We start from the raw sequence: 1153433 nt of genomic DNA on the forward strand, positions 1-1153433 counted from the left end.
GAAGCCTGAGGTGGGAGGATCACTTGAGCCCAGGAGTTCAAGACCAGCCTGGGCAACAGGGCAAGACCCTATCTCTTAAAAAATATATATATATATATAAAATATATATATTAAGAGATTTTACATATACAATATGTATATATTACATATTATACATATATTACACACATACATTATATATAATGTATACACACGTATACATATATGTATATATAAAATCTATTTTAATTTACCTGCAAAGACATTACTGGGAGACAACGCGGTTACGTTTTCCTATTTTAAAAAACCAAACATCTTTACGTGTATGTATGAAAACTCTAAATTTATGTAGCAATATGTTAATAGTATTATCCATGGTGGCAAGAATGAGAGTTTAAGTTTCTTTTATAAACATGTATGTACTATTGAACTACTGCTATTACAGGGAGCAGGCATTTTTTAAAAGCACTATTCTTACAATCAGGAAATACAGGACACTATTACTTCGCGGGGGAAGACGGACACTGGGAAGAGTCCACGCCGGCGAAGGCAGGCGAAGACCGGGCTCGCTGACGCCCTCCGTCGCCCGCGCCTCTTCCCACAGCTCTCGGAGGAGCCCAGCGACCGGAAACACGCCACGCCGGGCCTCAGGAATTCTGGGCATGGGACGGACAGCTCGTGACCTCAGAAGGAGGAAAACGGTCACCTTCTGAAAGAAATACGAACTCCATTTTCCTGTATCAGAACACTTCTCATTCCCCTGAGCGCGGCGTTTCTATCCTGAGGTGTTGGGAGGAGGTTCGAGGTGGGCGGGGTGACGGTTTTCTCTTGGAAATGAAAAACAGCCTTTCCCGCTACCCCCGCCCGCTCACACAAGAGAGGCTTGGAGTCCGCCCCGCGGAAAGCCGTTTCTATGGGTGACGACGTATGGCAACGCGTCTAAGGCGACGTCGGCGAGGGGACTATTGTGTTCCCAAAGTCGTCCTCAAAGGAGGACAGAAGTTTCGGGGAGCCGGGGGCGTAGAGGCGAGGCACGATCTGATTGGCCCGGGGCTCCGCAACGAGGGGGCTGGACGGGGCGGAAGTACGGGCGTGCGCAGGGGCGTCCCCGCGGCGTCCCCGCGCGCCGGCTAGTCTCTCTCATGCCCTTGCGGGTGCGCAGGTCTATAAACTGGGCGGAGCGAGGGAAGTGATGTGTGGCTTCCGGAAGGACGCGCGTAAATCCTCCCCCATAAGTAACAAGTCGCGGTAGTCCAGCGAGGCCTTCTTACGAGACCAAGCCCTTGGTGGGTGTGGCACTGGCGAACCCGAGGAATGAGAAAGGAGGCCCGGCAGAAAGTTCGGGTCAGCTGCTGGCCGCTCCAGGTGTAGCCTAGGGCGGGGAGGGATTGACTTCCCGGAACATCCTGGGGTAAAGACCTCGCAGAACAGCGAAACCGCTGAGGGACTGTTGGGTGGAGAGGCCTTGGAGACGGACAGGCCCACACACTCCCTTTCCTCGTGAGGGTCACCGACCCGCCTACTTGGGAACCAGATAGACGTGACGGTTGTGTTTGCGGGGTGGAGGTTGATGACCAGTTGTTGAGTGAATAGCAGAGACATTTGCGTAGGAGTGTTGATGCAAGATTTTTTATTTTATTTTATTTTTGAGATGGAGTCTCGCTGTCTCCCAGGTTGGAGTGTAGTGGCGGGATCTCGGCTTATTCCAACCTCCGCCTCACGGGTTCAAGCGATTCTCCTGCCTCAGCCTCCCGAGTAGTTGGTACTACAGGCACGTGCCACCACGCCAGGCTGATTTTTGTATTTTTAGTAGAGACGGGGTTTCACCATATTGGCCAGGCTGGTCTCGAACTCCTGACCTCAGGTGATCCACCCGCCTCAGCCTCCCAAAGTTGCTGGGATTACAGGCTTGAGCCACTGCCCCCCAGCCTTCTCCCTGCCCCCGCTCCCCAGACGGAGTTTAGCTTTTGTTGCCCAGGCTGGAGTGCAATGGCGCGATCTCGGCTCGCTGCAACCCCCACCTCCTGGCTTCAAGTGATTGTCTTGCCTCAGCCTCCCAAGTAGCTGGGATGACAAGCACCTGCCACCAAGCCCAGCTAAATGTTTTTGTATTTTTGGTAGAGACAGGGTTTCATCATGTTGACCAGGCGGTCTTGGACTCCTGACCACAGGTGATCTACCCGCCTCGGCCTCCCAAAGTGCTAGGATTACAGGCGTGAGCCACCACGCTTGGCCTGCAGGCTGTATATTCATCAGCAGCCCTGGCATCAGCTTCTGATGAGAACCTCAGGAAGCTTCCACTCATGGTAGAAGGTGAAGGGAAGCCAGTGTGTCACACAGCAAGAGGGGGAGCAAGAGGAAAGGAGGTGCCAGGCTCTTTTTAACAATCAGTTCTCAGAGATTGAGTGAGAACTCATTACTGCAAGGATAGCACCAAGCCATTCATGAGAGATCTGCCCCCATTACTCAAACAACTCCCACTAGGCCTCACCTCCAGTGTTGGGAATCAAGTTTCAACATGAGATTTGGAGAGGAGAAATATCCAAACTGTATTGGGATTCAGCATGTGAATTGGGGGGTGGGGGCACAGACGTTCAATCCATAGTAGTTATTTTTGGTGACCTACCATTTTCATTTTTAGAGAAACAGTTCTTTTTCACTTTTACTTAGCTAACTTTTCTGATATGAATAAAATTGCATATTTGTAATAACGAATATGAGTGACATACACAGATTAGATACAAACAAACTTTCCTGGTAAGCAAAAATCTCAGCTGGTAAGAGCAGAAGTGCATGGGCCTATTAAGTAGCCTACAACTTTACTATAGCCTGCAGTGTGCTGCATGTTCTATGTGAATTTGCTTTACAGAGGGAATGAGCAAGATTGATTAATCCAGGCTTAGACAAGTGGCCTCTAAAGTAAGCTTCTGTTGCTCCACTGTTTTTCCAAACTCCCAGGGTAGAAACTCTTGTGTTTCTACTTGATATGGGAGTACTTGATATAGGAGTAAATTCATAGGATAAATTTCCAGCTTTGTACCTTTCTTTCATTTGATTAAACGTTATGAAATATGTACTATATGATGAGCCCTGTTCTAAACCCTAAGGATTCAAAGATGAGTAAGACATGGTTCCTGCTCTTGAAAATTTCAGTATAGTAGTATAATTCTCAAAGCTGCCCAAAGGCACAATGACTACATATGCACATGTTAACAACAGGGCCTCTAACTACAATGTATACACGTAAGTCACCGGGGTGCCAGTAAAAATACTTATTTCCACTTTACTTCTGTGAACCTCCTCCCTATAACCCATATCTGATCACAAGAGAAAGACAAATTCCAATAAAGGAGAATCATGCCTGACCAGGGCTTTTCAAAACTGTCAATATCATCAAAAACAAGGAAAGTTTGAGATAATGGCATCATCCAAAGGAGCCTAAGACAACCACCTAAATTTAAACGTGGTACCCTGGACAGGATCCTGGAACAAAAAAAGGATATTAGGTAAAAAGGCAATCTGAATAAACTATGAACTTTAGTTAATAAGAATTTATCAATATTGGTTCATTAATTGTAATGAATGTTCCATTAATGTAAGATGTTAATAGTAAGGGGAACTGTAGTGGGTAGGGAAGGATATGAGAACTATACTATCTGCTCAATTTTTCTGTAATTCTAAAATTGTTCTAAAAAATAAAGTGTGGCTGGGTACAGTGGCTCACGCCTTTATTCCCAGCACTTTGGGAGGCCAAGCTGGGCAGATCACCTAAGGTCAGGAATTTGAGACCAACCTGGCCAACATGGTGAAACCCTGTATCTACTAAAAATACAAAAATTAGTGGGGCGAGAGGGCGGCTACTGAGAAGGCTAAGGCAGGAGGATCGCTTGAACTCAGGAGGTGGAGGTTGTAGTGAGGCAAGATCACACCACTGCATTCCAGCCTAGGTGACAGAGTGAGACTCCATCTCAAAAAATAATAATAAATAAGTAATAAAATTTACTAGCCAGGCATAGTGGTGCCCACCTATCATCCCAGCTACTTGGGAGTCTGAGGTGGGAGAATCACTTGAGCCCAAGAGTTCAAGGCCAGCCTGGGCAACATAGTGAAAACCTGTCTCTTAAAAAATTATTTAAAATTTAAAAATAAAGTTTATTTAAAAGTATGTATATTCTTGTGCTTCTCCCCTGGATTCAATAATTCAGAGATGACTGGAACTCTAAATTATTGATAATATGAATCATTATGAAGTAGGGGATTAACACAACACTTTGAGAAACACTGCAGATTTAGAGTAATGTAAGTTTCTACAGAAATTGGAGGCCCTAATGAATGACAATATGAGTGTGTTAGCATTAGTGACTTATTCAGGCTATCTCAATGGAGATTTATTACAAGACTGTGTGAGTCAATAAGAGACAGAAGAATCCCACAGAAATCCTAGAGCAGTAATCAAAGCACAGACAAGTCCCATGGAGACGGAAATCACAGGATCCATCTCTAAAACTACATTATTTTGGTAATCCTTCACTTGCAGTTTGGATACTCTTTAAGAGTGGTATTCCACTTTAACATGATTCAGCTATTCTCTTGATCGCTACTACCCTTGGAGGCATTTTCCCCTGCTTCTCTCACTGCCGACTAAATTTTCTTCACATTTCCCAGTTCTCATGGCCAAACTCAGAATCCTATTTCTTTGTCATCATTTGTCACCTCCTGCTTGGGCAGCTTGCTGCCCTTGGTTCACTGCAAAGCAGAAGAGGAATGCAAGGTAGTGTGGCCAGGCTGGAACTACTGACCTCAGGCAATCCACCCACCTCAGCCTCACAAAGTGCTGGGATTACAGGCCTGAGCCACTGTGCTCGGCCTTGTTGATACTCTCTCTTCAAGTGACCAGAGTGTTAAAAATTTTTGAAAGCCTTCATTTCCAATTTTATGTTAGTATTATTGTTATATGGAATAGAAATAACAATTGCTGGAGTAATATAAATTTATTTTAAATTTATAAATATAGTTTTTTTAAAAAAATTACATTTATAAATGTATTTGAAGAGTTTACTATGAAGTCAATAATTAAAAGCTAGTTAAATGTAAGCATTTGTTTAATTCTTCAGTTTCTAGTTTTCTGTCTAGGAGGTAATATACCTTTCAAGGTTCTTTTTGAAAGTATCTGGCCGGTGTAGGACAAGACAATCTTTCAAGGCTCCAGGTTAGTTAACTGTTTCTCTGCTTTGCATTGACTCAAATTCTCAAGAGCAAGACTGTGGTAAAATACAAAGGGAGAAACTAAACACACAAGAAGCAAAAGCAGGAGAGAGAAGAGGCTAGAAAGGAATGTTGAAGGAAGCAAACCATGTGCAGGGTAGGCTAATGATTCTGTAGTAAAAAATGCCCTCCAATTCTCAAGGACTTAGAACAGAGATTTATTTCCCACTTGTGCTACACTGGGACACTTGCTCATCATGGCAGAGAGAAAGCAGAACATAGCGAACCACTGGCTCTCCAAACTCCTGCCAGGGAGTTGACACACGTCCTGTTCACTCGCATTTTACTGGTCAAAGCAAATTACATGACTGATTTCCTCAGGAAGGGGATATATAATCAGCGTTTAGGAGAGACACCACAGAAAGGGTACCAAATATAAGTCAGTAGTAGACAGAATACCTCATAAAGACTACAGTCTTGTATGGGATTATTTAAAATTACATTTAACCTTATTTCAGCATGATTACTTTGACTAAATTATTTGCTGCCCCAGCTTCAGCATTGGACATAAGAAAGTGAAATAATATCAGGTACTACTGCTGCCACTGTTATATGAATATAAGAGGTAGTTTTGTGCCAACCTGTCCTCGAGATATTCTGTCTTACTGGCTCAACTTGAAGCATGTTCCCTTTACTGAGGGGAATATTAGGCACTGATTTCCTTAGACAAATGAGCAAAAATCTCTATTAACACATTTTTCTACAGCTTGAACAATTTCCCCTTAATAGAATTTCATTGACTTTTGAGATAGAAAGTCTTCTGGTGTCATCTGGGGCTTCTGCTTTACAAATGCTAAACATTTATAGTATGATGTTAGTTCAGTCTTATGGACATTGTGGCTGTCTCCCCACTTGTGTTGCAGCCATGTGATTATAGGGTAGGAGAGATGGAGTTCTTATTTTCAGAGATTACCTCTGATTTGCTTATTTAATCAGGCAATTCTATGGCTCTTCTCACAGTAATTGCCAGGTCTAAGCAAATCAGTGCCTACTCTTCCCCTGGCTAAAGGGGAATATGTCCAAATTGAGCCAATGAGATATGAGAGATTACCTGGGGGACTCTGAAAAAGAAGATTCTGAATCCTTCTGAGAGAGCCAGCAGGTGGATAACCACCCATCATGGTTTGCCTGGGACTGCAACATTTTCCTGAACATAGAAATTTCAGCGCAAAATCCAGGACAGTCTGGGCAAACTGATAATTTGTCCCAATAGTTACCAGAAGTGAACCCTTTCTTTCCTTCTGGGCAGTGTTATGTGCAGATGTGAAGCTTGTGACTTCTGAGGACATTTTGCCATAAAGAAGGAAGCTAGTCTTATAATGAAGTTGACAGAGCAGTAAGCTACTAGAAAAACGAAATTGGGTACAGTATTAGGCCATTCTTGTGTTGCTATAAAGAAATACCTGAGACTGGGTAATTTATGAAGAAAAGAAGTTTAATTGGCTCATGGTTCTGCAGGTTTCACAGGATGCATAGTGCCAGTATCTGCTCAGCTTCTGGGAAGGCCTCAGGGAGCTTTTACTCATGGTGAAAAGCAAAGAGGGAGCAGGCATGTCACACGTCAAAAGCAGGAACAAAAGAGAGTGGCAGGGTGGGGAGTCCTACACACTTAAACAACCAGATCTTGTGACTTCTCACTCACTGTTGCAAAGATAGCACCAAGCCATGAGGAATCCACTTCCATGACCAAACACCTCCCCTCCCACCAGGCCCCATCTCCAACATATGGGTTACATCTCAACATGAGATTTGCACGGGGACAAATACCCAAACTATATCAGGTACATTATGGCATTAAAAAATGCCCTGAATCAGGCCGGGCGCGGTGGCTCATGCCTATAATCTCAGCACTTGAGGAGGCTGAGGTGGGCGATCACCTGAAGTCAGGAGTTCAAGACCAGCCTGGCCAACGTGGTGAAACCCCGTGTCTACTAAAAATACAAACATTAGCTGGGCATGGTGGCGGGTGTCTGTAATCCCAACTACTTGGGAGGCTGAGGCAGGAGAATCGCTTGAACCTGAGAGGCGGAGGTTGCAGTGAGCCGAGATCACACCATTGCACTCCAGCCTGGACAAGAGAGCAAGACTCCATCTCAAAAAAAAAAAATCCCCTGAATCAAATTAACTCTAAAGCTTCCTTTACCTCTGGTCTTTTCAGTTAAATAAGCTTGTGTGTGTGTGTGTGTGTGTGTGTGTGTGTGTGTGTGTGTGTGTGTGTGTGTGTATCTTCTTTTTTGTTTATGCTTACTTGAATTTAGTTTCTGCTATTTACAACATAAGGATTGCTTAAGGACACAGTCTTGTGGCAGAGAGTACTGGCTGACCCTCAAAATCACTCTTCCTCTTTCAATGGTAACATAATCCTCAATTTTTAAGTGGGTATAACTGCCCAGAATATAAATACATCTCCAAGTCTTTCTTGTGGCAAGGTGTAGCCTTGTGAGTATGTTCTGGCCAAAAAGATATAAGCAGAAATATTGTGTACAGCTTTCAGGAAGTGTCCTTAAAAGAGGAACTGTGTGCTTTCTCCTTTACCCTTCCTTCCTGAGATGACTGGAGCTATGTTACAACCATTTTAGATCATGAGAGAATTACGAAGAAATCTAGGTCATGCATGGCAGAGCATCAGAAAGAAGGAACCTGGGTTTCTGACACAATGAAACACTATATCCACCTTGGGGCACTTACTTCCTACTTTATGTTAGAGAAAAATAGACATATATGATATAAGCTACTGTTATTCTGGGGTTTTCTTTTTTCGTTATTCAAAGCTGAGCCAAATCCTAGCTAATACTAAACCTTATATATGTTTCATTATGTACTTAAAAAAAAATTTTTTTTAGACAGGGTTTCAGTCTGTCACCCTGGCTGGAGTGCAGTGGCACGATCACAGCTCACTGCAGCCTTGATCTCCCAGGCGCAAGTGATCTTCTTGCCTCAGTCTCCTAAGTAGCTGGGACTACAAGTGCACACCACCATGCCCAGTTAATTTTCTTTTTTGTTTGTTTGTTTGTAGAGACAGGGTTTCACCATTTTACCCAGGCTGGTCTCAAACTCCTGAGCTCAAGCAATCTGCCTGCCTCAGCCTCCCAAAGTGATGGGATTACAGACATGAGCTACTGCACCTGGCCTCATGATGTACTGTTTTTTTTTTTGTTGTTGTTGTTGTTTTAGTTTTAGTTTTTTTTTTTGAGACGGAGTTTCGGTCTTGTTGCCCAGGCTGGAGTGCAATGGTGTGATCTTGGCTCACTGTAACCTCCGCCTCCCAAGTTCAAGCGATTCTCCTGCCTCAGCCTCCTGAGTAGTTGGGATTACAGGCATGTGCCACCATGCCCAGCTAATTTTGTATTTTTAGTAGAGACGGAGTTTCTCCATGTTGGTCAGGCTGGTCTCAAACTCCCGACCTCAGGTGATCCACCCGCTTTGGCCTCCCAAAGTGTTGGGATTACAGGCGTGAGCCACTGTGTCCAGCCCTCACAATGTGCTTTCTAATAAGTCAAACTCTACCATGTAACTTATGAATCATAAATGAATCCCACTCCAAATTTCTGAATTATTCCAATTTTTATTAGACATTTTTGATGGGATAAATGAGCATTAGTAGTAAATGTGCTATATTGCAAGAGAAACAAAAAATGGGAGAATGAACGTGAACTTTTTTTTTTCTAGTATATTGAGTGTGGAAGTCTTAAACCTTCCAGTTATTAAAAGGGTCAATGATGGATCCAATAGTTTAAATTATAATGTTAATATTTGGACGTGGAAATATATTTTTAAATTATTTATATTCAATCAGCTTTAAAATATTGTAAAACTAGAAAACTGTAATTCAAATTATCTTCTTGTAACATAACTGCTTTAGGAAGTTTCTAGTTCCAAGGAAGATGGAGTGAGCAAATCCCAACCTGTCTTTCCTACTGAATGTAGCTATTAACCTGGAAAGAATGCATGGCTCCCAAACTTGAGGACTCTGAAAAGTAAATCGAAACAGAAAGGTTGGAGAAGAAGGCATGAATATGAAGTACCACTGAACATGCAGAGAACTTACCATTTTTTCCCCTCTGATATCGCTAGTCTGGACTCAGTGCAGCCTAAAAGCCTGAGGTCCAAATCAGTGTGGACAGAAAGAGCTCCAGGAGAAGACTTCTAGATCTGGCTTGAGGGGTGGGAAAAAAGTTTCCTTAATATACAGACAAAGTGGGAGAAATCTCATGTGCCTTGTTTTTTGTTTTGATTTGTTTTGCTTTGTTTTTTTTTTGTTTTTTTGTTTTTTTCTTTTCTCCATTCTCTAGCACCCAAACCTCAAGAAATCCTATAAGAGCAGAAGTGAAAGTGACAGTAAATGGTAAGAGGAGCAGGCAGGTGCCAAAAACTTTGAGAAAAAACAACTTTCCTCTCTAATCAGAGGTGCTGTGTTCCCACAAATCAGAGTAGGGTAAATGGCAAACCCCCACTGCTTTCTTTTTTCATCTCTGTCCTCCCACTGCCTCGCTCCAGACATAAGCATAGTTACGGGAAGTGAACAGCAAAGTAGTGTATGTACTTGGCTGGGCACAGTGGCTCATTCCTATAATCCCAGCACTTTGGGAGGCTGAGGTGGGAGGATCACTTGAGCCCATGAGTTCGAGACCAGCCTGGGCAACACAGTGAGACACTGTCTCTACAAAAAATACAAAAATTAGTTGGGTGTGGTGGTGCATGCCTGTAGTCCTGGCTACTCAGGAGGCTGAGGTGGGAGGATCTCTTGAGCCCAAGAGGTCAAGGCTGCAGTGAGCTGAGATTGTACACCTCAGCTTGGGCAACAGAGAGAGACTCTGTCTCAAAAAATAAAATAAAAAACAAAACCCTAGTTTTCTGATCAGAGAACTATAAAAGGGAGCCCCAAGGAATTGGGATAAAACCTGGAAACTGAGTAGAGGAAGGAGCAAAAGTTTTATCATTTCTGAGGTAACTCCCAGGCTGTGCATGTGTGGATCTGATCCTCAACACTGTACCACAGGCTGTGAGAACTGAACTACACAGTTCCTGCCCCAGACCTTGACTAACCACTGGGTGGAGAACATTCAGGACTGATCCAAATAACACTGCAAAGCCTTTGAAAACAGAACTGATATTAAAATTACAACCTAGAGAAGTCTAATTGGAGTTTACAGTCTAATCCCAACCTGATTGATTATGGCTAACACAAAAATATCAACATTCACTCCAGGATTTAAACAAAACCTCTAGTCTTGTAGCATAGTATTCAAAATATCCAGGATACAATCTAAAATTACTCAGCATTTGAGAAACCAGAAAAATCTAAACTGGGAAAAGATAATTGATAGACACTAACACTAAGATGACGCAGATGTTGGCATTATCTGACAAAGACATTAAAGTAGATATTATAAAAATATTCTAAGAACATCCTTGAAATAAATGAAAACATAAAAAAGAAAGTCTTGGCAAAGACTTCCTTTTTTTTTTTTTTTTGAGATAGAGTTTCACTCTTGTTGCCCAGGCTGGAGTGTAATGGTGCAGTCTCAGCTCACTGCAACCTCTGCTTCCCGGGTTCAAGTGATTCTTCTGCCTCAGCCTCCCAAGTAGCTGGGATTACAGGCATCCGACACCATGCCCAGCTAATTTTTGTATTTTAGTAGAGATGGGGTTTCACCATGTTTTTCAGGCTGGTCTCAAACTCCTGACCTCAGGTGAGGTTGCCCACCTCAGCCTCCCAAAGTGCTGAGATTACAGGTGTGAGCCACCACACCCTGCCACGATTTCCTATTCCTATTGTATTTAGTTTTTCCATTTGAGAACTGAAAAATACAATAGCCAAAATTTAAAACCCACTGGATGGGATCAGGACAGAATGGAGATGGCAGAGGAAAGAGTCAGTGACCTAGAAGATACATAATAGAAATTACTGATCTGAACAACTGAGAGAAAAAATTATATAAAAAATAGAGAAGAACAGAGCCTTGAGGATCTGTAGGATAGTACTAAAATGCCTCATGTATATTATTAGAGTCCCAGAGAGGAGAAAGACTATGATGTAGAAAAAGGTGTTTGGCCAGGCGCAGTGGCTTTTGCCTGTAATCCCAGCACTTTGGGAGGCCGAGGTGGGTGGATCATCTGAGGTCAGGAGTTTGAGACCAGCCCAGCCAACATGGTGAAACCCCATCTCTACTAAAAACACAAAAATTAGCCAGATGTGGTAGTGCTGGACTCCTTGAGGTTATCTACTGGGACATTTAGAGTCTATTGTTCAAGGAATGCAGTCTTGCAAGCCTACTGTAGACCAAGCAGCTGACCTCTTCTTCCACACACCCCCTTCTCGCTATCTCTTTTGCCTAATAAATATGGAGGGCTGTGTAAAGCTCAGGACCCTTGTCTACTAGAGGCAAGGTGCCCCCTGACCCCTTCTTCCAAACATACTCTTTTGTCTTTGTCTTTATTCCCACGCTCGCTTCCCTTCGTTCAGTCCACCAGGGATTGAGATCGGTTACAACACCACTGCACTCCAACCTAGGCAACGGTGAGACTCCATCTCAAGAAAAAAGAAAAAGGCATTTGAAGAAATAATGCTTGAAAACCTTTCAAATTTGTTGAAAGACATGAACATACAGATTCAAGAATCCCAACAAACCTCAAAAGGATAAACCCAAAGAAATCCATCCTCAGACACATCATAATCAAACTGGTGGATAACTAAACACATACAAAAAACCTTCCTTTTTTTAAGAGAGAAGGTCTCACTCTGTTGCCCACGCTCATTACAGCCTCAACCTCCTGGGCTCAGGAGATCCTCCAGCCAAAGCCTGTTGAGCAGCTAGGAGCACAGGTGTATACCATCATGCCTGCATAATTTTGTCCTTTTTTGTAGAGAGAGGGTCTCACTATGCTGCACAGGCTGGTCTCAAACTCCTGACCTCAAGTAATCCTCCCACCTCCGTCTCCTAAAGTGCTGGAATTACAGGTGTGAGCTACTACACCCAGCCAAAAAACTCTTGAAAGAGATTTTTTCCAGGAATCTAGAGGGGAAAAAATGCATTACATAGGGGAAAAATGATGGATTTTTTTTATAAGAAATAATGAAGACCAGAAGAGGCAAATAATTTATAAAGTGCTGAAAGATTTTAATATTCCCCTCAATTTTATAGCCAACAAAAATCCTTCAGAATTGAGGTGAAATAAAACAGTCTCAGATGAATGAAAATTAAGAGAATTTGTGGCAAGACCTGTGCTTAAAAAAAAAAAAAAGGCCGGGCACGATGGCTCAAGCCTGTAATCCCAGCACTTTGGGAGGCCAAGACGGGCAGATCACGAGGTCAGGAGATCGAGACTATCCTGGCTAACACGGTGAAACCCCGTCCCTACTAAACAAAATACAAAAAACTAGCCAGGTGTGGTGGCAGGTGCCTGTAGTCCCAGCTACTCGGGAGGCTGAGGCCGGAGAATGGCGTAAACCTGGGAGGCAGAGCTTGCAGTGAGCTGAGATCCGGCCACTGTACCCCAGCCTGGGTGACAGAGCGAGACTCCGTCTCAAAAAAAAAAAAAAAAAAAAAAAGCTAAAGGAAGTTTTCAGGCAAAAGGGAAATTATACTAAAAGTGAACTTAGGACATTAGGAATAAAGAGGCTGGGTGAGGTGGCCCACACCTATAATCCCAGCACTTTGGGAAGCTTAGGTGGACAGATCACTTGAGGTCAGCAGTTCAAGACCAGTTTGGCCAACATGGTGAAACCCCATCTTTACTAAAAATACAAAATTTAGCTGGGCATGGTGGTGCATGCCTGTAGTCCCAGCTACTGGGGAGGCTGACGTGAGAGAATCACTTGAACCCAGGAGGCCAAGGTTGCAGTGAGACAAGATCACACCACTTCACTCCAGCTGGGGAAACAGAGTGAGACCCTGTCTCAAAAAAAAAAAAAAATGAAGAGCAACAGAAATGGTAAGTATATAGGTAAATATAATGAATTATTCTTCTATGCTTGTAGTTCTTTAAAATATGTTCGATGGTTAAAAGCAAAAATTATAACAATGTCTGGTAGGGTTTTCAGTGATTACAGATGTCGTACATAAGACAGCAATAAGATATGGAGGGGGAGTATACAGTGGTAATGTTTTTAAATCTCACCTACAGTGGTAATATATTAATTTTAAGTAGACATTGAAAAGTTATATGTTTCAATCCCTTGAGCAATCATTTAAAAATTGGACAAAAACATATAGTAAAAATGTCAATACATCGATTAAAATGGAATACTAGGCCAGACACGGTGGCTCACGCCTGTAATTCCAGCACTTTCAGAGGCCAAGGCGGGCAGATCACCTGAGGTCAGGAGTTCGAGACCAGCCTGGCCAACATGGTGAAACCCCATCTCTATTAAAAATACAAAATTAGCCAGGTGTGGTGGCGCACACTTATAATCCCAGCTACTCCAGAGGCTGAGGCAGGAGAATCACTTGAACCCAGGAGGAGGAGGTTGCAGTGAGCTGAGACCGCGCCATTGCACTCCAGCCTGGGCAAAAAGAGTAAAACTCCATCTCAAAAAAAAAAAAAAAGGAATACTAAAAAATGCTCAAATAAAACACGGAAGAATGCAGGACAGGGGAAATAAAGGAATGGAAAACAGAGGAACCAAATAGAAAACAAGTAATAAAATGGTTGACTGAAACCCATATATCAGTAGTTATATTAAATGTAAATTACCTTAATGCACCAACTAAAAACAGAGATTGTCTAAATGAACCTCAAAAAACCCATGACCCAATATGTGCTATTATAAGAAACTTGTGTCACATATGATATGGAGATTAAATGTAAAGGAATGGAAAAAGATATAACATGCAAACTCTAATCAAAAGAAAACTTGGATGGCTATATGGATATAGGACAAGATAAACTTCAGAGCAAATAAAGTGGCCAGGGATAAAGAAAGTCATTTCATAACAATAAAGGAGTCTGTCCATTAAGTGGACATAAGAATTCTAATTGTTTTTGCACCTAACAATGGAGCTTCAAAATACATTAAGCAAAGCCTGTAAGAAGTAAAAGAATAGACAAATCCACAATTATTATTGGAGAATTCCACACTCCAGTCTTGAAAACAGATAAAACAGACAGAAAATCAACAAAAACATAGAAGATACAGATATGGAAGAATTAAACTTCAAGGTCTAATACAATATAACACTTCACCCAACAACAGAAGAATACATATTCTTTTTAAGGGCACAAGGAGGATTAACAAAGATAGACGATGTACTGGATCATAAAACAAACAATAACCAATTAAAAAGAACAGAAAATAATACAAACTATGTTGTCTGACCATAATGAAATTAGAAATCAATAACAGAAACAAGATAACAAGAAAATCTCCAAACAGTTGGATATTATACAATGCACTTTAAAATAATCCATGGATCAAAGAGGAAGTCTAAAAGAAAATCAGGAAATGTTTTGAAGTTTTTTTTAAAAAAGAAAATGGAACATATCGAAACTGTGAGATGCAGCTAAAGCAATGTTTAGAGGAAATTTTATAGCATTAAAATGCTTATATTAGGCCAGGCAGGGTGGCTCATGCCTGTAATCCTAGCACTTTGGGGAGGCCCAGATGGATCGCTTGACCTCATGAGTTTGAGACCAGCCTGGGCAACATGGCAAAACCCCATCTCTACAAGAAATACAAAAATTAGGCCGGGTGCGGTGGCTCAAGCCTGTAATCCCAGCACTTTGGGAGGCCGAGACGGGTGGATCACGAGGTCAGGAGATCGAGACCATCCTGGCTAACACGGTGAAACCCCGTCTCTACTAAGAAATACAAAAAACTAGCCGGGTGAGGTGGCGGGCGCCTGTAGTCCCAGCTACTTGGGAGGCTGAGGCAGGAGAATGGCGTGAACCTGGGAGGCGGAGCTTGCAGTGAGCCGAGATCACGCCACTGCACTCCAGCCTGGGAGACACAGCGAGACTCCGTCTCAAAAAAAAAAAAAAAAAAAAGAAATACAAAAATTACCCAAGGATGGTGGTGCATGCCTGTGATCCCAGCTACTCAAGAAGCTGAGGTGGTAGGATGCCTTGAGCCCAGGAGACAGAGGTTGCAGTGAGCTGAGATAGTGCCACTGCACTCCAGCCTTGGGGACAGAGCAAGACTGTCTGAAAAGTAATAATAATGGTAATAATAATAATAATAGTAGGAAATGCTTATATTAGAAAAGAAAGCTCTCAAATCAATTACCTCAGTTTTCATCTTATGAAAACTAGGAAAAGGAAGAGTAAAATAAGCCCAAAGCAAGCAGAAGAAAGGAAATAATAAAACTAAGAGCATAAAAATCAATTAAATTGGAAACAGAAAAATAGAGAAAAATTAATAATCCAGAAGTTGGTTTTTTTAATGATCAATAAAATTGACAAACTTTTAGCAAGACTGACAAAGAGATAATACAAATTACCCATATCCAGACTGAAAGAGGCTGTACCACTAAAACTCTACAGACATTAAAAGGATAATAAGAGAACAATATAAACGACTTTATACACATAAACCATATACACATTAACTCAACAACTTAGATGGAATGGACCAATTCCTCGCAAACCACTGTTACAAGAAAAACTTCAAGGCCGGGCGCGGTGGCTCAAGCCTGTGATCCCAGCACTTTGGGAGGCCGAGGCGGGTGGATCACGAGGTCAGGAGATCGAGACTATCCTGGCTAACATGGTGAAACCCCGTCTCTACTAAAAATACAAAAAACTAGCCGGTTGTGGTGGCGGGCGCCTGTAGTCTCAGCTACTTGGGAGGCTGAGGCGGGAGAATGGCGTGAACCCGGGAGGCGGAGCTTGCAGTGAGCCGAGATCACGCCACTGCACTCCAGCCTGGGAGACACAGCGAGACTCCGTCTCAAAAGAAAAAAAAAAAAGAAAAACTTCAGCTAAATTAAATTTAAAGGTGTTTAACTGAGCAAGGAATGATTCGTGAATCGGGCAGCCCTCAAAATCACAGCAGATTAAGAGAGACTCGAGCACAGCCATGTAGTGGAAGAAGATTTATGGACAGAAAAAGGAAAGTAACGTACAGAAAATGGAAGCGAGGTACGGAAACAGCTAGATTGGTTACAGCTCAGCGTTTGCCTTATTGGAACACGGTTTGAACAGTTGGCTACATTTGATTGGCCAAAACTCAGTGACTGGCACAGGTGTGGGCTATGTTCGGTTTATACCTCCACTTGTTATAGTTCACGATGTACAGAAAAACCTTTAGGTCGAACTTAAATATTCAAGGAGGCAGCTTTAGGCTAAACTTGATTTAACACCACAAACTACTAAAATTCACCCAAAATTAAATAGGAAGGGATGAAGAGGGAACAAGCCCCACCTCATTTTATGATGCCATCATTAGGCTGATATTAAAATCAAAGACATTACAGAAAAGAAAGCTACACATTAAGGTACCTTAATGACAGAAAAATCTTCAATAAAATTTAATTCAGTAACAACAAATTGACCACATCATGACCAAGCAAGGATTATTTTGGGAATGTGAGACTGGTTCCATATTTGAAAATCAATGTCAGCCAGGTGCAGTGGCTCACACCTGTAATCCCAGCACTTTGGAAGGCTGAGGTGGGCGGATCACCTGAGGTCAGGAGTTTGAGATCAGCCTGGCCAACATGGTGAAACCCTGTCTCTACTAAAAATACAAAAATTAGCCAGGCATGGTGGTGGGCACCTGTAATCCCAGCTACTCAAGAGGCTGAGGTAGGAGAATTGCTTGAACCCAGGAGGAAGAGTTTGCAGTGAGCTGAGATCTCGCCATTGCACTCCAGCTTGGGCAACGAGAGCAAAACTCCCTCTCAAAAAAAAAAAAAGAGAGAAAATAAAATCAATATCATCTACCATCTTAACAGCCTAAGGAAGGAAAACTACATGATTGTTAATTGATACATAATTACCAATCGTGTATCAATTGAGAAAAATAGAAAAGGTAAATGCCAATTTATGATTGAAAGAAAATAAAACCTCTCAGCAGACTAGGGATAGAAGGGACTTCCCTCAACATGATAGAGGGTATCTTCAAAAAAAAACCTACAGCTGACATTATCCTTAGTGATGAAAGGCTGAATGCTTTCCCCCTAAGATTAGGAACAAGGCACAGCTGTCTACTCTTACCACTCCTACTCAGCATGGTTATGGAAGTCCTAGCCAGTTAGCAAGAAAAAGAAAGAAAAGGCACACAGATTAGAAAGAAGGAAAACAACAACAGCAACAAAACCTTTCTTTATTTGCCGATGACATGGTTGTTTACAAAGAAAATCCTAAATAATCTGTCAAAAAAAAAATCTAGGACAAATAAGTGAGTTTAGCAAGGTTGCAGGATACAAAACTCATTTTTTTTTTATTACTTCTTTTAATTTAAAATGTTTAAGTGCTTAGTTATTTTTTAAAGCCAGGGTCTCACTCTGTTACCCAGGGTGGAGTGCAGTGGTGCAATTATAGCTCATTGCAGTCTCCAACTCCTGAGCTCAAGTGATCCTCCCACCTCAGACTCCCAAGTAGCTGGGACTACAGGCATCCACCACCCTGCCTGGCTAATTTTTTTATTTTTTGTAAAGACAGGATCTGGCTATATTGCCCAGGCTTGTTTCAAACTCCTGGCCTCAAGTGCTCCTACCACCTCGGCCTCCCAAAGTGCTAGTATTACAGGCGTGAGCTTGAGGCCAGGGATTCAAGACCAGCCTGGGCAACACAGCAAGACTGTCTCTACAGAAAATTAAAACTTAAAAAAAATTTTAAAAAAGAAAATTCTGGGAGAATTAGTGAATATTATTCAAATCTGAGGGACTAGGCAATATAATAGAAGACACTTTGAGGCAAATAATTTTTAGGTTTAGGAGTAGGTCAGAAACCTAATGACAAGGACGTCCATCTGGGTGACACAGGGAGCAGCCAGACATTGAAAGACAATGGGAAACAAGCAAATCTCTGAGTAAAGTACTGGCAAGATTTACAAGGCTGGGACTCAAGCCAGGCTCCTGGCCCAGCAGGGTGCTGCAACTGGAATCCAGTAACAAGGACTGAAAGTCAGACTAGTCCTTGAAGGAAAGCGACGGACTGACTGATTGTTCTTGAATGTGCACAGGGTCTCAGTTCATCTACAGGATGGAAAGTACTGTTCTGAATCCCTCACTAGTGCAGAGAGAGAAAGTAGTGTACCTCCAGGGATGTCTTGGAGATGCAGAGTGGAGGATTGGGACGGTTTTCATTGTAAAATGTGCTGTGAACAAAGAAATGCCTCCATAACATGAATGTTATTGAGTATCTGAGTTGTGATGTAGAATGTCATGTTTCTGAGATTTCTTGGGGACAATCCATACCATCTGTATCAGTCAGGATCCTGGAAACAGACAGGACTGTCACACTGGGTGAGGAGAGTTTATTAAAGGAGATATTTATAAAGGCAAGGCTTAGACAAAATAAGGTGGATGGATGCCGGGCATAGTGGCTCACACCTGTAATCCCAGCACTTTGGGAATTCAAGGTGGGAGTCCAGGGGTTCAAGACCAGCCTGGGCAACATGGTGAAACGCCGTTCTACAAAAAATACAAAAATTAGCTGGGCCTGGTGGTGCGCGCCTGTGGTCCCAGGTACTCAGGAGGCTGAGGTGGCAAGATGGCTCGAGCCCGGGATGCAGAGGCTGCAGTGAGCTGAGATCTTGCCACTGTACTCCAGCCTGGGCCACAGAGCAAAACTCCGTTTTAAAAAAAAAAAAAAAAGAAAAATGGGTGGGGGATGCTGTAGTACCCCCAGGCTAGTAACAGCAGGGAGCTATGACCCCCCTAATGCTTGAAGGGGGAAAGAGTAGGGGTGGTTGCTAAACCCTTGAGGGAGAACTGGGTTGTGTGAGCCCTTGACAGGAGCCATAGCTTTCGCTAGAAGAAAAGCCAACCTGTGGCTATGTGGCAGTGGGGGAGCCAGGGAAATAAGCACCCCTTTCTCACTGTCTCACCAACTTCCTGTCAGGACCAGCAACCCTCCACATGTGTTGAACCCACTAGAAGCCGGGAGGTAAGGGAGCCCAGTGATGCAGTCCAGGAGGGTCCGCCTCTCAGGGCACAGAGCCAGCAAAAAAAGGCTAGAGAATTAATCTGAAGGGAAAAATAGAAGACTGTCTATGGCATGCACATTGCTATTAACTTGACTCAAAGAGGGTGTCCAGGCCTGAGTATTTTGGCTTTCCCATCTGTTTTTGCCTCTGTTATTACATCTTGGATTTTAGGCTTACCATAGGCCCTCTGTCCACTAAATTCACACACTTTCAGGGAGGGTCAAAGCTGAATCATCTCCGAACCCCTGGGTCGCTATTAATTCCAATCAAAGCCAGAAAAGGAAAGCCAGGACAGGAGAGAGTAACTGGGACCAAGCGCATAACTGGAGCTCTTACTCCTCTGAGCATGGTGCCAGTTATTTAGCTGAGGGGGCAGGCAGCCCTACAGTGCCCTGTGAGGGAACAGAAGCGCAGCCCTAGGAGGCAGCCCTCCCTGGCTGGAGGAAGGGGCTGAGCATGAACCAAACCTCTGTGAGGGGGTTGTTATCACTCTGCCGGATTCCGTCCAAATAAGTAAAGGCTTCATTCCTATTTCCACTGGAGCATAACTACCAGAAAATAATGAAACCTGGCCCAATGAAAGGAATACTCTGTTGGCAGCTTTCTGCTGCTTTTTTTTTGGACTTTTACCTTCTTGCTTTTTAAGTTTTTGCCACTGGCAGAATGAGATATGGTTCTTTTTTGCAAGAAAAAGAACCATACATTTTAGCGTAGAGAGACAGATGTAAAGAGAGACGTCTATAAAGACGCTAAGTGTGTTACACTTAAATTGCCTTCTACCAATGCATTCTTTCATTAACAGTAAAAATGAACAGTTGAGGCCCAGCGCAGTGACCCATGCTGGTAATCCCAGCACTTTGGGAGGCTGAGGCGGGCAAATTGTTTGCACCCAGGAGTTTGAGACCAGCCTAGGCAACAACAACAACAAAAAATTAGCCAGGCATGATGGTGGGCACGTTTAGTCCCACTACTCAGGAGGCTGAGGCGGGAGGATCATTTGAGTGTGGGAGGTGGAGGTTGCAGTGAGCCAAAGGTTGCAGCGAGCTGAGCTCGCACCACTCCACTCCAGCCTTGGCGACGAGCAAGACCTTGTCTCAAAAAAAAAGAAAAACAAAGGGCGAGCGCAGTGGCTCATACTGTAATCCCAGCACTTTGGGAGGCTGAGGCAGGTGGATCCCCTGAGGTCAGGAGTTCCAGACCAGCCTGGCCAACATGGCGAAACCCCATCTGTACTAAACATACAAAAAATTAGCCAGGCGTGGTGGCGGGCACCTGTAATCCCAGCTATTCAGGAGGCTGAGGCAGGAGAATCACTTGAACCCAGGAGAAGGAGCTTGCAGTGAGACCAGATCGTGCCACTGTACTCCAGCCTGGGCGACAAAAGGGAAAGTCCGTCTCAAACAAACAAACAGACAAAAAACAGTTGTTATGATTGTGGAACATGCAGTGGAAGTGAGATGTAACTTCTTTATAATAATAGCCTATGTGCACATTTTAAATGAAAAGTATGTATGGCTTTTATAATTATTTTCCTTTTTTCTGTTATGTTTGTTCTGATGACATTTATTGAAATGTAAAAATAAAAATCAGCAATTGATGTACAATACATGAGAATCAAAGGAAAATCTGGTGGTGTTTCTGATGCCTCTTGAACATTTCGAGATGTTTGAATAGGTGTCTGTGAATTTTCATTTACAAAGTTAGACTATTAGTCCAAAAATAGCTTAGATTATTATTCCAAAAATAGATTAGAGAAATACCGTATTTTCAAAATGCGATATTTCTAGTGATTTGAAGTTTCTGGGTGAGTTTTTACAATGCTTGAGGAAATAATACATTACACAAGTCATAAAAGTTTACAGCACTAGCAAGCGAGTGAAAGCATCTTCGTCATATCGCTTCTATGCATGTGTTTTAAACAAACTGTTTATTTGATTAGTAATATTTGGAATCAAAATTTAGACCGCTTATTGCTAGACAGCAAATGTAGACTGCAGGCCTTTTTTGTACAGTTGAATGACATCAGAGCAGATTATTTTATCTATAGACCAAAAACAACACCACCACCCTTTGCAGGCTGTTTGTTTTTTTGTGACAGGGTCTCACTCTGTTGCCCAGGCTGGAGTGCAGTGGAACCATCTCGGCTGGCTGCGTCCTCCGCCTCCCGGGTTCAAGCCATTCTCCTGCCTCAGCCTCCCGAGTAGCTGGGATTACAGGTGTGAGCCACTGTGCCTGGCCCAGGCTGAGCTTTTAATTCTTTCCCTTTTCTGCACTAGCAAAGAGGCAAGAAAAGGTTGGTTTTTCTTTATTTTTTTGTTTGTTTTTGAGACGGAGTCTCGCTCTGTCACCCAGGCTGGAGTGCAGTGGCGCGATCTCGGCTCACTGCAAGCTCCACCTCCCGGGTTCACATCATTCTCCTGCCTCAGCCTCCTGAGTAGCCGTGACTACAGGCGCCTGCCACCACGCCTGGCTAATTTGTTTTTTGATTTTTAGTAGAGCTAGGGTTTCACCATGTTAGCCAGGATGGTCTTGATCTCCTGACCTCGTGATCCACCCACCTCGGCATCCCAAAGTGCTGGGATTACAGGCTTAAGTCACCATGCCCAGCCAAAAAAGGTATTTTGTTTATTGATGTTAAAGTATGATTTAAGACATATTCAAACTTCCCTTTATATTATCTCTACATATTAATAAAAATCTTTAAAATTAATAGCAGATATTGCAATTTGTAAAAGCATCAATTTTGTCTTTACTTCGGTGATTTTAAATTATAGTTTCCCTGAATACTCAAATATTTAGCACAAATAGCTCCATGGAGATGACAAACTGCAGCTCAAACACAATTCAATTCCTTTATTCTCCAGTGTGTGTGATCTGTTTCCATGGAAATTACATGTTGACCAGGAATTGTAAAAATACTATATGCAAACATATCTTAGAAGCAGACCTTTTTAGAGAATAATTGTGATTTACTTTGAGTCACTCCATTGAAACTGTTCAAATAATAGAAAATAAAACTGTATTTTTCTTCAGCAGAAACCCTTCTGCAATTTCCCTTAGCTCCATATGTTAATCTAATAGTATTGGAGATTATAGAGACTTTAATTTGCCTTTTGGTGAGAGTAAAATTAAATCTTAATGATTTAGGTAAATTTATTCATCAAAAAAGATTAAGAACTTAGTCTGAGCAAAGTGTTGTTCAGGGTACTAAAAAGAACACAGAGCCATGTACCAATACCATAATGGTGTAAAATGGGATGACTATGGTAAAGCTGATGATCAATGTGCTCTGGGAGTGTGAAGGAGGAAGGGAGATAAAGGAAGTCTTCTTGCATGACATGACATTTGAACTGGGTCTTGAAAATGAGAACCTGAGGCTGGGCACGGTGGCTCACGCCTATAATCCCAGCATTTTGGGAGGCCAGGGTGGGCAGATCACTTGAGGTCAGGAGTTCGAGACCAGCCTGGCCAACATGGCGAAACTTCATCTCTTCTAAAAATACAAAAATTAGCCAGGCATAGTGGCACATGTCTGTAATCCCAACTACTTGGGAGGCTGAGGTTCAAGAATCGCTTGAACCCAGGAGGTGGCAGCTACAGTGAACCGTGATCGCCCCACTGCACTCTAGCCTGGGCATCTGAGTGAGACTCTGTCTCAAAAAAAAAAAGAAAAAAAGACTTGAGTAGAAGATGCTTCCTGGTGAGGGAAACCATCTAAGTGAAAGCATGGAGGTGGGATAACCGAAGGCATGTTTGTGGAATGCTGAGAAATCCAACTGGCTGATATGTAAAGGACACTGTGGGAGATAAGATGAAAATTCAAGCTTATGGCTAGGCCTTGAATGCCGTGCTAATTTGGATATTATGCTCAAGAGCAGTGTTGTTCTGTTAGGGGGACTATAATCTGGACTGTCAGAAGTTGAATGTTAAAAGACGAAAAAGTAAGGGAAGGAAAGAGATCAGTACATTGAGAAGAGTGGCCCTGAAAGGAGGAAGAGAATGGAGAAATAGCTTGAAGGACTAGCCGCCTTGAAAAATGGTTTATTTGAGACATATGGTGGTTTAAAAATATGTCCACAAGTTTTTTAAAATTCCTTTCTTTAAGAGGCAGTGATGAATTCTGCTCCTTTAAATGTGGGCTGAATGTGGCAACTGACTACTAGCAAATAGAATGAGGCAGAAGTGACAGTGTGCCACTTCTGAGACTAGGTCATAAAAGGCACTGGGACTTCCTTCTTGCTTACTTTCTCAGATTACTCGCTCTGGGGAAGCCAGCTGCCATGTTGTGAGGATGCTCAACCTTGGAAGTGAATTCTCCAGCCCCAGTAAAGCCTTCTGATGATGACAGCCCTGGTTGACATCTTGATTGCAGCCCCATGAAAGATGCAGAGCTGGAACCAGCAGAAGCTAAGCTGGTCTCCTATTCCTGACCTACAGAAACTATGAGATCCCGTGTTGTTGTTGGATCTACTAAACTTTGAGGTAATTTGTGATGCAGTAATAGATAACTAATGCAGGAGGTTGGAAAAGGAGAGTCTTTTTTTTTTTTTTTTTTTTTTTTTTTTTTTGAGACGGAGTCTCGCTCTGCCGCCCAGGCTGGAGTGCAGTGGCCGGATCTCAGCTCACTGCAAGCTCCGCCTCCCGGGTTCACGCCATTCTCCTGCCTCAGCCTCCCGAGTAGTTGGGACTACAGGCGCCCGCCACCGCGCCCGGCTAGTTTTTTTTTTTTGTATTTTTTAGTAGAGACGGGGTTTCACCGTGTTAGCCAGGATGGTCTCGATCTCCTGACCTCGTGATCCGCCCGTCTCGGCCTCCCAAAGTGCTGGGATTACAGGCTTGAGCCACCGCGCCCGGCCAGGAGAGTCTTTTCTTTTCTTTCTTTTTTTTTTTTTTAGACAAAGTTTCACTCTTGTTGCCCAGGCTGGAGTGCAATGGCATGATCTTGGCTCACTGCAACCTCCACCTCCCGGGTTCAAGTGATTCTCCTGCCTCAGCCTCCTGAGTAACTGGGATTACAGGAGCACACCACCACACCTGGCTAATTTTTGTATTTTTAGTAGTAGAGGCAGGGTTACACCGTGTTGCCAGGCTGATCTTGAACTCCTGACCTCAGGTGATCCACCCGCCTCAGCCTCCCAAAGTGCTGGGATTAGGGGAGTGAGCCACCACGCACAGCTGTAAAAGGAGAGTCTTAAACATGCTTGTGGATTGAGAAGAAGGAGCCAGTGGAGACCGAGAGTGAAGATCACACAAGGAGAGGGGAAATCATAGTTAGGTTAAATTCTGGAGGAAGTTTCTAGGGGGTAGGATCATCAGTAAAGAGTGAAGTTATTTTTGGAAAGAAAGAGTGAGGATCAGAAAAATTTTCAGATTTTTTGATCTGAAATGGAAGGTGATATAAAGTTCTTGGTTCCTTCATCAAAGGAGGAGATCAGGTCTTCTGCTGAGATAAAGGAACCTCTGGGATCAAGAGCTCCAAGAGCAGGAAAAATTGGAAGAGCTACTGTTCGATATCACATAGACAATCAGATAAAGCAAAGAACACAATTCTCTCCAGCTAGGCTTAGCACCCTGGGAGAGTAAGCTGAGAAAGCAGACAGTGGAGCTTACCCAGGTGTGGGGATTAATAAGGCAGATATGAAAGATCAAGTGGGCAGAGGATTCTGAGATGCTAATGTAATTAAAGTGGCTGGGCATGAAGTCTAGACAGGGTACAAGGGCATCTGAAATTATAAGAGGAGTAATGAACCGAGAATATAAAAGGGCGGAACTTCCACAGCAACTATAATCTGTATAACACATCTCATGCTTTATTCATAAACTCCCTTAGTATCATGACCTTTTTTAGCATGTATGCCTAGTTGCCCCAGTGAGATAATAAATTCAGGGTAATGACCCAAGTTTATACAATTTGTACCCTCTTAGAAGCTAGCACTTTGCTCATAAGGATTCATATATTTGTTGAATCAATGAATAAAATCATTCTAGCATTGTGTGTGTGTGTTCTACTGTTTTTTTCTTCCTTCACAATAAGCATCTGATTAAAGATAAAGATCTGCTCCTGTTAGATAGTCAAAGTATTCCATCCTTGTCTTTAAGAGCCAGGGTTTCTGGATGTTTTTAAGAAGAATTATATAATTATTTAAAAAGGAACAATACCCGATTGGCTAAAGACAATAAGCCTAATTATGCCGATGTGAAGCAACCTTGAAATAAACCTTCGGTGATTTCTTTTCAATCTGACAAAAAAACAGAATAAAAGTGAAAAGGTTTAGAGGGAAATAAGAGATCAGCATTCTCCTGGAAAATCAGGGGAAGTGGAGGCCTCTATTTAGAGGAATCTTGCAGAAGCTGAGATCCTCAGTAGGGGCTCTGAGAAGGGTGTCTGGTTTTTGAAGATTACTAGTACAAATGGATCCTTGGCCTCAGTGGACATTGATGTATCCTGTATCTGGCACACTCTTCTGTCATTGCTTCCCTGGAAAAAGTGGGCCTGTTAAAGTCTATTAAGAAAAAATTGAAAATAAGCTTTTAAACTACTAGATAGAGTCATTGACTGTAATGATATATAGGTAGTCCTTCCAATTTTACCACCTGCTCTTCTATGTATTATACATTCTCACTCCAACCCACCTTTCATTCAGTTCAGGTTTTTCTATATCAGCTGATGAATTGGCATTTTGAACTACAGTATGGTGATACAGCCAAGAGTTTCAGTTCAGTTTTGGCAGTCACTACCTTTCGTGATGAGTTTGTTTATGCAATTATTTGAATGTTCGATTGCATTTTGCTCCTATTTTATTAATAAAATGAAGGGAAGCCAGCGGGCACAATGGCTCATGCCTGTAATCCCAGCACTTTGGGAAGTTGAGGCAGGTGGATCACCAGAGGTCAGAAGTTCTAGACCAGCCTGGCCAACATGACAAAAACCCATCTCTACTAAAAATGCAAAAATTAGCTAGGTGTGGTGGCAGGCACCTGTAATCCCAGCTACTCAGGAGGCTGAGACAGGAAATTCGCTTAAACCTGAGAGGTGGAGGTTGCAGTGAGCTGAAGTCACACCACTGCACTCCAGCCTGGGTGACAGAGGGAGACTGTGTCTCAAAAAGAAAAATAAAATAAAAGAGAAAGAAAGAAAGAAAGAAAGAAAGAAAGAAAGAAAGAAAGAAAGAAAGAAAGAAAGAAAGAAAGAAAGAAAGAAGAAGAAGGAAGGAAGGAAGGAAGGAAGGAAGGAAGGAAGGAAGGAAGGAAGGAAGGAAGAAAGAAAGAAAGAAAGAAAGAAAGAAAGAAAGAAAGAAAGAGAAAGAAAGAAAGAAAGCAAGACAGAGAGAGAGAGAGGAAGGAAGGAAGGAAGGAAGGAAGGAAGGAAGGAAGGAAGGAAGGAAGAAAGGAAGGAAGGAAGGAAGGAAAAGGAAGGAAGGAAGGAAAAATCAAAGGGTTGATATCAATGATGGCAAGTGTAGTTTTCATACACTTAGTATGATTAAGACAAAGATAGAAATCATTTGGCTATTAAAAAGAAACAGAATTCAGCTACAATCAGATGCTGATTTTCCTCATTGAAAAGGAAAAAAATCAATAGAAGAACACATGTAAAGTGCTGGGATTGAGTTACCAAAAATTGTACCTGAAACTGAGGTGTAATGAGAAATTTTATGCTGGACACGGTGGCTTACACCAGTAATCCCAGCACTTTGGTAGGCCGAGTCAGGAAGATCATTTGAGCTCAGGAGTTGGAGAGCAGCCTGGGTGACACGGCAAAAACCTGTCTCTACAAAAAAATACAAAAACTAGCCGAGCATGGTGGCATGAGCCTGTATTCCCAGCTACTTGAGAGACTGAGTGGGAGGATGGCTTGAGCCCAGTCAGAGGTTGTAGTGAGCCAAGATCACGTCACTGCACTCCAGCCTGGGCAACAGAGTCTCAAAAAACCCAGTCTAAAAAAAAAAAAAAAAAAAAAAAAAAAAAAAAAAAAAAAAAAAAGGTTAAACCCTCAAGGCTACTTCCAAACACAATACCTTAATCATATTCAAGAGAATAACAATTTTTGTATGTTGGCACAACAGAGATTTCCATAATGTAACTTTAGACAGCTGTTCTCTCTTCATTAGTTTAGTAGGCCAAATATAAAAGAGTTTGTTTATACAAACAGTTTACAAGAAGTTGTGAAATCATGACACTGTGTTGTTGTATAATTGATAAGGTCTTTATGCATGTATTTTGAAGCACAAAAGAGTATATAAGTGGATGTCACAATGGGCAACTTCTTTTCTTCAGTGCCTCCATCAAATCCAGAGAAAAGAGGCATGTTCAGCTAACCTTGATATTTCCATAGAGATGTAGGGCAGAAAATGCCAGGATAAATTTTACAAATCAACTAAACTGATAGTGCCATAAATAAGAAAGGAGAAATGAAAATTATATATTTCTCAAGTCTCACACCAAATCCAAATGATGCTTTTTAAGTGCTTTAAAGACATCCCTAGGCCGGGCGCGGTGGCCCAAGCCTGTAATCCCAGCACTTTGGGAGGCCAAGACGGGCGGATCACGAGGTCAGGAGATCGAGACCATCCTGGCTGACACAGTGAAACCCCGTCTCTACTAAAAAAATACAAAAAAACTAGCCAGGCGAGGTGGCGGGCGCCTGTAGTCCCAGCTACTCGGGAGGCTGAGGCAGGAGAATGGCGTGAACCCGGGAGGCGGAGCTTGCAGTGAGCCAAGATCACACCACTGCACTCCAGCCTGGGCGGCAGAGCGAGACTCTGTCTCAAAAAAAAAAAAAAAAAAAAAAAAGACATCCCACTGGAAAATAGATCATGGTTTTATTTGCCTTCTTCCAATTAGAAAGATTGCTGCTTCATTCTGTATGTTGGTCCCCAGAGAGCTTACAATGGTGAGAGCATGGAAGGAAAAGAAATACTCATCATCTGGAAAGCAGCTCAAAGCAGATGTTGTACAATGCAGTTCAGGCAAAGTCACAGCATCGTAGATAAAGGAGCAGGCTTTACTGGGAAACTTACAAGCTGAGAGCCTGCAAGAGAAGGCATGGGGGATATGCTGGGACCAGGGCTGTTACAGGAGGTAGCTAGTGAGGTATGGGCAGGGCAGGAGAGGGCTCCCCTCACGCACACACCAGGAGTGTCCATCGACCATCAGGTGATGGTCTGGCAGTTGTTAACTGTCTTTCTAAAGTAATAATTGGTCACAGCCACCACCAGGGAAAGGCAGTCTCCTAATAACTAGAAAATGCTTGGCCGGGCCTGGTGGCTGTAATCCCAGCTACTCGGGAGGCTGAGGCAGGAGAATCGCTTGAACCCAGGAGGCGGAAGTTGCAGTGAGCTGAGATGGTGCCACTACACTCCAGCCTGGGCAACAGAGGGAGATTCTGTCTCAAAAAGAAAGAAAGAAAAGAAAATGCCTGAAGGCTGGGCATGGTGGCTCACGCCTGTAATCCCAGCACCTTGGGAGGTTGAGGCGGACGGATCACTTGAGCCCAGGAGTTCAAGACCAGCCTGGGCAACATGGCCAAATCCCATCTCTACAAAAAATACAAAAACTAGCCGGATATGGTGAGACACGCCTATAATCCCAGCTACTCAGGATTGAGGTGGGAGGATTGCTTGAGCCTGGGAGGCCAAGGTTACAGTGAGCCAAGATGGCACCACTGCACTCCAGCCTGGGTGACAGAGTGAGACTCTGATGAAAAAAAAAAAGAAAAGGAAAAGGGAAAGGGAAAGGAAAGGAAAGGAAAGGAAAGGAAAGGAAAGGAAAGGAAAGGAAAGGAAAGGAAAGGAAAAGAAAGAACTGGTGATCAGCAGCTTCCCGATAAGATCTCAGGAGTGGGAAGAAATAATACGAGACCCTGGAAACATGCCAACGTATAAAACCCCAAGTCAAGAGTTTAAACAGTGCACTCGGTCTCTCAAGTCGCCCACTTGGCCCTCTTCCAAGTGTACTTTCCTTCCTTTAGTTCCTGCTCTAAAGCTTAATAAACTTTTACTCCTGCTCTAAAACTTGCCACAACCTTTCTTCGGCCTTATGCTCCTCATTCGAATTCTTTCTTCTGAGAAGGCAAGCAGATGTTGTACAACGGAGCCCAGGCAAAGTCACAGCATCATAGATGCAGACCTTCAGGGAACTACCACCACTAACGGGGTGTTCTGTTGGACAGGTCATAGTGAGCATTCCAGTGAAGGCACATCCCTCCCTTTTTGTTCTCTCTTTTTCAAGACCAAAACTTGAACATTCTTATCCGTGGGGTCCACATAGACAATGTGGCATCAGGCTGTCTTGATGTAGATGCCAAGAGTCAGGAGTTATCTGAGAAGGCCAGTTGCCTCTTATCTGGAAGTCTTGGGTGCTCACTGGAAGTTGCAGCCCCTCCAGCGGGGAGGGAGAAAGTCATGGGAAGCTGAGTTTGGAAGAAATAGGAAGGCACTGGGTTACAGCTCTTCCCCCGTCCTGGAAGCCCAGAGTCATCTTCAGACTCTACTGTTTCACCACTGGCACTGGTCAGTGGCATCATCTTTTAATATAAAAAGCCATAAAGGGGCCCGGGGCGATAGCTCATGCCTGTAATCCCAGCACTTTGGTTGACCGAAGCAGGAGAGAATAACTTGAGCTCGGGAGCCGGAGACCAGCCTGGGCAACATGGCGAGACCTCCATCTCTAAAAAAAATATATAAAAAGTTAGCTGGGCATGGTGGCGGACGCCTGTAATCCCAGCTACTCGGAGGTTACCTTACCACTCCACTCCAGCCTGGGCAACAGAGTGAGACCCTATCTCAAAAAAAAAAAAAAAAAAAAAAGGCCATAAAATTTAGGATTCTATTTCTATGAGCATTTTCAGATGCCTTCTCCTTGTTCACAGCTCCTAGGACCTTTTGTTTTATTCTAGTTTAAGCAAAATTTAAATATTTTTAAAGTTGGCAGTTAAAATCACGAAGAAAGGAGATCGAGACCAGCCTGGCCAATATGGTGAAACCGCATCTCCACTAAAAATACAAAAATTAGCCGGGCGTGGTGGCTCGCGCCTATAATCCCAGCTCCTCGGGAGGCTGTAGTAGAAAAATCGCTTGAACCCGGGAGGCGGAGGTTGCATTGAGGCGAGATCATGTCACTGCGCTCCAGCCTGGGCGACAGAGCGAGATTCCGTCTAAAAAAAAATAAAAGAATTTTAAATATTTGTGCCTTCCGGCCTCGGCGGTGAAGTTAGTTCTCTTTGAAGGCTGCCGCTAACTCATTGCCACCTGCTGGAGAAGAGAAGAAGTGCAGCCGGACGCCTGCCGCCGTGTCTGGCCTGTGCCGCCGCCTCCGCAGCCCGAAATCATCCCGCGCTCCAAGGCACCGCCCTGGTGCTCCAGGTGAAGGCTGAAGAACGGTATGTGCTATGTGCGGTGGGCTCTGGCAAAGGCGGGTTCCCGCCCTTTCCATCCCTGTGGAGTGTGGTGTGTGCGACCTGCACCCTTCCCTTTACTGTGGGGGTGGGCACCCCGGCGAACCGCAAAACAGCAGGCGGACTCCCCTGCTGGAGAGAAGCCGGGGAAGTGCAATGGTAAGAAGAGCGGTGGCCACACCTGCTGCTGTGAGGATCTGAGCAGGGTTGGGTTTTTATTGTTGTTGTTGTTGTTGTTTGTTTTTGTTTTTGTGTTTTGTGTGTGTGTGTGTTTTAATTATACTTTAAGTTCTGGGATACATGTGCAGAACCTGCAGGTTTGTTACATAGGTATACATGTGCCATGGTGGTTTGCTGCACCCTTAAACCCATCATCTACATTAGGTATTTCTCCTAAAGCTATCCCTCCCCTAGACCCCACCCCCCGACAGGCCCTGGTATGTGATGTTCCCCTCCCTGTGTCCATGTGTTCTCATTGTTCAACTCCCACCTATGAGTGAGAACATGCGGTGTTTGGTTTTCTGTTCTTGTGATAGTTTGCTGAGAATCATTGTTTCAAGCTTCATCCATATCCCTGCAAAGGACATGAATTCATCCTTTTTTATGGCTGCCGTTTTTTTATTTTGTTTGGTTTTGTTTTTGGAGATGGAGTCTTGCTGTGTCACCCAGGCTGGAGTGCAGTGATGCAATCTCAGCTCACTGCTCACTGCAACCTTCGCCTCCAGGGTTCAAGCAATTCTCCTGCCTCAGCCTCCCAAGTAGGTGGGATTACAGGCGCCCACCACCACGCCAGGCTAATTTTTTTTTGTTTGTTTTTGTTTTTGTTTTTGTTTTTTTGTAGAGGCAGGGTCTTTCTTTGTTGCCAAGGCTAGTCTTGAACTCCTGGTCTTGAACTCCTGGTGGGTGTATTCCGCCTGCCTCAGCCTCCCAAAGTGCTGGGATTACAGGCATGAACCACGGCATCCAGCCTGGAGCAGCTTTGATGTGCTTCTATAGTGTGTGAACAGGTGAAGTTTACTTATTTAGGCTAATGTCATATGACCTTAGGAATAAAAATTAGAGAAAGCAATTTTCAAGCCTGCTCTTGTAGGTATAAAATTAGGCCTGTAAGCAAGAGATTTGAAAACTCGTTCACCACAGACCACTGACATTTTTCATGGCTCCAAGAAAGTAGTTAGATGTATTGAATACCTAAGTATTTAACTGTTGTTTGTTTCAAGAATATCACTAGGGCTGCCGGGCATGGTGGCTCATGCCTATAATACCAGCACTTTGGGAGGCCAAAGTGGGCGGTTCACTTGAGGTCAGGAGTTAGAGGCCAGCCTGGCCAATATGGCGAAACCCTGTCTCTACTAAAAATACAAAAATTAGCCCCGCGTGGTGGCTGTGCACTTGTAATCCCAGCTACTCGGGAAGCTGAGGCAGGAGAATTGCTTGAACCTGGGAGGTGGAGGTTGCAGTAGGGGAACCTGCTAGGGGAAATTGTTTTTCAAATCCATCCACTTCTTTTCTTCCCAACTGAGTCATAGTTCAGGGAACCACACTCTCTCCCCTAGATCTGCCTCTCCCTACCTTGAGGGTTCTCTGCTTCCAGGCTTGCCAGCATCTGAGCCATTCGACAGCAAGTAGAATGATCATTATAAAATGCAGATCTGAGTATGTCTTTGCCCTGCTTGAAAATCCTTCAATGGCCTGGTGTTGTAGTGCACACCTGTAATCCCTACTATTTGGGAGGCTGAGGTGGGAGGATGGCTTGAGCCCAGGAGTTGGAGGCTGCAGTGAGCTATGATTGCCACTGCACTCCAGCCTGGGTGACAGAGTGAGGACCTGTCTAAAAGAGAAAGAAAGAGAGAGTGTGAGAAAGAGGAGGGAAGGGTGGGGAGAAGAAAGAAAGGTGGGGGAGAGAGAGAGAAAGATGAGAGAGAGAAAGAAAAAAGAGAGGGAGGGAGGGAGGAAGGAAGGAACGAAGGAAGGAAAAAAGGGAAGGAGGGAGGGAGGGAGTATGAAAGGAAGGAAGGGAAGGAAGGAAGGGAGGAAGACAAAGGAAAGGAAGGAAGGGAGGAAGGAGGAAAGGAATGAAGAAAGAGGAAGGGAAAGAAAAGGAATAGAAGGAAGGGATCCTTTCATTGTTTTGGAGTCCAAACCCTCTAATAAGTTTATGAGGCCACTCTGGGGCTGGCCCAGCCTCTTCTTTTTTTTTTTTTTTTTTTTTTTTTAGACGGAGTCTCACGCTGTTGCCCAGGCTGGAGTGCAGTGGCGCGATCTCGGCTCACTGCAAGCTCCGCCTCCCGGGTTCCCGCCATTCTCCTGCCTCAGCCTCCTGAGTAGCTGGGACTACAGGCGCCCGCCACCGCGCCCGGCTAATTTTTTGTATTTTTAGTAGAGACGTGGTTTCACTGTGGTCTCGATCTCCTGACCTTGTGATCCGCCCGCCTCGGCCTCCCAAAGTGCTGGGATTACAGGCTTGAGCCACCGCGCCCGGCCCAGCCTCTTCTTTTAACCTGGTGCTTGTGCCATGCAGCCTCCCTTTCTCAAGCACATCACTTCTGGGCCTTTATACACACCCCCTTCCCTCACGCAGTCACTGTTGAAGGAAATGGCTTTTTTCTTCTTCTTCAGGCCTTAGCTTCCTTTTGGAAGAGGCCCCTAGCCTCCCTGAGACTGGCTGGGTTCTGCTTCACTCTCACAGCCCAGCCCAGCCTAGCCCAGTCCCTTGGACCATTCACAGCCCATGAGAAGTTGGGTCCTCTCTCCATCCCCTTACACTTCAGGCTCCCTGAGGGCAGGACCAGGTCTTGTTGACTTTTGTATCCCAGTGTCTAGTGTGCCTGGTCCATAATAGGTGTTTAGAAACTAGGAACCTGTTCATCAGTGGGAACACATGGACACAGGGAGGGGAACAACACACACTGGGGCCTGTTGGGGGCGCTGGGGGAGGGAGGGGCTTAATACCTAGGTGATGGGTTGATGGGTGCCGCAAACCACCATGGCACACATTTACCTATGTAACAAACCTGCACGTTCTGCACGTGTATCCCAGAACCTAAAATTAAATTTTTTTTTAAAAAAAGGAACCTGTTCATGTTGCATGAATAAGTGGAATATTTGAAACATTTTTAATTCCCAAGAAAAAATATGTATGCCATCAATTTTATGGACTAAATTAGAATCCAATTCTTTAAAAGTAGGTTTTCTGATAAAGGAGAAATTCCCAATTTACTGTCATGGTTTGATTTAAAAAAAAAAAAAAAACTGATGTGAGAAATGAAATTAAAATGTTTGGCCAGGTGTGGTGGCTTATGCCTCTAATCCGAGCACTTTACGAGGGCAAGACAGGAGGATCACTTGAGCCCAGGAGTTCAAGACCAGCCTGGGCAAAATAGCGAGATATTGTCTCTACAAAAAATAAAATAAAATGTCCCCCCAAATCTGTTATAAATGAGATAAGACCCATGAGAATCATTCAACTCTTCCTTTTCTTAGACCTGACTTTCTCAATAGAATGTGTATTACTTGGCTGGGCGCGGTGGCTCAAGCCTGTAATCCCAGCACTTTGGGAGGCCGAGACGGGCGGATCACAAGGTCAGGAGATCGAGACCATCCTGGCTAACATGGTGAAACCCCGTCTCTACTAAAAATACAAAAAAACTAGCCGGGCGAGGTGGTGGGCGCCTGTAGTCCCAGCTACTCGGGAGGCTGAGGCAGGAGAATGGCGTAAACCCGGGAGGCGGAGCTTGCAGTGAGCTGAGATCCAGCCACTGCACTCCAGCCTGGGCGACAGAGTAAGACTCCGTCTCAAAAAAAAAAAAAAAAAAAAAAGAATGTGTATTACTTAAGAATGAGAGTTTTTACAAGACTAAAATACTATTCTGAAAAATAAGTGTGACTTTGCACTGATTAAATTTGGCCATAGTTAATTAATCCATAATATTTGATATGGTTTGGCTGTGTCTCCACCCAAATCGCATCCTGAATTGTATTTCCCATAATCCCCACGTGTGATGGGAGGGACCCAGTGGGAGATAATTGAATCATGGGGGTGGTTACCCCCATGCTGCTGTTCTCATGACAGCAAGTGGGTTCTCATGAGATCTGATGGTTTTATAAGGGGCTTTTCCCAATTTGCTCAGCACTGCCTCTTTCCTGCTGCCATGTGAAGAAGGATGTATTTGCTTCCCCTTCCACCATGATGGTAAGTTTCCTGAGGCCTCCCCAGCCACGCCGAACTGTGAGTCAATTAAACTTCCTTCCTTTTTTAATTACCCAGTCTTGGGCAGTCCCTTATAGCAGCATGAGAATGGACTAATACAATATTCTTTCCTATTAAAGGAAACTTTATTTTAATAAAGTTGTAGAACACTTTTTTTTTTTTTTTTTTTTTTTTTTTTTTTTTAGTCTAAAACCAGGGCAAGTTTAAATTCTGGACCTCCAAACCAGATTTCAGAAAGACTTAATCGTTCCAGAATCACCTTATTATTAACAGGGTTTGTTTGTGCCTTCATTCTAGGGGCTCTCAAACACACCAAAGCCTGCTAAGGCTCCAGCTCTCTCTATGAAGCAAGACACCCCTGTGTTCAGTGGCATTTGGCAAGGACCCTGAGGTCACAGCCTGGTTTTGTGATGTGGTGATAACGACTTTAAGTGGTGAACGCCAAAGATTTTATATTCTGTGTGCAAATCATGATGGATCTAATGGCACAGCATGTAAAATTTCTCAAGTATTGCTTTGCCACCTCCACTGCTCATTAATTTAACTTGGTAGGAGTTTCTTGATGGAAGACAATCAAACATTTTTATGAATGAGTCGCAAATACTATTATACTGATTCTTTGGAAAATGTAATTCTTATTGTTTTATAAGAAAACAGTCATCACCTGCAATAGACTGATGTTTGTGCTCCCCTCACCCCCAACCAAATTTATATGTTGAAATGTTGAAATTCTAACCACTGGTGTGTATCAGGAGGTGGGACATTTGGAAGGAAATAAGGTCATGAGGATGGAGCCTTCATGAATGGGATTAGTGTCCTTATAAAAGGGGACCCCAGAGAGCTCTCTGGCCCTCCTTCTGCTTTGTGAGAATACAGCAAGAAGATGGCTGTGTCTGAAACAGGAAGTGGACCCTCAGACACTGACTTTGCTAGCACCTTGCTCTTAGACTCCCCATCCTCCAGAACTATGAGAAATAAATCTGTTGTTGAAGCCACTCAGTCTATGGTATTTTTGTTACAGCAGTCTGAACAAACTAAGACATCATGTTTCTTAGTTTTCCAGAAATAAACATATTTTCCAAGGACAGAAAAGGACAAAAGCAGAAAGCAAAAGATACTTCCTGGTATTCTCCTGGTAGGAATTTTCCTCCAGCTACAAGAACATTAGTGTAGTGGGCTGAACAATGGTCCCCTAAGATAGCAAGTCCTAATCCCTAATACCTTTGGAACCTGAAAATGTTACCGTATTTGGAAAAGGCTCTTTGAAGATGTGATTTTTTTTTTCAGATTTATTTTTAGATAGGGAGATTCTCCTGGATTATCCAGGTGGGTCCTAAATGCCATCACATGCATCTTTGTAAGAGATAGGCAGAGAGAGATTTGAGACAGACATAGAAGAGGTAATGTGAAAACAGAGGCAAATATTGGAGTGATGCTTCCACAAGCCAAGGAATGCCAGCAGCCATCAGAAGCCAGAAGAAGCGAAAAGAATGAATTCTCAGCTGGGTGTGGCGGCTCATGCCTGCAATGTCGGCACTTTGGGAGGCCAAGGCAGGTAAATGGCTAGATCCCAGGAGTTCAAGACCAGCCGTAGGCAATATGATGTAACCCTGTCAGGAGGTCAGGAATTCAAGACCAGCCTGGCCAACATGGTGAAACCTTGTCTCTACTAAAAATACAAAAATTAGGCGGGCTTGGTGGCAGGCACCTGTAATTCCAGCTACTCGGGAGGCTGAGGCAGGAGAATCACTTGAACCCCGGAGGCAGAGGTTGCAGTGAGCCAAGATCGCACCACTGCACTCCAGCCTAGGTGACAGAGTGAAACTCTGTCTCGTAAAATAAAATAAAATAAAATAAACTGGACTTCAGGGAAATAGGTCAGTAGCAAACTGCTCAAATCCTAATGCGATGTTGTAACCAGAGCACTAAAAAAAAAATCATAATGCTGATAAAAAAAAATATGAGCCCATTCTATCTACACTTGCATGTGCACCCACCTTCATCGTCAGCCAGCCTTTGCAGCATCAAACCCTTGGGCTCACACTACCTACTCTGAGATGTAGACACGTGAGGGAATTAGAGATCATCTTCATTGGGAAAAAAGGCTTCTGGAATTAAATGAATGACATGTACACATAACTTCTTCGTCTGCACTTTTACCAGATAGCTTAACATTGGGGAAAAACTCGTGGTCTTTAAAGTCACTATATTGCCACTACTTGCACAAAAGGAAAGTATTTCTTCAGGATTTGTTTTTTTTTCCTTTAAGATCTTCATACATTGCTTCAAAATATTAATGTGCAATGAAAAATAGCATAGAAACCATGTGACTTCCATGTTATGCTGTCCTCAGTGCCCTAATTACCAATTTACATGTGACCTATTATTACAGAAACACATCATAGAAGAAAGGACTGTGTTCAGGAGGTTAGGGAGGAGAAGATTTTGTGTAGCAATGATCTTGTTACTTGGTCTTATTGGAGCTGTACAAAAGGCACAAAAATGGAAATATTGAACGTATTAGTCAGCATTGTATCTGCATGCATGTAAACAGAAACTCAACTACCATGTCTTTACCAAATAGGGATTTGTTTTTCCACATGGTCAGGATTCAAAGGTGGGCAGGCCAGGCTGCTGCAGCTGCTCTAGGGACCCAGGTTCCTCCTAGCTCCCTGTACCATCCTTAGATTGTTGCTTTCATCTTCATAGTGGCAGGACAGCTACTTGACCATCAAGCATCGAGTCCATGAGTCAGGCAGGAGGAAGAAGGACAATGGGCATGTTCCTGGAAGCACCACGAAGCCACTGTTTATAGAGCTGAGAGTTGGCCAGATCATGTCATAAAGTAACCCCAACTACAAGAGAGGCTGGGCATTCAATATTTTAAGTGGGTAGACTGTGCCCAGAATAAAATTGGATTCTGTGAGTAAACACAATGGGAAAATGGCTATTGGCAAGCAGCTGGCAGTGTCTGCCACATTGGCATAAAATGTGTCTTAAAGATGCTCATTATAAATCTGATATTTATTTATTTATTTGAGATGAAGTCTCACTCTGTCACACCCGGGCAGGAGTGCAGTGGTGCAATCTCAGCTCACTGCACACTCTATCTCCCAGGTTCAAGTGATTCTCCTGTCTCAGCCTCCCAAGTAGCTGGGATTACAAGCGTGCACAACCACACCCAGCTAATTTTTGTAGAGACAAGATTTCGCCATGTTGGCCAGGCTGGTCTTGAACTCCTGACCTCAAATGATCTGCCTGCCTCAGCCTCCCAAAGTGCTGGGATTACAGGTGTGAGCCACCGCACTCAGCCATAAATCTGCTATTTATTGAGCTCAGAAATTTCTTAGGAGGCCTTAGGGTTGATGCTCACAGGAAACAATTTTCCTCTGCAGGGAAATCTTAAAGAATACCACTTTAAAAATTACTGGATTGGCCTGGTGCAGTGGTTCATGCCTGTAATCCCAGTACTTTGGGAGGCCGAGGCGGGCAGATCATGAGGTTAGGAGTTTGAGACCAGCCTGGCCAACATAATGAAACCCCGTCTCTACTGAAAATACAAAAAAATTAGCTGGGTGTGGTGGCGAGTGCTGTAATCCCAGCTACTTCCGAGGCTGAGGTAGTAGAATCCAGGAGGCAGAGGTTGCAGTGAGCCGAGATCGTGCCACTGTAGTCCAGCCTGAGCGACAGTGCAAGGCTCTGTCTCAAAAATAAAGAAATAAATTACTGGATTAGGTTCTGCAGATGCTTTTGAATAATGTTTTTTGTTTTTTGGGTTTTCTTTGAGATGGAGTTTCACTCTTGTCACCCAGGCTGGAGTGCAATGGCACGATCTCGGCTCACTGTAACTTCCTGTGTTCAAGTGATTCTCCTGCCTCAGCCTCCTGAGTAGCTGGGATTATAGACGCACACCACCACGCCCGGCTAATTTTTGTATTTTTAGTAGAGATGGGGTTTCATCATCTTGGCCAGGCTGGTCTCAAACTCCTGACCTCAGGTGATCCGCCCACCTTAGCCTCCCAAAGTGCTGGGATTACAGATGTGAGCCACTGTGCCTGGCTTGAATAATGTTAATAAGGGGTTTTGAATAATGCTGCTAAAAGGACTCTAGGAATGTATACAACTTTAGATTTAAAAACAAAACAAACACAAACTTCTATAATTTGCAGTCTCCCACATCTCTTCATTTGTAAAATGTATTACACTGAATCAAAACACATGAGACACATAAATCAGATTTAATTTTCAATTAGAATAAAACTCCTGATCTATTATCTGGGTAAAACTAAACTTATTAATCCCTAAAAGTTCTCTTTAAAATGAGCTGTTTGTTATAACACATTCCCTAAAAACAAAAGTACCACATTTAACTTCAGGAGAGCTAAGTGCGAGTGCCAGTTCTTCCATTTATTAGTTGGTGACTGCAGGGGACATAAGACCTATGCAGGATCTGCTCCCACTTTGTTCCTTCTCTGGAGTACCCCAATCTTGCTCAAGTATCTCCCCATCCCATACCTACGAGAAACTGACCCCACCCCCAGCGCCATAGGTAATCCGCCCTTCCTCCAGTGATTTGGGCAGAAATGGGCATTAGTAAGTATAGGTTGGGATTCTAATTAATAATACTAATGTTGAAAAAATTACTCACTGTTCCACATCCCCACATTCTAATCTATAAAACAGGGATGATGCTGTTGGCTCTATTTAACATAATCACCGTAAAGTGCTTTTTTATTTTGCAATATGGAATACATTCAGAAGATGGTATTGTGTGAAAAAGAAACAGAAGTAAGTGGACTAGCTTGGGACATTTCCTATAAACTGTTATTGCTGTATTTGGAAATTATGGAAGCTATTTTCTTTTAAAAATTATTTCAAATGTGTGCATTCAAATGAGTGTCAGGTACTTTGAATTAGTCACATTGTGAATTTCTGCATATATTCAATCAATCATCCTCCTATGCACCAGGCACCATAGTAGTTGCTAGGGTACAGTAATTCGCAAGATGGTCATAAGATGTAGCAGGGACTTCTCTTAGGAGCCTGCCGTGCACTTTCTCCAAAGCATGGAAATAAAGGAAAAGTTTTAGTTATCACAGGGGAAATTCCAGTCACCTAGTGAGCCCTGAGAAGTAAATGAGCAACTTGATAAGCAAGAAGGTAATGGTAGCTTAAAACAATAGCCAAGAAAGTTTGAATTCCGGGATGTTTTGCTCCCTACAGAAACTAAAGAGAACTCCTCTCCCCCCTGGCTGGCTGAGGGTAGGCTGCCATCATGAACCACACGGTAACTATCCTAACTAGAAAGTTCATGACTACTTCAGAAGAAAAAGATGCTCATTGATGTCCTTCACCCCTGGAAGGCAACAGTGCCTGAGACAGAAATTCAGGGAAAACTAGCCAAAATGTACAAGACCACACTGGATGTCATCTTTGTATTTGGATTCAGAACTCATGTTGGTTGTGGCTTTGGCACAATTTATGATTCCCTGGATTATGTAAAGTAAAATGAACCCAAACATACCAAATACAGACTTGCAAGACAAGGCCTGTATGAGAAGAAAAAGACCTCAAGAAACCAACTAAAAGAATGCAAGAAGAGAATGGAGAAAGTCAGGGGGACTGCAAAGGCCAATGTTGGTGCTGGCAAAAAGCCGAAGGAGTAAAGGTACTGCAAGGATGTTATCTGCAGCCCGTGAGGATTTTTCACAATAGCATTAATAAGGCTGGGTGCGGTGGCTCACGCCTGTAATCCCAGCACTTTGGGAGGCCAAGGCGGGTGGATCACAAGGTCAGGAATTCAAGACCAGCCTGTAATCCCAGCTACTTGGGAGGCTGAGGCAGGAGAATGGTGTGAACCTGGGAGGTGGAGGTTGCAGTGAGCCGAGGTTGCACCATTGTACTCCAGCCTGGGCACAGAGAAAGACTCTGTCTCAAAAAAAAAAAAAAAAAAAGAGGCTTGGCACGGTGGCTCATGCCTGTAATCTCAATGTCAGAGGAAAGGGGTCCTGATCCAGACCCCAAGAGAGTGTTCTTGGATCTTGCGCAAGGAAGAATTCAGGGCAAGTCTACAGTGCAAAGCAAAAGCAAATTTATTAGGAAAGTAGAGGAATAAAAGAATGGCTACTCCATAGACAGAGCAGCTCCCACGGCTGCCCATTTTTATGGTTATTTCTTGATAATATTCTAAACAAGGGGTGGATTATTCATGCCTCCCCTTTTAGACCATATAGGGTAACTTCCTGATGTTGCCATGGCATTTGTAAACTGTCATGGGGCTGATGGGAGTGTAGCAGTGAGGACGGCCAGAGGTTACTCTCACGACCATCTTGGTTTTGGTGGGTTTTATCTGGCTTCTTTACTGCAACCTGTTTTATCAGCAAGGTCTTTATGACCTGTATCTTGTGCTGACCTTGTATCTTATCCTGTGACTTAGAGAACACCTTAACCATCTGGGAATACCGCCCAGTAGGTCTCAGCCTCCTTTTACCCAGCTCCTTTTCAAGATGGAGTTGCTCTGGTTTCACACACCTCTGACACCAGCACATTGGGAGGTCGAGGCGGGCGGATCACCTGAGGTCAGGAGTTTGAGACCAGCCTGGTCAACATGGTGAAACCCCGTCTCTACTAAAAATACAAAAATTAGCCAAGCGTGCCGGTGCGCACCTGTAATCCCAACTACGTGGGAGGCTGAGGCAAGAGAATCGCTTGAACCTGGGAGGTGGAGATTGCTGTGAACCAACATTCCAACACTGCACTCCAGCCTGGGTGACAGAGACTCTGTCTCAAAAAAAAAAAAAGAAAGAAAAGAAAGAAAAGAAAAGAAAGAAAGAAAGAGAAACTAAAGATAACCTCCTAACATAGGTCACTGAGTTGTTTTTCAGAAACATGGATGCCCAGCAAATGAATCCACTGGCACCCAGACTTCAGGTAAGTGGGAACTGAGGACTCAACTCTAACCGCTATTTTTTTTTTCTGAAGTTCTTTCTGAGGGGCCTGGAGGAAGTCACGCCCATGAGCCAAAGCTAACACTCTTTTCTTCTGACCCCAAATTTTTAGACAAACCTTTGCCATCTTAACCAACTGCAAATCAGAAAATCTTTGAATCTATGACTTGTAACCTGGCCCATGCCCCACCATCCACTTTGAGATGTCCCGTCTTTTTAGGTCAAACCAGCATATAGCCTCCATGTATTGATTTATGACTTTGCCTGTAACCTCTGCCTCTGCCTTTAAAAACCCTTGCCAAGGCGGACAAATCAACTGAGGTCAGGAGTTCGAGACCAGCCTGGCCAACATGGCAAAACCCCGTCTCTACTAAAAATACAAAAATTAGCCAGGTGTCGTGGTGGGAGCCTGTAATCCCAGCCACTAGGGAGGCTGAGGCAGGAGAATTGCTTGAACCTGGGAGATTGCAGTGAGCCAAGATCGCGCCACCGCACTCCAGCCTGGGCAACAGACCAAGACTCCATCTCAAAAACTAAATAAATATAAAAACCCTTACTTGCAAGCCATTGGGGAGATCAGGTCTTAAGTATGAGCTGCCTGATTCTTCTTGCTTGGTGCACTGCAAAGATAAATACCCTTCTTCCTCCTAAGGCAAACTGCAGAGTGAATGTTTGGCTTTACTGAGCCAGGTGAGCAGACCCCAGTTCAGTCCTGTACCAGGCACAGGTCCCTGCCCTCATGGAGCTGCAACTGCCAGTGATCTGTTGCAATGCCCAAAACAGACTCACCCAGAGGCAGATTCCGAGCAATGCAAAAACACCAATCTCATTCTTTTATTGCTAGGCTTTTTTTTTTTTTTCCTAAGTCAATACTATTAGTTTGATTACATATCTTATTCGCTAGGCTTTTTATCAAATTACTTATGTTACTTTTTAAAAATTAACCTGTTCCACCACACGCGGTGGCTCACGCCTGTACTCCCAGCACTTTGGGAGGCCGAAGCGGGGGGATCACAAGGCCAGGAGATCGAGACCATCCCGGCTAACACGGTGAAACCCCGTCCCTACTAAAAACACAAAGAATTAGCCGGGCATGGTGGCGGGTGCCTGTAGTCCCAGCTACTCGGGAGGCTGAGGCAGGAGAATGGGGTGAACCCAGGAGGCGGAGCTTGCAGTGAGCTGAGATCGCGCCACTGCACTCCAGCCTGGACGACTGAGCGAGACTCTGTCTCAAAAAAAACAAAAATAAAAATAAAAAATAAAAATTAACCTGTTCTCAGTCAGGTATGGTGGCTAACACCTGTAAATCCAGCACTTTGGGAAGCCGAGGCAGGAGGATCACTTGAGCTCAAGAATTCAAGACCAGCCTGGGCAACATGGCAAAACCCCATCACTACTAAAACTACAAAAATTAGCTGGGTGTGGTGGCACATGCCTGTAATTCCAGCTACTTGGGAGGCTGAGGAAGGAGAATCGCTTGAATCCAGGAGGTGGAGGTTGCAGTGAACTGAGATTGCACTACTGCACTCCAGCCTGGGCGACAGAACAAGATCAGTGATCCGTCTCAAAAAAAAGAAAGAAATTGCAATCTGGAAGGATGGTTAGAACCATTCTTTTGAGGGCGCCATCACTACTTGAAAACATGCATGTTAAAGTTCTGTTTAAAAACTCACATTATTTTTTAGTCCCAGGTTAAGAGTGTAGCATTACTTTACAATGAACCACCTTCAGATGTGGCAGTGATTGCAGTTGCCCCCTATTATTCTGTCATTCTGTCATTGTCATTGTGAGATATTCATTTTAAACACCTAGAGAAGGGAAAATTAATCATGCTTTAAAATCAGATAAAACATTAATGGTCTTGAAAATTTAATACTAATTCTCAGTTTTTAGTTTTCACACAGATGAAACTTTCTGATTTAGAAATAAACCTAGGGGAAGATTTAATGAGTAATTGATATTAAAAAGTTGAAATCACATGTATGCTCTAATTTTTTTACATGAAAGCAATTTTGCTTTCCACGTCTTTTTTTTTTTTTTTTTTTTTTTTTTTTGTGTGTGTGTGTGTGTGAGACAGAGTTTAGCTCTGTTGCCCCAGCTGGAGTGCAGTGGTGTGATCTCAGCTCACTGTACGCTCCGCTTCCTGGGTTCACGCCATTCTCCTGCCTCAGCCTCCTGAGTAGCTGGGACTACAGGCGCCCGCCACCACACCCAGCTACTTTTTGTATTTTTAGTAGAGACGGGGTTCCACCGTGTTAGCCAGGATGGTCTCGATGTCCTGACCTCGTGATCCTCCCCCCTCAGTTTCCCAAAGTACTGGGATTACAGGCATGAGCCACCGCACCCGGCTCCACATCCTTTTATTTGAAAGAATTGAGTCTCACATTTGTCAGATAAATTGCTGCCTAAATTATCTAAGATAATTTTCACATTCTTGCGTGGAAATCAAATTTTGCAAGGTTATAGAATTAACTTAGAAGTGACAACGGTGTGTTCTTTCTTCCAGGAGGGCTTGCTAATTGAAGTTGAAGCATCGAATGTCCTGAAAGCACTCAAACTCATCAGGTAACAAAAGCCCAGAGGACAGAAATGAAGCAAAGCAAGTTGGTTCTTGAAATGAAACTCTGGAAATCCCAACTTGAGAAAATAAAGAGGCAGGGGAAAAAAAAAAAAAAAACTAGAAAAAGAAAAAAAAATCACAAAATAAAAGGCACTTAGGAAGGGTTTTTTTGTTTAAGTATTTATTTTTTTCCATTATAAGCATTACACAGATTATACTATGGTTTTGAAATTGTAAAACTATGTCTGTTTGTTGTGTGTCTCTTCTCTCACTACTTTAAAATGTAAAAAAGAACAAGAACTCCCCTTGCCTATATCTTACATGTGCTGGATTACAAGCTCAGATGCCCACTGGGCCGATCTCAAAAGAGGTTCTGCAAAGTGGGGGACCATGTCCAGAATGTCAGGCATTCCAGAATGTAGTAATGCTATAATTTCCTGAATACTGTATTCTATGCCTAAAAGAAAAAGAGCCAACCGTAAAAATCTGGATTCAGCTCAAAATTAAATAATTTTTCCTGCCAGGCGCAGTGGGGGACCATATCCCCCACTTTGCATAGCCTATTCTGGGACCCTGAAAGGGTTAGCTGCCTCTGGACTCCAGACTTTTTTTTTTTTTTTTTTTTTTTGAGACAGAGTCTTGCCCTGTCACCCAGGCTGGAGTGCAGTGGCGTGATCATGGCTCACTGCAACCTCCACCTCCGGGGCTCAAGCAATCCTCCCACCTGAGCCTCCTGAGTAGCTGGGACTACAGGCACATGCCACTGCGCCTGGCTAATTTTTGTATTTTTGGTAGAGGCATGGTCTCACTATGTTGTCCAGGCTAGTCTCAAACTCCACGCCTCAAATGAACCTCCTGCCTTGGCCTCCCAAAGTTTTGGGATTCCAGATGTGAGCCACTGTGTCCATCCAGACTCCATTTTTTGCCACACAAAGTGTGGGTCCAGTGCTGCTAGACATTTGGGTATTCCAGAGAACACTGTCCTGGGGTCCCCTAAAAGCTAACCCTGAGACCAGGATTGGCTGCAAGGATTTATTTGGGAGGTGATGGCAGGGAGCTCAGTGAAGGGGTGAGGCAGTGACATGGCCACCTGCTATCTGCCAATCTCTGAGGGGGCAGAGAGAGGAAATTGTCTTATCTTTTCAAAAAAAGTATTTTGAGGTTTCAGTTATTAACAGGAAATGTAATTAAAGCTTCCTAGTAACTGCTTCCAGACAGTGGGAAAGATATTTTTTTTTTTTGAGATGGTGTCTTGCTCTGTTGCCCAGGCTGGAGTGCAGTGGCACGATCTCAGCTCACTGCAACCTCCGCCTCCCAGGTTCAAGCAATTCCCCTGCTTCTGCCTCCCAAGTAGCTGGGACTACAGGCGCCCGCCACCACGCCCAGCTAATTTTTTGTATTTTTACTAGAGACTGGGTTTCACCATGTTGGCCAGGATAGTCTCGATCTCCTGGCCTTGTGAGCCACCCTCCTCGGCCTCCCAAAGTGCTGGGATTACAGGCGTGAGCCACCGTGCCCAGCCGGAAAAATTCTTTAATTTTGAGCTGAATCCAGATTTTTACGGTTGGCTCTTTTTCTTTTGGGCATAGAATACGATATTCAGGAAATTATAGCATTACTACATTCTGGAATGCCTGATAAGAATAAGTTCAGGAAGGCTTGGAGGAGAAAAGATAAATTGCTACTCTTTGGGGAAGGGGAGGAATCAAAGCATTCTGGGTAACATAAAATGAGGCACAAATAGTGAGGCAAAATTTGGGTGGGAGCGAGGAGTGGAGAAGACCCGAAAGGCCCAATCACTAGTTAATTGTAAACAAACACTGTAATGTTGACTTTTTTTTTTTTTTTTTTTTTTTTTTTGAGACAGAATCTCGCTCTGTCACCAGGCTGGAGTGCAGTGGTGTGATCTCGGCTCAATGCAACCTCCTGCTCCCAGGTTCAAGCAATTCTCCTGCCTCAGCCTCCAGAGTAGCTGGAATTATAGGCACCTGCCACCGCACACAACTAATTTTTGTATTTTTAGTAGAGATGAGGTTTCGCCATGTTGGTCAGTCTAGTCTCAAACTCCTGACCTCAGGTGATCCACCCGCCTCAGCTTCCCAAAGTGCTAGGATTACAGGCATGAGCCACCGCGCCCCATCTAGTGCTATTCTTGAAACACTCTCTCCTTGGCCCCCGGGATACTACTGCTGGTGTCCTTACCTGCTGCTCCTTCTCAGCGTCCTTTGCTGCCCCCTCTTGTTCCCTGACCCGTCAACACTGCAGTGGTCTGGGGTTCAGCATTCTGACGTCTTTTCTCTACATACATTCCTTATATGCTCTTGTCCAAACTAGGACTATCTTTGTTTACATATATTTCGTTGACTCCCAGATTGAGTATCTCCAGTCCAGACCTCCCTTCTGAATTCCAGATTCATAAATCCAACTGCCAGTTCAAAGTCTCCACTTGGGTTCCTCCAGGAAGCATCTCCCTTAGCATGTCTGCAGCAGAGCTTTGATTCCTACCCACCCCAGCTTAGTGTGGATTCCCCCAAAGGCGGACTCTGAGATAAGGAGATCCGTAGGCAATTTGGGGGTTAGGGGAGATGGGTAGGTTGTTTGCAAAGATGGCCTTAGCATTCTTTCCTTCTTGTATGATATTTTCTTTGCAATGTGACTTTGACTTCCCTGCCTTCAAGAAGTGGAATTTGTCTCTTTACCCTTTGAATCTGGCTTAGCACCTGAGCCTTGCTTTGATGGAAAGAATGCAATAGGAGCAGCACTGTGGACCTCATGAAGCTTCACAGCTTCCACTTTTGTCACTTTGGAACACTGCCCAAGACTGCCATGTGAAGAATCCCAGTCTAGCCTGATGGAGAGGAGAGGGCATTTGGACTACATGAGCCAACCCATCTGAGGCCTTTGAAATCAGCCAGCTGACAGCTAGCATCCACTATCTACCATTGGAGGGCATCTTAAACCTTCCAGCCCCAGTCAAGCCACCATATTATTGTAGCCACTGTGTGAGCCCAGGCAAGACCAGCAGAAAATTTGTCGCCCAGTTGAGTCCAGCCCAAATTGTTGACCCACAGAATCATGAGCAAAAATAATGGCCGTTGTAAGCCACTGCATTTTGGGGGTGGTTTATTATGCAGCAGAAACTAAATTATAGAGGAAGTTATCCCAGGAAGCACAAGTGAGGAAATAAAAGAAGTAAGACAGAGAAGGGAGGAGAGTTAATAAGGGGTGCTATAAGGAGCAGGTTATTACTGTGGGCAATTGAAGCTAAATCCTGCTGGATACCCTGTAAGGAGTCCTGTAGAAGGTATCTCAGAACAGTCTCGCCACGGAAAGAGAAGCCAGGTTACTCACCAATTAATTCCTTACCCTATGCCTCACTGGCCAATGGTTCCCCGGGGGATTTAGGTCCCCAGTACTTCCTTTTTTTTTTTTTTTTTGAGATGGAGTCTCACTCTTGTTGCCCAGGCTGGAGTGCAATGGTGCGATCTCGGCTCATGGCAACCTCCGCCTTCCAGGTTCAAGCAATTCTCCTGCCTCAGCCTCCTGAGTAGCTGGGATTACAGGCATGCATCATCATGCCCGGCTAATTTTTGTATTTTTAGTAGAGAGGGGGTTTCTCCATGTTGGCCAGGCTTGTCTCAAACTCCTGACCTCAGATGATCCACCCACCTCGGCCTCCCAAAGTGCTGGGATTACAGGCATGAGCCACTGCGCCTGGCCTGGTCCCCAGCACTTGTGATCTGCTGTGCAGCCAAGCTGAATAAGGTCGCTGGCAATGGAGAGATCTTGCAGGCAGGGAAGTAGAGGAACAAAGGTGAACTTGAGGTAGAAGCCATCAGCATATACGGGAACTGTCCACCCTGGCTGCAAGCAAACTCAGAGGTAGGCCAGGAGGATGCAGGACAGGACATCACAGCATCTACTAACTCCCGAAACCCATTTCTTCCCAAATCTTCCCCAATTCATTAAGTGGCAACACCATCCTCCAATTGCTTCCCACAGAAACTTCATCCTTGGATGCATTAATTTCTTCCGCACTTCACATTCAAATCCTTTTAGTGTTACCTTTGAAATATATCCAGAATCCAAATATTTCTACCTCCTCCACTACAACTCTGGTGCAAGCAACCAGCACCTCTCACTTGGATTATTGGCTTGTTGCAACCACCTATTTATTATTTTTTTATGAGATCGAGTCTTGGTCTGTCCACCCAGACTGGAGTGCAGTGATGAGATAGTGGCTGACCGTAGCCTTGACTTTCTAGGCTCAAGCAATCCTCCCACCTCAGCTTCCCAAGCAGCTGGGACTACAGGTATGCATCACCACACCTGGCTAATTATTTATTTATTTATTTATTTATTTATTTTCTTTTAGATGGAGTCTCACTCTGTCGCCCAGGCTGGTGCCGCAGTGGCACGATCTCAGCTCACTGCAACCTCTGTCTCCCAGGTTCAAGCGATTGTCCTGACTCAGCCTCCAGGGTAGATGAGATTACAGGTGAGCTCCACCACACCCGGCTAATTTTCATATTTTTAGTAGAGACTGGTTTCACCATGTTGGCCAGGTTGCTCTCGAACCCCTGACCTCAAGTGATCTGCCCACCTCGGCCTCCCAAAATTCTGGCATTACAGGTGTGAACCACCACGCCTGGCCTAAATTTATTTTTTGTAGAAATGTGGTCTCATTACGTTGCCTAGCCTGGTCTTGAACTCGTGGGCTCAAGCACTCCTCCTGCCTCAGCCTCCCAAAGTGCTGGGATTACAGGCGTGAACCACTGTGACTGGCCCAGAGTGACCATTTAAAACCCAAGTCCCTCCTCAGTTTTCACCCCTCCCAAAGTTCCCTATCTCACTCAGAATAAAATGCAAAATCTTTACTGTGTCCCAGAAGGCCCCACTGAATCTGCTATTTTTCTGACTTCACATTTTGCAACTCTCTCCACATCTCACTGCTGTGGCCTCATGGGTTTCCCCGTAATTCAAAACCCCAGGCCCAGGGTACTTGCTGTTCCTCTATCTAAGATGCCTCCCCCAGTTATCCACAGACATACAGCCCTAACTTCCTTCTGGCCTTTACTCAAATGTCGCTTATTGGAGAGGCCTTCCTGACTCTAACTAGGCAAACTCTCCCCAAGTTACTCTTCACCCCTTCACCTTGCTTTATTTTTTTTTATTAATCAACTGACATTATTTTTATACTGCTTGTGTCCAATCCTCCCCCAACTGGCATGTAAATTTTATGAGACTAGGGAGTCTCTTTTTTGTTTGCTGATGTATTCTCAGTACCTAGATTAAGTTTTTGTTAATTAATGAATTAGCATGTATTATGGGACAGTCTGATGATTTTATATGGATTATTTATAAGTTAGCTCTCTGGTTGAAATAAAATAATTAAAAGCCTCCAATAAAACATTCCATACTTTAGTCCGGGCATGGTGGCTCATGCCTGTAATCCCAGCACTTTGGGAGGCCAAGGCAGGTGGATCACCTGAGGTCAGGAGTTTGAGACCAGCCTGGCCAATATGGTGAAATACCGTCTCTACTAAAAATACAAAAATTAGCCGGGCATCGCCTGTAATCCTAGCTACTCGGGAGGCTGAGGCAGGAAAATCACTTGAACCTGGGAGGCAGAGTTTGCAGTCAGCCGAGATCGCACCATTATTTTCTACCCTGGGCAAAAAAAGTGAGACTCTTAAAAACCAAAACAACAACAAAAACAACAAACATTCCATCCTTTAAAAAATACTGGCTGGGTGCGGTGGCTCACGCTTGTAATCTCAGCACTTTGGGAGGCCGAGGCGGGTGGATCGCGAGGTCAGGAGATTGAGACCATCCTGGCTAACACGGTGAAACCCCATTTCTACTAAAAATACAAAAAAATTAGTCAGGTGTGGTGGCGGTGCCTATAGCCCTAGTTACTTGGGGGACTGAGGCAGGAGAATGGCATGAACCTGGGAGGCGGAGCTTGCAGTGAGCTGAGATCATACCACTGTGCTCCAGCCTGGGCGACAGAGCAAGACTCCGTCTAAAAAAAAAAAAAACAAAAAAAACCAGAATGCTTAAGTGTAAATTTGGTAGTGAATAGTCTTGTGTTATGTTCTTATGAAGATTAAAGTAACAATACCAGAAAAAAAGAGAAAAAAGATATTCTAGGCAGTGGCTCATGCCTGTAATCCCAGCGTTTTGGGAGGCTGAGGATCACTTGAGCCCAGGAGTTAAAGACCAGCCTGGGCAACTAGAGAGACCTCATCTCTACAAGTAATTTAAAAAATTAGCCAGATGTGGCCAGGCATGCTGGCTCACATCTGTAATCCCAGCACTTTGGAAGGCCGAGGCGGGTAGATCACAAGGTCAGGAGTTCAAGACCAGCCTGGTCAATATGGTGACACCTGGTCTCTCCTAAAAAAAAAAATACAATAATTAGCCAGGCATGGTGATGCACGCCTATAGTAACAGCTACTCAGGAGGCTGAAGCAGAAGAATTGCTTGAACTCGGGAGGTGGAGGTTGCAGTGAGCTGAGATCATGCCATTGCACTCCAGCCTGGGCGACACAGCAAGACTCCACCTAAAAAAAAAAACAACAAAAAACAGTAAGCCAGATGTGGTGGCACGCACCTGTGGTCCCAGCTATTTGGGAGGCAGAGGTGGAAGGATAACTTGAGCCCAGGAAGGTGAGGCTGCAGTCAGCTGCAGTTGTGCCACTGCATTCCAGCCTGGGTGACAGAGCAAGACCCTGTCTCAAAAAAAAGAAAAAAGAAAGAAAAAAGTCACTCTGATAGCTATATTGTTGAGGTGTTTGCTGAAACATAGTGTGCTTGATTATTATGGATTTATGTATTAGTCATTCACTCAAAAACATGGATTAAGCCCATCCTACATACTGGACTCCAGGCCAGTCCTGGGGATAGAAAGTGGAAAGATAAAATCTGGCCTTCAGGGATACAACCTTACAACAATTATGACCCAACCCTGAGGAGTTCTGACTTAGCAGTGTGTGTAAAGTGCCAGGCAGTCAGGGCTGCCACTCTCAGAGTGAGGTTAGAGATGCCAGAAAGATGCATCCTGGAGGCAGCAGTGGGAAGGAAAATGCAGAAGCCCCTCAGATTCAGTCAGGGGGCAAAGGGGAGCACCACTGAGACAAGGGGCATGAGGTTTGTGGGTGGCTGGAGTGTCACCTACCAGTGAGAAAATTATTGCCTCAGAAATGGATTGGAATTCTGTAAGTAAATTCTGTTCGTCCAGAACTTATCCCCATTTTATCTGAGTTCCTAGGTTCCTGACAGTTTGCTCTTTGAACTTTTTTGCTTCTTATTAGTTTTGTTAGATCTTTTAACTGCTTTCTGCCCACTCCTGAACTACAGAATGCCTTGATCAAAGATATTGTCATATCATTGAAATGCTTGCTGTAACATGAGTTGAAATGCAGTAGTTGTAATACTGTTATACAGTTATGCTCAGACAACTGTTAGCACAATCGTAATCTGTATCTCTGCTTCTCTTCCTTTCCTCTGCTTGAGAGGAGCTTGAGACAAGCCAGGTCAATGTGACGAAACTCCGTCTCTACAAAAAATACAAAAATTAGCCAGGCTTGATGATGTGCACCTGTAATCCCAGCTACTTGGGAGGTTGAGGTGAGAGGATTGCTTGAGTCTAGGAGGTCAAGGCTGCAGTGAGCCATGATTGCACCACTGCACTCTAGCCTGGGCAGCAGGGCAAGACAGGAGGAAATAAATGCATGTTTGTTCAAAATGCGTGATCAGGACCCCCTTCATGAATATTCATAGCTCCTCCTACAACCTGTTGAATGCGTATACTTGGCCAACTTCAGTATAAATCCCTTGCCAAGCTCTTCTCTTTCAAAGAGTTTGCTTTCAGTTTTTCAGCCGGAGGCTGAATCCCCTGCTTAAGAAATAAATTTCTCCTTTCCAGGGCTGCCACTCTCAGAGTGAGGTTAGAGATGCTGGAATTTCTCATGATTTTTCGGTTGACAGTCTCTATCAGTCTGAAGAGTGAGTGATCAGCTTCGTTTGTCCAAATCAGTCACTATCTGTGGGTGTGAAGCTATTCCTTGATGCCTAGGGGTCCACAAAGAAGTTGTTCCCATCAGATGACCAGGGGCAGCCCTGGGTCAATTCTTTTATAAAGACCTTAAGTCCCCACAGCTTCCATACAATCAAGATTTTTCCTCCTCTAGGGATACTCATGGGATTAACAAATTACAGCTATAAATTACTGTCCTCTAGTAAGTCACACCATTATCTGGGAGGACCTTTCTCGAGAGATTCCATATAAGTACAAAGTTAGGTAGAAAATCTTTGTCCAAATGCCATGCCAGCATGCTGTATGATGGCGTGCTTGGAGAGCAGGAAAGAACCTGTTTGTTGAATCAGCCTCAAGGGAGGGGACAACTTATGACTAATGTCCTGACGGCCAATTGTATCGCCCCAGGAAAGCACGTACAAAGGGCCAGAAGCCTCTCCAACCTGAGCAAAATGTTTGCTGTTTACTGGCAAAATCCTCCGTGTCCACCCTGAAAGATGTGTCTCTTTTTTTTTTTTTTTTTTTTTGAGATGAAGTCTCGTTCTGTCACGCAGGCTGGAGTGCAGTGGCGTGGTCTCAGCTCACTGCAACCTTCGCCTCCCGGGTTAAAGCAATTCTCCTGCCTCAGCTTCCCAAGTAACTGGGATTACAGGCATGCCCTACCATGCCCAGATGGTTTTTATGTTTTTAGTAGAGACCGGATTTCACCAGGTTGGCCAGGCTGGTCTTGAATTCCTGACCTCAAGTGATCCGCCCACCTCAGCCTCCCAAAATACTGGGATTACAGGTGTGAGTCACCACACCCGGCCTCTCCCTATGTTTTGTCCCTCCTCCACTGTACCTCCTTTTACCCAAAGCAAACCAGTCCTCCCAACAAAAATAATTGAAAGCCTATCCCCTTTTTTCTGTGTCTTGCAAATTTTTCATCCTTAGGCTTCTGTGGAAAATCAACATCTTTTCTTGAGCCCTAAACCAATTGCTGCTGGCTCTGCAGAGAGGCCTCCTAAGCTCAAGTCTTGCTTGCTTCCCCCACAACCTCTACCCCTTGAGAGGAGGTAAGCGTGGATCTTTGGGTGGCAATGAGACCTCCACTGACGTTGGCTTTCTCCCATAGCATAAACTTGAACACACCTCCACCCTGAGGATGCATTTCTTCTGAAACCCCACATTTGAGCTACGCATAGAAGTCTTACTCCTGTGAACACACTGTTTTCACTTTATTTATTACCTTACATTCACCCTCCCACTGCCTGGGTCACATTAGCACTCTGACCTTGACTGACAGCGGAGGCATCCCTTCATCCCTTGCCCAAATCTACAAGTATCATCTCGACACTGGGGCAATGGTGGGTTGGGGAGTTCGGGTTTATTATCTCTCCATCCTGGCTTCCTGTAAACTGACGGTTTTTTTTTTTTTTAAATTGAGACAGGGTCTCACTCTGTCACCCAGGCTGGAATGTGGTGGTGCAATCTCTGCTCACTGCAGCCTCGACCTCCTGGGCTCAAGCAATCCTCTGCCTCAGTCTCTTGAGTAGCTGGGAACACAGACACACACCACTAGGTGTGGCTAATTTTTGTATTTTTTGTAGAGATTGCGGGGGGAGGGTCTCGCTATGTTGCCCAGGCTGGTCTCGAGCTCCTGGACATGATCCTCCCACCTCAGCCTCCTGAAGTGCTAGGATTACAGGTGTGAGCCACAGCGCCAGCCTGTGTGTACTTTAACTTGGAGCAAATGGCCCTTCATTTGCTCCAAGCTGATGGAAAGATATAAATAAAACACACAAACCAGCTTGTAGGAGCTCCCACTGGCCAAATTTAGGACAATTTGAGCATAATTATAAAATTTTAATGATGGTAACACATTATAACACATTGAATAAATGAATTTGTGCATCATGGTGATACCTCACATAATAGAGACTGGGAAGCTCTTCTTTACAGAGACTATCAGCTAATATAGAACGCATAATAGAATTAGAAAACAACCATTTTAGCCGGGCGCGGTGGCTCACGCCTGTAATCCCAGCACTTTGGGAGGCCGAGGCGGGCGGATCACAAGGTCAGGAGATCGAGACCACAGTGAAACCCCGTCTCTACTAAAAATACAAAAAATTAGCCGGGCGCGGTTGTGGGCGCCTGTAGTCCCAGCTACTCAGGAGGCTGAGGCAGGAGAATGGCGTGAACTCGGGAGGCGGAGCTTGCAGTGAGCCGAGATCGCGCCACTGCACTACAGCCCGGGCGACAGAGCGAGACTCCGTCTCAAAAAAAAAAAAAAAAAAAGAAAACAACCATTTTGCAACCCCCAGCATAACAACTTATTCAGGTGAAGACCATCAAGGAATACTAAAACCGTTAGGTAAAATGTGTTGGGGAACAGGATGTTCACACCGTGTCAAGTATCCCCCCGACACTACCAGGTTACTTAAGCCATCAAGAGATACACGTGCCTTTACAATGGAGAGAACTGATGGATGGATAACCCTTTAACCAAGTGATCAAATTTAGTATCAATAATAATGCGACAAAGTGACATTCTGTGCCTCCCCACTTAATGTCATACAAAGTACACAAATTAGCTAGGTAGTATTCCTGCCCACAATGTTTAACCAGAATCCAATCAAAGCAAACAATTAGACAAATCTAAATTATATGCCAGGCTACAGATGACTGGCCTGGACTCTTACAAAGTAACAATGAAATGAAGGACAAAAAAGGCAGAGAGCTATTTAGACAAAAAGAGACTAAAGAGCTGTCAAAACTAAATGCACCCAGCAATCTGGGAAGCTGAGGTGGGTGGATCACTGGATTCCTGGAGTTCAAGACCAGCCTGGGCAACATGGCAAAACCCTGTCTCTACAAAAAGTACAAAAATTAGCCGGGCATGGTGGTGGCACATGCCTGTAGTCCCAGCTACTCAGGAGGCTGAGGAAGGAGGATCACTGAACCCAGGAGGTGGAGGTTACAGTGAGCCACAATCCCGCTGCTGCACTCCAGCCTAGGTGACAGAGTGAGTCTCTATCTCAAAACAAACAAAAAAAACCCACCAAAATCTTGTTCAAATCTGATAGAAAGAGAAGTCCTGAAAATGTGGTGATGAGCAAGGAATAACAAAAAACAACTAATTGTACATTAATGTCATTGACATTATCTTCAGTGGACTGTTCTATATTAGTGAACATTTTTTTAAATGCACTGACTTTGTCAGGCTTCCTCCTGTCCTATTTTGATTCCTCTTTTTGTTCCCCATGAAGTATTGCAGTTCCTCAACCACACACTCTCTTGGCATGGTTTTCAGGAACATAAATTTTAGGGTTAGCAAAAGGATGCTGTGGGTTTTTTTTCATCTATCTGAGCTTTATTATAATGCAACAGGGTAACTTATTTTCATAATGAAGTATACCATCTTTTTATTAAGCATTCAAGATGAACGAATATCGTTATTTGTTTGAGAAAGGCTCCTTTATGATTTTTTTCTATTATACAATGTTAATGTCTTGTTTTGCATTTTTTCCTCATAGAGGATATTTTTTGTCTTGGAAGAAGTGAGCATTCTTCTAAGAGAAGTAAATGATGAACCTCACTGTACATCACAGACACATGTAGCTGGTGGAAATTCAGAAATGTTACTTCATACAGTATATTTAATGATGGGTTGGGTGTATTTCTTGAATTAGGAACTGTGTTCTGCTGCATTTAATAGAAACCCACTTTCTGCCCATGGCTGCCACCAGGAAGCATGGTTAAAATTTCTCTTCCCACTGCCGTCATGTCTAAGTCAGTATCCTAAAGAGCCAAGCAGCTGTGGCAGCTCTTCACTGGAGGGCTGAGCTTTGAAACGACTGATGAGAGGCTGAGGAGCCATTCTGAGCAATGGGGAATGCTCACAGGTTGTGGTCATGAGAGATCCCAACACCAAGCACTCCAGGGGCTTTGGGTTTGTCACCTATGACACTGTGGAGCGGGTGGATGCAGTCATGAATACAAGGCCACACAAGGTGGATGGGAGAGCTGTGGAACCAAAGAGGGATGTCTCAAGAGAATGTTCTCATAGACCAGGTGCCACTCGGCTGTTAAGAAGTTATTTGTTGGTGGCATTAAGGAAGACACTGAAAAACATCACCTTAAAGACAGTAGGATAAATGTAACACTGCTAGATAACTGGTATTAAGGGGTTATTCTTTTTTGTATTATTCTTTTTTGTATGTGTGATGATGGTATTGGAGCTGTGTAACAAGGCAAAGTTTTTAATCATTTAAAGATCTATACTGAAATATTTATACATGAAATATGTCTGTGATTTGCTTCGAAACAACTAGGGGCCAGAGAGTGGGAATATAGAAGAAATAAACTTAATTGTGAGTTGATAATTCTTGACATTAGGTGATGGGCACATCTAGAAGATATGACTAGAAAATACCTTCCTACAAAGCTAAAACCTCGTTTATATTTTTCTTTAACATATGCAAGTGTTGGCTGGGCGCAAGCCTGTAATCCCAGCACTTTGGGAGGCCGAGACGGGCGGATCACGAGGTCAGGAGATCGAGACCATCCTGGCGAACACGGTGAAACCCCGTCTCTACTAAAGAAATACAAAAAACTAGCCGGGCGAGGTGGCGGGCGCCTGTAGTCCCAGCTACTCGGGAGGCTGAGGCTGGAGAATGGCGTGAACCCGGGAGGCGGAGCTTGCAGTGAGCTGAGATCCGGCCACTGCACTCCAGCCTGGGCTACAGAGCGAGACTCCGTCTCAAAAACAAAAACAAAAACAAAAACAAAAACAAAACAAAAAAAAAACATATGCAAGTGTTGAAAAGGAAGAAACAAAAAAATGAAGTCTCTCTTCCATCACCTCTTAGAGGCTAACTCTATTAACATTTTTATTTTCTGGTATATCTTTTCAGAGTTAGATATAAGCATGCATTTTATGCTGTGACTTTCTTTCTTTCTTTTTTTTTTTTTTTAGACAGAGTCTTGCTCTGTCACCCAGGCTGGAGTGCAGTGACACAATCTTGGCTCACTGCAACCCTGGCCTCCCGGGTTCAAGCGATTCTCCTGCCTCAGCCTCCAGAGTAGCTGGGACTACAGGCGCCCGCCACCATGCCTGGCTAATTTTTGAACCTTTAGTAGAGATGGGGTTTTACCATATTGGCCAGGCTAGTCTTGAACTCCTGACCTTGTGATCTGCCTGCCTTGGTCTCCCAAAGTGCTGGGATTACAGGCGTGAGCCACCGCACCTGGCTATGCCTTGACTTTTAATAGTTATATACCAATTTTTTTCCTTCTCAATTTTTTATCTCCTTCTCTTATTGAGATTTATAATTTGCCAAGGACCACAGTCTTAGTTGTTACACAAATGAAAAAATAAAGTAGACATCTAAATGTTAGTATATCTGCTTTCTTAACTAGAAAATTTTTCAAGCCATAGTTTTATTTTTCATTTACTCCATCTATATTAGTTGTAAAATAGAATCTGAATATCTTTTTTTCTTTTTTTCTGAGACAGGATCTCACTCTGTTGCCCAGGCTGGTCTTGAACTCCTGGACTCGAGTGATTTTCCTACCTCAGCCTTCCAAAGTGCTGAGATTACAGGTGTAGGCCACTGCATCTGGCCAGAATATTGGATTTTTTTTTTTTTTTTTAAGACAGAGTCTTGCTCTGTTGCCCGGGCTGGAGTGCAGTGGCATGATCTCAGCTCACTGCAACTTCTGCCTCTCAGGTTCAAGGGATTCTCCTGCCTCAGCCTCCTGGGTAGCTGGGATTACAGGTGCCCACGACCATACCTGGCTAATTTTTGTATTTTTTGTAAAGACAGGGTTTCACCATGTTGGTCAGGCTGGTCTCAAACTCCCAACCTCAAGTAATCCGCCTGCCTCAACTTCCCAAAGTGCTGGGATTACAGGTGTGAGCCACTGTGCCTGGCAGAATATTGTAATTTTTAAGTAAAAATTAAAAAACACACTATATACTGTGACCCTGATTATTATTTCCTCCCTTAAAAACAAAGTTGCTATAACATAAAAGTTATTCCTGGCCAGGCACGGTGGCTCATGCCTGTAATCCTAACACTTTGAGAAGCCAAGGCAGGAGGATCACTTGAGCCCAGGAGTTTGAGACCAGCCTGGGCAACATAGCGAGACACCGTCTCTAAGCTAAATTAAAATTAAAATTAACAATTAAAAAAGTTATTCCTATAACTTTTCTAACAATACAGGTAAGTTAGCCAGCCACAGGCCACATCAGGACTACATATAAGTGACAAGAAATGAGACTGCCTAACGCATTTAGGACAAAGTAATAACTTTGACACTATAATATTACAGTCTAAATCTTGTCAAATTGACAAAAACTTCATTTCACAATAACTTGCTCCCTTCTAAACAACCACTAAAACACACATATACACATGTGATAGTTGGTTGAGAAGGGCATACATTTTTCTTTGAAGCAGAGGTAATTTTTTTTTTTTTTTTTGAGACTTAGTCTCCCTCTGTCGCCCAGGCTAGAGTACAGTGGCACGCTCTCGGCTCACTGCAAGCTCTGCCGCCCAGGTTCACGCCATTCTCCTGTCTCAGCCTCCCGAGTAGCTGGGACTACAGGCACCCGCCACCATGCCCGGCTAATTTTTGTATTTTTAGTAGAGACAGGGTTTCACCGTGTTAGACAGGATGGTCTTGGTCTCCTGACCTTGTGATCCGCCCCCCTCGGCCTCTTAAAGTGCTGGGATTACAGGCGTGAGCCACCGTGCCCGGTCGGTAATTTTTATAAAGTTATTATTTATTTTTTTTGAGACAGGTTTTCACTCTTATTGCCCAGGCTGTAGTGCAGTAGCACAATCTCGGCTCACTGCAACCTCCGCCTCCCAGGTTCAAGCGATTCTCCTGCCTCAGCCTCCCAAGTGGCTGGGATTATAGGCACATGCCACCACACGTGGCTAATTTTTTTGTATTTTTAGTAGAGACGGGGTTTTACCATGTTGGCCAGGCTGGTCTTAAACTCCTGCTCTCAGGTGATCTGCCTGCCTCAACCTCCCAAAGTGTTGGGATTACAGGGATGAGCTGCCACACCCGGCCTGAAGTTAATGACTTTTTATTGCCTAGGTCCAAATGTTGAAATCTTTGCTATTCTCAAGTGACTAGAATTAACTTGAGAAATACTGTGTAAGAGAAAAATACCAGATACCCTTAAAGGCTCATTTGTTTTATTGTGTAGACTAACTCAACAGAGTAAAAGAATAATTGGTGGCTGGTTATGGTGGCTCACGCCTGTAATCCCAGCATTTTGGGAGGCCGAGGCAGGTGGATCACGAGGTCAGGAGTTCAAGACCAGCCTGGCCAAGATGGTGAAACCCCGTCTCTACTAAAAATACAAAAATTAGCCAGGCGTGGTGGCAGGCACCTGTAATCCCAGCTACTTGGGAGGTGGAGCAGGAGAATCGCTTGAACCTGGGCAGCAGGGGTTGCAGTGAGCCAAGATCACGCCACTGCACTCCAGACTGGGCAACAGAGTGAGAGACTCTGTCTCAAAAAAAAAAAAAAAAAAGTGAAATTTTCCATCATATATATATTTTATTTTTGAGTCAGGGTCTCACTTTGTTACCTAGGTTGGAGTGGCGTGATCAGGGCTCACTGCAGCCTCAACCACCTGGGCTCAACCAATCCTCCCACCTTAGCTTCCTGAGTATCTGGGACTACTTGGTACATGACACCCTGCCGGGCTAACTTTTGTATTTTTTGTAGAGACAGGGTTTCACCATGTTGCCCAGGCTGATCTTGAACTCCTGACCTCAAGTGAGCCGCCTTCCTCTGCCTTCGAAAGTGCTGGGATTACAGGCATGAGCCACCGCATCCAGCCTTCCATCATATATATAGATACATATATACATGTGTTTGTGTATGTCTAAAATAACTTAATTCTCCAACAAGTCCGCAGGCCATTTCTTCTGCAGAAATAAATATGAAGTCATAGGGTATCCAGTAATATTACGAAAGAAAAAAAGAGCATGACCTTTTTCTTGATGTTAGGTTAATCCTGTATAAAGTAAAATCCCATAAGCAAAAGGAATTCTGGAGCCAATTCAGATGATACAAATGTAAAAAATTTTCAGTTACCTAACACCTGAAAACATGTTTAATTTAACCAATTGACTTCTGACCATCACTGTGTAATGTGACCTGCTAAAGTAATCTTTCAGCCGTCAATTTGACGGCTTTCTTAAGAAAACAGTGATATGCATAGAATGATTTGAAGCTGTCAGTGTCTCTCTCTCTCTTTTTAACTTTGGTTCTGTGTTTACCAGATCATGTCTAACAAAGTGCTTCAAAAGTTATTTCTAACAAAATAATATTTAAATCACAGTGTATCTCATTTAAGTACAAGTATTTTAAGTTAATAGTTTCCTCAGGAATATTCTGTCTTCTGACACCATCATTTGTATATCACAGTTTGCAAAGACCTTTCCATACATGATTTCATCCAGTCCTTCCCACGGCCACTCAAGATAGGTACTATTCCCATTTTTTTAAAGGTAAGAAAACGAGATTGGTCCTGAAGCCAAGTGTTTAATGACCAAAGCCCATATTCTCCCCATGAAATTGAGAAGGGACAGGCATGAATCCTTGAAAGCAAGTAATGTTTTAAGCACTATTACAATTTGCAGATTGTGTTTCACAGGTTCCCAATGAGCTAGGAGGGAAATGTTTTTAATCCCATGTGTACTCATTCTGAAGTAGCTGTAAGTGTATAAAAACCATATTCATCTACACATTCATTCAAACCTTTATTAAGTACCTACCATATGTACAATCCTGTGCCAAATATTAAGGGAATACAAAGATGAATTTTTAAGTGGTGCCAACTCCCAAGGAGTTTACAATATAATAATAGTGAAAAGCAATTTAACACAAACTGTAGGGAGAAAATTACGAGTAAACATTTGCCCCTAATGGAGAAAAATGACCTTATTTTTTAATTTAAAGCATAAATTGCCAGTTGGGAAACACTGCTATTACATACACCTGTATTAGTTCATCCTTCTAAAATGATGCTGATTGTTTTTAGAGAAGAAAATGTCTTATGCTGTATTATCTTTATGACTGACTTCAAATTTTAAAACAAAAATTTGCTTGCAGAAAAAAATTATAGATTTATAAAATCAGATTAACATTGTACACAGAGAGACAAAGCGTGTTGGCAATAATATGTAAAAAGTTGAACACAACTGGGTCTAGCAGTAAAGAATTAAATCTGAATTACTTTGAAGACTTGCCTTAGCCAAGTTATTATGCACAATTTCATCATATATAAAACAGGGATACTTGCCCCTAATTTAGCACATGCCATAATTCCTTCCATCTGTAATAATACATAGGGTTAAAAAAGCTAGTACAAAAACTTTCCCAATAATATCAAAAATAATTTGGACTAGAACTAAGGATAAAAAGAAAAAGGGATGATGGTGTAGACAATTTAACAGTAAACTTTCAGTGCAAAAATAAATGTAAATTTGCAAGTATCTATTTTTTTTCTATACTTTTAAAAATGGCTCAGAGCAGCAAAACAAGTTCGAGGATTTATTCTGTGAAATGTATTGCAGAGAAAAAGAATGGGCAAATAGTATAATTAAAAATACTTATTGATTCACACTTTCCAAAATTTTTAAAAAGTAAATCACCAAAGACCAATACTTCTCTCTGCTTTCAATACTACGCCATTTTTTCCAGTAAAATTAATGAAATAATGTATTTTTTTAAAACTAATCAGTTTGTGACAGCTGTGGTTCTGAAACACTTTTTAAAAATACAAAATCATAGTTGCAAACAGATCATATACAGTGATTTTTAAAACTGAATAGGCAAAGCCTTACTCTAACTGATCAAATGACCAATCAGCTGGATTCAGGCTTTTTAGGCTACAGATGACTTTGATCAACAGCCCTGCACATATCAGAGGCATCCCCACAGATGTTCTAAACACAAATGCAGCTGCTGACACCCTGACGCTGCAAACAACAGCAAGGGCATAGAGAGGAGACCTTGATGATTCAGTGTGATTCTTCAACAGATTTCTCTTCTTCACTTTCTTCATTGGCTTCATCTTTTTCCTTGTAAGAATCCTGGCTGTTGGTATCAATAAAATAATTTTCTTCCCCATTCTCTCTTTCTTCTATTTTTTCTTCTTCATTAAAGCTAGGGGAAGAAATTTATCAATCTTTCAAAGGAAAAATGAGTTAGTTTAAAAGTAAACAAACCCTCTGCAAGTATGCCACCATGTAGCCAGTCTTCCTCAAGTGTATGAATTCCAATTCGTTATCAAGACAGCTCAAAAAAAAGAAAGAAAATGCTATAAAAGTGCCCATTGAGAAATTTAATATTCCTGAAAATTAATTTATTTCAAAAATTTTTATTTTTTTATTTTTTTGAGACGGAGTCTCTGTCACCCAGGCTGGAGTGCAGTGGCGCCATCTCGGCTCACTGCAAGCTCAGCCTCCCAGGTTCATGCCATTCTCCTGTCTCAGCCTCCCGAGTAGCTGGGACTACAGGCGCCTGCCACCACACCCGGCTAATTTTTTGTATTTTTAGTAGAGACGGGGTTTCACCATGTTAGCCAGGATGGTCTCGATCTCCTGACCTTGTGATCCACCTGCCTCGGCCTCCCAAAGTGCTAGGATTATAGGCGTGAGCCACCGCGCCTGCCCTATTTCAAAATTTGAGTGATTGATTCTTTAAACTTCATTTGAAAGCATGCTATTATTTTTGTTACTTATGTCAGTAAGAAATCTAAGTTATTCTGCTTTAAAAATAAAATACTTCATGTGAACGTTAATGTGTCAAACATGTTAAAATATCACGTCTTTTACTATTGGGTAAAAGATCTTTTTAAAACAATATAGAACAAAAAATATATATAGTATAAAATTGTGCTTTTCTGCAGGCAATACTTTTTCAAAGGTAAGCCATTCAGACATCTTATACGTGTTACCTTTCTTTGTCTTCAGTGACACTTTTTGTCTCTTGATTGTTGAAGTACTCAAGTACTTTTCCACTTTGGCCTTTCTTTGAAACAAACTCATCAGATATTCCTAGTGCTTTTAGGGTATTAGAATAATGCTTTTCTGCTGCCATTCTTGCATTTTTCTATAGGAAAGACAAACCCTTTTAGACGAGAACAGAAGACTTTAAATTTTCATTAAAAATGTATGGATTAAAAGTGCCAGTGATAATTAAGTTCAGCAGTCACAGTTGGTTGAAAATCTGCATACCCTATGACCAACAATTACACTCCTAGGAATATGCTCAGAGAAGCTCCCACATATGTGTCCCAAGGGAGGACATATACAAGAATGTTCAGGATAGTACTGTCCTTCAATAACCCCAAATTGGAAATCACCCAAATATCTATTAGCAGAAGGATGGATAAATAAATTGTGGTCTATTCCTATAATGGAGTAAAATAAAGCAATGAAAATGAATGAACTACAGTTACATGCCACAACATGGATGGATCTCACAAATATAATACTGAGCAAACGAAGCAAAGCACTAACAAGTACATATTGTATGATCTATATAAAGTTCTGAAATGGGCAAAACAACTATATTGTTTAAGGATAGGTACACACACTGTAAAATTGCAATGAAAAACAAGGAAGTACTTATCCTGAGAGAATGGTGGTTACCTCTTGGGGAGAGGTAGAAGGGCTGTGATTTGCAAGGGGCACGTAGGGTTTTTGGGGTGCGGGCAATGGTCTGTTAACATGGGCGGCGGCCACATTAGATTGATCTATAATTATTTTTTATATTGTACCTAGGTTTTATATACTTTTATGACTGTTTATAAAGATATCTGAAAAAAAGATTTCATGCAATAATTGTTGTCAGAGGATTCTTTTCTTTTCTTTTTGAGACAGGGTCTTGCTCTGTTACCCAGGCTGGAGTGGTGTGAACACAACTCACTGCAGCCTCAACCTCCTGGACTCAAGCGATCCTCCCACCTCAGCCTCTGGAGTAGCTGGGACCAGAGGCGCACACCACCATGCCCTGCTAATTTTTGTATTTTTTGTAGGATGGGGCTTGTTGTATTTTTTGTAGGATGGGACTATGTTGTCCAGGATAGTCTCAAACTCCTGGGCTCAAGTGATCCACCCGCCTTGGCCTCCCAAAGTGCTGGGATTATAGGCATAAGCCATGGCGCCCAGCCAAATTCTTTTATTTTATGTATCTACTGTAATTTTTACTCTTTATGAGCCATATCCCCAATTCATTAATGATAAAAGCACCAGTGTTGTAATCTTTACTCTGTGGAGGAAGCAAGGGATATAACGAAAACAATATGAATTTAGAACTGGGTTCAAATCTGTAGAATGTCACTTCCTGGCTTTAAGATCTTTTGGAATTGTGATGACTCTCTCATACCTGGGTCAAACTGAAGTCATCACAGTTCCAGAGATGGCAGGCTTTATGGAGTCACAAAGTGCCTGGGTTCACACTAGTGCCTCGACTTTAGTCCATTTTAGCTCCTATGAGTGGATCTGAACTGTGAGAGGGCCAAGAACTGCCCTCTGGACCTCCAACTAAAGCAAGGTGACTAGGACTAGCCCAATTCCAATGTACCAATGGCATTCATACTGGGAAGTGTGTGGAGGAGCATCCAGTCTAACCCCCATATTTAATCAATAAAGAAACCAAATCTCCCCCGGCCCCTGCCTCAAAGGTGAAATTGTTTGATTAAGGTCACAAGGCTAGTGAGTGGTAGAACCAAGTCTCTTGACCATTTCCTAGGTCTTTTATATTACATCATGTTGCTTTCTCTAAGTGGTAATGGTTGTCCTAGGGTTTGAAGGTGACCTAAAGCCTGACTTGAGCAATGTAGTTGTCAGATATTTGCCAAATCTAGTATAATGAGGGACCATGGAGTCTAGTGTTACACAGGAGAACCCGAAATAGCAAGGACTGATTACAATGGATAAAACTATCACCAGTGCATTTCCTGATACTCTGGAAAACTGAAAAAGAAGCATTCAAACTGCTGCTAAAATGCACTCACTGTGAATAACAATAATATTTTTTAGAAATGTAAGTAAAAACCCATCCAGAGTCTGTGAATATCAACAGACAAGCCTTGGGGAACTGAAAGGAAGGGCAAAATGAGAAATAAGAACTATACCCTAAAGACTACAGAGAAGAATAAAGAAACCCCAAACCTAGCTCTGAATGCATTACCAATAGTATATTTTGACTTCAGCAAATTAAATATATAAGACATTAGTCAAAATTTGTGCCAGTAAGCCTTCATCTGACTTTGGTTTAAAATTCAATCTAACATCTTCTCAGTTAATTAATCCTGTGATTTCCAAGAAACAGGACAACATAGTTTATTCTGTAAAGAATCACAGGCATATTGTGTTAGGGAATCACTCAGCAGGAGTGAGACCACAATTAACTCCTATAAATGGGCAAAGCAAATAGCTGCAAGCTATAAAAATTGTTTTTAATAAAACCAACTGTTAATTAGCAGCAATAGTTCCAGCAAAATACACTGCAGGAAAAAAAATGTACTAAAAAAAAAAAGCAATGGTGATTCACTGCCACAGTAACTCTGTTTGAGGAGTTAATGAGAAGACCCCTTGATATCATTCATTGAAAATGAGAATAAATGGAATTGGTGAGAATGGATGATTGCCCCTGTTATAAAGGCTTATTAACTGTCTACCCAGGGTTAACATGTTAGTAGGGGAATGGAAATGGTAAGGTGAAGATACAATGAATGGTTCTGCAAAGAGCAAGGCAGAAAAATCAATCAAACTATTATGATTCAAATAGGAAATAAAAGTTCCACCTGGCATTTCACCATCAAGGATGGTGAAGGGCAGATCCAAAAATTATTTAGGAAGAAAATTTGACAGGTCTCTCAATGACCAGCTGAATGGGGAGGAACTGGGTACACACAGATATGAAGATGAGAACAGTAGGCCAGGCACGGTGGCTCATGCTTGTAATCCCAGCACTTTGGGAGGCCGAGGCAGGTGGATCACTTGAGGTCAGGTGTTTGGGACCAGCTCGGCCAACATGGTGAAACCCCATCTCTACTAAAAATACAAAAAAAATTTGCCAGGTGTGGTGGTGCGCACCTGTAATCCCCGCTACTCGGGAGACTGAGGCAGGAGAATTGCTTGAACCCAAGAGGGAGAGGTTGCAGTGAGCTGAGATCATGCCACTGCACTCAAGCCTGGGCGACAAGAGTGAGACCCTGTCTCAAAAAAAAAAAAAAAAAAAGAGAACAGTAGACACTGGTCTCAAACTCTTGGCCTCAAATGATCCTGTCCCCTCAGTTTCCCAAAGTGTTGGGATTACAGGGTGTGAGTCACTGGCCTAATTTTTCTAATATAAAGATATTTCTGACTGGATGTGGTGGTTCACACCTGTAATCCCAGAACTTTGAGAAGTTGAGGTGGGCGGATCACAAGGTCAGGAGTTCGAGACCAGCCTGACCAACATGCTGAAACTTCGTCTTGACTAAAAATACAAAAAAAATTAGCGGGAGGCTGAGACAGGAGAATGGCGTGAACCCGGGAGGCGGAGCTTGCAGTGAGTGGAGATTGTGCCACTGCGCTCCAGCCTGGGCAAGAGAGCGAGACCCCGCCTCAAAAAAAAAAAAAAAAATTAGCCAGGCATGGTGGTGCGCGCCTGTAATCCCAGATACTCAGGAGGCTGAGGCAGGAGAATCACTTGAACCCGGGAGGCGGAGGTTGCAGTGAGCTGAGATTGCACCACTGCACTCCAGCCTGGGTGACAGAGTGAGACTCCGTCTCAAAAAAAAAAAAAAAAGATATTTATTAGACAAACAGCACTATAATAAATCATTGCTGTATATGTGTTCAGTTTTTGGTCTTCCCAAATAATACCTCATACTTTCTTTCTGGTTTTATAGTATCACCCATAAAGATTCCTTTAATTTAGCATTTTATTTACTTTCCTTTTTTTTTTCTAGACCTCTTGGAACAAGCCTCACATGTCACTAACACAAATATTAGTATTCCCAGGTTATGTACCTGGCTCCCTGGAATTGAGGTTAATAGAAAAAAAGAATATATCAATCTGACCATTCCCCCAACCTCCCAAACAATCATATTGACAATTTTGTCTTAATACACATCTGTAATTCCTGCAGTTGTGTGTCTTGAATGACTACATTTGTCGGTCTTGTTTCTATCTGACTTTAAGGGTCTCAAGGGATTTTCTGATATTCAAAAAGCATTTGTTGAGAAGGGGGCAGGAAAACAAGATGACAGATAAAACAATCACACGAAGACAGCCAGGTCTGGGTTTGAATCCTGGTTCCCCTTCTTCTGGTTGTATCATCTAAGCCTTGAGATGTCCCTCATCTGTGAAATAAGAACCTTACAGGGGCAGTGTAAAGGTCAGTTAAGATAATGCGTATAAAGTGCTTAGTGGAGCGCTTGTCTTTCAGTAACCTCACAAAAAACATTAGAAACCACCTTCCAAATAACTTTGTACAATCTCCCTCTTAAATGCAAACAGACAACCAAAGATAATCTGAGAAAAGCTTCTAATATGATAGACAAGAGGCTAAAAAAAGAGAAAAAGAAACTTGAAGGAAACTGAGACAACATCACCAGTATGCGCAGAGATATAAAAGATAGGCTGGGTGTGGTGGCTCACACCTGGAATCCGGCACTTTGGAAGGCTGAGAAAAGAGGATTTCTTGAGCCCAGGAGCTTAAGACCAGCATGGACAACATAGTAAGGCCCCTGTCTTTATGAAAAATACAAAAATTAGCCTGGCACGGTGGCTTGTGCCTGTAGTCCTAACTACTTGGGAGGCTTAGGTGGGAAGATCGCCTGAGCAAAAGAGGTTGAGGTTGCAGTGAACCGCAATCATGCCACTGCACTCCAGCCTGGGACAGAGTAACACCCTGTCTCAAAAAAAAAAAAAAAAGGTACTGCACCCATGAAAAATACCAAAGGAACATTTAATAAATGAGAAGCGGCCGGGCGCGGTGGCTCACGCCTGTAATCCCAGCACTTTGGGAGGCCGAGATGGGCGGATCACGAGGTCAGCAGATCGAGACCATCCTGGCTAACACGGTGAAACCCCGTCTCTACTAAAAAATACAAAAAACTAGCCAGGCGAGGTGGCGGGCGCCTATAGTCCCAGCTACTCGGGAGGCTGAGGCAGGAGAATGGCGTGAACCCGGGAGGCGGAGCTTGCAGTGAGCCGAGATCCGGCCACTGCACTCCAGCCTGGGTGACAGAGCGAGACTCCGTCTCAAAAAAAAAATAAAATAAAATAAAAAATAAATGAGAAGCATTCTGGAAATTATGTCATTTTTCATTAGGTGAGCAAAAAATGCAGATTTGGAAGATAAATTTGAGGAAACCTTCCAGAACCAGAATAAACTAATAGTGACTTTAAAAGAAATACAAGAAATGTAGATAAATCCAGAAGGTTAACATCTAACTAATCCCCAGTGTAACAGTGAAAAAGGTCCTAAAATGTCACTTATGCCAGAGGCCTATAGCAGGGATCATTACCACGAACTAAGTACGGGGCTGTGGCCTGTTAGGAACCAGACTACACAGCAGGAAGTGAGCAGTGGGTGGGTGAGCATTACCACCTGAGCTCTGCCTCCTATAGCATTAGATTCTCATAGCAGCGTGACCCCTATCGCGAACTGCTCATGCCAGGGATCTAGGTTGCATGCTCCTTATGAGAATCTAATGCCTGATGATGTGAGGTGGAACAGTTCCATCCAGAAATGATCCATTCCCTCATCCATCCACCCCACCCCATGCAACCCTGGTCTGTGGAAAAATGGTCTTCCATAAAACTAGTCTCTAGTGCCAAAAAGATTGAGGACTGCTGGCCTAGAGAGAAACCATTCCAAAGTGGAGCAGGATACTTGTGGGCTCCAGGGGAGGAAAGGAACGGATGAATTAACAATGTGTTTAACTGTTTGAGGGGGATTTTTGAGAGCTAACAGAAAAATTTAAGAATAATAATGATATATACATTGGCAGGGAATGAGGGAAGGTGGGGGGAGGACCAAACAAAATTAGTAATTATTAACACAAGGAAAAATTTTTTTAAAGGAAATGTGATGGGCCGGGCTCGGTGGCTCACACCTGTAATCCCAGCACTTTGGGAGGCCAAGGTGGGCGGATCATCAGGTCAGGAGTTCGAGACCAGCCTGACCAACGTGGTGAAACCTCATCTCTACTAAAAAACACAAAAAAAATTAGCTGGGCGTGGTGGTGCGTGCCTGTAATCCCAGCTACTCAGGAGCCTGAGGCAGGAGAATGGCTTGAACTCAGGAGGCAGAGGTTGCAGTGAGCCGAGATTGTGCCACTGTACTCCAGCCTGGGTGACAGAGCAAGACTGTCTCAAAAAAAAAAAAAAAAAAAAAGAAAAAGGAATGTGATGATAATAATATAGGGCTCAGCTGCTAACATTGTTTACTAAGTCATAACAATGAATTCTGATCTGTGATAAAGCTGACTGGGAAATGGAAGGATGGAAAGACAGAGAAAGGTAAGGTAAGTGTGCTTCCGAGAGAATGTGGTAAAACAGCTAAATCCTCACCTACCATATCAATAAGCTAGTAGATAGAGTCTGTAATGAAAAAGATAAAAGAACAGTTGAAAGAATGTTACTGAACAATACCCACTAGGAAGGCTGTAACAAAAAGACAGGCAAAAGCTAGGTGCAGCGGCTCACGCCTATAATCCCATCAACTTGGGAGGTGGAGGTGGGAAGATCACTTGAGGCCAGGAGTTCAAGACCAGCCTGGGCAATACAGTGAGATCCAGTCTCTACAAAAAATAAAATTAGCTGGGCATGATGATGTGGGCCTTTGTCTCAGCTACTAGGGATGCTGATACTGGGAATCATCTGAGTCCAAGAGTTCAAGGTTACAGTGAGATTGTACTGCTGCACCGGCTTGGGCAACAGAGTGAGACCCTGTCTCTAAAAATAGTTTTTTATAAAAACCAGACAGACAATAACAAGTGCTGGTGCTATTCACAACAGCAAAGACATGGTATCAACCCAGCCCATCAGCAGTGGATTGGATACAGAAAATATGTTACACATATACCACAGAATACTACACAGCCATAAAAAAGAATGAAATCATGTCCTCTGCAACAACATGGATGCAGCTGGAAGCCATTATCCTAAGCAAACTAAAGCAGAAACAGAAAACCAAACACCACATGTTCTCACTTACAAGTGGAACTAAACACTGGGTACACATGGAAATAAAGATGGGAACAACAGACACTGGAGAATATAAGAGGGAGAGTGGAGGCAGGAGGGCAAGGGTTGAAAAACTACGTATTGGGTACTATGCTCATTACGTGGGTGATGAGTTCAATCATACCCTAAACCCCAGCTCACACAATATACCCCCCTTTTTTTTTTTTTTGAGATGGAATTTCGCTCTTGTTGCTCAGGCTGGAGTGCAATGATGCGATCTCAGCTCACTGCAACCTCCGCCTCCCAAGTTCAAGCAATTCTCCTGCCTCAGCCTCCCAAGTAGTTGGGATTACAGGCACACAAAACCATGCCCGGCTAATTTTTGTATTTTCAGTAGAGATGAGGTTTCACCATGTTGGCCAGGCTGGTCTCGAACCCCTGACCTCAGGTGATCCACCTGCCTCGGCCTCCCAAAATGCTGGCTGGGATTACAGGCATGAGCCACAGCGCCTGGCATACCCTTGTAACAAACCTGCACATGTACCCCTTGAATTTAAAATAAAAGTTGAAAAAAATTAAAATAAGAAAAACCCAGAAGCAGTGTAAAAAGCAAAAACAAAAAACTTGCAGTTCAAAGCTGGAGATAATGTCTTTGGGCCAAAAGCCAATCACTTTATGATTATAATGTATAACAGCTTAAAATGATTTTTCCCCCTAAAGTTGAAATAAAGATGTTAAAAAAATCCATCCCTTAAAATGAAAGGCATTACATAAAATTATATCTAGATCAGTGAGCAAAAAGATTATGTAACTTTGAGAGACTGTAACGTGCAGATTCACTCACAATACATGTCCACTGTCCTCACTGAGTCACTGACAAGTACAGTTCTGTAAACATGCTCATCTGTTACAGGTAAATTCTCCAACTGTCTATTGTCCAATTATAACAGCTTCAAATTCACAATTTAGAACCTGCAACCTCCAGTGATTTTGTCAATTGTTAAGCCATGTCACCCATACAGATGCCTCCCCTATGGGATAAAGGAGAAGATGACCTAAAATGAACAAATCTCCCTTAAGGGAAAGATTATAAAACTGGGCATAAACTGAGTAAACTCAGGGTCTACTGTCTGTAAGGCTAGTTTGTTTTTCTTATAGAAAGGAAGTTTTTTTAGTAATTGCAGAGAAGAGTGAATTACAAACTCACTTAAAAAAAAACTGGCAGAAATAACTCTGATTCAATTAGCCATTTTGTTTCATTTTTTTAATTCTTCAAAGACCTCCAAGTGATATCATGAAGCCTCATCTTAATATCTAACCAAGTTTGTACTGAAAAAAGACCAGCCATTAGAAAACAGTTTGCAAAATTATTTTACAAACTACTGGATTGGCATGTTATTTATCAAACTTATGTGCTTCATCAAAAAGATTCAATGTTCAGATTATTTTTTTGAGATGAGGTCTTGCTACGTTGCACAGGTTGGACCAAAACTCTTGGGCTCAAGCAATTTGCCCACCTCAGCCTCCCAAGTAGCTGGGACTACAGGTGCACACCACCACACTTGGTTAAATGCTCGGATTTAAGCAAAATTACTCATTGGCTGATATGATGAAGCCAACATAAACAGCAATAATGTATCCCAACAGTTATATAACACATAAGAAAAATGGACTGTAAATTTAGGAGCTAAAGCTGTAAAAAAAAAAAAAAAAAAAAAAAACAACTGACAATAGCTCTTAAATTCCAATAAACACAACCTGAGCAACTCTTTCAAATAGCAGTGGCCTCTTTTTTAATTTTTCTTCTCTTTCTTCTAGTTCTCGTTGGTATTCTCTCATCCTTTCCTTTTCGCTCTTTCTAAAATTAAATAAAAGCAATGGAATTTTTTAAAAGATCATCTAAGAAATAAGAACTTACATATGTAACATTTAACTTATCAACCTCTACAAAGTCAATGAAAAAAAAAAAGAAATAACATTTAGCTTAGCTGACAAATCAGAAATTATGAGCACAGTTCACAGTTTACCTCGATTCCTCTTCTGTACTGGTTAATTCTCACGGAATGCAGAATAAAATCCTAGGTTCTGAGACCACACATATTATGCTCTAGGAATAGTCTGAACACTTTAATTTCTGAAATCCCCAAGGCATACATATGTTAAGGGACTTCAACTGACCTGAAGAGATGAATGAAAGCCCTCTTGTCTCATTTATAAGTGTATAAAACCAAGAACATTTTGGAACAAATCAGCTATCTTCTCTGTAAGGAATTTCTTCCTAAAACAAGACCTTGCTCTTATTTATTATTTTATTGTTGTTATTTGTTTTTTGTTTTGAGACAGAGTCTCATTCTGTTGTTCAGGCTGGCACAGTGGCGCCATCTCAGCTCACTGCAACCTCCACCTCCTGGGTTCATGCAATTCTCATGCCTCAGCCTTCTGAGTAGCTGAGATTACAGGCGTGCACCGCCATGCCTGGCTAATTTTCTGGATTTTTAGTAGAGACGAGGGTTTCACCATGTTGGCCAGGCTGGTCTCGAACTCCTGACCTCAGGTGATTTGCCTGTCTCGGCCTTTCCAAGTGCTGGGATTACAGGCATGAGCCATCGCATCTGGCCTATTATTTTTGAGACAGGTTCTTGCTCTGCTGCACAGGCTGGAGTGCAGTGGTACAATCATGGCTGACTGTAGCTTCAACTTCCTGGGCTCAGATGATCCTCCCACCTTAGCCTCTCGAGTAGGTGGGACTACAGGTGCATGCCACCACACCTGGCTAATGTTTTAAAATTTTTTGTAGAAATGGGGGTCTTATTATGTTTACCAGGCTGGTCTCAAACTCCTGGGTTCAAGCAATCTTCCTGCCTTGGATTCCCAAGGTGCTGGGATTATAGATGTGAGCCATGGCATCCAGCCTTTGCTGTTATTTTTTCCCCCTAAATAAGATCTCCTACAGGTTAGTGGCAAAGTTAATTCAATGGGAGCAAGTCAAAGGAGAAATAAAGCGCATGGAAACATAACATAAAGAGAAACAGGAACCAAAATATATAAATTTACCGTAAGTGTTCTCACTATTTGGGCAAGATCCTATAATAAATTAAACTACACTATTTAATTGCTACCAAGATAATAAAATTAATGGATTGGGGAAAACAATTATACTTCCAAATAATTAGGCTTAATTATACACAAGTTGGGGTTATGAAAAAGCTATCGTCCGGGTGCGGTGGCTCACGCCTGTAATCCCAGCATTTTGGGAGGCCGAGGTTGGCGTATCACCTGAGGTCAGGAGTTTGAGACCAGCCTGGCCAACATGGTAAAACCACATCTCTACTAAAAAAAAAAAACATTAGCTGGGCGTGGTGGTGAGTGCCTGTAATCCCAGCTACTCTGTAGGCTGAGGCAGGAGAATTGCTTGATCTCCTGGGCGATCCAGCCTGGGCGACAGAGCAAGACTCTGTCTCAAAAAAAAAAAAAAGCTATTAATAGTTTACTTCCTGAGGGTAAGTAATCTATTTCTAAGAAACATTATGCTCAAGTTAACCAAATTAAGCTCCCTTTGTCAATGGATTAATGCTAAATTATAAAAGAATACTCATTGTAATTAAAAGCACATATGTATATTTAGAAATCAGATTAAAAAGTAATAAATCATATTACTTACCTGGCTTTGAGGGAGATATTTTCCTACTTAAACATCAACATTTTTATGTGCAACATCTGGAACACTGGTTTTCAAACTTTGTACTGCAGAATTCTAGTGAAGGGGTTCTAAGGATTCCGTGAATATTTTTATTTTTATATTGAAATTAACAAAATGCAACACATACTACTAAACATTAACATATGTGCTAATGAACACATCACATAATGGATGTTTAATGTGTTAATTTGTGCTATCAGATTTCATCCAAACCTTAGAACAAAGCTCTTTGATATATCAGTTTACTGCAATCAAAAATAATATAAAGAACAAGATTAGATACTGGTATAAGATTATAACTATTAACTAAGGCCACAATAGAAAATGTTTGTATTCCTCAACATAGCTTCATGGTTCTTACCATGAAAGTGAGTATATATGTTGGTTCTCACCATGAGGTGAGTGTGTGTGTGCTGAACATAAGTAACTGATGACAATTTAAATCCATAAGCTAAAACACTAATGCCATTTTCAATCTGCTCATATTTTACTATCCACTGATTAAAAAAAAAAAGAAAGTTTGAAAACCAGTGGTCGGGAGGTTCAAGATTTTTTTATGATACCTGAGACATTTTACTCTGGATTTAGATATTTGAGCTAAACTTTGATGTGAGTCATAAGCCTTAGCCCGGGTTGTCAGGAGTTTCTGCAATTCTTTCATTCTTTGCTTCTGTTTAGTTAGGATCCGATTTCTCTCTTCTTCCAACATTTTCTTTTCCTCAAGTGATCTCCTGAGGGTAACAAACTAAGGCTTAATCCACTTTAAGCCAATGCGAATGTTGTTTAGCAAAGATTCAACATGGGATAATTTGAATTTTGATAATTCAAAATTTGAAAAAAGGCAACCCTTTGAAAAGGATCTGACATGTAAAACTAGAAATCTTTATTTATTTATTTATTTATTTTTTGAGACGGAGTCTCGCTTTGTCGCTGAGGCTGGAGTGCCACAGCGCGATCTTGGCTCACTGCAAGCTCTGCCTCCTGGATTCAAGCGATTCTCCTGCCTCAGCCTCCTGAGTAGCTGGGATTACAGGCACCTGCCACATGCTCAGCTAATTTTTTGTATTTTTAGTAGAGATGGGGTTTCACTATCTTGGCCAGGCTGGTCTTGAACTCCTAACCTTGTGATCCACCCACCTCGGCCTCCCAAAGCACTGGGATTACAGGTGTGAGCCACTGCACCTGGCCAGGTAAAACTAGAAATCTTAAGACTAATATTTTCTAATCCCCCAAAATTTATAAAATGAAAAATACATTCATTTCTTAGAATACTCTGACAAAATGTCATATATTATATAGTAAAATATTTTATAGATACAATAATAATTTCTAAGTATTTTCAAATTCACCAACATAAACTCCACAGAGCTACATACACTCATCTGGTAACCCTGAGTCAGTCAGTACTGTGTCTTAGTTACTTACCTTACAGCTTGTTCTCGTCCTCTGGAAGACACCGTGGGCACTGGAGGGTTGTAGTTACAAGGCACAGGCTTTACACCTGCACGTCTTACTGGAGACTTACGCCTTGGAGACAAATAAGGCCAACGTGTTTCTTTTAACTTTTCTTCATCTGCTTTGATGTCTGCCAAAATTTTTTCTCTTTTAATAGATGCATGTGGAGATGCATGAAGATCAAATGGTTTACACACCGTTAAGAGTTTTGGAGACTTGTGTTCTGAGAGGTGTTTCTGATATCTCTCAGGAAGGTCCTCAAAATCAGGAGTCCGGCACCTAACCTTGTGTTTACACTTCAACTTTACAGCCTGTTCGGGACACCTGGGGTTCCTGCGTCCCCAAGCTGACCTACAAGGCAGAGGAGATGAGTTCTGTAAACGCTCCTGGGCTCTCAGCTGCATCCTAAGGTTTCGATAGAGCTCTTCTTCTTTTAACTTGTCATTGGTAGTTGAACCATAAGTAGATCGAGGAATGGGTCTGGCTTTAAATCTATTTGTTTTCTTTTTAGACTTAAAAAAGTCTCTCAGCTGCTTTTCCTGGGCTGCTCGCTTCTGTTCCTCCCTTGCTATAAATTTAAATGGCTTTTGTGAGGCCAAAAGAGCTTCTTTATTTTTCTCCTTCAGAGACCTTCTCCGTTCTTCTTTTTGCTTGACTAAATCATGGTAAAGGGGGAGAAAGACAGATGCAGGAACTGGATTGGCTCGGAATTTCTTCTTACACTCTGGATCCTCTTCTTGTTTTTTGAGCAGTTTATCTACCATTTCAATATCTGATTTAGATTTCATGGACTCTTCTTTTTTCTTCTGTTCTCTTATCATCATTTGAAAAGGCTCCGGTACTGTAATCGTGGGCACCCATTCTTTTCGTTTCTTCCTTGTTTTCTCAGCTGTGTGGAAGCCAGTATCTTTACAGCGAATATAATCTTCAACACAAAAGTCTTTCCACATGTTGTTGATAAGCTCCTTAGCATAGGCCATCATTCTGTTTTCCCTAGCATACTCTTTTTCTAGGTTGGGTAACTCTTCTTCAGAGGAGGACACATACAAGGAGGAAGACTGGCCTAAATCAGGCTCTGAAAATGATGTCATTAATGAGACAGGGTGATAGGAGTTCTTTTCTGACACAGATCTAAATGAGAAGAATAACTATGTTATACTTTCAGTTGTATGTGACCAAATATAAAAATTAAGAGTTACATATTTTCTTTTCTTTTTTTTTGTCTGAGACAGAATCTCACTCTGTTGCCCCGGCTGGGGTGCAGTGGCCTGATCTTAGCTCACTGCAACCTCCGCCACCCGGGTTGATTCTCCTGTCTCAGCCTCCCGAGTAGCTGGGACTACAGGCATGTGCCACCGTGCCCAGCTAATTTTTTGTATTTTTAGTAGAGATGGGGTTTCACCATGTTACCCAGGCTGGTCTCAATCTCCTGACCTCATGATCTGCCTGCCTCCGCCTCCCAAAGTGCTGAGATTACAGGCGTGTGTCACTGCGCCCAGCGAAGAGTTACATTTCTAAGATCAGGGTATAATCAGAAGAGAGGAGCTGGACAGGGCTTGTAAGAATTATCACTTTTATTTGGAACAGAGCTGGGAGATGCCCATACCTTATCTACTTTGACTTCTTCATTTTACAGAGAAGGAACCTGAGATGGCAGAGGCTCCTTGTGACAAACTTCTATTAAATTCTCCCCACAATTTCCAGAGTCACAGTTCTGAAGCATAGATCTGATCATGTCATTCTCCTGCTTGAAACTTTTTGATAATTCCTCACTGCTACAAAGTCAAGCCTAGATTACAAGCCCTTTGAGACTGGCACCTATCTTTTCAGTCTTACTCCTCACCACTGGCTACCCCAGTCTCCATTCTGCATTCATATCCAGTCCTGTGAAGTTCCTCACACACGATATTATTTCTCATGTCATCTTGCCTTTGCATACATGGTTGCTGCTGGCTAGAAGACCACTACTTATACCTCCTCCAAGACTGAACTCAGATGTGACACTTCAGTGGAAAATTCTGGCCTGCATCCCTCCAAAAGCTTGGCATAACCAACTGCTTCTTCCTCTGTAACACTCTGTTACATCATGCTGTAATGCAATTTTTGGTTCTCAGCTAGTCTCTAAGCTCCTTGAGGGCATCTTGTTTTTGACTCCTCAGTGCCCAGGCATAGTCTGGCATACAGGAGACATGCAAGCATCGCTGACTGACTAGATGTGTAAGTCTCAGAGCAGGTGAATTCACAGCAGAAATGGGTCTTGAAATTGCAGACTATTTTGAAAACATAAATCAGATACATGTCTCCTAGTCCTGAACTCTTTGTACTAGATCTTTAATGAGCTCATGTTAATCCACATATTATAAAGAGCTTTTAAAGTTAAACTTTTATGTTTGCCATTTAAAATGGCCCAGACTAAGTATTTTGATACATGCCCTCAGTTCTATGGGTGGATCAGAGAGAAAAGACCAAATGGCCACCAAATGACCCTCAAGCAAAAGTCATCTAGTAAGCTGATAAGCCATTAAACATTTTGAAGAAAATCTTACCTCTGTATATCATTAAGAGTACAAAGGGCTACTTAAGAGAAAATATTCTGAAATAACTATGTTCTGTCCTTTTAAGGATACATTTTATTTTATACTCCACAAATAACTTTGAGTTACAAGCTTACCTGGAACCGTCACTAAGAGAGGCTTCCCTGATGACCACTGGCTGAACTTCCTTTAAATGTAATTTATCCTGGTACATTTTCTCTAATTTTGCCATAGTTTCTAGGTGGGCAGCCTTCAACTCTTCTACTTTCTTGAAATACTCCTCATTAGAGTGGTGAATACCAGGAAAGTTCACAAAGTCCTCAGAGCTTATTGGTGCATGTTCATCCACCCCAGAAAAGCTTGTGTTCAAATCAGCCTGGTGGGGAGAAAACACCTGTTATATGGTGACTGGAGCTGAAAGACAAATTAAGCTGACACTGATCCAAAATGCTGCTTCCTAAAGAGTCCACCTAGTTAGGTTATACGTTAATTATGGGTTATGCATATAGAATGAGTTACAGGTTATTTGTGTGTACATTTTCCCCAGTGATATTTTAAGAACAAGAGGGAGCGAGACCAAACTGTCAGAAAATAAATGTTATTTAATCCATTTGATAAAGGATGGTTAGATTCCCAGATCAACCAACAAAAGGTATAACAGGATAGAACCCAACAATTGTTTACAAAGTATTTCTATAAGGAGCCTCCTGAGTTGTAAGGTTTTTTTTGTTTTGTTTTGTTTTTTTGAGACAGAGTCTCGCTCTGTCGCTCAGGCTGGAGTGCAGTGGCGCCATCATGGCTCACTGCAAGCTCCGCCTCCACGGTTCACACCATTCTCCTGCCTCAGCCTCCCGAGTAGCTGGGACTACAGGCGCCCGCCACCGCACCTGGCTAATTTTGTGTATTTTCAGTAGAGACGGGGTTTCACTGTGTTAGCCAGGTTGGTCTCGATTTCCTGACCTCGTGATTCACCCGCCTCAGCCTCCCAAAGTGCTGGGATTACAGGCGTGAACCACCGCGCCCGGCTTGAGTTGTAAGTCTTAACTGAGATGAAGAGGAACACAGTTCTTCCTGCTGCAAACCAGGCAACCACAGCCCAATGCTCTCCCTTCAGCTGCGCTTCTGAAGTGTGCCTCCAAGGACTGCCAGTGAGAGAAGGCAGGGAAATAGAGGGAATGGAGGCGGGGACAAAGTTCTCAGTGGCTTATCAAGGAGCCAGGGAGAAGCCCTCCTCACAGTGGGGCAAGACCTTGGGAGGGAGTAAGAGGACATGGGAGGGGGTAGGAGGGATTTTCAGAGCAGCTGCTCCTGTGGGCACAAAAGCAGTAGCTCCCATTGGTGACAGGGACTTTGGGATGACAACAAAGCAGAGAAGAAAAAATGGTGTAATTATTCAACACACAGATCATGTTTAGAAGGGTCTGACTGGCCTTTCTCCCTCACTCCCTTTACATACCTTTCAGGTTTTTTTTTTTTTTTTTTTTTCCTGAGACAGAGTCTCACTCTGTCACCCAGACTGGAGTGCAGTGGTGTGATCTCGGCTCACTGCAACCTCTGCCTTCTCCTGCCTCAGTCTCCCGAGTAGCTGGGATTACAGGTGCCCACCACCACGCCCAGCTAATTTTTGTATTTTAGTAGAGATGGGGTTTCACCATGTTAGCCAGGCTGGTCTCGGACTCCTGACCTCAGGTGATCCACTCACCTCAGCCTCTCAAAGTGCTGGGATTACAGGTGTGAGTCACTGTGCCCTACCCTTTCAGTTCTTTTAATTGAAGCAACTAAAGAGATAAAACCCCATTTTCTCTATAAATATACAATTTTTATTATGTTTTCAGTTGAGAAACAGTTGAAATTATTTATGATACTATGCATAAAAGACTGCCAACCACGGTTTTAAATTTAGTCTACTGTCTGGAACAGACGCAAAATGAAAAAATTTGCTACAGAAAATTATAGATCCAATCTGATAAGACTCTAGAAAATAAATCTGTTTAGCTTCTCTCAAAAGAAAAATTCAGAAGAGTCAATTATAAATAGTAGTTATAGATGTGGTGTTTTTGTTTCCCATTGGAGGCTTCTCAGAAGATATGGTGTTTTTTTAATGGGCTAAAATCAGTGTATAAGAGGACAATGTTGTACTATTTGGGGTAACTTAGAGAAAACAAGTTTTAAAAAATCAGTCTTCAGGGGCCAGGCGCGGTAGCTCATGCCTGTAATCCCAGCACTTTGGGAGGCTGAGGCAGGTGGTTCATGAGGTCAGGAGATGGAGACCATCCCGGCTAACACGGTAAAACCTCATCTCCACTAAAAATACAAAAAATCAGCTGGGCGTGGTGGCGGGCGCCTGTAGTCCCAGTTACTCGGGAGGCTGAGGCAGGAGAATGGCGTGAACCCGGGAGGCAGAGCTTGCAGTGAGCCAAGATCGTGCCACTGCACTCCAGCCTGGGACAACAGAGCAAGACTCTGTCTCCAAAAAAAAAAAAAATCAGTCTTCAATAGAACTTATATGTAGAAATTTGCTACTAACAACTCTATGAATCAGAACTGCTTTAAGTATGTCAAACAATTCAATTAAGAGAATTCTCTGATATCTTCTGCTGTTTCTGTATGTGCTTCTCACCATAAACTTCTTACCTGTAGGATGACTACTTTGTGAATTTCCTCATTCATTAAATATTTGGGGGCTATCTTGCAATCAGCTAGCTGCTAAAAGGTATGTCAGTTTTTTTTAAACTCTACCTTTGAGGCCAGGTGCAGTGGCTGACACCTACAATCCCAGCACTTTGGGAGGCCGAGGCAGCCAGATCACTTGAGGTCAGGAGTTTGAGACCAGCCTGGCCAACATGGTGAAACTTGTCTCTACTAAAAATACAAAAATTAGCCGGGCATGGTGGCACGTGCCTGTAGTCCCAGCTACTCAGGAGGCTGAGGCAGGAGAGTCACTTGAACCCAGGAGGTGGAGGTTGCAGTGAGCCAAGATCGTACCACAGCACTCTAGTTTAGGTGACAGAGCAAGACTCCGTCTCACTTAAAACAAACAAACAAACAAACAAAACTCTACCTTTGAGAAGTTTCCAGCTAGCTTAGGAAAGGACATGTATATAAATAATTGACAGATGACTTAGAACGAGACAGAACACCTGATTCCTGCCCACAAGTTACTTCCAGCTAAGTAGGGAGGCAGATGTACGTCACAATGTCAGATACTAAGAGACAGAGGCACAATTCACAGAGGTGAGTCAAACTAGAGACATATGGTTGGATGAGGACAAAGTTTGCCAGATCAGGGAGGCAGTGAAAAAGGAATAAATAAATCCGAGGCATAGTGCTAGAACATCCATCACCAGGAAACATGTGAATAAATATGTCTGGAGACCTGGTGAGAAGGCTGGGCTGGAGAGCAGATACAGGAGCCACCAATCCACATAGAAGTAGCAGGTGCAGCCTTGGATATGGACAAGTCTGCCTGGAGGGAGTGTGGGCAACAAGAGATGAGAGGACCCGAGAATGGAGATGTTAGAGAACACCAACATTTAAATAAGCAGTGGAAGGAGGAGTAATAGGAGGTAGAAAGTGGCATGAGAGATACAAAGACCAACTGATAAGGGCCTTTGGAGCCTCTGATTGAGTATTCTGACACCACATCCGTAATTTTTCTCCTAAGCCATGAGAACACTCCAAACTAAAAGTTATTTAACTCTCACCCAACCCTTTCACCTTTATAGGGTCATAAGGGGGCTGAAACCAGGTGACCGGTGAGCAGGAGCCAGTGGTAGACAGGAAATGGAGGGAACTTTTGTTTGGCTTGAGTTTGGAAGATAGGGAAAGACTTCCTGGAGGAGGTGATATTTGAGATGAGTCATAAAGAATGGAGGCCAGGTGTGGCAGCTCATGCCTGCAATCCCAGCACTTTGGGAGGCTGCAGTGGGAGGACTACTTGAGGTCAGGAGTTCCAGACCAGCCTGGGCAACAGAGGAAGACAATGTCTCCACAATTTTTTTTTTTTTTTTTTTTTTTTTATTAGCTGGATGTGGTGGCTGAGGCGGGAGGATCACTTGAGCCCAGGATGTTGAGACTGCAGTAAGCCGTGAGTGCACCACTGCACTTGAGCCTGGGCGACAGAGTGAGACCTTGTCTCAAGAAAAAAGAAGGCTGGGCATGGTAGCTCAGGCCTGTAATTCCAGCACTCTAGGAGGCCGAGGTGGGTGGCTCACTTGAGCTCAGGAGTTAAAGACCAGCCCGGCCACCATGGTGAAACTCCTTCTCTACTAAAAATACAAAAATTAGCCAGGCGTGGTGGTGTGTGCCTGCAGTCCCAGCTACTCAGGGGGCAGAGGGAGGAGAATAGCTTGAACCTGGGAGGCAGAGATTGCAGTGAGCTGAGATCGAGCCATTGCACTACAGCCTGGGCGACCAAGCGAGACTCTGTCTCAAAAAAAAAAAAAAAAAAAAAAAAGAAGAATGGAGAAATCTATAGGATCACAGAGTGTTTATGGGAAAGAGGGGGGAAAGTACCCTAGACAAAGGAAATGGCATTAGCAAATGTGCAGGCTGGGGTTGGGGAGGCTGTGCATAGCAGAGGGCAGGGTGTACAGGGCTGCCAGATAAAAGGAGACGAAAACCCATAAAGCAGTTTTGGGAAGCAAACCTAGAAAGGGAGGTTAGGGCAAACAAGAAGGGGTTTCCCTCTCCTGTCTACCACTGGCTCCTGATTACTGGTCACCTCGTTTCAGCCCCCTTATGACCCTTCTAAGATGAAAGTGTTGGGTGGGAGTTAAATAACTTTTAGTTTGGAGTGTTCTCACAGCTTAGGAGAAAGATTTCAGATGTGATATCAGGATAATCAGTCAAGTCTGAGTTCTGCACTTAGCAATGTGATGTGGGCACGAACTTCTTGAACATCAGCTTTAAGATCCAAAAAGTAGGTGTGCCAGGTTTTAAACTAGTGTCTCTCAGCTCCAATGCCACCCTTCTCGACTCTGCTTTGCAATGCCAGAGCTGGAACTCTGCAAACCACACTTCTGCTTTGCCAGTGCTTCTCATCAGACTGCCAAAAGTGGAGTTAGAGGGAGACACAAGGCTAGAGGAGAAAGAGGGGACTTACTCCTTCCTGTTAGCCCTCTGTCTGCTTCCTGTCTGCTTGTGTCAGCCCAGCAATGGTTCTTCATCTGGGCAGCAGCAATTCGTTTTAGTAGCAGTGTCTGAATCCAGTTTGCAGTTTGCGCTAGAAAAATCAACAGAATTGGCCAGGCGCAGTGGTTCACACCTGTAATCCCAGCACTTTGGGTCACTTGAGGTCAGGAATCCAAGATCAATCTGGCCAACATGGTGAAACCCCAACTCTACTAAAAACACAACTTAGCCGGGTGTGGTGGTGTATGCCTATAATCCCAGCTACTCGGGAGGCTGAGGCAGGAGAATCACTTGAACCCAGGAAGTGGAGGTTGCAGTGAGCCAAGATCGCACCACTGCACTCCAGCCTGGGCGACACAATGAGGCTCTGTCTCAAAAAAAAAGAAAGAAAGAAAGAAAAATCCACAGAATTACTTCAAGGCCTTTGCACTTGCTGTTCCCTCTCCCTAGGATGCTTTTCCTCCAGATATCCACATGGCCCACTTGCTCACTCCTTCAGGTCTTTATGTAAATGTTATCTTCTCAACAAGGTCTTCACTGACTCTCCTATTTATTTAAAATTACAACTCCTCCTAGGACTCACTGTCAGCCCCCTCGTCTGTCTTATTTTTCCCAGAAGTACTCATCACCACTGACGTTCTACTTATCTATACTTGATTGGGTATTACATGTCTGCCCCTAACAAAAAGTAAACATTACAAAGGCAAGAATTTGCCAGGCATGATGGCTCAGGCCTGTAATCCCAGCACTTTGGGAGGCTGGGGCAGGTGGATCGCTTGAGCCCAGGAGTTTCAGACCAGCCTGGGTAACATGTTAAGGCCTCATCTCTACAAAAAATACAAAAAATTAACTTGGTGAGGTAGTATGCACCTGTAGTCCCAGTTAGTTGGGGGGCTGAGGCAGAAGGATCACCTGAGCCCAGGAGGTTGGGGTTGCAGTGAGCTATGATGGAGGCACTGCACTCCAGCCTGGGTAACAGTGTGACCCTGTCTCAAAAAAAAAAAAAAAAAACAAAGGCAAGGATTTGTCTGCTTTGTTCAATGTTGTGTACCCAGTGTCTAGAAAAGTACCTGGCTAATGGCAGATGTTCAAGGAATATTTGCTGAATGAATGAATAAATGTACAGTAAAAAAAAAAAATTCCACCATGGGAAGAGGGCAGTTACTCCCTCCCAAAAGAATGAACCATGCAAAGAAATGCTGGCTGCTCTAAAGAGTTATATTCCACCAAGTATTAAGTAAAAGGCCTATGTTCCAAAAACTATAATTAAAACAGGGAGGGTATTCCAAAGAACTGTTTTTAAGCAAAAGAATTTATGTGCTCTCATTCATTCTTTTAGAATATCTCTTAAAAGTCTTATAGCAGTCATTTACACAAGAAGGATCAAATTTATTTGGACCTGGAAGAACCGTTTGAAAACCATATAGAAGAATGAGTAGCTTCTGAAAGATGCAGCAGGTCTGATAAATTATACTTATGTACTGATTTTGCACTGGATCCATTCTGTTTTCAGCTTAATACTGTTAACACTAGCTGGAACTTTTCAGATAAACTGATCTCACAGTGTTTAACCTAAAACAGATGAATGGCTAGTAAATGACCTCCAATTCTAATTTAATCTTTAATTGTCCACTGAGAAAATATTTAGTATACAAAATAAGGGCCATAGACATTATTTTTCCAAGAGCCTAAAATAGCATCCTCTCCCTTTAATCGGCTTTTTGTGGAATGTTGTAAATGCAGCCACCAGATTAGAGGATAATCTTCCCTAGATTGGCTTGACCCATTTAGATAATGAATCGTTCCAGCACCTGTTGCTTTATTAGTAATCAGCACCCATGAAGAACTGTTTGTGCTATAGCCCACATAGTTTCATCTGCAATCTGTAATTTTTGAAAAAAATTTTTCACTGAATTTGTAAAGAATGACACAGATCTACACGTACTAACATGGGTAAACTCCCAATAAATAAGAAAAAAAGCAAGTTGCAGAACTATCTCCCTCTCTAGATATATGCATATTTATAGTATGTACTGTATATTAAAATATATGGAGGAGATAGAAAAACGGACAGAAGAATAGAATACATATCAATTTTGAAACAGTGGCTACCATTAGGGAGGGAGTAGGTATTCATATTTTCTCTTTGGGGGAGAGCTGTTAAAAGGGTCTAAGCCTCATATGTAACATTTGATATTTTAAGAGAAGAATGTCACCTGGCGTGGTGGCATACACTTCTAATTCGAGCACTTTGGGAGGCCGAGGAGGGCGAATTGCTTGAGCCCAGGAGTTTGAGACCAGCTTGGGCAACATAGTGAGATACGTCTCTACAAAAAATAAAAATAAAAATAAAAAAAGTAAGCCAGGCGTGGTGGCTCAAGCCTGTAATCACAGCACTTTGGGAGGTCAAGGCTGGCGAATCACTTGAGGTGAGGAGTTTGAGATCATCCTGGCCAACATGGTGAAACTCCGTCTCTACTAAAAATACAAACATTAGCTAGGTCTGCTGGTGTGCACCTGTAGTCCTAGCTACTCAGGAGGCTGAGGCAGGAGAATCACTTGAACCCAGGAGGCACATGTCTCATTGAGCCGAGATTGTGCCACTGCACTCCAGCCTAGCGAGAGAGCGAGACTCTGTCTCAAAAAAAAAAAAAGAAAAAAAAAAAGAAAATGAAATCATATCCTTCACAGTCACATGGATGGAGCTGTAGGCCATAATCTTAAACAAATTAACACAGGAACAGAAAACCAAATATTGCATGTTCTCATAAGTGGCAGGTAAAACAGTGAGTACACATGAACATAAACACATAAACAAGGAAACAATAGACACTGCAGACTATCACCAGGTGGGGAGGGAGGGAGGGCAGCATAGGTTGAAAAACTACCTATTGGGTACCGTGCTCACTACCTGGATGCAATATACCCATGTAACAAACTTGCACATGCACCTCTGTATCTAAAATAACCGTTCAATTAAAAAATATAGGCCGGGCACGGTGGCTCATGCCTATAACCCCAGCACTTTGGGAGGCTGAGGCAGGCGGATCACCTGAGGTCCGGAGCTCGAGACCAGCCTGACCAACATGGAGAAACCCCGTCTCTACTAAAAATACAAAATTAGCCGGGCATGGTGGCGCATGTCTGTAATCCCAGTTACTTGGGAGGCTGAGGCAGGAGAATCGCTTGAACCTGGGAGGTGGAGGTTGTGGTGATCCGAGATCACACCACTGCACTCCATCCTGGGCAACAAGAGTGAAACTCCATCTCAAAAAAATATGTGTGTGTGTGTATATGTGTGTATGTATGTATATAGACAGTGGAGCCAGGCATAGTGGCTCACGCCTATAATCCCAGCACTTCTGGGAGGCCACGGCAGGTGGATCACTTGAGCCCAGGAGTTCAAGACCAGCCTGGGGAACATGGCAAAACTCTGTCTCTACAAAAAAATATAAAAATTAGCTGGGCATGGTGGCATGCACCTTTAGTCCCAGCTACTTGGGAGGCTGAGGTGAGGAGATTGAGCCTGGGAGGTTGAGGCTGCAGCAACCTGTGACTGCACCAATGCATTCCAGCCCAGACAACAGAGTGAAACTCTGTTTCAAAAAATAATAATAAATAAACAAAAAGTGGAGTCAGAAGAAAAAAAATGGGTTATCTCCTATTTATTTATTTATTTATTTATTATTATTTTTTTTTGAGATGGAGTCTCGCTCTGTCGCCCAGGCTGGAGTGCAGTGGCCGGATCTCAGCTCACTGCAAGCTCCGCCTCCCGGGTTCACGCCATTCTCCTGCCTCAGCCTCCCGAGTAGCTGGGAATACAGGCGCCCGCCACCTCGCCCGGCTAGTTTTTTTGTATTTTTTAGTAGAGACGGGGTTTCACCGTGTTAGCCAGGATGGTCTCGATCTGCTGACCTCGTGATCCGCCCGTCTCGGCCTCCCAAAGTGCTGGGATTACAGGCTTGAGCCACCGCGCCCGGCCTCCTATTTATTTTTAATCATTATCTCCTATTTATTTTAATCAATGTTGGCTGTTCATTTCTTTCCCAACATTTCCCATGTTATAGTTATGTGTCTGTTCATTTTTCGTTTTTTGAGACAGAGTTTCGCTCTTGTTGCCCAGGCTGGAGTGCAATGGCGTGATCTCGGCTCACCACAACTTCCACCTTGGGTTCAAGTGATTCTCCTGCCTCAGCCTCCCAAGTAGCTGAGACTACAGGCATGTGCCACCATGCCTGGCTAATTTTGTATTTTTAGTAGAGACAGGGTTTCTCCATGTTGGTCAGGCTGGCCTCGAACTCCCAACCTCTGGTGATCCATTCACCTCGGCCTCCCAACAAGTGCTGGGATTACAGGCGTGAGCCGCCACGCCCAGCCCTGTTTGTTTTTAATTGTCTAATTTCCCTTACCAGACTGAAAATTCTGTGAGGATGTGAGCTATACACTGAATAGTTAATGACCAGCACCTAATAAATGTTCAATATTTGTTGAAAAGATAAGGTTGCTGCATTAGGAGTGAGATTTTTTAATTTTTACTTATTCATTTTTTTGAGATGGAGTCTCGCTCTGTCGCCCAGGCTGGAGTGCAGTGGCCGGATCTCAGCTCACTGCAAGCTCTGCCTCCTGGGTTTACTGCATTCTCCTGCCTCAGCCTCCTGAGTAGCTGGGACTACAGGCGCCCGCCACCTCACCCGGCTAGTTTTTTGTATTTTTTAGTAGACACGGGGTTTCACCGCATTAGCCAGGATGGTCTTGATCTCCTGACCTCGTGATCCGCCCGTCTCGGCCTCCCAAAGTGCTGGGATTACAGGCTTGAGCCACCGCGCCCGGCTACTTTTTGTATTTTTAGTAGAGACTGGGTTTTGCCATGTTGGCCAGGCTGGTTTCAAACTCCTGACGTCAAGTGATCTACCCGCCTTGGCCTCCCAAAGTGAGTGAGATTTTAATTGCGAATTACAGAACATTGCTTTACCTGTGTCATCATCAGCCATATAACAGGATATGTGGACCAACATCTCTGACTAAGTCTAGATTCAAGGAACAGGCATCAGTGCCCAATATGGGCACTGCAAGGGGGGATGCATGTGCATGCCAGAGCCGGGAGGGTGTATAGGGATGGTGCAGGGGTTGGGGGGGGTAGTGTGGGGTGCGATGAGTGGTCTGGCTTTGGCAAAACCAAAGAGCTGAAAGAGGCCTATTGTGATGGGTGGTTCTCAAATCAATCTTGTGGGTTAGGTATAATATTTGACTTTACTACATTTTATAGATGATAAGGTTAAGGCAAATTAACCTTTAGAAATCAAGATGGAGACCCAAGCCAACCAGTGAAGAAATCAGAGCCTCTTTCCTGCACTCTTCCTGCCTTTTTAATGCCTCTTCCCCAAGCCCTGTGCGCCTGGCTATCAGACCCGCTGTGGCAGCTTACCCAGCTTTACTTTTAGATCCCTCATGTGTGGTGGTCTCAGAACAGTATCAGATTCTTAAGACTTGGATTCCTTCTGTTTTTTGTAGGATCCTGTCCTTTCCATACTAGATTATTGTATAAACTGATCCCTCCTAAGGTAATAACAGTTTCTAATACAAATTTGCAGTTTAACAGGGCACTTTGGAAGCATATCTGCAACTTAGAAGTGACTGACTCCTTTCCCACAGCAAGCCAAAGTAGTTTAATCTTTGGGAAGGCACACAAATGACACTCCCACTGGCATCTCGTTTATATAGATTACTCTTTTATATAGATTGCTCTTTAGAGGAGACACACATTCTTTCATTTGGTTCTCATAGAGCTGAGATGGGAAAAAGAGACAATTATTATAGTTATTTTACAGATGAGGAAACCGAGATTTAAAGAAAGTGTGTCCTAACACCACCTAGGGAGTGGCAGGGAATGGATCCTAATATGTAACTCTTAAATAGTTTTTCTCCATCACGCTGCCTTGTTGCCTACTGAAAATTGTGTTGAGGGGTAGTTTATAATGAACAAAATCAGTCCTAGCACTCTGATCCTGGTTCACATTCAGGGTCTCAGTCTACCTTACTCTGGATAACTTCAAGTTGTTTACTGGAGAAAGATTGGTCACAAAAGGTGTTGCTAAAGATGCTCTCATTAACAATTTTATGGTAGATTAAAGAGATTAGAATTCCAAAATATCCAGGGATTTCAATTAGTCCTCAATCATAAGTTTTGTGTTTGAGAAGCTTTGGACACATGGTATTAAGAAACTTTTTCTATCTGCAGATTGCTAGTTTAAATTCAAGATTCCTTTTTTTTTTTTTTTTTTTGAGACTGGGTCTGAGATCTCAGCTCACTGCAACCCTCGCCTCCCAAATTCAAGCGATTCTCCTGCCTCAGTCTTGCGAGTAACTGGGATTACAGGCGCGCATCACCATGCCCGGCTAAATTTTGTATTTTTAGTAAAGACGGGGTTTCACCATGTTGGTCAGGCTGGTCTCGAACTCCCGACCTCGTAATCTGCCTGCCTCGGCATCCCAAAGTGCTGGGATTACAGGCACGAGCCACCGCGCCCAGCCAAGATTCCCATCTTTTAAGTGAATAGAGCAGATGGCAGACCCTGCCCTCCACCTGCTCGACTGGTGTCCACAACAGATTTAACACTGAAAACTGATCAGTGAAAAGGCTGTCTCGCTGTACCCTAAAGAGCCGTTTAGGAAACACTGAAACCTCAGTGATTTGCTTATCTGTATCCGTGTCTGATTTAGCCAGTGAACACGTGATGGTTTTAAACACGCCTCTCTCCAGCATTATGTTGAGATCCACTTATAACCAAGATCTTAAGGTAATAACGAAACACACCTGACAGAACAGTTTTCCTCAAATTATAAAATCTATCTATCTATCCATCCATTCCCGAGATGCTAAAGAGTAAAGAGTAAAATTCTATACTTTGCACTCGCCAGAAACAGAGTAACATAAATGTTGTCTAGGAAACTTTTACAACAGACTCTCTGGTGAAAATTAAAACACTTTTCAACGCCTCGATTTAGAGTATTTTTCGTGAGCGTAGAGAAGGGGCTGGGCCAGGACCACCAAGTAGGGAGTATGTGCACAGGGTCCCGCGTTTACCAGCCTGCCCTCAGCTGGGCGGGGACCCGGACAGCCCTCAGCCAGCACCCAGCCCGTGCGAGGTCCCAACCCACGTCCCGCCCCAGTATTACCGACGCCTCAGCGGACTGCGCCACTTTCTCCTCCTCTTTGTCCTCCAAGATCGCCTCTGCTGCCGCCAGGGCCTGTAAGGGGTCTTCGCGTTCGTACTGGGCGACCCGCGCTCTAGTGATGGGATTTACAGGAGTCTGGAGACTGGAGGCCACCAGCTTTGCCGCTCGGTGGGAGGCGGCCATCGCCCCGCCTCCGGGACCTGAGCGCCTGCGCTGGCCCGGGGCGGGAAAGCTGGTGCGGTCCCTGGCGACCCGGGGGCTCCTAGCTAGGGAGCCGGTTGCTATGGGCGCCGTAACTGGGTACACTACAGGAGCCGCCAGGGACCAAAAGTCACACAAACTCCTCTCAGGCTGCCAGAGACCCGAGTCGGGTGCTTACTGGATCATGGCGGTCAGTACCGAGTCTGTTTGCTGGTTCCGAAGGTTGGCAGGCTGAACAGGGCACTTTTCCTCTCCTTTGCGTTTAACCGCCTGAACGCAGACTTCTCACATTATACAATGAAACAACTGCTTTTGTGAAGAAAAGAGCGCTTTTTTATTAACTGCAATAATATGTTAGAAGGAGACGGTTGATGGAGGAGACGACGGCGGCGGAGGAGGAAAGCAGGGCGTATTACTGGGTGGCGGCCTCTGAAGAGTGGCAAGGTTGGCGTCGCGCTACCTAACATGTCTCCCGCGGGAGCCAGCGTGGGAAGGAGGGAGGTGCATTCTACTCTGATTTACTTGAGGGCTAGTAGGAATCCACCAATCAGAAGGAGGCTCCCAGTTGTCCCTCTCGCGTTTTTCTTGGCCTGACCAATAAAAGCCCAGAGTTGGGTGGTGCCTGACCCTCCCACTAATGAGTGAGGGTGCAGGTAGTGTAAACCTGGCGTTTGCTTTGGGTTCATCAGCTTGAGAGTGACAGGATTGAACGGCGCGAGTGCCCAAGAGTCATCACAGACACACCCATCTCCCTCATCCGTATCTTCTCTTTCCACTCGGGATTTGGACGCATCAAATGGCGCCTTCCCTCTGCACCACGTGGTCGTAAGAGAAGCCAAACCTCAAAATAGCGGACGTGGTGCAGTCTCAGGCATCTGCTCCATAAGCCCCTGCTTACTGAGGCCGAGGCTGCCGCTCCCTATCTACTCCCTCCCTATCTACCCCTCTCTATCCTTTGCCCTCCTCCCGCTCCCCAGCCCTAGGACAGGCCCCCTCCGGTCAGTATTTTCCTCGTTATGCGTTGCACATCGTCGAGAATCCATCTCTAAGGTCTGAGCCCTTACCAAACCTTTGTTCTCCTGTATGGGTGTGAGCACCAGCAAAGTCTCCCACGTCCCCACTTCCTTCAGGCTGCTCTTTGTTTTGGCTAAACAGTTCCTTCCAGTGCTGGAACAGATGCTGGCTGGGTTCTAAGCAGAAGCCAGAGCTAGAACCATGAGATATGGACCGCCAGGTATGGCCAAGTGTCCAGGGGAGCAATTTCCAGTCAGTCACGGCAGCCAGTTTTGTGGCTACAAAACTGCCTCAGCCTCCGGAGTGGCTGGGATTACAGGCGCCCTCCCGGGAGGCGGAGATTGCAGGTAGCCCGGATCTTGCCTCTGCATTCCAGCCTGGGCAATAAAGCAAGACTCCGTCTCAAAAACAACAACAAAAAAGTATTGATAAGGAATTAGAGCACATGAATTATAAATACTGAAATATACTATTCTCTTTACTGTAAATTCCTCATAGACAATTGCTTCTCTCAGAATGCTTTGGTTGGTTTATGCTGTACTCCTATATTTGTGGCCAACTTATGGTTGCGATTAACAACCTAGTTCCAACATGAATGTTGGTTAATATTTTTGTTTTTATTTATGATTAGGATGAGAGTGACATATCCGAGATATATGTCAGAATTTCACTTGTCAGTGTTATGAGCAACTTCTTTGCTGAAATAGATAATACTTTTCTAACACTGGAAGAATTTTTCTTAATTTTTTCTGCAAGTCACAATGTAAAGGCTACAGATAACACAAACTTTTAAGTTTACTGTGCATTATTAATATTTTCCACATCAGTTTCTTAAGTTTAAATGTCCAATTTTTAGCATTTGCTGATTTCCATGATGTCAATACTCCCATCATGGCCAATTTCAAGCCACCAATATGACATCACTTAACGCGAATTTGAGAAAAGACGTCTAGTAGCACACCGTTATATAGTATTTCCACCATACAGATACAGTAGATGCAAGGAACATAAGAGAAAGTGAAGAGTTTTAAGAAATTATCTTTGGGCCGGGCGCGGTGGCTCAAGCCTGTAATCCCAGCACTTTGGGAGGCTGAGACGGGCGGATCACGAGGTCAGGAGATCGAGACCATCCTGGCGAACACGGTGAAACCCCGTCTCTACTAAAAAAGAAATACAAAAAACTAGCCGGGCGAGGTGGCGGGCGCCTGTAGTCCCAGATACTCGGGAGGCTGAGGCAGGAGAATGGAGTAAACCCGGGAGGCGGAGCTTGCAGTGAGCTGAGATCCAGCCACTGCACTCCAGCCTGGGCGACAGAGAGAGACTCCGTCTCCAAAAAAGAAAAAAAGAAATTGTCTTTGTTTTTGACATAATTTATTGTAATTAACAAAACTTAATTTTTTTTTTAAGATGGAGTCACCTTGTTGCCCAGGCTGGAGTGCAGTGGTGCGATCTTGGCTCACTGCAACCTCTGCCTCCCAGGTTCAAGTGATTCTCCTGCCTCAGCCTCCCGAGTAGCTGGGACTACAGGCGCCTACCACCACACGTGGCACATGTTGTATTTTTAGTAGAGGGTGGGGTTTCACCATGTTGGCCAGGCTGGTCTCAAAATCCTGACCTCAGGTAATCCGCCTGCTTTGGCCTCCCAAAGTACTGGGATTATAGGCATGAGCCACCACACCCAGCCAAGTTAGACATTATAAAAGAAAAATAACTAGAAAAGCCTTTTTAGTTGGGAAATTTAAAACTCTTCAAAAAACAATTTGTGCATACAGAAAAAGTCGTGGCAGAAATTATATAGAGAGTCAAATAATAACAAAAATACAGTTTGTCAAAATGCCTTAAATGTAAAATGGTGCAGCCACTTTTATTTAAAAGTTTAGGCCTTCTTTCTCCCACAGTCGCTCATGTTCTTCCTTTCCATCTTGGGCCTGGCAGAATGGCTCCTGCAAAGAAGGGTGGCAAGAAGATGAGCTGTTCTGCCATCAACAAGGTAGTGACTCAAGAACGCACATGGGTCACTAGCTCACATGCATGGAGTGGGCTTTAAGAAGCATGCCCTGTGGGCATTCAAAGAGATTCAGAAATTTGCCATGAAGATGGGCACTCCAGATATGTGCACTGATACCAGGCTTAACACAGCTATCAGGGCCAAAGGAATAAGGAATGTCCAACACCATGTACATGTGCGATTGTTCAGAAAACATAACAAAGATGAAAATTCACCAAACAAGCTCTATACTCTGGTTACCTGTATACCTGTTACCACTTTCAAAAATCTAGATAGTCAGTGTGGATGAGAACTAACTGCCAATCATCATATATGTCAAATAAAGCTATAAACCCGCTAAAAGTAATTGTGACGGTTCCTCTGAAAGTTGAACATACAATTACTATATGACTCACTCCTAGGTATACAGCAAAGATAATTGAAGACATGTTCACACAAAAACTTGTGCAATGTGGAAGAAAATGAAGTAACTAAGGTGAAGGCTTTCTAAAGTGGAGTCAGGAAATTGCTAGGGGATTGCATTCACACCTGGTAAAAAGTCAAACCACAGAATAGACTTGTAGAAACAACTGAAGTCAGGCCGGGCGCGGTGGCTCAAGCCTGTAATCCCAGCACTTTGGGAGGCCGAGACGGGCGGATCACGAGGTCAGGAGATCGAGACCATCCTGGCTAACACGGTGAAACCCCGTCTCTACTAAAAAATACAAAAAACTAGCCGGGCGAAGTGGCGGGCGCCTGTAGTCCCAGCTACTTGGGAGGCTGAGGCGGGAGAATGGCGTGAACCCGGGAGGCGGAGCTTGCAGTGAGCTGAGATCCGGCCACTGCACTCCAGCCTGGGCGACAGAGCATGACTCCGTCTCAAAAAAAAAAAAAAAAAAAAAAAAAAAGAAACAACTGAAGTCAGTAAGTATCTGCCAGCCTTCATTATCTCTCAGCGGTGAGTACCCTAATTAACCAACCAATCAGAATGGGTTTGCGATTTAAGATTTCCGCCCAGCCAATGAACTGCCTCTGAAAACTTCTGGGAATCCCCTATTTTAAAAAACCCTCTCCTGTGCTTGCCTTATGAGACACTATTCAGGCCTGCTCTGATTCAGTGTATGTGAATTGCAATTCTTTGTTTCCCAAATAAATTAAATGATATTTCCTATTTCCTTTGACCTCTGTGTCTCAATTTTTTTTTTTTTTTTTTTGTCACCCATGCTGAGATGCAGTGGCATGATCTCAGCCCACAGAAACGTCTGCCTCCCGGGCTCAAAAGATCCTCCCATCTCAGCCTCCAGAGTAGCTGGGACTGTAGGCACGGGCCACTACACCCAACTTATTATTATTATTATTATTATTATTTTTTTTTATTTTTTTTTTTTTTTGAGACGGAGTCTGGCTCTGTCGCCCGGGCTGGAGTGCAGTGGCCGGATCTCAGCTCACTGCAAGCTCCGCCTCCCGGGTTTACGCCATTCTCCTGCCTCAGCCTCCCGAGTAGCTGGGACTACAGGCACCGCCACCTCGCCCAGCTAGTTTTTTGTATTTTTAGTAGAGACAGGGTTTCACCGTGTTAGCCAGGATGGTCTCGATCTCCTGACCTCGTGATCCGCCCATCTCGGCCTCCCAAAGTGCTGGGATTACAGGCTTGAGCCACCGCGCCCGGCCATTATTATTATTTTGTAGGGTTTCACTTCCGTTGCCAGGCTGGTCTTGGGCTCAAGCGATCCGCCCTCCTCAGCCTCCCAAAGTGCTGGGATTACAGGCATGAACCAACATGCCCAGCCTCGATCTTTGTTGTAGTTTACACAAATGTTCATCGCAGCATTAATAGGAGCCACTCCTTCAACTGTTGAATGGATAAACAAAATGTGTTGTATGCATACAATGAAATGTTACTGAGCCACTCCCCCAACAAGTGGACTTTCCCTCTGGTCCAGGAGGTCCAGTGCACTTTGAGTTAGGCAGGAATCTCAGAGCTCAGAAGCAAAATGACTTTCCAAGAAACAAGTGCAAGACAAGATCATTGGTTCAGCAACAAACATGCTACTGAAGGAGCTGAAATTTGCAGGATGCCTAGAAAAAAAAGGCAGACACAAGCAAAGTAAATTTGGAGGCTAATAAAGACTTAGATAACAATATGAATAATGGAAATCCTTGGGTTTGAAGAAGATGTTGTGATTGAGTTTATATTCAACCAAGTGGAAGTGGAGACCTGAACCAAAATGGAAGTTATTCCTTGCATCTCAAGTGTAACATCATCATTGTATTAGGTCTCAGCAGAATGGACATCCCAATGTCACACTGCACTCCCTTATGTGTGTTTGGAAAATCCAGACTCCAAAATGATACAAAGCAATCTGACTGGGTTTTTGAATGAAATAATTACTAGAGAATTATGGGAGAACTGTAGTCCCTGCTGTTAAGTGCACAAGAAGACATCACTGGAATCTGTTCTGCTTTCCTAGAACTGGAGGAGGAGGAAGAGGAGGAGGAGGAGGACAGATAGAACAAGAAAAAAATTGGTGTCTATGAAAAAGCAATATAAAGAGAAAAATAAGGATAAGGAAGAAAAAAGAAAGCAGAGAAAAGGGAGAGAGGTCTTAAAGCCCAAGAAAATGTAAATTCAGATCTCCTTCTCCTAAAAGAGGATCCTACCCTGTCAGGAGCAAGATAATGCACAGTCATTTTCAATCTCCCCATCACAGAACCAAGAGGCAGAGAGCTTCCCCAGCTCCAGAAAAGGAGAAAACTCTAGCACTACAAGAACCTTTCAAGAAAGTGAAAGAACCTAGTACAAAAGGCCATTTCTACTAGTGACAGCTGAAAGTTCCCAAACGTGCACTTGTACCAGAGCAAGTAATGAACCTTCTCCAGAAACAAACAAACAAATCTGAAAAGTTAAAGAAGATTCAACCAAGATCTCTGTCATTTTCCAAATCAATATCACAGATACGTCTGGCTTTCCTTATCATACTTTCTTTAGATGGCACCATTGATCCCATCAAGATGATATTCACCTATAAGAACAAAAGGGCCAATAAAGTGGCCATCCCCTTGAAGGAGTCCACCAAGCCATAGAGGGAGCAGATCTCCAGTGAGATGAAAAAGGCACTCATCAGCATCCTGTCTAGGAGTAGCTCGTTGTCCTCTTGTTTCCAGGAACCACCAGAGAAGCCTCCCAAGACGACATCCAGCGCCCCCTGAAAAACTAGTAAGTTCTTTCCTTCAGCAAATCCTTGAAGGTGAGTGTGCACTGGCTGTCGCCTCCAGCAAGTCCACTGCCAAAAATGCATCATTCCCCAATACCCCAGCCAAACTATATAAGAAAAAGTTGTGGTTTTGCTGCTCCACGAAGAACTTAGTAAAGTGACAAAATGTGAAGGTACTTAGAAAAAAAGAGTCCCCTTCATCAGCACCCAAAGGCAAGAAAAGTTGAGTTATCCGAATCAGAAGATAAAGGTAGCAAAATGGCTGCCACAGATTCTGTGCAGCAGAGATACCAATATAGATGACAAAATCAGCAGTCTTCATCTGACTTTGCTCCTCTCCTCAGATGATGGTGAGCAAGTCAAGAAGTTCCGTGTGAAAAATAGGCAGGCAGGCACGCAGCTCCCCAGAGTGCCTCTTCATCACCATGAAAGCACCAGAAGACGTCCTCTTATGCTAGATGGAAGAGAAGTCCCTCCCCAGCACCCACCAGAAGGCACATTTTCCTTCTTTCACTCCTCCTCCTCAGCTGCAGCACAGGTCTCTTGATACCACCACCAGGAAGGGCTGCTTTTCCTTCCATTAACACTCACCTTCCTCAAGAAGATACTCTCCTCCAAAACTGAGGAGATACTCTTCTCCACCTCAGCTTCCAAAACAAAGGGCATCACTTTCTCCACCCACAAAGCACAGGATCTTCCATTCTTCAGTTCCCAAACACAGGATTTCCCAAGTCACCAAGAGATGTTCTCTTTCATCATCATCAAAGCACAGGAAAGGGTCTACCTGGAAGGCACAACCAAATGAAGCTCCTTGGACTTCCTCAAGTCCTATCCCGTCTGTCTCACAATCTCTTGAGCCAGAAGCTGAAGAAGAAAAAACAAAACACAAACAACCCAGAACCTCCATCCTCTGTCCAGTCTTAGTCATCCTCTACTCTACAAACTGGTCACGAGTGCGACTGCTCAAACATCAAGCCCACCACAGGCAAGGAATTCCTATGAAGAAGGAGTCAGAAAGAAAAAGAATGGGACAAGCAATATAAAAAGGATAAGAAATACATGAAGCACAAAAAACATGAGAAGGAAAAGCCTGTGGGGGCAGCTAGCCCTAATGGCCTAATGGCTGTAACTCCTGCAGCCATTGCTATTCCCACAACAATTCTTGTGCTGTTCAGCACAAGAACCAGTGGCAGAGCACAAGCCAAAGGAGACCGAAAATGAAGCTGAACATAACTTTGATGACATAAAAAAGCACCTGCGTGAAAAGGTCCTGAGATCAAACAGGGAAGGCTCAAATGCTCCCACAGTCTTAGATGGAAATATTTGTTATTGTGTAAGTTTTCTTTGGTTTGTATGCAATTCATTTCAAAATTGCAAAACTGTGTTTGAGCTTTAGACTATAACATTTGTTGTAATAATTGCTATTTTGGCCGTCACGGTGGCTCACGCCTGTAATCCCAGCACTTTGGGGTGCTGAGACGGGTGGATCACCTGAGGTCAGGAGTTCAAGACCAGCCTGGCCAACATAATGAAACCCCGTCTCTACTAAAAATACAAACGAGTTAACCAGGCGTGGTGGCAGGCGCCTATAACCCCAGCTATTCTGGAGGCTGAGGCAGGAGAATCACTTGAACCCGAGAGGCGGAGGTTGCAGGGAGCTGAGAACCTGCCATTGCACTCTAGCCTGGGTGACAAGAGTGGAACTCCATCTCAAAAAAAAAAAAAGAAAAAGAAAAATTGCTACGTCGAAGTTCACCACATTTAAAAATAAATAAATAAATAAATAAATAAATAAATAAATAAATAAATAAATAAAAGATGCAGGGGTTTACATTGGGGGGAAAAAAAAAGGCTTTAACTACTGATACATACTCCAAGGTGGATGAACCTTAAAATATAATGCAAAGTAAAAGGTGCCAGACACAAAAGGCCACATATTATATGATTCCATTTATATGAAACATTCAGGATAGGAAAATTCATAAAGACAGAAAGTATTTAGTGGTTGCCAGGGGCTGGAGAGAAAGGAAATGAGGTGTGATTGTTAAAGGGAAGGGAGTGTCTGTGTGGGAGGATGAAAATGTTCTGGAATTAGATAGTGGTGATGGTAGTTGTACAACTCTGAACATACTAAAAACCACTAAATTGCATACAAAAACAACAACAAACAAACAAAAGCTTTAAAAAGTGTTTTGTTGTCTGGGTGCGGCAGCCCACACCTGTAATCCCAGAACTTTGGGAGGCTAAGGCAGGCAGATCACTCAAGGTCAGGAGTTTGAGACCAGCCTGGCTAACATGGTGAAACCATTTTAGTCTCTACCAAAAATACAAAAAAAATTAGCCAGGCATGCTGGCGTGCGACTGTAATCTCAGTTACTGGGGAGGCTGAAGCGGGAGAATTGCTTGAAGCCAGGAGGCAGAGGTTGCAGTGAGCTGAAATTGTGCCACTGCACTCCAGCCTGGGTGAAAGAGTGAAACTCCATCTAAAGAAAAAAGAAGTGTTTTGTCTTTTGACAGTTTAACTAGGAGGTGTCTAAATATGGATCTCTTTAAGTTTGTTGAGCTTCTTGGATGAGCAGATTCATATTTTTCATCAAATTCAGGGAGTTTAAAATACTCATGGCCCAGTGCGGTGGCTCACACCTGTAATCCCAGCACTTTGGGAGGCCGAGGCAGGTGGATCACCTGAGGTCAGGAGTTCAAGACCAGCCTGGCCAACATGAAGAGACCCTGTCTCTACTAAAAATACAAAAATTAGCTGGGTATAGTGGCAAGCGCTTATAATCCCAGCTACTCAGGAGGCTGAGGCAGGATAATTGCTTGAACCCAGGAGGTGGAGGTTGCAGTGAGCCGAGATTGTGCCATTGCACTCCAGCCCGGGCAACAAGAGCCAAACTCTGTCAAAAAAACCAACCAACCAAACAAACAAAAAACTAATTCTGCCACTTTTTCTCTCTTATTTCTTCTGGGACTCCCATTATGAGTATGTTGGAACACTTGATGGGGAGTCCCACAGATCTCTGAGGATTTGATCATTTTTCTTCATTCTTTTTTCTTCCTGTTCCTTCAGACCTGGTCATCTCCGTTGACCTACCTCCAAGTGTGCTGATTCTCTTCTGCAAGTTCAAATCTGCTGAGTGCCTTCAGTGGATTTTTCATGTCAGTTATTGTACTTTTCAACTTCAGAAGTTTTTTTAAATTATAATTTCTATCTCTTTATTGATATTCTCTTTTTGCAAGACATCATTCTCATAAATAATTTGGTTAGGTTTTTAACCCTAGTTTCCTTTAGTTCTTTGAACATATTTATAGTAGCAGATTTAAAATCTCTATTATATGCACAGCATCTGGGCTTCCTCAGGGACAGTTTATATTGACTGTTCTTTCCCTCCACATATGAGCCATACTTTCTTGTTTCTTTGTGTGGCTCATAATTTTTGCTAAAAACTAGACATCTTGAACATGCCAGCCCCAAATGTTCCCAGTTAAATGCAGCCACATAAGTGATCTCAGAATAACTGCCCATCTGGGTCTAGGTGCCCCACAAAATCATATGAAATAATGTTGTTTAAAGCCACTAAGTTTGAGGGAGGAGTTGGTTATACATGAATTGAATAGTCACTGATTCACCATTCTACTATATAGACATTGAGTTGTTTACAGTTTTTCGCTATTACAAAAAAAAATTTTTAAGCTACCCCTTGCATACTGATGGGACAACTATATGTTGTCATCCATGCTCTGGGAGATCCTTATGGGATCAGGCTGAGGCCAGATTCCAGGGGAAACCTTAAGATTGCTTCACTTCTTCCCCTATCTTGTGCTGCTTCTCTCCCTTCTAAAACTCCCTTTTAGATTTATCTTGATGCTACTTCCTTAACACATTACACAAAGGAGAAAAAGTTACATGGAAAATTTGAGAAAGTAATGGCTACTTTGAAAATAGAGATCTTGGTTACACTGGGATTATGGGTGCATTAGCTCATGCATGTAATCCCAACACTTTGGGAGGACAAAGCAGGAAGGAGCATAGCTTGAGCCCATGGGTTCTAGACCAGCCTGGGCAACATAGTGAGACACCAGCTCAAAAAAAAAAAAAAAAAGTGGTCATGGGCCCAACCCCATGCAATTTACTGGTCTTACCGTGCTCCCCACTACTCTGATACAGCTTTTTTTTTTTTTTTCGTTTGTTTTTTTGTTTGTTTTTTTGAGATGGAGTCTCGCTCTGTTGCCAGGCTGGAGTGCAGTGGCACGATCTCGGCTCACTGCAACCTCCGCCTCCCAGGTTCAAGCAATTCTCCTGCCTCAGCCTCCTGAGCAGCTGGGACTAGAGGCACACGCCACCATGCCCGGCTAATTTTTGTATTTTTAGTAAAGACGGGGTTTCACCATCTTGGCCAGGGTGGTGTCTATCTCTTGACGTTGTGATCCACCTGCCTCAGCCTCCCAAAGTGCTGGGATTACAGGCGTGAGATACAGCTGGTTTTAAAGAACAGCGGAATGGCTTTTTGAAGACTCAATTACAGTGCCAGCTAGGTGGCAACTTTGACTTTGCAGGGCTGGGACATTCTCCAGAGGCTGTATACTCTGAATTAGTACCCAATATACAGTTGTTCTCCCATAGCCAGAATTCATGGGTCTAGGAATCAAGAGGTGGAAATGGAAGTGGTACCATTTACTACTACACCCAGTGACCCACTAATACAATTTTTGCTTCCTGTTCTTGTGACTTTGTGCTCTTCTGGTCTAGAGGTCTTAGTTCCAGACGGAGGGATGCTTCCACCAGGAGACATAACAAAGATTCCACTGAAATGGAAAGTTAAGTTGGCCACTTGGCCTTGTTTGGCTCCTTATGCACCTTTGAATGAACATGTGGAGGGAGTTACAGTGCTGGCTGGGGTGACTGATACTGACTACCAAGGGGAAACTGAATTACTTCTCCACAATAGAGGAAAGGAAGAGCATGTCTGGAATACAGGAGATCCCTTAGGCTGTCTCTTAGTATTACCATGCTCTGTGATTACGGCCGATGGAAAATAATAACCGCCCAATTAAGGTGGAACTACTAATGGCCCAGACCCTTCAGAATGATTTGGATCACCCCACTGAGGAAAAGACCACTAACAGTCAAGGTGCTTGCTGAAGACAAAGGGAAAACAGAGCATGTAATAGAAGGTAGTTATCAATAATAGCTACAACCAAAATCACATTACAGAAATGAGTGCTATAATTGTCATGAGTAGTTCCTCATTTGTCATGAGTATGGATGTGGATATATATACATATACTTTCCTCTCATTATTTCCTTATCCCATAATAACGTAAGGTGTATTTTTTGTATTACAGTATTTGGGTTATGGGGTATCAAGAATAGTAAGACTTCACTCGGTGACTTTAACTCTTCTTCTGAGGAAGGGGTTAGTGTGTTTTTGGTCCTACACAGGATAGTTGTATCATGTCAGCTGGATTTATGACCACATTATTACCTTATTTGAAGGTTTAAGTATGCTTTAAGATGTATATGATGGCCAAGTTGACAGTGGGTGGATTTATGATGCCTAATGTGTTAACCTGGCCAAGGGATGGTATTTGGTTAAAACATTTCTGGGAGTGTCTGTGAAGATGTTTCTGAAGATTAACATTTGAATTGGTGAACTGAATAAAGCAGATAGCCCCACCCCAATGTTGGTGAGCATCATCCAATCTGTTGAGAGGCTAAGAAAAAGGTAGCTGACCGTGAGCTCAGGCTGGGCATGGTGGCTCGCGCCTGTAATCCCAGTATTTTGGGAGGCTGAGGCAGGTGGACCAACTGCGTTCAGGAGTTCAAGACCAGCCTGGGCAACATGGTGACATCCCGTCTCTACTAAAAAAACAAACAAACAAAAAAAAAAACAAAAATGAGCTGGATGTGGTGGCGCGTGCCTGTAATCTTAGCTACTCGGGAAGCCAAGGCATGAGAATTGCTTGAACCCAGGAGGTGGAAGTTGCAGCGAGCCGGGATTGTGCCATCGCAATTCAGCCTGAGCAACAGAGCAAAACTGTCTCAAAAAAAAAAAAAAAAGAAAAAGAAAAAGGTGAAGGAAAGCTGAACTTGTTCTCTTGCTGAGTTGGGACACCAATCTACCTTCTGAGCTCCTAGTTCTTAGGCCTTCAGATCTGGACTAGAAATCTACACCATCGTCTTTCTGGCTTTCAGGTCTTTGAACTACACTACCAACTTTCCTAGGTCTCCAGTTGGCAGATGGCAGATTGTGGGATTTCTTGGCCTCCATAATTATGTGATCTAATACTGCATTATAAATCTTTCTAGAGACATATTTTTCTTTATCCTATTGGTTGTTTCTCTGGAGAACCCTAAGGCAGATGTGCTGCAACATATACTGTATCCCCTATGAAATATTCTTGCTAAAAGTTTAATCTGAATCTAAGCCTCTTTAGAGCCTGTAAAATAACAGGAAACAGAGAAACAAGAAAGAGGGAATCCAGATGACAGATACACAATAGCTAGTTAGGACTCATCAAAAAACTAATGCCATTAGACAAAAAAGTGGGTGAATGTAGATTAGAAACTCGTAAGACATAACTAAATACTATGTGTAAACCCCAAATGAATCTTGGTTTAAAACACAAGGTGGGCTGGGCACAGTGGCTCACGCCTATAATCCCAGCACTTTGGAAGGCTGAGGCAGGCGGATCACGAGGTCAGGAGTTCGAGACCAGCCTGACCAACATGGTGAAACCCCGTTTCTACTAAAAATACAAAAATTAGCCAGGTGTGGTGGTGTGCACCTGTAATCCCAGCTACTCAGGAGCCTGAGGCAGAATCACTTGAACCCGGGTGGTGAAGGTTGCAATGAGCCGAGATTGTGCCACTGCACTTCAGCCTGGGTGACAGAGCGAGAAGTCTCAAAAATAAAACAAAACAAAAACAAAAACAAAAACCCCACAAGGTAGAAAAGACACTCTGAGGCAGGCGCGGTGGCTCATGACTGTAATCACAGCACTTTGGGAGGCTGAAGCAGGTGGATCACCTGAGGTCAGGAGTCCGAGACCAGCCTGGCCAACGTGGTGATACCCCGTCTCTACCAAAAAATACAAAAACTAGCCAGGTGTGGTGGCAGGCACCTGTAATCTCAGCTACTCAGCAGGCTGAGGCAGGAGAATTGCTTAAACCCAGGAGGCAGAGGTTGCAGTGAGCCGAGATCACGCCATTGCACTCCAGCCTGGGCGACAAGAGCTAAACTCCGTCTCAAAAAAAAAAAAAAAAAAAGGAAAAAAAAGACACTCTAGAGCAAGCTTGTCCAACCCGCGGCCCACAAGCCGCAGGCAGCCCAGGACAGCTTTGAATGCGACCCAACACAAATTCATAAATTTTCTTAAAGCATTATATATATATGTATGTATTTATTTTAGCTCATCAGCTATTCTTAGTATTAGTGTATTTTATGGTTTGGCCCAAGAGAATTCATCATCATCCAACACAGCCCAGGGAAGCCAAAAGATTGGACACCCTTGCTCTAGAGACTGTCAGAAAAATCTGAACACGGATTGGGTGTTGGACATCACAGAATTGTTTTCTTACAATTGTTTTCCTTTTTTTTTTCCCCTTGAGATGGATGTATTAATACAGTACTTCATAACCCTTTAACATGGGTAAAACTTACTTTTATTAGGTTCCCTTTGTGCTAGTTTTTGGGTGTTGCCTCAAACTGCAATGACTTATATTTGTTACATAACTATATAACAAGTCAATTACTAGCTAAATCTAAGTGGAGGGTAATACAATATTCATTCTACTCTTCAAACCTCCCAAGTAGCTGGGATTACAGGTGCCTGCCACCACACCCAGCTATTTTTTTTTTGTACCTTTAGTAGAAAGGTACAAAGGTACGACACTCCTTGTGAAATACCCAAGGAGATGGTAGCTGAAATACCAGATTGTGTACCTTTAGCAGAGACGGGGTTTCACCATGTTGGCAACACTGGTCTCAAACACCTGACTCGTGATCCACCTGCCTCGGCCTCCCAAAGTGCTGGGATTACAGGCGTTGAGTGACCGCACCCGACTGGAAGAATCCTCTTTTAAGAATGTTGTTATATAAACTATTTGTATTATTTAGGCATAACCTAAGAACAAAAAGCTTTGTGCTGTTAGGCTGGGCATTGTGGCTCACGCCTATAATCCTAGCACTTGGGGAAGCCAAGGCAAGGATAGCTTGAGCCTAGGAATTCAACACCAGCCTGGGTAATACAGCGAGACCTCATCTCTACAAAAAAAAATACAAACAAAAAAAAATACAAAAACTAGCCAGGGATGGTAGTGTGTGCCTGTAGTCCCAGCCACTAGGGAGGCTGAGGTGGAAGGAATGCTTGAGCCTTGGAAAGTTGGGGCCATAGTGAGCCGTAGTTGTGCCACTGCGCTCCAGCCTGGGCAAAAGAGGAAGACCCTGTCTCAAAACACATAAAAGCACTTGGCTAGGCATAGTGGCTCATGCCTGTAATCCCAGCACTTTGGGAAGCCAAGATGATCACGAGGTCAGTTCAAGACCAGCCTAGCCAACATGGTAAAACCCCATCTCTACTAGAAATACAAAAACTAGCCAGGTGTGGTGGCGTGCACCTATAATCCCAGCTACTCAGGAGACTGGGGCAGGAGAATTCCTTTAAACCTGGGAGGCGGAGGTTGTGGTAAGCCAAGATGGCGCCACTGCACTCCAGCCTGGGTGACAGAGCGAGACTCCGTCTCAAAAAAACAACAAAAAACTTTTCTGCTATCTGGATGCAGTGGCACAGACCTGTATTGCTAGTTACTTGGGAGGCTGTGGCAGGATAACTTGAGCCCAGGAGTTTGAGGTTATAGTGAGCTATGATCTTTGCCTATGAATAGCCACCACACTCCTGCCAAGGCAACATGGCAAGGCACTGCCACTGAAAAACATCTTATGCTGAGTGAGTGACAAATGTTTAAATACGGATTAGGTAAGTATTTTGACTTACGATTTTAAGGTATACCTGATTCAACTATTTTATGGCAGCTAGAATTAACATTTTTCACACATTCTTAATTATCAAAAGGAAGAATAAATTGAAATACTGAATTCCAGATAATACAGAAATCTTTATCTAAAAATATTAGACACTTACCAAGTTAGTTAACTATTCCAGTTCTGTGAATACAAAACGAGCTTCAGACTGTTTGGTCGAAATTCTTTCTCCACAATGCTAGAAAGGGGCCCAGTTGCTTTCATGACACTCCTTGTGAAATACCCAAGGAGATGGTAGCTGAAATACCAGATTGTGTAGGCCAAACTTGTGATCCACCTTAAAAGGTCTAGCCTTTTAAGCTTTCAAAGGCATGAAAGCTTTTACAAAAGGAGTGCTTGACTAAGTGCCTTTAATCCCAGGGCTTTAGAAGACCAAGGCAGGACTGTTTGAGGCCAGGAGTTCAAAACCAGCCTGGGCAACATAGTGAGATCCTGCTTCTGGAAAAAAACAAAACGGGGGGATGGTGGCACACACCTGTAGCTGTAGCTATTTAAAAGAATAAAGCAGGATTCTTTATTCTTAGCTCAAGTCCAGGAGTTCAAGGCTGCAGTAACCTATGATCATACCACTGCACTCCAGCCTGGGTGACAAGCTTTTCTCTAAAAAAATAATCACTAGACTTCAATGTGTGCAAAACAGACAGACGGGAAAGTGGCTAAAGGGAAGAGACTAGTTACAGATTTGACCTCTTCATGGTGAGATGACACTGTTGCTTAGATCAGGACAGTGGCAATCAAGATGTTTAAAACCAATGAAACAAGACATTAGTTAAGAATCCCTTTTGTATAAGTAAGATTTGCTACATATATGTATACACTTGTATTTGCAGAAGGAATCCAACACAGCAGTCATTATTACTGGGAAAAGGGATTAGGATAGGATAAAAGGAGGCTTTCATTTTTCTTTTTTTTTTTTTTTGAGACGGAGTCTCGCTCTGTCGCCCAGGCTGGAGTGCAGTGGCCGGATCTCAGCTCACTGCAAGCTCCACCTCCCGGGTTTACGCCATTCTCCTGCCTCAGCCTCCTGAGTAGCTGGGACTACAGGCGCCCGCCACCTCGCCCGGCTAAGTTTTTGTATTTTTTAGTAGAGACGGGGTTTCACTGGGTTAGCCAGGATGGTCTCGATCTCCTGACCTCGTGATCCGCCCGTCTCGGCCTCCCAAAGTGCTGGGATTACAGGCTTGAGCCACCGCGCCCGGCGCTTTCATTTTTCAATTTTCTTTCTGTAACATTATTTCTTTTTAAATTTGGCAGCCTCCCAAGCCAGAGTAGGTTCAGAGAGGTGCCACTAATATCATTCACTTTTAAGACAGCATATATATATATTTACGTGTTGGTAGTTTTTAATGCCAATGAGCATTTATCAGTGTTGAGCATACTGGGCCATCTTTTTCCTCAACATGTAAACTTATGTTTTACGCTTCTTTAATTAGTTTTTCAAAAGTATCAGAAATAACAGAATGTTGGGAGAAGATAAATCAATCTGCCTTTTGAAACCAAATATTTAATATTTTCATTAAATTGTTTCAATACAACTTCAGGCAAATGCCAACTGGAAGACCAAGCCCAAAAATTCAGAGGAAATAATCTTCCAAACAAGGAACACCAAGGTGATCTTCTTCCACGCCAGCAGCAATACTGGTGACCATAATGGTGCTAGTCAGTTATCCAGATTATCGAGTGTTTACCTGATAAGAGAAAAACTTAGATTTCAAAACCAGACAGAATTTTAAGGCTGGAAAATGTTTAAGGCAATTAATAAAAGGAAAAACTGTATTAAGAACTGCTGTCACCTTGATGACTAGCAAACATTTATCAAAAGTAAAAACCTGGCCGGGCACGGTGGCTCATGCCTGTAATCCCAGCACTTTGGGAGGCCGAGGCAGGCGGATCACAAGGTCAGAAGTTCAAGACCAGCCTGACCAACATGGTGAAACCCCGTCTCTACTAAAAATACAAAAATTAGCCAGGTGTGGTGGCACATGCCTATAATCCCAGCTACTTGGGAGGTGGGAGGCTGAGGCAGGAGAATTGCTTGAACCCAGGAGGCGGAGGTTGCAGTGAGCCGAGATCGTGCCACTGCACTCCAGCTTGGGCGACAGAGCAAGACTTCATCTCAAAAAAAAAAAAAAAAAAGAAAAACCTTTAAAAAACAATGGCCAGGCGTGGTGGCTCACACCTGTAATCCCAGCTACTCGGGAGGCTGAGACAGGAGAATCACTTGAATCCCAGAGGCGGAGGTTGTAGTGAGCCAAGATCGTGGCACTGTGCTCCAGCCTGGGCAACAGAGCAAAACTCTGTCTCAAAAAAACCAACCAACCAACCAAACAACAACAAAAAACCTTTAAAAAATATATGCCTTTTGACCTCCTAAGAAAATGTGCAACCTGGAAACACTTACCACATCATCGATTTTCAGAATGCTCCGAACAGTTTCAGTTGCAAGAGTCAGAGCACTGACTGACACTAACAGAGGCTGGACAACCAGTTCCTCCAAAATGTTGGAAATACCACCCTGCAAATTGAATCAGCAGAAGTTGCTTTTAGTGTCTTTAATAATATACACCAGCAGCCATGTGGTTACCAGTGTACCTCAAGACCTAAATCTAGTTTTCCCTTTGTCTAGGCAGATTAGAATATGATACTCTACTAAGCTCTTCTCTACACTGCAGGATGTTATTTCAACTAAAATTTGGAAAAACTGAATTAATGCTATAGTCACCCAATCCTAACTCACAAACAACTTCTAAGTATCACTTTTTTTTTTTTTTTTTAAGTTGGAGTCTGGCTCTGTTGCCCAGGCTGGAATGCAGTAGCGCAATCTCGGCTCACTGGAAGCTCCACCTCCCGGGTTCACGCCATTCTGCCTCGGCCTAGCTGGGACTATAGGTGCCTACCACCACGCCCGGCTAATTTTCTGTATTTTTAGTAGAGAGAGCGTTTCACCATGTTAGCCAGGACGGTCTCGATCTCCTGATCTCATGATCAGCCTGCCTTGGCCTCCCAAAGTGCTGGGATTACAGGTGTGACCCGCTGCACCCTGCCACTTATTTTTAAATGTTGGCAAAATTAGCAAAATGATCACAGTTAAAAATTATGATCATAGTTAAAAATTACGGTATCTTGGTTAGGCGCAGTGGCTCACGCCTATAATTCCAGCACTTTGGGAAACCAAGGCAGGCAGATCACGAGGTCAGGAGATTGAGACCATCCTGGCCAACATAATGAAACACTGTCTCTACTAAAAATACAAAAAATTAGCCAGGCGTGGGGGCAAGCGCCTGTAGTCCCAGCTACTCGGGAGGCTGAGGCAAGAGAATGGCTTGAACCCAGGAGGCAGAGGGTGCAGTGAGCCAAGAGCGCGCCACTGCACTCCAGCCTGGGTGACAGTGAGACTCTGTCTCAAAAAAACAAAACAAACAAAACATTGTCTGTTTAATGTTGAAATCATCTCTGAATTTTAATTCTTAATTAGACCAACACCGGTCTAGAGTCTCGTATTTCCCACCTTAAATTCTTCATTGAACCATCCTACTTCCCTTTATCCCAGGATTACTCCTGATGGCCTCTAATAGGCATCCTTGCTTCCAGTCTTCTCTTCTTAAAATATTCATGTCCTTAGCCTCATAATCTTTCGGCCGCGCGCGATGGCTCACGACTATAATCCTAGCACTTTGGAAGGCTGAGGCAGGCGAATTGCCTGGGCTCAGAAGTTCAAAACCAGCCTGGGCAACACAGTGAAACCCCGTCTCTACTAAAAAATACAAAAAAATTAGCCCGGCGTGGTGGCAGACGCCTGTAGTCCCAGCTACGCGGGAGGCTGAGGCAGGAGAATTGCTTGAACCTGGGAGAAGGTTGCAGTGAGCTGAGACAGTGCTACTGCACTCCAGCCTGGGTAACAGACCAAGATTCCATCTCCAAAGAAAAAACAAACAAAAAACACTTTAGTGGATCCCAACTACGGGAAGGAAAAAAAAAATGGCTGGCTCAATAATCAAGGGCCTCCTCATTCAATTAATAGCTTTTTTTTTTTTTTTTTTTTTTGAGACAGAGTCTCGTCCTGTCGTGCAGGCTGGAGTGTAATGGTGTGATGTTGGCTCACTGCAACCTCTGCCTCCCTGGTTCAAGCAATTCTCCTGACTCAGCCTCCCGTGTAGCTGGGAATAAAGGAGCCTGCCACTTTGTCTGGCTAATTTATTTTTGTAGTTTTAGCAGAGACGGGGTTTCGCCATGTTGGCCAGGCTGGTCTCAAACTCCTGCCCTCAGGTGATGTGCCCACCTCGGCCTCCCAAAGAGCTGGGATTACAGGCGTGAGCCACCACATCCAGCCTATTAATAGCTTTTATCTGATCTTTCCAACCTTAAAGCCCACTATTATCTTTAATATATAATCCCAGCTCTACACAGGTGAAGAACTACTTGGTCCTTCTCACCTGTACAACCACTGCTTACCCATCTGTTTTTCCTCATCCCCTACCAACCAAAAATGAATCTTCATAAAGCCTTCCCTAAACAGACAGTTCCATCCTTTGGAGTTCTGTACCATACAGAAAGTATAATGTTGGATTGTCAGTTCTTTCCCATCATGTGTTTATTATTTGTCTCAACAAAACATCAATAAAAAAAGCGGTATTATTACTATGTGATTACCTTACACAACTACACTAGCTCATGCTAACTAGAGCAATGATTTTTTATAGTCTTTAGTATATGCCAAGCATTTATCTAAGAGCTTGTTAACTAGAAATGCATTTAATTCTCACAACAGGCCTATGACAGAACTATTAATCATCTCTGTTTTTACACCTGAGGAAACTGAGGACCAGACTAAGTAACTTGCTAAAAGTTAGTAAGTGGCAGATTTAGTGAACAAATAATACTTCCCCCTAAGATGTCACCACCTTCCTTTTCACTCAATGGCATAGATTAATTAACCTGCAGCAGGCCTCATATTTAAATCCAAGATTATGCTTTTCATTATAGAGCTTTCCATTCAACAGATGACTACAAAGCTTTTAATATTTTATACTAATCAACATTTTCTACATTAGAGAGTAAATGATTACCTTTCGGACATTAATGCCTGAAGTTTTTTCTCCCTGGGCATGCCGGTTTCTTAGTTCTGTTACTGTAGAAATGGGATTCAGGCCGGCATTTTCAGCTAGTGTAGATGGAATGACCTCCATAGCATCTGCAAAAGCACGAACGCAGTAGGATTCCATACCACTCAGTGTTCGTGAATATTCAGTTAATCGTAGGGCCAACTCTATTTCTGGAGCACCACCTCCTGCAATAAGAGCCCTGAAATTCACAAATATATTTTCAGCTTATTTTATCCAACAGAAATTTTTAATAATTTACTATTTATATCTTAAAAAACAGAATACAGTAGTTTTAATGTTCAAAACGTTACTTAATAATGTAACACTGACATTACCTCTTCTTCACTAAACAACGAATAACACATAGGGCATCATGAATGGAGCGCTCTGCTTCTTCAATCACCAGTTTGTTAGAACCACGAACAACAATTGTAACTGTTTTTCCAGGGCTGGCACAACCTGTAATCTTCAGTAAACAAATTCCAAATTAAGTATCTGAAGGGTTAAAAAAAACCCACACCGAAAACTAAGCAAATAAAAATTTAAATGTAATATTGTTACCTTGAGCAGTTTGCCAGAACCATTTAAATTGACCTCCTCAGCTAACTCGGCAGAACCCAGCATGTCAGCAGTAAATTGGTCAATATGAGCAACTGGCTTGGTTCCAATTGTCTGGAAAAAAAAGTCAAATCCACAAATTAAGGCAACATTTATCTGATTATTAGACATTTTCCACAAATACAGATGTTGATGTTTTACCTTACAAATAAATTCAATGTCTTCTCTTTCAATATCCTTAATCACCATAATCTTCATTTTGTTCAAAAAGTGTAATGCAAGATCACTAAGAGCATCTCTAAAATACAAAATCAGTGATTATGTCAATGCTAGGTTAAAAGAAAAATTTTGCTCTTCAAATGCCTTTAAGGTTTTAATTACTGTTTCTTAAATGACCAATCGTTATTCCTGAAGAAAAATGCTTTAGTTTACTAAGTTCATAAGGTCAAAATTAAGATTTCCAGTTCTAAGGACATTTTAGTACAATTCCAGTATTAAAATGTACTCTGTCCCCAATGACACTAATAACATACACAAAATAACTAGGTCACTATTTTTTCCCCATTTATTTTTATATATATTTTTTTGAGATGGAATTTCACTCTTGTTGCCCAGGCTGGCGTGCAATGGCACGATCTCAGCTCATTGCAGCCCCGACCTCCTGGGTTCAAGCGATTCTCCTGCCTCAGTCTCCCGAGTGTACAGGCTCCTGCCACCACACCTGGCTAATTTTTGTATTTTTAGTAGAGACGGGGTTTTACCGTGTTGGCCAGGCTGGTCTCGAACTCCTGACTTCAGATGATTCACGTGCCTTGGCCTCCTAAAGTGCTGGGATTACAGGCATAAGCCACCACACCTGGCCCATTTATTTAATAGAGACAGGGTCTCCCTATGTTGCCCAGGCCGGTCTCGAACTCAGGGCTCAAGAGATCCTCCCACCTCAGCCCCACAAAGTGCTGGGATTACAGGTGTGAGCCACAGTGCCTGACCTCATTTTTCTTAAAAAATGAGCACATCCTGGTAAATTAAAGCTTATTAATACTTCATGAATTTGGAAGTATTAATCAGACTCCACAAATTTACACTTCCCCATGAACTGTGAATAATCTAACAACTCTGTGATACTAGAAAGGTAGATATTACTACTATCCCTATTATACAGATGAGCAAACTGTATAGGCAATTTGCTCATCTGTATAATTTGTATATTGGGGGGCAATTTACTCAAGGTCAGTAGCTATTATATGATTGGGATTAGAACCAAGTCTTCTGAGTCTTCAATCAAAGACTATATAAAATGAACACCCAGAGTACATTCTGGCATATTAATAAATAGGAATGTGTCTATTAGGAAAAAATACTGGCTAGGCACAGTGGCTCACGTCTGTAATGCCAGCACTTTGGGAAGCCAACGCAGGTGGATCACGAGGTCTGGAGTTCAAGACCAGCCTGACCAACATGGTAAAACCTCGTCTCCACTAAAAAGACAAAAATTAGCCAGGCATGGTGGCACATGCCCGTGACAAGGCAAGCAATTGCACAGACCTTTAAATAAATTCCACTTTTAACCAGGTAATTAATTCTGCAACAAACTTGGTTTTTAAAAGAACAAGGCTTGATGTTTAGGACCTTGGTCTAGGAAACATTATATATCCCACATTTAAAAGGGAGGATAGAGCCGGGCGTGGTGGCTCATGCCTGTAATCCCAGCACTTTGGGAGGCTGAGGCTGGTGGATCACCTGAAGTTGGGAGTTTGAGACCAGCCTGACTAACAGAGAAACCCCGTCTCTACTAAAAATACAAAATTAGTCGGGTGTGGTGGCGCATGCCTGTAATCCCAAATACTCGGGAGGCTGAGGCAGGAGACTTGCTTGAACCCAGGAGGCGGAGGTGGCAGTGAGCCAAGACTGCACCATTGCATTCCAGTCTGGGCAACAAGAGCAAAACTCCAGTTAAAATGCAGATTTCTGGTGGTTTACCCAACTCAAATGTTTCTATAAAAATTGCTATTAGAGGCTGGGCATGGTGGCTCACGCCTGTAATCCCAGCACTTTGGGAGGCCGAGGTGGGCAGATCACGAGGTCAGGAGATCGACATCACCCTGGCTAACATGGTGAAACCCTGTCTCTACTAAAAAAATACAAAAAAAATAGCCGGGTGTGGTAGCGGGCACCTGTAGTCCCAGCTACTCTGGAGGCTGAGGCAGGAGAATGGCATGAACTTGGGAGGCGGAGCTTGCAGTGAGCCGACATCGCGCCACTGCACTCCAGCCTGGGCCACAGGTCAGACTCTGTCTCAAACAAACAAAACACAAAAAAACAAAATTATACCTTTATTGTTTTAAATTTACAAATCATATATTTCTTTAAAGTGCTTTTCCGGCTGGGCGCGGTGGCTCAAGCCTGTAATCCCAGCACTTTGGGAGGCCGAGACGGGCGGATCACAAGGTCAGGAGATCGAGACCAGCCTGGCTAATACGGTGAAACCCCGTCTCTACTAAAAAACACAAAAAACTAGCCGGGTGAGGTGGCGGGCACCTGTAGTCCCAGCTACTCGGGAGGCTGAGGCAGGAGAATGGCGTAGACCCAGGAGGCGGAGCTTGCAGTGAGCTGAGATGTGGCCACTGCACTCCAGCCTGGGCGACAGAGCGAGACTCCGTCTCAAAAAAAAAAAAAAAAAAGTGCTTTTCCTAGACATCTTAACCGAACTTATACCATTTGTTTCCCTTGGTCTGAGCAAATGATGGTACAATATTGAGGCCTAACATTTTATCTCTGTGCTTTAAAAACAAAAATTCTCTATTTCTTTTCACCTAAGAGTTGTCCCTTAAAAAATACGAATTTAGAGTAAGTGATTAAATCAAATATTTTATCAGAAAAAATAAACTGCTAGTGGAGATTCAAAATTATTAAGGGATGAACAAAATAAATAGTCCCACACCTTAGAATAGACTTCTGTATGAGAAGGACATTACATCCTGTTTTTTTAATTTGCTTCACTAAATTTAAAATATAGGCTCTCTCTTCTCGCAGCACTCGGTCCATCTGGGCATAGTCAGAAACCACTATTTGATTATCCATCTGTTTAGAAAAAACATCATAATTTGCATTGTAAGATATTTTAACTTTAAAAGTAGAATTTTAAGTGAAAATACTATGTACTGTATAAATTCAACCAAAACTATACCAAGCAATAAATTATACAGACATGCATAGAAAAGAATCTGGATAAGATACATACCCCAAATTTCAATCTTACTTTAAACTAAATACAATGGCATCTTACTTTTTTGCAGGTACATTTTTTATAACCAAAAAATATAAAATGGGTATCCTAGTTGTTTCTCGAAGATGGAGTCCCTCTCTAATCTGTGTGAATTTGCAAATTAACAATGATGAAAAGATGGGGTCCCACTATGTTGCCCAGGCTGGAGTGGAGTGCAGGGACTATTCACAGGTGATGGAATAGCACACTGCAGCCTCAAACTCCTAGGTTCAAGCAATTTTTCTGCTTAAATTTCCTGAGGAGCTGGGACTACAGGCATCGCTGCAATCGGCTAGTTCTCAATTTCAATATCCAAATTGAGGATGTAGACTTGTCACTTGTAGCACCAACAATTTCTATTTTTGTCTCAATTCTAGTAATTCTTTTGAGATCTATGCTTTAAATCACTAGAAGTATTTTCTATTTTTAATAAAGAAATGCCTGAGTTATTAAAAAGTTAAACACAGAACCAATTCCATTTGGATTCTACTTACATCTGTTTTGGGAGCAGATAAGCAAAACTGAATAAGCCCAATCTTGGCCTTTTCAACTCTGGTTATGCCAGAATTTGATACTTTTTGGGTGAGAACCAGCCCTTCCACCAACTCACAGTCATCAATTGTCCCACTAAGAAAAAAACAAAGAGGTGTAGTTAAGAGGGAGTGGACATCTGTACATTTAATAGATTGTTAACAGATTAAAAGTCATCAGTCCAATAAAATGTGATTCAGCCTCACACTTACTATTGCCCCATTACTGGATCTCTTTGATCCACTGCTGTCTTATTATCATAAAGTAATATAAACAAAATCTTGAGATCCACTTACTAATACAAGTTCTCATGAAAACAAAACCAAAAAGAAAAAAGAGAGCTTTGTGACGTTCATCTAGGTGTTTGTAACTTATTTATTTTTGGCAATCTTATGCTCATTTTCAAATTTTTTTTCAAGTTGCAATTAGAGATGCTTACCCAAGCTTCTTAACTATTTTAATATCTCTAAGATCTACACTGGTGGCTGTGGCTGGGTCAATCACTTTCATCACTGCATTTACACTCATTGGAGAAAGCAGACTTGAATACTGAGAAACAACCTAGAATTATTAAAAAAAAAAAAAAGTTACCTTCATAGTAGAAAAAGTCCTAATTTTTCAATGACAAATATACTTAAGAAGGGCTCTAATAATTTTTGCAGTAGGGTGTGTGTGTGAAGAGGGAAACACCCACAAGAAGACAGTCCATAAACTGTCTTTTCCATTCAGGTTGTCACCAGGGGCACAAAATAAAAACATGTATGCTTGCTTTTTTCTTTTATTAATATAATAGGACTGTAGAATATCAAAGTTTTACAGGAAATCCAAAAAGCATAAATTTAATTTTACGTGAATATTTCCTATCTAAAATCAATGTGTGATGAGGCATCAATGTTATGTATGTACATTCCTGATGAGGGGTTGATAAAAATTGCTAACATTTATCAATCACTTAACTCATGCCAGGTAGTGGTCTCAGAACTTTACATATTAACTCATTCAATCTTCAGATGGAGAAACTGAAGCCAAGAGGTCAAGTCATTTTGGCCAAACTAACAGCGTAGTTAAGGGGTGAAGTCAGCATTGAACAAACACAAGCAGTCTAGACTCAATGACTAGTGCTTGTAACCATTTAGCTATACTATCTATATCAGTTCTGGGGACATCCAACAGTATCACTTAGTGTCCCTAACACCATCTAACATTCAAACAAAATCAATGTATGGACTTAACACTGATTTTTAAAAGGAAAAAGGATAAGGGGATGGACGGGACAAACACGGGACATTACAGAAAACAAGTGACATGAATTCCACAGAAACTTAGAAGTACAACACTGCTTTAAGCTTGGTAAATAAGAAAAGCAGCATATGTATTAGTTAAGGGATGGACCACGATAAGTAGCCTGTCCTGGGTTCAAATCTCAGCTCTTTCTGTTAGCGGTCCTTGGATAAGTTACTTCTCTAGATCTACTCTCTTCATCTATAAAATGGGGATATGACTGAGGGCCTTGAAGAGGATAATAAATGTAAAAAGCTTATCACAATGCCCACCATATAAAGTATTCAATAAAAATTAGCTATACTGCCAGAGACCTATGGCAGTCTTTGATTTGGCAGAGGAAAAGGTTTCTTATAGGCAAATTAAAATATCTAGCTTTACCAAAACACTGTTACAATGCATTAAATAGAAAAGTGGATATGGATATAGTATATATTAAATATTCCAACTCCTTTGTTAGCCTTATGGCTCGTTTCCTCTCTTAATCTTAAATCAATTCAATTACACAGATTATAACAGTTACCTAGTCACTCTTGAAACTTACTATTTATGTACTGTATAGCATCAAGAATCACAGAGTAACACACATTAATTTGACAACTATCTGTTAGTGCTTGCCTCACCTTTGAGTTCAGTGAAGTGGTTGCACTATTTAACAAAGTTTCTCTGTCACTCAGTTCCACAGGTCGAGACATGTCAGTCAAGATTTCAATGCCCTTTTCCAGGGCCTTCTGGAATGACTCAGAAATGATGGTTGGATGAATCCCTGTCATTTGTGAAAGTCTAGTTATTTAATTGTAACAGGCAAACTACACATTTGACATGACTTAAAAATTTTCTATTCATTAATGTCAAAGCAAGCACAAATTTAACTATTCTTAATAGTGGCTTCACTAACCTGCTAACAATGACTAATAATTTACTTCCATCCAATTTAAAATAGATTACATACTTATTAATACTTAAGACTAAAGCCAAATTTTACACTTTTTTTTTTTTTGTGAGACAGGGTCTCACTCGGTCACCCAGGCTGGAGTGCAGCGGCCTGATCTTAGCTCACTATAGCCTCAACCTCCCAGGCTCAAGTGATCCTCCCACCTTAGCCTCCTGAGTAGCTGGGACTACTGACACATGCCACCACACCTGGCTTTTTTTTTCAGTGGAGACAGGGTTTTGCCATGTTGCCCAGTCTGGTCTCAACTCTTTGGGCTCAACTGATCTGCCAGCCTCAACCTCCCAAAGTGCCGGGGATTACAAGGTCACCATACCCGGCCGATACTTTTAAAAATATCACAAATCTACATAATAAGTAGAGTAAGTGATTGGAGAGTCACTACTATAATTAAATACCATTTACTAAAGCAAGGACAATCCTGACTTTCTCTCCCAAATCTTCTTACTTGTATAAGAGTCTAAGATTAGTAATATTTCTACCACTCTTTTTTTTTTTTTTTTTTGAGACGGAGTTCACTCTTGTTGCCCAGGCTGGAGTGCGATGGCATGATCCTGGCTCACTGCAACCTCCGCCTCCTGGGTTGAAGCGATTCTCTTGCCTTAGCTGGGATTACAGGCATGTGCCACCATGCCTGGCTAATTTTTTGTATTTAGTAGAGACAGGGTTTCACTATGTTGGTCAGGCTGGTCTTGAACTCCTGACCTCAGGGGATCCACCCACCTCGGTCTCCTAAAGTGCTGGGATTACAGGCATGAGCCACCATGTCCGGCCTCTACCACTCATTTTTGAACAACAATTGAGTTCCATTCAAAAAGGAGCCCAGCAAATATCAGCAGCCAAAGGAAAATTTCTTCTAATTTCTATTATAAATATAGCAAAATCTAAAACTTTAAAAAATTCTTGGTTTTTTTTTTTTTTTTTTTTTTTTGAGACAGAGTCTTGCTCTGTCGCCCGGGCTGGAGTGCAGTGGCCGGATCTCAGCTCACTGCAAGCTCCGCCTCCCGGGTTTACGCCATTCTCCTGCCTCAGCCTCCCGAGTAGCTGGGACTACAGGCGCCCACCACCGCGCCCGGCTAATTTTTTGTATTTTTTAGTAGAGACGGGGTTTCACCATGTTAACCAGGATGGTCTCGATCTCCTGACCTCGTGATCCGCCTGTCTCAGCCTCCCAAAGTGCTGGGATTACAGGCTTGAGCCACCGCGCCCGGCCTAAAAAATTCTTGGTAAAAAGATTAGTTATCCCAAATTAAATCTTAAATCCTGTATTACTTATGAATAACTTGGCTTTTCCTAAAGTTTGTTCTTTTAAACTTTTCTTTATTCAGTAATAAAGTACATCCTACCCACCTTTCTGAAGAAGCTTGGTACACGAATCTAAGAGGGAGCCAGCAATGATGACTACTGATGTGGTGCCATCCCCTGCTTCTATATCTTGAGCCTTAGACAGCTCCACCAGCTAAGTGAACAGAAAATGCCAAGTTGCTCAATGAGAAATGAGAGAACCCAGTAACACCTAATTCAAGTAATCACACCAGTGTCACAAACAGAATTTGTGGATTCAACATGATTCCTGATTTCTGATTTGTTGTCTACCTTGGGTTTCATTTAAAATTAAAGACTAATAGATGATCTCCAGTTCAGATTGTGGGTTGTCATCTCCCCCTGCCCTGCTACTCAAAGGTTCTAATCAGAAAGCAAAAATGTATCATAGGTACTCTATAGACTTGGAAGCTAAGAAATGGGGCATTCCAGATGAGAGAGACTAGAGTATGTTTTTTTTTTTTTTTTTTTTTTTTTTTGAGACAGGGTCTCACTCTGTCATCCAGGCTGGAATACAGCAGTGTGATCATGGCCCACTACAGCCTCCACCTCCTGGGCTCAAGAGAGCCTCCTGTTTCAGTCTCCCAAGTAGCTGGGGCTATAGGTGCATACTAATACATGTGGCTACTTTTAAAAAGTTTTGTTTTTTACAGAGGTGGGGTCCCATTATGTTGCCTAGAATGCTCTCGAACTCCTGGGCTCAAACAATCCTCCTGCTTCAGTCTCCCAAAGTGCTGAGATTACAAGCATGAATCACCATTCCCAGCCTCAGAGTATCAACTTAAGAGTCTTTTGCCAAGTTTATTTGAATAGACCCCTTATAAGTATAATCTGATTCATTAAAAAGCCATCTTTTCGTAATTGGTGGATGGCACAACGTATGAAGCCTCAGGACCATCCAAGAAAACAGCAAAACTTCACGTAGCAGTGAAGTTTTGTTTCATTTAACAATGCTTTATTTTATGTTCCAAATAAGATGCTTATTTTCCTATAATAAATTATCATTTTTTTTCAACATTTTAATAGCAATATTACATATAGACTTGTCACTTCTGGATAACAAAATTTTTTTGTTGTAAAATAGTATGTGGTAATTATACAAAATTTGGAAAATACAGAAAGAAGAAATTAAAATATGTCAACTGAATATTTTTGAAGCAAAGACCATTAGTATTTGTATGTAGTATGTTGGTTTATTTCCAATCATTTCCTATTTTTTAAGTAAGCTCACAGTATATAATTTTATCTTTTGTTTTTCATGTAATGTTTCATTAGTGTTTTTCCTCATTATAAAAATCTTCATGAACAATTTTTAATGGCTGTTCGATTAACATGCTGTGGTATACTATTTGTTTAAACATTTTCCTATCATTGGATATTTTGCCTATTCCAGGTTGTTTCTATTATACATAAATTCGATCAGTATCTTTGTTAAAAAAAAAAGTTTTTTAAAAGCCATCTTTACATAACTCAAAGGGATTTTTTTGATAGAAGTTTCTTTTTTTTTTTTGAGATGGAATTTTACTGTCACCCAAGCTGGAGTCAAGTGGCGCCATCTCGGCTCACTGTAACCTCTACCTCCCGAGTTCAAGCAGTTCTCCTCTCTCTGCCTCCCAAGTAGCTGAAATTAAAGGCATGCACCAGCATGCCCAGCTAATTTTTGTATTTTTAGTAGAGATGGGGTTTCATGATGTTGGCCAGGTTGGTGTCGAACTCCTGACCTCAGGTGATCCACCTGCCTCAGCCTCCCAAAGTGCTGGGATCCCAGGCATGAGCCACTACGCCCAGCCTGATAGAAATTTATTTCTAATGCATTTGTTTTTGCTCATATGACTTGACAACAGGTTTATGTTTTTAATCTCCTCATTCCTTAAGTGTATGCCAAGTTTCCATGGACAAGTATAAGGTAAAACAAGTAAAATAGGGCCGGGCGCGGTGGCTCAAGCCTGTAATCCCAGCACTTTGGGAGGCCGAGACGGGCGGATCACGAGGTCAGGAGATCGAGACCATTCTGGCTAACACGGCGAAACCCTGTCTCTACTAAAAAATACAAAAAAAAAACTAGCCGGGCGAGGTGGCAGGCGCCTGTAGTCCCAGCTGCTCAGGAGGCTGAGGCAGGAGAATGGCGTAAACCTGGGAGGCGGAGCTTGCGGTGAGCTGAGATCTGGCCACTGCACTCCAGCCTGGGCGACAGAGCGAGACTCTGTCTCAAAAAAAAAAAAAAAAAAAAAAAAAAAAAAGAAGTAAAATTATTACTGTTTCCAGCAGATTATTTTTAGACAATGCATTTTCTTCTGTGGACATGTGAACTGTTATGCACCATATTCTAATAAGAACACAATAATCATTTGAGAGGAAAAATACTCATTTCCATGGACAAGTATAAGGTGACTTGTGTTTTTTTTTTTTTTTTGAGACAGGGTCTCACTTTGTCACCCAGGCTGGAGTGCAGTGGCCCAATCACAGCTCACTACAACCTCTGCCCCTGGACTCAAGTGATTCTCCCACCTCAGCCTCCCAAGTAGCTGAGACCACAGGTGCACACCACCACACCCAGGTATTATTTTTTGTGTTTTCAGTAGAGACAAGGTCTCACCATGTTGGCCAAGCTGGTCTCAAACTCCTGAGCTCAAGCAATCCTCCCACCTTGGCTTCCCAAAGTGCCGGGATTACAGGTGTGAGCCACTGTGCCCAGCTGTTTTTTTTTTTTTTCCTGGGGTTTCACTCTGTCACCCAGAATGGAGTGTGGTGGTGTGATTATAGCTCACTGCAGCCACAAACTCTTGAGCTCCAACAATCCTCCCATGTCAGCCTAAGGAGTGGCTGGGACTAAAGGTATGCACCACCATGCCTGGCTTGATTTGTGTTTTATCATCACCTCACATCAAAAAGCACAATGTTAGGCACAAGGCGTAAACCTGGGAGGCGGAGCTTGCAGTGAGCTGAGATCCGGCCACTGCACCCCAGCCTGGGCGACAGAGCAAGACTCCGTCTCAAAAAAAAAAAAAAAAAAAAAAAAAAAAAAAAAAAAGTATCCTAAAAATATGCCTGTTTAGCACAAAAAGTGTTCATTGTGCTTAAATACGTGATCAAATAAATAAATTTAACTATTTACCAAATATCAAATACACTTAAAAAAGAAGACTCACCTAGCCAGGCACAGTGGCTCATGCCTATAATCCCAGCACTTTGGGAGGCCGAGGCAGGTGGATCATAAGGTCAGGAGTTTGAGACCAGCCTGACCAACATGGCGAAACCCGTCTCTACTAAAAATATAAAAACTAGCCAGGCGTGGTGGCGCATACCTGTAATCCCAGCTACTCAGCAGGCTAAGGCAGGAGAACTGCTTGAATTCAGGAGGTGGAGGCTGCAGTGGGTCGAGACTGCACCATGGCATTCCAGCCTGGGTGACAGAGCAAGACTCCGTCTCAAAAAAAAAAAAAAAAAAAAAGACTCACCTAAAATTATACTTACCATTCTGGCTGCTGGATGTAACACTTGCATTTGTTTCAGAATGGTAGCACCATCATTTGTAATGGTTACATCACCTTTTCCATCTTGAATCTAGAAAATTTTAAAGTTGTATTTCAGTGTGACACCTTAACAGTTTCATTAAACTTTTATATTTCAAAATAGAGAAGTTAATTTCCGTTTGCAAAGTACTGAATTTTAAATTATCTTCCCTTACATTAGCATAATAATTTAAGAATGTGCAATAACAGGCTGGGCACGATGGCTCATGCCTATAATCCCAGCACTTTGGGAGGCCGAGGCAAGCTGATCACCTGAAGTGGAGAGTTCAAGACCAGTCTGACCCATGGAGAAACCCCATCTCTACTGAAAATACAGAATTAGCCGGGCGTGGTGGCACATGCCTATAATTCCAGCTACTAGGGAGGCTGAGGCAGGAGAATCGCTTGAACCTGGGAGGCGGGGGTTGCGGTGAGCCAAGATCATGCCATTGCCTGGACAAGGGCGAAACTTCGTCTCAAAAAAAAAAAAAAAAAAAAAAAAAAAAAAAAAAAAGAATATGCACAACAGTCCAACTTTACAAAAGAAAAAAGTGCCTTTGTTGCAGGGTAATCTAAAAGTGAAGAAACGCAGACACACAAAAAAGAAAGGAAAAATATTATAAAGAAGCACTTGCTATCTTTAATAATTTCTTATTAATCAGAAGCATGATTTCCACCATGGATGCCCTAAAGGAGTACCATGCAATGCGGTGAACACAATTCTTATAATCAACACAGTAACTTTTTTCTTTTTTTGTCCTACAAAAAGGACAACAGCATTTTTGGGAAGGAAAGATTTTCAAACATCCAGAGAGGAGAATAACCTGTAGTATCATCCAGATGATCCTCCATTATTGTTTTACCCCCAGAGACCCACATTAGAATACAAAGTTACATCCATAAGGAATACTAAACTGAAGTCCCAACACTTGGATTTATAATACTTTCCACTTAACTACATAATAGATACCTATGTTTGGGTATCTATTGGGTATCATCGTTTAAAAAGCATTAAACAAAGTATGAATTATAGTTTAGTCCTGTTGACTCCAAAGTAATCTCTCCTTCCTCTAAACTCCAGGTACCCTACACTTTTTACTATTTTTTTGGTTTTGGTTTGAGATGGAGTCTTTCTCAGTCACCCAGGCTGGAGTGCAGCTGTGCAATCTCGGCTCACTGCAACCTCTGCCTCCTGGGTTCAAGTGATTCTCCTGCCTCAGCCTCCCACCTCCTGAGTAACTGGGACTACAGGTGCTCACCACCATGCCTGGCTAATTTTTGTATTTTTAGTAGAGGCTGGGTTTCACCATATCGGCCAGGCTGGTCTCAAACTCTTGACCCTGTGATCCACCCACCTCGGCCTCCCAAAGTGCTAGGATTACAGGTATGATACACTGTGCCTCACTCACTTTCTACTATTTTTATTTATTTATTTATTTATTGAGACGGAGTTTTGCTCTTATTGCCCAGGCTACAGCGCAATGGCGCAATCTCGGCTCACCACAACCTCTGCCTCCCAGGTTCAAGCAATTCTCCTGCCTCAGCCTCCCGAGGAGCTGGGATTACGGGCATGAGCCACCATGCCTGGCTAATTTTGCATTTTTAGTAGAGACAGGGTTTCTCCATGTTGGTCAGGATGGTCTTGAACTCCTGACCTCAGGTGATTCGCCCCTCAGCCTCCCTAAGTACTGGGATTACAGGTGTGAGCCACCACACCCAGCCCCATCTTTTACTTTTTAAACAGCACATCTAATCCTCCATCAAGGTCTTGCAGTGTGAACAGCAGTGCTCAATTAGTACTCAATGACTCAACTCTTTACCATTTTATCCATTCCTTTTGGTCCAAGGCTTGTTCTAATAGCATCAGCAACCGCTGCAGATGGAAAAAAAAAAGAAAAGAAAAGAAATTAGAACTTTTTTTTTTTTTTTGAGACGGAGTCTCGCTCTGCCGCCCAGGCTGGAGTGCAGTGGCCGGATCTCAGCTCACTGCAAGCTCCGCCTCCCGGGTTCACGCCATTCTCCTGCCTCAGCCTCCCGAGTAGCTGGGATTACAGGCGCCCGCCACCTCGCCCGGCTAGTTTTTTGTATTTTTTAGTAGAGACGGGGTTTCACCGTGTCAGCCAGGATGGTCTCGATCTCCTGACCTTGTGATCCGCCCGTCTCGGCCTCCCAAAGTGCTGGGATTACAGGCTTGAGCCACCGCGCCCGGCCAGAACTTTTTTTTTTAAGAGACAGGGTCTTACTATATTGCCCAGGGTGGCCTCAAACTCCTTGGCTCAAGCAACCCTCCCACCTCAGCCTCCCAGAATAGCTGGAGGTACGGGAAATCAAGACTCCTTAAAGAGAGGTTTTTCCTTGCAAATGATCATTGTGTTCTTATTAGGATATGGTGCATAACAAATCACGGTGTCCACAGAAGAAAATTCATTGTCTAAAAATAATCTATTGGAAACAGAGTAATTAAAATAATTATTTTAAATGTATGATGCTTCACTTTTTTGTTAGTCAACGTACACAGCATTATTATTTTGAGACAGGGTCTCACTCTGTCTGTCACAAGGCTAGAGTGCAGTGGTGCGATCTCAGCTCACTGCAACCTCCGCCTCTGGAGTTCAAGTGATTCTCCTGCCTCAGCCTCTCGAGTAGCTGCCACCATGCCCAGCTATTTTTTTGTATTTTTAGTAGAGACGGGGTTTCACTATGTTGGCCAGGATGGTCTCGATCTTTTGACCTCCATCTGCCTGCCTCGGCCTCCCAAAATGCTGGGATTACAGGTGTGAGCTACTGCGCCTGGCCTAATATTTGTAATCAGCTTATGGCAGAATACATTTTGAGGATTCATCTCATCTTCCTTCAGATGTCAAAATGGTACCAATCTAGTTAGGAGCTCTGAGAATTGCTATTTCCTCCATTCCTTAAAACAGGGCAAGCAGCAACAGAACTGTCTAGATCTAACATACTGATGGATGAGTATCCTTTTTCCAAAATGATTAAGACCAGAAGCGTTTTGAATTTTAGAGTATTTCAAATTAGGAATGCTCAATTTATATATAATTCACTTATTTGTTTACTCTGTCTACTGTGTAATCTCTGAGAGTAAAGACATTTGTTCACTAATGTGAACATGGTATATAGGTGGCCTACAGCAAAAATTAACACTAACACCACCAAAAGGGCAAAACAAACCACAATGGAAATGCTATAGAGCAAGATACTCTTAAAAAAATCCAACAAGGCCGGGTGCCATGGCTCACACCTGTAATCCCAGCGCTTCAGGAGGCTGAGGTGGTCAGGAGCTCAAGACCAGCCTGGACAACATGGCGAAACCCCGCCTCTACTAACAATACAAAAATGAGCTGGGTGTGGCGGCGCACATCTGTAGTCCCAGCTACTCAGGAGGCTGAGGCAGGAGCATGGCTTGAACCCAGGAGGCGGAGGTTGCAGTGAGCGGAGATCACGCCACTGCACTCCAGCCTGGGGGACAGAGCAAGACTCCATCTCAACAAACCAATCCAACAAACCAAACAAAAACCAAAACTCTCAAATCGTAGCTTTTGGTCATCATATGTTAAAAAACATCCCTGGGGCCGGGCACGGTGGCTTTTGGTCATCATCAGTATGTTATAAAACATCCCTGGGGCCGGGCACGGTGGCTCACACCTGAAATCCCAGCACTTTGTGAGGCCAAGGTGGGCCATCACTTGAGGCCAGGAGTTCAAGATATAACGGGTCATCTTCACAGATAATTTAGGTGGCCTTTCCTTCCCACATGCACACCCTCCTCTGTTGTTTCAGTTCTGTTCACTTTTGTTTCAAAGGTTACTCAATTTCCCACTTATCTTGTTTGTTGAATATCAACCATATTATAAACTCTCTTGGCCCCCAAATTTCTTTTTCTTTTTTGAGACAGAGTTTCGCTCGTCGCCCTGGCTGGAGTGCAACGGCGCGATGTCGGTTCACGGCAACCTCCGCCTTCCAGGTTCAAGCGATTCCCCCCGCCTCAGCCTCCCCAGTTGCTGAGACTACAGGCGTATGCCACCACACTCGGCTAATTTTGTATTTTTAGTAGAGACAGGGTTTCTCCATGTTGGTGAGGTTGGTCTTGAACTCCTGACCTCATGTGATCCGCCCGCCTCAGCCTCCCAAAGTGCTGGGATTACAGATGTGAGCCACCCCGCCTGGACCAAAATTTATCTTTCAACATTCTGTTCCTAATCTAATAAATGTAAGCTTCAACTATGGTCCCCAATTAACCTACAAACCTTCGTTTCCAGGTACATTATCTCCTGAACTTCCAAATGAATTCTAAATCTGGCCATTCTGACCTTTTCAACTCATTAGGCCCAAGTTAGAAATGATTACTTTTTCTTACATTCAGGGTTACCTATCTAATCACCATCACATTCCCAGTTACTTGGGCTGATGACTGCAAATACTTTTAAGGTGTACATGCGTCTTTACATGCTTTCTCACTGAATCCTCACAGCAAGCCTACACGTTGGTTAAAAAGAAATGATCCGATAGCTGGGGGAGATTAAGTCAAATACTTTCCAGGACACCAGGCCTTTAACATCCGGCCCCAACCTAGCTTTCTAATCTCACCTCTTCCGCAAACATACTACTCTTCAACCCAAAAGAAATACTATACTCAATATACACTCGGGCAAGATCTCTAAACCTCTGTCCTGACTTTTCCTTCCAGAGTTTTCTATCTCAACTCGATTTCTCTTAATCTTAACTCTAAAAAGCAAACATTTCCTCCTCAATTTTATAGGTAAGAAATCTTTGGCACAGAGGTTACAGGTCACTAAAACATGAAGTAACGGAAGCAGAGAATGAAACTCTGGTCTGATTTCCAATGCGTGCCACACTCTTCTACAAAAAAACCAAATAATTGTTTCTTGATTTGGCTGTGTTTCACTGCACATGCAGAGACGACATCAACGTAACTTTCCGCAACTATTTCAAACAAGACACGTAAGTCGGTTCCTACATCCATCCCAGTACAATGAGCCTCGCCCCAATTTAGACGCGGAGTTCACCCAATTCGTCTCAACAGCTGTGCCAAGTGAAGTTTATTTAATACCTCTTTAAATAAGAATTAGAAAGCTGAAACATACTGTGCATTCTACCAGTTCCAATAAGCAGATAAGCGACAGCCCTTAAGCGTCAGGCCCCTCGGGAAGACTGCACGCAATCCTCGGCATTTTGAACTGCTTTCGACTCCAATATGAATGATGCACAATGCAGGATGAAAAACTATGGGAGACTAAGACGCAAAATGGGGCAAGTTCAAAGGCCTCCATACTCCGGGTTGGCAATCATCGGCAGAAAAACAGGAGTAAGGATCCCTTCACTGGGCTGCTTCCACAGGGAGGACAAGAGGGGAACACCCGAAAGAACGTGAAAAGAGCCAAACCAGCTCAAGCCCACGGTGAGAGCGCAGAGCTCGGCCCCGCGGGTCAGGCCCTGAGAGTGATACCTTTGGCGGCGGAAATGTTGCTGAAGCGGATCTGGGCTGGCTTGTCGCGGTCCTGATAGGCGCCTTTTCCGCGGCCGCCGGCAGCCCCGGCAGGCGCCCCGCTCCGGGGTGCCACATTCTCAGGCATGGCAAAGTCGGCTGGGTCTGGGTGGGCTCGGAAAGGACGGATGGACCCGGATTCTGGCCGGCCGCAGAGTAATAACGGTAAGCCCTCACTGCCTTCACGAACCTTCCAGAAAGCGGCGCCTGCGTCGGGAGGAGGCGGAGGCAGAGAAGGGGACCTTCCTTGCGGCGCGGCGCTGACGTGACGTAGAAGGCTGTCCGGTGCGCGCCGGTTGACGTCGATGTGTGCGGGGAGCTCCGGACCGGCGAGGTTGTACGCATGGGGCGCTGTAGGTGAAGAGCGCCGGGGGTCCTTTACGCGAGGCAGCAATGACAACGCGCGATTTAAAAGGCGAGTGCCGAGGACTTCCGCATTTCCTCACTCCACCTCGCACGATTGTGAGGTTCCCTCCTTTTTTTTTTTTTTTTTTTTTTTGGATAAAGAGTCTCACTCTGTTACCCAGGCTGGATGGAGGGCAGTGGCGCAAAATCTCAGCTCACTGCAGCCTCCGCCTCCCAGGTTCAAGCGATTCTCCTCCCTCAGCCTCCCGAGTAGCTGGGATTACAGGCGCCCGCCACCACGCCCAGCTAATTTTTGTGTTTTTACAAAATACAAAAATTTTTTGGGGACGGGGTTTCACCATGTTGGCCAGGCCGGTCTCGAACTCCTGAACTCAGGTGATCCGCCCGCCTTGGTCTTCCAAAGTGCTGGGATTACAGGCGTGAGCCGAGAAGCCCGGCCTTTTTTTTTTTTTTTTTTTTTTTGGGACAGAGTCTCGGTCTGTCGCGCAGGCTGGAGTGCAGTGGGGCGATCTCGGCTCACTGCAACTTCGAGCTCCGGGGCTCAAGCGATCCTCCCGCCACAGCCTCCCAAGTAGCCGGGACGACAGGTGCCCACCACCATGCCCAGCGAATTTTTGTATTTGTTGTAGAGACTGGGTTTCGCTATGTTGCCCAGGCTGGTCTCGACCTCCTGGGCTCAAAGCGGTCCACCCTTCTCAGCCTTCCAAAGTACTGGGATTACAGGTGTGAGCCACCGCGCCCAGTGGGAGGTCTCCTCCTTTAACTCTGGCTGGACCTATCTGCGCAGTGCGGTGGGCACCGGAATAACTCCCTAAGGGATGTAGCTGAGTCTGTTTTTGCCCGGCCACATAGACCTTCTTTTTATGCAGTTTTGCTTATTTTGAAAGGGAGTCAGAAAAGGGAGATTTGGAATGAGTGGAGGTTTTTCTTTGCTTTAAGTGTCGAGGTTGGTTATCTCGTATTGGTTGGTACTGGGTGGTAGAGGTTTGACAGACTGCCAAATCAGGTCTGTCTAGTTATCACCACCCGCTTGTTCTACACTAGTGTCTCCTGCATAATATAGCCACTGACTCTTAGGGAGTGTAAACACTATAATAAAGATCATTTAATTCCGTTATCTGCTAAGCACAGTGCTGAACCTTTACAAGTTTTATCTCGTTTAGTCCTCACGATAATCCTTTACTTAAAAGGTTAGGGAACTGGAGCCCAAAGAAGGAACTGAAGCCCAAGGTAAACCAGTCAGTAGATAGAAGCAGTATTCCAATACAAAGCAAGGACCAGAAGCCATGAGCTAAACTGCTGGTCTCCTATGACCACTATATTTCAGTAAGGAAGTTATGAGATGAGGTTCGTTGAATGTTCGCTCACAATTATTAAGCGCCTGCAAAGTGACAGATGCATGTGGTAGGTTCAGAAACAAATGTTCAAAGGTACTTAATCTTGTAATCATGAGGTGGTGTTGTTTTGTTTGTTTTTGTTTGTTTTTTGAGACGGAGTTTTAGCCCTTATTGCCCAGGCTGGAGTGCAGTGGTGCCATCTCGGCTCACCGCAACCTCCACCTCCCGGGTTTAAGCGATTCTCCTGCCTCAGCCTCCCGAGTAGCTAGGATTATGGGCATGCGACGCCACGCCCGGCTAATTTTGTATTTTTTAGTAGGGAATGGGGTTTCTCCATGTTGGTCAGGCTAGTCTCGAACTCCTGAACTCAGATGATAGGCCCACCTCGGCCTCCCAAAGTGCTGGGATTGCAGGCGTGAGCCACCTTGCCTCTCCGTGTTGTTTTTTTAACACACATTTAGCATATTAGCACTAGGGGCCTGGCTTGGTAGCTCACGCCTGTAATCCCAGCACTTTGGGAGGTGGAGGTGGGTGGATCACTATAGGTCAGGAGTTTAATACCAGCCTGGCCAACGTGGCGAAACTCCATCTCTACTAAAAATCAAAACATTAACCGGGGGTGTAATCCCAGCTACTCGGGAGGCTGAGGCAGGAGAATCCCTTGAAGCCAGGAAGTGGAGGTTGCAGTGAGCCGAGATCGGGCCACTGCACTCCAGCCTGGGCGACAGAGCAGGACTGTCTCAAAAAATAATAATTTTTAAAAAGGGATATTAGCACTAGGGAATGAAGATCCATAAACCTCTGAAGCCGACTTCAGAGGACCAGAATACTCCCAAGTAGCACATAGATTCTATGGTTATTTGTTTAGACAACTGATGTAATATATTGGAAACAAGTGGGTGATGATGCATTAATTTTGTGGTGTAAAATACTGGATTTGAGCATTAATAGCTCTGCTCCTTATTAGCTATGTGACCTAAGGAAGACCACTTAAATCCTTTGGGTCTCATTTTCTTCATCTATAAAATAGGAGGGTTGAACTAGATGATCTCTAGGGGCTTACTAAACTCTACTAGTTCTGTCAGTGTAAGGAGTCAACCTGTCAGCCATAAAGAATAGAGCAGAATTTAGAAGATGCCATTATTGGCTTCTTGGGACAGTCTTAAAGTTTTGAGACATACTTTAAGTATCTGAAATGTTTCAAGTTATAAAGATTTTTCTTTTTTTGTGAAATTGAAATTGTTTTTGTTCCTGGGATTAGGCAATAAATAAATGTTAAACATCGGCTTTCATCAGAGTGTTAATGTACATTATTTCTCCATTAAAATGGGATTTCAACAAATATTAAAACATAAACATGGCCAGGTACGGTGGCTCAGGCCTGTAATCCCAGCACTTTGGGAGGCCAAGGTGGGTGGATCACAGGAGTTCGAGACCAGTCTGGCCAAGATGGTGAAACCCTGCCTCTACTAAAAATACAAAAATTAGCCAGGTGCGGTATCAGATGCCTGTAATCCCAGCTGCTTGGGAGGCTGAGGCAGGAGAATCACGTGAACCCGGGAGGCAGAGGTTGCAGTGAGCCAAGATCATGCCACTGCACTCCAGCCTGGGCGACAGAGTGAGACTCCGTCTCAAAACAAAACAAAAACATAAACACTTGTGTAGAGTACTTTATATAAACAAAGCACTGTTGCTAATGAAGGGTAAAAATGTTTTAAAAACTTCCCTATATTTGAAAAAATACTTTCCAAAACAAAACCAAACAAAAATACTTTCCTATCAGATCCAAGCAGACATAAGGCATATGTGGGAATGTTGGCAATAACAATAGCCTTATACAGTTTCCTTAATAATTTGTGAAATAGGTTTTTATAAAACAATAATACTTTGTCAGCCATCCAAATGAAGGTTCTCTTTAGAATGAATAGCCCACAATGTCCTAGACCCTCAATAATAGGGCTGAGCCAGGCACTGGCTAAGGTTAGAAAAGAAGAGAGGAGGGGCCAGGTGCTGTGGCTCACGGCGTAATCCTAGTACTTTGGGAGGCTGAGTAGGGTAGATCACCTGAGGTCAGGAGATCGAGACCATCCTGGCTAACATGTGAAACCCTATCTGTACTAAAAATACAAAAAATTAGCCGGGCGTGGTGGCATGCACCTGTATTCCCAGCTAGTGGGGAGGCTGAGGCAGGAGAATCGCGGGAACCTGGGAGGTGGCGGTTGCAGTGAGCCAAGATCATGCCATTTCACTCCAACCTGGGCAACAAGAGTGAAACTCTGTCTCAAAAAAAAAAAAAAAAAAAGGGGGGGGGGTTATATGTATCTTATTTCTTTTAGGTTTTACTCCAATTCAAAGACAGTGTTTGTTGTTATTTTGTATTTTTCTCTGTATTAGTTTATTATTGAGACCACCATTAAGCCCCGTTTTCCTAAGCCATACTGTTTGCGTCTTTTTTTTTTTTCCCCCCAAGACGGAGCCTCGCTCTGTCGCCCAGCCTGGAGTGCAGTGGCACAATCTTGGCTCACCGCAACCTCTGCTCCACGGGTTCAAGTGATTCTCCTGCCTCAGCCTCCTGAGTAGCTGGGACTACAGGCATGTGCCACCATGGCCGGCTAATTTTGTATTTTTAGTAGAGATGGAGTTTTACCATGTTGGCCAGGCTGGTCTCGAACTCCCAACCTCAGGTGATCTGCCCACCTCAGCCTTTCAAAGTACTGGAATTATAGGCATGAGCCACCATGCCTGGCCTCATTCTATTTTTTAAGTTTAGCTTGCAATAGTAACATGAAGCAGAGGCCTTGTTTCATTAAGTATATTTTGATTTTCCTAATTTTCCTTGAGAGGTTTCTAGTTAACATTTTTGTCACTTTCTAACCTTCCCAGTTAAAATATTTGTCTAAAAATGGGAAGAGGTTGATTGTTGGCAATAGTAAAAAATAAAAATTTGAAGGTTTAAGGAAGATAAATAAAAATGAAAATGGGAAGAGGGGAAAAGCCAAAGGAGGGTGCTGGCAAACTGAAAAGTTTTGTGATATGTGAGTAAACAGCCAGGTTTTCTATCTAAAAACAGGAATGAACTAATCTTTCATTATTATAGTACTAACAAGAGTTACAGTCCGGATGCCTTGACTCACACCTGTAATCCCAGCACTTTGGGAGGCTGAGGCAGGCAGATCGCTTGTGGTCAGGAGTTCGAGACCAGCCTGGCTAACATGGTGAAACCCCGTCACTACTAAAAATACAAAAATTAGCCGGGCATGGTGGCACATGCCTGTAATCTCAGCTACTTAGGAGGGTGAGGAAGGAGAATTGCTTGAACCTGGGAGGCAGAGGTTGCAGTGAGCCAAGGTCACACCATTGCACTCCAGCTTAAGCAACAAGAATCTCCATCTCAAAAAAAAAAAAAAAAAAAAGACAAAAATTGCAAATTTGTGGGCAAAATAAATGACTGTTGTTTTGGGGGTCCAGGATGTGGTGGGACACAATACAAAAAGCAAGGCAAGCTGGGCACAGTGATGTGTGCCTGTAGTCCCACTACTTGGGAAGTTCAGGCAAGAGAACAGCTTGAGCCCAGGAGTTAAAGGATGCACTCTTATGATTGTGCCTGTGACTAGCCATTGAACTCTAGCCTAGGCAACATAGCAAAACCCCATTATTTCTTTAAACAGTGAGGCAAGCCAACTTTATTTTTTTTTTTGAGTTGGAGTCTTGCTCTGTCATGCAGGCTGGAGTGCAGGAGCATGATCTCGGCTCACTGCAACCTCTGCCTTCCAGGTTCAAGCGATTCTCCTGCCTCACTCAGCCTCCCGAGTAGCTGGGACTACAGCCTCGTGCAACTACACCTGGCTATTGTATTTTTTAGTAGAGATGGGGTTTTGCCATGTTGGCCAGGCTGGTCTTGAACTCCTGGCCTCGTGATTCACCTGCCTTGGCCTCCTGAAGTGTTGGGATTACAGGCGTGAGCCACTGTGCCCAGCCTAAAAAAGTGAGGCAAGCTGACTTTATATACATCCTGCTGGAAGAATGAAAAAAAAAATTAAATCTTCTTCTTCTCTGAGAAAACACCAAATGGCGGATGACGCCGGTGCAGCGGGGGGGGCCCGGAGGCCCTGGTGGCCCTGGGATGGGGAACCGCGGTGGCTTCCTCAGAGGTTTTGGCAGTGGCATCCGGGGCCGGGGTTGCGGCTGTGGACGGGGCCGGGGCCAAGGCTGTGGAGCTCGCGGAGGCAAGGCCGAGGATAAGGAGTGGATGCCCGTCACCAACCTGGGCTGCTTGGTCAAGGACATGAAGATCAAGGCCCTGGAGGAGATCTACCTGTTCTCCCTGCCCATTAAGGAATCTGAGATCATTGACTTTTTCTTGGGGGCCTCTCTCAAAGACGAGGTTTGGAAGATTATGCCGGTGCAGAAGCAGACCCGTGCTAGCCGGAGCACCAGGTTCAAGGCGTTCGTTGCTATCGGGGACTACAATGGCCACGTCAGCCTGGGTGTTAAGTGCTCCAAGGAGGTGGCCACCGCCATCCGTGGGGCCATCATCCTGGTCAAACTCTCCATTGTCCCCGTGCGCAGAGGCTACTGGGGGAACAAGATCGGCAAGGCCCACACCGTCCCTTGCAAGGTGACAGGCTGCTGTGGCTCTGTGCTGGTGCACCTCATCCCTGCACCCAGGGGCACTGGCATCGTCTCAGAGCCTGTGCCCAAGAAGCTGCTTATGATGGTTTGTATCGATGACTGCTACACCTCAGCCCGGGGCTGCATTGCCACCCTGGGCAACTTCGCCAAGGCCACCTTTGATGCCGTCTCTAAGACCTACAGCTACCTGACCCCTGACCTCTGGAAGGAGACTGTATTTACCAAGTCTCCCTATTAGGAATTCACTGACCACCTTGTCAAGACCCACACCAGAGTCTCCGTGCAGCGGACCCAGGCTCCAGCTGTGGCTACAACATAGGGTTTTTATACAAGAAAAATAAAGTGAATTAAGCCTGGAAAAGAAAAAATTAAATCTTAATCAAGTTCCTAGATCCAACTACCAATGAATGGGTTTACAAAAAATACAAGGATTTCTTGGCCGGGCGCGGTGGCTCAAGCCTGTAATCCCAGCACTTTGGGAGGCCGAGACGGGCGGATCACGAGGTCAGGAGATCGAGACCATCCTGGCTAACACGGTGAAACCCCGTCTCTACTAAAAAATACAAAAAACTAGCAGGGCGAGGTGGCGGGCGCCTGTAGTCCCAGCTACTCGGGAGGCTGAGGCAGGAGAATGGCGTGAACCCGGGAGGTGGAGCTTGCAGTGAGCCGAGATCGCGCCACTGCACTCCAGCCTGGGTGACAGAGCCAGACTCCGTCTCAAAAAAAAAAAAAAAAAAAAAAATACAAGGATTTCTTGTATTCATGAATGTAAAATGTGATGTAAATGTGAACTAGAAACCTTTCAAGGAAAACTAAGAAAATCAAAATATACTTAATGAAACTAGGCCTCTGCTTCATGTTACTATTGCAAGCTAAACTTAAAAAAAAAATAGAATGATGCTGTATATATATATATATATATTTTTTTTTTAAATTAAAAATTTTTTTTTTTGAGATAGAGTCTCACTCTATAGCCCACGCGGGAGTGCAATGGCGTGATCTTGACTCATTGCAACCTCCACCTCCCAGGTTCAAGCAGTTCTCTGCCTCAGCCTCCCAAGTAACTGGGATTACAGGCATGTACCACCATGCCCAGCTAATTTTGCATTTTTAGTAGAGGCAGGGTTTCCCCACGTTGGCCAGGCTGGTCTCAAACTCCTGACCTCAGGTGATCCACCTGCCTCCCAAAGTGTTGGGATTACAGGTGTAATCTACACCTGGTCTAGAAGAATATATTTTTAAAATAGTACCATGAGGATGCAATCAATAAGATGTAGAACGTGAAAAACTCTTTAGGACAAATGACCTATAAATAAATTGCGAGAAAATTAACAATAGCAGCAATGAAGATGAAAGGGTAACCTGTGGAATAAGAGAGATTTAAGAAAGTGAGAGATTTAAGACAGCCAGGAGAGTGACATCAGCAAAATGGGAGACCAGGAGCTACCTCACTTGTATCTCCCCACAGCAACAATAGTTTTTAGCTTTTCACCTGTCCGCAGATAAAAGTACCTCTGTTGGGAACTTTGGGAACTAGATAGGAGACTGTGAAACCCTTGTGGAGCCCAAGATCCAGGAAGGCTGTTTTGAGACAGCAGAACTGCACCCAGGTAGCAGACTCATCGATCGAGGTTGCAGCTCCAGTCTTGAAAATGGTGCTACCTCCCTGTGGACTTGGCTACAACCCTCTTTGGCCTTGGTCCTGCTACTAGACCATCTACTTAGGGACCTGGAGGAATCATAACTACTTGTGTCTCAGGTGACAGGCCCACCAACATCAGTTTCATAGCAGTCCCTGAAACAACTGTAAGTCACAGCTCCAGCCCTCCTCACTGTGGTCTGAGAGCAATCCTGCCCATGAAGAGACCCACGGGTGACATGACTATCCATGCCCCAGGAAGCAGGCCTGCAGATTTCACTCTTGCCTGTGGACCCTGAAGCAGCCTAGTGACTTGGTTCCAGCCCCTCTTAACTACTGTTAGGGCCAGTACTGCCTGCCCAAGGGCCCACCCAGTGACCTAGCCGGAAGCTTACCAGGAAACTGGAGGAAGCCACGCCAGTCTATGCATCTGGTAATAGGCCCATTGTCTGCAGACCACCATCCCAACACCAGCCCTACTGACCAAGGTCCTGGGGGCAGTCCAGTCCACCCATGGACCAGACAGGATCCACACCCATTAGAGCCCCTGGTAACAAGCTTGCCAACTGTGGACCCAACTGTGGACCCCACTGTGGACCCAGCTCCAACTCCATTTGAGTGCAATCCCATCAATTCAGGGACCCAATAGGAGAAGGCCTTTTCCTTGTAAAACTAGTCTATAAAGACTGGAAGAGGTGTTTGTTCCTTTTTTTTTTTTGAGATGGAGTCTCGCTTGTCGCCCAGGCTGGAGTGCAGTGGCGCGATCTCGGCTCACTGCAAGCTCTGCCTCCCGGGTTCACACCATTCTCCTGCCTCAGCCTCCAGAGTAGCTGGGACTACAGGTGCCCGCCACCACACCTGGCTAATTTTTTGTATTTTTAGTAGAGACGGGGTTTCACCCTGTTAGCCAGGATGGTCTTGATCTCCTGACCTTGTGATCTGCCCACCTCGACCTCCCAAAGTGCTGGGATTACAGGTGTGAGCCACCGCGCCCGGCGTGTTTGTTCCTTTAAATACATAAACACCAGTGCAAAATTACATGGATAACAAAGACTCAGGTAAACATGACATCATCAAAAGAAACTGCTATGGATTGAATATCCTTGTCCACTCCAAAATTCATGTATTGGAAACTTAATATCCAATGCAACAGTGTTGGGAAGTGGGGCCTCTTCCAGTTCCTTTGCCACACTACCACCACAGAAGGATCTTTTAAGAACTCAAATCTGGCTGGTTGGGGTGGTTCATGCCTGTAATCCCAGCACTTTGGGAGGCTGAGGCAGGAGAATAGCTTGAGCCCAGGAATTTGAGATCAGCCTGGGCAACACGGTGAGATCTTGTCTCAAAAAAAAAAAAAAAATCTGGGCACAGTGATGTGCACCTGTAGTCCTAGCTACTCAACAGGCTGAGGCAGGAGGATCCTTTTGAGCCTAGAAGTTCGAGGTTGCAGTGAGATAGGCTCATACCACCGCACCGGGTGGCAGAGTGAGACCCTATCTCAGAAAAAAACAAAACCCCAAATCTGATCTTGTTATTACTCCTCTGCTTACAGCTCTTCAGGGACTCCTGAAGTAGTTGAGAACACACCACTCCAAATAAGCTACTCTGGCTCTTATTGATTATTTTGAGTTAAAAGCACCTAAAAAACAGCAGATGCATAAAGGGCACTCTGACTTACCTTTTTCTTCCTGAAAGCAGAAGCAGAAGATAAAACTCACATGTGAAAGGTGCTCTTTTTTCTTTTCTTCTTTTTTTTTTTAGACAGTCTCGCTCTGTCGCCCAGGTTGGAGTGCAGTGGCACCATCTTGATCTCGGCTCACTGCAACCTCTGCCTCCCAGGTTCAAGTGATTCTCCTGCTTCAGCCTCCCAAGTAGCAGGGATTACAGGTGCCCCCCACCACACCTGGCTAATGTTTGTGTTTTTAGTAGAGGTGGGGTTTCAACCATACTGGCCAGGCTGGTCTCGAACTCCTGACCTCAAGCAATCCAGCCTCCTCAGTCTCCCAAAGTGCTGGGATTACAGGCATGAGCCATTGTGCCCAGCTAGAAGGTATTCTTAACACCAGAAATGGGGAATCAAGGCCATAAAAAATCTGTATTAAAAAACCTTGTTAAACTAATTCTTATCTTCCTAGTCACTTCTCCATGATTAACCACCCTAGACCAAGTCCATATTTTCACAGTTTACTACTCTTTGTCCCACTTAGCGTATAATCATATGGCTCAAAGTGCTTCTTTGGGTCATTTCCTTATGAAGGCTCCTGTGTCATGTAAAACTTATATTAAATAAATTTGTATGCTTTTCTCTTGTTAAGTTGTGTTTTGTTACAGAGCCCCAGCCAAGAACCCTGAGATGGGAAGGGGAAAGATTTTTCCTTCTCTACACTTCCCAATGATTAAGTATAAAAATTACTTGGGAGGCTGAGGTGGGTGAATCACCCGAGGTCAGGAGTTCGACACCAGCCTGGCCAACATGATAAAACCCCGTCTACTAAAAATACAAAAATTAGCTGGGCGTGGTGGTGCATGCCTATAATCCCAGCTACTCGGGAGGCTGAGGCAGGAGAATCACTTGAACCTGGGAGGCAGAGGTTGCAGTGAGCCGAGATTGTGCCACTGCACTCCAGCCTGGGCAACAAGAGCAAAACTCTGTCTAAAAAAAAAAAAAAAAAAAAAATTGTCCATTACATGTAAACTCTTCATCTCTGTGACCTAGGCCCTGTCTATTTTTTCAGATTTATTACCCTAGGGTCCTGGTTCCATTCTTGCTATATTATTTACAGAGGACTCAACACCTCACTCTGTTTCATGCCTCCGTATATAGGGATGAGTTATTTCACCTGCAGCATATTCTGATATTCTCCATTAAGCCTCTCCTGACCTACTGCAGCTGAATTAATGGAATCTTCTTTCACCAAACCTGATAGCTATTTTTAGGTACTAAGTAATAACAATTCTTAGTCCATTGTATTTTAATAATTTATTTACATGTAATTTTCCCTTACCAGAATGTAAGACTTTAAGGCAGAGACAGTCAAATATTTCTGTATCTCCTGGAGCCAAGCAGAATGGATTGCAAAAGCTCTCAACTAATACCTGTTGGCCAGGGCATGGTGACTTACACCTGTAATCACAGCAGTTTGGGAGGCCAAGGTGGAAGGATCACTTGAACTCAGGAGGTGGAGAACAGACCGGGCAACATGGTGGGACCCTGTCTCTAAAAAAATTTTAAAAATCAGCTAGACGGGCTGGCACACATCTGTAGTCCCATCTATGTAGGAGGCTGAGGCAGAAGGATAGCTTGAGCCAGGGAGGTTGAGTTTGCAGTAAGCTGGGATCACGCCACTGTACTGCAGCCTGGATGACAGAGTGAGACCCTGTCTCAAAAAGATAAAATCTGTTGAGTGACCAGTTGAGTGAAGAGTGAATGTTAATAACAGCATAATTGGAGAAAGTAGAATGGAGACAGAGTGCAGGTAGAGCTCATTGTAAAACTTTGGTGCCCTTGCGTTTGCACACATTTCAGTTCACATTTTATATAATATTTTAATGTTTTCAGAGGTGGAAAACCTCATTAAAAACACCTATTACTTGCCTGGGACCAGTTGCTTAATGGAACTTAGAATGGAAACCTATTTGGCCACAATGGAAAGGAAACCTGTTTACAAGGAAGGCTTAGTTAGGTATTTATAATTTCCCTTTGCATCAAGGCTTGAGGGTCTTTTTCTTACCGTTTCCTTGCCTTAGACAATTCTTTTAATAGGCCTATGCCCAGCTTTGTTATCTACAAAATAGGTTGTTTTGAGAGTTAATAAAATAAAGCTTTGTACTTGGATCCTTTTGCTTGAAAGGCATTCTAAAAATGCAGCTGCTACCAAGTTTCAACAGTTACATCGGCAATAGCAGCCCCTGGTGGCACAGGAATTAATTTATTTTATTGCTCACTGATATTTTGGAACATGCTGTAGGCTCAGGCAGGCAGTAATATGTGGCAGAATATGCTATCCCAAAATATATCACTTTGGCATAAGGATTATTTTGAGCTAAAGGCACATTAAAAAAAAAATGGGTGCAAGAAGGGACTCTGATTCTTCCCCTTTTCTTCCTTAAAGGAGGAGATAAAAGCCCCATATAGAAGATGTCCTCTCGTTACCAGAAGGAAGGCAACATTCTTATTGTTAAGAATGGGAAGTTGAGACTCAGAAAATTCTGTACAAACAGACCTTGTTAAAATACTTTTTATCTTCTTTAGCCTCCCCACATAGTTTGGTTACTTTTCTGCCATTGCCTGTCTTTATTCATCCTAATATAAAAGCATTTAAGTTTTCCCACTTTTGTGGGTCTTCATTTACTTATGAGGGCTCCTATGTCATACATTATATTAAATAATGTAAACTTAATATTAAATAAATCTGTATGTATTTCTCTTGTTAACCTGTCTTAATGTAAGTTTAATTCTCGAGTCCAGCCAAAAAACCCTAAGAGGGCAGAGGTAAAATTTTGCCTCTTCTACACATACATTTGAGTAGGAGTTAAATAATGATAGCAATGTTTTTTTTTGTTGTTGTTGTTTTGTTTGTTTGTTTTTTTGAGACAGAGTCTTGCTCTGTCGCCCAGGCTGGAGTGTAGTGGCATGATCCCAGCTCACTGCAACCTCAACCTCCCTGGCTCAAGCTATCCTGCCTCAGCCTCCTGCATAGATGGGACTACAGCTGTGTGCCACCCCACCCAGCTAATTTTTGTATTTTTAGTAGATATAGGGTTTTACCATGTTGGCTAGGCTGGTCTTGAACTTCTGACCTCAAGTGATCCACCCACCTTGGTTTCCCAATGTGCTGGGATCACAGGTGTGAGCCACTGCGCCCAGCCTGTATTTTTACTTGCTTCTAAAAGAGTAATGTATTTCTCGTGAAGGTTAAGTAGAGCTGGGGGTACTCAGGAGTTCTAAGCCATGTTAAAAGAAAAACCAAACTCTGTAAAATATTTTAGACATTTATTCAGGGCCAATGTGACTGACCACAGCCTGGGAAAAACACAAACCCAAGAAACTTTGAGTAAGTGGTCCTGAGGTGGTCAGATGACAATTTTATGCATTTCAGGGAGGCAGGAGTTACAGGCAAAGATGTAAGTCAACACATGGAAGGTGTCCAGTCCAAGAAGCCAGGATATGCTGAAGTGGGACTTACAGGTTACAGGTGGATTCAGAGATTCTTTAATTTGCAATTGGTTAAAGTTGTAAGGCTCTGTCTAAAACTTGGAGTCAGAAGAAAGAAATGTTGAAGATAAGGATGTTACGTCAGAGTTAGCCACAATATTTTGTGTCAAAATGACCTATTCAGCAAGACTGATGGCCTGTAGGCATGATTTAACCCTTGCCTTGCATGGCCTTAGGTCTTTCTATAATTTGGTATCTTATTGCCACAGAGTCTTATGATCCCTATTTTAACATTAATGCCAGTCAGTTGTTGTGTCTAAACTCTGAAAGGGAGGAGGTAGAAGGATGAATGTCCGATCTCTTCCTGTTATGGGTAGAAATACAATTTTTCAGGTTTCTCTGGGGTCCCCTTGGCCAAGAGGAGGTCTGTTCACTCAGTGGGAGGCTTAGGATTTTATTTTTAGTGTACAGTCAGGACCCATGGAAAACTAGGGGGTTTATAGAAAGACTTCTGAGAGATAAAGTAACCCATAGATACTGTAGGCTACATTTGGTGTGTGTTTATATATATATATATATATTTTTTTTTTTTTTTTTTTTTTTTTGAGACGGAGTCTTGCTCTGTTAGCCCAGGCTGGACTGCAGTGGCCGGATCTCAGCTCACTGCAAGCTCCGCCTCCCGGGTTTACGCCATTCTCCTGCCTCAGCCTCCCGAGCAGCTGGGACTACAGGCGCCCGCCACCTCGCCCGGCTAGATTTTTGTATTTTTTAGTAGAGACGGGGTTTCACCGTGTTAGCCAGGATGGTCTCGATCTCCTGACCTCGTGATCCGCCCGTCTCGGCCTCCCAAAGTGCTGGGATTACAGGCTTGAGCCACCGCGCCCGGCCTGGTGTGTGTTTATATTTTGGGGAGAAAGTGTCTGAGGCTTTTATCAGATTCTGAAAGCATCTAGTGATATCAAAAAGTTTAAGATTCATATTCAGTGGACATGAAAATAAAAATTTTAAAACACTTTTATTTTTATATTTATTTTTGAGACAGAGTCTCACTCTGTCACCCAGGTTGGAGTGCAGTGGCGTGATCTCGGCTCACTGCAACCTCCACCTCCTGGATTCAAGCGATTCTCCTGTCTCAGTCTCCTGAGTAGCTGGGTTTACAGGCACACACCACCACACCCAGCTAATTTTTGTATCTTTAGTAGAGACAGGGTTTCACCATGTTGGCCAGGCTGGTCTTGAACTCCTGACCTCAGGTGATCCGCCTGCCTCGGCCTCTCAAAATGCTGGGATTACAGGTGTGAGCCACTGCGCCTAACCAAAACACATTTTTTTTTTTTTTTTTAAAGCAATGGCTTTTATCTGTAATGTAGAATACACGTCCTTTAAAGCTTTCATTGAAAGATTTTTATTGCTGGGGACGGTGGTTCATGCCTGTAATCCCAGCACTTTGGGAGGCCGAGGTGGGTGGATCACCTGAGGCCAGGAGTTCAAGACCAGCCTAGACAAGATGATGAAACCTTATCTCTACTAAAAATACAAAAATTAGCTGGGCAATGTGGTGCGCACATGTAATCCCAGTTACTCAGGAGGCTGACACATGAGCATTGCTTGAACCCAGGAAGTGGAAGTTGCAGTGAGCAGAGATCTCGCCATTTTACTCCAGTCTGGGCAACAGAGTGACACCCTGTCTCCCCACAAAAAAGAATTTTGTTTTAGAACCTACTACTTATTTAATTTTTTCATTAAATAACTTTTTATTACAACAGTATTACATGTCCACTGTAGATATTTAGAAAAATCAGGTAAGCAGAAAGCCATCTTCAGTTACTAAGAGATATACACTATATGTTGGTGAATAAACTTCCAGACTTTTTCTACATAGGTTGATAGATTTTACTATATTTTATTTTATTTTATTGAGACGGAATCTCACTCTGTCACCAGGCTGGAGTGCAGTGGCACGATCTTGGCTCACTGCAACCTCTGCCTCCTGGGTTCAAGCAATTCTCCTGCCTCAGTCTCCTGAGTAGCTGGAACTACAGGTGCACACCACCATGCCCAGCTAATTTTTTTATTTTTAGTAGAGATGAAGTTTCATCATGTTGGCCAGGATGGTCTTGATCTCTTGACCTTGTGAGCCACTGTACCCGGCCTAGATTTGGCTATATAAACTTGGGGAAAATATTTGCATGTAGGTAACAAGCATTAATATTTCTATGCACAAAGAGCTCTTAGAAATCACTGAAGTGGGCTGGGCACCGTGGCTCAAGCTTGTAATCCCAGCACTTTGGGAGGCCGAGACGGGCGGATCACGAGGTCAGGAGATCGAGACCATCCTGGCTAACACGGTGAAACCCTGTCTCTACTAAAAAATATGAAAAAACTAGCGGGGCGAGGTGGCGGGCGCCTGTAGTCCCAGCTACTCGGGAGGCTGAGGCAGGAGAATGGCGTAAACCCGAGAGGCGGAGCTTGCAGTGAGCCGAGATCCGGCCACTGCACTCCAGCTTGGGCGACAGAGCCAGACTCTGTCTCAAAAAAAAGAAATCACTGAAGTGGCTAGGCGTGGTGGCTCACACCTGTAATCCCAGCACTTTGGGAGGCTGAGGCAAGTGGATCACGAGGTCGGGAGTTTGAGACCAGCCTGGCCAAGATGGTGAAACCCCGTCTCTACTAAAAATACAAAAATTAGCCGGGCATGGTGGCGCATGCCTGTAGTCCCAGCTACTTGGGAGGCCGAGGCAGGAGAATCACTTGAACCTGGGAGGCGGAGGTTGTGGTGAGCCGAGATCGTGCCATTGCACTCTAGCCTGGACAATAAGAGTGAAACTCCACCTTCAAAAAAAAAAAAAAAAAAAAAAATTCACTGAAGTGAGAGAAACCCCTATAGAAAATGGACAAGGAAATAGGAAGAAATACAAGCAGCCAATAAATATAGTAAAAAAGTATTTACTCTCAAAATTTAAGAAATGCAAATTAAAAGTGAGATAATATTTTTCATGTATCATATGGCAAAGGTTATAAAGAATAATATAGCTGGGTGCAGTGCTGTGTGCTCATAGTCCCAGCTACTTAGCCTAAGATCGGAGGATAACTTGGGCCTGGGAGGTCAAGACTACAGTGAGCCAAGATTGTGCCACTGCACTTCAGCCTGGGCAACAGAGTGAGACCCTGTCTCAAAAATTAAATTAGATTAAATTTAAAAATATAATATCAGTCAGTGTTAGTAAGGTTTCATAGAAATAAATAGGTGCAGCCTTTCTGGTGGGTAATTTGTAAATTATGTTTTTAATAGTGCTGTTTCTGCTTGCCACTCTTTCATTTAATGCTTTTTCTTTTCTACCAGCCATTCTCTGCAACTTCTGTAAGTACATGTAAAACAACCTATAGTTTGTCTCTAAGTTTGATTTACTTGGAGCCATGGAAGCAACTCTGAATTTGCCTTTTATAAAATTATTTTAGGAAAAGAAATATATTTTTTTCTATTATAAAAAATGCCTCTGGCCGGGCACAGTGGCTCACACCTGTAATCCCAGCACTTTGGGAGGCTGAGGTGGGCAGATCACCTGAGGTCAGGAGTTTGAGACCAGCCTGGCCAACATGGTGAAACCCCTTCTCTACAAAAGATACAAAAATTAGCTGGGCGTGGTGGCGCATGCCTGTAATCCCAGCTACTCGAGAGGCTGAGGCAGGAGAATCACTTGAACTTGGGAGGTGGAGGTTGCAGTGAGCTGAGATTGCATCACTGCAGTCCAGCCTGGGCAACAGAGTAAGACTTTGTCTCAAAAAAAAAAAAAAAAAAAAAAAAAGAGATGGCTCTTTACTGGATAAACATTAATTAAAACAGTCTAGATGAGTAAATTCTCAACAGTGTGGCACTGCCTTGAAAAGGGCATTTCAGTTGACACTTTTTTTTTTTTTGAGACGAAGTTTTGCTCTTGTCCCCCAGGCTGGAGGGCAGTGGCACCATCTCAGCTCACTGCAACCTCCGCTTCCTGGGTTCAAGCAATTCTCCTGCCTCAGCCTCCCAAGTAGCTGAGACTACAGGCATATGCTACCATGCCCGGCTAATTTTTGTATTTTCAGTAGAGATGGAGCTTCACCATGTTGGCCAGGCTGGTATTGATCGCCTGACCTCAGGTGATCCACCTGCCTCAGCCTCCCAAAATGTTGGGGTTACAGGCGTGAGCCACTGTGCCCAACCTCAGTTGTCACTTTGAAGGAAGGGTAGGAATGGAATAGGTGGGAGAGAGGTCAGAAATATGACATCTTCCCATGCAGGGTATATTCATAAAGGTGAAAAACCTGTTTGTTATTATCTAAGCCTAAAATCAAACTCCATTTTATATATAAACACAATGTATTATTATTATTGTTATTATTTTATTTTTATTTTTTTGAGCCTGTCACCCAGGCTGGAGTGCAGTGGCATGATCTCGGCTCACTGCAAGCTCCGCCTCCGGGATTCATGCCATTCTCCTGCCTCAGTCTCCAGAGTAGCTGGGACTACAGGCGACCGCCACTAGGCCTGGCTAATTTTTTTGTATTTTTAGTAGAGATGGGGTTTCACGGTGTTAGCCAGGATGGTCTCTATCTCCTGACCTCGTGATCTGCCCGCCTCGGCCTTCCAAAGTGCTGGGATTACAGGCTTGAGCCACCGAGCCCGGCAACACAATGCATTTTTAGTTTAGCATTAATATATACAGAATATTCCAGCTTTGCAATGACTGTAGAGTGAGAGTGTTTTTTGTTGTAAACTTTACCAACTGTTGTTCACATTTCAGAACATCATGTTACCAGAAGCAACTGCCCTCCCTCTGGAGTCACCAATACCGCACACCTGTATCGATTTGCATTTGTAGAAGTCACAGGTGGTTCTACATAAAGATGTAAAGATGCAGACATCTGGCTACTTTATATGTCTTTTAGTCAACTAGTATAGGTGTACCCAAACATTTACACATATTACATTATAGATTACTTTCCTTTTAGTTTTATGATAAATTACAATTAGGTCATTAAATTGATTTTTAAATTGAGATATTCACATACTGTGAAACTAATCTCTTAAAGTGTACAATTCAGTGGGTTTTAGTATATTCACAAGGTTGTGCTTCCACTTCCAGAATGTTTTCATCATGCCCCAAAGAAACTCTGTACCTATAAACAGTCACTACCCATTTGCTCCCTCTTCCAGATTCTGGCAGCTATTACGGTACTTTCAGTCTCCGTGGATTTGTCTATTCTGAACGTTTCATATGAATGAGATGTCCAATACTTGGCCTTATATGTCTGACTTCTACTTACCCTGTTTTTAAGTCTCATTCATATTGTAGCATGTATCAGTACTTTATTCAATTTTATGGCTGAATAATATATTGATTTTTTGAAATTATATGGGTGGGAGGTTGTATTAGCTATGCATTTAATATCAGGATAGTAAATGAGGTGTTAACAAAATACTTGTTATATAAAAGAACATTGGATCAGAACCACTGATCTAGTTGGAAAGACAAGACAAGTGTATATAAAAAGGCAGTTAACAACCCAAACAAAACATTATGTAATCAGGAGATAGTTAAATTTTCTGGAACAAAGGATGACAGGTAAGGATTAGGCAGAGATTAAATCTGAGTATCGATCCTATTCAGCTAATGGGTTGGCAAGGCCTGGAATGAGATACAGCCATCTAAAAATTAAAACTGCCAACCTTGTAGGCTGCTACCCCATCTCCAATAATCTCTGCGAGCAATCTTTCTTTCCAGTAGGCTCTGCAGTGATGAAGGGGATCAGGGGAAGCAAAGTGACTCTCCTAGAACCAAACGGATATTTCCGTGGAGGTATCCTAAGGGGATGGGTTTTGCAGAGCAAAGCTGTAAGCTGCCAACTCTGACCCCTGGGGAAGCCTTGCCTCCAGCTTCCCCGTGGTGCTTTTGCACAGGCTATTTAGGCACATCTCGGCCGCCGTGGCGGGGCACGGCTCAGCTGTTGCGGGGCGGGGCTTTCGTAGAGCATGGCGGCGGGCGAGCTTGAGGGCGGCAAGCCCCTGAACGGGCTGCTGAATGCGCTAGCCCAGGACACTTTCCACGGGCACCCCGGCATTACAGAGGAGCTGCTACGGAGCCAGCTGTATCCAGAGGTGCCACCCGAGGAGTTCCGCCCCTTTTTGGCAAAGATGAGGGGGATTCTTAAGGTACTGCTCTTTTCTATAGTCTCCGGCTTGGAGCGGAGCCCCTTGGCCGCTGGCTTCAGCCTCGCCCCCTCTCTTCCCCCCGTTCCCACAAGCTGAAAGGCTTTTCCTTCTCAGATCTCTACTCCATGGGCTCCACGTTGGGCTCCTGATTTGCTCGTTCCTTCGCCCCTTCTCACTTTCCTAAGGGTGACCTTTTTACGCTGAAGTTCCCAGTCCCCCGGTAGGACTGACTGACACCCACGGGGGCTTTTCCTTCAAGACATCTCTTCTGTGTCTCTTGGTAACAGTCGCGTTTCCTCAGCAGATCTGTGGGATCTGGATTTTTTAAAATTAAGAGTTTTAGGTCGCTAGCTTTCCCCGGTTGTGGAAGTTGGGAGCGTTAAAATGAGTGTCTGCTGGATAAGGGGTGGCTTAGCCCGAGTGGCATCTGTCAAGCAGTCCACTGCATGGTTAAGAGAGCATAATTACCAGCTTGAAGTCAAAGTATAGACTAGACCGTCCAATAGAAATATGTGAGCCAAAAAGGTGAAATTAACTTTAATAATATATCTTATTTAATCCAGAATATCCAAAGTATTATCACTTTACATGTAATCAATATACAGAATATTGACAAGATTTTCTGTTACTTTTTTCACTAAGTCTTCGAAATCCAGTATTTTACACTTAAAGCTCATATCTCGGACTAGCCACATTTCAAGTGCTCAGTAGTCACGTATGGCTAATAACCATCATATTGGACAACTCTAGTTTTTTTTTATTTTTTTACTATTTATTATTTATTTATTTTTTTGAGACAGGCTAGAGTGCAGTGGTGCAATCTCGAGATTGGTGCAATCTCGGCTCACTGCAACCTCTGCTTCCCGGTTTCAAGCGATTCTCCTGCCTCAGCCTCCGGAGTAGCTGGGACTACAGGCTCCCGCCACCATGCCCAGCTAATTTTTGTATGTTTAGTAGAGACGAGGTTTCACCATACTGGCCAGGCTGGTCTTGAACTCCTGACCTTGTGATCCGCCTGCCTCAGCCTCCCAAAGTGCTGGGATTATAGGCGTGAGCCATGGCACCCAGCCTTGGACAACTCTATTTAGACCGAGAACTAGTTATAGGAATGAATCTAGTGTCAATGTATTCTAGAGACAGACTATAAAAAGAATTACTGACTTTTGTAGGTCTCCTATGTATTAGGAACTGTGCTGAGATGTTTTACATGTTGTTTCATTTGTTTCTTGGAAAAAACCTTATATAGTGGACACCCATTGTAAAGGTTTAAGAAACAGGCCCAGGGAATCTAAACAGCCTAAAATTACATTTTGATTAAAGTCAATATTGAAATTTAATCCACTATCCTTTTGAATTTGCTGTTTTTTTGAAACTGTTTATTCTTTAAAAAGGCGCTTCTGTATTTTTAAAAACTGATTTTGCCTACAGGATTTGAATCCAGAAAAAAAAGCAAATGAAACGTAAGGAGTAATATCTCAGGTGTGATTCTAGACTTTCTAAGTAATCTTAGTTGATATCAATCATAAATCACTAGTGAATGCTTCCTATTTCCTTTCTTTTTTTAGAGAGTCTTGCTTTGTCGCCAGGCTGGAGTGCAGTGGCCCGATCTCGGCTCACTGAAATCTCTGCCTCCCGGGTTCAAGCCATTCTCCTGCCTCAGCCTCCCGAGTAGCTGGGGTTACAGGCATCCGCCACCACGCCCAGCTAATTTTTGTATTTTCAGTAGAGACTGGGTTTCACCATGTTGGCCAGGATGGGTTTGATCTCCTGACCTTGGCCTCCCAGAGTGCTAGGATTACAGGTGTGAGACACCCCGCCCGGCTGAATGCTTCCTATTTCTATCAAATTTTACTCTTTGAGCAGTCCGAGAGAGTTTCCTAGAAAATTTGACATCTGGGTTTTTGAGGTGTTTGATCTCTTATGGGGATGAGGCCTATATCTCTTCTTCTGCAGGCTAAGAGAGAACAGCACATGTGTAGGTAATGCCTTAGAATCTCCAAACATTGGGGGGTACTTCTCCTCTCTAGGTGGACCACATTTTGATTCATTTGTTTTGTTAGGAGATAAAACAGCAGGATACCCAGAGAAGAATTTGCCTGAAAACTCTTTCTCTTATTTATTTTTATTTTGAGATGGAGTTTTGCTTTTGTTGCCCAGGCTGGAGTGCAGTTGTGTGATCTCCGCTCACTACAAACTCCGCCTCCCAAGTTCAGGTGATTCTCCTGCCTCAGCCTTCTGTGTAGCTGGGATTACAGGTGTCCACCACCACGCCTGGCTAATTTTTTTATTTTTAGTAGAGACAGGGTTTCACCACGTTGGCCAGGCTAGTCTTGAACTCCTGACCTCAGGTGATCCGCCTGCCTCGGCCTCCCAAAGTGTTGGGATTACAGGAGTGAGCCACTGCATCCGACTTTACTTTATTTTAAATACATTGCTGAATAATATCCAGGATACTTGAAGTTTTCGAGTGGTTCCGTGTTGTGGAGCTGGCATGGTTCTCTTGGTGTTGGGAGTATGCAACAGAAGATTTGCAGGTGCCTCACAGCACAACCTCTGCACAGCCGATTAGTCTGAGGAATGAAGGGATATGCCTTTGATTGTTTTACTTAGGGCTGAAACCCTGGGCTCAGGATGACATTCAGTTCCAATCTTTATTTAACTCTTTTTTTTTTTTTTTTTTTTGAGACGGAGTCTTGCTCTGTTGCCAGGCTGGAGTGCAGTGGCGCAATGTCGGCTCACTACATCCTCCACCTCGTGGGTTTAAGTGATTCTCCTGCCTCAGCCTCCCGAGTAACTGGGACTACAGGGATGCACCACCGTGTCCAGCTAATTTTTGTAATATTTGTAGAGATGGGGTTTCAACACGTTGACCAGGATGGTTTTGATCTCTTGACCTCGTGAGCTGCCTGCCTCGGCCTCCCAAAGTGCTGGGATTACAGGCGTGAGCCACCGTGTCTAGCCTTTATTTAACTTTAAAAGCAACACTGAGGGTTAAATTTCTCTAATTATTATTATTTTTTTTGAGATGAGTCTCGCTCTGTTGCCCAGGCCGGAGTGCAGTGGCATGATCTTGGCTCACTGCAACCTCCGCCCCTGGGTTCAAGCAGTTCTGTACCTCAGCCTCCCAGGTGGCTGGGATTACAGGCGCCTGCCACCATGCATGGCTAATTTTTTTGTTTTTAAGTAGAGATGGGGTTTCACCATCTTGGCCAGGCTGGTCTTGAACTCCTGACCTCGTGATCCACCCGCCTCCACCTCCCAAAGTGCTGGGATTACAGGCATGAGCCACTGAGCCCAGCCAAATTTCTCTAATTGTTATGGAAACATAAAAAACAAACATGATTTTTTTTTATTTTTATTTTATTATTTTTGTTTTGTTTTTTTTTGTTTGTTTTTTTTGTTTTTTTTTTTTTTTTGAGACAGAGTCTCACTCTGTCCCCCTTGCTGGAGTGCAGTGGCCGGATCTCAGCTCACTGCAAGCTCCGCCTCCCGGGTTCAGGCCATTCTCCTGCCTCAGCCTCCCGAGTAGCTGGGACTACAGGCGCCCGCCACCTCGCCCGGCTAGTTTTTTTGTATTTTTTAGTAGAGACGGGGTTTCACTGTGTTAGCCAGGATGGTCTCGATCTCCTGACCTCGTGATCCACCCGTCTCGGCCTCCCAAAGTGCTGGGATTACAGGCTTGAGCCACCGCGCCCGGCCTATTATTAATTTTTGATATGGAGTTTCGCTCTTGTTGCCCAGGCTGGAGTGTAAGTAATGGCGTGATCTCGGCTCTCCGCAACCTCCACCTCCCAGTTTCAAGCGATTCTCTTGCCTCAGCCTCCTGAGTAGCTGGGATTACAAGCATGCACCACCACGCCTGGCTAATTTTGTGTTTTTAGTAGAGATGGGGTTTCTCCATGTTGGTCAGGCTGGTCCTGAACTCCGGACCTCAGATGCTCTGCCCACCTCGGCCTCCCAAAGTGCTGGGATCACAGGCATGAGCCACCGTGCCTGGCACAAACATAATTTTTACACTGAAAGGTTTTGCAGATAGAACCTCTATCTGCAGTAAGAGGGAACATACACAAATAAGCATGATGCAAGGATGTGATTGTATTTGTAAATAAAATTGTGAGTAAGCACCTGAAGATAGATTAAGAGATCTCAGTTCTTTCTGGCAGGCTTCTTGGAGATGCCATTTTTGCTTCTTCTGAAGAGAGTATAGCATATTTTAGACTGAGATGAAGGGTAGCATATACAGCATTCTGAGTTAAGAACAGCATGGGTGGGGCAGGAAAAGAGCGGGTTCAGGAAATGGTGAATAGTCCAGTTTGATCACAATATGAAGGTAACCAATGTGGAGTCTTGGTGGAGGAGGCAAGAAAAAAATGAAACAACCTTCTATTCTTATAATCTTTCTAACTTTTATTCCTGCTCTTAAGCAGGATGTACATTTTTAAATGACAACAGAGTTCATACTTTCAATTATCTATGTAATATCATGGTCTGTGAAGAAAGTGAAAATGAAGGGTAACAACAGGGTAGAAGCAAAGGAAGGAAGGACGGGAGAAATAACTCTCAGCAGTGGATACAGTGGACACACGTGTTAACAGCCTCCTTATTGCCAACTGCCTGGCAATATATTTCACAGGCCATGTTTCAGGTTCAGGTGCTCCCTGAGCTGTAGCGCTTCTCTCTGACTTTCATGTTGTGTGCCAAGGTGTTATGTAGTGATTCCTGGCATTTGTACTGGTTCTGTTTTCTGTTTAGAATGGAACCCTCCTATCCTACTTGACTGGGACATTGACTCTCTCTAGCCTTACCTGTTAATCACAAAAGGACAGACCTTTCATCTGCTTGTAGATACGTGAAGCTGGCCATTCATTTGCTGTAATTTTTATTTTTGGTAGACCCTAAGGAGCAATGAAGTCAATTAATTGGGAATGGTGTGTTTATTTAGGGAGATGACATCCTATATATAAATACTCTTGTTTTGCTAAACACTGCCTTTTTTTTTTTTTTTTTTTGAGATGGAGTCTCGCTCTGTCTCCCAGGCTGGAGTGCAGTGGCACGATCTCAGCTCACTGCAACCTCCACCTCCTGGGTTGAAGCAATTCTGCCTCAACCTCCTGAGTAGCTGGGATTACAGACACCTGCCACCACACCCAGCTAATTTTTATATTTTAGTAGAGACGGGGTTTCACCACATTGGCCAGGCTGGTCCCGAACTCCTGACTTGAAGCAATCCACCCTCCTCGACCTCCCATAGTGTTAGGATTACAAGCGTGAGCCACCGTGTCCAGCCCAACACTGCTATTTTAATCTGCTTTTTTTACTCACATTATAATTCAACTTCTTATAGATATGAGTTTGCATGATGTTTATTGTTATTGCTGTTAAGCTTGTGGATATGCTCAATTCCAGTAAATCCCAGTTTACTGAAAGAGCATAATCTAACTATGAAGATCCATCACCTTTTGTATACCTTAGTCTGTATTCACTACTGCCCTCTGGTGATGATTTTGTATTTCTTCATTGGAACTTTAAACAAAAACTTTTAGGCTGGGCGCTGTGGCTCATGCCTGTCATCCCAGCACTTTGGGAGGCCGGGGCGGGCGGATCACCTGAGGTCGGGAGTTCAAGACCAGCCTGACCAACATGGACAAACCCCGTCTCTACTAAAAATACAAGATTAGCCAGACGTGGTGGCGCATGCCTGCCATCCCAGCTACTTGGGAGGCTGAAGCAGGAGAATCTCTTGAACCTGGGAGGTGGAGGTTGCGGTGAGCCAAGATCACACCATTGTACTCCAGCCTGGGCAACAAGAGTGAAACTCCATCTCAGAAAAAAAAACTTTAATGAAAATTCTCATTTCGTGTTGTCTGTTACTAATTTGTATACTCTAGTACTCAGTTATATCAATCAAATGTTAATTTATCCAGGTCGGGCTCAGTGGCTCATGCCTGTAATCCCAGCACTTTGGGAGGCCGAGGTGGGCGGATCACCTGAGGTCAGGAGTTTGAGACCATCCTGGCCAACATGGCAGAAACCCGTCTCTATTAAAAATACAAAAGATTGTCTGGGTGTAGCAGAAGGTGCCTATAATCCCAGCTACTTATGAGGCTGAGGCAGGAGAATGGCTTGAACTTGGGAGGTAGAGGTTACAGTGAGCCGAGATGGCACCATTGCACTTCAGCCTGGGCAATGAGCAAAACTCTGTTATTTATTTATTTAGAGACAGGGTCTCACTCTGTCGCCCAGGCTGGAGCGCAGTGGTGCAATCATAACTCACTGTAGCTTTGAACTCCTGACCACAAGTGATCCTCCTGCCTCAGTCTCCCAAAGTGCTGAGATTACAGGCATGAACCAGCCTGCCTAGATCCTATTTTAGAAGTCTAGAAATACTTGCAACAGCGTATAGTGGCCTTCCTGTTCCACTCCTGCCCTCTACAATTTGTCCTCTGCATAGATACCAGTGATCCTTTAAAAAAATGCGTTATACCTCCTTACTCTCCTGCTTTCAACCATTTCATGTTCCTGGCTTCACATCAAACTTAGAATAAAATTCAATCCTTTTGCCCTAGGCCGTGAGTCCTTACATGATCTTACTCTTGCTCACTTCTCTGATGTCATTTTCTCATTTCCAGCACTCTAATCTTGTCCTTATTTAAACATGTGAAATGTTTTTCCTGTAGATATTTGTATGGCTTGTTCATTTGTTTAATTCATTCCTTACCTGAACGTCATTTCTTATGAGTTCTTCCCTGACTTATATTATAAAGACCCTCATCCTTCCTTCCTCTTTCTTTTTACCTGGCTTTACTTTTTCTTCATACTTAGTATTACATGAAATTATATTATGTATTTATCAGCTTATTTATTTGTTAACTATTCTACTAGAATGTAAGTATTAAGAGGGCAGGACTTTATTATTATTATTGTTTCTTCTTTATTCCTTATACCTAATACTGTGTCTGGCATGTGGTAGGCACTTAGTAAAAGTTTGTAGAATAAGAGAATGAATTGAGAGTGTTTAAATGTGGAGATTGCTATTAAGAAGATTGGCATAGAGAGAAAACATATACCACTTAGTATAAGAGGAAAGCTAGGAAATGTAGTACTTTAAACCAGGGGTCAGCAAACTGTGTCCTGTGGGACTAATCTGGCATGTTGCCTGTCTTTAGAAATACAGTTTTATTGTAGGCTAGGTGTGGTGGCTCACGCCTGTAATCCCAGCACTTTGGGGAGACCAAGGTGGGCAGATCATGAGATCAAGAGATGGAGACCATCCTGGCCAACATGGTGAAATTCCATCTGTACTAAAGATACAAAAATTAGCTGAGTGTGGTGGCATGCGCTTGTAGTCCCAGCTACTCAGGAGGCTGAGGCAGGAGAATCGCCTGAACCTGAGAGGCGGAGGTTGCAGTGAGCCGAGATCACGCCACTGCACTCCAGCCTGGCGACAGAGCGAGACTCCATCTTAAAAAAAAAAAAAAAAAGTTTTATTGTAACATGATTACATGCTGATTTATTTACATCTTGTCTGTAGTAGCTTTAGCCACTCTAATAACAGAGTTGAATGGCTGTGATAGAGGTCATGTGACCTTCAAAGCCAAAAATATTTACCATCTGAATGTTTACAGAAAAAGTTTGCTGACCCGCGAGGTGGCACAGGCCTGTAGTAGCAGCTACTCCAGAGGCTGGGGTAACAAGATTGCTTGAGCCCAGGAACTCAAGGCTATAGGGCATGCATGGTCACGCTTGTGCATAGCCACTGCCCTCTAGTCTAGACGACAGAGGGAGACTCCATCTCTAAAAATTTTAAAGCAAAAAAGTGGCCATGCTCAGTGGCTCATGCCTGTAATCCCAGCACTTTGGGAGACCAAGGCGGGAGGATCGTGAGGCCAGGAGTTCGAGACCAGCCTGGCCAAGATAATAAAACCCCATCTCTACTAAAAATACAAAAATTAGCTGAGCATAGTGGCACCCGCCAGTAGTCCCAGCTACTTGGGAGGCTGAGGCAGGAGAATCGCTTGAACCTGAGAGGCGGAGGTTGTGGTGAGCCAAGGTCGCGCTAGTGCACTCCAGCCTGGGCAACAGAGTGAGACTCCATCTCAAAAAAAAAGAGAAAAGTGGCCAGGTGTGGTGACTCATGCCTGTAATCCCAGCACTTTGGGAGGCTGAGGTGGGCGGATCATGAGGTCAGGAGATCGAGACCATCCTGGCTAACGTGGTGAAACCCCGTCTCTACTAAAAATACAAAAAAATCAGCCGGGCATGGTGGCAGGTGCCTGTAGTCCCAGCTACTCGGGAGGCTGAGGCAGGAGAATGGCGTGAACCCGGGAGGCGGAGCTTGCAGTGAGCTGAGGTCACGCCACTGCACTCCAGCCTGGGCAACAGAGTGAGACTCCATCTCCAAAAAAAAAAAAAAAAGTATGGTGTGCTAACCTCTGCTCCAAACATCTGTTCTCAAACTCATAATGTTTATTAATATTTGGAAACAATATATATAAATTATGTTTTGAAATTGGTTACTTGATAAATATCTAAAAACTGGAAATGGGCACTGTTTGCTGTTTGGTCCCTTTGAGGAATTTCACTAGGTTGTTCTTTAGACTTGTGAGATCTGTAGTAAATTAAAAATGACCTCCAGCCTGGCCAACATGTGAAACCTTGTCTCTACTAAAAATACAAAAATTAACCAGGCATGGCAGCGTGTGCCTGTAGTCCCAGCTACTCGGGAGGCTGAGGCAGGAGAATGGCTTGAACCCCGGAGGCGAAGGTTGGGGTGAGCCAAGATCGCGCCACTGCACCCCAGCCTGGGCAACAGAGCAAGGCTCCGTCTCAACACAAACAAAAAATAGTAATAAGATATTAATGATAATAAGAAAAGATTATAAGAAATAATTGTGGTTGGGCGAGGTGGCTCATGCCTGTATCACAGCACTTTGTTTTTGTTTTCTGGGGGTTTTTTTGTTTTTGTTTTTTGAGACAGAGTCTCGCTCTGTTGCCCAGGCTAGAGTGTGGTGGGGCAAACTGGCTCACTGCAGCCTCTGCATCCTGGGTTCAAGCGATTTTCGTGTCTCAGCCACCCAAGTGGCTGGGATTACAGGTGTGCACCACCACGCCTGGCTAATTTTTGTGTTTTTTGTTGAGACGGGATTTTACCATGTTGGTTAGGCTGGTCTCAAACTCCTGGCCTCAAGTGATCCACCCGACTGGGCCTCATGTTTGGGATTACAGGCGTGAGCCACTCACTGTACCTGGCCGAATTCTTTTCTTTTCTTTTCTTTCTTTCTTTCTTTTTTTTTTTTTTTTGAGATGGAGTTTCGCTCTTGTTGCCCAGGCTGGAGTGCAGTGGTATGATCTAGGCTCACTGCAACCTCTGTCCCCCAGGTTTGAGCAAGTCTCCTACTTCACCCTCCCAAGTAGTTGGGATTCCAGGTGCGTGCCACCATGCCTGGCTAATTTTTGTATTTTTAGTAGAGAAGGGGTTTCATCATGTTGGTCAGGTTGGTCTCCACCTCCTGAGCTCAAGTGAACTGCCTGCCTTGGCCCCTCTAAGTGCTAGGTTTACATGTGTGAGCCACTACGCCCAGCCCGGATTATTTTATCTCTTTTTTTTCTATTCTCTTTCTTGCACTCTGATTTTTCAAATGTTAGACCTCCTAGACAGATATTCTAATTTTCTCTTTCTACCTCATTTTTCATGTGTGTTTTTTCCCACTTTTTGATTGACTTCCTTAACTTTATCTTCTAGCCTTCAAACAAATTTAAAAATTGGTTAAAGGTTCTTGAGAGACATAGTCTCAGTCTGCCACCCAGGCTGGAGTGCAGTGGCATGATCATGCCTCACTTGTAGCCTTGACCTCTTGGGCTCAAGCAATCCTCCCACCTCAGCCTTTTGAGTAGCCTTTTGAGTAGCTCACCACCATGCCTGGCTAATTTTTTTATTTTTATCTTTTTTTAGAGACAGGATCTCCCTGTATTGTCCAGGGTGGTCTCAAATTCCTGGGCTCAAGGAACCTTCCCTCTTTAGCCTCCCAAATGCTGGGATTACAGGTATGAGCCACCACACTTGGCCTTTTGTAGCCTTTATTTAACTTATTTATTTTATTTAGTTTTTTGATTATTACAAATAAAATAGAGATGGGGTCTTATGTTGTTCAGGCTGCTTTTCAACTCCTGGACTCAAGTGATCCTCCTGCCTCAGCCTCCTAAAGTGCTGGGATTACGGGCATGAGCCACTGTGCCCAGCCTATTTTTTTATTTATTTGAGACAAGGTCTCACTCTGTTGCCCAGGCTGGAGTGCAGTGATGTGCACATGGCTTACTGCAGCCTTGACCTCTCGGGCTCCAGTGATCCTTCCACCTGAACCTCCTGAGTAGCTGGGTCTACAGGTGTGTGGCACCACACCTGGCTAATTTTTTTGTATTTCTTTGTAGAGACGGGGTTTCATCATGTTGCCCAGGACGGTCTCAAACTTCTGGACCTAAGTGATCTTCCTGCCTTGGCATCCCAAAGTGCTGGGATTACAAGCCTGAGCCAGCACACCTGGCCTCTTTTGGCCTTTTAATTGAGTTTTTCATTTGATGATTTAAATTTCCAAGAGTTATCTTCTCACAAGAACAATATACTACTATGTTTAGCCAGCAATCTCTTCTTTATTTCAAACACAAGATGGAGTATACTGTATATAACTTTCTGCATTTTGCTTTTTAAATTTTATTTATTGATTAAAGATAAGGTTAAGCTCTGTGGACCAGGCTGGAGTGCAGTGGTGTGATCATAGCTCACTGTAGCCTTGACTTCTGGGGCCCAAGCGATCTTCCTACCTCAGCCCCCTGAGTAGCTAGGACTACAGGCGCGTGCCACCATGCCTGGCTAATTTAAAAAATTTTTATTTTAGCAACAGGGTCTCCCTGTGTTGTCCAGGCTGGTTTTGAACTCCTGGGCTCAAGTGATCTATCCACCTTGACCTCCCAAAGTGCTGGGATTACAGGCATAAGCCAACATGTCTGGCCTGTATTTAGCTTTTTAAAAATTTAATCGTCTCAACTGTGATTTTTAAATGCACTATTAGGAATGTAGTATTAGGAATTTAGTCCATTTGTACCCAGCACTCGAAGCTCTTTTTAGAGGCTTTTGAGAAACATTGTATTGCTAAGACATTTTGGGGTGTGATGTAAATTGTGAAGAAGTTAAATGCCTACAGAGGAATATGCCTCTTTATATTTTAAATATTCCAGTAGTTTGATGTTTTGCATATGTAGTGTGTATTATTTTGAAAGCAAAATTTGATCCTACTTGCTAAATACCTGGAAAATTTTTATGGAAAGCATTTGCAGTAAAACAGAAGCTTAGAAGTGCATTTGGGGCCGGGCACAAAGGCTCACTCCTGTAATCCTGGCACTCTGGGAGACTGAGGTGGGTGGATCACTTGAGGTCAGGAGTTTGAGACCAGCCTGGCCAACATGATGAAACCGCGTATCTACTAAAAATACAAAAAAATTAGCTGGGCACGGTAGCATGCGCCTGTAATCCCAGTTACTGGGGAGGCTGAGGCAGGAGAATCGCTTGAACCCGGAAGGCAGAGTTGAGATTGTGCCACTGTACTCCAGTCTGGGAGACAGAGCCAGACTCCAGCTCAAAAAAAAAAAAAAAAAAAAGAGTGCATTTGGTATCAAGTTTACAAAATGACTGAAGTTCACTATGCGTTAGTGATGAGTTTTTTAAAATCTAAGAATGGCATTATTAATGAATGGTATTAATATTATCATGTATAACCTTTTCGATAGAGTGAATTTAAGGAGAAACTTCGCTTATACATTTTGGATAGCATATGTTAATACAAAGTTAACTTGAGTATAAAATAATGGATGTAAAATATATAGTCATAAAATGTTTATATTAGGAAACAGAAGAGACTGGTAACTTTTGACTTCTTAGGTCATACTTTTAGGTTTCTTTTGTATTCTGTCTACATCCTTACCTATAAGCAGTAATTCTGTTTTTCTACTGTAGGTGGCAGTGGAATATCAGCTTGCCAATGTACTGATAAAATATGCTAGAAGCAACATCATGTTGAAATGTTCTTTCTCTGGAATGTTTCTAGTTCAGTAAATGCTCAAAAGTTGGCTACTCAACAATAAAAATTTCTTATCCAAAAAGATGTCTAAATATTTGACTTGATTTTTTAAATTTAGAAATACCATTTTCTGGAAAATTTAAAGTTCTATAAATATATTCCTTTTAATTTTCTAGTTTTTAAGCAACTAAGTTTTGCTAATTTCACTGAACATTTTTGAGACTTTAGATGGCAGTACATGAGACATATTCTTCATTCTCTGAAGAATAGACAAATGACTGATGTTACTTTTTTATATCACTGGACATCACATGATAAAGCAGCAATTGCAGATTACCCAGCTGGGATTTGTAGAGTATTTTAATAGACGCAGGTGACCTGTAATGAGGCCAAATGTCCTGTAAATCTTTTTTCTCTTTTCTTAGTTTAGGGCAAAACCCATTTAATTAATCTATTTTTGGTTTTCCTTTTCTCAAAGTAACTATTCTGGGCCTGGAACCTTGACTTGGTTGGGTTAAAGGAGTGGCTGAGTAAGGAGATTTTAAAGGAAATGTTTGTCTTTGATTTACCTATTAAATGCATACTAAACCCCTAATATGCTGAACCTTGCTCTATACACAAGGTAAATGTCACTGTCCCTATCTTATATATGATAAATGCCAAGAGAAAGGTATAAATGATGCAGTCTGGTGGAGTGGATCCTTAAACTGCAGAAACATGAAAAAAAAATCAGGATTTTTTTTCGTCTTAATAAAACACCCACATTTTTAGCTCTATCTTAATTTAGAATATAGTTTTTATAAATTTGGACTTCTATTATGCTTCATCTTTGACAAACATTTATGTTTCAAGTAAATGTTTAAAACAATAATTTTAGAAATTTGGAGATGGTTTCTGTTACCTGTGCTTTATTTCTAAGATTAATCTTTTTTTTTTGAGATGGAGTTTGCTCTTGTTACCCAGGCTGGAGTGCAATGGCTCGATCTCGGCTCACTGCAACCTCTGCCTCTCGGGTTCAAGCGATTCTCCTGCCTCAGCCTCCAGTGTCGCTGGGATTACAGGCATGCGCCACCATGCCCAGCTAATTTTGGATTTTTAGTAGAGACAGGGTTTCTCCATGTTGGTCAGGCTGGTCTTGAACTCCCAGCCTCAGGTGATCTGCCTGCCTTGGCCTTCCAAAGTGCTGGGATTATAGGCGGTAGCCACTGTGCCTGGCCTAGGCTTCTTTTTCTTGTTTCACTTTTTTTTTTTTGAGGCAGGGTCTTGTTCAGTCTCCTGGCCTGGAGTGTGGTGGTGCCATCGCAGATCACTACAGCCTCTGCTGCCTGGGCTCAAGTGATCCTCCCACCTCAGCCTCTCAAATAGCTGAGACTCCAGACATGCACTACCACACCTAGCTAATTTTTTTTTTTTTTTTTTTTTTTTTTTTTTTTTTTTTTTTTTTGGGTAGAGGTGGGGTTTTGCCATGTCGACCAGGCTTCATTGCTTTTTTTTTTTTTTCCATTGAGTAGAGAACCAATTTTTATCTATTCACAGACAGATTAATTTTACAAGTTTTATATTGTTTAATTTGGCTCTGCTTTGTCCATACAAATAGATTGTGATGTAGGAACTGGTGCCCTGAGTTTTGCTTCTTTTAAATGCCTTTATAATGGAGAATTGTTTTGTTTTAAAGCTGCATAGCACATAATTAAATAAATTGGAATATTTTCCTCCCTAAGTTGTATACCTCTACTATCATTTGTCTCATCTTTTACAGCTTCTCCAATAGTTCTTTAAAGGTCTAGTACAGACTGGGTGCAATGACTCATGCCTATAATCCCAGCACTTTGGGAGGCTGATGTGGGAGGATTGCTTGAGCCCAGGAGTTCAAGACCAGCCTGGGCAACATAGGGAGACCCTGTCTCTACAAAAAATAAAAAATTAGCCAGGCATACTAGCCCACATCTGTGGTCCCAGCTACTGAAGAGGCAGGAGGCCAAGGATCACTTGAGCCCCAGAGGTCGAGGATGTGCAGGAGGGTCACTGGAAAAAGATCTAATACAGCTAGTGCAATATTTTTCTGTCTTTTCTTTTTTTCTTTATTATTATGTCATTTAAATTTCCACAGGCTCAGGAATTATTCTCCTGTTGTAGACCTATGAATTTCAGCTGGTAGTAGGGCTATGGTTATAAGAGATGACCTCTAAGCAATTCTGATTCTTGAGCAATAATTTTTTTTTACACAAAAATGTTAATTTGTGCAATGAAGTTGGATACTATGCTAATCAAGTACTCTTTCCCAAGAGAAGGCTCCATGGACCATCAACAGTACTGCAGAGAAGGTTCTAAAAATAAAGAGGGAAAGAAAGAACATACTTTTTTTTTAAACTTTGTAATTACTTCTGGAGACTCTCCCATACTTACATTTCTGAGCTGGCCAAAAGTGTTCCTCTAGAAAAGGCTAAATTCTTTCCCCATGAAGTTAAAGGCTAAGGTGTTGCATAGATTTTAATAGGAAATATATATGGTGCTTCATTATGGGTTATTTTTTCTTCTTGCTGATGAAGAAAGGAGTCCTATTTAAAATTATGAGAACTGAGATGGTAAGTAAGTTACGGGTAAAAGTAACCTGGCAGAATAAAAGCCAGTAACAATGAGCTTCTAGTACTGAAGGGTGTAATTTAGAAGCATCTTGAACATTTAGTGCTCTGCTTGTGTCATAAATAGCCACTTGACAGCGGATCCAAATTTGTTTTGATTTTCCAGTGAGTGTAGAAGGAATCCTAACCCTTAAAGATTTTTCCTAGAGAAAATCCTGGAGAGAGATATGTTTTTATATATATATAAATGTGTGTATGTATACATATATGTGTATGTGTGTATATGTGTATGTGTGTGTGTATATATATATATATAATTTTTTTTTTTTTTTTTTTTTTTTTTTTTTTTTTTTTTTTTTTTTGAGATGGAGCCTTACTCTGTCACCCAGGCTGGAGTACAGAGGTGTGATCTTGGCTCACTGCAGCCTTCACCTCCCGGGTTCAAATGATTCTCCCGCCTCAGCCTCCCGAGTAGCTGAGACTGCAGGTGCGTGCCACCATGCCTGGCTAATTTTTGTATTTTTAGTAGAGACAGGGTTTTACCGTGTTGGCCAGGCTGGTCTCAAACTCCTGACCTCAAGAGATCCATCCACCTCGGCCTCCCAAAATGCTGGGACTGCAGGTGTGAGCCAACATGCCAGGCCTAAAAAATATATTTTTGATTTTCAATTATAGTACTATAGAAGTAAACATTTGTAACCATTTAAAATGTGTTAAATTCTTGGGTTTAGTCGTTTACAGAAATATTAAATATTGAATCTGAATATATACTGTTGGTCATTGTTTCTGAGAACTAGACTAACCCAGTATTATTTTAGGGGAATGGTGATTGACAATTTGCTTTCACCTTTCTTTAACTGCCTGTTTGCATTATTAAAAAAAAACAACCTTGATCTCTAAGAAACAGCCATTGTGTTTCTTAGAGGTGCAAACCAGAAGATCGGTTTTTTAAACCATTATTTAACTTTACAGTTATTCTTGTTCTTTATTTAAATTTTTTTTTCCAGGACCACCGATAAGAAGACTGTTTTTCCGTCGATGTGTTCTGTAGAGTATTTTGGATTTGAACATATTTGTTACCATTTTATTATAGTAACAGATTATACAAGAAAAAATGTAGAAAATAATTAGTTTTATAGCCCTTTTAATACAGAAAATGACTAGGTCTTGGTTTTATAATGCTTTGTGTTATGATATTAGAAAACTTGGTGATTTTTGGCATTTAACTGTGATGTAGAATTATGTTTTGGAGAAATCTGGGCCAACGCAGGGAAAATTCTTAAGTTTTACCCTAAAAGCGGACTTTTACCTTGTTAATCTGGTTTTGAAGATTGTGCTTCCATCCTATTTTTATAGGATTGTGGCAGTTTTTTGTTTGTTTGTTTGTTTTGAGATGGAGTTTCACTTTTGTTACGCAGGCTGGACTGCAATGGCATGATCTTGGCTCACTGCAACCTCTGCCTCTTGGGTTCAAGCAATTCTCCTGCCTCAGCCTCCTGAGTAGCTGGGATTATAGGCATGAGCCACTACGCCCGGCTAATTTTGTATTTTTAGTAGAGATGGGGTTTCACCATGTTGGCCAGGCTGGTCTCAAACTTACAGGTGTGACCCACCATGCCCGGCCTAGGATTGTGGCAGTTTTATTATAAAAATTTGTGATGTTTAGTTCTTTCCCCTTATGTAACTTTATGCAACTTGAAATTGATTAAAATAGACAAATGTGAAGTAATTCCACAGATACTATTAGTTGTAATTACTTTTAAAGACCCCATACAGGCTTCTGGCCAAAGATTATATATCCAGTATTTAGGAGAAAGATAACAAAGGGGGATATACATCTGTTTGGAGGAAAATAATTAAGTCGATTATTCATAGAACCACCATTGACTTTGCTTTGCATGGTTTCTGGGTTAGCATGTAAATCTGTTCTGGAGTGACTAAAATTGTAGATCTTTTTGTTGAATAACAGTGTAATTTAATATAATCCTAATGTAATGTTCTGTAATCAGACTTGGGTAATGTGGAAGGCAGCAAATTGCTTTCAAGATATCTAGCCTCAAGAGATTTTGCTGAAGCAGATACTAAGCTGTTCTTTTAGGCATTTGGAGTATGAAGATTTGGAAGCTTACTTGATTAGTGGACTCAAAAACAGAAACTGCCACTTTTTATGGGATATCTATCAAGATTTTTAAATTATTAAATTATAAACCTTTAATATTTCATTAGATTCGGTGTAGTCATTAATTTTCTTCTGTCTGGGTGGGTAAATTAAATAATGGATGATGCAGAATTGTATTCCTTTTAGTCAGGTGGTAAATAGTGCTTAATTCATTCCTGTATACATTAAACTATGTGTAAAATATAGTGCTAGGTATTGAGGGGCATATACAGATGAGGAAAACACTGAATTTCTCAAGGAATACTAGGAGAGATGCACATCTAGCTAAATGATTAGAATTGAAAGCAAAATAAAAGCCTAATGAATGAGTTGTAATAGGCTATAGCAGCTACTAGGATATAACAGTTACTAGACTGTAACAGCTTTTAAGTTAGTATTAGGAAATATTTCAACAAACAAAATAAGGGGTTCTGTATAGGAAGAATAACATTAAGACATGTAACTACAGAAATGTGTGTTGAGTTCAGGGATACTAAGATCACTGTGAACTATGTGAGATAAGATGATAAAGGGGACCTGATAGTCAAGAAAGCTGACACATTTGGACTTTATTTTGTGGGGAACAGGGAGCCAGTAAAAAAGTTTTAATTGGGCAAGTGACATAAACTCAGATTTATATTTAGAAAGAGAATTTTTTTTTATTTTTTTGAGACAAGGTCTGGCATTGCCCAGGCTGGAGTGCAGTGTGGCATGATCTCGGCTCATTGCAACTTCCTCCTCCCAGGCTCAAGCCATCCTCCTGTTTCAGCCTCCTGAGTGGTTGAGACTGCAGATGTGCACCAGCACACCCAGTGAATTTTTGTATTTTTTGTAGAGATGGGGTTTTGCCATGTTGCCCAGGCTGGTCTTGAACTCGTGCTCAAGCCATCCACCTGCCCTGGCTTTCCAAAGTGCTGGGGTTACAGGTGGAGTCTAGAAAGAGAATTTCTTGAATAGTGTGAAGCGTGAACTGTTTCAGTGTAGCTGCCAAACCATGTCACTCTGCAGTGTTTCAGGTGGGTTTACTTACTGGTGAGGAGACCGTATGGAGCCACCCACTCTTACCTCTTGTAAGGTTTGATTAAATTTCTGATTTCCTTAGCCAGCTATACAGCATCTCTCTCTGAGGGGAAAGTGGACAGGAGAAAAATGGGAGGAAGCAAGGGAGTGGGCTGCTGCGCGTGTTGGGCTTGAGAACGAGTAAGTGGTGGAGATGGGGAGGACTCAGAGTCGGAGGCGGGATGATGGGAGAGAGGGGGAGAGAGAGGTAGAGCTGGAGGGGAGGCATGTGGTAGGGGGTCATGCTGTTCGGTGGAGGATTAGGATGTTGAGGAGGGGAGAAATCGGCAGGATCAAAGGAGAAGTCGTCGGCTAGGGCTATTGGGGTGAGGGGAGCAGGAGGCGAGTCAGGTTTGGAGCGGGTGAAAAGAATTTGGAAAGTAGAACCGGACTGACAGAGGGAATGGCAGTTACAGTGAGTTAAGAAAGCCCGAATATAAGGAATCTCAGACCATTTCCTATTGCGATGGTGAAAGTGGTAAAGTGCCATTTTCGGGCCATTGGGAGCCAATGTCCAATTGATACTGAGGCCATGCGGTATTGCAGTGAAAGATAAGCCTCTTAGAACAGATCTCTGAATGGAGGCCGAGAGCATTGAGGTCATGGAATGGAGGAGAGGGGGGTAGAGGAAGAAGAGACTGTCGTTGACAAGGACGACGGGAGAGGGTGTCCCCTTAACCTGCCGGCTGCTCCATCACAGAGGAGGCAGCACCAAGCTTACAGAATGAGGGGTTTATTTGGGGAGGGGAGTTTGAGGGAGTTCTTTGGTATGGCTGCATCTGGGGTTTGTTTGCTGGTTAATTTTGCCACATATCACCTTGTGACATTTATTACAGGAGGGTGTAGGTAAAGTTTGTTTATGCTTCCTATGACCTCCCCGGTGGGGTCTGGATGGTTTGTAATTGGGGTTTGCTTATCGCAGCAAGGTCTTATAAGTGAAGTCTGCTGGCTTCACTGCGGAGCCTAGACAAGGGCTTTTTTGTATTTTTTAGGAGAGACGGGGTTTCCCTGTGTTAGCCAGGATGGTCTCGATCTCCTGACCTCGTGATCCACCTGCCTCGCCCTCCCAAAGTGTTGGGATTACAGGCATGAGCCACTGCGCCTGGCGAGTTAGTGTTTTTTAAATTAAACGGATTAATTTGCGTAAATAATATACAAGTAAGACTGTCCCCTTTATAAGGTTAGATTTTAGTTATTTGTCTTTGAGAGCCATATCCAGCTACAGTGGAATATACTTTCAGACACGATGATAATCTGTCAAAACACAAAATTACAACTAATTTGGTTTAAAGATCTTAAGAAAGAAAAATAGAACCTTGGAACCCAAAACTCACTGTGCAAAAGGGAAAGTTAAACTTGGGATCTGAGTCATCAATACAATTTTCCTTTTGTTGCCAAATCGATAGCTATAATATCACAACCCCATGTCATAGCCTCATTTCTTCTACTCTCTTTTCACGTTTATCTTATGTAAAATGTAGATGTACTGAGCTTGAGACAATACATAGTTGGCTTTTTCCTTTACTTCCTCTTTTCTCATGTAAAATATAGATTTTTCTGAGGCTAATTGGAGTTTCACAAGAATGTAACCATCTGCCTCACTGCCTACCTGTTCTTTCTTTTATTCCTCCCTCCTGCTTGCTCTTTACTCTTTAAATGCCAAAGTTCACAAAACCTCCTTTGGAAAAAGTATAGGTCACAGGTGCCTCTGTGTTTTGTTTTTCCCCTGGGCACATCTTCAACTTTGGCTAAATAAACCTCTAATCTATTAAGACTTGCCTCAATCACTTTTGGTTTAACAATCTCAATTGTATATTTGCAACTCTAAAATTGGGCAACACTTCATTCAATAAAATAGAATAAATGTTACCATGAATTGAGCAGAGGGGGTTGGTTTTATAGGCAGAAAGGGCTGAATAAAGCAGAAACAAAGAATAAAATGCAGAGTGATCATTTCAAAAAGTTACTTTCCTTGTAAGGCAGTGATGGGGAGATAGAACAATAGAAAAATAATTGACATCAGGTTACTTCAGGCTACCTTTTTTGTGTAAGGATTGAAGCAAAGGAAACTTCATTCTCATGCTAATTGAAGACTGAAACTGGCCTTTTGGGGAAATTGGCTGTTATGGCTCTGTCCTCATTCCTTGGGTCAGATAACAACTTAGTTTTAGTAGTGGTGATGTGAACTTTAGCGTGGGTGACTCCATTTTTATTTTTAGTGTTGTCTATTGGGACCTAGTGGAGTAGATTAGTCCAAAACAGTGGCCTTCTGAAGGTTTTGTTTTGTTTTGTTTGAGACCGAGTTTCACTCTTGTTGCCCAGGCTGGAGTGCAATGGCTCATTGCAACTTCTGCCTCTTGGGTTCAAGTGATTTACCTGTCTCAGCCTCTCAAGTAGCTGGGATTACAGGCACACGCCACCACGCCCGGCAGATTTTTGTATTTTTATTAGAGACGGGGTTTCATCATATTGATCAGGCTGGTCTCAAACTCCTGACCTCAGATGATCTGCCCTCTTCAGCCTCCTAAAGTGCTTGGACTATAGGTGTTAGCCACCCCGCCTGGCCAGTTTTTTTTTTGTTTTTTTTTTTGAGACGGAGTTTTGCTCTGTCACCCAGGCTGGAGTGCAGTGGCCGGATCTCGGCTCACTGCAAGCTCCGCCTCCCGGGTTCACGCCATTCTCCTGGCTCAGCCTCCAGAGTAGCTGGGACTACAGGCACCCGCCACCTCGCCCGGCTAGTTTTTTGTAATTTTTAGTAGAGACGGGGTTTCACCGTGTTAGCCAGGATGGTCTCGATCTCCTGACCTCGTGATCCGCCCGTCTCGGCCTCCCAAAGTGCTGGGATTACAGGCTTGAGCCACCGCGCCCGGCTTTTTTTTTTTCTTAAAAACCAGTGTGATAGTAACCTTTTGTAAATTTTAATTAACAAATTCTGTAAGAAGTAATATAAAGCAGGGAGCTATTTATTTATTTATTTCGAGACAGAGTTTCCCTCTGTTGCCCAGCCTGAAGTGCAGTGGTGCGATCTCGGCTCATTACAACTTCCGCCTCCTGAGTTTGCAATTCTTGTGCCTCAGCCATCTGAGTAGCTGGGGTTACAGGCGTGTGCTACCATGCCTGGCTAATTTTTGTATTTTTGGTAGAGACAGGGTTTCATTTCGTCATCTAGGCTGGTCTCAAACTCCTGGACTCAAGAGATCCGCCCACCTTGGCCTCCTAAAGTGCTGGGATTACAGGTGTGAACCACTGTGCCTAGCCTAGGGAGCTATTTAATATCTATTTTCAGTATCCTGAAGAGCTAAGCATACATTTTTCAGTTTTGGAAAAGGAATTTGTCACGTATTGACATTTTCAGGAATACAACCTTTATAGGATCCAGGACATGCTACCCCAAAATGTTATACCTTGACATATTTTTTTCATTTTTAAGACCAGTCAAGTGAAGCAGTGGGAATGGAGAAGGAACAAATAAATTTGTAACTGGTTGTGATAAGCTATAAACCCACCTTGAATATTTTTTAGGCTGAAGGCATTTGAGAAAATAGCCAAACAGGAAGGTCTCTCACACCTTTTCCTGCCCTAGTCTCCTGAAGCAGGTCCCAAGATCCTCATCTGAGATGTCAATCTTAAAAAAAGGATGCTAGAAAAAACTATGTCTATCCATGTTGCGTTTTCTGAGGAGTAGAAATAAGGATTATAACCTGGAATGCATGGAATGGCAATCCACCAGTGCATTCCATGAGGGAAGGGTAAGGGAAGCTTTTATTAGCAAAAGAGATTTACATAAGCTGCTTAGGAACGGAGTTCATTGGTTCCAGAGGTTCAAAGCCAGAGTTGTTATCAGTTCATTGGTGGAGATGCCCTTACTGGGCAAGTGTTCTTCTGAAAACATTTTATCTGAATTACATGTCCGAGATAACTGTTTCCAGTTCAATAATTATTTGAATTACTGCAGTCCTAAAGAATGTCTAGTGATAAACCTTATCAAAGCAGGAGATGTGTGAAGGACACAGAACGACTTTTAGAAAGTCCTTGGAAACTGTTCTTATCTGACAAGCATGGGCCTCCTCTTCTTTGGGCGTTCCCAGCTCTATTTTGTCTGGGTCTAGCAAAAGTTAATTTCATCTTGCTATCTGCAACTTTCACAGAGAGGTGTCCTTCTTATACCTAGAAGAAAGGAACATCTCTAACTCTGAAGACACGTAGACATCAAGAAGAGTCTCAGCAAATGGACTTTAATACATTTCCCCTAGTTTATTACCATTAGATCATACTTTTTTTGCCCTATCATATTTCTCCACGACTCTCCTCTCTCCATCAAACCTAGAATAACAATATTCAGGTTCAACTGTTTCTTCAAATCTATACTTATGAAAGCTCCTGTGTCATATACAACTTAAATTTGTAAGGCCAGGTGCACTGGCTCACACCTGTAATCCCAACACTTTGGGAGCCCAAGGCGGGAGGATCACTTGAGCCCAGGAGTTCAAGACCAGCCTAAGCCACATAATGAGACCTGGTCTTTACAAAAAATTAGTTGGGTGTGGTGCCGCATGTCTGTGGTCCCAGCTTTTCTGGAGGCTAAGGTAGGAGGATCACCTGAGCCTGGGAGGTCAAGGCTGTAGTGAGCTAGTGAGCTGTGATTGCACCACGGAACTCCAGCCTGGGTGACAGAGCAAGACCCTGTCTCAAGAAAAAAAAAAAAAAATTGTGTGCTTTTCTTTTGTTCACCTGTTTTTTATCATAAGGGACTCAGCCATAAACCTAAGATAGGGGGAGGGAAAGATATTTTTCCTCCCCTACAACCTTTTCTGTGTAATTATGCCCAGATGTTATGAAAAGTCCAGGTGACTGCTATTGAGGTTCAGGAAAAGGAGAAATTCTCTGAGAGGGGGAAGCCAGCTGACTGCCAGGACAGTCAGTCTTTGGTTGGCAGAACTTGTAAAGTGACCAGGATTCTGCATTGATACTTTATAAACCTCTTTTGCTCTGGCATCCAGAACTGATTAGTCTCTAAGATAATGATCCAAAGAGACTTCTAAGGCTAGTCATGGTGGCTCATGCCTGTAATACCAGCACTTTGGGAGGCCGAGGCAGGCGGATCATGAGGTCAGGAGTTCGAGACCAGCCTAGCCAACATGGTGATACTCCATCTCTACTAAAAATACAAAAATTAGCCAGTCGTGGTGGCACACGCCTGTAATCTCAGCTACTCGGGTGACTGAGGCAGGAGAATTTCTTGAACCCAGGAGGTGGAGGTTGCAGTGAACCGAGATAATGCCACTGCACTCTAGCCTGGGCGACAGAGCAAGACTCTGTCTCGGAAGAAAAATAATAAATAAAAAATAGCAAGAGACTTCTAAGAGACTGTTGGATAAACCAGAGGGTTGTTTGTGTGTGTGTGTGTGGTTTGAGCTCACCTATCCATCAGAATTATTTGTATTCATTGTTTAAGACACCTTTTTTAAATGTTAAGTCACCTGGAATACTAAGATAATAGCTGGAAGATTGCTTGATAGGCATGGAATTGAAGCATTGAAGCAGAGGCAACTGAGGCAGTGTGCGTCTTTGGGGTTCTTGGGGGATGAAACAAGTTTCAGATACGATAAGTGTTACATTAATTAGGTTCACACTACATAGGTATGCTAACTCATACTGAAGCTGTGAGGTTTCTTAGTGGCTCCATAACCAATTATATATGCTCAAACTTGTGGCTTATTGTGACTGTCAAATATGTAATTAACATTCAGCGTACACACAGGCAGTAATTAAAGGAGGATAGGCTGGGTGTGGGGGCTCGTGCCTGTAATCCCAGCATTTTGGGAGGCTGATGTGGGAGGATCACTTGAGGTTAGGAGTTCGAGACCAGCCTGGCCAATATGGTGAAACTCCATCTCTACAAAAATTAGAAAAATTAGCCAGGAGTGGTGGTGCATGCCTGTAGTCCCAGCTACTCAGGAGGCTGAGGTGAGAGAGTCGCTTGAATCCAGGAGGTGGAGGTTGCAGTGAACCAAGATCATGCCACTGCACTCCAACCTGGGTGACAGAGTGAGACCCTGTCTTAAAAAAATAAATAAAAATAAAAATAAAATAAGGGAGAGTAATGGACCACAGAAATGGCTTGGGAAAACAATATGCTGACAGACAAGTTGAATGGGTCTTGGAAGTCCTTTGGATGCTGATCACATAGGAGGGTTGCTGCTTCTTTTTGGCAAAGCCTTCAGTGGCAGCTGCCAAAATTGGAAGAAGTCCTCGAAGTTCTCATGGGCAGAGCCTCTAAAGGTGTCTTGGACTAGCCTTATTCTTGCTGCTTTTATGATCCTCCTCAGATTGGTCTATTCTTCATTATCTCAGCTTTGTTTCACTTTTTATGATTTCATTTCAGGTGTTGGATGGTAATGGGCAACAGTAGGTGCTATATTATTACCTCAGTCCATTACCTATATGTTTAAAAGGCTTTGAGGGGGTGAACAGCTTTACTGTGGGCTCAATGCTACTTGACATAAGTGACTTCATTTTGAGACATTAGGATAACAAATTATGATATGTCAGTAAGGCTATTGGAGACTTGGTTGACAATTGGGTAAAATTCCAGAAGGCTTAGTGAAAAATGTTAGTTTCAGTTAGGAAAGACAGCTTTGAGGAATTAGAATTTTGAGAAGATACGTACCAAAGGAACTTTGCATTTGAGGATGGTAGTTGCAGGATTTCTATCCCAGTTGTATGCCTCTGAGACTTTGAAAGACTCCATGGTCTTTGTTGTTGTTTTTTCTGAGACAGGGTCTTGCTCTGTCACCAAGGCTGGAGTGCAGTGGCGTGATCTCAGCTCACTGCAGCCTCAATCTCCTGTGCTCAATCGACATGCCCGTGTTGGCCTCCCAAAGTTCTGGGATTACAGGTGTGAGCCACCGTGTCTGGCCTTTTCTTCCCTCTCTGCTTACATTCTTAATTATTCTCTAACAGTAATGTCTAAATCTGCAAAGTTCTTTGGATAAAATGTATACAAAAGGCACAAGTGGATTTATAAAGTCAGTACTTCCATTCATGGCATTTCCTTGCGGTTATTTCAGTTGTCTGAATTGCCAAGAGATTCGAATACCACTTATGTTTTACAGGCCCCTCAATAGTAAAACAGGCAGCTATATTCTGTGCTTGGAGCTCAAATGAGAGGTGTAAATAAAAGAAACATTGGCTTTATATATTTTTTTTTTTCCATTTCTTGGTTCACCATAGATGTAGGAGAGGTTGGCACTATAAGAAGCGAAGAAAGAACAAGTGAATAAGTGCTATGGTTTGAGTGTGTTCTCCAGATTTCGTATGTTGGAAACTTAATTCCCAAATTTATATGTTGATTGGTGGTGGGGTCTTTGGGAGGTAATTAGGATTAGAAAAGGTCATGGTGAGATGGGATAATTCCCTTGATCCCATTGCTGTACTTGTGACAGGGGTGTGGCTTGTTTACTTGGCTGCCGCGTGCCCAAACCCCTTGCATGAGGGAGCATGTGAGCAAGTGCGGGAATGAGAGCAAATGAATGCTGGAAGCAGCTGGTTGCTCCTCCCTGGCGGGAATAGGTTCTGTGTGGACCCCGCAGCAGCATCCAAGCATGTTACAGCCAGTGCTCTCTTTCAGCTCTCCTGTCCAGGGATGACCAAGTGCCAGCCAGCTCAGTCGAGGGTCAGAATGGCAGCCCCTGCCCTCTCGGCACCTGGGTTCTTGTCTGGCATCTGGGAAGAATCAGGTCACATGAACAGATTGAAGGGTAGTATATGTGGAGGATTTTATTGGTCAATGAAAGTGGCTCTCAGCAGGATGGGGAGTTGGAAAGGGGATTGTGTGGGAAGAAGGTGATGTTTCCCTGAAGCCCAGCTGTCTCTGGCTGGGCCCCTCTCCAAAGCTGCACATCTGAAATTAGCTGCATCTATCCATAGTCTCTGATGCTCAGTTTCTTCTCTGCTTGCCAGTCAGCTGCTTGTATCCACGATGCTCAGCCCTTGTATCCCCATTGCTCAGCCGCTTGTATTCCTAACACTCAGCTGCTTGTGTTGCTCTGCCAGCTGAAGTGTTTTTTTTTTTTTTTTTCAGGGCGGTGGAGGTGTGGGGGCTAAGGATGTGGCAGGACAAAAAGTCAACATTTGGGCAGAAAACCAGGTCAGCTGTTTTCACTTAGTGCTGTGGTTCCAGGCTTCAGGGTGGGGTTTAGCCAGAACCCAGCCCTTCTGTATCAATGTAGGGGTGAGCCATGATGGGACTGGTGGCTTTATAAGAAGATAAAGAGAGACCTGAGCTGCCATGCTTTTGACCTCTTCCCACGTGTGATACCCTCTGCCATAGTAGTAAGAAGGCCCTCAGCAGGTACGGCCCCTCAACCTTGGACTTTGCAGCTTCCAAAACTGTGAGCTAAATAGTCTCAGGTATTCAGTTACAGTAAAAGAAAATGAGGCTGGGCGCGGTGGCTCACGCCTGTAATCCCAGCACTTTGGGAGGCCAGGGCGGGCAGATCACAAGATCAGGAGATCGAGACCATCCTGGCTAACATGGTAAAACCCCGTCTCTACTAAAAATACAAAAAAAAAAAAAATTAGCTGGGCATGGTGGTGGGTGCGTTTAGTCCCAGCTACTTGGGATGCTGAGGCAGGAGAATGGCTTGAACCCAGGAGGCAGAGCTTGCAGTGAGCCGAGATCGTGCCACTGCACTCTAGCCTGGGTGACAGAGCCAGCGAGACTCTGTCTCCAAAAAAAAAAAAAAAAAAAGGACAACGACAACAAGCAACTTTTGTTTTTGTATTTCTTTTTTCTTTTTCTTTCTTTCTTTTTTTTTTTTGAGATGGAGTTTTGCTCTTGTTGCCCAGGCTGAAGTGCAATGGTGTGATCTTGGCTCACTGCAACTTCTACCTCCCGGGTTCAAGCGATTCTCCTGCCTCAGCCTCCCAAGTAGCTGGGATTACAGGCATGTGCCACCACGCCCGGCAAATTTTTTGTATTTTTAGTAGAGATGGGGTTTCTCCATGTTGGTCAGGCTGGTCTCAAACTCCCAACCTCAGGTGATCTGCTCACCTCGGCCTCTCAAAGTGCTGGGATTACAGGCGTGAGCCACCGCGCCTGGCCTTTCTTTTTTGTATAATCCAAAATACCTAAATCCAGTTTAAGCATCCACAACTATATATGTTTAAATACAAAATTAATTTGAGATAGGGGTGTGTGTCTGGGGGTGGTGGGGGAATGTGAGAGGTAGTATAGAATGAAAAATAAGTTCCAGTTATTAGTATCTCTTGAGTGGGACAGTTGGGACATCTGTCCTGGAAGGGCCGTGGGGATGGGTTTTCATACAGAATGAACCATGGGATGTCCACAGGAAATGAATTTTGCATCAGGCTTGAGGGAAAACTCATTTGAAGCCTTGAATGCTCCTCTAGAGTATCAAAATGAAGGAAGAAACTTGTAAGTAAAACTTATTTTTGTCTTTTGAAAGGCTTAATGAGTGGCCCTGTGTGATGGCTCATACCTGTAATCCCAGCACTTGGGGAGGCAGAGTCGGGAATATTGCTTGATCCCAGGAATTCAAGACCAGCCTGAGCAACACAGGGAGACCCTGCCTCAAAAAAAAAAAATTTTTTTTTTTTATAAAGGCTTAACAAGTTTAAGTTACGGAATGAAAAAAATTTCAATTAATTCAATGGTAGGCTGTCATGAAAACAAAACAGATTTCAATTAAGCAAGAAAGGGATGTGAAATTGAGAGGCAAACAAAAAGGAAAAGGGGCTAGTTAGTACAGCAGTCACTGGTTTATCTGTATAGAGAGGGAAAACTATTTTTCTCTCAACCCTCATTGGTTCTTTTCTTTTTTATTTAAATTGAGACAGGGTCTTGCTATGTTGTCCAGGCTGGTCTCATACCCCTAGGCTCAAGCAATCCTCCTGCCTTGGCCTCCCAAATTGCTGAGATTACAGGCATGAGCTACTGTGCCTGGTCGCCTGATAAATTCTTAATTGGAATAGATTCCTGTAACAAAGGACAGATTAACAGGAGAAGAACAAGGTTATTTCCTGGAGCAGAGCATGGAAGATGTGGGTGTTCAGTGAACTTCCCGAGTGGCCAAAATGGTTGTATAAATAAGTTCTTTTAGTTTATATCAAGTCATACAGCTTCAGCTTATAGGGCTTTGGGACAAGAGAAGCTAGAGTCTCAATAAAGATCCCGGCAGTCAGGTTTTAGTTCCTAGTGACTTCAGGTCAGGAGGGTGGGAGAAAAATTGGAAACATTAATTACTGACAAGATACGCAAGACAGCAGGATCCAGTTTACAGAGTGGTGAAAAATAACTCAGAGACAAACAACAGAACTACAGTCTGATAACCCAGACTGGTTATAGTTTTCTATTGAAATGTAAAATTTCTGGCCTGATGTGGTGGCTAATGCCTATAATCCCAGCACTCTGGGAGGCTGAGGCGGGTGGATCACTTGAGGTTAGGAGTTAAAGACCAGCCTGGCCAACATGGCGAAACCCCCTCTCTACAAAAATACAAAAATTAGCTGGGCATGATGGCAGGTGCCCGTAATCCTAGCTACTCAGGAGGCTGAGGCAAGAGAATTGCTTGAACCTGGGAGGTGGAGGTTGCAGTGAGCTGACCGAGATCACACTGCTGCACTCCAGCCTGGGTGACAGAACAAGACTCTGTTTCAAAAAAAAAAAAAAGGTAAAATTTCTCTGTACAGTCATCCTCAGTTTGATCAAAGATAAAAGTAAGACTACTCTTGTTTACAAAACAAGTGTAATCTTATTAAATTTGGTCTAATTATTTATATAAGTGCAGCAAGAATGATAATTGAACATATGCTTGATCTTACGTTATCGTTGTTTTTGTTTGTTTTTTTGAGAGAGTCTCACTCTGTTGCCCAGGCTAGAGTGCAGTGGAGCTATCTCAGCTTACTGCAACTTCCTCCTCCAGAGTTCAAGCGACTCTCCCACCTCAGCCTATAGGTGCATACCACCACGCGTGGCTAATTTTTTGTATTTTAGTAGAGATGGGGTTTCACCATGTTGCCCAGGCTGGTCTCAAACTCCTGAGCTTAGGGGGATTCGCCGACCTTGGCCTCCCAAAGTACTGAGACACCATGCCCAGCCCAGCCCAGTTTTTTTTTTTTTTTTAAATTTTCATTCCCATTTTACAGATGAGGGTTATCAGTTTGGATGCACCCATTAGCTTCTCTAGTAGGGTTCTGGAAATTCCTACTCAGTCCAGTGGTATGATTTCAAAGTTATGTAAGCAATGTGATGAGAAATCTCTACCCTAGAGTACCTATATAATTCTTTCCATGGGTCTCTGAGGCAGTCACTTATGTTGATTATGAAGCATTCCGGCTTGTAGCTGATTGTGAGCTTTCAGGGAAGCATTTGAATATAAGAGTAATTATATGTAAATGACAAAAGACCTACAATGGCCATGGTTAAAGATTTTATTAGAGTTCATTATCAAAATAATGGAGTTGACAAAGAAATTTGGTTGTTTCTGTGCCATACAACATTTTAAGATAAAAACTGGAATTATGATTGATAACATTATATCAGAATATATTATGGACAGTGAGTGCGTTGACAAATTTCTAGAAACTTCATGTAGTTGTTTTAAAAAGCAGACAGGGTCTTGCCTTATTGTCCAGGATGGTCTTGAACTCCTGGGCTCAAGCGATCCTCCCGCCTTGGCTCCCAAAGTGCTGGGGTTTTAGGTGTGAGCCACCACACCTGGGCTTCCATACAGTGTTTGGAGTACTTATATTAATAACATTTTCTCATACAGATATGAACCCAAAATATGACATGGGGTCTTAGTCAATTTGGAAAGTTTATTTTGCCAGGGTTAAGGACCCGCCTATGACATAATCTCAGGAGGTCCTGATGACATATGCCCAGGGTAGTCTGAGTGTAGCTTGCTTTTATACAATTTAGGGAGACATATCAGTCAATATATGTAAGATTTACGTTGGTTTCATCTGGAAGGGTGGGACAACTCAAAGTGGGGGCTTCCAGGTCATACGTAGATTTAAACATACTCAGATTGGCAATTGGTTGAAAGATTTATTGTCAAAGAAAGGAATGTCTGGGTTAACATAAGGGGTTGTAGACACCAAGGCTTCGTCCTGCAGATGAAGGAAGCCTCCCGGTAGCAGACTTTATAGAAAATAGATGTTAAATGTTTCTTATCAGACTTATAGTCTGCATTAATGTTAGTGCTGGAGGGGTATGATAATTACCCCCACTTCCCCTTCATGGCCTGAACCAGTCTTTCTGGTTAAATTTTAGAGTGCCCCAGCCAATGAGGGAGTGCATTCAAATGGTTGTGAGAGCCTTTAAATTTTCCCCCTTTTGACCAAGATTTGCCAGAGGCAACATCAGTGGCTACCAGATTTTAATTTTGTCCCACAGTGGGCACAGTGTTGCTGGGATGGCATGGCTGCCTGCCCCTGGTCTATCCTGTCCTTCCCTATGACCGAGAAACTTAGAGTGAACAAGACTTATGACCAATTAATTATTCTAAGCCAGATAGGAATAGACATGGACAGGCATTCATTACCCTTTAAAATTATTATTAATTTTGTTTTTTAAGTAGAAGGTCAACAAACAAAAAGCCAAAGGTGAGGTTACAAAACCGACTTATTTTTAACTTCTATACTATGCATTGAGCCATAGCTCAATCTTGTTTTTAGTTTTAGTATGTAATCTTGGTTTTAGTTACAGACTTATAGCAATTAGCTATACAAAACAAGCGTTGTTCTGAAAAAATTTTAAAAAATATGTATATCTGTACAACTCATACCCAGGAGGTTTGTCGTAAGGTATCGTTATCCTGTCAGTAATTATTTTCTTCTTTTACCAGCTGTTCAGGCATCTTTGTACACATCCTTGATTTGGAGGGTCTGACCTTGACCTAATTGTATCCCTCAAAACTTGCCCTTACACTCTCATGTGACAGTCCCTGGGCCTAGAGGGAGGGTGCTTATATGGTCTTAGTAGTAAGGCATTTGCGGTGAAAAACAGATTGGGCCCAGTGGGATTGTTGCAGGTGGTTAGGCATGAGCTGGGCAGCAGAGAGAGCTCTCCTCTACCAACTAGAATATCGGGTAGATGGTTCAGCAATTATCGCATTGCCTGTCTAAAAATGATAATTCGGCAGCACCAGGGAGAGGCCATTTCCTGATGGTCCACACCTGTTAACATCATCAAACTGTTAATTGAATGCAGGCCCAACGGAGGAGCAACTTCCTGGGCATGCATGTTGAGACAAAAAAAAAAAAAAAATTGGTGAGGTATGATCTTCCGGGGGGCACAGGAAAAGGGAAGGAAGCCTCAGATGGGTGTGCTTATAACTCCCTAAATACATTGCGTGTGTTCAGTTCCAAAGGATAAGGAAAGCACTGGGCAAGTGGAAAGCCCGCTCTAAAGGAAGAAACATGGGAAAAAGGCGAGCTTATAAAATTCCTAGGATCACGGTTGAACAGGGCACTTGACCTTTTCTCTTTAACCTTCATGTGCCCACTTGGGTCTCTTCCAAGCACACTTGCTTTCCTGTTCTAAGACCTTTTCAAATAAACTTCCATTCCTGCTCTGGAACTTGCCTTGGTCTCTTTTTCTGCTTTATGCCCCTCAGTCAGATTCTTTCTCATGAAGAAGCAAGGACTCAAGTTGCTGTGGACCTGTACAGATTTGCCGCCGGTTAACTTGGATCTCTTCCACTGGTTAACAGGATGCCAAATGAGAGAGGTTGGCATCTCTGGTTTTGAGAATACCATAATTTTGGTTTCCTTTTAAGTAATGAGAAATAAGTAACATTAATATTGTGACAATCAAAAGAGTATTTGTATGTCAGAACAGAAAAGGGAACCTCTTTCATTAGGGCACCAACTAAAGATATGAAGAAAATTATAATCTGGTACTCTCTAGAGGATTATTGTGTCCAAGAAATAATTCATAATTCAGTCTACACTCAAAAAAACAAAAGTTAGTGTCAAGTGTTATACTTTTCCTTTGAAACAGTTTCTCTCTCTAGACTTCCTTTTCTATTAAAGAGAAATTATAGTAAGATCAATTTGTATGCAAATTAAGTTTTAGGCTTATTATACTTTGCCTGATTATTCACATAAAGTGCAGCAAGAATTGATTGGCTTGGCTGGGCACGGTGGCTCAAGCCTGTAATCCCAGCACTTTGGGAGGCCGAAGAGGGCAGATCCCAAGGTCAGGAGATCGAGACCACCCTGGCTAACACGGTGAAACCACGTCTCTACTAAAAATACAAAAAAAAAAAAAAAATTAGCCGGGCGTGGTGGTGGGCGCCTGTGGTCCCAGCTACTCGGGAGGCTGAGGCAGGAGAATGGCGTGAACCCAGGAGGCGGAGCTTGCAGTGAGCGGAGATCGCGCCACTGCATTCCAGTCTGGGTGACAGAGCAAGACTCCATCTCAAAAAAAAAAAAAAAGAATTGATTGGCTATATAGGCTCCTTTCAAGTTGACTGTGCTGAACTTTACCTAAAAATATACTATTTTAGTCAAAGTCTTGGTAAAATAACCAGTGTCTCCAATTGTTTTGTTCTAAAAGACTCTTACTGAACTTATGCAAATAACTATATTTTCATAAAATCACAATTTGAATTTTGGATAACTCAGAGAGAAAGGTAAATTTGCTTACAAAAACATATTTCACCCAAATGGTCTAAACTATAAATAACTATAAAACATTTTTTTGGACCGTTCTTTAACCAGAGCAGCAGCCTTCCAAACAAGATGTTTGTTCAACTCGGAACTGCCATTCACAAGCCAAACAGGTCATGGGAGCTCTCAGGTACTGTAGAATCTAGCAGCTCCTCAGATAGCTAGAATCAGTACTAGGGACAAAAAGAGGGTCCTTGCTTGTGAGTATCTCCTTCTTGTATTCCCAGGTAGCAAGAGCCTGTGTAAACCATTTTAATTTTATCATGGAAGTCTTTTGAACACCTTTATTTCCATTAGCATAGGGGTAGCTCCAGCCAACATTCCATAACAAGGCAGTAAATGTCCCTCAAGTAGAAATTCTCTAGTCCAGCAGTTGTTACTGGGAAGTACTCACAGTTTTTTGTCATAAGTCCCAATAAATGCTCCACAAAAGGCTACAAAGTGGAGGATTTGTCCTGTCTAGTACTCCAGCTTCTCCCCTATATTTTGTGGGCTAAGGCAATCTTTCTAGTTCCCATTTAGTAAGTTCAGTTAATATTTGTCAATAAGCAGATTTACCTGCCTTCAGTTTTATAGTACTAGATAGGGAAAACATCCCCCAGTCACATACAGTACCCATTTTCATAAGACATTTAGGTAAAAGGAGTCACAACTACCTTACATAAAGTCTATTTAAACATCTCAGATTTCTTAATTCTGTAAACCTGTATGTTTTTATGTTCTGGTCCCGGGAACTTTTCTACCCCCAGACCATTTTACCTTTTCTGATTAAAAAAAAAAAGGGGGAGGGGGGTTTGGGTTCCCAGCAGGGAGTTGAGCCAAGGGAGTCAGGCCTTTTTGTCAAATTTTTATCTTAATTTGCCTCAGCATTGCCCCAGACAATGTCAGCTTTCTCATGATAATCTTTGCCTTCTGATTTTTTAAAAAACATTTTCCAATCTAGGGCAAATAGTGAATAAGCATCCAAAAATTTCTATCACTTTCCTGGGGTGAATTCTTTGACTCCCTTTTTCCTTTCCCATTTTTTTTTTTGTTAATGACCCCCATTTTTTGGTTTTTTTTTTTTTTGAGATGGTGTCTCACCCAGGCTGGAGTGTGGTGGCGTGATCTCTGCTCACTGCAACCTCTGACTCCCGGGTTCAAGCGATACTCCTGCCTCAGCCTCTTGAGTAGCTGGGATTACAGGCACTCGCCACCATGCCTGGCTAATTTTTGTATTTTTAGTAGAGACGGGGTTTCTCCATGTTGGCCAGGCTGGTCTTGAGCTCCTGACCTTAGGTGATCCACCTGCCTCAGCCTCCCAAAGTGCTGGGATTACAGGCATAAGCCACCTTGCCTGGCCATGAGGTATAAGCATGCGTAAGACCATGAGGGACAGCAAATTTGATAAGGCCTCTCAAGCAGTCATATGATTCTGTGGGAAGGGTACCCATGTAAAAGGGGCCCTGTTAACCTCCAGATTTACCATGACCTGCGTTATGGACATATTAGGTAGGAGAATATCCCGGTCATTATAAAGCCAGTCCTATGTGGCTTGCATATGAAGCATATCAACTGTTTCATCTGTGGTACTCCACTTGGTATTTTATTTTATTTATTTATTTTTTTTTTTAATTTTTTTTTTTTTTTGAGACGGAGTCTCACGCTGTTGCCCAGGCTGGAGTGCAGTGGCGCGATCTCGGCTCACTGCAAGCTCCGCCTCCCGGGTTCCCGCCATTCTCCTGCCTCAGCCTCCTGAGTAGCTGGGACTACAGGCGCCCGCCACCGCGCCCGGCTAATTTTTTGTATTTTTAGTAGAGACGGGGTTTCACTGTGGTCTCGATCTCCTGACCTTGTGATCCGCCCGCCTCGGCCTCCCAAAGTGCTGGGATTACAGGCTTGAGCCACCGCGCCCGGCCTCCACTTGGTATTTTATAGGGGGAGGCAGGAAGTCCCCTTCTCGGGGCAAACCTTACAGTGGCATTTATGTGGTCCACTAGGCTGGTTGTTCTCTCAGGAATAACTTCCTGTGCATTTGGATCACATACATTCATCAGTGATTGTTTAATAGTGAGCTGTGGGTCCTGCATTAACCCAAACAAGCTCTTTCATTCTGTAGCATTTAAAATTAAGGATTTTGTCCTTAAAATGGTCATTTTTACAGTCCATTATTATAAAAGTTTCTCCAGAAGCTGATGATACCAATCTATGAAACAGAACAGTTCCTTTACATTAAACCCTCTGGTTTTAATAGTTACTTGGTTTTGCCCTTCCCCAATATTGACTATCTTCTTGGTAACCACAGGCCTCAGAGGTAACTTTATTTGCCCTGGCATACTTTTTCTTTTTATCCATTTAGTTTTATTTGTACAATTTTTCCTTTATTTTAAAGTGACGCTTAAATAGTCTCTTAACTAGGGAAAAACTTACATTTTCTTTAGCAAAAAACACATCCTTGTATGTGTTTGTTTATTTATTTTTGAGACAGTCTTGCTCTGTCACCCAGGCTGGAGTGCAGTGGCATAATCTCGGCTCACTGCAACCTCTGTCTCTCAGGTTCAAGCAGCTGGCCTCAGCCTCCTGAGTAGCTGGGATTACAGGCATGTGCCACCATGCCCAGCTAATTTTTGCATTTTTAGTAGAGATGGGGTTTCACCATGTTGTCCAGGCTGGTCTCGAACTCCTGACCTCAGGGGAACCACCCACCTCAGCCTCCCAAAGTGCTGGGATTACAGGCATGAGCCACCATGCCTGGCTGTTTGTTTGTTTATTTTTGAGACAGAGTCTTTCTGTCACCCAGGCTGGAGTGCAGTGACACTTGTGATCTGCCTGCTTTGGCCTCCCAAACTGCTGGGATGACAGGGGTGAGCCACTGTGCCTGGCCTTTTTTTTTTTTAATGAAGTCTCACTCTGTTGCCCAGGCTAAAGGGCAGTGGCGTGATCTTGGCTCATTGCAACCTCCACCTCCCAGTGGATTCTCGTGCCTCAGCCTCCCAAGTAGCCGGGATTACAGGCATACATCATCACGCTCGGCTAACTTTTGTATTTTTAGTAGAGGTGGGGTTTCACCATGTTGGCCAGACTGGTCTTGAACTTCTGACCTCAAGTGATCTGCCCGCCTCGGCCTCCCAAAGTGCTGGGATTACAGGCAGGAGTCACTGTGTCCGGCTGTTAATTTATGAGTACTCTTTATCTTTAAGCCAATCTGGTACCTTGTGGCCAAAAACACATAACAAAGTATGTGTACATACACCTAAACACATATATATACACTCATACAAAGTTCTTGTAGTTTATGCTTCAGAACTCTAGCCATGAGATATTAATAGAGACTTACCAGTTTGCAAACAATAGCAAAAAGAGATGGTTGGATGCAAACAGTGGATTTTATCTCAGTGGAAAAGTAACAGCAGACTTAAACCAGGCTGAAAAAAAAGCAGAGAGATAGAGAACTTAGGAACTTTATAGTTGCAGATTGACCTTCGGGCTCTGCATTTTTCTTGATGTAATTTGCTCATCAGTTTAAAATGTGCACAAGAACAGACCTCTAATGTGTAACCAGCTGCAGTATTAGAAAACGTGGCATGCTCTTCCATTACACAACCACTTTCAAGTAGAGGGGTCATAAAACCAAACAGGGTGCCTGAGAGAGGCCACTCTCCTTGTGTTTTTTCATTCCTAGAATATTTGTTTCCCACATTTTTTCTGAAAAGGAGGAACTGAGCTGTGCCTTAAGGTTTAGTGGAGTGGGTCAAAGTGTGCTGGTTGTGGGTGGGACTCCATAGTGTGTCACCAATGAGTCATTTCTGCCCTTTTATGTGTCTCAGTTTCTCTTTCTAGACATCCAGCACCACCAGGAGGGCTCAAAGTGAGGAATGAGGCTGGGTGCAGTGGCCGACACCTGTAATCCCAAACTGGGAGTCCGAGGCAGGTGGATCACTTGAGGTAGCAGTTCGAGACCAACCTGGCCAATATGGTGAAACCCCATCTCTACTAAAAATACAAAAATTAGCCAGGTATGGTGGCACGCATCTGTAATCCCAGCTACTCAGGAGGCTGGGACACAGGAATTGCTTGAACTCGGGAGTCAGAGCTTGCAGTGGGCGGAGATCCTGCCATTGTGCTCCAGCCTGGGCATCTCAGCAAGACTCCGTTTCAAAAAAAAAAAAAGCAGTTACCAGCTCCTGTATGTACGTCCTGGATAAGAATTTTTTAAAACTAATTTTCTTGAGAGTTCCCTGTAGGGCTGCTGCACGTTGTAGGGGGTCAACCCTGCAGACACTTCCACTTGGTCCCCAGTCACCCAGGGTTGCCTTTTGGTTGGAAGGAGCAAAATGCCCTTTCTTTTTGGAGTTGAGGAAACTCAGCCTGTCATCTATGAAAATGACAGTTCAGTTCCTCACACAAACGTGCACACAAGCCAATCGAGATTAATTTCAGGAGGAAAAGCAACGAGAAGACTCTTTAGAATGCACCCCTGGGCCAGGTGTGGTGGCTTATGCCTGTAATCCTAGCACTTTGGGAGGCCAAGGCAGGTGGATCACTTGAGCTCAGGAGTTCAAGACCAGCCTGGCCAACATAGCAAGACCCTGTCTCTACAAAAAGTACAAAAATTAGCTGGGTATGGTGGCACACATCTGTAGTCCCAACTACTCTGGAGACTGAAGAGGAGGATCTCTGGAGCCTGGGAAGTTGAGGCTGCAGTGAGCCATAATGGTGCCAGAGGACTCCAGCCTGGGTAACAGAGCAAGACTCTGTCTCAAAATAATAATAACAACAACAATAGTAATGATAATAATAATAGGAATGCACCTCTGAACTAGAATTAGGATCCTAGACAACAAATTCCTGGGAGCTCAGCTAAACCAGCTAAGACCACTTCATGTAAACCATTTTCAGCCACTCTTAACTTTGTAGCTCTCATCTGCCATTACACATGCCAAAGCCAAATCCTCTCATGGTACAAGGTAATTTCTGGTATCTTCAAAAGTCAAAGAATCAGGTAGTGCAATACAGGAAAGCAGAACCATAGACCTAAAAGCATCTGCCCATTACTCTTGAAAACTCCATAAAGAAAACACGACATCCCAAAAAGCGGCAAGTGGTGCCTTTGTTCTGACTTCTTTAAGGGGTTCGGGTTAATATAAGGCTTCTCTAGATTTTTTTTTGGTAGCAAAGATGGGGAAGGGGAAGGGGAAGGAGGAGTAAGGTGGAAGAAAAGACAGGAAGCAAAGACAGAAACCACGTGCATGGTTTTGTTTTGCTTTTCCTTTTTGCTGCTGCAAGGAGTTTTAGCCAATTCAGATGTCTTGTTCCCCATAATTGGAATTCTCATTCAGATCTGGCCAAGTTGGTTAGAGTTGGAGCTAGTTAAACCCGATGGGAGAAAGACCAGAACAACAAAAACCCAATATGATTACTGAGTGCTCTAATGGCAAGGCAAAATTAAGACCAGCTGATTGTTAATTGTAACTTTAGCCAAATGAAAGCCCAATTCACCTACTTACCTAGGAATGGGTCTCAGGTGGAAGACTGCTCTCTACTATCCCAGAAGCAGGAAAAAACTCAAACTCCAGAAAGGAGTTAGCTGCTGTCACGCGCGTCCGTGTGAAGAGACCACCAAACAGGCTTTGTATGAGCAACATGGCTGTTTATTTCACCTGGGTGCAGGTGGGCTGAGTCCGAAAAGAGAATCAGCAAAGGGAGATAAGTGTGGGGCCGTTTTATAGGATTTGGGTAGGTAAAGGAAAATTACAGTCAAAAGGGGCGTTGTTCTCTGGCGGGCAGGAGTGGGGGTTACAGGGTGCTCAGTGGGGAAGCTTTTTGAGCCAGGATGAGCCAGGAAGAGGAATTTCACAAGATAATATCATCACTTAAGGCAAGGACCGGCCATTTTCACTTCTTTTGTGGTGGAATGTCATCGGTTAAGGCGAGGCAGAGCATTTGCACTTCTTTTGTGATTCTTCAGTTACTTCAGGCCATCTGGGCATAAACGTGCAAGTCACAGGGGATGTGAAGGCTTGGCTTGGGCTCAGAGGCCTGACATTCCTGCCTTCTTACATTAATAAGAAAAATAAAACAAAATAGTGTGAAGTGTTGGGGCGGCGAAAATTTTTTTGGGGGTGCTATGGAGAGAGAATGGGCGATGTTTCTCAGGGCTTCTTCAAGCGGGATTAGGGGCGGCGTGGGAACCTAGAGTGGAAGAGATTAAACTGAAGGAAGATTTTTGTGGTAGGGGGTGATACTGTGGGGTCATTAGAAGAAACATTTGTCATATAGAATGCTTGGTGACGGCCTGGATGCGGTTTTGTATGAATTGAAAAACTAAATGGAAGACACAAGGTAAGAGAAGGAGAAAGAACAGGTATTGAAGGACTAAGAATTGGGAGGACCTAGGACATCTAATTAGAGAGTGCCCAAGGAGGTTCAGCATAGCCTTGCCAGCAAAGATCATTTATTTACTTTAAGAGGAAATTTAGAGTGGCGGTTTGGGATAGCACTAGGAGATACCAACTGTGATGGCTTGGAGAAACAGTGTAAACCGGCAGTGTAAACATGAGCAGGGCATTTATGAGTAGTTGAGAACGGTGAATAGGAGGAGTAAGACTAGACAGAATACAGTAGGAATGAAAGTTTTTTGGGATGCAGTCTAAGTTGGTCTGGTGTCTGGAATGAGACTGGGACCTAATGAAAAGGAGTGTCCACCCAGGAGCTCAAATGGGCTGGAACCTGTAGCATTCCGAGGACAGGCCTGAATTCTGAGAAAGGAAAGTGGTAAAAGTATTGTCTAGTCCTTTTTAAGTTGGTGACTGAGCTTGGTGAGGTGTGTTTTTAAAAGACCATTAGTCCATTCTACCTTTCCTGAAGATTGAGGACGGTAAAGGATATAAAGGTTTCACTGAATACCAAAAGCCTGAGAAACTGCTTGGGTCATTTGACTATTAAAGGCTGGTCTGTTATCAGACTGTATAGAGGTAGGGAAGGCCAAACCGAGGAATTGTGTCTGAAATGACCGCGGTGGCCTTCTCAGACCCTGTGGGAAAGGCCTCTATCCATCCAAAGTGTCTACCCAGACTAAGAGATATTTTAGTTTTCTGACTCAGGGCATGTGAGTAAAGTCAATTTGCCAGTCCTGGGCAGGGGCAAATCCTCGAGCTTGATGTGTAGGAAAGGGAGGGGGCCTGAACAATCCCTGAGGGGCAGTAGAATAGCAGATGGAACACTGAGAAGTGATCTCCTTGAGGATAGATTTCTAGGATGGAAAGGAAATGAGAGGTTCTAAGAGGCAGGCTAGCGGCTTGTAACTTACATGGAAGAGGTTATGAAATGACGACAGAACAGAATGGGCCTGTGAGGCTGGAAGGAGATAATTTCATTGGTCTAAGAACTATTTGCCGGCCGGGCGCGGTGGCTCAAGCCTGTAATCCCAGCACTTTGGGAGGCCGAGACGGGCGGATCACGAGGTCAGGAGATCAAGACCATCCTGACTAACACAATGAAACCCCGTCTCTACTAAAAATACAAAAAAAAAAAAAAAAAGCCGGGCGAGGTGGCGGCGCCTGTAGTCCCAGCTACTCGGGAGGCTGAGGCAGGAGAATGGCGTGAACCCGGGAGGCAGAGCTTGCAGTGAGCCGAGATCGCGCCACTGCACTCCAGCCTGGGCGATAGAGCGAGACTCCGTCTCAAAAAAAAAAAAAGAACTATTTGCCTTGTGTGTGAGGAGATTGATAGGTGGAAGTTTCAGCGGGGAGTAGGTGGGAGTGGCCGATGTGGAGGAGGAAAACTGCCCTGAGGGATAATGCTAGCTGCTTTTTTAGCTAACTTATCAGCATAAGCATTGTCCTGAGCGATGGGATCTGATGCCTTTTGATGGCTGCTTTTTTAGCTACCTTATCAGCATAAGCATTATCTTGAGCAAAGGTTGGGGGAAGAAAAATAGATTTGGGAAGTTATGAGAACTGTAGAGAGTTGAGCATAGTTTGTGATTTGTAGGGCCTCTAACAGTATTAAAGCGGTGGCAGCCGCTGCACGCAGACATGAGGGCTAGGCTAAAACAGTAAGGTCAAGTTGTTTGAACAGAAAGGCTACAGGATGTGGTCCTGGCTCTTGTGTAATAAGTCCGATCGCACTAACCATGCCTAGCAAGGAAAGGAGTTGTTGTTTTTTAGAAGGGATTGGGGTTTGGGAGATTAGCTGGACACGATCAGCAGGGATAGTGTGTATTTATGAGAATTATGCCGAGATAGGTAACAGATGAGGAAGAAATTTGGGCTTAACTGAAGTGATGGGAGCGGTCTGTGAAGCTTTGCAGCAGCAGTACAGCCTAGGTAATTTGCTAAGCCTGATGGGTGTCAGGGTCAGTCTAAGTGAAAGCGAAGAGAGGCTGGGGTGAAGGGTGTAGAGGAATAGTAACGAAAGTATGTTTGAGATCCAGAACAGAATACTGGGTTGTGGAGGGAGGTATTGAGAATAGGAGAGTATATGGGTTTGGTGCTACGGGGTGGATAGGCAAGACAATTTGGTTGACAAGGTACAGATCCTGAACTAACTTGCAAGTCTTGTCTGGTTTTAGGACAGGTAAAATGGGGGCATTGTAAGGGGAGTTTACAGGGTTTAAAAGGCCATACTGTAGCAGGCGAATGATAACAGGCTTTAATCCTTTTAAAGCGTGCTGCGGGACGGGATATTGGCATTGAATGGGGTAAGGGTGATTGGGTTTAATGAGATGGTAAGGGGTGACTGATCAGTCGCCAAGGAGAGGCATCCTATACTCGTGGGTTAAGGTGGGGGATACAAGAGGAGGATGCGAAGGAGGCTTTGAACTGGGGGAAAAGGCAGCAATGAGGTGTGGCTGTAGCCTAGGAATAGTCAGGGAAGCAGATAATTTAAAATGTCTCGACCTAATAAGGGAGCTGGGCAGGTGGGGATAACTAAAAAGGAATGCATAAAAGAATGTTGTCCAAGTTGGCACCAGAGTTGGGGAGTTTTACGAGGTTTAGAAGCCTGGCCGTCAATACCCACATTTATGGAGGCAAGGGAAACAGGCCCTTGAAAAGAAGGTGATGTGGCGTGGGTAGCCTCTGTATTGATTAAGAAGGGGACGGACTTACCCCTCACCGTAAGAGTTACCCAAAGTGTCTGTGATGGTCCAGGAGGCTTCTGAGGTGATGGGGCAGCATCAGTCTTCAGCTGCTAAGCTGAGAAGATCTGGGAAGGAGTCAGAGAGCCTTGGGCCAGAGTTCCAGGGGCTCTGGGAGCGGCTGCTGGGCGAGTTGGACAGCCCGATTTCCAGTGGGGTCCCTCTCAGATGGGACACGGCTTAGGAGGAATCCCAGGCTGCGGGCATTCCTTGGCCCAGTGGCCAGCTTTCCAGCACTTGTAGCAAGCTCCTTGGGGAGGAGGTTCTGGAGGAACTCCTGGCAGCTGCGGTTAAGGCGTTTGGAGTTGTGTGCTGGAGATGTGGGTGGGGTTTGTCTCACAGTGGAGGCAAGGAATTGCAACTCAGAAATAAGTTGCTACTTGGCTGCCTCTACTCTATTATTGTACACCTTGAAGGCGAGGTTCATTAAGTCCTGTTATGGGGTTTGAGGGCCGGAATTTAATTTTTGGAGCTTTATTTAATGTTGGGAGCAGATTGGGTAATAAAATAAAATGTATATTAAGAATAAGATGGCCTTCTGACCTTTCAGGGTCTGGGGCTGAAAAGCGTCTCAGGGTTGCTGCTAAATAGGCCATTAACTGGGCTAAGTTTCTTATATTTGATGAAAAAGAGCCTAAACGCTAACTGATTTGGAAGAGGTCAGATAAAGAAAAAGGAACATTAACCTTGACTATGCCTTTAGCTCTAGCCACTTTTTTAAGAGGAAATTTCTGGGCAGGTAGGGGAGGGCTAGTCGTGGAACGAAACTGTAAGCCAGACCGGGTGTGAGGAGGGGAGGTGATAAAAGGACTATATGGTGGGGGAGCAGAGGCTGAGGAAAAATTGGGACCTAGCTCGGCCTGGCGAGGAGGGGAGAGGTCAGATGAAAGGAAGATTAGAAGGACTCAGCGTCACTTGGGATTGGGGCTGAGGGGACAGGCGGGAGGGAAAGAAGGAAGATTTCGGACAAGTTGCATTGGGAACAGAAACTAGGGAGGGACCGATGTGTAAAAGAATGTCTGGACGTCAGGCAACTCAGACCGTTTGCCCACTTTACGACAAGAATTATTTAGCTCTTGTAGGATGGAAAAAATCGAAAGTGCTGTTTTCTGGTTATTTGGAACTACTGTCGAGTTTGTATTGGGGTTAAGCGGTATTATACAAGAAAATAAGGCATTTAGGTTTTAGGTCAGGTGTGAGTTGAAGAGGTTTTAGGTTCTTGAGAACACAGGCTAAGGGAGGAGGAGGAATGGAGGGTGGAAGGTTGCCCGTAGTGAAGGAAGCAAGCCCAGAGAAAACAGAGAGTAGAGATACAGAGAGAAGGAGTTCGGGGGTTCTTGCCCTCCAGAAAAGCGAGAAAGGGGTTGGGGTGCGGAACTAAGGTATTGGGGTGCAAAAAATAAGATATCGGGGCACAAAAATAAGAGGGGGCACAAAAATAAGGTCAGGGCGCAAAAATAAGAGTTCGGGTTTCTTGCCCCTACCCCAGAAAAGCAGAGAAGGGGTAGAGACAGGGAGGGTTGGGGTTGGGGTGCTTGCCCCTCCCCCAGAAAAGCGGGCCTTGCCGCTTAGGGTGAAGGACCAAGGCAGGCGTCCCCGCAGCGTGGTCAGACACCCCTGAAACGTGGGTGAGTAATCAGAGAGGCGTCCCTGCAATGATTAAACACCAAGGGAAGGCTGCCTTCCCCAGTCCGTGACTGGCGCCGGCGTTTTGGGTTCCACGGATAAAATGTGTCTCCTTTGTCTCTACCAGAAAATGAAAGGAATTGAAATTAAAGAAGGGAGAGATTGAAGGGTGGTGCCAAGATTGAAAGGAGAAAGAGGTTGAGAGATAGTGAGAGAGGTTGGAGAAGAGAGTAAAAATGGGGCCGCTTACCCGATTTAAAATTGGTGAGATGTTCCTTGGGCTGGTTGGTCTGAGGACTAGAGGTCATAGGTGGATTTTTCTCACAGAGCAAAGAGCAGGAGGACAGGGGATTGATCTCCCAAGGGAGGTCCCCTGATCCGAGTCACGGCACCAAAACGTCATAAGCGTCCATGTGAAGAGACCACCAAATAGGCTTTGTGTGAGCAACATGGCTGTTTATTTCACCTGGGTGCAGGTGGGCTGAGTCCGAAAAGAGAATCAGCAAAGGGAGATAAGTGTGGGGCCGTTTTATAGGATTTGGGTAGGTAAAGGAAAATTACAGTCAAAAGGGGCGTTGTTCTCTGGCGGGCAGGAGTGGGGGTTACATGGTGCTCAGTGGGGGAGCTTTTTGAGCCAGGAAGAGGAATTTCACAAGTTAATATCATCGCTTAAGGCAAGGACCGGCCATTTTCACTTCTTTTGTGGTGAAATGTCATCGGTTAAGGCGAGGCAGAGCATTTGCACTTCTTTTGTGATTCTTCAGTTACTTCAGGCCATCTGGGCATAAACGTGCAAGTCACCGGGGATGCAATGGCTTGGCTTGGGCTCAGAGGCCTGACAACTGCCTTCCATCATTATGGAAGCAGGAGAACTTGCCTTCCTTGTTGGAGCAAGTAAAATTTCAGAAAAAGGAGTTGTATAACAAAATAAACTTTAGATCTTGACCAAATTTTGGGAGATCAGGGATTCTCTGGCGTGGGGCCTCCCAGGCCTCAGCCAATTATCCTTTTGGTTTGAGCAGTAAAGATAGCTCAAGCTGGTACCAAGCATAAATAGGCGATTTGTCAAAGGTCAGGGGCACTTCCACTCAGAAGCCCTTTCAGGTTGCCAAATGTGAACCCAAAATATCTGAGACAGGTTTCAGTGAATTTAGAAAGTTTATTTTGCCAGGGTTAAGGACGCAGCCACGACATAGCCTCAGGAGGTCCTGATGATATGTTCCCAGGGTGGTGAGGATACAGCTTGCTTTCGTACAATTTAGAGAGACATAATACATCAATCAATATATATAAGATTTACATTGGTTTGATGTGAAAGGGTCAGACAACTCATAGTGGGGGCTTCCAGGTCATAGGCAGATTTAAACACATTCTCATTGCCAGTTGGTTGACTGTCAGTAGAAAGGAATGTCTGGGTTAAGATAAGGGGTTGTGGAGACCAAGGTTTTATCCTGCAAATGAAGCCTCCAGGTAGCCGGTTTTAGAGAAAATAGATTGTAAAGGTTTCTTATCAGACTTAAGGTCTCCATTAATGTTGCTGCTGGAAGGGTGTGATGAGGCATGTCCTACCCCTACTTCCCTTCATGGCCTGAACCAGTCTTTCTGGTTAAATTTTAGAGTGCCTTGACCAAGGAAGGAGTGCAGTCAGATGGTTGTGGGAGCCTCTGAATTTTATTTTTGGTTCACACAGATATAACTTAGAGAAGGTTAAGCATCACTTCTACAATGTTTCCCATGCAATTTAACGTATCAAATAAACCTAATTTAAAAAATTAATCAGAGATAAGTTCAGGAAAACCTAGTTATTTTTAACATCTCTCTTTTTAAAAGATGAAAAAACAAACCCTTTGAGATTTTCCAGGGGCCGTTTGGAAAAATCTCAAGTTTGAGATTTTCCAGGGGCCCTTTGGAAAAATCTCAAGTTTGAGATCAAGATTTTATTTAGGATTTGATTTTGAGAAGGCAAAATGTCAAAAGGTTCGAACGTTTGATTAAATAGGGTCCCAGGTCACATTTTTAAAAGAAGACTTGGTTCTCTTAAATAGGGATATAATAAAGCACTGGAAATTATTCCAATAAGACACAGAATCTTTGTTTCCTAGGCAGATTACTTAAAAAGTAAAGAAAAATCTTTTACACAATCTCTCATAAAGAGCAGATTAGTAGTCCAAGAAATTTAGTCCCTTGAGAGAGAAAATTGAACTCTAGTTTTACATCAATACACTATTGATATTAAAGCTTTAATTTTAAAACCTCATAAATAAACCCATTCAGGCTTAGCCAGCTCGACCATATAAAATATGGTCTTTTTCTTTTGTTTTTTTGTTCCACATTTCCTTTACGACTTCATATATTCCTTCAGGTTTTTGTCCTTTCCTCTTTCACATTCTGGAACAACCTTTCAACACCTCTTAAACAACTACAAAAACTTATTTTGCATTCCTTGGATACTTTTAATAGAGTTGTTTTCCTTCACGGTTATTGCTTCTAGTAGTTTTGTTTACATATATACATTATTTTTAACAATCTTTATTTTACAGGGAAATCTAGGCAGTAGTCATGAATTGTCTGTAATATACCAGCATTTTTTTTTAGCAGATTAGTAAATTTTATGAATATAGCATTTCACATGTTCTAGAAATATAAACTTTTTCATAATAAAACTTCTCAATGTGGTCAAAAGTAGATGTTTACTAAGAGACTCAAATATCTTTAGTTTCTCTATAAAAATAAGTAGCTAAAAGCATGTATAATTTAAACATGTTTAGTAACTGTGTTACTGGGGGTCCTTGCTCCCAGAGCTCCCAAGATGGTGGGGGGCCACTTCCACAATGGCGGCAGGCCGCTTTCAAGATGGTGGCAAGCCTCATGTTCTCTTGACCAGGGAATGGAATCTTGGGCCATGCGGTGAGTGTTATAGCTCTATTAGAAGCCGTGGGTCACAGAAGAGAACCGTGGAACCTAGTGACTAGTGTTCAGCTCGATTAGCATGAACCCAGGCACTTAGCCCTGCAGGAACAATGGCAAACCTTTAGCCTGATGGGGAGTGGCAGTGGGCGCCTCGCTTGACCAGGAGCACAGTGGACACCCTGCCGGATCCAGAGGGCTGGAAGTCAGCCGCGGGTCTGTGCCAGCGGCAAACAGCAGTGGTGAACTGCGAGCGAGAGCTCAGCTCGACCAGGAGAGCGTGCAGTTGTAAGATTTAATAGAGTGAAAACAGAGCTCCCATACAAAGGTAGGGGACCCAAAGAAGGTAGCGGTTTGGTATGCCTGGGTTTATATCCCGATCATTGTCCCTCCTGCTGTGCTCTCAGGCAATAGATGATTGGTTATTTCTTTACCTCCTGTTGTTGCCTAATTAGCATTTTAGTGAGCTCTCTTTCCTACCTGATTGGTCAGCTGTTAGCTAAGTCGTAAGCCCCGTGTTTAAAGGTGGATGCGGTCACCTTCCCAGCTAGGCTTAGGGATTCTTAGCCTAGGAAATCCAGCTAGTCCTGCCTCTCAACTGTTTCAGCATTTTATTTTACTTAGAACAATCTATATATTCAATGAATACCTGTCACTTAGTATAACTTAAGGTTTCAAATTACCAAACAGATTTTGGAAAGACTTTCATTTATTTTTATTTTTTGAACAACCTTTGAGCAAATAATTTTTTCTTTTAAAAATTTTGTACTTTTAGGCCGGGTGCGGTGGCTCACGCCTGTAATCCCAGCACTTTGGGAGGCCGAGGCGGGCGGATCACAAGGTCAGGAGATCGAGACCACGGTGAAACCCCGTCTCTACTAAAAATACAAAAAATTAGCCGGGCGCGGTTGTGGGCGCCTGTAGTCCCAGCTACTCGGGAGGCTGAGGCAGGAGAATGGCGTGAACCCGGGAGGCGGAGCTTGCAGTGAGCCGAGATCGCGCCACTGCACTCCAGCCTGGGCGACAGAGCGAGACTCCGTCTCAAAAAAAAAAAAAAAAAAAGACTTATGAAACACAATTATTGTTGAAATAGTTTGTCAGAACAGACTCAATTTGATTAAAATCACATCTGTACATTTATGATCTTAAACATCTAATAAATACATTAACTTATTTTATGAGTAAGCCCAATAAAGTTACTATAAATAAATAAATAAAATAAAATAAGTTAAAATAAATAAATAAGTTACTCAGGATGTGGAGGCAGGAGGATCATTTGAGTCCAAACCCAGAAGTTCGAGACCAGCCTAGGCAGCATAGCGAGACCCTGTCTCTTAAAGCAGAATTTTAAAAATGAAGCCATTGAAGTTCTAAATTATGCTTAGTAAAGTTATGCCAACAAGAAAGGAAGGGAAAGAGCTAGGGCTGCAGTGGCAGAGCATATAGCCAGCAGGCTTTTGACAAGAAAGGGGGTTTCAGTTGACTGAGAAGTTCCCATGAGAAGAGCAGGATAAAGTGAAGAGAACAGAGAAGCCTTAAAACAAAGAGCCCAGGGAGAACTAGCCTGAGACGAGTACAGAGAGGCTCAAAACCAAAACTGGGAAGAAGAGTTCCAGCACAATGAGTTCCTTCCAAACAAAGAAGCCTTAGATTCTAACCTAGCTTCAGAGAGCACAGTCATTCAAAATGTGACTGAAATTATAAGCCTTTTTATGGCTTACCCATGGATGCAATAGGTGTTCCCAAAAAGTGTGCAGAAGATGGAGCCCCTGATCCGAAGTCATTCCCAAAGATATCCAAAGAGAGAAGAAGTAAAAATCTTTTTCGCTGCAGGAAATAAGAATAGTGTTTGTCAATTCCAGATCAAGGCAGATTCAGTTAAAAGAAAAAAAAAGAATGGTGTTTGTGAAAACCTGTGTCTGTGGCCTCCAACAAAAGTGAGATACTTTTGACACTGGGTAGGTGATGCTGAAATGGGATTTCCTAGTACTAGCAAGGCAGCAAGGAAAGAGATGACGCAGGCCCTTGTGGACTGAGATCTTTTATTTAGACAGACTCCCTTGAGAGCTGGCATGGTCCATAGGAAAATATCTCAGGCCCCCAGGCCACTGGCTGCTTGCCTGCAGACATAGACCCACTGACGGGTAGAAAACCAGTAACAGAATGCAGTCACTGGATCCAAGCCAAGGTCTCAGGACACAAAATGAAACAAACAGGACACTGTCGCTATCCCTGAGAAGGAAAGGATCTATTATAAGAGTACTTGAACCAAGTGTGACGGTACCTAAAGAACTAGTTCCTAAAGTGTTTTCTTCTGTAAATCTAAATTTTGGAAAATCCCTTTTAGAAAAGGAAAGCAGAGCCTCTTAACATCCTTGCTCAGCTGGACCCAGAGATCTAGGGTCTGACAGGTAAAATGTTTATTTTCACTGGCTGGGTCATAGGTCCTGGGATGTCAGTTGCAGTTTTCAGAACAAGCAGAGAATCCCAACCATCCCAACCTCATTGACAAATCTGTTGGGAGGAAAACTTTCCCTCCTCCAATTTGGGTTTAGTTGTTGGGGACCTGCACGTTATCTGATAATAGGCAGGTTTATAGGAGAAAAGACAAGTTTATTTATGTGTTTCATGGGAGTGCTCAGTGATGAGTAATTCACTCAATGATCAGATAAAAGGTTTATACAGTAGTTCCCCCAATCCCCTGTGGATTAATAGGGGATTCCCCTATGTTCCAAGAGCCCCGTGGATGACCAAAACCACTGATAGTACTGAACCCTGGCCAAGGAACGCTAAGGTCACTTTTTCACTTAAAGGAAGCACTTTATGGCTTCTCTTTGGCATATCCAAGTTGCCAGCATCACTATTCTTGTGCTTTGGGAACATTACTAAGTAAAACAAAGGTTACTTTAACACAGGCACTGTGACACTGAAATAATTGACCTGATAACTGAGAAGACTACTAAGTGACCTTGGGTAGCATATACAGTGTTGGAACCGAACTGTCGATTCCCTCCTGGGCAGGGGTCGCCGCGAAGGATCACCGACACGAGATTCACAGCAGAGAGTTATTTATTACTAGCGCGCTAGGGTCCCAAGCTCTAAGTTGGCCCTGGGACCCCGACTGCTTGTTACAGGCTGTTTATATAGGCAAATACAAGTTCAAACACAGCTTAGGGCGCGAAATTCAAACAAAGCTTTAGGCGCGTGGTAATTGGGTCTGTCTATGGCCTGAGCAAGGTGTCTTATGCTAATTGGTTAGAGCAGGACCTTATGAGGTTTTTTCTTGGAGTTGCTGATTCCGGGAACTTCGAGGCAGGGTGGGACCCCCGGAATTGGCAGGGTGGGACCCCATGAGGTTGTTTCCCGGAATTGGCAGGGTGGGACCCTATCAGGGTGGGACCCTATCGAGGCAGGGTGGGACCCTATCCAGAGCCACCTGGTGTTAATTTTTTTTATATGAGGCCTAGTTTCTAAGTTTTATGCGGCCTAGTTTCATTCCCTCCTCTTTTTGTGTCAGAGGCTCAATCTTGAGCCTCTTTTTCAGTCCTGAGGGTCTGGTATTGTTGGGTCAGAACCATAGCATGTACTATGTTTAATCTATTTTTAGTAAGGGTGAGTAAGTGGTTGAGTATGCATGGCCTGAAAGTCAGGATGAGCGTGAGCAGGATGAGGGGTCTTAAGATGGTGGAGATTAGGGTGCTAAGCCAAGGGGATTGGTTGTACTAATTTTTAAACTAACTTTGTTGAGATTTTTTCTTTTTTTTTTTTTTTCTTGTCTAATCTTTTTTTAGTTTTGCCATAGAATTTTTAACTATTTCTGAATGATCTGCATAAAAACAACATTGCTCTTTCAGGGCTGCACAGAGCCCGCCCTTTTTTAGAAAGACAATTTCTAGTCCTTGTTGGTTTTGTAATATAATTTCAGACAGAGAAGTCAAGGACTCTTTAAGTTTTGTGATAGATTGTTCTATGGCTACTTTAAGTTGTTGCAGGTGATGGTTACTATGCACTAGGGCTGCTGTCCTGGTCTTAACTTTAGCCGCTACCTTAATTCTTAATATGTCGGCGAGGGTGAGGGAGATTAAGGGCGGGGAAGTGCTTTTTATTCTTGTCTATCCTGAGGAGTCGTTAATAGGACTCCTGTGGGACCAGTAAACCGGGGGCCTGTGTCTTTTATCTTTTCTGCTATTTTTTTTTTTTTTTTTTTTAGGTTGAAATAGAGGTCTGGAAACTAAGTCTTTATAGGAGTATTTTCGGAGGTCTTATTTAAGACCTCTTGATTACTAAAATTAATTATCTGTCAGGTCAGGCTAAATGGCCGGTGGGGGGTTAGCGTCAAAAACTATACTAGAGACGGCGCAGGGAAGAAGGGCAAACAATAAGCAAGGAGTTAGATATGAGAGAGTCTTATCTTGAGCGGGTCCGCGGAGCGTCGGAGTTTCCATGTCTCAAGTGGTGTTGGTCTGGACGTCTCTGGAGCAGCCTTGGCGTGGGATGCGTGGATCTAAGTGGAGATTCCATCAACCTTTATGGCTGGAAGGGGTGACTGGTCAGGAGAACAATGTAGGGTTCTTTCCACCGAGGCTCTAGTCCTTGAGTGCGATGCCGTCTAACGTAGACAGAGTTTTCCACCTGGAAGGGGTGACTGGTCTGTGGATGTCTTGGTTGGTACAGTTCTGCCAAGGGGGCCCAGATTTGGGCCTGTACTGCTTGGAGTCCTTTTAGCCGGGCCTGTAGGTCAGTCTTAGGATCGGAGGGGGAGAAGGAATTAAGCAAGGTTGACAAAGGGGGAGGTCCTCCGTAGAGGATTTCATATGGAGTGAGCCCAAAACGGTTAGGTGTATTCCGGGCCCTTAACAGAGCTAAGGATAGGAGGCGTCTCCAATCTTTTAAACCAGTCTCTAAGGTCAATTTAGTAAGGGTCTCTTTTATTGTTCTATTCATTCTTTCTACCTGTCCTGAGCTCTGGGGTCTATAGGCACAATGTAATTTCCAATTAATCCCCAATATCCTGGCGAGCCCCTGACTTACCTGAGAAACGAAGGCCGGCCCGTTATCTGACCCAATTACCTTGGGAAGTCCGAATCTAGGAAAGATTTCTTCCAAAATGTTCTTGGCTACTATGTGTGCCGTTTCTTGCCGGGTGGGGTAGGCTTCTACCCATCCTGAAAAGGTATCTACAAACACCAGTAAGTACTTATATCCAGCATAGTGAGGTTTTACTTCAGTGAAGTCTATTTCCCAATAGACTCCTGGGCGATTATCACGAGTTCGTTTCCTTTCTGGCACTCGGGTAGCCCCAGCGTTTACCTGCTGACAGACCTTACAGGCAGATGTCACTTGTTCTACGAGGGTACTTGTCTTTGGGATTAGAAAGTCAGTTTTTTAATCAGTAATTTTAGCTTTCAATTACTTAAGTGTGTCCAGGCATGCATCTGCTGGATCATTGCCAGGGCTTCCTTGGTCAGCATTGGGGGTTCGTCAGTGCTGCCAGCAGTTATGCCCCCGGGATTTTTCTCTTGGCCCAGCCGTGGGGGCTGAGCCTCTTCAGGGACCCCTTCTGGGGGTCCGGCAGGTGACACAGGGCGGCTGGGCTGGGGGCTGCCCTCAGGACTGGGCTCTGTGCCTTTTTGCAGGGAACTTTCCGAATGGAAACTCTGGTTGCTGTTCTCATCATTGAGATCCAGCAGGACGAGAGGGCCACCCCCTCGGGGACTGGCGCCCCTGCCCCGACGTTCCCGGCCACGGGATTTCTTTGCCCCGCCACCTGCCCGCCTTCGCTCCTCCTCCTGGGGGTCCACCACTGGCACTCACTTGAAGATACGAAGGGAAGTGTCGCCTACAGTCACTCATTGCTTCTTCCATTTCCGGACCTTCTCGATGGTCGCCATTACCTTCTTGATGTTATCTTTGGCCCGGCTCCGGGTCTTGGCCCGTACGGTCCGGCCGGCCATGCTGGCGTGGCTCCGGGGCCGGAGCCGAGCCCGCGGCGGGGCCGCCTCCCATCTGGCGGGCTTAGGCTTGGCGCCAGGCCCGGGCGCCGCGCTCTCGGCCTGCCCTTCCTCCGGGAGTTGGCTGCGCCCTCTTTCGTCCTTAACGCCTCCGCGAGTCCCCTGTTCTTTGCAGTAGGCACACTGGTCTTTTTCCACTTTTGGCCGTCTCCGCTTCTTTCCCTCTCTCCCTGGTCCTTTCTCTCTCACAACTGCCGCCAGGATTTTTGTTAAGTGCTTATCCTTTACTCGGTTCTTACGATCCTCTCGCTCTATCTGTTCCTTCGCTAACCTGGCTTCCTTTTCCTTAGGGGTTTCTTTCTTATCTTGGCCAAATTTGTGGGGCGTTTTCCTGCCCCTTTGAGACCCGCCAACAGAGCCTGGCGATAGATTCGGAGACTCTCCCTACCTGGTGCCGTTTCATAGTCCTAGTCCGGGCGGGTGAGGGGAAATCCCTCGTCTATTTTATTGGGAAGTTGGGTTGGGAGGCCTCCTGGTCCTGGCACATTTTTCCGGGCCTCCAAGAGGACTTGCTGCCTTTTTCAGTGGTTAAGAGGACCTGCAGGAGTTGCTGGCAATTATCCTAGGTGGGCTGGTGGGTGAGGAGAATGGATTCTATTAACGAGGTTAGGGCCTGAGAGTCTTGGGAAAAGGAAGGGTTATGGGTTTTTTAGTTGTAGACTGACAGTACGGAGGGGGAAAAGGGAGGATTGCTAAGTGGAAGGGCCTTCTGGGTCCTCAGTCCGCCGCAAGCGGAGACGAGGAGGTGTCGGCGGCGCATCCGAGGGGTGAGTTTGGGCGGGGCTGGAGGAGGAGACGGGGTGGAGGGAGGGGCCGAGGGAGAAGTTGGAGAAAGGGTAGGGGTCGAGGCGGTAGAGGAAAGAGCTGGGGACAAGACAGGGGGCAAGGGTGAAGGTGGAGGTCCCAGAAGGGGGTTCTGAGGTGGAGGAGGCAGGGGTTCGAGAAGGAGGAGGTCCCTCTGGGGTTTATCTGGGAGGACTGGCTTATGCGGGTCCAGATTCCGATTCTTTGGGGCTTCTAAGGCAAGGAGGGTAGATTGGGATGGGGAAGGGGAATGGAGGAAGGGTTTCACCCAAGAGGGAGGGTTTCGGACCAGATCCTCCCAAGTAATTATGTAGGCCACCTGGTCTGGGTGTCCGTGTGGCCCAGGATCCATCACTGTTGCTTTAACCTGTAAGATAATTGGGAGGTTAAATGTTTCGTCCCGGGGCCACCCAACATAGAGGGTAGGCCACTTGGACGAGCAGAATTTTCGCCATCGTCCCTTACGGACTTCTATGGAGAGGTTGTGGGCTCGAGCCCGAACGTCAGGGAAGTGAGTCAGGGTCAGAGACAAAGGAGTCGTCAACGTCTGTCTTATTTCGTCCACGTATAACAAACAAGGACAAAACAAAAGTAACAAAAACAAAGACCAGACAAGTAAGGAGAAGCCGCGCGGCCAGAGAGTAGCGCCACAAGATTACAAAATATTCAGACGGCAGGGGCGGCCTGCCTACAGATTTGAGGAGGCTGACCGAGTCATTAGCCTTCTCCCAGACTACCGCCAGGGCGTCCCCCAGGGCGAAAAGTGGGAAGGTGCCGGACACGTCTGTCCCCCTTCCCCACTTAATTCAGAAGGAGTACTCCCCAGAGTTCAGAGTTAGCCGGCAAGACAGACAGAACAAAACGAAAGTACCTGGTAGGTCCGTTCAGTCAGCAGTCCGTGGCCCGGGCCAGATGGGTCTCCGCCGGATGGGTCGGGGGTCCTCGGACGACCCCACTTCCCGGCCAATGCACCAAATGTTGGAACCGAACTGTCGATTCCCTCCTGGGCAGGGGTCGCCGCGAAGGATCACCGACACGAGATTCACAGCAGAGAGTTATTTATTACTAGCGCGCTAGGGTCCCAAGCTCTAAGTTGGCCCTGGGACCCCGACTGCTTGTTACAGGCTGTTTATATAGGCAAATACAAGTTCAAACACAGCTTAGGGCGCGAAATTCAAACAAAGCTTTAGGCGCGTGGTAATTGGGTCTGTCTATGGCCTGAGCAAGGTGTCTTATGCTAATTGGTTAGAGCAGGACCTTATGAGGTTTTTTCTTGGAGTTGCTGATTCCGGGAACTTCGAGGCAGGGTGGGACCCCCGGAATTGGCAGGGTGGGACCCCATGAGGTTGTTTCCCGGAATTGGCAGGGTGGGACCCTATCAGGGTGGGACCCTATCGAGGCAGGGTGGGACCCTATCCAGAGCCACCTGGTGTTAATTTTTTTTATATGAGGCCTAGTTTCTAAGTTTTATGCGGCCTAGTTTCAACAGCATGGGTACCCAGAACAAAGGGAGGATTCATGTCCAGGTCAGGAAGGAGTGGGAGGGTGCAAGACTTCATCACACTACTCAGATTGGCACACAATTTAAAACTTATGAATTCTTTCTGGAATTTTCCAATTAATATTTTCAGTTCTTCACTGACCATAGGAAACTGAAATCAGGGAAAGCAAAACTGCAGATAAGGAGGAACTACTGTTTACCAACTTAAAATGGAGGAGAGGGATTTAGGGCTTCAATCGGAAGGTGTAGATGGTTCTGTTGGCCTTTTTGCTGCCAATGGCAATGGGCAGACTGTCTCTATGGCAGCTGAATTCCAGGAAACTCCCATGGAGAGAGGGTTAATGACAGCTGGGTTTTCCAGAGGGAATTTGGATAAGGGAAGTTCAGGTAGTAGTTCTTTCTGCGGCTGGGCACAGTGGCTTACCCCTGTAATCCCAGCACTTCGGGAGGTGGAGGCGGGTAGACAGGTTGAGGCCAGGAGTTCAAGACCAGCCTAGCAAATGTGGCAAAACTTTGTCTCTACTAAAAATACAAAAATTAGGCATGGTGGCGTGTGCCTGTAGTCCTAGCTACTTGGGATGCTGAGGTACAAGAATCACTTGAACCTGGGAGATGGAGATTGCAGTGAGCCGACATTGCGCCACAGCACTCTAGCCTGGGTGACAGAACGAGACTCTGTCTCAAAAAAAAAAAAAAAAAAAAAAACTTTCTGCATCTTCAGTTCAAATTACTTTTATTTTAAAATAATCTTTATTCCAGGTCGGGCGCGGTGGCTCAAGCCTGTAATCCCAGCACTTTGGGAGGCCGAGACGGGCGGATCACGAGGTCAGGAGATCGAGACCATCCTGGCTAACACGGTGAAACCCCGTCTCTACTAAAAAACACAAAAAACTAGCCGGGCGAGGTGGCGGGCGCCTGTAGTCCCAGCTACTTGGGAGGCTGAGGCAGGAGAATGGCGTGAACCCGGGAGGCGGAGCTTGCAGTGAGCTGAGATCCGGCCACTGCACTCCAGCCCCAGCGGCAGAGACTCCGTCTCAAAAAAAAAAAAAAAAAAAAAAAAAAATAATAATCTTTATTCCAACTCTGTGGATCTAAGTAGGTCCCCTAATATTGAAATCTTTCTAAAATATATTAAAACTCTTACCTGGAACTTTCATTATTTTAACAGCTTTATTGCTGTATAATGGGGATACAGTAAACTGTACATTTTTTTTTTTTTGAGATGGAGTCTGGCCCTGTCGCCCAGGCTGGAGTGCAGTGGCCGGATCTCAGCTCACTGCAAGCTCCGCCTCCTGGGTTCACGCTATTCTCCTGCCTCAGCCTCCGGAATAGCTGGGACTACAGGTACCCGCCACCTCGTCCGGCTAGTTTTTTGTATTTTTTAGTAGAGACGGGGTTTCACCGTGTTAGCCAGGATGGTCTCGATCTCCTGACCTCGTAATCCACCCGTCTCGGCCTCCCAAAGTGCTGGGATTACAGGCTTGAGCCACCGTGCCCGGCCTAAACTGTACATATTTAAAGCATATAATTTGATAAAGGGACATATGAATGTACCCACAAAACTATTAACATGATAGCAAACATGTCTATCACTACTGGAAATTTCTCCAGTGTCCCTTTAAAAATTTCTCCTTCTGCTTCTCCCAAAACCATCCCTGTCAGGAAACCAGTGATCTTTTTGTCACTATAGATTTGTTTACTTATTCTACAGTTTTTTATAAATGAAATCGTACAAAATTCTTTTTTTTTTTTTTTTTTTTGAGACGGAGTCTCGCTGTGTCGCCCAGGCTGGAGTGCAGTGGCCGGATCTCAGCTCACTGCAAGCTCTGCCTCCCGGGTTTTTACGCCATTCTCCTGCCTCAGCCTCCCGAGTAGCCGGGACTACAGGCGCCCGCCACCTTGCCCGGCTAGTTTTTTGTATTTTTTAGTAGAGACGGGGTTTCACCGTGTTAGCCAGGATGGTCTCGAACTCCTGACCTCGTGATCCGCCCGTCTCGGCCTCCCAAAGTGCTGGGATTACAGGCTTGAGCCACCGCGCCCGGCCAATCGTACAAAATTCTTTTTTGGTTTAGCTACCTTCACTCAGCATAATTATTCTTGATATTCATTCACGTTTCTTCTATCAATAGTTCATTCCTTTTTCTTGCTGAGCATTAGTCCATTGTATGATCTAATAAGGCTTATATGACTATTTGTGAAACTGCCGTGGCAAAATTGTGACAGTAAAAGAAGTTTGACATGGCTGACTGTGTCTTGGTTCTAACCTCAAAGCTGTCTTTGCTCATTCCTAGGTATAGGCCAAGCTTACCATGGGAAGAATTTAGTTTATAGTTTAACTTGAAAGCAAGGATAATATTCCTTTCCTAAACTTAACCCCTTCCTTGCTCAGGGACCAAAAACCACTTTTGTCAGACTAATGAAAGGCCACAAGATTAGGATTATGGGAGGGGTCTCAATTCTGCTAAAATATAGGCACAGTTTTTATAATCCTTTACTGCTCAGGAGTCCTGTGGCCAGAGGCAACAGGATTTTTGACTTTCCCAAGTGCTCTGTAGATAACATCACTAATGTAGAACCTATGGATTGGTCTTTTGAGATTTTTTCAAACTTTCCAGCTACCAACTGACCCCCCACCCAGAACCATGACTCTTGACTCAGCTGGTCTTGTGGCCCCACCCAGAGGCAGACTCAGCCCACAAGGAACGTTTTCCATAAATCTATGATTTCATCCCTAACCAGTCAGCAGCACTCATTCTCTAGCCCCCTGCCCACCAAATTTTCCATAAAAACTCTACCTAGCCTTTGGAGAGATTGATTTAAGTGATAACTTCAGTTCCCCTGTGTGCTTTCATTTTTCTTAGGTAAATACCTAGGAGTGAAATGGTTGAACATATGGAAAGTGTATGTTCAACTTTTAAAGAAACTGATAAACTGCAGGAGTGATGGTGATAACTGCACCATTTTGCGTTCCTAGCAATAGTTCATAAAAGTTTCAGTTATTTGAGATCCTTGCCAACACTTGCAAAACACTGGGGTTAGTTTCTTTTTTTTGAGATGGAGTCTTACTGTGTTGCCTAGGCTGGAGTGCAGTGGCATGATCTCAGCTTACTGAAACCTCCTGAGTTTAAGTAATTCTCCTGCCTCAGCCTCCTGAGTAGCTGGGATTACAGGGGCGTGCCACCATGCCCGGCTAATTCTTGTATTTTTGGTGGAGACAGGGTTTCACCATGTGGACTAGGCTGATCTCGAACTCCTGACCTCAGGTGATCCGCCAGCCTTGGCCTCCCAACGTGCTGGGATTACAGGTGTGAGCCACCATACCCAGCCTAGTTTTTATGTTTCTGAGAGAGTTTTAGGATTATTTAATTTATGTAAGCATTTCTTTTTCTTTCTTTTTTTTTTTTAGAGACTGAGTCTTGCTCTAATCTCGGCTCACTGCAACCTCCACCTCCCAGGTTCAAGCAATACTCCTGCCTCAGCCTCACGAGTAGCTGGGACTGCAGGCATACACTGCTACACCGGATAATTTCTTTTGTATTTTAGTAGAGGTGGAGTTTCACCACGTTCCCCAGGCTCGGTCTCGAACTCCTGAGCTCAGGCAATCCTCCCACTTCAGCCTCCCAAAGTGCTAGGATTACAGGTGTGAGCCACTGTGCCCAGCTGCATTTATTTTTCTTTGAGCCATTTAGAATAGAGCTCTTATTAATTGGTTAATACCATTTGGAGGTAGGAAAATACATATACATACTATCTATACACACAAACCATTCAATAATTCTAATAGATGTGCAGTAGTACCTCATAGTTTTAAAATAATTTTTTATTTTTAATTTTTATGGGTTACATAGTAGCTGTATCGTTATAGTTTTTATTTGCATTTCTCTAGCAACCTGAAATAATCAAAATCCACTTTAAAGAGTTTATTTAGGCCAGGTGCGGTGGCTAACACCTATAATCCCAGCTCTTTGGGAGGCGAAGGTGGGTGAATAACAAGGTCAGGAGTTCGAGACCAGCCTGGCCAACATGGTGAAACCCTGTCTCTGCTAAAAATACAAAAAATTAGCTGGGCATAGTGGCAGGCACCTGTAATCCCAACTACCTGGGAGGCTGAGGCAGGAGAATCACTTGAACCTGGGAGACGGCGGTTGCAGTGAGCCGATATTGTGCCACTGTACTCTACTCTGGGCGACAGAGTGAGACTCTGTCTCAAAATAAAAAGAGTTTATTCAAGTGAAAAGCTGGGAATGGCTGTCCGGGAGACTCCAGAGAAATGGAGTTAGTGCTCTGAAGTAAGTTTTTGCTTATATAGGCAGAAAACAAAGAAGTTTGGTAGGAGTATAGCATTTTCTATACAAGGCTGGTTTATGAGTTAGAGCAGTTTAATTAGTTACATTTTGCATTTTTCCCTCCCATGGCTTGTTTTGTTTTCTTTATAGCTGGTTTTCATTTTCCTTCCAATTTAAAATAATGTATTTAACATTCTCTCTTAGTGTGATAGTCATGAATTCTTTGTGTGAGAAGGTTAAGAGGGAAGTTAATCTATAATGAAGATCCACAGTGAAGAGAGGAGTCTTCCTTGGTATCTTTTAGTCATTTGCAACATTTTATAAACTGTAGGTAAAGATAAAGGATAGTATAATCAAAGAAACAGGTTTGCAGCTGCCTCGGTTATAGCTACTTGTCATGTGACTTAAGCCCTATTGACTTTAAGGCTCAAAATAATTTGGCGTTCCAGCAGCTGAGATTTTATTTTATTTTTATTTTATTTTATTTTATTTTTGAGACGGAGTCTCGCTCTGTCGCCCAGGCTGGAGTGCAGTGGCCGGATCTCAGCTCACTGCAAGCTCCGCCTCCCGGGTTTACGCCATTCTCCTGCCTCAGCCTCCCGAACAGCTGGGACTACAGGTGCCCACCACCTCGCCCAGCTAGTTTTTTGTATTTTTAGTAGAGACGGGGTTTCACCATGTTAGCCAGGATGGTCTCGATCTCCTGACCTCGGGATCCGTCTGTCTCGGCCTCCCAAAGTGCTGGGATTACAGGCTTGAGCCACCGCGCCCGGCCTAGCAGCTGAGATTTTAAATTACTTATTTCCACATCTCTAATGACCGAGTTCTGTTTATGTGCTTATTAATTATTCCCATATTTCTTTAGTGAAATGTCTATTTAAATGTTTTGTTGCTGGGCGTAGTGGCTCATGTCTGTAATTCCAGCACTTTGGAAGGCTGAGGCAGGAGGATTACTAGAGTTGAGGTTGAGGATTGCCAGGAGTTCTTAACCAGTCTGGGCAACATAGTGAGACTCCTATCTACAAAAGATAAAAGATAAAAAATAAAAAGTAAATGTTTTGCCTATTTAAAATTAGGGTCATTTGCATTGTTATTAGAGTTATATTTTTATTTATTTATTTTTTTGAGACAGGGTCTCACTCTGTTGCCCAGGTTGGACTGCAGTGGTGCAATCATGGATCACTGCAGCCTCAACCTCCCTGGGTTCAGGGGATCCTCCTATCTTAGCCTCCTGAGTAGCTGGGACATTAGGCATGCACCACCACGCCTGGCTATATTAAAGCTTTTTAAGAAAATACATTCTGGATATTAGTCTTTTATCAGATTGATACATAATTTACAAATATTTTCTCCCTATCTGAGGCTTGTCTTGTCTTTCTTCCTTCCTTTCCCTCCTTACCTTCCTTCCTTCCTCCCTCCCCTTTCCTCCCCTCCCTCCCTTCTCTTTTCCCCTCCCTCCCATACCTCCCCTTCCCACACCTCCCCTTCCCACCCCTCCTCTTTCCATCCCTCCCTTCCTTCTCCTTCCTCCCATCCCTTCCAACCCTGCCCCTCCCCTCACTCCCTCTCTTCTTTCCCATTCCTCTCTCTCTCTCTAGTGATCCTCCCACCCTAGCCTCCCTAGTACCTAGTAGCTGGGACTACAGGCATGTGCAACTGTACCTGGCTTTTTTCATTTTTTAACTTCATCTTTTCTTTTGAACTGCATAAATTTTCAGTTTTGATGAAGTACAGTTTATCAGTTTGTCATTTTATTGGTTGTGCTTTTGGTGTTGTATCTAAGAATTCTTTGCTAACCAAAGCTTTCAAAGAGTTCTCTTTGGTTTTTTTTTCTATAAGCTTTATAATTTTAGCTTTTACTTTTTGTCTTTGATTCATTTTGAGTTTGTATGTGTGTGAGTTACAATTTTCATGCATTCTCAACAGGGACAAGAATTGATTTTTTTTTTTTTTTTCTTTTTTGAGACGGAGTTTTGCTCTTGTCGCCCAGGTTGGAGTGTAATGGCACGACCTCAGCTTACTGCAACCTCCGCCTCCCGGGTTCAAGTGACTCTCCTGCCTCAGCTACCTGAGTAGCTGGGATTACAGGTGCCCGCCACCACGCCCGGCTAATTTTTTGTATTTTTAGTAAAGACAGGGTTTCACTGTGTGGGCTAGGCTGTTCTCCAACTCCTGACTTCAGGTGATCCACACGCCTTGGCCTCCCAAAGTGCTGGGATTACAGGTGTCAGCCACCGTGCCTGGCCTGGTTCTTAGGGAATGAAAGAATATTACTGTTTTTACATATAAAGCCTGGGTATATCTAGCACATAAACAGATACACAGTTTATCTGTGGTATTACCGTTTCATGAGGGAAGGCACAATTAGGTTAAAAATGTCTAGAAAGATTCCTTAGGGTTGCAACAATGAAAAGTTGAGAAACAAGGTCTAATTTATATTCTTCGAATGTTGGTACACAGTTGTCCCAGTCCCATTTGTCCAAGAGACTATTCATTCGCCCATTGAATTGCCTTATCAGCTTTTTGAAAATGGGTTGGTTATTTCTTGACTGTGAATTCCATTCCACAGATCTGTATCAGACAACTTGGTTATACTATCACGTATAGTAGATAAAATAATTGTTCAGAGGCATTAAATAATAGCACCTCAAAATTCCTTGTGATTTTTTTTTTTTTGAGATGGAGTCTCACTCTGTTGCCCAGGCTGGAGTGCAGTGGCACGATCTTGGCTCACTGCAACCTCTGCCTCCCGGGTACAAGCAATTCTCCTGCCTCAGCCTCACAAGTAGCTGGGATTTCAGGTGTGCACCACCACGCCTCGCTAGTTTTTTGTATTTTTGGTAGAGACGGGGTTTCACCATGTTGGCCAGGCTGGTCTTGAACTCCTGACCTTGTGATCTGTCGCCTTGGCCTCCCAAAGTGCTGGGATTATAGGCGTGAGCCACTGTGCCCGGCCCCATGTAACTTTTACTTGAAAGAAGGTACATACTTTTTTTTGTTTTGTTTCTTTGAGATACTGTCTTGATCTGTCACCAAGCTGGTGTGCAGTGGCGCGATCTCAAGTCACTGCTACCTTCGCCGCCCGGGTTCAAGCAATTCCCCTGCCTCAGCCTCCCGAGTAGCTGGGACCACAGATGCTTGCCACCATGCCCAGCTAATTTTTTGTGTTTTAGTAGAGATGGGTTTTCACCATGTTGGCCAGGATGGTCTTGAACTCCTGATCTCATGATCTGCCCGCCTCGGCCTCCCAAAGTGCTGGGGTTACAGGCGTGAGCCACCACGCCCGGCAAGAAAGTGCATACTTTTAACTGAAGGAATATGGATGTATGTGTGTGTATGAGTGTATGTGTGTGTAAAATTTTTTGAAGAGATGTAGTCTCGCTTGTTGCCCAAGAGTGCAGTGGGGTGTTTAAAGCTCACCTGAGCCTTCCGAGTAGCAGGGATTACAGGTGTAGGTTTTATGACCTGCTTCATTGGAGACTTTGGGCGTGATTTGTGAGAGTGGTCTTTCTGCTTCTGTTTTCCAAAATGCCTAGATGACATATTTTGGGGTAGCACTTCCTGTACCCCATCAACTCCATGAAACTATATAGCTTTATAACTAAAATATTGCCATCTAATTTGAGTAAAGTCCTATCTTTTCTTTATAAGGATAGAATTTTCAGTCTTTTTTGTGACTGTGGTTTTCTGTTTTTTGCCTAAGATGCTTAGTTCAGTTTTTGGATTGACCCCATTGCTGGTTAAGTTGGAATCTGCAGAAATTAATGTTAGCTGGGATTTTGTCTCCTTTTTTTCATTAAAAAAAAATTATGTATAAAAAAATTAAAAAAAAGAAAAAAATAAAAAAAATTTAAAAAATGATGTGACAATAGTCTATAAAATCTTTGTCATAAAACAAAGACAAACCAACAAGAGGAAACTTACAAAGAAAGGAAAAGGGCATGCCATCTGCCAGTGTTTTACTGAGTTTCTTTGACATAAAAACACAAGCAAACTATTCTTTCTATTTTAGGAATTTGAGTTTATTATTAAATCCATTCTCTAATAATCCAAACTCTTTTCTTCATTCCTGTGAAGAGTTATAAATAAAGATTTGCAAAGCATTATTTGCCCTTGGAAAAGCACATAGAATAACCCTAAGTGAGGGAAAGGAGAAAAAAAATGTTTCTTGAGTGCCTACAGTGTGCTTAGTACTATTGCATGCTTTAGAATATTTTGTCATTTGAATCTTGTGACTGTCATTTAAGATGAGCATTATTAGCTGCATTTGAAAACAGATGAAATAATTCTTATTTTAAGTTCAGGGGTACATATGAAGGTTTGTTACATAGGTAAACTTGTGTCATGGGGGTTTGTTGTACAGATTATTTCGTCACCCAGGTATTAAGCCTAGTACCCTTTAGTTATGTTTCCCGATCCTCTTCCTCCTCCCACTCTCTACCATCTGATAGGCCCCAGCATGTGTTGTTTCCCTCTTTGTGTCCACAAACCGCGTTCTCTGTATTGTGTTTTCTTTCTTTTTTTTTTGAGATGAAGTTTTGCTCTTGTTGCCCAGGCTGGAGTGTAATGGTGCGATCTCGGCTCACCACAACATCTGCCTCCTGGATTCAAGCAATTCTCCTGCCTCAGCCTCCCGAGTAGCTGGGATTACAGGCATGCACCATCATGCCTGGCTAATTTTTGTATTTTAGTAGAGATGGGGTTTCTCCATGTTGGTCAGGCTGGTCTCGAACTCCCGAGTTCAGGTGATCACCCGCCTCGGCTTCCCAAAGTGCTGGGATTATAGTTGTGAGCCATTGCGCCCGGCCTATATTGTGTTTTCAAATGCTTGGAAAAATTTGAACAAAGCAAATGCAGACCAGTAGGTGTTTGCTATTGAGAGCACCCTCAGGTGCATTGGTAGATGCAAGCTTTTCTAGCCACTTTGGAAGTTACTGTTGGTTGCTTTGATGAAGCTGTGAGGGCATCTAAAATCCGAATCTTTTTCCCCTCATCACTACTGCTTGTACAGAACACATTTTTCTGTATTTGTTTGTTTGTTTTTGTTTCTTTCAGCCTTTTGGAGCAATGAGGATACCTTGCTTTCTTTTCCATGGAAAAGCCACTCACATACATATACACACGTGTGCACAATGCCCTACATCAACTGAGTAGCAACAAAATTAAATTGCTGAAAATCATGAAGACTGGCTTATACTATATTGGAAGCATGCAGACCTATAACAAAAACATTTATGACCATTTTGGCGAAAGATTAGATATCCAGAATTCAATTTTCCTACCAAAATAATTTTCATTTTAACAATTTTTTTCTAGTCTTTGTTAATACCTATGTTATTTTATTATTTTTTGTTTTTTGAGATGGAGTCTTGCTTTGTCACCCAGGCTAGAGTGCAGTGGCACGATCTCAGCTCAATGCAACCTCCACTTCCTGGGTCAAGTGATTCTCCTGCCTCAGCCTCTGGAGTAGTTGAGATTACAGGCTCCTGCCACTGCGCCCGGCTAATTTTTGTATTTTTAGTAGAGACAGGGTTTCACCATCTTGGCCAGGCTGGTCTTGAACTCCTGACCTCGTGATCCACACACCTCGGCCTCCCAAAGTGCTGAGATTACAGGCATGAGCACCACACCCTGTCCCTGTTTTTTTTTATTTTTTGAAACAGAGTCACTCCATCACCCAGACTGGAGTGCAGGGGTGTGATCTTGGCTCACTGCAACCTCTGCCTCCCAGGCTCAAGCGATTCTCCTGCCTCAGCCTCCCAAGTAACTGGGATCCACACCACTACCATCCAGCTAATTTTTGTATTTTTAGTAGAGACAAAGTTTCACCATATTGGTCAGGCTGGTCTCGAACTCCTGACTGCAAATGAGCCACACACCTTGGCCTCCGAAAGTGCTGGGAATACAGATGTGAGCTACCTTGCCCGGCCACATATGTTTATTTTTATTTAGTACACAGTCATAATGTATGAATTATCTGATTTTCATACTCACATATAGACAATTCTATCATAGATTTTCTGGGAACAGACCTTATTTTCATTATGCTGCTGTCAGAATGTGTTAGATCATAAATGGTTTCAGAAATTTATGTTTCTATAGTTTTAATAATTTTTTTAGGGAAAAACTTTTTTCATAGTATTTATTTATGATGACTTTAATATTATATTGCCATACCATATTGTTTAGAACACAGTTGAATTGTTTCTAGACTTTCTTGTAGATAATACTTCAGTTAGTGCTTTTGTACACAGTTTTTGTGTCTGTTGAGTTTTTTAATGGGGCCTTTTCTCAGAAGTGGGGTTATTAGATTAAAGGCTATGAACACTGATTTTACTTTGTAATGTTGCTTTCCATGCAGATTTTTCACTTTATACTTAACTCATTGTACTAGTTTTACTGCTCTTGGTTAGCATTGTTTGTTTATTTTTGCTCATTTAGTTATAAATGGTGACTTAAGAGTGTTTACATCTCCTTTTGTTGTATTACTGTTTATGATTGTTTCACCACATGTTTATTATTTGTACATTCTCTCTTGTGAATTGTCTTTTCATATCATTTGTCTATGTATGCATGGAAATCTTGATGTCTTATATAAAAATAATAATATTAGCATTTTTTTTCGGTAACTTGTAAAGATTCTCAGGAAAGGAAATAATGCTAGGACAAGCAAAGGAAGGTCCATGTTCAATGGAAACCTTAATAGTATATGTAACTATGAATACTGTAAAAAGATTATTTTTAGGAAATAATACATAAGTAACAGGAATAAAAGGGGAGGCAATTAATATCTATTGAAACCCTAGTTAGTTTTAAACCTTAGGGTAGGCATTTTATAGATGTAATTTTATTTAATTTTTATAAGACTACTAGCTAGTTATTTCCCCATTTTACAGATAAGTAAACTGAGACAGAAAAATAAGCAACTTTTCCAAAGATACACATCTTGTTCATAAAAGCTCTTACTGAACTGGCTAATTTCTTCATGGCTGTGACATCATACCCATAATCTCATAGTTTGAATCTGGAAACTCATGTCCTTTAATTCTGTTGGGAATGAAGTTTTTGGTGTTGCAAAAAAAAGAATTAATGTTGGAACAAATGATCTCTTAGCAAGGTGAGCTTTACTTTCTGCAGAAAGGGTGCTACTCGAAGCTGTCCAGCCATGAGAGCACACCAAAGGAGACAGAGTTATTTATAACCTGACATGTCTACCCTACTGCTATGTCCAGTTTCCATTGGCTGGAATAGGACATCACATTTTACACTTTACCCGATTGGCTATTAGTTTAAAACTTTTTTAATTGGGTAAGGGTAACAGAACAAAGAAAGAAAAGGAAGTTGCCCAGGGATAGTTAAGGAGGCATCTATCTGGCTGGGACTTGTCTAGTTCTGTCCAGGCATGCCAGAGTAAGCTAGGATGGGCCGATTTGGAGTGTGTGTGTGTGTGTGTGTGTGTGTGCGCGCATGTGTGTGTGCATGTGTGTGTATGTGTATGTATATATAAACACACACTAATAGTGGATAGTAATCTTATAGTAAGAAATTGTGACTTTTTATAATCTTTGAAGAAGAACTTTCCCATTTCTCACAATCCCCTCTCTTTTTATTTTATACTTCCTCTTCAAATTTGTTTAGCATGTTTTGACTTTGTTGTTTGTCCTGATCCTCTAGAAGGAGCAGTCTTTCTGAATACGGTCGGGGAGGAGTTGGGGATAGATGAGCAAGGGTAGTACGGATGAGTTTCTGCACTAGCCTTCGAGTACAAGGTATAATACACCAACAAGAAGGAGTATACTTAATACAGTTGCTAAGGAGGTGAGAATTGAAGTGATAGTTTCCTTTCATCTGCCATACTAACTCTTTCACCAGTTTGAAATGGGGTTACTAATGCCAGAATTTTTAGCTAATTCATTTGATAGGGCATTAAGTCCTTGTAGAGCTTGGGTTATGCTCCCATTGGGGGCAGTGTTATTTGGAATAAATGTACGGCATTGGGTTTTTTTTTTTTTTTTTTTTTTTTTTTTTTTTTTTTTTGAGGCGGAGTCTCGCTCTGTCGCCCAGGCTGGAGTGCAGTGGCACGATCTCGGCTCACTGCAAGCTCCGCCTCCCGGGTTCCCGCCATTCTCCTGCCTCAGCCTCCCGAGTAGCTGGGACTACAGGCACCGCCACCACGCCCGGCTAATTTTTTTGTATTTTTAGTGGAGACGGGGTTTCATTGTGTTAGCCAGGATGGTCTCGATCTCCTGACCTCGTGATCCGCCCATCTCGGCCTCCCAAAGTGCTGGGATTACAGGCTTGAGCCACCGCGCCCGGCCTGGGTTTTAATCATTACACAAAACACCTCCCTTTTTAGCTAACATCATGTTTAGGGCTATCCTATTTTCCCAAGCCATTTGACCTTAGACCCTAATTGCTCTGCAATTCCTTTCCTTCCCCCGCCGGAGGTAACCTTCCTCCCGTGCCTTTCGCTTCTGGAGGTTCTTTGCACTCGTTCAGCCCCTCCACCAGAAGTAGACCACCAAGGAAGTAGTTTGTCGCCCTTTGCAACGTTTCCTACCTTGGCTCGCGTGTGAGGTTACCTGTTTGAGGCCCCTGATATCCACGAGTTGGTAAGCTACCCCTTTTTGGCGTTGCTGAGAGTCCAGATAGATTGCTTGCACCAGGTGAGTCCTGGCTCTTTTCTCTCCAGGACTGCTGCAAAGGGCAGCGGGGCGCCTCCTCATGAGGGAGGGCAAGATACTGCCCTAGAGGGGAATGGTAGCCCCATGTTGGCGCGCCAAATTGTTGGGAATGAAGTTTTTGGTGTCGCAAAAAAAAAAAAAAAAAAAAAAAAAAAAGGAATTAACGTGGGAACAAATGATCTCAGCAAAGTGAGCTTTACTTTCTTCAGAAAGGATGCTACTCAATAGCTGTGCAGCCATGACAGCACGCCGAACAAAGGAGACAGAGTTATTTATAACCTGACACATCAACCCTACTGCTGTGTCCAGTTTCCACTGGCTGGAATAGGACCTCACATTTTACACTTTACTCGATTGGCTATTAGTTTAAAACTTTTTTAATTGGGCAAGGGGAACAGAACAAAGAAAGAAAAGGAAGTTGCCCAGGGATAGTTAATGAAGCATCTCCAAATAAGGAATGGCATGCACTATGGGCCGGGACTTGTCTAGTTCTGTCCAGGCATGCCAGAGCAAGCTAGGACAACTGATTTGGAATATACACACACACACACACACACACACACACACACACACACATATACACACTAATAGTGGATAGCAATCTTATAAAGACATTGTGACTTTTTATAATCTTTGAAGAAGAACTTTCCCATTTCTCACAATTCTGAGAAATTTTTTATATAATTTATTTATTTATTTATTTTTTTGGAGACGGAGTCTCGCTCTGTCGCCCAGGCTGGAGTGCAGTGGCCGGATCTCAGCTCACTGCAAGCTCCGCCTCCCGGGTTCACGCCATTCTCCTGCCTCAGCCTCCCGAGTAGCTGGGACTACAGGCGCCCGCCACCTCACCCGGCTAGTTTTTTTTTTGTATTTTTTAGTGGAGACGGGGTTTCACCATGTTAGCCCATGTTGGGATGGTCTCGATCTCCTGACCTCGTGATCCGCCCGTCTCGGCCTCCCAAAGTGCTGGGATTACAGGCTTGAGCCATCGCGCCCGGCCTTTTTATATAATTTATTGAATAATTTCCTGCACACCATATTTTTCCCCATTCTAATTTTGAAACTCGTATTATTCATGGTTGGGCCTTCTTGCTTGATTTCTTTAATTTTCTTCCTTTTTTTCATTTATTCTATTTTTATCTTTTTGCCTTTTTGGCTATCATTCTAGAAATTTTCTCAACTACCCTGCTGTGTTAATTTTTCATTTCTGCTGTTTTATTTCCAGATATTAATTTCTCATTTGTCTTTAATGTTCCTTTAAACAAGTAGGGAGTTGGTACTTGTTACGTAGGTGGTCTCTTGTTTATTTCTGATAATGTTAATTATAGGTCATATTTTGAATTTTAAAAAACTCCCTGAATTGTTTGTTCCTGTGAATTTCTATTTTTTTCCCTATTATTTTGTTCTCTTTCACATTGGAGTTTTCTTCAAATAGTGCTTCTTTACTGTCATTTATATTAAAGAGTGATACACTAAGAGGTTGATTAGAGGCCTTGGGAGTATGGGCATAGCTTAAGACCTACTGAACTTAGTCATATGATGCTGAGGTATATACCTTACAGTCAGTATCTGTTAAGTTTATTTTCCTGGTCAGATTGCTCCTCAGAGAGGAATTTTCCACTACTCCTGCTTGGAAGTCCAGCTGCCAGTGTTCTTGGAGCCTGTTGTGTTATAAAGAATGTGGTTGGCCTTTGGCTCTGGTTCCTAGAACAGAGGCTTTAAATCCTGGAATTTCTTCAGTGATAGGAGTGACTTTATTATTGACACTAGGCCCCTCAGATCATACTTGATAGTTTTTGCCAACCAGGTGACTGATAGTGAGCCCCTAGATAGTTTATGCTAATGAATGACACAGGATGGTGATTGGTAACTCCAGAAAGACTGTGATTAAGGGATTGGGGCTTTCATCCATGCAATATCACCCTGACCTCCAGGGAGGACAAGGGGTGGCTGGAGATTGAGTTAAATCATGTGACCAGTTATTCAGTCATTCATACCTACGTAATGCAGCCCCAATGAGATCTCTGGGCACTGAAGTTTGGGTGAGTTTCCCTGGTGAACAGAACTCTGTGGGAACCCCTGAATCCCTGGTGAACAGTAGTCTGTGTATATTGTTATTGCATCTGTGTGCCAGCTGGGTGATTTGTCCTGACTCCACAGGGAAAGGCCACAGAAGCTTCACATTTGGGCTCCTCCCAGACCTTGCCCTAGGTATCTCTTATTTTTACTTGTCCTGATTTTTGTCCTTTTTGCTATAATAAAACTATAATTGGGCTGGGCGTGGTGGCTCACGCCTGTAATCCCAGCACTTTGGGAGGCCAAGGCAGGTGAATCACTTGAGGTCAGGAGTTTAAGACCAGCCTGGCCAACATGGTGAAACCCTGTCTCTACTAAAAATACAAAATTAGCAGGGCGTGGTGGCATGCATCTGTAATCTCAGCTACTCAGGAAGCTGAGGCAGGAGAATCACTTGAACCCAGGAGGCGGAGGTTGCAGTGAGCCGAGATCACGCCACTGAGCTCTAGCCTGGGTGACAGAGTGAGACCCTGTCTCAAAAAAAAAAAAGTATATATATATATACACATACACACACACACACGTATATTTGTATGTATAGGACTTTCCTGAGTTCTATGAGTTGTTCCACCAAATTATTGAACCTGAGAGGGTAGTGTGAACCCCTGAATTTATAGCCAGTTTTTTGTTTTGTTTTGTTTTTTTGAGATGGAGTCTCTGTTGTCCAGGCTGGAGTGCAATGGCACCATCTCGGCTCACTGCAACCTGGGCCGCCCCAGTTCAAACAATATTCCTGTCTCAGCCTCCTGAGTAGTGCACACTACCATGCCCGGCTAATTTTTGTATTTTTAGTAGAGATGGGGTTTCACCATATTGGTTAGGCTGGTCTTGAACTCCTGACCTCAGGTGATCCACCTGCCTTGGCCTCCCAAAGTGCTAGGATTGTAGGCGTGAGCCACCGTTCCCAGTCTGGCCAGTTGTTTAGAAGTGAAGGTGGCTTGGGAACCCTCAAGCTTGTGATTAGTGTCAGAAATGGTATCTTCTTTTAGGGGGATATACTCTTAACTTGTAAAGTTAGGCCTGAGTCTTGGTAGTTTGTATCAGAATTGCATTGCAGAGTCAAAGGAGAAAAGAGGCCTGGGCATCCTGTCATCAGCATGTAGAATTGCACTTTACCTACCAGTTTCCAGAATGAGTCTCTTTCCCTTGGTTGTGCCTGAGATCCTTGAGTCCAGAGCCCTCTGCTTCACTCTCCAGAATGGAAAGCTACAGTCTTCCACCAGGGTGGAAGACTGGGATGGTGGTTGGGCCAAGTAAGCTGATTTTTAATCTCTTCTTCAGTTTCCAACCTGTTTTCCAAAATCCAACAGATTTTTGACCTGTTTCCCTACTTTCAGTCGGAAATGGCTAGTGTTTCCCATTTCTTATTTCTATAGTTATCCAGTGGAAATTGCTTGCTTCTCAGCTGCCATAGCAATCATCTTACTTAAATGTTGCAATAATTGGTTACTCTTTTCTGTTCTTTCTCTCATCTCTTTTCCCTATATTTTCTTTTTTCTCTTTTTCTTTTTCTTTTCTTTTCTTTCTTTTTTTTTTTTTTTTGAGACAAGGTCTTGCTCTGTTGCCTAGGCTGGAGTGCAATGGCCTGATCATGGCTCACTGCAGTCTTGACCTCTTGGGCTCTAGCAATCCTCCCATCTCATACTCCCTAGTAGCTGGGACTACAGGCATGCAACCAGCATGCCTAGCTAATTTTTTGTAGAGATGTGGTTTTGCCATGTTGCGCAGGCTTGTCTCAAACGCCTGGGCTTAAGCAGTCCTTGCCACTCGGCCTCCCAAAGTGCTGGGATTATAGGCATGAGCCACTACACCCCGGTCTTATATTTTTCATTTTTGTGTTTGTGATAAAGAATTGAGGCTGGGCGTGGTGGCTTACGCCTGTAATCCTGGCACTTTGGGAGGCCGAGGTGGGCAGATCACAAGGTCAGGAGCTTGAGACCAGCCTGATCAACATGGTGAAACCCTGTCTTTACTAAAAATACAAAAATTAGCCAGGCGTGGTGGCTCAGGCCTGTAATCCCAGCTACTCAGGAGGCCAAGGCAGGAGAATCGCTTAAACCTGGGAGGCGGAGGTTGCAGTGAACTGAGATTGCGCCACTGCACTCCAGTCTGGGTGACAGAGTGAGACTCTGTCTCAAAAAAAAAAAAAAAAAAGAATTGAGAGATTTGAGAGATTGAGCACTTTTTCTGTACCCTTTGTTACCTGACTTTTATGTTTTTAACTAGTTGACTTTAGAGTGTTTAAGATCTACATAAATATTGTGTTGATATTTAGAATAGCAGGTGGCTGGGTGCTATTCATTTTGCTACAGATGAGTTATAATTAAAAATTTTGAAATTACTGTGATCAGGTTTTTATTAATATGGAAGCATAAACATGGAAATAAAATTTTATGTAAACTTTTTCTGAAAAATTTTTTAATTTTGTAATTTCAAGATGGCAATTTCTGATAAAATATGTTACTTATTAGAGGAGACTATTTGGATTAACAGTATGATCTGTCTGCTAGGCCTAGATACCAAACACAACCTTCACAAAAACCAGAGCTAAAACTACTTCAAAAGAGAAAGTCATAGATGTCATATGTAGGCCTCCCACTAGACTGTAAGCACATTTTAAGAGTGGGTATCTTAGAATAGTGTAGGGCTTTGTGGACACTCAGTAAAAATTTGGTGATCAAGACCAACTCTTTCTGATCTGTATGAAATCTTGTACATGGCCAAGAAAAACCTTAAGCAGTTAGAGTTAGGGATAAAGGTTTACAGAGGTACTGGAGTGGTTACTAAATGTGCAAAAATGGTTGCTGCAAGGGGTTGAGTTATCAAGGGCAAGATAAATCTCAGGAGTAGGATTTGGAGCCTCCAAGTCCAGCAACTCTTCTTACATGGAGATTCTCCCTCAGTTGCCTTGTTTTAAGTTAGTATTTTGTTAATTCTTTGCTTTTAAGAAAAAACTTTTTAAAGAATTTTCAGACATACATAAAAGTATTACTGATATTGAAGTATCAAGGCTTGATTTCGTTAATGATGCAAGTTGATTCTATAAAGCTGCCTTGAATATGCTGGGAAGTTGGCTAGGTTTATAGTTAAACATACCTCCTAGTACACATGATTCAAATTTATATCTGAGCACAATGGTCATTTTCTATACGTCAGAGCTGTTCCCAATTGCTTGAGACTGTTTTGAAATTGTGAATGTTCAATCTTCAGTTGTCATAGGTGTTCTGTTACATGCTATGGATATATTTAACCAGAGTCCACACCAAATCTAATACTGTGTACTCTTTCTTTCCCATTTCCACCTATCGCCAGATTTGGGGCTTGGTTTACTGTTAAACTGCCTGCCCTTCATAGGTCATTGCAGCATCCAGTAAACTGGAAATTTCTTTGCATGATGATTATTACATAGTAGGTGCACATGGAATCTTTGAGCTTTGACAGCCATCCAGAGGTGAGTCTGTCCTTGGCCAGATTTTACTTATGAAACCAAATAAATTTCTTTTTTAAAATTATGTAAATTTGTTAAATTAGCATGCAGAATATGGCAGTAATACCCAATTGAAACACCATGCCCAGCTGACTTTTTGTATTTTTTGTATTTTTTGTACAGTTGAGGTTTCTCCATGTTGCCCAGGCTGGTTGTGTATTAAATCTAATAATAGGAAATATGAATTTGCCTTTAAAATGTATTTCATCTCACTTCTATTTTTAGCTGTGCCAAATGAAACAAAGTTGGACTTCATGTTAAAAGGCTCCAGTAATGTCCTAGGTCATCAGATAAATAGAAGCCTTATTATTTTATCACAGGTGGCAGAAACAGGACTAATTATACAGACTTGTGAGAAATGAAGTTGCCTATGTACTCCATAGGTCTTGTTTTGGCTACAGTTTCCTTCTTTTGGTATTTTCAAATTGTTAAATTATGTAAATTGGGAAATTTAAAATATTAGATCGTTGTTTTGTTTTTCTATCTATGAAGACTCAGGCATACACAACAGTGGTTTTTAAAAATTTACTGTCAACTTGAAGTATTTTCCTTTCTCTTCCATGAAGGGCAGTAACATTTTTTCTCTTTTCTTATTTTTGGTAACTTTTATCTTCCTGACTTCCATAGCCAGCATCTTATTTTCTTCTTGATATTCTTTTTCCCTTATTGAAATGTAACCAGGATCTTTATTATAGTGGAAATGGGGCCAGTTGATGAAGTCTAATAGGAAACGAGTGTTTTAACTTTCAAATGCAGAAGACCTAAGTTGAAAAGATAGCAGAACCTTCTAATCTGTCTACCCTCACAGCAGTGTTTCTTACATTTAAGAAGCAGTCTGTTGAGGACTGGTTTTGTTTTTTTAAAAAATGTTCAATTCCTTACCAGAAATACATAAAAACATACATTCCGATTATTAGGTTAATTGATGTAAAAATAGTCATTTTGCCACAAAAGGTTCTAAATGTTTACTTTCAGTTTCTATAATTACCTCATGGTGAACTGGTAGTGAAAGCTTGTGGTCTGGCACTGATATGTAGACCATACTTTGGGTAGCATTGCTCTAGATTTTCTAGCAAATCAGGAAAGCCAAGGATGTTGAGCTCTTGGTTACATAACCAGATTGAAAGCTCTTCAAAAGCAGGTCCATATGCTGTTCATCTTATTTGAGGGATTGGGACAGGGCCTGATACATAGTAGGCAGGTGGTGAAAACTATAACTTAGGTCACAGACTATAAGCTGAGAATAAGTGGGGTCATAAAGCTGAATGGACTAGTACAAATTCTGCGAATATTCCAAAACATGAATTGTGAAATATTAATAGTGATTTAGGAGAGTTTCCATATCAGAGTATCATCTTTTTCTTTGCTTTAAAAAATATCTAATAAAGTACATTCAATCCTGAATGTCAGTTGAGAACTGGCTTTCATCACTGACTTTCATAATAATGTTAAACATTTTGCTGTATTTTAAGAAAATAGGCTGGGTCCTATGGCTTATGCCTATAATCCCAGCACTTTGGAAGGCCGAGGCAGGCAGATCATCTGAGGTCAGGAGTTTAGACCCGCCTGGCCAACATGGCGACACCCTATCTCTACTAAAAATATAAAAATTAGCTGGGTGTGGTGCCTGTAATCCCAGCTACTTGGGAGGCTGAGGCAGGAGAATTGCTTGAACCCAGGAGGCAGAGGTTGCAGTGAGCCAAGATTGTGCCACTGCACTCCAGCCTGGGTGACACAGTGAGACTCCATCTCAAAACAAAAAAAAAAGAAAAAGAAAACAAAAGCTGAGTGATGCCAAAGATAGTCTATAGGGGAAAATAAAATTTAAGAGATTTAGTAAGGTTGAACCATTTGGAATTACCATACTTGTAAGTCCAAAACAGTTGAATACAGTTGTATTTATGTGGCTCAACCTATAGATGTAGCAATATGGAATGTAATTGCTTGGGGGCACATGCAGCTCATATAGCAAATTCCCTTTGCTTAATTTTAGGGAAATTGAAGCCCAGAGAAATACATTTGAAACAGTAAAACTGTATTATAACTAATAGTACAGTAAATCACATTTCACGAATTTACTGAAGGTGAAAAGAAAGGACAAAATCAGTTTGCTTTTCTTTTTGGACTATTATCTACATAGAGTTTTAGACCATTTTCTTTTTCTTGGTGTGGGGAGGGAGGGAGGGTATCACTCTGTTGCTGGGCTGGAGTGCCATGGCATAATTTTGGCTCACTGCAGCCTTGACCTTCTGGGCTCAAGCGATCCTCCCACCTCAGCCTTTCCAGTAGCTGTCACCACAGGTGCGCGCCACCATGCCCAGCTGATTTTTTGTATTTTTTGTACAGTTGAGGTTTCTCCATGTTGCCCAGGCTGGTTTCAAATTCCTGAGCTCAAACAATCCACCTGCCTCTGCTTCCCAAAGTGCTGGGATTACAGGCATGAGCCACCATGCCTGGCCTCAGTTTTTACTTAAAATAATGGCATAAACAATTTGAGATTCAATTCTCAGTAAGGAAACCAATTTCAAGGGAAATCTTTATTTAGTCTTTTTTTTTTTTTTTTTTTAAAGACAGGATCTTGCTGTGTTGCCCAGCATAGAGTGCAGTGGGTATTCATAGGCACAGTCATGGCACTCTGTGGCCTTGAACTCCTGGACGCAAGTGATTCTCCTGCCTCAGCCTCCTGAGTAGCTGGGACTACAGGTGCATACCACCACATCTGGCTTTGATATGTAGGTTTTTTTTTTTTCCCCCAAACAAGAAAATGTTTAAGAGCTTTATAAAATATTTATTTACCTAAACTCTTTTGGACAGTTTCACTTGCTTTAGATTATTATATAATTTTTACTCTGGAGGCTATAGAAATATAATTAAGTTTTTTTGACCTGGCATTTGATCTTTAATTGTATAAATTTATATTTTTCGAGGAAGAAATTCTGATGGAATAAATCAGGACTTAAAAAAATATTCTCTTTAAGACTCATTACTAACAACTTAATAGTCACCAGAGGCAAATTGCTTTTACTTTCTCAAGGTCTTAATTTAATTGTGCTCTCAACTTGGCAGTGCTGTGTATTTTATAGGCTCCACTAAAGAACACATCTACACATTATGACATAGCGCGTTCTTGGAACCTTGACAGAACTGTTGACAACTACAGATTTGTTTTTGGTTACTGTGAGAATTTTTTGTAGTAATTGAACTGTTGTTAGTTCTTGGTAGCTTTATATGCTTGTCAGTCTGTTTTCTTCATAAGTCATGATGAATTTAAATCTGTGTGATGTGTTCCAGTTTACTTACTTGATGGAAATTGGAGAAGTGCATAATTTTCTGATATTCTTAATTACTGGTTCCCATTAAGTGACTGGAGAAGCAAATATTTATGTCTCATGTATTATCTTACTGAATTTCCAGTCATTTTTTCTTCCTGGCTATAACTTAGTAACTGAAGAAACATCCTTGTTTTTTCTTCCTTTTTTTTGAGATGGAGTTTCACTCTTGTTGCCCAGGCTGGAGTGCAATGGCACGATCTCGGCACACTACAACCTCCACCTCCCGGGTTCAAGCAATTCTCCCACCTCAGCCTCCCTAGTAGCTGGGATTACAGGCATGTGCCACCATACCCGGCTAATTTTGTATTTTTAGTAGAGACGGAGTTTCTTCATGTTGGTCAGGCTGATCTTGAACTCCCTACCTCCGGTGATCCTCCTGCCTTGGCCTCCCAAAGTGCTGGGATTACAGGCATGAGCCACTGCGCCCAGTCGTGTAACTATCCTTTATTCAGACAACTTCCTTGGTACAATCCAGCAATATGTTTTTTTTTTTTTTTCTTGCAGTGTTAAAAACCTCCCATGTAAGTGGAAAAAGAGTTATTTCCAAGCAGAAGGAGAATAATGATAATGCTGGGCACAGTGGCTTACGCCTGTAATCCCAGCACTTTGGGAGGCCAAGGTAGGTGGATCACCTGAGGTCAGGAGTTCGAGACCAGCCTGGCCAATATAATGAAACCGCATCTCTAGTAAAAATACAAAAAATTAGCCGGGTGTGGTGGTGGGCGCCTGTAATCCTAGCTACTTGGGAGGCTGAGGCAGGGGAATCGCTCGAACCTGGGAGGTGGAGGTCTCAGTGCGCTGAGATCGTACCACTGCATTCCACCCTGGGCAACAAGAGTGAAACTCCATCTCAAAAAAAAAGAAAAAAAGAAGAATGATAAATATATTATTTGTGTATAAGAGTTTTCTGCATTTAAAAAAATTATTAAAAAGGATATACAGTTGTCCCTTGGTGTCCATGGGGAATTAGTTCTGGGACTTCCAAAATCCTCAGATGCTCAAGTCTCTGATATAAAATAGTGTAGTATTTGCATATAACCAAAATACAGTTTCCCATATACTTTAAATTATCTCTAGATTACTTACAATACCTAAAACAACAAATGCTATGTAAATACTTGTTATACTGTATTGTTTAGGGAATAATGATAAGAATAAAAGGTTGGTACATGTTTATTATAGACACAGATTTTTATTTTGAATATTTGGCCGTCAGATGGTTGAATTCCTAGATGTGGAATTCACAGATGCAGAGGGCCAACTGTGTATGACTTACTAGAAATACTGACCATGATAAAGAATATTTCCTATGATTATTTTTTTTTCTTTCTTGGAAAAATCGGATTACTTAAACTCCAGGTTGTTTTGTATTTGGATCAATAAGACTCTAGAAGTTATTTATTTGACAATATTTTATCTAGTTTGTTAAAAAAAAAACAGCTACAAGTTATTAGGCTGCATTAATTTATCTGTTATGTTTGGTGTATATTTAAGAACTATTGCCTTTTAGTCATAGAATTCATATCTCCAGTATTTGTTTTTTTGTTTGTCTGTTTCTGACAGGGTCTCTGTTGCTCAGGCTGGAGTTCAGTGGTGCAATCACTGCTCACTGTGGCCTCTATCTCCCGGGCTCAAGCAATCCTTCCACCTCAGCTTCCCGAGTAGCTGGGACTACAGGCATGTGCCGCCGTGCCTGGCTAATTTTTGTATTTTTTGTAGAGACACAGTTTTACTATATTGTTGTTAGGGATAGCGCTCAAAATCCTAAGGAAATTGAACACTTGAACAAAGGATTCTTAGCAAAACAATTTTACTTCTGCACAGAAGCATGCCTCCTTGGCCAGTTGCCGTGAGAGCACATCTGAACAAACAGGCCCCAGAGCCTTTATTCCTGACACAAGTCCTGCCCCGTACACTTTCCTTATTGGCCAGGGTCGGGTCGTACAATCTAAACTAATCCCGGTTGGCTAAACCTTTGATTTTTTAAGATAAGGTGGGCATGTAAAAGAAAGTGGAGAGGAAGGGGAAGGGTGTCTGTAATGAGCTAGAAAAGTTAGTCCTCTTTCCAAATAAGGAAAGGAATGTGAGCTGGTACTGATAATGCCTGGTACTGTGATGTGCCTGGGCATCTAACAAAAAGGAAAAAAAGGAGAAAAAGGAGAAAAAAGGTGTGGGTGGGGGTACTATGAATTAAAGAATAAAAGATTGATCAGATTATTTGAAGAGAAACCTCATCATATCCCACAATTGTCCAGGCTAGTCTTGAACTCCTGGGCTTAAGTGATCCTTTTGCCTTGGCCTCCCAAAGTGCTGGGATTACAGATATGTGTCATTGTGCTCAGCTCCCAGTATTTATTCTTGATCATAAGAACCAAGATTTTTCAAAATAAGCTAAATTTATTAGATTAGCAAGTTTTCTTTACTTTTTTGATGTGGAGCAAAATTGGAGAGAGAGAGGCCGGGAGCGGTGGCTCATGCCTGTAATCCCAGCACTTTGGGAGGCCAAGCAGGGAGGATCGCTTGAGTCCAGGAGTTCGAGATCAGCTTTGGCAATATGGTGAGACTTCGTCTCTACAAAGAAATTTAAAAATTTAGTCAAGTGTGGTAGCACATGTCTTTAGTTCCAGCTGCTCGGGAGGCTAAGGTAAGAAGATTGCTTGAGCCCAGGAGGCAGAGGTTGCGGTGAGCGGAGATCGTGCCACTGCACTCCATCTTGAGTGACAGAACAAGACTCTGTTTAAAAAAACAAACAAGCAAAAAAACTGCTGAGATAAATAATTCTAAGATTATAATAACTGTAGACATAGTTTAAACAAATCTCATTATCTAAGTAGAAAATTCTCATTAAAGAAAATTTGGGGAATGATGAAAAATGAAGAAAATAAAAATGATCTCTAATTATACTGCTGCTATTATTTTTCTTTCCCTTTTTGTGTGGAGGTGGGAAGCAAGAAGTCTCAGATCGTTTTTGCTTGTTTTAATATATTATAGACCTGAATAAAATAATTTCAAATAATTTATGTAGATACTTTGTCTCCAAGGAGGTGGTGCATAACTCCCTATTCTTAGGGTGGGTTGTGTGTAATGACTTCCTTCTAAGAAGTAGGGTATGGAAAGGGGAAAAAAGCATTTTACAGCAGCCTGACAGGCACTGCCTCGGCCAGGTGATCAAGATTAACAACTATAAGCCATGTTGATAGCACATATCCTTGATATGGTGGGATGCGAATGGCACTTTATCTCTGTGCTCTTTCTCCCCAAAACACATAACCTTAGTCTAACCAGGAGGCAAACATCAGGCAAATCTCAGTTGAGGGACCTTCTACAAAATACCTGGTCGGCACTCCTCAAAACTCTCATGAATTAGGTGCTTATCAGTCTCATGCATAATTTCACATAATTGTTATGTATATGTTTATAGTATTTTTCATCTTACAAAATTTCTTTGGTTTGTTTGTTTGTTTTTTAGTAGAGACTGGGTTTCATCATGTTGACCAGGCTGGTCCCAAACTCCTAACCTCAGTTAGGAGTGATCCGCCCACCTCGGCCACCCAAAGTGTTGGGATTACAGGTGCGAGCCTCCGTGCCTGGCCCTTATAAAATTTCATTTAAGTAGTATATTATATGAAATACTACTTTGTGTATTTGTCTGCAATTTGCTTTTTTTGTTATTATTATTCAACTTTGGTGTTTGTGCTTTATCCATGCTGATAGATACAGTTCTGATTTGTTTACCGTATTTTAGTCCATTGTTTGGCTGTCACTATTCACTTTTTTGTTTTGGACATTTGGGTTAATTCTAATTTGTTGCTGTTACCAACATTGCTGCAATAACCATTTTTGTACAGGAACTTGTAGTCCCTAGATACAAGAGTTCCTCTAAGGTTTTTACATTGCAGAGGAGTTGCTTTGTTCTAAAATATATAATTTTTTTTTTTTTTTTTTTCCTGAAACGGAGTCTCACTCTGTCGCCCAGGCTGGAGTGCAGTGGCCAGATCTCAGCTCACTGCAAGCTCCGCTTCCCGGGTTTATGCCATTCTCCTGCCTCAGCCTCCCGAGTAGCTGGGACTGCAGGCGCCCGCCACCTCGCCCAGCTAGCTTTTTGTATTTTTTAGTAGAGATGGGGTTTCACCGTGTTAGCCAGGATGGTCTCGATCTCCTGACCTCGTGATCCACCCATCTCGGCATCCCAAAGTGCTGGGATTACAGGCTTGAGCCACTGTGCCTGGCTAAAATATATAAATCTTAAATTTTTATAGTTAATGCCAAAATTTGGTAGATAATCTCCAAAATGTTATATTTCCAACAACAGTATTTGAGAGATGCTGGTGAGAATGTGGAGAAACAGTATTTACTACTGTGGGGCATTTTATTTTTGCCAGTATAATGGAGGGGAAATTATATTAATTGTCATTGTCTTGATTATTAGGTGAGCTAATAAATATTTTCACTTATTTATCATTTAGCTTTCTTCCTCTCTGAATTATCTGTTCATATGTTTGGTTAGATTTCTATGTTGTTGTTTTTCAGTTTGAAGGAGTTCCTGCGCCCGGCCTTCTTACATATTTTTCATACTGTTTTGTTAGCAGTATGCTTTGCATGTCAGTATGTAGTATGTCAGTATGTATTTTGCTTTGCAAAATCTCAGTCTTTGATCTGAATTTGAAGAATGGTGTTCTTTTGTGTAAGAGGTTATTTTTATTTTTTGCTATTTAAAAAATCAAGTGCCATTTGTATATGATAGTACTTAAGTCTTCAGTTTGAATTCTAAAAATGTGTATATTTGTATAATCCACACACCTGTTATCCCATCATCCTATCAACACCCCAGAAAATTCCCTTGTGCCTCTTCCCAGTCAACCCCACCACTGCCTCAAGTAAGTACTCTTCTGATTTCTGTTCTCATAGGTTAGTTTTACTTGCTCTAGAACTTCATATAATGGGGCTGGGCACAATGGTTCAAGCTGGTAATCCCAGCACTTGGGAGGCTGAGGTGAGCAGATCACTTGAGGTCAGGAGTTCAAGACCAGCCTGGCAAACATGGTGAAACCCTGTCTCTACTAAAAATGCAAAAATTAGCCTGGTGTGGTGGCATATGCCTGTAATCCCAGCTACTCAGGAGTCTGAGGCAAGAGAATCACTTGAACCCGGGAGGCAGAGGTTACAGTGAGCCACTGCACTCCAGCCTGGGCGACAGAGTGAGACTGTCTCAAAAAAGAGAACTTTATATAATGGAATTATACAGTAGATACTCTGAATCTATTTTCATTTAGCATTGTATCTATGAAGTTCATGTATGTTGTATCTATTAAAGGTTTTTTTCGACCTGGTACGGTGGCTTATGCCTGTAATCCCAGCACTTTGGGAAGCAGAGGCGGGTGGATCACAAGGTCAGGAGTTCAAGACCAGCCTGGTGAAGATGATGAAACCCTATCTCTACTAAAAATACAAAAATTAGCCAGGCATGGTAGCAGAGCCTGTAATCCTGGCTACTCAGGAGGCTAAGGCAGAGAATTGCTTGAACCTGGGAGGCAGAGGTTTTAGCAAGCTGAGATCATGCCGCTGCACTCTAGCCTGAGCAACGGAGCGAGACTCCATCTCAAAAAAAAAAAAAAAAAGTTTTTTGAAGTAGGCTATTTTTTAGAGCAGTTTTAGATTTATAGAAAAAACTGAATGGAAAATACAGAGTTCCCATAAACCCTCTCCTCTTCCTCCCCCTTGCACAGTTTCCCCTATTAATATATTGCATTGATGTGGTAGATTAATTACAATTGATAACCCAATACTGATATGTTATTATTAATTAAAGTCCATTTTTTACTTTAGGGTTCACTCTGTGCTTCAGCTGTTTCTTTCCCGCCCTCCTCCTTCTTGAACCTCTGGCAATAACTGATCTCTTTACTATCTTCCCAGTTTTGCCTTTTCTAGATTGTCATCTAGGTGGAATCATACAATATATAGCCTTTTTAGACTGGCTTCTTTCACTGAATTAGATGCATTTAAAATTCTTTCCTGGCCTTTCATGCCTTGATAGCTCATTTCTTTCTTTTTTTGTGTTTTAATTATTTGTCACTAATTGTCCTCTTTGGGAACTCTTAGATAAGCTCATTTCCTTTTAGTACCAAATAATATTTCTTTGTCTGGATATACTCCAGTTTTATTTATCTATTTACCTACTGAAGGACATTTTGGTTGCTTCTAACTTTTGGCAATTATGAATAAAACTACTATCAAAAATCATGTACACGTTTTTGTGTGGATGTGGTTTTTCAACTAATTTCGGGAGGGACCAAGGAGAGTGCTGGATCATATGCATATGGTAAGAGTACGTTTAGTTTCTTAAGAAACTGCCAGAGTTTTGTCCAAAGTGGCTATTCCATTTTCCACTCCCACCAGCAATGGATGAGAGTTCCAGTTCCACATTTTTGTCAACATTTGGTGTTGCTTTTTCTGCATCTATTGGTAGAATTGTATGATTTTTCTTATATGATCTTTCCATAAATTTCTTTATAAGCACTGCTTTTGATGCATTTTACAATTTAAATAGGTTGTATTTTCATTTTATTTAGTTCAAAATATTTAAAAATTTCTCTACACTTCTTCTTTGACCTATATATTCTTTTAAAATGTGTTGTTTAATCTCCAAGTATTGTGTGGTTTTTCAGCCATCTTTCTGTTTTCGATTTCTAGTTTAATTTCATTGAGGTCTAAGAGCATACTTTGTATGATTTCTATTCTTTTACAATTGTTAAGAGGTGTTTTATGGCCCAGAATGTGGTCTGTCTTCGTCATTGTTCTATGTGAGGTTGAGAATAATGCATCTTCTGCTACTGTTGGATGAAGTATTTTGTAGATATGAATTAGATCCAGGTGATTAGTAGCGGTGTTCATTTCAGCTATGTTCTGCCTACTGGATCTGTCAATTACTGATAGAAGGGTATTGAATTCTCCAACTATAAAAATGGATTTGTCAGTTTTTATTTGCAGTTGTATCGTTTTTTGCATCTCATATGTTTTATACCAATTAAAATGCATACTAGGGTAGCTTAAAAAAAAAAGGAAAATAAGTCAGTTAATAGAGTAACTAAAAAAAGAAAAAAGAAAAAAATGCATACTGTCAGAGTGAATCTAAAGACAAATACCCAACTAACTATATGTTGTCTATAAATAACCCATTTTAAATACAAAGAACATAGATATAAAAAAGATAAAGATACACCATGCTGACACTAACCAAGAGGAAGTGGGAGTAGCTACATTAATTTCAGACTGAACAGACTTCAGAGCAAGAGAAGTTATAGTTGAAGTCTTCAGCACTCCTATCAGTCAGTAATGGACAGATGTAGCAGGCAAAAAATCACCAAGGATATAGCTGAACTGAAGAGGATGATTAATCAACTAAATCTAAGTAACATTTATGTACTACTATAGTGGGAGAAAAAGGGAGAGATGAAGAGGTGGAACACAGGATTTTTAGTAGTAAATCATAATATAAACTATAGGCTTTGGTAAAGAATGATGTGTCAGTATTGGTTCATCCATTGTAACAAATGTACTACAGTGATGTGGGATTATTATTATTATTATTATTATTTTTAGTCAGAGTCTCGCTCTGTTGTCCAGGCTGGGGTACAGTGGCATGGTCTCGGCTCACTGGAACCTCTGCCTCCCAGGTTCAAGCGATTCTCCTGCCTTAGCCTCCCGAGTAGCTGGGATTACAGGTGCCTGCCACCACGCCCAGCTAATTGTTTCTATTTTTAGTAGAGATGGGGTTTCACCATGTTGGCTAGGCTGGCCTCCAACTCCTGACCTCGTGATCCGCCCACCTCGGCCTTCCAAAGTCCTGGGATCACAGACGTGAGCCACCGCACCTGGCCATGATGTGGGATATTAATGGTGGGGTAAGCTGTGTCTGTGTGTTTGGGAGGGTCTTTTGGAACTCTGTAGTTTTGAGCTCAATTTTATTATGAGTCTAAGACTGCTGTAAAAAATAAAGTCTGCTAATTTTTTTTTTTTTTTTTTTTTGAGACAGTTCGCTCTTTTTGCCCAGGCTGGAGTGCAGTGGTATGATCTCGGCTCACCACAACCTCCGCCTCCTGAGTTCAAGTGATTCTCCTGCCTCAGCCTCCTGAGTAGCTGGGATTACAGGCATGTGCCACCACGCCTGGCTAATTTTGTATTTTTAGTAGAGACAGGGTTTCTTCATGTTGGTCAGGCTGGTCTTGAACTCCCGACCTTAGGTGATCTGCTCGCCTCAGCCTCCCAAAGTGCTGGGATTACAGGCGTGAGCCCCTGGGGCTGGCCAGTCTGCTAATTTTTAAAAATGCATTTGGAACCCAATTGTTTCTAAAGATATTCTGTAGTTTCTTTTTTGTAGAGATGTTTCCATTAGGTCTGTATTATTGATGTATTACTACTACGTAAAAATATACAGTTGTTTTGCTTTGATATTAAAGTTGACATTGGGCCCGGTGTGGTGGCGCACACCACCACCCCCGGGCTAATTTTTGTATTTTTAGTAGAGATGGGGTTTCACCATATTGGTCAGGCTGGTCTTGAACTCCTGGGTAGCTAGGACTACAGGCGCCCGCCACCACACCTGGCTAATTTTTTGTATTTTTAGTAGAGACGGGATTTCACCATGTTAGCCAGGATGGTCTCAATCTCCTGAGCTCGTGATCCGACCGCCTCGGCCTCCCATAGTGCTGGGATTACAAGCGTGAGCCACTGCTCCCGGTCTATCACAGCTTTTAATGCATGCTCATCTTGTTACTTGTTATTGGTGTGTTCAGGTTTTGGATTTCTTCATTGTTCAGTCTTCATTGGTTGTATGTGTCTAGGAATTTATCCATTTCTTCTAGATTGTCCAATTTATTGGCATATGGTTGTTTACAGTAGCCTCTAATGATCCTTACATTTCTGTGGTATCAGTTGTAATGTTTCCTTTTTTATCTCTGATTTTATTTATATGAATCTTGTATTTTCTTAGTTTGGCTAAAGGCTTGTCAGTCTTGTTTATCTTTTCAAAAAACCAACTGCATTTTGTTGATCTTTGATATAGTTTTCTTCATTTCAACTTCATTTATTTTTGCTGTGATCTTTATTATTTCTTTGCTTCTACTGACTTAGGTTTTGGTTTGCTGTTGTTTTTCTAATACTTTAAGATGCATCATTAGGTTGTTTATTTGAAGTTTTTCCTCTTTTTGACATGGGCACTTACAGGTATAAACTTCTTCCTTAGTACTGCTTTCACTGTAGCCCATAGATTTTGGGTGGTTGTTGTTGTTGTTGTTTGAGACAGTCTCGCTCTGTTGCCCAGGCTGGAGTACAGTGGTGTGATCTCGGCTCACTGCAGCCTCCGCCTCCCAGGTTCAAGCGATTCTCCCACCTCAGCCTCCTGAGTGGCTGGGATTACAGACGTGTGCCACCATACCCAGCTAATTTTTTGTGTGTTTAGTAGAGACGGGGTTTCTCCATGTTGGCCAGGTTGGTCTCGAACTCCTGACCTCAGGTGATCCACCTGCCTTGGCATCCAAAAGTGTTTGGATTACAGGCATTCGCCACCGTGCTCAACCTGTTGTTTTTCCATTATTGTTTCAAGAAATTTTTAAATTTCCTTCTTAATCTCTTTATTGACCCAGTGGTCATTCCGCAGCGTATTGTTTAATTTCTGTATGTTTGTATAGTTTCCAAAATTCCTCGTTACTGATTTCTAGTTTTTTTCCATTGTGGTTAAAGAAGGTACTTGATATTATTTCAGTTTTTTGAATGTTTTTTAGACTTGGCTTGTAGCCTAACATGTAATCTGTCCTGGAGAATGATTCATGTGCTGGGGAAAAGAGTATGTATTCTGTAGCTATTGGATGAAATGTTCTGTAAAATCTATTAGGTCCATTTGGTCTATAGTGCAGATGAAGTCAAATGTTTCTTTGTTGAGTTTTGTCTGATGCTGAAAGTGGGATGTTGAAGTCTCCAGCTATTATTGTATTGGGGTCTGTCTCTTTAGCTCTAATAATATTTGCTTTATATATCTGGGTGTTCCAGTGTCAGGTGCATATATTTTAAAAATTGTTTTATTGTTTTGCTGAATTGGCTCTTTTATCATGTAATGACTTTTTTTTTTTTTTTTTTTTGTCTCTTTTGTAGTTTTTATCTTGAAATCCATTTTGTCTGATATAAGTATAGCTACTCCTGCCCCTTTTGGTTTCTATTTGCCTGGAATATCTTTTCCTATTCCTTTATTTTTAGTCTATGTATGTCTTTATAGGTGAAGTGTGTTTCTTTTCGGCTACAGATCATTGAATCTTGTTTTTTTTTTTTTTTTTTTTTTTGAGATGGAGTCTTGCTCTGTCGCCCAGGCTGGAGTGCAGTGGCCGGATCTCAGCTCACTGCAAGCTCTGCCTCCTGGGTTCAGGCCATTCTCCTGCCTCAGCCTCCCGAGTAGCTGGGACTACAGGCACCCGCCACCTTGCCCGGCTAATTTTTTTGTATTTTTTAGTAGAGACGGGGTTTCACCTTGTTAGCTAGGATGGGAATCTTGTTTTTTTAATCCATTCAGCCACTCTGTGTCTTTTGATTGGAGAGTTTGGTTCATTTACATTCAATGTTACTATTGATAAGTAAGGACTTACTCCTGCCATTTTGTTATTTGTTTTCTGGTTGTTTTGTGGTCTTCTCTCCCTTTTTTTCTTCCTTCTTCTTTTTAGTGCATGTGATTTTCTTTGATGGTATGTTTTAATATCTTTTTATTTTTTCTGTATCCTTTATATCACAGTTTTTAGATTTGAGGTTACCATGAGCTTGCAAATCATATCTTATATCCCATTATTTTAAACTGATAACAACTTAGCATTGATAGCATATGTAAACAAGCAGAAGAAAACTAGTAAAGACTCTTTGTCTCCCTGCTTTTTAGCTGTTTTTTGTTTCTATTTTATATTTTATTGTACTGTGTCTTGAAATGTTGTAGTTATTGTTTTTGATCGGCTCATCTTTTAGTCTTTCTACTCGCATTATGAGTAGTTCATACACCCCCGTGCAGTATTATAATATTCTGTGTTTTTTCATATACTTACTATTACCAGTGAGTTTTGTACCTTCAGATGATTTCTTGTTGCTCATTAACATCCTTTCCTTTCAGGCTGAAGAATTCCCTTGAGCATTTCTTGTAGGACAGGTCTGGTGTTGATGAAATCCTGCAGCTTTTGTTTGGGAAAATCTATTTCCTTTTCATGTTTGATGGATATTTTCTCCAGAGATTACTATTCTGGTATAAAGTTTTTCTATTTTTATTTTTTCCTTTAGCACTTGGTCATGCCAGTCTTACCTGGAGTGAGATTGTAAGGGTTCCACTGAAAAGCCTGCTGCCAGATGTGTTGGAACTCCATTGCATGTTATTTGTTTCTTTTCTCTTGCTGCTTTTAGGATCCTTTCTTTATTCTTTACTTTCAGGAGCGTAATTACTAAATGCCTTGAGGCAGTCTTGTTTGCGTTAAATCTGCTTGATGTTCTGTAACCTTCTTGTTCTTGAATAGTGATGTATTTCTCTAGGTTGGGGATGTTGTCTGCTATTACTCCTTTGAATAAACTTTCTACACCTGTGTCTCTGTTTACTTTCTCTAAGGCCAGTAACTCATAGAGATGCCCTTTGAGGCTATTTACTAAATCTTGTAGGTGTGCTTCATTCTTCTTCTTTTTGTTCTTTCTTTCTTTCTTTCTTTCTTTCTTTCTTTCTTTCTTTCTTTCTTTCTTTCTTTCTTTCTTTCTTTCTTTCTTTCTTTCTTTCTTTCTTTTCTTTCTTTCTTTCTTTCTTTCTCTTTTTTTTTTTTTTGAGACAGAGTCTTGCTCTGCCGCCCAGGCTGGAGTGCAGTGGCATGATCTCAGCTTGCTGCAGCCTCTGCCTCCTGGGTTCAAGGAATTCTCATGCCTCAGCCTCCCGAGTACCTGGGACTGCAGGCGAACGCCACCATGCCTGGCTAATTTTTTTGTATTTTTATTAGGGACTGCGTTTTGCCATGTTGCCCAGGCTGGTCTTGAACTCCAGAGCTCAGGCAGTCTGCCCGCCTTGGCCTCCCAAAGTGCTAGGATTACAGGTATGAGCCACCGTGCCCAGCCTCTTTTTCTTTTTTGTTTCCTTTGACTGTGTGTTTTCAAATAGCCTGTCTTCAAGCTCACTAATTCTTTCTTTTGCTTGATCGAGTCTGCTTTTAAGATACTCTGATCCATTCTTCATTATGTCAATTGCATTTTTCAGCTCCAGAATTTCCTTTTGATTCTTTCTGATTATTTCCATTTTGTAGTTAAATTCATCTGAAAGATTCTGAATTCCTTCTCTATGTTCTCTTGAATTTCTTCAAGTTTCCTCAAAACAGCTATTTTGAATTTTCTGTCCTGAAGGATTACATATCTCTGCCTCTCTGTGATTGGCCCCTGGTGCTTTATTTAGTTCATTTTGGGAGGTCATGTTTTCCTGGATGGTCTCGATGCTTGTGGATTCTCATTAGTGTCTAGTCATTAAAGAATTAGATGTTTATTATAGTCTTCACCATCTAGTACATCTTGTTTTTACTCATCCTCTTTGGGAATGCTTTCCAGGTATTTGAAAGGACAGGGGTGTTGTGATCTAAGTTGTATCTGCATTAAGGGTACCCCAAGTCCAACATCATTGAAGTTCTTACAGACTTGTAGAGGTACCACCTTGGTGGTCTTGAATAAGATCTGGAAGAATTCTTTCTATTGCCAGGCAGAGACTCTTGTTCTCTTCCCTTTTTCCCAAATAGTCTCTTTCTCTGTGCTGGACTGCCTGGAGCTGAGGGATGGGTAACACAAGGACCTCTGTGGCCACTACCACTGGCACTGTGCTGGGTCACCTGAAGTCAGCATGGCACTGGGTCTTGCCCAAGGCCCACTGTAACCACTACCTGGCTACTTCTCAGGGCCTAGGACTCTACATAATCAGCAGATGGTGAAGCCAGCCAGGCTTGTATCCTTCCATTCAGAGAGGCGAGTTCTCCTGAGCCCTAGTAGGTTTCAGAGATGCTGTCTGGGAGCCATGGCCTGGTTTGTAAACCTTAGGAATCTGCCTGGTCCTCTGTTCTGCTGCAGCTAAGCTGGCACCGAAACCACAAGACAAAGTCTTTCCCACTCTCTCCTCCCCTTCTCCCAGGCAGGAGAGCCTCTGCCTATGACTGCCAGCATCATAGGCCCATAGGAAGTATTGCCAATGTTCACTTAAGGCCCAAGGACTTTTCAGTCAGCTTGTGGTGAATGCTTCCAGACCTGCAACTCACCCTTTCTGGCAGTGGGCTCCTTTCTGGCCCAGGATAGGTCCAGAAATTTCATCTAAGAACCAAGGCCTGAAATTGAGGACCCCAAGTCTGTTTGGTGCTCTTCTCTACTGTGGCAGAGCTGGTACCTAAGCTGGTACCTTTATTTTTCCCCTCTACTTTTTTCAAGCAGGAGTCTCTCCCCATAGCCACCATAGCTGGGAATGTGGTAGGTCACACCTGAAGCCAGCATGTTTCATAGTCTCACTCAAGGCCCACAACATGTTCTACCTGGTTACCACTGCTGATTATTCAAGGCTGAAAGGCCCTTTAGTCAGCAGGTGCTGAATCCCACCAGGAGTGGATCCTTCCCTTCATGTCAGCTGGTTCCCATCTGGCCCAGGGTTTGTCTAGAAATGTTGTCCAGAAGTTAGGGCCTGGAGTGGGGGCCTCACGACTCTGATTGGTGCACTGTTCTACTTTGGCAGAGCTGGTGTCCACGTTGCAAAACAAAGTCTTCTTTACTGTTTTCTCTCCTCTTAAGTTGAAGGAAGGAGTCTCTTTTGGAGCTGTGAGCTGTGAGCTGTGCTGCCTGGGGTTGGCAGAGGGGTGATGCAGGCATTCCCTTAGCCACCCCAGCTGGTGTCTTACTAGGTCATGTGTCCCCTGACTCTGCTGGCTCTGATCCCAGCACAGCTTTTAGACTTTCCTATAAGCTTCAGTCCTGTGGCCTAGAATACCTTTTGTTTATTGAGGACCCCCGAGCTCTTTAGCCTTCTGTGGTAAGGCTTGCTGAACTCAAGTTCTGGCTTCTGAGATGAGGAATCCCGCTTTGACTAGAGCCAGTCTAAATGCACCCTCTGTGGACATTGGCTGAGTTCTGCCTGGTGTTGGCAGCACCAAGTTCCAATGTAAAGTCCCACAATTGCTGCACTCTCCCTCTCCCAAACATACAGATTCTTTCTAGTTGGCTGCTGCTGGGGGAATGGGGGAAGGGTGGTGTCAGAAATTCAGGGACCTCTCCTACCCACTTCAGTTTGTTTTTCTGCAATATGAAGTTAAAACCAGGTATTGTGATCACTCACCTGATTTTTGGTTCTTGTGAAAGTGCTTTTTTATGTAGATGTCATATTTGGTGTTCTGACAGGGAGGATGATTGGTGGAGGCTTCTGTTTGGCCATCTTGCTCTGCCTTCCAAGGCCTAGACTGGTACATTTGTTAAACAATGGGTGAACCAAGATTGGCACATGATTACTACCCAAAGTCTATAATTTATCTTAGGGTACATGCTTGATATTGTAACTTCTGTGGGTTTTGACATATGTATAATGACATGCATCTGGGATATAGTATCATACAGATTGGTTTCAATGTCCAAAAATCTCTGGGATCCACCTATTATCTCTCCATTCCCCTGCCCCCAAACCCTGGCAGCTATTGATTTTTTTTTTTTTTTTTTTTTCTTAGATGGAGTTTCACTCGGTCGCCCAGGTTGGAGTGCAGTGGCACAATCTTGGCTCACTGCAACCTCCGCCTCCTGGGTTCAAGTGATTCTCCTGCCTCCTGAGTAGCTGGGATTACAGGCATACACCACCATGCGTGGCTAATTTTTTGTGTGTGTGTTTTTTTAATAGAGTCGGGTTTCACCATGTGGGCCAGGCTGGTCTGGAACTCCTGACCTCAAGTGATCCGCCCATGTCGGCCTCCCAAAGTGCTGGGATTAGAGGCATGAGCCTATTGATCTTTTCACTGTATTCCATAGTTTTTCTTTCTCTTCTTTTTTTTTTTTTTTTTTGAGACGGAGTCTGGCTCTGTCGCCCAGGCTGGAGTGCAGTGGCCGGATCTCAGCTCACTGTAAGCTCCACCTCCCGGGTTTACGCCATTCCCCTGCCTCAGCCTCCCGAGTAGCTGGGACTACAGGCGCCCGCCACGTCGCCTGGCTAGTTTTTTGTATTTTTTTTAGTAGAGACGGGGTTTCAACGTGTTAGCCAGGATGGTCTTGATCTCCTGACCTCGTGATCTGCACATCTTGGCCTCCCAAAGTGCTGGGATTACAGGCTTGAGCCACTGCGCCCGGCCTGCTTTCCCTTCAACATGTATTTATAGAGCACCTACTATGTTCCAATCAGTTTGTAGACCTTGGGGATTAAATATTAAATAAGAAGGCAATGACCTTTGGAGCAAGATATAGGCCTGGCAGCTACCCTGAATTTTAATAAATACCACTAGTTTACTAGGCAATCTAGAAGGAGGCCCCTGTCCCAGATTTGGGAGTTAAGGAAAGACTTCATGTAAAAAGTAAGATCTATATCAAAGCCTGAAGAAAGAGGTGGTGTCAACAAGGTAAGGGGATAAAGGAATAGCAACTAAGATTTTCTAGGCAGAGAGAACAGCCTAGGCAAAGGCCAAGAGGATAGAGATAGAATGCACACTTAGGAGCTAAAAGGAGTTCAATAGCGATGGTAGGAAGAACAAATGATTGGAAGATTTTAAGAGGTAGGGGGATATGAAGAGCAATGAAGCTAGAGAAGGGGAGAAGGTCCCTAACTGTGAGTCTTCTTGTAAACCATATCGAAGACTTAGAATTTAAATCTAGAGGTCAGAGTATTTCTTATAGATTTTTTTCTTAAATTAAGCTTTTTATTTAGAGATAATTATAGTTTGACATAGAGTTGAAAGAAGTAATTCAGAGAGACTGGGCACACTGCCTCACACCTGTAATCCCAGCATTTTGGGAGGCTGAGGCAGAAGGATTGCTTTGAGTCTAGGAGTTCAGGACCAGCCTGGGCAACATAGTGAGCCCCTGTGTATTAGTCAGTTTTCATGCTGCTGATGAAGACATACCTGAGACTAGGTAATGTACAAAAGAAAGAGGTTTATTAGACTTACAGTTCCACGTGACTGGGGAGGCCTCACAATCATGGTGGAAGGTGAAAGGCAAAAAGGCATGTCTTCAGTGGTGACAGACAAGAGAAGAGTTTGTGCAGGGAAACTCCCATTTTTAAAACCATCAAATCTCCTGAAACTTATACACTATCAAGAGAACAGCACAAGAAAGATCCGCCCTCATGAATCAGTTATCTCCCACTGGGTCCCTCTCACAACACGTGGGAATTATGGCAGCTACAAGATGAGATTTAGATGGGGACACAGAGCCAAACCATATCGTTTTGTCTTTACAAAAAAAAAGATTATACGGAGCCAAACCATATCGCTTTGTCTTTATTAAAAAAAAAAAAGATTTTATATATATATATATAAAATCTCTCTGCCTAGAAAATAAATAAATATATATATATATATATGCCAGGTGTGGTGGTACACACCTTTAGTCCCAGCTACTCGGAAGACTGAGGTGGAAGGATTGCTTGAGCCCAGGAGGGCAAAGCTGTAGTGAGCCATGATTGTGCCACTGCATTCCAGCCTGGGTGACAGAGCAAGATCCTGTCTCAAAAGACAAAAAAAGTGATAAATTATATTTTCATTCTTCATTCAAAGTCTTTTTTTTCTTTAGTATCCTAGCCTAAATCTTTTTTTTTTTTTTTTTTTTTTTTTTTTTTTTTTTTGGGCTCTGAGCTCCTTGCTAATTTGCTAGGCTAGATTAGGCAAACAGAAATCAGCACCCTGAATTATTTTCTACTCTTATCTTAAAGAAGTTTATGGTTTGTGAATGTATGTGAGAGAATTTTGTAAAGCAAGAAGTTGGTAGCTTTAAATAATTCTGGACTTAATATTGATCTGCAGCTTTTAGAATTTTTGATTTAAAATATTGTTGATACAGTATGAATGCTTGTTGGAATATGAATTCTACTTCAAGGTGTTAGATGATATATTTGCAGAGATACATAGACTCTGCCCTGAAAGTGTAGACTCTGTTGGGTCAAATAGACTTTTTGACATAATTTCATTTCATTGAGGTAAGTGCAGGGATAGAGATATTAGGGCATTTTTGGAAGAGAAAGGGGGCACTTACCTTACTAGGAGAGGAGGAGTATTGGAGAAGCCATACTTGAACTGACTCTTGAATGGTGAATAGCAATTAATCTGACGAAGGTGATGATAAGACATTTCAGAACATTTAGAACAGCACTAACAGAGGCACATAGAAGCATCATATTGGGATTGCTAGTCGGGAAATTACAAACAGGTTAGTGCTGTTTGAGTCTGTCCAGTGCGGGAGGCAAGAAGTTATAAAATAGACACTGAAAGATAAGCCAGGACCTGTTGCGTTGAGTTTGAACTTGATGCTCAGTGGTTCTCAAACATATCCAGTCCAGTGTTTCTTTTTTTTATAGTAAATATTTTCTAATGCTCCTTGATGATCCTTAAAAGGAACTCTTTTAATTATAATTCAATATAATAAAATTAACACACAATTTGTTTCTTTTTTTTTTTTTTTTGAGACTGAATCTTGCTCTGTTGCCCAGGCTGGAGTGCAGTGGCGCAATCTCGGCTCACTGCAAGCTCCGCCTCCGGGGTTCACACCATTCTTCTGCCTCAGTCTCCCGAGTAGCTGGGACTACAGGCACCCGCCACCATGCCCGGCTAATTTTTTGTATTTTTAGTAAGACGGGGTTTCGCTTTGTTAGCCAGGATGGTCTCAATCCCCTGACCTTGTGATTTGCCCTCCTCGGCCTCCCAAAGTGCTGGGATTACAGGTGTGAGCCACCGTGCCCGGCCAACACATAGTTTCTAATATGATGTCATAAATGTAACACAAAGGAAAAGTATAAGAAATCTAAAACAACATAATTTGAAATATATATTTTAAAATATAAATGTTTAAGCATTATATCATTAGAACATGTAATGAATTAATCAGATGCTTGTACCTGTACATAGAATTACTGTGAATGCACAGCAAGAAATGCAGGTATATAAAATATGTTGTATTGGTAGGTAAGATATTTTAAATGGTATTGTCACTGGTAATGAGATTTTTCAAAATACTTAATATCCTGTTTGTTAAGTTCCAACGAAGTCAAAGTACAAGTTGTATTAATTGCATTCCTGGAAAATTTGGTGTTTATTAAAACCGTGAAAAATACTTTTTTTTTTTTTTGAGACGGAGTCTTGCTCTGTCGCCCAGGCTGGAGTGCAGTGGCGCGATCTCGGCTCACTGCAAGCTCCGCCTCCCGGGTTCACGCCATTCTCCTGCCTCAGCCTCCCGAGTAGCTGGGACTACAGGCGCCCACAACCGCGCCCGGCTAATTTTTTGTATTTTTAGTAGAGACGGGGTTTCACCGTGGTCTCGATCTCCTGACCTTGTGATCCGCGCGCCTCGGCCTCCCAAAGTGCTGGGATTACAGGTGTGAGCCACCGCGCCCGGCGATGGTTACAACTTTTACAGAAAGCTTGCCAACTCCTATTTCTTGGGCATCGAAGGATGCCGAGCATCCATAGCTCCTGCTCACTTAATGCCAACAGCACTCCCTCCAATTACTGTGAAACCAAATGTAGCCTCCACCATTTCTCAGGTGCCTTTGGGAGGTTAATACTACCTGGTTGAGAACCACTGTTCTGTTTTATCAGTTTTCAAATTTTTATTCCTCTGACACATTTAACATGTGCATGATAGTAATACATGCATGATATAGTTCCCTGCAGAGTTCCTGTGTTTGTCATTTTCTTTTTTTCTTCCATTCAAGTAAACAGTTAAAATGAGGGAGGTAATTGTTTAATATAAGGATACTTTGAAAACCCTCTGATTTATACTTATAAAAATCTTTACAAACTTCAATACTTGTACTATTACTACTGCTAACTATATTATGTACAACTTATACCTCCTAGGAGAGTGCTTCACATCATCCTGCCCGACCACCACTGAAGCAAGTAATGGGCAGCCATGGAATAACTTTAAACAAGCAAGTGCCAGCATCCTATATTTATATTTTAGATATATCACTTTGATAGTGGTATAGAACATAGACTGGAGGGGGTCCACACTTAGTTTAGGTTCAAGATAGTGAGTGCTTCTACCAGCTAGTAGGGACAAACCAGAGGGGACATATTATTAGATAATTATTTCAGATGTAACAATCAGTAGAACTTGACAATGGAAAGTTACAGGCATTTGTTTTTCTTTTTCTTTTTTCTTTTCAAACTCATTTTACTGCCAGCATTTGTTTTTAACACTTCGTTGCCTGCCAGAATCACTTTGGAAACTTTTAAACAATACCAATGCCTAGGCTTCGCTCTATAATTCCTAGAAATCAGAATTTCTGGGAAAATAGCTGGGCACTGATATTTTAAAATTGTACTTCAGGATTCTAATGTGCAGCCAGTGTTGAAAACCACTGATTGAAGATGTAGAAGAGAGAAAAGAATAAAGGATGAGTACCAGGCTGTCAGCTTAGGCTGCCAGTAGATGGAAGTGGTGTGCTGTGAACAGTATCTGTTTTATGGTGGCTATTCAAGCATTTCTTAAATGAAAATTGATGACTTTGAACCCAAACCAAAATCAGTTTCTCATTTAATTTTTAATTGTTCTAAATTTGGATGAATTGACCCTAGTTCAAGATATTACTGACTGGAACCCAACCAAAATAACTGTTGTCACAGATGAAATTATATCAGAATGGATACCTCTTGATATTATTTGAGAAGAAGAATGATACAAATTACCTGAGTTGTGACATAACATTGTGAAGCAAGGTGTCAGTGGAAGTAATTTTACTTAATTATAAGTATATTATACAAAATAATACTTTTTTTTCTTTCTTCTCTTTTTTTTTGAGGTGGAGTCTCGCTGTGTCCCCCAGGCTAAAGTGCAGTGGCGCAATCTTGGCTCACTGCAACCTCCGCCTCCTGGGTTCAAATGATTCTCCTGCATCAGCCTCCCGAGTAGCTGGGATTATAGGCATCTGCCACCACACCCGGCTAATTTTTGTATTGTTAGTGGAGATGGGGTTTCTCCATGTTGGACAGGCTGGTCTTGAACTTCTGACCTCAGGTGACCTGCCCACCTCAGCCTCCCAAAGTGCTGGATTACAGGTGTGAGCCACCATGCCCAGCCTGTATTTGTATTGATTGGCATAGCCAGAGGTTTGGGGTCCTGCTTTCTGGTAAATAGGCAAATATTCAGTAAATGTTTATTGAATTGTAATGTGAAATATCTTTAATGTACCAGAAAGTTGTAATATTTACCATACAATTTTTTATATTAATGAAGAAATGAAAGACATATTGTTTTTCTTTCAGCTCCAGTCTCACTTGCTCTACCTGTATTCTACCTTGTGTTGTCTACCTTTACATTCTTCTGTTCCCACTGCCACCACCCTCTTTTAGTCAGGACTCTTGGTTCCAAATGATAGGAATACAGCTCAAACTACCTTGAATACTCGATGGAATATTGGGTTGTCTGTAGGAAGGATGCCAAGATAGCATTATAGAATTGCAGGAAGGCCTGCAGGAACCAGGCTCTTGGGAACTGTAAAACAGGGATATCACCCCATTAAAATCCACTCTCATCTCTCCTTGGCTTCATTCTATTTTCTTGCAGACGTGCTTTTGCCAAAAGGTTCAAGAAAATGCTGTCTGTAACCCCAGCCTCATGTCCTTCTTATACTATGACCCAAAAAGACAAGACCATTTCTCCTGCCCTAAATTGGGAAATTCATTTAGACCAGTCAGTGTGCCCAGAGAAAGGAGGACATTGTGATCTGTCTGGTTTGGAGCTTATGCCAGTCCCCATGGCCACTAGCAGATAGGGGCATAGCAAAGAAGAGGCAAGGGGAAGCTTACTCTTGGGACTAAGTTATTAACTGCTGCCGTCCTCCCCTAGGCTCCATTGCCCTAGCCCTCTGATAATCTCCCACTTCAGTCCAACTACTTACTGTTATCAGATTCAGTTTAGAAAAAAAATTTTTAATTAAAAACATTTTTAAAAGAGAGACAGGGTTTTGCTGTGTTTTCCAGGCTGGTTTCAACCTCCAGGACTTAAACAATCCTCCTGCTTCAGCCTCTGGAGTAGCTGGGACTGCAGGCACGTGATACCACACCTGGCCAAATTCGGCATTCTAAACCACACATTGCATCATGATTTTCCAGTTACCTAGCCCTTAGTGGCCCCTCATTGTGTATATATAACAATGTCTAAACTTGATACACTTTAATCCGGCTGCAGACTGCCTTCTCTATCTTATCTCTCAGTTTTTCTATTCACTGTTGGCTCTCTAAGTTCTGATAACATTTACATGTTCCTCACTCAAACATCTAAACCTTAAGTAAAAATTTGTGGTAATACTCTTCAAATCATTGATCTCTCAGGATCTCTGAAGGCCAGCAACTGAAGCATTGTAGATACTCATTAGGGACTGGCATCTCTGTATCATTGTTGGCAGAATGTACCAGTTTACATTTTTTTCAGTGGTGGTGATACCGAGTCTACTTCTCTATGTAGTCACTTGTGGCAACTAATCAGAGGGAAACCTGGCTTAACAGTTGAGGCTTTGTCCCTGCACTTATCTCATGGTGCTTTCAGAAAAATCAGTTGGCTGCTTGAAGCTTCAGTTTCCTTTTCTATAAGTTGAGAGTGAAGAGCACTATAATACTATTATCTACCCCGTTGCCTTTGAAAATTGATTATGAGGGTCAAGTGTAGTAATACAGACATACCTCGGAAATACCATGGGTTTGCTTCCAGGTGGCCACAATAAAGTGAATAATGCAATTAAGCGAGTCACATGAATTTTTTTGTTTCCTAGTGCATTAAAGTTGTGTTTATGCTGTACCATACCATATTATACTACACTATATTAAGTGTATAATAGCACTGTGTCTTTAAAAGCAATATACATTCCTTAGTTAAGGGATACTTTATTACTGTTGAAGAGGCCAAAGTGAGAGGATTACTTGAGCCCGGGAGTTTGAGGCTACAAGTGAGCTATGATTGTGCCCCTGCACTCCAGCCTGGGTAACAGAGACCCCATCTCTCCCCGCAAAAAAACCTAAAAACTTTATTGCTAAAAAATGCTAATGATTACCTGAGCCTTCAGCAAGTCATATTCTTTTTGCTGGTGGAGGGTCTTGCCTTGGTGTCTTGTTTTTGTTTTCTAAATATGTGTGTGTGTGTGTGTGTGTGTGTGTGTGTGTGTGTGTGTCAGAAGTGGGATTTGAATTGCCTTGATGTCAGTGGCTGCTTATTGATAGAGTGATGATTGCTGAAAGTTGGGGTGGCTGTGGCAGTTTCTTAAATAACACAACAATGAGGTTGTTGCATCTGTGGATTCTCCCTTTCATGAAAGATTTCTCTGTATCATGTGATGCTGTTTGATAGCATTTTACCCACAGTAGAACCTTTTTCAAATTGGAGTCAGTCCTCTCCAACCCTGCCGCTGCTTTATCAACTAAGTTTCTGTAATGTTCTAAGTCCTTTGTTGTCACTGCAGCAATGTTCACAGCATCTTTACTAGGACTATATACCAAGAAACCACTTTGTTTACTCCTCCATAACGAGTAACTTCTTATCCATTCAAGTTTGATCATAAGATTGCAACAATTCAATCACATCTTCAGATTTCATTTCGAATTCTGGTTCTCTTGCTATTTTCACCACATATGCAGTTACTTCCTCCACTGAAGTCTTGGACTCCTCAAAGTCATCCATGAGGAATGGAATCAACTTCCTCCAAACTCGTGTTAACGTTGATATTTTGACATTCTTCTATGAATCATGAATGTTCTTAGTGGCATATAGAATGGTGAATCCTTTCCTGAAGGTTTTCAGTTTATTCTGCCTGGATCCATTAGAGTAATCACTGTCTATGGCAGCTATAGCCTTACAAAATGTATTTCTTTCTTTTTCTTTTTCTTTTTAGACAGGGTCTTGCTGTGTCGCCCAGGCAGGAGTGCAATGGTGCCATCTTGGCTTATTCAGCCTTGACCGCCTGTGCTCACATGATCCTCCCACCTCAGTCTCCTAAGTAGCTGGGACCACAGATGTGTACCACCCTGCCCGGCTAATTTTTTTGTATTTTTTGTAAAAACATGGTCTCGCCATGTTGCCCAGAATGGTCTCGAACTCCCAGGCTCAAGCAATCTGCCCACCTCGGCCTCCCAAGTGCTGAGATTATAGGCTTGAGCCACTATGCCTGGTCACAAAATGTATTTCTTTAAAAAAAAAAAAAAAAAAGGCCTTGATGGTCAGAATTACTTCTTGATCCATGGACTGAAGAATGAATGCCGTGTTAGCAGTCATGAAAATAACATCTCCTTGTACGTCTCCATCAGAGCGCTTGAGTGACTACGTGCATTGTTTGTGAGTAGTAATATTTTGAATCTTTTTTTCTGAGCAGTAGGTTTCCTTAAAATATTAAGCCCACTGTGAGTATTTTAAATTCAGCTGAATATTTTAAATTCAGGAAGCCATGCTGTAAACAGATGTGCTGTTTAGGCTTTGTTGTTCCATTTACAGAGCATGGGCAGAGTAGATTTAACATCATTCTTAAGGGCCCTAGAGTTTTCTGAATGATAAATGACCATTGGCTTCAACTTCAAGTCACCAGCTGCATTGGCCTCTAACAAGAGAGTCAGCCTGTCTTTGAGGCTAGGCATTGACTTCTCTCTAGCTGTGAAAGTCCTACTTTATGAGAACTCACAAACAAAAAATAAAGTCCTAGATGGTATCTTTTTCCAATATACAGCTATTTCATCTATATTGAAAATCTTTTGTTTAGTGTAACTACCTTCATCAAATAGCTAGATCTTCTGGATAACTCGCTGCAGCTCCTACATCAGCACTTGCTGCTTCATCTTGTACTTTTGTGTTAATGGAGACAACTTCTTTCTTTAAACCTCATGAACCAACCTTGCTTCAAACTTTTCTTCTGTAAGCTTTCTCACCTCTCTCAATCTACATATAATTAAAGAAAGTTAGGGCCTTGCCCTCGATTAGGTTTTGGCTTATGGGAAGGTTGTGGCTGGTTTGATCTTTTGTCCAGACCACCAAAACCTTCTCCATATCAGCAAGAAGGCTGTTGTGCTTGCTTGCTTGCTTTTTTTTTTTTTTTTTTTTTTTTTTTTGAGACAGAGTCTCACACTGTCCTCCAGACTGAGGCTGGAGTGCAGTTGTGCAAACTCGCTCACTGCAGCCTCTGCCTCCTGGGTTCATGCATTTCTCCTGCCTCAGCCTCCCGAGTAGCTGGGATTACAGGTGTGCACCACTACGCCCAGCTAATTTTTGTATTTTTAGTAGAGACAGGGTTTCACCATGTTGTCTAGGCTGGCTTCAGACTCCTGACCTCAAGTGATCTGCCCAATTCGGCCTCCCAAAGTGCCAGGATTACAGGCGTGAACCTGTACTGCGCCTGGCTCTGTTTTGCTTTCTTGTCATTTGTGTGTGCACTGGAGTAGCACTTTTAATTTCTTTCAAGAACTTCTCCTTGGCGTTCACAACTTGGCTAGCTGTCTGGCACAGGAGGCCTAGCTTTCAGCCTATCTTGGCTTCCTTTCTAAGCTTAAACATTTCTAGCTTTTGATTTAAAATGAGATACGTTTGACTCTTTCTTTTGAATATTTAGAGGCCATTGTAGGGTTATTAATTGGCCTAAATTCAATATTGTGTGTCTCAGGTCATAGGGAGGCTTGCAGAGAGGGAAAGAGAAGGAACGGCCAGTGGTTGGAGCAGTCAGAACACAAGACATTTATCAGGTTATCTGTCTTCTATGGGCATGGTTCATGGTGCCCTGAAAGAATTCCAATAGTAACATTGATCACAGATCACCATAACAGATATAAATAGTGAAAAAGTTTGAAATATGAGAATTTTCAAAATGTGACACAGAGACACAAGGTGAGCATATACTATTTGAAAAATGGCACCAATAGACTTCCTTAGTATAGGGTTGCCGCAGACCTTCAATTTGTAAAAAATGCAGTATCTGTGAAGTATAATAAAGTGAAGTTCAATAAAGTGATGCACAATAAAATGAAGTACGCCTGTAGATGTGAAAATGCTATGGTATGCTAAAGAGTACTGTGCAAATTTAAGGCATGTTACTATGCTTGAGCTTATATTTAGTTACTGTGTTTTCTTGGATACTAGAATAGAGAATCCAGATTCAATGGCAATTAACTTTTGAAAATTTATGGGAAAGTATAAAGTAGTAAATAATTTCACAGTAGTATTATTGTGAATGAGCTGTTTGGCTGAAGATGGACTTCAAAGCTAAGATAATACATTCACTTAATAATTTACTTAGTGCATCATATGGATAAGGCATTATACAGTTGAAGTATATCAAACCAAGCCTGGCTATAAGGCACTGTGAAATTATGTAAGATTTTTATTAGACAACCAATTAATTTAATTCTTTTGTTTTATTGTTATTATTATTTTAGAGACAGGGTCTTGCTCTGTTGCTCAGGCTGGACTTGAACTTCTGGGCTCCAGCTGTCCTTCTGCCTCAGCTTCCCAAGTAGCTGGGACTACAGGCACATACCACCACACCTGGCTTGTTTTATTACTTCAAAAAAATTTTCGTTTTATCTCCCCACCATAGAACTGGATATTTAAAAATTATATTCTAGTTATTGATACCGAATTGAGTGACATGGAATTTTTAACAGTAGCTTTTCTGATATTTGATGTTTCCAAATGGAGTATTTTTGCTATAAAGAGCTTATTCTCATTACTGTCTACCCCCTCCCCTACCCACTTTTTTTTTTTTTTTTTTTTTCCAGTGTAGTCTTGCTGTATCGCCCAGGCTGGAGTGGAGTGGTGTGATCTGAGCTCACTGCTACCTCTGCCTCCTGGGTTCAAGCAATTCTTCTGTCTCAGCCTCCCGAGTAGCTGGGACTACAGGTGTGTGCGACCACACCCGGCCAATTTTGTAATTTTAGTAGAAAAATGGGGTTTCACCGTTTTGGCCAGGCTGGTCTCAAATTTCTGACCTCAAGTGATCTGCCCACCTCAGCCTCACAAAGTGCTGGGATTATAGGTGTGAGCCACTGTACCTGGCCTCCTTACTGTCCCGTGATGACCTTTTATGAAAGTTTATTTCAGTGACTTTTTTTTTTTTTTTTTTGAGACAGTGTCTCTCTCTGTCACCCAGACTGGAGTGCAGTGGTGCAATTTTGGCTCACTGCAGTCTCCACCTCCTGGTTCGAGCGATTCTTGTGCCTCAGCCTCCTGAGTAGCTGAGATTACAGGCATGCACCACCATGCCTGGCTAATTTTTGTAGTTTTAGTAGGGATGGAGTTTCACCATGTTGGCCAGTTTGGTCTCTTAACTCCTAACCTCAAGTGATCTCGCCTCTGCCTTCCAAAGTGCTGAGATTACAGGCGTGAGCCACTCTGTCTGGCCTGTTTCAGTGATTTAAGAGTCACTCAAAATATGATCTGTAGTTAAGAAGCTATCCTTTTTAGTTACCTACTAAATTCAAATTATTTGCTTTTTCTGTCATCTTTATAGTCTATTGCGTCTGCAGACATGGATTTCAACCAGCTGGAAGCATTCTTGACTGCTCAAACCAAAAAGCAAGGTGGGATCACATCTGACCAAGCTGCTGTCATTTCCAAATTCTGGAAGAGCCACAAGACAAAAATCCGTGAGAGCCTCATGAACCAGAGCCGCTGGAATAGCGGGCTTCGGGGCCTGAGCTGGAGAGTTGATGGCAAGTCTCAGTCAAGGCATTCAGCTCAAATACACACGCCTGTTGCCATTATAGAGCTGGAATTAGGCAAATATGGACAGGTGAGTTAAACTTAAGTCAATTTTCCTTTGTAAACTAGATTTTTCATTACATGTTAGCTTGTTCATTCAGATTGATTTTATGCAATAACAGCAATAGGAAAAGACACTGTTTCCTAGAATCCTTTTTTCAGAGGTAGAATCATCTGAAAATTTGGATACTCTTACTTGTGGACAGAGTCTGGAAACTAGCCTCAGGTCCTGGCAGCTGTCTCAGAAGAACAGAATGGGCCAATAACGTGATTGCTCAGAAGCTGACCACTACTGCATTTGGTTAGATCTCAGAATCCTTGGCATTTGGTTAGAATTTCCAAGGCAATAATAGATATAATAAATAAAGACCAAGAATTCAGATTAGGCAGCACAATCTCATCCAGTCATCTTTAATAATCAGTCAGGGATAGGAGGCAGTGTATCTTAATTTACATTAATACATTGTTCCTAAAGACCCCTAAATGTGCTATCTCTGTCCTTGAGGTCACAAATAATTCTCAATTTAAACTTATGTACAGTGCTTTTTTCCCCAACAGTTTCAGTAGTCATTATGGCAGATAATTTTAATGTCTATATGGTTTTTCTTGAAGTCGTTCACTTTGCATTCCAGATGACTGCCAGCTCAGACTTTTAATGATCTGGTTTATGTCTTTTGGTGGAAAAAAAATAAATTGGTAATTAGGAAGGGAAAACCCAGGTCACTGAATTAGCTAATCACATTTATTTTCAGATAAATAAGTAAGTGCTTCTATTATATCCTACAATAGAAATTTATTCTTCTTAATGATGAGAGTATTTTTGAGCTGTCAGATTTTCTCACATATTTTCTTTTATAGTTTCTTTAGATTTTTAGTGTTTGCAGTTGTGTACTGACTTTAATTTTAATTTAAAAGATAATTCAGGGCTGGGCACGATGGCTCATGCCTGTAATCCCAGCACTTTGGGAGGCCGAGGTGAGCGGATCACCTGAGGTCAGGAGTTCGAGGCCAAGCTGACCAACATGGAGAAACCCCGTCTCTACTAAAAATACAAAATTAGCTGGTCATGGTGGCACATGCCTGTAATCCCAGCTACTCGGGAGGCTGAGGCACGAGAATCGCTTGAATCCGGGAGGCAGAGGTTGTGGTGAGCCGGAGATCATGCCATTGCACTTCAGTCTGGGCAATACGAGCGAAACTCTGTCTCCAAAAAAAAATTTTTTTAAATAATAAAAGATAATTCGGCCCGGGCGCAGTGGCTCACGCCTGTAATCCCAACACTTTCGGAGGCCAAGGTGGGTGGATCACCTGAGATCAGGACTTTGAGACCAGCCTGGCCAACATGGTGAAACCTTGTCTCTACTAAAAATACAAAAATTAGCCAGACATTGTGGCAGGCGCCTATAATCCCAGCTACTTGGGAGGCTGAGGCAGGAGAATCGCTTGAATCCGGGAGGCGGAGGTTGCAGTCAGCTGAGATCGAGCCACTGCACTCCAGCCTGGGCAACAAGAGCGAGATTCCACTTACAAAGAAAAAAAAAAGATAATTCATTAAAACATTTTCACCGGGTGCAGTGGCTCATGTCTGTAATCCCAGCACTTTGGAAGGCCAAGGCAGGTGGATCACTTGAGGTCAGGAGTTCAAGACCAGACTGGCCAACATGATAAAACCCCATCTCTCCTACTAAAAATACAAAAACAAAACAACAACAAAACAAAACAACAACAACAAAAATTGCCGGGCATGGTGGCAGGCACCAGTAATCCCAGTTACTCAGGAGGCTGAGGCAGGAGAATTGGCTTCAGCCTGGGAGGTGGAGGTTGCAGTGAGCAGAGATCACGTCACTGCACTCCAGCCTGGGGGGGAGACCCTGCTGCAAAAAAAGAAAAATTTTAAATTTGGAGTACCTTTTTATGCTACTTGTACTTGTTGACTAGTTTGTCTGATCTTAAAGTGAGTTCTGTTTCTGGGCTTGGTGGCTCACGCCTGTAATCCCAGCACTTTGGGAGGCTGAGGCAAGTGGATCATCTGAGGCAAGGAGATCGAGACCAGTCTGGCCAACATGGGGAAACCACATCTCTACTAAAAATACAAAAATTAGCTGGACATGGTGGCAGACACCTGTAATCCCAGCTACTCAGGGGGCTAAGGCAGGAAAATCACTTGAACCCAGGAGGCAGAGGTTGCTGTCAACCGAGATGGCGCCACTGCACTCCAGTCTGGGTAACAGTGAGACTGTCTCAAAAAAAAAAAAAAAAAAAAAAAAAACCCGGCTGGGCGCGGTGGCTCACGGCTCTAATCCCAGCACTTTGGGAGGCCGAGGTGGGTGGATCACGAGATCTGTAGATCAAGACCATTCTGGCTAACCCGGTGAAACCCCGTCTCCACTAAAAACACAAAAAAATTAGCCGGGCGTGGTGGCGGGCGCCTGTAGTCCCAGCTACTCGGGAGGCTGAGGCAGGAGAATGGTGTGAACCCAGGAGGTGGAGTTTTCAGTGAGCCGAGATCGTGCCACTGCACTCCAGCTTGGGCGACAGAGCGAGACTCTGTCCCAAAAATAAAAACACTCATCTGTTCTCTTAACCATTATGTTATGTGACAGATATTTTTATACACACACACACACACAAATCCAACAGATTAGAAAAGTATAATAAGTACACTTGGATATCTAAGTTTTACCAGCCATTTATATCGGCTATTTAGTTTTTATCCTGCCAGTAGTGCTTATTTCATTTTGTCTATATTTAACATTTGGGAAGGAATATGAAAACATATCTATTTTAAGACTCCTAGAAAGCTATGATATTATTTCATTAATACTATCATAGGTTTTTAGGTTACAGGTTGCTTATGTCTGTAATCCCAGCACTTTGGGAAGCTGAGGCAGGCAGATCACTTGAGGTCAGGAGTTTGAGACCAGCCTGGCCAACATGGTGAAACCCTGTCTCTACTAAAAATACAAAAAATTAGCCGAGCGTGGTGGTGTGTGTCTGTAGTTCCAGCTACTCAGGAGGCTGGGGCACGAGAATCACTTGAGCCTGGAAGGCAGAGGTTGCAGCAAGCTGAGATCGGATCACTTCACTTTAGCCTTGGTTACAGAGAGAGATCGGATCACTTCACTTTAGCCTTGGTTACAGAGACTGTGTCTTGGGAAAAAAAAAAAGAAGAAGAAAGTGTAGCAATGATTGTATACATATGTCAAAACTTATAAAATTGTATACTTTATTATGTGCAGTTTATTGTATATCACATACTTCAAAGTAGTAAAGAAATGGTCACAATGAAAATGATTGATATTGCACTTCAGCCCATAAAATCCTTTTTTTTTGTTTTTTGAGACGGAGTCTCACTCTGTCACCCAGGCTGGAGTGCAGTGGCTCAATCTGGGCTCACTGCAAGCTCCGCCATCTGAGTTCAAGCGGTTCTCCTGCCTCAGCCTCCCGAGTAGCTGGGATTACAGGCGCCTGCCACCATGCCTGGCTTATTTTTTGTATTTTTTTTTTTTTTGAGACGGAGTCTCGCTCTGTCTCCCGGGCTGGAGTTGCAGTGGCCGGATCTCAGCTCACTGCAAGCTCCGCCTCCCGGGTTCACGCCATTCTCCTGCCTCAGCCTCCTGAGTAGCTGGGACTACAGGCACCGCCACCTCGCCTGGCTAGTTTTTTGTATTTTTTAGTAGAGATGGGGTTTCACCATGTTCACCAGGTTGGTCTCGATCTCCTGACCTCGTGATCCACCCGTCTCGGCCTCCCAAAGTGCTGGGATTACAGGCTTGAGCCACCGCACCCGGCCTATTTTTTGTATTTTTAGTAGAGACGGCGGTTTCACCATCTTGGCCAGGCTGGTCTTGAACTCCTGACCTCATGATCCACCCGCCTCGGCCTCCCAAAGTGCTGGGATTACAGGCGTGAGCCACTGCACCCGGCCTATAAAATCCTTTTTAATACAAATACATGAAGTCAAGAAAAGTTGTAAAGAATAAAGTAAACAATAATAGAACCTAGACTGGCAGTAAAATATACAGCCCACATCCTACAGGAAATGTTTTTGTGAGAACTGGATCCTTGGTTAGTACTTAGGCCAGCTTCTAGATTAGTGTTATTTATGAAATACTCCATTAAATCAAGTGCCCAATTTTTAGAACACCTATAGGCGCCCACATCAAAGTTGTTTTCACACTGCTGACATTGGATGAGCTTGTGAGAGAATTAACGATCCTAGGATATTAAGAAGTTGCTTCCAAGAAGGGTGGCCCGTTTTTTGTTGAACTCTGGTGTGTGTGTATGTCTATTTGTGTCACCCAGGACAACTAAAGTGTTGTCTTCAGTATATGTCATTTTAAAGCAGTAGTTCTCAGCCATGGTCACACATAAGAATCACATTCAGAGCTTTAAACATTTTGATGCTCAGGCCTTACCCCGACCAATTACATAAGAATCTGTGGGGGTGGAACACAGGTAACGTTATTCTTTAAAGCTCCCCAGAAGATTTCAGTATCCAGGGTTGAGAACCACTGTGTTAAAGGTAGCTGAAATAATTGGATTTGATGTGTTAATAGAACTTGGTGTCATATTTTTATGTCAAGAAGTCAATATATGTTGGCATATTGCTTCTACTTGACGTAATTTGTAGAGTGCTTGGAATTATTTATTCAGGAACTAGTGAAGGTGGATTTCTTTCGTTTCCCTCACTCCCCATTTAAATTTCTCTCTCCTGTTCAGTTTGTCTGTATTACTTTTCTTTGGTCTAAAAAGTACATTTGAAAATCGGCAGCCAAGTACATACATAACCTTGTTTTCTAAACCACAGTATATATTGCAGTATCCTTTGATATATGAGGAAGCCAAAGTAATAGAGAAATAACTAAGGCAGTATACCCTAATTGAAATCTGCAAAACTAGAGAAAATGAGTAGGAACTAGTGACGCAATTACTTGCTTGTAGTGAATTTTTTTCCAACAGAAGTAAAAATTTTGCAAAAATAAAACATGATTCAATTGTAAAAACATGCAGAAAGCTTTAAGGTGAATATTTTATATCCAAAAGATGAACATCAAGTGCTTTGCTTATGAGACTGAAATCCTGTCGTATTTGGCCATAAATCACTGTGAGATCTGAGCCATGAGGACTGTTGGAATCAGGCATATGTCTTTAGAAATGTTTTATATTTGCTCACCTAACACCTTTGTTGTGTTTTCCTTTCCTGGAACTTCAGTAGAAATTATAATAGAAGTGTTTTTCTTTTTTTAAACACTAACTGGGGAGAAGGGATGGTAATTTATACCGTTAGTGGAGTCTCATTTATGCTTATTTCTTCTTTTTTGGCTTAAATTTGGGTATTTTATGAAGATGTGTTTTCTTTTATGACTTCTTGTCCTTCAAGGCCAAAGGGACATTTTGTGAGGAAACATTTAGACTCAGTCTCAGTACTGAACCATTTAGTACTAAATTGTTCTTGCACATACATTTTAAGATGCGTGCATGTGGAGATCCCAAAATATAAAGCTCTTTTCAGTATTGTTTTTTAATGTATTTATTAATGGCAAATGTTCTTGCCTTTTCTCAAGTAAGGTTTAGTTCAAGTACTTCTCTAGTTTTGGGTTGAGTTTTCAGCAGACCTATAGAGGAAGACAGATTTTTATATTTTCTGATCTAGTTGTTTTTTCTAACCAACTCATGTTCACTCCTGTCATTTATAAGCAATTAGATGAGGGGGATATGCACTGATCATACATTACAGAATCAAAATAGGCTGGACTCTATATTAAAAACCCAGCAATTTTGTCTGAAACATAGATAAACCTCTAATCTCAAGGGAAGGTATTCGTTTATTTTTAATTTATAAATTTCTTTTGAAATAAATACAATAATGCTCTGCATAATGACATTTCAGTTACTGATGGATCACATACAGGATAGTGGTCCCATAAGATGATAATGCTGTATTTTAAAGGTACCTTTTCTATATTTAGATATGTTTAGTTACACAAATATAATACTTATCATTGTGTTGCAGTCGCCTACAGTATTCAGTACAGTAATGCCCTGTACAGGTTTATAGCCTAGAAGCAATAGGCTATACCATATAGTCCAGGTGTATAGCAGGCTACACCATCTAGGTTTGTGTATGTACACTCTATCATGTTCAGACAATAAATCACCTAATGGCACATTTCTCAGAATGTATCCTCATCGTTAAGCTACACATAACTATACACTGATCTCCTTTTGTAATTCTAGCTAGTAAATAAGGAGTAAATCTGCTAAAACCTATAATTAATAATCTGTTTATGTCTGGGCAGAGTGGCTCACACTTGTAATACCAGCACTTTGAGAGGTTGAGGGAGGCAGATTACTTGAGCCCAGGAGTTTGAGACCAGCTTGGTCAACATGGCGAGACCCCCTCTCTACAAAAAACATGAAAATTAGCCAGACATGATAGTGCACGTCTGTAATCCAAGCTACTCGGTAGTGTGGGGATACCTTGTACCCAGGAGGTTGAGACTGCAGTGAACTGTGATTGCGCCAATACCCTCCAGCCTGGGTGACAGAGAGTGAGACCCTGTCTCTAAATGAATGAATGAATGAGTGAATGAATGAATGAATAAATAAATAAAATCAGTTTATACTGAGCTTGATGAGGTACCATTGTAGCTTTACAAGCCTGAGGAACATCCACAGCTATCTGCTTTGTGTCATAGGGGAAGCAGCAAAGTTGCGTGCACATGCACACACAATCTTTCTCTCATACAAACACACATATATATTTGTTTATAACTGTGTATGTGTGTAAATACATGGAGAGATTTGTAAGGGTAGGATATAGGGATTAAGTAAAATGCCATTTTATTTTATCAACATTCAGTCACCATTTTGAGATCATGTTGTCTTACTCCAAATAGCTACCAAGGGGAACAGATATCGTGTTTGGTTATATAAGCTGTAATGCAAGCAATACAAATTTGTTTCTGATAATTCTTGTATTTAAGGTTGATTTTTACTTTTAATAATATACTAAAGGAAAGCCTCCAAAGAAATTAGTGAAACTAGTTTTCTGATAGACAGTCAACTATTATTTGTCAGTAGGGATTGGTAAAATGTAACAGCTTGAAGATACTTAAATCAGTTTAGAATACATTTTTTGTTTGTTTGTTTGTTTGTTTACTTACTTACAGAGTCTCCCTCTGTTGCCCAGACTGGAGTGCAGCGGCAAACTCTTGGCTCACTGCAACCTCCGCCTCCTGTGCTCAAGCGATTCTCCGGCCTCAGCCTCCCAAGTAGCTGGCACTACAGGCATGCACCACCACACCTGGCTAATTTTTGCATTTTTAGTAGAGGCAACACTTTACCATGTTGACCAGGCTCATCTCGAACTCCTGACCTCAAGTGATACGCCCACCTCGGCCTCCCAAAGTGTTGGGATTATAGGCGTGAGCCACTGAACCTGGCCTAGAATAATTTTTTAAAAACAGATAAAGGAATTTTCCATTTCATATTTTATATCAGATTTAGAACATGGAATTTACTTAAACTTTAATTCTGAATGAGTCAACTCGTTTCGTAGCTCTAAGACATGTTCTATAATAGTTTGTGTTCTAAAGTTACGGTCTTCAACTTACAGTTGAATTTAAAGGTATAATTTATAGAAGGCAATGCTTAAAGTTTATAACAGAAAAAAGAATAAGACTGGACGTGGTGGCTCATGCCTGTAATCCCAGCGCTTTGGGCAACTAAGGCAGGTGGATCACCTGAGGTCAGGAGTTCGAGACCAGCCTGGCCAACTTGGTAAAACCCTGTCTCTACTAAAAATACAAAAGTTTGCCAGGCATAGTGGCACATGCCTGAGGCTGAGGTAGGAGAATCGCTTGAATTGGGAGGCAGAGGTTGCAGTGAGGCAAGATCATACCACTGGGATTACAGGCATGCACGACCACACCCAGCTAATATTGTATTTTTAGTAGAGAGGGAGTGTCTCCATGTTGGTCAGGCTGGTCTCGAACTCCCGACCTCAGGTGATCCACCTGCCTCGGCCTCCCAAAGTGCTGGGATTACAGGAGTGAGCCACTGCACCCGGCTCCTTTGGCAGTGATTTAGTACAAGTCCCTGGTGATTGCCATTTCCTTCTCACTACCTCCCACAATGTTGGTTTTCCATTTTTTCAGCCCGCTGTCAGTAGGAACTAGCAAGAAGTAAATTGGCAGAAAAGCTATTATAAGCAAAATGAAGATTCACTTAGCTAGTGATTCAAAGCATCACTATATGTCAGACTCACCTGAGGAGCTTAAACAGCAATTAAGATGCCCAGACCCCACCTCAAAGTAAGTGGCTTTACTTTAATTTGAGTGAAGAAAGATTTCTTCTCTGAGGTGAGCTGAACTTTGAATGACAAGAAGGAGGCAGCCCCAGGAAGATCTGGGGGCACAAAATACAGGAAGAGGGAGCAACCAAGGCAAGGAATTAGCCTTGTTTAGAATTTTAAGTGTAATGGGAAGCTATTAGAGGGTTTCAAACAAGGAAAGATGTGATGTGACTTATGTTCTAATAGGATTGCCTTGATTCACCTATGGAGAATGGATTACTGGGATCTCAGTACTGGGAAACTGAGATCCTAGGGGGAAAATAGCACTAAGGTTGGAATTGCTTTTTTGCACATTAAAAGCAATTCTCTTTTGCCTCGACCTCCATGTGATGGTAATTAGGTAAAATGGGATTTCAAGGAAAAACAAAATACAAAACAACAAAAGAAAAACTGTTATCCTTCATTCTCTTAATAAGATGAGGCGTTCAGAAATGAATGGAGCCAATATTAATATTCCACTCCAAAAAATAGTAGAAATGACTTTATGTGAACTTCTCACAATCTCCATTGCACATTTCCATCTCTGTTTCTCATTTATGACAGGTCCCTTCTTTTACAAACTTTTTTTATTAATAATATGTTCCAAAACTTGTTTGTCAAACCCGGGGATAACTAATAAAAATCAATATTGTAGGGGGAAAAAAGTGAAAGCAGGAGGCCACTTACTGGTCCAGGTGAGATAACAGCAAGGAAATAAAGGTAATTTTAACGAAGTGAAGTGAGCAGGTAGAGTGTATGTTTTGAATATGGGTGAGTTACTTTGAGTTGACTTGGAAGGGATGTAGAGAATTAGAGAAAGTGAGGAATCACAGATAACACCTTGTTTTTTCTTATAAGACTATGTTAACATAATTTGGTAATCCTAGTCATTGTTAAACAGTCTTATTGCAGTGTTGACTGTCTAATATACAACTTGAGTTTTCTGATAGCTATAATTACCCCTTCCACTTGGGGAAAAATATAAAAGAAATCATTTAACGTTTGGCAGTTAAGAAAATGTTGTTTGTACTGAAGTAATTTTATTTTTAAAACTCTGAACTTACAAAGAGATGCACTTGAGATTACTGAACATAAATTTTTTATAGACTTTAAAAGAAAATCATTTTTTCTTATGATGTGTCCTTTCTTATGTATACTATACTCAATAAAATGATTTAAAGAAAAAGAGAGAGAAAGATGAATGTCTTCGCAGATTCATTGACCCTGTGAGAGCAGGGCTTTGGCACTGCTGAAGTCCTCAGCCTCTGACTAGTAGCTTGCCAGCATGCAGCCCCTGGTGTTGGACGACTTTCAGCTGTTCAGGCTGTCTGTTTCTATTCTTGTGGACAGATGGGGTGCTTGAGAGGAAGCCAGGAAGCCAAGCCTTAAGAGGACTTGGAAGCAATTTTTGGATGTAAGTCCCTTGTCCTAAACTCAGGGGTAACAGTGTATCCTGCCCAGCAGTGTTGAACTGCCTGTGTTTGTCTAGTATGTGTGTACTGGCTGGTTGGCTCTGGGCTTCATTCCATGTATGCCACTGCTCTCTTGCCAAGATAAATGTAGAAGGCCTCTGGCCCAAGCCCATCCTTAGTACTTTAAAAAAAAATTGTGGTAAAATATACATAACATAAAATTTTACCATTTTAACTTTTTTTTCCCCCCCGAGACGGAGTCTTACTCTGTCACCCAGGCTGGAATGCAGTGGTGCAATCTTGGCTCACTGCAACCTCTGCCTCCTGGGTTCAAGCGATTCTTCTGTTTCAGCCTCCCAAGTAGCTGGGACTACAGGTGTGCACCACCATGCCGGGCCAATTTTTGTATTTTTAGTAGAGATGGGGTGTCACCATATTGGCCAGTATGGTCTTGAACTCCTGACCTCATGATCCACCCCCCTCAGCCTCCCAAAGTGCTGGGATTACCGGTGTGAGCCACCGCGCCCGGCCATTTTAGCCATTTTTAAATGTGTGGTCCAATGGTATTAAGTACAGTCCAGTGGTATTAAGTACAGATGGTTTTCCTTTTTAAGAGATGGCAGTCTTGCCACCCAGGCTGGAGTACAGCGGCATGATCATAGCTTACCGTAGCCTCGAAGTCCTGGGCTCAAGCAGTCCTCCTGCCTGCACCTCCCAAAGTGCAGCCTTGGCCTCCCAAAGTGCTGGGATTGCAGGTGTGAGCCACCATGCCCAGCCAGGTTTGCCCATTTTCAAAAATCTCTTTTATTTTTCTTTCTTTTCTTTTTTGTCTCTCTTTTTTCTTTTCTTTTCTTTTTTTTTTTTTTCGAAGCAGGGTCTTGCTCTATCGCCCAAGCTGGAGTGCATCTGAACCATTCATGATGTTGTATAACCATCACCACTATCTATTTGCAGATTTTTTTTTTTAAATCCCAAACAGAAATTCAGTACACATTAAACAGTAACTCCCGATTTCCACCTCTCTTCAGCCCCTGGTAACCTCTTTTCTACTTTTTTCTCTATGTATTTGCCTATTCTAGGTACCTCACATAAATAGAACCATACAATATTTGTCCTTTTGTGTCTGGTTTATTTTACACATAGTGTCTTCAACTTTTATCTTTATTGTAGTACATATCAGGATTTCATTCCTTTTAAAGCTTGAATAATATTCCATTGTGTGCATACACCACATTTTGTTTATCCATTTATCTGCTGATGGATATTTGAGTTGTTTCCACCTTTTGGCTCTGTGACTAATCTGCTGTGAACATGGGTGTACAAATATCTATTTTAGTCTCTGTTTTTAGTTCTTTGGGGTACATGCTAGGAGTGGACTTGTTGGATCATATGGTAATTCTATGTTTTTACTTTTTAAGGAACTGCCAAACTATTTTCTACAGAGATTGCTCAATTTTATGGTTTTTTTCCGGCAGTACATGAAGGTTCCAATTTCTATACATCCTCACTAACACTTGTTAGTTTCTAGGGTTGTTTTTTCTTTTTTTTGATAGTTGTCATCCTAATGTATATAAAGTGGTATCTCATTGTAGTTTTGAGTTGAAGTCCTCAATAATTAGAGATGTTGAACATCTTTTTTATGTGCTTATTGGGGTTGCCCTTTTTGTTTGTTTGTTGAGACAAGAGTCTTGCTCCGTCTCCCAGGCTGGAGTGCAGTGGTGCGATCTCGGCTCACTGAAACCTCCTCCTCCCGAGTTCAAGCGATTCTCTTGCTCAGCCTCCTGAGTAGCTGGGATTACAGGCACACACCGCCACGCCTGGCTAATTTTTGTATTTTTAGTAGAGACAGGGTTTCACCACTTTTGGCCAGGCTGGTCTCGAATGCCTGACCTCAGGCAATCTGCCTGCCTTGGCCTCCCAAAGTGCTGGGATTGCAGGCGTGACCCACCATACCCAGCCAGGTTTGCCCATTTTCAAAAATCTTTTTTATTTTTCTTTCTTTTTGCCTCTTTTTTCTTTTCTTTTTTATTATTTTTTATTATTTATTTATTTATTTATTTATTTTTGAGACATGGTCTTGCTCTATCGCCCAAGCTGGAGTGCAGTGGCCCAATCTCGGCTCACTGCAACCTCTGCCTCCCAAACTCCAGTGTTCCTCCCATCTCGGCCACCTGAGTAGCTGGGACTACAGGTGCAAGCTACCATGCCTGGTTAATTTTTTGTATTTTTTGTAGAGACGGGGTTTTGCCATATTGCCCAGACTGGTCTTGAACTCCTGGGCTGAAGCAAGCCACTGCCTAAGCCTTACAAAGTGCTTGGATTACAAGCATGAGCCACTGAACCCAGCCTCTTTTTTTTTTTTTTTTCTTACACCAAACACCTGAACCCATTTTACCCACTTTCGTTGTTTTTTTGTTGTTGTTGAGTTGCAGGAGTTTTTAAATATATTCAGGATGTCAATCACATATCAGATATATGGATTTGCAAATATTTTCTTCCGGTCTGACTTTTCATTCCCCTCCAGATCATATCCTTTGATGCATAAAAGTTTTAAATTTTGATGTAGTCCAGTTTATTTTTACTTTTGTTGCCTGTGCTTTTGGTATGCTATCCAAGAAGTCATTGCCAAATCCAATGTCATGAAACTTTTCCTCTGTGTTTTCTACTAAGAGTTCTATAGTTTTCACTCTTAGGCTTTAGGTCCTTGATCCACTTGAGTTAATTTTTTCATATGATATGAGGCCATTCTTAAAATTTTGTATAGATTTTTAAAAAATGATTTATGCTACTAGGGAAACAGAATATAGGACTTCTGAAATTGAAGCTGATAAGTTGTAAGTTTATCGTGTTTCTGAATTTTCTAGATAACTCTGTAATTAATTAAACAGAGCTCTTATCACCCAAGACGTTAATGAGTGGTAGTCACTAGGAACCAGCTCATATTAACTGCCAAATAAGCTAAACTTCCTTTTTATTGCCAGAGTTATTAACCTAAGTGGATTATAAGTCAATAACAGAGGAAATATATCTGAATTTTAATGAGCCATTTTATAGTCTTGTGGATACAGTACAAAAGCATGAACTGAATTATGATAAACCTAGTGAATGCAACAGTGTTAATCACAAAATGAGTTTGATCTTTGATCCTGTGATACTGGCCTCCCTCCACACACACACTTCCTTAGTCTAAAGAAAACAGCCTAGTCTTCTTAGAATATCATTTAAAGGCTGAGTGCAATGGTTTATGCCTGTTATCCTAACACTTTGAGAGGCCAACGCAGGCAGATCACTTGAGCCCAGGAATTCAAGACCAGCCTGGGCAACATGGTGAAACCCTATCTCTACCAAAAAAAAAAAAAAAAAAAATTAGCAGGGCATGGTGGTGTGCACCTGTAGTCCCAGCTGCTTGGTAGGCTGAAGTGGGAGGATTGCCTGGGCCCAGGAGTTCGAGGCTGCAGGGAGCTGTGATCATGCCACTGCACTCCAGCCTAGGTGACCGAGTGAGACCCTGTCTCCAAAAAAAAAAAAAAAAAAAGAAAAATGAAGGTATCTCTTGGTTATGTGGCTCTGTTCATGTAATTCTTTAAAAACGCTGACTTCAGGCTGGGCATGGTGGCTCATGCCTGTAATCTCAGCACTTTGGGAGGCCAAGGCAGGTGGATTGTTTGAGGACAGGAGGTCAAGATCAGCCTGGGCAACACAGGAAGACCCCCTCTCTACAAAAAATTTTAAAAATTAGCTGGGCATGGTGGCATGCACCTGTAGTCCCAGCTACTTGGGAGGCTGAGGTAGGAGGATCACTGGAGCCTGGGAGGGGAGATTGAGGCTGCAGTGAGCCATGATTGTACCTCTGCACTCCAGCCTGGGCGTCAGAGCACGACCTATCTAAAAAAGAAAAGTCTGACTTTATGTGGAGGTAAGATCATGGGTAGCAGGCCCATATCCATCTTTTCAGGTACTTCCGTCTTCTCAACACGTGTATATTGATGAAAGGTGGATTCTTATTTTCCCTGCTTAGGTCACATGGCACATGGCTACCCAGGGAGAAGTCACTGTTTATTGGAATTAGGGCAATTTAGGGAAGGTGTAAATTGATAGCTGATACCACAGGGAATAAGTGAGGAGCAGTTCACCAAAGGAATTAAGCATGCTGGACAAACAAAACCAATATAATACAAAGGTACTTTTGTCAAAATAAGAAGCTAACAGTAGTACTTTGTTACTAACTAAACTCCAGATTTTATTTCTATTTCAGCAGTTTTTCCATTCATACTCCCTTTCTGCTCCAGGATCAAATCCAAGCTACCACTAAATTGCTAACTAACTAAATTGCACTTACTTATCATGTCTCCCAGTCATGGCAGATCACTGTTTCAGTTTTTCATGAGCATTGTGGTTGTTTATTTCCCAGCTTTATTGGGATATAATTGGCAAATTCAAATGGTATATATTTAAGGTGTAAAACTTGATGTTTTGAGATATATATACATTGTGAAATGACCTTGACAGTCTTGAAGAATACTAGCCAAGTATCCTATAGTGTGTCCTCTAACCTGTGCTTGTCTGTTTTCTCATGTTTAGATTGGTTTTTAGGTGTCTTAGTGTGTTTTGTGCTGCTATAACAGCATACCTGAGCCTGGATAATTTATTGAGAACAGAAATTTAATTTCTCATAGTTCTGTAGGCTGGGAGTCCAAGATTGAGGTGCTAGTAGGTTTGGTGTTTGGTAAAGGCCTGGTCTCTGCTTCCAAGAGGGTGCCTTGAATACTGCATCCTCCAGAGGGCGGGAACACTGTCTCCTCACATGGTACAAGAATAGAAGAGAGCAAACTCACTCCTACAAGCTCGCTTCCTCCCTCCCTCCCATCCTTCCTTTGTTTTTTTCCTTCTTCCTTTCTCTTTTCTTTTTGACGGAGTTTTGCTCTTGTTGCCCAGGCTGGAGTGCAGTGGCGTAATCTCAGCTCACTGCAACCTCTGCCTTCTGGGTTCAAGCAATTCTGCCTCACTCTCCCAAGTACCTGGGATTACAGGCACCCATCACCACACCCAGCTAATTTTTTGTATTTTTAGTAGAGATGGGGTTTCACCATGTTGGCCAGGCTGGTCCCAAACTCCTGACCTCAAGGGATCTGTCCGCCTTGGCCTCCCAAAGTGCTGGGATTACAGGCGTGAGCCACTGCGCCCGGCCCTACAAGCTCTTTTCATAATGACATTAATCCATTCATAAGAGTGGAGCCCTCATGATCTAAACATCTCCCAAAAGGCCCTACCTCCCAACACTGCTGCACTGGGGTTGAAGTTTCTAACACATGAATTTTGGGGGAACACATTCAGACCATAGTAATGGATTTTGGGAAAGAACACAACAGAGCTGAAGTAGCTTTCTTGTCACACCATGTTAGGCAATAGATGCAATCCACATGTCACTGTTGATGTTAACCCTTACCACTTGGTTAAGGTAGCATTTATCAGATTTCTGCACTGAAAAGTTACTATTTTTCTCTCTCCCTACTCTCTTCTTCAGAATTTGCTTTTTTATTATTGTAGAAACAAGTCAGTCCAGCCTGCACTCGAGAGGAGGGAAGATTGGGTCTACATTTTGAAGGAAGTGTCAGAGAATTTGTGAACATATTCTAAATCTCCACAATACACTCTTCGGCCACAGATTATTTACATTCATCCCATGTGCAGAATATACTCACCCGTTCCTAATATTCTGCAGAATTCTCATTTATAGCATCAGCTTACAGTCCAGGATATTGTCATCTAAATTAGGTCCAGTTTTGGATGAGACTCTTCAGGTGTATGTAGTTTCTTCAGCTCCTTGAGTAAATCACTTCTCTATGTTAAGACCTGTGAAACTAAAGAGGCAAATTGTTTGCCCCACACGTAACCAAGATGCAATGGTTGGCCAGGTGTGTGATAACTAGTGTAGACGTTCTTGTTCAAACAGAGGGAAAATGTTAGTACAAAGGTGTCATTATGTCACACCATTTTTGAAATTCAGCTGGGCACAGGTTGGTAGTTCCTTGATTAAAATTAAGATCTGGAAATAATTCTTTATGGCTCATAGCTCGACCTTCTGGGCTTTTGTTTTCACACTCTTGAGTTTTCTTTTCTGTGAAAACTAGGAAAGTAGGCTTTTTTTGCCAGCTGTGTACATTCCTCTATCCACTTCCAACCTGTAGATGTTTGGGAGTCCAAGGCCATCTTTTCATTTTGTACTATTTCTGTCTCTTTCAGTTGAAATGGGCAGTGTTTCTGCCAATATAACTTTCTTCAAAACCTTATGGGTCTCCCGTTAATATTTGGGCTCACTTCATTAGACAAAAGTCACACCCAAAAATCTCTTTGAGATAAGCCATTCTGATTCTTGAAATTCCACTGAGGGGCAATAGCTTTTAGCTTCTTAGAAACTCTACTCTTTGATTAAAATAATCTGTAAGTCACACCTCTAAAATCTTTAGGAGGCCTTTTGTCTAACTGAATAGTACAGAGGCATCATCTTGGATCTTACCAAGGTTGAATTTTATAGCTGTGTCCTCAGCCACATCATGTTTTCTTGACAGTGCTTGGGATTTGAATTTTGCTGGGAAGCCATTTTCTATTTTAGTATTTTTTGCATGTGAGAGACTGGGAATCTTCAAAACCAGCAAGTTCTGGCTCCTTTTTGTTCAACTGCTCTTGAGATATTTATTAGGAGTTTGGAAATTTGAGTATTTGTTACAGTGGTGTAGACTTGGCAAAATGAGAGGTCTGGGAGTCTTGAGCATTTGTTCAGTGGAAGTTGAAGAGATTATTGAGGAGCAGAAGGAAAGCTAAGAGTGGAGCTTTGAGAAATGTGTGTCTTTAATAAGCAAATGAAAAAGACTGAGAGATACAAAGTTGGAGGGGGTCAGAGATTGGAGAAATGGAAAGTACAGGATCAGAGAAGTGCTGACAGTGGTCTGGCCTCCTCACTTTCTTAACATGGTTGGTTTGGTGGAAAGTTTTCCAGTTTCTCTTCATAATAAACTATTTGAGTCAAGCAGATTAATACCTTTTATATCTTAATGTTTATGTCATTAGCTTTTGTATTAAGCTGAAGAATGAAAACACCACACAAGGCTGGGCACAGTGGCTCACACCTGTAATCCCAGCACTTTGGGAGGCTGAGGTGGGCGGATCACCTGATGTCAGGAGTTTGAGACTCAGCCTGACTAACACGGATAAACCCCGTCTCTACCAAAAATACAAAATTAGCTGGGCGAGAGCAGGAACAAGAGAAAAGGGTGGGTGGTGCCACACAATTTTAAATAACTAGATCTCTTGAGAATTCGCTCACTGTGGTGAGGACAGCACCAAGCCATGAAGGATCTGCCCCCTCAATTCAAACGCCTCCCACCATGCCCCACCTCCAACGTTGGAGATTACATGTTAACATGAGATTTGGGTGGGTACAAATACCCAAACTATATCACTATGTGATTAGTAATCTCTCTCTCTTTTAGCCATTCCTCTCTTGGAGCTATACCTTACGCCTTGATACCAAAGCCACTGTATTCTTTAGGGAGATGACATTGTCACAAAAGGTATAGGACAAAGATGGTAGATTCTGGATCCTGACATTCCTAGACTTAAATCCCACTTCTGATAGTAATCAGCCATGTCTCCACACCATTATGATCCTCAGATTTCTCATTCCTAAGACAGTATAGTGGCCGGGCGCGGTGGCTCAAGCCTGTAATCCCAGCACTTTGGGAGGCCGAGACGGGCGGATCACTAGGTCAGGAGATCGAGACCATCCTGGCTAACACGGTGAAACCCCGTCTCTACTAAAAAATACAAAAAACTAGCCGGGCGAGGTGGCGGGCGCCTGTAGTCCCAGCTACTCAGGAGGCTGAGACAGGAGAATGGCCCGAACCCGGGAGGCGGAGCTTGCAGTGAGCTGAGATCCGGCCACTGCACTCCAGCCTGGGCGACAGAGCGAGACTCCGTCTCAAAAAAAAAAAAAAAGACAGTATAGTAACATACACTGTTAAAGATTGTTCTGAAAATTAAATATAATATATATTATGTGTATAAACATATGTATATGTGTATTCATTCTTTCCAAAGCTTGTCTAATATCATTGTAACTTATTCTTTTTAGGGTTTCTAGTTTCATATTTTCTCTTTTGCTACCTATTTTGATACCATTTGGTTTTGTATATACTTGAATCCTTTTTGTATTTAGTGATAACCATTATCTTAGTACTATTAAGATATCATGTGAAACTTTTGTTCAGTTTTGTCAAAAAACAACTAGCCTAAAAGTGTAAATCCCAATCATTAATATAGGATAGTGTAGCAGTTTCTTTCTTAATATTGCTTATTATATCTTGCCTAAGTTCTGAATTATGTGGACTGTAGAGTGTAGCATTTTACATTATGAGCTTGTGTTTCTCTTCTGGCTAATACAAAAATCAAGAGTTGTAAGAGTTTATAAAATCATGGTTCTAATATTTACCATCTCTGTAGTAATTTGATCTAATGAGTTGACTCTGTTATTGCTAATGTTTATAACAGCATACGCAATTATTCTACCAAGGACAATTGTTTTTAGTAACATGCCCTACATAGGGCTGTTTTCACTCATAATTTTTTTGTCACACTTGTCAAGTAGGTAAAGGTTACTGGCAACACTGGAACATCTCTTTTTAGAACCATATTGAATATGGGCATTACTCTGCATATTCTGGAGACATTTAAATCTTCAGTATGATTTTGTGACAATAAAGGACAGCAATGCCTGCAAGTCCCTATGCCTTAATTTATTTTATTTTATTTTTTATTTTTATTTTTCAAGACAAGGTCTCGCTCTGTCACCCAGACTGGAGTACAGTGGTACTATCTCGGCTCACTGCAGCCTCCACTTCTCTGGCTCAAGTGATCCTCCCACCTCAGCCTCATGAGTAGCTGGGACTAACCACACTTGGCTAATTTTTGTTGTTTTTTTAAAGAGACAATTTCTTGCTATGTTGCTCAAACTCTTAGGCTCAAGTGATCTGCCCACCTTGGCCTCCCAGAGTGCTGGGATTACAGCCATATGCCACCGTGCCTGGCCTTCTATGCCTTCTTTTAAAAATGGGTAATAATAGCAACTAAATTTAGTTCCTAATTTTTATAGTCCCTGTTAGCCTGTTCAGTGCATTAAAGAAAACAATTGAATAGAAAGTCCTCTTCACTTTAGAAGTGAGACTCAGTGACTACTGTATTTAGGAAGAATACAGTAGCAACTAACTGCCACTATGGAGATTTCTGCTACCCAGCTGACTTCGGTGATTGTGGCTTTGTGTAAGAATCTTTGCAGAGGACAGGTTGTTAGCATGATTACTCTGTCTTTAAGCTTCTGCATAGATTTGTAGTAAGGTCTTCTTTTTTCAATATAAAAGGAAAGTGTGTTGTTTTCTGAGAGAAGATAGATGATAGCTTTCTCTGAACTTTCACTGGGTAGGGGTGAGTCTTGATACACTTTAATATTTTGTAATAATTTAGCAAAACGTTTTTTTAAAAATTAGTTTTTAATGCTTTATCCAAACTGTAACTATGTCTTTTGTAATTCAAAAGCAGTACTATTTTCCTTCTAACTGAAGATTTTGACAAAAACTTGAATCTGGGAGGTCATGAGCCATGTTTGCCCCACTGCACTCCAGCCTAGGTGACAGAATGAGAGCCTTTCTCCAAAAAAAAAGGAAAATAAAAAGGATTAAAATAATGATGCTAATAAAGCTATTGGATGGGTTTTTCCCCCCAAAAGGATGTTATATTCTACTACATTGAATGGATTATAAAATTTAGTATTACAGTTGTCTTTGGTGACTGTTCTTTGAATACATTTCATTAATGAGATATAGTCAAATTATTTTATTGTAGTCACTTAAAGTATTTCCTGATTTTGTTCTAAATGTATGAACACTTGCTTGATGAGTACTTCATTTCAGTTATTTAAGTTCATTTTTATTGTGAGGGCACTGATGCGCTATAAACTGCCAGTTTTTGTCTACAGGCTACTTTTATCTAAATGGTCTTTCTTACTAGTAGCATTCGGTTGCCAGAAAATAAAGGAAATTGGCTTCACCATCAATTTTTGAGATAGGTAGGAAGATATGGTTGACTCTCCAAAGGGATGCTAGAATTTTCTTTAGCTACCATATGATTATTTTGTAATGTTTGTAAATGGTTATAGATAGAAGATTCATATATATGAGATACTACTAGATATCCGCTGTACCTAAGAATAGAAATGCTAATAATATTATGAGATGTACATATTGTTTTTTAAATTCATATTGTTTTTTTAAATTAGATACCCAAATCTAATTGTTATACTCTTTGGGCACAATTACCAATTGGTATCAAGGTTACAAACCTGAGAATACAACAGGATATGTGTATGCATAAAGTTCACACATTTAGATAAATCTAATTTCACTTTATTAGATTCTAATTTTGTCTTGATATGTGGAGGCTTTTTTTTTACCCCCTTTTAAATTTTGTATTATGGAAATTTAAAACAAAACAGAAAAAATATATATAATATAATGTATCCATTATATGAGCATAAAGAAAATAATATAATGTACCTATATTCCTGTTACCCAGCTTCAACGGTTATTAACCCATATTCCTTCTTGTTTTCATCTATATTTCTTTGCCCATTGGATTATTTTGAAGCAAATTCCAAAAATCATTGAAAAGGGAAACTTTGTCTCTTTACGTATATAACCACGATATAGTAACCATTATCGCATCTAAAAAGAAAAATAGAGTTTCCTGTGTTCTGTTCTTAACAGACTGTATACTTAAAATGTTTGCTGAAGCTTTAGAAGCCTCAGCTTTAACATTTATTTGAGTATTTATATGATAATATCCAAAATATATTAGTTATTTTACCGTTTATTTTGAATTTTAGAAAGAAACACAATATATTTTACAATTTGGTAAAAATACAATACTCTAGGTGACTGTATAACCTCTTAAAATTTTTTCATTTACACCCTCCGGGTTTGGATTTAGGTTTACAGTTTATAGATACAGGTGCTTCTTGTTTTAGTATTAGTTTGATAAAGTACCAATTATTTTTAAAAGGGATGATACTTAGTATCATTAAATAGAATTCCAAATGATTAATAAGAGAGAGAATGGTACTTTATCAAACTGTTAAGAGACTGAATACGAGAAAAGAGATAAAAAGTGATGTTTAGAAAAGGTAGAAAATAACACAACAACATATGAAGAATTCTTGCCAAGAAACTGAACCTGAATCTCATAAGCCTCTAGATTAGCAGAGTTCCCAACAGGGGGCAATTTTTGCCACCAGGAGACATTTGGCAATGTCTGGAACACTTCTGGTTGTCATAATTGGTGGAGGGGGTGCTGTTGACTAGCAGCTAGAGACTTGCAGTGCTGCTGAACATCTACTGGGGCTCAGAAAACAATTCCCAAACTATAGGCTTCAGAAGCAGCTGCAGAAGCTAAGTTTTTCTCTCACTTCTGCTCTCCTATCTCTCAGTCCCATTCTCCCCCGAGGTCAGCCACAGAAACTAGAATCTCCCTTCCCCAAGGTGGGTCATAGAAACCAGAACCCCTTTCCTCAAAAGCCAACCATAAAGCCTAACAATACCCTGTGTAAAAATTGGCCATAAAGAAATGAAATGAAACCCTGTCTCTATTAAAAATACAAAAATTAGTCAGGTGTGGTGGCAGGGACCTGTAATCCCAGCTACTCAGGAAGCTGAGACCGGAGCATTGCTTGAACCTGGGAGGCGGAGGTTGCAGTGAGCCGAGATCACACTACTGCCCTCCAGCCTGGGCGATAGAGTGAGACAGTCTCAAAAAAGAAAAGAAAAGAAAAATACAGTGAAGACTCCTGTACCTACCACTAATTTCAATACTTGCTAAAATTTTGCCATTTTTGCTTTAACTATTCATGAACATCTAAATGTTTTCACATATTTAGGGCTCAACTCATCATTTTATAATTGGGCCATATTTACCTTGACCAGAAAGTTGTTATAGTATAAAATACACAGTATAATTGCCAGTCACTATGTGTATGGATGACTGGTAAGGTTTTCTCAGTGTACAAAATACCTGACTTGCCTTTGCCCTTTGATTTCTAAGGGGAAACAGTTTAAAAAAAAAAAAAGTCTCATCCTATGTTTCTGAATACTAGATTGTGAGAGCTTCAGTTCAGACATGTATTAAAGAGAACCAAGCGATAAGTGAAACTGTTAGCAGCATGAGACTCAAATTACTTGCTTCATCATCATCATCTTTGCTCTCCTGACAGCCAAAAACTGTTATCCAATGACTATTCTGTGTAAGACATAATTATTTCACATGTTTAATTTTTATGTTTCCTCCTGTGAGGCATGTAGGAAGTTTGGGACATGATTTCAGTATTTGATTTAGATAAAAATTTGTGCAGATCTAAGCTTGCAGGTCCACACTACTACAGGACAAACCTCTGCAGCACAGGGCCTTGGATAGAGTGAAGTGGGCATTCACTATAAGTTTAACTGAATAGTGTTTTTTTGTATATTGATACTTAAAGAAAAAAAATGGCACCTCTCATTTAATGGTTTATCTAGACGTTTTCACAATATACTTCTTTTCCCTTTATTCCAATACATATTTATTAGGCTAGAATTCAAAGCTCAACTGAAAACTGCTCAGGCAATTGAAATAAGTTTTTATTGATAGTGACCTCTGATTGGTGAGGATTCCCAGTTCTATGTTTGTGTGTTGAGAGAGAGCCAGAGTATGCATATGAGTTGTAGCAATCAAGGTAGGATGGTTTTTTGGCCAGACGTGGTGGGTCATGCCTATAATCCCAGCACTTCGGGAGACATAGGCAAGTGGATCAGTTGAGCTGGGAGTTCAAGACCAGCCTGGCCGACATGGTGAAACACTCTCTGCAAAAAATACAAAAATTAGCTGGGCATGGTGGCGTATGCCTGCAGTCCCAACTACTTGGGAGGCTGAGGTGGGAGGATCTCTTGAGCTCAAGAGGTTGTGACTGCAGTGAGCTGTGATCATGCCACTGCATTCCAGCCTATGCAACAGAGCGAGACTCTATCCAAAAAAAAAAAAAGAAAAAAAGTGCTGGCATGGTGGCTCATGCCTGTAATCCCAGCACTTTGTGGGGCTGAGGTGGGCAGATCACCTGAGCCTCAGGGGTTCAAGACCAGCCTGGGCAACATGCTAAACCTCTCTTTCTACAAAAAAATACAAAAAATTAGCTGTGTGTTGTGGCGTGTGCCTGTAGTCCAGCTACCCAGGAGCCTCAGGTGGGAGGATGTCTGGATCCTGGGAGGTGGAGGCTGCACTGAGTTGAGATTACTCCACTGTACTCCAGCCTGGGTGATAGAGTGTGACCCTGTCACCAAAAAAAAAAAAAAAAAAAAAAATTAGGATGGTTTCTTAGAAAAAAGGTGTAGGGATTTTTCTTCTTGAGACAACAAAGCTAAATTAATATGGAATCTTTTCAAGTTTAGTCAACAAAGATAAACCTACTTGTTATGATTGGTTGGTAAAAATGAATATCTTTCACAGGGACAAGTTACATGATAATGCTTTAAATTGTGTTTTATGGACACTGTTTTATCATATCCTTGCAACAATACTGTGAAGTAAGTAGGGCAGCTGTTAGAATCCCTTTTTTTAACAAACGAAAAGGCTGAGAAAAAAAATACTTGCTTTTTAGCTCACATGGGTAACTTGTAGCATAGGCAAGGAGAAAACAAACTTACATTCCAGTTTGCTGTTCTTTTTGAAGACCACATAGTCTTTAAATTATTGTGTATTACAACTGCAGGATATGGTTTTAGGCATAACAGCTAATTTATTGGATGGTATGTCTTTGGTAGTTAGAAAGAAGTGTAGCTGATAGTGGATCCTCTGGAGCTGATGTAAGGGACTTTGTTTTGTTTTGTTTTGTTTGTTGTTGTTGTTTCCTGACCTTATATGATTTAAACTTTGACATCAGTTCTAATGTTCCTGATGCTTTGTAGATGTAGCCTCTCATTGGTGGTTGTATACATAGACCATCCATCACTTCCACTTTGGTTTTATTCTGAATTTAAGGTTTATTTTCAAAGATAAAATAAGATTTACTTTCTGTTTGGCCCCTAGGATTAATAAACTTAACCTGCTTGTTGACTACTGCTCATACTCTTGTGGTAGGACTTTTAAAAATAATACTTTCTTCTTGTTGTTTCATGAGCCATTTGTAGAAGAGTGATATATAGTGGTTTATTGGGCTAATTGGGGACAATGAGTTTTTGTTGTACCTTGCATTCAAGTATATTTACTTATGCCTATAAATCAGGTATTATTGCCTCTCCTTTTTCAGATGTCAGTCCATCAACAGTGTATGCTCTTCACCATTTGCATTTCAAGAACCACTTGGAAACTTGGAAATAATCCTTTATTTTTGCTAGTCATGCCTCTGTCGTAATGTTCCAAGAGGCTTAGGCTGCTTTGGAGAGGCTTGTCTGGCTTTGCCTGCCCCCTGCCTCATTTAACTACAATAGAATAGCTCATAAGATGCTCTCTGCATAAGATTTTATTTGAAGGAAGGTATCTATATTTAACTTGGGAAACAAATAGCTTAGGTAGAATTGTAAATGAGATGGTAATATTGCCAAAGAAATGGGATACACCCTGCCCAGCTCCTTCCCATTCTATCACACAGTGCATAGGAGCAGTTTTGTAATTAGTAAACTCTATGTGGCCATAATCTTTGGAATGGTATATATGGGATATAACTTTTGTTTCCATTAATATATATTTATGATTATGAAAGTCTTAGATATGGTAGCTGTGAGAGGTACCATTTTACTGGTTATTAGTCTTATTCATATTTGGATTAGAACTTTATGGATTTCCTTGGGCAATTAGGGAGATAACTTTTAATGGTTTACATTTTGCTCCTTGGAGTTATAATGTTACCCAGAAGTCTCAAAGCCCATCATGGGGGAGGGAGGAGCCAGCTGAAATATACATGGCTCTGGCCCTAATAGCTATTTTAGTTGGAGGAGCTCCAATTTTATCTGTTAAATTAGTGGGGTTCTACAAAAAAATAGTTTGAAAGAGGATTCTGGGGCTAAAATAAAATTTGAAACCACTGGATTAGTAGAAAGATCTAGGAGTTAGAAGACCTGTGTTCCAGTTTTGGCTGTCCCATTAACTAGTTTTGTAGTGTTAGATAAGTCACTTAACATATCTTTCTCAGTTTTTCGCATATAAAATAGAACTAATTTTATCTACCTCACAGAGTTGTCTTTGGATAGTGGTTTTAAAAACTGGTGAATCAGGCTGGGCATGGTGGCTCACTCCTGTAATCCCAGCACTTTGAGAGGCTGAGGTGGATGGATCACCTGAGGTTAGGAGTTCAAGACCAGCCTGGACAAAATGGTGAAACCCCATCTCTACTAAAAATACAAAACTAGTCGGGCATGGTGGCATGCACCTGTAATCCCAGCTCCTTGGGAGGCTAAGGCAGGAGAATTGCTTGAACCCAGGAGGCGGAGGTTGTAGTCAGCCGAGATGGTGCCATTGCACTCCAGCCTGCGTGACAGAGTGAGACTGTCTCAAACAATAACAACAACAACAACAGAAATAAGCAAAAAGCGATGAATAAAAATGTATTAAGTAATGAAGATATTGTTAATAATAGCAGCAATAGTCCAATGACTGAGAAATTGAAAATGGCTTTGAATTTTGTTATAGAGTTTATCATAATAACTTATGGCTCTCTTTTTTCCAATTTTCTGTTATCTAGGCATTATTGTTTCCTTTTTAAATGTTTTATTTTTTGATATTTTATTTTTTATGTTTTATATATTTATTTATTTATTTTTGAGACAGAGTCTTGCTCTGTTGTCCAGGCTGGAGTACAGTGGCATGATCTTGGCTCACTGCAACCTCAGCCTCCTGGGTTCAAGCAAATTATCATGCCTCAGCTTCCCAAGTAGCTGGGCTTACAGGCATGCATCACCATGCCTGGCTAATTTTTGTATTGTTAGTAGAGATGGGGTTTCACCATGTTGCCCAGGCTGGTCTTGAACTCCTGACCTCAAGTGATCTGCCTGCCTTGGCTTCCCAAAGGGCTAGGATTACAGGCATGAGCCATCGCTCCTAGTCTGTTTCCTTATTTTTTAAATGTTAGATTTGTTGGCCACCTTCCTTAAAATTTCATTTCTAATGAAAGACAGTTTATGTATACTCATACACAGCATATATAGTTGTGTGTATGTATTTTGAAAAACTTATATTGATTTTCCTTTACAGTTTCTAAGAACATAAGTAGATAAATGAAGCTTAATTTGGAGAAAACTTTAACTTTCTCTGCCATTCCCAAGAGAAATCAAGTTCAGGATGCTTGCATTGATTTCCAGCCTTTCCAGCCTTCCAGGGCCAGAAAATTGTGCCTGAAAATTGGGTTAGCACATTTTCTGAATCTGACTGCTGTTAAGTTACTCTGTAGTTGGGTTGGATGCTATTTCCTGTCTCCTTTCCTTCAAGCAGAGAATATGCACTTCACTTTTTTTAAGGAAACCATCCCTAGCTCATATATTCATTTACATTCTACATCTTATGATTACAAGGATACACATAAAGAGTAGGTCTTATTCAGAAAAGTCCTGGCAGCTGTTCCAGCCTTAAAGAGAACAAGCCTGTGCTCTTCCCCTCTACCTGATGGAGTATCACTATGGCCTTTCTTTGAGGAGTTGATTAGCAAACTTGACTCAGAGAGGAAGTGAGAATAGCACCTTATGGTTAGGTGGTGCTGGCTGATTTTCTAGCTCTTGCACAGCATATGCCTCTTAAATATCAGGGGGAGTAAGCTGCTCTAGCATCATACCACCAGGGTTGGATAGCCCAAGTTGCAATTTCAAGTATTGCTGGCCAGTTTCTGGTACGTAATTATGGAAATAGAGGAAAGCACAATTCTGTCTGACGAAGGAACATATCTGCTTGTGGAGTATTAGATGTGAGATATGCCAGGTAGTATTTTCTGTTTTGGAAGTTAAGAAAATTAAATACCTGAAAAGAAGTGTTCTTTTTTCTTATTTAAAGCTCTTTCTACTAAACACAAATATCCTTAGAACCAGGAATTCCATAGGAACTATAAAATCTAACTGGTCAAGTATTTCTGGCATAGTAACATTAGTTTTATTGCCCAAAGGCCCTCCTGGGAAAAATGTATATAGTTAGCAATCCCAACAATAGCCATTTGTTAAGAGTACCTCTTGGCTGGACACGGTGTCTCATGCCTATAATCCCAGCACTTTGGGAGACCAAGACTTGGGGGATTGCTTGAGACCAGGAATTTGAGATTAGCGTGGTCAACATAGAGAGACCCTGTCTCTACAAAAATTACAACAATTAGCTGGGCATGGTGGCATGCACCTGTAGTCCCAGCTGCTTAGGAGGCTGAGGTGGGAGGATGACTTGAGCCTAGCAAGTTGAGGCTGTAGTTAGCTATGATTGCATCACTGGCACTGCAGCCTAGGTGACAGAGTGAGACTCTGTCTCAAAAAATAAAAATAGAAAGAGTACCTCTGATGTTCTTAAAAACCAGTTCTTAAAAAACATTTTAAGGTAAATAAATGAAGACAAAAGGTCATACAAGTTAGTAGCAGGGCTAGAGGGTTGAGTACAGTTCTCCCTGGTGTAAAACTCATTTTCTTTCCCTATGTTCTCTCTCAGTAAAAAATCATTTATAAAATAAATCTTTTACTTTTCAGAGTATAGTTTCTTTTTAAAACAATTTATGTCAAGTGAAACCTACTTGTATTTTTCATGGTGAAATTAGACATAATATCCCTAAAAATGAAAACCCAAAAGACAAAATACTTCAGGAAGAAAATTAAGGTTGGAGTTCTTAGAATTATATATCACCAAGATCAATTTGCCTTGCTGAGGGTTTTAGTATACCCCTGTCAGTTTACTTTTTGCTTGTGTCATAGTCTTTAGTACAGGAATTTTTCTTTGCCCCCTTCTCCCCTGTTTTTTTTTTTGAAACAGTCTTGCTGTGTCACTCAGGGTCACTCAGCGATCTCGGCTCACTGCAACTTCTGCCTCCTGGGTTCAAGCGATTCTCATGCCTCAGCCTCTTGAGTAGCTGGGATTATAGGTGTGAGCCAGCACACCTGGCTGATTTTTCTATTTTTAGTAGAGTCGGGGTTTTGCCGTGTTGGCCAGGCTCGTCTCAAACTCCTGGCCTCAAGTGACCTGCCCACCTTGCCTCCCAAAGTGCTGGGATTGCAGACATGAGCCACTGTGCCCAGCCTTTTTCTTGCCCATTGGTCACTATTTTCCTTTTCACACTGCTGTACTCTACCCCTAGAATATTATGAGGATCTTATCGGTCCATGCCATCAGAAACTTTGCTCTTCCTCTAGATATTCATGACTTATATAGGAATGCAATATTACATTTAGTCAGTAGGTGCCATCATCTAATATATGATATGTTTCAGACTGAAACTTCTTTAATTCATGGCTTTAGTTTATTTTAAATTAATCCATTTCTACTCTCTAGATTAAAAATTATGAACCTCTTGATTTGTTAATAATGAAAACTTGTAGTTTTTTTGTTAAATAAATTACATTTGTAAAGTTTATGTGTGTTTTCTTTTGCCAGTTTTATTAATAGAAAAGTAATTATTGAGGTGTTTTTATGCATTTTGTTAGTTTTTTGAGATAGGGTCTCACTCTGTTACCCGGGCTAGAGTACAGTGGTGCTATCATGGCTCACTGCAGCCTTGACCTTCCAGGCTCAAGCAGTCCTCCTACCTTAGCCTCCCGAGTAGCTGGGCACACTTGGCCAATTCTTTCTGTATTTTGTGTGGAGATGAGGTTTCACCATGTTGCCCAGGTTGGTCTTGAGCTCCTGAGCTCAAGCCATCTGCCTGCCTGTCCTCCCAAAGTGCTAGGACTACAAGCATGAGCCACCACACACCCGGCCTCTTTTATGCATTTCGTATGCTGCCGTTGAGGTAATGGTGCAACCCTTTGATGCAGATGAGATAGTAGGTCAGTTAAAGCCTTTGTCTCCGAAGGTATTTACAAGAAATTGAAATAATGTCTTTTATTTTTAAGGCCAAACAATACTTCAAACCTATTTTTCTGTGAAGTTTTAAACAGTTGAGAAGATTGTCAAGTATCCTCTAACTTTGGACTAAGGAACTCAAAGTCTACAGTCTTCCACCCACTAAATAGACATTGTTTTATTCAAAGATGCCAAGCCCTATCATCATCTTGAGATTTGTCCATGAGTCAGACTTTGGAAATACCAGCTAAGCCAGTGACACTGGATATAGCTTTGGGCAAAGGTAATAGTTCGTACCTTGGCCAGTTGGAGATTAAACGAGAACAGCAGTTACTATTCACTGAAGCTGCTTCTACTTACTAATGGCTAGGGAGTCTAGGGGTATCTCTTTCAAATATCAGACTTGAGTTCATTGCTATTTCATATTTCTTTGTTAGCTGCCCTTCCTTCAGTTCTTTATATATTTATTTTTTAGGACCAAACCTTGTTGGGAGTCATTTTTCAGTCTCATAAGGAAGAAAGAAAAGTCTTTAAATTTTTGTTGTTGTTACAGGTATGAGCCACCAAGCCCAGCCAGGTCTTATTCCTTTTTGCATCACAGGTGCTTATGACAGTAGTAGGCTTAGTGGTGCCAAATATAAACTTGTTGTGTTAATGGACAAACTGAGGGTCAGGTGTTATGAGAGGCAACTGATTCTGGGTAAGGATTTGCCTAACTGATTCTCTCTAGAATGTTAGTTCCCTAAACTAATAACTCTCCTCTAAAATCTTACTAACTACCTTGACTAAGTACAGATTGAAAGAAGAATGTTAATGATGAATATGAAGAAAGTTAGCTGTTCTGAGAGAGGATCCTGTATACATTTATAAGATCAGTGGTAATTTGCTTTTTGGTAACCATGAGAACATTAAGCCATTTGTTTATGAATGTATCATGCTGGTGTTTTTGGTATGTGTATTTCATTGTTTCTGGTTAGGCTCTATATCTGTTTTTTCCTGATGCTATGTCAGTTTATAATAGTCCTGTATCACTCACTGTGACATTGAGGAATATCTGTCATATTGTTTTTGTTATATTTTTGTTTTTCAGTGAGGTGGGGGAGAGGGGCAATCCATACATTTTCTGCACAAAAATCGTGATCCTCATGTAGTAAAATTTTATACTTTGCTGTTTTTATGACCTTCTTGCTGCTAATCTCCAGGTGGTATTTTTGTCTTTTGGCTTCCCTCTTGTTTACATTAAATATGTCAGTAACTGAATTCCAAAACCCTTGCAAACTTTGGCAGCCAATTTATAATCAATTTGTTTATTCTTTTTCTTGATTATGATTAACCAAGACTAGATTTTACTTTGTAGGTTTACTTAAGTTTGTGGCTGTTTAACAACCCTTCATTCTGCTCAATTAGTCTTCGTAACATTAGGTTAGAAGAGAGATGTCATTTTGAAGGAGAGATCTTTATGTTATGTCTGATAACCTAATCTACCTCCTGGTTTATCTCTTGCATTTGCTGTTTGTGTATTTCTGTGTTCTGCCTTGATCCTTTTACTGATTTCTGTGTTGACCTCTGTTTTTTAAGCTACCAATTTAAACTGGAAGTTAGGCACAGAATTTAGAATGTGAAAATAGTTCTTTAATATATTTTGCTTTTATAGTGCGTTTCCTCCAAAAAAGCTTCCTGCTTTTATAAGTAACTTATTTGTCTTCCTGGCATCTTTGCAGAATAGATTTAAGGATTGGGATTAGTGTTTCTTTTTTACATTTGTTTTCTAGCCCAACCAAACATTGTGGGCTAGCAGCCAGTGTCAAAGAAAGGTGAAAAGTTACATTAATAGGATGCATTCCATTCCTTCTCCCTTCACCTACCAAAGAAACGATTCTTTGGTGAGAATAAGATTCTGATCATTTGTAGAATCTTCAAGGAGCAAGCTCCTAACTTAAAAAAAAAAAAAAAAAGACCTGTTTTCTTCCTGAATAAACTATCAAAGAGCTTCTATCATCATAGTTTTGTTAATTTGATCTGTGTTACAGACATTGGGGAACTAAGATTGTAATTGCCCGATGGGTTCTTCCCCACTGCTGAACAGACAAAAATCAGTTCACTGAGACCATGGCATTGCAGTAGATAAACGATTTAATGAGGTTGGCCATGTGGGAAAACCAGAGTTATCACTCAAGTCAGTCTCCCCAAAGGCCGCAGGTTAGGGTTTTTGTGGACAATTTGGTGGATGGGGGCTAGGGAATGGGTGCTGCTGATTGGTTAGGGATGAAATCATAGGGGTGTGGAAAAACTGTCCTTATGTGCTGAGTCTGTCTCTGGTGGAGCCACAGGACCAGTTGAGCCGTGAATCACAGGTCTGGTGGGGTAGATCTGAAAAACATCTTTAAAAAATCTTAGATTGTACAGTAGTGATGTTATCTATAGGAACAGTTGGGGAAATTGCAAATCTTGTGACTTCTGGCCACATGGCTCCTGAGCAGTAATGAGTTATAGAAACTATACCTACATCTTAGCAGAGTTCAGGGCCCTCCCATAATCCTATTCTTGTGGCCTTTGATTAGTCTTACAAAGGCGGTTTTTGGTCCCTGAGCAAGGCGGGGGTTCTTCTTAGAGAGGGACTGTTATCATGCTTGCTTTCCTTCTTCTTCTTCTTTTTTTTTTTTTTTTTTGTATTTTTAGTAGAGACAGGGTTTCATTATGTTGGCCAGGCTGGTCTCAAACTCCTGACCTCAAGGGATCTGCCTGCCTCAGCCTCCAAAAGTGCTGGCATTGCAGTCATGAGCCACCAAGTCTGGCCTCCTATTATCATCTTTACTTTCAAGTTAATTTTTTTTTTTGAGACAGAGTCTCGCTCTGTCTCCCAGGCTGGAGTGCAGTGGCGCCATCTCAGCCCACTGTAACCTCTGCCTCCTGGTTCAAGCAATTCTCCTGCCTCAGCCTCCTGAGTAGCTGGAATTACCAGTGCCCACCACCATGCCTGGCTAATTTTTGTATTTTCAGTAGCGATGGGGTTTCACCATGCTGGCCAGGCTGGTCTCGAACTCCTGACCTCAGGTGATCTGCCTGCCTTGGTGTCCCAAAGTGCTGGGATTCCGTGCATGAGCCACTGCTCCTGGCCTCAAGTTAAATTATAAATTCCTCCCAATGTTAGCTTGGCCTATGTCCAGGAATGATGAGGACAGCTTGGAGGTCAGAAGCAAGATGGAATCAACTATGTCAGTTTTCCTTTACTGTCATAATTTTGCAAAGGTGGTTTCAAGATTTTTTTTTTGTTGTTTGTTTTTTTTTTTGTTTTTGTTTTTTGTTTTTTTTTTTGAGACGGAGTCTCGCTCTGTCGCCCAGGCTGGAGTGCTGTGGCCAGATCTCAGCTCACTGCAAGCTCCGCCTCCCGGGTTTACGCCATTCTCCTGCCTCAGCCTCCTGAGTAGCTGGGAGTACAGACGCCCGCCACCTCACCTGGCTAGTTTTTTGTATTTTTTAGTAGAGACAGGGTTTCACCTTGTTAGCCAGGATGATCTCGATCTCCTGACCTCGTGATCCGCCCGTCTCAGCCTCCCAAAGTGCTGGGATTACAGGCTTGAGCCACCGTGCCAGGCTCAAGATTATTAATATAGTTTTTACAGATAAAGAAATCGAGTCCTGGTTAAGTCATATAACTTTATTCTAACTGTCCTTCAGCAAGTGCTAAAAATAGTTCTACGCTGTAAAGGTACAGAAAAGTAAAGAACTTGGTCTGGCTATGGATAAGACAGGTGCTTGTATGTGCAATTCTGATCAATAAAATTTATGATATTGTGGACAAAAGTGCTAAGTAACTAAAAGTCAAGGTAAATGTGACTAGTCAAGCAAAATAGTTCATGAAATCGTGACTTGAGATGGGTAGAATTTATCCGGAGCCCTATGCCTTGTAAGAGAATTGGGATTTGTGTACATCGTGGTGTTCATTATATAGTATTATTTTCTGCCTGAAAATTAAAATTAGAGTAGAATATACCATGAAACATTCATTGAAGAAATTAAAGAGAAGAGCTTATGAATCCTTGTGCCTACTATATTGTCTTGATCCTCTGAACACAGTTTATTTTCCTTCAATGAGTTTTGACAAGATGATTCAGAGAATTTAGCAGATGGCAGTTTTTAATGAGGAAAAAAAAACAAATGCATTTCTTTTTTCTCTCTCCAATTTATGTTTTATAAAGCAGTCACATTATTTAGTTGTTTAACTCTCTGCAATAGCTACAGCATTGGAGTAGGTGAACTAATATATGATTTACAAAGATAAGACTAAGCAAATGAAGTTCTTGTGAAGCAAATAAAATGTTTGGTTTCTCTCTGGTATCTTTGGATGCAAAGTAGTGGTGATTATTCCTACCACCACCCCAAACTGCAGAAACGAGCCAGAGTTCCTTGCTTGAGAAAGAAGACATTAAGAAACATTTATTCAGTTTTGCTGGATACCAAAAAGTATTCAGGAGAGTTACACAGTCCCTACTCCCAAGTCCCTTACAATCTGGTTGGGAAGACAGAAATGAAGAACATACCTTAAGTCTGCATATTGCTAGTCCTTTACAATTTATGAACACTTTGCTCATATGCAGTCATGTGTCCCATAATGATCTTTTAGTCAATGACAGACTGCATATATGACGCTGGTCCCATAAGACTGTAATGGAGTTGAAAAATTCTTACTGCCTAGTGACACTGTGGCTGTCGTAATGTTATAGTACAATTTATTTAGTGTAGTCTAAGTGTAGAATATTTATAAAGTCTACAGTAGTATACAGTAATGTCCTAGGCCTTCACGTACACTGACCACTGACAGACTCACCTAAGCATCCTCCAGTCCGGCAAGCTTCATTTATGGTAAGTGCCCTTTCTTTTCTTTTCTTCTCCTTTTTTTTTTTTTTTTTTTTTTTTTTTTGAGACGGAGTCTCGCTGTGTATCTTTATCTAGGCTGGAGTACAATGGTGAGGTCTTGGCTCACTGCAACCTCCGCCTCCTGGGTTCAAATGATTCTCCTGCTTCAGCCTCCTGAGTAGCTGGGACTACAGGCGCCCACCACCACACCTGGCTAATTTGTATTTTTAGTAGAGATGGGGTTTCACTATGTTGGCCAGGCTGGTCTCGAACTCCTGACTTCGTGATCCACTTGCCTCAGCCTCCCAAAGTGCTGGGATTACAGGCATGAGCCACCTTGCCTGGCCGGTAAATGCCCTTTCTTTTATATCATTTTAAAATCTTTTTATACTGTATTTTTACACTGTATATTTTTTGTATTCTTATACTGTATTGTACCTTTTCTATGTTTAGATACATAAAATACTTACCATTGTGCTCCAGTTGCCCAAAGTGTTCAGTAGAGTAACATGCTGTACAGGTTTATAGCCTAGGAGCAATAGGGCATACCATATACCATATAGCCTATACCATCTAGGTTTGTGTAAATACACTCTGTGATGTTAACACAACAAAAAGATTGCCTAACAAATGATTTCTCAGAATGTATACTTGCAAGTGACACATGACTGTATTCTGTTTCAAGAGAGTCTTGGAGTCACCATCCAAGCTGCCCAGTTGACAGACTAGAAGCCACATGATTTTTAAGTTGATTTGGATGAGGAACTAAATTTCAATACTTGAATTGCTAAATGTTATGCTATGGACTATGGACAGTAAAATATTAATGGTCATGCAAGAATGAGAGAGACCATTGTCCATTGACAGATTTTAGGGGGTTTACAAACTCCCTGAAATTATATGGTAAAGTTTATATGTAAGTGTGTTTTTCTAGAACGTTCATAGTTTTCAGCAGATTTTTTTCCCGTTTTTGTTGTTGTTGTTGTTGTTGTTGTTAATTGATGTATAATTGGCATTCATGTAATCAGATTTTGAAAATAAGTCTCTGGCCTTAGAAAAAAGGTTTCAAAACTACTTGTCTTGAGTATTTGGAAAACATTTCTTAGAGCATGAGGTCTTGGGATGATTTCTGAAAAATAAGCCAAGCAAAGAGAGAGCAACCTGGATGTACAGCTGACAGCACCTCTACTTTTCACAGCAGTGTCCTTTCTTCCCTTAACTATGCCTCCTGTTACAAGAGTCCTAATTGATTTGGATATAGTGGTTACTGGTCACATCATAGTCTTAATAATTTTTAGATGTTATTGAACTAGTATTTTTCTAGTTAAAATAGGTGAGGGAAATACATTTAAGAAATCACATTACATGCAATAGAAATGCAAGTTTAACCAGAAAATTGAATAATAATTAATTGCCCTATACTAAGGATATGGTATCTACATATTTTAACCCAGATGCTTATCATGGACCAGAAATTTCTAAGAATATAATTACCAGGAAAAAAAAAAAAAAAAGAAAAAAAAAAAGACCTAGCCCTTGCTCTCCTGGAGCTTTCAAAAGGAATCCCACAAATGTGTGTATAATTTTAAAAACTCAGCTATGCTCTTAGATGTCTCTTTTTGGGAAAATCCCAAATAGGATTATTGACCTATATTGGCAGGCCTGCTGTCAGATAGTTGTTCTTTTTTTAGATGAGTGGATTATCCTGGGGGTTTGGGAGGAGGGATTGTCCCCCAGGGGATATTTGGCAATGTCTGGAGACATCTTTGGTTGTTTCAGCTCGGGGCATGCTACTGATATCTGGTGGATAGAGGACAGGGATGCTGCTAAACCTCCCATAATGCACAGGACAGCCCCACCACAAAGAGTTTTCCAGCTCAAAATGTCAGTCTTACCAAGGTTGACTGGTGGACATTTCAAAGTAACAGAAAAATTAATATTGTTGAACAGGCTTTTATAAGGTAGAGGCAGCACTTACTCAGGTATTCCAGTACTGCAATATCATACCATCTTATGGTTCTAGTGTTTCCTCATTAGTAGGTTTCAGACTTTATGAAAAGTTCCTCTGGTATACTGAATTTATATTCTGCTTTTGGTCCATTTCAATGGAGTGATTAATGTAGTAGGGGATAATGGCTAAGGTTTGAAGTTGGAACTCTTTTTTTTTTTTTAAAAAAATTGCCCTAAATTTAGTGGTATGATTAATATATTGTTATTATCTTTTGTCAATTTTACTGAAATTGCATGAATATATCTAAGATAAATCAAAAAAACATGATCAGTTTGGACTGACATATAGGAAGGACTTAGAAAGGAATCAAGATAGGTATTTCTGGATGAATCTCTATAACAGTGCTTCACTGGCTTAACATGCAGATGAAACACCTGGGAATCTTATTAAAATATAAGCTACTGATTCTGTACATCTGAGGGGAGGTCTGAGAGTATGCATTTTTATGAAGCTTCTGGGTGGGAAGTCCAGATGAAGCATTAGATCATTGCAAAAATAAGTATGCTTTAAGTATCACTTTAACCAAAAAGAAGACAATAATTTTTAAAAGATTTTCTGGCTTTTTATTTATTTGTAATTTCATTTTTTAATTATAAAAGTGACAAAACTAATATTGGAGAAAATTTGAAAAACAGAATAGAAATCTCTAGTACTAATAATGTCTGCCATCTCAGTGAAGTTGCTAGTATTTTGTGTATCTTTCAGTTATTTTATCCTAAGCACCAATTAAAAATGTTCTTAAAACACTGTATGCATTATACAACTTTTTATTTGCTTTTGTTAGGGAAAAAGGGAAGAAAAAATTCTCCTTTATAGTTTTCTCACTTGTCTTCTCTACTACTGTGTTTTGTTATTCAGCCTTGAATAATTCATTTCAGGAAAGAATTTTTTACTCCTTTAGGAAGAGGCTTGCTTAGAGAGATCAAGGATCACATGCCTTGCTGTAGAAACTTCATTTGTAAGCTGACTTATGTCATGTGATAGTTAAAAATATATTTATCATTGGGAAAAACTAAAATGAGAAAAGTCAGTCCCTTTAAATTGGATTTTGTTTCTCCTTGAAGATGCATGACTGATGTTCTGAAACTTGACCTAGTCGAAGAACATGAACTTTTTTTTCTTAAAGAAATACCTTTTCAGAAGAAGATCAGCACTCGTGAATCAAAAACAAAAACAAACAAACAGAACCCCTTTTCTTCCTTAAAATTGGCAGTTTTTTTTAACAAATATGTGGTTAAAGTACAGGTTTGCTTTGATATGTGCAGGCACTTTAAATCTGTAGGTGAAATTGTTGTTTTGAATCTTATTTTCCATTTACTTATTAATTCAGAAATGCCCTCTAATGAGAAGACTGTAAAGAAGTTTCCAAACAAGCAATGGGGAAAGGATTCCCTATTTAATAAATGGTGCTGGGAAAATTGGCTAGCCATAAGTAGAAAGCTGAAACTGGATCCTTTCCTTACTCCTTATACGAAAATTAATTCAAGATGGATTAGAGACTTAAATGTTAGACCTAATACCATAAAAATCCTAGAGGAAAACCTAGGTACTACCATTCAGGACATAGGCATGGGCAAAGACTTCATGTCTAAAACACCAAAAGCAACGGCAGCAAAAGCCAAAATTGACAAATGGGATCTCATTAAACTAAAGAGCTTCTGCACAGCAAAAGAAACTACCATCAGAGTGAACAGGCAACCAGAATGGGAGAAAATTTTTGCAATCTACTCATCTGACAAAGGGCTAATATCCAGAACCTACAAAGAACTCAAACAAATTTACAAGAAAAAAACAAACAACCCCATCAAAAAGTGGGCAAAGGATATGAACAGACATTTCTCAAAAGAAGACATTCATACAGCCAACAGACACATGAAAAAATGCTCCTCATCACTGGCCATCAGAGAAATGCAAATCAAAACCACAATGAGATACCATCTCACACCAGTTAGAATGGCAATCATTAAAAAGTCAGGAAACAACAGGTGCTGGAGAGGATGTGGAGAAATAGGAACACTTTTACACTGTTGGTGGGATTGTAAACTAGTTCAACCATTATGGAAAACAGTGTGGCGATTCCTCAAGGATCTAGAACTAGATGTACCATACGACCCAGCCATCCCATTACTGGGTATATACCCAAAGGATTATAAATTATGCTGCTATAAAGACACATGCACACGTATGTTTATTGCAGCACTATTCACAATAGCAAAGACTTGGAATCAACCCAAATGTCCATCAGTGACAGATTGGATTAAGAAAATGTGGCACATATACACCATGGAATACTATGCAGCCATCAAAAAGGATGAGTTTGTGTCCTTTGTAGGGACATGGATGCAGCTGGAAACCATCATTCTTAGCAAACTATCACAAGAACAGAAAACCAAACACCGCATGTTCTCACTCATAGGTGGGAACTGAACAATGAGATCACTTGGACTCAGGAAGGGGAACATCACACACAGGGGCCTATCATGGGGAGGGGGTAGGGGGGAGGGATTGCATTGGGAGTTATACCTGATGTAAATGACGAGTTGATGGGTGCAGCACACCAACATGGCACAAGTATACATATGTAACAAACCTGCACGTTATGCACATGTACCCTACAACTTAAAGTATAATAATAATAAATAAATTTAAAAAAAAAGGAAAAAAAAAAAAAGAAGTTTCCAGATTGTTAGAGAAAATTACCCTTTGCTCTATGCTTTTAATGCAGTTTATTTATATTTTATTTAATTATATTTTATTTATTTATCTGCTCACCTTAGATAGGCTCAGTGTTATCTCATGATAGGCTTCTAGACTGACAAGAAATTAACTTACACTCTGGAGGGGTTACTATTATTATTATTATTTTAAAACTCCATGTAACTTATAAGCCATCTGAGATCTCTGAGGGTTCAGTAAACCATACATACTTCTCTAATCTCAACTCGTAATATGTAGAAAGCATCATGTTTAAAGAAAAATTGTGGAGTCATTTTATAAAGTAAGAAATGTTATTGCTGTTCTGAAAACTAATATTTTTTCATATGTGCATCTTAATTATCAATCTAAAAGGTCAGTGACTGATGACAGACTTTCTTCTCCTCATCTTTGGTCTTTGTCTTCTGATACTTGACTCTTTCAAGCGTCTTGATAGTTTCTTTAATTTGACAAATTTCTGCGGTAGATTACATAATGTATCCCATTGGTTAGTTAGCCCTGTTGCACTGATGAGTGATTGTTATCTGGATTTTCTTAGGTCTGACTCTTTCAGGAATTAATTTTTAAGTTTCCTATAGTTATATCATAATTGGTTCCATTGGGACCTCCTGGAATTGATTGAAAGCAACACTGTAAATAGTCCAAAGGTTTTAAAAGCTGTATATTCAGTAAGGCATGTTAATGGTTTAGTAAGCTCACGTATTCTATCCAGTTATCAATGTGATTAGGCTTTATAGCAACTATTAGCATTCGGTGACTATGTCAAGGACTTAGCTCGTTTACTAAGCCAAGTTCACTCTGTATACAAACGGCTCTTCAGACCTGCCACATTATATTGGAGGAATAGTAATAAAAAGTTCTGCACCTCCTTTCTCAGATAATTATCATCCACTCTTTCAGTCTTCTTCAATGAGATGACTCTACAGCTCACTCAAAAGGAATCTCTTAACCATCCTGTTTCTCCTTACCTACTGTATCAGTTCGGATTAAGTTCAGCTGCAAATAATAGAGAGCCAAATTAACAAAGGCTTTAAAACGATAGAAACTGGCCCAGCAAGGTGGCTCATGGCTGTAATCCCACCACTTTGGGAAGCTGACACTGGTAGATCGCTTGAGCCCAGGAGTTCGAGACCAGCCTTGGCAACATGGTGAAACCCCATCTCTACCAAAAATACAAAAATTAGCCAGTCTTATAACCCAGTCTTTAAATAAATACATAGATTAAAATTAGAAGAAAAATATAGAAGTTTATTTCTCTTTTATGTAAAAGTCCAGAGATAGGCTCTGTTCCACACATTTTCAGGGTCCTAGACTTTTCCATCAGATTATTCCATTGTTCCTTGGGTATGGTCCTTGTCCTTGTAACCCAAGACACACAGGTCAGGTAGTAGGATGTAGGAAGGGTAAAGGTACATATCTCCTGATATGAGCTATGTATTAGCATATTCACATAATCTGTCTTCTCTTTTTGAATTTCCATATACCACTACAGAGTTTATTTTTTCACTAATCACTGCAGTTTCTTTATCATTTGGGCCAAAGGGACAGCCAACTAGTGGTCATGGTTTATGGAAGATTCTTCCAGTCTTCAGAGTCCTAGGTATAAAACCTACCCTGATCAAAAATACGTTCTTGGCCTGGGTGTGGTGGCTTACACCTGTAATCCCATCACTTTGGGAGGTTAAGGTGGGTGAATCTCTTGAGCCCTAGAGACCAGCCTGGGCAACATGGCAAAACTCCATCTCTACAAAAAATACAAAAATTAACTGGGTTTGGTGGCGTGCACCTGTAGTCCCAGCTACTTGGGAGGCTGAAGTGGGACACTTCAGCCTTCACTGAGCCCAGGAGGTTGAGGCTGCAGTGAGCTGTGATCGCACCACTGCACTCCAACCTAGGTGACAGAGAGACCCTGTCTCAAAAACAGAAAACAAAAAGTATCATTCTCAATACTTTTTATAATTCTGATGCCTGTCTCACCCCCTGAATACATCAGAGTATTAAAATGTGAGACACAAAATAATGAGAGGAAGATGATTGTAGGAGCAGGATACTATCCATGGAAACAGAACTTGGAACTTTAAGAAATTGGGGTCTCTGGAAAATAAATGAAGACCCAGACCAGCTAATAGGAAATAATTTGCTCAATATTTTTGGAGGTACTCATCTTGATTTATTTATTTTTGGATTTTTTTAGTGTCAAATTTTTATTAGTAGGGTTTTATGCAATAAAAAAAAAAATAGGGCAATACTTCCACCTTGCTTTCTTAGTGGATAGAAGAAACAATATTACTTCTCAACTTTGATCTACATAATGGTTTTTGAGGCTAATGAGCTGAGGTCTAAGGTTTGAACTGTAAGAAAAAAGAATGAAGAGAGCCTCTTTTCCTGCACTGCGCACTTGTCTCACTGACAGTTTTGTTAGCCCACAAGCTAACTCTAGCCAAAATAAGTAAAAAGCAAGAGTTTCTTTGAAAAGAGGGAAAGACCCAGTGATGAGACAGCAGAAGACTCTGTCAGCAAAAAAGAAAGCTGCATTTAAAAGAAAATACCAAGAGTTCTACTTAAATTACAGGTTCATTGCAACAGGTGATTCACATTCTCCAAGCCAAATTTGTATATGTGGTGACCGGGGCTATCCATTGAAGCCATGAAACCTTCAAAACTGCTTTGCCACGTGGAGACCCAGCTCCCTGCATTAAAAGACAAGCCTCTGGAGTTTTTCAAAAGAAAAAAATGTGAACACAAAGAACAGAAGCAATTATTGAAGGCCACCACTTCAAATGTGTCTGCATTGAGAGCATCATTCTTAGTAGCTAACCGCATTGCTAAAGCTAAGAAGCCCTTTACTATTGGTAAAGAGTTGATCCTAAGGACATTTGTTTTGAACCTTCAGGAGAGGGCACAGTTCAGAAGTTGGCACATGTACCTCTCAGCTAGCACCATAAGTAGTTGAATTGATTAAATAGAGGATATTGAGGCACAATTGTTAGAGAGCATTAATGAGTCACTGTGGCATGCAATCCAGGTTGACAAGTCTACTGGTGTTGACAAGGCAACGATGCTTGTTTTTGTGCACTATATTTTTCAGGAGGATGTGCATGAGGATATGTTATGTGCACTTTTGTTGCTAACCAACACCATAGCTGCAGAACTATTCAAGTCTTTGAATGATTACATATCAGGAAAATGGAATTGGTCATTTTGTGTCGGCATATGCACAGACAGAGTGGCTGCCATGACTGGACAGCTTTCTGGTTTCACTACTTGGGTCAAAGAGTTTGCTTCCGAATGTGAGTCTATGTACTGTGTCATCCACAGAGAAAGGCTAGCTAGCTGAAAAATGTCACCTGAACTTAACATTTTGCAGGATGTGATTAAAACTAGCATCCACATTTAAGTACATGCCTCTACATGTTCACATAGCTCTGTGAGGAGATAGATGCAGAGCACACACATCTTCTCTTGTGCACAGAAGTGAAGTGGCTTTATAAATGTCCCTCACTGGCCAGAGTTTTTGAGTTACGAGAGCCACTCCAGACATTTCTTTCAGAAAAACAGTCACCAATGGCAGCACATCTCAGTGACACAGAATGGGTGGCAAAACTTGCTTGTGTGACATTTCAACCTGCTCAACGAACTCAATCTGTCACTTCAGAGGAGAATGATGACAGTGTTTAAATCGGCAGATAAAGTGGTTGCATTCAAAGCCAAACTGGAATTATGGGGGCGATGAGTGAACATTAGGATTTCTGACATGTTTCAAACATTTGCAGAGATTTTGAGAGAGATTGAGCCAAGGCCTTCTTTCTCCCAGCTGGTGCATGATCACCAATCTCAGCTTTCAAAAGAGTTTGAGCATTACTTCCCAACCACAAAAGACCCCTGAATTGGGAAGGAATGGATCCACCACCCATTTGTGAATAAGCCAGGTGAATTGACTTTGTCCATGCTAGAAGAGGATTAACTGCTTGAGATTGCAAATGACAGAGGCCTTGAAAGTATGTTTGAGACAACTTCAAATCTCCATACATTCTGGGTTAAAGTCAAGGCAGAATATTCTGAGATTGCCACAAATGCACTCAAAAGCCTGCTTCTGTTTCCCACATTCTTTGTGAAGCAGCGTTTTCTGCAGTGACAGCAACCAAAACAAGGTTGTTACAGAGTAGACTGGACATAAGCAACACACTTCAAGTGTCACTGTCTCCCATCACCCCCAATCCTGCAACTAAATGGGACCATCTAGTTGCAGGAAAACAAGCTCAGGGCTCCCACTGATTCTACATTATGGTGAGTTATATAACTATTTCATTACATATTACAATGTGATAATAATAGAAATAAAGTACACAAAAAATGTAATGCACTTGAATCATCCTTAAATCAGTCCCTGGTGCCAAAACAGTTGGGGACCACTGACCTGGATTATATATATGATCTCATAGCCAAAAATGATAATGTAATATCCATATATATGTGCCTATATATGTGTGTATGTGTGATGTTACTAAACTACCTTGCATTCCTGGGATAAACCCTATTAGCTCAAGATTTATATTTTTGATATATTAATGGATTTGATTTGCTAATGTTAAGATTGTGTGTTTATGAAGAATTTTATTTATTTATTTATTTATTTATTTTTTGAGACGGAGTCTCGCTGTGTTGCCCAGGCTGGAGTGCAGTGGCCGGATCTCAGCTCACTGCAAGCTCTGTGTCCCGGGTTTACACCATTTTCCTGCCTCAGCCTCCCAAGTAGCTGGGACTACAGGCGCCCCCCACCTCGCCTGGCTAGTTTTTTTGTATTTCTTAGTAGAGACGGGGTTTCACCGTGTTAGCCAGGATGGTCTTGATCTCCTGACCTCGTGATCCGCCCGTCTTAGCCTCCCAAAGTGCTGGGATTACAGGCCTGAGCCACCGTGCCCGGCCTTATGAAGAATTTTGTTTAAAGCTTTTCTCTTTGAGCACTGCTTTAAAATTTAGCACATTTTCATGTGTTGGATTTCATCATTCAGTTCAAAATTATTTATTTATTTTTAAGTTTTCTTAGAGATAGAGTCTTACTCTGTTACCCAGGCTAGAGTGCAATGGCTTGATCATAGCTCACTGCAGCCTCAAATTCCTGGGTTTGAGCTATCCTCCTGCTTCAGCCTCCTGAGTAACTGGGATTACAGTTATGCACCACCATACCTGGCTAATTGTTTGTTTTTCTGTAGAGGCAGGGTCCCCCTGTGTTGCCCAGACTGGTCTCAAATGCCTAGGCTCAAGCAATCCTCCCACCTTGGCCTCCCAAAGTGCTGGGATTACAGGTTTGAGCCACCACAGTCCAAAATATTTTCTAATTAACTTCGTGGTTTCTTCTTGACCCATGGTGTATTTTGTTTTTATTTTTATTTTTTTTCCAAACACTGCATGTGGCATTCGAGCATGGTTTATTTTAAAATATTATGTTAAATTTCCAAATACTTGGGGCTCTTCTAGGTATCTTACTGATGCTTTCTGATTTAATTTCATTATGCTCAGAGAACATACTCTATGTAAGTTTACAATACATCTTTTGAGATTTATTGAGACTTACCTTCTGACTTAGCATTTGATCTGTATTGGTGAATAGACCATGCACACTTGAAAAGAACAATTTTGTGGAGTTGTTAGTGTAGTATTTTACAAATGTCAATTAGATTAAGTTGGTTAATAGTGCTGTTCACATGATCTATGTCCATACTGATTCTTTTTTCTTTTTTTTTTTTTCATGTCATAAGTTTATTGAAAAACATATCTAGCATGCCATGAGTTAGAGTTTGATCCATTTCCAGAGGCTGTATCTCTTAAAATGCTCTTCATATCTGGTAAATGGACGAACTGAAACATCCTTATTGTTTAAGCAGTTGGTGTCTTACTATAAGGAAGGGTACAGAAAATGCAGATCCAAAGAACAAACACATCTTAACTAGTAACGCCCACTTGTTTTCCACTGAAAATGGCAAATTCTTCCCAGGGCCCTCCTCATAGTGGCTCCTACGGACCACAGAGGTTGTGAACCTCTGGATGCTGTGGCCCAACATAGCGCTACTGGAAGCTCTGCGAAAGGCGCAGACCGAGGATGGATGAAATGGCTGCACCTCACCAAGACCTTGTTCTCACGACCTTGTTCCCCCGTGCTCAAGGACCGAAAGGGATGGTCTCGATCTCCTGACCTCGTGATCCGCCCGTCTCAGCCTCCCAAAGTGCTGGGATTACAGGCTTGAGCCACCGCGCCCGGCCTCTTTTTTCATCTATTTATTATTTCAGTTACTATGAGAAGGATGTTAGTTCACAATCATAGAGATTTTTTAAAAATCTGTTTCTGCCTTTAATTCTCTCAAATTTTCTTCTTTTTGTTTTGTTTTGAGACAAGGGTCTCACTGTGTTGCCTAGGCTAGTCTCAAACTCCTGTACTCACACAGTCCTCTCACTTCATCCTTCAAATTTTCTTCTTAAGACCAGGCATGGTGGCTTATACCTGTAATCCCAGCACTGGGAGGCTGAGGTGGGATTGCTTGAGCCCAGGAGTTGGAGACCAGCCTGGGCAACATAGCCAGGCATGATGGTGCACTCCTGTGGTCCCAGCCACTTGAGAGGCTGGGGTAGGAGGATTGCTTGGACCTGGGGGGTCAAGGCTGCAGTGAGCCATTATCGTGCCACTACACTCAGCCTAGGTGACAGAGCAAAACCCTGTCTCAAAAAAAAGGAGGGGGTATTAAATAACAACAAATTTTCTTTTCTTTTCTTTTTTTTTTTTTGAGACGGAGTTTCCCTCTTTTTGTCCAGGCTGGAGTGCAATGGCACAATCTCAGTTCACCTCAACCTCTGCCTCCCGGGTTAAAGAGATTCTCCTGCCTCAGCCTCCTGAGTAGCTGGGATTACTGTGCCACCATGCCCAGCTAATTTTGTATTTTTAGTAGAGACGGGGTTTCTCCATGTTGGTCAGGCTGGTCTCGAACTCCTGACCTTGTGATCCACCCGCCTCAGCCTCCCCAGAGTGCTGGGATTACAGGCATGAGCCACTGCACCTGGCCACAAATTTTCTTCTTAAAGTTTGAAGCTTTATATCAGACATATCTACATTTATGATTATATTTTTCTGATAAATTATCTGTTTTATTGTGTTGTTTTTGGAGACAGGGTTTTACTCTGTCATCTAAATAGGAGTGCAGTAGTGTGATCACGACTCACTGCAGCCTCTACCTCCTAGGCTAAGGTGATCCTCTCACCTCAGCCTCCCTAGTAGCTGGGACCACAGGTGCAAGCCACGGCACCCGGCTAATTAAAAAAAAAAAATTTTTTTTTTTTTTTTGTCTCATTGTGTTGTCCAGGCTGGTCTCCAACTCCTGGACTCAAGCGATCCTCCCACCTTGGCCTCCCAAGGTGCTGGGTTTACAGGCATGAGCCACTATGCCTGTCCTGTTTTATCATTAGAAATGTCAGTCTTTATTTCTGGTAATACTCTATCTTGGAGTATATATCTGAAAATAATATAGTCTCTCCCCATTTTTTTCCCCCTGAAACATTATGCCATAAGAAGCTTTTTTAAAGGAACTAAGTTGCCTGGCTGGAGTACAGTGGCTATTCACAGGTGTGATTATAACCCACTACAGCCTTGAACTCGTGGGCTCAAGAGAGCTTCCTGCCTCAGCCACCCGAGTAGCTAGGACTATAGACACAAGCTAGCCTTTTTATACTTACGTTTTCATCAAATGTCTTTTTCCAACCGGTTTCTGACTTGTCTTTGTATTTGAGGTGCATCTATTGTAGATAATTCAGTGTTGCTTTTAAAGTGCTTTCTCCATTTATGTTTAGTATGTTGACATGGTTGGATTTAGGTCTACTATTTTGCTTTCTGTTTTTATTCTTGTTTATCCTTTTTTTTACTTCTTACAGCTTAATGAATTTTTTTGGGGGGGGAATTTCATTTTAATTTCTCTCGGGTTTTTAGCTACAGCTACATCTTTCTTTAGGATTGCACTAGAGATTACAATATACATTCTTTTTTTTTTTTTTGAGATGAAGTCTTGCTCTGTCATCCATGCTGGAGTGCAGTGGCGCAATCTAGGCTCACTGCAAGCTCCGCCTCCCGGGTTCACACCATTCTCCTGCCTCAGCCTCCCGAGTAGCTGGGACTATATACAATATACATTCTTAACGTCTCACAGTATACTTAGAATTAAAACAATACCCTTTTGCCTGGGGTGGTGGCTCATGCCTGTAATCCCAGTACTTTGGGGGGCTGAGGTGGGTGGATTGCCTGAGCTCAGGAGTTCCAGACCAGCTTAGGCAACATGGTGAAACCCTGCCTCTATGAAAATACAGAAACATTAGCTGGTTGTGGTGGCACACACCTGTAGTCCAAGCTACTTGGGTGGCTGAGGTGGGAGGATCCCTTGAGCCTGAGAGGTTGAGGCTGCAGTGAGCTGAGATCATACCACTGCATTCTAGCCTGGGTGACAGAGTGAGACCCTGTCTCCAAAAATAAATAAATAAAACAATACCATTTAATTTAAACTTCAAGAATTATACAACCACAGAATTCTGTTTATGACTCTTCTTTTATGCAGTAGTTGTCATGGTTTTTTCTCTTAATGTGATAACCCTGTATTTCAGTATTATAACTTTTACTTTAAGTAGTCATGTATTTCCAGTAGATGAGGAGAGAATGAAACATAGCCTTATATATTTAACCACATATTTATCAGTTCCACTGATCTTCATTTCTTTCTGAAGATCTGTTTCGCCATCTAGTTTTGTTTCCCATTAGTTTGAAGAATTTCCCTTAGCATTTCTCGTCGTGCAGGTATGTTGGGCAGGGAGTTGGCTTTGTTTTCGCTTATCTGAAAATCTCTATTTCATCTTTATTCTTGATGGATTTTTTTTTTTTTTTTTTGAGACGGAGTCTCGCTGTGTGGCCCAGGCTGGAGTGCAGTGGCCCGATCTCGGCTCACTGCAAGCTCCACCTCCCAGGTTCATGCCATTCCCCCGCCTCAGCCTCCGAGTAGCTGGGACTACAGGCACCCGCCACCACGCCCGGCTAGTTTTTTGTATTTTTTAGTAGAGACGGGGTTTCACCGTGTTAGCCAGGATGATCTCGATCTCCTGACCTCGTGATCCACCCACCTCGGCCTCCCAAAGTGCTGGGATTACAGGCTTGAGCCACCACGCCCGGCCTTCTTGATGGATATTTTTGATGAATATGGAGTTTCAGCCAGGCAACAGTTTTGTTGTTTGTCTTCAGCAAAAGACAGTTTTTTGCTCTTCCCTTTCTTTTTCTTATGAGAGTCCAATATGCAGATGTTAAATTTTTTAATATTGCATCCCACATGTTTCTCAGGCCCTGTTTTTTTCCCCCAATCTTTTTTTCTCTCTTTTCAAACTGGATAATTTCTTTCCATTTATCTTTTAGTTCACTGACCCTTCCATCATTGCTGTTTTCACCTTTTAGGGAATTTTTTCTTTTTTACCTCAAATATATTTTTTAGTTTTAGAATATCATTTTGGTTATAGTTTTTATTTCTCTTTTGAGATTTCCTACCTGTGTGTTAATTTTCAAACATCTTTTTTCTTTACATCCTTAATCATAGTTATCACTGTAGCTTTCTCTGCTAATTCTGACACCTAGGTAATTTCAAGTTTGGTCTCCAACTGTTTCTTTTGAGTGTGTGTCATATTTTCCTGTTTATTTATATAGCTAATAATTTTGTATTGTATACTGGACATTGGGAATGCTGCATTGTAGATATTATGGATTCTGTTATGATTTTCTGAGAAATGTTGAATTTTTTTGTGTTTGCAGGCAGTTAACTTGACTGAGTCTTAACTCCAACCTCTCTCTTGCCTGCAGTGGGTACCTGCTGAAACTTCTGTTCAGATATTTTAACTTTATCTGGGCTTCTTAGAATCTGTCCTGTACATTCAGAGTTTACTTGTCAGCCAGAAATCTCAGTAGAGTTTATATGCAGAGTGTGGGTTTATGTGTGGCTGGCTTGCTTTCTTTCTTTCTTTCTTTTTTTTTTTTTTTTTTTGTGAGACGGAGTCTAGCTGTATTGCCCAGGCTGGAGTGCAGTGGTGCAATCTTGGCTCACTGCAACTTCTGCCGCCCAGGTTTAAGCAATTCTCCTGCCTCAGCCTCCCGAGTAGCTGGGATTACAGGCGCCTGCCACCACACCCAGCTAATTTTTGTAGTTTTAGTAGAGATGGGGTTTCACTGTGTTGGCCAGGCTGGTCTGAAACTCCTGACCTCGTAATCCGCCTGCCTCAGCCTCCCAAGGTGCTAGGACTGCAAGCGTGAGCTACCATTCCCAGCATGTGTGGTTGTCTTTCTTCAGAGGGTTTCCTTTCCATTTCTGGCTAATATAGTGTCTTAAATGCTGCACTCTTGTTTCCTCAAGCCAGTAAGACTGCAGATAGTACTACCTGACCCAGCACTCATTGAAGCCTGCCATTGGCAAAAAGCTGTTTAAAATTTTTTAAAGGGGGGGGCGGTCAGTTAACTCTCCCAGCTGATGCCATTTCTAGGTGTCACCTCTGCAGCAATTTGTGTCTGCTGTTGTTTTTCAGTGCCTTCAGATAGTTTTTGTTCTTGTTTTGTTTTGTCCAGTTTTTTTTTTTTTTTTTTTTTTTTTTTTTTTTTTTTTTTTGAGACGGAGTCTCGCTCTGTCGCCCAGGCTGGAGTGCAGTGGCATGATCTCGGCTCACTGCAAGCTCCGCCTCCTGGGTTCACGCCATTCTCCTGCCTCAGCCTCCCGAGTAGCTGGGACTACAGGCGCCCGCCACCTTGCCCGGCTAGTTTTTTGTATTTTTTAGTAGAGACGGGGTTTCACCATGTTAGCCAGGATGGTCTCGATCTCCTGACCTCGTGATCCACCCGTCTCAGCCTCCCAAAGTGCTGGGATTACAGGCTTGAGCCACCGCGCCCGGCTGTCCAGTTTTTGTAATTCTCATTTGTGGAATGATAGGCTAAATATAAGGTACTCCATCATTAGTGAAAGTAGAACATTTTCCTTTAATGTTAAAAGAAAAAAAAGCCACCTACACCTGTTCTTGGAAAAGGGAATGGAGAAAGACGACTTCAAACAATGCCTTAGAGTTCTTCTCCTTGGGATTCTAGACACCAGGGACACAGCTGTCATTGATATTCTATATCCATTACTAAAAACTGGACCTAAAAAAGCAACATGATTAAGAGGGGAAATCTGAGTGTGTCAAGAGACTGAAACTGTAGTCTCAACTCTTGCATTAACCAGATTCCTCTGATTCCAGCATTAACTTTTTCCTTTAAAAAATTAAGAAACAAATATCTTTGATGCTAAAGCATCACAGGAGGGCATCTAACCCAGATTGGGGATGTCATGGAAGGCTGACATCCTGAGTTCAATCCTGCAAATGTAAAAATCAATAGGCAAAGAAGAAGAACAGAAAGTATTCCAGGAAAAACTGAGGTCACATCTTCTATGATCCTTGACTTTATTGTGTCTTTTTAAAGTATCTACAGTAACCTGTATCAACTTAGTTTGTCAATGTATTAATACTAAATTTAGCTCCTTCAAAGCAGTTGGAACTATGGCTACATAAATTTCAGTTTCACCCAAGGAAGGGAAGGAGTGAAATTAGTGAATAGACAGTTACAGCAAAAAACAAAAACAGAAACAAAAAAATAAAAAATAAAAATTAAATAGCTGGCTTTAGTGAAATGAGCAAGGATTTTGGAGTCAAACTGACCTGGATTTGAATCCTGATCCTACTGCTTGTAGCTGTATGATCTGTACAAATGACATTAGCTCTTTCTAATCTTGATTTTCTCTTCTATAAGATGCCAATTGTAACTCCTAAGGATACTGAGGATTTTTTTTTTTTTTTTTTTTTGAGATGGATTTTCGCTTTTGTTGCCCAGGCTGGAGTGCAATGGCACGATCTCAGCTCACTGCAACCTCCCCCTCCCAAGTTCAAGCGATTCTCCTGCCTCAGCCTTCCGAGTAGCTGGGATTACAGGTGCTCGCCTCCACACGTGGCTAATTTTTTGTATTTTTAGTAGAAACGGGGTTTCACATGTTGGTCAGGCTGGTCTCGAACTCCTGACCTCAGGTGATCCACCCAGCTCGGCCTCACAAAGTGCTGGGATTACAAGTATGAGCCACCATGCCTGACCTAGATACTGAAGATTTTTTAAAATGTACCTACAGTTTGTGACCAGTGGTTTGTGCCTAATAAATAACTTATTACAAATTGTTATCCTGTAAAAACCCTGAGACAAGAGTGAAAAAATAAAACCAATTAATCCATTACTTGCTAGTAAGAAAAAAAAAAGGAACAACTATCTCTGTTCATTTATGTCTTAAGATTTATCAGTATCTCCATATAGCTTTCCACAGTAGTAGTATTATAGGAGGTGCTTTTTATAAAATGTCAGATGTTAGGCCAGACACAGCAGCTCACACCTGTCATCTTAGCACTTTGGGAGATCAAGGCAGGAGGATTGCTTGAGCCCAGGAGATCGTGACCAGCCTGGGCAACATAGGGAGACCCTGTTTCTACCAAAAAAAAAACTTTAAATATTAGTAGAGTGGCCAGGCATGGTGGCTCACGCCTGTAATCCCAGCACTTTGGGAGGCTGAGGTGGGCAGATAATGAGATCAGGAGATCGAGACCAGCCTGGCTAACATGGTGAAAACCCGTCTCTACTAAAAATACAAAAATTAGCTGGGTGCGCTGGCAGGCGCCTGTAATCCCAGATACTCAGGAGTCTGAGGCAGGAGAATCGCTTGAACCCAGGAGGCAAAGATTGCAGTGAGCCGAGATCGCGTCATGCACTCCAGCCTGCCAACACAGCAAGACTCCATCTCAAAAAAATAAAAAAGAAAATATTAGCAGGGTGTGGTGGTGCACACTTGTGGTCTCAGCTACTAGGGAGCCTGAGGTGGGAGGATCACTTGAGCCTAGGAAGTTGAGGCTTCAGTGAGCTGTGATCTCACTACTGCACTCCAGCCTTGGTGACAGAATGAGACCCTATGTTAGAAGCTGAAGTCTTTATTAGTACAGGAAGGCAAAAAAAAAAATAAAAGTTAGATGCAGCTTACATTAGTATTTGAAACATCCTTTTGAACCTATAGAATTTGAGTTAGAACAAAAACTCAATGAAAAATATAAAGCAGTACTTAATGGAAAACAGAGGCTACTCATTGAAGGAAGAAAATAGAACAATGTGCTAGGTGCTTACAGTCATATTTCCAAGATATATGTATGTACACACACATATATTTGGATGCTGTTAATATCAGTAACATGTATCTCTATATAATTAACTCAGTTTTTAGAAAATTACTTGATTCTCATCAAAGGTTAACAGAGGTATATTGCAGTTTGTTTTTGGATTATTTTGGTCCTAGGGAGCTTGTGAATTTATGAGATTTGTTAAGGTCTTTAAACATTGTCCTGGCAGGGTGCTGCTAGTAACACATCTGCTACTTGTAATATTGTGTCATCATCAACTAGTAGTAAAATAATACATTGCCTACCAACTGTACTCAATTTATAAGACACAGAGCAACAAGCCACAAAGGCACACCTGTTGTTGAGTAAGGACAAACTATTAACACATCACACCTGAACCATCCCTGGGTAATAAATTTACTCTAATTGAGTTCTGCACTTTGGGTTGTTTTTCCATTAGCAAACATGCATTTATATAGATCTCCTCTAGATCTTTTTGTGTGTGTTGGCATGTGTTTATGAGGAAAAATGTCTAGATACTAAAATGGTTTAGAACTGACAGAGTTTTCAAATATACATGGTTCTTTACATTTTGATTTTTGCTTTTCGTCGTGCTGGTTTTTTTCCTGTTCTTACAACTCGTATTCATTCTATGGACGCAAAATGATGTTTCAAATACTAAGTTGCATCTAACATTATAAAAACATTTCCTTCAAAAGGAGTGAAGGAAAGCCAGGAATGAGGAATTTAAGTCCTAAATATATATACTTTGGGGTGTGTAATATTTTACATATTCATGGAGTACATGTGATACTTTGTTACAAGCATAGAATGTGTAAAGATCAAGTAGATATTTGAGGTGTCCATCACTTTGAGTATTATCATTTCTGTGTGTTGGGAACAATTCAAGTCCTCTGTTTTAACTACTATGAAATATACAATATATTGTTGTTAACTGTGGTCACTCTGTTGTCCAAGGAGAGAGCTTATACTTTTTATCTGTATGTTTGTACCTAATAACCAACCTCTGTTCATCTCCTCTCCCTCCCACATACCCATCCTTCCTAACCTCTAGTATCCATCATTATACTCTCTACCTTTATGAGATCAGCTTTTTAAGCTTCCACATATGAGTAAGAACGTGCAGTATTTGTCTTCCTGTGCCTGGCTTATTTCACTTAACATAATGACCTCTAGTTCCATCCATGTTACTGCATATGACATAATGTTCTTTTTTATGACCTAATAGTATTCCATTGTGTATATATACCACATTTTCTTTATCTGCTTATGGACACTTAGGTTGATTCCATATCTTTGCTGTTGTGAGTAGTGCTGCAATAAATGAGTTGTAAATATTTCTGTGAGGAAATAATGACTATTGGGTTGGCTTTGCTGAAGTGCCCTGGTAGATATTAATATTGAGCTGGAAGGCCACTGAAGACCATCTTGGAGCAACAGAATACAGATATTTGAATAAACTGTTCACTGTGATGACCTCATTGGATTGTTAAAGAGTTCTTAAGCTTAAAACAATATGTTCCCATTTACTTAATATGTTATGCTAAAGATAAAGATGAATTGCTATGGTTCTTATCTCAAGAACTGTGAAGCATCTGAGTGTGTACCCTCCTTTCAAGCTAACAAGTTAGTTTTCCATGGTTTTATGGATGTTGGCAGAAGTTACAAGATTCCTGGGTCAGCTCTGCAAGACTTTATAACCCACAGTAATGGCAGTAGCCAGAACATCAGCATTTGTGCCTTTTGCCTGAGCCCCAATTCTACCAAAGTGGTGCATAAAGGTCCAGGTGATACCTGCATATGCAGTTGGGTACCTTATTGGACAGGAATCCTGACTCCTGGTCAGGGATGTTATTATAGTAGACAGTAAGTACACCTGACCTCTGCTCTGGAGGGTGACACTTGCTCTGTCTTCCAAGGCTGCTCACTTTACTAACATTATTGAAAACATAGATTGGAAGAAAGGCAGTCTGTGCTTCTGCTCACAAAATTTGCAGAAATGTGAGAGCCCTATGGAAAATTGTCTCAATGCTGTCTGATGTGGTTTGGCTGTGCCCTCAGCCAAATCTCATCTTGAATGATAATGTCCATAATCCCCACATGTGGAGGGAGAGACCCAGTGGAGGTGATTGGATCGTGGTTGTGATTTCCCCATGCCGTTCTCATGATAATGAGAGAGTTCTCACGAGATCTGATGGTTTTATAAGGCAGTTTTCCCTGCTTGTGCTCTGTCTTGCCTGCCGCCGAGTAAGACGGGCCTCTTCCCCTTCTGCCATGATTGTAAGTTTCCTGAGGCCTCCCCAGCTATGTGGAACCATGAGTCAATTAAGCCTCTTTTTTAAATAAACTACCCAGTCTCATGTAGTATCTTTATAGCAGTGTGAGAATGGACTAATACACTGTCCTTTCGTTTAAGATTTTCTTTTAAAACATAATATTCCTAGATCAGCATGTACAGGACAAATCAAATAAATGTGTTGGCTTTTTGTTTTCCTTTTTAAAACATTATTTGGCTAATACCTTGTATCTCTGTAGCACATTTAAAGCCTATTCACAACTGTTTTTGTGTTTTCCTTACAATTTCTCTATGAAGTAAATATAGCAAGCAATGTCAGTATTTAATAGATGAGAAATTGAGACATAGTTTATTGGCTACATAAGTATTCTGATTTCCAGTCATACTTTTTTTTTCTAAGCATAGAAATAGAAATCTCCACAATCTTGGCAAATTTCTTAGTCGTTTAATCTGTTTGAACCTCGACATAAAAATCAAATTCTTCTTTATAACTATAAAGTAAGTATCACCTCTCAATTTAGTACTGATAGATGATAAATATTTCTTAATTTTATTGATGTCTAACACATAGGAGGTGCTCAATAAATATTTATTTATTTATGTATGTATTTTATTTTATTTAGATGGAGTCTCACTCTGTTGCCCAGGCTGGAGTGCAGTGGCGCAGTCTCGGCTCACTGCAGCCTCCATCTCCCGGGTTCAAGTGATTATCCTGCCTCAGACTCCTGAGTAGCTGGGACTACAGGTGCGTGCCACCACACCCAGCTAATTTTTTGTAGTTTTGGTATAGACACAGTTTCACCGTGTTAGCCAGGATGGTCTTGATTTCCTGACCTCATGATCCACCCGCCTCGGCCTCCCAAAGTGCTGGGATTACAGGCATGAGCCACCGCACCCGGCCTAATATTTCTTAAATGAGTGAAAGAGTGAACAAGACAGCTTTTCTTATAGTGTAGTCAAAATACAAATTCCAGAGCATGGGACTGTATTTCTTAGAGTAATGATGCTACATTAATTACTTTTGGGTACTTTTGACCTGCATGTTTCTAGAATTTTCTATGCAGAAATTAACTTAAACTCTTTTGTATAAACAACAGTGTGGGCATTTTTAGCATTTTTCTTTGAGATTAGAGACTTCAATTTAGTGATTATATTTTCATTTCAATAAATTCTATTTGGCTTTTTTTCATATCTGATCATTTAAAATAATATATTCTTCCAGACTAGGCAACATAGTGACACTGTCTCTAATATATATATATAAATTAGCCAGGCATGGTGGCATACGCCTATAGTCTTAGCTCCTCAGGAGGCTGAGGTAGGATCATTTTAACCTGGGAGGTTGAGGCTGAAGTGAGTGGTGATCACATCACTGTCACACCACTGTATGCCAACCTGAGTGACAGAGTGAGACCCTGTCTCAAAAAATAAAATAGAATGAAATAATTTTTATTCTGTATCTGATTATTCCATTTTGTGAAGTTCTTACAGGTCTAAATGCTGTTATTTGTTTCTGTTTATTATCACACATAGTAGCTTTTTTATTTTTATTTTTTAACATTTTATTTATTTTGAGACGGAGTTTCACTCTTGCCAGGCTGTAGTGCAATGGCATGATCTCAGCTTACTGCAACCTCCGCCTCCTGGGTTCAAGCGATTCTCCTGCTTCAGCTTCCCAAGTAGCTGGGATTACAGGTATGTGCCACAACACCTGGCTAATTTTTGTATTTTTAGTAGAGACGGGTTTTCACCATTTTGGCCAGGCTGGTCTCAAATGCCTGACCTCAAGGGATCCACCCATCTTGGCCTCCCAAAGTGCTGGAATTACAGGAGTGTGCCACCATTCCCAGCCCATAGTAGCTTTCTTATTCCTGTGTTTTATAATTTTTCATTGAGAGCTCATGTGATCTCTTTGTTATCTTCTAAGTAGATTTTTGACTTGTTCATTCTTTTGCTGAGGAGAAAGCTCTCTGAAGGTTACAGTTTCGTACAGAAGTCTCAGTTCCCTCTCTGGCTTGTATAGCCCTCAGGCATTGTCTTCTGTCTTGTGTAATCAGTAAAATCCATTGATTTTCAACTCCCTCTTTGTTCTTGGCCCTCTTGCTTTTTTTGTGAGCTTAGCCATTTATTTAAAAAGATGTATTTATTTAACCTTTCTAAATGTTTTTTAAAGTTTTTTAAAGAATATTTGCGTACCATGTTCTTAGAAACTAATGTCTCCATCTACTTTAATTCAGATAGTATTATTAAAGTTATTCTGCGTGGATGGATGCAAATATATAAGTCAAAGGAAAGCAAATATGTAAGTCAAAGGAACACAGCCTTTTTGTGTCAATATTTGTCATCATAAAAATATATGCTATGCCAGATACAGTAGCTCATGCCTGTAATTCCAGCATTTTTGGTGGCTGAAGCAGACAGATTGCTTGAATCCAGGAGTTCCAGACCAGCCTGGGCAACATGGCAAAACCCCATCTCTACTAAAAAATACAAAAATTAGCTGGGCATGTTGGTTAGCACCTGTAATCCCATCTACTTGTGGGATTACAGGTGCTGAGGCAGGAGGATGGCTTGAGCCCGGGAGGTTGAGGCTGTGGTGAGCCAAGATTGTGCCACTACACTCCAGCCTGGGTGACAGAGCAAGACCCTGTCTCAAAAACATATATATGATATATTTTCCTGGGTAAGTGGGCGATGAAACTTGAAATTCTATCAATAGCATGCAGAGATGGATTCAGAACATATGAACAAAGCTAATTATAACTTCAGGCCACCATGACTCAGTAAAGTACAATAGTGACATTTTATACATACTTTTTTTTTTTTTTTTTTTGAGATAGGGTCTTACTCTGTTACCCAGGCTAAAGAGCAGTGGTATGACCTCCTGGGCTCAAGCGATTCTCCCATCTCAGCCTCCTGAGTAGCTGAAACAACAGCCGTGCACCACCACACCTGACTACTTTTTGTGTGTGTGCGTAGAGACACAGTCTCATATGTTGCCCAGCATTGTCTCAAACTCCTAGGCTCAAGCCATCCCCCTGCCTCAGCCTCCCAAATTGATGGGATTACAGGAATGAGCCACCACACCTGGACCTTATATGTACTTACTTTAAAGGTAACTTGGAATTTAGTTGTTGCTTTCATTTCAAATGCTTTATCAGAAATAGTACCATTTAGATCGTGAAGGTATGATGTTTATTGTAATTGTTCGTTTGTTTTTAGTAAAAGTCTTCAGGGTGAAACTTTTGATAGATTATACATACCTCAAAGCAAAAATTAACGTAGATGTTTCAATGTAATTTAGGAGGAAATTAACTGGAAACCTCTTTGTGATGATTTGAATTCTGTTATGTGGTTTAATTATTAAATTAGAATTTTGAAAGCTATGAAAGAAAAATAAGAGAAAAAGAAATAAGAATGGGAAATAGCTAATCACAATGGAAGGAGTGTGAGACAGACCCAGGTGTAGAAATTGGGTCTTTCAGCTTAGCACCCCAGAGGTACATTAGAATTTCCCACTCAATCTGGCTATTTTTAGGCAGTGAAACTGGCATTACTGGGGTTTAATTTGAATTGACTAAGGGTACTTGTCCTTATTTCTTCTGAAAGATAAAATTGGAGAGAGGACAACTGGATTCTTGAATTATTTGTCATTTCTAATCTTACAGTTATTTCTTAAAATGACCCACAGATACTCCCTACCCCACATTTTTTTTTTTTTTTTGTTTCCACTACTGTGCTCTAGCTCTTAAAATGATCTTTGTTTAGCATTCAGATACCTATACTTAGGTTGAGGGAGGAAAAGAGGGCAAAATGTCTGCATGAAAGTGATAATGAAAATGCCTAAACTCCCAGGGAACAGTGAGGGGAAATTTTGACTACAGCTGCTTCACTTCTGTAATGACTGATCAGGGATGCAAAGCAAGATCAAATTTTTTTTTTTTTTGAGACAGGGTCTCGCTCTGTCGCCCAGGCTGGAGTGTAGTGGCGCAATCTCGTCTCACTGCAAGCTCCGCCTCCCAGGTTCATGCCATTCTCCTGCCTCCCGAGTAGCTGGGACTACAGGCGGCCACCACCATGCCCAGCTAATTTTTTGTATTTTTAGTAGAGATGGGGTTTCACCATGTTAGCCAGGATGGTCTTGAGCTCCTGACCTTATGATCTGCCCACCTCAGCCTCCCAAAGTGCTGGGATTACAGGCGTGAGCTACTGTACCCAACCTAAAGCAAGATCAAATCTATATAGTTTTTTTTTTTTTTTTTTTTTGAGACACAGTCTAGCTCTGTCGCCCAGGCTAGAGTGCAGAGGTGGGATTGCAGCTCACTGCAACCTCCACCTCCTGGGTTCTAGCAATTCTTGCGCCTCAGCCTCCTGAGTAGCTGGGGTTACAGATGTGCACCACCATGCCTGGCTAATTTTTCTATTTTTAGTAGAGACAGGGTTTCACCATATTGGCTAGGCTGGTCACAAACTCCTGGGCCTCATGTGATCTGCCCGCCTCGGCCTCCCAAAATGCTGGGATTACAGGCTTGAGCCACCGTGCCTGGCCCAAAGCTATATAGATTGATGGGCTATTTGTTATTGTTAAAATCCTAGGTTCAGGCCAGGCATGGTGGCTCATGCCTATAATCCCAGCTACTTGGGAGGCTGAGGCAGGAGAATCGCTTGAACCCGGGAGGCGGAGGTTGCAGTGAGCCGAGATGGTGCCACTGCACTCTACCCTGGGTGACAAGAGCGAAATTCCATCTCAAAAAAAGAAAAAAGGAAAAAAAAATCCTAGGTTCAAGTTTCAATATCAGATGTGGAAAAAAATATGGAACTTGGCCTTTATAAATACTTAAAATTAGTCTTCTAAATGAAAAATCGGAACAGATCTTCTATTTGTGTATTTCATTCTAGGTGTTTTCCTGTTTGCTTACTTGACCTTCAACAGTCTTTTGTTGTTAAACATTATTTTCCCCAAGCCCCATGGAGTTGTATGACTTAAGTTAAAGGGGAAAAAAAGTTTATGACTGATGCCTCATAACAAGACAGATTAACAAGAGAAAAGCTTGCAAATTTGGAAGCCTTCAAAAATGAAGACAGACCCAGGGAAAAATATTTTTTATGCCTAGGTTTGATGAAGAATGGACAGTTACTTAGAAGTATGATTGGACAAAAGTGGACATATGATCCTGTGGTAATAAACTGCGGGTAACTAAGCAAGGTCTGTTTGCTTGGATTCTTCTTGGCCTTTCTCTATAAGATTCCTTTCCTTTGCATATAGGGTAGGACACCTGTCACTTTGAGGATCTTCTAGAGAGAGGTCAGAGACTTTTCTGCTTCTAAGCTTTTCACAGTTTCTTTCAGCTTAAAATACTAAGTATGCCAAGGTGCCATATTTTGAGGTATAGTGTTGTGTGCCCTGACAAGGTCATTGTTGATGGGACTTTTACTAGAATTGATCTTTATTAATTCTTAATCCTATTTTCTATGCTGATTACCCTATTAAATTCCTGCCAATGAAGGAACACACTGATCACAATGTAGCCACCAGATAAAGCCATTCAGTTCGTGGTCCCAGTTAATATAATATAATATATAGAGTCCAGAACTAGACCTACAGATATTTGGTCAATTGATTCTCAACCAAGATGATTAAACGAAGAAAGGATATATTTCTTTCAATAAATAGGGTTGGGACAGTTAGACATCTGTATGTGTTGAGGGGAGCAGGAGACTTTGAACCACATACGAACATTGACTTAAAATGGATCATAAAACTATAAAACCTCTCCCAAATATTTTCTCCCAGTTTCTGGCTTTTCATTCTCTTAACAATGTGCTTTGCAGAACAAAATAAGAAAACAGAAAATGTTTGTGATTTGGGGTTAGGCAAAGAATTCTTAGACATAACACCAAAAACATGATCCATAAAAGAAAAGTCATAAATTAGACTTCATCAAAATTAACAACTTCTGCTGGAATTCAAAATGACTGCTGACAGTTACTACAAGGATAGTAGTTACCTCTAAGGGTAAGATTGGAGAATGCAATTGGGAAGGAAGGTGCAGCAGCTTCAAAGATAGTGGTATTATAAACTTAAGATAGGTGAAAAGATACTAAAGACCTTGTTGGAGAATGGGAATACCACTGTCAATCAATAAATCCAACTATATTAAATAATTTTGTCTAGAGCTATAATATAGGGGATTTAGGAAAACTTTGCTTTGTATAACAAAGGCAGATATTTTCTGGTTCTATTTTTACTTTTTGTGGTGTTAACATCAAATTTTTTGTTTTGGCATTTTTTTGTTTTGTAGAGACAAGGTCTCACTGTGTTTCCCAGGCTGGGCTCAAACTCCTGGGCTCAAGCTGTCCTCCTGCCTTGGCCTCTCAAAGTGTTGGGATTATAGGCATGAGCCACCATGCCCGGCCAACATCAAGTTTTAACATGATGTTAACTCTATGTGTTTTAGGACTTTGTAGAATAAGGAAAGAGGCAAATATGGGAGATTTGAAGATTTTCAGTAAGACAGCGAAAATAACAATCTGATAGGAAATAATGTGACAGAAGGAGAGGTTCTCATTGATTAGGGCCAGGCACTTTATTTGACTTAAAATAATTAGAGCTCAGATAGTATTAGGAGTAGAAACTCGGGTGGGATATTAATTGAAGGGAACAGAATTGATGCAGGTGGTGGGTAGGACAAGGACTTAAAGTTGACCAAAAATAAGTAACAGTACATTTTTCTGGGACCTGAAGGACAAATCCTCACTGGTTGTATTTCTTGGCTGGCAGACTTATAACAAGAAGTTTTCAAGGGAGACTAAATGTCAGTTTTTTATTTTGCTTTAAGAGAGAGATAATTTCCAAGTTGACTTTGTCTTCTCAGTGTAACATTTGGCACTTCTTTTCCTAACATTATCACTTGTGGCTGAGATACAAGCTGTTGAATTCAGACTATAAGCTAAATTGTTGGCTCTCGATTATTCTTGAGATTGAAAATCTTTCTGGCATCAACAATTTAGATCTATCAAAATGTGTTAATAGCGGTAAGTCTTCAACTTAGAGACTTAGAATATACTGCAATATTTCAATTCTGATACTAACCACTCAAAGTTAGCATAGAACCCGTAAGTTAGAGGCACAGTTGCCAACAAGACTGCCCTCACTTCAGATGCCTGTTGCAAGTTGGGGTCCCAGGCCATCTTCATTTCTGACCAGCTGGCTATAAATTGGAGGGATCCCTCAAGCCCCCTTCGGGCTCTATAATTAGAACAACTCACAGAACTCAGGAAAGCACTATACATTTGACCCTTGAACAACATGGGTTTGAACCGCACAAGTCCACTTACTAGTGATTTTTTTCCAACAAATAGTAAATCAAAAATATAGTTGGCTGGGTGCACTTGCTCACGCTTGTAATCTCAGCACTTTGAGAGGCTGAGGAAAGAGGATTGCTTGAGGTCAGGAGTTTGAGGCCAGCTTGCACAACATAGCAAGACCCTGTCACTAAAAAAAATACTTAAAAATTAGCCAGGCATGGTGGTGCTTTCCTGTAATCCCAGTTACTGTGGAGGCTGATGGAGGAGGATCACTTGAGCTCAGGAGTTTGAGGCTTAAGTGAGCTATGATCATGCCACTGCAACCCAGCCTGGATGACAGAGCAGGACCCTGTCTCTAAAAAAAAAACAACTAAAAGATAAAAGAAAAGGAAACAAAGTGTTTGCAGGATGTGAAACCCATGTATATGTGTTACTGGAAAGGGCTCCTGATCCAGACCCCGAAAGGGTTCTTGGACCCCAGGCAAGAAAGAATTAAGGATGAGTCCATAGAATAAAGCGAAAACAAGTTTATTAAGAAAGTAAAGGAATAGGCCAGGCGCAGTGGCTCACGCCTATAATCCCAGCACTTTGGGAGGCCAAGGTGTGCAGATCAATTGAGGTCAGAGGTTAAAGACCAGCCTGGCCAAGTTGGTGAAATCCCGTCTCCACCAAAAATACAAAAAATTAGCCAGGTGTGGTGGTGCATGCCTGTAGTCCCAGCTACTTGGGAGGCTGAGACAAGAGAATCACTTGAACCTGGGACATGGAGGTTGCAGTGAGCTGAGAGTGTGCCATTGCATTCCAGCCTGGATGATATAGCAAGACTCCATCTCAAAAAAAGAGAAAGTAAAGGAATAAAAAATGGCTCCTCCATAGGCAGAGCAGAGGCATGGGCTGGTCAGCTGCTTATTCTTATTGTTATTCTTGATTATATGCTAAACATGGGGTGGATTGTTCATGAGTTTTCTGGGAAAGGGGTGGGCAATTCCTGGAACTGAGGGTTCCTCCCCCTTTTATACCATATACGGTAATTTCATGACGTTGCCGTGGGATTTGTAAACTGTAATGTTGCTGGTGAGAGTATCTTTTAGTATGCTAATACATTATAATTAGCACATAATGAGCAGTGAGGATAACCAGAGATCACTTTTATCATCATCTTGGTCTTGGAGGGATTTGTCTGGCTTCTTTACCACTTGCTGTTTTATCAGCAAGGTCTTTGTGACCTGTATCTCCTGCCAACTTTCTATTTCATCTCATGACTAAGAATGCCTTAACTTCCTGGGAATGCAGCCTCATAGGTCTCAGCCTTATTTTACCCAGACCCTATTCAAGATGGAGTTGCTCTGGTTCAAATGCCTCTGACATATGGAGGGGCCAGTTCTACTTATGATTACAGTTTAGTTATAAACCATTCACTGGAAGAAAACTTTTAAAAATCAAAAAATAATTATAAAAATCAACTATTATAAATCAAAAATAAAATCCTAGGCCTCCCTCACCCCACAGTCAACTGAGCAGACCCTCTTTTGGCCGTGGGAACCCCAGAGCCACCTGAAAAACTAAATTCCCAGCCATGATAGGAAGGAAGGTTGAACATGCCTCATTATATGCCCTCCCTTTTGGAGTTTAGGCACAACTGATTAGCATTAAGTTTAAAATAGAGATCATATGACTGATAAAATGACTCTTTATGGCAGTAAGATACCAAATTATAAATAAGACCTAAGCCCATGCAAGGCAGGTGTTCAGCCACACCCTCAAACCATAAACATCTTGTTAAATGGTTTTTTAAAAAATTAACCCAGTATAATGTGGCTTACTTTCCAGCCTCACTGTAGTATGGTATCACATGACAGATAGTAGACCCTGAAGAAAATAAAAATATTTTACTCCACTATATATATATACACACACTACTATATATGTGTGTGTGTGTGTGTGTGTGTGTGTGTGTGTGTGTGTGTGTATTCTTTTATGAGCCACCTCCCCATGCTGCTGATAGTGACAGGAGGTAGACAAATTCCTAGGCAAACGGGCAGGTCCCCGGTGAAACCCAACCTTCAAACCAAAGACAAATTAAAGCCTGAAAACCAAGCTGCCAGTTCTGGGTAAAGTCCCTGACCAGAGTGAGGACTTCCTCGATGCCTTTTAACCAATCAAATGGTGCTTTTCTAGGCCCATCCATGGACTAATCAGCACTTACTCCCCCATTCTGAGCCCATAAAAACCCTGGACTCAGCCACGCATTGGGACTACCTGCCTTCAGGTAGGGGTTACCCAGTTTAGGTCCCTCTCCACTGAGAGCTGTTCTGTCACTCAGTAAAACTCTTCTCCACCTTGCTCACTCTTCAGTTGTCCACATAACCTCATTCTTCTTGGACATGGGACAAGAACCTGGGACCTGCCGAATGGTGGGTATGAAAAGTGCTGTAACATGTTCCTGGCCAGCTCACCAAGCTGCAGGCAGTGACACGCTCTTGTCTGCCAGACCACAGGAGTGAAGAGCAGCAATGCTTCTGCTCCCTTGGGGCTCCACATTTGCTGGCATCACTGAATTTTCGGGCACCACTGCATTCCCCACATCTAGATGCTAGTGCCCAAGGCAGAAGCTGCTTGAGGCACGCCTGGTCCAGCCACAGCCTTGTACGGAGCTCATGCCTGTCTGCCCTGGAGTCTGGAGCTGTCTGCCCTGCTACAGCAGCCAGCATGCCTGGCCGTGCACCATGGATGGACCCTGCACTCACTCGCTCACACCCCCCTTGCCCTCCATGTCTCGCTCACTTGTGGTGGGCATGGGATCCAGGCTGATAGTGCTAGCTGAGTGCAGTCCGCCAGGTGGAGTGGGGAAAGCAAGCCCAGTGGCGAGCCCAGCTGGCAAAGTGGCAATGAAAGAATTCTGTGTCACTGCCCTGTGTGGACCACCAGATGGGTTCCCAGGCCCAGCAGCACAGACAGGAAACAGCCCCACAATATATTTCTTTGACATATTTTCAGATGGCTGCCACAGTGCTAACCTATTGAAATGGCCCTGCAAAGCCATCTTTTGTGGGGGAAATTTGCGTTTGTAGAGAATCTCTGTTAATACAACTGGGCCTTCCCTTTCTAGGCTTTTCCTGCATCTAGGAGAGATTACTGAGAGTCTGATGCCTTTAAGTTCTAAAAACAGACATTTACCATCCATTTTCTCTGAGGCCTGCTACCTATGAGGCTTTATCTATGTAACAAGAACCTTGACCTCCACCATCCTCTTATCTTCACCTAAGCATTCCTTTCTACCAGCCTCAAGTCTTTAGACAATAGCTTTACTCTCTCAACCCATTGTCAACTAAAGAATCCCTAAAACCCACCTATGACTTGTAACCCCTCACTTCAAGATGTCCTGCCTTTTTGGGCTGAACCAATGTATACCTTACCTGTAATTTCCATTTCCCTAAAATGTTTAAAACCAAACTGTAACCTGACTGCCTTGGGTATACTTTCTCAGGATGTCTTGAGACTATACCCTGAGCCATGATCACTCAAATCAGCCCAGAATGAATCTATCTGTCTATCTATTTATCTGTCTGTCTGTTTGTTTGTTTATTTATGAGATGACATTTCACTTTTGTTGCCCAGGCTGGAGTGCAGTGGTACGATCTCAGCTCACTGCCTCCTGGGTTCAAGTGATTCTCCTGCCTCAGCCTCCCAAGTAGCTGGGATTACAGGTGCCGCCACCATGCCTGGCTAATTTTTGTATTTTTAGTAGAGTCAGGATTTCACCATGTTGGCCAAGCTGGTCTTTAACCCCTGACCTCAGGTGATTCACCTGCCTTGGCCTCCCAAAGTGTTGGCATTAAAGGCATGGACCACCATGCCTAGCTAGAATAAACCTCTTTAAAATACTTTACAGTTTATTTTTTCTCTTAACACTATACAAACCAGGGCCAGCCAAATGAGGAAACACATAGGGTGAAGTCTAGAAGAATTCCAAACACAGAGCTTCCATGCACTCTTCCTTTGGAATCAGGGCACATCACCCTCCCATCACATCGATGTGTTAATTAACCAGGAAGCTCCATTGAGACTCTCATGTCCAAAGATTTTTATTGAGGTTTCATTCTATAGGCATGATTGATTGAAGGTTGGCCGTATGATTGAACTCAGTCTTCAGACCTCCTCTGTCCTGAGGTTGGGCTAATATTAAGTGGCTCAAAGCCCCATCCCTGTAATCACTTGGTTGGTCTTTCTGGCTTGGCCCACCCCTCATCCTGAGTTATCTCATTAGCATGAGCTCCCTGGGGGCCCACAATGAATTGCCTCATTAGTTTACACTACCAGGGCCCACCATGAAGAACAAACACTCTCCTGGTCACTTGGGAAGTTCCAAGGTTTAGATGCTTTCTACCAGGAACCTGGGACAAACCAGTCAAATTCTGTATTATACAACACTCTAAACTCAGGAGGCTAAACAGTATGCAGGGTTGCTGCTTTCTGTGTTTGGGATTGTCTCTGAACAGCAGTATCTAGTTCGTCTAATCTATCTTATCTATTATCCTTTTCACAGCACAGGAAAAAACAAGAACTAAGTGGTAAAATCATAACTAGGCATTAACTTCCACTCTCACCAAGTCTTTGGAGCTTCTAGCAGGGGAACTATTAATATATTTGTCATTTCTCCCTTCCCTCTTAGCCATTAAGGCATAGATTGCAAGCTGATGGCTTACACTTTTAGGCTAACAGATGCTTCATTTGGTGCACATTTTGTTTGTGTTTTTTTTGTTTTCGTTTTTGTTTATGAGACAGAGTCTCACTCTTGTCCGGGCTGGAATGCAATGGCGTGATCTTGGCTCACTTCGACCACTGCCTCCCGGGTTCAAGCCATTCTCCTGCCTTAGCCTCCCTAGTAGCTGGAACTACAGGCGCATGCAACCACACCCAGCTAATTTTTGTATTTTTAGTAGAGACAGGGTTTCACCACATAGACCAGGCTGGTCTCGAACTCCTGACCTCAGGTGATCCGCCCACCTTGGCCTCCCAAAGTGCTAGGATTACAGGAGTGAGCCACCATGCCTGGCCTGGTGCACATGTTTTTCAGAAATTTCAATTACATGTCAGTGTTCAAAAAAACAGAATTCACATTAATGTGAACTTTCCAACTTCTCTTTAAAAAAAAATAAAAACATCACTGGGCCTGTGTTCCTCTATAGCAGTAATTGGCTAAGATGGAATAGTGGCTGTTCCGTTTTAAATGCAGTTTAGAATGTCTCCAGTTTATCACAGTCACTACCCCCACTTCCTCACTCCCATTCTGCAGCTTGATCTTTAAGGAATCTGAGTTTACGAGAAAAATTTTAAAAGCCCATCTATAATGTATCATCCTCTGGCTAAAGCCTCTTATTTATGCTGTCTCAGTTATCTCTGGATATAATCATATGAGGTAAGCATTGTAACTCCTCTTTTGTAGTTGAACAGAATGAAAGTGGATTCATGAGTTTCCCAAATGAATTTCCGAAGGCTTCATAATTCATGAGGAACTAGAACTCAAATTCCATTCATAGTTCTGCTACCCTGGCCCCAGACCTCTGGCTCCCACCCCATTCTGAGAGCTACAACTCATGATTCAGACACTAACACACATGTTATAAGTGTGTGGCACAACTTCTTAGTGTAGCAGCTCAGTAAATGCTAACTGACATAAAAACTAAGCAAATTTCTTGACATCTGATTTGTATGAACCATATGTTGTCACATGGCAATATAATGGTTTGGAAGTCTTAGAGAAAGAGGTTTTCCAGCAGAATTGCTAGAATATCTCAGTCTGAGACCACTCTGTTGTAAGTTCTCTAGACCTTTTTCTCTGAATTCTGTAGGGGGAGAATATAATAAAGGGAATGGAAAAGACCTTGCTGTTGCAATATTCCTTTCCCAGTGTCTTAGCCACCCTGGCTGCATCTGCAAGCTTTGCAAAAGGACTCGGCTTCTCTCATTTTCTCCGACTCTGTCTGACTGTGGTACAAAGTCTCATCTTTTTATCCCTTAACAGATCAATAATTTGTTGAATGCTTACTATGTTCACAATACTGTGTAGATGCAATAATGAATCAGATTCCTGTTGGTGGAAAAGAGCTGTGATGTACATAATGTCTTTGTTGGGAAAGGATGATTGCCAGGAGAGTGGACAGATAAAATGCTGAGAGGGACCAAGATGAGGCAAGAGGTGGTGAGATTGGCATCCGAGAGGGATGCGTAAAAGAGGATGTCTTTGGCCTAAGCCTTGAAGAATAGGTAGATAGGAGACAACAGAGTTGGGGAAGAGGTCAAGTTGAAAGAGTAGTAAAAACAGTGGCTGGGTGCGGTGGCTCACGCCTGTAATCCCAGCACTTTGGGAGGCCAAAGCAGGTGGATCACTTGAGCCCTGGAGTTCGAGACCAGCCTGGGCAACATGATGAAACCCCATCTCTACTAAAAACAGAAAAACTAGCCGGGCATGGTGGCGTGCACCTGTAATCCCAGCTACTCAGGAGGCTGAGGTACGAGAATCACTTGAACCCAGGAGGCGGAGGTTGCAGTGAGCTAAGATCACACCACTGCACTCCAGCCAGAGCGAAAGAGCAAGACTCTATCTCAAAAAAAAAAAAAAAAAAAAAAAAAAAAAAAAGAGTAGTAAAAACAAAGGAAAGGAATGAGAAAGCAGGGGCATATACCGAGACAAACAAGTGGCTTGTTGAGTATTTATTAAGAGTATTTAGGCCGGGCACAGTGGCTCCCGCTGGTAATCCCAGCACTTTGGGAGGCCAAGGCGGGAGAATCATTTGAGCCCGGGAGGGGTTTGAGACCAGCCTGAGCAACGTGGCGAGACCCTGTCTCCATAAAAATTAAAAAGTTAGCCTGGCGTAGTGGCTCATTCCTGTGGCCCGAGCTACTTGGGAGGCTGAGGTGGCAAGATCGTTTGAGCCCAGGAGATTGAGGCTGCAGTGTGCTATGATTGCACCACTGCCCTCCAGCCTGGGTGACAGAATGAGACCCTGTCTTAAAAAAGAAAATTATTAGAAGGGAAAGATTGATGTAACTTGGCAGAATCAAATGGAAGGTGTTCAGTTACTTACTGTAAACAGATTTGCTCTGTTTAATTTGGTTTAAGAGAAGGAAGAAATATTATTTATTCTAATTTGTAATAAAATTGCACATTTATTTTGTTAGGTATACTTGTTAGAATTAATATTATAAAAGGAACAAATAGTGAATATTAAACACAGGGTTAACCAAATTAGTTTCCTCTTTCTATTTTGAGAAGTGACAGGTGGAAGGGAAAAACACTTCAGTTGAAGGTATTTTTATCTCTCAAATTAGGATTTTCTTTTTCTAGAGTCTGCCAACCAAACAGCATTGACATTGTTATGCATGTCATACGCAACTTGTATAGCCTCCCACACATCCCTATTGTCATACTTTACTTCACATTATGGACAGGATCTATTTATATTTCTCTCTCTTCTGTGGGATTGCAAATTCTAGGACAGGGACCTAATCTTTGTAACAAAAAGAGCCAAACTCTGTAAAATATTATAAGAGATTTATAAATAAATAAATATATTTATTCTGAGCCAAATGAGAGTGGTCATGGCTCATGACACAGCCTTCAGGAGGTCCTCAGAACCCACAGTCGTTGGGGTGCAACTTGGTTTTATACATTTTAGGGAGACATGAAGCTTCAATGAAATACATTTCAGAAATACACTGGTTTGGTACAGAAAGATGGGACAACTTGAAGTGGGGTGGGGCTTCCAGCTTAGAGGTAGATTTAAAATTCTTCTGTTTGACAATTGGTTGAGTTTATCTAAAGACCTGGGATCAACAGAAAGGAATATCTGGCTTAAGATAAAGAATTGTGGGGCTGGGGCGGTGGCTCAGGCCTATAATCCCAGCACTTTGGGAGGCTGAAGCGGGTGGATCATAAGGTCAGGAGATCAAGACCATGCTGACTAACACGGTGAAATCCCCTCTGTACTAAAAATACAAAAAATTAGCCGGGCATGGAGGCAGGCACCTGTAGTCCTAGATACTTGGGAGGCTGAGGCAGGAGAATGGCGTGAACCCAGGAGGCGGAGCTTGCAGTGAGCTGAGATTGCGCCACTGCGCTCCAGCCTGGGCTACAGAGTGAGACTCCGTCTCAAAAAAAAAAAAAAAAAAAAGTGGGGCCGGGCACAGTGGCTCACACCTGTAATCCCAGCACTTTGGGAGGCTGAGGTGAGTGGATCACAAGGTCAGGAGTTTGAGACCAGCCTGGCCAGCATGGTGAAACTCTGTCTCTACTAAAAATACAAAAAAAAAAAAAAAAAAAATAGCTGGGCATGGTGGCACGCACCTGTAGTCCCAGCTTCTCGGGAGGCTGAGGCAGCCTGGACAACAGAGCGAGACTCCGTCTCAAAAAAAAAAAGAATTGTGGAGACCAAAGTTCTTATTTGCAGAGGAAGCCTTCAGGTGGTAGAGTTTAGAGAGAACGGGTTGTAAAATGTTTATTTTCAGACTTAAAGTCTGTGTTGATGTTAATGCCAGAGAGGTATAATGAGGCATGTCTGACCCCCACCTCCCATCATGTCCTGAACCAGTCTTTCAGGTTAAATTTTACAAGTGCCCTTGTTACAGGAAAGGGGTCCTGATTCAGACCCCAAGAGAGGGTTCTTGGCTCTCACTCAAGAAAGAATTCAGGGTGAGTTCACAGTGCAAAGTAAAAACAAGTTTATTAAGAAAGTAAAGTAGTGAAAGTACAGCTACTCCATAGACAGAGTAGGGTGTTCCTGAAAGAGAAGGAATGCATCCACCCTGGGTACAGTGCTTGTTTATAGACAGGATAAAAAGATCATGGGGGGATGTGATCTTGCTACAAGGGTTTGTGATAATTGCAAGAATCAATATTATCATCTTTAAAGCAAAATTAGGAATGCCTTTGCTCTCCATATATTGGGATATTAGAACACTCCCAAGTCTGGGTCTGTTTAGTGAATATTATCAATCTGTTCCCTTAACCGGAAACATCTGGAGGCTAGATGCTAGGAAGGCAGCCCAGCAATCCCAGCCTCATTTTCCTAGCCCTCACTCAAGATGGAGTTGCTCTGGTTTGAACACCTCTGACACCCTGACTGAGGAGGAAATCCATTCAGATGGTTAGAGGGGTGTTCGAATTTTATCTTGGGTTTACATTTTTTGTGTTTTTTAGGTAGCATAGTGAATGGACATAGTACATACTTAGAAACAAACCACTTTTCCTCAGACTTTATTCCTGGAGACATCACTTTAAGCAAGAACTTTCCAAGCTTAAGGCAAAATTCTCTCTGCTGGTGTCTGTCAGATGTCAACAGAAAAAAATGGATTGAACTGGAAATTCACTGAGAATTGCTATATAGGGCTTTTATGTAGCTTTTAAATAAATAGGGAGAGGTAGAATGTGAAGCACTGGAAAGTATTATCTCTGAATATAATCTTTCCAAAAGGTCTGAATATAATCTTTCCAAAAGTTAGCACCTCAAAGAATTATACTTCCTGGAAAATGTGAATAGTTTTGCACCTCAGATTTCCTCCTGTAGTAATGGCTGGCATCTCTGTAGTTTGCTCTTGTACCTACCTGTGGTATGAATCATATAAACAATATGCTTCCAAAGAATGTCCATAAAGGAAACCAGAATGAAGATGAAGACTTGGGCCAGGAATAGTGGCTCATGCTTGTAATCCCAGTACTTTGGGAGGCTGAGGCAGGAGAATGGTTTGAGCCTGAGAGTTTGAGACCAGCTTGGATAACATAGGGAGACTCTGTCTCTATAAAAATAAAAAATAAAAAAAGAGATGAATACTAGCACTGTACCTGCCTTATTCACTGCCCTGTCCCTAGTACCCAGTAGAGTTGGCTGAAAATAAGTATACTTTGAGTAAGTGGATAACCTGTATACTTGATATTTGTTAATTGGTGCCTGAGATGTACATTTGGGCCATGTTGTGGTCAGGGGAGAAATCACTGGGGAAGTTGTTGAATGGAATTGACTTCCAGCAGAGGAACAGGAGTTCATAGTCCCAATTCTCTTTAAATAGTCACTAAATGGGATAAAGAACTCTTAAGTAAATTTTATTTGTCAAGCTCCTTTTCAAAAATTACAAAAGAATACATATTCATAAAACTACTGAAAAATACAAAAATACACAAAGTTTAAATAAGATATCCCCAGTTCTACCAATATTAGTATTCTTTGACATCATTTCTGCTGCAAATACAAACATAATCATACTTACGGAGTTTTGGATGACAGTTGGAATTTTTTTTACCAAAATTGGCTGTATTATATATATTACTCAGGCAAGTTGCTTTACTGACTAGATCATGGGCAACTCTCCAATTCAGTAGATACAAGTATAACATTGTTTCTTTTTTAATAGCTGCATAATACTTATTCCATGTTCTGGGCAAGATGTTAATGACATTTAAGATGTTTCTACCTTGTTGTTTTTATTGGTGTTTTTGCTACTACAAACCAGAAAAAGAAAAAGTCTTATATATGTATATATACCCTTATATACTGGTGCTTTTGTTTTCTGATTTTAGGATTAGGATTTCTGTTGCAAAGGGTATACATGTGTTAATTTTAATAGCTACTGCTGGATCACTTTTCAGAAGGTTGTAATAGTTCACACTTCTGCCAGCAACATATCAGATTGTTCCTTTGTCTACATCTCTACCATCCCTGAACGTTATGCTCTAGTTTTTCTCAATCTAGATTTTTTTTTTTTGAGACAAAGTCTCACTGTCGCCCAGGCTGGAGTGCAATGGTGCCATCTCGGCTCACTGCAACCTCTGCCTCCTGGGTTCAAGCAATTCTCCTGCCTCAGCCTTCCATGTAGCTAGAATTATAGGCATGTGTCACCACACTTGGCTAATTTTGTATTTTTAGTAGAGACTGGGTTTCTCCATGTTGGTCAGGCTGGTCTTAAACTCCTGACCCAGGTGATCTGCCTGCCTCAGCCTCCCAAAGTGCTGGGATTACAGGTGTGAGCTACCACGCCCGGCCCAATCTAGATTTTTTTAAAAAATTATATCCCTTGTTGTTTTACTCTACATTTCCTTGTCCACCAGTGAGGTTGAGTCTGTTGTCATGTCTACTAGCTATCTAGATTTCCTCTTACGAATTGCCTGTGCACATCCTATACCTCCTTTTTCTCTTGGATGATTTATGATTTTCTTATCGATTTATAAAAGCTTTTTGAATTATAGGAATTTAAAATCTATTATGTATTATAGTTTATTGCTTTTTTTACTTTGTTAATGATTTTTCTTCAGAAAAAATTTCAATTTTTATATATTCAAATATGTCAATCTTAGGCTTTTATTTGAGGTTTCCTGATTCTTTTTAGATCTCTAAAACCATTCTGTTTCGGGTTTTTCTGTTTGTTTTTGGCATTAACATTAAATCTGTAACCTACTAGGAATTTGTATAGAGTATAAGTCAGGAATCTAATTTCCCTTTTTTGGTAGTTAGAAAATGTCACTGAAATGTATATACTACATTTATGCTTGGACCACAAAGTTAACCTTATATCCATTAATTTGATATTTATCACTGGATGGAGGGTTAGGAATTAGATATAGGACGTCTCTCACCTGAAAAGTGACCAAATTACAAAAGCTTGTATACATTTCTGATTTGCAATGCTGAATTTTTATGTCTCTGTGATGTTGAAGAACAGAACATAGACTTTTTTCCAGTTCTAAAGGCATACATACTTTGCTGATACCTGAATCAGAATCTCATAAATGTTCTCATACTGCATTGTTTCTGTATCCCTTTAATCTCTGTTAATTTGAAGCGGGGAGACCTTAGAACACTCAAGTGGTAATCCTGGCACCAGCAGGAACTAGGAGCTGTTGGAGGACGTGGAGCTAGGTTGTCTCCCACACTTCTGTCTTTCCTTTAGATGACGTGCCCCGTGGTCTGTGGGCAGTGGACTGGCTCTCCCAGTCAAGTTGGAAGCTTTCATTTCTTCACTTTCTGTCCCTGTCCAGCTTTGTGATCATGTGTAACCAAAACAGTTTAAAATTTTTAGGCTGTATTGGCTGGGTGCGGTGGCTCATGCCTGTAATCCCAGCACTTTGGGAGGCCGAGGCGGGTGGATCACAAGGTCAGGAGTTCAAGACCAGCCTGACCAACATGGTGAAACCTCGTCTCTACTAAAACTACAAAAATTAGCTGGGTGTGGTGGTGCATGCCTGTAGTCCCAGCTACTCAGGAGCCTGAGGCAGAAGAATTTTTTTGTTTTGATTTTGAACATAGGTTGGTTGGTTTTAAGCTTTAGCTTTTTAAATAGGTAACACATGCACATGTAAAAAAATCAACAATTAGAAAACCATACACAGTAAAAAAAAAAACAAGTTTCCTTCCCTTCCTTGATATCAGCTATCCAATTCCCCTTTTTAGCATCTCTCATTTTTAGGAGACATCTTTGTTAAATTTGGCCAGGCACAGTGGCTCACACCTGTAATTCCAGCACTTTGAGAGGCTGAAGCAGGAAGATGGCTTGAGCCCAGGTGTTTGAGACCAGCCTGGGCAACATACTGAGACCCCATCTCTACAAAAAATTTAAAAATTAGCTAGGTGTGCTAGCACATGCCTGTAGTCCCATCTACTCGAGGCAGCACCTAAGGTGGGAGGTTTGCTTGAGCCTAGGAAGTTGAGGTTGCAGTGAGCCATGATTGTGCCACTGCACTCCAGCCTGGGTGACAGAATAAGACCCTGTCTCAATTAAAAAAAAAAAAAAATCCTGGATAATAAATATTTCAGGCTTTGTGTGCCACATTGCCTCTGTCGCAGCTATGCAACTTTGCCATTGTAGCCTAAAAGCAGCCACAGATTATGTGAAGATGAATGAGCCTTGCCATATTCTGATAAAACTTTAATGAAGAAGAAGATAGGAGCAAGCCAGACTTGCCCATGAGCTGAAGTTTGCCACAAACTTCTGATCTAGAATAATCCTACTCATCTACAGTAGTCTTTTCACTATCTCTCTCTTTCTCTCTCTCTGTCTCTTTTGAAGTGTCTAAGTCAGTGTTGTTATAGAATGCCTTACTTCCTACTTATTCATTTTGTCATTCAACTTTTTTTTGTTCCTCTGTTTCCTGTAAGATGAAAGGTAAGTCTAGTGATTTCATTAGATTCACATTAAACATTGTTGTCAAGAATTGTTTGTAGGTGAATTTTTTAACAAGTTTTGCCCAAGGGGAAGAAGGAGAGATTTTTAGAGTATAGAGATTTATGGATGATACTCAAGTGTATAAGGGATCCAGCATCTGAGAAAGGTGTGACCAAAACAGAGGGAGTGACAGAAAATATTCTTAGGTCCTAGAGACTAGAAGAATTTTAGTTTTCATGGAGCTATTCCTGTCTGTTGACCACTCATCAATGAACACATTGCAGAGTACTCAGTCTGATTGGCTACTGAAATTCTGGCTTCTAAAAAATTTAATTAAACATCTTTCTGTTTTCTCCTAATTAAAGCAATTCTTAAAACTTTGGTTCCTGGGTTGTTTTTGTACTGTTTTGTTTTTCTTCATAGGGTCAGCTCTAAACACAACTTCCATTGTCATAAGTCAGGGGAGCACATGGCTTACACAATGACTTCTCAATTCATTATTAAATACAGTTGACCTTTAAGCAACAAAGGGGTTAAGGGACACCAACTCCCCCACCCCCAGCATAGTCAAAAATCTACATATAATTTTGACTACTCAAAAACTTAACTACTACTGCTACTTAACTACTAATAGCCAGAAGTAGTTAAGTTCTAACCAGAAGCCTTACATAACAGATGATTAACACTTATCTTTTATGTATTATGTATTATATATACTATAATAAAGTGAGCTAAAGAAAATGTTATTTAGAAAATCATAAGGAGGCCGGGCGCGGTGGCTCATGCCTGTAATCCCAGCACTCTGGGAGGCCGAGGCGGGCATATCATAAGGTCAGGAGGTCGAGACCATCCTGGCTAACACGGTGAAACCCTGTCTCTACCAAAAATACAAAAAATTAGCTGGGCGTGGTGGTGGGCGCCTGTAGTCCCAGCTATTCGGGAGGCTGAGGCAGGAGAATGCTGTGAACCCGGGAGGCGGAGCTTGCAGTGAACTGAGATTTGCACCCACTGCACTCCAGCCTGGGTGATAGAGCAAGACTCAAAAAAAAAAAAAAAAAAAAAAAAAGGAGAAAATATATTTACTATTCATTAAGTAGAAGTAGATCGTCATAAAGCTCTTTATCCTCATCCTTCACATTGAGGAGGAAGAAGGGTTGATCTTACTGTTGTAGGGGTGGCAGAGGGGTAAGAAAATTTGTGTATAAATGAACCCATGCAGTTCACACTCATATTGTTCAAGGGTCAACTGTATTTCATTTTGTGACTTCTCAAAAAGGCTCATTTGGTCTTTTTTTGTAATGAGGTAAAAATATGTCACCATCAGTTGCTTTCTGAATGGTTTTTTGTTCTCTACATGAGGACTATTATTTTTATAACATGTCTTGTCTTAGTAGTATTCTTTTAAATGCTTTACATAGGCTCCATGACTGTTCTAACTGGCCTACATCTAGATTAGACAAATCGAGACTTATATTTAAGGGGTTGTTCTTTTGGTATCCTTTTCCAAGCACAGACTTTAGGGAAACCTAAGTAGGAAAAATGACATCGGAATAATTCCACTAGTCACCTGCCAGAAAACAAAAGGAAAGGGAATAAGTCTACTGGTCATTAATAATTAGGGCCTTTCATCTGTGCAGTTAAAAGAGCTATAAAAATATTATCTCATAATTCTCAAATGGCCCTCTGAAGTGAGCGGGCAAATAACTATAACCCTAATTACAGAAGTAGTTTGTGGTCTTTAAGAGGTTAGAAGCTCCTTCACATAGAGTTAAAAGCAAAGGTGGGGACAAATTTTAAAAACTTTCTGAATCTTTCTAGCCCTCTCTAAGTCCACAGTTGCTGTTCTTAGAACTATAAGGACTGTTGCCTGGTGCGGTGGCTCACGCCTGTAATCCCAGCACTTTGGGAGGCTGAGATGGGCGGATCACCAGGTCAGGAGATCGACACTATCTTGGCTAACACGGCGAAACCGCAGCTCTACTAAAAATAGAAAAAATTAGCCGGGCGTGGTGGTGGGCGCCTGTAGTCCCAGCTACTCCGGAGGCTGAGGCAGGAGAATGGCGTGAACCCGGGAGGCGGAGCTTGCAGTGAGCCGAGATCGCACCACTGCACTCCAGCCTGGGCGACAGAGCGAGACTCCTTCTCAAGAAAAAAAAAAAATTCCCTTTTGTTCCTGTTAGTGCCCTTCATGTTTGACTAAGCATTTCTGGTAGGTGCTTGATAAATACTTAATGATAATGGCCCGTCTCGTCAAAAATATTTAAGACTTTACAAAAAGAAATGGACACACTACCATTTATTATTTATAAACTAAATGTCCTCAATGTGAATAGTGCTTTGTTCTTAAATGTTCCCCAGAACTAGACAGTGAACCTAGGATCCAAAACTTATTTTGGGTACAGGTTGCTTACATTGTTAACTCTTTAATAAAGATAATTTCTGTATGTAAAACAGCAATCTAATATTGGAAGAATTTCTTTTTTGTTTTTGCTTTTTTTTAATTTGAGACGGAGTCTCCCTCTGTTGCCCAGACTGGAGTGCAATGGTGCGATCTCAGCTCACTGCAGCCTCTGCCTCTCAAGTAGCTGGGATTACAAGCGTGTGCCACCATGCCCAGCTAATTTTTATATTTTTGGTAGAGACAGGGTTTCACTATGTAGGCCAGACTGGTCTCAAACTCCTGACCTCAAGTGATTCGCCTGCCTTGGCCTCCCAAAGTGCTGAATTACAGGTGTGAGCCACTGCACGCGGCCTAATATTGGAAGAATTTCTGAATAATGTTCTCCAAACAGCAAAATGTGTTTTTAAAGCTTCAACAAAATTACTGAATGAAAATATATGTCAGTCTTTCTGAAATTCTTCATAATTATTGTTCACATACCCTAACGTTTTAATGATTTGGAGGTAGAGTCTGTCAGGGTCATGGCTGCTTCAGGATTTATCAAAGAAAGGACTGAATGCAAATGGAGGGTAGATAATAAATCCTCATATTAGAAAACTCTACTTGGCATACTTGTAGAAAAACAGGACCCAATGTTATTTTCAAACACTCTTCTGAGATAAAGGTATTTTCCTATTAAAAACCTTGATAAGCAGGGCGAAGTGGCTCATGCCTGTAATCCCAGGAGTTTGAGACCAGCCTGGCCAATGTGACAAAACCCGTCTCTACTAAAAGTACAAAAATTAGCTGGGCGTGGTGGCAGGAGCCCGTAATCCCAGCTACCGGGGAGGCTGAGGCAGAAGAATCACTTGAACCTGGGAGGCGGAGATTGCAGTGAGCTGAGATCCTGCTATTGCACTCCAGCCTGGGCAACAAGAGTGAAACTCCATCTCAAACAACAACAACAACAACAAAAAAAACCTTGATAAATTTCATAAAAATGCCTTCTGATGCATCCACCATATGTTAGTACGGAGATAATATCCGTGTTTTCTAATGAGAAATTGGAGACCCTTTGCCTTACTCTCAAAATTCATTAAAATATAGTCTATACTCACTGTCTCTACTTTTTCACTTCCCATTCACTCCTGAGTCTCAGGGGTAACCATCTTCTTCCTCACGCTGTTTTTCTTGAACTGTTCTGGCAAAAGTCATGAGTAACATTTTAACTACCAGAGCCCACATCCTCTTTTATTTCTCATTCCAATTCACTTATATTTGAAACTTTGATTTCTCCTTCCTCCTTTGACTTTGACACTGCTCTCTCCTGTTTCCCCTTCCTTTCTTTTTTCTGTCTTCTTCATTGATGTCTTCCTCGGTACTTCATTACTTGTCTTATAAATACACTTCCAGCCTTAGCTTTCTTCTTGTCTCTCTGGGCTTTCACTTGAAAATCATATCCACCCTCCATGCCCCACTATCTTTGCTTTCAGTTCCTTGTGAGCTGCTTCCACATTCATGTCTTTAGCTCTCCCTTTTTCTCAAAAACTCAGATCTACATGTTTTAACTGCATCGTAAGCACTGATACATAAATGTACTGTGGGCACTTTTAGCTCAATATGACATTTTTACTTCAAATATGTTTTTCCCCGTTTCTTGTTTCAGTTAATGGCATTGCCATCAAACTTATAACCCAGGCTGGAAATATAAATGGTCTTCATTACTTCTCTCTCCCTCATCTATAGTTCATTTGGTTACCTAGTCCTATATGTCTACAGTATTTTGTGTACCAACCCATTTACTCCCATGGCCACTACCCTAGATCAAGTCCTCTTTTTCTGGTTTCTAATCATTTACCTCTAGTCCTACATATTGCTTTCTGAAATATACACCTGACCATTTGACAACTCTTTAATGATGTCCACAAAAAGAGCCAAACTCTGTAAAATATTTGAAGAGATTTATTCTGAGCCAAATATGAGTGATCATGGCCTGTGACACAGCCCTCAGGAGGTCCTGAGAACATGTGCCCAAGGTGGTGGGGGTACAGCTTAGTTTTATGTATTTTAGGGGAGGCATGAGACATCAATCAAATACATTTAAGAAGTACATTGGTTTGGTTCAGAAAGGCAGGACAACTCAAAGGAGTGGGGGAGGAGGAGGTTGCAGGCTATAGGCAAATTTTAACATTTTTATGGTTGACGGTTGAGTTTAAGGATCTAGGATCCATGAAAAGGAAATGTTCAGGTTATGATAAAAGATTGTGGAGACCAAGGTTCCTTTGAAGTCTTATAGTTGCTGCCCTTAGAGACAATAGATGAAAAATGTTTCCAAAAGGTACTAGACTTTTAGCTAATCTCTTCAGGATTGGGAGGGCTTGGAAGAAAAAGATCTAGCTGTGTTAATAGAGATTCTTTACAGATGCAGATTTTCCCCTACAAGGATGACTTTGTAGGGCCATTTTCTCTTTTTTTTTTTTTTTTTTTTTTTTAAGAAGAGTCTCACTCTGTTACCCAGGCTGGAGTGCAGTGGCGTGATCTTGGCTCGTTGCAACCTAACCCTCCTAGGTTCAAGCGATTCTCCTGCCTCAGCCTCCCAAGTAGCTGGGATTACAAGCATGCCACCACGCCCAGCTAATTTTTGTATTTTTAGTAAAGATGGGGTTTTGCCATGTTGGCCAGGCTGGTCTCAAACTCCTGACCTTAGGTGATCACCTGCCTTGGACTCCCAAAGTGCTGGGATTACAGGCGTGAGCCACCGCACCTGGCCTGCAGGGCCGTTTTCAAGATATGGCAGGGAAACATGTCTTGGGGTTAAATATTTTTTTTCCTCGTCTCTTGTTATGCCAGAGTCAGATTGGAAATTAAGTCACAATATATAGGGTTAAATAAAACCCATCTGATGAGAATTTATGGTTGTAGGGCATGACTCCCCAGACCCCTTAGAAAGGAATTTGGGCAAGATAAAAAAATGAGAGCTTTGTCCTCAGACCCTCTTCTTGGCCAAAAAGCATTCCTGAGAATGCATATGCAGGCCAACAAACAGCAGCAGATCCCACGGCGCTAAGAAGGCTCATTCCTAGAGTTGTCTGATTTGGTCATTTGGCAAGGTCCCACGGCACTAGGAAGGCTCATTCCTAGAGTAGTGTGGTTGGTAGCAGTAGTTTTAAAATACCTGTGATTTGGATCACTGGGGGATCACACAGTCTAACCTGATGTAATAGCCAATAGTTTAAGGGGTGAGATGGAGTCAGGCCTAGGGTTTAGTCTAGAAAAAAATCCCAGGTCATGTTTATTTTGTGAGCTATCATGATCCAGTTCTTTAATTGTGCCTTTTCCTTTTGCTGTATCTGGCATAACATTTACAAGAGATATTTAATCCTAATACAGTGACAAATACCATAAAGATAGCAAAGATTAGGTGTCCAAGAAGGTTATAGGTAGAGTCAGAGGGCAGTAAACAACCTAACCAGCCAAAAAAACCACTGCATGCATTATCATATTCTTTGATCAGGCTCACAATGTGTTTACCCTCCTTATCAAGGGTCGTTTGAACCTTATGATAGATCTTATTTGAGGATTGTAGGACTGACACTAAATCAGAATCTAATAAATTTAATGTCTCTTCTGGCCAATTTGTCTCCATAGATATAACATCCTGAGGAGGGTATAAATCAAATGCAAGGAACGCCTGGTCCCCAATGTCTAAATTGTCATAGGACTTGTTAACAGTGGACAAGTCTGTTTTTCCAACCACTTTTGTATTGCAACATATACTGGTACTTGGAAGAGAAAAGGAAGTTTTGTTACAGGAGAAGTCATATAATTCTACAATGTTGTTTTTTTGTCCCTCCCAACAGAAGCGGCCCTTCCCCATATACCAGATGTTATGTCCCATTGGGGTGGATATTAGAGGCCAAGTTTGGGAAAAATCAGGGTTCCAAGTAGTTTGAGGGCATAGCCATTCTCCTTTTCTGTTTTCACAATCTGAAAGGGAGATGGGATGCCATGTGTTATTACCAGCTAAAATAGCCCACCTATTTCCCAGGGGGAGTATTCTTGTATTGTTTATAATAGTCCCAACGCCTGCCAGTTGTACAACAGAGTACCTTTGAACCTCATTTAACTTCGGTGCCTGTGCTCTGAGAATACAATGTTTAAGGTCACATTTACCGTCCAAAAATCTCCATAAGTTTGGTGGACCATATGTTTTCCACAGGTGTTTGGATTGTGCCTCAGAACTGAGGATTGTAGGCCATTGCTTCATAGCCACCTCAGATTCCATTTGTAGTAAAATAGACATGAGCCCCTGTTGGGTAAGAGTACATGCTTTTTCCCATCTTTGAGTTTGGAAGTATGTTTTCATGGTTTGTCTGGTTTCTTCTGTCCATTTGATGAGTCTGTATTATCTTTTAAAGCAGCTTCCCATCGTTTTCCTTCTTCTTGGACTAGCATTCCTTCAATGTGGCCTATTTTTGATAGGGAATTTTTTTCTAAAGAATGTCTCTCTTCATTAGTCATGAATTCGGCTTGCCCCAATATACCTAGCCCAACTCCAACTCCTCCAGTGAGGTCGCGCTTTAGTTTTTTGGGTGGCCAATTTTGGTGTATCCACCAGGATGTTGTTGCCATTGTATACTGATGGCATTTGTACAATTTGGATAAATGGAGTCAATCCAGAACCGCTGGGTATCCCAAACAATTGTTAGGTGAGTGGAGGTTACACCTAAGTAAGCCCATGTCTGGGTATTCCATAATGCTTCCCAGAGGCACCCTGGTCTTAGGGTGGAATTTGTGCTGTCAGGGACCTCTGTCCACCACTTGACCATAAATAGTTCTTTAAGGGTAGGGTCAGTGTGGTTGGTGCTGGATAGGAGGATCCAGCCACAAGCACAGGGCTGGTAGTTATTTGGGCAGGCCATGCTATGGCAGTTTATACAGGAGGCAGCTAGATTTTTCCCATTGTAACCAGGCAATTGCCTCAACTAATAATCCCCAATATCTATTGTTATGCAGTGTTCTACCTGGTTAGACCCTCTCAGTGATCGTCCTGAGGCATTGTTAGGCAAGTATTCCTGCAGGACGTCATATTTGGTTGCAGCCCTATAATAGAGGCACCCTAAAAACTGGACACCTTGGGGAATGTTTAGAATGGTGCTGTTCCGTATAACACTCTTCATTGCATCCTGATCTATATCATACCAAATGATGTGGGCTTTGCCTGCAGGGAGATTGCTGAGGTTACAGAGGACCAGGAGAAATTTTCAGGTCTGAAGAGAGAAGGAGTGTGGGGTAGGCAGACAGAGGAGATTGTGGGAATGAGAATGAACAAGTAAAACATTTTCCTGGCTTTAGCAAGGGAATGTATAGCTGCACCCATTTAGAAAGTTATACCAAGGAAGAGAGTGCATCGATCCCAAACAGCTTCTTAAGGGTCTCAGTTAAAACATTCAGGGTTTTAGCAATATTCTATAGCAAGAAAAGTAAGAATGAGAGTTATTTTAGGGTTCATGAGGACTGGCGTGGTCCAGCGTCTCTGGAAGTGTGTCTGCTTTCATTGTAGCTCTAGAGACTGGCTGAGCCTCCAGTATTCTCTTGATTCGCAGGCAGGTGTCAGAGACTGGTTCAGAAGTCCAGGGGTGGTCAGGAATGTGGTGCTGGTTTTAGGAGTGAAATGTGAATCCAAGAAGTGACTCCCTTTAACTTTGCAGTGCGAGAGTTGAAAGTCCCTGATAAGGTCCTTTCCAGTGGGGTTGTGGGGAATCCTTCAGTTGGAGTCTTTTCCAATATACAAAGTCACCTGGCTGTAATCCGTGGTCTTTGGGGTCAGCAGCCCCCGGGAGCTCACTGTGGAAAGATTCTGTTACCAGCTTTGTTTTATTTGTTAGGTCTCCCTGTTGCGATTTCACAGAGCCATAAACAATGTTTTTGAAAAGGAGTTGATCTAAGATTAAGCAAGACGAGTGGGAGGGGTTTTGGCCAAGGGTGGTTGAAAGCCTCTGTCAGCTTAGCTAATTGAGTTTTTATTGTGCTATTTGTCCGTTCCACCAACCCAGAGGATTGGGGATGGTAGGCACAATGGAAATGTTGTGTTATTGGCCAGATTTTGCAAATGGATGGAACAACTTGTCCAGTAAAATGAGTCCCATGATCACTGTGCAGTTCAGAAGGAATTCCCCAAACTGGAATGATTCTAACAAAATTCTCCCTGCTGTTAAGGTGGTAGCCGTCCAACAAGGAAATCTTTCTACCCGATGAGAAAACATACAAACTAAAACCATCATATATTTGAAATTTTGCAATGGTGGCATCTGGATAAACTCCAACTGCCATACTTCAAAAAGTCCTATTGGCAAAGGAAAATGACCTTGGGAGCCATGTAAGGGCTTGCTAGGGTTCGGTTTTGGGCATATAATACATCAAGAGTATACTTTTTGGGCTACCATGGGGGATGGTTTCCAAAAGTATTGTGTTCCCATGATACTATTTTTTTGGAGGCCCAATCAGTCATTTTGTGAATAAACTGAAGGAAAGGCAACTGTGCACCTATGGGAACTATGGGTTTTTTGTTAGGCCCTATCCATAATTTTTTACTTGGGTCAAACATACCTCCCTTCCGTTTCTCTTGAGGGGTAGATGCTTATTGATATTGTAAAAGAATTGTAGTGAGGGTATTTGTAGGACGAAAATTACATTGCCATACAGGACAGGCCATCTTTCCTAGGGCAGCATTCTTTGCTGCAGCATCAGGTAGATTCTTTCGTTTTGCTTCTTGAGTGTTATCCTTTGAGTGCCCAGAAATTTTTATGATTGCAAGTTGCTTTGGCATCTGAATTGCTTCTAGTAACTCCGAGACTTGGTGCCCATTTCATATGGGCTATTCGGATGAGGTCAGAAATCCTCTCTGTTTCCATAGCATGCCAAAATCATGGACTACTCCGAAAGCATATTGGCTGTCAGTATATATATTTGCCACTTTTCCTTTAGCTAATTTACAAGCTCTAGTTAATGCTATTAATTCAGCCATCTGGGCTGATTTGATTCCTTCGAGTTGGGCACTTTTGATTATGTCTGTTATGGAAGTGATGGCGTATCCTGCCTGGTAATGCCCCTGGTTGTCCCTTAAATAGGAACCATCCGTGAACCACATTAATTCGGCATTCTCTATGGGAGTTTCCTCTAATTTTTCCCTAGGGGAGAGTAAGATATTGGTTAGTAGATTGCAGTCATGTTCCTCTTCCTCTTTTTGTTCACCTGGAAGCAGGAGCCAGGTAGCAGGGTTAAGAGTGTTACAGTGCTTCAAAATGATGTTGAGGGCAGAAAGCAGGAGTACCTCAGAAGAGGCAAAGCAGCTAACAGAATAGTGTTGACTGTAGTGAGAGCTTAGAAGAGATTTCACAGAGTTGGGGGCACCCTAGGGTCAGAGGGGACCCTAGGACAAATTCTTTGATGTTTTTGCATAAGGTGGCTGCAGCCAGTATAGCCCTCAGGCAAGGAGGGTGCCCCCTTGCAACTGGATCTAACCGTTGACTGAAATAACAAGTTGGGCTGTGATTGTCACCATATTTGGTTGTTGTGGTTGTGGTTGTGGTTGTTTTACAAAAGGAAACTTATTTCAAAAGCATGAGGGGACATTTACATTTAAACAAGGTGATAAACAGGTGTGTTGCAAAAGAAAAAAAATCCATGGCATTAGGTTTTTTATTCAAATTCGGAAGCAAAAATAACCTAAATTGTGCACTATTACCTTAGGAAAGGGAAGGGGAAGAGTGAGGGGTAAGGGAGCAGTCAATCAACTCAGTATCGAACTTGAGAGAATAAAATCACTTCTGCTCAGCTTTGAGTTTACAAATATGCTTATAAAGAGGAAAAGTGGAAAAATTATACTTAATGTTCAAATTTATTTAGCTGTAGTCTCAATACAATTTCTGTACTTGAAATGGCTTTGGCCACTGGCTGATATATCTCTGAGGTCCAGATTAGCTGGTCAGTTTTCAAATGGCAATTTGATATTCCTTTTCTGTTCAGATTCCAAGGGAATTTAGGTTCAGCTCATGGTCTTTTGGAATGTTTAGAGATTATTGCCACCACTCCATAGTCAAGCTGACCAACTTCTTTTGCTCACTTGTATCATTCTAGCCTTTCAGAACTATTTTCCCCATACACATGTGCAGTAATTCTCACAAAGGAGTTTTGCTTCTTCTGCAGTGTAGAGGAAATGGTAATGAAGACACCTGCATTGGAATCACAAACTTCCTCAAAAAATACATCAGACTACCAGAAATGTCATTCAGGCATTTGATTTGAATAGCAAACTTGGGAGGGAAGATTAGCTGTGACAAAAATATGCAACATTCAAATGCAGAACAAAGGGTCTATGCTACTAAAAATGCCCATGACATTAAACACTCCACAAACCCCCCATCTGTTGTTTTAACCTAAAAATTCTATTGGCTAACTTACACAGTAATTTTGATTAATGACCTGAGAAGTTAAAATCTTGAAAGTAGCAAACTCAAACCGAGAGAGCATCCCTTACTTATTGGTACCATGTTATCAAGTCACTTTTTCTGGGTAGCCCTGGTTATTAAATCTCCAAATTCTAAATTATATCTTCCTGTAGAAACCTGTATGTATATCAGATTCAGTATTTTGGCTGTGTTTCACCAATAGCAATCTCCAATTTATCTTTGAAAATGCAGCCTTTATTTTTAGTTTTAAATAACAATAATCATATGAGTGCAACTGACTCAGCATGCCTTGCTACTGGGAGTAAAAACCTAAATAACAAGATAATAATCTATTTAGCCTCAAAAGGATAATCACTGGATCAGACTACCCATTCCTGGAATTTTAAAAAATGATTTATGTTGTGTAGTCAAGTTTCACAGTATGCATATATATATATGTATATACACACACACACATGCTTAAGTATGTGTATCATACATGCACATTTCTATTCAAAGAGTAAGATTCCATATTCAAAAGTTTGTTTCACAATATATGGAAAAGAGTTAAGTAAGTAGTGCAAAGCAACTGTCTCCTAAAAATGTAATGTCATTCCTACATTTTAAGAAAGCTATGTAAGTATTTTGTTTTTATGACACTAGGTAGGAATGCTGCACCACTGCCTAGCAGCTTTATTAAAAAACAATGAAAACAAAATGTTAAGATTGACTGTTACTGGGCCGGGCGCGGTGGCTCACGCCTGTAATCCCGGCACTTTGGGAGGCCGAGGTGGGCGGATGACGAGGTCAGGAAATCGAGACCATCCTGGCTAACACAGTGAAACCCAGTCTCTACTAAAAATACAAAAAATTAGCTGGGCGTGGTGGTGGGCGTCTGTAGTCCCAGCTACTCGGGAGGCAGGAGAATGGCGTGAACCCGGGAGGCGGAGCTTGCAGTGAGCCGAGATCGCACCGCTGCGCCCCAGCCTGGGCGACAGAGCGGGACTCCATCTCAAAAAAGAAAAAGAAAAAAAAAAAAGATCGACTGTTACTTTTCTCCATATATTGGGCAAAAAACTAAGAGGGAAGAGAAAAATCAGTAACCTTTCAAAACTGATGATCTTTATCAGCAGAACTAGATTGAATTTCACTACATTTTAGAATGAACAGCTCTCAACAAGAAGTCACCATGTTTTTGAGTTAATATTCCTAGAGCATTCTCATTTATTTCATGTTCAAAGAGGGTAAAAAGAAGACTGTAATTGGGGTGGCCTAGAGCAGGTGCTTGGGTGAGAGCCTGTTTTAGATCTTCTATGTGTTGTATTTTTCCCCCTCTTCCCAGTGGATTGGGTCCACCTGGGTCTGTTATAGATTTTTATATAGGGGTTGGGCCATTAAGGAGTAGTTTGGAATCCAACTCCTGCAATCGCCTGTTAACCCTAAGAATCCTCTTAATTGTTTTTTAGTTTTGGGCAGGGGAAAGGTCATAATAGCAGAGATTCCCTCAGCATTTATTAATAGCCCCCTTGGGGAAATCATATGTCCCAAATATTTAACTTGGGGAGGTAAAATTGTAATTTATCTTTTGACACTTTGTGTCCCCTAAAACCAAGCCATTGTAATTGGTGGACAGTATCTTCTCTGCATTTTGGTAGGGAGGATGAGCATAACAATAAATCACATACTAGATTCATTTGGAAATTTAGTGTCATCTAAATCTGGCTTTAGTATTTGAGAAAAATAAGTAGGACTTTCTGAGTAGCCCTGGGGTAAGACTGTCCACGTGTATTGGTGATTTTCCTAAGTGAAAGCAAAACGATACTGGCTATTTAGCTCCAGGTATGCTGAAGAATGCACTACATAAATCAATAACAGAGAAGTGGCTGGCAGTGATAGGAATATTGGACAATAAGGTGTAGGGGTTAGGAACAACAGGGTGTCTAGGAATTATTGTTTTATTTATAGCTCTTAGGTCTTGAACAAATCTCCAGCCTTTCCCATTTGGCTTTTTAACTGGGAGAATTGGTGTATTGCAAGGGCTGGTGCAGGGTATTATGAGTCCTTTGTCTAAATCGTCCTGAATGCTTGGTTTGATTCCTAGTAAGGCTTCAGGTCTTCGGGGATATTGCCTTATGTTTGGCCAGGGTTTGGATTTACTTAGGGTTATCTCTATAGGGATTGCTGACTGAATTCTCCCAGTATCTATGGAAGAGTTTGCCCATAGGGAGTCTGGTACCTTAGATAAGAAAGGCTCTAATTCTTCCTGTCCAGAATCTTGATTAACTTTCACAAGTATAATATACATGTGGGCTTTTGTAAGTCTTCTGCATCTCCCAAGTTGAGAATCATTTCTCCCTTCTGTGAAAATGAGATGTGAGCATTATGGGTCTCTAGGAAATCCCATCCTAGTATGTGTATGGGGGCACTATCTACTATAAGAAAAAGTGATGCCCCACTAGTTCTCCTAATTAAGATTGAAGGGGATTTGATTTAAAGGCTATAATAAGAGTTTGAAACCTCTACCATTTGGACTTTTTCTTTACTCCGAGGGAGAGGGTTTTTACTCAAGGTAGGCTTGAGGACTGACAGTGTAGCGCTGGTGTCGACAAGGGCTCTGGTATTTTCCCCATTTATGGCTATTTCTACTTCTCCTAAAGCATTAGTTAGAAGTAGGGGGGAAACCCTCTCTATTCCCTCAGAGCATCCCTCTTCTGGTTTTTGAGTTGTTCTGGTGCCTTCCTCTGGGGCTCTTAGCTCTCTTTGTGCAAGAGCCCATTTAAGTTTTTTGCATTCTTTTTTAAAATATTCTTTCTTTTTGCAATAGTGGCAAATTGCTTCCTCTTGGGGGACGCTTAGATCTCTGGGCACCATGGGACCCTTGCATACTCCCAACTTGGTTGCTAAGTTGTTTTAGTTGTAAACTCATGATTTTAGAGACTGTTTCCTTTTCTTTTTTTTTTTTGAGACAGAGTCTCACTCTGTTGCCCAGGCTGGAGTGCAATGGCGCAATCTTGGCTCACTGCCACCTCTGCCTCCTGTGTTCAAGCAAGATTCTCCTGCCTCAGCCTCCCGAGTAGCTGGGATTATAGGCGTGCACCACCACACGCAGCTAATTTTTTATTTTTAATAGAGACAGGGTTTCACCATATTGGCCAGGCTGGTCTCGAACTCCTGGCCTCAAGTGATCCACCCGCCTCAGCCTCCCAAAGTGCTGGGATTACAGGCATGAGCCACCATACCTGGCCTCCTTTTCTTTCTTAACGATTGTGACAGCTAGCTCAGCTAGGGTTGACTAGGTGGCTGGTGGGCAAGGAAGCCCAAGCCACATTTATTCCTCTTTATTAGGTTTGCTAACTCCTTATCTAAACTCTGCATAAACCCAGAATTTAGTGAGGTGTCACTTACTTTCCCCAGGGGTATTCCTGAAAACTGTTTGAATGTCTTTTCAAACCTGATATAAAAGTCAGGCACGATTTTGTTTGGGTGTATTTTACATTGTTTCACCTTTGCCCAATCTATAACCTTGGGGAGTATCTGTGGTAGTTTCACAGAGGCGATTGCAAAGCTCGCTGCATTTCTGTCTTCCAGCAGCATCTGTTTTGTCAAAATCTTCTAAAGGCTGTTGCCAATCTGCTACTCTAAACCATTCTTCAGCTTTGTTCTGGGGACCAGTAACTCAATCAGCTGATACAGGTCAGAGAACCCTGGATCATAAGTCTTAAGTGTTAATTGGAATTCCTTAGCAAACCCAAATGGATCTTCAGTCCGATCGGAGAATCCAGGTACCAAGGCCTTTAACTCTGATTTCGTCCAGGTGATGTACATTATGCTAGGATCCCCTCTGCCTATAGGTTTTCCCCTAAAAGGAGCAACTACTATATTATTTTCTCCAGCTATTTCTGGTCCCCCTGTGGCTTGAGGCAAGGGAGTAGGGGAGGGAGAAGGAAAAATGAAATTGTCTGGACAAGGAAGTTCCGAGAGAGCGGAGAGTCAGGAGGAGCAGAAGGGGAGACAGTTTCTGGAGCCTTCCTGATTTCAGAAGTGGCGAGACAGTTTCAAAAATTTTTTTTTGTTAACTTCCTGAAGGGAGGCAAGCTTATCATTTCCTCTTTTTGATGATTCTAGGTGCCAGCTAAGTATGATTCCCATTCATTTACTTTGATGTGGGAGCCAATGTTTCTAATCTAGCACACAAGAAAACCAATTTAGGGATATCAAAAGTTCCCCATTTTGGAAACCTTAGACCTAGGTCATCTTTAGTAAGATCTTCCCATTTACATAAATACTTGCAAGTCAAGGCACCATAATTATTAAACATAAACCCAGCTGGGGTGCCTGCTGGGGACCGCTCTCCATGCCTTTCCTCTCTTTTGGTGGGTTTATTTGCCATCTCTCTCTCTCTCTTTTTTTTTTTTTTTTTTTTAAGAGCAACTGACCTGTGGCCTAAGGCTTTTGTGTGGTGGATGATATGTGCTGCTTGTGGGCAGCACTTTACAGTGTTTCAACACTGAGTCGTTTCTACCCTCTTACGTGTCTCAGTTTCTCTCTTCAGAGATCTGTCACCTCTGAGAGGGCTCCAAACACTGGCTGACCAGCCCTTACATGCGTTTCCTGGACAAGCCTTCTTAAATTAATATTTGTTGGGGAGTTTCCTATAGGGCTGCTGCATGTCACAGACAGTCAACCCCCCAGACACTCCCACGAGGTCCCCGGTCACCCAGGGGTACCTTTTGACTGGGAGGAGCAAAATGTCCTTTCTCTTCCAAGCTGAGGAACTCACTCTCTCATTTACTTACGAGAAGTGTCAGTTCAGTTCCTCAGCAAAGTGCGCACAGACAAGCCAATTGAGATTAATTTTGAGAGAAAAGGCAATGAAGAAAGACTGTTTTGAATACACCTCTGAAACCAAAATTAAGATTTTAACCAACTTCCTAGGAGAAAAAACAGAGAGAGAAAAAAAAAACAAAACAACAAAAAAACAGCTCAGAATAAATCAAGGAGCATCAACAAAAATGGGAGGTCCAGGACTCAGGAGGACTTACCAGTTTCACCAGAGGAGAAGCTAGAACTCGGTGAGGCTTCAGTGGGCCCCTGCTAGTACCTTCGCTCCGGTTTCAGGCAACTCCTTCAGGGTCCTGAGTCTTCTCTGTGGCCCCACATGTTTGTGCACCAGATTATTGTCAACAAAAAGGGTCAAACACTGTAAAATATTTGAAGAGATTTATTCTGAGCCAAATATGAGTGACCATGGCCCATGACACAGCCCTCAGGAGCTCCTGAGAATATGTGCCCAAAGTGATTAGGGCACAGCTTGGTTTTATACATTTTAGGGAGGCATGAGACATCAATCAAATGCATTTAAGAAATACTTTGGTTTGGTTCAGAAAGGCGGGGCAACTCAAAGGCAGGGGGCGGGGAGAAGGGCAAGGGGGCTCAGGGAGGTACTTCCAGGCTGTAGGTAAATTTAAACATTTTGTGTTTGATAATTGGTTGAGTTTATCTAAGGACCTAAGATCCATAGAAAGGAAATGTTCAGGTTAAGATAAAAGATTGTGGAGACCAAGGTTCCTTTGAAGTCTTATAGTAGCTGTCCTTAGAGACAATAGATGAAAAATGTTTCCTATTCAGATCTTTAAAAGGTACTAGACTTTAGCTAATCTCTTCAGGATTGGGAGGGCCTGGAAGAAAAAGATCTAGCTGTGTTAATAGAGATTCTTTACAGATGCAGGTTTTTTCCCCCACAAAGGATGGCTTTGCAGGGACATTTTCAAGATAAGGCAGAGAAACATGTTTTGGGGTTAAATATTTTGATTTTTTTGCCTGTCTCATACGTTATGCCAGAGTCAGATTGGAAAGTAAGTCATGACATATAGGGTTAAATAAAACCCATCTGATAAGAATTTATGGTTTGTAGGACATGACTCCCCAGATCTCTTAGATAGGAATTTGGGCAAGATAAAAAAAAAATGAGAGCTTAGTCCTCATTGGCTTTTCTTGGCTTTTATTCATAACACCTCTGACACCAAAAGTATAGGTTTTTTCTCCCCTGCATGCCAACCAATTCTCTAATTTTCTGAATACCAACTGGGTGTTCTACAATTAAATTCTGATACTACCCAGAGTTAGTGGAGACCCCACAGGTCTTAACCCCATTTTGGATGCCAGTCAAAAGTATTGAGTTCCTGCCAGGCATGGTGGCTCACACCTGTAATCCTAGCACTTTGGAAGGCCAAGATGGGAGGATCACTTCAGCCCAAAAGTCAAGACCAGCCTGGGTAACATAGCAAGACCCCATCTCTACAAAAAACTTAAAAAATTAGCTGGGCATAGTGGCAGGCACCTGTAGTTCTAGCTATTCAGGAGGCTGAGACAGGAGAATCACTTGAGCTCAGAAGGTCTAGGCTGCAGTGATCCCTGATTGCACCACTGCACTCCACCCTGGGTGACAGAACAAGACCCTGCCTCTCTCTCTCTATAAATATATATGGTCCCCAGGTTACCCACACTTGTATCTAGCTACAAATTGGGCATTCTCATGATCCCTACCCCCAGTTCAGTAATATGCTAGAATAGCTCATGAAGTAAAGTTCTTTACTTACCAAGGTATGGAGGAGGAACTCAAAACTTCCATGCCCTCTCCAGGTACACCACCCTTCCAGCACCTCAGTGTGCTCACCACCTTGGTAGCTCTCTAAACCCTGTTGTTTAGGGTTTTTATGGAGTCTCTCTTATGTAGGCACCATTGATTAAATCATTGGCCATTGGTGATTGACTTAATATCCATCTCCTCTCCTCTCCCTGAAGGTCAGCCTATAGGACTGAAATTTCTAACCCTCAAATCATGCTTTGGCCTTTCTGACTACCAGCCCCATCTTGAAGCTATCTAGGGGCCTCCAGCCACCACTCATCCCATTAGCATACGAAAGATACTCTTATCATGAGATTCCAAGGATTTTAGGAGCCATAAAACAAAGACCATATATATTTCCTATTGTATCATAGCTTCCCATCACCTGGAGTATGAAGTCCTAATGCCTAATGATATCTCACGTTTACTATAAATCACCTGAACTCCTCTTCCATGAGACTAGACTTTAAAAATTTATATAAACACCCTCTGTACTATTTTTGTACTTTTGATATTCCCTCTGCTTCAAAATATTCCTATATTTCTTATGAAAATCCTAGTACAGATGCCATTTCCTTCATGAAACTGTAATTCCTCCAGTCAGACTTAATACGCACTCAAATACTTAAACTAAACCTTTTCTCTTTTTTCTGTATCACTTGGACTGTCTGAACTAGAACTTTTCTATTATATCTTTGACCTTTTACTTCAAATTGTAGTTCATTGTGTATTGCTGGGTCTCAGAAAACAATACCCCAAAATGAAAGCTTCAAAAGCAGAAGTTTTTCTGACCTCCTGCCCCCCTGCTCTCCTGTCTCTCAGTCCCATTCTACCCTAAGGCTGACCATGGCATCTAGAATCCCTCTTCCCCAAGGCGGGTCATAGAAACCAGAACTCCTTGTCCCCAAAGCCAGCCGTAAAACCTAAAAGTATTACTCTAACATTCCCTCTGCCTTTCTATGTAAAAACTGGCCATAAAGAAATGATCTGACCTCCCTTATTTGACTGTAGGCCATAAGACCCTGGTTCCACAGAGAGTCCTGTCCCACACCCAGAAGGAAGGAATGCATACTCAGAGAGGCTGAGAAGAATTTAGACAGACAGGCCTTGCTGAGTTTCTCCACTCAATTAGTTTTAGATTCTTTGGTGTTAGACCCTTTTTGTCCAATCATATTTCTATACCTCTTCCATACTTTGTTGAACCTACGCACAAAAATGGAAAATTTCCCCTGTATCTTTGGCTCTCCATTGTAAAGGCTTCTGTGAATACAGGTTAAATAGATTTGTCTGCCTTTTCTTCTATTAATCTGCCCCATGTCAGTGGTTTTTTTCAGTGAACTTTTAGAGGGCTCTTGGCCCCTTCAGTATATACATCTCTTCCACGCTATCATGAGTTTGTTTGTTTTGGGTGTACACCATATATAGAACTTAGCATGTAGTCATCTTTGCTTTCAACTTTTAGTTAAATTTTATAATTCACTGGGCAGACCAGTTGAGCAATTTCAAAAATTTTTGAAAAATTTGCTTCTTTATACATGTTTCCTGAAATCAGCAACATAAACAGAAATGGAACCTTGTATCATCTATAGTAAATTATTCTCAATAATTAGAATTGTAATGTGTGCCATCAGTATTTCTTTTTTTCCCAAGACAGGGTCTGGCTCTCTCACCCAGGCTGGAGTGCAGTGGCATGATCTCGGCTTACTGCGACCTCTGCCTCCCAGGTTTAAGCGATTCTGTCACCTCAGCCTCCCAAGTAGCTGGGACTGCACACACATGCCACCACACTCAGCTACTATTTGTATTTTTTGTATAGGCAGGGTCTCACTTTGTTGCCCAGGCTGGTCTTGTACTCCTAAGTTCAAGGGATCCACTCACTTCAGCTTCCCAAAGTGCTAAGATTACAGGCATGAGCCACTGCCCAGCCCATCAGAATTCTTTTTGATTAAACTTGTTATAGGATAATAATATGGGTTAGCAATATTCACTGTATCCATTAGGCTGGGCACAGTGACTTACGCTTGTAATTCCAACACTTTGGGAGACCAGAGCAGAGGATCACTTGAGGCCAGGAGCTCACAGTGAGCCTGGGCAACATAGTGAGACCCCATCTCTACAACAAATTTAGAAGAAAACAACAGGCCAGGCGTGGTGGCTCTTGCCTGTAATCCCAGCACCTTGGGAGGCCGAGATGGGTGGATCACCTGAGGTCAGGAGTTCAAGACCAGCCTGACCAACATGGTAAAACCCCATCTCTACTAAAAATGCAAAAATTAGCTGGACGTGGTGGTGGGCACCTGTAATCCCAGCTACTCAGGAAGCTGAGGCAGGAGAATCGCTTGAACCCGGGAGGCAGAGGCTGCAGTGAGTTGAGATCACGCCACTATACTCTCGCAACAGAGTGAGACTCCGTCTCAAAAAAAGCAACAACAGCAAACACATCCCTTACTTTGTTCCATTCTTATGTTCTTCCCACAAGCCAGTCAGTCATCATTTAGAAGTGCCTGCTATGTGCCAGGCACAATGCTAGGTGCTAGAGATAAAACTGTAAACAAAACAGAATCTGTCTTCTAGGTTCAAGAAACAGCCATGTAGAGAAAGCAAATTTATGACTGGGCTCAGTGGCTCATGCCTGTAATCCCAGCACTTTGAGAGGCCGAGGTGAGCGGATCACCTGAGGTCAAGAGTTTGAGACCAGCCTGGCCAACATGGAGAAACCCCATCTCTACTAAAAATACAAAATTAGCCAGGCATAATGGTGCATGCCTGTAATCCCAGCTACTTGGGAGGTTGAGGCAGGAGAATTGCTTGAACCTGGGAGGTGGAGGTTGCGGTGAGCTGAGATCGCACCATTGCACTCCAGCCTGGGCAACAAGAGCAAAACTCTGTCTCAAAAAAAAAAAAGAAAGGAAAAAAAAGCAAATTTATATAACATAATAGTAGATTGAATTGTAAAAAAATTCTAAGAAAACAGAAAAATCTCTTATTATGATTGTCAGAATCTGGGCTTAATTGCTTGCTATGAGTTTTAATTTCTATTGAAATCCTTGCTTGTCTGTCACCTTCCTTGCCTATACTAATTTTGGGGGTTTGTGTTTTGGGTTTCAGATTATTTAGCTATATATAATTATTAAAAGTAAATAGCATTTATTAAACTTAAATATGATTTATTAAAATATGTTATTAATGCTACATAATATGTAAGTTCTTAGAAAATCATAAGAACATCAGATCTCTGAAACTTCAATTTTTATGAGCGAGAGGGAAGGGGAGGGATTGCCACTTTTAAATGACCAGATTGGGCCGGGTGCAGTGGCTCACGCCCGTAATCCCAGCACTTTAGGATGCCAAGGCAGGTGGATCACCTGAAGTCAGAAGTTCAAGACAAGCCTGGCCAACATGGCAAAACCCCATCTCTACTAAAAATACAAAAATTAGCTGGGCGTGGTGGCAGGCTCTTGTAATCCCAGCTACTCGGGAAGTTGAGGCAGGAGAATCGCTTGAACCTGGGAGGTAGAGGTTGCAATGAGTCGAGATTGTGCCACTGCATTCCAGCCTGGGCGACAAGAGTGAAACTCTGTCTCAAAATAAAATAATAAATGACCAGATCTCTCAGTAACTCATTTACTGCTGCAAAGACAGCATCAATCCTCCAGCATTGGGGATTACAATTCAACATGAGATTTGGGCAGGGACACATGTCCAAACTATGTCAGGGATTATATTTAAAATACCTTTGAAATACGTTAGAGAATGAACTTTTTTTTTTTTCTTTTGAGACAGGGTCTGGCTCTTTCACCCAGGCTGGAGTGCAGTGGTGTGAACACAGCTTACGTCCAGCCTCAAAATCCTGTACTCAAGCAATGCTGTTAACCTCAGACTTCCAATGTGCTGATATTACAGGCATGAGCCATCGTGCCTGGCAGAAAATGAACAATTTTCACTTGGGTGAAACGAATTCTTTATATATGGCACTTTGCTTGGACCAAGGGGCACATATACATCATTTTTAGTCAAATAGTCAATTTGTTTCTATCAGTACCATTTAATCCTATATATGTATTTGCTAATCTTAAATGGCCATCACTTCTAACATTCTTGGTTTTTAACATTCTCTGTGTTCTACTCAGGGTAGCTCTATTTTCCGCTTTTTCTGAGCTATAGCAAAAGATATGTATCTTTGTCTGTCCTACCCTTTCAGCTGACCTACAGGAAGCGACTTTCCCTATACCCTTGCTGTGTGAATGGTAGAGCATGCCAGCTTTTCAACCCTACTACTGGCCTCAGCTAATTAGATCAGAGGAGACCCTGAATGGGGGGTGACCTGTCCACACTCTAAACAAGTATTTCATGGTTTGGTGTGATGAGTTTCACTCAGACAGAGAGAATAGTTTTTGAGACATAGAGTCAACTCACGATTTTCAACTTATAGACTTAGGGAAGCTGCCAGGTGGTGATGAGCACCAAAACAGAGGTCACATAGAATTTGAGTTAAGGTATTAATTATTGGCCATCTGTATACTGCAGAAGTTTTCTGGAAGGGAGAAAAGAAAAGAATTGGTAAGTAGAAGCAAGACTATGTGGAAAGTGCACATTCGTGTGTGTGAGACTGTAAATCAAGAAACAAAGGAAGGGTGGAGAAAAATATTAATCTACATGCTTGCAAGAGTAGCAACAGTTCCTGGTGGGTCCCTAGGCCCTGTGAGACCCAGACTTGCCTCCTCACTATTCTGCAGGTCTACCATGCTCATTCATTGCCAGCTCTACATCTGCTTACGCTGGTCTTCCTGCTTGCTTCTGATCTTTCTCACCACTTCAAGCCATATTGAATATTACCACCAGGTTAGTGTTCCTTAAAATCCTTAAAATTTTAAGGATCATGTTATTTACCTAGGCAAAATTCATTAATGGTTCCCTCATTGTCTTATAGGAAAGTTTAAGTGATTTAGCAGTGTATATATTGCTTTTTCAACTCTGTCCTCTAGGATTTTTCTGTAAAAGAACAAAGTTCATTGAATTTGGTATTTTAGTGTTGCAGGTAAAGGTGAGGGTCAGTAGCTCTATTCTCCTGGCCATTTGTCTCTAGGAATTTTTACTGAGAGTATCAACTGGACTGGTAGCCCCGGAATCATTTGTTGCAGAAGAAAACAAAAGTGGCTCTGAGGTTGAAACATGAGCTGCTGGAGGCATGTCTCTGCGTGGTGAATATGGATGGCAATGCGTTCTGGGGCTGTTGTACCTGGTTGAAGACTTTTATGAGGCCAGTCTTTTCCATCCAGCTTCTTGCCAACTTTCAGGCAGGTTGAAGAGAGCTCTGCCTGATGATGAACCTGACAAAATGCCAAACTGTCCAGTAGTCTTTTCTTTGGGTTTTAAATTCTAAATGTTTTTATTGATTAGAAAGAAATAGCCTCTTTGAGATCATTTAATTTTTGCTTTGAAAGCCTTGACTACCACATTGCCAACAGCATTTACTTATAATGTGGTTGGTTAAACTGGCATTCATTTGGGAATTTTTTAGAACTCTAAGTTTTATGTGTCAACATTCAACTTTATCTTCTATTTTTGAAAAAATGGAAAGAACAGTAACACATAACCCTCGACAAGATATGAAATATAGTGATCCCTTCCTCATAATGGCTCTCCATTATCTACAGACTTTCCTTTAAAGGTTATAAAAAACTCTAGAATTCAATGTCTTTCACATTTTTTCCCACCTATGCCCTATTCCTTCTCAAAAGGAATCCTATCTTTCAGCAAAATGAGTCTGTTTATCCCCCTAGCATGCCAGCCATATTTCTTACCTCAGTATTTTTGCATATTATGTTTGCCCAGCCTGAACTGTCTCCCGTCTCTAGCTTGCAAAGCCCTGCTTAATATTTACTTCCCCATATCAGAATGATAAAGTATACATTGGCATCACATATATTGGCATCACAATGCCTAAAAGTATTTTAGGCAAAATACTTTTTAAATACATAACTCATCCTTTCATAGCCAGAGAATTCTGCACTATAATTTTTGTAGGAGAGGAGAAAATTTTTCTCTGCCCTGTAGTTTCAGTGTCTGGGGTCCTGCCAATTAAACGGACAGAAGACAGATTAACAGGAGAAACGGTTTATTACATGTGCATGTGGAGGACTTCATAGAAAAAAAATAAAGACCTAAAGTGGTTAGGCCTGAGATCTTATATACCATTTTTAACAAAAAGTGGTAAATTGTGGAGATGTACAAGACAAAAAAGGGGTTTGATCTTTCTAGGGAAGGTAAATATAGGGGTTGTTTTAGGGAGGTTTGTTAGGCAGATTGATCTCTTGCCATCTATGAGCTAATAATAATAAGACTCTAGAATCATCTCAGGTGATTAAGAGTCATTTTGCCCTTCCTGTATAAAAGGTAGGGACATTTCCACAAAGGAGATTTATGTTCTGCTTTTAGGCAAAGCATTTCTCCTGTTTATCAATTGCCTTCAATTCAAAAAAATCATTCTGCGAAGGTGGCATATTTTGGAGTGGTATGCTCTTATATCCTTCCATTTGTAGTAGACCTAGATAACTGTAAACATTGTGCAAATAAAATAAAATTGGGCGTGTGTTACAAAATGTAGTTTCCGTAATCTTTTGAAATAACAAAGATCTGGCAACACTGGGCCCACTTTTCTATAAATAACAGGCTAGAGCTGAGAAGTTATTATCCTTCTAGATGATACTGTACTCAGCACTTCAATCCCACCACTCCTCACTCTCCCCATATTGCCCCAGCCAGCTTTAACTGTCTACTTGGCCTGTCTGTCCCACAGGCAATTGAATTTAAGATAGAGATACCCAAAAGGGCAGTATTCCAAGAAGAACAGAGATTATCAAGGTGCTTGATAATGACTTAATAGCTAAGAGAAGTGACTTCATACTTATTTCCTATCTCTTAATTGAAAGTAATTAGCATACCAAGAAATGAAAAACCTTTCAGAAAGTAATTTTCTGATCTGGCTCGGTGAGGTTGAGGGTAATCACCAAAAAGCACTCTGTAAGCCCTGATGTCATTTTTTGGGATCCATTTCCTCCAAAGCTCTTGGGGACAATAGAATGGAAGCTAAGGTTTTAAAACAGCTAATATATAGGAGCAGGAACTCATTTTGGTCTTAAATGTAGCTACGCCCATCTCTTCTCATTTGAGTCTTCTTATAAACATTTTGATTTGTCAGTTATAGTTAGCATTTGTCCAATGCTTTAAATATTTTCAGGTGCTTTTATTCTACTGCCTTCTTAAAACTTTCTAAAAACCCTATGAAGTGGGATAGAATAAATGAAGAAAGTCAGGCTCTAAGAGTTTTAAGTTAATTATGTAAATTCCCATGAGTATTAGGTGATAGAATTGGAAGTAGATCCTATAACTTCAGTCTTCTGATTTCTGGTCTTGTGCTTTGTAATTTTATACTGTCTAGGTCTTCATGATCTCCCTATAAATGATGTCATCCTGTTTTTGTATGTTATCAAAGGACAGAGGTAACTCCACTAACCCTAACAACTAGATAAGAATGTGAGAATTGAATTTTGGAACTGGGTCAGCCTCTATCTGTAATTTATTCCATTGTCTTTATTTCCTTGAATAAACTGCCTGGGAGGTGGCTAATAGTTTTCTCATGACGTGAAAAGTATTAATCTACATGATCTTGATCTTTTTTTTTTGGTAGAGATGATGAGGTCTTGCTATCACATGCCTAGGCTGGTCTTAAACTCCCGACCTCAAGTGATCCTCCTGCCTCCCAAGGTGTTGGGATTATAGGTGTGAGCCACCACATCTAGCCCTACATAATCTATTGAAATTGCCCTTTTCTGGCGGGAGTGGGAGACAGGGTCTCTGTTGCCCAGACTGAGTGCAGTGGCACAATCACAGCTCACTGCAGCCTTGACCTCCTGGGGTCAGTCTCCCACCTCAGCCTCTTGCGTATCTAGGACTACAGGGGTATACCAACATGCCTGGCTCATTTTTTATTTTTTTATAGGGATGGGGTCTCACTATATAGCCCAGTCTGGTCATCTACTCCTGCCTCAGCCTCCAAAGTGTTGGGATTACAGGCATGAGCCACCACACCTGGCTGAAGGGCAGACACTGTTATTTAAAGCTGAATCCCCATTGTCTACGACTATGCCTGGCAGGTATAAGACACTTAGTTTTTTATGCCTAATTCACTGACTTACAGTTTTGTGATTCTTACATTGACAACTGACTGCCCCAAGTCAAATGCTGGCTGCTTTTCTGACATCCCCTTTCTCCTTGAGGTCTGACAGAAGTGAAGAGTGATCAGCCCTGTGAGGCAATGTGGACATTGACCCTGAGCCACGTGAAGTTGAGACAATTATGTTTATGTGATTAAAGTCTCCGTGTTAGATGGCAAATATGTTTATCTTTGTATACCTTTCTCTCAATTCTGCTTGTACTTTAACCTTTTGTAGTATAGGGAGGAAAAATAATTTTCTCCTCCACCATTCACGAGTTCTTATCTGGGATACCCTTCAAAAAATACAGATTAACAAGAGAAAAACAAATGGAAATTTAATAACATATACCTCTTGTATATATGATAAATAACCCAGAGAGATGAGTAAATCTTTAGGGTAGATCTCAAAGGGGTAAACATCAGGCTTAAATACTGTCATTCTCTGAAACAAAAAAAGAGTGGGGAAAGGCGCAGCTAAGATGGCCACAAAAAGCACCATAAAACAAAGGTAAGGTTTATTAATGCAGATTTAAGTCTGTATTCTCTATTGATTGAGTCTCTAGTGATTTAGTCATCTTTCTTTTCCTGGTGCAGAGAGGGAGATACCTTTACGAATGGAGATTTCCTCTATAGATGTACATTTCACTTACAAATTTCTCAAAATAATCCTTATGCTAATGAGGCACATTTTGGGGTGGCATATCCTAAGCCTTGTAAAGATGGAAAAAGTATAATACCTTTTCTCACCCATCATAAGGGTCACAGCTGACACTCCAACAAGGACAGGTTAACAAGAGAAAAGCATAATAAATTTATTTCATCAAAGCTTTATGTGACAGGGGAGGCTTCAGAATGAAGATCCCAAGACATAGGGAAAACTGTTTTTATGCTTAGGTATGATAAAGAATGGACAGTTGCGTAGAAATGTACATAGGGTATATTCTAATGGTAATAGACTGAGGGGGGAAACTCAGCAAGGCCTTTCTGTTCAGATTCTTATTGGCCTGTCTGTGTAGCATTCCTTCCTCCCAGATATGGGGCAGGACCCTCTGGAATAAGGGTTTAGAAGGGAGAGAGTGACCTTTTTAGGTTTTATGGCTTGCTTTGAGGGAGAGGGGTTCTAGTTTCTGTGACCCACACTGGGGAAGAAGAATTCTGGTTTCTATGACTTGAAACGGGAAAGAGGGGAGGGAGACAGGAGGGCAGGAGAAAGTCAGAGGCTTGGCTTCTGAGGCTACTTCTGGGGCCATCCAGTCTCTTTTAGTTAAAAGTACTCAGCATGCCAAAGTGCCATGCTTTGGGGGGGAGGTGTTGAGCCCCAATAGTCCCATTAGTAGTCATCAATACTTTCAAGTTCCTTTAGTTCAGAGCTTTCAAAGAGGTGCCATTTTTCAAGGTCTGTGTGTACCATGAAGTGAGAGAGGTTGGGAAGCACTGCTTTATTAAATTGTATTCATAGTCAGATTCAGGACTTCAGTAAGAAGCCTTCTACAAGTTCTTTGGTAATGTAGGTGAGGAAGATACACTGATGTGTTTGAACCAGTACATCAGCAAGTCTACTATTTTCAGGAAAAGCAAGTGCAGAAATCCAATTTTAAAAGGTTAAGAAGGGCTTACTGTTTAGTCCTGAGACTTTGCCAGTTTCTTCATGGTTGAACCTGGCCTTTTCTGATTCCAAATATTGAGTGCAGTGGGTGGTCATGTTGAATAAAGACCTCTCTTAAGACGGGAAAAGAGGGCAAACAGTGTGCCTGGTCCTTACAGGGAGAAAAAGACTCTTGGAAGAGCACAAAGCTCTCAGGATGTTAAGTAACACTGTAAAAACATGCAGGAAGGGATTTATGTTTTGGGGCTTGTCATAGCCTGAAGCAGTTGGTGCTGTTCCCTAATGTGAGAACTTTTTTGTTTCTCCAGAACAATGTCAGGCCCCAGGAGTCTTTCACATGACTGTTTGTCACTATTAAGAGCCAAGTACCTGTTTTGAAGAAAACAGAGCTGGTAGTTAAAATGTTTAGCAGAACAGCATTTACATGCAAAGACTCTTTTCTAACCCTAATCTTCAAAATGCTCTAAATATACTGAACTTTTAAGCATTATATTAAGATCTCGTGAGTGATGCAGTGGAGTGAACTGAGAAGAGATTTTTCTCCTTGAATTAACAATGTCTACAAAAGAATATATGGGCTGGGCACCCCATGCCTATAGTCCCCCTACTTTGGGAGGCAGAGGTGGGAGGGTCACATAAGGCCTGGAATTCAAGACTAGCCTGGGCAACATAGCAAGACTCTATCACTACAAAAAAATAAAAAATAAAAAAATTAGCTGGATGTCGTGGTGAGTGCCTGTAGTACTAGCTACTCAAGAGACTGAGGCAAGAGGATTACTTGAGCTCAGGAGATCAAGATTATGATGAGCTATGATTGTGCCACTGCACTCCAGCCTGGGCAGCAGAGCAAGACACTGTCTCAAAAAAAAAAAAAAAAGTATATATGATTTTCTGGAAATTTCCGATAGAGCCATTATGGTTTTTATTTTTATTTTATTTTTATTTTTGAGACAGAGTCTCTCTCTGTCACCCAGGCTCACTGCAGCCTTCGCCTCCTGGGTTCAAGCGATTCCCCTGCCCTAGCCTCCTGAGTATCTGGGATCACAGACACCCACCACCACACCCAGCTAATTTTTGTATTTTTAGTAGAGATGGGGTTTTCACCATGTTGGCCAGGCTGGTCTCAAACTCCTGACCTCAGGTGATCCACCTGCCTTGGCCTCCCAAAGTGCTGGGATTACAGGCATAAGCCACTGTGCCCGCCTGGCCTGAGCCATTATATTCTAAGAAATAGATGCTAACATCCTTCAGGGTATAGTGTGTTCATCGTCATCACATTGATTTAGCCTGCAGTTGTTTAATAAGTATTTCTCAGGGGCAGACTCAGACTTAGGGCCTTTGCTCTATAAGTGGCAGAATTATTGGAAGTTTCATTTTATATTTGTGTTACAGTATTTTTACTCTTCATTGATGAAGAGAAATATAAAGGCTTTGCTTTAGAATTTTCTTTTCTCTTTTCAGATGGCAAATGTAAACCCTCATTACAGCCCATTTATGAGGATATAATTTTCCATTAGCTTTGCTGGAGGCCTGTCCTCTCAGTTTGAAGTGAAGGATTCAGGGATTTTTCTGGTTTGTTTCGTGTTATATTTTTATCCCTAGGTAGCATTTTACTTTCATTTGAAGTCCTGATTGACAGAAGGAAAAACAGAAAAATGATAGAATACTTGAGTAATAACATAGAAAACCCCAAATTATATTTGATCCCAAATCTCGAGGTGGGTTTATACTTCTGTACTTTGAAGAATTGATGCAGCTGCTGTAATTCTTGTTTTGTTGTGTTCTAATCTCTTACATAGAGGATTGACTGAACATAAGCAGAATAATTTTATTGGTATTTTCTCAGAGGTGGAGAGGATGAGATTATTATACTAAAACAATAGATTGGAAATGTTCTGCATACCACCTCCCTGGCTGTTATCAAGAGGGCAGGGGAATTATGGAAATGAACTGTGAGTGGTGTCTTAACTGTGGACTTCCTGGTTTTTCAGTGTTATTTTTGAATATTAAAATTATCTCCCAGTTTGATTATAAGAAAATTGCTTGATTTGAATACTCTCCCCTTCTTTCTTAGGATTGCCAGTGATGGGTAGACAGGAAAGACAGAGTTTGCACCTGAGCTCTGGACCCTGCTTTTAGTCAGTGCTCATTAGCAGTCCCCTAAGCAGGCTCACGTTCTCAGCTGCTCCAGACTGGAGTCTTGTTTGTGTTTGGTGCCCTGTCATACTCTCCACTCTGCTGCACTGGCCAGTGTCATGCCCAGAGCTTGGAGGAAAGGAACACACTTGACTCTGGTGCTTCTGGTATTCTTCCCCTAGCCAATGCATGTGTTGTACAGGCAGGAGCAGGGTATCAGGAGGTAGCCATTAGGAACATCCAGGAAGCAGGATACTGCTGCAGATTTCAGGCTGGCGGTGAGGTTCCTTGGTCAGACTAGATTGCCAGGGGTGCAGTGCATTAGTGTCAGAGTAAAGCACTTATTTTTCCCTTTGGGAAAGTAAACAGAGATAGTGCTTAATTGGCCAATATTTTTTAATATTGTTGAGTATGAGATACTATGGTAAAAAATCAGAGGTGTAAGGCACAGTTTTACCACCAAAAAAACTGTGAAGTTGCTTTAAATGCATTATCATTAAATTCTCACAACAACCTTATTTGTTAAATCAGTTAAAACCACTCTTTTGCAGATTAGGAAACTAAAACCTAGCCAACCACACAGCTAGAAAGTGGTGGAGTCTTTATTTAGATTTCCGTTTAGGTCTGTATGATGTCAAAGCCTATGTTCACTAATCACTGGGAAGAGGAACTAGTCAATAGATTAGGCACACACACACATAGTGTGCAATATTTCTCACGTTTATAAGATCATTAAATTTTCCACTAATTCAGAGGAGGGAGAGTCCTGTTTGACTGGAGTATCAGGAAAATCTTCATTAAGAAAATGGAACTTAATCTAGGCCTTGAAAGATAAAGAAGTAGTGAGGACATTCAATGTGGGAATAATAGTGTGAGTAAAAGATAAAAGAGTTATGACATCTAAATCCAGTGTGTGATTATAGATTTGATTCTGGGAAAAAGTCTATTTAGGGTATTACTGGGGCATTTGATAAAATTTGAATATAGACTGGATTAGATAGTATTTGTCAATATTATATAACTGTGGCTATGTAAGTTAGAACATATATACTAAGCTAATTAGAGATAAAGGGGCATGACATCATGTACTTGCAAGTGGTTGTGTGTGAGAGAACGACTGATAAAGCAAATATAGTAAAATATAAACAATTGAACAATTGGTGAATCTGGGTAGAATATAGGAGAGTCATAATTTTGGTGGGGTTTTTTTTTGGGGGGGTTTGTTGTTGTTGTTGTTGTTGTTTTGAGATAGGGTCTTGCTATCACCCAGACAGGAGTGCGTGATCTTGGCTCACTGCAACCTCTGCCTCCTGGGTTCAATTGATTCTCTCACCTCAGCCTCCCAAGTAGCTGCAGGCGTGAGGCACCATGCCTAGCTAATTTTTGTGTTTTTTTGTAGAGATGGGGTTTGCCGTGTTGCCCAGACTGGTTTTGAACTCCTGGGCTCAAGCAGTCCATCTGCCTTGGCCTTCCACAGTGCTGGGATTACAGGCATAGCCACTGTACCCGGCCCTGTTGTATTTTTTATGTGCTTGAAATTATATAACAACAGTATTTCAGATGTGTTACACTTTATAAGTGTGGCTAAAATTCTTCAGAAACCAGCAAAACCCAACTAAGGCATCTCGGCTAGGACTATATTCTGTTCTTGCTTCCTCCATTGGTAAAGAAGTTGCCAAACCAAGTTGGTGAGATAAACAGAGACTATAATTTTACAGAGAAACTATGTTAAGTTGTAGTTAAGATGTTTTTCTTGGCTGGGTGTGGTGACACATGCCTGTAATCACAGCACTTTGGGAGGCTGAGGCAGGCGGATCACCTGAGGTCAGGAGTTCAAGACCAGCCTGGCCAACATGGCGAAACCCCATCTCTACTAAAAATACAAAAATTAGCCGAGCATGGAGGCATGCGCCTGTAATCCCAGCTACTCGAGAGGCTGAGGCAGGAGAATTGCTTAAACCCAGGAGGCGGAGGTTGCGGTGAGCCGAGATCATACCACTGCACTCCAGCCTGGGCAACAAGAGTGAAAACTTTGTCTCAAAAAAAAAAAAAAAAAAAAAAAAAGAACGACAAAAATGAACCTTGCCTCCAGTTCTGCTGCTGATGGTAATAAGTAGCTATATACTGGATCCTCCCTGCCTTCCTCTTTGCCCCCACACACACCCACAGAAAGAAGGAATAAGAGACCACCTTGCCTCATAATAGGAACTGAGTCTCTTTATAACATGCTTCTCTGCCTGGGTCTCATGCGCGTATTAACTCAGCCGGGCTGCTGCCATCACACTGCTACATTCATGCTAGAAATCTACCAAAATGGATGTACTCGTTGCCTGTCCATAAAGTGGTTTTTATAGGCTACTTAAGGTTGACTGTGAGTGTTAGACTGGCAATACCCTGCTTTCCTTTGAGTCTTTCTTAAAGTTAACTGAATCTTAGAATAACATTTACATGTGTATACTTAATGACTATTAATGATGGCGTTTATGTTCTATATGGATGTGAGTCAGGATTGTGAAACAGTTAAGCGCTCAGGTCCTGAAGCCAGATAGATCTGGGTTTAAAACCAGCTCTGCTACTTACGACTTGTGTGGCTTTGAACAAATTACTCCTTATCTTTCCTCACTTTCCTCATCTGTAAAATGGGATAAAATTATTCTCACTAACTGAAATAACACATGTACAGCACTTCACATAATGCTTGACATTTTATATGTGTTGAATAAATGTTAACCATTGTTAGTTATCATCATCATTATTTTATGTTATTTTGTGTGATTTCTGGCTCCCCCTGAATTTGCTAATGTCTTCCAATTTGTCAGACTTTACCAAAATCTCTCCTACTTCTGTCTTCCATGCTGATTTTTCTTTAGTGGCTTTTCATTTTTTAGGCATTTCGTTTTTCCCAAGGGTCCAGAAGTGATTCCTATACCCTGCCCCCTACTCCTGCCCCCAACTTTTCTATTCTCTCCACTGCTTTCAAAGAATGAGTGGTGTCCAAGTAAGAAAGTTTGTTTCTTCCCTAGTTGGGACCTGACTACCTACTCTGTCTTTTGTAAAGGATGGAACTTTTAAACCAAGTTTATAGAATTGTGTGCAATTTTAAGTAAATGAGGTCTTACTTTCTTTTCCTCCCTAACTTAGATTAGAAGTATATCAAAGCCCTTAAAGTCCATTGCATTTTCTGTTAAAACCTTTCTGCCAAATATGACTGAAAGAATGTGCTTTGGGTTAGATGGGCAAATTCTGTCATTTTTACAGTTATTCAAAGTGCCTTACCTTCTGGCTTGATCTCTTCCTGTTTAACAGTTCTGTTCTAAGGATCAAATGAGATCATGCATGTGAAAGGGCTTTCTAAACTGTGAGGCACATTGTTAATGTGAGGGATGATTATTGCATTTGAACAAAGGCCCCAGCAACCCAAGTGATGTCAGAATTCAACTTTAGATAATAAAGCAACCTCCTATCTTCCTGTCTGCCTAACACCACCTCCAGAAGTTTGCATGAAGCTATTTGAGCTAGAGAGATTGGTGACTAACTTCATGCAATGACTACAATCCTTTCTCCTAATCCCTCATTCCCATATTATTCTCTCTCAGGATGCTGTGCCAGATCCTAAGTTAGTCTTCAGGGCTAGACTTTGGGATATAGCATGGCAGTCAAGGCACTTAATAGGATCTCGTTGTAGGGATTAGGAGAGATTTCTTTTGTGCCATTTTCTAATCCCCATCCTCACAGGTTTTATCCTGGCAGTCCCCGTAAATTAAATTACATTTCAAAATCAAGTTCAGTGAGGGTGAGACCAGATATGGCTTCTGCCAAACTGGGCTGGCAGACCTGGGCAGTTAAGCAGATAGCTTTGGTCTATGTGTGTTTTTCTTATTTCTGGACTAAATACCAGAAATTATTATTTGTATCATATGGGCAGCAAATCAGGAAATAGGTGTGAGATCATCACCATCAACCACAAACACTTACCCAGATGCTTGATAAGCACAGGACCCTCTAAGCACTGGGGAATATTTTGTTGCATCCCCCCAAAATTCATATATTGAAATTCCAGCTCCCAGTACCTCAGAATGTAACTGTATTTGGAGATAAACACATAAAAAGGCAGTTAAGTTACAATGAGACTGTGGGGCAGGGGGAGAGGGGCTCAAATCCAAAATGACTTGTGTCCTTAAACACACACACACACACAAGACACCAACTGTACCTGCACACAAAGAAAAGGCCATGAGAGAAAAAAGCTATCTACAAGCCAAGGAGAGGCCTCAGGAGAAACCACACCAGCTGACACCTTGATCTTGGACTTTTAGCCTCCAGATCTATGAGAAATAAAATTTCTGTTGCATGAGCCACCCAGCCTGTGATATTTTGCTGTGGCAATTCTAGCAAACTAATACAGAGAATAAGAGGCCACCTTGCCTCATATATAAACAGAGATATAAACAGATAGAAAGAGGTTTTGCAGTGGGAAACCCAATAAAATTAATGCTCACAACCCATACAACTCCACCCCAGCCAAAAAAAAAAAAAAAAACAAAAACAAAATCCAAAACTTTTTTTCCCCAAATCAGCATTTTCTGAATTTGAAAGTCCTCTTATCCTTGGTCATTTCAACATTTGCCCTCCTTACATAGCTTTATTTGCTTTCTTTAGAGAAGGGTCAAGAGAAAGGCTACTTTCTGACTGTGCCTCTTTCCGCCTAATGGTGCTGTCATAAGTTAACTTCGAGAAACCACACTGAGAAAACCGGGAATAGATAGATGGCAGAACAAGTTGGTGATCCGTTTTGTTGGAGAAGAACTGCAATCCCAGAATTGGTTTGATTAGTACCACTTCTGCTTTCCTCCTCTGCCAAGGAGTTTCAAATTCATCGCTGATGCTGTGTTCCTGTTTTCGTATTAGATGTATTATGATGTTTCCCCGACTTAATCTGTAGATTATCATCCTTAGAAAGCAAGTACTGGCCGGGCGCGGTGGCTCAAGCCTGTAATCCCAGCACTTTGGGAGGCCGAGATGGGCGGATCACGAGGTCAGGAGATCGAGACCATTCTGGCTAACACGGTGAAACCCCGTCTCTACTAAAAAATACAAAAAACTAGCCGGGCGAGGTGGTGGGCGCCTGTAGTCCCGGCTACTCAGGAGGCTGAGGCAGGAGAATGGCGTAAAAACCCAGGAGGCGGAGCTTGCAGTGAGCTGAGATCCGGCCACTGCACTCCACCCTGGGCGACACAGCGAGACTCCGTCTCAAAAAAAAAAAAAAAAAAAAAAAAAGAAAGCAAGTACTATTGCATATTTTGTTCAGCCTATAGTGATGTGCATCTGTTCAGGCAGCTCTGGATGACATTGTTTATTTTATTATTATTATTATTATTATTTCTTTTTTTATTTCCTTTCGAGACAGTGTCTCACTCTGTTGCCCAAACTGGAGTACAGTGGCCCGATCACAGCTCACTACAGCCTTGACCTCTGGGCTCAAGCAGTCGTCCTGCCTCACTCAGCCTCCTGAAGAGCTGGGATTACAGGTGTGTGCCACCACACTGGCTAATTTTTGTATTTTTAGTAGAGACTGGGTTTCACCATGTAGCCCAGGCTGGTCTTGAACTCCCCAGACTGAAGTGATACACCTACCTTGGCCTCCCAAAGTGCTGGGATTGCAGACGTGAGCCGCTGCACGCAGCTGTGGATTTTTTTTTTTCTTCAATCCCTCGCTGTTTCTTTCATGTAAATATATTGTAGTTTGTTTATCAAAGTTGTTTGCAAATGAGTTGTTGCAAATAGAATGAACCTCATCAGGAATGATGAGGGGCCCTAATCTGAACTTCAAACTAAAATCAACAACACTCTCTTTTTAATGTGCTAAGAGTTTTGTCATTTTGGTTTCTTTGAGATTTAAGTGAAATTTATTTCTCGTTCAGTGTGATTTGCCTTTCAGCTCTTCAGTGGTTGTTCTTCAGGTATGCTGTCCATTGTCATATGGGAACTAGTTCTACTTAGCCAAAAATAAGATGAGTTCCCACACGCAAACCAGAGCACCTAAAAATAATTTTTTAACCAAATGTCTTTCGGCCAAAGTTTTTCAAAATACAGAAAATTCTTTTTTCTTTTCTTTCTTTTTTTTAGAGATGGAGTCTTGCCCTGTCAGCCAGGCTGGAGTGTAGTGGCGCAGACACAGCTCAGTGCAGTCTTGACCTGTGCTCAAGCAGCCCTTCTGCCTCAGCCTCCCAAGTAGCTAGGACTATAGGCATGTGCCACCACATCTGGCTAATTTTTGTATTTTTTTTTTTTTTTTTTTTAAGAGACAGGGTTTTGTCATGTTGCCCAGGCTGGTCGTGAACTCCTGAGCTTGGGCAATCCACATACCTTGGCCTCCCAAAGTGCTGAGATTACAGGTATGAGCCACCATGCCCAGCAAAATATAGAAAATCTTAACAGGTAATCATTAAACACTCCCTAAAGGCCAGGCACAGTGGCTCACACCTGTAATTCCAGGACTTTGGGAGGCCGAGGCAGGCAGATCACTTGAGTTCAGGAGTTCAAGACCAGCCTGGCCAATGAGGTAAAACCCCATCTCTACTAAAAATACAAAAATTAACTGGGTGGGGTGGCATTTGCCTGTAATCCCAGCCACTTCGGAGTCTGAGGCAGGAGAATCACCTGAACCTGGGAGGCGGAGGTTGCAGTCAGCCAAGATCATGCCACTACATTCCAGCCTGGGCAACAGAGTGAGACTGTTTCTCAAAAAAAAAAAAAAAAAAAAAAAAAACCAAAAAAAAAAAACCCTGCCTAGAATGAGAAGTTGTAAAATGAACTAGGACGTGATGTTTTGAAAACACATAGGACTGGGCGTGTTGGCTCATGCCTGTAATCCCAACACTTTGGGAGGCCAAGGTGGGTGGATCACTTGAGGTCAGGAGTTTGAGACCAGCCTGGACAACGTGGTGAAACCCTGTCTCTACTAAAAATACAAAAATTAGCCAGGTGTGGTGGTGTGCACCTGTAGTCCCAGCTACTTGGGAGGCTGAGGTAGGAGAATTGCTGGAACCAGGGAGATGGATGTTGTAGTGAGCCAAGATTGTGCCACTGCACTCCAGCCTAGGCAACAGGAGTGAGACTTCATCTCAAAAAAAAAAAGAAAAAACATAGAAATTAGCCATTTGTTTATTTATTTATTTTGAGACGGGATCTCACTCTGTCACCCAGGTTGGAGTGCAGTGGCACAATCACAGCTTACTGCTGCCTCGATCTCCTGGGCTCAGGTGATCCTCCCACCTCAGCCTCCTGATTGGCTAGGACTTCAGGTACCCACCACCATGCCCAGCTAATTTTTTTGTATTTTTTGTAGAGATAGGGTTGCCATGTTGCCCAGGCTGGTCTCAAACTCCTGGGCTCAAGTGATCTGCCTGCATAGGCCTCCCAAAGTGCTAGGAAATATAGGCATGAGCCACCACACCTGGCCATATTTAATTTTTTACAGCCCTTTAATGCATGAGAAATTAGCCAGTTATTTAATTGTATTTAACTTTTAGTATTTGTATAACTTGGCTACATTTTGTTTTATTTTGTTGGATGTTTCTAAAATCCCTTTGTAAATGCTTAAGTCCTGGTGCTTATGTAAATCAATACGGAATCAGGTATTTCTAATTAGTTCCCATTCTACCCTGTTAAATGTATACCAATTGGGTTTGAAAGTAGCAAAACTCAGGAGTCAGATGTGAGTCAGGAGTTAGCTGGTGAGACAGGTTGAATCAAAGAGGTGGGAAATTCTGGGCTTCACATAATTGGGGAAAATCTCTAGGTTTCTTTTTTCTTTTTTGTTTGTCTAGTAGTGAAACAAATATTGGTGGTACCTTTACCTTTTTTTATCCACTGGCCTATAACAGGGAACAGAGTGTATGTCAGACTGCTTTGAAATCTCTAGGGGAAAAAGAATAGTGATTACTCTTGGTTTAGCTGTACATAATTCATCCAACCCAAGAACCACTCATTCTTGCAAGATCAAAACTATTTTCTCCCTTTCAGAAACAAGGCAGGGTGGCCTGGGCCAAAATACATGTTCCTTTTGACCACATATTGGCAGGACAGGAATATCTATCTAGCTTAATTATGGCTCTAGCTTTTTTCTAACCAAGAAATCTCAAACCAAAAGAAGAACCTCTGGGTCCTATTCTTGGCACAGTCCCACTTTCTCTCTTCTTGGAAATTTAAACAACTTTGAATGGATAGTGTTTTTAGAGTCTTGCCTTGTTAGCGCACAGGCCCTGAGCCTGCAGATAAAAATGGAAGCACAGCAGCAGTAGGGTATATGTGTGTATGTGTAAATTCAGACTTTGGTTTTTATTGAGATTATCTTGCTAATGCCTCCTTTGTAAGGTTCCCTAAGTTTTCTTGATGCCTAGCAGCCTTGGTAACTGAGTGATTAGAAAGGCATGGAAGCCAGTTGTGTTGGCATGCATCTATAATCCCAGCTACTCGGGAGGCCAAGCCAGGAGGATTGCTTGACCCAAAGAATTCAAGACTAGCCTGGGCAACATACCAAGACCCCTTAAGAAAAAAAATATTTTTAAAAAAGAAAGGCATGGGCCGGGCACGATGGCTCACACCTGTAATCCCAGCACTTTGGGAGGCTGAGGCATGCAGATCACAAGGTCAGGAGTTCAAGACCAGCCTGGCCAATATGGAGAAACCCCTTCTCTACTAAAAAATACAGTAACTATCTGGGCATGGTGGCTCACACCTGTAGTACCAGCTACTTGGGAGGCTGAGGCAGGAGAATTGCTGGAACCCAGGAGACGGAGGGTGCAGTGAGCCAAGATTGTACCACTGCACTACAGCCTGGGCAACAAAATGAGACGTGTCAAAAAAAAAAGGAAAAAAAAAGAAAAGGAAAGGAAAGGAAGGGAAGAGAAGGAGAGAAAGAAAGAAGGCAGGCAGGCATGGAGCGTATGGATCAGAGAATCTGAGTAACTGAAAATATTTTACCTATGGATCTGTGTATGTATCTGATAGGAATTATAGAGTAAGGAGAGGGATTTGCCTTTGTTATTTTCCTGATTATTTTATATCTTGTGCTTTGCGGGGTTTGGTCCTACACCCCCTAGCCTCAGTCCCTCTTAATGCTTTAAGGCAGACTTCATGGTTCATTCTTCCTGGGATAAAATAAATCTCTTGATTTTTAAGTAATAGAAAGGTGTTAATGACCTCTCCTGAGAGTACTTATGTTTTAAAAACATAATCTAGGCTGACAAGGACTACTAACAGTAGTCCTAGTCATCGAAGGAAGGAAAATATTTGGGAATTAAAATATTCTTCTGCCTTAATTGCACCATAAGGTATGATTTTCCAAAGTAGTGTGAAGTCACGGTTAAAGTTCCTCCCAGCCGGGCACGGTGGCTCATACCTGTAATCCCAGCACTTTGGGAGGCTGAGGCAGGCGGATCACAAGGTCAGGAGTTTGAGACCAGCCTGGCCAACATGGTCAAACCCTGTCTTTACTAAAAATACAAAATTAGCCGGGCATGGTGGCACACACCTGTAGTCCCAGCTACTTGGGAGGCTGAGGCAGGAGAATTGCTTGTGCCTGGGAGGCGGAGGTTGCAGTGAGCCGAGATCATGCCACTGCACTCCAGCCTGAGCAATGGAGCGAGACTCCATCTCAATCAATCAATCAATCAATAAAGTTCCTCCCAATAGCTCCTATCTCCTTTTCCAGAAAATGTTTTGCAGAGCTGCTGTGATATGGTCAGATTAACCAGTTTAAGTTCACTTTGTTTTTCCATCTTGTGGAAATATCTAAAAGATGGACCAACAAAGGAGGGGGAAGACAAGCAGCAGAGGACCTGGCTAATTGCTGAATAATTAAGATCTGATGTTATTTTATTTTAAAAATGCCTTTTGTTTGTTTGTTTTTGAGACAGAGTCTCACTCTGTTGCCCAGGCTGGAGTATAGTGGCACCATCTCAGCTCACTGCAACCTCCGCCTCCTGGGTTCAAGTGATTCTCGTGCTTCATCCACATGAGTAGCTGGGATTACAGGTTTGTGCCACCAAGCCCAGCTAATTTTTGTATTTTTAGTGGAGATGGGGTTTTACCATGTGGCCCAGGCTGGTCTCAAACTCCTGGCCTCAAGCAATCCACCTGCCTTGGCCTCCCAGTTTTGCCATTTTATATTAAACCTGTGTGTGTCCCTTGGAAAGGTGATCGTTTAGATTTGTTTAGCAGTAACTTACATCAGTGATAGATCTGAAATTTCCTAGATACCAAATGTCTCTTCCTTGAGTTTCTAGTAAGCCATTTGAAAGTTCATGTTTCTTGTAAAGTTTATTTTTGAATAAAAGAATTTATGGGAATGCAGGCTTTTTAGTTTTTAAGTATTCTAACACTGTCATCAGCTGTCCTCACAAAAATCCTTTGAAATGCCTGTATGACATCTCCAGAAAAATCAGTAATTGTCCAGTGATGATTAATGTTTTTGTATTACACTAATACTGTAATACTTAGCCCTTTTCTGGGAGATTGTGAGAATACGGATAAACACTTCCTCCAGAAGATTCTGTGGCTCTGAAAGCACCTGGTAGGTGCAGAGGCACTGCTCTGTTCATTTATTAGAGTAAATTCTGTTACTTCCTGCAGACTCTATCTTAGTCCCACATGGCTCTCAACATGATGTGGGTATCTATTGAGTTTGGGGGTGAGTTATTTTAATTTAATTGCTCAGTAATTAAGTTGCAGTCCTAGACTGACTGATGTCAGTCCTTTTTCAGCCTCAGTAGGATGACTTGCATTGTGATTTGCAGTATGATTTTTTTCTCTTTTGTTAGCATGCGCTCTGAACATAGTAGATGTGGGACTTATTGGCTGTTGTGTTTGAAATGAGAATGCATCTAGATAAAAATGGCCTGAATAAGGACCATTGGTAGTAATATTTATTGGTTAAAAGAAACTTTGTCAAAGGCCAAAGAAAAAATATTATGTCACACATTTTCTTTTTGTTAAGTATTGTTTTAAGATACAGCATAAGCTATCCATTGTATAAGAACAGGTTATAGCAACAAGGCCATGTTTTAGCTATCCAGGACTTTTGATGCAAATTCTCTCTTTTTTTAAATTTTTATTTTAAGTTCTGGGGTACATGTGCAGGATGTGCAGGTTTGTTACATAGGTAAACGTGTGCCATGGTTGTTTGCTGCACCTATCAACCCATCACCTACATATTAAGCCCAGCATGCATTAGCTATTTTCCTAATGCTCTCCCTCCTCCCACCTCACCCCTGACAGGCCCCAGTGTGTGTTGTTCCCTCCCGGTGTCCACGTGTTCTCATTGTTCAGCTCCCACTTATAAGTGAGAACATGCGGTGTTTGGTTTTCTGTTCTTGGATTAGTTTGCTAAGGAAAATGGCTTCATTTTCTGTTCCTGCATTAGTTTGCTGAAGATAATGGCTTTGAGCTCCATCTGTGTCCCCTGCAAAGGACATTATCTTGTTTCTTTTTATTGCTACATAGTATTCCATGGTGTGTATGTACCACATTTTCTTTATCCAGCCTATCATTGATGGGCATTTGGGTTGATTCCATGTCTTTGCTATTGTGAATAGTGCTGCAGTGAACATATACATACATGTATCTTTGTAATAGAATTATTTATATTCCTTTGGGTATATACCCAGTAATGGGATTGCTGGGTCAAATGGTATTTCTGGTTCTAGATCTTTGATGAATCGCCACACCATATTCCACAATGGTTGGACTAATTTTGCATTCCCACCAACAGTGTAAAAGCATTCCTATTTCTCCACAACCTTGCTAGCATCTGTTGTTTCTTGACTTTTTAATAATCGCCATTCTGACTGGCATGAGATGGTATCTCATTGTGGTTTTGATTTGCGCTTCTCTAATGATCAGTGATGTTGAGCTTTTTTTCATGTTTGCTGGCTACATGAATGTCTTCTTTTGAGAAGTGTCTGTTCATGTCCTTTGCCCACTTTTTAATGTTTTTTTTTTTATTGTAAAGTTAAGTCCCTTGTAGATTCTAGATATTAGGCCTTTGTCAGATGGATAGATGGCAAAAATTTTCTCCAACTCTGTAGGTTGCCTGTTTGCTCTGATGATAGTTTCATTTATGAGAGCCATTTATGACAAACCCACAGCCAATATCATACTAAATGGGCAAAAGCTGGAAGCATTCCCCTTGAAAACCAGCATAAGACAAGGATGCCCTCACTCACCATTCCTATTCGACATAGTATTGGAAGTTCTGGCCAGGGCAATCAGGAAAGAGAAATAAAGAGTATTCAAATAGGAAGAGAGGAAGTCAAATTATCTTTGTTTGCAGATGACATGATCCTATATTTAGAAAACCCTATGGTCTCAACCCAAAAGCTTCTTAAGCTGAAGCAACTTCAGCAAAGTCTTAGGATACAAAATCAGTGTGCAGAAGTCACAAGCATTCCTGTACACCAACAACAGGCAAGCAGAGAGCTAAGTCAAGAATGAACTCCCGGCCGGGCGCGGTGGCTCAAGCCTGTAATCCCAGCACTTTGGGAGGCCGAGACGGGCGGATCACGAGGTCAGGAGATCGAGACCATCCTGGCTAACATAGTGAAACCCCGTCTCTACTAAAAAATACAAAAAAATAGCTGGGCGAGTTGGCGGGCACCTGTAGTCCCAGCTACTCGGGAGGCTGAGGCAGGAGAATGGCGTGAACCCGGGAGGCGGAGCTTGCAATGAGCTGAGATCCAGCCACTGCACTCCAGCCTGGGTGACAGAGCCAGACTCCGTCTCAAAAAAAAAAAAAAAAAAAAAAAAAAAAGAATGAACTCCCATTCACAATTGCTACAAAGAGAATAAAATACCTACGAGTACAGCTAACAAGGGAAGTGAAGGACCTCTTCAAGAAGAACTGCAGACCACTGCTCAAGGAAATCAGAGAGGACACAAACAAATGCAAAAACATTCCATGCTCATGGATAGGAAGAATCAATATCATGAAAACAGCCATACTGCCCAAAGTAATTTATAGATTCAATACTATTGCTGTTAAACTACTATTGACATTCTTCACAGAATTAGAAGAAAATATTTTAAAATTCATATGGAACCAAAAAAGAGTTTGTATAACCTGTACAATCTTAAGCAAAAAGAATAAAGCTGAAGGCATCATGCTACCAGATTTCAAACTATACTACAAGGCTACAATAATCAAAACAGCATGGTACTGGCACAAGAAAAGACACATAGATGAATGGAACAGAATAGAGAACCCAGAAATAAGACTGCACATCCAAAACCATCTGATTTTCAACAGACCTGACAAAAACAAGCAATGGGGTAAGGATTCCATATTTAATAAATGGTGCTGGGAGAACTGACTAGCCATATGCAGAAAATTGAAACTGTACCCCTTCCTTATGCCTTATATAAAAACTAACTCAAGATGAGGCCAGGGGGCCAGGTGTAGTGGCTCACGCCTGTAATCCCAACACTTTGGGAGGCCGAGGCAGGCAGATCATTTGAGGTCAGGAGTTTGAGACCAGCCTGACCAACATGGTGAAATCCCATCTCTACTAAAAATACAAAAAAAAATTAGCCAGGTGTGGTGGCACATGCCTGTAGTCCCAGCTACTCAGGAGGCTGAGGAAGGAGAATTGCTTGAACCCGGGAGACAGAGGTTGCAGTGAGCCAAGATTGTGCCACTGCACTCCAGCCTGGGAGACAGAGTGAGACTCCATCTCAAAAAAAAAAAAAAAAAAAAAAAGATGAGGCTGGGCATGGTGGTTCATGCCTGTAATCCCAGCACTTTGGGAAGCTGAGGGAGGCAGATCACTTGAGATCAGAAATTCGAGACTAGCCTGGCCAAAATGGTGAAACCCCATCTCTACTAGAAGTACAAAACTTAGCCAGGCATGGTGACATGCGCCTTGTAGTCCCAACTACTTGGGAGGCTAAGGCATGATAATTGCTTGAACACAGCAGGCAGAGGTTGCTGTGAGCTGAGATGGTGCCACTTCACACCAGGCTGAGTGACAGTGTGAGACTCTGTCTAAAAAAAAGAAAAAAAAAATTCTCAAGATGGTTTAAAGACTGTAAAACCCAAAACTATAAAAACTCTAGAAGAAAATCTAGGCATTACCATTCAGGACATGGTCACAGGCAAAGATTTCATGACGAAATCACCAAAAGCAATTGAAACGAAAGTAAAAATTGACAAGCAGGATTGAATTAAACCAAAGAGCAAATTCTTAATGAAATCTCATCTTAGTTGTTGATGTTGTTGTTCTCCTCCTCCTTCTCCTACTCTTCTGCCTGCCTCCCTCCCTCCCTCCTTTCCTTCCTTTCATTCTTCAGATATCAAAGTGCTACCATATTAGATATTTCAAGGCCGGGCACAGTGGCTCACGCCTGTAATCCCAGCACTTTGGGAGACTGAGGCAGGTGGATCACGATCAAGACCATCCTGGCCTACATGGTGAAACCCCATCTTTACTAAAAATACAAAAAATTAGCTGGGCATGGTGGCACGCACCTGTAGTCCCAGCTACTTGGGACGCTGAGGCAGGAGAATCGCTTGAACCTGGGAGGCAGAGGATGTAGTGAGCCGAGATCACGCCACTGCACTCCAGCCTGGGTGACAGCAAGACTCCAACTAAAAAAAAAAAAAAAAATTTTCAGTATCAAATGATAATAGAAAAAATCAAATATTGGTTCTAGCTTGTCCTATTATTTAATACTTGGAGGGCAACCTTCTTACCAACCTAGGCATGATGACAATCCTTGCTGTGCTCAACCTTGGAGTTTGTACTTGGTGATTCTATGTTTCAGCAGTCTAAAGAGACTTAGCTTTATGTGTGTACTGTTGGCTTTGTGAACCAGAAGAAATAGTGATTGAGACCAGTAAATAGGAAATGAAGAAACGATACCCTACATAGAAAATATTGGAAATACCAGAGGAATTAATATAATAACCTCTCTCTCCTCTTGCCTGAACCCAACTGTAAGGGGTGACACAATTTTTTGAGAACAGCCTCACAGGACATGGAATAAGACAGAGACGGGAAGATAATGAATATGAAAGGACAAATGGAGAATAATCAGCACAGTTTTCAGGAAAATATGAAATTTTAGGGCCGGGCGCGGTGGCTCAAGCCTGTAATCCCAGCACTTTGGGAGGCCGAGACGGGCGGATCACAAGGTCAGGAGATCGAGACCATCCTGGCTAACATGGTGAAACCCCGTCTCTACTAAAAAATACAAAAAAAACTAGCCGGGCGAGGTGGCGGGCGCCTGTAGTCCCAGCTACTCGGGAGGCTGAGGCAGGAGAATGGCGTAAACCCGGGAGGCGGAGCTTGCAGTGAGCTGAGATCCGGCCACTGCACTCCAGCCTGGGCGACAGAGTGAGACTCCGTCTCAAAAAAAAAAAAAAAAAAAAGAAATTTTAATTGGGGCCAGTGGTTCCTTAGGAAGGAAGTTGGATGATCTTTTGCTACAGAGAAGCTATTTCTGGGATTCAATGTCTCTTGAAGTAAAGGAGCAGTATCAATGATAGTTGTGAGAAAGCCACAGAAGTGTGGGAATGAGTGGTGAACACAGGTTTACTTATGAAGATGTTTTGAACTTCTCTGGCAGGCAATGTTCAGTGCTACTGGGTTTCTTATTTATTATATAATTGCCCTTCAAGGAGCCATTGCCAATTTTAATGTCTGCCATATGTGTTCTTTCTTGAGTGCTTGCTCTCCCTCTTCCTCTTTCTGTCCCTTTCTTCCGCTGTGGTTAAACACAGAAGACAGTTGCAGAGTTGTGGGTCAAAGGGTTATTTTAAGCATATGGAAGGATAGTCCAAACAGAGGATAGACTTTATGGCCAAAGTTTGTGCTCAGTAAAGAGTCCCTTTATGTCAACAAATGAAATTAAAAGAAAAATCTGGGGTAATAAGCTTTATGAAACATAGCCAGCTTTATGTGTTTTTTTTTTTGGTTTTTTTTGTTTTTTTTTTTTTTTTGAGATCGAGTCTCATTCTGTCGCCCAGGCTGGAGTGCATTGGCGCAATCTCGGCTCACTGCAACCTCCCTCTCCCAGGTTCAAGCGATTCTCCTATGTCAGCCTCCCAAGTAGCTGGGATTACAGGTGCACACTTATGTGGCCTTTTTGAATCAATATTGGTTAGTGAAATTCTAAGGCATCCTTTCCCACTCTCACCCTCCATCCCCCAACTTTTACCCCCAACTTTTATCATTTTTGAAAGAAAACACAAGACATTAGAGCCAACATTGCCAATGTTATATTATAATCCTAAATATGATCCATAAATTAGGGGATAAAGCTTTGTGAAAATTTTGCATGGAAAGTAGTATTACTGCAGAAAATATAGGACTGTTGTTTTATTTTATGTTGAATTTGTTCTAAATGGTTCTATTTAAGTATTTAATATGTGATGTCTTTTATTTTCTGTTTTAAGCATTTTGTCACTGTAGTATTGTTTTGCAGAAGAGTTGCTCAGGACCTAGATAAGGAAGTTTTTAAAATGGACAATTATACACAAAGAGGTTATGGTGTGTAGATGGATAAAACCAAACATTTGCTTACTAACAGCCTTCAGTTATTCTGTAGACTAATAATCAATTCTACTCTCTAACCTTGCTAGCAAGTGAGTTTAAACTAAAGCATTAAAGATTTAGGCTTGACCAGTAAGAGTTCCCTGAGGAGTGTTGAGTGGTTATCAGGGAAGGAGTTGCTTAGGAATATGTGAGATGGCCTTCTCAGGAAGGGTTAGAGCTGGCTTGGTTTTTTTGTTGGTTTGGAGAGAGAATCCTCTCAAGGGTTATGTCATAGGATTTTGTGACTTTTTAAAATTTCCACTTGGAGAGACAAAAATTTGAATATTTTGCCTTTGCTTTCCATTGTAATTTGGAATGGCTATTTAAACTGTTGAGTTTAATATACTGCTGTACTCCCCAGGATCACAAAGTACATGTTCTTGATAATGATGTGCTTGCTTATCTGCTAACCACATTCTGACTCTACTCCATACTGCATCCTTTACTGAAAAGAAACAAGTTTGATTCTTGACTCAGATACTTAAATACAGGAATTTTAGTTGAATCATCTCTTATTTTTATCACCATTTAAGCCCAAGATGACCATGAAAAAAGTAACAAGTGTTTCGGATTGCTCTTGTACCTTCTGCCTCTGGCTTGATAGGCATCATTTTTTTTCTTTTCCTTTCTTTTCTTTTCTTTTCTTTTCTTTTCTTTTCTTTTCTTTTCCTTTTCTTTTCTTTTCTTTTCTTTTCCTTTTCTTTTCTTTTCTTTCCTTTCCTTTCCTTTTCCTTTTCCTTTCCCTTTGCCTTTGCCTTTCCCTTTCCCTTTCCCTTTCCCTTTCTTTCTTGAGATGGGGTCTTACTCTGTTGCCAAGGCTGGAGTCCAGTGGCATGATCTCGGCTCACTGCAGCCTTGACCTTCTGGGCTCAAGCGATCCTCCTACCTCAGCCTCCTAAGTAGTTGGGACTACAGGCACATGCCCACCATGCCCAGCTTATTTTTATACTTTTTGTAGAGATGGGGTTTCACCATGTTGCCCAGGCTGGTCTGAAACTCCTGGCTCAAGCAATTCACCTGCCTCAGCCTCCCAAAGTGTTGGGATTACAGGCATGAGCCACCACCCCTAGCCCACATCTGCATTTGTAAAGATATATATACACATATATATATGTGTGTGTGTGTGTGTGTGTGTGTATATATTTTTTTTTTTTTGAGACTGAGTCTTACTCTGTCGCCCAGGCTGGAGTGCAATGGCACGATCTCGGTTCACTGCAAATGAACAGAGGCCTCCTGGGTTCAAGCAATTCTCCTGCCTCAGCCTCCTGAGTAGCTAGGATTACAGGCACCCACCACCACGCCTGGCTAATTTTTGTATTTTTAGTAAAGACGGGGTTTCACCATGTTGTTCAGGCTAGTCTCGAACTCCTGATCTCCTGATCCGCCCGCCTCAGCTTCCCAAAGTGCTGGGATTACAAGCGTGAGCCACCGCGTCCGGCCTCTAAATATATTTTCAAGTGCATGAGATGTATTTTCCATAGGGTACTGCAGCCAAATGCAAAATGTGAAGAAATGTCTACATGTTAAGCCCCAGTTTAAAGGCTCTTGAATTCCTTATAAGATATTTTGATAGCATAACTAGATGAAAGTAGGCCTTGGTAATACAGTTGTAAGTAAACAATTTCAAGTGTCATGTATGTTTATGTGTCGCTTTTGAAGGCTGTTAATGTGTTATTATTTCAAGGGGAGAAAGGTGAAGATTGGGATGGAAAATACATCTATTTAACTTTAGACTTCTTTATTTAGCCCACTCTTTCTCTCTAGTATTTGGCATTCCTCAAAAGTAAACTGAGCTTCATTCATACATAGAGGTCCAATCACAAATGAGTCCTGAAACCTACAACAAACTAATAATCCCTTAGTCAGAAAAGATCCTGGCTATTTATAAACAAGCTTTACTCAGTTGCTCCTATCTCTATGAATATTGTTCCTGGTAATCTCTTTGCCTATAAATAGAAAACCAGGTGATTTATTACTGTAACTTACTTTCACTGAGGTGAAATATAAGCTACATCATCTTTTTTATCAATGTCCTTAATATATATGTTAGTTACTGGTAATCACTAATTTCTAGACTATTGTGTCCAAGGCCAGATGTTTAAAAAATTGTTTTAGGCCAGATGCAGTGGCTAACGCCTGTAATCCCAGCTCTTTGGAAGGCCGAGGCAGGCGGATCACTTGAGGTCAGGAGTTCGAGACCAGCCTGGCTAACATGACGACACCCTGTCTCTACTGAAAAAAAAAAATACAAAAATTAGCCAGGCGTGGTAGTGCACGCCTGTAATCCCAGCCACTCAGGAGGCTGAGGCAGGAGAATCGCTTGAACCTGGGAGACAGAGGTTGCAGATCGGGCCACTGTATTCCAACCTGGGTGATGGAGGAAGACTCTGTCTCAAAAAAAAAAAAAAAAAAAAATATTGTTTTAAAGTCAAACTAAAGGCCTCAGTGAAAATGAATGAAGAACAGGCTTTCACATCTGAGACCTGTTCTGAATTTTGCCAACTGAACTGCCTAATTTGTCATAAATTTGCTTTTCTTTCCCAAAGGAGATAACCCCTCCTACAGCTTAAACACTTATCAGTATTCTTTCTTTGTTTAAACTTGGTTTTTGCTTTGGACCAAATGAAAACTTGTCAAAGTTTCTAAGCTCACATATGAGACTGCACTTCTCTCCTATCCAAATACATGTTTGAGGACAGGACTCCTGTAGGCAAGGAGAGCTGCCTTCCCTCTCGTTGGAAGCCTTTCATCCGAGAGGCCCCTTCTTTCCCTTTGTACTTACTTCTCCCTGGGGGATATTCACTGCCATCCATGTAGACTCAGCTTAGCAGCTTAGCAACAGCAAAATCGACTCCTGAATATTATTCTAGCTGATGGCAAAGTGACACCCTCCTTCTGAAGAAGCTTGTTGGCCTTCCTTTCCTACCCCCATCACTTTGGAGATGGGGGTAGGAAATGCCATAGTATTGTAGGGGAGGAAAAACTTTTTTGCTGCCTTCTTAGGTTCGTGTATAAGGCCTGCAAATTAAACTGACAAAAGTTTCACAGGAGAAAAAAAAATTACAAATTTTACTGATGTCAGTATTTTTAATTTTGTATGCATACAAGCTTAACAGAAAAAAAAAAAAAAAAATGAAAACCCAAAGAGGCAGTTAGACTTGAAAGCTTGCATACCATTTTAACAAAGGAAGATAAATTGTGGAGAGAAGTGACTGTGACTAGACAAAGGAAAAAGGGTTTGGTCTTCTGAAGGTGGTAAATTATGGGAATTAAATATATGGTGAGTCTAATGGTAGATAAAGAGTTATTTTACTAAGGTTTGTGCAGACTCATCATGGTGTCAGCTTTCCATCTTTTTCATGCCCATAAAACTTCCCCAGAGAGGGATTTATGGCAGTTCTCACTCTTCTTTTTTTTTTTTTTTTTTTTTTTTTTTTGAGATAAGGTCTCACCCAGGTTGCTAGGCTCACTCCACCTCTTGGGTTCAAGCAATCCTCCAGCCTCAGCCTCCCAAGTAGCTAGGACTACAGGTGCACACCACCATGTCAGACTTTATTTTATTTTATTTTTTATTTTTAGAGATAGGGTTTCATTATTATTGCCCAGGCTGGTATTGAACTCCTGGCTTCAAGTGATCCTCCTGCCGCAGCCTCCCAAAGTGCTGGGATTACGGGCATGAGCCACCATGCCTGGCCTGGCAGTTCTCATTTTTTAGAAGTTTCTGCTCTTGGCCAGATAAGGGAAACTCCAAGATTTCTTTTTCCATCTGTTAAGTCTCGATTGCCTTCAGTGCAAAATTACCTATATGCCAGAGTGGCATAGTTGGGGCTGGTATATTCTGATACTTTTCAGTAGTTAGAGAGGAAAATACAGAGAAAAGAACATTGATTTGGTGACTGTCATCAACAGAGGTACATTAATTAGCCACATCATTTAACATGCCTGGGGCTTAATTTAATTATCTAGAAAACAAGGCAATTGGATTATATGCTCTGTAAGGATTCATACTGCTCTAAAATTACTTGATTATTGTTCTTAAGGATTTTAAATGTAGTTGCTCTTAGATACATAAAATATGTCCTTGTCTCTCAAGATAATGCAGATGTAGAATTTGTCCAGTGTACATGAAATTCCTGCTACCATAACTCAGAGATCTTACGACTGGGCAACATACTGAGCCCTGCCCCTCCACCGTCTCTACAAAAAAAAAAAAATTTTTTTTTTAATTAGCTGGGTGTGGTTGTGCATACCTGTAGTCCTAGCTACTCAGGAGGCTGAGGTGGGAGGATCGCTTTAGCCCAGGAGTTTGAGGCTACAGTGAGCTATGGTCATGCCACTGCACTCCAGTATGGAGAGGGAAAATAACAGAGGGGAAAAACAAAATCTTATTTCTTGGTATCTACCATCTACCTAACTTCGTCAGATTGACCGACGAAGCCTCACAGAGGGAATGTATTTAAGGGAGCTGTGAGGAGGGTTGGCTTGCAGCAAGTGGAAGGGCCCCAGAAATGTTTGTTGCTAGTTCAAGATCTGGTTATCTCTCAGTTATCTGGCTCATGTTTCCCAAGCAACTTGTCACAATTTCCAGCATAACCACTAAATCCAAGTTAGCTCACTTCCCAGACTAACTCAGAGTCCATCAGAGTCAGTCAAAATTCTCTTCATTTTTGTAACCCAATGTGCTGTGGAGACAGTAAAGACTTCGGAGTCATCCAGAGCTGAGAGTTCACCATCTGATTCTGCCTTTTTATGGCATTTATTTTTGGTACAGGTTAACCTCTTTGTGCCTCAGGGTCCTAATTTTTTTTTTTTTTTTTTTTTTTTTTTGAGACAGAGTCTCGCTTAGTCGCCCAGGCTGGAGTGCAGTGGTGCGATCTCGGCTCACTGCAAGCTCCGCCTCCCGGGCCGACGCCATTCTCCTGCCTCAGCCTCCCGAGTAGCTGGGACTACAGGCGCCCGCCGCCTCGCCCGGCTAATTTTTTGCATTTTTAGTAGAGACGGGGTTTCACAGTGTTAGCCAGGATGGTCTCGATCTCCTGACCTTGTGATCCACCCGCCTCGGCCTCCCAAAGTGCTGGGATTACAGGCGTGAGCCACCGCGCCCGGCCTAGGGTCCTAATTTTTAAAACTACTCAAGTTCTTACCTTAAAAATTGTTAGAGGATCAAATGAGATGACAAAGAGGAAGAGCTTCTCATATGTCTCCTAGTGAGAACATCTGATATTTGTACGCCACTTATTTATTAATACGAAACACCATCATAAAAGCACTTTTATTTAGAGCATTATGTGGATATGCTTTGCTGGGTAAAATATCACTTCGATATTAAGGTCTGAGCTGGGCTTGCTGGTTTGGGACCCTGGGTATTTTGAGTTTGGTCATGCCAGATGGCCTTGGCTATCTTGTGGTTTCCCTCTAAAATATCCTTTTATGTTTTCCAGGAATCTGAATTTCTGTGTTTGGAATTTGATGAGGTCAAAGTCAACCAAATTCTGAAGACACTGTCAGAGGTAGAAGAAAGTATCAGCACACTGATCAGCCAGCCTAACTGAAGATGACGTATGAAGGAGTTGGAGTTGTTGAAACCAAGGTGTTCATGATCCCTCCCCGCTGACCTTTTTTAAAAAAATTCTTGTGCCTGCATTGGTATTAAATCCTCGCATTCAATCTTCCCGCCTCTGCTTGCTGAGATTTCTTTTTTTCTAGCTTTCATTTACTCTTACAGTTGTTCCAGTGCAGAGGTTCTCACTCTTCAGTGTGCATAAATGTTATAAGGGGTATTTGTAAAAGCATTCACTTTTTGTTGTTATTGTTAAATTCAGAGTCTTGCTCTGTCACCCAGGCTGGAGTGCAGTGGTGCAGTCATGGCTCACTGCAGCCTCAAGCTCCTGGACTCAAGCGAGCCTCCCATCATCTCAGCCTCTCAAGTAGCTGGGACTATAGGTCCATGCCACCACTCTCGGGTAATTTTTTTTTTTTTTTTTTTGAGACAGAGTTTCACTCTTGTTGCCCAGGCTGGAGTGCAATGGCACAATCTTGGCTCACTGCAACCTCCGCCTCCCAAGTTCAAGCAATTCTCCTGCCTCAGCCTCCTGAGTAGCTGGAATTACAGGCATGCACCACCATGTCCGGCTAATTTTGTATTTTTAGTAGAGATGGAGTTTCTCCATGTTGAGGCTGGTCTCGAACTCCTGACTTCAGGTGATCCGCCCGCCTCGGCCTCCCAAAGTGCTGGAATTACAAGCGTGAGCCACCACGCCCGGCCTAATTTTTGTATTTTTTGTAGAAATGGGGTTTCACCATGTTGTCCAGGCTGGTCTGGAACTCCTGGGCTCAAGCGATCCTCCCACCTTGGCTTCCCAAAACCCAAAGTGCTGAGATTACAGGTGTGAGAAAAGTATTTACATTAAAAAAAAAAAAAAAAAAAAAGCAAAGCAGGCTTCCAGGGCCCTATCTCCAGAGACTTGGATTCAATAGGATTGGGGCAAGAGGGATCAACAGTGGAAATCCTTGATATCCTTGATATAGTGGTTTGTCCTGGGTGGGGTTTTAAGAATTTATACATGATAAATCATGCAGGAATTATTTTTAAAGTAGAAAAAAAGCTTTTATCATGTAAATATAAGGCTGACCAAAGTGCTATGTCCTTAGCTGAGGCATAGGAGCACCTGCCTAAACTAGAAAAGATATACCTGACCCCAGTTAAAACCTGAGATGCTTCTGAAACTGATTTGGGCATTTGGATTAGTTCTGCTTAAATCTGGGGCAGCTGATTTGATCTGAACTACTGAGACTCAGGTTTTTCTGGAACCTAGAACTAAATTGTTCTCACAACAAAGGGACTCCCTTCACTTGCCTCAAGTCAGGATCGTGGGAAGGGGCAGATGTCTGCTGAGATTGACGTGAGGTCTTTTACCTCAGAAAATTTTACCTGAGTCATTAAAATAAAACCCCTTTCAAAAAATTTCTTTAAGAAAAACTAGTATAATAAAAACTAGGTCCTACTAGAGAAGTTACCAAACACCAAGAATATTCCAAAGGAGGAGGCTGTCAACCAGCATATTGAGGCTATGGTCCTTGTTCAACAGGTTTTGTCATCTGATACTGGTAATATTTAGAAATCTAAGATGCCTTTGGGGTATAATATGTTCAAAAAATGTGGTTCTCTTGGTCTGTGGTTACAGCATATGTCCATGCTAATGAGTTTGTTTCAGGACAGGAATAAGCCCTCTTCTGTTAAGCAGTTTCTCCTAAATCAGTTTGGAGACATTTCAGAAGCTCTTCCAACACCCAAGCTGAAATTATTGACTTTTTCTCTGATTAAAACCATCCCAGCAGTTAGCAAACAATAACCAGAAGGTTTTCAATGTAGCCCCTGTGGACCCTTCAGAAAACATCTTGAAACAGTACTGTAAAAATAGTTTCAAGAAAGGAATGTGGTGGCCGGGCGCAGTGGCTCACGTCTGTAATCCCAGCACTTTGGGAGGCTGAGGCGGGTGGATCACAAGGTCAGGAGATCGAGACCATCCTGGCTAAAACGGTGAAACCCCGTCTCTACTAAAAATACAAAAAATTAGCCAGGCGCGGAGGCGGGCGCCTGTGGTCCCAGCTACTCGGGAGGCTGAGGCAGGAGAATGGCGTCGGCCCGGGAGGCGGAGCTTGCAGTGAGCCGAGATCGCGCCACTGCACTCCAGCCTGGGCGACAGATGGAGACTCCGTCTCAAAAAAAAAAAAAAAAAAAAGAAAGGAATGTGGTTTGGAAAAAAAAAAGAAAACTATTTTCAACTTGCCTTCTGTTCCCAGGGCTGCTGTCATGTAATCTAGGAGAATTTTGATAAGGTCTCCTGCTGTAAATGGAGCAATAGAATATCTCATCACATAATCGGATTCCAGATGTCCTTGGATGGAATAACTAGAGCTATCACCTTAGGATTAACTCACATATCCCATGGAAGTCTGTGGAGGTGTGAAGGAACAGCACATGGGCCACAAGGAGAGGAAATCATTGTCATAGTCTGAAGCTCTGTTTAGGTCATCCCATGAAAGTCATAGCTACAAGAGTGGCCGTGGGCTTTTAAAATTGCATTCCCAAACCCTAGGTCATTGGAAGAACTATAGTTAATCTATACTGCATTTTCAAGAATTAAAAAGAAAACCAAAAAACTGGTTGTTGAAGGTGGTCCCCACATTTAACACTAAGCACTTCTGAATGCAAGTTGTTTCTAACAGGGTATATTTTATATTTACTGATGATTTTAAATTTTTTATTATCAAAGGTATATATGTTTATTACAGTCTATTATGAAAATACAGAAACCTACTAAGAACAGTTAATGGCCCATCAATCTAATGTACAGAAAAAAGGCTAGAACTAGGAGAAGAGTTGACTTTCCTTAAATAAATTCCCAAATTTATTTACTCCAAAACTGTGGAGTACACAGTTTTATTTATTTATTTAGAGACAGAGTCTCAGTCTGTCACCCAGGGTGGAGTACAGTGGCGCAATATCGCCTCACTGCAACCTCCGCCTCCCGAGTTCAAGTGATTCTCCTGCCTCAGCCTCCTGAGTAGCTGGGACTACAGGCACCCGCCACCATGCCCGGCTAATTTTTTTTTTTTTTTGTCTTTTTAGTAGAGACAGGGTTTCACCATGTTGGCCAGGCTGGTCTCGAACTCCTAACCTCAAGTGATTCATCTGCCTCGGCCTCCCAAAGTGCTGGGATTAGAGGCGTGAGCCACTGTATCCGGCCTACTACACAGTTTTTAACTTTGATAAACATTGCCAAATTCCTCTCCAGGAAGGTCATATTAATTTGTATTCCCTCTGAGAAAGTATAAGACTGAATTACCACCTGTCTTGCCTAATTGGCTATCATCATTTTTTGTATTTTCTGGGACTAAGTTCTTAGAAAGTTTTGTAAGGGACACATACATTAAACCAGGACATCTCCCTGGTAACAATAAAAGCATGGAGAAAGGATCAAAGAAGGAGAAAACAGGCATAAAGTTCCCAGAGACCCCACTAGGTTTTCTACCTCTGTGATCCTAAATTAAAATCACTTTATTTTGATTTCAGGAAATTAGGGACAAAATAAAAATCTCAGCCTGAACTGGACCTTGTAGACACTATCCCTGCTTGAGCAATAAGCACTCTAAATTCAGTCTGTTTAGAAACATTCCTGTCAGTTAGCCGGGTGTGGCAGCACAGGCCTCAAGTCCAAGCTGCTCAGGAGGCTGAGGAAGGAGGATGCCTTGAGCCCCAGAGTTTGGGGCTTCAGGCAACAACAGCAAGAGCCCATCTCTAAAAGAGAAAGAAAAGGAGAGAGAGAAAGAGGAGAGAGAGAGAGAGACAGAGAGAGAGAGATGAGAGAAGAAAAGAAAAAGAAACAGTCTAGCCAAGCTAAAAGTTAGCTTTGAGAAGAAAGTCAGAAAGTAACTCCAGACTTTGGTAGTGTTGTGTTGATAAGAAGCAAAAGATTTGGCCTTATTCTTAGGTCAGGCTTTCCTTGGAAGCTCTAGTTCTTCTCAGCTGTTAACAGCAAAGGCCTAAATTCCATTATAGATTCTATTTCCTTTATATAACCTCTCTTCCCCCAGTTTTATTTTAATAATGAGTCAAAAAGAGTTGCAGCATTAAAAAAAAGTAGTTTAACTCTTCGCCCCCAAATGCAAGAAAGTGGTGAAAAGCAGTGGATGACATTGAGTACCTTAAACAGCTGACATCATGTCAAACTATTAATTGAAGTTATTTTTTTTACACCTGAGTGAACATTTAGAAAACAATATAAATAGAAATTAAAGGGAAGTTAATGCTAAACAGATGTTAGAAAATACTGTTTTCTGAAGTGTACAGTAAGTATCTTTTTGTGTGGTTTTTTTCTTTTATTTTCTTTTTTTTTTTTATTTTTAATTTATTTATTTATTGAGATGGAGTCTCACTCTGTCACCCAGGCTGGAGTGCAATGGCGCGATCTTGGCTCACTGTAACCTCCGCCCTTTGAGTTCAAGTGATTCTCCTGCCTCAGCCTCCCTGGGATTACAGGCACCTGCCACTGCACCCGGCTAATTTTTTTTTATTTTTAGTAGAGACGGAGTTTCACCATCTTGGCCAGGCTGGTCTTGAACTCCTAACCTCATGATCCACCTGCCTCGGCCTCCCAAAGTGCTGGGATTACAGACATGAGCCACCATGCCGGCCTTTTTTTTTTTTTTTTTTTTTTGAGAAGGAGTCTCACTCCTGTCGCCCAGGGTGGAGTGCAGTGGTGCAATCTCTGCTCACTGCAACCTCCGCCTCCCAGGTTCAAGTGATTCTCCTGCCTTAGCCTCCTGAGTAGCTGGGATTATAGGCATGCGCCACCACACCCAGCTAATTTTTGTATTTTTAGTAGAGACAGGGTTTCACCATGTTGGCCAGGTTGGTCTCGAACTCCTGACCTCACATGATCCACCTGCCTCGGCCTCCCAGAGTGCTGGGATGACAGGCATAAGCCACCGCACCTGACCTCAAAGTGTATAGTAAATATCTAAACCAATGAAAGGGACAAGATATAGAAGGAATCCTAGGATCAGCTGAGAAATAATTGAATACTTTCCTAAAAGAACAGGATACTGGAAGGGATGGGGCTTTGTGGGACAATTGCTATTTTGAATTCTTAGGTGTCCAACTTTACAACCAAGGTTTTCAAATATTTTAAATGATGATTTAGTCAGCAGAAGGGAAAACTAAAATAGAACATAATTAGCTTAAGCTTACCTCTAGTTGTAGAGTATACAGGTTGTGACTGCAAAATTTGAGAAATTGCAATTTTTATCTAAGTGCAGTCAAGTTTTCCTTATTTGGGGATGGTCATAATTGTCTCTCATGGCAACCCAACTGTGTGCAACATTGAACCATCCTTTGTTGCAAAGAAACCTGCCTGGGCATGCTTCCTGTTAGATAAATGGTCCCAACTGGCATAACTTACAAGTTTGGTACACAAACTATCTGATTACAATACTAACGCTATACATGAGCAGGTAGTAAAATATGGGCATTTACATCATTTATTCACCAAGAACTGTAATTAGGCATTTTCTTTCTCTTTTATTATATTTTAAAATTTTATATAGAGACAGGGTCTCGCGCTGTCCCCCAGGCTAGAGTGCAGTGGTGCAACTGTTATTCACTGCAGCCTGAACTCCTGGGCTCAAGTGATCTTCTCACCTCAGCACCTGGCTTGTTTCTGTTTTACATGCTTTTGGCTAGTTTCTGTTTCCCGCTGGTGTTAGGGTTTTAACTTCTATTGATTCACAGGATGCAGGTGGGGGAGAGATGGCAAGGGGGAAAATATGAATTTGATTACTCAAGCAGAACAAGGTGAAACTGTTAGTTTAAAATAATTTTCGGCTGAAAAATTAAAATCATTAAATTATTTCCTTCATGCTGTTATTACACTGTTTTTATATTAAAGAAGTAAGCACAAATATGAGGATTGTATATCATTTCTATTCTGGCTATTTTTAGAATCATGGCTAACAATTGGCATGGATCTCAGAATGACTGATTTGGAGTCTTTAGCATCTCGTCAAAAATGAGGAAACATCTGGACAGACAGGGCAGAGGATTTGTAGAAGGCTGTGGTCAGGAAGGAGTTTCAGGTCTACTGTCTTCCATCTCTATGTTCTACCTTTCAGACCCTTCAAAAGAGTAAGAACTTATTTCAAAAATCTGTGTCCTTGCTCAAGCATTTAAATAATGACAGTTCCTGTAGTGAGGATCTTTGTATGCAGATGTGAGCTAGGACGAGGCCCAATGTCACTTGCATCCTGCATCCATGTTAGACCTGTCTCTGTGCTTCAGGTTGCTGTCACTCTTTGTAGAGCCTGATGCTGTTTGTGATGACCTTGGCCTCACTTTCCACTCAGTGCCACCCTTCTCTGGGTGCAGTGTGCAAAATGAGTGAGTTGGCTGCCACGTGGGGCTTCCAGGCTGTCCACAGTACCCAGGTAGCCAGCACATTATTGTCATCCTAGCTGGACAACCACTGACCCAAGCTTGGGTCTTGGGTTCTTGGTGACAAGTTGTTATAAATGGAGAACTGATACTGGGGCATGGTGGCTCACGCCTATAATCCCAGCACTTTGGGAGGCCGAGGCAGGAGGATTGCTTGAACTCAGGAGTTCCTGGCCAGCCTGGGCAACACAGGGAGACCCTGTCTCTACTAATAAAACAATTAGCCAGGCATGGTGGTGCATGCCTGTGATCCCAGCTACTCAGGAGGCTGAACTTGGAGGTGGAGGCAGCAGTGAGGCTGTGTTTGTGCCACTGCACTCCATCCTGGGTGACAGAGCAAGACCCTCTCTCAGAAATTAAATAAATAAAAATTTTTGAAATGGAGAACTGAGAAAAGGAACACTAATGCAGTTGTGTTCCCATGGAAGATAGTCAAACAAAGCTAAACATAGCTGGCGTAAGGAAACCAGTGGCTGCTAACAGTCGTGGAACTGTGCAACTGAACTAACCCCAAGTCTTCCTGCCTGGAGAGTTGAGGCCAGAAGCATTTTCTGTAGCATCCATGGCAGAGCTGTGGGGCCTTTCTGGCTCAACTGGGAAGGAAGGTGACGGCTGTTGTTCTTCAAGGAATTGCTTTCCTGCCTTCTGAAGGGAATCACCAGGTCCTAGATTCTGGAAAGGGAAGGGAAAGTGGAGAACACAAAAAGGAAACGTTTTCTTGTTCTCCCATGATATTCATGTGCGTGTCCCCAAGCAGATTGCCAGAGGAAATGAAGGTTTTTTAAAAATAATAATAATAATAAATTTATTTATTTATTAAATATAAACCCAGCAGGTTTATATTTACTATCAACCAATATCATCCTGTGAATAGCAGAAAAAGGCAAGTGAGGCCATGTAACATTTCATTTTTTCCTGGAGCCCCAGGCTGACCTGGTTTGGCTGGCCAGGGTGGGACTAGAGGTGAGGCTTCAAATCATCTGGGTGCAGGCAGACCACCTAGACCAAGAAAGTACCTTTCAAACTGCTACACTTGTAATCCTAGTTACTCAGGAGGCTGAGGCAGGAGGATCCTTGAGCCCAGGAGTTCAAGACTATCTTGAGCAACATAGTGAGACCCCATCTTGAATGAATGAATGGTGCCTTTCCCTAGACCTCCTTTGAATTGAAAGAAAACAAGTCACTTCGTAAGTTACTTTATATGAACCGTTAAAACTGTGGATACAGCTGTTTGCTGGGTGGTGTATCACCACTTCAAATTATCATTTATAGGGAATTTAGGGAAAAATCTTTCCCCCTAAAATCAGGAAGTTTAAAAATAAGTAACCAGATAATCTGGAGCCAGGAGCATGTAGTGGGAGAGTTATCAGGCCCACCCAGTTCCCTGAGACAGATGGAAAAACTGACACTTCTCTTCATCAGTTCTTATAGATATAATTTCAATAAACGGGAAAGGATAATGCAAAACCCTTCCTTGTCCCTGTACACATGGGGAAGAGTTGAACAAAATGCTAGGGGAATTTGGCTCTGAAGGTCCCTGAATAACTTGAGAGCTCTCACTGGTGACCCATTCCTGGGAGAATCAACTTGCCGCCCCTTTGGGCAACCACTCCTGGAACCATAACAGAAGGGACAGGACCAAGCAAGTCCCTCTTGCCTTGAGTGAGTCCTGGGAGAAAGTGGTTACTGGGGTAACCACAGCCTGTGCCATTCTTCATAACCCAAATGCCATCCTTAGTTTTGCACCTAAAAGTTTAGCCAATTAATTGTGTTCATGGTTGTTAAGATGCTGGTTTGAGAAAGCTAGTAGTGCTTAAACTCGTCTTTCCATTCTTTTATCTTATCCTTCTCTTCTCTTTAGGGAATGACTGAAAATTGCTGGTTCTATTTTTACCCTTACAGTGCCAGGTTCTAAATTACCCAGTAAGTTAGAATTAGGCATGTGTCTCCAGCTAAGCCAAAAATTTTTGAGAAACTTAATATATTTTTCAAATATCCAAAGATTAACAAAGTTATTAATGGGAAAAATCAGAACTTTGTAGGATTTCTTTACTTTCACAGAATTTTAATTTGAATTACAAATGCAAAGGAGAGAGGAGAATCATAATCTTTTCAGGGGCTTCTAAAGGGTCTTAATCTGGCCTGATATACCACAAAGGGTCCAGAGTGCCCTGGAGGAGAAGTGTAGGGCTGTCCACAAGGCCCACTGGAGAAGGGAAGATTGTAATCCAGGCATAAGAAAGTGATTCTGGCCAGGTACAGTGGCTCACACCTGTAATGCCTGTACTTTGAGAGGCTGAGGCAGGAGGATCACTTGAGCCCAGGAGTTCTGGACCAGCCTGGGCAAGAAAGTAAGACCCCCATCTCTACAAAAAAAAATTTTTTTTTTTTTTGAGATGGAGTTTTACTCTCGTTGCCCAGGCTGGAGTGCAATGGCACAATCTCGCCTCACCACAACCTCCGCCTCCCGGGTTCAAGCAATTCTCATGCCTCAGCCTCCTGAGCAGCTGGGATTACAGGCATGTGCCACTGTGCCTGGCTAATTGTTGTATTTTTTTAGTAGAGACAGGTTTCTGCATGTTGGTCAGGCTGGTCTTGAACTCCTGACCTCAGGTGATCTGCCCACCTCAGCCTTCCAAAGTGCTGGGATTACAGGCATGAGCCACCACGCCCAGCCTACAAAAAATATTTTTTTTAAAATTAGACATGGCGGCACGTGCCTGTGGTCCTAGCTACACGGGAGGCTGAAGCGGAAGGATTGCCTGAGCCTAGGAGGTCACAGCTGTAGGGAGCCATGTTCACACCACTGCATTCCAGCCTGGGTGACAGCAAGACCCTGTCTCAAAAAGAAGAAAGAAGGTGCCTTCAGGCCGGGCGTGGTGGCTCAAGCCTGTAATCCTAGCACTTTGGGAGGCCGAGACGGGTGGATCACGAGGTCAGGAGATCGAGACCATCCTGGCTAACATGGTGAAACCCCATCTCTACTAAAAAATACAAAAAACTAGCCGGGCGAGGTGGCGGGCGCCTGTAGTCCCAGCTACTCGGGAGGCTGAGGCAGGAGAATGGCGTGAACCCGGGAGGCGGAGCTTGCAGTGAGCCAAGATCCGGCCACTGCACTCCAGCCTGGGCGACAGAGCGAGACTCCGTCTCAAAAAAAAAAAAAAAAAAAAAAAAGAAGGTGCCTTCATCTCAGGAGCTCACAACCGTGACCGTTTTCTTGATCTTTTAGGTGGAGGCTTATGGACACTGTCTTCAAGGAGTTATTTTGATTTCACTCTACACAAATAATATACATATATATTGTCCTTGAGAAGCATTTAATTTATAATTAAAGCTAAAATCTCCTTTGACCAATATTATCAATCCTGGGTTTCTCCTCCACTTCCCAACCTCTGTTGTCACTTTGTGTCTCCTCCTAGTTTTGTTTTGTTTTGTTTGTTTGGTGATATTTACCTATTTGCATATATGTCCATATTTATAGTATTGTTTTCTGTATTTCTGTAACATCAGTGCAATCATTATGTATTGTCCTGCAGATTGCTTTTCCCCCCAGCAATATGTCTGGAGACTTTCATGTTAGTATTGGAGACCAGCAACCCACCAAACTGGTATACAGAATACTTCAAAGTAGAAACATTTGAGCTACAGAAGATGCAGAAAAATATATTATCTGAACTTCCCACATCTGACTAAAGCAGAGCTTTCCTCAACGTCATCTGCCCCAACCCTCCCCTTCCCAGGAGGTCTCTAGTCAGGGAGGCATTGACCTTGGGCACTGGGATATTTAAAAAAAAAAAAAAAAGTGTAACAGCCCCAACAGATAGAACTTTCCATCATTTGAAGTCCTAAATAATTCCCCCCCCGTAGTAAGCTGTTCCATATATATATGAAATATGTTCCACATATATATGAAATATGTGTGTGTATATATATATATATTTCAACTTTTAGATTTAGGGGTCCATGTGCAGGTTTGTTACTTGGGTATTTTGTGTGATGCTGACATTTGGCATATGAATGATTCTGTCACCCAGGTAGTGAACGTAGTACCCAGTAGTCTTTCAACCCCAGTAGTCCCTAGTAGCTATTATTGCCATCTTTATGTCCATAAGTATCCACAGTTTAGCTCCCACTTGTAACGTGGTATTTGGTTTTCTGTCCTTGCATTAATTCGCTTAGGGTAATGGCCTCCAGCTGCATCCATGTCACTGCTAAGGATATGATTTTATTCTCTTTTATGGCTATGTGATTTTTTTTTCCCCCTAGCTATTCTGGGAGCTACTCTGTTCAGTGTACTTTTGCATATGTAGTACATTTTTCTCCTGTTAATCTGTCTATTGTCAGTTGATTCACAGGCCGCTGACCAATTGGACCAAATTGGTAGAGAAGTTTTTCCTCCCAACAGTTTATATAAATGTACTTTATTAATTTTAACTGCTGCATAGTGTTCCATTTAGAATAGGTTGGAGGTTCTTGTTTGTTTTTGAGTTTCCTATTATAAACCAAAAATAAAATTCTAATCTCCCCAACCAACTGAATGGACCTCCTCTGCCAAGGGGATCCCAAAAAAGCCTGAAAAAGTTCAGGCCATGACAGGAAGAGGGGTGGTTAGAAGTTCAGGCCATGACTGGAAGAGAGGAGGAAGGTCTCATTATATACTCTCCTCTCTTTGGAGTTTAGACCCAGCTGACCAGCATTAACATTAAAACAGAGATTTTTAAGACCGACAAAACAGACTCTTTGTAGTAATAAGATCAAATCCAACCTGATTCTGATATAACATCTCATGACAGACAGCAGGCCCTGAAGGAGATCAAAGTATTTTACCCCAAAATGTATGTCTTTGACATATTTTGAATGGCCCTGCAAAGCTGTCCCTTGTGGGGGAAATTTGCATTTTTTTAGAGAATCTCCTTCCTCTACTAGGTTTTTCCACGGAGTTTGACACCTTTTAGGTCAGATAAGAGACTGTCACATCTATTATCTCTGAAGCTTGTTCCTCGGAGGCTTCATCTACATGACAAGAACCTTGGCTTCCAAAACATTCCCCCCTTACCATAACTCAAGCTGACTTCAACTCTTCAGTCAGAGCTTAACTCTTTCAACCAATTGCCAGTCAGGAAATCTCTGAATCCACCTGTGACCTAGAAATAGCCCCCAACTCCCACTTTGAGATGTCCCCCTATTCCAGGCCAAAACCAATGTATACCTTCCATGTATTGATTTATGTCTTTACCCATAACTTCTGTCTCCCTAAAATGTCTAAAACCAAGCCGCAATCCAACCATCTTGGGCACATACTCTCAGGACCTCCTGAGGCTGCATCATGGGCCATGGTCCTTAACCTTGGCAAAATAAACATCTTAATCAGTTGAGACCTGTCTCAGATGCTTTTTGGTTTACACTATCAATGAGTGGGTTTTTAGGTTGTCTTCAGTTTTCCATTGCAGACAACGCTGCTGTGAATGTCCTTGAACATGCCTCCCTGTTTACATGTACAAATATATCTTAGAAAACAGGAATACTGTATCATGGGTTATGTGCTTTCTTTTTCTTTTTCTTTTTTTAATTGTAGACACTGTCAAATAGACTTTAGAATATGAATAAATGTTTAACAACCCGTCTTCCAAAAAGAGGAAGTGGGGCTGATTGTAGCATTTACCAACTTCCATTGTGTGAATTCTTCCACCATGGCCGATTTCAAACTACTAATGAGACATCAATGCACAATCAGCTCTGCTAGCTGGTATGAAGTGGCTCCAGCATAGTTCTCAGAATCTCTCCAACTCAGAATGCATATAGATATTAGCAAATAGCCCTCTAAAGTAGCCCAACCAATGTATACTTTCACAAGCCATGTATGAGAGTATCTACAGTCATGCTCTGCATAACGATGTTTCAGTCAATGACAGATGACGTGTGACAGTGGTCCCATAAGATTATAATGGAGCTGAAAAATTCCCATCACTAGTGTCTAAGATGTAGTTGTACATAAACACATTATTCATGTGTTTATGGTGATGCTGGTGTAAACAAACTACTGCACTGCCAGTCATATAAAAATATAACACATACAATTATGTGCAATACATAATACTTGATAATAAGTGACTGTGTTACTGGTTTATGTACTTACTGTACTGTGCTTTTTATCATTTATACTCTCTACTTATAAAAAAAAAAAAAAAGTTAACTGTAAAACAGCCTCAGGCAGGTCCTTCAGGAGGGATTCCAGAAGAAGACGTTGTTATCATAGGAGATGACAGCTCTATGCGCATGTTGCCCCTGGAGACCTTCCAGTGGGACAAGATGTAGAGGTGGAAGACAGTGATATTGTTGATCCCAGCCCTGTGTACACCTAGGCTAATGTGTATTTGTGTCCTGGTTTTTGACAAAAAAATTTAAAAAGTAAAATAAATTTTTAAAAATTTTAATGGGAAAAAAGCTTACAGAATGAGAATATAAAGAAAATATTTTTATACAGCTGTACAGTGTGTTTGTGTTTTCCGGTAAGTGTTATTACAAGAGAGTCAAAAAGTTAATTACAGTGAACTAAGGTTAATTTATTGAATTAACCTTATTGAAGAAAAATTTTTTTAATTTAGTGTAGCATAAATGTATAGTGTAAAGTCTACAGTAGGGCACAGTAATGTCCTAGGCCTTCACATTCACTGACCACTTACACACTGACTCACCCAGAGAAAGTTCCAGTCTTGCAAGCTCCATTCAGGTAAGTACCCTATATAGGTATACCATTTTTTATCTTTTACACCGTATTTTTACTGTATCTTTTCTGTGTTTAGACAGACAAATACCATTGTGTTACAGTTGTCTACAATATTCAGTACAGTAACATGCTGTACAGGTTTGTAGCCTATAAACTATACCATATAAGTAGGTTTTACCATCTAGGTTTGTGTAAGTACTCTGTGATGTTCACACAATGATGAAATCGCCTAATGATGCATTTCTCAGGATGTATCCCCGTCGTTAAGCAACGATGACTGTATTTCCCTTTATCCTTGTCAGTGCCTGGTAATATACTTTTTTGCCAGTATGATGAGTCAAAAACTCATTTTTGCATTTCTCCTAATCATTAGTGAGATTGAGCGTTTTTTTTTATGTCTTTGCTATTTTTATTTCCCTTTCCATGAAATGGTCTTTTGCCTTTTGCCTGGTTTTCTTTTCTTTCTTTCTTTCTTTTTGAGACAGGGTCTCGCTCTGTCGCCCAGGCTGGAGGGCAGTGGCATGCGATCACTGCTCACTGCAGCCTCAACCTCCCTGCTGGGCTCAGGTGATTCTCCCATCCCAAGCCTCCCAAGTAGCTGGGGCTACAGGTGTGTGCCACCATGCCCAGCTAACTTTTTGTAACTTTTGTAGAGACAGGGTTTCATTCTGTTGCCCAGGCTGGAGTGCAGTGGCGCCATCTCGGCTTACTGCAACCTCCACCTCCCAGGTTCAAGCGATTCTTCTGCCTCAGCCTCCCGAGTAGCTGGAATTACAGGTGCACACCACCATACCCAGCTAATGTTTTGTATTTTTAGTAGAGATGGGGTTTCACCATATTGGCTAGGCTGGTCTCAAACTCCCAACCTCAGGTGATCTGTCTGCCTTGGCCTCCCAAAGTGCTGGATTATAGGTGTGAGTCACCGCGCCTGGCCGTTTTTCTTTTGGTATTTTTATGTTGATTTGTCGCAGCCCTTGATGTAGCCTGGAAATAACTGTCCATCAAGAAGTTTTCAATCTGTTCTAGAGAGTGAAGTGGGAGGAATGTTCCCAAATGTTATTGGGCACCTGCTATGTGAACATACCTTTCAAGAACTGGGGCTGAGAGAAAAGAGTATACATTGTGTACATCAAACCCTATTACTGATTTAACACTGTGGTAGGGTCAGTTCAACACACACACACACACACACCAGTGATACAAATAAAAACTAATTACTAGGAGTAGTGAAGAAAATAAATAAATTGCATTTTGGCTCAGTCTGACTATTCGTCATTTTTTTCACAAGCATCCTATTGGTCCTCATCTCTGTTGGGACACTGAGGTCACTGGATTATTTTTCTGGAGGGAATTCATCAGCACTTCTGTTCTCACTGAGGTTTCTAGGGAGTCTTCCTGTGAGGTTTATCCCTCATCTCCCCACCTGTCACGTTGGCCCTGATATCAAAAGGTGGAGTGGTTTCTCTTCCCAGGCTGTTTCTTCCTGAAAATGACTGGCTGCCCCACCAGCTGACTATCCTCTGGGATGAGTTAAGGATGCACTGTTTTTCTGGGGTGTGGACTATTCCCAGAATCCCTCAAATGCAGAATGCAGGAGATGGCCAATTTTTACAAAGGCCAGGCTGTGCAGGAGGAAACATAACATAGGTGTCATCTTAGATGGGAGTGATTATCTGCTAAATGCAATTTTGACTGCTTCTAATTTGCTGTTCAGAGATTCTGTCCTTGAACCAAACACAAAAATTTTTAAGTTGAAAAGACTGAAATAGCATCACATCAGGTAGTAATGCAGATGTTAGAGAGGACAACTGTTGCATCTTTGAATTCCTTGGTAGTTTTGCCACCCCCATCCCTCATCCTGTACTGGTTTTAGTGAATTCTGAAAGGGGACTTTGATTCTCTGAATTGCACCAAGATAGAAAATGGCTTTGGTAACATCTTAGAGCAGTGAGTAGTTCTTAACCAGGGATGGACATCAGAATCCCCCAGGGAATATCTGCTAAACACCAGGCCTGCTGAATCAGAGTCTGAGTGAAGGGCCGGCACATGTAGTTAGGAAAAACTCTGGAAATGATTCAGCTGTGCCTTCATGAGTAACAGCCACTGCTCTGTTTTACTGCCATTCTGTGATAAGATCAGTACAAACCTTCAGGGTAAGTGTTCAGAAACATTTACAGCAAATTCACAGAGTATGTCTATTAAATGTAATAAGTTTGGGCTTGTATTTTGCATGTATTTAACTTTGTTTTGTATTTTACAAAATTATCGGTCTGTGATGAATTAGAAATGTTAAAAATCAACCTTACAGTTTGAGGAGCACTGTTCTTGGCTTGTTTAGTTGTATCCAAGTCAGACGGGCACAACTAAAAATTACCTGGTAATAAAGTAAATAATTAAGGCCGGGCACAGTGGCTTACGCCTGTAATCCCAGCACTTTGTGAGGCCGAGGCAGACTGATCACTTGAGGTCAGGAGTTTGAGACCAGCCCGGCCAACATGACAAAACCCCGTCTCCACTACAAATAAAAAAATTAGCTGGGCATGGTGGTGGGCACCTGTAATCCCAGCTACTTGGGAGGCTGAGGCAGGAGAATCGCTGGAGCCCAAGAGGCGGAGGTTGCAGTGAGCTGAGATCACGCTACTGCACTCCAGCCTGGGTGACAGAGCAAAACTCGATCTCAAAAATAAAAAATAAATAAATGAGAGGCCATTAGACTGAGACTTCTGTAGTGCCTTAGGTTCCTTTCTAAGCAAATCAAAACCCAACTCAAAGTGAATGGTTATGGCCTAGGAAAACAAAACTTAAGCATAACAGTCAAAACCTGCTAACCTCTAACTAGAAACTACCAATCAGAAACCAACTAGCCTCTAACTAGGGACTTCCACTTCAATGAATCAAATTGTGGTTTGGCAATGTCCAATTCATGAATCGCGGTCTCAAACCTTTTAAAATTTTAATGTGCCTAAGTTTATCTAACAATGGTTTGGTAGCCTTATGATCCTGGCAAGTAACTCTCTAGGTATCAGTGACCTCCTCTGGTGGGTCCTTGAGAGGATTAGAGATAATGAATGTATCCCAAGCACCTAGCACCATGCCTGACAGTCATAGAAGTTATTGGAAGCCCATCATAAAACAAAAGTCCATCCTAACAAAACTGTCTTCCAATTAGTTGTTGAAAAAAACACAGAATCCTAGAGGGTGGTAACTGCTGCATCATATTCTAACCAACCCAGGGCGTGCAGGATGACAGATTTGTGCAGCGTCTCTAAACGGTTTAACTTGGAGTTCAGCCATGGGGAAGGAAGCTTAGTGGCTATGGCACTACAGGACAAACCTCTGGTTAGCAGACCTCTCCCCAGTCTCTCCTTCCTGGCTCCTCTCTCACTTTCCTCTTCCCCTTCTCTTTCGTACCCCACTGGGCCTTCCCCCAAGGTCTCAACTGTTTTTATTTCTTATCTCTAGCACAATCATTTTCTGTTCCTGGTGGAAGGGTGAGAAGGGTGGGGGATGAAAATTTCTGGCCACTGTGGTCTGGCCTCCTGTCCAAGCATCTAAAAATAAGCAGATCATTCATGCTGGGCCAAATGACCTCCTGCTGGCATACTCCTGTGCCCTTATTGTGCTAAAAGAGAATCTATCTCTTCCTTTGACTTTCATTACAAAAAGCCTCTTTCTCTAACCTTTGCCTTACGTAGGTGCCATTATTATTACTGGGAGCAGTGTTGTGTGATAAATACAGGTGCTTTGGAGCCAGCAACTTTGGATTGGATTCCGACTCTGCCTCTTACTTGTGTGGCTTAGGGAATTTTTTATTTTTTAGAGACGATCACACTCTGTCGCCCAGGTTGGAGTGCAGTGGCATGGTCATAGCTTCAGTGATCCTTCTACCTCAGCCTCCTGAGTAGCTGGGACCTGCAGGCACGTGCCACCACGCCCAGCTAATTTTTTTTTTTTTTTGTCTGTTTTGTAAAGATGAGGTCTCACTATATTGCCCAGGCTGGTCTTGAGCTCCTGGGTGTAAATGATCCTCCTGCCTCAGCCTCCCAAAGTGCTGGGATTACAGAGATGAGTCACCATGCCTGGCCTTAGTTAGAGTTTTTAATTCAAATGAGTATTGAATCCCCAGTATTTCCTGTAAACCAGAAGTTAGATCTAGAATCTTTATTCATATTAAAATTTTTGGCAAGAAGACTCATAGTTTTCTTGAACCTAAGTTCCTACAGAGATTTAACTCTAGCAACTAACTGGCTGCTTTGCTTCTCCATCTTCCCTCTGCTTGCCTCTACTGACTGAGTCATCTTTCAGGCCTTCCGTTGAACGTCACTCTCTCAAGGAAGCTGCCCTGACCCTACAAGTTTAGCATGCAGGTTTGTTCCTACCATAGCGTCACCACAGGGGATTGTAATTGCCTGCCTGCCACTTGGTGAACTTCTTGTAGCTCACCTCCCTTGCCCTGCCTTCCACTAACTCTTTCCTCCCACCACATACATCCCCCTGCTTTTCTATGAGAGGTATGCTGCCCATCCTTCAGTCCTCACCTCACATGGCACACCCCTAGGTTAGGCTTCCCATGATACAGAGCCATACTCTCCTGTGCTTTTTTTACCCATAGCATTTATCACAAGTTATTTCTGGATTTTCTTTGTTACGAATATTTGCCTTGTACTTTAGACTGTAAACTTGTTGGCCTTTGCTTAATGCTGTATCCCCAGCACCTAGCATGGTGCCTGGCTCCTCATGGCAGTTACTACATATTTATTGGATGATAAAGGGTGCTATTGCATTCATTTATCTCCTTTAGGACAGGAGCTACTTTTTTGATGTTTGCGGCCTTGGTGTCTAGCTGGTACACCAGGCCCACCACAAGATATGGTTGCCCAGGTACACAAGTCCTTCATCGTGTGAGAGAGATGTAGAAAAGTAGGCCAGTAGGGAGGCCAGTAAGAAGGAAAAATAAGTCTCTATCACCTGTGAACTATTCTTGCCAAAAGCATTTAACCAGAATCTAATCAAGCCTTTAGACCTAATTTCTAGTTTACAAGAAATACAGGGATAGAAGAACATATTTGGTAACACCATGAAGAAGCAATTAACCACATCCATAATGTCGGACATTCTGCAGTACGATGTGTTTGGACAAGGGTCATAACGAGAAAAAAGATGCTAGCCAGGTATAGTGGCTCACACCTGTAATCCCAGCACTTCGGGAAGCCAAGGCAGGAGGATCACTTGAGGCCAGGAGTTTGAGACCAGCCTGGGTAACACAGCAAGACCTTGTTGCTACAAAAACATTAAAAGTAAATAAATTACTTTAAAAATTAAAAGATGCGGCCAGGCGCGGTGGCTCACGCCTGTAATCCCAGCACTTTGCAGGGCCGAGACGGGCCGATCACGAGGTCAGGAGATGAAGACCATCCTGGCTAATACAGTGAAACCCCGTCTCTACTAAAAATACAAAAAATTAGTCAGGTGTGTTGGCGGGCACCTGTAGTCCCAGCTACTCGGGAGGCTGAGGCAGGAGAATGGCGTGAACCCGGGCGGCGGAGCTTGCAATGAGCCAAGATCGGGCTGCTGCACTGCAGCCTAGGCGACAGACAGAGCAAGACTCTGCCTCAAAAAAAAAAAATTAGCCGGGCGCGGTGGCTCAAGCCTGTAATCCCAGCACTTTGGGAGGCTGAGACGGGTGGATCACGAGGTCAGGAGATCGAGACCATCCTGGCTAACACGGTGAAACCCCGTCTCTACTAAAAAATACAAAAAAACTAGCCGGGCAAGGTGGCGGGCGCCTGTGGTCCCAGCTACTCCGGAGGCTGAGGCAGGAGAATGGCGTAAACCCGGGAGGCGAAGCTTGCAGTGAGCTGAGATCCGGCCACTGCACTCCAGCCTGGGCGACAGAGCCAGACTCAGTCTCAAAAAAAAAAAAAAAAATTAAAAGATGCAAAGATGGCCGGGTACAGTGGCTCATGCCTGTAATCCTGGCACTTTGGGAGGCGGATCACCTGAGGTCAAGAGTTTGAGACCAGCCTAGCCAATATAGCTAAACACCATCCCTACTAAAAATACAAAAGTTAGCTGGGCATTGTGGCAGGTCCCTATAGTCCCAGCTACTCGGGAGGCTGAGGCAGGAGAATCACTTGAACCTAGAAGGAGGAGGTTGCAATGAGCTGAGATGGAGCCACTGCATTCCAGCCTAGGTAACAGAGGAAGATTCCATCTCCAAAATAAATAAATAAATAAAAGATGCAAAGATTATTCTAGATTAAGAGATTGTAGAGACACACCATCCAAATACATAATATTATCCTTGACTGACTGGATATGGTTAGAAAAAGACAATTACAAAAGACATTTTGAATACATTGGAGAAGTTGAAATATGGGCTGTAAATAAGATGATATAATAATTAGAGTTATTGTTACTTTTCTTGGATATGTAGAAAATTGTCCTTATTCTTAGAGGATGTATAATGAGGGGCTGGACATGGTGGCTCATGCCTGTAATCCCAGCACTTTGGGAGGCTGAGGCAGGTGGATCACCTGAGGTGGGGAGTTTGAGACCAGTCTGACCAACATGGAGAAACCCCCTCTCTACTAAAAATGCAAAATTAGGGTATGGTGGCACATGCCTGTAATTCCAGCTACTAGGGAGGCTGAGGCAGGAGAATCACTTGAACTCAGGAGGCGGAGGTTGTGGTGAGCCGAGATTGTGCCATTGCACTCCAGCCTGGGCAACAAGAGCAAAACTCCATCTCAAAAAAACAAAAACAAAAAGTGTATAAGGAAATATTTAGGTATAAAATGTCCTGATGTCTGCAACTTATTTTCAAATGATTCAGGAAAAATCACATTCATGTATAGATAAAGCAAATGGTCAAATACTAGCAGCTGTTGAATCTGGGTAGAAGGTATGCAAGGTTTTTTGACTGTTAGTTTTGGGTTTTTGGAAATTATTTTTGGTCAGATTTATTAGGTATAATTTACAGAGTAAAACGTAATTTAAAAAATTTAATTGTAAAGTTTTATGAAGGTTGACAAACACTTGCAATTGTATAACGACCATCATAATCAAGAGATAGAAGTTTATCATCACTAGAATTCTCCCTTGTCCCTTTGCAGCCATCCCCTCACCCTACCCCCTACCCCTTGTACCACCGATCTATTCTCCATTTCTATGGTTTTGCCTTTCCCAGAATATCATACAAATGGAAGCATATAGTATGTTGCCTTTTGAGTCTGGCTTCTTTCGCTTATATATTAGTTTGCTAGGGCTGCTGTAACAAAACACCACAAACTGGGTGACTTCAAACTATAGAAATGTATTGTCAGCCAGGCGCAGGTGGCTCATGCCTATAATCCCAGTACTTTGGGAAGCTGAGGCGGGCGGATTACCAGAGGTCAGGAGTTTGAGACCAGCCTGGCCAACATGACAAAACCCCGTCTCTACTACAAATACAAAAATTAGCTGGGCATGGTGGTGTGCGCCTGTAATCCTAGCTACTCAGGAGGCTGAGACAAGAGAATCACTTGAACCCGGGAGGTGGAGGTTCCAATGAGCCGAGATCATGCCACTGCACTCCAGCCTGGGGGACAGAGTGAGACTCTGTCTCAAAAAAAAAAAAAAAAAAGAAAAGAAAAAAGAAACATATTGTCTCATTCTGGATGCTGTAAGTCCAAAATTAAGTTGTCGGAAGGGCCACGCTTTCCCAAAGGCTCCAGGAAGAATCTGTTCCATTCCTTTCTCTTAGCTTCTGGTGTCACCAGCAATCTTGGCATTTTTTACCTTGTACCTGCCAGTCTCTGCCTCTGTCACTGCATGGCATTCTTCCTGTGTGTCTCTTTATAAGGACATCAGTCATATGGGACTAAGGGCCCACCTTATTTGAGTATGACCTCATCTTAAGAAATTATACCTGCAGTGACCCTATTTCCAAATAAGATCACATTCTGAAGTGTTAGAGAGTTAGGACTTAATAGTTTTGGGAGGACACAATTCAACCTTTGACACTTAGCAAAGGCGTTTGAGATTAATCCATGTTTTTGCATGTGTCAGTTTATTCCTTTTTATTGCTGTGTAGTATTCCACTGTTTGGATGTATTGCTCTTTGTTTATCCCTGTATCAGCTGAAAGACATGCAGGTTGTTTCCAATATTAGGCAATTATGAATAAAGCCACTATAAACATTTGCCTGTGGATTTTTGCGTAAACACAAATTTTCACTTCTCTTGGGTAAATATTGAGGAGATTATGTTTAATTATTTAAGAAAACTGCTAAACAGTTTTCCAGAATATTTTCAGTTCACAGTAGCGATATATGAGAGTTCTAGTTCTTCATGTTTTCACCAACACTTGGTATTGCTGGCTTTTCTGATGATAGCCATTTTAATGGGTATGTAGTGGTATCATGTAATGGTTTTGATTTGCATTTCCCTAGTGACATGATGTTCAGCATCTTTTCATGTGCTTATATGCCATTTGTATGATTTCTTTCTTTTTTTTTTTTTTTTTTTTTGAGACAGAGTCTCACTCTGTTGCCCAGGCTGGAGTGCAGTGGTGCAATCTCGGCTCACTGCAAACTCTGCTTTCCAGGTTCACGCCATTCTCCTGCCTCAGCCTCCTGAGTAGCTGGGACTGCAGGCCCGTGCCACCACGCCCAGCTAATTTAAAATACAATTTTTAGTAGAGGCAGGGTTTCACCATGTTAGCTAGGATGCTCTTGATCTCCTGACCTTGTGATCTGCCCACCTCGGCCTCCCAAAGTGCTGGGATTACAGGCGTGAGCCACTGCGCCTGGCCTGTGTATCTTCTTTAGTAAAGTGTCTGTTTGGATCTTTTGCCCATTTTTATTAGGTTATCTATGTTCTTACTGAGTTTTGTGAATATTAAAAATATTCTCCATATAAGTCCTTTATCAGATATGTATTTTAGTTTTATTTATTTGTTTATTTAATTTATTTTTTTGAGATGGAGTCTCGCTCTGTCGCTTAGGCTGGAGTGGAATGGCACCATCGTGGCTCACTGCACGATCTACCTCCCGGTTCAAGCGATTCTTCTGCCTCAGCCTCCCGAGTAGCTGGGATTACCAGTGCCCGCCACCACACCCAGCTAAGTTTTGTATTTTTAGTAGAGATGGAGTGTCATCATGTTGGCCAGGCTGGTCTTGAACTCCTGGCCTCAGGTGATCCGCCCGCCTCAGACTCCCAAAGTGCTGGGATTACAGGCATAAGCCAGTGCGCCCAGCCAGATATGTATTTTAAAAATATTTTCTTCTAGTCCGTGGTTTGTCTTTTCCTTAACAATGTCTTTCAAGGAGCAGAAGCTTTTAATTTTGATAATGTTCAATTTATCTTTATGGATAGTTTTTTTATGTCATTTCATTGTATGTGTTTTTCAACTTTTCTCTGGGTTTGAAATCTTTCATAATAAAAAGTTGAGAGAAAAAAGGCAGAAATAGCTTTTTCTTTTTTTTTTCAAAACAAACAATCACTAAAAGGCAAACAATAACATCCTCTTTATTTACCCTCCAATTCTGCTCCTTTCACAGAGGCAATCACTTTTTTTTTTTTTTTTTTTTTTTTTTGAGACAGAGTCTTGCTCTGTCGCCCAGGCTGGAGTGCTGTGGCCAGATCTCAGCTCACTGCAAGCTCCGCCTCCCGGGTTCCCGCCATTCTCCTGCCTCAGCCTCCCGAGTAGCTGGGACTACAGGCGCCCGCCACCTCGCCCGGCTAGTTTTTTGTATTTTTTAGTAGAGACGGGGTTTCACCGTGTTAGCCAGGATGGTCTCGATCTCCTGACCTTGTGATCCGCCCGTCTCGGCCTCCCAAAGTGCTGGGATTACAGGCTTGAGCCACCGCGCCCGGCCGGCAATCACTTTTAAGCCCTTTAACTGTTTCTTCTTCAACTCCTTATTTAATCAATCTTTGAGGGGCGGGGAGACACATCCAGGACACATCAGGGTTCATGACAGGGAGCTTTGGATCTGCCCTGGGAGTGCCCTGAGGCTAGAGTGGGCAGTGACCCAGACTCCTCAGCAAGTAGGTTGATTCTGGCTGTGAAATGAGCACCCAGCTCTTGTTAAAAGCAAGCTCTGAGACTGCAGAAGTCCCCTGTTGTCCTTGGCATCTGACTTGGTGTTCCCTCAGCCATTAGCCACACTCCAAACCTCAGACAGTTGCCAGGCCTCCCTTCGTCAGCCAGATTTGGGTGGGAAGCCTGCTGAAGCTGCAGAATGTGTGGCCTGAGAGGAGGCCTCAGCAAGGCAGGTAACTGTGTCATCTTGTTGCATGTCAAACTCACCCAAAAACAGATGAACAATGGGAATTCCAGCTTCTGAACTGGCTTCCTCTCTGCCTGCTTCCCAGCGGTGCTGCCATACACACCTCTCTTCTCTGTCCTGGGCAAAGATTTGCCTGTCACATTCTATTCAGAGACCTCCTCACTCACCACCTCTACAGTCTTTGAAGTTGTTTTAAAGGACAATGAGAGAAAAGGACAGGCTGCCTGCAGAACGTTTTCCAGGGGGTAGCCTAGGTAGAGAAAGGCTTAAGACATCTTTCTGACTCCTTGCCCATCCCCTCTGGTTTGTCTTACTGCTGCCTCACTCATTCTGCCTGAAAAGGAAAAGTTGGAAACAGATGCTAAGTCAGTCTGGGTCCTAGTTTCCTGGCTGAGCCTGTGTCAGATCTCCTGGGTTGGCCCTGTCATAAATTAGGCTCTGCATGAGTTTTGGAACAGGCCCTTCTAGATGGTCTTCAGAAGACCCCAACCCACTCAAGTCTGTTTTGAGTTCAACTCAACATTATCACTGATCCAAAAGTGGGCCTCTTCCTGGGAGAAGGTGCCTCTCTTTATCAGCTAGCCTTGAACCCTGCTGCATTTCTTTGGTACATGGACAACAGACAGATGGAAAGGTTCTCCCACCACCTCCAGGGTAGTTTTTGTGCATCACTGGCTTCCCACAGTTCTTTCCTTGCTAGCCTATCAGACCCTGTTTTATGCTGACTTTAACCATATTAGTTTCCCTGTGGCCCATGTTCTCTCTCCCTCAATCAGCTTCAGGTACTTCTCCAGGACTAATTCCTGATTTTTGGAGAACCTACTGAATACAGTCAATCTCCATCTCACTATTGCTACCTGGTTGCTGCTTCCATGAGAACAGCAGCTGGCAGTGGCACACTACTTTTCTATTTAGAAAGCACCATTTAATAGGATTTTACTTAATGTGCACCCTAACCTTGTGAAGTAGGTGCTGTTACTCCCATTTTTCAGATGAAGAGCCACCCAGTTGGTAAGGATTGATTTAACTCAGGCTTCCTGGGGAAAATAAGAAACATGTTTTTTATAGAGCATATCCCTGGAAGGATACAGAAGAACTGAATTTCATGGGTGGCCTATCAGTAGAGGAGGACTGAGTGGCAGGGGGACAGGAGTGGCAGGAAGACTTCCTATCATATGCCATTAGGTAAACTGTATTATCCATTTAAAACAAACAAAAATACTTGTGCCTGCCCTATTTCTTTAGTCTGATCTACTGACTCCTCTGTCCGGGACCAGCTTAATGAGCCACTCAGCTAAGTGCACCAAGAAAACATGACTCTGGAACGGGCAGTATTTTTGGTGTAAAATTAAACTACTAGCTTCGGTCTTCCATCACAAGTCCACTTTACGTTACTAGACATATCCAGTCCCCTTTAGGAGAAAAAAGAAGTTCTATTTTTCTTTTTCTTTTTTTTTTTTTTTTTTTTTGAGACGGAGTCTCGCTTTGTCGCCCAGGCTGGAGTGCAGTGGCCGGATCTCAGCTCACTGCAAGCTCCGCCTCCCGGGTTTACGCCATTCTCCTGCCTCAGCCTCCCGAGTAGCTGGGACTACAGGCGCCCACCACCTCGCCCGGCTAGTTTTTTGTATTTTTAGTAGAGACGGGGTTTCACCATATTAGCCAGGATGCTCTCGATCTCCTGACCTCGTGATCCGCCCGTCTCGGCCTCCCAAAGTGCTGGGATTACAGGCTTGAGCCACCGCGCCCGGCCAGAAGTTCTATTTTTCTTTTCAAGGCAGGCCAGCACCCAAGTTGTCTGGGCAGGGTACTTCAGCCAGCCCAGTAGGCAGCCAGGACTGTGGGGTCAGGAGAACTTCCACTCTCAGCCCCGGGAGGACCTGGGCCAATTATACTGCTAGAGGACTTTACAGTTTTTTGACAGGATGGGGGATTTTTCCCTCTATCAGATTCTTAGTCACATCAAGAATCAAGCTTGAGGGGCTGGGACTTCCAGAAGGGCAGAGTCAGAAGCTCAGTCAATCCTCTCCCCAGCAAACAACAATTTGGTGAAAATTATTTTTAAAAAAAACTTTAAAATTTTCTGAGAATTGTCCAAAGGCGACACAGCAAACGAAGAGACATTCATTCAAGGAAATCTACTAAATCTCAATAAGAATGAGGAGAGTCTATGGCATGTGAGACAGGAACAAGCTGCTTTACCCGTTGCCCCAGCTTCATGTTCTGGAAGTTCTACCTCAGGAATGATAACGCCATGCAAGTAACAGACAAGGAGACTGGGGCCCCCTCTCCTGGAGCGCCCAGTCTGGGCTCCCAGTTTAACCCCAGGAGGGGAGGCTGCCAGCGTTTCTCTCTCCCTCCCACAGCCCTTGTTGCAGAGGTTCTGTGACAGACAAGTGCGTCAGAGGGGACCAGGTGTCCCTTCTCCTGCTCAGCCTTCAAAAGGCAGAAGATCTACTCTAGTGCATCAAAGAAACTGAATCACTCATTCATTACTGGAGGGAATGTAAAATGGCACAACCATGCTGGAAATCAGTCTGACAATTTTCTTACAAAATTAAATCTACAACTACCATACAACTCAGCAATTTCAACCCCAGTCATTTAACCCAGACAAATGAGGACATATATTCAACCCAAAACCTGTACACATATGTTTATAGCAGCTTTACTTGTAATAGCTCAGAACTGGAAACAGCCCACATATCCTTCCACAGGGAAGTGGTTAAACTGGCCCATCCCAAGGAGGGACTGCTGCTCAGCGATACAAAGAAACACTGTCACTTAACAACCTGGATGAATCTCCAGAGAATTTTGCTGAGTGAAAACAAGAACAATCCCAGAAGGTTACACACTCTATTGTTTCATGTATATCACATTCTTGAAATGATACAATTTTAGAAATGAAGAATGGATTAGTGGCTGCCAGGGGTGAGGAGGGGTGAGGGAAGGAGGGAAGTGGGTGTGGCTTTAAAAGGGAAACATGAGGGATCCTAGTGGTGATGGAAATGTTCTGTACTTTGACTGTATCAGTAGCAATATATTGGTTGTCACATTGTACTAGTTTTGAAGGATGTTACAATGGGGAAAACTGGGTAAAAGATACACAGGATCTCTCTGTATTATTTCTTAGAACTGCATGTGAATTTATAATTACCTCAAAATAACAAGCTTATTTAAAAAAAATAGAAAAAGATTGGAATACACATTTGTCCAAAGAGGATATACAGATGGTCCATAAGTACATGAGAAGATGCTTAACACTGAGTCATTAGGAATAAGCAAGTCGAGGCCGGGCGCGGTGGCTCAAGCCTGTAATCCCAGCACTTTGGGAGGCCGAGACGGGCGGATCACGAGGTCAGGAGATCGAGACCATCCTGGCTAACACAGTGAAACCCCGTCTCTACTAAAAAATACAAAAAAAAAACTAGCCAGGCGAGGTGGCGGGCGCCTGTAGTCCCAGCTACTCGGGAGGCTGAGGCAGGAGAATGGCGTAGACCCGGGAGGCGGAGCTTGCAGTGAGCTGAGATCCGGCCACTGCACTCCAGCCTGGGCGACAGAGCGAGACTCCGTCTCCAAAAAAAAAAAAAAAAAAGGAATAAGCAAGTCAAAGCCACAGTGAGATAGGAGAGCTATAATTAAAAATCCAGACAATAACAAGCATTAGGGAAGATGCAGAGAAATTGGAACCCTTATACATTGCTGGTGAGAATTTAAAATGCTGCAGCTGATATCAATTCAAAATCACAAACATAGAGTTACCTCATGACTCAATAACTCTACTCCCACATATTATACCCCCCAAAATGAAAACGAACATTCACCAGAACTATTTTTCAGCAATAAAAAGGAATGAAGTATCAATACATGCCACAACGTGGATGAACCTTGAAAACATTATTCTTGGTGAAAGAAGCCAGTCACAAAATATTGAATTATTATACTTGTATGAAATGCTCAGAATAGGCAAATCTTTAGAGACAAAGTAAATTAGTGGTTGCCTGGGGTCAATCTGTGTGACTGCTAATGGGTATGGGATTTCTTTTAGGGGGAATGGATGTTTAAAATTAGATTGTGGTAATGGTTGCACAACTCTGAACTTCCTAAAAAAACATTGACTTTAAATGGAATGCTAAAATGGACTTAAAGTAAGAACATTGACTTTAAACTAAATTCACCCCTTAAATGGGTGAACAGTTAGGTATGTGAATTTATCTCAATAAAGCTATTTTTTAAATTATTGTTTATTATTTTATTTTTTTGAGACAGAGTCTTGCCCTGTCTCCCAGGCTGGAGTGCAGTGGCGTGATCTCGGCTCACTGCAAGCTCCGCCTCCCGGGTTCATGCCATTCTCTTGCCTCAGCCTCCAGACTAGCTGGGACTACAGGCGCCCGCCACCACGCCAGGCTATTTTTTTTTTTTTTTTTTTTTTGTATTTTAAGTAGAGATGGGGTTTCACCATGTTAGCCAGGATAGTCTTGATCTCCTGACCTCATGATCCGCCCGCCTTGGCCTCCCAAAGTGCTGGGATTACAGGCATGAGCCACCGTACCCGTCAAGCTATTTTTTTTAAAGAAACAACTTTGAATCCAAGCTATGTCTTTCTCTCTTCTCTCTTTTCTCTTCTCTCTCTCCTTCTTCTTCTTTTCTTTTTTCTTAAAAGATAATGGGGTCTTGTTCTGTTGCCCAGGCTAGAGTGCAGTGGCATGATCATGGCTCATTGCAGCCTCGACCTCCTGGGCCCAAGTGATCCTCTTACCTCACCCACCCGAGGAGCTGGGACTATAGGCATGGACCACCACGCCCCACTAATTTCTGTCTGAGACAGGGTTGAGACAGGGTTTCACCATGTCGTCCAGGCTGGGTCTCAAAGTCCTGGGCTTAAGTGATCCTCCTGCCTTGGCCTCCCAAAGTGCTGGAATTACAGGCGTAAGCGACCACACCTGGCCTCTCTCTTTTTAGAACTTTTTATTTCGAAACAGTTTGAAGGTTGCAGGCTTCACCTCTTACCGACATTTTGCCTCTTTTTAAGGACAAATTCCATCAGCTTTGGGCTGATGCATTCACTGGCTTTTTTGTAGTCATGTATTTCAGATTGTGTTGCTTACTCTATCCCAGTGATTCCTAAACAGGACATCTGGAAATGTTAGGAGATATTTTTGGGTGGGAGTGGCACCTCCCTGCACCTAGTGAGTAGGAGCCAGAGATGCTGCTAAACACCCTACAATGTGGAGGACAGCACTCAGCAAAAAATTATCTGGACCAAAATGCTAATAGTGCTAGGTCTCAGAAACCTGCTCTATACACTATATTTATCAAAAGAAGAAGTATTGCCAGTCGTGGTGGCATGCACCTGTAGTCCCAGCTACTTGGGAGGCTGAGGCAGGGGATCCCTGGGATCTGGACAAGGCTTTTCAGAGTTGGAGTTTGAGGCAACATAGCAAGACCCTGTCTCTAAAAAAATAAATTAGAGAAGTATAGTCTGATTAAACAGATTGGGGACTTTACTCAAAGATTAGAGTTTTGGAACATGTGGAGTGTTATCTCCCATGATTTATTTATTAGTTTGTCTGTTAGTCAGCTCTCCTACCCTGAACATTGCCTGTTCCCTGAGGGGCTGGGCTTAAAGCGCTACAGCATTTGAGTAACTAATGGGCACTTAAGCATTAGGAAAAGATGATAGAGCAGCAGCTAGGAAGTCAGGCGGCAACATTAACTTGGCCCAGGAGGTCAGTGGCTTGGGAGATCTGGTCCCAATTTGAGGCAGCCCTGTCACAGCACTGGAATAAACCACAATCACAGAACTTAAAGTACTCAAAGGGACATTTCACATGTGACGTTTTGTTACTGTGTTTCCCTCAGAAATGGTAGTTCTATGGCCATTTCCAGAGGCTGAACAGCTGAAGGGATGACTGCATGCTAGAATATCTCTACCTGCAACTAGCCAAGGCTTTTCAGAGCTGCATCCCCACCTTATCTGGTAAATATGCCCCTCCCAACTCTGCATAATGGGCCTATGCAGGGTTTCTATGGCCTCCAAGGAGATGGTTACCACAGAGGGAACCTTGGCTCTTCCAAAAGGCCTTCGCAGAGGAAGTCGACGCTTTCACCCACCATTAGATAAGTGTATGTGTCTTGACAGGCCTTGGGTGGGTAGAGGGGGGCATTAGTCAGGAACCCCTGAATCCTTTATTTCTGCAAATTCCCAGAAGGTCTAAGAATAGTATCCTGCTCAGGGAAGGCACTCAACAATTTTCAGCAATATTTGAGTCTCCACTATGTTCCAGGAATTGTATGAGGACACAGTAGTGGACAAGAGAGACAAGGCCCCTACCCTCAGATAGCATATATTAACAGGAGTACCTCAATATATATTTATTCATCAGTTGATCTGGCTGTCTCAGCTCAGGCTACTGTATCAAAATACCAGAGATCGGGTGGCTTAAACTGCATTTATTTATTTATTTTAGTTCTGGAGTCTGGGAAATCCAAGATCAAAGTGCCAGCTGATTTAATTCCTGGTGAAGGCTCTCTTTCTGGCTTGCAGATAGTGGCCTTCTCACTGTGTCCTCACATGGCAGAGAGGGAGAGGGAAAGAGAGAGAGAGATCTGATTTCTCTTCCTCTTCTTATAAGGACACTAATCCCATTAGGAGGGCTTCACCCTCATGACCTCATCTAAACCTAATTACCTCCCAAGATGCTGCCTCCAAATACCAGCACACTGGGGCTTGGGGCTTCAACATATGAATTTAGCGGGAGGGACACAATTCAGTCCATAGCACTGGCTTTATCACATTTTGCAAGTTATCATCAGAACGTTTTTGAGATGAATAATGTTTGTGTGTGGGAGTAACAGAAGAGCCATCTGTATTGTTTTCTAGAAGGGGTAATAGCTATCAACTGGAGTCTTAAGACTACTGGAAAATCCTTCTTAAGATGTTTAAGTGGATAAGCCACTAAGAGCTTAGTAATTGAGAAGCAAGGAAATAGTGAAATGGAAAATATGGGAGTATAAATTGAACTTTGAAGACATCATATTAGAGAAGTCAGAAGATGGCTTTCTAAAACAGTGTTGTTAACATTTGAGTAACAGAAGCTAAGAGCCAGGCATGGTGGTGCACCCTGCAGTCCTAGGAGGCTGGGCTCAAGGGATCTCCCAGGAGGCTGCAGTGAGCTATGATCATGCCATTACTCCCCTGCCTGAGTGACACAGCAAGACCCTCTGTCTCTCTCTCTATTTTTAATAAGAAAGCTAAGCATATTCTTTAAAGTACGACTGTTGCAGATGATAAATGCACATTTGGCCATGTATAGTTTTCTGCTCCTTTTAACTAGTTTTGGTTCTGTTTTCCTTTTTCTTGTCCTGTTTTATAGAAGAAAATATTTTAATTTTAAATGTCTTCAAAGCTTTTTTGGAGTAGGGTGGGTATAAAAAAATACTTAAAAACAATCAGACTGGTATGTGAACAATAGATGTCCCCTGGGGTGAAAGGCAGGAACAGCTGGGGTGGAGAAAGGTATGCTGGGAAGGACAGAAAGTCCCCGATAGCATTATTCCTCTAAGTGGTTCTGAGCACAGTGTTCTGGGCCATTCCAAACTCTTTAACTAAAGAGTTCTAAAGAGAGTAACTCTTTAACTAAAGAGTTCTTTTTTAAAAACCAAGTACTTTTGATACATCAAGGCCTTCTGCTCCTTAGATAACTGAAATCCCTTAATTGGACAGTAATATGGTTTAATCCATATTCACAACTCTCAGGAAAAGGAATGTATTGTCTTAGACTTGATACAATAGATCAAAGTGGTAGAAAATGAGTTAGTCTTGGGCGACAACCTAGGAATCTCCTTGAACACAATCCACTGGGGAGGGGTAGGGTGCTGTTCTCTCAGGTTGAAAATCAGTTCCATTTTGGCACAGGTGGGCAAGGGCTTTTGTTAGCTTTGTCCTGCTTCTTTACAAAACACAGGCAGAATGTGAACCCCTTTTTGGAGACCCAGAGAGTAAATACTCTTCCTTTCACCTGAAGCTTCAAACAGCCGACTTTGAGCCTCTGCTGGATCCAGACAGTAATTTCCTTCTTTAATGCTTCCATAAAGTTGGTTTTTCCCTCTGAGCTAGGTGGTCCACAGAGAAGCTTTCCCTGACACAGCTTCCTGTTAGGGGTGAGCAGGGGTCATCATCCAAAATGCATCCTGACTGCTGAGCCTGCAGGCTCTTAGGGCTAACTCTGGAGGAACGGGCTCCCTCTCATGCTCTAGTCCTGCCTCTCCAGTCCCTCACATACAGGAGCTGGGTGTCCTCCACGCTCAGAAAGCCTAAGTTGGAGCCAGGCACACAGGAAATGTTAACTAGTTAGCATTGGCTCTAATACTTTAATGTGTATATAGCTTTCCAAAAGAAAGTATGAACACAGCTATCAGAATGGCTGAAACAAAATTAGTGATAATTCCAAATGCCAGCAAGAGTGCAGAGAAACAGAATCACTCATATATCACTGATGAGAATGTAAAATGTTACAGGCGCTCTGGAAAAACAGTCTGGCAGTTTCTAACAAATTTAAACATGCACTTACCATATGACCTAGCAATGACACTCCTGAGAAATAAAAACCTAGGCTCACACAAAAACCTGTATATGAATGTTTGTAGCAGCTTTGTTCATAATAGCCCAAAGTGCAAAAAAGCCAGATATCCTTTCACAGGTGAATGATTAAACAAACTTTGGTACATCTATACCATAGAATACTACACAACAATAAAAAGAAATGAACTATTGGACAGGTGTGGTGGTCACACCTGTAATCCCAGCACTTTGGGGGGCCGAGGCAGGTGGATTGCCTGAGGTCAAGAGTTCAAAACCAGCCTGGCCAATAGTAGACCATTGTAGAAGGGGTACCTGGCCATAGTAGACCAGGCAAAACCCCGTCTCTACTAAAAATACAAAAATGTAGCCGGGCGTGGTGGCAGGTGCCTGTAATCCCAGGTACTCGGGAGGCTGAGGCAGGAGAATCACTTGAACCTGGGGAGCGGAGGTTACAATGAGCTGAGATCATGCCATTTATGCTGAGTCCAAACAAACAAACAAACAAAAAAGAAAAGCCCATCCCAAAATCATACAGGTACATACTGTATGATTCAATTTATATGACATTTTTTAAATAACAAAATTATTTATGATACTATAATGGTGAATACAAGAATTATCAGACATTAAGCATCTTTCAAAACCCATAAAGCTTCACATTTTAAGGAGTAAATCTTTTTTTTTTTTTTTTTAAAGACAGAGTCTTGCTCTGTCATTTAGGCTGGAGTGTGCAGTGGTACAATCTTGGCTGACAACAACCTCCGCCTCCTGGGTTCAAGTGATTCTCCTGCCTCAGTCTCCCGAGTAGCTGGGATTACAGGCATGCACCACTACTGCCAGCTAATTTTTGTATTTTTAGCAGAGATGGGGTTTCACCATGTTGGCCAGGCTGGTCTCGAACTCCTGATCTCAGGTAACCCACCCACCTCGGCCTCCTGAAGTGCTGGGATTACAGACATGAGCCACCATGTCTGGCCAGGGGTAAATCTTAAAATGCAAATTTAAAAAATAATTTAGGAAGTCAGTAAATCCCAGGATAAAATGCAGAATATGACCAAAGAATATAAATGTAATCCAAAAATAAGAAACAACCTCATTGGCCATGTGCACTGGCTCATGCCTATAATACTAGCTACTTGGGAGGCCAAGGCAGGGGGGTATCACTTGAGCCGAGGAGTTGCAGTCTGCAATGAGCTAAAATCATGCCACTGTACTCCAGCCTGGACAACAGAGTGAGACCCCACTCTGAAGAAAAAAGAAAGAAAGAAAGAAAAGAAACAATAAAAGGGTGCAGGAATAAGATGCTGACCTAAGTAACTTTGGAAGTGAAAGGGGTCACTTTGCTTTTACGACTAAAAGCAAATGGAATTGCATAAAAGTCCCATACTCTAGTTGATAAAGTTGTTTTCTATGGCGACATGGATTCAGAATTAGCAATTCTGAAAACCACTATACATGTTTACTGGAAATAAGCAATTAAGTAAGTGAATGGACGATGGGAGTGATTGTTGGAGTGGGAGGTTACAGATAAGAAGGGAAAGAAGCTGGAATAATCTTCGTGGCAATGGATTCACGTTGGAGACATGAGTGTGAACTCATATTTAGCTTGATATAGGCACACATGGCTACATCTAGAAATATTTACAGATATATGTATATCTAGATGGGTTAGTATACACACCTCTAATTATTTGTCAACCAAGAGGGTCTGTAAGAAATGACAGCCTAGCAGAAATGAACACACCTACAGCGTCTTCTCCAATTAAAGGAATCAAGACTTCTTAGAGAAAAAGGCTGATTCTAAGAATGAGCATGAAACACACAATTTGAGCCTAGAGGATGTTGTAGTGCCAGGAGGTAAAAAAGTGCTCAAAAAAGAAAACACAAAAACCCCATATATCAAAAGGATACGGGAATCAACTCAAAGAGCTCCTAATGGCCAAAACTGGAACAATTTGAGCAACAAAATGAGTAAAGTAGTATGGGATTATAACCCTAAGTATAAAATAATATTCATGAATCTGCTGATACAAATAAATGATAGAATAAAAAAGTAGATTGGGGAGATTAGACATATCTCTATACATGATGAGGATCATTTGCAGAAAAATAAAAAATGAATAAAAAGACATATCTCCACACAGAATTCCAAATAATTGATGTTGATATTCTGCCCTTAAGAAGTTAGAACATAATTCTCTAATTCTTAAATATGAGTTGAACACGGTGACTTTCTTCCCAAGAGTACAGTATGAAATAGGATTAAAAAAAAATGAGTAACTTTACAGTAGTGAAACCTGACAAACACTATCTCAAGACAGGTGGTCGGTGGCCGGGTGCGGTGGCTCACGCCTGTAATCCCAGCACTTTGGGAGGCTGAGGCGGAAGGATCACAAGGTCAGGAAATCGAGACCATCCTGGCTAACACGGTGAAACCCCATCTCTATTAAAAATACAAAAAATTATCTGGGCATGGTGGCGGGCGCCTGTAGTCCCAGATACTCGGGAGGCTGAGGCAGGAGAATGGCGTGAACCTGGGAGGCGGAGTTTGCAGTGAGCTGAGATCGCACCACTGCACTCCAGCCTGGGCGACAGAGCGAAACTCCGTCTCAAAAAAAAAAAAAAAAAAGACAGGTGGTCAAAGTCACAAAGTCAACATCAACAGTGATGTTGGCCAGTCGCGGTGGCTCATGTCTGTAATCCCAGCACTTTGGGAGGCCTAGGCAGGCGGATCATTTGAGGTCAGCAGTTCGAAACCAGCTATGAGTAACATGGTGAAACTCCATCTCTATTAAAAATACAAAACAAAAAAATTTGCTGAGCATGGTGGTGGGTGCCTGTAATCTCAGCTACTCTGAAGGCTGAGGCAGGAGAATTGCTTGGACCTGGGAGGTGGAGGTTGCAGTGAGCAGAGATCGAGCCATTGCACTCCAGCCTGGACAACAGAGCAAGAATCTTGTCTCCAAACAACAACAAAACCAGTGATGTCAATGTGATGACAATGGCACTTTACCTCTCTGGTCTTCCTCACATTACCCCAATCTGATCATAAGGAAATCATTAAACAAGTCACAATTGTGAATTGAAACAAGTCACGAGTCACAATTTTATAATTCTATAAAATACCTAATCTGTATTCCTCAAAACTCTCACCGGGCATGGTGGCTCACACCTGTAATCCCAGCACTTTGGGAGGCCGAGGCAGGCGGACCACGAGGTCAGGAGTTTGAGACCAGCCTGCCCATGATGGTGAAACCCTGTCTCTACTAAAAACTACAAAAATTAGCCAGGCGTGGTGGTGCGAGCTTGTAATCCCAGCTACTCGGGAGGCTGAGGCAGGAGAATCGCTTGAAACCAGAAGGTGGAGGTTATGGTGAACTGAGATCGTGCCATTGCACTCCAGCCTGGGTGAAAGAGTGAAACTCTGTCTCAAAAAAAAAAAAAAAAAAAAAAAAAAAAAACAGAAAACCAAACCAAACCAAACCAAAACAAAAAAAGCTCTTGAAGTCATCAAAGACAAAGAAAGTCAGAGAAAGTGTCACAGCCAAGAGGAGCCTAAGGAGATATAACTGCCAAACAAAATATGGTATTCTGGGTGGAATCCTGATACAGAAAAGGGACATTAGGAAAACACTGAGGAAATCTCAAGTATGAACTTCAGTTAATAATAATATATCAAGATTGGTCCATTCATGGTGACGTATGTACCCCACTAATGTTAGATGTTACTAAGAGGGAAAACTGGGCGTGGAGTATGTGAGAACTCTCTACTATCTTAACAGTCTCCCTGTAAATCTAGATAATTCTGTAAATGTAAACTGCTCTAAAATTAAAATTTTATACTAAAATAAAAGGAATGGGTGAGGGTTGTGGTTTGCCTGGGCCAGGGTTGGGACAATGCCATCGTACTTTCTCCTTTTCTTCACACCATCTCCCTGAAACCCCTGGTGCAGCAGCTGCTCAGAAGATCCTCTGCTGAGATGGTCTAAAGACCTGGGGACACGGTGGAAAATTCACTATTATCATTGCTTCCCAGAAGGAGTGATTTGTACCTGTCTTCCTAAGTTCCCAATTTGGTTTCCCATTCCATCTCATGCAGGCTTTTATTTATTTGTTTGTTTTTAATTTATTTTTCAACTGTTATTTCAGGTTCGGGGGTACATGTGCAGGTTTGTTACATGGACAAATTGCATGTCACTGGAGTTTGGGGTACAAATAATCTCATCCCCCAGATAGTGAGCATAGTACTAGACAGGTGCTTTTTCTTTTTCTTTTTTGAGACGGAGTCTCACTCCGTTGGCCAGGCTGGAGTGCCGTGGAGTGATCTCGGCTCACTGCAAGCTCCGCCTACCGGGTTCAAGCGATTCTCCTGCCTCAGCCTTCGGAGTGGCCGGGATTATAGGCATGTGCCACCATGCCCGGCTAATTTTGTATTTTTAGTAGAAACGGTTTTCTCTGTGTTGGCCAGGCTGGTCTTGAACTCCCAACCTCAGGTGATCTGCCTGCCTCAGCCTCCCAAAGTGCTGCTATTACAGGTGTGGGCCATCGCACCTGGAGACAGGTGCTTTTTCAACCTTCCCCCTCATTTAACCCTCCACCCTCAAGTAGACCCAGTGTCTGTCGTTCCCCTCTTTGTGTCCACATGCACTCAATGTTTTTTTTGTTTGTTTGTTTTTGAGACGGAGTCTGGCTGTCTCCCAGGTTGGAGTGCAGTGGCTCGATCTCGGCTCACTGCAAACTCCGCCTCCCGGGTTCACGCCATTCTCCTGCCTCAGCCTCCTGAGTAGCTGAGACTACAGGCGCCTGCCACCATACCTGGCTTATTTTTTGTGTTTTTAGTAGAGACGGGGTTTCACCGTGTTAGCCAGGATGGTCTCGATTTCCTGACCTTGTGATCCACCCACCTCAGCCTCCCAAAGTGCTGGGATTACAGGCGTGAGCCACCGCGCCCGGCTGACATGCACTCAATGTTTAGCTCCCACTTGTAAGTGAGAACATGTGGTATTTGGTTTTCTATTCCTGTTGTTAGATATGAATTCTAAATTTCTTTTCAAAATATTAATATGTCAATATGTTCAATTGTTTGCCTTCTACTTTCAGACTTAACTTCCTCCTAAAGCAACCTTTTTCAATTACCTACTCCACCCTAACTCATCCCGATTATTTTACTCCACCCTGACTCATTCCGATCACCTGCTCCACCCTAACTCATTCAGATAACCTGCTCCACCCTAACTCATTCCAATTACCTGCTACCTGCTCTGCCCTGACTTCCACCAAAACATTCACTCTGTCATTGTCTTTAAATTAGCCAATCAAAATTAGTTTAGCCTGTACAGTCTAACCCTAGCCAATAAAAAAAGACACAACAACAAAAGCCACGTGCGTCAAAAATAAAAACCCCTTCCCCTCCCTTGTCCAAGTGTGCACTCATGGAACCATTGTTCCATCTATAAAGGTGCACCTTCTATATAAAAATACCTTGCTTTGGCCGGGCGTGGTGGCTCATGCCTGTAAACCCAGCACTTTGGGAGGCCGAGAAGGGCAGATCACCTGATGTTGGGAGTTCAAGACCAGCCTGACCAACGTGGAGAAACCCCAACTCTACTAAAAATACAAGATTAGCTGGGAGTGGGTGGTGCCCTGTAATCCCAGCTACTCAGGAGGCTGAGGCAGGATAATTGCTTGAACCTGGGAGGCGGAGGTTGCGGTGAGCTGAGATCACGCCATTGCACTCCAGCCTGGGCAACAAGAGTGAAACTCTGTCTCAAAAATAAATAAATAATAACTTGCCTTACTAAAAAAAATTATATTCGAGTGCTATTTCTTTTGCATCACTGAAACTTTATATATAACACTGTGTTAATTTGCTTAGGATATTGGCGTCTGGCTGCATCTATATTGTTGCTAAGGACATAGTGTTTTTTTTATTTTTTATGTTGTGTGGGGTTTTATACCTCAATTTTTTTTTTTTGGAGACAGGGTCTCCAAAGGCGGGAGTGCAGTGGCACGATTATACAATTATAGCTCACTGCAACCCTGACCTCCTGGGATCGACTGATCCTCCCACCTCAGCCTCCCAAGTACCTGGGACTATAGGCATGTGCCACAGTGCCTGACTAATTTTTATACTTTTGTAGAGATGGGGTCTTGCCATGTTGCCCAGGCTGGTCTTGAACTCTTGGGCTCAAGTAATCCTCCCACCTTGGCCTTCCAAAGTGCTGGGATTTCAGGTGTGAGCCACCATGCCCAGCCATACCTAATTCTTGACTCAACTGCTTGAGCTCAACCAATTGGCCTAACATATATTGGGCAGTTGCATTACCTGTCTACCTCCTTATTATTGCGATAATCAGCTATGCACACTTATTTGAAATTAGCATAATTAATAGCCCTCCACTTGACTCCATTCATACAATCACAGATAAATGTGGTAAAAATCAGCAGTAGAAAAATACCAAGAAGAGGTTCTCTCAACATTGAGATATTCCTATTAGTGAAGTAAACTAAATATATTTTTCTTGTAGCCAAAGTACATTATACCAAAAACTGAAATTTATGTAGACTTTTTTTTTTTTGAGACAGAGTCTCACTCTTTTGCCCAGGCTGGAGTGCAGTGGCATGATCTCGGCTCACTGCAACCTTTGCCTCCCGGATTCAAGCGATTCTTGTGCCTCAGCCTCCCTAGTAGCTGGGATTACAGGCATGTTTCACCACACCTGGCTAATTTGTTTATTTTTAGTAGAGATGGGGTCTCACTTTGTTGCCCAGACTGGTCTCAAATTCCTGAGCTCAAGCGATCCACCCCCCTCAGCCTCCCAAAGTGCTGGGATTACAGGCGTGCACCACCACACCCAGCCAACACATAACAATTTATATTAAAATTTTGAAATAACAAAATTACAGAGATGGAGAACAGATTCATGGTTGCCAGGGATTAGGGATGTGGAATAGGAAGGGTGGGAGTACAAACGGGTACCATAAAGGATCCTTTGATAATGGAACTGTTATGTATCTTGACTGTTGTTACAGTCATCTACACATGTGATAAAATTGTATAGAACTATATACACACATGAGTGGTAAAAATGGCAAAATCTGAATAAGCTTTGTGGATTGTACCAATGTCATTTATTTTCCTAGTTGTGATGTGGTACCACAGTTATGCAAAATGTTACCACTGGGATAGTCTAAATGCAAGGTAAATGGAATCTTTCATACTTTTTAAAGGCATTAGCTGTTATTTTTATTCATTCTTTTAACATTGACATATAATTCATATACCATAATATTTGCCCTTTTAAGTGTACAATTCAGTGTTTTTTTTTTTTAGCATATTCACAGTTGTGCATCCAGCATAACTATCTAATTCCAGAACAATGTCATCATCCCCAAAAGAAACCCCATACCCATTAGTAGGCACTTTCCATTCTCCTGTCCTCCCATTCTCTAAAAACTATTAATCCACTTCTTGTCTCTGTGAATTTAATTATTCTTGATATTTCATGAAAGTGGAATCATACAATATATGTTCTTTTGTTTCTGGTGAACATTTTCAAGATTCATCCACATTGTAGCATGTGTCAGTACTTCATTCCTTTTGGAGGGTAAGTAATACTCTATTATACAGATAGGCCATATTTGGTTTATTGATTGATTTGGCTTACTGATTGATTGGCATCTAGGTTGTTTCCACTTTTTCACTATTATGAATAATGTTGCTATGAACATTTATGTACACATTTTTGTGAACATATGTTTTCAATGCTCTTGAGTATATATCTATAAGAGGAATTTTGGGGTCATATTCTAACTCAATATTTAGTTTTTTGAAGGACTGACACAGTTTTTCAAGATGTACTATTTTACATTCCCATTATTAATGCGCAATGGTTCCAATTTCCTCACATCCTCAATAACACTTGTTATTATCTGTGTTTTAGATTATAGGCATCCAAGTTGGTATTAAGTGGTATCTCATTGTGGGTTTGATTTTCTATTTTTCTTGGCTCTGTTTCACTAGCTTTTGTCATTCCAGGAATTTGTCTGTTTTATCTAGGTTATCCAGTTTGTTGATATATACTTAATCCTTTATAATCCCCTCTATTTCTGTCAGATTGGTAGTAACACCCCCTTTTTCATTTCTGATTTTAGTAATTTGAATCTTCTCTTCTTTTTTCTTTATCAATCTAAACATTTGTCAATTTTATTGATCTTTTTAAGGAACCAACTTTTAGTTTTACTGATTTTCTTTATTTTTTCATTCTCTTTTTTTTTTTCTTTCTTCTTCTTTTTTATTTTTATTTTTGGAAGAGACAAGGTTTTGCTGTGTCTCCCAGGCTGATCTTGAACTCCTGGGCTCAAGTGATACTCCCACCTCAGCCTCCCAAAGTGCAGAGATTACAGGAATGAGCCACTGTGCCCAGGCGGTTTTCTATCCTTTCTTTCATTTATTCCTTTCTAATATTTTTTCTTCTTCCTGCCATTTGATTTGAATGTAGTTTGCTCTTCTTGTTCTAGTTTCTTTAGGTGAAAAATTAGGCTACTGATTTAATTTTTTTCCTTCTTTTTAAATATAGGCATTTATAACTTCTGTATATTCCAATTTCATGTGAATCTATAATTATTTCAAAGTAAAACCTTATGAAGAAAGTATGTACTAGGGGAGCCATGTACGGTGATGACTCAACCATTATACTTACCCTCAAGTAGGTTAATTTAGTGGAGAAAGATATAAACAGAGTGATACGGAAGATGGGACGAGGAGAAGATGGCTGGCTGCTGCAGAGATGAGAAAAAACACTAAGCGATATCCAGGAAAGTCATGAAGGCACAATCAAGGGCTTATTTGAATTGAAGAGTGATGCTTTCTATCTCTTTTTTTCTTTCTTCCTGATATCTCCTTCCAGATGAAGAGTGATGCTTTTATCATGAGAGTTCCATACTCAGAGGCCCAGCCTCTAGGGAGACTGTCACTTATTTCTCCTCAGATCTTTAGAGACCACAGCTGAAGCCATTTGGGACAGGGATGGACCTACACTCTGATTAAGGCTAATGTTCCTAGCTGAGGGCTGTTCTCTGTAGCTCAAAATGTTCAAAGACACCCCATCTTGTACCAAGTCACTTATGTGTTCTAAATGTACAGACTGACTTCCTTCACAAAAGATAGCAAGAATGGTATTTAAACAGCAAAGGAAAACTGTAGAAAATTTGTTCGGGACCAGGAGCAGTGGCTCACACCTGTAATCCCAGCACTTTGGGAGGCTGAGGTGGGTGGATCACTTGAGGCCAAGAGTTTGAGACCAGCCTGGCCAGCATAGCAAAACCCTGTCTCTACCAAATATACAACAAATTAGCTGGGTGTGGTGGTGCATGCCTGTAGTCCCAGTTACTCAGGAGGCTGAGGCATGAGAATCACCTGAACCCAGGAAGTGGAGGTTGCAGTGAGCCGAGATTGCGCCGTTGCACTCCAGCCTGGGGACAGAGAGAGACATTGTCTCAAAAAAAAAAAAAAAAAAGAAAAGAAAAGAAAAAGAAAATTTGTTTGGGTTGTTAATGCTGAAAACATTTAACTTTTAATTTTGAAATAATTCTAGACTCACCAAAAAAAAAGTTGCAAAAATAGTACAAAGACCTCCTTTGTACCCTTTAGTCAACTTTTCCAATGCTCCCAGACACTAACAACTTGAATTGGGTTGCTAACACTTTTTTTGATGCTTATTTTTAATTTGCTTTTTTTTTTTTTTGGACTAGGTTTTTGCTTTTAGTTTATAAAGCAAAGCAATATAAAGACATACACAAGTGGCCGGGCGCGGTGGCTCAAGCCTGTAATCCCAGCACTTTGGGAGGCCGAGACGGGCGGATCACAAGGTCAGGAGATCGAGACCATCCTGGCTAACATGGTGAAACCCCGTCTCTACTAAAAATACAAAAAACTAGCCGGGCGAGGTGGCGGGCGCCTGTAGTCCCAGCTACTCCGGAGGCTGAGGCAGGAGAATGGCGTGAACCCGGGAGGCGGAGCTTGCAGTGAGCTGAGACCCGGCCACTGCACTCCAGCCTGGGCGACAGAGCGAGACTCCGTTTCAAAAAAAAAAAAAAAAAGACATACACAAGTGAGAAATCTTGTTCTTGCCCTACCCTTTATACCCCATCACTCTCACCTCTCACAAACACAGGTGATCATCTGTTTTTTTCTTTATGCAAACATAAATTTAAAAATATTTTTTTCACTACCCCTGTCTCTGTACACATATAAAAGCTAGCATCTATGGATACTGTTCTGGATCTTGCATTTATTGTTTAACAATATAGCTTAGAAATATTTCCCAAATCGCCAGAGGTGGTCGCTCATGCCTGTAATCCCAGCACTTTGGGAGGCCAAGGCAGGCAGATCACCAGAGGTCAGGAGTTTGAGACCAGCCTGGCCGACATGGTGAAATCCTGTCTCTACTAAAAATATAAAAATTAGCTGGGCGTGGTAGCAGGCGCCTGTAATCTCAACTACTAGGGAGGCTAAGGCAGGAGAAAATCGCTTGAACCTGGGAGGCGGACGTTGCAGTGAGCTGAGATCGTGCCATTGCACCCCAGCCTGGGCAACAAGAGCGAAACTACATCTCAAAAAAAAAAAAAATCCCGAATGAGAATGTAGCAATGCTTTTTAAATTTTTTATTTTTAAAGAACTTTAATGGTCGGGCACTGTGGCTCATGCCTGTAATCCCAGCAGTTTGGGAGGCCAAGGCGGGCAGATCACCTGAGGTCAGGAGTTCGAGACCAGCCTGGCCAACATGGTGAAAGCCCATCTCTACAAAAATACAAAAATTAGCCGGGCATGATGGCGATGCCTGTAATCCCAGCTACTCAGGAGGCTGAGGCGGAAGAATTGCTTGAACCCGGGAGGTGGAGGTTGCAGTGAGCCAAGATTGTGCCATTGCACTCCAGCCTGGGCAACAAGAGCGAAACTCTGTCTCAAAAAAAAAAAAAAAAAAAAAAAAAAAAGAACTTTAGCATTTACTCCATCTTAACCCTACTACCCTCCAGCAACATCTCAGACATTGCTCATGGCTCCCTCTTTTCTGTCTAACCTGGATTGTTCAGCTCTCAAATTCTCCAAGCATATTTCCTTTTCTGCACTGTGTAGGCTCAGGGCTTACACAGACCTCAGGCAGTATGACTGGAGCAAAGCCATCAATCCCTTGTGCCATCAGGACTACAGGGACACATTCAGAAACAACACCATCAGGGTGATGATTGCTTAGCCTGAGCGACACCCCGAAGAGATCACTCTGGGCCAAAGAGAGGAGATGGTCTGGAACAAGGCCTTGTTGCCAAGCAACCCCAGAGGGGATGAAATTAACGCAGTCTGTTTTTCATGTAACTGCATCTCAAATGAAAGCTGAGGCCAGAGTTGATCCTATGCAAAATTAATAATTACCATATGATTCTTTCTTTTAAATGGCTGTTGCCAAAAGACCGAGGACTAAAGAAACTAGTATATTCTTTATTTAAAAGGGATGAGGGAAAAGGGAAAAAAAAGAACAAGTATATTCAGATCCTGTGTTTTTCCATTTGCGTCTTAGGTAGGAAATCAGACATTGCTATCTTAGACTGCTGCTGAATCTGCCTGGTGGGAAACCTGCTTTGAAAGCAGATCCGAAGCAGACAAGATAATATGTACCAAAGAGCTGAGAAAAGATATTTTTTAGGGACAAGAAAAAGCTTAGGATCATTTGAGACCCTTTTAATGTCCTTTCTAGAAGATCTAAAATGTACTTTTCCCCATTAGTACATTTAGAGCGGGCAAACTGTCGTAAAAATAAAAATAACCCTACTGCTTCCACTCCACTCTCCCTAACCTCATATTTAAAGGCTGAAAAAGCACAGGTTGAGATACCCAGTAACCCTCGCTTCTTGAGAGGTTATTAATATTTTTAAAAATGCAAAAATGAGATAGAAAAGAGGATTCTACCCCCACCTGCTTTTGCTGCATTGACTTGAGTAAATTAACTGTGTGGTCAGAGCAGAGTGATGGCCTTTCTCACCAAGAGAAACTTTTTGATTATTATTCTGTTGTTGTGCAATAAAACATAATTCAAAACAAAGCATTTTTTAGCCAAAGAAACTAATTTTTTCTGAAAAGGAAAACTTTCTTGCCTAATGGAAGGTTGGATCCAGACTTTGTTCTGGGGAAAGGTGGCCACCAAGTTCAGTGACTTCTTTTTGACATTTATGCAATGCAATTATTGGCACTGAGGGATGACTCCCTTCCCTCCCTCCTGCCACCCCACCACCCTCACCTCATACTGGGCCATCAGACTGGCAAACATCCTCCCAGACAACTTTCCCCTGTGAAGCCGTGAGTATTTGCTGATAGGGTTGAGCAGGGCATACCAGTACATAGAGAAAACCAGAGAGCAAAAGGTGCATGCTTGATTTGGGGGACCTCTTATCATTCAGAGTCTTAGTAAGAAACAGATGGTACAGTCAAATGGAATGGGGAAAGGGTGTTACGTTGGGCTGGTAACATGGGTTGGGAGGCATTACCATATCTAGGCCTGAAAAAATGAGAGAATCGGGAGGCAGAGGGGTTGTAAGGAGAGGGCTGCCTCACAATAATGTCAGGCTCAGGGGAATGAATATCCCAGTGTCACTTGCCTTCTTCCCTCTGATGTCTGGCTAGGACTCCCCATTTGGCTGAACTCCACTGGAAATCAGAGGACAGGAAAGCCCTTTAAGGTAGTGCCCCCAGAGCAGCCTTCCCCGGCAGGGAGCAGCAGGGAGATGGTGACGCACAGACGATGGCCAACACTGAACCTTAAATAACCTTTTTGGTTCCCAGTCTATTCAGTCACTCAGCCAGCACTTATTGATCACCAAGCTATTGATCAGCCAGCACTTATTGATCACCAAGCTATTGATCAGCCAGTACTTATTGATTGCCAGGCTATTGATCAGCCAGCACTTATTGATCGCCAAGCTATTGATCAGTCATGACTTACTGATCACCAAGCTATTGATCAACCAGCACTTATTGATCACCAAGCTATTGATCAGCCAGCACTTATTGATCGCCAAGCTATTGATCAGCCAGCACTTATTGATCGCCAAGCTATTGATCAGCCAGTACTTATTGATCACCAAGCTATTGATCAGCCAGTACTTATTGATCACCAAGCTATTGGTCAGCCAGCACTTATTGATCACCAAGCTATTGATCAGCCATGACTTATTGATCACCAAGCTATTGATCAGCCAGTACTTACTGATCACCAGACAGGCACTGAACTAGGAGATACAGTGGTAAACAATGCAGCCCTCATGGCTCACAATTCTTGCGGCTGTGTCAGGCCCCGGCAAGCTTCAAACCACATCCAGACTGAAGGTGTAACATCACAGCTCTCCAGCTTGTACTGTAGTTATCGCATGACTTATCTTATCTTCTTCCTGCCTGTCAGGAAAGAGTATGGTCTCTGGTTACACTTAATAGTGGTGATAATGGTGACATGTACTTGTTGGTGTATGTTAAGATGTGGATATTGAAAGGGTGCATATACAGAAGAACCCAGAAAAAAAAACTGCTCGGTCTCAGGAAAGGCAGGAACGGTGGTAAAGCCAGGTCACAGGAGTTTCTCTCCAGCACTTGGCCCTTCATGTGACCCAGCTCCTACCCGTGCATTTGGCCCTCTGCCTCCTCCACATACACCCAGCTTCAGGCTGCAATTTCCATAAATGTGGCCCAGCTCATCTGTCCATGCCAGCCTCACTTGAGCTCACTACCTAGTCTATATGGGGTGGTCCTTGAGCTGGCCCCTCTGGTCCTGGCCCAATCAGTGGCTATTCCTGGGCATAGAACAGCTTAGTGCTATCTCTGAGCAGGGGGCTGTAGGTGGGGCAGTTTCCCCCATCTATAGGAGATACTGGGCATGGCAGAGCCCAAAGCTGACATGCTCAGAGCCTCCTACTAGGAGATGATAAACTCCTGGAGGCCAGGGACCTAGGACTTACACTGGTTTTCCAGTAGCATATGGCATCATTTCCTGGAAGTCAGCCACTCAGTTGACATTAAATTAGACTGGGCAAAATAACCCCAAAGCTAAAAATTGGATACCTCTATCACATCCATCATAGGAATCTTTTAAAGCACAAAGACACTTGACATTTGCTGAGAAGGACATTGTTGATCCACAGACAGAGAAGCCAAACTGTGTTTGGGATGACAAGGAGACAGGCTGGCAAGGTGCACATCCTGCTGGGGACAATGGCTCCTTTCTCCTGAAATGCCTCCCAGCTGTGTGTGGCCAAGCCAAGGTGAGGCAAAGCTCAATTCCTTGCCCTAAGAAACCTCCTGCAGCAGCAGGAGAGTAAGGGAGGTGCTGCCTTTGTGCTACGGTGACCTGCTTATTCTGTTTCAGTGACACAAGCTCATTGACATTGTATGGAGAGACTGATGTCATCGATGCTTCCCGGAGCCAAGCTGGCCTTTCTGATGGTGCACATGGTGCTCCGATGCTGCGGACCATAGAGATGTTTTCCTCCGGGGTGGATGTGGGGAACTGAATTCCTTTGGCTGAAAATGAGCTATGAACCATAGTAAAAGCTGCTAGTAGGAAGGCCTTTGGACTTTTCTGGCTTAGAATTTCTGAGGCAGAGAATTTCCCTTGCCTACAAGGGAAACAGTTTTCTACATGGCAGTTTTCCAAATCAAATTCTTAAGTCCAGAGACATAGCTGGAGAGCATCTTGAAGGTTCCCCATGAACGGTAGGAGCTGACCCTTGGGGGAGGGGAAGGTTTTAATTAACTTTGTTGGAGAAGTTTCCAAGCACTCTTCAGCTGTTTTGGAATGTTGTGTTCCAAGTTGTAGAGGTTATGACTTTCTCTTTCTGGAACCCAAAAGCAACTTGTGGAAGCAAAATGAGAACAGCTTTTGGCCTCTGACACCACAGTACATCAGCCAGGACTGGATGTTGCCACTAAACCAAGGAAAAACTGTCTCTGGTGTCTCCTTATGGCCAGAATGGCATGTTCAACTTTAGACATGAAGATTTGGCAGTTTTGGAGCTGCTTGTTGGCCCTCTGCTAGGGTCTGGGTCTTCTCCCAAAGCCTAGGAATTTGAGAGACAGTCAGCTAATGGAATAGCCAACTGTACAGTGCTGGGTACCAGGAGAGGGGAAATGGTGGCTCTTTGGTACTACGAGGCCTGACGTCTTGGAACAGATGGCACCTGTTGGGATTAACGTATCTAAGAATGTCAAGGAAAAGCATGTGAGAACTTTTCTCAATTGAAAGGATATGCTGAATATTTTCAAGAATGGGCATCCCATTCTCCCATTCAGGGAAGACTGAGCCCCTTTTGTCCAGCAGGCACCATGGTGGGTGTTAGAAGCTAGAGCAGTGAATCAGTCACACATTTTAAGGGCAAGGACCATGTTCCATTCTTCTTTGTCTTGCTTGTAACAGTTACTCAGGCAACACTGCACTGAAATAGTTCTTCTTTTTTCTTGGAGATGGAGTCTCGCTCTGTCACCCAAACTGGAGTGCAGTGGCGCAATCTTGGCTCACTGCAAACTCTGCCTCCTGGATTCAAGCGATTCTCCTCCCTCAGCCTCCCGAGTAGCTGGGACTACAGGCACCTACCACCACACCTGGCTAAGTTTTGTATTTTTAGTAGAGACAGGGTTTCACCTTATTGGCTGGGCTGGTCTCGAACTCCCGACCTTGTGATTCATCTGCCTCGGCCTACCAAAGTGCTGGGATTACAGGTGTGAGCCACCGTGCCCAGCCAGAAATGGCTCTTTCAAAGTCCCCTGGCTTCACCCCATCCTTCAGTGTCCATTTTTCATCCCCTTCCCCACTTTGGTCTCCTATCTCACCAAATTAAGGAAAATGCAATGTCTTCCCTATGCAATTGCTGCCTTGCACAGAAATTCACCTTTAAGCCAAACCAATAACCTACAAACCAAAAGAAAACAAGAGGGGAAGGGACGAATAACTGATTCCCCTGTGAGCCCTACCTAGTTTTCATCTGGCACATTCTGATTCTAAGTGGTTGCTGGTCACACTGGCAGATAGCCTGTTTCTCTTAGACTCTTCCTCCTCAACCACCTACTCTCTCATTAAAGAAAGAATTAATGAAAATTTCCTGATTATAAAAATGATAAATACATTTGGAAAAGAGAACACATTGTCCCACCCCCACTTCAATTTTGTTTTTTTGTTTTGTTTTTTAGAGACACGGTCTCACTCTGTTACCCAGGGTGGAGTACAGTGGCATGATCATGGCTCACTGCAGACTCAACTCCTGGGCTCCCTACGACAATTACAAAATGATTTTCAGGCCAGGCACAGTGGCTTATGCCTGAAAAATCAAAGTTTTCAGTGCTTTGGGAGGCTGAGGCAGGAAAATTGCTTGAGCCCAGGAGTTTGAGACCAACCTAGGCAACTTAGTAAGACTCTGTCTTTACAAAAAATTAAAGAATTAAGTGGGCATCTTGGCATGTGCCTGTAGTCCTAGCTACTTAGGAGGCTGAGGCGGGAGGATGACTTGAGCACAGGAGTTTGAGGCTGCAGTGAGCCATGAACATGCCACTGTACTCCAGCCTGGGTGACAAGACAAGAATCTGTCTTTTAAAAAAAAAAAAAAAAAGGCCGGGCGCGGTGGCTCAAGCCTGTAATCCCAGCACTTTGGGAGGCCGAGACGGGCTGATCACTAGGTCAGGAGATCGAGACCATCCTGGCTAACACGGTGAAACCCCGTCTCTACTAAAAAATACAAAAAACTAGCCGGGCGAGGTGGCGGGCGCCTGTAGTCCCAGCTACTCAGGAGGCTGAGACAAGAGAATGGCCCGAACCCGGGAGGCGGAGCTTGCAGTGAGCTGAGATCCGGCCACTGCACTCCAGCCTGGGCGACAGAGCGAGACTCCGTCTCAAAAAAAAAAAAAAAAAAAAAAAAAAAATGTCGGGTGGCTTTCTGAAGCCATGCTTGGCCCTCCCCTCTCAGGGGTTTCCAGAGGAGGCAGATGAGCAACCCTTGATCTCTGACCCTCAACCCCATTGTTTACCTGCTGCCACGCAAAGCGCCTCAACCGCAGGGTTTGTAACTTCGTGCAGATGATCACAGCTGCCCAGATGTTCATTTTAACTGAATTTCACTCATATAAAAGTGAAGGAAATGGGCAGGAAATCAGGAGAGGGGCCCAGTAGTGAGATTGTATGTTTATAATGGAAATAGCACCAGCCTGGGGGCTGAGATGATAATTTTAGATAAACCTTTGCCAATGACTAGCTGTTCCTTAAACAAGTCTCCCAGCCTCTGTAAGTGTTCACTTTATCATTTGTGAAATAATACAATTGATTTTATTATCTCTAAGGTTCTTTAAGTTGCTCTGATTCATAGAGTTTAAGAATAAAATGTGGCAGCCAGGCTGGGCTTAGTGGCTCATGCCTGTAATCCCAGCACTTTGGAAGGCTAAGGCAGGAGGATCACTCAACAATTGAAACCAGGAGTCAGAAACCAGCCTGGGCAACATAGTGAGACCCTGTCTCTAAAAAAAAAAGGGAAAAACATAGTAAAATGTTTATTTGGCTAATCTACTTTCTCCCCCACCATGTTCTTCCTCTTTTCACCTCAAAGACCTATCAGTTTTCACTGTTTCTTGTTACCCAGCTCTGCCGCTATTCTTTTTGGTAAGGAGTGAAATGTTTTTTCCAACTGTTCATGCAGCGGGCAAACTTGTCTTGCTTCTCAGTCATTTTGATGCTTTTCTCCGTGCCCTCTCTGTTGTCTTCCTAGCCTTTTATCCCAAACTAGGCCTCACACAAGCAGGTTTGCCTCTCTGATCTGCGGCTTTAATTAACATAACGAACGAGCGAACAAGGCTTTATTGGGCATTTACAATGAACAAAGCACAGCTTGGTGCTGTTAAAGATAAAATAGGTTTAAGACATGTTCTCAGCCTTCAAGGAGACAAGACCTGTGGGGCTTCAAATCCCTTAGCTGCCTTATGTTCTACCACTCATCTCTGGGTGCCAACACTGATACCCTCCCCCGGAAACCCAACGCCACTGTGCTGAAACCAGCTCTTCTGTGGGATGCTGTCTCTCCACACTCTGGTTTTTTTTCCTTCTCTCACTTCTTCCTGGCTTCCTTTTGCTGGATTCTCCCTCTGGGTCCATCCACTAAATTAGATCCTCAGAGGCTCTATCCTAGGCCCTCTTCTTCTCTCAGTCTCTTTTCATTCCCTAGACGAGTCCAACCATACTCATGACTTCAGTTACCATCTATATGCAGATAATTCCCGTGTGTGTGTTTTGTGTGTGTGTGTGTGTGTGTGTGTGTGTGTGTGTGTATTCCCGGTTGCTATGGTTTGTCTCCACCAAAACTCAGGTTGAGGCTTAGTCCCCAGTGTAATTACATTGAGACATGGTGATGCATTTAAGAGGCATTTGGGTCATGAGGGATCTACCCTCACAAAGGGATTAATGCAGTTTTTTGAGTGTGTGAGAGCTGGTTGTTATGAAGTAAGACTGCCTCTCATGTTTGTTCTTCTTGCATATGCCCGCCTCCCCTTTTGCTTCTCTGCAATGTTATAACACAGCATGAGGCCCTTACCGGCAGCTGGCCAGATGGGCCACCCAATCTTTCACCTCCTGGCCTCCAGAATTGTGAGCTAAATAAACTCCTTAATAAATTATTCAGCTTCAGGTATTTTGTTATAGCAACAGAATATGGATGAAGACACCAGTCTTTCTTTGGGTTCCAGACCTGTATATCCAGTTGCCTCATGAGCAGCTCCACTTCGACATCACATAGACACCTCATACTCCCCAAAGTCACCACCGAGTGTATCACCTTTCCCAGCACCCTGCTCCTTCTCCCTTCCCAATGTTCTCAAACTCAGTAGACAGCACTGCTACTGCCTACCCAACTGTTCAATCCAGCAACCTAGGACTCCTTCTCATTTCCACAATCTTCCTGTTCCTGCCCCCAAATCCAATCAAATTGCCTTATAAATATCTTGAAATAAGCCAGACATGGTGGCTCATACCTATAATCCCAGAACTTTCAGAGGACAAGGTGAGAGGATCACTTGAGGCCAGGAGTTTGAGACCAGTTTGGACCAAACTTGGAGGTTTGGATTAATATACATATATACATGTATGAACTAATATACATATGTATATTAGTATATATATACTATATGTATACTAGTTCAAACCTCCAAACTTCCAAACATTATCTTAGCCAGAATATATAAAGAATGCCTACAAATGAATGAGAAAAAGACAACCCAATTTAAAATGGATGAAAGACTTAAACAGGCACTTTACAAAAGAGAGCATCCAAACAACCAATATGCATATGAAAGGGCATTTACTGTCATGATCAAGTTAAATGCAAGTTAAAACTGCAATGGGGTACCAATACACCTCCACTGAAACAGCTAACATTTTTAAAAACCTGATGATACCAAGTTTTGGTGGGGTGTTGGAGCAGCTGGAATCTTCATACTGATGGAAGTGTAAACTGGCACAACACTGTTGGAAACATGTTTGCCTGGAATTACTAAAACTAAACATACGCATCCCTTGTAACCCAGCAGTTCAATGCCTAGGTACAAAGCCAACAGTAACGGGTGCTTCTGTCCACTGAAAGATGTGACCTGGGTTCATGATTTTGTTGCTTTTCCAGCATACAGGTGGCTGGATGTGAAGGGGCTCCCTCACATCCTCATCAGCCCCTCACTGTGCCCAGAAGTGGTAGCATGCACTGCTTCCCTGCCAACATGAGCCCTTCAGCTAAACCTTGGTCCCCAGTCTAGATGACCCAGGGTTCTGTCCTGCACACTGGCCTCAACTGGGATTAACTCCATCCATCGGATTCTAGTGCAGGCCCACAATCCTTATCCAGGAGTTAGAATTTTCCAGATTTTGGGAAGTAATGGCATATATATACCATAGTCTGTCTAACACCCCATGTTTCACTGCAGATATATGAATGTGTTTGGAGCAGCTCCGTGATCAAACACCTTAACATATTTGTAGTGAAACATAGGATAAATAAAAACTATGCCCTCCCATAAGTTCCAGTCAGATTTTGCTGCCATGTTAGTTTTAGTGCCACCTTCTGAAAAAAACTCTTTCATTTTCCAGACCTTTATGGACTTTGGAATTGCAGAGAAGATTGTGGGCCTGTATGAGGAGGGGTGGCCTTTGTCAGCGCGGGGAGGGGAAAAAGGAAAATGAAACTGTTCATTTCCATTTCCCCAAAACAACCAACAGCCCTTGGCCTTATATCTACATAACCAAAGGTCCCTCCAGTGGTTTTTTTCCAAGGAGAGTCAGTGTATCTACTGCTAGAATGAGGAGTGACAAGAAACTTGTAAATAGTTTTTCTTGTTAAAAAAAAAAAAAAAATTTCTGCCACATCTGGCTCCACACTACAGTAGGTGCTGCCCGAAGTATAAGATTCAAGTTCCTGCTCTTATTCACTTAGCTGAAGTGCTTGAGGTTTCTATAACACATATTCCCTGTGCTTTCTTAATAGACACACAAACATCCATGTGTATGGCTTTAATTTTGAGGTATTTAACTAGATATATAACAATGCACAAAGTAATTTCCCCAGCTCCTTTCCATGACAACTATTTACATACCCTAGCGTAACACTTCCTATGAGTTGGCCCTCCAGCCAGAGTAGGAATACAGCCTGGGAGTTTTCAAAAAACGGTGGGATGGGGTGGAGAAGGCAGGGCTGCATGCAGAGGCTGGATAAAATGATATTTCAGTATTTTTAGTGAGACAGAAAGAAACTCACGCAAACAGTTCTATTCCCTCCCGCTCTTTTTGTTTTGTAAAGTCTTTCTTTCTCCAAAGCTCAGTTTTGGATTAGACCCTTGTTGACCATGTCTGCTTAAGTCCTAGATAAAGACTTATTTATTTGACCTGCATATCCATAGTTGCTGGAACTGCTCATTTTAATTTTCCTATTGTGTACACTGTGTTGGAAAGCTTGGCAGGAAGCACACTATGGAAATGTGGAACCGAACAGTTGAATGTGTATGATTTGGGAAGTTCAGCAGATGCCAGGGCTTTGCAGGCTCCCAGCTTGTTCAAGACTAATCCTGTGGATTTTCATTCTTGTGGGCCTCGTGCCCCTTAAGTCTGAGGGCTGGGTCCCGCTGGGTCTCACCCAGACCCAGTCCACACAGCCGTCTCTCAGCTGTCCTACTCGCAGCGACCAAGGTAGTGCTGTGCTGACTCTTGGAGGCTCTCCTCTTCCCTCTCCCCAAGGAAGTGGAGGATTCCAGAAACGGCTCTGGTCAAGGCTGCAATGTTTTCTCTGGACATGAATGTAGACTTCAGGTTGGATTCTAGAAGACCTGAGGGACTGCCCTTGCAAATTCATCTTCCCTATAGTGGATGACATGTGTCACCCAGATCCCCCCTCCACGACTGAAGCACTCATGCCCCCATCTACTGGGAGTGCTGACGGCGGCAACTGTCTGCTGAGTTCCTCTCTGACACTTGTCCTCTGCTGCAGAGAGAGCCACCTTGCCTAAGATGAAGCTCACATTGACCACGGGCAGCCCACATCTAATGACTGGCGGACGCAGGAGTAAAAAGGCTTCGTCCTTTCACCCCAGTTTGTAATAACTCTGAGCCATCCCACCACCAGAGCTCACCGAAAGATCAGCTGAGGCCTTTACCGTGATTGCACTGCAGTTCAACTTCTCCCTTTGTCCATTCCTGCCCACCTCACTTCCCCTCAGGCGTTGATGCTGTACCCTTCAATAAACTTCCTGCTGGCCAACCTCTGTGTCCGAGCTTGGAAACCTTACCTATAACACTCCCTTTATCGGGGGGGTAGAGCCCTGTGTCTAGGGGACCACACCTTCTTCATGCGATTCCTGCTGCCCTCCCCTTCCACCCCAACCCGCCATCCTTTGAAAACTCAAATTGGTCTAAACGATTCAGGATGGCGCTATACACTCTTGCCAGTGATTGGCTTAGGAAGGGTCATGTGACTGTGTTCTAGCCAATGAGACGAGAAGGGAACTTGGGTAGAGAACTGTAGGAAGGGTTTTCTGGGTCATAACAAGAGACAAGAGAAGAAAGAGTCCCTCTTCTGTCGATATTGGCTCTGACTGAGATGCCTGAAATAGCTGTAGAAAGCAATAGATGTGAGAAGAAGATGGAGCCAAGAGAACAGCAGAGAAGTCAGACTGAAGCAGAGCCACGACGTGCTGGGCTGGAGCCTACTCTGCCTGTGATTTTCTTGTCATGTGTGATACATCCCCTTTGACAGCACAGAAGGGATTTGTCACACAAGTACTTAATGACGAAGTTGCATCAAATTTGCAATTTTTGTTCCAGTTCCAACTGCCCATTTCATTTTCCCACCCTTTGGGGGCTTTGCGTTTTGAAATCCTTGGTTGTCAGGATTCTTTTCTTCTTGGAAGTTTTCTAGTGATCCAAACTCTTGTTTTTTCCTGATTTTTGATGACCGTTAAGATGTCTGATTGATCGACTAAACTGCTTCCTTTTTCCATGGCCTTATGGGTGTAAAATTTATAGGGCCAATGTTATGAAATGTGTATGCAGTGCTGGGGGTGGAGGGCTGCTGACTCTAAAAAATCCTTTCCTGGGATGACCTTAGATTAGAAAAGAAGGAAATGGTGATGAAAAGCTTTCAAAATGTAAGGGAATGGGACTTGGACCTAAATGGTTAGTACAGACTAGGATATTCTTAGAAAATGCCTCCCGCCTCTCTGTAGTTGATTTTGAAATGTCAGTTCATAACTGCCGTAGAGTTTGGCACTGGGAAAATTGCCTAACACAGCAGTGGGACTGATGGATGGAGAAGCCTTTTCTTTTTTCCCACTTGCCCATACTCCCCTCTGCATAAAGACTGCTGCTTCCTTTTTTTTTTTTTTTTTTTTAAAGTGGATGTACAATTTACAAATAATAAAATGCACATATTTCGAGCAGTTAACTAATAAAAAATAATTTTTTTCCAGAAAAGAAAAGCACAAATATGAAGTTTACAGTGTAAAGAGTTGTGACAATGGTATGCTCCCATGTAAGCAACATTCCAGTTAAGTGGTAGAATCTTTCTCTTCTCCCAGAAAATTTCCTCATGCCTTTTTTCCAGTTAATTCTCTCTTGAACCCAGAAGCAACTCGAGTTCTGACTTCTGCCACCGTAGATAAGTTCTTGCCTGTTCGTGAACTTCACATGTTCTCGCGTATGACTTCTTTCACTCAGCATAATGTTGGAAGATTCATCCGTGCTGTCGCATGGATCCTGCTTCACTTTCAGACTATTTATGGGATCTGTTGCTCTCTGATTTCCCTGACTGCCGACTGTCGTGTTTGAGGAGGAGGCCCTGCCCTTCCTGGCAATGATTTTGCTGTGAGATGATTTTGCCAAGTGAGTTTCATAAGTCACTGGATCCTAAAGATCGAGCAGGTGGCTCCTTCCAGGGACAGCCAATTGATTTTTCCATTCTACATGATTATATTGATGATGATGATGATGATGGCATCAGAACCCTTTGGAATGAGGACAGAATGGCACTTCCTCCAGTGAGGAACCCAGGACGAATGTTGAGAATGCCAAGCATTCTATGCCAAGATACCACTCCATGGCCAAGACTGAGGAGGGAAACAAACATTTATTAAGCCCCAAAAGTTTACAGGTACTTGATCATAAATGACCTAATTTCCTCTTCCTGAGAACTCTTTAGATGTTACTATCCCCATGTGGACCACACTTGGCTTCTTCCCAAGGTGGGATTTGAACCTGGAATTGGGGATTTCCATACCATGGTTTTTCACTAGCAGCAGCCAAGACCTAGGCCGCTGTATCCATCTGAGTTGTTGCATGCATATCTCCACGTGGTGGTTAAACCTCACAATTATGTCCACAGCTGGATTGTCACAAAGCTAGATAAGACTTGGAGCCAGATACACTCCCTTTCTTCCTCTGTCAATAGGAGCCACCTAGAGTTGGCAGATTGGTCTTCATTTTCTAGAAATATTCTCTTTCTCCGTAGCCAGGCAGCTTTGACCTTTGGTAAAGGTCGGCAGATCTTTGTTATGCCCCCTGGAAATCACTGTTTTGTAACAGTTATGTTTACAACTGAGATGGTTTCTAAACCCTGAGAAGCATAACAAAGGGCGATGCCAGCAAAAAGGCATTAAGTTCTGTAATAGGCTTATGTCCTGATAATCATATTAATGGCACTGTCTCATGCTTGATGCTGCCATTATGGGCCTCTCCCCTTGAATATAATTTTTCAGTTTGATGATAATTAAGACTATGATTTTGCATTTCTCCTTAATGAGAATTTCATTCCCAAAACAATATGATTGTAATAGAGACAGCTGTTCATGCCCCTCCAAATTGTGGACCATAGGAACTACCACAATGTCCTACACACGCTGGACTTTACTAACCTGGGAATTTTAAGTTCTTTCAGCATCAGGACTCTGTGGGATATGGAGCAAGTCCCCTGGGAATCATGACATTTGTTTCTATATCTGCATCTGATAATGAGGCTTTGTGTTTTTCTACTGTTACAAAGTCCAAAGTCATGGTAACCTTGGGAGCAAAGGGCCTGCTTTAAGAGTCAGGTGATTTTTAACCTGTGATTTAATTGTCCAACGTTCAAGATATTATCTCTGGTATTAGGTATTTGGCTTCCAGAAAGCTACTTTTGGGGACTCATTTGTGAGTTCCAAGGGATTGGACTAGAATTCTAAGAATTTCAGTGCCAAGCTTCCACACTTTCCATCAATAATTAATATTTTGGCCATTGAGAGAGGTGGTTGTTGTTTTCATAATTCCACTTCAGACTGATTAACAGACTAGGAAACATTGCCATCTTTCTGTGACAACCTAAATTGGAGGATATACAAAGTTTGGGGATTTCTGCTGCTGATGCTATGTGTGTGTGCCTGGCCCTTAGACAGGCTGGGAACTTTTCTAGTTCTGTGCTGAAAGGAGGAGGGAGATATAGGGCTTAGGCACCCATCTGTCCATGGGGCTTGCCACCGAGGAAAGCGGCTTTTATTCTGAACCATGTCCAAAGGGCTGCAGGAGTTCATTCCAACAGAACTAAGAAGGTGGAAGCCAGCTCTGGGCTTATAGATGTTTGAGCTCTGGGGTGGCAGCTCCATGGGGTCTGTACCTGAATGGCAGGTTGTTGGGGTGCTCCTGGTTAGTGAGGCAGAGGCAGTAAAGAACAAAGGAGGTGGGTGTGGACCACGGTTGTGGCTCTGTGGGCATGCAGATGTCCTAGGCTGGCCAGGTGAAGTGAGGCAAACCGCAGACCTCGAAGGCTGAAAAGGAGGGCCATTCAGGTCTGCTTGCTCAAAAGCTTGCCGTCTGGCTGGGTAAAAATACCAGGTGGATGCTGGCACCAAAAGGGACACAGGAAACTTGCTAAGATTAGCCCGTTTCCTCACCAGAAAAATGGGTGACAAAGCTGGATGCTGTGACTCATGCCTGTAATCCCAGCACTTTGGGAGGACAGATCAAGGCAGGCGGATCACTTGAGATCAGGAGTTCGAGACCAGCATGGCATCATGGTGAAACGCTGTCTCTACTAAAAATACAAAAATTAGCTGGGCGTGGTGGTGCATGCCTGTAATCCCAGCTACTTGGGAGGCTGAGGTGGAAGGATCACTTGAACCTGGGAGGCAGAGGGTGCAGTGAGTTGAGATTGTACGTTGAGATTGTACCACTGTACTCCAGCCTGGGAGACAGAGTCTTGCTCTGTCTAAAAAAAATAAAAAATAAAAAAAAAGAAAGAAAGCAAAAGAAAAATGAGTGACATGGAAAAGCCAAACATGAGAGGCCCAGGGCAAAGCACACAGGATTCACTGTGTAGCCTGGGCTGCCTGTCCACCTGGGAGGAGCACATGAGAGTGACTGAGAGGGGGCAGAGCTACAGGAATGACAACACTCTGGGAAGCAGGAGTGCCAAGGGAGAAATCTATGACCTAGAAACTTTTTGTAGACCTACTTCAGACTGTCAGATCAACAGTATTCACATTCACAAAGAAATGGGCACATTCACAAATGTCCTCAGGATAAATGAGCAGTCTGGATGCCTTCCACTCCACCTTCTCCAGGAAGCCTCCCAGACTTTCCCAACCCTGGCTCATCGTCCCTTTTCTCCTTTTCTGAGCTCTTATTGTCTGCTCCTTATGATTTAGCACTTAATCAGACACAGCTGTGAATTCCTCTGTAATTGTTTTGGGTTTGTTTGTCCCTCTGGGGCAAGATTACAACTTCCTCTGGGACAGGGACTACAGTCTTCTTGGGAGAGCTCCTGAGAGGGATGTGGGTGTATGTGGGGGTCTCTAAAGAAGAAAATATCTCCCATTCTTACAGGGCCTTACAGTTTAGAAAGTGCTTGTACTTATCTCTATTCCTTACAGTAGCTCTGAGAGGTGGCCTATTTTACAGATAATGAAACTGAGACCAAAGAGGTCAACAACCTGTTTAAGAAGAAGGAAGATGAGTAGCAGAGGTAGGATAAGCCTGGGATTCTTGGTGCATGGCCACACAGGGCCCACAGGGGCTCATTTGGTGACAACAGAGCGCCCAGTGGAGAAGAGGGGGGAGGAGGAGGCTTCCACATACCCTTCCCTGATGGAAATCTTGGGAAGGAAAAGAAAGCAAGGGGGATGTGGCCCTGGTTTGTAGAGCTAGTGGGTCAGGCTTCATAAAGAGACAACTGAGGCAAAACCCACGGTACCACTCATTTGTTTTTGTTGTTGTTGTTGTTATTCCCTTACAGATCCTCTGTCGTCCCACAGTGCTCTGCTCCTCCTGACACCTGACCTACCCCCTCTACTCACCTACCCCTCTCCAAATACTTTTACATGCTCCTCTGGAACTGCAGACTTCAACTAAGAAACTCAATCAAAGGTCAGTTCATCAACTTGTGCATCTGTCTGTCCATCCATCCTTCATCTTTGCTCAGAATGAAATTCCCGCCTTCTTTGCTTTCCTTGAAACACTGGGATGACACTGCTGACTGTGTCCCTCCAGTCCCAGTCTTTGCAGCCACAAAAGAATGGGCATAACTTAAAATATGTTTCTCGGGATAAAGGAGCAGCCTGGGTGCCTTCCACTTCACCTTCTCCAGGAAGCCTCTCAGACTTTCCCAACCCTAACTAATTTTTCCTCTACCTGATCACTTCTCCTCCACCTCCCACAAACGCTGTTGTTCCTTTGGGGAGACTGCTGCCCAGCCATACTGCCTCTCCCCTGCCTGGTGCTTTTTATCTTCTGCTCTCCTGGTCATTCCCTCTTCCCCACTCTCTTAAAACTTTAGCTCCTGGCTCCATGGCCTTCACACCATAACTACCGTTCCTCTTCACATCCTGTATGCCTTTCCTGTTCACACAGATGATCTAGCCAGTGCCCTCTTCATCTCTTGACCTCGTATTCTCCAATGACTTTCTCCTCTATGCCACCCCCATCATGTCCTGGCATTGTCATGGCCCTAAACTTCTCTACCTCCTGAACCCCTTACTTCAGATCCAGATCTCTGACCCAGCCTCCTCTCCTTCTGGTGTGACTGAGTCTTGACCCCTTGACTTTTCCAGTCCTTTGGCTCCTGTCCTTTCTCTCTGATCATTCACCGTGCTACCTCACTTTTGCCAAGGCTCTCAATTCCTTTGCTCCTCTGCCCTGGTAATCTCCTCGTTTGAGCCGGCACCACAGTGGGCAGCTGAGCTGTTGGAAGAAACCGCACAGGAGGGCCAAAGGGTACCTTAGAAGTCCACAGGCACTAGCCTCAAGTGGACTGCCATGCTGCCTTGCTATCTGGCTGTTCCTCTGGTCATCACGACCCTCCCAAACTCCTGCAATGACTGTGTCATACCTTCTCCACTCTCTTCAAATCTGTCATGTCTCTTTGCCCTATCGCTAGCCTCCTTTATGTCACAGAGTTAAGAGGAAGTCATCAGGTAGAAAGATTCAACTACCTCTGTGAAAGCAGCCTGGCTCAGTCCTCCTCCAGCCTCCTTCCTCCTGTTATAATAGAGAAGGTGGCCCCTGCCTGAGGTCAGCCTTTCCACCCACACTCTGGTTCCATCTCTCCCATGGGCACAGGAGACTTTGTGCTCCATTGTCCTTTCTCTACTGTACCTTCATCTTCCTCTTCTCTGTGGGATCCTCCTTATTTACATTTAAATATACTCAAGTAATTCCATCCTAAAAATAATTAAAATACATAAACCAAAATAAACCCACTGCTGACATAACATTCCCCTCCAGCTATTTTTCTGACTTTTCATAGTCAAACCTTTCAAGAATTGTCTGCACCTTGTGCTTTTCATTTCTTCCCCTCTCGCTCATGCCTCCATCCACTCCAGTCGATTTCCCATCCCCTTCACTCCACCAGCTACTGCTCTGTAAAAGCCCCAATGACATCAAGGTCACTAACTCCAGTGGACGTTATTCAACTTTCACTTCACTTGGGTCACTTAGCCTTTTTTTTTTTTGAGACAGTCTCACTCTGTCACCCAGGCTGGAGTGCAGTGGTGCAATCTCAACTCATTGCAAGCTCCACCTCCCAGGTTCACGCCATTCTCCTGCCTCAGCCTCCCAAGTAGCTGGGACTACAGGCACCTGCCACCATGCCTGGCTGATTTTTTGTATTTTTTGTAGAGACGGGATTTCACCATGTTAGCCAGGATGGTCTCGATCTCCTTACCTCATGATCCACCCGCCTCAGCCATCCAAAGTGCTGGGATTACAGGCGTGAGCCACTGCACCCAGCCAGCCATTTTTTAAAAAAGAAATGGGGGTCTCGCTATGTTGCCTAGGCTGGCCTCAAATTGGGCTCAGATGATCCTCCCACCTCTGTCTCCTGAGTAGCTGACACTACAGGTGTGTGCCACTGGATGCATCTTTTGTCAGCCATTTTGAGTGCTGTTGACTACTGCCTCCTGCTTAGTGCTTTTGTCCCTGGATTCTGTGACCCCACCTCCCCAAGCTCCTTTCAGTTTTTTCTTTTTTTTTTTTCTTTTTGAGACAGAATCTCACTCTGTCGCCCAGGCTGGAGTGCCTGGTGTGAACTCAGCTCACTTTAACCTCCATCTCCTGGGTTCAAGCAATTCTCCTGCCTCAGCCTCCCAAGTAGCTGGGATTACAGGCACCTGCCACCACGCCCAGCTAATTTTTAGTAGAGATGGGTTTCACTATGTTGTCCAGGCTGGTCTCAAACTCCTGGTCCTCAGGTGATCCACCCACCTCGGCTTCCCAAAGTGCTGGGATTACAAGCATGAGCCACCGCACCCGGCCAAGCTCCTAGTTTTCTTCCTGCCTCTCTGGCTGCTCTTCCACCTCCTCTGCCAGAGGTTTGCCTCTGTCTGGCCCTTAGATAAGAGTTCCTCAAGGCTCAGTGGTACGTCCTCTTCTGATCTAACTGTACACTCTCATGGTAGCCCACGTGCCTTTGGTGACTTCATTACCACTGCCACACCAGCTATTCCAGCCCCAGCCTCTCCTCAGAGTACCAGACCCTGCAGCCTGTTCAACATCTCCACCCAGGCACCTCAAACCTACTTTGACCAAATGTGAACCTTGAGAGGGTTCCCCAACTCAAAATGGCACCACCATCCATCTTTTTAAAGAAGCAGAAATCTGGGAGTTTTCCTTGATTCATCCCCCCTAAGCAATTACCAAGTCTTGTTGGTGTCTACTTCTCTGCGTTTGCTCTACTGCTTAGACAAATGGCCTCTCTCACATTATAGCAACAGCCTCCTAACTGTCCCTCCACTCCACTCCTCCCATTTCCCTATTCCTTCTTCACATTGCAGTCAGAATGATCTACTTCAAAATGCAAAATCGAGTGTATGACTCTTGTTTCAAATGTCTCAGGATAAAGTCCAAACTCTGTAATGTGGTGTACTGGCCCTGCATGATCTAACCCCTGCCTGCCTCTCTAACTTTCTCCTCAACCACTTCTTCCTTTGTAGTCTGAACCAGCTAGGAACTCCCCATGGACTCCCCAGATGATCTCACCACCTTGCACTCCCTTTGGCCCATATCACAATTGTAATTAATTGATAGTGCATTTAATTGTTAAGCCCCTCTCTCCAGCTAGACTGTGAGCTCCAAGCAGGGAGTGTGTTTGCCATGTTCACCACTCCAGCGCCTAGTCCTGTGCTGCACCTAGATGATGGCCAGCACATTTTTGTTGAATAAGTGAATAACACATCTCTGCCTACTGATGATGGACCTGGGCCCCAACCTAACAGTAGGGACTATAGCCAAGCCATGTGGAATCTAGCATTGAGTTACTCGCCAAAAGATACAATGTAACTGTTGCAGATACACTCCCAACTGTGTTAAAGCCACCATGGAGAAAATGCCCTTATTTATTTGTTTGAGATGCAGTCTTGCTCTGTCACCCAGGCTGGAGTGCAGTGGCACGATCTCGGCTCAGTGCAACCTCTACCTCCCGAGTTCAAGCAAGTCTCCTGCCTCAGCCTGCCAAGTAGCTGGGACTACAGGCGCCCACCACCACACCTGGCTAATTTTTTTGTGTTTTTTGTAGAGACAGAGTTTTACCATGTTGGCCAGGCTGGTCTTGAACTCCTGACCTCAAGTGATCTGCCCGGCTTGGTCTCCCAAAGTGCTAGGCTTACAGCCATGAGCCACTGCGCCCAGCCCAAAAATACCCTTATTTTTAAATTTCATGGCCTGGGCAGCCTTGGGCAGCTGTGTGGGACACAAGCTTAATTTCCTAGTTGGTGGCCAGCTGACATTGTAGCAGTTCCTTTACTAAAAACTCCTTGGCTGGCCATCCTTGCAAGCATATCTGTGGCTACAGGGGGTGCATTTAAAGGGAAGACACATATGCATGGAAAAAATATACCAATCTGATGGCATAGAAAATCTTCCTTAGATGTCGGCTTTGTCTCATCACTGCATTTAAATATCAGACAGCAGCCTAGAGATATCTTTATTTAAACCCAGGAACAAGGGCTCAAGATTATTTTGATACAGAATGAAGACATAGACTTCATTTATTAATTTATACTTCCTATAATTCTTTTTTTTTCTTTTGAGACGGAGTCTCACGCTGTCACCCAGGCTGGAGTGCAGTGGCATGATTTCGGCTCACTGCAACCTCTGCCTGCTTGGGTTCAGTGATTCTCCTGCCTCAGCCTCCCAAATATCTGGGATTACAGGCGCCTGCCACCACACTTGGCTAATTTTTGTATTTTTAGTAGAAATGGGGTTTCACCATATTGGCCAGGCTGGTCTCGAACTCCTGACCTTGTGATCCGCCCGCCTTGGCCTCCCAAAGTGCTGGGATTACAGGCGTGAGGCACCGCGCCCGGCCTATACTTCCTAGAGTTCTTAAAGAATTTCTAGCTTCTGTTTCTTTAAACATGTTTTATTAGCTTTCTAAATTATGAAAGTAAATACAACTGGAAAAATACAAAATCCAAAGTCAATGGAGTAAAAAAATGTAACTCCCTTGTTTCCCCTACCCGCGAAACCGTGGTTAACAGTCGGTGTGCACCCTTACAGTTTTTTCTATGAATATACAAACATTCGACTTGTTTCTTGGACTTTATGTCGCAGTCCAAGGAGAATCATGTGAACGGCATAAAAGCAGCATGTTCTGAAGACTGCAAACCATAACATTTCCATATCTACTGACTCAGAATTCCTGTTTCTAAAGGACCGCACCCATGTGGCTCTGTGCATCCTCAGCAACTTGGTCTTTCTTCCTTTGCTGAGTTTGGTTAAGAGTAAGGGCCGATTGTTGAGTAGGCTCAGTTCACAGGTGCCTGAAATTCCTACTTAGCAATGTTCCTTTCCAGCTGATTCCGCCTCCGAGAGCCTTAGGAAAAAATGCTAACAGTTGAGAGTGAAGCGTCCTTAATTGCTCAGTCCAATTATCTAGATGGGTCCAGGTTCGGTTTCGATTCAGAGATAAGGACCAGGGGGCGGGAGCGCTTCCAGGTGCGCCCCTGGGGAGGCTTGCTTCCCCGCGGAGCGCACGCGGGTCTCGCTGGTTTAGCTGGGCCTTTCAAAACCAGGTAACGTCTCCATCCCGTAGCGCCAGGCTTATCTGGGGGCCTCAGAATTGTGTCAGTTGCGTCTCTGAGTCACCTCGGAACTCCCCGAAGGAGTGCGGGGCTAGGAGGGCGCATCGGTGGGCCCGGGGGGCCCTCGCTGGTAGGTGTAGTTGGCGCCAAGGCCGCCTCTGGCCGGCGGAGCCCTGCAGTGTCTGGAGGTGGGGGGTTCAGAGTCCGGCCCTTTAGGCCTCGCCTGGGTATCCGCCTTGCCCCTTGGGCCGCGGCACGGGTTCGGGCCGAGCGCCCGGCATCTTGCGTTTCCGGCTTCCTGAGACGGGCGTGGGACCTCGAGGAAACCACTCTGCATGACCCCACTCAGAGAACTAAGGACCACCACCCCCCAGTCCTGTCCTGGACGGCTTCATAAGCCAGAGGATCCAGTGGCAGTGCCAAGCAGGGCACCACTCTGGGTCGTGAGCACCTAAGAGGCGGAGCAAAGGTCAGGCCCCACAGTGGCCCAGGCTTCCCTCCCCCGCCTCCCCGGCGTGGCCATTCCTCACCCGCTCCAGCACTGGGGTCGGTCTAGTTCCGGTTACAAACTGGCCAGAAAGGCCACTCGGGTCTCGCTAGGCGATGCGCCTAGTCCCCTAGCCTCAGACGAACCGCAAGAGGGGCCACCAGCACCTGGAGGGGCGGAGGCTGGAGCTGCGTTTCATTCGTGGTTTTGGAGCTGCCGGGCTTTTCCAGGGGGGTTTCCTTCCTAAAGGCCCCCTTTCCCCAGCTTAACCCTCGGCTTTGCAGGCGGGTGCGTGGGGGCTGCAGGGTCGCTGAAAGCCGCGGAGAGCGCGGGCCCGGTGTGTCCTGGAGCCGGGTGCGAGAGCGAAGCCCTCCCAAAACTTGGGGTGCGGGGCGGGGCCGTCAGGCGGTGACGTGAGGGGCGGGGCCGGGCCCCATTGGCGGGCGGGCACGGACGGGGCGGGCTCCGGGAGGCTGCTGCGCCTGGAACCGGAGCGGGGAGTGAGGCGCAGCGGCGGCGGCGGCGGCAACAAGTGCCGGAGGCCAGCAGAGCCGAGCCAGAGCCGTCCCAGCCGCCGACACTGCCGGGCCGCCCGTCCGGGGCGCCGCGCATGGAGCGTGAGCTGCGGCGGTCGCCGGGCTGAGCCGCGCGGAGCGGCCGGGACGTGGATGTGGCCGCGATCTCCCGCCCTTGCCCCCGCCCCGCCGAGCTGGAGCTGCTCCCGGACAAGGTAGGGCCCGGGCGGTGAGCACCCCCACCGGCTCCCTCCCCGCCAGGCCCCTCTACCGGTCCCCTCCCGCCTCCCTGCTCTCCGGCTCCGCCCTCCGGACCCCCTACTACCCCCGCCCGGTTCCTCTCCGGTTCCGGCTTCGTACCCGCGCCCCGGTGGAGGAAGCAGTCCCTAGGTGGCTCCTGCCGCATTTAAGCCTCCCCTACCTTCCCGCCGTCCTAGCCACCCAACCCCAGTCCAGAGGGAGAGGAGAGGGACACCGCCCGCTGCGGGGCTTAGGAGTCTCCCAACCCATTCCGTGCCCACCTCGCCCGGGAGCCCGGGGACCTTCCCCCTCCCCGCTGCACCCCAACTTCCGGGGGATCCGGCGCCGGGGCGATGCGGGCTTTGGCAAGGGGCATCTGGGGCCGGGCCTCATCCGGGCGGGGCGCACGGGCGTTTCGGGGAGGGGGGCGCGCGTGATTCCTCGCACCCCACCCTCGCACCCCACCCTCGCACTGCACCGGCCTCCCGTGCCGCATGGGGAGATCAGGTGTTTTGTGAGCCAAAGAGCCGCCGGCAGCCGCTCCCCACCCCCAACCTCTGCCACTTCTGTCTCCGGCTCCCCCAAAACTGGTTTCTGCCAAACTTAGGGAGAATCTTTCGCTTTGACCTTTAAAAAAATATTCCACGCCGCCTGCGTTGAATGATTAACCAGGCTGCTCGCCCGAGTCGTGGGGGTGGGGTGGGGCGGGGTGGGGTGGGGTGGGTGCTGCCAGGCCAGGGAGCGCCTGAAGCCGGACTCTGCCAGACACCCCTCGTGGGAAGGTGGGCGTGGGGGTCCCTGCCGCGGCTGCGGGCGCGGGGCAGGCGGCTACTCCAGCACGGTAGGCGGACCCTTCTCGAGGCGATAAACCGAGTCACCTGGTTAATTTCCAGGCCATGGTATTTGACACTCGGGGCTGGGGAGCCGCAGAACTCCCTGTTCCCCCATCAAGTGGAGGAGCAGTCGAGAGACTCCCCACAAGTGTCACAGCATCGAAGCTCATCTTTAAAAATACGTACGTTTATAGCCTGGGTTGGCGAGGAGGCGCTCTCCTGCCCAAAACGTACGGGTGGTTTGTTGAGTGTACTTAGCTCACAGGTGCCTGAGCTGTATCCCCCGTGGCCGCCTCAGCCACCCCAACTTCGCAGAAAGATTATTTAGAACAATTAAACCATATTCTTCTGCCCTTCTCTTGTTGGAACCCTACCGTAATATCTGATGGCGAAGCCAGTTGGTGAATATAGAATTCTACTTGTTAAATTCTTCCGGTGTAATTATTTGTGCCTCTGGAGGTGGTAAACGAAGTGGCCGACAGGGCCAGGACCGGGAGTGGAAAGGCGGGTACCCTGGCCGAGCCAGTCCCGGGGCTCCGGCGCCGGCTTTTGGTCGCACCCATGCGGATCTGACAGTTGACCCGGAGGGAAGACCGGCAGGGCAAGGCAGGGCGGTCACTTCCCACTATCCTAGCTCCTGCTCCTGGTTCTTTTGAGTAGAGGGTGGTTAAGCCTGGAGGAATTTGGGAGAGTTTTACTCAGAGTCCTTGCGCTGGTAAACCAGATTAGTTTGTAAGAACGGAGAAGTGCAGGAGCCCCATAGGGCTGTACTTGAGTAATTTGAGTAATCATTTTCCTCCCTGCCCAGCCTTTACAAATGTGTTTATCATTAGATCTTCTGTTTGAAACTACTTTTTTAGTTCGGAATATTGCTTTTTCTCCCTACAGCAAGAATTAACTGTTTTTCGTTTAGTTTTTGTGCAGATGACATTTGTATGATGAAGGCCTAATTCTCTGTGAAACTGAACAGTTCTCACCCTTACCATTCATTAGACTTGATTCTGCCACATTTAGTTCAGTGATCTTGGGCAAGTTATTTTTCACCTGAGCCTCATTTTACATATCTGCTTTTGGGGATGGTAATGTCTGCTCTACAAGATTGTGTCTGAGGACAAATAGGATGTTTGTCAAAATCCTCTCACTGCACCGGGAGAGTTAAGAAGTGCTTAATAAGTGTTGGTCATTGCTGTAATCAGTAGAGAAGTTCCTCCTGGCATCGACTTCCCCTTACCAAAAACAGTAACCCTGTGGTAGCCGTTCAGATTTGCCTGAGACTGAAATCGGCCATATTTGGCAGATGCACATCAGAAGATTCTTGAAACCTAAGTAATGAGGTAGTATTTTGAGGCAAATAAACATGATTTGCTTGTTGTTCAAAAATTATGAAGTTTTTTCTGGGCTTCTGGTAAAGGGCTGAGTAAATGAAGGGTTTGTAGTTTTGAAGATTTTCTTGTTTTAAAGAAGTCATGTTTTAGGTTTCTGATACACCAAAGTTATGCTGAAAATCGCAAAGTGGAACTGATAATTCATAGTTGATTTTCACCATACTGTTCAAATGTGTGGTTTTTTTTTTTTTTTAAATAGTTGCATTAGTGAGGCATCGTTGGTATAAGCTAAGATGTTCTGGAGAGAAATATGTGGGACTTTTTCAGCTGATGCAGGGATAAAAGAAAAGATGAATCCTCTGTTTCTCAAACTTTGAAACTTAGCTTAAAAAATTTTTTTTTTGAAATGGAGTCTCACTCTGCCGCCCAGGCTGGAATGCAATGGCGCAGTCTGGGCTCACTGCAACCTCTGCCTCTCGGATTCAAGTGATTCTCCTGCCTCAGCCTCCCGAGTAGCTGGGATTACAGGCATCCGCCACCATGCCTGGGTAATTTTTTTATCTTTAGTAGAGACAGGGTTTCACTATGTTGGCCAGGCTGGTCTCGAACTCTTGACCTCGTGATCCCATCCGCTTCTGCCTCCCAAAATGCTGGGATTACAGGCGTGAGCCACCGCGCTCGGCCTTAGCTTTAAATGTTTTCTAGCAATGCTGGGGTTTCGTGAAAATCCTAATTTAGGGATGCTGATCCACAGCTGTTAATGTTCCTGACATACTGGGTCAGTGCTTTTCATTCTTTCTAACTTGGTTAATGGATGCAGTATCTGACTCTATTTAGTTTTCTGTATTTTTTTTTTTTTGACGGTTTTATTGGAAAGTCTGTTAGAGACTTTAAAAATAAATGCTTATGGTTACTTTTATAAACATTGAGATCTTGAGATCTTGCAACTAGGATAATACTTGGTTATATAATCTATTGCAACATCCCTGATGGTGGTACATATATTAACAACACTGAAAGATTCTCATAAAGGCCTTTTGGTCTTTTATGTAAGTGCCCAAGGGAAACTAAAGTCATTTGGTTGCTTGGTATTTTTGGTGTGTACAGAAGATTAAAAGATGAATTAAACTAGACTCTGAAGTGGTAAATGTTTCCTGGCTGCATCCAGTAAAGAAAACAGCACAAACACCCCAAAGTTGTGGACCCAGCTGTCTTTTTTCTCCACTCTCTAAGGTGGGATTGCTGTTCCTAGATACTTGCCAAATATGTCTGCAAATTATAGAGTGAATACATTCCTCTCTCTAGAGAGGCAATTACTGTTTGAATAAGAGGTGTATGTATGTGTGGGATAAGGTTTTGGGAGAATTGATGTAACGATTTCATCATCACTCACTGGTAAGAAGGCTTTGCCAGGCTGAACAAAGCTTCAACAAGGAGAACTTGATACTTGGTGGAGAATTTATGAGGGCTTGTGTGGCACAATTACTTTGCTGCTGGAAAAAGTTATTTGTACTGAGTTTTCTATTTGTTACAAATTTTAAAAATTGAGATTTTGCCCTCTGTGTTGCCCTGTATTAACGACCTCTGCCTACCAGTTTTGTCTTTTTGCCTTGTCTTAATTTTTGTAACAAAATTCAGATGTCTTTTGAGAGTCATAACATGTATCTTGTGCAATTTTAGCTTTAGGTATTTTCATATATAACTTTAAGAATATGTTACACATTATTTTCTGTGCATCTATAAGTTAAATTTAAAAAAACATTTTCTGATGTGGCTACAGAGGGGGAAATTCCCAGTAGCCAGGAAATTGATACTTTTTACTTTTCATTCTTTTCATTCTGTGGCATTTTTTTTTTTTTTTTTTTTTTTTTTTTGAGACTGAGTCTTGCTCTGCCGCCCAGGCTGGGGTGCAGTGGCCGGATCTCAGCTCACTGCAAGCTCCGCCTCCCAGGTTTACGCCATTCTCCTGCCTCAGCCTCCCGAGTAGCTGGGACTACAGGCGCCCGCCACCTCACCCGGCTAGTTTTTTGTATTTTTTTAGTAGAGATGGGGTTTCACCGTGTTAGCCAGGATGGTCTCGATCTCCTGACCTCGTGATCCGCCCGTCTCGGCCTCCCAAAGTGCTGGGATTACAGGCTTGAGCCACCGCGCCCGGCCATTCTGTGGCATTTTTAAAACAAAGGGTTCAGGTGTCTTCATTCTGATATGAGTAGGATGTACTTTGCTTACCAGAATGTTTGAAAAACATTGATAATCCAAGGAAATCAATTCTAGCATGTGACTACATTCTGTCTGAGTGCCATGTGGTGGTTTAGTGGTTAAGAGCATAAACTTGGAGTCCATAAGATGAGGATTTTTTTTTAACTTCATGTATAACATGCAGTAAAGTGTGAGAAGTGTTAAGCATGAGCTCATGTATGTAAGCTCTCAGATTAAGAAATAAACATTTTCAGTACTGCAGAAGGTTCCTGTGCCCATGTCTTGTCCATTTTCCCACCCTCTCACCCTGAAGGAACTGTTATTCTTTCTTACATCATCATAGATGTGACTTCTATCATCATAGATGGGTTTTACCTGTCAAACTTAATGTAAGTGGAGTCAGTCATGCAGTGTGGCATGTAGTCTTTTGTGAAATAGACTTGAATTCTATTTTTACCACTTCCTGTGTGACTACGAATAATAGTCATAATTATTTAATCTGAGTCTCAGTGACGTATGGAAATGTCTAAAGTTAAAATTACACAAACTATTTCAGGATAAATTTTCTCAGTTGTAAAATGGGGAAGATAAAGCCCTATGTCAGATTTACTGGGGAAAGTAATATAAAGCTACCCCTAAAATACCTAGCATTGTGCCTGACTACAGTTTCCTCTTCCACTTTTTATTTCTTTAACAGGGTGATAACTAAAGCAACTAGATCTTTTGTGTTTAAATGAGCTATTTCATTAGCAGTTCTGTAGGTCTTTTATTGAAAGAAGACAAATCTTTATGTAATACTTTGTTGATATAGCTTTAGCTTTAAGATGTATTATTTGTTGGTTGATTGCCTATTTTTGACATTTCCTCTCTAAAGACAGTCATTGAAATGTCCCATCAGAGCTCTTTGTCCACCTGTGTGACATGAGCTAGGATGCAGTGATGAGAACTGGTCTATGGTTGATGATGGAGCTTGTGGAAGAGTTTAGTTTGGGTAAGAGTCATCGACAAGTGCCCAAGATGCTCCCAACATCTGCTTTGTTTAGTGAAATAATTATTTCAGAGGTGAAAGCACAGGGCCAATTATTTTAATTGCTTGCTTCAGACAAGCCACTTAAAACATTTTCTTTTTTTTTTCTTTTTTTTTTTTTTTGTTGAGACAGAGTCTCACTTTGTCGCCCAGACTGGAGTGCAGTGGCCGGATCTCAGTTCACTGCAAGCTCCGCCTCCCGGGTTCACGCCATTCTCCTGCCTCAGCCTCCCGAGTAGCTGGGACTACAGACGCCCGCCACCTCGCCCGGCTAGGTTTTTGTATTTTTTAGTAGAGACAGGGTTTCACCGTGTTAGCCAGGATGGTCTCGATCTCCTGACCTTGTGATCCGCCCGTCTCGGCCTCCCAAAGTGCTGGGATTACAGGCTTGAGCCACCGCGCCCGGCCCAAACATTTTCAACTCTTGTAATCTTACCGTGTAAGTGGTATTACATAATTCCATGGCCTCATGTCTCCTTGTTGGGTACTTTTCATTTTTGGACCCATTCTTCAAATGTAAGTTGGGTAGTACTTGGCATTCTTTCTAAATGACTTGCATTAGATGTTTATTTAGCAAAAATATTGAGGATACAGTAAAGGAAAATAATTCCACCCTCTCTCACCACTATAACTACAGTTAACTTGATGTGGGTCCTTCTAAGTGCTTGTTTCTTTTGTGCACTTCTAGAATGACCTTGGGAAAAACATACTTACAATACTTTTACGGAAATTTAAAATGGAATATGGGCCTGCTTAGAGATCTCTAGCAGAGAAGGCAAGAGTCTTGGCAGGCCTCAGTTCAAATCTGTCCACACTGTGGTCCCTACTTGTGGTTGCACCTTTGTTAGTGCTGAGTAGACAGTCCCCCGAGGCTCCATCAGAGGGTCCCCTGGTCTCCAGATTACAGTAGCCAAGATGGAAAACCTGCCCTAGAATACTTCTCCCTTAAGACCTCAAGATGTTTGGTGAAGTGGGCAGTTTGTTCTCCAACCAAACATGCACTGATTGAGCACTTGGTATATGCCTAGCACTGTGCTTGGCCTGTGCATGTTCATAGATGGGTCAGGCATGATCGCTGCCCTCAGTGGTCAGTGTGGTGGAGACAGCCAGGAACTGGTAAGATTGCCTTGGTAGAGGTGTAAGCAAATTACATGTTGGAGGCAGCCAAGAAAGGCTTCTTAAGGAAGTGGCCTTTGAGCTTGGTCTTGAAGGATGCGAATAACATTTCAGGGGCAGAGAAAGGAAGGTAGAAGTGCTCAAGGGATTGTAGGCTGAGAAAACAGGACACAATGGAAAGGCTCATAGAGGTCTTTTGGGGAAACAGCAGGTGATCCCTTGGGTTTGGAGTGCATGGTGCTTAGAAAGGTGTAATAGGCCATGATGCAACCTCGGGAATCGTGCAGAGATGGGGCAGTTAATAGTTATGGAGGTAGTGAGGAATCAGTGAAAGTTCTTGCGGTCAGGTGGGAGAGAGAGATGGTGTGCTGACTGTGCTGACAAGTTATGGCTGGGTTTGCATTGAGGAAGATGGGCCTGAGAGTGAATGAGGCCAGCCTGACCTGGGGCAGGTCATTGCAGTCCCTCTGTTCTCTGCTTCCCATTTGCCCCCTACCAGTCTCTCAGAAAGAAGCTGGAGGGATCCTTTAAAAACTGAATGACTTGAGGTTACTTCTCTACTCAGAATCTTCCAGTAGCTCCCTGTCTTCTTCAGAAGAAAGCCAGAGTTCAGATGTCACCTACCAGGGTTGGTGATCTGCCCTTCTCTCCTATCCTCTCCTACCTCGCTTCTACCGCTCATTTCACTCCAGGCACAAGGCCCCCAGCTTTCCTGCCTCTGGCCTTTGTGGTGACTGCTCCCCCGTGCCTGGAACTATCCCTCACCTCTTCTCTGAGAAGAGAGGCTTTCTCTGATCACCCTGCATAAAGCAGCCTTTCCTTATCCCCTGTGCAGTGCTTCATATTTCACCTAAGTGTTTATCAATCTTACAACAATCAACTCTGACTTGATTCTTTGCTGCCTGTTTTCAATACTGCTTGGTTTAAGTAGGCGTTTGATATTTGAGTTAGGCCACTTCATTAAAATTAGTCTTAGTAGAGAGGAAACTGAGGGCTCAAACCAGGGCAGGATGGTACAAGATTGAAATGTGTGTGTGTTTTATTTGGAAGAGGTGGGAGAGAGAAAAAGACTCATGGTGGGTGTAAAGGAATTTGGAAACCAATTAAGGGAGGTTAGAAGAAGGGCCATCACACAGGTACATTGGGGCATTTTTTAGCATATGGGATATGGGAGTCTGTGGTGATGTCTAGGGGACAAGAATATGGGGTAAGGGAAAACCTAGCAGTAGACTTGGGCTCAGAACTGCGGAGAGAGTCCATTTTGTGGGATGGGGCCAAGGAGCAAAGGCTGCCAAGATGCAGGAGAACCCTGGGGGTTCCTGAGGTTGGGGTGGGGTAGACATGGTGGCCAGCAGTATTGGGTACCCTAGAAAGTCAGGAGGGTGCAAGGACTGTGAAGATTCTAGAAGGTGAGGGGGATTGGGAGGGTCAAGGCAGGACAAATTGGCATGACAAGGAGCATGTGCCCGGAGCCATTGGAGAGGGGAGAGGCTCAAGATGGGGGAAACAGTGGAGATTGCTATTGGTGCAAGACCCCAGAAGCAGCAAGAGCTGTCACAGGGAGTGGAGATCTGGGAGTTGGGGGGTTGGGGACTGGCTGATGTGGATGGAGAACTTGAAAGTAGGTTTTGGTCCCAGAGCTGACATCAAATGTCTTTGTAACTATGGCAACCTACTTAGCTTCTGTTTCCCACCTCCCTGCAAAATAGCGTGAAACCTGCACAGCCAACTTCACATGTTTATTATTGGAATCCATTGAATTCATGAATATGAAAGTGTTAATACTCTGGGAAGATACTTCTATGGACCATAAACTTGCTGCAGTTTATTTGTGCTTCAGAATCCCGCCCCCCGCCCACACACACAGAGTTTCCCTCTTGTTGCCCAGGCTGGAGTGCAATGGCATGACCTTGGCTCACCGCAGCCTCGGCTTCCCGGTTTCAAGCAATTCTCCTGCCTCAGCCTCCTGAGTAGCTGGGATCACAGGCATGCGCCACCACGCCTGGCTAATTTTGTATTTCTCCATGTTGGTCAGGGTGGTCTCGAATCCCCAACCTCAGGTGATCCGCCTGCCTGGGCCTCCCAAAGTGCCTGGTAGAAATTTTTAAAATTATTTTCTTTGAGAAGCACTTAACATCCAACTGGTTCTCCAAAGTACTTCTTTTTTTGAGTCTTGATCAGGAAATAACACAATTGTGGGGAGTTTTATGTGCACATGTGTGTTTTTAACCCTTCAGGTCTGGCTCTAGATTGTTCACTGGTAAGCCGGATGATATTTTCAGATTCAAATATATTTGTCTAATAATGAAAGGGTCAAAGTGTTACAAATGCTATCCTTTCTAAGCAGTCAACATTTGGAACTAGTGAGATGTGTTTTTATTTTATGGTTGTATTTGAAGCTTGTTTATAAAGAACTTAATGCAACTTTATTCTTGAGATGCAGCCATTATATTTTTCTTCTCTTCCTTTACCACATAAGGAATTATTTTCTTCAAATGAACTTAAAATATCTCTCATGAATACTCCTATTTTTAACTGAATGTTTCTTTTTTAAAAAAACTTTTATTCCTCAAAGTTCTGATGGATCATCTTTTTTTAACTCTTTATAATGGAAATTTTGAAATCACTGCAGATACAGAGCATATCATGAAGCTTCAGGTAGCCACCAGCAGCTTCAGGGTGATGATTCTCTATTTTCATCCCTACCCCACTCACGACTAGGGGCCCATGGGCACCATCCAGAGAGAGAGGAAGATCACACTGGACCGCAGAGGGGGCAGCCCTCAATTTAGAGATAGTGGAGGCTTGGGGGAGAGGGTTGGACGCCCCCAGGGAGAGTGAGACGCAGACCAGGGGAGATTTGGAAGCCCGAGGCACTGGGATTGCTGTGGTCCCTGGTCCCTCCACATACCTGATCACCTATGCAGAGACTCGCTGAAAACTGAGGTGAAACTTAAGTTTTACTTGCGTAAAACTTAAATTGCTTGGTAAAAGAGGCCCAGTTTCTAAGCAGTTCAGTAGGGTGCCCACATATCGAGCAAGCATACTCTCTTTTACTGTGGCCACAAAAACTTTTCTTGGAAGGTGGCCAGAGAAAGCTATGTTACTATTGCACTTCTTTAAATACGGAAACAAGTCTTGGTTGAAGGCCTCAGTGATGCCTCCTCTTTTATAGAACACTTGGATAAAAGGCCAAAGTGTTACTTTTTTGAGGATATGTATTTTAAAATGTATATGGTTTATTTTGATATTTAAAAAGAAACAACTTGAAAACAACAGTCCTGAAACACTCGTCAGTAATGTGTTGGGATTTAATGTGCCTTTGAGAAAGGGAGAAGAGGCGGGACAGGAATCCGAGATGGAGCAGGGAGCTGGTTTGCTTGTTTGCCACCTTGCTCTGAAGTTGCCACCCAGGGCCACATGTCACTAGAAGTGTTGTCCTCTGGGAGGAGGATGATCTCTGACTGTGGAGAAGAGGCAGCATCCCAGAGGGAGCCCAATTTTAACTGGATGCTCAGTGTGAGAGGAGGGGCGCTGGCACTTAGTGGCTGGGTGCTGTGGGCGGGGCCTGCCAGCCCTTGGCTGTCATTTGCCACTTGAGGGACAGGCTGCTTAGTTCCAGCCTCCTGGCTCACCTGGAACCATTTCTCCTGGGAAGCATCGAAGCTGAGAGTGGATCCCAGGCAATGAGGGCTTGGTACTCCTTTTGGGGGATCCTGAGTGCCAGGAGGAGAGGATGAAATCCATGGACTTGGGGAATCGAGGCTGTCCTCATGGAGGAGGAGACAGGATTTGAACCTGGGCCTTCAAGGATGGGGGTAAGGATGGACAGAAACAAGATAAGGGACGTCTTAAGCCAGGAGAAGCCAGGCTGAGCAGAGGTATGGGTGGGGAGGACAGTAGTTGTTTTTAAGGGGTGCTGGTGGTCATGAAAGTTTGTCGAGTACCTGTTGGAAGTGAGGTAGATCAGTGGTCCCCAACCTTTTTAGCACTGGGGACCAGTTTTGTGAAAGATCGTTTTCCACGGACTTCAGGGTGGGAGGACGTGCGAGATGGTTTCGGGATGAAACTGTCTCACCTTAGATCATCAGGCATCAGATTCTAGTAAGGAGCATGCAACCTAGATCCTTGCATGCGAAGATAACAATAGAGTTTGCCCTCCTATGAGAATCTAATATCAAGCTGATCTGACAGGAGGCAGAGCTCAGGTGGTAAAGCTTGCAGGCCTGCCCACCACTGCTCACCACCAGCTGTGCGGCCCATTCCTAACAGACCATGCACCACTAGGGGTCCATGACTCGGGGTTTGGGCACCCCTGCCATAGATGATTCTTTATGCCAGGGAAAATAGTGGATTGAATTTGATTGCCTGAGTGCTTAATATTAAAGTGCTTATTTTAACATTTAAAATTTCCATTTCTCTCTGTGTGGCCTGTTATCACAGCAATGGAACTAAGTGGTGGGGAGTGGTGTAGTTTGGAAAGTCGATCTTATGAGTTTGAGAGGTGTCATCTTTAAATTTTATAAATTGGTCATTGGTTGAATTCTTGTGCATTTTACTATGTAAAATGACAGTAATCACTTTTTCATACCTACGTGAAAATAGTTTCCTTTTCTGCATATGTGTCTGTAGACATGTGGAGCCCACATAACAGATAACAGATCTCCCCTCCCTTCCCCATCTCTGTACACCAAGACTGCCAAGACAGGGCTGATGGCCTACTTATTTCCAGAAGCACTTGTGCAAGGTCACTTTGATAACTTAGTTTATGTAATGGGATTCTGTTTCTAGTCCAGTAAATGTAATTTATGCTTGTGCATTTCTATTAATTTTTAATTGCCTTTTTTCTCACCTCCCCCATCCCTGAGGCCTATGTTTGTTTATAGATTTATTTAATTGTATGTGTTTCCTGGGCCATGTTTTTAGGTGATGTACTGCCTTGAGATGACACCACGTAATTCTGTCTTGAGTGAGGCCTAGAGGGGAAATCTTGGGAATTGATAGATGCTTAGGATACTTATGCTAGAGCAGTGTTTAAAATGTTTGATCAAAATGGTCAAAGAATACAAAATGTCCTTAGGTTAGGTCCTGGTTCCTTTACTGTCCCTCCCCTTCTTGTTCTCAAATTGTGTGTTGAGTGGTAGGCACTAGAGATGCAGTAGTGAATATGGCCCATTCTGCCCAGAAGTCCTTGGTGTGTCAGACCTGTTAATCACACCATGTGCTAAGTCAGATAAATGTGGGCGAGGTGGTGTTGATAGCAAGGGGGAAGTAATAAAAGCAGCCCAACCTGGGTGGTGGCAGTGGGGTGGGAGGAAGAGGTGATGCTTTGGCTCTTTTTTTGTTTGTTTGTTTTGAGTCACACTCTATCTCCCGGGCTGGGCTGGAGTGCAGTGGTACGATCTCACTGCAGCCTCTGCCTCCCGGGTTCAAGCGCCTCAGCCTTCCTGGTAACTGGGATTACAGGCATGAGCCACCACACCCGGCTAATCTGGGGCCATCCACTCTTTTGTTTTTATGTTGATAGCCCAGAATGGAACCTACAGACTGTGAGAAAAAGACTTTGTTACTAATGATAATTTTGACTGCTGGACTCCCCAGTCCCCTGGGACACATGGTAGAAATCCTAGTTCTCCTCCCCAGGGCAGCCTTGGGCAAGGCTCTGTCTCCCTGTGCCTTGGTCTCCTCTGCTGTAAAAGAGGTATTAGAGTGGATGGTCTATAAGGCCCTGGGAAAGAAATTCTTGGAGCTTCTTTCTGGTAATGAAATTGGGTCGCAATCTGTGTATGAATTCGTGTGCATGTTGTTGAAAAAACAAGTAAAAGAATGAGGTAAGCCAGGCGTGGTGGCACACTTGTAGTCCCAGCTACGAGCTCGTGGCTGAGGTAAGAGGATCACTTGAGCCCAGGAATTCAAGACCAGACGGGGCAACACAGAATACAGGCAGACCCTTTACCCCCCCCACACCCCCACTCCCCACACACACCGAGAGTGAGACGGTACAGTTGGTGGGTAACGCTGGTTCTTTGATCCCTTTTCTGCCACAGGCTCTTCCTCTCAGAGCCGGGAGAGCTGGGGTTTGGGGCAGCCCTGTGCCACTGTCCCAACCCTGTGGCAGGTTGTAAAGCTGAGCTGGTTTCCCTTCACTTCAGGCTGTGATGCTGGAGGGAAGGAAAGGCAGATTTTCTCCACCTGTAGCCAGCTCTGACAGGTGTTTTAAGATGAGGCTAGTTTAAGCCCCAGCAGTCTCTCATCCTTTCATACAAATAACTAATTAAAACTAACTCATCACAAAACATATCTGCAGGGGATTCTGCCTATGGTGCGGAAGTATTACCAGACCAGGGCCCCTGGATATGTTAACCCATTGAGTGGTTCCCAAGCGGCCATTTTGTTTACATTATTACTTTCTCTTATCAATTTGGGGGGAAAAAAAAATCGATTTCCTGTGGCTTTCCTTGGAATGGCTTACATTTTCCTGGGTGGGTATCTACAAATGCAATAATTTTGGTACCTTAATTTTTTAAAAGTACAACTTTATTCGGGGATTCTCAATCCTCCTCGAGCAACAGTGTTGTGTGGTAGAAAGTATAAGAGCTTAGACCCAAGGTTGGGGCCAAAGTCCAAACGCTGGCTCCACCGGGATTAGCTCTGTGACCTCAAATTAATTGCCTCACATTTTTTAGCTTGTTGTGAAGATTAAATGAGATGAGAACATCCCAGCGTTAAAAATGGGCAAAGGGCATGGGGGAGTAGGAAGACCAGGAAGGAAGCGTATGAAAAGATGGCATCAATTAAAACAGGGAGATGTTCTTTTTTGGTAAAGATTAAAAAGGAGGACGGTGGCCGGGTGCCGTGGCTCAGACCTGTAATCCCAGCACTTTGGGAGGCTGAGGTGGGCGGATCACTTGAGGTCAGGAGTTCGAGACCAGCCTGGCTAATATAGCGAAACCCCGTCTCGACTAAATAATACAAAAATTAGCTAGGCATGGTGGTGGGCGCCTGCAGTCCCAGCTACTTGGGAGGCTGAGGTAGGAGAATTGCTTGAACCTGGGAGGCAGAGGTTGCAGTGAGCTGAGATCATACCACTGACTGCAGCGTGGACAAGAAAGCGAGACTCCATCTAAAAAAATAAATAAATGAATAAAAGAGGAGTATAGTATTCACTGTCAGCATGGATGACTCCGTGCTCTTGGGTATACAATGAGAGGATAAATCAGTCTGACCTTTTTGGTGGGAGGTTAAGGGTGAGAGTGAGGGGGATAGCTTGATTCTCTGCTAACTGACTTTAAAAGGTTGGGTTCCCTTCGTAATGTTTCCTCCGGAAATAACCAGATGATGTGCCTAGGAGGGTGTTTATGTATTTTCAGTTACAGGAAAAATCAGAAACAACTCATAATCTCATTGATTAGCAATTGGTAAAGCAGTTGGGTTGGGTGGCTCATGCCTGTAATCCCAGCACTTTGGGAGGCCGAGGCAGGTGGCTCGTTTGAGGCCAGGAGTTTGAGACCAGCCTGGGTGATATGGCGAAACGCCATCTCTACAAAAAACACCAAAATTAGCCAGGTGTGGTGGCATGCGTGTAGTCCCAGCTACTCAGGAGGCTGAAGTGAGCTGTCGGGGATCGATTGAGCCCAGGAAGTTGAGGCTGCAGTGAGCTGTGATTGCGCCACTGCACTTCAGCCTGGGTGACAGAGTAAGACCCTGTCCCTCGCTCCCCCCAAAATTTGATAAGACAAATCACATATACCTGTATTCTGTCAGAGGTGAGTTAGAGATCTGATGACAGAAGACAAACCACTCTTCCCCCTGTGAACTGAATCTGCTTTAGAGAAATTAAGTCTTTGGGACTACAAAGCCAACTAAAGTTGTAATCATGGGCATCCAACTTGGAGTTCTTCATTTTTTCCCTTATTTCATGTTCCTATGTGATGTGGTCAGTTTTCTGTTTTAAGTAGATGGGAAATGAAAGAAGGCACATTCCTCCGGTCCATCCAGCAGCAACTGCACATGTCCACTTAGCCGCAGCTGCACATGTCCTCTTCCTAGCAGCCCTGGGCCCCACCAGCTCCTACCTGCCCTCCAGTGTGGCCTCAGAACCTGTCTGTCCATGAACTGGCTGTGTCCATCTCTGCCTGGAGACACTCTGTGCCCCTACCCCATCTCTTGCCTGCCCTGCTTCTCCCTGCATTTTCTGAAATTTGCCCTATTAGAAGCCCCACTCAGGTCCTGCCTTGTCCCCTGCTGTTGACTAAAGGGCTGTCACGTATTACCTCTGCCAATTCAGTGTACAGGACACATGTTTTATACCCCCTTTTCCACAGACTTAAATAAAAATGTTGTTAGAGATGACTCTGGGTTGGTGATGTAGAGATCTATAACTTATGCCAGTTTTTAAGTATTGCCTTTATGCTCCAAATTCACCCTCAGTTGCCTGATCTCTGAAAATGGGTCTGGGCCCTTTAAATGTCTTTTCTTTGCCTTTTGTAAGTAGAGGGCTCTGAAGGGGACCTTGTAGGAGGAAGGGATTTTTCTTCCTGATTTCATGTGTACACACGCGCGTGCTTTTCCTGCACTCCTATATTCCTGCAGGGCACACCTTTCTCCAGCATCCGCTGCTCTGTTTTCTACAGCTCTGGCATCAGTGGTGGGACCAGGAGCCTAAGACTGGGTGGACCTCATCCAGCCCAGATCATTGCTCCCTACAGCCTCTCAGCCCCCATGTATGTACCTCAAGCCCCCTCTGGTGCTGGCCGTCTGGTGAGCTAGTCACCTGATCTTTGTCCTGAGCACAACCCTAAGCTGCTCTGGCCTAGCATATGCATTGATGTGGCAAGCTCCTACAGAGGGAGGCCTCTTCACTCCGGGTCCAGCAGCACCCGATGACTCCCTGTGTGTGCCCCTCCTTCCTTCTGCCTGCTTGACTGTCTATATACCCAGCCTTGCTTGCCTGCACCCTAGAAGGTTGCTCCTGCTGCTTGGTGACTGTGGGTGATCTCTGGCCTAGGTACCCAGGAATTTTTCTGCCATCTTTACTTTCTTCAACAAACTCAGAAAAACCCCCTGCCCTACCTAATTTTGGGGGATATTTTTCATCTGTTTCAGGGCATCCTTTAGATTGTTGTTCCATCTTTATAGTTACTCAGGTATCATATTTGTTGTATTAAACTTCCCTTGCTTAGATTACCGCCTGGTTTCTACCTGCTAGTTGAACCCAGACTGAAAAACATTCTGTGCAGCTCACCTAAGCAGGCAGAAGGATGAATCAGAGAGAAGTCTTTAGAAATTTCTCCGAGGGCTCACTGAGAGCCTGCCAGAATACGCTTGCTTGTACACAGGTCCTAGAGGTTGGAGTGGAAGCATTTACCAAGCCATGTACAAGCTCTTACCAAGGGCTTCCAAAATGCATTAAGCTCCCCGGGAAGGGACTGCTTGCATTCCAGCATTTTTGTTTTCTTTCTTTTTTTTTTTTTTTTGAGATGGAGTCTTGCTCTGTTGCCCAGGCTGGAGTGCAGTGGGGTAATCTCGGCTCACTGCAAGCTCCACCTCCTGGGTTCACACCATTCCCCTGCCTCGGCCTCCCAAGTAGCTGGGACTACAGGTGCCCACCACCACACCCGGCTAATTTTTTGTATTTTTACTAGAGATGGGGTTTCACCGTGTTAACCAGGATGGTCTCAATCTCCTGACCTTGTGATCCGCCCGCCTCGGCCTCCCAAAGTGCTGGGATTACAGGCGTGAGCCACCGCGCCTGGCCCCAGCATTTCTTTTCTAAAATGACTCAGCTGGGGCAACATGAGGAGACCTCATCTCTACAAAAAAAATTTAAAAATTAGTGGGGTGTGGTGGTGCATCCCGGCTACTCGAGAGGCTGAGATGGAAGGATTACTTAGGCCTGGGAGGTTGAGGCTGCAGTGAGCCGTGATTGGGCAACTATAGTCTAGCCTGGGCGACAGTGGAGACCCCGTCTCAAAAACAAAAAATGATTGTTCCACCTTAGGTAAGTAGATGCCCCCAGGTTGCAAATCTGTACTAAGGATCTTCCTCTAGATATGCTTACCATGACTGTCACGGCCTTGTAGGTAACAATTGCTGGAGGTCCATCCCTCTCCAGAAAGGAGGTAGAGATGCCCCATTTTGGAATAGGGTGCAGGAGGGATAACGGGTCTGCTGCGGAGGAAGATGGCACCCTCACCTGGAAGCCCTGCTGAATCCCACACACCTGCACTGCTGCACACCCATGTGTCTGCTGCCTTTGGTGGTCTGGGGCTGACTGTGGGAAATGAGGGGGCAGCTGTACTTCTCACCCCAGTTCACCTCTTCAGATCTTGTCCCCACCCTCACGTCTAATACAGAGTCAGCACTGCTGAAATTCTTGTCTCCCCTAAGTCTAGCAAGTTATTTAAATTTTTCTGTTACCCTTTAGTTCTTAATAAGTGAGAGTTTTCTATAAATATGTCTGTAATTCAGCACATGTGGTTTTTCCATTGTCATCTCTTAGGAGAAAGTGTGTATATATATTTAATTAATCTGGTTTCTACTGAACACTGTGTTCAGTAAACTTGGCCGGATGACCAAAGTATCTGTTCCTTTAGCAAATGCTGGGTGAGTCTCAGGTACTATGTGCTGGAGTGTAATGGTGGTGCAGTGTGAAGACCTTAATTGTGGAGGGTGCCCAGGTAGAGGCATCCTGACCAGGAGCAGACTGCCTGACTCCTGGGCAGTGAGGCTGGTGTTTAGGCTGGGGCATACCCTTGGGCAGGAAATCTCTTAGAAGAGAGAGAGAAGTGATAAAGCCCTGAGTTCAACCTCTGGGAGTGGAGAAGAAAGGAGTTCTAGAAAACAGACACGTAGCTAGAGTTAGGTTCTCAGGGAGCAGTAGCATATTGGTGGTGGTCTGGGGGAACTGGGGGAACAGCATGAGCAGGAAGGGTGTGTGCAGGGGACTGAAGACTTGGGAAATAGGACGTATTTGGGAGCATAGTGGGAAATGAGGCTGTAGGCTATTGCAGGCTCTGTGGAATAGAGGAAAGATGAAGAGGGAGCTACCAGTGGCGTTATAGAAGTAGGAACCCAGGACCTGGCTCCTGGCTGAATGTGCAGAGCAGGAAGCAACTCAAGGTAATGTGGGGTTTTCACCAGGTGCCTGGGAACTTGATCCATTGCACAGAGGGGCCTGAGGAAGAGGGACTCCATAAGGCATGTGGAAGCTAATATCTGGAGTTAGATGGTTGACCCGTGAACCCTCCTTTTGGAGGTGATGCTCATGGCATTGGATGGATGAGTTTGTAGAGAGAAGACTTACTAAAGAGGCAGTGAAGGACGGAACTTTGAGAAATGTGCTTCATTTAGGGTTTGATGGAGAAGGCAGACCCCTGAAGAGCTATTGGAGGTTGCATCATCCCATTTTACAAAGGAGAAAAGTGAAGCTTAGAGAGGTTGGGTAACTTGCCTAAGGTCACACAACCAGTAGGTAGCATAACCAGAATTTAATTCTGGTCCTCTCATTCCAGATGCCAAACTGGTTTTCCAATCTGAAAATGGATCTGGGACATCTCCATCCTCAAACATCTGCTACCCTTATTTTTAAATCACATAATCTGAGGACCTAAAACCATTTTCAGTTTTACTAAAGGCAGGGCAGGATTGCCTCTGGGAGGGTTAATTCCCTTCTCCTTTTTCCCCAAAAGTTCTGTATGTGTTTATTTGAAGAATACATCTGGTGGCTAATTTGATTTGAAATGATGAATATCATTTGAGTAAATCGGCCACACCGGGCTTTTGGGGGGTTGTAATCAGTGGGGACCAGAATGTGTCCTGCCAGATGCTTTGATGTATAATGTCGCCTGTGGGACTGTGTAGGTGAGTAGATTCATTATAAATATGCTTCCCTTTTAATTTTGAACATGAAGGCTAAAAGTAATGGCTGGGAATCAAATTGCTTAAATCTAGCTGACAGTTGTTCCGTTAGTTAGACTGGAGAGCGGAGGCAAACCATCCTCTTAGCTTAGTGCCAGCCTCTTGGTGAGGGAGTCGTGGAGTTCTGAGGCTTCCTTGCCCTGGCGAGAACCCCGGCCAGGCCTCTTTCTCCAATCAAGGAACAAGCTCTAGCTGTGGCCCAGCTCTTCTGGTCCCACTGAGCTGTTCCACTCACACCCTTATCACCCTACCATCTGCCAGCAGTGCTAGGAGCTGTTCTCTCCCCTAGAGCCACTCAGCTGCAAACTGTCTCTGTCTCTGTTTTTCCAAGCAAAACCTGGAAAGGGCTGGCAAGGACCAGGCAACAGATGGGATAGCCAGAGAGGTGAGGACTTAGGTAAACCACTCTTGCCAGACTCCCAGATGTGGCGGGGGAGGGCAAAGGGCAGAACGAACATGCTCCTCTGGCCTCACGATATGACAGGGGGCTTGGGCTCTTTCCCTCTGAGGATTCATGTGTCCCGTTTGAGCAGGAAAGTGAGCAGGAACCAGGATGCCCCCTAGACACGGAGGCTGCTAGCTCTGACACTGCTGGGGTGTAGTCAGAAGCGTGGATTTCCAGCCCCTTTCTCTCAGCCTGAGTGGGTGGGGGTGACTGGTCATTTTATTTCATGGTTACAAGGAGGCCTTGCTTTTCTTTCATCCTTAATCTTGGTAGTAGGAGAAAGTGCAGGGCAGTCTTGGCACAGGTCTTGGGTCTGGCTTGGACGTATTGCTCGTTCTAGCCCTGGCTAGTTACTGTTGGGCATTTCTTTAGCTTGCCTGAGCCCATTGGTGGGGGAATCAGACCCTGCCTGAGTTCTGGGAGAGAGTCCTCATGGCTGTTGGTGGTCACATTCAAATGTTTTCTGGCCAGCAACTTTGCTTCAGTGCTACAGGGCTCTCAGAATTGAAGGGAACCTTTTTAGGGTTATTGGGTTCTGCGATTCCCAGTCTAGTGTCTATGAATGAAACATTGGAATTGTTTCAGTATTTGAGCCCTAAGGAAAATAGCCTGTGTGAGCTAAGTAGGTATTGAAGACCTTTGCTTTGGTCAGAGTTAAACTAACTGAAGGTCATCTCATGTGGATGGGTGGGAGGGAGGCCTGGGGGAGGAGGGATCATAGCTTCTGATTTTTATTATTATTTTTATTTTAAGAGATAGGGTCTCACTCTATCACTCAACCTGGAGTACAGTGATACAATCTCGGCTCACTGCAGCCTGGATCTTCTGGGTTCAAGCAGCCCTCCCACCTCAGCATCCTGGGTAGCTGGGACCACAGGTGCATGCCACTATGCCCAGCTAATTTTTTTTTTTAATGTAGACATGGGGTCTTGCTGTGTTGCCCAGGTTGGTCTTGAACTCCCGGGCTCAAGCATTCCTCTCACCTTGGCTTCCTAAAATGTTGGGATTACAGGCGTGAGCCATGGCGCCCAGCCCATAGCTTCTGATTACTAGAACAGTAGGACAATAGGAAAATGGGTGCCTCTGAAAACACGATGGTTTTGCATGGAAGTTAAAAAAAAAACAAAAACAAAAAAAACAGCCTCTTAGCCAAGAAACTAAGGTCTTGAGAAATTGGCTTCCCCAGGGTCATGGAGAAAGTCCACGTGAGTCACTGTCTGTTTTCACAGCTTGGTAATCTTTCCCATGTTCCAGTGCAGTGTGTAGAAGAAACCAGAACTAGAAGGCCTGGGCGCAAGCCCTGACTCCATCACTTACTGGCTGGGAACCTGGGACTCTCAAAGCCTCATTTGTTCTCATTTTCTTTTAGGAGAGAGATGAATGGAGGCTGCATTTTGCCCAGAGTGTAACCTGTAGAGTCACTAATGTTACTTAGGATAGTACACTGCCTCCCACATCTGATTGTTGACTCGTAGTTTTGTGGGTTAAAATGTATAAATATAGAGCTTTTAAAAAATTACCTCTAAGAGGATTAACCATGGAAAATAAGCCCCAAATCTCTTCAGTTCCTGCAATCATAACCCTGTGCAGCAGCATTTGCTTCCGTGATTGTGTGATGCTTGAAAACTCGCACTCTGGAGGTATCATTGCCTGGGTTTGAGTCCCGGCTCTACCATTTACCAGCTGTATGACGGACAAGTTCAGTTACCTGTCCACCCCCCGCAGCGTCCCCCACCCCATACCTCAGCGAAATAAGTAGTGGGAGTTTAGAGTATCTGCCTCAAAGGACTGCTGGTGCCTGGGACATATTTGTTAAGGCAGGTGTGTTCATGTTTCACTATTTTCATGTAGGAACCCTTAGGAGGTGGCACAGGCACAAGGGAAGGTGTGCAGGTAATAGGGATAGGTGTTGTGACAGCCTCTATGCAGCACTGCAGGGGGCGAATACAGCAATGCTGGCACAGGCCGGGGTGGGCTGTGGAACAGGGAACCCCGCATGGGGCTGTGTGCCGTGTCCCAATCCCCAGCGTGCGCAAGAGGCTGCTTACAGGGCAGACAGTTGGGCAGCGGTAAAGGATGTGAAAACACTCTCTCATCCCACCACCCTGAATAAACCCACTTTGTTTCTGTGTGTATTTTATCTAGGTTGTCACGTAGTTTCGGCATCATGTCTGTCCTGTTTTGTAAGCCATTTTTCAGCTAAGGTTTTCTGTTATACTGTCTTTCTAAATATTTTAATTTCATTAAACAAAGCCAACTGAAGTTTGAAAACTGTTCCGTCCCTGTTGGGGACAAGGTAAAAAGCTAAGTTCGCTTTGTGTTTGTGTATGGGGTTTTCTCTCATTTCTGTTACAATAAAAAGTCTATGTTTCACAGCAAGAGTTTATAACATCTTCCCCCAGCTTTGGGGTAAGTTTTCTTAAATTCTTCTTACGCAATGTAACTTCCTGCTGAAGAAAGACATTGGAATTGGGTTTTCTGTCTGCGATGGGAATATTTAGTCAGATATTTAGAGAGCTTTTTCCCACAGATATTTTTATGGGGGTCACTGCTTTATCTTCCCTTCCATGAACTTGGCTTTTTTCTCAGAGCCTACTAGAAGCCGAGTTCTCACGCAAGACACTGTGCTCAGGTCACAAGTGCACGATGACATTTAACCTTGATGGAAATGTGCAGTTGAGAATCTTGTGTTTTCCACCTTCTTCTTCAGATTGGCTTGAAAGAAATACCCTTTAGCAAGTAATGGGAAGAGTTGCCTCAAATTGAGCCTTTGGGAATCTTAAGTCTTTTACGAGAAAGGCTGATCTGTTTCCTGACGGGGGACTGGGAGCTCGTAGGTGCCCCCATTTCCCTTTCTTTGGAGCCTCTTCGTAACTATCAGTTTTCCATGATCCCATGCCATAGTCAGCCTGTGGGACTTCACTGCTGACCTGGACCAGGTAACTAGAATGTGGTTGAGCCTCATAGAAAAAAATAAGAGATCCAGACAGTCCTGGATTGGGATCCAGAAGGTGGTCTTGTCTAAGCCTTGTCACTGAACTCTTCCATAATATTCAGGCAAATCATCAGTCCCCTCTGAGCTTCCATTTTCTCCTGGTAAAGTGGTATGCCGTCTGCTTCCCTTAGGGGGTGAGAATGAGAAATGAGCAGGAAAATGGCCTGCGGCCTGGAGGCCTTGAGCACTTAAATGAAAGGTGAGAGTCGTGTTCCCGGGAAGGCCATTGATTAGTCCCTGTGTCTTGAGCCAAGATGATATGAGAACTGTACCGTGGCATGGCCTTGACTGAGGAAATAAAAGGCTGAATTGTAGCAGGTGAAATTGGAAATCTCGCCAGGGATCAGCAAGCTTATTCCTCAAAGCATCCTCAAAAGAATGCTGTTTTCCGTGATAGAGGCTTCACGTGTCTGTGGTTGGATTCCAGTTATTCATGGCCTCCCCTATAATCTAGATGTATAAACTTGTTAAATTACCTGGAGTCACTTTTACATATTATTCACCCTGTATCTTTCCTAGGAGAATTAGCTCTGGAAGTTCACAACCCCCTATGTAAAGTACTGTGCTTCCCTTTTTTCTTCCCTAAGCTGTCCTCTTTTACTCTAGAAATTTTGGTAAAGGTCTATCAATGTTTTAAATCCCTTTACTGAGTTAAATTTTTCCGGGTATTTAGCTGTTCATAGTATGTGCTGTTTTTTCCTGAGTAATCTTGCTCTGTCGCCCAGGCTAGAGTGCAGTGGCATGATCTCGCCTCACCGCAACCTCAGCCTCCCGAGTAGCTTGGACTACAGGAGTACACCAGCATGCCCAGCTCCTTTTTTGTATTTTTAGTAGAGGCAGGGTTTTGCTATGTTGGCCAGGCTAGTCTCAAACTCCTGGCCTCAAGTGATCTGCCCACCTCGGCCTACCAAAGCGAAGTGCTGGGTTTACAGGTGTGAGTCACTGTGCCTGGCCCCTTTGCAAATCTTTCTCTTTATTGTAGTTTTTCATCATCACACATTTCCTGCTGCCCTCCTTCCAGCCTAGGAAGGGCCTGAGACCTAGAGACAGCAGTACTGGGTCAAGGGCTCACTTTAGCATTAGGAGAATTGTCCCAAGTTAGAACCTTTTCTTTTTGAGAAGTATTTGAGAAGTAACTGGAGTTATCACTGAAATCTCCAGAGGCATGAGGTTAGGTTTTTCAAGAATAGTTTCGGGGGCAGGGGACCAGGAAGTGGGTGCCGCTGATTGGCTGCAGATGCAATCAAGGCCATGTGCTGAGTCTGTGGGGGTCGGGGGAGTCAGGAGTCTCTAGTCTGGGTGGGGTAAGTCTGCAAAACATCTCAAAAGACCAATCTGAGGTTCTATAATAGTGGTGTTAACTACAGGAGCACTTGGGGAAGTCAAAGATCCTGTGGCCTCTGGCCGCATGACTCCTGAGCAGTAAGGGATTATAAAAACTGTGCTTACATTTTAGCAGAATTCAGGTCCCTCTCAATCCTAATCTTGTGACCTTTCATTAGCCTCAGCCCCCTGAACAAAGAAGGGATCAGTTTTATGGAGGGACTGTTACCATCTGTGCTTCCAAGTTAAACCGTAAACTAAATTTCTCCCGTGGTTAGCTTGGCCTATGCCCAGGAATGAGGGGAGACAGCCAGCCTGTGAGTGTAGACGCAAGATATGGAGTCAGCCATGCTAGATTTCTCACTATCCATAATCTTTGCAAAGGTAGTTTCAGCAGTAGTAAATACAAGCAACCAGATTAAGATCTGCTAGACAGATCTTTAGAGACACACAATAGCTTGTGAATTCCTTGTTGATCTCATCTGGGCTCTCTAATACGTTTTACAGCATTCTCAGCATGACAGATATTCTTCTACTTTAGTACTGTTTGTTAGAATCCAGTGAACCTAAAAATCTTCTTTTAAAAAGCAAATACTAGATTAAAATAGTCACAAAACTTTCTTCTAGAAGTTGGAGAAGTGTAGCTACCTTTTGGCATGGTACAGTCTTGGAATCTGTTTGCCTTGGCTGGTATTCCAGTCTGCCCTTCTCTAAATGTGTACCTCCTCAGGTATAAAATGGGAATGAGTAATAGTACCTAAGGATAAATTCCCCGTTGAATTAACCTGATAAGAAAATCCTCAGCTCTTTATAGAACATTGCCATTCCAGTTTTTTGGGCTGTCTTTTAATGTCACCTTGGCTTAAATGTTTTCTTATATAGGCCATCCGTGTCAATAGTGTTAAAACCTTGGATATCCCCAGCAAACCATCTCATTACTCATTCTTTATTCTTCCATTGCCCACAGCCTGAAATCCTTTGATATTTCACTAAAAGAGCATTTATATTTCCCTTTTTCTTTTTGCTACAAACAATAGATATCTTAAGTATACACTTTAGGTTTTGACAAATGTATACATCCATGGAGCCTTCGTCAGAATCAAGACCTACATGGTACATTTCTGTACCCCAGGAAGTTCCCTCCTATCCTTCTCCAAGCCCACCACCTCCATCACTTTCAGATTTCTAGAACCTAAATTCATTTTGGCTGTTCTTGAAGTTAATATAAATAAAAATTTGGTTCTGGCCTTCATTCACAATGTAATGTTGTAATGTTTCATTCACTATAGTTTCCCTTTCTGTTGCCGAGGGATATACCGTTGTATGCAGATGCCACAGTTTGCATTGGTTCTGTTGATGATACTTGGGCTGTTGCCAGTTTTTGGCTATTGGGATAAAGCTGTCCTGCATCCGCTTTCATTTTCTCTCTCTGAGATGCTCTGTGGTTCCGTGTCTCCTGCTTCCTAGCCCTGCAACCCTGGGCAAGTGTCTTAATCTCTCTGCTTGGGTTTCCTCATCTGTAAAATGGTAGGTTGGAAAATAACTCAGGGTTGGGACTAGCATTAAAAAAAGAGAGAGAAGGTCAGACACGCCTATAATCCCAGCACTTTGGGAGGCTGAAGTGGGAGGATCACCTGAGGTCAGGAGTTTGAGCCTAACCTGAGCAACGTAACCAGTCCCTGTTTCTACATTTTAAAAACTTGAAGTTTTTCAAATAAAATAGAACTTGAGAGTGAATGACACGGAACTGCACACAGTGCATCATACATGTAAATAGTTTTGTGTGTGTATGTGTATACTAAACTGTAAAATGTATTTGTTATGACTTAGGCAAATCAGTTTGCCAAGCACTGTATGTGCCTTTGTAAGCAAGGAAGTTGAACTCTCCTGAGGTTGTGTAGTAACAGGTATCTCTAGCTTCAGCATGTCTACAGCAATCACTTTCATAGTGCTTGCTGTGAGCCCAGGTACTATGTTAAAAGCTTTCCATATAACAACATATACTCCTCACAACCATCCTTTGAAGTGGACTTGATTCCCATTTTATATATGGAGAAGCAGAAACATGGACTATCCCACTTGCCCATGGTCACAAAGCTGGAAAGGAAGGGCCAAGATTTGAACCTAGGCAGTGCAAGTGTAGAGTCTTTGCTATAAACTACTATTCCTGGGGAGACAAGTAAAATAAATTGTATGTGCAAATGCATATTGATAGTTAATTGATGCAATACTCCACCCCTTTGTTCCAGATATGAGAAATGAGTGTTGGACGTCGAAGAATAAAGTTGTTGGGTATCCTAATGATGGCAAATGTCTTCATTTATTTGATTATGGAAGTCTCCAAAAGCAGTAGCCAAGAAAAAGATGGAAAAGGGGAAGTAATAATACCCAAAGAGAAGTTCTGGAAGATATCTACCCCTCCTGAGGCATACTGGAACCGAGAGCAAGAGAAGCTGAACCGGCAGTACAACCCCATCCTGAGCATGCTAGCCAACCAGACGGGGGAGGCGGGCAGGCTCTCCAATATAAGCCATCTGAACTACTGTGAACCTGACCTGAGGGTCACATCAGTGGTTACAGGTTTTAATAACCTGCCGGACAGATTTAAAGACTTTCTGCTGTATCTGAGATGCCGCAATTATTCACTGCTTATAGATCAGCCGGATAAGTGTGCAAAGAAACCCTTCTTGTTGCTGGCGATTAAGTCCCTCACTCCACATTTTGCCAGAAGGCAAGCAATTCGGGAATCCTGGGGCCAAGAAAGCAACACGGGGAACCAAACCGTGGTGCGAGTCTTCCTGCTGGGCCAGACACCCCCAGAGGACAACCACCCCGACCTTTCAGATATGCTGAAATTTGAGAGTGACAAGCACCAAGACATTCTTATGTGGAATTACAGAGACACTTTCTTCAACTTGTCTCTGAAGGAAGTGCTGTTTCTCAGGTGGGTAAGTACTTCCTGCCCAGACACTGAGTTTGTTTTCAAGGGCGATGATGATGTTTTTGTGAACACCCATCACATCCTGAATTACTTGAATAGTTTATCCAAGAGCAAAGCCAAAGATCTGTTTATAGGTGATGTGATCCACAATGCTGGACCTCATCGGGATAAGAAGCTGAAGTACTACATCCCTGAAGTTGTTTACTCTGGCCTCTACCCACCCTATGCAGGGGGAGGGGGGTTCCTCTACTCCGGCCATCTGGCCCTGAGGCTGTACCATATCACTGACCAGGTCCATCTCTACCCCATCGATGACGTTTATACTGGAATGTGCCTTCAGAAACTCGGCCTCGTTCCAGAGAAACACAAAGGCTTCAGGACATTTGATATCGAGGAGAAAAACAAAAATAATATCTGCTCCTATGTAGATCTGATGTTAGTACATAGTAGAAAACCTCAAGAGATGATTGATATTTGGTCTCAGTTGCAGAGTGCTCATTTAAAATGCTAAAATAGATACAAACTCAATTTTGCATAGAAAGGTGTATTTTGAATAGTTTCCATGTTGTGTTCTCACATTAGAGTAATTTCTATATTAAACCATGAAAATTGCCTTTACGAGTGAGATCCATTTGAGGGCCTCTAAACCCTTCAATGTGGTACTCACGTGAAGAGGGAAAGCGGAAGATGGTCATTTTTTTACGGATAATATGGCAGGATGATTGGTTCTGATCTTACCAGCTAGTGGTCATTTTTGAAAAACTTGTACCCTCTTATCTGAAATCATGTTTCTGGAATTTGACCATTTTAAGTTATTTTGCTTGCCCTCTTCTATAATATTCCTACTTCCCATAATAATGACTGATTTATTCGTAATTCAGGTGTTTATAAACATATTGGCTACAAAGACTTTGTTAAACGTGATCCGGTGATTTTCGTGAAATGGAATTATGTTTATTTTTATGGGATTTGGGTAAATTTTAAATTGTCCAGAAAACTGAACTTTCAGTTATCAATTGTGGAATTCAGTTTTTCAATTGTGGAAATTTCCTGCTACCCCAACAGTATTTTTGTGTGTTAATTAATTTTGCAAAATAAGAATCATTGTGTGACACTCATCTAATTTATCTTGTTGTGATCTTATGGTCATAATAAGGAGAAAGAGGGTTTAATTTTTCTTATATTTGGTTTGCTGGGTGGTACCATAGTCTAATTTTAGTATTTGAAAATGAGTATGATTCCTTAATGGCCAGCTGAAGATTGAATTGCCCCTAACAACCGTATTGTGTTAGTGAATTTTCAATGTGGACCAGGAAAGCATATGTAACTTTTGAACTTGAGTGAAAAGATTGAAGTTGCAGACTTTTGCATAGATGGTTTGTCAATTTAAAACTCCAGAATTTATTATTGCCATATTTCCACATGCTGCTTATACAAGATTATTATTCTGAGTAGTAATTGCTTCCCTGTCTATGTAGAAGTGCCTGTTTTTATTTATTGTTCAGATCAAAGACCAAAACATTTTCTTAAATATATTTTATGTAATATTTTATTTGTATACAGTGTTGTTGATGAAATATTTAACTAGAGCATGATATTTTAAATGTTAAGATATAACATATGTTAAATAAAACTGTTATTTTTGAATTTTAAAACTTGTTTTTTTGGGGGTATGAACTACTAGAGTTTAAAATTCTGCCAAACTATTATATATGTACTATTGTGTATCATACTTTCTTGAAATATTTTTGTTTATAGAATTGAAGGTTCTTTATCAGATGGGATACTGGGGACTATAAATAATGGAAATAAAGCCACTGTATTTTTAATTGTTTGTGTAATGTGTAATCTATAATCCTTTTGTTTCCCATATTTGAAAACATTTTCCCTGAAAGAGGCCAGTTTCCCCCCAAAAACCATTACAGTGGTGTTGAACTATCGCTGTCTCTCAGTGCGTCATCCATCTTTGCATTTAAAATCCCCAAAGTGCTTTCCCGTTTAAAGTCTTTAAAGAAAAGTGAGAATATTTATTTATGCTTCCCTTTTCAGTGAGTATAAGTAATTTAATTAGGGAGTGGTGTGGCATTGTAAAGATTGTGTTATCCTAAGCCATTTCTATTTTGGAGTTTGTAGCCACAAAGATGAAATACAGAGGCAGCCTTGACTACTCGATTTCCTTTCATAGACCCATGTTGAGAAGACACTACTAACGTCCAGTGGGAAACGAGTAGACGATTGATGAAGCTCAAAAAACAGAAGGGTTAGTGTTATAAGAGCAAACTGTCTTCTGTTTGGAATATGGAAGCCATTTCTGAGCAAGTATGAGGACACAGGTACTTGATTTGAGATTGAAGACTATTTTCAGCCTGGTCTTCCTGAAGGTTTCCTGGGGCCTGCATCTGCCTTCTACTCCTGTGGCTGCTAGCACACACCTCCCAGACGGCCACATTGCCACATTATGGTTAGAGAAGAGTAAAGAAGTAAAGAAGCTCTGAGAACATTCACAGGTAATTGGATCACATTTGCATTTGTCCATATAACCTGACCACGCATTCTCAGGTAATAGGTTCCTCCTCTCAGAGGAATTTCAACTTTTTTATTGTTAGGGATTCCCCTTCCCTGAGGTTTCAAGTCTCTTGTAGAGAAAGAAGAGATGGAGCAGGTTTTTGAATGAGGTGTGGAAGGCCACTGGGGGGCCTTTTCTGAGCCTTCAGTCCACGTGTGTGCTGTTATTTGAATATGAGTTCTTGGTGCTGATGACATTTGGATGAGATGATCTCTGGCCTTTCATTTGGCAGAAGTTCTTGTGCAATGGCTGCCCCAGCCCACCACCTGGTCATTGCTGCCCTGTGACATGGACCTCATGGACTTTTCAGCAGAGCACATTAGGTTTTAGAGCGTTACACATGCTTGGGCTCCGTTATGGCACTGACCCTTAAATCCAGGAAGGCCTCTCTTGGTGCCCACAATATGGGTTCTCACCTGATCCCCCATCTCACGGGTGGAACTGCTATAAGTCTAACTTCTTCTTTGAGAACTGCTTAACAATTTAGGCCTCAAGGGAAACTGGCATTTTGGGCCCTTTTCTTGGCTATTCCCAAGTCATGTTGATTTTGGGTTTGAAGGTCAAGAAGGCTGAAAGAGCATTGCCAGGGTTTGGACTATTCATGAACCCAAGCAGGTCTTAAGAAAAGGATGCAAGAGACAAGAATGGCTCATTCCCATTCCTGATCCTGGTTATACCTATCTCCTTTCTTGAGATGGTCAAGAGAGGCCGGAAAGAAGAACAGGAAGTTGTGGGAGTGGCTTTGTTACACTTGGAAGTTGAGTCAAGAATTAAAGACACCCAAAGTGGGCCATCTCCTATTCGTCAACTCCTGACTGGTGGTGATGCGGAATATTTGATGTCCTGGGTCATCTTGACTTTCTCAGATGCAAAAAGGGTGACTTTACTAATGCAAAGGATGGGAAGCTGAGATGAAGCCTTCACTTGGGTCAAAAGTTTAACTTCCCCATGATTTGCAAGATGGAGTGAAAATTCTTGTTTCTTGCCTAGAACAGGAAAATACATACTTTACATGCTGGGCTATTGAGGCTATGAAGTTAGATTTTCCTTAACATAAATCCAATTGCTAGAAACATTTGCCAAATAAGATTTCTTGAACTGAACTTCATTTGCATTAATATGAAAAATTGAAATATTGCGACTCATGAAGGTCTGAAAGTAATACACTAAAAAAAAAAGTTTTGCCCTTAATATCATATCTTGAAAGGTAGAGGCCAAGGATGAAGGACTTTTGTCTTTAAAGAGCCCTAAAAAAGCTTGTTTGCTCACATGATATGAATTACCATATTGGTTATAAATGTGCAACTTTCTATATACTACTAAAAGCACTGCCAATATGATTTTTATCAGTTGTGCCTCAATTACAGAGATACTAAAATGTGACATCTTAATTAAATATTACATCATAGAATAATTGAAATACAGCATGAGCCTTTATGTATTTTTTTTTTTTCCTTTTTTTTGAGACGGAGTCTCGCTCTGTCGGCCAGACTGGAGTGCAGTGGTGCAATCTTGGCTCACTGCAAGCTCCGCCTCCTGGGTTCACGCCATTCTCCTGCCTCAGCCTCCTGAGTAGCTGGGATTACAGGCGCCCGCCACCATTCCCAGCTAATAGTAGAGATGGGGTTTCACCGTGTTAGCCAGGATGGTCTTGATCTCCTGACCTCATGATCCGCCCACCTTGGCCTCCCAAAATACTGGGATTACAGGCGTGAGCCACCGTGCCCAGCCTGTCTTTATGTATTTTTTTAAGCCCTTAAATTGAAAGATGGAGTCCTGTTCAGGTACATTTCCTGCTTCTGTCCCTTTGACCTGTATTTATGAATTCTCATCCCAAGCCACCCTGGTGGCTTTTAAGCTTTGCCAGTTGCTTTCTTCTTGGCTGTTGTTCATGGTGAAAGGGGATATATTAACTGCACTGAAGCAGCGAGAGTAGTTTTAATTTGATTGTAATCCAAGGGCTTATTTCTAAGTCAAGGGCCTGGCAGTTGAACAAAGGTGTTTCCAGCTTCCCGACAGCTGCCCCACGTGGGATTGAAGGGTGGGCCTCTGATGCTCCTCAGGCAATAAGCCACATGGAGAACTTGTAAGTGCTAGTAAGAGCTCACCTCACTGCCTTGGAAACCTACCATCCGAAGCCTACCATCCTGTGACTCGCCCTTTCCCAGCCTGTCTTCAACTCACATCCTCTCTTCCTGCTCATCACCTCAGCCCTTCCTGAAGTTGGCTTTCCTAGCTCTTCTACTGGGCATCAACTTCCACCACCTCTTAAAAAAAAATCTCAAGTACAAAATAAACATCATCCTATCCTTGGTTTGGGTTTTTCCAGAAAACAAACTTTAAGACAGGGATTCTAGTGCGGGTAGATTTTTTTGGGGGAAGTGCAGGTACAAAGTTCGGCAGGAAGTGGCCCTTGGAAAGGCAGCAGATGAGGAGTGTGAAGCCACTGCCACCGTGGGATTGGAGCTCAACCCCACAGGGAATCTGGAGGACGGTGCAGAATACGTGCCTCAGAATGCGCCTCTCTGAGGCTTGAAGGAGCTGAACTCCTTTTTTTTTTGAGATGGAGTCTCACTCTGTCGCCCAGGCTGGAGTGGGCACAATTAGTGGCACGATCTCAGCTCACTGCAACCTCTGTCTCCCAGGATGAAGCAATTCTCCTGCCTCAGCCTCCCGAATAGCTGGGACTACAGGCGCCCATCACTGCGCCCAGCTAGTTTTTGTATTTTTAATAGAGATGGAGTTTTGCCATGTTGACCAGGCTGATCTTGAACTCCTGACTTCAGGTTCTCCACCCACCTCGCCCTCAGCAAAGTGCTGGGATTACAGGCATGAGTCATCACACCCGGCCTGAACTATTTTATTTTTTATTTTATTTTTTTTTTGAGATGGAGTCTCGCTCTGTTGCCCAGGCTAGAGTGCAGTGGTGCAATCCCAGCTCACTGCAAACTCTGCCTCCTGGGTTCAAGTGCTTCTCCTGGCTCAGCCTCGCAAGTAGCTGAGATTACAGGCACGTGTCACCCATCTGGCTAATTTTTGTATTTTCAGTAGAGACGGAGTTTCATCATGTTGGCCAGGCTGGTTTTGAATTCCTGACCTCCAGTCATCTGCCCGCCTTGGCCTCCCAAAGTGCTGGGATCACAGGCAAGAGCCACCGTGTCTGGCCTTAGTAGATTGTAGAATTCTACTGCAACCATCACTCCACTCTACTACAAAGCCAATTTGGTTTTAAGTCATGATTCTACCTGCCCTCTAGAAATTTTTTATTTTGGTCATCTTTTTTTCTGTACAAAATTTCCTAAACAGTTTGTTCTGTGATTGCCTCTCTTTCCATAGGAGCCTGTTCTTCATGGATGTAAGGACTGTTTATAAGAAAATGAATTAGAGTTGTGTTTTTTGTTTTGTTTTGTTTTGTTTTGTTTTTTAACAATTCTTAGTTATCTCAGGGATTAGGTGAGTTGTTGTTCACCTAATTCTTCTAATTCTTATGGAGAAGAACAAATTCTAAGTGATGCTTGGTCCTTTAATGAAGGGCTGAACTGATTTGTAGAAGTTCCTAGGAGGTGTTTCTTTTTCTGGACTGTTAACCCACAAGGCCACTTCCTACATTGGAAGGCTGGGTGAGGGTCACTGTGGCTTCCTTTCAGGCACTGAGCAGGTGGGGGGCAGGTAGACTTGACCCCGAATGTTTGAGCTGCCTTTCTTCCCTTTGCTTCGGGTCTGTTTCGCGGTGTTCTACTCAGCTGCTTCACCCTGAACCCTGTACCTCCCCCGCAGTTTAGGGAACATTCCTTAGCAGGTAAGCATCTGAGCTCATGCTCACTTAACCTGTGTGTTTGCATGTGCGCATGTGCGCATGTGCGTGTGCATATGAGTTCTAGGAGGAAGAGCTGGTGAAGCCAGCCCCCCCGTTAGTCACCCCTTCTGCCTCCTCCAAGCTGGGAGCCTTTCCAGGGAAGCCTTCCTATAACCCACATCCCACGCAGCCTTCTCCCCGTCATGTGCTGGGCTGCGGTTTCCTTTTCCAGTTTGGCCATTAATACGATGCCGGATGTTTCCCATCTTTCACAAAATGAATTATTTCTCTTGGTGGTATTGTCTTCACTGCCAGTGCTGCCTTGGGCTTCTTTATTATATCCTTTGTTATTTAGGGAAAGAGACAAACATTTTTGACCATCCACTATTCTGACCTGGGAGCCCCCAGCATTTTAAATGTATTTTTAATTTAATTTAATTTTTTGTTTTGAGACAAAGTCTCACTTTATTGCCCAGGCTGGTGTGCAATGGTGCCATCTAGGCTCACTGCAACGTCCGCCTCCTGGGTTTAAGTGATCCTTGTGCCTCAGCCTCCCAAGTAGCTGGGACCACAGGTGTGCGCCACCACACCATGCCTGGCTAATTTTTTTTTTTTTTTTGGTATTTTTAGTAGAGATGGGGTTTCGCTATGTTGGCCAGGCTGGTCTCGAACTCCTGGCCTCCAGTGATCCACCTGCCTTGGCTTGCCAAAGTGCTGGGATTACAGATGTGAGCCACCGTGTCTGGCCTATTTATAATTTTTAAAGATAGGGTCTCTGTCACCCAGGCTGGAGTGCAGTGATGCAATCCTAGCTCACTGCAGCCTCAACCTCCTGAGCTCAAGTGACCCTCCCATCTCAGTCTCCTGAGTAGCTGGGACTCCAGGCGCGCACCCCCATGCTTGACTCCCCAGCATTTTTTCCTGTCTTCCCTGACCTGAGGCCTTTACCACATTGATCTCCACACCTGGAAATTCTCCTTCCTGCTGTGGATATGGCATCCGTTGCCCAGGTTCTGGAATTTCTGCCTGAAAGCTTCCTTTGGCTGCTAAGTGCTGGGCCTGAGCCTCCCACACTGCCCCCACAGCCTCTGCCTGGGCTCCTTCCTTGGCCTCCCCGCTCAGTCCTCAGGGTTATCTCTGTGGGCGCTCTCCCCGAAATATTTCCGCCTCTCGTTCCTTTCTGAGTCAAGCCCACTCTTGAGTCTAGCTCCGTGAAGGGGCTGTTGGCCGTTCATACCAAGAGAACCCTTCCAGGTTTACTCCTCACTCACCCATTCCCAGCGTCGGTGCCCTCGCCCTTCTCTTTCACTGGAGTCCAATCCACCCTCCCTTTCAAACAGTTCTGCCTCTCCAGCACCTGCCCTCAGTGTCTCCCTGGATGTGCAAGTCTCCCTGTCCTTGAAGCCAGCACAGACTCCCAGGGTCCCTTTGCCCATTTGTGTACACTTCTCAGCTTCAAACCCAGCAAGTCTCCTGCCCCATCCCCTTCCTGGGGAAATGGGTCTTTTTCGGAGGCCCCAGGCCTGAGGGAGGTCTGTTTTGTAGAAATGGAAGGGGTTCCGTTTTATGTTTTCTAAGGTGTATTTTCCACAGAGTTAAAAGGATTGTCAACTGGGTGTGGTGGCTTATGCCTGTCATCCCAGCACTTCGGGAGGCTGAGGCAAGAGGATTGCTTTAAGGCCAGGAGTTTCAGGCCAGCCCTGGTGACTTAGTGAGAATGCGTCTCTATTGCAAAAAATAAAAAATAAAAGGACTGTTGCTTGGCTCCTGATCCTTTTAAGTGCTTTTAGCTCTGGGACAGGCCCTCAGTTCCCTTCCAAGTGGCTCTGGGTTGCCCAGGAGTGTGACGGAGGTAAGAATGTCCCTCATATCAAGGCAAGAACGTGAGTAAGGTCGGTGCCTCCATCGTCATTAGGATCAGAGTACATTCTATTTTGCTTGTCCTTGTCGATATCTGCCCTGTGGTCAGAGTCAGCACCCCCACATTCCTGCACTCAAATGTAGAAGCTTCCCCTCCTCTGACTGCCTTGGGGTGAGGCCCCTGCCCCTTGTCTACGGGAACAGAGCGGAAAGGACCTGAGACAGAGCTGTCTCCCTCTGCCCTATCCTCCTCCTTTGCCCCTTCTGCCGAGCTCAGTAGTGGGAAGGTGGCCTTGGGAAGGGGCCCCTGGGGCTTGTCCACAGACACTCAACCATGCCCAGGTGGCATCCCTTCAGCTGTCAAAATTCCCGGGGTGGGTGGGTAGGAAGCAGCCAGGCCCTTCCAGGCTCAGTTTGGCTCTACCCAAGACCTCCCTGGACACTAGAGAAAGTCCCAGCTCTCACGTCCTTTTGACTCAGTGATCCTCTGGGGCTCTTCCTCCTCTCGTTCAAGGGTTCGAGGCAACTGGGGTCAGAGTACCTTTTTCTACTTTTCCCATCTCATTGCAAAATGTGGCGTAGTAATGAGGTGTTAACTCATCAGTGGATAATTTATAGTCTGGCATGGAGAGAGGGGAATGAAAATGTAGACTTTTATTGACACAACATGAAGACTGCAGTGGGGAAAAGCTTGCAGGAAACCTAACTGGGCGGAGATTCGGGAATCAGGCAACAGGTGCCAAGGCGCTGCACAGGGACCCAGCCTGGGTCCTGCCTTGTCATTTCAGCTATTGGAAACTGAGAACAGACCTACCTGCTTCCGAGTTGCAGTCAACCAGGAGGCCAGAGCTGTGACTGCCTCAGCAGCTGCTGCCAGCTGCTGTTTTCCTAGCTGGGGAGGTGGGAGAACCCAGGGAAAACCTCAGAAAAACAAAGACAAAAACTTGAATGTGGACAAGCTCAAATGTCTTAAATAGCAACAATATCACATGAATCTTTCCTCTTGTGGGATATGAGAAATGAGTGGTAGACACTGAAGATAAAGTTGTTGGGCTTAAAGTTGGTGGGAAATGCCTTTATTTAATTGCAAAAGTCTGTAAAAGTGAGTCACCATGGAAGGAATGAAGAAGGAGGGGTTGTGATGGACTGTCAAGAAAGCTGGGGAACTTTCCCACTCACTGTCTTGTAGAACAAGACAAACAGAAGATGCAAAACCACCCCACCGAGGCAGGCTCTGGAGGCCGGGGGAGAGCATTTCATTGTTGGGGGCAGCCTGTCTCGCTGGTCCTGCCTCCAGAAGTTGGAGAGATGCTTATCTTACTGAGTGTTTAGCACTTGTCCCTGCAACTGAGTACCTGCTCAACAAATAGGGGCTGCCATGGCAGTCAAAAAACCCCAGCTGTGGCAGATGTTTATTATGGCAGATAATTAGAAATACTCTCTGCATTATCCCAGGTTTTGGCGTGGTTCATTGTTGGTAGACCAACCCAATAAATTACTTTTCTGAGATAACATTGATGTGTTGGGTGAAACTTTCACTTAGAAAGCTATTTTATTTTATTTTATTTTATTTTATTTTTTGAGACAGAGTCTCACTCTGCTGCCCCAGCTAGGGGAGTGCAGTGGCACGATCTTGGCTCACTGCAACCTCTGTTTCCTGGATTCAAGTGATTCTCCTGCTTCAGCCTCCCAAGTAGCTGGAATTACAGGTGTCCGCCACCACACCCAGCTAATTTTTTGTATTTATAGTAGAGACAGGGTTTCTCCATATTGGCCAGACTGGTCTGGAACTCCTGACCTCAAGTGATCCTCCCACCTCAGCCTCCCAAAGTGTTGGGATTACAGGCAAGAGCCACCGTGCCCAGCCTCACTTAGAAAGCTTTAAATTAAAAAGTAAACATTTCAGTTTTGAATTAATTTTGACTTACTGAGAAGTTCTAAAAATAGTATGCAGAGGCCAGGCGCAGTGGCTCATGCCTGTAATCCCAGCACTTTGGGAGGCCGAGGTGGGCGAATCACGAGGTCAGGGGTTCAAGACCAGTCTGGCCAACATGGTGAAACCCTGTGTCTCCTAAAAATACAAAAATTAGCCAGGTGTGGTGGTGCGTGCCTGTAATCCCAGCTGCTCAGGAGGCTGAGGCAAGAGAATCACTCAAATCCAGGAGGCAGAGGTTGCAGCGAGCTGAGATCATGCCATTGCACTGAAGCCTGGGGGACAAGAGCGAGACGAAGTCTCAAAAAAAAGTATGCAGAGTACCCATATGCCTCTACCGAAGTATTCCCAATGTTAACATCTTACACAACCATATCGTAATTATCAAAATCAACATTAGACCAACCAAGAACAATGAAATCAACATTGCTATTATTCTACTATCTGCACTGCAAACCTGACTTGAATTTTACCAATGTTTTTCACTAATGTCCATTTTCTTTTTTGTTCTTTCTTTTATTTGACATAGGGTCTTACTCTGTCACCCAGGGTGAGTGCAGTGGTGTGATCACGGCTCGCTGCACCCTTGACTTCCTGGGCTCAAGTGATCCTACAGGTGTACACCGCCATGCCCAGCTAAGATGCCCACTTTCTCTTCCCAGATGCTATTTAAGGCCCTACATGGCATTTGGTTATTTTTCCTTGGTCTCCTCCCATCTGTTTCTCAATCTTTCCTTGTCTTTCATGACTTTAACACTTCTGATGAGTACTGGTTATTTGTAGAATGTCCTTCCATTTGGGCTTGTATGGTGTTTTGCGTGATTAGAATGAGGTTATATATTTTTGGCAAGAATACCACAGACATGATGTTTTGTCTGTCTCGAGGCCTCACACTGGGGGCTCGTGATGTCACTGTGTCCTATTCCTGGTCCTATTAACCTTGTGCACTGGGTTCCTCCACAGTAAGGTATTGTCTTTCTCTTTGTAGTTAAAAAATATCTTGGGGGACATTTGTATATGTTAAAAAATATCTTGGGGGACATTGTATATGTAAATTGTACAAATGCCAGTTCTGTCCCAGCCTCCCTCCTCTGCTGTTCAGTCCTTTGACTCTCTCTGTTCATTGTCCTCTGCCTCTTGGGCTGCTCCTCCTCCGGCCGGTCGCTTCCTTACACGAGGATTGACTGTCTTACTCAAAATGTCTGTGGCCTTAAGCAGGGCCCAGAAGAGCTCCGTGCTTCTCATCAGCGTATGGGGTCGGGTGGAGGAGGAGCCCACTATTACTCAAAGGTAAGGGACAAAGCTGTGCTAACACAACAGATGCCTCTGTCTTTGCAAGTTGTGCCTACTTCCGAGGTGACCTTGCGGGGGACCCCACCTGGCCCACATCCCTGGACCAGAACGCGTCCTGGAGGGACAGGTCGGAGGAGCAACCCACCTGGCTGAGGCCTAGAGGCAGAAATGAGCCAGAGGTGAAACTCCTCCTGGGGGAGGTGGTGGAGTTTTCTCCAAGGAGCAGTTGGGTTGCTGTGCTGAGCAATCTCCAGGGGCAGGAGACCCAGGGCGGGGGCAGAGGGAGCATCAGGCCTACTGTGGGAGGCCTCCCCTACCCGCGATGGGCAAGGCGGTACCAGTTAAAGCAACCTTAGTTCCCGCGGTAGATGAGAGCAGGGGTTCCCTCCTTCCTCAGTGGGGGTTGGGAGATGCCAGTGTGTTCCAGGCCCACCTGCTTCCAGTTGCTTTCCGAGGCGCTCATGCCCTGGTGTGGCACACAGAACTCTATCTGCAGAATGGCTGTTGTTGGCAGCAATCTCAGCCTTCCAGACTCCTCTCCAACTTTGGATCATTTGAGCTCTATTTTTATGCAGAGAGGAGAAGTTTCCCATGTTTGAAAATAGCTGCCATGCAGAGGACTTTGGTAGCTCCTGTTGTTGCCTGTCCTTCCATCCTCCTTTTTCTGGGCTGTGCCCCGGGGCTGTGGGGTGATAAACAGGGCCTGTTGGAACCCTCCCAGGGACTGGGAGAAGGAAGCTCTTCTTCCTCTGGTGTCGCTACATGGGCATGGTGGAGTTGCCTGGCCCTCTCCCTAACTACCCAAAGGAAGCCTCCCATTGCCACAGTGAGAGTGAGGGCAACACATGTGGAAGGAGGAGGGGCCAGGAGTGGCGCCAGCGCCCATGAGCCCCTTTCACCTGCCTCCATCCCGGCCTTCCCAGCCACGTGAGCCTTTTCTTTTTTGCTTAAGCTGACTGGAGTCGGTCCTGACTGATACCAAGAAGGCCTGCTTCCTTCCCTGAGTTCTAGGGTGAGCCCAGCTGCAGGTGCCTCCAGATTCCTGCCCTGAAACACCCAATTTTAAGACTGTGATAATTGCTTCCAGTAGGCAGCTGGGGAAGAAACTTGATGTACCTACCTTAGGCCAAAAATCTAAGTGGAAAGACTTAGGAAGCAGGGAACCCCTTTCTCCAGCTGTTCTGTGTTCAGTGTGGGTCCGAAGACTCCTGGGTGAGAGATAACAGTGATAACATATGAAGGTCCTGTCCGTTACTGATATTGGAGGGGCAGTCTGTTCGGTTTGTTCTGGTTATTATAAGATTTGGAATTGAGGCCCTGCCTAAATTTTTTTTTTAGGTTCAGTGAAATTTTTTTTTTTTTTTTTTTTGAGAAGGAGTCTTTCTTTGTCGCCCAGGCTGGAGTGCAGTGGTGTGTTCTCAGCTCACTGCAATTTCAGACTGCCCCTCCAATATCAGTAACAGAGAGGACCTTCATATGATGCCTACCAGAAGTCTCCTTTTAATGTCCTCCTCTCCCCTACCCATGCCCAGGGTGAGGGTGGACCGTCCCTGAAGTGTCCTTCACAGTTCTGATGATGAATAAAGGCCTAGGGACTCTGCTGATACTGAAATTTTATCACTGATTCATGATTCCATGAGCCCCCTCCTGCTTGTGAGCTGGTTGCTTGGAATCCAGGGTGCAGTCTGGGGTGAAGGACTGTAATTTACTGGGCACAGTCACTCCCCTTCCTCACATGTCATGCCATCGGATTAGGTGCTCACACAAGGTAGAGACCTGCCTACTCACTCCCGAGTCCCAGTGCCTCCTGTCCTGCTACTGCACTCAAAGGGTGTATGACTTTGTACATTGTCTCCCACTCACTAAAAGTTCTGCAAGGCAGGGGCGTGTTGTCTCTCATGTTCACCTCTGTGCCTTGCCCAGTTGTAAGCTGGGCACAGTGGCTTTTGCCTGTAGTCCCAGCTACTCAGGAGGCTGAATGAGGAGGAAAGATGTTTTTTTTTTGAGACTTGCTCTTTTTCTTTTTTCTTTCTTTTTTTTTTTTTGAGTCTTGCTCTGTCACCCAGGCTGGAGTGCAGTGGTGCGATCTCGGCTCACTGCAAGCTCTGCCTCCCAGGTTCAAGTGATTCGCGTGCCTCAGCCTCCCAAGTAGCTGGGATTACAGATGTGCACCACCACTCTTGGCTAACTTTTTTTGTATTTTAAGTAGAGAAGGATTTTCACCATATTGGCGAGGCTGGTCTTGAACTCCTGACCTCAGGTGATCTGCCTGCCTCGGCCTCCCAAAGTGCTGGGATTAGAGGCGCGAGCGACCGCGCCCTGTCTGAAAGATGACTTGAGACCAGGAGTTTGAGGCTGCAATGAGCTCTGATGGCACCACTGCACTGCAGCCTGCAGCCTGGGTCACTGAGTGAGACCGCATGTCTTAAAAAAAAGAAGTAGTTGTAGAATGTAGTTGTTGAAGAAGTATGTGAGTGAATAGATAATAGTTTCAGATTCCCACAGTGTTTCTGATAAGATTTTGTACTCATCAAATCAACTGACAATATAAATGTAATCTTCATTCTCTTCCAGTGTTTATGTGACAAGTTCTGCAAAGGCAGGGCTGTTCCCTGTTGCGTTCACCTCCACACCTTGTTCGTAATAAGTGTCCAATAGATAGTAGTTGAATGAATGGATAAATGAACCCAGTAACATTTGTCGTAGGAAAAAAAATCAGAGTGACAATCAAAAGGTCTCCAGAGAGGGGAGGCAGGAAGAGCAGGGAAGTGTTGTTCCACACAGTTGCTAACTCTTTATTACATCCTTTATGTCTGTCCATCCTGGCCCCTCGCCTGGGCCCAGACTGCCCCTGCAGTGACAACCTGGGATAAGCAGCCACGGGTGCTCACTTACCTCGAGGGAGTTGCCTCTTGTCCAGTCTTCCAACTCCTATTTGCCTCTGCCGTTACATTTTCCTCAAATTTGTAAAACTCCTAACAATATACATGGCATTACCAATAATGCATTGTGAAGCTGAAATAGACTTTTCCAAACTGTCAATGAAAAGTAAATTTTGATCAAACATGCTAGAGGAAAGATTGAATTATCCCTTCTGTTCTCTCTGTAGAAAATCATATCATAAGATTGTTATGTGAAGTGGCAATCAGTGTGCAGACCCTACCCTCTGGTCTGAAAAAATATTATAGAGGTGTGTCGTAGTTTATGAAAATATTTTGTAGGCCGGGTGCAGTGGCTTACACCTGTAATCCCAGCACTTTGGGAGGCCGAGGTGGCAGATCACAAGATCAGGAGTTCAAGACCAGCCTGGCCAACATGGTGAAACCCCATCTCTACTAAAAATACAAAAATTGGCTGGGCATGGTGGCACAAGCCTGTAATCCCAGCTACCTGGGAGGCTGAGGCAGGAGAATTGCTTGAACCCAGGAGGCGGAGGTTGCAGTGAGCTGAGAGCGCCATTGCACTCCAGCCTGGGCAACAAGAGCGAAACTCTGTCTAAAATAAATAAATCAATAGATAAATAAATAAATAGATAAATAAATAAATAAATAAAAAGCAACAAAATTGCATAAGCTTTAGGGTCCACACAGCCTGGATTTATTCCAATCCCCTCTAAGTCGAGAGCGCCATTGCACTCTAGCCTGGCAACAAGAGCGAAACTCCGTCTAAATAAATAAATAAATAAGTAAATTTTAAAAAGAGGAACAAAACTGCGTATGCTTTAGGGTCCACACAGCCTGGATCTACTCCAGTCCCCTCTGAGTAATGGTGGGGAAATTCCCTGATGCAGGAGTCACAGTTCCTTCTTTCTGCTTTTCTACCTCTCATTCCAGCTGTGTCTTATGTCCTTAGGAGAGCTCACTGGGTTTTGTTTTGTTTTGCTTTTTTCTGATTTTCATTCACTTTGAGGAGAGAGGCAGAGGGGACACATGACCCAAGGTGTCCTTCATCAGAAAGGCGGCCAGGCTGGGGGGGACGTAGGGGAGTCCTGTGTGAATTCAGAAGACGTCGGAGCCGGAACTGTGGTGGAAGTCACATTCAGAGAGACTTCGCTTAATTGAGAGAAACACCTTTCTCATAGTCGACCTTCTGTTGGCAACACTGCCTGGGCAGGCAGGTGGATTCCGTGGTACCTGAAGTCTCCCCTTTCAGCACCTAGATGCTGAGGGGAGCAGTTAAGGCCCCACAGGAGGGACTAGTACCTGGTGGTCGGACTTGACACTGGGGCAGGATGGAGCCTGGTCTCACAGACCCTGTGCCTTAGATGTTCTGCTAATATTAACAGGAACATATCATAAGTTCTTAGATGATATGTGAAATTGTATAATACCATTTGGAAGTTGACTCTGATAAGTTGGATGTATACTATAAACCCTAAAGCAACCATTAAAGAAACAAAGAATTAGAGCTAATAAGCCAATAAAGAAGATAAAATCGAATCATAAAATATGCTCCATTAATCTATAAGTAGGCTGAAAAAGAAGAAAAGAGAAACAGAAAACATGTACGACCAATAAAAAACAAATTTCAAGATGACAGACTTAATCGTAATTATATCAGTAATCACATTAAATAAAAATAGTCTCACACTCCCAATTAAAGGCAGACAATATCAGATTGGATATCAAAGCCCGACCCAACTACATGCTGCCTTCATGAGGTGCGCTTAAATATAAGAACACATAAGGTAGGCTGGGTGCGGTGGCTCACGCCTGTGATCCCAGCACTTTGGGAGGCCAAGGCGGGCAGATCACCTTAGGTCAGGAGTTCAAGACCAGCCTGGCCAAATGGTGAAACCCCGTCTCTACAAAAATGCGAAAATTAGCCAGGCATGGTGGCCGGTGCCTGTAACCCCAGCTACTCAGGAGGCTGGGGCAGAAGAATCACTTGAACCTGGGAGGGGGAGGTTGCAGTGAGTGAAGATTATGCCATTGCACTCAAGCCTGGATGACAGAGCGAGACTCTGTCTCAAAAAACAAAAAAAAAAACAAAAGAACACATAAGGTAGCCTGGGCTCAGTGGTTCATGCCTGTAATCCCAGCACTTTGAGAGGCCAAGGTGGGTGGATCACTTGAGGTCAGGAGTTCGAGACCAGCCTGGCCAACATGGTGAAACCCCATCTCTACTAAAAATACAAAAAAAAAAAAAAAAAAAAAATTGGGCCTGGTGGTGGGTGCCTGTAATCCCAGCTACTCGGGAGGCTGAGGCAGGAGAAGCGCTTGAACCTAGGAGGTGGAGGTTGCGGTGAGCTGAGGTCGCACCATTGCACTCCAGCCTGGGCAACAAGACTGAAGCTACATCTCAAAGAAAAAGAAAAAAAAAAAGGTAAAAGTAAAAAGGATGGAAAAAGTCAGAGAAAGCTGGAGTGGCTAGATTAATATTAGACAAAGTTGATTTCACAGGGATAGTGCATTTCACAATGACAAGGGGGTCAATTCACCCGGAAGACATAAAAATCCTAAATGTTTATGCACATAGATCTTCAAAACACATGAAGCAAAAACTGATAGGAATGGTAAGGAGAAATAAAGAACCTTCCAATTATGGCTGGAGATTTCAATACCTCTGTTTCAATTAATGGTAGAGCGTGAAAATAGAAAAATCATTAAGGATATAGAAGATTTCAACATTATCAACCAGCATGGCCTAAAATAGGCCACGCAAGAACAGAACACACATTTTCAAGTGCGTGCCCATGGAAAGTTTACCAAGATAGATCATATTCTGAATCATAAACCAAGTTTCAATAAACTTTACAAGATTAGAATCATGTTAAGTATCTTCTCTGGCCACAATGAAATTAAATTGGAAATCAATAATAGACTTCTGGGAAATCCTCAAATGCTTATAAACTAAATAACACACTTCTAAATAAGCCATGAGTCAAGAAGAAATCAAAGGGACATTACAAAGTCTTCTTTGAACTGAATGAAAATGAAAACACAACATATCAGAATGTTGGAGGTATCGTTAAAACAGCCATTTGGGGAGAATGTATAGCATTAAGTGTCCATACGAGAAAAAAATGGAGGTCTCAAATCAATGGCCTCAGCTTACACCTTAAGAAACTAGAAAAAAGAGACCAAATTAAACCAAACTAAGCAAAAGAAAGGAAATAATGAAGATCAAAGCAGAAATCAGTGGAACAGAAAACAGAAAAATAATAGAGAAAATGAATGAAACCAAAAGCTGGTTATTTGAGAAGATCAATAAAATTGATAAACTTACTACCAGATTATTTTTTAAAAAAAGACTCATGTGAAGACTCAAATTATCAATCAGGAATGAGAGAGGTGACTTCCTAGACATTCTGCAAATATTAACAGGAACATAAGGAACATTATTGTGGTGTTATGATGTATATTGGTTTTCCTCCACAGTTTCTGGCACATAACTCCCATAGCCCTTGTTACAGTCTTTTGTTGGGTGTATTAGGCCTCAGGGACAGGCCTCTGACCTGCCCTCTTCACCTGCTCCAAGGCAGGACTCTCTCCTTGTGGGTCTTAAGACCCTCCTATATGAACTTGCACCCTGTACTCTGGGGGAAGGAATGCTTCCATTACAAACCGAGAGGACAGGGTTCAGGGAGCTTCCAGATCGCTGAACATGTGGAGGTTCCTGCACAGTGGCACCCAGGGAGGGCATGGAAGCTCCACACCCCTTTCCCCATACCTCAACCTACGTGTTTCTTCATCTGTATCCTGTGCCTTATGCTTTATATAATAAACTGGTAAACTAAGTATGTTTCCCTGAGTTTTGTGGGCCACTCCAGCAAATTAGTCAAATCCAAAGAGGGGGTCACTGGAACCCTGACTTGAAGCCAGTCAGAAGTTCCAGAGGCCTGGATTTATGACTGGTGTCTGAGAGTGTGGGAACCCCCAACCTGTGGGATCTGACACTATCTCCAGGTAGATGGTGTCAGAACTAGATTAGAGGACACCTGGCTGGTGTCTGCTGCTTGGTGTGTGGAGGAAAGCCCCCACACATTTGGTCACCGAAGGCTTCTGTGTTGATGACTGTCATGGTGTGAGAGCAAAAGAAAGCACGGATAGAGTTTCCCCTACACAATTGTGAACAACTTTATGCCAATAAGTTTGACAACCCAGACAAAATGGACAAATTCCTTGAAAGACACAAACTACCAAAGTTCTCTCAAGAAGTAGATTACCTGAATAGTTCTACATCTGCTAAAGAAGTTGAATGTGTAGTTAAAAACCTTCCCAATAAGACAGATCTAGGCCCACGTGGCTTCACTCATGAATTCTACCAAACATTTATAGAAGAAATAATACCAATTTCACATACATTATTCCATAAAATTGAAGAGAAGGGTACATTTTCCAACTCATTTTATGAGACCAGCATTACTCTCATATTAAAGTCAGATAAAGACATTATAACAAAACTACAGACCAATACTCATAATGACCAACAAATTTAAACAAAATTTTAGCAAAGTGAATTCAATCATAAATAAGGAGGGGATTTATCCTAGTGTTACCAGGCTGGTTCAACATTCAAAAATGAATCAATCTTCCAGAAATTTTTCCAAATTAAAAAAAAAGAATCAAGCTGGGTGTGGTGGCGTGCACCTCTGGTCCTAGCTACTTGGGAGGCTGAGGTGGAAGGATGGCTTGAGGCCGGGAGTTTTCTGGCTGCAGTGCACTGTAATCATGCCGTAGAATAGCCACTGTGCTCCAACCTGGGCAACACAGCAAGGCCTCATGTCTGAAAAAAATAAAAATAACTGAATCAATATAGTCATTTTAACAAAACAGAAAACCTAGATGATAACCTCAATCGATACAGAAAACACATTGACAAAAATCCATCATTCACTCTTTTGGCAAAGAATAACTAGAAAGGAACATCCTCAACCTGACTGGTAAAGGACGTGTATGAAAAACCCGCAGCCAAAATTATACCTAATGGTGATAGACTGATGATTTCCTCCCATGCTTGGGAATAAGACAAGGATGTGAGATCTCACCTCTTCTAGGCAACATTGTATTGAGGTTTCCAGCTAGTGGGGTTAGGCAAGAAAAAGAAACAAAAGATAGCCATCTGATAAAAGAAAAAGTAGGCTGGGTGTGGTAGCTTATTCCTGTAATCCCAGAACTTTGGGAGGCCAAGGCGGGAGGATCAATTGAGCCCAGGAGTTTGAGACCAGCCCAGGCAACATGGTGAGAACTTGTCTTTACAAAAAATCAAAAAGTTAGTCAGGCTGGTGTTGTGCACCTGTGGTCCAAGCTACTCAGGAAGCTGAGGCAAGAGGATCACTTGAGCCCAGGAGGTTGAGGCTACAGTGAGCTGTGTTCACACCACTGCATTTCAGCCAGGGTGACAGAGCAAGACCTTGTCTCAAAAAAAACAATGAAAGAAAGAAAAAAGTAAAACTATTTGCAGACAACATGAGCATCTATACAGAAAGCTGACAAATCTATTAAAAGCTACTAGAACTGGGCCAGGTGCAGTGGCTCACCCCTGTAATCCCCGCACTTTGGGAGGCCGAAGTGGGCAGATCACGAGGTCAGGAGTTCGAGACTAGCCTAACCAACATGGTGAAACCCCTTCTCTACTAAAAACATAAAAATTAGCCGGGCGTGTTGGCACACACCTGTACTCCCAGCTACTCAGGAGGCTGAGGCAGGAGAATCGTTTGAACCTGGGAGGCGGAGGTTGCAGTGAGCTGAGATCGTGCCACTGTACTCCAGCCTGGGCGACAGAGCGAGACTTTGTCTCAAAAAATAAATAAATAAATAAATAAACAAAACAAAACAAAACACTACTAGAACTAATGAATGAGTTTAGCAACATTACGAGATACAAGACTAATATATTAAAATAAACTGGCTGGGCATGGTGGTTCACGCCTGTAATCCTAGCACTTTGGGAGGCCAAGGCAGGCGGATTGCCTGAGCCCAGGAGTTCAAGACCAGCCTGGGCAATGTGGTGAAACCCTGTCTCTACTAAAAAAAAAAAAAAAAAAAAGTAACCAGGCGTGGCAGCTTGTGCCTGTAGTCCCAGCTACTCGGGAGGCTGAGTCAGGAGAATTGCTTGAACCTGGGAGGTGGAGGTTGCAGTAAGCCAAGATGGTGCCACTGCACTCCAGCCTGATGACAGAGTGAGACTCCTTCTCAGTAAAACACAAAAACAAAAATAAATTGCTTTTCTGGGTATGAACAATGAGCCGTTGGAAATAAATAAAAATTTAAAAATATGCCACTAATAGCAACATCAAAAAAATACTTATGGATATATTTATCAAAAGATATAAGAAGACCTGTACATTGAAAACTACACAACACTGATGAGCAAAATTTTATTTTATTTTATTTTTTATGTTTATTTTTTGGAGAGAGAGTCTCACTGTCATCCAGGCTGCAGTGCAGTGGCATGATCTCGGCTCACTGCAACCTCTGCCTCCCAGGTTCAAGTGCTTCTCCTGCCTCAGCCTCCTGAGTAGCTGGGATTACAGGCACCTGCCACCACACCTGGCTAATTTTTGTATTTTTGGTAGAGATGTGGTTTTACCATATTGGCCAGGCTGGTCTTAAACTCCCGACCTCAAGTGATCTGCCTGCCTTCACCTCCTGAAGTGCTGGGATTACAGGAAAGAGCCACCGCGCCTGACCTGATGAGCCAAATTTTAAATGACCTAAATGAATGGAAAGATCAAATTGATCCATAGATTCAGTGCAATTATGAATACAATCCCAAGAGGCTTTTTTGCAGACAATTACAAACGGAATCTAAAATTTACATGGAAATTCAAATGACCTAGAATAGTAAGAACCATTTTAGAAGAGAAGAACAAAATTGAAGGACTAACACTACCCAATTTCAAGACTTATTTTTTTAAAAATTGGTATGTAATAATAAAAAGCAAAAAAAAAAAAAAAAAAAAGAATGACATGAAAATATATGATCCTTGAAAAGATGAAATAAAAATACTAAATATATATTTTTAAAAATTGATATATAATAGTTGTATATATTTGGGGGGTACACGTCATTTTGTTACATGCATACAATGTGTAGTGATCAGATGGGGCATTTGAGATATCCATCACCTCAAACATGTATCTTTTCTTTAAGTTGAGAATATTCATTATTCTAGCTATCTTGAAATATACATTATTGTTAACTATAATCACCCTAGGAACTATTGAACACTAGATCTTATTCCTTCTATCTAACTGTATTTTTGTACCCATCAATCAATCTCCCTTCATCCCTCCCTTCCCATCCTCTCAGCCTCTGGTCACCATCAGTCTGCTGTCTCCATGAGATCCACTTTTTTAGCTTCCAAGTATGAGTGAGAACATTCGATATTTGCCTTACTGTGCTTGGCTTATGTCACTTAACATAATGATCTCCAGTTCCATCCATGTTGCCGCAAATGACAGGATCTCATTCTTTGTTATGGCTGAATACTATTTTCAATGTTGACTTCTTATGCAACTGCAATAATCAAGACAGTGTGATACCGATGTTAAGAAAGAAAATAGATCAATGGAATAGAACAGAGAGATAGAAATGGATTTTCAATGAAGATACAAAGGCAATTCAGTAGAGAAAGCATCATCTTTTCAACAAATGGTGCTGGAACAATTGGATATTCATAAGGCAGAAAAAATGAACTTCAACCCATACATTGCACCATGTATCAAAATTAACTCAAAATGAATCATAGACGTCAATGTAAAACCCAAGATTATGAATCAACTTCTAGAAGAAAACATAGAAGAAAAAACCTTTTTGACCTCGAGTTAGACAAAGATTTCTTAGAAACAGTACAAAAAGAACAATCTATCAAAGAGTAAATTGATAAATTGAATTTCATCTGTTGGGGCTCAGAAAACAATACCCCAAAGTGTAGACCTCAGCAGCAGCCTCAGAAGCAAAAGTTTTTCTCTGACCTTCTTCTTCCCTCTTATCTCTCAGTCCCATTCTCTCCTGGGGCTAGCCATAGAAACTAGAAATCTCTTCCCTAAAGCAGGTGGTAGAAACCAGAACCTCTTCTCCCCAAAGCTACTCATAAAACCTAAAAATATACTCTCATTTTCCATCCACCTTTCTGTGTAAAAGCTGGTCATAAAGAAACTATCTGGCCTACCTTGTTTGACTATAGCTCATAAGACCGCCCCCCGCCCCATCCCAGAGAGGAAGGAATGCATGCTCAGAGAGGCCAAGAAGAATGTAGACAGACAGGCGCTACTGGGTTTCCCTAACTCAGCCTATTAGCATTAGATCATATTCTTTTTGTCCAATCATACTTCCTCACAGCTGTCTACACTTTGTTGAACCTAAATATTAAAATGAACATTTTCTCCTGTATCTTTGGGTCTTCATTCTGAAGGCTCCTGTGTATACATGCTAAATAAATTTGTGTGCCTTTTCTCCTATTTATCAATCAGCTTCATGTCAGTAATTTTCAATGAACCTCAGAAAACAACAAAAAGGAAACACTTTGGCTCTTTGACACGCTGTTAAAAGAACAAAGACAAGCTACAGACTGAGACACAATCTTTGCAAACCATATTTCTTTTCTTTCTTCCTTTTTTTTTTTTGAAATGGAATTTCGCTCTTGTTGCCCAGGCTGGAGTGCAATGGCGCAATCTCGGCTCACCGCAGCCTCCATCTCTTGAGCCCAAGAGATGGAGGGTGCAGTGAACTGTGATGGTGCCATTGCACTCCAGCCTGGGGGGACAGAGTGAGACCCTGTCCTAAAATAAATAAATAAAAAGCCCAAAAGGAGGTATGTCCTGAGTAGCTGGGATTACAGGCATGTGCCACCACACCTGGCTAATTTTGTATTTTTAGCAGAGATGGGGTTTCTTCATGTTGGTCAGGCTGGTCTCGAACTCCTGACCTCAGGTGATCCGCTCACCTTGGCCTCCCAAAGTGCTGGGATTACAGGCATGAACCACCATGCCCAGCCTGCAAGCCATATTTCTAATAAAGGACTTGTATCTAGAATATATAATGAACTCTCAAAGCTCAACAACAAGAAAATAAAATACCCAAACTTAAAATGGGAAAAATTTAGGCTGTGCACGGTGGCTTATGCCTGTAATCCCAGCACTTTGGGAAGCCTAGGCGGGTGGATCACCTGAGGTCAGCAGTTCAAGACCAGCCTTGCCAACATGGTGAAACCTTGTCTCTACTGAAAATACAAAAATTAGCTGGGCATGGTTGCACGCACCTGTAGTTACAGCTACACAGGAGGCGGAGGCAGAAGAATCTCTTGAACCTGGGAGGTTCACCAGGTTCAAGATTACACCACTGCACTCCAGCCTGAGAGACAGAGCGAGACTCCATCTTATAAATAAGTAAATAATGTAAAAATCTGAATAGACCCCTCACCAAACAGGATATATGGATGGCACATAAGCACAAGAAGAGATGCTCAATATTATTTGTCATTTAGCTCACTAATGAGACAACAAGCATTATGAAGAAGTCAGTTCCAAGGAGAAAAACTGAAGTATATATAGTCAGTGAAGGTATATGCATGTTATTTAGGTATGTAGAATAAATACAAACATTTGGGTGGTTGCCTCTGAGAATGGGGTTGGTTGGTAGAGAGTGATAGGGCAGGTCCTGCTGTTTTTTGTTGGAGGTCTTATAGTATTATTACTATACTTAAAAACAAAGCAAAACTATGTATATGTATTACTTTCATAAGAATAAAATTTTAATTAAAAGAGAAAAGCATAGCAGGTGAATGTGAAAGTATAGCAATATTACTATCAGATAAATAATCTCAAGGCAAAAACATACAATTAACAAAGAGGGATGTTGTATATTGGTAAAAAATACTATCCATGAAGATGATAACAAATTTCCATAAACACTTAGGTTTCTAACAACGTATATTCAAGACATATAAAGCAAAATGATAGAAATATATATTCACAAATTTACAATCACACTATGGGGAAATCAACATACAAACAAACAGGCCTGGGGAGGAATCACCGCCTGTAATCCCAGCTCTCTGGAAGGCTGAGGCAGGAGGATTGCTTGAGGCTAGGAGTTTCAGATCAGCCTGGGTAACAAGGAGATCTCTGCCCTGCCCTGCCCATCTCTACAAAAATTTGAAAAATTAGCCAGTCGTGGTGGCAAGTACCTGTTGTCCCAGCTGTTTGGGAGGCTGAGGCAGAGGGATCACTTGAGCCCAGGAGTTGGAGCCTGCAGTGAGCCGTGATTGCAGTACTGTACTCTGTCCTGGGCAGCAGAGTGAGACCTATAGATTTCACGATAACAGTGTACAAAATATTCATTGTTAGGTTTCAGATTCCCCATTGCAAATAACTTTTAAGAAACTACCACTTGCACTTAGAAGTTTAGTATCAAAGAAGAATGTATACAATTATTGGAAAAGGCTTTTTTGGTTTGCTTTTTAGAGATGAGGAGTCTTGCTGGGCACAGTGGCTCACGCCTGAAATCCCAGCACTTTGGGAGGCCGAGGTGGGCAGATCATGAGGTCAGGAGATCGAGACCATCCTTACTAACACGGTGAAAACCCGTTTCTACTAAATATACAAAAAATTAGCCGGGTGTGGTGGTGGGCGCCTATAGTCCCAGCTACTCGGGAGGCTGAGGCAGGAGAATAGCGTGAACCCAGGAGGCAGAGCTTGCAGTGAGCTGAGACTGCGCCGCTGCACTCCAGCCTGAGCAACAGAGCGAGACTCCGTCTCAAAAAAAAAAAAAAAAGAAAGAAAGAAAGAAAGAAATCTGAATTGCTTGATTGTATCATCAAGCTATCAAGAAAACTGAAACAAATTACAAAAACAAATTACAGGGACTCCATTACACCATGATACAATAAAGTTCAAAGAGAACAACCAGTAGAATAGCCAAAAAACAAAACAAAACAAAAAACAAAACCCACCCCTACTCTCTTAGAAAACTAAAAACAACGTTTAAATAACTTTTGGGTTAAATAGATAATCAAAACTACAGTTACAAAGTACTTAGAAAATTAATGACAATGAGAATACTTTTTATCTAAATTGGTGGGAGGCAATTAAAGATCAATTGGAAGACAATTAGTCATTTCAAAAGCTTTTCACAAAAGGGCAAGAATTGGAAACAATTGAACAAAACAACTGAAGATGGAGAAAAAGACGACTAAAAGTCTCTAAAAAGTTATTTTGATCTCACTCCAAAATCAAACAAAAAAATTTTGAGGAAAATATGTAGAAAACCCAGTCTTCTACAAAACTAGAAAATGTGCACAATCTCAAACCTCAATCATGAAGAATGCTTGGCATCTATGATGAAATCAGGATCAATTTGAAGGCGCAGCACTCACTGATTATTTGGGTATTTGGAGAAGTAAACATTTGTGGATGGAGTCAATGGGGTGGAGGTGGGGCTTAAGATTTTGAGGTCTTAGGCCCTGTGCATTTTTCTGCCCCCGAAACAGGGACTCACTCTGTCACCCAGGCTGGAGTCCAGTGGCACAATCATGGCTCACTGCTGCCTCAAACTCCTGGACTCAAGCTGACCTCCCACCTCAGCCTCCTGAGTAGCTGGGACTGTCTATAGGCATGTGACACCATGTCTGGCTAATTTTTTTATTTTTGTAAAGATGGGATATTTCTGTGTTGTCCAGGCTGGTTTTAAACTGCTCTGTTCAAGTGATCCATCCACCTCTGCCTCCCAAAGCATTGGGATTATAGGTGTGAGCCACCTTGGCAGACCAGGCCCTGCGCTTTAATCACACCTGCCCGCTCTCCACTCTCCACGGATAATCTGTCTCAATGCGACTCAAGACTGCAAAGAGGGCACATCCTCAGGTTGCATTGCCCCTGGTGACTTGGGAAGGGGCTTACGGTTAGTTTGAGATAAGTGGGGCCGGGTGTGGTGGCTCACACCTGTAATCCCAGCACTTTGGGAGGCCAAGATGGACGGATCACGAGGTCGGGAGATCGAAACCATGCTGGCAAAAATGGTCAAACCCTGTCTCTACTAAAAATACAAAAATTATCTGGGCATGGTGGTGCGTGCCTATAGTCCCAGCCACTCAGGAGGCTGAGGCAGGAGAATCACTTGAACCCGGGAGGTGGAGGTTGCAGTGAGCCGAGATTGAGCCATTGCACTCCAGCGTGGGTGACACAGCGAGACTCCGTCTAAAAAATAATAATAATAATAATAAGTGGAGAATGGTGGGCTGTTCCCAAACTTTATTGCCAAGAGGTTTACAGTATTTAGGAATTTAAGGAATCAAAAAACTTTGGATAACATGTTCATCCCAGTGAAGAGATCCACTTCAGTGTGGCCCATTTCTGACCCATGAATGATGGATCCAGGTCAGCAGGTGACAGAACTTGCACTGGTCCATTTTGAATGACACCACGTAGATAGCCACCCTCCAGGCCTGGCCAAAGAAGAGTCTTAGCCTGTTTAAAATTGGAAAGGATCTGGTCTTAACATATCCCCTCTCATCATCTCTCTCAAAGCTGCCAGGGAAGAGCCGGGGACGGGGATGCCCCTCTTTCTGTGTCTTTTACCTCCGCGTCCAGCCTGTCCGCACTCACACTGCTTTCTCAGAGCAGGAGCGTTAGGCAGGCATCGTGATGTAACAGCACTTTGTATGCTACATCCAACTGGTATCACAATGACGTCACATTTCACTTCAGTAGCCAGCTAAGATGGCCTTAAGCCACCACTGGGTATGTCCCTTCAGGGGTTCTGGGAATGCCCAGGGTTTGGACTCAGATAACTCAGGAACCAGTCTGCTTGGATTCTTTCACTTAGTTTGAAAAAGCTTCCAGATATGATGCCCCTGTGATACCAGTGAGACTATGTACAGGCGCCCCTGTTGTCCATCTCTACCAGAACTTGCATGAGTTTTCAAGCACAGAGAATTTTCAAACCATATTTAGGCAACACGCACAACCCCCACCCCCAACACCCACACACACCCAAAACAAAAATCACTGCCTAAGGAAACAAATTCTGAAGAGATGTGACTCTGCAAAGCATAGGCACCCTATTACATTATTATAGAAAGCAATTTAGCTCAAACATATCCTGCTTAATATTTGCATAAAATTAATGAACCAGGCAGGTTTTTTTCCAAGTACAAAGGGAGATTGAGTCTTTGGTTTATTGCAAAACAGAAAACTGTTCCCAGCTTTGAAATGACAGCTTTTTAAATTTTTGTTTTTCTGGCTTTACCAAGCTGTGGGTAGCCTCCCCCAGCAATCTCTAAAAGGAGGCAGCTCCTTCCAAGCACTTAGAGTGTGTCTGGGAACTTAGCCTGAGGCATTGGCAGGAGAAGCTGTGTTAGCCCTCAGCACCTGCTCCAGGGATCTCTCCTGCCTTCTCTCAGGCCTGCAGGGCCTCCATTTCTCCAGAATAATTCATTAGAGGAAGTATCTTGGTGAGGTTTGGGTGCTTGTGCTCAATCATAGTTTGCCAAGGTAGAAGTCATTGGTCTACTGGGTATGGCCTCTGCTGGGAACTGAGGGCTGCAAAAATGAACAAGGCAGAACAGGATATTTGCATGGTGCCAACATGTCACTCCATGAGTTACCTGTTAATTGCAAAGGGAGGTATCTGGTGATCAGAACTTTAACCATGCAATCAAATGTAGGTCACTAAGAGTGGGACACCTGACATGACATGGTATGCCCTAGGAAGTATAAAGCATCACCTATGAAATCATTTTACCAAAATGGCTTAACCTGAATCATCCAACCTTTATTTATTTATTTTATTTATTTATTATTATATTTTTCAGACAAGGTCTCACTCTGTTGCCCAGGCTGGAGTGCAGTAGCACAATCATGGCACTAATGATCTTCCCAGACTCAAGCCTCCCCACCTCAGCCTCCCAAGTAACTGGGACTACAGGCACGAGCCACCATGCCCAGCCCCAACCTCAATTTAATAGGAAGCACAGGTGATAAAGGAACAAAGTAAATTGCATCACACACACACAAGCTGAATCAAGCTTACTTAGGTTAGAATCTTGGCTCTCCATATATTAGCTGTGAGCCCAGAGGTAAGTAACTTAGCTTCTCTGAGACTCAGTTTTCTCTTCTGTAAAATGTGTGTACTCAGATATAACAGAGCTTTCCTAGGCTGCTCAGATTTGGCCTTAATGATTAATGATGCGTTAAGAAACAAAACAAGCCGGGTGCTGTGGCTCACGCCTGTAATCCCAGCACTTTGGCTGAGGCCAAGGCGGGTAGATCACCTGGGGCTAGGAGTTCAAGACCAGCCTGGCCAACATGGTGAAACCCCATCTCTACTAAAAATTAGCCCGGTGTGGTGGTGCATGCCTGTAATCCCAGCTACTAGTGAAGCTGAGGCAGGAGAATCACTTAAACCTGGGAGGCGGAGGTTGCAGTGAGCCGAGATCGTACCCCTGCACTCCAGCCTGTGTGACAGAGTAAGACTCCGTCCAAAACAAAACAAAACAAAACAAAAGGCATAAACACACTCACAGACACACATAGAGACAATGTGACATTTTAGAAGATAAATGGCTTGAATTCTTCAAAAAGTCAACATCATAAATTACAAAAATAGTTGAAGGATTGTTCTTGTAGGGGCCAAGGCAAAACTTATCCTTCACCCTCTGAAGATTCGCAGAAAATCAGCTGACAAAAAGCAGATTAACAGGAGAAAGGGCATATTAAAATTTTTTTTAACATGCATAGCACCAAGGAATCACAGGAGAGAATGATTATCCAATAACCCAGTAGGGTACAGAAGCTTGTGTACCCTTCTTCATAAGTGAGTGGGGAGACAATTCTTCTGAGGGGCAGTAAATGATTTTCAGGAAAAATGAATGAGTCCAAAGACCAGTGGCCTGGGACCAAGTTTCCCTGGGCTCTGTGGGAGGTGACAGCACAGGTTATGGAAGAGGAATGTCAAGCAAAGGCTGTCTCATTATGCAGATGGAAGTATCTCAGGTCGTCTCTGATGTGGTTTAGCTCTGTGTCCTTACCCAAATCTCATCTTGAATAGTTTATCCCCATAATCCCCACATGTCGAGGGAGGAACCAGGTGGGAGGTGATTGGATCATGGGGGCATTTTCCCTTATGCCGTTCTCATGACAGTGAGTGAGTTCTCATGAGATCTGTTGGTTTTATAAGGCACTTTTCCCTGCTCTTGCTCGGTCTCTCTTTCCTGCCACCATGTGAAGAAAGTCTTTGCTTCTCCTTCACCTTCTGCCATGATTATAAGTTTCCTGAGGCCTCCCGAGACATGTGGAACTGTGAGGCAATTAAACCTCTTTTCTTTATAAATTACCCAGTCTCAGGCAGTTCTTTATAGCAGTATGAAAATGGACTAATATAGTCTCGGAGCTGCCCTCAGAAAGGATAGATGGTAGTCTGTGGTGGACATAATCTTTTCTAGATCTGGACAAAGGATGGGTGGAGGCACTCAGAGGAAGCATGACTGCTCATTTCACTAACCTAGATTTTTCTCTATAAATGCAAATCTCTCCTAAAAAAGGCAGCTTTTCAGGGCTATTGCTTTCTGCAGGTCCTCTGAATAGCCATCTCAAAATATGTCAAAGAAGTATATTTTGGGGCCAGGCACGGTGGCTCATGCCTGTAATCCAATCACTTTGGGAGGCTGAGGCAGGCAGATGGCAAGGTCAGGAGTCACCAGTCTGCCCAACATGGTGAAACCCCGTCTCTACTAAAGATACAAAAAATTAGTCAGGCATGGTGGCGCACGCCTATAATCCCAGCTACTCAGGAGGCTGAGGCAGGAGTCACTTGAACCTGGGAGGTGGAGGTTGCAGTGAGCCGAGATTGCATCATTACACTCCAGCCTGGGCCACAGGGCGAGACTCCGTCTCAAAAAAAAAAAAAAAAAGAAATATATTTTGGGGTGAAATATGGAAATATGTTTGGTTTCTTTTAGTCTCCCATTTGAAACTTTATTTTCAGGAAGTTTTACCTATTAAAATAGGATTGGTAGTTATGGAGAGGGAAATCAGGTTAGTAATTGAGTGGCAAGGAATTTGCAAAGGGAGAAAATAACACAGATTAGGATGAGAATAAGCACATAGAAAAGAACAAACCTAAGCACTTTCTCCCACACGCAATTAAACCAGTCTCACATTTCAGGGAATAGGCCAGTCCAATTAAGCTATGGTGTATCATTCTAGAAGATGGCGTTGCAGATGGGTTGTCAAAGCTATGCCTCTATATGATGAAGCCAAACAGGTCATTAATAAGAGGCATTTCTGTGGAAAAAGAAGAACAAAGGTTAATGTCTGGAGTAGTCTATAAACTAGTTTTTCCAGAGTTTGGAGGGCAGTCCGTCACAAAGATTAGCGGCAATCTCACAGATTTTTCTGGTTTGCAGTTTGCGTATGCAACATTTGTCCAAATATAAGCTGTTGTGATGATTTTTCTTCAAAGCCAGGCTGACTAGCTTCAGCTTGTATGCCATTAGGGAAAAGATGATTTTAATTTCTAGTGATTCCAAGTCAGAAGGATGGGAGAACAATTGGAAAGATTAGTCTGGAGAGCTGCAGCCAGATACTGGAGAAAACTAAAATTCTGGATTCAGCCCAGATAACAACAACAACAACAAACCCCTCAAAAACAAATGGACAGGGCTAGAATCTAGTGCACTATAGTGTTGTTCTGAAATGTAAGCTTTCTCTCGCCATTTTCTAATTTTTACCAAAGATATTTATAGCAAGACTAATTTGCTTGTAAAATAAGTTTAGTGTTATTTACTTGGCCTGGTTATGTGCATAAAATGCAATAATGATAGTGATTCATCATATAGACTGTTGTTAAGTTGGCTTTGCTGAAACTTCATAAGAAACGTCAAATTAGTCTTTTAAAAGCCACTTGAGGCTTAGGAGTTACGCCAAAGACTGTAAGACCAATACAAATTGAGTGAATTTCACTCTTCCTGAGGTCCCCCAAATAACTTGAGGTTCCTAGGCCTGTCAGAAAGTGACATTCTTTACTTACTTCAGGGTTAGGAACCTTATTAGAGTACTGCGTAGACAAGGTACCAGGCCAGTCTTTCCAAGGGGCTTTTTATTGGCTCCATACAAGTCAACCTCAGTCCCTCAAAGCAGTCTAGTCATGTCTCAAAATATGATATTCTAGTTAAAGCCTTGGTAAAATAACCAGTTTTTCCAATTGTGTTTTGTGGCAGATGAAAACAATCTTACTGAACTTAGGCAAATAACTATACTGTCATAAAATAAGAATACTCACAAATAGTTTCCAAATTCTAGAGAGATTAGGTAGAGAGGTAAATGTTTTAAATCTATTACGAAAGTACACTTTACTCAATTGCTGTAAGCTATAAATATCCTGAAATAAGAAGAAAAAAGTTTTCTTAATTCTGGAAAACAATCAATTGCTGTAAGCTATAAATATCCTGAAATAAGAAGAAAAAAGTTTTCTTAATTCTGGAAAACAAAACATAAAAATCAGCAATATGACAAACAAAAAAATGTCGTAAAAAATCATTTCAGTCTTCTACCAGTTCAGTCCCATCTAATTAGTTCTCGTTCTGCTTGATGTTAGGTGGGCGGTTTTATGAGTCCAGGTTTTCTAGTTTTGTTTTGTTTTTTAGTGTTTTGAAACTTTTTGCCTAGTCCAATGGTATGATCTCAATGTTGTCAGAAACCTGTATTTGTCAGAGTTCTTTCCATCCTTTCCATAAACCTCCTCGAAGATACAACATCTAGGATTTGCAAAGAGCTTTCAGGAAAAAAAGTATCAAAGTAAAGCAATTAACTGTGGACAACAGGACTTAAAATGGCCATACTTAAATAAACAATTGATTTTTAAAACTTAGTTATTTTCTGTGGTCTACAACAATTTTACATAATCGCCATAATGATGAGTTGATAGCATGTCAGATTTTTAGGATTTGCATACAAATTTGGAGCACATTAATGACATGTTCTTACAAATATAACTCAAAAAAAAAAAAAAAGGCTGAACATCATTATTTGACAGTGCTTCCCATGTAATTTAACGTACCAATAGGCCTGCTTATGACCTCTCTTTTGGATGCTTCAGGGGTCCCTTTGAACATCCCAAAGTTAGTTTGAGGTTGAAAACACTTAGTTTCAAATACAAAGTTTGATTTGAGGAAGCCTGTGAAATGTGTAAAAGGTTGAAAACACTTGATCAAAATAGGAAATGTTTAAAAGGTTTAAAACACGTAATCACAATAGGATCACAGGCCACTGTAAAACAATAGTCATTTAGCCAAAGTTATAATTTATTTATAAAAGATTTTAAAAAGCAAAAATCTTTACTTTTTGATGGAGAGGAGACAAATATTCAAATAATTAAAAGATCTAACAAAGTACACAGAGTCTGTTTCTCTCCTTCCTTTTTTTTTTTTTTTTGAGACCGAGTCTTACTCTATTGCCCAGGCTGGAGTGCAGTGGTGCAATCTCGGCTCACTGCAACCTCTGCCTCCTAGGATCAAGCGATTCTCCTGCCTCAGCCTCCCAAGTAGCTGGGATTATAGGCACTTGCCACTGCGCCCAGCTCATTTTTGCATTTTTAGTAGAGACAGGGTTTTTGTTGGCCAGGCTGTTCTTGAACTCCTGACCTCAGATGATCCATCTGCCTTGGCCTCCTAAAGTGCAGGGATTATAGGCATGAGACACCATGCCCGGCTTACTATCTTTTATTAGTAGTACACACAAATTTTGTTCAAAGAGAAAACCAAAATTTACCCATGTTTCAGTGTATTGATACTAAAGCTAAATTTAATAAAACTTTATAAGCTCATCTTTATGAACTTTATAATTAATTAAAAATAAATTATAAATCTATTTTTAATTAGCTTTGACCACACAAGATTTCCATAAGCCTTTTATAACCTAACCTGGTATGAAATTTTTTATATTCTTTCTTTTCCCAACTTTCTATATTCACTCAATTTTATGTATATCACTAAAATTTTGAAATAGGACGGGCACAGTGGCTCACGCCTATAATCCCAGCACTTTGGGAAGCCAAGGCAGGGGGATCACTGGAGCCCAGGAGTTCAAGATCAGCCTGGGCAACATGATGATATCCTGTCTCTACAAAAAATACAAATATTAGCCAGGTGTGGTGATGTGCGCCTGTAGTCCCAGCTACTTGGGAGGCTGAGGTGGGAGGATCACTTGAGGTCAGGAGGCAGAGGTTGCAGTGAGCTGAGAATGTGTCACTGGACTCCAGCCTGGGTGACAGAGTTAAGACCCTGTCTCAAAAAAAGGAAAAGAAAAAGAAAAGAAAGAAAGAAAGAAAAAAAGAAAGAAAGAAAGAAAGAAAGAAAGAAAGAAAGAAAGAAAGAAAGAAAAAACGAACTTTTAACCACAAAACTAGACAAAAGTATTTTTTTAAAAACAAAAACACATGTCCTTATGCCTTTTTATAACTCTTTTCTCACCAAAAACATCTTGGGTTTTTTCATATACTTAGTATACAGGATTGCTTTCTCTTATTTCTAGTAGCTTCAATTACATATACTTAAACCAATATTATTTTTATTCACCAAAGATTACTAAAAAGTCATATGAACTTGAAAAGCATTTTGTTTTATTTACGTAATTTATGAGCATTCATTTATTTACAAGTCAACTTGGTACCATGTAGACAATATAGAAACAGATACGTACATATATATACATAAAAACACAAACATAAAGCCTTTATAGTTTGATTTTTGTTGTTGTTGTTGTTTGGTGTGAAATGGAGTTTGTGAGACAGAGTCTTGCTCTGTCACCTAGGCTGGAGGGCAGTGGCATGATCTTGGCTCTCTGCAACCTCCACCTCCCAGGTTCAAGTGATTCTCATGCCTCAGCCTCCCAAGTAGCTGGGACTACAGGCGCCCACTACCATGCCCAGCTAATTTTTGTGTTTTTAGTAGAGATGGGGTTTCACCATGTTGGCCAGGCTGGTCTTGAACTCCTGACCTCAATTGGTCCTCCCCTCGTGGCCTCCCAAAGTGCTGGGATTACAGGCGTGAGCCACCATACCAGCCCTATAGCTTTGATTTTGAAAACTGTAGCCAAGAGACATTCACTAGTTTAAAAGGATAGTTGGATTCAAACTGTGTCTTGTAAATAGAACATGTTAAAGCTTATCTGTCCCACATAAAGAGAGCCTTTATTGAGTTTTAGAGGAAACAGGATAGCAAATTTACATCTCAAAGCCCAGAGAGAGAATTTGAGCTTTTTCAAGGAGTTTGGATGTGTTAGAGGAAGATTAAAAATGGATGTCAAAGCCAGGCTCAACACATGGGGAGACCGAGGTGGGTGGATCACTTGAAGGCAGGAGTTCAGGACCAGCCTAGGCAACATGATGAAACCCCGTCTCTACAAAAAATACAAAAAATTAGCTGGGCCTGGTTGTGTGTGCCTGTGGTCCCAGCTACTGGAGAGGCTAAGGTGAGAGGATGGCTTGAACCTGGGAGGTGGCGGTTGGAGCACACCGCACTTCAGCCTGGGTGACAGAGCCAGACCCCATCTCAAAAATAAAATACAATAAAATAAAAGATGCCAAAGGTAACACAAAATCACAGGAATTTGCCACAGGATTGAATAAGGATACCAGATTTAGTTAGAAAGGTAGCTTCCTATTGTCTTTTTCAGCTGGATGGCTGAGCTCAGAGTGGAGGCCGCTGAGGAGTAAAACCAAGCATTTGCAGCCTCTAGGGCCCAGCACTCACACGTGGAAAAGGCAGGTGCAGCTCGCCTTTTTCTCCTCTGTAAAACGGGTGTAACTGAAGTATAACAGACCCTTCCTGGGTAGCTCAGATCTGGCCTTGCCAGATAACGACACATTAAAAAACAAAACAAAAAGATATAAATCTGACTGTGAAAGGATTAAAGTATAATATATTGTATTTCTTTGAAATTGGGACACATTTTGAACTGATGGGCACTTGTAATTGGTAATTCTCTTCCTTCATACCTTTCTTCCTTCCTAAAATGTGATGTGTATTTTTTTCTTTCTTTTTTTTTTTTTTTTAAGAGATGAGTTTTCCAGGCTGGGGTGCCTGTTTATTCACAGGCATCATCCCACTACTGATTAGCATGAAAATTTTGACCTGCTCTGTTTCCAATCTGGGTTCACCTCTCCTTAGACACCCTGGTGGTCCTCTGCTCCTGAGAGATGACCATACTGATGCCAAACTTAATGCGGACATCCAATCAGCATAGCACACTATATCCCAGAGCTCCTGGACTTTGTGAGATCATCCTCTCTCAGCCTCCCGAGTAATGGCACTACAGGCATGTACTACCATGACCAACAATGATGTATCTTGCCATCGATTCTATCTTACGGTCATTCACAGCTTGGATTAGATAAAATATGGCAGATTCAATGCTGAGATTTTCCTGGAGATACTGAAGAAAGAGTAAGTGATACTTCATGTACCAGAACTTTGAAAAATCCTCTCCAAATATCCCACTATTTCCCCAAATCCGCCTCCCCTCTGTTGTGACCATGACACCTTCCCCTCCTCTTGAGCCTGCCAGTCCTTGCCAGGTTCCTCCCAGCTCCTCATCTTTGCCTTCACTATCTCCTTACTCTCCTCTTCCACCCCTTCATCTGCCCACCTCCTCCAGCCCTTCTGGGTCTCCATCTCTTTATTCTAATTTAGCCTTCTCTCTCTCTCTTCACTTTTCCACTTCCTGTCCCCAGCAGCACCCTATCAAGTAAAATAAAGAACCCTCCAAGGAATCTACCTTCTTAGAAAGTGAAGAGCAGAGAGACAATTATATGTACTTAACATTTAATATTTTTTGTGTTTCATGGATAATAATAGCTACCTCATGAGGCTTTCGTGAGGATTAAAAGAGAGAGGGAATGTAAAACACTTGGCAAGTGGCTGGCACATGTTAAGAATTCACCAAATGTTAGCTGACATTATTTACTATTGTTCTGTAAATAATTGTACAATCAACACTGTAACAACACAGGGAAGAGGAAAGAAGAAAAAGACCAAAGGAATAAGAATCACCTAGAGAATCAACGCCATATATTCTTCTAGTAGTAATCATAAACATGCCATAGTGAATTTGATTTTTGTGCTTTTCTAGTGACAGAGCATTCTTATGAATCATAGCTCATAAATGAAAATATCAAAGGGTGGAAAGAAAGTCGTGTATTTTTAATGTATTTTAACACGTAGCATTTTGTGATGTTTTTAGATCGTGACAAAGAGGAAATTACTGTCATCTTCATCCTTAATCTAGTATGAAGCTCTTTTTTTTTTTTTTTTTTTTTTTGAGACCGAGTTTTTGCTCCTGTTGCCCAGGCTGGAGTGCAATGGCACTATCTTGGCTCACTGCAACCTCTGCCTCCTGGGTTCAAGTGATTCTCCTGCCTCAGCCTCCTGATTAACTGGGATTATGGGCACCCGCCACCATGGCTGGCTAACTTTTTTTTTTTTTTTTTGAGATGGAGTCTTGCACTGTCGCCTGGGCTGGAGTGCAGTGGCGCGATCTTGGCTCACTGCAACCTCTGCCTCCTGAGTTCAAGCAATTCTCCTGCCTCAGCCTCCTGAGTAGCTGGGATTACGGGCCCCTGCCACCATGCCTGGCTAATTTTTTGTATTTTTAGTACAGACGGGTTTCACTATGATGGGCAGGCTGATCTTGAACTCCTGACCTCATGATCTGCCCGCCTCAGCCTCCCAAAGTGCTGGAATTACAGGCGTGAGCCACCACACCTGGCCCACCTGCTAATTTTTTTTTTGTATTTTCAGTAGAGATGGGGTTTCACCATGTTGGCCAGGCTGGCCTCGAACTCCTGACCTCAGGTGATCTGCCTGCCTTGGTCTCCCAAAGTGCTGGGATTATAGGCATAAACCACTGTGCCTGGCCCGAAGCTCTTTTTCTTTAGAAGACCATGCTGCAGAAACTTCAAAATACAAAAGAATGGTACTATCTACTATTCTGGTAAAGTATTTTAAGAGGACTGCAAAAATCCAGGGTAATAGTTTGTAAAATGCCTCCTTGTTTCTAGTAATGGACTGTAAGAGGGAAACTTTGCAGAGTTTAAATCGTAACTTGTGGTCTTGGTTGTCAATTCACATCATGTGATTGGAAATTGAAGATACTGACTGAAAGGCTGAGACTGGGAAACAGACCCTATGCTGTGGACTGAATTGTACCCCCCACCCCAAATTCACGTGTTGAAACTCTAACCCCCAATACGGTAGTATTTTCTTTTGGAGATAATTAGGGCTAGATGAGCTCATGACGGTGGGGCCTTCATAATGAGACTGGCGTCTTTATAAGAAGAGACACCAGAGAGTTTGCTGTCCTACCACAAAGAGGTCATGTGAGCCCACAGCAAGATGATGGCTGCCTGTGCGCCAAGAGAAGAGGCTTCAGAATGAAACCTACTTGCTGGCACCTTGATCTTAGACTTCCAGCCTCCAGAGCTATGAGAAATAAATTCCTGTTTAAACACTCAGCCTATAGTATTCTGTTACAACCACCCAAGTGGACTAATTACAGTCTGGTGGCCTCCGTTATCAAAGTCAGCAACAAAGTTAACAGAGCTTTCTTAGGCTAGCTTTTCCATGCGGAGGGCAATCTCCTAAAAGTAGTGTGAACATTGGGACAATGTGATCCTTCTGTAGTTCATAAGCATCATGCCTGGGTTTTCGCATTCCTGGGTGAGCTGTGCATCCCTCAAATCTTGTTATGGCATCGGCGTGAAAAAGAAAAAAAAGAGGAAGAAAAAAATAATTAAAAGGAGAAACAATGTGAGAGGGAAGGACATATGCATAATACTGTAAAACCAGTGGAAGGCTTGATGAAACTCAAAACTGGGAAGTTCTATTTTAAGAAATTGCAACGTGCAGCTTAACTGTTTCTGGATTTCTTTGCCGGCTGAAAAGTGGGGATGATGAATTGACACCCACTGCAGGGGCATTTTGCTGCCTCAGCAAGTTTCGTGCAGCTGCTTCAGGACTGAATACTGCAGTAGCTTCTGACAGCGTCTCCCGAGGGTCCCCAGCTAAGAGCCCTTAGACTACTTGAGTGGACTAGGACACAAATTACCTGTCTCAAAAAGGTTTGCTTTGCCTTTGGGAAAACCTCGTCTTTCCTAGAGGGAAATTTTTTTTTTTTTTTTTTTTTTTTTTTTTGTCCGGAGACGGCCTCACTCTGTCACCCAGGCTGGAGTGCAGTGGTGTGATCTCGGCTCACTGCAACCTCCACCTCCTGGGTTCAAGCAATTCTCATGCCTCAGCCACCCGAGTAGCTGGGATTACAGGTGGGTGCCACCACGCCCAGCTAATTTTTGTGTTTTTAGTGGAGATGGAGTTTCACCATGTTGCCAGGCTGGTCTCAAACTCCTGACTTCAGGTGATCCGCTTGCCTTGGCCTCCCAAAGTGCTGGGGTTATAGGTGCAAGCCACTGTGTCTGGCCATGGGAAACTCTTAATCCAGTTCTTTTTGGGGCTCTGAGAGAGAGTATAAATATGGTAAATTAAAGCCAGTTTCCCAGGGAGCTATGTGACACTTAAAAAAAAAAAATCTTCTTCTCTTCCTCCATTTTGCCATATATTTGTATTGTTATCTCATGTGTGATGGGAGAACATTTTGCTTCTTACTAAGATAAATGTCTTACGTTGAGGGGAAATGGTTCTTAGTTTAGAAAAATACTTTGCTAGCCCTTAGGGCTGCTGATGGTGAGACTCAGCTTTGGGGCAGAATGGGTTGCAGAAAGAGGGTATTTGGATGTGAGACCTTTGGGAGATAATTGGAATTGTCCTGCCCAGTAAGGTGGGACGAATATTGAATTCCTGGAGACAGCTCTGGAAAGAGGGTGAGGGAAGAGAAGGGAGGGACTGTGGAAAGGTTTGCAGGGGTGTCCAATCTTTTGGCTTCTCTGGGCCACACTGGAAGAAGAAGAATTGCCTTGGGCCACATATAAAATACACTAACGCTAATGATGCTGATGAACTTAAAAAAAAATCTCAAAAAATCACATAATGTTTTAAGAAAGTTTATGTACATTTTCACTACTGTTCGGTTCTTGAAGAAAAAAAAAGAAAGTTTACGAATTTGTGTTGGGCCACATTCAAAGCCATCCTGGGCCACGGGTTGGACAAGCTTGGTTTAGAGGAAGGAAGGTAGAGGAGCTGACTTAATGTGCAGGTAGCCCAGTGTGAGGCCTGAGAAGGGAGAGCCAGCAAAACATCCAAAACGGCAGGGATGCTTCTGGATTCTAGCAGTCAATGTGAAAATGGTGGCTGTGCAGTGCTCTAAAGAACGTCTCTCCAAAGCTTTATAGAGATCTGCTGCATACAATTGCTTTGGGCAAGTTATGGCTCCAAGAAATCAAGAGGGATCTGGGGTCCAGTGATAGGCCCAAGAGAAGGGAACAGTCAGTGCAAGGCACAGGAATTCAGTGGGAATAGGAAATGGGAATGGGAGCTCACACCAGAACAAAACCCCAGGAATGCACAGCTTGAGCTATTTAGATGCAAAGGTTAACAGAAAGGGCAACTTGCTGAGGCTGAGGATTTCCCAACTGTCATCTGAGTCACGTGGAAGAGTAAGGGTGAGGTTGTACTCTTGGGCACTGGAAGAGATCAAGTCCCATCCAAGTAGGGGATGGGGGTGGGGGTTTGGGGGGCAGTAGGGGGGATCCAGAAGAGGGAGGACATGCCCACAGCTATCCTTGACAGTCCTGCCCATCCTCTGGGGAAAAGTCAAACCCCAGATTTCAAAATGGCTTCAAAGCAAATTCTGATCTGCTTCATGGTCTAACTTTAGAGATGTCTGAGGGTGTGAGTGGGCAGCTGGAAGGATGAGATGGTTGTTTTTATACTTTTAACATTTCTTCTGTTTATTCCCATTCTTTCATATTTAGCAGAGTCATTTTTGAAAGCCTGCTACAACTGTGTTATGGATGTCAAATATAATTTTCAAATAGTTAAGAATGTAACATAAGTAAACCCTTGTCAAAGATGTGTTTAGCTCACTCATGAGGACACCGGCAAGATGGCAACACCAGTTCAAAGGTTATATGTAGTCGGTGAAAAGAAGAATGCAGAAAGATAGCAGAGTCAGATATAAAACAGGTCCTGACAGAGCAATAACTAACCTTTGGGCTTATCTTTTCTACCAGAGAGAAATCATTTACCTCTCCACCAGAAAAAAAAACTTTGCAAAACTTATCAATATTTTATAGATTAAATCTAGCTTTTCAGAACCTAGTCTCATCAACTGTAAATAGTAAGTCAAGAGGCCAGGCATGGTGGCTCATGCCTACATGTAATCCCAACACTTTGGGAGGCCAAGGTGGGAGGATCACTTGAGCCCAAGGGTCCAAGACTGCAGTGAGCTATGATTTTGCCACTGTGCTTCAGCTTCGGTAACAAAGCAAGACCTTGTCTCTATTAAAAAAAATAATAAGTAGGTCAAATAAAGTTATATCCCTTAGAAAATCAGATGAGTCTTAGGAAGGTTGTTACACAATAGTCAGTCATGTGGCTTTGAAAGAGCATGTGGTAATCTTTGTGCTGAATTTCCAATTTTTGGATGATTTTTCTTAAGGGAAAGCAAAAGACTAGATTATTGTCCTCACTTAAGTCACAGAGCTAAGGGGGAGCAGCACAGTCTTGGAGCCACTATGATGGGGTAGAAGTAATAAAGGGAAAGAGACATGGTTGAAACTCAAGAAATAAAAAGAAAACTGCCTGCTCATCCCTCCCCTCCTGGAGAGTCTTCTTTTACTTCTAAAACCAGATTTTTCTGCTACTGATCTAATAAAGGGACTACTGGTCTCTTATATCCAATAATACCTTCTGTGTCACCAACTGGGGACCCTTGAGTTTGCACTGGAGTCAAAACATTATAGGGAACCCAGGCACTGCCCTATCCACTAGGGGTGAGAGTTGAATGTTAAAATCTCTTTGGGACATTTTTGCAATATCTAGCAACATTATTTTTTTAATCATGGTAAATTTATACATAACTTAAAATTTACCATTTTCACCATTTTAAGCAAATGGTTCAATAGTATTATGCACATTCACATTGTTGTGCTATTATTACCATCATCCATCTCTAGGACTTTTTCATCTTCTCAATTTCTTCTTCCCATAACCACTGGCAGTCACGATTCTACTTTCTGTCTCTTTGAACTTAACTATTCTACTCATGTAAGTGGAAATTTACAATATTTGTCCTTTTATATCTGGCTTATTTCACTTGGTATAATATCTTCAGTCTGTCTATGTTTGCATGTGTCTGAATTTCACTTCTTTTTAAGGCTGAATATTCCCTTTTATGTATATACCACATTTTGTTTATCCATTTGATATGGTTTGGCTGTGTCCCCACCCAAATCTCACCTTGAATTGTAGCTCCCATGATCCCCACATGTTGTGGAAGGGACCCAGTAGGAGGCAATTGAATCATGGGGGCGGGTTTTTCCCATGCTGTTCTTGTGATAGTGAATAAGTCTTGCAAGATCTGATGGTTTTATAAAGAGCATTTCCCCTGCACATGTTCTCTTGCCTGCCACCATGTAAGACGTGTCTTTACTCCTCCTTCACCTTCTGCCATGATTGTGAGGCCTCCCCAGCCATGTTGGGAACCTCTTTTTTTTTTGTTTTGTTTTTGTTTTGAGATGGAGTTTCCCTCTTGTTGCCCAGGCTGGAGTATGATGGCTCGATCTCAGCTCACCGCAACCTTTGCCTCCCAAGTTCAAGTGATTCTCCTGCCTTAGCCTCCTGAGTAGCTGGGATTACAGGCATGCACCACCACACCCAGCTAATTTTGTATTTTTAGTAGAGAGAAGCTTTCTCCATGTTGGTCAGGCTGGTCTCCAACTCCTGACCTCAGGTGATCTGCCCACCTTGGCCTCCCAAAGTGCTGGGATTACAGGCATGAGCCACTGTGCCCAGCCAAACCTCTTTCTCTTTATAAATTACCCAGTCCCAGGTATTTCTTCATAGCCATATGAAATACACCATTTCATACTGCTATGTTCATCTAATATGTACACCTAATACACCATTCATCCATTGATGCCTATCAACATTTAAAATGAACATACTCTTTTGATCCAGCAAATCTATTTCAAGGACTTTGTCCTATGCATATGCTTATAAATATATACAGAGATGGTATTTGTAGAAGACCCTCTTGGTTGCTACCCAAGAGACATTTCATCCTTTCTTCTGGCCAATAGGACCTTGAGTTTCTTCAAGTATCAGGATGCACTGTGATCAGGAGAAGCATGTTCTTTCCCAGCTCCAGGGGATTAATCTTAACTGGTGTAAGCCAAGTAGAGTAATTATTTCCCTCTTTAACAGTGATTGGTTTATGGATGGGTATGTTCTAGCTAATGATTTGTGAAGGGAAGTCTGTGGCAGGGCTTCTAGGAAAAGTTTTCCTCCCTGAGAAAAAGAAATATGCAAGGAGAAATTGATTTCTTGCCTTTGAACAGAGCTGAACCGTGATGGGATGACTGGAACAGTACATGCCATCTTACTTCCAAACCCAGGGCAAAAAATCAAACACTCTGAAGATGGCAAAGGAAATATGGAAAACACTCGGTCCCTTAATGACATTGTTGGACCACTAAATGAACTCATCCTGGGACCATCTAGCTGTAGATCTCTTGTTATGTAAGATAATAATCCTTATGGTTTACTTATAGTTGGGTGTTCTGTTATTTTCATTCTAAAACACTAATTGATAGTGTTTATTGCAGCATTGTTTATAGTAGCGAACACCCTAAATGTTCATCAATAGAGGACTCATTAAATAAATTATGTTACATCTATGCAGTAAAATACTATGCAGTTATAAATAAAAAGAAGTGGATTTATATGCAGATATGGAATAAGTTCTAAGAAATAGTGAATAGGGGCCAGGTGTGGTGGCTCACACCTGTAATTCCAGCACTTTGGGAGGCCGAGGCAGGTGGATCATGAGGTCAGGAGATCGAGACCATACTGGTTAACACAGTGAAACCCCATCTTTACTAAAAAATACAAAAAATGAGCCGGGTGTAGTCCCAGCTACTCTGGAGGCTGAGGCAGGAGAATGGCGTGAACCCGGGGGGCAGAGCTTGCAGTGAGCTGAGATTGCGCCACTGCACTCCAGCCTGGGCGACAGAGCGAGACTCCATCTCAAAAAAAGAAAAAAACGAAAGAAATAGTGAATAGGAATAGCAAAATACATAAACATGTCTAAGTAGGCTGCTGTGTGTGTGTTAAAAAAATATACACATATATATGTTTGTGTAAATACAGAAAATTTATGCAAGTGTATGCAAAAAATTATTAATAAGGTAACTCTGGGGAGTGAGGCTAGGAGTACCAGGACAGAAGGGAGACTTACTTTTTATTTTATGCTTCTCTTTAAAGTTTGTATTTTTATACCAAGATAATGTATTACTCTTTCAATTTAAAAAGAAAGTTCAAAACCACTACCACCAGAGCAAAAACATTAATATCAGTTCAGGGTGTAAGCTATCAACTTCCAGGCACTGTCTTTTGCAGTGGGCCAGCCACGGATCTGCATAAAGCTGATAGAGGCATGGCTTCAGAAGGCAGAGGCAGGACTTTCGGAAGAGACACATTGTAGGTGGAATCTGGTCCAAGAAAATTTATCCCCAAACATAGGGTTAATTGAGCCTCCTGTTTTGTCTTTTGTAACTACCCTAGGGCTGATATTCAGCTAGGACACATTGGCATGGACGCATCATTTATAACTGGGGTCCATTCTGACTGGGCTGGTCCCCTTTCAGAATATTTTGTGCCCATGAGGGACCAGCTGTTAAATATGTTGAATATCATCTCTATCCTGTTCCACTCAGTATGCCTCACTCTTCTTGTGCCTTCAACCATCTGAATATGTCCTTAACTCTTGGTTAGTAACCTTGTCTCCTGATAGTGAATATTTTGGGGGATGTATTTGGCAGCAGGTAATATAATATCAACTACAATAGCTTCAACAATATACAGTTATTGGGCTGGGCATGGTGGCTCATACCTGTAATCCCAGCACTTTGGGAGGCTGAAGCAGGAGGATTGCTTGAGTCCAGGAGTTTGAGACCAGCCTGAGCAACAAAGTGAGACCTTGTCTCTATAAAAAATGAAAAAACTTAGCCATACATGGTGGCATGTGCCCATGGTCCCAGCTACTCAGGAGCCTGAGGCAGGAGGATTGCTTGAGCCCAGGAGGTTGAGGTTGCAGTGAGCCATGATCACACCACAACTTGGGCAACAGAGTGAGACCATGTCTCAAAACAAACAAACAAACACACACAGTTATTTTATTTAACAAGTCTGGTTAGTAGTGGGCAGTTTTGGGGTTAATTAGGTGGCTCAATAGTGTCACTGGAGGTCGACCAAGAGCCTTCTCACTTTTCTTTCTGCCATCTTAGCATGTTGGCAAATCTCCCCGGTGGTCATCAGATGGCTGCTGTAGCACTGAGTAATGCCTTCATATGACAGCACACTAACAAGACGGTTAAGGAGGAGGATATAGTGGACCTTTTCCTCTTGTGATTCTTTCTTATTTTTAACGAATGAGTAGAATCTTCCCTAACAGCCATGAGTAGGTGTCTACTTGTGTTTTTTTGTTTGTTTGTTTTTTGTTTTAGAGACAGAGTCTCTCTCTGTGGCCCAGGCCGGAGTGCAGTGGTGCGATCTTGGCTCACTGCAACCTCCACCTCCCAGGTTCAAGCAACTCTTCTGCCTCAGTCTCCTGAGTAGCTGGGACTACAGGTGCACGCCACCATGCCCGGCTCATGTTTTGTATTTTAATAGAGACAGGGTTTCACTGTGTTGCCCAGGCTGGTTTCGAACTCCTGAGCTCAGGCAATCCACCTGCCTCGGCCTTCCAAAGTGCTAGGATTACAGGCGTGAGCCACCGCGCCTGGCCCCACTTGTGTTTTACTAGCTGGAATTAAGTCATGTGACTACCCTTAGACCAACCAATTACTGACAATGAGGATGAGCTTTGGACTAATTATGATTAATCTTTTTCAGTTGTGCATACTGACCCTGAATCAAATCAGGTTTTTGCCTACAAGAAAGAAGAAATGGCAACTAGGTAAGTTGCTATGACTGGCACTCATACCTCTTGAGTTTGTGTTCTCTTTAATTTGGAATTCCATCAATAGTCTGTTGTTCAGCAGGACACGGTGGCTCACACCTATAATCCCAGCACTTTAGGAGGCCAAGGCAGGTGGATAGCTTGAGCCCAGGAGCTTGAGACCAGCCTGGCCAACTTGGTTAAACTCTGTCTCTACAAAAATTAGCTAGGTGTGATAGCTTGTGTCTGTAGTACCAGCTACTTCAGAGGCAGAGCTTGCAGCAGTCAGAGATGGTGCCATTGCACTTCAGCCTGTGTGACAGAGTGAGACCCTGTCTTTAAAAAAAAAAAAAGTAGTCTGTTGCTTTTTTTTCTGTTTTGAAATAATGTTCATGTGTTTCTTATTATAAAAGTAATGTATGCTCATTGCTAATTAAAGGGAATATAGAATACACGGAGAAAATAAATCAATGCGTGTGTGTGTGTGTGTGTGTGTGTGTGTGTGTGTGTGTGTGTGTGTGTGTATTAGTCAGGGTTCTCCAAAGAAACAGAACCGATATGATATATATGTTAATTAATTTATTTCTTTTTGAGATAGAGTCTCGCTCTGTCGCCCAGGTTGGAGTGCAGTAGCATGATCTCGGCTCACTGCAACCTCCACCTCCCAGGTTCAAGCAATTCTCCTGCCTCAGCCTCCCGAGTACCTGGGATCATAGGCGCTCACCACCATGCCCGGCTAGTTTTTGTATTTTTAGTAGAAATGGGGGTTTTAACATGTTGGCCAGGCTGGTCTTGAACCCTGACCTTAAGTGATGTGCCCGTCTCAGCCTCTCAAAGTGCTAGGACTACATGTGTGAGCCGCCACGCGTGGCCTGAATGAATATGATATATATGGATGTATAGAAAGATATATATTGTGACGGATTGGTTTGAGTGATCATGGAGGCTGAGAAGTCCCATAATCTGCCATATGTAAGCTGTAGATTGTGACATTGTGGTAAAATAGGAAATACATATTTGTTTTCTGTCCCTGGCTCCTGGTACAGAGCCCCCAATCCCTTGGAATTCCTGGGTGATGGGAGGATCTTTTGTTCTAATGAGGTAACTCTTGGTGGCCTTCTGGATGGTAGCTGGTCACCAGAAGACCAAGCCGTGATTAGAAGTTTGGAACTTTCAGCTTCAACCCCTATCCTCTGGGAAGGGGAGAAGGACTGGAGACTGAGTCAATAATCAATCATGTGGTAAAGCTGCTATAAAAATCCCTGAACTATGGGATTCAGAGAGCTTCCCGGTTGCTGGACACATGGAGGTAGCAGAGGGTGGCGTTCTGACAAGGACACAGAAGCTCCATGCCCCTTCCCGCATACCTCACCCTACGCATCTCTTTGGTTGTTCTTCTGTATCCTTTTTAAGGTCCTTTATAATAAATAATAAATGGGTAAACGTAAGTCGTTTCCCTGAGTTTTGTAAGCCATGCTAACAAATTGATTGAACCTGAGGAGGGATTAATGAAAACTCCCAATTTATGGCTGGTTGGTTAGATGTATAGTCACAACCTGGAGAACTTGTGACTGGCGTCTGAAGTGGGGGCACTCTTCTGGGACTTCTTGTGAGACTGAGCCCTTAACCTGTGGTATCTGACACTAGCTCCAGGTAGATAATGTCAGAATTGAGTTAAATTGTATATACCCAGTTGGTGCCTGATGGAGAATTTGCTGATGACACACATTTTGGTGACTAGAAGTGAAGTACTGTATTGAGTGGTGAGTGTGTGAGGGTAGGAAAAGCAATTTGGTTTTTCCTGTCTCAGAGACCAGGAGAGTTGGTGATATAGTTCCAGTCCAAGCCCAAAGGCCTGAGAACCAGGGAAGCCAATAGTATAAGTCCCAGTTCTAATCCAAAGACCTAAGAACAGGGTAGAGGGTGGGGTGTGGCGGATGGTATGTATCCTGGTCAGAGTCCGAAGGACTAAGAAGTGGGAGGCTGATGGTTCAAGTCCCAGTCTAAGTTTGAAGGCCTATGAACTGGAAGTATATCTTTATTAGCAGCATGAAAATTCTGCTAATAAACACCTGTATCTCCAAATAAGCTGATAACTTCAACTATTGTATAAAGTATACACATGCTCAGTGTTGGTGAGAGGGATTAATCTCTGTCTTCACAAAACATTGCTAATTCCTTCAGTGTGTCCTTGTGTTGGATTATAGGGAGCTGTGCACAGGAGTCTCTCTTGCTAAGCTAGACCTTTGGGACCCACAGATGGGAAGCCTTTTGCCCCTAGCATAAGTTCCCTGACTATTCAATGTGTCCCCATTACACTGTCACTTCAGGAGGCCTTACTTTAGAAGAAACATTGTGTATGATGGTGCTGTGGAGTATCTGTTTTTTTTTGTTTTTTGTTTGTTTTTTGAGACTGAGTCTCGCTCTGTTGCCCGGGCTGTAGTGTAGGGGTGTAATCTCGGCTCATTGAAACCTTCGCCTGCCAGGTTCCAGTGATTCTCCTGCCTCAGCCTCCTGAGTAGCTGGGATTACAGGTACCCGCCATTGTGGCTGGCTAATTTTTGTATTTTTGTTAGAGACGGGGTTTCACCATGTTGGCCAGGCTGGTCTTGAACTGCTGACCTCAAGTGATCTGCCCACCTTGGCTTCCCAAAGTGCTGGAATTACAGGCTGTTTTTCTTAATGTGTAATTAATTAATTTTGGTTACTGAGTTGGCAGAGACAAATGCCTATTGGCAATAGGATTTAGAGCTATTATCTGAGGACAGTTCCCAAAGCTCAAAGTGAAGGAAAAACATAAAAGCAGATCTTTTCTTGCAATTCTATTTCTTCAGGCCGTGAAACTTAAATGTCATCTTTTAGGTAATGGAGAGCCATGAAAGTCTTTAACCTTAACTCTATGAGGACCTCTTTGGCAACATGTGGCAGATTATATTTTCCAAAGATGGCCACAATGTCTCCCATCCCCCATGCCTTTCTGCAATGTGACCTTGTCATTCCCTCATCAAGAGGTGGATTGAATTCTCCCATTGAATCTGGCTGGCTTTAGTGACTCCCATGTGAGGTTACCAGATTTAGTAAATGAAAATGCAAGATGCCCAGCTGAATTTGAATTTCAGATGAACAACAAATGACATTTGTTATATGTCTCATTAATATAGTTTGGATGTTTGTCCCCACCCGAGTCTCATGTTGAATTGTAATCTACAATGCTGGAGGTGGGGCCTAGTGGGAGGTATTTGGGTCATGGGGGCAGATCCCTCATTTGTTGGTGCTGTCTTTGTGATAGTGAGTTCTCAAGAGATCTGGTCATTTAAAAGTGTGTGGCACTTCCCCCCAACTTTCTCTTGCTCCTGCTTTTACCATGTGAAGTGCCTGCTCCTGCTTCATCTTGTGCCATGAATAAAGTTTCCAGAGGCCTCCCCAGAAGCAGATACCAGAACTATGATTCCTGTAAAACCTCAGAACCCTGAGCCAATCAAACCGTTTTTCCTTATAAGTAACCCAGCCTCAGGTATTTCTTTATAGTAATGCAAGAACGGCCTAATATAGACAATTGGTACTGGGAGTGGTGCATTGCAATAAAGATACCTGAAAATGTGAAAGCAGCTTTGGAGCTGGGTAACAGGCAGAGGTTGGAAGAATTTGGAGGACTTAGAAGAAGACAGGAAGATAAGGAAAAGTTTGGAACTTCTTAGAGACTGGTTAAATGGTTGTGACCAGAATGCTGATAGTGATATGGGCAGTGAAATCCAGGCTGACAAGGTCTTAGATGGAAATGAGGAACTTATTGAGAATTAAAGCAAAGGTTATGCCTTAGCAAAGACTTTGGCTGCATTCTGTTCATGCCCTAGGAATGTGTGGAAGTCTGAATTAAAAAGAGATGATTTAGGGTATCTGGCAGAAGAAATTTCTAAGGAGCAAAGCATTCGAGAGATAGCCTGGTGGCTTCTAACAGCCTATGCTACACTCCAATGTAGGAGCAAGTAAATGACTTAAAGTTGGAACCTATATTTAAAAGGGAGGCAGAACATAAAAATTTAGAAAATTTGCAGCCTGATCATGTGGCAGAGAAAGAAAATGCTTTTTCCGGAGGGGAATTCAAGCAGGCTGTGGAGCAACCACTTGCTAGAGAGATGTGCGTGACTGAAAAAGAGCCAAGTGCTAATAGCCAAGACAATGGGAAAAAGGCCTTGAAGGCATTTCAGAGACCTTCAGGCAGCCCCTCCCATCATAGGCCCTGAGGCCTAGGAGGACTAAATGGTTTTGAGGGCCAGGCCCAGGGCCCTGCTGTTCTGTGCAGCCTTGGGACACTCCTCTCCACATCCTGGCTGCTCTAGTTCCAGCCTTGGCTCAAAGGGCCCCAGATACTTCTCATGCCGCCACTTTGGAGAATACAAGTCTGTATAAGCCTTGGTGGCTTCCACATGGTGTTAAGCCTACGGGTGCACAGAGTGCAAGAGTGAATGAGGTTTGGCACCCTCTACCTAGATTTCAGAGGAGGTATGGAAAAGCCCGGTTGTCCAGTCAGAAGCCTACTGCAGTGGCAGAGCCCCACAGAGAACATCTACTAGGGCAGTGTGGGGTTAGAGCCCCCACACAGTCTCCATTGGGGCACTGCTTAGTGGAGTTGTGAGAAGGGGGCCACTGCCCTCCAGATCCAAGAATGGTAGATCCACCAGCAGCTTGCACCTTGTACCTGGAAAAGCTGCAGGCTCTCAACAACCTGTTAGAGCAGCTTCAGGGGCTGGACCCTGTAAAGCCACAGAGGTGGAGCTGCCCAAGACCTTGAGGGCCCAACCTTTGCACCAGTGTGCCTTGGATGCAGGACATGGAGTCAAAGGAGATTATTTTGGAGCCTTAAGATTTAATGACTGCCCTGCTAGGTTTTGGACTCTCATGGGCCCTGTAGCCACTTTCTTTTGACTGATTTCTCCCTTTTGGAAAGGGAGCATTTACACAATACCTATGCCCCCATTGTATCTTAGAAGTAAATAACTTGTTTTTAATTTTACAGGTTCATAGATGGAAGGGACTTGCCTTTTCTCAGATGAGAATTTGGACTTTGGACTTTTGAGTTAGTGCTAGAATGAGTTAAGACTTTGAGGAACTATTGGGAAGGCATGATTGTATTTTACAATGTGAGGACACAAGATTTGGGAGGGGCTGGGGTAGAATGATATATTTTGGATGTCTGTTCCTGCTCAAATCTCATGATGAATTGTAGTCTGCAATGCTGGAGGTGGGGCCTTACGGGAGGTATTTGGGTCATGAGGATGAATCCCTCATGGCTTGGTACTATTTTCAAGATACTGAGTGAGTTCTTGACACATCTGATAATTTAAAAGTGTGTGGCACCTCCCCTCCCACTCTCTCTTGCTCCTGCTTTTACCATGTGAAGTGTCTGCTCCTGCTTCGTCTTCTACCATGAGTCAAAGCTTCCTGAGGCCTCCTCAGATGCTGAGCAGATACTGGCACCATGTTTCCTATAAAGCTTGCAGAACCATAAGCCAGTTAAACCTCTTTTCTTTGTATTTCTTTGTAGGAATGCAAGTACAGCCTAATATACTCATGCAATATTTGTATTTTATCTGGCAATCCTACTGGCATGTAACCAATAGAATGTGCAGAAGGGATGCACATGACTCCAGGGTGGATTACAAGAAGCCTTGAGCTTCCGCTTTGATCTGTTAGAACTCTCACTCTCCTGATGCTTCTCTTAGGACACTCTCTCTAGCAGCCATGGTATGAGAAGCCGAAACCAGTCAAAGATCTCATCTCAGCTGAGTCCAGCCTTCGAGTTATGCCAGCCCAGGCGCCAGGCATTTGAGTGAGGAAACCTCCAGAGCAGGCTTTCCAAAAGAACTTTTTACAGTGATGGAAATGTTTAGTGTCTGTACTGTCCAATATGGTAGACGCATGTGACTAGCAAGCCTTAAAATGTGATCAGTGCCACCTAGTAACTAAATTTTAAATAGTATTTAACTTTAACTCACATTTAAATAGCCACATGTGACTAGTGGCTACTGTACTAGACAGTGCAGTTCTTGATGATTTCAGCACCCAGCCTTTGGATTCGCCCCTACCTGTTTGCATCTTTCTAGCTGAGGCCCCAGGCACTATGGTGCAGGAAAAAGATACCCAAGAGTGCCCTGTTCAAATGCCAAACTTGCAGAATCTGGGAGCATAATAAAATGATTGTTTTATGTTGCTAAGCTTGGGGTGGTTTATTCTGCAGCAATAGATAATCAGAACAAGGTGAAATGTGCTAAGAAGAGACCACGTAGAAGAGGGTTCCAAACTTAAAGGCCCTAGGGCCAGGAAGTGAGTTAATGAAGAGAACAGGCTTGGAGACTATAGCCAAGGCCCAGGTTGGTGGAAGATCTGAGATCTGGGCTCTACTTCTTACTAGCAGGGAGATTTCAAGCTAGTTTTTCTTTCTTTTTTTTTTTCTGAGACGGAGTCTCGCTCTGTCACCTAGGCTGGAGTGCAGTGGCACGATCTCAGCTCACTGCAAGCTCCGCCTCCCGGGTTCACACCATTCTCCTGTCTCAGCCTCCCAAGTAGCTGGGATTACAGGCACCCGCCACCATGCCTGGCTAATTTTTTGTATTTTTAGTAGAGATGGGGTTTCACCTTGTTAACCAGGATGCTCTTGATCTCCTGACCTCATGATCCACCTGCCTCAGCCTCCCAAAGTGTTGGGATTATAGGTGTGAGCCACTACGTCTGGCCTTCAGGCTACTTTTAACTGGGCTCTACTTCTTACTAGCAGGGAGATCTCAAGCCACTTTTAGCTTTAACTCTCAATTTCTCTTCCCTTCCCTTCCCTTCCCTTCCCTTCCCTTCCCCTCCCTTCCCCTCCCTTCCCCTCCCCTCCCCTCCCCTCCCCTCCCCTCCCTTCCCTTCTCTTTTCTTTTTGAGACAGAGGAGTTTTACTCTTGTTGCCCAGACTGGAGTGCAATGGTGCGATCTTGGCTCATTGCAACTTCTGCCTCCTAGGCTCAAGCGAGTTTCCTGCCTCAGCCTCCAAAGTGGCTGGGACTATAGGAGCACACCACTATGCCTGGCTAGTTTTGTATTTTTAGTAAAGATGGGATTTCATCATGTTGGCCAGGCTGGTCTTGAACTCTTGACCTCAGGTGATCTGCCCGCCTTGGCCTCTCAAAGTACTGGGATTACAGGCATGAGCCACCACGCCCGGCCTAACCCTCAATTTCTTAACCTACAAAGTAGGACTAAAATACCTACACAGGTTGGCTTAACATGTTGTTGGAAGATCAAGTTAACCTGTGATAGGAGAACACATTGTTCATCACACCAGAATCTACCTCTCTTATAACTGCTCAGTCCTCTACTCTGCAATAGCTTTGAAAACCAGCCATCACAGCTCTCATTTTACTTGCAAGAATTCTAGTCTTAGGAGCCAAATTCTTACTACACACACATTGATCTTGAATTGAGTTGCTCTGGAAGATTGTCAACTGCGCCAGAAAAACCAACATTTTTTGGGCACCATTTAGATGAAAACTCACTGTTAAAAGAAATCTCATTGTTTTTCTATGGATTCTGTGTGCTCAGTTTCTATGACACCTTCAACTCTGATTGTGCACTTGGCTAAAGCTGGTTTCCAATGACAGTCATCCAGGTTGTCTTGGGAGGCAAAGCTCACTTGTCTGGATGGACTTGCTTCAGGGACTGGACATCTGTGTTTGGGGTCTCAATGCCCTCTTAGATGTTGGGAGCATCAAGGGAATTGTTGCTTGAAACTGAATTCTGGCTGAGAAGGAGGAGTGAGCTCATGTGTAATATCTAGGGAAAAACATGTGAAATGTTTATAGTCACTACACACTAGACTTTAGGAAGGATGATTTCAAAAAAGGTCAGGAAAAAGATAAATAGCCATAGCCATGATCCCATGTCTGAATGGAAAGAGTGGGGACTTTAGAATGACGCAGCCTTGGATTTCAACTCTGGTTCTGCCACTTATAGCTTCAACAATCTCTGAGACAGTTTTCTTATCTGTACAAGGGGTATCATACCTACCTCCTAGGGTATTGTGAAGAGTAAATTAGGGTACAACAATACAGATATTTAATCATTTAAAATAAATATAGAAGTATTCAATATACAATAAAATAAATCAGATATTCAATAAATACACAGATGTTTGGTAAATACAGATCTCCCTCCAAAGAGAAGGTGGCTCAGGAAGGCTGGGGGCTCTTGAAAACAAAGTGGGACAACACGGCAGCCAATTATCTTGGTGAGGAAGAAAAAGGCAGGCAGGAAAAGCTGTCAAGTCAAACAGGAATGTGGTTCCACTTTTCCACCTATAAAGAAGCAAAGATGAAAATGAGTTAAAATGTCCAGTGTTGAAGATGATTTGGGGGTTTGCATTCCCTCACTCTTCTGAGTGGGCAGGTAAATCACACATACTTCTGGGGGCCAATTTGACAATTTCTTAATATCTTAAAAATCCAGCAGTCTTCTTTCTTGAAATGTATCTTAAGGGAATAATTAGAAAAGTAAACCAAAAGGAATATTCAAGGGTGCTGTTGATTAATACCAGAAAATTAGAAATAGCCTAAACATCTAACAATGATAAATTGGCTAAATAATTGCTTTAACTATATAACTGAATAATATAGCTATAAATGTAGATGATATAGATATGTATTTATTGACATGGGTTGATATTCAAAAAATGTGACAATGCAGGCTAACAAATAATATGAATAGTATATACCTAAAAGTACATATTTGTTTAATATGGACCTGGAAATCTATCTGCTATGGTTTGAATGTATCCCCCAAAGTTCATGTGTTAGAAATTTAATCCCTAATGTAGAGGTGTCGAAGGGTGGGATCTTCAAAAGGTGTTTAGGTCATGAAGGTTCTGTCCTCATGAATAGATTTATGCTATTACCACAGGAGTAGGTTCATTATTATTGGAGTGGATTCCCTATAGAAGGATGAGTTCAATCCCTTTTTGTCTCTTTCTAACTCTCTCACCTTCCACTATGGGATGATGCAGCAAGAAAACTCTCACCAGATGCCAGCCCTTCAATCGTGGATTTCCCAGCCTCCAGAACTGTGAGCCAATAAATTTCTGTTCATTATAAATTACCCAGTCTGTCATATTCTGTTATAGCAACATGGAAGACAATGTCTATCTTCATATTAATTGCTTATGATTGGTCAGTGGATAGGATGTGCTTTTAGTTGATACATAACATAAACTTCACCACTTTAATGTATACAATTCAGTGGTTTTTAGTATATTCACAGAGTTGTGCAATGATCATCACTATCTCATTCCATTTTCATCATGAAAGAACATTTTCATAACCTGAAAAAGAAACCCCATATCCATTAGTAGTCACTTCTCTCCCAAATCCTTGGAAACCACTAACCTACATACTGTCTCTATAGATTTGCCTATTCTGGACACTTCATGTAAATGGAATCATACAATATGTGACCTTTCATGTCTGAGTTCTTTTAGCATAATGTCTTCAAGGCTCATCCACATTGTAGCATGTTAGTACTTTATTCCTTTCTATTGCCAAATAATGTTACATTGCCATATTTTTGTTTAGTCATTCATCAGATGATGGACATTTGAGTTGTGTGTACTTTTTGGCTATCATGAATAATGCTCCCATAAACATTTGAATACAATTTTTATGTGAACATATATTTCAGTTCTTTTGGGTTTATACTTAGGAGTGGAATTGCAGGATCATATAGTAATTCTTTGTTTAATTTTTTGTCTAATCCTCAAACTGTTCTCCACAGTAGTTGTACCATTTTACATTGTACCATTTTACAAGTGTTCCGTCATTGCCAACACTTGCCATTTTCTGTATTTTTATAATAGCAACCCTGTTAATGGAAGATGTAACGTGACATCTCACTGTCATTTTGATTTGCATTTCCCTCATGACTGACAATGAGCATCTTCTCATATCCTTATTGGTCATTTATCTTCTTTGGAGAAATGTCAAAATCCTTTGCCAGTTGGTCAGTTGGTAGGATTTTGATTGTTTCCATTTTGTTTTTCTGCATTTCTTTTTTTTTTTTTTTTCGAGACAGAGTCTCGCTCTGTCGCCCAGGCTAGAGTGCAGTGGCTGTATCTCAGCTCACTGCAAGCTCCACCTCCCGGGTTTATGCCATTCTCCTGCCTCAGCCTCCCGAGTAGCTGGGACTACAGGCGCCCGCCACCTCGCCGGGCTATTGTTTTTTTGTATTTTTTAGTAGAGATGGAGTTTCACCGTGTTAGCCAGGATGGTCTCGATCTCCTGACCTCGTGATCCGCCCGTCTCGGCCTCCCAAAGTGCTGGAATTACAGGCTTGAGCCACCGCACCCGGCCTGTTTTTCTGCATTTCTTATTTGAATGCAACAGCAAGAGTTGCTTGTGTAAGAACAAATAAAAGAACCAGGATAGAGCCAGGTATGGTGGTACATGCCGATAGTCCCAGCTACTTGGGAGGCTGAGTTGGGAGGATTGCTTGAGCCCAGTAGTTCAAGTTCAGCTTCAGCAATATAGTGAGACCTTGTTTCATTTAAATGTGTGTGTTTTGTATGTATGTATGTGTGCAAAAGATTTGACCAGACTTCACAAAATAAAATATATGAATACCTAAGGCCGGGTGTGGTGGCTCATGCCTGTAATCCCAGCACTTTGGGAGGCTGAGGTGGCTGGATCACCTGAGATCAGGAGTTTGAGACCAGCCTATCCAACATGGCGAAAGTCCATCTCTACTAAAAATACAAAAATTAGCCGAGCATAGTGGTGCATGCCTGTAATTCCAGCTACTCAGGAGGCTGAGGCAAGAGAATCGGTTGAGCCTGGGAGGCAGAGGTTGCAGTGAGCTGAGATTGCACAACTATACTCCAGCCTGGGTAACGAGAGTGAAACTCCATCTCAAAAAAAAGAAAATATATCAATAAACATACTAAAAGGTGCTCAACATCATTATTTATTAGAAGAAAGCACATTAAAACCACAATACAATACCACTACCTAACCACTAGAATGACTAAAATTAAAAGATTGACAGAACCAACTGTCAATCTTGCTGGTAAGGATGTGGAACAACTGGAACCCTCATACATTGCTGGTAGAAATGCAAAATGTATAACCACTTTGGAAAATAGTTTGGCAGTTTCTCAGAAAGTTAAGTTAAATATATACTTACCATGGAACCTAGCACTTCTAGGTATTTACCCAAGAGAAATGAAACATATGCCCATGAAAAGACTTATGCATGAATGTTCATGGCATTATTTATAGTGGCCCCAATCTGAAAATGACCCAAATGTCTATCAACAGAGGAATGAATAAACAAACTATGGTATAGTCATACTGTAATTGCCTGACAAGTTCTTCCTGCCCACTGCACAGACAAAACCAATTCACTGAGACCATAGTATTAGACCATTGTAGTAGAGAAAGGATTTAATTAATGCAAGACCACCTAGTGGAAGGACTGGTGTTATCTCTCAAATCAGTCTCCCCAAGGGCTTAGAAGTTAGGGTTTTTAAAGAATAGTTTGGTGGGTGAGGGACTAGGGAATGAGTGCTGCTGATTGGTTGAGGATGCTATCATAGGGGTATGGAAAACAGTCCTTGTGCACTGAGTCTGCCTCTGGGTGGGGGGCCACAGGACCAGTTGAGTCATGAGTCACAAGTCCAGGTGGGATCAGTTGGGTTCCGGAATGGAAAAGTCTGAAAAACATCTCAGAAGACCAATCTTAGGTTCTACAATAGTGATGTTATCTATTGGAGCAAATGAAGAAGTCACAAATCTTGTGACTTCTGGCCATGTGACTCCTGAGCAGTAAGGAGTTATAGAAACTATACCTATAGCTGGGCACAATAGCTCATGCCTGTAATCCCAGCAGTCTGGGAGGCTGAGGTGGGAGGATTGCTTGAGCACAGGAGTTCAAGACCAACCTGGGCAACATGATGGGATGCCACCTCTACATAAAATACAAAAATTAGCTGGGTGTGGTGGTGCACACCTGTATTCCCAGCTACTCAGGAGGCTGAGATAGGAGGATCGCTTAAGTCTGGGAGGTTGAGGCTGCAGTGAGTTGTGATGGCACCACTGCACTCCAGCCTGGGTGACAGAGTGACATCTGGTTTCAAAAAAGAAAGGAAGGGAAGGGAAGGGGAGTGAAAGGGAGAGGTGGAGGTGGGGAAGAGGAAGGGGAAGGGGAGGGAAGGGATTATACCTATATTTTAGCAGAGTTCATGTCTCCTCCCATAATCCTAATCTCATGGCTTTTCATTAGTTTTTGGTCCCTGAGCAAGGGGGCAGAGGTTAGTTGTAGGGAGGGACTATTATCATCTTTGTTTCCAAGTTAAACTGTAAACTAAATTCCTCCCACGGTTAGTTTGGCCTGTGCACAGGAATGAGCAAAGATGCCAACCTGCAAGGCTAAAAGCAAGATGGAATCAGCTGTGTTATATTTCTCTCACTGTCATAGTCTTTGCAAAGGCAGTTTCAATACAGGGGCTACTACTCAATAATAAAAATGAACAAACTGCTGATGCATGCAGGAACATAGATACTTCTCAAAAACCTCATGCTAAGCAAAGAAAGCCATACAGAAAAGAGTACATGCTGTGTGAGTCTATTGACATGAAATTGCCGGAGGCTTGGGGTGGGAGAAGGAATTGACTGCAAGGAGACAGTCAAGGGAACTCAGTGGGTGATGGAAATGTTCTCTAACTTGATTGTGATGGGGGTTCTGTGATGGAGTGAGTGTCTAAAAAGTAATAGAACTGCACAGTAAAAAGATACATTCCATTGTATGCAAATTATACCTGAAAAAGTTAATTTAAAAAGCAATAGAAGTAGAAGAGGAAGAGGAGTAGGGATAGGAATAGCAAGAAGATGAACGGTAGAAGAGGAGGAGGAGAATGAGGAGAAGAAAATTACCATGTAGAAATGATAATACACTCCGAGTCAATCCATCGCCCACGATGTGCCTGTCACTGTTAAGTGCCAGGGAGGGGGTATTCTGTAAAAAGTGAAAGACCTGTCCCTTGTCTCTAGGAGTTTACAGTCTACTGGAGAGGTGAAATATTCTTCAGAATCCCAAAGTGTGAGGAATGACAAATCAAATTAATCTGCTCCCCCACTAGGGTTAGTGGGAAATCAGTCTCTGTCATTGTTTAGGATTTCCTCCCTCCTCTCCATCCACTCAGCCCAAGGCGTGCATGTGATGCCCAGGCTTACACTGTCTTAGGGAAGAGCCCCTGTCTCCAGTCCAGCATTGGCTGCTTCTCCTCATGCCATTTGTCCACAGCCCTTGTGATCTCATTCATGCTCATGGCTCCTCCTCTTTCAAACCAAGCTAGGACACTTCTTTGCAGAGGTTCTCAGGCTACTGCCTCTGGTGCCACAGTCGCTGGCCTTCAGGACGTGTCACTCCTGGGGTGCAGATCCCTGAGTCATGAGGCCTGCAGAGGGCCGATGGCTCACGCACCTCATCCTTCCCTCCACTTCAGCTGCTTCCCTCTCTAGCTTCCTTCCAAGCCATCCCACCAGATCTTTATTCACTTCATAAAAATAAAGCCTTCACCTCTCTGGTCAGGGGACTTGAGGCCCTAGGACTTGAGGCCTGGCTATCCAATAGGAGGAGAGGGATAGTTCATTTTTTTCATTGTGAGCCTACAGCCCAGAAAACAAGGGGCAGTTACTTTTTCTTTTTTGTTGTTGTTGTTGGGCCTCACTTTGTCACCCAGGCAGTGGTGCAATCTCAGCTCACTGCAGCCTCACCTTCTGGGGCTCCAGCGGTCCTCCTACCTCAGTCCCCCAAGTAGCTGGGACTACAGGCACATATTGCCGTGCCCAGCTTTGCCATGTTGACCATGCTGGTCTCGAACTCCTGAGCTCAAGCAATCTGCCCGCCTCAGCCTCCCAAAAGTGCTGGGATTACAGGTGTGAGCCAGAGCGCCCAGCCTGGGGCAGTTAGTTTCTTAGCCTGGTTGTTCTATTAGACTGCTGCAGGAGTCTGGTTCTAAAGGACAAAGGGTGATGGATGTCCATTGTGGGTGAGATGGCTCAGAGGGTGATTAGTGCCTGTCGGTTGAGTGTGGTGACCTCGTGAGGGATGGGGCTAGTGGCAGGGAGCCAGGAGCTCCTGAAACAGAGGACGCCTCAATGTCCTGGCACTGTGCCCAGTCTGTCTGGTGCCAGTCTCTCACCAGCTAGAATGTATGTGGTTACAGGAGAAAGGGCACCACATTGGGTGACAGAGCAGCTGGTTTTGGGAGGTGTGAGCCCAAAGGAATCCTGGCTTTGGGGAATTTGAGGGAGGTGGCAGTTTCAGAGAATCTGAAAGTCAGCCCATAATCCAAAACCAAGGAGAGAAGGCACCAAGCTCCACCCAGCCTCTGGCCACTGGCTGACTGAATGGGAAATGGGCCTACTATTTGCTATGCGTAACCTGTCCATTCCCCAGGATTTCTAAGAAGTGCTTGGCCTGTATTTCTTGGTTCTCCTGAGAGCCAGATGTTTAATAATTTGAGTACATTTGAACTTGAACATGCAAAAACATCCTTCTAGCTGCATCCTCCTTTTCCTTCCAGGGCCAGAATGACATAGTGGGAGAACTTGATTCTGAAATCAAATGGAAAGTGCTTTTGTTTCTGGAGGTTAGAAAAAAACAAATTGTCAAAGAGCCAGGGCCTCATCTCTAGAAAGAAAACGTGAAATGGGCCATGAGTCCTGCTTAATAATTCAGAGATTAAACGGAGCCAACAAGAAGCTGGAGTGAATGATCAGATATACCCACACCCTTCTCTTTTTATCAGCTTGCAAATGTTCTTGTTGGCAGCTGGTTAGAGAGAAGTAGTCCTTGACAAATAAGCTAAACCATTCATTCGTTCACTTATTCGACAAAATCTTCATGACTGCCTCTTATAGCAGACATTGCTAGTGCTGGGGATGCAATCCAGAACCAGCATGTGTCCCTCTGCCTCAGGGACCTCAAATTCTATATCATGGTTCTCAAACTTTCAGGTCCATCGGACTCCCCTGGATGGCTTGTTAAAACACAGATTCCTGGGCCCTACCCCTGGAGTTTCCAATTCGATAGGTCTGGGATGGCTTGAGCATTTGTATTCCTGAACAGTTCCCAAGTGATGCTGATATTGCTGGTCCTAGGAACACCCTTTGAGAACCACTGGGCAAGGCAACCATGTCAGCCATCCATTTTCACCTCTCAGCATTACATGGCTCACTGTAGAAAATTCAAAGCCCTGGATAGGTTGCTAGTGGCCTGAGCTTACCAGCCCAAGAGCTGTGGCCATCCCATGCCCACACAGCAAAGGTAATTAATATCTTAAGGCGCACTTACCTCTAGGGAGACTGCCCAGAGGCCCTGGCACCCTCCTGAGAGAGGAGGAGGTACAACTTTAAGAGATCTTCTGTTGACTTCTCTACGGAAATGGAGGCCTCACAGCACCACCATTTCACTACCAGCCCAGTGTGAGCCTATAGCTCTGGGAGCCTAAATCTGGGCTGCGGTGCAAGGTGTGGTGCAAGGCTTCCTTCCTCCACCTAGAGCCTCTGCTGATTCCTTCCTGTCACATTCTTGACCACCCAAATAGCTCATTTCCCTTCCATGCTCACAGCTGGAGTGGGCAGGGGAGATCCCGGATGGGTCTCTGAGGCCTTTCCCACCTGCGTGGACACAGAGACATCACGTATGTCCACATGTAATATGGCAAATGGCAGATCATCTTATGGGTCAAAATCTGCCCAAATCATGGGTTTTTCTTCTAACAGCCTTATTGACATATAATTTACAATTCACCCCTCTAAAGTACACAATTCAGTGTTTTTTAGTACAGTCACAAAGTTGCCTATTCATCTTCATAATCAATTTTAGAACATTTTCATCACTTCAAAAAGAAACCCTGTACCCTTTAGGTCACCCATCCCTCAACCATCCCCCAGCTATAGGCAACAACTCATCTACTTTTTGTCTCTATCTATTTGCCTGTTTTGGACATTTCATACACATGGAATCATGCTATATGTGGCCTTTTGTGATTGGCTTCAAAATTACTTTTAACAGGGACATGGGGCAACTTACATGTGAGTCCAAAAGATCATTGGCAGAAAGACAAGGTGGAGACAAATGGTTTGGGTTTACTTAATCTTGGAGTTCCAGTTGTCCCAGGGTGCTAATTCCCACCTCAGGAGGCTGTGGTAGGGAGCATGAAGGACCAGCACAGGCCTGGTCCCTAGGTGCTCAGGGTAGGGGAGCCTCTCTAGTGAAGAGAAGAGGCCTAGTATAATATTGTAAAATATATATTTGGGCCGGGTGTAGTGGCTCATGCCTGTAATCCCAGCACTTTGGGAAGCTGAGGCAGGTGGATCACTTGAGGCCAGGAGTTTGAGACCAGCCTGGCCAACATGGTGAACCCCACCATCTCTACTAAAAATACAAAAATGAGCCAGGCGTGGTGGTAGGTGCCTGTAGTCTCAGCTACTCGGGAGGCTGAGGCAGGAGAATCGCTTGAACCTGGGACGCAGAGGGGTGCAGTGAGCTGAGATTGTGCCACTACACTCCAGCCTGGGTGACAGAGCAAGACTCCATCTAAAAAAAATTATATCGGCCAGGTGCGGTGGCTCAAGCCTGTAATCCCAGCACTTTGGGAAGCCGAGACGGGTGGACCATGAGGTCAGGAGATCGAGACCATCCTGGCTAACACAGTGAAACCCCGTCTCTACTAAAAAATACAAAAAAATAGCCGGGCAAGGTGGCGGGCGCCTGTAGTCCCAGCTACTCGGGAGGCTGAGGCAGGAGAATGGCGTGAACCCGGGAGGTGGAGCTTGCAGTGAGCTGAGATCCAGCCACTGCACTCCAGCCTGGGCGACAGAGTGAGACTCTGTCTCAAAAAAAAAAAAAAAATTATATCTATCTATCTATCTATCTATCTATCTATCTATCTATCTATCTATCTATCTATCTGGAGAGAGTCTTATTCCAGCCTCCTAACATACAACTCCTAAAATCCTTGGGAACTCCAAAGTCTTTTTGTTTGCTCATGAGTTGACCCACGGCTGGCAGCCCCTACCTAACTTCAGGATGGGGGCTGGTCACCAAAAAGACCAAGGCAGGATTAGAGGGATGGAACTTTCAGCCCTCCCCACAATTCCTCACCTTATGCATCTCTTCATTTGGAGGAGAGAGGGGCTAAATGTTGGGTTAGGCACCAAAGGCCAATGGCTTAATCGTGCCTGTGTAATGAAGTCTCCATAATAACCGGAAAGGTTCTTGTTCAGAGAGCTTCTGGACAGCTGAGCATGAGGAGGTTCTGGGAGGGTGGTGAACACCGAGAGGGCACGGAAGCTCCACACTCCATACCTCAACTTATGTATCTCTTCATTTGTATCCTTTGTAATCAGCTTTATAAAAAACCAGTAAATGTGTTTCCTTGAGTTCTGTGAGCCACTCTAGCAAATTAATTGAACCCAAGGAGAGGGGCATGGGAACCTGGATCAACAGCCAGTTGGCAAGAAGCACAGGCAAAATAATGAATCACCTTTGCAAAGATGGTGACAATGAGAGAAATCTAACATGGGTGACTCCGTCTTGCTTCTGGCCTCATAGGCTGGCTGTCTTCACTCATTCCTGGGCATAGGCTGAGCTAACCATGGGAGAAAGTTAGTTTATAGTTTAATTTGGAAGCAAGGATGATAATAGTCCCTTCCTAAAACATATCCCCTCCTTGTTTGGGGACTGAAACTGCCTTGGCAAGACTAATTAGGATTATGGGAGAGGATTGAATTCTGCTAAAATATAGCCATAGTTTCTATAATCCTTTGCTGCTCAGGAGTCATGTGGCCAGAGGTCACAGGGTTTGCAACTTCCTCAGTTGCTCTTATAGTAGAACCTAAGATTGGTCTTTTGAGATCTTTTTCAGACTTTCGCATTCTGGAAACCAACTGACCCCACTGAGACTTGTAACTCATGACTCAGGGCACAAGAACCGTTTTCCACACCCCTATGATTGCATCCCCAACCAATCAGCAGCACCCATTCTCTAGTTCTCTGGCCACCAAACTATCTTTGACAAACCCTAACCTTCGAGCCCTCAGGGAGACTGATTAGAGTGATAACACCAGTTGTTTCCTGTGTCTGGCCTTGCATTAATTAAGCTATTTCTTTACTGCAGGACCATGGTCTCAGTGAATTGGTTTTGTCTGTGCAGTGGGTGGGAGGAACCTGTCAGGCGATTATAATAACAGGGCTTGGAAGTTGGGGGGCAGTCTTGTGAGGATGAACCCTCAACCTGTGGGATCTGACGCTATCTCCAGGTAAATCGTGCCAGAATTGAACAGCTGGCATTAGATGTGGAATTGCTTGCTTGCCTGCTTATTGGTGGAGAGAAATCCCCACACATCTGGTCACCCAGGTTTTCTGCGCTCATGCTTGTGGCATGAGAGCAGAGGAAAAACTGTGTTTTTCCATTCATCCCTAGTGAGAAGAAGACTAGCTCTGGAGCACTCTCAGATCCAAGCAATCTCCTTATGTATCAGTGGCATGCTCTGGCTTTCGAAAAGTTGAGGTTATGTAAGAGGTATTTTCCCTGCCTCTTATCCAGGAGGTTCTGTCTGAGTGCCAAAGTCAGCAAAGCAGTCTTCTAGGCTCTTCCCACTGAAGAGGTAGAGAAACTTTCAGTCACTTTGAAACTTCAGCTCCTGTTGCCCAATCTGGGGTCCTTTAAGGACTGCTGTCTCCTCTACATTCCCAGATTTCTCCTGGCTGTTGTCCGGGGCTCTCCAGCTTTCTCTGAAGGCCCCGAGCTGCCTGCCACCTACCAGAGTCCCTGCTACCTGGCGATTACATTTGCCAAGGCAGAAGTCTTCTTGCCTCCTCCGTGTGAGCCCCACCACAGCAGCAGCCCTACTTCAGCTCCCCGTGAGAAGTTCCACCATCAGGGACCTCCTCTTGTTTTGTTCAGACCCTGCTTGTCCCCAGCTGGTGTACTGGGGGAAGCCCAGAACCCAGGGAGGGTGGGTTGCTGAACTGACCATCTGCCCTAGCCTGTGTCTGAGGTGGAGGCTCTTTCAATGGTCACTTTTTCTGGCTCAAGCCCATGACAGGAATGCCAGGAACCCACCCAGGGGGAATGAGGTCTCCCAGGATCCTTCTCTGCCCTGTCCAGACACTCAGGCCACAGAGCTGTCACCCAGGTTCTTACCCATACCATCATGTTAGTGGTCTGGAGCTTTCTCGACAATTGTGAACAGAGTTCGGGGTCTGGAGCAAGAGGAGCAGCTGTATTCCTGCTCTCTGCCATGCTGGTCCCCACTTACCAGTGAGTCCAGGTCTGGGAGTAGAGGCACCTGGGGCACAGGATTGCAAGTGAAGCATGAGAAGGGCATGGAGGAGGGAGGGCAATGAGAGCTTCCCTTCCTTGAACTGTGCCCGGTGAGGTGTGAATCCAGCAGCCCAGGGCAGGGATTGGGCGGCTGCCAGAGAACAGTAACCAGAGGAGCTGGGGGATACCCGCCCTCCCTGTGGGCATGGGAAACAGGCTGGGGCAGGCTGAAGGTCAGGCAGGATGTCCCCGCTGGTGGGTGGCTGAGGAGGGTCGTCTCGTTGGCAGCACTGTCGGCCTAGATAAGCTCAGAGTGTGGGGAGGCAGCCAGGGAAACAGAAACCACAGTTCACAGCCCTGACGCAGGCCCTGGGCCCACTGGCTGGAGAGGCCTGAATTATTAACCTCGGGAGAGGCCAGCTGGCACGAAGGCCAAGGGGACCAGATCGGCTCCTCCTGGCTCCGTTCAGTCACCTAGGAGGTAAAGAATTCAGCAGGCCCTGGTTCTGGTTGCCCCGGTGTGACCAGTACTGTAAACAGGGTGCCTGGCTGGTCTGGCACAGGCTGCAGCCAGTGCTGTTCGCGCCCCACCTCCGACCAGCCCTTCCTGGATTTCTCAGGACCATGGCCTTTTGTTTACAGGCTCCCGCCTCACCTTCCTCTCGCAGCCCAGAGCCTCTCTGCTGAGCACATTTTTAGCATTCCCTCAGAGCAGCTTTGCTTTTCCCCTTCCCACAAAACAAGACCCTGCAGCTGCAGACGTGCTGTGGTTTCCGGAGCCTCGGCTGTCGTGGGGCCAGTCACCTGCACTCAGACGCTGTCCTGGGGGAGCTGACTGGCGAGACCCTTTCCACCCAGCTGGAGGGGTCCTGAGGAGGCCAAATCCACTCCCACATCTGCTCTGGGCTCACTTTGGAGTTCCCCTCTGAGCAGACAGGGCTAACGTGTCCCATTTCCAATGTCTGAAAAAGAAAGGCCAAGGGGTCCAGCGCGGTGGCTCATGCCTGTAATCCCAGCACTTTGGGTGGCTGAGGCACATGGATCACCTGAGATCAGGAGTTCAAGACCAGCTTGGCCAACATGGCAAAACCCCGTCTCTACTAAAAATACCAAAATTAGCCGGGTATGGTGGTGCACGCCTGTAATCCCAGCTACTCAGGAGGCTGAGGCAGGAGAATCTCTTGAACCTAGGAGGTGGAGGTTGTGGTGAGCCAATATCACTGCACTCCAGCCTGGGCAACAGAGTGAGACTCTATCTCAAAAAAAAAAAAAAAAAAAAAAAAAAGGAAAGAAAGAAAGAAAAAGGCCAAGGGACCCACCCAAAGTCATGGCGGTTGGAATAGTGCCCACGAAACCTAGAGGGAGAGGCCAGGTCCCAGGCTGTGCCACCTGCCGTGGGTCTAGAACCCTGGGGCAAGAATGAATCTGGTGGGTCTGAGGATGATCTGGGTGGTCTATGGATCCAGACAGCCCTGTCTGGTTTTCTTTCCTGCTGTCTTTTCTATGAATGCCTATATTTTTCAAAACCACTGATGTCCTGCTAGGATGCAGACCAGCTAGCTTCCTTAGGACCACAGGACATCCCTAGGCCTCTCCCTTCTTTGATAGCTCAGCTCACTATTTCCTCCCTGGGCATAGCTGTGGGCTTCACATTCCTGTTTCCTTTCCCCTGGGAAATAGGAATGAGAAACTTGTTAGGGAAAATTGTCCAAGACTTGAAAATGGAGCAGAGATTCCTGTAGGTCCTTTGAGTCATGTCGGCCTTGGGCATTGTCTGGCAGGGCTGTCCGGGGAATTACTTGACTTTCTAGGGGTGTCGACCTTTGTCTAGCTTGCTATTTACTACTTATTAGGTTATTTTACAACTTTATGACAAAGGCATAGGAAACTGATAGGGTGTAGGCTTGTTTTATAGTGACACAAATAAAAGTATTTTAGTCAAAAGGCCAGGGAGGACACTCATTCTATTTTATGGAATGAAGTATTGCTCCATAAAAAATTGTAAAAAAAAGGAAAAGGGAAAAAAAAGGCTAAGTCCAGGCACAGTGGCTCACACCTGTAATCCCAGCACTTTGGGAGGCCAAGGTGGGTGGATCACCTGAGGTCAGGAGTTCGAGACCAGCCTGGCCAACATGGCGAACCCCCCCCATCTCTACTAAAAGTACAAAAATTAGCTGGGCATGGTGGTGGGCATCTGTAATCCCAGCTACTCAGGAGGCTGAGGTGGGAGAATCATTTGAACCTGGGAGGCAGTGGTTGCAGTGAGCGGAGATCACGCTATTGCACTCCAGCCTGGGCAACAGAGCAAGACTCCATCTCAAAAAAAAAAAAAAAAAAAAGAGAGAGAAGGAAAGGCTAAGATTTTATACAAAGTTATTTAGCAATATTACTTTAGTATTCTTTACTTCAGTGATTATAACTATTTTGATGTCTCCTATATTTTTTTTAAACCAGCTCTACTATCCTGCTGGTTCTCTCACACATTAGTTAAATACTTTTTAGATACATGTTCATTCTATATTTATGTGAAAGCCATGTTTAAAATTTTAATTTTGAAAAATTAACATCTAGCAAAATTGAGGGTTTTTTTTTTTTTTCATTTACAGTTCTATGAATTCTAACCCATATATAGTTGCATACCTGCTACCTCAATTAGGATACAAAGCAGGTCCATCATCCCCCTAAAAAACTCTCGGGTCACCCCTTAGAACCAAGTTTTTGACTTTTTGAAAATGCCTTTTTCACAGGATGCAGAGGGCTGTCAGTGACTAGGGAGTTGTGGGTACGCCCATCTTATCAATCCCCACAGCCCTGCCTGTGGAGATGCCCTATCTGTCCCCCTCTGTCAAACCCAGGGAAAGGCGTGGGGTCTGAGGATTTGGCTCTGTCACACCACTCACTGCCTGCCCTCCCTCCCCGCGCTTCCAAGATCTGGTTGAATTAAATACGAGAACGAAGAGAGGAAAATGCCTTCACCCACGGTGTGCTCTGGGGACATCTCCAGGTGTGGGTGGTAGGGTCAGTCACAGGATGGGTAAATAACTGAAGGGAACATGGGCACCCAAGCCAGATGTCCTCTTAGCTCCTTCCCTCAGGAGAACCTGCCTTTTCCTCACCAGGGAGCTGGTGACACCCAGGCTTCCCTGCAAGGACAGGAGGGACATCGAGGGGCCAGATAGCCAAGGGAGCAGAGGAGGAAGGGGCTCTTGGAGTCAACTTGTTGGGAATTAAGATATGCTGCTCTCATCGCCTGGGTGTTACTTCAGTTGGAGAAAAAAGAGGCTTCACCATTTGTCTTTGTGCAGTGTTATCCTCAGCAAAGAGGACTGGGAACGCAGTACACGGGAGGAGGGAGCCAGGGATGCGAGTGGCCAGCCATGCCAAGGGAGAGGGAGCGAGGCACAGGGATGTCCCCACACAAAACCCCTAAATCACGTGGAATCAGATACACATATACTCTCTCTCTTTTTTACATTCTCTCTCTCTCTCACTGAGCTATTTTTCACTCAGTGTTCAGAGCCTGTGATATGTGTGGATAGCAAGTAGGGCTTCAGGTCTTCATAGGTCTAAAGTCCATAACGCTGTCTCTAGTGCCCTCCCTTTAAAATGTATTTTATAGCCTTTTGTTTGTCTTTACCAACAAATGGAAAAGCAATGAAGGCAGACTTTTTTTGGGATTTGCTGCATCTAACCAGTGCCCTTGCCCTCTCCAGAGGCCTCCCTTTCCCTGCTGCAAGAGGCATGTGCAGGGCCTGGTAAGAAAAGGAGCCTTAGACACTGGCTCCAGGGGTCCCTAGCCAGCCTCGTGGGCTTCGTGACAATCCTAATACTTAATGGTGTGTTCTACTCTGACTTCCAAGTTCTCTCTTCATAAGAATGTGTCTTATCTCTAGGGTAACCATGTAACTTTTAGCCTCCAAACAATGACATTCTTAAGAATGAAAGGAGGTGGGAATAATAATTACTCTGGGACAATGTGTGTAAACTGAGACTATGGCAGGCAAGCAGCAAAGTATTGTCACTCTTATCTTTCGAGTAAATTGGGAACTTTTTCCATGAAGGGCCAAGTCTATCCATCTGTGATAAGATATACTTGGCCTTTGTCCCCCAAGAGATGAGTGTCTTTTGTATGCCAATGAGAGGTCTGGTGGCTGGGGGTCCCTAGATAGCTTCAGGATGGGGGTTGCTCTCCAGAAAGACCAAGGCAGGAGTAGAGGGTTTGAACTTTCAACCCTATCCTGGACCTCCTGGGAGGAGAGAGGGGCTGGAGATTGAGTCAGTCACCAATAGCTAATGATTTAATCAATCAGGTCTAGGTAATGGGATCTCCATTAAAAACTCTGAACAGTGAGGTTCAGAGAGCTTCTGAGTTGCTGAATACATTGAGGTCCTGTGAGGGTGGCATTCCAGAGAGAGCATGGAAGCTCTCCACACCGCCCCCTAGTACCTTGTCCTTTGCATCTCTTCCATTTGCCTGTTTCTAACTTGTATCCATTCTGATAAACTGGTAATAGTAAGTAAAGTACTTTCCTAAGTTCTGTGAGTCCTTCTAGCAAATTATCCAACCTGAGGAGGGGGCTGTGGAAACTCTTGATTTATAGCTGATTGATCAGAAGTACTGGGGACAACTTGCGACTTTTGACTGGCATCCAAAGTGGGGGCAGTCTCATGGGACTGAACCCTAAACCTGTGGTGTCTGCACTTACTCCAGGTCCAATCCAACATAGGAATTAATCCTACATATTAATCAGGATGGAATGGAATTATAGGATGCAATTCCTACGGTGAGTTGGAGACCTTCTTGGAGTCCTCTTCTGCATCTAAGAGCTTTGTTAGGAGATGCTTAGTTAACACTGACTGATGGCTGCTTCTTTAAGGTGCTCTCTTCCTAAGAAATTTAACCCAGTACAAGTTTAGAGGGAGAAACTTCTTGGTTTAGTTCAAACACCCTGTTATAGGTTGGGCTGACTTTGGTTGTTAAATATCAACTGTTGTGAATGAACACTGAGAGACAACAGGTGACTTGTGATGGAAGGAGACTCTTTCAGAGAAGCCAGCCAAGGTCAGGCTGCTGTAGGCAGCGTTTGTCTAATAAGTCACAATTGTGTGGCAGAGGCTCCTGTGACCCCAGTTGTGCTGGAGGCAAGAGCTAAGCATTGGTATGCCCAAATGGGATTTCAGGTATCCACTTTGTGTGGAAACCCACTAGGACTCCTTGAAGAAATGAAGGTAATTTTAAGGACTGACTACAGGATTCTAAGAGAGCAGGTTTACATGTCTAGGGGAAAAAAAAATAAAGACAAAGGTGACTTTAACCCCTGAAGAATATGCTTGGATGGGCAAAAAAAATCACTCCATGGTAGAAGGCTGTGGTTTGAGATTCACTGGGTGGAGTCTCTTGCACATATCCCTGGGTGGTTGATGGTGGTTGATGGTTGATGACTTCTGACCCAGCCCTGGTGGAGGAATCTAGGAGGCCCTAAGAAAATGAAAAGAGTAGGAGTGGTCCTTTTGGAGGCTTATAAACAAGGCATGAAACCTGATCAGGAGAGATCTGTCTTCCATCTCAAAGGGTTAGAAACTGGGCAGGCTGTGCTCTACCACATCCCAAGAAGCCCATACACATAATGGACACCAAAGAGAAATCTTTCCAGCAAATGGCAGCCAAGTGTTACATCCTAAAATCAGAATATCATGATGGTTTTCTGTTAGAGGAAGTCCAACATCTTAAGGAAGGGCACTCTTTGGTCTAACTGGCACGGGGCAATGGGGTAGTGTCAGCCCCAACATGGGGTAGTGGCAGCCATGGTCAGAGTGATGTCCTCACTGGGGAGTGACAGTGACTACACTATATTGCTAGTGGCCAACACTAGCAGTGATGTATGGAGTTGGCAACATCACTGCTGGCCTTGATGATGGCCAGGCTAGTGCTCATGCAAAACCTGCTGCTGGTCCCACTGAAGCACAGTGGAAAATAGCCCAGAGAGAAGTCCAGGAAGGCTTTGTCAGTAGAGGCAGTGTTGATGCGATACTCGGGCCCTGCCAGGAGGAGGAGGAGGGGACCATGGGGAAGGGACCTGGGGTAAAAAATATTTCTATTCACACTGCAGTTGTGACTCAGTCCCTTAGGATGCTGTGACCGGGAAACACACATTACATTGTGTATACACACACATTACATTGTGTATACACACACATTACACTGTAACCTTCACTTCCTGGGTTCAAGTGATTCTCTTGCCTCAGCCTCCTGAGTAGCTGGGGTTACAGGTGTACGCCACAACACCCGGCTGAATTTTTTTGTATTATTTTTAGTAGAGATGGGGTTTTGCCTTGTTGGCCAGGCTGGTCTCGAACTCCTGACCTCAAGTGATCCCCCTGCCTCTGCCTCCCCAAGTGCTGGGATTACAGAGGTGAGCCACTGCGCCCGGCCCTGTATGATTTTTCGTGTGCAACTCACATCCAAAATTACTGCTTGGCTTCTTTGGTGCAGAACCACCCTTCTCCGCCAGGACCTCTCATTGGGTCTTGATGGTAGACACTCGGGAGGATGCCTGCCTCACTCTCTGAAGTGAATTATTTTGGGTATGTCCTTCATCCTAAATAAGGTCAGACAATCCCAATATACTCTAAACATTTGTTCAAATCTATTCAACTATTTTCATGTAGTATAATAAAATTTTATTAATATCTCTTGGTTTAATTCATGAACATTTTACATGTGGTGAATTGAGCCCAAGCTCTACCAACTCTGTCTTCGTTTTTTCTTTCAATTTTTAATTTTGGGGGTACATAGTAGGTATACATCCCTCATCATTGTGAAATTAAAATGTATCTTTAGCCTGAGCACAGTGGCTCACACTTGTAATCCCAGCACTTTGAGAGGGTGAGGTGAGAGGATTGCTTGAGCCCAGGAGTTTGAGGCCAGCCTGGGCAATATAGAGCTGTAACAAAAAAGCCTACAAAAAAAAAAAGTTAAAAATTAAAAAACAAATATGTTACCAGGCATGGTGGCTCACGCCTGTAATCCCAGCACTTTGGGAGGCCGAGGTGGGCAGATCACGAGGTCAGGAGATCAAGACTACGGTGAAACCCCGTCTCTACTAAAAATACAAAAAATTAGCTGAGTGCGGTGGCAGGTGCCTGTAGTCCCAGCTACTCAGGAGGCTGAGGCAGGAGAAAGGAGGTGGAGCTTGCAGTGAGCCGAGATCGCGCCACTGCACTCCAGCCTGGGCGACAGAGCGAGACTCTGTCTCAAAAAACAAAACAAAACAAAAAAACCAAATATGTCTCTTAGTGATTTTTCTTTTCTTAATTACATATTCACTGTAACAAAAAAGTTTGAAGATAGAGGTAGGCAAAAAGAAGAAAATAAAAAACACCCCAGTCCCATTCTCAGAGTTAGCTATCACTTACCACTTGATGTATTTCCTTCCAATCTTTTTCTGTGTATGTACATGTGAATGTTTGTGTGTAAAAAAAACCACACACACCTATAAAATATAAATAAGATGTCCAGCTACCTCAATGACTGCATTATTCATTTCTAATACATATACTTTGTCATGTAGTTGCCTATGTTTATTTAATAACCATCTGTTCTTATTTGTAATGTATATTCTTTCATTTAGTTCCCTGAAGTTTTATGTATACATTTTAAAACCCCCTTCAAGATTGTCTATTATCTCTAGTTCCTTAAGTATAAATTTTCTTGTTTGGGGGGGTCTGAAAACTGCCTTTAGTGTTGTTGATCTTCCTTATAGAGTGTGTAATTCTTGTCTATGAGCTTGTCTTTCATGGGAGCCATCTTTCTTGGGACTTCTCCACTGTGTGGTCTGGGTTGTTGAGGAAGGATTTCAGTGAGGAGGTTTCTGTTGTCCTGTGTAATAGAGCACTGACTTCAAACCAAGTCTATGGCTAGTGGACCAGGACTGTTGACTGTTTCCACTGATAGCTGGGCAGATGGCTTGTGTTCAGCTACAACCTTGGGCAGCCCACTTCCTGGAGGGGCAGCATGGTCCTGCCTCCTAGACTCATGACTTCCTGCTGTATGTGGAGCTCATGACTTATTGAAATCACAACCACAGCTCATCCAGTCTGAGTCCCCTGTGGGCTTTAGCTCCCATTTACAGGCATGCTTTATTTTATTATACTTTGCTTTATTACACTTTGCAGGTATTGCATTTTTTACAAATTGAAGGTTTGTGGCAACCCTGCGTGGAGCAAGTCTGTCGGTGCCATTTTTCCAACAGCACATGCTTATTTTATTAGCATTTTTTTTAGCAATATTATCTTTTAATTAGGGTATGTACATTGTTTAGACATATGCTATTGCACACTTAATAAACCACAATATAGGGTAAACATACTTTTATATACACTGGGAAACCAAAAAATTTGTGTGACTTGCTTTATCTTAATATTTACTTCGTGGTGGTCTGGAACTAAACTGGCACTACGTCTGAGGGATGCCTGTATGACTTTGTTCCTACTCTGTCCCTGGAGATTTCCCTTTCTTGCTTGGAGCTTGGACATATCAATCTAAAATATATTTTTATATTTTATTGTTTTTCTATGCATTTGCAGTAGGAGATGACAGCAGTACGGGGAGTTCACCCTGTGCTCAACATGTTGACCTGAAATTCAATACCAATTATCCTTACGTTGATTTGTGTTTGTCCTCCAAACATCCAACATCTTCTTAACTACTTTAATTGCTTTGTCATTTTCTTCCATGTTCACTAGAATTATCTCAAGATTTTCCTGAGCTGGGAAAATTTCAAGCTTCCTTGATGTTTCAAACTTATCTAATAGCTCTACAAAGCTCTTGTTTTCATCCTGAAGTTTTTTCCTTAGCTCTGAATTTCCTTCACATTTCACTTGGTGGACTTACCAAGTCACCTTTGGGTTCTTGTTTTACTAAATTTCAAAAGCATATTAAATATTTTAAAATGAATTATAGGCCGGGCGCGGTGGCTCAAGCCTGTAATCCCAGCACTTTGGGAGGCCGAGACAGGCGGATCACGAGGTCAGGAGATCGAGACCATCCTGGGTAACACAGTGAAACCCCGTCTCTACTAAAAATACAAAAACTTAGCCGGGCGAGGTGGCAGGCGCCTGTAGTCCCAGCTACTTGGGAGGCTGAGGCAGGAGAATGGCGTGAACCCGGGAGGCGGAGCTTGCAGTGAGCTGAGATCCGGCCACTGCACTCCAGCCTGGGTGACAGAGCGAGACTCCGTCTCAAAAAAAAAAAAAAAAAAAAAAATGAATTATATACCAAGTTAATACAAATTATTAATTGTTAAATTAATATAATTAACTATTAAATTAATACGATTGATTAATTATTAAATATTCTTATTGGCTCTACAATGTGAAGCATTCTCAGGAGTTTTCTTCTGTACTTGGGAGAGTGATTTCTTCCAATCTAGATATCTGGATATGTTTATCTTTTTCATGTTGTGTTTATTGCTTTTTTTGTTTGTTTGTTTTTGAGACAGAGTCTCACTCTGTCATCCAGGCTGGAGCTCAGGGGTGCAATTATGGCTCATTGCAGCCTCCACCTCCCGTGCTCAATTGATTCTCCTGCCTTAGTAGCTGGGACTACAGGCATGTGCCACTACACCCTGGTCATTTTTTCTATTTTTTGTAGAGACAGGATCTCACTATGTTGCCCAGCCTGATCTCGAACTACTGAGCTCAAGTGATCCTCCCGCCTTACCCTCCCAAAGTGCTGGGATTACAGGCATGAGCCACTGTACTCAGCCTGTTTCTTGCTTACTTTCCTTATTTTCTTTCTCCTACTCTGCCTTCTCCTTCTTGGTGTTCTTCTTTTTAAAATCTAGCATGTTGGCTTAGCCTCCATGCCATCTCTTTTAATTTTGCACAGGTAAGTCTGGTCAGACCGTCTAATGCTGTGAGAGTGTGAGGACGCATTCTTTTTGACACCTTTTCTAGCTACCTGTCATTCCCTCAATACTAGAGTTTGGGGGCTGGGTGGTACTTCCTTCCTGCTTCCTGAGCTCTGAGAGTCACATGGACAGGCAAAGGACAGAGCTAGGCCTGGCTCCCTCCTGACGTGGGCTAGCATCCCACACCTGGGTCCGCTCCACTCAGCAGGCACATGTCCCCTCCTGGGACTTCAGCTCATCCCCTTGGACAGCACAGAGTCCTGACCAGCAGCAAGTCCAGCCACTCCTCCAGTCACTGCTGGCTTCTGTGATGGTGCTCAGGGCCTCCTTCTTTCTGGGGTTTCTCCTGGACTCCCCAGGCTGCCAATTTAGCCTCTTGGCCCTCTTTGTGCCAAGCTGAGAGGTGCTGGTGACCCTTATTGGGATCCTGTTCTCTTACCTTCCCTCATTTGGCTTCAGCTGGGTGTGTGGGAGAGAGACAGCTAACATTCCATTCTGAGACCCTCTATTTCTTCCCTCTTGACACCTTCTCAGTCTTGTGTCATAAGGTTGTACTATTTTCCATGTGTGGTTGCCTCTGGTTAGCTTTGGACTTTTTTTGTTTTTGTTTTGTTTTGTTTTTGAGATGGAGTTTCACTCTTGTCACCCGGGCTGGAGTGCAATGGCAAGCTCTCGGCTCACTGCAGCCTCTGCCTCCCAGGTTCAAGCAATTCTCCTGCCTCAGCCTCCCAAGTAGCTGGGACTACAGGCGCCCGTCACCACGCCTGGCTAATTTTTGTATTTTTAGTAGAGCCTATTGACCAGGCTGGCCTCAAACTCCTGACTTCAGATGATCCGCCCGCCCCAGCCTCCTAAAGTGCTGGGATTACAGGGATGAGCCACTGCACCCGGCCAGCTTTTGACTTTTTTCAAAAAAATTATTCTTTGATCACCTTGTGATGTGCCAGGTAGAAGGAGGTGTGTTTCTGGCCTCACTTGTGCCACCTTTACCCAAAGTCCAGGCACGTGTGCTGTCGAGGCTCCACACAAGACCCCAGGAACTCCTGGGTCTTTGCTACCGCCAGAGGGTCGCACCTGCTTCTCAGACAGAAGACCCCCCTCTCATGGTTTCTCTCTCTCAGGCCTCCAAACCCCTGGTTTCTTCATCTTTGAAATGAGTGTTTCATATGCAATTAACCTATGTTGAAACTTTATCAACTCTAAAGTGAAATCATACATCCTTCCTACACCTAATTCTATCTAACCATAGAGTTCTCCTCCTGAATATTTCTGAAAGTTTCCCAGGGAGAGCTTTGCACAGCTCCAGAAAGGATCTCTCACTCTCACTCCACCCTTTTCTTCTTGCTGCCGTGATTCTGCCTCTGTAGCTTACGGGACTGGCGACTTAGTGACTCTGCCAGGCCTTGGGAAGGAGACATTGTCCTCCCCAACCCCCTGCAGCTCATCTGACCACAGGTTCCACTGAGTGGAGGAATAAAGAAAGCAGCGTTAGAAATTTCCATCTTGCCGGGCACGGTGGCTCACGCCTGTAATCCCAGCACTTTGGGAGGCTGAGGCGGGTGGATCACGAGGTCAGGTGTTCAAGACTAGCCTGGCCAACATAGTGAAACCCCGTCTCTACTAAAAATAAAAATAATTAGCTGATCATGGTGGCAGGCGCCTGTAATCCCAGCTATTTGGGAGGCTGAGGCAGGAGAATCACTTGAACCTGGGAGGTGGAGGTTACAGTGAACCGAGATTGCACCACTTCACTCCAGCCCGGGGAACAGTGTGAGACTCCGTCTCAAAAAAAAAAAAAAAAGAAATTTCCATCTGCCTCCAGAGGAGAAGTGTCTTGTACCCAAAGGCCTCCATTTGGTAGGGGCCACTTTAGCCCCCACCAACAGCAATATACAGGTCCCCTTTCTCCACAGAGAGAGGAAGAAATCTCTCCCTTTCCAGCCCACAACACTCTTCCTTGCCTGCCTTGGGACGACAGACTGTGAGGGCACCCCTTTCTGTTAGGGGCAATCTCCCTCCTCCCTCCACACCTGAAGGTGTGGTCTGACCCTTTCCCCTCTGAGAGAATAAACCACCATCTTAGTGTCCAGTCTGAGTGTTTTGTTGTCAGAGCCTCAGGCCTGTCTAGGCAGCGCTGTTCCCTCCCAGGGCATCATGGTAGCCTTTCCTCCAGCCTGAGGTGAGGAGAGGATCGTTTTCCGACCTCCGCTAACCCCATCTCCCAGGAACAGATGTTGGACAACAAAGCACTCATGTCACCCAGGAGCCAAAGGGCAACCTCAACCAAGATTTTAAAAAATGGACACCTTAGAACACGTGTTTGATTTGTTTGGGGGCAGTTCTACCCATAAACACAATTAATGTTTCCTAACAGGACTCACAATGACTTTGCTCCGAATCACCCCACCTGGGCTTCCTCCAGAACAGCGGAGGCTTCTTGCCTCACAACAGGCGGCCTGCGAGTGCTGCCCAGCGTGGTTACAATGTGAGCACACTGGCGGCTGACTCATAGGAAAGGGTTCCCGAGGCTGTGCCTGAGATAAGGCTGGCTTCTGGAGGCCTCTTTGCAGAGGAACAAATCCCACCCCAACTGCCTGATTGGATAATAAGACTCAGAAACTCCAGTTCTCCCCTTCCTATGTGGCTTTGCAGGTTCTGTGTCTGACTGGACTGCCACTTTTCTCACGTACCTGTGGTCTGTGCTATAGAACATCCTAGCCACACAGGAAAGGCGGGAGCAGTGGGTGGCTTGAGGCCAACTGAGCTTTCAATCCAGTTCCTCTCCCCTGCCACCTGCCTTACCTGGTGCTACCTCTGCAAACACCACCTGCTGGGACAGCGTGGGTGGGAGGGGCTGGTGAGGAGGATTATTTCCCGTTACTGCCTTGGGGATGCTGCTGAGGGCATTGCTCACTCCTTTGATCTGGGCAGAGAAGGAAGCCACCTGTCCTAGCCAAGGTTTTAGTGCAGTGACCAGATGAGAGGCTTCAGGTCACCTCGGGGCCCTGAGTCTGGAGTCCAGAGCCACAGAGAATGAGGCTCTGTGTGGAATCATTGGTAGAGACAGGACTGGAAACCTCTTGCAGCCAGAAAAATCACCATCGCAAAGGGAGACTAGAAACCATCTCTGGGCCTGAACCTATCCTTGCTCCCGTCTTTCTTGTGCGGTTAGGTGGTTCTGTGACACTGACCTCAGGCAGGTGAGAAAAGTGGCGGTGCAGTCAGACAATTCACAGAGGCCAGACGGGATGGGGAGAACTGGAGTTTCTGAGTCTTATTATCCAACTAGCCAGGCAGTGGGGGTGGGCTTCGCTCTTCTCTGCAGAGAGGCCTCCAGAAGCAACCTTATCTCAGGCACAGCTTATGAAGCTCTTTCCTGTGAGCCAGCCACCAGTGTGCTCAAATCTTAACAAACATCATGACCTTTACTTAATAAAGGCCTGGGGGAAAGCCAGGGCAAGCGTTCCCACTTTAAAGTGCTTCATAAACGACGTGGCCTCTGCAGTCACAAGGATGACATGATTAGCCCGCTGTCACCTGAGTCAGTTTTTCCAGATGTGGTGAGGGGCAAGGCAGCCAACTGGTGTAATGGAAAAAGCTCTGGATTCGAGTCTCGGTCAGATGTTGGCTACCCACTCAAACTGCTGCCGTGGCAGCCCTGCCTACTTGCACTGCTGTTTCACATCTCTGATGTGGGAGATGAAGAGGGGAATGATCCATGCCTGGTATTTTGCAAACAGAATGCATGCATTCATAGATATGAGAGCACTGAAAAAACCCAAGCAGTTGATTCGGCAGCCAGACTGTGTAGGGGGATGTCACTAGACTTGGTGTTTGAAGACTCTGGTTGGATCCAAGCTAATTCTTTTTTTTTTTTTTTTTTTTTGAGACAGAGTCTCCCTCTGTCACCCAGGCTGGAGTGCAGTGGTGTGATTTTGGCTCACTGCAACCTCCACCTCCCGGGTTCAAGCGATTCTCCTGCCTCAGCCTCCCAAGTAGCTGGGACTACAGGCATAAGTCCCCAGACTGGCTAGTTGTTTTTTTTTGTTTGTTTGTTTTGTTTTGTTTTTTGTATTTTCAGTAGAGATGGCATTCACCATGTTGGCCAGGCTGGTCTCGGACTCCTGACCTCATGTGATCCGCCCACTTCAGCCTCCCAAAATGCTGGGATTATAGGCGTGAGCCACCATGCCCAGATGGATCCATACTAATTCTTAGTCATATAAATCTAAGCAAGTGATTTAGTGTCTCCGGATCTCAGTGTTCTCCACTGTCAACTGGAATGGGTATAATCACCCTGCACCTGGCTCTCCTGAGAGGTAGATTAAATGAGATGGGGATGCATGGGAAGTGCTGTGGGGTCGGCGTACTCAGATGTTATTTGATGCTGTCTAAGGGCAAGCCTTCTTATTTGGGCTACTAGGGCAGAGCACATCTGGGCCTCCATTCTCTTTCAAGAGAAGAGAGCATGGCCGGGCGTGGTGGCTCAAGCCTGTAATCCCAGCACTTTGAGAGGCCAAGGTGGGCAGATCACCTGAGGTCAGGAGCTCGAGACCAGCCTGGCCAACATGGTGAAACCCCGTCTCTACTAAAAATACAAAAATTAGCCGGGCGTGGTGGCAGGCGCCTGTAATCCCAGCTACTCAGGAGGCTAAGGCAGGAGAATCGCTTGAACCCAGGAGGCGGAGGTTGCTGTGAGCCAAGATCGTGCCATTGCACTCCAGCCTGGGGTACCAGAGTGAGACTCTGTCTCAAAAAAAAAAAAAAGAGAAGAGAGCAGCTGCCAGTTGCCCTGGTAACCCGGACCAGCAGCAGGCTTCCTGCAGGGACTTTCCTGCCCCGGCACAGTTGTCAGTTTCTCTTCTCAACCTTAGCTGAGGCTGAAAGTGTGGTGGAGACACACAGGTTTCTCAAGCAGGGCCCTCCGCAGAGCACACCGTGCCCACTGGCATTACTTGCCACATCTCCTTGCTTTGTGGAAGAGAACTTGGTTACACATCTTACTGTTTTTTCTGCTTTCTTTCTGTGACTCATCATGTTTGTGAGTATTTCAGGTAAACACTTGTAGGGGGCAGCCTTCTTGGCTCAGTTTTCTGTTCTCTGTAGTCTCTGTGCCAGGCTGGTGACCCTCCTCTCTGTGTCCAGCCCCCCTCCCCTGGGAATAGGTCAGGGGTCTGAGATCGCCAGCTGCCTGGGCTGTCTTCAGCCAGGACCTGAGGGGGTTTGTCTCTGTAGCAGTGGAGTTCATTCACTGCTATCCTTTGTGAGAGTGGAAGCTGCCCGTTTCTCCCCTACCCTTCCTGACAGGAAACTTGCACTGGCTGAAATTTCTCCAGGGCTGACCCGCTTCTCGGTGTCCTGGTCCCATGTTCAATATAAAAGTCCTATGGATCACCACAGTCTTCAGGAGTAACACTTCCTGTTCCCAGAAAGTCAGGACCAGCCTGGAAGGACTTCGTACCTTCCTGGGATTTGCTATTTTGACCATCCCCTATCTGTTTTCCTGTAATTATCTGCTGTGAAACTTACAAAACTAAAATGCCACGAGTGCTTATCTACAGGGCAACCAAAAAAGAGAAGGCCTTGAACCTGAGTCCCTCTGTACGTGTGGGTTTCTATGGGGGTGGGTAGGCACTGCCTGACGAGGGGGCAAGAAAGCCAAGAGCTGACAGGGAAACAGGGAGGGGCCGAGGAGCCTGCCCAGTGAGGAGGCCCATGGGTGAGTCCCTGATTTGTGCCAGCCAGGAAGTTGTAGAAGGCAGGGAGCAGTTGCCATGCTTATGTGATTCTTATAGGAGTGGTCCCTAAGATTAGTTGGAAAGGCCCTTTATCAAGGATCGGAGAGCTATCCAAACTCTTGGTCCACAGGAATAATAAAAGTGTAAAAGCATGTAACATCCCTGGTAGCTGTCCTTTATTGATGTTTTCTCTGTGCCCTGCCTTATCTCAGACTCATGTTAAACCTGGGAGATGGTAGTTTTATCATCCCCATTTTACAGAAAAGGAAAACCAAAGGGCAACCATGTGGGCTAGGAATGTCACATCCAAGTGGCTTTTATGGAAGTATGCTAGATGCCAGGCGCCCTGCTAGATGCTTTCCCAAGTACCATCTTGAATCCTCAGCAGAGCTCTGTGGGGTAGGCTCTATTATCCCTGCTTTATAGATAAGGCCCATAAGGTTCGCAGAAGGTGACGTGCCCAGGGTGTGAGTGCAAGTCTGTCTGTCAACCCCGCTGCAGCTTTCTGCAGCACAGAAACTGGTCCAGCTCTTCAACTGATTAGAAGGCTGTTTAGGAATCAGCCACGGGTCTCTGTCACATCCCAGACCATCACAGATCTCCGTGCTGCTGGAGGGTGGCCACCTGCTTTTGTCTGGTTCTCCCACCATCTAATCCCTAAGCAGGCCTGAGAGAGAGGAAGGAAAAGGGAACACGTGGCCCAATCAGGAGCTTGGACCCAGGTCACCTGTACCTACCATGTTTACTTGCACAGTCTCTTCACCCTCTGCACTTATTCTGAGGGTGCATGAGCTTGGCCATTATAAACCAAGGAGATAAACTTATTTATTAGCTGCTGTGGGTCCTACTCTGTGCCTTTCCTGCTCACAAAGTCTCTGTGAGGCAGAGAGCAATCCCCATTCCACAGAAGAAGGAACGAGATAGAGGGGTCATGAATCCAGCCACACAGCTAGTGGTAGTCAAGCCAGGATTCAACCCAAGGCTCCCGGCCTCCACAGCTCATGGGATTTCCTTCAAATCAGAGTGAATAGTTTAGCACTATCCTCTCTTGGTCCCTCATGAGTGAGTTCTCACGTCTGGTTGTTTAAAAGTGTGTGGCACTGCCCGCTTCGCTCTCTCTCGGTCCTGCTCCTGCCATGTAAGACGCCTGCTCCTGCTTTGCCTTCCGCTGTCAGTAAAAGCTCCCTAAGGCCTCCCAGAAGCAGACACTGCCATGCTTCTTCCTGCAGAGCCTGTGGAACTGTGAGCCAATTAAACCTCTTTTCTCTATAAATTACCCAATCTCAGGTATTTCTTTATAGCAATGTGAGAGCGGACAAATACACTTGTTTTTGATGACCTTGACAGTTTTGAGGAGTACTAGTCATGTATTTTGTAGACAACCCCTCAATTGGGATTTGTCCATTGTTTTTTCATGATAAGACTGGGGTTTTGGGTCATGGAGAGGAAGGTCACATCATGTCATTTCAACACATCATGTCAAGGGTACATACTAGCAATATGTCACTGTTGACATTGACCTTGATCATCTGGTTGAGGTAGTGTGTCAGTTTCCCCGCTGTAAAGTTACTTTTCCCCCTTCCCATACTGCATTCTTTGGAAGGAAGAGAACTATGTGCAGCCCACAGTTAAGGAGTAGAGAGTTATGCAGTCTTCCTTGAAGGCTGGGTGTTTTGTTTTGTTTTGTTTTTTAGATGCAGTCTTGCTCTGTGACCTAGGCTGGAGTGCAGTGGTGTGATCTCGGCTCACTGCAACCTCTGCCTCCCAGGTTCAAGTAATTCTCCTGCCTCAGCCTCCTGAGTAGCTGGGATTACAGGCACCCGCCACCATGCCTGGCTAATTTTTTGTATTTTTAGTAGAGATGGAGTTTCACCATGTTGGCCAGACTGGTCTCGAACTCCTGATCTCAAGTGATCCACCCACCTTGGCCTCCCCAAAGTGCTGGGATTAGAAGCGTGAGCCACCGCGCCCGGCCAAGGTTCATTCTTACACTTAATAAAAATATACATATCAGACAGTCTGCTTGATGATTTATATTTTTTTGTAGCTAAGGTCTTGTCAGATCTGAGTAGAGCATCATGTTTTTTAATAATAAGAGCTAGCTAGCTTTTATTAAGGGCTTACTCTGTCCAGTGCTGTTCTAAGCAGGTCACATACTGTATTAATTTACTTAATCCTCACAACTACCCTCTGAGGTGGCAACTATTATTATCCCCATTTTGCAGATGAGGATACAGAGCCCCAGGGAGGTCAGATAACATGCCCATATAGCTAGAGAGTGGCAGAGCTGGGGGGAACCCTGGCGGTCTGGCTCTAGAGCCCATTTTATAGCAGTCACCTCTGCCCACCCTGGCCTGGCTAGGACTCAAGGCCAGAAACACACCATTCTCTGATCTCCTGCAGGGAAACAGAGCTGCCATTATCCCAGGAGGCAAGGCTGTCCCAAGAGCATAGACCAGTGGTAGGATTGGCTGCCAGCTTCTAGGTGTCGCCTCAAGGCTCCTTGCTGCTTCTATTATTATTCTAATAGTTCTGAGCCAGGCATGAGGTAATCTGAGCTTTTAGACCTTGGCCTTTTCGCTGAGGTTTGTTGTTAGGCTTCAGTTTTGTCATCTAAAACAGCACTGTCCTTCTAGAGTTGCTGTGAGGACAGGAGAGGAGTCTGCCAAGCACTTAGCAGGGGACTGGAGGGCAGAAAGCATTCATTGATGGGGAGAAGAGGGAAGCTCACAGACCCTCGGTCCATGTGGCTCAGCTCTGTGCTGGAGCTGCGATGCGGTCAAAAGACCATGAAACAAAACGTGATTTCAAAATAACTCAAGTCTTTCACATGCGTTTCTCACACACCAGTAAGTGAACATAGCCCTTCGGAAGACTGCACTTGATTCTCACGGTGGCCATGTGAGAGTCACAGTTCTTCTTGCACGTCCCCCTCTGTCTTCTCCCACACATGGCTCTCACTTGCTGCAGGGGCTCCCGGTCTGGCTCTCAGTTTCCATTTCCTCTGATTTTTATCTCACAGATGGCTGGCAGGGCGGGGATCCTTCCTTGGAGGGTGGGCTCCAGGAGGAACTGAGGAGAGGGTAACCAGGACCCTCATTAGGGACCACGGGGGTGGGAAAGGTTGGGAATTCGCCAGTCATTTTTATCCCATCACGTGAATCATTCTTTCTGGCAGAGGAGAAGGTGCCGGTGTTAGTACCACCAACTGTGGCTTAAAATGACAGAAATCTATTCTCTTACAATTCTGGAGGTTAGAAGTCAGAAATCAAGGTGGTGGCAGGGCCACACTCTCTCTAGAGCCTCCAGGAGAGGGTCCTTCTGAAAAAAGAAAAACTTCAGCTGAATTACATTTAAAGGAGTTTAATTGAGTTTGATTAAATGAACAATTTGTGAATCAGGCAGCCCCCAAATCACAGCAGATTCACGGAGACCCCAGTGCAGCCACATGGTGGAAGAAGATTTATAGACAAAGGGAAATGATGTACAGAAATTGGAAATGAGGCACAGAATGGCCGGATTGGTTATAGCTCAGTGTTTGTCTTATTTGAATGTAGTTTGAACACTAAGCAAAGTATGAATGGTTGAAGTATAGCCTGTGGGATTGGCCAAGACTTAGTTATTGTTACAGGTGCATACTCCTAAGTTAGGTTTTCAATTTTGTCTGACTATTAAGCTAGGTTACAGTTCATCCACAAGGACTCAAATATAGAAGTATAGAGTCCTTCTCAGGACATAGTTTGCTTTAACACTTCCTTGCCTCTTCTCAGCTTCTTATCATTTCTGGCATTCCTTGGTGTTTCTTGCCTTGTAGACCCATCATATTCATCTCTACCTCCATCTTTTTTTTTTTTTTTTTTTTGAGACAGAGTCTCGCTCTGTCGCCCAGGCTGGAGCGCAGTGACCGGATCTCGGCTCACTGCAAGCTCCGCCTCCCGGGTTCACGCCATTCTCCTGCCTCGGCCTCCGGAGTAGCTGGGACCACAGGTGCCTGCCACCTCACAGGGCTAGTTTTTTTGTATTTTTTTTAGTAGAGACGGGGTTTCACCGTGTTAGCCAGGATGGTCTCGATCTCCTGACCTCGTGATCCGCCCGTCTTGGCCTCCCAAAGTGCTGGGATTACAGGCTTGAGCCACCACGCCCGGCCTCTACCTCCATCTTATGAGGTCTTTTCCCTGTGTATTTGTGTCCCAACTTTCCTCTTCTTATAGGGACATCAGTCATTGGATTAGGGACCACTCTAGTTGAGTATGACTTTATCCTAACTTGATTACATCTGCAAAGACTCCATTCCCAAATAAGGCCACATTCACAGGTTTGGGGGCCAGGATATACTCTTTTGGGGAACATAATTCAACCCAGGCTGTAACAGTGTCATATTATTCCGATAGATTCTGAGCTAGCCCATTCCCCGTCTAACATCTCCAAACCTGGTTCCCTTAAACCGTTGAGCTTGTCTGCAACTCTTATCCAAATGAAGCTGTGAGGAGAGCTGCCCTGCTGACCAATGGCAGGGCCTCCCTTCTGGCTCCAGGCTCTGCACTGAAGTGTAGTGGCCCAACCAGATACTTGCCCAATGCCGTGGGGGAAGCCAAGGAGGGCACAGCCAGTAGGAAATATATTCTCCCGAAGTGATCACTTTTCAGTTTAAAAAAAAAAGGTAATTAAGGGCCGGGCGCGGTAGCTCACGCCTGTAATCCCAGCACTTTGGGAGGCCGAGGCAGGCGGATCACAAGGTCAGAAGATTGAGACCATCCTGGCGAACACGGTGAAACCCCGTCTCTATTTTTAAAAATATGAAAAAATTAGCCGGGCACGGTCACAGGCGCCAGTAGTCCCAGCTACTCGGGAGGCTGAGGCAGGAGAATGGCGTGAACCCGGGAGGCGGAAGTTGCAGTGAGCCGAGATTGCATCACTGCACTCCAGCCTGGGCAACACAGCAAGACTCTGTCTCAAAAAAAAAAAAAAAAAAAAAAAAAAGGCAATTGATATGTGTTAACGGTATATGTCAACTTAATGTTTTATTAAGATTATGAGGGAAATTTTTTCTTCTATGAAGAATCAATGTGAAGTTATGGTTAAAACATCAATCGCTATGTCGTATTAGGAGATAAAAGAGGAACTATTCAACAACTGAAGCTAGGAAGACATCCATATGGAGAAGAATGAAACTGGGCAATGTCAAAGCATGTCTTCCTTGTTTATCTTGGTAGAAAAGATAGAGGACTGTCTTTCTTGGAATAAAGAAGGGAAGAGGCCGGGCATGGTGGCTCACACCTGTAATTCTAACATTCTGGGAGGCCAAGGCGGAAGGATCACTTGAGGCCAGGCGTCTGAGACAAGTCTGGGCAACAAAGCAGACCCCGTCTCTCCAAAAAAAAAAATGTTTTAAATTGGCTGGGCATGGTGGCATGTGCCTGTAGTCCCAGCTACTCAGGAGACAGGAGGATTCCTTGAGCCCAGGAGTTCCAGGCTGCAGTGAGCTATGATTGAGCCACTTCATTGAAGCCTGAGTAAGAGAACAAGACCTGTCACTAAAAAAAATTTAAAAAGAAAGGAAGAATTCTTAAATTAGGTACAGAAAAGTACCAACCAAAAAGAGAACAGATGTATACATTATATTATTATTATTGACTATATTAACTATATTATAAAATTGAATATTCACATTCTCTATGACTCAGTGTGTGCATCAGGATGTAGCTATTGGAATACCCTTAGGAGCTCTGTAGATATCAGCAAAAACAAACAAAAACAAACCAGAAACATCCCAGATGTCCACTGACAGGTAAATGAATAAACAAATTGATATATTCACACTGTAGAATATTACACAATTAAAGCCATGAACTACAACTACATGCAACACTGTTCTTACAATGTAATTATATATAAACTACCTACAACATAATACCTTTCTATCAAGTGTTCTTCATTTATTTATTTTTGAGGCAGGGTCTCACTCTGTCACCCAGGCTGGAGTGAAGTGGTACAACCTTGGCTCACTGCAACCTCCACCTCCCTGGCTCAAGTGATCCTCCTGCCTCAGCCTTCTGAGTAGCTGGGACAGCAGGCACATGCCACCATGCCTGGCTAATTTTTGTATTTTTTTTGTAGAGATGGGGTCTCGCCATGTTGCCCAGGCTGCTCTCTAACTCCTGGGCTCAAGCAATCTTCCCACCTTGGCGCCCAAAAGTGCTGGAATTATAGGTGTGAGCCTCTGTGGCTGGCCTTCTATCAAGTTTGAAAACAACTAAAACTAAACATTTATTAAGCATTACATTAATCAAATATAATTTAACATTAATTCAACATTAATTAAGGATAACACTTATTTAACTACTTTTTAAAGGAAGAAAATTATTAGGACAAAATGGAAGTAAAGGGGTAAAGGGAAGCACACAGGTAAATGTAAGTTATTGTTGATATTTTAGGCCAGGTGCAGTGGCTCATGCCTGCAATCCCAGCATTTGGGAGGCCAAGGCTGGTAGATTACTTGAGCCCAGGATTTTGAGACCAGCCCAGGCAACATAGAGGAGACCCCTCCCTTGCAGAAAAGGATTAGTGTCCAGCTAGCAGAGAAACACTTGGCCAGGTACTTAACAGGTACTTAACAGGTTCTCCCTGATGTTAGTGGAAGCTCTCCCCAACACACATGCCCACTCAGCCAGAGGAGAAGGCAGCAGGAAGGAGGCCCCCTGAGTATTGTGACTACAGAGATAGCCTGCCCCTGCAACCACACCCACACACTGAGGTTTCACCAGGGCGTAGGGGAGTGGTGGTTAAAAGACAAGAGAACAGGCAGATACTATTATCTCCAAGTGTTGCTCCAAAATAAGAGCTCTGAAAGTGAACGTGAGGTCCCATTTCCATCTGTCCCCTACCCCATTCTACTCCCAGGTATAAGTTGCTTACCAAGATGAATAACGAGGGTTCTTTGCAGCTTGTAAAATACTTTTTTAAAACATCGTCACATTTGGTCCTCTTTAAAAAACCCGGTGGGGGTGGTTATCATGGTTACCTTTATTTTGCTAGAAGAAAAAACCGAGGCTTGGAGAGGCTCAGTGACTTGTCTAAGGTCATAGACTTGGAGGCAGAGCTGAGAGGAAGGTTTCTGACTCCCTCTTATGCCATGTTCCTAGAGGGCGTGCTCAAAAACATGCTGTCTCAGAAGGAAGCAGCCACTACCCAAAAGCAGAATGAGAGGAAAGGAACAAGGGCCACATCTGGTCCTCACCAGCCAGTGGAGAAACGGTGGTATTGGAAGGAGATGTTTAGAGAGTGGCCCTCCTGTTACCTGATCCAAAGGCCGGGACTGAAGGAGCTATGTCCTAGAGCAGCAGAGCTCTGTTAATTTGTTGTCTGTGCCTTCTGTACAGTATCCCTTGATGCCCCTAGATATGCTGCTTTCTCCAGTGAGTCTAGGGAAGGAACTCCGAGGGATCATTTCACTGTCATTAAACAAACAAACAAACAAACAAACGTTTAAAAGGGATACTTCAAAGTTTGATGCTCTAGTTGTTTTTAATCAAGTAGAGATTGCTCATTGTAAAAGTAATTTGGGATAATATAGTCAAATAAAAAGTAGGAAAAAGAGTCACACCACCCAGGGATAATCACTTGTCCATCACCACCTTATCCCTGGCAGGGAATCTGCAGACAACATAGCACTGTTACCTCCCTTTGAGGCCTCAAATAAGTTCTAACAGAAAGAGGCTGTTTTTGCTTAGGATGTAGGAAGCTGCAGAATAAAGAACAGAACTCCCATCCAAACAGTGAGAAAAAGATATGTAATCCACAAATCATACCTTTTCTTGAACCCGTCAGAGAGCTGAGGTCACAAGGCAATGAAATGAACTGAATTCCAAAGAGTAACTATCCAGCCTGAGAAGAAATAGGGAACAGGGGCTATTTTACCTTTGCTCAGGACTGGCTACATCATTTACAGATTTACAGGACCCAGTGAAAAATATGGGGAGCTTCTGAGCACGGGGCACTGTGTGACTGCACAGCTCGGATACCATGAGGTAGGTCCTGTCTTTGGCAGAGAACAGAAGGAAGTGGCCACCATCAATGTTGGTAAAAAGGAAGGAACTCAAATGTTTTGGATTCCCGAAGGCTGAGTATAGACTAACATATCAATTTATTTATTTATTTATTTATTTATTTATTTATTTATTTATGAGACGGAGTCTTGCTCTGTCACCCAGGCTGGAGTGCAGTGGTGCAATCTTGGCTCACTGCAACCTCCTCCTCCCAGGTTCAAGTGATTCTCATGCCTCAGCCTCCCAAGTAGCTGGGATTACAAATGTGTACCACCATGCCCGACTAATTTTTTTTTTTAGATGGAGTCTCACTCTGTCACCCAGGCTAGAGTGCAGTGGCACAATCTCAGCTTACTGCAACCTCTGCCTCCCCAGTTCAAGCGATTCTCCTGCCTCAGCCTCCCAAGTAAGTGGCATTACAGGCCTGTGCCACCATGCCTGGCTGATTTTTGTATTTTTAGTAGAGACGGGGTTTCACTCTGTTGGCCAGGCTGGTCTCAAACTCCTGACCTCAAGTGATCTGCCTGCGTCAGCCTCCCAAGATGCTGGGATTACAGGTGTGAGCCACTGTACCCAGCGTGTATCAGTCTAGAATGACTGGGAGCCCCAGACAGAAGGGGAGTTTGTCACTACAAGCCCTTTTCCATGGGCCTCCACTAGCTGCTCACAAGAAAGAATGGGGATAGGGCAAGAGCCCCATGCTTGATGGTGCAGGCATTCAAGATGATGCAGGCAGCCCTACACCAGGGTGTAGCCAAGAAGTGGATGGGGACTCACTTCCAAAGACTCCACTTTCATCAAATAAAAGCATCAAACTAGAAGAATGGCAGCAAACACTTTCCACCCCAGAGCCACAGGTGTAGAAGCAGAGTCTGGCTGCCTTTGGGAAACAGTAGGAAACTCTCATTCTACATTGGCGAGGGCAAAGATCCACTGCTTCTGGGATAAGAGTCAAAGCAAAAGCCAACTTCCCCTGGGAAAACAGGGGTAGGAAAACCTTCTGGACCTAGGACTCTGCACCAATATACAGTGGAGACGTGTGAGTCTGGAGGAGAGGCTCTTGCTATGTTGCTCAGGCTGGTCTTGAACTCCTGGCCTCAAGCAATCCTCACACCTCAGCCTCCCAAAGTGCTGGAATTATAGGCATGAACCACGATGCCTGGCCGGAGGGGGTCTTTTACACCCAAGACCCAGCACAGATTCCAGGACAGAGTTTGGTTGCCATGGGGATGGGAAAGGAGCAGAAACTCTGAGAAGGCCCCGACCACAGGGCTCAGGCTCACAGCCTCTGCCTAAGACTGAGCCTGGACCAGGAGAACCAACAATGCCCTTAGACCCTACCATGAGCCTAACATTGAGTAACAAAATAACAGCAATCTATATTAGTCAAAACTTAACTGGGAGTGGTGGTGCGCACCTGTAATCCCAGCTGCTGGCGAGGCTGAGGCATGAGAATCACTTGAACCCGGGAGGCAGAGGTTGCAGTGAGCTGAGATCATGCCACTGCGCTCCAGCCTGGGCGACAGAGTGAAATTGTGTCTCAAAAAACAAACAAACAAACAAACAAACAAACAAACATATTGGCTGTATTAGTAAGCTTTTGCTGGATTGGGCTATGGAAACGACCAAGCCCAGAAGCTCCACGGCTTATGAAAACAAAGGTGTGCTTCTTTGTGTTATCACATGGCCTTCATGAGTGCGTTTGTTCATTTTAGGATTCAAGTTCAAGGAACAGCCCCCTACCTGGAAGAGAGAAAAAGGGGCATCAGAACCATATGAACGCTCTTTTTTTTTTTTTCCCCTTGAGACGAGGCAGAGTCTCATTCTGTTGCCCGGGCTGGAGTGCAGTGGCGCGATCTCGGCTCGCTACAACCTCTGCCTCCCTGGTTCAAGAGATTCTCCTGCCTCAGCTTCCTAAGTAGCTGGGATGACAGGTGCCTGCCACCATCCCCGGCTAATTTTTGTATTTTTTTAAAGTAGAGACGGGGTTTCATCACGCTGGCCAGGCTGGTCTCAAACTCCTGACCTCAGGCAATCCACCCACCTCAGCCTCTCAAAGTGCTGGGATTACAGGTGTGAGCCACCGTACCCGGTCCACATGAAGACTCTTAAAACTTCTCAGAAATGGCCTATGTTGCTTCTGCTCACATTTCATTGGCTAAAGCAAGTCACTCGCCAAGCCTGATGTCAGCAGGGTGGGAAAGTGTAAGCATCTTGCAGAGAGGAGCAGCAAATAACAGAGGATAATGATACAGTCTACCTCCTGAGCATTTAAGAAGCCTTAACTGTAGCATCAAAACATTTTTCCTGGAACTAAAAACATGATTTTCTGATTAAAAACTCAGTAGATGTATTCAAAGAGCTCATGGGCAAAGTGGTGATAAAAGAAAAACTTCAGCCGAATTAAATTTAAAGGAGTTTAATTGGGCAAGGAACAATTTGTAAATCAGGCAGCCCCCAGAATCACAGCGGATTCACAGAGACCCCCGGGGTGCCTCGTGGTCAGAACAAATTTTTAAACAAAAAAGGTAAAGTGAAGAGGCCGGGCGCCGTGGCTCACACCTGTAATCCCAGCCCTTTGGGAGGCCGAGGTGGGTGGATCACGAGGTCAGGAGATCGAGACCATCCTGGCTAACACGGCGAAACCCCATCTCTACTAAAGATAAAAAAAATTAGCCGGGCATGGTGGCGGGCGCCTGTAGTCCCATCCCAGCCACTCGGGAGGCTGAGGCAGGAGAATGGTGTGAACCTGGGAGGCAGAGTTTGCAGTGAGGCGAGATCATGCCACAGCACTCTAGCCTGGGTGAAAGAGCAAGGCTCCGTCTCAAAAATAAATAAACAAAATAAAATAAAAAGGGTAAAGTGACATACAGGAATCAGAAGTGAGGTACAGAAACAGCGAGATTGGTTACAACTCTGTGTTTGCCTTATTTGAAGGTAGTTTGAACATTCAGCAGTCTACGAGTGGATGAAGTATGACCAATGGGATTCAGTAGTCTATGAGTGGATGAAGTATGACCAATGGGATTGGCCAACACTCAGTTATTGTTACAGGGACATACTATTAAGTTAGGTTTTCAATTTTGTCTGACTATTAAGCTAGGTTACAGTTCATCCACGAAGACTCAAATACAGGAGTACAGAGTCCTTCTGAGGCCATATTTAGTTTGCTTTAACAGTAGAAATATTAATTAGTAGCCTGGAAGATCAAATGGAAGAAAATCTCAAATCATAGCACAGAACTACAAAAAGGTGAGGGAATATAATCACTATATTATCATCAAAACTTACATATATTAATATAGTTAATTTATACTAACACCTATGAGTTAGCTATTATTACTCACCGATGTCACAGCTGAGGAAACTGAGGCTCAGAGGGGTAAGGAACAATCCCAGGGTTGCACAGCTGGTGTTCAGACCCAGGTAGTCGGGCTTCTGTGACTGTGCTGTTAAGTGCTGGTTTGTTGTTGTTGTTTTAAATGTAACTTAATTTTATTTTAAGTTTCAGGATACATGTGAAGGATGTGTAGATTTGTTACATAGGTAAACATGGGCCGTGGTGGTTTGCTGTGCTGTTGTTAATCACATATTTTTGCTTCTTAATGCCCATGCAATTTTGCCGTGATAAAAGACTTGGAGGATTGATCCAGGAGACCTAATTTAAGAAACAGAAATTCAAGAAGGAGAAAAGGAATTGTTAAAGGAAGTAGAGGAATTAAATAAACGATGAAGTTGAGGTGGGAGGAACACCTGAGTCGGAGGTCAAGGCTGCAGTGAGCTGTGATCATGGCACTGCACTCCAGCTTGGGCAACAGAGTGAGACTCTGTCAAAACAAAGAAAGAGAGAGAGAGACAGAGAAAGAGAAAGAGAAAATGCTGCTGTGATTAAAAAAGACTTGTGATTTAAAAGGGCTCATTGAATTCCAGCCTGGATTGAGAAAAAAGGCACACATCTAAAAATATCCTGTAAAAAGCCCTCAACTCCCAGGATAAAGAGAAATTTCTATAAGTTTCCAGGCAAAAAGAACAAATGACTTATAAAGGAGTATCAGACCTTCCTCAGGCTTTTCATCTACAACAACGGAAGATAGAAGATTGCAGAATAAAATCTAATGACAATGAGAGTAAAAAGACCTTGGAATATCAGCCAGGTGTGATGGCGGGCACCTGTAGTCCCAGGTACTCGGGAGGCTGAGGCAGGAGGATCACTTGAACACGGCAGGCAGAGGTTGCAGTGAGATCAGGCCACTGCACTCCAGCCTGGTGACACAGCGAGACTCCGTCTTTGGGAAAAAAAAAAAAAAAAAAAGAAGACCTTGGCCTAAGGATCTGGATTTGACACCCAGGCTGACAGGCCTTACCTATCAGGGTGAGAGAATGTTTTCTGTGGATATGATATGGGTCAGAGAGTACTGCACCCACACACTCTACCTGGGGAATTTATTCAAGAAGAGCCTCCGTCCAGGCAACAAGTGAATCAATCCCAAAGGTAGTATGTGCTTAAAAAATAATAAAGGCCGGGCGCAGTGGCAGTGGCTCACACTTGTAATCCTGTCACTTTGGGAGGCTGAGGTGGGTGGATTGCCTGAGTTCAGGAGTTCGAGACCAGCCTGAGCAACACAATGAACCGTCTCTACTAAAATACAAAAAAATTAGCTGGGTGTTTCGGTGTGCGCCTCTAATCCCAGCTACTTGGGAGGTTGAGGCAGGAGAATCACTCGAACCCGGGAGGTGGAGGTTGTAGTGAGCCAAGATCGTGCCATTGCGCTTCAGCCTGGGTGACAGAGCAAGACTCCATCTCAAAAATAAGAATAAATAAATTAAATAAATAAATAAATAAATAAATAAATAAATGAATCAAAGCAAAAAATCTCAGTGTAGTGAAATATGATAAAAAGAAGAAACAATAATAGTGAGACATAAGCCTAATACATATCTATTTACCTAAATTTAAATGAATACTGATAGAGCAACTAGGAAATTATTCTATAAATTTGGTTTTATGATTGTGGTGGGAGATTTAAAAACACTCCTTTTAATCAAATCTAAACAGACCAAAAAAATAGTGAAATCATAAAGAAATGAAATATTTCATTAACAGACCCAATTATAGTGTTAACTCAATTATAGTAAGTGTAAATATTAATGTTTACAATGATAATAAAGGTTACAATGATAGGAAATGTACTCTATGTGTGGCAGAGACACCTGGCAGCCTTAACTTAAGCGTACCCTGAGAATGACTACAGTCTTAGAAGAAACAGTTTTTGGAGTTACAACCTAAGGAATCTGGGAGTGGCCAACCTGGAGATTCACTCCCTGTGGTTTGAAGGACATCTGAGCTCCTGGCCCATCCTGTGGAATGCAGGCCACATAGGGGATCTAGGCATTTTGTTTTGGGTTAAACGGAGGCTGCTAGGTGCATTCTTTTCACAAAGGGTAGCAGTCTTCCTGTCCAACCCACTGCCACTGGACTGTCCATATTTGTAAATGCCCCCAGTAAACCCTTTGTCTCGTTCGCTCTCTCTGGATCTCTTTTTGGCCCCTCAGACACGGTGCCATTCTTACTAGAGTCAGTCGGGGTCTGGCACAACACCCTATAAATAGAGAGTGAGAATAAGGCTGCTCTCCTGCGTAGAAAGAGACCCCACCATCTCAGGGACACCAAATGCTCCTCTCAGGGAACATTCTTCTGCTCACTGACCTTTAAATCAAGATGAGAAATGACTCCTTTGGTTTGAGGTTTTGTTTTCTGTTCAGAGATCTCTCAGAGAAGTCTTTAAACTATGGCCATCACCTTCCCTTCAACAGAAGTCTGCTTGTTAAATTCTATCCTGAGGAGAGATTTAATAAGGGATAAATGGGGAGAGTATAAATTCAAGGGAAGGGTACCTAAGGGAGTGAGAGAGGTGAGGAAAAGACCCTAAAGCTATTAAAAAGGGTAGTTCTGACCCACCTCAAGCCCAGCTTGCCTGCCTCCCAGGCTGGGGTACATACTCCCAGCCCTTCTCTCTCTGCTCCCATTTCTTCCTGTTCTTCCCTATCTCTTCGTGCCTACATTTCAATTGTTAAGTTAATGGGGGATGGGACAAAGCATTTCTTGTTCCTTCAACCTAATTCCTGAGAGAAGCAGCTGCTACTTAAGAAATTTCTCAAGCTCAGAGCATAATTAAGTGCGACTTTTAGCCCTGAAAAAAAAAAAAATCTGAATTTCAATTTGGGAGCTCCTGAGCGAGCAGTCTCCTTGACATTTGAAAGCTCAAACCTTATCTGGAGCAGCCCTTTGGAGGCTAAAAGACCTTGTTGAACTTGAACCATTTCAGAACCCACCATAGGGTTATTTTTCATTCCTGTTTTTCAATTACACAGCAGCAGAAGATTCAATTAGAATGTGAGGGTTTTTTTTCATTAATCCGTAGAAGCTTAAGTGACCATATTTTACAGAGAATACCATAAACTAAATATTGCACTGGATCTTTCTTATGTTAGTTTTCTCTTGCTATTATTAAAATGCAAGGAACATCAGAACCCAGAAGCCTTAGGGTTCACTCAGGTGTCAAAACCTCCACAAGCATCTCGTCCCACTGCCTCTCTGCTCTGCTGTGACCTTTGAGAGCCTCGGTTTTTCCCCAGCTGCATCTGTTTCTAGCCTCTTCCCCTAGCGCATTTGTATATGTATTACAAGAATAACCTCACTGTGGATGTCAGTATTTTTCCATTATAACAATTGCTCCACTTGGGTGCATTTACACAGACATACCATTTTTAAAGTACAAAAGCATTATGTCAGATATCTTGTACACATTTTTCTCTATCCTTATGCAAACATGTAAGCTTAGTATTGTTATTCCCATTTCTCAGATGATGTTCTGGTTATCTATTGTATCTGTATGTACCATGTTTTGTTTATCCATTCATCTGTTGATAGATATTTGGGTTTGAGAAAGAAAACAACATTTTTGCCGGGCATGGTGGCTCACACCTGTAATCCCAGCACTTTGGGAGGCTGAGGTGGGCAGATCACCTGAGGTCAGGTGTTCGAGACCAGCCTGGCCAACATGGTGAAACCCCATCTCTACTAAAAATACAAAAATTAGGCAGGTGTGGTGGTGCATGCCTCTAATCCCAGCCGCTTGGGGGGCTGAGGCAGGAGCATTGCTTGAATCCAGGAGGCAGAAGTTGCCGTGAGCCACTGCACTCTAGCCTGGGCAACAGAGCAAGGCTCTGTCTCAAAAAAAAAAAAAAAAAAAAAAAAAGAAAAGAAAACATTTTTATATGAGGAATGTGAGCCCCCTTTAACTACCAGGCCCAGAGAGCACTGAAATGTGACAGTGTCTGACAGCAATCATTCTCACTCCCCGCTTAAGCCAAGTAATTACCTCTTGAAGCCACTTACTATGCAGGTTCTAGACTAACTGATGCCAAGTAGCCATAAAATGCCCCATGCTAAACACCATAACTCATACTCTACATTTCAACCATGCATAGGCAATTGCTAATCAATGTTGTTTCTGCAAACCAGTGAGAATTCCTGTCAAACAATTTTGTATCCGCCCATTTCTTACTCTCTTTTGCCTTTAAAAACCTGCTTGTAACCAATGCTGAATGGACCACTCCCCAAAGCAACTTGGAAGCCAGCTGCCCTCAACCTTGGCCCAAATAAACTGTCTACATTCATTTTGCCTCAGATTCTTTAGGTCAACGTTTTGTTTCCATCTCTTGGCTTTTGCAAATAATTCTGCTATGAACATGGATGTACATTCAAGTTCCTGCTTTTAATTCTTTCGGATATATACCTAGAAGTAGAATTGCTGGATCCTAACAGTAATTCTGTCTAATTTTTTGAGGACCACCATGCTGTTTTCCATGGTAGCTGGACCATTTGACATTCCCACCAACAATGCTCAAGGATTCCAACTTCTCTGCATCCTTGCCATCCTAGTGGGTATGATGTGGTATCATCTGCTGCTTTTGAATGGTAAGTACCTAAGAGAAAAAGCAGCCCCCAATGTGAGGCTCACCTCCCTGGGCTTCCCTTCTCCCTAGGATCTTGGCCCATCAAGTCCTCATTGCCTTTGGTAGTTCCCTAGTACATTCACACCTATTTCAAGAACATTTTGTCCAGCTTAGAGTTGTACTCACTAGGAGTTTGGTTGAAACAAGCCATTGCTGCCCCTTCCACACTTCTGGAAAAAAATATTAATGCCCTAACTCCTTGCATCATGGGGTTCTAAGAAACCTATAAGGTCATTTTCTTGTGTGTGGGTTTTTTTGGTTGTTGTTGTTGCTTGTTGTTTGTTTTACATAGAGATGGGTGTGTTTCCCAGGCTGGTCTCAAACTCCTAGGCTCCAGTGATCCTCCTGCCTTGGTCTCCCAAAGTGCTGGGATTATAGGCATGAGCCACCATGCCTGGCCCTATATGGTCATTTTTATGTGGTAATCATTAATGCTTTTGCCAAATCTCCATTTTAGTTTTATCCCCTTCTGGGCATATGTCAGGATTGTATTTCTTGGTGTCCTTGTGATAGGGTAGAGCCACAAAGCCAGTCCTGGCCGGTGATTTTCTTTGGCGGATGATGTTGGAGCAGCAGTGTAACAAATGCATGCCGGTTACTCACTACCTGCAGGGTCCAATTCACAAGAGTGAGGTCCGGTCTAAAGAAAGTGACTTTATTCCAATGTTTAGCTTAGGGGAAGTACAGGCTCCTGCCTTAAAGGGTACTGCTTCACTTTTGGGGCAGAAAGCAGGGAAGTTTAAAGGGGATTTGGCATGAATGGCATGCATGGGAGGGAATGAGCAGGTGCAGGGTCTACGTGACTCACTTTGGTGCCTTATGTACCAAGTGGTCAAGCTGCTGCCACTGCAAGTTGTAAAGGGGCCATTGCCTCAAGATCCCCTCCGGGTGGGAGACAGTTCCCTCACGGGCGTACTTTAGGTTGTAAATTGACTGTTGTCTCTCAGATGATCTCCTGATGGAAGAGAGCTCCCGCTCTGGAGCTTCTAAGTCAGCACATAGGTAAGCTTGCTGTGAAGGGAGTGTCTTCAGGTCTGCGTCCTTCTGCACGCTCAGGGAAATCCATTTACCTTTTGTAGCTCCTGGAGGCTGCCACATTCCCCGGCTCATAGTCCCTTCCTTCTTCAAAGCCAGCCATGGCTGGTTGAGCCTTCCTCATATCACATCATTCTGACACCCACCCTTGTTAACAAAAGACCATGAGGTCCACAGAGAAAGGAAAGGAGAAGACTTCATTTTCAGAGGGAGAAGCAATCGTGGATTGAGGAACACAGCTTCCAGGGACAACGGAAGGTATGCGCCCTGCAGAAGGAAGGGGGAGCTTGTATATGTGTCTTACAGGGCCAGCCTTACTTGCATATTGAGCAGGGTTGGGGACATTCTATGAATATTCATGAGGGATGGCTGGCACATACACGGTGGGTAAACATCTATAACATACATTCTATTCACTTTGGGATGGGGTTTTAGGCATTAAAATGAGGTAGAATTTGGCTCTTGATCTCAAAAGGTAAACTGTAGGGCACAAAGACAGTTTGTGCACAGTCTCTATAAGCTAAATGGCTACAACTGGCTTGAGGTCTGCAGCATTTATCAATAAAGAAAGTTTATAAGACCAGTCCTCTGTCGAATCAGAGTTGTGGTGGGGAGGGTGGGGCGACTGGGGACTGGGTATGCAGGAGGCGGGTGGGGGGGTTGGGTCGGCTAGAATCTTGGGGTCATTTGGGAAATTTTCCAGCTGTAGTTGTTTGGGCAGTGCTTTTCAGGAACTGGTTTCTGCTTAATTACAGGAAATAAACCTTATGGCCGTTATCGACACTGGGATTTGTGACTAATCCCCCATCCTGCTGGCCATGAGATTCTGTTTTTGGTGTGTCTCATTTTAGCCACAAGGAGTCAGTCCACTTTGTCTGTTTGTTGGGGGTATATTGTAACACTCTTTTGCCTCCCTCTTCCACATGTAAGGATCTGTTAGGAATGCAAAGTGCTCATTCCCTGGTGCCATAAAGAAATAGCACTTGAACGTAAATTTAATTCTCTCAGCAAGGCAATTTTTACTTTCTGCAGAAAGGGTACAGTCACCAGCCATCTTGCCATGAGAGTACACCGAACAAAGGAAAAGCAGACATATTTATCCCTTATGCATTTGGGTCATCCTTACTGCTGTGTCCTGCATCCTTTGGCTGGAGCCAAACCTCATAGTCTAAACTGTTACCTGATTTGCTAACAACCTAAAACTTTCTTAAATAGGTAAAGGCAAGGGAGAACAAAGGAAAGGAGGAAGTTGCTTACAAAAGATTTAAAGAAGCAATAACATTTCCAAATAAGGCAGGGGCATAGACTGTTAGCTGGAATGTGCCTGTGAGCATGTCTAACAGCTATATAGGATATATAACTTAACAGAGAGCTATTAGCACAAATCAAGGAGGTTTGAAGAAAGTTAGTCTTTAAAATAAACTATTCTTTCTTTTTTTTTTTTTTTTGAGACAGTCTCACTCTGTTGCCCAGCTTGGAGTGCAGGTGGTGTGATCTCAGCTCACTGCAAGCTCCGCCTCCCAGGTTCACGCCATTCTCCTGCCTCAGCCTCCTGAGTAGCTGGGACTACAGGCGCCCGCCACCACGCCCTGCTAATTTTTTGTATATATATATATATTTTTTAGTAGAGACGGGGTTTCACTGTGTTGGCCAGGATGGTCTCGATCACCTGACCTCGTGATCCGCCCACCTCAGCCTCCCAAAGTGCTGGGATTACAGGTGTGAGCCGCTGCACCTGGCCTGAAAGAAACTATTATTTCTAACACTTATGATTTATTTTTTAACAAGAAGGGAAACTTTGAAGAAGAAACTTTTTACTTTCTATAGATCTTTATGATTACATTGGGCCCACCTGCATAATCTAAGGTGCCCTTTCTATTTTAAGGTCAGGAGATTGGCAACCTTAATTCCCCTTTGCTATGTACTGTAACATATTTTCAGGTTTTGAGGATTAGGACTTGGGCATCTTTGGGGGGCCATTATTCTGCCTACCAGGGTCACTCAGCTTGGCCTGTGGTAGGAGATGGTGGTAATAACCATGATAGTAGTGGTGGTGAGGCTCATAGTCCTGATGAGTCTTGCTTGAAGCTATAGGTTAGTACCTTCCTGATTTTTACATAGTGGGTGTCCTACATTTTCCAACCTTCCAGAATTGCCCTTTACTTAATCAAAGAAAAGAACATGTTCTGCAGCCAGAGGAATTCGAGCCCCTTTCCAAATTGCCAAGAATTCCTGGAAGCACATCCACCCTCACAGTCACCGGTCTCCTCCCACTTTGCTGCTCCCAGCTTCTCCTGGATCTCTCTGGCTCCTCCATCACAGACTCTGCATACCTTCCACTCCCTCTGAGGTTTTTCCTCCCAAACAGGGACCCTCCCATCATTCTGGAGGCTACCTGGAGAGAACCAGGTTAGAAGGTTTGATTAACTCCACCGAAGGCCTGAAGATCCTTGTAAGGACTTTAAAGTGCAGGAGGGGAGAACTTCATTTAGTACTTAGTACAGAGAACTTCTTGAATCTTTGGTCACACCAGTGTCAAGGGAGGCCTTTACTTAAAGTCTTCCCCCTTGAGCCAAGCTTAAATTCTCTTCTCTGAAGCCCCAGGCCTCAAATTGCTCCTTCTAGGACCACCAAAGGAAACAGAAACCCTTAAATATTTACTTTTTTATGCAGAGCATTATAGCCCCTTTGGTCTCCAAGAGCTTACTTCAGCTTGATCTCAGGGACTTACCTTTGCATAACCAGAGGGCCAATTAAGATGTTTTTCCCAAACAAAAGATACATTCTTTCCCAAGATGAATTCTTCTCCCACTCTTGGAACGCACAAATGCTGCAGTTGAAAAGTACAACAAAGCAAAAACAGCTCCATTTATTTCTACTTCCATTATTTACCACAGAAACAAGTAGTATTAGTATGTGTGTTGTGGTGCAAAAGACTTAAATTTTATATCACAACAGGCATACCAGTTGTATTAGTCCATTTTCATGCTGCTAACAGAGACATACGGGAGACTGGGCAATTTACAAAAGAAAGAGGTTTAATAGATGCACAGTTCCATTTGGCTGGGGAGGCCTCACAATCATGGTGGAAGGCAAGGTGAAGCAAGTCACATCTTCCATGGATAGCAACAGGCCAAGAGAAAGAGCTTGTGCAGGGAAATTCCTCCTTACTAAGCCAACAGATCTCATGGGACTTATTCACCATCATGACAATAGCATGGGAAAGACTTGCCCCCATGATTCAATTACCTCCCATGAGGTCCCTCCCATGACACGTGGAAATTAAAGATGAGGTTTGGGTGGGGACACAGCCAAACCATATCACCCATGTGCACACATGACTTAAATAAAAGAAAAAATACCTATTTCTACTATTTGGGATACACACCTTGATATTTTCCATTCTGTTCAAATTTTAAAATGCTGAACATGATTCACATAGGAGAACAAAATATGCCACCCCAAAATATGACCATAGGAGACCAGATTATGCCACTGTAGGGGAGTGAAAATGACTTCCTTCCACCCTTCTAGGTCTCTTGGCTGGGCTATGAATTAAATTGGCATAAGACAGATTAACAAGAGAAAAATCATATTTAATTATGAACATACACACAGAGTCTCACAAAATATGACTCAATAAAGACTGATGATTGGAGCTTATATGGCATCCTGAGCTACAGAAGGGAACGGGGGCTTGCAGCTTCTGCGGGTGTGGTGGCCACACAAGTTATGAGAGAACGAGGGGAGGAAATGTATGGTGAATAAAGGTCTTCTTGTTATGCAGATAAAAGTCTCCCAGGTTGGCCAGGCAGCAGCTCACTCCTGTAATCCCAGCACTTTGGGATGCCAAGGTGGGCAGATCACCTGAGGTCAGGAGTTTGAGACCAGCCTGGCCAACGTGGCAAAACCCTGTGTCTACTAAAAATTAAAAAATTAGCTAGGTGTGGTGGCATGTGCCTGTAGTCCCATCTACTTGGGAGGCTGAGGCAGGAGAATCTCATGAACCCAGGAGGCAGAGGTTGCAGTGAGCCAAGATCACACCACTGCACTCGGCGACACAGTAAAACTCCGTCTCAAAAAAAAAAAAAAAATGTCTCCCAGGTAACAAAAGTTGGCTGGAGCAATCCTCAGGAGAATAGGTGGTTTCTGTCTGGATGTGACATCCAGGCTCTCTTGTGTGATCCCAGTTAATCTTCCCTGATGGATGAGATTCCTGGGGAAGAGAATTCCTGGGATTCAGGACCATTGAGTTCCCTTTGGAGGATGGTCTTTAGGTAAGGGGAGCTCAGAGAAAGCCTCTGCCTGTTTCTCTCTTCCTCTGTTCCCCATGTACCCTCAGTTCAATATAATCAGCACACCAAAGCATCATATTCTGGGAGTGGCACTCCCTGAACTCCCTTACCCCTCCCAAATATGCCATTTTGGCGTAAGGATTATTTGAGCTTGAGCCTTTTTTTTTTTTTTTTTTTTTTTTTTTTTTCTTGAAAGGGTCTCGCTCTGTTACCCAGGCTGGAATGCAGTGATGTGATCGTAGCTTAGTGCAGCGTCAAATTCCTGGGCTCAAGTGATCCTCCTGCCTCAGCCTTCAGAGTAGCTGGGAATACAAGTGCATGCTACTGCCCGTTTGTTCTATTTTTCTGTAGAGACAAGACCTTGGTATGTTGCCCAGGTTGATCTCACACTCTTGAATTCAAGCGATCCTCTTGCCTTGGCCTCCCAAAGTCCTGGGATTACAGGTGTCGGCCACCATGCCTAGCTCTAAGCTGATTATTTTGAGGAACAGCAGACACAGGAGAGGCCCCCAAACCAGTATAAATTGCCCTTTCATTAGGGAAATTTACATTTCTAAAGTAACTCTCCATTTGTAAGGATGTCTCCCTCTCTGCACCAGGAAGAAAAAGAAGACTCTAAATCACAAGACTTTTATCAGTGGAGAAGGCATTGCCTTATATCTGCACAGCAAACCTTACCCTTGTTTACTGTACTTTTCCTGGTCACCTTCCCATAAGTTGCCTTGCCCACACCCTTCCACTTTTGTTAGCTAGGGTGTATTTAAGTTCAAGCTTTAGCCACCTCTTTGAGTTACTCTTCCCTGACTTTCTCCCATTTGTATATAAGATCTGCATATTAATAAACTTCTGTTTGCCTTTCTCTTGCTGATATATCTTTTGTAACAGGAGCTTGAGCTGAGAACATAGAAGAGTAGAGGGAAACATTTTGTTCTTCTCTTACACTCACTAAATATTTTTCATGACCTGCTGATAGCTCATAACCTGCACATTTAAAATTATTGCACTAAGTAGAATATCCTTTTATCTCCCCTCCCAGGGCTAAGTATTTGTGTAATGCTTTAGTGTCTACAAAGCATGTTTTAAAGCATACATTATCCTATTTAATCCTTGCACAACCCCAAAATGGGAATAACTTTCCTTTTATAAATGGGGGGAAACGAGGTCTAAAATGTTGGAGCAGCTTGTCAAAGTCATGCACCCAGAAATGCAGAGTTTGGATACAAATCTCTGAATCGAAATCCAGGGCTCTTTCACCAAAACCAGACTCCTAGTCCCACTTTATCAATCTCCTAGTCCCACTTTATCAATCCCTTCAACTCTTATGGTTTAGGTTAAACTAGACAAAGTAAGCTCTTTTTGTGTAAACTGGATTCTTAGTGCTCACAAAACCTCAGAATTCTTTGTGAGCCTGGAGTTGGCATAACTGTCCTGCCTTCCCTTCCCTTAGCCCAGGTGGTCTGGCAGAGCTGGGAAGGTCTTTGCAGAGTATAAGGTGTGCCTCTTGCCCCGCAGGGCAAGAGGCCTCTGCACCCACCTGGGGCTTCACTGTGGCTAGCCTTGGGTTTGAGCCCTGCCTTTGAACACAGCAGGGGGACACAGTCCCTGCCCTGGGCTGGGAGTAGTTCATTCAGGCTGCTGTAACAAAATACCATAAACTGGGCAGCTTATAAACAACAGAAATGTATTTCTCATAGTTGTAGAGGCTGGGAAATCCCAAGATGAAGGTTCTGGCAGATTCAGTGCCTGTTGAAGGTCTACTTCCTGGTTCATAGATGGCGCCGTCTCGCTGTGTCCTCACTTGGTAGAAGGAGTGTTGATAAAAAAAGTCCAACTCTGTAAAATACTTGAAGAGATTTATTCCGAGCTAAATATAAGTGACCCATGGCCCATGACATAGCCCTCAGGAGGTCCTGAGAACTTGTGCCCAAGGTAGTCAGGGCACAGCTTGGTTTTATACATTTTAGAAAAACATTAGTGTATTAGTCCTTTTTCATACTGCTATGAAGAACCGCTTGAGACCAGGTAATTTATAAAGGAAAGAGGTTTAATTGACTCACAGTTCAGCATGGCTGGGGAGGCCTCAGGAAACTTACAATCATGGCAGAAGGTGAAGCAAGGCACCTTCTTCACAAGGCGGCAGGAAGAAGTATTGAGTGAAGGGGGAAGAGCCCCTTATAAAACCATCAGATCTCATGAGAACTCATTCATTATCACAAGAACAGCATGGGGGGAACTATCCCCATGATTCAATTACCTCCACCTGGTTTCTCCCTTGACATGTGGGGATTATGGGGAATACAATTCAAGATGAAATTTAGGTGGGGACACAGAGTCTAACCATTTCAATGAGACATCAATCAAATACATGTAAGATGTACATTGGTTTGGTCCAGAAAAGTAGAACAACAGGAAGGGTTGGGGGGCTTCCAGGTCATAGGTAGATTCAAAATTTTTTCTGATTGGCTGTTGGTTGAAAGAGTTAAGTTATTGTCTAAAGACTTAGGAATGCCTGGCATAAGATAAGGGGTTGTAGAGACCAAGGTTTTATCATGCAGGTAAAGCCTCCAGGTAGCGGGCTTTAGAGAGAATAGATTGTAAATGTTTCTTATCAGGCTTAAAGAGTCTGTTCTATCAGTAATTCCAAAAGGGAGGAGGGCATAGGGAGGCAGTCTGACCCCTCCTTCCCATGATGGCCTGAACTAGTTTTTCAGGTTAGTTTTGGAATGCCTTTGCCAAGAGGAGGGGTCTATGCAGATGGTGCGGGGCTTAGAATTTTATTTTTGGTTTGCAGGAGCAAGGCAACTCCCTGGGCCTCTTCTACAATGGCCCTAATCCCACTCATGAGGGCACAGCTCTCACAACCTAATCACCCCCCAAAAGCCCCCCGACCCACCTCCGAACACCATTTCCTTGGGGGTTAGGATTTTAACACAGGAATTTTGGGGGAACACAAACATTCAGACCTTGGCACTCAGGAAGCTGGGAAATGACACCAGGTATTGGAGAGGGAAAAATGGCTTTCCTCTACCCTTCTAGTTCATTGGCTAGGCTACTAATTACACTGACATTAGACAGATTAACAGGGGGAAACACATGTTTAATTACATGCATACACATGGGAGACCCACAAAAATAGGAGAGCCACAGAAGGGCCAAAATATTGGAGCTTATATAGCATCCTGAGCCACAGAAAGGAACAGGGGCTTGGGGTTTCTGGGGGTTACCTTACACAGATCAAAAGCCTCTCAGGTAATAAAGCTTGTCTAAGCAGCCTTCTTCCTAACACAAATACTTTTACTAAGGTAGACTTCCTTTATAGATGTAGTTTTTTGTTGTTGTTGTTTTTTTTTTTAAATACAAAGAAAGCTTTTCAGAGCTACCCCTCTGTGTGCAGTTTCTCAGAATAACCAGCTCAACGTATACCAATGAAGTATATTTTGGGGCGGCATATTTGGTTCTCCTACAGTAATATTTTGGGGTGGTGTGTCCTGAGCGCCAACACAGAAAGACAAATCATGGTGTCTGAGGACAGGTGAGCCAACCTGAGAATGAGTGGCTTTCGGTGGGGGCCAGGGGAAGGTCAACTGAATGAGCTGAGGATAGGGATGGGGTATCACATATCCAGGAAATGCTGAGCACCCTGGGGGAAGGAAAGAAAACCTGGGGATTAGAAAGCATGTCTACCAGGTGGAGCGTGGTGGCTCAAGCCTATAATCCCAGCACTTTGGGAGGCCGAGGCGAGTGGATCACCTGAGGCCAGGAGTTCGAGACCAGCCTTGCCAACACGGTGAAACCCCATCTCTACTAAAAATACAAAAAATAAATTAGCTGGGGGTGTTGGTGCGCACCTGTAATCCCAGCTACTTGGGAGGCTGAGGCAGAATAATTCTTGAACTCGGGAGGCAGAAATTGTAGTGAGCTAAGATCATGCCACTGCACTCCAGTCTGGGCGACAGAGCAAGACTCTGGTGAAGAAGAACTTTTTCAGATGGGCTGCCAGGCTCTGCAAGCCGGTGAAGTGACCCCTCAGCTTAGAGAAAAGCTCATCAGGGCCGAGAAAGAACTCTTTCTATATCCCCAGGATCCAGCCCTAGGTACCCAGGATAGCATTTTCTTCCCACCCAGAGAAGCCAGGGTTCCACAGGACTGAGCCTCCCTCTGGCACTAGAGGCTGGTGGGAGTTGATGATTACCCGTATTTCATTCAACCGGAGACACCATCCACTGTAAGCTGCACTGTCATTTTATGTACTATTATGCAAGGAAAAAAATGCCAAATATGGAGACACCACTTAAAAGCTGGGATGCTATAAGAAAATAAGTCTTTCCACGGGAGTGGCAGGCTGGAAATGCGCACGTCTCAGTCTTGACACTGTGGAGGGAGGAACAACAATTGTCTCCTGAGAATTTGAACCGCGAGCCTGTGCTCATGCAGATTTGAGGTCTGAATTCATACTGTCAGTGTGGTCTGAAAAAGTGAAGCTGATAATTAATTTAAGGTGGTCTCAGGTTGGTGGTGAGCTGGAAGTGACTGGCAGCTGTGCATCATTTCAGGGAGAACTCAGCTTTGCATTGCAGGATGCCACTGATTTTAAAACACATCCTGGTTTCAGTGAAGTTAAATATGAAGAAATGTGTTGCTTAAAATTAATGATGAAGGGGGACGAGCATGGTGTCTCACGCCTGTAATCGCAGCCCTTTAGGAGGCTGAGGTGGGTGGATCATGAGGTCAAGAGATTGAGGCTATCCTGGCCAACACGGTGAAACCCCATCTCTACTAAAAATACAAAAATTAGCCGGGTGTGGTGGCACGTGCCTGTAGTCCCAGCTACTGGGGAGGCTGAGGCAGGAGAATTGCTTGAATCCAGGAGACAGAGGCTGCAGTGGGCAGAGATTGTGCCACTGCACTCCAGTCTGGCAACAGAGCAAGACTCCATGTCAAAAAAATTAATGATGTATGGGCATGAAACACATGTGACGTTGGCTGAACTGATTACTAACTTTTCCAGGTTTGTCTGGAACTTTCCTGGTTTTAGCTCTAAAAGCCATGCTTCCTATAAAATCCCTCAGTCCCAGACAAGCCACAAAGGTTGATCACTCCACCCATCTGGTTGTCTTTTGGAGTTATCTCCTCTGGCCTAGGGGGCCTTGTTTTATACAGGGGTGGGATGATTGTACCCCAAGCAGGGACACCTGACCTGAGGGAAGATAGGGGAATATGGAAATTTAAACTCGGGATTTTGAAGAAATGAGAACATTTTCTGAGAACACTAGGCCTGGCCTAGTTATTCAGTTTCTCTTGGGTTCCTGTGCATTGAAATAATTTCAATAAATTCTCCCTTTTATTTATGTGCTCTTTGAGGGGTGGGGTAGTTAATTTCAGTATATCTTTGGCCTTTATAGCTAATGGGGCCCTGACTGAGGGAGGGAGGCAGCCCTGAAAGGCTTTTTAGAGGCTCCAAGACTGTCCTAGGCACGAGGCTTGCCACTTGGAAAGCTTCCAAGAGAAACCAGCGATGCTTGTCAGCGGGTCTGTGTGTGCAGGGGATGGGCTCTCCTTAGACAGATTTGTCTAAATGAAGCAGAAATACCATGAGCTCCATCCAACACTGTTGTTATTCTCACAACTCTGTAATTAGCAGAATGATGTGAATTATTCCCTAAACAAAGGCCAAGAGAATAGTTTAACCGTCTCTGTTTTATTTGTGTACTAAATAACTGTACTTGAAGTTGTGTTTGTTTCCAAGCTCCTTATCACGTGTTTTCCTTTTTCTCTTCCCTGCCTCCTATACCAGTAAACTTCTTGAGGGAAGAGTAAGGTCCTCCTGCTCATACCTGCCCCTCCCAGGGCCCAGCATAGCTGCTTGTTTTCCTTTAAGCTCCTCAAGGACAGGGAGTGGGTGGGTCTCTGTGTGTTCCTAACACCGAGCACCATGGTGACACCTAATAAGTTCTCAGTGAGTGTGAGTGCTGAACTGAGCTGCCGCTTGCAGACTCACCAGTAAATACCTGAGCCAAGGACAACGGATTTCCTCATCCATTCATTCACTGAGTAGTTAACGAATTTGTATTATATGTCTCCATGCAGCTTACATTCTAGTGAAAGGCAGACCAAAACCTAGTAAACAGACAAATGAAGTCAGAATAAGGTATGATAAATGCTGTGGGAAACAAAAAGGAGAAAGAGGCCCAGTTGAGATAGAATAGCCAGGGAAAAACCCCTCTGAGGAGGTGACAGCTGTGAGAAAGGAAACACTTTCTCCCCACTCTCTTAGGTTCAGTGTTGGAGGCCTGTGAATTAAACTGACAAAAGACAGATGGGCAAAACAAAAACAGAAGTTTTATTCACATATATACATGGTAATTCACAGAAAAATGTGGCTCAAAGAGGTGAATAGAATTGGGGGCTTATATATCTTTTTCACAGGCTCTCAGATGAAAGAGCTTTGTCTTTTGGTGGTAGCTCTGACATTTTATGACACAATATACACTCTTAATAGGAGGAGGGGATGGAGAGAAAGGGGACTGGAAAACCAATGACTTTTAGAAAAGATAAATGGGCCCTTAGGTGAATAGATATGAGGGAGATATGATAGTTTTGTGATCACGTATATTTAGGAGAGGTTTTTCTTTTTTTTTTTTTTCATATGGAGTTTCACTCTTGTTGCCCAGGCTGGAAAACAATGGCGCGATCTTGGCTCACCGCAACCTCCACCTCCCAGGTTCAAGCGATTCTCCTGCCTCAGCCTCCCTAGTAGCTGGGATTACAGGCATGTGCCACCATGGCCGGCTAATTTTGTATTTTTAGTAGAGACGGGGTTTCTCCACGTTGGTCAGGCTGGTCTTGAACTCCCAACCTCAGGTGATCCACCCACCTCGGCCTCCCAAAGTGCTGGGATTACAGGCATAAGCCAAAGTGCCTGGCCTAGGAGAGTTTTTATAGCCTTGTGGCTTCTCCTCTCTCGTGAAGGCAGTCAGTCACTCTTCCCAGGTTGGGAAACCTCTAGGAAGGAGATCTATGATGGTTGCATTCTTTTGGGAGGCTCTGCTTTTAGGCAGATAAGAGGAGTTTAGAAAAAAAAACTCTCTTCACCATTGTATGTTCTGGATCTTTTTGCTAGAAAGTTGGTTTCTTTTTGAAACGGAGTCTTGCTCTGTCACCCAGGTTGGAGTGCAATGGCTTATGAATCTCCTTTTGCAGCTTTCTCTGTATTCATTGTTATGGACTGAATTGTGTCCCTCCAGATTCATTCGGCGAAGCCCTAACCCCCAGTGTAACTGTATTTGGAGGCAGGGCTAATTAAGATTAAGTGAGGTCACAAGGGTGCAGCCTAAAGCCAAAAAGGACCGATATCCTTATAAGAAGAGAAAGAGATACTAGAGAGCCCTCACTTCTCTCCTAAGCAAGCACAAAGAAGGGGCCAGATGAGGACATAGGAGAAGGTAGCTGTCTACAGGACAGGAAGAAAGGCCTCACCAGAAAGCAGCCCTGACATTTTGATCTTGGACTTCTGGCCTCCAGAACTGAGAAAATAAATCTCTGTTGTTGAAGCCATCCAGTCTGTGGTATTCTGTGATGGCAGCCCTAGCCAACTAATAGACTCTTATTAGTATACACAAAGATCCGTGCACAGGGAGAGTGTGTTTTATTTGATGTTTATTTGAGCAAAAATGGGACTGGGCTATACTCTCTTTCCTCTGAAACTAGCTTTAGTCATTAACACTATTAAATGGCCATCTGGCTTCTTGCTGACGCCCCACATCCAGTTCCATTAGGACATCCTGCAGGCTCCACCTTCAAAATCCATCCGGAATCAGACGACATCTCCCCACCTCGTGACTTCCACTTGGTGCAAGCCCGATCCTCTGTCTCTCTCACTTAGATTACTACAGCAGCCTCTACACCCCTCTCTGCTCCAATCTTGTCCCTTCAGTCCGTTCCCCTCACAGCAGCCAGAGGGACCCTTTGAAATCTGTCAGATCACGTTGCTTCTCAGCTTAAAAATCTTAACTGGCTTTCCATTCTACTCAGAGTAAATACCAGTCTTAGCCAGGTGGGGGGAGTATACACATTGTCTCAGTTACTCAGGAGGCTGAGGCAGGAGGATTGCTTGAATCCAGGAGTTCAAATCCAGCCTGAGCGATATAGTGAGACCCCATCAATAAAAAACCAAAAAAACCAAAACCAAAGTCTTCACCAGGAGCTGCCGGGCCCTACATGGTCTGCACCATGTGTATACATCCCCCGCCCCCCCACACACCCCTTCTCTCCTCTCTGACCTTCCCTCCCATCCCCGTCTCCTGCTACCCTGGCCTCCTTGATGCTACTAGATCACACTAAGCACATTCCCAAATCAGGGCCTTGACACTCAGGATGGAATGCCCATCCTCCTGATTGAGGGCCACAACGTTCCTTCCCTCATTTCTTTCCAGGCTCCATCCCCCAACTCACCGCCATTATTCTTCATAGCATTTCTCACCAACTGATACTATATACTTATTTATTTGTTTATGGCCCGTCTTCCTCCACTAACATGTGAAATGCATGAGCAGAAAACCTTGTCTTGTTCCCTGCTGTATCCCTAGCACTTAGAATAGTACTAGGTTCATAGATGATGCTCAGGAAATGTTCAATAAAGAAATCTCTCCAAGTCACTAAACATAAATATAATAACCTTTTCAATGGTTGTATAACATGTGCTAATACGAATAGATCACAATTAACGAAACCATCTCGTTAATGATGTATATGTTGTTTTTCACTTTTTTCCTATATTAAGCGATGTTTGTGACAAACATTTTTGCATAGCTACCCTTCTCTATTAGTTCTTTTGTTTCTATAGGATATTTTCTCTAAAGTTGGATTGATGTATCAAGAGATAGGCATCGGCTGGGCGTGGTGTCTCACGCCTGTAATCCCAGCACTTTGGTAGGCCTAGGTGAGCAGATCATGAAGTCAGGAGTTCGAGACCAGCCTGACTAACATGGCAAAACCCCATCTCTACTAAAAATACAAAAATTAGCCGGGCGTGGTGGCATGCACCTGTAATCCCAGCTACTTGGGAGGGTGAGGCAGGAGAATCTCTTGAACCCAGGAGGCGGAGGTTGTGGTGAGCCAAGATCGTGCTGCTGGACTCCAGCTTGGTGACAGAGTAAGACTCCATCTCAAAAAAATAAGAGAGAGAGAGAGATAAACATCAAGTTTCAATAGCCATCAGTGCTTTTCCTCAGTCACTATTCATAGACAAATCCCCGTGCAAGGCCTCAATCATTTCCGCGAACCTGGGGACAGTGCAATATTGTCCTTAGACCAGGCAGGAGGACCTCTACTCTTTGGAGGGCCTTGCATATCACAAACACAAAAATTAAATTTACTGAAGACCACATGGGAGCTTTTGTCACCTGGAATCCTGGACATATCACCGGCACAGTGTGACCTGTGATTGTGAGCACCGATGCGTGAGATGAACACCCTCACTCTCCACATTTCCCTCCTGTGTTCTCAAAACAAGCCTGCTGAGCCCAAACACTGTGAAGGTCTACAGGTCGTGCCCCTGCTGACACTGAAGACAGACACTGCTTTGGACGGAGAAGGAATGAAATTGGCTCATATGTGTGTCCCTTCTCTCAGCATGAATTCAAGAGGTCCTGGCATAACCAAATATTATTTCTCAATAGTGCCAAGGGCCTATTTTCTTCTTAATTTGTCCTAATTCATGATTCTGGAGGCATTCAAGAATTAGCTTAGTGTTCACAGGAGTCGCACGTGGTGGCTGTGTCAGTTATCTATTCCTGCATGACAAACCACACCAAAACTGGGTGGCTTAAAACGACAACAATTTATTTGCTCGTAATTCTAGGTTGGGCTCAGCTGGGCAATTTTTCTGCTGATCTCCTTTGGGGTCACTTATACAGCTGCAGTCAGCCAGCGGCTCAGCTGCCACTGGATGTTCCCAGATGGCTTTGTTTATGTGCTTGATATTTATGCTGGCTGTTGGCTGGGGCGCCCTAGTTCTCCTTCAAATGGTCTTTCCTCCTTTAGGAAAGGACGGGGCATTTTCACATAATGGCAGAAATGTGGAATGTAATTAAGGGCTAGCTGTGGGAGTTGCACCATGTTACTTCTGTCTCAGTCTATGGTGCAAATGAAGCCTTAAGGGATGCCCAGATCCAGGGGTTGGAAGGATATAGACTCTGTGTCTCCATGAGAGACGTGGCAAAAATTATATTGCAAAGGGGCTGGATGCAGGGAGGTAAGACGTGTTGGGGACCATTATGTAACAATATACCACAGTGCCTGAGGAACATTTTGCCAGGCCGAACAATTGATATTTTTCAGCCAGGCACAGTGGCTCACACCTGTAATTCTAGCACTTGGGGAAGCCAAGGCAGGTGAATCGCTTGAGCTCAGGAGTTCAAGACCAGCCTGGGCAACAGGGTGAAACCGTGTCTCTACCAAAAATACAAAAACTTAGCCGGGTGTGATGGTGCGCACCTGTGGTCCCAGTTACTTGGGAACCTGAGGTGGGAGAATCACTGGAGCCTGGGAAGTGGAAAGCCATGATCACACCACTAAACTCCAACCTGAGTGACAGAGTGAGACCTTGTCTTAAAAAAAAAGAATTTGTATTTGTCTTACATTTATATACATGTAGTTGTAGGATATTTGAAACATGATACAGATTATTTGCTTTGCTTATTAACCAGACATTAAAACCCAGAATTGTGAAGTTTTATTTATTTATTTATTTATTTAGAGATGGAGTCTCTCTGTCGCCAGGCTGGAGTGCAGTGGCATGCTCTTGGCTCACTGCAACCTCCACCTCCCTGGTTCAGGTGATTCTCCTGCCTCAGCCCCCTGAGAAGCTGGAACTACAGGCACACACCACCACGCCCAGATAATTTTTGTATTTTTAGTAGAGATGGGTTTTCACCATGTTGGCCAGGATGGTCTCAATCTCTTGACCTCGTGATCCACCCGCCTTGGCCTCCCAAAGTGCTGGCATTACAGGTGTGAGCCACTGCACCTGGCTGAAGTTTTATTTTTATAATAATATTGAATAAGATTTAATTATCAAGTATAAAAAAATTAGCCTTATTTAAATAACTTTATTTTTAAAATTTACTATTTAAATTTTTGTATTTTGCTTTGTAATATTAATAATTTGGTCAGGCATGATGACTCATGCCTATAATCCCAGTACTTTGGGAGGCTGAGATGAGAGGATCACTTAAGCCCAGGAGTTTGAGACCAGCCTGGGCAACATAGTGAGACCCCTGTTGGAGCTGGGGAAAGAGCGACAGAGAGAGCTAAAAAAATTAGCTGGGCATGGTAGTGAGCACCTGTAGTCCCAGCTGCTTGGAAGGCTTAGGTGGGAGGATTGCTTAAGTTTGGGAGGTCGAGGCTACTGTTGCCCAGGATGGAGTGCAGTGAACTGTGATCATACTACTGCACTCAAGCCTGGGCAACAGAGCAAGACACTGTCTCAAAAAAAAAAAAAGAAAAAAAGTTGAATGTTTTAGAAGGAAAACAACTTTATTTTGTAAACTCTTAGATCACTAGGAATGCATACAAGTTGAGTTAGGATCAATTTAGAAAATATGACAGTGGAGCTCAAAAAAAAAAAAAGCCAAAAAAGGAAAAGTATTCAGAAGGGCATCGGGCTTCAATTTTTAAAAACTGGCAACACTGAAAATGAACAGTTTTCTGCTGAGGTCTCTCATAAAATTTGTAAGAAACAGAACTTAACAAATTCTTTTTCTTTTCCCTTTCCCTTCCCTCTTTCCCTCCCCCTTCCCCTTCCCTTCCCTTTCCCCTTCCCCTTCCTTCCCTTCCCTTCCTTCCTTTCTTTCCTTCCTTTCTTTTTTGAGACAGGGTCTTGCTTTGTTGCTCAGGCTAGAGTACAGTGGCATTATCATAGCTCACTGCAGCCTGGAACTCCTGGGCTCAAGCAAATCTCCTGCCTCAGCCTCCCAAGCTAAGACTATAAGTGCATACACCTCACACAACTAATTTTTTATGTTTTGTAGAGATGAGGTCTAGCTATGTTGCCCAGTCTGGTCTTCAGCTCCTGGCCTCAAGTGATTCTGCTGCTGCCCAGGCTGGAGTGCAGTGAGCTGTCATCACAGCCTCCTAAAGTGTTGGGTTTACAGGTGTGAGCCACAATGCCCAGCCACAGATTCTTTTTCAATGAGGTTTTAATGCTGATGAAGCTGTAAAAATAAGCAAGAAAATTATTCTCATTAAATTCATAACTTGAAGAGTTGAATGCAATTCCTGCAACTTCATATTTTTTACCAAATGAGGGTCTAATCATAGATCCAAAGAATAAGAATGTACGTGGCCTCTGTTTGCACTTGCAAGTGTTGGGGGCGATGAAATTGTGTCAATCAGCCTCCTTCTCCCCAGAGTCTGTTTTCAGGTGAGGCAGGAGAACAGGGCAGAGTCATTCTGGGAAGCCTGGGCCTTGTCAGATTCTTCAGAAGGGACGGCCTCCTGGGACACTCTGGGTCCCTGGCAGAGAGCTCAACCCTGACAGCCTCCCTGAGTCATACCAGAGCAGTCACTGGGTCCTGATGTCCCTGTTTCAGATGCTCTGCTGCCTCCCCCTGCACCCCTGGAGTCATCGGGCGGCTGCATGCCCATCAGTCTGAGTAGTTGCAGGCTATTGGTGTCATTTCTGGAAAAGAAGGCAGCTGCTTCTCTGTTTGTTTTTCTCTCCCAGCACAGTGCCCTATTTACCTACAGAACCACCACAAAGTGACAGCCCCGGCAGATCTGCTACCATTCAGCAGCTGCCTCAAATCACCCAACATAATGTTTGAGTCTCCAGCGAGAGGGAGGGAGACAAAGGCTGCATTCCACAGACCAGGTGATGGAGGCCCAGAGAAGAGAAGTGATTTCCTCAAGGTCACACTGCTTCTCAGTAGCAGAACCAGGATTCTCAATTTTCAGTTCAGATCTTTTCCATTGTGTGAATTAGGAATACTGAACTGTCTTCACTTTTCTTTTGTTTGTTTGTTTTTGAGACAGGGTCTCATTCCCCTTGCCCAGGCTGGATTGCAGTGGTGCAATCACATCTCACCGCAGCCTCAATTTTCTGGGCTTAGGTGATTTTCCCATCTCAGCCTCCTGGGTAGCTGGGACTACAGGTGCATGCCACCACGCCTGGCTCATGTTTTGTATTTTAATAGAGATGAGGTTTCACCGTGTTGCTCAGGCTGGTCTTGAACTCCCGGGCTCAAGCGATCCACCCACCTTGGTCTCCCAAAGTGCTGGGATTACAGGTGTGAGCCACATCTTGGTTAGAAGTTTGTTTTGTTTTTTTGCCCTCCTTTGTAAGTCAGCCCTATCCTGATAAATTATCAGGATACAGACTTAGGGATTGGGTGAGTTTACCAGTGAGATTGCAGGAATGCTAATTAAATTATCCATTTCCCAGAAGCCTCTGCTTCCTGAGGCTGCCCCACTGCCAGCCACCAAATGCAAATGGACTTAACTGCAGTAAAGTTTTGTTTACTTGGGGATGTTGGTTACATTTTCAACTGCAAAGATTTATAACCAAAGTTAAGGGGTTATAAAAAGACCTCAGCATCTTATTTATTATGACGTGAAAAGTAATATCCAGACTACCTTATTTGCAATAGCAAAAGTTTGGAAATAACTAACTTGCTCATTAAAAGAAGATAGATGAAATGACTTCTAGTACATCCACAGGACAGCATACTCTGGAGATATAAAAAAGGAATGATACAGAAGTTTTCCTTTTTATTTTTTGCATGATAATCTACAAACAGAATACTGTATAATGAAAAACCTTCCTTCTATTCTCTCTCCCAGTCACCAAGTTCACCTACCTACAGGCAACCAGCATGGCGTATTTCCTCTCTAACGTTTTAAAGACATTTCATGCATATAGAAGCATTTATAAGGATAGTCAGCCCAGGAGCTTGAGGCTGGGCTCAAACGCCTCTGGCTTTTTTCATTTACTGTTTTCACTTCTTCAGGAAACACTTACCGAGCACCTACTATGTGTCAAGCACTCTTTTAGGCATTTGGAATTTGGTAGTGAACAAAACAAATACATTTCTTGCCCTCCTGGAGCTTACTTTTTTTTTTTTTTTTTAATTTTTATTTATTTTTTTTTTCTAAGACAAGGTCTTACTCTGTCACCCAGGCGGGAGTGCAGTGATGTGAACACTGCTTGCTTCAGCCTCGACCTCCTGGGCTCAAGTGATCCTTCTGCTTCAGCCTTCCAAATAGGTGGGACTACAGGCACCCACCACTACCCCCAGCCAATTTTTAGATTTTCTGTAGAGATGGAGTCTCACCATGTTGCCCAGGCTGGTCTCAAACTCCTGTGCTCAAGCAATCCTCCCTCCTTGCCCTCCCAAAGTGCTAGCATTACAAGTGTGAGCCACTGTGCTGACCAAGCTTACATTTTTGTGGAATATAAATAAACAAGTGATATATAGTGATAAGTGGTAAGTGCTATGGAGCAAAACAGGGTAAGGGAATAGATGTGTGTGCATGCATGCATGTGTGTGTGGTGAGGGTGGTGGTGAGTGAGTTGTGGTTATTTTATGATAGGGTGGTGTGGGAGACCAGAATATGCCACCCAAAAATATGAAGGATTTTTGAGCTAAAGACAAGAAACAGATGCAGGAAATCTCTCTGCCCTCCTTCTATTTGCCTAAAAGCAGGACATAGATTTACAAAGGCAAAAGGTATCCTGCCCTGCTACCCTTCTTCCAGGAAAAACAAAGATAAGCACTGAAGGTCTAACTTTGGACCCTTATCAGCCTGGAGATGGCACCAGAGGAAGCCACATGAATAGGCCTTACTAGCCAGCCTATATCTGCCATTTATTTGCTTTCTTACAAGTTGCTGCCCCTAGAGACTCAAAATCCTTTTCCTTTGCCTTGTCACTTCTCTAAATATTCATTGTTCTTTGTTGACAATGCTACATAAGCTAGAATTCAAAGCCACCTCTTTGAGGACTACTCATTCTCTGGGTATGTTCCATGTATACATGAAATATACATGTTAAACTTCAGTTTGTTTTTCTCCCATCTTTTGCTACAGGGGTCTTTTCCAATCAAAAACGTATGAGGGTTGAAGAAAATTTTATTTTTATTCTCCTATAGTGGTCAGTGAAAGATTTGTCAAAGCCTGAAGAAAATGAGAGAGTGAGCCAGGTTTCCTCTGCTTTGAATCCAGATATCTGCATTTGAACCTTCAAAGCCTTCAAACCCTCCACATGGAGTGGAAGGAACTTGCTATGAGGAACAAAGCAGTTGTGGTTGAAACTGAGTGAATATATCTTGGGGATCTTCTGTATCATGAGAACTTGCTCATTCTTTTTACACCTGCATCTTATTCCATTGTATGTGTGCACCATGGTTGAATTAAGCAGGCTCTTCCTAATGGAGATTTCTGAGACATCTGTTCTTTTGTGATTGCAAACAATATTGCAGTGAGTAACCTTATCAGGTGGTTCTGTGCAATGTGCAAGTTTCTGTAGAATTAATTCCCAGAAGTGGAATTGCTAGGTCAAAGGTATGTGTGCCTGTATCTAACTGTAACTAACAAAGAAGGTGAACTATTTTTGGTCTGCTGCCAACTATATATTGATATATTTATATTTTTTTTGAGACAGAGTTTCACTCTTGTTGCCCAGGCTGGAGTGCAATGGTGCAACCTTAGCTCACTGCAACCTCCACCTTCTGGGTTCAAGCGATTCTCCTACCTAGCCTCTCGAGTAGGTGGGATTACAGGCCCCCGCTAAGGGAGGAGACCACCCCTCATATTGTCTTATGCCCAATTTCTGCCTCCAAAGGAAGAAGAAGTAAAAACTAAAAGGCAGAAATGAAATCCACAAGCAGACAGCCTGGTGCCACACCCTGGGCCTGGTAGTTAAAGATTGACCCCTGACCTAATTGGTTATGTTATGTATAGATTACAGACATTGTATAGAAAAGTACTGTGAAAATCCCTGTCCTGTTCTGTTCCGTTCTAATAACCAGTGCATGCAGCCCCCAGTCACATACTCCCTGCTTGCTCAATCAATCACGACCCTCTCACGTGGACCCCCTTAGAGTTGTGAGCCCTTAAAAGGGACAGGAATTGCTCACTCGGGGAGCTCGGTTGTTGAAGACATGAGTCTTGCCGAAGCTCCTGGCCGAATAAAACCCTTCCTTCTTTAACTTGGTGTCTGAGGGGTTTTGTCTGCGGCTTGCCCTGCTACACCACCACCATGCCCAGCTAATATTTTGTATTTTTAGTAGAGATAGGGTTTCACCATGTTGGCCAGGCTGGTCTCGAACTCCCGGCCTCAAGAGATCTGCCTGTCTCAGCCTCCCAAAGTGCTGGGATTACAGGCATGAGCCACCGCACCCAGCCGATTTATTATTCTTTAAGTAAACATGTATTGAGCACCTACCATGAACCAGGTACTAGTCTAAATGCTGACAGTTGAGAATTGGAGTGGAAGCCACAACTTGCCAAGCATATCCTGACTCAAAGAACAGATTGACTTTGCCAGACCAGTCATGTCAGAAGCTATGATGTGCTTCATACACTATCAAAACTCAGTACTCAACACCAATTTGTTCAGACCCGTGATCCCAAGGTAAGACCACTGACAATTCCATTAATTATCTAGTTTTCAAAATCTAACCAATCCTTGCAAAGAGCACCCTCTAAATAACCTCTGGGACAAAATATACCCATTAGTGAAGACCATTTAACTTTGGGTAGTGCAATAGGAAGAACATTCATTAATGAGAAAGGTCTCAAAAAAGAGGAAGCAAACTTGTGTGTTTTTTTTTTTTTGTTTGTTTGTTTGTTTTTTTAAGATGGAATCTCACTCTTTCACCCAGGCTGGAGTGCAGTGGTGCCATCTTGGCTCACTACAACCTCTGCCTCCTGGGTTCAAGTGATTCTCTTGCCTCAGCCTCCCAAGTAGCTGGGACTACAGGTGCCCACCACCACACCCAGGTAATTTTTGTATTTTTAGTAGGGACGGGGTTTCACCATGTTGGCCAGACTGGTCTCAAACTCCTGACCTGAGGTGATCCACCCACCCGGACCTCCCAAAATGCTGGGATTACAGGCATGAGCCACTGTGCCTAGCCCAAACTTGGATTTTGATAAAACAAGGAGTCGTTGAGAAAGAGTGGAGGCAAGTCTCATTTTGGACATGTCGGGGCAAGGTGGTCCTTTGTAGTTAGACTTTTCTGTGAACATAAGGGTGGTGGGATTTCCTAACCATTAAAAAGGTGCTATTTCGGCCAGGCATGGTGGCTCACACTTGTAATCCCAGCACTTTGGGAGGCCGAGGAGGGTGGATCACGAGGTCTGGGGTTTGAGACCAGCCTGGCCAACATGGTGAAACCTTGTCTCTACTAAAAATACAAAAAAAAGTAGCTGGGCATGGTGGTGCACTCCTGTAGTCCCAGCTACTCTGGCGGCTGAAGCAGGAGAATCACTTGAACCCAGGAGGCAGAGCTGGCAGTGAGCCAAGATCGCGCCACTGCACTGCAGCCTGGCAACAGAACGAGACTCCATCTAAAAAAAAAAAAAAAAAAGGTGGTATCTCAGCACAGCTTAAAATGACAGCTTTACATATGATTCACATATTATACAATTAACTCATTTAGAATGCACAATTCAATGGTTTTTGGTATATTCTTGGTAAATTTATGCGACCATCACTAGGATTAATTGTAGAACTTTTTCTTTTTATTCTTTTTTTTTTTTTTTTTTTTTTTTGAGGCAGAGTCTCACTGTCACCCAGGCTAAAGTGTAATAGTGTGGTCTTGGTTCACTGCAACCTCCACCTCCTGGGTTCATGCCACTCTTCTGCCTCAGCCTCCAGAGTAGCTGGGATTACAGGTACCCACTGCCACACCTGGCTGATTTTTGTATTTTTAGTAGAGACAGCATTTCACTATGTTGGCCAGGCTGGTCTTGAACTGCTGACCTCATGATCCTCCTGCCTCAGCCTCCCAAAGTGCTGGGATTACAGACATGAGCCACCGTGCCCGGCCAATTGTAGAACATTTTCATTACCCCCCAAAGAAACCTCATACCCATTAACAGTCATTTTCCATTTTCCCATTGCCTTTTCATAGGCAATTGCTAATCTGTTCTTGCCTCTATAGATTTGCCTATTCTGGACGTTTCATATAAATTAAATTATTCATTATGTGATCATCTTTTGTGACTGACTTCTTTCACTTTGCATAACGTTTTCAAGGTCTATCCATTCTAGCATGCATCAATACTTCCTTTCTTTTTATTGCTGAATTATACTCCATTGTATACCATATTTTGTTTATCCATTCATCAGCTGGTGGACATTTGGGTTGTTTCTCCTTTTTTGTTATAATGAATGGTATTGCTAATAAACATTCAGGTACAAATTTTTGTGTGAACATATGTTTTCAGTTCTTTTGGCCATGGACCTAGGAGTGGAATTGATGGATCCAATAGTAACTCTATGTTTAATCTTTTGAGGAATTGCCAAACTGTTTTCCAAAGCAGCTGTACCATTTTACATTTCCACCAGCAATATGAGGGTTCCAATTTCTCCATATTTTTGCCAACACTTGGGTTTTTAAACATTTTTATTATAGTGTAGGGGCAGAAAAGTGTGATACCTTTCCTCACCCATCATAAGGCACATGGCCAACACTGATAACAAAAGAAAGGTTAACAAGAGAAAAAGCATAACAAATTTATTTAATCAAAGTTTTATGTGACACAGGAGTCTTCAGAAATGAAGGCCCAACAACTTAGGGAAAACCATTTATTTTTTGCTTAGGTTTGATTAAGAAGGGACAGCCTTATAGAAATGTGATTGGACAAAGAGGTACAAGCGAATGGGAATAGACTGAGGGGGAAAACCCAGCAAGGCTTGTCCAGATTCGTCTTGGCCTTTCTGTGGAGCCTCACTCTACCCTTCCCAGGTGTGGGGCAAGACTCCCCTGGAATAAGGGCCTTCAAGGGAGAAAGGAGAGAGTGACATTTCTAGGTTTTATGGCTTGCTTTTGGAGAGAGGGTCTCTGGTTTCTATGACTCACCTTAGAAGAAGAATTCTCCTTTCTATAACTCCCTTTAGGAGGAGAAAGAAGGGCAGGAGACAGGAGGATGGGAGAAGGTCAGAGAGATCTTTCTTCTGAGATCCTTCCAAGCTCTTTAGTTCCAAGTACTTGGCATGCCGTTGAGACTCAGAAAACAATACCCCAAGAAGAAGACCTCAGCAGCAAAGGGACATTGTTGTCTGGGGTAAATACCTGGGGTCCGTCATCTGGCGTCAAGAAGATAAAGGACACAGACACACGTGAAGAGTGAGTTTAGGAGCAGAGGTTTAACAGGCAAAAGAAAGAGAAAGAAGAGCAGCTCTTTCTCTTGTGAGGAAGAGGGGGCATCTGAAAGGGAAAAGTCGGCCCATGGGGGACTGTGCCGGATTTTATAGACAGGCTTGAGGAGGGGGTGTCTGATTTACATAGGGCCCACAGATTGGTTGGACCAGGTGTGACGTTTGCATAGCTCGCAGGGAAGGCTGGTCACCCCACCCTAATTTTATTATGCAAATTGAGTCTTTCCCTGGCTGGCACCATATTATCTTTTCCTTACTGTACACATGGTTTGGCAAAGATAAGCCGCCATTTTGAACATGGCTAGTCCCAGGTAGCCTTTGCCTATTAGCACAACTGCTGGCACTCACCTGTACAAGCTTCCATCCTGTCTATGTCTGCAGCTCAATTTTACAGGCTGCTCTTTGTTAGAAGAGAATGATTTGGGGGCTGCTTTCCATTAAAAGGAAATCCTTACTGAGGTTTCCTGTACCCTCACTATCTGCCTAAGTAATTTCTTCTTAACTTCTATATCAGCAGCAGCCTCAGAAGCAAAAAGTTTCTTCTGACCTTCTCATGCTCTCCTGTCTCTCAGTCCCATTCTCCCCAGAGGCCAGCCATAGAAACTAGAATCCCTCTTCCCCAAGGCGGGTCATCAAAATCAGAACCCTTTTCCCCCAGAGCTAGTCATAAAACCTAAAAATATTACTCTAATTTACTCCAGTTATCACCAAAATAATTAGATAATATGTAAATTATCAAATATTAGTCTAATTTCCTCCACCTTTCCATGTAAAAACTGGTCATAAAGAAATCATCTGGGCCAGGCGTGGTGGTGGCTCACTCCTATAATCCAAGCAGTTTGGGAGGCTGAGGTGAGACTGTCTCAAAAAAAAAAAAAAGTTATTTTTAACATAGTTTTCTCCTCTACGAACTGTTTTAGCTATAGTCTATGGGTTCTGATACATATAGCTTTCATTAACATTATTGTCTACTTAGGGGAGAAAAAAGCTTTTCCTCTACCCTCTCAGTTTTAGTACCTGGCAACCTGTCAAGAGTCGCATTCACAGGAGAAAAGGCATACAACCTTTTTTTTTTTTTTTTTTTTTTTGAGACAGAGTCTCATTCAGTTGCCCAGGCTGAAGTCTGAAGTGCAGTGGTGTGATATCGGCTCACTGCAAGCTCCACCTCCTGGGTTCACACCATTCTCCTGTCTCAGCCTCCAGAGTAGCTGGGACTACAGGCGCCCGCCACTACACCTGGCTAAATTTTTTGTATTTTTAATAGAGATGGGGTTTCACCATGTTAGCCAGGATGGTCTCGATCTCATGACCTCATGATCTGCCCATTTCAGCCTCCCAAAGTGCTGGGATTACAGGCGTGAGCCACTGCGCCCAGCCAAGGCATACAACTTTATTATGTTAATATTTGTACCTGCACCCGGCTTCACAGAAAACAAGTGAAAAATCCAAAGAGATGATTGGATTTGAAGGCATATATACCATTTTAACACAAAGTGATAAACTGGAGAAATGACTAGAAAAGAAAAAGAAGACTTGGACTTCTAAGGGGTTAAATTGTAGGAAGGTGATGAGAAAAAGTCTGGGGGAAGCTAATGGCAGATAAGGGTTGTTTATGCGGACTCATTTAGTGCTATCTCTAGAGATAACATTAATTTTCCATTCTCCTCTTCCTGGTATGGGTGGGGGGACCTTTACAAATGGGAATTTTCTTTGCAGAAAGGAAATCTATGACCTGCTTGTAGTCAGATAGGAGGAGGGCAGAGAGCTTCTGTGTCTGCTGCTTCTGCTCAAAAATAATCCTTATACTAAAGTTATACATTTTGAGGTGCCTTTTCTGATCCCCTTCATTGAGATATTTTATACTTTCTTCTTTTTCTCTTCCTTCTTCTTCTTCCTTTTTGGACCTAGTGTTAAGTCAGGGAGAGTTATAAAAGTCCAAGTGGTAGGCCGGGCACTGTGGCTCACTCACACCTGTAATCCCAGCACTTTGGGAGGCTGAGGCAGGCAGATCACGAGGACAGGAAATAGAGACCATCCTGGCTAACATGGTGAAACCCCATCTCTACTAAAAATACAAAAGATTAGCCAGGTGTGGTGGCAGGCGCCTGTAATCCCAGCTACTGAGGAGGCTGAGACAGCAGAATCGCTTGAACCTGGGAGGTGGAGGTTGCAGTGAGCCAAGATTGCGCCATTGTACTCCAGCCTGGGTGACAGAGCGAGACTCTGTCTCAAAAAGGAAAAAAAAAAAAAGTCCAAGTGGTGATGTTTGTTTGTTTTCTGGTTCTATAATTAATTTTTCGTTTTATTACATCATGATTAGAGAATGGTGTCTCAGGCCAGCCATCATGGCTAGTGCCTGTAATCCCAGTACTTTGGAAGGCCAAGCCAGGGGGATTGCTTGAGCTCAGGAGTTTGAGACCAGCCTAGGCAACACAGTTAGACCTCGCCTTTACTAAAAATAAAAAAAATTATCGAGATGTGTATGCTGGCACACACCTGTAGTCTCAGCTACTCAAGAGGCTGAGGTGGGAGGATCACTTCGGCCTGGGACTTTGAGGTTGTCGTGAGCTATCATCACTGATGCACTCCAGCCTGGGTGAAGGAGTAAGACTCTAGAGAGAAAGAGAGAGACAGGAGAGTGGGGAAAGGGAGAAAGAGAGAGGTGTCTTTATTCCTTTTGCAATGTAATTACTTTTGGGATTTATTGAAGTTGTCGTGACATAATTACTGGGCAGTCAATTAATTTTGAAAACGTTCCATAGATACCTAACAATAAAATAAGTTTTTAGTCTTTAGATTATAAATTTGATATACAAAAAAAGGCTCTATTGAAAAAAATATGTTATTTGGGTGTACCTTATGACCATGGCCTAAAAGAGAGGTAAATTAAATTCCCTAACTAGTGTGTTTCTATAAAGAGCAAGTACAAAATTGCTTTTTATAGTCTTAATATTAATTAGATAATTATTAATTAGTGGTAATATAACCACCCAACAGGTTCACCTTGCCCGCTGACAAGTATTGTTACTTAGATATTAATAAGAATTAATAAAAATATAAATTGTGTGAATTTCCCAACTTTATTATTAAAGAACTGTTGTCTCATTTAATGATTTTTCTTTTTAACAGAATTCACCCAAGTCTAGTATTAAGATCATAATCTCTGCTAAACGTTTTTTTGGGATGGAGTCTCACTCTGTCACCCAGGCTGGAGTGCAGTGGCATAATCTTGGTTCACTGCAACTTCTGCCTCCTAGGTTCAAGCAATTCTCCTTCCTCAGCCTCCCGAGTAGCTGGGAATACAGGTATGTGCCACCATGCCAGGCTAATTTTTTTTTTTTTTTTGTATTTTTAGTAGAGATAGGGTTTCACTGGGTTAGCCAGAGTGGTCTCGATCTCCTGACCTTGTGATCGGCCTGCCTCAGCCTCCCAGAGTGCTGGGATTACAGGCATGAGCAACTGTGCTCGGCCTAATCTCTGCTAAACTTTTACACTTGCTTGGTTAAAAACACATTTTCTCAGCCTTTTGTATTCAACCTTTCTTTCTTTCTTTTTCTTTTTGAGACAGGGTCTCACTCCGTCGCCCAGGCTGGAGTACAGTGGTACCAGCTGGGCTCACTACAACCTCCACCTCCCAGGTTCAAGTTATTCTCCTGCCTCAGCCTCCTGAGTAGCTGGAATTACAGGCATGCGCCACTACACCTGGCTAATTTTTGTATTTTTAATAGAGATGGGGTTTTGCTTTGTTTGGCCAGGCTGGTCTTGAACTCCTGGCCTCAGGTGATCTGCCTGCCTCGGCCTCCCAAAGTGCTGGGATTACAGGTGTGAGCCACTACACCTGGCCACAGCCTTTCTTAATAATTTTGTTTTACTTTGTGATTTAATATGAGAATGTCTTTTAGCAGATGATGTGTTGGTCTATTATCTTTGCTTTATTATTGTTTGTGTTTTTAGTAATAATTTGAAAGGCGTGTATTTTTTTTTCTATTAGCTACCTTTATCACTTTTTTAAGAAATAATTTTTAGAAAATGATGAAGACATAACTCTCATGTAGATGCAAGAATGAACATGTGTTGAAGATTTTATTTTTCTCCTTAATTAGCAAGGGAACCAGGCAGGTATTATAACTGTTTCAAAGGAAAAAAAGGAACACAAATTTAAATGGACAAAGAGATTGAATTACAAATGGAGGCAAACTGGTTTCTCCACAAGGGAAAGAAATCAAAGGAAACTCTTCTAGATAATATAGTTTGTGTATCTGTCAGTCACCTACAATTTACGGAGATGCAAAAAAGCTCAAAGACAATGAACAGGACCAGAAAATGCAGTTTTTCAATGAAGTACAAAATTGCTTTTTATAGTCTTAGTATTAATTAGATAATTATTAATTAGTGGTAATGTAACCACCCAACAGGTTCACTTTGCCCGCTGCCTAGACAGAGCTGATTTATCAAGACAGGGGCACTGCAAAAGAGAAAGGGTTTAATTTATGCAGAGCCAGCTGTATGGGAGACTGGAATTTTATTATTACTCAAATCAGTCTCCCTGAAATTCGAGGATGGCAGTTTTTAGGATAATTTGATAGGCAGGGCCAGTGAATCAGGAGTACTGATTGGTTGGGTCAGAGATGAAATCCTAAGGAGTCAAAGCTGCCCTCTTGTGCTGAGACAGTTCCTGGGTGGGGGCCACGAGACCAGATGAGCCAGTTTATTGATCTGGGTGATGCCAGCTGATCCATCAAGTGCAGGGTCTGTAAAATATCTCAAGCACTGAGCTTAGGTTTTACAATAGTAATATCATCCCCAGGAGGGCCAGAATCTTGTAGCCTCCATCTGTGTGACTCCTAAACCATAATTTCTAATCTTGTGGTTAGTTTGTTAGTCCTACAAAGGCAGTCTAGTCCCCAGGTCAGAAGGGGAAGGGCATTGTCCTTGTTTGGGAAGGGACATCGTCGTCCTTGTTTCAGAGTTAAACTATAAACTAAGTTACTCCCAAAGTTAGTTTGGCTTATGCCAAGGAATGAACAAGGACAGTTTGGAGGTTAGAACCAAGAGGGAGTTGGTTAAGTCAGATCTCTTTCACTGTAATCATTTTCTCAGTTATAATTTGGTAACTACAGTTTCGGTAATACTCTTAATCTTCTGTTTCTTTAGACATATCTGTCAATTTTCTTTATAGGATGAGCAGCTAATTCCAGTTTCCCTGGAATTTCCTGGCTTCTACACTGAAAGTGCCTCATTGTGGGAAACCCCTCAATCCATGGAAAATCAGGACCATTGGTCACTGAAATTTTCTACTGTAAGAAATGATACAATTATTGTAGTTCCTCTTTGTTCCTTTTTTTTTTTCTTTTTCTTTTTTTTTGAGACAGTCTTGTTCCATTGCCCAGGCTGGAGTATAACGGTATGATCTTGGCTTACTGCAACCTTCTCCTCCCAGTTTCAAGCAATTCTCCTGCCTCAGCCTCCTGAGTAGCTCGGATTACAGGTGCCCACCACCATGCCCAGCGAATTTTTGTATTTTTAGTAGAGACAGGGTTTCACCATGTTGGTCAGGCTGGTCTTGAACTCTTGACCTCAAGTGGTCCACCCACCTTGGCCTCCCAAAGTGCTAGGATTACAGGCGTGAGCCACCACAGCTGGCTCCACTTTTTTCCTGAGGAAGTTTTTATTATTTATCTATTTTAGAGATAGGGTGTTGCTCTGTCACCCAGGCTGGAGTGGAGTGGTGCAATCATAGCTCACTGTGGCGTTGACCTCCTGGGGCTCAAGTGATCCTCCTGCCTCGGCCTCCCAAGTAGCTGGGACTACAGGTGCATACAACCATGCTCAGATAAATTTTTTATTTTTTGTAGAGATGAGATCTCCCTATGTTACCCGGGCTGGTCTCAAACTCCAGGGCTCAAGTGGTCCTCCCACCTCAGCCTCCCAATGTGCTGGGAGTCACTGTGTCTGGCCATGCCCAGCTAATTAAAAAAAATTTTTTTTTACAGAAGGTGTCTCACTGTGTTGCCTAGGCTGATCCAGAACTCCTGGCCTCAAGTGATCCTCTCTCAGCATCGGAAGCTTTTTTTTTAGATAATAGTGGTACAAAACCTTGACTGTACCTGAATAAGTTTTTTAAAATTCAGATGCTTGGGGCCCAACCCCAGAAATTCTAATTTAATTGGTCTAGGATATGGCTTGGCCATCTAGGATTTTAATAGTCTACCCAGGTAATTCTAATGTTCAGCCAAGGTTGTGAATTGCCAATATGTAAAGATACGGAGCCATCTCCAAGATGTATTGAATGCAGAGTAGTGTATACAGATGGCCTCTGACTTATGGTGGCTTGACTTATTACGATTTTTGACTTTATAATGGTATCCATACAACCATTCTGTTTTTCACTTTCAGTACGGTATTCAATAAATTACATGAGATATTCAACACTTTTTTATAAAATAGGCATTGTGTTAGATGATTTTACCCAACTGTGCACTAAGTGTTTTGAGCACATTTAAGGTAGGCTGGGCTAAGCTATATTTGGTAGGTTCAGTGTATTAAATGAATTTTTGATTTAGGACACTTAAAACTTACAATGAGTTTATCAGGACATAGCTCAATTGTAAGTCGAGAAGTATCTGTATAGCATGTCACCACTATGTAGAAAATGGAAAAGAAAAAGAAAATATTTATATATGTACATAAACTATCTCTGCGAGGATGCAGAGGGAACTGTTAACATTGGTTGTTGCCAGGTATGTCAACTTAGGGAGTGGGAGGAAGATTTTTCACTGTGTACTTTTTGGACCTTGTGAATCTATTATTAATGTTTTAAAATTATTTTAGGCTGGGTGTGGTGGCTCACACCTGTAATCCCAGCACTTTGGGAGGCCAAGGCAGGTGGATCACTTGAGGTCAGGAGTTCGAGACCAGCCTGGGCAACATGGCGAAACCCCGTCTCTACTAAAAATATAAAAATTAGCTGGGTGCGATGGCGAGCACCTGTAATCCCAGCTACTAGGGAGACTGAGGCAGGAGAATCACTTGAACCTGGGAGGCTGAGGCTGCAGTGAGCTGAGATCACACTATTGCACTCCAGCCTGGGCTATACAGAGTGAGACCCTGTCTCAAAAAAAAAAAAAAGTTATTTTAAAATTCTACCTCTTTAAAAAAAAAAGTTAGTTTTCTGAAAAAGTAGGTACATAACTAGACAATATGATCTCTTCTTTTTCTTATTTTTTAAATTTTTTTATTTACTTTTTTTTTCTTTTTTTTGAGACAGTTTCTCTCTGTCACCCAGGCTGGAGTGCAGTGCAGTGGCATGATCTCTGCTCACTGCAAACTCTGCCTCCTGGGCTCAAGAGATTCTCCTGCCTCAACCTGTGTAGCTGGGATTACAGGTGCACGCCACCACGCCCAGCTAATTTTTGCATTTTTAGTAGAGACGGGGTTTTGCTATGTTGGCCAGGTTAGTCTCGAACTCCTGACCTCAGGTGATCTGCCTGCCTCAGTCTCCCAAAGTACTGGGATTACAGGCATAAGCCACTACACCTGGCAATCTCTTCTATTTTTTTAAACCCCCCAAACCACAGAAATTTTAAAAAGAAAAATGAGCTTTGCATAGAAAACATTTTTTAGGTAAGGAAATTAAAACATACAACATGCACACACACGCACAACAAAGGGACTTTAGATGGTAAAACTATCTCTCTTTTATTTCTTATTTTCTTTTGAAAAATATAACCATATTCATTATTTTTATAAGTGTTAAATATTTTATAATTTAATATTTTTATAATAAAATAAAACATAGAAAGAAACCTAACAATCCTGTTTTTATCTAGAGACAAACTTTCCCTCTACTGGAGGGAGTCCGCTTTGTCCTGCTGGTGTGGTGGCGTTTGTGCCTCTCCCTTCCTTGGCCACTTGGTATCCTCTCTTCTTGCTCAGGAGGAAGCCCAACCACTAAGCCTTCAATATCAGCCCCGCTGCCTCATGGGAGAGGCTTTGGGGGCTGCTACCACTGGAGCTGGGCAGCTGCCAGTGGATGCCCAGGCAAACTCTACTGATTGTCTCTCATATGAGGACACTGTAGGGGAGAAGAAAACTTTTCCTCTATCCCCTGAATGTTTCATAATTGAGGCTATGAAATAAACTGACAGTGGACAGATTAACAGAAAAAAAGATATACAAATTTATTATGTGGACAGGGTATCACATGAAAGAAAAGTGAATACCTCCCAAACCCAGTGAGATCTAGAAGCTTATTTACTTGCTCTCTCTCTCTCTTTTTTTTTTAAGCAGGGACTTAATCTCTTATTTATTTATTTATTTATTTTATTATTTTTTGAGACAGGGTCCCACTCTGTAGCCCTGGCTGGAGTGCAGTGGTGCAATCACGGCTCACTGAAGCCTTGATATCCCAGGCTCAAGCAATCCTCCCTCCTCAGCCTCCTGTGTAGCTGGGACCACAGGCAAACACCACCATGCTTGGATAATTTTTTAAATTTTTTGTAATGATGGAGGTCTCACTGTGTTGCCTAGGCTGGTCTTGAACTCCTGGGCTGAAGTGATCCTCCCGCCTTAGCCTCCTGAGTAGCTGAGACCACGGGCACACACCACCACACTTGGATAATTTTTAAAATTTTTTGTAGTCATGGGGGGTCTCATTATGTTGCCTAGGCTGGTCTTGAACTCCTGGGCTCAAGTGATCCTCCTGCCTCACCCTCCCAAAATGCTGGGATTACAGACATGAACCATCGCACCTGGGTTGGAAGCTTATATACTGTCTTCATATGGGAGAATGAGGGGTAATGTGGACAACTTGGAGAGTAAATGATTTTGATTTGGGGGAAAGAAGAATAGGTGATAGCCTGTGACAAAGTCCATCTGGGCATGGTGTCAACCTTGTCTCCTCTGGGATGTTGTTAATCTTCCCTGGTTGATGAGATCCCCAGGAGGTGACTAAGGACAATTGAATTTCTTTTTGGAGGATGTATCTTTAGACAGATGAGGGAACTTCAGAGAAAGTCCCTCTCTGTACTTCGGGGAAGAAAGAGGGGTGAGAGGCAGGAGAGCAGAAGAAGGTCAGAGAGGCCTTGCTTCCTCTTTAGTTCAAAGCACTCAGCATGCCCAAGCACCATACTTCGGGGTATGATTTTCTGATTTTCTGTTTGTTTTGTTTGTTTGTTTGTTTTTTCAGACAGAGTTTCACTCTTGTTGCCCAGGCCGTAGCGCAGTGGCACAATCATGGCTCACTGCAACCTCCGTCTCCTGAGTTCAAGCGATTCTCCTGCCTCAGCCCCCCAAGTAGCTGGGATGACAGGTGCATGCCACCAAACCCAGGTAATTTTGTATTTTTAGCAGAGATGGGGTTTCAACACGTTGGCCAGGCTGGTCTCGAACTCCTGATGTCAGGTGATCTGCCCGCCTCAGACTCCCAGAGTGCTGGGATTACAGTCATGAGCCACTGCTCCTGGCTGGGTTATGATTTTTTTTATTTTAAGACATGGAGTCTCACTCTGTTGTCCAGGCTGGAGTGCAGTGGCGTCATCTCGACTCACTGAAAGCTCTGCCTCCCAGGTTCACGCCATTCTCCTGCCTCAGCCTCCCGAGTAGCTGGGACTACAGGCACTTGCCACCACACCTGGCTAATTTTTGTACTTTTAGTAGAGACGGGGTTTCACCATGTTAGCCAGGATTGTCTTGATCTCCTGACCTCGTGATCTGCCTGCCTCGGCTTCCCAAAGTGCTGGGATTACAGGCGTGAGCCACCGCACCCAGCTGGGGTATGATTTTCTGAGCCCCAGTAACACTGTGCTAGGCTTTGGGTTGTTGGCAAAAAGTCAGCAGATAGGACTCTGCCCACAGGTCTTCCCTGTCTGAGGTGGTGGCCAAGACATGTACACAGAAGCAGGCCTGTCCTTAACATTTATGGAGCCAGCATGAAAGTATCAGTGTAAGCTCACTATTACATATTTAAATATTTGTTTATTTTATTTTTAATTAAAAAAATTTTTTAACCTTCCCTGTTTTTCTGCCTCATTTAAATTTCTTTTGAGACAAGGTCTCACTCTGTCACCCAGGCTGGAGTGCAGTGGCACAATCTTGGCTTACAGCAGCCTCAACTTCCCTGGGCTCAAGCAATCCTCCCAATTTAGTCTCTCAAGTAGGTGGGACCACAGGCATGTGCCACCATGCCTTGCTATTTTTTTTTTTTTCTGTATTTTGTAGAGATGGGGTTTCATCATGTTACTCAGGCAGGTCTCAAACTCCTGGGCTCAAGCAATCCAAAAATACAAATTTACCTGGGTGTGGTGGCATGCACCTGTCATCCCAGCTACTTGGGAGGCTGAGGCAGGAGAATCGCTTGAACCCAGGAGACGGAGGTTGCAGTGAGCCAAGATTGTGCTACTACACTACAGCCTGGGCAACGAGAGTAAAACTCTGAAAAAAAAACCAAAAAACAAAATCAGAAAATCATACCCCGAAGTATGGTGCTTGGGCATGCTGAGTGCTTTGAACTAAAGAGGAAGCAAGGCCTCTCTGACCTTCTTCTGCTCTCCTGCCTCTCACCCCTCTTTCTTCCCCGAAGTACAGAGAGGGACTTTCTCTGAAGTTCCCTCATCTGTCTAAAGATACATCCTCCAAAAAGAAATTCAATTGTCCTTAGTCACCTCCTGGGGATCTCATCAACCAGGGAAGATTAACAACATCACAGAAGAGACGAGATTGACACCATGCCCAGATGGACTTTGTCACAGGCTATCACCTATTCTTCTTTCCCCCAAATCAAAATCATTTACTTTCCTGCCTCTGCCTCCCAAAGTGCTGGGATTACGGGTGTGAGCCACCACACCTGGCCTTAATATTTTTAAATATTTAAATGTACACACTTATAAATATTTAAAAGGTGTAACTCAAGATAAGAAACTGTTGACTAAAATATTATCTATTCTCTCCCCTTTATATATATAACTTCATAATGAATTAAGAAAGCCAGGTTTGAATGTAGAACTCTTTCTGATTCCTTGGAGTTCTGTGCTTGGATATGGCTGTGGCAGGCAGCTTCTAAGATGACACTCAGTGATCCCCACCTTTGACATTTACATCCTTATGTAATCCCCTCCTCTTGAGTATGGGCAAGACCCATGAGCTGCTTCTAACCTACAGAATATGGCAAAGGTAATGACATGTTCCATCCATGATTAGGTTATATAAGACAGTGGCTTCTCTCTTGCTAGCAGACACCCACCCTTCCTGGCTTTGATGAAGCAAGTTGCCTTGTTCCAAGGATCCATATTACTAGTGAATGAGGGCAGCCTCCAGCCAATAGCCAGTGGGGAACTGAGGCCCTCAAGGAACTGAAATACTGCTAACAGCCACATGGATGTGGACGCAGATCCTTCCCCAGTTGAGCCTTGAGATGAGACTGCAGCCCCAGACAACACCTCCTGAGAGACTCTAAAACAGAGAGCCTGGCTAAGCCCTGCTGAGATTCCTAACTCACAGAAACTGTGAGATAATACATATGTACCATTTTAAGCTGTAAATTGGTGGTCATTTGTTACGCAATAATAGGTAACTAATATAATGGCACTGCTGGAAAAGTGGCCACCAGTTAGTGGTCCAGCCATCTTCTCTTCCTACCTGCTCTTCATCCTGAACCTGGAAGGGCCTCATGTCCATCTCTGTGGACACGCCAGCTCTCATGTCAGTTCTGCCCACCCCACACTCCACTCCACACTCCTGGACACAGGTCTAGAGGGTGTGCACATTTGGTGAGTGCTACCCATGAACCCAGTGTTGCTCTTGGGAAGGTGGGCAGGGGACAAACCCCAGCAAGCCCTGGAAATAGCTCAGGGACATTTGTGCAGGGAATTCTAGGGTCCCAGGTACCCAGAGCGTTCTAGAGGAGGGGCTTCAGGTCCTTGGCCCTCCACAGACTCTCCACCCCACTGGAAAGGGTGGAGCAAAGCCCTCTAGAGCACAGAGTTGAGGCCAGGAGCCCCTCACCCATGGAGGCCAGCGCTCCACTCAAGGAGCACTGACTGAGGGCCAGGTGATGGGAACCGACCCAGAGGGCTGCCTGAGGAGGGCCAGAGGGCAGCGCTGCAGCACACCTGATAGGAATCTTCTCTGGGAGCTGTGGGTGGAGCTGGGCCAGGAATGTGGGAGGGCTAAAGCACCAGCAATGGGAGGGCCTCCAGCAAGACAGCCCTAGTCACTGGCTTCCAACAACATAGTTTCTTTAGGGTGGAGAGGAGCTGGGGCTATTGAGTCATAGTGCATCTGTTCAGACCCCACCTCTGCACACTGGTACATGACTCTAGTCAAATTACCTAAACTCTGAGTCTCAGTTTCCTTCTCTGTAAAATGAGGATAATAACAGAACCTGTCCCATAGGCTTGTGGAGAGGATTAGCGCATGTGAAATGCCTGATAAGTGTTAATGAATATTGGCTCTTATTAAGGAAAATGAGACTCAAAGCAGATGAAGGGTGATCTTTCTGTTCCCCAGTGCTGCTTGTCTTACCTAATATATCAGAGGGAGACGTGAGGAGGGGAGCATTCAGTTCTAGGCTACACATTGTCTCTACAAGCATTTATGGAAACTTTCAGACCATGATCCTAACTCATGCCATCCTTCCTCAGACTCCCTGAGAGCTGGGATGACACAGTGGGAGGTGCTGCCTTAGTGTGCAGAGTGGGCCTCCATGGTGCCTGTCCAGGAGTACTGAGATCACTGGGTGGGCACCTCAATCCCTGGTCCCTGTTGCCTCATCTGTGAAACGACGGGGATACCAGTGTGACTCTAAGCGTAGACCACAGACCATAGCCTCATTTTTTGGTGCACCTGAAGGAAGTTAGAAATGCAAATCTCAGCCATCCCCCTCCAACTCCCCTCACACAGACTTACTAAGTCAGAATCTCTGGAACAGGGATCTGAGAACTTGTATTTCTCTTTTCTTTCTTTCTTTCCTTTTTTTTTTCTGTGTGTGTGTCTGTGTCTGTGTGTGTGTGAGAGTGAGATGGAGTCTTGCTCTGTCGCCCAGGCTGGAGTGCAGTGGCGCAATCTTGGCTCACTGCAACCTCTGCCTTGCAGGTTCAAGCGATTCTTCTGCCTCAGTCTCCTGAGTAGCTGGGACTACAGGCATGCAGCACCATGCCTAGCTAATTTTTATATTATTAGTAGACACAGGGTTTCACCATATTGACCAAGCTGGTCTTTTTGTTTGTTTGTTTATTTGAGACAGAGTCTGTTGTCCAGGCTGGAGTGTAGTGGTGTGATTCCAGCTTACTACACTCTCCACCTCCCAGGTTCAAATGATTCTCCTGCCTCAGCCTCCTGAGTGGTTGGGACTACAGGCACCAGCCATCACGCCTGGTTAATTTTTTTATTTTTATTTTTTTTTAGATGGAGTTTCGCTCTGTTGCCCAGGCTGGAGTGCAGTGGTACGATCTTGGCTCACTGCAAGCTCTGCCTCCTGGGTTCATGCCATTTTCCTGCCTCAGCCTCCTGAGTAGCTGGGACTACAGGTGCCCACCGCCACGCCCGGCTAATTTTTTTATTTTTAGTACAGACGGTTTCACCGTGTTAGCCAGGATGGTCTCGATCTCCTGACCTTGTGATCCACCCACCTGGACCTCCCAAAGTACTGGGATTACAGGTGTGAGCCACTGTGCCTGGCCAATTTTTGTATTCTTAATAGAGACAGGGTTTCACCATGTTGGCCAGGCTGGTCTTGAACTCTTGACCTTAAGTGATCCACCCACCTCAGGCTCCCAAAGTGCTGGGATTACAGGCATGAGCCACCGTGCCCAGCAGAGTTTGCATTTCTAACATGCTCTCCGGGTACTTTTTTTGCCTGCTGAAGTGGAGAACCTCTGGGTTCTGACGGTGGATTGTCAGAGGTCTTCACAGACTCGAGTCCACAGAGGCCTTCAGGTGCCAACGCAGGGGCCTCATGGCTGGGCTTCCTGGGTCCCCACCCTGGGTCAGTGCAGGCCTCAACCAGAGCAACTCCCCTGGGGTTTTAAGAAAACGAATGTTCCCCTTCTCACTCATTAGACATTAGAAACTTCTGGGCTGGGGTCAGGGCCACTTTTGTAATTTGTGGGGTCCAGTGCAAAATGAAAATGCAGGGCCCTTATTCAAAACACGGGAGGAAAGCTTTTTTCCTTTCTTCTGTGGCCTCCCATGTCACAGTGGGACATGGGATTTAATTTGTGATTTAATATCATGCACCCTTCAGGCATGGGGATACAGACAAGGTGAGTACAGACCCTCACCAGCTTCCGGACCTTCCTGAGGAAGCTGCAGTTTACAGAGAAACCTCTGAGTTCTTTTTGGAGCAAAACTGACTGCAGTAGGGAGAAAGCCGCGCAGCTGGCAACAAGCAGGTACTTAAGGTGATTAACGAATGCATTTGAAAATTCCCTCCTGCTTCAGCCTCAGCCTGCACCTGAGCTCTGGTCTGCAGCAGTACATTTCCGGATAATCTCTTTTGACAACTGAGAGGGCAGCCAACCCACAAGACTAACCCAATTACAGCGAGAGAGAGATCTGGCTGCTCCCTGTTGACAAGGTGAACACAAGGGCATCCCCTTTCGGGGACTGTGGTGCTTCCGGACCGGTGGGCTGCCGGCACGGGAAGTACTTTCCTGCTCCAGCATCTTGAGATACTTTTGCTTTGTGACAAATGGTAGCTGTCACTCCTGGGCTGTGTCAATTCGGCACAATCTGCTTGCACCCCCATAGCTGGGCCTGATACTTCAGCCCAGGAAGAGATACGCAATGGTAAGAGCCCTTATCCGGGATCAGAAAAGTTGAGGTCTCTGGTCCCCTATCTTGCTGTGTGGCTTTGGGTAGAGCATTCAGTCTCCTTGGGCCTCAGCATTCTCTTTTGTAATATAATAAGGTGTTAAAGTAGATTACCCCCAACTCTTCTCTCTTATTAACATTCCATGTGGGTAAGGATGTAAGAGAGAGTTTTCAGTCTATACTGTTAGTTTTACAGGTAGAGCTGTAAGAATGTAGGGTGGAGGGGTTATACACCAAAACAAGGGTTGGGGTTTCATCACTGAAGGCCAAAGTGTCCAGTTAAAGAGTTTGGCACTTCTTCATAGGCAATAGGGAGTCATTGAAGGCATCTAAAGAAGGAAAGGGATACGTTCAGAGCTGAGCATTAGGAAGAGGAAGGGGAAGCGATGTTTCAGAAGAATTGAGGATGGAAAAGAAGCCAGCTAAGTAGTGACCACATGTGCACACACCTTTTGCACTTCCTGGACAGCACCAGGCTGCCTCCCTAATTCACAGTCCCACCAGCAAGCTAAGGGAGTCCTTATTTCCTCATAATCTATCACTTGGCATTGTCAGACCTCTACATTTTTGCCAATGAGATGGTTAGGAATTGGCATGTCATTGTACTAATTTGAATTTGCATTTCCTTGGTTAGTAGTGCAGTTGATTTCATTATATTGCCCAGGCTGGTCTCGAACTCCTGACCTCAGGTGATCCTCCTGCCTTGGCCTCCCAAAGTGTCAGGATTACAAGAGTGAGCCCCTGCACCCAGCCCATTTTTCTTTTTCTTTCTTTTTTTTTTTTTTTTTGAGATGGAGTTTCACTCTTGTTGCCCAGGCTGGAGTGCAATGGTGTGATCTCGGCTCACTGCAATCTCCGCCTCCCGGGTTCAAGTGATTCTCCTGCATCAGCCTCCCAAGTAGCTGGGATTATAGGCATGCACCACCACACCTGGCTAATTTTGTATTTTTAGTAGAGATGGGGTTTCTCCATGTTGGCCAGGCTGGTCTCGAACTGCCAACCTCAGGTGATCTGCCCCCCTCAGCCTCCCAAAGTGCTGTGATATAGGTGTGAGTCACTGCGCCCGGCCTTCTTTATGTATTTTAAAATCTGTTTTATTCCCCTACAAATTCTGATACTCACCTTTTGTCAGTTTTTTGCGATGCAAATGTACTTTTCTAGTTTGTCTTTGCACTTGGGTTATTATGGTGGCTTTAAAAAACTAGTCATAGATAACTGTAACCTAGTTTAATTTTTATTAATTTAATTTATGTTTTTGAGATGGGGTCTGTCTCTGTCACACAGGCTGGAGTGCAATGGCATGATCATGGTTCACTGTAGACTCTACCTCCCAGGCTCAAGCAATCCTCCCACCTCAGCCTCCGGAGTAGTTGGGCCCTCACGTATATGCCACTATGCCTAGCTAATTTATTATTATTATTATTTGTAAAGACTAGGTCTTGCTATGTTGTCCAGGCTGGTCTCGAACTCCTGGGCTCAAGCAATCCTCCTGCCTCAGCCTCTCAAAGTGCTGGGATTACAGGTGTGAGCTGCCATTCCCGGCCATCAACATTTTTACTTATGGTTTGTTCTTTGGTGTTTTTTTAGGACTTCTCTACACTTAAATCATAAACCTATTCTATATTTTCTAAAAGTTTTAATAATTTCCTTTTACCTTTAAGTCTTTGACCCATATTGAATTTATTTTTGTGTATGGCATAGGTAAGGATGTAATTTGATCTTTTTCCATGTGGATACCCAGTTGTCCTGGCACCATGTATTGAATGGTTCATAGGTCAACTCCACTGCCCAGGGTGAGGCAACAACAAAGCACTGGTTCTCAGGGTTGTGCAAGTTCATGGCCAGCAGCAGAGAGTGAACACCTGCTTAAGTTTTGCACCCTGGGCACCTCGCTTGCCTCTCCCTGCATGCCTGGCCCGGCTGCTGCTTTCCGCACCTGGGAATCCAGCCCAAGGTGAGGGGGCTTCTCTTGTCATTGACAGTCCCCGACACACACAAGACTTTGTGTCTCCTGCTTAGGAGTGTTGGTTCCTGATACAGAAGAGGCTTTGTGAAGGAGGAAAAGGAACTCTGGAATTTCCTATCAGCTCTGGAGGTGTTAGGAGGGGTGCCTGGGAATAGGGCAGTTATGGTGAGACCTTTCGGGGTGAGAGTCAGGAACCTTGTGCCCCAGAGGTGCTGTTTGAGGCTTCACAGTTTTCTGAGGCTTCTGGGGGCAGGACGCTGGTACTTACATGGCCTCTCCCCTCTGCCCTGTCAGGAACGAACCCTGGAGTGCCTGGTACTTGTGGTTCTGCCCCCTGCCTTCTCCACAGAATATGGAAGGCACTTACAGAGCACCCTAGAAAGTTTAACCTACTGCATGGACGTGGACTCAGCAGTAGAAGTAGAGAAAATTTTTCCTCTTCTCATTCTCTTTTTTTTTTTTTTTTTTTTTTTTGAGACAGAGTCTCGCAGTGTCGCCTGGGCTGATATGCAGTGGCACGATCTCGGCTCACTGCAACCTCCACCTCCTGGGTTCAAGCGATTCTCCTGCCTCAGCCTCCCCAGTAGCTGGGACTACAGGTGCGTGCCACCACGTCTGGCTAATTTTTGTATTTTTAGTAGAGACGGAGTTTCACTATGTTGGCCAGGCTGGTCAACAAACTCCTGATCTCGTGATCCACCCATCTCGGCCTCCCAAAGTGCTGGGACTACAGGTGTGAGCCACTGCGCCCGGCCATCTCATTCTCTTCTAATTGCACCTGGGAGAAAAGCTAACCTATAAAGCCCCTCCCTGACAACACTTGCTCATCTGCCTCTGTTATCTGCTAGAGACTGGGCCTCAGGCTTGGGAGCCTTGGTGAGTTATGGTATCTGACCAGATATTTAGTCAATTGTTTTGTTTTTTGAGATGGAGTCTCACTGAGTTGCCCAGGCTGGAGTGCAGGGGCACAATCTCGGCTCACTGCAACCTCCGCTTGCCGGGTTCAAGCAATTCTCCTGCCTCAGCCTTCCGAGTAGCTGGGATTACAGGTGCCTGGCACCATGCCCGGCTTATTTTTGTATTTTTTAGTAGAGATGGGGTTTTGCCATGTTGGCCAGACTGGTCTTGAACTCCTGACCTCAGGTGGTCTGCCCGCCTCGGCCTCCCAAAGTACTGGGACTGCAGGCGTGAGCGCCCGGCCACATTGTTTTGTTTTTGTTGTATTTATTTGGGAGGAGTTACTTTCTATTCTTGCAAGTGATGGCAGTTTGCTATTAATGATGCCAGTAGAGCATTTCCTTTTGAATACATTTATTTAAGCAAAAAAGTATGCCTTATGTCTGTGAAATCACATTTGTGTGTATATTTGGAGAAAGACATGTAGGAAAGGAGGAATCGAAATGTTGATGGTGGTTTTCCCTAGGTGATGAGATTTCAGGTGGTTTTTGGCTTCCTTATGCTTTTTTGTGTTGTTTGCATTTGTTATAATGAGCATACATTGAGTTACATAATCAAAAATAACTATATTTATTTATTATTATTATTTTTATTATTAGTTTTTGAGACAGTCTCACTCTTTCGCTCAGGCTGGAGTGCAGTGGCGTGATCTCGGCTCACTGCAACCTCCGCCTCCTGAGTTCAAGCAATTCTTGTACCTTAGCCTCCTTAGTAGCTGGGATTACAGGTATAAATCACCACACCTGGCTAATCTTTGTGTTTTTAGTAGAGATGGGGTTTTGCCTTGTTGGTCAGGCTTGTCTCGAATTCCTGACCTCAAGTAATATGCCTGCCTCAGCCTTCAAAAGTGCTGGGATTACAGGTGCGAGCCACCATGCCTGACAGAAAAAAAGTATTTTTATTATGGAAAGAGGTATATGCACTTAAAAGAACATATTAAGTGAATAATAATACAAGGAATATATTTGTCAACATGTTGACTAAAGTTGGGAAACCCAACTCACAAAATAGCAACTGAGGGAGAATGTGGGGCTTGCTTTGGGAGGCTGTGTGGGAGAAGAGGGGACAACTGAATGCAAGCACAGAAGGATCCAAGATGGGCTTCCTGTCCTGGGACATTGTAGCTGCCGCCAACCAGCAGCTGAGCTCTGTCCTTTCAGTGTTGTTCACAGGATTCCATTTTAGAGTCTCGGTTACAACTTTTTAATCAGGGACATATCGATCATTTGCTGAGGTCAAGGTTGAGTTTCGGTGATGTGTTATTTACCTTGCCAGGATCGGGTAGACAAGAGGAAACTTCGTCAGGGGTCTTGCTATGTTGCCATTTTAGTCCATCCTCATACTGCTATAAAGAAATAGCAATATGAGACTGGGTAATTTATAAAGAAAAAGAGGTTTAGGCCGGATGCAGTGGCTCACACCTGTAATCCCATGACTTTAGTAGGCCAAGGCTGGTGGATCACCTGAGGTTAGGAGTTTGAGACCAGCCTGGCCAACATGGTGAAACCCCATCTCTACTAAAAATAAAAAATTAGCCAGGCATGGTGTTGCGCACCTGTAATCCCAGCTACTTGGGAAGCTGAGGCAGGAGAATTTCTTGAACCCAGGAGGCGGAGGTTGCAGTGAGCTGAGATCGTGCCACTGCACTCCAGCCTGGGAGGTTGCAGTGAGCTGAGATTGTGCCACTGCACTCCAGCCTGGGCGACAGAGTGAGACTCCATCTCAAAAAAACAAAACAAAGCAAAAAAACAAAAAAACAGAAAAGAGATTTAATTGGCTCACAGCTCTGCAGGCTGTACAGGAAGCATGGCTGAAGAGGCCTCAGGAAACTTACAATCATGGCAGAAGGTGAAGGGGAAGCAGGCATGTCTTACATGGCTGGAGCAGAAGGAAGAGAGAGAGGGGGAAGTGCTACACCCTTTTAAACAACTGGGTCTCATAAGGACTCACAGACTATAAAGGCAACAGCAAGGGGGTAATCCACTCCCATGATCCAACCACCTCCCACCAGGCCCCTCCTAGAGACTGGGAAGGATTGGGAATTATAACTTGACATGAGATTTGGGCAGGGACACAAATCCAAACCATAGGAGTTACCCAGCCTGGTCTTGAACTCCTGGCCTCAAGCAATGTCTCTTGGTTGAGAGCACTGGCTTCTCCTCATTGGGCTGTCCTTATCTGCAGGGTGACCACTGTGTGGCTCCTATCCCAGACACTTGGCAGCTGGTGCCAGGCCCATGGTACTGGCCTCTCCTAGGGAGGGCATAGTTTAACAGGATCCCTCGGGCAAAGGATTCCTGATGTGTAGCCTTGGGAACCCTAGGCTCACTGCCCTTAGGAAGAGCCTTTTTTCAGATCACAGCCTAAGTTACTGTTTAATCTTTAATAGGGCCAGCACCATAGTCCAGACGCAATACGAAGCAGACAAGTAATCTCAGCCCTTCTTCCTTGGGGACTTACTTGGCTTCACATCTAATTCTGGTTCTGGGCATCTAATGTGGGACAGATGTGGGGTAGGAGACAGTATCTGCCAATCATATTGTCCTTATTATGATTGGCATCAATATAAGGACAATATAAGGATAAGGACCAAGTAGCTGATACTAGCACTGTGGGAGGACCAGATAGTCACTGTCCCTGTTTTCTTGGAGGTGGCAGGAAGCAGCATGTGGCAGAGAAGTGGGGTTGCCACAGGACACAGTGTAGGGCTCTGGAGGTGGGGTGGGGCAGGGGGCCTGAGCAGGAAACCTTTATGCTGAGACACAAGGAGTTTGCCAGGTGAAAACAGGTAGGGAGGGGCGGCCCAGGAAGAGATCCTGTGCAGAAATCCTGAGGCAGGAGGGATGTGGTGTCCAGTTGAGAATTGCCCTTTAGGCGGCTAAAGAAGAAAGCACAGGCTGGCGACCCCTGGGGAGCAGATGAGCCCGGGGAGACGGACAGGGCCAGATCCTGTGGGACCGCCTAGGGCAATGGTTCCCAATGGAGGGCAATTTTGTCCTCCAGGGACATCTGGCAAGGTTGTCACAAGTGTGTTGGGGGATGCTCCAGGGATGCTGCTAAACATCCTGCAATGCAGAGGATAGCCCCTGACAATAAAGAATTTTCCACCCCCAAATGTCAGTAGTGCTGAGGTTGAGAAACTCTCTTCTAGGACCACTTGAAGGACTTTGTTCCTTATTCTAAAGCCAAGGGGAAGCCATAACGGGGTTTTACATAGGAGACTGATCAGATTTCTGTTGTAGAGTATTCCGTGTGGCTGCTCTGAGGAATTTTGAGACCTAACTGTTCTAATTCAGAACCACTCTTGGTAGTTGTGGATCCATTCTCCAGCTTGGGAATTTCCAGCCTCTCTGATTTTCTCTCCCCAATCCCCACACCCACACCTCCAGGGCTAAGCTTTTGGCTGCTTTGTAACCATCTGGGTTTCTACCAGGGCAAGGAAATCAAAACAGATATTTACTAAGAGCTAAGCAGGGCAGGGGTTTTTCCACTCCACACAATAGGCATAGCACTAGGGCCTACAAAAGTGTTTAAGGCCTATGTGGCAGGCAGAAAACTGCCCCTGCAAAGATGTGCACGTCCTAATCCCCCAAACCTGTGAATATGTTACCTTACATGGCAAAGGGATTTGGTAGAAGTGATTAAGTTAAGGATCTTGAAAAGTGGGAAGATTATCCTGGATTATCTGGGTAAGCCCAATGTAATCAAAAGGGTCCTTCTAAGCGGAAGACAGGAGGGTCAGATTCAGAGGCAGTGTGATGACAGAAGTAGAGGACAGAGAGATTTCCAGATGCTGCTGCTGGTTCTAAAGATAGAGGAAGGGACCAGAATTCCAAGATAAATTTGTGTGCCACCAAATTTTTGGTAATTTGTTACACAACAACAGGAAACTAATACAGCCTAGAAAAAGTTTTTATTAACTCTGAAATAAAAGAGGAAAACTGCAAACTAGATATTAATAAATGCCATTTATTTTAAAATTTGTTTTTTAATATTTAATAAATACAAAAAAGTATAAAGATTAATACAACAAGCCGGGCACAGTGGCTCACATCTGTAAGCCCAGAATTTTGAGAGGCTGAGACAGACGGATGGCTTGAGGCCAGAAATTCAAGACCAGCCTAGGCAACATAGGGAGACCTTGTCTCTACAAAAAAAATTTTAAAAATTAGCCAGGTGTGGTAGTACGTGCCTCTAGTCCCAGCTACCTGGGAGACTGAAGCAAAAGGATTACTTGAGCCCAGGAGTTCAAGTCTGCAGTGAGCTATGATCAGGCTACTGCACTCCATTCTGGGTGATGGAGTGAGACTCTGCCTAAAAAGAAAAAAAAAAAAAAAAGACTACTATAACACACAAGTAGGTAGTATTACCCACCCAACCTAAGAAATAAAGCATCTCTTTTTTATTTTATCTATTTTTTTTTAAGAATAGAGATGGGTCTTGCTATGTTGCCCAGGCTGGTCTCAAACTCCTGGGCTCAAGCAGTCCTCCCACCTCGGCCTCCCAAACTGCTAGGATTCCAGGTGTGAGCCACCATGCCTGGCAGAAATAAAGCATTTCTAATACAGCCAAAGAATCTTGTAGACCCATATTGATTTCATTCCCCTTTGTTCCTTACAGAGGTAATGAATAGCCTAAAGTTGGCATTTATTTTTCTCATATTTTTAATAAATGTATCCCCAAACAATATGTAGTATTGCTTTGCATGCAACTTTATATACATGGCATCATAGTGTATTTTCTTATGCTGCTTGATTTTTGTGTCAAACGTGTTTTGAGAATCATTCTTGATGTGTATGGCAACTATATTTATATTACCCTATTGTATGAATATATCCTACTTTATTCTGCTGACAAATATTTAGGTTGTTACCAGTTGGGGCTATTACAAACCAAATGGCCATGAACACATTTGTACCTGTCTCATTGTGAATTTCTGCAAGGGTTTCTCTAGAGTTAATTCCCAAGAGTGAAACTTCTGGTACCTTGGATAAATAGCTTCTCCAGAGAGTTCAAACCATTCTTCAGAGAGACTGGGCCAATCAAAATTCAACTGGTGATGCATAGAATTCTTGGTGATGGTGGTATTGTTATATTTTTGCCAATATAGTGAATGTGAAATAACATTTTATTGTGATAAAAACTTTTATTTTCTGGATCACTATGGAGTTGAGCATCTTTTCCTATGTTTACAGAGCATTCCTGTTTCTTCTGTGAATTGCCTGTTCATCTCTTTGCCCGCTTTTCTGTTGGATTGATGGTCTTTTTCTTATCATTTTGTAGAAATTCTTTGTATTGTTTTGAGTACTACTCCTTTGTAGCTATATGTGTTGCAAATATCTTCTCCCATTTTGTGGTTTGTCTTTTCATGAACATATGTTGTCTTTTGATGAAGAGTCTGTTGAGGCAGGAATATCGTCTTATCCCAAGGCAGGATTTGGGCATAAATTCAGTTCCATGGTCCACCTAGGATTATGTTTCAAGGCTCGACTGGTGAGGATAGTTAAGGAGTGTAACTGGCACTGGACCTCAGTGTTGGGAAGTAATGGGGCATGGTGTGGACTGTAGCAAGCTGGAGAGTGTTGGGAACAGGTGCTTGGTGTCACAAAACTCAACACTGAGAAAAAGGATCTCTCAGCAAGGCTAGTTTACTTTCTGCAGAAAGGGTACTGCTCGCTAGCAGTCTTGCCATGAGAGCACACCCAAACAAAGGAGACAGGGTCATTTATAACCTGAAGCGGCCACCCTGCTGCTGTGTCTGGTGTCCATTGGATGCAATGGGACCTCACATTCTGTACTTGTCCTGATTGGCTAGTAACTTAGAACTTTCCAAAAGAGGCAAAGGCAGAGGACAAAGGAAGGTGGAAGCAACTTGTGGAATGCTGAGAAAGGTAAAAACACCTCCAAATAAGGAAGAGGACCAGGCTGTGACCTAATGCTTGCTTGGACCAGTATAAGCATGCCAGGGCAAATATCTAGGCTAAAATATGGGAGCTAAGAACACAAAGTACATTGATTTTTTTATTACAGCTAGCAGATATCTAAGAATGTTAGCCCAGGTCTTTGAATACATTTTGCTTCTAAGAGATTTTACTATTTATTCCTAATTAGACAGGGAGGAAAGTCCCTTTGAAGAGGAACCTCTACTTTACTTTCTACAATTGAAAATGCCTATTATGGGATATAGTGATTACTCGATTCCAGCTGCCTTATGTCAGCAGGAAATATAGACTTAATATTGTCAGATCTTCTGATTTTTTTCAAGAGAAACCAGAAATCCAGATTTTTATGGGGATGGCAACTGATTTTTAAGTACTGGCTCAAATTCCATAATTTTACAAAGTTTTTCAGACCAAATGGGTTCAGGCCACCCATTTTTCTGGGGTGCCACTTTGTGACTTTTGATTTAGCCCAGAATAAATTGTTTGTTTGCAGCCTGAACTACCTTTGGGATAACCAATTCCTAAGAGCCATATGGAATATTTCCTTTTACTTGTACTGAAATAAACTCTGTTGAATAACAAGAATCTTTCCTTACTTGAATGCTTAGGAATTTGTAGTCCCCAGTACAATCTCACAGATTTCAGTTATATCTCATATTAATTGTCTCCTTCTCAGACAGAAGTTGAATGAAATAGTCACAAAGCTTGAGACAAGTGTTCTGGTATTGACTTGCTTCCCACAGTATTTAATTAAAATAATTGGTTTTTTTTCTCTTAGGTCTTAGTAAGTGTCTTAATGGCTGTAATTTACTTGTGTGAACCCAAAAAATCTGAGACAGGTCTCAGTTTATTTAGAAAGTTTATTTTGCCAAGGTTGTGGACAGCCTGTGACATAGCCTCAGGAAGTCCTGACGACATGTGCCCAAGGTGATTGGCGGACAGCTTGGTTTTATACGTTTTAGGGAGACATGAGGCATCAATCAATATATGTAAGAAGTACATTGGTTCTGTCTGGAAAGGCAGGACAACTTGAAGCAAAGGCAGGAAATGGGGAAGGAGCTTCTAGGTCACAGATAGGTGAGACACAAAGGATTGCATTCTTTTGAGTTTCTGATAAGCCTTTCCAAAGGAGGCAATCAGATATGCATCTATCTCAGTAAGCAGAGGAATAACTTTGAATAGAATGGGAGGCAATTTTGCCTTAAGCAGTTTCCAGCTTTAGTTTTCCTTAGTGATTTTGGGGGCCCAAGATATTTTCATTTCACACTTGTAAATACTGCAGCATTGACAACGGAATGCTGTGTACCTGCTAGTTAAATTAAGCTTCAATTCCAAGGGCAAGCTACACCCCAGGGGTGTCAGCTAGTGTTATATCTGAAAGGCTATTCAATGTGCCCCTTAAAAGTTGCTTGAGTAATCTGTATTTTGATTCATAGCAGATACTTTGCTAATCAGCACATAAATATCAGAAATTGGTTTTATTTTGTGGCGAAATCAGTGGCTTAGTAATTAGCATGAGAAAATGATAGAAAAGGGCTCACTGATGAAATTAAAGACAATCAAGATACGTGAATTTGCTAACATATTTGAGAGGCTCTGCTCATTTGCCTGAACAGGGTGTAAGAGTCTATTGAGGCCTTTAGCAAGCACCTGTAAAGATGGTGCAAGACCCTGGACCCTGAACCACTCCTGTATCCAGATGTTGCTTTAGAAGTGTTTCTGGTTGCCTGATGCTGACCACAAAGATAATTAAATCCTGTCTCTAAAATGTTGGTTCTTTTCCTGCAGATCATTCATGTCATGTAGTCATTAAATCATTTAAAAGGACATAAGCTGGACCTACCGAGTGGGTTGTATAAAATGTTCTGTGCCTAATGGTCCATGAATATTGGTTTAATAAATGTCTTTGCATGGGGCAGAATTTGGCCTGGGGCTTGCTTTTATTACAAGTTGGTAGCAAGGTAGGAAATGAGCAGCTGAATCTTACCCACTATAAAACATCTTGAGCTACTGCCATAAACTGAAAGTAACAGGCTAGTTCCCAACAATGAAAAAATGGAGGAGCCAGAACAAAGCTGGAGGCATCACATTACCTGACTTTATACTGCAAAGTTGTAGTAACCAAAACAATGTGGGACTGGTATAAAATCAGACCTACAGGCCAATGGAAACAGAATAGAGAACCCAGAAATAAATGCACACATTTATAGTCAAGTCATTTTTTTGTTGTTGTTTTGTTTTTGTTTTCCAGACGGAGTCTCACTCTGATGCCAGGCTTGAGTGCAGTGGTGCGATCTCGGCTCACTGCAACCTCCGCCTCCCAGGTTCAAGTGGTTCTCCTGCCTCAGCCTCCTGAGTAGCTGGGATTACAGGCGTGTGCCTCCATGCCCAGCTCATTTTTGTATTTTTAGTAGACACAGAGTTTTGCCATTTTGGCCAGGCTGGTCTCAAATTCCTGACCTCAGGTGATCCACCCAGCTTGGCCTCCCAAAGTACTGGGATTACAAGCGTGAGCCACCATGCCCAGCCTGATCCATTTGTATTTGATTCTTGTATATGGTAAGAAATAGGGGTCTAGTTTCATTCCTCTGCATATGACTATCATTTTCCTAACATCATTTATGAAAAGGGGATCCTTTCCCTAATGTATGTTCTTGGTGCCTTTGTCAAGAATGAGTTGACTGGGCCAGGAGCGGTGGCTCACAAGGTCAAGAGATCCAGACCATCCTGACCAACATGGTGAAACCCCGTCTCTACTAAGAATACAAAAATTAGCTGGGTGTGGTGGCACACGCCTGTAGTCCCCGCTACTCAGGAGGCGGAGGCAGGAGAATCGCTTGAACCCAGGAGGTGGAGGTTGCGGTGAGCCAAAATCATGCCACTGCACTCCAGCCTGGGTGACAGAGCAAAACTCTGTCTCAAAAAATAAAATAAAATAAAATAAAATAAAATAAAATAGAATAGAATCAAAGACCTAAATGTAAAACATGAAACTACTAGAAGAAAACATTGGAGAAATGCTTCAGGGACAATAGGCCGGGCTAAGATTTCTTGAGCAAGACCTCAACAGCACAGGTAACCAAAGCAAAAGTTGACAAATGTCATTAGATCAAGCTAAAAAGCTTCTGCACAGCAGATAAAAGAATCAACAAAGTGAAGAGACGATTTACAGGATGGGAGAAAATACTTGAAAACAAGTCATGTGGCGAAGAATTAACAACCAAAATATAGAAAGAACTCAACTCAATAACAAAAAAACAAATAACCTGGCCGGGCGCGGTGGCTCAAGCCTGTAATCCCAGCACTTTGGGAGGCCGAGACGGGCGGATCACGAGGTCAGGAGATCGAGACCATCCTGGCTAACACAGTGAAACCCCGTCTCTGCTAAAAAATACAAAAAACTAGCCGGGTGCGGTGGCGGGCGCCTGTAGTCCCAACTACTCGGGAGGCTGAGGCAGGAGAATGGCGTGAACCCGGGAGGCGGAGCTTGCAGTGAGCTGAGATCCGGCCACTGCACTCCAGCCTGGGCGGCAGAGCCAGACTCTGTCTCAAAAAAAAAAAAAAAACAAAAAAAAAAAAACAAATAACCTGACTTAAAAATATGTAAAAGATCTGAATAGATATTTCTCAAAAGAAGACATAAAAATGGCTAATAGGTATATGAAAAAATGCTCAACATCACTAATCATTAGGGAAATGCAAATCAAAACCACAATGAGATATCCCAGTTAAAATGATTATTGTTAAAAAAACAGAAAATAGCAAAAGTTGTCAAGGGTGCAGAGAAAGGGGAATGCTCATACACTGTTGGTGGGAATATAAATTAGTATATCCACTATGGAAAACAGTATGGAGAGTTGTCAAAAAACTAACAATAGAACTACCATATGATCCAGCAATCATCCTTCTGGGTATATATTCAAAAGAAAGGGCTGGGCATGTTGGCTCATGTCTGTAATCCCAGCACTTTGGGAGGCCAAGTCAGAAGAATCACTTGAGTCCAAGAATTCAAGACCAGCCTGGGCAATATGGCAAGACCCTGTCTCTACAAAATTTTTTAAAGAAATTAGCCTGATGTGGTGGCATGTACCTGTAGTCCCAGCTACTTGGGAAACTGAAGTGGGAAGATCATTTGATCCTGAGATCTTAAGGCTGTAGTGAGCCATGATTGTGCCACTGCACTCCTGCCTGGGTGGCGAAGCAAGACCCTATCTCAAAAAAGAGAAATAAAGAAACGAAATCAGTATATCAAAGAGATAGCTCCACCCCCACATTTATTGCAGCACTATTTACAATAGCCAAGATATGGAATCAACGTGTCTATCAACAGATGAATGAATAAAGAAAAGGTGTTATGTACACACAATGGAATATTATTCTACCGTAAAACAGAATGAAATCCTGTTATTTGCAACAACATGGATGGAACTGGAAGACATTATGTTAAATGAAACAGGCCAGGCATGGAAAGACAAATGTCTTATGTTCTAACTCATATGTGGGAGCTAAAATAATTGACCTCAAGGAGGTAGAGAGTAGAATGGCCGTTACCAGAGACTAGAAGGGCAATGGAGAGGGCATGATAAAAAGGGGATGGTTAATGGGCACAAAAATACAGTTAGATAGGCTGGGCGTGGTGGTTCACGCCTATAATCCCAGCACTTGGGGAGGCCGAGGAGGGTGGACCACTTGAGATCAGGAGTTCAACACCAGCCTGCCCAGCGTGGTGAAACCGTCTCTACTAAAAATACAAAAAATTAGCTGGGCATGGTGATGTAAACCTGTAATCTCAGCTACTCAGGAGGCTGAGGCAGGAAAATTACTTGAACCCAGGAGGCAGAGGTTGCAGTGAGCCAACATTGCACCATTAAACTCCAGACTGGACAACAGAGCAAGACTCTATCTTAAAAAAAATACAGTTAGATAGAAGAAATAAGATCTGGTGTTTGGTAGCACAATAGGGCAGCTGTAGCTATCAATAATCTATTGTATATTTCAAAATAGCTAGAAGAGTAGATTTAGAATATTCCCAACACAAATGATAAATGTTTGTGGAGGTGGATATCCCAGTTACCCAGGTTTGATCATTACACATTGCATGCTTCTGTCAAAATATCACATGTACCCCTGATATGGTTTGGCTCTGTGTCCCCATCCAAATCTCACATTGAATTGTAGGTGATTGGATCATGGGGGCAGTTTTCCCCATGCTATTCTCATGATAGTAAGTTTGTTCTCATGAGATCTGATAGTTTTATAAGGGGCTCTTCCCCACTTTGCTTACTTCTCTCTATCCTGCTACCTTGTGAAGAAGGTGCCTGCTTCTCCTTCCGCCGTGATTGTAAGTTTCCTGAGGCCTCCCCATCATGCAGAACTGTGAGTCAATTAAGCCTCTTTCCTTTATAAATTGCCCAGTCTCCGGTATTTCCTTGTAACAGTATGAGAATAAATTAATACAACACCATAATATGTACAACTACTTTTTTTGAGACAGGGTCTCACTGTGTCACCCAGGCTTGAGTGCAGTGGCATGATCACAGCTCACTGCAGCCCTGACCCCCTAACCCATGTCAGCCTCCCATGTCAAGTGATCTTCCCATGTCAGCCTCCCAAGTAGCTGGGACCCCAGGTGTGTGCCAGAACGCCTGGTTAAAGTTTTATATGTTTTTTGTAGAGATGAGGTTTCACTATGCTGTACAAGCTGATCTCAAACTTCTGGCTTCAAGTAATTCTCCTGCCTTGGCTTACCAAAGTGCTGGGATTACAGGTGTGAGCCACCATGCCTAACCTGTACAACTATTATGTGTCCATAAAAATAAAAAATAAAAAGTTTTTTGAAAGAAAGAAAATAGAACGTGGAGGAGCCAGCCTCAGAGATGAGAACTGATTCCTGAAGGCCCCAGGAATACATCACTAACTCTGCTTCTGTAGGGGAGTAGAAAATGACTTTCTTATAGCCTTCTAGGTTCCTTGGCTGGGCTATGAATTAAATTAATGTAAGACTAATGAACAGGAGAAAAGCCATATTTAATTACCTATGCATGCACAGGAGTCTTACAAAATACCAGACTTGAAGAAGGGGCAGATGCCTGAAGCTAATAGAGCATCCTGAGATACAGAAAGGAATGGGGGTGCTTAGGGCTTCTGGGAAGTGGTGGCCACACAAGTTATGGGTGAGGGGAGGAAACGTGTGGTGAATAAAGGTCTTCTTGTTATGCAGATAAAAGTCTCCCAGGTAACAAAGGTTGTTGGGAGTCGCCCTTAGGAGAATAGGTGGTTTCTGTCTAGGCATAGTTTCCACCTCCAGGCTCTCTCCTGTGATCCATCCCAGTTAATGTTCCCTGGTGGATGAGATTCCTGCAAAGGGGATTCAGGACAATTGAGTTCCATTTGGAGGAAGGTCTTTAGGCAGCTAAAGGGAGCTCAGAAAAAGCCTCTGTCTGCATCCACTGTTCCCCACATGCCCTCGGTTCAATGCAATCAGCACACCAAAGTGATATTTTGGGGTGGCATTTCTTGGACTCCTTCAACTTCATCCTCTAAGCCAGACTTTTCAACAGGAAAGTCATCTGGGTGTCTACATACTGGTTGTCATTGTATTCATATTTTATTGTTCCTCTTCTATCTAGTTGTCCCCAGTGGTTGGCAGGAAATTTATTTTTTATTACTTCTCTTCCTGTATTTTAACAGGAAACCGTGGTGTTTTCTGACAACATAGCACACAGGCAGCTGGGTTTTGTGGCATCGAGCACATAAGAGAAGGGTCATGGGCTTTTGGCTTTACTTCCTGAAAGTTGGTGCTAGTGCCTGCATTTGATGTTTCTAGCCTGTGAAACACATCAGGTGTCCCAGGAGGAGATGCCAGCTCAGCTGCCATAGGTACAGAGACAAGTATGGGGCAGTGGCAGGAAAGTCTGGAGCAAGAACAGGATTGTGGCCTGGGCAAGCCCTTCCTTTGGGGTTTGAATCCTAGGGGAGTTATCTAAGCCTAAATGCAGGCCTGCAGGAGTGTAGCCTGTAGGACCTGCACACAGGGCTCTGCCAATTGAATCGGGATCAAGGTCGCCAGTGTCTCCAAGGCACAGACCCACTAAACAGGTTGTCATCATAACATAGTAGTAGAGGCAGGTGGTGGGCCTTCAGTGAAGCCACAGGGAAACACAGCAGGAGCCTATCAGCGCAGCCTGTGCCAGCAGCCTGGGGGACCTTCTTGGAAAATGTTTATTTATTTATTTATTTACCAGAAAGATTAATATGAAACACAAAGAGAATTATTCATGAAAATATACAGGAACTCAATTATTTCAAAGAAAATGCTACTACAAGCCATAGGTTCTGCATGTTTGGAATCTAAGTCCTGGAATTGTCTGTTGCTGTTCACCTGTCTCATTTTTGCTCTCCAGTTACACTTAAGATTGGTGCTGATTTAAATATTCAGGGAGGATGGGTGTCTAAGAGGTTCTGTCCATTTGGAAAAGACAGCAGAGACTATCCTCTCACCCACTGCCCTAACCTGTGGATTATGTTGTGAAGGTAGGACCTCATGCCTACCCTCATAACACTTTCAGTTCTTTGATTTGCGATCTGCTTCTTGTGTTTCACCGTGCCTGGCAAGGCCATTTCTTCCCTGCTAGTTCTAATTTGGGCAGATGGCTATTGCTTTTCTTTTATATGCCAACTTTTCCACACCGAAGTTTTTATCTCTAGGGAGCTACTTCTGTTTATTAACAATGGGATTTTATTCCTTCAGTGAATGTAGACTATGAACAAATAGCAAAATGAATATGTATTTCACCAATCTCTTCCAGCTGCCTCTTATCTCACCAGAGGGACTGAGAGGAGCCTCTGCCTTATTCAGTCTTGAATCTTGGGTGACTGTGTGTGGCCATTTTTATGTGAGCCACTTCTGCTGACTCTCTCCTCAGCCTGTCCCAATCAAGCTTCTGCCCCTTCTGCTGCACTGATATGCTCCTTCCACAACTACCTGTGAAGCCGGGTCACGCTAAAAAGAATTGACATGGTCCACCTGTCATTTACCTAATGCCTCTGCTTAAACTTGCATGTGAAATTAACATTCCCTTTTTGTTTATATTTATATTTGTAAAAATACAAATAATTATATTTATATTTAAAAAATTTAATCCTGGCTAGGCACGGTGGCTCATGCCTGTAATCCCAGCACTTTGGGAGGCCGAGGCAGGTGGATCATCTGAGGTCAGGAGTTTAAGACTAGCCTGGCCAACATGGTAAAACCCTGTCTCTACTAAAAATACAAAAATTAGCTGGGTGTGGTGCCTTACGCCTATAATCCCAGCTACTCAGGAGGCTGAGGCAGGAGAATCGCTTGAACCCAAGAGGTGGAGGTTGCAGTGAACTGTGATCATGCCATTGCACTCCAGCCTGAGCAATAAGAGGAAACTCCATCTCAAAAAAAAAAAAAAAAAAAAAAAATTAAATTTAATCCCTTGTCTGTGGATTTCTCTCACATCTTTCCCAGCTCATCTCACAACCTCTCCTATCGTTTTCCTTCATTCCTTAAGGGACTTCTCTTCCTTCCCTATTTATAAGTTTGCAAAGGTCCATTCTCAGCGAGCTCATGTTTTAACTCCCAAAATGTCTCTGAATGCAGACCTCTTCCTGAGTTCATGTACCATATACCTAACCCCTAGGGGATGTCTTAAAAATTCTCCAAACTAAATTTTCTTAAAAGTTCTCCAAACTGAATTTCCCCCAAATTGAATATACCATTATGCCCCCAAGTTCTGCTTCTCTTCCTAGGTTGTATTTCCTGACACGTCTTCTGCAGCCCAGGGAACAGTGCTCAGGAACGCAGATCCATTCTGGGGTTCCCAAAGGGGAAGCTGACTCTGAGAATTGCAATTATACTTTCCTTGGTTGGATCAGAAAATATGGCCTTGAGGATTTAGCAGATACTAACTTCAAACGCAAGTTTGATGGCTCTCTCTCCTATGTCTGTGTCCGCTTAGAGGTCTTTATCTCCGCTGGTAGAAAATGGAGAGGAATCACTGTGCTTCTCCTTTGCACATAATGTCAGCCTGGAGATGCGTATGTGTAAAAACAAAGTTGGAGGTGGCTCAAGTGGATAAAGAATGAACTCAGTAGGATTCTCCCAAATGCCCTACTGTGTCTGGAGAATACAAATGAAGCCAACACATTTAGCTCTAAACCTTGGAGCGTTAATCTTTCAAGAACACATTTCCTTCCTGTATTTCTAGTAACTACGGTTTCTGACTTTTCTGGAAATCCCACCAATTTCCTTGACTCCATTTTCCATAAGAATTCAGTCATAAAAATAGAACCATGAGAAAAGTTAGTTTGACCCCTTTGCCCTCTGAAATGTGCTGGTGGAAACAGCCTGGGGGAATTGGGGGTGGGGGAAATGCCTCTTTAATCAAACTGGTTCTTCCATCTCAAGGAAAAACAAACTGAAGCAAAGAATAAAAATTGCTTTACATTAGTCTTCCACAGGAAAGGGATTTTTTTTAAGGAAAGAATTTACATGTGGACTCTTCTAGTGTTTGGAGAAGGAATTTTTAACCTGAGATCTGTGAATGGGCTTTACTGGGATATAAGATTCTCCAGAAACCGTGAGCTACATGATTTTGTTCCTGGCATTTTTCTTTTTTCTTTTTTCTTTTTTTTTTTTTTGAGACGGAGTCTCGCTCTGTCGCCCAGGCTGGAGTACAGTGGCCGGATCTCGGCTCACTGCAAGCTCCGCCTCCTGAGTTCATGCCATTCTCCCGCCTCAGCCTCCCGAACAGCTGGGACTACAGACGCCCACCGCACGCCCGGCTAATTTTTTGTATTTTTAGTAGAGACGGGGTTTTACCGTGTTAGCCAGGATGGTCTCGATCTTCTGACTTCGTGATCCACCCGACTCGGCCTCCCAAAGTGCTGGGATTACAGGCGTGAGCCACTGCGCCCGGCCTATTTCTGGCATTTTTCTTAAGTGAGGGTCTATAATTTTTATCGGATTCTCAAAGAAGTCCCTGTCCCCCCAAAATGTAAGAACTACTCATTTAGACGATAACCTGTTGAATTATTTATTGCTGTGTAAACAATTACCTCAAAATTTAGCAATGTAACACAACTATTTGTTATCTCACAGTTTGTACGGGTCAGGTATTCAAGAGTGGTTTAGTTGGATGACTGCTCAGGGTGTCTTATGATGTTGCAGTAAAAACTCAGTTAGGGTTGTGGTCATCTGAAGAATGGGGCTAAATAATCTGTTTTCAAGATGGTTCATTCACATGGCTGTTGACATAAGGTGCCGGTTTCCTGTTGACCATTGGCAGGTGGTTTCAGTTCCTTGCCACATGGACCTTGCCATTGAGCTGCTTGAGTATTCTCACAACATGGCACCTAGCTTCCCCCAGAGTGAGTGACTAAGAGAGAGCAAGAAGAAAATCACAATGCCTTTTGTAACTTAGTCTCAAAAGTCATACATTGTCAGTTCTGTCACATGCTATTCTATAAACAAGACAATCCACTTTTTTTTTAAATTAAGAGACAAGGTCTTACTCTGTCACCTAGGCTAGAGTACAGTGGCACAATCACGGCTCACTGCAGGCTCAACCTCCTGGGCTCAAGTGATCCTCCCACCTCAGCCTCCTGAGTAGCTGAGACCACAGGCACATGCCACCACGCCTGGCTAATTTTTATATTTTTGTTTTTTAAATTTTATTTCCCATACTACATGGAAGTATAATTTTTGTATTTTTTGTAGAGACAGGGTTTCACTATGTTGCTCAGGCTGGTCTTGAACTCCTGGGCCCAGGTGATCCACCTGCCTCAGCCTTCCAAAGGGCCGGGATTACAAGTGTGAGTCACTGCACCCAGCCTACAGCCGACTCTTTTTTTTTTTTTTTTTTTTTTTTTTTGAGACAGAGTCTCATTCTGTTGCCCAGGCTGGAGTACAATGGTGCGGTCTTGTCTCACTGCAAACTCTGTCTATGGGTTCAAGTGATTCTCCTGCCTCTGCCTCCTGAGTAGCTGGGATTATAGGCATGAGCCACCACGCCTGACTGCCCACTCTTTTTTTTAGAGACAGTCTCACTTTTGTAGCCCAGGCTGGAGTCCAATGGTGGGATCTCAGCTGACTGCAACCTCTGCCTCCCGGGTTCCAGCAATTCTGCCTCAGCCTCCCAAGTAGCTGGGACAACAGGCGCACACCACCACATCCGGCTAATCTTTTTGTATTTTAGTAGAGATGGGGTTTCTCCATGTTGGTCAGGCTGATCTCGAACTCCTGACCTCAGGTGATCCGCCCACCTCAGCCTCCTAAAGTGCTGGGATTACAGGCGTGAGCCACTGTGCCTGGCCAGCCCAGTGGGTTCTTCCCGCCTGCTGCAAGAACAAAATCAACTCACCAAGACCATAGCATTGTAGTAACAAGTGTTTAACTGATACGACGCCAGTCACTCCCCATAGGAAATGGGGTTATTATTCAAATCAGTCTCCCCAAAGGCATGAGGTTAGGGGTTTTTCAAAGATAGTTTGGTGGGCAGGGAGCATACTGATCGGTTGAGTCAGAGATGAAATCATTGGGAATCAAAGCCATCCTCTTGTGCTGAGTCAGTTGCTGGGTTGGGGCAACAGGACTGGTTGGTGGGTCCAGATGGGGTCATGTGGTTGTCAGAAAGGCAAAATCCTGAAAAGACATTTCAAAAGGCCAATCTTAGGTTATACAATAGTGATAGTATCTGTAAGAGTAACTGGGGAAGTTGCAAATCTTATGATTTCTGGAATAATGGCTGGTAATTATTTAGAATTCAAGACCCTCTCATCCTCCTAACTTGGTGGCCGTTTATTAGTTTTACAGGAACAATTTCATTTTTGGGAAGGACTATTATCATTTAAACTATAAATTTCTCTCACACCAAGGCATAATAAGCAAAGAGAGTCAACTTGAGAGGCTAGAAGCAAGATGGAGTCAGCCATATAGATTTCTCTTACTGTCATAATTTCCCAAAGGTGGTTTCAGTATGAGGATTACATGAAATGCTGGATTAATAACTGCTAATATATGTTAGCAGTAACAATGGTGACCCCACCCCCAATCTAAGGATTTCCGTTTCCATTCAATGGAATTATACATTTATGAATTATAAATCTCTACATGTGGTCAGAAGTGATTACTTATTGAGAATTACTTTGTAGAGCAGGTGCTGTAAGGCAGGGAGATAAAAAGGAAATTAAAAACAGACCCTGTTCCCAATAATTCTACATTTTAGTTGGGGAAAAAAGATACATATGTGTAGAACAGAGGGATGCTTTGGAAATCCATTGATACCCATCTCTTTGTTGAAAACAGGGGAAGTCCTTGCCTTGAGTGTAATTTTGAAGGTTAATGTGGGAACGTGAATGAAAATTTAATTGGAAAGGGAAGCTGAACTTTGAAGGAAGACCACAGAAGACATTTCAGGACCATACCAGAAAAAATAAAAGGGAAAAGAAGAGGATTTATAAAATCAAGAGTTCACAAAGGAATGGACTTAAAGAAAAAGCAAAAGCCACTGGGCATGATGGCTCATGCCTGTAATCCCAACCCTTTGGGAGGCCAAGGCAGGTGGATCACGAGGTCAGGAGTTTGAGACCAGCCTAGCTAACGTGGTGAAACCCTGTCTCTCTAAAAAACGCAAAAATTAGTCAGGTGTGATGGTGCATGCCTGTAATCCCAGCTACTTGGGAGGCTGAGGCAGGAGAATTGCTTGAACCAGGGAGGCAGAGGTTGCAGTGAGCTGAGATTGCACCATTGCACTCCAGCCTGGGCAACAGAGTAAGACTCAGTCAAAAAAAAAAAAACAAAAAAAAACAAAAGCCAGGCGCTTCTCTGAGGGAAGAAATGATCTGTGCCATGGTAATTCCTGAAGGAGCACTTTATCATATTTATCCAACTATTTATTGGAAGAGAAAGATATTCTATTAACCCTTCAATAACAAGAAAAGTATCTATTAGGCTTCTGTAATCCAGCATGGAGGATACTTTAAAAAAAAATACTGAAAAACCAATTCTCTGACCAATTATAATTTTAGATTAAAATGTTTGCTGACCAGCATCTCATGGAGCTGGTTCCCTACAGCCCAGCTTTTTGGCTCGTCCCCTGTTGTGGGAGAGGTCAAATTAGGGTTTCCAACAGCTCTCTCAGGCAATCTCGTAGGCTGGGGAAGAGACAGAGGAGAGCCCTCTCCAGGCTGGCCTCAAAGAGCATCTGCAGCATGGAGGGCGTGGAACGGAAGGAGTTCAGGAAAGTCCACTTCAACATATGACACTTTGGTGTGCTAATTACAGTGAACTAAGGGCACTTTGGGAACAGCAGGTTCAGACAGAGGCTTTTACTGAGCTCCCCTTAGCTGCCTAAAGACAATCCTCCAAATGGAACTCAACTGTCCTGAATCCCCTTCGCGGGAATCTCATCCACCAGGGAAGATTCACTGGGATCATAGGAGAGAGCCTGGAGGTGGACACCATGTGATATGGTTTAGGTGTATCCCCCACCAGATCTCATCTTGAATTGTAGCTCCCATAATCCCCATGTGTCATGGGAGGGACCTGGTGGGAGGTAATTGAATCGTGGGGGGTGGGACTTTCCTGTGCTGTTCTCATGATAGTGAATAAGTCTTATGAGATCTGATGGTTTTATTTATTATTATTATTATTATTATTATTATTATTATTATTATTTTGAGATGGAGTCTCACTCTGTCGCCAGGCTGGAGTTCAGATCTTGGCTCACTGCAACCTCTGCCTCTCAGGTTCAAGCGATTCTCAGCCTCCTGAGTAGCTGGGACTACAGGCGCACACCACCACGCCCAGCTAATTTTTGTATTTTTAGTAGAGATGAGGTTTCATCATGTTGGCCAGGATTGTCTCAATCTCTTGACCTTGTGATCCACCCACCTTAGCCTCCCAAAGTGCTGGGATTATAGACGTGAGCCACTGTGTACGGCCTGATCTGATGGTTTCATAAAGGGGAGTTTGCCTGCACAAGCTCTCTTGCCTGCTGCCATGTAAGATGTGCCTTTGCTCCTCATTTGCCTTCCGCCATGATTGTGAGGCTTCCACAGCCATATGGAACTATGAGTCAGTTAAACCTCTTTCCTCTATAAATTGCTCAGTTTTGGGTATGTCTTTATTAGCAGTGTGAGAACAGACGAATACACCACACCCAGACAGATATTCTCCTGAGGGTTGCTCCAGACAACTTTTATTACCTAGGAGACTTTTATCTGCATAACAAGAAGAACTTTATTCACCATACATTTCCTCCCCTCACCCTCCCATAACTTGTGTGGCCACCACCTCCCAGAAGCCCCAAGTCCCCATTCCTTTCTGTAGCTAAAAATGCTACACAGGTTGCATATCCCTAATCCAAAAACTCAAAATACTCTAAAATCCAACATTTTTTTGAGTATTGACGTGAGCCTTCATGTTGTGAGTGGAAAATTCCACACCTGAACTCATGTGATGTGTCACAGTCAAAACACATTAAAAACTTTGTTTCATGCTCAAAATCATTAAAAATATTATATAAAATTACGGCCGGGCGCGGTGGCTCAAGCCTGTAATCCCAGCACTTTGGGAGGCCGAGATGGGCGGATCATGAGGTCAGGAGATCGAGACCATCCTGGCTAATACGGTGAAACCCCGTCTCTACTAAAAAATACAAAAAACTAGCCAAGCAAAGTGGCGGGTGCCTGTAGTCCCAGCTACTTGGGAGTCTGAGGCAGGAGAATGGCGTGAACCCGAGAGGAGGAGCTTGCAGTGAGCTGAGATCCGGCCACTGCACTCCAGCCTGGGTGACAGAGCAAGACTCCGTCTCAAAAAAAAAAAAAAAAAAAAAAAAAATATTATATAAAATTACCTTCAGGCTGTGTGTATAATGTATATATGTAACATAAATGAATGTTGTGTTTATACTTGAGTCCTAGCCCCAAGATCTCTCATTATATATATGCAAATATTTCAAAATTGGAAAAGATCCCCAATCTGAAACATTTCTGGTCCCAAGCATTTTGGATGAGAGATATTCAATCTGTATAAGCCTTTAATCATCTGGCCCTCCTTTGAGTCTTGTATTTTGAAGGACTCCTGTGCCTATGTATGTAACTAAAGATGGCTTTTCTCCTGTTAATCTGTCTTATGTCAGTTTAATTTGTAGCCCAAGCAAGAAGCCTAAAAGGGCAGAGGGAAGCCATTTTTCACTCATTTTCAATGTGGAAGACTTGGTCACACAGCTGAGCTCAGGACAGTCATATAAAGCAGCTCTCTTGACTGGGGATTGAGAAGAACACAGCCATAATCCTGGTTGGTTCCCAGGAACATTAGCTTCTTTGATGTCACAATAAAGCAAATGTTGGACTTTCTCAAAAGTTAGAAGGCAGGTGGCCGGGCACAGTGGCTCACGCCTGTTATCCCAGCACCTTGGGAGGCTGAGGTGGGTAGATGACCTGAGGTCAGGAGTTTGAGACCAGCCTGGCTGACTTGATGAAACCCCATCTCTACTAAAAATACAAAAAATTAGCTGGGCATGGTGGTGGGCGCCTGTAATCCCAGCTACTCAGGAGGCTGAGGCAGGAGAATCACTTGAACTGAGGAGGCAGAGGTTGCAGTGAGCCGAGATCGCACCACTGTACTCCAGCCTGGGGAATAAGAATAAAACTCTGTCTCAAAAAAAAAAAAAAAAAAAAGAGGTGGAAGGCCAGAGGCAAGTCCGATTCATTTTGCTGACCTTGGAGGCCATCTGATTTCTATGGGGTTTGGGTCTGACTGTGGAAAGTTCTTAATACTTGTGGTAGCATCTGCAATTGAGGGACTTTTTTGTTACAGCAGCTATGAAACAGCCCCCTCCCACCCCTGACCCCAGTTTGGGAAGGGCCTCTGTGTTGTGTTGGCCGTCACAGCACCCTCAGATCTTACCCTCTGCCACGTGGACAGATCTCCTGCTAGCACCTAATATTGAAGCAACCTCTTGGCTCCTAGCACTCTCTCATTTTTTTCCCTTGAGACAGGGTCTCTATCACCCAGGCTGGAGTGCAGTGGCGTGATCATGGCTCACTGCAACCTCCGCCTCCAGGCTCAAGGAATCCTCCCACCTCAGCATCCTGAGTAGCTGGAACTATAACACGTCTTGCTAATTTCTGTATTTTTTGTAAAGATGGGGTCTCACCATGTTGCCCAGGCTGATCTCAGACTCCTGGGATCGAGTTATCTACCCCACTTGGCCTCCCAAAGTGCTGGGATTACAGGTGTGACCCACTGTGCCCAACAGGCTCCTAGCACTCTCAATGCCTACGGAGAAGTCTTTTAGGAAAAAACATAGAAAAGGAAACAATGATTTTATTGTTTTTGTTCAAAATAACACATATTCATCATAAAAATTTAAGTAATATAGGAAAGCATAACAAAGAAAGTTAAAAAAAAAAAAATACACACACACACTATAAATCCCACTGCTCCGAGATAACCATCCACCAACATTTGTAAAAAATATGATTCAGGAATCTATAGGTAGGTGAGTAGACAGAACAACAGAAATAATTTTATAAAAATAAAATCATTCTCTGCGTGCTATTTTAGATGTAAAAAGTTTAATATCATTTAACTTAAATTTAGCAGTACAAAAACTGAAGCAGAACTTACTTTTCTTTTTTCGAGATGAGAAAGCTCTGTTACCCAGGTTGGAGTACAGTGGTGTGATCATAGCTCACTGTAGCCTCCACCTCCCAAACTCTGGAGTACCTGGGACTCTAGGTGCTCACCACCATGCCTGGCTAATTTTGTTTTATTATTTGTAGAAATGAGCCCTGGCTATGTTGCCCAGACTGGTCTAGAACTCCAGGGCTCAAGCAATCCTCCTGCCTTGAATTACAGGCATGAGCCACTGTGTCCAGCCAGCAAAACTTAAAAATTACTAAATTGGCTGGGTGCTGTGGCTCATGCTTGTAATCTCAGCACTTTGGGAGGCTGAGGTGGGCGGATCACCTGAGGTCAGGAGTTCAAGACCAGCCTGACCAACATGGTGAAACATCATCTCTACTAAAAATACAAAAATTAGCTGGGTGTAGTGGCAGGCGCCTGTAATCCTAGCTACTAGGGGTACTGAGGCAGAAGAATTGCTTGAACCTGGGAGCGGAGGTTGCAGTGAGCTGAGATTGCGCCATTGCACTCCAGCCTGGACAACAAGAGCAAAACTCTGTCTCAAAAAAAAAAAAAATTTACTAAATTGACTGCTTATTTATCACAAGATATAATAACTCTTAAGAGATTGATCAAGAAAAAACACAATGCAAAACATTAGGAGATTAAATTTGCTTTTTTTTTAAAAAAAAGCCATGTTTCAATTTTAAGTGATATCTATTGACTTCCTGCTACAGAAGATGAGGAATAACCTGCAATTACATTTAGCCCAATGCCTGACTCTATCTCTTGATTTTTACTACAGTTGACCCTTGAACAACACAGGGAACTTTATGAGTCCACTTATACATGGGTTTTCTTGCACCTCTGCCACCCTTGAAACAATAAGTATAATCCCTCCTCTTTCTTCTCCTCCTCAGACTGCTCAAGGGGAAGATTATGAAGATGGAGACCGTTATGATTTACTTCCACTTAATGAATAGTAAAAATATTTTCTCTTCCTGATGATTTTCTTTTTCTTTTTCTTTTCTTTTTTTTTTTTTTTGAGACAGAGTCTCGCTCTGTCACCCAGGCTGGAGTGCAGTGGCATGATTTTGGCTCACTGCAACCTCTGCCTCCTGACTTCAAGTGATTCTCCTACCTCAGCCTCCCAAGTAGTTGGGATTACAGTTGCGTGCCACCACACCCAGCTAATTTTTTATATTTTTGATAGAGATGAGGTTTCACCATGTTGGCCAGGCTGGTCTCAAACTCCTGACCTCAAGTCATCTGCCCACCTCGGTGTCCCAAAGTGTTGGGATTACAGGCGTGAGCCACCATGCCTGGCCAATGATTTTCTTTTTCTTTTTTTTTTTTTGAGACGCAGTCTTGCTCTGTCACCAGGCCGGAGTACAGTGGTGCAATCTTGGCTCACTGCAACCTCTGCTTCACAGGTTCAAGTGATTCCCCTGCCTTAGCCTCCCAAGTAGCTGGTATTACAGGCACGTGCCACCACACCTGGCTAATTTTTTGTATTTTAGTAGACACGGGGTTTCACCATGTTGGCCAAGATGGTCTCTATCTCCTGACCTCATGATCTGGCCACCTCGGCCTCCCAGAGTGCTGTGATTACAGGCATGAGCCACTGTGGATTTTCTTAATAACATTTTCTTTTTCTAGCTTACTTTATAGTAAGAACACAGAATATAATACATATATACAAAATATGTGTTAACCAACTGTTTATGTTATCTGTAAGGCTTCGGTCAACAGTAGACTATTAGTAGTTAAGTTTTGGGGGAAACAAAAGCTATATGTAGATTTTTGACTGTGCAGGGAGGTCAACACCCCCATGTGCAAAGGTCAAGTGTATATTCCATTGTCAATGTTTCCCTCATTTCATTTTTTTCTAATTTTTATTAAAAAATTTTTTACAATATGCTATTAGTTTTTTTTAATTTTAAAAATATTCTTAAATTATTTAAAAATTTTCTTGTAGGTACATAGTAGTTGTATATATTTAGGGGGTATATGAAATGTTTTAATACAGGCAGGCAATGTGAAATAAGCACATCATGGATATTGGGGTATGTATTCCCTCAAGCATTTATCCTTTAAGTTACAAATAATCCAATTACATTCTTTAAATTATTTTCAAATATACAATTACATTATTATTATATAGTTCCCATATTGTGCTATCAAGTAATAGGTCTTATTCATTTTTTCTAATTTTTTTCTTTACCCATTAACCATCCCTACCTCCCCTTCAACCACTCACAGCCCTTCCCAGCCTCTGATAACCATCCTTCTACTCTCTATGTCCATGAGTTCAATTATTTTGATTTTTAGATCCCACAAATAAGTGAGAACATGTGATGTTTGTCTTTCTGTGCCTGGCTTATTTCGCTTCATATAATGATCTTCATTTCCATCCATGTTGCAAATGACTGAACCTCATTCTTTTTATGGCTGAGTACTACTCCATTGTGTATATGTATCATATTTTCTTTATCCAGTCATCTGTTGATGGACACTTAGGTTGCTTCCAAATTTTAGCTGTTGTAAACAGTGCTGCAACAAACATAGAAGTGGAGATATCCTATGATTTCCTTTCTTTAAGGTGTATATCCAGCAGTGGGATTGCTGGATCATAGAGTAGCTCATTTTTTAGTTTTTTGAGGAACCTCCAAACTGTTCTCCATAGTGGTTGTACTGATTTACATTCCCACCAACAGTATACAAGGGTTCCCCTTTCTCCACATCCTGGCAAACATTCGTTATTGCCTTTTGCCTATAAGCCATTTTAACTGGGGTGAGATGATATCTCGTTGTAATTTTGATTTGCATTTCTCTGATGATCAGGGATGTTGAGCACCTTTTCCTATGCCTGTTTGCCATTTGTATGTCTTCCTTTGAGAAATGTCTGTTCAAATCTTTTGCCCATTTTGGATCAGATTGTTATATTTTTTTCTTATGGAGTTGTTTGAGCTCCTTATATATTCTGCTGATTAATCCCCTGTCTGATGGGTAGTTTGCAAATATTTTCTCCCATTCTGTGAGTTGTCTCTTCACTTTGTTGACTGTGTACCTTGCTGTTCAGAAGCTTTTTAACTTGATGTGATCCCATTTGTCCATTTTTGCTTAGGTTGCCTGTGCTTGTGGGGTATTACTTAAGAAATCGTTGCCTGGACCTATGTCCTGGAAATGTTCCCCAATGTTTTATTGTAGTAGTTTTGTAGTTTAAGGTCTTAGGCTTACATCTTTAATCTATTTTGATTTGATTTTTGTATATGATGAGAGATACAAGTCTAGTTTCATTCTTCTGCATATGAATATCCAGTTTTCCCAGCACCATTTATTTAAGAGACTGTCTTTTCCCCAGTGTATGTTCTTGGCATCTTTGTCAAAAGTGAGTTTACTGTAGGTGTGTGGATTTGTTTCTGTCATCTCATTTTGTTCCCTACCCACACTCCTCACTGTTGTTTAGTTTTGGATATATATATATGTATGTGTGTGTGTGTGTGTGTGTGTGTGTGTGTATATATATATGTTTTGTTTTTTGAGACAGGGTTTTTGCTCTGTCACCCAGGCTGGAGTGCAGCGGCATGATCTTGGCTCACTGCAACCTCCGCCTCCCAGGTTCAAGCAATTCTCCTGCCTCAGGATCCCGAGTAGCTGGGATTACAGGCACCCACCACCAGGCTTGGCTACTTTTTTGTATTTTTAGTAGAGACGGGGTTTCACCATGTTGGCCAGGCTGGTCTGGAACTCCTGACCTCAGGTGATCCACCCACCTTGGCCTCCCAAATGCTGGGATTAAGGCCACCATGCCTGGCTTGGCCCTATATTTAATGGGCTCAGTGCTCACCACCTCTATGTTACCCAGTGGTATGGATTAAATTGCGTGCTGTACCCCTGCAACCGAGAAAAAGTTATGTTGAAGTCCTTACCCTCAGTACCTCAGGATAGGACCTTATTTTGGAAACAGGATTTTTACAGAGGTGATCAGATTAAAATGAGGCTAGTAGGGTGGGCCCTAATCTAATATGACTGGAAATTTGAACACAGACATGCATGGAGGAAAGACTCTGAGAAGAGGCATAGGGAGGACACTGTGTGAAGACTGCAGTTATGCTGCTGCAAGCCGAGGCATGTCTGGGGCTGCAGAACCTGGAAGAGGCAAGAAAGGATCCTCCTTCATGATCCTCAGAGGGAGCATGTCCCTGCCAACACCTTGATTTCATACTTCTACCTCCCAGAACTGTGAGACAATGACTCTGTTGTTCTAAGTCATCCAGTTTGTGGTCCTTGGTTATAGCAGCCCCAGGAAACTAATACACCCAGGTCCTGTATTGTAGAATCCATTTTGACTCATCCCTGGGTTGGATAGATTTCATTTTTAAGTTGTTTTTCAAGAAAGATCCTGGGTCCTTTATTCCCTGAGGTTTAGCATGCCTAAGTGTCTGTTTATTGCCTTTATACTTGAAGAATAACTTGGTGTGTAGAAAATCCTTGTGTCAATCAGAAATGACAAAGGAGATGTTACCACTGACCCCAGAGAAATAAAAATAGCCATCAGAGACTACTACGAACACCTCTATGCACACAAACTAGAAAATCTGAAAGAGATACATTCCTGGGCACATAAACCCTCCCAAGACTGAACCAGGAAGAAACTGATTCCCTAAACAGACAGATAATACGCTCCAAAACCGAATCAGTAATAAATAACCTACCAGCCAAAAAAGTCCAAGGACCAGACAGATTCACAGCCAAATTCTACCAGATGCACAAAGCTGGTACCATTTCTACTGAAACTATTCCAAAAAACTTCAGGCCAGTATCCTTGATGAATATTGATGCAAAGGTCCTCAATAAAACACTTGCAAACCAAATCCAGAAGCACATCAAAAAGCTAATCCGCAATGATCAAGCAGAAATAAAGCCTACTTGATCATGAATACCCCTACTTGTATACCCCTGTGATACAAGGTTGGTTCAACATATGCAAATCAATAAATGTGACTCATCACATAAACAGAACTAAAGACAAACATTACATGATAATCTCAATAGATGTAGAAAGTCTTTCAATAAAATTCAACATCCCTTCATGTTAAAAACTTCCAATAAACTAGGTACTGAAGAAACATACCTGAAAATAATAAAAGCCATCTATGACAAACTCACAGCCAACATCTTACTGAATGGGCAAAAGCTGAAAGCATTCCCCTTGAAAACCAGCACAAGACAAGGATGCCCTCTCTCCCCATTCCTACTCAACATAGTATTGGAAGTCCTGGTCAGGGCAATCAGGCAAGAGAAGGAAAGAAAGGGCATCTCAATAGGAAGAGAGGAAGTCAAACTATTCTGTTTGCAGATGACATGAATCTATATCTAGAAACCCCATAGTTTCAGCCCCAAAACTCTTTCAGCTGATAAATAACTTTAGCAAAGTTTTAAGATACAAGATTCGTGTACAAAAATTACTAGCATTGCTATACACTAACAACAGCCAAACCGAGAGCCAAATCAGGAATGCAATCCCATTCACAATTGCCACAAAAATAATAAAATACCTAGGAATACAGCTAACCAGGGAGTTGAAAGATCTCTATAACGAGAACTACAAAACACTGCTCAAAGAAGTCAGAGATGACACAAACAAATGGAAAAACATTCCAGTTCTCGTGGATAGGAAGAATCAATATCATTAAAATGGCCATACTGCCCAAAACAATTTATAGATTCAATGTTATTCTTATCAAACTACCAATGACATTTTTCACAAAACTAGAGAAAAACTGTTTTAAAATTCATATGGGGCTGGGCGCGGTGGCTCATGCCTGTAATTCCAGCACTTTGGGAGGCTGAGGCAGGTGGATCACCTGAGGTCAGGAGTTCGAGACCAGCCTCAACATGGAGAAACCCTGTCTCTACTAAAAATACAAAGTTAGCCGGGTGTGGTGGCACATGCCTGTAATCCCAGCTACTCGGGAGGCTGAGGTAGGACAATTGCTTGAACCTGGGAGGCGGAGGTTGTGGTGAGCCGAGATTGCACTGTTGCACTCCGGACTGGGCAAGAAGAGTGAAACTCTGTCTCAAAAAATAAATAAAAATAAAAAATAATAAAATTCATATGGAACCAAAAAAGAGCCCAAATAGCCAAGGCAATCCTAAGTGAAAAGAACAAAGCTGGAGGTATCACATTGCCCAACTTCAAACTATACTACTGGTATAAACTATTTCTGGTTAATGGCTACATCAACCAGAAAAACATGGTACTGATACAAAAACAAACACATAGGCCAATGGAACAGAATAGAGAGCCCAGAAATAAGGCCACATATCTACAACCATCTGATCTTCAACAAAACTGACAAAAACAATGAGGAAAGGATTTCCTATTCAATAAATGGTGCTGGGATAACTGGCTAGCCATATGCAGAAGATTAAAACTGGACCCCTTCCTTACACCGTATACAAGAATCAACTAAGGATCGATTAAAGACTTAAATGTAAAACCCAAAACTATGAAAACCCTGGAAGACAACCTAGGCAATGCCATTCTGGACACAGGAACAGGTAAAGATTTCTTTTTTTTTTTTTTTTTTTTGAGACGGAGTCTTGCTCTGTCACCCAGGCTGGAGTGCAGTGGCCGGATCTCAGCTCACTGCAAGCTCCTCCTCTCGGGTTCACACCATTCTCCTGCCTCAGCCTCCCGAGTAGCTGGGACTACAGGCACCCGCCACTTCGCCCGGCTAGTTTTTTGTATTTTTTAGTAGAGACGGGGTTTCACCGTGTTAGCCAGGATGGTCTCGATCTCCTGACCTCATGATCCGCCCGTCTCGGCCTCCCAAAGTGCTGGGATTACAGGCTTGAGCCACTGTGCCCGGCCACAGGTAATGATTTCATACAAAGATGCCAAAAGCAATCACAACAAAAGCAAAAATTGACCAATCTAATTAAATTGATGATCTAATTAAATGTAAGAGCTTCTGCAGAGCAAAAGAAACTGTCAACAGAGTAAACAGACAACCTAGAGAATAAGAGAACATTTTTGCCAACTATACATCCCACAAAGGTCTAATATCCAGCATCTATAAGGAACTTAAACAAATTTACAAGAAAAAAACAACCTCATTAAAAAGTAGGCAAAGGACATTAACAGACACTTTTCAAAGGAAGACATACATGGGGCCAACAAGCATGTGAAAAAAAGTTCAGTATTACTGATCATTAGAGAAATGCAAATAAAAACCACAATGAGATACCATCTCACACCAGTCAGAATGACTATTATTAAAAAGTTAACGCCGGCCACGGTGGCTCACGCATGTAATCCCAGCATTTTGGGAGGCTGAGGTGGGTGGACCATCCTGGCTAACATGGTGAAACCCCATCTCTACTAAAAATACACAAAATTAGCCGGGCGTGGTGGCAAGCGCCTGTAGTCCCAGCTACTTGGGAGGCTGAGGCAGGAGAATGGCTTGAACCTGGGAGGCGGAGGGTGCAGTGAGCTGAGATAGCACCACCGCACTCCAGCCTGGGCAACAGAGTGAGACTCCATCTCAAAAAAAAAAAAAATGTAAAAACAGATGCTGGTGAGGTTGTGGAGAAAAAGGAACAGTCATACACTGTTAATGGGAATGTAAAATTAGTTCAACCATTGTGGAAAGCAGTGTGGTGATTCCACAAAGAGCTAAAAACAGAACTGTCATTCAACCCAGCAATCCCATTACTGGGTATATACCCCAAGGAATATAAATGGCTTTACCATAAAGAGACATGCATGCATATATTCCCTGCAGCACCACTCACAATAGCAAAGACATGGAATCAACCTAAATGCCCATTAATGGTAGACTCGATAAAGAAAATGTGGTACATATGCATCATGGAATACTACATAGCCATAAAAAAGAACAAGATCATGTTCTTTGCAGAAACAGGATGGAGCTGGAGGCCATCATCTTTAGCAAACTAATGCAGGAACAGAAAACCAAATACTGCATGTTCTCACTTATAAGTGGGAGCTAAATGATGAGAACACATGGACACATAGAGGGGAACAATAGACACTGGGGTCTACTTGAGGGTGAAGGGTGGAGGAGGGAGAGGATCAGAAAAAATAACTATTGGGTACTAGGCTTAGTACCTGGGTGACAAAATAATCTGTACAACAAAGCCCTACAACGTGAGTTTACCTATATGACAAACTTGCACATGTACCCCTGAACCTAAAAGAAAAAGTTTTTAAAAAAGAAAATTCTTGTGTCATGTTTTCTTTCCTTCAGAACTTTAAAAATGTTGGTCCTCTGTCTTTTGGCATTGTGAAAAAACCTGAGGAAATTTGATCTGGTTTTTCCTTTTGTAAATGCTTTTTTGCATGGTTAACCACATGAGTTGTCCTTGGTGTCTCATAACTTCAGTAGGATATATCTTGATGTTGAACAGTCTACGTCAATTTTTCTTGGAACATCTATGCCCTTTTGATCAGCAGAGTGAAATCATCCTTATTTCAAGAAAGTTCTATTATTTTTTGAAATAATTTATACTTAATTTCATTTATTCTCTTTTTTTTTTTTTTCCAGAAATGTTTATTCTCCTTCAGAAATGCTGGAGATCTCTCTTTTTTTTTTTTTGTTTGAGATGGAGTCTCGCTCTGTCGCCCAGGCTGGAGTGCAGTGGCACGATCTCAGCTCACTGCAAGCTGCTGGAGATCTCTTTTATTGGTCTCCCATAAGAATAATAATTTTCTTTCTTTTTTTTTTTTTTTGAGACAGGGTGTTGCCCTGCTGCCCAGGCTGGGGTGCAGTCAGGTTGACTCCCAAGTAGCTGGAACCACAGGTGTGTGCCTCCATACCCAGCTATTCATTTCGTTTTGTGTGATTTCCTGGTTTTTGCCCACCAGATATTGAACTAGAGTCAGTTTTTTCTTTTTTTTTAGACAGTGTTTTGCTCTTATTGCCCAGGCTGGTACAATAGTGCCATCTCGGCTCACTGCAACCTTCGCCTCCTAGGTTCAGGCAATTTTCCTCCCTCAGCCTCCCGAGTAGCTGGGATTACAGACATGTACCACCACGCCTGGCTAATTTTGTATTTTTAGTAGAGACAGGGTTTCTCTATGTTGGTCAGGCTGGTCTCGAACTCCCGACCTCAAGTGATATGCCCACCTTGGCTTCTCAAAGTGCTGGAATTACAGGTGTAAGCCACTGTGCCTGCCATCAATTTTTTAACTGTTTTTTGTGGGTTTTTTTTTTTTGTTTTTTGTTTTTTTGGCTTCTAATGTAGCTTCCATCTCTATCAGATTTTATTCTTCCATTTTTCTCCTGAACTTATTAGCTTGCTTTTTATCTTCTCTCATTTTAGAATCTCTTTTTTGAATTCTTATGTCTTGTCTTTGCAGCCTTTTTCTAGAAATAGTGTTGTCTGAAATTTCTTTGAGAATATGGAGAATTTATCTGAACATATTTTCTGTTTCCTTGGGTAATTATTCTTGCGGTGTTTATTTTATTCATCAGGCTTTTGTGTATATTTCCTTCCTCTGCAATTTCTATGTGTAAATCCAATATGGTTCCCTGGGTTATTGTTTATCTTTGAATGGGATCCACTACTGGCTGAATAGCAGTATAAGGAGTGGAGAAAGGGCTAGGGATGTTGGAGAGAATCTAGGAATCCTTCAGCTTCAATAGGTTTTGTTATCTCAAACAGCCTTTCATTTACTTCCTTTTTCTTGGGGGTCATCTCCCCACAGCTTTTGGTGTTCAGGAAGTCCATGTGGCCCAGACTTACAGGTCCCTGGGTGCAACCCGGCGGTCCCACCTCCACATCCTCCTTCCCCACTCATCCTTCTCGCATGACTGCCTTTCTGGAGGCGAGGTTAGCAAGGTAGTTCCTGCAGGCCCACCTCCCCTGCCATTCTGCAGTGCCTGTTAGCTCTCTACAGGACTTCCCCAGTCTCTGGGGACCAGCCTGTGCTAGGTATTGCTGAGATATTAATAGATTCCAAGCGTTATCAGCCAAGCTTCTATCACGGACTTTTGGAGTAATCTGTGTCCTACCCTCGGTCCAAGGAGGCACCTGGCATCTCTCTCCTGTTACAGTTCCCATCTTACAGTAACAGCAGGTTTGCTTTATGGGCTCTGGTTTGGTTCTGTAGTTATTTGTCTCATTGAAAACAGAGGCCTCAGCCGGGTGCAGTGGCTCACACCTGTAATCCCAGCACTTTGGGAGGCTGAGGTGGGCAGATCACGAGGTCAGGAGTTCAAGACCAGCCTGGCCAACATGGTGAAATCCTGTCTCTACTAAAAATACAAAAAATTAGCTGGGCATAGTGATGCGCGCCTGTAGTCCCAGCTACTCGGGAGGCTGAGGCAGGAGAATTGCTTGAACTCAGCAGGCGGAGGTTGCAGCGAGCCAAGGTCACATCACTGGACACCACACACTTCAGCCTGGGTGCCAGAGCGAGACTCCGTCTCAAAAAAAAAAAAAAAAAGAAGAAAACGGAGGCCTCTTTCCCTATTTTTCATTTGTTTCGCTGCGATCAGTAGGCTTCATAATAGGAGAGTGGAGTAAATATTTTAACAGGAAGTCTTTTGTTTTGAAAGGCTAATTGATATTAACTGATCTATTTATAACCTGGGAATATTTACCTTTGTTATGTTTTATGTGAATATACTATAAATTATAATAGGAACACTATTTTTGTGCTTGTTTATATTCTGTTTCTCCTACTTTCTTTTTTCTTTCTTTTTTTTTTTTTTTTGAGATGGAGTTTTGCTCTTGTTGCCCAGGCTGGAGTGCAATGGCACAATCTTGGCTCACTGCAACCTCTGCCTCCTGAGTTCAAGCGATTCTCCTGCCTCAGCCTTCCAAGTAGCTGGGATTACAGGTGTGACCCACCACATCTGGCTAATTTTTATACTTTTTGGTAGAGACAGGTTTCACCATGTTGGCCACACTGGTCTTGAACCCTTGACCTCAGGTAATCTGCCTGCCTCCCCTTCCTAGAATGCCTGGATTACAGGCGTGAGGCACCACCCCTGACCATAACTTTTTTTATTACAAAAATAACACATGCTCATTATAAAACAGTGAGCAACACTAAAAAAGAAAAATCACAGTGAAAGCTATTGAAATGCCACCATCTGTACATAATTGCTATTAAGTTTGTGTGATAATCTTTTGAGACATTTTCACATCAATGTGTCAATAATTTGAGAAAATGAAATCATATGCTTCTTTGTAAAGGTTTTGTTTCGTTACATAAGTACTACATGAACACATTAGCATGGAAAAAAATTCAAAGGAGGCAGACAAGCTCTCCCTTACTTTCCCTTCATCCTCTTTCCTTTCCTTGGGAAAATCACTTGTCTCAGCTTTCCAGGCTTTTTTTCTATTCATTTACATACATATTTGTAAACACATAGAAACATATACAATTAAAAACAATTTTTTTGACACACAGTCTTGCTTTGTCACTCAGGCTGGAGTGCAGTGGCACAATCATGGCTCACTGCTGCCTCGACCTCCCAGGCTTAAGTGATCCTCCCACTTCGATCTTCTAAGTAACTGAGATCACAGGCATAGCCACCATGCCCAGCTAATTTTTAAATTTTTTGTAGAAACAGGAGTGTCACTATGTTACCCAGGGTGGTCTTGAACTCCTGGGCTCAATGATCCTTCTGCCTAGGCCTCCGAAAGAGCTGGGATTACAGGCATGAGCTGATGTAACTAGCCACATATAGTTTTTTTAAAAAAAAAAACAAACCATATATTAGATCACTGAATATGATTGAATTTCTTATTCAGTTTATTTTTGGTTACTATTGAGAAGGGGATCTTATTTTATTTATTTATTTTGAAGATGGAGTCTCAGTCTGTCGCCCAGGCTAGAGTGCAATGGTGCGATATCTGCACACTGCAACCTCCGCCTCTCGGGCTCAAGCGATTCTCCTGACTCAGCCTCCCGAGTGTCTGGGATTACAGGCATGCACCACCACACCCAGCTAAATTTTTTTTTGTATTTTTAGTAGAGACGGGGTTTCACTGTGTTGGCCAGGCAGGTCTCAAATCTCCTGACCTCAGGTGATCCACCCGCCTCAGCCTCCCAAAGTGCTGGGATTACAGGCATGAGCCACCGGGCCTGGCAGGGATCTTATTTTTAATTAAAATTTCTAACCAGTTTAAAGGAATTGAATTGTGTTTTGAGTATACACTATCTTATATTCATCTACTTTGCTCAACTGTTTTATTAATTCATATGAATTACAACCCCTGCCTTGGATTTTTAAAGTTCCCAATTATGCTTGAATTACTGATATTTCTTGCATATTTTGTTCTAATATTTACTTTTCCAGCACCATATTTAAGTAACAGGTGTGAGGTAGAGACATGATTCTCAACTTTAAGACGTGAGTGCATCAAACTCACCTGGAGGGCCGGTTTGGGATAAACTTGACCAAAGATGGACAAGACCTGTACGTTGAAAACTACAAAACGTTGCTGAGAGAAATTAAAGAACTAAGTACGTGAAAAGATACTATGAATTCGCGGATCAAAAGACTCAATATTATTATGATGTCAATTGTCTCCATATTCATCTGCTGTTTCAATGCAATCCCAATCAAAATCCCAGAAGGTTCTTTGTAGAAATTGAAAAACTGATGCTAACATTTGTCTGTAAATTCAAAGAACCTGGAATAGCCAAAACAACCTTAGGAAAAAAAAAAGTTGGAGGGCTAACACTACCTGATTTCAGACTAAACATCAAGCTACAGAAATCAAGACAGTGTTGTATTGCTGTAAAAATTGACAAATAGATATCACAACAGAACAGAACAGAGAGTCCAAAAATAGACTCACACATATATGGTCAATTGATTTTCAACGAAGTTGTCAAGGCAATTCAATGAAAAAAAAAGGATAATGTTTTTAAACAAATGGTGCTAGAAAAATTGAAGAGATAAATGCAAAAAACAAATCTCAATCTTTACCTCACACCATACATAAAAATTAAGATGAAAGACAGGATAGACTGGGGAACTGATTGAAGAAGACTAAGGGGACACAGTAATGGATGCAATATGAGATCCTGGATTGGCTCTTGGAACAGAAAAGTACATTGTGGGGAAACTGGCAAAATTTAAATAAAGTCTGTAGCTTAGTTAATGTTGATTTCTCAGTTTTGATAATTGTACTATGGTTATATAAGTTGTTAACATTAGGGGAGGCAGGATGAAGGGAATATGTGAATACTTTGTACTGTATTTGTGGCTTCTTTTCAAAGCTAAATTTATTTCAACATAAAGCTTCTTAAAAATTAATTTTAAGGCTGGGTGCAGTAGCTCTCACCTATAATCCCAGCATATTGGGAGACCAACGTGGGTGGATCACCTGAGCTCAGGAGTTTGAGACCAGCCTGGGCAACATGGCAAGATCCCATCTCTACAAAAAATACAAAAAATTAGCTGGGCATAGTGGCATGTGCCTGTGGTCCCAGCTACTTGAGAGGCTGAGGTGGGAGGATTGCTTGAGCTTGGGAGACAGAGGTTGCAGTGAGCCACGATTGCACCACTGCGCTCCAGCCTGGGTGACAGAGCAAGACCCCATCTCAAAAATAATAATAATTAATTTTAAGTGGAAAATAGACCTAAATTCAAAAATTAAAATTTCTAAAATAAAATTCAGTAGAAAATCTTAGTAGCCTTGAGTTTGGCAAGACTTCTTAAATATGATGCACAAGAGGCATAAATTACAAAATAAATAAATTGGACTTCATCAAAATTTAAGACTTTTATTCTTCAAAAGACATGGCTACAAAAATAAAAAGGCAAGCCAATGACTGGGAGAAAATATTTGCCAAATACATATCTGACAAAAGACTAGAATATTTGAAGAGCTAGAACATATGTATTTTGTTTGGCTCAGACAGTATTTAAAGATTATTTTGAAAAGATTATGAACTTTTTTTTAAGAATAAGAGCTTTAGTTTTTTATTTTTTATTTATTTATTTTTACTTTTTAAATTTGTATGTGTATACGTATTTATTTATTCTTGAGATGAAGTCTCACTTTGTCACCCAGGCTAGCATCTCGGCTCACTGCAACATTTGCCCCCAGAGCTCAAGCAGTCCTCCCACCTCAGCCTCACAAGTAGCTGGGATTACAGGCACATGCCACAATACCTGGCTAAGTTTTGTATTTTTTGTAGAGATGGAGTTTTGCCATGTTGCCCAGGCTGGTCTCAAACTCCTGGACCTAAGCAACCCACCCTCCTCAGCCTCCCAAAGTGCTGGGATTGCAGGCGTGAGCCACCACACCCAGTCTATTTATTTATTTTTTTTTGAGGCAGGGTCTTGCTCTGTTGTCCAGGCTAGAGTGTACTGGTACGATCATGGCTTGCTGCAGCCTCCACCTCCTGGGCTGAAACACTCCTCTTACCTCAGCCTCCTAAGTAACTGGGACTACAGGTGTATGCCACTCACCCAGCTAATTGTTTTATTTTTATTTTGTAGAGATGGAGTCTCACTATGTTGCCCAGGCTGGCTTTAGCTTTTTAGATCCAAATATGAATATACAGGAAACACAGAAGACAGAGGAGCATGTTAAATGACACCAGCAAAATCCAGACGGTGGAAAACTCTGTAGGACAAAAGGCCTAGCTTCTTTAACAAATACATTGCAAGGGAAAAAAAGGTGGGAGCACAAACCTACAGATTAAAGAAGACTTAAAAATATATCTACCAGTCACTCTCAAGGTGTGGGCTGGGTTTAGATCCTGTTTCAGACACACTATACAAAGTAAAATAATATTAAATAAATATTTTGTGAGAAAATTATAAATTTTAACACTACAGGTTATTTGATGGTAGGAAATTATTGAGATTTTATTTAGTTATTATATGTGTCATGGTTAGAAATAAGAGTTCTATGCTGGGCGTAGTGGCTCACGCCTATAATCCCAGCACTTTGGGGGGCCGAGGCGGGTGGATCACCTGAGGTCAGGAGTTTGAGACCAGCCTGGCCAATGTGGTGAAACCCCGTCTCTACTAAAAATGCAAAAATTAGCTGGGTGTGGTGGCAGGCGCCTGTAATCCCAGCTACTCAGGAGGCTGAGGTAGGAGAATTGCTTGAACCCAGGAGGCGCAGGTTGTAGTGAGCCAAGATTGTGCCACTGCACTCCTGCCGGGTGACAGAGTAAGACACGATCTCAAAAAAAAAAAAAAAAAAAAGAAAAGAAGCATTCTTTGGGCATGGTGGCTTGTGGCTCACGCCTGTAAACCCAGCACTTTGGGAGGCCGAGGTGAGCAGATCACGAGCTCAGGCGATCCAGACCATCCTGGTCAACGTGGTGAAACTCCGTCTCTACTAACATAAATTAGCTGGGCGTAGTGGCGTGTGCCTGTAATCTCAGCTACTCAGGAGACCGAGGCAGGAGAATTGCTTGGACCCGGGAGGTGGAGGTTGCAGTGAGCTGAGAACGCACCATTGCACTCCAGCCTGGCAACAGAGAGGGAGACTCTGTCCCCGCCCCCCCCCAAAAAAAAAAGAAAAAAGAAAAGAAAAGAAATAAGAGTTCTTATCTTTACAAGAAAATGATGAATTGGATTCACTTCAATATAATTCTGAATGAAGGGAAATAGGTGGGGTTATAGATGAAACAAAATTGGCCGTAGTTGACAATTGTGGAAACTTGGTGGTGGATACACGGGGATTCATTATACTCTTTTGCTTATTTTTAAATATGTTTGAAGTTTTCATTAACTTTGTTTTTTGTAAGCCTTTAGCAGCTAATAATAACTTATTTTTTAAGGGGAACTTCCTCAAAAAAAATTCTGATTTTAGATTCTCTTGAAAAAAATGGAAAGATGTGGTAACACTAGGCCAACTTCCACAGTGCAACAACCAGCCAGAGTTGAAAAGGATCACGAGGAAGGCCTAAGGCAGCCATAGTCCAGACCACTCCCGGGGGCACTTCAACCTGGCCCACTCCTGTGTTGACACTATCCGCCTCGGCCTCTAAGTGTTGGGGTCACAGTCCTGCTATGGACTGCCTCACATTCCTCCTAGCACTCTCCTACACCCAGCCCAAGTCCTGTTGTCAAGTGGGGCTGGCACAAGGAGGGTTGCTTGCTCTGCCTCAATTTTCCATGTATTTTTTCCCAGATCTTTTTTTTCTGTGCCATGGATCCTCTTTGGTCCCCCAAGAATCTAGGGTTTTAAAACTCAAAAGCCAGAAAGAAACACTTCTCCCTCCTGCCTCCTACTTTCTGTCATTATGTCCCTTCCCTGAGGGAGTGAGAACAGAACAGGCTGACACTTTGGCGAAACAGGCAGAGATGGGAAGGAAAACCAGGAGAATGTGGTTAAGATATAGCTGTAGATCTTATACCTATCAGATTGGCAAATATTAAAAACTTGGCTAATATCAAGTACTGCCAAAGGTGAAGGAAAACAGAAACCCTCCGGGAATGTCAACCAGTATATCCTTTCTGGGAAGAAGATGAGAAATAGTAAGAGAAACTAAATACAGACAGATCTTCCCACCCAGCAATTCCATCCACTCCTAGATGCTGAGCCCAGAGAAACTCTTACAAGAGGAAGTCCATTGCAGAATTGTTTATAATAGGGACAATTTGAAAATACCTAGAAATTTACTAATAGGAAAATAGATAAAATGTGTTATATGCAAATGATGATAATAATTCAGCAGATAAAAGGAATGCTCTCGCCACATCCACTTATATCAACTTGGATCAATCTCAAAAACATAACTTTGACTGGAAAAGGGTGAGAAGCAGAATGAGATGTATACCAAAGACCACTTGCCCATATTTTTATTTATTTTGTTTTATTTTTTTTGAGACAGTCTCACTGTGTCACCCAGGCTGGAGTGCAGTGGTGCGATCTTGGCTCACTGCAACCTCTGCCTCCCAGGTTCAAGCGATTCTCCTGCCTCTGTAATGCCCAGACCGTTTGTTCCCCAAAGAAGACCACCAGAGTCCAGTGTCAAAGCCAAGCGGCAAGGATCTTTACTACAAGTTCGAACTTGGTCCCTCCATTCCACAGTATACAAGAGGGCCCCGAACAATGCGAGCGTTTGCTTTTTATAGCCCGAAAGTTGCAGGGGAACAAAGAAATTATTTTGGCTCCCGCGCTTTCAGTAACCTTGTACGGCTGTCTCCTTATCGGAGACTTTTCAGGTGGTGTTTGTACTGGGCTCAGGGAGTTTGAGAGATATATGGCGGTATGTGGTGGGATGGGAGGATGGGATGTGTTTGTACTAGGCTCAGGGAGTTTTGAGCCCAGGGCTAAGGAATGTGCCCAGCTCCTTTCATTCCCCCCTTCTTTTCAGGTATCTTTAGAGCCAATCTTGGGTCTTATAAGTCTGATTCTGTCTCAGTGTTTACAGGTTGGTATTGGGCTCTGAGGACCATGAGTTGTACGGTGTCAAATCTCTCTCTAACAAATTGTAAAATTCTGTTAACAACACAAGGTCCTACGGTAAGCAGAAATAGTAGACTTAGCAGGGGTCCAAGGAAGGGGGCTAACAGAGAAAACATAGAGGAATTCCACCATTGGTCTGCAGCTGAAGCAAACTGCCGTGTTTTTACTTCAGTGCTTAACTTGCGTAACTGTTGGACCCGGTCCTCTACAAGCCCTGATTCATTTATATAGAAACAACAGTCTTCTTTTAGAAATATACATGTACCACCTTTTTCTGCAGTGAGTAGGTCTAGGGCCCTCCGGTTCTGCAAGGTTACCTGAGCTAGGGACGTGAGCTGCCGCTGAAGGGAGGCAAGGGACTCAGCCGACTCCTCCATAGCAACGGCAAATTGTTGGTATAACTTGTTGCTTTCTATGAGGGTGTGACCTAGGGCTCCCCCCGCCAGTCCGGCCGCAATGAAGGATGCGGTGAGGGAGATTCCTGCAATGAGGGGGAGAAATATGGCTCGTGCAGGTCTCGGTCTAGGGTCTGGGTGAATAACAGCACTAGTCCAGTTACCGGTATACCCTAGGAACTCGCCGGCAGTAAGTAGAGTCAACCGGGGAACTAATGTGACAGGAAGACACAGTAGGTTGGTGACAGAGGGGCTTGATAGGTTTTTAGATAAGGTTCCATTACACCAGAAGAATATGCCTGATGGAGCCCTTAAGGTGATATTAGGGGGCATTGCAGTGATGCTGCAGAGGCTGGAATTGGTTCCTGAGAAACAGTAGGGAAACTTCTCCTGACTGGGGTTTAGGTATAGGGGCACGTTCAGGATAGGAGCATATGAGAGGTTTCGGAGGTTGTTAGCTTGGGCAAAGGTAGAGGATCCCCATGACAGAGGGACAGCGGTTAGCAGTGGACGCCCTAGAGTGGCACACAGAAAGCAGCCAGACAGGCTGTGAAGTCCTGTAAGGTTAGCAAGTTCTAGTCCTTCCTGTAATAACTTTAACCAGGAGAAAGGACGTAAGTCTTGTGTTAGTCTGTTTTCCTGTCGTTGGATATTCCCGTGGACCAGGGGCAGTACTTGCACTAGGCCTCGCCACAGATAGAGGTGACTGCTAGGCCATGTGGAGGAGGGGGAGTAGTATACAGCCCCATGTTGAGGCGTGGTCCAGCGGGAGTTCCAGGGGTCTCTAACTATCCATGTATATGAAAAGTCTCCATCCCGTCTATGATGGAAGGGCCACTTAGGGTCTAACTGTTTTCTCTCTCCCCAATAATGGGGTCTATGGATGTTACAATAGTTATAAGGACAGCCGGCATTTTGGTGCCACCAATAGTGTTTACAATTGTATTTAGTCTGATCAAACTCAAAGCATATTGTTGGTGTCATAGGTTTGGCTATTTGGAAACCAGTAAAATTTAGTAGAATTGGGCTGTTGCACCCTGAGGAGGGGCAATCAGCACTGGCCAATAATTTTCCGGGCTTATGAGGTTGTCCAGGGTGGGTTCGGTTTTCATAAAGCCAGAATCTCCAGACAAAGGGATTAAGAGCTGGTTTTGTGATTTCTCCAGCGGCCACTAGGGCGACTAATGTTAGGGTTAGACTACCTAACTGCATGTTTGCAGTGAGCTATGCTGCCGGCGCAGGGTGAGTTTTAAGGGGTTGTTTTTAGCTCTGTCCACAGTCCACGTGTCTGGTGCTTCAGCCGCCACCGTGATTGGTCCCAGGAGGTCGGAGGTTGGGTCCACCGGCTTGACGTGGGTGTAGTGGATCCACAACGCGATGCCTTCTACCTTTAGGGCGGTGGGTGTGGTTAGGAGTACCTGGAGTGGTCCTTTCCACCTGGGTTCTAGGGTCTCTTGTCGGTGTCGCTTGACCAGGACCCAGTCTCCCAGCTGGTATGGATGGGGTGTCGGCAGGGGACCGGTCTCATATAGTTCCTTCAGCTTGGGCCAGATTTCTTGATGAATTTTCTGCAAGGCTTATAGGGAAAATAAGAGTTCAGAGACATTTTCTGTTTCAGACTTGAGCAGATTATCTTTTAGGCTGGGAACTAAGGGTGGGGGTCTGCCATACATAATTTCATAAGGGGTAAGGCCCAGTCTGTAAGGGGTATTACGGGCCCGGAACAGAGCGTAGGGGAGAAGGACCACCCAATTAGCGCCAGTCTCCATAGTTAATTTAGTTAAGGTCTCCTTTAAGGTCCGATTCATTCTCTCTACCTGTCCTGAACTCTGGGGCCTGTAAGCGCAATGTAGTTTCCAATTTGCCCCAAGGATGGAAGCCAAATCCTGACTTACCTTAGCGACGAAGGCCGGCCCATTATCTGACCCTATCTGGACGGGGAAGCCATACCTGGGGACGATATCTTCCAGGATTCTTTTTGCTACAACCTGAGCAGTTTCCTTCTTGGTGGGGAATGCTTCAGTCCACCCTGAAAAAGTATCTACAAAGACAAGTAAGTACCGATACCCGTATTTTCCTGGCTTTATCTCAGTAAAATCTACTTCCCAGTAGATACCGGGCCTGGTTCCCCTGAGCCTTGTTCCTGTTGTAGCCTGGGATTGGGGGTAGGCGTTGTTAAGCTGGCAGACTTTGCAACTTGTCACGATGTTGCTGGCCATCTCGGCTGTATGTCTGAATTTGAGTTTAGAGCGTCTGATCAGGTCTATCATCCGCCGAGCACCCAGGTGGGTGGTTCGATGGATGTGTTCTAACACTTGTTGTCCTAATTTTTCTGGTAGGATGGTTTGGTCATTAGTATCAGTCCACCACCCATTCTGGATCTGTTTTAGGGGAAGCTTGTCAATCCACTGGAGATCTTGTTCTGAATAATCAGGGAAATATGGCAAGTCCCGGGGGCCCGGGTCAGGGAGCTGGAGTGCAAGGAGTTGGCTGGGAGCCTTTGCCACCTTTCTTGCAGTTTGGTCTGCCAGAAAGTTGCCTTGAGCAGTTGGAGTAGTTAGTTTCTGATGCCCTGGGCAATGCACAATGGCTAACTTTTCTGGCCTCCATAGGGCTGTTAGCAGGGCTAGGATTTCTTGCTTGTTTTTTATCTCTTTTCCTTCAGCCGTCAGTAACCCCCGCTCCCTGTAAATGGCCCCATGTATATGCGCCGTTGCAAAAGCATATTGGCTGTCTGTATATACCGTCAGCTTTTTCCCCGCCCCTAAGGTAAGAGCTTGGGTGAGCGCTATCAGTTCGGCCTTCTGGGCCGATGTCCCCGGGGGCAGGGGTTCCACCCAGATTACCTCAGTCTCTGAAGTCACTGCCGCTCCAGCGTACCTCTGGCCTTGATGCATGAAGCTACTCTTATCAGTGAACCAGACGAGGTCGGCGTCAGGAAGTGGGCGGTCCTGCAGGTCTTCTCGAACTCCGTGCACCTGAGCTAGTATCTCGGTGCAGTCGTGGAGTGGGGCGTCCAGGTCCGGGTTAGGCAGCAGCGAGGCAGGGTTTAAGGTCGTTGGGGGCAGGAATGTTATCCTGAGAGGATTTAGTAGTAGTCCTTGGTAGTGGGTGAGTCAGGCGTTACTCATCCATCGATTAGGTGGCTGTTTGAGTACACCTTCGATGGCATGTGGAGTAACGACCCACAATTCTTGCCCCATGACAAGTTTATTAGCATCCTGCACCATCAGAGCCATGGCTGCAATCATTCGGAGACAAGGGGGCCACCCGGCAGCCACTGGGTCTAACTTCTTTGACAGGTAGGCAACTGGCCTCCGCCAGGGGCCTAAGTTCTGAGTTATTACCGCCTTGGCGACACCTTTATTCTCATCTACGTATAAATGGAAGGGCTTGGTAACATCAGGTAGTCCCAGTGCAGGCGCGGAGAGTAGGGTGGTTTTAATCTGTTGGAAAGCCGACTCGGCTTCGTCTGTCCACTTAAATGGCTGCTGCCCCCGTGTTGCCTGATATAAGGGTTTAGCCAGTTCCGCGAACCCAAGTATCCATAGTCTGCAAAACCCCGCCGACCCCAGGAATTCTCTCACTTGTCGGGTGGATTGTGGCCTGGGGATCTGCAGAACAGTTTGTTTCCGGGCGTCTGTTAACCAGCGCTGCCCTTCTTTAAGCAGGTACCCTAGATATGTTACCTCTGGCTTACAGATTTGAGCTTTTTTTGCCGAGGCTCGGTAGCCTAGATTTCCCAGAGCTTGTAAGAGACCCTTGGTCCCTTGGATGCAAGCTTCTTGGGTCTCAGCAGCAATCAGGAGGTCATCAACATACTGTAGTAAGGTTATTTCAGGGTGTTTGCGTCGGTACTCACCCAGGTCTTCATGGAGGGCCTCATCGAACAGGGTAGGAGAGTTTTTGAATCCTTGCGGCAGTCTGGTCCATGTCAGTTGGCCACTTATGCCCCTATCAGGGTCATTCCACTCGAAGGCGAAGAGCTTTTGGCTCTGAGGGGCTAAAGGCAAACTGAAGAAAGCATCTTTTAAATCTAAAACAGTGTACCATTGATGTTTAGGGTTTAGGGTACTCAGGAGGGTATATGGGTTAGGCACAGTTGGATGTATGTCCACAACCCTCTTATTGATTTCTCTTAAGTCTTGTACAGGTCTGTATTCTCCACTATTAGGTTTTTGTACCGGCAACAATGGAGTATTCCAGGGTGAGTGACATGAGCGAAGGACCCCTTGGTTAAGGAGCCGGCGGATATGCGGGGCAATTCCTTTCTTGGCCTCTAGGGGCATCGGGTATTGGCGTACCCGCATGGGGTCTGCCCCAGGTTTAAGTTCAACAAATAAAGCAGGACGGTGTTTTGCTAGTCCTAAGCCCCCTGTTTCCGCCCAAGCTTCTGGATATTGCTGGAGCCAGGTTGCTATGTCCTGGTCAGGGGCCGTTTGCTCCTCGTGGAGCCGGTACTCATCTTCTAGGGTTATAGTCAGGACGGACACGGGTTTATTGTGGGAGTTGGTCACGACGGGCCCCTCAGGGAGGAAATGGATCTGTGCTCCCATTTTAGTTAGCAGGTCTCTCCCTAATAGGGGACAGGGGCTCTCAGGGATGACCAGGAAAGAATGGGTTACATTCTTGGCTCCGAAGTTTACTGTTCTTTGTGTTGTCCCTGGGTATTTCTTAACTCCTGTGGCCCCTTGTACCCACGAGGACTTGGAGGATAATTTTCCATTAGTTTTAACTAAGACTGAGTGCTGTGCTCCCGTATCGACCAAGAACTGGACCGGGGACCCCTCCACTTGCAAAGTTACCCTAGGTTCGGGGAGGGGATCCGAACCCCATCTTCCCTAGTCTTCATCTTGAGTGACTAGTACGGGTGTAGACCTAGGGGGTCCCTGTCCTCGTTTCTTTTTGGGGCAGTCTCTTACCCAGTGGCCAGCCTCCTTGCAGTAGGCACATTGGTCTTTTCTCAGATTATCATGCCTAGGGGGCCGCCTGGGTTGGGTGTGCTCTGGCTGTAGATGCTCTTTCTGTACCACTGCTGCCAGGACCTTGGTCATTTTTTCAGTGGCCTTAAATTGCCTTTCCTCTGGAGTATCTCTGTTATTGTAAACCCGCTGGGCTATCTGAAGGAGGTCCTGAATCCGCTTTCCTTCCAAGTCTTCTAATTTTTGGAGTTTTCTTTTAATATCTGGGGCTGCCTGATTTACGAATGACATTACTACAGCTGCCTGACTTCCTGGAGCCTCTGGATCTATGGGGGTGTACTGTCTAAAAGCTTCCATTAATCTCTCTAAGTAGGTAGCTGGGCTCTCTGTCTTTCCCTGTAGAATAGAATATACTTTGGCCAAATTAGTGGGCTTGCGAGCAACTGCCCGGAGACCTGCCATTAGAGTCTGGCGATAAAGGTGTAGCCGTCCCCTACCTTCTGCCGTGTTGTAGTCCCACGCCGGCCTGGTCAGAGGAAAAGTCGCGTTTATGAGGTCAGGGTTGGCAGTCGGTTGACTGTCGTCCCCTGGGACCAGCTTTCTGGCTTCTACCTGTATTCTCTCTTGCTCTTCCGTGGTAAACAAGATTCGGAGGAGCTGCTGACAATCATCCCACCTGGGCTGGTGGGTGAACATGACACTATCCAGTAAAGCCAGTAAATCTTTGGGGTTGTCTGAAAACCGAGCACTCTGAGTCTTCCAGTTATACAGATCACTGGTGGAGAATGGCCAGTACTGGAGCCTGGGGATGCCTGTGTCATCTGGGGGTCCTCTTTCCCGAAGGGGTAAAGCCACCGTGGAGTCAGGCGGCTGGGGGGGGGCTAGTCCGCAAAGTGCGCCCTCGCGTCCGCCCCGCCGGCCCTTCAAAGTTATTTTCCCTATCAGCGGGCCCGTGAGTGCCGGCCGCCTCCCCTCTGCCTGCTCTCTCCTGTGACTCAGCCCGAGGGGCCGGGGCCTGGGGCCCGGAGGGGTACGGAGGGGGCTCTGTGAACAGTGGGTCCCCGCTATCAGGTAGAACAGGATGGGGGGGGGCAGTTGGTTGCTTGGATTTTAGTGGTCGAGCAACCAGTGCCTTACAGGGTTCAGAGGCTAATTGGAAAGGGGACAGCCAAGGAGGCGGGTTTTCAACAAGGTCTTGCCATATGAGGATGTATGGGATTTGATCTAAGTGGCCCGCACGCCCAGGTAGGAAAATCTTGGATTTTACCCTAGTAATGACAGCAAGCCGAAGGTCCCTTCGGGTGGCCACCCCACATCAAAGGCAGGCCATTCGGAGCGACATAGAGTAATTAGCTTTCCTTTCCTGATTTCCATACCAAGATTATGGCCCCTTGCTCTAACTTCTTTGAAATTACTTGTAAGGAGAGATAGAGGAGTACTCTGGGTATTACCCATCCTGTAATGATTTGTAGTCCTTTCCTATAAAGGAATGTGGGTTAGAATCCCTATAAAGGAAATCTGATCTGACTTATTAATGATAGCTAGTCACGCCCGGGGACCGGGGCCGGAAACGCGCGCCAGAAGCCGGGAGCCCGGGGACCGGGGCCGGAAGCGCACGCCGGGAGCCCGGGGACCGGGGCCGCAAACGCGCGCCAGAAACCGGGAGCCTGGGGACCGGGGCCGCAAACGCGTGCGCCGGAAGCCGGGAGCCCGGGAACCGGGGCCAGAAGCGCGCGCTGGAAGCCGGGAGCCTGGGGACCGAGGCCAGAAGTGCGCGCCGGAAGCCGGGAGCCCGGGGACTGGGGCCGGAAGCCGGGAGCCCGGGGACCGGGGCCGCAAACGTGCGCGCCCGGGAACCGGGGCAATTCAGATCGCACGCGCGCGCCCAGGAACTGGGGCAACTCAGATCGCACGCGCGCGCTGGAAGCCCGGGTCAGAGTCAGCTGTTGCCCGGATCGCGAACGCGCTCCGGCAACTCAGATCGCAATTTAAATCAGAAGAGAGCCAGGGGACGTCTCCCACCGGTTTCCACTGGCCGTCCTATAGCGCATCCGCCAGGACTGTGCCAGCTCCAGTTTCAGACCTCGCGAGTCACAGATTCAGATTTAGAACAGACACACAGACACAGACAGACAAACGGAGACGAGCCAGCTCACCTATCAGTAGATCGATCCTAGCAGATCCGTTGACCAGGGGTCTGGTGGGCTTGGGGAATCCCGGACGAGCCCCCAGATGTAATGCCCAGACCGTTTGTTCCCCAAAGAAGACCACCAGAGTCCAGTGTCAAAGCCAAGCGGCAAGGATCTTTACTACAAGTTCGAACTTGGTCCCTCCATTCCACAGTATACAAGAGGGCCCCGAACAATGCGAGCGTTTGCTTTTTATAGCCCGAAAGTTGCAGGGGAACAAAGAAATTCTTTTGGCTCCCGTGCTTTCAGTAACCTTGTACGGCTGTCTCCTTATCGGAGACTTTCCAGGTGGTGTTTGTACTGGGCTCAGGGAGTTTGAGAGATATATGGCGGTATGTGGTGGGATGGGAGGATGGGATGTGTTTGTACTAGGCTCAGGGAGTTTTGAGCCCGGGGCTGAGGAATGTGCCCAGCTCCTTTCACCTCAGCCTCCCGAGTAGCTGGGATTACAGGCGCCCGCCACCATGCCTGGCTAATTTTTTGTATTTTTAGTAGAGACAGGGTTTCACCATTTTAGCCAGGATGGTCTCGATCTCCTGACCTCGGGATCTGCCCGCTCAGGCCTCCCAAAGTACTGGGATTACAGGCGTGAGCCAACGTGCCTGGCCCACATATTTTTAAAGTATGCACCAAAACCCACCAATCTCAGACCTGCGTGCAAATCAAACTACAGATTGGGAGGGAAGACACACAAAAATCACAGGAATGGGTCCTGTGGTAAGAGGAGAAAAGTGAGGATTGGGGATGGGCTGAAGGGGGCCAAAAAATAAGGTGAAGTAAAATACAATTGAGCCCTGCATATACCAACAAAGATGGCATGCCTTGAACCAAGAAGTAAGGCTAATTCATTTTGAGCACGTGAAGTCTCCACAAAAAGAAAAAAAAACTAAACCAAAACAAAACATCAGTTAATGTTTAACACAAATGGAAACAGAGCTCCAGGGAGTGGCTGTGGCTATCCAGAGGTCTAATATGCGCCAGGCAGTGACCAACCAAGGTTGGTCACCCTGGGGTTTGGATAGTGAGGGCAGAGGGTGGCCTCAGGCAGCTCCAGGGGGACTCAGGTGCCCTGGAACCTTCAGTCCCTGGCGATGACTTCTAAAAGACTGGTCTCATTCTGGGGTGACCCCATGTGATGGCCTTCAGTCACTTTACTCACAGAAATTCAGTCTCCCTGAGGCACTGCTGACTGCTTTCAGGGAAGTTGATGGTCACAAGATTTTCCCGCAAAGATTGTTACCATGGGGTGCTTTCCATCTGTTATTAACCTCAGGCTTCTCCAGCAAAGTCAGCATATCCTGGGAACACACACTCCTCCCGTCCACTTTTGCTGCCTGCTTTCAGTAACCAAAAGCTGTTTCTCAAACAGCATATTATAGAACCCAGACTAGGCCTGTCCAGCTTATTTTTCACGTGGCGGGGATGGGGCAAGTGGTTCTGGCCAACAGCTCTGATAATGCTTGAAGTCCCACTCTTGGGGAATGAAGGGGAGAAAGATAGATGATGAATTATTTGCTGTGTCCTGAATCCATCCTTCTTCTCTTCCTTCCTCTTCTCCCTCCTTTCCTTCTCAAACATAAAATCACTGCTGAGTACACACCAGGCACTGTGCTAGGCACCGTATGATTTGAGTCTGATATTATCACCTGCCCTCAAGGAGGTTAAAGTCTAATGGGGAGGAAGCAATGATATCAAGCATGATGGAGACGTGAGGGTGCTTTGAGGCATGGAGGCAGACGGCTGCATCTGATGGGAAGGTGTCAGAGACAGCTTAGAGGTGGAGCACGTTGAGCTGAGTCTGGAGGAACATAATGGAGTCAAGAAGAATGGGAGGAACTGGGAGAGGTATTCCTGTTGGAGAGGACAGTGTGGGCACTGGCTGGGAGCGTGAAGCACTGGGAGGCTGACTGTAGTTCGTCATGTCTGGATTTGGTGCTCCGGACTGAACTCAGGCCCTATCTTCTCCCTGAAACCTGCAGCAGGTGCCCCACCACATCAAGTTCCAGCCCCCACCGCCCCCCAGCTCTACCTATTGACAGTCGCATGTTTCCCTTCTGTTCTCTCTCTTACGAACTTTTTTGGTGTGAAGACTTCCTTTCCCAGTCTTAACTTGGAGAGGGTCCCAAGAGGTCAATGCTTCTCCCACCCAGTGCTCAGAGCTCTTATTCCACCATGGGGATGCCTTGCCCGATTCTGAGTGGGTACAGTGTTCACCGAGGAGGCAGGCTGAGGCGGTTGGTAGCAGCACTGAATCCACCCCAGCCCATTGGGGTTTCAGTCTGAGGGGCTTCTCCAGTGTGTGCCTGAGCCTGGCTGACACCTGGGCCAGTCAGCAGGTGAACATTCTTCTGGGAGGGGAACTGAAAGCCTGTTGTAGCCAGGTTCTCAGTGATTCTGATCTCCTAGTTTTCAGGCCCTTGAATGGTCTCCTGCCACATTTGTATCAGGGTCGGTCTGCATGACCTACAGAGCACAGCAGAAGTGATGGCATATGCCTTCAAGGCTAGCTTAAGAAAGGGGCTGTGATTAGCCTGCCTTAGTTTCTGCCTTGGGCTGCTCGCTATGGAAGCCAGCTGCTGTGTTGTAAGGACATTCATGCAGCCCTCTCAGAAGTCCCAGAGGTGAGGAACTGAGGCCTCCTGCCAACGCCATGTGAGGATCCATCTTGAACATGAATCCTCCAGCCTCACATCAAGCCCTCAGGTGAGAGCAGCTCTGTTTAATATCTTGACCGCAACCTCAAGAGAGACCCTGAACCAGAACCACCCACCTTAGCCGTGTCCAAATTCCTGACTCTAAGTTAACATTAGCGATGACACATGTTTTGCTGTTGAGGCTGCTGTGTTTTAGGGCAATTTGTTACATAGCAATAGATAACTCATGCAAAGCACCTGGCCACTCTCAGTGGCGTTTCTCACTGCGTGTTTGGGGAGGCTTCCGGACTGGGGTTTTGCCTCCTCTGCTAGACAGGAAATACTAGGCTTCCCAAAAAGTCGCAGCAACTCACTCACAGCTCCTTCTCTCTTCCTAGCAAATTGAAGGTACTTTCCTTTAAGCAACCAAAATCCAACAACAGATGCTTCAACAATAGACGCAAAAAGAAATCTGAATTGGGGGAGGGTGAGAAAAGAAAAATAAGAAAAAAGGGAAGAGAAAGATCCATCCTGTGAGGTCTGAGAATAAAAGAAGGAAAAGGAAAAGAAAAAAAAAAAAGAAAAGAAATCACCACTGAACTCTTAGCTGGCTAAAACAGAGTTTATCTCCTTATCTCCACCCCCAGAGGTCTCCAGTCAGGGAGGTGACTGGCCTTGGGCACTGGGACATTCCCAAAACGTTATGTAAACAAGCCCCATCAGGCCCTTCCAGCCTCCGAAGCTCTCATTGCCTCCCTTTTGCTAAGTTGGTATTTAAACTTCTACCCCGGCCGTACAGCAAGGTACTTATTACTGAGTGCTACCACACATGAATAACCTCGTCTTTTTTCCTGTTCCTATGTCTATTGTGAGTCATTTCACAAACCCCCTCCTCAAACCTAAGTTGGTAGAGGAAAAGATTTTTCTCCCAGTACCCTCAAGTCAAAGAAATTCCCAGGGGCTGTCCAGCGGGAAGTTCTGGAGCCCACTGCACTGAGTATTCTCTCTGGTCAAAATGAACCTTCCTAAGAACCACCACCTCCACAGGGGAGATGCTGCAGGAATCCCAGACACACACACCACCCCCAGATACAAATGGCCAGAGGCCCTTGGAAACAACTGCTGGACCTGAGGTCACGGCTGGGGCACCCTCTGACATACAGAAGGCTGCATCATCGCCTGGTCTGCAGCAGCTTCTTTCTGGGTTTTGGCTTCTTTAACAAACACTTAGTGCTTGCTATGAGCCAGGCTCTCTTCTAAGTATTTTCGAAATATGAAGTCATTTAATCCTCACAACAACCTGCGGAGGCAGGTATTTTTACAGATAAGGATCCTGGGGAACAGAGAGGTGAAACAATTTGCCCAGGGCCACACCGTGAGTGAGTGGCAGGGCCAGCCTGGCTCCATGCTCTGCACTGAGATGAGAATGGGCCCAGGGTCCACTTAGTGAGCATACTGTGCCGCCAGGGCACTGTTTCTTGGCCAGCACTCCTGGGGCTGGACAGGGTTATGTATGTTGGTTTGGGCTGCGGGGAATCCAGGGGTCCATGTCCAAGCAGGGCATCAGCTCTTGAGGAAGCAAGGCCATGGCCTTGCTAGAGATCTCGAACGTCGTCTTCCAGGGCCAATCTCCACACTCAGCGCTGAGGGTCTGCCCCAGCCCTGCCCAGGGCATGAGGGGCTCTTGTGCTCAGGCTCACACCTGCCTCCTCCCTCTTGCCAGGGTGCCCCTTTGTTTCCCACCTTCCTGGACCAGTGCCTCTCAACCAAGGACAGTTTTGTCCCCCGGAAGACATCTGACACTGTCTAAAGGCATTTTTGATAGTCATGTCTAGAAGGCTGCTACCGGCATCTAGTGAACAGAGGCCAGAGATGCTGCAAAGCAGCCTACAATGCACAGAACAAAGCCTTACCACGAAGAATGGTCTGTCAACAGTGCTGCAGTGAGAAGCTATGACCTAGGCCCACCTCACAGCATCCTTAAGGCTGAGGACCCCTCCTGTGTGATCTGTTTCCTGTTACAGTGGGGGCCCAGCGTCCTGGGAAGTCCACACCCATCCTCACTTTGGCGTCTCCCAGAGCTACAACAGAACATGAAGGACTCAGTTTGTACTCCAGCCTCAAGTTCTTGGAAATAAGGATATTGAGGTCCTGGTAAATGTGGTGGCCATTATTTTGCATCAGGCTCTGTGCTGAGCAGTTTGCATATTTTATCTTATGTCATTCTCATCAGCCAGTCTGTGATGCTATTATTATCCTTCTTTTATAGATTGGGAAACTGAGGCTTTAAAAAAGTAGCTTGCTCAAGGTCACACAGCTGATAAACCTGGGGACAGTCCACTTTCTAGCCTAACCAGGCCCTGATATACCTACTTAGGCAAAGTAAACATGGTCAATTCCCAGGGAGAGCCCAACTGACACCCACCCTTGGCCCGGCTTGTGTCTTCCCCTGGGATCAGCACCCCTCACTCCACAGCACAGTTGCAGCTGAAGCTCTCAGGGCCAGCTAGTTCTCCTCCCCTCTCTGGTTCTTGCAGAAGGAAGGGGAAAAGTACAGAGAGGCAAGAGGAGGGTTAATTTTTGTGCAGGGACAGTTAAGACAGAGAGGAAAGGGCAGGGAAGAGATGGACAAGGGAGGGAGGCTTGGGAGCTTTTTATTATTTGTTATAGCAGGGGAAAGAATGGGAGGTTTGTTTCTAAGCCATAAATACTCTCCTTTGATCCCTGTGTCTATCAGAGATAAATGAGTCACTCTTGGGCCTCAGAAATTAATGACTGTCCTAACGATCACCCTAAGTGACCTTGCAGCATTCCTAATTCTCGCCACTCCCTGCAAAGTAGCTGTGTCAGGGTTTGACAAGGTTTGGGGATGAGGTGGGACTGAGCAGGATGAAGGCGTAATTTCATTCCTCAGCCCCAGCCTCACTTTGCAGAGATGAAATTGGCCTCTACTCCTAAGGCCAGAGAACAGTCAGAACCAGACCCCAACTTCTGGGCTCTGCCCTCCCTGGCTTTGCTTCAAGCACAGGGATGGGGAGCAATGGGTGAGGAAGCTTCAGAGCCCTGTGGAATTCTGACCTGAGAGAGGGCGGGTCCCCAAGGGCTGTGCAGGCCTGCAGGGGCACCTGAAAGCAAGAGGGCATTTAGAGCAAGTTAACATCTGACCTCTCAGCAGGCCCTGCCCATTCAGACTGGGGAAGAGCTTTGAAGTTTCCTTTGTGTGATGTTTTCATGGCCACGATCCTACTGTACTGGAATTAGCCCGAGGCCCTGCCCCTTCCCTGGAGATTTGTTCCCCAACTACAAAAGTCTTAGAAAAATACCGCAAGCTCCACCCACCATCCCCACACCACTGAATGCTTTTTCCTTAGGCTAAAATACCAGGGAGGAAAAGGCCTCAGAACCCCCACCAGGAGACATTCTGTGCATGTTTACAGTTTCTCAAGAGGAAAGCAAGGACCCCTGGAACCAGATCTGAGGGCAGGTGCTTCCCAGATAAGCATGTTAGGGGGCGGGGAGGACGGAGTAAGGGAGGGAGAGGCAAGATTGTCCCTGGAGGCTTCCCAAGCCACAGGCTGGCCCAGAGAGCAGAGGAAGCAGGTGAACCCAGGCCTTCCGGTCGTGCCCAGTGAGCAAACCATTGTGCTTACTGTGGCCAAATATCCATCTCGGGGATCTCTCTCTGAATTTCACCAATGGCTTCTGCTATACTATTGCTCAAGTCCACCATAAAAACACTGTTTAAAAACGGAGGGAGAGGAAGACAAAAGGGAGGAAAGCGAAGAGAGAAACGCTAGGAGACGGAGAGAGGCAGGGAATCCCAAAGCAGCCTGCTAGATTCTGCTAGATTCGGCTTTACAGAGTAAAGACTCTGAGCAATAGTGCCATCTTGTGGCTATGAATAGGAATTACAATTAGTGCGCGCGCTCGCACGCGCTCTCTCCTCTCCTCTCCTCTCCTCCCCCCCTCTCCCTCCCTCCCTCCGTCCCTCCCTCCCTCCCTCTCTCTCTCTCTCTCCCCCCCCTCCCTCTCCCTCTCTCTCTCTCTCTCTCTCTCTCCTCTATCTTGTGGCTATAAATAGGAATTACAATTAGTGCGCGCGCGCTCTCTCTCTCTCTCTCTCCCCCCACCGCCTCCTACTCATGGTGTTTGCAACTGCAGGGGCACAAGTCATGCATTTTGTTTCCATCCAAGACTATCGCCTCTCCCCCCCACACCTAACCCTAAACTACTCCAGACTCTGCACTCTCTTCCACACACCTCTGGGGTGAGTCCACAGTTGCCCAGTAGAAATACCTGCTATCTGATGTTTGACTCAACTCTAAGACTCATTCAACAAATATTTATTGTGCTCTTATGTGCCAGGCACTATCCTAAGATCTGCGGACCTGACTATAAATAAAAATGTCTCCATTCATGCACTTTACATTTTAACCAGGGAGGCAAATATTAAACACATTCATATAAAATATAATGGGATGTAGTAACAAGTGCAATAAAGGAAAATAAGGCAGGGAGTTCAGAGCTATTTCAGATGGGGTAATTGATGAGCTACAACTGTTTTTTTTGTTTGTTTTTTTTTTTTTTGCAGGGATAAGGTCTTGCTATGTTGCCCAGGCTGGTCTTGAACCCCTAGCCTCAAGCAATCCTCCTGCCTCAGCCTTTCAAAGTGCTGGGATTACAGGTGTGAGCCACTGTGCCTGGTGCAATCGCAACTTTTATCAGCAGAGATATCTGCTAATATCTGTGCAGAGGCGTGGATGAGGTGAGAGAGTAGGGCAGGTGAGTATCTGAGGGGAAAAGGACCTGCAAACACAAAGACCAAAGCCATCTGTCCAGATCTTCTCTGAGATGTGACTCCAGAGTAGCAGCCAAAGAATATGATACTCAGGAAGTCATCTAGGGTTCGAGGTGCTAATGCCAACTTTTTCTTTTTCCTTTTTTGAGACAAGGTCTTGCTCTGTCACCCAGACTGGAGTGCAGTGGTGCAAACACAGCTCACTGCAGCCTTGATCTCATGGACCCAATTGATCCTCCCACCTCAGCCTCCCTAGTAGCTGGGATTACAGGTGGGTGACCCCATGCCCAACTAATTTTGGTATTTTTTGTAGAGATGAGATTTTGCCATGTTGCCCAGTCTGGTCTCGAACTCCTGGACTCAAGTGATCTACCTGCCTTGGCCTCCCAAGGGATTGCAGGTGTGAGCCACCATACCCAGCCTAGAGCCAACATTTCTCTTTTTTCTATGCCTAGCGTACAAAGGTATCTTTATCAAAATCCCCCTGCTAAGGCCCCCACCAGGACAGCATGTGGGGACGCTCTAGGCCATTCTGGATTCAGGACCTTCTGGCTCCATTCTGAATACAAAAGCTGACTTTTGACATGAGAAATCTGACACACTCTTCACTCTCTGAGCCTGGGATTTTCTTTCCCAAATAGCTGGGCTTCTTTCTGTGGCCAGTGGTGATCCCACAAGCTTGCCTTTGCTTATATCAAAGACCCCAGATCTCCAGTTGAATGTCTCCACCAAGACATCAGAGTTGAAATTAAAAAGAGCATTTCTTTCAGAGAATAAGCCCAAGCTTTGGAGATCTGGTTTGTAGACGGTTCCTGTCCCAGGCCAGCCTGCTCTGTCCCTTGCTCATTTGATTTTCTAGGTTAACAAACAGAGCAAAGTTTCCCGGTGTGCTTGCAGAATATCACCTGGAACATTATTTGGGGGAGAGAGGCAGGGTGCTGAGCTTTTCTGAAGGCTTGTATTCTATAGGCCAGGGAGCCAGTTACTTACATGTAAAACTCCCCAACTAGATTGCTCTATCAGGGCCCATTTGGGGTTGGCTTTTTTAGCGTGTGAATCAGCATATGAATCAGGCCAGGCATGGTGGCTCACGCCAGTAATCCTAGTGCTTAGGGAGGCTAAAGGGAGATGGTTGCTTGAGTCCAGGAGTTTGAGATCACCCTGGTCAACACAGTGAGACTCCATTTCTACAAAAAATTAAAAAATTATCCAGGCATGGTGGCATGTGCCAGTAGTCCTAGCTAATTGGGAGGCTGAGGCAGGAGGATTGCTTGAGCCCAGTAGTTCAAGGTTGCAGTGAGCTGTGATTGTGCCACTATACTCCAGCCTGGGTAACAGAATGAGACCCTGTCTCTAAAAAAAGTTTAAAAATTGAAAAAAACAAGTATGAATCAAGTATAGCCTGAGTGGATTCTGGGTAGACAAGGGGACTGGTTTCATCAGGTTACTTGACTCAGAAAGTCAAAAATAGGCTGGGGGCGGTGGCTCACGCCTGTAATCCCAGCACTTTAGGAAGCCAAGGGGGGTGGATCACTTGAGGTCAGGAGTTCAAGGCCAGCCTGGCCAACATGGTGAAACCCTGTCTCTACTATAAATACAAAAATTAGCTGGGTGTGGTGGCACGCCCCTGTGATCCCAGCTATTCAGGAGGTTGACGTGGGAGAATCACTTGAACCTGGGAGGCAGAGGTTGCAGTAAGCCTAGATCGCGCCATTGCACTGCAGTTTGGGTGACAGATTGAGACCCTGTCTCAAAAAAAAAAAAAAAAAAAAAAAAAAGTCAAAAATACCTGAGGTCTTTTCTTTAGTGTCTGCATTCTCAATGTTCATTTCATACCCGAGAAGCAAAGCCAGGAAAGGCAGCCTGGTAAATAGGCCCAGATCTTTTCCCAGAGAGCACTTTGTAACCTTGATAACAAGACTCAAATGACCTCCACCAAAATCAAAAACAAAACAAAACAAAAGCCCTATTTGAATGTTAGAAAACATGTTCACAATGAATCTAGTCTTTCTGTTTTTGCGGTTTCGGCAGCTGCTTTATTTGGGTGTGTTCTTGACAGTCATGGTTTCAGAGGGTTCTATCCAAGAGGAAGTCAGTCCTCTGAAGACCAAGTGTGTGTACTGGACAATTTGAGCTGACGGCAGCTGCCAGCTCATGCTTGGCTCTTCATGGTAGACTGTCTCTTGTGCAGGTCAGCTTGTCCTGGCAGATGCTATTCATGACAGTGCTTTCCTGCCTGGGCCTGGGGAGAGGCCCTCCTGGGAGATTCCTCTTCTGGCTGAGCCTGTACCTGGGCCTGTGTGCGGGTAAGGAAGGTAGATCATTGCTGCCTTAAAACGAATCCAGTGGATGTACCTGGATCAGAAGACACAATGAACTCACCAAAAGTCAAATCATTGTTAACCAGGACAAAGACTGACTTACAGGCAAAGTCCTCTCCCTTCCATGAGAAACAGCTCTACCAACACTGTCACCTCTCCATTGACGGCTGTCATGGCATTTGTAGTGTGTGTGGTGGTTGTTTTTTGGAAGATGGGATCTAGAGGGTGAGAGGGGGTAAGGGTACAGGACTGGCAGCAATAGCAAGGGCTTAGAGCAAGTACATTTGGTAGCTGCCTGTGGGAGTGTAAACATTTCAGGAGGCCAGTCTGCCAATGTATGTCATGCCCAGAACAGTCCTGGCTTATTGTTATTTATTAATAACTATGGATTTTTAAGATTATCCTTTTTCACTCTCAAAGAATTCTGCTTTGGAGAATAAATGATATAGACACCCAATCTTTGGTGTGCCTTTAGGGAACATATCCTAAGAATATGTACAAAGATGTAGATTTAGGGATGTTCACTACAGGGGTATCAGGCTTAAAGAAAAGCTAGAGATAAGTTATGTGTTTACTAACAGAGAATTAACTAAATTAGTTAAATAAATTACAGTACATTCCACACAGTAGAATGCTGGATAAACCATTTAAATGAAATGTGGAAAAATATTTAGTGCCATGGGAATATATGCATATTATTAAGAAAAATTACTAAACACTGTTTATATATAACACTATTATAATAGTGTTTAGTAATATATATAGTGTTTAGTAATCTAATATTAAATACTATATATATTTAGTCATTCATTATGTATCGTAATTTACTATTAATGATTATATATATATTATCATACAAACCTAGTTTACAAAGAAAAAAACATATGCACTGAACAAGACTTGATGAATATACACTAAGCCATCAACAGTGGTTATTTCCAGGAAGTGGAATTGGAAGTGTCATGTACTTTCTTTTATGCCTTTTCTGCATTCCTACATTTTCTGCAAGGAATGTGTATGTTGTAGGCAAAATAATAACATCAAAGATGTCCACATCCTAATCCCCAGAACCTGTGAATATGCTAGGTTACATGGCAAAAGGGAACCACGGCCACAGATAGAATGAAGGTTGCTGATCAGCTGCCTTTGAGAAGGGGAGTGTATCCTGGATCATCCAGGTGAGTCCAGTGCAATGACAAAGGCCCTTAAAATGGGGAAGAGAGGCTGGGCGCTGTGGCTCACGCCTGTAATCCCAGCACTTTGCGAGGCCGAGGTGGGCAGATCATGAGGTCAGGAGATTAAGACCATCCTGGCTAACACAGTGAGACCATCCTGGCTAACACGGTCTCTACTAAAAATACAAAAAATTAGCCAGCCATAGTGGTGGGCGCCTGTAGTCCCAGCTACTTGGGAGGCTGAGGCAGGAGAATGGCATGAACCCAGGAGGCAGAGCTTGCAGTGATTCGAGGTAGCACCATTGTACTCCAGCCTGGGCAACAAAGCGAGACTCTGTCTCAAAAATAAATAAATAAATAAATAAATAAATAAATAAATAAATAAATAAAATGGGGAAGAGGGAGGCAGAAGAGTGAAAGTCAGAATGATGTGATATGTGTGAGGAAGGCTTCACCAGCCATGTCTGGCTTTGAAGAAGGGGCCATGAGCCAAGGCATGTGGAAGGCTCTAGGAGGTGTAAAAGGTGAATGGGTTCCCCTAGAGCCCCCAAAAGGAATACAGTCCTGTTGCACCTTGATTTTAGCCTAGAGAGACCCATTTTGGACTTTTGACCCCAGAACTATGAGATAATAAATCTGTGCTGTTTTAAGCCACTAAGTATATGATAATTTGTTGTAGCAGCAATGGAAACTAACACAAGAAATTTCTTTTTTAGTCAGAAAAAAAGATAATAAGAGAAGTCATTTTTAAAGAGAGGATTGGGCTAAGCTCGGTGGCTCATGCCTGTAATTCCAGCACTTCGGAAGGCCAAGGCAGATGGATCACTTGAGGTCAGGAGTTTGAGACCAGTCTGGGCAACATAGCAAGGCCCTGTTTCTTTTTTTTTTTTTTTTTGAGACGGAGTCTCGCTCTGTTGCCCAGGCTGGAGTGCAATGGCCGGATCTCAGCTCACTGCAAGCTCCGCCTCCCGGGTTCACGCCATTCTCCTGCCTCAGCCTCCCGAGTAGCTGGGACTACAGGCGCCCGCCACCTCGCCCGGCTAATTTTTTTTGTATTTTAGTAGAGACGGGGTTTCACCGTGTTAGCCAGGATGGTCTTGATCTCCTGAACTCGTGATCCGCCCATCTCGGCCTCCCAAAGTGCTGGGATTACAGGCTTGAGCCACCGCGCCCGGCCAGCAAGGCCCTGTTTCTACAAGAAAATGAGAAAATTAGCCAGGCGTGGTGGAGTGCACCTGTAGTCTCAGTTACTTGGGAAACTGAGGCAGGGGGATTGCCTGAGCCCAGGAGTTTGAGGCTACAGTGAACTGTAATGGCACCACTGCACTCCAACCTGGGTGATAGAGCAATACCTTGTCTCAAAATGATAATAATAAAATAGAAGATTAGAAATCATTCTTTGTAATCTAACCCAATAGCCATCCAGGGAGGAGGCCTGGATCAGTCTTCTTCCTATAATCTGCATGAGGAGCTTCCAGAACTAGCTGGCTGCTGTTTTGTTATTAGCAGATAACAACAATATTGTCAATAAGTAAATAATCAAGAACCCCAAGCAGATTTAACCCAAAGAAGACTACCTTAAGGCATTTAATAATCAAAATTCCAAAAGTCAAGGATAAAAAACAGACTCTAAAAGCAACAAGAGAAAAGAAACAAACAACATGCAATGGAGCCCAAATATACCTGGCAGCAGACTTTTCATTGGAAACTTTACAGGCCAAGAAAGAATGGCATGACATATTAAAAATACTGAAGGAAACAAACTTCTACCCTAGAATAGTATATCCAGTGAAAACATCCTTCACACGTGAAGAAGAAATAAAGACTTTCCCAGACAAACAAAAACTAAAGGATTTAATCAACTCCAGACCTATCCTACCAGAAATGCTAAAGGGAGGACTTCAACTGGAAAGAGAAAGATATTAATGAGCAATAAGAAATCATCTGAAGGTACAAAACTCACTGCCAACAGTAAGTACACAGAAAAACACAGAATATGATACCACTGTGACTGTAGTTTGTAAACTACTTTTATCCTAAGTAGAAAGAATAAACAATGAACCAGTCAAAAATAATAACTATAACAACCTTTCAAGACATAGTCAGTAAAATAAGACATAAATAGGCCAGGCACAGTGATGCACTCCTGTCACCCCAGCACTATGGGAGACTGAGGTGGGTGGGTCACTTGAGGTCAGGAGTTCAAGACCAGCCTGGCCAGCATGGTGAAATTCTGTCTCTAGTAAAAATACAAAAATTAGCTGGGTGTGGTGGCGCTTGCCTGTAATCCCAGCTACTCAGGAGGCAAGGCAGGAGAATTGCTTTAAGATCATGCCACTGCACTCCAGCCTAGGCAGTAGAGCGAGACTCTGCCTCAAAAAAAAAAAAAAAAAGATATATAAATAGAAACAATAAAGATTTTAAAAGCTGGGGGATGAAGTTAAGCCATAGAATTTTTATTAGTTTTCTTTTTGTTTGTTGTTTATGAAGAGTGTTAAGTTGTTATTAGGTTAAAATAATGTGTTATGGCCAGGCACGGTGGCTCACGCCTGTAATCCCAGCACTTTGGGAGGCCGAGGCAGGCAGATCACGAGGTCAGGAGATGGAGACCATCCTGGCTAACATGGCAAAACACTGTCTCTACTAAAAATACAAAAAATTAGCCGGGTGTGGTGGCAGGCGCCTATAGTCCCAGCTGCTCAGAAGGCCGAGGCAGGAGATGGCATGAACCCGGGAGGAGGAGCTTGCAGTGAGCTGAGATTGCGCCACTGCACTCCAGCCTGGGGGACAGAGTGAGACTCTATCTCAAAAAAAAAAAAAGAAGAAAAGTGTTATAGCATTTGCAAGCCTCATGGTAACCTCATACAATTAATATACAAAAAATAAAAAGCAAGAAACTAAATCATATCACCAGAGAAAACAATTTTCACTAAAGGAAAACAGAAAGGAGACAAAAAAGACCAGAAAATAAGTAATGAAATGGCAGGTGTAAGTCCTTACTTATCAGTAATAACATCGAATGTAAATGGACTACATTCTCCAATCAAAAGACATAGAATGATGGACAAAATGAATGGACAAAAAAATAAGATCCATTGGTCTGTTGCCTACAAGAAACATACTTCTCCTATACAGACATACATACCCTGAAAATAAAGGGATGGAAAAAGATATTCCATGCCAACAGAAACCAAAAAAGAGCAGGAGTAGCTGTACTTATACCAGACAAAATATATTTCAAAACAAAAACCTATAAGAAGAGACAAAGAAGATTACTATATAATGATAAAGGGGTCAATTCAGCAAAAGGATATAACAATGTTAAATTTATATGTACCCAACACTGAAACACCCAGATATATAAAGCAAATATTATTAGAGATAAGGAGAGAGATAGGCCCCAATACAATAATAGCTGGAGACTTCAACACCACACCTTCAGCATTGTACAGATCTTCCAGACAGAAAATCAACAAAGAAACATCAGATTAATCTGCACTATAGGCCAAATGGATCTAATAGGTATTTACAGAACATTTCATCCAATGGCTGCAAAATACACATTCCTTTCCTCAGCACATGGCTTGTTCTCAAGGATAGACCATATGTTAGGTCACAAAACAGATCTTAAAACATCCAAAAAAATCAAAATAATATCCAGCATCTTCTCTGACCATAATGGAATAAAACTAGAAATTAGTAACAAGAGGAATTTTGGAAACTATACAACTACATGGAAATTAATATGTTCCTGAATGACTAACGGGTCAATGAAGAAATTGAGAAGGAATTTGAAAAATTTCTTGATGTGAATGATAATGGAAACGCAACATGCCAAAACCTATGGAATACAGCAAAAGCAGTACTTAGAGGGACATTTACAGCTTTAAGTGTCTACAGTGAAAAAGAGGTAAAACTTCAAATAAACAATCTAATGATGCATCTTAAAGAACTAGAAAAGCAAGAGCAAACCAAACCCAAAATTAGTAGAAGAAAAAAAATCAGAGAAAAAAAAATGACATTGAAATGAAAAAAATTATATAAAAGATCAACAAGACAAAAAGTGTTTTGAAAACTTTAACAAAATTGACAAACCTTTAGCCAGACTAAGAAAAAAAGAGAGAAGATCCAAATAAATAAAATCAGAAATGAAAAAGGAGACATTACAACTGATAATGAAGAAATTCAAAGAACCATTAGTAGCTACTATAAGATACTATATGCCAATAAATTGGAAAATCTAGAAGAAATGGACGAATTCCTAGACACATACAACCTACCAAGATTGAACCATGAAGAAATCCAAAACTTGGACAGACCAATAACATGTAATGAGATTAAAGCTGTAATAAAAAGCCTTCCACTAAAGAAAAGTCTGGGATCTGATGGCTTCACTGCTAAATTCTACCAAACATTTAAAGAAGAACTAATACCAATCCTAGTCAAACTATTCCAAAAAGTAGAGGAAGAGGGAATACTTCCAAACTCATTCTATAAGGCCAGTATTACCCTGATCCAAAGACACATCAAAAAAAGAAAAGTACAGGCCAATATCTCTGATTGAAGCAAAAATCAACAACAAAATACTAGCAAACCAAATTCAGTAATACATTAGAAAGACCATTCGTCATGACCAAGTGGGATTTATCTCTGAGATGCAAGGATGGTTCAACATAAATAAATCAATCAACGTGATACATCGTATCAACAGAATGAAGGATAAAAACCATATGATCATTTCAATTGATGCTGAAAAAGCATTTGATAAAATTCAACATCTTTTCATGATAAAATCCCTGAAAAAACTGGGTATAGAAGGAACATATCTCAACATAATAAAAGCCATATACAACAAACCTGCAACCAGTATCATACTGAATGGGGAAAAACTAAAAGCCTTTCCTCTAAGATCTGAACAAGGATGCCCAGTGTCACCACTGTTATTCAACATAGTACTGGAAGTCCTAGCTAGAGCAATCAGACAAGAGAATTACATAAAGGGCATCCAAATTGGAAAGGAAGAAGTCAAATTATCTTTGTTTGCAGATGATGTGATCTTATATTTGGAAAAACCTAATGACTCCACCAGAAAACTGTTTTTTTTGTTGTTGTTGTTGTTGTTGTTGTTTTGTTTTTTTTTTTTTTGAGACGGAGTCTGGCTCTGTCACCCAGGCTGGAGTGCAGTGGCGCGATCTCGGCTCACTGCAAGCTCCGCCTCCCGGGTTTACGCCATTCTCCTGCCTCAGCCTCCCGAGTAGCTGGGACTACAGGCGCCCGCCACCTCGACTGGCTAGTTTTTTGTATTTTTTAGTAGAGACGGGGTTTCACCGTGTTAGCCAGGATGGTCTCGATCTCCTGACCTCGTGATCCACCCGTCTCGGCCTCCCAAAGTGCTGGGATTACAGGCTTGAGCCACCGCGCCCGGCCCAGTTTTTTTTTTTTTTTTTTTTTGAGACAGTCTCGCTCTGTCGCTCAGGCTGGAGTGCAGTGGCCGGATCTCAGCTCATTGCAAGCTCCGCCTCCCAGGTTTATGCCATTCTCTTGCCTCAGCCTCCCGAGTAGCTGGGACTACAGGTGCCTGCCACCTCGCCCAGCTAGTTTTTTGTATTTTTTAGTAGAGACGGGGTTTCACTGTGTTAGCCAGGATGGTCTCGATCTCCTGACCTAGTGATCAGCCCATCTCGGCCTCCCAAAGTGCTGGGATTAAAGGCTTGAGCCACCACGCCTGGCCCAGAAAACTGTTAGAACTGATAAACAAATTCAGCAAATTTGCAGGATACCAAGTCAACATACAAAAATCAGTAGCATTTCTTTTTTTTTTTTTTTTTTTTTTGAGATGGAGTCTCGCTCTGTTGCCCAGGCTGGAGTGCAGTGGCCGGATCTCGGCTCACTGCAAGCTCTGCCTCCCGGGTTCACGCCATTCTCCTGCCTCAGCCTCCCCAGTAGCTGGGACTACAGGCGCCCGCCACCTCGCCCGGCTAGTTTTTTGTATTTTTTAGTAGAGACGGGGTTTCACCGTGTCAGCCAGGATGGTCTCGATCTCCTGACCTCGTGATCCGCCCGCCTCAGCCTCCCAAAGTGCTGGGATTACAGGCTTGAGCCACCGCGCCCGGCCAAAAATCAGTAGCATTTCTATATGCCAACAGTGAACAATGTGAAAAAGAAATTTAGCAAGTAATCCCATTTATAATAGCCACACATGAATACCTAGGAATTAGCTTAACCAAAGAAGTGAAATATTTGTATAATGAAAACTATAAAACACTTATGAAAGATTGAAGATGAAAGATGGAAGATTGAAGAGGACACCAAAAATGGAAAAATATTTTGTGTTTATGAACTGGAAGAATTAATATTGTTAAAACATCCATACTACCCAATGCAATCTACAGATTCAGTGCAATCCTTACCAAAATACCAATGACATTCTTCACAGAAATAGGGAAAACTACCCCAAAATTTATATGAAACCACAAAAGGCCCAATTGCCAAAGCTATCCTAAGCAAAAAGAACAAAACTGGAGGAATCCACATTACCTGACTTCGAATTATATTACAGAGCTATAGCAACCAAAACAGCATGGTACTGGCATAAAAGCAGACACATAGACCAATGGAACAGCATAGAGAACCCAGAAACAAATCCACACAGCTACAGTGAACTTATTTTCAACAAAGGTGCCAAGAACACACAGTGGGGAAAAGACAGTCGTTGGATATTCATATGCACAAGAATGAAGCTAGGGTGCTACCTCTCATCATATACAAAATTCAAATCAAAATGGATTAAAGATGTAAGTCTAAGACCTCAAACTATGAAACTACTACAAGAGAATATTGGGGAAAATCTCCAGGACATTGGTCTGAACAAAAATTTCCTGAGCAGTACCCCACAAGCACAGGCAACCTAAGCAAAAATGAACAAATGGAATCATATCAAGTTAAAAGGCTGCTGCACAGCAAAGGATACAGTCAACAAAGTGAAGAGACAACCCACAGAATGGGAGAAAATATTTGCAAACTACCCATCTGATAAGGGATTAATCACCAGAATATATAAGGAGCTGAAACAAACCTATAGGAAAAAATCAAATAATGCAATCAAAAAATGAGGAAAAGATTTGAATAGATATTTCTCAAAAGAAGACCTATGGCACACAGGCATATGAAATGGTACTCAACATTATCAATCATCAGAGAAATGCAAATCAAAACTACAATGAGATATCATCTCCCCCCAGTTAAAATGGCTTATAGCCAAAAGACAGGCAATAACAAATGCTGGCCAGGATGTGGAGAAAGGGGAACCCTTGTACCCTGTTGGTGGGAATATAAATTAGTACAACCACTATAGGGAACAGTTTGGAGGTTCATCGAAAAACTAAAATCAAGCTACCCTATGATTCAGCAATTCTACTGGTAGTTAGTTATACACCCTAAAGAAAGGAAATCATAGGATATCTGCATTCCTATGTTTGTTGCAGCACTGTTTACAATAGCTAAAATTTGGAAGCAACCTAAGTGTTCATCAACAGATGACTGGATAAAGAAAATATGATACATATACACAATGGAGTAGTACTCAGCCATAAAAAGAATGAGGTTCAATCATTTGCAACATGGATGGAACTGGAGATCATTATATGAAGCGAAATAAGCCAGGCACAGAAAGACAAACATCACATGTTCTCACTTATTTGTGGGATCTAAATATCAAAACAATTGAACGCATGGACATAGAGAGTAGAAGGATGGTCACCAGAGGCTGGAAAGAGTAGTGGGGGGTTGGGGGAATGGTTAACGGGTACAAAATTAGAAAGAATAAGACCCACTATTTGACGGCAGAACATTATGACTATAGTCAATAATAACTTAATTATACCTTTAAAAATAACTTAAAAGAGTGTATTGGATTGTTTGTAACTCAGAGAATAAATGCTTAGGGGAATGGATTAAAAAATATACAAGTAAATAACCAGAATGACCCACAGCTGAGAACTGTCCTAAACCCATGCACAGTTAATGGGGCAAAAGCAACCAGCGCTATGTGACCAGAAGAGGGAGAACAAGGAGGGTGGCTGCTTTTGAGAGTTTTGGGCCTAGGAAAGGACAAGAACCCTTTTGAAGTGAGTGGAAATTACCAGGTTGTCCTACTGGTTTGTGCTGGCAAATCTTGTTCTGGCATCAGCAAGTAGAAGAAGGGTGATGAGCACACCGGTGGGGAGCTTTCCAACCCCACCCAGGGGCATGGAGCCGAGCATGTTTGGAGTCTTTACCTTTCCGGATTGCTCGTTAAAACAACACGTTCAGGGTGGAAAGTTGCAGGAGATTCTCTCAAAATTCTTTTTTATTTGTTTTGAAGGAACTCTTAGGGAAACCTCAGAGCCTTAGCATTGGCTGCAGTGAACACGTTATCTGCAAATGGAAACAGCAGTTTCTTTGCTAGTGGGTCTAAAATTACCTCCTGTTTCATTTAATCTGTTGTAAGACTCCCCTTCCACAGGATCCAGGGCTCTCTGGAAGCAGGTGCTGAGATGGAGTTTGGTGTGCATGGTATTAATGAGGGGTAAACACCTATGAAAGTCAGGCAGCCGGAGTAGGACTGGGCAAAGAGGGGTCACACTGATTCAAGCTGGATAAAGCCCATCCCATAGGCGTGTATGGCCCATTGGTGTTGTTTATGGGTGGCCAGAAGTGTCCAGGCATTGAGGTGCCCTTCCCATGGTCAGTCACTGGATGTGGGCATGGTCTTGGTGAGGCAGCTCTCAGTCAACCCTGAGGGAGCTGGAGGTTGTCTGCAGGCTGTGGCAAGTCCTTCTTTGAGGGGCAGCTGAGTTGGCATATCTCTGTGTCTACCACACCATCCCCCTAGTGGACCTTGTTCCACTTGCTGGCTTGGACCCACAGACCTGCTAATGGGGTGTGTGCAAGAAGGACTTGGCTCATTTTGCACAGCCCCTGAGAGCAGAGATGTGACTATCAGGGAAACGTGTCAAGGAGGCCAACCTCAGCTCAGAACAAAAGGCGTAATCATAAATGTCTCTTTACAATGGGACAGAGCTATAGCAACCAAACAGCATGGTACTGGCATAAAAACAGACACTTAGACCAATGGAACAGAATAGAGAACCCAGAAACAAATCCACACAGCTACAGTGAATTATTTTCACTTATTTCACCTTATAAATAGAGGTGCAGATGTCCTGCACCACTGGAATACTCAAACAGAGCTTGGGGACCTGTGTGACAAGATGGAGAAGGGATTTCTACATTGAGCCTGCGAGTGGACTGGTGCCTCTGGGGCTCCTTATGTCTCTGAGAGTGTGTGGCTAATGGGGCCATCCCAGGCTGTACTTCCAGGTGGCTGCTCTTGGCCTCTGGGGCTCTGTCTGCTGTTGTTGCCTCTAGAGGTGATGTCCATGTCATGTGAGTCCACTGGCTACTTCCAGCATCTTGCCACAGGCAAGTCCCACTTAGCCCAGACAAGTTCCGAATCTGGTTCAGAGAATTCTACAGACTGTCCCCATCACACACCCCACCTCAGAGAATTCTACAGGCATCCCTGTCAGATGCCCCACCCATTACACCCCTTGCCTGGCTGCCAGTCTTAGTTCCCCTTCCCATTTGGCCACTTTTGGATTTGCCGGCTCCAGCATGGGCCACACACCCCATGGGACACTGCCCCACTGGCTGGCCCTCAGCCCTCTGCCTGCAGCCTTGGGCATACCACACTGTACTTCCTCTCCTAGGCAGGTCCTGGAGACTTCACCAGCTGGTGATGGCACCTCCTGCCCATCCCTGTCCTGGAGGCAAGAACAGACAGTAACGAGTCCTGAACGTTCATAATCCCCTTGGTATATGGGGTTTCCTTTTATTTGCTCAAGCTGTACTTACACAAATTCCAGAGGTTGCCGCCTTTTCCTTGTATTTCAGAATTTGATAAACAGTCATGTTTATTTTATTCATGCTGCTCATTACTTCATATATATGTTTAAAAATCTTAGTGTATCCTGGCCAGGCGCGGTGGCTCACGCCTGTAATCCCAGCACTTTTGGGAGGCCGAGATGGGTGGATCACGAGGTCAGGAGATCGAGACCACCCTGGCTAACACGGTGAAACTCCGTCTCTACTAAAAATACAAAAAAAAAAAAAAAAAAAAATTAGCCAAGCGTGGTGGCTGGTGCCTGTAGTCCCAGTTACTCAGGAGGCTGAGACAGGAGAATGGCGTGAACCTGGGAGGTGGAGCTTGCAGTGAGCCAAGATTGCACCACTGCACTCCAGTCTGGGTGGCGAGACTCTGTCTCAAAAAAAAAAAAAAAAAAAAATTTTAGTGTACCCTACACACAAAATGATATGTATTATATGTATTATGTACATGTTACCATGTCTGAGCACCCACCGTCTGGTATAAGACATGGAAATTTATCAGAGCCTTTGAAATTCCCTGTGCAGTCTTTTATCTCCCAGAAGTAGAAGGGGGCCCTGTTTTGAATTTCAGGTGCATCATTCCTTTGCCTTCCTTTATAGCCTACCTCCTATAGCATATGCAATTTGCTTTTGCTAATTTAAAAAATTTATATAAATGGATTCTACTCTATTATTCCTTATGATGCTTTTTTCCCTCCCACTCAATGCTATGTGTTTGAGATCCAGCCATGCTATAGGGGAATGTGGCTTGTGATTTTATACTTCAGTCAGGCACCTCCTTAGTCTTCCTCTTTCCCATGATCCTGTGGATTGGAGGGTCCTGGGCTTTCGGCTCATGTTTGTGCAACAGTCCCACAGGACACCACCTTTCTTTCTTTGCCTCTTTCTCGTTATTCCCCTCTTGTCTCCTTTGCATCTTCCACTATAACCTCCTTCAAGTGCAAAGACTATCCCTCCCTCACCACACACATGAACATATGCACAGGGTTTCTGGAGACAAATATGAAACCATGGAGTTCATGTGGATGTTGAGGATTGCAACTCTTTTACTTTGCTGAAATCTGGACCCTGGGACAGAAATGAGTTTTCTCTTCCTGCTTGAGCATAGTGAAGCACGTTGACTTACTGCAACTGGACTGGGCAGGCAATGTTTTGCAAACTTTAGTGAGCACCAGAATTCCTGGGTCTGGGGCTGAGGGCTTGTTAATTAGGCAGATCTTGGGACCCCATTCCCCAGAGGCTCAGAAACAGAAAATGTGGGATGGGGCCTAGGAATACGCATTTTAGCAGATGTATTCTTCTCCATCCAGTGATTCTGATGTAGACTGTCCTCTGGCCACTCTTTTTTTTTTTTTTTTTGAGATGGAGTCTCTCTCTGTCACCCAGGCTGAAGTGCAGTGGCACAATCTCGGCTCCAAGCAAGCTCCGCCTCCCGGGTTCACGCCATTCTCCTGCCTCAGCCTCCCAAGTAGCTGAGACTACAGGCGCCTGCCACCACGCCCGGGTAATTTTTTTCTGTTTTTAGTAGAGACGGGGTTTCACCGTGCTAGCCAGGATGGTCTCATCTCCTGACCTCATGATCCGCCCGCCTCAGCCTCCCAAAGTGCTGGGATAATAGGCTTGAGCCACCGCGCCCAGCCCTGGCCACTCTTTTGGCAGACACTGGCCTCTGCCTGGGCCAGAACCAGAGGCACCTGACCTGAAATGCTGTCAATCTCCAAGCATGTCTCTTGGCCAGACATTAAATGAAAGCCTGTTCCCTGAGCTTTCAACGCTAGGTCTGAGTAGAAATAAATCTTCACTGAGGCTTGAAGTCCTGGCCAGGACTGTACTCTGGGAGAGAAAGGTCAGGCAGCCTTCAGACCTGGTGCTCTAAAACTTGGCTGCTCTGTCCATGGTTAAGTTGAGTGGAGCTTGCTGCTTTGCACACAGAGAGCTGGGAGAAGGAGCCGATGCTTGCTGCAGATGCATGAAATGGCTAAGCTCCCAGGCTGATGCCAGCAGTCCACGGGGCTGGCTCATGACTGGGAGAGCCGTAGCAGCAGCAGCAGCAACTGCTGGAGGCACAGAGCCTGGCCCACAGGCACCTGGGAGCCCTCAGGTGTGGGTAGGCCCGCTCTGGCGGCAGGTCTTCCTCAGGCATTTTGCAGCCTGGCCAACGTGGTTTGGCTGGGGAGAAGAATTAGCACTAGACATCTTTGGCAGGATCTATTGACGTGGGCACCTGTCTGCACTTCCCCCGTGGGACAAAGATCTTAGCTAGTGGTCACACTGGGGTCACCAGTCACAGTTGTTGGTGAAGAAGCCATCTGGGCGACTGGGGCATGTTGGCAGTGAATACCCAGGGAAGCAGCTAAACCATTCTTTTTCAGCCTAATGAAATGAAAAACAAACATTTTGCGCCAAGGGCAGTGGAGAGGCACTGGTACAGGGGAGCCTGGTACATCTGTTCATCCGCGGTTGATGCAGCTGGGGGAGACATGGGGTCATCATTCAGTGAGTGAGCCTGGCTCTATGTGGTGCTGGCACCTCGGTGATGAACAGGAGACAGGGTCCCTGGCCTCACTTAGCTTTGCCTAGGTCAGTGATCATCACAGATATTTACAAACTGAAGTATCTGCTAGGTCAGTGGGGACACAAAGAAGAGAGATGAACTTGACTTTAGTAGTCAAGAAATGCTCCACAGAGGAAGAGACGGTTACGCCGGGCCCTAAAGGGTGGGTGGGAATCAGAAAGTTAGGAGAGGGCACTCCAGGCAGAGAAAACATCAAGGGCAAAGGCCTGGAGATGGGATTCAGCGGGTCGCAAAGATTGCTTTCGAGAATTCTCCTATAATGCACGTTAAGGTGCCTGGCCTCAGGTGTGGCGCTGAGTGGGCTCTTTGGAGAACTGTGGGGAGTTCTGTGCAGCTGGGACCCAGTGGAGGTGGCCTGAGAGACAGACCTGGGAAAAGGGAGGTGGGCTGTGAGCCAGGCTTTTCATGCCAGGCTAGGGAGTAAGAAAGAAAAGAAACTTTTTAATCTGAGGAACATCAGCCCCTTTGAAATACCAGGCCCAGAGAGACATTTAAAATGTGGCTGTAGTCATGTCTCACTCCGCCCATGAGATCAATAATTCCCTCTTGAAGCCACTTGCCATCTGGGCTCTAGACTGACACTCAGTAGCCGTAAAATGCCACACTCTGGATACCATAACTCATATTCTATAGTTCAACAATGTACAGCCAATCACTAATCAGCGTTATTTCTGAAAACCAATGAGAACTGTCAGACAACTTTATATCATCCCACTCCTTGTTCCCTTTTGCCTTTGAAAACTTGCTTGCAACAAAGGCGGAACAGAACACTCCCCAAGGCAACTTGGAAGTGTGTCCTGGGCAGCTGCCCTCACTTTGGCTCAAATAAACTCTTTAAGGCCAGGCATAGTGACTCATCCTTGTAATCCCAGCACTTTGGGTAGGCCAAGGTGGGAGGACTGCTTGAGGTCAGGAGTTCAAGACCAGCTCTGGGCAACATTGCAAGAACCTGTCTCTGCAACAACAATAAAAAATACATAAAAGTTTAAAAATCAAATAAACTCTCTCTCTCTTTTTTTTTTCTTTGAGACAGAGTCTTGCTCTTTTGCCCAGGCTGGAGTGCAATGGTGCAATCTCAGCTCACTGCAACCTCCACCTCCCGGGTTCAAGCGATTTTCCTGCCTCAGCCTCCTGAGTAACTGGGATTACAGGTGCATGCCCCCACACCCAGCTAATTTTTGTATTTTTAGTATAGATGAGGTTTCACCATGTTGGTCACGTTGGTCTCGAACTCCTGACCTCGTGATCTGCCCGCCTTGGCCTCCCAAAGTGCTGGGATTACAGGCATGAGCCACCGCGCCCAGCCTTCACGTTAACTCTTTAAAATGATGTTTTATGCCTTCTTCCTTTAGGTCCATAGGACCTTGGCGGTGGCAGCCAGGGGAGGATTTAATAGGGTATGCCCTTTTCTAGCATCTTGGGAAGATCACATGTGGAGGGAAGATCACCTGTGGAGGGGGCAGGGCCAGAATCAGGGTGCTTCTTAGGAGCCTGTCAGTCTCTAAAGATATGTGGTCCTGAGAGCCTGGAGAGACAAGAATTTTTAAAAAGTTCTTCAGAGATAGAAAGAGAAGATATTGACATTATCTATATAGCCAGAGAGTGATGAGGCCCCAGGCTGTACTCTGATTTGAAAACTGAATAATGATGTGATACACATCAAAAGAAGGTGAGTTGCCTCCTGTAACTTACAACAACCCTGAAATGAAAGATAAAAAAGGGGTAGGGGGATCCTGTCAGAGTTACCCTCAAGAATCTACTCAGAGCCTGGCCAAAATCTGGTCCGTAGATGACTGAGAAGCAATTTTCCCCTAAGTGAAGTGTTTCCAAACTTCCACAGTGATGAGATAAAACTGGGGCTGTTATAATCATGCAGATTACCTGGTCTTTTTCCTGGAAATGCAGATTCAGGGAATGTAGGTTGGGGCCCAGGAATCTGTGTATTTGACAAATGCCCAGGTGGTTCTTATTTTCTGGTAAGTCTGGAAAAGTCTCCTCTCTGGGAAAACCTCTTTAGGCCCATGAAAATTAAGTACAGTATAGAAATTAGAAATTATTTCAAATACATTGGATAGTATTAATTCTTTTTTTTGGGGGGGTACGGAGTTTTACTCTGTCTCCCAGACTGGAGTGCAGTGGTGCAATCTCGGCTCACTGCAACCTTTTCCTCCTGGGTTCAAGTAATTCTTCTGCCTTAGCCTCCCAAGTAGCTGGGACTACAGGCGTGCGTTACCATGCCCAACTAATTTTTGTATTTTTAGTAGAGATGGAGTTTCACCATATTGGTCAGGCTGGTCTCAAACTCCAGACCTCATGATCCACCCACCTCAGCCTCCCAAAGCGCTGGGATTACAGGTGTGAGCCACTGCACCTGGTCAGTATTAATTCTTTTGTTCTAGGAATACTCTATACATAGTTGACATTTTAAGTACTTACGATGTTTAAGAGAATTTGGTCTATGAGAGGAACAGCTGAGGCTTATAATTTGAATTTTTTTTTTTTTTTTTTTGAGATAGGGTCTTGCTCTGTCACCCAGGCTGGAGTGCAGCCCCCAGGTTCAAGCAATTCTCCTACCTCAGCCTCCCAAGTAGCTGGGACTACAGGTATGCATCACTACACCTGGTTAATCTTTTTGTATTTTTTGTAGCGATGGGGTTTCTCCATGTTGCCCAGGCTGGTTTCAAACTCCTGAATTCAAGTGATCTGCCTACCTCAGCCTCCCAAAGTGCTGGGACTATAATTTGAATTTAAAAGTGCAATTGCAGAAGTTAGACTTGTGATTTTAAGTTGAAAGCTTTATAAATTTCTGTGTTGGAAGAGTTAGAAGAATTTAAGTACTGCTCTATTTATCAGTTTATTATATTTACATTTATTAAAAGTGATTGTTAAGATTTTGTTTAAGTCAGATAATTGAGGTATTTAAAAAGAAGTTGCATATATTAAATTTATAAAAATACTTTAAAATGTTTGAATGTATATACATAAGCTTATAAATAGGACCAAATATTAACCAACAACATTCTAAAGATGTTTCCTATAATTTGCTACAGTTATAAATAGGGGGAAAATCTTTCAAAGAACTTAAAAGCTAAAGGAAGGTTTTTTACAGATGAATGAATAAACAAAATGTGGTATAGCCATACAATGGAATATTATGCAGCCTTAAAAAGGAAGAAAATTGTGTCACATGCTTCAACATGGATGAACCTGGAGGACACTATGCTAAGTGAAATAAGCCAGTCATGAAATAACAAATATAATATAATTTTACCTATGTGAGGTTAGAGTAGTCAAATTCATAAAGACAGAAGTAGAATGGTGGTGCCAGGGGCTGGGGCAGGGGAAGGAGAATGGGGAGTTAGTGTGTAATGTGTACAGAGTTTCAGTTTTGCAGATGAAAAGAATTCTGTGGATGGATGTTAGCAGTGGTAGAACAACAACGTGAATGTATTTAATGTCACTGAACAATGTGCCACTTAAAAATGGTTAAGATAGTAAAAAAAATATATATATATAGAAATATATATATCGAGAGAGAGACAGAGAAATGACACCTGAAAGTGCTTAATCCTTAGACCTTTAAAAGCTCTACTTACTGAAAATGTTGCCCAATAAAGTATAATTATAATTATTGGTGATACAGTCAACAAATGTATGCTTAGTTAATTCTTTATATTAAATTATTCCTGTTGGGAAAAAAGCTAAAGGAAGATTTTTTTAATTGATCATGCCAAAAAGTTACATTGCTTTTTTTTTTTTTTTTTTTAAACTAAAGTTATCTTTAATCTTTTCCATGCAGAAAAACCACCTACAAGGACTCCTCAAACTCTCAATAAACATAGACTGTTCTCATAGGTAAGTGAGGGTTCTAGGGCTCTAACCAAGGCAATGGAAGGATGGATGGAGAGGAGAGGGGCTTATGTGGCAGGTGTCACCCGAGTAGAATGGTCCCACTGATGGAGCTATGGAAGAAGGAGCAGATGGCATCTGGGGAAGGGGATGCCACTTGTTCAGGTAGAAACTGAGCATTCAGTAGCCAGCCTGATCCCAAGGCAGGGCACTCAGAGACACCGGGTAGAGGTAAGGATTTGAGGGTATCAGGGATGGGTGGTGGTGGAAGTCTTATGTGCTGCAAAAAAGACCCGAGAGACGTGTGGAGGGACCTTGACCAAGGACATAACTCTGAGGAATGCCAACACTTTTGGAGTGGTGGGGCCTGAGATGGCAAGATTCACTTAGATGGCATAATTTCAGGACCCAGAATTCCTCTGCATCCCTCCTCCACCCCATATCTCTTCCAGGGCTTTGCCATGCCTGGAGTTCTTCAACCCAGGAAAAGTGGCTACAAGACTTTGACGTTCCACTCAGAGGCCCAGGGATTTTGGTGGGAGAGATGACATAAGGACTGAAATCACACAAAGGTGCAAATGACTAATGCCAGTAGGTTTCTGGAAGCAGATTCCCTAGGACTGGAGGGTGCACTCCAAGGAAAGCTGAGTGATGAGGAGGCACCAGGAAGGGAGGAAGTGCTCAGAAAAGGGGAGGCCGGTGGCAGGAGTGACTCCTGGTCTAGCAGGTCTTCATGTCCATCTTGTTTTCACTCCAGGGGAATTTCAGCCTTAGCTTTGCCCAGGTTTTGGTGGCAATGATAGGGACGGGAGGCAGGAAAATTCTGGGCAGAAGTGGGTGGGTCCCCAGCAAGGGCCCCACCCTCAAGCCTGAAACTATGGTCCAAAGTGAGATCATACATTCCTGTTTTCCTGCTTGAATGTTGCCTTTTCCAAAACCACCCATGGCCTGCCCCACCCGCTCTCCTGTGCCATGGAAGCCCCAGGCTCCACCGGCAGAGAGAGAAGAGAAGAAGCAGCTGGATGTCAGAGACTACGGTTGAATGTCAGAGAGAAGGGGCTTGACTTCAGAGGGACAGCTTGATGGCATAGCTTTGGAGAGGAGTCTGGCCAGGGATGGCTGAACTCTGGGGGAAGATTACCTACCCACTCCCTCCCCTTTTCAGCTCCACTTCTCACTGAGAGCCACTTTCATCAGCAATAAAATCCCCTGCATTTGTCATCTCCAATTTGTTTGTGTGACCTCATTCCTCCTAGACCTCGGATAAGAACTCGAGTGTGGGTGCAAAGGGCTGTCACACTGACCCTCCACTGAGCTGTTAACACTTAAGCCATCTGCAGGTGGCAAAGCTAAAAGAGCACTGACTGAAACACTCCTTCTGGGGCTTCAGGGGTTGTGGGCACCCCCCTAGACACTGCTGCAGGGCCAGGACAGAGTGTGTTCCTGCTGGCACCCAAAGCGCTCTCCCTGGCTCCTGCACCCGCTCACCTGCATGCTCCCTCCCTGGAGGGGTTGAGTACAGCGGATTCCATTGAGTGGGGTTTGCCCTGCAGGCACTGAAGTAGCTAGTTCAAGCACCCACACTGCAGTTCCCACCCACAAGGGGTCAGGGAAATTTCCTGCTCCAGCAAGATCCCCTGAGAAATAAGTGAGGAGGAATCTCTTTCAGCCTCTGGTGAGGGCTGGTGGAGTAGAGGTGGAGGGTGAGTGGGAAGAAGCCACTCCATCAGCTTTGTCTTGGCCTTTGGTGTTTTTTGATCTTTAATTCCCCCAGTATTGGTTACATTCCAGCTGTGGTTGGGTATTCCTGCTTCATTGGTTAATGAAGAGCAGGTGCATCATTAGTTAATTACCTCCTCAGGCCTCAGAGCTGCCCAAAAGGAGGAGGCAGTGGAAGCTTTGTCCCGCCTCAGACCACTGCTGCTGGAAGAGGGAAGGGAGCACTGGTCAGAATGGGGCCCCTGCTCTCCATAGGTTTTTCTTCCTCCTGGTCTTCTTCTCTTGCCTGAGGGCTGGAATGGAAGCTCCCTGAGGGCCAGGCCCAGGCCCACCTCCATAACCAGGTTTCAGGCCTAGCCCCAAGCCTGGCCTGACTCTCAGGCCCTGAGCCAAAGAGGTGAGTATTCAGGGGCTGCCCGGGCTCCGTGCAGAGAGTGCCTGGCCTGCCACCCCATTGCTCTCAGGGAGCCCTGGGTTGAGGAGACCTTCCAGGAGTGGGTGGTGCATGGCTGTGCCCATGAGGGAAGTGGGCTGTCCTGAGGCTCCCAAATTGCATATCAGCATATTATTCAGAGCCCCTTCGGATGCCCTTGGGCAAGGGGGAGAAGTAGATGGGTAGCTCCTGGGGCCATTTGCTAGATAAATTGGAGGGGCAGGGGTTGAGAAAAGGCCTCTGTGAAAAACAGGCACCTCCTGTTCCTAGAAGGAAGCGCGTCTTTTGCCAGACATCAGGTGGATATTGGGATATCGGGCCCTGGGATGTGGTGAGGTTCTTGACAACTCCCCCAAGGTGAGCTCTAACTGCCTGCTGCCCACTGTGCCCTTAATCACATTTAATTCTCAAGAGAGCCCGGCCAGGGGGAAGAACAGCTTCCTCTTCAAATGTGGCCTCCCATATTTTCTACCAACCAATCAATGCTTTTGGAACCCCTGCATGGGGGCAACCACAGGAGATAGCCTGTAAACCTTAGCTCCTGACCTCAGGAAATCCGTCATCTTGGGGGATGCCAGGCAAACACCTCAGGCCCAGAAACCCAGTGACCCAGGCAGAGGAGCTTTTGAAGAGGTGGATGACATTGTAGGGACACAGACAAGTCAGGTACTCATGTTTGCAAAACAGGCAAAAAATCTACACTGTTATCAACATTTTGGGACTTTAGCCCTTGAGGAAATGAGTGAGGAGGGGGCCATCAAATTGTGATGCCTCTAAGACCAGGACTACTAATTCTTCTATTCTGGTGTCTTTTTTTTTTTTTTTTTCTGGAGACGGAGCCTTGCTCTGTCACCCAGGCTGGAGTGCAGTGGTGCAATCTCAGCTCACTGCAACCTCTGCCTCCTGGGTTCATTCAAGCAATTCTGCCTCAGCCCTCCCGACTAGCTGGGACTACAGGTGTCTGCCACCAAGCCCGGCTAATGTTTTGTATTTTAGTAGAGATGGGGGTTTCACTGTGTTGCCCAGGGTGGTCTCAAACTCCTGAACTCAGGCAATCCACCCGCCTTGGCCTCCCAAAGTGCCGAGATTATAGGCGTGAGCCACTGCCCCCGGCCATCTGGTGTCATCTTCTATCTTTACTCCAAAACTCCAGAAAATCAAGAGGAAATAGAAGTCAGAGTGCTGCAGGCACTGAAGCTGATTGCTCTGTCCTGGAGGTGCTCCTGCCAGCCTCCCACAGTGTTGCCTCCAGCCAAACAATGAGACCAGGGTTACGGCTGGGAGGCACCGCCTTTGACCTTTTTAGGAACTCAAAACTGACAACACTATTAAATGGAGAGATGTAATCTTGAGGTTAGGTCTATTGAGAAGTCCTTTGCTCTGGCATTTGATTCTGTTGAAGTGTTTCTTGTCCCTGCATGAGGTTATGTCTCAGAGCTGAGTGATATGGAACAGCTAAGAACCAGGATCATCCTAAGGGCCAGAATGAATGATCCACTAGGATGGACAACCCTGCCAAGTCTACACTGGTATTTCTGAGGGCCTGAGGTTAGGAAAAAAACAAAGCAGCTTTTCTCAATTTTGGCTGAACATGAGTTACCTGAAGATCTTTTAAAATTGTGAGGCCTGAGTCCCACCCCTAGAGAGTCTGACTTAATTGGTTTTGAGGGGAACCCGGCCGTCTGGATGTTTACAAGCTTCCCAGGCAGTTCCAATGTGCAGCCAGTGCTGAGAACCACCACGGTAACACCTGTGTGGCCACCTGGCGTCTCCACGTGGGGCTGAAGCCTGTCCGCTCAGGATTCTGGAGCAGGCTGTGCTTTTGACATCTGCTGTATTATTGGTCACTGGAGAAAGGATGAAGGAGAAGGCTGCTCCTGGTGTGTTTCTGGGTGGTGTATTTCTGTCAGGCCTGGATTTAGATGCTTTGGAGGTGAAGAATGAATTGAATTTTCTATTATTATTTTCCTCCTGTATCTGGTGTGTGTGTATGAGACAGAGAGAGAGAGAGAAAGTCTTGCTCTGTGCCCCGGCTGGAGCGTGGTGGTGCGATCACAGCTCACTGCAGCCTTGGCCTCCCAGGTTCAAGTGATCCTCCCATCTCAGCCTCCTGAGTAGCTTGGACCACAGGTGCACGCCACCACACCCAACTAATTTTTAAATTTTTTTGTGGAGATGGAGTCTATGTTGCCCTAGCTGGTCTTAAACTCCTGGGCTCAAGTGATCCTTCTTCCTTGGCCTCCCAAAGTGTTGGGATTACAGGCATCATGGACTAGTGCAGGTAGGGAATGCACCATAAGGGAGGAAATACTTGATTTTGGGAAGAATTTAGGTAAGAGGGTTTTTCCCTGAAAATTAGTGAAATGGGGATAACAGCAGTAAAGAACAGCTATTAGAATCCATGTGATACTTGACGGCCAACATGCCCATACCCCTTATAAGTCTACTCCCTGGGTTTCTGTCAGTGGAAAGGTGATTATGTAGTCCAAACTTCTACAACAGATGGCTCTCCAAATGAGGTCCTCAGATCAGCATCGCCCCATCTCTGGGAACTTGTTAGACATGCATAGGCCGCACCTAGACCTAAGGAATCAGAAATTCTGAGCCCAGCAGTTGCTATTTTTGACAAGTTCTCCATGTGGTTCTGATGCTCACTCAAGTATGAGAACCACTGTCTTGCTTTGCATCCACGTCTGCTAAGTAGACTCTAGTTATTAGGAACAAGAGACATGTTTGTTCTCAGCTATATTTAACTTAAATTGGGTTGAAACCTCTCCCTCTAACTACCCCTATCATACCCCATGAAACCTCTCCCTCTAACTACCCCCATTATAAGGCCTTATTACTGGCCTTATGATTACTTATGTCCGTCCAAGTGACACAGTGTCAAATAGTTGACAGGCTCTTATGTGTTCAGTCAACATTTACTGAGCAGCTCTCATTTGCTAGGCACTATACTAAGCCCTGGGAATGTAGCAGTGAACAAAATCAAAGTATGTTCTTCCATGCAGCATGTGTTCTAGTGGGGGAGATAGTCCATTGATAGAACTACTAGATTTTTATGCTTAGGTGATAGGAAGGAAAACATAAGAGAAGGTTGGGAGGCTATTTTTGATAGTGGTTAGAGAAGGCTTCTTTGAGGTGATGTTTGAGTAGAAAGCTGGTTGAAATGAGAAAGCCAAATGAAGGGAGCCCATCCTGGGAAGTGGGAACAGTAGTGTCATGTCCTAAGGTAGGAATGAGCTTCATATGTTCTTAAGAACAGAAAGGAAGTTGGTATAGCCAGAGAGGAAATAGCAAGGAGGAGAGATGCAGGGAGTAAGGTCCAGGAGGCAGTGGCCAGATCAAGAGAAGCCTTAGAGGTCCTGCATAGGTGTGTAGGGGAAGAAAAAATTTTTTTCTACCCTTCTAGATTCTCCAGCTGGGGCCCTGTAAATGAGACTGGCCAGAGAGACATTAACAGAAGAAAATTAAAGTTTCCTAACGTGTGCATCACACTTGCATATATAAGAGCACTCAGTGATAAGTAACCCAAAGGTGTAGTTAGAACTTGGGTTTAAATACCTGTCAACTCAAGAACAATGAGGTCCATACATTTGGAAAAGAGAGCTTTATTTCTTATAAAGGGTTGCAGCCTGCAGGCTGGCCATCCTCAGGCTGGGGCGCACTTCGAAGGAGGAAAGGTGAAATGAGAATTTATGCTGAAGGGTTAGCTAAGTATACATATTCAACAGGTTATTGGAGGAGCTATGAATATTCAGAAGGGGGATGTATACACACATAGTAAGCAAACATGCGTGCTACATACATCCCATGTTCACTCTGGGGTGGAGACTTGACACTTAAATGCATTAGAATCAGGCTGTCTGTCAAAGGGTGAAATGGAGGTCACAGAGGCATCCTGTGCACAGCCTCTGTAAACCAGCCACAACCACTTCATGGCTGGTGGCCCCCTATCAGGAGGGAATACTGGCTAGTATTTGTGTCAAACTGCAGAAGCGGAGAGGAGTCCTGCTAAAATCAGTGGTGGAGCAAGTCTTTTGAAAGGGCTGGCTTTAGTCAAGGTTGGTAGCTCATACCTGTAATGCCAGCACTTTGGGAGGCTAAGGCAGGAGGATTACTTGAGGCCAGGAGTTCAAGAGCAGTCTGGGCAACATAGTGAGACCTTATCTCTACTTAAGAATAAATAAAAGAGCTAGTTTCTGTTTAGCCCTTAGGAAAGAAAGCCTAATAGCAATTAGGGAGGGAAGAGTATAATGGGGTCTGTCTGACCTCCCATCTGGTCATGGTGGGGAACTCAGTTTTTAAGTTTCCTCTGGGGTGTGCTTGGCAAAGACGGGGTCCATCCAGTCAGTTGGGAGGCTTAGGATTTTAGTTTTATTTCTCATACCAACAACAACAACAACAAAAGGGTTTTAGGCTCTTAGACAGGGAAGGCAGGTTATGGGAAGATGACCCTGAAAAGTATGGTAAACAAGGATTGTTTATCAAGGTTTGTTATACAAATTTAAATTGATGCCTTCTCCATTGAGAAGAGTTAAGAATCCTTCCTTTCCTGGAGAGAGAAACACCTCTACAAAGGGAAATTTCCTTTATAGATGTAAATTTTCTCTATGATATAAAAACTTGTTTTTAGAGCTTTCTCTGAATCTGCTGGTTCTCAATGACTTTTAGCTGAAAATAATTTATATGCCAATGGGCCATATTTTGGGGTGGCATATTCTGGTACCCCTCAGGTGTCAGTATGGTCTTATGTCACATTATGACAGGAATATGTTCTGAGAAATGCATCATTAAGTGATTTCTTTCTTGCGTGAATATCATAGACCTACATAAACCTAGATGGTACAGACTACTAGACACCTCAGCTGTAAGGTACAGCCTCTTGTTCCTAGGCTACAAACTTTTATAGCATGTTACTGTACTGAATACTGTAGGCAACTGTAACACATTGGTCAGTACTTATGTATCTAAGCACACCTAAACATAGAAGAGATACAGTAAAAATATAGTATAAAAGATTAAAATGGTACACTTGTATAGTGCGCTTACCATGAACGGATCTTGCAGGACTAGAAGTTGTTCTGGATGAGTCAGTGAATGGTGAGTGGATCTGAAGCCCTAGGACATCACCGTACACTACTGTAGGCTTTGTAAACAACGTACACTTAGGCCACACTACATTTACAATTTTGCTTTCTTCAGTAATTAACTTTAGCTTACTAGAACTTTTTTACTTGATAAATTTTTTAGTTTTCTTTTTGATTTTTTGTAATAACACTTAGTTTAAGACAAGTACATAGAGCTGTACCAAAATCGTTTGTTTTTTAGAGACAGGTCTCGCTTTGTCACCCAGGCTAGAGTGTAGTGATGCAATCTAGTCTCACTGCAGCCTTGACATCCTGGGCTCAGGTGATCCTCATGCCTCAGCCTCCTGAGTAGCTAGGACAACAGGTGTGTGCCACTATGCCTATCTTTTTTTTTTTTTTTGTAGAGATGGGTCCCAAGCAATCCTCTTGCCTTGGCCTCACAAAGTGTTGGGATTACAGGCGTAAGCCCCCACACCCAGCCACTGTTTTCCTTACATTCTTCTATAAGTTTTTTTCTATTTTTTTTTTAACTTTGTAAACACTTTTTATTGGAAATGTGGACACAAACATATTTGTCTAGGCCTACACGAGGCTAGTTCATCAAGACTTCACTAGGTGAAGGGAATCTTTTAGCTCCATTATAATTTTATGGGACCATCATTGTGTATGTGGTTCATTGTTGACCAAGATGTCATTATGTCATGCATGAGTATATTTCATTTTGAATGATGGGCCAGCTACTTAAAGGTATTGATATGAGCAAGGTGGTATCTATCTTTGAACAAAAATCCCTCTATATAATGGACCATTCCATAAGAGTATAAGCAGGGAGATGAGTTAGGGAGATGCCAAGTGTGAGACATGGCAGTATGGATGTAAGGGTGAAAACCAGCTGGATTCTAGATATTTTGAAGAAGGAGTCAATAGGACATGCTGATGGATTAGTCTGGGCTGGAAAAGAATTAAGACTGGAGTCTTTTTTTTTATAGTCTAAAGTCTTCCCCAAAGCCCCACATCAATAGAGGGGATAGGAACAATGTGGAGGGATTCACAGGCTCTCTCCCATCCTCTGAGTGCCTACATTGGCCATCATAGGCTGGCTTGTGTACTTCTTCACAAACATGATTTTGTCCATAACTGGACCATGTCCTCAAGGGCCATATTTTAAGCTTTTCTGAATCCTTCAGCCCTACCCACTCCCAATAGAATAAAAACAGTTTTGAGAACATAGGAAAGCATGCTATGGACTAAACCTGGGCTAAACCATTTTCAGGTAGTGATGACAGCCTTAGAGATGAGGAAACAGACTCAGGGAGTAAAACTATTTCCCTGATAGTAGTGACCACTTGAAATAGCTTCCTGCCTGCCTGCCTTCCTTCTGGGCAGGCAGAAATTTGGGTGGCAAATGGTTGATCTGGGTGTTATACCAGCAACTTCTCAATTTATGATGCTGCTGAGCAAATGTTGCCTCATTGTGATCTGTCTGCTGAAGGAGTTCAGAAAATGCCACCCCCAGAGTATGCTTTGGTGTGCTGATTGCTTTGAAATGAGGGCATTTGAGAGACAGTGGATGAAGGCAGAGGCTAGCTTTGAGCTCACCTTATCTGTCTAAAGACAATCCTCCAAAACGAACTCAACTGTCATGACTTCCCCAGGAATCTCTTCAACCAAGAAGACCAGCTCATAACACAGGAGAGGAGACTGAGGTTTGACCTCATGCCCAGAAAACAGACTTTGTCACAGGCTGTCACCTTTTCTTCTGAGGGCCCACTCATCTTTCCCAGCATGAACTGAAGAATCACGAGGTTCGAACATTTGGAAAGGAGGGTACCATGACCTGCAGGCAGGACGTGGAGCTACCAGCTGAAACCGAAAAGCAAGTGCTCTGAGGGAGAGAAGGATGAGATGGGAATTTATGCTGAAAGACTAAATACACATAGTCAACAGGTTGTAGGAGGAGCTATGAATATTCATGAAGGGGAGTGAGTACATGTGTAGTAGGCTAACATGTATGTAACATGCATTCCATGTTCACTTTGGGGTAAAGACTTAATATTCAGTTAGACTCTACAACAAAAAGTGAAGCAAAGGACAGGAAGGCTGTCAGTGCAAAGTCTCTGTAGACTGACCAGAATCACTTCATGATTGGTGGTCTCTATTGGGAAGGAATGCTGGTCAGTTGCTGTGTCAAAACAGCAAAAGGGAGGGACGGCATCAGGTTATTGGTTGAAATTGGTGAAGGGAGTCTGTCGGAAGCTGGTTTCTGTTTAACCCTTAGGGAAGAAGGGCTAATGGGGGTTGGGTGAAGGAAGGGGTAGATGACAAGGCCTATCTAACCTCCCAGCCCATCATGGCTTGGAACTCAGGTTTGTTTTTTGGTTCCCTTGGCGAGAGGCGGCCTATTCAGTCAGGTGGGGGGGCTTAGGATTTTACTTCCCACCAAAACTCATTTACAGTTCCCTAAGTTGCTTACATTCCCCTCCAGCCTCCCCTATGAACAGAGTGAATATGCTTCTAGATCTCACCAGGTTTTGGGAGATATTCACTTTTCTTTCATGTGATGTCCCCATGCATACAATAAATTTGTATTCTTATTTTTACTGTTAATCTGTCTACTGCCAGTTTGTTTCATAGACTCAGTCATCAAAGCCTCAGAGGACAGAGGGAAAGTTCTCCCTCCACATACTATTCTCGGCAGGTGCCAGAGCTACCTTTTCAATGGTTTCCATGAAGACGACTTCCCTCTGTGAGTGACTTCAGGTGGTTGGAGACCAAAATATGCCACCACAAAAATATGGCTGAAAAGTTAAAATTTTAAGAGAAAGTTACATGAATAAGGGAAGTCTCCACCTGTAAGAGTGTCTCCCTCTCTGTCCCAGGAGGAGAAGGATGGCTAAATCACCAGACACTTAATGGAGGAGGCATGACTTAAACCTGCAGAACAACCTTACCTTTGTCTAAGGTGCTTTTCCTGGTCTTCGGGTCTTAACAGGGTCTTTTTCCATACTCTTATTTCTTTATTTCAGAGAACCGATGGTATTTAAACCTGAAGTTTAAACTTTTTCTTTGAAATCTCATTTCTCTGGGTTATCTCCCATATATACAGGAGATATACACATTATCAAACTTCTGTTTGTGTTTTTGCTTGTTAACGTGTCTGTTACAGGGAGTCCTGGTTAAGAATTATGAAGAGTAGAAAGGATTATTTTTCTTCCCCTACAAGGTCCTACCCCATTCCCCCCACTCTTTTGAGGGAGCCGGTCCTAAATGTCAGCTGAAGGGAATACCATATCCTATGAATCATTTGTTATGTCTTTTTGCTTTATATTTTAAGCCTCTTTCTTCATACCTTCCCCTCAACAACTTGAACATGCTTGTTTTCTGGCCCAGGCATAGGAAATGTATGCAAAGGGCAAACTAGAAGCTTTGCTATTGAGAGCACTCATATAAACCGATTTTCTTCCCAGTGCCTCCACCCAGTTCTTTTCTTCCTACAGGACTCAGACTCTCTTGGACAGAAATCTTTGTCCCCGTGAAATACTGCCATGTCGTCCTGAGAGACAAGATGGGTGAGTTCTCTATCGTGATGATGTGAAGTTGGTTTCCTCGGAACATCTGGTACAACTGGGCCATCTGAGCTGGCCCCCAAAGCCGCGTTGTTATTTATGCCCGTGGCTTTAGGGCCCCAGGAATCAATGACTGTGAGGCAAACCCTGACAAGATCATGTTTCAGCACGTCTCCCCTGTGGTAGAAAGAACATGACCCCATGTTCTTTCCATGCCTGTTGAAACAAGAGAGTACACGTTTCTGCCACCCAGGCTCTGGCTGTGCCTGTGGTCTTGCTAGCTAAGAACTATGCTTGACGTGGAGATAAAGCACTGCAGGGGGAAGCGTTGTGTCTTCTGGGATCCTAGAGTGGATTCCAGGGAAAAGATCATGAAGTCCTGTATTACAAAATCTCCCGTTCCATTTCAAAGAGTCACCTCCAAACCTACTGTTAAAAGTATCACTGGTCCAAAAACCCAAATGGAGAAGAGACTTGGGATCTCAGGAACTTCGGTGCCCCATGTGGTTTAGCCAGTCTCTCATGTTATTTAGCAAGCCCACAGCAGGCAGCATCCTGGCCACCAAGTTGCCAGAAACAAGTGAGATAGATTTTTGAAAATAGCCTCTTCCTCCACCTCTGTAGAAACATCAGTCTTTGATACAAGGTGGTCAGAAAACCCAGAAAAAAGTACTTTTGCCTGGGCCTCAGGCAGCAGAGAGGTCCCTTCCAGCATTGCAAGTTCCATAACAAGCTCCATGGTGACCCAAACTGGCAGCTTGGTCCTCACCTGTAGAATGGGGAAGGCCGGGGAACACTTCAGAAGATGGGCCAGCCTCTGTGGACTCACCAGGCATGATGACAGGTACCTGTAATTCTAATTCTAATTCTAATTCTAATTCAATTAACCACTCAGATTTGGGCTTATGGGAAAGAATGACATCTTGGGAAAGGGAGCTGCTTTCTCTCAGCCCCTCTCAGGGAGTGGAAAACTTCCCGGAGCGTACAAGCAGCTTCCTATACAGATAAGCGTCTTGCCTGATGACACGCCATGTTTCCCATGGGGAAAGCCTGGGGCAGGCTTGGCCACTGAGGCCTGATTGTCTCTGGAAGGCAGGCCAGATTCTATTTCTGTTACCACACATCTTTCTCCTATCTCCAGTTCTGCTCTTGCTATGTTCCAAGCTGAGTGCTCTCTGACTGACTTGGCTTTGGTGAATTCCTACAGACATCCCAAATTCTACCATCAAGGGGCTTGCTTACTCAAGAGCCAAGCTCATCTCCAGTGAGGCAAGAGTTACCTTGGCAGATGCATCTCTGGGTGGCAAAGCGTTAATACCTCTTGCTCTCTCCCAAGGCCTTTGAGTGGCTACCTCTGAGGTGAAGTCATATCTTCTCCCTTGGATGGCCTTATCCTCAGCCCTCCCTGAGCCAGGACAGACAGCTGGCCTGCCCCGTGGTGTGATCTCAGAGGGTGTCTCCTCAAAGCAACATGAGAATTATACAGGAAGAGACTCAACACACACTTCTTGGAGTCCAAATGGGCTGGCCACAGAATCGCTGGAGAACCTGGCCAGTGTGATGCTGACAATGGCCCCTCAACAAGCTCCTGTAGCCACAACTGCCCTCCAATATGTTTCCCAACCTACACTGGTGTTCCCACCCTCTGCCTACCACAGAGAACCCGGAACACTAGAGGGGACCATGGGAATGTCTACAATAGCTTCATGGTTGCTGTCAGGACATCTGAAGGCAACTGTGAACCTATTTGAGACTAGAGGGGAGGTAGAACCTTCCCTCAGCTCTTTAAGTCCAGCCATTCCCCAGGGCTTGTTCAGTCAAGGAGAGAGAGAGGCTGCTGGCAGCCTCTCTGCTGAACTCCTTGGGAGCTGCGATCCAAGCTTTCTGCAGACTGACATGGAGTGCCTTCTGCAGAGCTCAGTGGCTTCTCTGGCTCCCTCCTGAAGCCAGGGTGAAATGGAGCTGGCATCTAGAAGTCTAGTGAGTACTTCCTGGCCTGGGCCCAAGGAAGCTGTTCCTAGTGGGACAATAGCTGGTCCTCACGACTTGAGGTCGAGTGGGAAACTGTTCCCAGCTACTTCATACAGCAGAGGCAGCACAGAAGGACAGCCTCCTTGAAGGAGGAAGACTGGGTGATGCACTGCATCCCTTTGCTCTTGGGTTAATTCCTGGGTTCTGGCTTTCTCACATTCTGGGACCCTCCCCTGGATGTGAAGCTCCTTCAGGGCCAAAGACATGTGCTACCGCATGTGGCTGCTGCATTGGTCGTGGAACTGTAAACTGGCTGGGCAGTGACCTCCTCTGGGGAGTCCCTTGAAGAGCATACTGACATGGCCACTCACCCTCCAAAGGGGCTGCTCTAAAGGAAGCTAAGATCTGGAAATCCACCCATTCCCTGGAACAGGTATGGAAAGACTTCACCTGGGATCTGCCAGGTTCTCTTCCTAGCTTTCCAGGGAACCCCCCTGGGAAAAGGACCCATGCTGTGGGGGCTCCTGCTGTTCTACCCATCTGTCCCCTGGGAAGAGGGTGAATCCTCTCTGGAGACTTTGACACTCCAGAACTACACTGGTGGGTACTGCTTTTTTTCTTATCTGTAAGAAAAGCTTAGTATTTTATTTGTCCGCATCCTTCTCTGTATTTCAAACCATCCTTCTCTAAATGAACTTTGGAAGTTTCATTACAGTTTCTTGAAGGTAGACTCTGATTTTATTTATCTAGTGTCTTTCACCCTCTTTCTTTATAGTTTTTGTTTGTTTTGAGACAGTCTTGCTCTGTCACCCAGGCTGGAGTGCAGTGGCACAATTGTGGCTCACTGCAACTTCCACCTCCTGGGTTCAAGCAATTCTCTTGCCTCAACTTCCCGAGTAACTAGAATTACAGGTACCTGCCATCACGCCAGCTACTTTTTGTATTTTCAGCAGAGACGGTGTATCACCATGTTGGCCAGGCTGATCTTGAACTCCTGACTTCAGCTGATCCAACTGCCTTGGCCTCGTAAAGTGCTGGGATTACAGGTGTGAACCACCATGCCCAGCCTCATTATAGTTATATTGGGTACATGATTCTAAGTTGAAAACTTTTTCTCTCAACATCTGCCAGAAATTATTCCACTGTCTCTTGTTTCTGTTGTGGCTACGCAACCTAAGTGACATTTCTTCAAGGTGATCAATCCTGTCTCTGACTTTATTTTAAGATCTTTTTAAAGTTTTGAAATTTCCTTATGTCTGTGTCAATTCCTTTTTTATTTTAAATTTTGCTTGAGCATACTAATTTCTGGGTATTTATTGTTGGATAGCAAACTGCCCCAAAACTTAGTGGCTTAAAGAAATAACCATTTTATTACCTCTTTTGTGAATCAGAAATTTAAGCAAGTATCAGCTGGGCAATTCTTCCACCCCACATGAGATTGGCTGCAGTATCTTGGTGGTATTTAGCTGAAATCTGGGCGGGTCTGGAAGGTTCAAGATAGCTTTGCTCACATGCGTTTACAACATGAACATCAGTGGGGACAGCTGGGAGGCTGGACTCAGATGTGTCCCTCTTCCTTTTACACAGTCTTGAGATTTATCTAGTCAGATTCCTTTTTTTTGAGACGGAGTCTCTCTCTGTCGCCCAGGCTGGAGTGCAGTGGCCGGATCTCAGCTCACTGCAAGCTCCGCCTCCCGGGTTCACGCCATTCTCCTGCCTCAGCCTCCCGAGTAGCTGGGACTACAGGCGCCCGCCACCTCGCCCGGCTAGTTTATTTTTTGTATTTTTAGTAGAGATGGGGTTTCACCGTGTTAGCCAGGGTGGTCTCGATTTCCTGACCTCGTGATCCGCCCACCTCGCCTCCCAAAGTGCTGGGATTACAGGCTTGAGCCACCGCGCCCGGCCGACAATCTAGTCAGATTTCTTACAAGGCCTCTGGCTTTCCCCAGAACCAGAGACAAAGATGGAAACTAAGGCTGCTTCTGACTTAGCCTCGGGAGTCTTACAGCATGACTTTTAGGTCCTATTTATTAAGCAAGTTGCTGAGGCCATTCCAGATACAAGGGGAGAAGGATTAGACACTACCCCGCAAGGGGTGGTATAGGGAAGTTTTTATGGCCATCTTTAATACTACATTGTACATCCTAGATCTGTGGATTCATGTTGTTTGTCAGTTCTAGAAAACTCGTAGCCATCAGATGTTGCTCTTTCTTCCATTTTTCTGCTTTTTCTTTCTGGGTCTCCAGTAAGATATCTAAGACTTTCTTCTTTGAGCCTTCAAATCTCTTCTTTCATGTTTTTATCTCCTTGTCTTTGTACTAAATTATGAGTGAGTTTGTTGGTTCATGAGTTTTTCTTTTCTCTGACATTTTACCACAAAATTTCAAACGTATGGCCAAGTTGAAAGACCTTTACAACGAACAACCAATATCTACTACCTACATTCTACCATTCATATTTTACTTACTTCATATCTATATATTCATCTTATTTTTGATGTATTTCAGGTAAATTGCTGCATCGGTATCCATTGAGCTTTATTTCAATTTTGCATTTCTAGAAGTTCATTTATTTTCTAATCTGCCTATTCCTAGTAGTGTTTTTTATTTTGATTATATTCTTTATTTCTTTAAACATTTCTCATGTAACTATCTTCTTTATCTTAAAATTCTAGTAAGTCCTTGGATATAAATTGTTTTTTGTTGTTTTTTGCTAAAAATCCTTTACTCTTGATCTTAATCTATACAGCACTGTCTGTTTGGAAGATATAAAGGAAGACAGCGAGAGAGAGGAGGCAACTTGGTGGTTTCTGAGAACACAGTCATCAAGGTTGTAAAATGGCATCATTATTGTTAGTCCTCACAGTGTCTACTAGCTATTTAAATGAGAACAGAAGTTAGAAATTCAGTTTCTCAGTTGCACTAGCCACATTTCATGTTCTCAATAGCCACGTGTCTAGTGGCTACTGTGTTGAGCAGGGCAGATTAGAGTAACTTCCATCATTTATATACATGGCATGACCATATTTAAATAAAACTGTAGTTACGAAAAACAGGCAGCAGCTGGATTTGTTTCATGAGCTATAGTTTGCAGATCCCAGCTCTAGGCCTAAACTGTCATGCTTTCCTTTGAAGAGGACTTGTTTTTGCTTGTAGTTTGGTGAGTACCAAACTAGAAGCACACCAGCCCTCCAGGGCTCTCCTCAGGGCAAGAGTCCCAGATTTGTGTCCTCATTTTCCTGCCATCCCAGGGCTTAGTGTCTGGAAGTACCCTCAGGGCAATGTAGCTCTTAGCAAGTTCTTGCTGTTCTAATCCCATCATGGTTTTCTCTGGAGGGTAAGGTGGGGAGAGGGTCCATAGAGACCTCTTGTTTGCAAATAAAACGTTTTGTGTACCAGAGGTAGATGTTCTCTCTTACATTATTTTCCTTCTCACCTCTGGTTAAACTTGGCAGTTGTGTCTTCTGCAGGGGAATTGAATAAAACTTTCAGTCTCTTTAGGAAGTTAAAGCTGTGCACAGCTTTCTTCATGGTGTTCTGATTCAGCACTGCATCTGATGTCTGGGGATTCCTTCGTGGAGTGTTGAGATCTGTACTCACTGGAGGGCAGAGATGAGATCATACAGAGCCTAGATGTGGGCCTTGCCTGTTCTCTCCAAGCTGCCAATGCCAGGATTAGTAGCACTGAAAGCCAAGGTGAGAGGCTTCAGATAACTCAGATGGGGGAGGGTTAAGAAGGATGGCAAATGATAGATGGATGAGGGGGTCTCTATTGACCTACACACCACCCTCTGAAAGCTCTGCATCAGGATGGCAGAAGGCCCCTTAAGAGCCTGTTGGGGACCTTGCCATGTGTTCCAAGTGTCACTTATTTTCCTGCTTGCTGATAAGCCATGGGTTGGATTAGCTTGCTCCTCTTATCACCTTCCCAGGTCTGGGTCAGTGAAGGAAATGAGATCTTGGCCCCTGAGATCTCTGCCCCTGTGTTCTGGAGCAGAGGCTGGAGAGGCTGTAAGACCACTCTCCATCCAGCAGGCACTTGAAGGTGCTTGTTGGCAAGTGGGAGACAAGAGCCAGTCCCTGCCATCAAGAAGTGGAGGGTTAGAGACAAACTAATGACAGCCAAATACAGCATGACTAATGCCATGCATGACAACTGTCAGGATACAAGTATTTGCAGGGTACTGAGGGCAACCAGAGAAGGGAGGAATTATGGGGAAGTAGAAGAGAAGCCTGTAGGGCTGGTGACATGAGCTGACCACCTTCTGAGAAGCCAGCAGCTCTGTTCCATAAGTGTAACTTAAGGCGAGTCTTATGCTAACTTGGGGTTAAATAGGTGGCATTTATTGTGCCCTTCTATGACTCAACTGAGTCTTGTACTAACCTGGTTCCTTCATCTTTCTCCTGTCTCTTCCATCCTTTACCCACTGAGATGAGACAAAACCTCAGGGTAGTGTATGTTCCAATCAGAAGGTGCCATGTGGTTTTGAAGGATCCATTAGGGGAGCTGCCACGGAATCGATTCAGCCGCCTGCCAAACATCTGGCACAACTGGGTCATCTGGGATGGGTGAGAAACATTGTCATTTACATCCAAGGGTTTGATGGCCATGAGGACTGTGCCGAGGGCCAGGACAAGCTCTTCCATGGGGTTTCCCCGACTGTGGAGAGGAAGGTCTCACATGCATGTGGACACTGGGGAAGTCAGATGTTTCCTTCAGGGCCACTGGCTGTCAACGTGGTGCTGCTTTCCATGAGATTGACCTCAAGACCCACCAGCGCTGCATTCCGAGGCCAGTACTGTGCCTTTGCTGAGGCCAAGAGAGAATCCCCCATGAGCTTTGGTATGAGCAGCTTCTCTCTGTTCTGGCTCCAGAGTTTCCATTAGGAACCATCTCAGATCCAAGTGTCACCCATGTGGGAAACAGAAGGGCAGAGGCTGGGGGGCCCTCTCAAATGGGGAATGAGGAAGCCTCAGAGGATAGAGGGGAGACCCACAGCATCTGATCCCTCTCTTCCTTCTACCCACTGGAAAAGAAGATCCTTTGTTAATGGATGAAACCTTAATAGCCCCAAGGCTGCCGTTAAGCAAGACATGGGATGGAGTATAAGGTCTAACAAAAACCCTGCTCACTACTGCTTTCCCCAGACCGAAGGCTAAACCCATGCAGGATGGCTTGGTGAATCATCTGCTGCCAGCCCCTTCAGAATGGCCCTCCATTCTGCTCTCTGCTCTTTACACATAATCAGGAGAGAGTGCTGGGGTCCAGAGTTGCCCTTGAAGAGAGGGATGGAAAAGTGGCTCAGACGTGGGAGGGGGTGACCAAAAGAGAAAGCCTGGACTCCTCACCTGCCCTCTGGGAGATCAGATCTCTCCAAGAGGAGCCCCTGGATTTGGAAAGTGCTCAGGAAGGCAGTATTGAGCACCAAACCGCCTAGAACCCTCCACCTGCTGGCAGCAGCTAGGCCAAACTCTTGGATTTGAAGAGTGAGAGTGCTGAGCACCAGGCTGCTCTCTGGCTTTCGAACCTCCCCACTGGGCCACAGATAATCCCTCAGCAGGCACTGTTGGAGGCCATACCCTTGTCCCAGCACCAGAGATTCAGGAAGACCAGGACATGGGGCATAAATTCACGGTGCTTCATCTCCCTGCTGGGGAGGGGACTGAAGATCACGACCATTAATGGCCTTCTCATCTCAACCTCAGGTACGGGCAATGGCCAGTGGGAAGGCCTGGACACAAGGAACTGGCATGCTGTTAAGCATGAATGTGGAAAGGTTACCTAAGTGCATAAGGCTGTTCTTGTGTTGCTATAAAGCAACACAACAAATACCTGTCTGGGCACAGTGGCTCGCACCTGTAATCCCAGCACTTTGGGAGGTCAAGGCAGGAGGATCACTTGAGCCCAGGAATTTGAAACCAGCCCGGGCAACATGGTAAAACCCTGTTTTCACGAATATTATAAAAATTAGCCAGGTGTGGTGGCACATGCCTGTAGTCCCAGCTACTAGGGAGGCTGAGGTGGGAGAATTGCTTGAGGCCAGGAGGTTGAGGCTGCAATGAGCCAACACTGCATCACTGCACTCTAGCCTAGGTGACAGAGTGAGGCCCTGTCTCAAAAAATAAAAAACAAACACAAAAAATCACTGAGACTCAGTAATTGATAAGAGGTTTAATTGGCTGGCTTGCAGTTCTGCAGGCTTTATAGGAAGTATGGTGTTGGCATCTATCTGCTCAGCTTCTAGAGAGGCCTTGGGAAGCTTTTACTCGTGGCAGAAGGTGAAGCGGGGGCAGGCACATCAGATAATAACGGCAGGAGCCAGAGAGAATTGGGGGTTGAGGAGAGGTGCCATACACTTAAACGACCAGATCTCAAGCGAATTCACTCACTATCTCAAGGATGGCACTAAGGGGATGGTGCTAAACCATTCATGAGAAACCTGCCCCCATGATCTGATCACCTCCCACCAGGCCCCACCTGCAACACTGGGGATTTACATGTCAACATGACATCTGGACAGGGACACAGATCCAAACCATATCACCAAGTGCTGATACTTCAAATTGTTTTCAGTGCTGTCTTGCATTGTGGCAGGCCTAGGAGAATTCAGACTGAAGTTTGTCCTTGTCTTCCCTTCATCAAAACTTACTTGTGACCCTCACTACATCTAGCTTCCCAGATCACCTAACTTGTTAGTAGCTCTTCTCTTGTCCAGTCTTTTTCATCCTTCAGGTCTCTGCTCAGATGCCACCAACAGTCACTACCACATCATCCTCTTTCATTCTTTCAGAGCACTTACTGCTGTCAGCGACTCTTTTTAAGAAAGGGTCTCCCTCTGTCACCCAGGTTGGAGTGCAGTGGTGTGATCATGGTTCACTGCAGCCTTGATATCCTGGGCTCAAGTGATCTTCCCACTTCAGCCTCCCAAGTAGCTGGGACAACAGGTGCACGCCACTACACCTGACTAATTTTTGTATTTTTAGTAGAGATGGGGTTTCACCACGTTACCCAGGCTGGTCTTGAACCCCTGTACTGAAACAATCCACCCATTTTGGCCTCCTGAAGTGCTAGGATTATGGGTGTAGGCCACCGTGACCAGCCGTTGGTGACTTTTCTTGTCTCTCTCAGTGGAATGCAAGTGTCATGAGGACAGGTTCCTTGCCATCTGACTTTTCCCTGGTGTATCCTCAGGAACCAGCAAGGGACTTGGCACATAGCATAAAGCTGTTGAATGAATGTTACCTCTTCTTCTAGTATCTTCCTATGAGGCACTTCAGGAAATACAACTCAACTGAATACTTGCTTGTGACTTCAGTCTTCATGGAATCCTGGTGAGGGAGGGCTTTGAGAAGGGTCTTAAAGAATGCTCTAGAGGTATTTTCTCAGTTCTAGAGGCTTTGTTTCTCTATTTGCATCAGTGGAGCTCCACTGGGGTAATGACTGGCAGATATTCCCTCCCAAATGCCATACAGGAAATTGGGTAGGTTTCTCCCTGTCTTTTGACTGCTGTACCCCCACTCTGCCAAAATACTGGGTTTTAGAATCCTGTAAGGATTACGTTAAACTTTTCCCCTCAGTACTCATGTTCTGAAGTTGGTAGGTTAAGAAGGCTAGTGGAGCCCATGAAGTTGATTCTGCTCCAGATAAGTAAATGCATATCCTGGGCCCCCCTTGAGTTTTGGGGAGAGGTGGGAGTTCCTGCACCTACGCGACCATTGAAAAGCCTAGCAAGCCCTGCCATTGTGACCTGGATGTTCTGTATCTGCTGGGCACTTGGTAGGGAGTCAGTTTCCTATGCCGTGGAGAGCAAAAACCACAAAAGTAGCAACTTAGTAACTTTCTAAATAAGTCACCACTATTTGTTTCTGGCCATGCCTCCTATGGGAGCAATGACTGCACTTCTATGCTTCAGCTTTTGCGGGGAATTTCTCATTCCCGGGCCTCAGGCTGGAACGAACCAGTTTCACTCAGCGGAAAGCTGTTCCCGGGGAAAACCATGAACTTGATGGCAGGGCTGCTCAAAAGCTTAGTTTATCTGGAGTGTATCTTTCTCCCTCCCTTTGATCACTCTCCCCAGCTGAGTTCCCAAACTTACACGTTAGGCAGCAGTGGCTTGTGAAGACGAGAATAGCCCCTGTCCTTACTATAGCTTCTAGAAACATGGTTGTCTAGAAACATGGTTGTCTAGAAACATGGTTGTCTAGAAACATGGTTGTCTAGGAACTTGTGAGTCGGATGAGGTCTTCGTGCTGGTTCATCAGATAATTGTTGAGCCTTTGTAATCCTAAATATTTTCATTTCAAATAAAGTTGTTAAGCCCAATCAGAAAACAGGGAATAAAAAGTGTTGGGTAAGTGTAAGCTCTTAAGAGATACTGGGAGCTCTGGAGGGATCTAGGGGAGACTCCCACTTCTTTCTGGAGTTCATATATTTATTTTAGAGACAGGGTCTCATTCTGTCACTCAGGCTGGAGTACAGTGGCATAATCACAGCTCACTGCAGTCTCAAACTCCTGGGCTCAAGTGATCCTTCCACCTCAGCCTCCCAAGTAGCTGAGACTACAGGCCCACACCACCATGGCTGGCTAATAATTAAAAAAATTGCAGAGATGAGGTCTCCCTATGTTACCCAGGGTGGTCTCAAACTCCTGGCCTCAAATGATCTTCCTGCTTCAGCCTCCTAAAGTGCTGAGTTTACAGGCATGAGCCACTGCAACTGGCCACTTTTCTGGAGTTTAATAATGGAGTTGTGTCAGAATATGCTAAGTTATAATGTGGTTTCAAGAGCAACCCAGCCTTCTCACTCGGGCCACAGTCCATGCGTGCAGCGGGTGGGCTCTGCTCATTGCAGTCCCCTGGGCACCAGCCTGACGGTTATGTTACCTGGCCTGAGGGGAAGCACGCTGGGGGGTCTTTGCACTGGCAGTTAGATGCTCTGGACAGAAATGATAGTCACTGGCTGAAAGTGATTTCACAACCATGCCCAAACACGAGAGTTGTGAAGGACAATTTTCTTATATCTATAGGGGAAAGAGCTGGAAGTATTTGAACAGTTTCAGAATCAGCAACAGGAGTTGACTGTGTTGGCCATTAGGGCTTCAGTTCAAACTGATGTCAGACTTTTAATCATTTAGTGGGCTTGAAGGCCACAAAAGCAGGGTTTCCTAGCCTTGTTCTCCTGTTACAGCTGAGAGAAATTGTCTTGGTTTATTTCAGAAAAAGCCCTTTTTAGCCACTGTAGTATCAAGAGGCAGCTTTGGAGGATGGATGGTAATTTGAGATTAGGAGCTGGGATCTGGTATTGTAGGCATGGGTGTTTCAGAATTACTTGGGGAATACAACCTGGGGTTGCCTTAATAGGAGTAGAAGCAGCAGGTCAAGGGAGGGGTAAGTACCCCTTTATTTTGGCATAGTCACATCCTACCTGATACAGCTGTTCCAAGTACCATACTTGGAAGCCAGCTTTGTCAAGCTGGAACCTAAGGAGGGTTACTGGGGGAGTTGGGAGTCTTGGGAGTTGGAAGGGATTACTTGGTAGCTGCTCTAAGTATTTGAAGAGGTGTCAGAAGTTTTCTTCTTACTGGTAAGGAATTTACCTCTGTAGTGAGATGAATTGGACTGCATTGTAGGTGGTATACTCACTACTCTAAGTGACCAAAGAAGCTGAAGAAGGGATTTGACCCTTCCAAGTGTAGAGAGAAAGAGTGGTTACCATGGGTGATTCCTCAGGTCCCATCCGCCTCTGTCATCATATTTCTATGATTCTGTTTTTTCTCAGAAATAAACCTTTCCTCACGGGAGAGAGTGAATGCCAGTTGAGACCTCACGATATAAAGACATGGCTGCTCACAAATGTTCCACTGTGAATCCCTCAGGAGTCCTGAAATTGGTGATAGGATCTCCATTTTACAGCAGAGGTGACTGAGGTTGAGAATGAAGGAAGCCAGGCACTCACGCAGTCTTACAAGGTATTGTAGTATTGTAGTTAAAAGTGGAGTCTGGAGCCACATACAGGCTCTGCAGCTTTCTAGCTATGTGACCTTGGGTAACATCTCAGTCTAGTCTCTGCAAAATGGAAATGATAGCACCTCATAGGGTTGTGAAGATTAACCAGTTTATAGCAGCATATTGAACATCAGCATCTTAGCACAGAATGCGAGCTAAATATGCTTCATGTATTTACTACTACAATCATGATCAATGTCTGAACTAAGTTTAAGACACTATAGGCAAGCAAAACTAACTTCTCTTTCCCTTTCTCCTGTCTCCCAATGTAGATGCAACAACATTTTCCTCACTTCCTGGAAATGGCTCCGTTCTAGCATTCCAACATGATCCAGGAGGTAAGATTTCTTTACTGGAGAATACCAGATACATTCCCAATCTGTTGATCACATTTAGAGACCTAATGAATTCCCTAAACCCATCTTAAACTCATGGCAGAAACCAGGTGTGTATTGAGGATGCAAAGTATGCTCTTTGACTGGTCATGTCAGGAAATGGACGAAATCAACCTTTTTGATCCAGATTTCAAGCTATATACTCTCCCAACTTTACAAACGCACAAATTCAATATGTTTTTAGTCATTTTTAGTGTATTATGTCTAAGGTTTTGTATTTCTCAGTCTTAATCTGAATCACAGCATTACCCAGGGGCCATTGTCTCCATAATCCATTCCCAAGTCCAGTATAAACTTAAACATAAAGCACGTTCTCCTCTTGCATTGAGGTCAGTTTGAGGGTAAAAATCCCAACGGGGGGCATGTGATACTGAAGCACTATTGGGATGCTTTGTTGGTGGGGCTTTTTTTTTTCTCCCTGTCTTCCACAAATGTCTTAGTGACAGTGATGGTTAAGTCAGAGCATCTCAAAGAGTCTGAGCGTTGAATCTTCCAAAGTGTTCGAATCTGTGGTAAGGGAAATGAAGCACAAGGTAAGTTGAGGGTTGGACTGTGTGCTGTTGGACTCTTGTTCTTGTGACAAGGTCAGCAGTCCCTTGTGGGCATGTCAGTTCCTGCCCCCGCACAGGCATGTGTACACACACGTGCACACACACACTCCTGGCTTTTGTTTTTTTCCCAGGTGGGAAACTGTTCTTTACACCTTGACTTGCTGATCTGTCTTCTACCAGGGATCCAGGAACATTACTAAGGGGCAACGGGACTTGGGGTGGGGGTAACAGGCTGGGATTGAGGTGATTAGATTCTAGTCTCAGATGAGTCCCTAATAGGGTTTTGGACAAAATCTCCGTTTTAAATTTGTTTTCTTAGCTCTATAGAGTCCACATGTAAGGTTTTTTGTCTGTTTGTTTGTTTTTGTTTGTTTGTTTTGAGATGGAGTTTCACTCTTGTTGCCCAGGCTGGAGTGCAATGGCACAATCTTGGCTCACCGCAACCTCCACCTCCTGGGTTCAAGCGACTCTCCTGCCTCAGTCTCCCGAGTAGCTGGGATTACAGGTATGCACCACCACGGCTGGCTAATTTTGTATTTTTAGTAGAGATGGGGTTTATCCACGTTGGTCAGGCTGGTCTTGAACTCCTGATGTCAGGTGATCACCCGCCTCGACCTCCCAAAGTGCTGGGATTACAGGCATGAGCCACCATATTCGGCCCACATGTAAGTTTAACAAGGTTTTAGTTCTAAAGTTTCTAACTCACCGAGACCTAACTGATGAGGAACACTATTACTGTCATTATCACCAGCACCAGCATCGTTACCCTTTCTCTGAACTGGTGGTTGACCTGTTTTTGGGAAATGGTTGTGAAGATTAAATGAGTTAACATGACAAGTTTCAAACAGTGCATGGGTATGGCCTATAATACAATCTATAAAGTGTTAGTGGTGATGAGAAAACATTGCTTACAGGGTTGTGAACTGTGATATGCCGCTTGGAAAACAATGCAGTAGACATATTAAGAGCCAAAACCAAATGGTTCTCAGACCAGAGATCCCACTTGTAGAAATCCCAGAAATATATAACTTTGGAAAACTCATACCAACATATTCATCACAGGATTATTATGTAAATTTTAAAACGAGTGGCTAACAAGATCAAATAAATTAGATCATCTACTTGACTCCTTTGTAGCCACTAAAAGACTAATAGCAATGCAAAAAAAAAAAAAGATACAAGCCTGTAGGCCTTTGACATAACTATAATGACGTAGTTATGTAGTAGTATACAATGATGAACACTGTAACATTGCTATAGATCCTGGAGTATGTGGGCTTTGGCATTATGAGTCTTCCTATTTCTTTCATAACTAACAAGGAGGTCGGCAACAGATGACACAGGTAGTCGAACACAACCAAAAGTGGGAACAGAAGACAATAAGGTCCTTTACTTTTTGTCAAGACCTGACTTGACTTTAATGATCAGTAACTAAATGTCCGCTCAGTAGTTCTTTCCTGGAATTAGTTGCCTTTAACTTTTGTTCTTAAAGTCTCTTCAGAAGAATCCACTCCTAACAGAGATAAGCAACAGTGGTCTACATGATGCCACGGTTCATTGGGTCTTTTTTGGCAACACTCCAAAGTATTCTCAATCCAAAGGCAGCCTCCACAATCAGCTGGTAGGAATGTGTTGTCTCTTGGCTAGTTCTAATAACAAACAAAGATAGTCTTATAACATCATAATCCCTATTCTTGCTTGCAGATCTTCGGAAAAAACGAACAAACAAACAAAAAACAACTGCTATTCACTCTAAAATGATGAAGGCAAGCTAACTGGAATGGAAAAGTAAGTGTTCTCGAGGTTTAGTAGTTTTATTCAAGATGCGTTGGGCCAGGTGTGGTGGCTCATGCCTGTAATCTCAGCACTTTGGGAGGCTGAGGTGAGAGGACCACTTGAGCCCAGGAATTCGAGACCAGCCTAGCAATATGAAGAAACCCCATATCTACTAAGAATATATGTACATAAACATTAGCTGGGCATGGTGGCGTGTACCTGTAAGTCCCAGCTCCTTGGGAGGCCGAGGTGGGAGAATTGCTTGAACCCGGGAGGCAGAGGCTGCAGTGAGCCAAGATCATTCCACTGCACTTTAGCCCAGATGATGGGAGTGAGACCCTGTCTCAAAACTGTTAATTTGAGTTATTTGTGGTTATTCCATTTGGGGGAGAAAATATATAGTTCTACTATAGTTCAAGTACCTGAAATAAAGGGAAAATACCCATAAAGTGTTAAAACTAGAGTGTCAAACAAGATCATGATCAGTTTTCCCTTCCTTTGTAGTAAATGGGAGAAGAGCCTGGTAAAACACAATGAACTGTGGCCAGGGTCACTAATGTCTTGAAGAGTATGATTAAAAATCTTCTCCCTGGCTGGGCACTGTGGCTCACTCCTGTAATCCCTGCACTTTGGGAGGCTGAGACAGGAGGATCTCCTGAGAATAGGAGTTCAAGACCAGCCTGGGCAACATAGCGAGACTGTCTCTACAAAAAATACAAAAAAGTTAGCCAAGCATGGTGGCACATACCTGTTAGTCTCAGTTGCTCAGGAGGCTGAGGCAGGAGAGGATCACTTGAGCCCAGGAGTTCAAGGCTGCAGTGAGCTGTGATTATACTACTACACTCCAGCCTGGATGACAGAGAGAGAGAGAGAGACGCTGTCTCTTAAAAATAAACAAAAACACTCCCTGTGCTAAACCTGCATGTGAAAATCAGCTTTTTTTCTACAGAGATGAATTAAGAAATTACTTGGTGGAAAAGCATCCTGAATTGAAATAAGCTAAATTAATGAATGCAATAGTCTACAATATAGTTTCATAACTTTACTGTCTAATCTCAGAGTCTTTAAAAACAATGTAACATTTCTTTACCAAGTGGTATTTAGATTGTTTTCTTCTCCTCCCTTTCAAACCATTCCTAGAAAAGATGCTGTGAATGTCACGTATGCTTCCTGGCTACACTCAAGGTCTCAAGGAATAGATGTGCCTGATCCCCTGTCTTACCAGATAAGGGCCCTCACTGAGGATGATCTAGGAACCCACAAGGTGGCAAAGAGGTGCCCCTTCCTTGAAGGTATGGATAGGTCTCTTGGCTGCTGGTGGTCAGTAGCATGTGCCACACTTGGATTAGGCATGATTCAATCAGGATCAAGTTGAACTAGGCAAAGTCCCCCGATGCTAGGCCACGTCATTTCCCATGGAGAGCAGACCCTTACTCAGTCTACATCATGGGAATGTTATGCTTGTCCCCCAACCCGAGGAAGAATTGGCTATTAATTCATCATGTATGTAATATATTGTATTGCATTTTACTATGGGTTAGGCATTGTTTGGGACACTAGGGATTCAATAGCAAACCTAAAGGCAAATCCCTTCCCTCGTGTACTTCACAGTCTAATCAGGAGATAGACTGGATAAATTACAGAGTATCTGAGTTGATATGCTCTATGAAGAACAATCAGATAAAGGGGATAAATAGGGTTTTGTGTATGCACATGTATGTGATAATAGTCTTTAAAAGGTGGTGAAGGAAGGCTTCCTTGAGAAGATGTTGAGGGAGAGCCATGTGGTCCTCAGGGGAAGAGGCTTCTGGATGGTGTTGATGCCCTGCGGCAGGGTTGTGTGTGGTGTGTTCAAGGAACAGGTGGAGGCCAGCAACAGAGAGGAAGAGCAGCAGAGGAGCCTTTGGGACACTCTGGGAGACAGCGTGGTAGAAGGGACTGGACAGTGAGACTGACCAGAACAGCCTATTTCTTCTGTCTTTAGATGTGAATGGGTGTGAGACAGGCCTAAAGCTCTGGTGATCCTCGCTGCCAAGAGGACTGAAGTCCATGCCCCCATGCAGCTTGGCATGCTGTGTGTGCATGCTCCCCGCCCAGCTATCGGTTGCCCAGGCACCCTGCCACTGGCTGTATTTACCAGCTGCTGGAATCTCCTGGAAGTCCTGTACCCTGAGAAGGTCAGGGTGGAGCTCTTATTCTGAAGACTTTGGCCACAAATACCAAAGAAAGCATTTTCCAAAGGAAAATGTTCTAGACAAAGTCCAGGAACTGTTCTAGAACTTGGAACATGTTGTAAGATCATTTACTATGAGAATGTTCATTGTGCTGATTTTTCTTCTGCAACTTTGCCTTTGGAATACTTCCATAGGATGCTATTCCTGACTCTGATCAAAGTAGACGTGAGTAGGAATTAACTTGAGCATCCAGTTGTTTCCCCAAGGCTCCTTTGTGACCCTTGCTTTTGTCTTGCTTTTTTTCTTCTTATCAAAGATTATATTGGGCAGGGACTTGCACCGGAAAATCGATGTGAGCTCCTTGTGAGCGGGTCCAGCATAGAGCAGTTGGTAATGAATTAACGGATGCCCTTAGCCTTTTTAAGGACTTACTGCTGGTGATGGTAATTCATTTGGTACAGTTACCTCTGAAATAATGTAACCTGCCTGAGCTGCCACAGGCAGATCAATAGACATGATTTTTATTTCCCATCTTGCTAACTTGCTGTGTGACCTTGGTGCTCAGGTCTTGCATATCCCTGTGAAACAAAGGATTAGACTAGATGTCGAAGGCTTTGTTTAGATCTTTGAATGTTAGATGCTGAAATCCCAGCAAAGATGCCATTTAGCACAATCTTTTTCCACTGGACTCTAAGGGCAGGTGGGTAATCTTGCAATGGTATTTGCAAGTTTTTTTTCTTGAGGTGGGGGTTTCTTAGTTTGTATATGTCAAGAGAAGATTGAGTTTGGCATAAAATAGAAGCTCAGTATATAGTAATTGAATTTCTTATGGCTACAAATCTACATGTAACTATTTAAAATATTTCATGTTTTTTTGTTTTTTCTTCCCCTGCCCTCCCAGGTATCCAGATAAGTCAGTGACAAGAGTTAAGTTGGAACAGGGTCTGTGAGTCAGTCATCTGGAGGTTGCAGTCATCTAGCTTCTGTGGATTTTGCTCTAAAGATAGTTTCTATTTCTTTGCATCCATATAAGCTATCTGATGGTAGAATACATTCTGAAATACAACTGGCCTTGTGCTTCTCTGGGTACATGGTCTCAAATGTAACAATCTTTTTAAAAATAAACAATTTTTGATATGCATAAAATGAAAAATATTTAATCATCAGCTCTCAGGCAATTTAGATTCAGCATCACAAAGGAATGTTAGGCGTTTTCCAAAGTTAACTCTGTGTGCATGCACAGGGTTCTTGAGGGAGCTATATAGCAAAAATAGGTTTTTTTTTTTTTAATTAAAAAAAAAAGCCCTTATATTACCAGGTTCATTTGTTCCAAGTCTGGCTTTGGCTTTTAATCAAATGTTAACATTTGTTTATTCTCTCAAAAAATATTTATCTATGATGTGCCTGACAACATGCTAGGGATGGGTATAAGAGCATAAATCTCTGAAGGTGCTTTCGAGAGCCCATTAGGAAAGGGAATGGGCTCTCACCCTGTTACTTAGTTCTCGGCCTGTCACTTAGTTCCCTTTAAAAAAAATTCCTCTGTGTTTCAGGAGTTGGATTATCCCTTAACTACCTGGGCCCGCTGGTTGGAGTTGCTGTGCTTACTGCAATCTTGCATATGTTAGTTATTGGTCTTGTGCAACTCGTGACTAGAACATACATGAAGAAGGCAAATTCTCTGGGTCAGAACACAACATTACAGGAGTGCCCACCTATAGCACCTACTTTTGGCCTAGAACTCCTGACATCAGGTGATCCACCTGCCAGGGCCTCCCAAAGTGCTGGGATTCCAGGCATGAGTCAGTGTGCCTGGCCAACCTGAGGGACTTCTGTAAGCTCCCTCCCTTCACCCCCTGCCAACCTAAGCTGCATGCCAGGGTTCCAGATGGTATTCAGGGCAAGAAGGTTCATCAGAGCTGGAAACCACAGGTGTGGAGGGAGCAATCAGAGGCCTGCTGCCTCCCTGATGCCTGTCTATAATGCAGGGTGGGAGAGAGGACCACCTTGTCTCCTGTTGGAGGTGCCATCAAGTCACACAGATTCTCTGTGAACTTGGGAAGAAGCAGCTTGAGTTCCATCCTGTGCATCATCCTTGTTCTCCATGATGTAAATTATGCTGGGCTTCTGACTCTCTCCCTGGGAGAAGGCCTGTATGCTGTATGTTCTGCATCAAGACCCAGCCTGCAGTCCCAACAATGGGCTGAGGTAGACCTCTGGTGACTCAGATACTCTAGTGATGAGTGTGGTCTGCAGGAGGTGCCCAGGGGAGCAGGAAGCACACGGCACCAACTTGGAAAGTTAACAAATGAGTTTAGTGATGGACACACAAGAAACTGTTAACATGTTTTAGAAAACTTACTTGGCCTCAGCACTTTTCTCTCCTTCTAGGCTGGGTGCGGGGTGAGACCTCCTCCTTCTTTTTCCTTCACCCTTGGTTGTATTTTATTGGATTACAAGTTTGTATTTATTTTATATTACAAGATCCTGTCTTCTGTTCTTTTTTTGGCCACTGTCTATGCCAGGCTGCTATTAGAGCCTGACAGCTTCACCCTAAATAAAAGAAACCCTTTTATGTGTAATTTAAAAAAATAAACAGAAAACCTCTAGATCTTTTTAAAATCTACCGGCAATGTTTGACTCCTTTACTTTTAAAAGTGGAGCTATTCCCATTCCTCTGTTTTAGGCCTACACTTGTCATTTTGTAGAGGAGACCATTGGAGAGGATGCTAGAGGTCTTAAATATGGTTCTCACCCACGGTTTGCTTGCTTTTATTAGACTGAGCTAAAGGGTGGGGGAATTCACATGCCATGAGAGAATAGATACTTGTATGTGCTTGCGTCTCATGGAGGTAAGATGGGAGAGATTTGTAAAGTAGATCAAGAAGAAAAACTTCGAATTAGGCAGGGTGGGTCCTGAGTTTCTGGAAGCAGGGCCACATTCTCTGCAGTGCCAGGCATGGGCACTCTTTTACTTGAAGGAAAGCTTCAGGATGAGGGGTGCTTCTAAGCTGGCCTTAGGTTCTTGAGAGATGCAGAGCTAAATGGGATTGGCAGTTCTGATCTTGCTGCAGCAGCCTCCTGGTCAGCTTCCACATCTTAACCTCTCTAGAGAGCAGCCTAGTCAGCAGAATGGAGCTGGGGAGAGCCGGGTGGGGTGAGGTACAGAGCCCTACTGAGAGGAGGGGAATGCAGTGTCTCCACAGACCCAGCTCTGGGGGTGGGAGGAGCAGATTCCACGCCTGACTCGTGGAAAGCAGAGGCATCAGGCACGGGGTGCTTTTGTGTGAATCGTGGCTGTATGGAGCATGCACTGGTTCCCACGTTGAGCCCCAGCGAAGGTATGAGGCGAACAGTGTGCAGCTCTGTTCCCACTGCTCCCCAGAATGTGAAAGGTGGCACAGCATAGCTGCGGTACAGGGTGGTAGGGCTGCCCACCGGGATGATCCAGAGAGGTGCTGGGCCATAGTCCCCAGGTCTGTTCTGTCACCAGGCCTTCCATCATACTATAGGTTTTGAAATCTTTAAGGTCCCTCTCTTAAAATGCAAATACTCCAGTGAGGTTTGAGGCTTTATTATCCTATATCCTAGACTTGCCTTTAATAAAACAAAAAACCCAGCTTTATTAAAGTCTAATTTGTATATCATAAAATTCATTTTGAGTTGTTCCACCATAATGATCCAACCTTAAAATGCTATCACTCCAAAGATACTTCTACTTGTAGCCATTCCCATTCCCATTCCCACCCCGGCCCTGTCCCAGGCAACCACTAATCTTTCTGTCTGTATGGATTTGCCTCTTGACATTTCATATAAATAATACAATATGTGGTCTTCTGTGTCTTGCTTCTTTCTCTTAGTGTAATGTTCTTGAGACTCCCCCATGTTGCAGCATAACAGTAATCTGTTCCTTTATATTGCTGAGTAATATTCCATTGCAAATACCGTGTTTTCATTCACTGATGGTGAACATTTATTTCTGGGTTTGGGCTACTATGGATAATGCAGCTATGAACATTCATAGCTTCTGTTCTTATATGCACATGTATTTGGAGTATGTGCTTATTTTGGGTAGATCACTTTAAAAAACTGGTCAGGCACAGTGGCTCACGCCTGTAATCCCAGCACTTTGGGAGACTGACGTGGGTGGATCACCAGAGATCAGGGGTTCGAGACCAGCCTGGCCAACATTGTGAAACCCCGTCTTTACTAAAAATACAAAAATTAGCTGGGTGTGGTGGTGGGTGCCTGTAATCCCAGCTACTCGGGAGGCTGAGGCAGGAGAATTGCTTGAACCTGAAAGGCAGAGGTTGCAGTGAGCCGAAATTGCACCACTGCACTCCAGCCTGGCCCACGGAGCAAGACTCTATCTCAAAAAACCAAACAAACTACCAAACTATTTTCCAAATTAGTTGTACCATGTTACAATCCCATCAGCAATATATGAAAATTATAGTTTTTCCACACTTTTGACATTTGTTATTGACTTTTATTATAGCCATCCTAGTGAGTATGAAATGGTATCTCATTGTGGTTTTAATTTTCATTGCCCTAATGCTAATGATTTTGTGCATTTTCTTTTCATGTGCTTATTGACCACTCATATATCTTTGAAAAAATGTCCACTTGGCTGTTCCTTTTTAAAATCCAGAGACAGACAGATGGTCAACTTCCCTGGGAGGTATAGAGGTTTGTCTGATTCACTGTTTGATCCCAAGTGCTGAGTACAAGAGTCAGAGAGTAGAGGGTCATGTATTAGCGTCCTGTGGCTGCTGTAACAAATTGCCACAAACTTGGTGGCTGAAAGCAACGCACATTTATTCTCTTTCAGTTCTGCAGATCAGAAGTCTGAAATCAGTTTCACTGGGCCAAAATCAAGGGGTCAGCAGAGCCTGCAGGGGCTCTACATTTCCTTGCCCTTTCTAGCTTCCAGAGCCGCAGTCTTTGCATTCTTTGGCTCTTGGCCTCTTACCCATCTTCAAAGCCAGCAGCATAGCATCTCCAAACCTCCCTCTCTCTGCTTCCTTTGTAATATGGCTTTGTCTGTCTTCTGTAGTAAAATCTTCCTCTGCCTCTCTTTTAGAAGGACCCTTGTGATTACATTTAAGACCCATCTGAATAATCCAGGATAATCTCCCCATCTCAAGGGCCTTTAGTCACACCAGCAAAGTCCATTTTGCCATGTAGGATAATATTTACAGGTTTCAGGGGTTAGGACCTGGCTGTCCCTGGGGGCCATCATTCAGCCCACCCAGTCAGTAACCTGTCAAATGCACGCGGCCCCACCAGTTCATGGTTCCGGGTTGGCTGGTCTTGAGGAGGACATCAGGCTGAAGGAAGTCTTCTGGAGGCACAGGTAGGCCCTGGAGGGAGACCAGAGCCAGTCGTGCTAGAGACCTCTCACCTCTTCTGACTCATCTCCTTTCTAGAAACTATGATATGAGGCGTTTGATAGCACGTGTGAGCAGGGAGATGCTGAGGTAGCTAGCACTGTTACCAGGGTGGTGGCGGGGACAGGACCAAAACTCGGGGCCTCGTGCCCAGGTCCTCCCGTCTTTGCCTTCTCCCAGCTCCCCTCCAGGCTAACCGCCTCCACGCAGGGGCCGGGCCGCGGGCTGCTGCTGCCCTGAGAGCTCAGCCCCTTCCCGGGGCTGGCACCGCTTCCTGGCCTCCCTGCTCTCTCGAGGCGACAGCCACCCTGCGATCTCTTGCGCGGCCAGCAGGGGCCAGCATCCCCCGTGGAAAAGGTCACCGGACTGGGCGGGCCAAGAGTTAGGGCTCTGCAACCCCCCACCGCTGCCAAGCCCCCCGCAGTGCGGGGCTGCTGCTTCGTGGTCCCAGCCCCGCAGCCGTTTGTGTCTTTCCACTTCTCCCCCGGCCCGCTGCGCTCTCGCTTGAGAGAAGGCCCAGACTGCCTTGGGCGTGGCAGCCAGGAGTGGACTGGTGCGGGCTGGGAGGCTGACCGGGCTTCCTCCCCATCGTGGGCCTGGAGAAGGGCTGGGCGCGGCAGGAAGGCCCCGGAGGGAGAGCTGGGCCTGGGTTGGTAGCATGGTTAGGAATAGCAGCCTCGGGGGCAGGCAGACACGTCCATTTCTTTTTTTTTTTTTTTTTTTTTGAGACGGAGTCTCGCTCTGCCGCCCAGGGTGGAGTGCAGTGGCCGGATCTCAGCTCACTGCAAGCTCCGCCTCCCGGGTTCACGCCATTCTCCTGCCTCAGCCTCCCGAGTAGCTGGGACTACAGGCGCCCGCCACCTCGCCCGGCTAGTTTTTTGTATTTTTTTTTAGTAGAGACGGGGTTTCACCGTGTTAGCCAGGATGGTCTCGATCTCCTGACCTCGTGATCCGCCCGTCTCGGCCTCCCAAAGTGCTGGGATTACAGGCTTGAGCCACCGCGCCCGGCCAGACACGTCCATTTCTTTGTGCACTGAAAGCTCTGAGAAGGACATCCTGATAGCAGTGAACTTCTAGATTTGGAATGAGCTTCTTACCAAGCATCTCAGATTCCAAAGTGCATCTGATTCGGAAGTCCTCGTGGTTCCACCTTCGGAAGGTGGGGGTGAGGTGGGCTGCCTGGGTGCAGAGCGCTGAGCCAGGCTGGTGGGAACTCTTCAGCGTCCAGCACCTGTGGGGCTGCAGCAAGCTTTTGCTGCTAGGCTCTCTGAACGAAGCCTCTGATTAAGGTCTTAGTTTAACTGGGTGCGCTCTCACTTTTATTTGTGGCCTGGCCTGAGCGGTCGCCTCCAGCAGCCTCAGCTACCCTCACTGCTTTGCCCCTGAACCCAGGAACGGCTATTCCACTGCAAGGGAGCTAAGACCTTCATTTGTTGCACCAACGTTTTCCTCATGGCTTATTTCTCTAGCCTCAGAGAAATCAGAGATTAGAGCCCAGATCTGGGGTCAGAAAAAGACCTGGGTGTTACGTCTGACTTTGCTACTAGCTGGGTGGCAGAAGATGGGGGAGCACTTCACTCCTTTCTACCTGTTTCCTCCCCTTGTTAAATGGGGAGGCTAACAGCACTTACTGCAGAGGGTGTTGTGAGGAATCACTCAGCAAATTCCTGTAAAGGGCCAAGGTTAGAACTCAAGGCTTTAAAAATCCCATCTCTTAGTCTGGGCGGATCCCAGGAAGGTGTCAAGTCCAGCTGATGGGCATAGGTGTGGCCGTGAGGTGAGCCTGCTCCTGATGGAGCACGACAGGAAATGCAGCCTGGCCCAGCTGACAGAGCTATCTACAGCGCAGGTCCTCACAGGAGCGGACCCTCATGCTGGCCTTGGCTCCAGCTCCGAGATTCTCAGCAGTTCATTCCACATGTAAGCACACATCCTCAGTTACTGTGGGAGCCAGACCACGTGGGTTAGATGTCAGCCCAAGATCCACCAGCCATGAGGCTTTGGGAAAGTCACTTCACCTCTGCAGGGATTGATTCCCCCATCTGCAAAATGGGCAGAGCATGACCCATCTCAAGGCATTGTAATGCATGGGATGCTGCTGAATGGGACTCATTGCACTCTGCAACCTGGCTCTGGCAATTCAGACCGTGAACGCTTGGATTTTGATAGTAAGGCCAGAAAATGTTTAAAGGAGATAACCCAGGATAAATTGAGCCTTCTGGTGAGGTTCTTGCTACTCCTGGACAGCGTGCCCATCTCTGTAGCAACTCAGGGCAAGGCAGTGCTCTGGGGTTCCCAGACATCTGTGAGCATGACAGCTGGTCCAAAGCTGTCTTGGATGTGTTTGTCCTCTCTAATCAAAAGAGTCCCTGGTGATGCCAAGATGGAACTCTGCAGACAGTTTGAGGAGAAACTAAATTCTGGTTTTGAAGTAAACTTGGCCTCAGTCTATAAGGCAGATTCACAATCTATTATGAATAAAGCTGCTAGGAACATTTGTGTACGACTTCATATGGACATATGTTTTCACTTCTCTTGGATAAATATCCAGGAGTATAATTTTTGGGTCATGTGGTTTCCTTGCTTGTAGAATTTCTGACTGAAAATTGTAAGATAGTTGGATAATTGTTCCCTGGAGGGAGACATTTCAGATGTGACAGGGAGAATGCCACAGGTATTGGGAGTCAGGGGTGGTTTTCGTGAATATCAGGCAGCATTTCTGTGGTGGGGGGTCTGCCTTCCACCTTGACTCAGCTCTTGAGGGCAGTAGCTGCAGCTGCAAAGAGGCAGGCCTTGTTGTGACCCTCAGGGGCCCCTTACTGTACGTCACTGAAATCCACATCACTTGTTTCTTCGGAATGTCCTGATTGTCAGCGTGGTTCAAGGAATAGTTGAGGCCTTGGTCCTCAGGTTGGCTTGGGTCATGGAGGCTTGCTGCTCAGGCAGGGGCCATGTTTCTGACCTCCTGACCAAGTTTCTTGACCAACTGATTTGATAGAGCATCAGAATTCTCATTAACTCAGTTTCCAGGCTGTCACAACAAGGGATTTTATAAGACACTTAACCAGGGCTAATGCTTTTAATCACTACAAACTAACTTATTTTACACACTGACTGCCTTATACACTTATTTTACAAAACAAAGTGTAATACTTAATTTTCATGTAGTCTGCATAAGCTCCTAACCTGAGAGAAAGAGAATGCATACAATCAACCCAAATGCCATTGTATATTGTTTAGAAATATTGTTTTGCTATAATCATTTTTAAATGAATTTATATTTATTCTGTAAAAATAGAGATGGGGACTTGCTATGCTGCCCAGGCTGGAGTATGGCTGCTATTCACAGGTGTGATGATAGCACACTGTGGCCTCGAACTCCTGGACTCAGCTGATCCTCCCACCTTGGCCTCCAAGTAGCTGGGACTACAGGTGGGCACCATCATGCCCCACTTATAATCATTTTTGAATACTAGATTTTTCTCAGGCCCTGATGAAATGGTGTTCCTTATGCAAGCAAAGTAAGGGGAACATTTCATAAAACCAGAAAATAATGAAAATAGGGGAGAATGGGGCTCATGCCTGCTGCTGTGAGTAACTGAATAGTGCCTCTGTCTTTTACATCAGCCTGTAGATAGTTACATATAATTAATCAGGCCAAGGTACTGTTTGCTCTGGTCTCAGGAAAAGCATCTACCAGCCCTGCTGTGATCTTATTTAATCCTCACAACAAACCAATGGGTAGGAATGACTGCTGCACACATTTTATAGATGATGGAGTTGAGGCTCCATGAGTAGATCAGTTTTCCCTCCTGCCTTGGCTGCAGTTGAGTAGCTGAGATGAGCCATCGTAGGGAGCCATGGAGTACCATGCCCACCCGAGCGTGGCTGCTGGGTCTTTGTTTCAGTCACTGAGTTTCTAGTTTTCTTTCTGCCACGGTGCTCCCAAGTTTTTATCATAAATGTCTCAGGGCCATTAGTTACTCTCACCCAACAAACCTTTTATCCTCTCTTTAAAATTCCACATTTCCCCATTATGTTCCCTCTCCTGGAAGCCAGTTATCAGGGCTGGGCATCCCACCTGAATAGTTAACCATATTTGTATTTTAAAAAAAATTTTTATCCACTGTATGCATAAGAGATTGCTCAGAGGCTATCAGATAAACTCAAGAACAGGTATTTTAGTCCTGAAGCTCGCATTTTTTCCCAGTCATTATTTTTATAAATAGTGAAATAAACTCTGAGATAAAGTTCTTTTAATATGGGCTGCACATGTCCCCTCCTCAGCACTTTTGTCTCCAGACAAAACCTTTTGAACTGGAACCCTTGCCTCATTCAATGCTATTTTCAATTTGATGAACACCTGCTGTGTGCCAGGTGCTGCAGAGAACAAAGGTGGAACAGCCCCTACTTCCGTCTAGTGCAGGAGATGGACATTAAAATGGCTGGCTGACAAAGTTGTAGAGGAAAAAGCGGGTGACTGTGGCTGGGGAGATGAGGACGGATTTTGGAGGAAGGAGCCCTTGAAAGATGGGGCTTTGGAAGGCCCATACCCAGTGAGACAGAGCTATAACTTGGAGACCGTGTGCCTTCCCACAGAGGAACGGAGTCCTGGGCTCTCTGGCCAGCCTCTTGGGCTCCTGAGAAGTTTCAACTTGTCCATCTTCTGGAATTTGAGCAAACACAAAGTGCTTTTAGGGTTCAGGTCCTGAACTCTGCTCCCTGGTTACCAATATGTTCAAATGAGCTTTGGCTTGGATGGGATTTAAGGTAAACAGGCCAGGCCAAGGAATGGGAGATGGAAATGAGTGGGACCTCAGAGACCTAAACAGATCATGCAGCTTGCCCTCAGCCGCAGGCTCTGCACCTCCAGTTCAATCCCCAAATCTTGACTGCCAGGGCTGGTTTTCTGGTTCTCTGCTAGTGTCCTGCTTGGCCATTCCTGCCTGGTCAATGGAGGATGCCCAGTCTCTTCTCCCACTGGCCCATCCCACACTGACTGGCAGGGGGTACCAGGAAAATAGCTGTCTTCCTCTCCTTGGCCCAAGGAACCTGGTTTTTTTGCAGGGAAACTTAAGAGACCCCGGAGATGGCCAAGTTCCTGTTGGTTAAAATGTGGCCCAGGACTGAGGATGGCCCAGAACCCTCTGGGGGCATCTGTTAACAAGGCACGTCCCTGAGTCTCATTCCAGACGCCCTGAACCTGATTTCAGGAGGGCCTGGAATTCACTGTCTCATTAGCTGTCCTGGTGGTTCAGACTGAAAACCTTGGAAGCAGCCCCACACCTTCATTTTGCATCCAGTAAGTAAACCAGAGCCTGACAGGTGAAGGCACTGCCTGTAATGGCCGAGCTGGGCTGAGAGCCCAGGACCACTGCCAATCCAGAGTTAGTCACTCCACTCAACACTGCTGCCCTGCTCTCTTTCCTCTGACTGTGCAGACCAAAGTCTAGGTCCTGGGCATTCAGCTCTGGCAGTCAGGCCAGAGGGCTGGCATTACTGTAGAAGAGGTGAATTCAGGAATTGGAAACTGAAGTCAGTAGCTGGCCCCTGGAGGCTATTTCTCAGTGTTTTCAACCTGTGGCTTTCTTGTGAACAATTCTCTCCTCCATCCAGCACTCCTCCCGTAGGCCTAGCTGTCACTCTCAGCCCTGGTCCCAGCCTGGGCCCCAGCTTTGTACTCAAGTGCATCTCCATAAACACCCACACCACGCTCTCTGACCTCCCTTTGCTGCCATAGGGATCTCAGGCCACCCCACCCTTCACCCCCTGCATCAAAAAGTAAGTAAAGATGAATGAGGAACATGTTTGAGCACAGGAAGAGCCCTGAAACCAGCACTGCATGACCCAAGTTCCAGCCTTGTGTGACTTTGAGCAAGTCACCTTCTCTGGACTGTGCAGGACATCCTTCCGTGCACTTGTCCCTTTGGCTTCTCATTCTGGCTTAGTCTACCCCACCCATAGGCCGCAGGGAAGATAAGTCAGAAAAAAAAACCCCTCCTCACTGGGCTAAGGTGACCTCTGCTTTTGCTTACATTTTCATTCCCAATACAGTGCTACCTCATGGAGGGTACTCCGTATTTGGATTATGGATAAATGTGAACTTAGAGGCACAGAAACACTGGCAATCAAGGGAAGCACTTGAGCTGAAAAGGTTCCTCAAGGCTACATTTCCTACCAATGAGTTGCAGTGAACTCCTTCCCTGAATACTTTCAATAAACCCTACTTTGCACTTGAAGGTCTGATTATAATCAATAAAGCCCTAGAATGTGGTCTTGGCCTCCTCACCTGGAAAATGATGAACTAGATAAGATGGTCCCTCCTTTCTCTACCTTTTCTCTGGAACTTTCTCCCACCCATTCCCACCTGTTATCCAGCTGGTATCTGCCCTCCTGAGCCCTCTGCCCCTCCGCAGAGGCCCTGTCCACATTTTTCCTCTGTCCAGATTTGGGTATGTCCCCACCTCTTTCCTTGTGACCTTGTGGGCTGGGAAAAAGGAAAGAAGCTGGATATTCTTTAGTTTCTACCTCCTCCTCTCAACACAGGTGGCCTTTTCAATCCTTCTGGCTACCAGTCAGTCCATAAGCACTTACGTGACACCAGACCTTGCCTGGAGCAGCCTGGGGGAATCAAATAGGAGCCGGTCCCTGCCCTCCGGAAACTGTGTGTCTTGGGGAGAAGATCACACACAGGAAAATCAAGTGGTGATAAGAGGTGCCATGAGGGCCGGGCGCGGTGGCTCACGCCTGTAATCCCAGCACTTTGGGAGGCCGAGGCGGGCGGATCACAAGGTCAGGAGATCGAGACCACGGTGAAACCCCATCTCTACTAAAAATACAAAAAATTAGCCGGGTGCGGTGGCGGGCGCCTGTAGTCCCAGCTACTCAGGAGGCTGAGGCAGGAGAATGGCGTAAACCCAGGAGGCGGAGCTTGCAGTGAGCCGAGATCGCGCCACTGCACTCCAGCCTGGGCGACAGAGCGAGACTCCGTCTCAAAAAAAAAAAAAAAAAAAAAAAAGAGGTGCCATGAGACAGTATATGGTTCACTTCCCCACTGCAAGAGTAAAGGGCTTAGGGTCAGAGGCACTGCTTTGGTGCCTGAGTTTTGACTCTGCCAATTATTAGCATTGGGACCTTGGGCAAGTTACAGATCTGAGCTGCAGTATCTTGTCTACAAAGTGGGGAAAACACGGACCCTTGTAAAATACAAAATCACCATTAGACCAACATTATGGTAATAACTACTGCAGGCAAGATCTGCAGGTGGATCTAAATTAAGTGGACAGGAGTTGGAGGAGAAATAGGCTATTCATAGTCTCATAGTGTCTCCCTCAGGGTATTAACAGTTATGAAAAGAAAAAGAATAATTTTACTATGGAGAAACCTACCAGATACCACCTTAATCATGTGATCAAGGTTAACACAACCTGTAATAAGACAAATCAGTATCATGTACCTGCTAGTGATAGGGACAGGAGGTAGAGAAATTCTAGGCAGAAAAGGGCGGGTCCCAGCGAAAACCCCACCCTCAAGCTGAAAGGCCCAAAGTGAGAACTTCTATTCCTGTTTTTCCACTCAAATGTTGCCTTTTCCTAAATCACCCATGGCTCTGCCCCATCCCATCCTGTGCCTATAAAAACCCCAGACTCAGCTGGCAGAGAGGAGAAGCAGCTGACATCGAGACTATGGCTGGACGTCAGAGAGAAGCAGCTTAACTTCAGAGGGATAGCTTGACGGCGTAACTTAGGAGAAGAATCTGGCTGGAGACGGCCGGACTTCAGAAGAAGATGACCTACTCCTCATCCCCTTTTCTGCTCCCCTTCCTGCTGAGAACCACTTTCATTGGCAATAAAATCCTCCACATTTACCACCCTTCAATTCATTCATGTGACCTCATTATTCCTGGACACTGGACAAGAGCTCAGGGGCCACAGGTGTGGATACAAAAGGCTGCCTCACTGGCCCTTTGCCCTCGCTGGTGGATGGCAGCTGCCCCATGCGACGAGGCAAAGGGTCCACTGAGTTGTTAACACTTAAGCTGTCCATGGACAGCAGAGCTAAAAGAGCACTGTAACACGCCCTCTGGGGCTTCAGGGCTCACAGCCCCCATCTGGATGCTGCTGCGGGGCCCTCCTGCCAGCACCAAAGCAGCACTCATGCACTCCAGTTCTCACCTCATTCACTTGTGCGCTACCTCCTGTGAGGAGTTGAGAGCAGCGGGCTGAGTAAACGAGGCACCCCTGTCATGAGTCCCACAAACGGGTCAGGGAAATATCCTGCTTCATCAGTATGACACACCGAGAAGGACAAAACATCACTTCTGTGGTATTCTTGCCAAAAGTGCATAACCTCCATCTAATTGTAACTGCCCAATGGGTTCACCTTGCCTGCTGCCTAGACAGAGCCGATTTATCAAGACAGGGAAATTGCAACGGAGAAAGTGTAATTCATGTAGAGCTGGCTATGTGGGAGACTGGAGTTTTATTATTACTCAAATCAGTCTCCCAGAGCATTCAAGGATCGGAGTTTTTAAGGATAATTTGGTGGACAGGGGTCAGTGAGTCAGGAGTGCTAATTGGTTGGGTCAGAGATGAAATCATAGGGCGTCAAAGCTGTCTTCTTGTGCTGAGTCAGTTCCTGAGTGGCATAGATCAAGTGAGCCAGTTTATTGATCTGGGTCATGCCAGCTGATCCATCAAGTGCAGGGTCTGCAAAATATCTCAAGCACTGAGTTTAGGTTTTACAATAGAGATGTTATCCCTATGAACAATTTGGGGAGGGTCAGAATCTTGTAGCCTCCAGCTGCATGACTCTTAAGCCATCATTTCTAATCTTTCGGCTAACTTGTTAGTCCTACAAAGGCAGTCTAGTCTCCAGGCAGGGAGGGGGTTTGTTTTGGGAAAGGGCTGTTATGGGTCTTTGTTTCAGAGTTAAACTATAAACTAAGTTCCTCCCAAAGTTAGTGAGACCTACACTCAGGAATGAACAAGGAGAGTTTGGAAGTGAGGAGCAAGATGGAGTTGGTTAGGTCAGATCTCTTTCACTGCCTCAGTTAGAATTTTGCAGTGGCACTTTCATAATCATGAGAAAAACATCAGAAACTTGTTGAGGTATGTAGTTAATAGTATTGTACCAATATTAATTTCCTGGTGTTGGCAATTGTGCTGTATTTGTGTAAGACGTTAACATGAGGGGAATGGTACACAGAACTCTCTGTACTATTTTTCCAACTTTTCTGTAAGTCTAAAATTTCAAAACGAAAAGTTTCTTAAGAAGTGACTCAGCGACCGGGTACAGTAGCTCAGGCCTGTAATCCTAGCACTTTGGGAGGCTGAGACAGGAGGATAGCTTGAGCTCAGGAGTTTGAAGCCAGCGTGGGCAGCATAGTGAGACCTTGTCTATGTTTAAAAAAAATAGACTCAGCATTTTGTGAGGAGTAAAAGAGAAGACACATAGAAATAAGGCACTTAGCACTGACACAGTAAGTGCTCAAGAAGTTTGTTTTAAAGTCCCTCAAATGCTCAAGGAGTTTGAACCTCTATTATTTTTGTTATTTGACTTGAAAAATACTAAGGTGGCAGGTAAAGTAAAGGGCAATCCATTCAAAACAGAAGGACTAGCAAGAGCAGATACTTGGACGTAGAAAGGTACCCAGTACGTTTAGGTGGGTAGGGGGCATAAGCTGACCAGACAGGCGAAAGCAGAAGTCTTTGAATTTTTTAAAAATAGGGAAATAGTGGGACATGAGGCAGGAAAGGCCTCAAATGCCAAACTGGAGAGCCAGTTTTAGTTGGAGAAAGGCAGTAGGAAGTACCTCTGTTCAAAAGGGACAACAGAATTCAAGAAGTTCCTGCCTTTCAGACAGGCCCAAATCCGGAGGGGTCCCCACTGCCCTGCAGATCTCCCTTGTCATTGATAAAGGACAAAGGATCTGAGAAGGAGGAAACCTTCTGAAAAGTTTTCTAGAAGTTTGGAATGTACACTTCTTCACCAGTGAGTGAAGGATAAACTCCAGCCAGTAGGATTCGATTCTGCAGGGTGGTAGTGGTGGGGGAGGGGGTCTGTGGCTGGTGCTCTGGGGTGGGAGACAGTGAAAGCGGAACCTTTCTGCAGGGGCCCCTGGAAGCTGAGCATCCTTGGTGGAAATCCAAGCTGAGCCTGCTTCCTGCCTGCTGGTCCCAGATGCTGAAGTGCAAAAGGGAGAAAATGGATGTTGGGAAACAGTCCAGGAACATTCAGCGTCGGCTGGGAAGTTAAACCAAATGCGATGTGAGTGTGACTTGCTGTGTTCAGAGAGGTGGGAGGCCTACTTGGCCACATGAGGAGACAGAAAATGAGGCTAAGTTCAGGCTCACCGTATGGTGGAGAGGGACTGGTCCTGTCTGGAACTTCCTGGAGGTGCAGATGCCACCCTCCCTGAGCTGGCACACTTGGCCCTGGAAGCCTTAGGAATCAGCCTATTTGAGGACTCCACCTTTCGGGGCAGAATAGACCAACTGGAGGATGCATATTGGCATCACCTGGGGACTCCTTTTTCAAAACACCAATTCCATGGCCCCGAGCCCTTAGACCTTCCATTTCATTTTGTTTTTTTTGAGACGGAGTCCTGCTTTCTCGCCCCGGCTGGAGTGCAGTGGCGCGATCTCGGCTCACTGCAAGCTCCGCCTCCCGGGTTCATGCCATTCTCCTGCCTCAGCCTCCTGAGTAGCTGGAACTACAGGCGCCCGCCACCGCGCCAGCTAATTTTTTGTATTTTCAGTAGAGACGGGGTTTCACTGTGTTAGCCAGGATGATCTCTATCTCCTGATCTCGTGATCCACGGGCCTCGGCCTCCTAAAGTGTTGGGATTACAGGTGTGAGCCACCGTGCCCTGCCAGACATTTCATTTTAATAGGTTCCAGGTGAGACCCAGGCATCAGTGGTTTGGTTTTTCTTTTCCTTTTTTTTTTTTTTTAACTTTTTATTCTGAAAAACAGGGAATGGAATGATCCCACCCTCTTACCCCCATTTACCTATTATCCCATTTAAACAATTTCAACACTTAGCCAGTCCTGTTGCAGCATTTCCCCCGCCCACTCCTCCCCACCCAAGCACCTGCCCCTTGTTTACTTTGAAGCTATCACAGACATCCCATGCCCATGATTGCAGGATCCCCAGGTGGTTCTCTTGTGCAGACAGGATTGAGACCCACAGATCTAGTCCAATCCCTTCATTTTGTAGATAAGCAAACTGCAGCCCAAAAAGGAGAAAGGACTTGCGAAAGTCCCACAAAAAGTCCCTTCCTACTTTAACATTCTATGAACATGTGAACTTGGAAGCACTATAGAGACTTCTCTAGTGTCTTTGTCAAAACACTTCTGGGAAGGTTCACCCGGGAGCCAAGGCCTCCCAGAGATAGAGTGGGCTCTGCCTCAGGTGCCAACTGAGCGCTTGTCTCTTCTGGTTCAGTCCTGCTTTGTTCTGCTTAGTCTCACTGAAAGACTGAGCAGTAATGATCCTGTTTGAATCCTCTCAAACTGCGTGTCCCTTTGGTTGAAAGTAAGCGGCTCTGTTTTCTGGCTGCAGGGCCAGGTGGGGCTGCGTGATGATTCAGGGCTGGGAGAGTCAGGGTTTCTAGCCCAAGGAGCTCCTCTAAGCTCCAGAGGCATGGAGGCCAAGTATTCTCAGAGGTTCACACACTCTGCAAGGCCAGGTGGCAGGGCTTGGGGCGGTGGGTGAGCTTCCCCGCAGGAGACTGTGGGCATGACATATCTCTCCTTTTTTTTTCCTAATCAGAGAACAGATGTGAATTGTGAAACCAAGTATTTGTTGAATTAGGACGTGTTTCAGAGGAAGCAAATCCTCGGGGTACTCAGCATGACCTCTGCTGGGTCTGGTTAGGAAGGCTTGGGGTTGAGGAGTTGTTAGTGGTACTCGGGTACCCCCAACTCTGGTAGCCCCAGAGACTGGTGTGGCTTTGCAATTGTGCAGGGGGCTGGAGTGATTCCCTTTCCCTCCTTTAGGAAAGCCCCTTTCCACTTCACCCCTGCTGGGTGGGCCCCATCCTGGTGCTCTCCCATGTGACTCTGCAGAGGCAGCCAGCAGCCCTACTGACCGGCTCTTAAAGAGGCTGCGGTTTGGCCCAGGGCTGAGCAAAGAGAGAAGGCTGTGTATTCTCTAGCCTCAGGAGGGCTGAGGGCGGGGTATGCCAGCACATCCCTGGACCAGCCTACACCCTGTCAGGTTTTCAAAGGGTGGAAAAGACCGTAAAAATTAGAAGATCGGGACTCCACATCTTCATTTGATATTTTGCCTGAAGTCCAAGGGACAGTCATGTCTGGCCCCTTAAAATATCAGTGGCTTCCAGCTGGAATTACAGCTGGGGCCCTGACTTGAGCTATTGATGTTTTCGTCACATCTACGTTTAATGTCTAGATTGCTAGATAGAGCTGTGTGCGTGTGGGTGCCTGTGGGTGTTGGGGGGGAGGGTTGTCACAGTGGACTGAGTGTTCACCCACAGAGAGAACTTGGAGACACAGGGGAGAATCAGAGAGTAAAGTCTCAGACTGCAAGACCCTTACGGTTCAGCTGATAAGCAGACAGTACCATATATGTGCAAGAAACCAAGGAAGCTTGTATTTCTGTGTGCCAGCAAGGCCGACTCAGGGGACTGGAGCACATCAAGTGTGGCTGTCAGATAATTGGGGGATGGCTCAGAGGCGGGAGGGGACTAGCTAGAGGCATGGTAGCTAGAGCTAGCAGAGTTTGACAGAGCCAAATGTTGTCCTTGGAACAAGAACCAAAGGTAACCTAGAAGCCCCCATATCCAATTTCTGAATGCAGACCATGGGGTCAATTAGGGTCTATGCCATGTCAGGTGCAGCCATGGCAGCCACCCACCTCTTTTACCCTCTGTCATTGCATCCCCAGATGGCCAACCCAAACAATACCTTTACTGTTCCAGGAAATGTACAAATGCATTTTACGATATTTCAGGTACACACTAAATTTTTTATTTAGTGTAAATGTATATGCTATACAGGCAACCCTTAGTACAGAAGAAGGTACATACCTAAATTGGCTAGTGGCATATTCCAACCTCAGGTTCAGGCCCAGTAGAACTGGTTGGGCTTGTGGAGATTGCTAACCTCTTCCCTCAAAGAGGACCCAGGATGGAATCAGGGTGGGATGACACGTTAGGCAAGGCTGGGAGGTCACCTGACCCTGTCACATGTGTGATCTTGGGGAAGTACAAACTCTGCTGAGACTTTTCACCTTCATTTTCAAACTGCATGGGCTCATTTAGCTTCTTGGCGAGATCTTTCCAGCTAATTCTTTTCTTTTTTCTTTAATTAAAAATCCAGAGATTGAATTGCCCTAGAAAATGCAAACATTCAATGGTGTTACCAAATTAGGATTTCTTCTCTTCACTTTCAGAGATCTTTCCAAGGAATTTTATTTAAAGAAAACAAACATTTAAAGTTTTTGGTTCATCAGTCTGCCTGTTGCCTGTTGCCAGGTGTTGGGAGGCAAACAGCAGTTTGAAGACTATGTGGCTGTTCTTCTGAGTGTAGTTGCTGAGGTCAGGAAGACAGGACAGAGGGAGGCACATTCTTGGCTCCTGAGCATAGAAAGTGTGCAAGGAGGCCCAGGTGGCTTTTTCTGTTGGCTGATGCTTTGCAGTCTTTGGGAAGAGGCAGCGTCTGGTGCTCTAGAAACAGGCTGTCTCCTGGCCATCAGCTGTCTGGGCAGCCTGGGTCTTGCTGGCTGGCTACAAGTGTGTTTCAGGTTGTCTGATCTTTTCCTTTCCGCAGCCCCTGAGCAAGTCCATCCCCACTCCAGTCCCAGGGCCTCTGCCTTTGTATCCCCATGTTCCCTGGGCCTTGAATCCACATGTCCAGCATGTCCTCTCATTTTCCTGGCCCCTAAAGAAAAGTTCACCCCTGAAGCCAGCAAGTTGCTCCTTCCTTCAGGTCTGGGAGCTCTAGGAAGACACCCATTAGTTGGTTTGTTTCCCTTTGGCATAATTACATCTTGATTAGTCTGCTTCCCCCACTACACTGATTAATCCTTGGCTGGGGGCACCTTTCCTCTGTATTTTGAGCACTTCTCTCTCAATCTCTCCACCCCTAGGGTATAATTCCAAGGTCCTAAAGTTCCTCTTCCAACTCACAGGATCCTGGGGCTGGCTCTGGAGGAAGTTAAATGTTCCATTTAACTCAAAGACAAATCTACTGTAAGGTTCTGATCTGAATCCCGAAATCTACATGTTCCCATGCAGAGTTCTCAATTCCTGCTTCCTCAGTTCCCCCACCTGGTATGGCTGCCCTCGGAGGGATAAACACGCATGAGCAGATTGGGCTCATGCCATGGCCTGTAGTATTTCAGGTGAGTGCAGTGTCGAGAGATGAACGTTTTCACAAGCACAGCTGCCTTCAGCTGGATGACAACCAGGCCTCACCTCCTTGGCCAGAGGCCCAGGCACACAGGGTCCTCAGTCACTCACTGTGGCTGGCCCACCACTGGGGGTGGGGTCCACCTTGAAGCAGCATGCACAATCCCACCAGCTTCTCTTCACTTTCTTGCATTCTCCCAGCAACACCACAGCCCCTCACAAAGAGCTGCCAGAGGACGGTCCAGGGGAAAATTCAGTTGTCTTTATTATCTTCTGTTCTCCAAATGGCTCATGGGAAAGAGATCAGGTTAACTTCATTTTCTCTGAGGAGGAAGGCTGCAACCAACACCCTTATTTAACTTAACCACTCCAGTTCCAAGGGCTGCTCACTTGAGCCTGTCTTGAGAACAGAGCCTTTAGAGAAAGCAAAGCCTGTTTGCAAACAGTGAGATGTAGGCCCTCTCCTGGGGGCAACAGGCTGCTGCTTCTCAAAAAGAGGCCACACCAAGGGAATGTGAGCAATGGAGAGGAAGCTCAGCCTCTCTCCAGATGCAGGGTCTGGACTGCAGGTTCCAGGTAGTGCCCTTGGGCCCTGTGACCTGAGGAGCTGAGAGAGGCCCACGGGCAATCAGCAAGTCACCAGTCTTTATTAGGCACTTAATGTGTGTGGAGGGTTGGCAGAAAGGCTATAGGCAGGAAAGTTAAAATGTCCTGGCCCCTCCTGGGAAGCTTAGAGACCAACTGGGGAAGTAAGACCAACACAGAGAGCAGTTAGAGCACATAAGGGCCACCAGCTCACTCTGTGACTCTGGGCAATGCTCTTAACCTCTCAGAGGCTCGGTTAACTTGTCTGTAAGTTGGGGATAATATTACAACAGCCAAGGCTGGACCAATTAGATGAATTTTTTGAGGTTCCTTCTGTTTCTAAGACTGATGATTCTGTGAGATCTACACTGTACTTCAAACTTCTTGTTCGAAGGAGTTGGAAGAAGGATAGCACTTGTGGGCTAAAATGGTCAGAGATTGCTTCCCAGATTGGGAACTCCTTGCAGGTAGGGCTGGGGAGTTTAATCTTTGTATCTGAATCCCTAGTCCACTCCTGGAATTCAGCAGGTGCTCAGTAAATGCAACTATCCTGAAGAAGTGCTGGGGAGGGGGAGGAGCTTGGTCTGCATCTTGAAAGAGTAGAATTTGTCCGGTGCCTAGGAGAAGGGAGGGCCTTTTGGGCAGGGGGCAAGGCTGAGGCTGGAAGCCAGGGTAGAAACGTGGCATGGATAGCGGCTGCGGGCTGGTGTGCCTTGCTGTTTGTTGACAACTTCTGCACAGCAAAGCATTTAATGTCTGAACTCTTCTCCATGGGCTGCTGACTATAGTCAGTCTATGGTGTTTCAGCCCATCTGGCAGAGGGACTCTTGGCTCCATTAACATGCCTTTATCCATATTGGAACAGAGCAAGAACTCAGATGCGGAGTCAAGGACCCTGGCTGGAATGGGGAGCAGCCCAAAGCCCCAGGAGCAGTAGTGCTGAAGCCAACCTTGGCGGGGTTTCAGCCTCGGCAGCAGGTCGCTGAGAGTGTGGGTGGGAATACAGATATTTTGTTCAGGGAAGTGGGAGGAATGTCGAATTCTTTTTGGAAAATAGGATAGGTTAGCTCATTTATTACTCATCCAGTCTTTTAAAGGATAACGCAGACTTAATGCTAATCTAAAAGCATTTTCCAACAAAAGCTCTGAAATGTGAGAGGGACACAAGAAATGTCACAAACAGCTCCCTTTCCAGCCAAAGAAGCGTGGGCATGAAGAACCGTGGCAGAGTCTTGGGGCTTTCCCTGCAGCCTGAAATGAGAGCCCCTTCCTGGTCCATGTCTATTTGATTACTGCAGACTCCAGGCTTTCCATGCACCACTGAGGAAGTAAAATCAAGGGAGAGAAGGGTATCTATTTATTGACTCTGGCTGGCGCCTCCCCTGTCTCCCAAATGAAGCTATTTGGGCTCACTCCAAACCTTAGGGAGTGGACAGAGGCTAGTCTGCTGGGGATGGAAGTTTTGCTGGCTGTCACTCCACTCTCCCAAATTCCCAAAATCCAAAGCAGCTGTATTTTCCAACCTGCCTGATCCAGACTCAGATGCTCAAGGTCAAGGGGGTCTCCTCAGTATTATTTCTGGTCTCATGGACACTGGGCAGTGGGGTGGTAAATTGTTTTTGGGTTCTCCCAGGTTTTAATGTGTCACTCAACCATTGCCTAGAACTATGTTAGACATAGTTGGGAGATCAAGAAAATGCACAAGACAGAATTGCTTGCCTCAAGAAGGACATGGAGGTTTAAGATATCAAGATTAACACATTCAAAACAATTAGAAGTGGACTGTGTCAAGGTGGCAATTAAAGGCAACTTCCTTAGAGCTCGGCCATGGCTGGCCTATTTTGGAGACACAACACACACAGAAAGAAACTCAGGAGTGTCTGGGCTGAGAGATTCTTCAGGAGGCCAGAACTGCCTCTAGCGATAAGAACCAAACTCAGAGATGGGAAAACTTCAGGACGCAGGACTCACAAAATTCAGGTGGCCTCTCACCTAGAGATGATTTGCCATCTCCTCCCTCTCCTCCATTAAGAGAATGTTAAATAATAGCCAACATTTATTATGTGTCAGGCACTGTTCTAATTGCTTTAACAGAAGTAGGTCAATTGATCCTCTGAATGCCAGTGAAGTAGGTGCTATTATTAACCCCCATTTCTGGATAAGAAAACTAAGGTACTGGGAGCACCCAACCACACTGCCAGAACCCAGAATTCAGAGTAAGGTTCCTGATTCCAGGGTCAGCTGCTCCCTGTGGGCCAAGCTTAGGATCTGGCCAGGACTTCGGAGGTGAGAACACAGTAGGGACTGCAGCAGAGATGGTAGGCTGAAACAGAGATGGCCCCTTGGGAGTTCTGGAGGGATGCAGAGATGTCCTTTCCTGGGAAAGTAGCCACATCAAAGAACTCCCACCCAAGGGCTCTTGGCTGCAGAACCAACTGTACCCCTCCTCCCCACTCCCTGTTTCAGTGCTGGGAGTGAGGGAAGCAGCAGGGGACTGCAGCTTCCCCAGGCTTCTTGCTGACTAAATATCTCATCTGCATACTTTCCTACTGTTTACACATCATGGTGAGCATGTGGGAAGACCGCAGCCATGCAGATTTTCAGACAGTCCCAGGAATACCAGGACTGGGGCTGGTAGGCAGAGACTGTATCAGCAAAGGACATGTTGGTGGAACTAATGACCTGGTAACTTCCACAAGGGATCACAGAGGAACGCTGGACAGTGTGGCAGAGACTCTGCTTGCTTTGGAAACTTTCAGAAGAGAGAGGAGGAAGTAGGTCTTCCTGGAGGATCCCAAGCTTGAGCTGATCATTGCAGAAAGAGTGGAAGTAAGGGGCTGGGTGAGAGCCTTCTGGACAGAGATGACAAGGAGTCTGCACAGCCACAGGACCATCCATGCAGGGACCCAGGGAGGCCACACGGAGGATGGGGAGGGGCCAGAGTAGGGGGGTAGAGAGGCCTTCACTGTGAGTTTCAGGAAGGCCTGCTTGTCAGGCTTTGAGAGTCCTCAAAGAGCCTGAGAAGGGAGCTGCTATGTTCTCCACAAACCCTTATTTTACTTGTTTTGAATAAAACTGAAGCCAAAAAGGAGAGAGAATCCTGATTTTCCTTTTATAAGAGACAAAACTTCCAAAATAGTTCATTTTTGCAGTCCAGTTGCTTTGATAGGAAAATTGTGTGCAGAGGGATATTTAAATGAGATCTATATCTGTGGTGAGAATAGCTCCATTTCCCTGAAATGTTTGCAGCCACAGCATTCCACGTCCACAGGCTTGCGAATCTCTCCCAAAGCTCAGCCCACAACCTGCTCTTCAACCCACGCTGAAGCTGCATCTCTCTCCAGAACAAATAATACTATGTCTTTCTCCAGGCCATGAAAGCACGGTAACATTCCTACACAAAATAGCAGCAGCTAAGGAGCCTTTGTTGAATTAAACAGGAGGCAGCAAATTCAGGACTAGATAATGAACACCTACTGTACGGCAGCTACTGGGGAATACAAACATGAATGAGACTTTAGCCCTTGAAGAGGCTCAGAGAGCTGGTGAACCTATGGGAGACACAGCCCAGGGTGCCCTGGGGGCTGGTAGCGTGACAGACTTTTCTAGTTTTGGCTCTGAAAATTCCACATCCCAGGAAAACTGCCCTAAACCTATATCCCCAATCCCAGTTAAACTGGAGCTATTGTTCACCTTCTGGGGGGCTCTGACTGTTGGAATCTGTTTCCTCATCTCATTCCTTGCCTCTATCCCACCCCTGCAAACAGGCTTTTGAAATAAGCTAGCATTTAACTTCAGATAATAATAATGATTGATAATGAAACTAACAACAGCAACAGCAATCTATCCTTGATGATGGTTCACCACCCCGGCTGCCCATTAGAATCACTTGGGAAGCTTTTAAAAAAGATCAGCACCCAGGTCCCATCCTAGAACAATTAAACCTGATGTTCTCCAGGTGCTTTCCATGTGCAAGCAGCAGGAGAAGCACTGCCGAGGGTTTAGGATGCTGCAGGAGAGGCAGCAGGAAGGGGGCTGCCCAACCCTGGTGTATTTCCTGGGGTATTTTCAGCTTCTGAGCCAGACCAGGACCACTCAAGGATGGTGAGGACAGACCCGGCAGGTCCTAACACAGATGCTAATTTGGGAAGCAGCCTCTGAGCTGCACCACAGGCACCCCATTGTGTCTGTCCTGTCTTGGGGCACGGCGGCAGAGCCATGCCCACACAGCCAGGCTCAGTGCCTCTTCGAGAGGGACCGCTGAGTGTGGTTGTCCTCTCCAGTGGGCCCGGGAACCTACGAGAGTCCCTGCCCACCCATTTCCAGCCCCCTGGCCTTGCTTCAACAAGTCACGCCTGGGCTGTTTTCTAGGCTGCTGCTCCCTGGCGGTTCTGGGTTTCCCATTTGTCACCTCCGTGAGAGAAATTAACAGTTTTGCCAGACCCCATATAAACAGGAAGGCAAGCTGTTAACAAGAGCCTCCTGCCCCGCTGCCAAGCCCAGAGCTCACGTTTCCTTCCTCAGAGCCTGTCAATTGTAAAGAGGAGAAAAGAAAAGAATGGGCTCTCTCTGGGCACTGTATAGGTTCTCCTGCGGCCACTTGAATGCCAGTGTCGGGCTCGCTGACAGCTGGGTGTGCAGCTGGCTGGTTTTGTCTGTTTTTTGAGGGACAGCCAGGGATAGCCACTGGTTAAACCAGGAACAAAGCACGACTGCACTTGTGGCTGTGCACACCAATGCTGCTGAACAGCAGAGAACAATTAATTGCCATGTTGTGGAATGTGTGGATGGGGGCAGGGAGGCAGTTGGCAAATGTAAGAATGTGCAGGAAAATGTCAAGCAAGTGCTCGTGTTCATTAGAAGCTGAGGGAGAGGGAGCCAGCTCTCCATGTGTTCCCAGGACCTACCATGGTGTCAGAGCTCTGGGGGTCACTGCCTGTGTGCCTAGCAAGCAGCCTTCCCCACTGGGGGCGGTCAGCCCACTGATGTGCTGCAAGGGGGTCACGCTTTGTCAAATAAGATAGGGAGCCCCTCAGCTCTTAGGGTGGCAGTTGTATCCATTTGCTTGAGTATAGGGCACAAAAATGCTCATTTTCTGTGTATGTTGTTGCAGAAAAAGGCTGGCTCCCTGCAGGTTTGCTGTGGGCTTCACTCTAGGCACTATGCAGGGTAGGCTCTACTCTGATGCTCTGGAAGCTTGCAGCCTGACTCTTATCCACAAACCAGACAGGGAGGGCATTGGTGGGAGGCAGCAGTCCCTCAGGCTTCCACTACCACCAGGAAAGAAGATGGCTGCTCTTCAGTGATGCAGATCCACAACAGCTTCTGCAGAAAGACAGGAGCGGGAGGCTGTGTGGATACGGGCACTCTTCAGCTTATGATGGGGCTACACCCTGATAAACCCATTGTAAGTAAAAAATACTGAAGTAAAAAATGCATCTGATACCCTGATAAACCCATTGTAAAGTTGAAAAATCCTAAGTAGCACCATCATAAATCAGGGACTGTCTGTATGCATTTAAGCTAGGGAAGTGAAATGCATTCATATATTAAAAGAGATGGAAAAGAAGAAGAGCTAGAATGGTATCCAAAGGGGTCTGGAGTAGCTGTGAGATGGTTTGGGGTCTGGACAAGGGGAATTTAGAAATTGGTGGATGCGTTTTGACCTATCTATGATTGGTGAAGACTGAAATTCCTTTTTATAAAAGCTTTATTGCTTGCTGAGCTGTGTATTGGACTTCCTGCTGAGACTGAGCACCCACAGGGCCCTGGCATTTATTGGGGTTACACAAAAATGTTATCTTTCCTATCCTGTGTCCTCCCTGGAGAGCTGAGCCCCAGATAAGGGATGGTGTGCAGGTGGTTTATTTGGAAGTTATTTGGGAGGTGATCCCAGGGGGCAGAAGTGAGGGACTGGGGAGAGAGAGGGAAGGAGGGATAGTCAACATAAGATGTGTTATTGAGGCCATTGCCGTGCAACTGCAGCTTAATCCCTCCCAGGACCTTCTCTCATGGCTGGGAGCAGTGGCTCATGCCTGTAATCCCAGCACTTTGGGAGGCTGAGGCAGGCAGATCACCTGAGGTCGGGAGTTTGAGACCAGCCTGGCCAACATAGTGAAACCCCATCTCTACTAAAAATACAAAAATTAGCCTGGCCTGGTGGCAGGCACCTGTAATCCCAGCTACTTGAGAGTCTGAGGTGGGAGAATCGCTTGAACCCAGGAGGCAGAGGTTGCAGTGAGCCAGGATCCCACCACTGTACTCCACCCTAGGTGACAGAGTGAGACTCTATCTCAAAAAAAAAAAAAAAAAAAATCTCGGAGGGTTGTCTATCTGATGGTCAACCGGAAGAGGCATTCATCTGCAGCTCCCACTGGCCCCTGTTTGAGGGCTACACTGGAGCCATTAACTCCCTCACAGTCAGAGCCGTGCATATGTGAGTGCTAAGTGGGCTCCCATTAGTGTCCACAGCATTGTAGAAATCCCAAAATAGAGAAAGCAAAAGACATGGGCTGGTTCTTAAGGCAAGAGGCTGTCAGGATGAGGCCAGCATAGACTGCAGTTAGAATCAGGGGTGAGGCTGAGAATGGGAGGCAGAACAGCAGAGGTATTTGATCTACTATCGCAGAGAATGTGGGCCATGCCCCTCCCGGACTTGACCCTTGGAATGACTGAGATACAAACACAGGAAGGGTACGTGGCCTTAGGCCAAGCTGTGGCAAAGAAAAGTTCAGAGCATTTCTACATTCCTTTATTTGCTCTCTCCTACCTTGAGGGGCCCCCTGACCTGTAGACTTTAAGGCACTCAAGCAGTGGCAGCTCCTGGAACTCCCACTGCTTCACCGCCTTTCTGTAGGGCTCCCCTGCTCTACTGCCTGGATCCTACAGCTCCCCAGTCGTCCCACCAATTGCATTAAACCTCCCACTCTTTACTGGGAGGATCTCTACTTACTGTTTCAAGGCAAAAAGATGATTAAACTATCTCACATGGTTGTAATTTGGGCCTAAAATAAATGGCTCTAGTGGTAGCATTTCAGGTGGGCAGGTCCAAGGAAGAGAGATTTGTAGACAGAGTTGGGAAGAGGGTCAAAGAGCCAGTGAGTCTCCATATCCTGAGAGATGCCTTGACAGAGCCACAACATGAACTCATGTTTTCCTGAATCCATCTCAGTTCATGTGACAGGGTGGAAATGATTCCTTTCTTAGCCAGTGTTGCTTGTAATGAGTTCCCTGCAGCTCAGGGAAGGGAGCAACATGTACTGCTTTGTTGCTTCCTGTAGAGAGAAGGCAGGAATGAGGAAGTTCAGAGAACACTGTCCTGAACAGCGGCCACAGGAGACCCAGCCCAGGCTCTGCGTGCAGAAAGGCACACGGCAAGAAATTCCCATCCTGTACACGTGGGTGTGATGTACACCCTTACTCCTTAAGTTTTGAGGCAACTAGACTGAAAAGGGCTCTTGCTTGATTTAAACAATGGAATTCTTCCTTGTGGCCCAAGCATCTTGTTGCTTCTTGCACTGGCTTTGGCACTGACCTTGGGTAAGTCTGAGCCAATGCTGGATGAATAACAGAAGATGCTGGTCCCATTTATTTCATGTACTATGCTTCTGGTAGGTCGTGGTTAGTACTGTGGTATTTTTATTTTTCTAGTTTTCTTTATTTAAAAAAAATTAAAAGATAAGTTTTAAAAAACTATTATTTTGAAAGTTACCATAACTATTAGCTCTAGTTCTATCCTAATTTATGCTTCCCTTGAAACAATTTCCAAAGGGTCTTCTTTCCCAAAAGGGAGATTGGGGGGAGTTTAGAAAACTTAGATTCTGGGCTTTTAAAAAATTGACATATAATGATTATACATATTTATGGGGTACATAGTGATGTTTCGATACATATGAAGTATAGTGATCAGGGTAATTAGCATATCCATCATCTCAAACATGTATATTTCTTCGTGTTGGGAACATTCTCTATTCTCCTTCTAGCTGTTTAATTTTGTATCCTTAAACAAATCTCTTCTTATCACTGTCTTTTCCCTACCCTTCTCAGTCTCTGGTATCCTTCTACTTTTTAATTCTATGAGATCAACTTTTTTGTAGCTTCCAATATGAGGGAGGACATGCAGTGAGAATGTTTAACTTTCTGTGCCTGGCTTATTCACTTAACACAATGTCCTCCAGTTCCATCCATGTTGCTGTGAATGACAGAATTTCATTCTTTTTTTTATAGCTGCTAGCATTCCTGGTGTATTTATACCACATTTTCTTTATCCATTCATCTATTGTTAGACGCCTAGGTTGATTCCATATCTTCATATCTTGGCTATTGTGAATAGTACTGCAATAAACATGGGGGTGCGGATGTCTCTGATATACTGATTTCCTTTCCTTTGTATAAATTCCTGGTAGTGGGGCTGGACACGGTGGCTCATGCCTGTAATCCCAGCACTTTGGGAGGCCGAGGCAGGCAGACTGCTTGAGCCTAGGAGTTCAAGACCAGCCTGGGCAACATGGCAAAACCTATCTCTACAAAAAATAAAAAAAAAATTAGCCATGTGTAGTGGCACGTGCCTATAATCCCAGCTACTTGGGAAGCTGAGGTAGGAGTATCGCTTGAGCACAGGTTGTTGAGGCTGCAGTGAGCTGAGGTCATGCCACTGTACCCCACCCTGAGTGAGTGACGGAGTGAGACCCTGTCTCAAAAAAAAAAAAAAAAAAAAAAAAAAAAAAAAAAAAAAAAAAGATAAATTTCCAGTAATGGGATGGGATTGCTGGATCATATGATAGTTCTATTTGTAGTTTTTTGAGGAACCTCCATACTATTCTGCATAGTGGTTGTATTAGTTTACCTACTGACAATATATACAGGTTCCTTTTTCTCTGCATCTTTGCTAGCATTTGTTATTTTTTGTCTTTTTGATAATAGCCACCCTAACTGGAGTGAGGTGATATCTCATTGTGGTTTTGATTTTCATTTCCCTGATGATTAGTGATGTTGAACAGTTTTTTGATGTCTTTGTTGGCTATTTGTATGTCTTCTTTTGAGAAATGTCTATTCAGATCATTTGCCCATTTTATAATCAAATTGCTTTTTTTTTTTTTTTTGCTGTTGAGATATTTGAGTTTCTTGTGTATGCTGGATATTAATCCTCCTCAATTGTGAATAGTTTGGAAATATTTTCTCCCGTTCTGTAGGTTGTCCTTTCATTCTGTCATTTTCTTTGCTGTACGGAAGCCTTTTCAACTTGATGTGATCCCATTTGTTAATTTTTGCTTTGGTTATCTGTGCTTTTTGAGGTTTTACTTAAGAAATCTTTGACCAGATCAATGTTCTAAGTTGTTTCCCCTATGTTTTCTTCTAGTTGTTTTATAGTTTCAGGTTTTACATTTAGGTCTCAGATTCACTTTGAGTTGATTAAGGGTGAGATGTAGGGGTCTAGTTTCATTCTTCTGCAAAGGGATATCTGGTTTTACCAGCACCTTTTGTTGAAAAGACCGTCCTTTCCCCAATAAATGTCCTCGGCCCCTTTGTAAAAAATCTACTGGCTGTAGATACATGGACTCGTTTCTAGTTTCTCTGTTCTGTCCCATGGGTCTCTGTGTCTGTTTTTATGCCAATACCATTCTATTTTGGTTACTACAGCTTTGAATATTTGTAGGACTGGTAGTATTATGCTTCCAGCTTTGTTCTTTTTGTTGAGGATTACTTTTCCCTGAGGAGGCTATTCAGGGTTTTTTGTGGCTCCATACAAATTGTAAGATTTTTTTTTTCCATTTCTGTGGAGTATGTCATTGGTATTTTGATAGAGATTGCATTGGATCTGTAGGTCGCTTGGTGTAGTATGGTCATTTTAACAACATTAATTCCAATATTCTTCTAAACCATGATCATGAGATATCTTTTTATTTTTTTATTTTTTGCACTCTCTCCAATTTCTTTAATCAGTTTTGTAGTTTTCCCTGTAGAAGTCTTTTGCCTCCTTGGTTACCTTTATTCTCAGGTTCTGTTTTTTGTTGTTGTTTTTTGTTTTATAACTATTGTAAATGGATTGCCTTCCTGTTTTCTTTTTCAGCTTGTTCATTGCATATAGAAACACTACTGATTTTTGTACATTGATTTTGTACCCTGCAACTTTACTGAATTATTTCATCAGTTCTGAGAGGTTTTTGGTAGAGTCTATAGGTTTTTCTATATGTAAGATGACGTTTTCTGCAAACAGGGACAATTTGACTTCCTGCTTTCTAATTTGGATGCCCTTTATTTATTTATGTTTTCTCTTGACTAATTGCTTGGCTAGGACTTCAAGTACCATGTTGAATAAGGGTGGTGAGAGTAGGCATCCTTGTCTTGTTCTAGTTCTTAGAGAAAAGGCTTGCAGCTACTCCCGGTTCAATATAATGTTAACTGTGGCTTTGTCACACATGACCTTTATTGTGTTGAGGCACTTTCCTTCTACACATCATTTACTGAGAGTTTTTGTCATGAAGGAATGGGTCTGGTTTTATTAGTCAGAGACTAATGAGAAAAGTAGAACCCCTTAAAGGGGTGTGTGTGTGTGTGTGTGTGTGTGTGTGAGTGAGTGAGGGGGGAGCGATTTAACCTTCTACAATTATGGGAGCTGGGTAAGGAGTCTGCGAGGCTATCATCTTTGTGTCTAATGATGGAGTTTGAAGTCCTTGGAAAAGATAGTGGGCAAGTGCAGGTGAGACAAAGGACAAGCTGGAACCTACAAGCATAAAGTGAAACCTATGAGGAAGGATATAAATCAGTGTCAGTTCCACTGCCTCTGACTGGATGGTTTGTGTGTCCTTCAAGAGAAGCTGGCACCCTCTGTCATGGAACTAAACACACATTTGGCCTGGAAGTTGGAGAAGCTGAAGAAGGATCCACGGGAAGGTAGAACTGCTGTAGACTTGACCACTACTGCTTACCAACAAAGTGAACCAGCGGATAAAGGATAACCTTTGTGAGTGACAAAATGGCAGCTGCTTAACTTCCAAATCTCACACAAGAGTTTCTCTGTTGGCACAGCCTAACCAGAAACATATAGGAAAGGGAATTCTATGAAATGTAGTTCAGCCTAGCCAAGCTGACATATTACAAAGCCACCACATGTCCTAAACAAAATAATAGTAAATTATTGTTTGGCAAAATATTAGCTGCCATGATTTGAGCAGTGTTCCAGATGCCTTTATATAAGTTATTTAATCTCATCCTCATCCTGTGAGAAAAGTATTCTATCCCTGTTTGACAGGTGAGGAAATGGAGACTGAGAAGTTGTAGTGAGCATATTGTTATGGACCATCTGGAACCCAAAACCCCTCTCCTGGTGGGGAACTCATCCTGTGCAGTTTGAATTATTCAGTCTACCCTTAGTCGGAGGGATGAACATATATCCAGCCTTGGTCAGTCAGAACATCTTATCTTGTTGGTCACAATGAATGGTCCATCAATAGGCCTTGATCTAGGCTGGGTCAAACAGAAACTTCCCTAGAGCTTTTCTACCAGGGAAGATTTGATCCTTGTTTCCTGGAAGTTGTGAGGTAAGTCTGGGGCTTCTGGTGGTCACCATTCTCAACATGTAGAGCATGCTCATCTGAAGGGTAGAAAGAAAAAGATCATTTGGGCCCCTTGATGCAGCCGTGCCTGAAGTTTTCTGTGCTCTTGGATCACCCAGGTTGCATAAGCCTATAAACTTTATATTTGTGTTGGAGTTTTGTCAGTTGCTAAAAAGAGACTAATAAACAAATTGGTATCAGAAGAGGAGTATTGTAAGGGATCATAAAATGTAGATTCCTTATGCATGGGGAGCAGACCTCTTGGGTTTTCCAAGTACATAAACCAATCAGCTTTCAATTCTGCTGAAGAAAACGTAACTTGAAATCAAGAGAGCTATGTCTAATATGAAGGTTAAGTGACTTGCCCAAGGTTACCCAGCTAGTTAAGACAAAGTACTGGAACTCAAATCCAGGGCTGTCTGATTCCAAAGTGTAGGCTCATAACCGCTGCATCATGCCATAACCATGCTAATTTAGTCAGCACATCTGGCCTTACAGCAGGCTCTGTCTCTGGAGCTTCTCCATAAAGATGGAAAAAGCTGCTTGAAAGAAAGTCTGAGGGGAGCTTTTCTAATTCCCTTTGGAAACAAAGGAGATTGTGGGGTGAAGCAAAAGTGGCTAGATTTGGAGGTCAAGAGTGAAGGCTTTGTTTTGGCATTATAGGCTCCTTTGGAGAAGACAACCTAAACAAAAACCTCTGGGATTCATGCAGTGGTCCTTCCTTATTTGTGCCTATCATTTGCATCCTCCATATACAGGACTTAAACAGACAAAGCAAATAGATGATTAAGGCAAAGTTCATTCTAGTCAGTCCCCCAAATCCGAAATCCTAGATGTTAAGTTGCTACCTTCTTTTTATGTATTTCCCAGAATACAGATTTTTTTTTTGAGACAAGTTCGCTCTTGTCACCTAGGCTGGAGTGCAATGGTAGGATCTTGGCTCACTGCAACCTCTGCCTCCCGGGTTCAAGTAATTTTCCTGCCTCAGTCTCCTGAGTAGCTGGGATTACAGGCATGTGTCACCGCGCCTGGCTAATTTTTGCATTTTTAGTAGAGACGGGGGTTTCACCAGTTTGGCCAGGCTGGTCTTGAACTCCTGACCTCAGATGATCCACCTGCCTCAGCCTCCCAAAGCACTGGGATTACAGGCATGAGCCAGCACGGCTGGCCTAGGATACTGATTTGAAAGTGTTTCTTCCCGTTCCAGCATCCAGTCACCTCACAAGGAAAGGAGAGTTTCTCTATGACTAAGTTAAAATTTCCTGCCTTAGCTCTTGAAACAAGTGGAAAACATCTGGTCTTCACTCAACAGTTATCACCATTTTAAAGCCTAAAGCCACTCTTCACCATTCTCCCTTCAAAGCTTAAGAAACTTAATTTCACTTTTATTGCATTTTTCAAAGTTTCATTTTCTAATGATTTGGTTGGTGCCTTTCCAGACCATCTGCAGGGCCGTCTTTCTCTAGAGCAGCACCATCCATTAGAACTTTCTGCAATGTTGGGAACCTATATCTGTGCTTTCCTGTTCTGGGGGTTAGGGGATGTTCCCATTGAACAGTTGGGATGCATATGAGCCTCCTGTCATTTTTAGCATGGGCCCCTTCTCAGGGTATCCTGGGAGCAGCTCCGATTCTGGCTATGCCACACTCTGGTTGACTGCCGTGTTCCTGCTGGACCTACTGTCTTGCTGTCTTTCTCTTATCAGCCACTAGCAGCCGTAGGTGACTGCTGAACATTTGAAATGTAGTGCGTGTGACCAAGGAACTGAATTTAAACTTTTATTTACATTTAATTAAATTAAAAATAGTCACATGGAGCTAGCAGCTAACTCCCCCGATTACATGCAGTGCACACATGTTCCGTTCTTGTTTCTTGCCTTCCAAGGACTATCCTTGCTCTTCTAAGACCTGCTTACTTTTGTTCAGTTTGTGGCCCACTAATACCCTTTACATTATGTAACCTCTTCATGGTTTCCAGCTTCTGTTTGAGGGTTTTGATATGCTCTCATGGCTTCAAGTCTGTATTTGTCATTACTGAAATCCTGTTTTTACTCCTGTTTTCCATATTGTTTGGAATAGTTCGGCTTTGACCAAAATGGACTATAGAGTCATACTATAGAGTGAGCTGGTGGAGAATTACATAAAAATTCCTCAGACAAGCAGAATGAAACATAAATGAAGAGCAGTCATGGCTTTCCCAACTAATTCATAATTTTTTGTTTTTGAGACAGGGTTTCACCTGTCACCCAGGCTGGAGTGCAATTGCATGATCTCAGCTTACTACAACCTCTGCCTCCCAGGCTCAAGCAATCCTCCCACCCTAGCCTCCTGAGTAGCTGGGACTACAGCTACTACAGCTACGTGTGTGCCACCATGCCCAGCTAAATTTTTTGGTATTTTTTGTACAGATGGGGTTTCACCATGTTGCCTAGGCTGGTCTTGAACTCCTGGCTCAAGTGATCCTCCTGCCTTGGCCTCCCAAAGTGCTAGGATTATAGGTGTAAGCCACCATGCCCAGCTTGATTCATAATTTCCATTGCATCAGGGGATGCCACTGCTGTAAAAGTGGGGAAATGATAACATTGATTAGACTTCTACATTCCCTTATTTCTTCCCCCACTTCTTTCTCCCGAAAACCTACTTCCCTGATTGTCCTGCTGTTATATGTGTTATCTTACTGTAGTCTTTGGAAATATTATCTCAAACTGGCTTTTCTAATTCTCAGAGGAGATGATAAAACTTCAACAAAAATATTCATGAAATGGAAGTAACTCAAAAGTCTAATAATGAGTATATTTGCCACCACGACTTTGCCCTTTTATAGTCTCATTGGCCTGTGCTTTTGACCTTGCTTTATACAACGGAAGAGTGGGACACAGCTTTTAATATAAAATATGGGTTCTAAAACCCAAGAGATCAGGAAATACACTTTTTAATTTGATTAACACAGTGTATCCTTTTAGCAGTTTTACTGCTCAAAGTTAATAAAATGTGAAAACCTACTGAAAGTTGATTTTGGAGACATCAACAAAAGACAATTGGTTATTTGTTGTCATTCTCTGGCACCACTGAATTATGTTGGTCCCATGTTCAGTGTCTGCCCCAATCAGTGAACGGTGCTCCTGAGCAGCCCCGAGAATCCTAGTCCTTCCACCCTCCTGTACAGAGCCAGTGCCTGTGTCGTTTCAAGAAGATTTGCACGGAATTGACCTTACAAAGTGAATGTTTAATTTTAAAAGCTGTACTTTTTTTTCCCATTTCCATTTTAGTAAGCAGACCAGATGCTTTGCCAAATTTACCCTCAGCTAATTGCGTAGTTCAATGTCCTGAAATGTGCCCTTGTTTGCTTAAAACCTGCTGATTTGCAAAAGAAATCGTTCCAGGAATGTGGGTCAGAGTGGACACTCCTGTGGAAGCTGAATTGACCAGGAAAGAGAGGTTCAGTCCTGACTGGGGTGCTGGGTGCCTGTAAATCTGCAGGAATAGGGGATGCTCCAAGGCAGGATTTTCACTCTAATGATAAGGCTGCTGGAGGTGAGGGAGAACTGGGGCCTGAAGATGTGGACAAAAATCAGTTTGGCTCTGATCCACCTTTGGAATTCCCCTCAAGCTTTATATTTTGAGCAGGCTTTGGGTCAAGACTGAAATAGAATGTTAATGCACAGCCAGAGGAAAATAATTTTAAAATCTGGCATTTGCTCTGCCTCTGTCCCTGGAGGCCCTCTGAAGAGATGTATGTGAAGGAGGAATGATCTTCCAGCAAGAATAGAGTAAGAATGAAGTTGCTCAGTTACTCCTCCCCATTTGTGAATCTGGAACCTGACTCACAGAGGTGTTCCTGGGCATTTGGCCCTCGGGGATTTGGTAGACTCTTGGCTAGCTCCAACTCCTGCTAACAGGGAAATTAGTTTGGGGAAGCCTGGAGGAGACTGAAAAGAGTAGAGGGAACGAAAAGAAACAAAGTGGATGCTGTTCTAGTGGAAGGGACAGGATGCAAGGATCATCTGCCTACTTTGGTAACAGTGGTGGTGTTCCCATTGAACATATGGGACAGATATGAGCTTCCTGCCATTTTTAGCATGGGCCCTTACTCAGGTATCCCAGGGACAGCTCCAGTTCCAGCTACATCACTCTTGGGTTGGCTGCTGTGCTCCTGCCGGACCTGCTGTCTTTCTCTTGTTGGATGCGCTTTGCTGACCTACAAGGCAGACACTGGGGGGTGAAGGGGGTGATGTGGGGTAGGGGAGCTGCTCACTGTATTTCACTCAGCTCTCAGAATCCATCTAGAACTTGTTTCAGTCCTTGGAAGTTCAATCATCTTAATAATTGTGTTAGTTTCCAATGGCTATGTAACAAATTAAAACAAACGTAGTGGCTTAAAACCATGCAAATTTATTATCTTATAGTCCTGGAGGTCAGAAGAACAAAAATGGATCTCACTCATCTAAAATCAAGGTATCAGCAGGGCTGTGCACCTTTCTGGAGGCTCAAGGAGAATCCATTTTCTTACCTTTTGCCACCACATTCTTGCTTCATGGCCTATTCCTTCTTCAAAGTCAGTCATGGCTGGTCAGGCCTTTCTCACATCACATCACTCTGACACTCATTCTTCTGCCTCCCTCTTCCTCATTTCAGTTCTCTTGTGATTGCATCAGATAATCCAAGATACTCTCCTTATTTTAAAGTCAGTTGAGTGGCAAGCTCAGTTCCATCTGCAAACTGGATTCCCTTTTGCATGTAACCTAACATATTCATAGTTTATAGGGATTAGGATGTAGACATCTCTGGGGGATCATGATTCTGCCCACCATGATAATAAGCCCTCATTTTTTATAAAGCCCTTTTAAAGACCTTATTTGACCCTAAAAATGCCTGTGAAACAGGAGAATGGGTGGGATTATCCCCTTTAATGCACAAAGAAGCTAAAGTATGAGTCAAAAATTAAAATAAAAAAACTTGCACGGGCCCCACTCCAAGTTTATTTTCTTTGTTTGTTCGAGACGAAGTCTCGCTCTGTCACCCAGGCTAGAGTGCAGTGGTATGATCTCAGCTCACTGTAACCTCCAACTCCTGGGTTCAAGCAATCCTCCTGCCTTAGCCTCTGAGTAGCTGAGATTACAGGCGCATGCCACCATGCCCGGCTAATTTTTGTATTTTTAGTAGAGACAGAGGTTTTATCATGTTGGCCAGGCTGGTCTCGAACTCCTGACCTGAGGTGATCCGCCCGCCTTGGCTTCCCAAAGTGCTGGGATTATAGGCGTGAGCCACCATTCCTAGCCCAAGTTTACTTTGAAATAGAGGTTGGAACGGAGTTAAGCTATGGGCCACAACGTTCAGTTTATTTTGAGGCTATTGCTCTAGATGACAATGCCTATCAAAGAGGAGGGGTGTGGGGAAAGTATAACCTTGTATGGCTAGCTGTCAGACCTGGATTCAGATTTTATGTTCACACAAACTTGATCCACCTTTGGAATTCCCCTCAAGCTTTGTCATTTCCTCTTGTTGAGTCTGTGAGTCCTTCTTTTTGCCTTCCTGGGTGGCTTTGAAAGTGATCAATATGATAATTTTAACACAGATAGCTACTGTAAATAGGTATGACCCAAATGCAAAGTTACTTATATTTATTAAAATGAATGTCATAGAAAGATGCTGAATGGAGAATAAAAACCATGGCCCTGATATTGACATTGTTGAATTTTCCATGAAGGAGGAGTAGACGATTTGTAACAAGCAAGCAATACATGGATAAACTTTTTTTTTTTAAATAAAAGATGAGTTTTGGGGAAAAAAAAAAAAACCAACTTAGAGAACCTATGATACTTAGGACAATCCTAAAAGCAACTAGTAAAGAGGAATTCTGACCGCCATTATGACTGCCGTCCAAACATATAGGACCCAACTATGTGGTTCTCCCAATAAGCTTAATTCCCTCTGCAACTCGACTAGGAAGCTTAGGAATTGGATATTGAATCTATGGAAATAAAAGAATAAAGAAAGAAAAATCTCCAACCTACAAAGAGGCTGGATTTAAAAGGTTTACACTGAGCTGCTGTTTACTAGCACTTCCTCTCTGTTTTATTCTATTTTTTGGAGTTGAATTAAAAACTTGTCCAACCTTAGCACAACTTCTCTGCTTAGGGGTCAGATTAAAAAACAAAATAAAACAAGACACATACGGGAACACACTATTGGGGTACTTGATTGACTTTTAGTCAATAATACAGGGACGTAGGCTTTTAAGCCAGGAATTAAACTTGAAAACAATGGTGCCTTCCACAGACACTCTTACCAGGTGACTCAAGGATGGCAGCACACATCACATATATCCCCTGAGGTTTGAAAATGGTAAATGTATCCTGGAGTGGCCAGCATCTCAGAAAGCAATTACAATAAAACATTCCTAGGGCGGGTTTTCCCCGAGGATGAGTGATGACTTTGACTCTTCATCTTCTAACTCCAAAGCATTGCTGTCTCAAATAGTCAAAATGACAAGGGAAGGAATGTTTTGTTGGAGAGTCCCAATGCTGTTTCCAGCACATTTTTCCATTTGCCTGACTGCTCTTGGCCCTGAATGGAGTCAAAGGTGGAGTTCTTTCTACTGAAATCATAAAAGTCTCTTTATTGGCATGTGTGCATTCAGATCTGCTCTTGGTATTGCTCATGTTATTAGCTGCAGCTGGGTTTGCTGTGAGTGAATTGTTTTTGTCTTTAGTGAGGATCACATGTTGAATCATGACTGCCTGTATCCTGTGATTGGAGTAGGCATTTTAGTGAGGGGCTTAATTATTCTTGTATTTTTGTTGTGTCTTTTTCACTCTTCAAACCATATGCTTATTTGGGCTTGCTTGCAAAAGGAAGAAATATTTGATTCATTCCATTTTATGCAATAAAGGCAAGAGCTTACTGGGGGCTTGGGAGCTGTTTTCATGACCTAGCAGACTAAAGTTTTCAAAAGAAATTTGGCAAGCCTTAGGTGTTACTAAAATGTTGTGAGATAAGGAGTGCACTTGTGCCCCACTTTAAACTCTATTAAAAAATTTAAAAAAAATAAAAAAAAAACAAAAACCTTGCATCAAAGTATTAATAGGTAAACCTGTACATTTGAGCTCCACAGTCTTTACACATATTAAATCAAGAATCAGTTAGCTTGGCATGGTGGTTCAGTCCTGTAATCCCAGCACTTTGGGAGGCCGAGGTGGGTGGATCACTTGAGGTTAGAAGTTCAAGACCAGCCTAGCCAACACAGCGAAACCCTGTCTCTAGTAAAAATACAAAAAATTAGCTGGGCGTGGTAGTACTTGCCTGTAATCTCAGCTACTCAGGAGGCTGAGGCACAAGAATCACTTGAACCTGGGAGGCAGAGGTTGCAGTGAGCTGAAATTGCGCCACTGCACTCCAGCCTGGGTGACAGAGCGAGATTCTGTCTCAAAAGAAAGAAAAATAATCAGTGAGTTCCTTATTATTTCTGTAAGACTAAAAATTGACTTCAGAAAATTAAAGTCTGATATATGTGTGTATTATTATTATTATTATTTTTGCAGGGTCTTGTTTTGTCACCCAGGCTGAAGTGCAGTGGCACAATCCTGGCTGACCGCAGCCTCAACCACCCAGGTTCAAGAGATCCTCCCACCTAAACCTCCTGAATAGCTGGAACTACCGGCATGAGCCACCATGACTGGTTAATATTTTCATTTTTTGTAGACACAGGGTCTCACTATGTTGCCTGGCTGGTCTCTAACTCCTGAAGTCAGGAGATCCTTTCACTTTGGCCTCCCAAAGTGCTGGGATTACGGGCATGAACAGGAAGTCTGATATCTTTTAAAGCCTTATTATAAATACTGAACTATAAATATGGTAACTTCTCATATTTCGAAGCTTAAAATTTTAAAACACTTTGGATCATAGATTCAGAGGGCTGTGAAGGAGTCAAGAAGTTATGAGTTTGTGGCAATGGTTTTCTTATTTTTTAATTTTAATAAACAGGCCCATTACTAGAGAAACAGAAAAGTATGTGGGTACCTTAACTGGTATAGAGCGAGCAGAGATTCAAATGGTGTGGTGGCTCACGCCTGTAATCCTGGCACTTTGGGAGGCCAAGACAGGCGGATGACCTAAGGCCAGGAGTTTGAGACCCGCCTGACCCACATGGTGAGACCCTGTCTCTACTAAAAATGCAAAAAAAATCAGCCGGGCGTGGTGGCGGGCACCTGTAATCCTAGCTACTCAGGAGGCTGAGGCAGGAGAATTGCTTGTACACAAGAGGCAGAGGTTGCAGTGAGCTGAGATGGTGCCACTGCACTCCAGCCTGGGCAACAGAGTGAGACTCCGTCTCAAAAACAAAAAGCCTCTTCCGTGCAGGGACAGTATTCTCATCATAGAATCCCCTGTGCCTGCCACGCAATAGAACCTCAATTAGCTGGGCGTGCTGGAGTGTGCCTGTAGTCCCAGCCACTCGGGAGGCTGAGGCGGGAGGATCACTTGAGCCCAGGAGTTCTGGGGCTGTAGTGCACTATGCCAATCGGGTGTCCACACTTAGTTGAGCATCCCATGTTGACCTTTTGGGAGCAGGAGACCACCAGGTTGCCATAAGGAGAGGTGAACCAGCCCAGGTTGGAAATGAAGCAGGTCAAAAACTCGCATGCTGCTCAGCAGTGAGATCACACTGCACTCCAGCCCAGGCAACACAGCGAGACCCTGTCTATTTAAACAACAACAACAACAACCCTCAATTAATTTGTAGAACTGAGCTGTGTAGGAAAGCTTTGGAATTAGACATGCCTCAATTTGAATCCCAGTTCTGCCAATTACCAGCTAGGTGATCTTAGTTAACTTTTTAGAATACTCTGTTTTTCTCATGTTCAAAATGGGAAATGGTATTACAATTATAAAGTTAATATAATATACAAGTGTTATAATACCTTAGAGGAGTAAATAAGATAAAGCACTTAGCATTTCACAAGGACCTACTTCAGCAAATGGCAGTCTTTTAAATTAGTCAACCAAAGGGTTTTCCCATTTAAAAAAATTAATCAAGGCCGGGCGCAGTGGCTTATGCCTGTAATCCCAGCACTTTGGGAGGCCGAGACGGGCGGATCACGAGGTCAGGAGATCGAGACCATCCTGGCTAACACAGTGAAACCCCGTCTCTACTAAAAATATAAAAAAATTAGCCGGGCGTGGTGGCGGGCACCTGTAGTCTCAGCTACTCAAGAGGCTGAGGTAGGAGAATGGCGTGAACCCGGGAGGTGGAGCTTGCAGTGAACTGAGATCGCGCCACTGCACTCCAGCCTGGGCAACAGAGCGAGACTCCGTCTCAAAAAAAAAAAAAAAAAAAAAAAAAAATTAATCGAATATACATCTCTGCAACTGTCAGCTTTGATCAACATGAAATGACTGAGGATAATGCTCAGAGTTAGTGAAAGTCCAATCAAAGGCAAAAAAAAAAAAAAAAAAACCCCCCCCCCCACACACAAAACAGACTTTTTAGTTTGCTTGCTGGGCCTTTCTATAGGTAAACATATTAATAGATTTAGATTTTTAAAAAACAATGGAGTAGTTTCTGGACCCTTTTTTTGCCACTTTCCTTGGCCCCGAGAAGTCTGAGGGTCCAAGGCTGAGCAATGTTCCTGCTTTGGCTTCTAGATGGGACAGGTCTAAATCAACCTAAATATATCTTTGGAGCATGTGTTTAGAGAGAGGGAGCACTGCAGAGTGAAAAAGCATGATCTTTGGGGCCAGACAAGGTTAGGTCTAAATCCTGTCTTCTGTTTACTTGCTGTGTAACCCTGAGCAAGTTCCTTAACTTCTCCTGAGTTCTAGTTTTAGCTTTTGTAAAATGGGAATAAGATCTGCCTTACAGAGTTGTCATGAGAATTATATGAGATAGCGATAAAGTCCCAGCACACCACCTGGCACATTGCAGGTATTCAATTAAATGGTGGCTGTTATTTGCATGAATTTTGGGGATTCAGCAAAATTTGAACGTTTATCTTAATATAAAAGTGGTTATTGTTTTTAAGATTAGGATTCTTTTTCATGCCACAAAGATTCAAGTATGAGTAAATGTGGCGTTTCTATTTTGTAGAAAGTTTATGAAAAAAGATACTGTGTATTAAGAACAGGAGGCAGGAGCTCTGAGTTCTAACAGCTTGCTTATTCCTTCATCTGTGCATTCAGTCAACATTACTAAGTGCATAAACACGGTCATATGCACTAGAGATATCATGAATAAGAGTGGTGGTCCCTGTCCCCAAGATGCTCAGTGACTGTAGGACTGTAGGAGGAACAAATATTCAGAATTCCATAGAAGATATGATAGTTGAGTCAGGCATTAAAAAATAAGTAGAGTTTCACTGCATAGATAAGATTACTACTTCAGGCAGACAGAGCAGTTTGGAGGGAAAGTCTGCAGGTAAAACCCAGAATGGTGCACTGGAAGAACTGTAGCTTGAAGGAGTGAGGAAGAGCAAGGTGAGGTCAGGCAGGTGGAAAGAGGCCTTGTATGCCAGGCTAGGGAGTTTGGGCATTATCCTGCAGGAAATGAGAGTCCTTTGTTTGTTTTGTTTTTGATACAGGGTCTTACTCTTGCCCAGGCTGGAGTGCAATGGTGTGATCACAGCTCACTGTAGTCTCAACTTCCTGGGCTCAAGCAATCCTTCCATCTCAGCCTCCTGAGTGGCTGGGACTACGGGCACACACCATGCCTAGCTATTTTTTAATTTTTTTGTAGAGACAGGGCGTCACTATGTTGCCTAGGCTGGTCTCAAATTCCTGGGCTCAAGCAATCCTCCTGCCTTGGCCTCGCAAAGTGCTAAGATTACAGGCATGAGCCACGATGCCCAGCCTGAAAATGAGAGTCTTAACAAATTTTAAGGAGAGTAGTGTCATGATTAGATTTGGTTTTAGATTTCTTGATAAATGCAATCATAGGGCTGGTACGGAAAAGTTGATGAGACATTACTACTACAACATTAAAGAGTACCGTGAGATTGCTACCCTCCATGATCTGGTCATTATATTTCTATTAATATATGCTTATCATCTCCTGAGACCACCCAGATGTTTTTCCTTGAAAAATAGCACAGAATTATGTACTGGTGAGCTTTTTGAAAAGTACATGTTGGAGGAGGGTGTGTGTGTGTGTATGTGTGTCTGTAAAATGTATTTGGATCTAGCATTTCAGCTTGTTAGGAGATTCTTTTGAAATGTGATTGTATCATCTATCAAATTAGCTCTCCTTCTCAGCTTTCTATCATTTTCAAATGTGGCAACAATGACTTATAATGCTGCTTAAATATAGATAGACCATTCATCGCCTACAGCATGAAGTTCAAACTCTTTATAATAATCTATTATTTAAAAGACTGATAACTTCCGATGCCAGTCTTTTCAGCTCATCTCAACCACTTCTCTTCTACACACCTTATATTTTAATGACACAAAACTACTTTTGGTTCTGTTCAGGACTTATATTTTCAAATGTCTATATCTTTACCCATGCTGTTCCATCTGTTGAAAGCCTATCCTACCCCCTAGGCAGGATTCATCACCTATTTTCATCTTTTACATAGCTGTATTACAATAATTATAAGGGATTGTGGTTACCTTAAATTTGTCTCCTCTGCTAGATGGCTGGAAGGGCAAGGACTTAATCTTATTTATCTTTTTTGTCTTGAAGTGTCAAAGCATAGTAGATGACATATTGTTGTAGCTAACTAAATAGTTTACTTTGCAGAACAAAATCATAGTGTACTAAAAACACAGAGCATATCTTCTGCTGCTCTGCTTTGTAAAGTACTGAACAATCAACAGCTAAATCTCCAGCCTTCTTTAGCAAGGGCTTATTGACCATTGGGAGCAATAGTTTTTAGGATAGCAAAAATTTTGGCTCTTAATAAGCTCTCAGTCTTTTTAGGAAAACTATTGAAGCAAAGTTCTAAAACTTCTACTTTCTCTAGTGGTCATTTTAGTATTTCTGGGTATTAATGAATCAAGCATTTAAAAATAATTTTTAAATGTGCATATAATTTTAATATCAAATATTCTTTTCTTTTAGGCTATAATATTGAGCAATGTAGCTAATGTGTTTTGAATTAGAATATAAATAACTCAAGATTAGGAACTAAAAACCTTTAAAAATGAATCAATAATATCACTTTCCTACCAGCCAAATATAGTGCTATTAGAGTTCTGAAAAATTAAAGACAAAGCCATTCTTGGTTGATTATTGTTTTTAAAAGTCTACATTTTTAATGTAGCTGAGTGCTAAACACTTAGGTCTGTGGAACAGTAAATACATTGTGATTGTACACTTTACTAGATTAAAAAGCTCTTTTCAGACAAGAATGTTCAGCTGTGGAATATGGTTAGATAAAGCATGTTGATAAAATAAATTTCAAAATGTCTTTGGCTTTTCATAGAATATATGTTCCATGCTGTCCTGCGATTTGTATCTTGTTTTCAGGAGTTCCAGCCTGTCTTGACTTGGGTTAAGATGATGACACACTGATGCCTAGCCTCACTTTCAGAAAGATGTAAATCTGTCAGAATACATTTAAATGTTGAGGTTAAACTTACATTTAAACACATTTTTCTAGGGCTTGAATATTTTTAAGTGCTTAAACACTGGTGAAAAAAGATTTTTAGAATGATTCTTAGAATGGCCTCATAACTATTTAGTTTTGCTTTTTGATTTAAAACCCCCAAATTAAGTCTCTTAAAACTAGAATAAAGATGTATACCCATAACAAGTTAGTGTTAATTACACTTACAAAATACAGCAGTTCAGTCTTCTGATAAATCATTTCTATGACCAAAATCTAACATATTACATGCTAACCAATTTGCAGGGTAAACTCTTCTGTTTGCCGCTTTGTTTTCTGCCTCCATGCCTATTTTGCTATGCAAAAGCTTTATGTCAATTTACTTTTTGAGCCGTTTAAGACCAAACCAAATTATTCCTTCAGCACATTTTAAACAATCCCTTAAAGACCTCTTTTTCTTGGCTATGTTTCCAATCTTGGCTTATCACTATAATATTTCATGCTCCATGCTTCTGAAAAAATTCAATATTCAAGAACAAAGTAATCCAGAGCTTTACTTCATTTCAGTCTTTTTATGTCCTAGGGCTGTCCCAACTCAATGACCCAGTTTTTATTGTGTCACATCTCACTGTCTGTTGCTGACTGCGACCAGCTTGCCTAATCCTTTTCCCGTCCCTTATCAGTTTTCCCTTAATTCAAAAATCTTTTTTTTTTTTTTTATTCTTTCCAGTTCTCCTTTCACAGCTTTTAGATTTTTTTTTTCTTTCTCTTTAGACTCAGTGTTCCTGTGGTAACTACTCAGAAATACAAAGACAAATGGGTAACTAAAGTCCACAAATCTGTCCTTGTCAAAATTTTCATTGTACTATTTTTAGAATTGCGCCGTGGTGAATAGTAGAAAGTGGATGTTATAATTTGGCAATATGCCCTTAAAAATGTCCATACTCTAGGACCCAGCAATTTCACTTCCAGGAATCTGGCTTATTAATTAAAAGGAATCATCTAAGAGATGGAAAAAGCTATATGCATGAGCTGTTCATTACAATGTTATGTATAAAAGAAAAAGGAAATAACACAAATATCTAATGATAGGAGAGAAGTTAAGTAAATTATGGCCCATCTACTTGACGAAATAACACACAATCATTTAAGATGATGATTGTGTCACTATGTAGAAACATGGGTAAATACTTTCAGTGTTTTCGGAAAAGCAGGGTGCACAACTGTAAGTGCTTATGATCACAATTGTGTTTTTAAAAACCTATTTGCAAAGTAAAAACATCAAAGAAACATGACATTTGTGAATAGTTGTTATTTTAAGGTGGTGGAATTATAGATGATTTTTCTTTACTCTCAAAATCTTGTGATCCTAGTCCTTTCGATCTTTTTTTTTTTTTGAGATGGAGTCTCACTCTGTCACCCAGGCTGGAGTACAGTGGCGGGATCTCAGCTCGCTGCAAGCTCCGCCTCCTGAGTTCAGGCCATTCTCCTGCCTCAGCCTCCGGAGCAGCTGGGACTACAGACACCTGCCACCATACCCGGCTAATTTTTTGTATTTTTAGTAGAGACGGGGTTTCACCGTGTTAGCCAGGATGGCCTCAATCTCCTGACCTTGTGATTTGCCTGCCTCGGCCTCCCAAAGTGCTGGGATTACAGGCGTGAGCCACTGCGCCCGACCGAGTTTTTAAAAACTATAATCTTAATTCAAGTAAATGAATCATTAGGTAGGTTATGTCAAATAAAACTTAGATTAGATAGAGCTCTATTTAAGTCTAATAATAATCTAATGGCTGGGTGTGGTGGCTCACACCTGTAATCCCAGCACCTTGGGAGGCTGAGGCGGAATGATTGCTTGAGGCTAGGAGTTCACGACCAGCCTAGGCAACATAGGGAGACCTCAGCTCTACAATTTTTTTTTTTTTTAATTAGCGGGGCATGGTGGCCTGTGCCTGTAGTCCTAGCTACTTGGATGGCTGAGGTGAGATCACTTGTGCCTAGGAGTTGGAGGCTGCAGTGAGCTATGATTGTGCCACTGCACTCCAGCCTGGGTGATAGAGCAAGACCCTGTCTCTAAAAGACAACAACAAAATAATAATCTAATAACTGGGTGTGGGGGAGATAAGAAAGGCAATATTTCATTTTGTTTACCCTTATAGGTCATCTCTGAAAAGACGAATTAGAAAAAAAACCCTCCTAATATCTGTTTTAAAATACAAAATTATCTTTAAAACACTATAGTAGGTTCTATTCAAGTTTATTTTATTGCCACTGACTTTATCCAGGCCAGCTTGTTCTCATCTAACTTACTTAATCACATTCCTCCTGGTATCTCTGCCTCTGGTCCAACCCTTTCAATCCATTTTTCACATTGTCTTCAAAGAGATCTTTCTGAAACCTAATTCTGTTTCTGATACTCCACTGTTTAAACCGTTCAGGGATTCAGAATAGAGTTCTGAAAAATTAAAGACAGAATATATTCAAAGCTTTACCCAGGCTTCCTAGCACCTTCCAAGCTTTTCTGCCTTATTCTGTACCATTTCTTCTCACGCACACTTTCCACTAGCCTCAACAAACTAGTTGTAGTAGTTGAAACAGAACTCACAGTCACTATTTTTTGTTTCTTAACACTGAACTTAATATGCTCTCATTCTTTAAATCTCAAGCGTCACTTTCTTTGGGAAGCCTTTCCAGATTCGTCATTCATTTAGATGTCTCTTCTCTGTAATCCTATAGGGCCCCACCACCCTGTGCTATCACTGATTTGCTTATCTGCCTTTACTACCAGACAGTGGACTTCTTGTTTGCATAGACAAGTGGGATTGAGTGTGTATTCATTTAACCTGAATACCGCCTATCCCCCCTCAGACAATGTGGAGCATGGTGAATACTAAATGGTGTTGGTGTAGGGCTAATGTGCTAATCCTGGGATACTAAGTGCTAGGAACACAGAGGGAAGATGCACTGGAAGCCAAGGGCCTGTTACCGGTCAGGTACTTAGCAGGTAGAAACTCATTCAATGCATTTCCCTGATAAAGTTACGCTTTTTTTTACTTTGTCTTAAGGTTGTACAAATGTTTTACCTCCCACATCATATCCCTGAGAACTAGGAGCTTGTCTTGTCTATGAACCTTTGACTATTCCTTATATATACTAGTCATTCAAGTGTATGTTAAAGTAATACATTTTGATGTTTTAAAATAATTTTGATTTAGGTTAGGCTTGGTAGCTCACGCCTGTAATCCCAGCACTTTGGGAGGCCGAGGCAGATGGATCACTTGAGGTCAGGAATTCAAAACCAGCCTGGCCAACATGGTAAAACCCTGTCTCCACTAAAAATACAAAAAAATTAGCCAGGCATGGTGGCAGGTGCCTTGTAATCCCAGCTACTCAGGAGGCTGAGGCAGGAGGATCACTTGAACCCAGGAGGCAGAGGTTGCAGTGAGCCAAGATCGTGCCACTGCACTCCAGCCTGGGTGACAGAGCAAAACTCCATCTCAAAAAAAAAAAAAAGAAGAAGAAATAAATAAAATAATTTTGATTTATAGAAAAAATATGTAAAGGACAAAATATTTGTGAAGTTCAACATTTTAAACAAAAATTTTCAGAATTGTTGTAAAGAGAGAAGGATAAAATATAAATTAAGGATGGATAAACATATTCAGATAAAATTAAAGACCACCTAACCCCCAAATGTGCTGACATGTAAATATCTTCTCTACCTTGATTTTCACATACTTATATAGGGAACCAGGTATACTCCAATAGAAAATATTGGTTCAGCCTGACCCAAAAAGTCATGGTTTTACTGTTCAGATGGAAAACAAACAAATGACTTGGTCATGGTTTCAATTTACTATCTTTTTTTCCCCCACTATTACTATATCTGCATTTTAAACAATATGTTTATTACAGCAAAATTACTTGGAAATTTTGATAAATCAATTTTCTCAAATTTTTTACAGTTAAAAAATTTTTTTATGATTATGACTGACATTTTGTTATTAATCTCTTAAAGTTTAAATGTACCAGAAGTTCTGCTATTTAAAATAAAACTCTGGAAACAATCTTGAAATAGAAATGTCTCCATCATCCCCTAATTTATCTGCTTTGTAGATTTAATTTTATTTTATATTTTCTTATAGAATCACCTACCTATACCTACCCAGATACCTACCTAGTCCTATCTGGGAAACAAATGCAAATGAATATGTTTTAGAAAACTATTCAAACAGAATTCTATTTTAAATTCCAAATTATTAAGAGTATAACTAGTGACTACTTTGGCATGAGAAAGATTAACTAGCCACTGCATGGAGGGAGAAATATTTGGCTGAACTTTATATATAATCATAAAGAGCAGAAATAATAAAATTAGCATAGTTTGGTCAGGAAGAATCAAGAATGAGTGGGAAGTAAAGACATTTTTTGAAGTTCAGCAAAACAAGAATGAATAAGGCAAAACCTGGGAATCCAAAGTATGAATTGTAGAAAAAGAAACTTGAAAAGAGCAATGTTTAATGCAGCTACAACTGTCTCTCAGTGAAATACATTATGAAGGCCCATTTCCCTATAGAAAAAAAGAAAACCTGTAATGAACATATCATATCCTTTAAGACAGTCCAACAGTCACTAATATAATGTTCGGATAATCCAAGCAACTTTGTTCTTAACCAAATCTCCTAAAATAGATTTCTCCTATTAGCAAGGGAGCATGCTTATTCAGGATCATGAGTATAGTCCCTTTGGCCATCTTAGCTCTCATATGTATTAAGAGGCGCTCTGGTTTCCAAATCAAGCCTCATGTGAATTTAATGGGTATGAAGTAGTTCTTTGGTGACCGATAACCTAGTAGATGAGATCACAAGTGCTAATTTAAAACGCCTACTACAGTGCCCACTACATAGAAAGCTCTCTAGGATTTGTTTTCCTTCCTTCCCTTGCAACTCTGTAATAAAAAACACAAATCTATAGCCCCAAAAAATTGCACAAGACAAGGATGATCTGTTGTTGATACCTTAAATATTTAATAATTTATTGTAAAAGCATTTTATATACCACCATTACAAATACTGAATATGGTTTTATGAAAGTTATAATTTTATAACAAAAATATTTCCTAAATACCAAGGCAATCCACCTGTTTTCTTCTTAATCTCAGTATAACAGCTAATATTAGGGTTAGAATTTAACCCTAGCAGACATGAAAATTTGGTCTCTTGGTTTATTTTTTATTTATTTATTTTTTTGAGACAGAGTCTCGCTCTGCTGCCCAGGCTAGAGTGCAGTGGCTTGATCTTGGCTCACTGCAAGCTCTGCCTCCCGGGTTCACGCCATTCTCCTGCCTTAGCCTCCCAAGTAGCTGGGACTACAGGTGCCCGCCACCACACCTGGCTAATTTTTTTTTTTGTATTTTTAGTAGAGACGGGGTTTCACCGTGTTAGCCAGGATGGTCTCGATCTCCTGACCTTGTGATCCACCCCCCTTTGGCCTCCCAAAGTGCTGGGATTACAGGTGTGAGTCACCGCGCCTGGCAGGTCTCTTGGTTTATAAATATAGTCAGATACATAGGAACATTGACTGGCATTTCCATGTCAAGAAACATGGTCATATGTACAGCCAAGACACGGACAACCAACAAGTTTTAAAGAAATGGACACATCTCTAGTTACAGATTCTAACCAGAATTACTACAGGAGAGCTGGCAAATGACAACCACCAATACATACATTTCTACACTCCTGAAAAAGACAACATCAAAAAACATTAAGAAATTTGGCATCAGGTAGACAACATCTAGGTTTTGGGGCTAATATACTGATTCATACATTGTACAAAGTTTCATCATTGCCCCCAACCTTGGAATTTCAGAGTGAGAGTGTATACAAAACAATTGCTTTGTCCCTTTTCTCATATTAGAGCTCTGATATTTTCCTAACTCTTACAGTCTTCTAGAATGATCTGTCAGATTTTCACTCAACACTGGGTCAGATCTCTTCTATACATGACCTCATCCTTCTCATGTCTCCTCTGTTTGCAGAGAGCCGGTCAAAGTCTTGGAGGTGGAAACGAACTGCCAACTGATTAACCATTTTCCTTAAGGTAAGAAATGCTGCAACAACTTGGAAAGCAAGGAAGAGAGTGAAGATGATATGTATCGCTTTTTCCAAGGGCAGATTTGTTAGGCCTTCATTAAAGAGCAAGAAAAGAATTAAAGGTAACTGCAATAGAAGGCTCAAAAGCCAAAAGCCAGCCAACTCAGGAACCTGCAATGACACATATCAAAAGTAATAAAAATCAGTAAAATATAGTTTTTGTTTATACAGATAAGTACTTATCACTACTGTGAACCTACATTATGGGCTCTGTGATTCCGAAGGAGGATGACATGGTCCTTGTCCTCAGAGAACTTACAGTCTAGATGAGAAAACTAATTTATGTAAAATAATCCTAGAATACTACACTTTAGTGAACAACTAAGGGCAATATTTAGAAGTACAGACTAAATGCTACAAGAAATAAGAGAGTGATTAGGGTAGGTGAAAGAAAGACCTCAGGGATGTAGGCTTTTAAAGTTGTGGAGGAGGAAGAGGCAAAAAGGTAAGTAAGCAAACACGTGAAACTAGCATGATTGGGAATCAGCACATCAGCCTGGAATGAATGGCTGAGTGAGAAAACAGCAAAACCTACAGTAAGACAGGCTGGGTGGGGCCTTATTATGAAGGGCCTAGAAAACCACAGGAATCTTTAGGCATTATCCCTACACTCTGGTAACCATAAATGCTTAGGTAGCATGATGATGCAGAAAACATGGGCCTGGCGTAGGAAACGAATTCATAATTTTCCCCCATTTTCTTATTCAGGATCCAAATACACATGTTTAAGTAACCATGTATTTTCAAGACTGATGAGAAGAGGGAAAATATCAATTTTAAGTGTTTACCACATTCATATGCTTTACATAAATCATTTCACTTAATCACAACAAACCTGTGAAGTAAATATTATTTTCCTCATTTTATATATGAGGAAACCAGGGCTCAAGAGATTAAGCAAACAGACCACAGTGACAGAAGTGGTAAAGCTGGAGTCAGGCTTTAAATTCAGGCCTGTGCTCTTTCTGCCACACCTCACTGCCTTTTACTTGTTATGAAAACTGATTTCATTTATATCTATCACTGAGAGAAAGGAAAAAAGAGCTTACCTTTTCCTGTAGGTTACCCATGTAGCCCAGATACAACCGGATGGCTTCAATTAAGGTTATTAGGATGATAACAGTGATCACAATGAATTTGTAGTAATCAGGCAAGATTGAATACTAAAAGAAAGGCCAAAACATGTTTGTAAAATTGCACGTATAGTAACACTGATTTGAGATAGAAAAAAATTATTAAGAACTTTAATTTTATTGACACTCTAACAACGTCAGGGCAGCAAAAGTATTAAAGCTTAGATTTACCTTCATGTGAAGCATCATAATGCTGCTCACCCACCACAGTGGGAAATAGTAGGTATTAAAATAAAGTGACATCTGCAATGCCAAACTGGAGACCATTTCATTTTCTACAGAAGGAATAGAAAAGGAACAAATTATGAAACTTGGTCTATGCCCTATAAATATATATATCCTATCCCATAGAATTAATAACTATAATATTGGCTCAGTAAAACACCAAATTTTAAGCCTATTTATAATCATTGACAGTAAAAGGAATATTCATCCTAATACCAGTTAGGTCAAATATTGGCTATTTGGGGGTATGTTTCATATTTTTCAATTATTTTACCATTTTGCCATTACAGTCTTCTGACTTTTTTGCATATACTAGTACAGATTTAATGTAGAATATCAATATAAATCCTATTCAACAGATAATTATCATTGCCTGCTTTGTAGAATTCTATGTAAATAGCATATAAAATTAATGCATAAAATAAATAAAAATGAATCTCTCACATATAAACTAATCTCATACAAAAACGGATTACCAAGATTATATAATTAGACACATCTCTCTTTTCAGCATACCCTAATCTTAGCCATTCTTTAAAGTCCAATTCAGCGTCGTCTTTTCCATCAATACTTCCTTCATCAGTTCCCCCACCCCAGCAGAAATACCTTTCCCTTCAGGTACTTATCACTCTAAACTGTCAATAAGAAGTGCTAGCAAAGAACCACATTCCCCTCCCCGAAAAACAGTCTGGTGTACTGAACAGGTCACGGGCTTCAGAGTTCAAGCAAACCCGAGCTCCCCAAACCTCTGTGACCCTGGATGTCAGACTTTACATAAATTATTTAAGTTCTTTGAGCTTCTATTTCTTCATCTGTAAAATAGTGAAATTAAAACTTCCTTACAGGCTGCTTGTGAGAATTAGAGCCAATATGAATTATTTCTTCCTAGCACTGTGCTGGGCACACTTAGTAGGCACTCAACAAATATTAGTCCCCTTTCCTTCTTCTCTTCTATTTATCTACTTATCTGCAAGCACACACCATGTCCCACCCTAATTTGAGACCCTCATAGAATCTAGCATCTTGCTTTATATGCAGTGAATATCAAATACACATAAGAATGAATTAATGTAAGCATACTGTCATAAGGACATTACTAGTATAGCCATTTGTGATACATGAGTTCCATTTACCTAAGGTTGATTCCATAACACTTTTTGCTTTTATGTAAGACAGAAGGGTCCTAAATTAAGAATTTGATTTTTAAAATTGAACCCTACAAAATACATCCTAAATTTGACTAAATTCTTAAGAGCGGACACATATATTGAAATCAGTTGTTCTACACGTAAGATTTTAAAGGTCCTAAAATAAATGTCTTAAGAACATTATTTTCTCCTTTTCTCCATAGTTGAGTGTTTTTATCTGTCATTTAATAATTTTAAAATATAAGAAACAGTCATGGTCTCTCGCAGCAAAATAGTTTCTTTTAGCTCCAAAAATATGCCTGATTATTATGATCTACTTTTGCTTGCAACTGCTTATTAAATTACCACTGATAAATGAATGAATTCTTAAAATCTGTTAAATCTGAAGACAACTCACCAGCCTAGGATCTTTCTGATAGCAACAGCACAATGCTGTGGACATGGTAATTACATAAATTTGTTATTACAGTACAAATAATCAAACCTACTTCTGATCCACAAAGAACAAAATACGGGAAAGAATAATAAATTGGGCAAGCAGAACATTTCAGTACCTTTGAGAAGAAACTGTAGTCAAATTTTGCAAAGAACGGTTTTTATGTTAGAAGTATTGTGTGTTAACATCTTAAAGGTTATGCTATGTCCATATTTCAGCAGATCAAACTTATAATCATGGAAATGAAAATCAAATTAATATGTAAATGAACCTTAAAAGCATAAGATATACATTTACTGAATTTTGCAAAAGTTCAAGTTGAGTTCTATAAATGGAATTTAAATTAAAACATACAATATAAATCAGGGATAGGTAAACAACTGGTCAGCTGCCTAAACGTTTTTGTACAGTCAATGAGCTAAAAATGTTTTTTTCACCTTTAAATGGTTAAAAAAGTAATATTTTTTTCATACGTGAAATCCATACGAAATACAAATTTCAATATCCTTAAAGTTTTATTGGAACACAGCCATGCCTATTCAATAACTATTGTCAGTGGCTGCCGTGGAGACCATATGGCCTACAAAGCCTAAAGTACTTACTATCTGGCCCTTTTCAGAAAACGTCTTTTTACCTTGTATTATCAGACGTTAGTGCTCATTAAGCCTCATCCTTGGAACCAGAAACGTGAAACCTAATTTTTTCACATTTTTCTCTGTACATCCTAAATCATAAAGGCCTACATTTGGGGAATAGGCAAGTGATCAAGACGACAAAATGCAGCTTTGGGGACTGCCTTTACTTTTCTGTCCCTTTTAAAAATTCTGTAAAACCAAGCAGTGGAAAAGATTTATATTTCCCAGCAGACTTGAATGATGGAAACCACACGGGTTTGGTTGACAGTGTGTTGTCTACCATCATGATGTAGGAGGAGGAACCTGTTCTGGAGGAAACTGCGTTATCACTTGTCATCAAGTTGAAGGATGCAGAGGCATCATGGTATTTTCTTACCTTATGGTAAGAGTTACATATAGGGGAGGAGGAGGAGAAGGCAGGGAAGGGGTGAGTTTTGTTGAACGTCCGGCTAGTATGGCACATGCCAGTTGGGAGTGGATGGTGGTTTGAAAGGACTCTTGAAAAAAAAATTTTTTTCCCCCTAATCTTTTCTGCCAGAAAATGGCCTTGCTTAGGAACATACTTGTTCTGCTAGGAAAAGGGAAAAGGCAAATTTGCTCCCTGGGCGGCGGGTGGGGACAGGGGAGGTGGGGATTGCTTGGGCTGTTCCTCGCCATCCTGGACAGAAAAGCCGGGGCGGGCGCCGCAGAGGAAAAGCAAGCTGGGCCTTCGCTCTCGCGGTGCGCGGGGGACTAGCCTGTGCAGCAAGGGCGGCTTTTATCTTTTTATTTTTGGGGTTTCCCAGGAGCAATGATGGGCCTTGCGTGGCACAGAGGTCGGCCCCACCTCAGCTGCCGGGCTTGCACGGAGCAGGCCAGGCGCTAGCGCGCGCAGACCAGGCCCAGCCCGCGGCCGGAGGCCGCCAGCGCCTCAGCTCCCCGCCCCGGCCGGCCCCTCCTCCAAGGCTCTGGCCCGCACTGCGGGAAACTGACTGAAGGCGACATCGCCATTTTAGGTACGGGCAAATTCTGGACGCTCCAAAACCCACGCCAAGCCCTCAGCAGGTCACACCCCCTGCGCCGGCCTCGGTCACTCACCGGGACCCTCACTGTACTCCGGACCGGTCCGATTGGAATCAGTGAACACAGCCCGGCTGAAGTTTCCCAGCCGCTGGCGCACCGGATCCGGCAGCTCCATGCCTGGGCCTCGGTATCCCTCGCCCCCTCAGATACAGGCTAGTCTGCGGGCGTTCCGAGGCTCCGTGGTTCTCATGGCAACCGGCCGGCGCGAGGCCGGCGAGATCCGGGAGCGCGCGGGGGTGCCCGGCTGGGCCGGGTCTCGTCGGGAGCCCGCGCAACCTTGAAGGGACCGGCGTACTCAGAGCGCGTTCCAGGCCCCGGGAGCCGCGCGCCTCGGCCGTGTCCAAAACGGCAGATCTCTTAGTTCTGCTTTGAGCCCGACCATCCTAAAAACAAACCTATACTAAGAAATGAGCTAGGGTTGGACTGCGATACAAGGAGCCCTCATATCTTGCCAGTGAAACTGTAAATCGGTACAACCTTTCTGGAGGGAAATAGAGAATGAATGCAGAGCTTAAAGAATGTCTAGAGGTGTAGGGGTATGTGTGAGAGAGAGATACTATGACTGATTATTTTTTAATAAGAAAATAGAGCAATGGGCAACTGATTAAATGTACTGGAGCATATGCATTCAATGGAGTATGTTTCAGCTGCTTATAAAATGCTTGCAAAGAATATTGAATGATATAGTTTATGTAAAAATAAAGCAGAAATAAAACTAAATGAGAATAAACCTAATTTAGCAAAATTTATGTGTATGCGTGAAGGGGAGGAGAGAGCATGTGCACACTGACTTCAAAAAAAACTGGAAAAAAATATTAACAGTAGTTATCACTGGATAGTGGGATTGTAGGTGATTCAAAAATTTTTAAACACTTCTGTATTTTCTAGCTTTCTCTCTAAGATATATTACTTAAATAAAACTAAGTAATATACATACAGAAAAATTGTATACCATTTGTAAGTAATAAACATATAAAGATATATTACTTAAAAAAACTAAGTGTAATATACATACATAGACAAACTGAAATCTGCATGTCTAGTCAGCACCCTGTTCAAGAAACGTTACAATATTCCCAGAAACTCCCCCTTCCTATTTCCTTTCAGTCACTAAACCCCCTCCTCACTCATAACTGACCTTTCCTGAATTCTAACAGCAAAGGAGAGTTTTGCCTTTTTTTTTTTTAAATCGGAACATTTATTGTGTGACTAATCCAAATATATATATATTTTTTATTCAAGACAGAGTCTTGCTCTATCGCCCAGGCTGGAGTGCAATGGCACAATCTCGGCTCACTGCAACCTCCGCCTCCCGGGTTCAAGCGATTCTTCTGCCTCAGCCTACCGAGTAGCTGGGATTACAGGCGCCCGCCACCACACTCGGTTAATTATTGTGTTTTTAGTAGAGACAGGGTTTCGCCACGTTTGCCAGGCTGGTCTTGAACTCCTGCTGCAACAGCTGTCCTCTTGGGTTTAGGTGGTGTTCCTTCAGAAAAGCCATGCCTTAACCTGCTGTACACAATTTTTAGGTGCCTCATTCGACCAGTCTCGTTGGTATTTTGTTTTTTAGCCTCGGCACTCCAATTATACTTTGTCTTGGCTTGGGAGCCGAGCCGCATTTGCCACGGGCAAACTTTTCAAGGAGGTAGATCTTAGAGTCACAAGGCAGCACTAGCTGTGCATCTTATTGCACCACTTTCTAGATGTGACACTCCCTTTGTCATCTTGCTTCTCAGTTTTGCATATTTATATAAAAGCCATGGTACTGTAAATACTTTTTAAAAATAAAAAACTGGCTTTGTCTTCAACATTACTTTCATGAAATTCCTTCATGTCATTGAGTGTAGATTATTTTGCCTTGCTCTGTGTGATCATACCACAATAAGCTTACTCATTCTACTGTTGATGAGTGTCTGTATTTTCTAGTTTGCAGCTGTTATGAATAGTGCTGCTTTGGTGAAAAGATGCCTCTTGGTGAACATATGCATGCATTTTTGTTGAGTGTGTATCGAGAGTGGAATTGCCATGTCATAGGATATGAAAGACCCAGCTTTAGTAGAGGCTGCCAACAGTTTTCCAAAGTGATCGAACCAATTCCTGCTGCCTCCAGCAATGTATGAATATTTCCATTACTCCATATACTTCACCAACACTTGTTATTTGTTATCCTTTCCTTTTAGCCCTTCTGATGGGTGTGTGGTAAAAGTATTATTTTTACAATCAAAAGGAAAATCACACATTTATATAAATGCAAGAAGAAGATATGGGTGGAAATAAATTCATGACTAGAATTTTAAAATAATTACACAAACGTTTATTGCATTCCTACTGTGTTTTTGGGTATTGTGCTAGGCTAATTAGGGATATGGTCCCTCTTCATGAAGAAGCACAGCTCAGTGAAAGAGTGAGAGATATGGAAAGAAGTAAGTGCAAACACTGTTATTATGAGTGCTCTATTAAAGGACCACTGATGAAGAACCAATTAATTCGGGTTGAAGATGTCAGGGAAAAGCTGGTTAACTTCTGCTTCATTTCAAGATGGAGCTCAGACCTGAGAATCTCCAAAAAGGCTTCTAGGACCTTCCTGAAGTAGCTTAGGTGCTCTCTTCCGTGTTTCCCAAAGTATCTTCCTGTTGTTTCTTTGGTCACAGTGCTGGTCACTCTATACTAAAATTGTCTGTTTATGTGTCTGTGTCTCTTGCTAGTCCTTAAGCTCTTAGAGGTCAAGAATGGACTTTCATCTTTATATCCCCAACACTAGCGCAGTGTGGTACCTGGCCAAGAGTAGGAGCTGGATGACTGTTGAGTGAGTAAAATGAAGAAAAAGCCTAATAACCACTCTCTTGTCTTCCCTTTCTAGTTCAAGGACTTAGCCAGCCCTGTATAAGGTTCACTTTGTAGAATGGTGAATTGGTGTATTAAAACATAGTGAATTTATAACAATTTAAAAAACCTTAGCAACAGATAATCACTTCTCATCTATCAAATGAACCGAGGTTTTTTAAATAAAGGGAACAGTGACGCAGGAGGCCTCAGGCTCAGCTGATTGAATTATAATTTGGCCAACTGCATTGAGACAAGCAATTGGCAATATATAGAAATAGCCTTTAGGCTGGGTGTGATGGCTCACGCCTGTAATCCCAGCACTTTGGGAGGCTGAGGCGGGCAGATCACCAGGTCAGGAGATCGAGACCATCCTGGCTAACATGGTGAAACCCCGTCTCTACTAAAAATACAAAAAACTAGCTGGGCGAGGTGGCGGGCGCCCGTAGTCCCAGCTACTTGGGAGGCTGAGGCAGGAGAATGGCGTAAACCCGGGAGGCGGAGCTTGCAGTGAGCTGAGATCCGGCCACTGCACTCCAGCCCGGGCGAGAGAGCGAGACTCCCTCTCAAAAAAACAAAAACAAAAACAAAAACAAAAAATTAGCTGGGTGTGGTGGTGGGCGCCTGTAGTCCCAGCTACTTGGGAGGCTGAGGCAGGAGAATGGCAGGAGGAGGAGCTTGCAGTGAGCCGAGATCGTACCACTGCACTCCAGCCTCGGCCACAGAGTGAGAATCAGTCTCAAAAAAAAAAAAAAAAAAAGCCTTTAAAACATTCCTGCCTCCTTTAATACAATAATTTAAATCTTAATACTCTGGGGAAAATAATCATAGAAACAAAGTTTTATACACCAAATGCTTCTCCAACATTATTGATAATTGTTTAGAAAAGAGAGAGGTGAGTGGGCATTTGAAGTGCCCAACCACAGGGCCTGGTTAAGCAGATTATGATATTTATGGCGAGGTGTTGGGCTGCAGTAGAGAGAATGTCCTTGGAAGCTGAGAGGACAGGGTTCAAATACCCTAAAATTCCCAATGTACCATTTAAGAGCTATGTGACTGATTTCAGATACTTGTTTTGTAAAGTAAGAATAATAATATCTTACTGTTGTGGTTGATGTGAATATTATATCATTAAGGCTCTCTATACATGATAGTTACCATTTACACATCAATTAAAGTGAAGGTTATGAAGAAGCAACACCTAGAGTGGAGTCAAATAATGCTGGTATTTAATTTTGTGAATTCTACTGGACCTGCTAGGTAATACCTCTATTGCTTTCCTAATAAAGACAGTAGAGGCAATTAAGCATTAAAGCAGTCCATTATGTTAACCAAAAACCTATGTGAATTCTTATCAAAACCCTAAGTGAATTATTTTAAATATATTTTCCCCCAGCATTGAGAAAAGATGTAAGATACCTTCTTCAGATTGTAATTATTTTTATCAAAATCCTGGAGGAAAAAAAAATTGATAGAATTATGGGTATTTTTCCTTCTAATTTTATTATTCAAATTTCCTATATGAGCATACATTTTCTAGTTTGAAAAAAATCTTGTTAAAAATAAATTGAGAGGAAGAGGCAATGATGATGCAAAAACATTAGAGAAGATAATTTGAGAGGAAAAAAGTGTGGTTTGGAATGAGTCCTACCATTATTGATGTATCATAAATGGTCCAAGGGGCTCAAAAAAACTTTCCAAATGTTACCTTTATTAGTTGATGCTCCCAATATTTATAGGCAATTACATTAGAAATACTAAGGGAGATCCTTCAGTGTTTCACTAATGTGATTGGCTATACAGGAAGGGATCGACATTCATGAACAATGAAGACTAGTATGATTTGGGTTTCCCATCTTCTAGATGTACTACTTATTAGGATCTAAAGAAAGAAGTATGGGCTGGGCACAGTGGCTCACACCTGCAATCCCAACACTTTGGGAGGCCAAGGTGGGCTGATCACAAGGTCAGGAGTTCAAGACCAATCTGGCCAATATGGTGAAACCCCGTGTATACTAAAAATACAAAAATTAACCGGGTGTGGTGATGGGCCCCTGTAGTCCCAGCTACTCGAGAGGCTGAGGCAGGAGAATCGCTTGAACCCGGGAGGCAGAGGTTGCAGTGAGCTGAGATTGTGCCACTGTACTTCAGCCTGGGTGACAGAGTGAGGCTCCATCTCAAGAAAAAAAAAAAAAAAAAAAAAAAAAGTATGGAATCTCTGTACTTAAAGTCACAGGAATCATTTTAGGTTAATGCATAGTCCCATAAAGTTTAAACTGCTTAGTTCTTATACCAGTGTTGATGTTCAGAGTAATAGCTGTTTCTACAATAGTTGTTTAATGTATTTCTTGGGGTTTAATTACATTTATCATTTGCTTATTTGTTTTCACAAACATTTTGAGACTGATGCAATGATTAGCTTCCCTTTGATAAGGGACCATGTTGTCTGGTAATAATGTATTATCTTACATGACAAGAAACTGATTTGGGGGAGTTATTTATTTATTTATTGAGGTAGGGTCTCACTCTGTTACCCAGGCTGGAGTGCAGTGGTGCAAGTATAGCTCACTGTAGCCTCAAACTCCTGAGCTCAAGTGATCCACCCACTTCAGTCTCTCTAATAGCTGGGACTACCGGGGTATGCCACCACGTCCAGCTAATTTTTTTTTTAAATTTTGTAGTGACAAGGTCTCCCTATGTTGCCTAGGCTGATCCTCAGCCACTCAAAGTGCCAGGATTATAGGCATGAGCCACCACACCTGACCTGACTTATTTAAATTTCTCCTAGGCATAACAAAAATTCTTTCCACTTGATACTAATAAAGAGTTTAGAAATATTTTTAAGTAAATATGTCATTCAGTTTATTGCTTTAAAATGAACTGAGAGACATTTCTCAGAATCTAGATAAATTTAAAAGATAAATTACATATTTGGGTATGATATGTAATTATGATTATGATATGATTCCACATTGGCATCCACATTAAAAAAACTTACTCTAAATTACCTGAAATGTAATCTTATAATCCTCGAATTGTTAATGGATAATCAAAGATTTTTTGATACAAGTCCCTGGTACAATATATTCTATTCACAGTACTTCTCAAAGGTTTATAAGAAAGAATCAGGCTATGAATTATACAGAAAGCAAAATCTCATGAAAGGAATTTTTATACTATATTAAGTGATATTTCAAGGCTGACTTTAATATTTTGTCTTCAAAGACATCGCCATTGAGAATTTTTATTAGAAAATTGTTTCCCCTTTAAAATACTGTTTATATGATAGTTTTTTGGTTCTGTGGCATTTCTTTGTGTTGGTCTACCACATTGCTCACCTGCTATATCAAGCAGCTGCTCCATGCGTCAACCATGTGGGAGATTGGAATGTCAAGCCGAGGGAAGAAAATCAGTAAAGCAAAAACCCGCTTAAGGAAACCTCAGATCTGTCAAGTGAATTATGATACTGATTAGAAGCAGGTGGTCATTTTACTGAATAAGTAACATGTTCCATTTTTAGTAGTGATGTCTTACTGAACTAAAAATATTTTGTATATTACGCTGTGTAAAGCATAAATTATGTTCCCCTTTCTGGAAGAAAAATTAATCTTGACCTGTTATTGATTGTAATAAAATATTGCTTTCCCCACAGTAAATATTGATACATTGTTCACTGTTCTCTCTGGCTTGTTTTAAATTGTGGTTCTGTGCTTTTAACAAATAGTATGCTTTGTTTTCAACAGTATACTTTGCATTGCTTAGCTATGTTCAATTTTGATCCTCAATCACATCAAGATTGTAAGAGTAGAAATTTTATAAATAGACAAGTTAGTACTAAAATGAAAGATGTACCCACAGGCAAAGAGTTCAAATACATTTGAATTATTATACTTAGGTAGCTGAATAATACAATTATCCAAATTTTCTTGAAGGTATTTGCTTTGCAAAATAGAAAATCATTGCCATTATTCCTGTATCCCATTTCCTTTCGTGCTGTATTTTTAGTTACTACAGAATTGTTCTTTTTTTTTTTTTCCCCAACACATGGTGTGAAGATTAATAGAAGTTCAGGGTGATTGGAGACAAGTGTAATAAGATGTCAACAGGAATGTGCTCTGATCCCTGACTAAGGTTCAAAGCTGTGCACAGAATGGGGTAAGTTCACATATTCTAACTTGAGAGACCAGCTATAGTTAGGCCAGCCTACTAAGGAATGTTGATACAGGGAAACAGTCCTACCACAAACGTTTCCCAAACTACCCCATTCCTACTCATGGAAGTATAAGGAAAGGGTGGGTAGAGAGGAGGTTAGCCTTTTGTGAAGTATAATATTCATAAGGATATTCTCTTCCCTTCCTTCACCCCATTCTTACTGTAAGGGAGAAGATGGAAGCACTTTTTCCTCTCAAAGTCTAACAAGGAACCCTCAGGAGAATTACCTATAAAGTTTAGAAATGCCCAGCCATCCCCCCTCTACAAGGTAGGAGATTGGTGATCATCTCATCTGTAACCTTTCCTGGACCAGCTGACTGCTCCGTGCTTGCAGAGCAAGGAGAGGGGATAAGAGAGATGGCCTAGCTAAGGGAGGAGGCACCACAGTAGCCCACATTCCTGTCTCCAAGAGGCTGCTAGCTGGATCCCTCACAGGAGAGGTCAAGTAGGTGCAAGATATACATCTGAAGGAACTGGGCAGTGGAGAGGCCCCCAATGACCCTTGCCAGTGAGGGAGCCAGTACTTGGATTCTCTCCAGTATAGAGGACATCAAAAGTCTGACAGGACTAAATAAAGAAGCAGCAATATTCTACAGAGAAGAAATTGCAACCTTTCTAGGAAGCCATATGAAATATCTACTTCCCTATTCTTCTTGCCCTAATATCAGAAGGGAAGCAACCGAAAGAAAGAGAGGGAAGGATATAAAGAGCAGAGCACCTGCCGCTCCACCTTCACACATGCATGCACTCCAAGCCACTAGCAATAGACGTCTACTTTTGGACAAGTCTGGAAGTAAAGGAGGAAAAAGAAGGGAGGAAAAAATAGTTTTACATCCCATTTGAAGCTTAAGTTGAAATGAACAAAATGGAGCCTTACATGCTGGAATGAGATGATCTTAATAACTTGAAGAGGTTAATAAATGGAATCAAGCCAGGGTGTGATTAAAAGAGTTGACACCCAGAAAAAAAAAAAAAAAAAAAAAAGAGAGTGGATAGTGGGTGGATATTTATTTATTTATTTATTTATTTATTTATTTATTTTGAGACGGAGTCTTGCTCTTTTGCCCAGGCTGGAGCACAGTGGCAAGCTCCGCCTCCCGGGGTTCATGCTCTCCTGCCTCAGCCTCCGGAGTAGCTGGGACTACAGGTGCCCGCCACCATGCCCAGCCAATTTTTTTGTATTTTCAGTAGAGACGGGGTTTCACTATCTTAGCCAGGATGGTCTTGATCTCCTGACCTCGTGATCTGCCCGCCTCGGCCTCCCAAAGTGCTGGGATTACAGGTGTGAGCCACAGCGCCCGGCCCATGGTGGGTAAATTTTAAGAAAATAAAGTTATTTCATTTTTATGCCCCCAATGAATTGAGAATCCTCAAGAAAGTAATTACATAATCCATCAGAGTTCTGATTTTTAGGGGGGGATGGCATGATCAATTCTAAATAATAGACAGATGAGATTGATATCAATTCAAGCAAGGAAATAGAATGCTTTTATTTTTTAAGAAAACATTTTTTCCTGTTAATTGAAGTAAGACATGCACACAAAAAAGTGCACAGATCAGAACTGTAGAGGTCCATGAATTTTGCTCAAGCGAACCCACCTGTGTAACCAGCACCCGGATCAGGAAATAGAACGCTACCAACGCCTCCAAACCGCCTGCTTATGTTGTCTCTTAGTCACCAGCCCTCTCCCACTCCCAAAGTCATACTATCTTGATTTCTATACATGTAGATTAGTTGTGCCTGATTTTATTTTTCTATAAATGAAGTCCTACATTATTTGCCTGTCGTGTTTGCTTCTTTCACTCAATATTACATTTGTGAGATTCATCCATGCTGTTATGTGTTGCAGTAGCCTGTTTGTTCCATTGCAGCACAATATTCTGTTTGAATATATCATGAATTTTATTTATACAAATGCTAATGGAAAAAAAATTGTATCCAGTTTGGGCTACTGCAGAGAGTGCTACTGGACCTGCTTGCTCATATTTTGCTTATGACTGTCACGGTTACATTCATGAGAGAGATTGACCTGTAATTTTTCGTCCTTGTGATATTCTTGCCAGCTTTGGGCATCAGGGTTGTACTGATTTCATAAAATTGTTGGAAATGATCCCTCTTTTTCTGTTCTCTGGAAGAGTTTGTGGTAAGGTTGATGTTTTTCTTTGTAATGTGTCTGGAAGAATTCACCAGAGAAGCCATCTATGCCTGGAGCTTTCTTTGTGGGAAGGTTATGAATTTAATTTTTGTTTATAGGTGTAGAGTTCTTCAGATTTCTTTTACCTTTTTTTCCCCCAATCTGATAAGTTGTATGTTTCTAAGAATTCATCCATTTCGGCTGGGTGTGATGGCTCACGCCTGTAATCCCAGCACCTTGGGAGGCCGAGGTGGGGTGGATCACTTGAGGTCAGGAGTATGAGACCAGCCTGGCCAACATGGTGAAACCCCATTTCTACTAAAATACAAAAATTAGCTGGCTGTGGTGGCAGGTGCCTGTAGTCCCAGCTACTCAGGAGGTTGAGGCAGGAGAATTGCTTGAATCCAGGAGGTGGAGGTTGCAGTGAGCCGAGATCGTGCCATTGCATTCCAGCCTGGGTGACAGAGTGAGACCCTATCTCAAAAGATAATAATAATAATAATAATAAATAAATCATTTCATTGGTATGCAGTTACTTATAATTTCTTCTTATTATATTCTTAATGCTGATAAGGTCTATATTGAGGGCTCCCCTTTCCTTCCTGAAATTGGTTATTTGTACCTTCTCTTTTTTTTTTTTTCTTTCTTTGCCAGTGTGGACAGAAGTTTCTCAATTGTATTATTTTTTTCAAAAAACCAACATTTGGCTTCTTGGTTTTCTCTATTGTATATTTGTTTTCCATTTCATTAATTTCTTTTGTTTATTATTATACTTTAAGTTCTAGGGTACATGTGCACAACATGCAGGTTTGTTAAATATGTATACATGTGCCATGTTGGTGTGCTGTACCCATCAACTCGTCATTCACATTAGGTATATCTCCTAATGCTATCCCTCCCCTATCCCCCCACCCCACGACAGGCCCCAGTGTGTGATGCTCCCCACCCTGTGTCCAAGTATTCTCGTTGTTCAATTCCCACCTATGAGTGAGAATATGTGGTGTTTGGTTTTCTGACTTGTGATAGTTTGCTGAGAATGATGGTTTCCAGCTTCATCCACATCCCAGCAAGGACATGAGTTCATCCTTTTTTATGACTGCATAGTATTCCATGGTGTATATGTGCCACATTTTCTTAATCCAGTCTATCATTGATGGACATTTGGGTTGGTTCCAAGATTTTGCTATTGTGAATAGTCACAATAAACATATGTGTGCATGTGTCTCTATAGTAGCATGATTTATAATCCTTTGGGTATATACCCAGTAATGGGATTGCTGGGTCAAATGGTATTTCTAGTTCTAGATCCTTGAGGAATCGCCACACTGTCTTCCACAATGGTTGAACTAATTTACAATCTCACCAGCAGTGTAAAAGTGTTCCTATTTCTTCACATCCTTTCCAGCACCTGTTGTTTCCTGACTTTTTAATGATCGCCATTCTAACTGATGTGAGATGGTATCTCATTGTGGTTTTGATTTGCATTTCTCTGATAGTGAATGATGATGAGCATTTTTTCATTTGTCTGTTGGCTGCATAAATGTCTTCTTTTGAGAAGTGTCTGTTCATATCCTTCACCCACTTTTTGATGGAGTTGTTTGATTTTTTCTTGCAAATTTGTTTAAGTTCTTTTATCCGTGTGAAGTCCTTGCCCATGCCTATGTCCTGAATGGTATCGCTTAGGTTTTCTTCTAGGGTTTTTATGGTTTTAGGCCTAATATTTAAGTCTTTAATCCATTTTGAATTAATTTTTGTATAAGATCTAAGGAAGGGATCCAGTTTCAGCTTTCTATATATGGCTAGCCAGTTTTCCCAGCACCATTTATTAAATAGGAAATCCTTTCCCAATTTCTTGTTTTTATCAAGTTTGTCAAAGATCAAATGGTTGTAGATGTATGGTATTACTTCTGAGGGCTCTGTTCTGTTCCATTGGTCTATATCTCTGTTTTGGTACCAGTACCATGCTGTTTTGGTTACTGTAGCCTTGTAGTATAGTTTGAAGTCAGGTAGCGTGATGCCTCCAGCTTTGTTCTTTTGGCTTAGGATTGTCTTGGCAATGCGGGCTCTTTTTTGGTTCCACATGAACTTTAAAGTATTTTTTTCCAATTCTGTGAAGAAAGTCATTGGTAGCTTGATGGGGATGGCATTGAATCTATAAATTACCTTGGGCAGTATGGCCATTTTCACAATATTGATTCTTCCTATCCATTAGCATGGAATGTTCTTCCGTTTGTTTGTGTCCTCTTTTATTTCATTGAGCATGGTTTGTAGTTCTCCTTGAAGAGGTCCTTCACATCCCTTGTAAGTTGGATCCTAGGTATTTATTCTCTTTGAAGCAATTGTGAATGGGAGTTCACTCATGATTTGGCTCTCTGTTTGTTATTGGTGTATAAGAATGCTTGTGATTTTTGGCACATTGATTTTGTATCCTGAGACTTTGCTGAAGTTGCTTATCAGCTTAAGGAGATTTGTGGCTGAGATGATGGAGTTTTCTAAATATACAGTCATGTCATCTGCAAACAGAGACAATTTGACTTCCTCTTTTCCTAATTGAATACCCTTTATTTCTTTCTCCTGCCTGATCGCCCTAGCCAGAACTTCCAACATTATGTTGAATAGGAGTGGTGAGAGAGGGCATCCCTGTCTTGTGCCAGTTTTCAAAGGGAATGCTTCCAGTGTTTGCCCATTTGGTATGATATTGGCTGTGGGTTTGTCATAAATAGCTGTTGTTATTTTGAGATACGTCCCATCAATACCTAGTTTATTGAGAGTTTTTAACATGAAGAGCTGTTGAATTTTGTCGAAGACCTTTTCTGCATCTATTGAGATAATCATGATGGATTACATTTATTGATTTGTGTATGTTGAACCAGACTTGCATCCAAGGGATGAAGCCCACTTGATCGTGGTGATAAGCTTTTTGATGTGCTGCTGGATTTGGTTTGCCAGTATTTTATTCAGGATTTTTGCATTGATGTTCATCAGGGATATTGGTCTAAAATTCTTTTTTGTTGTATCTTTGCCAGGCATTTGTATCAGGATGATGCTGGCCTCATAAAATAAGTTAGGGAGGATTCCCTCTTTTTCTATTGATTGGCATAGTTTCAGAAGGAACGGTACCAGCTCCTCTTTGTACCTCTGGTAGAATTCAGCTGTGAATTTATCTGGTCCTGGACTGTTTTTGGTTGGTGGGCTATTAATTATTGCCTCAATTTCAGAGCCTGTTATTGGTCTATTCAGGGATTCAACTTCTTCCTGGTTTAGTCTTGGGAGGGTGTATGTGTCCAGGAATTTATACATTTCTTCTAGATTTTCTAGTTTATTTGCATAGAGGTGTTTATAGTATTCTCTGATGGTAGTTTGTATTTCTGTGGGGTTGGTGGTGATATCCCCTTTATCATTTTTTATTGCGTCTATTTGATTCTTCTCTCTTTTCTTCTTTATTAGTCTTGCTAGCAGTCTATCAATTTTGTTGATCTTTTCAAAACACCAGCTCCTGGATTCATTGATGTTTTGAAGGGTTTTTTGTATCTGTATCTCCTTCAGTTTTGCTCTGATCTTAGTTATTTCTTGCCTTCTGCTAGCTTTTGAATGTGTTTGCTCTTGCTTCTCTATTTCTTTTAATTGTGATGTTAGGGTGTCAATTTTAGATCTTTCCTGCTTTCTTGTGTGGGCATTCAGCACTATAAATTTCCCTCTACACACTGCTTTAAATGTGTCCCAGAGATTCTGGTATGTTGTGTCTTTGTTCTCATTGGTTTCAAAGAACATCTTTATTTCTGCCTTCATTTCGCTATGTACCCAGTAGTCATTCAGGAGCAGGTTGTTCAGTTTCCATGTAGTCGAATGGTTTCTAGTTCTGAGTTCTAGTTTGATTGCACTGTGGTCCAAGAGACAGTTTGTTATAATTTCTATTCTTTTACATTTGCTGAGTAGTGCTTTACTTCCAACTATGTGGTCAATTTTGGAATAAGTGCAATGTGGTGCTGAGAAGAATGTATATTCTGTTGATTTGGGGTGGAGAGTTCTGTGGAGGTCTATTAGGTCTGCTTGGTGCAGAGCTGAGTTCAATTCCTGGATATCCTTGTTAGCTTTCTGTCTCGTTGATCTGTCTAATGTTGACAGTGGGGCATTAAAGTCTCCCATTATTATTGTGTGGGAGTCTAAGTCTCTTTGTAGGTCTCTAAGGACTTGCTTTATGAATGTGGGTGCTCCTGTATTGGGTGCATATATATTTAGGATAGTTAGCTCTTCCTGCTGAATTGATCCCTTTACCATTATGTAATGGCCTTCTTTGTCTCTTTTGATCTTTGTTGGTTTTAAGTCTGTTTTATCAGAGAGTAGGATTGTAACACCTGCTTCTTTTTGCTTTCCATTTTCTTGGTAGATCTTCCTCCATCCCTTTATTTTGAGCCTATGTGTGTCTCTGCATGTGAGATGGGTCTCCTGAATACAGCACACTGATGGGTCTTGACTCTTTATCCAATTTGCCAGTCTGTGTCTTTTAATTGGAGCATTTAGCCCATTTGCATTTAAGGTTAATATTGTTATGTGTGAATTTGATCCTGTCATTATGATATAGCTGGTTACTTTTCTCCGTTAGTTGGTGCAGTTTCTTCCTAGCATCAATGGTCTTTACAATTTGGCTTGTTTTTGCAGTGGCTGGTACTGGTTATTCATTTCCATGTTTAGTGCTTCCTTCAGGAGCTCTTGTAAGGCAAGCCTGGTGGTGACAAAATCTCTCAGCATTTGCTTGTCTGTAAAGGATTTTATTTCTCCTTCACTTATAAAATTTAGTTTGGCTGGATGTGAAATTCTGGATTGAAAATTCTTTTCTTTAAGAATGTTGAATATTGGCCCCCACTCTCTTCTGGCTTGTAGAGTTTCTGCCGAGAGATCCGCTGTTAGTCTGATGGGCTTCCCTTTGTGGGTAACCTGACCTTTCTCTCTGACTGCCCTTAAAATTTTTTCCTTTGTTTCAACTTTGGTGAATCTGACAATTATGTGTCTAGGAGTTGCTATTCTCGAGGAGTATCCTTGTGGCGTTCTCTGTATTTCCTGAATTTCAATGTTGGCCTGCCTCACTAGGTTGGGGAAATTCTCCTGGATAATAGCGTGAAGAGCGTTTTCCAACTTGGTTCCATTTTTCCTGTCACTTTCAGGTACACCAATCAGACGTAGATTTGGTCTTTTCACATAGACCCATATTTCTTGGAGGCTTTGTTCATTTCTTTTTACTCTTTTTTTCTGTAAACATCTCTTCTTGCTTCATTTCATTCATTTGATCTCCAATCACTGATACCCTTTCTTCCACTTGATCGAATCAGCTACTGAAGCTTGCGCATGCGTCACGTAGGTCTCGTGCCATGGTTTTCAGTTCCATCAGGTCATTTAAGGTCTTCCTTACACTGTTTATTCTAGTTAGCCATTCGTCTAATCTTTTTTTCAAGGTTTTTAACTTCTTTGTGATGGATTCAAACATCCTCCTTTAGCTCAGAGAAGTTTGTTATTACTGATTGTCTGAAGCCGCCTTCTCTCAACTCATCAAAGTCACTCTCCACCCAGCTTTGTTTTGTTGCTGGCAAGGAGCTGTGTTCCTTTGGAGGAGAAGAGGCGTTCTGATTTTTAGAATTTTCAGCTTTTGTGCTCTGGTTTCTCCCCATCTTCGTGGTTTTATCTGCCTTTGGTCTTTGATGATGGTGACATACAGATGGGGTTTTGGTGTGGATGTCCTTTCTGTTTGTTAGTTTTCCTTCTAACAGTCAGGACCTTCAGCTGCAGATCTGTTGGAGTTTGCTGGAGGTCCACTCCAGACCCTGTTTGCCTGGGTATCACCAGCGGAGGCTGCAGAACAGCAAATATTGCAGAATAGCAAATGTTGCTGCCTGATCCTTCCTCTGGAAGCTTTGTCTCAGAGGGGCACCCGGCTGTATGAGGTGTCAGTCAGCCCCTACTGGGAGGTGCCTCCCAGTTAGGCTACTCGGGGGTCAGGGACCCACTTGAGGAGGCAGTCTGTCCGTTCTCAGATCTCAAACTCCTTGATGAGAGAACCACTACTCTCTTCAAAGCTCTTCAGGGACGTTTAAGTCTGTAGAAGTTTCTGCTGCCTTTTGTTCAGTTATGTCCTGCCCCCAGAGGTGGAGTCTACAGAGGCAGGCAGGCCTCCTTGAGCTGCAGTGGGCTCCACCCAGTTCCAGCTTCCCGGCCGCTTTGTTTACCTACTCAAGCCTCAGCAATGATGGACGCCTCTCCCCCAGCCTCGCTGCCGCCTTGCAGTTCGATCTTAGACTGCTGTGCTAGCAGTGAGCAAGGCTCAGTGGGCATGGGACCCTCCAAGCCAGGCACGGAATGTAATCTCCTGGTGTGCCGTTTGCTAAGACCGTTGGAAAAGCACAATATTAGGGTGAGAGTGTCCTGATTTTCCAGGTACCATCTGTCATGGCTTCCCTTGGCTAGGAAAGGGAATTCCCTGACGCCTTGCGCTTCCGAGGTTAGGCGATGCCCTGCCCTACTTTGGCTCACACTCCATGGGCTGCACCCACTGTCCAACAAGCCCCAGTGAGATTAACCCAGTACCTCAGCTGGAAATGCAGAAATCATCCGTCTTCTGTGTCGCTCATGCTGGGAGCTGTAGACTGGAGCTGTTCCTATTCGACCATCTTGGAACCTCTCTCTAATTTCTTTTCTAATCTTTATTATTTCCTTATTCTTGCCTTCTGTGGGTTTAATTTTCTATCTTTTCACCCTCTTTGGATATGACTTTTTATATTTTATTTTATTTTATTTTTGAGACAGGGTCTCTCTTTGTCACCTGGGCTGGAGTGCAGTTGCTCAATCTCAGCTAACCACAACCTTGATCTCCCAGGTTCAAGTGATCCTCCTGCCTCAGCCCCCCAAGTAGGTGGGGCTACAGGCATATGCTTCCATGCTTGCTTAATTTTTCTATTTCTTGTGGAGATAGTGTTTCACCATGTTGGCCAGACTAATCTCAAACTCCTGAGCTCAAGCGATCTGCCTGCCTTGGCCTCCCAAAGTGCTGGGATTACAGAGTGAGCCACTGTTCCTGGCTGGATATGACTTTTTTGGTAGATATTATGAATCTTTAGTTTTTAGATTTTCTTCTTTTTTAAATATGTTCATTAAAGATTATAAATTTTCCTTTAAGTTTGGCTTGTTCTTACACTCTATACATTTTAATATGTTGTATTTTCGTTATCATTTTGTTTAAAATATGTTTTAATTTCTATTGAGATATCGTCTTTGACCCACAGATTATTTGGAAATGTATTGTTTTTATTTCCAAACACTAGGAAATTTCTGGTTTTTTTTTTGTAATTGATTTCTAACTTAATTCCGTTATGGTTAGATAACATACTCTGCATTATTTCAATCCTTTGATATTTGTTGAAACTTTTTGTTGGCCCAGCATTTGATCAATTTTAATAAATGTCTGGGTACACTTGAAAAGAATGTGTTTTCTTCATTTGTTAGGTGTAATTTCTATATAAGTTCAATGGGCCATGCGTGTTAATTATGTTGTTCAAATTTTCTATGGCCTGATTTTTTTTTGTCTACTTGTTGTCAAAGATGTCAGAGATGTGTTAAAATCTTCCATTCTGATTGTTAATTTGTCCATTTCTTTTTTTATTTTTAGTTCTTTATGGTATTTTGAAATTATGTTATTAGGAGCTCAGAAATTTAGAACTGTCATATCTTCCTAGTGAACTGACACTTTTATAATTATGAAATACACTGTTTTATCTCTAGAAATACTTTAAAGTGTGCTCTGGTTTTTAGCTTTCTTTTAATAAATATTGATAGTATGTAGATATATTTCCATCTTTTTACTTTCAAATTCTGTGTGTTCTTGTAAGTGAACAAGAACATGTATATCTTGTGTCATATATATGAGATGTATATCTTGTAAGTGTCAAATAGCTTTTTTTTTTTTTTCAATTATTCTGAAAAATCTTTGTCTTTTAATTGGATATTTTAGTCCATTTACATTTTTAATAATTATTGAAATTGTGGGGTTTAAGTCTATCATTTTACTACTAGTTTTCTATTTGTCCTACTTTTTGTATGTTCCCTTTGCTCTCCTTTCTTGGCTCCCCTTTCTTGCTTTCTTAGGATTTATTTTTAATTATCTTATACCCCATTCTATTGGCTTGTGAATTATACATTATTGTGTTATTCTTTTTGTAGTTATTCTGGAGATAAAATGCCTCCTTGAATCTAATACAGACTAATCTTATACTATTTCCAAGACAATGTAAGGGCTCTGCTTGCCCCTGTTCTGCCTTTTTGTGTTAATGTTGTCACATATTTTAACTCTGCATGCAGTTGAAATCCCACATATGTTGTTATTATTATTGTTTTACGTAGTTAATATTCGTTAGATTTATCCAGATCTTTAAACTTTCTGTTGTTCTTTATTCCTTTCTGCACTTCTGTGCTTCTCTCTGGGATTATTATCTCTTTGTTTCAGTATCAGTTTACTAACAATAGACCCTCTTGGGTTTGTTTGGGGTTTTGTTGTTGTTATTGGTCTGAAATATCTTTCTTTTGCTTTCATTTTTGAAAGCTGTTTATTTTTGAAAGCTGTTTCACTGGGTATCGAATCCTAGGAGGACAATTATTTCCTTTCACCTCTTTAAAGATGACATACATGAAAAGTCAATTGTCAATCTTATTCTTGTTATTTTGAAGGTAATGTGTCTTTCCCTCTGGCTACTTTGAAGATTTTACTTTGTCTTTGGTTTAAAGTGTTTGACTGTGATATGCCTAAGATGTGAATTTTATTTTTTTTAATGCAAATTTATTGAGGTACATAGCACGTCTTGTGGCTTCATATATTTTGGAATTTTGGAAAATCTTGGCCATTGTCTATTCAAATATTGATGCTTCTCCCATTTTCTCTTTTTCTCTCTCTTCATTTCTGAAACTCCAGTTGCATCTAAAATTAGACTTCTTTACATTTGTATTATATATGTCTCTTATGGTTTTAAAATGTATTTTTTCTTTTTCTTTTTTAGACAAAGTCTGGCTGTGTTGCCTAGGCTGGAGTGTAGTGGTGCGATCTTGGCTCACTGCAACCTCCACTTCCTGGGCTCAAGCCATCCTCCCACCTTAGCCCCCCAAATAGCTGGGACTACAGGCACACAGTACCACACCTGGCTAATTTTTTTTTTTTTTTTTTTTTGTAGAGATGGAGTTTCACCATGTTGCCCAGACTGGCCTCAAACTCCTGGCTGGCCTCAAAAGAGATCTGCCCGCCTTGACGTCCCAAAGTGTTGGGATTACAGGCGTGAGCCACTGCACCCAGCCTTTAAAATCTATTTCTTTTTCTCTCCCCATGCTTTGATCTATGAGTATGTTTAGAAGCAAAATTGGTGATTATTAGGCAGACTGTGTTTACTACAGCAAATTGTATCATTCTAACCTCACTTTCTTCTTTGCTAGAATTACCAGATTAGTAATACCTGTCACATCAGTCATAGTGCCTATCATACCCAGTGTTTCTTTCCAGATGAAAATGCCTCATCCACAGCCCTCTGTTCACGGAAGTAGAGTTGGGCTGTTCCCTGCACAGTGGTGGCCAGTCAGATTAGCTCTCTCTGTGATTTGGAATAGGACAATGTAGGAGGGACTGGTGAGTCAGTAACAAAAACAACAAAATAACAAAATAAGATCCTAAAACAGAAGCAGATACTTGAGGGAGGTAACATGTAGGCAATAAAACAGAGATGCAAAGTAGATTTTGTCCAGAACCACCTTGGCTCCTGGGAGCTATTTAATTCTAGGTATAGTATGTGTAATCTTACGAAAAAAGCCCATTTCTTGAGGTGACCTGAATGAACCTCTCTTCCTTGCAATCAGAAGGGACTAATCTATCCAGGAAATGTGAAAAAAAAAGTATATCTGGGCTTCAGCAAAGTATTTCACTAAGACGTGCAACATCTTATGGAAAAAATTGAAAAATTTTCACTAAATGTGAATATATTTAATAAATCAGTTAATTAGAAACTCGTTAAGTGAACATACCCAAAGGATACTAGTTAATGAATTGCTTCAGCCTGTAGGGAGGGTTTTGTTGTTGTTTTAAATATAAGGTTCTTGCCTTGACCCTGTTCCAATAAACACTGTTATCACCTTTGTTGAAAACAGGCGCTTATCAAATTCACTAACGGAAAGCATATTATTTAACAGGCGCGTCCAAGCTGGAACAATGGCTACTTCTTTTTTTGTTTTTGTTTTTGTTTTTTTTTTTTTTGAGACAGAGTCTCGCTCTGTGGCCCAGGCTGGTGGGCAGTGGCAAGATCTTGGCTCACTGCAAGCTCTGCCTCCCGGGTTCACACCATTCTCCCGCCTCAGCCTCCCCAGTAGCTGGAACTACAGGCACCTGCCACCACACCTGGCTAATTTTTTGTATTTTCAGTAGAGACGGGATATCACCATGTTAGCCAGGATGGTCTCAATCTCCTGACCTCGTGATCTACCCGCCTCGGTTTCCCAAAGTGCTGGGATTACAGGCGTGAGCCCCCGTGCCCGACTGGAACAATGGCTACTTCTAACAAGAACACATTTAAATAACAATTTTGATTACAAAAATAATATATTATTGCCAAATATTGATAAAATTATTGAGAAAATTCTTTTTTTATGTCATACTCAGGCATCCTCAAATTCTATATCTTCTATAATATAATATTTAATACAAATAGATTAAAGACCAGCTCTTAGGTTCAGGATATCAGTTAGATAACCTCTGGATGGAAGAGCTTTTGAGGTTGCCAGCATCAGTGTGCTTTGGCTGCCGAAAAACTGGGATTTTGGGCAACATTAATAAAGGTTAAGTTCCAGAACCAGAGAGGCTACAGTCCTACACTGCTGTCAGAGGGATCAGGTTTCATAGTATGTTTGATTTAGATATGCCTGAGATTATTTATTTTACTGGTTAATATTTGAGCAATTGTTGGGCAGAGAGTTTGTGTAATAAAAATACTCCCTCATCCTCAAGATATGGCAGAGACAAATTTTCATAGTGATCAAGGGAGATAAAAAGTATAGCTTCAACTGTTCATTTTTATTTAGACTTCTAAATTTGCTTGAGGTTGTCTGATACAAGTATCACAGGCGTTAAACATTTCTCAGGAAACCTTTGTGCTTCTTAAAACCACACCTCCATTTCCAATGGACATAGTCCAAGTTTAGCTAGAATTTGCTTGACATAAAGTAGAGCTTGCTGGCACAAAATTCAATGTTAGAAACATTCTTTTTAAAATCAAGAAGACAAGGCTGTCTACTCCTCCTCCTCTCTTTTACTCAGCACTGAACCAGGCAAGAAAAGAAAATAAAAGGTGTAAAGATTGGAAATGAAGATATAAAAACTCATTATCCAGAGTTGAATTTTTTTTTTTTTTTTTTTTTGAGACAGAGTCTCGCTCTGTCGCCCAGGCTGGAGTGCTGTGGCCGGATCTCAGCTCACTGCAAGCTCCGCCTCCTGGGTTCCCGCCATTCTCCTGCCTCAGCCTCCCGAGTAGCTGGGACTACAGGCGCCCGCCACCTCGCCCGGCTAGTTTTTTGTATTTTTTAGTAGAGACGGGGTTTCACCGTGTTAGCCAGGATGGTCTCGATCTCCTGACCTCCTGATCCGCCCGTCTCGGCCTCCCAAAGTGCTGGGATTACAGGCTTGAGCCACCGCGCCCGGCCCAGAGTTGAATTTCATGTGCTTTTAACTTCTTAGTCCTTTCCTAGGCTGTTTCATAGCTGTGTGTATCACACTTACTCCACATGTTGTGAGGAAATAACTAAAAGAGATTTGTAGGAAAGTAACTGTGGTGGCGATGAGGGGACTTTAAAAACCATGGCATATGAGTAAAAGATTTGGGAATACTTCACTTGGGGAAAAAAGACACACAGGAGGGAAAAAGAGTCAAATTAGTTTGTCTTCAACTATTTAAAAGAAGAATTGTTATTCAAAACAGGGATTATCTACACCCTCCCCCACCTCCCTCACCCCAACCCACCAACCCCAAGGCCCCAGGAACCAGGGTCAACAGACAGGCAAGAGGAAGAGAGATATAAGCTCTGGCAGAACTTTAAGAGTCAGAGTAATTCAAAACTGTGATGGGGTGCCTTAAGAGGTGGACAGTTCTTTGTCACTAGAGGTTTTCAGCTAAAGGCCGAGTAACCATGTAGTGGGAATGCTGTAGAATCCTCTAAGGCTTTAGGAGCTAAATAGCTCGTTGTTCTTTGTTTGTTCTGAGACAGGGCCTTGCTCTGTCACCCAGGCTAGAGTGCAGTGGTGTGATCATGGCTTACTGCAGCCTTGATCTTCTGGGCTCAAGTGATCCTCCTGCCTCACCCTTGTGTAACTAGGATTACAGGCATATGCCTCCATGCCTGGCTATTTTTTTTTTTTTTTTTTTAGTTTTTTTTTTTTAGTTTTTTTTTTTTTTTGTAGAGACGGGTCTTGCTATGTTGCCCAGGCTGGTCTCAAACTCCTGGCCTCAAATAATCATCCCACCTCATCCTCCCAAAGCATTAGGATTATAGATGTGAGCCACCATGCCCAGCCAAGAGCTCATATTTCTGAACCATGCACTGTCTCATTTAATCATGGCAACCCAATGAGGGACATTATTTCATCCCATTTATCAAATGAAACAGAATGTTTGGCAAAAAGAGTTGTCTGGTATAACATAGTGGGTAAGTATGAAAACCTGAGTTCAGGCCCATGCAGTCTGTTTCCAGAGCTTTGACTCTTAACAGAATTTAGTGCACTAAATTGTCTGGAAAGAGTGGCTGGTTTCAATAATCTTCAAGCTTTCTTTAAACCCTGAGACTATATGATTGTGTGGGGGGAAAAGTCATGCCTAAAGGGGTTTGTATTAAAGATAAATTTTGTTGGCAGTGATGTCAGTTCTTGTTTTAGTATCTAAGCTTTAAGTTATGAATAAAATAAAAGTTACTGAAAATCCAATTAATCTAAATTAAAAAAACTATTGGATATTCACACATCTACCAAGGCACAAATAAGTTGGTAGACAATGGCTGGGATCCCAGTAGATGCTCTTGGGGCTCTGGCAATAAGACTAAGCCTATGAATACCACAAGTAGTATGTCTTACAAAAACCAAATATCAGCAGTTTTGAAGCATCATGGTATTGGGTTTTTCTTCTAAAGCCAGCAGTTGATGTTAGGCTACTTTTATATCATCTCTAAACAAAGTTGTTTTATTTGACATTTTTGAATGTTTTATCACTGAGTTCATACCATCATAGTCACAGAATGTCGTTTAAAATTTGTAGTTAGGTACATTCTTCTATATACATATGCAACTCCTTCAAATATAAAAACTAGATCAAATATACATAGAAGTAATGTGTGTGCAAGAGATAAGTACAGAGATTGGCCATTTGCCATTGTTATTAGGAAGAAAGGCATGCACACTGAGAGTTTTAACAAATTACAAATGCCAGGAAGAAAATAATATGGCTGTGTTTGAAAAGATCATGCTATTTACTTGACAGGCTCTGCCAGGGCAAAGTTACAGCTGTGGCCCTGCTTTGCAGATCATTTAAACAGGCTTTTCTTTATGTCACTGGCACTTTGGTCACATCCACAGAGCTTTGCCATCAGTAAATAATAATTATTATGTGTGAGAAGATAGTCGACAAGCAGCTCCAGTGTCAACATCACCATAAATGAATCAACAGAAACACACATTCGTTTCAATGGGTTTTGTTTAGTTTTTAATTTATGAACACTATCAGCCTCGTTAGAAGAGAAATAGAAGAAAAATCTATAGATTATAAGTTTGAAAAATTATAGTGATGTATAATATACACATATACATTTGTGTGTGTGTATTCTAAAAAATCAAGGCTGTCTTTTAATGTATTCTATCTAATCCTCTTTTTAGTCTTTCTGATTTCCTTATATTTGAACGTTTCTCATATTAACATTCCTTATGTCATATTGTCTTTATATTCATCTACCTAGGCAAACATAGGATGTGAAAAAGAGTTGGACAGCCTGATTTTAAACATCACTACTTTCAAACTGAGTTACTTGAATTCAGACTCAATTTCTCAATCTAAAATTATACCTACTGAGCAGATGAAAGGAAATTATGAACACAAAGATGTTCTATAAGCTATGAAGAAAGTATCACACCAAAGTCAGGTCCAAAGGTCCATTTCTTCTAGTTTTGTCTTTGGTGGAAACTCAAAAGATCTATAAACCATCTTTTAAGTAACTAATGGTGGAAATAAGCATGGATATGAATCATGGTACGGCACAGTGGAAACATTTCACTGAACTCTTTTCTATTTATCCTTATTTTAGCTGTCATGGTGAACTATGAAGGCTACTGATTACTGTTATTGTAGTAAAATCTCCTGTAGTTGTTATTGTAGTCATTTTTCTACTGTTATAAGAAATACTATCATAGAAGTAAATTGTAGTCAGCTAAGAGAAGGGGACAACCTGTGTAGGTGTGGTTGGCATTTAATAAACATTATTTAGTTAACACATGCGAATGTACCCAACATTTCCATCTTATGTTAATCATTGGAAATTTAAGGGAATGAAAATGGCTTGGCAATTGTTTTGAGGCTTCATTTCTCAGAGCTTATTTGGCATTTTGGCCCTATAGGAGTAGGTAGGGCAGCAAATCCCAGATTGAATTTTTGAAGCATTCTTCTGCCTGAGCGTTCTGGAAAGTCACACAAGGCATTAGTAGGAGCTCCTGTGGAAAAAAGATCTCTTGACTTTTTTCAGGATGTGACTAGAATTTCAAATTTCTTTGTTTATAGCAAGTTAGTTGGGTGTTCCTTACTTTGTTTTGTACCTAAAGGAAACATTGATCCTTTAAAGGCTTTGGGGAAGGACAGAGTTTTTTATTTAACAGTCTGCCACTAGGGTGGGAGACTGGTTCAGATTTGAATGGTACAGTGCTGTCAGGATTTTTCAAGTCTGAAAACTCCAAGGCGAGAGATGTCATCCCGAGTGGCAGACAGTGATCCCTGCAAGATGCCGGGGAGGCCGGCAGTACATAATGTATAAGGATGGAGGGGGCAAAAGAGGAGGCTGGAGGAAGAGTGGCTTCTTTCCTAGTCATGGGGTGGATTGTTCACTTTGTGTTACCCTTCTGTGATGACCAAAATGCTTCTTTAACTCAGCAAGAAGCCTGTGATTTTTAGGGAAAAGAAGTGCTTCCAATTTTAACCACACAGACTTGTATGAGGAAAGCATTAGTTCTGTTTGGTTTGTATGTATTATATGGGTTTAGATTGCAATAATTCTTCCCTTTTGTATAATGTTTTGCAGTTTTAAAAGTACTTCATGCTCTAAATCCTTACCATAAACATGGATAGGAGGGTACAGATGGCTCTTCACTCACAATGGCTTCAATTTAGACCCCTGCTTTTATGACCTTTTTTATTGCAAATATGATCCCCCCAGTTTCGGCTAAATCTCACCATGGTGCTTGCCTATGACTCTCACTATAGGTGATAGAAAAATAAAGCTGCTCTTATGTTGATTGGCTCTAGGAGTAAAGTGGAAAAACTTTTGATTTTAATGGATGCAGCTGTAGATGAAGCAAACTTATATGCACTTGAATTAGGCAACACTCTTGCAAAGCCATTGTCTATCTGTATCTATCTTTCAAAGAGCTGCCCCAAGACATCAAAGGAGGAAATTTTTATTACAAGCTAAAGCTTTTTAGAGCACTTCTGGAAGATGGCAAAACATTAGCTGTTCGGGGAAGAAGCCACAAGAACCAACAGAGTGGTATCAAATAATTTGCCCACAAAGTCTGCTAAAGATGAAGGCTATTGTGTGTTGTGAGTATTTGGTAGTAATAAAATTGGGTGCAGAGATGGGAAGAGGATGAGGAGTAGTGGGAGAAGGAGAAAAGGAAGAGAACACAACAATATGGAAAACTTGAACATTCAAAGAACTGTCTACCCACTGAATTTATAGATAGGAGTTTTAGACAGATGGCCCTAATTTTGATCACAGTTTGAAAGTCCTTAGAGCACTGAAGCATTTACTTGCTCTGGGGAGATCTATCAGAAAAATAAAGTATCTTTAGTTGGAATTTCTTTGGATTTGTGTTTTTAAAAGCATCAACCAGTTAGTTGATAAGGAAGTATCTTCCAAAAGATCATTTACAACATTGACTTTTTCTTTTTAAACTTAGGAAATCACTGTAAAAGCATATCTTTGTTTTTGCATGATTGATTTTAGTATTTTATAGTGTCAAACGGGTCTCCAGGAATACTGTCTTCACTTACAAACTTAGAGATAATAAAGGTTTAACTTATGGAAACTTATCTTGTTACCAATATTTAGGAATAAATTAGAGCGTAGGTACCCATCATATTAGCCCAGTTTATAAATGAGAAATAGATCACAAAGAAGTAAAACAATTTGCTGACTTCCCCTAAAAAGGCAGATGAGGTCATGTAATGCCAGACTACCAGGCTGAAATGTCATAATGTTTCCCTTTATCTCCCTACCTGAGAAACATGTTTTTCAGACAATGGAGCAAATACCCATATAACATTTGAAGGACTCCAATTTTCATATCATGGCAAGATCAAGTACGTTAGTTGACGGACATATCATACTTGTTATCAACTATTACCAATGTTTAAATACCATTAAAGTCTGACAGATAAAGACAATTTAGAGCAAGGTAAGTATAAGTATACAGTTGAAGCAGGAAAAGTTCCCTTTTCCCCCTCGCTTCTTCAGGGCACTTCTTCAGTGCCCTGTTGCACAAGCCTCTAGGTGAGTATTCAGACAGGCAGGGAGCCCCATGGCAGTGTCTAGGGGTGAATGTTTACGGTTCCTGAAGCCCCAGTGGGCATGTGTTACACGGTGCTCTTTTAGTTTAGCCATCCATAGGCCGCTTGTGTTAGCTCAATTAAACCCCTGCCTTATCACAAGGGCAGGGGCTTTCTGTGTCGTGGGGTTCTTGCGTTGGTGTACTGGAAGAATCAGATCACACATAGGCTTGGAGAATGACTGCAAGGTTTTATTGAGTGGAAGTAGCTCTCAGCAGATGGGGGAGTCAGAAGGGAGATGGTTTTCCCTTGGAGCTCAGTAGCCTGGGCTCTCCTCAGACTGTCCCAGCCAAACTCCATGTCATTCTGCCGGGGTGGTCTGTGGCCTGCTGCGGTGGTTGGTGGCCTGCCAGTGTGCTGGTGTCCATCGGTGCATTCCTCTCGTCGTCCAGCTGCCCATGTCTTCTTCTGATGATGCACTGCTCTCGATGTCCGGCTTCCTGGGTGTCTGCCTGCGAGGCTCTGGGGTTTTTATAGGCACAGGTTGGGGACATGACAGGTCAGGGTGATCTTGGGAAATGCAACATTTGGGCAGGAAAACAAAAATGCCTGTCCTCACCTAGGTCCATGGGCTCAGGCCCAGGGGTAAAGCCCTAGCCAGGTATCATGCCCTCGTCCCTTCCGTATCATTTAAAGGGACCACACTTCCTTTCCCAGCATTTCCTTTCACATATCACAGTAATGCTTTGGAATTAACCACCTACTCGTCTTGAAAATAAGTAAGTAACCACTTTATTGTTTCAATGGAAGGCAAGTCCCTTCTTCGGACTCAATCTAATCTACCTGGAATCCATCCTTTCCTGCCTTTTCCAGGAAGTCATCAGGAAATCATTATTGTTCCTCACTCTCCCCTACCTTCAACCTCTTTCTCTGTCTACTGGTGTTTATGAGCCTAAATGGTCAGAACAGGCTCAAGCCTCTCCCACTTTTACACACACACAGACACCTCATTCAACCAGCTATCTCTTCATCTTTCTTTTACCTCTTAAAACCAAGCTTCCTAAAAGTGTTTCCCATAGTCACTCACTCTCTTTATATTCTCTTTTCCCACTAAATACTCAACTCACTGTAACCTAGCTTTTGCTACTTCATTCTTTTAGAGTCCTTTTCTCCAAGTCATAAACTACCTTTATTTGCTACATCTGATGGCTACTTCTTTATACTTTCTTTTACTGTTCAGTAACATTTGACACTATCAATCATTCCCTTCCTTCCTTTCTTTCTTTCTCTCTCTTTTTTTTGAGACAGGGGTCTCACTCTGTCACCCAGGCTGGAGTGCGGTCGTACGATGTCAACCTCTGCTTCCCGGGCTCAAGTGATCCTCCCACCTCAGCTCAGCCCCCAGTAGCTGGGACTACAGGTGCGCACCATCATGCCTAGCTAATTTTTGTATTTTTAGTAGAGACAGGGTCTCACAATGTTGCCCAGCTGGTCTAGAACTCCTGGACTCAAGCAATCCGCCTTGACCTCCCAAAACGCTGGGATTACAGGCTTGAGCAACCATTCCCAGCTTCTTTCTCTTTTTTTCTCACTCCTTCTCACCCATCCTCTCTCTTGTCCTTCTTTTTCCCCTTTCTTTCCCTCTTTTTAAGTATCTTTTACTGGCTGAATAACAATTTATTTCTTTTTCTTTTTCTCTCCCTCCCTTACTTTCATCTACCCCCACTTTCTCTCTCCCTTTCTTCTTTTTTCCCCCTTCTTTCTCTCTTTAATTTCAAGTATCATTTACTGGCTGAGTAACAATTTCTTTCTTTTTCAGAAGAAAACCCTAAACATTTATTTACAGGGGATATTGTAAAGGGTCAATAACAGTAAAGTCGCATTGCTTCCCACACATAAAAGAAATGTTGATCATTCTTGGATGCTCCTCCAGAGTTTTCCTGTGAAGTTCCTCACTCCCATCTGAGTTTCTACCCCTGCTAACAAATTTCCTGCTGAACTGGCTGCTACTTCCACTTCTCTTCCCCAGTCTTAGGAAAAGGACATGAATTGCCCAGATTTCAGGGAGAACTTGCGTTCAACTCTGAGGAGAAGGAATGCATTGCCACTAGCTTTTAAGTATGCTTGTTAAAAGAACTGTGAAATCAATCTAGACTTATCCTTTGCATTGAAGTTTATGACTGGGCTGAGACTGAAGGGGCCATGAGTGACACTGGAAGATGTTCAGACGTTGGAGGCTTGCAGAGCAAGCTGTGGGGCAGGGAAGGCCACTTGGCAGAAGGGAGGGGATTTGAATGGGGGCTCCTTGGTCAAATTTGGGGCCAGAAGCTGGATGGTTGTGGGTGAAAGGGAGGCTGCCAGTGCAGGGCATGGGCAACTTATTGGGGTGATGCCTCTCCATGCCTCAGGAAATGGGATATCCCAGGTCTGGTTATCTGGAGTTGGTTCCTTCAAGAATGGAGCTGCGGACCTTTGTAGTGAGTGTTACAGCTCTTAAAGATGGCACGGACCCAAAGAGTGAGCAGCAGCAAGATTTATTGTGAAGAGCGAAAGAACAAAGCTCCCACAGCGTGGAAGGGGACCCAAGTGGGTTGCCGCTGCTGGCTGTGGTGGCCAGGTTTTATTCCTTTTTCTGTCCCCGCTCACATCCTGCTGATTGGTCCATTTTACAGAGTGCTGATTGGTCCATTTTATAAACCTCTAGCTAGCCAAAGAGCGCTGATTGGTGCATTTTACAAACCTCTAACTAGCCACAGAGCACTGACTGGTGCGTTTTACAATCCTAGCTACAGAGTGCTGATTGGTGCATTTTACAATCCTCTTGTAAGACAGAAAAGTTCTCCAAGTCTCCACCCCACCCAGAAGTCCAGGTGGCTTCACTTCTCAAGGGGGTCACAGAGACTATCTCCAGTTTCCTAGAGCCAGGGTGGGGCTGTAAAGGATAATGGATTCTCATGGCCCCAAAGGCTGATGGAGCTGGGAGGAAGCCCAGCTGCCCTGGGGTCTCTGCCCAAGACCCCCACTCCCTGGTCTTAGATGTTGCTGCTGTTTCTGCCACCATCAGCCAGTCACATCCCCGGAGTCCACCACAGGATCCAGCCTCCCCACACTGGTGGGGGCTGTGGACGTTTGAGGGACTCCTCAGCTGCAAGATCCAGGAACTGGCTCTGGCTCCAGTGCTGCTCAAGGATAGAGGCCCACCCTGGCTGCTGCTGGGATAGATTTGCCCGCTCTTTCTTGAAACTTCCTCTTCCCTGGCCTTCCACGTTGCCAACTCTCTTTGTTCTTCTACCTCTCTGGTCGTTTCTGTCTCCACTCTTCTTCTGCCTGTGCCAGAAATGTTGTTCCTCGCGGTCCCTCATAGACCCCTTTCTCCTATCACTGGAAAATTTCATCTACTTCTATGTTGTCAGCTCCCATTAGGAAGAAAACATAAGTTTTTGCTTCTACCCCAGATCTCTTCTCCTTAAAGTCTAAGTTGGATCTTTACTTTGAAATCCTACAGACTCTTACTTTAGTTTGGATTCCCCTACCCTCAAGTAGAGCCTAGGACTAGGGCTTACCAGAATGAAGTTTTTCTGGGAAGGTAATTCCAGGAAGCAGGAGTGAGGGAGCAGAAATAGTGAGACACAGAAGGAGGAAAAGCCAGTAAAGGGTACATTGCTGAGCTGATAATCACTGTGGGCATAGACTGGTTATCATCATCCATGTCACTCAGAATTGTTTCTCTGGAGGCCTGAGGGGCTGGGGCATTGTTCACCAATTCCCAGCAGCCATTGGTTGAGGACTGCCCCCAGGAAATGGTAGCTGAGGCACATTTGAGCTATACCTTTGCCAGGCTGAGGGATTTCCCAATTCTGGAGAAAGCTGTGAGGAGAAAAGCAAAAGTGATAGTGTCAGCACAGGGACATGTTCCCCACAGCTGCACTGACATCAGAGGTGAGCCAACAGGGTAGAAAGCAGGGCACAAAGCGCTTTGCTCTACAACATTCCAAAACGGAACCAGCTCCCTAGCATCTGGTTCTCTTTTTGTCACTATCTCAAGGGCTGGCACGTCCCCTCAAACCCTTCAGTGGCCCTCCTTTGCACTTAGAATGGCCAGCTTCTGACTACGGCCTTGTGATAGCTACAGGAGGCAGATAAGGGTAGGGGTTGGTCGGTTGGTGGGGGGAGATGGTCCCCGGAGAATCTCTGACCCGCCCCACAAGCGTTTACATCAGATGCTTTTGTGCAGATAAGGGAACCTGTCCACAGTCTTGTCTGTGCATGCCCTCAACAGACTGGGGACCCACCTGCACACTGAGAGACTGGGGTGGAGCTACATGAAGTTCGTGCCTTGTGCAGTGGGGAGCAGCTTGGCCACCTCAGCTTGTGTGTGGTGGCCTGGTATTCAATCTGTGAGGTGGGAGTCAGCATGCCCCCCTCTTTTTTCACTGAGAGCTTTCTTTTAATGAATTTCCCTCTCCTCACCTTTCAATGTATCTGCGTGCCTAATCTTTCCTGGTCGTGTTGGCTAAAACCTGGTTTTAGCTGAAGTAGCAAAAAATACGGCATCACTTCTGCCCCCTGCTCACCTCACCATCCTCATCTCTCAACATTCCCACCCCACTGTCTCCATTCCAGCCTTGCCGATCTTTCAGTTGTGTAGGTATACTGTGCTTTCTCTCATATCTAGGCTTTTACACACATTGTCCCTCATCCTGGAACATTCTTTCTCCAGCCCTCTTTTCCCTTAATTCTTATTTGCCACCTGGTTTCATATTAGTTGCTACTTTTTGATGATCGTCCATATCTAGATTAGGTGCCCCTCTTGTCTCTTCCTATACCGTCTTATGCTTTCCTGTCAGAACACTTGTGTGATATTATAACAGCCTGTTCACTTGTCTGGAGCCCTCTCTGGACTATGAGCCATGCGAGGAAAAGATCTGTCTGCATCCTGTTCACCATTTCATGCCCAATGTTTACCATAGAGTCCTAGACATAGTTAACCCTCAGTAAATAATTGAATCAATATCTCAAGTGTTAATAGAACATTAATTCTAACTGTGTGGCAGGGTCTCCCAACACATCTCAGAAAACTTAAGCATTCAGCTGCTTCTTGAAGAGCTGTAAAGGCCCTGAGGCTGGCTTGTTCAGGAAATGATAAAGTTTGGTTGCCTAGAACACACAGTACTCAGTAGAACATGGCAAAGATGAGACTGGTCTCTTACTTTATGGCCGGACTGCAAGGGGCCGTGAATGATTTTGGATTTTATGGAGTAGACAAAACCATTGAGGAAGTTTTAAGAAGACAGTACCTAGTCATTTGGGTTGTAGAAAGATAACTCAGCTGGGTGTGGTGGCTCATACCTGTAATCCGAGCACTTTGGGAGGCCAAGGCAGGCAGATCACTTGAGCTCAGGAGTTCAAGACCAGCCTGGGCAATAGGGCAAAACCTTGTCTCTACAAAAAATTAAAAAAAAAAAAATTAGCTGGGCGTGGTGGCGCATGCCTGTAGTCCCAGCTGCTTGGTGGGCTAAGGTGGGAGGATTGCTTGAGCCCAAGAGGTCGAGGCTGCAGTGACCTGAGATTGTGTGCCACTGCACTCCAGCCTGGGTGACAAAGTGAGACCCTGTCTCAAAAAAAAAAAAAAAAAAAGAAAAAGAAAAAGAAAAAAAAGACAAAGACAAGGCAACAGGTTAATGGCCATAGAAAAACAGAGGTAAGAAATTCAATTAGGTTACAATTATAGTAAACAACAAGATCTGGAAAGCAGTCGCAGTGGGAATAAGGAAGAGGACTAGATTTGAGACCTTTTAGAGGTAGATTAGACAAGGACTCAGTGACTGGTTAGAGACAAAGGGTGAAAAAAGAAGCAGTATATACTGATTTTGCATTTAGATGCTTGGGAAGATGGTGATGTCACTAACAGCTGGTGAATATAGTTCAGTTTTAAATAAAAGTGAGTTTAAAGCGCCTGGGTAATGAGAAAAGTTGAGAAAGAAACTGAAAATTTGAGTCTGCAGCTAAGGATTGGAGGTGGTGGTAGGCTGAATAATGGCCCCCAAACATACCCAGATTCTAATCCCTGGGACCTGTGGATGTTACCGTACATGGCAAAAGAAACTTTACACATGTGATTAAATTAGGGATTTTCTTTTCTTCTTCTTTTTTTTTGGAATGGGAGTGCAGTGGTGCAACACAGCTCACTGCAGCCTCAACTTCCTGAGCTCAAGCAATCCTCCCACCTAGGCCTCCCAAAGTGCTGGCATTACAGGGATGAGCTACCATACCCAGCCAAGTAAGGCATCTTGAGATAAGGAGATGATCCTGGAGATCCAGGTAGACCCTAAATATAATCTTGAGCATTCTCATAAAAGTGAGACAGAGGAAGATTTGACTACAGAAGAGGGAGTAGTAGATGTAACAATGGAAGCAAGAGGTTGACATGATGTGAGGAAGGAATCACAATCCAAGGAATGCAATAATCTCACAGAAGATAGAAGAGGCAGAGAAGGGATTGTCTTCTAGAGCCTCCAGGAGAAACCAGCCCTGCTGATATATTGACTTTAGCCTGTTGGAACTGACTTTAGACTTGTGGCCTTTAGAACTATAAGATAGTACATGGTATTTTTTAACCACCAGATTTGTGATAAAGTTGTTTCAGTAGCCATAAGAAACATACAGAGGTATAGGTGAGGGACTAATTGATAAGGAGCACCAATGTAGTGGGAATGGGTAAAGGGAGAGGGCCTGTAGAATGAGAAGAGGGGAGGACTAAGGAAGAAACCCTTGAAATAGACTTTTAACCCTCAGGCAGTGGCAGAGGGACTTCAATTTCTGGCAGTATGACAGACTACATACCTTGAATGATAGCTCACTGAAAACAACTACAAATAATTGACAAAGGATTTTTTAATCTTTTGAAGTGCATGTTTATGCTGGCAGAAGTAAGGAGTACTCAGAGGTCAAGTATTAGATGCAAGTGGAAACCCAGGAGAGGTTTCCACTTGGGGAGATTTCTTGGGTTTCCACTTGCATCTAATACTTGACCTCTGAGTATTCCTTACTTCTGAGTATAAGCAGAAACCTGGAGAGGTTTTTGCCTTGAGAGTATCTGCTGAATTCACTTGAGTGAATAAGTGAATACAGCGGTCAAGGTGTACAGAGTGAGTCTAATTGTAGACCCTTCCACCTCTGCTTAGAGATGGGTCCACAAAAAACTACACCGTTTGTGTAAGGATGAGCTATAAATTAACTTACTACCTTTCCCGCAGCCCCAGAGTATTGCAGGGAAAATTTCCTGCCTTGAGACGTGATTCTTAATGGAGGCAGAAAAAAACATCTCCCCTGAGAACTCATAACATAACCAGCACTCACACAGTCTTGCAGCTCAAATTCACGCTGTTCTTTAGAGTCCAAAAAATTCAAGTCAAGAATGAAGTTCAAAGTAAACCTTAATTTGTAGTTTCCAGGCAACCGACAGAAACAAATGCAAATCTATTCTGGAAGTACCCTTCTTCAACACAGGCCTCAATGACTTCTCATCAGTACATTCTAAAGAAATACAAGCTCATGGTCAAAATCACAAAATACAAAAGGAAGTAATTGCTCTCGTCAGTTTTGTGTTGCTATAACAGAATACCTGAAACTGGGTGATTTAGAAAGAAAAGAGGTTTATTTGGCTTAAATTCTGGTGACTGGAAAGTCCAGGTTTGAACAGCTATATCTGGCAAGGGCCTCAGGCTTCTTCCACTATGGCAGACAGCAGAAGGGGAGGGGATACCTGCAAAGAGATCCCACGGCAAGAGAAGAAGCCAGACTTTAACAACCTGCTGTCTCTGAAAGAATTCATTCTCATAAAAGCAAAAACTCACCCCAGCAGGAGGGCATTAATCTATGAATGAGGAGTCCACCCCCATAATCTATTAATGAGGACCTAACGACCTCCCACTAGGCTCCCCGCTCCCAACACAGGGAATCAAATTTCAACATGAGTTTTGGTAGGGATAAACAAAACCATAGCAATAATGTAGCATGAGCAAAGGCCAGCATAAACAACAAATAACAGAATCAGACTGCAAAGCTTTAGCTATTGAAATGACTAATCGTAGAACATAAAATAAGCCTATTAAATGTATTAAAAGAAATAAGAGAAAAAAATGAAAATATGCATAAAACATGACCAGAAGATTTGAAGAAGACCCAAAAGAACTACTAGAAGTTTAACAGATAATATTTCAAATTAAAAATACAATAGACAGGTTTAACAGCAGAATAACCACAACTGGAGAATAGATTCAGATGGATAGATCCAAGAAAATTTCCAGAATGTAGCCCTAACAGACAGAAAATATGAACGAGAGGTTTTAACATTAAGACGGTCTTGTGAAAAATATAGAAATTATCTAACTGGAGTTCCAGACAGACAGGAGAGAAGGAGAGGGGCAAAGGTGATAACTGAAGAGGTAGTGGCTGAGGATTTTTTTTTGGAAATGAATAACCACAGATTTTAAAAGCCCAACAATCCCAATAAGGATAAATAAAAGGACATTCACTCTTAGACATAATATAGTTGAACTGCAGAATACCATAAACAAAGAAAAAAAGATTGAAAAGCAGCCAGAGAAAGATAAGACAGATTAGTGTACTTTCAACAGGATAATTAGACTTAACAATTATAGAAGCCAGAAAAAGTTTAAAATTTTCAATGTGTTGAAAGAAAATTACTGTCAACCAGAATTTGAATATTATCTTTCAAAAACAATGACAAAATCAGACACCTTCAAACAAGCAAAAACAAGAGTTTGCCATCAATAGACCCTCACTAAAGGAAATTCTAAAGGCTGCTATTTAGGCAGGAAGAAAGGGAACAAGGAAGGTCAGAGATGAATAAAAGAATGAGGAGCAAGGAGAATGCTGAATATGTGCTTAATTGTAAATAAATATTGGCTACAAAGATCAATAATCTCTTTTTAGAAAATAGTATCGTAAGGGGCTAAAAAAACAAGATAGAAATGAAATACGCAGCTGTCAATAGCATGTAACTGGGAGGGGAGGATCAGAATTAAAGTGTTTATTGTGTGGTAGGATGGTAAAGATATTGTTTCCATGTTAAAATTTCTAGCGTAACTACCAAGAATGTATAACTTTTTAACTATAAAGGGAAAAAGTGGAAAGAGAAAAATAATACAAAAGTAGATGAGAATAGGGGAAAAAACAAAATATTGAAGGTTCAAGATACATAAAAAGCACAATATAAGATGGCAAAAATAAATCCAAATATATCAATAATTAAGTAAAATAGACTACTCAATTTATAAGCAAAGACTGACAAGTGGTATATATTGTGTTTTAAAGAATGCAGGTATATTCTCTTAAGTCACATTTAAAACATAAGGATTCAAACAAGTTAAGAATAAGAGCGTAAAAAAAAGTTGTATCATGCAGACACTAACCAAGAGGATGTTGGTGTTGCTATATTAGTATCAGACAAAATAACCCTTAAGGCAAAAACCTTCACGAAAAATAAAGAGAACATTTCATAAAGAGTTTCATAAATAAAAAAGGTTCAGGCTGGGCGCGGTGGCTCAAGCCTGTAATCTCCGCACTTTGGGAGGCCGAGGCGGGTGTATCACCTCAGGTCAGGAGCTGAGACCAGCCTGGCCAACGTGGTGAAACCCTGTCTCTACTAAAATTGCAAAAGGTAGCCAGGCATGGTGGTGTGCCACTGTAATCCCAGCTACTCTAGAGGCTGAGGTGGGAGAATTGCTTGAACCCGGGAGGTGGGGGCTTCAGTGAGCAGAGATTCCGCCCCTGCACTCCAGCCTGGGTGATAGAGTGAGACCCCGTCTCAAAAAAAAATAATAATAATAAGAAAAAAATTAAAAAATAAGAAAGTTTCGGTCTTCCAAGAGGATGTAAGAATTCTAAGCTGTTAAGTACCTAGATCAAGTTGACCAAATCAGTAAGGAGAAAGATTAGAACAACACAATTAACAAGCTGGCGCTAATTAAGTACAGTACATAGAACACTGCACCTAACAGCTACACAATATAGATTCTTTTCAACCAACATGGAGTATTTTTGAAAACAGACCACATTGCTAGGTTAGAATACAAATCTCAACTATTTGAAACTGGAATCATACAGACCATGGTTTCTGAACATAATGCAATTAAGTTAGAAATCAGTAACAAAAGGATAACTAGGAAAGTCCATATTTGAGAAATTAAGATATCCTCTTCTAAATAACATGTGGGCGAAAGAAGAAATTATAATGGAAATTAGAAAATACAATGTGTGAACATAAAGACACTATAATAAAGATGTATTTAATGTAGATAAAGTAAGATCTAGTGAGAAATTATAGCCTTAAATGCTTTTATTAGAAAAGATGAAAGGCTAACAATAAGAAGTTAGAAAAATAATAATGAAATAAAAATAAATAAAAGAGTAGAAATTAAATAAAGATAGTAGAAATTAATAATATAGAAAATAAAAATACAACAGAAAGGATTCACAAGGCCAAAAATTCTTTCTTCGGAAAGTCTTTTAGAACAAAAGAGAGGTTATAATTACAGTTGATGGACACATTACATGGTTAATTAGGAGGATAATGTACATCAGTGCTGTAAGTTGGAGAACTTAGGAAAATGGATAAGTTCATAAAAAAATAGAATTTACTAAAACTTCCTCAAGAGGAAATAAAAAATAATATTCCAAAACATATTCAAGAAAATGAATTCATTTAAAATTGTCCCACAAAGTAAATACCAAAACCAGATAGTATTGTGTTTTCCTTAAAAATTTTTTTAATTATAGAAATTTTAATATTGCACAAAAGTAGAGAAAATTGTAAAATGAACCTGTCCCCACCATTCAGCTTCAATGATTGTCAGCACTTGCCTTTCCTTTTTATTCAATCTCCACCCTCATTTTAAAAAAATTCCTTGCTTTGAAATAATTTTGATCTTACTGAAAAGTTCAATAAATAGTGCCAGGCATTCACATATATCATTCATCCAGTTTCCCCTATTGTTAACACAATTACATACCCCAGTACAATTAATCATACAGATTTTGATTCTCTCCTGATTGATCCATGGATTTAATGAAGAAGCAAGAATATATTCAATTTTACTTACATGAAGTTAACAAAAAAAGTCTTATTTTATTTTATTTTTTTAATGAGACAAGGTCTCACTATGTTGCCCAGGCTGGTCTCAAACTCGTGGGTTCGGGTGATTCTCTCGCCTCAACCTCCCAATACCTGGAATTATAGGCGTGGCCCACGATGTCCAGCAATGTTTTTTGTTTTTTGTTTTTTTTAAAAAACACAAATATGTGTGGTAAAAACAGAAAATTAAGGAACATTTTTATTTCCTTTTATTCATCTCAGAGATAAATCCATTTATCTCTGAGTGTGAAGGGCTAGGGGTGGGATCAGGAAGGGGCTTATAGGGAACTTAGAAATGTTTAGTTTCTTAAACTAGGTAGTTGTTGCTATACCCGTCTTGTGCTGACCATTCAGGGCCTCTGCCCTGGGCCCCAGGCTTTGGAGTGCCTCCTTTCGAATGTTCGAAGTCTCTCTCCAGTGCATGAGATCAGCTGGGGAGTGCAGAGCAGTCCTGCACCTGAGCCCAAACCTGATCTCACATGGGTCCTGGTCCTCAGAAGCACTTTTCTCAAAAGTTGGTGAGTAGTCCAGTGACTAGGACCATTGTGGACTGGGCGTGCTATCTGGGCAATGTACCCAATACTCAGACCAGGACTCACGGTCCTGGACCTCCATTTCTCCCCAGGGCACATTTCTCCTCTGGGGCATTCTCCGACTCTCTACCAATCCACCTGTTCACCACCATGAGGTCAACCAGATGCCCAGAGGAGCTTTGAGACTCTCTGCTATGAGACGGTTCCTGGGTTCTGGAGGGTGGTCTGGTGAGCAGATCACTCCCACTGGCCAGTGAGATTTTTCTTTTGCAGGATCGCTGAGCCTCCAGAAAGGTGAAGACACGCTGATTTGGAGTGATTCTCATTCGTGCTGGACTAAAGACAAAGTCAGGTCTTTGGGGTATCCATGTCCACGGGTGTTCCCACTGCAGTGTCACTTCCAGTGCACAGCACGCGAGGGCAGCAGGGATGGCAGTGGGCATCCTGTACCCTATGCACACACACCCCCTCCTCCGTCACTGGCACCCAGGACAATCCGCAGGCTCTGGGCCATCTGTCAGACCATCCCTGGGGGTGGCCTTGCCTGTCTCATTGAGGAATGTAGAGGCCGTTGCTCCTCAATGCCAACGGGCCTTTCCTATCAATAACATCATGGTCTCTTAGGTCTATCTCTTTTTGTTTTGAGACGGAGTTTTTTTGGTTTTGTTTTGTTTTTGAGAGGCCTGTTGCCCGGGCGGGTGTGCAGTGGCACGATCTTGGCTCACTGCAAGTTCTGCCTCCCGGGTTCATGCCATTCTCCTGCCTCAGCCTCCCGAGTAGCTGGGACTACAGGTGCCCGCCAACACTCCCAGCTAATTTTTTCGTATTTTTAGTAGAGACGGGGTTTCACCATGTTCACCAGGATGGTCTTGATCTCCTGACCTCGTGATCCGCCCCCCTCGGCCTCCCAAAGTACTGAGATTATAGGTGTGAGCCACCGCGCCCGGCCCGGTCTATCTTAATTAAGTCTTTCGGGACAAGGATCTGACCTTTCTGTGCAAATGGGTCCGATTTTCGGTCTCTGCCCCGGGCCCCTTGACTTATCCTCCCTACTGGTGGTGGGGTTTGGAAGGCAGAGGTGTGGTCAAGATACAAAGAGATCACATTGTAGGAATGCAGGAATCACAGAAAATGAGAGATTAAATTGGAAGATATTTTCTAAGTTTTCGCCATACAATTCCTATCAGTAAATTTAACATGATTGGAAAACAAATTACAGTTCACATTTTCCTGCATAGGCTGGGTAAGAATCTCATTTCTGGTCATCATCAATGAAGCCCAGAACAACCTTTGAGTGTTTGGCAGCCCTGTAGCATGATGTGTGATAGAGAGTCATGAGTAATGATATCATCAGTATTAAATAAGCTATAATCAGGAAACTTCAGAGGTAAGAAGATCTACATTGTTTAAATACAAGCAAGTTTAAAGAGTCATGACACTGTGATGATTAAGAGCAGTGCAACTGTTTTTCTGATGTGAAAGATATGAAATTAACCAGGAACAGTTCTTTCAATAAGGAAGTTGAAGAGATAGTTCCGGAATCTGAGTAAGAATAGTTTCTGAATCTGAGTAAGAAGAGATGGTGCCTGGACTCTAGGAAGAATCTTCATCTGTCCTGATTGAACAATAAACAAAGAATGTCTTTTCTATTAGTTACTTTAAATCTTCATGCATAACTCACCATTCCTCACACTGGCCCATAAATTTTGTAGGGCAGTTTTAAAATCAAATTGTTCATGTAGACAGGGACCTCCCAAAAAAATATTTACTTGTGGCCCCATACACCCTAGGGGCAGAAGTGGATACTTGGATGTTTTTGCATTCTTCGTTCATTACTTATATCTTAGAAATGTTGTTTTGTATCTACTCAATATTTAATAAAAACTTATTTCTAAAATAAGAGACACAAGTAGAGGAAGTGGAGCTAGCAGAGAAGGCACAGAATGAGTAGTTAGAGCGATCAGAAGGGAATTGTGGTACCTAGAGGAATATAATAAATGTTTCTAAATTAATAATGGATTCATGAACCAGGAGAAAGTTGAGAGAAGTTTTGGGCAAGAGATGTGGCCATATTTGTAACTCAGTTTGTCAAAGCATGTCATATTGGTTATGCACAATATGAAATCCAAACTCATTTAGAAAATCCTGCCCCGTTGGGCCCAAAGCATCTAACACCATCTATAATGCCATTCCAAGGTGTTATATTCCAAACTATAATGTTCTATCATCCCTTTTAAAAGGGAATTTCTGTGTAAAATAAAGAGCTTGTTAAAGGTAGGGTAATGAAGAAGTCTAGGGGGAGTGTGTTCCATAACATCTCCATCATTTAAGAACTATATACATTTGCATTTACCTGAATGGCTTTTCTTTTGAAATTTTTGTCCTAATTTAAGTGACATCATAAAAACAAACAAAAAAATGATGTCTATATAATATTGCTTCCTTTACTTAGCTATTTCACCTTTGTGGTTGACTGTTAAATTGTCTGCTTATGATATACTTAATGAATAATTCTGATTATTTTCTCTCTTCAGTAGATTATTAACCCTACTCATCTTTTTTTTTTAATGCAAAGAATGCTTAAATGAGTTATTTCCTTCATTTACTCCTTGTCATTCGTTCAGGATTTGTTTTTAAGCTTTGCCAAGGGTTGTTTCCACTACAAAGTCCTGGTCTCTCCTATGTGAGGGGACATTCAACACCACCATAATCTTTTTGCTCAATAATCTCCTTCATTACCTTCAATGGCTGTTTCAAACTTGAAGTTCTCTTCCCCATTAAGTCATTCCTTTGTCCCCTTTACTCACAGTAAATCAGTTTTCCTCGTCCTCTTCCCACTACTAATATTACTATTACACAAACACACACACACACACACCCCTTCCTGATAAATCCCCAGTCTTTACCACCATCAAATTATCTTCTCCCTTGCTTTCTGCCCATTTCACTGTAATTAGTGTTCTTCATTCTATTCACGATTAAATACTCCAGTGTGTGTTGATCAAACCCTTCCTATTCAGAAACCTCATGCTCTCAACCATTCTCTCCCTCTTCCTCTCTCTCTCATGTACGCATATGCACACACATACCTCTATAACTTCCTCTTCGCTAACTTTTTCCAACCAGTATATAATGAACTTAAATCTCTCTTAATACTAAACAAATGAACAAACAAATAGCTTTTCCTTAACTCAGTGTCCCTCTTAAAATTAGGCTACCCCTCCTGTTGTGAACTGCATGTCCCAGCAGGCAGCATTCGCAGAATCAACACAGTGAATAAAATCCCCTAGGATTGACGATTACACGCCTGAGCATCTACATGTAGTGGGCCTCCTCAGATTACCCATTTGTCTCCTTCCCGTTATAGTTACTGGGGAAAAAACTTATGCTTGTTTCTTTTCTTTTTTTTTTTTTTTTTTCCCACTCATTCCTTAGCTGACTACAACTGGTGTCTACACCACTAGCTTGATGTAATGTCTGGGGCTAAGGTCAACAGTTTCTTATTGCCAAGTCTGAATATTTGTCTGCCTTTATCTTACCCAACTGTTATTTGAAGTTACAGACAAAACAGTTCTCAAAACTCCTTTAACTTCTGTCTTCTTTTGAGATTCCTTCCTCCTACCTCACTGGATAATTCTCTACAGATTGCTTCAAGGACTTTGGTCCTCCAGGCCCTCCTTAGATGTGGTGTTCTCTGAAGTTGCCTCATAGAGTCTCTATCCTCTTCACTTTTTCCAGGTTGTTTAGATGATGTTGCTGAAATACTTGGCATTAGCTATACTGGGATCAAATTTTGAGACAGGGAGTTTTGGGAGTGGGGATGGACAGGAAGTTTGTAAAGTCAAGGGGGCAAGGTATAATATAATCTACCACTGGAAATCCTTTGAATAACCCATGGACACAGAATAGCACTTTCTCCCAATAAGTCTACACAGTGTTTAGAAGAAAGTATTGAACTTCAGCTGAGCACCAGGTTACATGTACTTGACTTAGGTTTAGAACCATGGAATTTTAAGGGGAAAAACAAGCACAGTATCAGCATCATTATTATTATGATGATGATTTTTGGAGACAGAGTCTCATTATGTTGCCCAGGCTGGAGTGCAGTGGCTATTCATGGAGCAATAACAACAGCCTGCAGCCTTGAACTCCTGGGCTCAAGCTGTCCTCCTACCTCAACCTCTTGAGTAGCTGGGACTACAGAACTACTGAGCTTGGCGTGGCACAGCATCTTTAAGCACAAGACCAACACCCAGGATAGGGAGATGTTCAGCCCAGAGAATCTGAAACCTGCCTCTCTTCTCATGTTTGTTTGGGGACAGACACTGAGAGAAATAGTGGAAAAAAATCATCACATCATTTTAACTATTGATTTTCTTTTGCCCTATTTTTTTTCTTTGTTTTGACAAAACAAAACAAAACAAAGATGTGTACTTGGATTTGCATAAGCTGAATGTCCACATGCCCTATACTACCTGTATGTAAATAACTCTCCTGTGTCTCCAGTCTGGTCTCCCTTCTGAGACCAGGCCCACATGTTGGAAATCCATTTTCTAGGCTAATCATCCCTTCATATTAACATTCTATAGACTAATCTCATCATTCCCCCCTACCTTTATCCCTTCTCCAGTCCTGCCTGAAAGAATGATACCTTTGTTCAATCACTCAAGCCAAATACCTGAGAATCATCTCTGATCTCCTTTCTGTGAACATCCACATTCCATCATTCTACTCTCTTCAAATTGCTCAAATTCATCTTCTCTACCTCTCCATCCCACTTCTATTGCCTTCACATTCTTGTCATCTGCCATCTCTCCCTAGGATTTTTACAGTGACTTTTAACTGGTCTGCTTCTGTCTTATTCTTTTTTTTTTTTTTTTTTTTTTTTGTGACAGTCTCAATCTGTCACCCAGGCTGCAGTGCAGCAATGGCACCATCTCAGCTCATGGCAATCTATGCCTTCTGGGTTCAAGTGATTCTCCTGCCTCAGCCTCCCAAGTAGCTGGGATTACAGGTGCACACCACAACACCCGGCTAGTTTTTGTATTTTTAGTGGAGATAGGATTTCACCATGTTGACCAGGCTGGTCTTGAACTCCTGACCTCAAGTGATCCACCCAATTCGACCTTCCAAAGTGCTGGGATTACAGGTGTGAGCCACTGCACCTGGCCTGTCTTATTATTGCTGTATTCCACAGTTAAGAATATGTGTGCAACACTTAGAAATGAGGCCAAGACAGTACAGTAGGTAGGTCCTTTCAATGTGGTGCTGAAGCATTGTTAAATAGATCTACTCAACAACTATTTAATTGTGAATGTATCTCCATTGAAGTTATTACTGTTATTATTACTGAAATTTATAAATTAAGGACTCACACTAGGCAGTTAGTTTTATTACTGTTGTTATTACTGAAATTTATAAATTAAGGACTCACACTAGGCAGTTAGTTACATGTTAACTTGTAGATTTTTGCATGGTAGAGATGCAAAGTTTTTTTCTGATAGAAGAGGTAATCCCAATGTTTTATTTATTTTGTTTATTTTATTTTTATTTCAATAGTTCTGCGAGAACAGGTCGTGTTTGGTTGCATGGAAAAGTTCTTTAATGGTGATTTCTGAGATTTTGGTGCACCCATCACCGAGCAGTGTACACTGTAATCACTGTGTAGTCTTCCCAATGTTTTATTTCTCTAACGTTAGCCACCAGATCTGTCACTAACTTAAAAAAAATTAAAAGCTGACGTTGGGTCCTCTCTTGATGGTGTATGTAAACACCCATTCCTTAAGTCTCTTAGAACCAGCTTAACCAAATTACTAGTTTCTGCACTATTTAATGAATTCAATAAAATCTTTGACAATTGTACATTTTTAAAAGTTTTATTCTTAATTGATGAATAATAATTGCATATTTTTATGGGATACAATGTGATGTTTTGATACATGTTTGTACTATGGAATGACCAAATCAGGCTAATGAACATATCCATCACTTCAAATGCTTTTCATTTCTTTGTGATGAGAAATGATAAAATCCACTCTTTTGGCTATTTTGAAAGCTATGATGCATTATTATTAACTATAGTCATCATGCTGTGCAGTAGGTCACCAAAATCCATTCCTCTTGTCTAACAGACTTTATACCCTTTGGCCAAAGGCTCCACTTTTCTCCTCTGCCCTTACCTCCACCATTCTACTCTCTACTTCTTTGGAATTCACCTATTTAAGCTTTTGCATGTAAGAGAGATCATGCAGTACTTTTTTTTTTTTTTTTTTTTTTTTTTTTTTTTTTTTTTCTGTGCTCGGCTTATTTCCCTTAGCATAATGTCCTCTAGGTTCATCCATGTTGTCACAAATGACAGAATTTCCTGCTTTTAAAAGGCTGAGTAGTATTCCATTGTGTATGTATACATTTGTTTTTTATCCATTCATCTGTTGTATTATTTTTTTAAAGATGTTTTGGGACTTTTATCTTCTTCACATGTTCTACATAAAATATTAACAATAGATAAACAGTAAAAGCAAAGACTTTTAAGCAAAAATCTTCCAGAACTCATAGTAGTACTCTGGCCACCATAAAGAAAACAGTCAAGTAAACAAAGGATACTGGAGTTTAACAGTGATTTTTAGATTAATGGCACAATTAAAAAACAAAGAACAAATCAACCAGCCAATCTTCTCTTGCTATTGAAAGGAGAATAAAAGTGAATCATGGAACTAGATCTTTTGTGTGAAGCAGCTTAAAAAGAGGGGGTAGGGGGTGCAGAAGAGGAGAACAACTATTGCTAATGTAGTGCTATAATGTGCAAGGTCAAGGATTCTAACACATTTCTAAAAATCTCTAGATATATTACTGAGAACTGTAGTATTAGAAAATAAATGCATAGGCAGGGCGCAATGGCTCACGCCTGTAATCCCAGCACTTTGGGAGGCCAAGGCAGGCGGATCACGAGGTCAGGAGATTGAGACCATCCTGGCTAACACGGTGAAACCCCATCTCTACTAAAAACATAAAACATTAGTCAGGCGGGGTGGCATGTGCCTGTAGTCCCAGCTACTTGGGAGGCTGAGGCAGGAGAATCACTTGTACCTGGGAGGTGGAGGTTGCAGTGAGCTGAGATTGCACCACTGCACTCCAGCCTGGGCAACGGAGCGAGACTCCGTCTAAAAAAAAAAAAAAAAAGAAGAAAGAAAAGAAATGCATAGAAATATAAACTATATGGCATTAAAACATACCCTGCTATATAAACATATAGTATGTCACTTTTGTCTCTTTAGGCGTATAACTGTATAAAGAAATATCAACAGTTTGACCTTTTGCCTGAAACTCTTAAATACTCATGAAATGCTCAATTTGAACTTAATTATTAGCTGAAGAACCCAGGAGACTCCACTGCTGTCTAGAATCTAGGATCTAGATTCACACCTAGAGGGCCCACCCATTAACCATGCTGTGTGTTCCTGTGTCTCCAGACACAATTAACTGCAACTCGCATAATTAAGTCAATAGGCAAGTTTGAATACTGAGATCTAGCTAGAAAAAGTAGCAGCAAAGACAAACTAAGCTGGAATTCATTAGATAAGCAACAGGAAGATTTTAAAAATACTTCCAGTTCAAGTTGGAATTAAGGTGGCTGTTAAGTTCCACTGACGTTCCCAAACTAGTGATGTTTTGCTGTTCTCTGAAAAAAGAATCTATCATAAGCATATTCATTCGAGAAAAATAGCATGTTTAAGTTTTCATAACTATTCCCAAGTTACTTTTTATTTTGTACATTGTTCAAGGGCAGCGTATATATTGGTTAGTATGTATTCATGGCTGGTGCATCTCCAAAATACTTTTTATGAGGGCTGCCAGCTTCTGAACATCTTCACTCTTGATGGTATTATACAGGGAGGAGATCTGTGCTCTCCCAAGGGGAGCATATTGAGTTCAAGAGCTTTTTCAAGAAATCGTTTTTTTTATAAAGCACCATCTCCTTTGACATTGCCAATATAGAATGGAATATTCATCTTCCTCATAATGGAATATTATAAGGCTTTACTGGACATTCATAGAATCCTTGAGAATTATCAAAAATATCACAAATTATTATTTTAGATTTGATGGAGCTTCTCCATCACTGCTGCAGTGCCATCATTCTTAATCTACACCAGGAACAAGCCATGACGTAGTTGCTGAAATACTGTTGCATGTTGTACAAGAAGTTGTTTCCAACATGTACTTTGTATTCCAGGATGAAGGGCCACTCTCTGAGGGTGACCCCAGCAGTCATTGCAAATGATCACTACTGTCATCCCAAAACAACCAATGTGCTTCTGGGCACCAGCAAAAATCACACCAAACCCGGAAGCATCCACTGCCTGCGACAGAAAGTTTGAGGATATGTGGAAAACCAGTAGTGCTTCCTGAGATCAGATATAAAGTCAAATGCCACTCTGTGCCAGTCATTTGTGCAGTATTACACATAGAAGCTGTAAGGATGAAGTTCCAGGTGTTGAATCTGGAATTTTCATATAACTCCCAAGTTTAGGGTAGCTGATATTCACAATCTCAAACTTCTTGGATGCTTCTGCAGCTTTAGCTGACCAAGCTCCTGCCACCACATAGTCGGCACACCTTCCTGCTTTCAGGCACTTTGGGTTTAAGGGGACAGTACTGAACTGACCAGACCCACCTTCTTGCACAAAAATGACCTTGTACAGTAGTTGTCTGGAATGGCTAACAGTTCCCACACCAGATTCTCTGTGGTGTTAATAATTTTAGTGAAATCGAATGACCTGTTGTTCATTTCAAGAACACTAATGCCAATTCCTTTGTGGTCTAATAATTATTGTTCCATCTCTAACAACTCTGAGCTCAGCACCTTGGTGGGCCCAGGGCTGAAGCTGACCACCTGCCTCCGTGGTGTGATGGAGGGTAGGGAATCAGCTGAGGGGGACCTATTGTGTGGGCAGCATGCATCCCCTGACCTGCAGTGGCAGGAGCCTGTTGACCAGTGTCCATTCTCTATTAATATGTGAATCATGTTTTTAAACTCTTTGGAAATTACACTTTGATATCATACTGCTACTAATGAATTGTTTCTAACATACTTATCTGATTATATTATTTCTCTGCTTAAATCCCTTGATGGCTGCCTGTAGCCTTAATAACTGATGCTCATACTCCTTAGTTTGACACTTATGTGTCCTTCATGTCTACTTTTCTAGCCAAATCTCTTCCTATCCCCCCACAAACACTATATTCCAACCACACAGCACTATTAAATAAGCAATGTGTTTGTCTTTTTGTATCTGCTTCCTTCTTTGTCTAGACCTCCTCCTCCACTTCCCACTGCCCTTTCCCCGCTTTCCCTCCTTTCTATCTTATTTATCCTTCAAGATTCAGCCCAGGTGTCATCTCCTCTGGAAGCCTCCCCAGATCACCCTTGCTGGATTAAGGTGTTTCTTTCCTCTGCTCTCCTTGTGCTTACACACATCATACTTTCTCCAATTCTTCATTTACCTGCCTGTTTCTGAGATTAAAAGCTAGAGTATAAGCTCTTGAGCTAGGAACTGAATTGACCATCTCTGAAGTACTTATATCCTGAATTAACTAACTATTACAAAAATGAACTATTTGCCTCACCTGTCTCTGTAAATAATCAATTTATACAGTAAAATTATGTTAAGTGTATTCACTGCCAGCCATGTGCTAAACATAAGCAGAGGTAGATGTAGCCTCTTCCCAATGGCCCTAGCTCCTAAATTTAACCATTATTAGATAGGCTTTTTTCCTTGATGCATTCTTAATGTTATAGTCAATGAAAAAAAATAAAATTTCAATCATGCTGTTGCCTAATAGGGGTTGTTCCATACTTCCCCATCAGATAGTCATTAATATTCTCGGAATTTTAACCGTACTTTAAACTTGGCCTACAGTCGAACAGTATTTATGAACATAAAAGTGTTCCCATTTTCCCCAAGAAATATAAAGAAAATTATCACTTGCTGGATTTAAGTTAAGTCATCCCCTGGTGGATGCCCCTCTGATAATAGCATGTGCCACAGCCTCACTCAATGTATTGTGTGGGCCCTTGACTGTACTTTCTTCTCAACTACTTCCAACTGTGGGTCATCCACTCAACAGACATTTCATTGTGTGATTTCCTATTGACAAATGTCTTTCTTGTGCTTTTTGTAATGCTGTTCTGTTTGGAGCAAGTTTGTTCCCTTTGGCAGAAAACACTATTCATGAGAAAAATTTCCTAATGAAAAAAGTCCTAGACTTTGGTGCTGAGTATCAGCAGCATAAGGAAAAGCACAACTGCGTGAGGATTAGAACTTTATATGTGTAATTGACTTCAGGCTCCAACCAAAGACAGCATCAGGATAAATCCTCTTATGCTTTAACTTGCTCTGAACCACCTCTCAGATGTCCAGGTTCATCGTAAAATGTGTTCCATCTATGCCTGAAGTATCTTGAGGCTCTAAATCTTTGCAAGAGTATTTTATTCTCTCATCCATGTTAGAAAAACATTGTCAGGAAAGCAAACATAGTTACCTGACGGTCTCGTGTCAGACTTTTTGTTTATTTAGGTAAGCACCTCTTCCTACTAGTGGACTCACCTCAGAAGATTTCAAAAACAAAAGTCTCAAGCGATGTGGATATTTCCGCCTGGTTGTAGTGGGATAGGCTGGATTAATGATTTTTCACACTAAGCTCTGAGTGTTCCAATGAGTTCCTTGGAAGTCTCTCAGGATCAAGAGGGGTGAGTGGAAGGGTCTCCCCCCTCCAGTTTCAATATGAGCTACTCTATTTTTATCCATTTTATATAAATTGATCTCTAATCTGAATTTCATTTGAAAAAAGCATGTAAGTTTAAAAAGACAGCAGAACTAGAATACTTTTTTTTTTTTTTTCACAGCTGATTTTTTTATTTTTAGTAGAGACGGGATTTTGCCATGTTGGCCAGGCTGGTGTTGAACTCCTGAGCCAATCCCAAAGTGCTGGGATGACAGTGTGAGCACCAGCCCAACCTTATCTCTTTAAGAAGAAGAAAAAAAAAAGTCCACTCTGCCAAAGTCAGCCTCTGTAACCTCCCCACAAGAAAACCATTTTACATCAGCCACTGACCAAACCACCCAGTGCTTTAACACAGAAAGGAGGGCATAATCCAGGGCTTGGACTGTCTTTCAAGAAAGCCCCAAATCCCCTGTAAGGAAGTCACAGCAGCGAAACCCCATCCCAGGCCCAGCAGCTCCCACGAAATACACCACGGGGAGACCCAGCGTGACTGCTGACTGATTACAAGTCCCCAGGAGGGCTTTATTTTTTCTTTTCAACATCCTGTTCTGCGGCTTCCTTGGCTCTTTTTGCCCGTATGCCGAAGAGCCGGGCGTTGGCACGGGCCATGCGGAGACTAGCGAAGGCTTTGAAATTCTTCTCCTCCTCAGTAATGACTCGAGCTTTCTCCTTCTTATAGACATTCCGGATGGGCATGACCGGTCCCGTCAGCTGGGTGGCCAGTTTCAGTTCTTCAGCAGAACTGTCTCCCTTCTTGAGGGCCGAGGGCTTCCTGGGGAAGAGGATGAGTTTGGAGCGGTACTCCTTCAGCCGCTGCACGTTGGCCTGCAGGGACTCCGTGGACTTGTTCCGCCTCCTCGGATCCACAGAAATGCCGATGGTCCGCGCCACCTTCTTGTGAACGCCGGCCACCCTGAGCTCCTCCAGGCTGAAGCCGCGGCCAGCGCGCACCTTCGTGTGGTACCGAACCGTGGGGCAGCGCACGATGGGCCGGATGGGCCCCGACGCGGGGCGCGGGGCGATGCGGCGCGCCTTGGCTTGCCGGGCCTTGCGTCTGCGGATCTTCCGGGCCGGCTGGTTGAACCACGTGGCCACGCGCCGCTGCCAGTCCTTGTGGAAGTGGGGCTTCAAGATCATGCCATTCCGGCTGGGCGCCATGGCTGCCTACGGCCCTGCGGCTGCGAACGCGAGGGAGCGAGTGAGAGGCCGCGCCCCGGGCGCGCGCACCCCCCAGACCTCCGCCCTGAACCCTCCAGCCTGGGCCGTCCGGCCGCGCCTAGAGCCCGGGCCCCGGCCCAACGCTGTCTGCGAAAAAGAAGGGGCCCATCCATGCCCGCGCTGGCAGCAACGCCAGGCCGATGGCGCCGGATGAAGCCCAAAGGCCGGGACCTAGAATACTTTTTAAAAAATTCAGTAGTTAGCTTATATTGCATACAAATAAAGTAGGCATGGGATATTGATATTGCTGTTAGTTCAAAGCAGTAACACATTTAAAAATTCATTTATTCTACAAACATCTATTGAGTTATGATTGCTGCTAAATATGTTCAGTTTGAGATTCTACCCAGTTTGATGGGATAGTGTTTTTCACAAGGTACATGGCTTTTTGCAGATGTCCACCACTCTATAAACCACATAACTGGAAGAGAACCTGGGAATTATCTAGTCTACCCTCTTCCTTTTTAGTCGAAGAAACTAGAGTAGAAAGAAATTAAGCAAGTTGAACAACGATACTTCAGGCACCAAGTGGGCAGCTGAGGTAAATCCACATGCAGCTTGCCCTTTGTGTATAAAAATAATGCATCTTGGAGATGACAGAGGAAACTAAAATATGTTCTGTCTTATTTTATATTACAAGACTAACTCTGTTCATGTCAAGTTGCTAAACCATTAATACATAAAATGAAGAAAAAAATTTACTTTTGTATGTTTGAGAAACATTGTGATAACCAGTCTCTAAATATGAATTCTTTTCTTCCCTGTTTCACTGCACTATGTGCAAAAATTTGTTTCCAAAGAGATCAAGGAAGCATATACACTGATTTATCCTACAGTTGTGAAATTCTGCCTAACCTCAGTCTTGCTCCAAGGTCTTTTCCACTGCAGCAGTCAAGCTCATCTACTATCCCAGTCCTACTAGTGCCAATACCTTGACCTTCCCATGAGATGTTAGGAATCCTTGTGGCTGCTGGGTTAGAACTGGCAATGGAACAGGGAAAGACTGAGCCAGGCAAGACCGTTAAATCCAGCTGTCCCCGGGCCAGGTTCGTGTAAGAAAAGAAATGGCTTTCTGTGGACAGATGCAAAGCTGAGCTGCCAAGAAGTTTGATGGGATGGTAGAGGAGGTAGCTCTCTAAATATTGGAAATCCCAAGCCCATGGAAGGTGATGGCACATAAGCAAAGACCTCACACTTTGGAGCCAATGGACTTGGCTTTAGAATCCCAGCTGCACCTCTTACTGGCAATGAGACTTTGCAAATTTATTTTAACTTCTCTAAGCCCCCAGTTTCCATCTCTGTGAAATATGGTTGTAAAAATACCATGAAATAATGTATGTAAGGAAATTCATTAGCACAGTGCCTGCCTAATAAATTTTAGTTTCTCTTTTCTTCACCTTAAATTCCTTAGTTTCCTCCCATCTCGGGCCCCCTCTCTCTACGTCTCTATGAAACAGCTCTGCTAAAGAAAGATGCAAGCTTTTGCTGATCTACCCTTGAAGAAAAGCTCCTTGGAATTTGGACCTACAGTTTGAAAATCTGGCATGCTACACTAACACTACTGTGACAAGGGAAAAAATTATTTGTGACAGAGAAAAATTACCTGCAATTTACAATACCCAGCTGCCTCCAAAGGAGGTTCTTTGCTGAACAGAGTGGTGGGTATCAGGATGCAAGGTTAACAGAGTTCACCAAATTGTTCTGCATTACAAAAATCCTGTTTATTCATTTATTGTAGGAGGTAGGCAGCGGGGAGTCAGGGTGAATGGAAAATGAATGAGATCCAGAAGAACCAGGGAAAACGTGGAGCCTATGTGTGGCAAGATTGAAGAGTGGAAAAGTGGCTAAGGGGAACTTTCTGCGGAGACCCAGATGTTAAACAGGAATTTTTATTAAAATGTGCTCTGTGGTGCTCCATATAATCCTTTCATGCCTTTCTCCACAAAACCTACAATAATATCTATATTTCTTATCAATTTATTGAAGGAGTTGAATTTGTTCTTGCTGAGAAGTACAGGAACAAATTGAAGTGTTAAGTCCCCCTTCAAGGTGTTTGTGAGCCCAGGACAGGGCTGCCTATGAGGCTCAGGAACATCTGGGTCACATTACTTAAAAATCAGCAACCTCTCTTCTGGCTGAAATATGCATTATTTTAAAAAAGCAGGAAGAAAGAATAAACACCTAGAAACCATTGTCACGGGTCCCAGGACAACACGACTCAGCCCCGAAGGATAAAGGTAGAGTTTCACCAGCCAAAGGTACACATGTCCAAAAGATTGGCCTTAACTCAGTGACATAGTTCGGATATTTGTCCCTGCCCAAATCTCATGTTGAATTCTAATTCCCAGTGCTGGAGGTGGGGCCTGGTGGGAGGTATTTGGGTCATGGGGGTGGATTCCTCATGACTTGGTACTGTCTTCATGATAGTGAATGGGTTCTCAAGATATCTGGTCATTTAAAAGTGAGCAGCACCCCTCTACTCTTTCTTTTGCTCTTGCTCTGGCCATGTGATATGCCTGCTCCCCCTTCACCTTCCACCATGATTGTAAGCTTCTTGTGGCCTCTCTAGAAGTTGAGTGGATGCCAGCACCGTGCTTCCTGTACAGCCTGTAGAACTGTGAACAATTAAACTTCTTTTCTTTATAAATTGTCCAGTCTCAGGTATTTCTTTATAGCAACGCAAGAACGGCCTAACACACTCAGAACTTCTCTATGTACCTCACAAAATGGTTATAAGGCCTTCAACTCTTTATTTTTCTATTGTAAACACTGTTGATTATTCAGAATATTTACCTGATGCTGCAAAATTTGTGTGAAAAGTCAAAGAATAAAAGTGTTCAATAAATCCCAAGGCAGAGGCTTTCATTTGACTGAGAACTCTTTCCATGGCCAGAAAATCAACAGCAGCAGCTTTCTGAGCTCACCTGTGAAGTAATGGGATAATGGATTAGATTTTCAGAGCTTCCAGCAGAGCTTGTGGTCACATTTAGCTCCATTGCTCTACTTCCCTCATGATTCTCTTTGCTTTTTCACAGTGGAACAGGGCCTGTTAGCAAGCAAGAAGTAGCTTTTAAGAAAAAGGTCACATTTTTTAAAAAAAGAAAAGAAAAGAAAAAGGTCACAGAAAAACACATACCTTGAAAAACTGATAAGAGTAGAAACTGGATATGGAGAAAGATGACAGAGTCCAAGACAGCATCCAGGAAGCTTTTAAGATTTGAGAGTGTTACATAGTATACCACTTTGAAATACTAGCTATTCAAATTAATAAAGCTATAGGAGTTTGTTGTGGAAGCCTAATTGCTTCAAGTCGTTGGTGCCACATCCAGAACAGCTACCATTTTAACTGGAAAATTGGTTTCTACAAAATGATCAACAGGTACAAATAAATAGATGATGCTCTATTGCAAGGGTAACATGAAGATAGCCCTGAACATGCTACAGTGAGCTGCTGCATAAGACAGCTCTGAGAATTGAGTGTCATAATGTAGAGGAAAAAGCATAAGGTTTAGAATTAGATGGCCTAGAGGAAAACCCAAGCTCTAATACTTGCTACTTGCCAAACAGGTCGCTCAGTTCTTCTGAACCTCAATAGCATCTTCTATAAAGTGAGGTGTTGTACCTCACATGGTTGTTAAAAGGTTCGGTGAAGAAAAATGCAGATGAAAGCACTTTTAAATTTTTTTCTAATGACGAGAGTAATACATGTTCAATGCAAGCAACTTACAAAGCAGAAAAATACTAAGAAAAATGCCAAAGAAGAACCCATAATCTTACCAATCAAGGAGAACATATAGTATTTCAATACGTCTTCTCAATTATTTTATATGTATGGGTGTGTGCACGCACACACACACACAAACACACTTCTTTTTAAACAAAAAAAGCATCTTGAATGTGCATACTATTTTTGTAGCCTGCATTTCTACTTAGCAATAATATACTGCAAAATATCTCCCCTGCCAATAGTCTTCTACCACCATGTGCTTAGGAAAACACTTAAAACTGTAAATGGCCATTCAAATATCAGTAGTTATTATGAAAATATGAATGAATGTTCTCATTTCTCCCTCAATACACACCAAACCTGAAGCACCCAAAAAGTCCCCCTGCATCATTTTATTGGCAATTTTCTAAATAAGCTATAAGGTGAACAGAATCCTTTTCTTCTGTCTTTTTTTGTTTCTTTCATGATCTTTTCTTTGTGATAACTAGGAAGAAAAAAGTTACAAAATGAGATTGCATGCCAGCATATTTTATTTTAAATGCCTTTGATTTATTCTCTTCTAATTTGCTTTTCCAACGATGCATGGATTCTGTTGAGATGTGCTACATGTGTACCCTCATGCTTTCTGTTAACATAAGTTACAAATAATTACCCAGAAGTCTGGACCCACTGCCCTTTTGTTTTCCATATCCAAGGTCTTCTGCTCTCATGAAGAATATACACACTTTTTCTATGAACACAAGTAGAAAGTAAATTGCAACTCTGATTTGGAAGTAGCACAAAAATGATGAGTGGGCAAGTTAATTTGGTATGAGGATGTTTTGCCCACTTCAACTGACCTGGATTGAGATTTGGAGATGTGGAAACTCATTCTGACTCTCATTATTCATGCGTCTTGAGCAAGCCACTCACCTTTCCTCAACCTTGGTTTCTTCATCTGTAAAATAGATAATCTCTGAACTTCTAAGATTTTAAGACCACATTTGGAAAGTCAGGTGTGCATTCTCATGGAACACAGGAGATACAGTGGACAGATATGCCCCAGAAGAGCTCTAACCAGCTGCTTAAATAGTGAAAACTCCTGTGCCACTTTTAAAAAAAAAACTTTTAAAATGGTTTTATGTGCAAATAATGAACAGATGTTGTACCCATAAATTCTACTTTCCAAAAACAGGAGCTTTTTAAAAGAAAACCACATAATAACTTTTAAAAGGTTCTGGGATTCCTCTGCTTCTAGATCATTGCTAGGCTACAAAAATAAAGTTTATTCTACCAGGAATCATAAGTTAGAACTGAGTATTCTCCCAAGTGGAAATTCTAGAGTATAGTGTCACTCCAGGCAAAGATTATTCAGTTCTCATCCCCAACATCCATAACTACCTATCAGAAGGGTTAAACCAGGTCAAAACAGTCTAGCATAATTAGGCTTCATCAAACAACATCATTATGCTCTTCTAAGATACAAATAAACCAAAACAGGCAATACTAAAAATAATATTTGACACTGTCATACAAATTGTTAGTTCCTTGTTGTATCCCCACCTTCCATAACATTAATAAAGGGAATATTTTACTGCAAAGAATATTTTATTTTATACATCACTAGCCATGAATTTTTGCCATTAGTTATTATACAAATGCTGCCTAGTGCCATTATCCAAGTGGCATAACCATTTTATATCCACAATTCACTTCTATAGTTATAAGTAAAATTTTTATGATTTACATAAGTACATCTATCAGTGAAGATTTAACACTGAGATGCAATTAAACGTCCGTAATATGTTATGTTTTGTAGATGGCAATGTAGGAAAGATATATTTTAATCACTTTTCATTTAAGTGAACTTATGTAAAAAATAAACTAATAATTTAGCAGTTCCAAGTCTGCAGAGGGCATTTTCAAATGTACATAAAAGAAATGGTTACAGAGATTTTTAAGAAGCATCTTCCCTGCCCACATCCTCTTGTAACTGCCGTGCCATTTTCTCTTCCAACTGCTTCCCTTTGCCTGCAAGAGGGACTCGGATAAGATGGATGTTTTGCTTGACTTCTTTAAACTTTCTGTAGTGCTTTATTTTTCTTTAATCTGTTCACTATAAATGTAGCTTGGCGTTTCTGTTTGGTGTCTTCAACTCTCTTAATTGCAGCAATAGTTTTATTCCATAGCTCTCACTGGTATTTGATAGGTTCATTTCTATATTTTTCAAACTCAAATGAATTATCCACTGTAAGCTGTTTTCCAGCTGCTTTCCAGAATGTTTTGGTCCACCTAACTTTGTGAGGATTGCGCTTCTTTTTAAAGTTTTTATGGCATTTAGAGTTACAAAATCTGAACACCTTGCAATCGTTCTGGATGAACAACATGCTGTGGGCAGGGTAGATGGACCCCGAACAGAAATAACACTTCTTGATATGCATGTTGAACCCATGTGAGTCCCCACCAAACAAACGCCAAGCTTGAGAGCCCTATGCCGCTTATTAAATGTACTCCCACTGGAGCTTCCCAAGTGCTCTCACTCCCTAATCCCTCCCCCTTCAACTTCCCTGGCTTTCCCTCTGTATCCCCCATTCCTCTAAACTCCAGCAACTAAGGGGTTTCCAGCTGTCATCATACTGGTTGGTCAGTGTCCAACTATTTAACAGTTTTAAAATATTTTGAATATCACCCCGGATATAAGAAACTCCTTTGCATCTCCACTGCACAATACATAGAAGCTAAATCCTTGTGACTAAACCCTCTGGGGCTCATAAAGTTGGAGACTGTTGGAAATTGGCCATTTTTATGGAGGTTGCAGTGAACCGAGATTATGCAACTGCACTCCAGCCTGGATGACAAAAGCGAAACTCCATCTCCAAAAAAAAAAAAAAAAAAAAAAAAGAAATTGGCCATTTTTACATGTAATAGGTGAAAGTAAAATGAAAAGCTTAACTGAACTTTATGAGTTTTATCGACAAGTATAAATCAGATATATTTATTTTTCTATGTGTACAGGTGTTTTATTGTTTAAAAAATAAAGGGAATTTTTGAAAAAACTTTAGTTCTAGACTTTAAAATAACAGAACACATGAATGTATTCTCTTTTTTAAGCATTTTTATGGAGGTATAAGTCACATACCATAAAATTTATCCATTTAAAATATGCAATTCAATGATATGCAAAGAATTTTACAACTATCATTGCAATCTAATTTTAGAATATTTTTATCCACCCCAAAAAGCATATATTCCTTAGCAGCCACTCCCTATTCCCTTCTGCCCTCAGCCTCTGGAAACCTCTAATCTACTTTCTGTCTCTGTGGATTTGCCTACTCTGTGTATTTCATATAAATGGAGTCATACAATATGTCAATTTTGTGACTGGTTTCTTTCAGTTACCATATTGTATCAAGGTTATGAGTGCATTTTTGATATCTGATTCAAGTTGAAACCAGAAGCAATCCTGGGCAAAATTTGAAGGACACAGTGGTAACATTTGGTTTTGGTATCCTCTGACCTCTTCTTCTAGATCCAGCTCTACTCTACCCCCCAGGCCTTTCCTCCCCACATAGTTTCCCAATTTTGGTATTATCTCCTTCCCTACAAACAAATCTCTTGTGAAATACCTGGACCTATGGAGATCTGTTTTATTTTAAAACTCCCTGAAAGTAAGGAAACATGAGCAGTAAGGACTCAATGTACTACTCTGCCCAATGGTAATTGCTTTAGAGGATAATTCCTTAATAGCAATAATAGTTTTCATTTTGGAACCCTAACTAATGGCTGGGTTCTGCACTAAACACTTTGTAATACCTCATTCTTGGTAACTAGGAATTAGGTAATAGGTCACTCTTGCTAACCAGGCAGGTGTGTACTCGTATTTTCATTTCACAAGGAAGATGGTATGGATTCAGAGAAGTAACCCACCCAAGGCAACCCATTTATTAAATGGCAGAAGCAGGATGTCCATCAGGTGTATTTGATTTCATGGTCCATGCTCTTCATTGCTTCATTCACACAGCCCAAGACACAGGTTTTTCACATTTTAGTATCTCTGAAATTGGGATGTTTCTTATAATTGATGATGTCTTATTATACTAGGCCTTGGTTTTTCTTTCTTAGCGGCATATAAAATAGTGGTGCGTCTTACAGGGGTTTATATCTTTGATTTTGATAAAGGCTGGTACCAAACAATATTGACTTTCTAGAGGAATTAGCCTTTAGTAATGGAGTTTTAGGCATTAGAGACAGAGGTAAAAAGAGAGAAGGAGACAGGTTTTGAGGGGAAGCTCCTTCCTCAATGTAGCAATGTCTCACACATACAGATGCCTATCTACTTCTTCTGTGGATAAAAGTGACCTGGTAAGTGCTAACCTCATGATGCCTTAATCACAAACACTGCTCCTTTGAAATATCTAAGGTTTTACATTTCGGTATAGAGAGGTGATGGTCTTGCAACATCAGTTTACCATTGGAGTTATTCAAACAAATTGATTTTAATTGAATTTAATTTTGAAAGCATCATGACATTCTTAAATGAGAGGGAGAGAAAAGGACTATCATTCACTTGCAATTATTTTTCTCATCCTTATTTTCTCTGTTTCTAATAGCACATATAGATGATAATGTTCCAACCCTAAAAAAGTTGACGAATCATTGACCTACAGCAAAGTGACATTAGAATAGATTCATATTTTCAATGCCTCATATATTTCTCCTCATGTATTTTCTTCTCACACTTTCTGCCCACATTTTTGAGAAAATGATTATAAATAAATACAAATTTTTGTGCCCAAATAGTTCCCCTCACCACATTTTGCTTTCTGCTTTCTAGCTGGGCATTTGAAGTGTCCTTGTAAGAGCAGAAAGTGAAGCAGAAGAAAAGAAGGAGGCAGGAGGGAGAGTGTACGTAAGTATTCACTGTAGTTTGGTCAGGTTGCACTCACTTGTGAAGGAAAGAACAGGTGAGTACAACCTGACCAAGCTATAAATCACAACTATTAGTTTTCCTGTCCTATATGGACATTCACCCAGCTGAGCTGGAGTCAGGGCTTTCATTTTCTGGAGCGATTCCAAATAGAAACTTAAAAGGAGGCCGGGCGCGGTGGCTCATGAGAGGCCCAGGCAGGTGGATCACCTGCGGTCAGGAGTCCCAGACCAGCCTGGCCAATATGGTGAAACCCTGTCTCTACCAAAAATACAAAAATTAGCTAGGCAAGGTGGCATGTGCCTATAGTCCCAGCTACTGAGGCAGGAGAATCGCTTGAACCTGGGAAGCGGAGGTTGCAGTGAGCCAAGATAGCGCCACTGCACTCCAGCCTGGGTGACAGAGAGAGACTCTGTCTCAAAACAAAAGGAACTTAAAAAGAGAGACAGAAAAAGAGGGGCAGGGAGGAGGGGAGATGGAGAAGAGGAGAAGGAGGAAAAGGAGAGGGAATGAGAGAGAAAAGGACTATGATTCACTTGCGATTATTTTTCTCATTCTTATATTCTCTGTCTCTAACAACACATGTAATTCATTCAACAGGCTTATTTTCAATGCTAAGGGTCAGGCATTATACTGAAATCAGGTAACTCAAAGGAGACAGGGCAGATTCAGTTCTGCTGAATTGGCACTTTCAGTTTAGTGGAGACAACAGACACCAGAAAAACGATTGCAAAAAATATATCATTACAAAATATGACAAGTTCTACAAAGATAAGAACATAAGCATGAGCATAAACAACAAGGGGACCCAAAATAGCCTGGGAAGGCCTGCCTTCCCTGAGAAAGTGATATGTTGGGCTGAAAGTGAATGATGCGAAGATATGGTCCTCTCTTCATGGGGAGAGAGGAATCGAGGAGGACCTCAGAGTGGGAGAGGTGGGTCTTGTTCAAGGAACCAGAGCCCAGAAGGGTCTCGGGAGGGCAAGGATGTTCTGAGAGGAGCTGGAGAAATGGGTCAGACCTGCAGGGCCTCGCAGGCCACAGGAAGGATTTCTCCTTTTATCTTGTGAGCATTGGGAAGCCACTGAAGGGTTCTAAATGGAGATGGGGAGGGGGGTGGGGGTAACATGATCACACAGTACTTCTAACAGCTCCCTGTAGTTGCTGTCTGAGAGCGGATTGAAGGATTGTTCATGAAGGTAAGGACGAGACGTGGATTCTTGCCCCACTTGCCCAGACACGGGTTGACTGAGGCAATGCATTGACATTATCTAGTTCTTGGTTTCCTAATGAGGTTAATCGTGTCTGTTATACCTATCTTACACGATTACTGTGAGATTCAAATAAAGTGGTGGATAGAGAGGTGTTTTGAAGAAGCTCAAAGTGAGACACAAATACAAAAATTAATTTGGGATGGCAAAGCCCCACATAGTGAAGCTTCTGTGGTAATAATTACAACAAAACAGCTACCACTTATTAAACACATAGTTTGCAGTTAGTCCTCACAGTAACAATATGAAAACAGTATTATTGGGCCTAATTTAGAGCTGAGCAGACAGACTTAGTAAGTTAAACAATTTTCCCAAGGTCGCAGCTGCCGAGCATTAGAACCAGGATTCAAACCCAGCTGTGGCTGACTCTTAAACCACATCTCAAATCACTCTTCTTACATCTTCAATGTTTTTCTCTTCATTGATCACGTTTATTGTGAGAACTACAGAAAGAATAAGTGCTTAAAATGGTAACTCATTTTACCCTCACATCCTGTTTATGAACGTTCCTTAGCTGGACAACTGGAACGATAGCAGATAAGAGCTGAATGTCAACAAGTAAGCAAGTCAAGCTCTTCACTGGACTTGAGAGAGACTGGATAATACTTTAGGAGTGAAAGAGCTGGTTATGATTATTCTGTGTTATTTACATGGCACCAAGTAAGTTTGATTAAATAAAAAAATTGTTTCATTTGAATGTGCTGGCAAAAATGCTGTCATCCAGACAAGTAGAACAGGACAGATATGCATACACATACACATGCACATACACATACACACATTCACAATGGAATTAGGATATATATTGTAAATACTAACTTGGAGATTATATATATATACACACATATATATGATATACATATCCACAGTGGAACTTGGCCTTGTATATATATCCGCAGTGGAATTGGGCCTGGTTTCTGAGCTTTGAACTATTCATGAGCTTAAATTTACAGCAAAGGGTCAAATATCAGAAATTCTAAGTTGTCATATGCTCCTGCTTCCTTACACCAAACTAAGCCAGTTTTGATGAAAAAAAAAATTGTATGATGTGGAGTGTAGATAAAAGAGCAAACAGACTTCTTTTAATAACATGAGATTTAGGAATTAAACATAGCAGGCAGAAGATCCTGTAGGAATTTCAAGTGATATTTTATGACGGTTCACTAAAGGATGTTTTAAGCCTTGGTTTACATAGCATGCTACTTTATATAGCACTCTTTATTCTTGGGATCCCTGCAAGAGGAGATATTGTATTGATATAGATAATAATCTCCGCTTCCTTCCTATCTGGCCACGTGGGAAGGGAATAAACAAAAATAATATCTAGCTTATAGGAGAAGTAGGAAAGAAGTTTTAGAAGAGTATAAAGGCCAATATAAAAAAGAAATGTGAGGTAGTGAATATTTTGAGTAGGACAATCTTATATAATGGATCTCCTAAAAGATAAATGCAAGTTGAAATGTTTTAACAGAACTGTCTAAGAATTACTAATGTTATGGCCTTTTCAAGGAAATATATACCCCATTTTATAAAATACCCAAGGGTCTTAGATTCATTTATCATTTACTCTTCTTTTAATCATATAATTAGTGGTTGTTCTATTCATTACATATTTATGAAGCATATGCCAGAGACTTTGGGCATTTAAAAGCTACAAAAAGACAGAATTCTTGCCCTTGGCTGCTTAACATTTGGTTGGAGGGGCCAGATATCTAATATGATTACAGGACAAAAGCAATACAACAGCTCAAAAACAAATCCCAGCCTCCTCTGAAGAAGGAGGTATAATGGTTTAGAGTTTGTTGTAACCAGATCACTTGCTCTCTAACTTTTTAAATGGTTTGTTTCTACTCGAGAGGAAGTACTGATAGATATACAGCAGGAGGAGTCAGTAACACCATCTTGTTCTGCTAAAATATAGTGTAAATCTATTCTGTTATTTAGCACTACTTATATTAATGAAAAAAGGGTTTTTTTTTTTTTTTCCATTTAGTAAGACAAGTGCTGTGAAGATATTGACCATACAACGTTGAAGCCATAAGCTGGGGAGAGCTGAATTGCAACATTTCATAGAGAAAATAATTTGAAGTTCTTGGTTCAATCCAGAGGAGAGTGGGTGAAGATAAAGAACAGAAGGAGAGAAGAGCCAGTGAGATAAAAAGGAGCTGGTGTTAGGCTAAGGTCCCTAGGATGCTAACATGCCATCTTGAAATAGTTTGCATCCTTGTGACTCAAATTCTTCTTTCTCTCACTCTTTCCCAGGTGCTGTCTGTAGTATTTTACTCTTTTCAAGGATGCTTTGTGCAGAGGAATAGTTTGTTGCTGCTGTTATTATTGTTTGTGTGCGTGACTGTCAAAAAAGGAGCTGAGTTTTACGTAATGGATCTTAAAGAGGGCACCTAAGGAAGCAGGAGGGAAAGGAGGCTGAGAACCTACAGTTCGGAGGAGCTCCCAGAAATGTTAGAGGATCATGACTATGAAATTTTATCCAGGTCTCAGAGGAAAGGAGGAGCAGCTGACATCCAGTTTATACAAATAAAGAAGATATGATCCACATTGATGGTGTGTGTGTGCATGTGTGTGTGTGCACGCATGCATGTTGCAAGGAGGGAGGCTTAGAGAAGAGGCATTTTCATCTAAACCTTGGAGGAAATGGTGTTTTGGGATTGGTTGCAGGAGGGCAGGTGGGCAATAGAGAGAGGCCTAGCGTGAATGAGAACATCTGCAGACACACACGCACTCTCACACACAGTGTATAAATGAGAATATTTTGACCATGGCTGGAGATTCACTATTTTAAGATCTCTTCTTTCCCTTGAAGGAATACATTTTTAATTCTTCAATCTGCTGATGGTTCAATAAGAAATAAGGCCCCAGATCAGGGATTTTTAAACTTGTTTTTAAGCAATAGAATCTTATCTTCAAATAAAATCTTATTCCAAACTGCAACATGTAAAACAGATCAACTCAGTTGCCCTGGTTAAGAGGTGAAGGTCTTGTCCTTTTGTACTCCCTCACACCCATCCCTCAGCATTCCTGGGGCTCTATGGAGCACAGCCCCAAAACCACCACTCTAGAACCAGGAAAATGAGTCTGTCTTATTGGTCTCCTTTCTTGATTCAAATATGTTGATCTTGCCAGGAGAAATTCCATCCAGAAGCTTGTGCCAGAAAATGAAAAACGTTGATGATATCTAGTGCTGGCAAGGGAATGGGAAAATGGGCACACTCAGACACTCTTGGTGAGAGTATAAATTCGTGCAGTTGTTTTGAAGACGATACATCAAAATTTTAAATATATGAATGACGTGCTCTTATAATTCCACTTTTAGAGGCTGATGACATAGACAGACTTCTACAAAAAAGTATATGTACAAGCATATTCATTGTTTATGACTGTAAAATCAGAAACAAATAGAAGAATGGTTAAATAGATTACGCTACCTCCTTATAATGGAATACAGTAGTCACTAAAATGGAAGAGATTCATTTAGGGAGATAGAGAAGGATGTCTTTGATACATCGTAAAGTGAAAATGCAAGTTACAAAGAATATAGTTAATCTGATCCTTTTTTTCAAGCGAGCAAATAAAACCCAAATTTTATGGAAACTGTGTAAGTACTTTTAATTGCACAGAACAAAAACCCCTCTAGAAATAAATGGTCAGTCTCCGGGGGTAGGCTTTACTTCTGGAAAAGGGGAATAGAGGTATATAGGTAAGGGGGACATACATTTTTACCCTATAGATATTTGTGTTATTTGGATTTTTTACAAAAGACACACAGTAACTTTATAATTTAAAAAGCAGTGATGAGAAAGATTAAAAATAGCATCATAAAATAATTTACTTGTTTTCAAAAATGGATAGGTTTCTTCTTTTCTGTCAGTAAAGTGCAAATAATGCACCCTGTTTTCCTTATTGCCTTGGCTGCCAGGAAATCCAAAGTCAACTTTGAAACCTGAACCTAGCAGTGGCATTGACCTTTATATCTAGAATATTTACATTCCTTTTTTTTTTTTTTTTTGTCCTACTTTTCTATTCCCAGTTAACCAACTTTTTTTCCAGAGTTTCCAGGCTCTTTTTCCAAAAGAGATAGATTATAGAGAAAGAAAGGAACTCTGAACACCTTACTCTCAGCAGCCTACATTTCTCTGTGAGTACCAAACTCTCCAGGGTCAAGTGTGAGCTAAGTAGGGAAGCATTTACTATTCATACTTCACACTGTGGTTATTCTCACACAGGATTTGAGGTGCCTGAGGGCAGGAATCTGTACTCTTGTAGTTATAGCAAACACTTGGCTCTACTTTGGAGTTTCACTTTGCCTGTATTCCAAACTTAAGAGCTGCAAAGAGAGGCAGGAGCCTTATGTGACAAGTCTTATCTTCACCCTGTAGATGGTGGGAAACCACTGAGGATTTTTAATCAAAGGAGTAACTGGATCTGAATCATGTTTGGAAAAAAAATAAAAAATTGGCAGAGGAGAAAGTAGACTGGCGCATGGAAAGGCAGAGATGCTCATTAAATACCTGTAAAGTGGTTGGATAATTGATGGTTAAATGACCAAGGTAATTTAAAGGTCTGCTTTTATTGGAAGGGCGTGTGCAGCATTTGTCAGTACTGCCTGGGTGGATCACTTGGTCTGAATATAGGCTAGTAAGGCCCATATCATAAGGCCAGTAAGACTCAAAAAAGGTTAAAAAAAAATCTAGTTTCACAGACTGCAATCTTAAATACAGCAAGCCATTTCATAAAGGAGAGTGTAAACAGCTCAGAGCATAAAACGTATTGTGGTTTGAGAAGTGAAGGCAGCAGCCCCCCAGGTAACTTGGCAAGTCGCATCTTTATTTATATAGACAGAGGCCAGTTCTCTTTGCTAAAAGTGATGAAGACACATCTGCCTCACCTCTGACAGGGAAATGTGGCACCAACAAAGGACACTAGCTTGAGGTCAACCCGCTTCAGGCCCTGATTCTGTCACTTATTAACTGCATGACCTTGAACAACCCTTCAGAGCCAGTTTCTTCATTTGTAAATGGAGAGGCAAAGACACCCACTTCCGCGGGTGGGAGGGTAAAACAGAGAAAGCATGTTAATCTTCAGGGACAAGCGTGACTTATTTTTTATCTTATTTTTAAAAAAATATTAGACTTTATGTAACCTTCCTCCCGCCCCCCCCCCCCCCCCATTTAAGAATGCGGTTTTTGTTATTTATTAACTCAAATAGCCTGGGTGGGTGTGTTTTGGGTCTTCTGCACACTGAACAGCTTGCAGAATTAATAGCTGGTCTGGTTCTCCCTTTAGATCTGGGGGTGGGGGTCAGGCACAGAGACGATAATCACCTGTCCTGGGACTCATACCTCGCAGGGAGTGGGGCCATCCCTTTTATTGTCACAGCCCAGCCCAGCCCCTGACTCTTGCCGGCGTCCACATCTCTGAAGCTACCCCCAAAACATTTGAGGTTGCAGGCCTGGGCCCCATCCCTGCCCCACCCTGCGCGCGCGTGGCCAGCACTGCTGGGCTGTGTTGCGGGTAATTCTTGTCCCCAGACGCGGCTTCAGGCCTGCAGGCTCTGAGGGTCGTGCCCACTGCGGAGCAGGTGTTGCAGGAATCAGTGACTCACAAAATGTCGCCAAGTTAATTTTGGTATTATGTATGGATTATATTTTAAATGCATAGGAATCAGGGACTTCATGGTCAAAACAAAGTCCATGTTAAACCTTCCTCCACCATGCCTAACAAATATGGGCGTTCTCAGCTCCTTTCTGTCCCTGCGCAGCTCTAGAAGCCCCTTGGCTGGGCGTGGCAAGATGGAGAAGGGAGAAATAATCCAGGTTCTAGTGAAAAATCTTGTCCTTGGGACTGGTAGGTACAGTTGCTGTCAACTCACAGTTCTCCCAAAAGGCGGGGTCCTTCCTTCAGCTCAGCCTGCTCCCTCTCTCCTCGCCTCCCCATCTCTAGGAGGCGGGAGGTGGCAGCCACTGCTCTCCCCGAGACGCCGCCCATACATTGTCAGGTTGTCCCAGAGTGATCAGTGACTCAAAAATGTTAATAAATTAATATGAATATTATGTGTAGGTTCTATGTCAAATGCATTGAGATCAGGGACTTGATTGTTAAAATAAACATGCCCATCCCCCCACCAAAAAAAAAGTTCATTTAAACCTCTTTTTGGTGGGGTGTGATGGGTCATGCTTGTAATTCTAGCACTTTGGGAGGCCGAGGCGGGTGGATCACCTGAGATCAGGAGTTTGAGACCAGCCTGGCCAATATGGTGAAACCCCATCTCTACTAAAAATACAAAAAACTGGCCAGGCGTGGTGGTGGGTGCCTGTAATCCCAACTACTTGGGAGGCTGAGGCAGGAGAATCGCTTGAACCCAGGAGGCAGAGGTTGCAGTGAGCCGAGATCGCGCCACTGCACTCCAGCCCAGGCTACACGAGGAGACTCCATCTCAAAACAAAACAAAACAACCTTTTTTTCACCATGCCTGACAAATATGGGGGTTCTCAGCTACTTTTCCTTTTTCAAACATAAATCTGTAAGGAGTATCCTTCTCAAAGATCCCTGAGGCCTGTGATAGGTCATCTTTGCCTTTGCTGATGTGTCCTGCTTTAACATTCCTGGGAATATGTATTTGCTGTACAGAACAAACCCCATTATCTTATTGCTTTCACTAGCAGATGAGGAAAATGGGGAAGACTGTATATTTATAGGGTTCAACCACATGCCAGGCACCTTTTACAGCATCTTTTTTCATCTCTGTATCTTCAATCCCTATTTCACATATGAAGAAATGGAGGCAAAATAGATCAAATAACCCACCCAAAGTCACAGTATTTGAATCTAGACCTCGAAACCCTTTGGAGCCAAAGTCAATACCTTTTCTACTCTGCCAAAGAGTTCCCTGAGGGGAAAATTTTAATGACTTGTGAAATTCACATTTTAATGCTATAATATTTTTAAGGCCCTCCCCTTTAAAAAGGGTATGTACTGTCTCATAATTCATCAGTATCTAGGAAATGAGACCTTGGTACTTCCACTTAACCCCTCTGGTCTCTGGTCTTGCCTCTTCTGGAGATCTCCCTCTTCGGTGGAGCCTGTTCGATGCCAAAGATATGGGACTTGAAGGGTTTTCTACCACTGCATGTTTGCTTGAGTGACATTATTCAAGGTTCCTTCTGTCACTTTAGCCTTGACATATGCCAAGTCTCTGGAAGGGGATGGGGTAAAACAAAATTTGTTTTTGTTAAGTATTTTTTGAAGGAGTGTATGGATATGAGAAAATGGATATAGTGGGAGAGGATGTCCTAACTTTCATCCAAACTCAGAAGCTGGAATCTAGATTTATGTGATGAACTGGTTACATTGGGTATCTATCCTCATGTGGGAAAAGGGGGTCCTGAGGAAGCCTTTAAGAGATAACATATCTTGAATAAAGAGTGATGCAGGCAAACTTGATCCAGTAACAAAATTTGAGTGGCAGGAAGGGAGGAGAATGTACATCTTAGCATTTGCCACCAGGGAGGGACTCTCCCCTGATGGTCAGTTTGGTTAATATCCAAGAATCTCAGAGAAGAGAGTCTCAGAGAAGAGGGGCTTCTGGAGAAGCCCCTCGGTAAGTGCTGAGCAGGCAATCTCATACATGTTTCCCACATTAAGCCCCTAGCAGAAGTCATGTCTGGATCTGAAGGTTAACTGTCATGGCCATGCCAATGCACTGATTTCATCATCAGCACATTTGAATAAGTATAAAAGAGGTACAGTTGGTTCTAAAAAGGCTGTTTAAGAAAGTTAACAGCATTCTCAGTTAAGATAGTGAATTGAAGGTATGTACAGTAATCCCCTCTTGTCTGCAGTTTTGCTTTCTGTGGTTTTAGTTACCCCAGTTAACTGCAATTTGAAAATATTAAAGGGAACATTCCAGAAATAAACAATCATAAGTTTTAAATTGCATGACTTTCTGAATAGTGTAATGAAATCTGGCGCCATTTCATTCTGTCCAGCATGGAATGTGAACTATCTGTTTGCCCAGCATATCCATGCCATATATGCTACCTGCCTGTTAGTCCTCAACATCCTCTGCTCCTGATATCCAACCATTAACATTGTCATGACTTAATGATCTAGAATCACCTGAAGCAGATGATTCTCCTACCTACTGTCAGAAGGTCAACAGAAGCCTAACGCTACATCACAATGCCTACATCACTCACCTCACTTCATCTCATCACGTAGGCTTTTTTTCATCTAGTATCAAAAGAAGGGTGACTACAGTACAATAAGATGTTTTGAGAGAGACATTCACATAACTTTTATAATAGTATATTATTATAATTATTCTTAGTTATTTCGATTAATCTCCTACTATGCCTAACTTATAAATTAAACTCTATCATAGGTATGTATGTATAGGAAAAAATATAGTTCATATAGGGTTTAATACTATCTGCTGGTTTCAGGTGTCCACCAGGGGTCTTGAAACATATGCCCTGAAGATAAGGGAGGACTACTGTATCTAATTTCATTTTCTTCTGACATAACTAAAACCACATTAAATAAATTTTTACAAAAGACAAACACACCAGTATAGGAAAGATGGTAAGAGCCACAAAAGTTTGGAAGCTGGAAAGCAGATGGACAAGCCAAAAAAGCTCAGTCCTAAGCTGGCTTCAAACCACAGAATCTTCAAGCAGCTCAGGAATTGGCAGCATCAGGTGTACCTGCGACTTAAATAAGGAAGAAAAAACAACTTGAGAAGCAATTGGATTCCTAGCTGCCTATTTACTCTTCATGGTGCTAGGTGACTCTTCCTCCCCTGTCCCAGCAGAAGTCTGGAGATTTTGTGTTTATAGGTATGGCTGGGAGCAGGACTTCCTACTGAGGGGAAAAATGAGTTCGTATATTCTGACTCCCCACCCCTTTTCTTTCACCTGTTTCTCAGTCAAGCCCTCATCTACCAGGCAGGAGATCAGAAAATTCTCTGTGGCAAACAAGCCAAAAAATTCTCTGGGCAAAGCAAGGGGGCAGGAAAAAAAGCAAAGACACTAACTTCAGGGGTCTGCCAAGAAACTGTACATCTGGATTATCCTTAAGTTTAAAGTCAACAAGCCCTGCCTACTTGTCTAGTGCTTTTAATCAGCAATTTTTTTAATGCAGAAAACCAAGAATTACCAGATGATATGGTTTGGCTGTGTCCCCACCCAAATCTCATAGTGAATTGTAATTTCCATAATCCCCACGTGTGGTGAAAGGGACCAGGTGGAGATAATTGAATCATGGGGGCAGTTTCTCCCATTCTGTTCTCATGATAATGTGTTAGTTCTCACGAGATCTGATGGTTTTATAAGAGGCTCCCCCACCCCACTTCACTGGGCAGTTATTCTTCTTCCTGCCTCCGTGTTTGTTTCCCCTTCCGCCATGATTGTAAGTCCTGAGGCCTCCCCAGCCCTGCGGAACTGTGAGTCTATTAATCCACTTTCCTTTATAAATTACCTGGTCTCGGCTATATCCTATAGCAGCAGGAGAATGGACTAATATACCAGCTATATAAGGACAGACCCCAGTGAAAAAGATAGAGACCTAAATAAATACAAAAAAAAAAAAAAAAAAAGAAAAGAAAAGAAAAGCAACATGAAGCAATAGAGACTATGCAGGGGAGAAGAAAACAAACAAGATTTCTCATATCCTCAGATAACAGACAAATACTGCACACATGAAAGAAGAATAGAATAGTATAAAAAGGTCATTTAGAGAACAAAAAGCTCTTAGAAATTAAAAAAAATATGAAATTAAAAAAATTTAAGACTAAAAATTTTCTCAGAAAGTAGAAGGTTAAGATTTTCCCAGAAAGTAGAACGAAGAGTAGACAGAGGAGAGAAAGGGTAAGGAAATGAGAGGTCTGTTCTAGAAGGTTTAATATCCAAATTATAAGAGCTCCAGAAAACATGAATGGAGCAGAGAAAATTATCAATGAAATAATTCAATAAAATATCTCAGAACTGATGAACATGAATTGCTGGAACAAAAGGGCCTATATGGATGAAATCAGACCCTCACAAAGGCATGTTGTAAATTTTTAGAACTCTGGGGAAAAAAGGAAATTAAGCTTCTATAGAGGCATAAACAAGTCACATACACAAAGTTAAGAATCCAAATAATTTCAGACACTCAACAATGTACTATAAACAAGGGAACAATACCTTTAAAATACTGAAGGAAAATTATTTCAAAGCTAGAACTTTGTACCCAGCCAAACCATCAATCAAACAGGGCTACTGAATTGTACAATTCCAGGGAGCAATATTCAGAATGCAGTGTTAAACAATAAAGTGGCTCACATTCAAGAATGAGGACAGAACAATGACATTTTCAGACATTCAGGTCTCAAAAACTTATTTCCCATGCACGCTTTCTCAAACTACTGGGGAATGTGTTCCACTAAAAAAAGTAAACTAGGAAAGAGGGAGACATGAGATATAGACAAGGCTGACTTTGTGGATATCACCCCATATAGTCACACAGCATTCTACACATAGAAGGACCCCACACTTGGTTTAATGCTCTGCTGTTGTCATCTTGAAATTCTTTTTTTTTTTTTTTTGAGACAGAGTCTCGCTCTGTCGCCCAGGCTGGAGTGCAGTGGCCGGATCTCAGCTCACTGCAAGCTCCGCCTCCCGAGTTCACGCCATTCTCCTGCCTCAGCCTCCCCAGTAGCTGGGACTACAGGCGCCCACCACCTCGCCCGGCTAGTTTTTTGTATTTTTTTTTTTTTTAGTAGGGACGGGGTTTCACCGTGTTAGCCAGGATGGTCTCAATCTCCTGACCTCGTGATCCGCCCGTCTCGGCCTCCCAAAGTGCTGGGATTACAGGCTTGAGCCACCGTGCCCGGCCTGAAATTCTTATAATTTTTTAACAAGGGACCCCGGGTTTTCATTTTGCGCTGGGTCCCACAAATTATGTGGTCTGATCTTGGATACAATAAGCACATGATCCAACCCTGGTGAAAGGCAAAAGGAATCCCCATAAGGACAGTGAAGAGAGATTCCAGGACAGCTATCAACAGACAGACAGCAACTGTTCCAGAGAGGAGCATGAGACTCAAGAGACAGACATAGCCAAGTTTTCACTGCTATTTTACTCTCGTTTTCAACCCGAGGATAGAATGCTTGAGTGAGCTTGCCCAGATTCTTACTGTGTCATGAACTTTTGCTGAAAAAGCTCCAGCTCTCTAGTCCATACCCTGCTGCTTGCATCAGTTGAGGACATTTATTGCATCTCACCAAAGTTTCTGCTTAAACCTACATCCGAGAGCTGGAGGTAAATTAGAAAATAGAGAGCATCCCCTACCCTCTGACCATATTTCTGCCTGACTTCAATACCAGGCTCACCTAGGAACATTGCCAGGTGCTCAGACTGCACAGAGCCTTGTGTTTCCTAGGACTGGTGTATAACCTTGGCCACTAACTTCCCCAGAAAGGGCTCTTGTAAATGCTTAAGCTGATGCCGAGAAATTCTGTTGCTCTCATCCCTGAGGTTTCAACTAATAGACCTTTGATATTTTTTTACACAGCTAGTAAATTTTCAAAACTAAACAATATATTGTTTAGGTATGTAAACATAGGTGGTAAAACCATAAAGCAGGGAATGATTAACGTGAAAATGCAAATTTTTAAAAAGTGCAAATTAATATTAGCCTCTGGATAACCACGGGTGGGAAGTGAACAGAGGAGAGGTTTTGGGGGCAGGTGCATGGGACTTGTTAATGTTTTATTCTTAAACTAAGGTAGTGAGTACGTGGGTATTGGGGGTTTTATGATTTTTTGTTTTTTGGGTTTTTTTTTTTTTTTTTTTTTCTTTAGATGAGGTTTCATTCTGTCACCCAGCCTGGAGTGCAGTGGTGTGATCTCAGCTCACTTCAGCCTCCACCTTCTGGGCTAAGTGATCCTCCCACCTCAGCCTTCCGAGTAGTTGGGATTACAGGCCTGCACCACCATGCTTGGCTAATTTTTTGTGTGTGTTTTTGGTAGAGACAGGGTTTTGCCATGTTGCCCAGGCTAATCTCAGACTCCTGAGCTCAAGCAATCTGCCCACCTCGGCCTCCCAAAGTGCTGGGATTACAGGCGTGAGCCACCATGCCTGGCCAGTATTGGGTTTTTAATTCTTCTTTAAATTGTACCTATATTTTAATAAACTCTTCTAAGGGCAGTAAAAAATAAAATAATGAATGTCAATGCCATTATCATAGGATAAATTTCCTCAACAGCCAATTTGGCCCTTGAACCACATCAGTCTATATAGTCCTTTTATCATGGAATTTTGAATAAAAGACCTTAGACCATCCAGTCCAAACTCCTTTTTATTTGTAACCATTATTGTTTTAACTGGCTTTTGGTATATGCTCTTACTGTATAAGTTGCTATATAAATTTATAAGTTCATATTGTTTTAGATGTGTGGTGAGTTATTAGACTCTCCTTGTTTCCTGGTGGTGGTTCTGCATTTTCCCTTCGTCTGAGTCCTTTATCTTTTCTAAAGGTATGCTCAAGATTTTCTTCATCGGCCTTGATAATTTCATTCCACTTAAATATGGGGATGGGACTGTGGAGGCGGAGACTGAATGAGCCAACTCTGTCGTTTACCACCAAAGTTCTCCTTCCTTTACTTCTCCCCCAGAGTGTATTCATTTGGGGTTTACTCAGTTCAGTGCAAAGAGTTTGGGAGCCCAGGATCTTTTTGCCAAATTGGATATGAGCTGACTCACTGACATATTTCTCAAGTGACCCATTGGTTCAATGAGTAACATCCTGGAAGAAACATGAGTGATTGTTAATCATAATTATTCCTTCACCTTTCCTGGAATGCCTTTGAAGGCACCAGGAATCAGCAATATCTGTCATCAAAAGCTCTTTTGTCTGCAGTTTCTGTGATTGCATTCAGTTTGTTCACAGCAGAGAGAGATTTTTTCCCGAAGATGATGGCTTTCCTTCTCTAAAAGGTATCCACTATTTAGCCCGCCTGCAGAAAGGAAATTGGCACAGGTTCTGAAGAGCCAATCAATTCCTCAGCTGTTCTTCTTGAACAAGTGACCCTTTCTTGGTAGCTCTAGAATTTCACCACAATTGCAGAAGTTGAGTAACTTGTCAGCTGGTCATTTGTAACCAATAAACTGAAAAGATTATCCACCTTACATTTTGGATAAATAGACAAAATTTGTAATTCTGGATTTGTGTCTTCAGGGCTGACTGTGCTGTGGAATCACATCTGGACAAGATTTTGCTGTAGTTCTTGGCATTCCTGAACAGAATAAAAGCATGAAGGAATTAGAAATCTAAGCCAGAACCCATGCCTATTAATGTAGTTGTCTTTGTGTTATAATGAGTAAAACATAAACTGAAGCACTGAGGTAAGAGGAATATTAGTTGTAACTTCTTTTGGCTGCAAAGGATAGAAACTCTTTGTGTACAGGCTTAATAGAAAGGTACTTACAGGAATGCAAGAGAGTCACAGAAGCCAAGGAGAGAAATGTGGTTTGCTCTCAAGATGAGGTTGGAACCAGGAATGGGAAGGATCCAGGGACTCTTTCTTAACTCTGCTCCTCTTTGTGCATGTATATCATATTTATTCCTCTTTGTAAATCAACTTTTCTTTGCTTCTCAGTGCAACACAGCCACTCCTGTGTTTGTTTTATGTAAGTCAGAATAGTCTAGGTTATGTTGAAATAAGAAATAAATCCTGGCCAGGTGTGATGGCTCACACCTGTAATCCCAGCACTTTGGGAAGCTGAGGCTGGCGGATCGCTTGAGGTCAAGAGTTTGAGACCAGCCTGGCCAACATGGTAACACCCTGTCTAAAAATTAGCCAGGCACAGTGGAGCATGCCTGTAATTCCAGCTACACGGGAGGCTGAGGCATGAGAATTGCGTGAACCCAGGAGGAAGAGGTTGCAGTGAGCTGAGATCTTGCCACTGCACTCAAGCTTGGGTGACGGGGTAAGACTCTGTCTCAAAGGAAAAAAATCCTAAACCATGAAGATGTTTTTCCTAACTCATGTCACAATTTTCTATGGGCTGAGCAGCCCTTCTCCATCCTATCACTATGCCATTTGGAACATGTGGCCTCTAAGGTCACTGTGGTAGGGAAACAGAAAGTGAAAAGAGATGAGGAATGTTTCAACAGCCAGGCCTAAAATTATCTCATACTCACTTCTGTCTATTTCCCATTGGCCAGAACTTAGTCACATGGCCTCAACCTAACTGCGAGGAAAACTGGGAAATGAGATGAGCATTGGGAAGTCCATGAGCACTAACAATCTCAGTCACATCTCCAATCAGCAGAAAACCCAGACCAATTAGTCCAAACTACTTGTTTCCTGAGGTTGTTTCTATGGGTTCAAATTCTGAATTCCTAGGGAAGAGACACTTGCCCAGCCTTAGTCAGACTCTTGCCCAGCTCTGATCCAATCTGCTCTGTCTTAGAGGCAGGATCATGTTGAACAGAATGGCTGCCAGGATCCCATCACTTTTAACATATGGCTCAAATGTGGAAGAGAAGGACAGTACTCAGAAAGGGTAGGCTTCTCAGACAATCGTTAGTGTCCACTACATAGAAGCATGTTTTATTTCTGGAGCCCCTGAGAAACAATCTTATGCTATTTATGCTGTTTCTCAATAATGGTTTCTGTGTTTTAGGGAAAACCTTATTTTAAACATGCAAAAATTATAGTGAACCTACTTAGAAGAGTTAGGACTCACTGTTTTTCCCTCTAGAAAACTATTCAGAAGACCTACCTTTGGAAATAAGGTACCTGATTTGTGAGGATGGTTACCAGACATATAAATGTGGAAGCCGTTTTTCCCTATCTCAGTTGAGAGCTGCTACTAGAACACAAAGGTGGCACTGGAGTCCTTCCAAATGGACCGCCTCCCCACTTAGGGTTTTTCCAAAGATTCTCATTCTTTTCTCCTTCTGGATATGTTATAAGATTGCACACCTCTGCCTCCTTTGTAATTAGATGTGGGGATATGACTTGCTTTGGCCAATGAAATGGAAACAGAAGGGACATGTGTCACTGGTAGGCAAAGGCTTGAAGAGCCCCTTCATGATTTATCATACTTCCTTCTCCCTGCTTAGGTGATTGTAGAGGAGTATATTGATATGGAATAGCTCAGCCTGGATCTCCCTGCCTACTCATGCTGGACAGGTAGCATGAGCAAACAATGAACTTTTTGTTGTGTTGAACCACTGAGACTGGGGCTGTTTGTTACTGTAGATAACCCGATCCATTCTAACCACTATATCCTCATATGCAGCCATCCATACCACAAGGGACCCCCACCAACATACACAAGCCATCTGTGGCAATCCTGCTCAAAGCAGAGTGCCCTTCCTTCTCTACGCTATCCCTTGGAGGACCAGTTATATGGTTTACACCAGCTTGGCAGTAATTGTCACACTTTAGTTCATTTGCATGGCCCCTTATTGCAAAAGCCGTAGGAATGATAGGGCCATGGATATTTTAAATTGGAAAATCTTTGAATGTGGAGGACTACAGGATAGATTACATTTGAAATAAATATTAAGACACTCCTCACTGCTGTCACCTTCAAGGATGGGCTGATTCACTATGCTTACCACAGACTGCCTACCACAGACCATGCTTTGTTAGAGATTAGATGAAGATGAAGTGCTAAATAGAGAACAAGGAAGAGCATGAGACATTGCAGTGGTTCAATGCAAACAAAGCCTTCTTGTCTATCTGCAGCAACTGTAACATCCTTCACAGGCTCCAGACTAATCAGCCATACTTTAGCTCACTTTCTAACAAGCTTTGCTTAAAGATGTTCACAGGTCAAATCAAGAAACAGCTAAGTGTGATTACTTATTAAAGGACCAAATTTTACTTTAGTCACTAAACATAAGAGACTTAAAGAGATGTATAGCAATAAAGAGGAAATTCTAAGGTTCCTTCAATACAAGTAGGATGTAGCATACAATCAGACAGAATTTCTAAAAACCTTAGGTAAAGTATTAATGGCATGAGCCAAGGAGTGCCTTGAAGATACCAGAGGCGAAGGTATGCAGTGAAAACTGCCTGAGAACAGCAAAAAAGCAGCCCCTTGACTGAAGTCCTAAACCTACACACTTAATTATACATCTCCTTTTCAGCATTCCCCAGAATGCTTATTCCCCAGCTTGGCTTTAAGACCCCCAAATGATGATATTGGCACTTCTCCAGAAAGGCTTGGGATCTTCTTTGTGCATGCTGTTCCTTACTCTGGCCATCTGTCTCTGGGATCAGCAGCAGGCCTGTCTTCGGCTCAGGACCCCAGGCAGCCCACAGCCTGTGTACAAGTGAGAATGGATGTCCCATCTTCCTTGCAGATGCAGCCATGAGTCAAGGTGTTTATTCTGGAGAATGGAACACAGGCCAGACTTTAGACTCCATTTACCCTTGTGGCCTGAACTTGAGGTACAGGGTCCAACCCGAGGTACAGAGCCCATCCTGCACACCTATACCCAGAAGCCTTGCTCATTTGCCTGCTACCTTTGAATTCTCTCATTGTTAAGCCTAGGAGTTGCAGTGTACAATAGTTTGGAACTTGGCACGGTTTCCCAAAAATGCTTTGATGATGAGAAGGAGAAGGGGGAAAAGAAGAATGGTAATAAAAATTGTTATAATTATTGTTAGTCATTAGTAATATTATTAATCACTATTGCAATTAGGTTTCTAGCATATTCTGTGAAAGGCCAATTTAATGAATAATATTGATGAACTCTCATACTAATAATATAAGTTTAAATTTTTATTCCTGGTACAAGGGCTGTAAGCTCAAAACTAAAATGGAAAGAGAAGGAGATGAGGAGGAAGAGAGGGCAAGACGGCAGAATGTTAACATTCTCTTGCTTGGGCCACATGTTAAAATTAGGGCATTTTCCTACCTCCTTTCTACACCTTTCCTAGGATGCCCTGTGCTCTGATTGTACACACACACACACGCACACCACCCCACTTCTAGAAGTATGCCATGCTCTAGAATTATCTACTTTTCTTTCCCAAGAAAACAAAATTCTGTCTTCTTGGTACAGCTGGTTTGTAAGAAGGAAAGCAATCTGACTGAACAAAAACCATATTAAGATGAGAATGACTGATGATCACATTGCTCTCCTGGTGGTTTTTTCTTCCTTGTTTTTATGTTTTCTTTGTTATTTGTTTGATTTCAAGGGAGTGCTTACCAAAAAGAAGGCCCATTCCTAGCTGGATATTTGCTCCTGAAAACAGCTCCCCAGAGCTCTTCCTGCTTCCTATGATTTCTTTCCTTTCTTCCCTTATGAACTTCTGATTTTCTCAAGCCTCTAATTTTTTTCTATAATGATTCCTTTACAGGAGAAGCAGGAACCCTGGTGGTGGGGTGTTCTTAAGGAGGGGGAAATGGAATTGAGGTTGTGCTCATTGTTTAGTTAAGTACTACACATGTTAGGTATAAGGCGGGTTCTGAGGCCGGCTAGGAGGCCTGTGTGGATATCATACATCCACACCTGACAGCAGAACACACTCCAGGGGTTCAAAATATTGGTCAAATAGGGGTGTTTTCTGTAGTAAGTGGGACATGCGTGATTAGATTCAAGTCAGACATGAATCAATGCAGAAAATGAGAGCAGTACAGTGTGCATAATATTACTGTCAGTGTATCGTTCAACTGATATTGAATTGCCTGAAATTTTACATGAAGTGAAATTAGCTTTCTAATTGAATGACTTTGTGGTGAATAGCATTGTTCTATAGTGAACACTAAGTAAGCTAATGATGTCCCACTTTAAAACAAAGGATGACGTGGGAAGAGAAAGTTGTATTTTAATGGATCCCAATCATACCTGAGTCACTATTACCAGAGGTTAATGAAGACAGACTCATTCTTAGAATATGGATCCTGCAGTTTATAGAAAGCACAAAGATTATGATCTTGAAATGTGAGACAAAAGTGAATACATGATTTTAATTCATATTTCAGGACTTTAGTAGGAAATCATTCAAATTACATATCAAAAGACGGTTGCTAGATTTTCCCCAGCAACTTGCCTCCCCCTCATTTGCACAAACGTAAAAAGAATGTGCTGTTCTTTTTCTTTTTAGTTTAAAAACAGAAATTGGAAGAACTTGAGAGTATATGAGACGAGAAAGCTCAAGAACAGTTAGAGGAATTGTCTGCATGAAACCAAGTTTAGTACAGGGAAGGGCTTACTCAGCGAGTCCTGCCACCCCGGGTACTCAGTGCTCTCCAGAGAGACCAATATCTGCAGGCTGCTCAGTGGGAAGGGTGAGCAACGTCACTGGTCTCCAACTCCAAACAAAGGAGCCCTACAATGGCTATTTTGTTTTCTGCTTTGCCAAATAACAAGGCTAAAGAATATGCTACTCATGATTCTAGAGAAAAAAATTTCATGCAACTAGAATTTTTTCCAAGATTTAAAACAAAACTAACAATATTTTCAACCCATATTCAAAATCTTCTTAGGACAGCTGATATTGTGCAGTGTGGAGAGTGCTTAGGAGAATGTGCTATTTGTTCTCACCATTTTCCAGGCCTAGTCATCATGGTAAAGCTCAAGGCCAACAAAAGACAAATGCTGAGGTGAGGCTGCCCCTGGACAAAAGGTAAATGGGCAGCCCAGAGTGGAACACAGAGGAAGCTGAGGGGTGAAGGAGGCAGCTCACCACTTGTGAGCTATGGGATTCTGGACCAGTAGCTTAACCTTGTGGAGCTCAGTCTCTTTATTTGTAAAACGGGAGATTTTACCCTAGATTTTACCCCTAGATTAGGAGTCTCACCCTTCCCCATCAGGAAAGGTAATCAGCCTTTCCTGATTACCCCAGTTATCGTTCTACTTCCTTTTCAGCACTCCCTCTTTAACTCCCTAGCCATGATGTTTTATTGGGCATAATTCTTATTCAATACTTATAGGTTTACATATTATCAGCAACTGTAGAATTTCTGTCCTGGCATGTGTACATTGCAGATCATTCCTACTGTGGTTAGCTGAGGGGAGAAAAAAGAAATGGAGGTTAAAAATAGAAAAGGAACTAAAACAGAGATGAAGAGATTTTTGAAATGAAAACTTGGGTAGGACCAAGGAAGACAAGCAGTAATAATCCTGGACTTTGAAAGTACTTTCGGTAGCATCTGTGAGGAGGAAAGGGGAGAGATGCATGTTCGTGGCACAGAGTTACTAAGGGCAGATCCAAGCTGCAAAACTCTGGGTATCAGAGGAGATCAATTCTCAAAGGCTTTTCCATCTCAGGCCTCCAGCATATCCCTCAGAAGCAGATATTTAGGAAGCAAGGCCCAGGAGGTGGGAGTCAAACTGTCTTAGAATGGGGTCCCCCAACATACAGACTTAAGGATTTTAATGTGAGTATTTTATTTAGACATAATATAAAGAAATCAATGCAGAGTATTAACACATCATTGCTGTGGTCAACTGGGGCTCGGTCCCTCTGGAGACCCCTGGAACACTGTGAAGCATTATCTACTGAGTTGGTCCACCTGAGGGGTGAGAGCTGGTACGTCCATCCACTAACTCTCTTTTGCTCCTGAAGACATTAACTCTCCAGTACTTCTAGCCTGTTCCTGACCAAATTTGCTCCTGCAGCTGGAAAAAGCCTTTAGGTAGAGTCACAGATACTTGCAGTGAGAGGCCCTTAATGTATAAGGGATATGGGCAGGACAGTGGTGTGTCTGATGGAAAGCACTAAGTCATAAAATAAGAAAGACCATGAACGTTCAGAGGAAGACCAACCTCATCAAGAATTCTTCTCACTATGGATATTTTCAGCAATCCTACAGAATCATTTATAAATCTCTTATTGAAACTATGGAAAAGAAGGTCCTGAAAAGTATCTTTCTAGTTAGTATGAAATGGTAAAGGGTTGAATATCCATGTCGTCATAATTACTGATTTAAGATGTATGAAACTCATATTTTCTTTAGTATAAGAAAATACATTTCTAATGGTTTTCAGAAGTGTACTCCAAACATTATTTCCCCTAAGCTGATTCTCACCATATGGGTTTAAATTCTTGAACTACAAATCCCTGGTCTCAGAGTTCTTAAGAACATGGTCTCCATAGTTGAAGAGCACTATTGTATAGCCTTTTGTTATTTCGTTTTTTACTTATATTGTTCAACCCCATTAGAGACTGAATTCTTTCTCTACAATGCCGCAGTTCTCTGCCCCCCTCATAGCACCCAGAACAATGCCTTATACATAGTTTTTCAATATGCTTGTTGATGCCATCCTGAATTTTTTCGATAGTTGCACAGTTGTATTTCCACAACTATTAAGGAATGAAATACATTTATAGGAAAAATATATTTTGACAAATGGCCAAAGATACGAACAATCCACACAAGAGGAGGAGGTTCACATAGGAATAGAAAATAGGCCAGGCGCAGCGGCTCACACCTATAATCCCAGCACTTTGGGAGGCCGAGGCAAGAGTGAATCATGAGGTCAGGAGATTGAGACCATCCTGGCTAACACGGTGAAACCTTGTCTCTATTAAAAATACAAAAAATTAGCGGGGCGTTGTGGCACGTGCCTGTCGTCCCAGGTACTCGAGAGTCTGAGGCAGGAGAATGACTTGAACCCGGGAGGCAGAGGTTGCAGTGAGCTGAGATTGATCCACTGCACTCCAGCCTGGGTGACAAAGCGAGACTTCATCTCAAAAACAAAAACAAAATAAAACACATAAAACATACCAAGCCTCTCTAATATTAATAATTTGATTTGGTGGAATCTATTGTTTGGTCTGTTCAGAGCTAGGCATGCTGGTGGGCGCCTGTAATCCCAGCAACTCGGGAGGCTGAGACAGGAGAATCGCTTGAACTCGGGAGATGGAGTTTGCAGTGAGCCAAGACTATGCCATTGCACTCCAGCCTGGGTGACAAGAGCAAAATTCTGTCTCAAAAAAAACAGGGTCTCACTTTGTTACCCAGGCTGGAGTGCATTGGTACAATCACAGCTTACTGTACCCTTGACCTTCAGGACTCAAGGCAATCCTCCCACCTCAGCCTATTGAGTAACTGGGATCCACAGGTGCATGCCATCATACCTGACTAATTTTTTAATTTATTTTGCAGAGATGAGGTCTTGCTATGTTGCCCAGGCTGGTCTTGAACTCCTAGGCTCAAGGAATCCTCTCTCCTCAGTCTCCCAAAGTGCTGGGATTATAGGCATAAGCCAATGCAACTGGTCTTATTGAGCTCTAGAATGCAATAAATGCTAAGACCTTTATGTAATAGTAACTTACGTTATTGAATGCTTACCATGTGTTATGCCAGTTCTAAGAGTTTACATATAATTAATTCTCATAATCATATGAAGTGGATACTATTATTCCTGTTTTTTAGAGAGGGAACCATGCCTCAGAGGTGGTAACTTTCCCAAGTTCACACAGATGGTAAGTGGCAGGGTCAGGATTTAAACACAGTCAGTCTGCCAGAGCTCATACTCTTAGTCACACATTATATATTACCTCATTAAACTTTGGAAAATGTAACATAAACCAAGCAGATAATTCAAAGGAAAGAAAAGATAGGTGGATATGTATAGAAGCACTCATTAGTATTACTAAAAACTGGGAAAAAGCTCACATTCACACCTAGGGCAAAATAGGTAGACAGCAAGTACGATACATTGATACAATAAAATATTATATTGCTGGTAACTTATGGGACTATAGAAAACAATAGCAGATGAGAAAAGGTACAATTTAGAATGATAAAATATTGGTTCCTAACAACTATGTGCAACTGTTTTTTATGCAAGCAGTAAAATGGAGAAAGTCTTTAGGGTTTATGAAAACATAGGAATTTGAGGGTTTTTTAAAAATACATGTTGCTATTGCTATTTAGTTTTTATCCATTGTAAAGTTGATTAAATACCCAATTAAAAGTAAATTTATTAAATCTTTAATATTAAAGAAAGGAAGGAGAGGCTTGTGAGGTTAAAATAGATTTTTTATTAGGAAAGTTTCATTTGAAGACCATAAACAAAAATGATAAACAGCTGTGATGGTTAATTTTGGATGTCAACTTGACTGGGTTAAGGAATACCCAGATAGCTGGTAAAACATTATTTCTGGGTATGTCTGTGAGAGTGTGCCCAAAAGAGATTAGCATTTGATCCAGTAGATGGAGTTAAGAAGATCTGCCCTTACCAATGTAGGCGGGCACAATTCAATTCATTGAGGTCCCAGATAGAACAAAAATGTGGAGGAAGGGTGAATTCACTCTCTCTCTTTGAGCTGGGATGGCCATTATCTCCTGTCCTCAGACATTGGAGCTCCTGCATCTCAAGCCTTCCTACTCCAGGACTTACACCAGCGCATTCCCCCACCCTACCTGGTTCTCAGGCCTTTGGTCTCTTATTGAGAGTTACAACATTGCTTCTCTAGTTCTCAGGCCTTTGGGCTAAATTATACCACCAGCTTCCCTAGTTCTTCACATGCAGATAGCGTACGATGGGCCTTCTCAGCCTTTATAATCCTGTGAGCCAATTTCCATAATAAATCCCCTCTTATATGTCTATATATATCCTTTGGCTCTGTTTCTCTGGAAATCCCTGACTAATACATGTACTAATAAGAGAAAAATTATAAGTGAAAAAGGTAAATTCACATTTTCTCACGTGTCCCTGATCTGTTGTAATCCTACCTGCCCACTAAAGCCTTGCTCCAGTGCCACCATCCTGAAGCTCTTGACCAGAAGCTTCCTCTGGGCCAATGTGATACTTCATTTGTTTCTCTCTCTCAAGGCCCTTGCCTGTTTCCACATTGTTTTATAGCTGTCTGTGTATTTGGCCTCCTCTTAACTATAAACCCATTAAAAGTAGCAACCATGTGTCTTCATTTTTTATTTTTCTACTGTATTCATTTTGAGGCGGACTTTCCCTCTGTTGCCCGGGCTGGAGTGCAGTGGACCAAGATGGCACCACCTCCCAAGTTCAAGCAATCCTCGTGCCTCAGCCTCCCAAGTAACTAGAACTATAGGTGCATCCCACGATGCCCAGCTAATTTTTGTATTTTTTGTAGAGATGGGGTTTCACTGTGTTGGCCAGGCTGGTCTTTAACTCCTGACCTCAAGTGATCTGTCCACCTCAGCCTCCCAAAGTGCTGGGATTACAGGAGAGGCATGAGCCGCTGCACCTGGTTGTGTCTTCAACATCTTTGTAGGCCCCAGTTTTGCCCCACATAATGCCTTACACCTGGTGGATGCCAAACATGTGCTTGTCACATGAATTAAATCTTCTCACAAGAGTAAATGAAAGACTTCGAAGACACAGTTTTGAACAATAAGCAACTGTGGTCAGGGATATTAGAATGGTTGTCCTTACGAAAGTTCTTTCTTCTGCAAGATTGAGGAGGTAAGTTGTGCAGCTCTGATGGAACCCAGAAGGACAGCAGAAACATAAGGTGATTTTGATTTCATGAGCTCTGAGGACAACATGTCTGTTTTTTTTTTTTTTTTTAAGGTATGTTTCCTTTTCTATCTCCTTTAATCATAGTTCATTGGAATGAACAAAGTGGATTGGACATTCTTTTTCTATTTTTATTTTCATTTTAGATTCAGTGGGTACATATGCAGGTGTTACAAGGGTATATTGCATGGGGCTGAGGTTTGGGCTCCTATTGATCCATCACCCAGATAGCGAACATAGTATCCAGTAGGAAGTTTTTCAGCCCTTGCCCCCTCCCTCCTTTTGGAGTCCCCAGTGTCTACTGTTCTCATCTTTATGAATATTCTTTCTAACTAATAAAAGTTTTCTTGTCATGCCAATGACTATATTGGCTTTTTACCAAGTAGAAAATGACATACAGTGTCAAAAATGAATTTTTCAAGGCACAAGGCTTCTAAACCCTCTTCATGCTCATTGTAACCCTGAAGACAATGTAGCTCTGACTTGGATGGCATATAAAATGTCTGATGGTTCTTCCTTCCCTCTCTGTCTGCCTGACATGCAGGAACACCTTGAAAGTTGGAATTGTAAGCTCTTTGAGCTCAGTAACTGGGTTATAAATTATATACAATATATGAACAATGCCTAGTTAAATTTTAACTGCTATGATTTTATCTACTACCAGTCACAAAGATATAAATGCCCCTTATACCTACTTATCTGTAAGCACATAATTCCTCTATCTTGCTCATTAAATACATCGAGTCCCCCTTGGAATTTTTCTTTGGGTAGTTTTTAGTTCATTGTCTTTTTGTCACTAGAATGTAAGTTTCATGACAGCAAAGGTATTGTCTGTTTTGTTCAACTGTTATGTCCCTAAAGCCTGCCACAGTGCCTGGTGCTCAATAAATGCCATATATAAATGAATGAATGAATAAGTAAGCATTGTTATGGTTGTGGATTTAAAAGTCTTTTGTGTTAACCTGAATATCTTACATACACACACACAAATATGACTCTGCGGTGACCTTCCCTCCCCTTCTGCCCTTCCCCACCAGCTCATTACATGCACTAAGTAATTGTTAGCTGTGCATAAGGATCCATCTGGCTTTCACCGGAGAGAAAATGAAAATACTTTGCTTTTACAAAAACTTATGTGGGGAACTTACATCTCAAAAAAGATGTTTGTAATACCAAAGTGTATTTTGTTTTATTAAATCCAGATTGTTGGGTGGAGTCCCTTAGCTAAAAGTCACTCTCAAGCAAAATGAATTGCTTGTTATTCTCACAAAGAATTTACAGGAAGCAATTTGTAAAGGTTGCCATCAGGCTGAAGTCATTGCTGGCACTTGGAATCACTGTGTCATCAACCTCAGAGCAATCATTTAACCTGGGTGTGCTCAGAGAAATCAACATAATGCAAGGAAAATTGAATTCTACTGCCTCAGATTACCATCACAATTTGATCATGGAGTTTAAAATATTTGGCATATCGGTTTCTCTTGTCTTGCCACCATGTAGAAATGTCTTTTTACATGTGCTTAACGCTCATCCTGTCATTACCAGCTAGTTCAGAAATAGCTTTAAAAAACCTACTCTATCCTCTTTGTGCTCAGGAGTTGCTGTAGGAATAGCTAGGAAACTAATAGTTTGCCATCTATTCAGGCCCATTTCATCCAGTAGCTTACCTGCTGGTCAAATAGCAAAAATAATTCTACTCCTCTTGAGTGAACTATCCTCCAATCTGACAGATGGGAGAATTATTGTAGGTAGGCCTATGAGGGCATCATTATAGCAGGGAAACACTGAATCCTGGCATGAAATGAAGATGGACAGGCCTGTGCTCCCAATTTCTCCCAATGTGTTTATTGTCATCACTCTGGGAAAATAGGACTAAAAAGATGGGAACAGATTCATCATTAGTAAATGTTAGATCAGTTCCCTATATTTCTAAAACCAGTTTCCAGCACCAAATTGGAAAACAAGGTTTTGACAAAACCACAATGATCATTTTTAAACCTTATCCAAAAAAATGATAATTCATTTACTAATTCTGCAAAAATATATGGAATGCTGTGAGCAATCAGCACAAAGTAGACTCTGAAAATAACACAGAAACATTGTACTGCACAGAATCCTCAACTAAGTGATTTTGAATGAGTGTTTTCCTTACTATATACATTGAGAACAATCATTTACTGACTTTTAGATCCCTTGACTGTCTCAGATGGAAGATGCAGAACCATCAAGTGTAAGTGCTTCAGGATGCTGCAATTATTCTAGAAAGAGACTGAAAAGAAGTATGTGGTTCTCTCTCTCTCCTCTCCAAACACAACCACAGCGTTCGTTTAGCAGCTGAGATTGCTGTTTAGAAGTCTTGTCATCCAGCCACTCTGCTTTTTAGACCTCCCAAGTTGAATAAGATTTCTTAATTGAGTCAAGCCATACATCTGCTGACTGTCTCAGACCAGTGTGGCCTGTTGGCTGCTTTCACCCTCCAACAGCTCATGCTTATGGTGGGACTTGATGTGGCCCAATAACACTTCCATAGCCCACCTGTCATTCCTATCACTTCTCCATTCACAACTGATTAGACAGCTTCCTGTCCATGGTTCTTATGCATCTGGGCCAAAGAAATTAATGTGCACTCACTATTCATAGTTGCAGCTAATTGGACTCTAGGGTCACTTTTTTGTCTCATCAGATAATCAAAGTCTACTTAGTTAATTATTGCAATACTTGGTCAACGGATATCTGTTGGAAACTTACTATGTGCTCAGTACTGTGCAAGGTGAGTAGGATATAACAGACCATACAAGTTTTAGTAACCTAAAGCGATTAATAATATACTTCTCTAATTTCTTCCTAGTTTTGCTATTTTTAATTTTTGTGGTTTTTTTTGAGACAAGGTTGCACTCTGTCATGCAGGCTGGAGTGCAGTGACACAATCATGGCGCACTGCAGCCTCAACGTCCGGGGCTCTAGTGATCCTCCCACCTCAGCCTCCTGTGTAGCTGGGACTACAGGCACTCATCACCATGCCCAGGTAATTTTTCTGTTTTTTTGTAGAGGTGGGTTTTGCCATGTTGCCCAGGTTGGTCTTGAATTCCTGAGATCAAGAGATCTGCCCACTTTGGCTTCCCAAAGTGCTGGGATTACTAGCAGCTATTTTTTTTTTTTTTTTTTTTTTTTGAGATGGAGTCTCGCTCTGTCACCCAGGCTGGAGTGCAGTGTCGCGATCAAGGTTCATTTCAAGTTCTGCCTCCCGGGTTCATGCCATTCTCCTGCCTCAGCCTCCCAAGTAGCTGAGACTACAGGCGCCCACCACTGTGCCTGGCTATTTTTTTTTTTTCTTTGTATTTTTAGTAGAGACAGGTTTTCACCACAGTCTGGATCTCCTGACCTTGTGATCTGCCCGCCTCAGCCTCCCAAAGTGTCCAGCAACTATTTTTAATTTGAATAAATGTTTTAAAAATTATGTATGAAACCATAAATCCTTCCATAAGCTAATGCTTTAAGCTTAAGCAAATTGTCATTTCTCTAGAGGTTTCATTAACACTCACTGTTTTTTTAAATTATTTACTCATTTATGAGTTTAAGAATATTTACTACCTTAGACTTCTGGGATATATTTTGGGATAAGGTATGAAGTATTTGATTTAAAGTAATTTTTTTTGAGATAGAGTCTTGATCTGTCTCCCAGGCTGGAGTGCAGTGGTGTGATCTCAGCTCACTCCAACCTCTGCCTCTTGGGTTCAAGCGATACTCCCACCTCAGTCTCCAGAGTAGCTAGGATTACAGGTATGCATCACTGCGCCTGGCTAATTTTTGTATTTTTAGTAGAGATGGGGTTTCACCACGTGGGCTAGGCTGGTCTTGAACTCCTGACCTCAAGTGATCTGCCCACCTCAGCTTCCCAAAGTGCTGGGATTACAGGCCTGAGCCACCACTCCAGCCATCTAAAATAATTTAATTCAAAGATCTAATGAATGTCTCCCATAAATGTGTATTTTCAAATCTTCATTATTTTATGTTGTATTTTGTCATTTATTTAATCCTTGTGTATAACAGTCTATTTCTGGGGTTTCTCTTCTGTTTCCTTGACATATTGTTATTTTACTTGCTCATTTTCCTTTCTCTTTTTTAGAATATTTTTATCTTCATCTCTTTATTTTTCTAGATGAATATTATAACATTCTTCTAAATTCTAAAAAGAATCTCATTGTGATTTTGTTTGAGATTGAATTAATTTTTTTAAATGACATTAAGAGTTGACACATTTACAATATTTAATTCTTCCTGGATATTATGACCCAACAAGTTTTATTATTTTGTTTATATGGCCAGACACTTATTAAGTCTACTTCTCTTTTTATGTATTTTATTGCTATTATAAATTATACTTTTTAAAAATTAGGTTTTTCTAGATTGTAATTGTTGATTTTTGTTAGATATGTAATCGTTTTCAAATAGTAAGGTTTTTGTTTCTTCCATTACTTATTTCTCTTGGGTTTGTATTATCTCTCTTCTCACATTGGCTTGAACTCCCAAAATAATATTAAATTGAAATGATGCTAGAAGGCACATCTCTAATTATTCTTCTTTCTTAAAAATTTTAATTTTAATTTTTAATTTTTCTTTAAAAAAAAAAAACCAGGATACATGTGTAGAATGTGCAGGTTTGTTACATAGGTATATGTGTGCCATGGTGGTTTGCTGCACCTATTCACCCGTCCTTTAAGTTCCCTGCCCTCACCCCGCCATGCCCCAACAGGCCCTCTTGTGTGTTGTTCCCTTTTCTGTATTCATGTGTTCCCATTGTTCAGCTCCTGCTTATGAGTGAGAACATGTGGTGTTTGGTTTTCTGTTCCCGTGTTAGTTTGCTGAGGATGATGGCTTCCAGCTGCATGCATGTTCCTGCAAAGGACTTGATCTCATTCCTTTTTATGGCTGCATAGTATTCCATGATGTATATGTACCATGTTTTCTTTATCCAGTCTGTCATCGATGGGCATTTGGGTTGGTTCCGTGTCTTGCTATTGTAACTAGTGCTGCAATAAACATACATATCCATGTGTCTTTATGGTAGAATGATTTATATTCCTTTGGTTATATACCCAGTAATGGGATTGCTGGGTCAAATGGTATTTCTTGTTCTAGATCCTTGAGGAATGGCCATACTGTTTTCCACAATGGTTGAACTAATTTACATTCCCACCAACAGTGTAAAAGCATTCCTATTTCTCCATATCCTCTCCAGCATCTATTGTTTCCTGACTTTTTAATAATCGCTATTCTGACTGACGTGAGATGGTATCTCACTGTGGTTTTGATTTGCATTTCTCTGATGATCAGTGATGTTGAGCTTTTTTTCATATGTTTGTTGGTTGTGTAAATGTCTTCTTTTGAGAAGTGTCTGTTCACATTCTTTGGCAACTTTTTGATGGGGTTGTTTGTTTTTTTCTTGTAAATTTGTTTAAGTTCTTGTAGATTCTGGATATTAGCCCTTTGACAGATGGATAGATAGCAAAAATTTTCTCCCATTCTGTAGGTTGCCTGTTTACTCTGATGATAGTTTCTTCTGCTGTGCAGAAGCTCTTTAGTTTAATTAGATCCCATTTGTCAATTTTGGCTTTTGTTGCCATTGCTTTTGACACTTTAGTCATGAAGTTTTTGCTCATGCCTATGTCCTGAATAGTATTGCCTAAGTTTTCTTCTAGGGTGTTTATCTTTTGGGTTTTACATTTAAGTCTTTAATCCATCTTGAGTTAATTTTTGTATAAGGTGTGAGGAACGGGTCCATTTTCAGTTTTCTGCATATGGCTAGCCAGTTTTCCTAGCACCATTTACTGAATAGGAGAGCCTTTCGCCATTGCTTGTTTTTGTCAAGTTTGTCGAAGATCAGATCGTTGTAGATGTGTGGTTATTTCTGAGGTCTCTGTTCTGCTCCATTGGTCTATAAATCTGTTTTGGTACCGGTACAATGCTGTTTTGGTTACTGTAGCCTAGTAGTATAGTTTGAAGTCAGGTAGCATGATGCCTCCATCTTTGTTCTTTTCGCTTAGGATTGTCTTGGCTGTACGGGGTCTTCTTTGATTCCATGTGAAATTTAAAATAGTTTTTTCTAATTCTTTGGAGAATGCAATGGTAGTTTGATGGGAATAGCACTGAATCTATAAATTTGGGCAATATGGCCATTTTCACGATATTGAGAAGGCACATCTCTATAACATCGTCTCAGATACTTCCTCTCATGCCTTAAGCTAATTGGAAACACAGTGAAGAAAGAAGAGTAGCACAAAGTTTGGGATCAAACATTGCTATATGGAAAAGTTGGCCTTTCATAAATTTAATAGCTATGACTAAATTTTGCTCTTAGTGTTTTGGCTAAGATCTAGTAATTGTGGTACCATTATTAAAATTGAATTAGAAACTGGAAATGTATTTGTCATAAGCCTCAAATGTATTTGTCTAAAACCTCAGGTAGACATTGCTATAACTGTCACAAAATTATAGTTTGAATGTCAAGTTTCCTCCAAAAATAGTATTTCATGTTGATTTAAAAGGTGATGTAGCTAGTAAGGAATAAATTATGATTTTGAATAACAATATTAGGAATGTTCATTCTTCTAATGTGCTAGCTTCTAGAAAAGCTACTGGAAGTCAACATTATATGAGAAGCTGACTTTTTCCACAGATAAGATTGTATAATAAATTCAGAATTGAATTCATAACTATGGATCAAATATCCAAATTTCCCTAGCAATGACTACAAACACCATATTAAATAAAATATATAAATGTTATATAATATAAAACTTTGTTGAGGTTATGTATAAACTAACCTATTAATTTATTGACTAGGGCAATGCAGTAACACATCATGTGACTTTAGATTTCCTAGAGTATCATCATGTTTTATAAACATTTCCCATTGTCATTTCTTCCTATTTTAAATGAAGTAAATTAAAATGTGAAGGAACACATTTATCAAGGTCATAAATTGCAGAAGGGCTTCTTTGGAGTGTTGATTTAGCACAAGGGCTTAGAGCAGAAGTTTTGGAGTAAGGCATACTGGGGTACAAAGCCTGGTTCTGCCCATTATTCTTTAAAAGCATTTAGTGGCCAGATGTAGTGGCTCACACCTGTAATCCCAGCACTTTGGGAGGTCAAGATGGGAGAAACGTTTGAGGCCAGGAGTTTGAGACCAGCCCGGGCAACATAATGAGACTCTATCTCTACAAAAAAAGTTTTTTAAATGAGCTGAGCATGGTGGCACGCACCTATGGTCACAGCTACTTGTAGGCTAAAGGCGGGAGGATTCTTGAGCTTGAGAAGTCGAGGTTGCAGTGACCTGGGTGACAGAGCAAGACCTTGTCTCAAAAAAAAAAAAAAAATTAATGAGTTATAGACACTGGGGATATAACAGTACGCAAAACAGAACATATCCCTGATCTCATGGAGTTTACATTTTAGTACCACTTATTAGTCACTGTGTTTAGAAAGACTTTTTTTTTTTAAATATATATCTAGGGGCTTCAACTTCCTCATTTGTAAAGTGAGAATAATAGTATTTGCCTCATAGAATCATTTTAAAAATTAAATGAGACAATGTATGTAAAGCATCTAGCTCATGTAAGAACTCAATAACTGATAGCTGGTTTTCGTATTTTAAACATCTGCTTTTAAGAAAAATTGATAGAGATATTCATGGTAGAAAAGGATAACATTTAAATAATTTATAATCTTATTACCTAGAGATAACTGCTGTAGTATTAATATTTTAATATTTACTTCAAGATTTTCTACAATGCATATATTTTTAAAAAGATAATCCTATGTCCATTTCGCTCAATTGCCCTTTAGAAGGGTTGAACCAGTGTATACTCCCACCAGTCATATGTGGGAGTGCCTGTCTCTCTCTGGGGAGGTTTAATATCAATTGAAAACTTTTTGAAAGAATGCTGCCCTTATTATACCATGCAAATTTTGCTATAGCTATTGACTATCACTTCCAAGTAAAAAAATAAGACCACCAGGTCCATGTCATAAGTAGAGAACTTGACATGGTGTCCTTCTCCTCCTCTTCCTCTTTCTTCCTCCTCCTCCTCTTTTCTTTCTTCTTCTTTTAAGAGAGATAAAGTCTCTCTCTCCCTCTGTCACCCAGGTTGGAGTACAGTGGTATGATCATAGCTCACTGCAGCCTCAAACTCCTGGGCTCAAGCAATCCTAAAAACAGAGTGTCTTCTAAAGCTATGTGTGGACTAGAATCATAAGCAGAGCCAGAAAACCATCAGGGCACCAAGAAGTTATACTCTTTGCCTCCCTCTCACAACCCTCATCAGCAGACTCATAGCATTTCTGCTTCTTTCAGTGCACCTGCTGACCCCGTCTTCCAGAGCCTGGTTTCCAGCCTGCACAAGGCCTATGGTGGCCACTTTATGACATTTTGGTCCAGCTCTTATGGTTATTTAACCTCACTTCAGTTTTTCAATCCCAAATTTCTGAATGAGGAGTCTAATTGACCCAGCCTATCTTCTCCTGAATCAGTACATCCAAGTCTGGAGTCACTTAACAGCCTTGGCGCAAGTGCCTATCCTTTAATCTGGTCAACTGTGGCCAGGGGACGGAGTCGTGATATAGAGCATGACCATTAGAGCATCTGGGGGTATGGGCAGGGAAGGGCATATGAGAAGGGAGGCATATCTGGAACATTCTAACCAAGGATCTTTGCCAGAATAAGGGGTAGTCTAATAGAAATAATTTTGATGGTCAAATACTTGGAGGATATTTTAATGGTTTATTCAGGTAATAGTTTAGAATATTTGATATTTAAACTGCCCTCTCACATGGAGAATGTATAGTTACCATTTCTAGAGTAAGCAAGGTGTAGTGGAAAAAATCATAGACTCTTAAATCAGATGATTTTATAGTAACTTATAGCAAATACTCAATAAGTATTATGTACAAATAATAGAAGATTTAAAGATCAGGTTACCTGTCATTCTGCTGCCTTGAAAATAGATTTTCTGCTTTCTTGAACTACCCATTTCATCAGCAGTAAGAGCTTCCCTTTGTAGTCTGAAGTTATGGAGATGACATTTGTCTTTAAAACGTAGGAACTAATCCTAACTTGTGGTGATTTTTCATCTTTTGGTTCTGCTTAGTGTACTGGGTCATCACTGTATCAAAGAGCTTCTGAATGTGGGCTAAAATAATGACTGAACTCAAAGTCACATAGCTTTGAATATAATCCTGTATCTACAAAATCAAATATCTTCCTTAGGGCCTAGTTCTGATTTTTGTCTTATACAAATGAATTGGTGGGAGAAAGTATTTGCAAACAACATATTCATTAAAGGCTTTACATCAAGAATATATATAAACATCTCAAAACTCAACAGTAAAAACCAAACAATTCAATTTTTAAATGAGCAAAAACATAAAGAAACATTTCACAGAAGGCAGTGTAGGAGAGGCAAATAAGCACATCCCAACATGATCAATATCATTAGTCATTAGAGAAGTGCAAACTGAAACCACAACAAGGCATCACTACACACCTATTGGAATGGATAAAGTGAAAACATAGTGATAATAACAAGCTGGCAAGCATCCAGAGAAACTGGGTCATACATTGAAGGTGAGATTGTAAAATGGTATAGCCCCTCTGGAAAGGAGGCATATTCTAACAAAACTAAACATATGACTCAGCAGTTGAGCACTCTTGGGCATGTATTCTAGAAAAATGAAAACTAATGTTCACACAAAAATCTGAATGCAGATGTTTACTACAGCATTATTTGTGAAGCAAAATACTAGAAATAACCCAAATGACCTTTAATGGTTGAATTATTGAACAAACCCTGGTACATTAATACCATGGAATACCACTCAGCAATCAAAAGGAATGAATTATTGATACATGAAACAACCTGCATGACCCTCAAGGGTGTTATGCTTAGTGAAAAAAGTCAATCTCAAAAGGTTCCATGCAGTAAGACTCCATGTAAATAATGTGTTTGAAGTGAAAACAACTAGAGATTGAGAACAGATTAGCAGTTGCCAGGTGACAAGGAGACACGTTAGGTTGGGGGCACAAATACAGGCAGATAGCATGAAAGATTTCTTTTGCAATGATGGAACAGCTGTATCTTGATTGTAATGGTGGTTATACAAATTTATATAAGGGATAAAATTGCATAGAATTAGGCACACATGCACACACCCATGTACATGCAAATGAATGCAGGTTAAACAATGGTGACAACTGAGTAACACAGCAACTGTGATGGGTACATTAACAGTAATGTGCCAACGTCAATTTCTTGGTTTTGATTTTATACTATCCCTCTATAAGGTGCCATCATGTAGGGCACATGGGACTCCTTATACTACATTTGCAACTTCCTATGATTCTAAAATTATTTCAAAATAAGGTTTAAAAAATAAATTGCAATCATTATATAGTTATCATATCTTCTTTCTTTTATCAACTATTTTAAAGGATATTTAAGAATTGAATTTGCCAAAGTTAATGATGCTGCTATTTTAAAAACAAGCTTGTCCAAAAGGAGTATTATATTTTTAAGTAGTCATCTTGAAAGTCTGACCACTGATGCAAATGTCTGGGTCACTGCATATACAATGTTTTAGAAAAACTATTTTATAACCACCTTCAGAGATTAGCTATAGGCAAGTATGAAACCTTTTATTTTATAGGACAGTCTTTTAAGCTAAGCTATTTTCTTCCCACCTCCTTTTACACAAATGGGGCACTATAAGAAAAAGGAGAAGAAAGTCCATCTGTTTATTCAAATCCAAAGAAGGTCGTTCCTTTCTTTCAGTCACCAGAAATCTGTGCTGTGAACTTTTCAAATGTGGAACATTGTTCGATGTGATGAAGGATTGTAAATTTTCTTCATGTTAATTCTTTTCGTTGTTGCCAAGACTTGGGGTATTTGAAAGAACTTGAACCGGCATTCATTTATTTTAAAGCAGTTAAATAGCTAAGTCATGGAAACATTTCATTTTTTTTAATTGACATTCTGTTTGCTCTTTGGTCTCTTGGGAATCAAACGCCCCTAAGAGATGCGGCTCCATCATTGCTCACAATACTGTGTTTTCTTACTAATGGGATCAGAAGCTAAGAAAGGAAAAACAAATACATCATTTATTTGTTCAAGGAAGTGCAGATATTGAGACTCAAACTGACCATGTGGATTTTACAGAATTTGCTTGAAGCACTCATTCATTTCCTATTGAAGAGCTACTCTTGGCTCCGTGGAATCAGAGATTTTGAAGTATCATATGACTGTAGTAGAAATAAAGTCACAATTTCAAAAGAGATTTACAAATTTTGATGAGCATGATTCATACTACGAGTTTCTTCAATTGCCCTTAGATCGTAAACTCTAAATTAATAAGTTTTCTTTAGTCAAGTTGCTCAATTTTAAGAAAAACTCAATCTCTGAAATTTTAGAGGCAAGCATATGAATCCGAGTATTATAGTACATTTTATGGCTATGGGACCAATTCTGGCTAACATTTGGATTTATCTGGTTATTAAAAAGTATATCTTTTTAAGAAGAAACTACTGAAATGAAAGGAAAAAAGTGGCCGGGCTCGGTGGCTCCTGCGTGTAATCCCAGCACTTTGGGAGTCTGAGGCAGGCGGATCACCTGAGGTCAGGAGTTCAAGACCAGCTTGGCCAATGTATCGAAACCCCCTCTCTACTAAAAATACAAAAATTAGCCAGGTGTGGTGGCGTGTGCCTGTAATCCCAGATACTCGGGGGGCTGAGGCAGGAGAATCTCTTGAACATGGGAGGCGGAAGTTGCAGTGAGCCGAGATCCTGCCACTACATTCCAGCCTGGGCAACAAGAGTGAAACTCCATCTCAAAAAAAAGCTGCTACACTTGATGTTAATCTAGAATCCAAATTGAAACCAAATATACTTGTAATTTTAGACTAGATCTGTAGGCTTACACCTGTGTACTTTGGAAGAATAAATTGTTATTCAGATTTAGAACTATGTTTATATTACTGGTCAAAACTCTTCTTTATTCTCTTCTTTCTTCTCCTTGTCCTCCTCCTCCTCCTTTTCCTCCTTTTTCTTAGAGCTGTAATCCCAGCACTTTCTTATAGCTAGGCCTCCTAGTAAGAAGCTCAGATACCCTTGGATAAGATGAATGATTCTCTATGCATTCTTCTAATTTGAAAGTTTTAAATTCTGGACCACAGACTGATAAATTTCAAAGTCAACCAAGCAAACCAGATCAGGAACAATTATTAACCAAAGATTCAAGACTAGAGATTTGGAAATTGCAATTTTCCATTAGAATATGTGATATCGGCTGGGCGCGGTGGCTCAAGCCTGTAATCCCAGCACTTTGGGAGGCCGAGACGGGTGGACCACGAGGTCAGGAGATCGAGACCATCCTGGCTAACACGGTGAAACCCCGTCTCTACTAAAAAATACAAAAAAACTAGCCGGGCGAGGTGGCGGGCGTCTGTAGTCCCAGCTACTGGGGAGGCTGAGGCAGGAGAATGGCGTGAACCCAGGAGGCGGAGCTTGCAGTGAGCTGAGATCCGGCCACTGCACTCAAGCCTGGGCGACAGAGCGAGACTCCGTCTCAAAAAAAAAAAAAAAAAAAAAAAAAAGAATATGTGATATCATAACTTTTAAAACTGATTGAAACTTTTAAAACTGATTTTAAAAAAGATATGGTTTAAGCAGCAAATGATGTTTGTACTGTAATAATCCATAAGGTAGTGCTGAGTTATACTGGTTTCTTTCTTTTTTTTTTTTTTTGAGACGGAGTCTCGCTCTGTCGCCCAGGCTGGAGTGCAGTGGCGCGATCTCGGCTCACTGCAAGCTCCGCCTCCCGGGTTCACGCCATTCTCCTGCCTCAGCCTCCTGAGTAGCTGGGACTACAGGCGCCGCCACTGCGCCCGGCTAATTTTTTTTTTGTATTTTTAGTAGAGACGGGGTTTCACCGTGGTCTCAATCTCCTGACCTTGTGATCCGCCCGCCTCGGCCTCCCAAAGTGCTGGGATTACAGGCGTGAGCCACCGCGCCTGGCTTATACTGGTTTCTTAAGCAAAGTTTATGCTCTCTTCAAGAGTTTCATGCTTAAGTAAGAGAACTCTACCATGGACCCATACATGAAGTCAGGTGAAGAGAATCATGTGCTTTTCTGTCATTAGGTCACAGAGAGAGATGAGGTAGCTGAAGGCAGGTCTAGCTGGCTGGGATGTAGTGAGGAACACATGTAAGGCTAGAGGGAAAAAAAGTACCAGAAGTGTTATCCTGGAAGAGGTCACAGGAAAGAAAACGTGAATACTAATTCAGAAGAAGAGATGAATGATTAGGAACCAAGACAGGGTGAAATCGAGGATGGCTGAGGAAACAGGTAAGCTGAGAATGAGAAGTAACTTTCTTGGAGTGAAAAGATAGATGAACTCCAGGAAAGGCACCGATGTCTGTGGTGTTGTCCATTTGTGTGGGTGGGCCCAGATCCAAAACAGAATGTGCGTCATATCTGAAGGCTCCACTGTTGTTTTGTTCTGAAAGACATACAGCTTTTGGCTCTGGTACCAATTAAATCCCTAAATTTTGTAATTGTTTTTACAGTTCACACAAATCCATAAACAAAGTTAGGGTTCAAAATTCCTTGTTTAGGATTTGGGGGAGTCACAGTTTATTTCAGTTCTGCTCAACTTTTAATGGCAAATTCCCATAAAATATATTTTGTACAATTGACCTTGTCTGTTATATCCCTTTGTATATGTTCATTTTATTTTTATTGCAAACTAACTCTGTGAATATGGAATTATTTATGGAATATGTACATAAATAATTTGTAAGGTAGAAAGTGAAAATCTCCAACTACTCACATACACTCCACACCCCACTACCAATTTACATACCCATTCTCAAAAGGTAGGCACTGTCAAAGTTTTGACATCTTTCTAGACTTTTTTCAAAGAACATTCAGGCACATACGTTGTTTGTTTTCACAAAAATAAAATCATACTTTACATATTCATCCATAACTTTATACTTAATAATTCATCAGACTTACCTCTAATCTTTAAACCTCTATAGAAGTTTTCATTTTATGACTATTTCAGCATCTATTAAATCATTGCCCTATTGTTGGACATTTAGATTGTTTTATATTTTTAGTGATTACAAATAAAGTTCCTTACACATATATCCTTACACATTTGTGCAAATATTTCTATAGGATGTAAATCTAAAACTACGAGTTTAAAATAATTTTGATAGTTATTGTCACATTGTAATAATAATTATTTGCCAGTTATTTGTCACTCCAAATTGCTTGTCCCAATTCACTCTGTACCAGAAGTCTATGAGTTCTGTTCCTACATATTCTAGGCAAACCTGGACTTTTTTGATGTTTAGTATTTGGTAATTTGACAGAGAAAGATGGAATCTCATTTTTAATTTGCATTTTCCTAATCGCCAGTGAAGCTGAACATCTTTTCATATGCTTATTAGGTATTAGTATTTTATTCTTTTGTGAACTACTTCTTCATATTCTTTGCCTTTGTTCCTACTGGGTGTTTGTCATTTATTTGTTTGTTTTGTTGTTTATATTCATTGGAGTTGTTTTATACCAGGTGTAGTAATACTTCTGTTATAAACATCTTTTACAGAAGTTTTATATCTTTATATAGTCATCTGGACGTTTTTTCCTTTGTGGCTGCTGAATTTTGTCTTATTTAGGAAGACCTTTCCACCCCAAGATTGTAAAAAATATTTCCTGTATTTTATTCTAGAGTTTTTACAGTTTTGCCTTTTTACATTTAGCTATTTAATCCCTTGAATTTAGTTTTTAAAATGTGTTTTATGAAAACAACTCAAATTTTTTTCTTCTAAATAAAAATCCATTCATCCCCAAACTATTAATTAGTCTATTCTTTCCACAATGCTTGAAGTGACATATTTTTCATATATTAAATACTGAATTTATTTGGCTCTGTTTCTGAACACTATTATATTTAATTGCTCTATTTCTGTACCAATACTCCACTATTTTGACTACAGCCTTATAGTAAGTTTTGATAGCTGAGGAATTCAGTTTCTTTATTTTTATTCTTGTAACTTGCTTCTAATTGTTGCTAATTTACTCATCCAAATGAACTTGAGAATTAGTTTGCCAAGTTTCATTTAAAAAATTCAAGACCAGCCTGGCCAACACGGAGAAACTCCATCACTACTAAAAATACAAAAATTAGTCGGGCATGGTGGCAGGTGCCTGTAATCCCAACTGCTCTGGAGGCTGAAGCAGGAGAATCACTTAAACCGAGGAGGCGGAGGTTGCAGTGAGCCAAGATTGCGCCACTGCAATCCAACCTGGGCTACAAGAGTGAAACTCCCTCAAATAAATAAATAAATAGGAGCTTTTGAATTTGAGGTGACTTAGCTTTACAAATTGAACCCTGCCATTTGTAATCATGACGTGTTTTCCTCTTTATCTGGGTCTTTTTTTTTTTGGAAACAGGGTCTTGCTCTGTTTGCAGTGGTCTGATCACAGCTCATTGCAATTTCCGCCTCCTGGGTTCAGGAGTTCCTCCCATCTCAGCCTCCCTAGTAGCTGGGACTACAGGTGTGCACCACCACATATCTGGGTCTTTTAAAAAAATTTCTAGAAAGTTTTTTTTTTTTTTTTTTTTTGAGATGGAGTCTCGCTCTGTCGCCCAGGCTGGAGTGCAGTGGCGCGATCTCGGCTCACTGCAAGCTCCGCCTCCCGGGTTCACGCCATTCTCCTGCCTCAGCCTCCCGAGTAGCTGGGACTACAGAGACGGGGTTTCACCGTGGTCTCGATCTCCTGACCTTGTGATCCGCCCGCCTCGGCCTCCCAAAGTGCTGGGATTACAGGCGTGAGCCACCGTGCCCGGCCTCTAGAAAGTTTTATAGTTTCTTTTATCTCTTGCATATTTTTGGGTAAGGTTGTTCCATTGATAGTTTCATTGGTAATATAAATGCAATCTCTTTTCATTATTTCTTATTGGTTACTATTATTGTCTATTAGTAATTTGTACATTAATATTACATGTCTCCTTCTTACTGAAATCTCTTATTGGTTCTAATACTTTGTTGATCAATTCTTTTGTATCTTTTTTGTTATACTTTAAGTTCTAGGGTACATGTGCAGAACATGCAGGTTTGTTACATAGGTATACACATGCCATGGTGGTTAGCTGCACCCACCAACCCATCATCTACATTAGGTATTTCTCCTAATACTATCCCTCCACTAGCCCCCAACCCCCTGACAGGCCCCAGTGTGTGATGTTCCCCTTGCTGTGTCCATGTATTCTCATTGTTCAACTCCCACTTATGAGAACATGCGCTGTTTGGTTTTCTGTTCCTGTGTTAGTTTGCTCAGAATAATGGTTTCCAGCTTCATCCATGTCCCTGAAAAGGACATGAACTCATCCTTTTTTATGGCTGCATAGTATTCCATCGTGTATATGTGCCACATTTTCTTCATCCATTCTATCATTGATGGGCATTTGGATTGGTTCCAAGGCTTTGCTATTGTGAACAGTGCCACGATAAACATACATGTCCATGTGTTTTTATAGTAGAATGATTTATAATCATTTGGGTATATACCCAGTAATGGAATTGCTGGGTCAAATGGTATTTCTAGTTCTAGATCCTTGAGGAATCATCACACTGTCTTCCACAAGGTTGAACTAATTTACACTACCACCAACAGTGTAAAAGCATTCTTTCTCCACATCCTCTCCAGCATCTGTTGTTTCCTGACTTTTAATGATCGCCACTCGAACTGGCGTGAGATGGTAACTCATTGTGGTTTTGATTTGCATTTCTCTAATGACCAGTGATGATGAGCTTTTTTTCATATGTTTGTTGGCTGCATAAATGTCTTTTGAGAAGTGTCTGTTCATATTCTTTGCCCACTTTTTGGTGGAGTTGTTTGTTTTTTTCTTGTAAATTTGTTTAAGTTCTTTGTAGATTCTGGATATTATTTGTTTAAGTTCTTTGTAGATTCTGCTGAAGCTGCGCCCACAGCTGCCCCTTTCCCCAGGTGCTCTGTCCCAGGGAGATGGAGGTTTTATCTGCAAGCCCCTGACTGGGGCTGCTGTCTTTTTTTCAGTGTTACCCTGCCCAGCGAATAGGAATCTAGAGAGGTAGTCTGGCTACAGTGGCTTTGCTGAGCTGCGAAGGGCTCTACCAAGTTGGAACTTCCCAGGGGCTTTGTTTACACTGTGAGAAGAAAACTGCCTATGCAAGCCTCAGTAATGGTGGACGCCCCTCCCACCACCAAGCTTGAGCATGCCAGGTTGACTTCAGACTGCTATGCTGACAGTGAGAATTTCAAGCCAGTGGATCTTAGCTTGCTGGGCCTGTGGGGGTAGGATCCACTGAGCTAGACCACTTGGCTCCCTGGCTTCATCCTCCTTCCAGGGTAGTGAAGAGTTCTTTATTGCTGGCATTCTAGGTGCCACTGAGGTATGAAAAAAAAAAAACAACAACTCCTGCAGCTAGCTCAGCATCTGCCCATATGGCCTCCCGGTTTTGTGCTTGAAACCCAGGGCCCTGGTGGCATAGGCACCCAAGGGAATCTCCTGGTCTGTGGGTGGTGAAGACTGTGGGAAAAGCATAGTATCTGAGCCAGAGTGCACCATTCCACACGGCACAGTCCCTTACGGCTTCCCTTGGCTAGTGGAGGGAGTTCCCTGACCCCTTGCGCTTTCCAGGTGAGGCGACGCCCACCCTGCTTTGGCTTGCCCTCCATGGGCTTCACCCACTGTCTAACCAGTCCCAGTGATATGAGCCAGGTACTTCAGTTGGAAATGCAGAAATCATCTGCCTTCTGTGTTGATCTCTCTAGGAGCTACAGACTGGAGCTGTTCCTATTCAGCCATCTTGCCAGTCTCTAAACATAACATCTGTATCTTTTCTTAGATATATAATCATAGCAGTTTGTTTCCTCTATTCTAATATTCCCTCTCTTTTTATGTATTAACTGTCTGCAGAGAGAGAGAGAATTATTTTTCTTTGCTTCATTAGTTAGGGTTTCTAGGACACTATTGAAAAATATTAAGATGATGCATTTTTGTCCTATACCTGACTCAAACAGGAATATCTGTCTAGTGCTTTAAGATTTAATATAAAGTTTGCTATAGACATCAGATACATACTCTTTATCAAATTAAGCAAGTTTTATTCTCTTCATAGCTTATGAAAATTTTTTCAAGAATTGGTGTTCCCTTTTCTGAATCTATCAAAAGGAGTAAATGACCTGTAATATATATTTATTTATTTATTTATTTATTTTAGACAGAGTTTTGCTCCTGTTGCCCAGGCAGGAGTGCAATGGCTGGATCTCAGTTCACTGCAACCTCCGCCTCCCAGGTTCAAGTGATTCTCCTGCCTAAGCACCGCCCTGCCTCACCCCACCCCACCCTACCCCACCTCGAATAGCTGGGATTACAGGTGCATACCACCATGCCCGGCTAATTTAATTGTATTTTTAGTAGAGATGGGCTTTCACTATGTTAGCCTGGTCTTGAACTCCTGACCTCAGGTGATCCACCGGCCTTGGCCTCCCAAAGTGCTGGGATTACAGGCATGAGCCACCACACCTGGCCTATATTAAGATATTGAATTAAAGTATTAAATGTTCTGACGTTGAACCATTCTTCCATTTCTAAATTCTATTTGATGATGATGTATTGTTTTTTCATATACTGCTATATTTAGATTTATTAATATTCAATTTAGATTCTTTGTATCTATATTCATGAATGAGACAGGGCTACAGTTTCTTCTTTGTTTTCTTTTCTTTTATTTTTGTTTGTTTTTAGTCTAAATATTATGTTAACCTCATAGAAGGGATTTGACAGATTTCTATCTCTTTCTAGTCTCCAAACCAGTTTAAATAATATAAGAAGTTTCTCAAATCTTCAAGGTTTGAGAAAATTTTCCCACAAAATCACCTAGACCTGGAACTTTGCAGGGAAGAATATGTTTGACTAACTTAAAAAGAAAAAACCTAAGAATATTGATCTATTTTTTTTTTTTTACCTTTTCTTGTGTATAATTTGACAGTTTTATATTTTATTAAAAATTCTTCAAGCTGAGCATGGTGACTCATGCCTGTAATCCCAGCACTTTGGGAGGTCAAGGCGGGTGGATCACCTGAGGTCAGGAGCTCAAGACCACTCTAGGCAACAAAGTGAGACCTCATCTCTACAAAACTAACACAAGTTAGCAAGCTGTGGTAGCATGCACTTGTGGTCCCAACTACATGGAAGGCTGAGGCTGGACGATCCCTAGGAGGTTGAGGCTGCGGTGAGCTGTGATTGTACTTACCACTGCACATGGGCTTGGATGACAGAGTCAGACCGTGTCTCAGAAAAAACAAACAAACAAACAAAAAATCCTTCTATTTCATCTAGTTTCTCAATATATTGTTATAAAGTTGTATATACTATTCTAATATTTTTCACATCTCCTGACTATAGTTATGCCACTATTCTATTATCAGTGCTGATATTGTGCTTTCTTTTTTATTAGAATTAGTAGAGGTTTGTTTATTAAATTGCTCTTTTTAAAGAACCAGTTATTTGGTCCCAAATTTTATTTATATCAAATTTCTGTTTCTATCTTTATTTTCTTCTTTCTAATTTTGTTTTTTTTTTCCCCGTTTTCTCATATTGAATGTTCTGTTCATCTATGTTCAGACTTTTTCTTTCCAATAAATGCATTTTAAAGACTATATATACTACTGAGTAACATTTTGGCCATATCCTATAGCTTTTTTTCTTCTTATCTACCTTATGGAAGTATAATTTACATGGCATAAAACTCATTCTAAGTGGAAAATTCAGTTATTTACAGTAATTATTCTAATAAATTTATAGAGTTGTACAACCATCATCATAATCTAATTTTAGACCATTTCCATCAAACTAAAAGGAAAACTCCTACCCTTTTGCAATCACTAGTCATTCCCAAGCACTTGGTCATTTTTTAAAACACAGGTGTTCAAATTCCACTGCAATGTAAATCAAGATGTGTAAGGCTATAGTTTTCACCTGTGTATGTTCTAAAAGATCCTCAGGTGATTAAACTTTGACCCAGGTTTGAGAACCACCTTGATCAGGCAGAAACAATTTAAACTGCTTGGCGAGAGAGGAATTAAGGAGAGCTACGAAGTTAAATAATTCATTGCAACACAGTTTAAGGAATCAGAAATTCTTGAAATTACCTTGGTAACACAGGATCCTTGAGTCCAGGGATTGAAGCATTTCATTTGTATATTTCTCACAAAGCCAAGTACAGTGATTTACATAAAGATGATGCTTCAAATATGTTTTAAATATAGAGTAGACTTTATTATATACAGATGTCAAAACTACACAGATTATTCCCTAAAAGTTATTTTTTGACTTAACATTAAAACTTATTTAGAAAACTTTTTTTCTATAGTCTTAAAGTTTATTAAGTCTAACATAACAAAATATCATAAGTACTGTACTTCCTAAACCAACACATTTCCTATTAGAAAAAGCCAAATAAGTTCATTACAATTAATACTATATTGCAAACCCTGAACAATAATTAACCACAGATTGTTAATTGCTATTAATATAAAATGCATTGGATTTAATTCACTAGCAAAAGTATTATCTGTATATTATAAAGTGAGCACCTGTTACTCTTTGGATGATTATTCTTCAGCAGGAAGTGTCTTTTTTAAAAAGTATTTTAATATATTAGTACCTCAATAATATTAAAGCAGCACACTGACAGTTTAGTTTCAATATTCCATTTGAATTAAACATTTGACCTCTTTGAATTATCTGAAATTTTCAAATTAGAAATTGATTTGCAATTTTGCCACTTACAGATTTAGTATAACAACTCTAAAATTTTTTCATTGTGGTCAAAACCACAAAATTTGCCATCTTAATCATTTTGAGTGTACGATTCATTAGTGTTAACTATATGTATGTTGTTATATAACAGATCTCCGGAACTTTTTCGTCTTGTAAAACTGAAAATCTACATCCTTTGAACAATAACTCCCCTTTTCTCCCTCCGCTAGCCCCTAGCAATCACCATTCTACTTTCTGTTTTGTTTCTTTTTTTTTTTTTTTTGAGACAAAGTCTCACTCTGTCATCCAGGCTGGAGTCCAGTGGCACAAACACGACTCACTGCAACCTCAACCTCCCAGCCTCAAGCAATCCTTATGCCTCAGTTTCCAGAGTAGCTGGGACTACAGGCACATGCCACCATGCCCAGCTGATTTTTAAATTTTTGGTAGAGTCAAGTCTGGCCGGGTTGTCCAGGTTAGTCTTGAACTCCTTAGGCTCAAGTAGTCCTTCCACCTCAGCCTCCCAAAATGCTGAGATTAAAAGTATAAGCCACCCTGCCTGACCTACTTTGTGTTTTTGAGAACTTGACTATTTCAGATATCTCATATAAGCAGAATCACTCAGTATTTGTCTTTTTGTGATTGAGGTATTTTAGTTAGCAAGATGTCCTCAAGGTTCTTCCATGTTATTACATTTGGCAGGATTTCCTTCTTTTTATAGCTGAATAATATTCCATTCTATATATGTACCACATTTCCTTTATCCATTCATCTATTGATGGACATTTAGGTTGCTTCCACCTTTTAGCTACCGTGAATAATGCTGCAATGAACATTGGTGATTGTTTCCTATGCTGTGCAGAATTTTTGAGTTTGATGTTGTTTCTTTTGTAGATTTTTGCTTTTGTTGTCTGTGCTTTCAGTATCATATTCAAGAAATCACTGCCAAATCCAATGCCATGAAGATTTGTCTATGTATTTTCTTCTAGGAGTTTTATAGTTTTGGGCCTTACATTTAACATTTTAATGCATTTTGAGTTAATGTTTTTATATGATGTAAGACAAAGGTCTAGCTTCCTTCTTTTGCATGTAGATATAGTTTTTTCCAGCACCATTTGCTGAAGGAACTATCTTTTCCCACCTTGGCACCTTTGTCAAAGATTATCTGACCATATATGTGAATGTTATTTTTAGGTTTTCTATTCTGTTCCATTGGTCTGTATGTCTATCCTTATGCATGTACCAGACTGTTATGATTACTGTATGTAGGAGATGGGTGGGAGTGGTGGGAGAAGCTATAGGGAAAGGAGCAGGCCTTCTGAAAGGTCTAGAAGGCTCTGCATAGCTCCAGGGGAAAATAAGCTGAAGGTAGCTGTTCTCTTACCCTGAGGTAGAGGGCAAGGACTAGGTACAAGAAAGTGTAGGGGAATGTATCATAAACAGGCTTGTTTACCTATGTTGTCCAGAAACCAAGCTGTGATAATCAGCCATGACCTGTTCCCCAAAAGGGGAGCAATAATGTTAATTACCTGCAGATTGTGTTTGCTCCAGGCTTTCAGCATTGTGTCTGTACCGAATAAAAGCAAGAAGCCCTAGCTGTTCGAGGCTGCTCTCCTCTGCAGCCACTAGAGCTGGTGGCCCCCTAGCTGTTCTTTCACTGCATACCTGTGTCTGAGTACTCCTTTCATCCATTGCTCAACCAGGGTCTATGGGACAGACTGTAGCTTTGTAATATGGTTTGAAATCATGAAATCTGAGACACTCAACTTTGTTTTCCTTATTCAAGATTATTTTGGCTTTTCAAGATCCTTTGAGGTTCCATATGAATTGTAGGATTTTTCTATTTCTGCCAAAAAAAAAAAAAAAAAGTCATTGGGATTTTAAAAGGGATTGCATTTAATCTTGTGAATCTTGTGCATTGTAGATCTCCCATGTTTGTGTAGTACGAATATTTTAACAATATTATCTTCCACTCCATGAACCAAATGTCTCTGTTTATTTGTGTTTTCTTTAATTACTTTCAGCAATGTTTTGCAGCTTTTAGTGTATAAGTCTTTTGCCTACTTTGTTAAGTTTATTCCTATTTTATTTTTTTGATGCTATTATAAATGGGATTGTTTTCTTAATCTCCTTTAAAATTAGTCATTGTTAGTGTATAGAAATACAATTGGTTTTTGTGTGTTTATTTTGTTTCCTATAACTTTGCTGAATTCAATTATTTGTTCTAACAGTTTTTTTTTGTTTTTGTTTTTGGTGAAATCTTCAGGGTTTTTACATACAAGATCATGTTATATGTAACAGATAATTTTACTTCTTCCTTTCCTGTTTGGATGCCTTTTATTTCTTTTTCTTGCTTGATTGCCTCAGCAAGGATTTCAGTACTATGTTGAATGTAAGTGGTAAGAGTGAACATCCTTGTCTTATTCCTTAGAGGAAAAACTTTCAGTTTTTCACCATTTAGCTCTAAAGTTTTAGTGTTTTGGTATCTATGGACATGTATAATAAAAGATTCCCAGTTTATTAGCACCAGTTCCATGAGAGTGAGGACTAGCCACGATCTTAATCAAGGTCATGAGAAAAAATACAAGAGCTGATACACTAGGCAACAGCTCAAATTCAACAAGCTTGTGTTTTACTCCAAGTCAGTCACTAATTTGCAATGTTCCTGTAGGCAAGCTTTTATTCTCCTCCAAGAATCTGTTTTATCTTCTATGAAAAGAAATAATATTGGTAGATAAATTTTACTTCCTAAAGGTCCTATAAGACTATACTAGGCTAAAATTTGTATGTAAATTACGTTATGCTAATTGGTGATAAAAATAACTTTAGCAAAATGTGGGATTACAGTATAATCTTTTTATGGGAAAAGATTATTGAGATCCTCATTTTTATTCTGAAAAAAATTAAACTTCACAAAGATGATAATTTTGAGATTTGCATTTATACTGATCTTTAAAAATCATAATGGCAACTACTAGCTATATATAAATAACGTAACTGTATATTTAAGCACAGTGCTTTGAACAAGTAAGCATGCAAGAAAGTCTGTTGAATACCTGTTAAATAAAAAGATAATTTTTAAATTGTAGGCTTTATTGTATTTTCCTTATATATTATATTACTTTTTCTGTTACTTGTCATCTAAGTATCTAAATCGGGTAAGAATGGATGAGGCTCTGGGTATAATCCTCACTGGGGCACAATTTTTCTTCATCTGTGGACATGTGAAACTAGAAAACAAGTTATCTGCTTCCAATACAACGATGGGCACAGAATGACGATGAAAGATATTCCAGTTCAAAAAGTAAGAAAATGAAAGGAAGAAAAAAAAGGGGTTACTGGTCCCAAGCAATTTTGAAATCCAGCTGGAGAAATTCCACTAAATTTCAAGGTCTGGGAATTTTTCTCAATGGTACAGAACATTTTTTTTAAACTTTAAAAAATCTTTTTTAATGAAAGGCAGCGCATGTTTGCAGCTGTATAATCTTATCAGCCTGTTTCCTGCTTGTATAATTTTTGAAATCTGACCACTTTCTTTCTTTCATACTCTGTTTCTTTTGGTTCAGGTTGACAGTGTTTCTGCCGATATAAAATTCTCAAGAACCTTGTGGATCTCCCATGTATGTCACAGGAAAGAGCCTCATCCACAGATTTTCCTAGATAATCTCATTAGTTTTAGCTTTTGCTAAGCTGTCTGAAAGACAAAGTCTTTAAGCTTCCTGGAAGCTCTCTGGTTTGAGATCTATGATTAATACCCTTAATCTTTTTTTTTTTTTTTTTGAGATGGAGTCTTGCTGTGTTGCCAGGCTGTAGTATAGTGGCATGATTTCGGCTCACTGCAACCTCCGCTTCCTGGGTTCAAGCAATTCTCTTGCCTCAGCCTCTTGAGTAGCTGGGACTGCAGATGTGTGCCACTATGCCTGGCTAATTTTTGTATTTTTAGTAGAGACAGGGTTTTACCATGTTGGCCAGGATAGTCTTGATCTCGTGATCTGTCCGCCTCAGTCTCCCAAAGTGCTGGGATTACAGGCATGAGCCACCACACCTGGCCCTTAATCTTTTAAAATAACATTTTGTGTGAATGAGTACTCTGACCTTTTGATCTTTCTGAGATATTAATACAAGATACTCCAGCCACACCCTTAGCTTTTTCTCTAGCGTACTCCTCCCTGACAGTGAATCTCTTAATTTTCATGTCATTTGTAATCTGGATGGTCTGAGAATTTCCCAAACCATCAAATCCTGGATTCTATTTGTTTAATTATTCTTTCCTCAATTTATTTATTTCCTCTTCATTTCACTATAAGCACAGTAAGAAGAAACCAAGTTGTGCTTCAAAATACTTTACTTGGAAATCACCTCAGCTAAATGTCCAATTTCATTGTTTCTAAGTTCTGATTTCCACATAACTGCAGGACACAATTTCTTAAAGTCCATATTTCTACTAACAGTCTGTTCAAGGCAATATAGACCTTTTAAAAATCATGCTCTTCAGTACTCTTCCAGCTTCCACCAACTGCCTAATTCCAAAGTCACTTCCACATATTTAGTTATTTGTTATAGCAGCACCCAGTTTCAGCTCCCCCAATCTATACTAGTTTTCTATTTTTGCCTTAATAAAGCACCACAAATTCATTGGCTTAGACAACAAGCGTTTGTACTTTTATAGTTCTCTGGGTTAGAAGTTCAACATGGGGTGGCTGGCAGGATGGCCGAATAGGAACAGCTCCAGTCTGCAGCTCCAAGTGAGATCAACGCAGAAGGCAGGTGATATCTGCATTTCCAACTGAGGTACCCAGTTCATCTCACTGGGACTGCTTAGACAGTGGGTGCAGCCCACAGAGGGCGAGCCAAAGCAGGATGGGGCATTGACTCACCCAGGAAGCACAAGGGGTCAGGGAACTCCCTCCCCTAGGCAAGGGAAGCTGTGAGGGACTGTGCCATGAGGAATGGTGCACTCTGGTCCAGATTCTATGCTTTTCCCATGGTCTTTGCCACCCACAGACCAGGAGATTCCCTTGGGTGCCTATGCCACCAGGGCCCTGGGTTTCAAGGACAAAACTGGGCGACCATTTGGGCAGACACTGAGCTAGCTGAGTGTCTGAGGGGAGCAGACACTGAGCTAGCTGAGTGTCTGAGGGGAGCAGACACTGAGCTAGCTAAGTGTCTGAGGAGAACAACCCTGAGACATATAACTCCAGGAGTTTTCTTCATACCCCAGTGGCACCTGGAATGCCAGTGAGAGAGTACCGTTCACTCCCCTAGAAGGGGGCTGAAGCCAGGGGGCCAAGTGGTCTAGCTTAGTGGATCCCAACCCCATGGAGCCCAGCAAGCTAAGATCCACTGGCTTGAAATTCTCGCTGTCAACACAGCAGTTTGAAGTTGACCAGGGATGCTTGCGCTTGGTGTGGGGAGGGGTGTCCGCCATTACTGAGGCTTGAATAGGCAGTTTTCTTCTCACAGTGGAACAAAGCTGCAGGGAAATTCCAACTGGGCAGAGCCCACTACCTCTTAGCAAAGCCACTGTAGCCAGAATGCCTCTCTAGATTCCTCCTTGCTGGGCAGGGCATCTCTGAAAGAAAGGCAGGGGCTTATAGATAAAACTCCCTGGGACAGAGCACATTGGGGAAGGGGTGGCTGTGGATGCAGCTTCTGCAGAATTAAACATTCCTGCCTGCCTGCTGTGAAGAGAGCTGCAGATCTCCCAGCACAGCACTCAAGGTCTGCTAAGGGACAGACTGCCACCTCAAGTGGGTCCCTGAACCCTGTGCCTCCTGACTGGGAGGCACCTCCCAGAGGGATTGACAGACACCTCATACAGGAGAGCTCTGGCTAGCATCTGGTGGGTGTCCCTCTGGGACTAAGCTTCCAGAGGAAGGAACAGGCAGCAAAGTTTGCTGTCCTGCAGCCTCCGCTGGTGATACCCAGGCAAACAGGGTCTGGAGTAGCCCTCCAGCAAGCTCCAGCAGACCTGCAGAAGAGGGGCCTGTTAGAAGGAAAACTAACAAACAGGAATATCATCAACATCAACAAAGAGGACATCCACTCAGAAACCCCATCCGAAGGTCACCAACATCAAAGACCAAAGGTAGATAAATCCATGAAGATGGGGAGAAACCAGCACAAAAAGGCTGAAAATTCCAAAAACCAGAATGTCTGTTCTCCTCCAAAGGATTACAACTCCCCACCAGCAAGGGGACAAAACTGAACGGATAATGAGTTTGAGGAATTGACAGAAGTAGGCTTCAGAAGGTGGGTAATAAACTCCTCCAAGCTAAAGAAGCATGTTCTAAACCAATGCAAGGAAGCTACGAACCTTGAAAAAAGGTTAGAGGAATTGCTAACTAGAATAACCAGTTTAGAGAAGAACATAAATGACCTGATGGAGCTGAAAAACACAGCACGAGAACTTCGTGAAGCATATACAAGTATCAGTAGCCAAATTGATCAAGTGGAAAAAAGGATATCAGAGATTACAGATCAACTTAATGAAATAAAGTGTGAAACCAAGAGTAGAGAAAAAAGAATGAAAAGAAATGAACAAAGCCTCCAAGAAATATGGGACTATGTGAAAAGACCAAACCTACGTCTGACTGGTGTACCTGAAAGTGACAAGGAGAATGGAGTCAAGTTGGAAAATGCTATTCAGGATATTATCCAGGAGAACTTTCCCAACCTAGCAAGGCAGACCAACATTCAAATTCAGGAAATACAGAGAACACCACAAAGATACTCCTTGAGGAGAGCAACCCTGAGACATATAATTGTCAGATTCATGAAGGTTGAAATAAAGGAAAAAAATGTTTAGGGCAGCCAGAGAGAAAGGTCAGGTTACCCACAAAGGGAAGCCCATCAGACTAACAGTGGCTCTCTCAGCAGAAACCCTACAAGCCAGAAGAGAGTGGGGGCCAATATTCAACATTCTTAAAAATTTTCAACCCAGAATTTCATATCCAGCCAAAATAAGCTTCATAAGCGAAGGATAAATGAAATCCTTTACAGACAAGCAAATGCTGAGAGATTTTGTCACCACCAGGTCTGCCTTACAAGAGCTCCTGAAGGAAGCACTAAATATTGAAAGGAACAACCAGTCCCAGCCACTCCAAAAACATACTGAATTGTAAAGATCATCAACACTATGAAGTAACTGCATCAACTAATGGGCAAAATAACCAGCTAGCATCATAATGACAGGGTCAAATTCACACATAACAATATTAACCTTAAATGTAAACAGGTTAAATGCCCCAATTAAAAGACACAGACTGGCAAATTGGATGAAGAGTCAAGACCCATCACCATGCTGTATTCAGTAGACCCATCTCACATGCAAAGATAGGCTCAAAATAAAGGGACAGAAGAATATTTACCAAGCAAATGGAAAGAAAAAAAAAAGCAGGGATTGCAATCCTAATCTCTGATAGAACAGACTTTAAACCAACACAGATCGAAAGAGACAAAGAAGGGCATTACATAAAGGTAAAGGGATCATGCAACAAGAAAAGCTAACTTTCCTAAATATATATGCACCCAATACAGGAGCACCCAGATTCATAAAGCAAGTTCTTAGGGACCAACAAAGAGTCTTAGACTCCCACACAATAATGGTGGGAGACTTTAACACCCCACTGCCAATATTAGATCAACAAGACAGAAAATTAACAAGGATATCAAGGAATTGAACTCAGCTCTGGACCAAGCAGACCTAATAGACATCTACAGAACTTTCCATCCCAAATCAGGAGCATATACATTCTTCTCAGCACCACATCACACTTATTCTAAAATTGACCACATAATTGGAAGTAATACACTCCTCAACAAATGCAAAAGAATGGAAATCATAACAACAGTCTCAGACCACAGTGTAATCAAATTAGAACTCAGGATTATGAAAGTCCTCAAAACTGCCTAACTACATGGAAACTGAACAACTTGCTCTTGAATGACTACAGGGTAAATAACAAAATTAAGGCAGAAATAAATAAGTTATTTGAAACCAATGAGAACAAAGACACAATGTACCAGAATCTCTGGGACACAGCCAAAGCAGTGTTTAGAGAGAACTTTATAGCAATAAGTGCCCACCAGAGAAAGCGGGAAAGATCTAAAATCAACACCCTAACATCACAATTAAAAGAACTAGAGAACCAAGAGCAAACAAATTCAAAAGCTAGCAGAAGACAAGAAATAACTAAGATCGGAGCAGAATTGAAGGAGTTAGAGACATGAAAAACCCTTCAAAAAATCAATGAATCCAGGAACTAGTCTTTTGAAGAGATCAACAAAATAGATAGCTAGCCAGACTAATAAAGAAGAAAAGAGAGAAGAATCAAGTAGACACAATAAAAAATGATAAAGGGGATATCACCACTGATCCCACAGAAATACAAACTACCATCAGAGAGTACTATGAATACCTCTACACAAATAAACCAGAAAATCTAGAAGAAATTGAAACATTCCTGGACACATACACCCTCCCAAGACTAAACCAGGAAGAAGTTGAATACCTGAATAGACCAATAACAAGTTCTGAAATTGAGGCAGTAATTAATAGCCTACCAACCAAAAAAAGCCATGGACCGGATGGATTCACAGCTGAATTCTACTAGAGGTACAAAGAGGAGCTGGTACCATTCTTTCTGAAACTATTCCAAGCAATAGAAAAAGAGGGACTCCTCCCTAACTCATGAGACCAGCATCATTCTGATACCAAGACCTGGAAGAGACACAACAAAAAAAGAAAATTTTAGGCCAATATCCCTGATGACCATCTATACGAAAATCCTCAGTAAAATACTGGCAAACCGAATCCAGCAGCACATCAAAAAGTTTATCTACCAAGATCAAGTCGGCTTCATCCCTGGGATGCAAGGCTGGTTCAACATATGCAAATTAATAAACATAACCCATCACATAAGTAGAACCAATGACAATAACCACATGATTATGTCAATAGATGCAGAAAATGCCTTCGATAAAATTCAACACCCCTTCATGCTAAAAACTCAATAAACTAGGTATTGATGGGACGTATCTCAAAATAATAAGAGCTACTTATGACAAACCCACAGCCAATATCATACTGAATGGGCAAAAGCTGGAAGCATTCCCTTTGAAAACCTGCACAAGACCAGGATGCCCTCTCTCACCACTCCTATTCAACGTAGTATTAGAAGTTCTGGCCAGGGCAATCAGGCAAGAGAAAGAAATAAAGGTATTCAAATAGGAAGCAAGGAAGTCATATTGTCTCTGTTTGCAGATGACACAATTGTATATTTAGAAAACCCCATCATCAGCTGGGCGTGGTGGCTCACACCTGTAATCCCAGCTCTTTGAGACGTTGAGGCAGGTTGATCACGAGGTCAGAAATCGAGACCATCCTGGCTAGCATGGTGAAACCCTGTCTCTACTAAAACTACAAAAAAATTAGCCAGGCGTGGTGGCGGGCACCTGTAGTCCGAGCTACTCGGGAGGCTGAGGCAGGAGAATGGTGTGAACCTGGCAGGCAGAGCTTGCAGTGAGCGGAGATCGCACTACCTCACTCCAGCCTGGGCAACAGAGTGAGACTCTGTCTCAGACCAAACAAAACAAAACAAAAGAAAAACCCAAAACAATAACAACAAAAAACCCATCGTCTCAATCCCAAATCTCCTTAAGCTGATAAGCAACTTCAGCAAAGTCTCAGGATACAAAATCAATGTGCAAAAATCACAGGTATTCCTATACACCACCAATAGACAAACAAGAGAGTCAAATCATGAGTGAACTCCCATTCACAATTGCTACAAAGAGAATAAAATAGCTAGGAATACAACTTACAAGGGATGTGAAGGACCTCTTCAAGGAGAACTACAAACCACTGCTTGGCCAGGCACAGTGGCTCACGCCTGTAATCCCAGCACTTTGGGAAGCCGAGACGGGCGGATCACGAGGTCAGGAAATTGAGACCATCCTGGCTAACATGGTGAAACCCCGTCTCTACTAAAAATACAAAAAAATTAGCTGGACATGGTGTCAGGCGCCTGTAGTCCCAGCTACTGGGGAGGCTGAGGCAGGAGAATGGCATGAACCTGGGAGGCGGAGCTTGCAGTGAGCCAAAATGGCGCCACTGCACTCCAGCCTGGGCAACGGAGCAAGACTCTGTCTCAAAAAACAACAACAACAACAACAACCAAAAAAAACAAAAAACAAACCACTGCTCAAGGAAATAAGAGAGGACACAAACATATGGAAAAACATTCCATGCTCATGGATAGGAAGAATCAATATCGTGAAAATGACCATACTGCCCAAAGTAACTTATAGATTCAATGCTATCGCCATCAAACTGCCATTGACTTTCTTCACATAATTAGAAAAAAACTACTTTAAATTTCACATGGAACCAAAAAAGAGCTCGTATAGCCAAGACAATCCTAAGCAAAAAGAACAAAGCTGGAGCCATCACACTACCTGACTTCAAACTATACTACAAAGCTGCAGTAACCAAAACAGCATGATACTGGAACCAAAACAGATATATAGACCAATGAAACAGAACAGAGACCTCAGAAATAATGCCACACATCTACAACCATCTGATCTTTGACAAACCTGACATAAGTAATTGGGAAAGGATTCCCTAGTTAATAAATGGTGTTGGGAAAAAATGGCTAGCCATATGCAGAAAACTGAAACTGGATCCCTTGAGTTAATATAAAAGTTAACTCAAGATGGATTAGAGACTTAAACATAAGACCTAAAACCATAAAAATGCTAGAAGAAAACCTAGGCAGTACCATTCAGGACATAGTCATAGGCACAGATTTCATGACTAAAACACCAAAAGCAATGACACCAAAAGCCAAAATTGACAAATGGGATCTAATTAAACAAAAGAGCTTCTGCACAGCAAAAGAAACTATCATCAGAGTGAATAGGCAAGCTACAGAATGGGAAAAAAGTTTTGCAATCTATCCATCTGACAAAGGGCTTATATCCAGAATCTGCAAGCAACTTAAATTTACAAGAAAAAAAACCCATCGAAAATGAGAGAAGAATATGAACAGACACTTCTCAAAAGGAGACATTTATGCAACCAACAAACATATGAAAAAAAAACTCATCATCTATGGTCATTAGAGAAATGCAAATCAATATCACAATTAGATACCATCTCGTGCCACTTAGAATGGCAATCATTAAAAAGTCAGGAAACAGCAGATGCTGGAGAGGATGTGGAGAAATAGGAACGCTTTTACACTGTTGGTAGAAATGTTATTAGTTCAACCATTGTGGAAGACAGTGTGGTGATTCCTCAAGGATCTAGAACCAGAAATACCATTTGACCCAGCAATTTCATTACTGGGTATGTACCCAAATAATTATAAATCATTCTACTATAAAAACACATGGACCTGTATGTTTATTGCACCTCTGTTCACAGTAGCAAAAACTTGGAACCAACCCAAATGCCCATCAATGATAGACTGGATAAAGAAAATGTGCCACATACACACCATGGGGAATACTATGCACCCATAAAAAAGGATGAATTCATGTCCTTTGCAGGGACGTGGATGAAGCTGGAAACCATCATTCTCGGCAAACTAAAACAGGAACAGAAAACCAAACACTGCATGTTCTCACTCATAAGTGGGAGTTGATCAGTGAGAACACATGGACACAGGGAGGGGAACATCACACACCAGGGCCTGTCAGGGGTGGGGACTAGGGGAGAGATAGCTTTAGAAGAAATACCTAATGTAGATGACAGGTTGATGGGTGCAGCTAACCACCATGGCACATGTATACCTATGTAACAAACCTGCATGTTCTGTACATGTATCCCAGAACTTAAAGTATAATAATAAAAAAAAGTAATGCTTTTTATGGCAAAAACCACACAAAAAAAGAAGTTCAACATGGGTCTCACTGAGTTAAAATCAAAGCATCTGCAAGCATGTGTTCCTTTTTGGAGGTTCTAGGGGAGAATCCATTTTCTGCTTACCTAGGTTGTTGGTAGAATTCAGTTCTTTGCATTTGTATGACTAGGGTCTCCAATTTCTTGTTGTCTGTAAGTTGAGGGTTTTTCCAAGCTTCTAGAGGCTGGTGCATCTCTTGGCTCATGGCCCTCTTGCTGTATCTTCAGAGCTTGCAATGGCAGATTTTCAGGTCACATTCCTCTGATTCTCTGATTTCTTATATGTAAAGATGCCATAGTCACTCATTTCCACATGTTCAATGATCTCATCATTTTTCTTTCTTTTTAATCCATCGGGAACTTTGAAGCCTGTTTTTAAATTTTTCAAATGGTTGGACTTGGGAGTGCGCGTGTGTGTGTGTATGTGTATGTGTGCGTATGTGTGTGTTTTAATTGCAATACGGTCAGAGAATGTATCACATGGTTTCAACTTTGAGAATTTTATTGAGATTGTCTTTGTAGCCTAATATATGATCAGTTTTTATAAAAGTTTCATAGATATTTGAAAAAACTATATACTTTCTGTTTATTGGCTATGAAGTTTTATATATATATATGAGATTTCGTTTTTGAACTATGTTAATCAAATTCTCTGTGTCTTCATTTATTTTCATTGGTTTAGTCTGTCCATTTTTGAGAGAGATGTAGTAAAGTGTGCCTTCTATTTTAGATTGTGAATTATGCTACCATTTTCTGAGAAAGAAGAAACACTATATAGACCTAAATTGTGTTCTATTTAACCAATGTTTCTGAATTGAAATATAACTAGTGAAATCCGGAGAAATTTATTTATGTAGGATCACAGAAGCATCCTATGAGGTTTCTGCCGTTTTCTCCTTTGGCATGGAATGCAATCAGTTGCACCAACCCACTGACTCCCAAGAACTAAGTTTGTTCTTCTTTATTTCTCATCAGTTTTCCTAATCATGGAGTACTTGTTGCTTCCAGAGGTCTACAGCCTAGAAATTTGGAAAGAATAATGGCAATTCAGGAAACTGGTTAATTATTCTGAGAGTAATGTGGAATTCTATTGCCAATTTAGTCCCCAAATCCCAAGTGAGGAAAGGTTAAAGACAGAAAAGCTTCCAGGGGTTATATCTCTACTGTGCTTGCCAACTTTAATATGGAATAGACTTTCTATGGACTTGCATCTTGAGTTTGGACAGTAGTTCAGTACTGACCTGATTAATTTTCTAAGTTTGTTGGTTAATTTTTGTTTTAATTTTAAATCTTTTAGCTTAGTCGAGTGACCACCACCATAAAGAACTATGGAATATAATGTAATTTCTTAATGTGAATTAATATCTCAACTGCCACCTTTAAAAAACTAAATTTTTAAAAAATCACATAATCCTTTTCCTAAATGTAGAGCACTCTACCTTCTTATGTAAAGATGTATTCTGAAGACCTAATGAGGGTACACCCACAAAGAATAGCTCCCATTTTCTTTTAAAGAAAAAAAATCCTATAAAATTTATGGGTTTCCATTATAAAAGTATTTTTTCTTAACTTAATCTTAAGGACCTTAAGTGTCCTATAGTTAAATATGCTTAGTTTGGAGAGTTAAGAAAATGTAAAACCTATTTTAAGAACCACACTTTGCTAACTGACTTTTTAGGGAAGCAAATTCAACAGAGTTCTATGTGATAATAGGCCAGTGAAGATTTACTGTCTTAGTTATTTCAAGGGCCGAACCTGTTGGTTTTCTGTGCCTTACTAAGCTAGTTACTCTGCTGAACTTTGAATTAAAATAAAAACCATCAGCAGCACAAAAGGAAAGCTGCTGCAATATCCTCTTATCAGAAAAAAGAGACAAGGCATAAAATCTTCAGCCTTAGGAACAAATAGTAAATCATTTATGCAAGAGAGATTTGGGAGAGGAAATGCGGCATCAGGACAAATAAATAAAATACTGACAGTGCAGTATTCAAATGAATTTAGCTAGCATTTAACCAAAGAGTGAAAATAGCCTGGTTTTAGCTTCAGGCTGGTTGAAGAGCACAAACTTATTAGGCTGCATACACTGACCTGCAGACAGAATTTTTCTGCCACTTCACATTTCACAGACTTTTCCAAGAAAAGCAATGTCAAATTTTAGATGCCTCAAGATTGTGGTTCAAGATTGTGGTGATACACATTTCTTCACTGGAAGATATAAAAAAGGTTGCAGTAAAAGTTCACTGTAAACAGTGAGATTTATCCGTCCATGTCCTTTCTTGTCAGCTGCTCATTAGTAGTCGAGCTGTAAAATACCTTGTCTTTCTTTTCCTTTTCTGAACTAGAATCCTGGAGACCCCACAAAAGCTCAAGTCCAAACTTTCAATTTTCCCTGACTAATTAATAAGCCTGAAAAGTGCCCCTGACCTTGCTGGCTGGAAGTGGTCTTTCTCTCCTGCTTTTGAATTTTTGTCCAATTAGTACCTATGCATTTACCCACATAATCACGTGCTGGCTTGTGATTTTTCTTCTACTGTTTTTGAAAACAATTCTTTACTTCTGTTATGAACTCTTAATATCTATATTTAACCATTCATACTCATTTGTAAATTTCTTGAAGTCATAGTCCACGTATTATTTGATTAAGAAGGGAAGGAAGGGGATTGCAAAGGTGTTTACCTCTACCTGCATTAGGGCTCTCAGCTACCACAAATCCATGATGCCAAAAAACTACATTCTTTTTAAAATGACAATGTATAGCCAGGCTGTATGGGACAGCATGGTCATTATCATGATTACTACTATCTTGGAGATAACCACCAGTGGTCTAGCAGTCATGTCCTGTCAAATACACCTTGTTGGGGAAGCTAAGGGAGAGTAAATAAAAAAGGATAAGGCAAAGGTCAGTAAGGTAGAGTAGAGGGGCTCAAAGCCTCAAGCAGAGTCCAGGGGATGGGAAGCAGGGCCAGGGAATAGCTAGTCAAGTGAACAAATAAGAAGTGAGCCTAGGGAACATCAAAGATAAGAATGAGGACAGGGTCAGCTCCCTGCACAGTGATGCATAACTGGACCAACTTAGATGAAAGAACTAGGGACAAAGCAGACATATCCGACCAACAAAAGCTAGTTCAAGGCTTCAAACAAACGGTTTCTTCCTATCTACAGAACTTTTATGCTTTAGTTGAGAATAAAATCTGTTCCAGAACATATGGGTCTCTCAGTTCAGGTACCATTTAGGCTACTAAGAAAGGTCCCTTTTGCTCTTTCTATTCTTTCTGTACTTTCTGGCATCTTTGTACTTCCTTGGGTCCCTGGAATGGTCCAAACTTGTTCCCATCAACTTCATCTTTCACAACATGTCATTTATTTATATGCTCAACCTTATTTGAATGCTTCTTCCTGTCTCCTCCACATTCAGGCTGCCAACATGAATTCCCTACTGCGGAGAACTACATTCTTGGGCACTAGTGTGTTGCACTGTAAGGTTCCCAGCTTTTGGTTGTCTTAGCCTGTGTTTGCAACATCAGTGCCTGGAGTGGCTATAAAGCCCTATTCACAGAAGATGCCTTGTCAGACTCCTACACTGACTTCTATTATTCCAATCCTTTGGGCTATGTTAAAGAGCTTTATCTGTTCCTCCCACTTTCTCTAGTGTTAGCTGTGTGCCCATTTCTCCTGGCTTGTTTATTTAAGTAGAGTGTACCTGTTTGGTCTGTTTGAACAGGAATTATGAAGTCCTGTTGATGGTAGCTTACAGGGTTACTTGGGGCCTGTACAGACTTACTATTTCTCAGATTATTTATACAATTTATTTGTCTACATTCTCTTACCTCTGTATCTCTAAAATCCATCTTAATGCAATAAAGCCCTTAGTCCCAAACCAATTTTTTCTAATACATGTTTCCCCTAAAGCCCCAATACCTTCATTCCTTTGTTCTGATTTATTGCTGCTGCCTAACCACAGCTACGAGGCAAAAATAATAATAATAATAATAAAAATTTAAAACCCTAGTAACAAGCACATCAGGATTAACATACTAGGTCTATGTTAAACCACCCAACAATGAACTAACTTATCTTTAATTTGCTAGCTTGATTCTGATATAAATTCTGAGTGAAAAGTAAAAGGTTGTGTAGATTAATAATATTAAAGTTGCAAAACAAACCTCTGAAAAATAGGAAATGTTAAGCAAAGAGAGCTGTGCCATCTTTAATTCATTGCCATGTTTCTAGGCAGTTCCTTGCATGCAGGAGGCAGACTCATGACTGTGTTTTAAAAAAGGACATGCAGTACCAAAACCATCAGTGCAAGGTATAAATCCTCACAGCATACTACTTCAAACTTTAGGGCCTAACTCACATGTATTCTGTGTGACATTGCTCTAAAAAACATTTTATTGTGACCTTTAATTAAGTATCACCTGCTTCTGTAAGTTCTACACAGATAGGTCTACCATTCTAGAGACAAAAATCACAAGTCAAGTGCTAAATAAGTCCCCAAGTGGCCTGAGGAAGGTATTCCCTGACATCCGTAGTATTCAAACTGCAGCCAGGGATCGAGTTCTGTGGAGTTGAGGAATCTAAATCAATAATCTTAGAATGAAAAGGTCATCTCTGTCAATTGACTTGGGCTTTCTCCAGTCTTTTAGTATTCAGCAAAACCTTTTTTATTTAACCTGATTAGAAAGGTCAGCCCAAATCTACGAGAAGGAACTAAGACAAATAAACAACTTCTAGATAGTGAAAGTGATTTATTGGTTTCCAATATGAACTCCAATTCAAGTTCTCAGTACTACCAGATTTGGTTTCTGTTCCTCCTACTGGAACTGACAAGAAAGAGTGAAATTGGTAGGTTAATTCTACAAACACCAGAAAATTCTTATAAACAACTTAGGTAATAATTAGCTCAAACATTCTTCCTTCAATATTTACATCTGCAGGTCTCAACAGGACACACTGATATGTTGCAAGCAACTTCATACCAATCGTAGTGGAAGTATGAAAGTTTGCAGGTGATTGACTTTTAACAATAAATCTGAGAAGGTTTAAGGTTATCACAATAATATCACAGTCACACATTTGCATTTCCATGTGCTTCTTAAGAGAAAAGGCAGGGGTGGGTTACAGAGATGGAGTCAGGAAATGCACATAGGTCTGTGTTGCTCATGCCAACACTGTTCTTGTATTGTCACAGAAAAAAAAAAAGAGAAGGAGAGAACTGCCTTACATCGTCAATTTTCTTAAAACCTTTTATCATATGAAGGTAGAACTAAACCTTGCTCACTCAACTTTCTAATTTTAGGCAATGATTGGAATTAAGTTTTACTTACTGTCTAACCTTCATATAGCAAGGAATGTGGACCTTGGAGACTTATTCACCGCTAAGGTTTTATGAGTATTGTGGTGAAATGAGGCATGGCAGGGAAAAATAGTATAATCTGGACAAACGGTGGCATTCCTGGAAAACCCCAAAGGGTGGCACCATCTTGGTGAGGTCACCTCAGGCCAGTCTTGCAGACTGAGAAACTCACCATTGCTAGGGCTCTAACTCTTTTCAGACTGAGATAACCGACTTGAGCTGCTGTCCAAACTGTCAAGAAGTTGCTGTATAATGTTATTCACTTACAGATGTTATTCACTTAAAATGGAGGATACTTCTTTCCAAGTACTAAAGCTGCTTCTTTCCTGACCTCATAATACCCGGAGAATTGAATTTATGATTGTAAGGCTGGATGGGAAACACAGAGTCAGAGAAAAAAGTGGAGAATGGTCTTAAGAATATCCTCCAGGCCATGAGGAGGTATATAGAATTATCCTTGGCCCACAAGAGAGAATACTTCTTCAGTTACCAGACTGAGTGAGTTCCCAGAGGCTGAGTACACTCCCTCTGAAAAGTGCCGGAGAAACATTGCCAATTTGTAACACTTAGGGTCTCCTTTTTTGTGCTCTGAGCTTCCTGAGTCTCTTCCATTCAAACAATTGGTTCAATTTCAGGAAATTACTGTAACAGTTAGGGTTCTGTGGTTGTGTATAATAGAAAGTGACTTCAGCTAACTTGAGCACAAAAGTGGAATTTATTGGAAGAAACTCAGAACTATAACAAAATTCAGTGAAAAGCTAAAGTCCCAGATCTGTAAAAGAATCCATGGAGCTGCTCTGAGGATGCTTGCTACTTGGTAGGGGGAAGCAGACACTTAAATAAGAAGAAGTATGAGGCAGGTGAGTGCAATGGCCCATGCCTATAATCCCAACACTCCCGGAGGCTGCTGTGGGAGGGTCACTTGAGACCAGGAGTTTGAGACAAGTCTGGGCAACATATTGAAACCTTATCTCTAGAAAATTTTTAAAAATTAGCTGGGTGTGGTGGTGGACCTATGATTGTACCACTGGACTCCAGCACTCCAGCCTGGGTGACAGAACAAGACCTCATCTCTTTAAAAAAAAAAAAAAAAAAAAATCAATGAAATGTGGTATTATTACTGTAGAAATATGCTAAAAATAAAAGGAATTACAAAGGAGGGATTGGTCAATTGTCCCTGGTAAGGGGTAGGGATAAGTTTCAAGGTAAAGAAAGGCTTCATAGTGGAGGTAATATTTGAATCAACTCTTAAAAGTAGACTACTTTTGGCTGGGCGCGGTGGCTCACGCCTGTAATCCCAACACTTTGGGAAGCCAAGGTTGGTGGATCACAAGGTCAAGAGATCGAGATCATCCTGGCCAACATGGTGAAATCCTGTCTCTACTAAAAAATACAAAAGTTAGCTGGGCATGGTGACATGTGCCTGTAGTCCCAGCTACTCGGGAGGCTGAGGTAGGAGAATTGCTTGAACCTGGGAGGCGGAGGTTGCAGTGAGCCGAGATTGTGCCACCTCCCTCCAGCCTGGTGACAGAGCAAGACTCCATCTCAAAAAAAAAAAAAGTAGATTACTTTTAAGTAATCTTATGAGTAGAGTTGATGTTTGCTTGATGGCGAAAGAAAGAAAAGGTATTCAAGGCACAAAGACACAGAGTTGTGAACGAGTATGGCATATTCAAAAATATGAATGTCATTCTATATACCTTCAATGTGGCTTGGTGATGTGGAGTTTCATAAGAAAAATGAGACTGGAGAGGGAGCAGAAGACTGACCGATCACAAAGAACCATGTAGCAATAAACTGTGGTTGTAGAAGAGCAGTATCAGATCCAAAAAATCAGTTTTATATATAAAACTTCTACAGACAAGAAACTTAAAAAAAAGTACTCATAGGGATTATTTTTCGAAGTTCAACAGTTTTCTTCCTTCTTCACTCTGACAACTGATTCCCTCTTCACCAACCTTCCTGTTCCCCATACACACAAATCTACAATCGTCTATGGTATTTCATGCCCATAGTTGTTTTTAAAATCTTAGAATAAGGCCAGCCTTACAAAGTAATCTCATCGAGACTGGTCAGACTTCATCTCTTTGAGAACCATTCTCTGAAAATCCTACCCTGGTAGTAGAAGATTGTGACAGTAATAAATTGAGCAATTTCCAGTAGATAATTTCCCTTGGTAAGAAAAAATATTAAACCTGCTTCTCTAATCCGTACTTGGCCTTCAGATATGTTCAAACTAGTTCTTCCAGCTGGAGCTACAGAGGGTAATTCATAGAGCCAAAACCGAGTCTCAGACTATTCTGGACTCTTTTTCCATCATCCTCATGGATATGGTAATGTAACGTGTGGCACATCCAGACACAAATAAAACTTGGGAAGGAAGAATTCTGAAGGATTTTGTCCATTCTGGGCACAAGAATCTTGACCATAATACTCAGTGTGCATTCAGCTCAGGTACCTATGAAATTTTAAAGAGTCTTTTAATTTTGGAATTTATGAAGACAACCAATGGATTTGTTGCGAACAACTAAGTCCTCTTTCTGAAATGAGAATTGAATACTTAAATATTTTCTCACATATAGTTGAATGTAGTAAAGGGTGTTTTGTATTTAATATATTATTTATTGTATATTCCGTAGTCTTTGACCTTTCCTTACTGACTAAGGAACTAGAGAAAGCCCCTAATTAGTATGGCCTAAGAACTGTTCTTGTTCTTTCAGGTTTTAGAAATCCTCTTGTCCCAGCTCTCTGTGCTAGGATTCTACTTCTCTTTTTCAGGCCTTCAGTTCTTTTTATTTTTTCTCTTTTATAAAAAGAGACAGGGTCCTGCTGTATTGCCCAGGCTGGTCTGAAACTCTTGGCCTGGAGGGATCCTCCTGCCTCAGCTTCCCAAAGTACGGGGATTACAGGGATGAGCCACTGTGCCCAGCCCAGGATTTTAGTTCCAATGGCAGGTTTATAGGTTTTGTTTATGGGTTCTTCAAAGTGCAGTCTTTAAGTTTTTGCTGGTTGTTTTCTACAGAAGGCTTTGCTTTCTTTCAAAATGCTCTGCAAAATGCCAGCTGCCTGCTTTATTGATTGGCAGGAATGGTTACATGTTGCAGCAGCTTTCTTTCTATCTGTCTCTCTAACCTGAATGTTCTGGGGTCACATTGTGTCTGTACCAGTTGTGTTCTGTGATACAGAAAATAGGGAGCAGGAGGACTGACTGTGTTTTGACACCACTGATGTCCCTATTTCCCTTTTTCACATTGCCTCCCTTTCCCCAATAAGTAGCAGCTCATAATATTTTGCCCAATAGGATATAACATTAGTATCTCTGCTAATAGAGAAAGTAAATAAAACCAAACACTACTTTCAATTTTGTACATGATTACAATTAAAATCTCTAATAAGGACGGAATTTTTAAGAAGACCATATGATTGTTTGTAAATTTCGATTCTCCACACTATTTCAGATCCTTATTACCATAGTGCTTTTCAACTGTGGCAGATGGCATTTTTCCAAGCATGGCTGCAACAATATCTCCCATCCCACATGTTCTTCTGTAATGTGGCTTTGCTACCTGCCATCAAGAGGTGGTTATTTCTCCACCCCCCTTGAACCTGGAAGGCCCCATGGTTTATTTGACAATAGAATACAATGGAAGTTGTGGTGTACAAGTTCTGTGCATAGCCATGAATTGGCCTGGCAGTTTCAATTCCTGTCTCTTAGAAGACAGCTACTGTGTAAGAAATGTGACTACTCAGAAATCACCATGCTGTGAGAATCACAAACCACACTAAAAGGCCCTGGAGGATGAGGTGCCACATGGAGACAGAAAGAATCCAAGGATTACTGAAGTCCTGGACAAGGGAATGAAGGGGCCATCTTGGACATCCAGCCCAACAGAGTCTTCAGATGGCATCATGACTGTTATTGCATGAAAGACCCCAAGCAAGAACTTCCTGGCTAGTCCTAGTCAACCCACAGGACCAAGAGAGATAATAAAGTGTTGTTTTTAGCCACTAAGTTCTGGGGTGATGTGTTAAGCAGCAATTAATGGCTGGAACATAGCCCATGTTGATTGCAGTGGAGTCTAAGGGGAATCCTTCTTCCCAAAGTTTAAATGGAGTAGCTCTGTTTTTAATCTATTTCACATTTTGGTGTTCCTCATAAGAAATTATTTATAAAAAAGTAGCTCCATGTCTCAAAAAGTTTGGCTATCACTCCATAGATAATTGAGAGTTGGCTAAGTAAATATAGGCCACCCTTGCATACCATAAAAAGCATATTGTGACAGCAAATATTTCCTGACTAGATTCCTTCAGACAAATATATTTAGGCCATTCTAAATGGATGTATATTTTTATGTGATTTCTAAAGCCCTTATCAAAGGATTCCAATCCCAATTTCTAACACTCCTCACCATTGGGAAATCCTTTTGCAGAGACTCATAGACTCTTGACTGTGATCTACTCCAACCCCTGCCCTTGTTTGAATTCAAAAAAAGAAGCTCATGGTATCTCTCTTAGTGATCTGGACTGTAGCTCTTGGAAGAGAGCAAAAACTGCTTTCCTTGGTGTCATTGTCTTGAGTTAGGCACAAGATGATGAGAAAATGTGTCTTAATATTATTTTAATTGGAAATAACTTCTTGTAAAATTGTACATCCTATGGCCCTGAGCTTTGCCTAAAGCATTTGAAGTGCCCTTGCCAATCAAAACCATTTTTACTTCAACACTTAACAACGCTATATGTAGAAAGATTTCCTTAAAGGCTTTCAGCATGCTCAGCTAAGAGCAGTGTTTTTAGTCTTGCTACACTAGTGTGCTGGTTCCTTTTATCATTCAGACCATCTGTGATGAAGTCTATTTTGTTAACTCAGAAAACCTCAATTTCTGTAAGACTTTAAAATGAGGCATTAACATATTTTTATGGATTGTGCTACCATTATGGTTTTGGAGACTTCTCATTTCTGTTATTAAAAAGAAAAATCCTGCCATCTAAGCTTCTCATAAGAAACTATTTTTACATTCATAATCTTTAAAGATGCTTATGGAAAGAAGTGCTTTGAACTCTTTCAGTAAGATTTTAGTTCAGTCTAAAGCTTAACAATAATGTAATTTGAGTGAGGGTGGCTGATCCCCACCTGTCAGTGATGCTTCAGGAAGATACATAAATCACAGCCAGAATCTCAGCTGAAACCAGTTTAAAAATTCATGCGGATAACAGTCATTCCTGTGTGATCTGGTTTCTTAACACCTTATTACACCCTGTATACTGGCATTTTAGGCCTGGAATGTGCCTTAAAAATTATCTTATTACACCCCTTTCTGCTATAGATGAGTAAACTGAGGTCACAGATTGTGACTGGAAAGCATACTTTCTTTCCACTATCCCTTTGCTGGTCAAAGTGCACTTGGACCAGTAGCACCACCTGGGAGCTTGTGAGAAATGCAGGGTCTCGACCATCCCACCAGAGCAATTGCATCAGAATCTCCATTTTTATAAGGTCTCTACATGATTCCTATATGTACATTCATGTTTGCGAAGCCCTGCTTGATACCACATCTGTTTCCCAAAAGCAGTGCAAGGCTCTGTAATTCCATTGATCCAGATTCAAAATCCAAATTTTCTACTTTCTAACTAAGTGAACAAATTACATAACCTCTCTGGTCCTGCTTCCTCGGTTGTTAAATATGGGTATTAATAGCTACTCTGAAAGGTCATCAAGGGTTTAAATGAAATAGTCTTTAAATAGTTCCTATTCAAGTGTCTGAGGATAGACTGCTTAATAAATGGAAACTGCTACTATTGCTGCTACTATGGCTACAACTATCGCTACTTGCTACTATTGCTGCTGCTGCTGCTGCTCCTGCTGCTATTACTACTTCTACTGCTACTACCGCTATTGCTACTAGTACTACTGCTGCTACTACCATGGCTGTTTGTATCATTGCTGCTACTGCTGCTGCTGCTTCTGCTTCTATCACTAATTCTACTGCTATTACTGCTAATAGCTGCTGCTGCCACCACTATAGTTATTAATATCTCAAAAAGGGAAAGTAACCTTTCAGACATTGACAAGTGTCCAAAGTGAAACGGAAGCCCAGGTCTCTTGACTGTTACTCCACTGCAGCTTTCCCTGTACCTCCTAATTTCCTGTCTGCTTTAAGTATAGCTAAATACTAGAGCCAACATTCTTGTTTAAGGCCTTTTCAATCCTTGGAGTAAAATGTAGAAGAAGTAGACAGCTTTTTAAAGATTTCTATTTAAACCTCCTGGAATAGTAAAGTCAATTTGCTCAATTCTGTGTCTTCTCAAACTATTATAGCTTCAGTGGGTCTGAGTTTCTTCTAGGTGGCAGCTTCTTTTCCTTTAACTATGGAATACTGCCTTTCTCTAATTTTGCTTCTGGCTTCCAAAATATTTTCCACAGAAAGTTTTACTGGATCTGATAGTACATTTGTTTTCTTAGAAAACAGGATATATGTTAAACTGAGGTGATCTGCGAATTTATCTTTGTCCTTTCAGTACTCAGCCCTATGCTTAGATGTACTCACCTTTCCTTGCTGATATGACCCCATTTTGAATAATTGTAAAGGGGGAAACACCCTCATTGTATAAAAATAGAATTTTGACATTTTGCAAACTGAAATAGATGTTGATTTTCTTTGCGGTCCCAGAATGACTTCTAGTCCTTGTTTGTAGAACTGAATGTATGTGACTCAGTTGGAAAACAATGGCTAAAATGTTAACCTCTTAGCTCCAAGTAGACTAGATTCCAAAAAGTTATAGATCCTCTGGGTAGTGGAATAGCATATTTGTTTGGAATGCACCCAAATATCCTAACAAGATTTGTGAAAGCATTTTGCAACCATTGACACCTAGCCACAAAATGTTTTCACATACTCAACTAGGGATGTGTAAACAGAAGAACAGGATTGTATAGTAGAGCCAGTTTCAGGCAGCCCCACAACAGAAGGTAACGCATTTCTACACTTTGTAAGAAATGGCCTGGCCTAATACGAATGGACACCATGAAAATTGTGCATCTGAGCACATGAGTGGGCTCTTCAGTACCAATGGAGATCTAGGATGAAATGGAAAGCCCTGGAACAAGCTGTGGTAGAAATGATACGACCCAACCTGTTACAGAGGTGAAAAAGTGCTGGGCTTTCCATCCCCAGGAGGCTGAGACTCCTTGGCTACTGCTAGAGAGAGTACAGCGATGGGTATCTCAGCATGGGGCGGCATCTTATGCTTGCTCAGTTCAGCAAGCACTGTGCCTTGTGCTTTTAGTGAATACTTAAGCATTTGAAGAGATCCAAATGAATCAGAAGATCCAGTGTATATTTCTCAAAGCCCTCCCCCTTGCTCACTTACAAATTAGCTAAATTTACAAACAAGCTGTGTCATCAACTCAAGGAGACTTGCACAACTCCAAGTGAGTTACAAGTCTTAGATGTAAATAAGAAGTTTAACATTTTCTGAGTGGGAATATAGATATAGAAATATACTATGCTGTCCTGAATTCCAAAGGTGGCATTTCCCACTATCAAAAAAGGTTTAAATTATTTTAAAAATAATTTAAAATTATTTATTTATTTATTTTTAAGTACTTACATGATACCAAACACTATTTTAAGCACTTTACAAATATTAATTCACTTAATACTCACAATCATCTTTACTAGGAAGGTACTACTCTTGTCATCATTTTATAGAGGGGAAATAAAGTCATAGAGAGTTTAAGTAACTTGCCCAAAATTACACAGCTAATAAATGGCAGGATTGGAACTCAAGCAGTTTGGCTCTCAAGTCTATGCTATCACTTACTATGCTACCTTATGAGGTTATTATTTTGGAGGTTTCTTTATACTTAACTGGTAGATAAAATTTTTAGCTTGCAAGACTAATGAAACCATGATGGTGAATTCAACAGTTGAATGTGCTAATTATTGGAGATCTGCATCTATAATATATAAGCTATAGGCTGTATTTTCAATTTCACAGTCTTTATTAGCTAACTTTTTCAGTTTGTAAGATTATGATAGCTTTTCCTTTTAGGATCATGTGTTATTGTAAACTACAAATATAAAAAGCAAGCAGGGCATTATTTTAAAAAAACATCCTAAAGTTACAATCCAAGGGACCGGGTACAAACACCCAGAACCTGCTAGAGATTTGTAAGAAATCATTTAAAAGAGACTGGAAATACATTATTTGCCTGTTGAACACCTCAGTGCTTCCTTTCCATGCTGCTATTTGCATGAAAATTTGTCACTTAGGTCAGGGCTTATTATAGGTTGGAAAAGTTTCCAATAGCCAAACACAAACCCAGGAATCAGTCCCCCAAATATACACAAAGGAAAACACACACACACACACACATACACAACCTACCTAATCTATAGCCAGAGTGCTTCTGGGCCATGGAACCACCCCATTGTGCCTTGGCCACTCCATCACAGACACCAGAGAGTTGCCAGTGTGGCAGGGACCCAATTGTGAGGGCTGGTTTCAATACCCAGCAGCTGTTCACTTCAGAAAAAGCAGGATGGCAGCCCACTTCTGAATGAGCATTTTTCTCTCGGCTTTGACCTGACCTGAATATTGTTTCTCATTGAATTTCCTTTTATTTACTTCTTTTTAGATATCAACTTTCCTTGAACTTTTCCTGTCATTTGTGTTGCAGTTGGCAGAACTACAGAATTTCTCCCTTCTGCAGAAAATGTGTTTTTTTTTTTCTTTAACAATTTCTAAGGTTTTTCCTGTGTTGTCTTTATCTCCCCACTTCCATATTTTACACACACACCTGTGCTTTATCACATGAAGACCCAGGACAAATTCATCAGGTTTGTTTACTCCAAGAAGTGTGAAGGCCCCAGGTAGCCCCCAAAAAAATCCCTCCATGACTCACCTGACAGCAGAAATTTGCCCTGTGAAACTTTGGAGCTGGAGTAGAAAATATGACCCTTTACTCTCTTCATTTTGGCCATGGTCATAGAATCTGTGTTTAATCCTAAACACATTCTCAATTCACAGTTGATTCATAACCTGCTTTTTTCTTCTCTTTGTTTACATGTTGGCAAAACATAAGGAATGTAAAAATATAAAAACTATTATGAATTATGACCTTTTCTCACAAGGATTGTAGAAAAACTGTTCTTGATGCAAAAAGGAACTGCACTATATTTAAGGTGAATTTATCCCCCTCCAGCTCTAAAGGAGTTTGGAATAATTTATAAATGAGGTTGGACTGCTGTTGAACATTTTTTTTTAACTAGAAACAATTTGTTTACAAGTTGTTACTAAAGACTGTCAGAAAAAAATGTTTGTGGACATAGTATCCAAAAGGCTGACAGAACCCAGAACTTGCTTGGTATTCAAAGGAGAGCTCATCCAACATTATCCTGCACAGTGTATAATTACTTGCATGTTGGGAGCCAAAAAAGGGAAAGTAACCCTGTGAATGTGTGTGTTTATACTGAAAAGTTGGAGAAGCAAAACAATTCAGCAGCATTCTTCATCCCAACATCTGGGAATAATTAATTTGCTTGCTATGATGTATAACATGAAGTTGATAAAGTTGCCTGAAGCTCTGCATTTAGGCCATTTGCCTTATTTAAAGCTTTCTGCTTTAGGGTTTAACATTGTGGCTAATTTTAGTAAATCTTTTTCTTTTTATTCCTGAAATGCTGTGACAAGGAGGAACCTTCTGCTTATAGTTTCTTGATCATTTTCTTTTTGGTCTTATTGTCAATGTGTTCAGAAAGCTGACACACACTTTACCTCCTTCTTCCTCTGCAGTGCAATGCTGCAAGAAGGAGTTCTAGACACTGAGGCCCTGGAAAATGTCATTGGGGTTTTTACATCTCTCTCTCTCTCTCTCTATCTATCTCTCTTTATCTCTCTTAAGCACATATTTGAGCTCTGAAGAGTTTCTCTGGAATAGAGAATGTGTTTTTGTTCCATTTGACAAATCTTAGGCTGGGATACTGGAGACTGTCATGTGAGACTCTCAGTATATTACATATGGAAAGTATTGTGACAAGTTCTGATGGTTTATGTTAGGTGCTACATTCCCTTGATTGTGACTTTTAGAAAGAAAGCACAATATAAATACAACGTCATCTAATTAATCTAACAGTTCAAGGTGGTACAGGGGGCTTCTCAGTCCCAGGGCAGTCTCCTCCAGTTTCTCACTGAGGCATGCTAGAATGAAACACAATTGTTACTCTGACCTTAGTTTGTTTAATTTGGGGTTTCAGAATAAGAGCAAGTATCTTATTTTTATTGGCTGAGTGTTCCCAGCTTTGAACAGTGCTAAAAGTTTTCTATAGCACTTTTGAAAGCTCATATTTCACAACATCTAGCTATTTTCTTTGGAATCCTGGTGAGACACAAACTGAGGAACTCCCAATATAGTCAGGCTGAGACTATCTCATTCCCCTCTGTCTTTTCTTGAGACTTATCTCCACACTTTGACAACTGTTTCAAATCACTTGTGCCCTGTATTTCGGGATTCTTTGGACTAAATTATATGTTGTCCTTCGTGGTGAAAAATGATAACTTCTAGAAAAATGATAATTTTCTGTTTATATATAGGGGTTGTACTCACAAAGAGTAATGGCCTGAGGACTTGTCCTCAGCCCAGCACACTCACTGGCCTGAGGGAGAAGACGCTTGGGCAGAGTTGCTGCTTTTACTTATCTGCCTCTACACTCCCAGTCTCTGCATATTGTGACAGCTTCCTGCTCCCTCCTTGAGAGCTTAGAAGCAGGGACTGGACCTTCTTATCAGTATCTAAGGAGTCATGCCATAGCTCCCAGATGCCTGTGCATGGGCCAGTGACTGGGTTGACATTGGTTGGTTATGAGGTTTCCATGACCTGTTTTCTGATACAAAAAAAGAAAGAGAGAGAGAGAGAGAGAGAGAGAGAGAGAGAGAGAGAGAGAGAGAAAGAAAGGAAAAGAAAGAAAGAGAGAGAGAGAGAGGCCGGGCGCGGTGGCTCAAGCCTGTAATCCCAGCACTTTGGGAGGCCGAGACGGGCGGATCACGAGGTCAGGAGATCGAGGCCATCCTGGCTAACACAGTGAAACCTGTCTCTACTAAAAAATACAAAAAAACTAGCTGGGCGAGGTGGTGGGCGCCTGTAGTCCCAGCTACTCGGGAGGCTGAGGCAGGAGAATGGCGTAAACCCGGGAGGCGGAGCTTGCAGTGAGCTGAGATCCGGCCACTGCACTCCAGCCTGGGCGACAGAGTGAGACTCCGTCTCAAAAAAAAAAAAAAAAAGAAAGAAAGAAAGAAAGAAAGCAAGCTCCCTGAATACAGGGACCTTCCCTGTCATGTTTACCACTTAGAAAAATTCCTGGTGCATATCACTTAATAAGTATTTGGCTAATGAATGAAAAAACAGGGAAGTGGAAGAGTAAGGTGAGTTTTTCCTGATACTGAATATATTCATTTTCAGAATATAAACTTCTGATATTGTGTCCTTCCTACCTTTTTGCTTTTACAATTTATTTATTTTTGTTAACAAAATGATATAAGACTAAAGAGTTACTAGGAAGATTTGGGGCAAAAAGGAAATATTAAGCAACCTGATGTCGGTTTTCATTCTTGCACTGGCCTATAAAATTCAAAATTTGGAAATCACTGCCCCTATGCATGCTTTTTCTTGCTATTGCCTTGTCTTTCACAATGTACATTATCTTCATGACATTTGCCTATGAAGGGGAAATAAGAGGTTAATCCCTATGAACCAAAATGAAAAACCTAATTCCAAATCCATATCACCAACATTGATCATCCACTTCGTGTCAGGCCCTGAGTCAGGCACATTCACACACTGTCCCACGAAAGTCCGGAGAGGCATGTGTTATTGCTTCCCTTTTACAGATGAAGGGACAAATGAGCCAGATTTTGGATGATCCAAGGAAGTTATGGGTGGCTGGCTGAGGAGATCCAGGAGAGGTTAATGGAAGATGTGGGACTGAACTGAGTCTTGTTAGTCAAGGGTAATTTGACTGAAGAAGAGAATGGCATTCTGGCAAGAATAAAGAGGAGGAGGAGGAATGAGCACCACATAGTTTGGAACAGAGTCTAGACTGACCTGAATGGAAAGCAAGCTGCAGATAGAAAGACTGCGTGCACATAGATAATTGGACAAGATCCTCATTTTGCAGGTATTTGGTCTGTGTCTTAGTTCTATAAGTTACTATAAGTGAATAGCATTGATTGGGTGGCTTGTAAACAATGAAATTGTATTTTTTACACTCTAGAGGCTAGGAAACCCAAGATCAAGGCACCAGCAGATTCAGTGTCTGTGAGGGCCGACTTCCTGGTTCATAGACAGCTTCACTGTGTTCTTACACAGCAGAAGGTGGTGAGGATGCTCTCTGGGGCCTCTGTTGTAAGAGTTCTAATCTCATTTATGACAGGTCCAGTCTCATGACCTAATTACCTCCCAAAGGCCGTATCTCTGAATGCCATCACACTGGGCATTAGGATTTAACGTATGAATTTTGAGGGGACACAAACATTTAGTCTATTTGTCTAAAACTTGCTCACAATTTGGCTTCCCATTCAATGAGTCAGTGTCCTTAAAGACATATTTGTCTCTTTGAATTTGTTTACTTGACTGTTTTGGGCTCCAGTGATGCTGCCTGGAAATATTCAGAAGCTGAGTGATTGTGCTCTTAACTGCCAAGCATGTTTTCCTATAAGGAAGATTCTCTTCAGATCTTAGTAAACAATCTGAGGGTCTTTAAGCAATTAGTCAAAAGCTCTGTTGCTGACTGTGCAATGTATTCTTAGTTTTCTACAAGAGCTCAGAACTTTCCCAAAGGAGCAGAAGCCTAGCCTATCACAAGTTTCCAACTCCACTAATGCATGCATAAGCTTAATATAAATATTGCATGAGGCCGGGTGCAGTGGCTTACCCCTGTAATCCCAGCACTAGCACTTTGGGAGGCCAAGGCAGGCAAATCACCCGAGCTCAGGAGATCAGGATGAGACTGGCCAACATGGCAAAACCCTGTCTCTACTAAAAATACAAAAATTAGCTGGACGTGGCTGCAGACACCTGTAATCCAACTATTCAGGAGGCTGAGGCACAAGAATCACTTGAACCTGGGAGGCAGAGGTTGCAGTGAGCTAAGACTGTGCCATTGCACTCCAGCCTGGGCGACAGAGCCAGACTCCATCTCAATAAATAAATATTGTGTGACACTAATCTTACTAGAAAGTCCTGTTTTTTCAATGGTGATAGCCTATGCATTTAAGGATATGCTCACCATATTAACTCTATGTCATCTCAATCACTGAAGAATGAAAAGTTGGTAAACTCGGCAACATGTGTATTTGTAAAGCACCTAGTTCAAAGCCACGTGGTAGGTTTTGAAGCTACAGTAGATTCTTATTATTCATGGATTTCATATTTAGGGATTTGCCTGCACACTAAAAGTTATTTGTAACCCCAAAATCAACACTCATGCTTTCATTGTCATTCATGGATTCATGGATATGCACAGAGCAGTGAAAAATTTGAGTCATCTGATATATACATTCCCAGCTGAGGTTAAACAAGGTGATGCTATGCATTCTTGTTCCAGCTCTCATACTGTAAACAAGTGTCCTTTTTGCAATCTATTTAATGCCATGTTTTTCACATTTGTGTTTCTGTTGATTGTTTGTTTATTTATTTATTTATTTATTTTTGAGATGGAGTCTTGCTCTGTCGCCCAGACTGGAGTGCAGTGGTGCAATCTTGGCTCACTGCAACATCTGCCTCCCAGGTTCAAGTGATTCTCCTGCCTCAGCCTCCTGAGTAGCTGGGATTATAGGTGCCTGCCACCACGCCTGGCTCATTTTTGTATTTTCAGTAGAGATGGAGTTTCACCATGTTGGCCAGGCTGGTCTCGAACTCCTGATCTCAAGTGATCCACCCACCTCAGCCTCTCAAAGTGCCGATATTACAGGCATAAGCCACTGAGCCCAACTGATTTTGCTTTTTAAGATGGACCCCAAGTGTAGTGCTAAAGTGCTATCTAGTGTTCCTAAGTACAAAAATCACCTTACAGAGAAAATATGTGCTAGATAAGCTTTGTTCAGCCATGAGTTATGCTGTTGTTGGCCGTGAGTTCAATGTTAATCAACAATATATATTAAAGTAAACAAGGCATCTTCAAACAGAAACACACACAAAACATGATTATGTATTGATTGGTTAACAAAAATGTGACAAGAGGCTTGCAGGAATCTAATCCTCTATATTCCCTAGGGGTGATGGCTCACTATTTGCGAATCAGTGTTCTCACTGACTTTATAGAACATAACTATCACGAATACTAAGAATCTACTGCATTTATTATTATAGTTGTTCAAGAAAGCCAAAATGTGTGATTGCTCCCTAAGCCTAATCTAGAAAGCGTGTCAATGATCTTATAAGGTTATGGTTGGGCGCGGTGGCTCATGCCTGTAATCCTAGCACTTTGGGAGGCCGAGGTGGGCAGATCGCTTGAGGTCAGGAGTTCAAGATCCCCTGGCCAACATGGTGAAACCCCGTCTCTACTGAAAATATAAAAATTAGCCAGGCATGATGGCAGGTGCCTGTAATCCCAGCTACTCAGGTGCCTGAGGCAGGAGAATCGCTTGAACCTGGGAGGCAGAGGTTGCAGTGAGCCAAGATTGTGCCACTGCACTCCAGCCTGGGTGACAGAGCAAGACTCCATCTCAAGAAAAAAAAAAAAAAAAAAGGAAAGAAAATAGGTCCCACCTTCTTTCTTCTGCTTCTGCCTTACCTGTTTCTCAAAGTGATGTCTCTTCATGGTTCCCATTCAATGTAACATTTCTTCAGTTCTCGAGCTAATCTTGACTAGGGCAGAAAGTTAATAATTCCTTGAGCCTACCATTCGTTAAACTTGTCATGAAGTCAGAACCTCCACCCCACTCTTGTCAGACCTGGAGGCCCACCTCAGTGATGAAGCTCTCAGGCCAGAACTTTCAAGTGTATATCACAGTCCATCATCCTGGGATCTGTGTCCAAAGATGATCCCTGAGTGTCCACATCATCTTTGAATCTCATTACCTCAGCATTTCCTACAGCTGAGTACCCACTGTCTGACCAGTATCAACCTATTCAAATTTATACCCTTACAGGGGAGAGAGACCCATAAACAGATGCAATATAATGTGGTCATTCGAGTGCAGATGATGCCGTGGGAGTATGGAGGGGCGATATTAAATCTAGCAGGAAACTTTCTCAGTAAAGGTGGTTTTAAACATAGTCTGGAAGAATAGGAGTTAGCCAGGCAAAGAAGAGAGTGAAGGGTAAATAAACATGTATCGGATAAATGGAACAGCATGAACAAAGGCATGGAAGCATGAAACAACATGGATTATTCTGGAAACCACAAACATGTGAGTATTGCCAGGTATAAAATGGAAGGAGACGAGAGATGGAAGATGAGGTTGGCTGGGGAGAAGCCCTGTCATGTGGCACTATTCATCATACCACTATCAGGAAGCCAACAAAGCAGAGTAACCCAAGATACATGATTGGATTTGAATTATACAAGGACCATTCTAGTGTGCCTGGAGAATGAGTTCAAGGAATGTCAAACTGGAGGCAAGGAGACTGTTTTAAAACTTTTCCACTAGCTCTGGTGGGAGATGTTGAGGTTCTGAGCTACAGCAGCAGAGATACCGTAGAGAAGTTGATTAAAATATTATGAGGTGGTAAAATCAACAGGCCTTCGTGACTGTACTAGTCAGGATGAGCTGGATTATACTATAGTAGTAAATGATCCCATCTGAGTGACTTAACACAAAAGTTTATTTCTTGATCATGCAGCATCTGCTGCAGGTCTAATCATCTCTCCAAGGCAGCCATCCTCCATGACTGCTATCCAGGCTTCTTCGATTCGGTGATTCTACCACCTCAACATAACATCTCTGCATTCAACACAACAGTAGAAAAGTCTCAGATAAAGAGAATCGAGAAAGAGTTTTTCATTGCTTTAGACTAGTAATAATAAACGAATTTCCATTCACATTTCATTGGCCCAAACTAGTCTTATGGCTCTGCCTAATTGGAAGTGGGTCAGGAAGTAGTCTCTTGTGTGTCCAGGAAGAAATGAAGAATTGGATATAGGCAGGCACTGGTGATGTCTACCACAGCCCAAGAGCATCGTGGAATAGAGATGGGCTAACCACCAGAGCGATGATGCACATGGTGGATAGAAAGGTACAATGAGACTATGATAACCCTCAGCTCTCTAGCTTCAGTGTCAGTCAGTAAAACAGGGAAGGCTGGAGGAGCAGTAGATTTGAGGGGGAAATCATGGGTTTAGGGCACATGAAACATCCTAGAGTAAACATATCCAGAGATGAGAAGCAAAGGTAGAGTGGGGTGGAGGGTAGTTGTCAGGCAAAGCTGAAGGCGGATAGAGGGTTTGAATATTTTAGGAGGGGTAGCAACCAAATCATGGTCATGAGTGGCAGGCAAAGCAGACAAATAATCAGGAGAGGGTGTCTGAGGAAGAAATTTGGACTGGTGCTCAAGCTACTCTCAGTGTCAGGTATACATTTGCCTGATGCTGTATTTTAAAATGTATTGTTGAATGCCTGACCCTGCTCACAACTTTAGCTAGTAATGGGAGCCCTAGTGTTCTGTCTCTCTTCACCTATTCAGACTGGATCCTGCTCCGATCCTTCTGTCTGGAGTCTGGCCACATGTAGGCAACCTCCATTCATCCCTTACCCCCAATCTAATCATATCTTGGAATATCTTCTGTCTTTCACTAGCAAAGACCACACCATAAGACGGCTGGCTGCATCCTTTAGACTCTGCTTTAGACCCTTGTCCCAGGTCCAAATTCTCATACGGGAAATTTCCTCCAAACTCCATCCTGAGTTCCTACACACAAGACTGGACCTGGCCCTCACTCACTAGCCTCTCTGCCAACTCAGAGAGCTGTGGTCCCAGCTTGCCCTTAGAAATGTAAGAGGGTCAATAAAAGCAATGGTTTTGTGTGTTTTCCCCCCAAAAACAATGTGTCCTTACTGCCAATAAAGGATGAAATTTCTCTGAGATATACGGAGTGGGAGGTAGATGGCATATAGGAACCATCCTAGAGGCATTAAGGCAGTCAGTGTAGAATTAAGTTTGCTCCCAGCTGGACATGAGGCTCCATGTCCAGAGTCCATGGCTGATATTACAAAGGGACCTAGACTGGGGAAGAAAGAGTTTCCAGGAAGCTCAGAGTGGCTCTAGGCACTAGGTCAGAACTGCATCCTCATCCCCACCACACTAGGAGGAAGCTGAAAATCCAAGATCAAGTCTATAGAAAGACTCAACAGGTCTCATCTAATTGTATGAGTCCAAATTCAGGGTCCAGGGAGGTGGAACAGTGCCATGACCTCAGGAATGCCAAGCGTCATGGTCACACTGAAGAACAACATTGTTCCAGGAGTTCTTGTCTGAACAAGAAAGGGTTAAGATAGATAGAATCCTGCCTCCCCAACCCTTTTTCCAGCAAGATTGGCAGAAGCAAAGCAGCAGGCAAGGAAAACCCTGTTAGGGGCATGGTGCAGGGCAGATCTTCTCCAATGCGTGTAAAACTTAGAGACCCAGGCTTGAGGGGATCAGGTAGGCAGCCTAGATGTTCTAGAGGCCACTTAAGGGCAACCCTACCTGACAGAACCCCTGAAGTCTTTGGGCCTCTCTTTGACCTCTAAGAACAACTTCTTCCAAGCTCCCACTAGTGCCTGGGTAAGAGTGGCTACACTAGTTCAATGCCAGTGTACCTGAGAAAGGCAGCCTGCCTGTGACTGGCAGCTCCCTGCAAAAACCGTGACAGGGGCAAGGTGTGGGTAAGAGCTAAGATGAGGCCCTGTGATCACTGCCAAAGCTGACATCTTATTATTTGTTCCAAAAGAGTAACATATCCACCAATCATCCCAAGAGTGTTCAAGTTTATACCATTGCTTAATGCAATTAAAAAGAGGTAACAAATATGAAAACACATTGTATACTATAACACTTTGAATAAATGCAGGGTATCAAGACTCTTTAAAAGTTAGTCATGTGAAAATAGGCTTTATAGTCCAAAATTATGGAGAGGCATTGTGAGAAGTATTTTATATACATTATTTTATTCAATTTGCCCACAACCATAAGAAGTAGGTACTGTTGTTATCACAGAGTATATAACCCCACTCATGTAGCTAATTGGCAGATGGCAGAGCCCATGTTCAAGCCCATATATGTATTGATCCAAAAACTCCTCTGCAATAAAAAAAATTCTCTGCCATGTACCATGACCATGTACTTTCCCCAAAGACTAAAAACACTGCCGTTCTTTGTTTCAAACATCCAGCTGAGCTGTCTCTTCACTTATTGGCTGCAAAGGTTATTCCTACATCACCAGCCCTGACCTCCGCTGTCAGCCTAAGAACAGCCTCTTGGGGATGTTGAGGAGGTCCTGATTCTAGAGGAGGGCTCTTTCCCGTAATAAGCCCACAGTCCCCTGCTCTGACTGCTTCAAGTGCTGGGGCTTATCTGGCAGCCCTCACATTCCTTCTAAGTTCCCCAGGCAGGACACATTCCTGATTGGGTGGAAGGAAGAATTCCTAGCATTCTTCAGCCACTGTCCTCTTGGAGCTCCGAAACTCAAGTGGGATGAAGGAAAAGAAAAAAGAAAAAACCAATCGTCATTTCCAGTGTTTAGAATTAATATAAATTAAATCCTGCTCTCCAAGCCATGAGAAGGAAAAAAAGAAAGAGATTCAGGATCACTGAGATATGTACTTGCGGAATCAGTAATTCCCAACTCTTTCTCAACAGTCTGTAGGACCTGTGCGATCTTTGAATTTGACCTTCATAGTTGACAGTTTGGATTGTTTGTCATTATTATAAATGATTGCAATCCTAATTTTAGGCATACTTTGTAAACAGAACAGTCAAGATGCTTGCGTGAACATTTCCTCTATGCAACAACAACAGGTAATACTTTTATAAATGAATTTATTTATCACTTACATTATCTCATTTGATCTTCACAAGAAATCTATGAGGTTGGTATTATTACAGTCATGCATTGCTTAACAATGTGGATAAACCCTGAGAAATACATCATCAGGCCATTCGTCATTTTATAAACATCATAGAGGGTACTCACACAAACCTACTACACACCTTGGCTATATGGTATAGTCCATGGCTACACACCTATACAGCATGTTTGTATATTGAATACTGTAGGCAAATGTAATACAATGGCAAATATTTGTGTATATAAATGTAGAAGAGATACAGTGAAAATACAGTATTATAATCTTATGGGATCTCTGTATTATGTAGTCCATGATTGACCAAAATGTTGCTATCAGTGCGTGACTGTATTTTCATTTTTCAGAGGATAAATGTGAGCTGACAATTGAGGTGATTTGCCTGCTGTCAAACAGCTGGCAAGGCAGAGGTGGTCTGTGACCAGGTCTTCTGACTTCCCTCCACCATGTATCACTCAAGGCCTCCCATTATGTCATCACAGATACTCCAGGGTGGTAACTGGGAAGCTCCCAAGTTAGTGGGTAACATCTGACTCTCCCTCCCAAAGAGAGACTCCAGCGAGAGACTGGGGATTTGGAGGTCCAAGTCATGGCAGAACTGGGTTGCTTGCTGGGACACAAGGTTAGGATGCCCCTGTAGCAGCAATGTGAGAATCAGAAAAGGTAACTGCGCATCTCAAGAAGCCGAATCAAAAAGCCAAGCCAACCACCTAACTAGCGATTTTCAAGGAATGAACTGGTAGGCCACAAGCGTCCTCCTAATGTTCTACAAGCATCCCCTAATACGTCTTTTCTTTGGATCTTACTAGCAAATGGTCCTTGATAACCTAGATTTTCGTGTGAGTGTGTGTGTGTGTGTGTATGTGTGTGCGTGTCTAAAAGCTACTTAATAACTGCTGAGTTGTTAATAGTAGTATTTCATATTCATAAACAAAAAATTAGCACGTAACTAGAGTTTACTTGGGGCTCACCTGAGTATTCACCTGGCTGCCAGGCAATACTTGGCAATATTTGAAGAGCTCCCACTAAAAACATGCATGAGCAGATTGTTGAAATATCCTCAATTTTAGGGACGGTTGCTTTATATTAACATCAGCGCTGTATTGAGTTGGTTGTGCTTTTCAGCGGTTTCTATTCCTGGTTTTTAATTATAAATTACATTTCATTTACCTTTATCACCATCTATGTTATTTGAAGTGGGTTGTTTGGTTAATCCTGCAGTAGGATAGTGATGCCTGTATAAGTTGACACAATTTATGATCTATAAGTTTTCTATAATAAAACTTTAAACCAAATATGGATTGTAGTACACATAGGAATAATCCATACCAATATTGCTAAAGCAGATATTCACATAATCCTCACAAAGTGTGTTTGTGCAACAACAGTTTATTGTTATCAGATAATTTGAGGAAAAAAAGCAGGAAGGGCTGGAGTATATGAGTCTTAGAGCCTTTCTTTAATTTTTATTTTTAGAGACAGGGTCTCGCTATGTTGCCCACGCTGATCTCAAATTCCTGACCTCAAATGATTCTCCTGCCTCAGCCTCCCAAAGCAGTGGGATTCCAGGTATAAGCTACCATACCCAGCCGAGTCTTAAGAGCCTTCTGCTGACCTAGGTTAGCCTTGGTCAAAAAAGTTTGAGAATTACTGGCCAAAGAGGGAGAATTTGGGTTCATTTCAGTGGGATGGAGAGAACTAGAGAGAACAGAAGAGAGTGAACATTTGAAGGAAACCTGGGAGGCAGAAACTGGAGAGATTTCTGGTGCTAAAGAAATGATGCCCGCAGTCTCTTTTCAGATAACTGTGGCCTCAGGCATGCTTAGAAAGGAGCCATTAAAAGAGAGCATGTCTCCAGAGTACCCCATAGGGTAGTCTGTGCCCTGTGAAACAGTGCCCCTCCAGGTAAGTGTTAAAGCCCAGCTGTCCTTCACTGACCGTGAACCCTAGTGCCAGGGAGGAGGAACCTCTTTGTAATTCATCTGCCTCTACAGAATGCATTTTCCTGAGTGACTTTAAAGTGTCGATATGTGCAAGTCATGGCCCTTGGGGTACTCTAGAAAGTCTAGAGTACTGCTTTTTTGTGAATATACTGAAGGTGACAACCTCTTGCTCCCAACCAGAGAAAATGGCTGAATATGCTAAGGATGTTGTAAAGGCTTTGAAATAGTCTTAAAACTTTGAGAAGAGCCAAATAATGTGCTTCCATTTTTGGCAGAGTTACAAAATGGGGAAAAAAGGAAGCCTAGGGACAAAATAAGGCCTTTCTTCTGTTTCTTGAAATACTCCCAAGAAAAAAAACTTTTCAGTGCTGCAATAAAAGGCCACACAGAAAGAAGAACCCATGGAGAGGTATCTCCATGTCCTGGGAATCTTTGAGTTTGAATTCAGGCAGAAGGAAATTGTCTGGTTATTATTATTATTGTTGTTATTATTTTGAGATGGGTTCTGGCTCTGTCACCCAGGCTGGAGTGCAGTGGCGTGATCTTGGTTTACTGCAGCCTCCACCTCTTGGACTCAAGCAGTCCCGCCACTTCAGCCTCCCAAGTAGCTGGGACCATAGATGCGTACCACCATGGCTAGCTATTTTTTTGTATTTTTTGGTAGAGAAGGAGTTTCACCATTTTGCCCAGGCTGAGTTTGAACTCCTGAGCTCAAGTAGCCAGCCACCCTCGGCCTCCCAAAGTGCTGGGATTACAGGTGTGAGCCACTGCGCTGGCCTCATTATTATTAAGAATTAAGTTTCTTAATTAAGCAGGCCAAAGTAGAGCTGCCCTCTTTAAAAAGCATGGTTATGAATTTATCCTGGAATATATTTCACAAACATTTTCTTATAAGCTTTACACCATAGTTACTCATTGTACATGTCCCATTTTATAAAGTGATAATTATCTTAAAGTAAATCTTAATGACTAGTAAGATATCACTGAAGATACAGATGTAAATTGTTTCATTTGGCTTTTAAAAGTTACTCATTTCAGTTTCTTGCCCAGTAACTACTGAGGGAGATGAACTGACGTTGTGCTTTATTTCACAAGCACGTCTTTGCTGACTGAATTACCATATTGCTTTCAGAATTCACATTTTAAAAATGGCCAGTGATGGTTACCTAATTTGATTTACTCTGGGGGACTGTTTATTTGGTATGAATAAAGCCATGGGTTAGCCTGTGTCTTCGACACACCAGCCATGATCCTATGGGACTGTGTAGCTGGGAAATTCCCACATGGGGGTTGTCAAATTGTATGAGCTTCATTATTTTTGTTTTCTAGGGATTTATCAAGCCACAAAAGACCAAGCCATTGTTTTGCTGGAAAAGCAGGCAGAAACCATATTACTTATTTTTTTTTTTAAAGGGCCCCCACCGGTCAGTGGAATTTAAATTCCCAAGGGCTATGGCCAAGTGCCATAACTTGCTTCGTTAAGTTATGGATGGGCAAGTCTACAGCAATCATTGTTTTTCTCAGTTCTTAACATGAGCGTAAGTGGATAAAGAACATGAACACAGAAGCCTTTGAAGGATAGCCAGGTGTGGTGCCTCATGCCTATAATGCCGGCACTTTGGGAGGCCAAGGCAGGAGCCCAGGAGTTCAAGACCAACCTGGGCAACATAGTGAAACCTTGTCTCTACAAAAAAATTTAAAACTTAGCTGTGCATGGTGGCACATTCTTGTAGTCCCAGATAGTTGCAGTGGTTGGGGAGGGGCAGGTAGAACTGGGGGGCAAGGGGAAAGAGAAAGATCGCTTGAACTGGGGAGGTTGAGGCTGCACTGAGCTGTGACTGTGCCACTGCACTCTAGCCAGGGTGACAGAGCAAGCCTGTCTCACAACAAACAAACAAAAAAACAAAAAACCTGTGACGAATAAAGCCAAAACAGTAAATGAATACAGCATTTCAAAGACTCAGATGAAGTAAGAAAAGGGAAATACAATAAAAGTAATATTCATTGCCATTTCCCCCCCCAAATGTGGTTTTTAAAATTTTTTAATTTTAATTTTTAATTTTTGTGGGTATACAACAGGTGTAAATATGTGTGGGTTACATGAGGTATTTTGATACAGGCATGCAGTGCATAATAATCACATCAGAGTAAATGCATCCACCACCTCAAGCATTTATCCTTTGTGTTACAAACAATCCAATTATACTCTTCTAGTTATTTTTAAATGTACCATTATTTTTGACTATAGCCACACTGTTATGCTAACAAATACTAGATCTTATTCATTCTTTCTATTTTTTTGTACCCATTAACCATCCCGACTTCCCCCCTACCTACCCTACTACCCTTTGCAGCCTCTGGTAACCATCCTTGTACTCTCTATGAGTTTAATTATTTTAATTTTTACCTCCCACAAATCAGTGAGAACACGCAAAGTTTGTCTTTCTGTTCCTGGCTTATTTCATTTAACATAATGACCTCCAGTTCCAACCATGTTGTTGCAAATAACAGGATCTCATTCTTTCTTTTGGCAGAATAGTACTCCATTGTGATTAACTACCATATTTTCTTTATTCATCTGTTGATGGACACTTAGGTTGCTTCCAAATCTTGGCTATTGTGAATACTGCTGCAATAAACATGGGAGTACAGATAAGTCTTTGATATACTAATTTCCTTCCTTTGGGGTATATACCTAGCAGTATATTGCTGGATCACTTAGTAGTTCTATTTAAGTTTTTTTGAGGAACCTCCAAATGTTCTCCACAGTGGTTGTACTAATTTGTATTCCCACCAACAGTGTACCTGTTCCCGTTTCTCCACATCCTCACCAGTATTTGTTATTGCCTGACTTTTGGATAAAAGCCATTTTAACTGTTGTAAGATTATGATATCTCACTGTAGTTTTGATTTGCATTTCTCTGATGATCAATGATGTTGAAAATTTTTTCATAAACCTGTTTGCCATTTGTATATCTTCTTTTGAGAAATGTCTATTCAAATATTTTGTCCATTTTTGATGGGATTATTAGACTTTTTCCTATAGAGTTGTCTGAGTTCCTTATATACTCTGGTTATTAATCCCTTGTCAGATGAGTAGTTTGCAAATATCTTCTCCCATTCTGTGGGTTGTCTCTTCACTTTGTTCATGTTTCCTTGGCTGTGCAGAAGCCTTTTATAGGGTATGTTTTATTTCCCCTTTTGATTTATAACCTAGGGCCAGCATTAGGGAATTATAAAAACAGTAAGTAGCACTTTAGAGTTTATAAACTTGTGTTCATATACATTAGCTTATTTGAGTTCCAAAATAGCTATTATTATTCAACTCATTTTTTTCAGGATCTGGTCTTTATTATTAAAAGTTATAATTTTAAAAATGTCTCATTATCATTAATACATGGTCAAAAGAAAAATTCAGAAAATCCACAAAAGTTAAAACAAATAAATATCCCTGTACCCAAATATCTATTGACCTTTGTCCTATCTTTTATATATTTAGTGGTCTACATTTTTATTACATGTATATTTACTAAAAACCAGTACTTTATTTTGTCTTTTTTATAACCGATTTCTTACTCAGAAGAATTTTTTCATATCCTTAATTATTATTTTAAATTATTTTAAAGCCATGTTACAGTAATTTTAATTTATTTTGTTTTATTTTTAACTCCTCTTACTATCATTCCCAAATATTAAAGTAATTTTAGTACAGAGAGCCCTGAGTCTTTGAGAGGCCAAATGACTCACTCAAGGCAGCTCAGCTAGTAAGATACAACCTGGACTCCACGCCCCCAAAGCGTGTACTCCATAGCCTATGCTTTGTATTTTATCAGCATAATCTAAAGCAAATAGTGTCCTTTTTTAATTTGACCTCCCACAACAATTTAAACTGGTTTATTGATAATGGAATAAATTAATGGAAAATTGACTAAACTTTAAATTCAATATCACACCTATAGTCAGTTCAGGAATCCAGAAATCTCTTGGATAGTTCTGCTGTTTTTATAACCCACATAAATTCCATAAGCTTGACAATACCATAGCTTCTCCAGAAGGCCAAGAGGACATTAACCTAAAATCTGGTCAGGAAATTTTTCCTTATCCCCTGCAAATATGACATCACTGGTATGTGTACCTGATTAATTTTAGCACTTTTTTGTTCCTGTAATAATCAGTTTAGCATTTATATTTTCTTTTGGATTATTTTTGTTTACCACCTATCTTTTATCTCTTCCCACCCCCATAATTGGCTCTCCTAATATTCCAGTTTCTTGTTCTAAGGTCCCAGTAGGCATCTAGTACCTGAAGCCAGGATCTTAGAACATTTCATGCCTCTTTACTATTGGGGGAAAAATAGTTGCAAATTTCTCAACAGTAATAAAAGACTTAAGGCAGACTCTTAGTACAAAGTCTAAAAGTTGGCAGAAACATTTTTTTAAAAATAAAATGGCATTGGCTATTAATCTACACAGCGATTTGGATCATTAAATTAAGTAACTACTTGATTTCAAGGTTAAATCCCAAACCATCACCAACAAAGTACGTTGTGCCAAGTGTTTAGAGGCCTGGAGCAAAACCACAGCTAAGTTGAATCTTGGGCTAATTTTAAGCTTGACAGACCTAAGGTGAAAGGGCAAGGCATGCTTAATCTGAGTGTTTGTCTAGAGTGTACTTAGCATATTAATCCCCAACTCCCCCATTCAAATTCAGGTAAAGGAACTTAAGGAAACTTTTCTCCCCGAATGTTGAGAGATTTGTCCTTCTGTTAAAATTGTCTGTCAATCCAGGAAGAAGAATCTAAAAGGAAAACATTATCCAACCTTGTGTCTTCTACATTAACTCTTTCACTGAGTTAAGGGGAGATCACCATATAGGAAAGGAAAGTTCTATTTTTAGCTGAAGAGCTACTCCTATACAAAGACTGCCTAGAACAACATGTCTCTCATTTGAATGCAGAGTTCCTTCCCTCTCATTTTCAGTGGCCCTTGGCTTCACCCTCATCCCTCACACTCTTCTACCCTCCCCTGTTCCTCAAGTTATTGAATCTAAGGATAAGTGAATTACCAGAGGCAAAGGAGAAAGCGAGTAGGGGTCCTACAGGTAATGAGTTTTATTTTTCTTTTTCATCATTACTCACTATCGGCTTATGACTTAAAACTAATCTTGCCCTTTCTTGCAATGTGTGATAAATTGAACCTCTGATTCCCATCAGCAGATTGAAGTGGGGAGGGGGAAAAAGGGAGGCTGGGCACTTAAAAATTATTGTTGCATTGCAGTGTTTGCTAATTTCAAAATCAGTTTTGCATAAAATGGGGCAGGAGAATAAAGCCTTGGACTCTAATGAGATCACTGGACTCTAATAGTCAGAAATATGGGTTCCTCTAGGAGTGGTCCAACAGGTAGCAGCTGACAGGTGGCAGGTCCTAAGTTTACTCCCTTTCAGAGAGCTACTCAAGCAGTAGTGCTGTCTAGAGGGAATACGAGGCTATTTAGTGACAAAGGACAGTAGCTTTAAAGAAAACAAGACAGCAGTCTGAGAGTCAAGATTCACGGGATGTAAGTCCTATCTCTACTACCAACTCATTAGAACCTAACTTTGGGGGAGTCATTGAGCATCATCTGCAAAGTGAAGAAAATAACACATTGCCCTGCTTTCCTTCCAGTGTGGTAGCTTTCCTACCCTACCATACTGGGAAGAAAGGAGGGTAATCTTACATGTATTCAGTTTTTGAATATCAAAAAAGATAGGTATGAAAATACTTTATAAATATACAAAAAACGGCTGGGTGCGGTGGCTCATGCCTGTAATCCCAGCACTCTGGGAGGCCGAGGCGGGTGGATCACCTGAGGTCAGGAGTTCGAGACCAGCCTGGCCAACATGGTGAAACCACATCTCTACTAAAAATACAAAAATTAGCTGGGCATGGTGGTGGCCACCTGTAATTCCAGCTACTCGGGAGGCAGGAGAATAGCTTGAACCCGGGAGGCAGAGGTTGCAGTGAATTGAGATCACGCCACTGCACTCCAGCCTGGGTAACAGAGCGAGGCTCCATCTCTGAAATGACTAAGCAGTGGTCTAAGTTAAACTGCTAAAGAGCCTTGCAATAGCACAATTCCTTACTATTGAGAGGCTTGATGATCTGAAGTCTGACAAATTTATTTGTAGAAAATCTGGCTTTGCCAGAAACATTGATAGGCCATTTATAGCCAACCCTGTTGTGTTCGGGAGGCTAAAACAATTATGGGTATAAAATACTGAAAAATGTTTTTCCCCCTGTTTTTTAGTTTTGCACCTGGAAGGAAATAATGTAGCTTCTGCATGAATAGTAGTGGGATATCATGGGAGACTGTATCATATCATAAGGGGGAATTAGAAGTCAAGAAATTAGGGACCTTGGGCCAGGGTAAGGAAGCAGTGAAGCACCTGAGTGTATTTATCTCAGATAAAAAGTGTGATGGGAAGAACACAAATGCTGTCATAACATATTGGAAAGAGCCATTACAGAGGAGATGATTAGATACTCTGTTCTGGAAGGCAGATCACTGGGCACAAAATGAAGTTGTTGGATTGAATGATCTCTAAGTTCCCCTAAGCAAAATTCTGGTGCTCAAAAGTTAGAGGAGAGAGGCTGTGGCTCAGCACAAGGGAATACTTTCTGTAAAAATGAGTTTGCCTTCAATGGACAGAGACGTCAATCCCTGGAGACATTTTGACATTCAGAAGGAGGCTGGATAGCCATTTAGGAAGGATGTGGAGGACATGCCTACATTGTCAGGGAAATCAAACTCCATGACAGCAGAGGACTCTCCAATTTAAGATATCAAATAAAAGATAGTTGATTTTTTAGTAGGATTTGTTACAAAAAGTGATAAATAAGGGATCTTATAAATAAGGGGTCTATCTGTGTGTCCTTCATTGTCAGTGGGAATAGATACTATTTAAGTGGCGATTGTTGTCATTGTCTTCTTTTCTCTTGCTTGGAAAGTGTTAAGAAGCAGCTTTTCTAGTACCTTTGGATTAATAGTCATATTTTCCACTTTATTGTCCTTTTTGTTCATTATAACCATCTGTGAACAGTTTCTATAGCAGCTACCCAACCAAAGTTGCATACTAGCTTGCACCAAGAAAATCCTGTATTCAGCCTGGAATGAGGATATCATTGGGTTCTATTTTGCAGATAGCATGTAATAAACTGATTGACAAAGTCTAGAAATAAACCAAGATCATCTTGACATTTAAGAACCTGACTGACAGATGGTACCAGCACAATATTGAGCTTTTAACGAGGTCATAAGCCTATAGCAAGTTCTGATGATTTCTGACCTTCTGGACAGCTATAGTGCCTGATTCTAGGACAAAACATTTCCGGATTTTGGAGAAAATTGTCATTGTCAACCAACTATAAATTCTCCAAGTCAAAGAATAAGATTAGTAACAGTAAGCCCACTGGACACCCCCACTCACACTGAAGTGAAGTTCATCCCAACAGAGTTATGAAATGGCTAAACATGTAAATCTAATACACACAAACTAAAATAACTATTATATGTTAAGCAAGAGGTAGAAGACAGAAGAAAGGCCAGAAGAAAAAATGGCTATATTAGGAGGCTTTCAGTTGCAAGCAGCAGAAAATTTATCTCAAAATGGCCTAAGCAAAGGGAATTTCTTGGCTTATATAACTGAAAATTTTAGGCTTAGCTGGCTCCAAGGAGGCAGATACTGTCAAAGCAACAGTACCACCCTCCTATCCCACCTTGATCTCTCAGCTTGGCTTCGTTCTTAGGAGATTTCCTCTGCCCAGTGTCCCCCAGAAGCTCCAGGTTTACATTCTCCCAATTTCAAGTGAAACAGAGACAATACTCTTTCCCAGTGATTTTATCACAAGGTACTAGATTGAATTTCATTGTCTTGGCTTGGGTCATGTGCCCGTTCTTTCACTAATGGTAGAGGCCTAAAGATGACTAAGTAAGGTTGGCATCTAAACTACACAGAAAGTGGAAAAACTAGGAAAGAAGGGGGAATGAATGTCAGGTGGGCAAAACCACAGATGTCTACTTGCCTAGAACAGCTTCAAGAAATGTGGTGACACCATGGATGGCTGTGGAACTGCTAAGAGCCCACAGACCCAGGCAGCTGCAGGACCAGAGTTTGCTGTTTTATGAACCGAAGCTTCAGTCTCACCCCCAATGGATAAGGATGCAGCAGCTCTAAGAATATCAAGCAGTTCTGGGATCTGGATAGTCTTTAGTCCAAGAATAGGTGTCAGGCACACTTGGCAAAAGAACTTATGTTCTCAGAGTGGCCTGATCGAGTGCAAGTGCACACACATTGGAGTTTATTATAGTATCGTCATCTTAGGAAACAAAGGACAACTCTGTGAGAGTATATGGGTGTGCACAGATGTTCAGATGCAAGTGTTAGTGACCTTGGTGCTGTGTCATTGATAAAGAAGCCCTTAGAACTGCAAATATAACGCCAAGCAATGGTCCTGGAAATACATCCTTCACATAGCAATGGGGAGAAAAGACATGCGACAATAAGTATTAAAGAGAGATAGACTGCTTTCTGAGTGGAGGGATGGGAGTAGAGTAGGGGAGGTAAAATTACTCCTTGGGAAAGAAGGAGAGATAGAGTAGAAAACTGCTTCTGCTCCATTTTGGAGGTGAGTGAATAGGTCTGGGCAAAGTAAAGCTTTTCAGCAAGTTGAAAACTTGGTTTTTCAAAGAAGGGAAAAAGTCAAAGTGGGAAAAACAAGGGTAAAATTAGGGTTCTTTAAAGTCCTGAAAAGAACCATTGAGTTTTAGGAGCCATGGATTTGATTTTAAGCACACGAAGCAGGCACTGGCATGTGTGTTCCTTGGGGCAGTCCCTTTTGCCCATTATTACCAGCATTTGTCAAGATAAGGTGTGGATGTGCTTTAAAACAAGCATTGTATTTTTTCATGCTAAAAATATTAAAGCCCATCAATGGCTTAGAAGGAAAATTATGTTCCTATCTTCCAGCCTCCTTTTCTATGAAGTCCACCAGAGAAGGAAGAAAGGGAGGGAAGGAGGGAGATAGGGAGGGAGGGAGGGAGAGAGGGAGAGAGGGAAAGAAAGAGAGAACGTTTATGTATTAGTTTGCAAGGGCTGCCATAACAAAGTACCACAAACTGAGTGACTTACACAATGAAATTTGTTGTCTCACAGCTCTGGAGGTTAGAAGTCTGAGATGTACTCACTTATATGTGGAATCCAACACAACTGAATTCATAGAAGCAGAGAGCAGAACAGTGGTTACCAGAGGCTGGGGGTGCTAGGGGGAATGGGGAGATGAGAGTCAAAGGGTAAAGAATTGTTAGAGAGAAGGAATAACTTTGATTTTTTACAAGGTATATTGCACAGTGTACCAAATATAGCTAATAATTGAGTACTGTACATTACAATATCACTAAGAGAATAAATTTCAAATGCTCTCTCTTCACAAAAAAAGATAACTATTTGAGGTAATGGATATATTAAGTAGCTTGATTTAATCATTCCACATTGTATTCATAAATTGTAACATCACTTTGTACCCCATAAATATATACAACTATAATTTGTCAATATATAATAAAAATAGAAAAAAAGAAGTCTGAGATGGAGGTGTCAGCATTGTTGGTTCCTTCTGAGGGTTATGAGGGAGAATCTGTTTCGTGCCCCTCCCCCAGCTTCTGTTGGTTTGATAGCTTATAGAAACATCATCCAGGTCTGTGCCTTCATCTTCACATGGTGTTCTCTCTCTGTGGGTGTCTGTGTCCCAGTTTCCCCTTTCGATAAGGACGTCAGTCATATTGGACTAGGGTCCACCTACCGACCTCATCTTAACAAATTACACCTGCAACAACCTTACTTTCAAATAAAGTCATACTCTGAGGTACTAGGGGTTAGGACTTTGATATATAAATTTGATGGGGGGAGCACAATTCAACCCACATCAGTCCGTAATCTCTGTTCATAGTCCAGAGCTTATACATGGCAACACCTTTTGCTCCAGTGTTAGAATGCTAGAGCTAAATACATGCGTATTACAGTGATTCGGGGTTGGGGAGGAGGGAGTAGTTTTCAGAATTCCCTTCTTCTCGTTACTGAGATCATCATCATGATTACTAATGGATATAAAACCAGAATTTTCAGCTTGAAAGATTTATATAATCTTTTAGAGCAACAAATTGAAGAAAAATCAAAATTCTTTTTGTATAAAAGGGACTGATTCTTTAACTTTCCAATGGGAGAGAAAACACTTTGTCACTTTCAATAAGGACAAAAAAATAGTATTCTCTCCATTTCTCCTTTCTGAGGAAGGGGTATGGGAAGGCAGTGAGCTCATTCCTAGTTTGGCTTTTGAGAGCAACTTCTCCTGTTGCTCATGCAAACCAAGTGATCACATGCCATTGGAAATGCCCACTTGCCCAGTGTGAGTGAGGCTTTGTGCTGAACAAAAGGAAGACAGCTCTACATTAAACCACAGGTCCTTTGTGGGACAGACAAGAATAACATGCATGATTGCAACCCATAAATAATACACCACATATCATCTGCATTTTGTCTGCTCTTTAGGACAGAAGCAGCTATTGCTTGACAAGTTAGTGTTAATGCTTTACTCCTAATTCCAGGGCCAAGTCTTGCAGGGAGTGGTTTCCCTGCACTTCTTCCTCTCCCTATATTTTCGGTCTGGTCAAGCATAAATAAGTGGGCAATTTCTATCCTGATCACTGAAGCTCTAAAGATAGGGCACTGAACCCACTAAATGATGAATACATGCCATATGGAGCTAACGGCAAGTTCCGATGCAAATTATCACCGTATTGCTCTCTGCAATGCAGATAAAAAGTCCCTTGTGTCATCTCTTTGTACTGAGCTGTGTATAGCTGAAAACAGCTAAAACCACTGAGAAAAGTATCTGAAAACAGCTAAAACCACTGAGAAAAGTGGAACATTTTCTTTCATCTGAAAAGGACTGGGTATTGCTTGCATTAATGGTAAGTGAATGTTTTAAAAACATTATTTAATGTTGCACACCATTTATTTCATTTGGAATATCTTATTTTAAATGCGTGTTTGAATCCTTTTGGCCAGCTGTATTAACAGTGCAGTGCAATGTACAAAAGTTGTCAAAACACCCTGGTTTGGGTTCCTTTAATGACATAAATATTTGTCAAGCACTTACTATGTACCAGCAAGTGTTCTAGGTACTTTACATAAGTTACATCATTTACTCCTCATAACAACTCTAAAGATAGGTCCTATTATTCCCACTTTATATATAAAGAAACCATTCAACTGGTAACTAGAAGAGCTGTATTCAAATCCACACTGCCAACCCAAAGTCTACGCTATTTCCACCACTTAATGCTACCTCCTATCTTCAGCTGTTTTGACTTGAAGAAGACATAAATCCTCTCCAGGTCTCTTTTTTTTATTCTTAAACAGGAGGATTGAATTAAATATTCTCTAAGATCCCTGCCAGTTCTAAACACTATCTTTCTATGATCGTTTCCCCTTTAATTTATAAAATGAAAGTAAACCTTTTAAATACTGTCTTTCTTGTTCAAACCTAAAGGCAATTTTCCTATTGATGGAGGGAGGTAGAAAACCTTCGTTTTGAATATTGGAAATAATAAAGTTCAGAAACTTTTTTCCCTGGAGCTCATCTCCCTTGGTCACCTATGTGAAGTCTTCTAGTAGTACAAAAGAGATGTAGAAAATCCCAGTTGTACTAGCAGAAGTCTGAGGTTCCCAGATAATCTATAAGTGGGTTGTGATAGATGGGTTTCCCGTCTGTGTAGAAGTATAAGCTATTTAGGAATTCCAAGTAGCCACTTATTTGCCTAATTTTCTAGGTATTTCTATCTAGGTTCAATACAAATGCATTGTGATTTGACATATTAATTTCTCAGTGAACTCTCCCAATTTTTCTTTTTTTATGAATTGATGTGCCAATCTAAATACAAGAGTCCAGCTATGTTCTATGAAATGGTTTGTAAGGGTTCCAATACAAAGAAAAAAGATATTCCTTTAAAGATACTGCTAAAGACTCCAGAATCTGCACAGACCGGCTATGAAAAGATCAAGGAGACAAGAGTTAGTGTGTCCTTATAAAGTATGAGGTTGAATAGATTGCAAGAAAGATAGCAAGAGTGAGTCAGTCCCAAAGTAGTTACTGTTAAAGTTTTCAAGTGAAATGAGCTGATAGATGGCTTCTTTACCATACTGGATAAGTACACAAAATATCAGATGTGCCTACTTTTGAAAGAAGAGAGGGACTTTCATAGAAAAATAGACTCTGGAAAAGATTCCTCAGCTTTCTTTCTCACTGGAACTTAACTCTCACAAAAGCAGCAAAGTGATATATCCAGTAGTAGATTTTTAAAAAGGAATTATTTCTCTTGGGTTCCGATTTTTGGTCTGAGAGAGAATTACTGAAGAAAGCAATTTAATATTGGATGTAAAAATTTGATATTTCCGATAGCATGAGAGACTAATGCCATCTCCTTCCTTATACTTTGTTAATTTAATCAGCAATGTTATATACTCTATGCTCCCCTCAGAAGCAACAGAAAGGAAGGAAATCAGTATTTACTGAGTACTTTCTATGTGTTGGACATTTATTAAAATTTTTTTCATTGACACATAATTATACATCTTCATGGGGTATGTAGTGATGTTTTGATATATATAACTATAGTGATCAGATCAGGGTAATTCACTATTATCTCAAACATTTATCATTGCTTTGTTTTGGGAACATTCAATATCCTCCTTCTATTTTAAACTATATGTTATTATTAAATGCGGTCATCCTGCAGTGCTATAGAACACTAAAACTTATTCCTCCTATTTAGTTGTGATGTTGTATCCTTTAATAAATCTCTCCCTATTCCCCTCTTTCTCTTATGCTTCCCAGCCTCTAGTATCTTCTGTTCTACTTTTTACTTCTATGAGATCAACTTTTTTTTAGCTTCCACAGATGAGAACAGGCAATGTTTAACTTTCATTCATCACTTTGCCTTTCCTCCTACCCAGGCTAATCACAGAGAAAGCATAAGAAACCAAACACTTCTGAAATGGGCAAATCAAAATGACATCCTTTTTTTCATCTTCTTCACAAACTGGAAATTGTACATTAATCCCCCTTTTTTGTCTAGGAGTGATTCAGGACTACATGCAAGTTTTGGAATGACTCTTCTGGCTTTGCTTCATGAAGGGTCCTGGTATGCATACTGAGAAGGTCATTTTAATAAAACCCCAAGTAAGAATGTGTGCATCCCATTACTCAGGAGTCCCAGAATTGCATGCATATGTTTGAATCATTTGAAGCCTGTTATTTTTTAATAGTCACTAAGCTAGCACAAATGTTTTAAAAATTAAAAAGAGCTTTCAAAGCCTATAGTTATTTTTATCAAAGTGCCCTTAAATGCAATAACTCAAGTCAGTCTGGTTGAAACACAGAAGCCTCAGTGCCTCCTCAGTGATCTGTGGAAACAAGAAATATCAGTATGTATAACCTAAATAGAGAAAAAATCAAATATGATGGAAATAAAAGGAGGCTGGTTCAGAATCTACTATGATATATCTTCATAAAACAAAAATAGCTATTATTGAAATAATTTTTTAGGCTGGGTGTGGTGGCTCATGCCTGCAATCTCAGCACTTTGGGAGGCCGAAGTGGGCAGATCGCTTGAGGCCAGGAGTTCGAGACCTGCCTGGCCAACGCAGTGAAACCCTGTCTCTACTAAAGTTACAAAAATTAGCTGGGCATTGGTGGCACACACCTGTAATTCCAGTTACCTGGGAGGCTGAGGCAGGAGAACTGCTTGAACCCAGGAGGTGGAGGTTGCAGTGAACTGAGATCATGCCACTACACTCCAGCCTGAGCAACAGAGCAAGACTCAGTCTCAGAATAATAATAATAATTTTTAAAATTGTGTCTATTTTCCTTAACAAGAATCCAAATCTTATGGCTATATTATGATTACATTATTATAAAATTCTGACTTTTTCCTAATGAAACCACTTGATTGCATGTTTATTTGTTCTTGTGTTTAAATTGAGGTTTTAGTCTTTAATGGATGAATGATAAGGTCTACACAGAAAGCATTTATAGTTATTACTAAAAAGCAGTAGTGTTTGCAACTTTAGGAAGTGAAAAAGAGTTGTCAGGATTTGTTAGTCTTTTGTATTTCTTCTTATGACAGAATTTGCATGAATGTTTTTAAAGTTTCTTGGTTCATAATAGAACTGTGCTAAGTCCACCTTTTAATCACATTTGGTATTGTCTATAAGAGTTGAAGTTTCAGGCAGACCTGCTGAAGAGTAGAAGGACTGGGCCATCTTTCAGTAATCTGGGAGACTGTGAAAGCAGTCTAGTTAACAGTCACCTGCAGCATAGCCCTTAGCAGACAAAGCGTCTGGGTGCCTCCTTGGGGTAGTAGAAAAAGCCCAACTGGGGATGAGGGGGTATATGTGTCCTTAAAAATAGGGATTTTGAAGTGAATAAAATAATTGTTGTGGCCGGGTGCGGTGGCTCACACCTGTAATCCCAGCACTTTGGGAGGCCGAGGCAGGTGGATCACAAGGTCAGGAGTTCAACACCAGCCTGGCCGAGGTGGTGAAAACCTATCTCTACTAAAAATACAAAAATTAGCTGGGTGTGGTGGTGGGTGCCTGTAATTCCAGCTACTTGGGAGGCTGAGACAGGAAGAATCACTTGAACCCAGGAGGTGGAGGTTGTAGTGAGCTGATATCATGCCACTGCACTCCAGCCTGGGTGACAGAGCAAGACTCCGTCTCAAATTAATTAATTAATTAATCAATTAATTAAATAAAATAATTGTTGTACAAGATTGAATAAGACTGTGAACAGATACCACTTACAAAGCCACGTAGGCTCTCATAACCAAGAATGGATGGTTTTTAAACTTTGTCTCCTACCAGGGAGCTGTCCTTTACGCCCCTCAAGAAATGCTTAGCTAATTATATGGATTTAGTCAAGGTGAGGAAATCGAGATAGAATGAAAAAGAAATAAGAATCCCACTGGAAACCTATTTCAAAGGAAAGATTTTGCCCTCTCCCCATATACTAATCAAATTTGAAACCTGCAGTATTTAGAATTTTGTCACTGATCTTAGCTGATATGAAAATGCCAGGGAGAGGAGGCAGGTGCAGTGATGACAAATGCATTTGTACAGTTCTAGATATTTGCTATTGTTGACAATCTTTTGGAAGATCAAATCAAGAGCCCTTGCGTGCTCTCAAGTTAACTTAGAAAGTTGTTCCATCTAACGTATGTCAAAATAATAAGAGTTATTTATGACAAACCCACAGCCAATATCATACTGAATGGGCAAAAACTGGAAAAATTCCCTTTGAAAACTGGCACAAGACAGGGATGCCCTCTCTCACCACTCCTATTCAACATAGTGTTGGAAGTTCTGGCTAGGGCAATCAGGCAAGAGAAAGAAATAAAGGGTATTCAGTTAGGAAAAGAAGAAGTCAAATTGTCCCTGTTTGCAGATGACATGATTGTATATTTAGAAAACCCTATTGTCTCAGCCCCAAATCTCCTTAAGCTGATAAGAAACTTCAGCAAAGTCTCAGGATACAAAATCAATGTGCAAAAATCACAAGCATTCTTATACACCAGTAACAGACAAACAGAGAGCCAAATCATGAATGAACTTCCATTCACATTTGCTTCAAAGAGAATGAAATACCTAGGAATCCAACTTACAAGGGATGTAAAGGACCTCTTCAAGGAGAACTACAAACCACTGCTCAGTGAAATAAAAGAGGACACAAACAAATGGAAGAACATACCATGCTCATGGATAGGAAGAATCAATATCGTGAAAATGGCCATACTGCCCAAGGTAATTTATAGATTCAATGCCATCCCCATCAAGCTACCAATGAGTTTCTTCACAGAATTGGAAAAAACTGCTTTAAAGTTCATATGGAACCAAAAAAGAGCCCGCATCGCCAAGACAATCCTAAGTCAAAAGAACAAAGCTGGAGGCATCACGCTACCTGACTTCAAACTATACTACAAGGCTACAGTAACCAAAACAGCATGGTACTGGTACCAAAACAGAGATATAGACCAATGGAACAGAACAGAGCCCTCAGAAATAATACCACACATCTACAGCCATCTGATCTTTGACAAACCTGACAAAAACAAGAAACGGGGAAAGGATTCCCTATTTAATAAATGGTGCTGGGAAAATTGGCTAGCCATAAGTAGAAAGCTGAAACTGGATCCTTTCCTTACTCCTTAAACGAAAATTAATTCAAGATGGATTAGAGACTTAAATGTTAGACCTAATACCATAAAAACCCTGGAAGAAAACCTAGGTAATACCATTCAGGACATAGGCATGGGCAAGGACTTCATGTCTAAAACACCAAAAGCAACAGCAACAAAAGCCAAAATTGACAAAAGGGATCTAATTAAACTAAAGAGCTTCTGCACAGCAAAAGAAACTACCATCAGAGTGAACAGGCAACCTACAGAATGGGAGAAAATGTTTGCAATCTACTCATCTGACAAAGGGCTAATATCCAGAACCTACAAAGAACTCAAACAAATTTACAAGAAAAAAACAAACAACCCCATCAAAAAGTGGGCAAAGGATATGAACAGACGGTTCTCAAAAGAAGACATCCATACAGCCAACAGACACATGAAAAAATGCTCATCATCACTTGCCATCAGAGAAATGCAAATCAAAACCACAATGAGATACCATCTCACACCAGTTACAATGGCAATCATTAAAAAGTCAGGAAAGTAGCCGGGCGCGGTGGCGGGCACCTGTAGTCCCAGCTACTCAGGAGGCTGAGGCAGGAGAATGGTGGGAACCCGGGAGGCGGAGCTTGCAGTGAGCCGAGATCGCGCCACTGCACTCCAGCCTGGGCAACAGCGTGAGACTCCGTCTCAAAAAAAAAAAAAAAAAAAAAAAAAGTCAGGAAAGAACAGGTGCTGGAGAGGATGTGGAGAAATAGGAACACTTTTACACTGTTGGTGGGATTATAAACTAGTTCAACCATTATGGAAAACAGTATGGCGATTCCTCAAGGATCTAGAACTAGATGTACCATATGACCCAGCCATCCCATTACTGGGTATATACCCAAAGGATTATAAATCATGCTGCTATAAAGACACATGTACACGTATGTTTACTGTGGCACTATTCACAATAGCAAAGACTTGGAATCAACCCAAATGTCCATCAGTGACAGACTGGATTAAGAAAATGTGGCACATATACACCATGGAATACTATGCAGTCATAAAAAAGGATGAGTTCTTGTCCTTTGTAGGGACATGGATGCAGCTGGAAACCATCATTCTCAGCAAACTATCACAAGAACAGAAAACCAAACACCGCATGTTCTCACTCATAGGAGGGAACTGAACAATGAGATCACTTGACTCGGAACATCATACACCGGGGCCTATCATGGGGAGGGGGGAGGGGGGAGGGATTGCATTGGGAGTTATACCTGATGTAAATGACGAATTGATGGGTGCTGACGAGTTGATGGGTGCAGCACGCCAACATGGCACAAGTATACATATGTAACAAACCTGCACGTTATGCACATGTACTCTAGAACTTAAAGTATAATAATAAAAAGAAAAAAAATAATTTTCAAAAAAAAAAGAAAGTTGTTCCATCTAGAAAGAGGGCTTTAATTTTTTGAAACAGTGAACTTGCCTCCAAGTCAATTTAAAGTGTCCCTTTCTTTTTAGCCTTCATAAGCTGACTGTGTTAGTTATAATTATCTTTACATGTGACAGAAAAAAATCCCACCAAAATAACTTTATCTTATATGATTACTTCTGTCTCATATGAAAGAAGTCTGGTGATAGGCAGTTCAGGGCAAATGTAGTGCCTCTACAAATTTGTGAGAGACCCAGGCTTCTTCCAGCTTGCTACTTTGCCATCCCTTATCCTCATGGTCCAAGATAGCCGCTAGAGCTCTAGCCAACCCATCTGTATCCCATCAACAGAAAGGTAAGGCACACTCCCTCCCTTGGAGGAGACTTTCCGGAAGCTATATACAAGACTTAGCCAAACTTAGGCACATAGCCATATCTGGTTATAAAGGAGGCTGGCAGATCATTAGCTGAGTGAAAATGGCTCACTTTGAAATTAGGGTTTTTATTGCTAGAGAAGAAAAACGGAGAATGGGTATTGACAGACAACTAACAATATTTGCCTCTGAACTCCTCCAGACCTCCTAAATTTTCCCCTCAACTGAAAATCCTCTAATCCACTGCCTTAATTTTACTGATAAATGAACAGAATGGTGTTAAACCTAAGTGACTTGTCCCAGGCTGCAGGTTGGAGGCCAGGAAAAACTAGAACCCACATCTAAAAACTTTAAGAGTAGAGAATATTCATATTTTAAATTTCTGTATTAGAATATTGTATTTTGCTGAGCTCTAGGATATTCAGTTGTGACTTTTAGTTAAATGTGGCTGCAATAGTCTCTTTCTATATTCTTTTATTTTTCTTAATGGCTTTATTGAGATATAAATAAAATAAGTATCTCCTAGTAACAGTGTACAATTTAGTGGTTTTTAGTATGTTCAGAGTTGTGCAACCATTATCACTATGTAATTTTAGATAATTTTTATCACTTCAAAAAGAAGCCCCATGTTCGTTAGCAGTAACTCCTTCATGTGCCTGAACAACCACTAATCTACTTTTTGTCTCTGTGGATTTGTCTTTTATGGACATTTCATATAAAAGTAATCATACAATATATGTCTTTTGTGACTGGCTTCTTTCACTTAACATAGTTTTCAAGGTTCATCCGTGTTATGGCTTGAATCAATGCTTCAATTCTTTTTATTGCTGAAAAATATTCCATTGTATGATAATACCACATTTTGTTTATCCATTCATGAGCTGATGGAATTTGGGTTTCTTCCACTCTTTGATTATTATGAATAACACCACTGTGAACACTTATGCACAAGTTTTTGTGTGGACATATGCATCCACTTCTCTTTGGTATTTACCTAGGAGTGAAATCACTGAGTCATATAGTAACTCTACATTTGTCATTTTGAGGAAATGCCAAACTGGTTTTCAAAAGGTTTTACAATCCTGCCAGAAAGGTATGAGGGCTCCAATTTTATTGCATCCTCATCAACCCTTGTTATTGTCTGTCTTTGATCTTAAACCATTTTAGTTGGTGTGAAGTAGTATCTTATTGTGGTTTGGATTCCCATTTCTCTGATGGCAAATTATATTGAACATCTTTTCATGTGCTTGTTGGTCATTTATATGTGTCATCTTCAGGGAAATGTCAATTTAAATTCTTGAACAATTTCATTCTATTTTCTAATTTTTAAAATTTTTGTGGGCACATGGTAGGTGTATATATTTATGGGCTACCTGAGATACTTTGATATAGTCATGCAATGTGTAATAATCATGTCAGGGTACAAGGATTTATCCTTTGTGTCACAAGCAATACAATTATATTCTTTTAGCTATTTTAAAGTGTATAAAAATTATCGTTGACTATTATCACCTGTTGTGCTATCAAATACTAGATCTTATTCATTTTAACTATATTTTTGTACCCATTAATTACCCTCATGACCCCTACCCCTTTCCCCCACTACCCTTCCAAGCCTCTGATAACAATCTTCTATCTTTATGAGTTCAATTGGTTTAATTTTTAGCTCCCATAAATAAGTGAAAACGTGTGCAGTTTGTCTTTCTATATCTGGTTTATTTCATTTAACATAATGACCTCCAGTACCATCTATGCTGTTGCAAATAACAGTATCTCATTCTTTTTTATGACTGAATAGTACTCCATTGTGTATAACTACCACATTTTCTTAATCCATTAATCTGTTGATGGACACTTAGGTTGCTTCCAAATCTTGGCTATTGTGAATAGTGATTCAATAAACATGGGAATGCAAATATCTCTCCAATATACTGATTTCCTGCCAGTTTTTAAATTGTATCATTTGTCTGTCTTTGAGCTTGTAATAATTCTTCATATATTCTAGATACAAGTCCCTTATCAGATATATGGTTTGCAAATATTTTCTCCCATCTGTTGGTTATTTTTTCACTTAAAATGTATACATAATAATTGTATTTATGTATAGTATACTTGTGTGTTTTTGATATGTGCATACAATGTATAGTGGTCAAATCAGGGCAATTGAGAAATCTGTCACCTCAAATATTTATCATTTCTTTGTGTTGGCAACGTTCTAAATCTTCTCTTCTAGCTACTTTGAAGTATACTATAAATTTTTAACTATAGTCACCCTACTGTGCTATCAAACAATAGAACATATTCCTTCTATTGAATTGTGTTTTTATATCCATTAACTCACCTCTCTTCAACCTCTCTTCTCCCCTCCCCACGACCCTTCCCAACCTTGGGCTACTACCATTATACCTCCAGAAAAATCAACTTTTTGGCTCCCACATATGAGTGAGAACATGCAATATTTGTCTTTCTTCATTTTCTTGATGGTGTCTTTGAGGTATGAGATTTTAAAATTTTGATGAAGTCCAGTTTATCTGTTTTTTTTTCTTTTGTTGCTCTTGCTTTTGTTATAATATCTAAAAAACCATTGCTAAGCCCAAAGCTATGAAGATTTATTTGTTTTCTTCTAACAGTTTTATAGTTTTAGCTGCTAACATTTAGGTTAATGATACATTTTGTGGTAATTTTTGTATCTGGTTGTTTCTGTACTCTTAATTTCCAGAGAACATTAAAGAATTATTTCAAGTCATGGGTATCTCCCTCTTAAGGGTGTTCTTTTTCATTCACACTGGAAAAGATTAAACTCTTTGGGCTAGATTGCCACTGAAGTTATCAACAATATACGCTAGAAACAGCAATATGTTCTATTAATACTTTTTAAATTGACCTATAATTACTCTCCTTTTTAGCACTTGGTATAAACAATTGAATTAGGAATTGGTATATTTAGGAATGATATCTTATATCTTACTAAAAGACATCATTCTGCCTTCATGTTTTCTATGGGAATTGTGACTATAAGCTTTCAATTTTTAGTTGATCAGAAAAATTAAGGCTAAACAAAAATCATCAAAAATAGCACATCCTCCCATGACAAAAACAAAAAAAAACTTCTTAAGACAGCAAAAACTAGATGATAATGGAAACAACTGTGGAGAAACTCTTACTGCCTTTTAAAATGTCACAAACATATCCTTGTATTAAGGTTAGACATTTTAAACAATGACCGAATTAGAGCTGGAAGGGGTCTTAAGAGCTTATTTCTTCCAGCACCTCACCTCCAGTAGCCAACTATCATTTTCCCATTCCCATTTTACAGATGAGGCAAATGAAGCAACTCTCTCTGCTTCATCTCCTGGCTTCCTTTGTTTTGGCTTTTTTCTTAGACTTGCTCCAGTGGAGGTCCCTGGCAGCAGGATACCATCTTTATAGCAATCAGTCCCAGAGGAAAGCGCTTGCCTTTCCTGATAATTCTACCAATAGTCCCAGAATTGTGTATGTTTATGTCACACATATGTGTATATGTGTGTACCTACATGTATATGTCATATATGTGTCATATATAAGAGAGGAAAATAAGAGAGGAGCCAAACATGAGCCAGAATTAGAGGATATGAGGAAAACGCCCAGCAGAATCATGACATTCACAGTCCTAAAGCAATTCAAGCACAAAATAAAATGTCAATGAAGACTGGGTGCAGTGGCTCATGCCTGTAATCCCAGCACTTTGGGAGGCCAAGGCAGGGAGGGTGGCTTGAGCCCAGGAGTTCGAGACCTGGAAACATTGGCAAAACCCCATTTCTACCAAAAAAATACAAAAATTAGCTGGGCATGGTGATGTGTGCCTGTGGTCCCAACTACTAGGGAGGCTGAGGTGGGAGAATCACTTGAGCCCAGAAGGTCAAGGCTGCAGTGAGTCGTGATCACGCCACTGCACTCTGGTCTGGATGACAGAGTGAGACCCTGTCTCAAAAAGAGAAAAAAAAAGTCAATGAAAGGTCAATGAAAACTCATCCTTCTTTTTATGTTATAAAATACAGAAGACATTCCTAGAAATAGAACGTTTTGTGAAAGAAGATTCTTTAATCTCTCAACTGAAGTGTATCAATGGGCAGAATAGATCTAGAATCGGAACACATTAGATGAACCAGGAATTGATTTATTTGGGGGAGAGTTTCCATTTTTGTCAATTAGATATGATTTATAACCAGAAACTATAGATGGAAAGCTTTTAGATAGTGAGAGAACATTTTAAAGATTATAGAATGATGACTTATACAATATCTTCAATCTGAAACCACAATTATACACGTTTAATCCTTATTATTTTTATTTATTTTTGAAACAGGGTCTCACTCTGTCTCCCAGGCTGGAGTGCAGTGGTGCAGTCACCACTTACTGCAGCCTCAACCTCCCAGGCTCGAGTGATTCTCCCACCCTAGCCTTCCAAGTAGCTGGGACCACAGGTGTGTGCCACTGCACCCAGCTAATTTTTGTATTTTTTGTAGAGACAGGGTTTTGCCATGTTGCTCAGGCTGGTCTCAAACTCCTGAGCTTAAGTGATCCTCCTGCCTCAGCCTCCCAAAGTGCTGGGATTACAGGCGTGAGCCACTGTGACTGGCCTAATCATTATTTTTTATTGTAAAAAAATACAAAGGAGAATTAAAGAAAACGTATCACATAATTTTTACATTAACATAAAGCTATTTGTGTAATCTCTTTGAGGTTTCCCTCTTCTTTCTCTCTCTCTCTCTTTTTTCTTTCTTTGCTTTTTGAGACACAGCCTCACCCTGTCACCCAGGCTGGAATGCAGTGGCACGATCTTGGCTCACTGCAGCCTCTGCCTCCCGGGTTCAAGCAATTCTCGTGTCTCAGCCTCCCATATAGCTGGGATTGCAGGCGCTTACCACCACGCCAGGCTAATTTTTGTATTTTTAGTAGAGACAGGGTTTCACTATGTTGGCCAGGCTGGTCTTGAACTCCTGAGCTCAGGTGATCCACCCGACTCGGCCTCCCAGAATGCTAGGATAACAGGGGTAAGCTACCATGCCCAGCTTTTTTTTTTTTTTTTCAGATGGAGTCTCGCTCTATCGCCCAGGCTGAAGTGCAGTTGCAAGATCTTGGCTCACTTCAAGCTCCACCTCCCAGGTTCATGGCATTCTCCTGTCTCAGCTTCCCTAGTAGCTGGGACTACAGGCGCCCGCCACCATGCCTGGTTAAGTTTTTTGTATTTTTTTAGTAGAGACGGAGTTTCACCATGTTAGCCAGCATGGTCTCCATCTCCTGACCTTGTGATTCGCCTGCCTCAACCTCCCAAAGTGCTGGGATTACAGGCGTGAGCCACCGTGCCTGACTTTTTTTTTTTTTTTTTTTTTAACATTTAAAATATCATAGAACACATACAAGACAAAAAACAACTTTTAATTATTCTATCTCTAAGGATATCTAGGAAGAAGCTAAAATATTTCTGAGGAAAAGACAGCAAAAATAGGCCTCTGTTTTCTTTTTTTAAAATTTTTTGACAATTTAAGGAGTGAAAAGGGAAATTAAATAGAATGGGTGTGTTTGTTAAAATCCTGTCACATTCTTAATGACCATTATACTCTTGAAAGTTGCATGTGAGCTCAAGGAAATGTGTTAATCAGATTGTTTTGGCTGATGTTTAACAGGTTGCAGATCATTTCTCTCAATGTAATTTCAATTTTGGCATGTGTTTAATTTTGCATATTTGTAGTTACAATCATGTTGCCTTATAACATAAAAAAATCAATGTCTCTATTCAGTAAATCATAAAAATAATAACAATGTAAATACTACAATTCAAATTTTAAAAACATAAATTGCAAACAGGACTCCAGTGCAAATATAGGTTATAAATTTGTATGTGCTGTGACAAGTCTCTATGTGACTTTGCACAAGCAGCCACACAAAAAAAGAAAGAGGTGGAGTACAATAATACATTTCTGATAATTGGATTTTATTGAGTGGGTGATCCTTTTATGTTAGTCCCCAGCACGTTGTCTTTTATAACACTTTTCTCAGGTTTTTTGTCATTGTTAAAGCACAGTCACCTCTCATCAACTGAAATTTTCTAAGGGGAATACTAAACAATGACCTCTAATAGAAGAGAAATATGAGCTCCAGGAGGGCAGGGATTTTGTCTTTTTTATGTGCTACATTCCCAATACCTACCACAATGCCTTGACCTTTGTAATTACTCACTAAATATTTCTTAATAAATTAATGGATTTTTCTCTAAAAATATCAAAGAAAATCAAAATGAAAAAGCTATCATTCAAAATTGTACTCATGAACCTGTTGCCTTAGAACTTGCAAAGTCAGCTGAAGGTTAATAAGATATTATTAAGGGAAATTAATAAGAGAATGCAGAATGAACTATTGACAAAACCAATCCAGTAACAATCTTGGGCACTGCAAATATCCGTAGCATAGAGTGTTGAAGACCAGGTCCCATAACACGTGCTGTGCAGCAATTTCATGTTAAAGCGCTATATGTATTAGACAGAAATACTCAACAAGTTGGTCTGTTTATCACCGACAAATCACTGCAGGATTTTGGTAATTGTTATCTTGTTCAGCTGTAGGCTGGACGAGACACATCGCAAACATACTGATTGGCACAAGGTAGTTTTGTGAATAGCTAGAAAGAGTGTTATTACAAGAAAGAAGTTGAACAGTTAACAATATGCCTCCTATTCTTGCTTTCATTGTTCAAGAAAAGTGAATATTTCAAATATAATCAAGTTGTGACCTTTAAATATGCTCTCTTTAGCATATGTTAGGTGAAGAAACATGCACAAGTATAACACTCTCCTTTTCCACACTGAAATATGCTGGTTAGGAGGTGCTCACACATTTTTGAAATGAGAAATGGGACACTGATAATGCAAGACAATTGTTTCAAGGGGCTCTCTCAATATAAGTAACTCAGTACTATGTTCAATACCTAAAATAGACTCATTTCAGGGATAAAATATTGTGATTTTTAAAGTTTTAAAGATAGCAGGATTTCTTTAGAAGATTGAACTATGGCACAAAAACCTGGTTTGCTCAACACTTGAATTTCTTTTCTTGGAGAAAGAGATCAATGATGCATTATTGGGAATATTTTTAAATAGCATCCAAAAGTTGTGACAGAATACGAAGAAATATCCAGCAGCTCTCACAAAGTCATCTTTGCTTCGCAGGTTATGTTCTGATCACTGTAAGCCCAGTCACTAATTGGGTGACTTGCTGTGAAAAGAGAGACCTGGAACAATATTGCAGCTCTCTCTGGCTCTCATGTTATTGCCCTTGCCCTGGAATTTTTCCCTATCTTGCCCTGCCCAGAAGATTGCCCAAACTGTGCATGAGTTAATCCTGCCCTTTGAAAGCTGGGTTTATTTTCCAGCTCTACTCATCTGGGACAGGCTTCAGCAACAGGGCTACTTTCCCTTGGCTCATGCCCAGTGCCCTGGTAAGTGGAGTTTTGCCTGCTTTCAGCTTGCTTTGAAATTTTGCTTTTTGTGTGTGTGTTCTTTATACTGTATGGGATGAAAGTGCTTTGATTTTACACCACAAGGGTGGTAGTCAGTGCCCTCCAAGATTATGAATTTCTACCAGCTTTTCTTTGCCTTTCCTGTCTAGCCTTGTTATTTCAGAATGATATTAATTATATTATCTTGCTCATACAAATGTAATCATCTATGAATTATTCAGAGGAAAACACTGACTGGATGCTATATCTGGTTACCTGGATTTTTTCCCAATTATTGAAAACACAGAAGAAGTGAAGCAAAGGTCAGTCTACCCCTTATAATTTACCAAAGGCTCTTAATGTTTCATGGGAAATGACCAGTAAGTCTTGGTCAAGAATCCCTGCTGATTTTATAGGAAATGAATTTATTGAGTTTAGCAAAGACTTTCTCAGCTGGGCTCTTAATTCCAACTCAAATCTTTGTTGCCATAATCCCAGTAATGGCCCACTTATTTGCAATGTGTAAATTATCTCAGCTAGCAGCTTTTACTTGGGCATACACATTTGTGGACTGGGACTTCACCATCATGAAAGTATCTTAAGCAGTTAGAAGGATTAGACTGAGAGGATGCTATAGACCAGTAAGGGCACTCTAGAGTCAGGGCTGGTATTTAGTTAGTCCACAATGGGACAACTAGGCCAATGGTTTACGGTTATCCTCCATTTTAACTGATTAATGCCTATGCCGTGTTGTTGTTAACACACTGAATGTCCACATTTTGAATATCATCGTTGCCTACAATATATTCTTGAAGATTTCTAAGCTTCTAGTCATTTACTATGTTGCTCCAGATTAACAACAGTAGTCCTGCTGAATCACCAGTGGATAGTATCTGTAGATTTGCTTCAGTCTCTACCTGAGTTCCAAGGAAGTCAAGAATGCTCCTCTGCCTCTACCAACCAAGCCCATGTTGGCCTTTTCTAGATGCTGTGGAGCTGGACAAAATTGGATTTTTAGTATATACAACTGAGGTCCTAGAATTAGTACAATCTTAGGTTCAATGTGCAAAGCTTCATTATGACTAACTTCAAATATTCATTCATGGGTAACTGCAACAGAAACAATTTCACCAAAGAATACTGTTTCTAATTGAAAGATGGTTTTCTAATGCAGCTTTTCTAAGCTTTTGTGTCATCCAAAGAACTTTGGTCCTATAATGATAGAGTAAAAAAAAAAAAAAGGCCACCTTTTAAGAGAATAAACATAGGTTTTAAATTATTTTGTTAAGAGTTATTATTTAAGGTTATGTAACAGGCATAAATCTCAATCTAAAGAAATTCAGGTTGGCAAGAAACACAGTTTTATTTTCCCATTACTCAACCTAATTTCTATTTCAAGCTCTGATTTCACAAGAGGTGGCAAACACTTAATCATAGTCAATTTGGCAGGAACTGCATCTCAATTGAGGGGGCTTACATAGCATCACTATGCTGGGGGAAGGGGATGGGGCATTTAATCCTTGCTCCTCATCTACCATGCTGGCTCCTCTTAGAGTTCTCATATGCATCTTTCTTCATTAGCAGGCAGCTCCATGGAGTGTTGCTGGGTTGATTTTGGTCCATCAGCAAGGACTGTTTTGGTCTGGTGGCTGTGCAGTGCCTTTGTACCCTTTTGGGTGTCTGGCAATTGTGTTGGGCATCCAGAACCTCCATAGTACTATGTAAGTTTGCACTGTCCATTATGGTAGCTACCAGCCATATGTAGCCAATAAATAAATTAAAATTAAATAATATTAAAACTCAACTTCTTCAGTGACACTAGCCACATTTTGCATGTCCAATAGTTACACGTGGCTCATGGTTACTCCATGGGACAGCCAGGTAGATATTCATCATAGAAAGTTCTACTGGACTGTGCTACTCCAGAATCTTGCCTGGCCTAGATAACAAGCAAGTTTTTTCTTTTCTTAAGGGTCTTGCCACCTCCCCAGGACTCTAATAAAGAGAAAAATATGTCTATTAGCTCTGAGATAACATAGATAGATCCCAGCATTTCAGCTGCCCTTCTCCAAAGCTTGTGCCAGAGTAGGGTGGGATTAGGTCCTGCTCTCAGAAATCCACTAGCATCCAGCTCTCATTATATCCCCTCCAAGTTCTGTCTTTCCCTTCTAGCCCAGGAAACTCATTTCTCATCTTTGGGAAAGGAAGCTTTACTATTGTCTACAATAGCACTGTCCAATAGGAATATAACGTGAGGCATGTATATAATTTACATTTTTCCTGTAGCCACATTAAAAAAGAGTAAAGGAACAGGTAAAATTAATTTTACTGTCTTTTATTTAATAAACCCAATATATCCAGAATATTATTTCAATATGTAATCAATATGAATATTATTAATGTATTAATCTTTTCTGCATACTAACTCTGAAATTGATGTATATTTTATACTTACAGCACATCTCAATTTGGACTAGCCACATTTCAAGTATTCAGTAGTCACATGTGGCTAGAGGCAAACAGTGCAGGTCTCTAACTGGATTCCATTTCATTATTCCTCAAAGGGCCAGGCTTTTGAAACTCAAAAACCAATAAAAAAATTTTTGTTTTTCTACATTCTGTCATATTCCTTTCCTGAAACAATGAGCAGAGACCAGCCTAAATGAGGGTGAGTGCAATGCTGAGGATCTTGGGATGGGGTATAAGAGGAGAAAAGCCATAGCAAGAAAGGAAATATTTAATACTTGGAAAAACAACTACTACAGAAATCATCACTTAAAATTTTAAAAGTATTAGCCTCCCACAGCGAGTTTTTAGGGACATAAAAATTGCTATAGGATTGTTGGAAGTAAATTTGTTTGCTGTGGATTTAAAACAATTTCATTAGCAGTTAAAAATTGCAGTAATATTGTTGTGTATAGTATAACCGCTATGGTAACTGGAAAAAAAGTACAAAAACCTACAGTGTTATTATTGGGAGTAAATCTTATTACTAGGAATAAGGCACAGATAAATTCCATTAGTGGTTAAATCTTGCAATAATACCTCTGACAATTTTTACTGCAATAACTGTAAAACCCAAAGATAAGAATTTTATCACCAGAAAAGATAATAATAATTCAAGCCTATGGTTGCATTTCATAGTCTTGAATCTCCATTTGGGGAGTTTCTGAAGCAGTGACTAGAAAAGCTGTTTCACTGAAAATAATTTCTGTCATTTTCAAAATTGTCATGGCAGAGAAGATTTAAAGTTTTTGATGCCAGTTTCCACTTATTTCTTTGTATTCTATCTTCATTTTAAGCTTGATGATATTTAAAGGCAAAATTTAAATTATTTTAAATGTTGCATCTTCTGTTAGGTAAAACATTTTGCAGTCAACAACCTGGGTCAAGTGGACAGGACAATTAATGTAACTTGCATTAAACCTGGGACAGAAGGAGATGATAAATCAAGATCCAAGTAAACAGGGCATTAGAAGGTGGCAGACACAGTGGACAATCCTGGAAGTGGGAGGGTGAGTAGGAGGTACCTGTTAGTTGATAGGGGAAATGGAACCTTAAGAAAAAGGTAACTTCTAGCATGCCAAAAGATCCCAGCTAATATATGACATAAGGAGTGGTCATGAGGATTGAGGATAAGTGAATTCTTAGTAATTATTATAAAATCCTGAGTCCACCTAAATTATTGCTGTTCCAGTCTTGGTACCAATTGAATTAATGGGAGATAAATAATGTTAAATGTATTCTTTAAGACTCTTTAGTCCTTGAGGTAGTGATGTTTGGCACTAAGTATTCCCCAAGTATTCCTGAAGGTCTGTTTTGTTCTTTTCTGTCTTATGTTTGCTACCAAACACAATAGCGTATGCTACTAGTTACCATTTGACTGTTTACTATGTGCCAGATACTTTATGTACATATCTTCCATTTTCTCAACATCCCAGAAAGGTAGGCATGATTATGTTATACAGGATCATGCTGTAAGAAGCTGGGACTTAGAGAGGTTAGTAATTTGTATTACTTTCTTGTGTACACACGGAACATGTTCCTGAAACTCTTTGAGAACAGGGACTGTAACTGTTATGTACTATTGGTAATATTTAATATGATCACGCTGGGAGCAGTGGCTCAAGTCTGCAATCCCAGCACTCTGGAAGGCTGAGGCAGGCAGATCACTTGACCTCAGGAGTTCAGCCTGGGCAATATGGTGAAACCCTGTCTCTACAAAAAGTAAAAAAAAATAGCCTATCAGTTAATAGAGTTGCTCCTTTAAAAAGAAGAAAAATTAGCCGGGTAGCACATGACCATAGTCCCAGCTACTCAGGAAGTTGAGGTGGGAGGACTGCTTGAGCCTGGGTGGTTGAGGCTGTAGTGAGCCTTGATGAGGGAACTGCACTCCAGTCTGTGTAACAGAGAGAAACCCTGTCTCAAGAAAAAAAAGATTAATATTCAGTTGGTATTCAATAACTATCAACAAAGCAGCCCAAAAGAGCTGAACATATTCTATATTTAATATTCTTCAATACATTTAGTTAGTAGACAGGTTGTTTTTAAAAATGTTACAGGGGAAGAAGTAGCTGCTCTGTAGGGCCTCCAGGAGACAGCTTATGAACATGAGGTCAGCGGCAGAACAGTGTCAAGAGCTGTTCTTGATTCCTTCACTCATTTAGTAAACTATTCTAACCTTGATCTCTTCTTAGCTACCTTGGTGTCTAGAAGGAAAAATAAGAGTTTACATCCAAGACAAATACTTCCCCTAAAAAGAAGAGCTGTCATAAGAAACCATCAGTCTCTTGAAATTTCCCACAACTTGAGGAAGATTCCCTAGGGATCCTACTCCTCTATTTATTTATTTTTTAAAAGACACTATTTAAAACATTACTTTTAAGAGAATTTCTTTACAATAAAAGTCAGTCTCTTTTTTTCTCTCTCTTCCCCCTCTCCCTTTTGAGTAAGGGAAGCATGTTAAAAGAAACCAGAATGACCACATGAGAAAGTTTGAGAACTTACGAAGAACAGTAATAAATAGGGTGCAAAAACCTTCTGATCATCATGTGGATTGTTTCTGAAGGGTAACTTGGATGAAAATAATTTATGACCATTTCTACAAATTAGCCATTAAAGAACTCCACACACTTAAAGCCTATTAATGATGCAGAATATATTATTATATGAGATCATAACGGCTATAGGTTGTAGTGACTTCGTAAACTACTCAGGAAGGACATCAGAGAACTCTTAATACAAAAGAATCAATATGATTATTACGATTATTGTAACATTTTAGAATTGACTAGCAAAATAAGCGATAACTATGCTCTCTTCTGTGAAATGCACACTGTGCTCTTGTGTTATTAGATCACTTTCTTTATTGAAAGTGGAAATTGAATTAGATACTGGATTCAAGCCTTCCATCTATCTGTCTCCCCATCTCTCTTGATTCTTCAACATGTCTCTCCACTTTGTCTTGGCCCCCAGTGTCTATAGATGGACTCAATTCTCACTCACCACTGCTCTCCCTGTCCCTGAAAGAATCCTCCCTGGACCCTAACACCTTTCAAGCTACTTTGTCCATGAACCCTGCTTTCCAACTTTCGTAAGACTGAACGATCCTTGTTTCCAGAGCCTATCCCGCTTCCTTTCTTTTTATGTTAGCTTGCCTCTCTTTTTCTCCCCAAACTGTCTGCCCATTGCTTGCTGATGCGCCTACTTCTCTGATTATTCCTTCTCAGTCTCTTTCCCATTTTACTCTTAAATTTTATTCCTTAAATGCTAGGATTCCCCTGAAGTTTCATTCTTTGTCCTGTTTCTCTACGCCAGAGGTCTGTGAACCATCTAAAACTGAAAACAAATTTTTGTGTTTTGAGACAGGACACTTTTTCCCCCTTGAGAAAGTATCTGTAGCTTTCATGTTCTCAAAAGGGCCCTTGGCTCTTTTAACAAGATTAAGTGTCCCTGCCCTCACTCTGCCTCCTCCTTTTTGCCTTTGACTACCCTTTTTGTACGCTAGCTGTTCCCAAATCCATCTACAGTTCTCACTGGGGGCAAAAGAGTCCGAGAGCGAAGAGGAGAAACCAAGATTCAAAGAAACGTGAAGACTCCGAACAAGAAGAAATTGTACTGTACACATTTTGTGTCTAGCTCAGCTGATCAATCCTCTTGAAGACCAGTTGACTCAATGTTGGGCGGGGAGCGGGTTGAGGGGGGGTGGCTGACAGGGTCATTACTTCAGGTTGTCAGGTAAGATCCCAGGAGGAATTGGTGAAATAAAGGCTGTATGCGCAAAAACCCTAGTTGCCAGTGGCAGAGGAGAGGGCGCGCCCAGGTCCTCGCGGAGATGAGAACAGGAGAGAAACCCACAGGCAGCCGCACTACCCACAGCTGCTGCGAAGCCAGTCTCCAGGTCTGCAATCACCCTTAGGGTCCAGAAACCCAGCCCGGCACCGGCGGCGCCTTTGACGGACAGCCACCTTCTACAATCACCTTCCAGTTCACTATAAACACTCCCTATTCCTCCCGCCTATCGCTTCCCTCTCCAAGCCAATCAGAAGAACGGGCGGGATCGTACTTAGTCGGTTCCTTTTTTTTTTTTTTTTTTTTTTTTTTTTTTTTTTTACAAAAAGGTTGCCTGTGCGTCGCGTTCCGGCTTGGAGAAAAACCACCTCCCAAGCAAGGGGAAGGTGGAGCCCCTTTGATGGGCAGGCAGTTCTACCAGTCAGGCACCCCAGCCACTCTAAGACCCGGCCGCTGAGGTGGGCGGGGCACGCGCGGGACCCGGCCAATGGCGGCGGGGCGGTGGAGGTTCAGCTGCGGTGGGTAGGGTTAGTGTGAGAGGTGCGGCGGGGGAGGTAATGATGATGGTGGCGGAGGAGGAAGGCGGGGGAGGGGGTGCTGGGCGCTGAGCGGCGGCTCTGGCAGGGTTTGGTAGGGTGGGGGACGGTCGCGGGGCGATCTGTCAGGGAGGGGGCGGGCGTGAGGGGCGCCGTCCGCCTGAGGGGCTGCAGATCCCGGCTCCCGCGAGCGCCGTGGCTGGCTTGGCTGTTCCATGTGGCTCCGGCGGGGATGGAGGACTCGGTGGCGGCGGCGGCGGCTGCTGCTGCGGCGGCGACGGAGGAGCGCCTCTGAGAAGGGAACGGGGCCAGACACAACCCGACAGCGGGATTAGAGGTGTGAGGAGGGGGCGGGAGTGGACGAGCGGCGGGGCCGGGGCTTGGGGTCCGGGCTGGGGTCTTCTGGTATCGCCTGGGTGACAGGGACCGCGGACGAGCCACCGCCTGCCTCCGCTGGGGGGCAGGGGTCTGGGCTCTGTGCGTGAGGAGACTGGGCTCCGGCGGACTGTTCCCCTGAGGATGGGGGAGGGAGGCACCGCACCCTGCACAGTCCACTTGCCCCGCTGGTCATTGCTTCACGCCCAGGCAGGAGTTTCCATTTCCCTCCGGTTGGCAGCGAAGGAGCCCAAGTGGCCTGGAGCCGGGACATTGCCCTCTCTCTGCCTGGAGATTTCCCTCCACTCCTCGTTTCCCATCCATTTCCTCCCTCCGACTGAAAAACAGCATTCCTCCTGGCTCCCTAATTTGTTCCAAGCACATATTGTCGGACTTGAGGCTATTAATTATCGGCTGAAAAACAAAGTTTATTAAAAATACTCCACTCCTCCCTCTGACTGGCGGTGGACATTAAACAGCATCCCTAGACTTTCCCGCTCTGCTCGCCCTTCTGTGATGCTAACGGGGAGGTAGGGCCCCGAGTTACCATCTCTCTGGATTGTTGTTGATGCTGACTACCTGATGTGTCGCTCCACGTCTTCGGTGTGAATTGTAATTTCTTCCTTGGTGTCTTGCATCCTTGATGTTACTGGCTTTTGAGGTCGGTGTTTTGTTTCATTGTTTAAAAGACATGCAGAGAACTGGGATGGTCTTTTGCAGCGTTATTTAACATGGGTGGTTAGTCACTTCTCATGATTCTCTCCTCATATTCTTTCTCTTTTTGTCTTTGTTTTGCTTTTCAGTCCTCCAGAATACACATATAGCCCCTGAGGTGGCATGGTGATGTCTCCATGAGGGAACCCCCTCCCACTCATCCTGTCACGTATATCATAGTGTTCTTGACTGGGCCATTCATCTAAGATGGAATTTACCCTGTGAAACAGGGAGAAGACTTATGGACCCCAAGCATCATTTCGAGTTGTAGTTGAGTTTTTAAAAGACATACATGCAAAGTTCGTTTGCTTTGGACCCTCTGCATTATTAAAGCTGCTGTATTGCTAACCCAGAACTGCTCCAGTGTCTTGACTGATCATCATGGCTTCAGTTTGGAAGAGACTGCAGCGTGTGGGAAAACATGCATCCAAGTTCCAGTTTGTGGCCTCCTACCAGGAGCTGATGGTTGAGTGTACGAAGAAATGGTAAGATGTATGTGGAGGTAGAGTTTGCTGTGCTGTGGCCTAAACTCTGGGTCTTCTGATAGTTTATTTACCTTTCTACAGTGCACTAATGTGTAGAAGCTGGGTGGGGTGCAGATAACTCTAACAAGTACTATGCTGTGCACAGTTGCAGCTAGTATCATCCCTGTGGATTTTAATTACTGCACTTCAGTATGGCTCAGAGGACTGTAACTGTGAGAGCACACTAAATACAGTACATTTGGTTTTGAGGTTATTCATCATTAGTGTTAAAATAACTTTGATTTTTGTAATTTTAAGGAGACAAAGAATGGCTACTGAAATATTGTGAGCATGTATGCATATGCTTTAATATAACATAGGCATATGACTGAATTGAGTTTTAATATAGAAGTCTATATTCTTGTGGGGTGATGGTAATCTTTTTTTTTCTTGTTTTTTCATTTTTCCTTGCTTAGGATAAATAATTTTTCATTATTTGATTAATGGACTGCCATCCACAAAACCTTAGAAATTCTTTTGTTAAATGCTTACTCAGGCAACTGTATTTTATTTTAATTGCCTAATGGGATACATTTCTTGGCCAGATTTAAGGAAGCAATTAGTAGTGCTGGTCTGTGATTGGCTTCTTTCCACTTGAGAAGAGTAAATATAGGGCTTTCTTTCCATTGCCCTGAATGATAAACAACAAAATTTTTTAATTTAGTGGGATAAAAAAGTTAATTTTAAGCAAATGGTCGTTTGGGCCTTGATTTACTGCAGTGATTAAGCAGTAATGGACTTAATTGCAAAATAAGCCCATTTCTTTGTCCACAAGGACTGTAATTCAGGTCTGTAATAACCTTTCTTTTTAACATCCTTTTTATTAGATTAAAAACATAGCTTGCTCTATTCTAGAACTCATAGCATATTTGAATATTTATTTGGAAGTAGTTTCTGAATGCTTTTCTCTTCAACTTGTTAGGAATATTATTTTAAAATCAGTTTGAGAAATGCATGCACTCATTACCTACTTTATACCAGGTACTGTGGATTTAGAGTAGAATATGACATAATCCCTGTCCTCAAGGAGTGTACGGTCTAGTGTAAGAGTCACATGAATAAATTCACTGTGAGAGATGCGGTAGTATAAATATGTATGACATAAGGATTTTAATCTGTCTTCATCCAGTTGAGTATCTTTGAGGACAGATTATTTAACTTCTCTGTGATTCAAATTTCCATAGCCATAAAGGTCATAATGGTGCCACTTCATAGGGAGGGTAATTGTGAAGATTAAATGAGTTAATACATGTAAAATGCTTGGAACAGTGTCAGGGACATAGTGCCTAATAGATGCCATTATTACATACAGAGGTAGCAGAGGGAAAAACAATCAGTTCTTTAAGGGTAGAGGATGAGTTGTTGGGATGGCTTCCTAGTATCTGAGCTGGGTTTTGAAAGATTCATAGTTGTCCAGGAAGCCAAGGGGGAAGAAGTGAAAGACATTCTAGACTGAAGCAACAACCTATGCAGAAGCATGGAGGCTTACCTAGCATGGGATGTGCTGGAAATTCAAGTAGTATAGTTTGATATTAATGGGGTTTAAAGTGTAGGATTGGGGGTCATGCAGTGAGATGTGAGGTTTGAGAGTCAGGCAGGACTGAAAGCATGTAAAGTTATGTGCTGTTAATAAATGATTTGGGGATTATTCTGTAGGTGATAGGAACATAGTGAAAGATTTTGAGCAGAAGAGACATTAGGTTTGCTATTGGAAAATCACCAGGACTACAATGTAGACTGAGGATCATAGTAAAAGGATGACTGGAAATAGCAATATTAGGGTAGCTGTTTTAATAAATAAGGGGAGACAAAAGGTTAGGACTAGGCAGTGGCAAAAGAATGGAAAGAATTAACTGGAGGAACACTCAGAACACAAAATGGGTAGGATTTGGTGGTCATTTCAGTTGGGGATTTGAGCAAGATGGGGATGAGGGAGAAGAAAAGGTCTAGACTGACATCCAAGCTTTTGTGTTGGAAATGTGGATGTACTTATCCAAGTTGGAGAAGGTCCTGATTACAGGTGTTTCTTAACTTGGCAGTATACTGGGAGCATCAACTTTAAGATGGTTAAATTTTAATCTTTTCCTTAAGGGAAATAGAACATTATCATGTGATTCCTCAGTTAGAAAATCAGTTTCTTCCTCACAGTTTGCAGCCTTCCTGGAATTTTATTTCCCTTGAGCTTTCAAGTTATTAATTTTTAAATAACATCTTAAGTTATTGCTAATATGTCTAAAGGTAAAAGCTACAGTGAAAATTTAGCTTGATTACAGTTGAATAAATGGCTTGATTACTTTTAGGGATGGCCATTATGGTGTCCCTATTAAATCAGGTCTTACGATAGGATTTGGACTTAATACGAGAAGCATCTGGATGTTCTCCTGGAAGTATTGGGAGTATTAAGTACCCCCTAATACTTCTTGTATTGTCTGGTGGTACTAGAACTTACATGTAGAGCTTAATAGTAGAATTATTTATACCAGTTCTAGAACCACTAGAACTTAGATCAGGAACAAAAACGAGAATGTCTTTTTTTCATTTGAGAGAAGGACAGTATACCATGGAGGTCCTATTTGTCATCATTCCTTGATAGCCACATGAAGGGGCTGTAGCAAATTTAGAGATGATAGGGGTTTATACCCCCTACTCTTATTGTTGTCCCTATGTCATTTAATTATTAAATGATGTAGCTGTTGGCAAGTGTAAGACTGGCCTCTGGAGATGAGTTTGAAAGAGACTATACTGTCATTTCTCTGTTAGTTTACTTTCTGTTCTGTTCTTTTATCATCTGTAGGCTTTTAGATTTCTGAGAGAAGTCTTTACTGTATGAGTTCTCAAAGGCTTTACAGGTGTTTAAGGAAACTGTATGAAAGTTGGCAAGTTGGGGTTATGATGATAATTTAACTAGGTTGCAAATTAAATTCTGGTAAAAGCTCTCTAATATATGACATGAATCATTATGTATGAATATGTATTATATTTTGCATGTATATATGAACATATTTTATCTTTGTATTTATATTTCTTCCATCTAATTCTTAGTTGTGGTGGAAGGACTAAAAATATTCCAAGCGCCATAAACTTTTCCTAAAAAGTCATGTATTTATTTTAGTTTCTTATTTTTCTATGTCGTGTAAGAATTCCTTTCCCTTATTTTAAAATATAATTTTAATTATAATTTATATTTTAAATAGGCAGTATAATCACATGGTTCAAAACTCTAGAGGTACAAAAAGGTGAATATATATCCCTGAAAGTAACTCTTCATTTTGTTCATTGTTTCACACATCTTTGCCAACCTTGTGACCTCAGGATTTGAAAAGTAAAAACAGTAGCTTTTCTTAGTGTTTAAGTTTGTGACACTGGCCTGTTAGATAAAATATAAACTCTTTAATCTGATGTTCCAGGCTATGTGTAACTGATCCCAGCTTAGTTTTCCAATTAGACATTAGAAGACTACATGCACTTTAAGTGTTAATTTGAATTTATGAAAACCAAATTATATTAAGAAGTATTAATTTCAGAAATGCTTAAGCAAGCATTTCTCTGTTGACCGTGGAGTGATATAGAGATACATGAGCCTTGATGTAAATAATCTACTTTTGAAATAAATTTTACAAAGAACAGAAAAAAGCATTAATTAGAAACAAACTTGGTGTGTTTTGTGGGATATGGACTGTCATGAGTAAAAGTGGAAGCAGGGATACCAGCTAGTAGGCTACTGCAGTAATTCAAACAACAGAGTAGTAGGTGGTGAGAAATGGTCAGATGTATGTAGGTAACACACGTATACCCTCACACACACTCAGCACCACCACACTTTATTGAGGTGTAATTTACACTTTTGCATATAGTAAAATGCATCCATTTTAAGTGTACAGTTCAGTGAGTTTTGACAATTTTGTGTACCCATGTAGCTGGATAGTAAATTTTTTAAAGATGTAGTTAACAGGACTTACTGATGGATTAGATGTGATGTAAAGTAAGAGACAGTCAATAATGACTACAGGTTTTTGACCTGAGCAACCAGGTGAATGTAATATTAATTGAAGGGATAGGGGAACACTTGGAGAGGAAAAGGTTTGGTGTGAGGGAGAAATCAAGAATTTTGTTTGCTTTTCGTTTGATACATCCAGATGGAGATCTTAATTAAGCAGCTAATTATAAGAGTCTCAAACTCAGGGGAGAGAAGAGGCTGGATCATCTTAGTTTGTAAGTAGTATTTATAACTATGGGGCTATAGGAATTTTCCTATGCATTAATACAGATTGAGAAGAGGATTGAGGACTGAGCCTTGAGGCACTTCAGCATATAGAGGTGAGGAAGGAGAGGAGGAGCCAACAAAGGAGACAGGAAACAAGCAATAGTGAGATAGGAAAATTAGGAGAGCGTGTTTTCTAAGAAACCAAGTGCAAAAAGTGTATTAAGGGAGCATTAGGCTGTGTCAAATACTGTTGAGAGGCTGAGCAAGGTGACCATTGGATTTGGCAAGGTGGAAAGAACTGATGATTTTGAGGAACGGTTCAGTGGAGTGGTGGAGATGAAGGCTTGATTAAGTTGGCTTAGAGGAAAGGAAGTGGTTACAGTGAGTACAGATGATTTTCTTGGAGTATTTTGCTACAAACCAGAGAACTAGGTAATACCTGGAGAGAGACAAGGGTTCAAGGTGTATTTTTTGCTTGGCAGATACTGCAACATGTGTAAATGCTGATGGAAATGATTGGTAGAGAAGGAAAAATGGATGATGTGGTGGGAGAGGAGGTAACCTTAGAGAGAAAAGTCTTTGAGTAAGAGAAAGAGACAAGGATCCAGAACCCAAGTGGAAAGGTTGAACTTAGGTAGAAGCTGGCACCATTCATTGTTACAAGGGGAGAAGCAGGATACATGGGTAGAGAGCAGATAGGTTGGTAGATTTGGTTGGGGAGGATGTGGATATTCTGTTTTCTCAGGGAAATAATATAAGAAATCATCTGCTGGGAGGGAGGTGACAGAGTTGTTGAAGGACTGAGGAGATGAGGTATGAAGTTGTCAAAGTGAGAATGAATTGACTAGGGAAATGTAGGGGTATTGCTGGGTAGTAGTGATGACCTTTTGAACTTTGTGATTATAAATTTTAAGTGAATGCAACCAGCAATTTTTTAATCCAACTATGTTCAGTGCTTGGGTGCAGGCATAGAATAGGTAGAGTTGGATTTGACCAGGATTAGATTTTGTCAGGAATGTATAACTGAGGGGAAGAAGACAGGGAAACTGAGAGCAAATGTGCAGGAGTGGTTTTAGTGATGAACCATGGAATATAAGCTGGATAAGGAGAAAAGTAAGTATGTGAAAGATGGGATAGTCAGTGAAAACATGAAAAGGATAATGATTGAAAGATTTTAAAGAGGTTGAAGAATTGTTGGGGTTGGGAGCTGGAAAGATGGGAGGTGGAGGAGTATGAGATGCTTGATTTTGAAGGATGTGGTTAATGTTAATGACAAGATACTGGTGGTGTCCTTGGATCACATGTGCATATCTGTTACAAAAATGAGCACATATCCCAATACATTTTTAGTATACTGCATACATGAAATATGAGTATACTTTAATTTCCTTTAATAAAATAAATACATTTAAAATAAATAAATTTAAGTAGAATTTCTTGCTGTGTTTGAGTAGATAATCTTTTGCACCTTCCAGCTATTCCTATTCCTTGTTAGAGACTATAGCTATTAGTATATGACCATGACAGTTGGTGACTGAGGTGAAATAGAGTAAAAGATTTTTGGGTATGAAGAGGGTGGTCAAGGAATTTAGAGGCCAATGTGCAGGCAGATTATTTGTGTGGCTCTTGTAGTTGCCAAGAATAATGGGAGGAGAAACATTTAAGACAGGGAGTCAGGTGCTAAACTTATTATTATTATTATTATTTTTTGAGACAGAGTCACACTCTGTTGCCCAGGGTGGAGTGCAGTGGCTCATTGCAACCTCTGCCTCCTGGGTTCAGGTGATTCTCATGCCTCAGCCTCCCAGGTAGCTGGGATTACCGGCATGTACCACCATGTTTGGCTAGTTTTTTTGTATTTTTAGTAGAGACAGGGTTTTGCTCTGTTGGCCAGGCTGGTCTCAAACTCCTGTCCTCAAATGATCTGCCCACCTTAGCCTCCCAAAGCGCTGGGATTACAGGTGTGAGCCACGGCACCTGGCCTGGTGCTAAAATCTTTAATGTATGAGGGGAGAGATGGAGCAGAAGGTTAGAAGACTGCAAAAGGGAGAGGTAAGGTAAGAAAGGTATTGTTCCCTAATTTCAAGGCTTGCTTCTAGAGAGGTTAGTTTGCAATACTTTCTATGTTGCAAGTTATGTGAATCTTGAACATCTTATTCCTTGAAACAAAACAGCGCAGTCTTCTTTTCTATATTGTAAGTTGTCAAAGGCATATGATTTTAGCAAATACTAAATTGATGTGTTACTTATTTGTAATTTCATGGTAGTATCTTATGAACTGATTTTTAAAAAAATCGTTAATTGTTACATATGGTGTTTTATCCAGATTTTAAGTCTTTATTCTATGTGAAGAGCAGTTTTACAAAATTCAATTGTGGTGGACTCTTTAAGGAATATAGTGGAGCCACTTAATGCCATAATTAGATATTTCTGTGCTTACATCGTGATTATGTCTACACATGACTCAAAATGTGCCTCTAGATCAAGAATTGGCAAACTCTGGCCTGATCCAAACTGGCTCTTTTGTTCTCTAAAAAAACAGAACAAACTTTTTCTGTAACTCTTCACACTTTGGGAGGGGCCGAGGTGGGAGGATCCCTTGAACTCAGGGAACAGGAGTTCAAGACCAGCCTGGGCAACATGGTGAGACCCTATCTCTTAAGAAAAAAAAAAAAAAGAAAGAGAAAGGTTGCTGACTTCTGCTTTAAGTCATGGGAGTTACTTGCAGCTAGTGTTTAGGGAATACAAGAGTCTAGCACCTTTCTGTTTTCTCTGTGCTCAGGCTCTAAACTATTAGTTTAGTCTTATTCTACTCAAACTACATAAGCAATGGAGGAGAGATCATTGTGCATGTTTCCCAGCCTTATAGAAAGAAACTTTAGAACAGCTTCTGACAACATTGAGGTCTGTGTATGTGTAAAATATACATTTTCTGGCTGTGTGACCATGGACGAATTATCTTAGTACCTCTTCTGTAGTGGAGATGATAATAACACTACTTCCAGTATAGAGTTGTTTTGAGGATTAAGTAAGATAATACCTGTAATAAAGGGGTTAGAACAGTGTCTGACAGAGTAAGCACCCAGTAAATTTTACCCATTGTTGTTACTATTTTTTATCTGATAAATAAGCAATGAGTGATGAAGAGAACTATCTAAAGAGAAAGGTTAGAGTAGGTGGGAAGAAGATTGTAAATATAACCTGACCTTTTAAGAGTGTTAGAGAAAGATGAACTGGCATAGGTTAGAGTGACCAGGGAGGTAGTAGTAAACCAGGAATGTTCTAGCAGAAGTACAGTGCTGAAATGAGCTAAGTTTTGACGGTACTTTGACTTTTGGGGAGAGGAACTACATATTTTTGCTTCTAAAGCAAAATCAATTGCTATGGTTTTATAACTTTATTTCCTTTTTATAATAATTTCAAGCAAATGTAGAGCTAAGAAAACTAACTTAATTCCTCCAAAGCAGAATTAATTTGCTAGCGTTTGTGTATGCATGTTTGTATATGTCCTGTAGTGTTTGTGTCTGTGTGTTTGTATGTGTCCTGTAGTGATGTTTTATGATATTTATGATGTATTTTTTTTCTTTTTTTTTTTTTTGAGGCAGAGTCTTGCTCTGTCACCCAGGCTGGAGTGCAGCGGCACAATCTTGGCACACTGCAGCCTCTACCTCCCGGGTTCAAGCAATTCTCCTGCCTTGGCCTCCCGAGTAGCTGGGACTATAGGTGCGTGCCACCATGCCCAGCTAATTTTTTGTATTTTTAGCAGGGACAAGGTTTCACCATGTTAGCCAGGATGGTCTTGATCTCCTGACCTCGTGATCTGCCCGCTTCGGCCTCACACTGGGATTACAGGTGTGAGCCACCGTGCCCAGCCGAGTCACCATGCCAAGCCATTTTATGATGTATTTCTTTTTCTTTCTTTTTTTTTTTTTGATATTTTAAAAATATATTATTTCTGAATTTTAAAGAGTCTTGTCGCTACCTGGAATAAAGATTATATTTTCCAGATTTCCTTGCACTTGGTGTGGCCATGTGATTAAATTCTAGTCAATGGAATATGAGGGGAATTGATGTGTACAACTTCCAGTTAGAGTCTTTGAAAGGAATGAGCCTGACTTCCTCTTATCTTGACCCATTCTTGATAACTGAGATATGGACCCAGGAAGAATGGTGATTTTCAACTATGTGAATGAGATCAACAACAGGGAGATGATGGGTAACAAGACTGAAGAAAGTCAGGGTCCCAATATCATCAGGTTGCTTCCAGCCATAATACTTCTGAGCTGCCTACTTAGACTTTTTTTAGGAGAAACATTTTCTATCTTATTCAGCTACTGTATTTTTGGATGTCTTTGTTGCAACAAACTAATCTTTACCCTAGCTAATACATGTTGTGCTTAATTAACCCTATTATCGCTAAGATAAAGTCAAAATTTCACATCTTGGAGTAAGAGAACATCTTGCTCTGCACCCTATTTATCACTCTAGCTTCTCTCATCATTCTCCTACTCCTACTTTTTCATTCTGAATTACCCTGAATTCATCATAAATGCATGGCTTCTTTCAGATCTTGGCCTTTGAATGTGATCTTCTTGCCCCACCCATTCCTATCTCCTCTACTTCCATAATTTTCTGGCTCTCCTACCCCCTGCCGCCCCAACCCGGGAACCTCCCAGGCTTCTTCCCAAAGCATTTCTGAGAGGAGGTGTTATTGATTTTGGACAATTCTAAGGCTTCAATCCCCTTTTCCTATGCAACTCCCCCACCCAGCAGAATCCATGATTCCCCGCTAATCTTAGGACCTATGAAACAGGTAAGGTCTATTTTGTAGATTCTAAGAGCTGGATAATTTTTTAAGGTGTAGAGAAGCATCTTTGCTAGAGGTTCTTCTTTGTGTCTCTTATGGTCATCTTCATTTGAAAGCTATGCTACTGAGTCCACATTCCTTTGAGGGCAGACTGGCTTTCCAAATAGATTGGTATTATATGAACTGTTTTTTTTCTCAGCTAATAATGGCAATACAGATGTGTCTCAAGCAGGTACTTAGTTTGCAAAGAAAAATAAATTCATTTGTACTTTACTATCATCTTCAGGTATAAAGTGTATTGTCAATAAATTTCATTGCCACGAAGTTGATGCAGTTGTCTTCCACTGGTTCAGCAGCCATCTTTATTCCTGCAATAAATAGTTTCTTGCGAGAGGAAGCAATTTGGAAGGTCTGAGGTCCCTTTCCTCTTCCTGAGGCCCTTTGCTCCCCTGGCGACTGCCTGGACAGGCAGCAAGGAGTTGTTTCCCAGTGCTTTTTGCGCTCCTGGCTGCCGACTCTGGCTGCTAAAGTGTCTGCCACTTGCTACAATTTATGGTGTTTTTCTATGTGATGGTTGTTCATTTCTTTTTTCATTATCTTTTGTAGCCACCGGGGTCTCACTATGTTGTCCAGGCTAGTCTTGAACTTCTGGCCTCAAGCGACCCTCCTGCCTTGGCCCCTCAAAAGTGCTGGGATTACAGGTGTAAGCCACCATGGCCAGGGCCAGTTTTTCCTTAAAAATTTTTTTTCTTGTCATGATTTTAAAGAAATGAACCCAGGATCTTTTTGTAGTGTGTGATTGTCATACATTATTTTGGTATAAAATCTTGATTTACATACTTTAAAAGTTGATTTCTAAAATGAAATTTTAAGGGATTATGTGAGGAGGTTCTGTTCTTATGATTTAGTTTAGTTTCACATGAGTTTTGCAGTTAAAATGCCCAGGGAACTTAAAATTAGGCATTTCTAGAAATGTGCTATTGATGCGTCAAATGTGTTTGTTCTGATTTTTTGGGAGATTTCAACAAAAGAGCCATTGAACTTGTTCACTGCATGATATAAAAATAGTTCAGGAAAAATTGCATAAAGCATTTTGATTACTCAATATGGATGTTCATATTCTACATTAGGACGTTTGCGTATTTGTTCAAAGGAGTGGAACTGAGTTTGAAACAGAGGCAGTGAACTTACTGCAGGATGTCGTTGTACCTGGTATTTGTCTCATGTATCACTGTTAAAGTGATATTTTTAGGCAGCTTTGCTAAAAGGCACCTACTGATTTTCTTTAGTAAGTTTGGTTTATTAAAAAATGTCCTGGTTTTATTAATCTGGGTATTGTTATTCTGAAAATAGTTTTAATACAGTTTTTTTTTCTTTTAAACCTGTAAGATTACCTTTAATTTAAAAAAAATCACTTTAAAATTTGATACCCCGCCTATGTCCAAAAGAGTTTGTCAGCCTAAGAATTTAAAATAATACCATGTTGACTGATTTAGGGATATAAATAGAATGATGGTCTTACAGGAGCAGAGAGCACATATTACTAGGCACTTGAGAAGAGTTAGTTGCTGCTATTGGAGACTGGATTTGGTTCTGAGTTTATTGGCAGCCAAGGCAAAAAGGGATGCACATTGGCTCTTGTAATAGTCCTCCTGGCTAAAGAAAGTATATACATTTCTTTGCAGACTTTTCTTAGACCTTAATCCAAAGAGGATTTTTATTATGAAAATAAAATATGACATTGGATAAAATCTCCAACTACAAAAGACTCAGAACCATTGTTAAATTAGATAATGTTTATGTTGACCCTTCATGAAGACTTTTTATGAGAGAATATGGCTGAGGAACCTAGTTTTCTGATCATCTAATTTAAACCGAGAGTACCACTCGGGAAATTTAGAAGAATGGAAATTTAACATGAATCATTTAGTTTTGTGCTGTCTAGTACAGAGGGAATTAACTATATGTGGCTATTTACATCTAAATTTAAATCAATTTAAATTAAATGCAAAATTCAGTTCTTCAGTTACAGTAGCCACATTTCAAATGCTCACTAGCCACATGTGGCTAGGGGCCACCGTGTTGGATAGTGCAAATATGGAACATGTTCATCACCACAAAAAGTTTTACTGGACAGTGCTGATTTAGCCATTGCCTCCCAAATTGACTATCTTTAGAATTGCTGGGGTGCTTTGCAAATATGGAGATTTCCATATCCCCTAGGAGGTCCTGATTCTGTAGGTCTGTGATAGTGATGGCAAATCTGTTATTTTAGAAGTTACCCAATTGCTGAAGAGTATCAAATTAGGTCTTAGAACTACCATATTTGTTTCTTTCTTAAAAATCCGTCTGAACAAAGCTTTGGCAGGTGCTGGATGACAGTTCTATTGGTACTCCAAAAATGTTTATTGACTTGAAATGTTGAGTTGAATTTTCTTACAGTGGTTCAGCTAATTTGTGATTTTCTTTCTGATTAAAAGTGAGAGCATTGTATTTTAGCTATGCCATTTTAGCTGTCAAAATTAACAAACATTTGAACAGGTTCATTCATTCATTTAAAGACAAGACTGGTTTGTTCTCTTCTATATAAGCAAAGAATGTTGAGAGACAGCTACTCTGACTGTTGAGGTAGAATTTTTTTTTTTTTGAGATAGAGTCTTACTCCCATCATCCAGGCTGGAGTGTAGTGGTGCAGTCTCGGTTCCTGGGCTCAAGTGTCGCTCATCTCAGCCTCCTGAGTAGCTGGTACTACGGATGTGTGTCACCACGCCCGGCTAATTTTTTGTATTTTTTGTAGAGGCGAAGTTTCGCTGTGTTGCCCAGGCTGGTCTTGAACGCAGGGCTCAAATGATCCACCTGCCTTGGACTCCAGAGTGCTAGGATTACAGGCGTGAGCCACTGTGCCGACCAGAATAATTTTTTTTTTTCAGAAAAGTTTTGAAACTTCTTAAGTACTTGCCCTATAATTGTACTTCTAGACAACATCACTAGTAGATCTGCTTATTTTTTTTTTTCTCTGAAGCATGTCTTAATTCTCACATTGATTTTTCTATCCCCTTGCCTTGTTTCCATCCTTTGCTGTCTTTTGCCAAGGGCCATGAATCACAAACTGTGCCAAGGAGCCCAGAGGCACTGCAGAGAACTCACAAGGGAGCCAAGAGATTTTTAACAATTTTGAAGGAAACATAGCAGCATCTGTTGGAAACTACACAAAGTATAGTTGGTCTTCTGTATTTATGGGTTCTGCATCTATGGATTCAACCAACTGTGGATTGAAAATATTTGAAAAACAGAATTGTATCAAACATGTACAGAGTTGTTTTGGTCATTACTCTCTAAACAGTACAGTATAACAATGTTTACATAGCATTTACATTGTATTCGATATTATAAGTAATTTAGAGATGACTTTAAAGTATACAGGAGGATGTCCATAGGTTATATGCAAATATTGTGCCATTTTATGTCAGGGACTTGAGCATCCTCAGATTTTGGTATCCTCAGGAGGTCCTGGAACCAATCCTCCACTAATACTAACGGAAGACTATACTAGCTTGAGGTAGTTCAGTTTCAAAATTAGATTGCTACATTCTTTTCAGTGATCCCACAGTTTTACAAAGCTGGGCTTTTGGCAGTTGCTATGACAAAAAGCAGATATCACATGAAAATCTGTGTGGAACAGGAAATTAGGGAGGCAGTGTCCATTCTAATTCTCAAGTTTGAGATTAGATTGTCAAGTGTCCAAAACAGGTGCTAAGTTTTTAGGACATACATCCTTCTTAAGTTGTTTGGACCTGACTACTTAATAAACAAAATGGTTAGGTATTTCTTTTGGCTTGGGGGTGAGGGAGTCTGAAAAAATTACACATTAAGGGCCTTGTCAACCCAGAAAGTTTGGGAACCTCTAGTGTAGGCTTTTGTGATAGCACTTAATGCTTTCCTAGCCCCTTTGGTCTCCCCTTTGCCTATATTACTGCCATAGTTGTCCTTCTAAAATTAGCCTTCCTTTAAATATATCCTTATTCTATTTTACTAGTCTTCTTCCAACCATTTCCCTTAAGATTCTGAAATCTTGTTTTTACTACATGCAGATAGTTTCTCTCAAATTTTATCTTTTATTCTTCTCTTTCCCCTCCAAAATCATTAAATGCGGAAAGCTGTGTAGTAAAACCATATCTCAAAGTAACTTAATTGAAATTGGATTTATTTATGCAATAAGTGGGTCTAGATATCAAGTTTAATGGTTCAGCTTTAATTTGAAGAGTACTCTAATTTGCAAAATTACTTTTAAAAATTGGCTAATTCATTTATTTTGAAACTTTTTATGGAAGTAATTTTAGGCTTACAGAAGAGTTGCAAAGATAGTATAGAGTAGGGGTATAGAGCAGGGGTATCCAATCTTTTGGTTTCCCTGGACCACACTGGAAGAACTGTCTTATAAAATATAAAATACACTAACACTAATGACAGTTGATGAGCTTTTTTTTTTTTTTTTTTTTTTTTTGAGACGGAGTCTCACTCTGTCTCCCAGGCTGGAGTGCAGTGGGGAGATCTCAGTTCACTGCAAGCTCCGCCTCCCGGGTTCATGTCATTTTCCTGGCTCAGCCTCCGGAGTAGCTGGGACTACAGGCGCCCGCCACCTCGCCCGGCTAATTTTTTTGAAGTTTTAAAGAGAGACAGGGTTTCACCGTGTTAGCCAGGATGGTCTCGATCTCCTGACCTTGTGATCCACCTGCCTCGGCCTCCCAAAGTGCTGGGATTACAGGCGTGAGCCACCGTGCCCGGCCGATAGTTGATGAGCTTTAAAAAAGGCAGGAGAATGGCGTGAACCCAGGAGGCGGCGGAGCTTGCGGAGAGCGGAGATCGCGCCACTGCACTCCAGCCTGCGCGACAGAGCGAGATTCCGTCTTAAAATAAATAAATACATAAATAACAATAAAAAGTCCCTGCATAAATCTCATAATGCTTTAAGAAAGTTTGTGATTTTGTGTTGGGCCGCAGGTTGGACAAACTTGGTGTGGAGAATTCTTATATATCACATCACCCAGCTTTTTTGGGTAAAATTTGAATAAATAAATTTACCATTGTCATTTATCAAAACTAAGATTAATGTTAGTATAATATTATTAGGCAAGCTACAGACTTTATTAGATTTCACCAGTTTTCTCACTAATATCCTTTTTCTGTCCAAGGATGTAATCCAGGATACCACATTGCATTTAGTTGTCACATTTCCTCTAATCTGTAACAGTTTTTAGTCTTTTTTTGTTTTTCATGACCTTGTTAGGTTTGCCAAGTGCTGGTTAGGTTATTTTGTAGAATGTCCTTCAAACTGGGTTTGTTTGATGTTTTTTTAATCATTAGACTGAGGTGATGGAATTTTGGTAAGATACCACAGAGGTAAAGTACTTCCAGCCCCCGTCACATAATATCATATATCACATGATATCAACATGACTTAATATTTACCTTGATCACTTAGTCTGTGGAGTTTCTCCACTATAAAGTTACTATTTTACCCTTTCATATTTTATGCATTAGAAACCAGTTTCTAAATCCAGTATACACTCAGGGAGGAGAATTAAGTTTCATCTCCTGGAAGGGGAAATATCAAAGAATTTGAACATATGTTACAACTACTGCAGAACTAATAAATATTGGGGGGAAGATATTTTGAAGTTATGTAACTGTCCTATTTCTCTTTAAAGTTTTCGCCACCAATTTAAAATTCATCAGTAGATTTTGCTTGTAGCGATTGCTGCTGTGTCCTAATGATAATTTTCTGTTTCCTTTATTCCTTCTACATTTGTTTTTGAAATTTTTCTGTAAGCAAGGTTTGTCCTTTATTCCTCATTTATTTATTCAGTTACTTATTCATATCAGTGTGTACTTAATGGTTATTTATAAAACAACCTTGTGATATCATTACTGCCTTTTGTACAGAGGCTCTGACAGGGAGGTACATTGTTTTTTAAAAATAACCCTTTCTATTTTTAAAAAGAACCTTTATTTTGAAATAATTTAAGATGTAGAGAAAAGTTGCAAACACAATACAAATAATTCACATATACATATCCCCTCAGTTCCCCAAGTGGCAACATTTTACCGTGTTTGCTTTATCAGTCTCTCTTAAGCTATTTTGTATGTAATTTTTTTCTTAACATTTAAGAGTAGGTTGTACCATAGTGCCCCTTTACCCATAAACACTTCAGTACGTATTTCTTAAAAATAGGGAATTTTTTTTTTTTTTGAGACGGAGTCTCACTCTGTTGCTCAGGCTGGAGTGCAGTGGCGTCTGATCTCGGCTCACTGCAACCTCCGCCTCCTGGGTTCAAGCGATTCTCCTGCCTCAGCCTCCTGAGTAGCTGGAACTACAGGTGCTTACCACCACACCTGGCTAATTTTTTGTATTTTTAGTAGAGATGGCGTTTTGCTGTGTTAGCCAGGATGGTCTCGATCTCCTGACCTTGTGATCCACCTGCCTCGGCCTACCAAAATGGTGGGATTACAGGCATGAGCCACCATGCCCTGCAAAAATAGGGATTTTTTTTTTTTTTAAACATAACCACAGTTTAATTTGTCAAAATCAGGAAATTTACATTTGTATGTAATGCTGTTACTTAATCTATAAGCCTAATTCAGATTTCTCCAATTAACCCAAGAATTCCGTTTATAACAAAAGAAGAATTTTTTCCTCCGTAGGCCAGGATCTAATCCAGGACCATATGTTACATTTAGTTGTCACATCTCTTTAATCTCCTTTAACCTGGTAGAATTCCTTAGTCTTTGTTTTGACACTTGACACTTCTTAAGTGTCAGTTCACCTTGACACTTTTGAAGAATGTTCCTCAATTTGTGTTTGTCTGATATTTACTCATGATTAGGTTCAGGTTATGAATACTTTGCAGTAATACCAAAGTGAAGCTGTGTATTCTCTGCATCAGGAGTCACATCATATTGATTGTGCTGTGCTTCAGGAGAACTGTTGTTATGATTTCAGTTCTTTTGCATTGGCTGAGGTATTTTATGTCCAATTATGTGGTTGATTTTAGAGTATGTGCCATGTGGTGATGAGAAGAATGTATATTCTGTTGTTTTTGGATGGAGAGTTCTGTAGATGTCTATGAGGTCCGTTTGATCCAGTGCTGGGTTCAGGTCCTCAATATCTTTGTTAATTTTCTGCCTCAGTGATCTGTCTAATACTGTCAGTGAGGTGTTGAAGTCTTCCATAAGTCTCTTTGAAGGTCTGTAAGAAGTTGCTTTATGAATTGGGGTGCTCCTGTCTTGGATGCACATATATTTAGGATAATTAGTTGTTCTTGTTGAACCCTTTATCATTATGTAATGCCCTTCTTTGTCTTATTTAATCTTTGTGATTTAAAGTCTGTTTTGTCTGAAATTAGGATTGCAACTTTTGCTTTTTTCTGTTTTCCATTAGCCTTGTAGATATTTCTCCATCCCTTTATTTTGAGCCTATGGGTGTCATTGCATGTGAGGTGGGTCTCTTGAAGACAGCATACCAATGAGTCTTGGTTCTTTAGGCAGCTTTCCACTCTTTGCCTTTTAATTGGGGTGTTTAGCCCATTTACTTTCAAGGTTAATATTGATATGTTTGGATTTGATCCTGTCATCATGATGTTAGCTGGTTATTATGCAAACTTGTGTGGTTGCTTTATAGTGTCACTGGCCTGTGTACTTAAGTGTGTTTTTGTAGTGGCTGGAAACAGTCTTTCCTTTCCATGTATAGTGTTTCCTTTAGGAGCTCTTGTAAGGCAGATCTGGTGATAATTAATTCCCTCAGCACTTCCTTATGTGAAAAGGATTTTATTTATCCTGTGCTTATGAAGCTAAGTTTGGTGAGATACTAAATTCTGGGTTGGAATTTCTTTTCTTTAAGAATGTTGAATACAGGCTCTCAGTCTCTTCTGACTTGTAAGGTTTCTTCTGCTGAGAGGTCCACTGTTAGTCTGATGGACTTCTCTTTGTAGATGACCTGACCTTTCTAGCATTTTTTCTTTCATTTCAACCTTGGGGAATCTGATTATGATGTGTCTTGAGGATTATCTTCATGTGAAGTATCTTACTAGGGTTCTCTGTGTTTCCTGAATTTGAATGTTGGCCTCTCTAGCTAGGTTGGGGAAGTTCTCTTGGATGGTACCCTGAAATATGTTTTCCGAGTTGCTTACACTCTCCCCATCTCTTTCAGGGATACCAGCGAGTCATAGATTTGGTCTCTTTACATAATCCCATATTTCTCGGAGGTTTTATTTGTTCCTTTTCATTCTTTTTTGTATATTCTTGTCTGACTGTCTTATTTCGGAAAGCAGTCTTCAAGCTCTGAAATTCTTTCCTCCACTTGGTCTGTTCTGCTATTAGTTCTTGAGATTGCATTATGAAATTCTTGTAGTGTGTTTTTCAGCTCTGTCAGATTGGTTACATTCTTTTCTATACTGGTTATTTTGTCTTGTCAGCTCCTGCATTGTTTTATTGTGATTCTTAGCTTCCTTGGATTGGGTTTTAGTGTACTGCATCTCAATGATCCTTGTTCCTGTCCATATACTGAATTCTATTTCTGTCACTTCACCCATCTTGGCTTAATTTAGAATGCTTGCAGGAGAGGTGATGCAGTTGTTTGGAGGAAGGAAGGCATTCTGGCTTTTTGAATTGTCAGAGTTCTTTTGTTGGTCCTTTTTCATCTTTATGGGCTGATGTTTCTTCAATCTTTGAAGTTGCTCACCTTTGGTTAGTTTTTTTTTTTTTCTTTTATCCTATTTGATGGCCTAGAGGAGGCGTCCCCAACCCCTGGGCCATGGACTGGAACCAGTCTATGGCCTGTTGGGAACTGGGCTGCACAGCAGGAGGTGAGTAGTGGGCAGGCAGGCAAGTGAGCCTTACTACCTGAACTCTGCCTTCTGTCAGATCAGTGGTGGCATTAGATTCTCACAGGAGCACAAATGCTGTTGTGAACTGCTCATGCAAGGTGAGCTGCTCATGCAAGGGATGTAACTTGCATGCTCCTTATGAGAATCAAATGCCTTCTCCCACCTTGTGTGGAAAAATTGTCTTCCATGAAATTGGTTCCTGGTGCCATAAAGATTGGGGACTGCTGACCTAGAGGGCTCAATTGTGGTATCAGGTGGATTCAGCCAACTGACTTCATTTCTGGAAGATTTTAGGGGGCCAGTGCTCAGTTCCCAACTCCTGGACTGTGTGCTTTAACTGTGGGGGACTTTGATCAGCCCTGACTTTGTTCTCTGGCTCCTCGGGGTTAGGAATCCACTGTGCTGCGTGGCGGTGGGGGCGCTCCAAGGTGCTGGGTGGTGTCGGCCAAAGTGTTTTGTAGTGTGGTGACAGTGATATCCATCTTCATTTTCTTGTGCCTTATTTGCATGTGCCTCATTTGCATATGCCAGCAGCAGCAGCTGTGGCAGTGTGGTGGAGTGTATGCTCGTTGGTTGCGGCAGTGTGCTAGTGGGTCCTGGGGTGCCTACCTCCAAGCCCGTGTTCACCTCAGTGTCAAGAGGCAACCCATTGGTGGGGACACGGGGGCCCCCTGCTGGCAACTGTGCATGCAGTCATGCTGGTGGTGGTGGTGGCGCAGGGGTGGGGCACTGGCAGGCACAAGTCTGTGTGTACTCTGTGCACTGCCGTCATGGGTGGTTACTCAGGGCAGCAGGGAGTGTGCTGTTCTCTGCCTGGTTTCACTCCCACGGCAGTGTTGTTACAAAGGCAGGGTGCTGGTGGGGGTGGAGTTGGCTGGCTCTGTGCCTGCCAAGGCTCCCACTGAAATGTGGTTGGTGGAGGATGGGGAATGGACTGTATTCTGGAGGCAGCAGTGGCTGGGTAGGGTGCATGCACATGGGCGGCTGATGGAGCAAGGAAGCCAAAACTTGCCCATGCACACACCGCCAGCAAAGTGATGTGGGGGGGTTGTCATGAGTGGAGGTGGGGTGTGGGAGCTACAGTGTGGGGAGGAAGCAGGTAGGTTGGTGCATGGCTATGACAGCCGCCCTGCTGGAGCTTTCCACCAGTCAAGCACTGTTGCCAGCATAGGAGCTATGATGTGGGCCCCTAGGGCGATCAAGGCTTCTGGGGAAGCAGATGTGGCCAGGCTGGGGCACACGGAGAGGCCAGCAAACCAAGGGGCACTCAGGTTGGACTGGTCTTGTCTGGTGGGCAAGACTGCCCTTCAGAGTTGAGATCCAACAGTATCTCTGGGGCTAAAATCTCCTGTGGGAGCAAGTCAAGCCTAGGGGGATGGGCAACCCTGGCCGTGCTCTGTTACAGATGCTCCTTCACCAAACCCTCTGAGCTCCACATCAGCTGGCTTATTGCCCCTACCACTTCTCTAAGCAGCTTTCCCTGCCAACTCGAGTATCCATTGTAGTGGAGGAGTCTCCTTTTGCCAGGATTCCAGAGGTCGGTGGTAAGAGTGGGTGGGTTTCTCCTTGCAAGTTCAACTTACCCCGTCCCCTGGAATCCTTGGGGGCCTGGAATGACTACTGGTGTGTGGTAGGTAGCCCCGTACTGGGTTTCCAGCTTTCTCCCCCTTCATCCCAGCTTCTGTGTTTTCCCTCTGTCTGCTGTCAGTACTTTTCCTCTGAAGATCTGTTAGGCATGGGCCAGTCATCTCAATCCCTTCGTGGCATCTGTTCTACCTGGCTGCTCTAGTTGGCCATCTTGCCCTCTCTCTTATCCTATTCCTAATCAAACTTTTACCCATTAGTGTTAGTATTCAGTATGGTTTTGTTGTTATTTTTTATTTTAGACTAGTTAAGTGCACTCTTAAGAAAGGGGGAAAGAATAGAACAAGGAGTTCAATCTGTTACTGACTGTAAACAGTTGATTGAGATAACTCACTACCAGCCTGGTTTTGTTTTTTATTTGAAGCATAGATAGATTCATTTGTTTTTATTTATATTTCACACTATAACATCCTCCCATCCTGTTGAATTAATGAATTAATTAAATTTTAATGTCGTTCCCCATGTAAGAACTATTTTTTTTTTTTTTTGAGACGGAATCTTGCTCTGTCACCCAGGCTGGAGTGCAGTGGTGTGATCTCGGCTCACTGCAACCTCCACCTCCCAGGTTCAAGCAATTCTCCTGCCTCAGCCTCCTGAATAGCTGGGATTACAGGCACAGACCACCACGCCCGACTAATTTTTGTATTTTTAGTAGACACATGGTTTCACCATGTTGGTCAGGCTGGTCTCAAACTCCTGACCTTGTGATCCGCCTGCCTTGGCCTCCCAAAGTGCTAGGATTACAGGTGTGAGCCACCGCGCCCAGCCTCACAAGAACTATTTTTAAAAGTATGTCTTCCCCATCTTGATTATCCTGTTCCCAACTCTCTGTCCTTTCCACTTTGTTCCACCCAACTCCTGAATGTAACTAGTTTTGTTATTCTGGGTTTCTTCTTCTTCCTTTTTTTTTTTTTTTTTTTTTAACAGATTTATTTAGGTATAACTCATATACTAAACAATTTGCCATTTTAAAGTATACAATTCAGTGGTTTTTAATGTATTTCTAGAGTTGTGCAACCATAGTCACTATCCAATTTTGGCATTTTTGTGAAAAAAATCCCATACCTGTTAGCAGTTACTCCGTATTCCTCTGGAACTCCCCTCCCTACTCAATACCCAGGTAACCACTAATCTAATTTCTGTTCCCTCTAGATTTGCCTATTCCAGATACTGTATGGTCTTTTGTGACTGGCTTCTTTCACTTAGCATTATGGTTTCAAGGTTCGTCCATATGTAACAAATATCAATACTTCATTCCTTTTTATTGCTGAATAATCTATTATATGGATGTATTACATTTTATCCATTCATCAGTTTATGAACATTTGGGCTGTTTCCACTTTTCTGCTATTATGAAGAACATTTGTGTCTTGGGTATGTTATGGATCACAGGGTCTTTGGCTCCCTGTATAATAAAAATTAACATAGGGCCAGGTAGATATCCCAGACAAGGCTGTTATTTTGGGGCTTGCACTTGAGCGCAAAGGAGACAGCAGAGGTGCAGGGACTCTCTAGCTGACTCTGTGAAACAGCTGGTAGGGAATTTTTTGTTAGACGAACTGTAGGAATTGACATCAGGGGTGATATATGCAGGCTGGGCTGGGAAAAGCATGTGAAGGGTAGGGTATGCGGGTCAGGCATATCTGGTTGTGATATTTATCTTGAATATTGGACAACCTGGTAGTCTGGCCAGAGGCAACAAGGCTGTAAGTTAATTGTTAAGCATTCTTTCCTGAAGTGGGACCCTCCACAACCTTGGTTTGATATTTAGATTTCCTAAGGCCAGTTCCTGGAATTCTTTAAGTAAAAGGCATGGTTAAGACAGTATGAAGAAGGAGCTGTGTCCCATTCCTGTTCTGTCTCACGTACATACCTAGAAGTGGAACTGCTGGACCATGTAGTAACTAACTTTTTGAAGAACCGCCAAACTGTTTACCAAAGTGGCTGTATCATTTCACATCCCCACCAGCAATGTGTAAGGGTTCCGGTTTCTTCATTTACTCACCAACACATCTGATTGTCTTTTTTATTTTAGCCATTTAAGTACGTGTAAAGTGTTATATCATTGTGGTTTTTGACTTGCGTTTCTCTGGTTGCTGAACCATGTTGAGCCACAATATTTTCGTATGCTTATAGACCATTTACTTGTCTTTTTTGGAGAAATATATATTGTAATCATTTGCCCATTTTTAATTGGATCATTTTCTTCTAGTGTTGTAAGAATTCTTTATATATTTTGGATATAAGACACTTATCAGGTATGTGATTTGCAAAAAGTTTCTCTCATGTTGTAAGCTATTTACTTTCTTGGTGATGTTTTTAAAAAAGGGTTTAATTTTCATAAAATATAATGTATCTATTAATACATTAATAATATGTCTATTTTTATTTTGTTATTTGTGCTTTTGGTGTTGTGTCTTCTTAGACTTTGCCTAACCCAAAGTCACAAATATTTACTACTTCTATTTTTTATAAGAGTTTTATAATTTTAACTCTTACATATAGTAAGTCTATAATGTATTTTGAGTTAATTTTTGTGTATGTGTAAGGAAGGTGTCTACTTTTATTCTTTTGTATGTGAGTATTTACTTTAGCACCATTTGTCTAGTCTGGTTATTTTCTTCCTTTGTTTCTTTTTGCATGAACATGCAGATATATGCACTTCTAAAAAATTTATTTATTTTACCTATACAAAAGAGGTAAGACAACATAGTCGGTACTTTCACTTTACTTTTTCACTTAATATATTCTGGAAATCATTCCATATCTGTTTGTGGAGTTTGTCCTTATTCTTTTTTTTTTCTCAACAGCTACAAAGTACTATCTTTGTGATACACTATAGTTTATCCTACTATTCTCTTATGTGGGGGCATTTAGATTGTTCCTAATATTTTGCACATACAGTACTTTAATGAATAGGCTTTGTGTTTGGGAGTAAATTCCTAGAAATAGAATTGCTGTGTCAAAAGGTAAACACATATGTAGTCTTGTTAGATATTGCCAAATTCCTCTCCATAAGGGTTTTATCAATTTGCCTTCCCACCAGAAATATATGAGAGTGCCTGTTTCCCCACAGCCTCAAGTACCAAATTTGTTGTCCTGATGTTTTTGCCAAAGGGAGAGGTGAGAAATGGCATCTTGGCGTAGTTTTAATATGTACATGCATACCTCAGAGATATTGTGATCTTAGTTCCAAACCACTGTAATAAAGCAAATATTGCTGTAAAGAGAGTCATACAGATTCTTTGCTTTCTCAGTGCATATAAAAGTTGTGTTATTTATTGACTACTGTTGTATCTAGTTTTTGGTCTTTCTCCTTAACTTTAAAATAATTAATAGAGTTTAGGTTTTTCAGCAATTATGAATTTACGGAAAAATTAAGTAGAGTACAATTTTCATATACCCCTCACCTGCCCCTATTTCCCCCTTCTTATTGATATCTTACATTAATAATGACATGATTCCACCATTATAGTATCATACAGAATATTTTCACAGCTCTGAAAATCCTCTGAAATCTCTCCCTCACTCCCCCTTTCCCTCCCACTGAATTTCTGACAACTACTAATCTTTTTACTGTCACCATATTTTTGCCTTTTCCAGAATGTCATGTTGTTGGAATCATATATTAGGTAGCCTTTTTAGGTTGGCTTCTTTCAGTCGTCAGTATGCATTGAAGTTTCCTCCATGTCTTGTGGCTTGATAGCTTATTTCTTTTTCATCAGTAAATAATATTCCATTGTCTGGATGTGCGACAGTTTATCCATTTACCTGTTGAAGGACATCTTAGTTGCTTCTAAGTTTTGACAATTATGAATAAAGCTGCTCTAAACATGTATGTGCAGATTTTTGTGTGGATATAAGTTTTCTGCTTCTTTGAGTAAATACCAAGGAGTGAGATTGCTGGATCCTGTGGAAAGAGTATGTTTAGTTTTGTAAGAAATTGCCAAACTGTCTTCCAAAGTGGCTGTATTATTTTGCATTCCTACCAGCAATGAATGAGAGTATCTGTTGCTCCACACTGTCTCCAGCATTTGGCATTCTTGGTGTTCTAGATTTTGGCCATTCTAATAGATGTGTAGTGTTATCTTGTTTTAACTTGCATTTTCCTGATGACATATGATGTGGAGCATCTTTTCATGTTTTTATTTGCCTTTATATCTTTTTTTGTGAGTTGTCTGTTAGGGTCTTTTGCCCATTTTTAATTGGGTTGTTTTCTTATTGTTGAGTTTTAAGAATTCTTTATATTTTGGATAATAGCCCTTTATCTGGTATGTCTTTTGCAAATATTTTCTCCTAGCCAGTGGCTTGTCTTTTATTTTTTTGATGGTGTCTTTCAAAGACGAGAAAAATTTAATTTTAATGAAGTTCAGCTTATCAGTTCTTTCTTTCATGGATTGTGTCTTGTGTGTTGTATCTGAAAAGTCATCACCATACCCAAGATTATCTAGATTTTCTCCTCTGTCATCTTCTAGGAATTCTGTAGTTTTATGTTTAATATTTAGACCTAATTTTTGTGGAAGGTATAGGAGATCCATGTCTGGAGTCATTCTAGCACTATTCATTGAAAAGACTATCTTTTCTGCATTGATTATCTTTGTTCTTTTGGTAATGATAAGTTGACTGTCTTTGTAGGGGTCCGTTCCTGGGCTCTTTATTTTGTTCTTTCACTATTACCATACTGTCTTTATTACTATAGCTTTATAATAAGTCTCAGTGTTGGCTAGTGTTAGTCTTCCAGCTATATTTTCCTTCAGTATTGTAGTGTCTATTCTGGATCCTTTACCTTTCCTTGTAAATTTTAGAATCAGTTTGTCAGTATCCATAAAATTACTTGTTGGGAGTTTGACTGATATTGCATTGAGTCTATAGATCAAATTGGAAAGAACTGCATCTTGGTAATATTGAGGCTTTCCATCCATGTACAGCTATCTCTCAATTTATTTGGATCTTTTTGGATTTTTGTAATATTTTCCCCCCATAGATTCTGGATATATTTATTGGATTTATACCTAAGTATTTCAGTTTCTTGGTGCTAATATAAATGGTATTCCAATTTTTAAATTCCAATTGTTCATTGCTGATGTATAAAAGCAATTGACTTTTATGTATTAACCTTGTATCCTGCAATCTTGCTATCATTGCTTATTTATTTTACGAGTTTTGTTGATTTTTTGGGACTTTCTACATAAACAGTCATATCACATGCAAACAAATAGTTTTATTTCTTCCTTTTCAACCTTTACACCTTTTCTTTTTCTTATCTTATTGCGTTAGCTAGGACTTCCAGAATGATTTGACTAGGAGTGGTGAGAGCAGACATCCTTGCCTTGTTCCTTGGCAGGAAGGCATCTAGTTTATCACTGTTAAGTATAATGTTATCCTTAGGTTTTTTTGTAGACGGTCTTTATCAAGTTGAGGAAGTTCCCCCTTTTTTTCCTAGTTGTCTGAGAGTTTTTATCATGAATGGCATTGGATTTTGTCAAATACTTTTTCTCCATCTAATGATATAATTATATAGCTTTTCTTCTTTAGCCTGTTGATGTGATGGATTACAAAATTTTTATAATAATTGGTTTTTACAGTAATTGGTTTTTAAGTGTCGAACCAACCTTGCATACCTAGAATTGATTTGATCATGTTGTATAATTCTTTTTAACCATTGTTGGATTTGATTTGCTATGTTGGTCTGACTTTCTGACTATATGATTTTCCTTCTTTTGAATAATTTTTTAAAAAACAGTTGTCGTAAAGGAAGTCTATTGGTGATAAATTTTTTTAACTTTTGTTTGAGACAGTCTATTTCTCACTTTTGAAGGACAGTTTCACTGGATACAGAATTCTAGGTTGGTACATTTCCACTCCTATTATTATTTTATTCCACTCTCTTCCTGCTTACAAGTGTGGGGACCCCACACTTCTGTGAGTTTTACCTAATTTACATGGTTTGTGAAAAGACTGATGTTATTCTTGCTTCATCTATAGGTAAGGTGTTTTTTCCTCTGGCTTCTTTCAATATTTTCCTTTGTGTTTGATTTTCTTTAGTGTGACTAGGATATGCCTACGTGTAGTTTTTTTGTATCTATCCTGCCTAGTGTTCTCTGAGTTTCCTAGATCTGTGGTTTGTTGTCTATCATTAATTTTTGGGAAATTCTCAGACATTGTTGCTTCAAATATTTCTTCTATGCCTTTCTCTTTTTCTTTTTCTTTTGGCATCCCCATTATGTGTATTTATGTCTGATATGGTTTGGATCTGTGTCCCCACCCAAATCTCATGTTCAGTTGTAATCCCCAGTGTTGGAGGTGGGGCCTGGTAGGAGGTGATTGAATTGTGGGGATGATTTCTAATGGTTTAGCACCATCCCTCTAATGCTGTACTCGTGATAAGAGTTCTCATGAGATCTAGTTGTTTAAAAATGTGTAACACCTTCCCTTGCTCTCTCCTCCTTCTCCTCTGGTCATGTAAGACGTGCCAGCTTCCCCCTCACCTTTTGCCACGAATTAAAGTTTCCTGAGGCCTCCCCAGAAGCTGTCATGCTTCCTGTACAGCCTGTGGAACCATGAGCCATTTAAACCTCTTTTCTTTATAAATTACCCAGTTTCAAATATTTATAGCAGTAGGGAACAGACTAATTCAATACTTTTTGTAATTGTCTCACAGTTTTTGGATATTCTGTTCTTTATTTTTTTCAATTCTTCTATTTCCACTTTAGTTTTGGAATTTTCTGCTGACATTTTTTCAAGTTAACTTATTTCCTTGATTGTCGTCAGTCTGTCGATGAGCCTATCAAAGGCATTCATCATTTCTGTTACAGTGTTTTTGATTTCTTGTGTTTCCTTTTTATGTTTTCTTAAAGAGTTTTCATTTCTCTGCTTCCATTAACACCCTTAGCATATCAGTCTTAGTTGTTCTAAATTTCAGTTCTGATCATTTCATTATCTCTGCTCTGAGTTTAGGATGCTTGTTCTGTCTCTTAAAATGATTTGTCTTTTGGTCTACCTTGTAATTTTTTGTTGAAAGCTGGAAATGATGTACTGGGTATGTGAAACTGAGATAAATAGGCCTTTTTAGTAAAAGGTTTTCTCTTTATCTGGATAGGAGTTGGGCTCTGTTTACTGTTTACCGTAGCTGTAGCTATAGGTGTCAGAGGCTAAAATATTCTCTGTACCTTTTTTTTGTTTTTTAAATCTCCTCTGTTGTCTTGTAGTTTCTCTAGAGATTTCTTCTTAACTGAGGTCTGGGTTGGATAGTTCTTTCAGTTGTATTTCCCTGTTATTATATGGGAGCTCTACTGATAAGGTGTGGAGGAACAGGAAGTATTCTATAGTCCTATAATGAGGCTTTTAGTGATTGTGTTTTTTGGCTTTACCCTTCCCAGTGCACCTCAGTTTTTTCCCCTTTAGGTGAGAAAAGAAGTCTAGAGGGTAGTGGAGTTGGTTATTTCACTTCTCTCAGTTCATTTAGTTTCTAGTAAAATAGTTTCTCTTGAGGGTAGGCCTTATTAAGAGGCTTGGGAAAGTATTTCAAAGTGCCTACTTTTCCTCTTCCTTTGCCCTAAGCAGGAGGTTATTTTTATCCAGTCTGCACTGTGAGAGAACCTGGTAGGGCTCCTGGAGGTAAAACTCACAAAAATGTGGGGCCTCCCAAGACTGATCTTCCTGGGAGTTTTTAACTCTCATACTTGTCCACATCCAACCTCTAGTAATTGGTCAATTACAATTTAGACTTTCTTACTCTGTTACTGTGGAGCATACTGGTTCTTGGGCTGCTACTCCTGTAAGTTGTGATTCTCTTTGTCTGCCTCTCACTCCAGTTTTGGGGGTATGATTTGCCCTGTGACCTCAATTCTCTGAGGAATCTAGGAAGAGTTGTTGATTTTCAGTTTGTTTGCTTTTTCTTGTTGTGGGGATAGAAGTAACAGCTTCCAAGCTCCTGACATGCTTGACTGGAAAGTAGAAGTCTTTTTGTCTTTCCTTTACCAGTGTCTTATATTGCAAATAGTTTTTCGTTAGAAAACTATTTCGTTAGAAATTCGTTAATGTATGACTTTGTTTATGGCATTTTTCAGTATGCCTTTTTTTTTTTTTTTTTTTAAATTTAGTCTATCAATATTACATCTTGATTTTGAGACATAGTGAAAGCATTTCTCTATACGGGCTTATAGAAATTCACTCATGTTTTCTTCTAGTATATATATATATATATATATATATATATATATTTTTTTTTTTTTTTAAAAACCATTTTAACATTTCCATCTTGGATCCATTTTGAGTTTATTCTTATGTAAGGTGTGTGACATGTGTCTTTTTCTTTTTGAGATGTTTCAAATAGATAAATTTGTTGTTGTTTTTAAACTATATATATAATTATATATATAATTTATACATATATAACTATATATATGTATATATAATTCATTGTAGATTGTTTCACAAGCATGTAAGCAACCGAATCTTTTGATTAGTATTAGCATGGTATATTTGTCTACATCTACTTACTTTTAATCTACACTTGTCTTTATATTTAAAATAGGTTTCTTATGGAAAACATACAATTGAGTCTTGTTTTTTGAACCTCTGACAATCTTTTAATTGGTGCATTTATACCACTGACATTCAAAGTGGTTACTCATGTAGTTAGATTAACGTCTCCCTTAATTGTTACTGTTCTGTACTTGTTGCCTTTGTTCTTTGTACCTTTTTTCCACTCTTTTTCTGCCTTTTGTGTGTGTGTGCATGCTTGTGTGTGTTTTAATAGAGACAGGGTCTTGTTATGTTGCCAAGACTAGTCTTGAACTCCTGGGTTTAAGCGATCTCCCACCTTGGCTTCCCAAAGTGCTGGGCTTACAGGCATGAGCCACTGTGCATGGCCCTTCCTTGAGTTTCTGTTTTTTTTTGAGATGGGGGTGTCGCTCTGTCACCCAGGCTGGAGTGCAGTGCGCAATCACGGCACACTGCAACCTCGACCACCTGTGCTCAAACAATCATCCCACCTCAGCCTCTCAAGTAGCTGGGACCACAGGCATGCACCACCATGCCCGGCTTAAATTATTTGTAGAGACGAGGTCTCACTGTGTTGCTTGGGCTGGCCTCAAACCCCTGGGGTCAAGTGATGCTCCTGCTTCCATCTCCTAAAGTGCCTGGCCTTTGTCTTTTTTTTTAGTAGCCTTCCTAATGGGTGGTATGAAGTGGTATTTTATTGTTCAGCAACATACTTTCAACTGTTCTTTTACTTTTTTGATTATAGACTCTATCTACTAACTTGTTGATTTGGTAGGTGAGGATTTAGCCCTCTTGTCATATCCTCCCTGAAGCTTACTTACCCTTCTCTTTACCCATCCCCTCACTTACCAGTCAGGTCTATCAGAGTTAGGTCAGAATTCATTGTGACTTAGTAAACATTGTTAGCAGCTGAGCCCTATAGTATTATCACATTTCCATTTTTAAAAAATTTCCTTCTGTTAATAATTACTAATTTTGTTTTGTCCTCCCCCCACCTTCCCTTATGACCCTGCAGTGTGCGTATCATTATTATTCTTAAACGTACTTGTTACCTCTCAAAATCCTTCTCAAACAGTTAAACACGTTGGTAATTCATCAGTTCCTTTCCTCCGCTGGAGCCCACAAGTGTCCTGCTCCACTTTGGAATGGTCTTTCACAAAGCATTCAGCATAAATGACAACTTAGGACCTTTTTTCACTGCTATACTGGGGATAGTCAGATATTTAGCCTTCTGAATTTATCTAAATTTCCTGTATTTCTCTCTTTTAAAATAATCATTATTTTATTCTAGTTCTGGAAGATTTCCTCAAATTTATCTTCCAACTCTGCATTTTTTGCTCACCTAATGAAAAATAATGACATAATCTTCAGAACGCTTTCTTATGTATTAAATATTCCTTTGGTATTTTTCATGAGTGTAATGTCTTTAATACCTCTGAGCATACTGGTGATATTGTCTCGGTTTCCTGCAAGTTCTTTTTCTCCTTTTTAGCCTGTTTTCTTTCATATTGGAGGCTTTCCTTAGATGATCTTTGGTCGTCTGTTCGCATTTAAGAGGGAGACTGTACGAAGCTATTTGGAAGCTCTGTGTGTACACATGGACTGGTTGCTAATGTTTTTGGAGAAGTTGCTGAAAGCCTAGCGCTCCACTAAGCACTTCATATATCTTAACTATTCGTTACATTGGTCCTGTATTCTTATTTCACAGTTGAGGAACATCTTGAGGCTTAGATGATGCAACCAGAAGAAAGTTGTCTTCTTGTGATTCTTTTATCTATCCTATTGTTTTTCTGCCCTCTTCTTAATAAATGCTTTTTGAATACCAGGAAATCTCTTGAGACCCTTAAGGTCAGAAACAAGACAGACAAATGTAGTCATCCAAAACACACAATTGCAGTAATTATAGAAGTGTGTTGAGATGAAATTGTGACTATGATTGTTTGGGCTGAGGAATGGTCAGATTGATAGATTCTTTTTGTTTGTTTGTTTTTCTACTAACTTCAGTTCCAGGGAACCAGGTATATAACCTGGGTATACTAATATTTGTTTTAGTGACATGTGAGTCTTCTTCCAATAGGTCTGGAAAAAAAAGAGAAGAGTAAATAATATGCTAAATTAAAGGAATTCATTATGGGTGATACTATAAAACAATAAAGTATGAAGTATTATTTGAGAAGACCAATATTGCATACATATACAGCAGTGATTCATTATAGTGCTGTTTGTCTTACAAATATCCTTATATTAGAAAAATTAGGCCTTGTGTGGTAGCTCACGCCTGAGATCCCAACACTTTGGGAGGCTCAGGCAGGAGGATCACTTGAAGCCTGGAGTTGGAGACCAGCCTGGACAACATAGCAATCTCTACAAAACAATTTTAAAATTATCTGTTGTGGTGGCATGTGCCGGTAGTCCTAGCTACTCAGGAGGCTGAAGCAAGAGGATTGCTTGAGTCCAGGAGTCTGAGGCTGCAGTGGGCTATGATCACTCCATTGTACTCCAGGCTGGGCTAGAGTGAGAGCCTGTCTCAAAAAAAAAAAAAAAAAAAAAAAGAAAAGAAAAGAAAGAAAGAAAAATAGTAAATTCTTTATACTGTTGTTAGTAAGATATTTATTTATTTATTTATTTTTGATGGCCCATCTGAAAGTACACTCTGCTGTAATATGCCAAACATCAAACTATGTTTCCTCAATTTGAGGTGCTGTTTCTAAATACTGGCATATAGATATTAGAAATACCTGTCAGAAAAGTTCATTTGCGTTATCAGTTATTTTTAACCAAAAGTAATTGCTCTGTTAAAATATTTTTTAAACAATAGAGTGACACAAAAATATAGGTAAAAAAAAAAGTATTTTTATTTAACTGATAAAGATGTTTTGCATCTTTTATTATTAGAATTATCCTTTATTTTTACAGAAAAGAAATATATCCTGTGTATGTACTTTGTCTTGTATTTGTATAATTTTTTCCCTATTGAATAATTACTGCAGCTTGCTAAATAACTCTTGTGAGTAAGCATAAAGGAGTATAATTAACTGGAGCTGTAGTAGTGGTAGTTTAATAGGAGGCAGATGTACCTACTGAAGGATAAAAATAATTACTTGAGAAATAGTAAAGTTAGAGTATTTCTGTGATAAGACAATCTCCCCCTTTTTTGTTTAAATTTTCACAGCATCCTACCATGAAATGTTCATTTATGGCTAAGAGTCCTTTTCTCTAAAAGAAATAACCTTATTAGTGAAGTGCCTATTCAGTTAAATTTGGTATTAATGTTTTGAGCTCTTTTTTTCTTATTTTAAGCATATCCTGGATTCTGTGGTGAGAGAAATGTGTTGTACTTTTTGTGTTCCAAAGACTTACAAAGTTCCTTATTTTTAATTTAGGAAAAGCTTGGAGGCTTTCCAAGTTTTGAGGTACAGCTATCTTTTATTTTTTGGAATAGTGATTTCATACAAATGAAAACTGATAGGACATAAAAAGGATAAATACGGTCTCAGCACTTTGAAATGTAAACTTTTACAAGACAGCAACTATTATTGTTATGTGTTTTTTTTTTTAATTTACTGAGTTTTCTAGAACATTGAGGGGTTACTGTAGCAGATACACCCGGAAATCCAAGTTGGTTAACCTAACAAAAGTTTATTTTTTGCTCACTTCTCAATGTAGAGAGGATGTTCCAGGTCAACTGACCTTCTGTGTGGTCATTCAGGGGCCCAGGCAACTCTTATCTTACGACTATGCCCTCCTGTGTGTTCTAGAATCCTGTCCATTTAGATAGTGTGGGGAAAATATACTAGTTTATTATTCATTTACTCCAGAAGTGACACAGACCCCTTCTCATGTTCTAGTAGTGAGAAGTATGATGTGGCCCCATCTTAATGCCAACATGGTAGTGGTGGTTGGAAAGGGCTGGGAGTAGGGTACTTCTTGTAACACCTCTCATGATTAACACTGTGCCTTGGACAGGGAGCATAAATCTGATAGTTTACTGCTCTGCTAAAAGTTATTACTTCCCCTTTCATAATGTTGTTCAAAGGTGGTAATATTAGCTACCTCTAGATTGTTAATAGACAGGAGACAAATATCCTTGCCTCATATTCTTTACCCTATTTCTGAATTTTTCATTTTGCTTTTAAACCACCAAATATTTAGCCAATTAGTGTCAGTGTTTGTTGTTGTTGTTTGTTTGTTTTTTAACTGGTTGAGATTTTAGTGAAGTCCAAATTAGGGAATAGGCTCAGAGAAAGAAAGAGATATTTCTAAAGTCACTTAGTATCAGACCTAATTCCTGGTCTAGAATTCTCTTCTACATACAGTCTGCCCGCCTTATCCGCAGGTTCTGAATCTGTGGATTCAACCAGCTGTGACTTGAAAATATTCAGGGAAAAAAAATAGAAATAACAACATAATAACAAAAAATAATATAAACAATATATCGTAACAACTATTTACATAGTATTTACATTGTTGTATTAGGTATAGTAACGTAGAGATGATTTAAACTTACTCATACACTGCTGAAGAATGTTTTGGTCAACAACAGACCACATACCTGAAGGTGGTCCCATAAGATTATAATACTGTATTTTTTACTGTACCTTTTCTATGTTTATATATGTTTAGATACACAAATAACCATTGTGTTAAAATTACGTATAGTATTCAATACAGTAACATGCTGTACAGGTTTCTAGCCTAGGAGCAGTAGGCTCTCCCATATAGTCTAGGTGTGTAGTAGGTTATACCATCCAGGTTTGTGTAAGTATACTCCGTGATGTTTGCACAAGGACAGAATTGCCTAATGATGGATTTCTCAGACTATATCTCTATCGTTAAGCAGTGTGTGACTGTGTACAAGAGGATTTGTATAGGTTATATGCAAATACTGCATCATTTTATATAAGGAACTTGAACATCCTCAGATTTTGGTATCTGTGGGGGGTCCTGGAACCAATCCCCCACAGATATGGAGGGACAACTGTGTACTATGTCATCTTTGAAAGGTCCACTTTTATAAATTCATATCTCTTGAATTAATACAAGTTTTTTCCCCGGATTCCTTTCCTCTTAATAACCTCCTAAGATACTTATCCTGGAGAAATGGGAATTTTAATTGATGTAGAAAAAAGTGAGTGGTCTGAAAAGCATTTGTCATATTATTGTTTGGGTCTGGCCAGCCCATACTGGAATGTCATGTTGACTTTCAGTGCCTGAGAAAGAATGGCCCAGGAATTGAAGGAGCTACCAAAAAAGGAGGGGAGGTTGCCAGAGTCAAGTGGGGCCTATTTAAAAATTTTGCTCAGATCTTAGGGGAACATTTATGTTAAGACAAAGAATACTACTCCCCCACTTCTGTTGACTTGGAAAACAAATTAATTTAGTTGTTTGAGGGCTTTGTGATTTCTCTGAAATTAAAAAAAAATAATTTATTTAATTCTGTCTATTCATAATTAATTCCAAACTTAAAAGTTCTGATTTATATGTATTTATGTATTCTACTTCTTAGTAAGTGTGCAACTGATTTATTTTTAGTAGCTCACTCCCCACATTTAAATACCTCCCACCAGCATAAAGTAATACAAATTCATGGTAGAAAATACAGAAAAGTATAATGACACGTAATTTTACTTCCCAGTAATAAACACAGATAGCAATTTGAGGTATTTCCTTTTGGTTCTTCTCTTATTATATAGTATAGAAAAATTGAAATCTATATTAAACAAACAGACCATGATATCCTAAGCATTGTCCTATGTTTGCAAATGTTCTTAGAAAATATTTTTAATGCCTCTGTGATTTTCTAGTAAACAGACATACGATAATTAGTCACTCATCTTTTGTTGGGCTTTACATTGAAAGTGTCATTGTAAATTACAGTTTTTACAAATTTTAAATCTAGTAATCTCTGTGGTTGGGCCGGTACTTTCTGCCACTGTTCATGTTGTTTCCTGAGATATTTATAAATAGTTTCTTTAAGCTAAGGTCTTTTCATCTACTCTGTGTTCTCCAAGGTTGTGCCTGGGCTAGGGTAGTTGGTTTAATGGTCTGTCTCCCCACTAGATTGTGAACTTCCAGTGGATCTTTCTTTCATCCTTGTATCTCCATTGCTCAGCATGGTGCCAGGAACATAGCAGACATTCAGTAAAATATTTGTTGAATGCTTATTATGATTATGGAAAGTGATGGGAGTGATTTTCAGGTGATAGTTTTGGGTTTTTCTCTTGGCTTTTAAAGTTTCACCTCACACGTGTGTCATACATCAGAGAGTGGAAAAGAGTAAAGGAGTTAAAATAAGCCAGAAATGTTTTTCTTTAAACTTAGTTTTCATACGCAGTAGTTCACTTAGTGGTGAAGAGGAGGGCACGCCTTAGTTGCGTGCCAGGGAAAGCTCAAGCTAATTGCTTTATAATCTGAATATTGTAGCTCTCCTTTTAGCTTCTCCTCTCTTCTCCACTTCAGTCCTCTCTGCTCTTCTTCACTGCTGTCTCCTGTCCTTTTTCCTAGCTTCTTTCTTCCTCTCCAGAATTTGACGTCAAGAGCACAATTTGAGACAAAGCATGCCACCTTCAGATTCAAGATGTTCCTTTTTAATGGCTTTGAAGACAGGATAGAAGGTGTTAAATCTTTATTTTTAAATGCACAGTTTCCTTCCTTGAACAAGCCCACGAAAAGGCCTCAACTTTTCCAATGGAGCCCTTTAGACAGATTTCATAGGAAGTGTGACTGTGCATACATTTTATGTGTATGTCCATAAAATGTTTATATGTAATATATAAAAATGTGTGTGTATTATATATAGGGCTACCTACTAACTAAACTGAAGTGATGGGATAGAGATGTTAAATATGCGATTGTTGCATTCTCTCTGAAACCCTATCAGGTTTTCTTGACTTTTTTGACAGGAAATTATATGATTGTAGGTTTGTTGGTGGTTGGAGAAAACTCTCACAGCTGTCCTGTGTCTGGTCTCTTGGGAGTACATAAGTAAATATTTAATGGTTATTTTCTAGTGTAGTATGAATGCTTAAAATATTAATTATGGATAGCTAGTTATGTGGTTCTTGGTACCCTTCTATTGAGAATAATAACCCACAGCAGTTCTTTATTTTAGAACACTCTGCCTCAGTTTGTTCCTGATAATAAAATGGTGGACTGATTTCTAGTGAAGATATTTAAAATGTGAACTTGACTTAAAATCACTAAAATGTCTAGCTATCTCTGGGGGCATTCTTAAATAAGTGACTTATGATCTATTTACATTCTTGGGACATCAGGCATACATACAGCTTAGGAGACCACCCTTCTTGCTTTTTTATGCTAAAAAAGCTTTCATTTTCTGAAGCACTGAGATGCGTTGAGTGGCAGGAGGGTGCTAGAATGAGGCAACAGTTCAGGTGGCAGGAGGGTGCTAGAATGAGGCAACAGTTCAGGTGGCACTAGGAGGATGTTGTGTAGGGGAGACACTCTCATTGCCATCACAGGTAATGCCTCACTAGACTTTCAAGTCAAACAGTGGTTGTCAGCCTTGGCTGCATGTTAGAATCACCTGTGGAATTTAAAACACTGCACACCAGACCAATTAAGTCAGATTATCCAGGGCTGGAACCTAGGTATCAATATTTAGAAATGCTTCCCTAGAGTTTTTATTTTAATGTGCAGCTAGGATGAGGATCCCTGCAAAGCTTGGATGAGTTGCAGGGATGATGTATTATATAGCTACTGGCTTCAGTTGGACATCATCAATTATAATTAAACAATTGGGAGTTCTTGGATGAAACTTAAGGTTTATTCAGTGCCACATATTCATTGAGCCTCAACCTCGTACTAGATTATTAGTTGCTAGAAATACAAAGATAAATAAGATATGGTTGATAAAATAGTGCAATCTAGTGGGAGAGATAGAAATAATAAATACTTACAATACAAGGTATACAGAGTGTTGAAATAGAAAATAGGTGTGTCTAGGTTATTATTGGGAACACAGGCGTAATTAACTCTGAGGCTTGGAATATGGGATGGGTGGGAGGGGATGGGGCAGGAGATGACATGAGAAATGGTCAGGGTTACACAGAGAAAGTGATAAATTAGGAGTTTACCAGGTAGAAAAATGGAAGAGGAAGTTTTTGTGTGTGCTCTTTTGTTTTTTTAAATGTTGTAACATTGCAAATATGTGAAGAAATGAAGGAATATGTGTTCAGGGGTTGGTAATAGAGCAAGATGCCTATGAGATATTTGCAGGTTATACAGTTAGAGAGCTAGATCAGAGTCAAGTGGTGAGTGAAATACCTTATAAGCCATGTTGAGAAACAAGGGTGTTGCAGGGCCAAATGCACATACGGTCTAGATAGATGATTTTAAACAGTGAAGCTGGTCAGGTGTGAAGCAGTTGGTAGTGTTAGAGGCTCTCCTAATCTGTACAGCATAGGCCTTGTTTAAAGATATTTAAGAACTTTTTAAAAGAGTTTAAGTTAAAACTAAAATAAAATAGAATACTCTTTCAGTCAAGTAAGCCTGTAAAATTCAACCTGCAAGGGCCAGTTGGTAGTACCTTCAGTGTAAGAGCCCAGCATATGATGATAAACAAGGAAAAACTGTAAGATAGCATTTCTTTAAAAGTACTGTCAAAATATAATTTCAGAGTTGAAGTTGGGCTGGAGCTGTGGAGATGAGAGCATAAGTGAAGAGGATAGTGCAGTAATCTAGGTAAAATGTTCTGGCAAGCCATCAGTGTTTTCAAATGAGGTAGCTTACGTTTGTTGGCTACTGTTCTCCTCTTGTTAACTTGCCATCATTGATCATACCTTCTTCCCAAACCCATCTATCATGTTGTTGTACTACACCCCATCCTTACTCACTGTAATTGTCCTAGTCCAGGTTTTTGTGTTGAACAAGGTGTTTTTTTTTTTGTTTTTCTTTTAACGGTTGTTTGTTTTTCCATTGGTATAACTCTCGTATACGTTTGTAGGTGGATCACTGAGCGAGGAGTTTAAGGCTGGAGGCCTTTTATGTATGTGTATATGTTTTTAATTAAATGAAACAGAAGGAAAGGTTATCTGCTAAAGGCAAGGGATTCCAGTGTAAAATGAACAGGACATAGAAAATGGTGAAGGTCAACAAGATGAGTATGGCATTCATTTCTTGGTTAAGAAGCTTTTATCTAAGATTTTTTTTAAATGAAAATTTAAGTAAAATAACCTATAATCTTGATGTTTTTCATAAGAACAAAAGAGAACATCGTTGTATTAGGTTGATGCAAAAGTAATTGCGGTTTTAGCCATTAAAAGGAATGGGAAAAACCGTAGTTACTTTTGCACCAACCTAATATTACCTGAAAATGTATTATTTTTGTTTGACTTTATATTAGTGGAAGATAAAGAAGAGAAATCTGAGATTAGAAGACTGTATTTCAGTCTTGGTTCTGCCAGAGCTTTTGATTAGTTGTTTAACTTAATAGTCTTTTAAGCTTAATTAAAATAGGGATAATAGTATGTACCTTGCCTGTTTTTTCAGTACCGTATTGTTTTTATGAAGATAATTGAGATGATTGGCTACAATAATGTTTTAAAAACCACAAGCATTGTTCATGAGATATAGAGATGCAAAAGTAGTGAATTCATAGATTTAAATTATTTTGGAAGTGCCCTTTTTATACCTATTTACTTCACATTAAAGGGAATAATGTGTTAGAAGTATGATATTAATTTTTGGAGAAGATATGTGTGTGCTTTTTCTTTTTAAAATAGTAACTAGTTCTAAATGTTTTATTTTACTTAGTTTGTCCCTGTGAATTAACTTGCTAAAGTATTGTTAGAAAAGACAAGGAGGAAATATTAGTTATGCAAATTAGGTCACATCTGTAGTCAACATCTACTATATTTGATAGAGCTTTGTTGTAACAGTAGCTGCTCTATGTAACCTAAAGCAGATGACATTTTTGCTCTTTTGAAGGCACTAAAATGAAACTTTATTTATTTAAGATAAATTATGTTTAACTTTTTTTTCTGTTTGGCAGGCAACCAGATAAACTGGTGGTAGTTTGGACCAGAAGAAGCCGAAGGAAGTCTTCTAAGGTTAGTGTATTTTCTAAATTTCTTACCTAAATGTTGAATACAAATTAGCAAACTGCTCTGGTTCCAGTGTAGAATATTTTAAAATGTTACTTGATTTTTTTTTTTTCTTGATTGTCTACTGAAAATGGATTGATCAGATGCTATAATCTTTTAACTGCTTGTTCTTAAAATAGGAGCCAGATACCTGAGTTTTGGTCTTGAATTTGGTAATTGCTATGGTTTGAAAAAAATCAGGTGTTGCCAGTGTAATAGAATAAGTTGGTGCAAAAGTAATTGCGGTTTTGCCTTAATAGCAAAAACTGCGCTTACTTTTGCACCAATCTAATATAAGGAGGTGGGGGGGGCCTTTAAGAAGTGATTGGGGTAAGGACTTCTCCCTTGTGAATTGAATTAGACATCCTTATAAAAGGGCTTGATAGAGGGAGTTTGTTTCCTTTTTTCTTTTCTGCCTTCTGCCACATGAGGATGCACTAAGAAGGCCCTCACCAGATGCTGATGCCTTGATCTTGAACTTCTAGCTCTTAGAGCTGTGAGAAAATAGATTTCTGCTCGTTATTTGTTACTCAGTCTGTGGCATGTTGTTACAGCAACACAAATGGACTAGGACAGGAGCCTTGAATAACATAATAGTTAAGTAACTTCTCTGTACTACAGTGTTAAGAATTAATGATTAAACAGGTGCCACTTACACAATTGTACCTAAGATTAATTTATTTAGATTACAAGATGACAAAGTTAGGGCACACTTAAGGAGTTACGAGTTATCTGAGTCTGTTGCTGCGTTGCAGAAGAGGAGTTGGGTTTTTCAAAGATTTAAATTTCTTTTAGTACTGATAATTTTGTTTGTGGGGAGTGGAACAGAATTTTATAAAATTCAATAACAGTTCTACAGATATTTTAAAAATTCTATCCTGGTCAGATTCTATCCTTATGCCTATAATCCTGGCACTTTGGGGAGGCCAAGGCAGGAGGATCACTTGAGGCTAGGAATTTAAGATCAGCCTGGGAAACATAGTGAGACCCCATCCCTACAAAAACAAAAACAAAAGCAAAAACAAAAGCAAATTAGCCAAGTGTGTTGATACACCTGTAGTCCCAGCTACTCAAGAGGTTGAGGTGGGAGGATCGCTTGAGCCCAGGAGTTTGAGGCTTTTTTGAGCTAGGATTGTGCCGCTGCACTCCAGCCTGGGTGACAGAGTGAAACTGTGTCTCTAAAAACAAAATTCTGTTCTATAAATAAATGTGACTATATTTTTTGTTACTATACAATGACCACAAGAATGTTTATTGAATGTTGGTTTTTCTACAAGTAGACCTGTATAAAGAAAACTTTATTAGTTTTAATTGAAATTCTACAATTTTCTGGATTTAAAATTTTTTATTTAGGGCATTTTTTTCAAGTCTTTTATTTTTATTGAGCTAAAACTTACATGTGTATAATACACAGATCTTAATTTTATAATTCAGTAAGCTTTGATCAATGTGTATACTTGTATAATTACCACTTCTGTAAAGATACAGAGTGTTTCCATCACTTTTTTCTTTTGTTCCTCTTCTAGGCAGTTCCCAACTCTCAGAGGTGAACACTGTTTTGATTTTCTGTCACCATAGACTAGTGTTGCTTGTTCTTGAGTTTCATGTAAAATAGTACAGTAGTATAGTCAGGCTTGTTTCACTTGTCATAACGTTTTTGAGATTTATTCATGCTGTTTTGGTATTTATTTGTTTATTGCTAAGTAGTATTCCACCATGCAAATATACTACGATTTGATTATCTCTTCCTGTGTTGATGAACATTTGGTTTTGTTTTTTTTTTTTTTTTTCCAGTTTTTTACTCTTGTGAATAAAGCTGCTATAGACATTATTGTACAAGTGTCTTTGGGGAAAAATATTTTTTTATCTTGAGCATATCCCAAGGAAAGGCATAACCAGGTAATAGGGTAGGTTCATTTTTAACTTGTAAGAAATTGCTAAGCACTCTCACCAGCAATTTGAAAGAGTTTCAGTTGCCTCACATCCTGAGCAGCAGCATCTTTAAAGCATACGTTTATAGTTTGGGAGCATTGTAATTTGAATGCTTTCTTTCTATTAACATATGAGAAAGGGTTCTAAAAAGAAACATAACATTTGTTTGTCAATATAAGATTTGTGGAAAGGACCAATATAAATTTATCCACTAAGTATAACAGGTGAATATGACTAGACCTATACATTTTAGAAATAGCCTCTAAATGTTTTTAGTTATCAACAAAAAACAATTTATCTCTTTTAATAATTAGCTTGAATGCCACATTCAGGGTTTGAAAAAAAATTAGATGGCAATTATTTTCTAAGAGAAAATGAGAAACATAAGGAAATACGTTAGATTATAGGTCAATTAAGAATATCCTGGCTGGGTGTGGTGGTTCACACTTGTAACCCTAGCACTTTGGAAGACTGAGGCAGTTGGATCACTGGAGTCCAGCAGTTCGAGACCAGCCTGGCAACATGGCGAAACCCCATCTCTACAAAAAAAAAAAAAAAAAAAAGGAAAGAAAAACCTATATTTGATGTTTGATATTCTTTTTTATTTCGTTGCATTTACATTGAAAAGATTGAAAAGTCAGTCAAATAACTTCTGTTAGGTTCAGATTCTATTTCATATTGTATCAAACATTGTTTGAATCCAAAATGCAAACATAAGAGGCTACAGGTTGGTTTTCTTAGAATATAATATTTTCTAGAAGAAATTACTTATTGTTGAATGAATTTTCCATTTGTCATGCTCTTAATATTTTAAAATCTTTACTGATACGTTAGAATCATTGTGATTTCTCTTGAAACAGATATACTTCTTGTGAAAAGTTAGTATGATGCAGTATGTTCATGTATTTATGAAAATGCCGTTTTAGGCTGGGCGCAGTGGCTCATGCCTGTAATCCCAGCACTTTGGGAGGCCGAGGCAGGTGGATCACCTGAGGTCAGGAGTTCGAGACCAGCCTGACCAACATGGTGAAACCCCATCTCTACTAAAAATACAAAATTAGCTGGATGTGGTGGCACATGCTTGTAATCCCAGCTGTGTGGGTGCTGAGGCAGGAGAATAGCTTGAACCCAGGTGGTGGAGGTTGCAATGAGCTGAGATCATGCCATTGCACTCCAGCCTGGGCAGCAAAATCAGAACTCCATCCCAAAAAAAAAGACGGGAAATGCCGTTTTATAAATTGTATATAATAAGCTAAATAGGGAAATAAAAATAAGTTCCAGAAACTATGAAGGAAATGATTATATTATTGTAAAAGTTAAGCAACTTAAAAAAAAACTTGAGAGTGAGATCCATGACATTTCAGAATTTTTGAAAACCATTTGTTTCTAGCTACTAAGTTAGCTATCAGTTACATTAAATCTAAAGATTAGAACCATTTTTTATTCTGAAAGACCTTTCTGTTTTCTGATGCTTTTCCTTTAAAATATACATTACTTACTGCTAAGTACCATTGAACTCATGTAGGAGGAACAAATCTCTGCAACTATTGGTCAGAAAAGATATATATATATATATATATACACACACACACACACACACACATATATATATACATATTTATTTTTATTTTATTTTATTTTTACCATGGAAGGGGATTTTTATTTGTTTTTTTGTTTGTTTATTTTATTATTATACTTTTAAGTTCTAGGGTACATGTGCACAACGTGCAGGTTTGTTACATATGTATACATGTGCCATGTTGGTGTGCTGTACCCATTAACTCGTCATTTACATTAGGTATATCTCCTAATACTATCCCTCCCCCCTCTCCCCTCCCCACAATAGGCCCTGGTGTGTGATGTTCCCCTTCCTGTGTCCAAGTGATCTCATTGTTCAGTTCCCACCTATGAGTGAGAACATGTGGTGTTTGGTTTTCTGTTCTTGCGATAGTTTGCTGAGAATGATGGTTTCCAGCTGCTTCCATGTCCCTACAAAGGACATGAACTCATCCTTTTTTATGGCTGCATAGTATTCCATGGTATATATGTGCCACATTTCCTTAATCCAGTCTGTCACTGATGGACATTTGGGTTGATTCCAAGTCTTTGCTATTGTGACTAGTGCTGCAATAAACATACGTGTGCATGTGTCTTTATAGCAGCATGATTTATAATACTTTGGGTATATACCCAGTAATGGGATGGCTGGGTCAAATGGCATTTCTAGTTCTAGATCCTTGAGGAATCGCCACACTGTTTTCCACAATGGTTGAACTAGTTTACAGTCCCACCAACAGTGTAAAAGTGTTCCTATTTCTCCACATCCTCTCCAGCACCTGTTGTTTCCTGATTTTTTAATGATTGTCATTGTAACTGATGTGAGATGGTATCTCATTGTGGTTTTGATTTGCATTTCTCTGATGGCGAGTGATGATGAACATTTTTTCATGTGTCTGTTGGCTGTATGAATGTCTTCTTTTGAGAACTGTCTGTTCATATCCTTCACCCACTTTTTGATGGGGCTGTTTGCTTTTTTCTTGTAAATTTGTTTGAGTTCTTTGTAGGTTCTGGATATTAGCCCTTTGTCAGATGAGTAGATTGCAAAACTGTTCTCCCATTCTGTAGGTTGCCTGTTCACTCTGATGGTAGTTTCTTTTGCTGTGCAGAAGCTCTTTAGTTTAATTAGATCCCATTTGTCAATTTTGGCTTTTGTTGCCATTGCTTTTGGTGTTTTAGACATGAAGTCCTTGCCCATGCCTTTGTCCTGAATGGTATTACCTAGGTTTTCTTCTAGGGTTTTTATGGTTTTAGGTCTAACATTTAAGTCTCTAATCCATCTTGAATTAATTTTCGTATAAGGAGTAAGGAAAGGATCCAGTTTCAGCTTTCTACTTATGGCTAGCCAATTTTCCCAGCACCATTTATTAAATAGGGAATCCTTTCCCCATTTCTTGTTTTTGTCAGGTTTGTCAAAGATCAGATGGCTGTAGATGTGTGGTATTATTTCTGAGGGCTCTGTTCTGTTCCATTGGTCTATATCTCTGTTTTGGTACCAGTACCATGCTGTTTTGGTTACTGTAGCCTTGTAGTATAGTTTGAAGTCAGGTAGCGTGATGCCTGCTTTTTTTTTTTTTTCCATTTGCTTGGTAGATCTTCCTCCATCCCTTTATTTTCAGCCTATGTGTTTCTCTGCATGTGAGATGGGTCTCCTGAATATAGCAAACGGATGCATCTTGACTCTTTGTCCAATTTGCCAGTCTCTGTCTTTTAATTGGACCATTTAGTCCATTTACATTTAAGGTTAATATTGTTATGTGTAAACTTGATCCTGTCATTGTATTAGCTGGTTATTTTGCTCATTAGTTGATGCAGTTTCTTCCTAGCATCGATGGACTTTACATTTTGGCATGTTTTTGCAATGGCTGGTACCGGTTGTTCCTTTCCATGTTTAGTGCTTCCTTCAGGATCTCTTGTAGGGCAGGCCTGGCGGTGACAAAATCTCTCAGCATTTGCTTGTCTGTAAAGGATTTTATTTCTCCTTCACTTATGAAACCTAGTTTGTCTGGGTATGAAATTCCGGGTTGAAAATTCTTTTCTTTAAGAATGTTGAATATTGGCCCCCACTGTCTTCAGGGTTGTAGAGTTTCTGCCGAGAGATCTGCTGTTAGTCTGAGGGGCTTCCCTTTGTGGGTAACCCGACCTTTCTCTCTGGCTGCCCTTAACATTTTTTCCTTCATTTCAACTTTGGTGAATCTGACAATTACGTGTCTTGGAGTTGCTCTTCTTGAGGAGTATCTTTGTGACGTTCTATGTATTTACTGAATTTGAATGTTGGCCTGCCTTACTAGGTTGGGGAAGTTCTCCTGGATGATATCCTTTTTTTTTTTTTTTTAAGACTTATCTTTCTTTTTTTTTATTATTATTATACTTTGAGTTCTAGGGTACATGTGCATAACGTGCAGGTTTGTTACATATGTATACTTGTGCCATGTTGGTGTGCTGCAGCCATCAACTCGTCAGCAACCATCAACTCGTCATTTACATCAGGTATAACTCCCAATGCAATCCCTCCCCTCTCCCCGCTCCCCATGATAGGCCCCGGTGTGTGATGTTCCCCTTCCCGAGTCCAAGTGATCTCATTGTTCAGTTCCCACCTATGAGTGAGAACATGCGGTGTTTGGTTTTCTGTTCTTGTGATAGTTTGCTAAGAATGATGGTTTCCAGCTGCATCCATGTCCCTACAAAGGACACAAACTCATCCTGTTTTATGGCTGCATAGTATTCCATGGTGTATATGTGCCACATTTTCTTAATCCAGTCTGTCACTGATGGACATTTGGGTTGATTCCAAGTCTTTGCTATTGTGAATAGTGCCGCAATAAACATACGTGTGCATGTGTCTTTATAGCAGCATGATTTATAATCCTTAGGTTATATACCCAGTAATGGGATGGCTGGGTCATATGGTACATCTAGTTCTAGATCCTTGAGGAATCGCCATACTGTTTTCCATAATGGTTGAACTAGTTTACAATCCCACCAACAGTGTAAAAGTGTTCCTGTTTCTCCACATCCTCTCCAGCACCTGTTCTTTCCTGACTTTTTAATGATCGCCATTCTGACTGGTGTGAGATGGTATCTCATTGTGGTTTTGATTTGCATTTCTCTGATGGCCAGTGATGATGAGCATTTTTTCATGTGTCTGTTGGCTGTATGAATGTCTTCTTTTGAGAAATGTCTGTTCATATCCTTTGCCCACTTTTTGATGGGGTTGTTTGTTTTTTTCTTGTAAATTTGTTTGAGTTCTTTGTAGGTCCTGGATATTAGCCCTTTGTCAGATGAGTAGATTGCAAAACTGTTCTCCCATTCTGTAGGTTGCCTGTTCACTCTGATGGTAGTTTCTTTAGCTGTGCAGAAGCTCTTTAGTTTAATTAGATCCCTTTTGTCAATTTTGGCTTTTGTTGCCGTTGCTTTTGGTGTTTTAGACATGAAGTCTTTGCCCATGCCTATGTCCTGAATGGTACTACCTAGGTTTTCCTCTAGGATTTTTATGGTATTAGGGCTAACATTTAAGTCTCTAATCCATCTTGAATTAATTTTCGTTTAAGGAGTAAGGAAAGGATCCAGTTTCAGCTTTCTACTTATGGCTAGCCAATTTTCCCAGCACCATTTATTAAATAGGGAATCCTTTCCCCATTTCTTGTTTCTCTCAGGTTTGTCAAAGATCAGATGGCTGTAGATGTGTGGTATTATTTCTGGGGACTCTGTTCTGTTCCATTGGTCTATATCTCTGTTTTGGTACCAGTACCATGCTGTTTTGGTTACTGTAGCCTTGTAGTATAGTTTGAAGTCAGGTAGTGTGAGGCCTCCAGCTTTGTTCTTTTGACTTAGGATTGTCTCGGCAATGCGGGGTCTTTTTTGGTTCCACATGAACTTTAAAGCAGTTTTTTCCAATTCTGTGAAGAAACTCATTGGTAGCTTGATGGGGATGGCATTGAATCTATAAATAACCTTGGGCAGTATGGCCATTTTCACGATACTGATTCTTCCTATCCATGAGCATGGTATGTTCTTCCATTTGTTTGTGTCCTCTTCTATTTCACTGAGCAGTGGTTTGTAGTTCTCCTTGAGGAGGTCCTTTACATCCCTTGTAAGTTGGATTCCTAGGTATTTTATTCTCTTTGAAGCAAATGTGAATGGAAGTTCATTCATGATTTGGCTCTCTGTTTGTCTGTTACTGGTGTATAAGAATGCTTGTGATTTTTGCACATTAATTTTGTATCCCGAGACTTTGCTGAAGTTTCTTACCAGCTTAAGGAGATTTTGGGCTGAGACAATGGGGTTTTCTAAATATACAATCATGTCATCTGCAAACAGGGACAATTTGACTTCTTCTTTTCCTAACTGAATACCCTTTATTTCTTTCTCTTGCCTGATTGCCCTAGCCAGAACTTCCAACACTATGTTGAATAGGAGTGGTGAGAGAGGGCATCCCTGTCTTGTGCCAGTTTTCAAAGGGAATTTTTCCAGTTTTTGCCCATTCAGTACGATATTGGCTGTGGGTTTGTCATAAATAGCTCTTATTATTTTGAGGTACGTTCCATCGATACCGAATTTATTGAGCGGTTTTAGCTTGAAGGGCTGTTGAATTTTGTCAAAAGCCTTTTCTGCATCTATTGAGATAATCATGTGGTTCTTGTCTTTGGTTCTGTTTATATGCTGGATTATGTTTATTGATTTGCGAATGTTGAACCAGCCTTGCATCCCAGGGATGACGCCCACTTGATCATGGTGGATAAGCTTTTTGATGTGTTGCTGAATCTGGTTTGCCAGTATTTTATTGAGGATTTTTGCATCGATGTTCATGAGGGATATTGGTCTAAAAGTCTCTTTTTTTGTTGTGTCTCTGCCAGGCTTTGGTATCAGGATGATGTTGGCCTCATAAAATGAGTTAGGGAGGATTCCCTCTTTTTCTATTGACTGGAATAGTTTCAGAAGGAATGGTACCAGCTCCTCCTTGTACCTCTGGTAGAATTCGGCTGTGAATCCGATGATATCCTACAGAGTGTTTTCCAACTTGGTTCCATCTTCCCCGTCACTTTCAGGCACACCAATCAGATGTAGATTTGGTCATTTCACATAATCCCAGGTTTCTTGGAGGCTTTGTTCATTTCTTTTTACTCTTTTTTTCCTACATGTCTCTTCTCGTTTCATTTCATTAATTTGCTCTTCAATCACTGATAATCTTTCTTCCAGTTGATCAAGTTGGTTACTGAAGCTTGTGTGTTTGTCACGTAGTTCTCGTGTTATGGTTTTCATCTCTATCAGTTCTTTTAAGGTCTTCTCTGCATTGATTATTCTAGTTATCCATTCATCTATTCTTTTAAAAAGTTTTTAGTTTCTTTGCGCTGGTTACGTAGTTCCTACTTTAGCTCTGAGAAGTTTGATCGACTAAAGCCTTCTTTTATCAGTTCGTCAAAGTCATTCTCTGTCCAGCTTTGTTCAGTTGCTGGCAATGATCTGTGTTCCTTTGGAGGGGGAGATGCACTCTGAGTTTTTGAATTTCCAGCTTTTCTGCATTGCTTTTTCCCCATCTTTGTGGTTTTATCTACCTTTGGTCTTTGATGATGGTGACGTACTGATGGGGTTTTGGTGTGGGTGTCCTTTCTGTTTGTTAGTTTTCCTTCCAACAGTCAGGACCCTCAGCTGCTGGTCTGTTGGAGTTTGCTTGAGGTCCACTCCAGACCCTGTTTGCCTGGGTATCAGCAGCAGAGGCTGCAGAAGATAGAATATTGCTGCACAGCGAGTGTTGCTGTCTGATTCTTGCTCTGGAAGCTTCGTCTCAGAGTGTACCCAGCTGTGTGAGGTGTGATGTGTCAGTCTGCACCTAGTGGGGGATGTCTCCCAGTTAGGCTACTCAGGGATCAGGGACCCGCTTGAGCAGGCAGTCTGTCCATTCTCAGATCTCAACCTCCGTGCTGGGAGAACCACTGCTCTTTTCAAAGCTGTCAGACAGAGACTTTCACATCAGCAGAGGTTTCTGCTGCTGTTTGTTTAGCTGTGCCCTGTCCCCAGAGGTGGAGTCTACAGAGGCAGACAGGCCTCCTTGAGCTGCGGTGGGCTCCACCCAATTCGAGCTTCCTGGTGGCTTTGTTCATCTACTTAGGCCTCAGCAATGGCGAGCTCCCCTCCCCCAGCCTCGCTGCAGCCTTGCAGTTAGATCTCAGACTGCTGTGCTAGCAATGAGGGAGGCTCCGTGGGCATGGGACCCTCTAGGCCAGGTGTGGGATATAATCTCCTGGTGTGCTGTTTGCTAAGACCCTTGGTAAAGCACAGTATTAGGGTGGGAGTTACCCGATTTTTCAGGTGTTGTGTGTCTCAATTTCCCTTGGCTAGGAAAAGGAATTCCCTTCCCCCTTGCGCTTCCCAGGTGAGGCAATGCCTTGCCCTGCTTCAGCTCTCGCTGGTTGGGCTGCACCTGCAGACCAGCATCAACTGTCTGACACGCCCCAGTGAGATGAACCGGGTACCTCAGTTGAAAATGCAGAAATCACCCATCTTCTTTGTCGCTAACACTGGGAGCTGGAGGCTGGAGCTGTTCCTATTCAGCCATCTTGGGCGCCACCTCAAGATATATATTTTTTAGGACAGGATCTTACTTGTTGCCCAGGCTAGAGTGCAGTGGTATGATCACAGCACTGCAGCCTCGACCTCCCTGGGCTCAGGTGATCCTCTGACCTCAGCCTCCCAAGCAGCTGGAGAGGCATGCACCACCATGCTGGGCTAATTTTTTGTTTTTTTTGTAGAGACGGGATTTCACCATGTTGCGCAGGCTAGCAGAATATATTCTAGTTTTTACTTTGTACTATGTTTTAGAAGGAGTTTGAAGTACACGATAATCATTTCTTTCTTTCTTTCCCTCCCTTCCTTCCTTCCTTCCTTCCTTCCTTCCTTCCTTCCTTCCTTCCTTCCTTCCTTCCTCCCTCCCTCCCTCCCTCCCTCCCTCCCTCCCTTTCTCCCTTTCTCCCTTTCTTTCCTTTCTTTCTTTCCTCTCCTCTCCTTTCCTTTCTTTTCTTTTCTCTCTCTTTCTCTTTCTTTCTTTCTTTCTTTCTTTCTTTCTTTCTTTCTTTCTTTCTTTCTTTCTTTCTTTCTCTCTCTCTCTCTCTCTCTCTCTCTCTCTCTCTCTCCTTCCTCCCTCCCTCCCTCCCTCCCTCCCTCCCTCCCTCCCTCCCTCCCTTCCTTCCTTCCTTCCTTCCTTCCTTCCTTCCTTCCTTCCTTCCTTCCTTCCTTCCTTCCTTCCTTCCTTCCTTCTCTGTCACCCAGGCTAGAGTGCAGTGGGGTGATCTTGGCTCACTGCAGCCTCCGCATCCGGGGTTCATGCCGTTCTCCTGCCTCAGACTCCCAAGTAGCAGGGATTACAGACATGCGCCACAATTCCCAGCAAATTTTTGTGTTTTTAGTAGAGACGGGGTTTCACCATGTTGGTCAGGCTGGTCTTGAACTCCTGACCTCAAGTGATTCACCAGTCCCAGCCTCCCAAAGTGCTGGAGTTACAGACATGAGCCACTATACCCAGCTACAATAATCATTTCTTTTTGGCATCTGTGTAGCTTACTATTTTTCTTTTCCTGATTCTCAGTATTCTCAGTATCTATTTTTATTTTTAAGTAGTGGATTAAAATTTGGAATTGACACCCAGATAAGTCAGTTCATTACCTGATTAGACAATAAAATAATAAGGCACATTACCTTATTTAATTTAAAATTTATTTCTCAGTTTATTGCTCTCTCTTTTTTGAGTACATGTCTGAATTTGGAGCTAAATATACAAGAGCTCATTATATAATCTTTGTTTTGTTTTTGAGACAGTCTTACTTTGTTACCCAGGCTGGAGTGCAGTGGTGTGATCTCAGTTCTCTGTAACCTTCACCTTTCAGGTTCAAGCAATTGTCATGCCTCAGCCTCCTGAGTAGCTGGGTTTACAGTCATGCATCACCACACCTAGCTAAGTTTTATATTTTTAGTAGAGATAGCGTTTCACCATGTTGGTCAGGCTGGTCTCAAACTCCCGACCTCAGGTGAGCTGCCTGCCTCAGCCTCCCAAAGTGTGGGATTACCGGCATGATCCACCACTTCTGATCCTGGAATACGTTTTGATTGAGAGAATAATTACCATCACAATATGCGGCTTCCCTTCCTCTTCTCTTTAAGTCATGGCTTTTATAACAAAGATTTTGTCAGGCTGCAGTTGATTTGTATATGCTTAGATAAATTATGTTTCAGTACAATATGTGACAGTGTTGGAATCAGGGCAATTATGATAGACCAGAAAAATTATGGCAGAGTAGTTCTGTTACCCTAAATCCTGTTATCTTACTAGAAATTTAGGCTCACAGAGAGGTTGGAGAATTCCAAAGGGAAACTATAACTTTAAAATCCATACCTTTTTTTTTTTCATGACATTACCACCTTTACTTCCTTGCTCTGTGGTTGTGCTACAGCCTTTACAATGTGCTACCATTTCAAGAAGGAGAGTACAGCTAGCTGCAGAGCTTTGCCTAATGACAGTGATGTTGACAACTCTAAGATGACTTTATATATGACATCTTATGTGGATATATGCAGTTTTAAAAATTATAATTTTTCACTGAAATATTTCAATTTTACAGGAATCAGAAATAATTAATGATTGCTAACTCTGTACTTAGTTCTGTACTAGGTACACTTTTTTTAGGCAAGAATATGATGTGAAATAATTAGTGAATGAGACATTTTATAGAGTCACCCAAAATTGAGAAGTGTTGCCTTTTTCCAAGTCTGTTTTTGGCATATGTTAAAGGATCTTTGATGTGACTTAAAATGTGAGGAAAATTGTAGAAGGGGACCAGGATAATGTATCCTAATTTCTTCTGCCATTAGCTGTAGTAGGATATTGACAAATGATTAAATAATCTGCCTTTCCTAACTATGCTGAAGAGCCAGATGGCTGTATGTGTGTTGCTGTGCCTACTTGTTTTATGGGGAAATCCTTTCTATTACTGAAAATGAAAACTGCTCAGGGTTCTCTTAGTGCTGATGTTTGCCAATATAGTGTGCTTTTTCTTTTTTTTTTTTTTGAGATAGAGTCTCGCTCTGTCATCTAGGCTGGAGTGCAGTGGCGTGATCTTGGCTCACTACAGCCTCTACCTCCCTGGTTCAAGCGATTCTCCTGCCTCAGCCTCTCAAGTAGCTGGGATTATAGATGCCCACCACCATGCCTGGCTAATTTTTGTATTTTTAGTAGAGACAGGGTTTCACCATGTTGGCCAGACTGGTCTCAAACTCCTGACCTCAAGCGATCCACCTGCCTCACCCTCTCAAAGTGCTAGAATTACAGGCGTGAGCCACCATGCCTGGCCAGTGGTGTGCTTTTTCCTCTATCAACCTCTTAAAAGCCTAAATTAGTATCTCTGTGGGTTAGTACAATTAGATGTTTATTACCATAACTGTTTCTAGTTACCTGTATTAGACTTGTCATTCTTTTTCTAGCTTCAGATTACCACTGTTTGAGGTAAAAGTTGTAGTAAATTCTTAGAAAACAGTAACATTATTTTTTTTTGGTCACATTTTCCACTTTGAATGTCCTTGGTTTCTTCTCTGGTAAAAAAAACTTACTGATCCTCTGCTTTCTAGTAGTACAGTTGTCCCTACATATATACAGGGGATTGGTTCCAGGACCCCTGTGTATACTGAAATCTGCACATAAAGTCCTGACGTTGGCCCTGTGGAACTTGCATATATGAAAAGTCAGCCCTCCATATGCAGGTTTTACATCTTGCACACACTGTTTTTGGTCTGCATTTGGTTGGAAAAAATCTGCATGTAAGTAGAACTGTGCAGTTCAAACCTGTGTTGTTCAAGGTCAACTGTATATAATAATTAGCTAAACGATAGAAAGCTGGCCCTGACTGTACTCATTGTCAGCTATTTAGCTAGACTAATTGATACTATTATAGTGTCTTAACTCAGCCAGGTTGTACAGCCCCAGAAAGAATATCAAAAAGCCAGAACTTGGTTAGACCTTTTTGCTGGGAGAGAGTTCCTGGATAGAATGTAAGAAAGTGGCAGTGTACTAGCAACTTAGGAACTAGCATACTTATGTCTCCTTTTATTAATCATAATAAAAAGATTTTAGTTTGTTAAGCAGATTGTATTTTTGTTTGTTCAGCAGTCTAATTACTATTCCCTGATCCAGGACTGAGGATTTAGAGGACCAACCTTTAGGATACCTGAGGAAATTATCTGAAACTCTCATCTCCTAACTCTGCCTAGTTGTTGGAAGGTCTCCATATTCCCTCCTTTTCCCACTTTTGATCACTGTGTCATACACCGAAATATTAAGTCCTAAGGGATAGAAGACTATTTTCTTGACTACCATGCGAATCGGGAATAGAGCAGTGCATGCTATGGGTTAGGTGAGTCCCGAAGTCTGGCCTCTCCTCCTGGTTACTAGTATGAGTTCATGCAAACCATTTACTCCTTGCTTGCTTCAATTTCCTTATCCAGATCTGAATTAAATCTAAGGATATCTTCAGGTCTAAAAATCTCTGAAGGGTATTTTTCATTGAGAATTTAATAAATAGCCTTGTCTTTTCTGCTGGGGATGATTGAAAAGATTCAGTGGTTATACTCTTTTTCTTACATTTTTATTGCATGGGAAAACTATGAAAATTTAATTATGGCAAGCTTGAAGAGACCAGAAAAATAGCTTGATTAACCGTAAGAATTAAGGTTGTTATAAGTTTTCAGAATTAAGTAAGTAGAGTGGAGTTTTGATTGATTATCTAGGGTGCACAGAAATTTACTTTTCAAGATGGAGATTGTTTACTCTATGGAGTTTTTGTTTTAGGGCTGTCAACAGGCATGGAAATAGGCAGGGGACTAGAGAAATCTTTGGAGAGACGTTTTTTAATCAAGAAAACTCTGTTCTGTACCTTTCACTATGGTATGCTAAGTCTCGTGATGAGCCTCTGTTTCCATCTCTGTACCGGAAGTTTTATCATAGGGTGGCAATAGAAAGAGAATAGAGGGAGAATTATTGGCAATTCATAAGTTGGATTTGGTGTACACTGTTAAACCTGTATCTTCTGCTGGCATTTTAACTAGTAAGATGTGATAAGATTTGCGTGGACCTAAGTTTACTTAATCTTGATCCCTTCTCGGTTCCTTGGCCCAGGTTCAAATCAAATTCTGCTACTTCCTTTCTGTGTGATCCTCAGTTTTTCAAGTTTGTCCCTCAGTTTTTCAGTCTGTTAAATCTGCTGCCTGACTTGCATCTGCACTCATATACTGTAACTTCTTTTTCTATTATTGTGGAATGGTCTGTGCTGCCAGGAAGGATCAATCTGTCTCATTGTATACTATTAAGGACATTAGCAATTCTCCTTTGGTCTTCTGCATCATTAAATTTTCCCTGTCAACTGAATATTTCTCATCAGCATAAAATATTTTTCTCTTCTTAAAATTCTCTTCTGCCACTATTTTCTCCACTAGCGCAACCTGTTTCTTTTCCTTTCAGCAAAACACCCCAGAGGAGTTGAGTATATTTTCTCTCTTCAATTTCTTTCTTCCCATTCTTTCTTATATTCATTCCAGTCAGGTCTTTGTTCTCATCACTTTACTGAAACTGCTCTTGTAAAGTTATTAATGCCTTCTCAAACTTGTACTCCTGGGCTCAAGCTGTCCTCCCACCTTAGCCTCCCAAGTAGCTGGGATTCCAGGCATCAGCCACTGTACCTGACCTTATTAATGGCTTCTGCTTTGTTAAACCCAGTGACCATTTTTCAGGCCTCATCCTATTTGACTTGTCATCAACATTTGGCACAGGTGATTGTTCTCTTCTCCTTGAAACACTCTTACCAGTAGCCTTTCAGGATACCACACTTTTGCTTCAACTGATGGGCCTCTGCTGCCTTCTTCGTTTTCTTGAACTGTTTAATGTTTTTCTCCGAGACTTAGTCTTTGGACCTTTATATTCTTTATCAGTACTCACTCCGTTGGTATTGTCTATATTCCAAAACTTTAAATATTACCTGTATGCTGGCAGTTCCCAAATTTGCAGCTCCAGACACGTAATCCAGCTGCTTATTTGTACATTCACCCTTGAATATCTAAGAGGCAACTCATATTTAATGTGTGTGAAACGGAGCTTCTGAACTTATTTCCCAAATCTGTCCTTTCTATAGTCTTGCCTCCTATCCGTTAATAGCAATTCCTTTCTTCTAAAAGGTAGAAGTCTTAGAATCAGCCTTGGCTACTTTGTCTCTTATAATCAGGCAGCATATCTTGTGGACTCTACCTGGAAAATATAAAAAGATACCCAAATCTGGCCACTTTGTACCACTTTTCTACCACCCCAAGCCAAGTAACCATCACATCTCCCTTGGATTATTGCAGTAGATTTTTAATTGATCTCCCTGTTTCTCTCTTATATTTGGAACCTGTTCTCAAAACATTAACCAATATGAGCCTGTTGAAACATAACTTAGATTGTCACTCCTCTGCTTAAAACCCTCCAGTGGCTTCCCATTTCACTCAAAATATAAGCCAATATCTTTGCAATGACATACCAGGGCCTCACATGATTGGACTCTCGTTTATTTCTCTGGCCGTGTGTCTTACTGCTCTCCTCTTGACCACCCTGTTCCAGCCACATTGCCCTCTTTGTTATATAAGTGCCTCAACACCTTTCCAGTTGCTACTTTTTCTCCCTAGAAACCTCTTTTCATGCATTTACATGTCTGATTCCTTTATCTTTTTTTGGCCTTCTCTCAAGTGTCATCTTCTCAATGAAGTCTCCTCTAAGCACCCTATTCAAAAATATTCTCTTTTCTTACCCCCAATTCTTCTTCCCTACTTTTTTTTCACTATAGCACTTACCTCTACCTAACATATTATATATTTTGCTTAATTGTTTTGTTTGTGTTCTCTTCCTACTGTACTGTAAACTCCCCCAAGGCAGATTGTTTTTCACTCCTCCAAGGCCTAGAACAGTGATTGGCAAATAGTACCAATTGAGCAAATGAGTGAATGAATGAATGAATAACAGAAGAACATCATAAGGTTCTTATGTAGATTAAATGAGTTTAACATAAGTAAATTCTTAAGACATGGACTGGCACATAGAAAGTACTCTATATAAGCGTTAGCTTTTATTATAATTTTCATAGCATGTCCATGGACGGTCCTGTAGCCAATAGAGGTGAAGACTTAGTTGAGTTGAGAGGTCTTGGCATGCCATCTTCCATTAGTTCAACTTTGACTGGAGATGCCATAAAGGAAGAACTATGGTGGTTACCCACAAATTTTGGGGTGTGGAGGTTCCTTAGGGAACCTTGATAATCAAGATTTACAAGGAAAAAAATATCTATAATTATCAGTACTAGGAATATTACCTGGAGAAACTGGTGCTGTTCTTTACCTGCCCCAAATAAACATTACAGTTTAGTGGGAAATGAACTTAAACGCAAAGTTACACAATTCGTCTTTTCTTTTAAAATATGAATTTGCCTTGAAGTTCCTAGTCCACAAAAATAATTTTTAAAATATCTCTTCTAATAAAATACTTTAAACAGACAGTAGCTTTTGAAAACATGACACATCATGTTTTCATCATTTTTGCATGTTCTTCTATGTGTATGAGGGGGTGAAGATTTGTTTGCGGATAGTAATCTGTAGCTGTCATGTGATATAACTATCTTGGCCCAAGCTTAATGTTTGAAAAGTTTTATTTGTTTAATCATTTTTGTTTCAGGGATACTATATAGGGTCAATATACCGCTGTAAATTACTAACATTGCATTTCCTATACTTCATATTGAAAGTATCATTTTATTCTGGTAAATTACTAACATTGCATTTCCTATACTTCATATTGAAGGTATCATTTTATTCTGGTAAATTACTAACATTGCATTTCCTATACTTCATATTGAAAGTATCATTTTATTCTGGTAAATTACTAACATTGCATTTCCTATACTTCATATTGAAAGTATCATTTTATTCTGGTAAATTACTAACATTGCATTTCCTATACTTCATATTGAAGGTATCATTTTTATTCTGGTAGGCACATAGCTGGCAACCTGGAATAAAAAATCCATATCGTGGTGTTGTTGTGTGGCCTGTTCCTGAAAACATTGAAATCACTGTAACACTTTTTAAGGTAAGTTCCATTTTTATAGGCTATAGAATTTATTGTATGACCAGGGTTCCAAATGACAGAATATTTCAGTGTTCATTGTTCTATGCATTTGTGTCCAGTCTGGTACCTACTGTGCATTATTTTTAGGGACATAGCAATTGATAACAATGCAAAAGAATCACAGTATTTCATGGTCTATAAAGTCAGAATAATTTGGGGATCTTTTTGAACTTGTTACAATTCAGATCAACTGCGATAGTTCTTTTACCGCTTCCTACATTCTACCCACAGGAGACTATAAAATGCCTTCCCTGTGGAAAGCTGAGGAGTGTGGAATTCTGAGTCTTGACCTTCATTTTGTTAGCCTTGTTTGATAAAAAGATGCTTTAAAATTAGTATATGATAAATATCTTATTAATGTTAATACAACAAGATATGTTTTAAATTGATAGTTGATAAATATTTTATTGATATTAATATTTATAAGTGTTGCTGCTTAAGGGCAAAATGCTGGTTGTAAATTCAAAGTGCAGATCTAAAAACATAGTTGTTCATATACCCCCTTGCCTATTTCATATGTATTTTCTCTTGAAAGTCTTCCATATGTCTTGAAACATTATAAAGTAGCCCCTACATATGGTAATTAAGCACCAGAATATTTACTTTCCTAACCAATTCCTTTCCTGCATCAAAAAAAGTTGGGGACAGGTATGTCTCAGTATGTCCCAGTTTTAGCCTTTTGGAAGGTGGTGGAGTTAGAAAATTAATGTTTTATTTCTTCTTTGAGTCACGTAAATTGTGTTGAGGCTATTTTTATCGTCATATATAGCAGGGGAGAAGTCATCTCATTAAGCATAATTTAGTAACAGAAATTTGTGAAAATCCGCTAAGTATTTTAGGACATGAAATTAAAGTAGAGCAAAATGATATGGCTTAGAGTGTGACATCATTGTGTAAACAGTGCTTTTGATTTTGTGAAACAATATATTAATTTATTGATTCAGAAAGTACTGCAGAGTTCAAAAGAACAAAACAATATGATGAATATTAATGTACTAGCCCATGAATGGAATACTAATTTTAAATGTTCTGTATTATATATATATATTTATTAATGATTCTTAGCACATAATGTATATTTTGTAGTTTTGATATTACTGTTACTGATATTATAGCCTTATTTGATTATGCTTGTCAGATGTATACCATTTTTGATTTATTCAGGGAGAAATAGGAATGAGACAGTAACTGCTATTCTTTTTTTTTAGGATAGTCAGAACCACTCTATTCCCCTTTTAACCAGCTGTCCAAAGAGCCAGTTATTAAGCCCCTCCTATCCATTTTTGTCCTACTGGAATGGTAATGGTAGTTAAGAGCAATATCTTTGGTGTCAGAAGAATCTTTATATGCAATATTAGTTCATTTAACTTTCACAGCAACTCTAAGGTATTATAATGATTCTCACTTTACTGATAAGGAAACTGAGACTAGAGAGGAATGTAACTTGTCCACACAGACTGTGATTTAGCCCTGTTCATTCCTCTACACTGTACTGCCTACTCTCTAATAAAAAGAGTTGTGAATATTGATCACAACAGTAGGATCTCTGACATACTTGAGGAAGACTTTTTTTTTTGAGACAGAGTCTCGCTGTGTCGCCCAGGCTGGCCAGGCTGGTGCTGTCTCTGCTTGTTGCAAGCTCCGCCTCCCTGGTTCATGCCATTCTCCTGCCTCAGCCTCCCGAGTAGCTGGGACTACAGGCGCCTGCCACCACACCCAGCTAATTTTTTGTATTTTTTAGTGAGATGGGGTTTCACTGTGTTAGCCAGGATGGTCTCGATCTCCTAACCTTGTGATCCACCCGCCTCAGCCTCCCAAACAGGCATGAGCCACCGCACCTGGCCAAGGAAGACTTTTAAGTAATTTCTTACTTTGTTTTAGTCTGTATTGTCAAAGCAAATGAATGGACATAGTTATACAACTTTTTAATAAAATGGTGATAGAGAATGAGGTGCTAGAATAGAGCTGAAAAATAGCCACCACCTTGTGTTCTGGGAAAGGATATGCATTGATAGTGATTCTGAGTTGAAAGTGGCTGTTGAAATGTGTTGCTTGGAGGATCAGGAGGTAAGTGAGGTTTTCAAGTACTGATGAGAATGTTCAGCATATCCTTATCACTGAATTTTTAGATTTGGAGGGTTAGTATGTAGAAAAAAACCCAAACACCCCTCCCTGTCAGTCTGCTGTATTACACGTTTCTACACAATTGTGCTATTGAGGCAACTTTGTGACCATTTTCAATATTTAAAAGAGTATTTTCAGCGGATGCTTTCATCTTCCTGACTCCTTCCATCCTCCCAGAATTCTTACAGATAAGCAGAAAAGTAAAATAACAAAATGGAATAACTTTTCATTTGTTCATGGTAATTTTTGGATCTTGTTTTTGAACAACACTTAAAATATTCAAGTGAAAAACATCACATTTTCTCTCTTTTTAAAACTTGTGTTAACTCTCGTAATTCACTTAATCCTGAAATTTCCACATAGGAAAGGACTGCTCTGCACCCGTTTTGTCCTTAGTGAGTAGCATACACAGAGGTATGCTCATAGAGGAGGTGCATTTTAAGATAGTTATCAATATGTTTAATTTTTCTGTTTAATTTTTCTTTCATTTAACCAAAAATTAATTTCTTTAGCCTCCTTTTGATATTTGAGTTAAATTGAAAATAGCTGTTTCTAGTAAATTTTTGTTTTAAAAAGACTTTTAGGATTTTGAGAAGGACAATGGCTTTTCAAGCTATTTTTAATTTTTCTCTTTAGTGCAGTGCTAAGAAAGGAGACAGTAGAGGGAGAGTGGGATGTAAAAAAATGCTTAATTGAATTACACTAGAAGCAATTCTCATTACAAATGTTTTTGTCTGGTCAGTAATATAGTTAATTATGTAGAGATACCATTTTTTCAGTGCCTTGGAAATGAACATCATTGCTGCTTATTTTATATCTTTTTACTCACTTGGCCCTATCAGGTGTGCCTCTTGGTCTCATTAAAATTATTCTTTGGTAAAAATTATTTTAGGAATAATACATTATCTGTGCTTTAAAAAATATTTCATTGCTTTAAGAGTTAATGTATGTCATATATATGTGCTGTTAAATATCTATTAATTTATAAGATATATAATATATGTATTATATAGTATATAATCTATATAATATGTATTATATAGTATATAATCTATATTATATATATTAATTTATAAGATTAATTCATTACTTCATTAATCCAGTATTTTTGAGAACCTTGCTGTGTGCCAGGTACTTTTCTAGATCCTGGGGGCACAGTGCCTACACTGAACCAACAAAGTGGGTAAAAGTGAGACAGACCTGGAACAGCAACATAGCTTAAACACTAGCTGTGCACTGTGGGAAGCTGCATCTCTTAGTTTTCGTTTTTCTGCTCCGTTAAATGGGAATGAAGATAGTACCTACCTCATAGGTTGCTATAATGAGTAAAACAGTTAGCACAAGAACTGGGACATGGTGAGTGCTCAGTATATATTTTATATTATTATTTTGATACTAACTGTGCTGGAGCTGTGCTGCATTCCTCAAAATACAAAATGAGATGGGAGGGAGAGGCAGGGAGAATGGGAGAATGGTATGATGTCTCCCCTGCATTGCATCACACTGTATTACTTGGTCTCTGTGCCCTAAGTGCATCATGGAAAAGCTCTTTCAACCTTTATTTACAATTCTTTTTCTCCATAAACCCAGTTTATAGGCAGAGCCAGCTGAGGAAACATATATTAAGTATTGTTTTCCACTTCCCTTTTCCTTCTACCATTTCCCTGTTCACCACCATCAAAGAAACTTCTTTTGGCAGATTTTTATCCTACCTATGTGAATTTACTCATAAAAATAGTTGCTTCAATACAGCTCAAACTCAACCAGCTGCCATGCTATTAAACTAGAAAATGAGTAAACAGACATAACGAAGTAACTAAGGAGTTTGGAATTTATCTCATAAGTTGTAAGGGTTGTTAAAGAAATCTGAGTTGGTACTGATACGGTCAGAACTGTGGTTTGGGAAAATTAATCTGTGTACAAGATTGAATGGAGATCAGAGAGACTGAGAGAGTGCTCCAGTCACGTTCATCTTGAAATAGCCTAGATATGAACTCAACTATGATAATAGAAATAGAAGATCATTAATAGACCAAAGTGGAATCAATCATAAATGTTTCTCTATGAGACACATGGGACCTAAGAGACCCAGTGGGGAAATATCAGAGCCCATCTCCCATCCGTGTGTGCTCAATCTTAGAGTGCAGTGTTGAGCCAAAAGCATGCTTTATTGAGATATTCTCTCATTTTCTTGATACCTCCATTCCTACCTCACCTCTGATACATGGAGTGAACTTGAGTAAGTTAAATGGGCGTGTAATGTGACCGCACTACTTTTCTCTCTGTTTCTTATACTTTGTTGCCTTTTGCCTTTACTGACTCCAAAATCTGTGGAAATCCTTTGTATTCCCACCCAGTCCAGATGTTTTCTCTCTCATGAAGTTTCTCTTGTTCATTCTTGTAAGAAGTAGTGTGTCGTTTCTAATCTCTGGTAAAATCATTTATTTCATTCATCATACATTTATTTGAATTTAGAACTATTGTGTTTGTCTTTGAAGGCAAGGACAACTGTCTTTGAATCCATGTAACATCTCTACAATCCCTTATATACTAAGTCCCCAATAAATGTTTCTCAAATAAATGCTTGCAAAAGTGTGCTTCAGTTGAAGAAAAAAAAAAAAGTTGCATTTGGTTGTAGGATCCATTACCCTTTCTCAGGTTTCTAAGGCATTTCTGAGGTTAATGAGGAAGAGGTAAGAGGAAGGGTATCAGTAGCCCTGCTGATTTGCCATTTTGTCTAGATTATCAAGTCTCTTTTAGTGTTTTGAAATTCCAGCTGTTTATTTAACCTCTGCACTGAAGAAAACTTTGCCTCTCGTGGTAACTTTTAAGATACGTACAGGCATAAAAATGAAGGCAGGGCTTTATATTAGCATTTAATATCTTAATAAACTGCTTCTTAATAGTCCATTTACTGGTTTATGTGTCTCTGATTAGGTAGGTGCAGTGATGGAAGATAGTGATAGGCATCAACAAAAATAAAATAGAGGATTTCTTAATATTAAATAATTATTATAATTTAGATAAATTATGGAAATATTATAAGAGTAGAGTATGGCCAGACACTGTGGGTCATTCCTGTAATCCCAACACTTTGGGAGGCGGAGGTGGGTGGATCGGGAGGCTAAGGTGGGTGGATCGCTTGAGCCAAGGAGTTTAAGACAAGCCTGGCAACATGGTGAAACCCCATCTCTACAAAAAATACAAAAAATGGACCAGGTGCAGTGGCTCACACCTGTAATCCCAGCATTGTGGAGGTTGAGGCAGGAGTTCAAGACCAGCCTGGGCAACATGGCAAAACCCTGTCTCTTTTGAAAATACAAAAAATTAGCTGGGCACAGTGGTGTGTGCCTGTAGTCCCAGCTACTCAGGAGGCTGAGGTGGGAGGATTGCTTGAGCCCAGAAGGTGGAGGTTGCAGTGAGCCAAGATCACACCCCTGCAATCCAGCCTGGACAGCAGAGGAAGACTCTGTCAAAACAAACAAATGAACAAACAACAAAAAAAAGTCAAGACTAAGAAAATCACTCAAAACCATACATTTACATGGAAATTAAACATCATGCTCTGGAATGAGTTTGGGGTAAATAATGAAATTAAGGCAGATGTCATGAAGTTACTTGAAACTAATGAGAACAATGATACAACAGACCAGAATCACTGGGACACAGCTAAGGCGATGTTAAGAGGGAAATTCGAAGCGCTAAATACCCATATCAAAGAGTTAGAAAAATCTTAAATTAACAACTTAACATCACAGCTGAAAGAATTAGAGAAGCCAGGACAAATCAGCTTCAAAGCTGGCAGAAGACAAGCAGTAACCAAAATCAGAGCTGAACTGAAGGAAATAGAAAATGAAAACCCATTCAAAAGATAACAAATTCAGGAGTTGGTGTTTTGAAAAAATAAAGATTGATAGGCTGCAGCTAGACTAATAAGAAAAGAGAGAAGAGCCAAATGAACACAATTAGAAATGATGAAGAGGCTGTTACCACTGACCTCAGAGAAATGAAAATAACCATCAGAAACTATTATGAACACCTCTTTGCACACAAACTAGAAAACCTAGAAGAGACGGATAAATTCCTGTACACATATACCCTTCCAAGAGTGAACCAGGAAGAAACTGATTCCCTGAACAGACCAATAACAAACTTCAAAATTGAATCAGTAATAAATAGCCTACCAACCAAAAAAAGCCCAGGACCAGATGAATTCACGCTGAATTCTATCAGATATACAAAGAATAGCTGGTAGTATCCCTACCAAAACTATTCTAAAAAATTGAGGAGGAGAAACTCCTTCCCAGCTCATTCTATGAGGTCAGCATCATCCTAATAACAAAACCTGGCAGAGACACAGCAAAACCTGGCAGAGACACAACAAAAGAAAACTTCGGGCCAGTATCCTTGATGAACATCGATGCAAAAATCCTGAATAAAATACTGGCAAACTGATGTCAGCAGCACATCAGAAAGCTAATCTACCATGATCAAGTCGATCAAGTCGGCTTACTCCTCAGGATGCAAAGTTGATTCAACATATGCAAGTCAATAAATGTGATTCATTACATAAATAGAACTAAAGATAAAAACCACATGATTATCTCAATAGATGCAGAAAAGGCTTTTGATAAAATTCAACATCCCTTTGTGTTAAATACTCTCAAAACTAGGTAATGAAGAAACATATATCAAAATGATAGCCATCGATGACAAACCCACAGCCAACATCATACTGAATGGGCAAGAGCTGGAAGCATTCCCTTTGAAAACCGGCACAAGACAAGGATGCCCTTTCTACCACTCCTGTTTAACATAGTATTGGAAGTCCTGGCCAGAGCAATCAGGCAAGAGAAAGAAATAAAGGGCATCCAAATAGTAAGAGAAGAAGTCAGTTTATCCCTCGTTGTAGATGACATGATCCTAATCTAAAAAACCCCACAGTCTCAGCCCAAAAGCTCCTGCAGCTGATAAATAACTTCAGTGAAGTTTTAGGATACAAAATCAGTGTATAAAAATCACTAACATTCCTATACACCAATGAAAGCCAAGATGAGAGCCAAATGAGGAACACAATCCCATTTACAATTGCTACAAAAATAATAAAATACCTAGGAATACAACTAACCAGGGAGGTGAAAGATCTCTATAATGAAAACTATAAAACACTGCTCAAATAAATCAGAGATAATACAAACAAATGGAGAAACATTCCAGTGCTTATGGATAGGAAAAACAAATGTCATTAAAATGCCATACTGCCCAAAGCAATTTACAGACAGTGCTATTCCTATCAAACTACCAATGGCATTCTTCACAGAACTAGAAAAACTTTTTTTAGAATTCATATGAAACCAAAAAGCCTGAATAACCAAGGCAATCTTAAGCCAAAAGAGCAAAGCTGGAAGCATTGTGCTACCTGACTCCAAACTGTACTGAAGGCTATAATAACCAAAACTGCATGGTACTGGTAAAAATCAGGCGTGTAGACTAATGGAACAGAATAGAGAGCCCAGAAACAAGGCCACACACCTGCAACTATCTGATCTTTGACAAAGCTATCAAAAACAAGCAATGAGGAAAAGACTGCCTATTCAATAAATGGTGCTGGAATAACTGGCTAGCCATATACAGAAGACTGAAGCTGGACCCCTTTCTTACACCACGTACAAAAATCAACTCAAGATGAATTGAAGATTTCAATGTAAAACTCAAAACTATAGAAACCCTGAAGGACAACATAGGCAATATGTTCCTGAACATAGGAGCTGGCAAAGATTTCATGACAAAGACACCAAAAGCAATTACAACAAAAGCAAAAGTTGACAGATGAGATCTAATTAAACAAGAGCTTCTGCACAGCAAAAGAAACTATCAACAGAGTAAACAGACAGCCTACAGAATGGGAGAAAATATTTGCAAACTATGCATCTGACAAAGGTCTAATATCCAGTATCTATATAGAAGTTAAATTTACAAGAAAAAAACAAAACAACCCCATTAAAAAGTGGGCAAATGACATGAACAGACACATTTCAAAAGACATACATGTAGGCAACAAGCATATGAAAAAAAAAGTTTAACATCAGTGATCATTAGAGAAATGCAAATCAAAATCACAAGATAGCATCTCACACCAGTCAGAGTGGCTATTATTAAAAAGTCAAAAAATAACATGCTGGCGAGGTTGTGGAGAAAGGGAGCACTTATGCTCTGTTGGTAGGAATGTAAATTAGTTAAGCCTTTGTGAAAAGCAGTATGGCAATTCCTCAAATAATTAATGGCAGAAGGACCATTTGACCCAGCATTCCCATTACTGGGTATATACCCAGAGGACTGTAAATCAGTCTGCCATAAAGAAACATGCATGCATAAATTCATTGCAGCACTAATCACAGTAGCAAAGACATGGAATAAACCTAAATGCCTATCAGTGACAGACTGAATAAAGAAAATATTGTATATGTATACCATGGAATACTATGCAACCATAAAAAGGAATGAGGTCATACTTTTTGCTGGAACATGGATGGAGCTGGAGGCTATTATCCTTAACAAACTAATGCAGGGACAGGAAACCAAATACTGCATGTTCTCATTTACAAGTGGGAGCTAAGTGATGAAAACTCATGAACACAAGGGAACAACAGACACTGTGGCCTGTTGGAAGTTGAAGGGTGAAGGGTGGGAGGAGGGATAGAAGCAGGAAAAATAACTATTAGGTACTAGGATTCATACCTGGGTGAGAAAATAATCTGTACAGCAAACTCCTGTGCCTTGAGTTTACCTATGTAACAAACCTGCACATATACCCCAAACCTAAAATATGTTAGAAAAATTATAATAAAAATAATGCAAAAGAAAAGAGTAGGCTATTCTGCCTCTCCATTTTTAAAAGCTAGTAAAAGCTAAAAACACGGCTATATGTATTTTCTTAATTGAATTTATTGGACTAAAGACATGTATTTCAATTCAGTTTCATATTTTGCTTTTGTTACAGGATCCTCATGCGGAAGAATTTGAAGACAAAGAGTGGACATTCGTCATAGAAAATGTAAGCTAATGGCAAATTCCTTCGCCTTTCACATTTTCAACTTTATATATGCATTATTAAGGTACATTGGCATTTTGGTGGTAGGAAAAATGTTACCTTAAGAAAATAGTGATTTGTAACTTTTAGAATTTTTTAATGAAATGATAACCAGTAACAAAATTATTTGTAAGAAATGCTTTTATTAACACTGTAAGTCTTCAATACCAAATTATGTGTGTGTGTGTGTGTGTGTGTGTGTGTGTGTGTGTGTGTGTGTATGTATTCTGTTTGGGGTTTAAGGGCAAGCCCATGTGTTATTCATCTCTTTATCTGTCAGCATCTAGCATAGTGCTTATCATATAGCAGATACTCATCTAAACATGTGTTGGATTAAACCATGAATGACCTTCGAAATCTTTAAAACCAAAGTATGTGGGCTGGGTGTGGTGGCTCACGCCTGTAATCTCCACCACTTTGGGAGGCTGAGGTGGGCAGATCACCTGAGATCAGGAGTTTGCGACCAGCCTGGCCAAAGTGGTGAAACCCTGTCTCTAATAAAAATACAGAAATTAGCTGGGCATAGTGGCAGGCACCTGTGGTCCTAGCTACTCGGGAGGCTGAGGCAGGAGAATCGCTTGAACCCGGGAGGCAGAGGTTGCAGTGAGCCGCGATTGTGCCATTGCACTCTAGCCTGGGTGACAAGAGTGAAACTCCATCTCAGAAAAAGAAAAATAAATAAATAAATAAATAAAGTGTGTGTTGTAACTCTTTATTTGGGTTGAGAGATCCTAGATTGGTACCTTAATAATCATCCTAAGTTAATTTACATATTGTGGAATCCCAAGTGACTAGAAGGCATATAGTAGGTATTCAATGAGTGTTTATTTACTGGGAATTAAAGAAGACAGGCCATCCAAATATAGTGATGATTAATAACATAGGCTTGGAATTCTTGGAAAATCTGTCAGATAAAGGAGTGGACATAGGATGAAATGGAAAATATGTTAACATTCCTTCTCTCCAAACATTAATTAATTTATTAGATTCACAAAAATCTATTGAAAATAATATAAATGACAGGAGTCAGATAGACCTGATTTCAAGTCCTGTCTCTTCTATTTACAAGTTCTGTGATCATTGGGAAATTTCTTAAATTCTCACTCATAAAATTATAGGGTTGCTTAAAGATTAAATAATTTTCAGTGAATATTAGCTTTTACCATTGCCATCATTATCATGACTATTCATCATCATAATTGTTAAAGTTCTAAAACATATTTATAACAGGCTTATCACATGCTTTGTGTCATGTTCTTCCTTCTGATGCCTGACTTAGTTATGTATCTCAGTGACAAAAGGAATTTTTTGTTTATTCCCCAGCAGTAACTGGGTCATGTTTAGAACTAAAGAGCTGAGAAGTTTGGTAGTGAGATTGGGTCCATTATAGATTTACTTTCATATTATAAAGTTATGAGACTTCAGAGGGATTGTGAAATTGCTATATTCTTAATGCATGGGAAAGAGCACAGATGCGCATGTTATGACCAAAGCATTTGAAATACATTAACTCAAGAGAATACACTAATTTATATACTCTAAATTAGGGCAACTATCATAAATTATGAACTATACCAAAAGGATACATTTATGTAATTAAACCTAAAACAAAACAAACAAAACAAAGGAAGTGCTGTATTCTCACCTGGAAGATAGACGAGAATGGGGTAGTTCTCCCTCTTTAGTTTTCAGGAGGACATTAATTTCTTTCTGCCAATATCAACTTCTGTATAGTGAGATTTGAGAATAATTTTTTTTCTCTCTCTAGGTGTATTAACTCTTTTTAACTGCTCTGGAAAATCTAGGCCAGTTTTCTGAGATGTGTACAGGATCCCTGCTTGCATAAGTAGATTTAACAAGGGAAAAGTTTTATTTCATTTATCTATCTACCACAATTTTTTTTTTTTTTAAAAACCATACTACCTTTGGGGTATTAGCTTCTCAATAAATATTTGTTGAATTAGTGAGTTAATGAATGGTATAGTTAAACTCTGTGAACTGTTATAAATCCTGTGAGAATTATTCTTTTTAAGAGAAGAATACCTGTAATCCCAGCACTTTGGGAGGCCGAGGCAGGCAGATAGCATGAGGTCAAGAGTTCAAGCCCAGTCTGGCCAATATGGTGAAACCCCGTCTTTACTAAAAATATGAAACAATTAGTTGGGCTTGGTGGCGTGCGCCTGTAATCCCAGCTACTTGGTAGGCTGAGGCAGGGGAATTGCTTGAACCAGGGAGATGGAAGTTGCAGTGAGCCGAGATCGTGCCACTGTACTCTAGTCCGGGTGATAGAGCAAGACTCCATCTCAAAAAAAAAAAAAAAAAAAGAAGAAGAATGTGAGTAACATCCATCAACTATACTGAAGAAAATTTGAAAAGTAGACCCTAGAGGTAGTAAAACAGCTTGTGAAGGATTCATATGCTGTTACAGTAGAAGCTCTTCTGATCAACTTTATTGGGCTTAAATAAGCCAATCTCATGAGATTTTTTCTGTATTACCATCTGTGGGATTAAATAAATATTCTTAGGCTGGGCATGGTCTCTCTCACCTGTAATCCCAGCACTTTGGGAGGCCAAGGCAGGTGGATCACTTGAGGTCAGGAGTTGGAGACCATCCTGGCCAACATGGTGAAACCGCGTCTTTACTAAAAATACAAAAATTAGCCAAGTGTGGTGGCGCATGACTGTAATCTCAGCTACTCAGGAGGCTGAGGCTGGAGAATCACTTAAACCTGGGAGGCAGAGGTTGCAGTGAGCCAAGATTGTGCCACTGCACTCCAGCCTGAGCAACAGAGCAAGGCTGTCTCAAAAAAAAAAAGTTCTTAGACATTTTCTTTAAACCAAAATTTGATATAAGTAGACATTGCATTTTTCAAGTGTTAGCAGTTTGCTTTACTTGACATAATCTAATGAGAGATTTTTAACCTTTTAAATAGATGATTCAGTATTCATTCATTCAGCAGTTAAGTATTCAGTGAGCATGTATTATGTGCTAGGTACTTTTCTAGGCATTGGAAATAGTGGTATGTAAAACAGATGATTCAAGATCAGCCTGGGCAACAGAAAGGAGACTCAGTCTACAAAAAAATAAAAATAAAAAAAATTAGCTGAGCATGGTGGCATATGCTTGTGGTCCTGACTGTTCAGGAGACTGAGGTGGGAGGATTGCTTGAGCCCAGGAGGTCAAGGATGCAGTGAGCTGTGATTGTGACGCTGCACTCCAGCCTGGATGACTAAGTGAAACCCTATCTCAAACGAAACAAAACAAAACAAAACAAAACAGATAAGTCAACAAATCTCTTCGCCATGTAGTTTACACTCGTGTGTGTGTGTGTGTGAGAGGATAAAAATTGATATATGATTTAGTATGTTAGATAAAATAAATACATAATGTATGCTAAACATATAGTAGGTTACATAAATGCTATGGAGAAAAAAGGAAGAGGGATAAGGATCCCTCGTCTTTATGATTACACAGTTATAATGAGCCACCTTATTATTTCTAAGGTCTCCAAAAGAGAATTGGGGTATGCTTGTCAAATTTATTTAAAATATATTTTAATAAGAGAGCTGATGAAATGAATATTGTAAGATATGGGAAAGTTTTAAAATAACCTTGGCATTCTATATAAACCTCTCCTAGGTTATAGCTCCCCTCAGTGGTGAATGATGAAATTGACTTTCGTGGATCATCATGTACACATTACAATGTTATACTTTCCCTTACATTTAATGTACTTTCACATTTCATACAAAAGAATTAGTGAATTTCAAAGAGCTAAAGTTCTTCTCTTTGTCTTGTAAAATCTGGGTTTTATTAGAAATTCTGTTGGTACATTGTCCTGACACTAAAAAGGTATGCTCTTTGCATGGAATTTTAATATCTTTCTTTTCTTTGTACATTGTGTTACAACCCCACAGTTAATAAAGAAATGTGGAGACTTTAACCATAATGTTCAATAGTAGCATTAGTAACAAAGAGTGAAGTTATATTTAATATAAAATATCCCAATAAAACAGAAGTTCTCCAAATATATATCACTGTAACAAATTTATTGGACCCTTACTATGTACCAGGTACTATGTACATAGTAATACAATGCTTTATACACATTATCTCATTTGCTCAGTATAATAACTCTGGTATGAGTCAAATATAACCCTATTTTACAGGTAAAGAAAGTGAGGTTTAGAGAGTTAAGTAACTTGCCCACAGTTATATAGCTAACAGGTTGGGATTTTATCCAGTCTTGTCTTTCTCCAGGGCCTTTGCCCTTAACCCCTACTGCAATAACTGGCTACCTTAATAAGAAAGATGAAAAGAGATCATTTGAAATTGTAGAATCGTAGAGAAGTTTTTAATCAGTCTTCTATAGTGGTAAGCCTGTGAAGAATATACATATTAGATTAGTGAAGGTAGTCTTTAATTCTTACTTATATACAGTCTAGAGGTTATTTGGGTTATCTGACTATTGTTAGACATTATAAAATGGAATTATAGAATTTATCAGTCGCTAGAATTCTTAATATTTTTCCTCAAGGCAACCTTACTGCTTCTTTGTGCAAATTGAGATAATGCTATTTTCGTTTTGTGGGTTCTCTTGTTTTTGATTTCTCTGTTTTGTACGAGCTTTCTTCTTTGGACCAGAAGCTTTACAGTTGAAATTTTAGAGGTGGTTCTGCCACTTACTGGCTATGCAACCTTAGATAAATCTTTTAATATTTCACAGCTTCCATGTAGTCATGTATAAATGGTGGTATTAATGTCTACTCCACACATTATTTAAGATTGGAAATAATGTATGTAAAACATCTAGCTTGATAAGGAGTAGCTATTTTTATAATGTTCCTTTCTAGAGGATATAGAAAAATATAAAGGAAAGAAAACTAGATTTCTAAATTTTATTCTTGCAGGATTTTAGTTTTCCACTCCTTTATACCACTTACACGTCTCAATGATTTCTAGACTTTACTGTTATCTCAAAGCAATGACAAAGCAACTTGTAACATCTCACTTGGACTAAGCTTAAAATATTTTTTTTAAATCTCTTGATTTAGGATATCTTTCCCTTATAAATTTAATCTAGGATTAAGAACAAGTATTTCTTTTGGATTATTTACAATCCATTTACTTATTATTAGTGTAGATAATCAAGAATGGATACTATAAAACACTATGTTTCATTTTTATCTACTGTAATAGAATAACATCTGTTCATCCAGACAATTGACATTGTAGGGTTTTTTTAAAAATATGAAGCCACAACAGTTATATTTAGAAAACAAACTTTTTTATCTTCCTGGTGTTTTAGATTACCCAATTAAATGCAGAACCATTACATTTGTAAATTATATCCATAGGTTTTAGTTTCTTGTTTTTACATTTGAGACAAGGTCTCGCTCTGTCACCCAGGCTAGAGTGCAGTGTTGTGATCATGGCTCACTGCAACCTTGAACTCCTGGGCTCAAGCAATCGTCCTGCCTCAGCCTCCCCAGTAGCTGAGACTACAGATGCACACCATCACACCTGGCTAATTTTCTATTTTGTAGAGACAGGGTCTCCCTTTGTTGACCAGGCTGTTTTGAACCGCTGAACTCAAGCAGTACTCCCATCTCTGCCTCCCAGAGTGTTGAGATTACAGGCATGAGCTACCACACCCAGCTGGTTTTGGTTTTTAAAATCTAAAACATTTTATTTTTCTGATTCCATTGTTTTAATACATTAAAAGCATATTGATGAAAGGCACCAATCAGATTGAATCCATTCATTAATTTATTCAACCATTCTGCAATATTTTAATATGAATTTTTTATATGCCCAGATGTTTGGTAGTTACTGAACGTCATGTCTGCAGTTAAGACATGCAGAATTTTGATTCTGAGATTCATGGTTTTTTCTCCCACATTTTTTTCTGTGAAATTGGGATCATCTTACATCTAGGATGTCCCACAGTTATAACTGGCAGTGTTTTTTTTCTCTTTTTGCTTTCTTATTGCTGTGTGAAATAATGATATATCATCTTTAAACCAATGAAAACTTATATTTGATGATGTAAGATAACCTGTCCTCAAGAAGCTTATGAAGTAGTGAAGTGTCAGAGAGGTAAAGAAAGAACTGCAAGGAAAAAAAATGTTCATAGGGTACTACAGGACAGTAATGGAGGGCAGAGTCAGGGAATAATTCTTGGAGGCAGTGGCTACAAAGTTTAGTCTTGAAGAAAAAAGGAAGTTAGGCAAAAAAAGGCATTCTAAGCAGAGGAAAGAAATATCAGGACAGAAAGAAAGATAAAGGCAAGAGAAACAATGGTGAGTTTAGAGCAAAAGTAATTGAAAGAGGAAAAACAAAACCAACAGAAAACATGAGCTCCCCCGTTAAAGATTAATAGACATCTGCTTTTTGTTTTGTAACTGTTAACCCAGTGAATATAATAATAGGCATAAGATTAACTTGGTTCTTCGTCCTCCATAGAGGAGATCAGTGGGGTATTAAAATGTATTTTCTTGGTGGTACCTATTCACTATCCAGTCTTTCCCACTATTTCCAACTGTGACCAGTGAGATGGGAAGTTCGGCTCCTCCAGTCCCTTTTTTATTGCTGTTTGTTTGATGTTACCTCCAGAAGACTTTTAAATGAATGGTGATGGGCTAAATTAATTATGTTAATTCCAAGGCAGATGGCTGGGCCTGGTAGCACACGCCTGTAATTTTTAACACTTCGGGAGCCCGAGGTGGAAGTATTGCTTGAGCTCAGGAGTTCAAGACCAGCATGGGCAATATAATATAGTGAGACCTTTTCTCTACATAAAGTAAAAAAAAATGGCTGGACTGTGGTGATGTGTGCTTATAGTCCCAACTACTCAGGAGGCTGAGGCAGGAGGATTGGTTGAGCCTGGGAGGTTGAGACTGTAATGAACTCTTATTGCACCACTGTACTTCAGCCTGGGTGACAGAGTGAGACCCTGACAAAAAAAAAAAAATAAATAAATAAATCCAAGGCAGTAGTGTAAATGCTCCTCTGCTTTGTTTCTTTTGTTGGATTATGTTGAACAGGATTACTTGCCCAACCAAACTCACCTGACAAGATTATACCAAGAATAGAGATGATATAATAGCTCAAATAATACAGTGTAAACAATATAAAATCACAACGTTTCTGACCTTATGAAATTTGTTTGAATCCTTCTCCAAAATCAAGTCAATCTCTTGATCTCACAAAATAACAATTCTGATAAATCTACTTTTTCTTTCAGAGAAAAAAAGCATATAAATGCTGCTTCTCTCCTTTAGTTGTTTTTCTTTCTGTGTCACCTCAATCAAGGCATCTCATTTCAGTGTCTGGGGAAAGACTGGATATCTTTTTCAGGAACTATAGCTTGCACTTTCTCCTGTAGCTCCAAACTGGGATTATCTTTTCAACCCCAGGCCTTTCAAGAATACATTTCCAAAGGTCTAAAGAGTGTCTAGTACACATGAGAATACCACCTCACAAACTTTAGCAGTACCCCTCCTCCACCATGGAGTCAATTTATAATCTAAGCATCAATCAGAGATGGCTCAGGCTTTTTAGGGTATGGCAGCATTTAGTATAGTCCTGTTTATAGCATTCCATTTAATGTACCACCCCCTCTGGAAATGTGGCCCAGTTAACTTACTTGAACCTAATCAAACTTCCACTAGGCAGCATACTCCACTTTTTGTTCTTCTATTAATCCAATAATTAAGAATGGTTTAGTCAGTAATGCCCATTTATCTGTATTTGTTAGTATTATATACTATTCATATATATACATTAAACTTTCATTTTTCCCGTAGTTCATTCAACTTTGTGTGTAGGGAAACCAGTCCTTTCCTCACCCTATTCACTGCAGTTTCATCAAGGAAGAAAGTGAATTATCTCATTCTTGCTAAATGGCAAGAAAATTCATGTGCTTATAGCTACTTGCTGAGAGAGTATTGTTCTACACAGCACTAACCAGAATACATTTGAATGATAAATCAAAGGTCACTGTATTGTTAGATCTCTTTTAGGCCATTCTTTTGGTATAAACTTCTCAACCATGTTCTTTTCTTACAGTCCCAGAGTCTTAGACCCTTTTGGATTTCTAAGTATTTCGGAAATTTGAAAGCAATGTATAGAGGACCTCTGCTCATCTTGTCTTTCATACAAATGTAGCAATTTGGATAAATCTAATCAAGATCCAGTGTTTTATTTTTAGTTTCAACTTAACTTTTTTGGTTATTTTTCAAACATGCACAAAAATAGAAGAAATAATATACTAAACCTCTAAGCACACGTCTCCCAGCTCAATAATCTTCAGTATTTTTTTCAAACTTATTTCATCAATTCTTCTACTTTTCTGTTGTTTGCTTTACCAGATTTAAAGTAAATTTCAGATATTATATCATTTCTTCTATAAATAATGAAGTCCACTTGAACATCATCAACTTAAGAACGTGGTTAAGAGTTACTGGCAAATCAGAAAAGGTGATCTACCAGCAAATAATTTTTTTTTTTTTAACTTAACTGCCTTTTAGATGATCTCTCTGACCTGTTAGGCTGCAGGTTCAATATTATCTTGATTCTTGAAAAGTGATATTATTCTTGTTTCTACAAAGAAAAAAAGTGACTATATAAGAAGCAACAAAGCTTCTCTTATAACCTCCTCAGAATTAAACTCCTGATTTAAGAGTAGGAAGCTGATAGTTCAGATAGGTTTTTTTAGTCTTTTAATTATCCTGTCAGCTTTCTGTTGTATATGATTATGGGAATGGTGACTGGCTGTCTGTGTAAATTAGGCAAGGTATAATAGATATGACTAGGAGTTAAATGAAAAATTTTTAGCTAACTAAGTCTTATTTTGGTTACATTTCAGAGAAATTTCATATATATATATATATTTTTTTTTTTCCTCCTTAATTTCCCTTAATGTTCAGTATTTAATGTGCTGTTCTAATTCAGAAATCTTTCAGAGTGTGCTTCTAGAGGAAAATTCCATCTCCTTTATTCTCAAATGATCCTTTAACTTTAAAGAAAATAATGGAGAAACTTTTGTTGCACTTAAAAAAAGAGGTATACCTAAGAATGATCATGCATGCTTTGAGCCTATCAGCTGTACTGTATTTATCTTTGTGTAATGCAAGAAACTCTATGTTAAAATAGTAAATAAAAATTACATGCCAGATAATTTATTTCACATAGCAGTTTAATTTGTGAAATGTCATAGCTAACACATTTTAAGGGAAAGTTCCATCTTTTTTAGCAACAGAGCACTGTTTTCATACTATTACAGTTTTCTTGTTTTCTGTTTCTGTTTTTCTAAGTTTTGTCCCTGTTCAGTATTTGGGGATTCATCTTTATTTGACGTTGATAATACATTACAGATCAAGTACTGCAATAGTATGAAAATTCACAGGATTACTTATTACTCATAATTGCATATTTATCCAGCTAGTATTTAATAAATAGATACCCTGTGACAGATACTTGCTACATACTGAGAGTGTAATGGTGGAAAAGGTATGGTCTCTGACTTCCAGTATCCTGCAGTCTGGAGTGGGGAAACAGGCAACCACTATGAAGATTAAGTTGAGGATGTTTTATATTCCTATATAAAGAGTACTTAATGCAGTCTTGGTGAGTTAGGGTAGGTTTTCTATTGAAAGTGATATATAAATTGAAACCTAAAAAATAAAGTTTTTACAGTCCTTTTTCTGTAGCTTCAGAATCCAAAATCTCTGCCTAAGATGTTTATAATTATTATTTTTTTTTTTGGAAGTTTGATTCAAATTCATTTGGTGGCAAAACCTGACCTTACCCGAGATGAAGCTATTCATGGTATTTATTCCACTTAGTGTAAATGTTTGTTTTGCTGCAAAAATAATATGTTTGATTATTTAGTCAGACTGCCTCAGACTTCACTGGGAGTGTTCTGTAGTGTATGGTAAAGGCATTGTATTTCCTTCCTAAAACCCAAATGAGAGATTTCCGATAGGAGATTAAGTACTTTTGATAGTTGTCTGCATTGGATTTGTAGGGTGTTTCAGGTGGCTGGAACAGCTTGAGCAGAGGTCTGGAGGCAAGAGAGGCTTCTTTGTGGAACAGCATGTCATTCACTAGATTACTTTCTTTTGTATTTCACTTTTTTTTTGAGACGGAGTCTGGCTCTGTCGCCCAGGCTGGAGTGCAGTGGCACCATCTCAGCTCACTGCAAGCTCTGCCTCCCGAGTTCATGCTATTCTCCTGCCTCAGCCTCCTGAGTAGCTGGGACTACAGGCGCCCGCCACCACGCCTGGCTAATTTTTTGTATTTTTTTTAGTAGAGATGGGGTTTCACCATGTTAGCCAGGATGGTCTCGATCTCCTGACCTCGTGATCCGCCCGCCTCGGCCTCCCAAACTGCTAGGATTACAGGCGCAAGCCACTGCGCCCGGCCTGTATTTCACTTTTTAAAGAGTGGTTGATTTTTCTAGGGTTGTAATAACTTAACCATGTGTTCAGTTACTTTTCTTTCTGAAATTACTTAGGCCAGTGTGATGTTAACTTTAAGATCTTGCTTCACCTGCCTCTTAAACTATATCAACTGATTAATAACTTCATAAATCATAAATGATACTTGATATGTTTTGTTAAAGAATACAAACCTTTTTCAAATAAAATGGGACATTTCATCTTTATGAAACATTTCTAAAGTGTATGTTATTATAATTTCTTTGACTCAGCGAGATTAAGTAACTCGGCCAAGAACACACAGAAAGCAGCTTAGCCTGGCCTCAAACCCATGTCTTCAAACTCTGAAACCCATGCATTTTGCCATTTATTTACTCACTCAATCATCAAACATTTATTGTCCGAAGCACTAGATTTAGAGCCTAGTACTGTATTAACTACTATGGGGGTTATATATAAGAGAACATTTCCACTCAGATACTAATTTTGGTTTGAGGGATACACATGTGAGACAAGAGTAAGGTGATATGTACTATGGTAAATGTATAATGATAGCTGAAAAGTACAGTAGAAATTAGCAGTTAATATGTACTGAAATTATCAGCAATGTTTTAAGTGTAGCTTTTCACACATGGCTATGTGTATTCCTAGAGATACCTGACAGTTTCTATCTTTCTGTATTGTAAGATTTTTTTCTCTGATATGTGGTTGTATTGGTTTGTTCTCACACTGCTAATAAAGACATACCAGTGACTGGGTAATTTATAATATAAAGAAAAGAGGTTTAATTGACTCACAATTCCACATGGCTGGGGAGGCCTCAGTAAACTTACAGTCATGGTGGACGGCACCTCTTTACAGGGTGGCAGGAGACAGAATGAGTGCCAAGCAAAGGGGATAAGCCCGTTATAAAACCATCAGATCTCCTGAGAACTCATAAGAACAGTATGGGGGAAACTGCCCCCATAATTCAGTTATCTCCACCTGGTCCTACCCTTGCCATGTGGAGATTATTACAATTCAAGATAAGATTTGGGTGGGGACACAGCCAAACCATATCATTCAGTCCCTGGCCCCTCCCATATCTCACGTCTTCATGTTTCAAAACACAATCATGCCTTCCCAACAGTCCCCCAAAGTCTTAACTCATTCCAACATTAACCGAAAGTCTAAGTCCAAAGTTTTATCTGAGACAAGGCAAGTCCCTTCCATCTATGAGCCTGTAAAATCAAAAGCAAGTTAGTTACTTCTTAGATACAGTGGGGTATGGACGTTGGGTAAATATACCCATTCCTAATGGGAGAAATTGACCAAAACAAAGGGGATACAGGCCCTGTGCAAGTCCAAAATCCAATAGGGCAGTCATTGAACCTTAAAGTTCCAAAATGATCTCCTTTTATGCCATATCTCACAATTAGGTCACGCTGATGCAAGAGGTGGCACTCACGGCCTTGGACAACTCCATCCATGTGGCTTTGCAGGGTACAGACCCCCTCCTGGCTGCTTTCACAGGCTGTCGTTTATTTTCTGTGACTTTTCCAGGTGCACAGTGCAAGTTCTCAGTGGATCTACCATTCTGGAGACTGGAAGATGGTGGACTTCTTCTCACAGCTCCACTAGGCAGTGCCCCAGTGGGGACTCTGTGTAGGGGCTCCAACCTGACATTTCCCTTCCACACAACCCTAGCAGAGTTTCCCCATGAGGGCTCTGCCCCTGCAGCAAACTTCTGCCTGGACATCCAGGCCTTTGTATACATCCTCTGAAATCTAGGTGGAGGTTTCTAATCCTGAATTCTTGACTTCTGTGCACTCACAGGCCCAACACCACATAGAAGTTGCCAAGGCTTGGGGCTTGTACCCTCTGAAGCCATGGCCTAAGCTGTATGTTGGCCCCTTTTAACCCTTGCTGAAGTGGCTGGGACACAGGGCACCAAGTACCAAGGCTGCACACAGCAGGGGAGCCCTGGACCTAGCCCAGGAAACCATTTTTCCCTTCCAGGCCTCCTGGCCTGTGAGGGGAGGGGCTGCTGTGAAGGTGTCTGACATGACCTGGAGACATTTTCCCCATTGTCTTGGTGACTAACATTAGTCTCCTCATTACTTATGCAAATTTCTGCAGTTGGCTTGAATTTCTCCACAGAAAATGGGGTTTTCTTTTATATAGCATTGTCAGGCTGTAAATTTTCCAAATTTTTTGCTCTGCTTCCTCTTGAATTCTTTGCCACTTAGAAATTTCTTCTGCCAGATACCCTAAAGCATCTCTTTCAAGTTAAAAGTTCCACAGATCTCTGGGGCAGGATGAATTTGGAAATAAATCAGTCTCAATAATTTTGAAGAATTTCCCCTTTATCCTTAAAATTAGGAAAAATTTAGAAAAATGGTCAAGTGACATGAAATGGACATAAAATTCCTAATTAAATCACTAAAAATCATGATGTATTTACTTTATATTAAATCTCTTCAGCCAAAGCAATCAACAGTATATGCCTTCCTACCTCTTTTGATATTTTCCAAAATTACATTTTTTTTCTTTTCAAACTGAAGAAGAGAAAGATTGAACTTTTTATAAAGGAGACCATTGTTCTACTTAATTTGGGTCACACAGAAGGATTGTTTTTTGGATTTCATTATCCTGGGTACTGTGATATTGGTTATACATTAACATTGGGGATATGAATAAGACAAAGTTTTCATCTGCACATCGTTCTCGATCTAGTCAGGGAGGCAGATCTATAAGCAAATGATCAAAATACAGTGAGGATGCTAAAGAGGCAGGTGGCAGGCCTCTTGAAGACATCCAGGAGTGCTCATAACTATCAGGGGCATGGGAAAGGCTTTATAGGGGAGTTGCCACATGAACTTGAAAGACTTTTAAAAGTTCACTCACCGGATAATTGTGTGAAGAGAATGGGGTCTGAGGTAAGGACAGAGGGAATAGCCTTGGTAAAGGCACAGAGATAAAACTGTTACAGCTTTATACCCAAAGTGAGGAGAGTACTAGGGGTTGAAGCTACCAAGATGAGCCCTTACTCATCTTCGGTAAGACTATGGATGATCTTGTGTGCTACACCAAGGAATTTGAACTTTATCCTAGAAGCCTGTGGATCCCAAACTTGGCTGCCTATGAGAATCACTTCTGGACCTATTAAAACATGTAGATTTGCTCACTGGACCTGTGATTCTGTGATTCTGATTCATGATTCCAGTAAGCTATCATGAGGCATGGAAACGTTTTAAGCAGAGTGATAATATGATCAGATTTATATTTTTAAATAATCAGTTTTTACCTTTCAAACTTTTTTTTTTTACTGTAGCTGTAAGAAATACATTTTGCATTATGATCTAGTACACACATATGTACCTGTGTACAACTGAAACAAGTCTTACTCTTAAAAGTATTGTGGGATGTACTGTGGTATTTTCTGTTCTATCCTGATGTTTTAGAATGCTGGTTGCAAACCACTAAATTGACTTTGCAACCCATTAAATTGAATTCTTCATCCACTAATGGATCGTAACCCACAGTTTAAAAAGATATTTCTATAGAGAATGAATTGAAATGTGCAAAACTGAAGGGCTTGAGATCAGATAGGCAATTGATTCAGTTATCCAAGTAACAGATGTCATGGGCCTGAACTAGGACAGTGGCCTTAGCAGGTGCAGACAGAGAAGAGGGGAAAAAGATTAAAAAGTGTGTAGAAGGTAGTGGAATCACTTCTTAGTGACTCATTTCAAGGGAGGTCAGAGAGTGTAGGATGACTTCCAGATTTCTAGTTTAAATGTTTAGATAATTTGTTCTTAAGCAATACAGAGAACACAAAGGAAGAATTGATAGGAGTGGGTTGTTGGGGGGAAAAGAGATCCAGAAGGCAGTTGGATATATCAATGATTTTTTTCCAAGTCAGATTCCTTTAAATTTTATTTTCTTTTTTTATTAAAATATATATTTTAAGGTTCTGTCTTCTCCTTCACCTTTCTTATATAACCTGCTTTTTCTTACATTGGGTTCTAGTGTATGTGGATTGACCTCAAATATTTTTAAACTTTCTGCTTATGCTGTAAACTACTGTAATACCATTCCAGTCTTTTCCAGGACATATAACTCCTTGCCCAAAATGAAACTTAAGAAACTTATTTTTTTCTCTCTAAACCACATCATCCTCTCCTCATCCATCAGAGGTAGTGATCTCATTTTTCTGACCTTTCTGCTTCTTGTTCCATTTTGTATTTCCAGCTTCATGGGCATTAGTTGTCTATTGCATTCCCATATGTAACCAGCTAAATATTGTTATAAGCAGTGCAGCAGTGCAGATTGAAGTCTGCTTACTATCCTCTGGAACTTGATAATTTTCTGCCACTTGTGATTCAGTTAAATAGATCAGATTATAGTCATATTAGGGCTTGGCTGGGCAGTTCTGGCTTTGAAGTCTCTTATGCAGTTGTAGTCTGAGGTGGTTGGGGTAGAACATGAGGGGAGGAAGGACTGGAGCCCATGAGATAGACTCTGTCATTTCATGTGGTATCAGGGCTTCTCCATTTCATCTCTTTGAGTGGGTTAGTGCGGATTTTTTTCAAGGCAGTTGGACTACTATCATGGCAGCTGAAGACTTCCAGCGTGATGATTCTAGCTCTTCCAGTGTAAGTTGCATCACCTTTTTGACCTAGCCTTGCCACATAGTGTTACTTCTTCATTTTGTGTTACCTATAAGCCAATCACAAACCTGCCCAGGTTCAAGGGGGAAGGGGAATTAGACTCTACCTCTTGATGGGGAAGTGGTAAGTCTCTAGAAGAAAATGTGGGATGAGAAATGTTTTTGTAGGCCATCTGCAATAGCTATGTAGAAAATATATCAGTGTGATCATATAGATTTTTAGTTTTGCCTGGAGTTTGCTACTGTGTTGGTACTGCACCTTAAATCTTCTAAAGATTAAGTTAGCTTTTATGATTTAATTTTTCACATCTTGTTTAATTTCTGAACTTGGATAATTTGCCTTCTCTGCAGCAGAATTAAGTATATAGTTATGAGGATGCTTTAAGCCTATATGTTAGGTTTCCCTGGTACAGGATAGTTGCAGGCAGCAGCAGTTTGGCCAGCTCTGCAGAGAGCAATTTTGAATTGCATGTTGTCTTGTGTGTTTTCTAAGAGCAGTTCTTGATTCCTATCTTCAAAACTCTAAATGACCCCTGTAGCCTGTTGAGTAGACTGTTGAAAGTTTTAAATAACTGAAAATGCGTTCTCACTTTAACTGCTATGTTCCTTGTTAGACCTTAGGCATGGCTGTATGAAATAAAACAAATATTACTGGCTCTATTTCATAGCCTTGCAAGTTTTCATTAGCAATAGGAAATGAATCTGACAAGACACTGTCTTTCTTTAAGTATGTGCACTATTATTGCTTATTTTCAGAAATAAGCTCCTATCAGTATAGTCATGATTTTTGACTGATAAATTTTACTTCCCAGTTCTGCTGCCATGCTTGAATTATACCTAATAAATATCATTTGATAATCTGCTGACATAAATATTAATTTTAACAATGGTTCTAAAGTTATATTTTATAAATATAATATGCAGAAAAAGAAATCCCTGAGGATAGAAAATACAAAACAACAATTAATATTGATACTCCTGTTGTCCCTCCTGCACCACCCCACATTGCACTGCTGCCCCCTCAACCCCCTCGCTCCATTAATGTATTCTTTCATAGAGGCATGGCAAGTTTGTCTATATTGAAGAAAGCCTATCTGCAATAGTCATTTAGTGTAATGCTGTTTAGAGTATTATAACCACTTGATGGCACCCTTTGATTTGGTACAAACCTCATTAACCATAGCACAGTGCAGCATAGTAGTTGTAATGGAATAACACATAAGAACTAAAGACTGCAAGGTATCTGGTTAATGTAGAGATGAAATAAATGCAACAGCAAGGCTAAGCTTTCCTGACCCTTCATGAGAGAATAGATGAAAAAAGGAAGAATAAGCTATTGTGCCAAAGGGAGATGATGAAATTCAAGATCCACACACATAATCTCTGGCTCAGCCTCTGAAATGTTAATCCCTGGGTAGAATTATTTGAGCTATAGATTGCAATTTATCATCAAAATGGCACTGTGTCAAACAATACTTTTTATATTTGTGATGTTTAGAACTATCCAATTTTAATATAAAATGGTTCACAGAGCACTGGCTAATATTTAAGTAGCAACTCTTTAAGATTGTGATTTGGGGGAATGAAGTAGGATGGTTTCTTTACATCAAAATATGAATTGTGTTTTAGATAGAAGGCTTTGGGAGAATTTTTTCTGCTTTTTAGTGACAGTTTATTTTTAATGCCAGGAAAAGGGATTTTTAAAGAATCCCTCTTTTAAATTAAGTGGTTTAGAATTGTTTTCTTTCATAGGCAAATGATGTTTCTGTAATTATAGAATAATTCTGTAATATTTTTCTCACACTGCTTAAAAATATGTTAGCTGATGAAATAGTGTATATTTAAAGGTTTATATGGCCTTTCCTATTCCAATATAAAATATTTCTATGTTTTCTCTTATTTAAATGACCCAACTTCTGCCCATTAGGGGGTGCAGTCATAATTAGTATGTGTTGTGATGTTTTCTCCCTTAAAACTAGATTCTTCCAATTAAAAAAACTAAACTTTGATAGTATAGGTGGAGGGGTGGGTATTGCATATGTCTATTAATCTGTCACCCAGAGTAATAATCATGTTATGGACTTTTCCTATGTACAAAAAATCCCTGTTGTTATTTTCTAGAAAATTAGGACACTTAAAATAACCCTGTTTCTGGAATCTAGAAGCTTGAAATTCCAGTTTAACTGTATATTTTTCCTTTGAACTTTATCATACTAATTTATAAGAGGCTTTTTTGCCTTCTTTCACTTAAGAAAAGCAATTATTTTCTGTTATTACTAAGAAATTATTTTACTTAATTTTGTTTTTATATTCTTCATACCTGTTTCTGAGGGTTTACCAAAAGACTTGATCTTTAACAGAAACCTATATTTAATTTACACCTAATAGATCATACCGTTCCAGTACCTTCATTACTAATTGCAGATGTTGAAGGCATGCTGTGACCCTATTAGATGTATTAGATGCTGTAGCACAGATCTGTGAAACATCTGTGCATGAATTTCTGTGTTACCATATTTTAGCTCTGGTGGGAAAAATATTTGATTTACTGGTGGTAAGGAACGTGAGAGGAGTCACTGTGAAAAGCATATGTCCTGTGAAAATGTCTTGTCTTTGGCAGCTCTCTTCTTTTAGTGATCAGGAAGAGTTAAACCTTAGATCCAGAGTCACACCTATGGAGACTAGAAGTTGTGCATGTTTGAGATATTGCTGGCTCTTTATAATATCCAGTCGTCAAGAATAGAGAGAATGGAGTAGTCTTTTGGCTGTTGTCATTAGGAAGAGTGCTCTATGAGACTGCATAGCCATTTCAAATTGCTTTTGGAGGCAAAGGGTTCAGAATGTACATTGGAAAGACAAAAACATATGTATATGTAGTAGAAAAAGACCTTGGAGTTCCTAACTTGGTAAAGTATTACAAAGTTCTTTCATCTATTTACGTAATTACATCTGCTGACGTTTTAATTTAAATGCCACCTTGAAAGTTGATAGAGTTAAGTTTAGCTGAGTGTTTTAAAAATATGACTTTCTTAACTATGTAACACCTCTCCCACCCACCCACCCACCAAAAGGCCTACTCCCTGCTTTCTGTTTCTGAGGACACAGTGTTATAAAGGACGGTTAGTGCCTCAAACATGCACAACTTCTGATCTTCAGACATCTGACTCTGGATTTCACTCTTAACTCTTCATGATCACTTAAAGACGACAGCTGCCAAAGTCAAGATTGCAGTAACCTTTTAAGTAAGCCTCCTGGTTCCACACTGAGTGCCAATGCATACATCTTCCAACCCACTGCACTGGCAGTCTCATACCCAGTGCTGAATACAGTGTTCCAGCCTGGTGCCTTTCAGCACACACAAAACTGGTCAATGTCCAATTTTATCCAACCACCCACACTAAATATGAAACCTCGTGATGCTGTCACAGATGCCTGCAGGGTAGCACTCCTGCAAATTTTAAAAAACATGAGATTGTTAAAAGAACTAGGAAAAACCCCTTTCTGATGCCAATTACCTAAAACTAACTTGTTTTCAAAGTACCATCTTTAGTTTGCTTTATGATGTCAATGAATATAATTTGGTGAGAAAAATGTTTCTTACACATTGTTTTCCCACATCCTCCTAGTTTTATAGGCCTTATTAGTTTCAGTGAGCCAGTGTTTGAAATAAGGCCCAGGTGAATATTTATATTTCCACTGTAGCAGCAGCATGCCTTCTTGGTGATTGACCTTTATCCTGACATAATGTAGTCTTGTGACATTGAATGAAATAAATGAAGAAACTACTCCTTGGCTTGATTTGTATTGGCGGAAGAAAGCAAACAGAGTGGTTTGTCAGGTTGCTAAAAATGTCAAAATACAGTTCTGGGACAATTTCTAACACAAAGGTTTTTTGTTGTTTGTTTTGTTTTGTTTTTAAAATAATGTGTGGGTGGTTGGATGTTCTTTGAGAAAAGCACACCTTTGAAAGGAAATTGAATTCCAGCAGTACCTGTATCAGATGACAATAGGAAGTAAATTGTTTCCCTTTATTTGAAGTTGCATTTTATTAGTCAGATACTTGTTGGTGGCATGTTTAAACATTAAACATTTAGAGATCTGCACAGCTTTACAGAAAATAGTGTTAATTTATATAAGGATTATGTGTTATTAAAAGAAATAAGCTGTATTCCTATACACACTTGTTATGTTGTAACTTTGGTAATCATTAATTCTAAATAATTTTAGTTTCTACGTGTAAGTTATACAGGGTACAACAGAACTCCATTTGAAAAGTAAGGTCTAAAATATTTTAGTATAATTCTCTTGTTACTTTATAGATTTTGGCTTTGCGGACAAGTTGACTATTTCCACAAGAGGTACCCATCAGTGAAATATCCTGTTTTGTTGATGTTAGTGTTTATACCATTATTAAGTGAATACAACCCTGTTCAATTATTGTCTCCTGTGTTTTATCTTGAAAGCATTGCTTTCAGGCAGTTAATCTATTTCAAATTAGTGTTGAAATATTTTTGTTGTTTTAAGTTATAACTCACTATTATGTTACTTTATAACATTAAAACCTAGTTTCTTAATGTAGATGTGGGTTTCTGGATTAGAGTAATTAAATCACAGAAATTTAGAGCTAGAAGAAAACTTAGAAATCATAAAATTCTCCTTGCTCATTTTCAGATAAGGAAACTACAATATCATCTGGTAACTATCCCAAAGTCATATTGCTAATGAGTGGTAAACTATTCATTTTCATTCATTTTCTTCACTCCCAGACTGAGATTCTATATACCAACTTTAAGTAGCACATGCATGTGATAACATGCTTTTAAATGTTTGCTTTTTATATCTCTTCAAATAGTTTTAGAAATATTGAATTTTTTTAAAGAAAAAAACGTTTGTAATGAAAGGTTTTTAAGATAAACATCAGTTTTACTGAGGTAGATAATTTGATAGTATTTAAAGAAAGTAAGACCAAAATAGCCAGCAGCCATATCTGGATTATTCATTTAAGTTCAATGCATGTGATTCCCTGCTTCAGATCATGTACTGCATATACTAGCTACATTTTAAAATCTAAAATCCCACTTAATCATAGACTTTGCTAATATTTTTGGAAAATACATTTTTGAATAATATATGAACATTTTAGTTTCATTTTAAAAGATGGTTATTATAAAGTTTTAAATTCTGTAATCGAGTGAAAAATATCTGAGGTTAAAAGTTTCAAAAATAAAAAATAGGTTATGATGTCAAGTTTGTTAGGGAACAAAGTTTGATTAAACTTTCTAAGACAAAAATTTTAATGACGCTTTAAATATCTGTAAGTGGCCACTTTAAGTTTTCTTTATAGAATGATTACAATATGTAGTTTTATATTTACAAATTATTAAAACAAGGAAGTATAGAAATATGATTTGTTCAAGAATACTGCCCAAATGTTATTTAGTAATATTTATGATGGTAGTTTAGATATCTAGAGATTGCTTTAAAACGGGGTTATTTTTAATGTTAATGTATAAATTTCTGTCCTGGCCAAAAAATAATACTCAGCAGCAATGCTTGTTCTCTTCATATTGCTAATTAATTAGAAGTTTGCTCATGAAGTGTTTCAGAATTTCTGAATACAGTTGTGTTGTACTCAGCCTTCTTGCCATCTAGGTACAACATTAGACACTTTGTTGTATATAGGTTAAACTTGGATTAATATTGGTTTACAAGTACTACTTACAGTTCATTATTTCAGATCTCTGCATCTACTTTTAAGGTATGTCAGTTGCTGCAGTTAATTAAAGTAGCACATATGCTGCTGTCTAAGCCAATTTAAAGAATAGGGCATGTATTTCCGGTTATGTGAGCTACAGAATGATTGTACCATAACATGAGATCTGCCCCTCTAAGCCAGTAATGTTCTACAGTCCAGATATATTAGTGCCTTTCTTTCTCTTCTTTTTAAATAGCTGCTCCTTGAGGAGCAGGGCTAACTCCTAGGCAGTGAGTCCAGAGTCAGATATATTAGTGGTTCATATTCTCCTTTTCAAAACATCTTGTCTTTTTGTTTAGTTTTGGAATGGCAGAAATCTAACTATATAATTGATTTCTGCACTTAGAAGAATTCTTTGCAAATAGTAGACCCTCAATGAGTGTTTGATAAATGAACTCATCACTTATTTATATACTATATTTATGGATTTTTAAAAAATTTGACCTTAGTTATTTAATTTTTCATGTGATAGTCTTGTATCTCTCTGCTAATTTTAGGCTGCTACTTAAGGTTTGAAAGGGTGTGTCTTTTTGTACACTCAAACGATACCCAGCAAGCTGCTATGTGTTTATAAATACCCCAATAAATGGGTGTGTGTCCAATTGATTTCACTCTCAGTATACTTAGAGTGAGACATTTAAGCCCTGCTTACCTACAGTGTTCTTAGTTTTATGACTGAAGAAGACATCTATTGTAACAGATTCTGTGAATTAGCTGTGTCAGGAATAGTATGCAAATAAAATTGATAGCTTTTTGTTCTTTAGACTTACTTTTTGTTAGCACTTAGTGTATCTTTAAAAATTGTGATATTTATTACACAGCCAACATAATGACAATGCTGGGATATTAAGAAGGAAAATTATAATTCCATCATATCAATAAATTGATTTTAATTTAGCATTTTTCTTTTGAACATATACATGTTGTATAATTTTTTTAGATTGCTATTTGTTTGCATTTAGGGTAGACTAAGTTTATAAGTTCATTAATATTATTACATTTCTTATTTTAAATGATGCCTTATGCCTAGGTCATATGAGTGCTTTTAGAACTGATAGTTTTGGATAAGTATAAAAGATTAGTGTGTTTATTAACTAAACATTTCCACAATGATTGACTTTTTTTCAACCATTCACAAAACTGCTTTGCAGGTGTGAGCTATGAGGAGACCTCCATTTCCGCTGCAGTGACTCTCACTTTGGAATTTACTCCAGTGACAGCTTGAACTAGTGAAAATCTATAGGGCTTTGGATTATTATACAAAACCCATCATTCACCCAGTCTTCTGCAATGGTCATGTTGATTTAAGGACAGTTTTTGTGACTAGGTTCAGAGTTGAGTTTGGAAGTAGATTTCAATGCATATATGTCAACAAGTAGATCATGTAAAATGAAAGTGATGACTAGGGGTGTGTGTGGTAAAGATGAAATAAAATTGAAGGGAACCACCTGAGATTGCTTAATTTAATTTGGTGGAATGGTCTTATTACCTTTCAGGATATTGAAAAGAGTAAGTCTAAATTGGCAGTGATTCTTATTTTGTAAATAATGGCTCTATGCTGCATATGATCTACGAAATAAAGAAAAGAGAAATAGAAAACACTAAGTGTCTTTATTCTCCAATGGGGGAAAATGCAAGAGAGGTATAATTTAGCTCCAACTGAAATAAACAATGGTTGCCAAACATGTGTTAAGAAGGAGGAAAAAGAAGAGGAAAAGGAATACGTTTTTATGTCAGAGGAACTATCTGTGCAGTTAAGGCCTGCATTTGAAGTCTTGTTTGCTATAAGTTTGTACACAAGTCCTAGAATATCCAGATCATATGTGGCCAGTATTTCTCATCTTTGCTCTCCTAATTTCCATCTCTTTCTTTGTAAGTTGTTGTCTTAGCAATTTAGGAATAAAACAGAGAGCTAAGAACTGACTTCAAATCCAGCCTTTTCTTCTCTTCTCTTTGGTGGCTGGTTTCTAAATAATCCACAGCATTTTCCCCTATAAATCTTTATTTTTCTTCACTCCATCCTGTGTTGGTGGACACAATTAACAAAAATCTACTCAAAAGTCAGTCACAATATGGTTAAACTATGTTACTGGTTTTGACTTCCTGCATTCTTAAATCTAATAGGTGTTGTGAGAAACAAAATTGCTACAACTAGTATTTCTTGGTAGCTTGATAAATAGTTTTATTTAGAAAAGTGATTTTTATAACAATTATGAAAAGACAGGATAGACAACTGTTTACATTTCTCATTGACTCTTCCTATATGTTCATATATTAAGTAAACCTTTCTTCAAACTGAATATTGTTTTCAATCATTGTACATGTGAAAAGTAAAAACACTTTAAGTGACTATGTGTCAGATTAAGTTTGGGTACTTAGTTTCACATACCCTAAATTTGAGGAACTCCTTTTGCAATATAACTTTTTATTCTGATTGCTCAAAATTTATGTTTTTTTAAAAAAGTCTCTACATTTAAAAATTAGATAAAATAGCCATGTTTGCTTATCCCATATTTAGTATTGAATCTTCTTTAAACAAACTTTTTATCATCTTATTGAAATTAAAATACTAAACAGATAAGTCACAAAGCCTATTTTTGGATAAAGAGAGAAAAGGTATACAGCATTTTTCTAGTTTCTAAAAAGGTGGAAAAACTCTACACTTCAAACTACTTAAATGTTTTTATTGTTTGTGAGCCTAAAACATGTATAAACCCTTTCTTTTACCACATGTGTATTTAAATAAGCAACACTTCATATCTTCTCCATATAAAGTGAAATATTTCCTTAATACTAACACAAGTCGGTTTTCAGCCAAACCAAATAGAAGAATGAATGCTTTGTTAATCATTCATAACTAATGTGTGTATACACACACACAAAAAAATCAAATCTGGTTTTGACATGAACCTTTTGATGGAATTAGCAAAAAAAAAAAAAAAAAAAGGAACTTTTAGCACAGGGCAAGCCTCTTTTAATTTATGAGCATAAAAGTTATTTTAAAAAAATCAATACAGGCACATGGTAACAAATCCAACAGTATGGAAGAACTCGTAAGGAAAATTAACATTCTCCTGCCTCTTCCTTCCTCCCTCCCTGCTACTCAATTGTAGTAGTCTCTTAATTACTTCAGATTCTAGTTCTTCGGTGGTTTCATCCATGGTTCTAGTTTCATATATATCAATAATATGATTGTACTATATTTCATAATTATTTTGTGATTTATCAACTTTAGACAACATTTATTGAATCTCCTATTCAGATTGTACATGGGTGGCTGGGAGCATTTCAGACATGTAAATAGGTATTCTCTGCTGATTCCCTCAGTCCAACTCCTTTCTCCATAAGGTTCTCAAGGCATCAGTACAGTATAGTTCCACTGTACCCACCACTGTTCCCACTACCTCTAAAACTGGCTTTACTCCCACTCTCTTCACTGTCTATGCTTGCTGTCTGATTCCTTTCCATTTTTTCCCTTGCTAATAATATTTGCCTCTTTTTGTATTAAATTTAAATAAATCATAGATTAAGGTTAGGGAATTTGTATATTTTTCCTTTTAAAAATATACAAAATGCATTTTAAAAAAAGTGTATAGCCCAAAGGAATTGTATTTTGTTTTGTTTTAATTTTCCCCCTGTGGATCAGTGTTCCTGAATTTCCTGCCCTTCCTTGATAGATAAGTCTGAAGAAAAAATTTTGACTTTAAAAAACTGAAAAGGCAATCATGGTATAAATTGGACTTGATTTTATGCACTAAGATTGTAACACTGTTCTCAAAGAACTCTTTAATATGAAGAGAAATAATAAATTTTGTAATGTCAGAGTTTTCTGCCCTTCTGCCCCCTCTGCTTGGTTCAGCTGGTCCTTTCTATTCTTTTCCCAATAAACCTCTTCAAAGTAATTTGTCCTTACCCACCACCTTTTCCTAGGAGATAATTCCAATTTAAAATGATAATCAGGATAAAAATGGAGCTTGGCATTTAATTTTAGGACTTTACTTTTACTAGAATACATCAGTTACTTCTAGAGATTCCTGTACTGACTTTAGTCCTTTTTAAACAGCTTGTTTGGGACTCTGCCTAGAAATATGCATAAAACTGTTTGACCCTGCCTAAATCTTCCTTTTCAGCATTTTGTGAATTACCTTTGTTAATTTATGTTACTCACAAAATTGATTGCACCTCTATAGTTAAGTCACAATTTCTGCCTTCAAAATAGGGGCATTAGATTGTGGATCAAGATGACTAGGTTATCATCTAATCGGTCACCTTTTAATACACAGTAAGAGCTGACTAGTAATATTTTGTAGCTTGCTTTTTTCATTTAACCATATACATGGATACTTTTTAAGAATGCAAGAAATACACTGTAAAATTTTTTACTGTGTCTTAATTCTTTCCCCACATAAAATGTAATTTTTATTGTTAGGATTTTTAAATGTAAAATTTTAATCATGAATGCATCCTGGTTTATTCAAAGTTCCAATGTAGCTTAATACTTTGACTTCTATAGCATATACCATTTACAAAACACTACCATGTATTTAATGGTACTGGATCCTCTCAAAAACCCTGTGAGTAAAGCCTGTGGATTGTGTGTTGTTCGTTAATGGTTTAATGAAGTTTAAATTTTATCTTAAACACCTCTTTCCATGACTTCTAACTTTTTTTTTTTTTAATTTCTAAGACCAAACAGAGGCAGATCTTTTTCTTTGTCTCCTAAGTTCTTTCTCCTCCATAGGTCCCCTCTCTGGAAACACACACACATATACACTGTTTAAAAGCCTAATGAATAAAAACACAGTGGTTTTATCTTCCCTAGCTCCCGTTAAACTTTGGAGCCCTATGAAAGGATCCTATTCTATTGTTAAAAAGAGACAAGCATTTGGGAAAACCTTACTAAATTATTTCTTTTTTGTCCTATCCTATGAACATATCCTGACTGGTAAAATATGAACATGTAGACATCAAATACAAATTTCTGTTTGTTTTTTTAAAAAGTGTTCAAATACTGCTTACAGTTCTGACTCTTAGCTATGCATGGCTTTTGTGTCAGATTACTTTGCGTGCAGCAACCTGGTGGTAGTTGTTGTTGCTTGTATTATAATTTGAGCACCAACAGCGTACTGGACGCCACACTAGACACATCCCAGCCCCACGGGCACCAGTTGTTTGGCAGAAAGCTACTCCCATAGAGTAATAATAATTGCAGAAAAGCAAAAGGAACTGAATTGAAATTTTTATCAATAGTTAACCTGAAATAACTCTTGCTAGATAATGTTCTCCAAGTAAAAGTCTATTTAAGGCTTTAGTTCTCAAAGATACTACCTATTAGTGTACTTCTCTTTGCTATTGTGTTAATGAATAGATAAAAAGTCACCAGTCAAGTGTACTGCTATAGTATGTGAAGAACCAAGTTCATTGTATACTTCAACACAACCTTTTTTACTTAACAGGCAAACCTCTTTTGCCTGTTAATTGTGGATGGAGGATACCCAGGCATGAGCTCTTTTGGGCCTGCATCTATCTTTTTAAAAAACAAAACAAAACAAAGCAAAAAACAAAAAAAACAAAACAAAAACACAAAACTGTACATGAAAACAGTAGTGGAACTGTTGATAGGATTTGAATTCCTATAGCTATCTATGCCTTGATAAACTTACAGCATATTTAAACTTTTTGGGTCTAAGTTTCCTTCTTCATCTGTAAACAGGGGTAATAGTACCAGCCTTAACTATTTAACAAAGTATCAGTGCAGATCAAATAAACAAGAGTCTCAAACTAGGTAACTAAACAAATGATAAAAATGGCCATTAACTTTCTAAGTGCTGTAAGATCAAATGGTGTGAAAATAGATCATTTTTTAAAATAAGGCATATCTGGAATATATGGAAATGGGGAAGGAGATATAAGTAGAATTGAAAGTTAATTTTTGTTTCACAGAAAAATAAAGGCCAGGTATGCTGGCTCACACCTGTAATCCCAGCACTTTGGGAGGCCGAGGCAGGCGGATCACTCTTACAGTCAGGAGTTTGAGACTAACCTGGCAATTGTGGTGAAACCCGTCTCTACTAAAAATACAAACATTAACTGAGAGTGGTGGCATATGCCTTAAATTGCAGCTACTTGGGAGGCTGAAGCACAAGAATTGCTTGAACCCAGGGGGCAGAGGTTGCAGTGAGCCGGTGTTATGCCACAGTACTCCATCCTGGGTGACAGAGTGAGACTCCGTCACAAAAAAAAAAAAAAAAAAAAAAGGGGGGGGGAGAAAGAAGTATCTGTAGAAATCTCAATTCTCTTTCTCTGTAGACTGTTAGATGCAGTCAGTTGTCTGCCTCTTTGGAGATTAGTATACTAGTTGTGGTGGTTTAACAGTGTAGGCTCTGGACATTTCCTACCTGTGTAATTCTGAGAAAGTCGATGAACTTGGCTTTTACCTCAATTTACGTATCAATAAAATGAAGATAATAATGCACCTATTTCATAGAACTTTTGTGGATTAACATGTGCTTAGAACAGCGCCAGACACATGGTAAATTGTCATTGTAGTTAGTTGTATTTTTTTTTTATCTGACTTAAGCAGTAGCTAGAGTTACAGAAATTCATGCTGTAGGAAGGCCGGGCGTGGTGGATCACAAGGTCCAGAGATCGAGACTGTCCTGGCTAACACATTGAAACCCCATCTCTACTAAAAATACAAAAAATTAGCTGGGCGTGATGACAGGTGCCTGTAGTCCCAGCTACTTGGGAGACCGAGGCAGGAGAATGGTGTGAACCGGGAGGTGGAGCTTGCAATGAGCCGAGATTGCGTCATTCTACTCCAGCCTGGGCAACAGAGCAAGACTCTGTCTCGAAAAATAATAATAATAACAAAAAGAAAAAGAAATTCATGCTATAGGAAATGTCACATGGTGTCTCTAGTCTTTTCTATATGTGAGACATAGTTTTCAAGCTTTCATATTAAATGGTCTAAAGGAAAGATGTATGATTACAGTTGGTAGTTTATACAAGTTTTATAGGGAGCTGTGTAGTAGATGTTCCATACAAACCATGTTATTCATAATTATGTGTTGAAAAGATTCCCTGTAACCAGGTACATTACCTATATGAAATATTAGTAATTTGAAATGTTGAATCTTGCATTTTAACAGTATTTGCTGATTTTTATCTGAAAATATTAATTGGTCTTTATGTTACCTCTTTTTTGCACACTGTATTGTAGAGAATTATACTGTAACTATATATGACTGTTCAGTTTTAAATTGTAATAGTTAATTATGACTTTTAAACTTCAGAAAGTTTAAAATATTTTTATCACCCTGGAGCTGAAAAGTACTTTAAAAATCACCTGCCTACCTTCCTGCTCTTAGGCAATGCTGTGCCTAAGACATCACAGAACACTATGGTAATTATCTATATGATTTTTTTAATCTAAAGAAAGAAGATCCTACAAATTGCCCTGAAGCAAGCTCAACGCTACGCAGATATTTAAGTATATAATTATACTGGAAACTATGAAGTTGGGGCATTAGTATGAGGACCTGAATACCTTCTTACCCTCACCTTTGAATTACCTGTAGGGGGAAAACAACTCTTTAAAAAACAACCTAATCCACTTGGTTCAAAAGCAAGTAAATATCTGTGAAAACTGTTCTATGTCACTAGAATATGAAAGTTCAAGAAAAAAAGCATGTACTCTAACAATGGTGTTTTATCTATATTCTTCAGGTAGTTTTGGAGTTGGCCTTATGAGCTGCTAGAACATCTACCTGGAGGAGGAGATGAAATGTTCCATGTGGCCACCATGTCTCCTTTAGAGACTGTCACATTCAAATTCAAGCATTATATTGACCACATTAAAAGTACTCACGTGGTAGAAAGCAAAGGTACTGTTTCGTCACCTAAGGGTGAAAACGTGCTGTCTGGAACTTAGAAAAACTCAAGTATTCAACAGTTTTTTTTGCCAGTCATGCCCAGCCTATAATTGGGTCTTTCATCTCCGCCTCTTTTCACAAACTGAATGTCCCTTGTCCTTTTTTGTAGTGATGGCAGTGATGATGCTTGAATTTTGAAGCCGTAAATGTGATGTGTTAACCCTAAATGGTCCTCATGTATAGGGGTGTCCTTGAAAAAAATCTCATCTACCTCATGGTTTAATATGAGACAGTGTCTCTGGCAGTAGATAACCCAGCTTTTCTTTCTTTCTTTAATGTTACTTGTAACAAAATCTTTAGTCACCAAATCTATAGTGACTCTTTAAAGAATGTTAATATCAGAAAGGTTTTTTGTTTTCTTTTTTAGTGGTGAGAGGGCAGTGGTTTTTAGTTGCCTAGGATAAAAAATTCCAGGACTCTATCCTAAGAAATGCTGGTTAAATAATTATAAAGATCATTGGATTGTGTTTTATATTTGGCAATTTTCTGGAGACTATATAAACTGTATCACTGGGGGAAAAAAATAATGGATATAGTTGTTGTGAAGCAACCTAAAACAAGCTGGTCATTTACAGATCTTAGGGTTTTTATTCTGTTTTGTTTTTGGCAAGAGAGGTGGTCAATGAAGCATTTGAAGGTGTTTCTCTGCAACCTTACTAACAGATTGTAAAGAAATGACCATATCCTGCCACATACAGATGTTTTTCAAACAGATGTTAGTATGAAGACACAAAACAGTGTATTACAACCTGTTCTTTAATGTCTATGAAAGAAGCTTTGAGCTTGCTTTCATTTTAGGCATACCAACCATCACCCGAACTAGATGAGATCCACAGCATTCACAAGGTCACTTTCAGTTATCCTTTTAGTCAACACTGGACAACAAGAAATGCTTCCAAACCAATGACTAGTTAGTTACAGGACTGTTAAGGAATCAACACTGGGCACCATCTCTAAGAGAAAACTTACAGACCTTGCTGGATTTTTATATCCTGTTTTTTCAAAGGTGGAGAATAACTCTAAAATATTTTATCTAATTCACAATTTTTTGATAATGTATTTTAATTTTACCAGTGAAAGCCCATTTCTAACATTCATCTTGTTAACCACTAAGCTATTCATTTTACCAATAAACCTCACTTCTGGTATTCACTATGCAAATTACCGATGTCTCAAGTGTTGATCACGATATGGATAAAAGAAGTGCTTGTGGTCGTTGCTTCTGGAGTATAGCTGTCTGATACAGTGCTCCCTTAACATGGCTCCTCAATTAGGACAACTGACTGCCCCTGGAGTTTGAAGTTTAACTAACTGATACATTTATATCGATCATACCATCTATACTGAAGTGTTATAAGTATATTATAGACATCATGACAGGACTGTTGCTAAACACTTGAAATGGTGGGAATAATGTAATACATACCTTCTTTCAGGCGGTTATGTGTTTAAATTTTTTTCAAAATGCTTTTGATCAACTCATTTAAAAATACATGCGTTCAGTTCAATTATTGATACTTTTCATGAGAGAATTCAAGAGCCAGATCTGTCTTTTAATTTTTTTATACAACTCTTAGTAAATTTATTACAAATACTTAAAATCATGCTTACATGTCTGTAATTAAGTAGCATAATTAAACCAAATTTTGTTATTTATAGCCATTTCTGTTTCATAGAGTTCATGTTTAAATTTCACAAGCAAATTGGTTAGTTGTATATTTCTTAACTAGAGACCAATTTCACTCATTATCTTTATAGAATAAAATTTGTATATTCATTCACCAATTTATTAAGCATCTGCCACGTGCTGAGAATTGTACTAAACTCAGATATAATTCCCAAACTTTAGTGTGCATTGAACTCATCTTGAGAATTTGTTAAATTGAAAGTGAAATGTAGAACTCTGCCTTTTAACAAATATCCCAGGTGCTGCTGATGCAGGTGGTCACAGGCTCTACTCTGAGGAACACAGCCCAAGAGATAACTGTTTAACCTTCTGAACACCTTCCTAGAAAAGGCTAACAGCCTGAGGAGGCAAACAAGAAAACAGAACTAATAACTGATATCGTATAGGATCAGGTGCAATGAATTCTAACTCTGGCTGAGGAACTTTTTAGAATATTTGATACCTTAACCCATGGTTCTCAATGAATGTAGTGGTGGGTAGAGTGTGGAACATTTTTTTCCCCCAGGTAACATTTGCCAATGTCTGGAGATGTTTTTGAGAGTCATGTCTTGCTGGGGGAGGGGCAGGGTGTGCTACTGGCATCTAGTGGGTAGAGGCCAGAGATGCAGCTAAACACTCTGTGATGCATAGTAAAGCTTCTCACAACAAAGAGGAATTTAGTCCAAAATACCAGTAGTGCCACTGTTGAGAAATCTTGTCTTAGCTTATTTTTCTCCCTCTGACCTTAATGTCTGTTGTTCCCCTTACCCGTACACACATAGTTTTGAGAAAAGTTACACAAGTTTTAAATAAGAATAAATGATGTTTAGTATGAATAGATGATTATTATAAAAGATATAAACAATAAAACATATTCTCCCTCACCCACGCAGTCCTAGACATTTTAAACTCCCAGAATGAAAGTTCTCCCTCACCCACACAGTCCTAGACATTTTAAAATGATATTACACATACATACGTGTATTTAAAGGTTGTTAGGTTTCTGTTTTGTTCTTAAATGAGATCGTACTTTTTTCTTCCTTCCTTCTCTTCCTTCCTTCCTTCCTTCCTTCCTTCCTTCCTTCCTTCCTTCCTTCCTTCCTTCATTCCTTCCTTTCTTCCTTCCTTCCTTCCTTTCTTTCTTTTTTTTGAGATAGAGTCTTCCTCTGTTGCCCAGGCTGGAGTGCAGTGGCTCAATCTTGGCTCACTGCAACCTTGGCCTCCCAGGTTCAAGAAATCCTGCCTCAACCTCCCCAGTAGCTGGGATTACAGGTGTGTGCCACCACTCCCAACTAATTTTTGTATTTTTAGTAGAGACAGGGTTTCGCCATGTTGGCCAGGCTGGTCTTGAACTCCTGACCTCAGGTGATCCACCTGCCTTGGCCTCCCAAAGTGCTGGGATTACAGTCGTGAGCCACTGCACCTGGCTATAGAGATCATACTTAACATGTTGTTTTGTGACTTACTTTTCTTCCTTCACAGTGTACAATTGCTGCACAGTAAGTACCACATTAGAGTACAGATGTATGTACCATAATGATTTAACTATTCTTCTGCAGGTGGATGTTAAGATTGTTTCTAGTTTACTTGATAGTGTTATGAATAGCACTGCATTGGGCACAGAGTGAGACCCTGTCTCAAGAAAAAAAAAAATTATGCACATGTGCATGATAGATTCCCAGAATGGAACTGTTCAGTCAAAAGGGACAGTTATTTTATTTTGATAGTTTTATTGCTGAAAGAATATCCCCATAACGGGCTATAACTGTTTATATTCCCACCAACAGTGATTGAAATGCCTGTTTTTCACACCCTCAGCGATGCTATTACATTTCTTAATTTTTGTCATTTTGATGGGTGAAAATGCTATCTAGTAATTATAATATCATTATATCTCATCATTATAATTTTATTTCCCTGATAATTAGTGATGTTGAGCATCTTGTTATATGTTTATTAGCCATGTATGTTTTCTGTGAATTGTTCATGCATAGCCATTGCCAACTTTCAATTGAAATAACTGCATTTTTTGTACTAATTTGTAGATCTTTATGTGTTCTGTACATTGCTTGTTATATATCTTGCAGATATTTTCACCCTGTCATTTTTTTAGCATTGCAAATAGTGCCTTTCATCACACAGCAAGCTTTTAGTATTTATACGTTCAAATTTGTGTCTTTTATGCGGTACAGTGTAGTGGATAAATGTACAAGTTGTAGAGCCAGATTGCCTGTGTTAAGATTTCAGTTCCTCCGCTCACTAGCAATGTAACATTAGGCAAGGTTTGTAATAGCTTTGTGCCCAGTTTTCTATTTTTAAAATGGGAGTAGTAATAGTATCTACTTCCTAGGATTGTTTTGAGGAACAAATGAGATATTACAGTAAAGCACTTAGACTACTGCCTGGCAACTACTAAGTGCTCTATAAAAAGCAGCTTCTATTGTTATTTCTTCTGGTTTTGTGCCTTATTTAGGAAGATCTTCCCCTCAAAAACGTAAAGATGTGTCACCACAGAAAAAATAATTCGGCACAATTTTATCAGAGCATGGGATGCATTTGGGGGAGGGACAGTTGATTTTCCTCATGTGGAATCATCAGAGGCAATACTGCAAAGAGCTTTGCTGTATTAAAGAGTTTGAGCTTGATCATGGAAGCAGAGAAAAAAAACCTTGACGAATTAAAGCTAGAAAGATTGTATAAAAGATTCCTACACTTCTCAATTCATGATGGAAGGAAAAGATTGTTCAGTAAATGATACTGGGACTATTTGGGAAAAAATTAGCTCCTCACCTCACTACAAAAGGAATTACAAGTGGATGAGAAAGTTCATTGAAGAAAATCAAATAATCGAAACTAAAAGAGAATAGAAGTGAGTATTTATTAAATCAGTGGGTAAAGAACAACAGGTCCGTGACCTGTTAAGAACCAGGCTGCACAGCAGGAGGTGAGTGGTGGGCAAGCAAGCTTTAACTCCTGAGCTCTGCCTCCTGTCCAATCAGTGGTGGCATTAGATTCTCATAGGAGTGTGAACCCTATGGTGAGCTGTGCATACAAGGGATCTAGGTTGCATGCTCCTTATGAGAATCTAATGCCTGATGATCAGAGGTGGAACAGTTTCATCCTGAAACCATCCCCCACTCCCTACCCTAGCCCTGGTCCTGGAAAAATTGTCTCCTTGAAACTGGTCCCTGGTGTCAGAAAGATTGAGGACAGCTTTTCTAGAGGACAAATGGTAGTCATATAAAAAAAGTTTTTAAAGTATACATGTTTTGGATCCATTTATTTGACCAAAAGAAATTTATGTTAATGAAGTAATTTAGGATCAATGTAAAGACTAAGAATTTTTCATCTAGGTATCTCTTATGAAAAATTGAAAACAACCCAAATATCCAGAAATACGGGATTAGTTAAATTATGTCCATAAAATAGAATATTGCCATTCTAAATTTTATTATGGTATGGCATTTATTGATATAAAACTATATTCATTATATTTAAAAAGCAGTTTGCAGAAGAATGTATCCAGTATATGATCCAGTTTCTTAAAAATAAATACAAATAAAGTAGAAAAACAACAAAATGTAAAAATACATATCTTTGGTGGACTTATCTTGTTCCTTGTTTATGTCTTTGTATTTTCTTTTCTTTTTTTTTTTTTTTTTTTACAATGAATCTGCATTACTTATGTCTGTATATTTATTTATTTATTTTTTGAAACAGAGTCTCACTATGTCACCCAGGATGGAGGACAGTAGCACAGTCTTGGCTCACTGTAACCTCTTCCTCCAAGGTTCAGGCAATTCTCCCATCTCAGCTTCCTGAGTAGCTGGGACTACGGGTGTACACCACCATACCTGACTAATTGTTTTGTATTTTTATTGGAGACAATAAAAATGTTGTCTCCAATAAACGTTTTGTTGTCTCCATGTTGGCCAGGCTGGTCTCAAGCTCCTAACCTCAAACAGTCTACCTGCCTCAGCCTCCCAAAGTGCTGGGATTACAGGTGTGAGCCACTGCACCCAGCCTGTATATTTAAAGTGAGTTTCTTGTAGACAATATAAAGTTGGGTCTTGTTTTATGAATCACTCTGACAATCGCTAGTTGCTGCATTTAGAACCTTTATGTTCAAAGTGATCATTGATATCATTGGATTAATGTCTACTTCATTTGTTACTATTTTCTTTTTTTTTTTTTTTTTTCCTGAGTCAGGGTCTCACTCTGTCATTTAGGCTGGAGCGCAGTAGTGCAATTGTGGCTCACTGCAGCCTCGACTTTCTGGGCTCAAGTGATCATCCTGTATCAGCCTCCTGAGGTGCTGGGAATACAGGCATGTACCACCATGCTTGGCTAATTTTTTAATATTTTTTTTGTAGAGACAGGATCTCACTATGTTGCCCAAGTTGATCTTGAACTCCTAGACTCAAGTGATCCTCTTGTCTTGACCTCCCAAAGTGCTGGGATTGCAGGCATGAGCCTCCGTGCCTAGCCTGTTACTATTTTCTAATTGTGGTCCTTGTTCTTTATATCTATTTTTGTCTTCCACCCTTCTGCTTTTTGTGGTTTTTAGTTTGCTTTTGTTTTTTGGTTTTTCTTTTTTTGTGTGTGTGTGAGACAGAGTCTTGCTGTGTCACCCAGGTTGGAATACAGTGGCACAATCACAGTTCACTGCAGCCTCAACCTCTTGGGCTCAACAAATCCTCCCACCTCAGCCTCCTTCGTAGCTGGGACCACAGGCATGCACGACCACATCTCGCTTTTTTTTCATGGAGAGGTTATCTCTGTATATTGCCTAGCTGATCTTGAACTCCTGTATTCAAGCAATCTTCTTGCCTCGGCTTCCCAAAGTGTTGGGATTACAGGCGTAAGCCACCACACTTGGCTTAATTGAGCATTTTATATGATTCCACTTTCTTTCTTTTCTTAGCTTCTCAGTTAATTGTTAAATTTTTTTTTTAAATTTTAGTTTTTTAGTTACCCCAGAGTTTGCAGTCTACAACTAATCCAAGCCCACTTTCAAATAACACCATGCCACTTTACAGGTAGTGGAAGTACCTTTTAATAACACAATAATTCTGTTTTCTCTTTCTAGTCTTTTATATCATTGCTGCCATTCTTTTTACTTACATATAAGCATACAAAAACATTTATAGTCACCCCTCAGTATCTGCAGGGATTGGTTCCAGGACCCCTTGCAGAACCCACAGATATGAAAAGTTGGCAGGCCTTATATGTGAGTTTTCTATCCTGCAAACACTGTATTTTCAATTTGCATTTTGTTGCAAATATGGAACCCACTGACACTGAGGGCTGACTATATTTACTGAAAAAATTTGTGTATAAGTGGATCCACGCAGTTCAAATCTGTGTTGTTCATGGGACAATTATATATACGGATAACCATACATAATTTATACAGTGTTGCAATTATTACTTTACACAAACTGTTATCTATTGGATCAGTTAAGAATAAGAAAAAAAGGCCGGGCGTGGTGGCTTATGCCTGTTATCTCAGCACTTTGGGAGACCGAGGCAGGCGGATCACCTGAGGTTGGGAGTTCGAGACCAGCCTGACCAACACGGAGAAACCCCGTCTCTACTAAAAATACAAAATTAGCCAGGTGTGGTGGCACATGCCTGCAATCCCAGCTACTTGGGAGGCTGAGGCAGGAGAATCGCTTGAACCCAGGAGGCTGAGGTTGCAGTGAGCCGAGTTGGCACTATTGCACTCCAGCCTGGGCAACAAGAGCGAAACTCCGCCTCAAAAAGAAAAAAGAAAAAGAAAAATGTTAATTTTATCTTCATTTATTCCTCCTTTGGTGCTCTTCCTTTCTTTACATAAATTTTACTTTCTAACCTGTTATTTTTTCTTCTCTCTAAAGAACTTCTTTTAACATTTCTTGCAAAGCAGATCTACTGGCAACAAAATATCTCAATTTTTGTTTGTCTGAGAAAGTCTTTATTTCTCCTTGACTTCTGAAGAGTAAGTTCACAGGTACAGAATTCTAGGTTGGTGGGCTTTTTCTCTTAAAACTTTAAAATATTTCACTCCACACTTGTTTACATGGCTTCTGAGAAGTGGGAAGTAATTATTATATTTGTTTCTCTATAGGTAAGGTGTTTATTTCTTCTGGCTTCTTTCAAGATATGCCAGACTGGGCAATGAGGCTCAACCCTGTAGTCCCAGCACCTTGGGAGGCCGAAGTGGGAGGATCACTTGAGGCCAGGCGTTTATTCCAACCTGGCCAACAAAGCGAGACCCTGTCTCAAAAAAAAAAAAAAAGAAAAAAAAGAAAAGTAAATTATATGCCTAGGTGTAGGTTTCTTGGCCTTTATCCTGTTTGGTGTTCTCTGAGCTCTCTAGATCTGTGGTTTGACGTCTGACATTAATTTGGGGGAAATTACAAGTCATTTCAAATATTTTTTTCTGTTCTTTTTTTTTTTTTTTCGTCTGCTTCTGGTATTTCCATTGTGCATATTGACATCTTTTGTAGTTGTCCCACAGTCCTTGGCTACTCTATCTTTTTTTTTTCCAGTCCTTTTTCTCTTTGCTTTTCATCTTTGAAGGTTTCTATTGTGCTATTCTTGAGATCAGAGACTCTTTGTCCAGCTGTATCTAGACTACTAATAAGCCCATCAAAGGCATTCTTAATTTCTGTTATAGTGTTTTTGATCTCTAGCATTTCTTATTGTTTTTTTTCTTAGATTTCCATCATTCTGGTCTTACATGCTGTCTGCTTTATCTGTTAGAGCCCTTAGCATATTAATTATCATTTTAAATTATTGGTCTGATTATTCCACCATGTCTTCCATATCTGAGTCTGGTTCTTATGCTTGCTCTGTCCCTTCAAACTGTGGGATTTTCTTTTTGGTTTTGTTTTTTTTCTTTTAGTATGCCTGGTAATTTTTTCTTGACAGCCAGATGTGATTTCCTGGGTAAAAGGAAGTGCTGTAAATAGGCCTTGAGTAATGTGTGGAGGAGGGAAGCATTCTTTATTCCTATGATTAGGTCTCAGTCTTAGAGTTAGCCTTTGCCTCTGTGTTGTGAACTTCGTAAGTGTTTCTCAGTATTTTCTTCTCCCTTCTTATGTGGGGCAGGATGGCTACAGTGGGCTGGAGTTGAGTATTTCTCTTTTCCCAGATTAGACTCTGATAAAACCCCAGCAGGTTAGACTCTGGTTAAACAGTTTCTCTTGAGGGCAGACCTTGGTAAGAGCAGAGTAAGCTGGGCACGGTGGCTCATGCCTGTAATCCCAGCACTTTGGGAGGCCAAGGTGGGTAGATCATGAGGTCAGGAGTTCGAGACCAGCCTGCCCAATGTAGTGAAACCCTGTCTCTATTAAAACTACAAAAATTAACCAGGCATGATCGTGTGTGCCTCTAATTCCAGCTACTTGGGAGGCTGAGGCAGGAGAATCACTTGAACCTGGGAGGCAGAGGTTGCAGTGAGCCAAGATCACGCCATTGCACTCCAGCCTGGGCAACAGAGCGAGATTACATCTCAAAAACAAAACAAAACAAAACAAAAACAAGAAGAACAGAGTACCCTTGTGTTTTAAAATGGTTCCTTCTCCACTCTCCCCCAGCTGGAAGCCAAAGGGAATTTTCTACTGTAGTTTCTGTGAGAACCTGATCAAGCTCTTGGAAGGAAAACTCACAGAAGCATGGGGTTGCCCTGTGACCTCATCTCCCTGGAGTTTTTGTTTTTTGTTTTTTGTTTTTATAATTTCAATTTTTATTTTAGATTCAAGGGGTACATGTGCAGGTTTGCTGCATGGATAGATTGTGTGTTGCTAAGGTTTAGCGTACGGATCCTGTCACCCAGATAGTGAGCAGAGTACCTAATAGGTAGTTTTTCAACCCACCGCTCTGTCATTCCCACAACTAGTAGTCTGCAGTGTCCATTGTTCCCATCTTTATGTCCATGTTTACTTAAATGTTTAGTTCCCACTGATAAGTGAGTACATGCAGTATTTGGTTTTTGTTCCTGTGTTAATTTGCTTAGGATTTTGGCCTTCAGCTATATCCATGATTTGTCTATACCTAGCCTCTAGAAAATACCTCCAAAATTTTTTTTTTGCTGTCCTATGCAAAACTCAGAAATACCAAAAATACTTTCGACATAAAGATATTCACCACGCCACCCTTTCTAAGAGTGACAAACTCAAAGGGACATACATGTTTAATAATAGGGAATAGTTATGTAAATTTGTGGTAGAACCATATTACAGAATGATACACAACTTCTAAAATTTAGGTTTACAAAGTTCTAACGTTAAGTTAAAACAATTAGGAGTTTTATAAATGGTATCATGTGAACTATTTTTAAAAGACAGAGAAAATATCTCAAAATATGTACAGTGGTATCAGCAAGTTGGTAAAGTTTTAAGGGATTCTTTTTTGTACTTCTCTGTATATTTATAATTTTCTGTGGTGATTTTTCTCATGTAATCAGAAAGAAAGTATAGCATTTAAAAAAAAAGATGATCTCCCTTACAGAATCACAGAAGATGAAACCGAGGTGTGTATGAGACTAGAGAAAGGGAGACAAGTCCAGAGGCTTTAGCAGTAGTGTGCTCACAGATGACGGGGCTTGCTTGAATTTAGGGAGAAGTGACAGTGGAGATGGGTGGAAGAGTCCAGATTCTGGAGAGATTTAGCAGTTAGAGTCAACTTGTTTTGATGAGTCTTGAGATTGAGAGGCTTGATGGTTGGCAATATAATTCACTAAGATGAGAAACTAAGAGGAGAAACAGCTTAAGGAGTGGAGATGAGTTCAGTTTGGCTGTGTTGAGTTTGTAATGTGGGTAAAATGAACAGAGGGCACTTGGATGCTTATATCCAGAGCTCAGGAATAGGTCTGTCTAGTCTTGAAGATTTAGGAGTCATTATCAGCACATGCATTCAAGTCCAGGCCATGGAACATGTAATCCTTGGGTACTAGGTCTTTTTTAAACTAACAGATTATTATATTTATCTCAGAACATTTAATGGAAACTAAGTTTAAAATCTGCTAGTTTTGTTTCTTGTTTAAGGTTAAATAAACAACTGCATAAAATAGTATGACTAAACTTTTTGTTGCTTTCTTTAGGGTTACAGGGGAAAGGATTCATATAAACTGCCCTTACCAACTTTATAATCACCTTGAGGTTAGGATTACTTTAATAATTTTTTTGTTTTCAATTTGGACATTCTACAACCCATTTAGACCTTTGATCTAAACACTTTAAATTGTATTTTAATGTAATCTGTAGTTTCCTTCTAAGAAGGTTGAGGATTTTTATTTGGAATTTTAAAGGCATAAGTTAGATTTTATTCTAAAATCAATATAATTTTTATAATGTTTATGAGTGTATATCTGAACCAATTTTTAATGTTGATTCTTTCTCTTTTACATTTGTGCTACCAAACTCTCTTCCATCCGACCATCTAAGTTGGTTATTTTAGCTGATATGGTTTCTAATTAAGTCTTTTTGGTTGAGAGAGCTCCCTGTGGCATGTCTGCTTTAGCATTTAATTGCGCCATGGACTCTAAATTAAATTTTATAGTATTCCATTTTGGTCTGCTGATGAAGCAGAGATGTTTTCAGCATGGCCTGAGAAATGTGGTACTTGTGACAGCTTGGAGGACCAGCATCACAATTTTGAAAAGTAAGAACTGTTTAACTTATAGATTGACTTTTTATCATTTGACAGTAAAATTTGAAGTGTTACCACAGAGTTAAATGAGAGAATGCCAGGCCCATAATAGGCTCTTATTAATTATTTATAGAATAATGCAAAAATCATTGGTCTTGATAGTATAGCATATCAAATTATTTTGTTTCAGAAATAGTGAAGTCTTGAGAGTTTTTAGGTTGAAGTTGAATGAAAAGTACTGGCAAATAAATTTTATAACTGCTCGATACAGCATAAGGTGTTCTTGCATTGGGGTGACAAATTGGATTTAAAAACTTCTAAGGTCTCTTCTAATGATTTTGATTCTTGAGTCAGTAGAGAAAGTGGATATTTACAAAAATAATTGGGTATTTGAATTCTTTACATTTCGAAATAATTCATGTAATCATGAGACAGAGAAGATCTGATCACTGATACTTTTAAGTCCAGTGCTGTGATTTGAATGTGTCCCCCAAAGTTCTTGTATTGGAAATGTAATCCCCAATGCAACAGTGTTGAGAGGAGAGAACTTTAAGAGGTGATTAGATCGTGAGGGCTCTACCCTCATGAATGGATTAATGTTATTATGGGAGTAGGTTCTTTATTGTGAGAGTGGGTTTGTTATAAAAATGAGTTTAGCCCTCTCTTTCTCTTGCTCTCATGCTTGCTTTTGGTTTTGACAAGCTCTCTTGCCCTTCCACCTTTTACCTTGGGATAATGCAGCAAGAAACCCCTCACCAGATGCTGGCTCCTTGAGTTGGTCTTTTTAGGCTCTAGAACTGTGAGCCAACTAGGTTTTTTTTTCTTAATAAATTACCCAGTCTCTGATACTCTGTTACAGCAGCAAAAAATGGACTAAGACAGAAAATTGGTACTGAGAAGTGAGATTGTTGCTATAACAAAAACACTTGAAAATGTGAAAGTGGTTTTGAAGCTTGGTGAAAGGTAGAGGCTGGAAGAATTTGGTGAAGCAGGCTAGAAAATGCCTAGATTCCTATGAATTAGAGCATTGAGGGTAGTTTGGTGAGGGCTTAGAAGAATACAAGAGCTGTAGGGAAAGTCTGGCTCTTTTCAGAGGTTATTTCAGTTGTCATTAGGATGCCAGTAGAAATACGGACAGTAAAGGCTATTCTGAGGAGGTCTCAGAGGGAAATGAGGAAGAAGGTATTGGGACCTGGAATACAGACCGTCCTTATTATGAACTTGCGAAGAATTTGGCTAAATTATGTCTATGTCCAAGGGCTTTATGGAAGGTAAAATTTAAGAGTAATGAACTAGGATATCTGGTGGAAGAAATAACTAAGCGAAATATTCCAGGAGATGCATGGATACTTTTCACTACATGTAGTGAGATGTGAGTGGAGAGAAATTATTTAAAGGCAGATTTATAATTAAAAGAAAAGCAGAACACAAAAAGTTGGAATATTAATAGCCTGACCATTTGAAGAGTGAAAAGGCATCTTTAGGAGAGCAAACTAAGGGTTTAGCTAAGCAACCACTTACTAAAGAGATTAGTACATTTGCTAAAGAGAGTACAACTAGAAGGGAGCCAGGTGCTATTCATCAAGACAATGAGAGAATAACTCCACAAGCAGTTTGATTTTCCAGGCTGCCTGTCCCATCACAGGCTTAGAACTCTAGGAGGGTAGAATGACTTCAGGAGATGGGCCTGGGGTGCCCTCAACAGGCTTACTGCCCAGGGCCACCTCAGTACTCTGTTTCCTGAATTCCAGCTCAGTGGTTTTTAGCCACCCCAGCCATGGCTGTGGTTCAAGCAGGCCAAGGTACTGCTTGTGCTGCAGCTCTGCAGGACTCAATCGGTAGGCCTTGGTGGCATCCATGTGATGTTAAATCTGCAGGCCTGTAAGAATGCAAAAACTTTGGGGGCATGGATACCTCTACCTAGATTTCAAAGGATGTCGTGGATAGCTTGGGGGCCCAGGGAGAAACTTGTTCCAGAGGTGAAGTCACCACAGAGAGTCCCCACTAGGGCAGTGTCTAGTGGAGCCATTGGAGCAAGATTACAGCAGAGAGTCCTCACCAAGGCGATACTTGCTGGAGCTGTGGGGATGAGGCCACCTGAGATACCCCAAAACTGTGAGCTACCACTGTGCAACTCCAGCCTGGGAAAGCTGCAGGCATGAAACTCCAACCCATCAGAGCTGCTGGGTGGACTGAGTCCAGCAGAGCCACAGGGGCAGGGTTGCCTGAGGGCTGTCCCTGTGGCTTTGCTCATGTGCCCCAATGTGCCTAGGATGTGGGATGTGGAGCCCAAAGCGATCATTCTTCAGCTTTAGGACTTAATGTTGTTTTCCCTGTTGGGTTTTAGACTTTCTTGAAACTAGTTACTCCTTTCTTGTTGCCTGTTTCTCTCTTTTGGAATGGGAATGTCTATCCTGTGTCTGTTCAACCATTATATTTTGGAAGTAGATGACTTGTTTAATTTCACAGGTTCACAACTGGAGTGGAATTTGCCTTATAGTGAATCATACCTTGAGTCTCACCAATATCTGCTTTAGATGAGACTCTATACTTGGACTTTTGAATTAGTGCTGGAATCGGTTAAGACTTTGGGGTTATTGGAATGGAATGAATGTATTTTGCATGTGAGAAAGACATGAATTTTGGGAGCTGTGAAGGAATGCTGTGGTTTGAATGTGTCCTCCAAAGTTCATGTGTTGGAAAAGTAATCCCCAGTACAACAGTGTTGAGAGGTGGGAACTGTATGAGGTGATAAGATCTTGAGTCCTCTGCCTTTATGAATGCATTAATTTCACCATCTTGAGAGCATGTTCTTTATTGGGAGAGTGGGTTGGCTATAAAAGCAAGTTTGGTCCCTTATTGCCTGCTGTTTTGTCATTTGGCCTTCTGCCATGGGATGACACAGCAAGAAGATTCTCACAAGATCCCGGCCCCTTGACATTGGACTTTCTGCCCTCCAGAGCTGTGAGAAATAAATTCATTTTCTTTGTAAATTACCAGTCTCTGGTATTCTGTTATAGTAGCACAAAATGGATTAACACAGCCAGCGTTGATCTACTCACATGTTCTTAGAATGCCATTAAGAATTATGTTGCCCATCACTTCATTTTGTGGTACGCTGATTCAGTAGTACTCAGAACAGAACTTAAGAGTTCTGATGGATAACGGCATGAACAGAATCAGGCACTAGACTGAGACTCTAGAAGGGTGTGGTGCTGCAAGCAGTGATTTATTATCAGGTACTTACTATTGGCCTATGGTGATGTTAAGGCATAGCATCTAAACCGACAAAACAACAAAGGCATGACATGTTGCATTGGTAATCATAGGTCCACATCTAGAGAATTCCAATAAAATAAATTTGAAACAATACTACATTGAAGACTTTAGGTCAAAGTGGGACAGGTGAACTTTGTTGTGATGGTTGTTTATAAAAATGCTCAATTCTGTTCTTATCAAATTTAAATGAAGAATTCTGCTTTTGGAAATGTGATGGGCTAGATAGCATGAATAATCCATATTGGAAAATAGCACAAAATAGGTAAAATATGAAAAAAATCTTTTAAAATGCATCCCTGAAATGGCACTTATAGATTCTATCCAAAGACATAAAACAGTAATAGTAAAAACTGAAAGGGGAAGTCCAGAAGATAAGGATTCATCATAGCTTTCCCACTGAAGGTTTCTACTGAACCTATGATTAACTGCTTTTACCTCTCCATGGAGATGTAGAAAAAGTCTAGCATCTCCCATTTCTCCAAGGTAGAAGATCTAATAAGACCCCCTTGTTGCATAAAGCTAAGATCCCAGATTTGTACTATCACTGTAAGGATGAAGAAGAAATAAACTTACTGTATAGAAATGAATGAGAAAATCTGCCACTTCTATTCTTAGCATTAGTTGGTCAAGGCAATATCACCCTTGAAAATTTATTACCAGGAGCTAGCCCTCACATGGGTTTCATTTAAGACTATTCTTGATGTTGTGGTAAAATTTTTAATTTCATTATATTTCAACACTAGAGTATTAGTCTTTTTAATATGCCCTGTGACAAAGTGAAAAGTATGCATAAAGAAATTATGCTGCATTGCGAAGGACAAAGTTATTCAAGAAAAAGCACTTATGAGATTATTTGAGTTTTGAAGTAGCCACTTTTCCTGGAACACCACTTTTTACTTGAAAAAACTAACTGTGGTTATTCACCCTTGGGTATTTGGCAAATATTTTATTGAAACAGAGCAAAGTGAGCCTGCCACTTAAAGGTAGGCAACTGAAATTATATGTCAGTGACAAAATTTGAGCTTTCAATTGAAAATTAGAGACCTTGCGATTGATAGTTTCCCAATGCTTGAAGATTTTTCTGATGGAATTGGTGAAGATACAAACAAATGTGATTTTTTATATTGCAATGTGTCAATATCTACATGATTCAGAGAATCAATATTTTTCAAATGACTATAATGTTGCAAAGTCATGCCTGGATAAAAGATTCATTCAGTATGCCTAATAGAGCAATGGATTTTAATGTAACAGGGTTTAAAAAGTTCCTTGATAAAGTTTCAGGCTCTGTGTTACCATTAGCCTTTAAGAAACTACTACTTGAGTTTTGGTATAAAATCAAATATGAAGACTTGAAATTATCTGAAAAGAGTAATTAAAATACTCCCATATTTTCCAGCTACATATCTGTGTGATACTTGATTTTTTCCTTCATACACTTCAACCAAAACAATCTGTATCACAGATTGAATATAGGACTAGAGCTGTCTGTTAAACCAGACATTAAAGAGAGTTTAGAGAGAGAGAAAGACATTGAAGAGATTTACAAAAATGTAAAATAGAGACATTCTTCTTATTACGTTATTTTGTATAGAAAGTATATTTATTCTTCATAAAACATGTTAATATATGAACTTGTTATTTTTAAATGAATGAAATATTTTCTAGATTTTTACCTTTTAGTAGAGTAAATATTGATAGATATAACCCACGTAAACAGAAGCTCTTTGAAGTTCTCAAATAAAGTGTGTAAAGGGTCTTAAGACAAAAACCCTTGAGAACTGTTAGTCTAAACTCTCCAGGTAAAAGCCAGTGATTATCAGACTGTATTAAAATTGTTTTTGGATATATGCTGTTTACAAGAGACAGTCCTAAAATAAGAGGAGGTTAAATGTCAGAAGGAGGAAGAGGAGCCTGTAAAGAAGACTGTGGCTTCGGTTAGGGGATAATCTGTGTATGGAGTTGTCATGGATTTAGCTAGTTTAAGACAGGGCTCTTTTCTCGCCTAACTCTCCTAATTCTATAATGTCTCTGGCATCTGATTTGCCCACAGTGCTTTTGGAATAGCTTTCCAAGGTGTTACTGAAGTGACTCACTGCCTTCACTCCTTTTTCCCCCGACATAAACCAAATGAAGGAATACCTATTTTGCTCCATTTCTCCACACACACAGGGTCCCTTCTACCTGTTTATGCCCTTTCTGGCTTGGAGAAACCTCTGCCCAGCTGTACAAATGGAAACAGACTGTACAGTTCTTGTTACCGCGCATCTTTTTCTCCTGTTTAGGAGAGGTACGATAAAGGAATGTGCAAAAAATCTTGAACAGAAGAAACTAATGATGTAAAGGTACTTTGAAGTGTTATAAGTCCTAGAATTACACTTCATTCACTTAACAAGTATTTATTAAGCAATGGCTGTATGCTGTGGTTCTAGGGCTAGGATAAAGTGGTGAGCAAGGAAACCATATTTGCATATTTGCTCACGTAAGCTAAGGAGAAAAAGGGGAATATGAAATATGTGTATTGGAAGTGTGGTTGAAATTTTAGGTAAGGTGGGTAGAGAAGGCCTCTCTGGGAGAGTGAGTTTTAGTAAAAGACTTGAAGGAAGTGGGTGAGCTAGCCATATAATATCTATGAGAAGAACATTCCTAGTAATGGAAATAGCAAGTGCAGAGCCTCTAAGGGAGACGCATACCTGGTACATTGGAGAAAGTAAGGAGGCCAGTATATTGGGGCAGAAAAAAAGATAGAGCAATAGCATAGTCAATAAGATCAAAGAGCAAAGTCAGGAAGCCCTGGTGGTATAGGGCCTATCGGTCCAGTAAGGGCTTTTTGGCTTTTACTCTGGGGCAATTGAAGGCTTTTGAATAGAGGAATGAGATAATCTGGCTTTACCAGGATCATCATAGTTTCTGTGTTGGGAATAATTGCAGGGCAAAGGCAGGAGCAGCAAGATTAGTTTAAAGGATATTGCATTAATCCAGTTGAGAGAAAATACAGTATCAAGTACATATACAGTGTGCTCAAAATTGTGTAAGAGTGTGTGTGTGTTCAGAGGGAGGGGTGGTAAATTGAAAAAAGAGGTTTATTATAAGGTTTATTACTGGGAATTTTGCCCAGATTATGAGCGGCTCCTCAGCTCTTTCACTTATTCGTTCCTTGATTCGTGCACTTTAGTAAAATATTCCATGATCTCACATTTGAAAATTTCTACTCCTACTTTCCTTATCACATAGAGAATATAATAATTTGGTGCTATAAGTGATTTTACATAAAAATGCTCCTGTCATAAAAGTGGACAGCAGTATATACACAGCAGTTAAATATTTTTTAAGTACCCATGGAACATTTGTGAAAAATACAGGTGTACCATTAAAAAACTTTTTAAATGGTATGCCTGTATAGGGCACTAACATGAATGGAACTTGCAGGCTGGAAGTTGCTCTGGTTAAGTCAGTGAGTGAGTGGTGAGTGTACAGTAATGTCCTAGGCCTTCACATTCACTCACCACTCACTCACTGACTTAACCAGAGCAACTTCCAGCCTGCAACTCCATTCATGTTAGTGCCCTATAGGCACGCCATTTAAAAAGTTTTTTAAATGGTACACCTGTATTTTTACTGCACCTTTTCCATGTTTAAATATGTTTAGATACACAAAACTTACCATTGTGTTAGAATTGCATGCAGTATTCAGTACAGTAACATGCTGTACAGGTTTGTAGCCTCAGAGCCATAGGCTATAGCCGAGATTGTGCCACTGCACTCCAGCCTGGGTGACAGAGCGGCACTCCATCTCAAAAAAGCAAAAAAAGCAAACCTGCTTCAACCCATATGTCCATCAACAATAAAATGAATAGATAAATTGTAGAAAGTTCAATTCCTAGATATCCTTGTTAACTTTCTGTCTCATTGATCTGTCTGATGTTGACAGTAGGATGTTAAAGTCTCCCATATCAGTTGAAACTCTCCAGCAGTATAAGAGAGTTTGCGTTGTTTCGCATTCTTATCAACACTTGGTAATGTCCAGCTTTACAAAATATTTGCCAATCTGAGAGTGTGAAACTGAGGCTTAGATACATGAAGAAATCTGCCAAAGATTAACCAGTGAATAAGTGCTGGTGCCACATTCGAATCCAGGTTTGTCTGATTCCAACTACAATAGGCTGTATTTCAAAGAAATGGAAATATACAGGCTAAGTCTTTTTCTGACAATGAGAATAGTTATGAAAAATGAGTGACATTTTTAAATTAAAATAATTTTGTGTAATAACTTAGGGGAAGTGTTTCTAAAAATATGATTTTAGATTAACTGGATCAGAATCTCCTGGTAGTGGTGGTGTACTTGTGTGGAGGGGGGGATATTACTTTTCGGTAGTCAAGATTCCTAAGTCCATCTTTAGGTCTACTAATTTAGGATCTCTAGTGGTGGGATCCAGGCATTAACAGTTTTAATAATGTTTCTTAATTTTGTTTTTGGTTTTTAATAAACTTTAAAGTTTAAGAACCTTTGCTGTAGGGATTTTGAACTAATTTCAAAAATACTGCCAGATGCACATACAAACAGATATTTAAACATAGGCCCAGAGACAGATATTCAGACAGATATTCAACATTCACTTTTTTATTGACTCTTATCTCCAAACTTTCATTTTCTACTAGTTCCTCTTACTCTTTTTTCTCTCATTCTTGTTCTTTTGTCCAACCCACATATGATCTGAAGTAGCATTAGGACCCTGGCAGCAATAATAGTAATTCTCTCTAAACTGTCTCTCCCTGGCTGATCCCTAGTCCGTTTAAGAAGGACTATAGGATCCAAAAGACATACTTGTTTGAGTGCAGTCAGTTATTTCATTCCTCTTATAGAACTGATCATAGCAGTGATGTCCATCTTGGGTGGGTACAGATTTAGACTTCGTGGTTATAAAGAATGAAAATTCATTGAGTTGGGTTAGAGCTGTGAAAGATCCCCATATTTTCCCTCATTACTATTCTTCTTAAAATGTATTTTCTGAGATAGCTAATTTTAAGGAGAGAACAATGTCTGAGCTAGGTGGAGAATTACTATGAACACCACTCAAATTCCTTTTCCCGAAAGGGAGCCATTATATCAAGGACATAGTATATTAAGGACACAGACTCTAGTGAGGTCCTGTGTTAACTAATAGTGGGAATGGATATCATAGACTCAAAAGAGCTCTCTTCTACTTAGCTGACCAGACCTCAGAAAGGGCTCTTTGCATTGTTCCTAAGCAAATAATTGCTTAAGTAGTACAGCTAATTGTATTTAGAATTTAGTAGCTTTTGTTACCTATTGTTTCAAAGACACTGATTTACCAGATGCTTAAAAAACACTTTTTTTTTTTTGCCATGAACATGAGTTCAGCAGAAAAATTTTTCTGCATACTTTTTACTCTAAAAAACGGAATTGGCAGAATATGATACAAAATCTAGACTCTTGCAGAACCATTCTTAAACTAAGTTTTTAAAATTATGCTCATTTCTACATTATCTTAATTTTTATAGCTTATTTTGTTATAAAATTAAATAATTATATCAAGGGATCAATGCCATACTTTGTGAAACAGATTTGTTTAACAAAAACTGAAAATAATATGTGACAGTTTATATCTCATGCTTTCAAAACAGAGGCTTTAAATTCCATATTATATGTGGAAATTGTTAGCTATTCTAAAGGTACAATGAGAGATTATTGTTCATATCATTGTAACAAATTGATACTCTCTGATCGTACTTTTTCATTTTGCTCATTGTCAGAACCTTGGACCTTAATCTTATTCTTTGATTGACAGTAGCGACCAGGGAAAGAACACTTATATTGCTTGGTATAGTCACATCTGTTCAACTTGATTCAGTTGAGGATATTTGCATATTCTTAAGTATTTCTTCTGAGAGGGCTTAAATCCTTCTCAAGTGCTTGATGCATTTTTGAAATTCATTCATAAGGTATCTACATGCACTAATAGTTCTGTATATTATTGCTGTGCATAATCTGACAGATAAGACCACATTTTAAAATAAGGTATTCTTTAGGGATACTACATTACATTTTTACTTGTTCCGTTGGGTAGAAATATCAGGGTTTTTTTTAAAGACTGTTTTAATATTTTGATTAAATTAGTGTATCCTTATTTTAGGCAAATTTTTCAAACATAGAAGAAATAAAGATTTATTAAATAATAGTTCAAAGGTATTAATGGTAGTTTTTCTTACCTTGGTTTGAAAATTGAATAATTTTGTGGAAAATAATTATAGAACTTGAATGGATTTCTGTTTAGACTCCTTATTTTATAGAGAAGGTTACTGAGACTCAAGTTTTCTGACTTGCCCACGGTCACACAGCTTGAAAATTAAGATTTAAATTTTGGTCTTAACTCCCGTATCAGTAAACTACAAGAAATAGTGGTACATGATCTCTGATTTATATTATTTACACATTATCCTACATCTAAAATTTTCCCTTTGCCATAGAACCTGCAGAGATTATGTCTTATTCATCATATCTCCCCAGAATTTACATGATGTCTTGTACAAAGTTAATGCACAACCAGTATTTTGCTGTCCTGTTTTCATTGTTCTCCTAGGCTATTATTCTGTAAAGTATAGTTAAGAAACACAATAGGTTTAGTAATGGAATGTTAAGTACCCTTAATAGCAAATAGGTTTCATTTTGTGTTCTGTTTCTGATGAATTGGCGATAGCAGTGTTGAGAAGAATTCTTGAGATCTGCCGGAGTCAGTGATGTCTAGGCATAGGATCAGAAAGCCAACTGTTTCTTTTATGATATATGTGCTTTTATGGGAGAGAGAACTATGGACTGACACAATAAAAAAAAGGCCTGGGGAAGAAATAAGACTCAAATTACAGGATACATAGAATTCAGATATTTTAGACAAAAAAAAAAAAAAAAGTAGAATGCCACCAAGGCTGGAAGTTCTATAAATAATCATAGGCATTTAAAAAGGAGAAATATCATTAGGTTACATTAAATGTAATCAAAGCAAGGAAAACAACTGTTGAGTATTTGTTGATGCCTAGCCCTGTATTGGATCCTCTTCTGATAGTAACTCTGGAGTCTTTCTGTCCTAATTTTCATTCCTTGCTTCTCCTTTTCTGGTGTTTAGGGTTGTTCTAATCTTCTCTTGTTTCTGCCTGGGTTACCTCTTTCCAATTGCATATCTGCCTTACTTATAAATATAAAAGCTGTGATACAACTTCATTGTAATTTTATTTAGTTATTGTGTGATAGGAATTTAATAGGAGAAGGAAGTTTTCAATTATTTGATTTATTATTAAAATCGTACTGTAAAATATTTGACTATAAAATAACTCAAAATTACATACTTTTTTTTTTCTTTAATCTTCCAGGAATCCCCTTCTGGTCGAAGGAAAGCTCTTGCTACTAGCAGCATCAATATGAAACAGTATGCAAGCCCTATGCCAACTCAGACTGATGTCAAGTTAAAATTCAAGCCATTATCTAAAAAAGTTGTATCTGCCACTCTTCAGTTTTCATTATCTTGCATCTTCCTGAGGGAAGGAAAAGCCACGTAAGTTTCTTTTGTCAAATAACCTGCCTTACATTGTGTTTCAGTACACCATAGCTTTTGACTCAGTAGACTGGCAACAGTTGAACATCTTACAGCATACCAATCATTTTTGCCATTCTTTGTTTCAGAGGCTGAGTTAAGGGAACTCCTTGTTACTTATAAGTAGTCTCTTGACTCCAGAGAATGTACAGTAATATAAAAGTGATCACAGCTGGTTTCAAAATTTAAATTGAATATTTTAGGATATTATAAGTGTTTTATATTTCAGTGTCTTCAGTGTAGTAGTGTGTACTCTGAAGTACACACAGTTCAATGTGTAGAACTGTTTGATGCAATTGAGACATGAGAGGAACCCAAAACGAAAAGTTTAGGATAAAAGGGATGAAATAATTAAGGGAACTGTTGCCAAATCATATTCCTTGGCTCAACCTTCCAAAAATTATGTAGGAAGGTACAGTTAGAAAATGATGGTAATCATTTTCTTTTCAAAAATCACTTTTTAAGCACTGAGTCAGCATTGCACAAAGATTTCTAGATTCAGTTCTAGTCTCTTCAAAGAGTAAAACTCTAATGTGACAAAATGAGGTGAACATAGCTACAAAAGGGGGAGAAAAGTAGGATTGACCCTAGTTATTGCATACAATCAAGTCAGGGGTAAGTGAATGTTACGGGTGTTGTGAAAGGGTTCGTACCTGAGTGGAGTGGAAGATGAAGAAACAGGAGAAATGGAAATTCTATACCTAGACTTAAAAGGTGAGGGGAAAGAGATAGCTGTGAACATTTTAGCTAATCTGAATCACAGTTCTGAATGTATTTGACCTATTGGAATGTGGTTACTATAATTGGCTGTGTCTACATGACTGATTAGACTGGATTTTGTGCGTCAGTCAAATGAGATGTTTGAACACTCATCTACATGTCAACACATGACTTGTTAGATAACAGTAAGCCTCCTCTCTGGAAAGTTGGATTCTAAGCCAGTGTGGTAGGGAGACAGTGCAGAATGGAAGCATCTTAGTCTTTCGTCTCAGGACCTTAAATTATAGACTTAAATACTGAGTAATTAAAAATAAAGTTCTTACGCTGAAGTTTAAGCCAAAATAAAAGGAAAGGAAACACAGGAAGAAGAGAAACAAATTCAGAGAAGATCTTTTGAGGGTGGACTTCCTTCCACTGGGCAAAAGCTGTAAGTGAATCAGCACCATTCATGGGAATCTGGGTGAGAAGAAATTCAGCCAAACCAAATGTCTCAATTTGAATTGAAAAGGAATTCTTTCCGGACACCCTAAACTCCCTCTCTACCTCTTTCTTCTTTGCCTTTTTACCTTCCCCAAAGAAAAATATTCAGGGTTAAAATATGAGGAAATTAAAGTGGTATGAAATTAAGCAAGTTAACTTTTTTTTATTTTTATTTTTTGGAGACAGAATCTCACTCTGTCACCCAGGCTGGAGTGCAGTGGCACGATCTTGGCTCACTGCAACCTCCACCTCCTGGGTTCAAGCGATTCTCCTGCCTCAGCCTCCTGAGTAGCTGGCATTACAGGTGTGCACCACCACACCTGGCTAATTTTTTATATTTTTGGTAGAGGCGGGGTTTCACCATGTTGGCCAGGCTGGTCTCGAACTCTTGACCTTAAGCGATCCACCCGCCTCGGCCTCCCAAAGTGTTGGGATTACAGGTGTGAACCACTGCGCCCAACATGCAAGTTAACATTTTAAGAATGACATTTTGAAATTGTCTCCTGTTGATAAGAGAGCAATTTGTAAGACATTCACGTAAGGTAATACAACTTTTTTGCTCGTGAAAACTTTGTGTCACTAAATTTATTTTTAAAAGGGGAAATGACTTTGTTAACTCTAAGGCTTATATGACATAAGATGCAAAGAATTTTTAAAAACCAGTTTAGTCTGTAAAGCCATACTATATTTAGAAGATAATGGCATATTAAGCATTACTTTACAAAGAAACAGCATCTTAATTTGACTTTCTGAATTTGGGGGAGGTGTAGCAAAGTAAAAATTAATTTGTAAATAATAGATACATATTTCATTCACTGTAGTTTATTTGAAATTTAAGGTGAAAATAATACATGATGAAAATATAAATGATTTGACTTTTAGAATACTTAATATAAAGTTTATAAATTTATACTTAAAATACTTAAAACGTTTTAAAAAGTTTATATTTATCGAATACATGGTATTTAACTTACAGTCAGCCAAGGTAATTTTTTTATCTTGTAACTCTTAAAACTGTTTGACTGTGTTTTTAAAGCGCTTTTCCTGATGTAAGAGTTTCTTCACTTTTGGGAGGTTATGGCCCTGTTGGAAAAACAATGCACATTTAAACAAGATTTAAGTGTGATTTACAGGGGTTTGCCACTTTGTTTCCCTCCTACACACAAACTCAAAAGCCTACATGGACTTCAGATTTAAAATCTTGTTCTAATTCATTTGGGAAGTTTGAGTACTTTAAACTCTAGATCTTATCTGATTTGCAAACTGTCTCGCTGTTTTTTGAAACAAGTTTTTGTTTCCAGACTTAATGCTCAGGAAACCGTACTTTAATTCCTTGAAGAAAATTTTAGGCAAGGCACAGTGGTTCACACCTGTAATCCCAACACTTTGGGAGCCTGAGGTGGGAGAATCACTTGAGCCCAGGAGTTTGAGACCAGCCTGAACCACAATGGCAAGACCCCCTCTCTACAAAAATTTTAAAAATTAGCTGGGCATGGTGCTCCACGCCTGGGGTCCCAGCTACTCAGGAGGCTAAGGTGGGATAATTGCTTGAGTCCAGGAGGATGCAGTGAGCCATGTTCACACTGCTGCACTCCAGCCAGCCTGGCTTATAGAGTGAGACCCTGTCTGAAAAAAAAAGAAAAGAATATTTTAGTCTTCCATATATATCTACAGCACAGAATTGAACTAATTCCTAACCAGTTAATTTTTTTATTATTATTTTATTTCAGTCATTACGGGGAAACAAGTGGTGTTTGGTTGCATAGGAAAGTTCTTTAGTGATGATTTCTGAGATATTGGTGCACCCATCTCTTGAGCAGTGTACACGGTACTCAGTATGTAGTCTTTTATCCCTCACACCCCTCCCACTCTTCCCCGCAAGTCTCCAAAGTCCATTATATTATTACTATGCTTTTGCATCCTCGTAGCTGAGCTGCTACTTAAACGTGAGAACATACGATGTTTGGTTTTTCATTCCTGAGTTACTTCACTTAGAATAGTGTTCTCCATTCCATCCAGGTTGCTGCAAATGCCATTATTTTGTTCCTTTTTAAGGCTGAGGAGTATTCCATGTTTTGTGTGTGTGTGTGTGTGTGTGTGTGTGTGTATATATATGTATATATATAGGAGTAGTCCATGCTGTGTGTGTGTATATATATATACACACACACCACATTTTCCTTATCCGCTCATTGGTCAATGGGCTTTTAGGCTGGTTCCATATTTTTGCAATTGCAAATTATGCCACTATAAACATTGCATGTGCAAGTATCTTTTTCCTGTAATAACTTATTTTTTTCTGGGTAGATACCCTGCAGTGGGATTCCTGGATCAGACAGTAGTTCTGCTTTTAATTCTTTAAGGAATCTCCATACTGTTTTTCATAGTGGTTGTACCAGTTTACATTCTTACTAGCAGTGTAAAACTGTTCTCTTTTCATCACATCCATGCCAACATCTGTTTTGTTTTATTCTTAAATTATGGCCACTATTGCAGGAGTAATGTGGTATCTCGCTGTGGTTTTGATTTGCATTTCCCTGATGATTAGTGATGTTGAGCGTTTTCTCATGTTTGTTGGTCATTTGTATATCTTCTTTTCTTTTTCTTTCTTTTTTTTTTTTAGACAGAGTCTCACTCTGTCGCCCAGGCTGGAGTGTAGTAGCGCATTCTTGGCTCACTGCATCTTCTGCCTCCTGGGTTCAAGTGATTCTCCTGCCTTAGCCTCCTGAGTAGCTTGGATTACAGGCGCAAGCTGCCATGTCCAGCTAATTTTTGTTTTTTTAGTAGAGACGGTATTTCACCATGTTGGTCAGTCTGGTGTTGAACTCCTGACCTTGTGAGCGCCCACCTCGGCCTCCCAAAGTGCTGGGATTACAGGCGTGAGCCACCACGCCCAGTTGGTATATCTTCTTACAAGAATTGTCTATTCATGTCCTTAGCCCACTTTTTGATGGGATTATTTCATTTTTTTCTTGCTGATTTGTTTGACTTCCTTGTGGATTTTGGATATTAGTCCTTTGTTGGATGCATAGTTTGTGAATATTTTCTCCTACTCTGTGAGTTGTCTGTTTATTCTGCTGATGATTTCTTTTGCTGTGCAGAAGCTTTTTAGTTTAATAAGGTCCCATCTATTTGTTTTTGTTGCATTTGCTTTGGGGTTCTTGGTCATGAACTCTTTGCTTAAGTCAATACCTAGAAGACTTTTCCAATGTTATCTTCTAGAATATTTATGGTTTCAGGTTTAGATTTAAGTCTTTGATCTAACCAGTTAATTTTTAATCTTATTAGCTCTTTACTAATTAAGCATGCCATTTAAAAATTAATGAATATGAGTATTTAGATTTTTCAATATTCTTGTACAACTGATGAGAAAGACTTATTGACATACCTTATAGAAAGAAGGAATTTATTATTTTCTTAAGAACCATCATTTTTCTAACTGTCGTTTAATACAATGTGTTATATTTTGAATCACTGATGTAGAGACGAAGACATGCAAAGTTTGGCTAGTTTGATGAGTATGAAGCAGGCCGACATTGGCAATTTAGATGACTTTGAAGAAGATAATGAAGACGATGATGAGAACAGAGTGAACCAAGAAGAAAAGGCAGCTAAAATTACAGGTTGGTTTTATTAGCATTAAACTAAAAGTCTGTCTTTTGTTGCAGAGTTCAAAAACTCATTCTCATTTCCCAGGAAAAAACAATTCTACTTATTAGGGTTTTTTTTTCTTTAAGCTTTTCTGCAATAAAATATACCATACAGTTCTCTGAAAACTTTCCATGCTGTTTATAATAGATTTTAGCAGTTTGAGATCAAGTACAAGGATGGTCAGAATAACAAAAAACAATATTGAATTATAGTACAAAGCAACCTAAATCTGGCCATACTTATTTTGTCAATGTGTGGATGAAACCTGTGTAAGTAAAGATCAGCCTGTAAAGGATAATAGGACACAATAAGGAGATGGATTGGCCAGCTTCTTCTGTTTCATATTCATTTATTTACTTGAATTATGTGGACATTCTGTTTTTGAATTTATATATCTTATGTATCCTGGTATTGAAGCTTCTATGCAGGTGTTCCTTCAAGCTGGTTTGATCAAGCTAGGAAGATGTTAAGTGGTTAGAACTTTTTATTAATTGGTCAATAAATATTTGTTGACAATTTGGCTATCACACTTAAGAAATTGATGTTATACTTCTATTATTGCAGTGAAAGTTAAGCACAATTTACATATTCTTTTAGTTAATTAATTGCTCTAAATTTCTGAATTGATGTCCCTTCACTTCTGTCATCTGTTTACCTCTTGGTGATTTTTTCAAATTCATTTGGGCACTTTGTCACTCATCTTTTGGTTCTGCCTCAACTCCTGCTATCATGTGGGGGATTTCCATTTACCCCATGGATCACTCATTTAACTACTCAGCTAAAAAGTTCTGTGACTTCCTTGACTCTGATGACCTTCACTTCCATTCCACAACAAGAAATCTATCATAAGGAACTGCTCAGACTTGTGTGTAAAATTAGATGTTTTTTCATGTGTAAATTTTATTGTTTTCTAATTTGTGATTGCAGTTTTGATTTATTATTTGGCCAAACCATGTTTTGGAGAGTGTGTTTTACCATGTGCTTTATTTGTTTCTAGTTTGTTTGCTTATTCATTCAAATAAAATTCAAAAGTCTCTTGAATCTCAAATGTTTTAAGAATTGTATTGAGGTTTTTTTATTTGTAGTCTAGATATATGATTTATACATTTTCTTTTCTTTTTTTTTTTTTTTTTTTTTTTTTTGAGGTGGAGTCTTGCTCTGTCGCCCAGGCAGGAGTGCAGTGGCGCGATCTCGGCTCATTGCAAGCTCCGCCTCCCGGGTTCACGCCATTCTCCTGCCTCAGCCTCCCGAGTAGCTGGGACTACAGGCGCCTGCCACCACACCCAGCTAATCTTTTTGTATTTTTAGTAGAGATGGGGGTTTCACCGTGTTAGTCAGCATGGTCTCGATCTCCTGACCTGGTGATCCGCCCGTCTTGGCCTCCCAAAGTGCTGGGATTACAGGTGTGAGCCACTGCGCCCGGCTACATTTTCTATAAATATATTTTTACATGTATATTCTATTTGTTGCATTCATCATTAGAATCAACTTTTCATTACAGGTATAGCTTGTTTTACTGAACTTTGCTTTATTGCACTTCATAGATTTTTTTTTTTTTTTAACAAATTGAAGATTTTTGGCAACCCTGCATTGAGCAAATCTATCAGCTTAGTCTATCAGTCTTACCAGCAGCATGTGCTCACTTTGTTTCTCTGTGTCTCTGTGTCAGTTTGATAACTTTTGCAATATTTCACACTTTGTCATTATTGTTATATCCTGTTATGGTGATCTGTGACCAATGATCTTTGATGTTAATATTGTTATTATTTTGAGGTGCCATGAATTGCACCCATATAAGACAGCAAACTTAATCAAGTGTGTTCTGACTGCTCCACCAACTAACTGTTCCCTGTCTCTATTCCTCTCCTTGGGCCTCCTAATTCCCTGAGACATAACAATGTTGAAATTAGGCTAGTTAATAACCCTGCAATGCCTGTGGGTGTTTAAGTGAAAGGAAGAGTTGCATGTCTTTCCCTTTAAATAAAAAGCTAGAAATTATTAAGCTTTGTGAGGGAGGCATGTCTAAACCAAAGATAGGCCAAATGCAAAGGCCTCTTGTGCTAAACAGTTAAACAAGTTGTGAATGCAAAGAAAAAATTCTAGAAGGAAATTAAAAGTTCTACCCCAGTGAACACATGGAAGATTTAAAAAATGTATAAAGCCTTATTGCCGATACAGAGAAAGCTTTAATGGTCTGGATAGAATATCAAACCAGCCATAGCATTCCCTTAAGCCAAAGCCTAATCCAGAGCAAGGCCCTAACTCTGTTCAATTCTGTGAAGGCTGAGAAAGGCGAGGAAGCTGCAGAAGAAAAGTTTGAAGCTAGCAGAGGTTGGTTCATGAGGTTTAAGGAAAGAACTCATGTCCATAACATGAAAGTGTGAAGTAAAGCAGTAAATGCTGGTATAGAAACTGCAGCAGGTTATCCAGAAGATCTAACCAAGATGATTGATGAAGCTGGCTACATAAAAACACAGATTTTACATATAGACAATACAGCCCTCTATTGGAAGAAGATGCCATCTAGGAATTTCATAGCTAGAAAAGCAAAGTCTAACACCTGGCTGCAGAGCCTCAAAGCTTCAAATGGCAAGTTGACTCTCTTGTTAGCACATCTTTTTATAGCATGGTTTACTGAATATTTTAAGTCCATTGTTGAGATCTGCTGTACAGAAAAAAGATGCTTTCCAAAATATTACTACTCATTCCTTTTTAGCATGCTCCCTAAAAAAGCAACACCGCTGCTCATTGACAGCGTACCTGGTTGCCCAAGAGCTGTGATGGAGATGTACAAAGAGATTAGTGTTGTTTCTACAGCACATAGTTCAAGGAGTAATTTTGGCTTTCAAGCCTTATTATTTAAGAAATACATTTTGTAAGGTGTAGCTGTAATAGTTAGTGATTCCTCTGATGATCTAGGCCAGGTAAATTGAAAACCTCTTGGAAAGGACTCACAGTTCTAGATACCATTAAGAATTTTGTGATTCATGGGAAGAGGTCAAAATGTCAACATCAACAGGAGTTTGGAAGATGGAAGAGGCTGATTTTGATCCTCATGGCAGACTTTGAGGGTTTCAAGACTTCAGTGGAGGAAGTAATTCAGTTGTGGTGGAAAAATAGCAAGAGGACCAGCATTAGAGGTGGAGCCTAAGGATATAACTGAATTGCTGCAATCTCATGATAAAACTTGAATGGATGAGGAGTTGCTTCTCTGGATGAACAAAGAAAGTAGCTTCTTGACATGGAACCTACTTCTGGTGAAGGTGCTGGGAACGTTGTTGAAATGACAACAAACGATTTAGAATATCACATCAACTTTGATAAAGTAGTGGCAGTGTTTGAGAGGATTTATTTCAATTTAGAAAGAAGCTCTACTATGGGTAAAATGTCAAACAGCATTGCACGCTACAGAGAAATTTTTAATGAAAGGAGGATTCAATTGTTTGCTGTCTTATATTAAGAAATGGCAACAAGTGTTTTAAGGAATTACCCAACCTTCAGCAACCACCACCCTGATTAATCAGTAGCCATCAACATCAAGGCGGACCCACCAACACCAAAAAGATCATCACTCACTCAAGGCTCAGATGATTGTTAGCATTTTTTAATTAAGGTATATATGTTGTTGTTAGGCATAATGCTATTGCACACTTAATAGACTATAGTATAAATATAACTTTTATATGCATTGGGAAACCAAAAAGTTTTTGTGACTTGCTTTATTGCAATATTCGCTTTATTGTAGTGATCTGGAACCAGACTAGCAATATGTCTGAGATTGTACCTGTACAGTTGAGGCTGAAACAGCATGGATTGAACTACATGGGTCCACCTATACATGATGTTTTTTCAACCAAACACATGGAAAATGCGGTATTCACAGTGTACAAAACCTACATACATATGGAGGGCCCACTTTTCATATATGTGGGTTCTGAAGGGCCTGCTTTGGGACTTGATGTATGGATTTTGGTATAGACAGGGTTCCTGGAAGCAAACCTCCATCTGTGCCAAGGAACGACTGTATATATATAGTTTATTTTTTAAAGACAGAAAACTTCACTGCCAAATTATTTATTCTATAAAAGTTTATTATCTTAAAGCCTCATAATTTGTATCGGTTTGCCCCATTTAATGCCTCTTGCCTTGAAATTTTGCCTGTTGATATTTGTAAACAATGGTTTTTTTAGATTTTTATTTTCTTGGCATATTTGTCACTTGATTTTTAACCTATCTGTGTTATTTTAAGTGCTTCTTTTATATACAGCATTTGGTTGATTTAACTTTATAGGCTTTGCCCTTCAATATTATATTTCTTGATAACTGATATACTTATGTGTATTTATATTACTTTATTTATACTTTTATTTTGGGGCCTTTTCTTATTTTTTCCACCTATCCCTTACATGTTGCTTTTCTTAGATTTTCTGTTTTTAAACATGTTTCATAGAGTAACTTAGAAGGTATATAACCTATTTTCATTTTAGGCTAGCATTCTCTCTAATAAATAAATAAGCCAGACAGAAAAATGAGTAAACTTTTATTTCTCTACTTACATTAAAAATAAAGCAAAATTTATTGACTCTCTTCTTGTAGAATGAGAGATGCAGTCTGATTCTCTTCTTAACTTTATTTAAACCCTTCCCTCCAACCCCTATTGGCTTTTATGTTTATTTCAATAACATTTTGCTAATTCTTTTCAATAGTATATACTGACATTTGCATTGTATTTTATGATGATATCAGCAACAATTTTTTAAATGTGATATCTTTCCCGTCTTTGAGTTTTGGTCTCTTCTCTTCTCTTCTCTTCTCTTCTCTTCTCTTCTCTTCTCTTCTCTTCTGTCTTCTCTTCTCTTCTCTTCTGTCTTCTCTTCTCTTGTCTTTTCTTTCTTTCTTTTTCTTTCCTTTCTTTCTTGTTTTGGTTATTTGGCTCTCTGGAGTATTTCCAGAAGAATAAGTGGGTGTCTTTCCCCTAGTACTACCAATCACCTTCTAACTTGTCTTAGTTTGCTTGGGCTGCTGTAACGAAATACCTTAGGTTGGGTAATTTGTAATCAACAGAAATTTATTACACACAGTTTTGGAAGATGGGAAATCCAAGATGAAGGAGCCTGCAGATTTGTTATCTTGTGAGAGTCTGTTCCATGTAGATGGTGCCCTGTGTGTGCCTTCATGTGAAGGAACAGCAAAGAGGAGGACAAGGGACAAACTTGCTCCCTCAAAGCCTTTTTTTTTTTTTTTTTTGAGACAAAGTCTCACTTTGTTGTCCAGGCTGGAGTGTGGTGGCGCAGTCTGGGCTCACTGTAACTTCTACCTCCCAGGTTCAAGGGATTCTCCTGCCTCAGCCTCCCCAGTAGCTGGGATCACAGGTGTGTGCCACCACACTCAGCTAATATTTGTATTTTTAGTTGAGATGGGGTTTAACCATGTTGGCCAGGCTGGTCTTGAACTTCTGACCTCAGGTGATCCACCTGCCTTGACCTCCCAAAGTGCTGGGGTTATAGGCATGAGCCACTGCGCCCGGTCCTCAAAGCCTTTTATAACGGCAATAGTATTATCCATGAGAGCAGAGCCCACATGAACTAATGACCTCTCTGTAAGCTCCACCTCCTAATGCCTTCACCTTAGGTATTAAATTCCAACATAGGAATTTTGGGGGGACATCAGCATTCAGACCATAATATACCTATCCTTCAAAATTTAATTCACTTGTCACATACTCTGAGAAGCCTTTGATGCCCCCTCCCTCTTAAGCTTGACCATTCCATCCTTTATGCTACTACCATATACAAATGTAGGCATTTTCCTATAGACTGAGTTTTTACAGTTCCAGTGGGATATTAATTGGATCTTTTTAGTTAGAGAATATGGTTTGTTATTTGTAGATGGCTTTTGATTAAAACTAAATCTCAATTAGATACGGGTACTCTTAAGTAGGAATTTTTTAAACCACACATTTGCAGTTGTTTTGAGCAGTACTGTGCTATTTTGATCACAGCCATGGGAGAAAAAATGACAATATATTACAATTTCTACACTACTATTGAAAGGAAGAGTAAGAGAACAGTAGTGTTTTGAGGGAAATACAGATTCAATGATTCAATAATTATTAGATTTCATAGCTAAACCTTTGTTGATTAAACATACGCTATTCCTTATTTTCTAAAATTCCTGCAAGAGCAGTAATTTTCTGTTAGACAGTTTAAAATTCTCTGAACCTAATTGAAGAAATTGTTTTGAGGCAACTTTGGATGCCTGTATTTTGTGTTATTTACATTTTTTATATTTTATGAAATTCCCTGAAAGTAGAAACTGTGTTCTAATCATTTTTTCATCTCTAGGTTCCAGCGCATTATCTGGAACATGTTAGGAATTAAATATATGTTAACTGAAAGGCCATAGTGAATGAATGAAACTTCATTCCCTCTGGCTTATCTTATTCCATTTGACATTTAATCACATACTACGTTGTACAGGGTAGAGTGGTTCCATTTTGTAGAAGGAATATGCACACATAATTCAAAGCTCAGTAATTCAAAACTAATTTTCTAAAAAGAATGAATGCAAATTGTGTGTGTTGAAGAAGAAGGGGCGGTGGGGCAGTGGGTGCCTAGATGTAGGTTCTAAGTCCTAACAAATTCACAAGCATTGTAGCATAGTTTTGATTTGATATTACAGTTTTTTTCTTGTCATTTTCTATTATGTTTGCAGAGTATGGTAACCTAAATTAATAGCACAGCATTATGGCAGTTGTTTGACTTCTGTAGTTGCATTTTTTAGCACATGTAAATCCCATTCCAAAGTTACTAACTTTCAGGGATTTTTTTTTTAGCAACAGCACGACCACTTTAAAAGTATTTGAGTGAAGTAGTTTTAGCATAATAAAAAGTTTATTGAAATTTAACAGCATTAATGTTAAAATAATAGCTCAAGAGAACAAAATGGACGTATTTTATAAATATGGTTACAAATAAAGTATGGTAAGTATTTTTATTTACCGGCAAAAGTGGCAATAGCTTAAACACAGTTTATATTAACTCTTCCTTCCAAGTTTGAAATTGTTATTGACACAATTTTTATGGCGGAAGGAATTATTATTTTAAATTGTTCCTGTTAATTATATCTTAATATTGCAATCTAAATGCATAAAGTGCAATTGTATTATATCACTAAAATTATGTTGAATGTATTATTTCTCCAATAAAGCTCAAAATTTCTTGAGGGAACAGACTGTTAACAATTGTGTACCTCTTAGATTGACACCTCACGGTTATTCATGTAGTGAGTAATTTCTTATGGAAAGTTGCTGTTAAATCAGCAGTATTTGACAAAACATATCCTCCAAAATTACAGTCTTTGCTGGGAGGTGACAGTAAATCCATGGTATCTGTACTTGCACTGATCAAAACTCCCTACACTATCCTGAGACAGACTCCCCTGCTAAATAGATACATATTTGGGACTAGCTCTCAGGCAGGAACCATTTATTGATGCTGTTTCTATAGATACATTTTACTGAGGTGTAGCACCAGTGAATAGGCAGGAGAATTTTGAATTACAGTTGGAAAAATCACTGAAATGTAGCAGGAGTGATAGACCTTGGAGTTGCAGAAAAAATGCCTTTTAATAGAAAGTTTGCTGCAGCCAGTAGCAGAAATTATTAAACCATATGGTTTCAGAACAATAAATGCCTCCATCTGTATGGCAGTCACACAATGCTTGAAGCACTATTTGGCAATATGATCATCTTTGGAATTCATGTTGAATTTCTGAATATACACCAACAGGAAGAAAAATAAAGACCCCTGTTTTTATAAAGACAAGGCCCTGTTGAATACGTCACAAAAAATCAAGTTCAACTGAAGCAGTTTACAGCAAGCATTGTTAAGAGAACTCAGACATTATGAGGCTCCCGAAAGACCCCTGATATTCTTAAAGTTTGTTGTGTTGCAGAGATCACCATGGAGTCTACCTAAAATCAGCCGGACATTCAGATTCATTCACATGACCTACTTAGGCCAAACAGTATTAGATTCACTTAAAAGGATATTGGATAGGAAACACAGTATGCCAGCAGGGTATTCCTTTTTCACCAGTCTTCACAGCAATCTGAATACTATTGTTTATCCCCTACCACCAAATGACAACTTGGGTACAAGATTCACATAGTTAGGAGCAGGGATTGCCTTGCCTTAAAATCGCCATGCAGCACAAGAGCAGATATCTTTTTTTTTTCCTTTTAATACCCAAACTGGTGAGCAGATACCTTTGTACAAGTTTCATGGATACAGTTTCCAAGGTTCCTATAAGGGACATGCACATTTATAAGAGTCTCCACATTCAGAGAAGCTAAAACCTGTGGCCTTACACCAGCTATATAGTTCATTCAGAATCTTCCCATCCAGATGCAATTTGTCAATCAGGTTTAATTTTTACCATAAGCAATGTTGCCTGGTGTTTGTTAATCCTTTTCCCATAGTCGATAAAGTTAATTTGGGAGAAGGAAGAGAGAGTGACGTATTGGCTACCTTCAGGGAACAAAATCTAACAGCACAGATGGTAGTAGGGGAGATACCAGTTACATATTGAGGAGCTAAAGTTGATGATGGTATGACTCAGCCCTCTGAGATTAAATTCTACTTACTACGGCTATGAATGGAGATAAGTAGGTATCCTACCTTTTATTAGAAGGTTCCTTAAAGTAAATATGGGACTCTGGTCAGGGAGTAGGAACATTAATTTGCTTCTGGTTTTTACCTGGCATCCACCCACCAGTACCTAGGCATCTCATGAACAAAATCATAGGATTGTTGTGGGCTCAATTAAAAAAAAAAAAAAATTAGCCAGGCTTGGTGGCATGCACCTGTAGTCCTAGCTACTTGGAGGTTGAGGTGAGAGGATTGCCTTAGCCAAAAAAAATTTGTTTAAATAAAAATTAATTAAAATGGCCACCTATTTTGGAGGTCGGTTAAAAGGATGAGAATATCTGGAAAACTCCTTCTGTTATTTAGTCACTAAGGTTGGGAATAGGAGGAAAGCAGAGAAGTAGGGCAATTCTGATCCCTTGAGCGAATAAGTTTATAAGGTATCATAGCTACCTTATTTTTAAAAGAGTTTGAAACCCTCGAATGAGAGACTGAAGTCATCAGGAGTATATCTTCGCAGTCTTTAGAACTCAAATATGTCAATTCAGAGAATAGTAACAGTAGCAGAAAACACAGGCTACAAATTCAGCTTACTTTCTGTGTCATTCTTAAATGCTAGTGCTGCTTTATTTGTACTTATGACACTAAACATAATCTACCTTCCTCCACCCCTGAGTCTCTGGGAGAGTTCTGCTGATACTGAGAACCCATCTTGACAGGGCTTGGATGGGAGTGAGGGCTCTAAAATAGAAGTCAGAAGCCTTCAAATATTTAAGGGAGGAGCCAGGAGATGATTAATATTCAAAGTACCTAAATTAGTTCACTAAGGATTTATCCTAGGAATTCAAGGTTAGTTTAACCACATTAATAAAGGGAAAAAATTATATAATCATTTCAACAGATGCAGAAAAGAACATTTGACAAAATTCACCACCAAGTTTCTTAGCAAAGTTTCAATAGAAGAGAATTTCTTTATTTTGATAAAGGACATTCATGAAAAGCTACAGCTAATGTTATTCTTAATGGTGAAACACTTTTCCCCTAAGATTGGGAACAAGGCAAGGATGTTTGCTCTTACCATTCAACATTATATTTGAAGTTCTAGCAAAGTCACAGGATATAAGATCAATATAGAAAAATCTGTATTTATTAATTACAGAATTTTGATTATAGATAAATGAAATTAGCAAAATTTCATTTACAGTAGAGGTAAATAAAAAACCAGACTAAGAAATAAATTTGGCATAAGATGCGAAAAACCTCTAACTAAAAAGTGTAATACATTACTGAAGTTAATTAAAGAAGACCTGAATAAATGGAGAGATAACCTATGTTCATAGATTAGAAGATGCAGTATTGTTAAGATACCATTTTTCCTCAAATCAATCTATAAATCCAACTCAATGAAATCATGCTAGCAGGTGTTTTCTAAAAATAAAGAAATTGAAAAGTGATTCTAAAGTATATTTGGGGATGCAAAGTAACCAAAAGAATCTTGAGAAAGAACTGAATTGTAATACTAATACTATCTGACATGAAAATTTATAAATTTGCTGTAAAGCTATAGTAATCAAGATAGTGTCAGATTGGCATAGGACAAATAGATCAACAGAACAAAACAAAGTCCTGAAATACACCCAAACTTGGTCAATTAATTTCAACAAAGTTGTCAGCATAATCCAGTGGGGGAAAAAGTCTTTTCAATAAATAATGCAGAACAACTGGTCAACCCCCACCTCTCCACATGCATTAATTCAATGTATTCATTATAATTAACACCAAACATTAATCCAAGATAGATCATAGACCTAAATACAAAACTGCAAAATGATGAAGCTTCTGAAAGAAAGCAAAACAAAAACCTAGAAACCTGTGTATTTGACCTTAGGGTAGGCGGAGGGTTTTTATAGATGACACAGAAAGCAATACAGGAAAGACAAATTTGACAGATTAAACTTAATCAAAATTTAAAACTTACACTCATCAAAATAAATTATTTAAAAAGCTAGGCATAGTGGCACGCACCTATAGTCCCAGCTACTCGGAGGCTGAGGTGGGAAGATAGCTTGAGCTCAGGAGTGCAAGTCCAGCCTGGGTAACATAGTGAGACCCTGTCTCTTAGGAAAAAAGAAGACCATTAAGAAAATGTATAAGCAAATCATAGATTAGAAGAAAATAATCACAAAGCATATATCTGTCACAGATCTTGTTTCCAGAACAGATTTTTATAAAAATGCCTTATAGCTAAATAATAAAAAGACATGCGACCTTATTTTGTTTTTAAATGGACAAAGGTTTGCACATACAGTTCACAAAGAAAAATCTATCACTAGCCAAATGGCACATGAAAAATACATCACTTTTAATCAGGGAGATGCAAATTACAATCACAGTGAGATACAACTCTATACCTACTAGAATGGTTAAAATTTAAGATTGGCAATACTAAATGTTTGCAAGGATGTGGACCAACAAACTTTCATCCATTGTTGGTAGAATGTACCATCACATAATGTACCATCACAGAATGTACCATCACATAATGAGTTTCTTTCTTTTTTTTTTTTTCTTGAGACAGTCTCACTCTGTCGCCCAGGCTCGAGTGCAATAGCATGATTTCAGCTCACTGCAACCTCCACCTCCCAGGTTCAAGCGGTTCTCCTGCCTCAGCCTCTTGAGTAGCTGAGACTACAGGTGTACACCACCATGCCCAGTTAATTTTTTTTTTTTTTTGTATTTTTATTAGAGATGGGGTTTCACCATGTTGGCCAGGCTGGCCTCGAACTCCTGACCTCAAATGATCCTCCTGCCTTGGCCTCCCAAAGTGCTGGGATTACAGGTGTGAGCCACCATGCCCAGCACATAGCAAGTTTCTTGTAACACTAAACATATACTTACCCTCTGTCCCAATAATTCCCCTTCTAGGTATTTACCCCAAATAAATGAAAACATATGTCTCTAAAAAGATTTACACAAAGATATTCATAGCAATTTATTCGTAAGAGTCCCAAACTGGAAATAGCTCAGGTGTACATCAACAGAAGAATGGCTAAACTGTAGATGTTCATGAATGGAATACTACTCAGCAATAAAAATGAGCTATTGATATGCCCTACAACATAGATGTACCTCAAAACCATTATGCTTAGTGAAAGAGACTTTACATAAAAGATGTACTGTATGATTTCACTTATGTGATGTGTTTAGAAAAGGCGAAACTAATCCTGTGTGAAAAATATTAAAATAGTGATAGCCTGTGGGACTGGGGATTGACTGAAAAGAGGCATGAGAGAGCGTTGGAAGATGTTGCAGATGTTATACAACTTGGGTCATATGGGTGTATATGTTTGTCAAAATTCATTAAATTGTACAGTCTAAGATTTGTGCCTTTATGTGTATGTGTAAGTAAAATACTGGAAAGTATCATGTAAAAATTATAGTAAATATGGTAAATTTGTAAGAAAATGAATGATTTCTAACTTTCTGATTTATTGATCTACTGTGTGGTATAGCTGGTCTCCTGACTGTGTCCTAATGAATTAATACCTCCCAATATTCATGCTCTTTTATAATCTCCTCCTTTGCAGCTGGGCTGGCCTGATAAATCACTTTACCCGATAGAATAAAAGGGAAGTGACTATGTAACTTCCAAAACTAAGTTGGAGGATGACTTTTAGCTTCTGCTTGGTCCTCTCATAATGCATGCTCTAGGGAAAACCAGCTGTCATGTAAAAAGTTCATCTACCCTGAGACTGCATTGCTGAGAGGAACCCCAAACTAGCTACATGAACAGGCCACTTGGAGAGAGAGAGAGAGAGGCCAGGCCATCTGCAAATTGTTCTAGCCTTTTCAGCCAAAATCAAATGTGAGTAAAGCCATTTTGGACATCCAGCCCTGTCAAGCTTTCAGATGACGTCAGCCCAGCTGCCATCTAACTACAATGAACTACCCAGCTAAGTCTAGTCAACCCACAGAACTTTGAGAGATAATGATTTGTTGTTTTAAGTCATCAAATTTTGAAGTGGTGGCTTAAAATATAACATTTCTATAGATAAACATTATAGATACATGCATACATGCATAGAGATAGATACATAGATAAATAAAACAGTATATCTATAATGTAAAAATAAAGGACATTTTATATCTTCCTGTCTTTATAAGATGATGCAAAGTATTATGACTCATTCGGTTCATTCATTCATTCATTTAAAACATACATTAAGTACTAGCTATAGGCTTAAAATTGCTAGTTGTTAGATGAACATGACATAGTAGCACAGCTATTGAATTATATTTTTAATATATTAAGTTTGTGAGGGGACTATCTAGGGTCATTAGATTAAAAGTGCCCACTAGATAGTTGGTAATTCAAGTCTGTCACTCCGTATGTATTTGAGAATTATCTTCATTTATGTGTTTGTAGTTAAGCCAAGAGAATAGATGAATTCTTTCAAAAAGAACAGATTTAGGAGAAAAATGAGTGGGACCTATGATGGGATCCTAGGCAGAGGGAAGAGTAATTATTATTAAGAGACTGAGACAGAACTGTCTGTTCAAGATAGGAGGAGAATCAGGAGATGCTGGTATCCTAAAAGAGGCAATCACATGTTTACGGGCTTAAGCCTATGGAGAAAGTGACATCTTTTTTACCTGGATCTCTGCCAGAAAGTTGAAGTGTTACTATTTTAGACCATCTTAAAATAAGATATACCTGAATCTTGTTACAATTTAGAGAATAATGAGGATACTGCAAGATTTGCATATATATTCTAGCTCTAGAAGTTTTTTTCTTTTAACTATAGGCCTTCTTAAAAGGAAAAAGCCACCTACTCGTCATGCCACCATCCCCATCCCCACCTTTTTTTGCTCAATGTGATAATCTCTGGTGGTCAATTTATATCTTCTTTTGCCTTCCTTACTGTAAGGAAGAATCTCAAATTACTTGACCCTTTGCTTCGATTGCCTGCCCCTGATTTAGTTTCTCTTCTCATTCTCACCAATGTGAAGCAGGTCCATACTGATACAGTTAGAGGAAATATATGGGTTTATTGCTCAATTTGTATAGTAGTAGGGGAGAAATTTGCACTGAAGTGTAACATTATTAGCATTTTCCAGACGTTTTCAATTTTGTGTGAAACAAGACTTTATAAAGTAATAAAGTATTACATAAATATATTGGGTTGGGTAGTATTTTTGGTCAGGGTAGCATGTAACTAAAAAAACTTCTCATTAAAATAATTTCAGGAAAAAATTTTTGTTATAAATTTTCTTTTAAATTAACTTTTTCCGATTGTAAAAGTAAAACATTGTTGAAAATTGGAAGAAACAGAAAAGTACTTATTTTAGAAAGAGAAATACATAACAAAATTATATATTTTAGGGTATTGACCCACACAGCAACTGCCAATTGAAGTATTTGCATGGGAAGTTTCACCAGCTGTCTAAAACTAATAGCCCAGTCTCAGTTGCTATCCACAGTCACCCAACACACAAACATAGCACTTATCCTGGATTTCTTTGCCTATTATCTAGGCCAAATTAATCATCAAATCTTCCTAATTTATTCTTCAATTAACAAGTATTTATTGAGTGCCTTCTCTCATGGAGTGGCAATGCTTTGTCTTGCTTTCTATCCTTTTTTCCCAAATGCTGCCACCATGTCGCTGCTGGAATGTTGTTTCTGAAATATGCTAGATTCCCATAACTCTCAGAATAAAGTTCAAATTCTTTAGTTTGATCACAACAACCTTCATGATAGGACATTTGCCAGCCCCATCTCATTCCATTTCCTATCGCTGGCATCTTAAACTCCAATTTGCAGTTCTTCAAGTATGTCATGTTCTCTTTGCCTCCCTTTGTCCTCATCCATATCCTCTTTTATTTTAATAATCATAATGTCTATTTGTCTTGTGTTAGCTCAAGTGTAGATAAAAATCCAGGAAGCCCTCCTAATCTCTTGAGTTATATATCTCTCTTTCAGTTAGTTTCCCATAGCCTACAGTGCTATCTCAATGATAATATTTATCATACAGTATATATTACTTTACTTGCCTGTCTGTCCCACTAAAATATGAAGCCATGAGAGCAGGTACTAGCACAGGCATATAATAGGTACTTGATAAATGCTTATTAAATAGATAAGTGGGTTTTTTTGTACATTGCTTTTTTATGATTTGTATTAACATTTATTTGCAAACCAAATAAAGGAAGCATTGGTATAGATAATCAAAATTACCTTTTCACTCTGTTAATGTAAATAAAAGTTGTAGAAGCAGACGTTCTAGGAGTGAAGTAGGGATTTACTTAAGCTAAGGATAAATGGCGGAAACTACTAGGACAGTTTGTCATTAGTGAAGAGAATGTAAAGAAGAAATTACTTTGAATTAGTTAATGATGAAATGGCCGTAAGTGATTTTAGATGTCACCAAAAGCATGATGATGAGGAAGAAATACTCTAAGCATTCAGAAAAATAATTCAGTCATGTAATAGAGTCATCTTGATAGTATTTTTAAAAATGCTGACATTATACCTAAAACTCTATGGAACAATATTAATGTTTTGAAGGGAAGGACTAACTCTAATACTTCCTCTGTATTCCCTGCAGTGCTCATATATAAGATGTTTAATAAATGATTGATATTTTCTCTCATTGAGATTACTTTTAGGAACATAAGGTAATTAAAATGTTTTAGCTATATACAGAAAACTACAAATATTTGAGCACTATATAAACATTTTTTTACCTATTAATTGTACATATAGGAATATAGGACAAACAAATAATACTAAGATATATGATAGAATGTGGATAATAATACTTCTTTGGTTATTTATGAGAATTAACTGATCGTGGATGCAAAGCCTTTCCTACTACTTAATAATTAACTGCTATTGTTATTTATTTTTATATTTTATATTTTCAAAGTGATTCATATTTTATATTTTCAAAGTTATTCCTGTAGGGCAAATAAATAATACTAATATACATGATGAGATGTGAATAATAATTCTTTTTTGATTATTTATGAGAATTAACTGATAATGGATGCAAAGCCTCTCCCACTGCTTAGTAATTATTAGCTGCTGTTGTTAATATTTCTTTTTATATGTTCAGAGTTATTAATATTTTTAAAGTTAAAAATAAATCGTGTAAATTTTGAAAAATACCAAACTAGTAAAGAATGAAAAAAAAAATCAGTCATGAGACTAGCAATCACTTAACATTGATCCTACACTCCATTATATTTTTCCTAAAAATTACAGAATTACAATGACTGCTAGAGGCAGGTAAATTATCTAATTTATGAATTAATTCTACCTCCTGAGAAATTTGCTAGGTTACCTTGAGTCAGAGTACGGTTTAAAACTATTGACGAAACAAGAAGAAGAAACTTTATAAGTCTGATTATTCCGCTCCTACTATTCAAATTGGGATAAAAAGTTCAACTGGCATTAATTGTGTTTACTTTCTATTTTCTATGGTTTACTTTGACTATCTCAAGCAATTTTGGTTATGCAAAATATATTTTCTCATTTAGAAAAGGGAAGTTGATAAGCTTATCAACTTTTCATATATATTTTGCTGAAAGATCTGTAACATGTCTCTGACAGCCTAGTATTTTCATACCTGCATTTCTTGGAGATATTGTGAGTTTGCTTCCAGTCCACCACAATAAAACAAATATTGCAGTAAAGCAAGTCACAGAAATTTTTTGGTTTCCCAGTGTATATAAAAGTTATGTTTATACTGTAGTCTGTTAAGTGTGCAATACCATTATGTCACGGCATCTTCACCAGGAGTAGGTTCCATGTCAAGAAGCTGCTTTCTTTGTTCATCCAGAGAAGCAACTCCTCATCCATTCAGGTGTTATGAGATTGCAGCAATTCGGTTATATCTTTAGGCTTCACTTCTAATGCTGGTTCTCTTGCTATTTCCACCACATCCGTGGTTACTTCCTCCACTGAAGTCTTGAATGCCTCAGAGTCAACCATGAGGATCAGAATCAGCCTCTTCCATCTTCCAAACTCCTGTTGATGTTGATATTTTGACCTCCTCCCATGAATCACAAAATTCTTAATGGTATCTAGAGTGGTGAATCCTTTCCAAGAGGTTTTCAATTGACTGCCCAGATCATTGGAGGAATCACTACCTACAAGAGCTGTATCTTACAAAATGTATTTCTTAAATAATAAGACTTGAAAATCAAAATTACTCCTTGAACTGTGTGTAGGAGAAACAACACTAATCATCTGTACATCTCCATCACAGCTCTTCGGCGACCTGGTGCATTGTCAGTAAACAGTGATGTTACTTTTTTAGGGAGCATGCTAAGAAGGAATGAGTAGTAATGTTTTGGAAGGCATCTTTTTTTCTGCGCAGCAGGTCTCAACAATGGGCTTAAAATATTCAGTAAACCATGCTGTAAAAAGATAGGCTGCCATCCAGGCTTTGTTGTTGCATTTATACAGCACAGCAGAATAGATTTAGCATCATTTTTAAGGGCACTAGGATTTTCTGGAATGGTAAATGAGCATTGACTTCAACTTGAAGTCACATTCTTCAGTATTGACACAAGTTGAAGCTACATTAGCATCAGACTTTTCTTCTGCAGCTTCCTCACCTCTCTCAGCCTTCATAGAATTGAATAGAGTTAGGGCCTTGCTCTGGATTAGGCTTTGGCTTAAGGGAAAGCTATGGCTGGTTTGATGTTCTATCCAGACCATTAAAACTTTCTCTGCATCAGCAATAAGGCATTATGCATTTTTTAAATCTTTCATGTGTTCACTGGGGTAGAACTTTTAATTTCCTTCAAGAACTTTTTATTTGCATTCATAACTTGTCTGACTGTTTAGCACAAGAGGCCTAGCATTCAGACTGTCTTTGGTTTAGACATGCCTTCCTCACAAAACTTAATCATTTCTAGCTTTTCGTTTAAAGGGAGAGACATGCACCTCTTCCTTTCACTTAAACACTTAGTGGCGTTTGCAGGGTTTAACTGGCCTAGTTTCAATATTGTTGTGTCTGAGAAAATAAGGAGGTCTGGGGAGTGGTAGATGGGGGAACAACCAAGTGGAGCAGTCAGAATGCACACATTATTGATGAAGTTTGCCGTCTTATGTGGGTGTGGTTCATTGCAACCCAAAACAGTTTTAGTAGTAACAGCAAAGATCACTCATCACAAATCGCCATGACAGATATAATGAAAAGATGTAGAATATGGTGATGATGGCAGCGGCGGGCCGTCTGGAGTGGTGGCTGCCATCACGCCTGCTACAGCAGGGAGGCATGGCTGAGGCCACATGCTCCAAGTGGCTGGCAGGAACTGGGGACAAGCAGGAGCCCCACCCCTTCTGAGTTGGGGCTGGAGCTCCCTGGGTGCTACTAAATCTGCCTAAGCCACGCTGCAGACCCAGGTACCCCTCTGCTCTTGGACCCTGGAGCAGGCGGGAGCCCTGCCCTCCTGGGTGCAGCTGCAGCTGTCTAAGTTGGGGCTGTGGACCTGGGCTTCCTGCTGCAGGGAGCAGGCAGGAACCCCAACCCCCCCAGCACAGCTTGCCCAAACTGCGGCTGCAGACCCAGACATCCCTGTACTCTTGGGGGCCTGGGAAGCTTCCTGCCCTCTCAGGCTTGGAAGTACCTGCTCCTGCTATCTGGCTTCTCCCTGCTGTTGGCACCTGCTCCAATCTTGGAGCAAAGTTGGAGCTGAGCTCGGGTGCTGTCACAGCCTGTCCAGGTGTGCACATGCTCAGGACTCTGCTGACACACCAGCCCCCTGCCACCTTGGCATCAGATCCCTTCTGGATTGTGGGCACTGATGAGCATAGGAGGGAAGCCAATGGGTGGCTGAGGGCAGCTCCATGCTGGCCTGCAGGCACCTGTTGGCACCTACACCCTAGGCACCATGAATGGCAGCAGGAGGTAGGTTCCTGGGTAGAAGGAGGAGGGTCTCCAGTGAGGCCCCACCTTCAGGCCAGGAAGGGCCTGAAGGCTGGGGGCCAGGCTACCAGTTCCACAGACCAGAGTGGGAGGCTGTGGTGCTTTTTCCAGGCTGCCCATGGATCAGTCAGCATGCAATTCCTCTTCTCTGAGGCCCATGTAAGCCCTGGGCTCTGTCAGAGCTGAGCAGATATCAGAACAATCAGCTGCAGAGAGAAGCAACCCATTCCAGGGGCCTCTTCTCTTCTAAGAGCTGGGAAGTTGATGGAACTACTTGCCTGCAGAGAGGAGCAACCCACTCCAGGACCTCCACCCTGCTGAGAGCTTGGAATACACCGAGACAACCAGTTGCAAAGAGGAGCAACCCATTCAAGGGCTTCCTGCCTGCTGAGAGCTAGGAAGACAATGGGACGACCTACCTGCAAAGAGGAACAACCCACTCCAAGGTCTCCTCTCTGCTGAGAGCTGCAGAGTTGACAGGATTACCTACCTGCAGAGAAGAGCTTCCCACTCCAGGGTCTCCTCTCTGCTGGGAGCTGAACACTTGTCAGGACACCCTGCTTGTGGAAGGGAGCTACCTACTGCACGTCTCCTCTGAGCTGTTCTATTGCTCAGTAAAGCAGCTCTTTATTTTGCTCACCCTCCACTTGTCTGTGTACCTCATTCTTCTAGTTGCAGAACAAGAACTCAGCTCTTTTAGCCCCATTGAATGGCAGGGTTAAAAGAACTGTAACATAAACAGGGCTGAAACATGCCCTTTGCTTACCACATTGCAGGTGAAGAGAAGAAGAGAAGAGCTGCTGCCCATCAGGGAGCCCATATCTGGGAGCTCCCCATGCCAGGGCTGTGACTCCCTCTTTGGGGCCCTGTGGTTCCTGGCATTTCCAAGCGTCCAGGTGCCACCATGTTCCTCAGTGCCAGATGTGGAAACTGCAGTGCACCTGGTCTACCTGCAGCCTTGCAGAGAGCTGGTGCCCATGCCACACATGGAGCTTCCCACTCTGCTACAGCAGCTGGTGTGTCTGACTGCACAGTGGCTAGACCCCACTCTCACTCACACTCCCCTCATCACTCCATGCCTGACTCGCCCTTGGTAGATATGGGATCCAGATTGGTAGCATGAGCCAAGTGCAGCATGCCAGGCCAAGTGGGTGGAATCAGTCCAGCAGGCCTGAGCTAAAAACTCAGGCAGAGACACCACTGGCCACAGAGGTTTCCAGCCAGAAAAGCTACATCCCAAGGATCCTGTAGCAGTACGAATTACCAAAATGTGACACAGACATGAAGTGAGCACATGCTGTTGGAAGAATGGTGCTGATAGACTTGCTAATCTTAGAGTTGTCACAAACTGTCCATTCGTAAGGTGGCAGATGAAATTAAGGTTGTTAATAAGCTGACCATGACATAGTGGAAAGTATGCTAGGTTATCCGTGTGGCTCAATATAATTACCAGGGTGCTTAAACGGTAGAGAGTGGCAGAAGAGAAAGTCAGCACATGTGATGTGAGAACAACTTGGCCCACTGTTGCTGGCTTTGAAGATGGAGTAAGGGAGTCACAAGTTAAGGAGTGGCTTCTAGACTTCTAGACAAGGGTGGCTTCTAGAAGCTAGGAAAGGGAGGGAAGCAAATCCTTCCCTATAGGCTCCAGAAAGGAATGCAGCCTAGCAAACATCCTAATTTTGGCCCAGCAAGTCTTCTGATCCCCACAATAGTTGGATAACAAATTTTTTTGTTGCTTTAAGCAAAAAAAACCCTCTTTACTTAATAAAAAATGCAATATCTGGGAAGTGCAATAAAATGTGGTATGCCTATAGGTATTTGTTAAGTCTGTTTCCATGTTAATTTGTGTCTCTATAGAATGTAAATTCCACAAGGACAATACCGTGTTTGTTTTTGTGTCCCAAGAATAGGTCTTGGCACAGACTGATAAATAAATATTTGTGCAATAGATGAATAGTTGCAGGCAGCCATATTATAAATGCATATTCAATGATTTAGTTCAAATAAAATTTAGCATGTGTCCTTAGATTTACAGTGTTATAGAACAGTACTTTTAATGTCAAATTTACAACTGTGTTCTACTCCAATCATTTTCTTTCTTTCCTTACTGAATAATCTGAATCTATTTGCTGTATCATAATAACTACATTATTCCTAGGTTTTAACTTTGGAAACATCAGGGATTACCTGTAGTATCCTAAAAGGTTCTTATTTGAATTGTCTAATTTTCACCCACTGGGTGATAATTTCACATATTCAGAGTTGTTCGAAATATAGATGACTCATGTAAAAAATTGTATCTTAAATTTGTTTCTCTGTCCTTTTTTGTTCTCTTTTATTGTCTTTATTATCAGATTTTTCTAAAGCATGTACTCTAAAGTTGCCTTAAAATAACAGATCCTATTAAAAAAAACGGGAGTAGAAAATAATAACTTTTGCTTGCTTTTCTTGTTTTAGTACTGGTTTTTAAAATGCAACATGAAGACATATTTATTGTGTACATAATTCATGCATTTATATTCTTAAAACTTTTTGTTTAAATTTAGAATATTAAACAAATGACAAATATTTTCTATAGTATCAGAGTATATATTTTATTCTGTTTTTAATGTATGTGTTTAAAGCACAGTTCTGTTTTACAAATATAAAATGTGAAAGCCAGTGTCAGCTTCTTGGGTTATTATCTCGTTTTGTGTTTATTAACATAGTTTTTATGTTACTAGTATACATTTTAACAATAAAATGTTTTCTATTTTAAAATATGGGTACAGCATAACATTCAGTTAAACATATCTGTTACGGTTCATAAAAATAACATCCACTGAATGTATTCTGTTGATTAACCAAGCATCTCCTCTTTGTCTTTTTGGGTAACAGCATGCTCCTACTTCTCTTTAATTAAATGACCTTACCTTATATTTGTCTTGACTGGCTTCTGTTTACAGAAATTGTAAACCAGTTGAATGCTCTGAGCAGCTTAGATGAAGATCAAGATGACTGCATAAAGCAAGCAAATATGCCTTCAGCTAAATCAGCCAGTTCCTCTGAAGGTCTAAGAGCTTTCCTCCTTTCTTTCTGCTTCTGATTGCCTGTATTTACTGTGACCTGCTACCTCTTGACTTCTGTCTGTACTTAGCTGTCAGTTTTGTCTTTGTGCTTTTCCTTGAATGTTTTCTTTGGTAATTTGTAGTGCACCAACAGGCAACAAGATAACAGAACTTATCTTTAGCAAAGTCTTGTGTCAGGATCCTTGATAGTGGTTTTAAAACATTTTCAAAGTGCAATGTCATATAACATGCTATTTCTTGAGTGTGTTTATATATTATAAATATATTGTTTTTAGAATGTTTGCTTACCATAAGCCCATTTCAGTTATTCCTGTTTGGTAGTGATGAATGTTCTTTCTAAAAGTCTATGTCAGCACTTTTTTTATTGGCTCAAATTAAATTGAGATGGAAGTTTCTTTAGTATAGTTCATTATCTGACATAATTTTCAATTAATACTCAAATGTTTGTTTTGTTTTATTTGAAAATGTTGGTATGCTACAAAATACTTCATTGGCATTCTGTCATTGGTAAAATGCTATATACTATTATTTGCAGGTATTATTCGTGTGAATTTTTACCATTTGAAATGTTTCACAAATGATCAATACTTACACTTAACCGTAACAGGAAACTAACCCATATGTTTATTTTCAGAGCTTATCAACAAACTTAACTTTTTGGATGAAGCAGAAAAGGACTTGGCCACCGTGAATTCAAATCCATTTGATGACTCTGATGTTGCAGAATTAAATCCATTTGGAGATCCTGACCCAGAAGGTAGCAAGTTTTTCTGTCCTTTTAAAGTCTTTGTATAGTCAAGTTGTCTTGAACTGTAAGGGCAGGAAAATATATTCTTAAGAGACTAACAAAAAAAAATTATTGTTTATAATGATATTGTGTTCAATACCACTTGGAGTTGATCAGCAATTCTGGGTCACTTCTATGGAATTGCTTTTAAAGAAAAAAGAAAGCCTTACATAAACATTTACATGGGGCTTTACAAGTCTCATTCATTTGGTCTACCAAGTAAGGTCAGGGATATACTGATTTTGGGGTGGTGGAGGTAGCTTCTCTATATGGATCATTTTCCCTGACACTCAGTCTCATGAGCCCTTCTGACCCTAACTCTATGTCTCTCTGGCTGAGATTCTCTAGCTGAGAATTAGTAGTGAGAGTGAGTTATGCATGTGAAAACATGGAGCAGAGAGTAGGTTAAGAACCGCTGCTATTATATATATACAGCATACTCGTGAGGTGTAAAACCAGGGATTTTTTTTTCCTGAGTCATTTTTCTTATCAAGTAGTTTTGAACTCATAAAGCCTGGCTAAGGGCTGTTGCAGAAGTGAGACTTCTGTTTGATTGAACTCTGTATGCTTAACATAAATGCAAGAATGATTAACCACTGTTTACATCTTTTTTGACTGCGTCTGAGAAATCTTCATGAGTTTTAAAGAATTTTGCTACTGCCTGTCATGGTGAAAATGAGGTTTTTTAGCTTCAGGATTCATTCTGTTATAGCAATATCATTTCATAATTCTTTCTCCTTCTCCTCTTCCTTTACTTTCTCCCTTCTTACCAGACTCCAAATTATTAATAGGAAGTTTGTATTCACAAGTTTTTATTTTGTTTGAAGGCTATATATTATGAATGTATTTTAAATCTTAAAAAGGTTACAGTAGCTAGGCATAGTGGCTCATGCCTATAATCCCAGCACTTTGGGAGGCTGAGGCTGGCGGATCACCTGAGGTCACGAGTTTGCAACCAGCCTGACCAACATAGAGAAACCCCATCTCTACTAAAAATACAACAAGTTAGCCCAGCATGGTGGCGCATGCATGTAATCCCAGCTACTCGAGAGGCTGAGGCAGAAGAATTGCTTGAAACTGGGAGGGGGGGGTTGCGGTGACCAAGATTGCACCACTGCTCTCTAGCCTGGACAACAAGAGCGAAACTCCATCTCAGAAAAAGAAAAAAAAAGTCACAATAAATCGCAGAGGCAGTCAACAACTACCTCTTTTCATAGATTAGGAGGCTGAGACCGAGAGAAGTTAAATGATTTGACTTTAGGTAGATGGAAGTGGAGTTGGAGCTAAGATTCTTAATCAGGTATCTTCTTTTGACCACACAACTTCTTGATTTTGTACTACATACAATTAAGTATATTGAGTTCAAAAATATTTACAAAATGTTTGAGACATTCAGTATTTGAACTTTCTATTTTAAAATCAAATAAGTTTTCTAAATGTAAGTCTGTTATCAGAGGTATAAAGGAGAGTGGCAGACAACACGTAAGATCATATTTCTATGTAGAAGAGGTAAGCCAGCCTGATTCAGAATCTTTAATTATACCTGTAGAGCCAAACAAATACATGTCAACCAGAGTTCTCTTTAAATATATGCCTATTAGAATCTTTGGAGTAAGTATTTTTTATTATAAAAATATTTTTATAGAAATAATTTATCTTTATTGATTAAAAACTTGCAGCCTCAAAACAGAAGTATTTGGGGAAGAAAAAAATGTGTTGCAATTGTTCAGATGGTTCTTTTTTTGGTTTTACAGCTTCAGTTCTCCTCTTATATTTATGTGCTTGAGTGCCTTTTTTTTTTTTTTTTTTTTTGAGACAGAGTCTCACTCTGTCACCCAGGCTGGAGTGCAGTGGCACACTCTCGGCTCACTGCAACCTCCAACTCCCGGGTTCAAATGTTTCTCCTGCCTCAGCCTCCCGAGTAGCCTGGATTACAGGCGCATGCCACCATATCCAGTTAATTTTTGTATTTTTAGTAGAGACGAGGTTTCATCATGTTGATTGGGATGGTCTCAATCTCATGACCTTGTAATCCACCCACTTTAGCCTCCCAAAGTGCTGGGATTACAGACGTGAGCCACCACACCTGGCCCTTGAGTGACTTTTTTAGAAAGCTATTAAATGTAGGCTGGGCACAGTGATTCACACCTGTAATCCTAGAACTTTGGGAGGCCAAGGCGGGTGGATTGTTTGAGACCAGGGGTTTGAGATGAGCCTGGCTGACATGGTGAAACCCATCTCTACTTAATATACAAAAGTTAGCCCAGTGTAGGGCACGCACCTATAATCCCAGATGTTCGGGAGGCTGAGGCAGGAGAATCACTTGAACCCAGGAGACAAAGGTTGCAGTGAGTCAAGATCATGCCACTGCACCCCAGCCTGGGCGACAGAGTGAGTGAAACTCCGGCTCGGGGAAAAAAGAGAGAGAGAGAAAGAGAGAGAGAGAGAGAGAGAGAGAGAAAGGAAGGAGTCTTCTCTTAAACCCACCTTTGTTGCCTATTCTAGCATCTTCAAATCTTGCTCTATAGTTTGTATACTTTCTTGCTTTTGGTGTTGGAACTGATGAATTTGCTTGGATTAATTTTTGCAATCCTCTTCCTGAAAGAAAGAAATAAAAACCTTATTTTTATTGACCCATTTTGTCAGTTTCTTAAGCATTTGAGCCCTGATATTTGTTAATACAAAATTGGATAGGAAAAACTTTACAGGCCGGGCGCGGTGGCTCAAGCCTGTAATCCCAGCACTTTGGGAGGCCGAGACGGGCGGATCACGAGGTCAGGAGATCGAGACCATCCTGGCTAACACGGTGAAACCCCGTCTCTATTAAGAAATACAAGAAACTAGCCGGGCGAGGTGGCGGGCGCCTGTGGTCCCAGCTACTCGGGAGGCTGAGGCCGGAGAATGGCGTAAACCCGGGAGGCGGAGCTTGCAGTGAGCTGAGATCCGGCCACTGCACTCCAGCCTGGGTGACAGAGCGAGACTCCGTCTCAAAAAAAAAAAAAAAAAAAAAAAAGAAAAACTTTACAGTCTCTCTTCCCTTATGGAGAAAAGAAAATGCTTAATTTACATGATTATAAAGATTCTAGTGGTGTTAAGTTTGATTATTATCATGGTATTACAAAAGATACTATTGCTGAGTCTCTTCTTTAATGTAGGCTATGTTTAAATTCATTTCAAGTATTGATTTACTATGATTTTATGACTTCTCTTTCACACTTTTTACTTGCTTCACCATGGTGTACAGAATTTCAGCTCAGAAGTTTTCATTTTATGTTCTTTTCAACATAAAGACAAATTTTCTGGGCTAACATCTAGAGTATATGTAGTCTGATTTTAAAATATAAAAGTCATTGGCCAGGTGCGGTGGCTCACACCTATAATCCCAGGCCTTTGGGAGGCTGAGGTGGGCAGATCACCTGAGGTCAGGAGTTCAAGACCAGCCTGGCTAACAGGGTGAAACCCCATCTCTACTAAAATTACAAGAAATTAGCCAGGCATGGTGGCATGTGCCTGTAATCCCAGCTACTCGGGAGGCTGAGGCAGGAGAATATCTTGATCCTGGGAGACAGAGGTTGCAGTAAGCCGAGATTGTGCCATTGCACTCCAGCCTGGGCAACAAGAGTGAAACTCTATCTCAAAAAAATAAAATAAAAGTCATTAATAAATGTCAGTCATAAAATTTTTATAATAATCAGATTAAGTTGTTTGAAATGTCACTTAGGAAACAATTTTTCTTGAGAATTTCAATAACCAATTTCCTGCCTTCCTCTCACAGAATATTTTAGCATTGCATAGTATAATTAAAATTACTTTTAATACACTATGACTTTTGGCTTGCTGAAATTTTTCTACAATTTGATAAAATATTTTTATCAGCAAATCTTAGACAGTTTTATTACAAATTCTTGTTTTGTTTTAAAATGCTAACAAACATAAAAGAAAAAGCCTCATGCTAAGTACTGCTACTATTATAGTAGTTTTGTATTTTGAGTCAGAGTTTTATTTTAAAAGTACCACTGAAGCCAGACACAGTGGCTCACGCCTGTAATCCCAGCACTTTGGGAGACTGAGGCAGGTGGATCACTTGAGGACAGGAATCCAAGACCAGCCTGACCAACATGGTGAAACCCTGTCTCTACTAAAAATACAAAAATTAACCAGGTGTGGTGGCACATGCCTGTAATCCCAGCTACTCATGAGACTGAGGTGGGAGAATCGCTTGAACTGGGGAGGCAGAGATTGTAGTAAGCCGAGATCTCACTACTGCACTCCAGCCTGGGCAACAGAGTGAAACTGTGTCTCAAAAAATAAAAATAAAAGTACCATCGTTTTCAAATTAAAATTTGAAATAATAAAAGCTAGAAAAACTTGGTATCTCTATCAGCTTACCAGTATTATTATAGTGCTTTCAACCTGAAGATTCTTATGTTATTATTGATCGGATTTAAGTTATATTGAAAAAATATTCTCATTAAAAACTCTAAAGATTTAAGGTCTTTTAGCATACAGAAACCTGTTCTTTGAAAACTTTGAGAAAACAATTTCAGTGGCATGTGGGTATATTTACAACACAGGACAGAATGAATTATCAGATCCCTGAGTGGTCTGTGCTTATGTAAATACCAAAGAACATTTCAGAAATGAGTCAGTTTCCTGTTCTTTTTATTTTATTTTATTTATTTTAGTTTTCTGGGTTTTTTTGAGACAGAGTCTCGCTCTGTTTCCCAGGCTGGAGTTCAGTGGTGCAATCTCAGCTCACTGCAATCTCTGACTCCTGGATTCAAGCGATTCTCCTGCCTCAGCCTCCTCAGTAGCTGGGATTGCAGGCACCCGCCACCCTACTGGGCTAGTTTTTGTATATTAAGTAGAGACAGGGTTTCACCATGTTGGCCAGGCTGGTCTCGAACTCCTTGACCTCAAGTGATCTATCCACCTTGGCCTCCCAAAGTGTTGGGATTACAGGTGGAAGCCACTGTGCCCAGCGTTAAATTTTATTTTTGAATTGAGGTCATGCTCTGTCACCCAGGCTGGAGTGCAGTGGTACAATCATGGCTCACTGCAGCCTTGAACTCTTGGGTTCCAGCCATCCTTCCACTGCAACCTCCCTAGGAACTGGGACTACAGGTGCACGCCACCACAACCAGCCCATTTCATGTTCTTTTAAAAACAGAAATTTGTTATGTATCAGTTTGTAATGGCAAGCTGGTAGACTATAATAAAAGAATATAGTTTTGCACATCTAAGAAAACATTTTCAAAATTGACATATCATAATGTTAATACTGTTAGATACTGCAGAGGATCTCAAGAAACAGTAAAGATCCAAAAATGCCATTTTTGGGAGTACCATTCCTGGAGAAATTGACAGAGGTTTTATATATCACATCTTCTGAACATTAAGAATACTTAACCCCTCTAAAGTATATTATTGTTTTATTATTGCTTTGCACTTTCTCAGCCCCATAGAGCTTATTAATTTAATAGTTATATTTTTGAGAATACTAAACAATATTAGAAAATATCATATGGTATTAATGTGATTTAATTCATCTGCTTTTATTTCATAGAACCAATCACTGAAACAGCTTCACCTAGAAGAACAGAAGACTCTTTTTATAATAACAGCTATAATCCCTTTAAAGAGGTGCAGACTCCACAGTATTTGAACCCATTCGATGAGCCAGAAGCATTTGTGACCATAAAGGATTCTCCTCCCCAGTCTACAAAAAGAAAAAATATAAGACCTGTGGACATGAGCAAGTACCTCTATGCTGATAGTTCTAAAACTGAAGAAGAAGAGTTGGATGAGTAAGTACATTTCATTTTGCTATCATCACAAGTTAGTCTCTATGTGAACTAAAGAGATTCTTTTGTAATGTACCTTTAGATGGGTACAAATCATTAATGTACACTTTATAAGTCAGTATCTAACTCATCCACTATCTGAATGTTTATAGTCTTAAACCTTATTCTCCCAACCTCTTCCAGGTAGGTGTGTGTAGACCCTAAACTAACTAGTGAGGAAGATATATTCCTAGAATCTCTTGTTGGAATTCCAACTGTGTCTTCTCACATAAACTATATTACAAACGGTATTTAGGTTTTTTTTTTTTTTTTTTTTTTTTGTCAAACTCTAGACACTAAACTTCAGTTGTGTTACAGGTCTGTTGGCGAGGAGAACAAAATAATCATTTGTGGTATTGATGTGATAAGACGACTTGTATAGATATCAAACAATGTAATAATAATATTTCTAAATTAGGAATTATCACAAGCTCAGTATGAATAGACTGTGTAATTAGGGCTGCCCTTTGCCCAAATCTGGAGTGGGGATAAAAAGGGGATGTGTTGGCCGGGCGCGGTGGCTCAAGCCTGTAATCCCAGCACTTTGGGAGGCCGAGACGGGCGGATCACGAGGTCAGGAGATTGAGACCATCCTGGCTAAACCGGTGAAACCCCGTCTCTACTAAAAATACAAGAAAATTAGCCGGGTGAGGTGGCGGGCGCCTGTAGTCCCAGCTACTTGGGAGGCTGAGGCAGGAGAATGGCGTGAAACCGGCGGGGCGGAGCTTGCAGTGAGCCGAGATCGAGCGCCACTGCACTCCAGCCTGGGGCACAGCAAGACTCCGTCTCAAAAAAAAAAAAAAAAAAAAAAAAAAGGGGATGTGTTCATATTGTAATCTGGAGTTATACAGTTCACAGGCCATATGGCTACAGAACATGACCCTAAGTGTGCTTTAAAAGCAGCAGCAAAACCTCCACTTCCAGCCATGATGGGATAACGCAGACTGGATTTAGCCTTTTAAACAACTAAAAACTGGAGTAAGATTATATGAAACAGTAAGATTCAGACACTGGACACAAACAGCACAGGATAATGATCCCTGAGAGAACAGAAACAAAGAAGATGAGCCCTGCAATTATGTAACGTTATTTGTGGGAGAGAGTTTCTAAATGCAGTTCAGAGAGAAAAAAACGCAGACAGATCCCGGTAATCACCCTGAATTAAGGAGACAGAGTTTGGACTTGGGAGTACTGAGGTGACTAGAATTTGTATGTCCACAAAGACTTCTACGTAAATATTTTAACATCTTTATTGATTATAATAACAAAATGAGAACAATTCAAATATCCGTCAACAGGCAAATGGATAAACAAATTGTGGCATATCCATACAATGCAGTACTACTCAGTAATAAAGAGGAACAAACTATGTGTAAATTGCAAGATCATTACGCTGAGTGAAAGAAGACAGACCAGAAAATAGTATACTGTGTGATACCATTTATTTTAAACTCTAGAACATGCAAACAATCTATAGTGAGAAAAAGCAGATCAGTAGTTGTTTACAATCAGAACTGGAGTGAGGAAGAGGTTAAAAAGGGGCACCCAGGAGACTTTTGGAAGGACTGGAAATGTTTGTTATCTTGATTTGTGCTGATGGTTTCACACTTGCATGCATGCATAAAAAATACTGATTAAATTTTATTTTCAAGTGTCAGCCATTTATTGTTTATTGTTTATGCCTAAATAAAGCTGTTTTAAAAAGAACAACAATCTTTAACTTTAATAACAGAAATATTGTATCACATGAGTGATTTCCAGCTTGGAATTCTTGGGCCTTTAGGTCTATTTGATGTAAATAATTGGTGTGTGACTGGAGAGATCTTTAAAATATTTAATAATAAGTAATATAATTATATGATAAATATTAATAATAATTATATGATCACTTGTGAGGCTATATGAGTCTTTGCTTTCCTTGGAAATACATAAACTTTTGTGTATTAACATTATTTAGAACTTGGGAAAAATAGTTATTTCTTTAAAAATGCAGCTTGAAAATATTTCAAAATACTGTATATGTGGGTTGAGAGGGGAATAATAATAAGGCTCCTTTGAATCATGAAAGTTTGGGGTAATTGCTTTGTGCAAAGGGAGAGATGTTATCTCTCTACTGTGCATTGGTTAGCTCTTATTTTGAGCACTATTTGTCTACTAGTTGTTGTATTTTATAAGGGGCATTGGTGATTCAGAATGTTAACAAAGTAGAGAAAAAGTCATTAAAGTGTTCAGAAACCACATCAAATAAACAATGATTGAGAGTACAGGGATCGTTTGATTTTTAAAAGAGATGATTTAAGGGAACTGTAATAAGTAACTTCAAATATTTTGAGACTAGATGGGTGTGGTGAACCACACCTGTAATCCCAACACTTTGGGAGGCCAAGACAGGTGGATCACCTGAGGTCAGGAGATCGAGACCAGCCTGACCAACATGGTGAGACCCCCTCTCTACTGAAAATACAAAATTAGCCAGGTGTAGTGGCAGGTGCCTGTAATCCCAGCTACTCAGGAGGCTGAGGCAGGAGAATCACTTGAATCTGGGAGGCAGAGGTTGCAGTGAGCCCAGACCATGCCACTGCACTCCAGCCTGGGACTACAGAGCAAGACTCCATCTCAAAAAAAAAAAAAAAAAAAAAAAAAGATTTTGAGACTTTTATTTGAAAGAGAAAATTGACTTGTTTTCTATTGCTCTGGAGTTGTGTTTCTCATCTTTTCCACATTTTATAACATGTGCTACATGCTTCCTGGGTATGGCTAGGTTTTGATAAAACCTAAAAAGGTTCTAATCTCTAAAAGTCTCAGAATTACACCATAATAATCATCTGATTCTAAACCCAAACCCAGGTTGACATCTTATTACTAATTAATAACTATATGGGGGGTTGAAAAGTTGGCCTAACACTTGGTAAAGTTATTATATTTGTTTTCTTTGAAATAGCTAACATGTGATTGAAGTAAAATTTCTCATGGGTGGTGTAGGTGCTGAGTAATAGCCACACACCTAGAATATTTGAATGTAAATGCAAACTTTAAGTACAGGCATTCAGGTATTCCAAAATACATGAGTATTACACAACACACTCACACCTGCTCTCTTATTAACAAATTAAAGAGACATCTAATGTTTGCTTAAACTTTTTAAATGCCTTAATAAAAACTAAAATCAGAATCACTGGGTGTTTCCTTTTGGGCATTCTTTTTCCACATGAAAGTCACAGTCTTTACAAGTTTCTCGTGAATAAAGAGCGTTCTAACTTGCTCAATCATCTGGGGTTACCAGAGGGAGTCTGTAAATACTCTAGCTTCTTTATTTTGTAGAAATATACACACAAGTTCTAAAGATTGCACATAAGCTAATGTGCAAGTCCAGGAAGAACTCTGTTTGTATTAATTACTTGTTTGGTATTTATCATCTTTTCTCTGCAAAAATTTATAGGTTGAATGTCAGTAGCAGAAATCTTCCAAAATTCGTTCTTACTTCAATAATAAACTTATGACCTTTCATCAAGCAAAAAACCTATATGACTCATCTTCCATTACCAAATTCTTCCTGTATACTCTATGACATTAAACTATCACAAATAAATAGTACGGAATCCTTTGATGTGTGGAATTACCTTTAGTGTCCCAGCATATCCATAAGCACAAAGAGAAAGTATTCATCCTTCCTTGCCTTTTAGGACGTGTCCTTTACACTTAACAACTGCATGGGTTTCTCAGTTACTTATATTTGGGGGATAATTCAACTCTTCTAGTTTATATAGTAAAAATGAAAACCAATAAACCAATATTATTTTTTCAGAACTTTTATGAAGTGACTTTTGAGGCCTAGCATGCAGTCATTTCTGGTATGGTTTTGTGTCAGTTTCCCAGTGAAACCTTTCATTGAATTTTATTCAGGGAAGCTACATGCCCATTTTAATAACTTGGAGTTTGTTTTTCCAAAGAAACATAGATATCAAGGTGAGAGGAAGAGACTCTTCCTTAGCTTCATTTTGTATTATTTTTCCAGTATGTTTAAATTAATCCTGAACCAACTTTGGTTTTTCTCTCTGTAATTCATTTTTCTTGATGAATTGTTTTCTAAACAATAAATAATGTCATTTAAAATTATTCTGTCCAATTTTCTCCTTAATATAACCAGTGAATTTTCAACTTACAATGAGTTAGTGATATAACTAATTTATTACTCAAATATACAATACCGAGATAAAAATAATTGTCTCTTAGAGTGATGCATAAAGTTCTGAAATAGATTTTTCAAATCATAGGTGATCAACAGAATGTAAAAATAGTCCCAATTCTGTAAATATTTTTTCTTTGCTTACATTTATTTATATTTAAAATATATTAATCAGCAAGTATGTAACTTGTCATGTAAAGAAAGGGATAAGTGTTTGCACAGTACTATCTCTGTGCAGCCACTATTCCTGTTCATTTTCATAGCACTTAAAAACATTGATATGTGCTTCACATAACATGAAATTATACAGTTTAAAATGTACATGTCAGTGACTTTTAGTATGTTCACTATATTGTTATGCTATTACCTCTATCTAATACCAGGATGTTTTCATTACCACAAAAAGAAACCTCATACCTATTACCATTTAGTCCCAATTCCCCACTTCCTTCATTCTCTGGCTACCACTAATCTGCTTTTTTTTCCGGTGAATTTGACTATTCTGGACATTTTACCTAAATGGAAACATTTCCTGTTCATTCTTGAAAAGTAAGGAATTGAATTTAAGTTAGGGATCTCTGATCTAGAAAGGGAAAAGGACCATTCAAAACTTTCGTAAGTAGAGGCTTCTTGTCCTTATTCTGATTTAGTGCCTAACCAGTAGTGGTGCCAGCACACTGTTGTCTCAGAGGTGAATTACAAGTGTGTAGAGATATTAATTTTCTTAGTCCTAAAGTACTTGGCAAATGCAAGTGTTAAACACTCTGAAGAGAGGCACTCTTAGCTTAGACTACACAGGAATTCCTCAGATGAAACTCTGAACTCACAATATAGAATTACAAAACATACAAGGAAACAGTTTACTAAGAGGAAGAGTCAGGAGACAAAAGAAATAGTAGGATTATACATGCAAGAACTTCAAATACTAGATTTGTCAGATAGAGACTATAAAATAAGTATGTTTAAATGATTAGTAACTCAAATCTTTGTAACTGAGGTATCATGCACACAGATATATGAAGAAATACACTTATTAAAATTAAAAATTCCTGGAGAATTGAATATTAGACATGAAGAAAAAATGAACTGGATCAGAGATGTGAGAGAGTTATCTAGAATATAGCAGAAGAATAAAGATTTATAAAAATGGAAAGGCTAGGAAACCTGACAAGTAGTTGTTCAACATAGATATAAGATATTTCAAAGAGAACAGAGAAAATACAGAAGTGGCTATCAAAGAGATAAAGGCAGATAATTTTTCAGAACCAATAAAACACATGACTCTTCAGACTCAGGAAATACAAAGAGTCTGAAACAGAATAAATCAAAAGAAATCCACACTTAGACATGTCATAGGTGTCAAAATTGCTCAAACCAGAAATAAAGAGAAGATCTTAACAACTACATAGAAAAGATGACTTACAAAGGAGCAACGTTAGGCTGACAGTGGATTAATATCTTCAAAACCCTGAGATAGAATAACTGACGACTAGAATTCTCTACCCAGCTAAACTATCACTTAAATGTAAGGCTGAAATAAAGACATTTTCAAAGCCTAGGAGAATTTACTATAAGCAGAACCTTGCTGATTGAACCACTAAAACGTGTTCCATAATGAGGGGAGAATTTAACATAGAAGAAAAGATGAAATACAAGAAAGTGTAACAGAGCTCAAGCATAAAAAAGAAATCAAATCGAGATTTTTACATCTTCCTTTTCCTTGGGTATGGAAAATATACAGGATTTATTATTTTTAATATTTAACATTTTTCTAAGTTTCTATATATAATAGTTTGAGCTGAATGTGACCTTGTATTAAATATTTTTAAGTACTTTTTAAAGCCAAATTTTAAAAACTCTGGATAGAAATGGACCAAAAGATTAACAGTCATTATTTCCAAATTCTGGGTTATCACTGGTTTGGGTTTTATTTGAAAAAAGAAATTTTAGTTTTCAGTGCACATTTATTATTTTACTTGTAAATGAACTATTTTTTGAGAGACATCTAACAATAATTCTTCTTTCACTTAGATCAAACCCTTTTTATGAACCTAAATCAACTCCTTCTCCAAATAATTTGGTAAATCCTATTCAAGAACTGGAAACTGAAAGGCGAGTGAAAAGAAAGGCCCCAGCTCCACCAGTCCTCTCACCAAAAACAGGAGGAGTAAATGAAAACACAGTTTCTGCAGGAAAAGATCTCTCTACTTCTCCTAAGGTAGGATTTTATTCATAATAAAACATGTATTAATATTTGCTCTTTTCTCCCCATGCCATTTAATTTAAATTAAGAAAAGACATTTTTGGCTATTTTTGATGATTTAAAAATAATATCCAAGAAAATCGATTTTACTGCAACACTGCATTTATGTTTGTGAGCCCATAAGTTTACAGTACAGTATGGATTGGATGGTTTGGGTTAAGATTGTTTTTAAAATGCTGTTTTGAAATGAGAGGAAGAAAGGTCTTATAATTGTAAGACTGGTGCTTTAAAGAAAGGATACTCTATAACTATCAGAGAGCTTCAGCAGACAGGTCCCTGCTGATGCATACCCACCCACTGCCTCCCCCACAGCACTTTGATGGCATATGTGCATGTGCACACAGACCTCACCACCCTGTTGTCACTGATGGGCTTGTGCACGGACCTTGTGACTACCACCCTGACCCTACCATTCCCCCTCCAGTGGACACATATGTGCACCCTGCCACCCCGCCATTGCTGGTGTAAGCATATGCACACAGACCCTGCCACCCTGCCCCCGCCAGCATGTAGGCACTGCTGCCCCATCCCTGCTGGTGTATGCGTACCACACTTCATTGCCGCCACTGGTGCAAGTGTACGTGCACAGTCCCCACTGCCCATGGGCATGAACCCCACTGCAACCACCCCGATGAAATGCTTTCGCCAGCACCCCACATCAGAGTGATCTTGCCAGCAGACTGGGAATATCTCAGCCCCTCGAGCACAGCAGGTGCTTAACCTTGAGGTCCCAGATAACAAAGCTGTGGGTCTGGTACCAGGCCCTCAGGGTTAAAGCGTGCAACCCACGAATGCTGAGAGAGCCTTGGCCCCTTGAAATAATCCGGAAATAAAGCCAGTCATCTGAACACAACGTATACCATAGTCAAACCTTCAATGACATCAAATAATGTAAAAGTAAAAAATTGCATCCAAAGGACAGCAGCTTCAAAGATTAAAGGAACATCAGCCGACACAGATGAGAAAGAGCCAGTGCAAGAACTCTGGCAACTCAAAAACCCAGTGTCTTCTTACCTCAAAACAATCACACTGGCTCCCCAGCAATGATACTTAACCAGACTGAAATGGCTAAAATGACACACATAGAATTCAGAATCTGGATAGCCATAGGGATCATCAAGATTCAGGAGAAAGTTGAAATGTAATCCAAGGAATCCAATAAAATGATACAAGAGCTGAAAAATGAAATAGTCATTTTAGGAAAGAACCAAATTTATCTGATAGAGCTGAAAAACTCACTACAAGGATTTCATAATAGAATCGGAAGTATTAACAGCAGAATAGACCAAGCTGAGGAAAGACTCTCAGAGCTTGGAGACCAATTCTTCTAAACAGCTCAGTCAGACAAAAATAAAGAAAAAAAAAAAAAGAATGAACTAATAAAACCCCTAAGAAATATGAGATTATGTAAAGAAACCAAACCGACTACTCATTGGCATCCCTGAAACAGAGGGAGAGAGAGCAAGCAACTTGGAAAACATATTCAAGGATATTGTCCATGAAAATTTCCCCATCCTTGCTAGAGAGGTCAACGTTCAAATGGAGGAAATTTAGAGAACCCCTGTGAGATTCTATATAAGATGACCATCCCTAAGTCATATGGTCATCAGATTCTCCCAGATCCAAGGGAAAGAAAAAAATATTAAAGGCAGTTAGAGAGAAAGGGCAGGTCACCTATAACAGGAACTCCACCAGGCTAACCACAGACCTTTCAACAGAAACCCTACAAGCCAGAAGAGGTTGGTAGCCTATATTCAACATTCATAAAGAAAAGAAATCCCAACCAAGAATTTTCATATCCAGCCAAACTAAACTTCATACGATAAGAATAAATAAATTTCTTTTCAGAAAAGCAAATGCTAAGGGAATTTGTTACCACAGACCTGCCTTACAGGAGGTCCTTAAGGGAGTGCTAAACATAGAAACCAAAGATAATTATTGGCCACCACAAAAACACAGCTAAATACATAGACCATTGTATTAGTCTGTTCTCACACTACTATAAAAAACTACCCAAGATGGGGTAATTTATTTTAAAATGAGGTTAAATTGACTCACAGTTCTGCAGGCTGAATAGGAGACAAGGCTAGGGAGGCCTCAGGACACTTAAAATCATGGCAGAAAGCAAAGGGGAAGCCAGCATGTCTTACATGGTGGGGGCAGAAGGAAGAGAGAGAAAAGGGGGAAGTGCTACACACATTCAAATAACCAGATCTCATGAGAACTCACTCAGTATCATAAGAACAGCAAGGGGGAAATCTGCCTCATAATCCAATCACATCCCACCAGGCCTCTCCTCCAACACTGGGAATTACAATTTGACATAAGATTTGGGTGGAGGCACAGAGTCAAACCATATCAACCATGGACACTGTAAAGCATCTACACAATCAAGTCTATATAACAATTAGCTAACAACACAATGATAGAATCAAATCCACATATGACAGTATTAACCTTGAATGTAAAATATCAAATCTGCCATTGTGTGCCCCACTTAAAAGGCACAGAATAGTAGGTTGGATAAAGAAGACCCAACTGTATGCTGTCTTTAAGAGACCCATTTCACATGCATTGACACCCATAGGCTCAAAGTAAAGGGATAGAGAAAAATCTGCCAAGCAAACGGAAAAGGGCAAAAAAGAGGACAGGTTGCTATTTCTAATGCTAGACACAGACTTTAAGCCAACAAAGATCAAAAAACACAAAGAAGGGCATTACATAATGGTAAGGGGTTCAATTCAATAAGAAGACTTAGCTATTCTAAATAATATACACCCAACACTGGAGCACCCAGATTCATAAAACACATTCTTAGGGACCTATAAAGAGACTTAGATAACTACACAATAATAATTGGAGCCTTCAACACCCCACTGACAGTATCACCCAGGCAGAAAACTAATAAAGATACTCAGGACCTAAACGTGACACTTAACTGAATGGACCTAACAGACATCTACAGAACACTCTGACCGACAACAGAATATACTTATTTTCATCTGCACGTGACACATACTCCAAAATCAACCACATGCTCAGTCATAACACAATTCTCAACAAATTCAGTATAACTGAAATCATACTAACCATACCTTCAGACGACAGCACAATAAAAACAGAAATCAATTCTAAGACCATCTCTCAAAACCATGTTGGAAATTAACCTGCTCCTGAATGACTTTTGGGTAAACAAATAAGGCAGAAATCAAGAAATTCTTTGAAACAAATGAAAACAAAAATACAACAAACCAGAATCTCTGGGACACAGCTAAAGCAGTATTAAGAGGAAAGCTTGTAACACCAAGTGCCCACATTAAAAAGTTAGAAAGATCTCAAATTAACAATCTTGTACTACACCTAGAGGAACTAGGGAATCAAGAACAAACCAACACAAAGCTAGCAGAAGATGACAACCAAAATCAGAGCTGAAGTCTATGAAATTGAGGCTTGAAAAACAGTACATAAAGATCAGTGAACCCAAAAGTTGGTTTTTTGAAAAAATAAATAAGATTGACAGACTGCTCGTTAGGCTAATAAAGAAAAAAGAGAAGATTCAACTACATATCAGAAATGACAAAGGAGACATTACCACCAACCCCACAGAAATAGGAAAAACATTCAGAGACTATTATGACTCCCTCTATGCACAGAAACTGGAAAACCTACAAGATACGACTAAATTACTGGAAACACACAACCTCCCAAGACTGAACCAGGAAGAAATTGAAACTCTGAACAGACCAATAATAAGATCTGAAGTTGAATCACTAATAAAAAACCTACCAAAAAGAAAAAGCCCTGGACTACACAGATTCATGACTGAATTCTACCAGACGTATAAAGAAGAGCTGATAACCAATCCTACTGAAACTTTCCAAAAAAATAAGATGAGGGACTCCTCTCTAACTAATTACGTGAGACCAGCACCTTTACAAAACCTGGCAAAGACACAACAAAAAAAGGAAAACTTCAGACCAATATCCTTTGATGAATGTGGATGCAAAAATTCTTAACAAAAATACTAGAAAACAAAACCCAGCAGCACATCAAAATGCTAACCCACCATGATCAAGGAGGTTTCATTCCTGTGATGTAAGGTTGGTCCAAAATATGTAAATCATTAAATGTGATTCATCACATAAACAGAACTAAAGACAAAAACTACATGTTTTTGGCTGGGTGCAGTGGCTCACACCTGTAATCCTAGCACTTTGGGAGACTGAGGCGGGTGGATCACCTGAGATCATGAGTTTGAGACCAGCCTGGCCAAAATGGTGAAATTGAAATTTCACTGTCTCTATTAAAAATACAAAAATTAGCCAGGTGTGGTGGGCGCCTATAGTCCCAGCTATTTGGGAGTCTGAGGCAAGAGAATCGCTTGAACGCAGAAGGCGGAGGTTGCAGTGACCCAAGATCGCACCACTCCAGCCTGGGTGACAGGATGAGACTCTGTCTCAAAAAAACCCAAAAAACTACATGTTTATCTGATTAGATGCAGAAAAAGCTATCAATAAATTTTGACATCCCTTCATGTTAAAAACCCTTAACAAACTAGGTATTAAAGGAACATGCCTCAAAATATTAAGAGCCATCTGTAACAGTCCTGCAGTTAACACCATACTGAATGGGCAAAAGCTGGAAGTATTCCCCTTGAGGACCAGAACAAGACAAGGATGCCCACTGTCACCACTCCTATTCAACTTAGTACTGGAAGTCCTAGCCAGAGCATTCACACAAGAGAAAGAAATAGAAACAATCCAAATAGGAAGAGAAGTCAAACAATCACTTTTCCTAAATGGTATGATTTTATATTGAGAAAACCTCATAGTTTCTGCCCCAAAGCTCCTAGATCCAATAAACAACTTCAGCAAGATTTCAGGATACAAAATTAATGTACAAAAATCAATATCATTTCTATACACCTACAAGTCTATATGACATCCAAGCTGAAAGCCAAATTAAGAACACAATCCTATTCACAATACACATACACACACACACACACACACACACACACACACACACACAGCCTATGAATACAGCTAACCAGGGAGAAGAAAGATCTCTATAATGAGAATTATAAAACACTGTTGAAAGAAATCAGAGATGACAAAAACAAGTGGAAAAACATTATATGCTCATGGATAGGAAAAATCAATATTAAAATGGCCTATTGCCAAAAGCAATTTGCAGATTCAATGCTATTTGTATCAAAATTACCAATTAATTTTTCACAAAATTAGAAAAAAAAAACTTCCAAAATTCATGTGGAATAACAACAACAAATAGCCTGAATAGCCAGTGCAATCCTAAGCCAAAAGAACAAAGCTTGAGGCATCACACTATCTGACTTTAGACTATACTAGAAGGGTACAGTAATCAGAACAACATGGTACTGGTAGACACACAGAACAATGGAACAGTTTAGAGAACTCAAATAAAGCCACACATCTATAACCATCTGATCTTTGAGAACGTTGACAAAAACAAGCAATGGGGAAGGGATTCATTATTCAACAAGTGGTGCCAGGTTAACTGGATAGCCATGTACAGAAGATTGAAACTGGACCCCTTCCTTTCACCACATACAAAAATTAACTCAAGATGCATTAAAGACTTAAATGTAAAACCTGAAACTATAAAAACCCTAGAAGAAAGCCTAGGAAATACCATTATGTGATATTGGCCCTGATAAAGATTTCATGACAAAAACTCCAATAGCAATTGTGAAAAAAAAAAAAAAAAGAAAGAAAATTGATAAATGAGACCTAGTCAAACTAAAGAGCTTCTGCACAGCAAGGACTTCATGTCTAAAACACCAAAAGCAATGGCAACAAAAGCCAAAATTGACAAATGAGATCTAATTAAACTAAAGAGCTTCTGCACAGCAAAAGAAACTACCATCAGAGTGAACAGGCAACCTGCAGAATGGGAGAAAATTTTTGCAGTCTAGTCATATCTGACAAAGGGCTAATATCCAGAACCTACAAAGAACTCAAACAAATTTACAAGAAATAAACAAACAACCCCATCAAAAAGTGGGCAAAGGATATGAACAGACATTTCTCAAAAGAAGACATTTATGCAACCAACAGAAAAATGAAAAAATGCTCATCATCACTCTCCATCAGAGAAATGGAAATCAAAACCACAATGAGATACCATCTCACACCAGTTAGAATGGCAGTCATTAAAAAGTCAGGAAGCAACAGGTGCTGGAGAGGATGTGGAGAAATAGGAACACTTTTACACTGTTGGTGGGACTGTAAACTAGTTCAACCATTGTGGAAGACAGTGTGGCGATTCCTCAAGGATCTAGAACTAGAAATACCGTTTGACCCAGTCATCCCATTACTGGGTATATACCCAAAGGATTATAAATCATGCTGCTATAAAGACACATGCACACGTATGTTCATTGCAGCACTATTCACAACAGCAAAGACTTGGAACCAACCCAAATATCCATCAGTGACAGACTGGATTAAGAAAATGTGGCATATATACACCATGGAATACTATGCAGCCATGAAAAAGGATAAGTTCATGTACTTTGTAGGGACGTGGATGAAGCTGGAAACCATCATTCTCAGCAAACTATCACAAGAACAGAAAACCAAACACAGCATGTTCTCACTCATAGGTGGGAATTGAACAATGAGATCACCTGGACTCTGGAAGGGGAACACCATACACCAGGGCCTGTTGTGGTAGGGGGAGGAGGGAGGTATAGCATTAAGAGATATACCTAATGTAAATGATAAGTTAATGGGTACAGCACACCAACTTGGCACATATATACATATGTAACAAACCTGCACATTGTGCACATGTACCCTAGAACATAAAGTATAATAGAAAATAATAATAATAAAAAAGGAAGAAAAACAAAACAAAACAAAAAACAAACAAAAAAACAGAAATCAAAAACTCTCGCCAGAGTAAACAGACAATCTATAGAATTGGAGAAAATATTTTCCAACTATGTATCTGAGAAAGGTCTAATATCCAAAATCCATACGTAACTTAAATTAACAAGCAAAAAACAACCAAGCAACCCCATTAAAAAATGAGCAAAGAACATGAAAACACACTTCCCAAAAGAATGCCTACATGTGGCCATCTAGTATATGAGAAAAAAATGCTCAACATCAGTAATCTTTTGAGAGATGCATATCAAAACCACGATGAGATACTGTCTCGTACCAGGCAGAATGGCTATCACTAAAAAGTCAAAAAATAACAGTTGCTGGTGAGGTTGCAGAGAAAAGGGAATACTTATACACTGCTGGTGGGAATGTGAAATAGTTCAGCCACTATGGAAAACAATTTGGAGATTTCCCAAAGAACTTAAAACAGTTATATCATTCCATCCAGCAATCCCATTACTAGGTATATACCCAAAGGAATGTAACTTGTTCTACAGTAAAGACACATGCATGCGTATGTTTATCACAGCACTAATCACAATAGAAAACACACTGGATCAACCTACATTGCCCATCAGCAGTAGACCAAATAATGAAAATGTGATACATATATACCATGGAATACTACACAGCCATAAAAAAGAACAAAATCATGTTCTTTGCAGCACATGGATGGAGCTGGAGGCCGTTATCCTAAACAAATTAACACAGGAACGGAAAACCAAATACTGCATGTTCTCACTTATAAGTAGGAGCTAAATGTTTAGTACACATGGACACAAAGAAGGGAACAATAAACACTGGGGCCTGCTTGTCGGTAGAGGGTGGGAGGAGGGTGAGAATCAAAACTGTACCTACTGGATGCTGTGTTTTTTACTTGGGTGATGAAATAATCTATACACCAATCCCCCATGACATGCAATTTACTCATGTAACAAACCTGCACATGTATGTCCTGAACCTGTAATACAAGTTGGAAAGGAAAAACAGACAAAAAAAGAAAGAAGGAAAGGAAAGGGGAAAGGAAAGAGGAAAGGAAAGGGGAAAGGAGAGAGGAAAGGAAAGGAGCTCATGAGAGACAGCTTTATACTAATATAGAGGAAGAAATCTAAATCATCCTTTGACAAATGAACTGGAAAGATTAAGGCTCAGTCCAGGTAAATGTTTTGTTGAAGAATTTCAATTTTGTCACTTTGATTTATGTCAAGGTATAATTTTGGATTGTCACTCTTTTTTAGAAATTTTAATATGTGATGACTACATGGAAAGGTAAAACACCTTTGGAACAAAACCTAAAGCTATTGAACGATTCCATTGTAAATAATATAGTGTCTTCTGTGTGTTGGTCTTAGCAAATTTTTTTAGGTAAATAACTTTTGCCTATCTAGTCATGGGTGTGTTGTTACCACTGTATTAGGTTATTTAATTTTTGTAGGTAGTAATGTTAAAAATGAGATTAACTTGATCTCAGAGGGATAAAGAAAAAATTACAAGTCCCCCACCTCCTGCCAGTAGAGAAAGGATTGGAACCTAGCATTTCCATTAATATTTTATGATGTTGGAACCATACTTTACTCAGGTACCTGGGCTTCTATTTTTCTCAAGGACATTGAAATTCAGTAGTTTCTTTTGAATAGACAATTTTTCATTTCATTCTGTGGCTTTTGTTAAATGCCAGACTTCTGAAATACTTCATTTTATTTGTTTTCCTGTATAGAGGGAGAGTTTGTTCACTGAGTTCCTCATTCAGCCATTCCATAAGTCAATCTCCAGGTGTTGGTTTTTATATCAAGTGTGTGTTTTTTTTTTTTTTTTTAACCCAATGACTTAAATTCTGTCTTGCTGGGTTGTGCTAGAGAAAGAGGGAAAAACACTAAATGAAAGGAGCAGATGATAGAAATATAAGGCAAAAGGAGATGGCCAATTCCAGTATCCATAAGAGCAAAAATAAACAGTGACTGGGACACTAGCCAGAATCAAGAAACTTTAGGTTCCTTATCCATTCTGACCATAAAGAATACCTAAACCTATCACTTGTTTCTCTGAATCTGTATTCCCTCATTGCTTGCTTCCTACACCATCCCTCTTTATTCCGTCAGGTGTTTGGAGCTAATTAAGCGTTCCTAATCTCTCTATAGAGGAAAGGAAATAGGCCGAGTGTGGTGGCTCACACCTGTAATCCTGGCACTTTAGGAGGCCAAGGCAGGCAGATCACTTGAGGTTGGGAGTTTGAGACCAGCGTGACCAACATGGAGAAACCTCGTCTTTACTAACAATACCAAATTAGCCAGGTGTGGTGGCACATGCCTATAATTCCAGCTACTCAGGAGGCTGAGGCAGGAGAATCGGAGGTTGTGGTGAGCCAAGATGGCGCCATTGCACTCCAGCCTGGGCAACAAGAGTGAAACTCTGTCTCAAAAAAAAAAAAAAAGAAAAAGAAAAAAGAAAGGAAACGAACTTAACTGTGCCTATTGTATGCCGGGCAATATTTTGTTTCCTCACTTGATCCATAGAGCAACTGAGGATACACACACACTATACATATACACACACACATATACATATACACACACACACATATGTACAAATCTATACCATTATCTCTGTTTTACATATGAGAAACTGAACCTTGAATAAGTATTTTGCTCAAAATGATAAAAGTGAGTAGTGACACAGGATTAAAATTCAGGTTCATTATGTGCAAAACCCATGCTTTTCTTACTGTGTCATGCTGTCTCTAGAGAGAGGTATTTCTGGTTCAAAGTTGGAACTCTAAATACGGTTTTCCATAGAACTTATATGGTGATTAAGTTTTCTTATAGCAAAGTATGTGTTAGCTATGTGAATAGCTATTTTTACATTATTTTGAAGGTAATGTTTCATTGCAGACACATTGTGGAGTAAATGATGTTTATGGGAAAGACTGAGCAGTTTAGCACCGTGCTTCTCTTGGAAAATGCCTCATTATGCTCAGACATAGACATTAGAGACACAGTCATATCCACAGTAACCTTTTGTTGATCTGAAAGTTAGTTTGGATAAGACACCTGGTAGTTTGGATAAGATACCTGGTGAAACCCAACTGAAAAATTAATGCTAAAAAAGACTAGCCATCTATAGTCCCAGCTACTCATATTGAGGCTGGAAGATTGCTTGAGCCCAGAGATTGAGATCCCATCTCTTAAAATAATAGTAATAATAGACTGCTGGCCAGGCACAGTGGCTCATGCTTGTAATATCAGCAGTTTGGGAGGCTGAGGCAGGAGGATTGCTTGAGCCCAGGAATTAGAGACCAGCTTGGGCAATATAGTGAGACCCTGTTTCTACAAAAATTAAAATAAAAACATTAGCTGGGCGTCGTGGCTCATGCCCGTATTCCCACTTACTTGGGAGGCTAAGGTGGGAGGATCACTAGAGCCTGGGAAGTAGAGGCTGAAGTGAGCCATAATGTGTCACTGCACTCCAGCCTGTATGGCAGAGTGAAACACGGTAACCTAATAAAAAAAATTAATAATAGACTGCTGATACATTATTAAGTAAAAAAAAAGTGCCTAACAGAATATAGTATGTATTTAAAATGTTATTCTGTGTGTATAAAAGTGTTGCTCACATCTGTGTATATAAAAAACAAAAAAGCTTAAGAGAAAAGATCAATGTAAACTGACATTAAACATGCAACTATCCAGTAAAATAAGTTAGTTCCAGTGATGACTGACCATCTTTTACTGACTATGAATATAAATTAATGAATATGCAAGCTACTAGATGAAATTCATGCACTTAATACAATATGCAATTTAAGTTATTAGGAAAAATTTAGGAACATAAATGAAATTGTTCCCAGATACATCTGCTAAAGTATGCTATTAAATACTATATGATCTAGTTCCATAAAAATCATAATATAAACAGCCCATTATTGACAATAAAAAATTGAAATAAACTTACAGTTTTGTGATTGCATAGAAAAGAGCCCCACGGTACATTCCATGATGAAGTGAGCCTGGTCAAGTGGAGAAGGGCTCCCTCAAAGATCTTGAGTGGCAGAGCTCCAGTGATTGACAGCAATACTACTGTCTACTTGCTCCCTCTCTGAAAATGGAAACCCTATTTATATATCTTATGGCTCAGCTAAATAACTGAAGTCTTCACTCATATTGTTGCTTCTTTCTAGAAAGTTCTAATTAAGACTGAAGGTTTTCACTTGGATGTTTTCGAACTTGAGTAGACTACAGAAACTGTGGAAAACTCAGGGTAAACTCAAAGTAACTCAGCAGTCTTACTGATGACTTACTCCCAGGAGCAAATTCAAACCACAAAGCAAGCACCCTTTTCAGCTTTTGCACATAATGGCTTCCTTCTAGAAAGTTGTTTACCTCGATTTCTGTGTAAAACTGTGCAGAATGGTGTCTAAGGGCCATTCTTGCTGAAAAAACAGTAAACACACAATCAATATGTTAATTTCCTATCATATGTAAATTGAAAATGTCAAACCTTTCAAGGAATATTATAAAAAGAATGAGAATCAAATGTAATTTAGTAAAATAATAAACACACAGTTTTTAAAAGAAAATTTAAAATGCTAAGAATGTTCGGTGACAGCTAGGAAAAACAAAAGGTAATCTTATTTTACCTGTAAATTTTTTACTTACTGTCATACCCTGTTCCTCAATACTACGGAATAAATGGTATGCTCCTATATATATTAGCTGTTCTATTGGTTAGTATTTTTTTTTTAGTTATGAGTGATAGAAACAAGACATGTATTTGAATTTTCTTACTTAAACAGAAAGGATAAAGTTATAAAGACATGAAGATATTTTGCCAAACCCTAAGCAAAGAATACAAGCTGGGCCTCAGGAACAAATGGGAATCAACCTCAGTGTATCTACTTCTCTCTCTGGAATACCTTCAATCTGCTTTTACCTTTTTAATGATGATTTAGTTAGGCTTGCTTTTTCCCCTGCAAAACAGTTTATATTCTGAAATTTCCTACCTCTCCTGTACAAAGCTACCCTTCCTTCAGTGTGTCTGACTTTAGCTAATGGCTAAGAGCAAATTACATTGACTCAATTACCATTTTACAATATATGTATGTTGACCCTATAACAACTATTAATTTAAAAAATATTTTTAATAAAAAGAGTCTCTGGTTAATAGAATTTTAGTTGGAATTAGGATTTTCTGTGGGCAATAGAAATCCTCATGTCAGCTTAGATTAAAAGATAAATTTCTTTCTTTCTTTACAAATATTGAAGGTCCAGTGCTGATACAGTAGTCTCACAGTCATCGGGGATCCTATTATAGTAATATAATAGTAATCTATAATAGATCTATAATAGATTAGTATTCTACCATTCTCAGCCTAGATTTATACTTCATGGCCCAACATTGTCCCCATTCTAGTCAACAAGAAGGAAGGGACAAAAATAGCCATACCAACTTCCACCTAGGGAGGCTAGAAAATGAGTCATTTTTCTGGGCAGTTGTGTTACAGCTGAAAATCAAGAGTTCTATTACTATAGAAGGGTAGAATGGATTTTAGGGGTCAGTTAGCAGGCTGTGCCTTAATACTTATTTAAAATGTGATTGGAAATATAAATGAGCCTAAATCTTGGTGTCTCTCTTATGAGAAAACCTGATTACTTGAAAGAGTCTTTTAAAAATAACATTTAAACCAATTAAGCCAAGCAAGGTGACTCATTCCTGTGATCCCAGCACTGTAAGAGGCTGAGGTGGAAGGATCGCTTGAGCCCAGGAGCGGAGGTTGTGGTGAGCCACTGCACTCCGGCCTTAGAGACACAGCAAGATCCCATCAAATAATTGATTGACTGATACCTAGCTAACTAGCTAGATAGATAGATGATAGCAAATTTTGAGGGAAAATCAGAATATTTTATAATTGGCCATAAAGAAGTTTAGGTACATTACAGTGCAAACACACACACAAAAACCCAGGCTGTCAGAGTTGAATAGTTTTTTTCTTCAAGGTCATTGCTCTACATTTATATTATGATGTCTGAAAAGACATGTTAATTTTCAGAACATAGAATTACTGGTGAGGAAGTTGAGAAACATTCCTTTTTCCCCTCCCTTAGCACATATGGTGTCATTTCTAAAACATATTTGGATATGTGCACTTGATGGCCTGGACTAGGGTGAGGCAAGAGAAATTTATAAGGCACAAAATTTAAGGAGGCACATTCTCTTAGGTTGGAACAAGTGTGAGCTCTGCATCTGCACCACCCTAAAAGTGAATGGCTCCCGAATCTTGCACTCTGGGCATCCCCTTGACTCACACTAGTCCCAGCCATGGTACACAGATGGGGCATATCTGACAGACAAATGTGCAGCGGCAGTAACTCACAGGCCTTTGAAACCTGAATAAAGTAAATAACTTATTTGTGTACTTTAACAATAAAGAATGGCTCACAAATTTGGCCTATTTGCTAAATGCTGTATAAAGACTAAGCAGTAATAAATGGCAAATGGAGTGCTATTGCTGTATATTGACAGGGCTACTTTAGGGTATATTACTGATGATAAATGTGAAGGAAGCACTGGTTAGCTCACCTTTACTACATGAAAAAGGAAGGGGATTATATCTGGAGTATTTGAATAGATTCACACAAACTATGACAGAAGTCTTCCAAACTGTCTGTACTGATAAATTTCACTTTAAGAAAAACAAACAAAAAATGCACAGTGGAGTTAGGACTGTGGTGAGGCAAGAGAGGCAATTATGGTGGAAAATTTAAGGAGCCACTAACTCCTGGAGGCATGCAAGTACAAACTTGGCACTTACACAAACCGAAGAGTATCTTCATAAATTTTGGCAGTAGGTGCCTCTTTTTTTTTGAGAGAGAGAGTCTTGCTCTGTTGCCCAGGCTGGAGTGCAGTGGAGCAATCTCAGCTCACTGCAACTTCTGCCTCCCAGGTTCAAGCCATTCTCCTGCCTCAGCATCCCTAGTTAGTAGCTGCTTTGCCCACTTTTTAATCGGGTTGTTTGGTGTTTTTGTTTGTTTTGTTTTGTTTGTAAATTTGTTTAAATTCCTTATGGATGCTGGATATTAGACCTTTGTCAGATGTATAGTTTGCAAAAATTTTCTCCCATTCTGTAGGTTGTCTGTTTACTCTGTTGATAGTTTCTTTTGCTGTGCAGAAGCTCTTCAGTTTAATTAAATCCCATTTGTCAATGTTTGCTTTTGTTGCAATTACTTTTGGTGTCTTCATCTTGAAATCTTGGCCCATGCCTATGTCCTGAATGGTATTGCCTAGATTCTTTTCCAGGGCTTTTATAGTTTTGGGTTTTACATTTAAGTCTTTAATCTATCTTCAGTTAATTTTTTATATGGTAGAAAGAAGGGATCTAGTTTCCATTTTCTGCATATCGCTAGCCAGTTATCACAGCATCATTTATTGAATAGGGAATCCTTTCTCCATTGCTTGTTTTTGTCAGCTTTGTCAAAGATCAGATAAGGATGTAGCCTCATTTCTGGGTCCTCTATTTTTGTTCTGTTGGTCTATTTCTGTACTTGTTTTTGTACTTATTTTGTGTCTATTTTTGTCTGTTTTGTGTCTATTTTTGTACCAGTACCATGCTGTTTTGGTTACTGTAGCCCTGTAGTATAGTTTGAAGTTGGGTAGCATGATGCCTCTAGCTTTGTTCTTTTTGCTTAGGATTGCCTTGGTTATTCAGGCTAGGCTCTTTTTTGATTCCATATTTTTATTTTTTGAAATGGAATCTCACTCTGTCGCCCAGGCTGGAGTGCCGTGGCACAATTTCGGCTCACTGCAACCTCTGCCCCTGGGTTCAAGTGATTCTCCTGCCTCAGCCTCCTGAGTAGCTGGGACTACAGGCACGTGCCACCACGCCCAGCTAATTTTTGTATTTTTAGTAGAGACTGGGTCTCGATCTCCTGACCTAGTGATCTGCCCACTTTGGCCTCTCAAAGTGCTGGGATTACAGGCATGAGCCACCATGCCCAGCCCCGTATGAATTTTAAAATAGTTTTTTCTAGTTCTGTGAAGAATGTCATTGGTAGTTTGACAGGAATAGCATTTTATCTATAAATTGCTTTGGGCAATATGGCCATTTTAACAATATTAGTTCTTCCAACCCATGAGCATGGAATGTTTTTCCATTTGTTTGTATCATCTCTGATTTCTTTGAGCAGTGTTTTGTAGTTCTCCTTGTAGAGATCTTTCACTTCCCTAGTTAGCTTATTCCTAGGTATTTTATTCTTTTTGTGGTGATTGTGAATGGGAGTTCGTTCCTGATTTCGCTGTCAGCTCGACTGTTTTTGATGTATAGGAATGCTAGTGATTTTTGCACATTGATTTTCTATTCTGAGATTTAGCTGAAGTTATTTATTAGCTAAAGAAACTTTTGGGCCAAGACTGGGGTGTTCTCTAGATACTGGATTATGTCATCTGCATACAAGGATAGTGTGACTTCCTCTCTCTCACACAGTATTTGAAGTCCTGGTCAGGGCAATCAGGCAAGAGAAAGAAATAAGGGGCATCCAAATAAGGAAGAGAGGAAGTCAAACTATAGCATGTTTTCAACAAATTTCAGAGGGTTTAATTTATGTTCTCTGCCTATAGTGCAATTAATCTAGAAGTCAATAACAAAACAGTAACTATAAGAAGCCTGGGCTGGGTGCGGCAGCTCACGCCTGTAATCCCAGCACTTTGGGAGGCCAAGGAGGGTATGTCACGAGATCAGGAGTCTGAGACCAGCCTGGCCAACATGGTGAAACCCCGTCTCTACTAAAAATACAAAAATTAGCTGGGCGTGGAGGCGTGCATCTGTAATCCCAGCCACTTGGGAGACTGAGGCAGGAGAATCATATGAACCCGGGAGGCGGAGGTTGCAGTGAACTGAGATCACACTATTGCACTCCAGCTTGGGTGACAAAGCGAGACTCCATCTTAAAAAAAAAAAAGTCTGTATATTTAAAATTAATATATATTTCAAATAATCTATGTTTCAAGAAGAAATTATAACAGAATATAAACTGTAAATTCAATGAAAAGTTTTAGTTTTACTACTTGACATGTTGACAAAGAAGATACTACAGTCAACTTGAACTCCTGTAATCATTTCTATGAAGGCTTTATGTTTTACTTAAACTTTTTGCTTGGCACTGTTTTTTGATTTAAGTCCCAACTTGAAAGGCTTGAAGAGCAAGCCTTTCGTGTTTGAACTTGGAGAAGAGTCTCAAAAACAATCATAGCACAATTGAGTTAATGGAGCAACTGGATATTGTAAAATACCTTAATATTCCTTTTACTGTCTGTATCCATGACATTTAAGCAAGAGTTTAGGACGTACTTTTATTGTTAATAGTTATCTTTAACTAGCTTATGTACAGAGAGACTACTGTGGGACATGTAAATGCTTCAATACCTAGATTAAGAGTTGTAATCTAAGGATTTATATATATACTATATATTGGCTCCATTAGCACTATTATCATTAAAGGTGTGTTAGCATCCTCTTCGCAGACTTGCATATAGCGAGACTGTTTCACTAGGTTTTAAGTTTATGGCCCAGGAAGCTTAATTTTTTTTTTAAACTTCCAATAATCAGCATTCAGCAGAGTGCTGCAGAAAGAAGACTTTTAAAGCTGGATAAACCTCTCTAATAATGATCTTATTGAAAAGCAAAGCCAATAATTGAAAATACATTGTGAGTAAATTAATAATTCTTTGGGAAAGTAAACTTATAAAGTATATGACTTTAACTGGTAGGTTTTGTAGTAGTATTTTATAGTAAAATATGTTTCTAGTGCTAAATTCAGTTTGGGACCATTCTTATACCTAAAATGCCTTGTGAATTCAAGGTAATTTTTTACCTGCATTTACATCATAATTATGTTTATCTGCATTTACATCATAATTTCCAAATTCTTAGAGATTAATAGAGTGACATAATCATTTGGATAAAAATACTGAAGCTATTTTTCCACCACCACCACATGTTATTGAAATGAAATTGTTTAGTGTTTTTCTGTGTAACTCTTCTTAAATACCTTTTTAGATTATACTGTAGCTAGGTGAATGTTTTTTGGTTTTTAGTTTTTTGTGAAGACCATTCACATAAAACTTCTTCTGGTAAATCTTCACAAGGAAGCAAAACAGAAAAGGTTCATCTAATTGATTAGCATAAATAACAGGTTTTCTTTTTAATTTTAATTGAAAAACAATTTATTCTTTAATATATTCACAGCTTCAGTTATTAAGTAGAGGTTGTCATTTGGCTTGACTTGAATGAACTAAATATATATGTAATGTGCACTTATGATTTTCACACAGATGTGAAAAAATTTGATCATGTGTTATTCTTATTATATATTTCTTTAAAACTTGCTAATACTTTTAATTTTACATAGCAAAACTTTACCTTCTACAGCAGGTGTGATCCTCATTGCAACCCATGCTATTCTCACAAATTTATAATTGACTAAAAATATCTTAGTATAAAAATTATGTATTTGCTCCCTCCCACCCCCAATAGTGTTTCTAATAGAGCTCCTCTAATTTTTTGGAAAGAAAAAATTACTCCAAAATATTTACTTAATACAATTTAATATATCACATGCAAACTATTACCAGTTCTATGTTAATTATATTTGAAACTTGAGACTTCAGAGTACACATAACCAAAGTGATTACTAGTATTCTTTTTTATTTCAAAAATAAGAATTCAAACATATGTTTACTTCATTATTTCCATGAGCAACAGACTTCGCTTTGATAAACATTAGCAATAAAAAGATATTAATAGACATTTCCAAAAGATATTTTTCAAAAGAAATGTTATTTTTATCTGAATTTGAAATTAAGCTTTTACTTATTCTGAAGGAGGCATCCAAGTAGTGTTACCCTAATTCCTAAAATGTCAAGAAGGCAAAGATAAATGAACAATATATGGCTTGCCAAATGCTTTTTAAAAAGTTAAGTATACATACACATATTATGTAGTTCAAAACAACATTTTCTTTGTGTCATGAGTAAACTTTCTATCATATATCATTAGTAACCTAAGTATTTTTATTATAAAAAAATACTCTCGTGTGAATGTTCTCATAAGGTTTTTTTAAAGGGTGTGAGATGTTAAAGTGCTGTAAAGTAGAATCTGAAATCTCTTCAAGAGTTATTCTCATTTGGCAGTGGGTTAGTAACACGAGTCAGGTGGAATGCTACACCAGTTCAGTAGTGCTCATTACTACTCTTAACATTGCTTTGAACATCAATTACAAATAAATTATTTATCTTACTAAAATGAGATTACTTACTTTAGAATTTTCCAAGACAAGGGGAAATATATTCCTAAGAAATGTTTATTAATGGTAATGTTAACTGATTTTGTTTAAGTGAGAAATAAACTAATTCAAAAATTAAGCAGAAAAAAATTGCATACACTTGTATAACCTTCACCACACTGGATATAGCACTATTCTTTTACTTCCCGAAACTCCTCTGTATACCTATGATTGCACCACCGCACTGTGGTCTGGCTGACAGCAAGACCCTAGCAAAAACAGAAAGAGAAAAAGAAAGAAAGAAAGAGAGAAAGAGAGAGAAAGAAAGGAAAAGGAAAAGAAAGGAAAAGAAGAAAGGAAAAGAAAGAAAGAAGGAAGGGGAGGGGAGGGGAGAAGGAAGGAAAGAAAGAGAGAATGCTGCAGGCAGGGCTGCAGTAGCTGATGCAGCTATGTATTTGAAAACTATATAGATGAATCTCAAATGCATTATTCAGAAGGCTACATTTGGTATGATTCTACTTACATGGCATTCCAGAAAAGGTAGAATTATAGGTACAGATAACTACTGCTGGCCCAGGGGTAGGGAGGTATACAGAGGAGTTTTGGGAAGTAAAAGACTAGTGCTATATCCAGTGTGGTGAAGGTTATACAAGTCTATGCATTTGTCAAAACTTGCAGAACTGCACACTGAATGGATGCATTTTGCTGTATGTAAATTCTATCATCATCATCATCATCATCATCATCATCATCATCATCATCATCATTGCTGCAGGAGAGAATACCCTGAGCAACAGAGCCCTCCTATAATAATGCATAGCACTTTCAGAGCAGTTTGTCTTAACATTCCTATCTTCTTTGCCTTATTTCTATTGCCTTCCCTGTCTTCAGCTTCTGCTGTTTACTGATACCTTTGGCATTTTAACCTGGGGCCCCAGTGACTTCCTTTGATAGGTCTTGGGTCCACACTTGTAAAACAGAACTGGAGCTCACTCAGTTGGTTTCCAGGATCAACTTTGTATACCACTGGATACTATTTGATAAAGGAAAAACACATGATCAGATTTCAGTATGTCAGAAGACAGTATGTGATAGAAAGTGAAGAAAATGAAGACAGGATATAGATAGGTAGCTTTTATAATATCCATGGCCAGAAATCATGAGGTTCTGAGCTGTTGAGCAGTGCAGTGAAGATGGAAGAAAGAGTAAACAAAATTGTTTAGTTAGAAGAGACAAGGCTAAAGAATAGGGTCTGAGGGAGGAAAAAAGAGTAAGAGTCAGGGATGATTCAGAAGTTTCTAGCTTTGGGGCAGCTGGTTGGATTGCTCATTCCACTTATTCAAATTCAAAAAATATTTATTGAGTACTGAACTATATGCTTAACAATGGTTAAATTAGTAAATTTAACGTTAGGTGTTTTCTACTGCAATTTAAAAATACATATATTTATTGAATACCCAGTGTGCCAGGCAATGGAAATAATAGACACTGGATATGATAGACACTGTTTCTAACTTTCTGGAGATACTACAAAGTGAACCCACAAATAATATACATAAAAATCATGATAAATGAATTGGAGGAAAAGAACAGGGTACTATAAATACAATGATATTAGATCCTTTAAGAGATAATAAGGAGAAAACAGTAGGGGAGAAGAATTCCAGGCAACATGTATGAAGTCCTTGAAGCAAGTAATAACTTGTCATGTTTAAAGAATTGAAAAAAGGCCATTTAACTGGAAAGGAGTGAGCAAGGGGACAGTGATGTTATACAAGTCAGGGAATGTGGGCACTGCCTGGGATGTAAAGGGTCTTATGGACCATTGTAACAATTATGACATTAACTAATGTGTGGTGGAAAGCCAGTTAAGTTAGTGTATGTATGTATTCGTTGAGGGAAAGGCAACGTGATTTGTAACTTCATATTCTACCTTACATTTTGTTTTAACAAATGAACTGTCCCTACTTTTATCTAAGGACTCATACATCAATTTGTGTATAAGATCCATCTCTGTGGTCTACTCAGGGCTTTGATCCTGATTTTACCTCTCTGCTTCTTGCATCAGTGTCTTATTCTGTACCTGACCACTTCAGTTAGCTTACAAATATAATATAGCGCATCTTAAAAAAACAAACAAACAAACAAACAAAAAACCCTTCTAGACTCCACAGATGCCTTCATCTACTTCCCTGTTTCTCTGCCCCCGTACTGAAAAAGTTGTCTATACTCCTCATCTCTAGTTCCTTCAGTCTACTCCAAACAGGCTTTTCTATCTCTGTCCTTTGAAACCACTGTGATTAAAGTCACTCACATCTTGCCAAGTCCAGTGCTTAATTTTAGTCTTTATGTTATTGATCCCTTCAGCAACATTTAATGTAGCTGATTACTTTTTCCTTTATAAATTTTTAGTAGAATTGTTTTAGCTAGATAACATTAATATGATCCAAAAATGAAAATAACAAAAAGATATACATGGGAAAATCTTCCTTCTACTCCTGTACCATTTACCACATTTCACCCCTTTCCACACTGCTTCCTAACCATAACCACTACTATTAGCTCCTTGTGTATTCTTCTAGTAGTTTTTACATGCATACAAGCAAATCCAAATGTTTTTTCATATTATTCCCTTTCTTACCCCAAAGGTAACATCCTATAAACACTGTTCTGCCTCCTTAATTTTGCTCTTCTCATTTAACAGTTATCCTAGAAATCTTTTCAATTTGGTATATGGAGAGCTTCCTTATTCTGTTTACATCTCTATTCCAGTATGTGGATGTGCTATAATTTATTTAGCCAGTTACTCATACATGGTATTTTCAGTCCTTTGTTATTATGAGCAATGCTGCAATGAATAACCTTGTACATTTATTATTTCATATATGTTGAATAAATTTCCTGAAGTGAGTCAAAGTATAAATGACTGTAATTTTGATAGTCATTGTCAAAAGGCCTTCCAAAGGGGTTGTACCATTTGCAATCAGATCTAATTCTATGACTTAAAAAATACTATCTATTTAGTTATGTATTTCAAATTTGTATCTCTAGCTCCAACTTTTTCCTGAGCTCTGCCTACTCAGCATTTCTCTTGGTACAAAATTGAACTTATTTTTCTTCCAAACTTCTTCTCAACATTTCTCTTGCTGCAAAATTGAAATGTATTTTCCTTCCAAACTTGCTGTTTCCCCTGTTTTTCCTACCTCCTAGAAAATGGCATTGCCTTTTATGCAGTTGCTCAGGAAGAAGACTTAAGAGCCATTTTTTTCTCCTTTTTTCTATAAACTACCTATCCTAATTCAAATAGATCTTTATGTGATGGTGGAAATATTCTGTATCTGCATTAATGTAGTATCCACAAGCTACATGTGACTGTTGATCACTTAAAGTGTGGCTAGTTTCTCTAAAGAGCTGAATTTTACAGAGTGAAAAATAAATATAAAGGTCCTGAGGCTAGAATGACTGAACATGAGGACCAGAATACTAAGGGAATAAAAAAGGCAGTGAGCGGAAGGAAACAAGTTTGGAGAGAGAGGAGATGACCAGGTCACTTAGGGCCTCAAAGGTCATAGGAATTTTATTCTGCAGGTTATGGGAAGCCATTGGTGGGTTCTGACTGGGGAGAGTGGCATAATCTGATTTTAAAACATTAATATTAATTTTTTAATGTAATAGTAATATATATTAATAGTTAATATTATTATATATTTATATATAATAAATATTGATAATTTAATATTAATATTAAAAATCATTCCAGCAAGACTTCTAGTTCCAAAAATTCTCGGGAGATCTTTCTACTGCAAAACAGTAAGATACACTGCATAAAATATAGATTTCAATTGAATTGTCGGGCACAGTTATTGTTTGTCTTTTAATAACAGAAAACCCGAGGGGTGAGCAGTGAGCTCTCTTGAAAGAGTTAACCAAGAGCAGAAAAATGGTTTTGTTTTGTGCATATCTTGGTGTATATATTGTCTTTCACAACAAGTAAATAAAAATTTTAAACTTGGCATACCTCTAAAGCAGAGAAATATTATTTCCACAATTTTCTAACTACTCATTCCCTCATGTCATTCAGATCTCTTCTCAAATGCTACCTCATTAAAGAAGCCTTCCCTGACTACCCTATATAAACCACCCCCTTTCTCTAATCACTATTACCATACCTGTGTACTTTGGTCTTCTTTATTTCTATATCCTCAGAGCCTAGCATTGGTGCTTAGTATGTAATGGGTACTCAATAAATAATTGTTGGATGGATGGATAGATGAAAGGTAAAGAAGGAGGAGGAAAAGAGAGAGAAGGAAGAGGGGAGAAAAGAGGATAGGAGAGGAGACCAAGACAGTCATTCTGGCTCGGCCTTTAATAGAGAATGAGAATATAAGAATAAGTTTGTGTTTTAAAAAAATGAATTTGGGCTGGGCACGGTGGCTCCTGCCTGTCATCCCAGCACTTTGGGAGGCCAAGGTGGGCGGATCACCTGAGGTCAGGAGTTCAAGACCATCCTAACCCACACAGAGAAACCCCATCTCTACTAAAAATACAAAATTAGCCGGTGTTGGTGGCGCATGTCTATAATCCCAGCTACTTGGGAAGACTGAGGCAGGAGAATCGCTTGAACCTGGGAGGTGGAGGTTGCAGTGAGCCGAGATCGCGCCATTGCACTCCAGCCTGGGTAATAAAGGAAACTCCGTCTCAAAAAAAAATGAATTTGGTTTTAGATAGACTGAGTTTTTGCTTCTACTTCCATTCTTTTTTTCCCCTCTTCCATGTGAAATATGCACCTACATGCAGGTGGCAGAATTAACATGCGATTGGTCTTGCCTTTTCAAGGGGCTGGTGAAGTGTTCATTACATTTTGTGAAATAGGCAATTAATAAGAAAGAAAAATGCAAACCATAAGAAAATGGCCCTTAAACCTTCAAAAATACCTCAACTCAGAATAATCAGAAGGTGCTGGCTTGTTGAGGTTTAGGAGAAAATTCATTAATTGTGGCCTTCACAGAGATGTTTCATTCATGAACTCAGGAGCTGAAGTGGTCTTCCCTAAATTCAGGACAACGTTGAGAACAAGGCCATGGGGGACTGAGCCTTGGAGTAGAACAGTGACATCTGCAGATAAGGGATATTGTTAAGGCCCATGTGGAGAAAATACAGCTGACTTCAAGTGTCTCAAGATACAAGATACATTTTAATAGAGAAATGGGCAGCACACATTTTGTAATTTTTACTATCTCCTGTGTTCCTTCCTGTCCCTTTATTGAGAATAAGGAATTTTTCCATTCAGTTTTGCTGTGTGTAGGCTCTCACTCAGGGATAATATGAAAGTATACACTCTTGCCAGAAATTTTTAGGTGTGGACTTGGAGACTCTGGGTCTGAAGCAGGTGACAGGAGTTTACATCAGACTTGGACAAAGAGCACCTGGCATTTGTTCTGTCACAAATGTATTTCATGCATACATACTGGAGTTCAACACTGAGGCCATCTGAAAGTTTCAAAGATGATGGTGGTTCCTAACTGCTGAATCATGAAAATCTTTGATATAGGACATTCTACCTTGATTTATTTGGGTCTGTTAACCAGTTGGCAGAAGTTCCCTATGCACCATAGCAATTTCTTACATTTATAAGATTCTCCATAGTCTCTAAAACACTGAAATGTGCACAGTTTATTTTATTGTCTGTACAGAATCATGAAGTAGGTGGAGTGGGTACTGTTGTCTCCACTTTACAAATAAAGGTTAGGCCATTCATTGTATCATATTTAAGTGCTACATTTCAGGCAAACACAAATTTTAGAATGGAATTACTGAGTAATAACTTGCAAAAATGAGTCTTCTATTTACAAAAATAGGATTTGGAAACCTGTGTTCAATAGTAAACTTTGCTAGTACATTTAAGGGTTCTGCGGTGCATTAACTACTAGACCCAAGCTTGGGGAAACACAGGTATCATGGTCTCATTAGTCACTTCCAATATAAGGAAACTAAAAAAATGAAAGCTAAATATTTACCCTGAAATTACATCATTGAGAAAGTGTAATTTAGTGAATGAAAATGATGTACACAGGCTTTTTTGAAAACTGGGAGGTTACCTTACTTAAAAATGGGGAAATGGCCAGGCATGGTGGCTCACATCTTTAATCCCAGCTCTTTGGGAGGCTAGGGTAATGGGGGACACAGGATTGCTTAACCCCAGGATTTCAAGACCAGTCTGGGCAACATGGTGAGACCCCATCTTCACAAAACAATTTTAATTAGGTGGGTGTGGTGGTTCATGCCTGTAATCTCAGCTACTCAGGTGGCTGAAGTAGGAGGATCACTTGAGATCAGGAGATTGAGGCTGCAGTGAGCTGTGATTACACTACTGCATTCCAGCCTGGGAGACAGAGTGAGACCCTGTCTTAAAAAAAAAAAAAAAAAAAAAAAAAGGTGGGGGGAAGCGTTTTTGTGGGTTTTTAAAATATATATATATTCTTTCTCTGAGTTTTATCTTAAGTTTTGTCTATCAAGATTTGAGAAATTATGGTAAAATATATTGGTGAGATTGATGGCAAATGACGTTATCAGTTTGTTTATATTTATACTCATATTTTGCTGTCAACTTAAACTATGCACTAAAATATCTTCTTGGAAAGTATATCTTATGTATTAGATTATTTTTTATTATGAAGCAGTAGCAAGTTGTTCTTAGCAGTTGTTGGAGTTTATATGGTAAGTAGCCAAGTGATTTCTTTAAAAGTCTTATATTCAGTTTTGCCTTATACTATAAAGCTCATTTAAAGTCAACAACACTGTATTTTATAGAAAGTATTTATTTTCCTTTATTAAGTCATAGGAACAATGGCCTTTTCCTTGATTGCTTGAAACTAATTGAGCTTGGTTCATCTTAAGTTGGCAGGTGTCTTTTTTAACTTGGACATAAGATGTGTGAGTAAGTGTTCCCATATTTTAGTCATGATGAGTTATGAGCCTATTAAAAATAATTATCTTCACCTCATAAATCTTTCTTTAGTTAAGTTTATTTTAGTTCTTACTTTAATCTTCCTATTAATGTCTGCTAGTTTGGGTCAGATATATATGAATAGCAACAAATTATAGATTTGAGCTATATTTAGCATAGAGAAAAAGGCCAGTGGCATAGTATGTTATAGCCGTAGTTCAGTGTCTGTTCAAAAGAGTTTCAGGTTCAACGCAACCCATCTATTTTGCTGTTTTTTTGGAATTGGGAACTTTTTAAAAAGTTGAATACAATAATTTAGCTTCATTTGATAGAAGTGGATAATTTAAAAAGTTGGAGATGCTATTTTATAGAGGAAACAAAAGGGAGCTGCATTTGCCAAAATCTAATGATGATGATAGGGTTAGAATAGATCCTCTGAGTTAATTCTCACTTGTGAATATGAACGTTTAACACTTAGTCAAAAAAAAAGAAAAGAAAAAAGAAAGGTGAGCACAGTGGCTCACACACCTATAATCCCAGCACTTTCAAAGACCAAGGTAGACGGATCATTTGAGTCCAGGAGTTCAAGACCAGCTTGGGCAACATGGAAAAACCCCATCTCTACAAAAATTATGGAAATTAGCAGGATATGGCAGTGATTCCTGATGTCCTGGCTGCTTGGGAGGCTGAGGTAGGAAGATTTTTTGAGCCCAGGAGGTTGAGGCTGCAGTGAGCTGTGATCGCGCCACTGCACTCCAGCCTGAGTGACAGAGTAAGACCCTGTCTCAAAAAAGAAAAAAAGGAAAACAGAAAAGAAAATTCAGCAGTCTACTACCAAGAATCAAGAGCATTATTATAATTTTTAGAAAATGTGGTTATAATATTTATAACACACAACTTCCAGATTAGAGGCCTTCATGATAAATCAAGTATTTCGGAGACAGTGTGAGCATGTTAGTTACATGTTCTACAAGAACATTTTTTAAGTCATGTTCAAGAGTGTGCTTTGCCATTGGCTTCTCCATTTGTTGAATTCAGGATGGCCTATGCATGAATAAATACGATTAAGGCATGAATTTTTCAACAATTAAAAAGAGCAACAGATGTAGCTGACTTTGAATGTGGGAGGATTGTTGATGCACTAGTGCCTAAGGGGAGTATCTATGAGGGGAGGAAAAAGGAAAGAAAAAAATAACTTTCCAAAATGTCAGAACATAGGAGGGGAAGAGTAAAAATAGTCCAGGATACCTCTGTAGGTCTTTTGTAATTGTGATGGAATTACCTTGCAGTTTGAAAATCGCTATTCTTTAAAATGTTTATTTTTCTTTTTGTATTACAAAGATGTTGCTTGAAAAAATACATACATGCATTTTCAAAAATATGGATTGCTAAAGGGGTGTCATTAGGAAAATCAGAATTGCTAGTAAATGATTTTATGAAGGCTACTTTCTGTCATCTTATTCCATTTTGGGCTGTAATAGTTAAAACTGTGAATATTGCATAAAAATTATTCTATTAAGTTATAAATGGAAAGTGACAAGTGGCAAGACTCCAAAATAATGACATGTATGGTGAGACCATAGTTAATTTCCAACTGGTATATATGAAATATTTTAAAGCAGTTATTGCATCTAAATCACTTTACTTCGTTATATTCTACTTTGTTTCATGTAAAAATAGTTGGTTTATATTAAAAGAATATTAGTTTGTTATATAGATTCTCCTTTCAGATGATTTCATTTACAACTAAATCTTATCTGTAGTGTCTATTCCATGCTAAATGTGCATTTTGGAAGAACTGGCATTTTTGACATCAGTGTATTCTAGTTCTTGCTAGTATTAGTCCCCTCCCTAAGTGAGCTCTTGTAGTTTGCGGTAATGAATAATCTTTGAGCTGTAAAAAGAAGCAAAATATACACAGAAGCATTTAAAACAAAGGGATAATTTTATGCTTCGCCTATTAATAACTGAAAGTTCTTTAGAGGGCTTAGTGGGAAAATTTATGAGGAAAAATAAAGGATGAAATTGTTATGTCTATTCACTTTATTAAAATTACATGCTAAGTCTTAAAGGAACATTCTAGATATAAAATATTTAAAATGCTCCAACTCAGTGTAGCGTTTTTACAATAAATTTCTATCAGTGTGAATCTATATGATAGTTAACTCCTATAATGCATGTAGTTCTAATTTCAAAATATGTAAAGGAATGAATGCATGCAAGAAGATTATAATAAAGGTTTTAATAAGTGATTAAAAATAATTAAAAATTTGGGATAAGGAAGAAAAACCTAAACGTACTGAGTCAGGCCAGGTGCAGTGGCTTACGCCTGCAATCCCAGCACTTTGGAAGGCCAAGGTGGGAGGATTGCTTGTGCCTAGGATTTTGACCCCACCTTAGGAAACGTAGTCAGACCCTGTCTCTACAAATTTCTTCTTAAAACTTAGCTAAGTGTGGTGGCTCACTCCTGTAGTTCCAGCTTCTTGGGAGGCTGAGGCTAGAGGACTGCTTGAGCCCAAGAGGTCAGGACTGCAGTGAGCCATGTTTGCACCATTGCACTCTAGCCTGGCCGACAGAGTGAGACCCCATCTTAAGAAGGAGAAGGAGGAGGAGGAGGAAGAAGAAGAAAAGGAAGAGGAGGAAGAAGGAGGAGGAAGATGAGGAAGAGGAAGAAGAGGAAGAGTAGGAAGAAGAAGGAGGAAGAATAAGGAGGAGGAGGAGGAGAATATTGAGTGGAAAGGTCTGCTCCCCAAAAGGAGAAAATTTTCATCCATAGTTTCTTCATCTAATACAAAATTTTTAAATAGGTCCTCACCTCTTTCTTTGATTTTCTAATGATCATTTAAAACCTGAGTACATATCTTACTTCCACCACCACCACCATCAAATCTAAGAAATAATTACTTACCTTTCTATGTTTTGGTTTATTTTTGCTCTTTGGACTACAAGCAATATAAAGGCTTGTAGGGGAAATGGTATATTCATAGCAATCAAATAACCATAAAATATGATATAGAGAGTAAATTACCATAAGAAACTGTGGTATATGGAAAGTGGTGTGAAATTTGAGAGAAAGGAAAGGATTTGTGAAGGAAGTGACTTTTGAGCCTGTATCTTACTGGTCTGGTAGAACTGAGACAAGAAATAGTTGAGGGACATCTTGAGCAGGTGAAATACTCTGAGCACTTCCTCACATGAACCCTGTTTAGTGGTCTTTCTCCAATATTTACAGTTCCCTTTACATGCCTTCTCTTCCATTCCTTTATGGCTGCACCTATAGGCCTTTTATCTAGAATAACCCTCATAGTGCATCTATTCCTACACATCTCCATCATAGAGAGGAGGAAACAGATACAAAGGATTTAGGTAGTTTGCCCAAAGTCACCCCATGAGTTAAGTGTCAGCCAGGACTGGAACTTAAGCCCATGTGCTTCACCCCCCTGCCCCATGGGCTGCCTGATGGTGGCAGAACCCCTGAGGATTGTCAAGGTCCCTTGGGGAATAAGGACCTGAGTGTGGAACAGGAGCCCTGCCAGGTGTGGGGGTACCCCTGGAGGACTGGGGGAGTGGCTGACCTAACTCAAGTGAGATCTCACTTGAGATCTCACTCGAGTGACTCTTCCCATGTGAGGATCCCTCCTGGACTGCCAAAGCAGAGACTATTACTCTAACTTTTTTTTGTTTGTTTGTTTGAGATGGAGTCTCGCCCTGCCACCCTAAATTTGTGCTAAAGATTTCTAGTGTCTTACTATGTGCTAGGAAATGTGGATAGAGTAGTAAGCACGACCAAGTCCTGCCCTTGGGGAGTTTATATTCTAGAGAGTTAGAAAGATTACAAAAAGTAAATAAACAATATAATTTCAGATTTGATAAGAAAGCAAAATAAGAGTCTTCAGATATAAGAAAGGAAGATAAGAGTGCCAGAAAGATGGCATTTTAAGTCATCACTAGATTTCTTTCTATGAAGGTGATGTTTAAGTAATTTACTAAATGGTGTCAAGGAATGAACTGGATAAAGATATGGGGAAAGACTTTCCCTAGCAGAAAAAACAGCAAGTGTAAAGGTCTTGCGATGTAAATTTATATTGGGAGTCATAGAATATAAATTAGTTCTTGCTAGTATTAGTCCCCTAATTTAGAGAGATCTAAAAGGTGAGAATGGGTTAGCCAGTAGGACAGGGAAGGAGGGAGGAGGGGCACTTTATGCTCAGAGGACAGCCATGGTTACCATATTAGAGGAATTTAGCACATTAGAGGAACAAGTCGTCTAGTATGGCTGCAGCAGCATCAGCAAGGGGAATGAATAGTGCAGGATGAACGGAGAACTAGACAGGGAGTAGACCATGCAAGGCCTTTGAAGGCCATGTTATCCCAAGGATGCCGGCATCTATTAAAGAGTATTTTAAGCAGGGAAATGATATAATCAGGTACATGCTTGAAAAGATCACTCTTGGTTGGGCACAGCGGCTCACGCCTGTAATCCCAGCATTTTGGGAGGCCGAGGCAGGTGGATCACTTGAATCCAGGAGTTCAAGACCAGCCTGGGCAACATGGTGAAACCCCATCTCTACAAAAATACAAAAATTAGTCGGGCGTGGTGATGCATGCCTGTAATCCCAGCTACTCGGGAGGCTGAGGCATGAGAATCGCTTGAACCAGGGAGGCGGAGGTTGAAGTGAGCCGAGATCAAGCCACTGCACTCCAGCCTAGGCAACAGAGCAAGACTGTCTCAAAAAAAAAATCAGTCACTTTTCTAAAAATGTGGGAGGAAGCAGGAGTAAAAGCAGGAGAGAATAGAAACAAATAGTCTGGGCAAAAAATGATGGTAGTTTAGATTACAGTGGTGATAGTAGAGATGGAAAGAGGTAGATAAATACAAGATGTATTTAATTCACAAGAGTTGCTTTTCATGTTGTATATAAAAAAAACTTTCACTAAGGATTTTAAAGATTTCCTCTTATGTTTTCATTGGATTGTTTATAATTTTAGCTTTCACATTTAGGTCTGTGATCCACTTGGAGTTAAATTGTGTTATGTTCAAGGTTAGATTGAAATTATTTTGTCTTTTTTTTAAGCATATTTATACCCAGTCATTCCAGCACTACATGTTAAACAGACTGTCGTTTCTCTTCTAAATTGCCTTTTTCACTTCTGTTGAAAGGTAATTTACTGTATATGTGTCCATCTATTTTCAGACTCTGTTCCAGTGATTTGTTTGTCTATCTTTACAGAGTATCACACTATCTTCATTACTGTTGCTTTATCATAAGTCTTACAGTCAGAGAGTGTAAGTTTGTCGTCTTGTTCTTTTTCAGTTATCTTGGCTATTTTAGATTCTTTGCATTTCCATATGAATTTTAGCATCAGCTTCTCAATTTCAACTGGGATTCTTTGGATGTGTAGTATACAAGTATTACACACCTTTTATCCAGCTTATTCCCAAGTATTTCATTCTTGCAAATGGTAATATTGAAATTCAACTTTACATTTTGAGCTAATTCTAGATTTACATGTATTTTAAGAAATAATACAAGTGCTGGGAAAATTGGCTAGCCGTAAGTAGAAAGCTGAAACTGGATCCTTTCCTTACTCCTTATACAAAAATTAATTCAAGATGGATTAGAGACTTAAATGTTAGACCTAAAACCATAAAAACCCTAGAAGAAAACCTAGGTAATACCATTCAGGACATAGGCATGGGCAAGGACTTCATGTCTAAAACACCAAAAGCAACGGCAACAAAAGCCAAAATTGACAAATGGAATCTCATTAAACTAAAGAGCTTCTGCACAGCAAAAGAAACTACCATCAGAGTGAACAGGCAACCTACAGAATGGGAGAAAATGTTTGCAATCTACTCATCTGACAAAGGGCTAATATCCAGAACCTACAAAGAACTCAAACAAATTTACAAGAAAAAAACAAACAACACCATCAAAAAGTGGGCAAAGGATATGAACAGACATTTCTCAAAAAAAGACATGCATACAGCCTACAGACACATGAAAAAATGCTCATCATCACTTGCCATCAGAGACATGCATATCAAAACCACAATGAGATACCATCTCACACCAGTTAGAATGACAATCATTAAAAAGTCAGGAAACAACAGGTGCTGGAGAGGATGTGGAGAAATAGGAACACTTTTACACTGTTGGTGGAACTGTTAACTAGTTCAACCATTGTGGAAAACAGTGTGGTGATTCCTCAAGGATCTCAAACTAGAAATACCTTTGACCCAGCCATCCAATTACTGGGGATATACCCAAAGGATTATAAGTCATGCTCCTATAAAGACACATGCACACGTATGTTTATTGTGGCACTATTTACAATAGCAAAGACTTGGAATCAACCCAAATGTCCATCAGTGACAGAGTGGATTAAGAAAATGTGGCACATATACACCATGGAATACTATGCAGCCATGAAAAAGGATCAGTTCATGTCTTTTGTAGGGACATGGATGCAGCTGGAAACCATCATTCTCAGCAAAGTATCGCAAGAACAGAAAACCAAATACCACATGTTCTCACTCATAGGTGGGAATTGAACAATGAGATCACTTGGACACAGGAAGGGAAACATCACTCTCCAGGGCCTATTGTGGGGAAGGGACAGGGGGGAGGGATAGCATTAGGAGGTATACCTAAAGTAAATGACGAGTTAATGGGTGCAGCACACCAACATGGCACATGTATACATATGTAACAAACCTGCACGTTGTGCACATGTACCCAAGAACTTAAAATATAATAATAATAATAATAATAAAAAAGAAAACTCCCCTTTGATTAGCTCCTAGGGCTAACAGGGGCATTAAAAGTGAAAGATAAAAAAGCTGGAAAAAAAAAAAAAAGAAAGAAATTATACAAAGAGATCCTATGTGTACTTTATCCAGTTTTTCCCAGTAGAAACATCTTGCCAAGCTCTAGTACAATATCACAACCAGGATATTGACATCATTACAGTCAAGATACAAAACATTTCTTTCACCACAAGAATATCTGGAGTTGTCCATTTACAGCCAAAATCCACTTCTATAGTTTTGTCATTTCAAGAATGTAATATAAATGGGACCATGTAGTATTATTTCAGGAATTTATATTTCAAGAATGTAGTATCAATTGAATCATATTACCTTTTGGAACTAACTTTTTTTCACTCAGCATAATTATTTGGGGATTCATCTGGGTTTTGTATGTATCAATAGCTCATTCCTTTTTATTACTAAGCAGTATTTCATGATATGGTTATACCACAGTTTGTTTAACCACTCACCTGTTGAAGGACATCTGATTGTTTCCTGTTTGGGGCTCTTGTGGATAAAATGCTGCAAACATTTGTGTACCAATTTTTGTGTGATTAAAAGTTTTCTTTTCTCTGGCATTAAATGCCAGGAAGCTTGGGGTTGTATAGTTAGTTGCCTGTTTAGTTTTCTAAGAAACTGCCAAGTGATTTTCTTAGAGTGGCTGTGACTTTTTATATTCCCACCAGCAATGTATGATTGATCCAGATTCTCTCCATCCTCCCCAGCATTTAGTGTTGTCATTATTTTGTATTTTAGCTATTCTGATAGGTGTGTGGTGATATCTCACTGTTGCTTTAGTGTGTATTTCCCTAAAGGCTAATGATTTTGAACTCTCTTAATCATCTTAGGCTGCTATAACACAATACCATAAAGTAGTTGACTTAAGCAGCAGTCACAGTTTTGGAGACTGGAAAGTCTGAGTCACCAGCAGATTTGGTGTCTGGTGAGGGTCTGCTTCATGGTTTAGAGATGGCAGTCTTCTCACAGTGTCCTCACCTCCTTGAGAAAGGAAGCCAGCATTCTCTGGACTCTTAGAAGGACGCTAATCCATTAATAAGGAGTCTAGCCTCATGACCTCATCTAAGCCTAATTACTTTCCAAAGACTATCTCCTAGTACCATTTCATTAAGGGTTAGAGTTTCAACTTACGAATTTTGGGGGGACACAAGCATCCAGTTCATAACAAACATCTTTCTTGAGTGTATTTGATATCTGTCTGTCCTCTTTGGTGAAATGTCTGTCAGTGCCTTTTGCCCATTTTCTAATTAAATTATTTGCTATTGCATTATTATTGATTTCCTACAAGTTAACTTTAATCTCTCTAGTTTTTGTTCCTGACTGAAGTTTATTTTGTCCTAGAGGAGGAACATTTGGCAATGTCTATATATGCCTTTAATTGTCACACGAGAAGAAAGGGAATGTTACTGGCATCTAGTGGAAGAATTTGTGTAGACTGAGTTCATTTGTTCTTTAAATGTTTGGGAGAATTAACCAATGAAGCCATGTGGACCTGGAGTTTTCTTTGGGGTAAAGTTTTCAGCTACAAGTTAAATTTCTATAATAGAGGTATTTAGGTAATTTGTGTGTGTGTGAAAGAACTTTGGTAGTTTATATCTTCCAAAGAGTTTGTCCATTTCATCTCAGTTGTCAAATTAATTGGCATAAAGGTGTTCGTAATTTTCTTTTATTTAAATCTTGTTGATATCTGTAGAATCTGTAGTGATATTGCCTCTCTCGTTTCTGATACTAGTAATTTGTGTTTTCACTTTCTTTTTTACCCCAATCAGTCTGGCTTGAGATTTATCCAGTTTACTCATCTTTTCAAGACCTAGCTGGTCATTTCATTGATTTTTTTTTCTCTATTTTTTTCTTTCTGTTTCATTGACTTCTACACCAATCTTTATTACTTCCTTCTTAGTTTCTTAAGATGGAGGCTGAGGTAACACCTTTATTCTTTTTTAATATAGGTGTTCAGTACTGTATATATCCTGGTAAGACTTATTTTACCTGTACAAGTTTTGATATATTGTGTTTGTATTTACATTCAGGTCAAAATACTTCCTAATTTTTTTATTTGTTTTGGGTCTTGGGTTATTTAGAGGTATCATTTAGTCTCAAGTACTTGTGAGTTTTCAAAATATCTTTCTCTTCTTGATTTCTAACTTAATTCCCTTGTGGTTAGAAAATTTATTTCATGATCTAACTCTCTTAAATTTGCTTTGTGGCCCTGAATATGATTGTCTTGGTAAATGTTTTATGTGCATATGAAAGAAATCTGTATTATTCCCTGGTCAGGTTTGTTTTGCTTCACCTCATATATCGCTGATATATCCCAGTGCCTGGAACCAGTGGTTGACACTTAGTAATGTCTTAATGCATTTTTGTTGAATGCATACATGTATGTGCTAAATCAAATATTTAACTAAAAAGAGTTGAACTCAATGCTGTGGGCCTACATCAGAGGAAATCATGTGTGAATAAATTCTTTTTAAAAAAATTTCCATAGATTTAGGAGTACAAGTACCATTTTGTTACATGACTATATTGTGTAGTGGGAATTCTGGGCTTTTAGTGTAATCAATAAATTCTTGTGAACAGAGCCTTTTTTTTCCCCACCTTGAGACCAGGTCTCACGCTGTCACCTAGGCTGGAGTGCAGTGGCACGATCTTGGCTCACCGCAGCCTCCGCCTCCCAGGCTCTCAAGCAAGATCTTCCCACCCCAGCCTCCCGAGTAGCTGGGACTGCAGGTGCATGCTACAATGCCTGGCTAATTTTTGTATTTTTAGTAGAGATCAGGTTTCACCATGTCATTCAGGCTGGTCTCAAACTTCTAGACTGAAGTGATCTATCTGCCTTGGCCTTCCAAAGTGCTGGGATTCAGTTGTGAGCCACCATGTTCTGCTAAGCAGAGTCTTTATGAGAAAACTGCATTCGAATATGCTGGGATACTTAATACCAGAAAGTGAGCCGAAGTTTTACACCAAAGCAGAATTGCCTCTATGGGTTCTAAAAGGAAAAAATGTTTGAAATCAGAAGGTGGAAATGTCAGCTGGCAAAAATGAACTGTGACCTGGTTCCCCAGCTGCATCAGAATTACTCGGGGTCCACTTTTTACCTTCTGAATGACAGTTTTCAAGGGTAGAATCTCAGAATTTTTAAAAATTTTTTTATTTTTGTTTGTTTGTTTATTTTTGAGACAGAGTCTTGGTTTGTCACCCAGGCTGGAGTACAGTGGCGCAACTGTGGCTCCCTGCAACCTCTGCCTCTCGGGTTCAAGTGATCCTCCTGCCTCAGCCTCCCAAGTAGCTGGGACTACAGGCACATGCCACCACGCCCAACAATTTTTTTTAATTTTAGTAGAAACGAGGCTTCACCATGTTGGCCAGGTCTTGAACTCCTGACCTCAGGTGATCCACCTGCCTTGGCCTCCCAAAGTGCTAGGATTACAGGTGTGAGCAAGCGCGCCTGGCCAGAATGTGTTTTTAATCCAAGTTCAATCCAAGAATCCCCTACTCTAGGTGATTCTGGTGGCCAACATATTTGGGAAGTACTAATTTGGAAAGTGACTGCTTATTTATTTGGAAGAGGAATTAAATTGTAGGTGTTTGAAGAAACTAATTTAATACCTTAAACCAATGCAAGTTAATGAATAATATGTTATTGTATACTTGTAACTCAGTTTATATAGTTTGTACGTATTATAGTAAAAGTGATTAATGTACTTCAGTTTTAATCCCACTGAGTTTGACTTTAAAGAATCATCTCTCAAAAGTAGCCTTGGAAAGTTGTTGGATAAAGTGTCTGTGGAAATCTGGGACAGGGGAGAAAAAAATCAGTTTTAAAGGGTGGTTTTATGACTTAAGCCATCATGTGAAATTTTTTAATAAAATATTTAACCACTTACTAAGTTCTTCCTTTCTGGCAGGTGTTGTAAACTCCATGAGAAAGTGACTTATTTTGCCTACCGTTATATTGTCAATCCTGACATGTAATGGATGTTCAGTAAATTTTTGTTGAATGAAAAAAATGCACTAAGTTGCTTGTGGCAGCTTTGGTAAAATTAGAGTAGCTGAAGGTTTGCCCAACTTTACCTTAAATTTCCTTATGGGACAAGTCATTGAACCTCTTTGGTTTAATCTCATTTCCTTCACCCTTAAAAAGCATGCCAAGTTTTCAGATATAAGCTAAAATAGCTGCAAGGTCCTGCCCTAATATTTTAATGGGGAATATAAATTTTAGATGAGTTAAAACAGATTCTCAGTAATGTATGTTACCTTCCGCTTAATAGGTGCTCAGTGCACTTTAATTGAATAAATGAATCTCAATCCAGCTCTTCTGTTGTTTGTTTTACAAATGTTTAAATCAAAACCCAGAGAGAATCTGTCATTAGGCTAATAATGCTTTTTAAACTGCAGGACCTCCTGTAGTAGAATTCAGGTCCCCGACTTTCATACAGTATTCTTTCTGGGTAAAATTTCAGTTCTGCGTCAGCTGCAGAGAGAATTATTTTTCTGGCTCCTGATTTGTATTTAAAATACTTGCTAATCTGACTTTGTACCACAAAGTGAGTTGCGTATTCTGCCTGGAATCACGCTACCAAGACCACAGATGATACCTGTTAACTAGGGCAACTTATTTAACCTTTCTGTCCCTCAGTGTGCTCATCTATAAAATAGGAATAATAATAGTGCTTATGTTATAGGACTGTAGTGAGGATTAAACACATTAATATACATAAAGTACTTGGAAAAGTTCTGTAAGTGACAGGTGCTACTACTGTTGTTATTGTTGTTCTTGTTGTTACTTATTTGTTTTAGATTCTGACCAAAAAAAGGCATTAGAATGTTTTCTTGGTTATTTTTTAACTTTCTTGTCCTCCTTAGGAACTTTTATTTCATTTTATCTTATTTTTTAAGACGGAGTCTCACTCTGTCACCCAGGCTGGAGTGCAGTGGCACAGTTTTGGCTCACTGCAATCTCTCCCTCCTGGGTTCAAGTTATTCTCCTGCGTCAGGCTCCCCGGTAGCTGGGATTGCAGGTGCCCACAACCACGCCCAGCTAATTTTTGTATTTTTCATAGAGACAGGGTTTCTTCATATTGGTCAGACTGGTCTTGAACTCTTGACCTCAGGTGATCTGTCCACCTCAGCCTCCCAAAGTCCTGGGATTACAGATGTGAGCCACTGCACCCAGCCTATCAACTTTTAAATCCTTAAGGTAGGCTGTGGAGAGTTAGTGAGGATTGGAAAAGAAGAAAACTTTATGATTTTTGCTATTGGTAGATTTGTCTGTGTAATGTATTGGTAAAGAGAAGTAACATTCTCCCAATATTTATGGAAATTTTTCAATGAGAATACTTTAAAAGAATCTCCTAAAATTTTATATGTGAAATATATATAAATGTATTTTCTGGAGAAAGGTATTAGGGTTTTAAAAATCGTTTTATTCCACATGGCACCTAGATTCTTTAATAGTGTACTTGTTGAGATGGAAGCTACAAATGGTTGAAAACTATTAGATAGATTATGTATGTTAAAGGAGTTGGAGGACCAAAAAAACCATCTCTACTTTATAAGTAATATGACACTAAATTAGCTTTACAAGATAGTCGTCAGAGTCATATTAAATCCTATGTTGTTGTGATTTTTTCATTATGATATTCAATAGAATTTTTCAGTCACATAGAAAGATAAGGGAATTATTTAAAACCAGTACTTGTGGCTCACACCTGTAATCCCAGCACTTTGGGAGGCTGAGGCAGGCACATCACTTGAGGTAAGGAGTTTGAGACCAGCGTGGCCAACATGGCGAAACCTCCCTCTACTAAAAATACAAAAATTAGCCAGGCATGGTTGTGCATGCCTGGAGTCCCAGCTACTTGGGAGGCTGAGGTAGCGGAATGGTTTGAATCTGGGAGTCAGAAGTTACAGTGAGCCAAAATTGTGCCATTGCACTCCAGCCTGGGCAACAGAGTAAGACTCTGTCTCAAAAAATATTTTTTAATTCAAAAATAAAAATAAAACCAATACTTGTTTGCCCATCTTTCAAGTTGAGATACAACAAGTATAGTTGAATCTTCCTGTATATCTACAGTTAAATGTTAAAGAGTATTTAAGTATAATTTCATTTTAAATGTGAAACACTGGTATGTTCTGAGTTTATTATTCTTCTGCTTTTCGAACAGTTTTCACTGATTGATACCTCTCAGGAAAAATACAGACTTTGGAATCTCACAAAAACCAAGCTTGTATATTCCATGGTATATTCTACTTCCTATTTCTGCCTCCAACAAGTAGTAAGAATAGGGTATGCATATGATACCTGGTGGGAGTAGTATTCCACCTGTGTTTATGGTCGGTAGTAAAAATTAACCCACTTCTTTTCTATCAGTAAGAGATGCCAAGTGTGGATAATCACAAAGCCTCAAGCTGTACACTCTCTGATGAGGAGGGAAGAGTGGCTGGATGCTGTCCTACTTCAAATGGCAAACGATGTCTGCATTCTCCCCTCTGGAAACTCACCAGCTGTATTTCCATATTGACACTTTTCCCTAATCACACCTTCCCACTTATTTTTGGCTACATGTATTATGATAAGGATGATAGAAAACATTTATGTTTTAAGATTACTTTTTTAAAACATTTATGTTTTGAGATCACTTTTTTAAGACAAATAACCAAATAATCAGTATATTCAATTATAATGTTAAGAGATTAGCCAAATGATCTTTTAAAGGCCCTTCCCACTAGTAGATCTATGAAAATGATAAAGCATTATATCTCATATTGAAGTTTTGCTGATTTTTCACTGAAGACAACAAAAATATTTGGAGTTATTTAGGAGTTTTAAGAGTATAAATTAGAGACCACAAAAAAGGGACTGCTGCTTAATGTTTTACATCCCCCAAAATGTGGTTAACACCCCACTCAGGGCTTGCTTAGCTTGGTTGGTAATTACAATTGAGCTGTAAAATATTTTGACAGTTTCCAACTGTTGTGTACTTGTTAGTCATTTGGTGGCAAATGCAATTTGGTGAGGTTTTTTGGTGGGGCATGTTTAATTAAGAATCTTTCAATTAAATGGTATGTCACAGTAAGCATTGATACAAAGTTTTGCAGCTATGAGCTACTTTTACATTTTATCCAAGGTGGAAAAATGTATTTCTTTAAAAACACTTTTATATGTAGAAGGTTTTAAAGTAGAAATATTAAAAGTGGAGGCTTTTATAAGCTTTTACTTTTTGTCTAGTAAAGCATTACTACTCAATACTTAATTTGTAGCCTGAACATTGTATATGATTTTCCTGGGTAAATGAATTCAATGGCAAATCAATCAAATTGCTTATGATAATTATAGAACTAGAAAAGAGGGGTTGGATAGATTTTTGTTACATGTTTTTATCCTTTGTTTATAACACCAAAGCTAATAATGAGGTAATTTGGGTCATATGACAATTCCTAGAAAGAGAGTGTCAAACCTCTCAATCAGGCAGGTTGCCTGTTTAGACAGAATAGTGTAACTACAGCATTTAAAAAAAAATCTCTGTTGAGCATACAGCTATTAGGTAAATCATTATTTCTGAAATTATAGAGCTAAATGAGAGTGGGAGGAACTTATGCCCTGGTCAGTGTATCCAAGGGTAAAACAGTAAAAAACTCATCCTCATTCACTTGAAAAACTATTATTTAAAAGTTGCAGTTGTCTTTGGGAAATCTTCAAACATCTTATTCTATTTTGTTTATATGAATTTTGATTATAACACTACCAATATATGTTAAGATTCTTAGGGGGAGAAAAACAGGAATTCTGTGAAGCCAGTTCATTAGTTCTTTAATGTTTCTATTTTTTTTTCCAAAAATACATGAATATAAAGATTAAAATCAAATGTTAAACTGAATTAGCTTGTACGATATTCATTTAGGTTTTATTCTGAAATGTATAATCTCTCCAGTCAATGTTAGGAAATTCCTTGGACAAACCATCTTTATTTGCTGTTATAATCTGTATATTTAGTGAGCAAAAGGACTGAAATGGGGTCGGGAAAGGGTTAGGAGTAAGCTGGTAATTATTGGCTCTACTTAGAGAACTGAGTAAGGTAATTAAAAATATTAAGTTGGTTCCATGACTGTATCCATTTGTATAAACTATATACTTTAACAGGATGAATTTTGCTATAAATTATACTTCAATAAATGAGCCCTTAAAAATCTAAATAAAAATAACCTTAGGTTGAAAAGGAATGCCCCAGTCATATCCCAATATCATAAACTCTGTTATATCACTAACTTAGCCAAAATTGCATTTGTAATTGAATTTGATTTAGCCTTGTCCAATAAAGACCAAAATTTGCAGAAAAGTTGGATAAAATGGCCTAAGTATTGCCCTTAAATATTACATTGATATGTGATATTATAGTCTATTATTAATATGTAAGTAAAATGTTTCTCTTGGAAATATCTAAAAATGTGTCTTCCCTATAGTCGGCATTCCTAGATCAGCATTTCCCTTTCATTAATGTTTTTATATGGTCTACGTATACATATGGATCTTTTTAAAATTCACATTGGTATTACTGTAAAAAAGAATTTCTTTTTAAAGATTCTTTTTGCTATCATAATACCTAATTTTATATACAAATGGTGATTGCATAGTTTTTTAAATGAATTTTTGAAATGCAGGTTATATTTTAAATGTATACCAGGAGAAGAAGAATTCCATAGTTATTTCATAAAAGTGAAGAGCTACCATTTAATTTTACTAATTTATAAATTGGTACTATGTCTCACTTAAGATACATTAAATAGCAGGGTTATAGGAAAGATAGACTTAATCTGAACACTAAATAACATGCATCCCATTTTACATGGATTTTAATTTTCTCTGTTTTATTTTTTACTTTAATAATTGTAAAAGAAAAAATATATGCTGAATAAGACAGCACATTATTTGAGCCCTTTTGGGCATGTCACCTATATCGTTTTACTTAGATGGGAATACTAAATATTGTGAAAGCGTCCATCTTCCCTAGATACTTTATAGATTTTTAACCATAATCAAAATACAAACAGGATTTTTGAGGGGATGGTATCAAAATGATTAAAAATTTATTTAGAAAATAAATATTTAAGGATTTTTAAAAATTTTTTTAAAAAGATAATTGTTAATGGGGTTTGATTAGGCATACAGGATTCTAAAGCAGTGTATACGATAGCAATGTACTGGTAAAAACAGTAGGTCGATAACTGAAACAAAAAATCTATCCCAGAAACAAGCACAGTCTCATTCAGACACCATACACAACACATTTGCATAATCATTTAATATACAATAACAGGAGTATCACAGAACAATGAAATACTATTTGGGAAGTAATGTTGGGATAATAACATAGAACTTTAATTCACACCATTCACTAAAATGTATTCTAGGTAGATGAAAGCATTAAAGCATTAAATTAAAAATGATCTAGATGTGGTAGTGTGCACGTGTAGTCCCAGATACTTGGGAGGCCGAAGTGGGAGGAAGACTTGAGCCCAGAAGTTTGAGTCCAGCCTGGGCAACATAGTAAGATCCTGTCTCTAACATAATAGAATTTTTAATTAATGAAATTATTTTAAAAGGAAAAGAAAATATAACTTAATATTACTGGATCTCTGGAGGGAAAATAACTTTCTGAACCGGAAGAAGCAAAAGACAGACAAGATAGACAAATTGAACTCTATAAAAATTAAAATGGGCCAGGTGCAGAAGCTCACACCTGTATTCCCGGCACTTTGGGAGGCCAAGGCGGGTAGATCGCTTGAGGCCAGGAGTTCAAGACCAGCCTGGCCAACATGGTGAAACCCCAGCTCTACTAAAAAATACAAAAATTAAACAGGTATGGTGGTGCATGCCTGTTATCCCAGCTACTCGGGTGGATGAGCGTTGAGAATCACTTGAATCCAGGAGGTGGAGGTTGCAGTGAGCCAAGATTGCACCACTGCACGCCACCTTGGGCAATCGAGCGAGACTCTGTCTCAAAAAAAAAAATTTTTTTTAAATGACAAAAGTTAAAAAGTGATAGATAAGGAAGATATATTTCCAAGATTAGAAAAAGAATAGCTATTTTTCATATATATTTATATATTATAAATCATTTCATAATGTGTATATCAAAATATATTTTATAATGTGTATGTTATATATTATATATAAACATAAAATTTACATATATAAATTTTATTAAAATATATTCATTGTGTATATAAAATATAGCTATTATGCACCATATACAATTTAATAGCTATTACAGTATACAATATTATATATACTATACAATTTGTATATATGTATAAATAAAAGACATACACACATGTCTATATCATGTGTTACTTAATGATGGGGATACATTCTGAGAAATGTGCCATTAGGCAGTTTTGTCTTTATATGAACATCATAGAGCACATTTACACAAAGCTAGATGGTGTAGTGTACTACACGACTAGGTTATATGATATAGCCTATTGCTGTTAGGCTACAAACCTGTTACTGTACTGAATACCATAGGCAATTGTAACACAATCGTGTTTGTGTATCTAAACATGAAAAAGGAGGGAGGTCAAGGTTGCAGTGAGCTGTGATCATGCCACTGCATTCCAGCCTGGGCAACAGAGTGAGACCCTGTCTCAAAAATGAATGAATGAATGAATGAATAGAAAAGATACAGTAAAAATACAGCATGACAATCTTATGGTACCACCATCATATATGTAATCTGTCATTGACTGAAACATTGTTATGCAGTAGGTGACTGTGTATATTAATATAAAGATGCACACATGTGCGCATGTGCACGTGCACACACACACATTTTAAGGAAAACATTAAGCAATAGCAGAGTTAGGATTCAAACCTAGATCTAACTGACTCAGTAGTCCAGGTATGCTGTTAATCCCAATGCTGAGTCCTTTTCTTATGCTATATACTGTGAACGTAACTTCTCCCTCATAGCAGTCTATATGATTTAGTTATATTAAATTTATAGAGTTGAATTTATTTTCATTTGTTTATAACAAAATCAGCCATAGGAAGAAATTGCATGGCTAGATCATGCTTTCTTATCTGTGAGAAATTGCCTGAATAAAAGCAGCCAGACTTTTTCATTCTTGGACCAGCAAGATGTGTAGGAGCATAACAGACCCACAGAGGAATGTCTCCCAGCACTTTGATTTCTGATTTATTCTGGTTTTGTTTGTTTAGTTTTTAGCAACTATTGTGTTCTTTTTTTTTGAGACATTGTCTCACTTCGTCGCCCAGGCTGGAGTGCAGTGGCGTGATCTCGTCTCACTGCAACCTCTGCCTCCCAGATTCAAGCAATTCTCTTGCCTCAGCTTCCCGAGTAGCTGGAATTACAGGCATGCGCCACCACATCCAGCTAATTTTTCTATTGTTAGTAGAGATGGAGTTTTGCCATATTGGCCAGACTGGTCTCAAGCTCCTGACCTCAAGTGATCCATCCGCCTCAGCCTGACAAACTGCTGGGATTGCAGGCGTGAGCCACCACTCCCGGCCTATTGTGTTCTTTTTCACTGCCTATATCATAATCATTAGACTTGGAATTTCTTTCTCTCTTCTACTCTTTGATTTACAACTACCGTAATAAATTTAAAATAAATAATTGTAGTACGGGCTACTGGTCCAAATGAGGCATTTATAGAGCCCAAATGCTCTGTTAGGGAATAGAATTTTGCATATATTATTTGCTGTTTTTATAGGCAGGTAATCATACAGTATCTCTTTGTGATTCTAGCAAACTTGGCATCACTATATATTAAATTAATGGCTACAGACTACTCAAGGCCCAAAAAGGAAACATCAGGGATATAAATATAACCTGCAAGCATCTCTAGTTTGCTGTGCCCTACATCTTTTCATCCTCTTTGCTCTTCTCTAATGACATAACAAGGAAACTTTTTCTGAAAATGGTGCTTTAGTTTAGGGTCTTGAATTTAAACTTATGCCGCTAGTTAATCTTATGATCCTCATTTTGCATTGATGCACTGAAAGCTAAAGTTTGTTGATTTGGTCATTTAAAAATATGTCAATTCCTGGACATGCATATCTGCATTGTCTACATAGTGGTTCTCAAACTTCTTGGTCTCAAGACCTCTTTATACTCTTAAAAGTTTTTGAGACGGTAGAGGATTCTGAGAAAATAACAGGGTAGGAAGCACCAGGAATCTCTCTCCCAACCAAGACAACACTTGCACTGGCAGAATGTGTCAGATGTAACTATTTTGGAAACCTGGAGTCTGTTGAAGCCTTGCAGGAGAACCCTTAGATAGTAATTGTGGTTAATTTTGATCAGTTTCAGCTCTTAACTCAGCAGTGGCTATGCATCCCCGATTCTCCAGCCTCATGGCAGGCAGTCATACAGGTGTTCCTAGAATAGCTTGCACAGAGCTTGTAGAAGCCAGGGTGGGAAATAAGGACCTTATCCTTCAAATATCAGAAATTTGTCCTCTTATTGCTGGTTGCTGCCTCTAATATAGAAGTGCAGGCAAAGAGACGGTGGCTATTGTTCCTGTACTTCACTCTTTTTGGTGTAAGCCCCTCCCCGCTCTTGGTGATTGAAGTGACTTCCGAGGGACTTAACGGGCAAGTACCTTTTGTTTTTCTCTTCATTTGTCTCTTTTTCCCCTTTTAGGAGCCAGGCATTGAAGAGTAGACTATTCAAAAGCAACCATATGTATAGGGGAAATTATGAAGTCACTGTATTTGTCCAGGAAAAGGCACAGGTACAGAAAAGACCTGAGATGATTTTAGTTTATACCTCAGACTAATATTCAGCACAGGAAACACCTACAATTTTTTTTTAAGCACAGACAAATAACAGATGGGGAAAGGGAAGAATCTAATTTCTAGAAGGGAATAATGACTTTTAGAGTTATCACATTATTAGATTCCAATGTCCATTTTTTAACAAAAAAGAATCATAAAGCATACAAACAAACAGAAAAGTATGGCCCATTCAAAGGAAAAAAACCAAGAGGTTTTTCTGAGAAAGATCTAATGTCAGATCTGTAGACAAAGACTGTAAAGCAATGTTCTAAAAGACACTCAAAGTACTAAAGGAAGATATGGAGAGAGTTTTATAAAGAGATATATGAACCAAATGGAAATATTAATAAAGAAAAAAACTTTAAAATATATGAAAAAGAAATTCTGGAACTGAAAAGTACAATAACTGAAACAAAAAAAAATTCACTAGAGGTATTCAAAGGCATATTTGAGCAGGCAGAAGAGAGAATCATAGGACAATAAAAGTTAAGGTTGAAGAAAAGTGAACACGGCCTAAAGTGCCTGTGGGACACCATCAAGTAAACCAACATACACATTTTGAGATTCCCAGGAGTGGAAAGGACAGAGAAATGGAGAGATAATATTTGAAGAGATAATAGCCAAAACTTCATGAAAGACATGAATGTAAACATCTAAAATTAACAAATTCCAAGTAGGATGAACTCAAAAAGTCCTACAGTAAAACTCATTATAATCACACTGTTGAATGACAAAGAGAGAATTTTGAAAGCAGCAAGAGAGAAGTGACTCATCGCAAAGGATCCTCATATCAGCAGATTTCTCATCAGTAACTTTTGAGACCAGAAGGCAGTAGACTGATATATTCACACTGCTAAAAGACAAAAAAACTGCCAACCAAGAATCCTGTATCTGAAAAAACTGTCCTTCAAAAATGAGGGAGAAATTAAGACATTCTCAGATTAACCAAAGCTAAGGGAGTGTGTTACAACTAGGTTTGCCCTGCAAGAAGTGCTAAATGGAATCCTAAATGTTGAAATGAAAGGGTGTTAGTAACCCAAAGACATATAAAATAATAAAGATCCCAGAAAAGGTAGATAGGTGAGTAATTATAAAAGCTGCTGTTATTGTAAGAGATAAAATGCATTAATTTAAGAGATTAAGGCATATTCTGATTAATCATATTTTTTTTCGTTTTTTGAGACAGAGTCTCTCTGTGTCACCCAGGATGGAGTGCAATGACGTGATCTCTGCTCACTGCAACCTCCGCCTCCTGGGTTCAAGCAATTCTCCTGCCTCAGCCTTCCAAGTAGCTGGGATTACAGGCATACACCACCATGCCTGGCTAATTTTTTGTGGGTTTTTTTTTTTAGTAGAGTTTGGGTTTCACCATGTTGGCCAGGCTAGTCTCAAATTCCTGACCTCAAATGATCCGCCTGCCTTGGCCTCCCACAGTGCTGGGATTACAGGCATGAGCCACTGCTCCTGGCCTGATTAATCATAATTAGATTAATTAATGCAAAATTCTTTTTGGACAAACTGTGTAAAGATGTAATTTTGATATTAACAGCTAAAAGGTTATTGATGGAGCTATTAGAAGAGAAGCTGTTAGAAGTTACTGAAGTTATACTGGTATAAATTTAAATTATAGTGTTATAATTTTAGGATGTTAAATGTAATCCCACGCTGGGCATGGTGGCTCATGCCTATAATCCCAACACTTTGGGAGGCTGAGGCGGGTGGATCACTTGAGCTCACAAGTTTGAGACCAGCCTGGGCAACATGGCAAAACCCATCTTTACAAAAAATACAAAAATTAGGCATGGTGCATGTGCCTGTAGCCCCAGCTGCTCAGGAGGCTGAGGCAGGAGAATGGCTTTAGCCTGAGAGGCAGAGGTTGCAGTGAGCCAAGATTGCACCACTGCACTCCAGCCCAGGTGATAGAGTCAGACCTTGTCTCAAAAAAAAAAAAAAAAAAAAAGTAATCCCCATGGTAACCACAAAGAAAATAATAAAAGAACATACACTAAAGGAAATGAGAAAGAAATTTTAAAATTTCACTCCAGAAAAAAAAATACACACAAAAGAAGGCAGTGATGTAGGAAATGAAGGACAAAAAAACTATGAGGCATATAGAAAACAACCAGCAAAATGACGGAAGTAAGTCCCTTCTTATCACTAATTACAGTTGACCATTGGACAATGTAGGGATTAGGGACACCAACCCCCATGCAGTTGAAAATTTGTGTATAGCTTTTGTCTCCATGTAAACTTAATTACTAATAATCTACTCTTGACCAGAACAGACCCATAACATAGTCAAGGAATACATTTTGTATGTTTTATGTATTATATACTTTATTCTTACAGTAAAGTGAGCTAGAGAAAAGAAGATGTTAAGAAAATCTGTCAGGCGTGGTGGCTCACGCCTGTAAGCCCAGCACTTTGGGAGGCTAAGGCAGGTGGATCATGAGGTCAGAAGTTCAAGACCAGCCTGGCCAAGATGGTGAAACCTCATCTCTACTAAAACTGCAAAAATTAGCTGGGTGCAGTGGCAGGCACCTGTAATCCCAACTACTCAGGAGGCTGAGACAGGAGAATCGCTTGAACCTGGGAGGTGGAGGTTGCAGTGTGTGGAGATCGCACCACTGCACTCCAGCCTGAGTGACAGAACGAGACTCCATCTCAAAAAAAAAAAAAAAAAAAAAAAATCATAATGAAGAGAAAATATATTCACTATTAAAGGTCTTTATCCTTTTCATCTTCATGTTGAGTAAGCTGAGGACGAAGAAGAAGGGTGGGTCTTGCTGTCTTGGGGTGGCAGAGGCAAAAGAAAGTTTATTAGTGGACCCACATAGCTCAAACCCATGTTGTTCAAGAGTCATCTGTACTTTAAATGGATTAAACCCTCCAAAGGTAGACTTTGGTGGAATGGATGAAAACACATGATCTAATAATTGCTGTCTACAGGAGACTCACTTTGTATCCAAAGACACAAATAGGTTGAAAGTGAAAAGACAGAAAAGAATAATCCATGTAAATAATAACCAGGATGCTTATACTAATATCAGACAAAATGGACTAAATTTAAAAAGGTTATAGGGAAGATGCAGGAATGACATCAGCAAGATGGCAGACTAGAGACACTTGGCATTCGTCTTCCCCATAAGAGAGAATAAATACAAGGAATAAACAGCCAAGATTTGACAGGAGTGTCAAAGAAAGAGCAGTGGAGTGTAGCAGTGGAGTGGAGAAACACCTATTGGTGATAGGAAGTCCAGGAGGGCAGCATGAAGGCAGCCAGTCTCTGCAGTCCTGTCTCCCTTCCATTCCCCAGGATTGAATCAGCCTGGAGTCAGGAGAGAACTTCCTGTTGTGAGTAGCAGGTAAGCAGAAGATCTCCATTAACCCCCACTGCCACTGCAAACACCTTACAGCAGTATAGTTGTTACAACAGGAGAATCCCACAGTCTCCATTTGGATAGCTACCAGGAGATCATGCAGCTGCATTGCCCCAGTTAAGAGCATGAGGTGTGCACTCCCCATACTTCACCCACCTCCTGTGAGCCATGCTCCTGAAGCATGGTGCCATCTTGAGACCAGGGGCACCTCTGAAGTGTGCCCTTCTGTGGGGGCACATAGTCACTGCACCTGTCTAACACTGGGGCTCCATCTTCATTCCTCCAAACCTATACCAGTGGCTAAACACCACAACCTCAGCAACACAAAATCTGGACCCAAGATTGGCTATGACATTGATCCTGCAAAGCATGAAAACCAACTCCCACTACCCTCACTTCCAGCCAGAGGAACAGCCTGGCAGTCTCACCAAGGGTGAACCTACCCATGAGCTGGCCAAATAGCCACATGCCCATCTTCATATGGGAGAGGCCTCAAGCTTCTGAACAGCTGACATTCTCAGGCTGGCAAAACAGCTATGTGATTGCACCCTGAGAAACAACACTGAGGTGCCCCACCCTCTACAGAAAAGTCCCTGACCTGCCAATTGGTCCCATGCCCACAACAAGAGCCTGAGAAACATCTCTGCAGGCTGGCCTTGGACGAAGCACCCCCAGGTCGGCCAAGCAGCTTTGCACCCATGCCCCAGGCCTGAGAAGTAGCTCTACAGGCTGCCTCTGGCAAGGAGCCCCCAGGCTGCCTACACAGCTATATGCCAGCATCCCAGGCCTGAGAGGCAATCTTAGGAGCATAAGGTGTGCATTCCTCATACCCCACCAACCCCGTATGACCCAAGAAACACCCCCAGGCCTAAGAAGCAACTTTGCAGTTCTCCCCTGGCAGGCATGCCCCTAGACCAACCAGATAGCCTTGCACCTGTGTACCAGAACAGCAAAACAGCCCTGCGGGCCACACCTGGAAAACACACCCCCAAACCAGCTAAGTAGCTTTTGGACTGCATCATGGCCCTGAGAAGCAACCCTGCGATCCACCTCCAGTGGACACATCTCCAGGCCAACTGAGCAGCTATGTGTCTGTGTCTCAAGTCTGAGAAACAGCCTCATGGGTCCCTACCCAGCAGACACAACGCAAGGCCAGCTGAACAGCTTGTACCACATCCCAAGCCTGAGAAACAGCCATCCTGTGGATCGCCCCCAGCAAAAATGCCTTTAGGCCAGCTGAGGAGCCATGTACCTGCATATCATGCCAGAGAAACAACCCCACAGGCAACCCCTGGTGGGCATACTCCCAGGCTCAATGAACAGACCTATGCTTGTTCTTCCAGCCAAAGTAACTTATGGCCACAGGAAAAGCAGCAGTAAATGGCAAGTTTATAGCAATAAATGCCTACATCAAAAAATGAGAAAGAGTTCTAATAAACAACCTAACAATGCACTAGAAAAGCAAGAACAAACCAAAACTTTGTAAAAGAAATAATAAAGATCAGAGCAGAGATAAATGAAATTGAGACTGAAAAAATACAGAGGATCAGTGACACAAAAAGTTGATTTTTTAAAAAGATAAAATCAACACACCATTAGCTAGACTGGGAAAAAAGAGAGAAGACCCAAATAAATAAAATCAAAAATGAAAAAGGAGACATCACAACAGATACCACAGAAATACAGAAGATTATTAGAGACAACTATGAACGAGTATATGACAATAAATTTGAAAACCTAGAGGAAATGAATAAATTCCTGGACACATACCTACCAAGATCAAACCAAGAAGAAATAGAAAACCTTGAATAGACCAATAAGTAAAAAGGTTGAATCAGTAATAAAAAGTATTCCAACAATCTAAAGTTCAGGACCAGATGGCTTCATTGCTGAATTCTACCCAACACTTAAAGAGGAATTAATACCAATTCCTCTCAAACTACTCCAAAGAATGGAAGCAGAGGAAATTCTATCTCTTTCTATGAGGCCAGCATAACATTGACATCAAAACCAGCCAAGGATACAACAATAAAAACCCCCTACAGACCAGTATCTCTGATGAACATGGACACAGAAATACTCAACAAAATACTAGCAAATTGAGCCCAACAGGGCATCAACAACAACAATAGAAAGTCCACCATGACCAAGTGGAATTTAGCCCCAAAATGCAAGAATGGTTCAGTATACACAAGTCAATAAATGTCATACATCACATCCATAGGATAAAGGATGAAAACCATATGATCATCTAAATAGATATAGAAAAAGCTTTTGATAAAATTTGACATTGTTCATGATAAAACTCTTGATAAATTAGGTATAGAAGGTTAATACCTAAATATGTAAAGGCCACATATGACAAACCCACAGCTAACATCTTACTGAATGGGTGAAAAGCTGAAAGCCTTTTCTGTCAGAACTGGAACAAGACAGGAGTGTCTACTCTTACCACTTCTATTCAGCATACTACTGGAAGTTCTAAGAAGAACGATTAGGCAAGGAAAAAAAAAATGCATCCAAATTGGAAATAGGGAAGTCAAATTGTCAAATTGTCCCTGTTTTCAGATGATGTAATCTTATATGTAGAAAAACCAGGAGCATATATTCAGGGGAAGTTGAATCTGTGCTCTCAGGAAATAAAATGTTATTATTAAAAAAGGAAATAAGAAAAATCTAAAGACCGTACCAAAAATACTCTTAGAACTGATAAATGAGTTCAGTTAAGTTGCAGGATACAAAATTTATATATTAAAATCAGTAGTATTTCTATACATGAACAATAAAACTAGCTGACAGAGAAATCAAGAAAGCAATCCCATTTACAATAGCTCCTCAAAATTAATTTAACCAAGGGGTGAAAGACTCTACATGGAAAACTGCAGAACACTGATGAAAGAAATTGAAGAGGATACACAAAAATGGAAAGTCATCCCAAGCTCATGGATCAGATGAATATCATTAAAATGACCATGTTGCCCAAAGCGATCTACAGATTGAATGCAGTATCTATCAAAATACCAATTACATTCTTCACAGAAATAGAAAATAAGAAACAAAATTTATATGAACCCACAAAAGACCGCAAATAGCTAAACCAATCCTGAGCAAAAATAACAAAGCTGTACGTATAACACTACCAGACCTCAAAGTGTATGACAAAACTATTCTTACCAAAACAGCATGGTACTAGCATAAAAACAGACACGTAGACCAATGAAATAGAATAGAGAACCCAGAAATTAATTCACATATCCACAGCGAACTGATTTGTGACAAAGACACCAAGGACACGCACTGGGGAAAGATAATTTATTCAATTAATTGTGCTGGAAAAACTGAATATTCTGGAACTAGACTGCCACCTCTCAAAATGGATCAAAGACTTAAATGTAAGACCTGAAGCGTTAAAATTGCTGGTAGAAGACATAGTGAAAACACTTCAGAACATTGACAGGGAAAAGATTGTATGAATAAGACCTCAAATGTGTAGTCAGCAAAAGCATAAATAAACAAATGTGATTACATCAAACCAAAAAGCTTCTGCACAGCAAAGAAAACAGCAAAGTGAAAAGACAACCTACAGAATGGAAGAAAATATTTACAAACTACTTATTCAGTGGGGGTTTAATACCCAGAATACAAAAGAAACTGAAACATCCCAATAGCCAAAAAACAATTAAATTCAAATATGGGTTAATGACCTGAACAGATATTTCTCAATAGAAGACATACAAATGACCACAAATACATTTTTTTACGTGTCCAGCATTACTAATCATGAGGGAAATACAAATCAAGATCACAAAGAGATAATCATCTCTTTCCAGTTAAGATGGCTGCTTTATCAAAAAGACCAAATAAATAAATAAATAAATAAATAAATAAATAAATAAATAACAAATGCTGGAGAGGATGCAGAGAAAAGGAAATTCTTAGATACTGTTGGTGGGAATGCAAGCCACTATAGCCACTATGGAGAACACTATGGAGGTCTCACAAAAATTAAATAGAACTACCATATGATCCAGCAATCCTACTACTGAGTGTTTATCCACAGAGAAAGAAACAAATTATTATATTGGAGATATCTACACCCTCATGTTTATTGCAGCACTGTTCATGTTAGCCAAGATATAGATTCAACCTAGTTGTCCAAAAACAGATGAATGGTTAAAGAAAATGTGGTATATGTATGTCATGGAATACTATTTAGCTGGAAAAGAAAAGAATGAAATCCTGTCATTCATGGCAATATAGATGGAATTGGATGATATTATGTTATCTGAAATAAGCCAGGAACAGAAAGTGAAACACTGCATTTTCTCACTCAAATGTGGAAGCTAAAAGTAAAAAGTTGATCTCATAGAAGTAAAATGTATCTCCTTCTACCAGAACAGAGGATACTAGAGGCTGGGAAGGCGGGGTGGGGGGTGGGGCGGGGGGGGGAGAGGAGCATGGGGAGAGATTTGTTAAAGGATACAGAATTACAGCTAGATAGGATAACTAAGTTCTCGTATTATATACCACTGTAGAATGACTATAACTAACAATAATATAGCTACTTAAAGCTATATATTATTGGGAGGATATTGAATGTTCCCAGCACAAAGAAATAATAAATGTTTGAGATGATGGATATGTGAAATACCCTGATCTAATTAGTATACGTTATAGGTATCAAAACATCACCATGTTCCCCTTGAAAATATACAATTATTATTTGTCAATTAAAAAATAAAGTTACAAGAGACAAAGGACATTATATATTTAAAAATGTTCAATACTTCAAGAAGATATAGCAGTTAAAAGTATTTGCACACGTAATAGCTGACCATCAAAATATCTGAAGCAAAAATGGCCAGAATTGGAAGTAGAAATACACATACTTGTACAATAATAGTTGGAAACTTCTATACCCCACTCACAGTAATGGATAGAACAACCAGGTGAAATTAGGAAAGTAGAGGACTTGAACAACACAGTATATGAACTAGATCTTAAAAACATACAAAAACCTGCCCAACAACAGAATACACATTTTCCCAAATGCACATGGGACATTTCCTGGATATATGTTAAGCCACAAATTAAGTTACAATAAAATTTGAAAGACAGAAACCACGCAAAGTATCTTTTCTGACAACAACAGTATGAAGTTAGAAATCAGTAACAGATGGAAAAAAAAAAAAATCACAGATTTGTGTATTTTAAACTACACGCTCATAAATAAACAGCGGATCAAAGAAGAAATCACAAGAGACTTAGAGAAAAATGAAAATAAAAACACAGCATACCAGAACTTCTGGGACACAATGAAAGCAGTGTTTAGGGGGAAATTTTTAGCAATTAACACTTATATTCAAATACAAGAAAGGGAACGCCCCATTGGTTAGAGGTTGCTGGGGTAGCGTAGAGGGCCGAGAACAACCTCTGAACCTGAAAGTGTCATGGATGTTAGATGGTACTCTGTTTTCTTACCTGTCTCCAGCCCTCATGCTTTATCTGTGCTAATGCAATGGCCTAGCTTTTCCTAGGGTGGCTTTGTCCACTGCCCTAAGGTGACCAGTAACTTTATTATGCTTATAAGGCTGTGTGGTGGGAATCAAAAAGTAAATACTCACCCTCCAAGTCCTTGCTGGTGGCCTCTAGAAAAGACTGTCTTTAATTTTATCAACACTACCTCCAAGTTTAACAACGGCTGCTTGTAGACTATAACAAAGAGGACAGCATTCATGGGACCACTTAGGCAAGAGCAAATTGTAATGGAAGATGCGGCTTAATGTCAGGAACATGTATAGCTGATGGGATCTTACTAAATATTGTTTTCCAGTGGGGAAAAAATACAAATAAGAAAGATCCCAAATTCAGCTACCTAATGTTACAACTTAAGGAACTGGAAGAACAAACTAAACCCAAAGCTAGAAAAAGGGAGGAAATAATAAAGATTGGAGCAGCGATAAACAAAATGGAGACTAGAAAAACAATTGAGAAAATTAATGAACCCAGATGTTGATTCTTTGAAGAGATCAACAAAATTGACAAACTTTAGCTAGATAGACTAAGAATAAAAAAAGAGAAAAGACTCAACTTACGAAAATTAGAAATTAAAGTGGAGACATTACTATTTATTCCACAGAAACAAAAAGAATTATAAAAAAGTACTATGAGTAATTGTACACCAATAAATTGGATAACTTAGGTGAAATAGACAAATTCCTGGAAACAGAAGGCCTACCAAAATGAAACCATGTGGAAATAGAAAATATGCATAGAGCTCTAATTAATAAGATGAATGAATCAGTAATCAAAAATCTCCCAACAAAGAAAAGCTCTAAACCTAATGTCTTCACCAGTGAATTCTATCAAACATTTAAAGAAGAACCAACAGTAATTCTTCTCGAACATTTCCAAAACTTTGGAGAGGGAATACTCCTTACCTCATTCTTTGAGGCCAGCATTATCCTGATACCAAAGCCAGACAAACACTACAAGAAAACAAAACTGCAGACTAATATCCCTATGAAGTTTGCAAAAAATCCTCAGTGTAATACTAGCAAACTAAATTCAGCAACATATTAAAAGAATTACATACCACAACCAAGTGGGATTTATGCCTGGAACGCAAGGATAATTAGACATATGAAATCAGTGTAATACACCACATTAGCAGAATGAAGGAGATAGTACCTGTAATCATCTCAATCAATGCAGAAAAAGAGAATTCTATACCCTTTCATGATTAAAAAAAAAAAATTCAACATGCTAGAAATTAAAGGAACTTACCTAAACATGGTAAAAGTCATATATGAAAAACCCACAGAGAATATCATATTCAACAGTGAAAGACTTCTATGATCAGGAACAAGGCAAGGATGCCCACTCTTGCCAGTTGTCTTCAATATAGTACTGAAAGTCCTAGCCATCACAATTAGGCAAGAAAAAGATATAAAAGGTATCCAAATCAGAAAGGAAGACATAAGATTATCTCTATTTGCAGATGAGAATATCCTGTATATAGAAAACCCTAAAGATTCTACCAAAAAAAAAAAAAAATGTTGTAACTAATAAATTCAGCAAAGTAGCATGATACAAAAACCAATCCATTGTATTTCTATATACCAACAATGAGCAATCCACAAAGGAAATTAAGAAAGTATTTTCATTAACAATAGCATCAGCCAGGCACAGAAGCTAACACCTGTAATCGTAGCACTTTGGGAGGCCAAGGCAGGAGGATTGCTTGAGCTCAGGAGTTCAAGACCAGCCTGGAAAACATGGTGAAACCCCCATCTCTACAAAAAATTTTAATAATTAGCCAGGCGTGGTGGCATGCACTCATAGTCCCAGCTACTTGAGAGGCTGAGGTGAGAGGATTGCTTGAACCCAGAATGCCAAGGCTACAGTGAGTTGTCACCATGCTGCTGCACTTCAGCCTGGGCAACAGAGCAAGACCCTGTCTCAAGACAAAACAAAACAAAAAAAGCAAAAACAGTAGCATCAAAAAGAATTAAATACTTAGGAATTAACTCAACCAGAAAGGTAAAAGACTTGCACTGAAAACTATAAAACAATTCTGAAAGAAATTGAAGAAGACAAATAAATGAAAAGATATCCCATGTTCCTGGCTTAGAAAACTTAATATTGTTAATATATCAATACCACCCAAAGAGATCTAAAGATTTAATGCAATTCTTATAAAAATCCCAATAACGTTTTTTGCAAAAATATAAAAATCCATCTTAATATTCATTTGGAATTTTAAAGAACCCAGAATAGCCAAAAACAAGCCCGGAAAAGAACAAGGGTGGAAGACTCACACTTCCTGATTTTAAAACTTACTGCACAGCTACAGTAATCAAGACAGTATGGTACTGGCATGCAGACATATAGACCAATATAATGGAATAGAGAGTCCAGAAACAAACCTCTGCATATAATAAGGTCAGTGATTTTCAGCAAGTCAAGACTATGGAGAAAAAAGAATAAAACATAGGGCAAAAATAAAACATTGGATTTGGCAGTGAGTTCTTGGGTAGACACCAAAGACACAGACAACAAAAGAAAGAAGACAAATTACACTTCATGAAAATTTAAAACTTTTGTGACTCAACACAATCCACAGAGGGAAAATATTTCTTGCCTACAAAATGGGAGAATATTTTCAAATAACATATCTGGTAAGAAGGGATTTATATCCAGAATATTTAGGAAACTCTTAAAACTTAACCAAAAACCAGACAACCCATTGCAAAAATAGGCAAAGGCCTTGAATAGATATTTATCCAAAGAAGACATACAAATAGCCAACTAGTATATGAAAAGATGCTCATTAGGAAATATGAATCAAAACCATAATGTGATACCATCTCACACCCATTAGGATGGCTACTATCCTCAATCCCTAAAGAAAAATCAGAAAATAACAAGTATTGGTGAGGATGTAGACG

At 41.7% G+C, this 1153433-nt stretch overlaps 8 protein-coding genes, 6 long non-coding RNA genes and 6 pseudogenes across 60 annotated transcripts in view; 8 read left to right on the plus strand and 12 right to left on the minus strand.

Annotated features, from left to right (window-relative positions):
- Nucleotides 1–1223: 1223 nt before the first annotated feature.
- LOC139357867 (uncharacterized) lies at nt 1224–10713 on the plus strand. 2 transcript variants are annotated; one of them, XR_011611775.1, is made up of 3 exons: nt 1224–3485; nt 5094–5188; nt 9107–10713. It is a non-coding gene; the product is annotated as an uncharacterized lncRNA (long non-coding RNA). The 2 variants fall into 2 exon arrangements; XR_011611776.1 differs by having other exon boundaries at nt 5101–5188.
- A 19818-nt stretch (nt 10714–30531) lies between these two features.
- Nucleotides 30532–35936, plus strand: LOC105465110 (uncharacterized). The gene is made up of 3 exons (XR_011611778.1): nt 30532–30716; nt 34862–34923; nt 35239–35936. It is a non-coding gene; the product is annotated as an uncharacterized lncRNA (long non-coding RNA).
- Nucleotides 35937–38436: 2500 nt separating this feature from the next.
- On the plus strand, nt 38437–44645 carry LOC105465111 (small ribosomal subunit protein eS24-like; annotated as a pseudogene).
- Nucleotides 44646–62043: 17398 nt separating this feature from the next.
- LOC105465112 (FAM161 centrosomal protein A) lies at nt 62044–90976 on the minus strand. Of its 2 annotated transcripts, XM_011713355.3 has the most exons (7): nt 90698–90976; nt 78526–78764; nt 75825–76985; nt 74963–75130; nt 72458–72557; nt 63465–63619; nt 62044–62671 (listed from the first exon to the last, which is right to left on the minus strand). In XM_011713355.3, the coding sequence occupies exons 1-7, from the start codon at nt 90878–90880 to the stop codon at nt 62527–62529; spliced, it is 2151 nt and encodes a 716-aa protein (XP_011711657.2). In that variant the 5' UTR covers nt 90881–90976; the 3' UTR covers nt 62044–62526. The 2 variants fall into 2 exon arrangements, with proteins under 2 accessions (XP_011711657.2, XP_011711658.2); XM_011713356.3 differs by lacking the exon at nt 74963–75130 and having other exon boundaries at nt 90698–90973.
- Nucleotides 90977–107642: 16666 nt separating this feature from the next.
- On the minus strand, nt 107643–128430 carry LOC105465114 (chaperonin containing TCP1 subunit 4). Its single transcript, XM_071076778.1, has 14 exons — nt 128165–128430; nt 124503–124555; nt 122645–122734; nt 119198–119306; nt 117519–117661; nt 116054–116175; nt 115578–115710; nt 114760–114899; nt 112020–112116; nt 111822–111932; nt 111596–111726; nt 111225–111459; nt 108560–108673; nt 107643–107846 (listed from the first exon to the last, which is right to left on the minus strand). The coding sequence occupies exons 1-14, from the start codon at nt 128289–128291 to the stop codon at nt 107832–107834; spliced, it is 1620 nt and encodes a 539-aa protein (XP_070932879.1). The 5' UTR covers nt 128292–128430; the 3' UTR covers nt 107643–107831.
- A 67-nt stretch (nt 128431–128497) lies between these two features.
- LOC105465113 (copper metabolism domain containing 1) lies at nt 128498–376961 on the plus strand. 10 transcript variants are annotated; one of them, XR_011611791.1, is made up of 5 exons: nt 147307–147522; nt 250605–250886; nt 347479–347584; nt 350184–350244; nt 376736–376961. XR_011611791.1 is itself a non-coding variant. In XM_071076784.1 (4 exons), the coding sequence occupies exons 1-4, from the start codon at nt 128597–128599 to the stop codon at nt 376844–376846; spliced, it is 489 nt and encodes a 162-aa protein (XP_070932885.1). In that variant the 5' UTR covers nt 128502–128596; the 3' UTR covers nt 376847–376961. The 10 variants fall into 10 exon arrangements, 9 of the variants coding, with proteins under 9 accessions (XP_070932888.1, XP_070932885.1, XP_070932883.1 ...); XM_071076784.1 differs by lacking the exons at nt 147307–147522; nt 347479–347584; nt 350184–350244 and adding exons at nt 128502–128618; nt 242983–243056; XM_071076786.1 differs by lacking the exons at nt 147307–147522; nt 347479–347584; nt 350184–350244 and adding exons at nt 193812–194071; nt 242983–243056.
- On the plus strand, nt 128631–140270 carry LOC139357868 (small ribosomal subunit protein uS5 pseudogene; annotated as a pseudogene).
- LOC139357872 (uncharacterized) lies at nt 178162–189453 on the minus strand. The gene is made up of 4 exons (XR_011611795.1): nt 189182–189453; nt 185579–185746; nt 183409–183496; nt 178162–179189 (listed from the first exon to the last, which is right to left on the minus strand). It is a non-coding gene; the product is annotated as an uncharacterized lncRNA (long non-coding RNA).
- LOC139357869 (B-cell CLL/lymphoma 7 protein family member C pseudogene) lies at nt 197845–199712 on the minus strand (annotated as a pseudogene).
- On the minus strand, nt 199811–201584 carry LOC139357871 (uncharacterized). The gene is made up of 2 exons (XM_071076792.1): nt 201430–201584; nt 199811–200925 (listed from the first exon to the last, which is right to left on the minus strand). The coding sequence occupies exon 2, from the start codon at nt 200908–200910 to the stop codon at nt 200404–200406; it is 507 nt and encodes a 168-aa protein (XP_070932893.1). The 5' UTR covers nt 200911–200925; nt 201430–201584; the 3' UTR covers nt 199811–200403.
- LOC139357870 (cytochrome c oxidase subunit 7C, mitochondrial-like) lies at nt 295003–295439 on the minus strand. The gene has a single exon (XM_071076791.1). The coding sequence runs from the start codon at nt 295331–295333 to the stop codon at nt 295142–295144; it is 192 nt and encodes a 63-aa protein (XP_070932892.1). The 5' UTR covers nt 295334–295439; the 3' UTR covers nt 295003–295141.
- On the minus strand, nt 354920–359218 carry LOC112423710 (uncharacterized). Its single transcript, XR_003014241.2, has 3 exons — nt 358678–359218; nt 357283–357334; nt 354920–355053 (listed from the first exon to the last, which is right to left on the minus strand). It is a non-coding gene; the product is annotated as an uncharacterized lncRNA (long non-coding RNA).
- LOC139357873 (uncharacterized) lies at nt 368342–441827 on the minus strand. The gene is made up of 3 exons (XR_011611796.1): nt 441485–441827; nt 422128–422312; nt 368342–369346 (listed from the first exon to the last, which is right to left on the minus strand). It is a non-coding gene; the product is annotated as an uncharacterized lncRNA (long non-coding RNA).
- Nucleotides 435248–760390, plus strand: LOC105465119 (UDP-GlcNAc:betaGal beta-1,3-N-acetylglucosaminyltransferase 2). Of its 14 annotated transcripts, none has more exons than XR_011611782.1 (11): nt 680823–680907; nt 682104–682159; nt 691051–698627; nt 699364–699500; nt 704710–704899; nt 705209–705274; nt 706290–706387; nt 707375–707503; nt 707587–707670; nt 708799–708950; nt 760315–760390. XR_011611782.1 is itself a non-coding variant. In XM_011713368.3 (3 exons), exon 3 carries the CDS (start codon nt 467637–467639, stop codon nt 468828–468830), a length of 1194 nt encoding a protein of 397 aa, XP_011711670.2. In that variant the 5' UTR covers nt 435248–435403; nt 435674–435804; nt 467628–467636; the 3' UTR covers nt 468831–470148. The 14 variants fall into 14 exon arrangements, 5 of the variants coding, with proteins under 5 accessions (XP_011711670.2, XP_011711669.2, XP_070932881.1 ...); XR_011611781.1 differs by having other exon boundaries at nt 692893–698627; XR_011611783.1 differs by lacking the exon at nt 699364–699500 and having other exon boundaries at nt 691051–692964.
- LOC112423750 (small nucleolar RNA U13) lies at nt 506379–506471 on the plus strand (annotated as a pseudogene).
- Nucleotides 759280–765220, minus strand: LOC105465118 (transmembrane protein 17). Its single transcript, XM_011713369.3, has 4 exons — nt 765084–765220; nt 761734–761837; nt 761479–761592; nt 759280–760540 (listed from the first exon to the last, which is right to left on the minus strand). The coding sequence occupies exons 1-4, from the start codon at nt 765181–765183 to the stop codon at nt 760262–760264; spliced, it is 597 nt and encodes a 198-aa protein (XP_011711671.1). The 5' UTR covers nt 765184–765220; the 3' UTR covers nt 759280–760261.
- Nucleotides 765221–814003: 48783 nt separating this feature from the next.
- On the minus strand, nt 814004–814728 carry LOC105465121 (large ribosomal subunit protein eL13 pseudogene; annotated as a pseudogene).
- Nucleotides 814729–820397: 5669 nt separating this feature from the next.
- On the minus strand, nt 820398–820984 carry LOC105465122 (probable ribosome biogenesis protein RLP24 pseudogene; annotated as a pseudogene).
- A 40502-nt stretch (nt 820985–861486) lies between these two features.
- The window catches only part of LOC105465127 (EH domain binding protein 1), a 406349-nt gene continuing 114402 nt past the window's right edge, over nt 861487–1153433 (plus strand). For 3 of the 23 annotated variants that reach the window (XM_011713372.2, XM_071076801.1, XM_071076799.1), the window contains exons 1-11: nt 905835–906041; nt 940793–941188; nt 979282–979339; nt 996915–997010; nt 1006174–1006227; nt 1057014–1057195; nt 1061918–1062057; nt 1083620–1083724; nt 1084377–1084499; nt 1090096–1090336; nt 1096590–1096776. In XM_011713372.2, the coding sequence (XP_011711674.2) occupies nt 941085–941188; nt 979282–979339; nt 996915–997010; nt 1006174–1006227; nt 1057014–1057195; nt 1061918–1062057; nt 1083620–1083724; nt 1084377–1084499; nt 1090096–1090336; nt 1096590–1096776 (1290 nt within the window). In that variant the 5' untranslated portion in view covers nt 905835–906041; nt 940793–941084. The other 20 variants (XM_011713374.2, XM_024787784.2, XM_071076800.1 and 17 more) reach the window with 16 other exon arrangements.
- On the minus strand, nt 870254–894810 carry LOC105465125 (uncharacterized). The gene is made up of 4 exons (XR_977301.2): nt 894632–894810; nt 882976–883092; nt 880975–881906; nt 870254–870825 (listed from the first exon to the last, which is right to left on the minus strand). It is a non-coding gene; the product is annotated as an uncharacterized lncRNA (long non-coding RNA).

Source organism: Macaca nemestrina, chromosome 13, assembly GCF_043159975.1.
Source record: "Macaca nemestrina isolate mMacNem1 chromosome 13, mMacNem.hap1, whole genome shotgun sequence".
NCBI lineage: Eukaryota > Metazoa > Chordata > Mammalia > Primates > Cercopithecidae > Macaca > Macaca nemestrina.

Bases quoted from the DNA above. Each gene is read 5' to 3' on its own strand.
- LOC105465112 (XM_011713355.3), bottom strand. From the start codon at position 90,880: ATGGCCGCCTCCCACCGAGCGGCAAAGCTGGTGGCCTCCAGTCTCCAG. The intron at 78,765-90,697 runs GTAATACTGGGG...TCTCCCCACCAG, and splicing joins CGCAGTCCGCTGAGGCGTCG to GCTGATTTGAACACAAGCTT. The intron at 63,620-72,457 runs GTTGTGTTTATT...TCTTTCCTATAG, and splicing joins TATTTGAAAGAGTTGCTCAG to AAAAATGCAAGAATGGCAGC.
- LOC105465114 (XM_071076778.1), bottom strand. From the start codon at position 128,291: ATGCCTGAGAATGTGGCACCCCGGAGCGGGGCGCCTGCCGGGGCTGCC. The intron at 111,933-112,019 runs GTAAAACATCAA...TTTTTTTTCCAG, and splicing joins ACATTGAATTTATTTGTAAG to ACAATTGGAACCAAGCCAGT. The intron at 111,460-111,595 runs GTAATGTCAGTG...TGTGAATTTCAG, and splicing joins CGTTGTTTAGTGAAGAAGAG to GGCTCTTATTGCAGGAGGTG.
- LOC105465113 (XM_071076782.1), top strand. From the start codon at position 147,343: ATGGCGGCGGGCGAGCTTGAGGGCGGCAAGCCCCTGAACGGGCTGCTG. The intron at 147,523-250,604 runs GTACTGCTCTTT...TCATCTTTATAG, and splicing joins AGATGAGGGGGATTCTTAAG to TCTATTGCGTCTGCAGACAT. The intron at 250,887-376,735 runs GTGAGTTAAACT...TATGTTTTCCAG, and splicing joins AATTAGGCAAATATGGACAG to GAATCTGAATTTCTGTGTTT.
- LOC139357871 (XM_071076792.1), bottom strand. From the start codon at position 200,910: ATGGATCCTGGGCCACACGGACACCCAGACCAGGTGGCCTACATAATT.
- LOC139357870 (XM_071076791.1), bottom strand. From the start codon at position 295,333: ATGTTGGGCCACAGCATCCAGAGGTTCACAACCTCTGTGGTCCGTAGG.
- LOC105465119 (XM_011713368.3), top strand. From the start codon at position 467,637: ATGAGTGTTGGACGTCGAAGAATAAAGTTGTTGGGTATCCTAATGATG.
- LOC105465118 (XM_011713369.3), bottom strand. From the start codon at position 765,183: ATGGAGCTGCCGGATCCGGTGCGCCAGCGGCTGGGAAACTTCAGCCGG. The intron at 761,838-765,083 runs GTGAGTGACCGA...TTCCTTCTGTAG, and splicing joins GGAGTACAGTGAGGGTCCCG to AAAATGAAATGGTCTCCAGT. The intron at 760,541-761,478 runs GTAAGCTCTTTT...GTGTCATTGCAG, and splicing joins TGGGTAACCTACAGGAAAAG to GTTCCTGAGTTGGCTGGCTT.